This window comes from Callospermophilus lateralis, chromosome 1, assembly GCF_048772815.1.
Source record: "Callospermophilus lateralis isolate mCalLat2 chromosome 1, mCalLat2.hap1, whole genome shotgun sequence".
NCBI lineage: Eukaryota > Metazoa > Chordata > Mammalia > Rodentia > Sciuridae > Callospermophilus > Callospermophilus lateralis.
In genome coordinates, this window is record NC_135305.1 from 72,423,281 (window position 1) to 73,384,620 (window position 961,340).

At 33.1% G+C, this 961,340-nt stretch overlaps 1 protein-coding gene and 2 pseudogenes across 6 annotated transcripts; all 3 read right to left on the bottom strand.

Moving 5' to 3' along the window:
* Positions 1-19,032: 19,032 nt before the first annotated feature.
* Positions 19,033-19,384, bottom strand: LOC143404797 (trafficking protein particle complex subunit 4 pseudogene; annotated as a pseudogene).
* A 77,014-nt stretch (positions 19,385-96,398) lies between these two features.
* Dgkb (diacylglycerol kinase beta) lies at positions 96,399-672,274 on the bottom strand. 6 transcript variants are annotated; one of them, XM_076863052.1, is made up of 25 exons: positions 672,205-672,274; positions 605,172-605,248; positions 601,425-601,445; positions 589,434-589,587; positions 577,074-577,214; positions 569,274-569,323; positions 565,806-565,880; positions 562,723-562,842; positions 554,152-554,269; positions 551,711-551,799; positions 551,513-551,629; positions 542,563-542,661; positions 518,611-518,643; positions 510,896-511,012; positions 499,692-499,765; positions 492,446-492,520; positions 472,963-473,048; positions 470,850-470,939; positions 461,371-461,531; positions 349,978-350,042; positions 247,204-247,294; positions 240,393-240,588; positions 121,846-121,966; positions 120,953-121,013; positions 96,399-96,506 (listed from the first exon to the last, which is right to left on the bottom strand). In XM_076863052.1, the coding sequence occupies exons 1-25, from the start codon at positions 672,272-672,274 to the stop codon at positions 96,399-96,401; spliced, it is 2,409 nt and encodes an 802-aa protein (XP_076719167.1). The 6 variants fall into 6 exon arrangements, with proteins under 6 accessions (XP_076719167.1, XP_076719159.1, XP_076719141.1 ...); XM_076863044.1 differs by having other exon boundaries at positions 518,611-518,646; XM_076863026.1 differs by lacking the exon at positions 601,425-601,445.
* Positions 162,482-163,330, bottom strand: LOC143411818 (exosome complex component RRP43 pseudogene; annotated as a pseudogene).
* Positions 672,275-961,340: the final 289,066 nt, after the last annotated feature.

Genomic DNA, 961,340 nt, shown 5'->3' on the forward strand with positions numbered 1-961,340 from the left:
CAGTAGGTCTCTATTATTTTTTGTGAATATTTTCTACCTGCCTGTTAGTTTAGTTTTTCCATTTTTTTCCCCCTTTAGGAAGAGGTCTGCAGGGTGCTACCTAATCACATTCCCTACGTGATTACTTCATAGAGCTAATCATTGTTTTGAAATTTACTTATTTTCTTGTTCCTTATTTTAGATGGTTCAACTACATATGTTTATATTCCTAGGGAGTATAGTACTGCACTTTTATTATTTTTGCACCTTATATTTTATGTAACTTGCCATTATTTATTTATTTATTTTGGTGCTAAGGATTTAACCCAGGGTTCTAAGCATGTTCTCTACTATTGAGCTATACTCACAGCCAATATATTTCTCAAATCTGACTAATCCAAGTTGGTCCTGTATTCAATGGTGTGCTGTCGTATCAGTGCCCTCCCACTGATCTCTCTCTGTCATCCATGATTTGTAGTACTGACAGTTTCTGGAACTGAAATACCATGACCAAAGAAGTGTTGTAACAGACTCAAGGTCTTAGAATTCACTGGTCTTACTATGTTCCCCATCATCCTGAAATGGATTTTTGAAAGCAGTTACACAGACAGCTAGGTGGCAATACTTTGCAGGGCTGGGACAAGGTTCTTCAAAAGGCTGTATATTCTCTAAATCTGCATGTCGTTTATAGGCACTGTTCTTCTCGTAGCCAGGATACAAATTACCAGTAGTATTATAGATTTGAGAAGATATATGCCCAGTGGACTCTCTTGGAGCCTGTTTGAGCAGGGTCTACCAGGTTATCAGATCATAGGCACTCTACTTCCAAACTGTTTATATTTGAATCATGTATGCTGTATTTTTTCTCCGCTGGTACCTTTGATAGTGCAAAAGTTCTCTTCTACTTCAAGTTTGCCAAGTGTTTCCATCATAGTTTGTGAATGTTCTAGCAGTTTTTTTGCACCTAATAAGATGACCTTGATCCTTTCTTCTTCCTCCTTTAGTCTTATTAAGATATAAATAAAATTTATACCTTTATTTATTTATTCCTGTGCTGATGTTCTTTTGACCCTGGAACAACCTAGCTCCATAATGATCTATTAGTTTCTTTACATACTATTATAGTCATTTAATATGACTCAACTCTAAGCTTCTCTTTTCCACGTCTCTTGATTAAAATTCTATGTTTGCAGGATGGAGTATTGGATTGGCTCTCCTTTAATCTCCAGCCCCTCTGGAGAAATTATCCAAGGCCAGAGGTGAATCGAAGTTTTTTGAATAAAAACACCATTGTCATGACCTTGTCAGCTGTACCAAGAGACCTTTATTTGTCCAACACTGGGAGTACTCAGAGCATAATATATACTAGGTATTCTAGTTTTGTTTGTTTGTTTGTTTTGTTTGTTTTTACATTATGGAGAAAGTACTAAACATCATAATTAAGTAAATATTTCAATTTCATAAAAATAATTCAATTATAAACTCTAAACATATAGTGCTTTATTTCTATGCACATGAAATTCTTGATCTTTCTTGTGAGTTTATTGTACTTTTAATTGACAAAAATAACCATACACATTTAATGTATTAATTGTACATATTGTGGTGTTCTAATGTGTTTACATATTGTATAATGATCTTATTATAAGCTTATAAACATAGATATCACTTTGTAGTGAGAAGTTTTAAAACTCTCTCTTAGCAATTTTGAAAAATATTATATGAACTATATTATTAACTATATTAACTATATTAACTGTGCTGTCCCATAGATTTCAAACATTTAACCGAAACTTGGTGCCTGTTGACCAACATCTCCCTAATCCCCTCCTGTTCAACTCTAGCTCCTGGTAACCACTGTTCTACACTTTTAGATTTCACATGTAAGTCATATCATGTGGCATTTATCTTCCCAAGCCTGGATTATTTCAGTTAACCTCATGTCCTCCAGTTTCATACAGACTATAGTAAATGACAACAGCTCTTTCTTTTTAAAGGCCTTGTAGTATTCCATTGTACATATATTCCACCCTTACTTTACTCATCTGTGATAGATACAGCTTGATGTTATCATATCTTGGCTAGTGTGAATTGTGCTTCAAGAAACATGGGAGTACAGATGTCTCTTCAATACACTGATTGATTTTGTTTCCTTTGGGTATATACCCAGCAGTGGGATTACTAGATCATGTGGTGGTTCTATTTTGTTTACTGTTTTCCATTATGGCTGCCCTTTATTTCTCAGCAACAGTCCTTTTTTTTTGCACAATCTTACCAACATTTGTTATCTTTTTTGCATTTTCATAAAAACTATTGTGACAGGTGTGAGGTTTTAATTTGTATTTCCCTGATGATTGGTGATATTGAACATTTTTCAGGTACCTGTTTACCATTTGTATGTCTCCTTTTGATACACATCTAGACAGGTTCTTTGCCCATTTTTAATTGGGTTATCCATTTTCTTCCTATTGAGTTGAGTACCTTGTATATTTTGGATATTAACCCTTTTTCAGATGTATGGTTTGCAAATATTTACAGCATTAATCTTACAAGGGAACCAAAGGACAGAATTTCTAAAATAATTTATTCATAATTGTTCTCATAAGTTATTTACTTAGTGGATATAATAGGTAGTTTGAAAAGTAGGACATGTTACATTGCTTCTCTATGAATGAAGATCTATGAAAAGGGTATGTGAGGATTAAGTAATGTATTTATAGGAAGTTAGAAATAAAAGTTGAAAAATATAATATTGTAATGGTTAGTCAGCGTCTAGCTTTTCCTGAATAGTTTTACCAGATGATAGCTTGATTGTGAGCTCCCTAAGGATAACAATCAAATTCTTGTCATTTTGTTATCCTAAAAATGTGGCAAATGATCAATGCCTGTGTATTTGATGGAAGAAAAGTGGCCCTGGGGAAAAAGGGAAATGGAATTACAATACAATATATATCTGAAATGAGACTAGTAAAATTATAATTGTAAAGGTGAGCTGGCGTCACTGAACAGGAATGTGTATCCAGAGGAAGCAAAATTGGAGAAGGAGAGGTCAGGCCAGGCTGGACTGAGAAGCAGGAGGACTTGATAAAACTTCAACTCAGCTACCACAGGCAACTGTCCATCTTCCTCTTGTGCTTGTGCCAGTCTGTCACTCTCCCCTGATTCTTTGAAACCATGCAGATTCTACGAGTCCAAGGAATATTTTTCTTTTATGGCTTTGAATCTTTAAATCATATTGGGTTGATATTTGACATACTTGTTGACAGCCTAAATGGATTTTTTAATAGTGTAGCTTAGATAAATCTTTTGTTGTTGTTGTTGTAGGGGAGCCAAAAATGTTTTTATGGCTAACTCTAGCTTAATAAGCAGCCAGAGTTTTTTAAAAAATGCAACCATTTAATTTTTAATATGGATTGGTTCCTTTTGGTAATTAAAAACAAACATTCTGTAAAACTGCCAACATATTAATCAAAATAATGTAGGGTTTTGTACATTGGACTTTTAAATATGCTTTAAACCCTTCTGGGATGGAATCATGAAATAAAATTGAAACAGATGGAAAAAGTGTCTTTTATTGCTCATGCTTTTTTAAAAAAAATATTTTTTAATTGTAGATGGACATGATACCTTTATTTTTTTTTATTAGTTTACTTTTATGTGGTTCCAGGGATTGACCCCAGTGCCTCACACATGCTAGGCAAGCGCTTTACCACTGAGTCCTGGTGAAGCCATGACTGGCCCCATTGTTCATGTTTTATGTAGATCCGAGGTCATATGTAAAGTTCAGCAAAGGTGATATTAAACTTCAATGGGTTTTAAAGTTTACTTGGGGTAATACATATTTAAAGGTTTGCATCACTACAATGACATGTAGCACCAGGAAATAAAATAATAAAACAACTATGTGACACCTTGGTTATGGAGGTCTTGAAGTTTTTGTCCCAGTCAAGTTTGATCAACAGTGACCAAATCCCTCTCATTTTTCATTTCATTAGCTGCAGTGTCAATCTATTGCTCTTAAATCAGGGTGATTATGTATCTAGATCTTGCCAGCTAGAGCTAGAGACTCCCTGAATTAACCAGGGACTAAAGAAGAGAGCCCCTGAGGAGAGCTTGGAGTTTGCTTTCTTTTCCTTCCTTCTCTTCCTCTCTCACTTTTATTCTCCTCCTTTCTTCCCCTGCCCCCTTTCTTTCATGTCTAAAGAGCTATGTCTCTAGTAAACTTGCAGACCTAAGGATTACCCAATATAATTATTTCAAATATCCTGAAATGGGGGCTGGGGATGTGGCTCAAGCAGTAGTGCGCTCGCCTAGCATGCGCAGGGCGCTGGGTTCGATCCTCAGCACCACATAAAAATAAAATAAAGATGTTGTGTCTGCCGAAAACTGAAAAATAAATATTAAAAAAATTCTCTCTCTCTCTTAAAAAAAATGTCCTGAAATGGTTATATTTGGGTGCTTCTACAAAATGTTCTGGCCTTTCATTTACTTTTACTATTTCTATACTACAGGCAGTATTCCAGAATTTCTCCAGCTATCTCAGCCATTACATTAGTAAAAAATAAATCAAATACTAGTTATCATTTATTGGTTTATAATAAAATTTGACACATTAACATTCTTATTTTAATATCAAACATTATGTGTCTTATTCTTTTACTAATATTTTATTGATTTTCCAACATCAAATTCTAATTAAATAATATATAATCTATTGTTTTATACTGACAGCTTTTTTGGTGTAATCAGAATGTTCTGCCATTAAGATATTAAAAATGATCAAATGTATTCAGGCTATATCAATTCCATTCTTTCAAAAGGTAGAACTGAGATTGCAATAAGGTTCTTAGTTCTCAAATTTGTTTTACTCAATAAGCAAAGCTAATTTAATAATATTAAATGATCATCAATTAAATGATGGGCTTTATAGAAGTTAGTTTAACAAAGTGAATTCAAAAGAACATTACATCTGTTAAAAGGTAATATATTGTTATTATTTTTAGAGGCTTAATAGGGTCCAAGTGCTAATAGTTTGGCTTGAATAGCACTTAGAAGTTTAAAACCCTTCAAAATAATGTGAAAGTATCTGTGGAGGTGGAGTTTGGACTGAAACTTGAACTGCCCTATAGATCTGTCTGCTTCCTCCTGACTGTTAGTTTTTCCATGTATTTTTGCAGTACTATGAAAGTGAAGATCACTAGACTCTCATTTTCTTTATGTTGATGGAGCCACTGAAAGCCCCAAACTACCACAAAGTCAGGAAATGCAAAATGTGGTCACTTTCCACAACCTATTATGAAATAAAATTGCTTAGTATTCTTGCGTTATGTGAGGTTTCAGTTATTGATCTGAAGCATACATCATCAACAAGCAAATAAGTGAATGTGTGCCTCTTCCCCCACTTCATTTTCTATAAAGAATTATTCTGATATTATAGCCAACCACGAACTTTACTCTGATCCCCAAAAGATTAGTATAGGTATACTGCAAAAAGCAACAATTAATATGTTTTTATTATTATGTATTATTAATGTATAGGTTATTTTTGTGATGAGATTCTAAAATTATTTTTTAAAAAGATATCTGTATTTCTGTTTGGAAAAATGTAAGTATTAATATTTAGAAATATTTCAAGTGAAATATGGTGTTCTGAATTTCTGGCTTTTGAAATCTGAGGCAGTTTTATAGATGCCTCTGAATTGGTCTTCAATATTTTAATGATCAAAGGTAAGACAAGACTTATATTTTGCTAGTTAATGTAGGTATGATTTCTTTTTAAAATGGTACTGGGAATGGAACCCATGGCCTCACAGTAGGCACATGGTCCACCACAGTGCTACAATCCCAGTTTTTCTTAAATTTTATTTTGAGACAGGGTCTCACTGTTGCCCAGGGTGCCCTTGAACTTGTGATCCTTCTGCCTCAGCCTCCTGAGTAACTGAAATTATAGGTTTGTGTCACCATGTCCAGCTATTAATGCAGATTCCCAAATAAAATTATGTAGGCTAACGTGAGCTTGCATTTAAAAGGAATTTGAGAAGTCTTTCATAGTTTTTCTAAGGCCCTTCCAAGTCTGTAATATAAAAGAGTATAGAATTTACATACACACACACACACACACACACACACACTCACACACAGCAAAAATTAACCTCTGTGTCACTCCCAAAATATTCTTTATTTACAATGTAGTGGATTAAAAACTACAGAACCCTAAAGAAAGAAATCAAAGAAGAGCTTAGAAGATGGGAAGTTGTACCTTGCTCTTGGATAGGCAGAATTAATATTATCAAAATGACCATACTACCAAAAGCACTATATAGATTGAATGTAATTCTGATCAAAATCCCAATGACATTTCTCATAGAAATAGAAAAAGAAGTCATGAAATTCATCTGGAAAAATAATAGACCCAGAATAGCTAAAGCAATCCTTAGCAAGAAAGGTGAAGCAGGTGGCATCACTATACAGACCTCAAAGTATACTACTGTACAATATTAATAAAAACAGTATGATATTGGCACCAAAACAGACTGGTAGATCAATAGTACAGAATAGAGGACACAGAGACTAACCCACAAATTACAATTATCTTAGACAAAGGCGCCAAAAATATGCATTGGAGAAAAGATAGCTTCTCAACAAATGGTGCTGGGAACACTGGAAATCCATATGCAACAAAATGAAATTAAACCTCTATCTCTCACCATGCACAAAACTCAACTAAAAGTGGATTAAGGACCTAGGAATTAAATCAGAGACTCTGCATCTAATAAAAGAAAAAGTAGGCCCTAATATTCATCATGTCACATTAGATCCCAACTTCCTTAATAAGACTCCTAAGCACAAGAATTAAAATCAAGAATAAATAAATGAGATGAATTCAAACTGAAAGGTTTCTTCTCAACAAAAGAAACAATCTGTGAGGTGAAGAGAGAGCCTATATCTTGGAAGTAAATTTTTTCCCCCCACACATCAGATAGAGCACTAATCTCTAGGGTATATAAAGAACTCAAAAAGCTAAACACCAATAAAACAAATAACCCAGTCAATAAATGGGGCAAGGACCTGAACAGATACCTTTCAGAAGATAAATTCAATCAATCAACAAATATATGAAAAAGTGCTCATCATCTCTAGCAATTAGAGAAATGCAAATCAAAAGTACTCTAAGATTTTATCTCACTCCAGTCAGAATGGCAGCTATTATGAAGACAAACAACAAAAGTGTTGGCAAAAGGATGTAAGGGAAGAGGTACACTCATACATTGCTGGTGGGACTGCAAATTGGTGCAGCCAATATGGAAAGCAGTGTGGAGATTCCTTGGAAAACTGGGAATGGAACCACCATTTGACTCAGCTATCCTTCTTCTTGATCTGTACCCAAAGGATTTAAAAACAGCATACTTCAGAGACACAGCCATGTCAATGTTTATAGCAGCATAATTCACAATAGCTAAATTATGGAACCAAGCTAGATGCCCTTCAATAGTTGAATGGATAAAAAAGTGGCATTTATATACAATGGAATATTACTTAGCAATAAAAAAAAATCATGGCATTTGCAGGTAAATAGATGGAGTTGGAGCATATCATGCTAAGTGAAGCTAGCCAATCCCAAAAACCAAATGCTGAATGTTCTCTCTGATATAAGGAGACTGATAGTTATGGTAGGGATGGGAAGCATGGGAGGAATAGACGAACTCTAGATAAGGCAGAGGCATGGGAGGGGAATGGAGGGACATGGGGTTAGAAATGATAGTGGAATATGATGGTCATCATTACCCAAAGTACATGTATGAAGACACAAATTTGTATGAATATACTTTGTATACAACCAGAGATATGAAAAAGTGTGTTCTATATGTGTAATATGAATTGTAATGCATCCTGCTGTCATATATAAATTTTAAAAAAGTTAATTAAAAAAGAGAAAGAGAATATTAGGAAACAGACATGTGCACCTATGGAGGAAAGATCATGTGAGGATGCGGCAAGAAGGCAGCCATCTGCAAGCCAAGGAGAGGTGTCTTAGAAGAAACCAAATCACCAATATCTTGATTCTGAACCTCCCATACTGCAAAGTTGTGAGGAAAATGCATTCCTGTTGTGTAAGCTGGCATTTTGTTACGGCAGCCCTGGAAAATTAATGTATCTATCAAGGTCAATTTTCTCCTGTCCTTTGGGGAAAAAAAAACCTTATTACATCAAACAGGAGTTGGGCTTATGACTCTACGAGGCCATGATCATCACAGTTATGACAGCCAGAGTCATTTACTTAGGCCCCAAACAGGGTTAGTCAGAGTCCTTCCATGGGCCATTTCTTTAGAGGGATGAGGAATGGTTCTAATTCTTTACTTAAGACTGTAGTCCTAGAGCACAGAATCAGCCTGGAGGAACATGGCAGGTGCCCAGAAAGAGGCAAAGGTGAGAGGAAGCAAAGGAAGCAAAAGTACTTCTCTTCAATTTCTGAAGCCTTAATTTTATGAACTTCTCTCCTCAAAGTTTCCATTTTAAGTTGAATTGCTGTTACTTTTCACTAACAGAATCCCAATTATTCTTATTTTTTATTATAAAAATGAGCATAGGACTACTAGCAAAGGAGTCCTTACTTAGAGTTGATATGTTATGGGTTGAATTGTGTCTCTCATTGGCCACAGCATCCCACCCTTCTACCACTAAGTCTTCATGCCCAGTATATTAGAATGTGACCTTATTTGGAACTGCTTCATATTTCTATCATAATTTCAAAGCATTTGTTTTCATATAACAGTCCTTTGTTTAGTGTGATTGTCTACCCTCTCACGTTCCCCTAAGTGATGTGAATGACTTGTCTTTATGTAGGATGCCGTTTTAAACATGGCTATTGTGCAGGTACATATTCTCCAAATGCTCACTTGTTAAAGATTTTGTCCCCAGCACATGACATTATTGGGAGGTGGGGGAACTTTTCAGAGGAGGAGATTATTTGGGATGTCTTCAGATCATTGAAAATATGCCCTTGAAGGGAATAGTTCCTTTCTGCTTCTTTTTTTCCCACTTTCTGGACATGAGATGAACCACTTTACTGAACTTCCACCAGGATGGGCAACTTCACCACAGTTAAAAACTGCACCAGGACCAATTTAATATGGACTAAAACCTCTGAAACCATGAGACAAACTAGACCTTTTCTTTTACAGGTCAGTTATCTCAGGTATTTTGTTATAGTATTAGAAATGAAATACAAATGTATATGATTTAAAAGAATGAGCAAATCAATTTCCTGTTTGAAAACCTCCAAATATGTTTGTCAGACTTAGAAAAAACAAAAAACAAAAAACCTAACATCCTTAACATGGGCCTCAAATCCTGACCTCATTTCCCATCATGTACTCTTTCACAAAGCTCAAGAAGAAATGGTCATCTTGCTTTTTGTTGATAGACTAAGCACATTCTTAGTTCACATTCTCAGCTCCTTTAGCCTTCAGTCTACCCCTGGGTAGATTTAATGCATCTCCCCGTACCAACAATATAAAATAGTAGCACATTTTACTTCTTACCTTTTTTCTTACTTTACTCATGCTGTTCTTCATAGCATTCATTAACATCTAATATTTTTTATTGCATATTTATTATTTATCTCTGCAACTAGAATGTAGGTTCTCAGAAAACAGATGTTGTGTATCTTACTCACTGCCTTATTCCCAGCATTAAGAAAAGCTACATAGGACAAATGAAAGAGTTACTGTTGAATGAGTGACTCATTCAGTGTGTTCAAGCTTTTCAATGGCGGGCATCATCTAACACTGCATTGTTAGATTACCAATCTTCTGTAACCCAGTCTTCAATATAAAAAAAAATACCAAATTATGTTATATGCATGGAAAAATATGTAACAAATGAAGCTCACTATAATGTGTAATTATAATGTACTAATTTAAAAAACCCCTATTGGTTGAAGTTATTTTCATATGAGGATCTTAATTTCATGAGTGGTAGAAGCTAGACCTTTTCTTTTAAAGGTCAGTTATCTCAGGCATTCTGTTATAGTATTAGAAATGGAATACACATGAATATGTATTTAAAAGAATGAGTGAATCAATTTCCTGTTTGAAAACCTCCAAATATGTTTGTCAGACTTAAGGTAAAAACCTAATGTCCTTAACATAGGCCTCAAATATAGGTTCTATTTGAAACCTCAGATCCCTACTTGATTAGGTATCAGAAGAGAATCCATCCCTTGAATTGCTTATCCTAAATTTGATACTTGATTTTTCTGCTATTAAATTATTTTATTTCACCCTTCTGTTTTTCACATTATTTTCAGTTTTTTACATAGTATTAATTAATTGTATGAAATGTCCAAAGGAATGGGTACATTTCAGGTCTAGAGTAGAAAAGGGTCTTATTTGGGACACCTCTGATACTGACAAACATTGTTAACACTTATGTATATTTTAAAGAAGGAGAAATAATAGATCAATTATATTTAATGCAATAAAGGATATGAGTCTCTTAAGGAATAATTTGGATTAATCATTATACCATATAGATGATGAATAGTGACCAATTATGAGAAAAGGAATAAAAAGAATGAATAATTTCACTAAAATGTATATGCTTTAGGGAAATAATTTTAAAAATCTTTTACATAATATAACTGAACACAGAACCCCTGAACTAAATGTCAGAAATTCAGATTGAGGTTAAGCTGCAGAATTAATTGTGATTTAGGGCTAAATGATTTAAACTTCAAGCATTTCAAATTTCTTACAAATTATTTTCAAAGCATCTGATCAAGATACATGAAATGGAGAGCCATATTCATCTCTTCTTTGAATAAGGTCTTATTTTACTACCAGGGGATGATTCAGTCTTTCTTTAAAAACAAAATCCATGGCACAGTAGACCAGGGAAGTTGCAGACCTTCCTAAAACAAAAAGTTAAGAAGATATATGATTTGCACAAGTAGGGGATATTTCTAACTTAAACTTTATGTTCATGCCATGTAAATTGAAAAAAAATGAGATATTTTGTTTGCTTCCCAGTTGACTAAGCAGAACATTTTTCTTTTGAGTTAAAGGAATAGGAAGAAAGAAAAGGAATCAAAGCTGTGTCCACTATAAAAGAAATCTTAAAAATTATATGACTTAGTGGGTTTTAAAAAAATATTTATTTTTTTAGTTATAGTTGAACACAATACCTTTATTTTATTTATTTATTTTTACGTGGTACTGAGGATTGAAGCCAGGGCCTCGCACATGCTAGGCCAGCACTCTACTGCTGAGCCACAACCCCAGCCCTGACTTGGAGTTTTAGTTAGCTTTTTTTTTTTTTTTTTTTTTTTTGCTGCTATGACCCAAAGAATTGACAAGAGAAATTTTAAGGAGGAAAAGTCTATTTGAGGGCTCATGGTTTCAAAGGTCTCAGTCTAAGGGACCTGACTCCATTTCTAGGGGCTGGAGGTGAGGCAGAACATCATGGCAGAAGAGTGTGTTGGAAGAAAGTTGCTCAGGACATTACAAGGAAGGAGGAGAAGGGGGAGGAGGAGGAAGAGGAGGGGGAGGAGGAGAAGGGGGAATGGGGGCGAAGTGGGGGAGAGCTGTTTTCCCTAGGACAAAATATAAATGCTCAAGGAAAACCCCCCAATGACCTACCTCCTTCCAGCCATACCCTACTTGCCTTCAGTTACCATTCAGTTAATTCCTATCAGGGATTAATTCACTGTTGGGTTAAAGTTTCATAACCCAATCATTTCACCTCTAAACTTTATTGCGTTGTCTCACACATGAGGTTTTTGATGGACACCTAATATCTAAACCATACACTTAGTGAAAGATACTGCAAATAGCAGCTATTATAAGGAAGGCACTTTTTTAAAAAACATATATTCCTACATGAGTATTTTATGGTTTCAGGTCTACCAACCCAAGGCCCATAAATCAATTTTAAGGACTTTGTGACTTTGGATGTGGAAAATTTAAATTTTTATTCTCATTAATTCCTAGCAGAAATTTAGTTTTTCCTTTAATTATGTTCTACTGTAACAACAGTAGAAGTATTACCTATAATTTAATCTTGGAAAGTTTTTAAAATCACATTAGGGTTCTTGGTGATATTACAACTTAATATTTATGTCCCTCACTTCAGTGATTATTATACATAATTCTAGGTCCTGTTATTTAATGTGTTTATGAGTCACACAATTAAAAAATATTTGAATAGCAGTAATTCCATGTAATTGATTTCCTTTATAAATCTATATACTTTGTTTTATGAATCTCTAAACAGTTTTATCAAAAATTATTATTATTATTATCATTATTATTATTGCAGGGATTGAACTCAGGAGTACTCTGCCACTAAGCCACATCTCCAGCCCTATTTTGTATTTTATTTAGAGACAAGGTTCACTGAGTTGCTTAGTGCCTTGCTTTTGCTGAGGCTGGCTTTGACCTTGAGATCCTCCTGCCTTAGCCTCCTGAGCTGCTGCGTGTGCCACTGCACCTGGCTCAAAACTTATTTTTTAACAGACTACCAAAAGATTCTTAGCATGAAAAGTGGTTAAAAAACCTCTGATAGTTTTGTGTTTTGTACTGTTATTACATTGTGCTAAGATTTATTATTATTATTTTTTAAATTAAAGTTTTATAGTTTATACATAGTATACATATAGTTTATACATAGTAGTTGGGTTCATTCCAACAAACTCACACATGTATGGAATTTTTTTTTCAGTTCTTGATCTGCCTTCTTTACCCTTTCCCTTTTCCCTTATATCCTCCTTCCTCTCTCCCATTCTGCTTCCTCAACTTTACTAGACTGCATTTTCTTCATCTGTTAATTTATATTTGTGTTGAGAGCCACAGGCGAGTAGGAATGACCCCTGGCATTTTGCCAGAAGTAGTGGTTGAGAGGTGACGCCAGTGAGCCGTTAAGATGATGATTTTTGAGTTCTCCTGGAGTTCCCGTTGAGTTCCGGTTGAGCTCTTGCGGGGATTCCTGAAGAGTTCGCGTTGGTTGGTGGAGTTCCCGTGGAGGGAGTTCCGATTGGTGGTCGCTGGAAGGACCGCTTGGGTGGCGTTAGGGGGGAGTTCGGAAATAAAGTTTGTTCCTGCTTGAGTGGCTCGTGATATGTGCCCAACAATACTGCGTCATATTTGATTGGCTCTTTCTACCTATGCATACAGGTGAAGTTCCCTGTCCTATGAATATTTATATATGCAAATGACATGATTTTTTAAAGAATTCATTCTACATTGCCTCTCCTTACCCATCTCCCCACTCTGTCTCTTGATCCCATTTTTCTGCGTTACTAATTTTCCCTTTATCTTTATGTTATTCTATTCTTCTCCTCCCTTCTTTATTTTACTCTAGCTTCCTCATATATGAGAAAACATTTAATCTTTCAGTTTCTGAGTTTGGTTTATTTCACTTAGCTTCATATTCTCTACTTTCATCCTCTTACCAGCATTACCATAATTTCATTCTTTTATTATGGCTGAGTAGAACTCCATTATATATATATAAAACTATGAGATACAGATACATGTATATGTATGTATATACATATATATATCACAGTTTCTTAATCCATTCATCTATTGATGGGCATCTGAATTGATTCTATAATTTAGCTATTGTGAATTGTGCTGCTACAAACGTAGAAATGGCTTTTTCACTGTAGTAAGCCAATTTTAGATCATTTGGGAAAATATTAAAGAGGGGGATAGCTGGATCATGTGGTCTTTACATCTCTAGTGTTTTGAGAAATCTCCAAACTGCTTTCCAGAGATATTGAAGTAGTTTGCAGTCCCACAAACAATGTATAAGTGTTCCTTTTCCCCAACAACCTTGTCAGTTTTATAGTTTGTATTCTTGGTCCTTGTCAATCTGATTGAAGTGAAATGAAATCTTAAGTGTATTTTTGATTTTCATTTCCCTAATTACAAGAGATGTAAACAATTTTTTTTTACATATTTGGTGGCTGTTTATTATTATATATTATAATTATATTGTAACCTATAAATAATTAATAATATATACTATAAATTATATATTATAATGACATTACATAAAATATGATATAAAACATTATTTAAAATATAAGTTATTTTATTTTGATAAATTTTATTTTTCAAAATTATTTTTAAGGACAAAGTAAAAATAAGAACTAGGGAAAAATACTTCTTAAGAATCATTATGCTGATATTGCAAATGAGGTCAATAAAAAAGCAATACAAAAAAGCACATACATTAAATTTATAAATTTGTGTTATAAAATAAGTGGGAAGGTGACTATCTTCCAATAAGGAATACCAATATAATCCTGAACATTGATCCTATACCAAAAAGGAAAGCTTTATGACCTCTTAAGACACAGTGTCTGTAATGTGGATGGATGGATGCTTGCCAGAGAGCAGTTATTGAGATGTTTCCTTAGCTTTAGGCTGCCTTTGAAGTTGCATATGTGAAAGTCTCTCAAAGTGATGAGATTTCTTGGTAGTTTCAATATTAAAGCCTGTATTAGTTGCATATTTTTGTTAGCAAATTTCCTAGACAATATTGCTCTTGTAAAACAAACATAAAAATAACTAGTTTCTTTAAACTATCTAAAAAAGAAAAATATTTGAATGGAACATTGGGTTTGAAGCACTACAAAATGGTATCAATCAATCTCTATTTTTAAGAACATCAGTCTACTTCTAGGAAGAAAAAGCATTTTATTTTTTAATTCCTAAGTTATTATTGAGGTATTGTTTCTTTCTTTGAATTTTTTTAGATCTAAATAAAACAGATTGTATGTTGGCCATTATATTTTAAAAAATGCTTTATGGAACATTGAGAAATTACCACATGAGTTCTAAAGATGAGAGGGAAGTCTGTTGACAAAGAAAAACAAATTTTGGTACCATTAAAAAAAGAAATCCTGAGATTGAAGAACTATTAAAAAAATTCTAAAAAAATGGTGGATTTAAAGATAGGATAAGTTTATATTATTTAATTTGGAGAGCCATACCTTGTTTCATTTGTCTATTATATGTTGGTTATGATTTGTACATGAATGTGACCCAAGGTCTTCTGACTTCTTTTTCTCACTATTTACCTTACTTGAACTTTTTGAGTGGGGTGAAGGCATGAGGAAGGAGAGAAGAGATGATGAGGAGATATTTTAAAAGTTCACTTTAATCTTGCCTGAAAAATTTATGGTACAGTTGATACCATTTATTTCCAACCACAATCTGTAGACTAAAATAGATATTAACATGCCCTTTAAACTCCCCAGAGGGATTTTTAAAAGGTGCACTTTATGAGAAGTTAGACTAAAAATAAATACGCTTTTTAAAAAGAAATAGAGTAAATATATTTAGAAATTCTGAAACTAAAGCCACATATTTAACCATCTAATTTATATTTATTCCTCCACTTTGATAAACAGCATATGAACCACAAGCTGACAATAAGTTTATGTATCTCCATTCCAAAAATTCCCCACAAATCCAAATCTCTTTAACTCCCTGGCCTATTAGACATTTCTGCTTAGAAACTAAATAAACACCTCAAATTTTATGTGTCTTAAGCTTAAATCTGAGCTATGATGTGCCTGCTCTCTACCCAACCCTACAATAGCTTCTCCTACAGTCTTTGCATTATAAGACACAAATGTTGGGTCTTTTTATTCACCCAAAGCAAATCCTTTTAGTACCCTTTTCAAAATATCTACCTAATATGCTTACTTCTCAACATCCCCAAGACCGCTATCCTGATCTAAATGACCATTCAGTTCCTACTTCAATTATTGCAGCATTCTCTTAACTCATCTTTCTTCTTTGTCCTGAGTCTGCTACAGTCTGATACCAACCTAAAAACCAGAATAATCCTGTCAAAACGTAAGAAGAGTCTGGCGTTTTTCTGCTCATGATCTTCTAGTGGAAACCAGCCTCACACAGAAAAAGCCCAAACCTGTGCTCTGACTGCCAAGGCTTGTCAGGATTTGCACCTTCTCATCTTACTGCTCATCTCCCTGTCCCTCTGTGCCCACAGTGACTCTGTGACCTCATTCCCTGATATTCTTCTTCTACTTACTTATTCTGCTCTCCTTTGCACATACCTGTCACTTTCCAGCACAGGGCATCTGTGTTTATTTCCTCCTTTGCCTAGAATTTTCCAATACATTCATTATAATGCTCCTATTTTCCTTGAGTCTTTACTGACATGCAACCTTCTCACTGAGGCCTTCTCTGGCCTCTTCGTCTAAAATCATTCCTCTTCTCTCTTTTAGGATTCCACAACCCCTTTCTCTGTCTTATTTTATTTTTTTTCTCCTTGCATCATCACTATCTTAAACTACATTTAATTTATTTATCTTTTTCATGTTTTATCTCCTTTTCTGTAATATAATTTTCAGGGAAAGGATTTATTTTTGTCTTTTTTTTGTTTGTTTGCCATGTAACCTAGAACCCAGAACATTGTGCAATGTGTAGCAGTTGTAAAATAAATATTTGTTGAATAAAAGATGAAATGACAAGACATACATAGGGACATTAGAGTAACCAACTACCTAGATCAGTATATTTAGTATAAAAAGGAAACTCAGCCAAACTTCTCTAAGTTATGAGGGAGTAACTCTGGGGACATGGATACAGAAAGACAGGAATTTTGGGGCTTTCTCTGTGATAATTCCAAGTCAACTCAAGGAACTAAGAATATATAGATCTTTACTCTCATAATGAGTTGTTAATTCAGCAGATCTGGACAGACCTGGATCCTCTTTCTCTTGTCCAGATTTACAATATATAAAGTATGTCTTTTCTGGATTACTAGTTTGTATTCCTTCCTGCTTTGGGTTGAATGGAGTCCTTGTTCTCCCTCCAGACAACACCCCCACACTCCTGGCGTTATGCATCACAAACTTTTTGCTTCAGTTCTCTCTACTGTTTGCTTTTCTTGGTCTCATATGGATATTATAAGAGAGTCTTCTTTACAATTTATATCATTGGCAGGTCTAGAAGTTGGCTGTCTTGAGACATACCTCTATCACACCATCTGTGACAAAGGCGGTAGTGTTGTATGCATTGCATAATGTTTCCTAAGGACCCCTGTTTAGTAGAAGCTGTGAACAAGGCATGACTAATTATAAGAGTCTTGGAAAAATTATGGCATCAAATTGATGGATTCAGTAAAGCACAGTGACATAAGAAATACCACAATTATTTTATAAACATTACAGTTATCACAATGCATACTAGTATGACCAGTCTGTCAATACACAGTCATTGAGCAATTTTTATCTTATTCACAGTTCCAGGAAATATTCCATGGTAGAGAACAAAATAAGCAAAATACACAAGATCATTGCTTGTGTAATACTTAATGCTGGAGTCTAAGACAAACAATAAACAAAAAATATATTCTAATGGCAATAAATGTTATGCAGAGAGTTTTAGATGATAGGTGTTATTTTATATTGGTAGAAATAGTCCCTCTGTTTTAATCAACTTTTTTGTTGCTATGATTGAAGGACCCCATGAGAACAATTGTAGAGGAGGGAACATTTATTTGAGGGCTCATGGTTTCAGAAATCTTAGTCCATAGAAGAGTGGCTCCATTCCTCAGGGCTTGAGGGGAGGCTGAACATCATGGCAGGAGAGTGGGGCAGAGGTAAGCAGCTCACATCATGGTGATCAGAAAGCAGAGAGAGAGACTCCATTCTCCAGATACAGATATATATACCCCATAGCCACGCCCCCATGAATCATTTCCTCCAGCCAAGCCCCACCTGTCTTCAGGAATGCTATCAGGGATTAATCCACGGATTAGATTAAGGCTATAACCCAATCATTTCTCCTACAAATCTTGCATTGTCTTACATGTGAGATTTGGAGGATGATCACATATAAACCATAACTCCCTCTAAGTTGGATGTTAAACTGAGATGTGCATAACTAATGTTACCAGTAGTGGGGGAATAGCAGTTCAGGTTAGAGCAGCATACATTACACATATTAGCTAAAGTATAATAAATTTGGTAAATTTCATAAAAATTAATGACAGTATGGTTATAGAGTTTGGGTTGAGCTGTAGAATAGCTAAGAGAAATGCTAAAATTAGAATTTTGGAATTTGTCTTAAAACACTAAATGTGCAGCAATGTTATTTACCAAGTAAGGAAGACTGGGGAGTGAAAAGTTTGGTTGTGCCTAAATATTATATTGATTCTCAGAACCTTCCTCAATATGCCTCGGTGGGGCACACTTTAATCCCATCAATGCAAGAGGATCAGAAGTGTGAGGTCAGCCTTACTGACTTAGAAAGACCCTGTCTCAAGATACAAAAATAAAAAATAAAAAGGTTTGGGGATGTAGCTCAGTGGCAGCACATCTCAGGGTTTAATTGCCAGTACTAGGGAGAAGTAAGGAACCTTCTCTACCTTGTTAAATTGTCGTCCTCTATATGGCAGGGGTAGAAAACATGGATCTCTCAGACTCACATGTCAGCAGTTATTGGTTTAGGTTTTGCCAATGAAGAACTCTTGTGTGAAATTTGGAAGGAGAGCAAAAAGGAGAAGCCATTATTTTTTGGTGGGAGATGCAGGTCACTATGAAGACATTAGAGATAGAAGGCATGGGATTTTTTTTTTTTTTTTGCCAGTGGCTTCCAGAGGTCCTGCTGAGAATCACAAACTTGAGTGCTGTAAGTATCTGAAACTACTAGTGGTTTGTGTGTTCAGTGCAAATTCTGTTTGGCCCTACTTTGGCTTCCCTAGCTCTACCAATGGTCCTATCACTCTCTCTCTCTCTTTTTTTTTTTTCTGGATCAAGGAAATGTTTTATTATAGCAATTATGGGCCTACTTCCTCCATAAATAAATCTGTACAGAGTTGGAAAGTAGGACCATGACATCTACAGAAAAGAAGAAAGCATACCATTAGGGCTCAGGGATCAGTACAAGACTTCAGCATCCTCCCATTTTCAAGTACAAAACAAGGCTTCTGGGATCTTCTTTGGAGTGGAAACAATAAAACCCATGATGCAGGATCTCTCAGATTTGGGGGGTCCATTGTAGATTTAACCTATGACTCAGGTCCAAAAGTCTCAACTTTCTTTGCCACTCCCAAAGCTAGCTTCCCGTTCTGGTCAAACAGCTCACACCTGATGGGCATTTCCAGGGAGTAGAATGGGTTCTTGAGGGAAAAGTCCAAGTAAACTTCATAAATTTTTTGAAGATGAGTTTCTATTGCAGGTTGCCCAGGATCTGCCAGCACCACAAACTTGATCTGAATGGAACGTGGAGGCCAACATGAGCTTCTCTCTGGAGGTGAGGCAGGGCTGACTGAATTGAATGGACACCGAGTAATTAACAGGATTGCCCAGGTACTCCACCTCCTCTTTCCCGTTGGCCATGAATTTGCTGTTCACTTCCATACCACTGATGGCCAGCACTGTGTGGTCCACTGCAGAATTGAGGCTAAGTGTCAGCAAAGCTCCAAGCCAGGGATCCCACCAGGGCACAGGGGCCTGGCACACAAGTTGTATCATTCTTTAGTTCTCTGAATTAAGTCACTTCCTGAAGGACATGCTTATGGTGGTTAATATTTTTCTGAAAAATGTTTGACAAATATAGGCAAAATAAGTATTTGTTCTGCCTTTTGAATTTCAAGAGAAAAACCAGAGATGGAGATACAGATTTGAAAGTCACCAACAAATAAATAATAAACATGGAATATGATGAGGTTTCTTTGCAGAGAAGAGAAATGAGGTATGAGAGAATCGTGGGTTTCAAGTTTTTTTGAAGACAAATAAAAAAACAAATCAGAAAGAATACCAAGAAGAAGGTACATCAATGAATTAGAAGGAAATCCAGGTGGTATGCATTATAAATGCAAAGTCAAGAAAGTGCTCCAGCAAGAAGGGAGATTGCTGACTGGAGAGGTTAAGGAGGTCTAGCTGATGAAAACTTATTTTGAAAGTGAATACATTTTGGATTAGAAAGGAACAGCTATTTAATTAGCTGGGTTTGAACATGGGAATAGAAGTGCTAATGCATGTAGGGGTCTGTGGATGGAGCAGTTTGTAAAAGATGGTGTAAAATGAACATTTAGAAAGGCAAAAACGAACAATTGGGGATGGCTTGAACACTAAGAAGTTTGGACTTTTTTTTTTTTTTTTTTTTTTTTTTTTCTGTAAGTAATGAGAGCCACCCAGTATCTGAATTGATGAAAATTGTAAGTGGGCCAGACCATTGAAAAAATAAGGTGAGAAAGCAGAAGGCATTTAGTTGTTGGAAGACATGTAGTAGGCTTGGATAACTTATTAAATATTGATATAAAGTGCCTCATTTTTAGCAGTTTTGGTTGAACCAATGAGGAGTAGAATAAATTATTGATAAAAAGGAAAGTCAAGAGAGGAAACTGATACTGCCTTTTTGTAAAGGTGGCATTTTTAAACATAGAATAATGGTCACTCAATGGAATCAAAAGAACCAATTAAGAGACATTTTCTTAGGAAAGAAATTAACTTTATTTCTTGCTTTTTTTTTGTTGTTGTTGTTATTAAGGACACTTAAAACAAATACCAAAGTAGAAGGGATAATATGGGAACTTCTTTGTTTTTCATACCCACTTGCAACAATGATCAACTAATGCCCAGTCTTGTTCCTCCTATTCCATTCAGCCTCCAGATTATATTGAAGCAAAACCCAGTCATTAAATTGTTTAATTTGATATAACCCTAGTATATATCTCTAATAGAACTTTAAAAATAATAAACATAATGCCATACATACATAAAAACCCAGTGATCCATTAATATTATTCTATATTTAGTCATAGTTCAAATTTCTATGACTCTCTCTCTCTATATATATATGTATATATATATATATAAATACACACACACATATTCATATATACATACGTATATATGTGTATATATAGTTTGAATTAGTATTCAAATTATGTGAGAAGTTTTTTATATTAATTATTTTTTATTCTAATTTGTTATATATGACAGCAGAATCCATTGCATTTCAGATTACACATATAGAACACAATTTCTCATATCTCTGATTGTACACAAAGTACAGTCACACCATTCATGTCTTCATACATGTACTAGCCCATCTTGTTCCACCTTCTTTTCTACCCCATGCCCCTCCCTTCCCCTACCACCCCTTTACCCTATCTAGAGTTTATCTAATCCTCCCATGCTTCCCCTCCAACCACATTATGAATCAGCCTGCTTACATCAGAGAAAACATTCAGCCTTTAGTTTTTTGGGATTGGCTAACTTCACTTAGCATTATATTATCTAATTCCATCCATTTACCTGCAAATGCCATGATTTTATTCTCTTTAGTTGCTGAGTATAAAAGTTTGTAATATTAATATTCATGAAAGGATATGCATATAATATATGTGTAAAATATAAAGCATAATAATAAAAGGAATAAACTGTAAATTCCAACTCAAGAACTAAAATTTATCAATACCAATGATCTGCCTTCCCTTCCACAATACAAATCTTGTGCTATTGTATAGAAAGTTAGCAGCATCCTGAAAAAAATGAATCTTTCCTGAAAAAAAAAACTAGTTTTACTAAATATTCACGTTCTTAAACAATATCTTGCTTAGTTATTTTAATTTAAAGTTTTAGCAAAGTACATAATGTAATTTTGCTTTTTCTCACTCAACACAATGTTCTAAAGTTCATCTCTTTTGCTTTGTACAACTGAAATAAATTCATTTTTATTGTATTTCTAGCCTTTTCTATCATGAATGATTCTTATGAAGAATAAGTCTCCTAGAACACATATAAAAGCCTCCACAGTGTGAATTAAAAAACGTAATTGCAAGAATGAAATTACGGCATTTGCCAGTAAATGGATGGAACTGGAGAATATCATGCTATATCATGAAATAACCCAGTCCCCTTCTCTCTGATATGAGGATGCTAACTCACGATGGGAAGGTGGGGGTAGGGAAGAATGAAGTACTTTGGATTACACAAAGGGGAATGAAGGGAATAGGAAAGATAGTAGAACAAATTGAACATTACTGTCCCATGCGCATATATGACTACACAACCAATGTAATAATACATCAGGTACAACCAGAAGAATGAGAAGTTATAATACACACACACACACACACACACACACACATACTTACATACATACACATACATAATGTGTAGAAATACAGTCTACTGGGGCTGGGGCTGGGGTTCAGTGGTAGAGCGCTTGCCTAGCATGTGTGAGGCACTGGGTTCAATTCTCAGCACTATGTATAAATAAATGAATAAAATAAAAATTCATCAACATCTAAAAAAATTTAAAAAAAGAAATACATTCTACTATCATGTATAACTAATAAGAACAAATAAAAAAGAATGAAATTTCTAGAACATAGTTTACTGTTATGTTCAAATTTGCAAAATAATAACATTCCCAGTTTATTAGAATGCACAGTGCAGCACGTCCTTATGGTATCAAGAATTTTCAGAAACAGTAAATGTTGTCCATGAAGTTAACAAAACATTATGAAATTTTGGTTTTGATATTCATTTTCCTGAGCACTAGTGAGATTAAAGACTTTTTCTATGAATGTTTAACATTAAACTTTCTTCTGACATTAAGTGACTTATCCCTTTTTTGGTCTTTTTTATGGATGATTTGGCTTTTTAAAAATTATTAAGATGGGGATGTTATTATTCTAGAATGTAATCCTTTATTATTTACATGATTCCAAATATTTTCTTCCAGCTTGTAGTTTTTAATTTTAACTACTTTTTTGATATTGCTTGATTAACAGAGATTCTTAATTTTAATATAATTAAAAAATCAAATTCTAGGTCTAGGTGTATAGCTCAGTGGTAGAGCAATTACCTAGCATGCAATGAGGTCCTGAATTTAAACTCTAGCACTGAAACAACAACAACAACACAAAAGAATAAATCATTTTATTGTTAGTGATTATGTTAAGAAATCCTTCTTGCTTCAAGCTCATGAAAATTATCTTTTATTTCATCATAAGAATTGTGCCATTTGACCTTTCCCAGTTATATTTCTATTTCACCCACATTTCATTGGATAATTCTGGAATAAATAAAACTTTACTTACTATTATACAGATTCTGTAAAACATCTAATAATGATTAAGTGAGTGATTGAGGTCAAATTCCTTTGTAAACAGATTTTTTTTGATAAGTTTATTTTGGGAAGGGTGAGGGCAGCTGACTTAGCCAGTTATTAAACTGTGATGAAATGACAACAGAATGCTTGTCTATTCCAGGAAAAGGCTCTGGAAGTTAGAATGCCATTTGAAGTAAAGAAGTCCTCCCTTCCCCATGGTTTTTCTTTCCTTTCTATGATTTCAGTTACCTATGGTCAGCTGTAGTTAGAAAATACTAAATAACAAATTCTAGAAATAAACAACTTGTAGTTCTAAACGGAATGCATTTTGAGTATTGTGATGGACTTTCATGCCATCCCGCTCCCTCTCACCTGGGATGTGAGTCATCACTTTGTCCTGCCTACCAGCTCTGTAAATACTACCTGCCCATTAGTCATCACATCATAGCCATCTGGATAACTGGATTAACTGTTGCAGTACCAAAGTACTTGTGTTCAAATAATCATTAATTTAATTAACAATGGCTCCAGAGTGCAAGAATAGTGATGTAGAGGAGGACATTAAGCATGGAAGGACAGATTAACTTTGGTACCATGTGGCAACACTGCCAGACATATAGCAGAAACATAGTACTGCATAAATAGGGCTTGGTAATATTGAAGATTTCAGTCATCCACACAGGAGGTAGGTCTTGAAATGCATTCACCATAGATCATGGGGACCAACATCAGGTACCAATTGAGAAAATTGTAAAGCCTTTGCTGCCCTCCACCAATCAATCACTTGTGTAGGATGGTTTAGGAGGTATAACTTCAAACAGGAAGACTCCTTGGGCCAAAGTCAATTCCTGGGAAGGGACTGAGGTCTAGATCTTTAGTAGCTAAAGTTCTTGGCAGTTAGGAAATGATCCCTAGAAAGGGGATTTTAACATTTTATAGAACTACTATAATGAGTTTACAAAGTAAGTTTAGAAAATCATATTCATTGTTGTATTTCTAGTAACAACACAGTGTCAGAATCATAGTAGGCATCCAATATATAGTTGTTGAGAGAATGAGTTTAACACAAAGTAGACACAATAGGAAAACATTTCTATTCCCCCTAAATTGCTTTAAGTCATTTATTAAATAATTCAATACATCACATTGAATAGACTTTGTAGAAATCTATGTTTTGATCATCTTAATTGGTAATTGTTGTACTCAGCAGGACTCTGGCTGCATGTAATAGAAGTTCAAATTGAACTAACTTAAACAACAGAAGGGATTTGTTTTCCATTTATAATAAAATAAAAGTCCAGTGAACATTTCAGATACCATTGTTTCTAGGGGTCAACAGAAACCCCCCTACTTTACCCTATTGATTTAACCTACCTTTACCTCTTTTTTTTTTATTGGCTTTGTTTTCAGATTTTTTCTATATCAGAACAGAAAACTAAACCAAACATGGTCATTAGAAGCTCACAATCAGACCTTCTATTATTTTTTTTTTTAATTGATTTTTATTGTAGGTTGTTCAAAACATTACATAGTTTTTGATATATCATAATTCACACTTTGATTCAAGTGGGATATGAACTCCCATTTTTACCCCATATACAGATTGCAGAATCACATCAGTTGCACATTGATTTACATATTGCCATTCTGGAGTCTGTTGTATTCTGCTGCCTTTCCCATCCTCCGCTATCCCCCCTCCCCCCTCCCCTCCCCTCTTCTTTCTCTACCCCCTCTACTGTAATTCATTTCTCCCCCTTATATTTTCCCTCCTTTCCCCTCACTTCCTCTTGTATGTAATTTTGTATACCCCTGAGGGTCTCCTTCCATTTACATGCAATTTCCCTTCTCTCTCCCTTTCCCTCCCACCTCTCATCCCTGTTTAATGTTAATCTTCTTCTCATGCTCTTCTTCCCTACTCTGTTCTTAGTAACTCTCCTTATATCAAAGAAGACATTTGGCATTTGTTTTTAAGGGATTGGCTAGCTTCACTTAGCATAATCTGCTCTAATGCCATCCATTTCCCTCCAAATTCTATGATTTTGTCATTTCTTAATGCAGAGTAATACTCCATTGTGTATAAATGCCACATTTTTTTTATCCATTCGTCTATTGAAGGGCATCTAGGTTGGTTCCACAGTCTTGCTATTGTGAATTGTGCTGCTATGAACATGGATGTAGCAGTGTCCCTATAGTGTGCTCTTTTTAGGTCTTTAGGGAATAGACCGAGTAGTGGAATAGCTGGATCAAATGGTGGTTCCATTCCGAGCTTTCCAAGAAATCTCCATACTGCTTTCCAAATTGGCCGCACCAATTTGCAGTCCTCATACTTCAGACAGAGCCCTAATATCCAGAATATACAAAGAACTAAAAAAATTAGACAATGAGATAACGAATAACCCAATCAACAAATGGGCCAAGGACCTGAACAGAAATTTCTCAGAGGAGGACATACAATCAATCAACAAGTATATGAAAAAATGCTCACCATCTCTAGCAGTCAGAGAAATGCAAATCAAAACCACCCTAAGATACCATCTCACTCCAGTAAGATTGGCAGCCATTAGGAAGTCAAACAGCAACAAGTGCTGGCGAGGATGTGGAGAAAAGGGTACTCTTGTACATTGCTGGTCAGACCTTCTATTATGGCAACTGCATAAAAATTGTACTTTCTCCTAAGACCCTTAAAGATCTAAGTAAGACATGAGGTGACTTTGCTTGCATCACAGACAGAACCTTTGATCTTTTGTGGTAGCTGGATGAAAAGAACACTTTAATGATTAGCCTGATTAATGTGTATCCCCATGGAGCCCAGAGAACAGGTATCCAACCTCACTACAACTGCATAGACCAAACACCACTGTTTTCACTTCAAGGCACTGTATGAATTAAACTCTATGGTGTCCCACTCCCAACTACATGAACTAAATACTGTGTCCACCTCACTCCAACCAAATGGAAAGGGAAGGATTTTTACAAGAGAGTGTGGTTCCTTAAAAAGAAAGAATGAAGACATGCATAAGTATTTATGTAACTCTATCTACTCAGTAAATAAAAGTCAATTTTATGTAGTGGGAAAACTGGAATTCCATATACAACAAAATAAAATTAAACCCTTATCTCTCACCATGCACAAAACTCAATTCAAAGTGGATAAAAGACCTAGGAATTAAAACAGAGACTTCATATCTAAAAGAAGAAAAAGTAGGCCCTAATCTCCATCATGTGGGCTTAGGTCCCAACTTCCTTAATAAGACTTCTATAGTGCAAGGATTAAAATCAAGAATCAATATATGGGATGGACTCAAACTAAAAAGTTTCTTCTCAACAGGAACAACATCAGAAAAGCAATCTGTGAGGTGAACAGAGAGCCTACTTTTGGGGAGCAAATTTTTACTTCTCACACACCAGATAGAACACTAATCTCTAGGATATATAAAGAACTCAAAAGGCTAAACACCAAAATAAAAATAAAAATAAAAATAACCCAATCAATAAATGGGGCAAGGACCTGAACAGACACCTCTCAGAAGATAATATACAATCAATCAACAAACATATGAAAAAGTGCTCATCATCTCTAGCAATTAGAGAAATGCAAATCAAAACTACTCTAAGATTTTATCTCACTCCAGTCAGAATGGAAGCTATTATAAAGACAAACAACAATAAGTTTTGGCAAAAAGATTAGGGGGAAAAGGTACACTCATACATTGCTGGTGGGACTGCAAATTGGTGCAGCCAATATGGAAAGCAGTATGAAGATTCCTTGGAAAACTGGGAATGGAACCACCATTTGACCCAGCTATTCCTCTCCTTGCTCTATACCTAAAGGATTTAAAAACAGCATACTACAGGGACACAACCACATCAATGTTTATAGCAGCATAATTTACATTAGCTGAATTGTGGAACCAACCTAGATGTCCTTCAGTAGATGAATGGACAGGAAAACTTCGGTATATATACACAATGAAATATTACTCAGCAATAAAAGAGAATAAAATCATTGCATTTGCATGTAAATGGGTGGAGTTGGAGAAGATAATGATAAGTGAAGCTAGCCAATCTCAAAAAAACAAATGCCAAATGTTCTCTCTGATATAAAGAGGCTGATCCATAGTGGGGTAGGGAGGGTGCACTCTAGATAGGGCAGAAGGGTGGGAGGGGGAGGGAGGGGGCCTGGGGTTAGAAATGATGGTGGAATGAGATGGACATCATTATCCAAAATACATGTATGAATACATGAATTGGTATGAACATACTTTGTATACAACCAGAGATAGGAACAATTGTGCTCTATATGTGTAATATGAATTGTAATGCATTCCATTGTCATATGTAAATAAAAAAAGAAAGAAAATACTTGCTGTTAAAATACAAACAAAAAATTTTTGTACTTTCCAAAATAATGAATTATTACACCTATTCCAGAAATGTTAATTAATTACGTAGAAAGTAAAGTTTATCACTCAATTTATTTCCTACTTGAAACTATGAATCAATTGCTATGTATTTATGTATTTGAGCATATTGAAGAGCAAGTGTAATAACATATCTTTAAATATAGATGGTGTCCTCCAGGCAGCATTGTCATTAGGAAACCCAGATGGGCAAAGTTTTAGCATTTGGAAGAATTTGAGTCTCTAGACTAATAGGCAATATGTAACCCATTTCTGGTTTTTATGTCAATTTTGACAAATTTTTATGGCTTTTATACGTTAGCTTGTTCCCCCGCCTCACAGCTAAACAGCTCACCTGGTCCTCCTCATGCCATGCACCCAATACTGATTTGATTTCTTATTTCATCATCATATTAAATAGTCATAAGATTTAGATTGGAGCTTGGAGGCATTTTCCTTTTTAATGAAATTGCATGATTAATGACAATTATCCTTAAGATAACTATCATCTGGCATTGATTTATCTTGAATTATTTCACCTTTGGTAATTTTATTGAGCCATGAATGATGGTTTGCTTACTAGATGCCTGTGTCAATTAATGTATAAGGAACACATACTTGTCTGAAATGGGTTTTTTTCTTCTTTATACATGAAATTGATATATCTGAGGGAGGTTTTGCCATATCATTTTTTTGTTTGTTCTTTTCATGGAGCAGCCAAGCTTGTATCATCTTGCAGTCTATAGTGAAAAGCCATGGTAAAGGTTTTTTGATGGTTGCTAAGTTTTATTTCAGAATTTGTAATACATTGGACAAGTATAGTTGCATAGAACTTTATTTTTAATCTCCCCCAAAACACAAAAAGGACTTGCTAAACAAGAGAACTTGATTCATTACTTTACAGAGAAAAACATTCTTTTAAGAGAAACAAATGCTTTCACTAATGATAGATTTCCAGTAATATGAATTGTATATTCCTTATAAACTATATAATTTCAGTCTTAGACAGGTACTGTCAGTTTGATTGATATTTTTGTCATACTCATTTCAATTATTTTCTACACACCAGCTAAAATATCAAAGATATTTGATTGGGATTGTTGGGTGTTAAAAAATGATTAAATTTCTCAAAAACATGCAAGTATTCAGGTTTTATAGTAGTTTGAACAAGGTTTTTTCAATTTGAATTCACAATTTTTTTTACATGATTTAAATTCTTTCATGGGTGGGAGGATGTGGTAGAAAAGCAGTAATATACCAAGGAGAATGATTACTAGAGCTTTGAGAGAAGTAATATTTACCCAAGACAATCAACTATTTTTTTTTAAATGAAGTTATTGCATATGAGAATGAGGAAATTATCCATAAATTTGTGTTATTTATCCAGACACTTGATATCCTGCCACACAATTATAAGGGTTATGTATGAGACTGATGACCAATAGCCCTTTCTTATGAGGATTTCCATCATACCTATGGTTATTGGAGGAGGGAAAGAGAAATTTTGGAAGACACATCTGTGGCCCTTTTACAGTTTATCAATCCAAAAGTGATCATCCAGGTTAGGTAAGGTTGTTCAAAATCCTGTGTCAGGATTTTAGGAATTAGCATTCAGAATACTGAGTTTATATCTTTCTCCTAATGACTATAAGGTATAAAGTGTGAACTGTTTTTGACTGACCTAATGTGAAGATGAAGAATAAATCTGGCATGGAGAGAAGAGCAAAGTTAAGAGATGCAGAGGATTACTCTGAGCACCTGCATCCCATATCTAGTAGTTCTTATTCAGGCACATTCTTATTATTAACAATCCTTATTGGTTATAAAAGATGAAAATTATGCCATTTGTAATCAAAATATTCAGCCTAATATAATTATTGTTATCCCAATGGATTGTAGAGAGAAATTAAGTTTCATTTTGTACAACAGCTATAATCCCTACTAGTACTGGTACAAGCTACCTGGAATGTTGTGTTGAAAGTGAGTCATAAGAATATATGTGGGATAGAGGGCAGGGGAGAGAAGGAGGCATGATCATGTAGAAGAGTCTTTTCAGCTTTAGAACAATTTTGAGCCAGAAATTATTTGTTGGGGTCTTTTCTGTGTGTTGCCGATTCTGTGTCTTACTACATCTGTGTGATTAGAGGATTACTTTTTCACAGCCTGCTGTATTTTTAACCCACGTGTTTTCCCACTGCCTCTGTATACACCTGGTGTAAACTTTGGCTTTCCACCACCTTATTTCCTGACTTTACACATTGAGAACCAGCTCTGACCTGAGCGACCCAGCAAACTTTCCAAGATGTTGCAACTACACCTTCTCCAACAAAGTGTGACTTTCCACCCCCTGCAATCTTCCTTCCAACCTTGCCTTTCATTGCACACTTTCCTCAGCCCTATGTTAGCCTTCAGGGTTCTCCTTACATCCTGATACCTGCTCCTCTATCATAGTGTAATAGTTCTTCCTATTACAGTTTTCCTGTTCAAATGACTGTGTTTTCTTTCTTCTGGTTGGTTTCAGATAATACCCCTCTTTATGATAAAGTCCATTTCTGTTTCTTGTGACCACAAGAGCTACCTTCAAAGAGGCAGAGCACATAACTGTTTGAGATTCAGGTGCTTCTGCCCTTGTCCTTTGACTTCACAGAATTCCATGAAACTGACCCTCGAGGCCTAGAGCTGACTGTACATGCCAAGATGCAGAACTCTTAGTTCAGTTTTGATGAACATAAGGTTTGACATATTTGTCAATAGTCCCAGGAATAGTTTTGCATACTATAATATTTAACAGCCACAGGAGAAGGGCAAACCAATATAATTAAGGTTAAAGGTATGTGGAATAACTGACTCAGAGAAGCTTAATGTGTCTCTATTTCTATTTTAACTTCGTTCAAGTTCATGAATCAACGAGCGAGGGCAAAGGTATGTAAAAATAGTAAATTTTCAAATAGATTTTTGCTAGCCATGAAAGCTAATTTATCCATATAGAAACCATGTAATCTTCTTGATATATTGCATGTGATCTGGGACTTTAAGTCAATTTCTTTCATTTAAGAAAAAAAGTCACAAAATAACATGAGTGGTTATTCAGTGATTGATTTCATTAGAGTGTGTGCCTAGCAAATTTCTGCAGAATTTGAGTTATAGATATTAGTTTACTTTGGCATAGAAAACCTTAAAACATAGAAAGTAGGAATGAAGATCTTATAACCTCTCATTTGAATGTGCTTATTGATTAATTACATCACTAACAGACTGAAAATTTGTTGTATGATTTGTTTCTTGATAAGCATTCATATAAAAATATGAAATAGAAGAATTAGAGGACAAGATTGAATGGATATAATGCACTACTTTTAGGGATTTTACTATAATGAATACTTTCAAATGATGTAGTATGTATTAACAACAGAAAGTTAAAAGTAATCTGACAATCAATAATTATGTGATAATACTGGAAAAAGCAAAGTACAATGATTTTCAGTATAGCTGACTCTTTAGAGATAAACATCTTATAGAATATGAAAAATGAAGAGCATCTCTATTTAGAAAAGCTGATTAAACATTATAGTGTGCAATCAATATAGTATTTGTAGAACATCAAAAATTTGTACCTAAATATTAACCTACTCAAAGAAAATTATGACTAGATCACACTACATTAAAGGGAGACATTGAAAGGAGACACATAAAAGATTCTATGAATAATTTACTTTTCCATAATATTTGAAAATTATTAGATTATGAATAACAAGTCAAATATAAGGAAAAAAAGCTTTAAAATGCTTTAAAATATATTCTTGACATACTATTCAATTGGAATATAGACTTATAATTGAAAGTAAAAATAATAAAGGCACGAGGGTGTTTTGCAGAGAAAAGTGAAGAAATGTATTAGAATACCACAGAACTTTTTTCCTCTTGAATTAAGGCAATAAATGACATTTACTATATACTTTTCGGAGTGATAATTTTCTAAAACAAGTATCCTAATTCTAAAGAGCATGCTTTTAAGTAGTATTTCATGGGTATTTTCCTTAATTTAAACACATTATTTTTAAGTAGGATTATATGCTTAAAGTATAAATCAAAGGTGTTCAGAAATTTTGAATTCAACAAAATTGAAATAAGATTGAAAGAAAACTTCCTAAAGACTATGACAGATTGTTAGTGAGTAATAGTGGAATGTAAAAAAAAATGCAGAGAGAAATATTTAATATCTAACTTGGGCCCTAGATGCAACGAAAATTGTAGAAAGAACACAATGAAAATATATACAGAAAATTGAAATTCTTATGTCTTGTTTATTTTGAAAATCAAATTCTTGATAATATTGTTCAATAACTAAACACCGCTTATATTTGGTAAAAAGAGCTCAAATCATTCCTCAGAAATCTTAGAGCAAAATTTTAAATCTGTATATAAGAGTACAAATATCCATTCCCAATCCATTTTTGAAATACTCTAAAATCCCACTGTCTCCATAAGGCTATTATTGAAGGATAGCAGAGATTATTGAGAATATAGTTCTCAGTTCCACATCATAATACCTGGGGTGATTTGGGTAATTTTATTAGCTGTCTTTGCTTTAGTTACCATCTGTGAAAGTAGAAAATAATACTTACCTCATAGGATTATACGAGGAATAAATAAGTACATATGGAGTGTTGAGAATGATGCTTAAAACATTAGGATGCAATCTTTATTTAGTATCATTTCAATAATTTTTATTATTATATACTCATGACAGTAATAATTGATCATAATTATGAGTTTTATTTATCAGTCTATCCACATCTTCTGGAATAGTCTTGTTTAAATTCTTTTTTGCTATTCTATTTATTGTTTTTAAACTTATAATTGTTCTCTGGTGGCTTGACCATCAGAGGTAAGTTCTATCTTTAGATACTAAGTCATACTAAATACTAAAACTAAGTCATCTTACTTTTTTGAGGCATTTCCAATTCACCCAAGATTACATTCCATCTGTTTTGAGACTGACCATCTTTCTTACATGGGTCTTGCCTTTGTTCTTCCATCCAACTGGCCTAAAACAGCCTTTTCTCTTTTGCAGTCTTTCTGAGTCTGTTCCAAAACATTTCACGGAGTCCCATTTGTGCTTGAAGTCCCTTAGTCTTTATTCTTTAATCAGAAATATTTATTCAGTGACTAATCTTTGCAAGGCCTGGCTAAATCCAGCAGAGAGTCAGCAGGCATAGTCCCTGACATTGCTGACTCTACAGACAGGTATAAAAGAAGGGCAACAAAATAGCAACCAGACCACAGTTCATTTGCTTAGATTGTGCTTCTCCACACTCTTCACAAGACGGTCTCCTCTTCAGTCATTTTGGGCCTCAACTCCAAGGTCACCTTCCATAGATGCCTTTTTGACCATCCCATCAAGAAACACGCATGTCTACCTACAGTAGATATCGATATCTTACATTGCCTGTTGAATATTCTTTGTAGCTTTTCTATTCTGGGAAAGTATGTTTTCCATAGATGAATTTGCTTATGAAAAGGGAGTTGTATTGTCCTTTGCTCTTTTCCAAAAGCCAATGACAACATTGATGTGGTTATATATTTATGTGTGTGTGTGTGTGTGTGTGTGTGTGTGTGTGTGTGTGTGTGTTGCTATATAGTAAATATTAATGTTAGGTAGAGTGATTCCTCCAACATTATTCTCTTCTATTCTTTCTTATTTTTCTTCTCTATCAAAATTGCTATAGCTGTGGCATTGTATTAGCTCTATAGACAAATTTTAAGACAGCATCTTTCTTACTTTGAGACTTCAAATCAATACATGTATAATATATTAAGTTTAACTATCAAGTATAGTGTTGATTGTATGGTTTTGGTTGATTTTGTGTGCTGGGGATCTAACCTAGAATCTCCTGCATGCTAGGCAAGCAGTTTATCACTGAACTATATCGCCAGCCCCTATCTATAGATGTCTTTATGGATTCTTTTTCCAAATTGAGATAATTCTCTCTATTCCTGACTTGCTAAAAACATTTTTTTAATCGTGAATTGTATTTTGTTAAATTATTTTTGTGGGACAATTGATATGATTATTTGACTTCTTTTTTTTTTTAGGCTGTTGCTATGATACATGTATTACATGGAGGTCTAACTGTTTAGTCCAACTTGTACATCTGAAATAAATGGCATTTGGTCATGGTGAATGCTTCTTTTTATGCATTTTTGTGGAACTGTGTTTACCATTTTTTTTTAAGGATTTTGGGTGTGAATTCTTGAGAGATATTGGCATTGGGGGGATGCGGGGGTATTGTGTTTAGCTTTCAAATCAGGGAAATTTTAATACCATAAAAAATTAAGAAATGTTCTGTCCACATCTATTTTGGAAATAATGTAAAATTTCCAAAAGTGATGTTAATTTTTAAATGTTTGATATGATTATTCGGTGAAACTATCTAGAGCTAAAGATATCCTTATTGTATGTTTTAAAAATACAAATGCGGTTTCTTTCTTTCTGCTTTCTTTTTTATTTTTAGTATTGGAGATTGAACCCAGGGCACATTACCACTGAACTGCATCATGGTCCCCCTTTTTAAAATTTTTATTTTGAGACAGAGTCTTGCTGAGATGCCCAAGATGCCTTTAAATTTGTAATCCTTCTGCCTTAGTCTCCCAGGTAACTGGGATCATGGGTGTGTATGCCTCATCAGCACCTGGCTGAATTCAATTTCTATGATAGTTATGTGACTATTAAAATCATCTATTTTTACCTTGGATCAGATTAGGTAGTTTGTAGTTTTTGAGGAATTTGTCTGTTTCTTCTAAGTTGTCAAATTATGAAAGTTTTCTGTTTATTTTCCATTAGATTTCAGATGGCCAAGGAATCTGATATCCCCTAATTTATTGCTCATTTTGGTGATATTTGTCTTTTATTTGGTGATATTTGTTTTATTGTTGTCAATGTCTTTTTGTTTTATTGTTGTCAGTTTTGTAGAGGTTTGTCAATGTTATGGATTTATTTGAAGAAACAACTTTTGTTTTATTGATTTTCTCTATTGTTTTCCTCTTTTAAATTTCATTGATTTCTGTTTTTATTATTTCCTTCTTTGTACTCTTGGGTTTCTTTCTCTTTTTTTTTTTTTTCCTAAGCTATTCAGGTTGGGTTTTAAGAGAGTGATTTGAGAATTTCCTTCATTTGTAATATCAATATTTAGTGATATCGGTTTTTTTTTCTCATCATGTTGGCAACTACATCCTACCTTCTTTGCTATATTGTATTTAATTTTTATTCAGTTATCTGTATTTTTTTAAAAAATGTCCTTTTAGTCTTCCTTTTTCAACCATAGGGTTTTTTTTGTTGTTTATTTGTTTGTTAGTTTGTTTTAAACATACATAAGAAGGGTATTTTCAGGTAGTTTCACTGGGGAATTATACCACACATTTAAAAATTAGCATCACTGTTTAATTTAAATGTGTTTGGAAATTTTCCTGTTGTATTTTATTGATTTCTAGAAGGAGTTATAGTTACAGATTACAAGTTATGATTTCAAGTATTTTAAATTCCCTAAGACTTTTGCTCTGGCCCAGGGTATGAATTAACCTGGTGAATTGTCCATAGTTACTTAAGGAAACATAAAATGTGTATTGTCTATTGTTAGGTGGAGTGTTAAATAAATGTAAGTTTGGTCCTTTTGGCTGACTGTATTGTTCAATTCAGCTCTGTCCTTGCTGACTTTCTATCTGAAAGTATTGGGGGTTGCTGAAAGAGGAGAGTTGAATTTTTCATTTATACTTGTGGATTGGTTGGTTTCTGTTTCAACTCTTGTCTGTTTTTTCACATGTTTTGAAGCTTGATTTTTTTGTTTGTATTTGTTCGAATTAGTTATACATGACAGCAGAATGTATTTCAATTCATTGTACACAAATGGAACACAACTTTTCATTTCTCTGGCTGTACCTGATACAGACTCATACCATATGTGCAATCCTACATGTGCCTAGGGTAATGATGTTCATCTCATTCCACCATCTTTCCTGCCCCCATGTCCCCTTCCTTTCTTTACCTCTTTTCCCAAAGTTACTGAGGCTTGTTTTTTTGGATGGTTTTGTTTTAGGACCATATGACTTATTGGTAGCCTCAGTTAAAAAATCCTTATCTTTCCCCTCTTATCTCTAGTGATTTTCTTTTCTCTGACATCTATATTAATGGATATTTACAGATATTTATATTTTTAAAAAATGTTTGTATTGGGCTGGGGATATAGTTCCGTTGGTAGAGCATTTGCCTTGCATGAACAAGGCCATGGGTTCAATCCCCAGCACCGAAAGAAAAAAAAAAAATTTGTATGGTATAACCTTTTCTGTCCTTTTAGGTTCATTGCATTTGAAGTAAATTCCTCACAAATAACACATAATTGAGTTATATTTTATTCTTTTTGAAAATGTCTGCCTTTTAAGATGATTATTCACATTTAAAATAATTATTCATCTGTTATAGGGCTTAAGTCTAGTATTTTATTATGTGGGTATTTGTTGTAATTCTCTTTGCTGTTTCCTCCCTTCCTATAGCTCACTAAATTTTTTTTTAAAGATTTTATGTTTAAAGATTTTTAAAATATTCTCCTTGTCTGACTTCCGTAGTGGCTATGGTAGATGGTCTTACACATGATACTTATCACAGATACAATATTGTACTAATTGTAGTAAAATGCAAAATCCTTACTTTATTTTTCTTTAATTTCTTTACTTTAGATATCAATATCTAGAGTATCAGATGGTATGGTCGGAATGTGTGCCCCAAAATTCATATGTTGAAACTTAATCACCAATGTGACAGCATGAAAATATGGGTGAGTTCTTCAGGAGGTGATTAAGTCATGAAAGTTGAGCCCTCATGAATGGAATTAGTATCCTTATAAAAGAGGTTGAAGGCAGCTTCCTGGCCCTTCTACCATGTGAGGATGTGCCATTTACCACTTCTGCCAATGTGGGAAGGTGGCACCAAAACTCTGTATGGAGTAGAGAGCAAGCTCTAACCAGATATAGAATCTGTGGGACCTTTGATTTATGAATTTTCAGCCTCCATGATTGTGAAAAGTGAATTTCTCTATAAGTTACCCAGGGAAAGATGTTTTGCAGGACCAGCAGGGACTGAGTAAAATAGATGATATTGTCATTTTTATTTCAAATAGCAAATATAAATCATAAAATTCATGAGGAAAAGATGGTCTATTTTATGTACTCATTTTTGCTCTTCTATTGGTCTTTGTTCACTCGTAATTTCCAAGATTTTCACTGAAGGTTGTAATTGTAACCCAAGCTATTCTATTTGGACTACATGGTCCTAATGTTGAAATGGTAGTAAAAGTATTGGATAGTAATGTTTTACACAAAGTCCATCTCTATGGCTCCTTAATCCTGACCCTGTACTTTTAGTCTATAAAATTGCTTGATGCTGCTTTCTGGTATATTCCTTTTGATAAGTAGTTAATGGCTTGTCATTGGGCACTTCCTCAGATGCCCAAATAAGTAAATTGTTTGAGACTATGTTAAGACCTGAAATACTCATTGCTGTGGGTGGTTTCAGAAAAACATTCAAAGAGGAAAATATTCAAAGAAATTGCCTCAAAAGATGAAATAAAAATGGTACAAATAAGAGCATTGTACCAGATGATTTACAGAAAATCTCATTGTATTAATGAACAAGTATCCTCTTTCCTCCTCTGACCTGTTATAGAGCTGCCTAAGGATTTGCTTGCTGCTGTTGGTAAATGATCATCACTTTTGAGCAATTGCCCAAGGATGCCATGCAATTGGCCTGGCTCTAAGGGAACAGTTCCAGAGGCAGGAGATAAGACTCTGTATGAAAATCAGCTACTATGCATTTAGCAAATAGCAAAATATTCATGGAAAAGATTAATTATTGTCTACATTAATTTAAAGATAGAAACTGGAAACAAAAGCTCCCAAATTTGAGTTTGTACTGACTCTGGAGCATTCTATTTGTTTTGAAAAATGAAACAAATGAACCATAAAGGGACTCCCATATGAGGTACTGCTGTTTGCAAATCACTGTGGATGTTCTGAGATAAAAACCAAGGCATGCTGCTGCCCACTAAAGCAAACCTGTGCCAGCTCCTACTATGATTGGAATTAAGAAGCTGATATCCTAGGTGGCTTTCTTAAAGAGGTGTTCTAGTTCTGTGAAATGAGTGGACACAGGGGAATTTAAATCACATAATAATGTACCAGATGACAACATCCTGATGATCCCTACCAAAGCTCAAACTGTCAACAAAAGTTTCCCTGTTTGGCAGGGGAAAAGACAGTCTGAAGCTCACCTTGCCAGAATGTAGTTGGCAAGTGGATTCATTGGCTTTTTACCTCTTGCTGCGAGGAAGATACGTAATTGGATATTGATGGGACTTGATACATATTCTAGGTTTGGGTTCCCATACTCACTAACTGAAGCCAATACTACTCATGCTCTCACAGGACTAGGACAAGAAATTATTGTATATTAATTTGATCCTCCTAGTTGTGTCTCTTCAGATGAAGGCATTCACTTGTAGTGCAATGATGAATACACAAACAGAAATATCACTATTAATAGACTTCTCCCATTCCTTGTCACCCTAAAATGTGATGGGTTAATAAAAACTGACATGAGAAATGCAAACACCTGTTTAAGAAGATGCAGGTGACAAAGAATTTGAGTTCTATAAATTTCCCACCTTACGTTTTGCAGTTTGATATCAAGAAGTCTAATAAGCAGTCTCCATTGGATAAATTGTTATACACTTGTAAAATTGGGGAATAACAAACGGAGGATGATACAGGCATTTATATGCAAATCTTCACTTATATGTAAATATATATTTTTAAAAATGTAAGACTTAGAATTTCTGGATTAAAGCTATTATCCCAAAGGTTCATAAGATTCCAAAACAAACAATGAGATCTCTTAATCAGAACCTTACTGAGAAAATTGCAAAGAGATTGATGGCATAGATTTTTTTCTTCTCTAGATCTTGCCAAGTTGGGCCTGATTTAGCCACATATGTTGCTACCTACTGTATGTGATGGCCCCATTTCTCCATGCTGAATCACTCCAATGCACTGTAAGAAAAGAAGCCCTAGCATATGCCATCTTGCTACCATAAGTATGGACTAGAACAGTGACTTAACCAAAGAGATCTATCTTAGTGAAAAAGCTTTAGATAAAAATTAATGATAAATGCAAGAAAGGTGAATTTCTTGTAAGGGAAAAAGAGTCACAATTAAGGGGTGATACAAAATGGGAAATGCTAAGACAATTTTATCTCTCCTCTAGAGAGGCTTGATATAAAACAACTCCTTTAGTTTCAACTTAGATGCCTTTGAGTGAAACATTTGCTGAAACCTCCTCCTCTTCCAAAGAATTAGAGGAAGCTTAGCATTAACTCACACACATTCTGGATGGGTCTATGTCTTCAAAATGGATAAACAAGAGCTCTGACTATAAATATATAAAATTGTGAATATTGCTCTGTGTTGTGCTTCACATTTACCAGTATGTGTCTATTAGCAAGAATCCATAAAAGGGAGAACAGAGATGATATTTAGTGAATAAAATCCAGAGAACACAGGTTCATAATAATCTGAATAAATATTGCATAGCCATTGATTGAGATAAAGGTTAAGAAATCATGGTAGTGTATGATTACAGAAGATTATATGTGACATGTCCCATCTGTCATAATATTAAACATAAAAATAGTTTACCATGTTTTTATGGACAGAAAATTAATATTGCAAAAGCTAATAAAACATGACAAAACTGATATTGATACAACTCAACAACAATAAAAACTAAGTAACTTTATTATAAAATAGGCAAAGAACATGAATAGGCACTTCTCCAAAGAAGATATACAAAAACCAAAAAGCACGCTGGAGAAACTCAACTCTCTAATAAGTAGAGAACTTCAAATTAAAATCATAAGATATCATTTCACATACTTTATAGTTGTCATGTGACCACTATTAAAAATAGCAAGGTTTTTTTTATGTGTGTGTGTGTGTGTGTTATTACCACAAAAAATACAAGTATTGGCAAGGATGTGGAAATCTGGGATCCTTGAGCATTGCTAGTGGGGGTGGAAAATGGTGAAACTACTGTCAGAAAGAGTTTACAGGTTATTAAAAAAACCCTAAAACTACTTCTGGGCATATATCCAAAATAATTGAAATCAGGATATTGAAGAAATATTTGCACACCCATGTCCATTGCATCATTATTCATGATAGCCTAGAGACAGAAACAGCCTTAATAGCCATCAACAGATGAATGGATAAGAAAATGTGGTATATATCTACAGAGGACAATCATTCAGTCTAGAATAAAGGAAATCTTTGTCACCTGCTCCTATAGAAATGAACCTTGAGGACATTATACTAAGGGGAAATAAGCCCATTACAAAAGAACAAACATTGTGTAACTCCACTTACATGAGATATTTAGAGCAGTCAAATAATGAATAGAATGTAAAATTCTATTGTCAGGGCTATGGGAAATGAGAAACGGAGTGTTGTTCAATATCTATAGAATTTCAGTTTTGCAAGATTAAAAAGTTCTAGAGACCAGTAGCAGTACAATGTTGTAATACAATAATGTTAACACTACAAAATTATACACTAAAGAATATGTAAGAGAGTTACATTTTCTTATGCTAAACATTTTGAAAAACTTTGATATTGATATGATGTCAAATGCACTGAAATATGAAATTAAAACATCCAAGGGCATTATGCCTATGGAAAAAAAGGACAAAAGAAGATGAAGACTTACTTAGTGATAGATTGTTTATAATTCTCAATCACTCAGAAGGTGTATTACCATAAAAGTAAAGGTAGTTAAAGACCAGAGAAGCAATTGACTTGTAACATTAATACAGAAACACAAGAAAGTTTGTGCTGATACTGTTGGATGGTTCAGCCATCTGTTGAAATGTATATCAACCTCTAACAGAATATTACAAAGGTATTAATGTGATCTTTATGTGCATTTGATTATCTATTTGATTATGCATTATTATAAGTGGATAGTTATTGACAAACACAATTATTATAATTCCTGAAGCTGTAATTTATCCATAATAAATGCCCATTTCAGTCCAAATTGTGCACATTGTTTCCTCATGCTAGCACCTTAATCACTTTGGGTTGTAGTAACAAATCATCATAGACTAGATGGTTTGAAAAATAGCAACTTTATTTTTCACAATCTGGAGGCTAGAAGACTGAGATCAGTTTGGATTTTGGGTAGAGCCCTCTTCTGGACTGCAGATGCTGACTATATTCAAACAGTGGAAAGAATTAAGTAGCTCTCTGGTCTCTACCTGTTAAGGCATGAATCCTACCCCTGAAGGCTCTATTTATATATACTAATCACTTCCCAAAGCCTCCACCTCCAAATACCATTACATTTGTATTAGGAAGTCAGCATATGAATTTGGGGGAGGGATCCAGTCTACTGAAACTAGTAAGCTTTTTTAAATGACAAATACACAGTAATACCTGTCACTTGCCAGCCCATCTTCCTATACCAGATTTCTACTTTAGAATTCTATCCTTCTTTTTAAAAACAGTAAATGGTGATAGATTTGCTAAACATTGGTCAGATTTCAAGGAATATTGGTGCAAGTTCTTTTCCTTTATTTTTACCATATGCTTAAAACTTAGTGAAAATCACAAAGAAACCTGTGACTTATTTCCACTCACACAACATTTATGACATCAAAGGTGGAATTGTAGTAATCAGTTATTATTGCTTTTTCTACAATTTTACCAAGGACTTGTCTATTCCATTTCCTTCACAATTTAGAGACTTTCCCCCATCCCCGCCAGGTAGAATAGCTAATGCAATTAGACAATGAATTTGGACTGTAACATTTTAAAATATTTTTGGTGAGATTTTTTTTACTGAGCACACCAAAGATGGAATTTTCAGAAAAGTTTGGAAAAAGGAGATCTAAAATAAGAAGTAGCATAAAGAGGGAGAGAAGATGGCCGATTAGTGGAAGAACACTGCAGTTCCTCAGCACCAGAATTACAAAGTGGAAAGCCTGCTTCTCAGAGAGGTGGTCACTGAGGGAACTCAGTGAAACTTAATACTGACTGTAGAATAAACCATAGAGTCACAGAAACTCAGAAACTTGAACATAATATAAGAAATAATACATCAGAGACAGGCCAGGTTGGCTGCCAGCAGCAGCAGCAGCAGCGAGGAGGGGGAGGAAGTACAGGCAGACAAAGGACACAGTGTGGCCAGCAGAAAAAGAAAATAAAGATAAAAGAAAAGGAATAAAGAAAAATTAACTAGGGAAAACTTGTGGATTGGAGAAGAGCAATGGTTCTAATGGTAACAGAGTCCATAAGGGCAAATCCCCAAATTGCTTGCCCCAGAGGCAGGAAGCATTCTGTGGGTGCAGAAAATGCTCCTGGGTACAGGAAGCACCTGGCGCATGGCATGGGGTGCAGGAAATATCTACAAGCGCTCTGCAGCTGTAGAGATTGGAAACTCATATAGGAAGTTACAAGTAGCCAAATAAAAAACTTCCCAGAGGATGCCTGAACCAGAGAGACTGAAATGGGCAAAAAGAAAATTATACCTGGAATATATAGGCTCTCAAAAACAGAACAAAAAGTTCCCTTTGTGACTGGTGCCACATAAGAGGTATTGAGAAATTGCCTTTAGCAGCCACACAGAAATAGCTTCTCTCCAGGGCAGATGCCCACTATTCCATATTCATAGTGGTGAAGATGAAGCTTGTGGAGGTTTAGTCCCTACACCCTAAAAGTGGATCTTATTAGGGGCCCTAGAAATTCAGACATCCTGCAGAGGCCAATATCACCCCAGAAATAGGGAGGGTGTATCAAATCTCAAACATCCATCCATAGAATTCCATAGTTTGGCTAAGACTAAACATCAACTATTGGAACTTCCAATTTAGAACTCTGCTCCATCCCGGCTACAGAAATACACATTTTAACAGCAACGAAATTGTGCTCTCCTACTCTTTACTGGGAGAATGGAAGCTGAGATCTACTACAGCAAGCTTTGGCCTCTAGCCACAACAGCTGGCCACTAAGGAACATAAAGTGTTAGACTCAATTACCCCCAGTCTATGACCCAAGGGTTACAAGTAAAAAATAAATGCAAAGAATGATAATCCACCCCTACCAACAGTTTTGACCATCTTAGTAGAATAAGCCCTTCATTTCTCAGTAACATTTTTCTTTTTTTCCCCTAATTTTACTATTTTCTTATTTATGTTTTCTTCATATTTCCAATGTGTAAAATATATTTTGTGTATTTCTTTTTAAAATTTTAACTTTAACTTTTTTAAAAAATTGAAAAATATTATTTTATGGTATTTTATCACTTTTTACTTATTATGCATGATTTTGTGTGTGTGTATGGACATGTGTATATGTACTCTGTGAATATGTTTAAAATATACATGTATACTCACACAACTTTATTTTCACATTAATTACTTTCTTCTGTTTTGTGTATTATTAAGCCTTGATTTGCTTGTTTTGATCGTACATGGGCTGGTTTGTTCATACCTCAGTTCTTTCCCTTCTTATCTCCCTTTCTTCACTCTCTGCCCCCATTAACAACCAAGCCTTTCTGTTCCTACTTCCTCTCTCTCTTTTTTAAATTTACATTTAGTTGTTTATTCCTTCTTTTTTAAACTTGACAACTGCTAGCTACCTCCTGCATCACCTGATAGCTTTTTAAAATATTTCAATCTTTCTCTCTCCTTCTCATCCTGTTTTCTCTTTACTTAAGAAAACTTCATTGAATAATAGACTTATATAGTTTATGTAATTCCTACCCCAGTCATGTTGCTGTGACTATGAATGCAGTGAACAACATAGTATACACCTGTTGTCAAATGTCTGTTTCACTTCAATTTTTTAAAATTATTGATATTGATGTTAAAAGCTGACACCACTATTCCTATATAGGTGGCAATTATTATTACAGGTGTCAAAGTAGACCCTGGACATTTATCTTAAGGCTGTGTGTCTATTGATGACATTAGTGCTATTCCAGGTTCTCCCTTTCTTCCAAGAGGTACTAGAAAGTGATTGGGACATTTCAAGGTGAGATCTTACTGCTGAGAAGCACAACTCAGCCAAGCAACAGTGAATCTCACCCAATATATGAAATATCCTCACCTGAGCCTTAAAATTACTTCAACTCATGAATGGAGGAGATAAAAATCACAAACCAATAACCAGTTCCTAAGGAGAAACAATCAGAGAGTACCATTAGATCCCACCCCTTGATGCCTACTTACATATCAAAAACAGAGAAATTCCAGAACAAAAAACATAATGACACATGAAGGGACACATGCAAGAAAGAGGAAAGAGAATCCATCTCCATTGATGTATGAGTTTGAGACCTAAAAACATAAGGAAACAGGCAAATAAATCTTCCCCCAACATTAACCAATTCCCCAACAAAGGATTCCACAGATATGGATGTGGATGAAGTTCTAAAGAAAGATTATTTAACAAAAAAGATTATTAAAATGTCCAGTGAATTGAAACATGATCTGAGGAACAAATTAAGAGAGCAAATATAGGAGATGAAAGACCATTTCAATAAAAAAAATTAGAAAAGAAAACCATCAGAACTTCTAGAAATTAAAGACTATCAATCAAACTAAAAATTCACTTGAAAGTATCATCAACAGATTATACTGCCCAGAAAATAGAACTTCTGCCCATGAAGAGAGAACTTCAGTGTTGAGAGCTGTCCATGGGCTGTGTGTGGATATCGTTGGCATCATAGCCCAGTGAATAGGAACATCTGGTGTCTGGGAACTTCCATGGACATTTCCTCAGTGTAACACTTCCCAGAGACATTGTGAATTCCTATTCCACTCTGCCATGTCCCACACAGCGCCTGAGATGGGTGTGACCTGCCAATATCCCAATCAACCTACTGAATGAAAGACATCATTAAGCAAGACTCCGCCCTTGAAACCTTACCTCTGCCTTTGATGTACCCCCTTAAATAAAATGCTTGAGACATTTTTTTAAAATTTTTTTTTATTTTCTAGCTCCAGCTCCCATGTGGACAAAAACCTATCAGGGGCTCTTCTTTTGAAAATATCTTTCTGCCATCTTCTCTCTCTACCCCATCTACTGTAATTCATTTCTCCCCCTTGTTTTTTTTTTTTTCCCCTTTCCCCTCACTTTCTCTACAGAGTAAAAATGGGAGTTCATAACCCACTTGAATCAAAGTGTGAAATATGATATGTCAAGAACTATGTAATGTTTTGAACAACCAACAATAAAAATTAAAAAAAAATGAAAATATCTTTCTGACTCTTTGTCTTTTGTTCTTCACTAATTATTCCAGACTTCAATTTCTTAGGTGGATTACACCCTCCTCAGCAGGAAGAAGAATCGCCCCCTGCTCCCCCAACGAGATGCTTGCCATCTCTCCATACTTCAACCTTGAAGACAGGGTACTGAACTTGAGTACATGGTAGACATAATGGGAAAACATGGTAGAACATGATCAGAATATACAATATCTATTCTGCTAATCTATGGACACAATGAGAGACTAAACTTGAGAATCATGAAGGCATTAAGAGGCATTAAGAACATTTTCAATGAGATAGTAACAGAAAATTTTTCCCATTATCAGCAATGAGATAACATTCACATATAGGAGACATACAGGACCCCAAATAGACCAATTATGAAAAGAAGTTCACTTAGACATATAATCAAAATGCCTAACATGGAAAATAAGCAAAGAATATTAAAATTTGTGAGAGGGAAACATAAGATCAAAATTATAAGTATACCAATAAGGTTCACTTCTGATTTCTCAACTCAGACCCTAAAATCAAGAAGGCCTGGAATGAGATACTCCAAGCCTTAAAAGAAAACAATTTTCAGTCAATATTTCTATACCCAGTAAAACTCATTCAAATTCAGTGAGGATATAAAAACTTTACATGAAAAGGTTAAACTACAGGAATCCATAACCATCAAACCAGCAGTACAAAGAATACTCAAAGGTAAACCACACATAGAGGAACCAAAAACAAGTCCCAAAGCTCCCAATTCAATGAAGATCAATAGAAGACTAATAACATAAATGAGAATCCAGATAATTAAATATGACAAAAAATCAGAATGGCAGGAAACTGCAAATACATATCTACAATAGTACTGAATATAAACGGCCTCAACTCCCCAATAAAGACATAGATTAGCAGAATGGATAATAAAAAAATTCAAGTATATGTTGTTTTTAAGAGATTCATCTCATACGCAAAGACATAAGCTCGTTGAAAAAATGGAAAAAAAATAGTCCATGAAAATGAAGTTCAGGACAAAAAGCAGTAACTATTCTCATAACTGACAAAGCATATTTCAAGCAAAAAAAAAAAAATAATCAGGAGAGACAAAGAAGGCCACGGCATTCTTGTAAAGAGAACAATCTAACAAGAAGATAGAATGATAGCAAATATATATGCCCCAAATGTCAGCACACCCAATTACACACAAAAAAATACTCCTTGATATTAGATCTCAATAAACTCCAGAACAATAATACTGGGTAATTTCAACACACCCTTATCACTAATAAGCCATTAAAACATTGAAATCAATAAAGACATTTTCAACCCAAATAGTACTATAAATCAAATAGTTTTAGTAGACATTTACAGAATATCTCACTAAAAGACAACTGAATTTACTGTACTCTTAGCAGCTTATGGATCCTTTTCCAAAATAAATCATATTCTAGGTCCCAAAGAAAAAAAAAAAAAGCACATGGCCAAGAAAAAAATGTTCGACATGTCTAGCAATGAGGGAAATGCAAATCAAAACTTCACTAAAATTTCATCTCACTCCAGTCAGAATGGCAATTATCAAGAACAAAAATAATAATAAATGCTGGCAAGGATATGGAGACAAAAGTACACTTATACTTTGTTGTTGGGACTGCAAATTAGTATAACCACTCTGGAAAGCAGCATGGAATTCCTCGAAAAATTAGGAATGGAACCACCACATAATGCAGCTGTCCTACTCCATGGTGTTTCTCCAAAAGTCAGCAGACTAAGTGATATATTCACCTCAATGTTTATAGCAGCACAATTACAATAGCCAAATTATGGAATCAGCCCAGATGTGTGTCAAATAGATCAAGAAAATGTGGTATACATACACAATGGAGTTTTATTCAGGAAGAGAAATGAAATAATGGCATTAGCTAGTAGATGAATAGAAATGGAGAACATCGTGCTATGTGAAATAAGCCAGACTCAGAAAATCAAGGGTTGAATGTTTTCTCTCATGTGTGGAAGCTAGAACAAAATAAGAGAAAGCAGGTAGTGGGGGAGACCAGTTATCATAAATATATAGAGAATATCTATGGAGTAGAAAGTAGAAAATGAGAGGGAGGAAGAAGGATAGGAAAGGGAGGGAATATGGAATCATTTTAACAAAATCAAGTTATATGTGCATATGAATGTACTACCAGGAATTTCACCTTTATGTATTTAAAAAAAGTACCAATCAAAAAATAGATAAACAAAGGAGTGAAAGCAAGATAAACAGAGTAAAGAGAATAGAGGGAGGGAGGAAGAGAGGAAAAGGGTGAATGGGATTGAAATCAATTTCCTTGCATGTATGATTTTGTCAAAATGAACCTAACTATTATATATAACTATAATGCTATAATAATTTTAAAAAGAAAGAAAAGAAATATAAACTAAATATAAATACACCCTAACACAAACAAACCAAACCTGCCATAGTAGTGTTAATAGAGTAGATAAAAATATCCTGACCAAAATATTATTAATTCAAAACCAGTAATATATACATGAGACATCACACCATGACTAAGTGATATTATTGATGAAATGCAAAGTTGATTTCACATTTTGAATATCAGTTGATATAAATCATCATATTAATAGATTAAAGATAAAATTATATGATCCTATGACTACATCTGATGAAATTTTAGTGCCCATTAATGATAAAGTCTCTGCAAACTGGAAATAGTTAGGAACTTCTTCAATCTAATAAAAGGCACTTATAGAGCAGCTATAGCTGATTAAATAGAGAAAGGCTGAATGCTTTCTTTCTGTGATCAGGATAAGAAAGGATAACCCACTGTTACCAGTTCTCTTCAATTGTTGTACTAGAAGTCCTAGCCATTGCCAGAGGAAAAAAGATAAAAGAAATAAAAATGTACACATTTAAAAAGAAAAAAAGAAAAGAAGTACTGTATAGATTTCTACTAACTGTGTTTTATGGTTTGGACATGAGTTATCCACTATAAAAGATCATGTGTTAATGCTCAGAGGTGAACATTATGAGACCTATATTCTTTTTTTTAAAAAAAATAAACTTCATAACAGCAGAAATCATTACAGCTCTTATTACATATATAGAGCTCAATTTTTCATATCTCTGGTTGTATACATAGTATACTCAACACCAATTCATGTCCTCCTACATGTACTTGGGATAATAATGATCATCACAGTCAACCATCATTAATTACCCCGTGCCCCCTCCATTTCCCTCCCACCCCTCTGCCCTATCTAGAGTTCATCTACTCCTCCCATGCTCCCCCTCCTTATTTCACTATGAATCAACTTCCTTATATCAAAGAAAACATTAGGCATTTGTTTTTTGGGGATTGGCTAACTTCACTTAGAATTATCTTCTCTAACTCCATCCATTTACCTGCAAATGCCATGATTTTATATGAAACCTATATTCTAACCAGTGGATTAGTAAATTTAATAGATAAATAATTTGAAAGAACTACTGTGCTGGGTGGTAAGTATAGATGGGCAGGATGTGGCTGGTGAAAGTTGATCACTGGGATAATGCCCTTTTGTCTGGCTCTCTCTCTTTACTTTCTAGCTGGCCTGAGCTGAGAAGCTTTCCTCCACTACACCCTTCCACCACGATATTCTGCTTCACCTGAGCCCACAGCAATGGAATTGCTTGACTGAAATCTCTGAAAGAACCCAAAATAAACTTTTTCTCCTCTAATTAATTCTTGTCAGATATTTTGGTCATAACTATGAAAATCGGACTAACACTCTATCCTAATGCTTTTCTAGCCAGTTCTAAAAACTATGCATGTGAATATACACTTTTGTTTACTATATTCCAACACCTACTTATGAAGAGGTGTTTTTTTTTAATTTTTAAAATTTTTTTTATTGATTTTTAAAGTATTTGACACCAGAATGCATTACAATTCATTGTGCACATATAGAACACACTTTTTCATATCTCTGGTTGTATAAAAATTATATTCACATCAATTCGTGTCTTCATGTATGTACTTTGGATAATGATGTCCATCACATTCCACCATCATTGCTAACACCCTGACCCCTCCCTTTCATTCCCATCCCTCTGCCCTATCTAGACTTTTTCTCTTCTTCCTTGGACTCCTTCCCTACCCAACTATGAATCAATATCCTTATATCAGATAAACCATTCAGCATTTTGGGTTTTGGGATTGACTGACTTCACTTAGCATTATCCTCTCCAACTCAATCCATTTACCTGCAAATTCCATGATTTTATTCTCTTTTATTGCTGAGTAATATTCCATTGTGTATATATACCAAAATTTCCCTATCCATTCATCTACTGAAGGACATCTAGGTTGGTTCTGCAGTTTAGCTATTGTGAATGGTGCTGCTATAAACATTGATGTGGCTGTGTCCCTGTAGTATGCTGTTTCTAAGTCCTTTGGGTATAGACCAAGGAGAGGGATAGCTGGGTCAAATGGTGGGTGGTTCCATTCCCAGATTCCAAGGAATCTCCATACTGCTTTCCATGTTGGCTGCACCAATTTGTAGTCCCACCAGCAATGTATGAGTGTACATTTTTCCCCACATTCTCGCCAACACTTATTGTTGTTTGTCTTCATAATAGCTGCCATTCTGACTGGAGTGAGATGAAATCTTAGAGTAGTTTCGATTTGCATTTCTCTGATTGCTAGCAATGATGAACATTTTTTCATATATTAGTTAACTGATTGTATATCTTCCGAGAAGTGTCTATTCAGGTCCTTGCCCCATTTGTTGATCAGGATTTTTTTTTTTTTTTTTTTTTTTGGTGTTTAGCTTTTGAGTTATTTATATACCCTAGAGATTAGTGTTGTATCTGATGTATGAGGGGTAAAAATTTGCTCCCAAGATGTAGGCTCTCTATTCACCTCACAGACAATTTCTTTTGCTGAGAAGAAACTTTTTAGTTTGAACTCATTCCATTTATTGATTCTTGACTTTAATTCTTGCACTATAGGAGTCTTATTAAGGAAGTTGGGGCCTAATCCAACTTGATGAAGATTAGGGCCTACCTTTTCTTCTGTTAGATACAGGGTCTCTGGTTTTATTCCTAGAACTGATCCACTTTGAGTTGAGTTTTGTGCATGGTGAGAGATAAGGGTTTAATCTCATTTTGTTGCTTATGGATTTGTAGTTTTCCCAGAACCAATTGTTGAAGAGGCTATCTTAAGAGTTTTATTTGGCTTTCAGTTTTTTGCCGCAGTCCGGCTGCAGTAAACTAACCGGGGGGGTGAGGAACAACTTGTGTACATTGATACAGCAGGAGTGGAAGCCGTTTATTGTAGAACAGGAGGGATATTTATACATTCCACACAGCTTATCTTATTAACATAAACTAGATACAGCAGTCAACCAATAAGGAATCTCCACACTTAATGGCTTGCTTTTGTTACTTCACAAACCACTCCCCCTGGCGAAATGCCAGGCACCATCCAGACTTGTTTACAGACTCTAACATTTGCCAGGCGCCATCCTGACTTGTTTACAGACTCTAACAAGTTTTGAGGGTCAAAGCTTAGAATTGGGCACACCTGTTAGTTCTGGCTCTGGCAAGCATGGTGATTGCAGACACATCATGGTGGGAATGAATGTAGAAGCATGTGGTCATATTTTAAATAACAAAGCAGAGCCAGAGAGACTGTGGACCCACAATCCCTTTTAAGGGCACATTCCTGATGACTCAAGGACCTCTCCCTAAGCTCAAATTTTTAAAGGTTCTACCACCTCCAAATACACTGCATCACTCTGAATACCAAGTTCCCACCATAGCACATTATATATGGTTTGAATCTGGAATTTCTCCCAAAGCTATGTGTTGAAAGCAAGTCCCTGGTGAAGCAAGGTTTGGAGGTGAGACTCTGGGGAAACTGATTGGATCATGGGCACTCTGATCTCACCAGTGGATTCATCCACTGATGGCCGATTGGACTATTAGGAAGTAAGACCTACTTGAAGGAGGTAGATCACTGGAGGAGTTTATCGTCTTTTGGGTCTTTTCCCCTCTATTTCTCTGCTCCCTGGCTACTGTAAGGAGCCTTTCTACCATGATGTTTCTGCCATCGAGTCATCCAAGTATGGTCTGAATCCTCTGAAACTGTAAGTCTTTCCTACTCTAAATTGTAAATCTTTCCTACTCTAAATTGATATTATCAGGTTTGTTGGTCACAGTCACAAAAAGCTAACACATACACATACACTAATACACATAACTAAAGCTAAAATGATCACCTATAGTGATGAACCAATTTTTCTTAAAAAAAAAACATTTTTAAAGCAGTTTTGCAAATTCTTGTTTAATTGAATCATATTATAAATTTGATGCTTTCTTGTTTTTTTTTTGTTGTTGTTTGTTTCTTTTCTATTTTATTTTTTTCTCTTTGGTATATTCTCTTTAGCTCTCTACTTGGTCCATTTAATAGACCATAGAAATTAAAGTAAGGAGAAACTATTCTAATACTCTCATGAATTAATTATGAATTAGCCTCTGGGGAAAAAAAAACTGTCATATCAAATATTTTTTCTTTTTTCATTTCTAGAGTTAAGCATTGACAATATCAATGACTTTCAATTAATTTTTTTAAGTCTTGGAAAAGCTTATTTAAGTCAATTCTTATGGGCTGGGATTGTAGCTCAGAGATAGAGCACTTGCCTAGCACATGTGAGGCATGAGTTCAATCCTTGGCCCATATAAAAATAAGTAAATAAAATAAAGCTATTGTGTCCATATACAACTAAAAATGTTTTAAAAATAAATTATCTTACAAATACAAAGAAGCTTAATATGAAAAACAGGTTAAAGTCAAATTTTTTCTGATGAGGATGCTAAGCTTATTGGAGCTCCACTCACTTCTACCATCTACATCCCCTACACCTTTTTTCCTATTATCTGTACCCAGATGGATTCTTCAAATTACTTGGAATTCATTTAGTTCAATTAGAAAACCTGTGGATTCCACTATTTCCATTCTTATTTACTGATCTACAATTCTTAATACAAAATTTAATTTACATTTAAATGAATCATATAAAAAACAGCCCAATAGCTTAGAAAATATATAGTTAACCACTCACAGGAGTTAAATAAAGTGTCACCTACATTTTATTCTTGAGAGGCTATATATTTCTGTAGTAAGGGAGCCAGAATTTGAGATAATACAGTAATCTAGAGCCTCATAAATTAGATGCTTTTCTGTGTGACAGTCAAGACAAAGTATTAGATTCCTATATCATTTGATATAATTCAAGTTATAATGAGACTAGATATGTAAAAGATATGTGTTGTTTTATTAAGATTCAAAACTCATGTTAAGACCTCTAGCTCCATCAAAGTGTTTACATTTTAAATCATTGTTCAAGGACATTGGTACTTACTTTGTGTTAATGGCCATTCAGCAATGTGGAGTAAAATAAAAAGCACTCAGCCCCCAAAATATAAAACAAGTGCCTAGATGAAATAGGGTACAGAGATGCTTTGGGCAACCTTCCTTTGAGTATTCTGTTGCTCAGTTTTCATTTCTGTTTCATTAGACCCAGATGGTGCAGCTTCTCAACATACCTACTAGAAAGGCAACAGCAAGATGTTCACAAACTAACAGACTTCCAGTGATGAAAATGTGACTGTTAATTGCAAGGTTTTATTTCCAGATGTTCAGATAGTTGAGTGCTTTTCAGACAGCACAAAAAAGCTGGCAGGATAGATTCAAGAAAGTAAAATAAGACAAAAAATAGAAAACGACTGAAGTTTGAGAAATACCATAGGAGTGGATATACAAAAAACTTGAGCGACAGAAACATCTGGGAGATATGCAGAAGATGTACTAGGAAATAGAACAGCCACTTTAGGTTCACTTTGTAGATCATAAAACTCATGATAATTTATTTAATTTGCCTAGTAATGCACACTATTCCTCTGTTACTAGGTCTTTATTGTGAACATCAAGAATTCAAGATGAGCAAATTAATTTATTAGTACTTTTTAAAATAAGTAATATGATTAACTGCAAAAGCTGCATGGTCTTATTTTTTAAGTACTCCTATAATTCTTCATTCTTTCCAAAAAAATTCTACCAATGCAGAATATTGCCATATTTTTTATTAAAGGACAGTTTCAAAAGTACATATATATAATTGTATAAAAATCAGATTTAACATATGTGTAAATATTTTTCATCCAGGATGATAAAAAAAGTTGATTTTATTTGTAGATTTGTGAGCATGATAAGAAATAAAACATAGGTAGCTTTTTAGGGAAGTTTAAAAGGACAATTTCATGAAATGTGATATACAAGCACTTTTGATCATATAACAACATCTCCAAAACATTTAAAAAGCATTAACCTTCAGTGTGCGTATATTAATTTGGGCAATAAAGAGTAAAAATGTAATTCTATTCTAGAATTTAAACTACATTGTAAAATATATTCATAAATAATATTTTAAATGGAGGCAATAGTTCCTGGGTAAGATATAATACACTGTGGCCAGTAAAAGGTACTGAAAATTAAGAATATAATATTAATAAAACCATAATTTTGAACACAAGAGTACTTTGTAGACGTGGCTAGAAAATTCTTAATAAAGGCAGAGGGAAATATTCTGTAGTTTTGTGGTACTTGGGGAAACAAAGTCCTCCTAGAGAAACTCCTTCAAACTCATCTCTACCTCCAAATATAACCTTTATGGGGTGGATGGATCCTTAAAAAGGTATGTTCAAAACCTGAAAATTGTGGAAAAAATACTCCACAATATTTAAGGCCACAGAAACAGAGATCCATCAGAGAGTCCAAACTCAGATGAATGTCTTACTGAAACCCTGACTCACCCAGACCTATGTTTTCTTCTTCCATTCAACACTTTTTAAATAGCTCACTCTTGCTACATCGATTTTGAAGAGAAATCTCATGTTACTTTTATCCTCTATCAGTGTGGCTAAGCAATAATTTTCCCCTCTGGCTTCATTCAACAATTTATGTTTGTCTTTGGTTTTCTGTAATTTGACTATGGTATGTTCAGATGTAGATATTTTGGTGTTTGTTTTGTTTTATATTGTCTCAGCTTCCCAAATCTGTGGTTGTTTGTGTAATTCAATTTGGAAAACTCTGAGCCATTATTACTTCCAAGTGTCTTCAACGTCTTTATTTCTTTTCCTTCTAGTATTCCCATTATGTATATGTTTCATCATTTGTAATTGTCCCATGGGTATTGGATCTTCTATTCTATTTTAATTGTTGTTTTTCTTTTGGCTTAGATCTGTTTAATCTAGTGATCAGGGTATCAAAGATATTCTTCAATTTGTTAACAGTGCTTTTGATTTTTAACATTTCATTTTAATTTTTCCTTAGTGTTTCTATCTCTCTGCTTACATTACCAGTTTGTTCTTGACCGTTAGCCACTTTTTCCATTGGAGCTTTAAGAATATTAATAATCGTGTCTTTAAATTCTGGGTTGATAACTGAATGATCTCTGACATCTACAGATGTGTCTGGTTTGGAAGTTTACTTTGCCTGTCCAGACAATGTACTTTGAAGCTTTTAAGTATGTTTTGCAAGTATTTATTTGAAAGCCAGACAGTGTACCAAGTAAATTAAATGAGATAAATAGTGTAAATTTAGTGTGAACTTCCATGTTGATCTAGCTAGAATGTTATGCTATATTTAATGTTTGTCATAGGAGTCAGTAGCTTCTTGTAGTCTTTTTAGTTTTGTCTCCATTGTTGTGTTTGGTTTCCATGGAAACTCCTTAAAAAGAGACTGCATATCTCATCTCAGTTATGATCCACTCTTATTACTGGGCTCTGTTGATGTTGTGGCAGAAGACTCGGGAAATGAAGCATTCTGTAATGTGTGTTTTGTTTGAAACTTTTTGTTTCCTTGTTTTTCATAGTGGGATTGACTTCTGGAAATTAACTTTTATTAGTGTTTCTTATTTTTTTACCCTCTTATGGGAGACAGCAAGATTAACATGACTTATAGTTGTGTAGTTGCCCATTGTCTAGATCAGATAAAGCTCTAATAAACCTAGATTGCTTTGAGAGTAGGCTTTGATATGGAGAATGCAATTTTTGGAGAATATTTCAGAATGGTTACTTTTGTTTCCCTGATATTTACCTTAAGAACCTGCTTCAAGGTCCACTTGTTATGGAATTTATTCTAAGACACCACTTATTTCCTTCTCTTACCTTATTACAGTAGCTAAGGTCTCTAGAAATAGGTGAAGAAAAGAGTATGTTATTGTTTTTAGAATTTTTTAGATTTTTCTTCTTATCTTATTGTCTTTATCCTTTATACATTGAACTTTAAGCCTTGGTATCTATATACAAGTTTTTTTACTTCCTTCCAACATTATTTTTGATAATTCATTTCATCTTATGACTAATTTTTTTTTGTTCAGACTGTAAAGATTTTATTTTTAGTCTTTCTTTCATTCCTTATTTTCTTCTTCATCTTAATTTCCTTCCAGTCCTCTGTGGATTAGATGGTGGAGTTTCTGAATAAACCCTTTATGACTTTCAACTTGACACTTGTAATTTGATTTTTTTCTCATTGTTTACCTTATGTTCCAGGAGATTCTTTTATTTTGCTTTATATAGAACAGATTTTTTTCTTCATCTATTTATTCTATTATTGTTTTCAGTAAATTTTTATGGTGATAACAATGTTTTAACTATTTTTTTAATTGTTATTCTGACTACCATAATCCCACTTTCATGAAAATAGTAATTTCTCAAATCATTCTGAAAAAGTCAAAACTTTTAAATTCTCTTTTATTGGTTATGTTGTCACCTTTTCTATAAGTTAAATTATTGTGCTTGTTTGTCTTAGTCTTCTCTTTCCTGCTGTCAATTTTCCTCAATGACAGGTAACCCTTAATCATTTGATTATTTCTTCTTAAGCAACAAATGGAATTTCTTGACTTTTTTAAATGAAATGCCTAGGAGTGATCAGGAATGCTGAAACATTTCTTGCTTCCATTTCTAATTTCTGTTTTTGTTTTGATTCCTTTTACTTTTAGAGAGCAATCTCTTAGTAAAAGAGATTCTCTCTGACAATTCCAGGCTAACAAAATTCCAGTTACCAAACTTCAATTACTAGCTTTGCTTTTAAAAAGTTTCAAAAAATAATCTGATGAGGCAGATTTAGACTGCATACCACAAGTCCATTTTAAAAGACTTACCAAGGAAATACATGTTAATCATAACACTTTTTAATCTTAGATCATACTTTTCTTTTAAAAGGCAATCCTCCCACTCTTATTTTAAAATATAATATAGATTTTTTTCAAAGTCTTGGATTATATGAAGTTAATAATTTTTCCCAATCCAATTTTAAAGGTAAATGTTTTTCTTTCAAATTGCTGTCATTATTTTCCATGTATCTAAAGGATTTAAAATTTTGCCTTTTGATTTATTATGATAGAATAAGGAAGCTTTTTATTATACAAGAATAAATGCCATGAGTTAGTCAGTTATTTTATTGAATAAAATATGATAGGGTAAAGCTCAAAATGCATAATATACTACTTGTTTACATCTTTATATTTGGGAATTCATTCCTAAACTTCTATGGAATATTGGAGCAAAATATAGACTACACACTGTGAAAAATTACTTTTTGTTTATGACCTGCATACAAAATTGTATTATAGACTTTAGTTTGAGACCTAAAAATGATTGTGTGTAACTTATAACCTAAAAATAAAACTATTCTGAATGATCTAATACATGTACTACCAAATCCAAAAATTATTTCAATTTCAAAAATCCCTAGTACAGTTATAGATTAATTGTATTGATACAGGAGAGGAGGACTATCCTATTGGAAAAGTAACATTTTCAGTACAAAAAGATCACTACCAACCAGTGAGAAGTAGAAGAAAGAATGGTGAAGATCAGCATGAACCTGGGACCATTGCATAAGAACTGCAGAGAAGAGTTCTGACCTGGAGACAAAAAGCCTTTTTCAGAACAGGATCAAAGCCCTGAAGACAGAGAGGAAAACTGCAAAGAGCAAATTGCTGAAGGAGATCATAGAAATAAGCTCTCTCCTCTTGGAATGAACTTACTGAAATTTTGAGGACCATTCAAAAATGCTTTAAATACATCACTGAAGGGTTTCTTCAGAAGAGACTCAATCTAACAACTGAAAGTTCTCTTGTTGAAAAAGGAGAAGAAAGGGTTTTGTTATGTAATGTGCTATGCTTGCTTTGGATACTGCAGTTTTTAAAATGTCTAATATATATATATATATATATATGGAAAAGAAGAACAGAAGGACACATCCTATATAATCATATTTCATGCTAATTTAAATAAGGAAAGCACTGCCTTTTGAGGTGTACACTACAAGATGAATTTATTAGAATACAGGACACTATGACAAAATAGATATAACACATTGCTTTAGATTATTTTGAGAGTCTATAGGTCTATATTTTACACCAATTTGTAATTTTGTGTATGACTATCTTGAGCAATTCATAGCATAAGATTAGAGAGTAGAAATGAGCTTTGGCCGGCAAGTGAGGTGACCACTGAACACTTACATTTATTTCATTGTGGCTTTGTTTTTCTCATCTCAACTTTTCAGTAAAATTCACTCAAAGTGCTGCTGCAAGATTGTGTTTCTCTATGGAAATTACTCCAGAAAGAAATTCAGGTACTAGTGGTGGGGATACATTCAAATTATTATTGCTTTCATCTATAAAGTAACATTTTCAATAAATTAAAAATGGATTGTCAAATTACATGGCAACTTGGAAATTCGATGTTGTCAAGCCCACCACAAGCTCTATGTGGAAACAAGAAAAAATGATTTGTGAGGCTGATTCAGCAAATGTTCTAAATAGTCTGAAATTTGCTCTTATTGTGAAAGATAAAACTTTAGTAAAATCTGAAAAAGCAATTAACTTGTAATGTGAAATATGTAACTTTAGAAGAAAATGTGCTTTTGGAAAAATGCATTTTAATAGCTGTATAAATAAACATTGGTCTGATATTATAGATACTTGAATGCCTGGAGGTATCATTGGCATTTTCCAGTTATGCTCTGTTGCATCTGAAGCAAAAAAAAAAAAAAAAAAAATCACAGTTCTTAAGTTTAAGAAGGTCTCCAGATAACTTGCTAGAATCTGAAGGTGTACTTTATTTCACTAAAAATCATCAGTAAGAATTTATGATGTAGTGCAGGTAAAACATGATTAGAATCCAGGAAATCAAGATTGTAGTCTTCATGTCACTACTGGCTATATGTATGATTTTGTTCAGCCCATTTGATCTTCCCAGGGTTTAAGGGCCCTTTTCTTTTAACTGCAGAGGTGAAATAGTAAACCCAGGTCTATCTTTCCTAATTTTAAGTTGCTGTGCTTACTCTGATGTTCTTTGTACACAAAAGAAGTTATCAATGTCCCAAAGAATCTGCAGATGAGTAAAAGCCACTTCATCTGCTCCTTATTTTACATGTTGGCAGCACTACAATTAAAGAAAGCTTTTCTGCCATGAGATGAGTAAGAGATTGAGATCCATCTACTCTGAGCAGACTGGCTTCTCTTCTCTCTGCCATACGCCCTCAGAATGAGTGGGATGCAACTGCCAAGCCAAACTTGACGAAACTGTGGATTTGAACATTAGCCTAAAATACAGAAAAAGTTAAATGCTATTACAACTGCCTACAGTTCCATTTACCCTTCAGCTTAGTATTCATTGATGGGATTCTGTCATTTAAATACATTCTGGTATTCAAGTATTTCAGTAGCTTCCCGCCACCCCCCCAACTTTTTATCTTTGAGAGTAATGTTTATGGCATTTTCTTTTCTCTTTAAAGAAGTGTAAAAAGAAAGAAAATAATGGGTTAGATAATGCAATCACTGTTCTAACCTTATGATGCCACCTAAAGTTTTGAGAACAATGTCAAGATAAAGTTTCATTATGAATCAAATTTTAAATGGTGGAGATTTTTAAAATTCTTCTTGATAGAAGAATATGTTTAACCCCTGAAATAGGCTGGGATTTTCAGCCAGGTTTCAGGGGTCCATTTGGATATGATCACTTCTGTGAATCCTGCTCCCCACTGAGCTGACTTGGCATCTTTGGTCTTAAATGTCCCCAAAGGGCTCATATGTTGAGCCTTGATACCCTGATCATAGCACACTGGGAGGTGGTGGAACCCTTTGGAGATGGGACATGATGGAAGGAAGTTAGGTCATTGGTGGTATGCCCTTAAAGTAGATCCTGGGACCTTGGTCCTCTCCCACCTTTCTTTGTTTCTTGGTCACTATGAGGTAAGTAACTTTCCTCTGCCACATGTGTCCATAATAATGTAGTGCTGTGCCACAAAGCCCAAAAGCAATGAAGCCAAATAACCAAGGACTACAACCTCTGAAACTGTGAGCCAAAATTATTCTTTTCTCTCTTGAGTTCATTTTTCAGGTATTTTGTCACAGCAACAGAGAACTGACTTCTCCACTAGGCCATAGCCTGCATACACACTTTCCAGCATCCATCAGTTTTAGCTTAGCCACATGAAGTTTTTCAAATATGAAGGAGGAGCCATTGAGGACAGACTTTCTCCTATTTTCTAATCAAAAAACTATAGACACCTGGCACATTGTAAGCACTTAAAAATACATGTTGAACAAATGAATGAGTCATGCTTCTCTGATTCTGGATATACCCTTTGGAATTTTTCTTTCTTTCTTTTTTTTTTTTTTTTTTTTTTTTGCTTTGCTTAGAAGATCAGAAAGAGATAATGGTTGAGCTTTGACCAACAAATTAGTTCCCAAAATTTAAAAGGGATCAAGTTTTTGAAAATGAGAGGAAATTTATTCTAGCCAATATTGATGTAATCTAATATTAGATAAAGCTTATTTTGTGATGGACTCTATCTTAAGTTCTAATTTACATATATTAATTAATTTAGATCCGATTCAATCATATGTGACAGTACTAAAGTAATTCCCATTTTACAGATGAGGAAACTGAGGCACAAAACATTTAAGTAACTTCATCATAGTCTTACAGACATTGTAGAGCCAGGATTCAGGAATGTGCAGTCTTTTTCCAGTGTTCATGCTTTTAACCCTTTGTCTCTGTTTACTTGAAACTATGCTGTTGTCAGCCAGGTGGAACTATATTTTTAGAATTAATAGAGAGGAATTAATTAATTAGGATTGGAATACATCATTCAGTGGAATCCACAGTCAGGGATAATGGCTAAAAATACTCCATCTGGGGTTGTTTTATTTAGTTCTATAAGATAAGTGTGAATAACTGCCTCATTTCAAAAGAGAGCTAGTGTCCTAAAAATTTGTCATTGACTTTGGTTTGTAAATCTGGGAAAGAGTTCTCCTACATCTCTACTGTAGCTAAGACTGCCGAACCAATGAGAAATTCCAGGAAGCTTTGGAAATTCTCTGGCCAGCAACTGTATTACCTCACTGACCTTCCAATAGTATATTGGCTGTCTGATGATCCCTGTGACAATAAGAGCAAAACTGTGAAAATGAAGAATCTATGATCCAGGAATTGAAATTCATCTGGACAATCTTGAAGAACTACTGTCCAGGACACCCTGTGACCCATACATGTAGATTGCTTTCTTGCATTTCAGTAGGGGGTGGGGATCTAGTATTAATCTAAGCCACCTCAAGAAAGGGAAGAGAAGAGGAAAAAGATAAAAGTAAAAAGAATACTTAGCATAATGCCTATTTATCAAGATAATTTTGAATTTTCTGAGTCTAGAAATCATTACAGCACTAAGCACGTAATAAGTACCAATTTGAAAAATATTTATTTTTGATTAACAGCATGTACTATTTTTTTCTAAAAAAATGGTAATTAAGCAGTCAGACTTGAGAGAAGCCTATTCTAAATCATCAAAAGACTCCCTATTTCTTCAAGGGCCTGAAAAGATCAATAGCAGCTTAAAGTTAAATTTCTTTTAGTGAATTAGGTACATTTCCATTACTTTAAATAATATTTTTTGTTTTAGCTGTCAAAAAGAATAGTCACATAAGGTACATTTACTACACATATTTTAAATTTTTATTAGGAAATTGAAGTGTATGTTACTAAACCATAATATTGTTTACTGCATTTTTGTAGACACTCTAATTCATGGAAGATGTGCTTCACAGCAATTATCTATGATGGATTATTTCATTTTATTGATTATTTCTCCACTATTGTTGAGTATTTAGAATATACTTTAAAAATATGAACTAGTACCAGTACTGAAGATGGTATATGCAGATGCTCATTTTTTAGTTTCTAACATCCTTAAATATATTACCCAACAATTTGTTATTAAGTTATTACATCTTACATAAATATTTTAAATGAGAGATTAAGGATACAATTATATTAAGATGAACTTGAATATGATAGAATGATTTTCAAATGCTCCAGAAAAATCTGAAAACCTAGTAAGGTCTCCTTCCAGAACATTCTTCACAGCTAAAGCAGTAGCAACTGTGAGTGCCCCTTGTCATAAATATCAACTGACACTCCTGAATCTCTCTTACTTACCTGTTGGCATCTTTCCCTACTATTGATTTTTCTCTCTCGTCATATGACTCCTGTAATACAGGCTCCTGGTGGTTTTTCTTTCACCATCTGGCTGTGTCTCCCCCACCCCCAGGTTATTTTTCCAGTTCTTCAACCTTTACCCAAGCCACAAATGTTGATGTTCCTCAAAATCGATAGTTCAGACATCTCTACTCAAGTTTCTTTTTTTTTTTCGTTCTGCAGATATTTAATCTAACATATCTATTTAAATAATTACTTTATGCTTTCCCTCCATTAAAAAATGTTTGAAAATCCAGGCTACCATATCTGTGTTCCTCTGACAAGTTTCCTTATATTTGAGGTGGCATCAATAGCTATTTCTTTGCTTAAACCAGGAACAAGAAAGTCATCCTTTTCTTGTCCTCCTCACTAATCTTTTATAATCAATTACCAATATTCCTACATTTGTATTTGTTCCATTTTTTTTTTGCTTCTTCTGTTTTCTTTCTTTCTGCTCAAAGCAGCTTCTTCAGTTACCACAAGATGTAGTAACTTTGGTGCTTTTATATATTGACATGCTTGTCTCATCTCCTTACTACTTTTTTTTTTTTTTAAGATAGGGGCCTTGCTCCTATATTACCCAGGCTTCTGAGTTCAGTCTTATGATTCTTCAGCCCCAGCCTCAGGCTCCTGAGTAGCTGGGATTACAGACATGTTCCATATTACTATTAACATCACCTATGCTTACCTAGGCATCCACAGACCCTCCCACACATATATTTTGATTGTATGTTTAAGATAAACTTAAAACACTTTTGATTTGCACTCTACTTGTTTCAACAATCATATATCATAAATAGACTGATTTCTGTATAATCTGAAATCATTTTATACCATGGTCTTCATCATTCAAACTTTAACTGTTCATCCCAGTCTAAAGCTTCTCTCCTGACTATTTCTTCTTTGTCCTGGTCTCTCAAACTGACTACATCCCCCAATATCCTTTGCAGTTAGATGTAGCCATAGTTCTGAGTTCTAGACAGTTTCTTTTTCTTACATATACCTGCTCTTCTCTGCCTAAATACTACATTTATTTGAATAATTGTGAGATTGACACAATTATGGGGCCAGAGAGTAACACAGTATGGGGGCCAGCTTTGTTTCCATTGTGAGATAAGGTTCATGAAATCTGGATAAATTGTCTCTAGTTTTTGTGGGCAAGGGGAAGGTAATGGTGGTATCATTTGCAGTCTAATCTTCACTCTTTTCGTTCAGAATTTTTTATATACTGTATTAGTTTATTTTTCCTAGTTAGACAAAAGGGAATTGAAGTTTTGTGAGTTTACAAATATATATAATTAATTAAGTTAATATCCCTTATTAGGAAAAGTAATGCAAAATTATGAATACAAAAGTAGGTTCAGGGTCTTAGAGTGCATTCATGTGAGGGAAGCCTGAGACATAAGCTTCATTGCCTTTTAGTAAATGTGACTTACCTCGGTGCATTCTGAACCCATATGAACTTTATTTTTCTTGTGGGAAGTGTAGTCCTGAGGTCTTCTTTTCTATGAAGGTGAGTTACCTTCTTTTGATTTTTTCCACATTTTACTGCCTTCTTTCCAGATATTTTTTCCTTTGCTTTATGGTCAGAAGAATAAAAAAGAGAGTGGACAACCTTTGGTTGTTTCATTCAAGATTCTGAGATGTTGCTAGGGAATTATTTTTGCACAAATACCAGCATGGTTTTGAGACATGCAGTAGGACAGAAACCTGCTGTGCTCCCTTGTCTTACTCCGGTATAAAATTTTATACGTTTCCTGTTTTACATTTATTGATTTAGGTGGTTATTATTGCTTGCCTGGCTATTTTTGGAAATTTATTGTGTTTTTATTGTATTCAAGGAGAGAAAAGATTTCTGAGAGATTTCTTAGGGTAGAATAATCCAGTTGTTCCTCAGTTCTTTGAAACTGCTCTCATCATGTTTCTGCTCCTCTCAAGGGCACAGTGACCTCTGTCTTTGAACTTGTCTTCCTAGATATCTTAACATAATTTACTATGATTGCCCATTGTCATTTATTGAAAGATGATCTCCTTGGGTTTTCCCTGAAAACAGCCTTCTCCTATTTCTTTTGGCAATAATTTTTTTTGCTGTCCCTTGGTTGGATTTTTCTTTCTTGCTTCTGAAATAAAGTTGTATTCAGAGTTCAATATTGAGCCATCTTCTTTTTCTCCACACTCATTCACTGGCTAAATACCAATTGCATTCTAAAGATTCTTACACTTATGTCTACAGCAGACTCCTCCTTTGAGCTCCAGAAATGAATATCTATCAGCACATGGATATTTCACAGCCATCTGAAACTTGTCTGAACAAAACAGAATTTTTTTTTACTTTATCTTTTTAAAATACTTTATCCTTTTAAAAATTCTATTTTGCATTCCATATGAATTCTGCATTTGAACAAATATGAATAATGAATTATTTTGTTCATGTACTTACAATTGAAAAATAAAGGACATGTATGAAAGGTAAATATGCATAATCCATGTATCTAATTTAATAGTTATTTGTATAGTGAACACAGTGTGTGCCTGTTAGTGAGTTTAAGAAATAGGTCAATGTTGATAGTTCTGAAACATTCTTTGTGGTCCTCTCATATGTATCACCTTTCATGTAATCACAGTTCTGACTTTTCTTGAATTTCTATATTTGTTCCATACATATGTAGATATTCGTATAGCTGTATGTATTCCTGAATACAACTATACATAACTCTCTATGTACATGATTGATAGAATATATAACATGTATTTATAATATTAGAACAATTGATTAACAAAAACATACTAATGAATCCTGCAATTGACCAACACCCATCGAAAAATATGATAAATAACAGGTGGGATTGGGGATCATTGGGGCAAAACTATTTGCATAAATAGCAATGGGACAATTAATTATGTGAATTTAATACAAAATTAAATTGTATTCTCATACAAAAACACTCTTAAGAACAAATAACAGAAAAAGAGGTGACAGCTATCAGAACAGGAATAACAAGGAATGATGCCATCTTCTCACACAGGTGATCACTACTATTCAGTCATCATCAATATCATGAAAATAGAGGGAAAAAACAGATACATTTAAGAAAAGGAAAACATGGTTATTAAAAGGAGGGAAATATAAAAATCGGAATAAAAGAAAAATTATTACCAAACAGAATTGGTTGAGACAGAAAAGTAAAAAGTTAAAACCAGAAGCTAAGGTTTGGAAACTGAAAGGCTAAGAATTTATTATGTTGGAACAAAGCAATACTCAACATAAGAGAATAAGATTAGAGAGATAGAAAAAAAGTGGTAAGATTAAGATAAATCTAATGTGCTAATGATAAAAAGTTTGATATTAAAGGAAGCGGAGTTAAGAGTTCAAGAGAACAAAAAAGAGTGAGCAAAAAGCCTTAGAATGCAACAAGGAATATGTAATACAGAAAGATTATTGAGGATCTGTCCAGCCTCCTTGCTTGCCTGAGCTTCTGCCATTGTCTTCAACATTCTCTGTGGAGACTTCATTGTCTCCATGTTCTTGGAGATCTGAGGGACAGAGGATCATTGCTTCGAATTTCTATTTTATTATGTTTTATTTTCTACTCTTCACAGAAACCTTATTTATTTCTGATATACTCCCCTTCGTATATTGACATTTTACTCTTGCCTTTTTTTTTTAATTACAAGAAGAAACCTGTTAGATTTCCATTTCAAATCTCCACAGTTGTGAGATTGTTTTCACATACAAATAAAACTCATGCCATACTCACCCATTGTTCTAAGCATAATGTGTGTATTTAACAAGCAGTATTCACTCCCCAACTTCCAGGAGCAATAAGTACCATGTTATTATTTAAAAGCAAATTTTTCAAGTTTGACTCCGATTCGCAATGATGAGAATCTTTGAGATTCATTGGTGCTTGGAACACAGGAAGGTTTGATCCTCCAGCCCTGGTTAAATGGCATCATTGCTTTTTTGCCCTTCACCACAGGACCACACCACCTTCTTCCAGTCTGTAAATGCCTCCTCTTGGAGGCTGGGGGTGAATCTCACTCACAGCTGAGGCAGCTCCTCTCCAGATACCTGTTTAGATTTCACAGGTGCCTTCCTCAACTTCTTCTCTGACTGTTAAGAACAAACAGTCGGGTGTATATATCATTACTCAAGAAATTGTAATGATCTCCCCAAAATTCTTCCTCATCTAGTCTCAGGGTAGATCAAAATCAGTATTTTGCAAGTCCATCACCTTTGCAAACCTAAGAGCATCCTCATACTTCTACCTACTTTCTCCAAAAAAGAAAAAAATAAATTTTTATCTAAATAATGAAGACTTGATATCTCAGGGGCAAAAGTTCTTTCTGGGTTCCTGGAACCCAAGACTATTGACTGTCCAAGCAAATAGAATAAAAACAAAGCAAAGCAAAAAACAAACAAACAAAAACTCACACAACAAAAACACCTTTTGTCCCTTCAAGCTTTTCTTACTGGCATAAAATCAAGATCTCAAGGAAAAGTTTCCCTGTAAACATTACAGCTTTTCTGAATCCTCTCTGGTATTTTGTCTCTTAATTTTTTAGTATTCCTGTGGTGGGTGTTTCATGACAGTTTATTTCTGCAACTGCTCAGACTTGGCCACCTGTTTATCTCTATGGCTCTTGCTGCTCTGGATGCTACTGGAATTGATGACATCATTGTTCCTTTTCATGCCTCCCTCACAAAATTCTTTTACCCTTGGAAGTATAAGGTCCTCTCCCTCTGGCTGCATGTATCTTGAATATATTCTTTGCTCCCTTTCTATGTTCTTGCTCTCCTCTGAAAAAAAATGAGAGGAAGAGTATAGTAAGACCTGTCTTTTAGATGAAAGAAAGAAGCTTTCAGGTTGAATTTGACCCTAACCCTTCTTTGATATTTCTTCAATTGCAATATCAAACGGCACCTAGATTCCCCAATCCATCTGAAATGGCACAGAATATTATAAGTTAACTCTTTTCTGACCACTTCTCTGTGGGTTGCATTGATAGATTCTAGCATACTCCTATATTCAGATAAATCATGGAAAGATTTTAATTAGAAATCAATGCTCATAAGAGAAAGCCTCCTTTGCACTGGTTAGCTTTTGGGGGGTGGTGGGGGCTGCTGGGTAAGACTCAAGGTCTGAGCATTCTAGGCAAGTGCTCTACCATGGAACCATACTCCCAGCCTGCTGGAACTGTTCTATTTGTGAAAAAAAAAAAAATGATAGCAGTTTATGTTTCTTCCTAGCAGCTGACTCAGCTTTTACTTAGTCTGACAAAACTCAGATAGGATTTTTATTATCTTCCTTGTACCATCTTAGAACTTCCATTCTTTCACAGAAGAAAAAGACTGAAGAGGAAAATGCAATGGGATTTACCTCCTGGGGCTTTAGGGAAACTTGGGGATCTTCATTTTTTTTCTAGAACAAGTTTTCTGGGTGATGGAATTAGCATTCAGTTGAGGCATTGCTTTCTTCCATGGAATGTCACATCACCTAGAACCTGTTGTCTTCTGGAAAATGCTTAGGGTTGAACTCATTAGTACACTGCTATTAATTGTCGGTTTTAGCCACTTAATCGGAAAAGCCACTTGTTCTTAGAAATAGTTAAGTGAATCTTTTCAGTTTCTCCATAATTCTCTGAATGAATCTAGAAATTAGTTATCAGCTGATAGTTTTTTCACAAGTCACAAAACTGTCTATTATATTAAATTATCTAACATTAAGATGTACAGATCTAAATTACAAAGTCGACACTGCTTCAGGCTCACAGGGGACTCCTGTTTTTATAAATTATGTAGAATAAACACTGAGAATGTTATTTTTAGCAAATAAATTTATTTTTAATAAGAAACTACTTAATTTTTTTTCAAATGCAAGTTAAATGAGAATGCCTGCTTCATAATTAAAATATGATAAAATTGCCAAACTCTCTGAGGCAAACTAAACACAGGAATTCCTGGGTTGCACTTTCCACTTTTTTTTATTCTTTTACAAGTGTTTTTAAAGTTTTTGACCTTTAGTGTCAGTGAAAGCTCTCCTGATGACTGTCTTTGATCCCTGCACACTATAATTCAGTTAGAAAGTACAGCATAAATCTACCTCAAGAAAAGCAAAGATATTTACATATCTGAAAAGTTCCCTGGCCTGGGTCTAAACATTTAGTTTTCAAAAACTAATTTACTTGAAAGTAAATATTAAATAGGTTACTAGAACATATACTAGTTTCAAACCACAGACAGTAATTTTGTACATTTTAATAGATTATTTTACATGTATCATCTATCTTATGAACATCTAAAGTGATATTTTTTCTTTTCCCTTTCTATTTTATTCTATACAATGATTCTCAGCCTCTGCATCTGCCCACTGTATAACTTTACCCTCTTATCTCAAGCCATGACATGACATCATCTCTCAGCATAGACAACAATATAAATATATCCTTTTGTTGTGGAGAGAAGAAAAAAAGTTAGCCACACTAAATATGGTTTTGGTTTTTATTATATAACAAATGCCACAACCTGTATTGACAGCAGAGTCACATCTCTATACTGCAGATAGAAAATGAGAGAATTGGAACTTGCTGTGCTAAACTGCTGAGATCACCATCATACATTATTAATTAAAATAAATAAGAAATAAAAGAAAAAAATGACTTTTGCTCCTGCTATTTGAAAGGTCTGTAGTGCATTATCTAGTCATCAATTCAATTTCTTTTACCACATCATGCACCAAATTTATACTATGTGGGTGACAAAATTCTCTCTATGACCTTGTCACTTTAAGTTTTCATAACCCCCCCACTCTACTATCTGTCTCATATTCACTAGAAACTTACTTCTCTGAATTTTATGCTCACAATCACAAAGCTTAGGAATAAAAGCCAAGTTGCTGTCATTGATGGGTTATTTCAAAATAACTAAAAATAAGATGAGCAAATCTGTCACTCAGAAAACTTAGACTGACTTCAACATTTTGTTGTTGACCTTGAAAGAAACAATTAGACTACACCTACTAGGCTTCAAAACAGATGCTTAAGTTCATTTATTGACTAAAATAGTAGATCTTAGAAGATGGAGGTGGAGGAGGAAGAGGAGAAAGAGAAAAAAAGAAAAAGAATCATCTTATTGAAAAATATGTTTAAGTGAATTTACTAGACATTGAACTAATACAGCCAGTCTTTTAAATTTAAAATTAAAAAGCATAATTTTTCATATAGTCTTTGGCTATTTGAAATATTTCTGTATATCCATTACTATTCCTTCTTTTAAAAGGGGGAGACTAATAAATGTAGGCTGGACTTGTGATCACTTTTAATGACTAGAATGTGGTGAAAATCTTGCTGTGTGACTTGGTCATAAAAAATATAGCTTTCTTAATCCAAGATCTTTTGTATCACATTTGGGGGAAGCTAACTGCCATATTGTGAAGATGCTCAACTACCCTAAGAAATGTTTCTGTGGAGAAGACTGAGGCCTCTCAACAACAGTGAGCATCAACTTGCCAGTCATAATAATGAACCAAAATTGGTATTATTTTAATTTTTTTCTATCCATTTTTCAAGAGTTAAAGATTATCATATCCTATTCAGTATTTTCCTTACTGCAGCTGATGTCTGACTTTCGTCACATTTTTTCATTCCTGGAAAAGTCTACCTCCCAATTCACAGTCACTTCATCACAACTCTAGCAGTAATTCTTGAGAACTTTACTACTCATGTAGATAATGCTCTTAGTATCTTGGTCTTATTCTTTAAAGCTGGTGTCCCTAGCTACTCAATCAGAGGTCATGCTTCAGAATTTGCCATTACCAATACCTGAAGTTCCCCCAAATTTCCTTCACATGCATTCTATTTTCCAACAACCACTTTCTATCTTTCTAGTTCACTTGGTCTAAGATTCCAGCTCCAAAAAATACTTTAACTTTGGATTTTCTGTCAGATGTCTAAACATCTAAGGTGTACCTCAAAGCTAATATATTTGAGAAATAAACTTCTTGCATTCTTCGTTTCAAAAGCTGAGTTCCTTTCAGTCTTTTTCATCACTTAAAGACAATTCCATTCTTCCTGTTTCTCATGCCAAAATCTTTGAATCACTCTCTTTCCCTACACCCTAATTCAATCTGTCAATAAATCATTTTGGCTGTACCTTCAAAATACATCCAGAATCTGACCATTTCTCACCACCTCTTCATTTGCCATCCTGATCCAAGCATCATCATTCACTGGAATTCATGCTCAACCCTCCTCATAGTCACCAGCATCTTCCACGTGCCCCTTCAGTCTGTTTCATTACAACTGTCAGATTACTTCCTGTAAAATATAAATCATATTAGAGCAACCCTCTGCTTATGGATCTTCAAATTTCCCATCTCATTTCATGTATAAGTGAAGTTATTGGAAATGATCTGAACTCCTGGTGAAACCTCTGACCTCATCTAATACATTTCTATCCATGCTCACATTGTTTTAGCCACATTGACTGCCTTACTCTTCCTTAAACAAATTAAACATGCTCCCACATGAGCGCATTTGTGTTGGCTCTTTTCTCTGTTGGAAGTTACTCATCCCTTTTTATTTTCTTAGTAGGACCATCTATATATTTTATGGAGTTTATTTGAAGTTTGTACCTACTTGTAAATAAATGAAAGTCCTATAAATGTAGGGATTTCACCTTTTTTCACTGTTACACTTCTAGCACCTAAAAATAGCATCTGATCTGGAATATAAAAATTAGTGGTCTATTATGAGTGATATTGCTAAAGGAATGAGTATCAGTAATAAATATTAACTGCAATCATATTGTAAAATGTTTTATTTCTTTCATACTCATGATGGTATGAGCAGCAAATACTAGGAAGAGTGCTCCTTTTATGTTTAACATTGGGTGGTTCCTAACAAAGGGCACACAGATGAACAAGAGTAAGGGATCCAGAATCTTCTTAGATAGATGTGACATGCCAGCATAAAAATGGTTAAAGGAAAATATGAGGACAATTATTATAGGAAGGAATGACCTGCTTTTTTTCCCCCCAGGCTTCAGAGTCAGAGGTGAGATCATTTAAATGTTAGTACACATACTCACATGGAGGAAAGCATCAAAGTATGAAAGATGATTATACGAGTTACACATGTGTTCAGTAATTCAGACCAAGGAAAAATGGACAGTCGGGGCTGGGGATGTGGCTCAAGTGGTAGCGCGCTCGCCTGGCATGCGTGCGGCCCGGGTTCGATCCTCAGCACCACATACAAAACAAAGATGTTGTGTCCGCCGATAACTAAAAAATAAATATTAAAATTCTCTCTCTCTCTCTCCCCCACTCTCACTCTCTCTTTAAAAAAAAAAAAAGAAAAAGAAAAAGAAAAATGGACAGTCTTATGGACAGGTGTAAGGACACAAGTAGAGGTAGCTTTCAATTTTTAAATTAGATGCTGAGGACCAGTAATCAAACACGTGTCACATGTGTTCCCCTATTCAACTCTTACAACACTTAGAAAAAAGGCAAAGACTTATTTCAATTTTATTAAAATTTAGTTTAAAAGCCATATACCATGCTCAGTATCCCATCTTCAAATGAGGTGAGTTAGTATTTCCTTAGCTCAAAATATTTACCTTTGCAATGTTCTGGGCAATAATCCAGTTACTGAGATAAAAACAAATCTACCCACAGAATGAACCTTCATTTTTTGCATAAAGTTGCTAATAGGCATTTAGGTTGGGAACTTCTATCATAATAAACCAAGAGCTATGAGTGTGGTTTGGGCTTCACAACTACTCAAGATAGAGTATTGCTACTGCAGTCATTATCTAATGTGCATAACATTTTTTTTTTTTTTTTTGGTACCAGGGAAGGACCCAGGGGTACTTAACCACTGAGACACATCCCCAATCCTCCTTTTCTTTTTTATTTTTGAGACAGAATCTCACTAAGTCGCTTATGGCCTTGCTAAGTTAGTGAAGCTGGCTTTGAATTTGCAATCTTACAGATTCAGCCTCTGGAGTCAAAGGAATTAGAGGCATATGCTGCCCCACCTGGCTGTGCATAACAATTTATCCCACAACTAAGGGGCTTAAAACACTAACATGCATTTATCATATTTCAGTTTCTATTGTTCAACGATTAGGTACAGAATAATTGGATGGTTCTGGCTTGTCTTCTCTCATGATGATATAGTCCAGGTACCTGCCTCCATCTGGCTTGATGGAGGCTGGAGGATCTTTTTCTAAGGTTGCTGTCTCATGCAGCTGCCTGGATGTTAGTTCTTGGCAAGAGGTTTCATTTCCCTGCCACACAACTTCTCTCTCTGTCTTCTTGAATATCTTCATGTAATAATAGCTGGCTTCCCCCAGAGTGAGTGATCCAAGGGAACAAGGTAGAAGTATCAATGTCTTTTATGACTTAACTTTAGACATCACATGTCATCATTTCTGTTAATACACTCTGATTACATGAGCCAACCCTGTTCCATGTAGAAAAGCACAAGTCAAGGATGTGGATATTAGGGGGTCTTTTTGAAGACTAATAAAGATTTCCAAAAATGAACCAGTTTCTACATTTTCTGGCAAGAGCATTATATTTTTGAAAAAACGGGCATAGATGCTGAGGACTGGATAAATGGACTTTTATTAATGGTGTAAAAATAGGTATTTTAACTCAGTTGCTTATGTTCAGAAAACAGTTTCTAATTCATACTTCCTGCCTGCATTCAATACACTCCAGCATTCAATTCTTCAGGAAGCTTGGCCAGATCAATCAGTATACAAGCAAAGATAGAATCTCTCAACTCACATAATAATAAAATATCTTTACCGTCACTCCTACAGCAGTAATGGTTGCATAATCCTCATTAATTTAACATTAAATATCCAGCAAACATTACCTCATCATGTAGGTCCTGTTGTTACAGCACTATCAGTTCCATTGCTTTCTATCAATTTAAATGTATTTTTTGAGCAGAAATAGTGATGAAGCCCATGCAATTTGCAGATTTGCAATGCAAATTTTAGGTTGTAGTAAAAACAACCTGATACAATTAAATGGGATTGATTACATTGAAAATTTTATCACTTTTAGAGCTTGTATTATATTAGTTAATAGATAAAAATGCAATTATCAACATTAGCAAAAGAATTTGTTCATGATAAAACCATAAAAATACACTGTGATCATAATTTTAAGTATCCTATAAAGTTTAAAATAGTCTAGTCCAACATTTAGCCCAATAATGTCTCCTTCAATATAAACAACAGGTGACCATCTTGACCAGTGGTCAGTAAAATTTTTCTGTGAAGAGAAATATGATAAATATTTTGGGTTTTCAGTCCGTAAAGTCTGCCACAGCTACATAGGCCTTGTAGCTGCCATAGATGATACATGAATTAAAGAGTGTGGCTGTGCTCCGTTATAACTTTAATTATAAATGCAGGCAATGAGCTGGATTTGATGATGGCCATAGTTTACCAATCCCTGATCTAGGTCATGGATCATACGTTTGGAAGCCAGGCTTAATATATGACTGAGGTATGAGTTTGGCTTGAACATTCTTGATTCCATGTTGTTTAGAAAGAAATGCACTAAGCCAATGAATTCTTAGAAATATTCATCTTAGATTCTATTATCAGCTTTTACTAAAATTGTGTTTATTGTACATTTATAAGTGTATTTGAGTCCAATTCAGACTTGGTTTCAAATCTGTGTGATGTCTCAGCACCTCTCAAGGTAACCTGTTTAATGATTAAACATATTTAAATGAATAGACCACCCCATCTCTGTGCTCCCTCAGCATACTACATTGTTTTATCACACTTTTATTAATTTTAATCTTGTAGCTGTTAGTGTCTTCTACCTTATTTAAAACACTTTCAGAGCTAATATTTTATTAGTTAATAGATAAAAATTTAATTACCAACTGATATCATGTCTTATTATTTTTGAACCTCAGCATTTAGCACACTGTGCAGCACAGAATGTATGCAAAAGAAATATTTTTGTTGTTGTCATTGATTCATTAATGCAGAAAGGTCCTATCTTCCCCTTCTAACTTCTTTCCTTGGACCATCACGAGACTGATTCCAACACCACTTTCATGTCAAAGTCATATGGAGTTCTAAGGAAAGGCATCATGCCACCCACCTCATCTGTTCAGTCAGGCTTAATAAATTCAGTTCTTTTAATGATTCTTTTAAGGCATGGTCTTTTGATTCTTCCTGATCGTCATCATTCATCACTGGATATGTTCCCAGTTGTTGGCATCCCTCTTAGGATGAATGCCCACTGTACCACAAGAGTGTTTAGCAAACCATTATTTAGTGCTAACTACACATCATTGAGCTGGGACAGACTCTAGTAAGCTCCATGCTAAACCAGGGACAGGTAAAGGTGGGGGTACTTATTTCTTCTTCTTTTCCTTGTAAGTACTTAAGGGTTATTTTAAGTATTCTGAAATTTATGTAGGGATGGGTGTTAACACCCTTGGTCTGACAGGATTGTTTTGGCACAAGTCTCACCTCTTGGCCTCTATCGATCTTCAACTGTACCTTCAAATACAATGGAAGGACTCTTTAGATTCCTGAGATATTGTTTCTGGACCACAAATAAAACTTCTCAAAACAATCAGTTCCCTTTTTCAGGTTCCTTATCTATTTTTGACTTAAATTCAGCCTGGCAAGTGCAGAGTTTGTCAGATGCTACTGGGACTCCTGTGGAATGCTAATGAAGTAAGACTCCCTTATCTGTAACACATATAACTGACAGAAGACTACTATTAAACATATGTAAAGAAAATTTCTAAAAATCCACTATAAACAACTCACCAGTAGATTGACTTTTTTTTTTTTTTTTTTGAGACAGGTCTCACTAAGTTGCTCATGACCTCACTAAGTTGCTGAGGCTGGCTTTGAACTTGCAGTTCTCCTGTCTCAGCCTCCTGAGTTGCTGGGATTACAGGTGTATCCCACCATGCCCTGCTAAGTTTTATAATTATTATGTTAAATTTAAAAACTGTGTTCCTGCCACTCTTTTCACTTGCTTTTTTGTTGGTTCCTCTAATTTTTTTCTGTATGTTTCTTTTTTGTGATTTTTGGTTACAGCCATCAAATTCTATTTAATCTCTTCTTTAATCCTATGTATGTATTGTGACTTCTGATTTCTTTATTTTCCTTCCAAAGCTCTAATTTCTCTATTAGAAAGTTTGAAAGCATTGACAAAGCCCAGGTGACTTATGATTTCCTATCATGGAAGATGTAATGCATGCTTCAGATTTCTTTTTGAAACATTTCAAATGTACTATTTTGAAACACAATAAATTTTTGTTAAATTTAATTGAAATGAAGGACTTAACATCTCTTTTTCTTACAAAATCAGAAAAGCAGGCCGCATGAGTGGGGTTTGAAGAACATTATGCTATTAGCCTTGTTCTACTCAGCCTCTTGAATAGCCTTCATCTGTGGGTAGTTCACAAGCTTCTTGTCTTGTGAGAATTTTTCACCAAGAAGACTTTCTTTCTTTATTTTTAGTTACAGATGAACACACTATCTTTATTTTATTTACTTATTTCTATATGGTGCTGAGGATTGAACCCAGTGCCCTACATGTGCCAGGCAAGTGCTCTACCACGGAGCTACAATGCCAGCCCCAGCAGTATGAATGTCTTGAATTAGATACAAATAGCATTTGGACTGGAGTATGGTTTACCAGGTAGTTAGGAAAAAGCTATACTATACATTGTGCTTTTTTTATAGTGAGAAATAGTGACTATATTATGGAATATTCTTTGGATAAAATCAAACAAGTAAAATATGGACAACACCTTGGATTATAAAAGAATTAAGCTTCAGGAGTCCTGTTGTTGTCAAATGAATTTCACTTCAGGGAAAGGTTTCTTTTTCTTTTCTTTTTTTTTTTGCTACAGTGAGGATGTTTTTCAAGCAGTGGTAAAATGTCTGAGCATGAAGGAAAGACAGTGAGTTGGATCTTTCACCTCGGGTGGCATTCGTGTTGAAAGAGTACATTAGGGCATGTGAATTGACAGCTTTAGATAAATTATTCAAAGTCCTCTATATATTTTGGTTGATCAGGAGCAAAACCTTTTCTGCAAGGTGTTTTTCATAGCATTCTCTAGAAAATGCTGTAGAGATTAGGAAAGCATGTGGTATAGCTTAGAAGTTTTTATTTCAGGTTTAACATAATTGATGTTATTGATAATGTAACCACCAAGGAAAGATTATGATTTAAAAAATATATTCTTAGAAAATAAAAAAAAAATCTATATACATCCTGAGGGTCAATTCATCTTTTGTTTGGGTGGAAGCTTTTTTTTTTTTTTTCTTTAAAAACCTTATAGTAATGATCCATTGGTCTATGAGGATTTTAACTATAATTGTGGGCACTGGAAGTCAGATTTCAGTTGATTTTTCTGCTTTGGATTTGGAAATTCGTGTATCATTTAAGTTACATTTTCTTACTTAATACTTAATACATAAACCTCCTTGATTTTCAATGAAATTCTACTTTTTTAATACAAAGTTTTCATTTTCTATTACCTTTAACAGTTCCAATGTTAGTAAAGAGATTCAGCCACTTCTTTAAAGGTGTGTTTCTGTTCTTAAATGAAATAATTGCCAGAATTACTTCGAGATAGACTAACCTGTAGTTAGTACCACTAACCTGTGGTATTGTAGGCTCCTAAGAAGAGTATGCCATAGAGACTGATGTGAGTAACCCCCAATTCCTTCTTGTTCTTTCATCATCTTAACTGAATTAGGTTGGAGCTTGTATGAGCCAAGAAGATTCCTTTTACTTCTTTACCTCAAGGCTCACTAAATCAAGCCAAACAGTCTACCTTGGTTTTTTACCCCTGATTGGAAATCTACTGTTCTACTTTGCTGTTGAGGAAGCATGAAAATTTTCAATCATAGAAAAATAATGACTATCTTCTTTAAAAAGTTTTGCCCTCTCTATGGTTCCAAACCCTACCTGGACCAGCTAGGCTCTTCAAAGGCAGAGAGGAAGAACTGTGCAGAGAGAAAGGAAGAGAGGAAATGCTGTCCAAATTCATAAAAGTAACATAATAACCAACATTTTTTACCCTTACTCTTTCAGGCACTGTCCTATGTGCTGGAGTGCTCTCTCTCTCTCTCTCTCTCTCTCTCTCTCTCTCTCTCTCTCTCTCTCTCTCTCTCTCCCCCTCCCCCAATCTGGAGATACTAAGAGTCAGTGGAAGACCAATGCAAATAGCAGGTAAGTGAGGGAGCTGGTGTTCAAAAGGAATGTTTGAGAAGGTACCAAAGAATTAAGATGCTGTGTTAACCTTTTTCTTCTCACCTAAAGCTTTAACTTCTAGTCACGTATTTCCATCTTGCATACTTGAATATAGGTATTGTAGGGATAAACAGAAAACTTGACCACAGAGGGCAAATGCCAGTATTTATTTACAATTTTGTCTATTATTTTATTACTATCATAATCTTTTCAACTGCATAATTTCTGTAGACTTCCAAGGAGAGAAAACCATAGGTTTCCCATGAATGAAATCCACTGAATTATATGCATTTACTGAGGTGATACAAACATTTAACTTCTGTTTAATGCCAATGTCAAAACATCCGTGTGTGTATCCAGAATCCTGCATGGCTAATTATCTAAAGTATTCATTCAGAGTCTATGCCATTGAGAGTTGGTGTCCTGTGGGATTGCCTTACTTTGGATGCAATTTTGTAGGGAGAAATATTTTTACCAACTTTGTTTTCACATTTATTTTGCTCTCCTGATGAACTTGCTTTTTCAAATATTCTCTAAGGACAGGAGAAATTAATAGTAATGAGCTCATTTGGAAAGAAATGAGCTCATGATCATCTTGGCTTTGTTCACACTGTGGTAATGGCTCCTGCTCATTTTATTTTAAGGAATTTTGCTTAGGCAAGATGCTGAGTACAGCAAGGTGGTTTTTACTGAAATAAATTTATTGAATTTTGGTGAGCCTCTGGGACAAAAAAGGAAAGACAATTGCCTATAAAATGTGGAATTGTTATCTTTTGGCAGAGAAGAACAGTAGGTGTATGCAGCTTCTAGGTGATAAACATGTACGTTTCTAACTTCATTTGTACACTTGCCAAGTCTCCCCAGCAGCTGTCTTTATTACAGCCATCCGAGTGCTAATAGAACAGGTCCAAATTTTCCCGAACAACATGCATCATATCTAAACTTTAAAAAGGTTTTTATGTCATCAATTGGAAAGTTTTTGACAGTATATGCATAGTAAAATTTAGAGTGTAACATTTGTGGAGATTTTTATTTCCTTTGGTTTACATAAACACTTTGTTTTCCAAAGGTAGCACATTTAATAAAGGAGAATGAAAATGATAACAGAGTTTATTCCATGAAACAAAGATCTGTTACTAAATTAGAAATACTGACTAGTAAGATTGTTTTGTCCTGATCATGTTAAAGGAGCGATTGTATCATATCACAGGTTCTTATTTTCAGTACACACAAATGTGAGTACCCCATTTCCTATTTACTTACTGGGAAAACTTTGGGAACAGAGATGGAGGAAAAACTTCTGTTTCTGATGATGATTCTATGATGGTGATGCTCCTAGGCTCAAGTCTAACCAGCTCATAAGTTTTCTTATCCATGGTGAGCAGTTTAAGGTAGACTTTTGGAACCATCCTTACTAGTTTTGATTTGTAATCACGGATTCTCTACTTATTCTGTTGCTTTCAGTAATTTGCTTCACTTCTCTGATTTTGCACATTTGACAAATAGGGATAAGGAAGAGCATTGATTACATAGACTTATTGTAACTGATAACATAATGTCTGCTAGATATTTAGTATATTATCTGGCACATGTTGCTAAAGGAAAGCAACGATGAGCTCCTTCATATGAAAACTGAAGAATCTTACCAGGCACTAATTTTCAACATTTGGAAATAAAGGCTTTTTTGACAGGACTTATGAAAGGACACAGAACCTATCCTGAAGGCTGTAGTGTATTCTGCAGCTATCCCTAAAAGGGGCTTAAAAGGTGGTCAAGGCCATGTTGCATAGACTTGATGATTACTATGGGAATAAAGCTCTAGCCTTTCAAAAGAGGAATGAGGCACGTGACTCCTGGTGTGTGTGTGTGTGTGTGTGTGTGTGTGTGTACAGGGGGAGAAGAGGAAAAGAGTACAAAAGCCTGGAGGTTACAGAAAGCAGGAATCTTAAGAGTCTGAAATCCTGAGTACTGCCTCCTCATCTGCAGCTCACAAGAGTTGGGAACAGTGTTTAGAAATGGATTGTTAGTCTGGTGGTCATTGGTGCTTGCATTTGTCAGGGTTCTCCGTAGGGACAGAACCAATAGATTTTATCTACAATTACAAGAGAGAATTTATTAGCTTGTCTTAAGGATCGGAAGCTGGGTCATCCTACACAGACCTTCTGTAGGCTGGAGAGCCAGAGAAAGCATTAGATGCTTAGTTCCAGAAGCTGAAAGCCTCAGAATAAAAGAGACCACTGATGCTGCCCCAGCCTGAGGTTGAAGACTTGGATACTTCCTGGAGCATCATGGGAGAGACCACATTCAAAGGCTGGAGAAGCTGGAGTCTGAAGTCTGTAGATAATGGCAACCGCAAAACACCACATCCAGTCAAGAATAGTAGTGTGTGAGTGTGCGTGAGTGGGTGCACGCATGCTTCCCTTTTCTGCCTTCTTCCAGCTGGCCCCAGCCTATTGGATAGGGCTACCCACCCCTGAGAGGGTCTTGCCCCTTAGTCCCTCACTCCTATGCCAAGAGTCTGGAGACACTCTTACAACACACCAGCAACTGTCTTCTTATTATGAAATTTTTTAAAATATATTTTGTTTTCTAATTTTTAACTGATACATAAAATTGTGTTTTTTATAGGGTATCATATTAGGTTTTGATACATGCACACATTCCATAACGCTCCAATCAGGGTAAACACAGCTGTCTCCTCAAACAATAAACACATCCCTATGATGAAAACTTCAAAATCCCTTCTCCTAAGATATTTTTCTTCTTTTACAAAACAAAGTACATTATCATCGTCTATAGCCACACCCCTATACAACAGAACATCACAACTTCTTTTCCCATCTAATTTTAACTTAGCACCTGTTGATCAACCTTTCTCCATTCCTCCTTCACTCTATTCTCCCCAGCCTCAGTAATCACCATTCTACTCTCAGCTTCTCTGAGGTCAACATTTTTAGATTCTATATATGATTGAGATCATGTGGTACTTGTATTTCTGTGCCTGCCTTATTTTACTTAACACAATGACCTCCAGTTCCATCCTTGTTGTTGAAAATGATAGGATTGGTATGGAATTCTAGTCAAGTAAGTCTCTTTGAACTGAGTGCCCATGTTTAGATAATGAGAAGTTTCAGTACCTACCTTGTAGGATGATTATGAAAATCAAAGTGAATACCACATGAAACACCTATGACAGCATTAGGCTTATTATAGCACTTAGCAGCTATTTTGTTAGTAATAATGAAGTTTTCATAGTTAAATTATGGGGGATATGGCACCTAAAAAATTTATGAAAATGGATAAGAAAAGATGTTTCATATAAGTTTGAGTAACTGAATCAGATGCTTTTAGTAGAATATGATGATTCAGTAAAGCCAATCACTTAATAAGAGTAATGATAAAATAGATGAAGGATAAAAAAACTGTGGTATATATACACATGGAATATTACTCAGCATTAAAAGAGAATAAAATCATGGCATTTGCAGGTAAATGGATGGAGTTGAAGCATATCATGCTAAGTGAAGTAAGCCAATCCAAAAAAACAAAGGCTGAATGTTTTTTCTGATATGTGGATGCTCATCCATAATCGGAGTAGGGGTGGTGGAGTATGGGAGTAATGAAGGAACTTTAGATAAGGCAAAGGGGAGGGAGAGATAGGGAGGGGGTATGGGGGTAGGAAAGATGGTGAGATGAGATGGACATCATTACCCTAAGTACATGTGTAAAGACACAAATGGTGTGACTCTACTTTGTGTACAACCAGAGATATGAAAAATTGTGCTGTACATGTATACTATGAATTGAAATGCATTCTGCTATCATGTATAACAAATTAGAATAAATAAATAAATTTTAAAAAGCGTAATGATAAACCAGTTTTCTGAACTCTTATTATGTTACAGGGACTGTTTTAAGTTCTTTATATATCACAATCAGTCCTCACAGAAGTCTTGTAACATTAGTAATAACCCACATTTTATAAATAAGCACAAGTGTGAAATTTAGGACTGTGATAGAACATAAAGAAGAGCAAACACAAATTCATGTATATGAATAGGCATACGTACTGACACATTCTAACTAATTTTCTTAAAGGTTTTGATAGTTTTCTACTAAATTAAGTTACAAGAGAAATGTAAGAATTTACCAGGTTTTGGTTTCAAGTAAGATATTGAAATTACTGACAGGAAGTTACTCTTTGAAAATAGTTTGTTTTTAATAATGACACATTTATAATGATACTTTACATTGCTCTGTGGTATATATTTTGAGTCTTGAATTCCACACATTTTCTCTCAGGAGAGGAAGTAAAGAGACCAGAGCTGTCTACCAGAATCCTGGGATGTTAATTTCACCTACTTCAACCTTAAGTTTGTAATTTTGGTTAAATGAAAACTTTTGAACCTCTTTTCTCAATCATGAAATGAGTATGGGTTAGATCATTCTAAAAACTGCTTCAAGGCACATAGATAAAGCTAACAATGACAACAAAAAAAGAAACATTTGAAACGGCTGCTTTTGGAGTAAGTATGTTATCATGGTAAAGTAGTAAAATATTTCCCACCACTGTGAAGAATCCACTGTGCAACTTTTACAGTGTGTTGAAGTGCATATTTGAAAAAAAAAATCACAAAACATCATTATAAAGAATATTCAGGTAAATTTTTAATTTTATTATTTCAAGGGTTGCGAGTTGATTAGGTATACGGTGACTCAAATTACACATAAATTAAAATTCTCTTACATTTTAGATGCCATCACTGAAAAACAGATCTCTTTAAATTCCTTTGTAAATCAATCCATATTGGTTGCTTTCATGTTCTGATTTGTATTTGTCCTGGTAGATGTAAATTTCCCTATATGAATTATATATAAAATTATGGAGTCACTAGTATAATACATATATAAAGTGTTCTATCATCAATTCATATTGTATGTTTAATTTATTTTGCTGTTGCTTTTTCAGGAGAATGCTTAAAGTTGACATCACAAGAAGATTTTTACTCAAAATTAGAGCACAAGTGAATGGTTTCAGGTTCTGATTATATGATGAAAATATTAACACATGAAATAAACATAATTAGGGTCCTTTTAGCATTTTAGAGACATGGTTTACTTTGAAATCTAAAATTGTTTATGACCCAGAAGGAGACACTTGGTAATTAATAGGAAAAGCACAGACATCAAATGTAGATTGTGGTATTTTCTAACTTTAACTTTTAGTTACCAAAATCCAAGACTAATGAGAATTTATTTATTTTGAATTATTTTCAAAAGAATTCTTATTTTTATGGATGAAAGAACAAATTAGAACATTAGCAAATAACTAATAAGATGTCACAAGGAAATTTTTTTTTCAAAAAATCATTCTGATTTGATGACTAAAGTAAATGTATAAGGCCACCAAGAATCTAAAAATATTATTTCTTAGAATGAGTGAATGCTTGATAAATAACTGGTTTTATTTCTTTGTAAATTAATGATGACATCTACCTCTGAAATGCAAAACTTTACCACCATGGCAGTAAATAATTATAGGAAAGCTGGAAAGCTAGTTGTGTGAATAAAATGTGACACGTATGTAAATAAATAAATATGCATATTTTAATGTATTTCTTTATATTGGAGAAAGCTACTAACTTAAAAAAAATACAAACATAAAAAAGCATTGTCTGTCCAAACTACCATGAGTTAGTATCTACTTCTTCCAAACCAAATTAAAGAAGTCTTGAAATCTCTCCTTCACTTAATGCATTTCATTCTCCTCTGTGAAATACAAATAATTGTTCTGCACTTTTAAGAGTTTTTCTATTCTTAATTTAAATTGCTTTCTACCTGATATTATGGGCTTGGATCCCAAGGACTTGGCTGGCCTCCTTATTCATGGAAGGAAATGGTCATAGATGATTCTTCCTTCTATTGAACTCAGTAGCAGAATCTTTTCATTGATGTCTGTTTCTTATGACATTTGGTTTATTTTTTATGTAACAGATTTGCTTTTTAAAAAGGCTCAAGTCAGAATGCTTTTTCCTGGAATTTTCTTAAAATTTCACTACACATACATTTTTAAAAATTCACTATTCATTATTTATACTGCTCAAGTTCATGACAAACTCTCTTATGTATAAACACTGCATCATTCATTTCAATTTCCAGGTGGTACTGTCCAAATACAATAATCATGGTGATCACAAGAACAGCTTTTACTTCTTTCATTCATCATTGCACATTTATTCTTTCCTTCATTTACTTCTCCCCCCTTTTTTAAAAATTTTCTCAGGATTTTGGAATTATGTCTTATGAATGCAACCCAATGAGCTTTCTGCTACACTAGGTTGTTTCTTTAAGGTAGCATTTTATAAAAGCTAACCTCTAAATAGAAAAGATCTGGTTGTAAATATTAGCCACTAACCTGGACAACATTATCATTTGATCACTGAGACAGTAATTGTTTCAGGAATCATTTCATTTCAGTTACTGAAATAGTGATCATTACAGTGGGAAACATGAATCATTTTTGGTAAAATATAAAATTCTAGTTCACTTTGTCAAGGGGATTCTGAAGAAAGATACAAAAGACTGAAGGAAGGAAAGTTTTGCTCAATTTACAATACTAACCAAGACCAGATCAGGCATACTGGTATTAAAGGGGTGCTGGGGCTGTCAGTATGTATGTATGTATGCTTCCCAGGAGAAGCTGAATTATGAAATATGAAGGGGAGCATCTGAGGACAGCAGGAAACCTATAAAAGGTTGTGACAGAATCTCTTGTGACTCCCTCTTACTGTGATGTCCTGGGGTTCTTGAACTTTCTCTCTGACCACAGGAAATAAGAGGGAAATATTTTTCACTATTGTGAGAGTTGGGTGAGAATCTCAACCCTTGCTCTCTGAGATTTATATTGTTTTGATTCTTGTGTAAGAGCTGAATAGGATGTATGCAGAAAAGCCTCCTCTTAAGGTAAAGGAAACTAGACTCTTAAGTAAAATGTCTTTGAGGAAAGGAAAAGTCTAAGCTTGTGTTTCAGCTTACTACAGAGGTCCAAGTAGTAATGGAGGAGAGTTGGTGTGAACACAGCATTTACCAAAAGAAGAAAGCTCAACTCAATGGTATAAACACTGCATGGTATTATATCATGGGGGGAAATGGCCGGGTTTTGAGATAGAAGGAAGGCAAATATTACTTTGCAACCAAAGGTTGTCATCACTCCTGCAGCACTACTTAGTGTCAAGCATCCACTGGACACAAGCAAGCAGCATCACAAACAGCTTGGTGGACCATGCTCCTGAGCACCTGGTACAGACGTGATCAGCAAGGAGGAGAGTGAGGAGAGACTCTGCACTGGGCAGTGGTGCTAGAGAAAAGGACGCTTCCCCATTCTTCCATGCAAACAGAAAGTTGAGGACTGGCCTGGGAGATGCATGACTTCCATAGTAAGTCAGTAAAGAAAAGCAAAAAGTGAGTATGTTACAAAATAGTCATCAACATATTTGTTCTAATGTGTTGAATAAAGGGACTCATTTTATTGGTAAAAATTGGTACAAAACATCTTTAAATAATTGTTTTATTCAAAGGAAGAGAAGTATTTTTTTTCTAAAACTAAAATGAATCACAGTATTAGGTGTCCTCTTGCACACCATTATAGCCAGATAATGTTATTTTCTGTTACTTAGTGCTTCTAAACCAAGGTTTCAAAACCAAAACTTGAGATGGTCTAAGAGCCCATATTTTTTAAAATTACCAAAATTATCTCTATAGTTCAGATAAGTATGGACAGGATTATATTTTTTTCTGGCATTATTGCCATTTTACAGTTATTTCACTCATAACTTTTAGTTATGTATCTACAATGCTTTGGGGTCTGCATTTTATCCAAGATGTAAGTTAAAATACTGAAAAAAATTTCAAGCTACTGTTGACCCCACACTTGAGTTATCTCCATTATCATTAGATTTTGCTTGTTCAAGGGAAGGAATGTAATTTTAATATTTTCCTACTAAAAATAATTATGTAAATTGCCTCTAACATTAATCAAACTGTTCTCTAAAACTAAATATTTTGGCAATAATTACTCTATGTCATACATATACTTTTTTGATAATTAACATTTGACTGTAATTATTTTATTTCAAAAGTCTCAGAGTTTTGTGAGGGTTTTTTTTTTTTTTGCCCATTTCTGCCCATTTCAACTATTTCTGGAGATAGTTCTGGAATATGTAGTTGTTCTATTCTTAGCTTTACCATTAGTCAACTGTAGGAAAGTGGCCAAAGACCTAACATTTATTTGCATGTAACAACAACAACAAAAAAGTTTAATGAGAGCTTTTGTCAGGTCTGAATATTTTCTGATTCATAAGTGTACAAATTAGAATTGTGACACAAATTTAAAATATAGTAGGAAATAAATAACTTTGTTTAGCTGAAGATACCATAGAGAGACAATAGTATTCAGCTTTAAAAAATACCTATCACCAAGGCTTAGAAAAAGAATAAGTAATTTAAGTTAAAAATGAGATAATGTATTTAAGGCAAACTTTTTTAAATTTGAAAAAGTGAAATTTCAAACTAGATCTGAAATAAAGTTTCCAGTAACTTAATAATACTTACAAAAGTAGATGCTATAATGCTCTTCAAAATATAGTGTAACTAGAAACTAATGGAGATATTAATCAAAAGGTACGAAGTTTCAGAATAAGTCCTGGTGATCTATAACATAACACAGTGACTATAATTAGTAGAAATATATTTGATAATTTCAATATTTCAAAATTGCTAAGGAAGTAGATTTTAAATGTTTTCATCACACAGAAATATTAAATATGTCAGGTGATGAATATGCTAATTAGCATTATTTAATCAGTATGCAATGTATGTATGTGTCGTAACAACATATTGCATCTCTTAAGTATACACAATTATTTGTCAATTCAAAACAAAACAATTTAAAATATCAATGGATGATTAAGGTCTATAATGGAGTACTGATTTGATGCTATTGTTTCCTACCTTCAAATGTCTATTTTCCCTTCTCTTAAATTGACAGGGATGTCTAGTTTAGGAATATTTATGAACTAGGAGAGTAGCTAAACTCTAACTTAAGATCAAAAAAGCTCAGAGTTTATTCTTGAGTTTGCAAATTTTATTGTCCGAAATAGTAACCCAAGGTGTTTGGGTGTTTTATTTATTTGGCAGCAAATTAAAGTTATTTGAAATCAATGAATCATTTAGAAACCTTCATTTATGCATTTATCAAGTCACAAAATATTTTTACCAAAGGGTTACCACTGAATTTTTGGTTATGTGAACAGCTGCATAATGGACTATTTTTGCCTAATTGTTTTCTTATTAAAGAGACAAAAGAGATATAGAGTAATAACCAAATGAGCATTTTTAATAATCCTTTAAAATTTTTATCATTAATATAAATTGCAATGCCTTAAAATTAACATAGGTTGTGTATGACCAAATTCTCTTCCATTCTTCAATTAAATTTACTTTGCCAATTTGTGTGTGAGGTGGCATGTATATATGTGTGTGAATAAATGAGCATTTAGACAAAACTTGTGTCTTTCTTTTAAAAAAAAATCTCTAAAAGGTAAAATACACATATTGAGAACATGAAAAAAACCATATCTATGATATAACAACTTTAAAAGAAATGCCAGATATTTAGAACTGCATATGTTAAGGTAATTTAAAATATTACAAGCCAAAACCCAACTAATTCTTAAAGGATGTACAAATAGAGCTCACAGCATGTGGTTACTAGAGAGCACAGAAAAAGTTACAAATAAGCATAAATATTTTGAAAATATTATTTAGCCCATCTGCAGCTCTTTATATGATGCTGAGTGCTATAAACTCCTGTATTATCCATTTTTTTACCATTTCCAATATAAGTCACAATGACTAGATGCAGTGAGACAAGCTTTGAATGCATTAATAAATTCTTTACTAAAAAGAAGATATTAAAATCCATGCATTTCCTAAGATTGCAAGGATAGAAGAGAGTAAAGGGATATGAAGGCTACAGTCTGAGAATTCCTAGAGAGCTGACCTCTGAATTGTGCTGGAAGAGTCTGCTAGGTCAGCTATTATCCAAATCCAACACCTTCTGATGTGATGGTTAAGCTCATTCTTCACTGCTACACACCTACCTTGACTCAGGACTCTGGTGTTGATAAGATACTGTTAATGTGTATTCCTATTATTCTTGTCTTTTCCTCACTCCAAATAGATTATTCTAATGCAGGAGTAGAAAAACACATTATCATATAAGAACTTCTAAGCTACTGACATTTATACAAAAAACTGATAATTTACTTTATTCAGTTTGTAGTCATTTTTTCAGAATATATTAATGGTATATTAGTGATTATTTTTGTCAAATAACTGTAATAACTTATCACTAATCATGTCATTACTCTTCCACTTACTGAATGTTTGTTACCTATTCATTGAAGTCAAATTTTATGTTCATTTTCAAATAAAATAATAAGCGAGACAATTTCCACTATATTGATAAAGATTATATTCCTGTGAGAAAGATATTAATTTTAAAAATACACAAAGATTCAAGTTAGCAGCAGTGATCACTGCCATTAAGTTGAGATACATCATACTTCGAGAGCATACAGTATGAATTCTGCAAAACGTCCTGTCTTGTACCCTCAGGCTGGAAACTCAAAAACTACAATTCTAGATAACTTTTAACAGGCATCATTCACAATAGGGTTGGACACACCAAAAGTCATCAGACTCTCCCCAACTCCTCCTCCTGGTTTATCGCTTTCACTTATGAAAGAGCATACAAAAAGATGAGAATATGGGTTCCCAGTAGCATCTGTTGAGTAATAGCAGTATAAATTTGGGTTCCTAAGTTTCTTTATGCTGGTGGCATTGTGGTTCCAATAGTTGCAGTTGCAATGTCAGTACCTCCAACAGTTTAACAACAAGCAGCCCATGGAAAGTTTTTTGTTTTTTTTTTTTTTTTTTTTTTACTGGAAAGTAATGTTTTAGGTATCAGAATGTACAGACAGTTTGCTCTGCCTAGAACATTTTTTATTCCCTCGTTTTCAAGGTGAAAACAGCCCTAAATGGAGGGATATATATTTTAGGGATTGGAAGAAAGCCTATTTGACTGAAGAACCAAAAACCAGAGGAAGGAATAGTAAGAGATAAGGCTGGAGAGGAAGGAAGTTGACTGAACATAGAATATTCACGAACTCTAAGTAACTTCAGATAGTATAAAAGAAGCCATAAAAGATTTTGAGACATGCATATTTTCTGTTTCAAAATTTTAACTTTGCAATTGGAACTTTGCCATCAAATGATTGTCATACAATATATGAGAAGTTTTGTTGAAGACTGCTTGAAACAGAGTCCTCATTTTTTTGGGTAAAGGGCAGGATGTTGTTTGCTCTATCGCACTACATAATAATAATGATAGCAACAGCAATTGTGGGAGCACTGTGCATAATATCTCCATTTTTGAGAGATAGTATGCTACAATATTTGTAACAGATATTGTTATAAGCATTTAGCATATACACGTTAGTTCTATTAGAAAGTGGAGAAAAGTGTTAGTTTTTCTAATTTATGAATGAAGAAACAGAACATTATTATTCTGAGGTAACTCTCCAGAAGTCAAATGGCTAATTTGCTTTAGTATTGTCCTATTCCTTTTATTTTTGGCCAGGTGCTTTTTTGCTTTCTAACCACCTTAAAAAAAAAGACCAAAATATGTGTTACTAATCATTTAATATTATGACACAAAATAATTTATTATCTTTCTTTTCTCAATCATATTTTGCTTCCAAGATAATTAACCCTCCAATTGCATCTGTCCACATGGTTAAATATGGGTTAAATTGACTTGAAAAAGGGTCATTGTCTTTGCACAACTGAAAAAAATAGTAAGATTATTATGGTGGTTATAATGTCATCTTCACCAACACTTTATATATATATATATATATATATATATATATATATGTGTGTGTGTGTGTGTGTGTGTGTGTGTGTGTGTGTGTGTCACACTTTTCACACTCCCTTAAAGGTAAATTCTGGAGTGACTGGTGTTTATGCACACCCTTATCCATTTCTATAGTGACCTCAGAGGTTATAAACTCAATTTGACAGCATGGTATCATGTAGTTCAGGAGTGAATAAGAAATAAGCTGTTTTTGTCTAATGCCATCATTTTTTAAATTGGATCTATTATTAATTACCTTGTCCACTAGAAAATAAGGCAGCATTATTTGTTTTAGAGTGTTAGGGTAGAGTATTAGGAGATCAAATTGTATAGTTGAATATGTTTAATGAACTTATATATCATTTAGGGCCTTGGTTACTGGGTTAATAATTTAGATTTTTAAGTAGGATGAAGAGCTATTAAGGGTTTTTTTTATATATAAATGGAATAATCTTTCTTTTTAGAAAAAAATCTTGTATCATGTGTCAATATCAATTGAAAGAAGAAAATACTGATAGCAGGTACATCAGTCAGGCAGTTATTTTAAAAGTTCAAATAAAATATAAGGAACAAAAAATAGACAATAATGGTGGGGGAGAAGTAGAAGGTGAATGAAAATGTGTCAAATAAGTGAAATAGAAAAGACCTGGTGACTAGGTAGGAAAGAGAGTCATGTTCTCATTAAGTGGAAAAGCAAATATGGACAGGTGAACAGTAGCTATGAGGAATATGGATGAGTCAAGTTTCCAGCATGTTGAACTGGGGACACCTGTGAACCTTTGAAGAGAGATACATGTGGATAGTTGGACTCAAGTCTGAAACTTTGAAATGGGATCTTTGCTGCTGATAAAGATTAGGGTGTGGGTCAGTTTTTTTTTCCCAAAGTACATTCCAAAGTTTTAATCACCTAAGGATGTGAGTTTTATTTTAATTTCTTCTACTTTTGTCTATTTGGAACACAGATATGGATTTTTGTGTTAGTTTTTTCATGAAATTTAATTTTTTCCAAATCTTAGACAAAATTATTTTTTCCCCAAATCTTAGATTTTATCTTAAATCCAAGAAGTTACTTCCCTTACCTCAGTCACATTGTTACTTACCCTACCTTGAAAGGCAGTGATATAATAAGTAGCTGGAAATGACAAGGGGTTGGTAAGGAGGAAATGTTCTTGAAAAATATTAAGGTAGTAGAGTTGATAAGACTGATAGTCATGGCAATCTAGAAGGAGTGGTTCAGGGTTTTCCTGAGATTCTGACTTCAGTCATTAAGTGTGTGCCAGTGAAATTCACCTCTAAGAAAGTCAGACATACAGGAAGTGGAAGAGATTAATGCCAGTAGTTGAAGTTGGTTTTACTGTGGGTATTTTTAGTTTAATATACATGTGGCATATTCACATATAGATGTGGGAATAGGCAGTAAAATATAAGTTGGACTCGAGATATAAATTTGATAATTCTAGGCATGTAGGTAAAACTATGGTTATGGTAATATTTATCCAGTATATGTAATGAATTGAATACAAAGAATTAGAAAAGAGAGTTGGAGAAGGCATGATGTCAAGAACACTATTTAACTTAATTTATAGGTGGAGAAAGAAAAGCCAATATGCCAGGGTTAAAATTTGAAATATTCAATATCTCTAAAATATAAATAAATCAGTAGATCAGATGTGTTTTAAAATTCCCTTTAATTCTCCTGGGAAGTTATCTACTTGCCTACTTATCTATTTGTTCCTCAATTCACATACATTTTAATACTATTAATTGATTAAATTAGTCTAATGATTTTCAAATCACCTGTGGAGTTTTGGTGATAACTGGTGTGATCTTTCACTTGGTAAGGTTGTTAGTAGATGAACATTACTTGCCTCTGAGCTACATTTGATGTAAGGGACACCACCAAACTGTTCCAACAATTTCTCTACTTAATTTATATTCACTAGGTAACTTCAAGTTTTAATAATATCAAGTATATTACTCATGGTCTTGGTTAATTTTTTTCCTTCTATTTCTATGAAATGAGATTTCTATTTAACATTTTCTCTATTACAAGTTAAATCATAAATATAGTTCCTTATTATATTTTATTTAACTAGATCAAACCCAATCCTGCAGTCTAGGAGAGGCAGTGTAGCAGGGTGATTATGAGAAGACCATTGGTTGAAATATCCCAGAGCCTCATTCCTAACCCTGTTATAGACATTTTAAAGACTATCTCTGTTCTTCCATTTTCTAATGTGTGAAATGGGGATGGTAGAATTTAAATGAGTTCATTTATATATATATATATATAATCAGCCTGGAACAGAGCCTCTACTTTTATTGACAAAAATGTTAATACCTGTGAGGTTCTGGTAGGTTTTCATTCATCTTAATGGAGGGGTAGTTCACAGGGACAGTGCAATGTAGGATACACAGAAGGGGCAACCCTAATTCTCTACTGCTCCATTTGCCTCCTCTATCCCCTGCAGCCTCCTTTCTTTGGCTCGTTGACTTGTGTTCACTTATGTCACAGTGGCCTTACATTAGTCCCACATACCCACAACCACTTTTTAAAACTGTCCTCTGCTTTCTCACAGCCCAAAGTCCATTCAGTGCATGGAATCTGCAGTTTTCACCATAGCCTTTGAGATGAAATTTCTGTGATTGTGCTGGCTGGCAGGTGAGATCTGTTGCCTCATTTTACAATCTGTATTGTCTATTACTTTAGCTTTCATAAGCTTTAGAGAGCTTATAAAATTATGTAAATTTGAAAAATATTATCTCATCACAAGTCTTTGGAAATGTAGAATGGCCAGATACTGATTTGAGATTTTAAAAAATAAGGCTTTCTAGGAATTATTTATTTATTTTCCTCTCTTCTGGGATGCTAAATTAATTCTTGTCTCTAGCCCTAATTTGGGGTTTGGCTTTGTTCTTTCTTCTTCTAACCCTCATTTACTTGCTTCCTGTCTCTTCTTCTTTCTCTCCATTCTTCTCCTGCCCTTTCTCTCCCCAATGACTTTAAGAGGAAGCACTGTCCTAATGCTCCATTCATAATTTTCTCAGTATTTTTATGAAACGAGGCAACAGCACATGCAGGGCTTGATTTCTGTGACCCATGCTCTCACTCATGTTCTCTTATTCTGAATTCCCTTAATGATACTTTTCTTGTGTAAAGTTCTAGATTTTCAAAAAAACATTTGCAGATCCATTTTTCTTTAGATGTCTTTTTAAATTGCTTTACCAAATCACCATTTTCTCCATTGAACATGTGCCACATTTACCTTATTTACTCACACAATCCAGTCTTTAATATTCTTAATTTGTCTAACAGATATATAGACCCTTAGAAAAGAGATCGTGTCCTTTTAATTTTTTTTTTTTGGACTCCTGTTCTTTATTTTATTTTATTTTAAAAAAATATTTATTTATTTTTTTAGTTATCGGCAGACACAACATCTTTGTTGGTATGTGGTGCTGAGGATCGAACCTGGGCCGCACTCATGCCAGACCCACGCACTACCGCTTGAGCCACATCCCCAGCCCTCCTTTTAATTTTTAATTGCTTCAGATCCTTTGCAAACTATCTTTTACTTAGTCAGTGCCCAAGAGATATCTGCTTAAGTCTGTTACACAGAATTAAATTAGAAATCAGTTTTATCCCAAAAATTCAACTCAGGGCCACATAATTCCATCCTCCTGGCTTGCTAGCTTTTCTTCGATAGATGAAATTGCCATAATAATGTTCACAGCAGCAACTCAGGGCACAAAGCACCACAAAGTTGAAAGGGTTGGTTCTTAAAGACACAGAATTCAATCCCAAAACACACAGCCTCCTTTCTTTGTGAGGAAAGCCAGGGTGGCTATTCCAGCATTCCCAGTGGATGCTCACAGGAGTAGGCTGACTACTGAACTGCTGGAGTAGCTCATTTACAGAGAACATTTGGCTCAAATGGCAGTAAGGAATGACACTTAAGTAAGTGGTTAACACCTTTATTTCAAAAAGCAGGATATCTGATATAACACTTTCTGAGAAAATAATTAAGATACTGTAATTAACTGAATCCGATATTTTAAACACAATAAGAATGTATAGAAACTTTCAAATGTGGGTTTATTCAAATTTTATTTAAATACAATACAATTTAATTGGGAGTTTTAAGTGGTGATTTCTGTCTTTCACAAAATGAAGCTCTTTTGCAGATTTTCATTAATTTATTTTCTTAAATTTTACAGCCTTGATGTATCTTACAAGGGTTTGATCTTTTAATGTAGAATATAAATAATGCTTTTAATATTTTTTTGGTGGTATATGTGCCATGAAATGTCCATTTTCCTTTTTATAACCAATACAAGACAAACTAACACTAGCACAAAAAGGAATGGAAGCATCTAAAAATCTTGTCCCACTCAAGTAGCATACAGTCTGACATTCAAAACAGATTCTTCCCTGAAAATTGTAATTGCTCTCCATCCTCTTCGAAAAGGAAAACAGAACATAGTGTAGAAACATGTATATGATTCATTGGTCCTCGCTGGATATACATTTCTGCCTGCATTGGCTGTCCAAGGAAATGAAATGTCTAAACCTATGGTTTCTTTCCTTTTTTTTCATTTAATTTTTTTTTTTTTTAGCTATGATCATATGACCTTTTTAAATTAAAAACTTCTTTACAATGTTATTTCTTTTTCAGTTTCTATAAGCTATCTCCTTCCACTACAAAAAACTGATGGGCACTTTTCACATTAAATGCACATGAAAGTGGGCAAACAAACTTATAACTTTTAAGTTTTCTGGGTGTTATATAGAAATCTCCATTCCTATTTCTTAAAAGTGCGGTTATCTTGGTTTATTCTGGATTCTCCCCATTTACCAACTTAGCATTTAGTACTTACTGTTCAGTACTGAGTATGGCAGTGTTTAGCAGTGTGCATCTTTTTTCTCCCTTTTTCTTTGGTTCCTATACTTGGGTCCAGTGTTAATTTTCATGTAAGAGCTTTATTCACCTAAAACTGTTAATCATTATGTCTCCTCTACTTAAAAGAGGTTGACTCACAACTCAAATGCTCACCCACACACACTGAAGAAAAGTTTCCATTTTGTAAAGCTAACATTCATTATTCAGTATTTTAATATGTCATAGAACTTTCCATTTAGAATTTTACTTAAAATATATATTCTTCACATGAAGCTATCATATAAAGGAAAGAATATCTTCTCTGATTTCAAAACCATCAAAGTAGATTTCTAAAAACCACTTTCCAAACCTCAGGAGTAGCATACTTGAAGGGCAAGAACAGCAGTATCTTTTGAAAATGAATTGGGAAAAGTCAAATTGGATTCATATTTCAACATTTCTTAATGGTACCAATGAATCCAACTGACTGAACTGAACAGGTGAGTAACTACTATTAGCACTAATTGTAGGTATGTAACTACACCGAAGCAAAACTGCATCTCATTCTTTCAATTATTGAAATCATGTAGGCAGGTTGTTTAATTTGCCTCATCTCACTGTCTCTCTAACAGCTTTGCAGTGCACAGATTGTTCAGAGGGATTCACAAACTGTTGCTGCCTTCAAACTATATACTACTCTAAAAGGTAGCCAAGAAATAATTGTATGTTGTACTGAACATGAAATAATTTGTGGCTTCAAACATGTTTTTGACACAAAGCCTGAGTGTCCATTGTAGAAAATTTTGTCAATTCATGTGAAAATATTTACTACCTGTAACCATAGATACACAAAATCATTGTGTGTGTTATGTAACATTATGTCAGTAATGCATTTGTTACTGTTTTGAGATTTCTTTTGGTCTAGATTACTGTTCTGTCAAATAACTTTTATTATTATTATTGTTATTATTATTATACTACAGTAAGTGATTGCTATACCAAATTTGCAATTGTAATTATAATTTTCCTGGGAATGCTAAATTATGCCTTAATTTTATTCAAAGCTTTTATTTTTAAAGCAATTAAACTTATTGTTGATTGATATTTACCATCCAATGTTCCTGAAACACTAAAAGAGTATGCTTTATACATAATCTTCCATTATACCACATTGCTTGAGAGTAGCTATTTGATATAACAGCATTCAGTTGAGTTTTCAAACCAAAGAACTAAAATTATAGCAATTTCACTTGAAATCCATAAATCCATGCACAGGATTGTGTTCAACAGAATCACTAAATGCTATTTGTTATTCAAAGATGAATGAATCAATAGAAAAATAGAACTGATAAATCATTGGCACTTTAATGCAGAGTGGAGAGGAAAACTAATAAATCATGCATTTCAAGCACTTGTTTTCCTTATGGCATGTTTGAAAACATAAAACATGCAATGATGAGATGCAAGTCAATATGAATGAACAATACCAAGACTGCTCAGAAGCACTTCATTTTATATCACAAGCTTAAAGAAACACTAAGAAAAGTAGTAATTCCATGATTTCTTTAAATAATCAAAGAACCCAACCATGCCATGAACACCTTAAATAGTGATCTAGGCCATTTAATATTTCCAAATAAACATTTGAAATGTCATAGAGATGGGACTGGAATATGTGAATGGGAGGGGGCTAATTGCATGCATGATTTGATTCAATGAGCTCAATATTATTACAGATACCAATTTATACTAGAAGGGAACTGATATAATCATTTACTTTCTTCAAGTGCACTTAACTGATACATTAAAAATTAAAGACATCTATATTTATAAAGGACCAAATAACCAAGAAATTGGCTCAAGCTTTGTGCTGTATGACCTATTGTCTATGAAAGGTGAGAATTTTGATCATAATAAATGGGTAACTCACTCTCTTCCCATATGTTACCTCTCAAAAATTAATCATAAGAACCATAAATTTGTTCCACATAATTATGCATTAACCCATTTCTCTGAAGCATCTTTTTCTGAAAATTTGGTGAGAAACACATTAACTAAGCACATATTTTAAAACATCTATTTGGTTTCTGGTGTGATTATAAATTTTCTTCTATATTCTCATGCAGAAAGGGATAAAGCTTGCCATATTACCACACTTCACTGCCAAGAAACATATTTTCATTCATTTTTTGGAATTGAAAACCAATGAACAACATAAAAAAACATTTTCTATTTTTTAGCACAAGAAAATCTTATACCTGATATTTATTTCCACTCAGAAGAGTTAAGATGTTGAAGAAAAACTATTTAGTATCATAGACAACTATTGAATAGAACCTTTGAGTTAAAAGTGTCTCCTTAAGTCATCAAAGATCATTGATACACTAAGAGGGAAAAGTATAGCAATCTGCAACTATGATCATTGCAGCATTACTGATTAATGCTTATTAATAATTAGAATCACACTGAGACTTGTGTTTCCCATGGTATTTCCTTTTCACTTTTCACAGGTTTTTCTCACAGATTAATAAATGGAAATTGAGTAAGATGCGGTGGGAGACATAAAACTCTATGGGAATGCATGCAACAAAAATATGCAGTACCACTTCATGTAAACTTCTGCTTTCTTCATGCAAAGGTGTCTATAAAAACTGAGACAATAAATTTTCTAATAGCTGAATTTTACATTAGCTCAGAAACACAATCTATTAAACCAATTCCATGATTTTGCATGAACAGAAGACTTGAAATGGTTTGAAGATTTCCAGCATAAATGTTCCATGGCCCAATTATTCTAATTAAATTTCTAAGAACAAAATCATAGAAGATTATTCCTTGCTTCGGTTTCTTGTTCTTTTGACGAGGGAGCAGAATAACCCGGTTTTTGGAGGAGGGCCCATCAGCATTGGGGCTTGGTTCTTGTGTGTGATTTTTATCTAGAAAAAAAAGAGAGAGAGAGAGAGAGAGAAGGAGTAATCTCCAAATACAATACTGATTTCAGCGAATCCCTGCTAAGGTTAAAAGTATTTCATTTGTTACTGAAACACCACAAGAGTAAAATTTCCTTTCAGTTTTTTTTTTTTTAAATTTCTAACATACTTTTAAAGGAAATAAGGATATGCATTTAAATAATATTCCAATGCTAAATATACTAACAAAAAATAAAATTTAGCTGAAGTCACATTTAAATATGATGTTATCTCTAACCTAGCTAGTAGTACTGTAAAACCTCCAAACTCTTTATTTAGGCTATATGATAACCGACTATAATTTCTTGACCATTAGTTATGTATTATTTATTGAAAGCAGGAAAAGATGCACCATTACTGTATCCAGAGTCCCAGTGATGGCCCCACATTAACATGTGCTTAGTTGGAGAGCCTTATTTATCTTGCTAATCATATTGTTTCTTTCTTTCAACATGAACTGCAAGGTTTAATTCCCAAACAATCATTAAAAATGAAAGTCAAAAGTTAACATGCAAAAAAGGTCAGAAATGATGAACTAGCTTTCTAATTTGTTAATTAATTGGTAATAGAAAAGAATCAAATATTGAAAAGCCTGCTTAAAACACTTGGAGAGACTGTTCTCACGCTACTCGTTTTGATTTCTTTAATATAAAACTACGAATCACCTTAAATGAGACAACCTTAAAGTAGATTATGTCTGCAATTTTCTCTAATTCAACTCTAAATTAGAGAAGACATTTTATGAATATATGCTATGCTCAAAGCTAATTGAAAGCAATTATCAAAGTGGCATTTTGTCTGTGACTTTAAGATACATTGTAAGATAATAAATGATTCTCATTATGTAATAAAAAGGTCACATCTTGCCTTTGGGCTAGTGACGCTAAGAGTTTTTCAAAAGCAATCTGAGACATTTTCTTTAGCTTACTGTGACTAATACAAGAACCATCGCTTATTAAATATCAGTTGTCACCTGCACGGTATCCCTATCAGAGATGAGTATTTCTTTCAAAAAGAAACACCACCTCATTAAAACCTGCAAAAAATATATCTTTTAAAGTGCATACCTGACATTTTCAAGTTAAAATGAATATCCTTCACTTGTCATTCATTAATAGCAATGAAACAAAAAGAAAAAAAGTTTGTCACATGAACAGGATCATTAAAATCAGTACTAGGCTTTTGGCAAATGGAAATCCACTTCACAGCCTAGAAAGACAGGAGTAAGTGAGAAACCTTGAAAGAATGAACAACTTTATTTAAGTCTGTTGGAATCAGGTTATACTAGAAGGGTTCAGTGTTCTTCTTTTCACTGTAAAAATAAATTGCACTTGTAAAAGGTCACTAGGCTAAGCTGGCCTCAAATCTCTGGATATCTTACTGTATTATATTTTTGTTATCTTAAGAAGTGGGCAGATGATAGCCACACAGATGAGACGCCAAAAATGTACCTGTCTGTATAGATTTAAAATGGTCTCTACCAAATTTTCTCTCTTAATAATTGTTTTAGATTACACTGAATATTAAGCCATTGATTTTTAAACTCCTCTGAATTCTAGCTTTAGACAAGATCTAATATAGTATCAATCATCATTTATTCATTTTATAAAATTTATTCAGCCTCTATTATTCTTTGGACATTTTACCAGGAACTTAGAATAAATAGACCATACACAATCTTTGCTCCCAAGAAATTATAGTCTAGTAGGACAGAGAACTTGAGGAAGCACATTTAATATTATTATCCACACTGAAATAGGAGATAAGCAAAGACACTGTATTTTTCTGTGCTGGAAATGAAAATGAGTCAATTTATACATGCAAAAAAATGTTATTTTTAAATGAGTACCTGGGGAAGGGTTATTACCTATTACTTACATGATAACCTTAAAGTCAAATGAAACAGCAGGTAAAATTAGAAGACATATTTCTGATTCACAATTGCTAGACTAACTCCTTTAAAAGGTATAGTATAAAGACATTTCAGAAGATGAGATAATTTTATTCAATTGTTATTAAGTCTTTGGAAGAAATTTATTTTTATAGTCACATATAAAATGAGCATCAATTTATGACAAAGTATAGCCATAAGATGTCACAAATTATTGCCTATGAGATTTTTTTTTGTTCTTGTGTGGGTTTTTTTAGGTATTTGAATTTTATTGGATCATGAGTATCTTTATATTGAATACCCTTCTTCAGAAGAAATCATATGTTCTTATTCCTTTGAAATAACAGTATCTCATTCAAATCTCTTTACAGACTATAACTCTGTATCTTTGTTACTAATAACTCACTTCTATTTTTCTGTTTTGAAAGAGTTTAACAGCCAATTCTATTTTTATAATTATTAATAATCTGATTTCTTCTTTGTTTAGCTTCTCTGTTTAACTTCTTTGTTTAACTTTTGGTCAAAATATACAACTCTTTTTAAAATCTAACTTTATTTCTGTAAAGAATTAATTCCATATCCTTTTTATCTGTCCATGGAAATGAAAAACAACTGGTGAGGGGAGGTAATATGGAGGAAACCAGCATTCACAAAATATCAATAATGTGTCCAGGTTCTCTGCACATATCCTCTCATTGGAAAATTACATGTCTTTGCCTATTTGGGCAGAAGCAAAAATGAACCCATTAGAGATAAACCTGGAATGACTGCAGAAGTTAGAACACTGCCGTAAAACTGCAAGGTAAATGTTGTCGTCAATGGAATGGTCCCTTATCAAAACTCTTCCTGTATCCTGAGCACCTACTAGTTTGAAACCAACAGCAGCAGAAGAAAGGAATTTCTGCTGCCCATGGTTTTTCTATTTGTCTTTCTATTTCAAATTAATTTTGTCCACATCTAAAAATATGGAGATTAAAAATTTGATTTTGGTTTTAGGTATATGAAACAAGGATTTAACATAGAAACCGATAACCAAATCAAAGATTAAAAGCATTGTTTTTTGTTTGTAAACTGTTAACATTATTAAGGTTGCATAATGTGCTAGCTTTAGCTCCTAATAGTAAAAATGCCAGCACAAATATATGCAATTATTATTTATCAATTAATTTTTTTCAAAGACTAATAGTAAGAATAAAGTATTTATTTGGCTTTTATTCTGGGCTGAGTTTTATGTCCATTGTTTGCTATCTGGGACTTTTGGGATATTGTTGTTATTCATTTCTCTCATTGGTACTGTAAAGATTTTAATATAGTGTCTTATTGGTTTCTTGTAAACATAAATGAATTGATGTACACAAAATGCTTAGAATGTTATTTGGCACATAAAAACCACTCATTAACTGTTAATTATTAGTAGGAGAATTAGAGTAAAGTTAATGTTAAAAACCATCTCTCCACAAAATGAATTAAATACAGTGTACCTAAAACTAACACAAAATTAACAGAAAATTACTTACACATATGGAGTAAACTATTAGAAGAATCAGAACAGTTCATCTGAGGAATGGACCTGTGACACAGTACTATTGATGAGACAAGTCTATAATTGTAGTTTTTCAAATATTATCTTGATATAAATATTAAATAATTTTTAAAATTCCCTAGGCAGTGATTATATTGTATCCCAGTGTCCTTAGTTCTTCAAATGCAAAAACAAGGCACTTACGTCATTCTTAAGAAATACAGACTCCCCATAACTTCTGAATCAGATTCTACTTTATAACAAGAATCACACATGATTTATATGCATGTTTAAATTTGGGAAGCCTGGGTCCATATGTCATTTTATTTTCTTCCTAAGAGGCAAGGTCAATAAATCACTGCTGACTGAAAGAGAACAGCATCCCAAAATATGACTGAGAGTTAATAGTAACAAAACAAATATTTTCAATTACTTGTTATCTTTATTCTTAATCTTCTAGGTACCACCTAATTTTCATTTAGTGCTGGAGATTTCAAGTTAAATAGCCTAGGAATTTTCTAGTCTAATGACAGTGGGAAATATGTATACATGTTGTGCTATAGAGATCCTTTCAGTTTGTAACACACACACACACACACACACACACACAATTAGGATCATGGTAGAAGGACAGTGATGTAATTAAAGGAGTTTCAGTCACACCATCATAAATTAAGGGTTGGGTGCAAGACCAGAGGCAGGAAAAGGAGGTATACGGTTAATGTAGTAATTCAGAAAAGAAGTTCAAGAACATTAGTTATGGCAGTGCCAAAGACATTGCAGTAGGGGGCATATATAAAAGGCATCCAGGAGGAAAAATCTATAGGCTGAAGCAGATGACTGGATGTGTGGTATATTGGAAAAGGAAAAATTTCTAGTATGATTCCCATGCTTTGGGTATTAGTTGTTAGATGCGAAGTGACACTATTTTATAGCAAAATAAGCATTTTTTTTTTTTTTTTTTTTTGGCAGGGATGAGAATCAGAAAGTTAGTGAAGTCAGAGTTGAATGTGACATTTTAAAGGAGAGGTTCAAGAGTTTTTGAAAATGTGAGTCTGGTGTTTAGAATGGGGAATAGGTCTTCAGACAGATTTGGTTTTGCTACACATATAGTAACATCATTCACTTAGATTAGTGAAGAATGGTATAGCAAATATAAACAGCAGATGTTAGACTTTGTTACTTGGGAGTATGGAAATTAGAGGATAAAGCAAGAGAATGATATCCTATGAAGAATATGAGTACAAAGAACAGGAGAGGCAGGAGAAAAAATGGAAAAAAATGCCATTATGTAAACATTTCCAATCCATCTTCAGTGTGGCTTATTTCTCTTCCATTAAGTAAGGTGAAGCCTTAATATTCCATTAATTTAGTAATATGCATGTGTATAAGTTAGTTTTGTGTCACTGTGACCAAAATTCATAACAAAAACAACTGAGAGGATAAAAGGTTTATTGTGCCTTCTGGTTTCAGAGGATTAGTGCATAGGTGGCCAGCCCCATTTCTCTGGGCCATAAAGATGAGGCAGAACCTCATGGCAGAAGGGTGTGTTAGAGGAATTCTACTCAGTTCATGGCAGCCAAGAAGCAGAGAAAGGAGAATTCATGGAAAACACCCTTCTAGGGCACATTCCCAGTGAACTACCTTCATCCAATTATTTCCCACCTCCCAATAGTCCATTCAGTTATCAATTCATTTGATGGATTAATACACTGATGAGCCCTAATGATCCAGTTGCTGCCTAAAAGCTGCACCTCTGAAACTTGTTGTATTGGGAGGCAATGCTTTCAACATGTGAGCTTTGGGATTGGAGAGGACATTGCAGATTCAAGCCAAAACTGCATGCATGCTGACGTTATTCACAATGGTCTGCATATAAGGGACGTAAAGTATTAAAATGTTTAACCTAATTCTAAACACAGAAATAATCATATTTGAGAGCTACATATGTAGGATCTTTAGGTAGATATCCATGTAATTCTGAGATTGGCAAATATTTTCTGTAAAGGGCTAGAAGATATGTGTTTTATACTATAGGCTATGTGGACAACTGAACAGTGCCACTGTAGACCATTGGTACTTTTAGACTCTATGTAAATAAATGACTGTGGCTATGTTTCAATAAAAATTGTTTAAGAAATAACATTTGAATTTCACATAATTTCCTCATTATAAAATGTTTTATTTTTTCAACCATTTATAAATATGAAAACCATTTTTAACTCTTTAGCTGTACAAAAATAAGAAGTTGGTCATTTTGGCCCATAAGGTCATAATATGCTAATACTTGATGTTATTAAGTAAAATACTAAAAAGTAAATCTAGAATTATGAAACATAAAGTGAAAGAACAAATTTTAATTTATAATCATGATTTATTGGGCTCATAGCTAAAATATGGATAAAAGTGAAAATAATTTTCTATGGCATGTCTTTGCTCTACTGAGTGCCACCATTGGAATCTATTTTGTTAAAAATCTGAATTGAAATATATACTAACTGCCTTGATTTCAGTATTATACCAACTGATCAAATTTGGTTTAAGTACATAAAGCCTTTAATTAATTCTCATTGTTGTGTACTAGGGTGAGCTTAATAACATGATTCTTTGAAAGTACCTCAGTGCATAGCAACTTACTTTTAAAATAAAAGTAAAGAGTCTAGGAGCTGGGGGTGGTAGCACATGCCTGTAATTCCAGGAACTTAGGAGGCTAAGGTAGAGGGATCACAAGTTACAGATCAGCCTCAGCAATTTAGCAAGACCCTCTCTGAAAAATTTAAAAGTTAAAAGAATCGGGATATAGTTCAGTGGTAAAGCACCCCTGGATTCAATCTTTAGTACCAATAAATAAATAATCAAGTCAATAAATAAAAATAGAGATATTCTCTCTGAATCTAGCCAAAATCTTCTTTCCCTGCTTAATCTCTTTGAGAGCTCATTATTACTGGATTTAATCAGCTACCTTAAAATAAATGGGATTTTCGGAAAATAAATGCCATTGAATATGTGTGGGCAGACAATTTAGCAATTATCTAGAACATTAAAAGCTACTTCAGATTGTATCCTTTCAATAATGGAAACTATTTTGAATTCAAATATGTAGCTGAGCCATATGACAGCAGGGATAAAGTGCATGCTGAATTTCTCAGGTCCATAACTGCCAAAAAAGAAAGGCAATGAAACATAATTTTCTAAAATCCCTTCCCAGCTTCTTTGTGATTCTACCCATTATTTTCTGGAATGATAGTAATTTTCAAGTTTAATATTAAAGTCTTTGATCTGACATCAAATTCAGAGAAATCATTGTGAAGATTTAAAACAAAGTCACTAAAAAATGAGGTTGAGAGGTTTATTTGCTGATGAAATTCACAAGCATTTTAAATATGTATGGAAAAGAAGAATCTTTTTCCTGAAAGTAATGGGCTATTTGATCACATTGCAAGAAAAATAGTCATAACTAGATCTGAAATATCTTTTAAGATATAAATTTTATTTTCCATTCCAAAATATTTTTATGGCTCTAAGTTGGTTGGCAATGAAGGTCAAAGACATTTGAAACCATTTTTATTATTCTAGTGTCTCTATGGAGAAATTATACCCACAATTTTAACCCTGTTTTTCTGTTTATCTTTTTATAGGGCATCTTCAAATACATGGTCACATGAAAAAGAAAAAAAAAGAAAGAAAGAAAAACAACAGCAGAACAAAAGAAAACATTTTGGTGGGGAGATTCTCCTTCCTGATTATAACCAAAGTATATTTGCAATTAGAAGCTTTAATTTTCTTAATGAATAATGTTTCATATAAAATTTTCTATGTAGTCTTTCTCATCTAGCATAGGGCTTCAGAATATAGACTTGGGATATAACATAACAGTTTGATTCTCACCTTGGCCAATGGCCAGCTATAAGGTGGTGGCCAATGGATATCCTGTTTTAGAGCCTTAGTCTATATTTATTAAAGAAGTATAACACCTACTTTGTAGGATCACGCAAGCACTAAATGATACATGTCATACATATACTTTATAAATTTTACATATTATTTTTAGTGTAATTATGTACAGTTGAGTTAAAACCACATTTTGCTAAGTCATCTTCTATCTGAGATGACAAAGCTTTCAAAATATCTTGGTGGCACTGGGGAATTGAATATTATAACTATCTGCTTTCTCTGTGAAATACCAGGCAGCATAATTCCTGCCACATGGTAGTTTCTACTTCCACTCAAAGGAAAGATTAGGGTGAAAAAAGTGTGGGGCATTTACTAGTCATCAGGAGTCCAATTCTTAGATTCAGCCATATCCTTTTCTCTTTGGAACATTATAGCACTGATCTAAAGACTTTCTTCTCCCTCAAAGTTAAAGCATTACATGTTAATCAAATTGGATACCCAGTATTGATGTCTTATCCATAAAACATATATTCAATGGTGTAATGATAATTGATATTCTCAACAGTGTGTCCAGGTCAATGATTAGGGAGCATAATTCAGTTGAACTAGTACTAAAGTAGATGGAGAAAACTACCTGATGGTTTTCTGGATTCTATTTCAAAGAATTGTCCTACCACTATTCAGTTCCTCAAGATAATTCAGAAACCAGGATAATCCTTGATACTTTCTTTTTCTTATCTCCCATAACCAATCTGCTTATCAAAGTCAATTGATTTATCCCTCAAATATTTTGGTATTTCTTGATTTTGCCCTCTTACTCCACACTTTAAGGTCCAATTACAAAAGTCCTCTAACTGCTCATTGACTATTTTTTTAATCCATTCCCCACCCAGATTGTTTTTTTCACCATGCAAGTTAACAATTCTCTCCTGATTAAACTTTAATTTAATTCTATGAGACTCTGAAACTAAGGCTAAAAATTCCTCCTTTGGGCTTCAAGGTCCTACTGCTCTGATTCTTACACAATTTCCTGCTTGGCCCCATATCTGTTTCTGTCCCATATCTATCATTTTCTCTCTCAGATCCTTGTCATATCAGGCTCCTTCCCACACTGCATAGGACACTCTTTCCTTCCTTTGGGCTTCATCATTTCTTCCTCATCTTTTCTTTCTCAGGTCCACTGTGAGATTTTTGAAAGCTTTCTGGATCTCTTTTGACCAAATAAAATCATTCTCTGTCACTTCCTTATTGTACCATTGAACCACAGTACCACAGTTCACAGTACTATGAACTTTTCCTTCATAATCCTCATATCATTATTAAAATCTTATATTTGTGAGAATATTTGGGTAATATGTACCTGCTCTGACTTCATAAATCACATTTTGTTTTGGTTTTCTTTGTGCTGTTCCATTGTAGTACTCTAGGACAAAATGTCAGCACTTGTTGTCCACACATCTTGTTGATAAGACATTATTGGGTTATTAATATATGCTTTGTCAATAAGCATTTGTTAAATTACTCACCAATATTCTTGAGATGGTTTGGGTAAAATAGCTGCCTTATTTTATTAATTTTTATTCATTATTTTGAACATCATATTTAATAATATCCATCATGTTCACCCCACAGAATTATCATGACAAAATGGAATATGTTAAAATTCCTTAAATTTCTTAAGTATCCTCAAATGAACCTTGTGCAATGCTTTCTGAATATCCAAAGAAATAAAAACAATAAGTTATCAAATTATTTTTAGTTTATTTCCTAGAGGGGTTTTAAGTCCATGTATATATATATATTTTTTTTTTCTTTTTCTTTTTTTTTAAATGGGTAGGAACCTTTGTAAAACACTGGACCAGTTTTTATTAACAGATAAGAAGGCTTACTCATTAAAATTTGAACAATACAGATTATTGCCTCTTAACAAAAAGCTTAGAATATGTTTTTGGCCTCATTTCCTAATTTTAATACAGAAAAATCAAAGAAAACAAAGAGCTAAATAAAGTGTGATCAGAAGGCAAGTGTGAGAGAAAAGTCAAACTCAGGTCTGGTGATTCTATTGTCTGTATCCACCAGAAGACAGATTTCCAACTGCTGAAAGAAATTGAAACTGTGAATTAGTTGACAATTTCCACCAACAAGGAGATTACTTCTAACTGTACCCATTTTAGAGGATCTCAAGTTTGAACTAGATGTGAATATTGGTCCTCTTGAAAGCTTAAAAGTCCATTAGGTACAATAATTTCATCCCTTTTAGCACATTTACAGTCTATGTCCATATCAATATGAATGCAAAATTTATTACAGATTTAGCATGTCTCTTTTCAGTTTTGCATATTTTGTTCAACTGGCTTTGGAGTTACTGTTTGAGACTACAAATTATCTTTTAACCAAAATGAAATGAATTTCTCAAAATTGAAACCAATAACTTTCAAAATAAATAGAAGACCAATTTATGCTTATGTATAATATTTAAATAAAATATATTAAAGAAGTATCAAAAGTTAAAGCCCAATTATAAATACAACATTTGGGAAAGCTTTTAAAATATAATGTAGGAAGAAAAAAATCTTTAAAATATTTTTGTGCAAAATGCAATCAAATTTAATCAGTTTGGCATTAATTAAGCTCTAATAATGTACTTCAGTAACTTCTCTAAGTAGTGGATCCGTTTCCCCTTCATCCAGGTCGATTTGTGCACATTATGGTGTCATCATAATTTTAAAACATACTGAGAAAATGACAGAGCTGCAAAATTAAAATAAATGATTAATGGTATTTTTTTTTCATGTTTTGTACTAATAGGTATTACTGAGCCTTTAACTTAATAGAGCTGTCAAGCTCACGGGTTCTACAGATCCAGCTATGAACCGAAATGGAAATTACATATTCCAGAGACACCTAAAGATGACACTTTGGAATATTTTAAATTTTAATTAGTAGGTGCAATTGTTTTGTTCCCCTGTAACCACTGCAAATTAATTGGAAATTAGTCTCATCCAATCCTTTTTGAAATGAAGAGATTGGTGCTTTACACCTTAACATTCTTGTTTGGGGGCCAGAAAGCACACATGCAGTAAATTGCATTGTCAATTACAAAAAACAACAACTGTTGTAAAATTAAGAAAAATTATGCATAGGTAAACAAAACTAATTAATACATAAGTAACAGGGGAACACACAAAATAATGCCCAACTAAACACAAACGTGTCAGTCTTTGGAAATTAAGGTTTAGAAATGTAAATTTATGCAAAAGTATTTACCAATTAAGATTTAGGTAAAAGGATGCTTTTAATCTATGTTTTATTTAACTGCTTTTAGGGTATAGTACCACTCACACCTTAAAAGCCTACAGTGTGCCCACTAGAAACAGCAGTCTGGTTGTTCAAATGTTTTAAGATGGCAGATGACTGTAATTTAATTTTCTATTCCTCAAAATACCAGGATGTAGACTCATTAAAAAACAAACTATAGTATTTCCTTTTTAAAATTTTCTCATTATTCACTATTTAAATATTAGACACATTGCAAATTCTAGGCACAGCAAAATGTTCATTATCTGTACCTACATGTTAAATATTTTCCTCCAGATAATTTATGGGTTACTATTTTTCTTTCATGACTGAAAATACAGCACATTCCCTTGTTGAATTTTTTTCTCTTTTGAAAGCAAGTCATTAGAGCAGCTTAACATTCTTTAAAAAGTGTGTCTACTAAGCCAGCAAGTGTTAAGTTTCAATAGCTGTCTAACTTTTAATAAGAAAATAATACTTTTATCAAATTTTCACAACAAGACTGATTATTAGGAAATCAACCTGGTATATTAAACATTATATTATAGTATTTAATCAGTTTAATGCAAGGGTCTTGGGAGATTCAGGTTTGGTAAATTTGCAGATAACTTTCATAGCATTATTCTATTCTGAATAAATTTTAACATAATTTACTTTTTAGATGATTATTAATGATGTTATATATTACAACAAAATGCTGTCTTTTCCTAAAATGAGTTTATCTGTAAATGATAATATGAAAACAATAAGTCTCTATTTTCATAATATTTAAAGATTTATTAGCCAAACTTAAAGTGTCAAATTTTGTTCTAACATAAAATAATATGGGTTTGACTCTTATTTTCCTGTTGCATAATTCAGGATTATAGGGAAGTTAGTCTAAATTATAAAATTAAAGAAATCTAGATGAATTATTAAATATAACAATATACACCCTAAAATCAATGCTTTCTCTGTATTGCTAAATGTGATATAACAATTTTCAAGAACATTTAAATATTTCCTTGTAATGTGTAGTAACTCATTTTAGGAATAAGGAAACAGTTTCAAGAAAATCCATTAAGTAACTCTCTGAAATCCAGAAGTCACTGATATAATAGAAGACCTAACCTTGGACTCTGGCCCTCATTCCTACTTTCTAACCATTGTGACACTCTTTCTTAACATAGTAATTTTCCTAAGTAGTTTTTCCCTCCCTCCTTACAGGAATCGAATGAAACACTGCTTTCAAGGAGTGAAAAATATTTTTAACTTCTGACTGCATTTAATTTCTGCTAAAGTGCAAGAAAAGTTGACTATTTCACTTGCAGATGCCAGCTTCCTCAAAATAACTTTTAAAATAGTGAAACCTAGAATAAGTCTTAAATAAAAAGCTGAAAACAGAAGATTTAATAAAACTTCTGTAATAAGAGAGTAGTAAGACTATAATTTCTAATTTGTTTTTTAGTCTTCAGGTCTTTGGTTAGTTAGCTTAGGTATTAGGCATAAGGAGATCTACCTAATGTAAAAAAGGACAAATTCTAGCTATTTGCCTACTTTTCAAAATTGCTTCATTTTCTCATAAGTCTTTCCCTGTGTACTGTTTAAATTTAGGTTTTGCCAGGTTCTTGGCAGGAAACATAGTTCTACCTTTGAGTTGACATTAAGAAAACTTATTATTTAGCTAATAATCAAAAGGGAGGTATAAGCACAAACTATGGGGAAAATTAGCAGATGTCAATGTATTTTCTAATATGATATTAGATGAAATGCTCTTCTAAATACTATTACAAAATAAAAAGGATTTTCATGATATTCAACTTTGGATCTTTGAGAGGGTCATTAAAGCAGTATCCTCTTAAAATGGCTTATTTTTGTTTTTAAATGTAAATGTTCTGTATGACACTTGCTAGTTACAGAACTACTAGGGAATGTCCACATGGAAAGGCGCCTCACTGGACTGGCTACCTGCTTTACAACTAGATGTTCCCTTTTTCATCACAGTGTACTTTAGGATGCTTCAGAAACATGGCATTTCCTCTTCTGAACTTTTTATCCTTAGGCAAACAGGCTTAGTGGACTGATGACAGGTTTAAGAGTAGAAAAATAGGTTACAAAGTCCCAGTCACAGAACTCTTTGCTTCTTGACCTTGGATCGCCTAAGCTTGCATCCAGGTCTAGAAGTCTCCCATACTAACAGATAACTAATAACAGTCTTAAAATGAATGTCTCTGTCTATAAAGTAATGGAAAACAAAAACCCCATGTGGTCATATACATCATTCTTGATATAGAGAAATATCTAAAATCTTAATCTTATCTTTAGAGGTAAATAAAAGAGCTGTGCTTTGGGGCCACATTATTTTCTCTTAAACAATGAGGTAGATGCTGTCTCAAATTGGCGACTATAGGACAGAGGAGTAGAAAAAAATTAAAGACAGTTTATCAAAATGGGTATGACATTAAGATTAAAGATTTAAAAGATTTATTAGATATAGTTAGTATTTTTTAAGTGATATGAAAATGCAAACTATATTGTGAAATCCACAAGTTAGTGGATAAACATGCATGGGTGATAGGCTGATGAAATGCTGACTCTTGGAGAGAATTCAGTCACATCTAAGAAGAGCCATGAGCAATATAACATTTAAGGACATAGGGGATGATTTCAGGTCTAGCCAAGAGGGAGTAAGTACACTCTACTTTGTTGCTCCCACTGGATATGGCTACAAACCCTGAACATCCTACGCCAAGCCTCTGTCTGAGGATACCAAAAAGTAAGTGATAACAGACAGATTAGGGAAAAAAGTCAGAACATTAAATGCTACAGAATTAGTGATGATGTTCCTGCTGTTGTTTCGATCTTCTTGTATCTCCTGGCTTGGACTTAACTGGAGCTTCTTTATTTATATTGGGCACTGCATACCAGGTATACATAGAGAGTTTCAAGGAAAATCCTATCTTTCTCAATTTAAAGAATAGGAGAGTAAAGCCCTTCAGATCAAAGACAGTAAGAAAAATAAAGTGTTGTACATCAACCCTACCACAATCTCTACCAACACAGGTGCGTAGCCGATTACATAGTACGGCATGTGCCTAACACTTTAGGGCAGGACAGACTTTAACTCATTAAAGGAATTATGGGCTCAATAGGAGAACCCTGTTCTTTCTTTCTCTCTGTATCCCCTTGCCATCCTGGAGGAAGATGCTATTTCAGGAAATACATGGCAGAGCAGAAAACTAAACTCTTGGATTCTTGCTAGAACATGAAACTGCATGGAATGAAAAACATTAGAGAGATCATGGAGAGGAGGGAGCTCAAGCAAGGTATCCTGCCAAGCTTTGTAGAATTCCCTGAATTCGCTCTATATTTGACTAGGCCTGGATCTGACCTTAAACAGAATACTGATAACTTATAACTGAATTAGAGTGTAGGCTACCATCGGGAGTCCAGACAGCCATATAGATCTTTTACATGCAATATAAATCTGAACAATATTACAAATACTTTGAAAACGGAGTTGATATCAGGGCCACAACTTATAGAAGATGAATTAACATCTGTGATCTGAACCTAACCTGGTAAGGCACCTGCTAGAATAACAATAATGACAACAGCAAAGCAATATTCCCCATGGGAATTAAACAATAGCCAGACCCTCAAAACATGATATTTAAGATGTTCAGGACATAACTCATAATTTCTCAAAATAAAAAGAACTAGGAAAATTTCAAAAATGTATATGGTGTAAGACACCCAGTGATACAAGCCTTGAGATGATATAATTGTTGGGATTAACGAACAAGGAGTTAGCAGCTATTATAATCATATTCCAAGAAATAATGGGAGACACTTCAAGAGTAAAGAGAAAGTGGTAGGTGAGAAATAGAAGATACAAAAGGAATCATTGGAAAATTGTACAACTGAAAATTCAGTTTACAACTGAAAAATACAATTATCAAAACAAAAACTAAGTTTTTAGGCTCAAGAATAAATGGAGATAAGAGGGGAAAACAGCAATGAACTTGAATGAAGGAAATGTATATTATCCTATCTAAGTGATAGAAAGAACCAGAGGAAAGAAAAGAGAATGAACAGGCTCAGAGATCTGAGACAATAAAGTATGTAATATGTACATGTCATCAGAGTTTTAGAAGAAGAAGAGAAAGAGTGTTATGTAGAAATCAGTATTTGAAGAAATAATGACTGAAAACTTCCTGATTTGGCAAAACATAAATCTACAGACACATAAAACTCAGTGAAACTCAACTAGTATAAGTTCAAAGAAATCCATGCCCAGACTCATCGGAATCAAACTGCTAAAAACTAAGAACAAATTAAAAAGTTTAAAAGCAACCTGAGAAAATTGAAATATTACATAGTGCAAGCAATGATTCAAATGACTGTGGACTTACTGGAAATCATATTATGTAAAAGATAGTATGCAAGGTGTGAAGGGGAAATAAAGAGGAATCTTAAAATGCTTACAGTTAAGTCAGAAGAGCTGGATGCACACACACACTTGTGTATGCAAGTATCTATAATCCCATCATTGTCCAGAAAGATTTTGAAGTAACTTTAAAAATACATATATCCTAACAAAAGAGAATAATTAATTCAGGCAATCTTAGTAAAAGGGAAACATTAAGTATATAAATATAATAAACCATTGGTAAGATTAGATGAAAAAAAAATGTAAACCATGGGTTTCAGAGAACTGTTGGAAGAAGCTATAGATTTCCTGAAGCTTGTCTGGAGGCTAGAGAATGAATTTATTTCTAAACCATAAAACAGAATGGGAATTTTAGGCACAATACAGAAGGAAGCAGTATTGTTAGAGCAGGTAGCTAGATAGATGTAAACAAAAGTGTGGAAGAAAAATTCATGTTCCACCCCTGGGTGGCACCCAACTGGCTGCTATATCTCCCCACAGACCAAGCTGTGCACCAACAGCTCTTTGTCTCTGAAGAAAGGATACAATCATCCTCCAAGGGACTAGTCGTAGATGACCTTGGGATCATAATTCTATTGTTTGCATTGTGTTTTGTCAGGAGCTCCATAGACTTTGGTGACATCTCTCCCCACTCACCACCCCCACCTTCGTTTTATTTAGATAGTGATAGGAACAGTTCTGACATAGTAAAATTGGTACAGGTGCAGAAACTTAGGCAGGTGTAATCATCCCACCCAAACTGAATAACTCCTGAGCAAGGAGGATACCAAGCAGAACTTAAAACCTTGCAGTGCAGAGGACCACCCCTTTCTCTTGAAATGGCCAGCTTCATGCTCTCTGGGGTGTACTTTTGTTTTGTTAAATAAAGCAGCATGCTTACTTATTCTCATCTGCTCTCTGTATATTTTGATTTTAAGATTTTTTTGGGGGGAAGACAAAAACTGAGGAATCTCCACCCATAACAGTGTAAGTATGAATCTTCCAGAAGTGGTCCCTATGCAGCATGCCAGGTTGGTGCTAGTGTTGAGGGTATAATTTAAGGCCATGATGAGGATTCTGAATTGTATGCTATGTGAAATGAGGAGGTACTGGACTTGAATCAAGGAATGCAAGGTATCACAGCTGTGATGTTCAGTAGTAATTCTGGCAGTAATGTGAGGAATGGCTGTGCTACACTGAGAAGCAAAACATAAAAAGATCAAAAATATAAATAAGCGAATAAAGATTGGATTCTGTTATAAATAATGTGTTTTAGTTGATTACTACTTTTAGAGATACATTAAGACTCTGAAGAGGCACTGAGTGAAGCAGCAAGCAACATAATTAGGAGAAGGCAGTAGAGACCAATAGCCTGCTTACTCTTACTATGTAACCTTGGGCAAGTTACTTGACTTCTCGGGCTTCCAGTTTTTTAAAATTTATGATTTAGAGATTATAATAACTCTACTGACTTCTTAAGATTTTGTGAAGATTAAATTATTGATGAATATTAGCACACTGAATAGAAAATAATACATGGTATACACTTAATAAACATTAGGTACTGAGACAAAAGTTCCCCTTAAATATCTCTAGTACTTTAAAATGTCTAGAAAAATCAATTGGCCTTCATTTACTTAGCAGTAAATTTCTGGGTCTGGAAAATTTTACATTTAAAAAATATTTCATTATCAGTATCAGTGGCCTGAGATTAATGGTATCCAGCAAGTGATTAAAGATTAAATAACAGGCTGGGGATGTGGCTCAAGGGGTATCGTGCTTGCCTGGCATGCATGAATCCTGGGTTCAATCCTCAGCGCCACATACAAACAAAGATGTTGTGTCTACCGAAAACTAAAAAATAAATATTAAAAAATTCTTTCTCTCTCTCTTTAAAAAAAAGATTAAATAACATCTTACAATTATGATTATTTTTAATAATTAAACACAAAACCGAGATATATTAGGCCTCCACTGTTCCTCTTTACAATTTTAAAATTGTGCTGGAGTTTATGAAAACAAGGGCCAAAATGAAGATATATATATATAACGGGTACCTATAGTAACTGGGTAAGGGGAAAAGATCCCATCTTTCTAGATAAGTGTGCAAGCAAAGCCCAAATGTTCAAGTCAAGGAGGTGCTAGAGTCAGTGGAGGGAACTGTCATTCCAGTCAGAAAATTGTGTTTCATTGAACAGTGGACATAGGGAAATTCAGGGCAGCAGGAGGCCTCAGGAATAACAGGGATCAAATTCTCCAGGCAGCAAGACCACCAGACTCAGCAGGGAGCAGCTAAGTGCTAGGTCAGGGCTGTGTGGCATCTTGAAAGTATTTACACACAAGAAGCTGAGATTGGGTGAGTAGGTTCAGGATCCAGAGAGGTATATACCAGGAAAGGTACCTAGAAGGGCAAAGGAAGACCTACACACATAAATGCTTTCCAGAAGTTACTGTGAATGCAGTTGTCACTTTAATGAGTCCTCATATATCACCTGTGGTTTGTTGTTTCACCATTTAGCTTATGATCATGAATAAATTTCTTTGCATTCTCTATGATGTAGGAGAAAGTTTCAGGAATTTTCTCTACCTTATTCATAGACAATGTGCCAAAGGGATCCTGCATTAAAACCTAATTGCTATTATATTTCATAAAAGTGTAACAGATAATAACTAATACAGGCCTATTATATGTCAAAGAATCTGTACAATAAATACTGTTAAAGTTTGAATCAGAAACGTCCCCGACGGGCTCATCTTTTGAAGGCCCCAGTGCTACCACATTTAGAGGTGGGAGGTGACTGGAATGGGAGTCATGATTTGATGGCATTATTCTGAAGTGGTAGATACCTTAGGAAGTGAGACCTAATTGGATAAAGTGGGTCAAGGGACATGCCCTGGAAGCATTTATCTTATCAGCAGCCCCTTCCTGTCTTTCTCTCTGCTTCCAAGCTACTAAGAGTAGAACAGCTTTCTTCTGCCACACCCTTTCACCATGATATTATAATGCCCCTCAGACCCAAAGCAATGGAGCCATCCAGCATGCACTTCACTAAGACCTCTGAAACTGTGAGCCCAAATAAATCTTTCCTCTTTTAAGTAGTTTTTCTCAGGTGTTTGTCACAGTGAGGAAAAGCTGACTAACACAAATACACAACGGATAAGTAAAACGAAGTAGCCCAAGGAAGTTTAGTTGTACCATACCAGGAAACAGAAGGATTACATCTTGGGAGTTGGGAAAGTATATCTTCTCTGATACATTCAAATCTTTGCTTTGAGAATATAATGAATAAAGATAACTCAAAATAACTTTTATATATATTTATATATGAAAAATATGTGAATGAATTGCTAGCCAAACTACATTATGTTCAGTGAAAAAAGATTTAGTAGAAAGCATTTTTAAAAATGTGATACTACCCCATGAAGTGTTTAAGGAATTCACAAATTCAAAATGCACTTGGTTTGGCAATCAAATCATATTTGAGGCACAGTGCTATACTCTGGCTGTACTAAGATGGCAAAAATTTGGGCTTATAACCTCAGTAAAGCAGCAAAACATGATTTCAACATAATATTAGAGCTACTGACCATGGAGGCTGAGTTTGCAGGTGAGTTGGTGTTAGAATGGGTGCAGGAGTAGAAGGGCAGTGCTTAGGCAGGCTTTGTGGAGGAGGGGAGGCTCAGAAGGAGTTTCAAAGGATCAATTGATGCCATTCAACTAAATAAGAGGAAAAGTTTCTTTGAACAAGGGAGAAGTATATGAAAAGGTAAAATTGAAACAAGAGATGAAGTTGGTAAAATAGGAAATCTGTCTCAAATTATTATATTTTATCAGATAGAAAGTAATTAAAGAATTTTTAGTAGAAAGTATCATGGTGAAATTAGTATTTTATAGTGATCATTCTCATGGAAATGTGAAGGATTATTTAAAATAGAACAAAAAATGGAGGTGGAAGAATATATGTAATATTTGCCAGGAATGAGAGAAACATAAGGGGCCAAGTCTATGACAGTGGTAGTAGGATTGGAGGAAAAGATTCTAGAAATAGGTCATATCATTAAGTGGGCATGGTAATTGAATTTGGGAGTATATAAATAAGCATAGTATGACTCTCAGATTCCTAGCTAAGAAAACACTGGGTGTGTAATGGTTTCAATAACTCAAAATAATATAGAGAAAAGCATCAGATCTGGGATATGAGGAGAGGTCAGTATTTGGGGAACAGGAAGAAGAGGCAGATGAACATCCATTTTAGTTATACTGAATTTAAAGTTTCTGATGCCATGTGCAGTCTCTTCTAACTTAACAAAACTTTTCTGGGCATCCATCAATTGTAAAGTTTGGAGAGTTAATGGGTGTTGTGTGTACAGATACAAAATAAAGCTAGACCTAATCTTTGTTCTCCCCTATCCTATCACGTAACTCTCTTCTTCTGTCACCCCAGCTGTTCTTCTTCCTGTTTTAGGAATATAAGGACAACAGAGTCAATATGTTCTCTGTATTCAGGAGAAAGGATCAGAGGACGAAGAAGGTAGAAATAATTTCTCTCTGGAGTCCAACCTGAATTCTGGTTCTTCTAGAACATTTCAATATACATTATTCTAGAATTAAGATCCTCTTAAGTTAAATATGCTTATTTGCATGACTAAATAGTTATATGGCTAAAATATATTCTTTGTTAACTTGGTGATTATTACAATACTATGAACACAGGGATATTTAACAAACTTCTGTAGACTGATTTTCAGTGAGAGAATTTAGAAAGTCATAAAAATAATTTAAAAATATATATTTCAAGGGCAAATTTAAAACTTTCTGGTCTTTGCCTTTCTTCCTATTTTGAAGTCAGTATTAGTAAAGTTTATAAACAAATATTACATTATTTTTAAATCACTTTTTATTGTGGAGATATATATATATATATATACTTACCATTTTAACTTCACATTTTTAAGTTCATTAGTATTAAATATTTTCACATTGTTATGCACCACCATCAGCCATCTCAAGAATCTGTGTTATCCTGATTTTTTAAAAAAATATTTATGGATTTTTAAATCAAGACATTTATTGCTTGTCCTTCTATTTTATATATTCCATTTAAAGAAAAACAAAACTTCTGCTTTCTTCTAAAATTATATCTAGAGAAACTCTTCATAAATTGAATATCAGCTCATGGGTATTTAAATTCAGCAAAGAATTTTAACATTCTACCAATTCTTATGTTCTGTAAGAAAAATATTGTGTTATTGATTGAAGAAAATAAAACACTTTCTAGTTAAATCATACTAATGCTATGGATATTAAATATTCTCTTCAACTAAAATGAAATTTAAAGTTCAGAACTCCATGTGGTTCTAGGAAAAACAGAGTGAGCCAGAATGTGAAATAACAATAATGAGCCACAGTCTAGTACAGTTCTTGGCCCAGTGTAGGCTGTAGTGCATGTTTTAAATGAGTAAGTGAATTTACAAGAAGAGAAAATTAAATGTAAATTATATACACATTATTACTAAAATAACAATTGTAGATCATGATAATTAAGAAGTGAAATGAATATACTGTTACTAACTAAAATAAAAGTTAAAAGTATTATCAAAAGTGCTATGTAAAATAAGCTACCATTATTCTAAAACACTATTTAAATTTCAATAGACATAGTTTTTTTTAAAGCTGGAGAAGGTCAGTAAGTGATTTGTAAATGGTCACATTCTGGAGGTGGCTCACTTGGGAAGACTGGGTGAAATCCATGGTAGGTGCAGTGATGAAGAATGAGGACTCTGGAGCCAGGCCACCTGAGTTTCAATCTCTACCCTGCCACTTAATAGGTGTGCAGAATTAGACAATCTGTTTAGTCTCTGCCTACCTCAGCGGCTTCATTTATAAAGTGAGGCTAAACATAGGTTATTTGGGGAGAATTAAATATGTCAACAGATAGAGTGCCTCAATACGTACACACAATAAGAACTTAATAAATGTGAATTTTTATCATTGCCATTTCACTTCTTTATTCACAACATAGTATAGAGACTCTACTCTCCCAAAGAGTCTAAAGGAATACATAGAAATTATTTGGTTTCATTGTTTTTTTTTTCTTTTTAAAAAATTTATTTTGTTGTGACATGACTGATGAACAGTGACCTTTTATTAAAGACAAGGGAACTACTGTCACCATAACCACTACCATTCTGCATTACAATCATGAACACCATAATCATTGCAACTACTATCATTAACATCACTAAGAATTTTTCCACTATTTCCACCATAACCATCATAACTACTATTACTCTTCCACACTATCATAAATGTCTCCATAATGTCATTATCAGTAAAACCGTCATGGCCACCATCACCACCACTACTACCAACATCACCGCCTCACTACCACTACTTCTACACCCTTAACATCTATGTGAATACAAATTTGAATTCAGAAGTGTCATTTGGAGAGCCTAAAGAGGAATAGACAAAGTATAAATGTAGACATTCCAGTAAGTAGAGGGAAAGGAATTTTTAAAAAGGATATTTGGAACCAAAAATAACAAATAGCAGAAAGCTCAGGAAATAGCCAATATTACTGTTTAGGAAATAATGAAACAGAATAAGAAACGAACAAGAGGTTATGTTTATGTGCTATATACTTAAGGTTTGAGCCAACAGCTCCAGAGTTCAATCTTAAGAGGTAAAATTAAAAAATTCCCTTTGATTTGCTAGGGTGTGCTGTTTGGAATCAGTAGTTTACATTATTTGAACTAGAAGTTGAGAAAATGATACTTCAATAAAGAGACCTGGGTATGAGTTTCATATTTGCCACATAACAGAACATGAATAAGTTATTTAAAATCCCAAAGCCTCACTTTTCCATCTGATAATTCAGATGTTTATTCAGGGTTCCTGTGAAAAATAATAAATTCATTCAACATCAGCACTTAACACAATGTTTATACAAGATGAAGGCCCTGTACTGTTATTCCTTAATCAGTTTCATCCCAACTTTCCTAAGTAAATAGCATTGTCATTTATAGGTCCGAGTTAGCCTCAACTAAAATTCCTCGTTCATCTCCCATTTCCCATCTCAAAAGAATGCATTAGTAAATTCTTCTTGCTCAAAACTCCAGAATGTAGCTCAAATTACATGCCCTTGGCAAACTTTAGTTTTCCCTTTTCCTTCCCTGCCACCTCCCAGACAACAGGCATAAACCTGTCTCTTATCTGCTCCTCAGCATATTCTCCACATAGCAGTCAATGTGAACTCTAAACATGTAAGTCAGATGATACTTAAAGCATTTAATAGCTTCTTATTGCATTTATAATAAAATTCTAACTCTATACTATCATGTTTTGCACATGACCTGTCTACTGTCCACCATTTCTAACATTTTCTTTTACTACTCTCCAGATCTCTAGAAGCTTTGGTCACACCATCCTCCTTACTGTTTCCTTCCAAGGATCTCCCATTCCACTTATCTAAAGTAGGATACCCATACTCCATCTAGTTCCTCATCACTATTTCACCTTATTTTTGTCATAACTCTTATATTTGCTCTATAAGTATTTATTAATTATTTAGTCAACTATTATCAGAATGTAAGTTTTTGAAGATAATTATATTGTTGATCCTTTCCATAATTCTATCCCCAATGCCAAGAGCTTAGCATGCTTTTGAACTATGACAATATGAGATATTCACCATACAAAGGAAAATAAAAATTTGGAGCGAATCAAAATGTTTGAAGGAAATGATATCACAATATAAAGAACTCAAAAAACAACACACATACATGCGTACATACACACACATGTACACACACACACACACACACACAAATAACCCAATCAATAAATAGGTTAAGGAGCTGAATAGATACTTCATAGAAGAAATACAATCCATCAACAAATATATGAAAAAAATGTTCAATATCTCTAGCAATTAGAGAAATACAAGTCAAAACTATACCGAGATTCCATCTCACTCCAGTTAAAATGGCAGTTATCAAGATTACAAGCAGGCTGGGCACAGTGGTGCACTCCTATAATCCCAGGGGTTCTGGAGGCTGAGGCAGGAGGATCAAGAGTTCAAAGCCAACCTTAGCAATTTAGTGAGGCCCTAAGCAACTCACAAAGACCCTGTCTCTAAATAAAATACAAAAAATGGCTGAGGATGTGGCTCAATGGTTAAGTGTCCCTGAGTTCAATCCCCGATACCAAAACAAACAAACAAACAAACAAACAAAAAACAAGCAATAATAAATGTTGGTGATGATGTGGGGAAAAAATGTACATCTATACATTGCTGGTAGGACTGCAAATTGGTGCACCACTCTGGAAAGTAATATCGAGATTACTCAGAAAACTTGGAATGGAACCATCATTTGATCCAGTTATCCCACTCTTTGGTTTATACCCAAAGGACATAAAATCAGCATACCACAGTGACAGAGCCACATCAATATTTATAGAGGCTCAATTCAAATAGCTAACTTATGAAACCAACCTAGACACCCTTCAACAGATGAATGGATAAAGAAATCATGGCATATATGAACATAGGATATTACTCATCCTTAATGAAGAATGAAATTATGGCATTTGTCAATAAATGGATGAACTGGAGAATATTATGCTAAGTGAAATAAGATAATCCAAAAGTACTAAAGACCAAAAGTTTTCTCTGATATGCAGATGCTAATTCACAATAAGGAGGAGGAGGTGGGTAGGGAAAAATACAGGTACTTTGAATTAAACAGAGGGAGGGTAGGAATGATAGTAGAATGAATCAGATATTACCCTATGTGCATATATGATTACATAATCAGTGTAACACTACATTATGTACAACCAGAGGAAGGAGAAGTTAGATTCCATTTATGATGTGTCAAAATGTGTTCTACTGTAATGTATAACTAATTAGAAAAATAAAAAAATGATATCATGTTATGAAGACAACAACTATCATAGAAAAAGGGGGATTTTTTTTTTCTATAGAAAAGCAAACCCACAAGTCCCTAAATGGAGACAAAATAACAGATGAGTAATAAATTCAGGGAGACTTATGTCTGAAGTTCCCATAAATAATTTTCTCATAAGGTGTTCTGAAATAAACACAAGAAAGTTTAGAAACTTTGTATTTTGCTTAGTTCCAGAGTTTATAATTGATCCATGGTATTTAAAGTTATGCGTAGGTTAACACATATATTCAAAAACTGAAATTTGCCAAGGGCATATAACTGCTAAACCTTGAATGCAATGGCTTTGATACATAAGTAAGAGGGGGATTATTTGATTATAGGTCCTAAAGGAGGCAAGACAAAAGATTAGATACTGTGATTATTTGTTTATTATTTTCATTTTGTAAAATGAAACTGACAGGGTATTTTAGCTACCCTGTACTCACTGTGCATGGTGTCTGCATCCATGGTTCCCCATCAATCTGCATTGGCAGAGATTTGCTAGTCCTAGGGAAAAATATGTCCCTGTAAGTATAACATTGAAATATATCATATAAAAGACTATATATAGGATAGATGATGATGAGACCAGGGAAGGCAAATGTGGTAAAGTGGACCTCTAAAGTTATCTGTCTGAAAGGGAGATATTTATTCACTATTAATGAATACTCTGAAAGGCACCTAGGTCATAAGAATGTTAAGAGCTTCCTGGTAAATATGGTGTTAAAAACAAAAATTATGAATGCAAAAAAAAATGCCAGGGTTTATTTTTAAGGATACAGAATTCGTACATTAAAGAGACTGATTACTTGTCAAAATGGACTTTTTTCCCCCCTTCACCAGTGAAATAATGGGAAAATTTCCTTGGAAAATTTCAAATTTAATTCACATTTTGTTTTACCATACAATAACTTATTACTATTTAATTTCACAGAAACAGTGTTGCACTTAGGCTATGAAAGAATTTAAGTTCATAGTTGATCAATAACTTTTTAATTATTATTTTAGATGTATTTACTTGATAAATACTTTAGTGCCTCAGTAAACTTGAGTGTGCATGAGCATAGAGCATAGGGGAGATTAAATTTGCATGTTAGAAGGGACACATCACCATTTCCATGGTAGTCAACAAGGGAGAATCAGATTTCAAAGGACCTGATAAGTAATAGTTAGCCAATACGCTTTAAAAATCTGCCAATTTCTATCATTTTGAAATATATAAATATTAACCATTGCTCATTTGAAGCAAAAATAAATGTCACTATTAGACTTGTGTGCTTTTGATTAGTTTTGGTGAAGTTATGTCAAACCCCTCTGTCAATTACAGAAAAAGAAATACCTAATGACCACAGAAGAGCATTGAGCCAGTCTTCGGCCAGCACTTTTCAGTCCTGTGTATATTTGCCCCATCTCCATGGCTCCTTCCAAACCAACCACCTCCAGCAGCTGATCACTCAGATCTGAAAGAAAACAGATGCCTTTAAGTTATAGTAAATATGCATATGTCCAAAATTTGATGATATTGGATATTATGGAAATAATGAAAGCCCCTTCACAAAGAAAGATTCTCTGTCTTAAAAACAGAAAGTAAAGATGGCCTACTTCTATAACTCTCAGTTTCCCTAAACCTTTGAGGTTCTATGGAAAACGATGTGCTGTCAGCTTATTCTAAAACAAGTGGGAAGAAAAAATTCTGAGCCAAATAATGCCAAAAAACATACCAGTAGTTTCTAACATCAACAAACTTAATGTTATTCCACATGTATATATGGAACATTTATACATCCTATATAAGACATTTGGCAGCAAATACACATCTCATCACTATAAATAAAGTATGAGGATATGCTGTCAAACATGATTTTTAAAAAATTACTCAAATGAGAGACCTTAGAGATCATGGAGTTGAATCTTTTTATTTTATAGACTAGAAGACTGAATCCCCAAGTTCCTGAGTGACGTGTCCACAGTCATAAGTAACTTTGTGTAGAAGTTCAAGAAAAAATGGTAGTTTCTAGAAATGTTTTCTTAAGGAATATACCCTACCAAACTAATATTTAGGAGCAAATTAGAAAATTAGCACAGTGCAATTATTTATTGTTATTAGGAGAAAGCATTAAAGGTGGGCTAATATTAATAAGTACCACTTGTTAGGTGTTTATCAAGTAGCTGTCACTGGACTAATCATATTCTATTAATCTCATTGGCTCCCCCTCAGAACCAATTTAAGAAAAATTCAATTTTCCCCATTTCTAGAAAGAGAAGCTGAGAATCAGAGAAGGTAATTTTTTTTTATATTTGCACAGTGAACAAGTGATACAGTCAAATATTGAAAGCAGCCACTTTAAAGCATAAACACTAGGCTAGTCTTTGATAAATCAGTTATATGAAAAGCAGATACTTTAAAAACTATATAAATGTTTCTTACTTAGTGGGGAGGTCCAGAGATGCTGCCCCAAGAGTCCATTTGCTCAGGTACTGACCTGAGTGCTAAGACCCTGGATTTAGAAGCAGTAGTATGGGTAATCACACCCACTCCCTTTCTATTATAGCAGTCCCATATACTCCTGACGTGCTTTTAAATGAAAATTTAAAAATTCAGACCGTTTTAGTAGAAAAAAAAATCTAGAGGAAGTGGCCTACAGTGGGAATGCATAATGATGATACCAAATAAACATGTGCTAGTTGGCCAAAGCCAAGTTAGACTCCTAGAAAAACAAGAAAGTTGTTTTCTATGAAACCATTTTGTATAGAAAGCCCTCACTCCTTATTAATGAACCCCTTCTAGCCTGGAGTTCAGAGATGCTAATGACTCCCTTTGAGTGTAGTTCAACTGTGGCAAAGAGCGTTTGAAATCTCAAAGTTCATGAGACCTATAATCATTGGAAATTTTAAAATTTTCACTTACAACAGAATGTATGACCAAACCATCATATGTTTTTTTTTAAAGCAAATGATTAAAAAGTATTAATCAAAAAATTTTAAATTGTAGCTGTGGCATGAGATTGCTCCAAGTAAAAACAACCTTTCAGGTAGGAAATAAAATGTTACCAAGTCAGAGCTCAGAGCTTCCACCTCGTTGCTCTAACCCCTATTGAGACTTATTTCTCATGAAGCTTATTCTGTTTCTAGTTTAAATTTATGTTGCCAAGAACAGATGGACAAGGAATAGAAACATATTCTTTCAGCTGTAGCCGGCACTAAAATGTGCTTGGCTCTGTAGCCTGGGTGTTAATATACGCATTTCTTAGATATATGTCAACCAGAAAACAGCATTGTGGCAAGCTTTAAAGCTCCAGATGTGTGCCTGGTGATATTTATAAAACAAAAACCACCAGCAGCACGGTCACAGGACTGGAGTTCACACTTGGTATTGTAGGTGTTGTACTGCCTAATTCCTAAAGAGGTGAAATTCCATGTTAATTTTTGTAATGATCTGAGGCTGGTTGATGGGAACTATTCTAGAAGAAATGAAACACTTTCTCGCAACAGAGTTAATCTGTGAGCCCTAACTTTTCCATGAATCACAGAGATTTGTCTACACTCACACCATATTGCTGCTGTCTGCCACCCTCCTTCTATTTTTTTCTTTCTTTTAATTTGTCTTTGTTTTTTTTCCTGCAAAAGTACTCTGAAAATCAATTCTAGTATTAATAATCACTAAAGAAGCTATTTCTCATGAGTTTACAACACCTAGGCTTTCAAATGATTATGTTCTTGCTAACACAATAAACTGTATGGGAATAGTGGAATGTTTACAAACACTGGCGAAAGTACAAAGTGTCATGGGGTAGAGACAAAAAACAAAAGAACTGCGTTTGTGACACGCAAATCTTTCTCTCATAATGCATAGGCAGTTTTTGATGCAGTGCAATCTTCACAGTATATACATAACTGATGCCCTGATGTGTGATCTTTTAGATCAATCTTAATTGATTTTGTATAGAGTTTCTATCCATATATTTTTGAACCCTGTTTCTATATGTGGTATGCTCTGAATATCAAGTACTTCTTCACCTCACATTCTAGCCAAAATTTAAGTGCAACTCTCCCTGCGATGGCCTAATCACATTAACTTACTTAAGTGATTTGCTACCTTGTTATTGATTTCACATTTTAGAATAGGAGTAGCAAACCTAGTCCATGGACCAAATCCACTTCACTGTCAGTTTCTGTATGGCTTATAACTTAAGAATTACTTTTGTTTATTTAAAAAGTAAAAAAAAAATGTAAAAGAATAATATGTTGACACATATAAAAACTGTATAAATCTAAATTTCATGGTCCATTAATTAGTTTTTATCAGGCATAGTCACACTTATTTAGTCTGTTTCAGCCCTAGTACTATAATCTCAGAGTAGAGTAGTTGTGACAGCAACCATATGGCCCAAAAGTCTAAAATCTTCACTATCTGGCCCTTAAGATAAAATGTTTGCCAATCTCTTCTTAAGAGAAACATGAACTCTTTCAGATCACTGAAATTTTACTTTAGATCTGCTTCAATAAATGTTAAATGGCATCTCAATGGCCTGAAAGGCATAATGTTGCAGCACTGATTCCACAGTGCGTGTATCCACCTATAGAGAAGCTGTTCTCAACTATGGTGTCTTACCACATTGGTGGACTAGTAGATTTGCCACAATACATTTGTTATTTATCATGAAATAACAAAGTTTCTAATTAACTTTATTTCAAAAGGAACCAGAGGAGGTTAACTTTCAACTTCATGCTCAGTCATTGCATTTTTGTTACCTTTTTTTTGAGTATGCAGAAAAAGAAGTGGAGTTACAGATAGGAAGGCAAAAATTGCAGCCAGACTTGGAGATCCAGGTGAAAGTTAGCTCTATCTTCTAGAGTTACCTGCAAGCATTGAGACATTCTCACACCCTGATATAGGGGTGTGTGTGTGTGTGTGTGTGTGTGTGTGTGTTTGTGTGTGTACTAGGTTTTTGAGTTAATGTCTTTCCAAATATCTCCATGGGAGTAATGGTGGCAAGATAATCTTTCAAATTAGGTACTTTAAGTTTTAAGATTAAAGTCTTAGGAGATGGTTCTGAGGGAAAAACTTAATTAAGTCATCAAAATTGGGTCATATTAGAGCTAGATTCTTAATACGAAGTCTGTGACTCTGAATGGGGAAAATACAAATTTGTTATCAGTACCCTGTAACTAAAACTAAAAGTTATTTCAAGTATAAATTTAAACAAGAAAACATAGTTGTAGTAGCAATATCTATGATCTATTGCTACTGATAGTTATCAGGGACATTTTCATATTACATTATAGCTATTATAACTTCCTTTTAAAAAAAATGGTAATGAATTTCAATCATCCACAATCCCCAAATATCTTCAGTTGTCCCTAGAAAATAATAATCTAAGTTTTGTTTATTTAAATTAAAAATATATGTATACAGTTTATATATATATATATATATATATATAAATAAATTTTAGTAATCCCTTGTTCTCTGCTAGATTTTTGAAGTTAATTTGATAATAAGGAAGCACATATGTTAGTAAATCAAAATTTTAGTATTATTTCAACATAATCGACTACATTTTAAGCCTATATATTTTATCCTTTGAATTTTAAAACACTATTTTGAGAAAAATCAGTAGATTTCAATGGAATTACAAAGACGACTATACCATCAAAATGTCAAGAAACTCTACTTTACAATAGAATTTGCTTCTGCCTTTGTAAATCTGTTCTTGAATATTGTACCATATTATTTTGCTGCATAGGCAATCAAGGGTATGAATATAAAATCTAAAATTAGGGGCACAGATAGAGAATGCAAGAGCTGCACAGCTAATAAGTGGATAATATTTATTCATTGCTTAGTCTCTTCGGTTTGACAGTTATGCCCTGATAGTATGTCTCATTATGTAATTGTTTCAGACTACCATATGTGATAGAACAGAAGAGGATACAATGCAAACACAGACTGAACGTGGGTTGTAGTATTTCATAGAATATAGTTTGTCTTGCTGGAGGGGAAAGGGAGCTGGAGCAAGGCAGGTGAACCTTTTGCCTGGTGCATGATGCATGGGCATGGCTTGTGGTATCCAGCAATGTGCCGCCACACTGTGGGAGACCACCTGGAGGTATGCTCAGTGACTCAATAGTAATACTGTAATAATCACAACTTGTTGACTATAACACCACTTATTAAATCCTTATTTGGCCATGGCAAGACCAGACTAGCTCTGTAGTTGGACATCCCTTCAGAAGTGAAGATATGTAGATATGTAGATTGTATGCCCTTTCAGTGATGTTTTATTTATCTAGCAATGATTGGAAACATGTCTGGGATCCAAAGTAACCAATAACCTCCCGCATCCTCTCACTGTGTATTGAACGTAGGGACACACAAATGCCAAACACATACTCTAATACCAAGCTACACATCTGGTTCCCAGAGTAAACTAAATATATATATATATATATATATATATATATATATATGTGTGTGTGTGTGTGTGTGTGTGTGAGAAATGCATTCACTAAAGTGCAGATTTCAAGGATTCTTCAACATGTCCACCCATTGCTCATTGATCCTTAATTTAGATGTACTTCTCATAAGCACAAATAACTACTTTCCATATCTCCATAAATTAAAACATACAAATGAAAAAGGGGGTTAGTAGAGAAAGTTTTAGAAAGAATTTTTGTATATATAAAATGGTTTTTTAACAATAAATACTTTATTATAAAATATTAGGTCTATTATCAAAAGAGAGGGAATGGGAAGGGTTGATATATACATTGTATGCTTTCTATTAACAGACTTTCTGCTCAGAGCCTTACAGATATTTTTTCCATTTCCCCCCAATAATCCTGGTATTATTCTCATTTTATTGATGAATAAACTCGTTTATTGATGAAACTGTTCATTCAAATCTTCACATGTAATAGAAAGCCTGGTGTTTCAGCTAGTTATGTTTGACTGCAAATTCCATGTGATTATACATACTGATAACAATAATTAGATGTTGTAAGTGATAGAAGAGAAAAAAATGCTACAAAGGAATATTTGTTCCTTTGAATATATTCAGTGAGCATGCCTCCAGGAGGTCTTCCACAGTGGAGCAGCACATTGCTGGACTCCACACAACAATAAGTGTTGCCCTTCAATAGATGAATGCATACACACACACACACACACACACACACACACACACACACAGGAAAAAGATAGCCTCTTCAACAAATGGTGATGGAAAAACTGGAAATCCATATTCAACAAAATGAAATTAAACCCCTATCTCTCACCATGCACAGAACTCAACTCAAAATGGATCAAGGACACTTAGAAATACAACCAGAGACCCCGCATCTAATAGAAGAAAAAGTAGGTCCTAATCTCCATCATGTGGGATTAGGCCCCAACTTCCTTAATAAGACTCCTGTGGCACAAGAATTAAAATCAAGAAACAAAAAATGGGATGGATTCAAACTAAAAAGTTTCTTCTCAGCCAAAGAAACAATCTGTGAGGTGAATAAAGAGCCTACATCTTGGGAGCAAATCTTTACCCCTCATACATCAGATAGAGCACTAATCACTAGGGTATATAAAGAACTCAAAAAGCTAAACACCATAAAAAACAAAACAAAACAAAAACAAAAACAAAAAACAACAACCCATTCAATAAATGGGCCAAGGACCTAAAGAGACACTTCTCAGAAGATGATGTACAATCAATCAACAAATACATGAAAAAATGTTCATCATCACTAGCAATTAGAGAAATGCAAATCAAAACCACTCTAAGATCTCATCTCACTCCAGTCAGAATGGCAGCTATTATGCATACAAACAACAATAAGAGTTGGCAAGGATGCAGGGAAAAAGGTACACTCATACACTGCTGGTGGGACTGCAAATTGGTGCAGCCAGTATGGAAAGCAGTATGGAGATTACTTGGAAAATTTGGAATGGAACCACCATTTGATGCATTTGTCCCTCTCCTTGATCTATACCCAAAGGACTTAAAAACAGCATACTACAGGGACTCAGCCAATATTTATAACAGCACAATACACAATAGCTAAACTGTGGAACCAACCTAGATGCCCTTCAATAGATGAATGGATAAAAAATGTGGCATATATACACAATGGAATATTACTCAGTAATAAAAGAGAATAAAATCATGGCATTGCAGATAAATGGATGGAATTAGAGAAAAAAATGCTAAGTGAAGTTAGCAAATCCCCCCCAAAAACAAATGCTGAATGTCTTCTTTGATATAAGGAGGTTGATTCATAGTGGAATAGGGAGAAGGAGCATTGGAGGAATAGACAAACTCTAGATAGTGCAGAGGGGTTGGAGGGGGAGGGAGGGGGCATAGGGTAATTAATGATGGTGGAATGTGATGATCATTATTATCCAAAGTATAGGTATGAAGACAGAAATGGGTGTGAGTATACTATGTATACAACCAGAGATATGAAAAACTGTGCTCTATATATGTCATAAAAATTGTAATGCATGCTGCTGTCATACATAAATAAAAAAATGCTACAAAGGAATATATATATTATATATTATATATAATGTATATTATATATAAATATATATTGTATGATTATATATTTTATAATTAATACATATTATTATATTATTATTTTATTTATATAATATATTATATTTATATGCTATATTATATATTAATATAATTTATATAATTATATACTATATTTAAATAATTATATTATTAATACATATACTTATACAATCATATTATTTATTATATATTATATTATATATTTATATAATTTATACAATTATATAAATATATAATATGATATAATATAATATATATGCCTAAAAATGGTGCTGCTAACAATCCTACCACTAAATTGTTTTGGATGTCATCACCAAATTAAGACACACTACAGAACAATTTATAATGATTGCTCTAGGTCACATAGGAATTATCTCTGAAGAATCCCCATAAGCAGACTAAGAAATGCAAATCACTTTTTGGAAAGATTTGTATCCAAATGGTTAAAATGTAAAAACTGAAAAGATTGTGTAGGCTAATTTATAAATGGATTAACTAGAATTATTGGAAAAATTTAGCATGAAATATTCATTTTCTTTTGAAATTTGAAAAACAAAGGGTTAATGTGTTCGCGTGCCTGCCCACGCATGTGTGTGTGTGTGTGTGTGTGTGTGTGTGTGTGTGTGTGTGTATGGTGAAATCACATGCCTGATTTTAAAAATGCCTTTTAAAGAATGGATTTGATCATTTCTTCTAAAGCCATCTGTTTTTTTTTTTTAACAACCAGCCAGAGATGACTATAACTTTATGTGTTTTCATTCTAAAATTCTGATCTTGTCTAAATGGATCCAAAAAATGAAGACCAGAAATGACCATGTTGTCAACAACCTCCCTATTTTGACAGAGAAGTTCAGGGCCTGCAGATCACTTTGTTACACTGTACTTGAAAAGTGATCTTCACCATGGGACACACAATCCAAGGAATCATAAGCATTTCTTTCATAAGACCCATAGAGGTTAATGCATTGTGGAGATCCACAGCGTGCATTCTCAGGAAAGGTATGCAGAAAGTCTATGAGCAGAAGTAGGCGGTGACTGTGCTGCTCCTAGGTTGAGAGTTGGTTTGTTCTGCCTGGCTTTGTGGAGGGACTGAAGGCTCTCACTTGTTTTCTGTGTGAATGAGCCGCTAGTGTCTGTGGGAATGTTTTCACAGCACTGTGCCTCCTCTGCCCTCTTCTATAAACTAAGCTACTTCACGTGTCTCCTCCTATTAGCACCATCACTGAACAAAGCAAATGCTCCTGAATGAAGGCTGATGTCAGCGAATAGCTTCTGGAAGGGCATCTGGAAGGACTGAGCCAATGAGGGGGGTGAAGTCATCAGGGAAATCATCAACACTTATTCTCCTAAGAGACAAACAGTTTCAGCAAACAAAAAACAAAAACAAAAACAAAACAAAACAAAAAAAAGTTCCAAATTAAAATCTAGTTTCTTAGAGGGCAGTATCCATATTACCTTACCTATAAGTATTTAGTCTTTCCATTCATTTTCCAGGAGCACTTTGAAAACACTCATTTTCTTGCAATATAGTATTTAATATTTCTACTGTTCATTTATTTTATTTTCAGTGAAATATTAAAAAATAGATTTTTTTAAAACTTGGTGCTTTTGAACTACATATAAATTTAATGCTAAAAATTAAAATAAGGACAAAATATAATGATACGTAATAGTGATTTACACTAAACATTTCCTGTATAACTGAGCTGTTTTGGTATTCAACTATCCTGGTTACATATAAATATTACACTCCTAGCAAGAGATTGAAAGACTCTATTATATTTGGGGTTATTGTGCATAAAAACATTGCTGGTCAGAAGTAAATCTCATTCTCCTGGCAGTTTGTCTTCAGAGAGAAGACTACATGACTAAATGAAATTAAATTCCAGCAATGTTCCTTTGGAACTTTTTTGTTGTGGGAAAAATATAGGATTATATCCTGAAGTCTGGTGTCTTGGCCAGAGAACCCTTGAAAACCTGCTGAGTTCAAGGCTCTGCACAATAGGAATGTAATAATTTCTACTTTGAAAGTGTGTGTACTTAGGGAGCTTTGCTGTTAATGCAGGACTGAGGACCCCTCATCCATGCACTGAGACAGGACCTGACATTGTCCTAAGTACAAACCCCATTTCATATCTTCATTGCCTCACTGTTAAAGATGAACAGTTCTTGACTCATTGGTGCCTCTAGGAAAACATTATTCCAGTCCGAAAGACAGCTAAATTTGTTTTTCCATCTATTTGAAAGTTTACAACAGATTGTGGACAGATGGACCATCATATCTAATAGGCTGTCTGCTAACACGTTACTACAGTTTAGTATACACCTGAACACTTCTATTTTGTATATATTCTCCTTTTTCCTCATTATTGTACAATAAGACAATTTTATTTTATGACCTTATGCTTTCAGAAAAAGAATTATACTATTATCCTGGATTATTACACTGAATTATATTGACATAAGTAGTTTTTTTTTTAAATGTGACTTTAACATTAATTCCATTTGTAAATACTTATAAGGAATCCTTTGTCATATCAATTACAAAGTAAGCAGAGAAATCCATTCCATACATGAAATCACTTAGAAGAGAAAACCTGCAATGTACTGCTATATAGGAGATTTTTGGTATTCAGTCACCTCCTGAAAATTATTAATCATGTACTATGAGTTTCCAAAGAGCTCTAATTTTTTAAAAAATGAAGAATAAGCTTTTGTATATAGACATGTTGAAGGATTCACATAAGTACAAAAAGTCTCTGTGAGAAAGTTTTCCTTTACATTCTACAAAGCTTGCCATTTTATCTCTACAAAAGAACTACACTGATATTAATCCAGCTTTTAGAAAACACAGCAACATTCATGACTAACAGTAATGTGAAAGTAAAACTGGCACATTAAAAGTACCTTCACTCCTAGCAACACTGGAGAATATAAGGGAAGTTCAAATACAAACTTTCAGACTTCTAGGACTGAGAAACTAAAGACTTTATCTTCCCTTTCAAGGAGTTTCTTTGGGGGATGGGAGAAACCAACCCTCCCCCCCTTTCTCTCTCTCTCTTTTAATTCTATTACATACTTTTCCAATGTATATCATTCTTCTTACACTTCATTTTACAAGAGATATATCCTTTTTTTAATAGTTTAAAATACTATTGCATTGATAGCCTTGGTAAAAGAAAAATTATTCTATTTAGCCATATTCTTTTAAAAGTTATTTGTTTAAAAGGGCTTCACTGTATTGGGTCTTGTAGCCCTTCATACAACAGAACAAAAGCAGTTCTATGAAAGAAGACTAAACTTGGACAACCCGTAAAAAAAAAGGGGGGGAAAAAAAGCAAAGTTCCTCTCTGTTTTTATCAAATTTGATTGCTGCAGCTGTTCCCAGTTTCTGTATTTTAAAAATAGCCTTATTCAGTGCCTTGTTGGCTAAAGGCCAGAGTGCCATTAGAACATGCTGTACGGAAAACCTCTATTCAGTTACAGATACAGAAATATATTTAAGATCAGTGGGGGTCATCTGCAGCAAACACTTGTAAAGGAAAATAGAATTTTAATGTGTTTGGACGGATTTCCACTTTTACTAGCTAGTTTCAAGCTCCTGTGCAGACCCTTCCTATTATTATTTTCTTCTCTTAGATAAAAATGTGGAATGAGTATCAACTTCATTGGAAAAATAACTGTTAGAATGGTCTGTTTCTCCAACAGCAATTGTATGGCTGGCATACACATTTCAAAGTATACCTATTATTGGTCTCGGTTGGACAAGCTCACAGGCATCCATCCACTGGAAAGGTAGGTAACTGAAAAATGCTATAAATGAGTCATAACTACTTTCTCATATAAGCTTCCTAACTGAAGTAGACCAGTCTGCCCACCTCCCCTCATAAATGAGCCCAGGGGCTCCTTTTGGACAGATTGATTTATCCCTTTGGGCTCAAAGTATGCAGTGATTGGGTCAAAGAATTGAATTGTTCCCTGAATTTCAGAGCTGACTTTCACATTTTCTCAGTTCATTCTTTTTTTCTCAACAAAGGAGTTAAACTAGACTTGTCACTATACAGATTCATTCAGGAGTGTTAATCTGAATTACAAGTAAAAAGAAAATATTCGGCATGGATTATCAATAAAGATAAGGAATTTTTTAAATTTAGGGAATGAGAATAGTAAGAAAGAAATTAGAAGGTGAAGTCTAAGGAGAACCTAGGGGAGAAAAGGAGCTTTCATTAGACAAGTGTACACCAATCTCAAGGCGTGAAGCATCTGAGAGTTAACTTTTCTTGAAAGCTAATATACTAACCTGCCACCATTTGGTAAAGACTGACAGTGGGTATGAGCCTCTTGGGTTAAAGACTAGAGACTTTATTTCTCACATCAATATCAGTAGTCAAAGAGTCAAATTTATATAAGTGCCCTGACCCTCAAACATAAGGTAAAACAAATAGATTTAGTATACACCTGTATGTACAGTGGAGTGTGTTATAAGAAAGACCTGTAGATTGGAGAACCTTGATCTTTTATAAGGAGCATGAGCTTCTGATCTTTTTCCAGCTAACAAACTGGTTAAAAACATTAACCATTAGTAACACCCTGGTCAAATGTGAATGGTAACCTAGTTGGTACCAAATTAGGGGAGATTTATAAAATATTTTGCAGTCAGCAACACTGGTCAATATGAGTGGATCTTAGCTATTACAATTTAACAGGGTTCCTGAGGCCTCCACCAAATCAGACATTGGCCTGGTTGCTGCATCTGTAAGTCTATAAAGTCAGTGGGCAGGATGAGGGAAATAGAAGCTCATAGCCAATAATGAGCTAATGTTAAATAGTTAACATTTAGTACAGTTATGCTGACCAGAAAGCAGGTGTAGATAAAAGATACTATACTGAAATATATTACCAGTTCCTAGAGTTTTAGTGATAATTTTTGCTTTACCTGAAAGGTAACCTCTGAAAATATCATTTAATATTTCTGGGACCAAGATACCCTGTCTCTAAAAGAGAAATGGTACTGACTTTACTTTGTCAGTACCATTTTTTTTTTAATTTTATTTTGGTCAACCCTACAGTATGTTTTTCTTACTTATTCTCTTTCTTTATCCTCCAGATTAAATATACTTTATGAATAAGTGGTAAAATTAGGAGTTCTCTGAATGTTGTACTTTTTTTTTTTTTTTTTTTTTTGTACCAGGGATTGAACTGAGGGGCACCTGACCACTGAGCCACATCCCTAATCTTATTTCGTATTTAGAGACAGGATTTCACTGGGTTACTTAGTGCTTTACTTTTACTTAGGCTAGCTTTGAACTCATGATCCTCCTACCTCAGCCTCCCAAGCCACTAGGATTACATTTGAGCCCACTGTGCCCTGCCTGAATAACATACTTTTGATAAACCAACATTTCTATGAAAGTAGTTTGAACAATATTGGAGGCAAACTAATTAATAAGAGTGATGTGACTTAGATGAAGATGTGACTAGGAATATTAAAGTGTGGGTATGTAGAATGAATAGAATAAAAGAAAATGAAATAAAAATGTCTGATCTAAGAAATCATTTGGGTTAGATAAATGTGAAATGAAGTTCATCTCATGAGAGGGTCAGAATATGAGCATTCCCCCCATGAAGTCAAATGTAAATATTAACTAGGAGGCATGAGACAAGATTGGGCACACTATGAACCTGAAGAAAAAAAAATAAGACCCCGACTGCTCTAATTGCAACAGGAATGGGACAAAGCGGTTATACCCAGATGTTCTATGTAAAAGGCATAGCAGAATTAAAAAAAATCAATGAGTTCACTTAGTAAGTAGAACAAAGTTGCACTATAACAGGACAGGTGGTATCCTATTGTCCATGAAGCTATTTAATAGGCAATTAAATACAATGACTTCACTATGTTATTGCTTCATAATTTCTGAACTAATAGTAGCAGTGATGACAAAGTATATTTTTTCTTAGCACTCTAAATAGCAATCTTACAAAACAAGGTATTTGCTATTTATCACATGCTTATTACAATTTTGGAAACTACAAAAGGAAAAAGAAAAAAAGAAAGAATTGTTTGAGTGCTTGGTTCAGTCATTCCTGAACCTAGTCATGAATTTTCCACTGAAGTGAGCAAATGTATCCATTTTGTACCTTTGGAATCCAATAATACACATTCATAACTTTATTTCTAATACTTCTCTGTGCAAAGTCTAAGACCTTGTCTAAAATATTATGGTATTATGTAAAAATGTGGATGTGTAACCGATGTGATTCTGCAATTTTTGTAATGTTTTGAATAACCAATTAAAAAAAAATAAAATACTGTTTTCTCCAGTGAGGCCTGATTACCACTGTCCAATCATAAAGAAAGCTTTACTACTTCTCCTATTTAAGTGATGTTAACCCTTTCAGGCTCAGTTTATTGACTACTCTCCTTTAATGTTTTCTCGTGTCATTTGCCTTCTTCTAAAGGTTATAAAAACACAATATCTTTATGACCCATTTAGTTTGCAATGAGGCAGCAATCAGAGAATTGAAATTTCATATGTATGGCTCCTAGCATGCAAGACCTAGCAATTAGAAAATAGCACACATTACTTTTTACTTTGATCTTTGTTTTTGTTTTGTTTTGTTTTTGTTGTTTGTTTTTTGCTTTTCCTAGTGGTCTTGTATCACAGTTTCTTATTGTTGAGCATAATCAATATGAATATTTTAGACCAGCCTTCATTTTTCCTCCACACTACCCATGTGGTATATCCCCATTTTTATATAGCTACTCTGAATAGTCAGTTATTTCTTTTAGTTCCTTCTTGCTGGGGAATCTTGCCAAGGATTTTTATTTTTATGGGATAAATTGTATCTTCACATTTATTTTGTAGTAACATACACATGGCTTAACAATACTACATAATATATATTTTGTACATTTATTCACTTATTTCATCCAATGAAGTATATTAAGCTTGAGGAGAAGTGCAATAGATGCATCTATGCCAGGTAGTCTGGAAGGTACTGGGTGTGAAAAAGAGTAGTGTCTTCAAGTGAACATATAAAAATTATTAAAGTTTTGCCAAAAATGGCAGGTGCTTAGCTCCAGGAACTGTGGTTGGTGGTGGGGAGAGTTGGGATGGAAGGAGTTCAGAGAAATAGTAGAGCTGTGGGTATTAAACAATGAAAAAACTAGACCCTTGCCTGGTAGCTTGGACCTTCCCTGTGGTTTGCTGAGGTGCAGTTAATATTTCTAAGCCAAGTATAGAAATGGTTAGCTTGCATTTTAAAAGAAAAATTTAGAGAGTTGTGGAAGATGGTATCTTAGTTCATTCAGCCTGCTATAACAAAAAGATAAGTTGGGTGCTTATCAACAAAAGAAATGCATTTGCCACAATTTTGGAGGCTGCAAAGTCCAACATTAAAGTGTCATCAATATCTGGAGAATGACTACTTCCTTGACAGCTGTCTTTCAACTATTAACTCATATGGAAGAAGGGGCAAAGGGGCTCTCTGGGGTCTTTTTATAAGGTTGCTAATCCCAATTATCATAGAGCCTAAGCTCATGATTGAATCATTTCTGAAAGGCTCCACCTTCCAATACTATCACCTTGAGGGTTATGATATCAATATCCCTATTTGAGGGAAATCTGCTGACAGATTGTAAGGAAATGGAGTAAGAAACAGGGTGACTGAAGAAGCACTGAAATGATTCCAGTGAAAGATGATGAGGAGTTAAAGCAAGGCTGTGTTCATGGCAGAATGTGGACAGGTAGATGGGGAGTGTCTAAAGGGATGAGGATGCTTGGTTTTAGGCTTTCGAGACAAGCTGATGGTGAAGCCACCAGCAAAGATCTGGATAGCTGAGAGAAAAGCAAGTGGGAAAGTCAACAGTAGGGTAACTGCAGCTTAGAATGTGCTTATGTTGTTGGCTCTGTGGGGTGTTCACACAAAACTCTCAATAGGGAGGACTGCTTAGAGAACATATATCTGTGGATGTAAACATTATTTCCAAATTAACTTAAAGTCTTTGGGGATAAGAATCATATAGTGTGTTGCTTTGGAGTTTGTTGTTTTGTTTTAGATCCCCAAATGCACAACCTGGCACAGAATAGACAATCAATAAGCATATGTTGAATTAGTAATAATGCACTGAATTAAGTAAACTTGAAGCCTTCCTGACAGCCTCCTGTAAGTGTCTCCAAAAGAAAGAAAGATTCACCTTTAAATTTGGTTTATAGGGAGGACTATTTGGGGAAAAAATGGCTCAGTATTTCAGAGAAAATGTCTTAAAGTAGCAAAAGTATTCTTTTTGATTAAAAGTAAACATTGATGGATTATCTTCTGTGTAGTAATCATTTCTTACATTTATTTAGCTCTGTTTAGTTTCTTGCATTTTTTCATGTTTAATATATGCTCACAGTACTTGTATGTTTTATGCTTGAGCCACTGTTACATGGATTTTTAAAAATTTTTACTTGTAATCAAAAGCATTCCTACTGAATCAATCAGATGGAGAAAAATGCAATATAAAATCAATTATTTACTTACAGTATTACAGCAAATGTGTAGGGTTCTTCCCATGATATCACAATTCACAATTATTCCCTCTATCTCAAATTTACTGATGAGAAAATTATTTGGATATCTGCCTTTAGCTAATAGCATCTTACCTTTTCAAAGGTGAAACACACACACACACACACACACACAGACACACACACACACAGACTTTTGTATATAGTCATTCTCTTTTTTTATAAAGTCCTTTGTCATTATTAATTCTTCTCAATCTTTATCATTATTCCAAAATAATGATAATTTCACTGTTTTTTACTGACTTCTCTAAAGATTGAAATGAATGTGTCATATTCTTGGGTATCTTCTGAATAGCATAAATAAATTTGAGTATGATTGGAATAATAAAATAAAAAGTTAACTGCCTGCTAATGTTTTGTGTTTTCAAATATTTTTAAATGATTAAAATCTGACAGCATTTCTAAAATTTAAATTCTTTGTAATTGAAATATCCAGGTACTTATTTCTTGTTATAAAACACTAATGATATCATCACGTTGCTGGTTGCTAGAAGTATTTTATGAATTTTGAATTCTATTAAATGACGATTTATTTTTTCTAGATAAGTCACCAGGCAAGAGGCCCTTACTTATTACACATGTTTTTCAGCATATGTTGCAAGTTTATTTTAATGCTGAAGAGGCACATTATGATCAAAGCAGAATTCTGCCCAATTTAAACTGTTCCAAGCTATTTTCATACATTCACTCATGTAATACTGTAAGATTTACATTAAAATGAATACTTGTCTACAATTAAGCGATTCAGTCAACATTTTTTAAAAAAAGGTGCAAATGTGTGCAATGTGAAAAAAAAAATCAACAGATGTGCAGATAATCTCTGCTTGGGGCCAGTATCAAAAAGAACAGTATCCCCCCACCCACCCCACCAAAATCCAACGTTTATTTTTTCTATCCTCTAACATTTCTTTACAACTAAGTTAAAGGACACACACACGTACACAAATCATGAGATTTTCTCTTATGATAATAATTTTATTAGTCAATAATAAATGGGGCCAAAGAGCAAATGATACACTGCAAAACCATCAGCAGAACTTAGAGAAGGATATGTATTTTGGTTTCTCCTCATTCTTATGTTTCTCTATTCTGATAATGAATAAATTCCAAAGCAGAAATGATTCACACACAGAGAAGATTACATATGTGTAAACCAATAAGATTAGCATGAAAGAATTTAAATGATAGTTAGACAGTTAAAGTACAATAAAGTGCCTCAGGTTCTGAAGGTCATTGAACCTGCAAGCCAGTGCAGGCCTGTAGTGGTACAAATTGTGTAGTACTTGACCCTGGGAGGCATCATTCACATTGTAGTCTAAGTGAATTTTAGCCTCTCAAATTTTATGAAGCACACAGAGCACACTCATATGCACAGGGCCCTGGAACACATCAGGAAGCTATAGGAAATTTGAAGAGGTTAATTCAGATGGGATGATTTTTATCAAGTGCTCCATAAAGTATCATTTGTTTCAATGAAGTATATTTTGGTGACCACTAGAAGGCTATCTAGTATCCATCTACTTTAGCAGTAGTAGGCAAAGAAAAACAATGCTGATTGATAATCTATAATATTTGGACATTCTGAAGCTTCTTGCCAAACAATATCCATAAATGGTACTTAAGTGTCATCTCTGTTCTTTGCTTCCCTAGTGAACTGCAAGATGTTTATCTCTTTGTCAAATTAACTGAGTTTTCCAATGCCATGTATTTAAAAGTATACGACTAGAAATAGTACTCCCTGGCAATACTATTCCAATATAATACAGGGAAGAAATGAGTTAATGCTATTGTATTTCAATAATGTTGTACTTTGATTTTTTTCAACATAATTAATATTTGTGAAAATTACTGATCTGTATTCTATGAAATCACTTACTTTAAATAAACGAGGACAGTGCTTTTATGTACAAAGAGCAACATGCTCTGTTTTCATAGATGAAATTTTGACATGGAAACTTGGATCCTGGGGATTCTTACTTGTGCATCTGTGTCCAATATGATGTAACTCAAAGTTTCACCTGTTCTGATTAATTGCAGGGCTTTTACAAAGTTCTAAAAATAGGCTTGGTGAACTGAATCTTCTAAGATTGATAAATATGAGTGAGAAAATGATTAGCCTGAGGTCTTTGATTAAATCACAAACTATAATCTATTAGAGGAGACCACCTCTCCATACACATTTAAAATGAGGGAACATAAAACTGCCGAGAAAATACAGGGTTTACGATTTGGTGAGAAATTAATATGTCTTAAATTGTGTCATAAAAGTCTTCATTGGCTCTTTGCCCATGAGAACTAAGAGGTTCAAGCTCTTAGTCAACTGGTTAATAGGGAGTTTTGAGAGCATTTAAGAGTGTTGCAAAAATATCTCAGACCCACATTGTCACAATAGGGCAGCAATTATTTTCTACAGAAAAAAAATGGATGTTAAAAACAAGGTCATGGGTAGGAGAGAGGAACATATGCTCATGTGAATCAGTTCAAGGGAAAAAGAAATATATTGAATTGTTTCTATTCTTTATCTTGAATAATTATTTTCTAGCAGTTCTTTAATATGTGGTAATGAATTTTTACTTGGGTAAACTTCATGCACTCAAACAAGCCTTCATTATGTGTGTGTGTGTGTGTGTGTGTGTGTAGGTTCACGACATTAGGTGTTCAAGGAATACCATTTTTTTCTTGTTAATCATTTCAATTCTGTCTCCATGTTCCCTTTAGTCTATCTCATCTCTAAAGATGGTATAATATCCATGAATCATGAGCATTTAAACTGAGGAAACTTCTTAGTTGTGTCCCCACATATGTGTATTCACATCTGTTCCAAGTGAGGATTCTTTCCACCTCCCTAGTACTCTTCCAGGGAGCCACTGAAATTCTATACTGTTTTCAGATTCACCCACAGTAACAATCTCTCTTGCCTGGACCATCAAAATCTTGTTTTCTTAAACCTTCTCTTTCCTTGGGATACTTCATGTCATTTCTGCTGGGGAGGCAGAAATCACAAATTGTTGACCAGACTGATGTTTGTTAACATTTTTTAAAAGTAGATTCCACAATGTGATTCTGAGATGTTCTGAAAGATTAGAAGATCTGGGCTGGGGATGTGGCTCAAGTGGTAGCGCGCTCGCCTGGCATGCGTGCGGCCTGGGTTCAAATCCTCAACACCACATACAACAAAGATGTTGTGTCCGCCGATAACTGAAAAATAAATATTAAAAAATTCTCTCTCTCTCTCTCTTTAAAAAAAAACAGAAGAAGAAGATCTGACAACATTGGTGAACTTGCCCTCCTGCAAACCTCCTCCACTTGAGGTGGGGTAGACCCTTTCCACTTCACTCAAAGCCCTGCCCAGGGGTGCTTCCCTACTGGCTTCTGAATGTATTTGTGAATTCATCTTCTGAGCCAAAGATTTCTAACTGCCTTTACCTTGTACTCTGCAAAATAGAGATTATAGTCTAATAGACTGAGAAGGTGGTGTGTAGAATACATATAGGCAAACAGTCAATTAATACACCAATTGGAGTGAGGTAATTTGTAGGAAGGGAAATTAACCAACCTTAAGGGAAGATTTCTAACACATAATATGAGACTCATCCAAAAGAGAGGGCTGATGATAGTGGTTGTGGGTAGAGGAACAGCATGCAAAGGAACAATGGGTGAGATATAGCCTGGTGCTCAAAAGGACTTCAGCATTATCCAATATGGCTATAGCACAGAACTTCAGGGAGCAGGAGGGACAGATATATTTGGCTAAATAATGTAAGCAAGTTCATGCCACAGAGGATTTTATAAAGCCTGTTAGAGAGTTTGGCTTAAGTGAAGAACTGTTGGCCCCCAGTTGAATGTTTTGTGTAGTGGATAACATAATCAAGATTTTTGATGTTGAAAAATCATATGACCCTATGAAATCAAGTTTCTTTATTCATAAAGCAGAAATGTCATAAATCCTAGTTGCTTCACTGAATTATTGCAAAAATTAAAATCAAATAATATATGCTGTAGTTCAGCAAACTCTATGATGCAAGTCAACATTTTATTAGATAAAATTCATTTAATGCTGCAACTCTTTTTATAGGAGGTAAGCAAGCAGGATCTATCATAGATAAATAAGTCTTGTTATATAAGATAGTGGTAGCAGAACATCAGTTACTAGCAAATATTCAATTGAGGAGAAAGAGATATGGTACAGACAGCGTAAGTATTAGGGTAAAAAGGCAGAAGTTGCCTTCCCCTGCCTCCTTTGAGGTTAGTGTGTGATCCATCAATGTGTCATCCACCAGATTGTAATCTTCCAACATCTGATCTAGGCTTTGCCAGTCAGGTGCACCAGCGAAGGACTAGCTAAGAAAACAGTGCTTTAAAGAAAAAAGGCAGAAATACTTCTGGCCAGGATGACATGGACATTCTATTCTCTAAGGGTCAGTGTCAGAGGTCCTAGCAATAACCAGGTTTGTCCAGCATCTCCCTATGAGGGCTTGCACCCTTTCCCAGAAGCAGAGGCAGTGAGCTCCCTGTGGAAAAGTCAGATGATGCACTTTGTAAGCAGCCTCTGGCTGCATAGCTTTTAAGCTTCATTCTCTGTCTTTTGGGGGAGACTCTGGAAACACACTGATGGATCACATGCTAACCCAAAGGAGGCAGGAAAGGTAACTTCTACATTTTTACCTTAATACTTAGGTTCTCTGTACCATATCTCTTTCTCCTTAATTGAGTATTCACTAGTAACTGATGTTCTACTATCACTGTCTTACATAGCAATATTAAGTACATTCCTTTTCTTCCTTAAGTGAGAGTGGATCCTGCTCTTTTCAACTTAACTTCCTGACTGATACATCTAAGTGCAACCATGATTTTCACCCTGAGGTGGCAATCTATTTTTTTTTTTATTTCCTCTCCTTTACTGTACTTCAGAACCATGACATGAGAACTGTGAGGATGAGAGTATAAATATGGGACAAAAAAGAAGGGAAAGAAATGAATTTCAAGACTGTATCTTCAAATGGAACTAAAATACATTTAAATTATTAACATTTAAGCCTATATATAACTTATCAATACATTTTCTTATGTGATTCTTGAATATCCCTATGGATTTTTCCTTGTAAAGCTGTACTACACTATCTTTTTAGCAAAATTTAATATGATTAAAGGTTCAAGTTTTGTAATGCATGTTCTGGTCCAAATTGTTGCCCCTTAGCTTATTAATTGTGTGACCTTAAAAAAATTAATCTTTGAAAGCACCTTTATAGAAATAAAACACCTATTGAGAGAGTATATTCAGCACACTTAGTGCCATAGTGGCATAGGACAGGTCCTCAATAGTTGCTATTAATGTCAGTAACAGTAAAAATTATTTATTTGAATTTGAAACAATATTCCAAGGATGGAACAGGAGACTAGTCCCCAGGATTCCTGAACTGCTGGTGTGAATATTTGGGAGCCCTAAAACTTGAAGAAGAGAACTAAGACTAGTCCAAGATAAAGATATACATTTCATTTTAACTTTTGAAGGAGGAGGTAGGAAAGATAAATGGTAGTTCAAGTTCTACTTCAAACAATCCCCATCCCTTTTACTGGACACAGAAGATTGTTATACAGCCACAATTTCCCCCTCTTTTTATATTTCACCCCTTTCTACTAAGTTAAAGATCCATATTTCTTTGTGCCTTTGAGTACACACATGCCATATTCATATTTCTGTATTGAATATAGATTGGTCCTCAATAGTTGCTATTAATGTCAGTAACAGTAAAAATTATTTATTTGAATTTGAAACAATATTCCAAGGATGGAACAGGAGACTAGTCCCCAGGATTCCTGAACTGCTGGTGTGAATATTTGGGAGCCCTAAAACTTGAAGAAGAGAACTAAGACTAGTCCAAGATAAAGATATACATTTCATTTTAACTTTTGAAGGAGGAGGTAGGAAAGATAAATGGTAGTTCAAGTTCTACTTCAAACAATCCCCATCCCTTTTACTGGACACAGAAGATTGTTATACAGCCACAATTTCCCCCTCTTTTTATATTTCACCCCTTTCTACTAAGTTAAAGATCCATATTTCTTTGTGCCTTTGAGTACACACATGCCATATTCATATTTCTGTATTGAATATAGATTCAAAATAAAATAGTTGTATTAATTTTAAAATATTCAAAGAAACAAGCAGTTATAGGTTTTTTCATCTTTTTTCTGCATTATAGCTTTAGTTTTTATATTTTGGAATATAGGAGTAGCAGGTACCATCTGCAGGTAGCTTGATTCTAAAACTATTCACTGAAAATACTGCTGTTGTTTGTTCCATCCTATTCTGGTGCCCAAATAGGTGCTAAAAATAAACAAAAGGACTTTCAGAGCCTCCTGGATATGGATAGTTTATTTCTTTTTTCCATTTATCATTTTTGCTTCTTTATTTTTTCATGTTAGATTCTCCTCTTCTTTCCACTAAATCTCTTAATTAGCTGACTTCGTGGTAGTCTATGTATTCTCCCAATTATTCACTAAATTACTGGAGTAATACTGATATAATTGTGCACATCTTTTTTTTTAATCTATGAGCTGTACATCTCAAACATAATGCACTTATAACTATATGATGATTGAAAATAAGTAGCACTAATATATCTAGGACATGAGTATAAACCTGAATAAGTACTACTGATTAAAAATAATTCAAACTTAAAAAAATCACCACTCATTAATTTTTAAAATGAATTTCTTCTTTAAACATTTATTTGCTTCAAATAAATAATGAAAGGCAGTCATAACCCCCCCCCCCCGGGCAACCATAATTATGCATCATTGAAATTCATTTTCATGGAGAGATAGATGACAAAATTAGGTATTTGGAAAGATACAGACACTGCTTGCAACTATAAAAATCAGATAAAAACATTTTGATGCCCTTTCCCACTTCAGTAGGACAGCAACTATACAAGGCTATTCTCTGGAGTAATGATCTTGTCTCCTTCCAAAGGCTTTTTATCCTATACTCAGGAGGTCATATTCAGTCTTCAGCTGCACAGAGCTCCACTCCTATTAATTTAAAATGGGGGTTTCAGAGGTTCACATTCAGCAAAATCTGTCCCTTCAGAGGTAAATTCTACCAACCAATTTCTCATTGAAAAAATGAGAGTTTATTTATGGAAAAGAAAAATCTATTTATATAATCTATCTCCTTACTAGTAAGAAACAAGGAAAGCTTTTAAATGGAGTTAATAAAATATCTTTTTGCTTAAAAAGTTCATTTTAATTCCATGCTTCAGTAACATTGTTTTTGGGGATTTGGGATTATTGTCATTTTTATCATTATTATCATTTTGTTAAGTTATCTAGCATATGGAAAAGGTTACTCATCCCATGGGTCTCTCTTTAAAAAAAAAATACATTGAACATTCATTGAAAAGGGATGAAAGAAATCTAGTGAAGATGCAGGTGCACTAATAAATGGGTGATCTTTGGATTACAGTATTTATATGTACTATGGCAAAGCTGAGCAGAAACCTAAATGTTATACATACAAAGTGGTACAACAAGAACATCTGTGTTGGGGGGATTGAACTGGCATGGCTAACACCTCCAGTGCCAGGTGCAAAGGAAATTTCAATACAGCTTGAGTAATCTTGACTGCAAGCATCTGCCTGCATCAGATTATCTCTGATGTTCCTAGTCCACCACTATCCATTTGAGTATTTATGTGATACATCTGGTGGTTCCATGGCCAGGCAAGAAGAAATGATGCCTCTGCTACTGGGGGCAAATGCCTCACTCTTTAACTCAACACAAAGGCAAGTAGGAGTTCTTTTCAGGCCTGTGGGCAGCTAGCCAACTCCACAAGACTGATTAGCAGATAGCACTCAGCATGATAGCTGCTTTGTCCTTTCAGTTCAGTTACATATCCATGTGCATAATCTGGAGACGTTAAACTCTTCAGTTTGAAATTGTGTTTCTAAATATTATTGCCAGGAAAATATCAGGGTTTTAGTGTGTTGCCAGAATCATAACAGCTTTAATGTGACTTGGCTCAATCCTAAGTCTCAACATACATCTGATTTTCAGAAAGAATATGTGTGGAAGGGTAAGAGAATGGTGGAGCTCCGTCCATCAGTCTCCACAAACATAAAGGACCCATTCTGCACAAAGATTATGTCCCTTTTCTCGAGTCACCAAATCTCCCTCTCCCTCAAGAGATGACCATGCCACCCACTGCACAGAAAATTTAAGCAGGTGGCTACTGCTTCAGAATTTTACAGTCTTAGAACCTACACAAACCAGCATCTACCATTCTCCTTTTTTCCTGTTAACAACAATTTGTGATAACTATGTCTGTATATAGGAAACTTGTATCCTCCTGCTTTTTATTCCTATTCTTCCCTGATTTTTCATGTAGTCTCCCTCTGCACTGAATTTTTACCATCTGAAGTTTAACCTGCTTAGTTTTAGGATTCTCTCATTAGAAGAAAACCTTTATAGATGCTGTGTCCCTCTACAACTCTCTCCTATTCCCTTCTTTCATTATCAAACATCATCACATATTTCTTTACTATGTTCTCCTCCTACTTCTTAAATATTCAAATATGCTCCTTCCCCCAATATTTCATTAAATTTTATCACGTTATTTCATGTCCATTCATGCTGCTAAAATGAAAGGACTTTAATAGATATTTTTGCAGCATTTGACAAGTGTGACTGTTAACTTCTTCATGCAGTCCCTTTCCTTAGACTCTACTTTGTGATATTCACCTTCTTGTTTTGTTTTGTTTATTTCTCAATAAACTTATCCCCAGTCTCTTTTGCCTCCCTTTCCCCCAATATTTAACAACTCAAGAATGGGATTCTGCAGGGCATTGTCCTGGACTCTCTTTTCACTTACTTTTTTTTTTTTTCTTGGAAACTCTCATTCTCCAACATGGCATCAATTTCCATCACTTTATAGATGACTAGCAAATCTTAATCTCCACTTTAGACTAGCTCTGAATTCTAAACTTTAAACCCTATCACCAAAATATTCCTTCTATATCTGAACTAGAATGATTCATAAATACTTCAAATCCAGGAGTTCTGAAGTTCACTTATCATTCCCAGTTCCATACCGACACCTATTCCTTTTCTAGAGTTCCTTGTCCTATCAAATGTCACTACTATGCACTCAATTTATTAAGTCACATATTTTAAGTCATTTTTGACACCACTGTCCTTCTCCTTTGCAAAAATCTATCAATTTCCAAGTCTTGGCAAATAACTTTAAAAAATTAAACAAGTCATTCATGACTCTGTACTTTGTAAAAAATGGCTACAGGGTCCTTTCATCATTATTCTTAATCCTTGTCCATCTTACTTTCCCTAGAGCTTATACGAATTATGAAGTATATGTAGTCAAATCTTTAGCCTATTCTTACATGTGCTCATACATGTAATAGTTTAATTTTGAATGTATTAGTTAATTTCATATGTTTTCACCAAAAAAGATAACATACTCTGTAATTTTTTCAGCACACGCACACATATATAACTCATTTTAATTAATGCACCAGATATTCCAAATACCAGATTATAGGTATCACATGGTTACCTTTCTTATATATAATGTTAAGATTTCTCCTTTTTTTCTGTTATAATGCTGCAATGAATATCTTCATATATGGCTTTCTTATATGATTGTTTCTCAAAATGGAAAATCATAAATTTAAATTGTGTTGGGAGAAAATTCCCTAAGAATTTGTCACATTTTGTCTATGTATGTCTATCAAGCAAGGCATTGCTGATACTTTGTACTACTTTTTCTTTTCTTATTTTAAATTGGTTCTTTTTAGTTATACATGACAATAGAATCCACTTTTATATAGTTATATTAGTATGGGATATATCTTACTCTAATTAGGACCCAAGTCTTGTGAATGTACATTATGGTGAGATTCATTGTGGTGTATTCATTTATGTCCATAGGAAAGTTATGCCAGTTTCATTCCACTGTCTTTCCTTTTCCTATCCTTCCTCACTTCCTTCCATTCCCTTTTGTCTAATCCTTTGAACTTCTATCTTCTCCCACCTCTGCCTTAGTGTAGGTTAGTTTTTGCATATAAGAGAAAACATTCTACCTTAGGTTTTGTGGGATTGGTTTATTTAACTTAACACAATAGTCTCCAGATCCATCCATTTACTGGCAAATGTCATAAAATGTCATTCTTCTTTATGGCTGAGTAATATGGCATAGTGTGTGTATATCACAATTTCTTCATGCATTCATCTGTTGAAGGGTACCTAGATTGGCTCCATGGATTAAATATTGTGAATTGCTGCACTATCTTTTTCAAAGATGTGTAGAAACAGCCTTAGAAGATAAAATATCTCCTTCCAAAGAAAAGGGAAGGCATGCTTACTCTTCAGTAAAATGATATTCCTCCCAAGCTTGGAGTTCTTCTATTATGTGAATCATTGTATAGGCAAAAATATGTTATCTGGTCCTATTTGTGCCATTCTGTAGGAAGCTGGTGCCAACATGCTGATGTTCTGAGTATTGCTAATGCTATGAGTGATAAATAGTACTGCCCGCTTACCCAGAATTTGTGTGTCTTCCACCAGCATTTACAAAACAATGACAGAATATCAGATTCGTCATATTATGGCCAATAATTGATAGTAACAAATTCTTCTTTTTTGTTCCCAATAAAAGAGGATAAAATGGTATTACATTAGTTAATCTGCATTTCCATTATTACTCTAGTGAGACTGTACATGTTGCATTTTATTCTTTCTCACCTATATTCAAAATTTGTGTGGACTTCTTAAGGCCAAACTAGTGTGTTATGTGTCATGAGTATTGTTTGTTTTAAATATTTTTATGGGCTCAAATTATAGATGAATAACAAGATTTTGAAAATATACATAGTGCTAAGTTACCACCTTTGACAACAAATATGTGTATGTGAAAGTGGGAAGGGAGGTGTGCTCATAGAATAATTTAAAAAATTCATACCAATGTGCTGGTAATGGTTATCTTTGCAAGATAGAATTATGAATGATTTTTGTAACATTTCAAAAATCTACAACCTTTATTTTCTATGTATGTGTCAGTGCTTATATATTACATTTAATAAGAAACCACACAAATGTACTTTTTAGAAAATTCTGTAACTGTAACCTAGCTTCCTTCATCTCACCCATTGAATGGGAACTTACATGGACTGGGAAATTCACTTCATTTCTTACAGACCAGGTTCTACATCAAATGATAAGAGAAAGATATTCTCTGAGGTCTCTTAGAGATAAAAAGCTTAAATTTCTAAAGGATATGTATAAGGAATCTACATTAAAATTTGTATATTAAAATTTTAAAGTGAGTAATTCAGTTTCATTTATCAATAATATCTGCTCCAATAATAATCATAATTGTGAGTAATTATCCATGTTTTCTTTGCCTTGAATTGAAATTAATATTTATATTTTTTACTGTCTTGAAACATGGAGTATTTTTCTAGATATCAATCTCTGAATCTAGTATTTAATTCCAATCTCTGTGATTTTACTTTCCTCATTTTCAGTAAAAATCATCACCAATATTCTTGGTTCTTAATCTGCTACAATTTTCTAAAACTATCCCAATGCTCTGAGACTGGTGTCAACTTCTGAAGTGATCAAATACACACAAGATTTACATAGAAGTCTATAGTGACCAGTCATATTGGGAATTCCGAAAGACCTATTCAGAACTATTATCTTTTGGATCTGGAATGTCCTCCCCAAAGCTTGTCTGTTGAAAGGATAGTTTCCAATACAGCAATGTTCAAAGATGGGGCTTTTAGGAAATGATTGTTTTATGACTGCTGTGACCTCATCAGTGGATTAATCCAATTGATGGGCTAATAATTTGAATGAACTATTAGGTGGTAATTGTAGGCAGATAGGTATGGACAGAGGAAGAAGGTTATTGGGGTGTGGCCTTAGGGACTATATCTTGCCCCTGGTCCCTTTCTCTTTCTCTCCTTCTCCCTTTCTCTTTTGTTCTGCTTTCTGGCTTCCATGAGCTGAGCAGTTTTCTCTGTCATGCATTTCTGACCCAGGATTTCTGCCTTGGAACTGGCTGACCATGGACTGAATTCTCTGAAACCATGAGCCAAAATAAATCTTTCTTCCTCTAGACTGTTCTTGTCAGATATTTTGGTCACAGCAATGAAAAGCTGACTAACACAAGAACATAAATAGGAAAGAGCAGAGAACAGACTTCAAAACAAGATAAAAGCAAGAGAGATGCAAGTAGGAAAACAAACAAAAACATCATTCTTCCAAGTATAGACCTGTGTGATTATATTTCACATGGAGCTCAAGATATCTATTCCCTTATTCCCCGTATGGGTGGTCTGGCCCTTGACACAAAGTTATGTTCCCTTTAAGGCAGTTGACTCTTCACCCTTTCCTCACATTCCTTTTAACCTTTTCATCCCTTTGTCCATTGATGTCTAAGTGGTGACAAACCCATTTCATTTGAACCCCTAGTTCTGCCCACGCTTTTGTAGTAAGTTCCTTAGTAAATAAACACAATTTTATTCATCCTAACATCAACATTTAATCTGTTTACCACTAGGACCCTTATTAATAAGCAATTATTACATTTCATTTGGCTTTAAAATAACTAAGTCTTACTTGGTAAGGTAGATTTATTCATATAAATGCACAGATTTTACTTACCATAGAGTTTTTTTGTTCATAAGACTAGTATTTGAAGAGTTCAGATAATTTAGAATTTACAACAAAGGAATAATTATTTCCAGTATAAGTAATTCCAATATTGATATGTTCAACATAGATAACAGAAAAATAAATGTACTGGCTCATTCAGAGGAAATGGAAAAAGAATTTGAAATCTTTTTCAAATATATAATAAATTTAAGCATTAGCATAACTTAGCTATGGCACTTGAAATCATATTCACAAGGTCACAGCTTAAAAGTTATAAATCTTGATCAAATTTATTGTATTTATCTCAACACTAAAACCATCTTACAAAAGCACTCAACAGTTAAATAAAAATACCACTCTAATAAAAATCTAGTGAAAACCACAATGATATTTGCTCAACCTCATAGGTGAATGTGTTGGTGGTCTAAGATGTCTGCCAACAAAAGTTCTTTTTGTACTGTAAATTGACTAAAGGCCAAATGCTAATGGAAATGAAGACCTGATCTGTTTTGGAAGTGGCTCTGGCCCATGATGAATAAGAGATGGCTTAAAGAGAGATAAGGGGAAACTGATCATATTTTTGTCCATTTATGGACTTTCTAAACTAAAATATTACATTTTATCTTTTGAGAAAGAAACTGAACCACCATTCTTGGGACAGGTTTCTTTTTTTTTATAGCTTTATTGTAATATAATTCACATATAACGAAATTCAACCATTTAAAATGTGAAATTAATTTTTTATTATATTTGAACATGTGTATAACTATCATCACAGTAAATTTTAGAATATTTTCATCACTTCAAAAAGAAATCCTATATCCTTTAGGTACTGATTCCTTATTTTCCATTCCTTCACCTCCACATTCAGTCCCAGTGTCTACTCAGCAACTAATAATTTATTTCCCACCTCTGTACATTCACCAAATATTTCATATAAATGGAACCACATAATATGCCATTATTTGTACTTCAATTTTTTTCACTTAACATTTTTAAGGTCACTCTATGTTGTAGTATGCATCAGTATTTGTTTATCTTTTTTGTGGCTGTGACCAAAAGACCTCAGGGGGAAAAAATAATTTTAGAGGTGGGAATGTTTATTTGGTGCTCATGTTTCAGAGGGCTCAGTCCCAAGGTGGCTGACTCCATAGCTCTGGGCCCCCTATGAAGGGGAACATTATAGCAGAAGGAAATGGAGGAGGAAATCAGCTTAGGAAATGGCAATCAGGAAGGGGAGAGAGAGAGAGAGAGAGAGAGAGAGAGAGAGAGAGAGAGAGAGAGAGAGAGAGAAACTTTACTCGCCAGGGACAAAAAAAATAAAAACCCCCTAGTTATGCCTTCAGTGACTTACCTCTTCCAGCCACACCCTACCTGCCTACAGTTACCACCCAGTTAACCCTCTAAACTTTCTTCTCTGTCTCACGCATGAGCTTTTGGAAGAACACCTCATAACTAAGCCATAAGAGTACTTCATTCCTTTTTATGAATCTACCATATTTTGTTTAACCTTTCATTCACCGATTGACATTTTCATTGCTTTGACCTTTGGCTATTGTTATGACTTGGATCTGAATTGTCCCCCAAAAGCTCATGTGTGCTCCCAAAAAGCTTGTTGCCCAATGCAGCAGTATTCAGATGTGACCTTTGGGAGATGATTGGATGGAGAGGGCTCTGACCTCATCATTATGGATTCATAGCTTAATGGGGTTTGGAAGAGGAATTTTTTTTTTTTTAAATAAAAGTAAGCTTTTCTCTGTTTCCTGGTCTCCATGAAATGAGCATATTTCTTCTACCATGTGCTCTCTGCCATGATGTTTTGCCTCATTGTGGGCATAAAAGCAATGAAGCCAGGTGAAAAATAGGGACTGAAATCTCTGAAACTGTGAACTAAAATAAATCTTTTCTCCTTTAAGTTGATTTCACTCAGATATTTTGTCACAATGAAGCAACACTAACAGCATTTATGATCTTACTATAAATCTTACTATAAATATAAATGTTCAGGTTTTTGAACACATGCTTTCGTTTCTTTGATATATACCTAAGACTACTAAATTGTTTATTCTCCATTTATGTCAGATTTTGCTTTATTTTTATATTCTGTTGTTAGGACATACATTTGTAATTATTGTACTATAAGAATGATGCTTTGTTTAAAAAAAGTCCCTGTTTATCTATACTAATATTCTTTATTTTAAAATTTATTAGTATAGCTGTCCTCAATTTCTTATGATTACGGTTTGAATGATATATGTTTTCCCAGTCATTTACTTTTAATCGCTTATAATTTTTTAAGTTTGTTTCTCATAGACAACATATAATTTCATCTTCCCCCTCATTCTTATCATCTCTGTCTTTGATTGGGTTGTTTAAGCTATTCACATTTAGTACCATTACTTATTAACTTAGATTTTCTTTTTGTTTGCAATGATTCATTTTTTTTTGTATCTTTTTTTGCTTTCTTTTGCAGTAAGAGAATATTTTATATTGTAGAATTGTAATTGCTTTAATGATTTTCACTACATTTTCTTGAGAAATCTTACCATATACTTCTTATAAGAATCAAGTTCAGTTTTATCTTACAATAATTCCAGTGAGGTATTGAAATGTTACTCTTAGATAACTATTTCTTTGTCATCTTTTTGTGATGTTATTTTTCTAACATTACATTAATAAGTGTTACAAATACAATATTACATTACTATAACTATTATATTGTAAAACTTCTATCTTTTAGAAGGTGAGAGAAGAACACAAGTACATATTTATATTTCTGTCTATTAGCTTTATTTATAATTTCTGAAATTTTGACCCTTTGGACCAAGTTACAATCTAGAGACAATTTCTAACTCAATATTCTTTGTTTTCACCCAATGTATTACCAAATACATTACATTTCTATGATATACTCCCAATGATATTACATATAATACAGATGTTTTTAAAAAAGTGGAGAAAAAAGGAGAATTTGAATTTCTAACATATCCTATAATTATATAGTTATCTTTATCATTGCTCTTTGTATTTTAAGGTGGATTCAAGCTACTATCTGAGGTCAACCAGAATATTTTCCTTTAGTATTTCATGTAAAATATGTTTGTTAGCAACAAATTCTACCAAATATTGTTTATTTGGGAATGTTTACTTTGCTTTTACTTATGGAAGTTAGTTTTGCTCAATATGGAATTTTTGGTCGAGTTTTATTTTATCTCTGAACTATGTTATCCCAGTGCTTGCTAGCCTTCATTGTTTCAGAGAAGTTATTCATTAATCTTATTGTAATTATCTTGTACTACATGAAGCACATTTCCTCTTCTTGCTTTTAAGGATTTTTTTTTGTCCTTTGGGCTTTCAATATTTTTACTATGATGTGTATGTTTGTGAATCTCTATATTTATTTTTAATGCAGTTTGCTGAGCTTACTATATATGCAATATTTTTCAATAAGGTTGGGAGTTCAGTCATAATTTGTTTTTACTTCTGCTCCTTTTTCTCTCTCCTTTTCTTCTAATATTCCATTACACATATGTTTGCATACTTGATGTTCTGATATTTCTTTGAATTACATTTTTCTTCATTTCTTTTCCTCTTTAGTATTTGGATTACATAATTTTTATTGATCTATTTTGAAATAACTAGTTCTTTCTTTTGCCAGTTAAAAGTTAGTGAAGTTTTCATTTTAGTCATTATAGTTTTCAACCCCTGGATTTAAAAATGGTTCTTTTTAGAATAATTGATATGGTAATAATATTGCTTATTTGATCTGTCATTGTTATATACTTTTATTTACTTATTTGAACATATTGATAATGGGTACTTTGAGAACTTTGTTGAATCCAACATTTAAGTGCAATCACACATAGTTTCTCCCCCATCCTCCATATATGAATTATAATCTCCTGCTTCTTTTCCAGTCTTATACTCTTTTAGTGGAAACTTGACACTGTAGAAAATATATTTTAGTTTTTGTGAATACTTTCTCCCATTCCCCAGCACGTTGTCATTTTTTTTACTTATTTGTTTAGTAACTTGTTGGATTAACTCAGTGTCTGTTCCACTACCCCCACCACCCAAAACCCACCCTTCTCTGCTGTCATGTGAAGCCTCTGACATTGCTCCTCAGGGAATGCAGCCTTGGAAATGCCTCTAGTCACACTGCATTGATTGAGATATTTGACATGAGCATCTTTTTGAGTATCTCTTTCCATAATATGGCAGCCCCACAACTTGCCAGTTTGTAGTGCTTTTGTTTTAACAGTTCCATAGTACACTAATTACTTGACCAACAGATCTAAGCAAATCCAAGATCATTTGAAGAGATAGTTTACAAGATTGGAGGTTGAGATTTTATTTTGAGTCCAGGAGGGCAATTCCTAGCCATTTCTTTCCCTTTAGCAAAGTAGCCAGCCTACAGTTTAACATCTATGTACTCCAAATCTACCAATCTCTTTCAATTTGCTATTTACCATAACCTTCATTGTTTTTGATAGATCCCTTAGGTTTGAACTTCTCAACACTTTCTTACAAATGAAATCAGTGATTGTGGAAAGAGATATGGAACTTTTTATTTTATAGCTTCAATCATCCCACTGCAAAAATATCTGAATTATAGCTTAGAGCAGGGATGGGACAATAGTACATTTCTCTCTGAATGACACCCCAATTTTAGATGCTGAGTGCTCTATGGATGAAGGGACACAGTATTTTTCATAGATTTTCTTCTATGAAAATAAATATATCTTTATCTAGGCATTATATGACCCACACATGCCATTCTAAAGACAATTTCTGGAGATTTTGATGTCTCTAAGAATTATAAATTTCCAGAGACTTCAACATTCTTAAAAACAAGTTTTATAAGTTTTAGTAGGGAGTAAGTCCACTGAGTTCATTGGGCTGGAATATTGTACCAGAAATTTTTATTTTATATATATATATATAGCTGTTGGCTAGGGGTTGGCAGGGACTGGATTTATAAGATCCAGCTTTATATATTTACAAGATCCAGCTTTATATATTATAATTTGAGGTAAATTTTAGGAAAAGAGAACTGTTCAGAATGTGGATCTAGGTATTTCTAGTGCATGTGGATGGAGCAATTGTTATATTTACAAGTCCTCCAAAGTGAAATTTTCCAGATAGAAGTTCATCATGATTATGAAAGAAGCACAATAACTACATCCAGAATAGAATGACCAAGTTAGAAAATCTGTGGTATGATCCTGGGCTTCTTACCAAATAGCTATGGATTCTTAGAAAAGTTTCAACTTAGAAAGTTGTCTTTTTGTATAGCTTGGATGCAGTAGTCAAGGCATTGATTGGTTTTGATCAGGTTAACTAATGATGTAGATGACTAATTGGGCTATTAAGAAGCAATAGCTAGAAATGAAAAATAAGAAAATTTAGTGAGTTAATCATGAATATAATGTTCTGCTTTCTCTATCACACAAAGAATTGAATTTATTCTTCTGTCAGTCAGGTTTATGATGGTGAAATGTGCTATTGTTATGAAGAGGAAATTTGTTTATTTTTAGTAAAAGAATTCAGACCAATCTTATAATTTTTTTTTCTCAAATGAATTAGGGAAATACTATTCTTCTCTATAATTTACATAATTTGTTTATTTTTAAATTTTTACTTAGTTATAGAAATCCAAGGATTAAAATATGTTCAATCATATAATAAATAATCTTTCAGAATCCCAAGATAGTATAATAGAAGTTAAATAAGTAAAAATAAACCTATAGACACAGAAGCATACCAGAAATCATTACAAATAGTTGAATTTCAGGGAAAAAATGCCATTATAAATATATAATCTCTAGTTACTCACTTTTCCCGTGATTCTTAGATTTAAAGCCAGATTCCTTCATTATTTCTGACCCAATATGAAACACCATCTGGCATGTGCATGTTAAGAGGATTATATGTAAGCAAAATAGATATTTTCTCTTTCCTAAGACTTTTTCAAGTCATGTACATTATTTAGGTTTGAAATATGAAAACCACACTGGTAAAGAGGAAAAAAAATGTTGTTTAATACCTCTTTTATAAATTAACTCTTTTAATTGGAATTCTGTAACTTCTCTTTTAAATTTTAGCCTCATGACTATTTTCCTTGAAGAAAGATTATAAATTGAGATGTTATAGAGGAAATAATAGGTTAAAGATTTCATAATTATGATACATACATATGCTAAGTTAAATCTTAGATCTTACTAAATTTATATTGACTAAATTTTCCAGATAATTATCAAATGTTTTACCAATATCCAGTTCCATTTTACTTATTGTATGTGAAATAAGTCAATTAAAATATAATGTGGCATTGGAATCCACAGTTGTGATTACTTTTAAAGGGAAAGAATCCTGCCAATGTTTTTTATGTAAGTAAATGTTCTTTTTTTTTAAAAAAAAAAAAATTTACTTAGAATAATAACACCTTTTAAAGCTAGTAGCAGATTTAAAAATAAGAAAGTTGAAACTTTTCTAAGAATCCATAGCTATTTGGTAAGAAGCCCAGGGTCATACCACATATTTTCTAACTTGGTCCATTCTATTCTGGACCTAGTTATTGTGCTTTTTCATAACCACAATGAACTTCTATCTGGAAAATTTCACTTTGGAGGGCTTGTGAATATAACAATTGCTCCATCCACATGCACCCCACACTAGAAATACTTAGATCCACATTCTGAACAGTTCTCTTTTCCTAAAATTTACCTCAAACAATCACAGTGTCAGTGTTCAGGCTTCAAAATATGGTCAAATTATGCAAACTTCTACAGAAGTCTATAAGCTAAACATGACTAAACAGTTCAAAAAAAAGAATAGACTATCATAAAATTAACCAAAAAGGATTTCCTAAGATCAATTCACTAGAAATATAAGTCAATAATATTTATTGTTTCAAATATGGAATGATCAAATGAGGTTCATTTGGTTCTGTCTTGTCAAAATTACACAGGAAGTAAAAGAAAGAAGGAGGTAGTCTGAGGAGAAAGAAAGGCAACAATCTTATTTATCCATCTATTCCTTTATGTTGGTCCACAGGAAAAAGAAAAATAAGCAGATACTAAAAGCATGGAACAAGTTACAATTGTTCATATGTTTCACACACACTTATGTAATATAATGTTTATCTCTCATTTATTTAAAACAAAAGAACAGCAGGAAATAAAAAGGGACATTTAAATTTTGAAGTTCTATTAATATTTTATTTACTCTCTTTCATCTTTTGTATATAAGATCATTGTATTTCAAAATTCTGGATGATCATGTATGCCACTATAAGATATGAAGTTAAAATAGCAATTTTTTACTGTTGTTATTAGGTTGTGTCTGACAAGAATGCAATCTATTAAGCCATTATTTGCTAATTATTGTCCATGTTGAACTAGCTACTCTACTTAGTAGTTTAACTAACCTCATCCTATAAGCTTAGGATTTCAGAATCATAGAGAATCTCTGTCTTTTCAAGCAAGGGCTATTAAATCATCGACTTCTATGGCTCACTAATTACAGTAACAATGAGGTTATTTGTAATTTAATTTTGTTTTATTTTTACAACTGATGTCTGTTAGGCATATAGACTACAGGCTAGAAACAGCTTCAGTTTTTGTTATTATTTCATCACTTTAAAGCAAATAATGAGGCTGACAAAACTAATGGACGAAGACCAAGTTTTGCTAGACATGCTCTGGCACCCAGGCCACTTCCCATTACAAAACCTTTAAATTAATACAGAAAACATACTCATTGCTATTTTAGTGATGTCACTGTCTGAAGTTGCCCATTATAATCAGAAGGTTCATCTCATTGTTGTAAAACTAAAACTAAAGTTTGAAAAGAAACTAAATTTAGTGCACATAACTTGCAAGTGCAACATGGGCGTACCTGAACACACAGTGTACAATACTGTATGGGTGCGTCTTGATGGTAGCCACTCAGCATTATGCACAGAGCCAAGTGGCTTGCCAAGCACAGGGAGCTATGAGCAAATGTGAAACTGGCAAATGATTTTGCACTTGATGATAATCAGAGAAACCATAAAAAAAAGATGAACTATAAAGTTTTCAAGGTCAACTGAACACTCAATCCTTGCCATTGGTCTAAACATACTAAACAAGTTTTAAAAATTTATTCCTGCCTGTCTCAAAGCTTATTTCTTCTATCATCACTACAGAGGACTAAAACTTTAACTACCTAGCTCATTTGTTTTTCTCTTTTAAGTATATGAGTATATTCATTTACAAATATTTTCCTATAAATCATGACAATTCAATGAATTAAGAGGAATAGCATTTAGGATTATTCATAGTAAATTTGAACATACAAATTTCATTAAGGAAGTGAACAATTTGTACTGAAATCATACACACACATACACATACACAAATATAAATATATATATATATATATATATATATATATATACACATATATATATTACTTGTATAATGTATATATATATATATATATATATATATATATATATATATACACATACATACCATACATACACACATGCATAGTAATTAAGATATAAAAGAAAATTATCATATAGTCTGATCCCTACATTTTATAAAGGAGAAAATCAAAATATATGTGCCAAAGTATATTGTACAAACAATGGGAGAATATATATTACACCAAATACATTAAATTATATTATATCTATAAAATCAGATTTATTTCTTTATTAGAGATAGTTTCCAATTTTAAACATCATTCATTATCTTACTTATTATTACCCATACATGTATGTGTTTGTGGTGTGTTTTGCATACACATTTACCTTGTTTTCCTACAAAATTTATGTCACAATAGAAATTTAAAAAATTAAGTCATTCAAGGGAAAAATTCTTGGGGTTAAGGATATAGCTTTTTCAATAATTAAAAAATAGATCTATCTTTTTTTCAATGACTGTCATTTTTTTAGGGAGAGGGTACCGGGCACTGGTACACTTAACCCCTTTTATGATGAGCCACATCCCCAGCCCCTTTTTTTGTATTATTTAGAGACAAGGTCTCACTGAGTTATTTAGGCTTCACTAACTTGCTGAGGCTGGCTTTGAACTCTTGATCCTCCTGCCACAGCCTCCCTAGCCATGGGGATTATAGATATGCACCCCACACCCAGTCCTGTCATTTATTCTTGAAAAATCTGTTTCTAAGTGAAAAGCTGTAAAAAATTTTTTTAATTAATTATAGTAGGATAAATTATGATGTTTTTTGTCTCATGAAAAGCTAGTCAATTTTCACTGATAGAAAAATGCATTAATTGAATGCTAGAAAAATATATATATAATAAACATTGATTCAAAAGTAAGTAAATGTGGTTTGCACATAAATGAAATGCAAGGGAATTTTATTTTCTTTGCCAAAAGATGAAGCTATTTCATAGAGAGAGATGGCTGGTGAAGGAGGTGTGAAAAACAGTTGGTCTTTGGAAAGTTTATTCTTGTTGCAACCTCTTTTTCAGTGTCTTTACTTCCTTTGAACTCATACTTAACCTGTACTAAATCTGAACCTAATATTATTAGGGGAAAATGAACATTTAACACAAAGTGCTTCAAAACAGGACAAAACAGACTTCATATTCAATAGAGTGCTGAGTTGTACAAGATGCCTTATCTTCATTCTCACACTTTTGAATACATACAATTCTAATTTATTCCATATGACTTGTTGTTAGAAAACATGACTTCACATAAATTGATGAAGGCATTTTGCCTAAAACCATAATTTCAAAATAATATTTATTATGGCCTACTCACTTTGTGTGTTTTTTTGGGAAAAGTCATTTCAATGAGAATAGAGGAAGTTTTGCCTGAAAAAAAAAAATGGCATTTATTTTCAAAAACACCTATGGTGAAATGCCATGATACTATGTGTGTTAACTTTTAAACTCAGAAATTCTCCACAAATTAAGAAAAAGGAGTGGAGATTAATGACATCAACATAAGAAAGACCAATAACTAAACTGTTTCAAGTGTAAAGTCAGTATGACCAGAGAAATACTGCAACATGGATAAGACTGCGACATTTTATTATAGCTCTACAGATTCATATTTAGAAATGTTAGCAAAAACTTTAGAAAAAATTTTCAAGGCCAATAGGTCATCCTTGCTGGTTTTACATCTTCTACTCTTTGATGTTTACTTTACCTCATTTCGGTTCCCATAAAGAACCATCATTTTCTATTCTGGAGCCACCTCCATATCCGGTATTGCTTCTGTCTGGATCCCGCCTCCAACCCCCATTGTTCTTACTAAGCCCAAACACCCTAGGGAAGTATTGCATCCTTTCCTGTGAGATGATATGTGTTCCCAACATCTAAGCCTAACACAAATACTTTCAGGGTAATTACTGTTATTTTTTGTCTATTGACAATTATGCTAAAACCTCCAGAAGGACAAGGGCTAAATCTTTGTTATTCAATGCTGATTGACAGATTAGATTAAGTAAGGTTAGAATACACATTTTAAAGCTTTCCAGAGGATGGTATGGTATTTAACAGCATTTTATAAGAGAAAGTATTTGATAGATAATAACTTGTTAGCATTTTGAAAACAGATATTATAAGAAAATCATCAAAGGGTTATGCAGGAGGCTAATTGCCATCTCAGAAAATTAAGTTTGTTAAGTATTTTGTGAACATATATTTTGTTCCAAATTAAGTAAATTTTGTTAAAAATACTTGTGATGTTGTGCATAATATATGCATATGATTACCCATATACATGTATCTGTGTGGATGTGTATATAGTTTTTCTGTTTGGAATAGATGATAATTTTCTGCTATCTATAAAATAATTACATAAAACAAATTATTGTGTTCTATTTTCTGATTCTCCCTTAAGATTCACTATAATGTGATTTTGATTAGAGATGATCCCATTAACTGGTTTTTAAAAAGGGAAGGAAGAACCAAGTCTAGTTGATGTGCAGTTTTGACATTTACAAAGAAAAGAGAACATTGTGTTTGGGGTATATCAGTAACATTATTCAATTATATCAGTCATTAAGTGTTCTTTATAATGTTTAACACCACCTAAGCCCCATCCTGTGGGTTTAGAAAAGTTGATATGTTTCATTGAGTTATTCTGTTAGTCCTTATGAGAATTATTAGGAAGACTTTCATACCACTCAAATCTCCTGAGTGGTTGCATCCTGAACAATGCATATATTTTTCTGCTGGCTCACCTCGGTTTACTCAGGATTCCTCTCTAAAATTCTGGGTTCCTCCTGCATTCTTTTGCCTCTTAAAAAATTCCCTTCCTGTATTTTATACAATCAAGATCTATCAGTAGAGCTGGGTGCAGTGGTGCATGCCTATATTCCCAGCTGCTAGGGAGGCTGAGTCAAGAGGATCTCAAGTTCAAAGCCAGCTTCAGCAACTTAGCGAGGACCTAAACAATGAAGCCAGAATTAGACAGGCAGTCAATATAGACAGGTGAATTGAGTCAGGCTGGGTCAAGGAGGCCAATTTGAGTGAATCTGGGAAGTTGAAGATTGCGCCCTGAGGGATTGAAATACATTCAGGGACCTTTCTCCACCCTTATTATGATAACCTGCCCCTGCTTCAACCTGTTGCTAAGGTAACCTGTCCCAGGGATTGTCACTCCCTACAGGGAATTATGAATCATGTCTCCTTCTTGCCCAGATCACTCCACCTTGGCCCCTCCAGCCCATCTGCTTCTCACCTTTCGACCATCCCACCGAGCATCTCCTGGGCCTAGTTCAGTATGCAGGAAGGAGAAAGATAAAAGGGAAGAGAGCAGGAGAACAAATAAAGCCTAGGACATATAAAGAAAGTAGAATATCCTCACTTCTTGGGATACCAGGATACCAGCTGTAGTTCCCTTCTCCCTCCCGGGAGAAGTCTATGTTACCCCTATTTATTTTTTTCTTTACAGATAATGTAGTTTGGTATTCTTTTTAGATAAAATGTTTGTGCACAGTGCAACAAGTACAGTTTTTTTTTAAGAGAGAATTTTTTTTAATATTTATTTTTCAGTTTTCGGTGGACACAACATCTTTATTTTTATTTTATGTGGTGCTGAGGATCGAACCCAGTGCCCCGTGCATGCCAGGCAAGTGCATTACTGCTTGAGCCACATCCCCAACCCAAACAAGTACATATTTAAATCTGTTTGGAAAACGTGACTTTCTTTTTGGGTTTCATACTATTAATTACTTCTTCCATGATTTGTTTTACTTCTTTATGTCTTGTAACTGCATGGTTCATAGAGTCCTGAAATTTAGCTCCAGTGAGTCCATTTCCACCTGGTTTATGAAGACAAGAGTTTGCCTTCCTCATCCATTATTATTGTCAAATTTCCTATTGCCAGATGCTCCTCCTCTCCAGAATAGTCAACTATCAGCAAAGTGCCATCAAACATAGCAATGAAAGTTACCACAGGGTGAAGTTCTAATATTCAAATAACCTTTCTTCTTTAAATTAACTTTTGCTAAAGCAGTTTTCTTCATTTATAGTAACCTCAGGCATCATTTTCTAAAGCCACTGACAAAGCAAATGTGCAGGCATCCAAAATATTCCCATCGTAATCAAGGCAAATGAGATCACAGTATAGAAACCAAGGAAGCTTTCCTGAAGACATGCAAAAGTCCTCTTTCTGAATTATCTGTGAATTTTCAGTGACATCTGCAATGAACTGGCTAGCTACTTGGGTCTCTTCTCCAAGAGGTCAAGACTAAAATCTTGATGAACACAGGGGTGGTTGACCCACATTAGGAATAACATATCCTTTATTAGGGGCATCTGTTGGTGGTTCCACAAATTCTGCTTTAACTCCATAAACTACTGTAGTATTTCCCAGCTTCACTAAAGCAGAACCATAGTACTAATTGGAACTATGTTGACAGTTGTGGTTCTGAATTTGCCAAATTGTCTTCCATTAGTATGACAGTTTTCTTTCAGAAATCTCCTGTAATACTCCATAGGTTCTACAGTTTTGAACCTGGCCACCATCTTCCCACACGTGTGCCCACACCAGCCTATGTTACCCCCTTTTTAAATAAACCCAGCTTCATATGCTTGCTTCAGAGTGCTTCTCTAATGTTGTACTTCAACATGTGAGGAAGCAGGACTTGTCACCAGTAACCGGCAGTATCAGCAACTTAGCTAGGCCTTAAGCAACTTGGTGGAACCCTGTCTCTAAATAAAATATATAAAGGGCAAAATGCTAATGGCAGTATTTGTTAGAGTCTGTAAACAAGTCAGGATGGCACCTGGCATTTTGCCAGAGAAATGTTAGGGTCTGTAAACAAGTCTGGATGGTGCCTGGCAAAATGCCAGAGGGAGTGGTTTGTGAAGTAACAAAATCGAGCCATTAAGTGTGGAGATTTCTTATTGGTTGACGGCTGTATATAGTTTATGCTAATTAAGATAAGCTGTGTGGAATGTATAAATACTGCTCCTGTCCTACAATAAACGGCTCCCACTCCTGCTGTATCAAGGTACACAAGTCGTTCGTCACCCCTGGGTTATTTTGCTGCAGCCGGACTGCGGCAAGTATTAGATATTCTCTTCCCTAGAATACATCAGTCTGGCCTTCTCAGGGACTCCACCTATCAGTGCACTTTATATGCAACCCTTCCCCTTCAATGCTTTGATTGTCAGGAAACTGTGTCCTTTATAGGAAAATGAGCACTTAAAATTTCTTCCTCTTAAAGTGTAAGGCAAGTTCAAGGGGGGAGGGGGTGTTAATCCTTTCAGAAGGCCAGATGTGGCTTCTAATTTTTTCGTGAATTCAGAATGATTGGCAGTGAGATCATGCATTTGCTTCAGGAAAAAATCCCATCTCGCCATATAGAGGGATCTAGATCCTGGAGACAAAAAAAAAAAGGAATCATTAGATTAGACCAAATGCTTCCCCCCGATTTTATTATTCCATCTTAACTCACCCAATATGGGGTATGAATTAAGATAGGACCAATTCAAATTCCTAATTTGGAAGGCAAAGAACCAATGATTTAAAATGCACAGTCCTGCTAGAAGTATCCAATTAGTTTAAAAAGTTAATATTTAGTGAAAATTGTTTGGTTATTTTACTAGCTTAGTGAGTGCTTGATTGGTCTTGAAGCAATGAACAGGTATTTGTAAGACAAAAAAGTGTTCACTGAAGTGGCAGCTTTCCCCAGAATAACTGGTATGCCTGCTATAAGGACAAATTCCAGGCTCCAACCTATGAGTAAGAATTCTTTACAAGCCCTAATATGTCAGTATCCAAGCTCCAAATATTATAAGATCTAGACAACATCCAGAGTAACAGGAAGAATGTGATCATCACTTTAAAATACCATTTTGTCTTTGCTAGACAAAAAATATTCAAGCTTATTATCCATGCTTGTTATTTAGCCTTAATGGTTACAAAAAGGAAGAATCATTTCTCTAGGTGTCTTGACTAGAACTGGAAAAAGAGAGGGAAACACATGAAGAGCCCTCAAGAAAATTCAATCTTATGTATTAAAAAGGGCTTGCCTTAAGCTATGTTCAGGCAAAGAAAGAAGAAAAGCAACATAGAAAAGAAGTGGCAGGGAAATGACTTTTCAGACAATTCCCCACCCTAGTCTGGTCACCCATGACAAGTAGGGCTATCTGAAGCAACTTTGAGTGAAGAGCATTGTAAAAGTTTTCTCTTTTTCTTTGTACTTTATACATTAGCCAAGGGAGGATGTTCATATTTGCTATTTTGTAAAGCAAGATTTCATGCCAACGCCCTTTGTTCTTGCTCTGAAGTTGAGTCCAGAATTTTCTTTTTGATATCAACAAGTCTGAGAGGGTGAGACTGCAGAATATCTTCCTACTTCAGCGATCCGCATAAAAGAGAGAGAACTTTTTCCTTAAAGATCTTGGGACTGAATCCTTAGGATGGTCTGTAAAGCAGGAATACATCTGTATTCATTGAAGTGAATATTCTGTGTACCTCAAGAAATTGCCTAAATATGATGATCAATCAACTAAGAATATTAAGCATAAGCTGTGTGTGTATGGGTGGGGGGTAATGGTAGTACCAGAGGAAAACTGTCTCTATCAAGAAGAACCAATATAGAGACAAAGGAACTGGAGAACTGGGAAAACTGATGGGGAGAACATCTGCTTACAGTTCTCTGCCCTCCCCACCTCACAGCTGTGCCTCAGGAAGTGGAAAAAAACTGGAAAATAAAGCACTCTCCATCCCCCACCCCATCACAAAAACTCTTGGTAAAGCCCTGGCTAGAGTAAACTCTGAACCTCAAGGTGTGAAGGCTCCTATTTGGGGTTATGTGAAAGAACCCCAAAATGCTTGGAAGCCATCTTTATCTTTTTGGTGAGTAAAGGCCCTGTGAGAGCTAAAAACCTTTGGTTATGTGCTCTTCTTGGGATGAAATTGTTCATTGGGAGAAAAAGCAAGGGAACTTTTGAAGGCTATTGACATTTTACACAACTCTATTTTTTCAAAATAGCTAAAAAATACAAAGATTTCAAAGTAAAATACAAATAATATTCTCCAAATGTACTTATGAGATTTCTGAAAATGTAGGTAGATATTTATAGTTCTTAAACTGAACCTATCTTAGTAATAACATATTCCTGTCCTTTCTGAAAACATAGACAACAAAATGCTAAGTGAAATATTTGTTATAAACACATACATCCAGTGGGTTAAATACTCCAAATTCCAAATGATTTATTAAAAGTAAAAATAATATCTTAAAAAATTAACTTATGTGAATGGATTATTTTTGCAAACATGATTTAATAATCTGAATACAAATAATTAAAAAAAAACAGTTCAACATATTCTCATTTTATTTTACCATCCTATCTGGTTTTTACTAACACCTATGCCCACAGAAAGCAATTTTATATTGATGCCTTTCTATTGGCAACAGTAAAATCTCAAGGGACTTTTAAAAGGTGACAGAGGGGGTGTATTCCCAATCTTATATCCTTGCAGTATTCACTTTCCTTTTCTGTTTCTGCCCCAACATTTCATAATTATATCATTTTACAAGAATTGTGTAATTTACATAACCACCTAAATTGTCATAATTGCTAGAAAGTGCTGAAAAAGCATACGGTAGGCATTTCAGATTCATTTCTGCTCTCTGTTTTAAACTCATTTGAAATGCCTTTTGCATAAAAATTCTTTTGGTCAACAAAAAAGTAAGTTGGGTTTGATTTTGCAGGAGCCCTTTTTGTTTCTTCTTAGGCTGATTTCTCCTTTTATTCCAGAAGCCTTTCCCAGGTATTTTACCTGAGTAAAGAGAGGCCACAAGGACCTGCTCTTGATTTTACACAAAAGAAAACAGAACAGAGAAGTTAACTGACTAGATTTGCATGCCACAGGTCATCTCTGCAATTTTTTTTTTTTTTTTTACTTGCATGGTTTGTTCATCCTCTCATACTCTTATCTACTGCATTTAGAAAGAGGAAAAAGGAAAAATCCAAGAATGAATGGTCTCTCAACAGTTTTCTCAGCATGCCATTTCCATTATAATTATCTTAACCATCTGTTTTGCTTGGAACAGGCAAAAGAATTTGATATTAAGAAACTAAACTGTCATTCTGTACAACAGAGCAGGGCTTTGGAAATTGAACCTTTTTTCAGGATACATGAGTGAATATCAATTTGATCAGAGGGTTCATCAGTAAAGAAGAAAGCCAATATTTGATCATTATTGCTTTGAAAATCAGTGGCTTATGTAATTCTATAAATAAAATTTTATAACTAAAAGTCATTGCAGTAGATTGTATATGGTATTTGCTAAAGCTATAATCAGGAAATGTGAGCTAAAACACCACTAAACAGGTCAGGGTATTTGAAAATGGCAACTAATTTTCTTTAATTCTGCCTTAATTTCTGTAAAAAATTAATCTATACTTGCATACTTAAAAGACAGTGTATTATTGTTGAGCTTCCTGAAGTTAGTTTGGCTGTAATGTGACACTATAAAATTTTGTGGCAACATAAGACATATGCATAAATAGCAAGCCACATTTCTGGAATACTTACCTTCTGCATGTATAAACATGCATGGACACATACACACTGCACACAGCACACACATATACACACATACAATTTATGCTACTAATAATTCAGAATTTGAAATGAATAAAAAATGAACCAATTCACTTTTTAATTTTTTTGTCAAATATTAGTGTAAAATATGCATTTTAATGATGATTTTAAATAAAATTTAAAGACTGATATACCTATCATTCAGTTATAGGCTTTTTAAATTATAGATATTATGTAAAGGTACCAATTGTACTTCAAAATCATTAAATAAATTAATTATAATTGTTACAATTTAACCAAACAAGTAGTTAGTAACAGAAAAGGCAGATTATCACTTCCAAAATAAGGAGGGAAGGCAGAATAATTTTCTAAGAAAAATGAAAAGAATATTGAAATTAATTCAGGAAGAATAAAATGATTATTATTTATTATTTTTTTCCAAACTTTGGAAAACAATAGCAAAGTTAAGAGAAATCAGAGATTCTTTTAATATGAACATCTTCCAATTATGAACATCTTCTGATCACACTAACACTCAAGAAGAACTAAAGAAAATAAATTAAACAACATATATTTTTTATAAAGATAGTTTTGTGTGTTCAATGAGAAACAAATTGAAAAATCAATTTATACTGATCAGATAGACATGACATAGTCCTATCTGTAATTATAGTCAAATGATTTTAGAAATGGTGGGAAATCTTCATTGAAAAATAAAATAGAATTTATATTTCCTAAAATTTAAGCAAATATAACTTTCTACATTGTGAATTATATACCAGGAAAAAAGATATATTACAAATTACAAATTTCTCTTTCATGGGACAGTTATCAAAAATCTTTTAAATCAACAATTTTACATGGGTAAGCCAATTCAATCCTTATCTCCTGGTAAACCAAAAAAAAAAAAAAAAAAAAAAAATCAAACTTTTGAAATAAAATGGAAAAAATATAAAATGAAAATAAGTACATAGATCCCTAGACATCTTCAGAATTCAAAATAAGGTGTTTTTAATTTTTTCTCATGGTCACTTCTCAGTTTTCTTTTCCTAAGTGATATTTATCTTTTATTTTCTTAGTTTCTTGGCAAAGTGGTAGACCAATAAATCAACCTGGCATACTCATCCTAGTAATCAGTTTGGAGTACAGAGAAACCTATTTCTGAGATTGCTCACATTAAATCCCGTCTCATGAATAAGATTCATTTTTGATGCCATAGGTAAAATCCAACAATCCAACATGATACTTGCCTAACACATTTCTACAGAAATAATTCATGATGTCTTTTTACTCTGTTGAAAAAATATATAGAGAAGTATTTATATACATATTATTTTTATATTTCCATAAAATGAAACTGAATCCTTTATTGGAATAAGCACCATTGATGTTATGAACTCACAGATGGGTACAGGAGCATCCAAATGCCTTTATTAACTTTGTATTGATGCAGTCTTGCACTTTATGAAGTTGGATTCATCACATCATGGTGGAATTTAAAGAATTTTCCCCTTCTCAATTCTTTTCCATTATAACTTTTATTTTATCCTAAAGATTTTCAGTTATCGCATCTATATCTTCTGTTATTAAGCTTAAAAATACTATGGCAATTAGAATAGGCTAAATTCAGGAATAAGTTTAACAGTTCTTGAACAATTATACTAATCAAAGATTTTGTGGGGCCTGGATTATAGCTCAGTGACACAGTGACGGCCTTGCAGGCACTGGGTTTGATTCTCACCACTGCATACAAATGAATATATAAAAATAAATAAATAAATAAAGGTACATCAATAACTAAAAAATAAAAATAAAAAATCTTGTAAGACATGAAAAGAAGAAAATCCACTAAAGTGTACAGAATAGGTACTCAGTAAATTATAGCTATTATTATTCTAAGTCAGAATTATGTACATTTATGAAAAAATAAAATGAACTCACTTAATAAACACAGGTAAGTTTAGTAGGAACAAATATTAAGGCAGCAGTTGGGTACTACTGAAAGGCATTAGTTGACATGCTACATATTACATCTAAGTGTACTTGATACTTAGTTTTGGTAACTAATTAAAAAGTTCAGTTAATTTTTAGATGCTTGTTGAAACATCATAGATTTGATATTTAGTTTTGGTAACTAATTTAAAAGTTCAGTTAATTTTTAGATGCTTGTTGAAACATCAAAGAAATGTAACCTAAGAAAATTATCAGGCTTGTCTCAAATTTAAATTTAGAGTTTTTTAAAAAAAGGTTTTTACTTATGAAAAGGAGATACAGATATCTACAGCAAAGATAATATTACAGTGAAGAAGAATTTTGTTTTGTCAGCAATAGGGTGTTTTCCAAGGGAGATAGATGAATGCCCACTCCCAATGCCTAACTTTGTAACTGCTTTTGCTGTTTGTTTCCTCTCATTCATTTTGCATCCGTGTTAGGCTTGCATCTGTTTATGTACTTGTCTATTATTCATCTACAGGATAACTGCTCAGCAGTCATTACTTCCTTTCATATCTTTTCTGCATCTTTTGTTTCCATGGGTTGTTTTGGCAATAAAACCAAGAAACGGGTACAAAGCTTATAAAAAAGTGCAGTTGGAACATCATGTTTTTACAGCTCTAAGATCATTATTGCTTATTTCAAAAGTTTGAAAAAATGTTAAAATGTATTCAGCAAAGTTTAAAGCTCATAGGTATGATAGATTTGAAAATTTGAGTGAATGGAATTTAAAAAGTGTTTTCTGGAATGGCTCACTACTGTTTGATCTTTAGATGGCAGCCTGCCTTGTGCATTTTTCTGTTTACTGTACATTTTAATATCAAAATCTCAAGCAATGCAGTCATAGTAATTTCTTACATTTATATAGCACTTCATAATTTTATTATGTGTTTACTCATTCATTATGCCCGCTAATCTTTCTAGATAGATAATTAGCATCTTCATTTTAAGGACAAAAAAAGAGAAAGAGTATCTATGTTATATGCAGAGGTCAAAAGGTCAATGAATCTCCCAGCCTAGACTAGAATCTACATTTACTTAATCCTGGTATGGGCCAGAAAAAGCCTCACAATATAAAGTTGTGCCAGGCTTCCTGAAGGTCAAGGGATGAAATATGATATTTTTTTTTTTGGCGGGGGCGGGGGGAGTCATAGATAATGTAAGAATGGCTTTATGTGTGATTCTAAATCATTATAATGTCCTCTTACCCAATAAAAATCTATTGATAATTAAATTTCATTAACTCAGGACACAAAAATTTTACTTTCTATGCCAAGGGACCCTTGGATTCTATGAGTCTTCCCATATACTCCAGATTATCTAAATTATTTCTCTTTTGGTTGGGGGGATACTTAAGGATTGAAAAACCCAGAGATGCTCTAACACTGAGCCACATCCTCAGCCCTTTTTAGTTTGTTTGTTTGTTTTGAGACAGATTCTCTTTAAGTTGTTTAGGGTCTCATAAGTTGCAGTAGAGGCTGGCCTTGAACTTGGAATTCTTCTGTCTTAGCTTCCAGAACTGCTGGGATTACAGGCATGGGCCATTATACACAGGTACATTTTGTTATTTATTAAGTACCTGATTCATGCTAGGGTGGGCGTAAGGTATATTCATTTATTTTCAACAGGTAAGTTGAAGATACAAAAAATCAAGTTTGAAGAATCAAAACCAACACATCAGTACAAGCTCTTGCATTCTGACTATGCTATGTGTTTGTGAAGCTTTCATATATTTACATAAGATTATTAGTAGGGTATCAAGAATAATTTTTCTTGTTCTTTTTCATACCTTTTTAATTTGTTCATTAAGCTTTTGTAGCTGTGAAAAATGTACAGAATTATTCAAAGGCAGTTACAATGCTCTTCCTTCAAATGCAAGGTCTACTAATCAAAAACTATGAAACTCCTTAAAAATCGACAGGCATAATAAAAGAAAGAAAATTATAATAAAGTCCTTATTTACTGTTTAGACTTGGTTGAGTTTAAAATGTTGAAAATATCACTCAGAATTGGTTCTGACTAGGGCATGGATTTCTATCCAAATGATACAAAATTCTTGTTTTGGGAAGTTTAAAGGATGTCTCATATTTAGAGCATCACTAGTTCTTTCATTAAATGCCAAATAACTCCAGGGAACCATAGGTGATTTTCTAAATAGTGCTGAGCAGGTTCACTGGGGACAAAACTAACCCTCAGCTAGCCCGACTATTATGGGATTGAAACCCAATAAGTAAAGGGGATGGAGATGAGAGATTGGAGTGTAAAGATGAAATGATAATTCTACAGAGATTTATCTGTCTTACCATATTCCTGATTTTATAACCTAGCTGAGAAAGATTTTAGGTGTTATTGTTGACATGAGATATAATTGGAAAATAATTTGATACTGTTACCTTAATGGCCACTATATATAAAATTTTGGTTAAACATCAATGGGAAAGAAAAAGGGGAGGGACTGTGTAATAAAACAATTGAGGTATACATAGTTCTATATTTTCCCTTACCAATTATATATTACCATATGTTCCTATTAAGCACAAATTACTGCCCAATAACTCTCATTATTTTCTCTCCAAACACTAGATCCCCTTCCATCAAAAACAAAACAAAACAAAAAACAAACCCAACCAACAAACCAAACAAACAAAAAGCAACAATTTACTAACCTCTTAATGCCTAGGTTCCATATAAAATAAATTTTCAATGGGAACTATGTCGTGCTTGTGAAAAATCATAGAGTTTTAATAATTCATTTGATTTCTACCCCCAAACAACCAAGAAGTGTCAATTTTTAAACACAACCACAATTATTTTTAAAGTTATCTTTGGAGTGCATATATTGTCATTAAGTGATAAATAACAACATGTCTTTATTTTAGCCTATGTCTTTCAGGATTCTCCTAAGAAGCCTCAGTGTATACTTTTTATCAGAGATGTCATTGCTGCTAACTACCAAGAAAAAATAAACTACCCCCCTCTTTTAAGCTCTTAAATAAAAAATGTCAGAAAGTGCCCCCTTACTTCTATTCCCTCCCGGAAAGAAAACCATTCAGTGAAAAGGCTTAACTTCTGCCATTTGGGACTCCTATTTACTTACAGAAATAAAGAGAGAAAAAGCAAGTTGCTAGAACATGTACTTTTCTGCTCTGACATCTTGCTCTTTATTGTTATCTTTCAGTCACCAAGTAATTATCTCTTAATAAGCTAAGTGACAGTGAATGGTTGGAAAGATTAATAGAAACTGCTTATGGCTTAAAATAATAAGCCTTAGAGGTCTGTGAAAAATTTTAAATGTGCCTCTTAGTGAATTTGTAGAAGCTGGGAGTTAATCACTTCACAAACCTATGAGAGAGGTCCCTCTGTCTTTTTCAAGTAGCTGTGGTCATTGACATGGCCTACTGCAAATTCAGCTCTGTCCTCATGTTTGACTTTCACTCATAAATGCTTACTAGTGCTTAAAAACCAAGAAATGGCCTATATGTGACTTAATTTGTGTTCTAACCTAGACTGATCCCTTTCAGAGCACTAATTAAAATATGGAGCTTTCTTCTAACCCATCCCCACAGTCATCTAATAAAAGTAAGTATTCATTATCATCATTGTTATAAATGATAATATTAAATTATACATACACTATATATAAAACAAAAGTTCATGATATAAAAACAATTAGCAATCCAATCTTCATTTAGTAGTGAAAACATAATTTCTCCTATGTAAGACTGTTAACCTTAGCTATCCATGTGAAGACCTTGTAAATAATTATTCTACACAAATACTAGTACTTTATAATTAAATATGCAAATGTTCCTAAATTCAAATTATATATCTTAGTATGAAAAATGACATGTCAGTAATATTGTACAGACCTTATGCATGTCATAAAAATTATTGTAAAATTAAGCTGTTAGGAATAAGAAATTAGAAAATAGGAAATATTGCAATTTATAAGTCATATTTTTATTTAAGTAAATGTGAAAATGTTTTGCTATAACTAGTGGCCTTTTACTTAAAAATAGAAAAATAATTAAAATAAACAAATAGTAAAGTTTATCTGCCTGAACTCCAGGGAACTTATAAATATTCTAGAAGAACACATATAGACATAAGAACAGAAAGAGGGAGAAAATTAGAGATACAATATGTAAAATGCAGGGAAAAATATTCAGAAAAACGAACAGTTTTACAAACATTCAAAAGATCTAAAAATCAATGATTAAATAGTAAAGAAAATACCTTGCTGTAAATTGTTTTTAGAAGCAATAGATATAATAAGTGACCTGTAGTAGGGAAGTAATTCGACATATCTATATAAAAGGGCCAAATGAACATTCTTCAGCCCATATTTATTAGGCAGATGATACCTGATGAATGTGAAAAGCTTAGCTGATTTCATTTGATTGCCTTAGTCCCTGACCTGCCTGCAGGCTGACAGTTTTCTTCACAAAGACCAGTCACCAGTGGTTACCAGTCTTGATCTCCTCCAGTGTAGAATGAGTTTCCTTTGAATTACTGGTGCAGGGTGTGTATTAGGATGGATAAATCAGCCAAACAGAAAGGCCTAGCAGGGCAAAGAAGCAGTAGGGCACCTGTCCTTATATTGTCCTGAAAGTGACCTCAAGTGTGACTTTCTGCAAGGTAAGAGGTAATTCTGTCTCTACTTTGGCTAAGCTTATATCACTCACAGTAAAGGTCACAAATCGTGACAGATTTTCTGTGCTTGAGAATCAGATTACTGTTTGTCTGAGAAGGAGCAGAGAGCTGTGAGACCTGCTTCTCTTAGGAATCTAGGTCAGAATTCATCCAGTAATGCCACCCAGGCCCTTCAAAGCAATATCTTACATTGTGGAAATACTTTGAGCAAATTCTGACGGTTGTTCATAAATTATATTACAACCTGAAGGGAGAAAAAGTTATTCTGTGCCTTTTTTGACTCCAGCTTTTCATAAAGTAAGTCATAAAATAATTAAGGTGACCTCAGAGCAAGGTCATATATAGTTCTTGAATTCAACTATACCCTTCATAACCTCCAAGTCAATAATAATAATAACTGAAGATGTTAGTGCTTCTAGATTCAATAGAAGTGTCATCAGCAGTTAACACACAAGAGCCACATCCAAATATATGAAAGATGTTTTTTTAAAAAGCTTATGAAGCCTTTTGTGTATCTCTGAAATACCACAGATTTTGGGAATTTGGACTTTATGCAAATAACAAACATATGCATATTTGTTAACTGGGTGACAGTACCTGAAGATTGGAGATAAAAAAGAATATGATGGGGAGAATAGTCTTTTATAAAAAATCAGATTCAAACATTAAGTGTAAATAAATGAAAAAACTGAGCAAATACAAAAAGACTATTTTTAGGTGATTTAACTTTCCTTTAACAAAGAGAGAAGTAGGAAGAATGGAAAAGGAGAGGCTTATATACAATTATACTTATTGTTCTGAATTTATATAAATATTCTCAAAGTTATGTCCATGCTTACTAAAGTGCAGGGAACTTTACAAAGAACTTTTGCAGTTGCAATTCCAAAGTCTGGAAGGTGAAGCTATTGTTAATTAAACTGAACATCCCATTTCCTTCAAGGGGGAGGCAAGTCTAAGGAGAAAAACAAGTGAAACAAGTGACTGAAACTGTTGGTTAGAAGCAAGTAATACAGATACTTTAAAATTCCTAGAACCAGATGGATGCAGTGATATTAGCTTTTAATAATGAATAACTGACTCAAATATATTTACTATCTTTATAATTCAAGGTCATATGCTGCATCCACCAAAAACACTATTTGAAATAGGGAAAACATACTTTTAGACTCTGAAATTACTTTTAGAAAGTAATTTCACTTTCCAAAACAAATATATTCAAGAATGTCTTTAGAAGCATTAGTGTAGCAAAACACATTGCTTTTCAAATATTTCTTTCTGAAGTAAGAAATTCCAGATGAATTATTTCTTTGGTACACTGCATCTGTTAAATACAAATCTCTCTTCTTAATATTAACACTATTCACATAATAAGTCTGAGAAATCAATTTTCTTTAACTTTCTTCCTCCCGTAAATGCACAATTGTCAAATCTTGATTCAAAATAACCCACTGCCCTACCGTGATGGACACCTGTAGTACTAGCTAGTGAGGAGGCTGAGGCAGTAGGGTCATGAGCTCAAGGCCACCCATACAAACATAGCAAGACCCATTCTCTAAATAAATAGATACAACAACAAAACCAACTAACCAAAAGAAAACGACAATAATGTTGTCCTTTCTGTTTCTACATCCATTGTTATAATTTGAGAAGCTAAACTGGGATTGCTAATAACTGTTTTCTAGTGTCATTTGACATTGGTCAAAACATCTAACCTTACTAAAAGAAAGGTCAAAACCTTTAAATTTACATCTCTATTATCAATATTGTCCTTCTCTATATAAATAAAGTGTTATGGGACATTATTAAAGAGAAAGAGAAAGAGACAGAGAGTGAGGATGAGCTCAGTCTTCTAGGTATTCATTATCATAAACTCTGGCCAAGAGGTGGGGGGCCTGTCTCCAAGTGCCCTTCAGCATTTAAATATTGTGGTTTTCTTGCAAAAATCAATGATGTAATAATAAGAATACATTAAGCTAGTTTCACTAAAAGACAAACTTACAAAAATCACAATAAGTTTCCCTACATTTATTACCTTTGTGAAGTAAATGTGTTGACCAGATTGAAGTGAAAATTAAATAAAACCATTTCAAGTTGTAAATAAGAATTAACATTTTAATTATTAATTGGCACTCTGAATATAAAGAAGCCTTATTAAAGGACATTGGTTAACTGTCTTATCTGTAATGCTTAAGCTTCTATCAGTCCAGGAATCAACTGCTGTTCAAATGAATTTTCTGTGTCAGTATAAAATAAAGTATATATATAAAGGTCAGTATTTATTGAGTGGTAATTAATTGCAAAATGTAATTTTAAGTATTTCACATTTAATCTGACAAACTCCTATATATTATATATTTTAAAAAATTAATGTATTTATACAGTTGAGGATACTAAGGGACAGAAGTGCTAAGTACCTTGCCAGTATTGCCCAGTTGGCCAGCAGAGGAGACAACAAGTCAAGAGGACATAATCTATACCTGTAAACTTATATTCCCACTTACTGTGGCAAACTGCTTGCTAGGTTTTGTTGAAAATACCTACACCCATCTTCTGGGCTGAGAATGGAATGTAATTCACTATAAAACTGAAACAAATATAAAACACACTCAATAGAGTTGGAACTCTTGCTTAATGTCTTTGTTTTTGTTTTCTGGCTAAGGAATAGGGACTGGAGGTAAATTCTATCAAAGGTGTCTTGGAATTGTCTTCTGAGTTGTTTCTGCCCTCCCCACCGGTTTTATTGAGGTACAATTGGAAAACAAAAATTCTATGTATTTAAGATGTGTAACATGGTGTTTTGCTATACATATGAATTGTTAAACGATTACCATACTCAAGATAATTAGATTACTTTTTATATGTGTGTAGTAAAAACAATAAATACTCACTCTCAGAAAATTTCAAATATATAATGCACTATTATTAACTTGGTTCTGTGCATTGTTAATTATACTGCAATCCATACTGTGTATTAGACTTCAGAACTTACTCATTGTGCATAAATGAATCTTGGTATCCTTTGACCAACATTCTCCTATATTCCTTAGCCCCTCACCATTGAAACAACTTTTCTACTTTCCAATTTTAGAAATTTTATGTTTTTACATTCTACATTATAAGTCCCTCAGTATTTGATTCTCTGTTCCTGGCTTATTCAGTTAGCATAATGTTTGCTAAGTACATCAATGTTGTTTCAAAAAAAAATAGTATTTCCTTATTTTTAAAGGCTGAATAACATTCCTGTGTGTGTATGTATGCATGTGGCTTTGTTTTTCTTGCTCAAGGATGCTTTGGTTATTTTTTAAAATTGTTCCACACACATTTTAATATTATTTTTTCCATTTTGGTACAATATGTCATTGGAGTTTTGGTAAGGATTGCATTGAATCTATAGATTGTTTTGAGTAACATGGATACTTCAGTACTTACTAATTATTCCAATTCACAAACATGGATATCTTTCTATTTATTCATACCTTCCTCAATTTCTTTCTGCTTCATAGATTTCAGTATGCAAATTTTTCATCTCATTGGTTAATTTTCCCCTAAGAATTTTGTTTATTGACTGTTTTAAGTGGGATTGTTAATTTCTTTTTCAGAGAGTTCCTTGTTTGTGTATAGAAATTCAACATCCATCATATATACATATATATGGGATTGAACTCAGAGACTCTTAACCACTCAGCTATATCGCTTGTATGCTTGGTTAAGTCTTCTTCCCCACAGTGAATTGTGTCTCTCCCCATGTGCTGCATGGGCTTGGAGGAGGGTGGATGTAGGTAGTGTAAAATATCCTTTCTATCCTCTCTGATATGTACATTCTTATTTCTTCTATTCCACTCTATCATCTTTTTGTTTGTTTGTTTGTTTGCTCCTCTCAATGTACTTTTGCATGTGGATAGTTGTTGAAATTGCTTTTTTGTGAAGAGATGTATGCTATAAAGAACTACTCTGTCATCCTGCTGATGTCACTAAAGGATCCCCTGACATGTGTTTGTGTCCTCCTCTATGTCTTCAATTCTCTGGCCCCAGATTATATATACTCAATTGTCTAATATTTCCTAGAGTGATCCACTGCCTCATCTTAATGACAAATGGTTATTAACACCTAAAACAGCTACAATGTCCTATATTTTTATCCTTAATGCTCCTATGTCGGAAATCTCTCTGGCATCTAGGGTCCCCCCATCCCCAACACATACTGAAAGATTAGATTTTTCAATATTCTGATGATAATGATGAAATTTTTAAATATTCTCACTTAACTTCACTTAAAATATTTTCTGTGTGGAGGCGAAAATTAAAGTGACTTTCTTAGCATTTTTTATTCTCTCAGAAATATGCATATATTCTATGAATGCAATTCAGCCTGACCATACTAATGATTCAAAATCTCTCATTCTCCTTTCCTTCTTTCCTTGCCATTTGCCTTCCCTTTCAAAATGCACATCAAAAAATATCCACTTGGGTCAGTTAGCCACCTTTTGAAATAGAACACATTGGGCAGTTTTCTTGTGTTAGGCTGCATCTATGGACATTGGTCTCCCAAATACATAGTGTAAATATTTATTCCTTTGGTTGAAGTATTAATGATTGCCAGTATCAGTTATGAACAGGAGGGGTTTACTATATGCAATAGACAAAAACTGGTGACCCAGTGGTAACAAGAAACTTTCCTGAAATTATGTAATAAGGAAAGGAAAAAGAATTTGGGTTGAAGGCATTATGCCTGTCTAATATTCTCATGCTGCATTCCAAAATAGATTTCAGATTCAACTTGAGAGGTTTTCTCCACATTCACAACTGAATCTTGTTAAACATATTCATATGTTTATGAGGATGTGAGAAGATTTAAGAGGCTGGTGAATCACTGGACATGATAACTCTATTACTCTGAAATTGACATCACATGATAGACCATGAAGGTTAATTTTACTATGGAGGATTGGTGGTATAAGAAAAGACCACAGGATGAACTATCTGGTTTGCATTTGAGTTTCAACACAGGTATAGAGTAGATAACATGTTAGATTACTTGACAATTCTGATTCTCACACAGTTTACTCATATATGTATTCATTAGTAAAATACTCATACTTCTAGTTTAAAATCTATAACATGAGAAAAGTTTATATGTTTTATCAGCATTATACACAAAAAAATCTATGTATTTCAACTATTGTTTCAAACTACTTCTAAATATTTAGAAAGTTTTCTAAATATCAAAATGAGTTTCTTTCTTTGTTTACCCTGTTTTCCCTCTAGAGCAATCACTACAGTGTATGACTAAGTTTCTTGTAAAAGAAAGAAAAATGAAAAATAGAACCCAATTGAGATTTTTCCTTTCTTTACACCATCCTCCCCCATATCTCATAAAAAATACTATGAGTATTCAAAAATACTGATGATTTCCCTTGAGTGAACAATGTAATGTAAACAACTGAATTTTTGCTTTTATATTTAGCAAGGTAGCCAAAAGAAGTTGAAGGAAGTCCCACATTTGATTTTATATATATTAACAATATTTAAAATACAAAAAATTTTTCAGGAAAAGAATGAGTTATGGAAGGAAAGATGATTATGGAAAAAAGGTATATGTGAAATATAATACAATGAGGGTTGAGCATGGTATCAAAGCAATTAAATTTGGCTTCGCTTAACATTGTTCTCTACTGTCTGGCTAAGAATTATTTGTAATCAAAAAACTTGAAGAATCCTACTCAAAGACAGATGTAAATTTTCAAACAAAAATAAAAATATTCCCATTTTGAGTCTTGGAAAAAATAAAATAATTTAATTAGATGTGTTTTAATGATTAAGATATTTTAATATTAATCACCCTCCTATTGCTCCTAACCATAATGCAATCAGTAGAGTCAACATGTGTATGCTCTTACCATGGTAAAGACCCAAGACATAGAATTCAATTAAAGACATTTCACTCTACTCAAAGCCTTGGCCCCTAATTAAGAAAAAAAAATTCTTGTAATCTTGTTTTAGAGAACTGTAAAACAGTAAGTATATCCAGAGGTTACTTGGTAACCCTTATACTATTGCAAAGGTAAGAGAGAAAAATCGTTGTTAAAATGATGTCCTTGCCCTTGCCCTTTAACACACGCAAAATAATACAATGTACTCCTACTTCTAGCTTCTTAATATTGACCTCTGATGTCCTACTAAGCGTGAGACTTAAGGCACATATTTCAGTCCCTATTTTCTTTTTGCTTTCTTTCTTTTTTCTTTTTTTGAAAGAGAGAGAGAATTTTTAAAAATATTTATTTATTTATTTTTTAGTTTTCGGTGCACACAACATCTTTGTATGTGGCGCTGAGGATCCAACCTGGGTTGCACACATGCCAGGCAAGCGAGCTACCGCTTGAGCCACATCCCCAGCCCAGTCCCTATTTTCTTGAACTGATTCTGAGGCTTCTGGAACAGCTCTGAGTGCCTGAATCTTTTATTTTTATTTCCTTATGATAATGTGCTCTTGGCTTTCTCTCACTTTTTATTGATCATTTCTTTTAACTCTTGATAGTTTTGTCCATTTCATTCAGCTCTTAAAAATCTAGTTTGCTTGTATATTTATTTATCCACTTAATATTTATTGTCTACTAAATCTACATTTACTAATATTATTTTCCCTTTAGAAACAATTTGCATTTATTTTCCAATTTTCCGTTTTTTGTTTTTTGTTTTCTGTTTTTTTGTACTAAGGATTGAACCAGAGTCACTTAACCACTGAGGCACATTCCCAGCTCTTTTAATTTTTTTTTTAAGTTAGGTTTTTGTTAAGTTGCTTAGGGCCTTGCTAAGTTTGCTAAATTGCTGAGGTTAGTTTTGAACTTGCTGTCCTCCTGAATCCACCTTCTGAGTCACTGATAATTATAGATGTGGGCCACCACACCCAGCCATTTTCCTAACTTCTTGAGTCGATTTCTTAGCCTATTAATTTTTATTTCTCTTTCTTAGTACTTCTACTTTTCAAGTACTTTCTTCTTTGCTGGAACTCATTTGTTATAAGTTATATATTTCTTATTTCTTGTTATATAATTTTGCCTCTACTATTTAAGATGCTGCCCTTGAATCTATAGTATTTTATATTTAATTTCATTTTACTATTTCCTCAATTTCACTTTTATGCTTTAAAATTTCCAAAACATATGGATATTTGAAATACTTTTAAATATGAAAAATTAAATGATCTGTTGTGTGTATTTTAAAAGATTACTCTGAGTGTTAACAGTGGATAAAATAGAACCAGAGTAGATGCTGGGAGACAAATTATACATTACTGTATAGATGAAGAAGATGGTGGTTTTATTAAGTTACTCATAATAAATGTAGGAAAGAAATGAACAGATTAAAAATATACACTGAAGTTAACAATGGACAAGGCAAGTGGAAGGTAGCATCATTCAGATCAACATCAATAAAAATGTGAGGGAAAGATGACCAAAATTCAGGATTAAATACCTTCTCTCTTGCTTTTCTACATGTATCTCTTCTCATTAAATAAGAAAAATTCATATTAGGCTTGATTGCTATCTGAACTCTTAACTAAATGAATGGTTCCTACCTCCAACAAAAAAGATCTAATATTTTTATTAACTTGGAAAACAGACTCTAAAATGGAGTCAAAACAAAATAAAGGCATTTCTTGTAAGTGTCTCTAGATAGAAAGCCAAATGAACCAATGCACTATGATGAGTAAAAGTTGACTTACTTGATAGAGAACTTCTTATGTAAAAAGCTTAGTATGAGCACTGTTCAACATTCACATTTTTGGTAAACCAGAAATATATTCTATGTAATTTATTCAATGGACATAGTTGCACAATTTTTAATAGACAACCAGAATAAGGAGACTTGGTATATTAAGGGCAGGCAGAAGCATGCTTGAAAAAGGAACTTTGGATAAGGAGAAGAATACAGATTATTTTTGTTGGTGCATTATGGTTTTTTTTCCTTTTCACTAAGAATCAGTAGTTAATCTTGATTAAATGCACTTTAGATTTATTGACTGGAGGAGTAATTAAAGATACATTTTCCAGGACTATAGACAAAATGTACAGATAGCTGAAATTAGGGTAAAGTACAACAGGACATTCTTTTCTACTTTGTCTTATAGCCTTCTTACATAATCCAAGAACATTAATCAGTTCAAATTTGCCTGAATGGAAGAGAACAAAAATTGCTAGAGGGTGAAAGGGATGGGAGGGGACAAACTCAGAGAAGGCAAATGCAGCTGTAGCTCTCCAATAGCAACAAGTGTTATGGAAATACACATAAGCACAATTGAGTCTATGTACAGCAGGGACTCGGTCTTTGGTATGAAAAAGAACACACTTTTCACAGTTGATTTAATTTTCCCATGTTATAAAATGGAGTAGTGAACATATAAAGGAAGAAGAAAGAATTCATAGCCTTAAGGTGTGTTGTCTCAACTAATCCACACACCAAAAAATAAAAAAAATAAAAATACAACAAAACAAAAAGCAACAACAACACAACAAAAACATATAATTACTCCTAGGAAAACTGACAGTTTTAAAATTATTATTGGGAGGCATTTATTTTCAACTGAAAAAATTTTGATTCTTAAAGCCTAATTTAAATCCTGCTCTAATTTGTAATGTAGAATTTGGATTCATGACTCCATGAAATTTGCTCATCATGTTCAAAGATACTATCTTTAAGCATAACTTTTTTTTTTTTTAACTCTGTAAAATTCCCTGCTGAACATAGCTTTAAAAACCCCTTGGGCATCTATCTCTTTCCTCCCAGGAACAGAATATAGATTCACAAATGGACATTGTCTGTATCCTACCAATGAATTTTTCATAGAAAAGAAAAAATTAAATACAAACTGGAAGTGGAAAGTCAAATTATAAATAGTGATTATTGACCTATAAAGGCTTATTTTATAAACTTATCAAAGAAGGATTATTTAAAAACCCAATACTGCCACAATAACCAGGGCTGTTAAGTAAATCCTAATTAAATCTTCTTCATTTATTCAAAATATAGTAAAATTTTATCAGTGAAGCTCATGTATTTAAATGTTCTTTGTCATTGCAGCTACCTTATAAATATAGAACATGTGAGATACTCAGTATATAGCTATGAGAGTCTCTTCTCAGGAAAAAATAGGAATTTCTGATATTGTCATTTAGGCACTAAAATTACAGAAACATTTTATTGTTTCTGTCCATTTCTCCATCTTTGATCTAATATTAAATGATATTTCTTAATTTCATAAGCATCTTATTATGTAAAATAAACATATTTCAAATTGTTGAGCACTTTTATCTTCTAGGTTTGCAATTATGCATGTTCTGACTTTGAAACATTATTGCAAATTAAAAACAGATTTAAAACACACACATCTTTACACACACACATACACACACACACCCCCTTGAATTTGCTTAGGAAAGAAATCCATCAAAATAAATAATTCATGTTGGGATGGACTGAAATCTAGTCTTTTAGGAGGTGCCAACAGATGGTTTACATTTATAGAATGCACACTTGCTGACTTCCAAACAGAAATTAAAATTCATAAAGTATATCATTAGGACTCCTTATAAGCAGCATTATGTTTATGATATGAGTTTGGATTTTCCCAGGTGAACAGTTTTCTATCATAATTTTACAAAGAAAAAAGTGAAACAAATTGCTTTCCAGTAGTATTTTGTGTTAGCAAGTTTAAAATTAAACTATGCTGGTGATCATCCACAACAGAAGCCACTAAACTCAGAGATAGATGAGGCTGTTGTTTTCAGGATGTTCATCATTTTATTAAGAATTCTTGGACATTTTTCATCATTAAAATAATAGGCATTATTATTACTAGTAAAATATGGCAGCTTCTCTAGCCTTTATTTCCTATTACATCCATCAGGCTAGAAACTTTCTACCAATATGATTAAGACTTCAGTTTATTAAAGGTCAGGGAACTAAGCAATTTTAGTTAATTTAAGCAACTCTTTGGCTATGGTATGGCCACTTAATACCATGAAATTATAGTAACATTTCAGTTTGAGTGAACTTTGCTACTAACCAAAATGTTAACATTTAACTTGGGCAAGGTTAAGACTAAAATTTGCTTTAATCCCAGAAAAAGAGATGATTTATTGCTCATTAAGATTTTGTCTACATAGTGCAAAGTGGAATACTGTCAATTATACATTTAGTGAAATAAAAAGAGTCATGAGCATAGACAAATAGAAAAAAAAATAAGCCCAGGACTGTTATATACTAAGTGCAGCTAAAAAATAAGCCCAGGACTGTTATATACTAAGTGCAGCTAGTGGTTTATTTGATCAAATTTACTAAATAAATGACAAAGTCTTTTCAGAATGGCAGTATTTATAAGTACAGAATATAAGAATATTAACTTAATGAACTGGACACTTGCTAAACACTTTTAACCATATTTTAATCAGTTTAAATTATTCAGGCATTTTGCTTTCATTTTCTTCTTCAACATGTTGGGCTGCCCAATACCAAAATAATTAAATAGTTATGGTGGCAAAAATCTATCAATTCAGTTCAAAAACTATAAAAATATAAATATTTTGATATCATAGAAATAAAAACAACTAGTGCTTTTTTCTGGAATTGTTGGTTTTCAATCAATAGTTTTAATAAGGTATAGACAGTTTCCTGCTATTTTTATGTAGAAATACCTAAGTGCTGACATGAATCATTCCAAGCAAGTTTGGTATTTTTTCCCCTCTGCAAACTTTAGATATCATATACCCTAGAATGGATGAGATACAGAAGTTTTGAACATATTTATTCAAGAAAGACAAGAAAAATTGAGTTGATATTTTTGCCTTTTCACTTAATATCATCAATTGTAATAAGGAGAAGGACATTATACCTAGACTCAATGTATTCATAAGTAATTCAATATGGCTATATACATGGCCAAATATAAAATAAGATTGAAAAACATCCTTTTTCTTAAAATGGATATAAGAAAGAAACCAAATACATTTCAAATGTATCTTTACACATATTATATACATATATTACATATTTCATATATATGTGTTGTATATATGTATGCATATACACAAAGCTGCTCACCTCATGGTAGCCGGAAGCACAGAGAGAGAAGCAAGAGCCAGGGAGATAAGATTTAATATATGTACATATATTATATAGACATAGAATTTCAATATTTCAATAGAGAAACAATGGTGATATTTTAAAATTTTGTATATTAAAATTTCATATTCTTGTCAGTCTTATTCCTTTACAAATAGACACACAGTATTCTAAAAGCTTAAATTCCATATTCTTTCTTGAAAAGCCATTGGCTTTAAATGTCATTAAGAATACAAAACAGAAATATATTTGTCATGTAAAGCTTCTGAATTAAACAATTTTAAAAGAAGTTATGAGAATAAGATTATATATGGAAAAATGTGGATTTTGTGGAGAATAATCAACAATGTGGATTTATCCTCTCTGCTTTAGGTTTAAAGATGGTGTGAGGACATAGAGGGCCCTCTGGAGCATAGGCACTCCCCAGATGATGATATACCAGTTTAATCTTCAACCTAACAAAAGAAACCCAAAAGTCCAATGGTGTTGAGTAGAATAAGTTTAGCATCTTTGTGCCAACTGTTTACCTTGAAGAAAAGAGAGTGCTATAGACTAAGAGCTAGTGTTCCCTCATAATGAATATGCTAAAATCATTCCCCAATATGACAATATTAAGAGGGGGGATTTGGCGCAGATTATGAGGGAACTAGTGTCCTTAAAGAAGAGGTTCAAGGGAATATGTTTGACCCTTTTACTTTATCAGGATACAACAAAAAGAAACTCTCTGTGAGCCAAAGAGCTGGTCTTCACCACACACCAAATCTGTCATCACTTGGACTTTCTATTCTCCAAAAGGAGTGGCTTGGAAGGCTTCTCTGGGCTTAGAGTCAGTCACCTGCCACAGGTCTGCTGCAAAGGCTAGTGTGAGAAGACAAAGGTGGAATACCCACATAAGGAGTAGTCGTGGGATGGTATATGCAGAGCTACAGACGAATAAGCTCCAACCAATAAGACCACTTTCCACTAGAATCACCTTTCAGTTTAGAACATTACTTGGGCAAATTGCAACAAATTAGACAAGGGTCCTTTCCCAGGGAGCAAAAAAAGTCAGAGGACATCTCATGTAACAAGTCAGATTTTCCCTTTCCAACAAGAGGTGGTCATAATCCTTCCTGTGTTAGTCAGCTTTTCATCACTGTGACTACAATATGGGAAAAGAACAATTTACAGGAGAAAAAGTTAATGTGAGGCTCATAATTTTAGAGGTTCAGTCCTTGGGGCGGGGGGACATCTGCATTGTTTTGGGCCTGAATAAGGCAGAACATTACAGTGGAAGGGCACGGTGGGTGGAAGAAAGCTATTTAACTCATGGTATCTGGAAGTTGAAAGAGAAAAGCCTGTGGGGGGTAGGGGTGGGGTGAATTTAATCCCCAAGGGAAAATCCCCAGTGACCCATCTCTTCCAGGCATACTCTACCTTCTTACAGTTACCATCCAGAACAGTAGTTATTTCAAAATTATTAACCCACCAAATGAATTAATCCACTGATTTGATCGTAAGTCTCAAATTCTAATCCTTTCCCCTCTGAACATCCCTGCATTAACAGAGGAGCTTTTCGGAATACCTCATATACAAACCTTAGCATTCCCCTCATATATCTGTATAATATCTTGGAAGGAGTCTGAGGAGGAGAACAGTTGGTTAAAAACTCCAAAGAGGTGCACATTTTATATTAGAAAGACTAAGAATATTGCACAAAGATTAATTGTCAGAACAAGCACATTTGAAAATAGATAGGACTATGTTTTTGTTTCCTGCTACTCAGCAGAGGGAGGTAAATTAGACTAAATTAATTATAGATAAAACAAACTAAACAATTACTACATACCTTAGTAAACTGTTAGTTTGTAACCTATCAACAGCAGGCAATATTATTAACATTATCATCATTTTTTCTTCATTTCATTATTTTTCAGACTCCTTCCAGGCTAATATTTCTAATACACGGTAGCTGTATCCCTCTTTAAATATGATGTTGAGACGAACCTACATATTTTAACATCTACTTCTCTTCCAAAACTCATCCATTACCATTTTACATCAACCCACAGTTCATGTTCCAGCATACTCAATAGATTGCTGAAACTGAAGCATGCTATTCTCTCTTTGGCTTCTGATCTTTGAACAAGCTACTCTTACCTCTTTCATTCTATGCCTGGCTAAACTCTATTGATGGGTTTAAAATCAGTTCTGATACTACTTCCTTGACAATGTCTTCCAGATTGATGTTGACCAGAGTAATAAGTATAATACTCTTTCTTGCTTTTGAGCATTCCTCAAAATCAAGGATGAAAGCTAATCAATGTTGAGAATATTGTGCAAGAGCTGCCTAACTTCAGGACTCCAGTCTCCTGGAAATTGATTGTTAAGCTTCCTTTATACTTTAGGCAATATTATATAATTTTATTTGTTAATATCATAAGCCAAACAAATTTTTTATTTTAGATGCAACTTAAACTGGAGGTCTATATTGGAACGAGATATATGTGTATATAAGTAATAAAGAATATTCATTCTAACATGCAGTAAGGCTTATGTAGGAAGAGTAAACATAAGGGGGATTCATGATCTATCTTGTGATTACTTCTCTGTTTTATTTTTGTTAGTGTATACTTTAGTTTCAGAAGTTTTTTCTGTGTTTGGAATATTTAACTTTCTCTCATATCCTAATTTAAAATTTCATTCTCATAGTGGTCTCAGTTCAGATGGTATTTCACTGTACTACTCAGGTTCCCATGTTTCTACACTACCTTCCCTATTTTATACTATTTGCTGCACATAAGATGTGTTGTTTTTACTATTCTGACACTTTCACATCCCCTTCCTTGTGTTGTGTGGTCACATCCCTTCCTTGGTCAGGTTAATTCCCACATTTTCTCCTGGTACTTATTTTGGGAAATCCTTCACCAATTCTCTATGATTGAGTTATGAGACACACCTATGTATCCTATAATATACCATCCTGTCTTCAGTAGTTGCATTTTATATCTATCTTTCTTCTTAGATTCAAAGTTATTGAAGGCAAGAGCTGGTTGTTTCTCCATACTCCTGCTGTGTACCTGGCACCAGCTGGTTCTTTATACATACGCTGAAAATAAATGAACCAATAAAAAGTGAGTCAATGATTGAGCCAAGGTTCTATGTACTTTTCCCCAAATATGACTATTCTGGAAAAGTAGACATATATAAAACATTTCCCAAACTGGGCTGTTTATATTAATTTCAGTTTGCCTCTTAATTCCTATTGTGAGAGGATAATATAGTGAAAATAGTGGCATAATGGAATAGTTTGAATTGTTGAAGTATCCTTTTACCCTAGTTCCAGACTAAATAGGGAAATGCTGTTGAGTGCTACATTAAAGGCAACTTTTTCTATGGTGGCCTATTCTCTCTGCTCACTCAATTGTTATTTTTACAAGGCAAATAACTATCAGTGTATAGTGAAGCTAACAGACTCTTATAGATGGTTTTAAAATACTGTTTTTAGTTTGTATGCCTTCAAATTGCGCCTAAATAACAGAGTTATTTTTGACTGATTGATTCTAAGAATTTTGCTATTACAGCCAAACTATGACATTTTGCATCATATATTTTTAGCATTTTTAAAGAATGAAATGCTTTTCTATTTTTTTAAATGATTTTTCATTTTGATTTTCAGCCAAATATCTCAAAAATTCATAGCTCCTAGAACTCACAGAAAATTAGCAAGGCCAAATAAAATACATGTGGTTTACTGCTGCAGCTGTATATTTTAAAGAAAGCTAATATATTGACTAATTCTTAGAAAAGCATCCACAAATTGCTGTGTTTCAAGAATGTTTGCAGTTATACAGGCTAGAGATGATGTCATTTTGCTGTTGCAGGTAAAGAGGCTTCTCTATGTTTGATCTTTTAGGTTATGTTTGTTGAGATTCTAAATGAGTGTACCAAAAATATATCTATCACTATTTATCCAACAATGCTCAAAATAAAATGACAGTACTCCACTGTATCAATAGATGTCTCTTGGTATTTTTACCCTCTATTATTCTAATGGTTCAATTGCTTTCTACTACACAAAGGAATATATATTGGCTTAACTGAATGAATAATACTATTCACTTTAATACAGTCTAATAATTAAAATGAGTTCTCTAGTAAGGTCCCATATTAATAATCTCTAACAACATTAAAATTTTAGCACTTAAATGAGATGATATGTTGGAGGGGGCTTTGTTTTAATTTCTTTGTAGTATGAGGTGTCAGTTGTCTTCTAGAGATGAGATACTTTGTGTGTGAATGAATGTCTTCAAGGCCCTCAATGTGTGGAAGATTAAAAATGCCGCAAATATGTTAAATGCTTTTCTTATTAAGCCTCAGAAACTTCTGTGACTATCTCAACAACAACGAGTAGAAGAAGAAAAAAATAAAAAAGGCAGAAACGAACTGTGCCAATCTGTGGGCCAGACTTTAGGAAAGAATAGCAGTCCCACCTCTTGTCTCAACATTTTGCTCTTAGAGAACTGAGGTAGTTTTTAAGAAGCTTGACTATTTAGCTAGAGAAACACCATGTAGAGGTTCTGAGTCTATATGCAGAGAATGATAAACTTAGATGAATCCACCCTCTCAGCCTTCGAGCTGAGGTTCCAAACTAAATACCACCAAAGGACCAAGTCATGATACTGGAGTACAAAAATTACCAAACTGCTGAGCCTCAAAGTCATGAGTTGTAAAATATTTCTGTTGCTTTAAGTCACTGTTTTGAGTTATTTGTTATATAGCAAGGGATAACTAGAAAGGAGAGTGTAGAGTGTGATTCTGTGAGCTGTATTCTATTTGTGATTCTTTTTCATCAAAGTATTTGAGAATAATTCTACTAATCAGGTTACAAGATAAATATCTTCATAGCATAAAATGACTCCAAGAGTATATAAGTTGAAACTACTAATCTATAATTTTAAAGTTAATGAAAAAAAAAATAGAATTTTGCCTCTCTAGTATTACCCAATTTCCATTTCCATGTTGGAGATAACTCAGCTGTACTCATTATGATCTAGCCTACTGGTGTAACCACTCTGTAGAACTATCTGATATCTACACTTTAAAACCTCTGTTTTACACATTAAATCACACACACATGCACACACATAGCTAACACACACAAATATCATATACAGATCTTCTATCACCAGTTAATAAATACTTTATAAATTCCTTTATAAAGATGTGTAAGATTCACCCACCACTTATAGGCAGCCATTTATCTAGGGAGGAACTAGCTACAACAATAAGTAAGTAAATAAATAACTCATGGGTTGGAAAGCACCGTACATATTTTAGTATTCATATATATACATAAAGATACTTCAAGAATATGCAGGGTTATTGATTTAGAATTCAGCAGGATGAAGGGCCCAAAGAATTCTTAGAATAACAATGTAAAAAAATGCATAAAATTTTTTTCTTCCAATTGGTTTCTTTGAAGGTTTAAAAATGAAATTGGTATGATTTAAGAATTGAATAAAAGAAATATATTAGAAGATATAGGTTCTTTGGGGTTCTTAGCATTATTAATCAGTTTTAGACAAAGTCAATTTCCTTTAGGAAAAAAAAACACATACAAATTATGTCGATTGTGCAATTAAATCCATTTAATCCCTATAAAGCATGATGTATTTAGAACGTACATTGAACACATTGAACATAAGATATTTTATGTATCACTTCTGATAAGAAAGGGGTTATTGAAAAGTAATGTGAACATTAGAATGTTAGGTAACTTTTATTTTGATGGTGGTTCTGTAAAATGTAAATGCAATATATCAATTATGGGTAACCTATAGTCTTCAAACATAGCATGTTAAAACAACAAACATTTATTGTCTCACAGTTTCTGTAGGTTATGAATTTGAAGGTGGGTGATTTTATCTCAGTCTTTCATGAGGTTGTAAGTAAGCCATCAAGGAGCATCTGAAGACTAATTGTATCTGATATCCTGCCATGATGGCTCACCCATCCATAGGGCTGTTGGCTAAAGGCCTTAATTCCTCACTGGCTATTGGTAGGATAATTTAGTTCATTGCCATGTGGCTTTGTCCACATGGTTGCCTGAGTCTGCTCATGGTATGGCAACTGGCTTCCCCCAGAGCAAGGAATTAGAAAAAAGGATGAAGCCACAATATCATTAATGACTTAACCTCTGCAGTCACATGCCACCATTTGCCCTTCATTCTGTTTATTAGACGTGAACCACTAAGTCAATAAGACACTTAAGGGCAGAGGAACTAATCTGCACTTCTTAATGGGAACAGTATCAAAAAGTTTTTTAGAAATTTTATTTATTTATTTATTCTAATTTATTTATTCTAATTTTTTATACATGACAGCAGAATGCATTTCAATTCATAGTACACATATAGAGCACACATGTTTAAGTCTTTTGTTGTACACAAAGTAGAGTTGTACCACTTGTGTCTTCATATATGTACTTGCGGTAATGATGTTCATCTCATTCTACTGTCCTAAAGACATGTTTTAAAATCACCATAGGCTGGCTCACAGATTTGTCAAAAATCAACTTCATTGGTTTATTTGGTGCTAAATTAGAGGCAACAATATAGTTAGTGAACATTTCATTGCTGTGAGCCATAGTTAATGAGTAGTTTTGAAAGCCACAGTCTTTCATGACATATTTAGAATATACACTGAACACATTCATGGGCTCTCTCTGAATTCACTATTTCCCTCACTCTACCTCTGAATCTCATAAAAATAAAAAATATCTCAGGATGTGAACTCATATTCTGGGTAGAGAGGTAGCATTCCAGTTCAGGACAATAGCTAGATCACAATAAATAGTGCAAAGCTGAAAACATCCAGCATTGGATTGTAGTTCATGGATGTAGAAACTTACTATTTCAATAAAATCAATTTACCTTCTTCATTTTGTTAGGGAGATTTTATTTTCACTCCTGAGAAGTGTTCTAATATGATTTGAGTCCAAACTAAATCTCAAAATCAACTACATAGAGAAAATTTTATAACACATTTTCTTTTAATGGGTGGCAAATATTTAACTATTTTGCTAAAATCCTGTAATATTTTGTATCAAGGAGACAGAAAATTAACAGATGGGCATTGTGACAAGCTAGAAAGCTTCTGACCTTTCTGAATCAAAGGTCATTGATTTCTATGTCTTTCACTAAGTTTAGTATGAGGCTTTTATTGTTTATTGCAAGAGAAAGTTAATCTTAAGTTTATTTCATAATAAAAGGTTTTACTTTCAATCTGCAGGTAGATGGTAGTGGAAACAGAAAAGTAGTCAATATTGATGCAGCTCTAGTTTTATGCTACTCTCTCTCTCTCTCTGCTGTTTCTTGAGGTATCTCCATTTTTACTGAAGACAAACTGCATTGTATTCTAATTCTGACTCCAAACAGTTTCCCCTGTTCACTCTTAATTTCTGCTCCCTTATAGTTCTAGATGGCATATGGTAGCTCTTCTGCCCCTCTTCATCTAGACTTTCAGCTCCTAAGTCACTGTTAAGGTTATGGTCTGTCCTATGTGGATCAGGGTTGCTCCCATTCTTTCAACCAATCCACTCTGGCTGGGGTAGACAGGAATTGGTAAAACACTGACTCCTCAGGAAGCACTGTGACCAACTTTGTTTCTTTTAGGAGGAGCCATCAATAAGCCTTTGCCTATGGTGCACAATTATAAGTAAATACACAAAAATGTCATTTTAGTCCTATCTCATCTACTAATTATTTATATAGTCTTAATAAATTTTTTATATCTTCTCTTACTGTGAAAACAGAAAGTCATCTGGTAATTTACTAATTAGACATATTGAAGACCTATTGTTTGTCATCATATGTGCTAGAACTTATGAGGTCTTGAAGAATGCTTCAGAAGATTTCCTGTCTTCAAAAGCTCCTAGTGACTAATGAGAATGGGTTGAGATAGACAATCAAGAATTTTATACTTAGTGGAGTTCAGATAAGAAATAACTAAAAGAGAGATAATAATATTTTCCTTACCTACCTTATAAAACTGATAACATTAACTGATATAACATAAGTACAAACCTTGAAGAGAAAACTTAAAATGTCAAGTTTTGAGAAAACGAGACTTACAAGAATACAAATTTCTTTTATGACTAAAGAATAACTTAGAAATTAATGACTCAGCAATTAAAATTGGCTTACATTATTTAAAACATTTTAATGACTCACAGCTTTTTCAAAAAATTATGTAGCAAAATCAAAATTCACTTTCCCTAACTTGAACTCCTATTCAAAGACACCATGAGAAGCAGAATATGTGGTAATCCATGCTTTGTTGCTCACTGTTTTTATGATCCTGTGCAAATCTTTTAATATCTGAGGCCTCAGTCTTCCTTGATAATATGAGGTAATTAGACCAAAAGAAGGTCCTTGTAGCTCTGTGATTCTATTGCATCTTGTCCAATTAGTCAGTTACCTGTCATTACATAGATTGTGGTGTATGCACACATTTTAGCACAAAACCACAATTTAATAACAGGGCACAGAGGCCACAAAGCCTCCTGATTTGGTTCCATTACTAATTTATCAGGGGCTAAAAGCAACCAAACTGAGGATCCTGGGCAGACAATGGGGCCTTTGAGGGGCAAGGGAAGAATCATTTTAAAGGAAAGCATTACCATTCTAAAATAATAGCAAAGCACATGGCCTGAGTGCTCTGAAAGAATGTACTACAAGAAAGGTATTCTCAATTTAAGTGCCCCAAACTCAAAAGCTTTTAGTTAGGACTTTGTAAGAAAAAAAGAAAATAGCTCCCTATAAATTGTTTTCATCAATATTCTCTGGTGTATGTGCTGGTGTCAAAGGGATAGAAGTAAAGACTAACAGGCTTTTCCAAAACCTAACCATAATATGTTTCCTATTCAGAATGAAACTAACTAGGGAAAGTAAAGCAGAAGAGATATTCTTGGGCTCATGTTTTGAATATTGAAATGCATACAGTAATACCCTCATGTTAGTACTATAGTTGTATATCTTTTGTGTTCTACTCTCTTTGATGCTTTGACTTAAAACGTAAGCATACAGTAATATAAATGCATATTTGTGACTTCATTTAATCTGATTTGAAGAGGAAAATCAGATTATAAGCATAATAACTCTTATTGCTAATTATGTTTTTTGTGTAGGATCTCTTAGAAACAATAGAAGATGAATGTGTATAGTATACTGATTTGGAGAACTAGATGAATTAATGGTCAATAAATTTAAGATAGCATGAAAATATATATAAGAATATGAACTTTCATGTCATAATCAGTAGGGCAAGGTGTTTGTTCAAAGATTTTCAGCACTAAAGTTCTTCATGAAAATTCTGCACAAACACCAGGTATTTTTATTATATATATATATATATATATATATATATATATATATATATATATATATATACACACACATACACACACACACACAAACACATACATACACATATATGTAAAATTATAAGTTGGAAGGCAAATCTCATTTAATAAAAAGGAATGCATTTTAAAATGTGCATAGATAATAATAAACTATAAAAAATTGAAGATTTAGGTCATAAAACATATTTTTTCAACCATTTTTCTACTGAGATTATGCCTTGAAGAAGCTCTGCACAGTTACTAGAAGCCTGCACTGCACAGTAGTTATCTTTATCTGCCAGGCTGTTAGCACCTTCTTAACTGTATCAACTGTCACTCTGCTTTTGTTGTCTAAAACAGATGGAAAGCCTTTTCTCTCAGACTCATTAGTGTTTCAGTATGACAAAATAAATCCTACAAGAACCAAGAAATGTTTATAACTCACCTTGTTGATTCCTAACTATTTAATAATTTCACTTATCTTGCAGAAATGACTGTTGCCTAAGTATCTTCAGATCCAAGAGAGATTTCTGAATAATCAAAGTTTTGAAAGAGAAAGGTTATACAATTTGTGAATTTCAGAAGTGAGAATAAGTAATCTATTTTGGAGAGTAGATGAAATGGTAGACTAAAAGAATATTTCTGTTAATAGTTAGAATATAGGATATACCCAAACTAGAAATAAAGATAATGTAATTTAACACGTTGGTCCCACTATTAGTTCTAATTTCATAAGAAATATAGCAATGATTTTCTGCAGGATATGTAATAATATATTTGGCAATCTCGTTTCAAAAATCATGATACAATAGGGACACGAAACTGATGTGTAATTATGGTTTGTAGATTCAAGTTAATTGTTTTATAGCTAATATAAGTATATCTCAAGCACTGTAGGTTCTTTGGTTTAACACACAGTTTTAGTAACTGCAAGGCTAGAATAATAGTTTGAGAAATATTTGAGATATTAATATTTTCTTAAACATGACATTGGTGGGTCTTCAAGTAATGTTTCAGAAAATTCATTTTAATACACAAATAAATGCTATAGCTATCACTAAGGATAAGCTCATTTCTCTTTCGAAAGGTATCTTCTAAAACTTAACAAACATAATAGCACTCAGGTGTTATAAGCAAGTGGTTCTAATGCCATCTTTTGTTTCATTTATTTATTTTTCATCAGTTTATATTGAGGTGAGAATGTATATGTATGTGCATATGCTAAAAATACACCTGATATTCATAATATTGTATCCATAGGTGATCAATATGGCAATATGTAGAACTAATTATTTAAAATTTTACACTAGGAATGACTTTTAAGAGGGTTTTCAATTATTGGAAATTTAATTGCTTTGTAGAAAAATTTCCTAGACCTCAGCAGTGATTTCCCTTTCTGATGGGCCAGAGGGATTTCAGCTGATATGAGCATATCATGTTTTGCTTTGCTCATTTGCAGGACTCTTCCAGGATTGTGGTTGAAGGAGATTGCTTATGTGGTCACTGACTCCTTGCTCCTAAACATCTCCTCAAAAAAATGCGACAGACATTAGGATGCTTCATATTATTTCTTTAGCTTTTGACACTATATCTGGGAGGTTCCCCAAAGATAACATGAAATGATAGGTTCTGTGTTTAGCAACAGCTTCCAAATTTTACACTACTTCTGGATAAAAACTCATCCCACCTTAATACAACCAGGCAGAATTTTCTTAATAAAATATAGGCTCCTTGAATCACTTTTTAAAAACATGCAATGATCCCAAGTTATCACAAATTCAACTATGTCTGCATAGCATAAAAATTCCTTTATAAACCCTCTACTCCCTACTTGTCCTTGTGTTATCTTTATCAACTGATACATTTCTTCTTTAACTTCAGAATTAAGAGTTTCTAATTCTCTGCTGATTTTTCCTTTATGTTTGTCTGAGTTAAGGCTGCTACAATAAAATACCATAGACTGGATAGCTTAAACAACAATTCCCTTTCACAGATCAGAAATCTGGGATGTCTAAGATGAAGGTGAGGGCAGATTCAGTATCTGATGTGGTCCCTTCCTGGTGTGCAGACACTGTCTTTTTGCAATATCCTCACATGGCAGGGAGATTTTAGGTTTTCTTGTTTTCTTATAAAGGAACTAATCTCATCACAGGAACTCCAACTTCTTGATCTCATCTATACTTACTTAGGTTCCAAAGGCCCCACCTTCAAATTTCATCATATTGGGCATTAGCCCTTCAACATATGAAATAGAATGGGGGCATAAACATTCATTCCATAGTTCTGTGTATGTATATTTATCTTTATTACAAATGTGGTTTCTTGTTGAAATAGCCTTCTCCACTACCCTAAATGAATTCTTTTTCCTTACTCAAAATTCAGATTAAACATCACCATCTCTGAGGCATTCCTCTGTCACCTGTGGACAGAAGTAATTAACACTTTATAGGTTACCGTTGCTTTGAATGTAATACTAAGCTTATTGATACTGCATCATAGTTTTTTTTTTCTGTTTTTAAATTTGTATGTCTTCTGACTTGGGGGCAGGTGCAATATCTCATACACCTTTATAGTACTAACTCTTGCCATAGAGTTGTCACACAATAAAAATTCTATGTATGAAAGTTTCTTGAATTAATGTTTGATTATGAACATTCTTTCCACAAAGAATGAAACACATAGTCCTTGGTCACAATTTGACATGAGTTTATTTCTTCAGCTAAACTAAGTTTACAACTTAAATCTTTTTAACATTTTTCACTCGAATTGCTTTTCAATCTGAGAGGAAAGCAACATTTAGCAAGCACATAATTGCAGCATGTGTAGAATGAGTCAAATGGTGTGCATGTGTGGGACTTTTAATAGTTCCAAATCACACAAGGTCTCTGCCTGTTGGAAAGGCTGTTCTTCTCTATCTAGACATTTGACAGCAGACAAGAAACAGCTACAACAAATAGTGTCTTTTAATAAAATCAACTAGCAATTCTTAACAGCCCAGGGGTTAGCTATTGCACAATGTCAGTGATGTCTTGTCAGTAACAGAGTAAAAGAATTCCAGAAATCTGGAAAAACATTTCCAAATATAATTATAACTAACATGGTATAATACATCCAGCCAAATTTTAGGGCAATTCAAGTTGTAAATATCATAATAGTCTGTCATTTATTCATGTGTTTATATAGTAGCTAAGTATTTAATTCCTAATTCATAAAGAACAAAGAAATTAAATGCAAGAAGTTCTAAAATTCTTTTTATGCTTTTAGTTGCTAATTTCATATTCCACAGTAATAGACCTAGTATACAGGAATATTCTCTTTTTCACATTTAAAAATTAGATGATATAAAATTCATATTAAGGTGATATAAATAGTTGAAGCTTTATTTTTTAACAACACAGTTATACATAATTTGCCACTGATAAGAACTGTGGTCTCACTATTTAATGACAGAAATTATTTCAATACATGATCCCACATGATTTCCATCCCCTATAATAAAGGCAAGAAAGCTATTCATCATTTTTATTTAATTGTAGAAATATATATTTTATTACAATGTACATACTCCTCTTGATTCAGCATCTTTTAGCGCTCTAACACTTCCTGGTACTCTACTTTTTAGAGAAGTATTTTATCACTTAATAAATACATAATAAAACATGAGTTAAATAAATTATAGTATACTTACATGATAAAATATTATGATGCTAATGCAATCTTTTATTTTAAAATACATGTATGATATAAAAGAAGTACCCAGTATATACTTTAAGAGAAAATTTTAGTTATGCAATATTATATGCACAGTAATATCCTACATTTGTGTTTTATATATATATATATAAGACATATATATATATATATATATATATATATATATGTCTTATATTTGTGTGTAGGTTAGAAAATTGCTGGAAAATATGTACAATTTAATTAGAGGTACCATGCCTAGGTTATATTACTTGAATGATTTATATTTTACTTCCCTGCTTTTCAATATTATAAAAATAATAATCCTTAACATTTAGAATATAAGAATACGGAACCATTTTTTTTAAAGAGAGAGAGAATTTTTAAATATTTATTTATTTTTTTTAGTTTTCTGTGGACACAAAATCTTTATTTTATTTTTATGTGGTGCTGAGGATCGAACCCAGCGACCCGCACATGCCAAGTGAGCACACTACTGCTAGAGCCACATCCCCAGCCCCTGGGAACCATTTTTGATGAAATATTACCTATGAATTATCTCAGTATAACAACCATTAGCTAGATATTATTATAATATTCATTTGAAAGATGAAGAAACAGGACATTTTTAAAAACTTATTTTTTAATTTATTCTTTTTAATTAATTTTTTAATTGACAAATTATATTAATGGGGTACAATGTGATGATTAGATACATTTATACAAAGTGGAATGATTAAATCAAGATGAATAACATTCATCACTCAAGTTATTTTATGTGGTAAGACATCTGAAATCTACTTAGGTGTTTTGAAATATATAATTCATTATTATTGAATACTGTCACCTTGTTGTGCAATAGATTTCAACACTATTCCTTCTAACTGAAAATAATCTTTGCCCAACAAATCTACATTCCCTCTATCATCCCATCTCTTGTACCATCATTTTGTTATCTGACTTTATGAGTTTGTTATTTCTATATCCACATATAAGTAAGACCATGTGGCATTTGCCTTCTGTGCCTCATTTATTTCACTTTGCATTATTGTCCTCCAGTTTCAACCATATTGTCACAGGATTTCTTACCTTTTTAGGATTGAATAGTATACCATTATGCATATGAACCACATTTTTCTTTACCCATTCACCCATTTATGAACACTTAGGTTGATGGCATATCCTGTCTACAGTGAATCTTGGCTTTGGTGAACATGGGATTTTAGATCTCTTTTCAACATATTGATTTCAAATTCTTTGGACATAAATCCAGAAGTAAAATTGCTGATTAATATGGTAGTTCTACTTTTAGTGTTTTGTGTATCTCCATACTATTTTTCCATGACAGTAATACTAATTTATACCCCAATAATAGTGTACAAGTGTTTTTCTCTGCAAGCATACCAATACTTGTTGATGCTCATATTTTTGGCCAGGGGGTACTAGAGATTGAACTGTAGGGCACTCAACCACTAAGCCACATCCCCAGCCCAATTTTGTATTTTATTTAGAGACCGGGTCTCACTGAGTTGCTTAGCACCTCGCTTTTTGCTGAGGTTGGCTTTGAACTCACGATCCTCCTGACTTAGCCTCCCTAGCTGCTGCTGGGATTATAGGTGTGCACCATTGTGGCCTGGCAACTCTCATATTCTTGATAATAGTAACTCTAGCATGTGAAATGATATATCTTTGCAGTTTAATTTATAATTCCCTAATAATTAGTGATGATGAGTATGTTTTTCATGAACCTGTTATTTATATATTTATACAATTATGTTTATAAATTCATATATTTATATGCCTTCTTTTGAGAAATGCCTACAGATTCAAGTAATTCCTATTAAAATTCTGATGGCATTTTTCTAAAACGAGAAAAAACAAACCTTAAATTTATATGAAAATATGAAGGACCTAAGCTAAACATCTAAACAATTATGAGCAAAAAAGAACAAAGTTGGAGGCAACACATTCACTTAAAAATATAAAGTGATAATACTCAAAATAGTATGGTACTGAAATAAAATGACACATAAACCAATGAAATAGGATAGATAGCCCCAAAATAAACCCATACTCTTAGAGTCAATTTCAGCTTATGTTCCAAGAACATACAAAGGGAAAAGGACAGTCTCTTTGAAAAAAAAAAGTTGCCACAAAAATGAGATATCCACATGCAAATGAATGAAACATATGATGAATTTAAATATAAAACTTCAAACTACAGAACTACTGGAAGAAAACACAAGAAAATCACTCTATGACATTAGGCTGGGCAATAATGTTTTTGGCTATGATCCTAAAAGCTCAGGCAACAAAACCAACAGAGACAAATGAGGTTGCATCAAATTGAAAAGCTTCTGTATCACAAAAGAAAGAATGAATAGAGTAGGGACATCTAACAGAACAAAAGAAATTATTTACAAACCATAAATCTAATAAAGGTTCAACATTCAAAATATATAAAGAACTCAACTCAATAACAAAAAAATTTTAAAAAGATACTTTTTTATTGCAAGATGCAGCAACTTTATTTTTTAAATTAAACCATTTAATTATTCTAATTTGTTATGCATGATTGCAGAATGCAATTCATTTCATATTACACATACAGAGTCCGGTTTTTCAAGTCACTGATTGTACACAAAGTATTCTCACACAATTTGTATCTTCATACATGTACTTAGGGAAATTATGTCTAACTCATTCCACCATCATTCCTACTCCCTTGTCCCTCCCTTCCCTTCCCTCCCCTTTGCCCTATCTAAAGTTCCTCCTTTCCTCCCATGCTCCCACTCCATCACTATTATAAGTCAGCATCCTCATATCAAAGAAAACATTCAGCCTTTGGTTTTGGGGGATTGACTTACTTCATTTAGAATGATACTCTCCAACTCCATCCATTTACCTACAAATTTCATGATTTTATTCTCTTTTAATGCTGAGTAATGTTCCATCATGTATATATACCAAAGTTTCCCTATCCATTCATCTACTGAAGGGCATCTGGGTTACTTCCATAATTTGATATTGTTAATTGTGCTGCTATAAACATTGATATGGCTGTGTCCCTGCAGTACGCTGTTTTTAAGTCCTTTGGGTATAAACTGAGGAGTCGGGTAGCTGGGTCAAATGGTGGTTCCATACCCAGTTTTCCAAGGAATCTCCATACTGCTTTCTATATTGGCTGCACCAATTTGCAGTCCCACTAGCAATGTATGAGTGTGCCTTTCCCCCTAGATCCTTGCCAACACTTATTACTGTTTGAATTCTTGATAGCTATCATTCTGACTGGAGTGAGATGAAATCTTAGAGTAGTTTTGATTTGCATTTCTGTAATTGCTAAAGATGTTGGAAATTTTTTCATAAATTTGTTGATTGATTGTATATCATCTTGTGAGAAGTGTCTCTTCAGGTTCTTGACCCATTTATTGATTGGGTGATTTGTTATTTTGGTGTTAAGATTTTTGATTGCTTTATATATCCTAGAGATTAGAGATCTGATGTGCTTTGTGGTAAAGATTTGTTCCCATTCTGTAGGCTCTCTATTCACCTCACTGATTTTTTTTTTTTTTTTTTTTTTTTTTTTTTTGCTGAGAAGAAGCTTTTTAGTTTGAATCCATCCCATTAATTGATTCTTGGATTAATTCTTGTGCTATAGGAGTCTTATTAAGGAACTTAGGGCCTAATCTGATATGATGGAGATTTGGGCCTACTTTTTCTTCCATTAGGCCCAAGGTCTTTAGTTTAATTCCTAGGTCCTTGATCCACTCTGAGTTGAGTTTAGTCCATGGGGGAGAGATAGAGGTGTAATTTCATTTTGTTACACGTGGATTTCCAACTTTCCCAGCAGCATTTGTTGAAGAGGCTATCTTTTCTCCAATGCATATTTTTGGCACCTTTGTCTAATATAAGATAACTGTAGTTATGTGGGTTTGTCTCTTTGTCCTCAATTCTGTACCATTTGTCTATAGGTCTATTTTGGTGCCAATACCATGCTGTTTTTTCTTTCTATTGCTCTGTAGTATAGTTTAAGTTCTGGAATAGGAATTCCACCAGCTTCATTCCTCTTGCTAAGAATTGCTTTGGCTATTCTGGGTCTCTTATTTTTCCAGATGAATTGCTTTTTTCTATTTCTATGAGTAATGTCATTAGGATTGCATTGAGTCTGTATAGTGCTTTTGGTAGTATGGTCATTTTGACAATATAAATTCTGCCTACCCAAGAACAAGGGAGATCTTTCCATCTTCTAAGGTATTCTTTAATTTCTTTCTTTAGCATTCTGTAGTTTTCATTGTAGAGGTCTTTTACCTCTTTCATTAAGTTTATTCTGAAGTGTTTTATTTTTTTGAGGCTATCATAAATGGGGTGGTTTTCCTAGTTTCTCTTTCAAAAGATTTGTGACTGATGTACAGAAATGCCTTTGATTTATGAGTGTGGATTTTATATCCAGCTACTTTGCTGAATTCATTTATTAGTTCTAGGAGATTTCTGGTGGAATGTTTTGGGTCTTCTAAGTATAGAATCATATGATCTACAAATAATGATAATTTGAGTTCTCATTTTCCCATCCATATCCCTTTAATTTCTTTCGTCTGTCTGATTGCTCTGGCTAGAGTTTCAAGAACTATGCTAAACAGAAGTGGTAAAAGAGGACACCCTGTCTTGTTCCAGTTTTAAAAGAATTGAAAAGTTCTACTTGTAGTTAGCCACACTTCTTACACTGTATCCTTAGAGACTATGTTTTATGACAAATCAAAATAACTTGATTTTTCCCCCCTAGTTCCTAATAAGTGTTTCTGGTTGATTTGACCATGTATGTATTCCCTGCCCTAACTGACTTCCTAAAATACACTGCCATTGTGTGGGTGTTAGAAGTTGAACAAGACATGAAACTTTCTACCTTGTCTAGAGGCAAGCTAATGATTGCCCACAATTACTGCTATCATAGACAGGCCTTGCATCACCAGTGTATCAAAGTAGGGTGAAGCATATGGTAAGCAAATGTCCCATAGAGAAGATGCCCTTTCTACTGGGCATTTAAATTTCCCACCTTATTCATCTTTCTCAAGGCATGCTGAATATATCAGACTGAGTAAGGACAAAGAAGAAAGATAAACTATATAGTTGTTTAGCAGAGGCCAGGAAAGCATTATTTTCCGAATAAATCTCATAGACCACTTTGTGGATGAGTTATCAGTTGGGTTGGGTACGCTTCTAGTTATGCCAAACTGCATCTGGTAACTCACATTATGTAACTGGACAATAATATATGCCACATGATGGATATCAAATGTCTTTTAGTTTTGAAAGCAATTATGATACATATTTTGAATGATGTATCTATGTATGTGGAGAGCTGCTAGATAATTTAAAGAAGCAAATAACACATATATAAAATAAAAACGTGTTTATCATATTTGAAAAATTCTTGACCTTAATATTCCTAACAGCAGTCAGCATTTTGGGGGCAGGTTCAAATACTTAAATGTATGATATTTTTCTATTTAAAAAATTAAAAAGGAGACCTATGTTTGGCTCTTCATTTACTATATTAGTAGAAATTGTATACATCAATGGTCAGAATAGAGGTTTTGGTTGTTTAGAAGGTATAGTGCTTAGAGGCTGGAGATCTCCTTACCTAAGAAAGTTTCAGTGTCAGAAATCATTATTTATAATTAGTGCCAGTGCGTATTGAAGGGTTCTCGGCAACCACCACAGGAAGCATCTCCTGAAATCTATTTTTAGAGATTTCACTCATCACCTGTGAGCCAGCCTGGCCCAGGGCTGTGTGGTATTACTTCCAATACTTCTGAAGGGTGCCTCATGGAGCACTGGGGGCACAATTCTTTGGAAGGACAAAGTCTTATACTTGGAGAAACTTGTGAAACTATATAGCTGCATAAGTTAGCATAGTTTTAACAGGACATCTAGAATTAGAATAGTGAAAGAATACAAAGAAAGTATTACTTAGACACAAAAGCTTGTATAAAAGAATATGAAAAGACCAAAATTTGCAATTAGGATCTCTGTGGTAACTATTTTCATTTAAAAAAGGGTAAGTCAGAATCAGGAATTGAGTAATTGTCCATACAATGGAAATTTGCTTATCTACATAGAACTAATCTTGTTATTTATACTTTAAACTTTTTATTGCCCTAAATTCTCATTCTAGCAGTCCTTTAAGTATGTTATAAAGAGTTTTTTTTTTTTCTTTTTTTCCTAATCTTTCTGGATAAGAAACTTTCATAAGTTCACTGAATGTTCAGTGTCTGGATAATTTCTGAGATTCCAGACTGTGCTTCAATAACTGTAGTTATAAATACATAAGCATATTATAACTTAACATATTTCAGTTATTATTAGAATTATAAAATATGTGCCAAAAACCTCAGACAATTTTAGAAAAATGATTCAATGGACAAAAAGACTCCATGAATTTTTTTTTTTTCACCTGCAACCAACACATTAGCCACTTAGATTACTTTCTGTATTGGTCACACCTTCTTAAATAAAGTGATATATACACATATGGACTTCTTAAATCATGTTTATTTTTGGTGTATGTGGATAGAAGGGAAAGCGAGACCATGTGATCTCTATCATATCTTTAAGCACTAAGATTCTGTGACTATGGTTTAAAATATAATATTTCTTTCCATTAGAAAACAGATTTATTAACTTATGGTGAAAGATTTATTAGACCTTATGAGTCTAAAATTCAAATATGACACAGAATAAAAGCTAGACTTTCAGTATGCTAAATATATCTGATGAAAGTGTAGGAAGATCTTACTGGTTCTTCTAGCATCTGTCCTTTTACAATATTTCAAAGGGTTCTTAAGTTTTGTATTTCAGTGTTTCTCTTCTATTAGGTTAGCTTTGCTCCATTGAAGTAGCATTTTTTAACACCTTTTCTCATATGCAGATTTTTTAATGAGAAATTTCCTGAAACATCTGAGTTGTTCTAAATGCCTGTCACCATACTGGCTTTTGGTAGATTAATAAAGATTTGTTGAAATAGTATCCATTCATTTTCTTATAGTTAGGTTTTATCTACCTCCATTACATGGTCTACAAGACTGATAATGAAACCAAGTTATATAACAATATGAGTAGGGTCCACAGTTAAGGTGGTATTAGATCATTAACAGGAATATATTGCCAATTGGTGGATTTTTGACCAAAGTTTTACAGAAAAGCAACTTTTTAAACTAAGAGAGGAATAGTGAAGATGCAATAGAAAAAGGTGCATATGGAGATGTTTGAACGAAGAAGGTCCTGAAACTGAGCTTTCTAGAACTTAGTGCCCAATTATTCTTTAATTAACATGCTTAGATTTAAGGCATCTTAAATTTTTAATTAATGGGAAGGTATCTTAGCCTCATAGAAGACACTGTAAAAAATACCTGAAAGGTGAGAATTTAAAACACAATGTTCTGAGATCTTCGACATTTAGAATCTTTAAACTTTCTGTTCACAAAGCTACCTTTTTTTAGGATTGCAATTGTTAACACATAAATTGTTCAAATTAATGGGTTTCATTGTGGCATTTCTATTCATGCATGTGTCATGCTTTGATCATGTTCACTCTCCTGCTCCCAATTTCTCCTACCCCTGCCTCTTGGCCCTCTCCCCATTCATAACAGTCACTCTTCTATTCTCAGGTCATCTTTTACACACAATATTATTCCATGGCATTGCCTCATTTCCTCATTCATCCTGTTGAATACATGAGAGTCTGTAATGGAGAGGAAATGCCAGGAGCAGCCAAGGCTACACTAGTCAAGGTTTACCTGTAAATAGGTTTTGCAAGGTTTTATGCTTTTTTTTTATTTTGTTAGGAGTAGACATAGAGGCAATGGAAGGGCCATATTAGAGCTGGAAAGATAGTGTTTGCATGTAAGAAATTCCACCTTCAACTTTCTGAAATGATTTTGAGAATTTGCATCTCAAAATATGAGTGTCTTCATAATTTGTGAGACTATATCTGAAGGTTTTATTTTGCCTTTTACTGATATATCCTTAAACTGGTGGCTCAGGAGAAAAGAATTATCCTTATTTGAAAATAGATTTTTTAGTGTCATGCCTATGGTGCATTTCATACACTAAATCAAATTCATATTTGAAAAGAATTTACTCAGATACTGATTGAAGGGATTATATATCTAGGCCTATTTGACAATCGCTGTCCCTTATTTCAGATCAATTATATAGTCCGAAGAATAAAGTGCTCTTGCACCCTCAACCATTAGCTATTATTATTTTCTTCCTTGTACCTTTTTGTCTCTGATTTTGTCTGTTTCCCTTTTAGCCATTCACCTTATTCACATCCTTTCTTTTCCTTTGCCTTCAGCATTACGTCCTTGTAGAGTAGCCAAAGTCAGCCTTTGGTTGTTAGTCAGACTCCATGGGCAATTTTCTCAATGTTTTCATTGTTTACATGAAAGCATCCAAATGTATAGCAAATAGACCAGCTGGAAACCTCCCGGCAGACAGACGTATCCAAACAGGAGGTTCTTTGATGTGTTGTGGTGGGTCAGTCTGGTTCTGCTACCAGAAAGAACAGCCCACACCCATATGCACTGTTGCTCCTGAATGGAAAGATTGCGATAGCATCCGATGGACTGGGCCTCAGCCAAAATTTAGCCCCCAGCATATACAGTGAGACAGAAAGATGTGACGGCGACAGAGTTTTGGAATACTGTGTGTAGCATGCTGTTCTTTGGCATGCTTCTTCAAAATGTAAGAACAGATTTCTCCTAATTTTCTAAAGACACATTGTTTATTGGAGAACTGGTCTTTAAAAATAACTATAGGTTTGAAGACAGTTGGTCAATTTAATACTAAGCTCAGTATTTATTGTAGATATTATGAAAATTTAATTTGAAATGTTGCAATAGTTTCTCATGCTTGAAAAACCACTTAATTTTTTAAAATACATTTTTCAGGATGTGGAAAGGTAACATTATTAATGGGACAAATACAGTTATTCTGGACTTTAAATTAGAGAGATGCTGTAAAATTTATCAATTTTATCAAATAGAAAACTTAAAAGCAGAAACAGACCTATTTGAATGCATTTCACAAACACAGAGTTTGTGAGTAAGAATAATATATTTGTATGAGTGTGCATTCATGTTACAAAGCATACTAAAATTCTTATTGAAAAATAAACATTTCATAATATTTAAACATTCGATATTGCAAAGGATCATATGGGATACAAACACATGTGTAAGTCAGTAAATATATTTGTTATAAATGATTTTAAAGGATAATATATTACAAATTTCTATCTAAGCTACAGCAATATGCCACCATTAAGACTAATACCATTAAGAAATCAATTTCAGTTTTCAAAACTACCGCTTTGTCTATCAATATAATTTTTAAAAAAAGTAAAATAAATAAAAAATGGTCAACCTCCCCTAATGAAAGTGATTCTATAGGATAATGAAGTTAGATAGACATGTCTTTAGACTCTGCTAAGCAACCACCTTGATCAAGGCAAAAGAGACACTGGAGATATGATATCATTATTACTAAGGGAAACAGCTGCAGCATTTTTCTGTCTCTCATGCTTATTACTCAACCTGAGTACAAAATCATTCACTGACACTCAAGATGTGTGTCAAATACTATATCCCAATCCAAAATGAATAAAACACTGCTACAGATTTGGCAGACATCATAAGCAATATGCAACCAGTCTGGAAGACTTGAAAGTACCGGTTTGCAGGTTAGACTAACAGATAACATGTTCACAGACATACTGTAGGTAAACATAGGCTCTGGGGGGAAAGCTATGTGTCTTACTCTAAGAAGCCTGAAATTTTCAATGCTATTCATTCCTAGAAAGACATTTGAAAAATAGAAGAGAAAAAAAAAGTTCTCATATCCCTCTTCATGATAGATACAATATTGAATTCCACAAGCTTGCTGATTGAATTAAAATTATTTGGTTTTCTCCAATTTGAACATCTAGAATAAGGATGATTTTGAGATTTTACCTATGGCCTGAAAGCATATAAACTGTGAGAGGTGGAATTTGTATCAGTCATAAAAGGCTATGCTATTCTAACACACAAATAATCCTGATGTTTTGGTGGTTTGGTGTCTACCAGCATCAGTGCTCTGCTTCCACAGTTTTATTTTACACTCATGCTACATATTCATCAAAGGTGAACTGTAAGTTGTCTGCACCTTCTCTTCCCTCACACTCAGGCCCACTGGGCACCCTCTATCTGGATCATTGTTCTTGTTGTGACCGGGGGAAAGGACACCTAAGCTATACATTAGCTCTTACAGCTTCTGTCCAGAGCAGACACCAATAACTTCTACTTACATGCTATCAGGCAAAGAGAGTTTCATGTTGCACTGAATGTCAATGGGTCAAAGGAGCCAATGCAATCTTTTCTTCTATCAGCATAAAGTCTTTGCAGACAATAATAACATTTTTCATAGATAATACCAGACAAAAGTAAAGACAAGGAATGTCCTGCTACTGTGGACTTCAGTAGGGAATGTTAGATTAATAGATACTTGGATGTACTATGACTCACAGTCAAGAAAAATGTCCACAAATAACAGATCCATGATGTTAGCCTTTGAGCAGCAGGAGGAAATGCCAAAGTATCCTACTATCTAAAAGTAGGCAAATGCTGTAAAATATTAAGCATAGGGAGATGAATTAGTAAAAAATTTTCTCCTTTGTGAGTTCAAGGAGTTTCTTCATTTCTGAGCCAGATATAAGGGAAAAAAAATCACTTATGTTTCAAGTAACCATGAGATCAAGCTGTTTGAATTGAAATGGGTCATAGATTTTTGAAATGTGGGCCACTAAGATTTTGGCTTTTTCCTTGGCAATCCCAAAATGGATTTGCTTTAGGAATCTTTTGAGTCCTTCTCAGGGGAAATTCTCCTATCAGTATTAGAAGGAACCTGTAATTTGGGGGTCCTGAAGACCTGGCTGTAAAAGAAGCTTGAAATTCTCTCTGACATTTTTGTTTTGAGTGGAAAATTTTTCAGTGTAATTTTTTTTAGGGATGCAGATAAGAGTTTAAGTTTTAATTTTTTTCACTAAATTTAAAAAATATTTTTATATTAAATACTAGAAATACATTCAGGTGATTTATCCATTGTATGCAGAAAATTGTGCAGTTACTAGTGAAAAGAACTAACCTTAAAAAATAGGCAACGAAGATCCTGTTGCCCTGAGCATTCTGCTTCTGAGAGTAGCAAATCGCATTGTCCTTTTAGACAACAAAGCAAACACTGGCCTAGAGAGGCAGGAGCTAATCTCAGGAGTTTCAGAGAGCATAACTTCTTAAAATGGTCAGTAGCATCTATTATTTATCTCCTTCCAATTTCTTCACAAAAGAGGCACAATCTCAGAGGGACAAATGGTCACTTTTTAAATTTGAACATTGTGTTTATCACTGCTATGAAAAACAGTGGAAAACATGACAGTTCATTTGTTCTGCTTGTGAAGAGTCCTTTTGGCTTAATATTTGGGGGTTTAAAAGCATAATTGTGAATGTCTTTTTGGGAAGATATAAATTACAATGTTTGAATTCAAGAGTCCCTCTCCGTGAGAAGTTACCTCACTTTCATCTGTGGTGGGTACGAAATGATTCATTTACGTGGTTCTTTTTCCCTCCTGACTTGGAATGTGGAGCTTGGAGGGGCCGCCTTTCTCACAGTATTTTACTCATATTCAAGCTGTGAAAAGTGTCGCAGCAATACTCCCATTCTGTGTCAGCTGAACTGTATCTGCTCATACTCACATTTTGGATTGATGACAATTCAAAACTAGTTATTTGTTTTTTTATCAATTGTCACAAAATAAAAGGAATATTTCAGCAGTGTTTTGCAGTCTCCAAATAGGAAACCAATTTTTAGACAGATCTATACCATTCCCTCTTTAGGAGTATCAATCCTTAAACCAGCAGGTGAGGCTACGTTTTATTAAATGGCTCATTCTAATTCAGATCCTGGGGTGGTCTTACTTATGGATGAATTTTGCTGCTATGCCAAGAAAACCATTTAACCTATCTGCACTCAGAGACTGCCTCTGTGTACCTGCTGTCTGATTTCAAACCATGAAATGAGATGCTTCTGTTTTTGAAATCAGATTTCTCAGAGATGCTGGTTTGATAGTGGCTACTACTTCATTGAAGAAAGAATAAGACAAATAAGCAGAGCTTTGACCACTACTAGTTTCATGTTAGGTCATCTCTACATGATGCAAAATTATAGACAAAAAAATGAGTCATCTGGTATCTTGGGCTTTTTGGATAACCAACTCAGAAACTGAGAAAACTGAGATGATTGCATGCAGTTCATCCTTAGAATAAGAGAAAGATAAAAAAATAAAAATAAAGGAAAAATTCAGTGGACATATATTGACATGTCTTTTGAGAATATGTTTAAAAATTATTGTATTTTTCTTAGAGCTGTTTGTTGACCATTATTAGTGTTACACACATATTATACTTAATAAAACAGCAATTATTGAGAAGTCTGTAAATAATCTTTCATAAATTCTGTTACACAAAAGTAGAAAATCTATGCAGAAGTCATGTTAAGAAAAACAGTTTGCCTGAATTTGCAGGTACATGATAAAATTATCTCAGTGCCAAGCTTCTATTTGCACCTGTGTAGAGGAAGCCTGACAGAGAAATCTTCCCATAGATTCTGGTTTCCATTTCATTCTGGGGTCATTCACTGTGTCTTCTCTTTACAGGGAGGGGACTAATATCTTAAACCTGTGGCTGTTTTTTTCTCCATATGTTATGTCATTTATTGTTTTCTTTTTAATTACCACAGAAAATGTGTTCAAGAAACTTGTAAGACAAAAATAAATAAATAAATAACACATAAATCATCTGTCATGTCACCACCAGAAATAGCTACTGGCAGCATATGGTTTGCCCTTCCAGTGTTTTTCCATGTTGCTTCCTCCTCTTTTTCTACTCCCCTTCTGTTTTCTACCTGCATACTTCTTCCTATGTGATATCCTCCAGGATCCCCGCAATCTACCCTATACACCTTTAAAACACTCCAGTTTTAAACCCTGCAGTAAATTTCACTTGCAATAAATTTCAAAGTCTTCATGGTGTTCTGGCTGGTGGTCTTTAAAAATCTTTGTGTCTGACTTTGTATACTCTGATTTTTTTGTCCTCTTCTGTATTTGCTTCACATTGCTGATACAAATTGCCACTAATTTAGTGACTTAAAGCAACACAATTTTTTAAAATCTTTAAGTTCGGGAGGTCAAAAATCCAAAATTGGTCTCACAGAGTTAAAATCCAAGTGTTGGCAGGCTGCATTCTTTCTGGCTATCCTACAGCACAATCTGCTTGCTTGATTTTTCCATTTTCTAGAGAGCATTGCTTGGCTCTTGGTCGCCTAGAAAACTAGAAACCTTGATCTGCCTCACCTCGTCTCTTTCTTCTACTTATAAAATCTCTTAGGAATACATTGGGCTCACCTAGGTAATCCAGATAATCTCTTTATTTAAAAGCCAGAAGATTCACAACCTTATTTCTTCTTTTCCATGTAACATGATATATCGACATCTTGGGAGAGGAGCCATCTTCTGCCTATGACACTTCCGCACATTTTTCAGAGTCAAATACTCTTGCTATCTGGTTCCCCCAGGCACACCAAGCATGCACAGACTGTGCTGGCCCAACAAGAGCCACGGTGATGTGCAGATCATCATACTTGACCTTCTGAGTAACTTGAAAATTTAGAAATGCTGGAATTTTGAAAACTGCAAGAGGTGAGAAGAACATGAGGATGGAGCACAAGTTTATTCAGCCAAAATTTATAAAAACAATAAAAATATCTATTGCACTGTTCTGACATTAGTTTGCTGTGATTTACCAAATATACACTTTATCTTTTTCTTTGAATAGAACTTCTTCAGAAACAGATAATAAACTATGCAGTGTTTTGATGGCTTTTTTTAAATTAATTTTTATTGTTGGTTGTTCAAAACATTACATAGTTCTTGATATATCATATTTCACACTTTGATTCAAGTGGGATATGAACTCCCATTTCCATTGTTAAAACATGTCAAATATCTTATATAGGATAACCTTGGGAATTCAGCTGGGACAAGTGATCTACCAGTCTATTGAGAGAATCACACAGGTGACATTTAATATACAGAGTAAGAAAATTTTGGCGTAGGTTTCAGAGGGTCTTACTGGAGTTGAAAAGAGATTAACCAGGAAAGGTCATCTAACACAGTCTAAACCAGAGGTTCACAAACTCTTTCCAAACAGAGATGAACAACTATTGAGGAGAGTATCTGTCAACAGGTATCTTTCTTTATTGTCTTTTTCCTTCTACTGGAAAGGAAAGTCCTTTTTCCCTTGTGCCCATCACTAGCATGCAGGCTAGTTCCTGGCACATAACAGGTTCTCTAAAGGTAAATGTTGAATACGAAAACAAAACAAATATATATATATATATATATATATATATATATATATATATATATATATATATATAAAATACAGTTTTTCTTTATAGAAAAGTCATCATACTGAATGAACTATTTGGGAATATGCTTTGCTTTCCTTTAGCAATATGCTACCACCATTGACTGATCCCATTTTACTGAAATCCAATCCCAAATATATCTGGAACCATAATTTTCTATATTAGATATTTATAGTTATAGAATGTAAAATATTTTCTTGGTACTTATTAGAGGAGCTTTAGAGACCAAATGTAGATTATAATTTCCCAAAGCCTAAAATCTGCATTTGTAAGAGTCTATTCAAAGTTGTGTTTTAGATCTTTCCTTATCTCCATTCCTATCTGAGCTCACAGCTATAGATCCTGCTGCCTCACTTATTTTTTCCTGGATAAGGTTTTCTCAGATAGCTTATATTCAATACACTCTTAAAACTTGAAGGCTATGCTTGCTTTCCAATAAGCTCAACCTATAATTCTCCATCTTCATTATTTTGAGACCTTTATGTTATATAATTCTAACAATTCTTGTAACTCTATTTCAAATATATCAAATGATAGTGGAGGGGTGATAGTGGAAATAAAGTATTGGAGGGAAGGTAGGTGGTAGCCTAAAACATAAAGGACCATTTTATAATAGTTTCTAGTTGGCTACAAATGTATAGTTTTTAAGGGGAAAAGGAAAAGGAAAATACCTGTGTAGAAAGGAACATAAAATATGTGGGACTACATTTCTTTAATAAGAATCATTTCATGAATTTATCATAATCTTCTAAAATAGCTTCTGATACATATTAAGGACACAATATTAAGTGAGTGAATTCATAAATTATATATGAATGAGAGTTTTTGGGAAAAGCTAAGTTTGTTGCAATACAGAAAAATAAATATATGAATACTACTAAGGTGCTTCATTTAAACCAAGTACTACATTGTGTTGCAGGCAAAAACCTTTACCCATAATTTAGCGCCTCTGTTCTCCCTCTCTCCCTCTCTTTTTCTTTGTGTGGCTGTTGTTGGGCCAGCACAGGCTGTGCATACACACACAATGTATTTACCTCTAGTGATCAAAAACTGAATCTCATGATTTGACTGAAAAGATAGGCGAGTATATAAGAGGGAGGGGTCTTTAAAAAGAAAAAAAAAAAAAAGGAGCCACAATCTATAGTACATGGAGGTGGGGAATTAGGGGCTGTTCTTGCACCTGCCCCTTTCTTATACTCTACTACACATCTCTAAGTGATATGCTCTCCATTCCTAGATTCTGAAAAAGGCTAGCCAGTGAACTGCTATTACTCATGTGTATATATCTGTGACAGTTATTTAGCAATAAACAAATCCTTCCACAATAAACAAAAACAAATAAAACCAAAGTAGAAACAAACAAAAATCCTATATTATGAGCCACACAAAAATACTGGAAAATGATGTATTTCCTACAATACAGGACATGTGGTTGCTACATTCCTATAGCAGGAACTTCAAAACACACATAGAAGAATGTGTAATTATACTTTCATATTTCTGAAGAAATGTACCAAAAATTATAGTGTATTTTTCTAAATCCATTAATATTTCCAAACAATATGAAATAAACATTTTCTAAAAATTAACTCAATAAAAGATGTTTCATTTCAGCTGTCACGTTCATTTTAAATGATAACATATATTAGCAAAGCATATAGTCTTTCTATTTCATTTCTTTCTCCTCTTATCTTCTATTTGATTTTCCTTAAATGGTCAATGATATGATTCAGGGATTGATGCATATAATTATAACGCAATAATCACCCAGTTTATGACTTATTCTAGTTTTAAAAGCCCTAAGTGGAAATGATTATTCATTTTTATTAGTAAATTAATCTTCACAACCTGTTTGATACAATTAACTGTACTATAAATCTATGAAAACTTTGTCAAATCTAAATTTTCCCTTAACTTTATATTTTCTTTCTCCATTATGTCATTTTATTGTTGCTCTTTTTGAGACTTATTACTCAACTTCAATTGTAAGCATATCAACTCTCTTAAGTACATCCAGAAACCGCTTTTAACAAATGTATCATTCATAAGAACATCTCCTCTGTGGCTGCACTGTTTTTCAGCTTCCTGGTTTTGAATAGTCTTATTTCTATCAACAAGGAATCTAAAGGTACCTCATTTCAACTAAAGCAAATGGCTGTTGAATTCACTGACTCACTCAGCACAGAAATTCATTAGACATTGGTTTATCAGTCAAAGATGACATTTGTTTTGAGCCAGATGGGTTTTCTTGAGGAAATCCTTTAACTGGATGCAGATTTGATTACATCTTAGTTTTCCTACACTATTAGGCATCAGGGTTTCATATGGCACAAGCAGCCTGCAATATATTTGTATATATTTGATACAATTTTAATAGCTAAAGTTTTAAAAACAAAAGATTGCACTTTTCCTTTAGTTTATGTATTTGTGATATTTGACATTTTATTTGTTTTAATACATGTATCATCTTTTAAATACATTTTTGAATCCTAAAATCTGAGAATGTATTTTTAAATCAAAGAATAAACAATAACAAAAGGAAAAAGTCTCATTTGATTAGGATGTCCAGTAACGACACAATGGGAACTGTTGATTTGAGACAAAATTTTGCTTTGGTATCAGACTCAGTGTCTCCTCTAATTTCCCACATCATACACATCTTAACAATCTGCAAGTCCTGAGATTTTTATATAACAGAAAAAAAAATTCTTTTTCCAAACACCATTTTAATGAAGACATCTTCATTTGTTGCACACAAGAGCAGTATTAATCCAATTTGCATCCTATCTTTAAATATGACTGCTTAAATCCAGTTTTATAAAAGCAGCCAGTAACATTTTAAAAACATAAATTAGAAAGCTCTACTTATTGTAATAAGAACCATAACTGGGCTATCCTTCCAGTGAGGACAGTAACAGTACTGAGTACACATACAAACACATAATACATATTCACACACATTCACAGATACAGATGCATATGCACATACACCTACACAAAAGCTAAGAAAGCTAATAAGAAAGTAAAGACACAGGTTCAGCCTTTGGCTAAAGATGGAGATCTGGAGAAGTGGGCTACTTTCCCTGTGAGTATTTTTGTCTGTTCTAGGAGATACTTCATAGAGTATACAGTGCTTTTGTTGGACTCATGGGACTGAGACTTCGAGGGTCCACTAGAGTAGGGTGTTAGGCAAATGCCCCTAGTCATGAGTTTGGACACCAAATAGCAATAAAAGCAAATTAAAATTAGGCAGACTCATGAGAATGGCAGGTGATTCTATCTCTCTCATCCTCTACAGGAGTGATTATGAAAAAATTAAACCCAAGATAGCAAAATGAGAAAATCTCACAAACATGATTTTAAGTAAAGAAACTGAGACACACAAAGCAGAGTACTAAATGATTTTATTTCACCACATAAAATATGTTTAGGAATGAATTTTTGGATGTTAAATTTATAGAGTAATCAAGACAATTTATAATGAAAGTAAGATAATGGTTCCTCTAGAACAGAGAAGAACCTTGCAATTGAGAAGAGGACAGGAAAAATTTCTTAGATACTGCCAATTTTTTTTTTTCACTTTTTAGTGATGTTTAGACAGGCAATGACTTAGTGATAAATCATTTGAATGTATGCTTTGTTTTGAAATTTGTGTGCTTGCATGCTCTATTTTAAACTAAGAATATTAAAGTATATATTGGTTTTATTGCTCCCTATTGAAAATCTTCAAATTATAGGCCTTTATCTATTTCTTGTTCTTATCCAGAAATACCTTTTCTTTCCTTTGCTCACTTTACTCTAGGTATAAGGAATTCCTCCATTTTCTTCAAAAACCACAACATCTTGACCACTTCAGAATCTTTGCACTTCAACTCACTTTTATTTCTGCAGTACACTTCTATAGGCTTGTCCCATAATTACTTCTTTATCATTCAACCTCAGATTAATTGTAGCTTCCTCACAGATTCATTCCTTGACCACTCTTTCTAAACTGACAACTTAAAACCCAATAATTACTCCATATCCTCTTGTTTATTTTCTTCATATTAGAAAGTGCCCTAAGATGAAATTTAATTTGCAATTTTTATAAATATCTTTTACTTAATGTAAGATTTTTATATAAAACAAAATCTATGAGGATAAGTAGACTTTTGGTGTTTATTCTCATCATCAAATGAATCTGTGGCCAGGAAAATCATTTTAAAAGGGACTTTTGAGCTGGGTATGGTGGCACACTCCTCTAATCCCAGTGACTCCTGAAGCTGAGGCAGGAGGATTGCAAGTTCAAGGCCAAACTCAGCAACTTAGCAAGGTTCTAAGACACTTAGTGGGACCTTGTCTCTAAATAAAAAATAAAAAGGGTCAGTGATTAAATGCCCCTGGGTTCAATCTCCAGTACCAAAAAAAAAAAAAAAAAAAACCAGGAACTTTTTTCAGTTCCTGAAGATTAGTCTATTGTACTAGGGGTAGTAAGATACTGTTAGGCAGTAAAGAAATTAATTAGACCAAATATCTAAAATTGTCTTAGATAAGCTAAGTTGATAAACAAAGTTTCATTACTGATTATTGATCCTTTTGACACTGTGCTTTATAATTCAGCCAGTAATATAATTTATCTTCCATATTTACTGTTTGAATTTTGGTGTATTTTCCCCCTTAATCCTTTTCTTTACTATGTATTATTTCTTTGTCAGATCAAATCCGGTCTTCATCAATCTGCATTGTCAGAGACATCTCATGAACCATTGTAACATTCTCTGTCACTTTGATACTTTGATAAGTCAAAGTCAGCCTGCCAGAACAGTGACAGAAATTTGGAAGATCAAATGCCACATACACTGCCACACTGACTCCAGATAACCACTGAGTCATTACTTTAGTTATACATAGGCCCAAAAGCTTTAAAGTGAAGGCGGCCCAGTGTTCACTGCAGGTTTTCATTCACTTTGTTTCCCCAAACTCTCTTGCCATCATGAAAGCCATCCAAAGGCTGAAAAGTCTATTGAGTATTATGAGAAAGAAAGCTAATATATAAGCACATAGTTTAATGTTTTAATGAAAACCTTGACTAGAAAGTATGCACTTTCACTCTTGTTTTATCTTAGTATTATATTGCCTACCCTGGTTCATGGCTAGCTCCTATGAACTAACATAAATACACATGTGCACATACACCATTCAAGCAAACAGGATGAAAATATTTTTTACAAAAATAACAAACCAGGACTGGGGATATAGCTCAGTTGGTAGAGTGCTTGCCTTGCACGTACAAGGCCCTAGGTTCAATTCTAGCACCAACAAACAAACAAATAACAACAACAAAAAGACATCAACCTGTAATTCCTCACCCTGAAGGTAAGATTTCTATGTATGCTTCAAGTTCTTCAAGTTAAAATCACTACCTTTCAGTTGAATTATTTTCTTATTTATTTATTTATTTATTTAGAGAGCTACCTAGGCTGTCAGCATTCTACATTCAGCATCATCACATCAAGTTAATGTAAGACAGCTTATTTTTATATTGCGGTGTTTTATAGATTTTTTTATTGCACCATTAAGAGCATTTTGATATCTGTAATATTCCCAGATTTTCTTGTCATAATATACAACATTCTACAGTCCCACTTTGTGCTAAGCCTCATAGCATTCACTTACATCTAGTTTTCTGCCTCAGAACGCCAGGTAATGAGATGAGCTTCAGCAAAAGAAATTGCTGGTTTCGTTTTTCACATTACAGCCCAAACAGATTGTTTTTTCTTCAATTGCTAGCCAATGCTCAGTTCACACATAATTCCCCTGGTAGGTGAGCACTGCCAATTTAGTGTCCAATAGTGAGCTTACAACTCATAAATGTCATTTGATTTTCAGTTTTTAAACTGAGAAATAAAATGTTTCTTTCAATATTCTGTGAATTTTAATGGAAATTCTCTGGAATTTTTCAAGTGCTCAATAAAGTAAAAATTTGTTCATTCATGACATGTTAGGACTATTTTAAGCCTAGTGAAAAATATCAAGGGGATTATATTATTGACATTGACTACTTTGTGTAATCTTACAGAACTATTTCAATATAGGCAGACTCCAGCTTTGGAGCTTGTTTTGCACATACCATTACCACATTAACTATGTTTTCTCACTCAAAGTATACACATGTCTCACAAAATGCATTTAAGACTCTCACCTCATTTTTGATGATATTAAATAGAGGTCGAATCTTTGGTAGTTATGTCTGAGGTTGACATGAGGCAAAGAAGTCAGTCATAATTAGAATCAACTGATATTAAAGATAGAACTCATATATATATGAGTTCTATCTGAACATGTGAACAACTGCATTTATTTATAGGCTTAGTGGCTTGTGGTCCATCAGAAGGCACAAATGCCAACCTTCTCAGAGACTAGGTGTTCTCAGCAGTGATCCTAATGGTGTCTGTATAATTTCCAATCTCTGATTTGTCAACAATTTTATCAAAGCAGTATAACTCATAGTCTTTCTGTGTTTCTCACTTCATAAGAACACGAAGAAGCAGAAAGTTCTATAATAATACAATAGCTTGACCAGTTCTTAATAAACAGGACTACTAAATTGCCAGCTCCTTTGACTTTTCTTTCAAAGTTCTGTTTAAACATTTTTTCCAAATGATTAACATTTGTTTGCATAACCATTCAAGGGAATAAAAGAATAGATGAAATCTATGTTAATTCCAGGATTTAATACTGAAGTTGGCCTGAAATCTAAGAGACAGTATTTGTTGCTTTCTTTCCCCTTAGAATAATTGCAAGTAGGATTTTAAAGTTCATTCTAAAGCAGTTAAAAATCTTGAGCAGCTATTTAATTATCTGGCATCATTCTGTTTTATCACAGTGATATCAGACATAGACATATATACATATATGAATTAGAATTATCAATAATACAAGATAGAAAAGTAAAATTGACTGAAATAACAAAAGGCTTAATAATGTATAAAAGTGAAAATAAGAAGGGAAAAAATATAAGACAGTGAAGGGGCCTGGAGGTTTATGAGTGGTAAAGTAAAATAAATGCTTAATACAATATTAACATTAAATTATTATTTCATTTTCATATTTGGGCTTTCATGAAGTCATAGTTGTAGCATTCCACGACTGAATACTCAAGGTCACTCCAGGTCAACTGGACTTTAAGAAATAACCACAGAGTGACAGAGAAATGCCTTTTTCTTTGGGTCCTATGATGGATCCTCCGACCTTAGGTCAGACCTTAGGTCTGTGGAAAGAGAGAGAGGAGCATGTGCTCTACCCTTGTATTGGGAAGAAGCCATTCAAATGAGGCAAGTGGTAGGATTACAAGGAAACAGGTGAGTGTAGCTCAACCCCTCTGGGTGCCGCCCACTTCTAGGGTCACTCCCAGCGCCATACCTTATTATCAGAGCAAGGGAAAAGCTTGAGTCACAAGTCATGGCACTACCACACCAGTGGTCTTTCAGATCCTTGTGGTGCATTAGGACTTAAAGATGCAAGTATTTGGAGTGGCTCTCCACATATAGTAGTCTTTTTCTCAGGCTGTCTGGAAAGCCCAATTGGCAGAGAAATGTTCCCTGGATCCTTGGACTGTGCCTCAGAAATGAGTGATTGCCTTTTAAGAAACATCATGCCGAATTTGGAGCCATACTAGTTTTGATAGTACTAAGCCTTATCCTCACTTTACTATGTACAGACTTTGAATTTCAGCAAGATTTCAAATGTTTAATCTTAGTTTGCTCACCTGAAAACATTGGTATTTATGAATATTAGCATTTGATGTGCACAAAGTTTATCCTCAACTTCATCTTTTCCCAGTCCTCCCCCATTTTTCACAAAGATTCTTTGGGTTACTATTGAGTGCCAGAAACCATACTCAACCCTGAGAATATAAGAGGAAATAAAATACTTTGTTCCTTGTCCTCATGGTGTTTATAGTTTGGTAGGAGAGAAACAAACAAACAATAACAATAAGAAACACATAATCATGCCAGTAATTGGCTAATTGTATTATGATTTCATACTGTCTTATCTTTGTAACTCTATCCCTGTTGCTCCATAATATCAATATTCCTTTTCTTCTTTGTCTACTTAATCAATTCTTATGTTTAGGTCTCATCAAAATGGCAAATACTCTAACTTCTTTATTGATTTCAACAAAATTTGATATCCCTAATATGGCCTTGTCACCAGTACTTCCCCATTATAACACTAACATTATTTCATCATAATTACTGGTTTAATTTTATTTTCCACCCTTTTTTCTATTTTAATTTCTTGGCATACCATATTATACACAAATATTAATAGAAAAATAGGTAATTAAAATTTATGATTAATTTTGTATCAAAGTATAGAATCAAATGCCTAGACTGAGGTTGTAGCTCAGTGCTATAGTGCTTGCCTAGTGTGAATGAGGCACTGGATTTGATGCTCAGCACCACATAAAAAACAAATAAATAAAAAATAAAGGTTAAATTCTTTAAAAAAATCTCTAATAACTATTTTCAATATCTCAAACTATACCTCTCTCTAATTTATAAAACAGAAGAATTTTAATAGTATGGAAAATGCTTATAGTCATTTAATACTTTCCAACTTCAATTAATTAAAGTCTTCCATTGAAAATGATGTGGTATTATAAGCTTTCATCTAAGACATTTAATTCAAGTTTTAACATATTTCTAATGTATGACTGGGCATATTAATTGAATAAAGTCAAATAAGAGAAAAGGTTAAATACTTGAAGGTGTTCTAAATGAAAGATGAACATTGGTTGCTATGTGTGCATGTGGGAAAAGAATACCTGGAACTTAGTACTGAAGGAACATGCCCTTATATGTACAAATAAAATACAAGTCTTTACCATGTATAGTACTGAATGTCAACTAATAAGTGGTTGAATCTGTGGAGAATACTTAATGTTAGTAGTTAATATAAATAAAATAATGTTAGTACACTCAAAGGAAGGAATTTGTTTCCCTTATCCATTTTAACTGTATCCATTGGGCTTTTCTCTGATATTGTATCACCTTTTCTTTTAAGACCATAATATCTTACTGAAATTTTATTTAGCTCTTTAGTTTTCTGCCATTCAAATATTTCCATGTTGACTTGTTTATATAGCTTGTTTATATAGCTTCATACCAGACTTTATTCATGTGATTCTATATCATAAACATTCTCAAATATTATGAAAAATGCCTCAACCTATGATTTTAATGACTATGTAATGATTAATTTGATAATACTCTTAATTTGACCATTTATATTATTTACCATACACAATGAATTTACTTGTATATAAATCATTTTCTAAGATTATTAACATAATACTTTCTTTTACAGTGATAACCAAATTAAAATATTTAAACTTCTTTCTTATAGTATATACTTAACATTAACATATTATTTAACAATATAATTATATATGTTCCAAAGGAGTGTCACATTACAAATGAAATGGTTCTTTCAATCACAAATACTTTTGCCAAGCCTTATAACCAATAAATAGAGTAATGTGTGGGCATAAATGTCTACTCAGTATGTTGTATGAATGGAGAAGGATATGGAATTAATTACATGGCCACAAACATTAAATAATGCTAAAAAAGCTATTAGCTAAATTTAAAATCAAGTGTAAAACTGCAAGTATTAAGGTAGATAATGGGGAAGTGTGTAGGTGACATTCAGAACACAAAAGAGGGACTATTAAACCTGGTGGGAAGCCCATAGAGACTAGGCTAGGATAGAATGCAGTCTTGTTTCTAGAAAAAGCCAAAAACACAGGACATATTTTCCTCAGTGACATATTTTTTCTTAGTTCCACAAGTAGGTCTCCAACAATCTTATGCTCTTTTGTTCTAGGATTTAAGAAAAATGGTCCAAATTTCTTCCACTTTGAAAATGGTCAAATGCTACTTCCTTTATAGGATTATTGTTGGGATTAAAGGACATAATCTGTTAGAGTCAGTGCCCTGCCTGTCTTGTTCACCACAGATCTGCAGGGGTTGCATATAGTAAAGCTTCAGTGCCATTTTTCTTAATGGATTTGTGTGAAAGCGAATACCACCTTGATTAATCACCAATTCAAGGCAAAAAGTGAAAACCAAAGGGCCTCTATTGCAAGAGTTAAGGAAACCTACTTTTCTGCAGTCAAAAAGCAAAGAGAGGACTATGCTCAGATCTTAGTCATAAAAGCTGCAGAATTCAGAGAAGTATGGTTTCCAATTCAAGTTCAAAACCCTGATAGTAATGTATGATTATCTGGAGAGTTATAATTAAGAAATTGGAATTTATAGATTCTCTCTGGATCACTTTTACTTTTTATGGAACTGTATACTCCATACTCCTGCTTGAAGATCATATACAGACCTAAAAACTGGCAGATTCTTTATAGGATAATCAGTGCCCTTCCTCAAGATTACTATTCTATTTTTTCTTGAAAACTAGACCAATATTGACAGTCAAGTATCAGCACAACCAGAACACAGAGTGCATAGAATGTTATAGGACTAGTAAGAAAGAAGAAGAGCAATCCCTGAAGTTGCTGAAGGATCTAGAGGAGCTAAGAAGAGGCACATGACATGGATCCTGAGGGTCCTTGACAATGGCTGACAGAATATACTTCAGTGCCATATTAGATATGGCAATTAATTGATATGGAAGCACTCTACTCTGATACAAAATTAAAAATTCTGGCACAAACCCTAGAAGATGGTGTTAAAAGCTTCCAGAATGGTTCTTAGAAGCTTGGAAAAATTTATAGCCCACCCTAACTGAGGTAAAAATTCCAGAACTGCCATGAAAGATGAGGAAGGGATTGAAGATAGCATACTGAGCATGCCTGAGATGATGTACATAAGGTTAGAAAACTCACCAGATGAAAATAATCCACATTATCAACCACAAGATATTCTACTTACTAAACAATAAGAATTATGGTTCAGAAAGGGACAACAATGTGCAGTGGCACACATCTATAATCCCAGAAACAGGAGGCAGAGGAAAGAGGATCATATGAGGCCAGCCTAAGTAACATACAAAGATCTTGTTTTAAAATTAAAAAAAAAAAAAAAAGGGGTCTGCGGTGTAGCTTAGTGGGAGAGTAGTCCTGCGTTCAATCCCCAATCCAATCCCCAGTAACACACACACACAAACAAGAAAAAAAACAAAACAACAACAACAACAAAAAAAAACAAAAACAGAAAAGGGTGAAAAAAAAAAAACAAAAAAACAATGGGACAACAGTGTCATTGAGATGCTCAGTGACAACTGTCCTCCATAGGTCAGCTGATAGGACATAGTACAAAATCATATTATAGAACTGGGGTTCCTGATAAAAATTGGGAGTGATAGAATCTCTAAATAATAGATACCAATAAATTGTAGTTAATGACCAGAAGAAATGTAGATGCAATTAGTACAATGAGCAGAAAAAAGTGGAACTTAAGAAGAAGCAATACTAGTAATTAATACATTCTTCATTGCTAAGAAATAGGTTTTGTTTTTTTTTAAAGTACTCTTAGTGAAGGAATAAAAATCGTATTAGATCCTTATTCCTGAGTACATTTTTAAAATGATCTTTTTGGTGAAATGAGAAAAGAACATAAAGCACCAAACAATGATGTCAGATTAAAGAATGGAATTTCCAAAACTGACAAAGAGTTGTGAGCTAAAACTGATCACGATTTTTTTTTAATGGAACACCGTTTTTTATTCTTTTATTTATTTAGAACTTTAAATAACGTCAGATTTGGATATTTGGAAGACTTATTTTTTTTCTTTTATAACTGATAACATATGTTTCCAATAAGAAAATCCAATTTTTAAAATGAAAATTAAGAACTCAGAAATTTTATGTTTACCAATGAGAGCTTAAAATTAGCAACTATCATTTTTTATATTATATAACAAACTGTCTCAATATTTAAAAATCTTAAAAATGTAGAGATTTTATTTTTCAAAAAGATTTATTTATGTTTTTTTGTAGGCAAAAACCAATTCAAAGTTTAAGATACTCCTGTTGATTTTACTGTAACTATATGAATATTGATGTGTTTTATATTGCACATTTCAACTAACCTTTAAGAAACTACCACTTGTTCAATTTTAATATAAGCCTAAGAATAATATGCAGCTACATATTTATGTGAGACTTATTTTTCTTCATATACTTAAAAACAAGATATTATAATAGGTTGAATATCAAAGCAGATTTGAGAATGCAGCTGTATTCTATTAGGCCAGACTTTAAGGATATTTATAGGTATTCAAAAGAATGTTGTTATTCTTATTAATTTTTTTGTTTTTTAAAATGCTGCTATTTAAATATATACTATTTATATTAGCATGTGATAATTTATTATTATTTTCAAATAAATAGACAAAATATTTTTCTCTATCCTAATTTCTCATCTGGCAAATTACAATAGAGATAGACACAATCTATTAAGCCAAAGATTTTCTTTTGGGGGGTCTGTAATAATTTTTAATAGTGTAAATGGGTCTTTATACAAAAAATTTGAGAATAACTATACTAGTTCTCTAATGGGGCTAGATAAACTGAGCAATAAACTGAATGTGGGTTGGAGACCTTCGAAAGACAATGACTTGCCAGAAGATGAGAGATAAATTCTATGAAAATTTAGCTCTCATCTTTACATGGGTCTGGAGATCTTCAATATGTCAGAGAATGTTCTCCAAAGTAAAAGATAAAGTAAGTATCCTGTACTTCTCAGCACAAAGAAAAAAGTACAACATTGATAGGTCTTAGGATTTGGAGGCAGCATACGCTGCACTTGTGAGGCATAGTTTTCCTTCTTCATCTAGTAACATAAAAGTTTTAAAGCTTTGTGTCAGATGTAGGAAAAGAAAGGACTCTGGAGTAGGTTTGACTGAAATGTATTCAGCTCAGTGACCGGTGCCATAGAGGACAGCTCATAGTTCCAGATGTAAGTATGGTTGAAAAGATGCCTTGTGGACTTCGTAGCAAGCCTAATAAAGAACCATAATGTAGGCCCTATGGCTGTAGAGCAAGGCTATCACTACTGCAAACAGAATTGTGCAATATAAAGCTAAAATAATTCAAGTAGAAAGCAGCTCTGGGCATGACATTAGGAATGTGTAAAAAAAATGAAAAATCTGATGATGTGATATCAAGTAATGATACTACCATTTCAGAGGCCCACCATAACCCAAATTTTGTTCAATCTGCTGCATAACTTTGCTTTTCATTACTATAATATAATACCAGCAACTGGGAAACTTTATAATGAAAAGGGATTTGTTTAGCTCACAGTTCTGAAGGTTTAAGGATATGGAAGCCACATCAGCTTAGGTATAGTGAGGACATGGCAGATTGGAGTACAATAGTGGGAGTGTATGTGGAAGGAGACCACATCACTGCACAGGAAGCCAAGGAGAGACTTGGATATCAGGCTTTTATAATAACTTTCTATCATTAGAACTAATGCATGGCTCCCATGAGAACTATCTTCATCCCTTCTAATCACAGTTCCCCAGTCACCTAAAGACTTCCCTCTAGGATCCACTTCCTAATGGTCTTACCACTTTCACAATACTGAACTCTAACCCTCATTCACAAATGGTTGGAATATAAATTATTATTACCACTATAGAAGTACCTGCTAAACTGAATATACACACACCCTATGACCCAGCAATTTTCATTCCTCAGTATATACACAGAAGAAATGTGTAATGTTCAACATGAAAATTCAAAGCAGTAGAGTTAACAGTAGCCCTGCACTGGAAAAAATATGTATATGCACATTATACATATTATTTAATAATAAAAATATGAAATTATGGAAGCCCAACATATATAATTCTGTTTACATAAAATTCAAAAACTGGAACAGCCTATCCATGTGAAAAAATTCAGAATATTGAGTACAGCATGTGATTGGGACTTCTGTGGCATGGTCATGTCCTGTTTTTGATCCAACAGAGTGGCTATGTACTTTGTCAAAATTCATCAATTGTACATCTATGATATATGCACCTTTCTGCATATATTATAGTTCATTATAGTGTTTGGGCTTTTAGAAAGCATAACACATAGTGGGAAAGGAAGTATAGATAGGAAGGTATTTTTGACAGGAGGTCCAAGTAATCCTCTTTCAAGAGAGTATACTTAATAGTAACCTATTCTCAGTGACCTGAGGGAAGTAAAAGAGAAGTCATGCGAAAATCTGAGGTAAGAATATTCTAGGCAGAGGGAATGTCGATACAGTTTCTGAGATGGTATAATGTTTGGTGTACTTCATGAGCATTAAAAAGGCCATTTGGACTTGAGTGGGCTTGAGTGAAATGGAAGCCTGTCACAAATCAGATGGGCTGGGTACATATTAAGCTATTGAGCGAAGAACCTCCCTACTTATTGACATTTATGGTCTTAATATGATTGTTCTCTGTTATCTATCCATTAAATATACATGACAAATTGCAAAAATGGAGAAACTTTGATTGGGGAAAGGGTAGGGAGGTAGCATGGGGGCAGGAAAGATGGTGGAATGAGATGGACATCATTACCCTATGAACATCTATGACTGCATATATGGTGGAACCCTACATCATGTACAACCATAGAAATGTAAAGTTGTGTTTCATTGTGTACAATGAATCAAAATTCATTCTGCTTTCATATATACCTAATTAAAATAAATAACTAAATTAAATATATATATATATATATATATATATATATATATATATATATATATATATATATGACAAATTGCAAAATGATTTTTTAAAAAGCCCGTCCACTAGGCTTAAGGAAAAAAAAAACAGATTTAACACAAGGGTATTCAGTTTACTCAATTCAAGAATAAAGACCCATTTTATTTAATCTTTAGATTTCATCAATCCTACATAATACCCAATGAAGATAGAAACTATCAGTTAATCAAAAACATAGTTGAGAAAAAAAGTGTTATTAAAAGCATAATCTGTTCCTTCATTGTCATTTATGGAAAATGAACTCTATGCACATTCCAGACATGCATATTTAAGTTTTGCTGAGAGAGAGTCAGATTTAAGACATGACACAAGCAACAATGGAAACACGAGAGAGTCATTCTGTAAAGGGCTATATTGCCTTATAGACATAATTACCTCAAGGTTGTCCATGAAAAACAGGCAATAACATTTGAGGTGATTGATATCATCAAATAGCAAAAGAATATGAACAATCATTATACTTTCTCTATTTTACAAGAACCTAGACATGCATATTCTAACTCTGTGGGAATTTTTGCTTTATAATTAAAAAAGGAAAATCATCAATATCATCACCAACAACAAAACAATAACAGCTTATGCAAGAACAATAGAATATATATTCAAAGTCTCAGTATCCCTCAAAGTTGCAAATAATCTGCAGTGAGATCATGACCCTGCTGCCTAAAAAGAATTTCTTCAGGAGCAGGAGGAACTAAACTTTAAACAAAACCATAGAACTACTAATACCTTTCCTCTCTTACTGAGTCTACATTAATGTACCATAAATCTTGTTGACAGTTATTGCCACATGTATTGGTGCACAGTCAGTGCCAGTTTGAAAAGAGTTTTGCAGCATAGCTAGGGCCCATTACCTGTCCCCTGTCTTTTCTTACAATTTATTTTCACCCCAGCAGGCAGTACCTCACAATGTCATTAATTTGCTAAGCAGTTTGTACTTTCCATAGAGCCTACTTTTGAGAATGCTCTTGGAAACAACTCTGTGTATCGCATCACCAGCAACACATTGAATTTCCAAGAGGGCATCAGAAATTTAAGAGCAGCAGGGACAACCTAAACTGGTTGCTAAGGTGACTTGGACTGGGCTGCAAGATCAGTAGGGGCAGTTATGGTAATTTGCTTATGAGGGTCCTAGGGATTCAGTACTGGGGCCATCACAATTTTAAGAAAGTGAGAGATGTTAGACATGTAACAAAGGAAATGAAGGAAGAAAATACTGTATTCCATGATTCTCTATGAGAAAAAGGCAATACATGGGTAGACAAAAATTAAAGAGCACCCTAATACCTGAAAAGAGTCAACTGTATTCTAATAAACTCTTATTGATACAAATATTCTAACAGGAATTGCTCCATTCTTCATAAAAGATTGTAGAAAAATAAAATAATTCAAGGTGGATCAGAAATCTGTAAGGACCTAAATCTTTATTGGACAGTACTTAAATGTTTTAAGAATTAAGAACTCCACTACTTTAATCATAATACAGTTTTTCTGGAAAGGAAAATTTTCACATAAACTGAAATATTAATCCTATTTGTTTTTAATCATTCAGTGGTGCCAGGATTAATTCCTAGAAGGACTATTGATTCAATAGTGGGAGAATGACCCCTAGTCCTCTGCCTCCTCTTACAAATGTGACCCAAATGCTTCAATAATACCAGAGTGGAATCTTTCACATATTTTAAATTTTATGAACAATAATTAGAGCATCTTACATTTCACAGTAAATTATTATTTAAAATGTATTGAGATGTACAGATAATCCTCTGTGATAGACAAATCAGAAATGCTTGTCTGCATTTACAGAGGTTATGAAACAAATGTGGCCAAATTAATAACTGGCCCAAGATTACAGATTTCTTCCTCTTTTTACCATATGATTATGGCTATAAACTTATACTCCAGCAAAATAAAAACTAAAGCTCATCTATAAAAAATTCAGTTGTCTTCAATGTTCATGTCAAAGTTCTTCCCTATCAAGGGATACTGACTTAAAAGAAAGTAGACAGAAGGCATCGTAGGGTGAGAGAGAATTCTGGGTAACATAAACTATTTGGTGTGATAGTAGTTTACTCCTTTTTCTTGCCCCTGGAATGATAACTACTTTTTATCACATACCTCATGGGGAGTCATAAAACAAATCAACAAAAGAATGAGAAGTCAATACAGAATTTCACTGAGTTTCCCCATACCTTCAGAAGCTACTGTCTTCTGGTCCATGGATAAGTATAACTGTACTACAAGAGACAATCCAGGAGGGGTTGTTCAATGCATGGCAGGTATCATGATAGAACTGGCCTTTTTATACAGAAGAGGAATAGCAATGAAATCTGAAGAATACATTATTCTTAAAGGATTACTGCTATTGGTTCCCTCGTTCTCTGAAGGAGACTTCCAAAACAATATGCATTCAAGTGCTGTTATTCTGTGCTTCATTTCAAACACACACACACACAACACACACACACACACACACACACACACACACACACACATCCAACACATCTCTGCAAGATTTTTTTATCTGAGTACTCATTAGTAAATAGATTTATTTACAAATTCTAACAATAGAGGTTTTGTGTGTCCATTTTTCTTAGTTTAATTCAAGTTTTATGCTTAAACAAATTCACTTATTTCATTTCTTGTTTCTTTATAGTGTTTGGATAACAGAATGGTTTCCTGACTTGCAAAGGATGTTAAATTTCAATATCTGCCATAAACATCACATTCATTTGCTTCCTCAAGAATGAAAACACCTGTTATAGTTTCTTGTTGATTGCTGATTTTTAAATGAACATTTGGATGAAAATGTTTACAAAGATAACATATATAAAATATTCAAAAACAAAACAGCAGAAATAAAAAACAAAACAGAACAAAACAAAAAAATCCAAATAGAAATTGGAAAAAGTTGATTTTAATAAAACTATAAGGCCTATATGTGTAATGAGACCCACTAAGCCAGACACAGTGGCATAGCCTGAAATCCCAGCTATTAGGGAGGCAGAGGCAGGAGAATCATAAGTTCAATGCTAGTTCAGGCAACTTATTGATACCCTGCCTTAAACTAAAAAAAAATAAAAAGAGCTGGAAATGTAACTCAGTGGTTTAGTGGCATAACAACCCTGGGTCCAATCCCTACTACCAAAAAAAAAAAATAGTCCTCATTAACAAAAGAAAAGACAACATATTAATGAATAATTCTAAAATAACACTTAACTAAAAAAATGTATTAAAACCTAAGATTAAACCTGTAATTAAAAATAGCACTACTCATGTGTCAGCATCTATATATGTTTTTATTAAAATAGAAGAACTGTTTTTATTAAGATAGAAGAACTGTGTGTGTGTGTGTGTGTGTGTGTCTGTGTATACATATATTTAATCAAAAGAGCATCTTTCCTCCTGTTGAAATATTAATTTATCAGGTAGAAGATGCATGCTTTGGTTCCCTGCTTTTCACTAGACTCACTACACATCCTGGTGCTTCATCTTGGTCAGCTGGTCAAGATGATGTGAAGAAACGACTAAACTACAAGCAATCATTACCATCAAGTACAAAAAGTATGGTCAGACCATCACTAACTAATATATTGTTTTATTCTTCCTGAATTATTTACCAAAGTATGTATCCACTTGCATATGATCATGGATAACATTACACAGCATCTACATGTTTGAACATGAAATATGTCTCAGATCTATTTTCTATTGAAGAGAATTTTAATGTACTCATTCTCCTTTAAATTACAAAGATCTTACTAAAAAATCCATGATCCTTTGGTGCAAGAAATCTAAAATTAGAATTCACTGATACTCATTGATTTTCTCTCTTTTACTATTGTTCTACAAAGATATTTTAAAACTTGAATGCTATACACTTAGTAATAAAATGTTTCATGTAAGCGTTTTGGGTAAAGAAACATATATTGGGGAAAAATATCAGCATATTAAGGATTATCAGAGGAGATTAATATGAATCATGAGAAAAATTTTAGTGCTTTTAGATATTAAATATTTTAAAAATATTGTTATGTTTGTGTTTCATCATAGAAACTGAGTTTTACAAATAGCAGCTAATTCTTTCATTAAATCAAAACCAAATTACTAATTTCAGTATTAATGGTTAGCTTTGACATGTTTAAAAAGGGTAGAAAGTACTTAATAGACCTGTCTTCAACTATGAAATGAACAACTGTTCAGGGAAATGGAATTGTTCAAAGATACATTTTCTTTCTGCCAATCTGTGAAATATAATATAATTATTCTCTTTTAATGAATCTCTCAACTAGGAATAATCTTTTAGCACTTGAACAGGTAAAATATAATGATAATGGGAACAGCTTTGTAAATAAAAGGAGAAATGAGATTGTTATTTTGTGCTATATTATGGGATAATTAGATAACAGTGCCATGTTCATCAGGCATTTTAACTTTCTCAAAAAAGCTCCCCAGGGTTTATTTAAATTAGTCATGTTTATCCATGGAGACTTTTAGTTTTATTTCAAATGACTGGCACCTTATAATATTCAGGCCTCAATATTTAGCCTAACCTGATTAATAGCTGATACTGTACAGCAGACAATAGACTCTACCTAAAACAAATGTTAAAAAAAACAGAAGCCCTAACATTATAAACTCATAGTTTATAAAAGGAAGAATAATGGAACTGTTTTTATTAAGATAGAATAACTTTCACTTAATATAGAGGGACTGTTATTTATACAGATTTCTGTCAATTTCTAAAAAAAATGGACTGGGCTGAATACTATTCCAGAATGTACCATGTATATGTTAATTAGCTCTAATAAAAGACGACATTCATGGAAACTAAATTCATGGCAAGGTACTCCAGAAGTTGGTCACTTTTATTAACTCAAACTCAATTATTCAAAGATAATTAAGTAAATGGTAGAATTTAATTCTTTTAAAAACAGGTTTCTTTGCTGTTTACTGAGACCCCTGGCACTTTTGGTAGTTAGATAACTGTTCCAGGAGGACCAGGTGCTAGAGTGTGTCCATTTTATTATATCTATAAAGGTTATCAAAAAAAATTGTAAATAAAAAAAGGTGAAGTTCAAAGTTTAAAATTTCCCTGATATTACTTCAAACCTTTAAATGAGATGTCAAACCACAATATGGTATAACTGAATGTGAATTCTCATCTGGGTAATAGTAGTTAATTTTTCCACCTTAATGGAAAAGAAAACATGGTATTTAATAGCGATTGGAAAAAATTAGAATCATAACTTAGGTTTTAAACAATGTAGTTGATTTCATGCCTTCTTAAGAGTTCTTTCACATTTATAATTTTAAAGTACTCCCTAAGTTATTGTCAGTCTCTTGATAATAGAAAAAATCAATATAAGTCCCCTTGGGTACATCTACCTCCTGATATTCAAATAATTACCCTCAAAGGATAAGATTACTATAGTCTTTATATTCAGAAAATTTCTATGGGTGGTCTCATATTTGAGATATAAAATTTTTGTGGACATGATTTGAATTCATGTTCTACAATGTTATTTAACTGGATGAAACTTATGTAGAGAACCAATATTTATTTAACTTGAAAATCTATTTTGTATTTCCACCACTGTGTAACCAACCTAAATATACTTAAAATTACTTTTCAGCCTTAACCTGGGTATTACTTTCAACAGACACAAGACTGAACATATAATGTCACAGACACAAGATGATAATTTTATCACCAATATCAGACATGTACATGTACAGAAAATGACATGTTAAAACATTTGTATTTTCCATCCTGCTCTGAAGTTACAATAAAATCAATTGTTAGAAATGTGCAATGGCTCAGGATAGCATTTGGCATTTTGAAAACAAAGAAGGTATTCTGCCTTCAATGCCATATAAGCTAAACAGTTTGGGGTTTAATTAAAAGCCCTAAGAAAATGAATCCTTTTTCTTGGTCCCTTGCACCTATTAGATTGACTGATAAATCATATACTTTTCAAAATGCAACTGTTACACAAAGCACATTTTTTGCACATTTTTCCAGATTCATTTATTCAGCCATTCTTATCTTTTTAGATTTTACCCATTTTTGTTTTCAGGAGTGAAACCTAAAGGGCAGTGATTTCATTTATGTTTTAGAAAACAGAACTTTCCTATTTAAATAATTATCTATTATTTTCAATACAAAATGACCTCACAGCCATACCAATTCTACCACAAGAAGTTCTAGAATTCTACCAGATGTCAGATTTTGGTTTTAGAATCATATTTAATATATGATTTTTTAAAATTGGACTGTTAAATTAGAGAAAAAGGGAGAATAATAATGGCCTTAAAAGCATAAAGTTATTTTATACAGCTTCAGAAGCAACATAAGAGTATTCTAAAAATTGTCCTCCACTATTTTTAGTTGTCCCTAAATATTAATTTATTCATATTTATGGCTTCTGCTTTTAAAGTTCCCAGAGGTTAACATTTTGTGCGAAGTTTTTACAGTACTATGACAAGTAGAAATTTCAAAAATGCTTCTTGATAACATTATATGCTTTATCACATAGCTAGACCAAAGATTATACCTGGTCCTATATTTTTATTATATTTTTATGTAAAAGAATTGTCTGTGTTACAATTTACTTTTGTTACTGATTTATAAACTTTAAAGGCATACTTACATTAAGAATTATGAGTTACATAACATTAAGACACCCAGATATATCATGTAATCTTAATTGCAAGCAGCAATTCTGATATTGAGATAGATTTATTAAGCATATATTGATTATTTGATTGTCCATTTCTGAAATTTTTCAAAAGAGGCAATTGAAAAGCATATGATTAGGAACTCATTTGGAATTATCCTAAAGGTTACTAGGTAGCAAATGTTTGAATATACTTATTTTCAACTAATGCAATTATCTTGGTATTAGAATATGCACATATTTTTGTGAAATGAAACATCTCAAATACCATGATCTTTTTTTCAACAATTTAACATCCAGGTATAATAATGCTGCATGAAATTCTTTTCTTGTTTCTAAATTTAATTGATTTAATCACTGAATTTAAATGCTTGGAAATTGTTCTGCTTGCTGGGGTTTGAATGCCAAATACATCATCTACAGTTCTAAAATGAATATTGCATTTATATTTAGACAACTTAAAACACTGCCTTCTAAGTTACCCTAAATAACCCATAGAAATATCTGGAAAAATTGGTAATAATAGACAACAAGTGTCCATTACCATAAACTTTCTGATATACCTAACTTCTGAAAGGTATTGCAAGTAACAGTTTTACTATTTAAATGATTTTTGTGCAATTATCCAGTTAATATAGTGTACAACACACATAGATTAATTTCACCTCTTCCAGAGATCATCACCCTCATTTTCAATATGAAGATATTGAAATTATGCATGGTATTACTCTTCAGAGATAAAAGGAAATTCAAATTTTGTCAAACTTTGCAGACATTCTCTAGTTCATTCTCCTTGATCAATTTGGTTTGGATTGATTTGTTTTGGTTTGTTTGTCTTCCTAATTTCTGGAAATTAAAAAAAAAAAACTGTAATGATAAAGCCATTTGATGTAGAGATACTCTGATATCTCATCAGATAGATAAAAAATAAACAGGGATATAGTCTTCTATGGAAACACAGTGCTCCAAGAAATTAAGGTGTGATAAAGACAGGTTTGGTATAAAGTATCTAGAAATCAATAGGTAGTAAATTTTATGCAAGTAGACGACAAAGAATAAAAATAGTTTTTATACTAAGTAGTCATGCTTGGAGATGTGTCAAAGATAAAAGGTGGTTGAAGTTGCCTGTTTCAGTTTTCTAAACTTTAATCTGTTTTGTCCCCCCTTCATAATTTTTGCCACATGTAATTACTTCCTATGTTATTATTTACTTCTAATTGTTTTACTCTATTTTCAGTTAAATGAATTTAGGTCAAATGAAAAATTGCAATTACCATTATAAATAATAATTTAAAACAGCATTGCTAACAGAAAGAAGACAACTATAATAGTAAGTATATATGAAACTAGTAAACTTTAAAGTATTTGTGTACCTGCTAAACCATCTCAATTTTCGTGAATGAGTGCTTGATGGGCTTTGATAAATTCTGACCAAATAAAAAAAATAGGGTTGTTAAATGTGAATGAAATTACTGAAAATTTCCTGGATGACATAATATGTTAATCAGTTTTTAAGATAAACTTTCATGTGACAAGTACCTGGCTAGCTATACTATGTGCAGGGTAGACAGACATCTACTTAATGAGGTTTCAAGCAGGAAGTCCAGCTGCTCTTGGCAGCATCTCCCTTAGCTTCTGGCAAATGCTTGAAACTCTATGGTTTGAATGTAATTACTTCTGCTCAGTCATTTTCAAACTTTTTAAAGCAGTCAACATCTTTTGTTTAAACAAATGAAGTAATATTTTAAAAACAAGTAAATAAAAGAGAAAATCAAAATTTTATTTGTACAAATACATTTCAGAGGTTCAAGTTGTTAGCATTTTCAGTTAGTTGAGGGAATAATAGGACGATTTTGATGAAGTCAGTTGCAATGTTACAGCCATCCTACCTTTCTTAGATTTCTACATTTTATTTTGGTTACATGGTATTGGGACTATCCTGATGCAGATATATAATTAAGTAGATGAACTTTTTGCATCTTACTTGGTCACATTCTGATTCCATTACTAGAAAGTGTAAGAGTTTAACTTGACCATTCAAAGATTCATCAATTAGAACTAAAATAGATCACATTCCTTGAAAGGTCCTCACTTTTGGTTAAAAAACAGTTTTCATATATTTGTTGATCAGGGTAGGGAAGAAAAGAAGTACTTTGGATTAGACAAAGGGGAATGAAGGGAAGGGAATGGGAATGGGAATAGGAGATAGTAGAATGATTTGGACATAACTTTCCTATGTGCATGTATTTGGACATAACTTTCCTATGTCCAATGTAATTCTGTATCATGTATAACTAGAGTGAGAAGTTATATTTCATATATGTATAACATGTCAAAATACATTATATTATCATATATAATTAATAAGAACAAATTAAAAAATTAAAAAATTTTAAAAGTAGTTTTCAAAGGTGCTTTTGTAATTCAAAGTTTTCAAAGGTGGCTTTTGTAATCTAAAGTTTTCTACTTTAGTTAACAGAAATTTATTATATAATGTTACTTCTGCCTGGTTCATATTCTTTTAAAGTTTAAATTAATAGGATTTATTTTATTCTGCATAAAGACCTAAAATTTTTAATTTCATGCCTGGCTCCTTAGCCACAGTTGTGAATATGTTTAAATCAAATTTTCTCTGACTAAAGCATGCTTGTGATATACTTTAGTATAACCATATTATTGGAGCTAGTTAATTAATGCAATTTCTTTATGAGCAAAAATGCTACTAAAAAGGATCTTTGTTTTCATTTAAAATATTGGTGTTGTAACCTTGTTTTCAATTCTGCTGGTTGGTATGTGCTGTTTTGTTCTTGTGCCAAAAAAATGTGTCTGAATTTGCTGGTCTTTTAGTTCCACTGGGTTCACTTACACTATGGTGGTAACATGTCCATTTGTAGCATTTTTCTCATTAAATATGGAAAGGCATGTTCTTTTAAATGACCACTGAAGAGTTATAGACTTTCCAATCAATGCCACAGTTATTTATTTATATGTGTGTGTGTGTACACAAATGTATATGTGTGCCATGTATATTTGTCTTTATCTCCTTCAATCCATCTATTTCTCTCTCTCTCTCTCTCTCTCTTTCTTTCTCTCTCTCTCTCTCCCTCTCTCCCCCCTTTCATTCTACTCCTTTTTCTAACTAGAGAGAAGAAAGAAGCAGAGAAAGAGGAAAGCCAGAGAAAGCTGATTTTGTCTGGTAACACAAGTTAATCATTTGAGAATAGTATGTAATGTGTTTTTATAGAATATAACATAGGGTATTTTTTTATTAAAGACTTTTTTCTTGTTTCAAAATACGGCCATGTTTGACCCAAGTTTTTATAGAGCTGCTGAAGAATTACAGTTGTAACTCAATGGAACACAGTATGAAAAATAATGTTTTAGCTAGAGGCCTTTATTTCTTTAATGCAAATACCTCTACCTCCATGTGCAATTATTCATTTATACATTAATGTGAAGAAATTTATTAGACATCTTTCTGAGGTTAATTTAGAAGAGGGGGAGGTAAAGATGAACTCAGCAACTAAAAGACCTGGGAAAGATTAAATATTAAGGCTGGGAGCATTGTAAATCAACTTGGCTTACGTTACAGATTTACTTAAAGACTATGCTATCTTTATATAATACACTTACTATACTTATAAACACACACACACACACACACACACACACACACAAACACACACACACACAGAAAATCCCTACTGATTTAGATGAATGTGAGCATAAATATGTTTCAGAATTGAGTCCAAATACTTTAGTATATTTCAATGAAATGATAATATAATGCAATGAGTTACTTATAATTTTATTCAACCTTGAATTAAGTCAACAGTATAATTTGCAACAAATAAATTTATTGACTAAAAATGTTATAATTATGTGAATATCTTCAAAGATTGCAAGCTAGTGAATTGTTCAGGAGTCCCAGATCACACATACTTGAAGATATTGAGGATATGATGAACCAAATTTAATCTTGCACCTTTGGTCTATGAAATTTATTTAAATAAATTTAAAATATAGTGTACACATTTTATTAATATCAATCTGTTTATTAATAAAATAACTTACCTCTATCACATGAATTTAGTTATATGCTTCTTCCCCCACCACACAGAAATACTTTCTAAAGTTTAGGGGGGGAAGTTTCCATTCCAAAATATAGTAAAAAATTAGTTGCAATTTGTGATAAATTTTTAAAGAGTCATACAATGACCTTCAAAAACTATACACTTACAAAAATGTATTCCTTACTCACAACCCAGGATGTTCCCACTTTCCTCTTTCTCAGTGTGTATGGGAACTTAGATCTAATAGTTCCACATTAGAAAAAAAAAGGCAGAAATGGAATAGAGAGGTTTTCCTACATTTTTGGCAGTAAGAATCAATGATAATAGCTGTGACTGGTTTGTCTGGGCTTTATTTCAATCATACATTCTTGAAAAAAAATCATATAAATATCAGGGTTAGTGAGACTAGGCCAACAGAACCTCAGAGTTAGTGAGACCAGGCCAATAGAATCTCAGCTCTGTGCAGGGCTTTACGCACATATGTCCATAGAGATGTTTGTTTGGATAGAGTACAGCCCTGTTTCTTAGACACTTCCAGTGGATGAATGTAGGCAGCTGAGCCACTGGGAATCAATTTGGACACATATCTGTAATGTGTACAAGCAAAGGGTCTGCCTAATATTGTAATGTAGTGGTCAAATAGAAAAATAAACCAACAATATTTTTGTATATATTATTTTATATGTGCATAGTACAAAATATTTGTAAAGAAAGAGGGAGTGAATATATATATATATATATATATATATATATATATATATATATATATATAAACATAATAGTGCAATCTGTGGATTCAAAAGAAAAATTCATAATTTGGTCTTAGCATGTTTCTTAGGCTAATTCTAATTTTCAGAAAATTTTAAACATTTTTAAACTCTACTAATCTTTAAGATGATATTTAAATATGAATACAATGTTAATGTCAATATCTTCTAAAAACTAATCATCATATTTATTTCCTACTTACTATTAATTCATATAGGGCAAGCCTCTCAATTTTTCTAGGTATGTCTCCTTTAAAGTGCTATTTTCTCCATATTTTCATATAGTTATATTGCATTCTGAGTATAAACTATTCTAATTGATTTTTTTAAATCTTGCTTATACTGAATTCCATAAATATTCACTATTACTTCTACATTTCAGAGGCATTAAACTTCTAGTCATTGGCAGGTCTTAATAACCATTTCCTTCTAGAGCATACTCAACTCTTTCTCCATCTATCCTTGTCCCTCCCATCATGATACTGAATTCTGTATAACAGAAGTCATTGCCTATTGCAAACACCTAAATTAATTACCAGTTACCCCCCCTCACAAAAAAAACATAGAGCTATTTACTACCACAAGTCCACCAACTACCTTCAAATTTTATTTATTTCTTTACTTTGACAATGTGGTCTTATTTCTAAGGCAATCAGTGGTAGTAGGTAAACTGTAGAAGGTAAAAAGAAACATCATATACATTCATTTTATTGATTTTTTTAAATTCCTATAGATTTTACGAACAAAGATATTACTTTGTTTATAAAATTTACCAAGAAAAAATAGATGTCACATCCCACTGTGAAATATATTACAGTGGAGTTGAAAATTCTTCCCCATAGTCATTGTATCCTATTTTATTAGTATTTGCTCTTTGTTTCCCAGGTGTCCTGTTACTAACTCTATGGAAAAATAATAGCAGATAGTCATGATTTATTGTAGAACATTGAAACATTCCCTGATATATGGTTCTTAGAACAACAGTTTAATGTAAGACAGTTCAGTATCACAGCCTGACTGAAGAAAGACAAGAACAAAACCTCTTAGGATACAACCTTAGAAATGCCTAAACTAGGTCCTTGTTAAATTCATACATCCTGACCATTCCAAAAGAGCTAATGAATAACCTATCCTGTTTTACTATCCATTACATATATAGCACACATTTTAATTTTTGTGGGAAAAACCCTAATCAAAGAATGAGAACAAAGAAGGAAAATATTCAGAAGCCATTGTGTAATTTAGTAAAACTTGGGTATGTGATACTATGAAAAATACTACTGCATAAATATATACATTTTAGTGCAATGAAAAACTCTTTAAAGGTAGCCTTTGAATTCAGATTAACAAGCAATTTGACAGTTAGTTGTCAGGAACCTTACCTTGACTTGCAAACTTCAACTCTTTGGCATCCGTGAGTGTGGTCCTTTTGTCAGACCCTTTCTTCTCTATCCGTCGATGGCTTCTTCTTTTCTTAGACTCTCCCCAGAGGTTGGATCCTCCATGCATGCTTGGTATATTCAAAATAGCAATTCCTTCCAGAGAGATGTTTATTAAATCAATCTGTACGCCATCACACTGGGAAAAAAAAAAAAGGAACATAGACTGGAATATAATTTATCTTTCTTTGATTTTTTCCTTATCTTTAAATAAGGGCTTTTAAATTCACAATTGTACCTTTTCTAAATAAGCTTTTCAAGAATATCTAAATGCTTATCATAAATATCAACATAAAAGATAAATCAGTCACTAGCATTAACCGATTATCACTAATAATCCTTAAAAAATGATCAAATTAAATCACTACAAAACTTCCTAGAGAAACATGTTTAGTGTCTACAAATGTGTATCCAGCTGCAAATTTCCAGTATGTTACAAGGAGGTTGATTGTAGTCAAATCTGAAGAAGAAATTTTAATGATTGTCACCTGACACCTATTCAGAACATATTGTAACACATTGATGGGCACTATTCGAGGAAAATAAAGAAATAGAATTCTTGAATCATGGCTTACATCTTTAAAACAAAATAAAACAAAACAAACAATAACAACAACAAAAAAGAATAAAGTGTTTTAAAGGGAAAGTAAAGTCCAAAGCAGTAATTCTCAACCACTCTGGAGTGACCAAGAATGGTATCTTGGTCTAGATTAAGTTCTAAGCAGAACATCAAAGGCAACTGGAAGTCCAGTTGTCCAAATGAATATAGAGGTCCAGGAAGATCAAGTAAGGGAAATGACAAGAACAGCAGTAAAAGGAAACTTCAAACCACTCTATTATGGTAATGGCTGCTAAAAACCCCAATTAATTAGCCAGAGTTTTTGTTTGGGGCCTGGTGACAAAAAACCCTGCTGAATATAAAAAGTGTGGACAGTTCTTTGCTGTATTCAGTGTTCACTTTTTAATTTTTTGAACATTTTGATCATTTCCTCTGATGGACATGTGTGGAGAATAACAGGGCCATTGTCTAATGTTTGAATGACTATGTATTAATTGAGATGCTGTAGGTTTTCTAAAATGGTAGTTAATACAAATATATCCCAGAAATTATTCTCCCATTTTCAAATACAAGTCAATATGAGTAAAGATATAGATACATAACTCTGTTTAAAAAAACTTTGTTAGGAATAAGAATTTTATAAATTGAAGCAAATCTGCAGTGGGATTAGTTCATTTGCCATGTCTTATAAAAAAAATAATAATCATCGCTACTAACTTCCTCATTTCTCATAGCAATCAAAACTTTTAGACTTACAAGAGGTAATGCTCCACCAAAATGACAACAAAACACAACCTTCTCTTTTACATTAACTTCATCACACTGACTCTAGAACTGCTTCTTGTTCACCAAAAAATAAAAGCTGTGAAATAAAGCAACATTTTGAGCCTAGTTGGCAGAGATAGAAACAAATTCTAGAAAAAGTGCCAAGTTTTCATTCCATTTGTTTCAAGGAGGGTGAAACCAATATCCAAATGATGACTTTTTTTTTTTCCCTCAGAAATAAGTGATTTTCCCTCCTTTTCATGTATTAAATTAAGATGATTTCTTTTTACTAAAGAATTCTGCTCATGTGTATACTCACTTACCGCTATATATTCTAGATAAACAGATATTAATTTCATAATTAAAAGTAATCTTGTGTAAATACCCTGCAGGCCTCAATGAATCAAACACATACTGTGTGTCAGGCCTCCCACTGACTTCAAGTGGAATGTACTGGCTGGATAATTAGATAGTACATATTTTTTAACCTTATTTGCATGCATATTATATCTTTTGCACACTGACAAGCAGCAGTAACAACAAAAGTCAGATTACCACAGGGAATTCCCACAAAGAAGTCTTCATTCCTTATAATTTGCAGCCTAAATTAAAATAATTTGATCTTTGACAAGGATGAAATGTCAAGCAGAAGGGGGTCCTCTACAAGCCACGGCCTGTGGCTTCTGAAATCTGCCTAATTTATGTCAGTCACTTCTTAATACATATTTAAGTATTACACGAAAAAGATGATAAATATGCAATCTGACACCTTTGGTATTTCCCTGCTGTTAATTTATAAAGGTCTGGCTTCCCCCAAACTGACTAAAATCATTTAAATAACAGAAGAATTGTGAAATAAGCTGGAGTTGGGGCCTGGCTTCCATTTTCACTCAATATTGAACACAGCAGGTAATACACTAAGACAATTATTTGACTAGGCCTTAGAACCCCACTGTGACAAGTGACTTTCAGAATTAGTGAAGGAGGATTCCTTTGTTCATCTGCAGAAAAGGAGAGCATGCTGCAAATAGGCTTTTTTTTTTTCTTTTAATTGAACTAGTGGAGTTACATGTGACAGTGGAAAAACATCAGTGTATACTATTATTCATGTTTGCACTATTCAGAGTCATGTCAATTGTCGTTTTAAGGAAACAGTGGGCTGTTCTCTAAGAAGTGAAAAAAAAAATTCTTAAGGAGTTGCAAAGAAAAAGAGCTGTTGAAGAACACTGATGCTATTTGGGAGCAGGACAACGTATTTAAATAAATTGCAATTTATTGATACTTTGTTCCCACTAGTTCTTGACCCTAGGTAACCTTCCTCTGTTTGCTTTAATGTTATGTTGGTTAAACTGGAAATTTTCAGTGCTATTCCTGATAGAGACCACCAAATGTAGCACACCAGTTGAATACAGGAAAATAAAAGCTGAGGTGAAGGCTATGAAATATAAACAAGTGATAATATTGTGTCAGATAATATTTTCATATGCTTTGAATATTTATGATTTCTAAAAAGGTAGCTACAGAGGAAAGAATATAAAAGCTTAAACGCTAACAGCCTCAGTTAGACAAAAAATTCTGAATATTTTCATTGTGCACGAAAAGGTATTAACATATAGAACTGTGGGAGCTATTTATAGAGTTCAATGCTATGATGCCATTGTCTACTCTTCTTCATTTTAAAATGAAAGACCTTATTCTAAAACAAGTTACCTAAAGGAAAAGAATATTTCAAAAATATTTTTGTCAATGTATATTAATCCTAGTTTATAAATGTTGGAGAGCTATAACTTTTGATAGATAATTTGATGAGATTAATTAAACGTTAATGATAGATTGTAAATCTTTTATGTAATGAGTTTGACTCTGTACCTGTATCAGATAAAATTATTAGTAAGTTTACTCACTAAAACATTAAAAAAACTGCTTTATAGATAATCTTAGTATTAGGACCCATAGAGTAAAAGCCATACTGGGAAAGAGCCTTGTTGACTTTAAGAATTCTGTTTTCCAGTTTATGGGAAAACAAAAATCTCATCTTTCAAATTCTGAGAACTTGGGCTAGGGATGTGGCTTGATGGTAGAGTGCTTGCCTAGCATGTGTGAGGTTCTAGATTCAATTCTCAGCACCACATAAAAATGAATAAATAAAATAAAGGTATTGCGTCCTTCTACAATAAATAAATAAGTAAATAAATAAAAATTCTGATAACTTATTTTGTGAACCTGATATTCTTTTTGTCATTTGTTAATTCCTGAGATTAAATTTGTAGAAGTACTTACTCATTGTGATAAATCTCAGCATTTTTGGATGAAAATTCTTGACTTTAGAATTTACCATCCTTCTTAGGCTCATTAACAACCAAGTCTGAACTACTGGAAGAATGTGTTTTCTTATTCTCTTTTCAGCTTTTTCTGCTACATGGGGCAAAATGAAAACTATGATCTTTATAGTTTAATTGTAGACGCAGACCTGAGATATTAAAGTATATATCCACTCCTTCTCCCAAATATTTAAATGCAAACTTCACTTTTAAAATGTATTCTTGTGGACTGTGGTTGCAGCTCAGTTGTAGAGCACTTGTCTAGTGTATGTGAGGCACTGGGTTTGATTCTCAGCACCACATAAAATAAATATATAAATAAAATAAAGGTATTGTGTCCATCCACAACTAAAAAAAAAAGTATTGTTTTAATTTTAAAGTGTTTAATTTTATCTATTTTTCTTCTATAATACAACTTGAAATTATTAAAATTAAAATCTCTACATTATAGGTTATATATATGTATATATAAATTATATTTGTTTATAAGTGTAAATTATATATATTTCTAATATTTTCTTGATTTTAAAAATTTTAGCAGCAGCAACAACATGATTCTTATTTCTCTTAAATTATTGAATAAGATGTTTAACTCTACAATAGAGATATAATAGTGTGTCTCTAATTCACAGTGTTTTGAAGAAGAATAAATCAGGTAATGCATATGTGTTGCTTAGCACAAGGCATGGGGTAATATTAATAAATTTTAGATATTATTATCAACTACTGTTCCATGATATTTATTTCCTCTCAAACATTTGTCCCCTTTTGAAGGAGACAAAATCTGATCTGATCTATATGAAAGAGGAATGTGGTATAAAAAGAGCCACAAAAAATGGCTTGTTTTTGAAGAAGCTGCCAATAAAACATACATTCATTGCTTGAGGTTCTGTTGTTACTAAAGTGGTTTATTCCCTGTTATATATTTTTCAAACCATAGTTGGTATGATATTTAGGCCACATAGGAAGCAATAGCAAGCAGAATCAAATTTCCGAATGGCTGTTTTTGTTCTATTTAATTATGAAGTAACCTTGAGGGTAGAAAGGCTTATTCTGCTAATATGATAGACTGGATTCATTAAAATGTGAGCAGAGAGGCAGATTTGGCATTGATATCTATCCACATGTGTATATATTTGTGTGCAAGCACACACACACGCACACACACACACAACTCTCAAGATATGAAGCAATATAATGGAAAGTGCATACTGTGCTGATTGATTTGTAAATACCACTGTAGTGTTTCCCAGAACAAGCCAGTAATGCTAAGCCAGAAAGTTGGCCATGGAAAATATGCACAATCACAACTATAAGAAAAATAACTTAGCTCTAATTGTCCAAATTTCTTTGAGTGTCTTCTAAATAGTTTTTCTATAAGATGTAAAAAGTTCTATAGAACAAAATCACTCACTTTTATCATTGTATAGAACTTTAAAGATCAATGTTTTCCACATTTTATTCAAATATCTTTTGCTATATGATACAACTTTTTTTTTTCTTGACCACTTTTTACTTTATAACACATGTAACATTGCTTTATTTATTGAAAGTTTTTCAAGGGAGAAGATGAGGGAAAGAAAGGATAAGAAGATGCAGAAGGGTTTGGGCTCTCTAAATGTGTTCAACTAGAGCCATACTTTTAATTTTTTTTTCTTTATTTTTGGCTTCTGCTACAGATTTTCTTGAACATAGGTTTCTGAGAAAAATAAATGCTCAAAACCTATTGTATAAAGCAACTTTATAAAAATAGTAATGCTGAATGTAAAGGGAAATTGCAATTTTTACAATAAATACATGACACATATATAACTGTACTTAAAAACATATATGGCGTAAATTGCTATATATATATTAGATTGTTTATTATTAAAATATACAATCTGTGCTATGTTTTCATTCATAATTGTATCCATTTGATGAATATATACAGATATATTATTATAAATAGTAATCACAGAAAGTCCACATTGAGCCCAAATTCTTTACTTTCTGTGATCAAACTACTTTCTAAGGTTATGATCTCATCCAGTTATGAAGGGTTCTCCCCATTCTATAAAACATATAGTATTACTTCTAATGCTTCACCTTATTTTCTAGTCATGATGAGAAAAAAGTACAAAGAGTTTTCTCGGGGAATAATGCCATTTTGATATTATTACTAATAACATCAAATTATAAAGTTAGGACAATGATGAGCCTAGCCGGGCCATTATGAACCTATGTGATCCATCACTTCTGTTTACTAACCTATTACCTGAATGTTTGCCACTAATGGTTTAAGTATTAGCAGTTTATGAATTTATTTTTAAAATGAAGAGTATCAAAGCCAATATTTCTGGATTCCTAAGAGATAATTATTTTTCATGTTTCATTATTTGGTTACTTTGTTTTTGTCCTTGCCATTTATTAAAATGCAACTTTCAATTTTCCTTTATCCTTAAAATCTCTCAACGTGTCATTTTCTTTAAAATATGTCTCCAAAATTTTGAGTCCTAAGGTGTCTATATATTTTTGGTAGACCTATGTGCTCCAAGTCTTTTTAAAGTGTGTCTTGTCTTATTATCTTTGCTCTTTTTCTTGGCATTTTCACTTCCTATACTTGTAACGGGGAAATGGCAACCATGGGAACTGAGAAAACCTAGTTAATGAATGGGAATGGAATGGGAAAGTATACTTTTTAACGTTGATTCATGAAAGTAAGTACAATTTTTTGTGAACTATGTTTTAAAGGTTATGAAATATTGAAACTTGAAAATACTAAGATTTTTTTATATATTACAACTTTTTCTTTCATTTTCATCCACGACTTTTATATCTTTTCGCTCTACACTCTCTATGCCCACTAACTTCACTAATTTCCATAGTTGTGTTCTACTTCTCATCTTTTTATATTATATTAAAACAACTTGAACCCACATTTAACTTTATTCTAATATTTCAAATTATGCTACTTTCTTTAGAGTGGCATAAATGACATTTTAGCAACTTGAATAAATGGAAGGGGGTTGCTTAAATTATATTTCATCCTGTGAGCTACACACAAACATGTGAACAACAAAACACAAGCCATTCCATACTATTATAAAAGGGAATTAATTTTCCTTACTTCTATTTCTACAGATTCATGGAGCTTCTTGCAGGTGGCTGAGAAAGTTTCAGATGTGCCAAACTCAAAATACCAAAATTTGTTCTTCATTCTGAAAAAAAAAAAAAAATAAAGAAAGAAGCAGCTCAGACAATTATCAATAACAGAAAAGTATTTTTTGTTTTTTTTTAATGGCCTAACTTTGTCTTGCAATACAAGTAATAAAAAAGGTTTGAAACATATGACATCCAAAATGTAATAAATGATCACATAATTTTCAAAGCTTAAATGTTGGTGTCAAATTGTGTGATAGTCCCTTAGGGGATTACAGGAATGGGTTGATCTGAGAGATTCACGTATATCTTTAACTTTTCTAACTGTTGGTTGATTAGATTTCTAAAAATGTTTTAGTGCTTATGGTTTTCTGTTTTAGGTAACTTGATTTAGGAACTAACCATTCTATAATCATAAAGAGAAACAAACATTTTCCCATTTCATGTGAAAAGATAAAGTGTAAGCATGCTACATGGGCATGGTTATGAATTCATTAGAAATAGGCATGAATAGATAGCATATTATTAAGAAAAATAATGGTGATCCATAAAGCTAATATTTAGTAATTTAGAGATAACCATTAATTTTTAAGACATTATTCTTTCTCATATTTCAGTAGCAGGATAAAACAAGGAAGAAATAATAATATCAATATAACAAAAGTTGCAAAGAAAATATAGTTTAAAATATTTCAGTATTTAATCTTTTTTTAGGTATTTAATCTTAATGTAATATCATGCAATTTTTTCTCCCATGACCCAATGATATTCTCTTTAGCTCTTTGCTCACTTAATGTAAGTTTACAAAGTTGACTATATTTTTATACTATCCATATTGTACTTAAAAATTCATTCTTGTAAAAAAAATAGACAGTTTTGAATTATACATATTTCTTATATGGTGTCATGCCCTCAATTAGAAAAAATGCAGGTAAATTGACCTACACATCTTCACATACAAAATCAAAACAGAAACTTCTGTTTAGTATTTGAATATCTCTCACATCAAACTATTTTGTGTGACCTATAAATATCGATATCTGTCTCTTCCATTAGAATGCAAAATGTTTTGATAATTAAAAAGATATTTGGCAAGGGAGTTTTGTACTTGATTCAATGCTGTTATTGGTTAGGAAAATGGTGTGAAATCCAATAGAGTGGTTAGTAATCTTCTGTTAAGTAGAGTTTATGACATGAAATTATAAACTATAAAAGTAATTTTATTTATCTACACATATTCAATAATATCTAGGTTTATACTAGGTTTTATTTCCATACAAAATTGTCACAAGCCCTTCTTGTATCAGCCACATTCAGGTCAGTAATCTGAAGATCAAAACAGGTTTCAGATTTCATTGAATTCTGGTACCATGAAACATTATTATTTTCCAGATAATATTTTTCTTATTTAAAGCCTGATTGTATACAATAGATATGCTTTTATAAGTTGACATACTTGCTGAAGTTATGTAAAATTAAAAACATTTTCCTTTGATTTATCATTGTGATAAAAATGGACATCATTTTATAAGTTAAGAAGAAATTGTTGGTCTGAGATGGTCTCAAGACATTTTTCGTGGTTGTTCTAATTTTAACATTTTTGTGTTTATCTTTTCTCTAGATCTTCATTTGTTCATTCATGAGAACATTCACTTCCATATGCTATAGTGTCAAGTTCTAAAGATACACATAAAGGTGCAATTATTTTTTGTTCTCAGTGAATGAAAAATGAGGTAAAATTATAGGCATATTAGATAATATTTTAAAAATTAATTAGTTAAATGAATATGTGCAAAAAATAATGTGAGCACACTTTGATAATTCAACTAATTTTGCTTTAGGGAATGCAAAAAAAATCTTTAAAGGAAAAACTTATGCTTTAATGGATAAGTTAGTAGAAGCAAATAGAGAAGGCAAAAGAAAGAGATAAGTTCTGAGTGTCATATCAGTGCAGTATGATGTGAGAGTATGCTGAGTATGGATGGACAAGTGCAGTGAGGTGTGTCTCAGAACATGTATGCCACAGAAAAAGGTTAGATTCGATCTTGTATATTAAAATAAGATGAATAAGAGGCTGACAAGTTTATCAGCATTGGACTGATATGGCCAGCTTTATTTTATAGATAAATACGTCTAGTAGAAAAGAAAAAATGGTCTGGAATGTTGAAATGCTGTTGGTGTTGACAGAAACGTTGCTATTGGAATAATCCAAATGAAATATCATAGGAGGCCTAAACTAAGTGACAAGGGAAATGGAGAAGAGAGTCTCAATTCAATAGACATAAATGAGGTAGAATCAATAAGAACTGGTAATATTGGGTTACACTTAGATTTATGCCATACCTAGGTTATCTCTGAATGTACTTATGGGAATAACAGAGTATTTCTCTGGAATAAAAAGAGCCATGGGATCATATTTTGACAGGTTCTATGATCTAATGTATATTGTATTACAGTTGGAAATTAAATATACAGATGAGGCTTTCAGGTGCATAGAAATGATTATACCCTATATTTTCCATTCTGCCTATCAAAATTCATCATAGTTTAATTTAGGGCAATGTGGGACTTTGATCTGCTAACCAAGATTTACTCACTTTAACAAATACATCAGAAGAAATAGAAATTCTGAGAATTTACATTCAGCCTTTATTCACAATATTAGTTAGCATTACTGCTCATGTGCAAAAGCTACTTTAAATTCTCCATTATTACAACCATTTTATGTTTCACTTAGATAAATATATAGAGGTAATAAAAAGCACATAGAGTCAGATTCCACATGACAAATTAAAGGCTGTTAAATTTTATTTTTTCAACCAAACTGGTCTTTAGGTTGTAGAAATGCAAAAAAAAAAAAGCCATTTAAGCATGTATGCTGTCTATTTTTATGACTCACATTATAAAATGATCCAAATAATTCAAACTCAAAAATTTGTCAGAGAAAACAAATGTGGACTTTAAGCATGTGGTAAATGGGCATTAACCCATTGTGAAATGGTCACACCAAAATCAAATTCATTGTATTCATGGGCAGATTTTATGACTTCAAGCAAGATGACAAATGCCCCAAAAAGTCCAAAAAAAGTTATCCATGCAATTATAATTTAATTGACATATTAAATCCTGTTCAATGAATTTAATTGTAAACCTACAGGTTCCAGTTTAATATTCAGAGTGCTTGGCTAGCAGATGTTCATGTTAAAATGAAAAAAATTAGCTCCCATTTCCAGGCATTTTGTTACTAATTTTACTTCTATTATATATCCTCAGAGAAATGTGAACTATCAGAGATTTTCCTCAAGCAAAATCATTTTTGTCATTATAAAATTTAGTTAATATTTAGTTCTACAAGTTTTTAATTTTCAAATAGAAAATTTGATTTCTAGCCATATATATATTTTTTTCCTTTGAATATTTCTTTCTAGTTCATTGCTTTTTGTTTCAGCTTTCATGTGTTTGGTAACAACAATGCCACAAACATAAAATAGAACATTAAGTACCAGTGCTTTTCTCAAAAGAATACAAAAAAACTTAATTATATATGAATCTTATTTCTAACAAAGATGCATCATGAAGAGGGAAATGCCATTACTTCATTTATTTTATGTAGCAAGCTCTATGTCATAAACACACAGAAGTTTTTAATTCAGTGAAATTACTCTTAAAGGTCATCTTTTTATCTTACAGAGGTTTTTAAGTTATTTTTATGTATTTATGGGGATACAGAAGATACAAGCCGATCATTTAACATGTATGAAACTGAAAAGTCTTCTGTAAGACATCTTCATCCCTTTTCAAGCATCCTGAACTCAGTGATTCTAACTAAATTGCATGGATAACATACTCAACAAATGAAAAAAATAAATCCTTTTTGATCTTTGGTTTTCAAATGAAAGCAAAATCATAATGTCCTAGGTAAAAACCAATAAATATTTTACTTATTAAGGATGTTTCAAAATCCTATCTTTTTCATTGTTTTTGTTTTACTTTTGTCTTATTACTATCATATTTTAGTAGTCACTTCAAAACTGGGAATAATTTTCTAATAGTAAGTCTTAATCTTAACAATTTGATGGCATAGCTTTGAAGCATAGTAGGGATTTGAACTTGACTAACATTGCTGGTGTTGGGACTTGCAGTAATGTCAACTTATTGTAACAGTGTTTTTAAAAATGATATATTTATGTCATAGAATCAGTTCAGTTTTATTCACTTTTCATTGCCAAGAAATATTACACTAAACATTAGTTGTAGAACTACTCATTTATTCCTAAATGTAGTGAAATATTACTTTTAAAAATACATTACAGGGGCTGGGGATGTGGCTCAAGTGGTAGTGCGCTCGCCTGGCATGCGTGCGGCCCGGGTTCGATTCTCAGCACCACATACAAACAAAGATGTTGTGTCCGCCGATAACTAAAAAATAAATATTAAAAAATTCTCTTTCTCTCTCTCTCCTCTCTCACTCTCTCTTTAAAAAAAAATACATTACAAGGAAAATAGAAGAGCTCCTGGGGGAACTGATTTTACCAGTGAAAGAGCAGTGTTGGAAAGATGCAACTCATCTAAGGAAAAGCACTTGCAAAGTAGCTGTGACAAGCAGAATGCTTGCAGGGCCACGGGCCCTGTCAGTGCAAGGTCAGTCCAGGAGTAATGAAGGGGCATGTTGTAGCTTATGTTTTCCATCACTTTGTGAAGTCTCCTGGGCAAACAAATGTCATCTGTAGAGACTAAGGTAATAGGTATTTGTTAACAAGAAGGACCTGACCCAACTCAGATAAATTTACCAATTTAATTATTTCTTTTGATTGGCAACTACAAAAATCACAAATAAATAGTTATGGATAAAGTTGTTGTAAGTACAAAATGATGGAATGAATGGGAACTTTTAGTCAAATTTATTTTAAAAAATAGCATCAAATATTTAAGTATATAGGTGTTACATATTTGATTGTAGAAACGTGAGATTACAACATAATGAGAGCAACCAAGAAATCATCCATGTGAATGTGCCAGGGAGGAAAGTGACCCTATGTTTTAATATCATTATAAGTTATGTAAAGAACTCCATTTCATTTAAACTCTCTTAACTCATGAATTTTGTTGTTGTTCTTGTTCACAGAATTGCATGTCTCTTATAATACAGAATGATCCTTCTGATATTATTTCATAGGGAAGAAACACTGCTATGATGAGTACAATGGGGCTATTTTATATTTACGCCAAAGAAAACAAACATTTTTCATGCTTCCATACAATGGATAGAGCTATACATTTTTTTAAATGACATATAAAAAATGCTTGTATCTAATGCTCATTCATAAGGTGTGATTGTTAAACCCAGAGAGACAATGAAACAATCTTTAGAAACTTCAGACAGAATCATATAATACTTTATCTTAGTATGTTTTTTAAAAAAAGATGGATATTCTAAAAATACAATTTTTAACTTGAATTACTTTCACAAGAATAAAAAAACTTTCTCAACTGTATGAAAATATGAAAATATTCAATCAAAAATCAAATATTTTTTCAGTTATTTAAAAAATTGGTTATATCAAGGTTTTATGCATAAGAATTTTCTCCCCATTATTTATAACATAAATGTTCTCTTTTTCTCACCTTTTTATTGCACAATATATCTAATTAATTGAATGAAAATGAAAAAGTACAAAAGCAGCAGTGTTGCCACATTACAGTCTGTACTGAATAGGTACATGCATATAGTAAATTCCTAAGAGCAGTGATAAATTTATAATTATACAAAATGTAAAATGAATGTTAAAGAATGTTTAAACAATGATCACGTATGTTTAGAACCAAATATCTTTCAATAGTAATCATATCTTCACTGTTAAAATAAATTTTTCATAATAATAAAAGTTTCTTTAGGAAAATGTTAGGAAGATTGAACAACATTTGTGGTAGCAATAATTAAAGCTGTTACTGAACATGGCACTGTCTCAGGTAAGCTTGTGGGTCATAGTAGTGATTCTCCTAATATTTTATAGAAAGTACCAAAATTTAAATACAATAATGATTGCAGCATCACCAGAAGCTTTTTCCTAGACTATAAAGAAAATGTTTTTGATTAGACAGGTCATCATTAGATGACAACTTTGTTCCTTTTTCTATTTAAGGGTTTTTATTTCCTTCTCCTGAAGCAAACCCTCTAAATATGACAGTATAATCTAGAGCTGATGAATGGTACCTGAAGAGAGCATACTGTTGGCTTCTGGGAAAGATTTCCTTCCTGGTAGAGACACACATGCAGAGTGGAAGCTCTCCCATCCTTTACCATTTTTGTGTGTTGTCAGGAAAGGATATTATAATTGGAGATGGAGCAAACATTTTGTTACCATGAATGGGCAAGCAAGGGAAACCAAGAGATGTTGGCAAAATGGAAGGTAATTTGGTTTTCTGTGTAGTTCAATATTATGAATGTGATATCTTGAGTCATGGAATTGTGCATCTGAATCCACAGAAAGGAATATCACCACCATCTCTCTATTTTAAGTGTATATAATTTTTTTTTGGGGGGGGGGACAAGGGATTGAACTCAGGGGCAGTCAGCCACTGAGCCACATCCCCAGCCCTATTTTGTATTTTATTTAGAGACGGGGTCTCACAGAGTTGCTTAGCACCTCCCTTTTGCTGAGTCTGGCTTTGAACTCTCCATCCTCCTGCCTCAGCCTTCAGAGCTGTTGGGATTACAGGTTGTGCACCACCACGCCTGAATTAAGTGTATAAATTTTATAGTTGATCACATTGAGCAGGTGGATAAGAGCCTGATCAGTTTTAGGTGCCACAATTCAATTATGTTTCTACATTTACCAAAAGGAGGATGAGACTCTGGACTATGTATAATACATCACCAAGATATTGTTCAATGGTAGACCTGCTGTAAAGTCCATATATCCTTCCTAAGCAACAGAAACACTAGCTGGATAATGGCAATTGAATATATTGAGTTAGAACATGAAATATCTGCTTACAACATTCACTTTCTATCTACCAATTGACTTTCTTGAAATACCTGGTGATTTCCCTGATAATTTTCTTTCCTCTCTCTCTCTCTCCCAGCTCTTTCTTTCCCTCCCTGTTTTATTTGTTTTTAGAGAACACACTGCCAATCATCTGGAATAAGAATATAAAGTGTGTTAGTTTTAATACAGTTCAACATGTATTTCAGAAGCACATACTGAGTTTCAGGGAAGCACAGTACACGTAGACATGCAAAGCAGTTTCAACCTAGGGAGTTTAAAACAATTTTTTCTGTTTGTTTGTTTGTTTTTTCAGTACTGGCAATTGAATCCAGGGGCACTTAACCATTACGCCACCTCTCCAACACTTTTTAATTTTTTTTTCATTTTTTATTTTGAGAAAGGGTTTTGCTAAGTTATTTAGGGTCTCACCTAATTGTTCAGGCTGGCCTTGAACTTACAATCCTCTTGCCTCAGCCTCCAGAGTTGCTAAGAGTACAGGCATGTGCCACCATGCCCAGCAATTCCACATATATATTTTTGAAAAACACATACACTTTCATCACTGAAAGTCCAACTGATATTTTTCTATTATCCTAAATGTAATAAGATAATTTTTTTTCTTTTCTTTTTTTTTTTGTTCTAAATGTTTATTTTTTTATTGGTTGTTCAAAACATTACAAAGCTCTTGACATATCATATTTCATACATTTGATTCAAGTGGGTTATGAACTCCCATTTTGATTTTAAATTATTGATTTAAAATTATCTTATTACATTATCTAAATGTAATAAGATAATTTTAAATCAATAATTTTGTCATAGAATATATTTTGCCCTGCTGTATTTTTGTCTGTGTCTCCTAAGGTTTAGATGCTATATTTTGTAAAACTTGCAAAAATGAAGAAAAATTACACTTCTCTAGCTCCTTCACACATTATATTCCTTACCTATATTCTGTGAAAATTGCCTCAGCTTTACAACTTACAAAAATACTTCTAATAAAAGTTGTTTCCATTCCCTGAAAATTAGTTAAGTGCTTTACCTTTTTTTCTCTTCACATATCAGCAGTCTTTTTCCAATTCTGTAATAAGAAGCAAAACTCTACATTTTGCAAATGCTGTTCACTTTAAAACTTCTCTGACATTAGAACTAAAAAAGGAAATTCTTTCTCTTCCAGTATTATAGAGGAGTTCTATAAACATTAATTATCTTGCAAAAAAAAAAACAAAAAAAAAAAACGATAAGGGGTAGGAATCAGACTACTTGAGTTATATTGGCAATATTAATATTTTAATCAAATTGAAGAATTACTTGGTCCAACATATGAATCAGTAGATCCATTATTATTTAGATTACATTTTTTGTCACTGATTTACATCTTGAGGGACCCAGATGACTCCCTGAAACATCATGATCTTCTTTTGTTTCTAGTCACGATGCTATAATTTATACAAAATATCTAGGCTGACTTATACATGAACTAATTGACAGATATAAGCAACATCATTTGGGAATTAATCATTGTGCCAGTACTCCAAGTGCATGTAGATAATTTTAAGATAGACGTGAAGGAAACAATTCCTCTCTTTTTCTCTCCAGTACCTTTTGTTTTATTTTAAAAACATGCTAGTATATACTACTTTCTCCTGTTTGAAATTATGCCCATATCAGCAGATAGTAAATGGAGATTAATCTCAAACTGAAGTAGTTTTCTAAGAAGAAGCTATTTTCAATATACATCACCATCAACAAACTACCAAAACACTAGATTTTATTATATTAAAACAATAGTAACATGTTGCATTGATTTCTAGGATTTAAATGAAACAACATCTTTACTTTTCCACTGAGTCATAACCAAGTGTTTATAAAAATAGAACTACAATCTGAAACTAGATCCAGCATTGAAGTTGTCATATTCTGAATATTGTTACATATTTATGGTCACCCATTCAGCCCAATGACTCATTTAAAGTTGTTTCCTGTTCTGAACAGATTACAAAGATTAGAGAAACTATCCTATTGTACTTTGGTCTACCTATTAAATAGAAAATAGAATCTCCGAGATGCTCATTTTAGTGGGTGGTCACATATTCTCAAAATAAATCATAATGTATATTCTTATATAATGTAAGAGTTAATTATTATGAACTCATGATACCACTTATGTGAGCAGGACCTTTATTTCCTATTTTCTAAAAATTAGAAGCTAGTCATTTCAGACACAGGAAAACAAAAGGTAACTTCCTTAAAAATATGAAAGACCAAAGAAAAAATGCATATTAATGTTTCTTAATTATTAAATATTAATGTTTCTCATTAATATTATTAATGAATGATTAAAGTAAAGTTTTTGTCCTCATATTGATCACAGCAATTAGTTATCTAAATGTAAGAAGAAATTGCCTGTTATCACTCAGAAATAATGAATCACTCTCCCCTTTGTCATTCTTAGAAGAGAATGTACATACCTTAGAACACACTCCCCATGCATAAAACCAAACTGTTAATTTAATCAATTGCTGGAATACTTTTTATAATAAATGGCAATTATATATGTAATTACCTTATCATTGAATACAACACAAATGTTTAGTGAGCACAAATTCTTCCTATTCCTCTATGCTTCCTTCTATATAGTGGAACTAGATGGTTTCTCCCTTTTGGAGGTAAATCTCTTGTTTTATTCCCTTGAATCAGGACTAGCTTGTGGTTTAAAGGAAAACCCAGCCTCCAGCTCATCTACCAATGTACTGCAGTGGAAGAACTGCTCAACTAATCCACAGAAATATGAGAACAAAGTGATTGCTGCCTATCGCCAGTAAGTTTTGGTGTAGTATGCTCTGTAAGTACGGAGAAAAGAGAAGAAAACTTAGTACATAACACACAGTGTGCTAAGCACAATATAAAAAAAGTCACCAAGAGCTTCCACAAACTACCTTCCAGGATAGTGGGAAAGACAGCATTCTCCAAATATTCACATGTATATAATATAATTACTATAGTAATAAATGAAAATGGAAAAAGTGAAATAGTTGATGAGACATTACGATTACTTTTAAAAAGTACATTTCCATCACCAGTGATTCTAAGCAGAAATACCCTGTGGTAAAAAGGAACAGATACCCCAAATCCACTGAAAAAAAGGCCCTCAAGCCTGGATGAGGAGCCTTAGCTTACTGAGAAATAAGATCACACTGGCAGGAAAGGGCCAGATATTTACAGTATGGCCTATTTGTCTTATGAATGATATTATTAGAAGCAGTGCTTGTATGAAAAAAAAACATAGAAAAATTTGTGTTTCATTGTGTATGTCTTCTATTTTTTATTTTTTTATTTTTATTTTTTATTTTTTGAGGCAATTACTTGCTTCATGAGCATTCTGGAAATGGCAGCAAAATATGCTCCTAAAAAATCCACTGAGGCAGCACTTGAATTTCATTATTAATCTTTTTTTTATATTCAAACCCTCAGAGTTTGAAACTAAATAACCTAAATAAATCTAATAATGAAAATGAATTAAACAAAATGAGCTTTGGTGACTGTGATTGTATTTGTCTTTTCAACAAATAGATTTTACACAGAATATGATGGGAAAGTTGAAAATAGTAATATAACCAGGCAAAGCAACAAGTTTCTATTGTATGGATTGACTCTCTGCTATGCAGTCATAAACTTTACTAATTTAGTATATCATCACGAGTGTGCAAAACATAAAAAGGGTGATGAAAATTTTCAAACTCTTGTTCATATAAAAGGAGAGTGTCAAATAAAAAAAAATCTATCAATTATTTTCAAGCAGATAAAAACTAGTAAAGTACTTCTATTGACAACAATGTCTTACTTTTTGAGTTCTAAAGATACAAACACCCACTAACAATTCTGTTGTTCCCTTCCTTTATTAGGTTCATAATATAATTACTGCCCAGAAGAACAGTCAAGTGACCAGAAGGAGGAGGCAGGCAGTGATTACTCATTTAAACAATAACCTCTTAAAACAGGCAAGAAGAAAAACAAAATTTAAAAAAAGAAAGAAAGAAAAGAAAAATTCTGAATTCTTTTTGTTACGTTCAATCATCACAATAGAGTAATTTTCTCTCATCATCTGTAAATCTATCATCTTGCTAATGCTATGTAAAATCATTTTCATTGTAGCACATAATATATATTAATAAGCTACTAGACTTTTTCTAATATTCTACTTTCCTTTCCACTTTAGATTTAACAATCATATAATAATCACTGTTCTGCTTGCGAATGAATCATATGCAATAGTAAGGAAATAGCTAAGAGGGAGATGCCGCCCATGAGAGATTTAATCATAGGAAATGGCTGACTTTTTATTTCCAATAACCATCTGCACTCATGGTAAATCAGGTGCTAATGAAGCTCAGGCCCAGACTGCACAGGAGCATAAATCTCAAGAACCAAAAGTCATGGAGCAACAGACATCAGAAAAACAGAATTTTCTAAGGAAATGTACCAGGATTATCATACAGAAGGTCACCATCTGCAAATGTGTCACATAAATGAATATATTTGGTAGTTGTAATGGCACTTTATGATACTGGCTGTAAACATTAAAACTCTACATTATTTTTTGAAACATCACTTTCAAATATTATGATCATTTGTGGTTTTATATCACCTCTTAGACAGTCAACATCTTGAGGGTAGGAGCTCTCCATGCCAGTGTAAATTTATCTCCTACATAGTACTTTGCACTTATAAGGACTCAGGATCTGGAGAATAATGATGGGAATAAACCTATTTATTCTGGAATCCTACTTTAAGAGCAAGAAAATACTGCAGATTTTTTTTTTTTCTCAAGTGAGTGAAGAAGCCAAATCTAAATTGGGCAGAATCTGTACCACATGGGGAGTTTAATTCAATCAACATGACTATTTTCTAAGAGTTTTTGTCTCTCTGTTATCTATAATCCTCAGCTTCATGTGCTGCTCAGCCACTGTTACATTGTCAGCCATTTACAAATAATCCAAAAGCAGGGACCTGAAATCATAGGTAAAGCTGAGATGTGGGATCTCTATTAACATTTGAAACAGCCTAAGTTCCATAGCACATAATTTGCCCCATTTTCCCCACTGGTTTCCATGTGTGCAGAAATCCCAGTGTAATGCCCAAAAGGTTCTTCTCTCACTTTTGTAAAAAATAGATTTGAAGGCACTAAAACAAAACCTAATTGCTAGAGCCAATTATTCTGTAAATAGCTTTTATAATTACCTGAGGTAGATACTTCAAGCACTAGTTGGTAATTTTCCATGGATCATGGACACAAGGAGAGTTTGACTATAGTCATGAACCCTCTTTTCTGAAATATATACTTGACATATAGGGATAGGATTATGCCTAAAATTTCAGGAGTTTACAGTCCTGAAATCTGTGCATAGCACCCAGGACTATGTAATTCCACATCAAAAGTTGTGACTATAGCTGTGTTATCAAAATTGAGAATGAGTAAAGATCTTAGATGATAGCATAAATTACAAACTTTGATACAGAATATTATTTTCTTCTTTTTCAAAGTTACTTTATGAGGTTAAATCATAAATACAATTTCAAATTGTGTTTTCATATAGCTCTGTGTGAAATAAAATGATAATTCTTTTCATTTAAAACTGAGAAGATACATTTATCATTTAATGTATATGTGGACATGATATATAGAATTATATTCAGATAATGTTCTAGAGTACTAGTAAGAATTCACAAAATTAGAGTTGTTTATATTTGATGAGTGGGACTCAGAGGTTAGAGGCTAGTTAGTCCACACTTCTGCCTCAGGAAAATTTACGTGGCTGTATCCTAAATATGTTGACATTTGATCTATAAGAAACTTACTTCCAGTTAGGACAATGACCATTTATATATACATATATATTTATTCATATCTCTTCCTTTCTTCTTTTTCATTTATCTTAATGCATGACAAAGAACTGACCAATCTTTGTTTCATAATTTAAATTATTTTATCTGAAGCCAAATCTAATCTCTTTCAATTCAACACAGATAACATGAACTGAGAAGTGACTTTGCAGCATGTGATATTACATATTAGGCGTATTTTAAGATTAAAAAATAGTATTAAAATGGATGTTAGTAAAAACCAAATATTACATTTGAATTTAGAGTTTTCTTCAAAGATAGCTTATTATATTAAAGATGGTATAAAATTCTTCAAAAACAAATTGTGAAGAAAAGTTTGGTTTATGTTACAGCATGTAACGCAAGAGTATCATAACTTATGACAACAAGTAACAGATGAGTCCAAGAAACACCTGCTGAAGCAGCACTCTCACAGGCATCTGCATCCTTGGGACTTGGCTCCTACTTGTTTTGTGACATCTTTACCATTATGAGAAAGATTTATAAAAAGAAGTAAAGAAGGTTCAAAATTTGTTTTTCAATTTATTCTGTACACTTAATTGTTTGCCTAAAGTTTCAGTTTCAGTTCTTTTCTTTTTTGGAACTGGGGGGGGGTCAAACCCAGGACTTTGAGAATGCAAGGCAGACACTTTGCCACTGAGCTATATTCCAGCCCTCAGTTTCAGTTCAGTAACTAAAATGCTACTTTCACCAAAACTCATTTCCTAAAATAGAATTTTTTTCTTGCCTTACTAAAAAATTTCATAAAAAGGAAAGGGAAGGAGGGCAACTTCACTACGCATTTGTCACCCAGGACTTCTTTATTCTTGCTGCATGTTTTGTCCAAATGGTCTGACTCCTCCAAGTCGTAGATGAGGAAGAGAGAGTAGGATAGCTCTTATCTGATTTGTACTGTGGTAGAAAACTTCCACTAGCATTTTCTAGTTATGCTATATTTTTAAAATTAACTTTCCTCTTGGGCCTTTGCTTTCAATCTTCAGAGATTATTTCCTCTGCCATCGTATTTCACCCTAACACAAGGGATCTCTCTCTCATTCTCATGCAGTCTCCTGATGTGGTCAAGTATACCGCTACTTCCCCAGTCCAATTTGACCTCCTCCACATCCCTTGGTGTCTGCTAATCCAACTCTCTTTTTTTTTCTGCTGAGGTCTCTTTGCCCTTTCTGAAGGATGTAACACAGATTAGTTCCAAAATAGCTGGTATTCTTTCTCTCTCCCTTTGCTCTGAGCTCACACACCTAGCCAACACGCTGCAATGTTCTACCCTGGTAAACTCGGAAATCACAATAGTTTTCAAACTGTAGTCCTCCACATCACTAGCCATAGCTCTCCATCCTTTGCTCAGATGTGACTCCAACATGATTACAAACAAGGAATTAATACATGTTAAGATCTTGAAGCGAGTTCTTTAAACCTATTCTCTCCCCTTTATGTCAGGAAATGTTAACAGGGAGTGGCTTTATTGGAAAGGGAGAGGTGGACTTGGCTGCATGTCTTTCTGCAGAGATTCATCTTCCAAACTCTTCCAGTCTCCATGCAGGGCTCTCTTATAGCTTTGGTGTGGCTGAGTGCTTCATCAGTGTTCAAATTAGTTCTGAATATAAACCTCTCTTTGGAATGTGTCTCTACTGAAACTTCTACTGTCCCCACCTCACCCACCTCAAAACACATGTCCTGATTAAAATTCTTCAGAGACTGTATTTGAATTTAGGATACAATATAATTAAACTTATACAACCCCACATGATCTAGATCCCACCTGTCTTAATAACTGTGCAATAATAAAAAGATACTGACACAGATCTTCTCTGTTTTCCATGAAACACGCTCTTGCTGTACAGCAGGTTTCTCAGTCTCAGCACTATTAATGTTTAAGGAGCAGATAAGACTTCATTGTGAGGTACTGTCCACTCGATGCAGGATGCTTAGCAGCATCCCTGGCCTCTACCAGGTGTCAGTAGCACCTTCTCCCTTATGACAATCCAAAATGTCTTCAGATCTTGCCAAATGTCTACTGAGGAGGAGACAACTTGTCCATCTATTGCCTTGCAAACTTTTAAAATGATTCTTCCTCTGTCTAGATGTCTTTCTCATCCTTCATCTAGAATGCTTGAACTCACCTTTAGCTCTGAAAGACTTCCAGAATAAAATCAGGTCTTCTTGTGGTGAAATATCTGACTTCACCTATTCTTTGTGACACGTCCATGTTAACAATCCTCTTTCCTCTCCCCCAAAGATATACTTTTTGAGTCAGTTCCATGACACACATCATACATAAAGGCCAGAAAAAGAGAATGAGACCTTTGATAATGTAGTTGAAGGCTGGCGCAGGCCAAGACTTCCTTGGAGAGCCTTCCAGACCATGTAACACCTTGAGAGTAATAAAGAGCTACACATACTATACATGTACTCTGTGTCTGAAAAAATGACACATTCAGTCCTCACCATGAATCAGCTACATAGCTGAGACATACAGAATAGTTAATTAGTTCAAGGTCAAATATTGACTTAATTACTGAGCTTTCTCAAGCCAGACAGAATGCCTTAATTCTTTATATATATAATACACACACAGACACACACACACACACACACACACAGACACACACACACATACACACACACATATTTAGTTGTAGTTGGACACAATACCTTTATTTTATTTACTTATTTTTTATGTGGTGTTGAGGATCAAACCCAGTGCCTTGCACATGCTAGGCAAGCGCTCTACAGTTGAGCCACAACCCAGCCCCTGCCTTAATTCTTTATACCTGCTTTTCCTTTTGTCTGGAATTTTCTCCCCCCTCAAATAATCACATTTCTGCATACTCACCTTCCAGGTATTTCCTTTAATGGTAATTTCCTTTAATGGTACCATCTTAGGGAGGATTTCCTGATGCCCTTATGTAAATTTATAACAGTACCCTATTCTAATATTTATTTTGCCTTGCTTTCTCCCATAGCATTCTCCACCCACTAAAATACAGTTTTCCCTCAACATCCATAGGTCCTGATTTCAGGACCCCCCATGAGTAACAAAATTCAAGGATGCTCAAGTACTTTATATAAAATGGCAAAATATTCTCATATAACTTATGCAAGTATTGCCATATTAGGATTTTATATGATTTAATACTAGTCCAATCATCTGTAGATTACTTACAGTGTACAACATAACACAAATGCTATGTATATAATTGTTATACTGTAAGTCTGTACGCAAACAGTGAAGGCAATTTTTTTTTCTCATAATTTTGATTCAATGCAGAACCTGCAGGTATGGCATACTGACTGTGCTATTCTTTTGCTGATTATCTCCCCACAAAGACTAGAAGTTCCTTTTCTTGAGGACCACACTTTAATTTCAATGCTATATCCTTAACAACTGCAGCATACCTCACCCAAGGTTCATGCTCCATAAATATTTGTTGAACAAATGAATGAATAAGTGTGCAGCCTCAGCATAGGGTGTTAGGAGTTCAAGTAGGCCAGACAGCAGAGTCCTGTGTTGCAAAGTAGACTTCAATTTGCTTTAAAAATTGTATTCATATTTGTTTTCTGCCCATAAGCATTTTGCTTACGTAAATGGTATACAGATGATCCCGAATACAAGGGAGAAGTGATGATTTTCTTGCCTCTCTAGTTTCTGCCCTGAGACAGAAAATGGAAAGGAAGACCCTGAGTCAGAAAGCTGGTGGAACCCTACTTATACTTGTGATAGAAGGTTGCCAGCTTAAGGTGTGTCTGTGCTTTCAATAACATCCATAAGCAGCTATGGCCAAAAGCAGATGGGCCAAGAGAATTTTTCATGAAATCAAAGTTACCTGCTATAATAATCCACCACTAAACCATGAAACAGGTATGTATTCTCATTACAAAAATAAACTTACATGAGATGAAAATTTTACTAGCCCATCCCCCCAAAATTAACAAAGTTACTAGCTATGCACTTTTTCATTTTAAATTAAATCAAAGGAATAATTTTCCTCTCTCCCTAAACCCATTAAAAGTCCAGTACTTTATAGCAGACATGACATTGAATGATTTGCAAATTAATGAAACCATTGTTACAGTGCTTTAAATTTTAGGGAACAGAATTATAAAAACCCTTATAAAACCACGACTCTCCCCACCCCTGCCTTTTGAGCAGCACGTGTGTTGCTTATTTGAATACTAAACCTGTGTAAAGTCCTTTTGTGAACACTTACTGGCAAAATGACTTTTCTAGGAAATATAAAGGCTACCTCAATATTTCCAGAGACAGATTAGAGAAAACGTTCAAACTGTAATCTTATTCTACGAAGCAGAAGTGAGATTTTTCAAAGTGACCAAACTTGGAAGAGAGATTTTGCAAATGGTGTGAGATACTGGGTCCCCTTATTGGCTCTAGAATCCAGGAGAAAAATTTTCAAGAGACCCAAGGTGTAAGGCTACAAACACCATGAACTTTGTAACTTCAGTCAATTTCTGGGAAGGGTACTGTGTTTGCATTTCACAGCCTCAAGTAATATGAAGTTAAGGACACAAGTTAAAGGATAGTTCTGAACCAGGAAGACTGATACTATTTTCTGTCAGGATATTCTGAGCTTTGTCTCAAGAGATTTCATCCTTTGACCCATTATGTAGAATTGTTTCTTGATTAGGCTGTTTTAAAAGGAAAAGGGACAAAAATAGGGCTGAGCAGTGAGTCAGCCAAATGTAGCTTTTATAAATCTATCCCTAAACTTGTAGGGAACTCTAACAATGGTTTCATTAATTTAGCAATCACTCAATGTCATTTCTATTATAATGTACTAAGCTCTTAAGAGAGAAAGAAAAAGGAAAATTATTTTATTCCCATGATTTAATTTAAAATGAAAAATGAAAAATTGCATTGATGGTAGTCTTGTTAAACTTTTTTGATTTGCATTTTGATTTAAAGTCTAGAGTTTCTTTTCTTGAAGACCATGCTTTTGTCTTCTATTTTAAAACTCCTCAATGAATATCCTTATCTTTCTAAGATAGTTATGAAAATACTTGACTTGAATAATTTTAATAAAAAGACATATACTTATAAATTGGTAACAAATACAGCCAAAAAGGGAGGCATATTTAAACAGTGTATACCAGGACAATGTAATTATCAGGACCTAACTTGTCAGTAGGTGAAATATGAAACCCCAACCCCCACACCCATCACTGAGCATGTACTCTCTGCTGGCTGGGTCATTCCCCTGGATTCCTGAGATCTTCCAGGGATTCATATCAAACCCCATTCTCAGGGTGGGTTGGACCCATTGTTGCCCATGTGGTAAATCTTTCACAACCACAGCCTTCCATCAGAAGGATCTTTGTAGACAATATAATACCATCTCTTGCTCATGAGTGCTCTTAGATAATGTTCTAAGATTTCTTTCTTTTGAATCCATAGGATTTTCTTTGAATGGGAATTTCCTAGATCTCCCCAGGCTACTGTGATGCCCCTGTGATTCTGGAATGCAGGTAAAATATCTGGGTTATTCACAGAAATTCTTGAAATAGTTCATCTTTATGGACAGCCCAGCCAAAATTGCTGAATTGTGTAGCCCTGCAAGTGAATGGTTTCCACTGAAGGCAGAAAATAATGGAAGACAAATAAATTCAATTCTAGGCTCACAGGGCTCTGTTTCCACCCTCTGACTTTGAAGTTGACCACCTTATGGACCTTGATTTTCTTTGGAGAGCCAGTCATTCACAGGAGAACAGGCAAAGACATTCCAACACATTTGCCCATATAAACAGATTTTTTTTAAAATAGTAATGTTAATTTCTTGTTTCCCAGTATTCATTTCTTAGTTTGACAAGTGTATCACAATTATATAAGATACTAACTTAAAGAGAAGATGGGTAAAATGAATGCAGAATTCTCTGTACCATCATTATAAACTCTCTGTAAACCTAAAATTAGTCCAGAATCAAAACCATTTAAGAAGTTAGTGAGTGGCAGAGGAGAGCTGCAATAATTCAAAATCACTTATATTCTTAAAAATGCTGCAATCAATGTTTATGGAGGCTTGAAAATTATGTATTACCTGTCCTAGAAACATTGAGAATATTCATTGAAGACAACATCAAATACCTAAATAATGTCTGTATCAGTATAAGACAATCATAGATTTAGGGCAAGATGTACAGTAGGATATGTATTGAAAACTTAAAAAAAAAAGTCACTAAAACATGCCTTATTTTAACTTGAAAGTACCCTACTTATTTGCCTCAGGTTTCTGTTTTACTAGATAATTATGCAAATAGAATTGAAAAGGGAAAATAATCTACCTTTTGCTCTTGTCCATTATAAATATTTGCACATTTTGGTAAAGAAGGAAAATGGTTGTTAGTAAAACTGATTTGTAAGGATAGGAGGAAATTTTGATTGAAAGTAAAGTACAGCATAATGAGACTGGGGAAAGTGTCATCTGAGGAAAAGAATTTTTAAATTTTTTTCCAGTTTTTATCAATATCTTTTTTGACAATACTATAGACAATTATGCCACATGCACATTTTAAAGGTTTATTTTTTCCATTACACTAGACTTCATAATTTTCTAAATTTGTTATTTGTAAATCAAATTCATTTCTCTGGCTTCATTTTCTTGTCTCATTATGCTGAATTCAGTGAGTGTTTGTTTTGAAGCCCTCTTTACACAAGACATCCCATTTCTTTTCATCTTCTGTAAGTCCTCAACCATGTATAAAATCATTTTTATTAAACAATTTTATTAAACCAATTTTTATCGCACCAGTGCTACTAGAAATTCTGCAATGAAATCCATCATTAGGTGACTCAAAAAAATTAGAGAGACTTGCCTTCCACTTTCTCTTCATTGCCTGCTCTTAAGAAAAGTGGTAATTCCAGGAAAGAGGAGAGTGGACTGTTCTGATGGTGTCAGGTAGTCCACTAGTTGATGATATCAGCTGACTTTAAGGAGTTACTCTTAACAATAATTCTTCTTCTAAATTCAATGTGAGGTTTCTTGAAAACATTTATTTTGGTAATTGTGAAGTCCAGTGGTAGTGTTGATGGAAACTGGATACATATATGCTCTGGACATCAACTGTCCTGTCATCAATGAAGGGATCCAATGCATGTCACACACCTAACTGTATCCACCTCTGGCAGAAATTCACTTTCAGTGATTGAAGCAGTTATTATGTCACAGACCTTAAAGACTGCTAAACACTTTTAAAATTTTAAAATAATTCGTTTCTCACAAAATAATAAAAATGTGTTTCAAATTATGATTAACTGAGAAAGAAAATGTAGAATTTTTTGAAAGTTAGGTGAAGAAAGGTAGATGAAAAGTCAGATAATTGGTGTTTCTTTTTTCCTAAAGAATATAAATTCTGTAAAGGAATACAGCTATAAAAATGCAATACAATATTCACAATGATAGTTATAACAAGAGTTCCCATTAGGCTGGGTAATAAATATTACTTCTATTGTTTTATTTGTCTTAGCTTGAATATTCTTGAAGGGTATTTATTCACTCTACACATCATCTAAATATATGATATGTATGATTGTGACATAGATAGTTAATTTTGTTAATTTGAAATATTTTCTGATTATTAGAAAATTGAAATTCAAGAACAAAAAATATTTCTTTCATCATGTATTGATTAAATATAGTTTTTGCAGAGTCTATTAGGTGCAATACACTTCATTAGAATACTATATATTGCTCTAATTTTTTTTCTAATTATTTCTTTCTTATTTATTTTCCAGTGAGAGTGTATATACTGTGTTTTAATTTTATAGACATTGTGTTAGGCAAAATGGCTAACTAAACCCATTTTCTAAAACCTGTGAATGTGTTTTATTACAAGGCTAAGGGAATTTGCAGATGTAATTAGAGTTACAAACTTTTCAAAATATGAAGTCCTATTACCTAATCAGGTAAATTCTTCAAAGCAGAGAAGTTTCTCTGGCTGAGTAGAACCTGCCACTTCATTGATAGCTCTGAGATGCAAAGGCCTAAATGTAAGAACTCAAGGAAGCTCTCTAGAGGAGAAGGGTGGTGACCAGCATGGAAATGGAGACCATAGTCCTACAACTGCAAGGGACTGTTTGTCAACACCTGCAGGAACTTGGAGGTATACTCTTCCCAGAACCTCCTGATAAGATCCAGCTGGAGAGCTGGGTTGTGGCCCAGTGGTAGAGTGCTTGCCTTACATGTATGAGGCACTGGGTTCAATTTTCAGCACCACATATAAATAAATGAATAAAATAAAGGTCCATCAACAACTAAAAGATATTTAAAAAAAAAAAAAACCGGAGCCCAGGTGGCTGACAACTTGATTTTTTCCTTTGTGAAACCCAGAGCAAAGAAACCAGCCAAGCCCACTCAGACTTTTGACCTACAGAAACTGAAATAGTAAATTTATATTGTTTTGAAATGTTAAGTTGGTAATTTGTTATAGTAGTAATAATGAACTAATACAGACAAGGTGATAACTACAAATAAATAAATATGAAAATACCATTTAAGCATTCAGTTCATCTTTCCCTTTAATATACATGTTATTCTTAAATATTGAACATTAAAAAAATACACTATTAAGCATTTAATTTTTATTACAATGAAGGACTTTGAGCCTATTTATTTTAGGAAAACTTGACACTCTCTGAGAAAGATGTATTCCTGAGCCAAGTTTATCTTTTGTAATGGCCTCATTCAGCCCTCCCCTAGCATTACTCCCCTCTCCCTCCTTCCTGAAATAAAGACTCTGTTAGACCAATACTCCTGGGGTTATCTGCTACCCACACCCACAATTACCTGGAAACATACTCCTCTGCCCAAACAGACCTAAGCCACTTTTATAGCCCACACAGTCTCCTTCCCTGATGACAAAATGTGCTATCTGAAACTTTGGGCCCAAGGATAGGTAAAGGCACTACTGTGTGCAGGAGTTATGTGTGGATTGGCACCCCTGTAGTGGAAAAGAGCTCTTCACACTGCCTGAGGAGCTGGGGTAAAGAAAAGAAGAGAAGCCACTGGCAGAGAGCTCGGGGCCTCACTGTCTCTGCATATCTTTTCCAGGTGAGAAACTCAAAGGGTTGGAACCTGGCCTTCATGTTGCCTTCAGATAGAGACTATTTTATTTAATGCTGTTAAATAGATATAAAATTTTTCATTGTTTAGGAGGGCGTGTGTGCATCCATTTGTGCTTTTTCCCCTAGGTTTTTAAAGTCTCAGATATAGCTCTGAGAATAATTCTAGCAACCAAGACTTATTGAGTGCCTTCTATTTATTAGAAACCATCCAAAAAATTTTGATGCACTATTGTATTTATCACAGATCACATCAATCTGAGATAGGAACAGTTTATATACATGTAAGAGATAAGAAAATGAAATTATAGGAGTAGAGTGATCTTATTAAGAAATCCTTTATCTAGTCACACAAATTTCACAAGAATTCCATTTCTTCAGCATGCAGGAAGTGGGTGTTCCCCACACCCCCAGTTTTCCCCCGTGGTTAGCCATGGCCTAACAACAAAGCTTTTGATGACTGAAATTGGTCTCAGAGGAATAGTGATGATGTTTTTCATAGTTTTAGTTTCCATCTGTTTTTAAAGTGGGTTTACACACAAATCTACTGATCTAGAACCCTAGTTCTTCATTCTGCAACCTTTTTTGAAATAATGCAATCTTTTGGTGAGTGTGACCTCTTTCTGGATCCTGAAGTATCCATTTCACATGGGTTCAAATTTATCTATCCTTCTCCATTTTATTTATACAAAGCAATTTAATCTTAGGAATGCAAATAGTGTTCATCTCAGATTTCTGCTCTGATAGGCTGGTATCATCTTCCTGAATGGTTCTGCTAAGAGAATCATGGGATATAATAAGAAAGAGCACACTTAGAAGAGAGGAGTGAGAGTATGTCTTCCTTGAATTTCTTATCTGCAGTCAGTAAAGTCCTTGTGCATAAATACAAAAATAGGTGTAATTTATGTCTACCAAATAATTATTCAAGAAGGTACATTCAACATACAGAGAGTTAGATGATTTTATATTAACTCAAATATACCTATTTTCTTTAAAAAATAAAAACAAACAACTACACATCTTACTGTACCTTTATACATTTGCCATAATTTGGATGTGGAATGACCACCATCTGGAATGGCCCATGTATAAGGCTGGGTGTCCAGATTGGTACTATTGTGAGGTGGTGAAAACCTTGAGGGGCATAACAGGAGATATTTAGTTTATTGTGGCTTTGCCCCTAAAGGGGATTGTGGTATTCCAGTTTCTCCTCTTTCTCTCTTAGGATACACAGTTATGAGGTGAGAGGTTTTGCTCTACAATGAGTTTTCACCATTGCCACTCAGCAATGGGTCTACCTCATGATAGACTAAAGCCTTGAAAACAATTCCAAAATATACCTTTTCTATGTATAAATTATTATCTCAGATATTTGTGATAACAATAGAAAGCTAACATACAATTTTCAAAGCTCTTTGGATACTTGAATGTGTGCGTGCATGTTCAGAGGCACACATGGTATCACACACACATGCATCCAAAAGTATAAAACTTTAGTTTGCCTCATGGAAGGAAAAATCTGATCTTACTCAGAGGCACAATTAAGTTTAGACATCCCTACTGTTAGGCATGACCAGTTAGGAAACCTTAGTACATTACTGTGGCTGATATTACAACTCTTAGGAAATTATACATTTGGAGAACAATACAGTTATCTTTTAAGAAAGCACTATTTATCACATGAACAACCATGAAGATTATGAACTGTAACTACCTTGTGTTTTCTCTTCTGTGTATAGATAAGAAGAAATAACAGAAGATACTCAGAGTTTAAAAATGAAAACTTGGATGGTTACATTTCTGAATTTTTGCTTGGCTAACAAGGTATCCTTCAGGAAATTGAAAAAAAGGAAAGAAATATGATAGAAATGCACTGGATAAGAAAGAAATTGAATAATATCATCCTCATTCTGATTTCCAAGTTAATAATATTTTTATTGTTCTGAGCAAGAACTTCCTTCTCTTTTTCATTGGAGTAGTCTGCAGAGAAAGGCCTATGGTAATATGAGATTCAACAGAATATGTTTTTAAAATAGCTGTTCATATTTATAATAACTTTTTTTTTACTCTCAAGAAGAACATTGGAGGAGATCACAGGGTCCTTGAATAACACTGTTATTTCTCCACCCTTTTCCTCTGGAATTGATGCCTTGCCTGTTAATCTGAGGTACATCAGTTCCTGTAGTAATATATAAGAAAGCCAAGGATTCCTAGGATAATCAGGTTCAGAATCAGTTTCAAACTTACTGAGTCATTCCATCAATTATGATCATATTTAGCCACATGTAGAATAAAATCCAAATCATATAAACTTAAGGGAAATACGAGGTTTCATTTTGTTTTCACTTAGGAGAAATCAGGAGGTATCTAGACCTCTATGTGACTTTCAGTACATCAGGGGCCCAAATTTCTTTCTGTTCTGTCATCTTCAATGTGTAGTTTCTATCCTCGTGGTCCATAGTGGCTTTGATTCCTATCACTGTACCAGACCAGTAGAGTGAAGAAGCTGAGGAGATAAAGGGGAAGGAGGGGTGGGGAAGGTGCATGGGGGCAGGAAAGATGGTGGAATGAGATGGACATCATTACCCTAGATACATGTATGATTGCACATATGGTACAACGTTATGTTGTGTACAACCAGAGAAATGAAAGTTGTGCTAAATTATGTACAATGAATCAAAATGCATTCTGCTGTCATATATGCCTAATTAAAATAAATTAATTTTTAAAAAGAAGCTGAGGAGAACAAAAGGAGGTTCTTTTCTAACTGAGCCAACTTTCTTCTCATATCTTCCCTGTATTTCCCATACAACACTTTTGCATGTGTCTCATAGGCTATAACTTAGTCACATGGACACATGAAATTAGAGAAGAAGCTGGGAAATGTGGTCTATTGTTAAATGTGTTTTCCTCCTGATTTTAAACTGGGGTTCTAATTGTAAGTAAGAAGGAGAGGATGGCTATTATGTATGTCATTTGATATAGTTTGTCTATTGAGAATGTGTTAAACAGGCATTCTTATTGATGTTGCACAAAGCACAAAATTTTGTGTATAAGAACAAGGTCGACTATATCTTGTGGCTGTCCCTTGTCCTGGTCTATCATGGACTGAAACTTCTAGAGTTGAGGTATGCACTGCCCAGCATTCAGTAACAATCCAGGTAGGAATTTCCATATTAATTTTGTCATATGTTATCAAAATGTTAATATATCTGAGAGAAATAGGCAAGGCTGAATTAATTACCCTATGTAAATAAAGCTTTAAATAAGAAGCAATAATAACTTTGAAAATTTGTGTGGTTTAATGATTAAATTGAATGTGTATCAAATAAAGTAAATAACATTTTCTACCTTATAAATAATTTTCCTTATTTTAGACCTAACATGAATATGTGGCATTTAGTACAAGTATTGGCAAAATACAGCTTTCAGGCCAAATATGTTTTGACTCTTTTTCTGTTAATAAAGTTTTATTAAAACCTAGCCACCCTCTTTGTTTTACACAGTGTCTGCTTTCAGCCTATATCTGAAGCATTGAGTAGTATATGAGACCATCCTGCCCACAAAGCCCACAATATTTATTCTGGAATCATACAGAAAATGTTTCCTGGTCTCTGGTATAAGGTATGATAAAATCCTGGACACATTGAATTTCCCTTATATGTAGAGGTTAGAGCCCACAAAACTGTTCTGAAAAACTTGTTTAAATAGTAACTGAAATATATAACAGACATTTTTTTTTACCTTAAATTTTTCCTAGGGAATGACAAATTTCTTCCTTACATAAACTAAACATTTGCTCCAGAAGTTTTCCAAGGTTATAACTGTGTCTGCCAACTGCATTTGGCAACATCTGGAGACATTTTCAGTTGTTACAACTTGAGGTTGGAAGGAGTTGCCACTTTCATCTAAAAGGTAGAGACCAGGGATGAATGTAAGCATCCTACAATGCACACATCTTGAGCCACAACAAAGAACTGTTTGGCCCCACATTCCATTAGTGATAAAGCTGAAAAACCACAAAAGAGTGAGAACTCTCCAGGACTGACAGGTGGTTCTCCTTCATCAGGAGAAATCAGTGTCCTCCAAAGTAAAGAGTCTGTAGCATCACTTCTTGGGCGGAGGGGCGGGGGAGGGACTTTGCTCAACATACATTGATTTCCCTGAGTGTTTTTCCCTCTAAATGAAAAAACCTGCATGAGTAGCTCAAAGTTGATATAAATTTTATTTTTATTTTATTATTATTTTTATTAATCTCCTATATGGACTGACACAACATTTCACACATAGATGTCAGGGATGAATGTAAGCATCCTAGAATGCAGGGGTCTTCAGCATTGTAGAAGACTAAATGCTAGTCCCAAGTTTGGTTTTGAGAAAGAAAAGTATCCCATGGTCAAAATAACTTATGGAAGGGTGCTTAAAATGCCATGGTCTTAGAAGTTCACTGTGCATCTCCAAGGTATCTGTGGCACTGAGAAGACTGATTAATTAATATGTGAGGGGCTGGGGATGTGGCTCAAGCGGTAGCGCGCTAGCCTGGCATGCGTGTGGCCCGGGTTCGATCCTCAGCACCACATACAAACAAAGATGTTGTGTCCGCCGAAAACTGAAAAATAAATATTAAAAATATTCTCTCTCTCTCTCTCTCTCTCTCTCTCTCTCTCTCTCTCTCTTCCCCTCTCTCTCTCACTCTCTCTTAAAAAAAAATTAATATGTGAACTGTGGACATAGCTAACCGTAGACAGAGTTCTATAGAAGATGCACTAGGTCAGTGGAGAAATGATCATAGTAGAATTTCCAAACAGTGTCACTAGATGGATGAATTCAACATGGTTATCAGAGTGAAATATAAAAGCATTCCTAAATAAATTAGTTTGGAGATTTCACATCAGATAAAGTTTAATAAGTGTAGTTAGTGCTAGGGTTTTAGACTCTTTTTTGTGTATATGTGACAGTGCTGTTTGGTGGTCAAAAATTCCTTAATAATGTCATTAAATATACAAAACAAAATGTGTAAGATGTCAAATTAAACAAGTTATATTGTAGTATAATGATCAAAATATGAAAATAAATTTGTAATATGTTAAAATGCAACCATATTCTTGTTAAAACATTGAATAATAAGATATAGCATTACCTCTAATAACTATGATAATTTTGAAATAGTAATGAATGTAAATTATATTTTAAGAAAGCTGCAATAACTGTGATACTATATGAAAATATCTGACATTTTTATTTTAATATAGTCCCAGGTACTGTTAATAATACTAGAGCATCATTCAAATTGAAGAAAATGCTAAATTTTAGTTAAGTGAAAATTAAGTTTAAAAATATTAAGAGCCACTAGTATGGCAATATGTAAATCAATGGATGTGTAACTGATGTGATTCTGCAATCTGTATACGGGGTAAAAATGTGAGTTCATATCCCACTTGAATCAAAGTGTGAAATATGATATATCAAGAACTATGTAATGTTTTGAACAACCAACAATAAAAATTAATAAAAAAAATATTAAGACCCTTTGATAGTAATGTTGTTCATTTTGAATTTCTAAGAGTGAAGAGTGTGGGATTATTTGAACTTTTTTGAATATATGAACTTTCAATATATTTCAAAAATACAATTCCACATGGGATGTGGGAAATTCTGCTTTAGTGCTTTAGGCCTAGAAGATTCTAATGTGATGATGCAATATTGCATTTATAATCATTGTTTTAAATGAGTGTTTTAAATCCAGTTCAGTTCCATGATAACATCTGTTGTTTTCTTTACTGATGTATTTAACTTTCAAGATATGTTTTAAAAAAAAATTCTTCAAATTACATACTTTTTTCTTAGGAAGTATCTCCATTTAAATTCCCAGCATGAAAGAAAAAAATGAGTTGTCTCACACCTCCACACTTACCAAATCTAGGCTGACTGTGGCCTTTTGCTCCAACACATGACTCTTGTATCAAATATAATTCCCTTCTAACTAAGTAGTCTCATTCATCAAGAAAGACCTATGGCAATAAGGTAATTTTTGCCACAGGAATCATAACACAACCATGTGCCAGTTGCTGAAATAGTTGCACAGATTTTCATGAAAAGTAAGAGATAAGTGAGAAAGAAAGTGAAAATTGTCAGCCCATAAATTACTGCTGCCCTTGGTCTATAGTAATTACAGCAAAGATGTAGTGAACTGTCCCTCTGGTGAACTCTAGCAAACTGGTCTTTTAAGTTTATTAGCATATACATGTACTCCTCCTCTCCCAGGAGCACTGGCCTCTTCTAAAGGATCAAAGGTTTTGGGGGCAGGAAGAGGACAAAAAAAAAAAAAAAAAAAAGGAGACAAATGAAGTGAAATTATTAACATGAATAGATTAATTTTTACATTTATTAATTTTAAATGATCTCTCCAGTAGAAGCCTTCTAATTTGTGATTTAAATGATACTAGCCATCTTAATGACAATAGCTGTAGAGAACAGGGAGGTTGCTAAATATTGTGTTGTGAAAGCAAAACACAGGGGAGACTCATGATAAGTAATTTAAAAGCATAAACTCAAAGGATGAGTCATTATTCCTATCACATAAACATATACACTGACATATATATTTTACATTTTCATTTCTTCCTATTTCATTTTCTTATTTTATACCCTCTCAATTTGATCTTATGAGGGAGTTAATTTACCTATATTCGCATTTTACAGGTTAGTTTTATCAATTAAAATAACCTTTTCAAGTCAGTGCTAGGAAATTCTTTGGCCAAGATTGGATGTAGGACTCCATTTTTCAGATTAGGTTAAGCGTTCCTGAAATAATGTTCAGCAAAACAAAGTGCATACACACTTGTTCCATTATTTTAAAAAATTTTAAGCAAATAAACAGAAATATCTAAGGAAACTTTTAAGGAAAAAAGAATGTAAGGGTATAATACTTTAATAAGAAGCCAAAGTCCTTACTCTGGGCTGAAGGGATTATAAGTCTTTTTTAATTTATACAATTTTCTGTATTGTCTAAATATTCTACAATATGTAACTTTAGTTTTCATCAGAAAAAAAAATTCTTCTGAAATAAAGATGATTGTATATTTTTTAAATTTTAAGAATAATCAAGTCAATGAATGCCAAGGTTCTGAACTGATTTTTATTAATAAGCAGAGAAAAAAGAATTCTGACAAGAAGCACCATTGCAAAAAAATATATAGAAATGGGCATACTGATGACAACTGAGAAAAGAGCAGAGCTGAAAGCAGAAGCTTGTTGAACTCTCTTCTCCCTCTCCTGCCAACATGGAATGAAGAGCTTTTATATAGAATTTCAAGTGCTGTCCTTTACCCCTTTGTTAACTCATTCTAAGCATGAAGGCAAGCACTCTTGGAAAGATCATTTAAAACACTCCCTGCCCTTTCACTATAGCTTCCCCATACCTTGCCAGCTTAAACTGCAAATCACAAACCATTGTTTTGTTGCTGTTATTGTTGAAGCCCACTCTTCAATATTATCACTGATTCAAGAGTTGATGTATTTCTAAAAGTCAGACTAATATGGCAGCATTTTGGATGAGCCTTCTTTTGTGTGGCTGCTTCATTCCTTTGTTGGAGTTACACATTTTCTGTGTGTGGGATTGAGGAATCATGGAAAATTGCCACTTGTGTGATAAATTACTGTTTTCACCCATCAAACATCGAAAATGCTCCATACAAGCCTTGCACACCATTATGTTGTCCCATCTAGGACCCTTTGAAAGTCAGCAGGGTGCATCTGGCTGAAATTCAGTCAGGCGATTAAATTTATTCAAGCTTGGTGAACTTGAGAGCTTTCAAAAGGAGAGTAGCTGAAGGGATGAGATTATAGTCCTGACAGGACTCTGGAAAGGTGTCTGACACCTGACGGCTCACAGTGAGGCATGGTACCTGTTCCCATTGATTTGCAACAAAGTCTTTCTCAATAAGTATTTCCACTTAACATTTCCTCTCAGGGAACCCGTGCCATTGAAGATATTTACGAGTTGCTTTCAGCTTAAAAATAAATCACCTCTAATTCCTCTAAGCGAAATCAATCAAAAACCTGTAAAAAATGGACTGGTTGTTTGGTCGATTCTGGCAGAAAAGTAAACAGCACTTCAGCTTTTCTCCGCCATTAAGGCCTAAATGGCCTAGAAAGTAAATCAATACTTCTAGTCAGCCTTCTGGCTATTGTTTAGCCAGTAGATATGGATTTACTCTGGCTTACTGCACTCCTTTGGGACTAACCTATAATCCTCTGAGAGGAATAATAAGTTCGTTATCTAGTTCAGCTCTCTGTTGTACATTTAAATGGACCACATCCATCAGCCACCCTTGTTAAAGGTAAAGGATGAGGGCATCTCATTCAACCAGCTTTATAGTAAAACACTTTCAACATACTGAGAAGGAAATTATAACTCAAAGTTCTACTGGTTGCCAAATGACCTAAAAACCCTAAGTGGGGGTGAGGCAATCATTTGAGTATGAAGAGATACCTCAAGCTGCTGTTTCAAGACAAGAAATGCTGCTAACCCATTTATAAGTAAACTAGGATACATATGTTAGAGACAATAGAATCTTTCATTGTTACTATTAACTCTCAAATATTTCTTTTAAAATCTCTTGTGATTGTGAACAATAAAAACTGGTCAGAACTTCCCTTTTCTGAAATCAAACCAAAATGCCTCCTCCTCTCCATATCAGCAAATAATTTAATTTTAATAGCTTGAACTAATAATATTTCAATAAAATTGTCAAAGATTTTAGAAAGCCAGAATTCTAGAGAAAATATAACTCTTGAACTAACTTATTTGCCTTATCAATTTAATAAACTAAAATTCTCCTTTAAGTGCCACTCACATTTCCTAGTTTAATATAAGCAAGTGACAATGCAGGAATAATTGATGTTGGAACTATTTTATAGCCTTAATTCTTATGTCATTTTTCTAATTTCTTGGTAAGAGTCACAAAAAGATGAATTTTGCTCATCTGAAAGTTTTAAAATTTAGGTATTTATTGTGCACAAGATATTTCTTCAACACAGCAACAACCACAATAACAAAATAGAAGCAATATTATACATCCAGGGGCAGTAGGCTTCTCTCATTGCATTGGTCTACATTTCACTAGATCTTTCTCACAATATTTAAGTAAAATTATCAAAACAGAAGTGCTAAGGGGACATATAATTACTTTAATAACACAGACACAATAGAATTTAGAAGGTAGACATGCATGCAAAGTATACACATTTAAGAAAGGTTATCAATGATTCAAAAGTAGAATAGGTGAACTGACTTGTTATATGGAGAAATTTTTGCTACTTCCTTTTTCAGGAAGAAGGATTTTTACTGCTTCTCTCCTCAATTTCTAAAAAGTTTGTTCTAGAGAGAATATTTAATTATATGATCATTAGTAATAGAGAAAAATTAGTCAAGAAAAAGCAACATAAAACCAGTACGCATTCAGCTTGACCTATTATTACCTATACATGCTAGTTAGAGGTATTTGGGGGATTAAATAAATCTATTAACAATTAATTCATCTTTAGGAATTAAATTAGGAATTAATTTATGTGGAAATAAAAAGTTTATATCCTTTGTTTTTATGCCATATTTTCAATAAGTCTATGTCAAGAGTTTATGTCAGATCTTGCCTTTTGCAAGCAAAGCTAATTTTCTCTCCTCATCACCTTTCACAATTTCCATCCTAATTCAGGGCTGAGCTTCTAAAAATGGTAAGAGAAGGTAATTTGTAAGTACTCTTCTCTGTCTTTCAAATACAACATATGGATACTTGAAATTCATACTTTCAACTTTTGTAAGGCATATATGCTTAAGGATAAAATAAATGCATAATGATAACTATATTCTCATTATGGGTTGGGAAGATATTGAGAGACTCTACTAATTATTTAAGATGAAAATCAGACAGTAATAATAGAATACTCTTACCAAAATGAGTTGCTTCCTTTTAAATTTTAACATACCTTTTAAAATGAAGTTTTACTTAAATTATTTGAAGATATGAACATAATACATCCTAGTACATTTCTAATATAAGTTCATTGTGTTTTTTGAAACAATATCATCTATATAGGCTGATAGTACCACAGAATACCTATTTCTTATTTGTTGGGAACATTGAAAACTTAAATGCATACAACTTTTCTCTGTATTTTTTTTGCTGTATTTTCATTCTGATATTTCAAAAATTCTAATATATAAGTAGGAGCACTGTGAAATTAATAGGGTAGAATTTGCCAGTCAAAACTTTATGACTATAAGATTATACATTTTATCTTGGAGCTGTCACTCGTAGATAATGACAGTAACACAACAAGTAGCAGGACTCTAGCTGAATACTTATTTTTATCAAGTCAATAGCATGATGTAACCACCTGAGATATTTTTGTAACATATTTCTGTATCCTTATAATTAGATCTTTTTTGTATGCGATGCATGATTGCTGAAAAATGTGTAAGTAAGTAAATATAATAATCATTTGTATTGTTTCTGCAGTGAAAGTTTAGATCATTTATCAGTGTGTCTTTGGGATTTCACTGGGGCCCCCAGAGTCACTGACAGAATGAATACACTAAGAAGGGCAGATTTAGTGCTGTTGTGTGCTCTGAGGGAGTGAAGAATAGTTGACAACAAACAATTTTGGTCAAATCCTATTGGAAATTCCAAATAACATGGACAAAAAGCGGCCACAACTAAAAAATAAGAATTCAAGAGTATTCGATCAGCTGTATTTCACTGACTAAAAGATCTTTATGTAGCAAGATAAGTTTGGGATAAGAATTTCATTAATATTCTCTCACACAGAAGGAAAAAACCTGCTAAAGAAATAGCTTTACACTAGGACAGAAGTATTTTAGAGAAGATTTTACCAACTAGGGCTGAAGGGCCAAGCAGGCTGTTTTCGTTCAGCATGTATGTGTATACTTCATTCGATGAAAGAGTACACTGATTTGGAACCCCTAAGTGAAATGTTATTTTCCCCAAACACAAACTCATCCTCATTAATAAACCATATTACAATAAAATTAACTCAGTTAATAATATATTTTTGATGTTATTGATATACATACTGTAGAAATTTGTATTATTTTTATATAATATATATATAATATTTTAAATATTATATCCTGCACTGCAAAGCGTAAGTATTTACTATTTGACCCTTACTTAAAAAGTTTCCAACCCTTGTTCCAGGATATCATACTGCTTTCTAAGGGTCATAAAATATTTACTTTGCCAATTTAGCTGATTCAACATCTTTGGGCCTTTATCTTCTTTCACTTCCTCTCACCATTTGCTTAACAATCTTATTGTTCCACTCTTACTTATGAAACAATCAAGAATAATATCTTTATAGTGTCTAATGACTTCTTTGTTTCTAAATCTAGACAAGAAATTCTGTGCCTACTATGGTTCTGTAAAAACTAAGCAAACTTGGGCTGGGGCTGTAGTTCAGTGGTAGACTGCTTGCCTCGCATGCATATGGCACTGGGTTTGATCCTCAACACCACATAAAAATAAACAAAATAAAGGCATTCTGTATATTTCAAATATAAAAAAAATTTAAAAAAACTAAGCAAACTCTATGAACTGACTTATATAACATGATGAGTGTGAATGCCACCACAGTCTTAACTAAGGGCAATAAGAGTCTGAGGACACAGTCTAAAACAGAGAGGAGACTGTAGACACAGCCTTATAGTGAAATTAAAAGTATGTATTTAAAAGTTCAGTTCATCTTTTTTACATTAAATAGCAAAAAAAAATTATCCCTTTTTTCATTTAATTCATAGTAGTATCTACAAATCAGTGATGAAAAAGAAGATCAATTAGGTCATTTAGTTCCTTTCCAGGGTTCCAATTTTCTCATTCAACATATTAACATTGCCCTGTCCAAATTTAAGTGACTGAAGAGATGGGTTTCCACAACTTAACTTGGAAGATATTTCTAAATCAAATTCATCTGTACCAAAGCATCATTAAAGACTTTGCTATTAGAGTTATACTAAATTGTTCTCTGCTTAATTGCATCTCATTTGTCCTTTATTCCCCTTGGCTACCCAAAGCAAACTCTTTTTTTTTTTTCCTTTGACTAGATTTATTTGAGACCAGCTTATCCAGAGGTATTACTGATAAAAAAAATGTATCACTAATAGTTTCTGCTTATTAGATGTATTATTGCTTAGATATTTTCAGATAGTTTGCTCAGAAACCACAGTGGAAAGGGGACCCTTGCTAACAAAAATAACCACATTTCATAGGAAAATTTCTTAAATTCATCAGGGTTCTGGTTGTTTATGTCTAAACATTTCTTACTACATTTTCAACACTTCAAACCATGAATGCCCATATAATTTGCCATTGTATCTGCACTTTCTTCCTGCTATCCATTTCCCCATCAATGCTCATATTTTCATTTTCTGAAACCTCAATCACATTAAGCTTTCTTTTTTTCTGCAATAAAGCATGGCTCCCATACCCCTCATTGATTAAGTCTAACTCAAGAAATTCTGAGGATGCTAGGTTCAACAGCATATTGTTCTCTTCTTCCTGCCCAATTGATGGATATCCTGTAACACAATCTTGAATTCAAAAATGAGCTGATTAAAGAAGTATTAAGAAAATCCATAAATATGACTAAGTCAATCCATCAGTGTTTTGCTTAGCAGGGTCAACTTTTTCTGCATGTAGAATATACCACTGCCAGGAGATAGTAATGAACTACGACCTCTGAGAGTGTTGCAACAGGAACTAACGACAAGGAAACATTTGCTATTAGAGCAAATAGACTCCTAATCAACATATTATTGATCTTTCATTTTTGTCAAGGTCACTTTGTGTTTTAAAAAATGATCCGACACTAAGGCTTTAATAGGAAAAGTAGACTAATTTGATTTAAAGAGTAAATGCTATTAATTATGAACGACAGTCAATAAAAAGCTTGTTCTTCCAAACATAAAGGCAAATCTTCCAGTGCCTTTGATTTATGATAATGAATACAATGATGAAATATTTTCACTAGTCTCTTTTTCTCCATCTCATTTTTGAACTTTTATTTGCTCATAAATTACAAACTCTTTAAAATAATCTCTATAATTCGAAGAAAATTTTGACTGAAAATATTTTTTTCATTATTATTACTATGCTCTTTTAAAATATAGAAGTCTTTTACACAGTATTTTGACAGGGTCTCCAGGAGAAACATAAGAAAAGGGGGAAAATTCTATTTTATAGTTAAAGATGCTGTTAAAAATTTTAAGGTAGTTATGAGAAGTTGATGTTCAAATATACCATACAGTGATAAGATTTAAACACAAGTTGTAACATTCTGAAATCCAGATAGTTAAAAAAAAATTAGAAAACTACCATGTTTAAATAGTATCATATGTACAGATGTGTACTTTATCATATGTAAAAGTATATATGTAAATAACAAATCGGTAACATTCTAGATAATGGAATATTAAGTATTGGATTTTTTTCTTCATATTATTTCACCTGCAAGAAACTAAGATATTAGTTGTTTAGCTAATATTAAAATAAAACTCAGTAATTTTAAAATAAATTCTTGAACCTATATATGTAACATATTTAATTATTGGTCTCTCCAAGGTAAACAGTAAATACTTTTTTCTCCTAAAATGATTTAATCATAACCAATGCAAGCTATTCTATATACCACTTCAATAAGCTAAAATTTCTTGGTTATAAAATATGCATTTGAAAAACTGCCTTCAATATAAGTTTTCCCATTGTGAGTCATCAATATGTCAACTGAAGCTTGCTCTCCTGGACTGTAATTATGTGACTATGTCACTGGAGAATGGCAGAGCGGGTCAACCTCACCTGTCTGTTAGGATGCAATTTTCTTCTTTTTATGAAAGAACAATTTATTGGTTAGGAAAATATATATTTTAATATACTAACTAAATGTGAATAAATGCCAAATACCAGTCTAGTGTACTTGCAAATCTTACCTGAGCAATCCCACATATTGTTCTGAATTTTATGAAGATGATTTATTTGAAAAAAACAGTGGCAAGGTAAAAATAAAGGAGTATATCTCTGGGAAACAAAGGGCACAGAAGTCTAGCTAGGCATGGTGATTAAATGACTAAAACTTTACATTCAACAAATATTTTGGACCATTTATTTAGCTATTAAAAGATTATATTTTCTAGAAAGAAAAGCTATGCTGGTTTATCATCAAGAATCTCATTAATTCTGGAGTTTTTAGGTATTATTTATTAATCTTTCCATATTGGGATTCAATGCAAAGATGATACTCATGCTCACTTTAAAGCAGGAGAAATCCCCATCTCCCTGTGGCATGGGCTAAAAAAGGCTACTATGAGATTGTATTTGTAGATGGACTGTCTTCAAAACCTAATATTAAACAATACTGATAAAGTTAGGTCAGTGCAGATAGCATATTTAAACAAAATAAATGTTTTATTTTAAATATGGTACGAGCACTATCTTAAACTGCTTCTGGCTGCATTTCATACTAGAGTGACAATATGCTTCAATCCACACCCAATTCTCTCTTTTCCAAAGCTGTTATGCATCTATCTACTGAGTTTATGGAGTGATAAAATGGTACAGAGGAAGGCTAGACATACATACACAGGTTTCTCACTGAATAAAAGAGGCAGAAGATGTTGACATATTCTCTCTTATTGATTCTGGAGAGAGAAAATTTCTAGCTCTGTACTAAAGTTGATGTTGTCTACTTATCCATTTTATATTTTTATTATAATAATCATATAGAAGAGTTGAATAAATTGTATATTTTAAAAGAGTTCTTGAAGTGTTTGTGTGTGTGTGTGTGTGTGTGTGTGTGTGTTGAGGCAGGGCAGGGAAATCATTTTCTTGCAATTTTATATAAGTAGGACATGATTTAAATTTTCTTGATGATAGACAATTGGACAATTGATTATTAGCATTACTGGTGGTGTTGTACTATATAAAGACCTGAAGTCACATATATCCTTTTTTTTTTTGATACAGAATTGGACAGGGGATAAGACCTGTGAGTGCACTGAGCTGTTCTCTCAAACTGTTTAATCATAGTGGTTGCCCTACTTTTAACATGCAGTCTATTTTAGCAGTATAGAAGTACCAGCCCACATTTGCACCTTTCCCTATTTGAATTAACCAGTCTTATCAGATTCTATTCTTAGTTACCTCATTCCCCCTTTACTTCTTTTAATGTAGCAAAGATCACCTCTGTTGGAATCCAGAACTGCTGGGTCCCTCAAGCCAGCAAAGCTGCTTTTTCTATTGTCTCTTCACTTCTCATTTCCATTAGCTTTACAGAATCTCTTCACCACTTCCATCACTACTGCCATGGTCCAATAGACCCTTCTATGTCATGTACTTCCTCTTTCATTATACATTTTCACTTTTGTTTGATCATGTTGTGTTTCATGTTATTTTTCTATGCTTCTCAGCTCTTATGTGAAAAAAGTGGTTTGCTCTTGTCAGCTAATTAGAACATTTATTGTATGGATGCTTTCTTATATCAAGTGAAATCTTTGAATCTTCTGCCTCGTTTAGAGAAATTAATTATTTCAGAGCGCTCATCAATTCGACTTTATTTTCAAGGATTTGGAAGCCATCTTTTGTGCTTATGCTCTCTCAAATAAATGGGGTGCAAGAAGTCTGATATCAGGTAGCCAAAATTTTATTGCAATCTCTGAACACTCGGCATTGATGCAAACGTTGGAATCACTTCAAAGAATGCCTTCCATATTGGAGAAAATGCCACACAGTTGCCATAAATACTCACCTACAGCAGTTTACCTAAATATCTACTTTGATCTCATCTTCTTGAATGTTTTTGATCAATGATAATGACCAGTTGGAAAGATTAAAGACGGAAAAATGAAGAAAACTCAAGTTTTATGGTATCCATTGCGAAACATTATGCTAAACCACATTTACCCATAAATAAATAGTGTCCTAAGTTTCCTTGAACTGAGGCCTTGAAAATGTCCTTGTGAATACAAAATGTAAATTAGGAAAACAAACACCTTATAATGAATGTCGGTGAGATCTCTATATGGTATTAAAAGGATAATTCATTCAAAAGATTGAGTGACTGACAACCAATGCTTCAAGCACAAATTCATATTATGGTTTTGACAGATTCACACTATCATTTTGAAAAGGAATAGTCAGGCAAAGCTACAATATTCTACTTTTATAAAAACATAAAACTGGCACATTCAAAAGCAAAATCTTGGACTCTGTTTTTATTATCATTTTGCTCTTCTCAAATGAGCAAATCATCTACAGAAGTAAAAGATTTAGTAGTGATTTTACTCTGATGAGCCAAATGATGAGGGTATACCCAGAAGAAGGATTAGAAACACATAATGGGAATGGAATCAGAGTGAATTGTGGTTCAAATTTTTTTCTGGAGATGTCTATGAAGTGATATGAACTTAGGATGCTAACACTTGGTTTGTGACTTACAGAAGCATAAAAAATAACAGAAACAGAATCAAACAAAAGGGAAAATGTAAAAATATGCAACAGAGTGAGGCAAAATAGTGGCCTGCAAAGGTCATGATCTTGAGCATCATTCAGGTTTTCAAGTTGGTTGTAAGTTATGAGTCCAGCTTGATGCTAGAGGGGATTTAGGTGCCATGTAATTACAACTTCATCAGGTTGAGGTGAGAGATGACTGCAAATTCTGCAGTTGAATAAAACACTCACATTTCCCTCTAATGTTTGCAAAGGAAAGGTATGGTGTAAATAATAAGAGATTTGGATCAAGAAGAATGTAGGAGTTTGCTCTACAACTTATAAAACATTCAAATGTGAGTTAGTTTTTAAACTACTCTATACCTAACTTTCTCACTGTCAAAATAGGAATATCACCACTATTACCACCATTACTCCAAGAATGATAGTGGCCTCAAGTATTTGACAACATATCTGAAAATATTTTAGTATATAAAAATATGTTAGTAGCTCTTATTATAAATAATAATAACCATTAATTATTGGATGGGATATGCTTCTGGGAGGAAAAAAAAGAATTTACCATCTCCTTTTGAGTTTTCAGTTCTTCAATAACTTCACATCTAGTAAGTGTTCTAAAACCTAAACATTTAGTAGACAGAAGCACTTAATTTATCTGATATTATTTAAATTAAAAAAATTTCCTTTTATCATCAACCCTTTAACATTCTTCATAGTGCATTCAATGCTGAAAAAGCAAAACATATATTTATGCTTTAAACAAATAACTTTTAACAAATACTATAGCCAAGTCCTAGAGTTGGAGGAAGAAAAGCAAATTAATTACTATACATTGTGACAATCCTATAGATTTACTTTTATAAAAAAAGTCATTTGGAATTTGACCAAGATAAAAGAAAACTTAGAGTTGATAGTGCATGAATTGAGAAACACTTTGGGATGACATCCAAATTATGTGTTTCTAGAATGGCAAAGAAAATCTACTTCAACAGGGTGTTCTTTGAAAAAGCCATTTCTCTTGAAGTTCTCAAAAAAGAGACAGAATAGGGCACAGACTATTCTGAAGTCTTTGAATCTAACAAAATGAAAGTTTCAAAAAAATCTTCATAGACTGCCAGATTTACCCCTTCTTGATGGGATAGATACACGAAGAAAAATATTAACAAATTTTTAAAATTATTATGAAAACTACCATGAATTTTCGTAAGAACAAAAGGATTTCCTTTCAAAGTATTTTAGGGGAAGTTGTATGTAAGTATTTAACAAATTATCACACAAAAAGCATTTCACACTGAAGTGTATGTAAAAATACTTTCTAAAAAGTTATTTTGAAGTACTATATAAATCGTCTCAATTAGATGGCAAGTCTAAGACAAAACCACCCTTTATGGTCTCCCTTAGAGTCAGGATCATTATTGTACTTCCTTTTGACTCTTAGAAATGCCAAACATAATGCATATTCAGTAAACAGAACAACCCACAGCCTTCCTTTCATTATGTTTAATAATTTGTGACTTACAGAAGTTAAGCAGTGATTCCTCAAAGAAATCACTCATCTGATCCAATAAAAATTCGAGTATTTCAGGCCTTTTCTGCTATTTCTTCACTGGCCAAGTACAAGCATATACTCTGGCATTTGGACAGATACTGGTGCCTGTACAGAAAGCACCATATTCTCCAGAGATCTGGCAAAGAACAAACTTCATCTTGCCAGTGTAGAAATAGCATTAGAGCAAGACTAATTGCTGGAAAGCCTGTTCAGAAAGATTTGTCATTCAGGATGGTAAAAATAATCCCACTTTCAGAGTACATTCAAACTTTTTCTTAAATTTCTAGTATTTAATAGAGATCAAAACATTTCCATTTCCACAAGTGAATGCATTTTATGTAATGCCACTACTTCCTTTGATTTGAATTCAAACAGGGAAACTAAAATTTAAAAAAAAAAAATTCTGTCTAGACGTACCATGTTTGTTCCTTTTGTAAGCTGAAATTTATTAAGCCTGAAATGTGGCTTAAGGAAGTATTTATTGTCCCATAAAAACCTTATTGAAAAGTAAAAATGCCAAAGGGAGAACTTCTTGAGGTATACAGTTGAAAATATAGTAAAGCCAAATAGGCTAGATTGCTGTAACGGGCCTAAAGATTTATAGTAAAGAAAGAGTTGCAGGGAATCCAACACACCAGCCTTTCCTTGACTGCTTCCGAGCTCAATTTGCTGCCCTGTGCTAGATACACTGTCTTTTTACCTATAAGATTTCAAACATACCTGCTTATTTCACTTAGCATGAGGTTTTCTATTTCCACTCATTTACCAGCAAATGCCATAATTCATTTTTCTTTATGGTTGAGTAAAACTCCATTTTGTATACATACTACATTTTCTTATTGTACTCATGTGGATGGGCACCTGAGCTGGTTCTAGAACTTAGCTATTGTACACTGAATTGCTATAAACATTGATGTGCCTATATTAGGCATGTATATACACTGAATATATCACAGCAAATTATTTCTTTATGTATATCTATAAAGCATCAATTTTTAAAAAAAGCAAACAGAAGGAAGACCAGTAGAGGGGAGAAAGAGGCAGAAGTGGAAGCAGAAGGGTAGAGAAAGAGAAAGCACTAGGGACTAAAATAGAGCAAATTATATATTCTATGAGTGTATGATAATGTCTAAATGAAACACATTATTGTAAAATTATAATGAACTATTAAAAACATAAAAAATAATATGACTGCTTATAGCAGTAGTGGCCAGCACCTCTCATGGCATTAATAACTTGATTCTGACAGTGACAACAGGTATAATGAAAGGCATTGTTTCTAATTAATTTAACTTTTCAAGCTTCATTTTTAGTAGAATGTTCTCTCCTAGAATTACCATCAGAATCCCATTATGCAGTGCTAAATTGCCATAATCTATGTGAACCAAGTCCAAAGTAAGCCTGATTCTTCACTCTTATCCTTTAATGGTACTGTGAACATAGTTGTTGGATTTCTAGCATCTACAATACCTAGTTTCCTTATCTACCATCCGTTGAACCTGAGCAAGCATATCTGTGATTTGTAACTCAAGAGAGCCAACATAACCACAGTAAATAAAAGAGAAACATGTTATGATGTTAAACCATGTGCACTGCTTGGCATTCATTCAGTTCACTGTAGCTGAAAAAATAACTGTGAGGCTCCATATCCCATTAACACTGTGTTAATTATTGTCATTGTCTCATCAGTGGTTTGTTTATGACAGCTCTGGCTGACAGGAATAGTGGGATGTTCTGTCAAGGCCATCACCTGATGAGATTTTTATTGGCAAAAGATCTTTGTTTCCTTTACTCAATTATGTTAGGGGAATCAGTGCTTCATTAACTCCAAGCATAATCACTTCCAATAGGCTAGTTTTTAAATGTTTCAAACAATTGGCATAATCGTCCCTTCCTAGCATTATAGTTAACCAATTCATCCTCTAAAAATGAGAGCTTCTTCAACTTCTCTCAGATTAAAAGAATTTTAGTTTCTTATAGTCAAATATGAAAGAGAAATATAGTCTTACTGGGAATAATTTTTAATACTGATAATATTTTTTGTTTCCTTACTTATCATACTTGTGTATAAAACAGTGTTACTACAGGGAAAAAATTGTGTGCCAAGAAAAAACTAGTAATACACACACATATCCCCCCCCCACAGACAATTTTCAACTGATAGGAATAACTGTCCATTTTCTTTTATGTATGTGTAGGGGGATTAAATATCACTAATGGTGGGGCTGTGGCTGTGGCTCAGTGGCAGTGTACTCACCTAGCACGTGTGAGGCCCTGGTTTCGATCCTTAGCACCGCATAAAAATAAGTAAATCAAATAAGGGTATTGTGTCCAACTACAAGTAAATAAAAATAAATACTTTTAAAAATCACTAATGGCAAGGGAAAAGGGTACTACAGATTCTTTGGCAGGGAGTGATAATCATTGTTCTCTTTTCTAATTCATATAGACTATCTGAAAGTGATAGATATATTTAATTTCTTGTATAATATTTAATGTTTATTATTCAAAATAGAAAAGAGGACAGCATTGTTCATATCATTAAAATTATTTATCATAGCCTATTTTGGTAAGTGAAAATATTTCTGGCTAACTAAAAGTTACTGACAATTTCTAGTTCATAGAATAATTCTAATTTAATTATAGCAATGCTAATCCTGTCTTCATTAATGCTTAATTTTAATTCAGGAAATTTATTTTGTTACAAATTTTGTAGTTCAGATTTTTCTGCTTCTTGACCACTGATAAAACTTCATGACAATGGATATAGGTTCCAATCTAAAATTTAAGATTATGTTTGTTTTGGATTGAGTTTCCCCTTATTAAAGTCACTAGAGCAAAATGTACCACCCTGTTTATGTGGCAATACTGTTGGGAGTATGTGAAGTTTATGATTATGACAGCATTCAAAAACCAGTACCAAAATGGTAAGGTTATTATCCATAGCTCAGACATGGGCCACAAGTAGGCACAGTGTGGTGGTTACTTTGATACATCAATTGACAAGTGTATGATTCCAGTTGTTTGGCCAAATACCAGTCTAGATATTGCTGTCAAGACAGTATTTTGTAGATATGATTACCTTTTACATTAGCAGATTATGGATAAAGTAGATAACTCTCCATAATATAAACAGGCCTTATCCAATCAGTTGAGGGTCTTAAGAAAAGAGACCAAGTACACCAAAAGGAAGGAATTCTACTTTTTGGACTACAACATAGAAAGTCTACCTGAGCTCTGAGCTTTTTTGGACTAAATACTAACCACATGAGCTCTTGCTCCCCAGCCAGTCATTGTGTCACACTCTCCTATTCCTTTCAGAACTTGGACATGCCAGTCCCACAACTGTATATCCCAGTTCTTTAAAACAAATCTCCCCTTCTTTCTCTGTCTATATCCACAGTAATTCCATGATAGAGTGGAGATTGGTTCTAGGATCCCCAGTGGATACCAAAATCTGCATATGCTTAAATTCCTCATATAAAGTAGCATTATAGCATTTGCATGTAACCTATTCACATCATCCTACATACCTTAAACCATCTCTAGATTACTTGTAATACCTAATACAGTATAAACACTATGTAAATGTTTCTTATACTGTATTGTTTAGGAAAAATTATAAAAGTCTTTACATGTTCATTACAGGAGCAATATTTTTCTGAATTGGAAACTAAATCCACTGACATGCAACCCAAAAATGGGAAGGATACCTGTATTTCCTATGGATTTCTGTTTCTCCAAATAACCCTGGCTAATAAAACAGGTATTTGCTGGAAGAAATTATATACAAGTACATAATTCTCTTACATATATTGAATGCATACTCTCTCCTTTAATAATAAAGGCCTGATGTTCTGGAGTAAGATCTTCTCTCTCATTGTGTCATAATTATTTTCTGCTCCTAGAGAGCAGTAAAGTTCTGCTGTTACTGCCTCCTCCTTCCTCTAGTCTTATGCAAGCGTGAGAGTAATTAATCCCCATGCCTCCTTGAGTTTGGTTTGGCTTTGGCACAGCATGCTTTCCCTAGCAAACCATAATTGATTCTGAATAATTGATCAGTGACGAACATTCAATTTTCTTTATCTTCTCTTCCTCTCATTCTCCTATGATATATGTTTTCTTTGGGGAACCATTTTCCATTTTAAAAAAGCCCCAAATGCAAGGCCTTTTAGCAATCAAATCAATTTATGCTGCTTTCTGCCAATTCACATCAACTCCAATGCAACTCCTTTTGGAGAACTCTTAGGGAACCCTAATTAGTGTCCCGTTGTATCCATTAGTTTTCAATAAGGAAGTAAAGTTCTTATGTAAAGACCTCAGAAACTATTTACATGTGACTGCTTTGCCGTGTATCTAACCACATGATGTGCTTTTTTCTTTTCAAATATTTTTAGATGAAGATTGTTATTGAACCTACTAAACCCTCTGTGAGTCATGCAATCAGGCTGACCAGTCACCTAAAATCAGAAACTGTGATACTATCTAAGCTTTTAAAATTCTTATAATGAATATACTCTTCATTTTTCCCTCATGTGGAAGATTGCATTATAATAATGATTGTGATAGGGCCCCACATATCTAGTTAACACAATTTTTTAGCAATCAGAAAAAAAAAAAAAACCTTGCTACCAAAACAGAAGTAATATTTCCTTTGAGGAAAGCAGTTTTCAAAAGTCCATGATTTGCTCCTGTCAGAGAGAAGTGGATATGCTTAGTGTATTGTGCAAAATTAAGTTCACTAACCTAGCAAGTTTGGAGATCTACTTTCCTCTTATACTCAAAGACAGATAACAATGAAAAGTAACAGTGTAGTAGGTTAGAAAATGTTGGACATTGTTATTTTGAGATGTGCCACAAATGACCCAGTATTTCCGTTTAACCCACTGTTTCCTTTGGAGGTAGTGTCTTTCCTTCTCTTCCCATCTTTTGAAATAAGACATGTAATTATCACTTTCTCTTTACTGGATATCATGCTATCCATACCTTTCCACTCTGATGGAAGTCAGATATTTAAATGGACAAATCTACAAATGAATCTTTTTTTCTCATTGTCCTTTCTGCCTAACAGCAAAGTAGCAAATACACACAACAGTTTATTATCAAAAATTCTACTACATGACCTTATCAGTATCTTTCAAATGACATTTTCAAAAATAAATTTCATTGTAGAATATGAACTAGGGAATCACAAAATTCCACTTTTAATATAGAAATTCTACCATTTATTAACTTTGTAATGTTACTTAATCTTATGACTTCTGAAATAACTCTTCCTAAAACAAATTGCAACTTAGTATTCAATTTAATGCAGATGCCTAAAATTAATATTAATTGAATAATCAGGAAGTGTCAGAAGCTTAGCTCAATGCTGTAAAGAGGGAAGAACCACCATTTTATCACACAATTCTCAACATAATGTTATCTAGTCACTCTCTCCATCTCTTTGTCCACACCTCGCTCAATCACTTTCTTTCAGGTTCCTCCACTGCACCTCTTTTGCTCTGCTCTAATGTTGCCTTCATCATAGTGTTTTCTTGAATTCTCTACTACTCATTTCTGTGAACCTACACTTTCTGTATTTCCTTTAACCTTACTGGTTGTTCCTTCTTGGTCTCTTTTGTCCCCTTTCTCTTCTCCCCTCAGCCATTAAACACTTTCAAGAGCCCAGCTTTAGTCTATTGCACTATCCCCATTATCTCCTAGGTAATAATCTCACATAGCTCTTGGGAAAAAAATACCACATAAAATTTAATTAGACCTTAATTCAGATCAAAGTCCCAATCTTCAAAAAGTTGTCAGATGTCATCATTTACATCTCATATCAAATACGTCTAAGCCTAATTTCTTGATTTATACATTTCAAATCTACTTTATTCCAGGTTTCTCAAAAGTAGTAATATTATTCATTATTGTTCATTTGGACAGCTTGCATTATACATTCAAGCAAATAATGAAGAAAAATTCAGTCAGATGCAGGTTGAGGTAGTGTACACCTGTAATCCCAGAGACTTTAGAGGCCAAAGGAGGGGATCATAAGTTAAAGGCCAGTAGCAGCAATTAAGCAACTTAAGTTCTTCAACTTAACAAGATCCTATCTCAAAATAAAAAAATAAAAAAAAACTAGGGATGTAGCTCAGTGATAAAGTACTCCTGGGTTCAATCACCAGTAGTCCCCGCCTCCCCCATGTGAAAAAATTCTACTACATGCCCTTATCAATATGTTTCAAATGACATTTTCAAAAATAAATTTCAGTTTAGAATATGAACTAGGGAATCACAAAATCCCACTTTTAAAATAGAAATTCTACAATTTATTAACTTTGTAATGTTACTTCATCATATGACTTCTGAAGCTACTTAATCTCTATAAATGTCAGTTCCCTTAACAATTAAATTTAAAGCATAAGAATAATTATGCATCAACTTATACTAAGAGTTAAATAATTTAGATTTTCTAAAGTCTATAACCAGATTGTCTCAAATATTTTTCCTTTCTCTTATTTAGAAAAATATGTGCCATAAGCCTAGTGTGCCTCATTTGAGGTGTTCAGGATGACAGAAACAAATCAAGACAGACAAGTTTTCAGACACCATAGAACTACAATGCAGTTGGAGAACACAGAAAAACACAGTCAACCTGTATGTAAAACAATATTCATGTAAACTAGAGACTGTGAGTCAAGGAATGAAAATATTCCACACGTGAGAGACTAATGGAAACAAGGTAGATGTTGTAGGAGATGGTGAATGAGATGAGACTTGAAGGAAAAGGAGCTTTCCTTAGAAAAAGAGAGATTTTCTAAGCCAGAGGCAGCAGGAAGGGCAAAGGAATTGGGGCAGAAAAGAACTTGGTGTCTTTCTGTAATAGACAAGAATCCATAGTAGGGCTGGTGAAGAAACCAGAGTAGGAAGCCAGAGTAGGAAGTCACCATTACTTCTAGGATGCAGAGGAAGAAAGGAGAAGGTGGTCTTAACCAGAGTCCAGATACAGAGTCACCCTGTCTAAGATGGAATCTTAGATGTTCAGATCAAGGCAAGTTGGGTCCAATGAGATACAACAAATCTCACAGAGAAGAAATATATCTGCAAATATCCCTCTTGTCTCTTCATTCATTATCCAACCAGTAACTGAACCAAATCAGATGCCAGATAACATAATAGCCTGGCAAACATAGCTTAAGAATCATTATCCAAATATACTTAATAGAGCAAAAGACAAGGAATTTATCTGAGAGCAAGTTGGCCTAAACTAGCAGACAATGCTTGAGGTCATGAAGGGTTAATTTTGGCAAATAATACCAATGTGCAGGAAAAGGAAATAAATCTAGAAATGTTAAATTTATAGGGATATAACCAAAAATATTTCCTGATCCTGATTTTAGAAGTTGAAGTCAGATAAAGGTGTGTATCTACACATTGGTGTACTCCTAAATAAAACTACATTTTAAAGCTGTATCTAGGTGATAGTTTAATGCAGTAAACAATAATAAATTTCAATTTTGGCCCTTGGTTTTATGGGAAAAAAACAAGCTCTTAGCATTAAGTAGAATGATCCTCTTTGGTGTCATCTAAACCTAGGAATCTTGGAAAATTTATAGAGTGAAATAAAACCTCTAAAAGATTCTAAACTTTCTGCTATTAAATTAAGTAGCTTCTTAAACAATTAACTTAGATGATATGAGATATGACCATATTACATATTGTTTTGTGGAACTATTCAGGTTATCAACAATTTTCTCAAGAGCTATTACTAGACTGGATGTAGAAGTTAAGAGTATAAATTGAGGGACTGGTCTATGTTTGGTGTTTTCCTGGAAGACAAAGAAAAGGAAAGAGGAACATATTGGTTGAGGATATAATCAAATAATTATCACAGGTTCTATATGAAGAGAAAATTTAGTTCAAGAAGATGCATATAGAGTGTGGGGGGAAATGCAGGAATTAATTATCTGAGGACTATAAAAGGTTAAAAAGCAGTGGAGAAGGAATGATAGAGCTAAAAGGATGTGAGATGTGATGTAGGGGTGTTTAGTAGACAAGCATCCATGAGCAAGTGGTAGGGGGAAGACAATAAGGGGAAGTGACTTGGAGGACATCAGACATATATATCAAAAAGCATCCATGAGTCACAGCAGTGGGACTCTCAGGAAACCTGAAAGCAGATAAACTTGTGGAAAATGGGAATCAGTATGCCAAACCTCCCCTAGTTAGAATTAATCAAAACCCTTTAAAGGAACTATTAGTAAAACATCATGTCACATCCTCACTTTTATGAACAGTCATCATGATACTCATAAAGGAAATGTGCTGAGAGCTATACAAAGGGTAATAAACCATTTAAGGGAAAAATGTGAAACTAAGAGAAAAACAAAGGAACCTCAAATCCTTAAAAACTCCAGATTCCTTAAGAGTCATGCTGGAATCCTCTGCAGAGGATGGTCCCTATATCATGAGTTATTTTTCACTTTTTAAAAAATAATTATTTTTTTTTAAATTTTTTTTCTTTTTAGATATATACAACAGTAGAATGTATTTTGATATATTAGAGTAAGTTATTTCTCACTCTAATAGACTACTAGTTGTTCTTATGTACAACACATTTGAAATTCTTTCTACAGGATTACAGGAATGGATGGCTATAGCCCCTGAAGTCACTTTGGCTCCTCTACAACAGAAGTAAGATGAAAGTATTGATTCTAGGGTATGAATCTGAGTGGGTGAGTCTAAACAGAATGAAAGTGATAGTTCTTCCAGTTCAGGAGTTCCGGGAACTATAATCCTAGGGAGCTAGAAAGTTACCTACATATATTTAAAATTTGTCCTGAATGTATTCATGAAATGTGTTAATTGTTTATAGTATCTATTATTCAACTTCACTGAATAACAAACAACCTTGAAATTCTCTCTGGTTTAAGGTAGCACACATTATGCCACTCGGTCATAGGTCTATGGCTTGACCATATTCAGTTGATCTAGGACAGGTTCCCCTGAGCCACTATGCTCCAAGTTGCTGGTAGGGGGATTTTGATCTAGGATTTAGATTTCCTGTTATGTACATTTGTGTTAGAGGCCAGGCTGATACTAAACTACTTCAGTAAGCTTTCATAAGAGGAAGCAGAATAGGCAAATCTAACTACACAAATAAAGTCTCAACTCAATTCATATTACATTGGCTAAAATATATACCATGGCTCACTGAAATTAATAAGTGTTTTAATTGTTTGGATGACATCTAGCAAGCTATGTGGTGTTAAAGACAGAGTAACAGATTCAAATTATGATGCAAGAAGAATGATGACAAATGCTCTATATTAGGTACTTGGATGATCTTTTGAGACTATTGATAAATGAGTGGGAGGTCAACAGATATTGGCAAAAAGAAGAGAGAAAATAGATAGAATTAGTTCTAAACTTTGAAGAAAACACAATCCAGCTCCCAAATCCTGCAAAGCATAGAAGAAGAATCGGTCTGGAAAAAGCAACAATGCAGTGCTACCAACCCGCAGAAATCAGAAAATCCAGTGTGGGTGTTATTGAAAGCTTAGTCCTTGTCCCTGATGCCAATCCAATAACAAGGACAAGGTTTTGAGAAAAAGAAAAGAGGTTTATTGCTTTGCTAGCAAAGGAGAAACACAGGGGACTCCTGTCCTAGAAGCTGTGTTTCTACACATCAGTAGAAACAGGGGCTTTTTAAAAAGGTGATTCAAAGACTACATTCTAAGAATTCTCATGTTCTCTATTGAAGCTGTTGTTCACTTATTAATCTGGAAAACTGTAGTCTTCTCATACAGTCCTCAAAGATAGAATTACTTTGTTCATATGGTGGATGTATACTCAAGGACAGATAAATCTGCCCAAAATGGAAAAGAAAGGTAATCCTCTTTTCCCTGAGATTAGGAAGGGGGATGAGATTAGGGAGGACCAGGGAGAGAGGAAGAAAAAGAAACATGTTCTTTTAAACATAAGTTGCAGGGCTGGGGATGTGGTTCAAGCCACATGTAAAGTGCTCGCCTGGCATGCATGGGGTGCTGGGTTCGATCCTCAGCACCACATAAAAAAATAAAATAAAGATGTTGTGTCCACCGAAAACTGAAAAATAAATATTAAAAAGAATTCTCTCTCTCTCTCTCTCTCTCTCTCTCTCTCTCTCTCTCTCTCTTAAAAGAAAATTAAAAAAAAATAAGTTGCAGTGTCAGAGCAGCAAGGGCTATATTCAAAGCATAAAGTGGACCACTGTTACATGGCGGGGGGTGGGGTACACTGAACAGTAGTAGTCATTAGGATTTAACTTGTGTATCACATACACTAAGGAGATGCTACATATTATAGCAAACATAATGTGAAAAAAAAATTCACGAGAGATCTTGGTTAAGTGACCATTTGCTTCTTTCAGGGTTTAGTAAGCAGTTACTTAGTTGAAATTTTGGTCTCTGAGGACATAACAAAGTATTTGAAATTGGCAATTTATACAATTTGCCACTAATAAGCCCCAGGTGAAAGAAGCAGGAGAAGTGACCATCGCCAGGTTAATTTTCATGGAAGTTCTTAGGCCATTTGTCTTGGGTAGAGTAAGTATGGAAATAAGAAAACATCTCAAATTAATAAGCAGGCAATTATGCATTTATGTGCTAGCATGTGACTGGTAATGGGCCTAGCCCTGATGAGAAACATAGAAGGATTACAAGACAAAACAATTATTTTCAAGGAGTGAAACTGACCACAATATTAATGTTACTAGTGTTTGGCTGAACCAGAGATATTTAATAATTTATTATATTGAGATGAAGGTAAAATGCCATTGAAAGATATATCTAGCAACCTTCCAAATTCCAGGAACAATTGCCATTTCTTACTCATTTTATAATCCTAGTCTTCCTAGTTCAATGATTTTTAAAAATTTTAAAATTTTCAAATTTAATGCTTCTCTTATTTATCACTTAATAATCATTGGATAATGTGAATTAAAAATAAACTAGAAATAAAAAATAAAAACAGTATACCACAATTAACAAGGCCTTCTACCCATATCAAAATGTGTCAGGGATCCTTCCACCAATACTTCTGTTTGCATCAAACCTGTTTACACCAATTGTGTGTGTGTGTGTGTGTGTGTGCGCGCGCATAGAATTTTTTATATCTTCTTTAAGAGAAGCTTAACATATTTTTAAATTTATAATATAGTTGTATATTTTTATAAAGTCTGGTTCTGTATAACTTTCTATTCATTTTGATCCAAATTCATCTCATGTGTACATTCATTCTATTTCCAAAACTTTTGCTATTCCTATCTCTAAGACATTTTTATTCAGCAAGACACATCTAAAATAGATTTCATCTACATTCACTTATGTAACCAACCATATTTATCATTTATATTTCCAAGCACTTTTCTTTCAAGAATTATTTAGCATTTATCTATTGTTAAAATGTTTTCAAAAGTCAAATCTTGAATATGGTAAAATCTATGACTGAATAAATCTGGCTATATTATAAGGTTAAAATTATTATCACACATATGTTATATACATGCCCCATATTTAAAATTAAAAGGAATTTAACAATATGAATAAATATTTACAATATAAAAGGCATGAAAGAGCTCTGATGAGTCAATTTCATTAAAAATATGGCAGTCAAAACAATAAAATGTAAGATCAGATAACTCATAGCAAGAACACAAATATACTGAACATTATTTGTACTCAAATATGTAAAAATTTATTTAAGATTAGTTTTTATATCTTCAAATAACAAAATATTATTCTTTAATAATAATAGAGATGACTCAGATATGGGTTGGAGATCTAGAGATTAATATAAAGTCCCTTGGGTACTGGACAATAAATATCAAGATATTAAATGTATTATTTATCAAATCTTATTGTATTCAGAGAATCTTGTATTCAAATTGTTAATTTACTTCTTGCTTGCTGTCTAATCTCCCTAACTTCTTTTGCTTTTTGAATCTTAACTTGCCTTTCTGTATAGTAGGGACCATAATAACCATCTCAATGGTGGTTGTAAAACACACACTTTGGCCCATTTTCTGGCAAATAATAATTGCTCTTCAAATGCAATATGCTAGTATCTCATCATTCTTCCTTACCTATTTCTTTTCCTCTGGAAATAATTACAGATAGAAACAAAGTTCAATCTATGAAGATGTTAACCAAAGTATCACCTATAGCAGTAACGTAAGAGGACACTGGTAGAATACACTGTCACATTCATACATTGAAATAATATGTGGCCACTGAAGCAATATTATAGAAAATATTAATAAAGTTATTTGGTAAAATTCTCAACAGTTTTTGATAGTCTAAATAATTGGGTTGTATAAGTTATGTGTATTTTACTATCATAATTTTGTTTACATGTGGGGGAGAATTATTCATAAATGTAAGCATTTATGTGTAGAGGTCATGCATCAGTATATGTGACTATGCGCTTATGTGTGATACTATCTGTGTATGTATAAGCCTCGAGGAAAACCAGAAGCCTGTAAACATTCATTCATTCATTCAGAAACATTCTACAAATTCCTGCTCTAAGGTAGATACCCTACTAACTTTTGATGATAATAAGTAATAAAAGACAAACACAAAATTTTGTTATACAGTAAGCAGTATACTGGAGAAACAGATATTGTTAGAATTAACTCAAAATTTGATTTCAAATTGCAATAAGAAAAATGCTATGAAAGGACAATGTTATAACAAAGCATGTAATAGGGATGGTTAGTTTTTACAAGGAAGTCATAGTAGGATTCCTTTGTAAAGGAATTTACATTTGAACTAAAATTTGAAAGAAGAGCAGAACCTGTATAGTGGAAAGGGAGGAAAGATAGCTCAGGGAATGCCCTAAGGTAAAAAGCAGCAAAGGAGTTGTCAGAGGAGTCTGGTGCTCAGTGAGGCTGGAGAGGCAGGTGTATTGACTGACCAATAAAACAGGGTTTATAAGATGAGGTCATTAAGGTCAAATGATCTGAGATCTGTTAGGAAAATGTCAACTGGCTATTCACTGAAGAAGAGAAAAGTCAGTGAGAATTGTATTCTTGTTTGAGTAATTCAAGGGGCAGGTGACAGAAACCTGGGATAGGATGGAGCTTGTGGACAGGGAATGAAGGGAGGAATTCAGGAGCTATTTATAAGACCAAATTAAAATGATATAGCAAGAGAGCCCTATGAAGAGTATAATATGGAGACAATAATAATGTCCATCTCAAGTGGCTATGGGAATTAAAAACAAAACAGTAAATCAAATTTTCAGCACTCAGCACAAGGCCAGGCACAGATAGGTGCTGATATTGAGGGAGAAGGAGCTGCTAAAGGTGGCTAACTTCATAATGAGATAAATAGCATTGCCATTCTTGGAGACAGTAAATGTTGGAAAAGGATCATGTTTGAAGGTATAATTGCAAATTCAGCTTTGTATGCACAGGCCTTGAATTACTTTCCAAATATTCAAGACAAGATGAGGTAGTTGGAAATGAGCTCGGAAGTCAGAAGAGACGTTTGAATTATATATAAAATTTGGAGGACTACACATGATGTCAATAAGGCTAAAGTTGAAAGAGCCTAGTGATAAGCAGTGAGACAATCCAGATAAAGGACAATTAGCCTGCAGGAGGGATAAAAACAGGTGTGACCAGATGAGAGTATCACAGAAGCTAAGTGGAAAAAAAAAAGTGTATGAAGAAGTATCCAACTGCAGTGAATCTTGTAAGAACTCATGTAACCTGTACCTAAAAGATGTTTGACCAAAGAGACTGAGATGCATGGCATTGGTGCCCATAGCAAGCCTGATGGATGTGTAGACAAGAGTGGATCAGACTTGAATTGGGAAGACAGAAAACGTACAACACATCAGTGTTTCGATTACAAAGAGTAGGAACAAGAACTATGACTTGAATAAGGCAAATTTTTGAGCATATGAAGAACAGAGATTTGCTCTTTGAAGTTAAAGGGCTAACTCTACATTAAACCTTTTCATTTAATATTTAAAAATCAAATGTTTATTTTCAATGACATTTGTACTCTTTTTAATATATCATATATCCTTTAAGTTTACAGGATTTTGACCATTCAGAGACAATTCAAGAAAAAAAAGATTCTAGTAAAATATATAATATTTTAATATATGTCAATAAAAAAGTCGAAGTAGACAACTTAGGGAGGAAATACGTATCCTTTCCAAATGCCTAGAGCTTAGCAAGTGAACACTCCAAGTAAGAGATTGGGGCTGTAAGAGTCAGACATAAGAAAGTGCAAGGAATTTGAAGGGATAGGCATACTTTACCCTCTGAAAGCAGAATAGAGCAAGCATTGGAAGATTAAAAAACGTACTTGAACAATTGAAAAATAAGAAAGGAAACGAATCCTATGCTACTAGGAAGGCCATTTCAATATTATAGGACATATACATTCGGTGTCCGTGTAAGCCTCTTGTATTTGGTTTTCCAATTCGTTCTTCATGTTTGGGAAATTTTCCGATATTAGTTCATTGAAGAGATTGTGCTTTCCATTGGTTTGAATCTCTGTGCCTTCCTCTATCTCAATAAATCTTAGACTTGGTCTTTGATTTTATCCCATAATTCTTGGGTATTCTGTTCATGATTTCTTACCATCTTCACTGTGGTCAACTTTATTTTCAAGATTGTATATTTTATCTTCGTTATCTGGAGTTCTGTCTTCCAAGTGATCTAGTCTTTTGGTGATGCTTTCTATTGAGTTTTTTATTTGGTTTATTGTTTCCTTCATTTCCATGATTCTGGTTGTTATTATTTTTTTTTCAGAATCTCTATTTTTGAAGTAATATTTTTTAAAGTAATCTTTTGCTACCTGTATTTTCTCCTTTATCTCTTCATTGGTATGATTAATCTTTCCCCTTATTGCTCACTTAAGTCATTCTTTAATTCACAGATCATTTTAATTATGTATATTCTACACTCCTTCTCTGACATTTCATCCACTGCACTGTCAGTTGTTTCTATTTTTGTAGTATCTTGGGTTTTTTTGGGGGGGCATCTAATTCCCTTGCTTTATCATATTGTCTACGTGTCTTCCTTTCTTGCAGCACAGACCTGAGATATTACTGGTTCTACCCTATAATCTTGTATTCCCACACAGATTACCTGGACCTCACCTGGAATTGGGCTTCCAGTCCCCAGCCAATGTACTAAGATTGATGCTACTGCAACTCAATGTGGTGGCAGCAATAGTGGAGGTAATTCAAGATAGCAGTGGGGGTGTCCAAAGATGGATGCAACTACTTTCAGAGATGGGGCTAAAAGGGTGGGTCTTAGAATGCTTTGGGCTGGCTCTTTGGAGATGCAGCTGCCTCCATGGCCTGTCTATTGTCCCAAGGTATAGGCTACCACATGGGGAGGGATATGGTGATGTCTGTAGCCTGGGCTTGGGCTTGGGTTGGCCAGTTGCAGGGGTGATCCTGGGCCTCATCATAATGTCTAATTCTATGACTTCAGATTTCAGTTTAAGCTTGCTTTGAGATTGATGTATGCAGATATTACATCAGAAAATAGCAGAAACTGTGAAATAATCTTCATCTTCATATGTCCACATAAAACAATTTAAGAAGCATGATAAAAGGAGGAGAGAGGGAGTTTTCTTGTCACAGTGAGTTAAGCTGTAACATTTGGATTGGCAGGAATTGTTAGAATTATGAGGCATCTAATAATCCAGAACAAAATACCTGAGATATGTTCTCTGAATAATTTCCTTTTGTATAAGCTGTGAAAATTAGCCTGGAATAACAGAAGCATTTTATAAAGACTATTTAAAATTATTAAAGTTCATAGAATTTAAGGAACTTTCTAAATTATAATTTGCAGTTGCGTTTAATTTCTGCATCAAAGTTACAACTGGGAAATATAAATTGTTTCTGGTCATTTTCTTTTTACTATTTCATTCATAAGTTATACCTTTGTGTTATGAATGCTACAAGTAATTAAAAATAAAGAGCTTTCTTCTCTGGAACTTGGATAAGAAAGACTGAATGACTGTATGTTTGGTATATTTGAAGTTATATATCTACAGTAATAAAAAAGAAAACAAAAACTTCTTATAGTTTGGATAGGAATTTTGTTGAACATGTTATATAGTCATTTATTTTTAAGAAATCCTGGGAGTTTTAAATGTAACTAAACTCAGGTTTGCTTATATCAAAGTTATCATTTGATTATTAATGAATACAGCTTTCTGTAACACAGTGATGCTTATAGAACTCTGTGTACATCTATCTCTGCACTAGGTATCTACAGATCATAATTCTTCTCTAGTTTGAATTTCCCTGAAATTATATAGATGTGTGTATGAGCAAGCGTGCACACACACACACCAAACCACACACAATCTTCCTTCAATGGCAGACATATAATAAGAATTTCCTCTAATTAATAATGCTTACAATGCAAAGCAAGGCACAGTGTCTGGTACATTGCAATTACTCTACAATGTTAGCTATTGTTATTGATAAATCTCATGTCTTACACCAATTTATCTTTTTATACACTATCATTCAACTACAAAAATAAATAACAATATGGACTCTGCTTAAAACAGAGTTAGATTGAGAGTCTAGGTACTTAGGTTTAATACTGGGTATGTTAATTAATAGTTGCTTTAATTTCATTAACATTTTTACCCTGAGCTTCTTATGATAGGCGTCAAGCAGGGATAGTAATAGTGACCTCAAAGACTTATGGCTATGTGATAAATGTAATAAGAGTATGTATGAAATGATCTATAACAAAATGGTTACAGATGAGGAATTTTAAAAATGTGAACCTGAAATCAGGAAATAAAATTGTTTCTTGATATATAAATGTTTGTAAACATTCTCAATATTCTCTAGGCCACATTTTCTGCATAGCAAATGACAGAGATAGGTCGTCCCACTTCCATCTTAAGAAGCTGTCATTGAGTATGATTATTGTGACGAAGGAGAATGTTACATTCTTTGGAACATGAAAATGTACTACAAAAAAAATCTTTACATAATTATAATAAATTATCTTATTCAAAATATTGAAAAAGATAAATAAAATAAACCTCTGAAAAACTATCTCATCTATTGGGATCATCAGAATGAGAAAGTAGAATGAGAAAGTATTTTGAGTAAATTATGTTAACATGACACAACACATTTCTTAGTTCAAAACCTATGGAAAATATGAATAAAGCTAAATTGTATGCAGAAATTTACTAGGAAATAGATATTTAAAGACATTCCAGCAAAACTTTTTTCCCACTTCTTAGTTAACTATAACACTGTAGAGTTTTGGATATATGAACTGAGTTTTGCAAAAATTCAAATCATCATTCCATTTGGCTTTTAATGACAATGAAGGAAATTGTGACCTTCTCTTCATATTGGTTTTATGGCTGAAAAGAATGTAAAAAAACAATGTCATTTTGTAAGGTACTGGTGTTCCTCACTTTTCTCAACATTACCTTTGAAATTGTGTCAAAATTATTCAAGGTACAGAAGCCTAACTTTAAAAACTACTAATGTATTGGAACAGGCCTGATAGTGCTGCAGGAAAGTTAAATGAGCAGGAAAAATAGTACACAGACATACAGACATCCGGACTCCCAGTTAGCTATAACTGACACACACAACAATATAGAAATCATGTTAAAAATGACTCCTAAGTATCAAAGCATGAGCCTGGTTTTGTGACTACAAGAATAATGGTCTCAAATACTTTTTATTTCTTACTAATGTCGATGGGTTTGGGAAAAGAAGTATGCTTGGCCAGGTTAAAGAGAATAAGAGGCCTTGTATCAGGCTGTTTCATTCATCTTCATTCTGAAATTTGAGACCATATAGAATGTTAATACACTTTAGATATTAAATTACTAAATCCTTATCTATCTGATGAGAAACAAAGAGTTTGCTCATACTTTAAAAATATAATGCAACTTTAAATAACAGAAGTTTGGTTGCTTAAATACTTTCAAATAATCAAGAATTGTACCTGCTGTTTACCAGCTGTCAGAGCATAAATGAAATGTTTTTTAGCTTCTGAAAACAATACATAAATAGATAATGATAATAATAAACACAGTCCTTACCTTTCAGCATTTTGCTCAGACTTAAATAGAACAATTTACCTTTTAAAAAGACTTACTAAACTGTAAACTATTATAGTAATATATTAGTCCTTGTTATTCTTGTTATTTTTCCAGTTAGATAAGCTAAGTAATATTTATTCTATAATAAGTTATTCAATTGTCTTGGGTCATTCACCTCTGGAATTTTTTATTTGAGAATAAGGAAATGTTTTACCTTTGAGCCTTTATCAATGGAAAACATTTCACTCAATTTCAAAATATAATTTCTACAAATATTTTATTGGGTAGAGTTATTTTTAAAAGCTCTAAAATAAGAACATGGTGATAATGGAAAACAATGTTTAGTACCAACATTGAATAGGCACAAAAAGCACTGTTGTAATTAGCCATGATTAGACATGTAGCTAAAGAAAATATACCTCTGGGAGAAATTCTGACTGCTGTTACTATTTTGAAACAAATATGGGACTCAAAAGTACCTATTTCAGTGATGGTATTAAATGTCTCAACATGTTTCCATTATAAACCCTTCTTTTAGGATTTTATAACTAGACCATAAAAATTCACTTCAGCCACTCCTTAGCATCCAAAAAAGCTATTACAGCCTCCTGGGAAAATAATAAGCATATTTATAGAAGGTATATATAAAAATATTGATATATTATGTTTACCTATTTTTAAAAATGCACTTGTGACAACTAATCTCCTTTATCAATTTGCTGAATCATATTACCTTCTTCAGTTCCATTAACCTAAAAGGAAAAATACAATTAAATTCAGTCTCCTTTCAATTGTTTCTAAATATGATTAATCTAGTATCACCAAAGTATCACTATACTTCAGAATTTGCTTGCAGGTCTCTAAAAAGTCAAGGAAGGGCTAAATCTCCCTTAGTGGGAATAGATACATATTTATTTTCCTGAAGTTTATTTCAATTGTGTTATTAATAAGAATTTCTGTTGGAAAAATTGTGTACAATTGAAAAGTTTGCTATTAAGTAAAAGAAATGAAGCAACACCTGTTGTCTTAGATGATTTCTTTAGAATTAGGAAGGTTTGAAATCATGGCTATTTCATTTAGATAAAAGACCATCCATTTTTTCCCCAGGTTTTCACATGTAGCACATGGAACACAAAGACCTTCCAGGTTTTATTAATTTCAATAATGAAAGGATTCCCTTGAAAATACCTTTGTTGTATTTATTTGATAATGTAGTCTTAAGTTTCTAAATCTCATAGGATTTTGATTTTTTTTCTTAACTGTTGAAAATTCTCCCCTTAAGACCATTTTCATGCTTAATCTTATGGTTGTCATGCATGAGATTTGGTAATTAAGAATGTTACAGGTGGAACACATTCTTCACAGACTGATGATGATGATGATGATGATATAATAACAATACAAGTATACTCATACAATTCCTTTTTTATAGTACATTCTGTCCCTTTGTTTGGTGTTAGTTTCTTTACATGTACCATCTAATTAAATCCCTAAACTAAACATGAGATTAATCATATCCTTATGTGGAAAGTAGACTCTATGAATGAAATGACTGAAGTAATATGGTATAGGTAATTATTGCAAGTGCTGGGACCCAAATTCTATTCTGAGGATGAAGCCCATATTTCAAATCAAAATCTAGCTATATCTTTAGAAAGAGGTCACTATGATTTGGTTAAATTAAATATTTTAACAGCAACAGAACATAAACTAAGTTACAGATTAAAAAAAGACAATAAATAGTCAGATTGCTCGGCAATAGACAGAATAATAAAATATCCCTATGCTATTTTTTCAAATTTGGATTATACTTTTTGCTATCCTAGACACTACTTTTTAAATTTGCTACAAACCTTGCTATTTAACTGTGAATGTAAGATAAAAAATAATGGACTATGTTTAACTGTCAAAAAGAATAATGCTATTTATCTTTTGAATTCTCAATGGGATATTAATTACATTTAAACTAATAAAATTATCTGACATTTAAGAAGTTTTAAATGATCTCCTAACCAGTGTAAATGCAACTTTAGTCATTATAAAACAGGTTTTGAAATATCATCTTGCCCATAATTAGTAGAAAAAAGTCAATGGTTCTAGGTATAATTCATTTTTTTATTTGAGTATGTAATTACTGCTTAGTAGTTCATAAAATTAGTTTGGATATATTTTGAGAGGCTTAGCAATAACTTTGAAACTTTTAACTCATGAGACTGCAATTCAATATAAGTTAGACTAATTCAGAAAAGAAGAATTTAAAAAAGTTAACTGAAATCATTGACATTTTACATAATGATGATTACATTAAAATCACTGACACACATTTACCATTTAGAACTACTCTAACCTTTTAATTTGGCACATGACAATATGTTGAAACTAAAATTCCTGATCTCCATTTCATCAGTCTTTATCTTTGATACTGATTTCCTCCTAGGAAACAGAACTTCTACTATTGCTGTTTTGCACCAAGTGTTTGACTTTTTATTATTTATTTCTCCTTCAGATCCCACATAAAATCAATGAACAAATCTCATTAATATTAATTTCAAAATGTATCCAAAATTCAGTCACGTCATCATTCACCACCATTTCCTTAGTCCATCTAATATCAATCTTTGCCAGCACTTGGGCACAGGTCTCCTAACTGGACTTACCTCTTAAATTTTTGTGTTTATTCACTGAGTTTTTCAATATCCAAAGTTGTCCCTGAACACTTTGCCAAATCCCACTATTCTGTAAAACTTATTGCTCTTTTACTGTCTTCCTGCCACCGTGTCATTTTCTTCTTTCAATCACTCTGCTCCTGCTATATTGGCCTCCTTGCCTTGAATTTACCAAGACTGACACTTTTCCTGAGACTTCATGCATATTCTATCCCTTATTCCAATTGCTCTTCCTCCAGATTTCTGCCCATTATTTCCTCTTTATTTTTAAAAATCTCTGCATAAATATTATTTTTAAAACGTCTTCTCTGACCATCCTATATAGAAGAAGTAAGTGTTAGCTCCATCACTCCATAGAAGTTTTGCTATATTAAGTAATATCCATCATTTATTTACGGTCTGCTAAGTGTGCTATTTATTCTGATTCATAACCTTCAAAACAATTCTAAGATGTAGCTTTTATTTCCTTTATATATTGAAGCTTATGGAATGTAAATACTGATTAACATTTATAGAACACACTGAAGGAACAGCTAAAATTCAAACTGGGACTCCAGATGTTTTAGTCCTGGTTCTTGACCAAATGCCTAAGCTTACTTATTCTTTATAACTCCATCAATTCCAGAAAACAGTAAATCAGAGGCTCAGGGGTTATACATTTGCTCAAGATCACAGAACAAGTAAATGGTAAAGTGGTAAGTAGTTAGTCAAGTCTGGTAATTCCTCCTTTATAAGACCCTGCCTTCCTAAGAGCCAATATTCCTGTTGCCAATCACCAGCCAAAGTAAGGAGTGTGTTCACTCTCTGTGTATCTTGGGCTTTAATTTGCCGAGTCTCACATGAATAATGACATCTCAAATCTAAGACTTGGCTAATATAAAAATACAAGATAAGCATACATATGATGGAGAATGTTACCGATATTGACTTGAATCCCCCAAATTACCTAACAGAGTTGTGATTTATATGCTTTCCAATGATTTTCCTTCTTTTATTTGCTAATTCTATCTTCTTAACAATATACTACTCAACTTCCCTTCCTTCATTGTTCATACTGATCACTGAGTATAAATCTCTTTAAAATAATAACTATGACGCATCTTGAATACAGTTTGTCCATAACATAAAACATTCATTTGGAATCTTTGGAAGGTACTATTACACCAAAATCACAATAAAATACCTACTCATTGCTCATATAGTTAATGAAAGATAAGGATCAATCATATCATACATTTGCTTTATACACAAGTCAGCCTGTACATATTTGTCAGAGGTGAAAAAAATGTCAACTACATACATTCAAATATAAACCTCACATGAAGGGCATGAATTTAAAAATGTATGTAAAGATGCATCAAGCCACTACTGGTACACCTACATCCAATACACAGACCCAATTAACTATAAGCACTAATCCAATAGTCAATATTACATTAAAGCCATCGAAACAGTAATGTTTCCTGCTCTGAGAGTAAGCATTTCAGTTTCATCCCGCATTTATGTAACAGCAGGAGAGAGAAGACAAGTTATCTTTTGACAACATCCTGCAGTATGTCATTGACATTATCCTGTAATTAGACTTGTATTAAAGATGATTAATAATGTTTTTGGTGCCTAATCAGTGCAATCCCAAATCAGCATATATAAAAATGAACATTTTAAATCACTTTAAGAAGGTATTAGTTATAATACTCTTGTTTCATTCCCTTTAAAGTCATCTCAAATCAAGTAACAACAAAATACTTATCCATTTTTTTTTGAGATTCTTTAAAAAGAAAAACCATGGTATTTAGAGTACTGAGATTCAAATGTTTTCAATTAAATTCAAACTCTTGTTTCTAAATCCAGTTTTAAGTCACTATTTTGACTATAGCTCATAGTTTCATGAATTGATAGAAAATTGAATATTCTGAGATGAATACACCATAGGCTACCTGTACTATATTTCATTTATGGATTAAAGTACTTATATACTTATTACTTCATTATTTTAAGTTAAATCTATTAACATTTCTGTTTCCATGTGTTTGTATTTAGACTTTCATTTTATTTTATAAAAATACTTATAGAATTTCATAAAAATATATTTTACTCTTAATCTAAAATTACAGTAATTTATGCATCCACTAGTCCTTACATTATACATCTTCAGTGTTTTCACATTATTATTTTCAGTTTGATCGTAAATTTGAGGAATCACCTTTTATGAATTTAAGGATTTTATGGGTAAATTTTATATGATTTTCTAGAATTGAAGAAGTATGGGGCCAATGAGAAATCTGTCTTTATAGTCAATTTGAAATTTTTTATCCAAATATTCTAGGCAATCTGTTTCTTTCTATATTTTGAATCCATTTTAGATGACAGTGATAGGGTATGTTGTTGGGTTGTTCATTTCATCATCTCAGAATACATCTGGCTCTAAAAACTGAATTCATGTCAATATCAAATCTATATCAATTTCTTGAAAGTTATCTTGAATTGTGTCTTTGTATTTTTAAATTGTTTATTTTTGTAGTTCTTTTCTACCATAACATTAATTTATGTAGGTCCTTTCATTTGCTCAATTGTCAATCAAAAATAATAGGCAATTTTTAATATAATGCCTATAATATATGAGGTGCTATTCTTTGTTTTCTGCCTTACCTTTATAATCATATCCATAATCTTGCACTATTTTCTTTCATTTCCATTCATTTTGCTTACATCATTAATTCTGAGTCCTTTATGACACAGTCAGCATTTTTTGAGTTACACACATTTTGATTTTCATTTTAATAGTTGTTTTATATTTTATCTCACATCTTTCTTGATTCTTCCTTGTTCAGTTTTTATCTTTGTCTCACTGTATATTCTGAGATGTGAATTTTTGCTTTGATCTATTACACTGAGGTTTTTTGGATGTCCAGAGGAGCTTATGGTTCATGATAATAAGATTCTTATGACTACCCTTCTGCTCATTGCAATAGTTTTCTGCTCGGTTTGCTCAGCTCACCATCTTATTCATCTTTCTTCTCCTCCTTTTGCCCACTTAATCACAGTAACTAGCCTGTACTAATTAAGTTTCTATGTTATTACCCTTAAATAATATGAACTTTTGGATTTGGGAAGTAACATTAAAATACTAGTATTCTGCCTGTATCTATATACTCTTCAAATGTATTAATTTTTCTCATATAACAGTATTTAAGAAAAAAACTAGAATGAAATAGTTGATCTCATCAATTTGAAAATTCAATTTTCTTTAAAAATACTATTTAAGTTTCTATTGCAAATCATTCAAGAAAACAAGTTTTGTGCTTTACTTGTTATTTATGAAAGCTATCTATAGAAATATGTCCTGATCTCCCAAAAGTCATGTATAATTTTTGAATTTTGACACATATTAAAGTAACATTAGTTTTTTGGTATAGAGGACAAATGAATATTCTAATAGATTAGTATTTGGAACAGTATCAAGGGAAAATTCTAAAGAAATCATCATTGTTCTTCCAGCACAAAATATTGCAAATGCAATTTAATGCCTAATTTTTTTCCATTATATATTTGGCTTGTAAACAAAGAAACTATAGACTTTAATGGAGAAAATAAAGTTTTAATTATGTAAGATAAATACGTTCCAGAATTAAATATTGTCTCTATGATTAACAATGCAGAATTACATACTTACAATTCTGTTGAGGGTAAGTGTTCTTACTACAATAATTTTTTTTTAAATGTAGAACTTTAAAAACTAGTTCCTCATATCAATCAATCATTATTCTCTATTTATTTTTAATAGCATTGCATGTTTAGCTCTTTGATCAAGAGCATTAATAAATAAGTAATAAGCTTAATGTTAGGTTCCATAAACTAATATTTATAATAAGAGTTGGGTTCATTTACCCATCCAGTGGATGCTGTTCTTCCTGTGGGCCATGGCAGAGCCGCCCCACTCTTCATAATCATCTAACTTCCTATATAATTATCTTAGTAAGCTGTCTTCTGGGATATAAGTTGCTATATTTCTGTCCATCCTATAGCCCTTTCCCAAGAAAGGGAGATGGCAACCCTCCTCTCCAAAATATGTTTTGATTTTAAACTAAATTCAATAATTAAATTATTCAATGCTATTGGATGTTACCTTGCTTTTCATTTCACTATCAATGGTTTTACCTGTGATTCATTTGCAGAATGTACACATATTTCTAATCCAAAATTCATTAAAGAAAATCTAGTCTTAGATCTAATTCTAGGATTCTGACCTTTGTTTTAATTAGCAAAGTTGCAATATTGCATTATTAAAAGTACTGAAACCTCAAAAAGAAGAGTATGATTTTCAAAAATATTTTAATGAACCTCAGAGTGAAATTACCCAGGTAAACTATTAAAAATTATATCACTGTTAGGATGCTTTCATAGCACCTATTAATTAGCATAATTAATTTCATCTTCTTTAATGATCTTAATTCAAATGACATTTGGACTTTCTCTTTCTCTGGTTACTTTATGCTTATTTGTGTGTTTTAGCAGTAATGACTTGCAGCCTCAGCAAATGATAAATTTTATTTTTTATACACAAAATATTTTTCTGGTTGCCAAGACCTAATGATTTATGGAGATGCATTTCTTTTTTTTTAAAAAAAAATAAGCAGTTGGAACAATAACATTAATAGGAAAAAAGAATCTAGTAAATGTGGTTATAATTAAAAATTAGAACCAAATCTAGGATACCAGAGATTAAAATGTTCTTTATTCAGTAATGTAGAATTAACATAAAATAGCTTTGATCATTCTAAAACTATTCGTGCTTTATGTTTGAGTTTTCTATATATTACTTACAACTTTATTGGACACTGGATTAAAAAAATAAATTAAATCTAAACTGAGGCACAGTATTGACTCAATAGAAAATGTGCTTCACTCTCAAAAGTATGCTAAACGTACTCTTAAAAGTTTCTCATTAGACATTATTTACTTACCACATGTGATTGCACGTGCCAGCTTTATTTAACTGATTTATTATTTTGATTACATACCTCCTAAATATGTTTTCAACTAAGATAATTGTGTTAATTTGCATCTTGAAAGGGAATCTTTCAGGACAGAGAATTGTCTTCAAGATAATCTCTGAGGAATTAAAATATATTTTCAATTATTTATCATACGATTTTTTAAAGTTAATTCTCCACTTACTCTATAACCCCTAAACTTCCCCCTAGGGCTCTCTCTTAAGCCTTTCTTAGGAAATGACTGTAAGATTGTGCCTTAGAGAATTCTAGGGAAAGCTTTGTAAGGGCAGAAAGTATTGCTCTTTAACTGAAAAATAAGACAAGGAAATAAAAGCTTATTTTCTCTATAGCATAGTAGAGATGAAATTACCAAAAACTGTATTTATATAGATTTTTCCTAAAGGAATATAGAGTGACAAAAATCATTAATATGTCATAGTACCTATAGGACAATGCCTTATTATCAATACTGAACTTTGGTAAGTGTTGAACTTAAAAAAAAAAAAAAGATTTCTTTTTCACTACAAGTATTGATATAAATCAAACACAAAATTCAGGGATACTAGGACAAATTAATTCTGACTTAACATATTGCTGACCTAAGTTGTCAGTGTAACACTAGAATAGTCAAATTAAGAAATGGGGCTTAAACTGCCTCATTATCAGGTTGTACCTTGTCACTGCTTCTTAGTGAAGCTGATGGAGCTGCATTCCTGGGTCAAAAGAGCAAAGCTAGCCAGTTTTTTTTTTTTTTTCTTTTAACCATTCTACCAAACATGTGACTTTTGGAGAAAGCACCAGAAACACTTTGTTACCTTGTACTTGCATTCCACAAAAGAAGAAAAGAAAATTAAATACAGACCCTCTCATTAAAGTGATATTATCAAGCCAGATTTTATTATGTGTTTATTGAGAATAATTTACTGTCCTAATTCCTATACAGGTAACACAATAATTTAGATACAAACAGGAAGAATCTTGCAAACGTGCAATGATCTTACTTCCTGGAGTGACAGAGGTTCGAGCATGGGTAAGATTCCAGTGAACTACACTTATGAGGGTTTACGAATTATAGATGACATCACAGTTAGATGCACTATTTCATCTCAAATTAGAGCCAGATATTGGGAAACAAGATGTCCTTCTAGCAATCTTAGTAAGTGTTGGTTGCAAGAACAGGTTTCAGTCTAGCAATATACTCCTTAAAGAAACAGATAATTAAATATTACCTAATTATCTTTGCTATATCTTTTGAAAGGTTACCATTTGTTCCATGGTTTAAAATCTAAGTGATAAAAAAGGAGTGTTCTGATTATACTCTCTAACCTTTAAGTTTCTAAGAAATTTTGAGTTCCTACATTAGCATGAAAATTACATAATAATGAGGGAACCCTTTTTTTTTTTTTTTTTTTTTAAACAGTAGTTCAACTTCTTTCCAAGACAAAAGTGCCATACATTCTACTGGAAACAACATAACTAGATGAGAGTTCCACTAAGTGTCTTTAAGGGAAAATATAAATAAAAAACAAATGGAGGAGTCATTAAAGAAGGTTTAATTTCAATATTTGTATTAATCTTCAAGCTGTCCCCTTTACATTTTTTTCTACACTAGACTCAATTCTGGTAAAAGCTAATGTATTTTCAGTGTTAATTATATTTTTTATAAAGGAAAAAAAAACATGAGGCTTCTCCCAATTAGATACAAATCTTATTTGTTAAGTTTAAAATTTTTAATTTTTTATATTTTAGAAATCATAACATATAAATGTTTTCTCTATGCAGCATTTATTAACAAATAATTTGTATCTTCTATGCAGTTTGCTTTTATAAAATCCAACATTGGAGTTTATGAGATATATTGAGGTATATAGCTGTATCTCAAATCCCTTCATTGTCACTGATATTCTATTATTTGAATTTCTACCACAGTTTTATCCACCACTGATGACACAGTTGACTCCAATGTGTTCTGCCTATTTAAATAAGGCAAAGAATGTTGAACTTTCTTAAATAAAACTCCGGTACACAAAATATGAAAATTATTGGTTCTTAGATATCAATGTGTACATATTATAGATTATGTTTAAGATTGCCCTTTGCTTCCCTTCCATGCCAGCAGTTGCACTGTCAAATCTTATTCTGATAGTTTTGGAATGGTAACTTGTATTTTACTTTACGTTCCCTTGATTAAAACCCATTGAGTAGCTTTATTGGGCCATGGGTTGTTTTATTTTAGAATTGTTTTTTGTGTATTTTGCAGATTCTTTTGCCAAATGGTTTGACTTCCTCTTTACATTCCAAAGAGTCCTTCTAACATTCCAAAAACTAATTCTTTGTCAGTTGTAGGCTTCATAGTTTTCTTCGGCTTTGTGTAGGCAACCTTTCCTCTGTGGTTTGTTGTTTGATACACAGACGTTTTCAACTGTGATGAAGCTTTTTTTTGTTGTTGTTAACTTTCCAAATATTTCACAGCTCCAGTCTTCAGAATTTCTTTCCCTCTCTGAGTTCAAAAACTTGTTCTCCTATATTTTCTTCTAAACAAGTTAAAATTTCTTTATTAAATTTAGACTTTCAGAGCATTATAATTTTATATAAATTATCTAGAAATAAAGATTATGATTTTTATATTATTTCTATATCAAAAGAAATGCTTCCAGTTTTCGTCATTGTATATCAGGTTTGTTAACTTTTTTTTTAATAGTGACTTTTTTGTTTCCAATATGCTAAGAATTTTAATCAGGAATATTAAATTTTATCTATTGCCTTTATTTTTTGCTAAAACAAGATATTTAATAAACTGTATTTTATATATTTCTTCCATGATAAAAATCCTGACAGTGATTCACCTTTGTACTTTTGGGATGAAACCTAACCTTGTCATGATGCAGATTTTTTAAAAAATATGTATATTTGTAGATTTGATTTCTAGAATCTGCTCAGAATGTTGCATCTATGTTAATACTTGGAATTAGATTTAGTCTTCCTATTTCATCCTGAATTCAATTTCTTTTCATCAGTATGTTCAAACTGATAAAATGAGGGGGAGGATTTTTTTTTTCCTCATACTATACATTGGTAAATATACTACTGGAATATTTGTTGAAATTTTTCTTCAAAAATATCTGTGAATGAACAGGTGCACTCATTTTAAACTACTGAGTCAATTTCTTCAATGGGTTAAACCTAGTAAGATTTTTTATTTCATCATCATTTATATTAATATATCAAAGGCCACATCCCCAGTGATCTACATCCTCCAGAATGTCCCATCTGGCTAGAGTAAGCACCCAGCAGTCCTTCCAAATTTATTACATTAAATGTATTAATCCACTGATGATACATTTGATATAATTTTCCCAAAACATGAACTTTATGGGGTATACTTCATATCCAATCTATAACATTTCTACTTACTGTATATGTTGTTATTTTCTATGTTATGTAACATATACCCATATATTCTTAGCTTTCTTCTAATTTCTTTGAGTCTATCCTAGCTTTTTAAGTTGAATAACTGTTTCATCAATTTTTGGACTCCTACCCGCCATAGTAAGTGTTTATAGCTATATACCTGCTTTAAAGTTCTACAGTAACTGAGTCATTAAAGGTTTAACATATAGCAATTTATTATACATTATTTCTAATTTTATCTAATGTCCAATATAACTTTGGTCTATAATGTGTGTGTGATTTTGAATTTCTAAATGAAGTATATAGGTTTTTTCCTGTAGTTGATAATAGCTGACAATAATATTGAGGATTATTCTTTTGTGTGAAAATGTGGTTTATATGACAATAATTCTTTAAAAAAGTATCACTTATATGGTGGTCAACTATATATATTCAAATTGCCAATATCTATTTTATAACTGTCCAGGTTAACTTATAATGATATGTATTTTGTATTTTCTATATTTTTTTCTTTTATATGCATTTTTTGCAAATCCTTTTTTATCTTCCTTTACATTATTTGAGATTCATTTCCTCAATTTTTACCTTTACTGATTGGAAGTAAAGTGTGACACCTGAAGAATTCAGTATCCATCAGCACCATTAGATCCCATGATTTCTCTCCTAACATATATGTTTGAATTATACTTTGTTGTATACCTCCCAATTAGACATTACTGATTGATTCAGCTGTTTATTTGTAATTATATTTTACACAAATTGATTTCCTCTGCACACACTAAACATTTTGTTCTTGGGAAGACATACATTTTAGAACTTCCTAGAGTTAATGTTTGTTGAAGAGAAGATCTCTTGCTTTTTATGGGAAAGGATTTCATTCCCACTTCATCTCAAAATATAGGTTAGCTTATTACTTCCTTTAAAAACTCTGAAGATTTTTTTTCAATATCCTGGCTTCTAATGTTAATGAGTAGCCAGTTGTCACTCTTGTTGTGTTCGTTTGATGATAATCTGTCCTTTCTCCCTGGTGTTTCTAAGGTTTCTCTTTTTACTCAATAATTTAGCTTCGAGAAATCTGGAAGTTTTGTTTGGCTGTTTTTGTTATAGTTGTTTAGGTAGTGGTGTTGCTCTTCATAGGGTTTATTATGATTCTCAGATTCAGATTTATATACTTTGTTACTTCTGCAATTTTTAGAAAATATCATCAATATTAGTTTACCTCCTCTTTACATCTTCTTTTGCAAGTCAATCACATGCTTCTCTACTTAATTTTTCTTTTCTTTTTGTTCTTTTTCTCATTTGTTATTCTGTTTTCCAATTCATTGTTATTCTCTTTAGCTGTGTTTAATATGTTTATTATCCTCCATTTGGGTTTTTTCAAATATTAATAATCATATTTTATATTAGACACATTGGATTTTTCTTGTTTTCCAAACTTATCTTTTAAAAAATATATTTTGTCCTCAAGCTTTAAATGTATGAATTGTTTACATTTTAAAAAGGCTTATAATATATATCAACTTAATTCAATGTTTATTGTTTTATTTATTTATTTTTTTAATATTAGCATAGCTTGCTTTGTTTCTCTGATTTCTGTGTCATGTAATTTATACTGCCATCTGTTGTCTACAATTAGGGCTTTATCTGATTTTATGGGTGAGAATTGTATAAGCCCTGGGTTGAGAGACACTTTCTCCAGATTGAAGATACTCTTAGTCTGGTAGATAATCAGTGGTCCTTTCAACCTTGAAGTTCATTAAATTCTTTACTTTTTTAATTTTCAGACCTTTAATATAGTGAAAGTTTTTAATCTTAAAACTGCATGAAAAACTTGTGTTTTTTAGTCCTTCATGAAATTTTATTATACCGACTTTGCGACCAGGCTGAAACAGATATCTTTCTCATTTCTTCTGTTGAGCATGATTTTTTTTCCCCCCTCACTGTGCCTTTTCACTCAGTTTGAAGTATTTCAAAAAGTCCAGCTTTGTGGTAAAAGTCTCTTTATAACTTGAATTTGAAGAGGTTGAAGACTTTGTCTCATGTCTCCAGTATAAAATATATATATATGGACATATTGAATTCTTAAGACATGGCTAAGATACCATTGTTTCCAGTTAAACTTAAATGTTTAGCTTTTCTCCCTGTCATAGTTTTCAGGCTTTAAAAATTCTCTTTTACTTGCAATATGGCATGAATTTTAAAAGGTATTATCTAGAGTTTCTATGTGTTTGGTTTGAAATTTCTAAGTATAACTATCTACCATGATGAAGAAACTAAATACAACATTTAAGTATTTTAAAAATTACTGTGTATGAAATTCATTTTAAAACACTGGATTTATATAAACACAATTATTCCTTATATGAGTTAAAAACAGTCTCCTTTCTGATAAATACACTTATCTATACAAATTTGGAAAACCTTGACAACAACTTTGGTATTGTATCACTTGAATTTCATAAATTTTCTTAGTGTCTACATGTATATATTTTAATGGTAATGGTTCTGAACAATAATAATAATGATTAATTTTATGTATAATCTAATAAAAATCACATGAGGATTCTTAATTTTTCCCAAAATCCTAAAATGCGGGGGTCTATTTTTTTTTTTTTTTGCTTACACAAAATCCTTACTTTTACTATTCTACTAATTTACTATTCTACTAATGACCACATAAAAGACATTTCACGATGTCAAAATAATAAAACCAAGGAAGAAATTAACTTTATTTCCAAATTACAGGTTTATAAATTATGCTAATTTTTATTAAAAACATTTCCCCACAATTTCCATAATAAAAATGGAAAAAGACTGCACTTATCTCTTTTTCTCTCTACCTAAGTATAAAAAATTACAAAATATTTTAAAACACAAACACATTGGTTTTGTAACGGTGTTAGGGAAAAAATTAGACATGAAGATAAAGTAAAATAAAAATTTAAATTTGAGAGATTGAGAAATACATAGGACATATCTGCATAACTTAAATATTAAAATATTAATATCATAGAAAACAAGTAACTAACAACTATCATTCATAATATCAATTCCTGAATGAATCATTAAGTTAATACAACCTTATAAATTATATTGAAACTTCATCAAGAAGATTATTTTCAGTAAACTGGTAAAAGAGAAATGAGTATACAAAGATAATTCTGGTTAAGTTACTAACAGAAATTTAACAAATCACATGAAAAGTTTGTGAGGGTAATTTTTAGCAATACATTCCACCAGATTTATGGAGACATTTAATGAAAAAGAGAGAGTAACAAGTGCTTAATATTCTAGTCAGGCGTGGTAGCAGACACCTGTAATCCCAGCACCTGAGGACACTGAGGCAGGAGAATCATGAGTTCAAAGCCAGCCTTGGCAAAAGTGAGGTGCTTAGCAATTCAGTAAGACCCTGTCTCTAAATAAAATACACATTGGGTTAGGAATGTGGCTTTGTGGTCAAGTGCCCCTGAGTTCAATTCCCGGTACTCACCCACACCCACCAAAGTGCTAATATTCTAGTGATATATCAAACTCTGAATAAAGTAAAATTAAAATTTAATTAAAATAAAAACAAATACATTAAAGACATTTGAGAGAAAATCGTTTTTAAAATTTTTAAATAATCTTTTTCCTAGCTTGTTTCTTTATGCCTGTTTTGCTTTTCTTTGTAGCTCCTTTGATATTTATGGAATACAAACTTGCATGGCTTTTACAATGATAAATACTAGTATAAATAAGTAATGTCTGTGATCTATGGATTTCACATATTTCCACTATGTACTCTCTGTATATAATACCAATGAATTTCACCTTCCTTTGCATTATTGTGCACAAGGTGAAATCAGTAATTATTATCAAGCAAAAAATGATTAGGGGCTGGAGCTGTAGTTCAGTGGTAGAGTGCTTGCCTAGCATGTATGAGGCCCTGGATTCAATCCTCAACACCACATAAAGATAAATAAATAAAATAAAGTATTATGTCCATCTACAACTATAAACAATATGTTGTTAAAAAAATTGATTAAAACTGACAAAACATTTTGAATAGAATTATCATTCCTTTTCTTAATTTGCTGTGTTCTATTTACTTCATTCAATTGGTTAAATGTTTTTTGCTATGAAAAAATGCAAAACTATTCTGAAAAATGAAGAATCAGCAAAAAAGAGATAGGTTAAAGAAAGCCACAGAAATGGACCCTAAAATGAAGCTAGAATATCTAACCTGAAGTCTACTTACATTAGCAACAACTTGGATTTAATTAACAATGATTATAAGATAAACTGAAACAATTGTTCAATAGTTTCTATCTATGATCTTAACAGATGAAAATTTTTCCAAAAAAAAAGGAAAAAGAAAAAGAAGGTACTGGATATTTAAAGATAAAATGCTACTAATGACTAATAAAATATGTCAGGTCTTTTGTGCTGCAGAAATTCACTAGCATCCTAAGTCTTACCAAGAGGGAATTTTATTTTGAATTGTTCAGTATTTATATTTATATTTACATTCAGTTTTTATTAGTAAGTTAAATTTCAATCATTACATGAATGGTTACTGAGACTGAAAAGGGACTTGAGAATGCCATAGGGATAGAAACTTAATTCAAAACAATTAAAACAAAAATTTTCCAAGAGAAAGATACAAATATCCAGCTACATAAAGGAGAAAGGTCAGCAATAGTTAAGTCAACCAAGTCTACCTCAAGATAATTTACAATTGTGTTTTCAAAGGTTAAAGAAAAACAGAAGGGTGCAAGAGAAAAGAAACAAATAGCATCTTCATATGTACCAATTCTCCTAACAGCAAACTTCTCAGCAGAAATCTTACAGGCAGAGAAGGAGTGACATGAGATTTTTACAATTTTTTACAGTATTAAAGAAAAAAAATATGCCAACCAAATGTACTATTCTCATAAATAAAGGTGACATAAAGACATTCCTATACAAATAAAAGCTGGGGGAATATAATTCCCACCAGACCAGTCCTAAAATACATAGTAAAAAAAAATTCTTCAAACTGAAAGCAAGAAACAAACAAGAAGGCAGCATTAGAAGGCATAAAACTCAATGGTCAGAGTAAAAATATAAGAAATTGAAAATATTCTAACATTATAAACATTATAACCTCATTCATATGTTAAGTGACATGCAGTAAAGAAATATACAAAATTGGAAACTAAGTTTTCAAAATGTGAGGAAGTATGGAGTGCAGGTGAAAAGCTTCTCCTTTTAAAAAGATACTTTTCTCTATTTCTTACTTTTTCCCCCCTTTTCTTGTGTTGCTGTAGTTTCAAATACCTTGTTATAATTAAAAGACATTTTTTATAAGACTCATCATGAGCAAAAAGCAAAAATCTGTAATGGACAAACCAAGTATAATAAGCAAAGAATAAAACTACTAGAGGAAATCATTAAATCACTAAGATAACTGAGAGAGGGAGAAAGAAAGAATGGAATTACCATAAAACTAGAAAATGTGTTGTAAAATGGCTATCATAGAACATTACTTATTGATAATTACTTTAAATTAGAATGATTAAATTATTCAATTAAAAAGCATGAGTGTCAGGCGCAGTGGCACACACCTGTAATCCCAGTGGCTCGGGAGGCTGAGACAGGAGAATCACGAGTTCAAAGCCAGGCACAGCAACAGCAAGGTGCTAAACAACTCAGTGAGACCCTGTATCTAAATAAAAATAAAATGGGGCTGGGGATGTGGCTCAGTTGTGGAGTGCCCCAGAGTTCAATCCCTGGTACCCTCCCCCAACAAAAAAATTTTAAAAACTGGGGATATAGCTCAATAGTAGAAGGTTCCTGAGTTCAATCTCCGGAACCTAAAAAGCATGTGTGACTAAATAGATTTTTAAAAAGAACAAAAAATAAAAAGTCAACAATAGGAACATGACCCAAGTATATGTGGTTAAAAAAAAATTCAATTTACTTCTAAGACATGCATAGACTGAAGAGTAAAAAGATAAAATATTATTTTTCATTAAAATGAAATCCAAAAGAAAGAGGGTATAACCATGTTTAGGTAAAGTAAATTTAAATCAAAATCAGGAAAAAGGCAAAGCAGGGGAAAATAATTCTAAATGTAAATGTACCCAAGTATTGGAACATTTAAACATATAAAGCAATGTTTTAAGTAGCTCTTTTTAATTGTATAAGAACACAATATCTTTATTTTTTTATTTATTTTCATGTGGTGCTGAGGATCAAACCCAGTGCATCATGCTTTCGAAGAAAGAGCTCTACCACTGAGCCACAACCCCAGCCCCATAAAGCAATTTTTAATTTGAATGCAGGAAAGATTAGATTCCAATACAATAATGTAATAACCCATTTTCAACAATGTGCAGAACATCCACACAGAAAATTAAAAAGGACAAGGAAGCTAGAATTAAACCCTCTAAGGAATTGAACCCTATACCAAAAGGACCTATCAAACTCCTACATAAAATTTTACTCAACAACTTCAGGACACATGTTCTTCTAAACAGCAAACGGAGTATTCTCCAGGATAGATCATATGATAGGTCACAAAACAAGCTTTGAAATTTTAAAACATATTAAAATCATATTGATTATCTCTTCTGAACACAGTGTTAACAAACTAGAAAGCAAATACATGAAAAACTTTGGAAACTACTTAAATTAATAGAAAGAAAATAATTTACTCTTGAACAATCAATGGATCAAGGAAGAAATCAAGAAGGTAATTTTAAAAATACTTAAAACAAATGAAAATGGAAGTGCAAAACAGAAAATCCTATATAGCAGAGGCAATATTAAAAGGGAAGTTTGTAGTGATCCATGAAAATCCATGCATCAAAAAGCAGAAAGACCTCAAACAAACAATCTGTCACCACATTTTAGGGAACTATAAAAAGAAATACCAAACCCCAAATTTGTAGAAAGAAAAAGTAATAAATATCAGAACACAAATTAATGAAATAGATACTAAAAAGCAATACAAATGATAAAGAGCTGGTTTGTCTTAAGGACAGCACAATATAAAAAAGCCTAAGCTAGACTAAGAAAAAGAGAAAAGACTCAGATAAAAACCAAAGATGGAAGGAGATACTTAACACATCACACCACAGACATACAAAAGATTGTTAGAGATTATTATGAACAGCTATAAACCAAAAATTTCATAATCTAGAAGACATATGCAAATTCCTGGACATAAACACCTTACCAAGATTGAACCATGAAGAAATAAAAATCTGAAAAAAAAATAACGAATGATAAGGTTCACTTCTGAGTTTTACTAAACATTAAACTAATCCTTATTCTTCTTAAATCACTCCAAACAATTGAAGAGTCAGATGTGGTGGCACATGCTATAATCCAAGAGACTTGGGAAGTTGAAGAAGGAGGATCACAAGTTTGCGGCCAGCCTCAGAAACTTAGTGAGGCTCTATAACAAAAAAACAAACAAACAAAAAACAGATCTGGGGATGAAGCTCACTCGTAAATCACCCTTTAGTTAAATTCCTCATCTCAAACAAATAGACCAAAAAACCCAAAAATATGAAGAGAGAATTATTTCACATTCATTCTCTGAGGCCAGCATTACCCTAATAACACAAAGGAAAATATCTCAACATAATAAAGGCCAAATATAATTAGCCAATAGCCAACATCAGACAGAATGGGGAAAAGGTGAAAGGCTTTTCTCTAAGATTTGGAAGAAAAGGGGGCTACCCACTTTCACCTTTTTAATTTAACATTGTATTGGATATTCTCATCAGAGAAGTCAAGAAAGGAGAAGAAATAAAGGGCATTCAAATGGGAAAAGAGGAAGTCAAATTGTCACTCTTTGCTGATGACATGATTTTATATAGAGAAAAAATATAAAGTCTCTATCCAAAAGTATTAGATCTACTGAATAAATTTGGCAAAGTTACAGAATACAAAACCAACATAGAAAAATCAATAGTATTGTTATGTATCCAATAGACAATTTCCAAAATAGAAACTAAGAAAACAATTCCATTTACAATAGCTACAAAACAAGCTAGAAATAAATTTTGCCAAAGAGGTGAAAGAGCTCTATGATGAAAATTATAAAACATTAATTTCATAAAACATTATTTTATAAAATTATTTTGTAAAACATTATTTTATAAAATATTAGTTTTATAAAACATTAATTTTGTGTGTCTTTCCCACACAAAGGGAAAGACATCCCATGTGCAAGGATTGGAAGAATAAATACAATTAAAATGTCTATACTACCCAAGAAAATCTGAGGATTCAATAAAATACCTATCAAGATACCAACTGCAATCTTAATAGAACTAGAAAAACATCCTAAAATTTATATGGAACCACAAAAGAGCGCAAATAACAAAAGCCACCTTGAAAAAAAAGAAAAAGCAGGAAATGTTACACTGTCTTACTTCAAAATGTATTGCAAAGCTGTGGTAATAAAAGCTGCATGGTATTAGCATATTCATAGACACATAGACCAATGGAATAGAATAAAGAAGTAGAAATAAACCCACACAATTAGAGCCAACAGACTCTTGACAAACATACTAAGAACTTGTATTGGGCAAGGGGCAGTCTTTTTAATACATGTTACTGGGAAACTTTTTCATACACATACAGAAGAATGAAACTAGACTTCTATGTATTATCAGTTACAAAAGTCAACACAAAAGGAACTGAATACTCCAATGTGAGAAACTATAAAACTCCTAGAAGAAAATAAAGAGGAAATACTTTAGGATATAGGAATGTGCAAGAATTTATTGGACAAGACCACACAAAGCACAGGAAACAATAGCAAAAATAGATAAATGAAATTAAATCAAACTATGAAATTCTCAGCAAAGGAAACAACAAGTAAAGAGACAACTTACAGAACAGGAGAAAGCATTTTTAAATTATACTTCTCACAAAAGTTCAATATCCTGAATATATAGGGAATTTGAAAAAAAAAAAAAAAAAACCTCACTATCCCCCAAAAAACACAACTAAAAAACTGGTAACAAATCTTAATAGAAACTTCTCAGAAGACACATAGATGACCAAAAAGAATATGAAAAAAAGTTCAATATCATTAATCATCAGGAAAATGCAACTCAAAACCATAATGAGATATCACCCCTCTTCAGTAAGAAAAGCTATTATCCAAAGAGACAAAAGATAACTATTGCTGGTGAGAATGGGAAGAGGGAAACTTTGAATACTGTTGATGGGAATGTAAATTATTACAGTCATTACAGAGAATTAGCAAATAGTACAGAAGTTCCTGATCAAATCAATATTAGAAATACCATATTACCAGTAATCTCACTTTTGGAAATATAACCAAAGGAAATAAAATCAGTATATCAAAGAGATATCTGCACTCCCATATTCACTGCAGGACTATTCACTGTAGCAAAGGAATGGAAACAACCTAATTGTTCATCAACTGATGAATAGTTAAATAGAATGTGATATGTATACATCATGGAATACTGTTATGGTATTTAAAAATAAAGAATGAAATCTTATCATTGTGACAACACGGATGGAATTCAATGCCTTCATTTTAAATGAAATAAGCCATACACAAAAAGGTAAGTACTGTGTGATATCATTCACATGTGGAATTTTAAAATAATACTCTAATAGAAGTTAAGAATACATTGGTAGGGGTGGGGATATAACTCTCTTGGTAGAGTACTTCCCTTGCATGCACAAGGCCCTGGGTTCAATATTTGTATATATATATATATATATATATATATATATATATATATATATATATATATATATATATATGGTTATCAGAGGATGAGGAGGGTATGGAGTTGAGAGAAAAGGGGATAGGTTAATCAATGAGTCCAAGGTATAATTAGATAGGAGTAAAAAGTTCTGGTGTGTTATTGCCCAGCAAGATGATTATAGATTAATAGAGTATATTGTACTTCAATAATCTAGAGGTGTCTGAATGTTTTCATCACAAAGAAATGATAAATGAGAAGATAAATATACTATACAATTATGTAAGCAATAAAATATCATTTGATATCCCTTAAACATGTATTATTTTTAAGTTTTTAAGTATTAGTGAAAAATAAAAAGTAAAAATAAATAAGCAAAATATACAATGACTATAAAGTAAGTTAAATATTATTTATTAAAGAATTTATGCCTACCATACACACATAGGAATTAGGACATAATAGGATATAATAATCATATGCCTTTCAAATGTTTGGTTATATCTGACCTTCTTAAACACAAACTCTCCAACTGGTTTCAGTAAGGTTTTTCCCAATCAGGAAATGACTTATTTATTGTTGTTGGAGGTAAGTTATAGCCAAGTGTTAAATGTACAAACGTTGACCATGGCTTGCAACATTCTATTTTATGTGGTGCTAGCTTTCTGTTTGTATACCTTTTCATTTTACTAATTCAGTACAGACAAAACTGTGTCTTAATGAATTGTCTGTACGCTTTCTGAGATATAAATTCCAGGTTATTTTGAAGTTATGCCTGTTTGTATCATTCGCCCACTCAAGACATCACACATTCTTCCAACCACCCCCTACACTTGGAACAGGCACCCAATTAATATATGCCAGGCAGGCCACCTTGCTCTTCTCCTTCAAAAATTCCGAAAAAACCATCTGCTCTGGGAGGCATTCCAGCTACAATAACCACCTACTTCTTTCAATTGCCTATAATATCTGCATCTACTTTCTTGAGCACTGATTACATTTTTTACCATTACAAAATCTATATAGCAAGATAATTTTCTAAATCCCTTATAGTGGTATTTAATCTTCTCTCAGACTTCTACATTCCCTTAGATTAGTGAGATATGCTTGCATACACTCTTCCATGACAGAATGAGGAAAAATGAGCTTCTAAATAGTAAGAGAATTAACATTGACTCTGGGATCAAGATGTTTAGCCAACCCAGTTAGACGTTCTGATTAGTGTTTGTGCCACTCATGGAGACTGTTCTGTCAAATTGTCTAATTGGATTCTTGTGAACATACTATAGTGTAGAATGTAAACAACGTAATAAATTGTTGTTAAATTAGCATATGTAGATTTTCAAATTTCATTATAGGATACTTGCTAGGCAATGATAACTAATTTGATCTCATGATATTTTTTTATAATTTTTTTCATGGAATAAAAAAATGAAACATATTCAGAACATGTTTTATCATGAAAAATAGACATAACAAAGAAAATTTCTTTTTTTAGACTTTTTAAATTTATATAATTGTCATACTGGATGATATCAAATTCCTGAATTCATGTGACTTATCTCCCTATTGTGTCAACAATATGCAGATGTTCATGGGAATGGCCTTCTCCAGGTAATAAGCTAAAGACACACATTTCTGATTCTAGCAAAAGTCAGGCCCTGTGAAAGATAAAGGCCTTTCTTTGTATTTCCACAGCAGGGATTTCAGATCAAGAGACAGATACCAGAGAACTGAGGACAGAAGAATTAATACTCTGAAACTATATACTAAGGAGACACAGTGGGAAATTTCTGCCAAACTGGAAGTGCAAAGCACTGAGTGTAGGTGGTAGATGGCAAGTTGGAGCCAAATCATAGGAAGAGAGAGCCAAGAGATTAGATGTAAGTCATAGTCTCCTCATTCTTTCCAATGAGAAAAACACCAAGTAGGAAGAGGCAATCAAACAATCCTAGCCATGGGAGGCCCTTTCATGTGACTGAGAAAGACAAAGCTGCTCTCATAATTTTATACCTTATATTGTATAGGAGCAGCAAGTGTAGCATGGCTGGAGGAGGCAACCAGTCAGGTACAGCAGAGGAGGCCCTAACAAGGTCATGCAGATCTTACTATGGTGAGCGCAAAGTACCCTAGTTATAAGCCCCACCCCAAAGAATACACACTCAAAAGTGCTAGAAGGATAAAATAGGAGGGAGTATGGGTTAGGATAAGTGATAGGTGACTGCAGGATGTCTCTAATTAGTTCTTTTTCTCTGGAGGACTCAAATACACCTTTTTAAAAGGAGATGCTTTATGCCTTTGGTACCTAAGCATTGCTAGGGGAAGGAGGAATGGAAGGGCATAGCCAGGGATTGGAGAGATGCCTAGAAAAACTGGGTGGCTGCATGAATGAGAAAAGGTTTTGAACCAAAAAATGAATGAACTACTTTTAATTGACAAAACCAGTTGTTTACTCCATCAGTGAGAATGATGACTCAAGAACAAGATGGAGTAATTCCTACAAATTAATGAAAATTATTCTTTTCTAGAAACATCTGATTGCTCCATGTTTCACTGCTTATTTTCTCATAGTTAATATCAAAGCTAGTAATTCTTATATAAAAATTTAATTTGCTCAGCTATTCTTACTGTTAACTTGACCTAAAAACATTTAGTTAACAACAGAAAATAATCATTGAAATTTCCTTTTAAATTTATTAAAAGAGGTTTAAAATTTATATCATTTAATGACTACTGTGTATCAGGTACATGATAAGAAATGAAGATACAAATATGAATAAGATATGGTTCTTACCTTCAAAATTTTAACCTAATAATTATTTTCTACAACAGTCCCATTAGGAAGGCTTTCAAGAAAATTTCTCCTTTTTTTTTTTTTTTGTTTTGTACTCTTTATGTCATTCAACAAGTATGTTTTGAAATTTTTTTTTCAATTTATTTGGAAAGGTACACCTGTTTTTTGACTGTTTAGAAAATATTAATTATCACCATCAATATGCTTGCAATATTTCCTGCCAAATAGAAAAGAGCAAGGATGGCATACATCTCTGGGCTTAAACATCTCAAGATCACATAAAATAGTTCACATAAAAACAAATTTAAAACTGTAAATCATCATGCGCGTGTTATTTTTTTAATTTACACAAAAATGATAAAGGTCAACAGTCTTAGAATCTAAAAGAAATAAGGCAGTTACCTCGGATCTGTTAACAATTTTATCCTCATGTGAAATCAAAAGTATTCACCACCAGATCTTAAATTAATATTCATTCTGAATTTAAGGGAAAAAACCTGTACACATGGAATGACACATATTATCCTTTCATAGGAAGCATTTATATTTCTTCATCTACTTAGACCCTGAAGAAATATGTATCTAGCAACCCACACTTGAGTAGCTATTGTTTGTAAATAATTTATAGTATATCTTGATAAAGGCATTTCTTGACTAAAATTTCCAGATAAGATTTCCCTGAATGAGAATTTAGCTCAAAAACTCCATAAGGACAATAAAATAGAACAAGATAGAATGAATTTATATTATATAAGGAAAATGATAAAGTATATAAAAATGAAACAGCTAATGTAAGCTAATATAATATATACTTTTGTGTGTGAACAGCAAGAGCAATGGTTTACACGTAAAGTGAGAACTATATTCTGGGCACCGCTCTCAGTGCCTGACAGTATTGGCTCATTTATTCTTTTCTGCTCTACGTAGAAGGTACCATTGCTGTGTCATTTGATACAGAGTATTGAGCTGCTTGCCCAGGTTTATCCTTTTGGTAAGTGGGGAAGCTTGGATTTGCACTAGGACTGTCAAATTCTAGTGTGTTTGCTGTCACTGCTATAGCCATTTCAAATACCAAAGTATGTGGCTGTGGTATGCATTTTCTTTTCTGACAAATAAGCGAAGCTGGTGTTAATAAAGGACTTGTCTGTTCTAGAGTCTCTGTTTCAAGTATTGCTATAATTCACTATTTTGTGTAGCATATATGGATTGGAACTAGAATGCATTACATTTTGTAAAGAATCTGTTTCTATGTTACTGCTCAAAATATCACTTAAGGGGCTGGGGCTATAGCTCAGTAGTAAAGTGCCTGCCTCATACTGTGAGGCACTGGGTTTGATCCTCAGCACCACATAAAAATAAATAAATAAATAAATAAAGATATTGTGTCCACCCACAACTAAAAGAATATTTTTTAAAATATCACTTAAGATGAGAAGTCTACTTAAAGTCCTCATCCAATGTATTCTCAACTGTATCTATTGTATAGATCCCTAAATCTCAGAACATGAAACTTCTACTCTTCTGATTTGCTCTTAAACCTCTTCCCAGTATTTTGAACATTTTCTCTCAGAGCAATTGTTTTTCTTGTGTTACAGAGGTAGCAAACTTTCTCTGTAAAGGACAAGGACCAGATAGTAAATATTTTAGGTTTTGTGGGTCATATGGTCTCTCTCACAACTCAGCTCTGCCCTTGCAGTTCAAATGCAGCCATAAACATTAGAAAAAAAAACAGTGATTGGCTGAATTCCAACAAAACTTGTTTTCTTTCTTCCTTATTTTTTATTTTTTACAAAGGAAGCAGAGGGCTGGAATTGGCATGATCCTTGATCTTACTATGCAATAGTGGGAAGTATATTTTTTTTTTTTGTCTGCCTGTTTGAAGGGAGTATATTTTGAAAATACTTCCACATTTAGAGAAGCCACTTAATTCTTTGGCATTTCCTGTGTATCTCTATAAAATCTGTACTCTCTTCTTGACTGTACTCTCTTCTTGACTTTGACTGGAAAACCATGTTAAGCCAATTCTTGTACATCCCATATTTTCACAAACATGTGTGTTTTTTTTTTTTGTTTGTTTAAAATGGTTATCATTGATGTATTTTGAACTATCTTATTAATACATAATTTTTTCTTTTAACAACTCTGAGTAATCTTACCCAAACCATTCTAATTTATAGAGAAGGTAACTTTTATAACCAGAAAGTTATTGGCCTAATACCAATATTGTACTTTTTTTTTTTTTACTATCTAGCACTCTTTGCATTGCATAGAAAAATCATATGTGATTATTATCAGATTCATGATAATTCTTGCTTAACAGAGTTTTCAAAAACTTCAAAATCCATTTTCCCTCTCCAAGGATCACCTAATATTTCTGACACAACTTCCTAAATTGCAGAGAATTATTGGATTTCTACATTATAGCATATAACATCATGCACTTGGGTTATAATGATAGTTTTGATAGTAAATTCTGGAGGGAATGAAAAGGAAAACTGGCATCACACTACATAACATGCATTATTCAATTTAATTTAACCTTACACCAAACCTCAGAACTAAGAATTACTATTCTATTGTTACAGGTAAATGAAACAGAGGCTCTAAATTCTAAATAAGTTACCTCAGTTTTCACAGATGATAAGACATAGACTCTAACATCAGCAAAGAAAAAAAAACCTGAAAGTTTATGCTCATTGTATGACATCATGAAATGTTTCATGGCTGAGTTGTATGTGAAGCCCAATATGAGCTTCACATTTCTCAACCACCAATTTACTTTTTGTTTCTATAAACTCTGCTTCCAAGTCTCTGTATTTCTTATTGAGAACTAGGAAAACATGCTTATACAATTTGAATAGTAAAGTTAAAAATCACAGAAATAACTTAAATATGAGTTTTGTTACTGTTTATATGCTAGAGAAGTTGGAACATTCTGAATGAAATTAAAATGCATTTCATTGGTGTGGAATCATGAGCATTTTTCATAATTGTTTTGTACAAAATTCCCTGGGTTTTCACAGCTGTATAAATGCTCCCTCAAAGAAATATGTGCAGAATGAATAAAAACAGATGTGGCATTTTTGCATGTTATCAACAAAAATCTCTTTTTATTTTACCTTGGCAATATTTTACTATAACTTCATTTTTGTTATAATTATGTACATGTCAGTGTCAGTACTTACAATGGTTTTCAGTAGGATTTTCTGGTTCCTTATATTTCTCTAGAGATTACCTTTGCACAGAAACTAATTTTGTATGTTTTCTTACATGAAACCTAACCTTTCATCCTGTGCACTCAAAGCTACACCAAATATTCTCCATTCTATTAAAAGTAATTGAGTCAGAACATTTAAAGACATTTTAAATGAATGTGCACTGAATATTCTCCAACTTGGTCAGGAAATAGATTTAGGGAAGTTTTTAATACCCTGCAAACTTTAAGAAGAGGAAATTACCTTTCGTTATTTAAGGCTAGAGAAGATCGGGCTTTGGACCTGTAAGACAACATGCTATCATCAATTCCAATGCAGGAAAAGGGTCTGTGCTAAAGTCACCAGTGGCTCATAAGTTGTGCTTTCACTGTTGACATTCAAACACCAAATAGGATTCTTTTTGGCACTCAAATATAGTTAATTTTGTGTAATATAAGCTTAAAAAGTATACATATTCATCAATACTCATAAATAAATAGTCAAATAGCTCAATACTCAAATTCTCAATAACATTTAATGTTGAAGATGTTAGTATACATGCACAAAACAACCCTATGTGACACTTCTAAAACTAAATCGCTCAGTTCAAATGGAAAAATTTGGGAGAGATGTAAAGTGCTGTTTTTTTAGGTGGATATTCTGACAAAACCTCATACCAATGTTTTACCTGCCATGTTAATAACTTCTTATGTTATTTTCCAATTGTTGGTCATCCAAAGTGTTATGTTAGTTTAACATTAACTTGGAATATTAGCCATATTTACTTAAAAGTCTGCACATATTTTACAGCTTTTACTTGTTTCAAATTTATAAAAGGGATCAAATATATTTTAACAAGCACCTACACAAGTGACATAATTATTTTATTCCAATCTGAAAGCCTAATTATCACCTTCTTCTTAGGACAAGGATCAGAATTACAGGCAAACTAATGTATCCTATCAGTGGGACAGTTTGTCACTTTCTTAAATAATTATTGCCTTTGCAAATAAAATTGTTACTAGCTTAATATAATGAAGAAAAGAGATGGAACCCTCTCACACTATTACACATCAAAATTAACTTCCCACAGGTTTTTAAACTCTTTACTTATCTTTCACTGTACTGGATCATAAAGTAAAAATGTTGGCACTATTAGCTTTTTAAATAATAAAAGGCCAATATGCACACTTCAGTTTTTGTTTGCTTATTTATTTATTTACTTATTGCAGTCATGAGCATTGAACCAAGGGCCTTGCATCTAGAAGGCACATATTCTACCACAGAGCTATGTCCCTAGCCTTTTCATATCAGCTTTTATAAATAAGCAAATTTCATATACTACACAGATTCTAATCATGTTATAACATGAAAAACTCATAATTCACTAGTAAAGATAGCATATAAAAAGATCTACATCTTTGAAAACTAATTGGTGTTACTAAGCAATTACCCAAAACGAACAGTTGCTAGAAAATTTTCAGTAAGTAGCTTGTATATAGTAAATTTTTTAACTTGTTTATTTTTCTAAATGGAAATACAAGAATTATAGTAATATATGTATATAAAATATATAAGACTTGTTAAAATAGTCATAAAGAAGACAGAATTGCTTATACTTTTGAAAAGTTTCTAAAACAATATTTTGCAAGATCATTAAATACTTCTAAAATCAAAAAGATATATGGAAAAATCTTATAAATAGTCTATATAGTAAGTCATAGTAATGCTATTATTTTAAAATTTAATTACTTGCAAAACAGTTAAATTTTTTGAGAATGATCTCAGTTCCAATTAGAAAATTATTTCAGACATTTTGACATTTATTTAATTTGCAATGCTACAATTAGAAAAGAGTATCAACACTTTGACTTTGACTTTTACTGAAGCAAAGCTCCTTTCACGTCAGGTTAAAACTGGTCTTGTTCATCAGATGTGATCAAAAGCTCCCTAATTAGTCAGCAAGACTGAGGTACATAGATGGCCTTTGACTTCCCACCACAGATTGCTAAGATTTTGGCATTTTATAACAGTGTGCTGGCTGGCATTCAAATGTAACTAAAATTACACTTCCCTAAAAGAAATGCATACTACCACCTGATAGGATTATTGATGTGAATACTAAGTCCTGGCAAAGCAACACAGCAAAAGAATGGCCTTGCTAGTGTACACACAGAGGGAGGACTCATCCCCATGTTTTCCTGGTGGCTGAATTCCTGCAAGGCTGAGTGCATATGGGTGTGCGCCCTCTGCTGGCTTGATTCTTCTTCTTAAAAGTACTCAAATGTGTTTCCAAGTGTTGCTTACAGAAAAGATGTCCTGTTAACAAACTATGGGAAACTCTTAATGAATTTAGATTTTAAACAGAATTTCAGACAATTGACAACAAGGTGATTCCGTAAAGATCACTGTAAAATTGAATTCCTAAAATATTTATAATAAAAGCTAAAGGAAAAATTTGATAAATTATTTTGCCTCAAAAATAAGAGCCTCTGATAAGTCTGTATTTTTAAAATTGATAAAGCTATTTAAATAAACATTAAATAAATATTTCTGATAAAACTAATAATGTGTAACAGTATATTGAGTTTAATCATTTTCGCATAATATATAAAATACAATTTGCCCATGATTTAATTTCTTCAAAAAACATATTTATAACAAGTAGAGTTCAATATTTGTAACAAGTAGAATTTAAAATGACAAACTTCAGTCAAATACCTAGTTATCCCTACTCTAGATTTAAGTGATGTTCTAGCTTGTACATTATGGAACAAAAAGAGCTCCTTTATTTCATAACTTTATTAAATTCTAGTATTGACATGTAACCTAATTTCAGATCAGTAAAATCAATCATATATGGGATTGGCCCATGTATTTCACTGATATCTTACATTCAACATGTGTAGAACTAAACTCATCATCTTTACCTAACATAGCACCTTTTCTTTACATTCACCTTATGGTTGATATTGCCAATATTCTGCCTTTCTTTACAACCTTCTCTCATCATTTCCTTCCCTTCCACATTAATACCATTGTCAGTTACTAAACTATGGAACAACAGCCACCTTTGCCTTCTACTAGCCTATTTCCTTAGTCTTATATCACATCCTTATTTAAAATCCATTGTTTCATATTCAAGGATAAAGGCCAAGTTTTCAAGAGAACTACCAAAGTTCTATGTTTTTGTTTATGTTTTAATTATTTTTCAGTACATGGATTTAACCCAGAAACAATTTACCACTGAGCTATATCCCCAGTCCTCTTTATTTTTTTTGAGACAGGGTCTCAGTAAATTGTTTAGGACCTTGTTAAGTTGCTAAGGCTGGCTTTGAACTTGTGATTCTCCTGCCTCAGCCTTCTGAGCTGCTGTGATTATAGGCATGTGATACCAGGCCCAGTTATGTTCTGTATGATCTTACTATGATTTGAAATACACATTCAATCTTCAATTTCTCATATTTCCTTTCCCTTCCTTGCTTCTTTCCTTCTTTCCTTCCTTCCTAGCTTCCTTCCTTCCTTCCTTCCTTCCTTCCTTCCTTCCTTCCTTCCTTCTTTCCTTCCTTCCTCTCTTGTTCCCTCCTTCTCTCTTTTTATACATTTTTGTGTTTAATAACACTTTCCCTTAACACATGATATTCTTTCTATTGTCTCCAAGATCACTTGTAATAATCCTACTGCTTTTGTCAAACCAAGACTGGGTATTGTGTCAACCAAAGTCTTGTTAATGATCACTGCACCACCACTGCATATGATTTTTCTCCTTTATATCCTCTTCATATGATATTGAAATACTGCATTCATCTAACAGTATTATATGTATTTGCTCACATGTAACTTTTTCTTACTAATCCAAAAACTAGTTGGTTGGAATATGTCAAACTCATCTTTTCTCCTGAGCTACATAGTAGCCATATCATTTCAAGGAAAGAGATTCCCATCTTCTGGTGAAAGTGATTGTTTCAGTATCAGACATGTGACAGACACAGAGACAACAGAAATGGAAATCAGGATTCTCTTTGTCTCTCTCTCAGGACACTGTGGACTTGCAAATGTAAATTACAGAATTGTTTTTCACTATAATCTAATCCATTGTGAGGACAAATCTAACATATGAAGGAAGTTGGACATAATAATAAAAGAAAAATGAAATTAGGACCCGATAATTTTATTTATCTTTGTATTAAACTTGGTCTGAAGCCTGCCCTTATCATATTTATCTTGAACCAAAACTTGCTTTATCTTTTGAACCAAAGTGAGGTGGCTTTTGAAAATTTCTTAACAGATGGACTTTTTTTTTTTCTCAACAAGGGCTTTTCTTTTAAAATCATACCCATTAGTGTTTACTCTGTGATGTACTAAAGGAAAACTAAAACGTGGCTGTCATCCTCTATAGTTCCCTCTTCCCTGGAGGGTTGAGAACTTTGTGGAGTTCAGGCAACTGAGCACAAATGCCACATCAGAGTTGCTGAGCACACGTTAGAGATCCAGGTCTGCTATTAGAGTTTATATCCCTTGCCATCTGCCCAGAAAAGAGGTATGCAAATAAAATTCCAATGATGCTTTCAGACTCTCAAAAAACTATCAGGGAGTCAAGATGCGAAAATGTTAGGTGACAGTTAGAATGTCCTAGAAACACGAATGGAATGAATCAGAGAAACTCCAGAGGTGGGGATTGCAGTCAGAAATAAGTGATAAGGTCATGAATCATAATTATTAAGATTTATTGGGCACTTACAATTTGCTACTATCAAAATGTTCTTTGTTCATTGTTATTTTGTCTTTGCAACAACCCTGCAAGATTGGTATCATTAGTATCATTACACTAATTAGAAAGTAGGCACAGAAAAAAGGACAATTTTCCAGAAACCCCACATCTAGGAGGTAGAAGAGTACTTTTTGAAGCCAAGGTGTCCTAAAGAGTATGCAATGAATGTATGCAGGAGGGAAAAGGTGAAATGAGGAATTCTAGGCATGGCCTTCATTAAGACTCACTGATTTTTCGAGCTGGGTACGGTGGCACACGCATATAATCCCAGCAGCTAGGGAGATTGAGGCAAGAGGATCAAGAGTTCAAAGTCAGCCTCAGCAACTTAGTGAGGCCCTGAACAACTCAGTGAGATTCCTGTCTCAAAATAAAATACAAAATAGGGCTGGGGATGTGGCTTAGGAGTCAAGTGCTCCTGAGTTCAATCCTGGTACAAAACAAAAACAAAAAAACAGAGAGAGAGAGAGAGAGAGAGAGAGAGAGAGAAATTAATTAATTAATTAATTAGTTCCCTGGGGCTGGGACTTGGGCTCAGTGATATAGCACTTGCCTCACATGTGTGAGACCCTGGGTTCAATCTTTAGCACCACATAAAAATAAATAAATAAACAAACAAATAAAGATATTTAAAAAAAAAAGGAAGAAAGAAAGAAAGAAAAAATTCCCTGATTCATCATGGAATTCATGAAAAATACAGTCTATAGGTCATATTGTCTTCATGGTATATAAAGCTGGACCATCCTTCTTAGTGATTATATGACCACAAATGTTGCTGCTTTCAGTGACATATTATATGTAAGAGTTGCATGAGTTGGAAGCATCTGTTTGAATGTGTCCTCAAGCTAGCCTAAGCACAGAAAGGAGCCATCAACCAGGAAATAATGGTTATGTTAGTCAGCTGAGGAAAGGTTTATTTTAGCTTACAGTTTCAGGGGCTCTGGTCCATGGCCAATGGACCCGGTTGTTTTGGCTGCTAAAGCAGAGTCTGTGGCAGAGCCAAGTTGTTCACCTCATGGCAGTTGAGAAGCAAAAGAGACAAGAAAGTGCCAGAGTCCCAAAATCTCCTTCAAGGGCACATCTCTACCAACCTAACTACCTTCTACTAGCTCTACTTACTAAAGGTTCTACCACCTCCCAATAGCACCATGGGCTAGGGACAAAGTTCAAAACATGGGCCTTCGGGAGGATATTCAAGATCCAGACTAGAGCAAATGCAGTCAAATGATGTCAAATTAAAATATCATTAAGATTGCTAGAATGTTATCAGATGAAGAAGATCCAGGAAACAAGGTAGAAAGAAGACAGTTGGAAATTTCTATAAAAGATATGACTGAAAAAATAAAAGAGTAAGAGTCATGGAAACAAGAGCACAACATGAAAAGTCAAGCTGATATTTAGAAACATAGTTTAGCCCATGACTTAAGAGCATGGGCTTTGCCTGTACTACTATGAAATATATATGAACAGTGAAAACAGAGAAAATAACATTTTCTCCATACATTGAAAACAGAGAAAATAACAATAGCTACAGAGTAGAGATAATTAAATGATTAAATAAAACATCTCATGACAAAAATAGCTTAATGACTTGGAAGAGATATTTCTACATAAATAGTATCCTTTACTACAGTAGTATGTTGTGGTTTTATCCCCATTAAACTCTGTAGTTCCTTTGAACCCAGGGTCTGACATTACTTGTATCCCAAACTCCTGTGAGGAGGTTTTAGAACATATTTGATATTCCTCCATTTGAGAAATGATAGCTATATCCCTTTACTCTAAATCTGAGTCTTTTAAGAGTTTTAATCAATAAAACCATAGTGAGCATGATACTATGCATTCTCCAAAAGTAAGTCAGAATAAGCCTATTAGTTTTTGCCTGTTTTCTTGGGGCTCTTGTTTTTGGAGACATGGACTCCCATGTCAGAAATGTGGTCACCTTAGATCACCACAATGTGAGAAATCCAGGCCACATGGAGAAGTCATGTGCAGGTGCTCCAGGTAAGGTCTCAGCCACCAACTGGAATCAACTACCAGACATGACAATAACCAGGTCTCCAGATGAGTCCAGGCCCCCACTGTTAAGTTAACTCAAATTGTTGAGTGTTTCCAGGTGAGAGCTCAGAAATCATGAAACAGGAACACATCATTTCTATTATACCTGGTTTTAATTTCTGTCCCACCACAGCTAGGTACATAATAAAATTGTTGTATATATTGCTAAGTTTTAAGTCATCTGTTATGTAGTAATACTAAACATGAAAAAATTTTTGATAGGTAAAAGTGAGTGTTGCTATAATAAAAAAACGAAATATGTGACATTTACTTTGGGACTGAAGGGTGGGCAGAAGCATGTACTTCAAAAGAAAGGCATTAGTAACTATGGCTTAGGTGAAGCAAGAAGTAACAAAGTATCTAATTAGTTCCAATTAGTCATGCTAGGGGATTGTTTTCTAGGTAAAATTACCATATAATGAGGTGATTAACTTCTTTGGAAAGAGTTAAGATAGACTTATTTTATGCTTAATATGTTCTATAAAGAAGTGTTACAACAAGGATCCTAGAAATTGTTCCCTGGGATAAATTCTACCCAGAATGATTTTATTCCAGAACAACCACAATTCTCTTTTAATATGTTACTGATATAGAGTGAATCTGATGCATCTAAATATTAGAGTTTGTATATTTAAACTTCATATCAAATCAACTAACATATGACTTTATCTATACAAAGAAAATAATAACTGAATTCTAATCAATTTCAAATGCCGGTCTATAGGCTACCCATGAACATCAGAGGAGACCACTGACATCAATCAAGGTTATAGGTCACTCCCCAAACTAGGTTGTTCATTTTTTCTTTTTCAAAAACTGCTTGATTTCAAGGAAACAGTCTTACTTGGATTTTTCTTGTGAAGTTTTGTGGGCATTTATGAATTAAGTACTGCTACTTCATAAATCTTGCTGCTTATTTACTATCCTAGGAAGAGTGTGTGTGTGTGTGTGTGTGTGTGTGTGTGTGTGCGCGCGCGCGCGCGCGCGCGCGTATAGAATGTTTGCATAGCCCGCATACAGTTTCACGTAAAAACTAATACAAATCATAGGAATAGCAAGGCAAAATCAAGGAGAAAAATATGTTAAATATCAGCATGGAAATGATACTAATAAAATGTAACTATCTTGCAAACAGAAACTAGAATTAAATAGTTTAGCTCAGTTGAAGAATATATAAGCAATCCCTACTTCAACATATATCCTTTAGTTCTCAGGAGTCACAATAACTTGTATATCCCCAGGGAATAGCCTTCCCAGTGTTCATTTAAAATACAGAATTCCCCTGAAGTTTACATTTTTCAGGATAACTTGTCATTATGATCTCTCTGTAACCCCAAGTTCACTTTCCTCATTGGCTTAGAGATTCCTCAGGTTCCACATCTACTGCATGACTATTAGATAAACAAGATTTCCCAGAAAATGTTTGCAGAATAAATAATCAACCAAATCAATAGCAGATAGGCAGTATTTTATCCAAGTTCAGGATTTCAATTGAGATTTTTGTTACTCTACTGAAGTAGAAAAGGGGGGAGGTGCATGGAGGGAGAGAAAGAAATGAAAGAAGAAAAGAGGGAGAGAGCAGCAAAAGAAAGAAGAAAAGTTACTGACTCCAATCCTTATTTATCCTCATGCACTCTATTCCAAAGAGCTATCTTCCAAACATGGCTTTTCAGCAGCCTGGACACAGAAGTAAGTGTTTATGTTTTATGACACCAGAAAATGATTGAGGAAACTGCAGGTGAAGCAGAGGCCTTCCTGTCAGTGTGTACACAGCTAGATTAAACCAAATATTTAAACAAGTCTCAACATACAAATAAAAATCTAGGAAAAGAATGGCAGTTTGTAAATTATTTGAAAAGCCTTAAATTAGAAATACATGTACAGCAATAAGTATGAAAGATTTATACAAAATGATAATGTAAGAATGGAGTATTTTAGACTTCTAGGCATCACAAATAATATATATGAATACATATATATATATATATATATACACACATACATACACACACACACACACATATATTTATTATTTACTTGCCATTTGTCTATATCCTATGTGGCTTATATGCAAACAATAAGTCATCAATCTGGAAAAGTTGGTTTAACAATATTTCTTATATAGAAAAATGTCAAATAATCTTTTCTAAAGGGTAAAGTTTTATAATCATGTACAATTAGAATAAAAATGAGAATGGTTCACTAAAAGCAGACCAAAGTTGGTACTGGTATGCAGAAGAGAAAATTACACAAACCTTTCACAATAAACTTCTTTGAGTATATGATTTTGCCCAAAAGTTTTCTATGCAATGTTGATATGGCTAATGAATAAAGACATTATAAAATATTAAAACTTACAAGTATTTAATTTTAACATTAGAAGTAATGTTAAGAATACTAACAATACTAGTTGTATTATTAAAATGGTACCACTTATAGAAGGTAGAATATGCCTCAAAACATAATAATTTGCATTTTTAAACAGAAATGAAATTTCACTATCTAATAATGTAGTTATCCTGATGAAAAGGTAAGGTCAAATACCTCAACAAAGACATATGTATATGTGATATAGATTCCATTCAGTTTTTTATATTTATTGTTTTTAATGGAGAATAAATGTCAATTATTTAAAAATCAATTGTTCTACACATTAAAAACTATTACAAATGAGTTAATATATGAAATAAAAGTTTAATTCTTAAAGAGTTCAAAGTGCAAGGAAAAGTAAATTCTTCCAAAAGCAATTTTGCATGCATACAGATTAAAAATCTTCAGAGAAACATATGAGAATAACTTCTAAATTTATTATAGAAGTTATTCTATAATATAGAATATTCTATATTATTTTGAGTCATTCTGACTCAAAAGTATGTCAGACATGTTGTGGGCTGAAATCGTGGCTCAGAATTGTGAAAGGCACAGGGTTCAATCCTCAGTACCACATAAAAATAAAATAAAGGTATTGTGTTCATCTATAAACAAAAAAAAAAAATCTAAAAAAAAGTATGTCAGCCATGTATGTAAAAGTATATGTCATGAAATTCCCTGAAGACAATTTCAATTGGCTTTTATTATCATACATTAAAATTCTTATAGTTGATGAAGAAAATTATCTGAATACATAATCATGAAATTTAAAAAAAACAACTTCATATCTTAAAAATGTTATTACATTGAATTCAGAGAAACAACTTTTCAATGATACTTTACATTATAGATAATAATATTTGGTTAGGATACAGCATTTTTTTTCTGTTACTACTTAAACATTGTTTCATTTTTAATTTCATATTTTATTCAAGAACTACAACTGGATTTTTTCTGTCTAAATAACAAATGGTAACTTTCCATTTTGTCATTGTTTCCTGTATGCTTTTCTTTCCCTTTTCAACATCAAATTAGAAAGTTAAAAAAAATATTTAGATTTGGTTTCTCTATTTTTAACTTGGAAATTGTAATTTTCCATATTCAATAGAGTAAAATATCTAGAAATTTATAATTTCCAAGTTAAGAATATATATTCACTTATAATACAGTTTAAAGTAAAGAATGCTCAGGTATAAAACTGGCATTTTAAAATAAATAATAATAATTTATGAGCTATTTTGGCTAATAAAATATTTGTTTTGGTAATATATCTCTTCAGATTGATACCATTTATGGAAAACTGAATTTTACAAATTTCAGCATATGGGTTGGTATCACACGCTCTGCAACTAATAAAATAATTTATTTATAGAATTATCATTTTCTCTCTCTCTCTCTCTCACAGACAGACACACACACACACACACACACACACACACACACACACGAAGAGTGATATACTGTCTTCAGTTCAATACTGTCACCAGGTAAAAATCAATAAGTGGTCATAATTATATTTTGTTGACCTATAAAACTAAAAATAAGAAGCACAAAACTATGAACCACAAAACTAATGTATAACTGTGTATTATTTATTTGCAACTCACAGTGCTCAGGGATTTATCTTGTGGAATTTGTTTGTTTTATATTGCTGTTTTGTGGAGGTTAGGTACATGAAAGTTGACAATACTAAAAGGTATTATTGATATTTGAATGATAATTATGCAGAATCAAGACTCATTTTAGGCATCCTGTAATTCTAATTTTTTTCTATTACTTTTTTGTCACTATAATAACCATGAACCATAAAGCAGTAAGATATTGGGAAGAGAAACGTATTATGAAATAATAAATAATTTAATGAATAAATATCTATTGAGTGCTCATTTTATTAAACACACTGTATACAGCAAAGTCCCAGAGTAAAAAAAAAAAAAAAAGTAAAACTTATTCCATGAGCTCACTAAACCTCATGTCAAAACAAAAAAAAAAATCAAGTATTGTTCTATAGAATAATTACTGTAATTTTGAAGGCAAAATTTCTAAGTTCACGTAGGATATTAATTTCTTGGGTAATTTTGAGAGAAAATTCACCACATAAATTCTGAGTTAAATTGCCTTACTTACATTCATACCTCGATTTCAGTTTTTTGGTTATAGAATCCTTAAGAGAAAAAGCAGTGAGTAATACAGAAATGAAACACTTTTCTCTGAACAGGGGTCTCAGGAAAGTATTTCTGTTTCTTTCCAGAAGTTAAGAGACCAGATGCCTTTAAATAAGCAGTAGAGACTTTATGGGATAGCATCTTTATCATTACTAGTCATAGTGCTTATGAGTTGATTTATTTTAGTTTACTCCAGGAAAATTATTTTAAAGTAATACATTAAGAATTTAAATTGATTCTTCAAAAACATGCTATGACTAAAATTTTAAAGATCTTTGAAAGATCACCAATTTTTTTTTGTATTACAAAAAGCATGTCACAGTTACTTGCAAGTTATTGTTAATATTGCATAGTTATACTCTTGGAAATCAACATTGTTTTGGATTTTTTCTATAAAAATTATTACTTTAAGCTTTCATAATTATTAGTATGTTGATGATTAGTTGTTAAAAACCCAAGAACTTAAAATACTCTATCTAGATATAATCAGGAAAGGTGTAATATCTGAGAAATTACACAAGAACATCACTATTATTGTAGACATTTAGAGTCAAATTATATAAATATTTTAAACACCAATGTTATGTAACATATGTCGTCAAATTGTAGTAGCAAAGGTGCTTTAAAGAGTGTTAATGTAAAAGATTATAGAGGTTCTTATGTAAATTTAGTTTTATCTTAAGAGTTTGGAAATTTTCATAGCATGCTTCCTTTCAATAGTTAACTTAGATCTACACAGAAATCTGAAAAGAATACGACATAAACCTCTCAACTAGCACTCTCTTAAGCACCGGAAAAATCATTACCTTTTTCAGTTCTTTCAATTTCTGTCATAAGAAGCATAGAGAGCAGAACTATATATTTTGGTAATTAATTTCCTTAAGATAATGTTAGAAACATCATGTTCTCTAAAATATAAATGAATTTCAAGGTGAGCATACTAGAGGATTATATTAATGGCATATGATTTATTGTGACAAGAGATCTGATCTGAAACACCATTATTAGGAGTACTTAAAAGAAAATCCATTTGTGAATTCCTGAACATGTGAAAGTGTGCTATACCTGAGCTAGTCTCAATGTTGAATTCCAAAATCCACCCTTGAGAAACATCTGAAATTGCTTGTATACGATATCTTGTCTTCAGAGAAATTGGTCAGAAAGTATTCATATTCTGAATGTTTACATTATAGTTTAGGGAATTATCTAAATGCTTGGAACTCTAAGTACAGACAATCTACAAAAATATAGATGGAAATTCAAGTACCTAATTGATTTGGAAATGTAAGGAGTTTTAGGGCTAACTGCTATCTTAAAAACTGTTGGTCAATAATATGTTAAATATCTATCGGACACTTTTTTCAATTTTTCCAAATTTTGTTAAAATTATAAACCTTTCGATTAAGAAGTTTAATGAAACTCAATCAAAATTAACTTAAGTTCAAAACTATACAAAACCAACTGCTAAACTGTTTACTAATACACATATATTAAATAAGCAGTGTAGACTTATTTTAGAGGTAGGACTGAAATGCCTTCCTAATCCCCTTGCCTTAGGATAGCAAGTTCATAATATTAGGCCTTATAGCACTTTTGTGTAATAATTTTCCTCCTCCACTAGATTGTGACCTCCACAGGGCAGAAACCTATTTTGCCACCATTCTAGTGCATATCTCACACACTTGCCTAGTCTGGTTCTTCCCTGCTCTGGTTTCCTCAACAAAAGTAGTGGGTCACCAACCAAACCTCTCACTCTGCTACCCAACAACAAGCAATCTCACCTGCTGACCCTACCTGCAGAGCTAGGTAAGGATGGAGACCAGCCATGGCTCATTTAACCTATAATGGCTTGTTCCATGGAGGGGACCTGGTGTTGAAGCGGAAGTAAAAGAGATGTTCATTCCCCAGACCTTTAATTGGGTCATAATCACCAGTGCTAGTGACTGGGTCACTAATAAGTCCATACTACATCTATTTTATATTATGTCTACTTGGCTTCAAGTTAGGTAGAGGACATTTGGATACCCTCCCCAGATAAACTGACGCCACTAGCAGCACCAACCTAAGGGGCAATAAAGAATGGGGAAAGGGGTGGAAATGCAAAGGAAATGGGAAGGTACATCCCAGGCCACAAGGCTTGATCAGAGACTGAGAATTAAATTTGAGCCTATCAAGGTCTGCAATCTGTCCTTGGCAGTACTGAACAAATACAGAATTTTTATCTAACATCTTTTGGCTCTATGAAGAAGTCAAGTGTCTTCATTTACAAACCACTGGACCTTAGTGTCCAGCACAGGGCAACACTAAAGGTACAGGTTCAAGAAATGGGATGAATGGCTGATACCCATGAGACCTTCAAGTTTGACTCAGGCATTGCCTGAAAAGTCTTTCTTCCTTGACACATCCTTTAGTTTTCTTTGTGCTCCTCACAATTGGTCGATATAGCCCTGGTGCTATTAGCATTGTGGGCTCAAAAATTCTTGGTCGAATGAATATAAACTTGCAGATGACTATCTGAGCAGTTGCCAGGTCAAGTGTTCTCTTTTTCTGGAATATCCTTCACTCTTCATTCACCTGATCAGTTTATTCTAAAGTTTGAGTGGTTACCAAATGTTACACTCTCTTAATGGGCTCATGGGTTTCCTTCTCCAAAAAGCCTTTCTGACTTCTTCTTTAGGAACTCCTCTTCACAGTGGTCACTTGTCCTATGTGAACCTCTCAGCCTCAAGACCAAGATGGTGCCTTGAGCACAAGAACCAATCCTGTTTAACCTCTCTGGGGCTATTACCTGGCAGAGCATGATACGAGACTGGGTTCAGGCAAAGAGTATAAAAGGCATCATCTCTCTTGGAAGAAATGCACCTCTGGAGAAGACAGATCCTTCATGGCATTCCAGATTGCCAACTGACAAAAGCTACCTTCTTTTCTATTAGGTTGCATATTAGTTAAATGTTCTACCAAATCCAGAAATAAGGTTCTATACTATCACACTGAATTTCCAAGATAGTCTTTATCTCTTCATTATCTCTTCAACCTTTTGTGGAGACAGTAGGGCAGGACAGGCCTCTTAATATATAGTATTTGTTAATTCATATTCCTGGGTTAAATGGAAAAAGGAGATGAGGTTAAAGCAGGATTCTAGTTTTGTTTTGTTTTGTTTTTTCCTCCAGTCTAATGTCCTCCTCTCTCTCCACTCCAAAGTAACCCAGAAAGCAGTGACTAAGAGAAGATCAAAGTATTGATATTTTGTTTGGCAAGTGAAAATATAAGACATTAGGAGTTTAAAAATATAAGTAAGGCTGGGAATAAAGGGAGGTAATACAAGGTGATACATTTTCAGGCTGGAAATTACTTCATGAAAGACTTAAAGAAGCACAGGAGTTATGCCAATGGGTACTCGGAAGGATTTTCCAGAGGATGTACCAACTGTAGAAAAGATACTTTGTAGCAATTTATGAAAGAGACTAAAGAAGGCAGAATTCATCCGCCTGTCTCTCTATCTCCCATTTCCCATTTTACCCATGAGTATGCCCCCATACTTCTAGATTGCCAGCCGTTACTTGGAATCGGAGATCAAATGCCTTGTGGTGGGACATTCCATCCAACTCTGGAGATGGCAGGAAGAAGCAGAAACTTGGCACATGGTTATTGGGAATTTGATGCAGCCCATGCACAGTCAAATACTTTTTTTTGGTCTCATTTTCTAGAAGCAGAAACATGGCATAATGATCAAAGACCTTTCCTAAGTTTACATGGCTAGTAAGAGGTAAATTCTATATTTGAACAAAATCTAGATCTGGAAACTGTAAGAACAATACAAATAACTTGGATTCTATGCAGTAAGGAAAAAGAGTCACTAAAAGGTTTAAACCTGGGATTTACATGAAATAATATCTTTTTAATAAAGTTCCCAATCTCCACTGTGCTCCATCTTCCCATCTATCTAACCTTGGCCACAGCAGGTGGCTCCAGAGAGGTGAGGGCATTCAGGGCATTTTTTTTCTTTTATTACTATTTTGACTATTGAATATATGGAAACAACTTTCTTTTTTAATATTTATTTTTTTAGTTATAGGTGGACACAATGTCTTTATTTTACTTTATGTGGTGCTGAGGATCGAACCCAGTGCCTCATATATGCTAAGCGAGAGCTCTACCTCTGAGCCACAACTCCAGGCCTAAGGGCAATTTTTGAGGGTTTTGAGGGCTCCCAGACTGAGACCAGAGCTTCATTTAGGCTTCAATACTACATTTTAGTCTTTGTTTCACCTAAGTCTATATATACGTCAAAATGAAGAGCTGATCAAACTCAGAAAGCATCTGGTTAGAGAAGCCAAAATGAGAGGAATTGGTTATTGACCTAAGGACTGGGAGCATGAGGACCATGCACCTGTCTACTGTGGGTCAAGGGTCCAGGTATGCTGGCCTTTGCTGATGAATTATTTGATATTGCCTGAGATGGCCAGATATCGTAAATTGTTTCACCACATCAATGTCATCCATATCTAGTATGTTTTCGCATATATTGTTCAAGCTTTTCAGAATGAAAGACCACAGCCTAACTTTCGTACCTGCATATACGGGATGGATGGAGTGGTGCACCATTTACTTCTGGCTCACTCTCAGGCTTGCTGCTCCATCTCAGCCTGAATTAAACAATTCACAGGGACTGTGCAGAGGTCCACTTTAGATCAGAAGGGAGAGCAGCCTTGATAGTGCCACAGAAGGATGGTCCAACACCTCTAACTCTGGCATTCTTTGAACTCATCATGGAATGTATCTCTGTATATCATTATAGAAGTCATTATCTGTCTTTGATTTCAATATTCTCTGTAACCTATTTATAAGCAAGATTTACTCATGTGTCAAATTCACAAGGAAGTTTCAATGAGGTAAAGTTCACATCCTATGAAAATATTGAGGTATACAAACACATTATTGTAAATATCATATAACCATATATTGGGCAGTGAGGAATGTTATAAATTAGTGCTATTAAGAATAAAAAGTGAAATGGACATATGTGAAAAATGGAGTCTTTATTATTAAGAAGAATTAAAATTATTCAGCAGAAAGGAACTCATTAGCTTATGACACATGAGGGAGGGTCATCAATGTTGGCAATCTTATATATAGGATATCAAATTTGATTATCAGATAAATGCACTGATGTATCTCTTTATGTTTTCAATTGTCTCCCTCTAATAACCCCCAATTCCATTTCTCTCACTACAGAATTACAAAACTTTTCTGAATCCTTCTAATGATATAATGTGCACTTATCAATAACCATATATGAATTCTTCTATTGCCTTTAAAACAAAAATTACAGCTTTTTGAACTCTGAGATAACAATAAAACTATAAGTTCATGATTTATGATTTCTAAGGTAAGAAACAAAATGATATCTAAGGTAAAGTACAAGAAATAAGAACTTATTTGTTTTAATAAAACACGTAGGTAAATTTAATGAAAACTCTGATACAACTTCACTAATCATGCAATTTTTTTACTAGGATAATATAAAGTAGTATGCTTAAGTGTACAGTTTAAAAAGATCTAAAATAATTTCGAAAGTATGTCTTAATAACATTTATTTATTACTAATCTACATGGAAAATTACTTTAATATACTAGGGTATGACAAATTTGAAATAAACAAAAGAATTTCCAGGTGGCAGTTATCTAATGAATTGCGTGAAATATTCTTGGCCAATTGTCAGCTTCGCCAAGTACAGAGAAAACAGTCTTTTGTTTTGAACATTAATGTATAAAATCACTCAAGTATTTATACAGAAATACTGCTTATCATTTTGTAACTTTATGAAATGAATAGAGTGTAAATGAATGTAACCTGAAGTAGAAGACATTTTACTTTTTCTGCCTCATTTTCTAGGGGAGTGAAGTTAAGAGAGACATATTTCCTCTAGCATGGAGCCAATACAGAGCCAATGATTTCTCTACTCCTTTGAGTAACTATAAACATTTATTGTCTAAATTTTGAAAGGGAAAATGTTTGCCAATTGGTATTATGAGAAAACTTATTTTATGTCAAGGCTTTCCTCTGTGAGCAAAAACTCTTTAAGACAATTTATACTGGCATTGACATTGCTGTTACTTTGCATTTAACTGAGGCCTACATGGAACCAAGAGTCCAAAGACTAGAAGATTTTTAACATACCTTTGGACTTTCCCATGGGATTAAAGATGATCGGCATTTACATACTAAGCCATGTAAAGGTTACACGAATGTCTTATCTTAATAAATTATTACTGTCAACATTTATAATATATAAGAGTGGAATTAAACCTAAAAAGAAAAATTCAACTAATTTATACTTTCATCGTAATACTTACATATACACTGAACCTCATTCAACCATTATATATAAAATGTTTTTAACAAAGAGATCATTTATTGTGACACAATTTGATTACCATAATTGTAATTTCATCCTTTGTTACCTTACCTACTATTGAATTTCTCTGGGTGTTTTTCTCTCATGATGTGGAATCTGTGTGCAATGGAGGCATCCTAAAGGGAAAAATGGGGAAAAAAACAGAATAGTTTATAATCCTATTATCCTACAGAAGTATAAATTAAAAATGACCAATATTTTAAATTCAAAATAGTTTCGTCAAGATGTTCTAAAATTGACATGTAATCTATGTCAAACCTGAACAAGTATGATTTATGCTATCATGTCATGATTGGTTACTGGTCATCTTTACATCTAGGAGTTGATTTCTATTTGTTTTATATATCTCCTTTAAAATATCTAATTTTGGTACCAGACTCACAGTATGTTTAAGATAGCACATAAAGTCATAAATCTCAAATAGTAGTTGAAAGTATTGATAAAGAACAGTTAAAACGACAGCTTAATTGGGAAAATGGTGGTAGAAAAGCTCCTACTTCTTTGAGTGGGTAGAAAGATAGTATGAGGGTGCTGGTCTAGTAGAGGCAACTGTAATACTTGAATTCAAAGTCAAGTCCTTAGTGTGTAATTAATAACTGTTCAGACCACAAGAAGTTTTCTGAGTCATTTTGCTTAATGGTAAAAAGCAACAAAGAGAAAGACTTATCTCAGGAGAACTGATGACAAGTATAACTCATCTCTGAAACCCTAAGTGTAACAGTTCTGAACCCCAATGGGTGTTTTTTACTATCAAAAAATCCTTAGGGTTTTTTTGTTTTGTTTTGTTTTGTTTTAATAAAAATTACAATGAATGTGTGAGGTTGGTGGGATATTGTGATTCAAACTTTTCAAGGGTCCATTCTGACATTAATGAGTTAAACCTATTATATCAAGTGAAATATTTTCCCATTCTTCATCCACATGATTAATCACTCAAATGAGAAACTAATATATTTACCAGTCATCTCAATAGAAAAGAGCTATTGTCATGATTAAATGTTAATTTGTCTCCTAGTGAAGTTAAAGAAAAAGATCCAACACAAAGGAATAAAGAAGTTGTGTATTTAAGAGAATCTTGAAAACACTAGTCAAGGATTAAAAATCTAATGAATGAAATGAAAAGGCTCATGTGCTTACTCATGCATAGTAAAGCATGAGGCCCAACAAGGGAGAGACCAATGCCCAATGCAGATGGCAGAGAGTTGCTTATCCCTGCAAGAAAGAGCTAACAATCATTTTTTTTTCTGAATAAACATTTTACTTTCTAAAAATTGTCAAATGTTTTAATTAATCCATAAATGAAAGGACTCATGGATATAGGCAGATGAGTATAGAAACAACACCTTTAAAAGTCACCCCAAAATTTCTCTATGGTTTAGTTTTTCAACATACAACTTTGTTAAAAAACAAAACAAAACAAAACAAAACAAAACAAAACAAAAAAACAAAAAAAACATGGCCAAGTTCCTGGTTTGCTAGGAAGTAGGTATATGAAAACATGGCTCATGTGTATTTATCCAATAGCTCTCAAACCTAGTCACAGAATTTCTCTTTATAATTCTAAGTCATAATCATATTTTAGATTATGAAGTTATCTTACTGTGGTATGAAATTGTAGAAAAATCTGAACTGAGATACTTGTAATATACATGTGGCATGATCATTCATTAATTAAAAAAAAAAAAACTTTATCCCTACTCTGGTGCAAAATCAATTTGGAATGCCTTCTAATTAAATGTATGCATCAGCAGATCACTTAAACAAAACACAGTAATATGAATCAAAGGCTGAAAATGAATGATCAATATTGGTTACCCATAGGAAGAATATCATTGAATTTTCTCTTGTTTGAATTATTTGTTTCTGCTAATTTGGAGAAACAAATTTTTACAAATGGATTATGTAGTATAATTTTCTTTACAAGTGTATAATTTTGCAATAATAAAAAATTTCATTCTTTCCATAGCAACATAAACAGGATAGAGAAAGTGAGAGAGGAGTAGAGACAAGGAGAGACATATAAAAAGAACTAGACTAGACTTACAATGGAGTACACTAATATGGACCATTAGGACACCAAATAACCAGAGATGAACTTAATATTGGCTCTAAATACAAGACACTCAGGCAATGGATCATTCATTCAATAAAAAAGAGGGCAAAATAAAAACTAGTGTGAAACACTGGCAGGCCTTTTCCTTCCGTGTTGAATGGGTTCCACCACAAAGAGAGTGCTGGCTTTGCTGACTATAGAAATGATAGGAATAATGACAGCAGGTGTTCATTTGGATGAGAATTCAAAGTCACAAGGGACCTTGTCACTTTGGCATTACTCCAAGGGGCTTCAAAGAGTTCTGCCAAATGCTGTAAACTTACTGAACAGTCATATTTCAGGGATACTTAGGATTCTCTATCCAGAAACCAAATAAGAAAGAACAAAAATGACATTTTTAAATAAATTGTGCCTTTCCTGTCTATATGTGGTATAGCTTTCAGGGAAAAGAAACTAAATCAGCATTACTTCCACTTCCTAAAATGACACTGAATTCAGTTAGACTTTCCTACTCTAAGTCTTGCAACTTTGAGCAAACTGTTTATTCATGGAGGGTCAGTGCTTTCTTATATTGAAGAGAAAATAATATACCTTATAACTACCTTGATGGAGACTAAATGAGATTATTCTATATCATGACTGGAACAGTGATTTGTAAGGCAGACGCTCATTTATTTTATAAAAAAGAATTTTCTGGAATGCAAAAGGAGGTGCTAAAACATACTTAAACAACATAATTTTCAAATATGTTTACTGACACTTAAATTGGTTTCATTATTTCCTGAAACTATTAATAGTTTTAAATTTTTTAAAATCACATCTAAGAAGTAACAATTTTCAAAAAGCAAAACATAAACTCATGTTATTTAAGCAGAAAATTTCAGAGTAATTTCAAAAGATATTCTTACATTTGAACCAATACATACAAATATTCATATATAAAAGAATCAGCTTTTTAATCATATCTATCCCAAGTGCTTTTGCTCTTCTGAAAATTGTTTTCTTCTTATATGGGATAAAATTGCCATAAATCTTCAAGGTTCCATTTTAGGATATTAATTTGAAGTAAATGATAATTTTCTGTGGATTATATGTTTTAAATTGGGAGACTATTCTGTAAGTGCTGATATATTTGAGCATACAGTGACAGAATATTATCAATTCTAAAGACTTTATTAAAATGTGAAATATATTTCACCAAATTTTTCCATCTCTCTTTTATTCTGTTTAAAGAAACTTTCACAAGTATGTTCACAAAACTTGCAAATACATTGTTTTAATGTTAGAATATTAGATAATTGTTCCAATTAAAAGTCTTCTAATTTCATACCATTCTAGGATACAATATAAATTTACAAATAGGTACCATCAAAGAGGTTATTCCAAAATACAACTGTAGAATTTAAAATTAATTCTTCAATATTATATGAGTTTTTGTTGTTGAAATGACTCAGCTATTCCTTGATTATGGGGAGATAAATTCCAATTTTTCCCTGTATGCAAGCTTTTTATCCCCCCAAAATTGTAACTTTCTAAAATGTTTCAAAAATGAACCTTTCTGGTCCTCTATTTATTGAGGTTTTGGGGTTTTTTTTGTTTTGTTTTTTGGTTTTTGGTTTTTTTTTTTTTTTTTTTGAGAGGGGTAACCAGGGATTGAACTCTGGGGCACTCAACCTCTGAGACACATCCCCAGCCGTATTTTGTAGTTTATTTAAAGACAGTGTCTTACTGAGATGCTTAGTACCTCGCTTTTGCTGAGGATGGCTTGGAACTTGCCATTCTCCTGCCTCAGATTCCCTAGCTGCTGGGATTACAAATGTGTGTCATGTGCCTAGTACATTGAGTATTTCATTAAAGATTTCAAGTGATATGTCTTTCTTTTTTGAGCTATTATTAATACAAAAAAAAACACAACAATTTAAGTGTGTAATTTGATAAGTTTTGACAAAGTCATAACCACCATCTTATCATATGCTATATATACATTTTTATTTCTTCTCATGTGATATACCTACTAATGTTCATTGTCTGTTTCAATGATGTATATTAAACTGACTGGATTCAAGAGATAGCTGTATACTTTACTGAATATTTGACATTGAAAAGTCTGCTTAGACTTTCAATGCTCCCATTTACCTATCTTAAAATAAGAATAATACTAATAATCCTTGATTTTTAGATATAATGCTAATACCTGGAGATAGATAGAACTGTGCCTAGCATGGAGAAAGCAATAAAATAAATGCTAGCTGTTATCATTATTGAAATATACTGATTATGATTTTGAGATTCATATTATTTTTCTCTTTGGTTTATAGTTACTGTAAATTAAATCCCATAATTCTAAAGATGGAGCTCTTGGGAAAAGTTGTATTTTAGTATTCAACATTTTGTGGATTTTAGAAGGATTATACCATGCATATATTATAAATTATTTAACAAACCTAAAAGGATCAGAAACAGTATGCTGTAATTAAATTTCACATAAATATTTCTGCACTGTACATATGAATATTGACTCAGGGAAAGATAAATTGGCATTACAAAGAGGAGGTCAGTAGGGCTTATATTTCTACCAAAGACACTATGAAAATTTTGGTTTTCAAAGCTTTGTTAGACTTTAAACTTTTAGTTGCAATGCCATAATATATTTTTCATATGTAATTAACAATCTTTGCTCACCTGATAATCTTTACCTGGGTATGATATTTCCAGAAGTCACTGTTTTTAAGATTTTACTTAAGAAAATGATTACAATAATCACAAGTGACATTATTTAACAGGTAGGTTTTATCAGATATTGATTATATGAGATTCTGCCTTAATGAATCAGAGTTATTTTTTCATGCTTTACAACAGTTAATAACACATGGAAATTATTTATTTCTTAAAGTTTTTAAAGAATTTATTTGTGAATTGTTGGTTTAGTAATTTTTGGACTAATTGACATTTTAGTTTTGTTCATTTCTCTCCCTATTTATATTTTCTATGTCTACATAAATTAATTAAAATGCCATTTTTATGATCTTATCTGTGGTGGGCTGAATGGTGGTTCTCCAAAGATATTGATTGGGTCCTAATCTTGGGAACTTGGTAGATTGCTTGCAGATGATATCAAGTTCATGACTGATATTTCTTGGGAATTGTGACTGTTTCTACCTGCACTAATTATTTTGGAATAGAAATAGCCATAACTATTATATTTGTTCGACCACTATATTTTAAAAGCAGATCATTTGTTTTCTAGTTTCTTAGGTCCACAAATGGAGAGGGATTTTACCCCCAAATGAATTATACCAACTCTCAGTTATGTTTAATGTAAATGATGAGGTTTGGCACTTTGAGCTGATGATATTTAGATGAGATTTTTCTGTTTCATTTGATGTTGGAAAGGACTGAGACAAGTGAACACACTGGGATGGAGTAAACACATTCTATATACAGGAAGGCATGAATCTGGGTATGAGAGGATAGACAGGGGTAGGAAAAAAAGTGATTCTTAAATATATTACATACTAATTCCTAGAAACTGAAATTGTTACCTCACATGGTACTATGGCTTGAATACAGTTTGTTTCCTAGGAAAGTCATGTTGGAATTTACTTCCTCAATGCTCTAGTCTTTGGAGATGGGGCTTCAGGTAAGGTATTAGGGTCTTGGGGATGGAGCCCTCATGAGTGGATTAGTGTTGCTGTCATAAGAATGGGTTTATTAGTGTGTGAATTTGGCCCCCTTTTCCTCATATTTACATGCTGGTTTGCATTCTGCTTTCCACCATGAGTGGTAGTACATGAGTTCCTTACCAGATATTAACATAATGCCTGTGGAATTTCCAGCCCACAGGGCTGTGAACCAAAATAAACCTCTTTTCTTCATAAATTACCCAGTGTTAGACATGCTGTTACAGCAATAGAAAAATAGACAAAGATATATGGTAAACATTTTGCAAGTATTATTAAATTAAGTATCATGAGTTGAGAAGATTATCCTGGGTTATTGGGATCAAAATATCTTCACAAGTTTTCTTACAAGAGAGAGAGAAGGAAATTGGACAGAAGAGTATATCCGTGTGCCTTTATCAGAATTGACTGCAGTGGTACATCCATGGTACATCCACTCAAGAAATGAAGAAAACCACCAAAAGCTAAATCTTTTATGGAATTTCTTCTCCCCTACAGCATCTTGAGGAAACACAAACTTTCTGAAACTTTGATTTCATCCCAGTGACACTAAATTTGTATTTGCGTTCTCTTAAACTGAGAGAGAATAAATATCTATTGTGCTAAACCACAAAATTTTGTGATAATTTGTTATAGAAGGCATAAAAAGCTTATATATCATTTAGATTTTTTGAGAAAAGCATTATCTTATCTGTTAATATTTTTCTGAACTCATTGTTGTCCTATTCTCACCATTATAATTTTTACTAGCTTTGTACATAATATGATATTTCTAATGTGTAATTTAGCAAACAAGCACATAAGCTACTTAGAATTGGGCTTGCAAGGTCTATAAGTCAACTCCATGGAGTAGGCACTAAGAAATAAAACAGCAAAATCCTAGAAAGGAAGAAATATTTGTTTATAAAAGAAAGACTTACTGTAAACCCCAGATAATACTGCTGGTAATCTATTTAGCATGCATTAAAGGTCTTTTAAAATACCATAGAATAGATCAAGAATAAAATGATAACAGTTATATGCATTATGAACAAAACATATCTTTTTAACAGATAATAAATATTAGGAAAAAAGAATTCAAAGGTGCCCTGCTGACTGGCAGACTTACACCAGAGACAAGGCTCCGCCCAGGCCCTGGACCAGGACCACTTCGCTGACCCAAAGACCCACGCTGAATCCCAGGCTCAGTCCTAGGACCGCACTCACCGACTTGTGTAGAACCTAGGCCAAGTTAGTACCAGAACCCCCTTGTCGACCAGCAGACCCATGCTAGAGCCCAGGCCTCAGCCCAGGACTGCCTCACATACAAGCAGACCCACACCAGAGCATAGGCCTAGCAAACCTCCACTTTGGAACACTGTAGCCATTGCCATATCCCTCCCCATGCAGTAGCTTCCACTTTGGGACAACAGAAAGGACATGAAGGTAGCTGCATCTCTGAACAGGCAGACCACCCTTTCAGCCACATCTTTGAAAGTGGTTGATGCATCTTGGGACACCCCTACTACTATATTGAGATACCTTCAATATTGCAACTACCATCTTTAGTTCCAGTAGCATTTATCATGGGATACCAGCCAGGGTCTAGAAGCCCAACACCAAGATGAGGTACAGTTAACCTGCAGGAACACTACAGGTAAAAACTGTAATATCTCAGATCTGCACTGCAAGAAAGGAGGACAATTAGCCAACATGAAAACACAGGGAGAAAAGTGCCCCCAAATCCAAGATACTACAATAAGAGAATCCATGGAAAGTACAGTTGATGAAATATCAGAGAAGAAGTTCAGAATATACATAATTAAAATGATCTACAAATTAAAGAATGCTTTAAGTAGCAAATACAAGCAAAAACTGACCACTCCAAAAAAGACACAAGAGAACAAATACAGGCAACCACTGATCTCACCAACAGAGAGATAAGGGAGCAAATACAGACAATCAATGACCACACCAACAAAGAGATAAGGGAGCAAATACAGGTAGCCAGGTAGCAAAAGGTTACTTCAAGAAAGAGATAGAGATTCTAAAATTAAACAACAACAAAGACAACAACAACAAAAAAACAGAAATCATGGAAATGAAGGAAACAATAAACCAAATTAAAAACTCAATAGAAAGCATAACCAACAGACTAGATAACTTGGAAGACAGAACTTCAGATAATGAAGATAAAATATACAATCTTGAAAATAAAGCTGACAACGGTGAAGATGGTAAGAAATCATGATCAGAACACCCAAGAATTATGGGATAAAAATCAAAGGACCAAGTCTAAGATTTATTGAGATAGAGGAAGGCACAGAGATTCAAACCAATGGAAAGCACAATCTCTTCAATGAACTAAAATTGGAAAATTTCCCAAACATGAAGAACAAAATGGAAAACCAAATACAAGAGGCTTACACGGACACCAAATGTACAAAGTTACAACAGATCTACACTAAGGCACATTAGAAAGAAAATTCATAGCATACAGAATAAGAATAGAATCTTCAAGGTGGCAAAAAAGAGGAATCAGATCTCATAGAGGGGGAGATCAATTTGTATCAGCAAATTTCTCAACCAAGACCCTCAAAGCCAGGAGATCTGGAACAACATATACCAAGCTCTGAAAGAAAATGTATGACAACCAAGAATCTTATATCCTGCAAAACTGAGCTTCAGATTTGATGATAAAATAAAATCCTTTCATGATAAACAAAAGTTAAAAGAATTGAACAGCGAGAAAAACTGCACTACAGAGCATTCTCAGCAAAATATTCCAGGAGGAAATGAAAAACAGCAAAGGGAGGAACTATACTAAAGGAAAAGCCAATTAAAGGAGAAACCATGTCAAGTTAAAAACAAAAGATAAAACAAAATAACCGGAATACAAATCATACTTTAATAATAAACCAGAACGTGAATGGCCTAAACTCATCAATTAAAAGACATGGGCTGACAGATTGGATTAAAAATGCCTTCAAGAGAAGGCATCTATGTATATCGAACAAACCCTTCTCAACTACAAGAATCAAATATACCACAAAACAATTATACTGGGTGACTTTAATACACTTTTCTCACCACTGGATATATCTTCCAAATAAAAACTAAACAAGGAAACTATAGAACTCAATAAAATAATCAGTAATTTAGACTTAACAGGCATACACAGAATATTCCATCCATCAACAAGCACAAGCAAATACACTTTCTTCTCAGCAGCACATGGATCCTTCTCCAAAACACACTATATGTTATGCCACAAAGCAGGTCTTATCAAATACCTCCCAAAAAGAAAAAAAAATAGAGATATTACTCTGTATTCTATCTGACCATACTGGAATGAAACTAGAAAATATTGATTAAAAAAAGAAGCTACTACAATACCTGGATACTAAATAATTCACTATTGAATGATGCATGGGTGTTGAGAGCCACAGCTGAAGGGGCCCCAGAAAACTTCCAGCTGCCAGCTGATGATTGGCTCACAGCGGCCCCAGCAAACTTCTAGCTGCGGTGATGCTCATTGGGCTGTTTCCCCGCCCTTTCAGACCATGGAGCTGCTCATTGGGGGACTTTTTTTGGCTCCGCGCATGCGACCCAGCCAATCGGCCTCAAGAGCAAGAGGAGTGGGGGAGGTTGAGAGGCTTGTGGGAAGCCTGTGGCGGCAGTTGGGCTCTGAAGGTTTTTCCTGAGGAGCTGTGTGGTTTGCTGTGTGGTTTTAAAAATAAAGTTCATTTCTTTTGACAAGTGGCTCCTGAATTGTGCCCAGCCAGACTGTGGCATTTGGTGGGCCACACGGGAACGACTGAGGGTAAGTGATAAGGTAAACTGCTTGCCCCTGAGGGCAGGGTGAGAGGATGGGTAGCCATTTTAAGATTATTCTTTTGTTTTGTTTCGCTTTTGTTTTAAGTTGCCTGTCCCTGGAGATGAGTGAGAAGAAAGAAAAACTGCTCACATCTGAGGAAAAACTATTTGCGTCTGAGGAACAGATAGGGAGAAAGGACAGATGGACATTTCAGGAGGATAGAAAGGCTATAATGATTTTTTGTTGTTCCACTTTTGTTTCATTCTGTTTTGGTTTTGTTTGGCGTCATCTTGTTGGCTTGTATTATAGTAGAAATATGAGATCAGAAATTAGTAAAAAACAAACCGAAAGAGTGTTAAGTAAATTGTTAGAGGAAGGAGGCATCTCAGTAAAATCAAGAGCAGTCAGGGCATACGTTGATACAATACAAAAATGTAGCCCATGGCTTTTTAAGGAGGAGTTGTTAAATATATCACAATGGAACCATCATGGTGAAGATTTAAAAAGAATAGAAAAGAAAAGCCCAGGGACTCTGCTAGTTGGCACATTGCCATTTTGGAAGTTCGTATCTTGTTTGCTTAGTCCAAAGCCTTCAGTTAAGACAATGGTAGAGTAAGGAGAAGACATATTGATTCAAATAAAAGAGAAGGTCTCTCAAGTTAGTCAGACAGGAAAAGATTCAAGTAAAAGAGAAGGTCTCTCAAGTTAGACAGAGGAAAAGATTCAAGTAAAAGAGAAGGTCTCTCAAACTAGTCAGACAGAGGAAGAAACTTTAGAGCAGAAAAAGCCATCAGGGGAAAAGTTACAACAGGAGACTGCTACTAACACCTTTCTATCACCAGAGGGTGTAAGTGCTCAACCAACAGCGCCACCTCTACAGGAGACTGCTACTAACACCTTTCTATCACCAGAGGGCGTAAGTGTCTAACCAATAGTGTCACCTCCATATGCTGGGAGGCTCCTAACCCCCGCAGTTGATAGTTGGGATCCTGAGACAGGATCTCAATTATTAACATGCCCTGTATTTGAGCAGGCAGGAGGGCAGCGAATTCACCATGCTTTAAATTTCAAAAAAGTGAAGCAGCTAAAAGAGGCTGTAACAACCTATAGTCCTCAAGCAACCTTCACTGTAAGCATGGTCAAATCCATTATCAACTTGAACATGATGCCAGCAGATTGGGCTAATATGTGTAAAGCTGTGCTAAATGGAGGACAATACCTGTTATGGAAGGTTGCCAATGAGGAATTTTGCAAGGAGTCAGCTAGGCGAAATGCAGCAGCTGATTATCCTCAAGAAATCTAGATATGTTGTTAGGAAAGGGATCTTATGAGGATCAGCAGCAACAAATTGCATATGATCCTGGCATATACATACAAATTGCTGTAGATGTGGTTAGGGCATGGAAGACTTTACAAGGACATGGAGGTTTACAAGGTCAATTATCTAAGGTAATACAAGGGGCTAATGAACCTTACGCTGAATTTGTAGATAGGCTTATTCAAACAGCTACCAGAGTTTTTGGGAATACAGAACAAGCAATGCCATTAATAAAACAAAAGGCTTATGAGCAAGCAAATCGTTGGTGCAGAGAAGTCATTAGACCATGGAAACATGAAGATTTAAACACATATATTAAATTATGTAGAGATATTAATGAACAAGGACAAGTCATGGCAGCTGAAGTACAACAGGTTTTAGATGCCAGAGACATTAATGAACAAGGGCAAATCGTGGCAGCTGCAGTAAAACAGGCTTTAGATGCCAGGCCAAGAACATGCTACAATTGTGAACAAACAGGACATTTTAAAAGGAATTGCCCCATAGGAGGAGGGTTTAACAAAACTAGGTATCAAAGGAGTAGAATACTGGGTATTTGCCCACGATGCCGTAGAGGGAGACATTGGGCTAATGAATGCTGTTCTCAAACCACTATAGAGGGTACTCCATTATCAAAAAATGAACAAGGACCAGGTGTTTATCCACGATATTGTGGAGAAAGGCATCGGGCTCCATTGCCAAAAAATGGACAGGGGGGCCCAATGCTCCGGGGCCCAAGACCACAAATATACGGAGCACTGGAGGAACCCAGCAATCCCATTAGGGTAGTGCCCAGGACACACTGTCCAGTAGATCCCTCATCAGACAAACCAGAGGGAGCACAGGGTTGGACATCTGCGCCTCCGCCAGAACAGTACTAACTCCAGAGATAGGAGTTCAAATCATTCCCACAGGGGTAAAAGGACCTCTTCCCAAAGGAACAGTAGGCTTATTATTGGGACGCAGTTCTTCTACTCTAAAAGGACTTATGATAAGTCCTGGGGTAATTGATCCCGATTATGAAGGTGAAATAAAAATTATAGCCAGTTCTCCAAAGGGTATATCAGTAATTTCACCAGGAGATAGAATAGCACAGTTACTAATAATACCCAGCCTACATGATAAATTTTCCAGTCATACTGTAGAAAGAGTTCCAAGGGATTAGGCTCCACAGGTATAGATTGGGCTATGCTTTCTTTAAATTTAGATTCTCGCCCCATGCTAAAACTAAATATTCAAGGATATGAATTTAATGGGCTACTGGATACAGGTGCAGACCTTAGCATCATCTCTCGTCAAGAATGGCCAATACATTGGCCATTTCAACAAGCCACTCAAACGCTTTGAGGCCTAGGAGTGGTGACTAATCTCCATAGAAATGCAATGGTGTTAGATTGGAAGGATCCTGAAGGATTTGAAGGAACTATACAACCATATGTATTGGATCATCTTCCCGTAAATTTATGGTAATGAGATATCCTAGATCAACTAGGTTTGACATTAACAAATAACATCAATCAAAATGCACCCACTATTATGGCTAGACAAGGTTTTAGGAAAGGAAAAAGATTAGAAAAATAAGAACAAGGTATAGCAGCACCAATACAAATAGATCAAGGAACAGATAGACACGGGTTGGATTTTCAGAAAGGGCCACTGAGACAATAAAAATTACTTGGAAATCAGAAAGACCAGTATGGGTTTCTCAGTGGCCCCTGAATAAAGAAAAGATAAAAGCAGCCCATGACCTGGTCAAACAACAATTAGCGAAAGGACATATACAACCTTCTGTATCTCCCCATAATACTCCCATTTTTGTCATCAAAAAGAAATCTGGTAAATGGAGAGTATCTCAAGATTTAAAAGCCATTAATAATGAGGTGGTTATTATGGGACTTGCTCAATCGGGGATTCCTCAATTGTCTGCTTTGCCAAAAACCTGGTATGTTTTAGTTACAGATATTAAAGATTGTTTTTTTTTTTTTTTAATTCCAATTCATCCTGAGGATAGTCCATGTTTTGCATTTACTATCCCTGCACTGAATCATGAAGGTCCTGATCAGAGATATGAATGGAAAGTACTCCCTCAAGGGATGGCTAACAGCCCAACTATGTGTCAAATTTGTGTTAACAAAGTAATCCAGCCACTTAGAAATCAAAATCCTGAACTACAAATATTTCAGTATATGGATGATGTATTAGTAGCATACAAAGATAAAAACACATTGCTAGAATGTTATGCCACACTTACAAACTTATTTAAAAATTATAATCTAGAGATAGCAATACATAAAGTACAATTAAATTTTCAAATTAATTATTTATGAGTTCTATTATCTTCAACCATGGTCCGTCCACCAAAAATTCAAATACGAGTAGATCAACTCAAATCACTTAACGACTTTCAAAAGTTATTAGGAGACGTAAATTGGATAAGGCCTTATCTATAGGTATACCAACAGGAGAGTTAGGACCTTTATTTAATATCCTAAAAGGTCCATCAGATCCAAATTCACCCCGAATGTTAACGCCTGAAGCAAGAAAGGCATTAAAAATCATTGAAACATATATGGAAAATATGCATTTGGATAGAACTGATATAAGTTTGCCTTTATTATTTATTGTACTACCATCAAAAAATATTCCTACAGGAGTATTTTGGCAAGAAGGTCCATTATTATGGATACATTTATCTTATTATCCTAACACTATTCTTACTAGGTATCCTGAGGCTGTAGGACAATTAATACTCAAAGGAATAAAAGCAGCAAAGGGAGTGTTTGGAATTTCTCCTAATAAAATTATTACTCCATATACTATGAATCAAATTGATGAGTTAGCTAATGAGTTAAATACTTGGGCAATAATCATGTGCAAATCTAATGTTTCATTTGATAACCACTTACCATCTAAACCTTTATTGTCTTTTTTGGTCATTGCATCCTGTAATTTTTCCAAAAATGACAAGAAAAACACCTATCATGAATGCTCCAAATATATTCACTGATGGGTCAAATAATGATACAGCAGCAATAGTTACACCTGATCAAACTTTTACATTTTTAGTACCCAAACAATCAGCTCAAAAGGTAGAGCTTAATACAGTATTACAAGCTTTTGTGATGTTTAAAGATTCTGTATTCAATTTATTTTCCGATAGTCAGTATATAGTTAATGCTATAGTATCCCTTGAAGATGCTGGTAGGATTTCCCCTTCCTCTACTGTTTTCTCATTGCTTTCCACTATACAAAGTCTAATCTGGGACAGAAAAGATCCATTCTTTATAGGACATATCAGGGCACATACAGGATTGCCTGGAGCCCTTAGTTTGGGCAATGATTTAGCAGATAAAACTACACATGACATACATATTTTCTCTACACTAGAAGAAGCTACAAATTTTCATAAAAAGTTCCATGTCAATGCTAACACTTTACAAAAGCGTTTTAAAATAACTAAGGAACAAGCTAGACAAATAATAAATCAATGTCAAAATTGTGTGAACCACAAGTTAACCTTGGAATCAATCCTAGAGGACTGATACCTAACCATATTTGGCAGATGGACGTCACACACTTGCCAGAATTTGGAAAAGTAAAATATTTGCATGTTACAGTTGATACTTCTTCTGAATTTTTGATGGACTCCCTTCATGCTGGAGAAAAAACTAAAGCTATTATAGCTCATTGCTTACAAAATTTTGCCACTGTGGGCGTTCCAAAACAGTTAAAAACAGATAATGCCCCTGGTTATACTTCTACCTCTTTTAAACAATTTTGCTCATCATTTGGCATTACTCATATAACAGGAATCCCATACAATCCACAGGGACAAGGCATAGTTGAAAGAGCTCATCAAACTATTAAAATGTACTTATTAAAGCAAAAAGAGGGAATTGGGAAGGGGTACATAATCCCCAAAGATAAACTTAAAATAACCCTTTTTACTCTAAACTTTTAAAATTTGGATTCATCAGGGCTTAGTGCTGCGGAAAGGCATATGTGTCCAAAAAATGTACATAAGCCCAAGGTACTTTGGAAGGATATTCTAACATGACAATGGAAAGGTCCTGACCCAGTAATTGTCTGGAGTTGGGGGTCTGTTTGTATTTTTCCACAGGGAGAACAGCAGCCAATTTGGATTCCAGAGAGATTTAACTAAGGTTCTGACCCAGTGATTGTCTGGAGTCGGGGGTCTGTTTGTGTGTTTCCACAGGGAGAACAGCAGCCGATTTGAATTCCAGAGAGATTAACTAAAGCAATTTCTACAGACCAAAAAGAAGATGATTTGGCGCAAATCCATAACAGCTGATATCCAAAACTCCAGTTTGGCTATTCTTACATCTGTGACAGAACCAGGATGCTTTTTTCAATATCTATTTTATTATTACCCTTTTCCCACATCATGAAGTTCTATTTTGTTTTTTGAGCTCATACAGACCTAGGTTAATGTTTTGCTGAACAGTTCTATTTTTTGACTATAGAGTTCTTAAACATTGCAATGGAGATTTCACCTGTAAAAAGTTACAAGGCCTTTACTATTATGTTATGTATTGTACGTATTATATTATGTGTGCACACTTGTGTTTTATGTTGTATGTTTGTATGTACGTATGTCCATATATATGATGAGCACTCATAAAAAAATGGATCCAATTTTTTTTTTATTCACTTTATTTAAATGGTTTAATTTAAATTGGGTAAACAGCTGTTGAGGATTGTTTTAATATGTGAACAAAAAAGGAGGTTAACAGATCTGCTTGTTTACTTTCACCTTTTCTTTTCATTATATTTAATAATTCTGTTCAAGATAATGCAAATTGTTAAGAAAATTTTTTTCTTTTAGTGCCTTCTGGAATGTTACATAATTTTTTCTTTAGCCATTATTGCCAGAATTCCTATCTTCATCCCAGTTCCAGTGAAGACAAAGGTAAAACCAATCTACAGCTTCTGCAATAGCCATCACTGAACTGCTTGCAGAACTTGCCTAGACTATGTATCACTTGTACGCATTGTGAACTCACTTGTATGCATTGTGAACTATCTGTTGGTGCAGCGACTTGTGGTAGTGTTGGGGTATTTTTGCTGATGGTTTCATTGGTGATACAATCTTTCCAAAAGGAGCCATCAATTGGCTTGGTGTATCTTCCTCCCTTCTGCTTGTCATGGTCGTTCAACTAAAATTTGGAGACCAAAAGAGGTGAGGCAAAGAACCTCACCCCCCACCCCCCCGCTGGTACAAAGACCTATCCACAGGTGTGACTGTATGCTGGACCGGTAGTCATTGAAGGGTAAGTTCCAATTGCAATGGTACCAACCTAAGACAGGAGGCTGACGCCTTGAGGTCAGCTCCTCTGATGAATGGTAAGGACCATATGTACTATTGGACAACCTAAGCCAGCCACGGTCCCTAAGCCACACGCTTGTTGTTTAAACAGAGAGGGGGAGATGTTGAGAGCCACAGCTGAAGGGGCCCCAGCAAACTTCCAGCTGCAAGCAAACTTCCAGCTGCCAGCTGATGATTGGCTCACAGAGGCCCCAGCAAACTTCTAGCTGCCAACTGATTGGCTCCTCTGCGGTGATGCTCATTGGGCTGTTTCCCCGCCCTCTCAGACCATGCAGCTGCTCATTGGGGGACTTTTTTTGGCTCCGCCCATGCGACCCAGCCAACTGGCCTCAAGAGCAGGAGGAGTGGGGGAGGTTGAGAGGCTTATGGGAAGCCTGTAGTGGCAGTTGGGCTCTGAAGGTTTTTCCTGAGGAGCTGTGTGGTTTGGTGTGTGGTTCTAAAAATAAAGTTCGTTTCTTTTGACAAGTGGCTCCTGAATTGTGCCCATCCAAACTGTGGCACATGGGTAACAGAAGACATCAGGGAGAAGATAAAAAAATTCTTAGAGGTAAATAAGATCTCTGATATAACTTATCAAGATCTATGGGATACTATGAAGGCAGTGCTAAGAAAAAAGTTCACTGCATTAAGTTCATTCATTAAAAGAAGAAAAAGTCAACAAATAAACGGTGTGACATTACATCTCAAAGCTCTAGAAAAAAAAAGAACAAACCAACACTAAAAGTATTAGAAGACAGGAAATAATTAAAATCAGGGTGGGAATCAATGAAATTGAAACAAAAGAAACAATTCAAAAAATTGACAAAAAGCTGGTTCTTTTTAAAAATTAAATAAAATTGACAAGCCCTTAGCCAACCTAAGGAAAACAGAGAGAGAGAAAACACAAATTACTAAAATTTGTGGTGAAAAAGAAAATATCACAACAGACACTATTGAATACAGAAGAAAATTAAAAACTAGTTTGAAAATTTATGCCCCAGTAAAATAGAAAGCCTCAAAAAGCCCAACAAATTTTTAGAGGCAGCTGATCAACCGAAACTGAGTCAAGAGGACATACACCATTTAAACAAGGAAATAGAAGACACCAACAAAAGAGTACCAACCATGAGAAGCCCAGGACCAGATGGATTCACAGCTGAGTTCTACAAGACCTACAATGAATGATCAATACCACTACTCTTCAAATCATTTCATGAAATAGAAAAGAAGGGATCTCTTCCAAACTCATTCTATGAAGCTACTATCATCCTGCTACCAAAACCAGTCAGAGACACATCCATTTCAGAACACTGATGCAAAAATTCTCATTAAAATTCTGGCAAATCACATACAAAAACATATTAAAGAAATAGTGTACCATGATAAGGTGGGGTTCATTCCAGGTTCAACATAAGGAAATCAATAAATATAATTTATCACATCAATAGACTTAAAGATAAGAATGATAATATTATATCAATGGATACAGAGAAAACATTTAACAAAATACAGCACCCCCTTTCATGTTCAAAACACTAGAAAAACTGGGGATGTAGGAACCTATCTCAACATTGTAAAAGCTATGTATGCTAAATGCAAGGCCAACATCATTCTAAATGGAGAAAATTTGGTAGCATTTCCTCTGAAATCCTGAACAAGATAGATGCACTCTTTCACCACTTCTATTCAACATAGTCCTTGAAACTCTAACCAGAGCAATTAGACAAAATAAATTAAAGGGATGTGAATAGGAAAAGAAGAACTCAAACTATCATTATTTGCTGATGACATGATTCTTTACTTAGAGGATTTAAAAGACTCTACCAAAAAAACTTCTAAAATTAATAAATGAATTTAGCAAAGTAGCAGCATATAAAATCAATACCCATAATTCAAATGCACTTCTCTACATCACTGACGAATCCTCTGAAAGAGAAATTAGGAAAACGATCCCTTTTGCAATAGCCTCAAAAAAAATAAATATAATACTTGGGAATCAACTTAACAAAAGAGGTGAAAAACCTCTACTATGAAAACTATAGAATACTAAAGAAAGAAATTGGAGATCTTAGAAGATGGAACAATCTCCCATGCTCTTCGATAGGTAAAATTGTCAAAACGGCCATACAGATTCAATGTGATTCCAATTAAAATCCCAATGTCATTTCTTATAGAAATAGAAAAAGACATTATGAAACTCGTTTGGAAAACTAAGAGACCCAGACTAGCCAAAGCAGTTCCTATTAAGAAGTGTGAAACAGAAGGTATCACAATACTAGACTGTAAAATATACTACAAAGCTATAGTAACTAAAATGACATGGTATTTTCACCAAAATAGATATGTGCACCAGTGGTACACAAAAGAATACTCAGAGACAAACCTACATAAATACAGTTATCTCATACTAGACAAAGGTACCAAAAACATACATTGGAGAATAGGTAACCTCTTCAACAAATGGTGTTGAGAGAACTGAAATCCATATGCAGCAAAACAAAACTAATCCCCCATCTTTCATCAAGTACAAAACTCAACTCAAAGTGAATTAAGGACCTAGGAATTAGACCACAGACCCTGTGCCTAATATAGAAAAAGGTAGACCCAATAGCTCATATTAAATATGGTTGTTCTTATATGGGTTTTATCCCTTCCTATAAAGTTTGCAGTAAATATATAAGAAAGTTATTATTATACTGCTTAAACCATAGGGACCAATACATTACTACAATATCCACCTATTTTCTCTAAGTATCAGTTGACTATAAAATATTTAACCAAAACACTTTGTTAAGAAAATCATGGACCTAAATATCTCCCAGGTTCTGTCAGTATCTATTGAATAATATAAAGTTTCAGTGTTTTCTTCAAAATTTCTGATCTCCTTATAATAGAATTTTTATTTCATAATTTGCATTTTGCTTCCTTTATTAGAAAAATGTGACAAATGTATGAATTTAAATAGCTGTAAATTAGATTATAATAATGATATATGCCTGAGATTTTGCTTTCAAAAAATTTAGGTGAACACCATATATTTGAAACTATTCTTTCAATAGCAAATTAAATACTTAAATATGTTTCAGTGTTTCTCTGATAACTATTATCTTTAGTAATCAAGGTATCATTTTTAGTTAATGCAGAAATGCTGAATCCATTAATTACATTTATGTCTGAGTTTCATTGAGTTACTTTAGTAGGTATTCGCCCTTTTAAAAGCTGCAAATGCATTCTGCGATTTCAGCCAATCTGTAACGAAAGACCTGTTGCTTCTGAATACTAGGAATTTGAAATGTGATATCATGTTTAATAAAGCCAAGCTAGGCATAATTCTTGGGTTTGCAAAATAAATGCAAGTCAAAATCTCAGTCACTGTACTGGGGGTTGGAATGACCAAAGTTCAAATGGCAACCAGTAAACTGGGATGCAGTAGCATGAGGAATAGGTACAGGCCGGCACAGAGGCTGCATTGCCACAAAGGCAAAGGGGAAATGAGACTGAAGAAAACAAAGCAAAAAAAAAAAATTAATTTACTATTTTTGTAGGAGTGGAAATGCATCTCAATAATGAGAGAAGAAATAAACCTGTATAGGAAACTGATGTTTCCTCTGGAGGATTATACTGGGGTAGGGAATTGAATAGTTTATTAGAACCAGAATTTGAATTAATACAACTTTCACAACATAAGTATGGAAGTAAGGCTTGCTATAACCTCCATAAACTCAAAAAATGTCAACAGAATCAGTGTGGCATTCAAGGATAAGATACAAAGTATAATTATGTAGTTTTAACCTCATTAATATCCTTAGTAAATTTATGATAGTGTTTTAGTTTTAAAAGCCTGGAAATCTAATTGATTTCTGTAACTCAGTGTAAGTCATGAAGTTGGAATAGCCAAAACAAAAAGCCAAAATATATGTTATCTACCTATAAGTAATGTGTAGTCATGTACTGTCTTTAAGAATTACTTCCAAAAATATTCTATTTTATAATAAGAATGATTTCCAAAATATTATTAAATTCTGTTTAAAAAACAATCATATTAATAACTTGGTTGATTTAAATAAGGTATCTCCAAGTGAGGGCACACAGTATATTGATTTAACTCTCCTTTCATCTGGCAGCCATGTGGCTAGCTAATAAACAATTAAATCCTGGATTTCTCAAGTTACTCTCTAAGTGGGAATGGTTATTTAAGTATTGTTCCTTTCCATTTCCTCCACTCTTAATCAGCACCACCTTACAGAGCAATATGCATCTATCAAAGATAGAGGGGACAACTTAACAATTTTAGGGTAAAAGCCATTGCTGGGAACTGCAGAAGGCTGAGGGAAGCTGCTGTACCAAACTTGACCAAACTTCCTTTACATGTCCTGCTACCTGGAAAAAGAGGATATAATTTGTAACTCTTGTTTGTACTCTTCTTGACGCCAATCACTCCCAACTGAAACACAGACACTAATTCCCTCACCCTCTGAACCTCTGAGAACCTTAATCTAGTGATTCTGCAAATTCTGCAGTGTGATTTCTATTAAATATTTAATTCAATTATTACTCTGTTTAAAATTACAATACTTTATATTTATGCAGAGTTGTGTGATTTGTAAAGGATCTTCTGATAAATTATATATTTCAACCTTATTAATTTGTGTAAATTAGATATCTGACCTTCTGAAACAGAAGCAGGGCATACGTTGATATTAGAAAATATCTATATGGGTTTAAATTTGTGTCTTTTCGGAATTGAGGCTGAGTTTAGTCTTTTGATTGATAATCCATTACTCAAGCTTTTACTTCAACACCTAGCCAAGCATCATGGATCCTAAAATAATAAATATTATTCAGAAAATGAGAAGGTGATTATGTTCATAATCCTATTCTTAACCTAATGGTGAGTTTTGTTTAATTAATGATGTCGTTCCGAGGGAATGTTTGAAAGCAAAATGATGTTATTTAGTTCTTATTAAATAATAAAGAGAATTTGCACTTATTTTGTTCTCAAAAATAAATGTTATTTTAAGTTTTATTTTCATGTAATCACAATCCAAAAAGGACTGAATCAGTAAACCAGTAGCTTGAGACTATCATCAGATATTAAGTTATATAACTTCCTTTAGAAGACTTGAGTCCAATATCTCTCAGCAAAAATACCCATATGCCTCAGGGCTTCAAAGAGCATTATAAAAAGTGACCACAGAACTCCCATATTAGTGAACTAGTATTTGAAAGAGAATAAAGACCTATGGTATAATCCGCATAAATAAATAATACTGAATTTGCAAAGACTTCAGAGACAAAAATATTTTCTTCTAATATAAGAATTAAAACCTATTCTAAATTCAGAAAAAAAAAAAAGTTCTAGAAAACAGTAGGAAATTTTGTTCCTGTTAATCTTTGCTTTTACTTTGTCCCTGAAAGAAGCTGCAAGTAGTTTGTTGTGACTGTCCTATGCATAGGAGAGAAAGGAACAATAGTGCCAACAGCTGTTATTCACTGAAGGAATTGTCCTGTTGGAGGAGAGATGGGGCAGATATAGTCTGAGGCAAATGTGACGGCTATATTGAAAGCCCTGAGTAAAAATCTGAACATAACAATGAAAAAACTCATATATCAGACAGTGCTTTGGTAATGCTGAAAGTATATCCTTAGATATTTCCACCAACATGAAACTTTAGATCTATTTCCTGTGTAAGAACAAGCATTTTACAATTTTGGCCTGTTTGAATATAAATCAATATAGTTGTCACATTTATTAGAGTAACACCAATTGTGGGGTGTACAGAAGTAACGGATATTAGATTCTACTTTAAATTTGAGTTCACACAAATCATAAGCCCTATCCCTCAACTTCATCCCATAAAGTGTTTCTAGAAAGTTCATAGAAATAGTGATCAAAACATCTTAAACTTCTGAATATCAGCCACAAGACTTTCTTAAGAAGTTGCTATATTTAATTGGAATTCTACAAAAATTTGTCTTAGTAAATTATTAAGACTTTGGCGCTAAACTGTAATAATATATTCAACTTCCTGCTACTGCCTTCACCCAATGAACTTCACTGTTCTTCTATTTCTTACAAAGCAAAAGTTTAGATAACATTTAGATAAACTCTATAGAGAAAAGCACAACTTGGGGAAGAATTACAGCCCCTTACAGGGTTCCTTGTGAGAGAGAATGCAATTTATCCAGCACACATATTATAGGGCTGTTTCATTGAAAACAGGAAAGTTCAAGCAGGTGGTAGAGGGAAAACTAGTGAGTTGTGTCAAAGTTGGAAAGTCTAGAGGTGATAGAGATTGAAAGGAAGGGGCAATGTTAATATGAATTTCTGTGTTCCAAGGAAATATGAATACAGATGAAAGGTAATATTTGGGTCATCTTCTAGGTTCAAATTTTCTTCAAAATAGGACTTCAGAGGTTATTTCTTTATAAACAGTTCAGGCATTTTATTTATTTATTTTATAGTTTTAAATATTTAAAAATGTTCTATGAAACCTTCTTCTGTAAACATTTATTTTTCATGAAGAAATAGCCCAGGAGAAGAAAAATAAAACAAGATTCTTCTTAGAATAGAATTGAGTATATATAACTTCTGGTTTAGGACTTGCCAATCAAATCTTCTTTTAATAAACATGTGGGCACTGTTACCATTTGCCATGGTTGAAAGTACAATTTTCCACAGTTGTTCTAGACCTGATGTTTTATGCAGGTCTAAACCTAACTGGGGTCTGACTTGAGTTTTGACTCTGCAAAAGTCCTCTTCATTCAGATTTTTCAAGAGTATTTCACACAGAAATTTTTTGTATTTATTAGGCATTTTCTGCTCTTCTCAAAGCTGTACCTACTCTCCTTCCCTGTTCCATGGTTGTGGGTGTTCCCTTCTTCCATTGTAAGACACGACCCCATCCCATCCACATTTGGATCCTCTGTCTTCTCAATATCTCAGAAACTTCATTAACTTGGGTATATATACTCCTTCTTTTCTATGTTTTTATCAGCTCTCTCCCTACTGTTTTTTTTCCTATACCTAAAATTGCTTAGGTACCAATAATCTAAACTAGTTTCCAGTAATCTCCTATGCCTGTAAAACATTATCACACTCCTCTCCCCCTTCACCTAAACTTCTTACAAATAGTGAATAAAATTTGTATTTTTGTGGGTTCAATATTAGAGAATAAAATAATATTTGAACCATGTGGTAGTATTATGGATGGAAATAAATAGTCTTGTTTATGAAAATTTGACAGGTAAGTATTGGATTGGGTGACTGATTGCATATAGATTGGTTGAGTAATAATGAAGAGGAAAGGATTGGATAAGGCTCCCTGGATTTTAGCTATCATAACTTCATTAATATGGAGCTTCCAATTCAGATACAATAAAACAGGAAGTTTGGCAGATGACAAAGTCCTCCTTGGTCATTTTGAACATTGTTGCTTGTTTATCTTTTTATTGAAATGTCATATATATATATAACTGTATAAAATGTTAATTAGATACAATTGTTCTACTCACATTCAGGTGAAATAAATAGCACATTTGCATGATTCCCAAAAGTCTAGTTTTTTTTTTGTTGTATTTTTTAACATTTCTTAGTGAGCCTTGACTTGAGGTTCGCTAACATTATCAAAGTATGGCATTTATCTGTAAGTATTATGTAAATGTTTCAATGACTGAACATGTAAGGCCTATTTAAGTTATCTCTAACTTATGAACTAGTATGCATCCATGATTATGTCATGGTACATATTAATGTTTAAATAATAAACTAAGAAAAGGAACAGATTAATGGATTTTTGAGAATATTAATAGGCTACATTAATTGAAAAACTATTAGAATCTCAAACAAAAATATATGTAAAAAATAGTGCTACAATACCAACAAAGCAATTTTTTCCAGGATTTATTTTTCTGTTGAAAGTTGCCAAAAATAATTTGTTTAGATAAAAAACAATTAAAACAAAAATATTGAAAAATATAGAATTCTTATATATAATGGTTAATGATTCAGATTTTGCTACTTTGTTATTCCAAAATGTTGATTTTACCTTAACCTGGCAAAGTTAAATAAGTAATCATTTAATTTTTCATTGGGGGAAAAATGAAATCAAACCAACAATTTCTTCAGAATATAAAAGTCTTTCTTGGAATCTGTTTCCTACCAGCTTCTAGCAGTAGATCCAGAAAAATTGATTTTCTTTCTTTGAGGTACTTGAAAGGAATAAGTGAGAAAAAATAGGAGAAAGAGTTGAACTAATAGCGACCATAGAGAAAATACTCAATAATGATAGTTATTCCTTTTTCTCATTTTTATGAACTTACAAATGTGAACCATGTCACTGGAAATTAAGAAAATGTCAAATTTCTGACTTCAAAAACTATGATATTTTAAGATACCTGTGTTCCATTTTAAATAAATCAATTAAAAGCACTACCTTTTCTTATAAGTTGCATAAAATGCATTGATGTTGTGTTTTTTTAAATAACTAAAATATTTACATTAGTAACTTCATACATTAAAATTCATTATAGCTCTTGAACTTGTGTGTTTTTCCCCCTGATTTGTCTGGTATTATTAAAATGTAAGCATTTGAGGATGTGTCATACATTTGTTTCAAGATCTTGTTAAGTGATACTGGGACACATCCAGCTACTTTGCTGAATTTATTTATGTCCTCTCAAAATTTTCTGGTGGAGTTTTGACATGAACAAATATAGGTTCATGACAGCAAAGAGAGATAATTTAAGTTTTTCTTTTCCTATTCATATGCCTTTCCTTTTCTTGCCTGATTGCTCTGGCTACAGTTTCAAGGACTATGTTGAATAGGAGTAGTGAAGGCAGCCTGTTCTTGTTTTTAGAGGAAATGCTTTCAGTTTTTCTCCATTCAGAATAATGTTAGTGTTGGGTTTGTTATATATAGCCTTTACAATATTGAGTTAAGTTCCTTCTATTTTAAAAAATGAATGTGTGCTTATCCTGTCAAACACTTTTTTTCTGTTTGTATGGAGATAATCATGTGATTCTGTGCTTAAATTTATTTATATGGTAAATTACATTTATTGATTTCTATTTATTGAACCAAACTTGCATCCCTGTGATGAAACACACTTAATCATGATGCACTATCTTTTCAAAGTGTTTTTGCATGCAGTTTGCCAATATTATGCTAGGAATTTTTGCATTTATGTTCATTAATTTAATTGGTCTGACATTTTCTTTTCTTGAAATGTTTTTGTGTGGTTTTGGTATCAGGGTGATACTGGCTTCATAGATTGAGTTGGCAGTGTTCCCTCTTCTTCTATTTCATGGAATAATTTGAGGATGATTGGTAGTAATAGTTCTTTAAAGGTCTAGTAGTACTCAGCTAAGAATCTATCTAGTCCTGGGCTTTTCTTTATTGAAAGCTTTTGATGACTGCTTCAGTTTCATTACTTGAGATCAATTTGTTTAAATTTTCTGTACTCATGATTGAATTTGGGTAGGTTACATGTCTCTAAGAATTTGTTGATATCTTCAAGATTTTTCTAACTTATTGGAGTCTAAAAGTTTCTGATGATCCTTTCTGGATTTCAGTATGTCTGTAGTGATATTTAATTTTTCATGCCAAAAATCCATCTTCATTCCATTCTTTTCTGCAGCATTCAACTACCAACCCTGATAAAATTTAGTTCAGTATCTGCAGCCTTGTCTTCTCTCTTGATTTTCAATCCCATGTTTCCAAATCCATGCAGTTTTCTTGATAAAAATGTAAACTCAATAGTGTCTTTTCCTTGAAAGTGGGTCATCTTCTTAAAATTTTATTCCCACCAGTGATGCCATTACCCTATTCCTAAGCTAAACAGGCTGAGAGTTAGAGTTATTTCATATTTTTCCCCTTATCTACCATATCTAGTATAGACCAGTCCTTATTAATTGTAGTTTTTCATTTCCATTTCCCTTACATTAGTTTAAGTCTGATCATAACCCAGGTAAACTACTTAGGAAGTTCCAAATGATTCTTCCTGATGATAATCTGCCCCACTACTACCATTCATCCTAAATTCCATGACTTGTTTTAATGCAATAGTCTTTCCCATGGAAATTCTAAATATGAGACATGGCTTTTGAAAACTCTGCATTCTCTGGCCATTCTGTAAGTATTGCCTCTAGGACCCTACTCACAAACTTACAAATATTTAAATATAATATATATACTTCTATTCCCACAATTAATTTACTTCCAATTAACAAACATTTTAATCTGTTACATAATTATAAAATAATTTTACAACTCTAAAAATAATATCCATGGTTCATCTCATAAAAGCAATAGGTGCCAAGAAGTTCAAATCCTTTTGATTACTTACCTTCAACAGCAATAAAAAGCAACAATAATAAAATTACATATTTAGAGTGCATGGAAAACAGAGTTAAATTTTCATGGAGATGAAAAATCAACTATATGTTTGTAGACTGTATGGTACAGTATAACCACAGTTAAATAGCAAAAGGTAAAATCATCAATGTATACTTTCATAGACATAACAATTTTTAATATAACCATTTTGAATGCTTAATCAATACAAATTTTAAGAGGCATATTTGTCTAAAGTTGCTATTTGTGATAAAATAGTTTTATATTATTTTTAGCAACAAGGTTCTATGATTAGGCTCAAAATATGTGGTCAATTATGTTTACCTTAATAAATTATGGATTATAAATAGTTTTATGTTCCACATTGCTATATGAAGACTAAAAAGAAGAGAGATTAAGTCAACATTTAATCAATAAATGCTAAAAACATAGAGCCTTCTAAAGTTTTGGATTTATCCATAAAGAAAACTTCTCACATACAAACTAAGAAGAAAAATAATCATCACAGAATTATATATGACATCTGTATATACATTAGAGCAATTAAACTAAAATGTGATCCTAATTCATGTGTCACAATCCAATAAAAGACAATTATAGCCCAAAAGCCCCATGTTATTTTGGCATCAGTGTATTAGCTTCACTATCTTAAGGGCTTTGGAGGTTGAAAATATACAAAAATGCTCTTCATACAAAATTTTTTAAAAAGTCCCCCTTCTTTAAAGAAAAAAATAAATAAGATATGTTGACTTATGGAAGTTTTTCTTGTGAGAGTATATACTCTGTTATATTAATGTTGAATTTTAGATAGTTGAATTCTACTATCTATCATTTTATTTTGTATGTTCATGCAGCATTTTGATTTATTAGATGTCTAACTGAAAATGTATGAACTTCACGAAACAATTTTTATTTAATATTTCTAATGGTATAATTTCTTTCTGTTTTGTGCTGATCTTAATTCAGGACACCACAACCCAAAAGAGGTAAAAAATAATCCGTTTTTCAAATACAAAATTTCAAATTTAAACTAATGATTTTCATCTCTTTTCAAATTAACAGCATTTCTAAAAATGGCTTTCACTTATTAAGAATTACAACCACATTAAATTAGTCTTACAAAAAAATATTATGGGGCACAATGGATTGAAATGTTTTGCCAGGCAAAACCTCATTCATTCTGACATCAATTATGCAAAGTGAGACAAAGGATGAAAGTGCCTGTGAGTTTTTTAGGGTATTCAAAACTACACATTTGTAAAGTACTGCTTTGCTTCCATCATTTAGTTAAATCATTGTATATATTTCAAATTATATGCTGCTCATTTTCTCTAGCAGGAAAAGAAAAAAAATTAAAAAATGAAGACACTGAAGTAGTATCTAGCACTACTGATATTAACAAGCCTAATGGATACATATGACATATGGTTTCATGAATACTGCTCTCTTCACATAATTACAAACACTAACTCAAAAAAAGCCTTTCAGTAAAGCAAAGGTTTTAGGGGGTTGTTTAAATTAAATTTGATAGTAACATTGATATTTATCACAATTTATATTTTCTTTATTATTTAAATAAAAGTTCAAGTATATTTCCATCGTATTTCAATTTGGCTCATGAGTTTCTAGATATAGTACCCAGTAATCACTGCCTATATGGAATTCAGACACAAATCTTTCCTCACACACACAATGGAAAATACTTTGAAGTAAACACATAAGAACCTACAATACAATTACACAAAGAATACTACAATAATGGTCAACAAATGGCTTTTTTTTAAATGTATTATTTGTCACTGAATATAATGCCATTATAACAAGAAACCTTTTGTGCTTTAAAAGGGTATGTTTTGTAGTAAAATATTTATGCTTTTAGAAATTTCCAGACTATATAGCTTATCCACAACAATTTCACTGTTATTACATAAAACTGTAAATTATTTCTCTTAAATTATTAATATGATTGAAAAAAAGAATGTTTCAGGCTCATAGTCTTTTGAAAGGACAGCAAAATAGATGAAACAAACCAAGATGACAATTTCAGCATTTAAAATCTACACATGATAATTCAAACAAATGTTATGACATTTAAGATAATGAAAACCTTCATTTATTCTACTATCTGGTATGAGTTTTATTTCACATATAAGGAATAAGAACAGATGTCCAAATATTGTAATGCCAAAATAAAGTTAGGGCATATCTTGATTAATACCCTCAGAGCAGCCTGCAGTGTCTCTTTAAAACTGGCATGCACTACTTCAAAACAACTCTTCAAAATCCATTCTAGGAAAATAGCTAGACAAAGCATTCCCAAGACAAAAAGAAAACAATAAAGCTCAGTATAACCCTTTTAGCTATGAGTTGCATATTATTCATATAACATTCATTGCAATCAGCAAATGATTAATTGCAAATTTGTTGCTAAATTGACTATACACACACACACACAAACACAAACACACAAAGTTTCAGGCTACTGCTAAAGAGAAAAAAACTTATGTTAAAAATTATTGGAGAGTTTTTGTAGAGAATTAATTCTAATCAATATACTTATTGACTACACAGTGGAATGATGACTTCCTTAAATAGTTAGAGGTACCCATTATTGTAGACACTCAAATTAATATTTAACATACTGACTTGCATGGTTTTAAAAAATTTACTAAAGTAGCACTTTATTGCCCTACCTTTAACAAACAGTCCATGTTTTATCAAACATGTACACACAATTTATTTTTAATTTGAAATGTAGAATGAAGAAATAATGCCCATATGGTCAAACTTACACTAACTGCCTGGAACAATTTGTTCTTGGGTTTTTAAAGAAAAACTTTAGCAGAATATAAAAAACATAAAAAATGAGAAGATGGTATTATGGGTAGGCATTTGTTAATCAGGTACAAATGACTGTTATTTCCATACAAAAGAACAATTTTTAGGTTGTTTTACTCATACTGATTGAACCAAAAGGAAATGTTTATTGACTACTGACCTATATGCTATATGCTATGCTGGGTTTCAAGACAACACAATTAAATAAAACACAGGCCCTGTGCTTAGGAAATCATAATTTTCACAAGTTTCTTTTTCTCTTTGCTGTCTTATATTTGAATGTGTGTGTGTGTGTGTGTGTGTGTGTGTACACATATGGTAATAAAGAAGAAAATAGAAGATGAGCTGCTTCAGATATTTACAATTTTGTGACTACTAAAATTATTTTGATTATTTTTAGTCCCATTTTCATGTAGTAAATCAAAGTCAATACACTAATAGGAATGAATTTCAAATTGCAAATGAGGGTGCTTCAAGATATAGGTTGTAGAGGCAAGAAAGTGAACATTCTTAGTCTCCACACTAAGATGGAAACTAAGAATGTCCCACTTTAAGATTGCACTATACTTTTGGGATAATTTTACAGTGTTCTGAAACTCTATGCCCCATATCACTTTCCTTAGTTAGTTCTATCTTCCTGATTTGTTCCAAGAGAATATTTAGCAGAATGCGCTGCTATATTTTATCCACACACATGCAGCTATGTGCCAGTGGGGATAAGTAGCCTAAGCCATATGATCTAGAGATACCAAGTTATAAAGAGCTAGTAATCAACAACTGGAAAGTTTTTGTGTTGTCCTGAATAAGAACACCTCATTGAATTATTGTAGGTTGGATATATATTACCATATATATAGTTGAACAAATTGAGATCTAAGAATGCTAGGTAAATTGTGTAATTTTGTAAAATCAGTGGGAAGTTTGAACCTAGTTCAACTGTGTCCCTCTGCTCTAGGAGATAGATGATTATTTTATTTTTACTGGCTGTTGAATTGCTTTATAAGAACAGCTAATATTCCAACATTAACAAAACCCAAAGCACAAGTTTGCTATACATTTAATACAATCAATACAAACACATTATCTCCTTATCTATTTTTGTTTTTAGTTAGATTCTTGTAATTTTTAAAATACTTGGGATTAATCTCTATGTCCTCTATTCTGTAACCATGGTCTACCAGTCTATTTTGGTGCCAATACCATGCTGTTTTTGTTACTATTGCTCTGTAGTAGAGTTTAAGGTCTGGAATAGTGATGCCACCTGCTTAACCCTTCCTGCTAAGGATTGCTTTAGCTATTCTGGATCTCTTATTTTTCAACATGAATTTTATGATTGTTTTTTTTCTATTTCTATGAGGAATGCCATTGGGATTTTGATCGGAATTGCATTAAATCTGTATAGAGCTTTTGTTAGTATGGTTCTTTTGATAATATTAATTCTGCCTATCCAAGAGCAAAGTAGATCTTTCCATCTTCTAAGGTCTTCTCTGATTACTTTCTTTAGGGTTCTGTAGTTTCCATTGTATAGCTCTTTTTACCTCTTTCATTAAGTTGATTCCCAAGTTTTGTTTGTTAGGTTTTTTTTTTTTTTTTTTTTTTTGAGGCTATTATAAATGGGGTAGTTTTCCTCATTTCCCTCTCAGAGGACTTGTCACTAATATATAGAAATGCCTTTGATTTATGGGTGTTGATTTTATATCCTGCTACTTTGCTGAATTCATGTACTAGTTCTAGAAGTTTTCTGGTGGAGCTTTTTGGGTCTTCTAGGTATGGAATCATATATTATCTTATATTAGACAAAGGTGTCAAATACATGTATTGGAGAAAAGATAGCCTCTTCAACAAATGTGCTAGGAAAACTGGAAATCCATATGCAACAAAATGAAATTAAAACACTATCTCTCACCATGCACAAAACTCAACTCAAAGTGGATCAAGAACCTAGAAATTAAATCAGAGACTCTGCATCTAAATAGAAGAAAAAGTAGGCCCTAATCTTCATCATGTCAGATCAGGCCCCAACTTCCTTAATAAGACTCCTATAACACAAGAATTAAAAGCAAGAATTAATAAATGGGATGGATTCAAACTAAAAAGTTTCTTCTCAGCAAAAGAAACAATCTGTGAGGTGAATAGAGAGCCTACATCTTGGGAGCAAATTTTTACCCCGCACACATCAGATAAAGCACTAATCTCTAGGACATATAAAGAACTCAAAAAGCTAAACACTGAAAAAAAATAATCCAATCAATAAATGGGGCAAGGACCCGAAGAGATACTTCTCAGAAGAGAATATACAATCAATCAACAAATACATGAAAAAAATGCTCATCATATCTAGCAATCAGAGAAATGCAAATCAAAACTACTCTAAGATTTCATCTCACTCCTATCAGAAGGGCAGTATTATGGAGACAAACAACAATAAATGTTGGTGAAGATGTGGGGGGAAAAGGTATACTCATACATTGCTGGTGGGACTGAAAATTGGTGCAGCCAATACTGAAAGCAGTATGGAGATTCCTTGGAATGGAACCACCATTTGACCCAGCTGTCCCTCTCCTCTGTCTATACACACAGGACTTAAAAACAGCATACTACAGGGATACAGACACATCAGTGTTTATAGCAGCACAATTCACAATAGCTAAACTGTGGAACCAACCTAGATGCCCTTCAATAGATGAATGGATTAAAAAAAAAACATGTGGCATATATACACAATGGAATATTACTCAACAAGGAAAGAGAATAAAATCATGGCATCTGCAGGTAAATGGATGGAGTTAGAGAAGATAATGCGAAGTGAAGTTAGCCATACCCAAAAAACAAATTCTGAATGTTTTCTCTGATATATAAGGTGACTGACTCATAGTGGGGTACGGAAGGGGAGCAGGGGAGGAATAGACAAATTCTAGATAGGGCAGAGGGGTGACAGGGGAAGGGAGGGGTCAGGGGTTAGCAATGATGGTAGAATGTGATGGATATCATTATCCAAAGTACACGTACAAAGACACAAATTCGTGTCAACATACTTTATATACAACCTGAGAAATGAAAAATTGTGCTCTATATGTGTAATAAGAATTGTAATGCTATCAATTTATTTTAAAAAAATCAACAAAAAAGCTTTAAAAATGGAAAATAATCATGCTTTAGTCTATCAAAGGGTTTTTAGTCTAGAACAGAAATGTTTCTCATTTAAAAGTATGTAATTTATATTTATTCATCCTGTATTTGTGAAAAGTATCTTTTGAAGCAAACATTTTCTTAGCACATTTGTTACCTTGCATATTCTCCTTAATAACATTTGTCAAAGATTCTTACTTTGCTTAAATGTCTTTACATCTCATTAAAGTTTATTCACAAACTTAAGTGGCACATTTTTAAAAATTGTTTTGCAAAGGATACATTAATATAACCAACTTAATTAGCATATAGTATTACATAATCATAGTAATAAATATTTAAAAGTGAAGTAGGATAGGTAACAAGCAATGGAATTTTTAAACTTAAAAGGTTTTAGAAATACAAGCTTAAAGATTTAGAGGATGAAATAACCCACCTAAATGTTTGTGCTGAACTAGGAATAAAATGAAATTCTGAATTAAAATTCAGGCATACTTTTATTTTATGACAAATCATCGAACTGCCAATTTAGGTAATTTTTTTGTTTGTTTGTTTGCTTTTTTTGGACTCAAAATGTGTACTACTCTGGGTCAATGAGTTCTAATATTAATCCATAAGCCCTAATAAGAATTTTGCTAACAAGAAAGGAAAGCAAAATTAATTTGAATTTTGCAAGAAGAAAATATTAATTACAACTGACTAAAAATTGCCTGTTATATATAATGTGATATTTCTTACCTTGCCTAGTTTACTGATGGGACAGTAGTTTTTAGTTGATAAGGAAGATCTGTTGAGAGGAATCATTTGGTGATGGAGGTGGAAGTAAACTAGGTGTTGAAGCCAAAGACAAGGAAGACATTGTATGTAAACATGAAGGATTTGAGTGAAGAGTTTTAATTTCACTTGATTGAAACTTGAGTCCTCTTCATGAATTATTGAACAGAGGGAGGAAAATGGTATTTCTTGGAGATGGGCCTCATGCTAAAAATGTTTCTGTGATTCTGTTTTAGAGAGATTTATTATTACTAAATAATGTAAGTTTTCCCATAGGTTTTATAAGTGGTAAAATGTAACAAATAATGTTCTAAATTTATTTATGCTCAATGTAATTTTGTGTCATTTTCACTGTTTTTTCACTTAATATTATCTGAGTTCTGAGTTGTTCAATATTAGCACATAAGCATTGATACCATTTATCATTATAGTTTTAGGTTAAGAATTATCAACCTGGGAAGGAATAAAGACTTCACATGATTTTTTAAAATTAGGGATCATTTAGTAGCAAGTTTTGCTTCTTAGAAATAACTTCAAAATAAAGATGGGTTAACTTTTTGCTATAAAGTCTACAGAGACATGATTATTGGCTATTAATATCACCTCCCAAAGATTCATGCAGGTTAATTTTGGATCAAGTCTTAACTGAATAGCAAAACTAGAAGTAAAGCCAGATTAGGGATTGATTAATATAATCATAAAATTGTAAATGTTGAACCTCCCAGATCACCTTATTTGAAAATTTCTTTTAAGCTGGGTACAGTGACACACACTTGTAATCCCAAGAACTCAGAACACTAAGGCAGGCGGACTGCAAGTTCAATGCAAGCCTTGACAATTTAGTAAAATCCTGTCTCAATATAAAAATAATTTTTTAAAGGGGTGGGAATGTTGAATATTACCCCTGAGTTCAATCCCATGTCTGGAGAAGGGTAGGAAAGGGAGAGAGAGAGAGGAAATTACCTTTTATAAGCAAGGGAACTTAAATGTTCATAAACAGAAAAATTTACAAATAGTTAATAAGCGGGTGGCCGAGCTGCACATCCTGTTTCTGAGTATACAACCTTTATTCTACACAAACTTTAATGTAAAGTAGTAAAGAAATGAAATACATTTTGGCAAGCAAATGCCAGAAGTTGCTTAAAGCATGGCCCAGTGTAATAAGATAAAGGAATGATTAAATGTTTTTCCACATACTGAAAACCTAAAAACTATCACAATGGATGAGATTTTTAGCTCATCCCAGTATTTTCCATTGGCCCAAACATTGAAAAGAGGACATTTGCCCACAGGTCAACTTCAGAGTTGGAAATTCAAATCAAGACAACTATAATTCAAACAGTCTATTTTTTGCTGGAGGAGTTAGTATTCACAGACTTGCCATGACTTTTCAAATATCTTACATATTTTTTCTGTTTCCTAATTTTATATGTTTCATAAATTTTCATAACTTTTTATGTACAATTTATTTGCTGTAAATCAACCCTAGCTTTTAAGAGTCAAGCAAGACCCTTTATCATTTATTTTGAAGTTTATTAATATTATTGCCCTTTAACTATATTGAACTAAACTATAAATTATCTTATACTTCATCTTTTTGATGAAAAATTTCAAAAATCTCATATTATTTTATTTTCATATTATTTTAATTGATCAGTTTTTAATAAAATTATTTTAACCTTGCACTGAAAGATTGCTCATTTTGTATTATTAGCTTGTTCATTCATCTTGTTCTTATCATATGCTTAGTACTAGAGTAAGTATTTAAGAGAAGAAAAGAACAGATTGTATTCATTCCAGTACTCATAATTTTTTTAAATAAAAATGTTTTCTTAAAAAAAAAAAAAAAAGAACAGATTGAAAAGTTTGTTTTCCTTTGCTTTCATCTTTCCTCAAGTGAAAAAAAAAAATCAGGAGTACAAATTCAATTTCTAGTAATATTTCCATACAGTTTGTAAAATCTCTTCACCTTCAATCTTGCTATCACTGTTAACAATAATACAAACAAAAAGGTAACTAATATCTATTCTTCCTTGAGATCAGCAGGCTGGTGGTACTGTAAGCATAGTGCTTTATGGCTGGGTACAATATTTGCTTTAGGAGAGGCAGAAGCAGAAGTTGAAAAAATCTGGGGATATCTAATAATGAGAATTTGAAGGATAGCATGGAAAATTTTATTGGGTCTAAAGAAAAGTGGACCCCTGTTGAACACTGATGAAATGTTTACCAACATTATTCTTTCCTGTTTCATGGGAAATAGAAAGGGCATCTGATGAACTCATGAAAACAACTGAAAATTTCTAGGCAATTGTAGAAAAGTGTCCATTCACAAAATCTAGTTGACTATTATGAAATACAAAGGAGAGAAGAACAAAGGGACATAAATTTTTAAAGCAGATTTTTAGGGAAAACATTGAGGCTTCAGGACTTGATTCATTCTGAGATAAAGTTGTTTTTCAGCCCATACCCTCACCCCCATCCCCTTCCCTCTCAGCAAAGGATCCTCAAGACAAGAACTGACTTCTAGGAAAAGAGTCAACCCAGTGCATTGCCAATAACACAGAGACATAGAATAATTATAAACAACGAGGTTGTAACTGCAAGATTCTTTCTTAGGACCTCAAAATTATTTAAACGTCTTCCTGGTAGGATTTCTAAAGCCCCTAGCAGTATGCTTTGCATTCTTGCAGTTAATAGGTTTTTAAGAATCCCAGGGTATTGTCCCACAGAAGCCTCATAGGCAAAACCAAGTAGAGGAAAGTCTTACAGGAAGGCAAAAATGGCTATGATTTTGTATAATTAAGTAGTCTTATAACTGTACACAGAAGAAGCAACTGAAGTTTTAAAAGAGCTCTTCTGGTTTGGCTGAAAAAGATACAAAATAATATAAAATGAAGAGGTTGTTGAAGCCCCAAACCTACTATAAGAAGGTAGAAGGCTATAAAAACTTCTTCATGAAAAACACAGGATATTTTTTCTGGAAAAGAAATAATGATTCATACAACAGAACCAAGAGCTTAGAGAACCATCTCCATGGAAAACCAACAGTTCTAAACCAGAAAATGGCAGTATGTACTATGCTGGATTTTAGAATTGCTATGAAGCGATGAATTCTGTGTACACTGGATCTTGTCACTTTTTGAATGGGAATGTCTATTTCTGTTATTCTATCCCATTTTATTTAGGATTTATATATGGGGCTCAGATCATTTGTCTTTTTAGTTGATAGGTCCTTATGTCAAGGTAAATCATACTCAAGGAACTGTACCTAAGGATGTGTTCATTATTCTTATAAGACACATTTAAAAATCTTAAAATTCTTAAAAAAAAAAAAAACCCTCATAGTCGTGTGTTCATCATCTAAAGTTATGGATCACCCTTTTTCTCTTGCATTGTCTTGAGATCTGCTTCCTTTCCCCTTAGCACTGCATGGGTTTCTTAAATAATTTAGTTTTGGCATATTTTGAATTTATGCCATGATCTATGTTTTGATTCTTCTCATTTAAGACTAAGTGTTAATCATTTAATTGAGAGTACCCTTCATGTAAGAAGTGTATTATCTGTGGTACCCTTATTCTAGAAGTGGCTTTCAAAAATATAGTGGAATTGAGATTAACTCCTGGATTTATTCAATGGGTCTCAAATAAAGGTAAGAATCTGCATTCCACTTCCTCTGGATTCCAGTTGTTTCAGGTACAGATGCCCTGAAACTAAACTATAAAACACTTTTATAGTCAATGGAATGTGATTCAAGAAAATTTTCATATAATAATAAAATGGAAAAAGACTAAAGGAGCAAGTCTTGTCAGGATATCTTTGTAAAAGTCCAGAAGAGTGCTAACAGATGCCTGATCTAGACAGTGACATTAGGAATAGAAAGGAGGGGACAGATGGAAGCTAAACTAGCTATTAACAAGTTCCTAAAACTGCTTTCTATTAAAGCTGCCTTAGAAAATGAAAATGCACTGTTGTAGCACTAAAACAAACACAACCAAAAAGATGTTTTCTTAACTGGGAAATTATGATGTGCAGTTATGTTTGGTATCTAAATGCAAATTTTGCATGTAGGCTGCATTTACGGAAGAACCGAAAACAACCACAATATACTATATCATAGTAGAAACAAAACAAACTAGCTGTACTTGGCATAGTAATGATAAGCCCTTTAAATTAAATCTTTATGCAGATTCTATTTTATACTCCAAACTTTTCATGGAGCCTTGTGTAATTCTGATGTGTAAACCAACAAATAGATATGCTCTGTGTATGAAGTAGCTGGTTTGGATACCAGCTGGCTTGGCTGTACGCCTTTCTAATGGTAATGAAGTCACACAGCTGCTAGGACAATCAGCTGGAGTTCAGATTATCACTAGCTAAATGGATATCCATTGACTAGCTTCTTATCCGGACTCATTAAAGTTCAGTATTGACAAATGAAGAGTGGCTAGAGGTTTACAGCTAAGAGGCATCTAAAATGAACTTGTTGACTTTTTTCCCTATAGCTTTCCCTTGTGATTCACAAAATTTCATTCATTTGTGATGTGTGATTAGTAATGCACTGTAAAATTTTAACCACTCTTTCACTTAAAGTTTTTAAAGTGAGTATACATTCTAAAGCAAGCATCCAAAAGAAATTATCAGTACATGAAACTAAAAAGAATTATCAAAAGTGCTAATTTTCCTTGAAAAAAAATTAGAAAAAAGCATGTTCCCCACAAAAAGTTTATAACTGGATTGAATTTGATTTTTTTTTTTGTTTGTTTGTTTTAAAGACTCAAAGGTATTTTAATGAACAGTTTTACGGTTTGAGTATATCTAGATCACTAGTTAATATGGTGCTAAATACTAAGGTATTTCTCTCAATAAACAGACTAATAAGTCATGTGAAGTGTAGTTAATTCTATATTAATTCCTCGAACATGTATAACCTTTCCAAATCCTCAAAGTAACAAAAACTAGGATTCACATCTGCTAAGTCTTAAGCAGAGAATAAGAAAATGAGAACCAATCACTGTGATACAGCTCTCCAATATTCTTTCTTCATCCCATGCCACAATCAAGAAGTAGAGCTCATATACAATGTCCTACCTCTTGCCCTCAAATCCTATTCAGTTCCTGGTTTTAAATTTTGTTTTCTTTTATTTCAAGATCTCTTAACCTCCTTTTCCCCTGTCCATTTTCATCCTATCTTCATCTCCCCCTACTATATAAAACAGACTGCCGGCTACAAATTTGCTGATGGGAAGACTATGAAAATATTCAGTCCATGCTACCCAGTTTTTTTTTGCCTCAACTGTCAACTTAAAGTAGCCTCTTACATGTATATCATTTTTTTGCCTTAGACTCTTTTCTAAGCACAAAACAAATTTTGGTAGATCTTCCTTAAGAAGACAATAGAAGTAGAAAATGCTGGAGTAAACAAAACTCAAATACCCTGTTGTTTCCTTCTTTACCACCTCCTCAAGTTAATTCTCTAAACTTGTTTACTTTCCTCGTCTGTTTACTGCTGATTCTAAAAGCACAGCAATGTTCTTCCTATGCTAATACTGTGACTTAAAATGTTCTCATGTTCAGCTAGGACAACAGGTATATCTTCAAGTATACATATCACCAAGTAGATCTTACGGCATTCAGGGTAAATCCTCTAGCTCACAGAATGAACCCCAAAAAGATGCCAACACACTATGACTAACCCTTTTTCCTGGTAACTCAAAATAAAAATTCTGGCAGAATCCTCTGATTAGAAAAGAACAAGGTTATAGGTCTCCCACAAACCAATAGATGTAAAACTCACCCACATGGCTGCTCTCCTGACTCAAAAAGGAACGCTCAAAGTAAGACATGACCTTCATGTAAAGTACAATTTTGGGGAGGTAAAATGGCAAACTCCTACACTCAAAAACTACTTTTCTACCTCTGAAACATTTGTACAAAAAGGTGAACAATATGCAAATAAAGCTTCCCAGAGTGGTACAGAGCTGCAGGAGGAATTACTCTGGAAACTCATTGAGTCCCTTAATCCCTTTAGATATGATAAGTAATAGAAGTTTCACTTTTATTCATTCATTCATTTATTCACTCACTCACTCACTCATAGAACAAAAGTGTGCCATACATAGTGCAAGGCAATGGGGACACAGAATTGGAGAGCTATACATGCACTGACCTCTGAGACCATCATCACATCTGGGATCCTTGGGAGTCCCTGACTGTCCAAAATTCTATAAGTGGGATAACAGAGCTATCATTATTCCCTCAAATTATTCCACAGACAAAAGATTGATTTCTGACACTATCTGCTACGGTGAAAGCTGTTGGTACTCCTGATGTGTTATGCTCTATTGTATTTTTTGGCAGGATGACCACTGACTACATCTAACCAGTGGTTTGTAAGGGAGGTAATATGTGTCATTTCTGGCCTGGCATAGTCTAGATTCCTTCTTTTTGACCTCTTTCCTATTCCATCTGCAGGCTGGATGATGCCAAGATAACAATGTAATCACAATGTGGCATAAGCACTAGTGCCTGTGCCTCATACCTGATTTATTTAAAGACAAGCTTCATGACTGAAGATTTCCATGTGTTAAGCCATACAGATATGGAGGGTCTGTTTGTTGTTGCAGCACAACTCCATCTAGTGTACTTCATTTAAACAATTACATAGTATTATAAGTCTGACTCATTTACTTCAAAAATTAATAGCTACATATTTTTTAGTGCTTATCATGACCATTCTAAAACCTAATATCTCATTCATACATTTTGGCCCTCAAAACTTAGGAGTAGCATTGGGACTCTGATATTTTTTTCAGGGCACATTGTCAGTTTTAATGAAATACTTAGTTCCCTTGAGCCTACTGTCAAGGTTGCTTCTGAAATACTAAATATGTCATTCAAAAGTCTCAATGGTCATTTAGTAGTCAAAATGGTAGGGAATCCACATTCCACTTAATATTTAAATATTTTAAGAATTAAAGTTTTTGAAGAAATTTTCACTTTGTGTCTTGCCCAGAAATTTACACTGTTTTATTTTAACCTTCATTTGGAAGAATTCACAGATTTCTATCTTCTTTCACCCCTTTCTCTTCAGTTATCCATGAAGGCCATATGTTGAACCAATGTGGTGCCCCCTGAAGCAGGTTTTTTTCTTTCAAATGCTACATCTTACAGCATTCTATGTACCAACCATAGAAATCCCATTATGTTGGCACAGGTCTGACCAACTTGCAAGGAGGCACAATGCCAAATACACAGATGGCATGAGGGGAAAGTGCCAAAAAAACATGTGAATCAACTGTGGGTATTGATGGCATAATTCCCAGACATGGAAGTCCAAACACTTGTCCATCCTAAGCTTATAGTACATACTTACAGATACACAGATTTGCCAACAATAATCTAGCACTGAGTTAGATTAATTTTAAAAATATTTTTTAAAGCCATGCTTGGCTCCTTAAGACAACTATGAGGCAATGATTATACAAAGGTTGGTTCAGACTTTTGTCTTTCCCAAGTGATTTCTCAAAAGACAATCCAGCAGCATATCTAAAAATTTATTTCTACTTATATAAGGTATAAACAAAAGTGTACCTTGGGTTTATGTAGGGGTTCTGTGTTTGGGACTGGGGTCCCTGATGACTTCATGGCTGTGGCATGCTTGGTGCCTGGGAAAGTTTCTGTGCAAAGGCATAGGATGCCCAGTTGCTATGGTAATGCGCTCCATGCTAGAGTCTTATCAGCTTCAACCTTAATCTTAGGCACATAATCCTAGGAATAAAGGAACTTGCTAGCTTGATAACTACAAGGTTTCACCAAGCTCCAATGATCCTAGATCTTCCTGCCTAACAGTAGTTTCAGACAATGGATTTTCTTGAGAGCTACACAAAACTCCTAACATTACATATTGTAATTGTGAAATGTAACTGCAGAATAAGCAACCATACTGATACTCTAGACAATAATATACTTATGGTACTAATGACCTAATGTAACCTATTAGTATAAATAAGCGTGGCCACTTGGAAAAAGAGCCACTCTACCAATTCCCTGCCTCTGCACCTGTCTCTGTCTCCTCTTTATTATTATTCCTTACAGGTTTATTTAAATAAACTGTACTAGTAAACCAAGAGAAAAATATCAATAAATTATACACCAAGAACAGATTCTTATTAGCATATGAAGCTTAAAATTTTGACTATATTAAATATGCATCTTTGACCTTTCCTGCCTGTTTAAACAAAATTTTTATTGAGTTTTATAAACTAATAAATTTACTATTGGATCTGGACCCATGAACACTTGTATACCAAATTCTAAATGCACATTTTGAAACACCACCAACATATTCCTCATCTGAACAAACTGAAATATAATCCCAGAAGATCATGTCCCAAAAGTCCATGCTAGTTTTACTTTCTTTACAAGATGGAATTTTTTGGCTTCATTTTATGACCAACAAGGATTTTAATACTTGATGTATATCCAGTGACTATCCAGAGAATACTGTCTTGTGAATTCTATTAACTTTTTAAGAAATAGGCTTACTCTGGAAGTTCAACTTGAGTATTAGATAGATTACAATGCTCTTAGCTGACTTGAAAACTCTCTAAAATCTCTTCCTACCAACTCCACCTTTATTTACTTATTTATTGTCTCAAATCCTCTTAGTATTTCAGGTTTTAGAAAGTACCTTTCAGCCATTTCCCCAAAGAAGCTAGTATAGTATTACACAATTTTCTAAAATTATAATTAAACTATGTAACTTGTTTATACGTTTTATCACTTCTTTCTATTAAATATACTTAAAAGCCTCCATGTTCCTTAATTATAGAACCTAATTATAACACAACTTATTTACTACACAGGATTCAAAATACCACAAATTATAACATCTCCCTTAAAGCCAAAGTTACTCATCAAAACTTGAGAAAGCTTATTTAAACTAAACAGAGATGTTTTTCTTAATGACAATACACTTAGTTTTTTTTTTTTTTTATTTTTTTTCTTTCCTTCAATCTTGTGTCATTTATTATTTACTAGTCATTGTTGAGCATTTACTACATATCAAGAACTGGGGCAGATACAAAGAAGATATGACATATAACCAAAAGAAAATTCCTCTTTGGCATAAGATTCAGAATTGAAAAGATTATATAACTTCTGCAATGAATGCATGAAAGGAGATGAGGTTTTCATTCAAGGTAGAAAATGACATCCATTATAAAAGTGCTATTAATAACATCCTTTTAATGTTTAATAGAACAGAGTGATTAAGACAGAATTCATACTTTATTATTCTATCTTCCACATGTATTAAGTAGGTTTGACCACATTTGGGGTATTATGTATAATTAAGAGTAAAGCTAAAAAGTTTTTTTTTTTTAATCCATATGGAACATAATAGACATCTGTGTCATTTAAAGTGAGTAGCTTAATCTGCTCTTATTTAATGCAATTTTTGTGTACTTCTCACTTCTCACTAGATTAAAAAAAATTACATATGAGAACATAATCAGAGGAAGATCTTCAAGAGTTTATTCACCCAACTTTAATGCAGAGCGAGATCTTTGAAATTCTAATTCTAGGAGCACATATTACTCAAATACTTACTGCCTATTTTTAATGCTATACCAACAATAATTTACCAAAAAAAAAAGATTTTTGAATGCAAACCTTGCATTTTATGATCTATTGTTCAAAGGCCAGAATTTTTATTATGGAACTGTCCAATTTTTATATTAAAATACAAATGTAAATATTATCTTTCATTAGATGTTTTTGTGTATAGGAACTATATGTGGTCCATATGTACATATACTCAAGGGTCTAGAACAATATATACTATTTGCTGAAAAAGTGTTAAAATTAAATTTAAATGGACACATAGGTGATTTTCTAAAGCTAAAAATGTCCTATTCAGTTATATTGTTCCATTAGTTACTAATTAGTAAAAGTAGTCTACCTTTCATTTTGTACCAAAATTCTTTGGTGTTGCATTGGGTCTACTGACATTTCCAGAGAGTTAATTACCACAGAAGTAAGCTGATTCTCTTTTAACATGTTCCTTTTTTTTATCAATGCAAATTAAAATTAAAATCCACAGATAAATGATAAACATTAAACATCTATAAAATGCCAGTGAAACCCCTACTAATTAACTTGAGAACTGATTATATTTTGAGTACTATTTAAATTGCAAAGCTCTTCCTAGCCAATGAAATTCTGTTTTCTTTAACTAAATGAGTTTAAAAAAGTGGTTTCCTGCTAAATTATACAGGTACATTTCCCCCAAATGTACAAAACAGTTAAATAAAAAGTTTTCAAAATTAAAATTTTTAACTCAGAATTGATAAATGAAAACATAAATCAGGATCATTTTTCCAATTAAAAAAAATTAACAAATAGGATATATTAACTTGACTTACTTAAATGCTACTTACCAGTTGAACTCTGGACTTATTGATTGCATAATTGGAAAATGTCAAGATATTTTTAACTATTATCTGTATTGTATATAACTTGATCATAATTTCAAATAATTTTATTGAAAAATTTGAGTATAAAATTTTTGTGGGTTGGTAATATAACTATAAAAAGGCAAGGGATTAAATATTTGCTATTACCAAAACATACTTATCAGAATCACAAACGTATTAGTTAATATGAGATCTTATTTTATATCAAAAAATGTAGTTTTAATCTATCCTGTATCATATTCTGTGATAAAATAAATGTTTTAAATTAATTAAAAAAAACTTACAAAAAAGATGTTGGTAATGCCCTGTTTAAAAGAAAAAGAGACTAAGGGTTAGTAGCCTAAAGGTTAACATTCAGGGAGTGTTAATCAACAATAAAAATTTCTTCACTAGCGGACTGGGGTTATGGTTTGGTGGTTCAGCACTTGCCTAACCTGCGTGAGTCACTGGGTTGATACTCAGCACCACATAAAAATAAATAAAATAAATAAGTAAATAAGTAAATAAATAAATAAGTAAAATAAATATATTATGTTCATCCACAACTAAAAATATTTTAAAAATTCTTCAATAATAATCCTTTAGTTTATAGGTTTAGAGAAAGTTAACAAATAGAAACATTAAAGAAAAATGAAAAATTGAAATAGTAGAACATAAATATATTTTTGTTAATTTTTTATATTAATCAACAATTATAAGAAAATTACTCAAACACTATGAAGAAACTGATTATGTCAGACTATATGATTATGTGCCAAGAAAATAATGAAATCAGTGAATAAAAATCAGTGAATAAAATCAGTTCAAGGCCCTATAACAAAGATCAAGGTTTCAAAGTTGATTGTTTGAGATGGATTCTGTCTCAGACATTCATGAGAGGCAGACCAAATACTTTTTTCCCGACTAGTATGAATAAATCAGAGTTGGAATAACCATCTAACATGTTTAATAATTAAATTTATTAAACTATATTTTTATTTTTCTATTAATATGTACATTAACTACTCAAGAAAGGATATAGATATCTCATCCAAAAAGCTATGAATCAAGGAAAGGAAAAAAATCAATAAAAACTTCCATATTAGGTGTTCAAAAATTAAAGTAATTGTATTGTAGTGTTGCAATCTGGCCAAAGGAACAGACTGCAACACTATGTCTTTATCAGTAAATTATTTGAATAATCACCTTGACCATTTTTTCATAGCTGCTTGGATTACATGTAAATGACTAAGTACAGAGCTATAAGAGGACATTTCATTCCAAATTGCTAGGTAAAAAGGTAGATTTTTTTAAAGAAGTAAAACAATGAAGAACTCATACAGCTCAAGGGGTACTCAAGGGTACTTAGTACCTTTTTCCAGCTTAATACTTCCATGTAAGAGAATCAAGAGGAATACTACCATATGTGATTTTTTTTCAGAGAAATGTGAAATTAAAAATTATAAGACTTTTCAGAAATTATCTGCTAAATATTTTTTAAAATTTATGAAAAAATTGACTTATGGAAAATTAGGAGATACAAGTCCCCCCCACCCCCATAGTCCAGGAAAAGAGAGAATCTTATTACCACAGGATTTATAGGTATATAGCTCTCAAATTTTAGCAAGGTAGCAATCACTCAGTGAGATTACTAAAATACAAACTGTTGAGCCAACTGACCAGACATTGATTTAGTAAGTCTAAAACAGGGTCTGGTAAATCTACCTTTCCAAGAATTCCCAGTGATGCCAGTGGTGCTGTTTAAGAGACCCTAGTTTGAGAATCACCAACTTACATATTGATCTTCTCTTTTAATGAAGGGAAAAAAAAAAATCCGGAGCTTATATTAGTTTTTATTTTTTTAACACAAAAATGTTTTTATTTCTCCAAATTTGATATTTAGGTCTTCTAACATCAAGTAAAACTGAAAACCTTACTGTTTCCTCACTAAATTTGCTACCTTTATTATCAGTTTCAAATTTTGTCTACTGTTTCATTTTTTTGTATATAAAACTGGAAATAGAATGCTTATTTAGGCTATTAGGACTGGGTTAGAAACATCTCTAGTATAGCACTAGTTGATTAGATCGTCATAGAATTATATGGCTATTTAAACAATTTTATTACAGTGAATAAACATTATAAAATTCCATCATTGTGGACTGGGGTTGTGGCTCAGCGGTAGAGTACTTCCCTAGTACATGTGAGGCACTGAGTTCAATTCTCAGCACCATATAAAAATAAATAAATAAAGATATGTATCAATCTACAAAAAAAAATTACCAAAAAAATTCTGTCATTTTAACTATACAATTCAATGATCCTTAGTAAATTTATAGATTCTATAACCATCCCAAAATTCAATTTTAGAATTTACTCTCATTCCCAGACCAACCCTGAAAAACTCCTTCAAACTGACTGTAATCACTCCCTCTTCTGACCAGCCTAAACACCTCTATGATACCTCTCTCTATATATAGGTCTGTATTATAGTCTGTTTTGAATATTTCATAAAAATGAAGCATATAATGTGCACTATTTTTATCAGACTTCTTTCACAATGCTCTTGAGCTTCATCTATGTTATAGCATATATTGTCATTTTGTTCCCTTTAACTACTAAGTAAGCTGTATGAATGCATCACATTTAATTTAACCTTTCACCAGGTGATAGGTGTTTGGATTTCTTCCAATTTGAGAATATTATAAATAATACTGATAGAAACATTAAGATATAAGTATTTGCAGAGATAAATTTTCATTTCTTGGAGGTATATTTCCACATGTGGAATTAACTTTTCAAGAACTGCCAAACTATTACCTCATGTAACTATATAACTGGGAATTAATCATCACTAAACAGAGCCTTCCTGTTTTTTGTGATATTTCTTTGTTTATTTTGTTTTAATAAACTCCTTAGTGAGTATGTAGAGGTGTGTCATTATAAATTTAATGTTCATCTCTTAATACTTACTAATGTTGAGTACTTCTTTTTGAGCTTTTTAGAATTTTAAATTGATTTGTCATTTTTACTACTGGATAATGAGAATGATTTATGTAATTTAGAAAATGTTTCTAATCTGATATAGAACTTACAAATATTTTTCCACTTTGGTTTGTCTTTTCTTTTTCTTACTAGTTTTTTTAAAGGGTTTTAATTTATTGAATTCCAATACATCATTTTAATTGATGTTTCCTATTTTCTATATGTCTAAGACACCTGACCCAATTTAAGGTTAGAAACATTTTCACGTTTCCTTCTGGAAGTTTGTAGTTTTAGTAAATATCATTATTCTGGATATTGTTAATTCATATCATTTCCCATTTTTTGGTCAGTCTAGCTACGTTTTGTCAGTTTTGCCATAGTAGCAATGGATAATTCTGATTGGTTTAATTAATTGTATCTCTTTTCTTTTTCATATTTCATTGATTTCTGCTTGGTTATTACCTCTATTCTGTTTGCTTTAGATTTAGTTTTCCATTTATGATTTTTTTAAGGTATAAACTTAGGTTGTTGATTTAAAGGCCTTTTTTCTCTTTTGAGATGAACATTTAAATCTGTAAATTTTTCTCTGAACATAAATTTTTATATGTTGAGGCTTCATTTTCGTTCCATTCAAAATATATGTGAGGGAGGTGGTGTGATCTTTATTTGATCCAAGGGTAATTAGAAGCATCTTGTTTAAATTCTATCATTGAGATTCTCCTATATTTTTGTTTTGGATTTTTAATATAATTTTGCCATGATCAGGGCAATACCTTGTATGATGTCAGTCATTTTATATTTATTAAGACTTGTTTATGGACCAGAAAATTATTTCTAATGGAAAATGTTCCATGAGTGCTTGAATGAAACGTACAGTCTGCAGTCATTTCATGGGGATCTACAGAGCCAAGGAATCCTAACAACAAAAGTTTGCAGTCTTTGTTTATCTGAAAAAAATCTTCTTTCACATTCATTATTAGATGGTAATATTGCTGAACCCACATCTTTATTTGAGACATTTTGTTTTCTTTCAACATTTTGAATATGCCAATATGTGCATTTGAGCCTCACTCCTACTGCATAGATGTCAGGCACTTTTGTACTATAATCCCTCCAATCTTAAAAGAGTTGTTTTTTTCTTTTGCTTCTTCCAATATTTTCCCTTTGTCTTTACCTTTCAACAGTTTGACTAGATATATCTCAGTTTGGAACACTTAGTATTGATCTTACTTAGGGTTATTTAATTTCTATAATTGGAAGGTTACGGTTTTTCATCAAATTTAAGGAGTTCCCCACTATTGAATCTTGAATATTTCCCTCTTTTCACTTTCTTCTCTCTTTTGGGGACACTCATTATACATACATAGGTATACCTTATATTGTCCCATAGGTCTCATGTTTTTTCTTCAGCTTTTTCTCTGTTTGCTTTTCCTCTATTTGCTTTTCAGGTTAGAACACTTCTTTCTATTAATCTATGCAAGGTAATTGGTTCTACTTTTCTGACATCACAGGTCTGCACTTTATTCACTCTAGTGAATTAACTTTGTGTTGGGGGGCGGGGGGCTGGGGTTGTAGCTCAGTGGCAAAGCCCTTGCCTAGCATTTGTGAGGCACTGGGTTCGATCCTTAGCATCACATAAAAATAAATAAAGGCATGCTGTCCATCTACAACTATAAAAACATTTTTAAACTTTTGTTATTTTATTTTTCATTATCACAATATAAATTTATTTCTAAATAAGATTATCTCTTTATTATTCACTGAGTCATCATTTTCATGAGTCCTTAAACAAGATATTTTTTATTGCTTGAACATATAAATAAGAGTAGTTTTAGTAACTATGTCTCCTTTTGCAAATCTCAGAAAATTCGAAAATGGTTTTAACTACTTTGATCCCCTGAGTATGGGTCATACTTTCTTATTTCCTTGTATTTCTTATTTTTTTTTAAATACTGGACTTTTGAGATATTGTATTTTAGCAATCTGAATTTTGACTTTGTTTTCTTCAGTTGTTTTTTTGCTAGTTTTGTTGTTGTTATTGTGTTGTTGTTTGTCTTAGTAAGCTTGCCTGAACTAAATCTGTGATGTATGTTTCTAGTAGTGTATAATATCTGTAATGTTTGCTCAGTTTAAAACCTGGCATTCTAAGGGTCACCACAATAATTACATACCTTAGTGTTCATCCCAGTGTAAGAGTTTATACGCTTGGCCAGTAAATATTTCACTTTCTGCTGACAGAACTTTATCTGGCCCAAACAGTGCACAGTTTTGGATTGTGTTTTCCAATTTTTCCAGGCTCTTACTCTCTATGAAGCCCTCTACTATCTCTGCTGCATATGAATATGATCTATATGCAGGAATCCATAGCTGGCTTTGGCATGATATGTTCTGTGTGGTGAATTCACATAAGCTCTGGACAACTGGGTATACATGTAGAGTTTATCAAATATTGTGTCTGAAAGAGTTCCCATTAATTTCTATCACATACTTGGCTAGTCCCCTCTTTCACTGGCTGCAACATCTACAACTGCATGGCCAGCCTAATGAAACTACTATCCCTGCCTGTTGACTTGCCATGCGGTGATCACTTTAACTGACAATATGCCCATCAGGTAAATCATCTTTGATGGCAGGAAGACCTGTCCCTCCCTAATGGAACTACCATATTGATATAGCTGGGAAGGGGACTGATTGGAACTTCCCCTAGGAAAAATGCCACAGAATTATACACTGCCCTTAAGTTAAAAAAAAAATAAAAAAAAAAAAAAATTATAAATACTTCTCAGTTCATTTTGTGTCTTTGGTTGAATCCTAAAGGAAAGAATTTCTTAGTTTTGAAAGGGCTGTCCAGTTTTATAGTTGATTCACAGAAAAAGGATTTGTCTATTCCTTACTTTGACATGCCATTCATTGGTTTTTCATTAGTTATTTCATAAAAGATATTTAAAATAACAAAAGTTGATATTAATAAGCCTGTTCTCTCCTTGTGCAGATGAAGAAAACAGACCATAATGAGTATGAAACTGATTAAAATTTAATGACTGAAATGAATCTAAACCCAACTTTCTAATGAACAGCAACATTCCTTTCATAACTGTATGCTTCCTGAAGTCAGAGAATTTAGAATTATAATTAATTGTCACTAGCTATTGACTTTAAAATAAATGGTAAACTTCAGTAACAGAAAACGATGCCACACTGAATGGATATCCTTTTAAATATATTCCTTTCTTACATAATGAATTCTCTTTAAAAACATTTGAAAATAATTTTTTTTTCCTGTCATAACTTCTCTTAAACACTTCATTTTAACATCACCTCCTTTGAGAAGAGGCATCTTGGAAACCCATCTAAGAAAAGACACTACCACTTCCTCTGTTCATGAAAATTGTTTCAAAATGAGATGACTAAGTCTTTTTAGTAACTGGTACAAGCCACGTTCCATGCCTGTTCTCTAGGCACAGCCTTCTAGATTTGCTGAAAAATGGGTCAGGATCTACTTAAAAGATATATTGCCTTCATACAGTTCAGTAACCAGCCTATAACACAGTTTTTCATATAGTAAGCTCAGGATTTCTGAGGATATTTATGTTAAAATTGTTCTTCACATCAAGAACACATTATAAAACCTAAATGTCTATATTCTAGATTTTAATATAATTTCAATAAAATAGTCATAGGGCATATTATTCAGTAATAATTATTATATATACATCATCTACAAATAATTATGAGTCATATGGATATAAAACTGATGCTGAGTATACTTTACATGAAATGCTCATGATATAGAGCTGTAGTAATACAGCCAGTCATATCAGTGTGTGAATCCCAACTCCACTGCTTTTTACCTGTGTGATTTAATATAATTTGGTCTGTTTTAGATTCCTCACCTTATTAATGTGAGATTATAATGTCTTCATAGTGTGTTGCTGTGATAACTAAATCACATACTTTATAGATAATATCAGTATCTAACATATAGACTACAGCTAATATCATCCATTACTAGGAATCTCTCAGCTCTGAATGCGTATATACCTATATCAAATAAATTGATGATTTTTTTACTTTTCTAATTTAAAAATATTTGTTTTACATCTATTTAATGAGAGCTAAGAAACATTGCCTAGTAAATGTAATATTTTACATTTATTGCACTATGTTCAAAACACAGATATATTCCATATTCTTAAGTTTCTTTAAAGATACATCAATGTTTAAATTTAAACTTGAAAAAAAAAAACACTATCCTTGGAAGACTACATTCTAAAAAAAATTGGTTAAAGTATCTTTATTCTCTCTGGGTTTAGGTAACTATAACCACTCTTTGCTTCTGGCCAAGTGAGTGCTGAAAGCAATACTCTTTTCAGGTGCTAGCCAGGCTACTGATCCATCTTTAGAAATAGTCCATTCACTAAGGTCTTCTTTATATAATACCAGTTTGAATGTGGAATCTATTTCCTGCTGGACTTATGAAAATATTAAGGAATTACTGTTATATTGTCAAAAATGATAAAAACATGACCTCTATAGAATAAATGAAGTGTCCTTAAGAGTAGAATGGGCATACTAAAATATTTGTAAGTAAAATGACATCACTCTTGAGATTTGCTATAAATATTCCATGCCAAAAGTGGGGGGATACCAAATTAAGTCAATGTTGATAATTACTGTATGGGGAGAATGACATTTATAGGGTTGAAGACTTTCCTAATAAAATTTGTTGAAAATATTTTAAATATTGCTATATTTAACCTTTTTGATAAGTCATTTTTAATTATTATCTCTGCTTTGGGGTTATTGCCATGAATACAAATAGCACAACTGTTTCTAAGAGGAGTTGATTACTCATTCCTCAATTGTTCATTTTTTTGTAGCCCTGATCCTGGTAACATTCTCCCCATTCCAGTTAAGAAGTTTTTGTTCATGATTCCAAATTTCATCTTCATTTGTTCCTGAGAAGCTGAAAGGTGCATATGTGACCTTAGTCTCAGATGAATAGAAGACAGTCAATGGTTTGAGTTAGACTCTTCTAGAAATAAGAATGACTGTTCTGGAAATTATACTCTTTTGCTACATTTATACACTGTCTTGAAAAGAGTGTTATCAAGTTGTCTCCATTAAGCAGCCGAGAAAAATCATTCTGCCCAACAAGGGATTCTCTCTTGTTACACTAATGATTGGGTGCATGTCCTTGGCAGGTCACTTAAGTGACTTGGTCTAATGACCTTTAAATTAGAGACATAACTATTGATAGTAGGCAAATGTGATGAGTCAATTACTATAATGAATATAGAGATACTGAAAAAAAAATTTAAAAATCACTAGGCAAAGTAAAATAGTTTTATTTGTGAAATACATAATTTTTACTTTGAATTTTAAATATTCATTTAGTTCATTTCTATCTTAACATATTGCTAGGAATTCTAATGTGTTAATATCACAATTTTGTCCATATAATTCAATTTTGAAACAAACAAACAGTATTAAAAAAACAAAATATTACTTTGGAGAGGAAAATTTTAGAATTTTTAAGTCAGTAAGAAAAATTATTTAGCATGAATTTTTTAATATGCTGAAAAAATATGTACATACTCAACCAAAGCTAAGGAGACTAAATTTTATTTTATTGGATGAAGCATTATTTTAAATTTAAATTGTATTTCAATTTAAATTGTATATATCCCTTGACCTCACTGCTAAATTTTTCTTGACATGGTTTTCTAAAAATTTTGAGAAAAATGCACACTTTGTTAAAATTCCATGTGATTTATTTTACATTTTTAAGGTCAATATATGCTCATCCCTTTAAAGCTTGGTTTTTAAAATCTTACTGCTGTGAACATGAGACCAGAACAATTCTTTGTTGTGGGGCTGTACTGTACTGTGCAGTTGTTACATAGTAGCATCCCTGGTCTGTACCCATTAAATAACAGCAGCACTCCCCACAGAGAAGCTGGGACAACCAAAAATGTTTTGGGACATTTCCAGACGTCCCTTGGAGTTAAAATTACTTGCACCGAGAATCAATGTTTTACAGCAATGGATTTGCTTTATATTTGCCTATATTCTAATTATTTCTCAAATGATGGAATGAGTCAATAAAGCAAAAAAAAAAAAAAAGAAATATTTGAGAAAGGAATTGTGACAAGATATAGTTTTAAAATTAAAGAATTATTCTAAATTAAATAAGTTCAAATAGCATCTGCTGAACATAAAGATCTATAAGAGGGTACCATAACAATCTGATGCTTAAAAAATTCAAGTTGCTTGCAAAGCTTGGAGAAATGGTATATCATGAAAGACAGTGCCTTTTCACCAAACTGATTTTCATCTTTTCATCATTTAAAGCAGTTCATGTTAGTGAAACAATAAATTTCAAATTTTTGTACTTGTGAACCAAAATTGATCTCTCTCTCTCTCTCTCTCTCTCTCTCTCTCTCTCTATGCCAGTAAATACTTTTCTCTGAGTTAATTCATCCATCTTCCTTTATGTTTTATTTTGTTTTACCTAAATTTAATGTAAAATCTGGTTGTTTCAAGAGTTATTTGGGCTTATGCTTATGTGTTTACCAATCCTACTGGTGGTAACATGCTCAACTCATTTATTTAGTTTTAAATGCTCTTACTAAGTATCCTCAGCATTAACATTTAAGGATGGTCTAATACTACTGTGAAAATGTTTAACTATCTAAGCACTGATCTCTGATAGCCTTTTTGTCTTCTCTGCAACCATAGTCAGCCCAATTAGCACATTATACCACCACTAACAGTGTTAATCTAATTTAAAGACAAAATTTTAGATGAAATCACTTAACTGACTTGCCAAGGACATGCACCAGGTCATAAGTGGAATGAGAGAGCATCTGTATTGAGAGATCTTTTCTTAGGCAAATTCACTGGCTAGCATAATCAACTGTTTACAGAAGGGAATAGGGAATACAATAAACCTAAATAAATATTTGAGAAATTACATTGAATTTTCTTCTATTTTATGGTCATTTTAGATTTTAACAGCTCTATCAAAAGAGAAACAATGATAAAGAATAAAACAGTTCAAATAAATACCCAAATTGTTGGTGAATTAATAACTTTACAAATATTATTAATAGAGACTGCACTAAGAACTTAGTATAGATTTAAACTTAAGGAGGCATTTCTACATACACTTGACCCACATAAACTAATTTTGGAAGCATCAAGAAAAGGATAATATGTTCATAAAGTTCTATAATTTTGGTTGAGTTTAAATGTTTTCCCCTGTTGACATGAATAATCCCAATTTCCTTTAATATGATTAGAGTGAAGATAATTATATATAAAATTAAACATTACATAATTAAATGAATTACACAGTTCAATAGGAAAATACAACTGTGTAAAACTATTTCTAAAGCAACAACTTTTATTTAACTCCTAGAGTGAAAAATTATCAATTCTTGCCATGCAACAACTCAATAAAAAGAAAATGTGCTAACTATGATCTTTTGCTGAGGTGCCAGGTGCTGGCACTTAAAACTTCTTGCTATATGGAAGTGAGATGGAAATTTTTAGCGTGTGAACCTTGTACTATGTGATTTTAAATGGTCTATTAGTATCCAAAAAAGCATCCTTGGGTAAAGTGAAAAGAAACACCTTAGCAAAAATGACTTGCTGAAAAGAACAAGTTGATGGGTTTCTTAAATTTTAAGTCAGTATAAGCTCTGTATTTCTCTTTTTGTACATGGTTTGTGTTTGCTTGCATGTCATAAATCTACAACTTTTCTTTAATAAGCTTTTCCACTGTAAGGACACTGGCTCTCACCTCCACAGAACAGCTCACTCTGTCAGACAGGTTTTGCTCACATGCAGCCTTCAGTAACCTTTCTATAACTGAGTCATAAACCCCTAAACACAGAGGATGAAATCACTGACAGTGCCTTACATATGGTGGTGTGAATGCACTACAATAATTGCTCCATAATTACATGGTAATTATTGACCATTTAAGTACATTTAAGAACAGGGTGAGTACTATGTAATCAAAGACTAATTATCTGATTATTTCTGTCTTTTAAACTGCAGGCTTACAAGATATAAAAATTGCAAGTAACGTGGTGATTAGTCATTGAACTACATGGTAACTTGAAGTATAATTATGAAGTAATCTCAGAAAATGTATTTGTATTGTAGTTCTCCTAAACACTAATTGCAGAATAGCTATATTGTAACACACATTCTATGAAGGGATAACAGAAAGAAGATAATCAATAAATTATGTTAATAGGACATAAATATATAAGCAAAAAATTATATGAGTCATTAAATAAAAACGTAAATGGGAGTATATATTTTGTAAGACAGATAATCAGTATTTGAAATAAGAATTGTTATGATTTGAATATAAAATACAAAAGTGCCACTGGACATCTGAATATTTCTTACATAATTTCCTTTTATACTCCTTTAAGAAAATACAATGATAGGGAAAACAACTGGGGCACTGATAGAAAAGTGGAATGAATAATTCTGGACAAATTCAACAACTAGTTAACTGCACTAGGGTTCAATTACTGAACCAGATCCAGAGTATAGCCTAATTTTTTAAGACACTGTAAGATCCACATTGGCATCATTTACAACCCTCACCCTTTTCATCCTGAAATTCTAAGTGAATAAAAACTATTTGTATAACTCTATACAAGGATGTTGAAACACACTAAAGATGCTTACCCCAAATTAATTTCCCAAGTGTGTGCTTTATGTTTGAAAACAATAATGAATAGACTCTCTTCTGAAAATTTACTTGATATAAGCTGAGTGTAAATGGAAATTATGGAGGATCTATGACAGGCAACAAGAGAAAGGTAACTATAATTTGTATGTGTGTGTGTTACAAAAGGTGAATGTCAACTTTTTTTTTTTTTTGAGCACATAGGCTAAAAATTAATAATCTGTAAAATGTATTTGAGTGAAAAACTACTTTTTTTTGGTAACATGATTGAAGACAACAATAACACAGGACCTGAAATAAAGACCATGTTGATTCCATTATGAAGTAATTGCAATATTTTATATGTGACATAGACGAGAAACTCTGAGATGTCTTAATATTCTCATTCTCCATAAAAATGTCCTTGAGAAATAAAGAAAAATTCCGTATCTAAGGGAAAAGAATGATTTGAGAGTATTCAAAAAAATAATAATACTATTAAAATAGAACTTGGGGAAAAGTTTCAAAAGAATAGGTCACTTTCCTGGCTGCTCCATGATGTGAAACTGAGAAAGCAGACAGGCAGCATCTCAGCAAGGTTAGGTGAACAAACAAACAAAAAAAGCAGGGAGGACATTATTGGAATTTAAAACTGGACATTCAAAGCAGATTTGGGATTCAGTACGTTGGGTACTGAATAAAATAAGGAAAAAGTCCCAGCACAATAGCCACTACCATGGTTAAACAGGAAGTACCAGCCAGAAAGGTCTCTTAATGAACAGAGTAGAGGGATAAGGGAATTAAAAGAACCTGAATGTTTAGGAGACCTAAAACATGTCTGGGTATGGAACATTTAGATATCAAGGACATTGCCCAACTAAACTGAAAGGGGAGTTGCACAATATCCTTGTGCAGGAAAGAAGCTGCCATCTCTCCAGGGGGCAAGCAGAGGGCAAAGGAAGGAACCATTTTGCAGCCACAGTGCAGGGGCCAGAAATGGAGGGAGCCAATTCCTTGAAAAACTGAGTTTGGCCGAAATATAAGCCCACTGAACACAAACTGCACAGCGTAGAGTGTGCTTAAGTGACTAGGAGAAAATCAAATATGGAAAGAGGTTTATACAGGGGACAACTGGTTGTAGAAACCCACAGGACTCTACTACTCCCCCTCCAATCCAGCTGCTTGCAGGATCAACTGGAAGAGACATGCCTGTCCAGGAATTCAAAAGGGCAAGGGTAGGAGAGATTGAGCTTGGAGACTAAACCCAAGACCAGGAAACTGGGTCTGCAGATGATGCAGGGGACTAAAAATTGGCTCCTCCACCACATGAGTAGAATGCAGGGGAGATCCTTGGGTTATAGTCTTCTTCCAGCATATAATATCAATTACTGGGCACTGGAGGTACACTGATTTAAAATCTCCAGACCAACTTGCATTCAGCAAAGAGCCTGGAGCCCACCTAAACCTAAACCCTGTTTATAGAAATTCCACCTATGGAATTAGCTCTCTCACTGAAGCAATCCAGAAGGTGGAGCATCATTCTCCAGAGGACCCCACCTAACATTGCTGAGAAGATAAACTGAGAATCTTTTGAACTCCAAGAGAAACAATTCTTTAGTTTTTCATTGGGATTTTTCCCTTCCTCTTTTTTTTCTTTTCTTTTCCTTTTCTCTGTTTAACTGTGACCTTAATGGGACATGAACATTTATGAGTACATGTTTGTTTTTTTCTCATTTCTATCATTTTTGAAGCCAGTTATTTTTCATGGATTAGTTTTTTTTTTTTTTTTTTTTTGAGGACTAGGATATTTGATTGTATATTTTAGTTCCATTTTTAATTTTTTTTAAATTTTTTTAAATTTTAATAAATATTTTATAATAAATAAATATTTTAATAAATATTTAATAAAATATTTATTTTTAGTTGTAGTTGGACACAATACCTTTGTTTTATTTATTTATTTTTATGTGGTGCTGAGGATCAAACCCAGGGCCTCGAACATGCTAGGCAAGCACTCTACCGCTATGCCACAACCCCAGCCCCAATTTTTTAAAATTTTATATATATACAAAATATATATATTTTATATATATATTCCCTTACCTGTTTCCCTTTGTTCTCTTTCTTCTGCTAATAGCCAATTTTTATTGACCTCTCTTTCACTCTTTTTTAATTTTTTACTTCTATCTTCTCCCCTCCTTCCTCGTAATCATCACATCCTATATCAATTCTGTTTCCTCTCTGGTCACCATTAGAAAATGTACATCATTTTGTGAACTTGTTGTTATTATTATAGGTGATAATTAATCATATAATTCCCATGTATTGTGATAATTAACTTTGTAGGCATCATAGTAGGAAGTATTTTGTTTAATGCTGTATATTGTTTGCATTGGTTATTGTTATTATTAGTCTCCCCCTAACCAGTGAGGTAATAGAAACCTTTAGGAACACTATAAGTCCACAGGGTTAAAACTCTACTGCCTCAGATTGATACTGTTAGATGGGTAAACACACAAATAACATGAAAAAGTGAGGGAACAGATCACCTCAAACAAACCAAGATATTCCAATAAAAGAATGCACTGACACAACATAAAAGAAAAATCAGAAAAGGAGTTTATAACATACTAAGTGGGGCTGGGGAAATAGCTCAGTTGATAGAGTGCTTGTCTCACATGCACAAAGCCCTCGATTCAATCCCCAGCACCACAAGAAAAAAAAAAAAAAGACAAGAATGTACATAGTTAAGTTGATCTGCAAAGTAAAGGACAGTATGAGGAGTGAAATCAGAAAGAAAATAAAAAAAGTGAAAGATCACTTCAATAAAGAGAAAGAGGTTCTTTTTAAAAAAAAAAAAAAAGAAAGAAAGAAAGAAAAAAGCAGAAATTCTCAAAATGAAGGAATCAATAAATCAAACTAAAAATTCAAATGAAAGTAACCAACAGAGTAGATCACTTGGAAGACAAAGTTTCAGGTAATGAATACAAAATACATAATCTTGAAAACAAAGTAGACCATGTAGAAACAATGTTAAGAGACCATGAACAGAACTTCTAAGAAATATGGGATAATCTGAAAAAAACAAATTTAAAATTTATTAGGATAAAGGCTCAGAGATACAAGTCAAAGGAATATACAATATTTTCAGTGAAATGTCAGAAAATTCCCCAAATGTAAAGAATGAAATGGAAACTCAAATACAGGAGGCTTACAAGACTCAAAATATACAAAAGTACAACAGGTCCACACCAAGGCACATTATTATAAAAATATCTAACATACACAAAAAGGTTAGAATTTTAAAGGCTGCCAGTGAAAAATGACAGGTAACAGAGAGAAACCAATTGAGATCTCAGCTGATATCTCAAACCAAACCCTTTAGGCTTGGAGGTCTTGGAATAATATATACCAAGCTCTGAAAGAAAATGAATGCCAGCCAAGGATACTATACCCAGGAAACATAAGTTTCAGAATTTATTATGAAATAAAAACTTTCCATGATAAACAAGTTAAAAGAATTCACAACTAGAAAGCCTGAACTACAAAACATAATGAAGAAGAATTGAAAAATAAAAGTGAAAACAGCAAAGAAAGGAAATACACTATAAAAAAAAAAGAGTGAGTCAAAGGAGAACTAATTCAAATTAAATCCAGAAGTAACTCAAACTGACAGGAAATAAAAATCATATCTCAATAATAACATTTAATGTAAATGGCCTAAAGTCATCTAAAAGACAGACACCAGCAGATTAGATTAAAAAACAAGACCCAACAATATGATGTCTCCAAGAGTCTCACCTCATATGCAAAGATGTCTATAGAAGGAAAATAAACAGAATGGGAAAAAACATACCATTCACATGGACCCAATAAACAAGCAGGAGTTTCTATCCCCATATCAGATAAAGTGGACTTTAAGCCAAAGTTAATCAGAAGGAACAAAGAAAGACATTTCATAATGCTTATGGGAATTTTATATCAACTTATGCCCCTGAACAATGGAGCATCTACATACATCAATCAAAACCTTCTCGATTTCAAAAAACAAATAGAACTCAACACAATAAAAATATGTGACTTTCTCTCACCACTAGACAGATCCTCAAAACTAAAACTAAATAAAAAAGCCACAGAACTAAAAAGTAAAATTAACTATTTAGATTTTACAGACATACATAGAACGTTTTATCCATCAATGACTGAACACATATCTAAAGAAGGCTAAAAATAGAGAATACCTCGGGTCACAATGCTACTCTCAACAAATACCAAACAAACAAACAAAAAACCAGACAATACCTTGCATCTTATCAGATCATAATAGAATAACATGAGAAATCAATGATAAATAAAAATATAAGCTACTCTAACACCTAAAAACTAAATTATATGCTACTTAATGACAAATGGATAGCAGAAGAAATCAGAGATTAAATAAAAAATACTTAGAGGTTAATAAGAATAACAGTACAACCTATCAAAATATCTGGGCCACTTCATACTAGTGCTAAGAGGAAAGTTCACTACATGTGCTCATTCATTAAAAGAATAGAAAGTCAACAAATAAGTAACCTAACATTACATCTCAAAACCCTAGAAAGAAAAGAACAAATCAACATCAAAAGCAGTAGACAGGAAATAATTAAAATCAGAGCTGAAATAAATGAAATCCAAACAAACTAAACAATCCAAAAAAATTGACAAAACAAAGTAGTTCTTTGAAAAAATAAATGAAATTGATAAAGCCTTAGCCAAGCTAACAAAGAGAGAGGGAAAAAAAAAAACACAAGTTACTAAAATTTGTGATGAAAAAGGAAATATCACACTGGACAGTATTTAAATAAAGATAATAATCAGAACCTATTTTGAAAATTTATACTATTAAAGTAGAAAATCTTGAAGACATTATCAAATTACTAGAGAAACATAATGGACCCAATTGAACTAGGAGTATATAGAAAATTTAAACTGATCAATTTCAAGCAATGGACTTGAAGATACCATCAAAAGACTACCAAGAAAGAAAAGCTCAGTACCAGACAGATTCTGAGCTGAGTACTACCAGACCTTCAAAGAAGAACTAACACCAATCCTCCTTAAAATCATTCCATGAAATAGAAAGGGAAGGAACCCTTCCAAACTCATTCTACAAAGCTAGTATAACTCTGATACTAAAAGCAGACAGAGACACATCAAGGAAAAAAAAATTCTGATAAATATCTCTGATGAAAAAAGATGCAAAAATTCTTAACAAAATACTGGCAAATCACATATATAAACATATTAAAAAGATAGTGCACTATATTCAAGTGGGGTTTGTCCCAGGGATGCAAGGATGGTTCAACATAGTGAAATCAATAAATATAATTCATCACACCAATAGACTTAAAGAATCACATGATTATATCAAAGAATGTGGGAAAAGCATTAGACAAAATAAAGCATCCATTTTTATTCAAAACACTAGAAAAACTAGGGATAGTAGGAATATACAACGACATTATAAAAGCTACATATGCTAAACCCAATGCCAATATCATTCTAAATGGAAAAAAAAAAAAAACATGAAACAAGGAACAAGGCACAAATGCCTTCTTTCACCACTTATATTCAACATAGTCCTGGAAACTCTAGCCAGAGCAATTAGACAGAAGACAGAAATTAAGGAAATGTAAATAGGAAAAGAAGAATTCAAAGTATCCCTACTTGTTGATGACATGATTCTATGTTTAGAAGACCCTCCCCCCAAAAAAACACTAGAAAACTTCTAGAACTCATAAGTGAATTCAGCTAAGTAGCAGGATATAAAATTAGCACCCATAATTCAATTGCATTTCTATACATCAGTGATAAATCCACATAAAGAGAAATTAGGAAAACTATCCAATTCACAATAGTCTCAAAGAAAATAAAATATTTGGGAATCAATCTAACAATAAAAGTGAACATACTCTACAAAGAAAACTACAGTACACTAAAGAAAGAAATTGAAGAATACCTTAGAAGATGCAAAGATCCCATATTCTGGGATAGGCAGGATTAATATCATCAAAATGGCCATACTATTAAAAGTGTTACACAGATTTAATGCAAGATTTAATGCAATTCCCATTAAGGATGAGGACATTTCTTCAGAGAAATACAAAAAGTAGTCATGAAATGCATTTGGAAAAATTAGAGATCCAGAATAGCCAAAACTAACCTTAGCAAGAAAAGTGAAGTAGGAGGCATCACAATACCAGACCTTAAATTATACTACAGAATTATAGTAATAAAAATGGCATGGTATTGGCATCAAAACAGACACGAAAACCAATGGTACAGAATAGAAGACACAAAGAGAAACTCACAGAAATTACCTTGTACTAGACAAAGGTACTATAACATATATTGGAGAAAAGATAGCCTCTTCAACAAATGGTAGTGGGAAAACTGGAAATCTATGTATAATAAAATAAAATTTAGATCCTTATCTCTCACCCTGCACAGAACTCAACTCAAAGTAGATCAAGACCAGAGACCCTATGCTTACTAGAAAAAAAAAAAAAGTAGCCCAAAATCTCCATTATGTCAACTTAGGAACCAAATGCCTCAACAAGATTTCTAAAGTGCAAGAAGCAAAATCAAGGAATAACAAATAGAAATGAAGCAAAAGAAACAATCAACAACACAACAACATTATAATAGAGAGCCTACAGAATGAAGAAAATCTTTGCCACCTGCACCTTAGATACAGCATTCATCCCCAGGATATATAAAGAACTCTAAAAACTTAACACCAAAAAAAAAAAAAAAAAAAAAATCCCAATCAACAAATGGACAGAGTAACTGAAAAGACACTTCACAGAGCAAATACAAATGGTCAACAAATATATGAAAACATATTCAACATCACTAACAATTAGAAAAATGCAAATTAAAACTACACTGAGACTTGGCAAGGATGTGGGGAAAAAGGGACACTCACATTGCTGGTGGGACTGCCAACTGGTGAAACTACTCTGGAAAGCAGTATGGAGATTACTGAAGAAACTTTGAATGGAATCATACCACTCCTAGGCATATACCCAAAGCACAACATATTATTGTGACATGACCACATCAATGTTTATAGCAGTTCAATTCACAATAGGTCATTTATGGTACCAACCTAAGTGCCCTTCAATTGAAGAAAAGGTAAAGAAAATATGGTATATATTCACAGTGGGATATTTCTCAACCATAAAGAAGAATGAAGTTAAGGTATTTACGTGTAAATGATGGAACTGGAAACTATCACGCCAAGAGAAATAAGCCAATCCCAATAAACTAAATATTGTCTCTGATATGCCCATCCTGAGTCACAACAGGCCATTAGGCACAGATGGGAATAGTGGATTGGACAGATTGGACACAGGGGAATGGGGGAAGAGTGGGGAAATAGGAATCTGAAAGACAGTAGAATGAGTCTGACATATCTTTCCTATGTTCATATATGAATATATGAGCAATGTAATTCCACATCATATGAAACCACAAGAATGGGAAATTTTATTCCATGTAAGTATGATATGTCAAAATACCTTCTACTATTATGTATATCTAAAATGATCAAATAAAAAAACCTAAAACTTGGTTTCTTTCAAATCCTTTGTTGCATTTTTGATATATTCTTAAAGTGATTGGTTTTTATAGTGTTTGTCTGTTTTCTCTCAAAGTTCCATGAAACACAATATAATTCTGAGTATATTTCAATTGCTTATTTTAATCTTTAATTTATATTGTTTTGCCTGCTATATTCCTTCTCTATAGATTTCTAAACTACAACAAATTATACTCTAAAGTAATTTAAAATATTTTTTCATACAATTAGCTAGATACATATCCATAGTTAAGAGAAATGCTATTAGTAGTCACTTATAAACTTGTTAATCTTTTGACCTGAGCAGCTACTCATAAAGTAAAATGCAAAACGGACTGGAGAAGATTTATTTGATATCATCGATTAATACATGTACCATTACTGAAGTATTTCCTTTGACTGAGGGTTCATTATAGGACTTTATCTTATTTCAAAATGTCAATAATCCTTCTAAGACAGGAATGCCATTTTATTAAGGCCATATTTTACAATATTGTAGCTCAAGTTACTTATAATTTGCTTTTCCAAAAACAAATCTTACACTTCTAATTTTAAAATAAATTACCATATACTATTTTACAAAGGATAAAAATACAGAAGATAGTACAGATCATATTTTAAATAATGCCTTTGGTTACCATCTAGAAAAGAATTAATAAATAATTTATATAGTTTTCCATTCTGTGTATACAATAACTCATTTCACATTTCCTCTTTCTTATTTTTTTTTTAAATCCCATTGTGTGGTGTGAGACTTGTGGGAGAAAACAATGGCTATTACACAAAATGCATAAATGTATCAAATGTCTTCTTTTTTTTATAAATGTTCATGTATTATATTAAGATGAGTAATTCACATCTGAATTGACAGCCACAAAATAAACTTCTAGGAATATGAAAAATATATGACATTATTCATTATTGTACCATTGTTGACATATAAAAAGCTGTACATACTTCCCTTGATCCCAATTTTCAATTTAAAATTCTTACTTAGTAGAGAGGTGAAAGTCAAAGTTGATGGCAAATATAAAACATAAAATTATATTTTATATGACATTACTATGAGATAATGAGTTTCTCACAAAATATAGAAAACATGTAGGTACTGATCATAGTAAGTTTCAGAGAAGAAAGGTGCCATAGACAATATACAGCAAGGTGGTTAAATCTGACTTCTTTTTTAAAAAAATATTTCTTCACAATACCTTTATTTCACTCATTTATTTTTTACGTGGTGCCGAGGATTGAACCCAGGGTCCCGCACGTGCTAGACAAGTGCTCTACCGCTGAGCCACAACCCCAACTGCTAACACTGATTTCTTAACCATGAATATGCATGTAATTTTCTTAGACTAAACATCTCCATTGTCTTCTTTCCTCCTACCAACTCCTTTCCTTTTTTTATAAGATGTCACTTTTCACAAATTTAAGATGCTCTTGTTGTGAATATATACAAAGTTCTTATTTTATCTATTTTTCCTTCATTAAAAAAAACTTTAAAAATACAATATAGCCAAATAATCTAAATTAAAAACACAAAAATTAAAAATAAAAATCTGTCACATAATATGGTAAATTTAATCTGTTTAATAACATTGCTAAATATTGTCACAAATACATTATAATTCTTTCCATTCCTATACTTCCAAATATATGTAAAGGGCAGCTTGTGCCCTCAACCATACTTTTATATTCCTTGGAATATTTGCTATGCCAAAGGGAATGTACACTTCTATTATTCTGAATTATACATTTACAACAGGTATATTTTAGACTTTATAAGTTATACTTTACTTTCAGAAAATCAGAGGTTTAAAATATAGAGAAAAGTTTTGTTGAATATCAAAAAAGGAAAAAAGAACAAAATAAACACAATTTCAGAGATCCATAGAGATCAAGATAAAATGATAAATGTAAAATCAACAACATCACTAATTTCATAAATATGGATGAACTAAAATGTGAATTAAATGGAAGAAACAATCAACCTGGATATAAAACAAGGTTCAACTGCATACTATCTATAAAATCATACCTTGGAGTCAAGGACACAAATAAGTGGAATGCAAATGTATGAAAACAAGCTATTCCATATAAATAATTTATCTATATGTGAGAAAATTAAGAATATCTATATGGATTGCATTTATCTATATGTGAGAAAATAAAGAAGACAATAGAGCTGGAAGGACAAAGAATTATGCTTCATATTGATAGAGTCAATACATAAAGAGCATGTATTTTTAGAAAACTGTATGAATGGAGCTCTAAAATATATGAAGTACAATAGTTGCAATAAGAATAACATTTGAGTATTTAAATACCTGTTAGTATTGATGACACAGAAAACCAGTAAAAATAGAGAATACATAAAATACACTGTTAACCAAATGGCCTAATATTTACATAACCCTCCATCCATAAACAGAAGCCACAAATTTCTTTCAAATGTCCAGGTATTTTTATCCATGTTAGACAACATATTTGACCATTAAAAACAGCATAAGTAATTTTAAGTTTATTATAATCATCTGAGGGATACAATTCAACCAAAATTAAATGCAATTGGAATTCAACAGAAATCACCAAATATGTGTTCATTAATCATCTTCTGAAAATCCATTGCCCAGAGGAAATCACAAGAAAAACTTCTAAACTGAACACAAATAAAATTATTTCAACAAAATTTTTTGGTTTCAGCTACAGAAATGCCCAGAAGTAAAGTAAGAGTTGCCACCATCAGACACAAAAAAATCATTTGAGAAAATTCAATGCAACATCATGAAGAACCTATCAGTAATAAAAGAGAACTTCCTCCAACATATAAATGACAATGCTCAAATCTAATGATGAAAGACAATGCCTGTTTCCCTGCGATTTTGGAAGAAGAAAGTATGGCAGTTTTATTCAGCTCAGTAAGAAAAAAAAAAAAATACACACACACACACACACACACACACACACATACACACACAAAGTCTAAAAGAAAGTAGTAAACTGTCTTGATTCTATAATACCTGTGTCCTATATGTAGAAAATCTTAAGATATATATAAAAATCTATTAGAAATATTAACTTTATAAGGTTTCAGGTTCAAGATTGATATGCAAGTCAAATGTATTTCTGAAAGAAAAATTAGGAAAGGTATTCATTTCAAATTAGCATTGAAACTAAAGTGGACTATTTTAAAATAATAACTTTTTTGAAAAAAAGATTTAAAATCACCAAAGAAAAAATTTACAAGTCTAGGTAAATGAAGACACCTTCCATATGAAAGTGTTCAAATTCTCAAAATAAATAGCTATGATTTTAGGTCTAACCACATTAATATAGAGAAAAAATAAAGAATGCCATCTTTATCAATATCCTAAAAGGCTGCTACTTAATAGAAATTGACAAAGGTAAGCCTACAAATTTATAGAAATTCAAGCTAATTATAATAGCAAAAATCTTAGAAAGTAAACACAAATTTGAATTTATATTACCAATTTAAAATTAAAGTTAGAGGGGACAATCCAAAATAGTGGGCCACAGGGAGGCAGCAAGCATTCTGTGTGTGTCTCTGTGACCTGGAATTCAAGTAGTGAGAATACTGCTTCTATGTGAGCAATAGAGGACACCGACCCAGCTGCTTCCACCCAGGAAGCACAGTGTGGGCTCTAGGACCAGCATCAGAGTAGGACTCCCAAGTACTTGCACAAGCAGGACAACTGGGTGCCTTAGTGGGACCACTGGCATCAGCACCCACACAAAACTTTCAACCACCCACCCACGCAGAAATCCTGGACACCGCTCCAACATAGGACTCCCACCCACTACCCACAAGCAGGAACTCTAGCTGCCACTCCCATGTGGACCCCCATCTACCAAGGTGGGGCTCCCCTGGGTCATCTCCATTTTGGGACTCTGCAGCAACTGAGGTAAGTTCCCTATGACCAATAGCTTTACTGCACCAGGGGATATCACACAGGTTCTGAGCCAACAGCCATAACACTGCATGCCACAGAGCTCACCACTGACTGAATACACCACCCAACACCATCACCTAGCTCCCTACCACCCAACCTGACAACTCATTGCTGAAAGCAGTCTCTTCCATCTTGGGTCACCTTCATCACCACTTTAGTGGGGGCAACTTCCAGTCTGGAACTCCGGATGACTTGGTACCCATAATTTCTAAGCCCTCCCCTCCCCAGCAGCCACTAACCCAGCACAGTGTCTACCCAATACAAAACAGCTCTTCATTGGAAATAAAGGTCCCTTATTAGGATGTAGAAAGGGAGAGGATGAATAAGAGATAACATAGAGACCAGGAACTATGAGGTCCACAGGCAAGATAAGGAGATAAGACTAGGCACCTATGTCACATCAGCAGGCCCCAAAGGAGATCCTTGAGGTGCAGTCTCCTTTGGTGACCAGAGGGTACCACACTCCACCTCCAGGTGCCTTGTACCCAAAATCAATCCTCTCACCCTGGTAACATTCACCAACCTGAGGGCAGAGATACCAGCTAACAACAGATAGCTACACCTGTTGGATGAGAAGGGAAGCAGGAAAGCTATGGATCTCCAAGCAAAACAATCTTTGTTTCTTCCTTTGAGATTTTTTTTTTCTTCTTCTCCCTCTGTATTCTCCTGCCCTCACATCCCCAACATACGTGAAACCAATGTGCATTAGTATACTGAGGACTTGGATGTTTGAATAGTATATTACATTTGTGTTGTACATTCTTTTTTCTGCCACTTTTACTTTTTTAACATTTAAAAAAATTTTCTTAATATATGTGTGTTGGTTTTATGTACTCTACTTCTTCCTACTTACTTGTTAACCCCAAATTACTTTGTCTCTCTTCTCCTGCTACTAACTTTCTTCTTTAGATTCCTCTTTCATACTTCCTAAGATATAATAACGATAACCTCATCTCCTAACTCCTCAGCATATCATCCTACACCTCACCCCCGGTTCTTTGTCCTCCATCACAAATGTTAAACCCTTTTGCAAACCTACTGATTATATTGTAGATAATAAATGAATTCACCATTTCTGTACATTGTGACCAAACTGTAAACATCTTAATCGCAACTATTTGATTTAAGGTTGTATATAGTTTATATTGGGATCTGTTAACATAGTCCTTCCCCTGAAAGGAGAGGTCCTGGAACCTTACAGGGGAACTATAAGCCTATAGGGTAAAAACAGTAACACCTCAGAACCACATTGCTAGAAGGAAAGATACATGATCAACATGAAAAGACAAGGGAAGAAAATGCCCCAAACAAATCAAGATACTGCATTATTAGAATCCATGGCCAGCACAGCTGAAGAAATGAAAGAGAAGGAGTTAAGGATATACATAATTAAAATATTCTGTGAATTAAAGGAAGATACAAAAGAGCAAATACAGGTAGCAAAATATAATTTCAATAAAGAGCTACATGAGCAAATACAGGAAGCAAAAGATTACTTTAATAGGAAGATAAAGGTTCTAAAAAACAAACAAACAAACAAACAGAAATCCTGAAATGAAAGAATTAGAAGTTCAATCAAAAGCATCACCAACAGATTAGACCACTTGGAAGACAGGACCTCAGACAAAGAAGACAAAATATATAATCTTGAAAAAATGTAGACAACACAGAGAAGAGTATTCAAGAAATAAGGGATAGCATAAAAAGACCAAATTGAAGAATTATTGGGATGGAGGAAGACACAGAGTTCCTAACCAAAGGAATGAGCAATCTATTCAATGAAATAATACAAGAAAATTTTCCAATCATGAAGAATGAATTGGAAAACCAAATAGAAGAGGCTTACAAGACCAAATTCATAAAATCAAAACAGATCATCACCAAGGTGCAATATAATGAAAATAACCAGCAGAGAAAATAAGGAGAGATTTTAAAAGCCACAAGAGAAAGGAATCAGATTACATATAGGGGAAAAACAATTAAGTTATGTGCAGGTTTTTCAACAGAGACCCTGAAAGCTAGAGGATCCTGGAATAATATATATCAAACATTGAAAGAAAATGGATGCCAACAAAGAACCTTATAGTCAACAAAATTAAGCTTTAGATTTGATGATGAAATGAAAACCTTCCACGATAAACAAAAGTTAAAAGAATTTACAAAGAAAACCTGTATTACAGAACACCATTGCAAAATACTCGATGAAGAGGAAATGAAAAACAACAATGAAAATCAACAGAGGTGTTACACTAAAAAAAAAAAAAAAAAAAAAAAAAAAGCTAATCAAAGGAGAAACCAAGTCAAGTTAAATAACAAAGCTAAACAAAAATGGCTGTGAATACAAATCATGTTTCAATAGAAACCTTGAATGTTAATGGCCTGAACTCATCAATCAAAAGACATAGGCTAGCAGATTGAATTTTAAAGAAGACCCAACAATATTCTGCCTCCAAGAGACTCATCTCATAGGAAAAGACATCCACAGACTGAAGGTAAAAGGTTAGGAAAAATCATACCACTCACATGGACTGTGGAAGCTAGCAGGGGTTTCCATCCTCATATCAAATAAAGTAGACTTCAGGCTAAAGTTAATCAAAAATCATAAAGATGGACATTTCATACTGCTCAAGGGAACCATACACCAACAAGACATAACAATTATAAATATATATAACCCAAACAATGGAACATCTATCTTCATCAAACAAACTCCTCTCAAGTTCAAGACTCAAATAGACCACAACATAATGATTCTTGGTGACTTTAACACACCTCTTTCACCACTGGATAGATCTTCCCCTCCCCCCGCAAAAAAAAAAAAAAAAAAAAACTGAGCAAAGAAACTGTAGAACTCAATAAAAATACAATCAGTAACTTAGACTTAACTGACATACATAGAATAATTCATCCTTCAGCAAGTTAATACACTGTCTTCTCAGAAGCACATGGATCCTTCTCTAAAATCGACCATATATTATGACACAAAGCAACTCTTAGCAAACATAAAAATGTAGAGATACTACCCTGCATTCTATCAGATCATAATGGAATGAAATTAGAAAACAATGATAAAATATAAAATAGAAGCTACTAAACTAAATAATATGCTACTGAATGAATGGGTTGCAGAATACATCAAGGAGGAGATAAAAAATTTGGAGGTAAAGGAGAAAACTGATAGAACATATCGAAATCCCTGGTATACTATGAAGGCACTACTAAGAAGAAAGTTCACTGAATGGAGTTCATTCCTTAAAAGAAAAAAAAGTCAACAAATAAATGACTTAACATTACATCTCAAAGCCCTAGAAAAAGAAGAACAAATCAACACCAAAAGTGGTAGAAGACAGGGAATAATTAAAATCAGAGCTGAAATCAAAGAAATTAAAACAAAAGAAACAATTGAAAAAACAAAAAGTTGGTTCTTTGAAAAAAATTAATAAAATTGACAAACCCTTAGCCATGCTAATGAAGAGAAGGATAAAGAAAACTCAAATTACTAACATATGTGATGAAAAAGGAAATATAACAATAGACACTATGGAAATATAGAAAATAAGTAGAACTTATTTTGAAAACTTGTACTCCAATAAAAAAGAAAATACCAAAGGCATCAACAAATTTCTAGAGTCATATGCCCAAATTGAATGAGGATGATATACACAATTTAAACAAATCAATTTCAAGCAATGAAATAGAAGACACATTCAGAAGCCTACCAACCAAGTAAAGCCCAGGACAAGATGGATACACAGTTGAGTTCTACAACACATTTAAAGAAGAACTAATATCAATACTCTTCAAATTGTTTCGTGAAATATAAAAAGAGGGAGCACCCAAACTCAGTCTATGAAGTCAATATCACCCAGATTCCAAAACCAGGCAAAGACACATCAAAAAAAAAAAAAAAAAGAAAACTTCAGACAAATATCTCTAATGAACACAGATGCAAGAATTCTCAAAAAAATTATGGCAAATTGAATACAAAAACATATCAAAAAGATAGTGCACCATGATCAAGTGGGATTTATTCCAAAGATGCTAGGATGTTTCAACCTATAGAAGTCAATAAATGTAATTCATCAATAGACTTAAAGAATCATATAATCATCTCAATAGATGCAGAAAAACATTCGACAAAATACAGCACCTCTTCACGTTCAAACACTAGAAAAACTAGGGATAATAGGAACATATCTCAATATCATAAAAACTATCTATGCTAAGCCCCAGACCAACATAATTCTAAATTGAGAAAAACTGAAAGCATTCCCTCTAAAAACTGGAACAAGACAAGGATGCCCTCTTTCACCACTTCTATTTAACATAGTTCTTAAAGCACTGACCAGAGCAATTAGACAGATAAAATTAAAGGGATAAGCATAGGAAAAAAAATCAAATTAGCACGATTTATAGAAGATATAACTCTATACCTAGAAGACCCAAAGAATTCCACCAGAAAACTTCTAGAACCAGTAAATGAATTCAGCAAAGTAGCAGGATATAAAAATCAACACCCAGTAATCAAAGGCATTTCTGTATATCAGTGACAAATACTCTGAAAGGGAAATGAGGAAAACTACCCCACTTACAATAGTCTCAAAAAGAAAAGAAAATAAATACTTGGGAATCAACTTAACAAAAGAGGTGAAAGACCTCTATAATGAAAACTACAGCATAATTTATTAGCATAAATAAAGAAAAGAAAGAAGATGTTAGAATATGGAAAGATCTACCTTGTTCTTAGATAGGCAGAATTAACATTGTCAAAATGACCATACTACCAAAGCAGTATACAGATTTAATGCAATTCCAATCAAAATCCCAATGAAATTCCTCACAGAAATAGAAAAAACAATCATGAAATTCATCTGGAAAAATAAGAGACCCAGAATAGCTAAAGCAATCCTTAGCAAAAAGAGTGAAGAAGGTGGCATCACTGTACCAGACCTGAAACTATAATACACAGCAATAGTAACAAAAAGCATGGTATGGGCACCAAAACAGACTGGTAGACCAATGGTACAGAATAGAGGACACGGAAGCTAACCCACAAAAATTACAATTATCTTACATTAGACAATGGTGCCAACAACATGCACTGGAGAAAAGATATCCTCTTCAACAAATGGTGCTGGGAAAACTGGAAATTCATATGCAAACAAAATGAAATTAAACCCCTCTCTCTCACCATGCATAAAACTCAACTCAAAGTAGATCAAGGACATAGGAACAAAACCAGAGACCCTGCGTCTATAAAAGAAAAAGTAGCCCAAAATCTCCATCAAATTAGAGTAGGCCCCAACTTCCTTAATAAGACTCCTATATCACAAGAATTAAAATCAAGAATTAATAAATGGGATAAATTCAAACTAAAAAGCATCTTCTCAGCAAAAGAAACCAACAGTGAGGTGAATAGAGAGCCTACTAATTGGGAAGAAATTCTTACCACATGCACGTCAGATAGAGCACTAATCTCTAGAATATATAAAGAACTCAAAAATCTTAACACCAAAAAACCAAAAACCCAGTCAATAAATGGGCCAACAAACTGAATAGACACTTCTCAGAAGAAGTTATATAATCATTCAACAAATATATAAAAAAATGTTCAACATCTCTAGCAATTGGAGAAATGCAAATCAAAACTATTCTAGGATTTCAACTTACTCCAGTCAGAATGGCAGCTATTAAGAATACAAAAAACAATAATTGCTGGCAAGGATGTGGGGAAAAAGGTACACTCATACATTGCTAGTGGGACTGCAAATTTGTGCAGCCAATATGGAAAGCAGTAGGGAGAATCCTTGGAAAACTGGGAATGGAACCATCATTTGATTCAGCTATCCCTCTCCTAAGTTTATACCCAAAGGACTTAAAAACAGCCTACTACAGTGATGTAGCCACATCAATATTTATAGGAGCACAATTCACAATAGCTAAACTGTAGAACCAATCTAGATGCCCTTCGATAGATGAATGGATAAAGATACTGTGGTATATATACACAATGGAATATTCCTCACTATTAAAAGAGAATAAACTCATGGCATTTGCAGGTAAATGGATGGAGTTAGAGAATATAATGCTAAGTAAAGTAAGCCAATCCCAAAATACCAATTGCTGAATGCTTTCTCTGATATAAAGATGTGAATCATAATGGGGTTGGGGAGGAGCATGGGAGGAATTTAGGAACTCTAGATAGCTCAAAGGGGTGGGATGAGAAAAGAGGGGGCATTTGGGTTGAAAAGATGGTGGAATAAGATACACATAATTACCCTAAGGACATGTATAAAGATACAAATGATGTGACTATAGTTTGTGTACAACCAGAGATAAGAAAAATTGTGTTATATATTGTAATATAAATGTAATGAATTCTGCTCTCATATATAACAAATTAGAATAATAAATAAATAAATGTTACAATAATCAAGATGTTGCAGTATCAATATAAGAACTGGAGTGTATTTTTGATAATTTATTTATTGGTAGTGGGGATTAAACTCAGAGGCACTCAAGCACTGGGCCATACACTCAGCCCTTTTTTGTACAATTTATTTAGAGTCAGGGTTTCCCTGAGTTGCTTAGTGCATTCTAAATTGCTGAGGTTGGATTTGAACTCATGATCCTCTTCCTCAATCTCCTGAGCCACTGGGATTACAGGTGTGTGCCACTGTGCCCTGCTGTAATGTATTTAAATAGAAAATTTAAAAATGCAGTATGGTATTTATGGGCAATTGATTTTTAAGTATAGCGCCTAGAAATTTCACTGCAGAAAAGATAGTCATTTTAACTAATGGTGTAGGCACAATTTAATATTAATGTGCAAAAATATCTAATAAAGTTTGACAGTGATGGATCACAAACCTAAATGTATGAGCTAAAATTGAAAGAAAACCTTTAAAAAAACCATAGGAGAAAATTTTTGTAACCTAGAATTAGTCAAAAAATTCTCAGATATAACAATAAAAGGATGATTCGTAAAAACAAAACAAGAAATTGAAGTTCATCAAAATTAAAATTTTGGTTTCCAACAGACATCATTAAGAAAAAGAACAAAAAAATAGACCCATTAAGAATACATGAAAAGCATATCACATTAAGGATTTGCATTCTATCTAGCTATCCATTCATCTATCTCTTTAAAATAATTTCCAACAACCCAATAATAATATTTAAAAAGCATCCAATTAAAATATGAAAAGAAGATTTGGAACAGACATTTAACTAAAGAAGATAAACAATTAGGCAACTAGCATGTTAAAAAGTTCAGAATATCATTAGTTAGTAGGGAAATCCATATAAACACCACAATAAACCTCATATATTAGCGAGGCTTAAAAAAAAAAAAGAGACTGATAGATAAGAAAACAGAATGTGAATAAAATGGAAACTTCATATATTTCTGATAGAATGTAAAAATGAATAGCCACTTATAAAAATTTTTGCAGTCTTTATTTTTTTAAGTTAAATATATATGTATCATATAATCCACAAACTCCTCTCCTAGGTATCTACCCCAGAGAAACATACCCTTCACCTAAGATTTGTATGTGAATGTTCATATCAGTAACTATTAACAGGTAAAAAGTGGAAACTATTCACATGTCCATCAACTGATGAAAATATAAGCAATATGTGGTATTTATATATCATAGAACACTGGCAAAAAAAATAATTACTGATACAGCTTCAAAAAATGGAAGGAAACAGAAACACTTTATATTATAAGGTTCAACTTATAAGAACTTTCTAGAAAAGATGTAAAACATATTGGTGGTTGCTTAGTGTTGAAAGCAGGAGGAGATGCTAATTGCAAAGAAGAATGAGAGAAATATATGGAAAATGTTCTAAAACTGTTTCTTGGAATAGAGAGTCAGTAAGTAAGATGGTGTAAGAGGAAGTCCCCAACTCTAGTCCCAGCATAGAAATTTTGATTTAAAAACTTTTCATAGATACAAATATCATGGTGAAAATTCAAGGGATAGGTTACAACACTCTGAAAGAGCATAGGAAACAGTATTAGAAGAAGATTTTCTTAAATGTTTACCTTTGTTCCTGCCACTCCCTTCTTGATACAGTGAAGTACTCATATGGATACTTTCAGTATATATTTATCTCATAAAGAGAGATTGAAATGGATATTCCACATTTCAGGGTACAGTCCAAGAAGATATTTTCTGCCCCACCTCACAGGGAATACTGGGGCAATCAGCATGGAAAAGCTATCAGTGTATATCTAGAAATAAGAAAAACTTTCAGCACCTATGTGCAGGCAACTTGGCAGTAATCTATTTCAGCAACCCTGCCTAATTACAGAGCCCTGATAACTAGCTCTGCCCAGCAGGTGAACTCAGTTAACCCTTCCCACATGGGAAGCAAAGAACTGATGATCACAGATGCCAACAGTTACTGTTGCTCTAGTTGTTTAGAATCTCATGCTATGCTGACTAGTCAAAGTCCTTCTCTAAAGACTAGATGAACTGTCCACTTCTAAAAATGTTCAGACATAAATGCAAAGATGAAAGAATTACAAAGAATGAAGGAAACAAACATAACACCAACAAAGAAAACTAATGAAGATCACAAAAATGACCCTGAAGAAAAGAGGAACTACAAATTTTCCTACAAAGAATTCAAAATGATCCACATAAATAAACTGGGGAACTACAAGACAAGAAAATAGATACCCAAACAACTAAATATGAACAAAATGAGTTCAATAAAGAAATAAACTATTAAAAAAAAGAACAAGGTGTATGGCTAAAGAAGATCGTGACTGAACTGGAAAAAAAAATTGAAAGATTCAACAATTGGCTAGATTCAGTTGAAGAACTAATGAACTTGAAAACAGGTAATTTGAAACCATACAGTCAGGTGGGCAAAATGAAGAAGCATACTGACAAAAGACTGCAGAACTTATAGGTCGTCATCTTATAAAATAACATATTTATTATAGGAGTTCAAAGAAGAAAAGAAAGAGGCAGAAGGATTATGCAAAGAAATAGTGGCTGAAAACTTCCCAAGTCTGGAGAAGGAAATGAACACCAAGATTCATAAAGTCCCATAAAACCCAAACAGGTTAAATCTTAAGAGTTCTACACAGAAACATATTTTAACAAAATTGCTAAAAGATAAAGCCAAAGATTTTGAAAGCAAGCTCACCATAAACAAGGCAACACTTAAAATAAACTATCAGGGTATTTCTCAGCAGAAACGCCATAGGCCAGGAGAGAGTGGAATGACACATCAAAGTACTAAAAAAACCCTGCCAATTCATAATAGTGTATTTAACAAAACTATTCTTAAGATATGAAAGATGAAGAAAAAATATAAAAGGGGTGAAGGAGACACTCTTTGCCAGATTAAAAAGAAACTGCAGAAATTTGTCAATACTAAAACATGTGCTAAAGAAAGTTCTTTGAGTTGAAATGAATAGATGCTGTTCAGCAACATGAGAAGTATTTTAAAGCACATATCTCACTTGTAAAGGTAAGTATATAAGCAAACATGGAATACTTAAATCTTACATAAAATCACTTTTTTAAATTTTAAATTTGTTTATGTATTCTGATTTGTTACACATGACAGCAGAATGCATTCCAATTTATAGTACAGATACAGAACACAATTTTTCATATCTCTGGTTGTACACAAAGTAGAGTCACACCATTTTTGTCTTCATACATGACTTAGGATAATGATGTCTCATTCCACCATCTTTTCTACCCCCATGCCCCCTCTCATCCCCTTCCTCCCTTTTTCCCTATCTTTAAAGTTCCTCCATTCCTCCCAAGCTCCCTACCCCCATTATGGATCAGCATCCACATATAAGAGAAAACATTTGTTTTGGGGGGATTGGCTTAATTCTCTTAGCATGATATTCCTTAACTCCATCCATTTACCTGCAAATGCCATGATTTTATTCTCTTTTAATAGTGAGGAATATTCCATTGTGTATATATACCACAGTATCTTTATCCATTCATCTATCGAGGGGCATCTAGATTGGTTCCACAGTTTAGCTATTGTGAATCATGCTCCTATAAACATTAATGTGGCTGCATCACTGCAGTAGGCTGTTTTTAAGTTCTTTATGTATAAACTGAGGAGAGGAATAGCTGAGTCAAATGATGGTTCCATTCCCAGTTTTCCAAGGATTCTCCCTACTGCTTTCCATATTGGCTGCATAAATTTGCAGTCCCACTAGCAATGTATGAGTGTACCTTTTTCCCCACATCCTTGCCAGCAATTATTGTTGTTTGTATTCTTAATAGCTACCATTCTGACTGGAGTGAGATGAAATCTTATAGTAGTATAAAATTTAAAAGATAAAAAGTAATAATAAGTACAATTATGTTAATGTATAATATGAAAAGAACTAAACTAGCAACAATAACACTGTTTGTAGTAAGGAGAATAAAAGTATAGAACATTGATGTGTGATTAGAGAATAGTTGTTATCAGTTAAAACAATGCAGGTTCAATTCAGCCTCATAGTAACCATTTGAAAGAAGGAAAGGATATCACTGCCAAAAAAATCATCAAACCAAAATTGAATACAAGAGAATAACAGAGGAAAAAGCATAACCACAAAATAGAGAGAAGACAACAAACTGACAATAGTAATTCTTTACCAACAATAATTACTTTGAAAACAAATTAATTACATTTCTCAAGAAAAGTAGAATAGAAAAATGTATTACAAATGCAGTCTACAAAAGATGCATCTTATATTTAAAAACACACCTGGGCTGAAATTCAATGAATGAATAAATTTATTATTTGCAAATGCTAACCTAAAAAGAGAGGTTGGCTATACTTAGATCAAAGAGACTTTAAGTCAAAATATAATAGACAAAAAGGTCAATACATAATAAACAAAGATTCAGAATAATCGAAAGGATTAACAATTATATATATGTGTGTCCAATTCAGTTAGAGAATATCTAATTATTTAAAACAAATAGTGACAGATCTGAAGGGAATATTATAAAACAATACAAAAGAGTATAAATCTTTAATACTCTATTTTCATCAATGGATTAAATCATCCTGAAAGAAAACCAATAACAATACAGAAACAGCAGACTTAAATACCATAGACCAAATGGTCCCAGTAGGAATATTCTGAACATCTATTCAATACAAATGGGATATATATTCTTTTAAGATATTCTCAGAACATTATCTAAGATAAATCACATGCTCATCACACACACACAAAAAAAAAATCTCAAAATTTAATAAGTCAAATTTGGTATGTTTACTGACCACAATGAAAAAAAAACTGAAACAAAATCAACTAGAAATTAATAGCAGAAGGAAAAGGGTAACATTCACAATTATTTGGAAATCAAGAAGCAAAATTTTGAATGACCATTAGGTTTAAAAAGAAATCAGAAGAGGATTTAGAACTATTTTAAGACAAGTGAAAATGAAAATACAACATATCATAGCAAAACAAGTACAGAGAACAAAGTTTTTGGCAATAGATACATTTAAAATAAGACATTTCAAATAAACAACTTAACTATTCCTCAAGGAACTTAAAAAAAGAACAGCAAACTTAATCCAAAGTTTGTAAAAGGAAAGAAATAATAAAAATTAGAAGAGAAAAAATAATAAAAACAAAATAACAGGAAAAAATTTAAAAAAAACTTCTTAAAGTAAATAAAATTGACAAATTCTTCTCTATAGATTATGTAAGAAAAAAGAAGACTTAAAGACACAAAATCAAAAATGGAAGAGGAGCCAGTATAACATAAGACTATTATGAAGAGTTATATGCAGCAAATTGGACAACTTATAAGAAATGGATAAATTCCTTGGAACATCAACCTATTATGTCAGATTCAAGATGAAAGAGAAACCCAAAAAATACCAAAAAAAAAAAATAATAATAATTAAGATTGACTCAGTAATCACAATCCTACAATAAAGAAAAGTAATACACTAGATTTTTAAAATTCTTCTAAAAATCAATTCTAATCCTTTAAAAATTCTTCCCAAAAGCAGAAGAGGTAGTGAATACTTCAAAACGTTCTGTAAGATTATCATCTTGATATCAATTCCAAAAATACAAAAAATAAATTCTATCCCTGAAGGACATAAATGAGAAAATCCTCAACAAAATATTCGTAAACTAAATTCAATAGCATATTAAAGTAACCATATACCATGATCCAATAGTATTTGTCCCCAGAATGCAATAATTGTTTAACAAATACAAATCACCATCTTAGCATATAGAAATCACCATATAAATATACAATTATCCAAAATACAAATATACAAATGACGATATTAGCAAAATGAAGAACACTAAATGCACAATAATCTCAAAACATTCCAAAAAAGCATCTGACAAAATTCAGTACCATTTCATAATTAAAAAAGAAACTCACTAAATTAGGTATACATTAAATATAGAAAGAACTCATTCCAACACAGTAATAGCCATATTTGAAAAGCCCACAACTAAAATCATACTCAAGTGTGAAAAGTAAAAGATTTTCCTCTAAGATCTGAAACAAGGCAAGGATGCTCACCCTATTCACTTTTATTCAACATAATTATAGAAGTCCTAGACTGAGCAATTAAGCACACAGAAAAAAAAATATATAGATTTGTAAAAGAATAAAATTGATGAAGAATGTTAATGAGGAGGAGGAGAATGAGAAACAAAGAGGCATCCAATTTTATGTGAGAAAATAAAATTATCTATTTTCTGATGATATGATCTTCTTGGTAGAAAATACTTAAGACTGCAACACAACTGAAGACAGTAAAATCAAAAAGTAGAGCTAAATTGCAGATTATACAGTTAATACAAAAAAAATCAGTTGCATACCTATAAACCAAAAATAAACTATCCAAAAATGAAATAGGAAAATTGTCCCATTTACAATACCACCAAAAAGAATAAAACACAGAAATAAACCCAGGCAAGGAGGTAAAAGACTTGTTCACTGAGAAACCAAAATGTCTGATAAAAGAATTTGACAGACACACACACAAAATGGCAGGCTATTGAATAGAATGAAATGGAAAACATACAGTGTTAATATGTCCATACTACTCAGAATCAATTTATACATATTCTGTGAAATCCTTATCTATTCTCAAAAATGTTTTACATAGAAGGAGAAATTAACATCACTAAAATTTTGTGGAACCACAAAAGATCACAAATAGGCAGAGCAATTTTGAAGAAATCAGAGGCATCACACTTCCTACCGTAATCAAGGTAGTATAGTACTGATATAAAGACAGATATGTGGACCTATGGAGAACAATGGAGAACCCACAAATATGTAGTCAACTGTTCTTTGGCAAAATGCCAAAAATATACAATAGAGAGGGAAAACTGGTTATCCATAGCCAAACCAAAAATATTGGACCCTTAGCTTAGGGCATACACAAATATTAATTCAAAATAGAGTAAAAGCAAACTCAAGATCTAATACCATGCAATCACAAAACACCTGAGGAAACTTTCTTGCTCTTGGTAATGAATTCTTGGACATGACACCAAAATCACAGGCAACAATAGCAACAAAAAACAAATGGGACTACATCCAACTAAAAAGGAAACAACTGACAGAATGAAAGAAGCAATACATGTAATGGGAGAAAACATTTGCAAATCATATATTTGATAAGTCATTAGTTTCCAATTTCTATAAGAAACTCCTTCAATTCAACAGCATAAAACAAAAACAAATTTAAAAATGAGCAAAGGATGTGAATAGACAATTCTCCAAAAATAAAAATAACAGTACATGAAAAGATGGTTGACATTTTTAATGAGAAAAATGAAAATCTAAACCACATGAAGTGTCACCACACATCTATCAGAATGACAATCAAGAAACATAATAAAATGAAAACATGTGGTGAGTTTGTGAAAAAAGTGAAATGTGCATAATGTTGGGGGGTATGTAAATTGGCATAACTGCTAGAGAAAATATTATGAAGTTTCTGCCATTGAACTGTGCCCTTATAATAGGTTAATTGTATGTTATGTAAGTTATATTTCCTAAGCCTGTTTTTTTTTTAATGCTAAGATAGAAACTTAAGAATGTTATAACTTTAATGGACAATTTTTTTTTAAATCTCATTTGTAATTGCATAAGCTCATATAATATACAGTCTCTTGACAGCCATGGTAATTTAGTAATAAAAAGCATAGTCCTAAAGTTGCAACCCAACTCCTTGAACAATGCACTGAATAGGTTTACACTTAGTACATGTGTCCTTTATTCTCCTTCGTACTATTGATTTTCTTCTCTACTTCATCAAAATCCAGAGGGGGTTATTTTACCACTAAATATTCACAGTATATGGATTGGCTTTTGGGGTACGCACTTCAGGGTATTTTTATTTCAGGGTTTTTATGATAGATCATGTCTTTTTAATTCTCCATAATAAATGGCTAGTTTTGACTAATCGCCTGTAACATGAATTTTCATGTGATAAGCACAAAAACATCAGTGAACATTTTCTCTCATTTGTGGATTTATCACATGAGTGGTTTCATTTATGTGAAATATTTGTTAGCAGGCAGACTCTGTACTTAGTCTTCCAAGGTGTAGGCAAATGACTGCATGCCAGAGTCATGGGTATCATTTGATAAGGAAATTTGTCCATACATCACTTCTTGGATGTAATACTTGTTATTAACATTTCAATTGTTGTTTTAATACTCTCCAGTCAACATGTGGCATATTTACCATGAAGATGTAATTTTAATGATGCCTTAGAAGTGCTGGTCTCTTTCTTGCCTTTGGCAAAAATAAGAGTTATTTATTTTGCAAGCATTGTGTGACAATTGTTTCAAAATAATTCAATTGGTTTACAAAAGAGGTTATTGTGCTTTGTTTGAAAATTGAGGAAAAGTTCATAACCCAGATTGGCAGAGATATCTAACCTAAAAAGCTCTGGGGTAAGTTAAAAAAAATCATCAATCCAATAAAAGCTCATTTTAAAAGATTTTTATCTTCATAATTCCTATCATCTCTTCTGTTTTGTCTGTTTATGCAAAGTCATGACACTTGCTAATTTGTTTATCTGAGAATATACAGATTTACCTTCTACAATTTGTGATATAGTTCGGTTCACTATTTGAGTTACAACTTTTATGAGTGATTTTATCATTACATTTATATTCCACTGGCTTATTTTGAGTTTTTCATTTTTATGAGTTGTGGATAAAACTCAATGTAATAGTAACAATGTTAACTACATATTTAAAGCACACAAGCAATAACATGGAATTGATTTGAAAATATTTAATGAGAGGAAATTTAGCCTGAGTATTACTGAGACAAAATGATCAGCTCTGTCTTTATCATTGATACAGCCCTTCAGTGCATTGTTTATTAATAGTATAATAGAATATCTATGAAAATGGTAACTAATCTCACTTTTCAAATTTATGAAAGATATGCAAACAAAACTACTTCACTGTGGTTTTATCTGAAGCCAGCAAACAGCTTGTTGACATTTGACAGATCAAAAAGATTCATGGTTTAAACTCCAAGAAATACAGCACTAAGAATATTATTTTGTGTAATAAGAATTGTAGTACATTCTACTGTCATTCTTTAAAAACTCAATAAAAAAGAATATTATTTGTTTCTTTTTTTTCCAGACACACTCATATGACAAGTGATTACATATCCAAAGGACTGTGAGATTCACTCACTTGTGAGAATAGAGAACAATTCAAGTGGAAGCTGAGTAGGATGGGGATAATAATGATTGGATGCTAAATCAGTCACAAGCATGGATCAGTCATCAACATCACTCCATGTGTGAGGCACACTGACCTGCTTCTAAACTGGATAATAAGATCTGGTGGTACCTTAGAGTCAAAACAGAAAAGTGGCACTGTAGTCAACACATCTTGCTACTTGTGAAATACATCAAATAGAACAGGAATGAACTGAGTCCATTGAAGAAACACAAGTAACAGATGAAATATCACAGAGATGTTACCACAATTTTAAAAGTAAACACTTCAGCTGTCAACATCTTATTCAGAAGCAATCGACTAATAATTATTTATAGAAGGTTACACAGAAGTAATATTCCAAAATTTTCCAAAGCACATAAATAATTCTCTTACTCATAAGCTACTTTAATTTTCTATAAACTTGTTCATTTTCTTTTCTTTTTTTTTTTTTATGGATCAAACCCACAGGCATTTAACCAATAAGCCATATCCCAGCCTTTTTTTTTTTTTTTTTTTTTGAGATGGTCTTTCTAACTTGCTCCAGGACTTGCTAAGTTACTAAAGCTATCTTTGAACTTAAGATCCTCCTGCCTCAGCCTCCTGAGCCATTATGATTTCTATAGACCTTTTCTAGCAATCCCACCTCCTTGAGAGTGGGAAATAAATTATTGCATTGAACTCCATAGCCTTGGACAGTTTAACTGACACATTTGGAAATCTTTCCACATGAAGGTATAGAAAAACACACCCATTTGCAGGAAGCTACTATTAATGGGGCCAATTCCATCCCTGACATGGAATTTATAAGTTCCATAGATTTGAATTTATATGCTTGCTACTCTTGGGTGAAAGAAATACCAGTGCACCTAAACAACCTTGAGGTACCTGCTGCCTGGGGGAAGAATTATTGTGCAAGTGATAAGGCCCCAACCAAGCCACTTTCCCACAGCCTCTTGCTTCTCCTTTATCTAATAAATTCCTTTGATATGGTGGGCTTTCTCTCTTTGTTAGGATCAGACCCATCAGATCTTTTCCACCCGTCAAGCTCACGCTTTAACTATATTTCTTGTGTCTTTGTCTTTATTTAATACGATTTTATCAGCCTTTTATTTCTAGTCAGCCTATACCTCTGAATAGTTTACTTATTCCCTCCCTATGCAGGTCGTGGTGAGACCACCCTATCCATGTACACTTAGACTTTATGTCAGTGACTGTTTTTATTCTGTGTTCCAGGCATGCATTTTTGACATTAGTAAATCAGAAAATATTGTGAAGTTCCTCAATGCCAAATCCATTACCAATGGCTTAACTGTGTCTTTTTTCTTAGTACATTTCCATTTTTTTATCCTAACAGTCCTATAACAGTCCTATTCTGTTTCATTATCATCTCATATCATTCAAATTTGTTATTGACCTCCCTAGCTCTATTTTTATCAAATTTAAATGAAATTTGTGGAGATCAGGTTTTGTTCCCCAAACACTGTTCCTTTCAAAGGATCAACTGCTTTTCCAACATCTTCCTACAGTTCCTCATGACTACATTTTAACTTGCAAACTCCTTGTAATTGTTGTCAAAGTATCCCATGTTGCTCTTTTGCATCTCTTAGGGTCATTAACTTCTTCCCTGCAAGTGGCAGTGGTCACTTCCCCTAAATAGGACTTGAAATATGTGTATTCTCCACTTACAGCTTTATTCACAACATTGTTCTTGCCCAGAAAAACCTTACATTCTTCATTTTCCTACTTAATACCTACACTTCTGCAAATGATCCTACAGAAGGAGATTCTCTGTACAATTTTACTAGTTTTGCATTTTACTATTTTGCCTGGTCACCTGAACCAACCTGTAACTGCCTCTCCCCTGCAGAGGCAAAAGAGTCTTACATTCAAATATGGATATAATGTTTTTGCCTGTCAATGGTCCAAGCGCACAATTCAAGAGCTCTCTGTTGGGAAGCATTTTGATTGTGAATATGTGCCTAAGACTTCAATCATGCCTATTGTATACCAGAAGACTTTCAGCTCAGTTACCAACTTGCAGCTAGAGGACATGGGAGGATTTTTATCAATTGTTACTCAAAGAAAATATCCTATCTCTAAAACCACACTATTTCCAAAATTTTGCAGGGAGTGTGGGAAGCTATATTTTGCCATGATGGTTTTGAAACAATGGACCTAGATAGGTCTATTTGGACCATTTAAGGATTTCATGATACCAATATATATTCAAGTGTGAGATAGTTTCCCACACTATAAGCTATAATGCATTACTTATCTATATAATTTTATTGGCTCAGAACCATTAGAAATTGAAATAATTTCTAAACATACATGATGAACAAATGTCCGTTTGTTAATACTACAGGGCATAAAAAGTATATATTAATTTAAAAACCCTAATTATAATAGTTACAACTTAAAAGAATGAAATGACCTAATTAAAAGAAAGAAAAAGACAGTGTTTATATTTTGATACCTCCCCACATGCCAACTGCATGAACTTGGGAAAAGTAACCTCTCTAAATGACACTTTTCTCTTCAGTAGAATGAGAAAAGAATAGTAGTGACTGGCTCAAACAATATGTAGATAATGAAATAAAATGCTATTTGTAAAGTGTCTAGAAGAAATGTTCACATATAGAAGCCCAAAGAATCATAGCTCATTGCTATGGTCACAAATTAAAAATCAGAATTCTGCAACTCTGAAGGTACTGACTGGTTATAATTCCTGGAGAGGAAGCTCCATGAATCCTTTCAAGATGTCTGCATACTCCACAGGGATTCACAATACAGTAAAACAAATGAAACATAGGACATTGAAAAAAATAAAGTGTATCATGTAAATTTTCAAAATAGTATCATTGTGATAACAAATAAATAGGTTAATAAAAATTCAAATTACATATATTATTAAACATGTTGCTGTTGATATACTCTTTTTATTTCTCTCTGTTTTAGTCATTAATTCTGAGCATTTAAATGATCAAGAGATAATTTAAATATTTCTTCACTTATAAGACAATAGTTTTATATATAAAATTACATATATTTAGGAAATTTTGGAAGAAAATCAGAAGAAAGCTTTTGGGATGGTTCTGGTTGTAAGATAGCAGAAGAAAAAAAATATGCTGTTTCAGGTTCTAGAACTAAATGAGATATAGATGAACTGAATATAATAAAAATTACACAGAATATAAACATTTCTATGATTTTGTGTTTGCCTATGCGACTAGAATAGCAATGGTTTTCATCAGTCTTTAAGTTATTTTTATCAAGAGGTACATGCTTATAAATAAAGTGAAAAAGTTAATACAGTTTTATTCAAATAAAGAAAAATTTGTACTATAGTAATTTTAATATTATCATGTATTTGTAAATTCAATTATTTTTTTATCTACTAAAATGTCAATAGCATCTTTTCTTGTCACAGATCTCTAATATTGCACATATACAATTCAAAATTCAATGCATACTGTAAAACAATTTATTTTTTTCAAAAAACTAAAAAAATATCAGTGGCATTTTTAATTATAAAGATAGTAAAAAATTTCGTGGTTTGGATAACAGTAATAAAATTTGATATAGTGTTTTCAACAGGGAAATTCTTGTAGGATAGGGTAATAAATTCCTTAGCAGTGTTGTTTTCTCTTTTTTAAAAGTTCTTCTCTTTCTCTGCTTTCTAGGCTTTCTCCCAAATGTCAATTTTCCCTCTCATTCACTCCCACTTGTATTTTTACTGTCAGATGCTTCTTCATGTTGATGCCAAAATATGTCCCTTTTTAAAAAAATCAGTTTTTAATCACTTTCATTTTCTTGATACCTGCTACTACTTCCTCCTTTATATTATTATCCTTTCTATCCTCCTTATACTGCTAAAATGTTTAATCTGTCTCTTTTTTGTATATTTTTATGTATTTTTTCTATTGCTTTCTGGGCATTCATGTTATGACAGTCATTAGGAGTTTTTGTCTATATTTCAATTCCCCTACTTTTGGATACCATCAAAAATCAAGAGTGCCCATGTATCTTGCTTTAGATAAAAAGTTAAACCAAAATAATGCATGCCATTATCAGTCAAACACCTTAAGGAGAGTTTATGGTTAATTTGAACATTAGAGAAACTAACAAGCAATTGTGGGTCCATCAATGAGGATAATGTGGATTAGACTATACTGGCTAGACTATCCTAGACATGTAGCTTAGATAAAAAATAAACTATTATTGCCTTTAATCTACTCAGATTTAGGGAGATTGATACTTATACTAGAGAATGCTGGCATGAGTTTAAAAAAGATAAAAATATATAAAATTTTGCTTAGCAGTTTGGTGGTGTCCATTAAGGCAAGTATTATCAGAGGCTTAAGAGAAGTAGGTGATGATCCACATTATTTTGATTGGAAGAAATTGATCCTGTACTTAAATATGTTGAGCTCTAGAAAGAAGCTTAAAAAAATGGAAGTAATGTACATAGATTGCTATTGGTGGTGTGTGGCAAGGTATCCTGAGAGAGAGAGAAGCACAGAAAAGAATTAAAGAGTTTTCAAGCAGAAATAAAGAACTCATAGCGAGAATTCATCAGGAATGGAAGAGGAAACTGTTCTGCCCCATACAGAAAAAATATGAAGTTAAAAGAATTTTAGAGAAACAGAAATGGATTAAAAGTCAGATTTTATAAAGAACAAATAAGATACATATTAAAACTTAATAAAGTACCCCCCATTTATTAAATTACCTCAGGACAAGGGGAAATTAATTTCTCTTGTTAGAACTTCTGAAAGATGGAGGTACAGTGGGAAAAAAAATGAAATTAATGGCTAATCATGTGACACAGCCAAATTTTTCATTTGGAATAGATGAGTAGGAGTGGGGAATTACAAAGTTCTCTCACTGAAGTTATGAGATTAAAGTATTCTTCAAAAATTAAAAAAAAAATAAAGAACAGTGGATAATGGGGTATATACAATGCTGCAGATTAGATCCAAACAGATATAAAGGCAACTGTTTTAGACAAAAGCCGGGTCTATAAAAGATTGTGAATCTGTGAGAATAAAGATAACCTGGAGTCTCAATATTGGAGCAGAAGGTTCACTGTAAAAACACAATATCTTTTAAGAAGTACATATTATAAACTGTCTACATTAGATATGGCTGAAGAGAAAAAAAAAAGTACAGCACAAGAAGAAACTATGGAGAACAGTCAAAAATGGAGCTTTTGGAGACCAGAATACAGGCTTATCAGCTTCCAGTACACATCTCAGAGTTGTAACTATCACAGTATCTGATCACAAAAATCTAAGAATTAATGCAAAACATGTTTTGCTGGGTGACTCCCACTCTTTTTTTTTTTTTTTTCCTGAGATCATTTGTTTTGGTCAACCTGTTCCTGATCCATCATCATGTACAGCATGAGAAAGAGGGCAGCTAACTCGTTATTTTGGGTTCCCGGTTTATAGCTCAAAAGAGGCCTGGGGAGAACTCATGTAGACAATTTTTACCACCTTCTGAATAAGAGACAGTTCTTGTCTTATTAATAGAACCTCTCTTTAGTATGGGAACAAATTTCCTGTTGCTCAGGTAAAAGTATCCTCACCAGAAGGATCATTATTCTTCTAGGTATGATGGCAACTCAGGTCACTCATTCCTGACTGCCTCAGGAATGAGTACATGTAGTGCTGGCTTCATGGGCAAGGTATTTGTGCTGTCACATGGGTCTCACCTTAGGGGGCTTCCTCACAAGTGGCTTAATACTGTACTGCTGCATTCTTGAAATCATTAGCAATTTTGAACAAGGGATTCTTCATTGTTACTTTGCACTAGGCTATCCCTCAAAATTATGTCAATTGAGTGCAATTCCAAGCTTAGTTTTTTCTCTGAGAACATCTTCACTTCACCTTTTTTTAAAATATGTTTTTTACTTTTAATTGACACAAAGTAATGCACATATTTAATATGCCTTACTTTGTGTCATTAGTATACATGACATTTAATTTCAATTAATGTACTTAATGTACATCACATTTTAAAACATGTATATAACACGTAATGACCATATGAGAATACTTAGCAAATCTATACTTCAGATCCTTATCATTTCTTTATGCTGGGAAGATTGAAAATTCCACTAGCTAACTTGAGATATTTAAATATTCCCTGTCAACCAAAGTTATCCTAGTGCGCTACAGAATACTGGAAGCTATTTGTTCTTTCCAAATGCTCTCTTCTATACCCATTAACCATCCTCTTACCATTTTTCTCTCCCCTGTACAATTCCCAGGTTCTGCTAACCACTACTCTGTTACCTACTCTATCTTCCACATACAAGGAGCACATTCAGTATTTGTCTTTCTGTGCCTGACTTATTTCACTTAACATAAATGTCCTCAGTTCAATCTATGTTATTACAAATGACAGAAGTTCATTTTTTGTTTGTTTTTGTCACTCTGTGGATTGAACCCAGGTCCTGTGCATGCAAGGCAAGCACTCTACCAACTAAGCTATATTCCCAACCTCAGAAGTTCATTTTTATGGCTGAATACCATTCCATTTATATATATTGTTTTTATCTATTCTCCAATTCAGTGGATACCTAGATAGATTCTGTATCTGATATTGTGAATAGTGCTGCCATAAACATGGAAATGCAGATATCTCTTCTACATAGAAATTTTATTAATTACCTTTGTCTATATATCGAATAGTAGGGTTATTGAAACATATGTTAAATTCCAGTACTAATTTTGAAAGAAAACTTCATACTGTCTTCCATATTTGCTGTACTCATTTACATTCCCATCAGCAGTGTATCAGAGTTCCCTTTTAGCTACCACTGCCAGTTTTTGTCATTTTTGTCTTTTTGAGAAAAACTAGTCATTCTAAATAGAGTGAGATGGTATCTTGTGTTTTTTATTTGCATTTCCCAGAGAACTGGTGATGTTGAATATTTTTTCATAACTTGTTGGTCATCTGTGTATGGACTTTTGAGAAATATCTATTCATGACATTCACTAACTTCTTAAAGGGATGTTTTTTTTTTTTGTTTTTTTTTTTTTCCAGTTCCGGGAAATGTACCTTTTGTTAGATATAATAGATGAGTAGTTGGAAATTTTCTCCCATTTTGTAAGTTGTCTTTTTGCTCTTTAGATTGTTTTCTTTGCCATGCAGAAGCTTTTTAATGTAATGCAATCACATTTGTTATTTTGTGCATATATAAAAAAGCTTTGCCCAGAACAATGTCCTGAAGAGATTTTCATTTTTTTTCCTACTCATTTCAATTACCTAGGATTTTCTGTTAGAACTGGGCAGTAACATTGTATCCTTTATTCTGAATTTCAGACAAGAAGTCCCCAAAATGGAGAGTGAAATTTAACCAGAGAATACCATCTGGAAAGCTCAAAAAGAATTGAGTCAAAGATCAAATGAATCAAGAGATGGAACAAGGAATTTGGCATTAAAGATGCTGTCAAACTCCTAAACTCAACCTAAAAACAGAAGAACTCTTGGCCCAGTTATGAGTCAATTCCATTGTATAATATTCTATTGAATAATGTTATAATATTGCATTGAATAATGTTCCATTGTTGATACATTTTCTTGAGTATCTTTATAGTTTAAGCTAGCAAGAATGGTATTTGGGTCATGAGAATCTCAAGCAGTCCTGACCACAACACATTTTCATTCTGTATTGAATTGATTTATTTGTTTCTACAAAATATTCTCAAGTATGCCTAAAAGCATTCTTGATGAACTAATATCCACATAATCATTAAGCACAGAAATCTTAAATAATTCAATATTCAATATGGAATGTTTAGCAAAATATGGACATGGGTTGAAAGATCAAAAATTCTGGCTTCTATTTCTTTTGAATTTTTCTGTACCAACAGGTACTCAATAAAGACTGAAAGCTAAACCTCTGATTTGGCTTAATAATTGTTGCATATACCTCTACATCCTCCAAGAATTAGCAATAAACACATGGCATTGTATGGCAGTGGGAACTAATCTAATCATTAAAAAAAATCAGGCTTTAATTTTGAAATTTTTCATTTCTGTACTCACAAGGAAAAGGATACACACTTCTGTAATTCAAATAGAAACTGAAAATGGAATAAAATGAAAATGTATGACAATTATATTATGATAATATGACTAAAGTATTAAGATGAATTGTTAATCATTACTTAGCAAATTACAACTTTCTTATGGAGAAAATAATACCTTACATATATAATGAATAATATTACACTTGGGCTAATATGGTTGTAAGTTAATTATAGACTACACAGCTGATTTAGTTTCATTTACCTAAGGAGCTGTTCTGACCCTGTTGCAGATTAATTACATCTTCAGAAATATACTCTCATTTATCATTGTCACTTGCAGCATTATAGCTCGTAGCAAGAATATAGAGCTTTTTTAATGTTAAAAGAATTCCTTAGCTGTGATACATTTTGCAAGTTTAGTCATTAAAAGCAACGACAGCCCAAACCAGGTAAGATTAAATTAGCTATGGAACATTAGGAAAGTTCATGTCCCAGAAATTAAATGACTATAAGAAAATGAAGACTCTGTTAAAATCATTCAAGTCAGACTGAGGACTTTCCTATATTTAATAGCAGTTCATGGATGATCTCATGTTTTAAAATAAAATATGGTATATTAGGAATTCCTTAACATATATTTGAAAAGTTTTTAAAAAATATTCTCATTTTCTAAAATTATTAGAAATAACCAAAATAACATGCTTCTTGGTTTACACATAGATAATGGCACATTAGTGTATATATAGAGATATAAATATATATTCATATACATATTCACATCTATATTCCTAATTATGTAGTCTTATTTTAATAGTGGTGGGAGATCTATATTATTTAATTTTATCTTACAATAAGACTGTTCTTAATTATATATAAGCAAGAGAAATGCCTAAGGGAATCTTCAGCATCAAATTCAATAGAATATTCATTCATAGGTAAATGATTATTCAATACCTGTTTGAGAACTGCTATATGTCAAAATATGTGCAAAGAGTAGGCATACTTTAATAAGTAGCTTACATTCCTTGAGTCAAGAACCTCAAATCCTCTGGAAAGCTAGACAAACATGCACAGAACTGAAAAAAAAATATTAAATGTGGTTAGGATCCAATAAAGCTATGTAAAAAGTAATGTAGATGCCCAAAGACTTTTTGAGAGAGGCAAATCAAGAGCTGGTTATTTGAAAATGGATAGCAGCTAATCTCAGGACTTGTGAATGAGAAAAGATTGGGTGCCTTTGGGAGAACCTGGGAAAAAGGGGATGGGGAAGGTTAGCTGCAGGCCAGAATGTGATATAAAGTGTGGATTTCATCAGCATATTAAATATATCACAGGAGTCATGATTAGATAGTAGTAGTATGGGTCTGTGCAATTAGGACTGGAAGCAGACAGCAAAGAGGAAGCATGAAAATTTTCACTATGCATTGTTGGAAGAATCTGAGACACATGAGAACTTTAAAAAAAGAGAGAGAGATTTAAGGAGGAATAGAAGATAAACTCAACAGTATTCCTTTGTTAGTTGTGGGGATTTGTGAAATATCAGGAAAAGAGATATAAGGATGATCTAAAGAATGCTATCAATCTGCACAGATGGTAGTAGAAATCATGTGTAGGACTGAGATGACCCAAAGAGATGCAGACAGGAAAGACCAGAAAACAATACTGATGATCATTAGCAATTAAAGGGCAGATGTAGTTAGAAAATATTTTGAAGGTGATAAAGATTCAGCAAGTAGTAAGAGAATGGGTAACTAGTTATGGAGCCTTGAGGGAGTGAGAAAAAAAATTAAGAAATGAAGTGAGTTAAAGCTAAATGTTGCAAAACATTCACAAAACTAGCAGAATTGGACTGGTTAATTTGATGTCAGTGGTGATGGTAGCCACAAAAATTTTAGGAATGTAATATGGGAGAAATTAAGTAGAAGGACTGCAGAAGCCAGTTTACAATATTAAAACAAATGGGTGATGAAGTAATGACAGCTAAAAATAATTGTTTTGTACTCAAAGATTACCTAGAAATGATGATTTCAAGGAAATTAATGTATATTTTCCAAGTTCTTTCTGCAAATAATAATTTTAAAACATTATGCTTAATATACTCTATTTTATTTAATATCTTATTTAAATGTTTTAAATAAAATAGAACATTTTATTTTCTTCACAGTTCTGAAGTTCTTGTAAATAAAAAGACATGGTAAGTGAGTACATAGCACATGTCTGTAATGCCAGCGGCTAATGAGGCAAAAGCAGAGGAAGATCACCAGTTCAAAGTCAGCCTTAGCACTAAGCAACTCAGTGAGACCCTATCTCTAAATAAAATACAAAATAGGACTAGGGGTGGGGCTTAGGGTTGGAGTGGCCCTGAGTTCAATCCCTGGTAACCCCTACCCCCACTACCAAGCTTCCCCTCAAAAAGACATGGTAACTTTCTTGAGTGATAATGTTCAGGAGAAAAAACTTTTAAAAATACATTTAAGTCTGAAAATTTTAAATTAGAGAATTGTTATCTTATGAGGAAAAAGACAATTGAAAAAATATTAGCAATTAGTTGCTTAATGAAAAAATATTTTAAAATTTATGAATAAAATAAAAAGAGTAATTTGTTTCATTCTGATTCAATATTCTCTTTTTAGGTTTTTAGTTTTGAGAATAAATCAAATTACAGTTTCTAATATTGGTTGTTATATGATAGATTTGTTTTGAAAAAATAACCATTAATTTCTATTTTATGCTTAATATATGTTATCATTCAGAAAAGAACCAGTTGAATATCACTTTGTTTCTTAAATATACTTTTTTTCTTGAAGTTTAATGTGGCCTAATCAATGAGGCAGAAACAATATACAATTGTAAGAAAATATCTGAATTTAAATTTGCAATAATATCAGTAAAATAAATTGCTTGGACATATAATTATCATGTATATGAGATTAATAAATTTTTGTGATTGATAATTTACTGGAATTAAGTGATTCTTGAGATAAATAACCTCTTTCAGAAACCAATGTTCCTATTCATATGTCCAACAAAATTATAAAGTTGGTTTACCAGAAAGAATATTTTATACCTGTATAGAGTTATGCATCACAACTTCTTGATATCAAAAAGGAAAAATACATTTCAGAATACTACCTTTCTGTAATGAAAATTACAGAAGTCTTATAATCTTCATTTCATTGCTACCTTGATCAATAATTTCTCAATTTTCAAATGAAGAGTTTATTTTTATTGAGGATCCACATAATAATTATTATCACTAGTATTATAACATAATTATCATTAGACGAGCAGAATATTACCAAAACAAATTTAAGTTATGTGAAAGCAGTAGCTTTTAAAACTTATGTTACTCAAGTGGTATATTAAGTAGCAAAAAATTATATTAATAAACATGTTGATCACGTTCAGAGCTCAAGACCTCAGAACCAGACCAAAAAATTCTAACTTCTTAACCATTTGGGACATTATGCACATTCTACAGTTAAAGTATTTCCTTTATACTTTCAGTAAAGGCACTGGAAAATGTGTAATGTGAGAAAAGACTGATAACTAGAGAAATTCTGATGGGTAACCATTCCACTTACTTAAAATTTATGGTTATGAGAATTCAGTAGTCATATTTTTCCCACCCTGGCAGAATAAGAGGCTCTTAGTGACTGACTAAAGCTGAAGGATATTAAATCATAACCATGCAAATATCTATTTGATAGGACATTTGGGTGGTAATATACATAGTGCAGTAAAAGTCCACTTGTCTTTGTCAGCTTTCTACAATGGAAAACATTGCCACAGTGAGCACAGACACCTCTCTGATTTCAGAAGAAGTAATGTGGATAAGGTTTTAATTTTCATGTTGGCTTTCACTTTTTACACAGTGTGTGATACTAATTTGTTTCTGGATATGTTCTACAAAAACTAGAGGACCTTTCCAGAAGCCTTTGCGATTCTTATTGCCTTGCCTGATTCTGCTCACAGTGCTGACTGCTGTGTTGAAGAGTGTCCAAATTGGAACTTACTGGGATGATTAACAGCTGCTACAAAATCAATACTCTATGTAGGAAAAACAGAATTGGGCTAACATGGCCTTACATGAGCACTATTTTGTGGCTGAATATCTATTGATGTCAGCAAGCCAAATATAATTTATCTTAGTGGAAGCATTTCCATGGATACAATCCATGGGCTTTTCAGGCTTGGCCTCAGAGATCCAGGAGATGGGGAAGATAATTCATAGGTCTTAAAGACAGGTCATTATGCATCTCCTCACTTGTAAAGATGATCATTGTTACTCTAAGTAAGAAATGAGTTTGCTTAAATCTTCCATTATTTTAACACCTATTATGGTTAAAACACTAAGTTCTATTAATATTGTTGTTATAATCTATGTTAAAACAATTCTTAAATTTTATTCCCCACAAATTAAATTGAAAGATACACCAATGTTTGTGAATTTGTCTTATTATACCCAGATATGATAATTTAATTACAGAACAGTACAGAAGTTGCTAATATATGCCTTAAAAACCTTCATATTTATTAAATATTTTTGTAAGGCTAAATGACTTCCTATTATAGTAAAGATAAACATGCTACCAATTCAAAGGGAAAGTCACTCCCTAAATCATTATTTATTTTTATCTCTTCTATCCACATTCAAGGGTTGATGCATGTATATGATGTTTTACCTCCATTATGCTGCAATTCACACTTCTTCATGGCACCAAGTTCTTCTTTATATCCATTATATTGCTTAACTCAGGACATAGAGCAGACAAGTATTAGAGGAATGAACTAATAAATAAACTCTTTATGATTAAAATACTAAAGAGTTCTAGGATAGTAAATGGCCATGGCAACTCAATATTTTAGAATTTTTAGATACTGGGAGAACACCACTAGAAGTTAATAAATATTTATTCATCAATGTCATTTATCAGTCGCAGTAAATGACACATAAAAGATATATTTTTTTTAAAGAGAGAGTGGAGGGAGGGAGGGAGGGAGGGAGGGAGGGAGGGAGAGAGAGAGAGAGAGAGAGAGAATGAATTTTTTAATATTTATTTTTTAGTTTTTCGGCAGGCACAACATCTTTGTTTGTATGTGGTGCTGAGGATCGAACCCGGGCCGCACGCATGCCAGGCGAGCGCTCTACCGCTTGAGCCACAACCCCAACCCCAAAAGAAATATTTTGTTAATCCATTTAACTGTATTCTTTACTGGGAATAATTTTGAGTACGAACACTCCTCCCTCCCTTATGTGCACACAATGACTCTCCCTAATGCAATATGGTAATAGTTGCTCTGGTAAACAAAATGTCAAAAAAAAAAAAAAATGTCACAGCAGGAAAAAAATAATATTTAAAATGACTTAAAATGATTTTTAGATAGGCAGGTACCAATAGTTTGACTTCACTCCTTGCATATCATAATAAGCATGGAATCTCTTTTCCTTCCCATGCAGTAGAATAAGAGAATGTTCTTGCACAGGGAACTAACATAGTATGGATATTATACTTTTCAGATGTGTGAGCTTTCCACCAGCATTTTAACCAGAAATTGATCCTCTAGCTTAAAGTTCTGATGGTTAGAACACAACACAATAGGATTCGTTTTGCTATGGACTTGGAAAATCACAGTTATCAATAAAATCAGAAAGCTGGAAGATAATATTAATGATCCAGTAGATGTAGGTTAATTCTGATGGCCTTTTGACCTTTAGGATACCTAACATCAAATCCCTAAAAGGGAGCCAAAGAGAAAGTTGAACTTTGAGAAGCAAATGGAAAGAACAACATATGAAATGGAAGAATTTACCAGCTCAAGGCTGCTCAGATGAATTTATTGTATAAAATGTATCAAATAATGTAATACAAGATAAAATATATTTCCCATTCAGTAATGAAATTATGACCCTATGCAATGTATCACTTTTTCTTTTCTTTTGGCTGTGGTGGGGTTAGAACCAAGGGCCTCTCACATGGTAGGCATATTAAAAAACATCTTTAAATTTGAAATTATTTTAAATTCACTTGTTTATTGTCTCACCCCTATGAAGATGTACAATGGGTAAGAACCACTTTTCCTTCTTGTATTCTCCAATATTTTTTTGTTTATATTCCAGTGTTGAAAAATATCCAGTATATAGTGACTACTCAGATATATAAACAAAAATGCGGTAGAAAGAATGAAGGTAAAAAACAGAAGAATGCATGAAATGAAAAAAGAACAGCAGCTATAGCTAATCCCATGATCTAAGCAACTAAAACAATGTCAAATCCACATTATTATTAAAACAATTTAATAAGAGGCAATGACAAAGAATAGGTTAAATGTGACTATTTGAGAAATTAAGCATCATGGTATAGATTTACAAGCATTCAAATACATTTGTGCAATCCTTTGAAGTTTTGAAGATCACTCATAGTTCCACCAAACTTTTGAATTACATATGTACAAGAAATAAATATCCATTTTTCTCTCTGTCTCCTCATCTGAGAAGTAAACTTTGTTAACATTTTGTTATAGGTAGATATTTTTTGAGGACTTTTTAAATGTCTTTAGAGACCTAACTATATAGAAACCATTTCACTTGATTACCATTGTCTTCTCTAGCATGTACCATTTATTGGGCACCAGCGCTCAAAGGTTCTAAGAACTTCAGTAGTCACTCACTCAATCCCCACAAACTCCTTCAAGTACTTTTTATATCATTTTACACAAAAGAAGGATAGGAGAAACAATGTTTACTTATGGACAATTTGTGCTTGTCATTTAATTTTCTATATTTTGGGGACTTCGCAGTTCTGGTTATATACTACTGTCCAATTAATAAAATCTTCTCAATAGGATATCATTAAATATAATCAGCACATTGTTTTTTGTATTCTTTTTTTCCTGAGCAATGTGTTTTTAAAAATAGGATTAATAGCTCAAAGGGTATTTGCAATTTTAAATTTTAATGGATATTATCAAATTATTCTTCAAAAGATTATTCTAATTTATAGGCCTATTACACAATATAAATTGATTTTTTTAAACATACAGACCTCAGATATAATCAATCTTTGTGATTTTTAATAATTTGAAAGGCAAATATGATAACTTATTAAACAATTTTCCATTTCATTACTAACTAAAAACCTTCACCTTTTATTCATTATAGCAATTTTTATCATCTTGGTCTATTTTTCTACTACGTGCTTGTTTTAAAATTATGAATTCCATATTTTATCTTATAAATCTCATTTTTATTATTTGCTTAAAATATTTTCTATGGCATTTAAATATTAATGAGTTTTCACATATTTTTTTGAATGAAAGATTGGAAAATTTTAACTGTAATTTCTTTTCCATTAATGGGTTTGAGGTATCCTGTTTGCCTCAGACAAATTGCTCCTACTCCAAGATGACAGCAACATACTTTAATATTTTCTTCTAATATAGGTATATTTGTATTCTTGTTCCATTTGATATATATTTCACATGAACATTATATAGAAATATATATTTATTTTCATTCAGATAAATAAGCAATTATGTCACATAATTTATTGTGCCCTTCACCTTCATCAAATGATCTGAAATTTCAACATATAGCAAATATACAATATTTTCTACATGTGTAATTTGTTTATCTTTATATTCAGTTCTATTTAATTACTCTATTTTAGTTACAGTAACTTAGTAGGATTTAGTACCCTGCAAGAAAATTGACGATTATAAGGTATTCATTATTTCAGAAAATTATAAAGGCATTTTGCCCAAATACAATTTATAATTAATCAAAACCAGCTCCAGTAATCCTGTTAGGATTCTCAGTAGAAATGGGCTAAATGTAAAAATTAAGTCTTAGGAGGACTTGATTTCCTAATAATATTAAATAGTCCCATACAGGAACATGAATCAAGTTCTTATTATTCAGATCATATTTTATAAGTTTGCATATATTATTTGGCTTGCCTTGTATAAGCTGGACATCTTTCTATTAAAAGTAAACCTTTGTGTTTTATAGTTTTGTTGATATTATTAACAATTTACTCATGTTACAATAAATGTAATATAAAGGAAAGTTATGGGGTTGAAATAAAAATGTATCTATCTAGTATTCACCACCTTATCTTTTGGTTTACTAGTTCAATTTTTAGTTGATGCATACTTACTATGACTATATATCACCTTCAAAATAATAACCTTTGTCAAATTTATGGGACCTTTAAATTTTTTATCATGAAGTTAGCTCACTTTTCTAGAAGTATTGACTGGAATAATAATATAAAACTTCGTTTTCTTCTTGATTTTATTTGGAATATCTTTAGTATGCTATAATTTCCATATTTTAGCTATTGATTCATAGAAAACATTGTACATGTTCTTCTAATTAGCTTTTAATTATGAAAAGTGGCAACCCTGTTTTTCACCTCAATTAAACAACTCTGCTAATTTACACCCATTTTAGCTTCCTAGAAAACCCTACTTGGTCAACAAGTTTGTTGTCCTTGCATATATTATTTGAATTTACTTGATAACTTTTTGTTTACAGTTTTTGCATGTGAATTTTCTTTGTGGGTGTATATTTATAAAATATTTATAATAAGTTTTTCTAACTATGTAAAATAAACTGGGAAAATTTCCCATTAAAATCCATAGTCTTTTTTTTTTTTTTTTTTTTTTAGTATTAAGAGTAATGCTATGGGCTGGGGATGTGGCTCAAGGAGCAGCGCTCTTGCCTGGCATGCCTGCGGCCCGGGTTCAATTCTCAGCACCACGTACAAACAAAGATGTTGTGTCCGCCGAAAACTAACTAACTAAATAAATAAATATTAAAAAAAAAGAGTAATGCTATGATGGGTAAATTGAATAGAATTTATAGAACCCAGCTTTAGTAATTCCATTATTACAGTTTTACTTTTTCCCCTTTGGCTATATGCTGAAAGCAGGGGTTCTTAAAGGGTGACACTAGACAAGCAATACTGGGATTACCTGGGATCTTGTTAGACATGTAAATTTTTGGACATCATCTCAGACATACTAAATTAAAAAAATGTGAATGGTGGCAATTTGGCATTTTGTAAAGCTCTTCACATTATTCTGATAATATGCTTAAGTTTGAGATCCATTGGCTTGCATGCTACTCTTCTCTCTTCAACAAATTTCAGTTCTTTATATTTGGATAAAAAATATTCAATTCATTCTGTATTGCCAGAAAAACACAGTTGATGTACTCATAATAACTTAAATATTGTCCAGAGCTTTGGTTATATCTTGAATTAATTATGCTGTGTATTCATTTCTTTCTGTTACAAATGTTCTTGCCAGTTTTCTATATATTCTATTTACTTATTTGGAAGATAAGGCTTTGTGTTTTATATATAATTACTATTTTGGTGTTTCCTCCCAAGGTATCTTACTGTCATTAATTCATCATAATTTCTGTTTGTTTTGTGAATTTCTCCTTTGTCTTTGATTATTTGAATATTTTATTATATTTTATAATTTAAAAAACTTTTTAAAAAAGTATAAAACCATTATGACTGTAATTTTTGTTTCTGGACAGTTTGGGATATACTTTACTAGGCTTTGCTATGAACTCTGCCATTATAGATTAACATCTAAGTAATTCCAATTCAATTTTTATTTTCATTTTATCTGAAAAATTTAGAGTAATATTTAATTGAAATCATTAAATTTCTAAATATTTTAATGTCTTTTTTATTGGTGCCAATACCTGGCTTTATGCTATTTTGGTCAAATAATTATCATTTAGAATCTCTACAAATTGATTATTACAGTATGAAGAAATTATTAAGATGATTTTCCTGAAATATAGCCTTAAAATTCTGATTCACATTATTTATCATTCTTAATGTTTTATATTTTCTTACTTACCTGTTTGTGATAATCAAATTTCCAAGGTGTTCTTTTTTATAAATCTTTCTCAAAAAAATTATAGGTATATTTATTGTTTACATTTTCTATATCTACATCTATACATATAACAGTTCCATTGACTACACATACATATAGTTATCCATATTCTTGTCATTTACATGTACATATTTGTATTATCTATAGAATATATGTAAATAATGAGTTTATGTATATTCTTTCCAATGCATGTATAGAATCACTAAATTATTGTTAATGAATTTTCTCTCTCAGTTTACATTATATTTGTATCTGATTTCTTGAAGAAATAGTAAGATCTCTTATTTTTTTGTTCATCCTACAAGGTGAAAAGTTATAGATTTTCCTTTGAAATTTCACAATATAAAAGAATAGTATATGTACTATGTAGCTTACTAGTTTCCTTGAATTTTATCTTGGATCTAAGAATTATCTAGGAATCTGTTCTAAAATTTTCACATGATGGGATTTTTAGATCCGCTTCATATGTACTTCCCACATGATTGAATTATATCAGATCACTGAGGGGAACTGAGATGGTGGAGACAATCATCAGGATATGTGCATGTGTGGGAACATCACCATGAAATCCAAATGAACCCAAATAAAATAGGAGGCATCTGCTTAAATGTAACACTGAAGTCACTGAGATTTGAAAATCTTGAATCTGAAGCATTTGTAACCTGAGATGAGATAGAAGCTATTTCGTGAAATTTCAGGATGTCACTTGACCCACTAGGTGTGGTCTCTTTAATTTGAGTCTCTTTAATTTCCTTCATTCCTTCCTTTCCTCTTGCCCCCTTTCTTCCTCCTTTCTCTTTCCTCCCCATTTCTCTCTTCCATTGTTATTTTCTCAGAACACATTACATGATGACTATCCTCTTTATAAAATTTTATAGTAAATTAGTGAACATTATTACTGACTACAGTTTGAATAAATGATTTAGAGATCTCTAGAACTTATGTTTGACTGAAACTTTATGCTCATTGACTAATAATTCTTGACTTTCCCTGCCACAGCCCTGGTAACCACTACTCATTATTCAGCTTTGTGGATCTATTTTAGGTACCTCAAATAAGTGAAAATATGCAGTATTTTGTTTTCAGTGATTAGTTTATTTCACCCAGATAATGCCCACAAGGCTCGTCCTTGCTATTGCATATTTTATTGAAGAATTTCCTTCTTTTTAAGGCAAATGATATTCATTTATATAAAGATATCACATTTTCCTTATAATTAATCTATCAATGGTCATTGGTATTTTTTCTACATCATTTTTTGTTGTTTATATATATGTTGTTCTATAACATTATTCAAATATTAGAAAAATATTTCTCCTTACACCTTGGATGTTGACAAGTGCTACAGTAAATACAGGAGGGATAATCTTTTCAAGATCCTAATTTCAATCCTCTGAGATGTATACCAAAAAGTGGGATTGCTATACTACATGATAACTATATTTTTTAACTTTCTAAGAAACTTCCACACTGTTTCTAATAATGGATTCACCATTTTGATTCACACCAACTCTGCAAGAGTCCCAAATCCCCACATCCTTGGCTATACTAATCATCTTTATTTTTTGGAAAATAGCTATCCTTATAGGCATAAAGTGATATCTCATTGTGATTTTGATTTAAATTTCCTTGATGATTAGTGATATTAAGCATATTTTCATATAGCTGTTCATTATTTTAAATGTCTTCTTTATAGAAACATTTATGAAATTCCTTTGCTTGTTTTATAATAATGTTATAAGTATTTATTTATTTATTTATTGCTATTCAATTATGGGAGTTCTTTATTTTTTTCTTGAAGATTAACCACTTATCATATAAACAATTAGCACATGCATTCTCCCATTCCATCAACTGGCTTCACTTTGTGGGTTAATTCCTTTGCTATGCAAAAGCATTTTAGTTTGATATAGTCTTACTTATTTTTGGTTTTGCTGCCTGTGCTTTTGGTGGCGTATTTAAATAATCAGTGCCAACACCAAAGTCAATAAAGTTTCCTCATCCATTTTCTTCCAGGAGTTTTATAGTCTCAAGTAAGCACTTAATTCATTAATCTACTTTAATTTGTGTGTGTGCTATACGGGTTCAATTTCATTCTTTTAACTATGAATATCCAGTTTGCTCAACAATATTTTAAAGACATGTTCCTTTTTCTACTGTATATTTTGGCAACCTATTGTATATATTGTTCCAATTGTCGATATGACTGTCTTTATGCCAGTGCCATTCTTTGTGAATTACTGTTGCTTTGTAATATAGTATGAATTCAGGAAGTGAATTCTCTTGCTTTGTTTGAAATTAATTTGTGGAATTTTGTGTTTACATATGAATTTATGTTTTTTTTTCCTGTTTCTATAAAACAAATGTCATTGGGCTATTTTGTAGATTTTACATTGCATTTGTAGATTGCATTGTGTGGTATGGACTTTTTAACAATATTATTCTTCGATTTTTTTTGGAAGAATGTGAGAAATATTAGCATTACATCTTTAAATGTTTGACAAAATTCACTAATGAAGCTATCTAGTTCCACATATCCTTTGTTGGGTAGTTTTTCTGTTAGTGATTCAATTGCCATTTAATTTACATATCTGTTCATATTATTTTTTCATAATGGATACTTTGTTTCTAGAAACTATTTTTTCCTCTAGCTTGTTCAATTTGTTTTTAATAGTCCCTTTTTAAAATTTATGTTGTATCACTTATAATGTATCTTCTTTAATTTATTGTTGTATTCATTTGAGTCTTCTTTTTTTCTTATTCTAGCTAAGGATTTGTCAATTATAATTAATTTCTTTTAAAAAGCCCTTTAGTTTCATGATTTTTTCTATTTTAAAAATTTTTCCATTTCACCTATTTCTCCTATATATTTGCCATTTTCTTTTAACTTTGGACTTGATTTATTCTAACTTTTTTTTACAGTGTTAGGATGCTTATTTTTAATGCACATGTTCAAACATGAACCACCCTGTTAGTTTTGCAGCAAACCTTAAGTGTTGGTAAGTTATATTTTAATTTTCATTTGTCTTGAGATCTTTTCTAATTGCCCATTTGATTTATTTGTTGATAAAAGGGATGTTTTTGAGTATGTTGTTTAATTACTGTATTTTTGAAATTTTCAGATTTGCTCTTGATTTCTAGTTTTGTTACCTGCACATAGAAAGGGTATTTATATTTTAAGATGAGAACAACTTAAGTTGAACTGTGTGAAAAAACTATATTTTAACTTCTCATGTCATGTTTTATGCTTTTATCACATTTTACATCTTTTCATATTATATGTTCTAATTTATATATTTTTAGTAATGGTTATTTTTAGTGCTTTTTGCTTTTAACTTTTGCACTGGAACTATAAGTGATTTACCCATTAACATTATGGAGTACAGCCTCCTGTGTTTACCTTTATTAATGGATGTCATCTTATGCTGTTTTGTTGCTGGTTAGCATTCCAATTTTTTCAACTTAAACAACTATATTAAGCATTTCCAGTAAGGCATTTCTAGTGGCAATGAACTCTCTCAGTTTTGTTGTCTGAGAAAGATTTTATTTGTCCTTCATTTCAGGGGACAGCTTTAGAGTGTATAATTATTTTTTGTTGGCAGTCCTCTCACACCCCGCCATCCCCAACAGTTTAAATATATCCTCCCACTCTCTAATGACTTTGAAATTCCCATGAAAACGTCATCAGTTAATTTGATAGTTTTCCCTTGCTTGTGACAAGTCACTTTCCTTTTGCTGCTTTTAAAGTTCTCTTGGTCTCATAATTTTAACAATCTGATTTTAATGTGTTCAGTGTGCTTTTTTTAGTTCATCTTATTCATCTCTACTTAGGCTTCTTGGATCTTGTTGTCCATTTTCTTCTCCACAGCTAATAAGTATAAGAGCTAATTCTTTGAATAGTTTTGGTTATTTCTCTACTCTCCTGAGATATCCAGAATGTATACCTTAGTCCACTTGATGGTATTCCCTAAGTATCCTAAATTTTCTTCACTCTTCCTTTTTCTTTTCATTTTTCATTCTCATTCTTCAATTTATTCCTTTTTTTCTTTGGCCTTTTTGATAATATTTTCCAGTGATCTGTCTTCAGGTTATCCTTTTTTGTGCTTGATCTACGTTACTGCTGAATGCTTCTGATGAATTTTCAGTTCACTTATTATGTTCTTCAGTTTCAGGGTTTTTACTTGATATTTTTTATCATTTTGTTGAAAATTTATCCTTGTTTATTCATTGTTTTTTTGAATTCAGTGAACATTTTTAATGAAAGTTATTTTTCATTCTATGTCAAGTAAATCATATAAATATTTATTTAGGATGGGCTTCTGGAGAATTATTTTGTTTATATGCTTAAAACACTATTGCCTAGTTCTTCATTTTCCTTAGTGTTCTGTGTCAGTAGTATCTTCACAGTTGACAGCTGCCTCTCCCAGTCCTCACAGACTAATTTTATGCAGAAAGCCTCACCAATTAACCAGATGAGAGGTTCTTGAAGACTTGACCAACTCTTTGACTCTCTAGGGAGAAGTGGCAGCAATATTTTTGTCTGATTGCTTTGTGCTTATGCATAAAATGGGAGTTTTGGTTTGTAACAGACAAATTCTCCATTTCTGTTCCCCTCCAGAACTGTAGACCTATGTTGAACCTGTCAGAGTTTGAAGACTAGTGAGACAGATGCTAGTTTTTAGGGAAGTCCTGGATAAATTTAGGTATTAGATGTATGGATTTATGCTTTCCCAGATGGAAACTGAAAGCTGGAATTTTTCATTCACTTGTTCTTTGCTGAGCAGTGTGAAGGATCAATGTTGTCAACCAGGCTAAGCCCTGCTCTGTTTTTCCCTAAATGACTAAACAAACTGTGCCAGATTCATCAGAGCTCCAAAATTGGCAAGACAGAAGCCAATCCTCTTAGAAGAAAACTTATAAAAGTTAAGGTGCTGAACAAGGAAACCAACCAATTTCTTCTTTGAGACGAAACTGATGTTAACAGGTTTCTCCCTAATCATCTGGAGCTATGACAGAGTTAGTGTCTTTAACACAGGGGTATCCTGAATCTCTGTACCAACCTCAGTGAGTCTTGTTTTTATTCTTCCAAGGTGCAGGAACCTTTTATTTCATTTTTGATTTATCACTGAGAATTGATCTTTGAGTTATTGCTACAGTGGTGTTTTGGGGGATTAGGGCAGTAAAGATGACATGTTGCTGACATCACTCCTTTTATTTTTACTTTAATATCAAAAAATTTTTAAAACTTCTGGTAAAAATTCCTGGGCTGGGTATATAGCTCAGGCATAGGGTACTTGCTTAGCATATGCAAGGCCCTGGGTTCAATCCCAATATCACAGTAAATAAGTACACAAATAAAATTTTTCTTCTTTATTATTATTTAAAATAGAACTACTATATGATCCAGCAATTATATTAATGGATATCTATCCCAAGGAAATGAAATCACTATGTTGAGGAAATATTTGTCTTCCCATTTTTAAAAATGTATCACGATCCACAATAGTCAAAAGCTTTAAACAACCTAAGTGTCAATCAACTAATGAATGCATAAAGAAAATGTGGTACATATATACCATGAAATATTATTCAGCCATAAAAATAATGAAATCCTAATATTTGTGACAATATGGATGGAGCTGGTGATCATTTTGTTTCGTTAAATAAGGCAGGCATAGAAAGCACTGCATGAACTTATATAAGAACTTAAAAAGTTGATTTCATGAAAGTTGAGAATAAAATAGGGGATAACAAAGGCTAGGAAGAGTAGGAAGAATGGGGGGGGAGAAAAGTTTGATCAATGGATACTAAATTGCACCAAGTAGGAGTAAGAAATTTTGGTGGGCTATTTTACAGCATTTTTACATTTTACATATGACTAGGTGGGTACTTATATCTTAAAACTATAGAAAAAGGAATTTTTAAAAAGTTTTCACCAGAAAGAAGTTATAATAGCTAAATAAATATGTTTAACCTAATTCTACAATATATATTAAAAAATCACATATTACTCAAAGTAATATATACAAATATTATATCAGTTGAAAAAAATTAGGACAAAAACATTAGTCTTTTAAAAATCAACTTTATTGTCCAAATTTCTCCATTTATTCATTCTAATTTATCAGACTTCTTTGCAGTTTTCATCTAGTAAGCCATTGTCTTCTTGAAATAATCTTTTGTCTATCTAAACATCTTATTCTTTAATTTTCCTTCTGCTTCATTTGCCTTTACTTTTCAGGGAAGCTCCCAGGTCCTCCTCCTCTAACAAATATCTAGGTATTAATAAATCCTGAGGTTTTATCCTAAAGTTTAGTTTCTTCTTTTTAAACTATTTACCATTAATTAATTACATCAGTGTATACTGATTTAAGTATTTGCTGCAATAGATGTAAAATAATGGGCAAACTTTTCATCCATTTTCTGACTGTACACTTTTTTGCACTGTGACTATATTCCATCAAGAGAACAAGTTTGTCTTTCCACTCCTTGTATCTGAGCTTAGCCATGTGCCATTCTTTGACCAATGAATCATTCACAAACTTGATGCAAAGGCTTGAATGGTGTTTGAACAGTGGGGTTAATCCTCTGACTACTGAGAATTCTTCCACCAACATGTGATAAAGTCATGACCAAACAGCATATCATAATCATACCAATAGCCAGAATAAACTGCAAGATTCATGAGTGAATCATGGACAGACTAGTCCCAGATAATTTGCCACTGATGGTTCTCCATGCAGGGTAACCACAGACTTTTAAACACAAGATCCCATAATTAAAACTTTGTCTTGAAACTTAGTCTTGAAGATTAAGCCCTGAAGCTTTCTTTTCTTTCATCCTTTTAACACTATGAATTCTATTTTCAAAATATTTCTTAAGTATATCCAATTATTTCAGTGATCATGACTCTTAGTGTCTTTACCTGTCCCTGACTTTGAATAAGATATGCTAAAGTGGCCTCTTTGTTTCCATTCCTGTAAATCTCCATGAGGCAACTGGAATAATTTTCAATAGAGTAGTTCTTTTAATTGACTTTCTTGAAGTGACTTGTCATTTTAACAAATATTTTCTCCATAAATCATAAAAGATTGTTGTTAAGATACTATCTATTAAACTTGAACATTTTTTCCCATTTTGAAGTATGATTATCAAGTCATTGATGCTCTTTCCAAACTTGTTTATGCAAATTTTGGGTTTAATAATATTTAATTACATATAAAAAGAAATTATGATTATAAATATGTTTTTATGGAAACAAGTCAATTGCTATGGGAAGGCTGTTGTAAGTATAATGCTGAAATTTTTCTCTTTAATTACATCTGGGAGATAATTATTAATAATTATTAAAAAATAATTGTAAAACTCCAGAACAAAATGGAATACATTGCTATTTTAGTGTTTTTTGATTTTTTGCTCCACTTTCAAGAAACTGAATTGGAAATCATAGGTGGCTTATTGTGGAGTGTGATTTATACATCAAAGTGTGAAAAACTCTAGTGAATGGCCTGTATTTGAAGAAAGAATATTGGCTGGGCTTTTTAGAATACATTGACCAATTCTATTATATTTATAGGTTTAAAAGGAAATATTTAAAGTTGTATTATCATTTCTATGATACTTGTTTTGTCTGTCTTTCAATTAATGTCTGACTCTCACCTCTAGTAGAAGATATCCTGCTATCCATAAACTGCACTACTTTATTTCTCGATTATAATCATTCAAACCTTCAGTGGCTTATCACTAAAATGACAAATCCAATAGCTTCCAAGAGCCTTACAGACCAGACTGCAGCCATTTCTACAGATGCCTTTCATGTCATTCACTCCCACTCTCCCTCTATGCTCCAGGCACACTGGTCTAAGTGGTCTTTGAAGACACAAAGCTCTTTCTCACCTCAAGCCCTTCACATATAACTATATAGACCTGGTATGTTCTTTCTATCTCTTTGGTGTCCAGCTCAGTATTCTTCAGATCTCATTCTTAAATGAAAATTTTTATATAAGCCATTCCTGACTATTAGATCTAAAGTTGATGTCCCTTATTCTAGGTCATGGCAACTTTTGTTTCTTTCACTTCATTTACCATGTTTAAAAAGCTTTATATTTGTTTATGTTTTAGTGAATGCCTATCAAAAAATCTCCATTATTTGAGAGTTGTCTGAAACAGTAGTAATCTTTGTGGCAAATGAACAAGAGAGGTCAGTGCCTTAATTTTCAAGACTGATTAAGAGAAGTGACTATCCAGTAAACTAGTCAGAAATTTAACAGTAGGCTTTGGGAATGAGATAGTCACAATGGGTGGAGATACACTGTTAGAGAAAGCAAAGGAAATCTTGGTTATTTTCATATCACTGCTTAAATGAGAGGACATGTAAATAGACAGAAGAGAAAAAAAACTAAACCTGATGTATAATTTTTTGAACTTTGAATATGATCCTCAAAGAACACATGGTTCCATCTAAAAGCAAAGGGGAAAAGATGTACTACCTCAAAATGTTTGAGCACAACTTCTAGTTAACTATACTGATACAGGATTGATATCTTGGAAGCCTGGATCAAAACAAAATAAGATTAAAAAAAAAAAATTGAGGCAACAGCATGGGTACACCACAGAGGAGAAAGTCTCCACAGAAAAGTCACTAAACAAGCAAGCATTGACAGTCCATGCAGAAGAATGAAAATCCAGAGTCCAGAGTCGTTAAGACATACAAATACAATTTCTAGTTTCCAACAAAAATATGCAAAAGAATATGAAAGTATGTTTGGGTCCCTGGTGTTGGACTTAGCAAAGACTTCATAATAGCTATTATAATCATGTCAAAAAACTAAAATGAACCATATTTAAAGAATAAAGGAAAGTACAGCAACAATGATTCTTAATACATAAAAATTCTAATTAAAGATAAGAAATGATTAAAAAATGAAAATTTTGGAGTTAAAAATTATAGTAACCAAAACAAATGATCAAAAATTCCTAAAGAGATTTTAAAAATTAATAGCATTCATAATATCCAAAGATTGTAAACAATCCAAATAGCCATCTATTGGTTAAGGAATAATGTATAATACATACATATAATGAATTATCATTCAGCAATAAAAAGGAAAATAGCATTCACATAGTTTACATGAATGAACTTCAAGCATATGTTATGTAAAGAATCAAGATGAAAAAGACCATATAGTACACGATTTCCTTCATATAAAATGTTCTTAAAACAAGAATTAGAAGACAGATTAGTTATTGCCTAACATTGGGGGAGGGAGTCAAAATTGTTTACAAATGGGGATTAGAGTTCTTGTTTGACTGTTAAAATATCCTAAAATAGGGATAAAATATTAAAATCATTAAAAGTACACTCAAATGAGTGAATCAGGTTATGCTTAAGTTACACACTAATAAAATAACTGAAAATACTGTTTCATACCAATATGATAGGAAGGCTGTATTTGTTTTGCTTGTTTGTTTGCTTTTATCACTGTGACCAAAATACCAGAAAATAATAATTTAAAGGAGGATAGTTTATTTTGGTTCACTTTCCAGAGGTTTCTATCTATAGTCAGCTGGCTCCACTGCTTTGAGACTTGTAGTGAGGTAGAGACAAGATGGTTGATGTGGCAGAGGAAAGCTATTCTCCTCTTAGTAGCCAGGAAGCAGAGAGAGTAAGGAAGGGGCTGGAGACACGATATGTCCTTCTAGTGAACTCCTTCAGTGATCAACCAACTTCTTCCAGCTAGGCTCCACTTCCTACTTTTTCCACCACCTCCCATTAATGTTATCAAGTTATGAAACTCTCAGTGAACTAATCCACTGATGAAGTCACAGTCCCATGATACAATTACTTTCATAAAGCACTACCTCTGAAAATTGCTGCCCTTGGGGCCAAGCCTTCAACACATGAGCCTTTGGGGGACATTCAAGATCCAAACCATAACAAGAACTTCTCAGGATCAAGATACATTACAAATACATTGCAATAATAATAACCATCATAGTATCAATGCATTGTGTATTTTGTCTTTATTATGTAGCATTATTTGAAATCCTTAAATTATAATCATATTATATGTAACTTTCTAAGAAAGGAAATAAATAACATGGTACTAGTAAATGAATACATTCAGATTAAATAATTTTCTCAAGGATGCTTACAGAGGTAGCTTGACCCTTCATTTAACAGACTCAACTGCTACTTTTTATAGTCTGTGTGTGTGTGTGTGTGTGTGTGTGTGTGAGAGAGAGAGAGAGAGAGAGAGAGAGAGAGAGAGAGAGAAAGAGAGAGAGACAAAGACAGAGAGATAAGATGTAAGATTTATACTGAAATACATACATCAAATGCAATGCAATGCTATCATATATGTATTTTTACCTGCATAATTATTGGATAAATACATGTAAATAAAAGAATTGTAAAATGATCAATTCCTCAACAATTAAGATTTTCATATCTTATAAACCATTCTAAGCTTCAATTTAATAACAAAAATGGTCAGGCTGAAAAAAAGGATCCCTTTCCTTTGTTTAACACATAAAAATTTTATAAATTGCTGATATTCTGACTTTAAATAAATTCATAAGCTTTATTATTGCCTATTAGAAGAGGTGTTTTGCTGACACAAAGATAAAATAAATTATTTATAATCAGCAAATCTTCATTGTATAATAGTTTTCATACAGTGTTTATCCAAGGCAGGTTAAAAAAAAAAAAAAAACAAGATGCAGTGGAAAATCTTACCACACCAATGGAAAAGTAATTGTTGATGATACTGTAAGGCACTGGGTCTCCTTTCTCATCTTTATCATTAGGTATGACTTCAAACTTCCACCTGTCCAACATGATTTCTGTGCTGGTTTCAATGTCTTTTAGGATTTTCATCAGATTCTCACCTTCATAACCTAATGAAAAAAAAAAATTATCTTGAGAAAAAAAGCTAAAAAGTAACAAAAGCTGTTATTTGTGTGTTTAGATGTATTCATGGATATAAATTATTCTAAAGCTAAATAAGGCATTTAAAGTTAATTCTACCACCAAAGTAAGAATTAACTATAATCTTACCATAAACATACCAAGATTTTCTTAGCTTTTATTTGCAACACATATTTCTGTTATGGTTTACATTTTCAGTACACCCAATTGCCAAATGAACATTTCTGTTGTATATCCCCACAAACGTTTCAATACATTCAAACCATCTTAGAAAGATATCACCCTCCACACAGTTGCTGAACCTAGATGCCATTTTAGACTTTTCATTCCTCCTTTATTCTCTCTTTATTCTCTTATTATTCTCTCTTTATTCTCTAGCAACAGAGGAATTTTAGTTTAAATAAAAAGATCCTACTCTTTTTTGTTCATTGTTTTTTTTTTTTTTTCTGTCTATTCAGGTGCTCTTTGTCTCTTTAACTAGTTTCCTTCTATTCCTTCAGCATGGTTTTGATAACACTTCTTTTTTGAAGCCACCCTTCTAAAATAACAGTTCAGATGCCCCTCCTCTACAGTCCCACAGATGCAGGTCTCAACATCAGCCTTAGCTTAGAACAGACACACTGCACTATTGTTATTCGTGTTTTCCTTACTACAAGCTCTGCTTGCTAAATCTTCATGAATCAATATTTTAATGAATTTGCTACAGATGAACAAAAAGGCCCAAACAGACAGTGTTTGTCTAACAATTTTCTTAAGTTTATCTGTGGGTATATATTAGTAGTTAAAACTGTAGCCTCATCTGCTGTGTTACTGTTTTTGTTTCTTCCTCAGTATTAGTTTCCTCTCCTGTCAATTCTAACCTTGGTTGGGAAGATAAAATGAGACATGGCAGAAAAGAGGCCTAAACTTAAAAGTTTTCAACAATATAATACTACTAAAGATAACATCAGAATTTGAAATGTTGTATTAAGTTAAACTCTCTTTTGTGTATGTGTGCATACACACACACCCGCATACATAAAATATACTTCAAAATAATATTTGAGTGGAAAATATTTTTAATAGCTTTTTTTTTCCATGTTCAACTTTTGGCTTGTAACTTGTTAATTTACTTGTTAAACAAGGAAATATCAAAGGTTATTTGTCCTCATTAGAGCTGTTAGCATACATATATTGAAAAAAACTCAATGGATTAAAAGAAAAAAAAAACAGGTACTCTCATATGTCAATATTTCCTAAAACATAGTAAGTTATATTAAAAATGGATTTGCTTAATTATTTATAAGAAGATGAACACAGGCCCATGCTAAAAATACTATTTTGGGAGACAACCATAAAACTCTTACTTTTCAGAGATTTAAAAAATAATTATGAACCATTTTATGCATACAGCAAAAGTACAATGAACAATAATTACATAGAAAGTATTGACTATTTTTCAAAACATATGTCTGATACAGTGGTGCATTCCTAAAATTCCATCAATTCAAGATTCTGAGGCAGGAATGTCCCAAGTTTGAGGCCAGCCTCAGCAACTTAGCAAGACCCTGGCTAAAAAAAGGGGGGTCGGAGGTGTAACTCAGAAGTAAAACATCCCTGGGTTCAATCCTCAGTAATAAAAGAAAATAAAAATTCCATATATATATATATATATATATATATATATATATACATACATATATAATTTTTAAATGTGAATATTAATAATATATACATAATTGAATTCAGTGCCAAAACACCGAATGACTTCAACTTAAAGACTAAAATAATCACATTTACTTATATCAGATTTTTTAATAGTTCTAGTATCATTTTCATTATTTTTAAGAACTATAAGTTAGCTGGTTATGGTTATTCATACCCGTAATCTCAACAGCTGAAGAGGCTGAGATAGGAGGCTCACAAGTTGTAAGCCAGCTTCAGTAACTACTGGAGGCCCTAAGCAACTTATCGAGATCTTGTATCAAAATATAAAATAAAAGGCGCTAGGGTGTAGGCTCAGTGGTTAAATGCCTGTAGGTTCAATACCTAGTAACAGCAACAACAACAAAAGAATAAGAATTTCTAGTCATCAAAATAAAAATTATATATATATATATATATATGTGTGTGTGTGTGTGTGTGTGTGTGTGTGTGTAGATTTCTCTACTGAATTAAATTTAAAAGCAGTTAATTATATTCACTTATTTTCCAAGTTTTCCTTTTGTTTTAGAATAAGCAGGATGGGTAGAGGAACAAGATGGCAGAGTACAGAAAGGAGGAAGGACCAGCAATGCCTCAGCACAAAAGAACCCCAATGAAACATAATACTGACCTGTAAAAACAAAACACAGAGCTACAGAAAGTTGGTAATCTGAGCACAAGTAATACTACCTTAGAGATGTGTAGCTCCAGCTGCCAGTGGAGGAAATGGAGGAGTGCAGACAAAGAAGTCACGTGACCAGCAGATAAAGAAATGTTAAAATAAAGAAAAATCGACTTGGGGAAACCTGCAGTTTACTAATGAGTTGGTAGGGTAAGCTTCTCTGGGAAAACAAATCCTAAGTGGTCCACTGAGGTGAAAGCGCTTGGTGGGGGCAGGAAGCCCTGTATGGGCAGACATAGGAATGCAACATGGAAAACCCTCCCCCAGGGCAGAGCCTGGCCCCACGCAGCTTGCACAGCTGCATACAGAGATGGGACCTTGTAAACTCATAAGGGAAGTTACCAGCAGTAGGAGAACAAATTCCCAAAGGTGCCTGAACCTGAGAGACTGAAATGGAACCAAAGAATGTTTTAGGTGAACCACTTAGCATCTGGATCCCAAGGGAGAAAATTCCCATAATGGCTGGCACCCCATAATTGCTACTGTGAGGAGTCTCACTGTGGCCACACAATTGCATCTGATTCCGGGAAGAAACGGATAATTCATATCCATAGTGTTGAAGGTAAAACCTGCCGAGACTTGGTCCCTATGTTCTAAAAGTGGATTTTTTCCAGATGCCCCAGAGATCCAAAATCCATCAGTGATAGAAGCTCCATGTCAGTATGCAGAGTAGATCAAATCTCAAATACCTACACACAGAACTCCAAAGTCCAAACCCCCCAAACGGGAAATTTCAATCTAGAAGTCTGCATCATCTACACTATAGGATTACATAATTCATCAAGACTCCCCAGTCTATCCCACCCAATACTGGGAGATTAGAAGGTGAGCACTACTATAATTAGCTGGCAGCTAGGTGAGGAATGCAAGGACAGTGGCCAAAAATAGGGAGTTAAAAATAAACGTAAAGACTGAAAAACTATCGTTGCCAACAGATTTGATCACTGCAGTAGAAACAAGCTCTCTCTCTCTCTCTCTCATTAAGACTTTCTCTTTTTCTTTCCTTTTATCTTCTTTTTTCTTTTCCTTTTCCTTATTTCTTTCTTCCTTCACATTCCCACTTTTTTATTTTTTAAATTTAAAAATATTTTTCATTTTTTAAAAAATTATTTCATAATGTTGTAGTATTATTCATTTTTTCATTTTTGCGTGATGTTCTGTGTATGTAAATGTGCATGTGTGCTTGTGTATACTCACACTGCAAGGATACATACACCAAGAAATTTACTTCAACATCATAAACATTCATGTAACTTACACATTAATGGCCCTCTCTTGCATTATTTAATTAAATCATTAGTTAGCCTAGATTATACTTAGATCAATCATATGAAACCTTTTATCTAAGACCTTATGGTCTTACATAAAAAACAATAATTAATTCCAAAATCAGTAGAATATAGAAAGTAATTAACATCAGAGCCGAAATTAGTGAAATTTGGCATAAAAAATGTACAGGATCAATGCAACAAAGAAGAAAAATATAAAGACAAAATTGATAGACCCTTAGCCAATCTTACAAAAAAAGAGAGAAAACCCAAATCAAAAAAATTACAGATACAAAAGGAAATGTCAACACACACTCTTCTGAAATCCAGAGGGTCATCAAAAACTATTTTTGAAAATGTATATTCCAATAAAACAGAAAAACTAGAAGTCACTGAGCAATTTCTAGACACATAAGATCTGCCCAAATTAAACCAAGAAGATAAAGAAAACATAAACATACCAATATCAATTAATGACATTGAAACATCAATTAAAGGCCCTCCAAAAAAGAAAAGCCCAGGACCACATGGATTCTTGGCTGGGTTCTATTATAACTTGAAAAAGAACCTACACCAGTCTCTCTCAGATCATTCCATGAAATTGAAAGGGAGGGAACACTCCCAAATATGTTCCATAAAGCCAATATCACTTTAATATCCAAAACAGAAAAAGACACAACAAGAAAACTGTAAGACTAATCTTACTGATGAATATAGATGTAAAAATCCTTCACAAAATATTGGTAAACTACATTCAACAATACAAAAAGAAGACAACATACCATGATAAAGTGGATCGCATTTCAGGGATCCAAGGATGGGTCAACATACTCAAATCAAAATAAGTAATCTACTACTTAAACAGAATTAAGGACAGAAATCACATAATCATCTTAATAGATGCAGAAAAGGTCTTTGATAAATTCCAGCACGGTAAAAATGCTGGAGAAGCTAGGGATAGAAGAAATTTACCCACATCTTAAAGGCTATTTATGACAAACCAAAGCCAACATCATTGAGTGGAGAAAAACTAAAAGCATTTCCTCTAAAATCAGAAACAAGACAAGGATGTCCACTCTTACTATTGCTATTTAGTGTAGTCCTCAAAACATTAACCAGAATGATCAGGCAAGAAAAAGAAATCAGAGAGCTACAAATAGAAAAAGAAGAAGTAAAACTATCTCTGCTTGATGACATGATTCTATATCTAGCAAACCCCAAAGTCTCTACCAGAAGATTTATAGAGTTTATAAATTAGTTCAACAAAATAGCCGATATAAGCTCAACACCCATAAATCAATAGCTTTCCTATACTCCAACAATGATTCAGCTGAGGAAGAAATCAGAAAAATCATGGAGACTACTATGCTAAGTGAAATAGTCAGACTGAAAAACTCAAAAGTCAAATATTTTCTCTCATATATGGAAGCTTAAATAAAATAAAAGAAAGGAAGAGGGATGAATAGGATATTGGAAAGACATAGGGAGATTAGTAGTGTAGCAGGGGACTGAGTGGCAGAACGGAGGGATAGAAAAGTGGAAGCAATGGGGAATGAATTTCTTAAAAATCATGTTATGTGTATATATAAAAATAACACAGGGAATTTCATCTTCATATATATTTTAAAAGAACCAATCAAATATAGAAAAATAGATAAGTAAAAGGAATCTAGCAGAGTAGAGGAAGAAGAACTAGGGAGGGGAGGAGGACGGGAGGGTAAAGGGGTGGTAAAAGGAGGGGATAATAAACTAAAATCAAATTCACATGCTTGTATGATTTTGTTGGGAAGTAAACCATGTATAACTATAAAGCTCTAATAAAAACTAGAATGAGCACCATAGTTTTTAAGTATAAATGAATTAATATATAGATGCATAGTGTGTATATACACACACACCTACTCATCAGAAAAGTAAGTAAATAATAAGGCTTTAAATAAATTATTGAGCTTGCCTTTACCCATATCTCATGTTTATAGCAGCATTGTTCATCCTAGCACAGAACAAGATAGGAATAGTAACTAAACAGGAAAATTTAGTGAAATTTAATTACCAGGGCTAGATTGTAGGAGCTCAAAATATTTACCACTAAATATGTTTTCACAGATTTTTATGGCTAAATATGAGGAAGACTGGTATCAATCAGTCTTCCAGCCAAATAAAAAGGGAAAGAGCCAATAAATAAACGTATTTTGAGAATTACAACATCTGGAGTTGGAAGCTAATTCACAAAGGCAAACTTCAAATTGTAGTCTCCCACTTAACAAATATTTATGACATGCAAGTTTGTATTTATGTATGCCATGCAAAGCGTTCCTGAAGTTAAGAAAATTGAATTTTTTAAAATAACCAAAACCATTAAATACACAAGCAAAAGCTTGTTTAAAGGAAAGCATGATGGTATTTTCTGTCATTAAATTGTTTTAAAAGTGTTAATCACTCTTGACTAAGAAACAAAATGAGCCAGGAGTGGTGGCACATGCTAGTAATCCCAGTGACCAGGAGGCTGAAATAGGAGGATCCCAAGTTCAAGTCCAATCTCAGCAATTTAGTGAGGCCTTCAGCAACTTAGTGAGTCCCTGTCTCAAAATAAAAAATAAAAAGGGCTGGAGATGTAGCTCAGTGGTAAAGTGCCCGTGGGCTTAAATCCCCATTACTGTCTCTCCCCAAAACAAAAAGGAAAAAAAGAAACAAAATGAAAACACAATATTTATTTGCTCTTTAATGACATAATTTCTATATCACTTAATCTACTTAAAAATTCAAATAATTTTTTTCAAATGAAAAAAGCAGAAACAAATATTTGTAAAAGTGTGCCCCATTTAAAACTCTGTCCCTTACCTTCGTACTCTACGCAAACAAAATTTTGCTTCCAATATTCTTCAAATTTTTGTTAGATTAATGATGGTTAAGAAATTTTCCAAGAGAATGCTAATTAAATATTTTTCAAATGCCTTAGGAACTCTTACATTCTGACAGTGTAACTCTTTCTAAAATTTGGAAATATAGTCCTGTAAAAAAAGTCTTCAAGTCAATATATTTAACTGACATTAAGTGAATCCAGTAATTATTAACGGAATAAAGTACTTTCACAAATATTACACAAAGTACTCATCACAAGCACTGGACAAAGCAATTTAACAGCTTTAAACCAGCTACCAAGCCCAAGAACCTAGCAGGCAGGCACCATTACTGACTCTGAATTCTGATGAGGAAGGAGTAGAAAGTACATAGGTGCTCAACAACATGCCCAAAGCTACACACCTAACAAGATATAATCCCACTTCACATATTTCCTTATTAATAATCTCTAGCCAATGACTTTTGTTTCTCTAATTGTTCATTTGGGCTCCTTGTTATCTGTCTTTTCCCAAACCCCTTGTCCAATTCTCCAGCAAATTCAATCTGTCTAAGCCTGAAAATGCACTTCAAGGTTCTCTATTTGCATCACAACACCCTAGTCCAACCTTTAAATTTTCCAGTTGGGGCAACTATAATTTGCGTTTTCATTTGTACAATTATAGTTTTCCATATTTTCACATTTTTGACCAGTTTATTTTCCACTAAAAAAATATCTATTTTAAAAAATACAAATGTTGGGCTGGGGATATAGCTTAGTTGGTAGAGTGCTTGCCTCCCATGCACAAGGCCCAGGGCTCAATCCGCAGCACCAAAAAAATAAAAAAATATACAAATGTCATTGTATTGCTCTACTTTTGAAACTTTTTAGATACACCTTTTGTTTCAAATTCAATCAAATAAAATTCTTGACAGACAATACCCTGCATTGTTTAGTTCTTTACTGACATTCTATACTCACAGTTCACAACAGCCCTAACTACCCACCAACTTAGTGCTGCTTGAGCAACCCCTCCAACCTCTCTGAGTCCTCTCAACAGGAAGCTTTTTCTCCCTCCTTATATTTTAGGTCCAGCTTAAATGTTTCTTCCTCAGAGACACCTCCTTGACCTATTAACTAAATAGCCCATAACTATTATTCATTTTTTGTAACCCTGATTATATTTTGTAAATTGATTTATTGTCTATATATGCAATGAAAATACAATCTTCAAAATGGTAGGAACCACTCATTTATTTCCTTACTCTATATGTATAACCTAGAACAGTGCCATCATGTACCAGACACAAGGAATTCATCACTAATATAGACTTTGACATGTACTTCAGTGCTTCTCTTTGTCCATCTACAATATTTTTATGTGGTTTTATATGACTCACCAGATTGTAAAAAAAAAAATGGACTTCTTCATCAAAATTCAGATTTAATCCACTTACTTATTTGGAAATAAAAATAAAATTAGAAATTTCCAAATATCAAATGCATGTTTCAGAAATGCACTTCAAGGTTCCCTTCTTTTAAATCAATGTACCTGTATGAGAATTGGCAAATATATCTTAGAAGCAATGCTTACATCTTTATCTCTGTAGATTTCATGATATTTAACTCAATACCTTATGATTTTCTTTTACTACAGTACATTCTTATGAAAATTCCAAATAGATTATATTCTAAGCTTTTTACTTAGTTTATAATTCTCTCCATCTAACATATATACTAGTTGACCAGATAGTCGACTAGGATGGAAAAATAGTTCCCAAATTTTCTGTAAATCAGAGTTACTTAGAAAGTGTTTAAAAAGACAATTTCTTGCTCAGGTCCCATCTCCAAAGATTTCAATTTACATATTTAGGGTAAGATCAGGTCACTATATTTTTAACAAGCTCCCCAAGGGCTCCTGATTCATATACCCTTAGTAGAGTCTTTCCAACATCTCTGAGTTTAGATGCTAAAAATATTTATATTCAATTCTTGCTTCTTTAGCAAAATGTGTTGTTGCTCTGTAATCTTCAGATAATGTATTAGTGACAGCTCAAAATATTTTAAGACCTCATCTTGGAATGCCCTCTCTCTACTCACTCTTTTCTACATACTATTCCATTTGCTGTTCTTTGAGTATGCCATGCAATTAACCTCTTTTGAACTTAATGTTTCCTCTATGAAGACTATTCCCAGTTTTATATGGCTGTGTCATTGTCTAGTCATCAGATTTATGTGAGGCTTCCCTCATTTGGTACCTATTGTCTTGTTAGTACAAAGAATCTCCATTTATATACAATTTTATGCACCACTAGATTTTAAGGACCTTTCTTTTTTCAACTCTTACCTCTGTATCCCAATTACAGAATACACTGGATAGCAAAAGCTGGTATCAACTATTAAGTATTACTTAAGGCATTCATTTCTGGGAAAGTCATTCATCAGTATTTCATATTTTTTCCTTTGTGATTTTTTCACATGCCTTATAGATTAAAAATCTAAATAATATCTTAGAGTCCATCTACATTTACCTCATTTTTCTAAGCAAGAAAAACAAAAACCAAACAAAGTTTAAACACTCCCAAACTGAGTCTATCATTAGTACCTGATTAAAGCCAAATACCCGTACTTGCTTTGTCCTGTATTTGCTCTTCCACTCCATACTATTGTTCAAAATCATATATTATATATATAACATCCATTATATTTGCTAAAATCACATGGCAATTATCATACAATAAAGAAATGCTGGGTTGTTTTTATGGGTATGTGTGTGTACTGTGTTCCTGCATCTTTTCTCATGCAGCGGTTTTACCTCCTCCCCATCGCAGGCACCTCGCTAGGTCATTGCCAGTCCCAAGAGGCAGAATAGCAACTGGGGGATGCTTGACTACATTAGCCTTTTCTGTGGAAATAAAATTAAAACAAAATGTTGATCACAGATAGAATAGCAACAAAAATGGCAACCTAACATTAAATGAAAAAGATTTACTTATGATTTTTATTCATTTGTGACAATTGATAAAAAACAAACATAATTATTAACAATGTGACAGGGATTTTTCAAATAATAAATGAGAAAACATTTTAAAATACCATAACTCAGTATTTTTGTGTATGTAATCGTGTGTGTATGTGCGCGCGCATGCATGTGATCTCTGTTAAAATTCTCAGATAGGCATATTCCTGCAGTATCAGAACAGGAATGTGACCAGGGTACCTTATTAGATTCCAATATAGTCCTTTTTATAGCATCAAATCTAGATCCATTGTACTTTAAGGAATAAAACACATAAAAACAACTGAATTGTAAGTGAGAATAAATTGCTAATATTGTCCTTGAATTGTTTCTACCCATGTGCTGTTTTCTGTCAGAACAAATGAAGACAAAGATAATACTGAGTAACCTAAGATTAGGTTTTTTGATGAGATTAATCTTTATATCATATAGTGCTTTGAATTTAGAGCAGCATAGAGCTCTGTCACTGAAATTCCATATGCTTTTGTTTGAAACATTTTATGCCCCAAGTGAATCTCACAATTGTATAGTATTCTCTTTACTTTTCACACCCTCTTTAGTCCTTTAAAGTCAGTGTGGAGATGAGTGTAAGAACAGAGGGACTGGGTACTTCAGGGACATGCCACAGATTTATTTAGGGATTAAATAAGCCAAACTCCCCACAGTTTTCACTCTGAAATCCACACAAGTCCACAGATACTTTTCCATTAACTTAGAAACTTTTGTAATTCTTGAATTCTGGTTTTCTTCCTTGATAGAGCATATAAATACTGTATACCTCTTTTATTGGAAGGACAAGAGCAGAATATTTACTGATTATTTTGTAAAATATTAGTAGATTAATGTTGCTAAACTCTTACCAAAAGTGTTACTTATAACATGTATTTTTTAATTTGAATATTTTCAGTGTATGAAAAAAATATAATCCGAATCAACTAAATATAACTTTGTTTTAATCTACAGAGAACAAAACTTCTTAGGTCAATTCTTATTGTGAAAGGATCTGATTCTATTAAAGAAATGTTGATTCAGTAACTGGAATGAGATATAAGAGTAAATAAATATTTGTTTTGGATTTATTCCTTATAAATGCCAATTTATGTTGTAACTAGTAATCTAACTAATAATAAGTTCTTACAAGTGCCTAGATCTTAAAAATCAGTTTAAATTTTCAGAATTTATCAAGTTTTTCTTGTACAGTATTATCACCTTTTCATCCTCAATCATATACTTGTTTTTGTGTTTATAAACTCAAACTCTTTAACTACAGAGAAAATACAAAATAAGGTTAAAGTGTGCCTTCTCACCTAGCTCCGTCAGTTTATTACTATTAAGCTTTGCTTTAGTTATTTGGCCACTTTAAGCTTAGATTACCTGTGTCTAAAATGAGGTTTGACAGACTTATGGGGAGTTAATGAGATGATTTAGGAATATACAATAGTTAAAAATAGGTAGAAAAATTAGCTATAGTAGTGATGATGACAGTTGGTGATAATGATATAAATTTATACAGAGGGTAAGGTTTTGAGACTTCACATTTAAATCAGGTAAATATATCCATTTGTCAGACTTTATCAGAAGTGCTAAGATCCCTTTGGCTTCCTACTAGGGCAAAGAAACAAGATTTCCTAGATCCTGATTTGAAAACAACTCTGAAGATTTAGAAAATGCTATGAGAAATGATTAGAAGGTATTTCTAGATACTTGTAAATTATGTCAATTAAAATTCTAAACTATAGAAGAAGGAATTAACCCAGTTACTGAACAACCTGAAAGATGTCCACTTACATAATTGCATCCAAAGATCTTAATGTTGGCATTTGGTAGATAGATACATAGAGAGATAGATAAAACAGAATTTTAGGTCATTATTCTCACACAAGCCACATTAAGTACTTTTCCTCATTACCTATGCAATCCAGAATCCAGCCCACGGTTCCATCTCCACCACAGGCTAACACTCTGAAGTCAGGAACATCCCGGAAAAAGTTTAACCTGAAAAATAAACATGTTATGGCACATGACTGATATTTAAAAATGAGGACTTTGTTGGTTTTTTTTATTCCTGCCATTTTATCCAATGAAATATATTTCTATTTTATAGAAATTACAAAGTATTTCATTGATATTTTACATTTCATTTAAATATATTTTATAATTATATATTCCAGATTCTTCCCTTTAAAATATTTGGTAATCATATGTTATAGATGACATACTAGATATTTCATTTTTTATAAATGATAACATTTTAAAATATAATAAATCATAATGATTTTCATTAAAAATATTCACCCAGATTTGATCTGAGATCACATAATACAGATGGACATATACTTTATTATTTCATTTAACAATTTTTATCAGTTAAGAATTCTCATTTGAATAATAATTTAAAAATCACCATGTCAGTAAATACAATGCCTTTAAGACTTTTCTATTTTCCTCATCACTGGGAGAAACTGTGATCAGGCTGCAAGTGGGAGTATAGCCAACTCTTTGAACTTTTCCTTTTGACTTAGAATCAGCAAATAGAAGCCAGACTTCACCTTGTCTTTCAACCTGATGACTAGTGTTTACTACCCAGGAACACTCAAGCTTAATTGCTGGGTCAGCTGTGATAAATACCCACTGCTCTTGCTACTGCTGCATGCAATGTGCTTATTAATGCAACATACCTGGGAAAAAGTCACAAACACAGGCAATACAGCCAGTTATACAGTCATACATGCCTATTTTATTGCAAGAAAAGAAATTAAACAGGAAAGAAACCCATGCCTTCTCTTTATTTGCCCCAGATATAACCACTGGTAATCATATAAAACCACTGAAGTAATTTTTCTATACACTGCATATGAATATATATGAAGAGATATAGGTAAAACTTTATTACACACACTTCTAACCTGAATAGGATTGTGACACAGTGTTCACTTACTATGCTTTTTTAAAACTTAAAATGTGTGTAAGAGATCTTTCTATATTGTACATAACATGCATATATTATGTGTTGACTCATTCCACATCATAATTGCTAAGTATCACAGGATGATTTATAATAAGTGAATACACTCCAACATTAAATTGTTTCCTTTTATGGGTTTAGAAACTATACCTAGTGTTTCACTAGTATAGAAAGGTACAATAATTCACAATATTAAAAGTACATTTGTGTGTGAATATGCATATGTATTTGAAGCCTAGTCTTCAGGAAGATGTTTGGTACATCATCATTTGAAAAGTCTCTCACTGTGGCATATGTAAGTGGCCATTTCCTTGCAAACCCCAAACAGTACATATAAACAACCTTATAACATTTTCTTTGATAATGAGTAAAAAGTAGCATCTTGCTATTTTTGGGTGAATCTCACTTCTGTGTTTGCTTTTGATTTGAGCATATTTTCACAGGTTTCCTGGAGAAGTATGACCTATGCGAACAGCAGCCTCAAAGACTTACCCCTCTATTAAACTAGTTGTCTTTTTCATATTATTTTTTAAACTCTACATATTACATGTGATATTTTAAATTTACATAATTTTAAACTTTTGTCAAAGTTAAATAGTGCAAAAATATATTTGAAATGTATGAAAAATAAGTAAACCCCACCATCTGGCAATAATACTCATGGGTATGTGGAATATGAAGCTTCCATGCATTTCCTCATGTTTAATTCTGTGGATATTTGACCTTTATTAGATATTTTGCAAGTATTTTTTCCAGTTTATTGCCAATGTGTTTGCTTATATTACACATAGTATAATAAATACCTGTGTTGCAATTACTACTCCAGGAGGTAGAATATTTCCAGTAATTTGCATATTCCTCTGTATTTTTCCCTGTAGCACTGCTCTTCCTCATTTACAATGGTGAGCACTAACTGAATATATAGGCTGTCATGCAAATTTCATAACCAACATATTGCTTTCCATCTTTTTCACTTAACATTAATAACTAGGTTCATCAATGTTGTTCCTGAATTCTTTGCATTTGAAACTGTTCCTTTATATTTCTACAGCTGTGTAGTATGCTAGTTATGGCAATATGCCTTTTTAAACCCATGTCGATGGGAATTTGGACTAGTTACTTTTATGTTCTTAATGAAAAGTACATTCTTGTACATGCTTCTTAGTGCTGCTGGGCAGTAGTTACTTTGGGTGAGGTTATTAAATATGCAGTTTTACAAGACAACTAATTTCCCCCTCAAAAAAGTTGTACCACTATACAATGTGTGAGCCTTATTGAATCTATCCTCTCTAATGCTTCTAATGGCATGCATCTTAATTTTGTGTAGTTTTTCCTTTCTATGAAAAATTTCCCTTAATTTTCTACCCATATCATTCTTGTTGTTTGGCAAAAATTCTTTACTTGCCATTGATTTTAATATTTTCTGGTTTGTGTTTTTTTCAAATATCTTTTACAAGATGGAAGTTTTTTTTTCGTTTACTTTCACTGTATATGTTGATGAGTAATATTTTGGTTTCAGTGTATTCAAGCTTATCAATTATTTGGTAAGTGGCTAGTACTTTTAACCAGTCTTTTTAAAGAAAAGTTTCCTCAGAGGTCAGAGAAGAATTCACATTTATTCTCTTAAAATTTCAGACTTATATTTGACATAGAAATTTTTTTCCTCCTATCCGTTTTTTTCCTTCCTTCATTTTCCTTGCATCCATCCATTCTTCCTATCTTCTTTCCTTCTGACCTCTTTCCCTTCTCTTCTCCTTTTGCTACAGTGCACAAATTCTTTGGGCTTATTTTTATAATCTTTTAATTTACTGAATAATTTAACTTATACCATGCAAACTTCATCTTAAATCTAATTTTTATATATGGATGCATTTTCTTTGTATTTTCTTTGATGTTTTAATTCATGGATTTGAGCACCTCTGTATCACTACCGCAGTCTTACAATAGCTCCAGCTTTCCCATAGAGTTATGTATCATAAAGTATGATGAATCTTGGCATTTTGATATGCAATTTCAAAGTTAACATGATATCCCACCAAACTAAAGTTAGGAAAAAATAAAAATAAATCATGCTCCTCATTGGAGTTGGATTCAATTTATGGATCAATTTTGGGATACACAGCATTTGTATGTTAGACTTTTTTATCCATGAATATAGGATTGTTCAGTTTATTTAGGTATTCTTTAGTGTTCTTCAATAAAGTTTTTAATTTGATGTTTATAAGTATTATATACATTTTTGGATGTATTCTTGGTTATTTTATAGTTTTGTTGATATTTTCAATACTTTAAAAATTATGTTTACTAATATTAATGTTAAAGTTTTAACTGATAGTATACAGAAATAGCTTTGAAAATTGTATATAGATGTCATAGTACTTCTACCTTTTGAATTACTTATATTTTGTTTGTAGATTTGTTTATGTATACAATTGTGTTATATACTTATAGCAATGATATTAGTCATCTCCAATTTTTATAATTCATTCTTTTCCAGTTTCATTATCCTGGCTGGAATTCCAGTATATTGTTGTGTATGATGATTCTGAAACTATTCATAGCATGTTCCTGAATTTCAAAAAATTAATTTCCTGAGTCTGTATATTTAGAGTGATATTTGTTATTTAGAATTTCTTTTCTTTTTTTAAATTATTGACACATTTTATTAGGTTAATAGAGTTCCCTTTTCCTTCTATAATAGTAATTTTATTATGAATAAATGTTTATCTTTTTCACATCTTTAGAGATTTTGATTTGGTTTCTCTCATTTAATTATCTGGCATGAATATACACTTCTATATTAGGAAAGCATTCTTGCAATTCTTTTATGCATCCAAATTGGTCACTTCTTACTAATATTTTTGTAGAAAATTAAATCTAGTTTACTCAAATCTTATTTACAAGCTCTAAAACTAGATTCAGGAACAAGATAGTCTATTATTTTTCTTATATATATTGCTTCTGTTTAACTTTTTAAATAAAATTATGTTGCCATTTTTAAAAGTTGCAAATTGTACATCACCTTTTTTTGAAAAAATTGTATAATTTTGGAAAATTCTTAATAACTGGTAACACTCAAATGAAAACTATCTAATTTCTGGTGAGTCCTTTTTTAAAAAAATAGAAAGGTCTTAGATATTAATTTCAATTCTTTTAATGACTATTGAAAAAATGCTTTTCTAATTCTTTGCACATTAGTAGTTTTCAGTTATGTTTCTTTAGCAATTTGTGTATCTCTCTTAGATTTTCTAACACTTTGGCACTGAAGCCTAAGACAGGTTTTTAAAACATGCCAGCAGTGGAAACATTTACCACAGAGTTAATGGTGTCTGGTAAAACCTAACCATCCATTGACTCACCATTGTTCTTCTACTCCATGATGATGTTTCATCTGTTATTCATTCTTGTTTTCTTTTAAAATTGTCATCATTGGTTCTTCAGCAGCATCCTACCCCCAAACATAAACCCCACGTGACTGTCAGACCAGCTTACTCTCTGAAAATTGATTGCTAAATGGATGGAAAATTGACCTCTCTTTATCTCAATTTCTTAATTCACTCAATCCATGCAGTTTTTCCTGGGGATTCATTCATTCCTTATTTCATTCATTCATTGAATAGTAGCCTATAATCATTCTGATTCTCCATTTGCTTATCTTTCAAATGGAATTAACTCCACCTGTTTTGTTGACTGTTTACATACACATAATGATTTTGTGTTATACTATCTCTAGGTCATTACAAATTAAATTATCTTTTCCCCTCATTAAAAGTAGTGTATATGTGTTATAGGTCAGACTGCTTCTCCTCTATTTCCCAAATACTCCATCCTCAGTGTTCTGGCAGAAGTGTCACCAAGATAATTTCTAAAACTTCCAAGCTGGACTGGACAGTGAGGAGAGCCTTACCTACAAACTGAAATCACAGACAGTGGACAATTGAGAAATTTGTTTACACCTCTGGGACAGCAGGTGCAGCTGTGACCAAGGACAAACATTTCCAAGAGATTTGGCCAGAGTCAAAATACAGAACTCTAGATGTTACTGATTTTTCAGCCATGAAGACTACCAGGACAAACAGCTGTGAAGCACACACTTCACAGGTCATCTTTCCAACAGGGAGGAGTGAGGAGAGTGTGTCAGAAATAAAATCTCTTTGGGGAATTTCAGTAGTGTGTACTATGCTTTTCATATATCATTTTCAAAAGGTTAGTATGTATAAACATTTTACAGTGAAATAATCATGGTTGGATTCTGAATTTATTTGTGCTATTTTAATGAACCTTTTTGAATTTAAAAATTTAAATTATTTATTAAGGAGATTAATGATGATTAAGTTTCAATGTTGGTCATTAGAGAATTGATCCTCTTGAGAGTTTACTACTTATCTTATATTTGGAAAGTGATCCTATGTTAATGTATGGATTTAGTAGGTCTATGTCTGTTGATTTCTTAAGTTAAGCTTAGTAACAACCACTATAACATTCCCTAAAGTTCCAGTTATGCAAAATGAATAAAGTATGGAGAGTCTCTTATGTTCCTATGGTTGTCAATACTGCATTGTACACCCAAAAATTTGTTCAGAGAGGCATGTTATTATCACAACAAAAGAAAACTGAGTGGTGAAATATGATGCAAAAAACACTGAAAAAAAAGACCATTTCTTCTAAGACTCAGAAGTTTACTTTCCTATTTTCACAGGCATGAAAATAAGTAGGTTTTCATTGGTGCCTAATAATAGTATCTCAAAAGCACATCAGGAAAATATTTTAAGAAAGAATAGAAAATTACAATACCAATTTCAGTATTTTGGAAAGTGTTTTGTGATCAGATTTCTTAAATAACAACATAGAGGTATTTATTTTGATTCAAATATTACATGTTATTTTTCAAAGAAAATAAGATATCACCATTTTATATGATGTTGATGTATTGTTTATAAATCAAACTGATTAGATAAATATAAATAAATGTATGTCTATTAAACAGTATACACACTGCACATTATATATTATAAAACAATATTCTTTGGTACTTAGAGGAAATCTGTGAGATTCATAAATTTTTTTCCTATCAATGCATAGCAAGTGCTCATTTTAATTACACATATTTATATCTTTTCATATTGCAGAAACACTAGGCTGACAGATAAAATATGTCTTTATCATAAGTCATCAACTCTCCTCTTGTTCTTTTTTCCTCTTATTTAGAAAAAGTAATTTACTTTAGGAGTTTCCTAAGAAAGATCTGAATTCTGATCTAAGCATTTCAAGACAGAAACAAGCATACTTATTGCTTATTATTATGCTCAATTCATATTCACACTTGCATACACACAGTTACATATTATTCTTAAAGTTAAAAGATTAGATGACTTCACAATTGCCTCACTAAAATCGGGCTGGAATTTTCTGGTGTATGTTGTTACTGCTATTTTGGATTTATAGTCATGAAAACCAATTTGTAATAACTTCTACCTCTTCTAATACACAGACCACATCTGTACATTCCTTAGTATTGTTGATGTCATTACCTTGCAGCAGTATCTTTAAAAATTACATCCCTGGAGCATTTATGCCCCCTAAAGTTTTATTCTATTATTTATATTACAAAATGGCACAGGGAAAGGGGACATTATTTAGGTTTTAATTGTTTTTCTATGAATCTTGAGAAGGTCAGTGTTATGCTTTATATGTAAGGTGTCCCCTGAAGATCCTGTGCTAATGCAGGAATATTCAGCTGGGCTTGGTGGTGCATGTCTATAATCCTAGTGACATGGGAGGCTAAGGCAAGAGGATCATAAGTTCAAGGCCAGTCTCAGCAACTCTGTGAGACTTTAAGCCTTAGTGAGACCCTGTCTCAAATTAAAAAATAAAAAAGGCTGAGAATGTAGCTCTGTGATAAAGCACCTGGGGGTTCAATTCCCTGTATTTAAAAAATATATATAATAATAAAGCCAGAATATTCAGAAGTTAAAAGATTAGATTATGAGAGCTGTTATCTAATTGGCCCATTCTCATTTGAATGGATTGAATGGTAACTGCAGGTGGGGAATGACTACCAGAGGATTCCTGGGAGTGTGCCTAGAAGGGGTAATCTTCCCTGCATCCTGCATGCCCTCCCCCACCAACTCTGCCTCCCAGCTGCCAGGAATGGAGTAGAGTCTCTCCATCACAGCCTTCTGTGGTGATGTCCTGCTTTCCCTTGGGCCTAAAGCATTTGAGTTTGTCCCACTATGGGCTAAACCTCTGAACATGAGCCAAAATAAACTTTTCTTCCACCAAGTTGTTCTTTTTTGGTATAAGGGTCACAGAAATGCAAAGATGACTGAAATAGCTTCAAAGAGAATTCACCAATTAATGTAAAGACCAATCCTTTCAAATAAAGTAATACTAATTGTAGCTATGATCTCATATTTCATATCTTATGTACTTTAATGATAAATTATAAAGTTTAGGTAAACTAGAATATATGACTGTTTCAACAAATCTGGTTAGTCTTTTGAGGTATTGCACAAAAGGTAAATGTATACTGTTTAGTGATCATTTCATGTGAATAAGTAGAATAGTTATTTCAAACATAATTTAGAATCACTTAGGAGATCTGTATAACTTAATACTGTTACCATTATATCCAGAATAAAATTTCAGAATATTTGAGAAAATATATATTGCAGTGATCCATTAAATATGTAATCATTAATCTCATTATCTCTGGATATCTCAAAAAATTACTTATATCTTATGTATATAAGAAGTAAAGGGACAGAGAAAGAAATGATGAAAGAAAAAATAGAGAACATTAACTACTGGGAAAGGTATGATATTTTCTTATTAAATAACTTCATTTATATTCCCTAAGGTAAAATGTGTTAGAAATGAGAAGACAGTAAATAATAGCCTCTGTAATGTAGACTAAATTTTTCCTTTTTTGACTAATGTATATGATCTTTGGAAAATTAATATTAAAGGAATATAAAATTTATTTTATCATTTTTTAATAAATCTAATATTTAGTGAAAATATCTTGATTTTATATAGGAAGCATTCCTAACTTCATTACTTTCAGAACACACCTTTGTAAAGATTCTTTTCTTCTCAAAACCTGAATTTGTTCTAGTAATGGAAGACAGTTACTTTTTAAGATTATTTCAGAGAGATACAAACATGACTTATTATTTAAGAAACAAGTAACTGATGTTAAACAGAATATAGGGAAGCAATGGTTTTAGAGTGGGCTCTTGCACTGTGCCCTTATAGGCCAGACCAAACCAGAATGGAGTCATGTAATCAAATGAACTTTGTAACAGATTAGCTTTCCAACAAAATAGGAGATTTACTGTGACCAATCAGAAGGGTCTCATTTTCCTGAGTCAGCATGATAAGGAAGTCTCCCATATTTTAATCCATTAAGAAAACTAACTTAGAAATATCACTCCTTATGCCTGCTTCCTTAAGCCCTCTTCTGTCTATATAGGCCACTTACCCTGTTCAGACCACTGGAAGACTCATGCTATTTTATAAAATGAGCTAATGCCCAATCCTAGATTAACAAATAAAAACCAATTATATCTTTAAAGTAAACGTTGTTGTAATTTTGTTTTTTGACATTTAAGAATATAAAATATATTTTTCAGCCATTATCTCTCATCTATAAATATAAGTTTTCTCCATTAGAATAGGAGTAAGTTGGGCGGGGGATGTGGCTCAAGCGGTAAAGCACTCGCCTGGCATGTGTGGGGCACTGGATTCAATCCTTAGCACCACATAAAAATAAAATAAAGATGTTGTGTCCACCAAAAAACTGAAAAAGAAATATTAAAAAATTCTCTCTCTCTCTCTCTCTCTCTCTCTCTCTTCTCTCTCTCTCTAAAAAAAAAAAGAGGCGTAAGTTAATACACGTTATTTTCCCATACTGTATCTAGAGTTATACAAATGGAGTGAAGTTTATGATCATGTATATAAGCCTCCCTCTCTGAAAGTACTTACTGAATATTCATATGGTGTATATATACATGTATATGCAATTTACAATGTTCTTCACAAGGTACATGGCTAACATATAAGTAAAACTTTCTATTTTGAAGTAAATGAGCCTAAAGTGAAAAATACAATAAAATTACTAAATAGGACTGGGGGAGCCGGTAGAGCGCTCCTTAGTGCTTGAGGCACTGAGTTCAATCCTCAGCACCACATAAATGCAAAATAAAGATATTGTGTTCATTTAAAAACTAAATTATAAAATAAATATTAAAATAAGTTACTAAATAAACCAGAAATTTCATATTCTTCTGATCTTTCAAAGTTAACTTAGAAATGTTCATTCTTCATGTTTCTGATTTGAAAACAGAGATATACAATTTGTGATCCAAAGTTCACACTTTAAACTAAACCCTTAAAATGTAGCATTAAATGTGATTAGGTTGCTCAGTTCTAATTATTTTCTCATGCTAATATTTTTATTATTAATAATTAGGGTGAGTTTTTATTCTGTATACATGAGATAATTCCACTGTTTTAACCAAATGTGCTATAAGAAAGTATTTTGAAAGAGAAAAAAAAACACTATACTTTTATAGAGAGAGAAAAATTATTTTGTCTAAGATCAATTACAAAAGAATCTTTAAATACCTAAAGAAGAGATTTAATAGAAAATTTATATACTTTATTTGGAAATACATCTTTATAAATAACAAAATACCTACATCTATTTAATTATTTGATATACATTCATTAACTACAAATGTGTATCAGGAGTTGAACTAGATTCCACAGATTCAAAAGCAAGTTAGCATTCTTGCCTTCAAGTATCTTTCTGTATTGAGAGGACAGACAAAAACCCATACAATTTAGGTCACAGTGCAATGTTCTCTGAGGATGGATAAATGCAGATTAGATAGAGTTGGTTTAATAAAAATGCATACATTCAGGTTGACTCTTGAAGCATGGGTAAGAGTTAATTTGCTGATGAACTTTAGGGCAGGTGTGAGGAAAGACTGAGTGAAGAGTTATAAGAAAGAAGGTAAGTCTAGAAACTAGAGTGAGTAGATGAAAAAATCTGGAAACTCTGAAATAATGTCAGAGGGGTTGGAAAAGTTGTTTCTTATGAATGTTCTTTCCATTCACCAAATGAGGAGTAAAGGCCATGGGTGGATTTGCAAGAGAGAGAGAAGGAGAGAGAAAGAACAAGCTTATTATTAGACATGACAATTTGAGATACCTATGGGACATGTGTATTTAAGAGTAGAAATATGGAATATAATTTAAAATAACTTCTTTTCCATAATCTCTGATAATCACTTTTTAACTTTATTGACTCAATATCATAGTCATCTCACCTCCCCCTCCCCCGCAAGGATTCTTAGTGACTCTAAAGTCAAAAAAGAGAATAACTGAATAACAAATTTGTGTTTGTGTGTGGGGGGTAGGCAATTGTAGGAATGTATGTATTCATGTATGTATGCATATGATGTGACAATTAAGGTTTTTAATTGTAACTAATAGAATGTTAAAATCTTCTTTTGATACAGTTATGTGCTTGGCACTATCATTTCAAACATGTTTTTTCATGTATATATATCTTATTGTAGTAAGAACCATGTTTTTGTAGAAATGAGATGTTCTGTCAAAAATCTACATTCAAATAACTGCATCTTTAGTGCTGAACCTTTTAAATTAGTTTATGTTAGCATATCACTAATTTCAAATGTTGCATGCAAATGAATGCTTCCAAATGTTATTAGTGTCCATGAATTGAATTAGCTCAAATCACTATGCAAACAGGTTTTCTATTTAAAGCATTCTGAGCATTCTGATATAAATATGATATAATTTGTTCTTTTTAAAGTTCTGCTAATGGTGTCAAAATACTAATGGCAATCACTTCACTTATAGCAAACATAAGAAAATTTGGAAGTGAAAATGAACAGTAATTTAAAATTGTCATTTGATCTGAATGAAAAATCATGCTTCAAAGAGTGATATGGAAAGGGATTTTCTGTAATCTAAATGATTGCCCTTGGGCAGAGAATTTACTCTTAATTTTAAAGCACATGTTGATACTTTCTCAGTTTGTTGTTAGTTTTCACCTGGCCATTTTTATCACTAGGATTCCAGTTGAGGGAGGAATGTCAACAAATATTTCACACATATTATAAATTCATCATACTTTTAAGAAACAGAAATTCAAAACTTACTCTTTCAATTACGAGACATTTTCAATTCTGAGTTAATTTTGTTGAAAAGCTTTGTGGCAAAATAAAAAGCATTGCAAGTCACAAATATTTATCGATGTAAACCATATGTTTAATGAATAAAAACACTGAAGAAGAGAATATGAGCTATATATTGTGTGCTATTGACAGGACTGCTCATCCTCTCACATGTATATCATATATATAAGGATTCAACTTGATATGACCAACAGTTACCATGAGTTGTACCACCATGACAAGTAACCCTGACAGGTTCCCCCACATAGTTTACAGTAGTAAATAAACAAAACCACTAGAGTGGTAAGTGAAGCTTTACAATGAGACCCTGGCACCTTTAGTGTCAGGAATGTGCCTGAAGTCAATGATATTGGCTTGTGATTAACCAGGTATATTTCAAACAAGATGCAGTCACTTTTGTCCTGTCTATTGTGTCCTCCTTCTTCTGGCCCACATAATGGGGATCCACCTGGTCTTGCTGCCACACAGGACCTTGCTCTGTCAGCATGTGCCTAATAAATTGTGCTCTGTGCAATCTTGAATCTTTTTTTTATCTTTAGTTACATAGCATCACGTAGCCAGTTCTTCTCATACTCTGAAATTAGTTGTTCTGAAAAAATGCACATGTAGTATATGATTTTGTACAATCTCTGTTGACATTGTTGCCTGGTATACTTGTGTTCTTTGCACATTCCTGGGAGATGTCAGGAATAGACCATAGCATATCAGCTGAAATAATGATTATGCCAACTCTTAAAAGGAAGTTATAATTTCTTGCTGTGGGTAGAAAGAGATTACTTTGTGGTCACTATTATACATATAAGTGATGACTCTGGTCATTGTACATATGTCTTACATATTGATATAGAATAATTGCTGCATAATCATTTTTTAAAAAATTTACTATAAAAGTCATGATTATTAAATTGCTTGTATGGTGACAAACTTGCATCAGGGAACTTGATGGACAAGGATAGATGATAATACATTGAAAATACTGAAATAAATAGTTATTTGTTATGCTTGATTTTTGTAGAAAAAAATCAGAAACAGTTAAAGAAACAAAAAAAAAGTAGTGATTTTCAACAGTCAGTTCAATTATCTAGTTTTTGCATGTGAGCTAACAGTTTATCATTTTAAGCAAATTTGGGAATAATTTACTCCTTAGGAATAGATACTAATTTTATAACATTAAATAATTAATTTATAAAATTAAGGTAGCCCAACAGTCCATTATTCTAACATGATTTTCATCTTTTCAGACACTTCTTCATAGGGAAATATCTTTATGATTGTTACCATCTACAAAACAAGGATGATTTCTGACATTTTCTTATATTTTATAATAAATATTTTTCTTATGATTTCTTTTTTATTCATGATTAACATGTTTCATGGTTAAATAACATTTAATCATATAAATATATTTAATTTTAAAAAACTATCTTTTAATGTTCTGGCAATTTAAGCAATGATCTCTAAACAGTGAAACAAATAATATCTATCTATCTACCTACCTACCTACCTATAGGTAGGTAGGTAGGTTAGGTAGGTAGGTAGGTAGATAGATAGATAGATAGATAGATAGATAGATAGATAGATCGATCTGGTAACAGTCATTAAGTTAATGTTTTTTCTGTTCTCTATGATATGAGTAATAACTGTTCAGATTTTTCAAAATCTTTGAAGTCATAATGCATTTGTTGACATGTATATAAAGTAATTACAGAGCTATAATACCTCAAATGGGAAAATTTCTTGTTTAAGGCAAGAAATTATGTAATCTTTAATTGTATGAGACTGTTATGGGTTTTGTTGCTTTTACTAATTTACAGATCTTAATTTGAAAGAATACGTCATCTTTCAAACTTGGTCATTCCAGTGACCAAGGCAGAGTTATACATTATGCTGATGTATTTAACTGTGAGAGGGCTTGGATCCTCATATTTTACAATTAAGAGATAAGTTAAAAGCTTTTTACATTAGTAAAGCATTAGATTTTTGTATTTTTTGTATACTTCCAGTAGAATTGGATTGAATTTTGATGAATATTTTCTTAGTCTTTTGAGGACTTTGCTTATATCTCCGACACAATTTCATAACAAGACATGTATATAAAAGGTCATAATTTTCTAATTCAAGAGGGATTCTATTTAAATATAAATATGGTAGATATCATATTATATAAAATGATATTTTAAATTAAGAAAGTACAAAATAAATAGACTCTTTTATATGTTGTCTAAATTGCACATTTATTTTAATAGGATTATATATTTTGAAGTTTCACTATAGAAATATGTCTGATATTTGGAATACATAAGACTGTAGGTTGATAAGTTTAGTTTTTAAAATTATATGTGTACTATATTCAGTTAACATAGATGAAATAAAAGATTTTTATATAGCACTTTTCTCAAAAATAATCAATGTATAATTATGTTCAATAATGGGGAAATTTACATATTTTAAAAGAATTATCTTGTATTTTATTTGAATTCAATAAACAGTTGTTATTTTTTACTTACAAGTTTGAAAGATAATGTGAGAATAAGCCATCTGTACTTTCAAGAATCTTAGAGTCAAAGGGAACAAGTAATGTCACAAGTATACAATAACTGATATTAACATTTTTTAAGTCACATTAACATGTGAAATTAGTTTATTATAACTAGAGATGTACATATTTATTTAATGGTATAAGGAAAAAGATCTGATTCTATGAAGACCAGAGGAACAATTTAAAATTTACATTTAATCAACTGCTACGGCATTATAATTACCCTGGGAGTGATTCAAGGACAGGGAGAACTCCATTTGATCTGGGAACAGTACTTCATACAATATAGATTGCCATCCACATTTTCTGGACTACACTATGTCCATAGTTTAGGAAATACACCAATTCAATAGCACTGGCTGATAATATGACTCACACTATCAAAGGCTTAGAAAGGAGAAGAATGGAATATCAGTGACAAAAGAAAATTATGTAAATGAATTTTTCAGAATTTCTCAGACCATAAATACCCCAAAGCAATGCCAGGCAGTAGTATTTCTTCACTGAGCATTCAAAGGCTCATATTCATGTTGGCAGAGGTGAAGGTTATGGAAGGAATGAACAACATTAATTTGCCTTGGACAACAAAGTAGCTACTGACTTTGGAATACTCAGCTGTCATCAAAGAAACAAGTTAGTGAGTTACAATATACTACATCAAGGGAACTAGGATCTAATGGATCCTTTCCACAATGGAACTACAGCAATTTGAGCTAACTACATTAGACTCTTGTATCAACTGGATTTCTTTCTTTCTTTCTTTCTTTTTTTTTTTTTAACCATTTTGCCTTTGTCAGTGATCATAGCAACTGACAACTGAATTACTGAATGTCTTATATAATTATGTCTTGCCTTCTCCTTAAGGAATTACTTTCTCAAAACAAAAACAGAGAAAAGACAGCGGTTTTATAGCCCTGGGAGTAAAAGTCCTTTAAATAAGTTTATTGGTTAAAGCAGTATTAGAATACTGAAATAGTCTACTTAAGATTCCAGTCACTGAATCAGTGGAAGACTCTAAATAATATACTATCCAGTGGATCTAGAATGTACACTGATCTACAAGGTGTCATTTCACTAATATCAGAATACACAGTTCTGGGGTCAAAAGGCAAATCTTGAGTAATAAAAACTTAAATTTTATTTAAATAATGATCAATTTTAGATATAAATGAAGCTGGGCCACAGGGTTCCCAGATATTTGGTCAAACATTTTTGTGCTTGATTCAGTGAAGACATTTTTAGATGAGATTAACATTTAAAATGGTGTACTGAATAAAGAAAATTTCCTTCCACAATGTGTATGGCCTTATCCAATCCATTAAAGATCAGATAGAAAAAAAAAATGTTTGCCCTCCTTTGAGTAAAAAAGAGTTCTGCTGGAGAACATTTGAACTGGATTATATACTCTGTAGATTTTGGATTCACCAGCTTCTATAATCTCATGACCCTATTCTTTTAATGTCTACATCCCCCACACCCCCTTAGATATATGTAATATACAGATATAGATATAACTATATAGATATATCCTAGTGGTTGTGTTTCTCTGGAGGACACTGTCTAATATGTCCACTTTTGAACATTTTTTTTCTGATCCTCTTGGTTTTCAGCTCATAGGAGAATTTAAAAACTAAACAGAGACAAGCTGGCATAAAAGATAATAAAGTTTTTACTGAATTAAATGCTAAAAATGGACATTTTCAGGTTCTTTTTCCCACTAGACAAACCACAGATAAAGGAGATAAGATGTAATTGACTCTCACAACCCAGGGATAACTGGTTTGTTGCTGCACAGTGGGTATGGGAAATACTACTATGGTCTCTAATCCCACCATTGGTTTAGTCTCTACGCCCTAGGTTACAAAGAGTAACAAGCAACACCAGATCTTAGTGGTATAACATTACAGAGGCTTTGAATATCCTTCATTCTTCATGCATTGGAGTGATCAGGCTCTCTCTATTCCTGTCTTCACTTCATAATACACACTAATTATAGAGTCAGTATCTAGAGTGTGGCTGGTCATTATGGCAAATGAAAAGAAATTGTGGAAAATATACTTTTGCCTATAGTTTAATGCAAGAGATAGTTATATGTCCACTTTTAACACCTAGGATGAAAGGAAGTATCATAAAATCAAGTATCTTAGAGGAAACCTAGAGATATATGATAGACAGCACTAATATTGTCATGTGCCAACATGCCTATCAAAAATGTACATGAGAAAATATTGTTTTTCCCCCTCCACAAACTATTCTACCAAAGTACTATCAGGTAAATATACTTAGTTCACTCTGCTGGGTATAAATTACTGGCTAGCTAAGATAAAGTAGGAGAAAAATGCTAGGTTCCACCAACAGCTTTTAACCAGTTGTGAAGCCAGGACTATTGATTGTATAAGGTTTCATTCTTTTAATTATTAAAAATATCACTTAAATTCATATTTATAGTTAAAATTGGAATTTTTGGAACACTGAGGGAATTAGTAAAGAGAGAATAGCCATTACAAAGAGTTTTCCAGAGAAATGTAACTTAAACTTAGATATAGTAACTGTGACATTGGGTTATCTAGAGGACATGACTATTTTCAGATATGTTCAGGAATATCCATATGGTTAGTGGTTATCTTTTCCATTTTGCATGTTCATAGCAAAAGTTATGTTGTTCCACCCAACTGTTAAGACTGTGGTGGATACCTACTGTTTACTCCTACCAAGAATTCACCTTTCTTCCTCAATGGCTCCAGCATCATCATTGGTTTTGAGGAAACAATCTGTTTGGATAGTTTCAATTGGATTATCAGACAAGATGTCCAACTCCACACTAGCCAAGGGTGTGGCATGATAAATACATAAGCTTCTCCATGATATGTGAACCTTGAGCACAGAAACGAAAACACTAAGAACAATTGACTGGAATCCATTACTCTGAACACTAGCTACCATGGGACTTTTCTTTTTATTGATGCTCCTTTCCTCAAACTGTCCTGCTTCCTATTTTCCTAAACTAATAATTTCCCAATTATTAGTTTCCCTAATAATTCAATGAGCAACCTCATAATTTTTAGTATATGTTATTTGGATAATAAACTAGAGCATATTTCTTTGCTTAGAAAAATAAACATAATTGATACCATATTCAACTTTACAATTGATTAGAAACATGCAAATAAAAACATAAAGTACATATTTTCACTTCTCAAATTAGATACAGAGATTAAAATAGATAGCCAATTTAAGAGAGGTTGGGGAAATAGGAATTATATACTATTGTTGGGATTATAATAAATAAATATAATAAATATTATTTTTATTACTAAAAGAAAATTTTGGGATAGTAATTTGGCAGAACCAGTAAAAACTTAAAGTTGAAAAACTTCTGTCAAGCAATTTTACCTATAGTGACTTATTCTGTGAAACTATTTGAGCAAGCTTTCAAAAGTACATAATAAATCAATATCAATAATAATAAATACTCAACAAATTGATAGAGTTAAAGCATAGTTGTCAATAAGTAGAAAACAAACACAAACTAAACACTCATCAACAATGGATAGCTAACAAACTTACAGAATACCATGCAGGCCTTAAAAATAATGAAACTGTCTATAACTACTGAAAAGGAGAAGGACAAATAATTACATGCTTTTGACTAGAAGGAGCAAGTTGCAAAACAATATAGTCTATACTCCAAGTTATGTCAAAACATCTATTTGTCTATCAAACATATATTTGAATATATTAGATAGAAAGATAAGAGATATTAGATAGAAATATAGGCAAGACAGACATTTGTTTATATATGTATATTTGATTGTTTGGGAAGATATACCCAATCATACTGGTAATTTCTAAGGAGTGGTAATTCTTGAAGTGAGACCAGTATCTGCTTGTTTTCTACATAATATTTATTGCAGTATGCAGGATTCTTACAATCACAAACATACATATAGTATATACTTTCATTTTTTCACATATTAAATTAATACTATGTAGTATACACTTCCATGTTTTCATATAATAAAATTAAAATAGAGTAGAGGATAATGAATGGCCTTAAACTGAAAGAGAGAAAGAAAACATGTAAAGCATATTTAAGTGTAGAGGCAAAAATAAATAAGTAAATGAAATGAAATGAGAAAATGGGGCTAAAAATCAATGCTATTGTAGTATATTTACAAAGCTAGGTTATTATTATTAATTAATATCAATACAAATATTATTGAAATTTGTAACATTTATTGACATACCATGTGGGAAGTACATGATTATGTACTTCATAGGCATTGCCTATTTAACTTCACAACTACTCTATGAGGTAGGTACTAGCCCTCATTTTACAGATTAGACAATGAAGGCCCAAATAGGTTAAATTTACAAAACTAGTAATTGGTAGAGCAAACAGATACGCTGCTTAACTGTGAAATGCAAAAAAAATTCTAGATTCACTTGGTTTTGTGGACCTGCAGAGTTCTTGGCATGACTAAACTTTGGAATTCATTATTCTTGAAAGTCCAGAAAACATTAAATGTCATGAAAAAGAACTACCCTAATTGAGCTTATGAGTTAATATCAAGTCTTTACTTTGGCTTGACTTTTTTACCCTGATTCATTCTGCATGTGGTTCACCTAGCCTATATTCTGATCATCATTCCTCTAGATTCTGGAGCTCAATAAAGGCAGTATTTGAACTAAATTGTTGTGATTCTGGTAAGCCTGCCTTCTACAGAAAGGAGATTCCTCAGATCATTTCTTAGTATTTGCAAATCTACCTTAGACAGCAGGCAGCAAGGCATAGAAGAAATAAATATAATTGTGGGAGCCTATGCTAATCAACTGTATTTTATTAACATTTATTTAACATAAGAAACAATGCTATATATTGTACTCAGCAATTTCAAGAGTACAATTTCAATATTTGGTATATAGTTGCCAAATATGAGTTAATTTAAATCATACTTTTTTTTTTTTTAAATGGAGCATGCAAAAGCTGATTAAACTCTTCTCTACTTATGTGGTCTAAAGTTTACTCTCATGTTGATAGAAAGAAACGAGGTTAGTGGAAGAAGATAAAATTAATTATTTAACTAGGCCAAACTAATGATGATTTATTTTGGTACATATTTGTGATATGAAAATCAGATAGTTTATATTGAAACAACAACTTTATTTCACTTTATCTTACCCATTAACAATAAAATATGTTACAAAAAGTGATATTCATTAGATTTTGCAAGCAATAAATTAAGATATCATATTATGATTTTGATTCTTTGTTAACTAGTTTTCTCCACATTCTGGAGCAGATCTATATTTTATATTTAATAAGTAAATAAAGGAGAATTATAATTCAAAAACATGGCTTAGTAGTTTTTTAAACACAAATACTTGTCTAGTATGCTGTGTGTACTGTTATTGTTATGAGTATTATTAGTATTATTTCACAATGTTTAGAAGGGAGGAAATTTTTACTTATAATGGAATGTCAGCTATTTCAATTAACATTATCTGTATTGTTTCTCTTATGCAGTTCACATTTAATTTTGTATATACTGATCAGTCTGCATTATTCCAGTAACATTGTTTATGGATATGACAGTCTGCTTAATAAATTAGTTACTATTAAGCAAGTTAATGGTAATGATATTATCCTTGGACTTACCCTGGCATTGGTCCATTCCCAGAAAGACTGTAAACCTGTCGAGGATTTAGTAGATACTGAAATTTTCTGTAAATTCTATAAAGATAAAATATAGAAAAAAGAAATTTAATTATAATTAGGGGGTAACATCTCAATGTTATAAATATGTAATTGCAATTGAAATATTTGATATGTGTTGCATTAATAGTACCAGAAATATAATATCTCAATAGGAAATAGAGGAAATAGTAGTTCTCAAAAAAATAAAAAGAAAAAGAACTTGTTAACCATTGTAAAGGCAATATTTCTTAGAAGTCAGAAATAATGATGCATTCCAAATATGCATAGGCATTTAGAATATTCTCCAACTCACTTTTGAATATCATTTAGTTAAATAATTGAGTTTCAAATAAATATTTGGAAAAGTATTTCAGTAAATTACTTAAATATATTCTCTCAATAAATGGAAATATATTCTTTTCTCCATAGAATTCGAGATTGAGTTGTTGGCCAAATTAATAGAGATCAAAATTATCTACCCCACACAAACAATGGGGTTGTATACCTTATATGTATTTACGTAAGCAAAGACTGTAGCCTCAGATGGCATAATTATTTTATATAAACAATTATCTTGACCTGTTAACTCACAAAACTACTGTCTTAACAGATATGTATTAAATAATTCATTTTTCTGAAAGAAAATAATTTTAATATCACAAATCAAACAAAAGTGTTTCTAAATTCTTATATCCCATATAGTTTAAATTTTTACACAAAATATTTAAAGTAAAGGGTGATATTGATTTGGGGGATTACTTTTATATACACATAAAAATATTACTCTATATTCTATGAATGAATTTATATGATACTTACTGATAGAAATTCTGTAAACACACTGTGTAATACCTACATATATTTCCCCGTCTTCAAATCTTCAACAACCACACATTCTAGTTTCTGATTAGTAGCTGAAGAAAGATCTTGGAGTTATTCTCAATAGATCCTTTACCCTGGCACCAAAACTCCACCAGAGGACCATCTTGTGCCTTCTAACTGAGAAATTGCCTGTCAAGCTGGGGTACTACTATTCACTGGGTTAGTTCAGGTCTTTAATTTCTCTCATTGGCTCTATTAAATTTTTTAATTAATTTTTTTATTTATATATGACAGCAGATTACTTTACAATTCTTATTACACAAATAGAGCACAATTTTTCATATCTCTGGTTGTATACAAAGTATATTCACACCAATTCATGTTTTCATACATGTACTTTGGATAATAATGACCAACATATTCCATCATAATTTCTAACCCCATGCCCCTTCCCTTCCCCTCCAACTCCTCTGTTCTATATAAAGTTTTTCTATCCCTCCCACGCTCCCTATCCCTATCCCACTATGAATCAACCTACTTATATCAGAGAAAAAATTCGGCATTTGTTTTTTGGGGATTGGCTAACTTCATTTAGCATTATCTTCTCTAACTTCATCCATTTACCTGCAAATGCCATGATTTTATTCTCTTTTATTGCTGAGTAATATTCCACTGTGCATATATGCAACATTTTTTTTATCCATTCATTTACTGAAGGGCATCTAGGTTGGTTCCACACTTTAGCTATTGTGAATTGTGCTGCTATAAACATTCATATGGCTGTGTCCCTGTTGTATGCTTTTTTTAAGTCCTTGTACACTCATACACTGCTGGTGGAACTGCAAATTGGTGCAGCCAATATGGAAAATAGTATGGATAAAATTGGAAATGGAACCACCATTTAACCCACCTATCCCTCTCCTTAGTCTTAATAAGGCCCAAAGGAGTTTTATTAAGGAAGTTGGGGCCTAATCTGAGATGATGGAGATTAGGACCTACTTTTTCTTCTGTTAGACACAGGGTCTCTGGTTTTATTCCTATGTCCTTGATCCATTCTGAGTTGAGTGTTGTGCATGGTGAGAGATAGGGGTTTAATTTCATTTTGTTGCATATGGATTTCTAGTTTTCCCAGCACCATTGTTGAAGAGGCTATCTTTTCTCCAATGCATGTTTTTAGCACCTTTGTCTAATATAAAATAATTGTAATTTTGTGGGTTAGTCTCTGTGTCCTCTATTCTGTGCCACTGGTCTCCCAATCTGTTTTGGTGCCCATATCATGCTGTTTTTGTTACTATTGCTCTGTAGTATAGTTTCAGGTCTGGTATAGTAATGTCACCTGCTTCACTGATCTTGCTGAGGATTGCTTTAGCTATTCTGGGTTTCTTATTTTTCCAGATGAATTTTATGACTGCTTTTTCTATTTCTATGAGGAATTTCATTGGAATTTTGATTGGAATTGCATTAAATCTGTATAGTGCTTTTGGTAGTATGGTCATTTTGATAATATTAATTCTGCCTATCCAAGAGCAAGGTAGTTCTTTCCATCTTCTAAGGTCTTCTTTGATTTCTTTCTTTAGGGTTCTGTAATTTTCGTTATATAGATCTTCAGATCTATTAATTTTTTCACATTCCAGTTCCTTCCCCTACTACCGTTTAGGTATACACATATTGTTTCCAGGATGAAATTCCAATATCTTCCCAATATGGGCAAGTTAATCTCTTATCTTTCCCTTAAACTTAAACCTTGGTAAATCATTCCTAGTTGACATCAAGATTTTTCATGAATTTATCTTTCTCTGTTCTACATGTGGGAAACATTTATTTAAATAACAAACAATATAAAAACTACATTTTCTTCAAAGACTTCTCAGTTTTTAGATATTTCCCCATTGGATCCTCCATAGCACCTTTATTTCGAACATTTCTAGTTTAACATTTATCATATAGGATTCAATATATCTGCTTACATGTTTGACAGCATGCATGACTGTTGCAAATCTTTTATCCCCAAATCCTAGTATTGTTTAAATTTGCCCAATGGTTGCTGTCTGAATGGATGATATGTGAACACTTTCACACCTGTTGCATGGTATAGGGAACTGTTTGTGCATATATAATTCTGTGACTTTTGCAACTTATATGACATATCAAAGTCAAAATAGCTGAAAATATTTTAAAGAAAAAAACTATGTAATCCCATTGTGAAAGGTATCTTGTATTCATACAAAAAGTTATACTTAACATTCATAATAAATCTCTTTTAAAACATATTTACATTTCATTTGATTTTGAATGGTTCCAGTGAATGGATGAAGAGAAAACAGAAGTTACTATGAATACAGACTATGCATTCAAATTTGCCATCCTCTCCCCATAAAGTTTTGTTTCCTTATTATTTTATCCCTATGTAATTGGTTTATAATTTATAAAAAAATATGTACTGAGATAAGGGAAAGACAGTTATTAAGCTCAGGGTCATCATACATGATTAATGTAATTTTAATTAGAAGGAAATGTAGTTTCTTTTGGAAATATATTTTTAATTCTTTTCTATTGATTTCATTTGACTTTACTGTTTAACATAGATTTAAATCTTATCTGATTCTTTGTGAGAGATATTTGTATTCAAGGTAACCACAGTATATTTTTGCTTTAATTTCCTATGCTTTTGGGGTCTTGTCCAAAAATATTCTTGCCCATTGCAGTGTTGTGAGTCATTTCCCTTATCTTTTTTTTTTCCTAGTAGGTTCATAGATTCAGATTTTATAAGGTTTTAATACATTTTGAGTTAATTTTTATAAAGGATGAGAGTGACCTAGTTTTAATCTTTTGCTTGTGGATATTCTCTTACTACAATATATTGAAAAGACTGTCTCCAACACATGTTGTTAATACCTCTGTCAAAACTCAGCTGTGGAAGCACAAGTAAAATTCTGGACTCTTTTCTGTTCCATCTGTCTATGTGTCTATGTCTATGACAAAACCATGTTTTGATTACTACTGCTTTATAGTAGATTCTGAAGTTAGTGTCATGCTCCTCTTTTTTCTTTTTGGTCAATGTGTCTTTAGTTACTTAGGTTTTCTGTGTGATTTTAAACAAATTCTAGGATTGTCTTTCCTAGTCCTATGTAATTGGTATTTGGTAGGGATTGCCTTAAAACTAGAGATCACTTTGGGAATCATGGGCATTCTACAAAGGTTGATTATTCTAATCTATGAACACAAAAATCATATTTTTTGTGTCCCATTTAGTTATTTTAATCAGTGTTTCATAAATTTCATTGTAGATATCTTTCATCTCCTTGCTTTGGTTTATTATGGTGTATTTTAATTTTTTGGTAACCTTTATAAATGGTATTATTTTCTTGATTTCAATTTTAAATACTTTGCTAGTGGAATATAACAACACTGCTGGCTTTTGTATACTGAGTTTTATATCCTATACTTTGCTGATTTCAAATTAATTTGAATTAATTCTATTAAATTTTTTCTGATGGAGGATTTTGGTGGAATGTTTTGGGCTTTCTATGTGGAAGATCATGTCATATGCAAACAGTAAATATTGAATTTCCTTTTTCCTATGTGGATGCCTTTTATTTCTGTCTCTTGCTTGATTATTCTACGTCAGACTATGTTGAATAAAGTGGTGAAAGTAGATTTTCTTATTTTATTCCAGATCATAAAAAGAAAGCTTATAATCTTTCCCCATTCAGTATGATGTCAGCTGTGGACTTGTTATATTTGGCATTTATTACATTGAGCTAATTTTATTTCTGTGCTCTCTTTGTTCAATGTTTGATCATGAATAGATGCTGAATCTAATCAATTGACTTTTCTGCATCTATTGAGCTAATCACATGGACAAAAGAGATTATATCAAACAAAAAAACTTTTGAACAGCCTAGGAAACAGTCAACATAGTGAGTCTGCAAACTATACATATGGCTAGGGGTTGATATCTGCATGTATAAGGAATTCCAAAACATTAAAAGCATGAAAAACTAATTGAAAATAAGCAATAGACATAAATAGAGATTTCTCAAAAGAAGATCATCAGGTATATGATACGTATATGAAAAAAATGTCCCAAATCACAAATCATCAGAGAAATGAAAAACAAAATCCAATTAGATATCACCTCATTCCAGTAAGAATGACATTATTAAAAATACTACAGATATTAAGTACTGACTAGGATGTAGATAAGATTGATCCCTTGCACTGTTGATGGGAATGTAAATTAGTAGCCATTGTGGGAGATAGTGGAGGGTTCCTTAAAATATTAAAAATAGAACTATCATATGATACAACAATCCCTCTTCAGCATATTGATTTCATTTGCTTTGGGTGCATACTTAAGGTGCCTCTTCAGCATATTGATTTCACTTTTGGGTGTATGCACCCAAAGCAAGTGAAATCAATATGCTGAAGAGGCACCTGCACATCTCTGTCTATTGTGGTACTGTTTACCTTAGCCAAGAAGTAGAAACAACCAAAGTATCCCTCAGCTGATGAATGCAGTAAGTAAATGTAGTATAAATTGACAGTGGAACATTAAAATGTTGCAAATATTGTTTTTGCAACAAAATGTATGGAACTAGTGATCATTATGCTCAGACACAGAAAAATAAGGGAAATAACCTCATTCAAATGGAATTAAAAAAAAAAGTTGGCCTCAAAGAGATTGATAGTGGAATGGTGGTTACTAGAGGCTGGTGAGACTAGCGGGAGGGAGGGTCTGAAGAGAGATTGATCAATGGGTACTTAGGGTTAGAGAGGAAGAAGCAGCTCTGGTATGCTATTTCCCAGATGATGGCTATGGATAATAACATACATTTTAATAAAGCTAGGAGAATAGAGTGTGAATTTTCGCATGAGAAAAAAAAAGGATAAATGTTTGAGGAGAGAGATATGGTGAATCTGATTTAAATACTATACAATATATACATATAATCCAAACATCACTTGGTACTTAATTCATATGTGCAATTGTTATGTCGTTATGTGTTAAAGAATAAATTTAATTTAAATAAAAAATACTCAAAGTATAGACAGCTAACAAACTGCAAATGGCACAATAGAAAATAATTTTAGCATTATTATTCAATTACAATTTTATACCTGTTTGAGCAAGGCAACCATTCTCTTAAGTAAAATTTTGTGAAATTTTACCTATTAAGCGATTATTTATTTAAAATAATTCATATCTTGGGCTGGGGAATGTGGCTTAAGTGGTAGCACGCTCGCCTGGCACGCGTGCGGCCCGGGTTCAAGCCTCAGCACCACATACAAACAAAGATGTTGTGTCCGCCGAAAACTAAAAAATAAATATTAAAAAATTCTCTCTCTCTCTCTCTCTCTCTCTTAAAAATATAATAATTCAGATCATGCTTAGCAGTGTACAAACATAAATATGTTAATGGAAATTTTAAAAACACATTTTATGCAGAAGTAATATTTGTTTTTGATTGAAAAATGAATTCTTTTTATTTCACAGAAATACATTCAAAATTTAAATATTAGGAAAGGATATTACTTTGCAAATTCTATCATTTATGAAAACATTTCCAATTGTTACTAGTTAAACCACAAAAGACATTTGTTTTCCAATTATAGTGCTTGTGTAAGTGCTTTGTCTATTTGCTTATATTAGGTTGAGGTTAAGAAAGATATCTAGACATCATGAAGGTAGGCATAGCTACAGTTTTGTTTATCACTGTCCTCTTCAATAGGACATTAGACTTATTTTTTAAGAGAATGATTTTCAAATTTCTATTAAATATTATTATTTAATCACTAATCCAGTACAAAATGAAATTTTATGTCATCAGCTAGTATATGAATATATCTGATAATGCAGTGTATTATTATTCAGATTAAATATATTGTGCTTTTCCAGAAAATATGGCTTCATTTTCTCCAAAATGTGCATGCAAAATAATTGTAACAATATATTTTGCCTAGAAGCTGGATATAAATTCTGCTCCTAAGTACTTGGTTATGATTTATCTCCAATCACCTGATTAAGAGGTTAGAGACTCAGTTTTTATTCAATAGTAGTTATGAAACCAGACTGTAAGCAAAGCTCTTTGTTAAGGGTTAAGATGATAGGTGGGTTGTAAAGAATGCAGATAGCTGAGCTATAATAATAAAATGCTTACAAAAAAGCCATTACATTGAGTTTTAAACTATAAAAATTATTAGCAGTATATTATATGTAGATGCTGGAAATATATATATATATATATATATATATATATATATATATATAACATTAAAATTACTAAATGGTGAGGAATAATTTCTAAACATGTGCACATCACAATTTTAGCTGATCTTTTTATATTTATGATATAGAAAATAAACATGTTATTTAAAAGCATACCGTTCTCCTTGCTTCCCACCACTTTTGGGGTTCACAAAAACTAAAAGCGGATGAGTTCCAGGAACAGGAGTGATCTAGAAAAAAAGGTTGGTATATAGAGAAGTTATTAGGCATCTGATATTTGAAGAAGACTCCTTGCTATTTCTACATCATGAAATTTCAATGTACAAATTCATGAATGTGACACTTTTATTCTATAAAGTGTATCAAAAGGAAAACCTTCTCTGCACAGAGAGGTGGGCTTGACAATGTAGAGGGCAGAGGGGAAGGCCCTTAAGAAAAGAAAATAGCTGTTAGATGAAAACTATAAAGATGCAATTTGTGAGTCACTAAGCAAATGAGTCAGAATAAAGAAGAATTTCAGGGAAAGATCATAAGCAAATAGAAAGATCAAGTGATACAGAAGGCTTCTTTTAAAGAGGGCCCCTTATTCAGAGCTCTGTGGCCTTTGTGGAATCTACCTTTCAGACCACACAGGAACTCGAAACTCAGCAAATGTCTTCAGATGCATTTGGGCTGAGAAGTCTGTTCTGAGCAATCTTTCCTCAATGCTTTCTTTCCCAGCGTGGTGAGCAGAGTGCCAGCGAATCAAATCTATTTGCTAAGACTCCTTTGGAAAAGGGTCTCTCTTTCACTTATCAAGGACTGTCCATGTCCCTACTACATCCTACGTGCTGCCTTCATCACTATTCACTTCTATGTGGAACAAGAAAGATCAAGTGCCCATCCTAATGGAGGTTATATCCAAGGGGAGAATTATACACTAAACAAACAAATACATACTATTAGTGAAATGTGCCATGAAGGAAAAGGAGGTAAAGTGTTAGGACTTCATTTATGGGGGTAGACTTGTTTTAAACAGCATGTATAAATACTTATTTTTTTTTAACCTGAATTCAATGTTAAGAGAGAGATGTAGCTGATAGAATGGACACTCTACGTATTAAGTTGAAAAGTTTTAGAATAATCTGCTTTTGTGAAAGTATATTCAGAGTATTCTTTCTGCAATGATATGTCTCTCCTAGAAAGTATCCTTAAATATTTAATGAAACAATTGAAAACAATAATGTCACCATAGCATGCCCTTCCTTCCTATTCAATAAGTCAGAATATTCTACTAACATATTTTCTTCCAACTCTTAAGTACAATGGCATTTTTCTAATGAGTATTGACAATTGGAAAATGTTAAACTCCTCACATTAGCTAAATGAGAAAGTTGAGTAAGATCTTCTTAATTCATCTACTCTTATCCAGCTAGTTTTCATTACTATCTATCATAGTGTCTGACTGTTTTACTTTCCTTAGTAAAGAGCACCAGAGTTCTTCTTTCCTAATTTGCCTCTAAATCAACTGGAAAAGGTGAGCTGGAGTAACTTCTGTAGCAACTTCCCAGTTCACCCTGAACTAAAAGTTCTCAATTAATGAATGCATATCCAGTACCTACATATTAAAGACCTTGGACTGCTGATATGTGCTTCTTTTGCCCATTCAAAACTGAACTGAAAAAAACACACCTATGTCTAATCATTAGTGTTAAATTTCCATTTTTTCTCTTATGCAAAAGTTAAACCTACCAAACAAATATTTTACTTGATTTTTTATCTTAATTGGAAGTGTTACTCCTTACTTTTGAAAACAGGTGAGAATTTCAGGGTAAATAAGGGATTTGAGCAGAGTATTAAATCTGAACACACATATTGTTTCTCTTTTCATTCCCAAACTCAACATTAAGCTTACCACTATATAAGTTTACATGTAAATATAAATTTAAACTGGTTCCAAATTTGGAATTCTTTTAAAAATATATTTTAAAATGTAGGGTCAAATATATTTATTTTGTGAAATATTTAAGGCATCAACAAAAAGATCAAATAAAGGTCAGTAATACTTGTGTAATAAATTCCATAATATTATGAATAATTAGTTAAATATTTTAGTAGTCAGTAGAATATCTCAAAATAATATATAAAATCTAGTCTGGGTGCAGTGATACATGCCTGTAATACCAGTAACTTGGGAGCTAAGCCAGGAGTATCATAAATTCTAGGTCAGCTTCAGCAACTTAGTAAGAACTTGTCTCAAAAAATAAAAAGTAAATATATATATATATATATATATATATATATATATATATACACATACATATATATATATGTGTGTGTGTGTGTGTGTGTGTGTGTGTGTATGCATATATAATCACACACACACACACATAAGAATGAATGGGGATATAGCTCAGTAGTAAAGTGCCACTGGGTTTAATCCACATCCTATAAATAAATACATACATATATACATACATACATACATATTCAGGCATTATTTTTAGGAGTTGTGTTCCCCAGAGAAACAGATAAAATGGACTAGAAAAATAGAAGAGAATTTAAAGAATTTAGGAGAATGGCGATATTTCATAAGTGACAAAAGTCAAATATCAAATATGAAAATATTAAAATAAATTTGCAGTTTTCATCACATCTACCCTTACTACAAAAATGAGACAAATGTTAAAACTATAATGTGGTGTTTATTTGTAAGTTATCAGGTACTCTGGATTTGTGCCCCTGAAGCCAGAATTAGATAGGCGGTTCATATGGATAGGTAAATCAAATCAGGTCAATGAAGGAGGCCTATTTTGAGTGAGTCTGGGAAGTTGGAGACTGTCCCCTGAGGGATTGAAATGTTAATTCCTTCAGAGCCCTTCCTCCACCCTTTTCAACAACCTGGCCCAGCTCAAACCTGTTGCCAAGGTAAGCTGTCTCAAGAGCTACAAGGTTGTTAATGTGTCCTTGGCTACTCCATCCAGCCCTTTCCCCTTCAGCACACCAGTTTCCCACCTTTGGGCCTTTCCACCAAGCATTCTTGGGCCTAGTCACCTATGCAGGAAGGAGAAAGCAAGGGGGAAAAGGCAGGAGAACAAACAAAAAGGGCAGAACACCCTGCTTCTTGGGCTACCATGGTACCAGCTATGGCCCCTTTCTCCCTCCCGAGAAGTCTATGTCACACCTTTTTAAATAAGCCCTGCTTTATATGATATATGCTTGCCTTGCCTCATCATGCTTCTCTAATGTTCAAACTTCAAAACTTCAACATGTAGGGAAGCAGGACTCATCACCAATAACCAGCGGTATCACCCCATTTGATGATATTAACAGGTACTTGACATAATGTAATCCCCATTGAAGGGGTGATATGTGATTGAACAACTACATCACTAAGTCTCTGGTGTTGAGGAACATATTATGGTGTTAGACTAGAAATGTTAGAGTTCCAGGCAAACCTGTCATGTTTTTCTATGCTCATTCAAAAAGCTTTAAAATTGTGTTAACCTTTGCAACTATAAAAAGAAGGCCCATATAACTGAGTAAATTTGGATGCCAAGTAAAGACAGAACTCTTAGATTTGAGAGCCAAAGACCTGCAGTACTGCATAGTCATTTTCAAGTCTGACAAGTTAAAAATAAACAACTACTGAGTTCAGTGACAGTCTGAAATAAGCAGCAGTATCTTAGTGGTAGAATCTGCTTTTGGCACTTCAGTACCATATTCCCCTTTGCCCTGGGTAAAAGAACCTGGTGCATATGGTAATTTAGAAAGATTCCATCCTCCCATCCTATCTATATTTTGGAAGTGTCTGCTGCTTACAGAATTCACACACACACACACACACACACACACACACACACACACACGTATATACACACAGACACTTTTTAAGAGCTTTAAGAAATTGTAACTTCTGGTATCTTGTAAGGTAAAAGGACACACAAATACACAGAAAGAAGAAAAATGTGTTTATGTTTTGTCTGGTGAGATCTCTTGGAAGTTACTATGACTAAATTATGTCCCTCCTGAGATTCATATGTTTAAGTTCTAAGCCCCAATGTAATGACACTTGGAGATGGGGTTTTCTGGAGATAATTAGGGTTAGCTAAGTACAAGAGGGTAAGATCCTTATAATGACATTAGTGCCTATTGAACAGACAAGATTCTCTCTAATCCTCCATGTCTCCCTCTGTTTCTCTTTTGGAACACCCAGTGAGATAGTGGCTGCCTACAAGCCAAGTGGTCTGGAAATTAATCTACTTTGCCTGTACCATGGTCTTGGATACCCTAGCCTCAACACTGTGAGAAAGTTTCTAATCTTTTTCTTCCTGATTGCCAACATGAAATTTGGAAATTAAGGTAGCCATCTTTGCTCATTAGTTGACTTTGAAGATGCCATCAATGGAGGACATGAAAGAGAACAGTAGGATTGGCATTCCCAATGAGACTGTGTAGTTGTCTTAGTGCCAGAGAGCCTACTTCTGGACTTTATTTACATGACAGAAAAACTGATGGCTATGTTTTTCAATACATTGTTGTTTTGTGTGTTCCCTGTTTTTGTTGTTTCTCTGCTAAATGCTCTATAACACAAATGTAAATGATGTGAACAAAAGCAAGTTCTATAAGGACTCAAAATGGATACAAATCATATCAGGCATAGAGAAATACTTTATTCTTCATCAAACTTATTAATATATCTAGTCTGGGAGTGGGGGAGAACAATTGTTCCTTGATATCAAAACACTGAATGGACTCTGTATTTTTTCTTATATTATGCTATTCTTATATTTAATATGTTCTTACTCATTTTCAGTCAATTCTTTTATGTCTGAAAGAGTCTGAGACTAAGAAAAACATGTAGTCATTATTAGATGTGATATTTCAGTTACTTAATCTAATCTATTTGATTTCAGATTCTGGTTTCCAGAGAGGCCAATTAGGTAGAAGTAACTTCATCTTCTGTACAGAATTTAGTCTAGGGGAGCTAATTTATACTATAACATGAATCATATCTACCAAATAAAGGATTATAAACAGATCTCTCAGTTTCTAAAACTCAGAATAATTGATTTCAGTGAATAAAGATTTATGTAAATATCTTTCAATAACATTTTTTAAACTTCACAGTGATAGTTTTATTTTTATTTTTTGAAACAATCTATTGTTAGATTTTTATTGCTGTGAACAAAATACCTGACAAGAGCAAACTATAGAAGAAAAATTTAATGGTGTATTCATAGTTTCAAATGTCTCAGTTCACAGTTGGCTGACTGCATTGCTCTGGGCCTGAGATGGGTCAGAACATCATGGTGTAAGGGTTTAGTAAAAAAAAAAAAAAAAAAAAAAAAAGGTGCCCAAATCATGACAGCCAGGAAAGAGAGTGAAAGAAAACAAATACACTTGCAAGGAGCCAGGCACAATATATAGTCTTTAAAGGCATTCCTCCAGTTATCTACTTCCTCCAAACATATCCCACCTGCCTAAAATTACCACCCATTATTAATCCACTAAATGGATTAATCCATTCATAAGGTAGACACTCATCATTGTCTAATGATCTCATCTCTGAACCTTGGTACATTTTAGATTATGCTTTTAAAGCACAAGTTTTTCTGGAAACATTCTTATATTCAAACTATAACAAATCTCGAATTTAGAGAAAAGTTACAAGGACTGTTTAAAGAGTCTTTCCCCTGAACCATCTGTTAGTCACTTCACAAAATAGTTCTCCATTACTTATACTTAACTTTAGCATTGTATACCCTCAAGAAGCATTCTGTTCAACACATACAACTATCTAACACAGGAAGTTATTATGATTCAAGACTAGTTTCTTTTATTTAACATATTATTGAAACAATTTATAAAACTTCAGTGGGATCTGAGGATAAGATAGAAGAAATTTATCAATGTTATAATCAAGTTTACTATTTCTCTCTTGGACTCTCATCTATTATTTAAAAGAATGAATTTTGAATTTTTGCTTTTATATAAAATTTTTGAAATGAGATGTAAATGTTAGTATTTTGCAAACTAATTTATTGATATACTAAAATATTATACTCAGTCATAGATTTTGATGGAATGGGAAGCAAAAGAAAAAGCACAAATATATCAAGACTCTGTCACCATAAATCTATTCCCTGTTGGAAGTATATACTTATACAGCATTGGAGAGAATCTTAAAATGATACAGTAAATAAACAGGTAAAAGCTAAGATTCTATATCTAAAGACAAAAAAACCCCGAGCCTATTCCCAGTCTCTCATTAACCCATCTCTGTGCTTAAATATCTCTACAGAACTCTTTCTCTTTATGAAACAGTTTTTAAGAATGTTGAGATACACTGATGGAGAATAACAAAGAAGATATTGATGAACAGACAAAATATTCCGGGTACCTTTGGTACTTTAAATCTTGAAAATAGTTATTAATTAGGTAAGTATGAAGAAAGTTCCAGAAGGACACTGTTCATGTTGTATTTTCCTCTATGTAAAATAGAGTTAATCATGTAAAACATATTTGTTCATTCGAAGGGACTGTTTAGTATAATACCTTTAAAGAAAATGAAACTTTGGAGTCAGACTGATTGTGGATTCCAGTTCTACTCCTCCTCTTAACATATATTGCTACATAGTATATTATATTAGTATATATATCATTCATATATATTTATATTCCTTTTTGATGCCTTTAAGTATCATCAATATCTTTACTCATAAATTTATATTGTCCTTTAACCTGAATCATACATTTCTTGATGGTCTTCCTAATTGATATTTCCATTTGGATGTCTGACAGGATCAGAAATTTCTCCCCAAACCATACTCTCCCAAACTCTTCATTCATCTCATTCAATGGCAACTCCACCATTTCAGTTGCATGGACTCACTAGGGTGATATCTGAATCCTCATTTTCTTATAGACTCTACACTTAATTCATCAGCTTATCCTTTTAGTTTGATCCTCAAATCATTTCTCCATATCTGTTGTTCTACACTGACAAGCCTCCAGCCTATTATCACCCCATCCTATAATTCAGTAATTTACAGAGCATTCAGTGCAGCAATAAGCTAATCTTTACAAAACCAATAATTTAAATCATGTCATTCTCTGCTTCATCCTCCCCCTCAAGATTTCCTCATCTCATATCAAAAGACAAAGTTTTTATGAAAGTTTTCCCAGGACTTATAGCATCTAGCTGCTGTTTCTTCTCTTAAGCACTCTCTACTGCTTGCTATCCTACTCAGTCTACTCCAAACATCTATCTCTTTTTGATCTTACAATTGTGGGCATACATTTCCTGTTTTAGTCAGCTTTGTGCCAATGCAAACAAAAGACTTAACAGGAACAAGTTAGGGAGAGAAAATTTATTCGGCACTCATAGTTTCAGAGGTCTCAGTGCACAGATAGCCAACTCCATTGTCCTGGACCCAAGGTAAGGCAGAACATGTTGAAAGGGCATGGAGGAGGAAAGCAGCTCAGGACATGGCAACAGGAAGCAGAGACAAGGCCCCACTCACCAGGGAAAAAATATAAATGCCAGAAGAATGTCTCCAGTAATCTACTTTTCGAACCACATTCTACCTACCTAAAATTATTGTCCAGTTAACCAATGGTCTAATCCACTGAGAAGGTTTATGATCTTATAACCCAATCCTTTCACCTCAGAACTTTCTTACATTGTCTCACACAGGAGCTTTAGGGGAACGCCACATATCCAAACCATAACACTTGTGTTAGAAGTTACAGCTTCCCATTTCTCATAATGCTTATGTACAAATGACTCACCTGTTTTAATAATTTATCCAAATATCCTCTTTAGCCATCTTCTTAAAATTATAGAAAACACAGCTCTATATTTTTCATATTACTTTTCACCTAGTAAAATATGCATATGAAAAAAGTGATTCTGTTCAAAGTTTGTTACAATACTTAGAACTATAGAGCAATAACCCTGAACTTAGGGAATTAGAATGACAATTATGATCTCAGTATGAAAGAATCACAAGGATTAAGGGTACTAAGTGAGTGAGGAATACACATATATAGGTAACTATCAAATGTGTCACACACACACACACACACACACACACACATACACAAATCAAATACAGCAGATTAATTGATAAGCATATTATACATTTGTTTATAATGCAATAGTGCATGTATAGGTGATAATCTTGGTGATTACAAAAATAAGATAAAACATAAAATAGACAGTGGGGAGAAATGATCGTTGGGGCAAGACATTGGTTTAGTTTTAGATACTAAGTGAAAAGGTCCCATCTTCCTACCTTGGGTTTAAAGTATGAGAAACTAAGAAACTAGATTCTTTCGCTCTCTGGTGACCCTTCTATTTGGAAATTTCAAATAATATTTAGGACAGGGTAACTTTAGCATAATACATTTTAAACAACTGTTCTTTTTAATTTTTTTCCTTTATCCATTTACAGATGGGTTGGTCACCTGTATTTTTATATCTCCTGCATCTTAAAAAATTGTAGTTTCAATTACATTTGATAGTATCTAATAAATGTAAACCTATGGTGTGAGAAATGACAAAGACAGAGTGCCTAACCACCGCTACTTGAAGTCCCCTAGGACTCGGGTTAATTAATGAGACTCATCCTAAGGTTATACATGATCTATTACTTCCTCTAATTAGAAATAATAATCCTGATCATTATGCTGGTTAGCTGGAAAGACGTAAGATGAATGTGCTTAACTATGATTAATAGTCTTCTTTAAGCAGTGTAGATCTCTCCTGTCACTGAGTTATATGCAAACTGGACTGCAACTCAATGCTTTTTTATGATATGTAATTTTTAAAGCTTAGAGAAAAATTCATTTTCTGGTAGATGTTTTTGGCTTTTCTGGTTAAAAACCACAACAACCTTTTACCATTTTAAAATCGATCATTATAACACAATCTTTTACCATTTTGCATGAAATAACTATCTCAAAATTTATCATTTTACTTTTTCTCCAAATTATATGAATACTTATGGGATCCATTCTGCTGGGATAAAACAGACTTTTGCACATGATAATGTACCAATTCACAAAAACTGAAAATTTATTATAACATTACAATATCAGTTATTTACTGCTGTTTTGTTAAGGCTGATGTCTACATTTTGCTTACTGACAACTTCAGCTTACACTTTCATATGCCAAAAAAAGCTAAAACAAGTAAATACCTGCTCGGAGAAGCCCACACATCCATAGAGAATGTTAATCATCTAGGGTTTTTAATGTGACTAATTTAACTATAATATGACCAAATATTTCAGAATCATTTTAAATTAAAAGATAGAACTTATGTTGCTATCTCAATTTAAACCTTTAAAATACTGTGCATATACCATTTAATTTTGGTTTTGAATATGGAAAAATTCAGACATAATTACTTAAATCTTAAGAGGCTGAGTCTACAAAAGTTATAGTTGTAGTGAATATATGATTTTTTATCTCAATACCTCAAGCAATATTAGAACACTTGGGAGAACAAGGCAGTCAGAATTTTGGCAGTTACACATATGTTTAAATTTCTTGAGCAAAGAGACAGGTTGTCTCAAGAGTAAAACACAGAATTTGAGTCAGAGTCCTCCTTCAGTATTAGGCTTTATCAATGAATGACAAGGTGGCCTTGGGAAAGTTACCCTACTTCTTAGTATTAATATAATTTTGAAAATGTGATAACTATAAGGGCATTGATCTCATGTTTCTTTTGAGAATGAAAACAGGCTAATATGTATAAAATATCACCATAATGCATAGGTTATACTAAACAGTGATAAAAGATAACATGCTTCTTTTCCATCACGATAAATATGTACCTTGCTTTGACTGAAATATACTTGGATTTCAAAACCAGTTTTGTTTCATCAATTTTATGGCAAGAACTCAGTGTGACGAAAATTTTAAATTGATCAATATTTCCAATTGACACATTAAAATCAAATGTTGATTTTTAAATAATTTTTATAAGACTTCAGTGAAATTTCTTTGCTATCAAAATTGTGAAAAAATTAGAACAAATATATGTATTAATTAAAAAATTGTGGACAGATTTCATATTTGAGGGCTTCAATGAGATGCTATGCTAAATACATAGATAAGATTTCTGAAAATTACTTTTTGAGTTAGTCTTTCATAATTGAATCATATACTCTGATGCATAATAATTTTACATTTCATAATTATCTTTTCACAATTTTGTTAATAATTTATGAGATTTTCTATTTGAAATGTGTTTTAATAGATCAAAACCTGGATCCCTTATTATATATTTGTAAGCAATAATTACTAAAGTTTCCATGAGTTATTCAAGACAATGAATAAGCAAATATTTAGGCATGTATTATGTACTCTTAATTGTACTTGTAAATTGAAAAATACAAAAAGACGTAACATATTTTCACAGGTAAAACAATAAATTGTAATAAATATAATAAAATTGATTAAAATCAATAATATGCTAAAATCAATCACATACACTAAATGCAAGTATATGACATAATCTGTATGTTAAGTGTTTGGTAAGTTTTCCTGGACAATGTGAAATTTGAACCATATTGTTAAGGGAAGGAATAAGTAATTGAAAGAAACATATAGATAGAAAAATTAAAAATTAACTTCCCAATTTCATAGATTAAGCTCATTTTGTTGATTGTTTACATTTTGGAGTTAAAAGTAGAGTAAATACATAAAATATATTTACTCTATAAAGTAACTTCAAATGCAGATGGAAAGAAATGCTCTTTTGATATCAGAGATCACAGAGAAAATACACAGGTTTTTAAAGTACCAGAAAAAGTTTAGCTACATGTGTTTCAACTAGAAATATATATGGTTTCTCATTTATATTTAAAACTTTGTAGTATATGGATAAATTATAATAAAATTTCTTTATAATTTATTTAGGAAAAAATATAACCATGCAAATAGAGTTCCTTTGTTTTCTTTCCTAAATAATAGTTTTACAATAAAAATGACTCCTCAAAATCATACCCATACTTAGTATATATACAAATGAAGAGAGAGTAGGAGAGAACATACTTGTAAATGACACATGTGTATATAATAAATGTGTATATTTAGTATTAATTTGAAAAAAGTTTTAGATTGACAAAAGACTTTTCCAATTTGAGTTTATGGAGATAACATCATAAATGATTAATCTAACCAGAATGTCACTCTGTCAATCACTGTAAGACTGACATCTTGATAAATTAATAACAATCTTTCTGAAACAGTCTACTAAGCTAACATAAATGTTAAATAAATGTGTTGATAACTGAACATATGCTGTTCTTAGAACATAAGAGGAACAAACATAAAATCCACTAAGATTTGTATTTAAAAAGTCATACCTGTAGGCCTTGTCCATCGACAGTAACAGAGTTGGCTCTTTGCATTTTGTTCCTATCAGTTCCTTTGTTTGGCTGCTGGGAACCACTCTTTTCCTTATTCACTGTTGCTTGTCTTTCCTGTAAGAAAAGTATTTTATAAAAATAAACTTAACATAAGAAAATATTTCACTAGAAGGTGCAACTAATAAATATCTCATGGTTACAAACTGAGGCCCAACTTCCTTATTTGGAGTTCCAACTACATAGTACAAAAACCATTTCTTTAACTGGCTCCATATATGTGATAGTTACATAATGAAAAAATATATCAGTTAAAGAAACAATGCAAAAGAAAGCCAAATTGGAATTATTTCTCTGTGTCCAATTATTGCTGTTTATCAAAAGTTATTCACAAACAATGGGATATATAAATATTATAGGACTATCACTTGAAGAATTTGGTAAAGAGTGCTAACAGAATGCTCTTAAAGATATGCAATATTGTAAACAAATTCTAATGGCATGATGGATTTTGAAGGTACTACTTATATCAGGGGTGGCATATAAAAAAAACTCCAGTTCAGCCCCAGCTAATTCTTTAGTTCATATATATTTTGGAGTTGTCTGTTTCCTTTTTTTACTCTCCCTACAACCCAGCCCCGTCAACTTTTATCACCACTGCCTGAGCTTTTATTCAAATTACCAATAACCTTCTCATGTCGCATCTAATAGCCACGATTTACTGAAACTTTAAGCAACATTTGATAGAGTGGATCTCTTCTCACTTCTTGAAAACCACTTCTTTCTCTTAGCTCTCTTCTTACTTCATTAACTGCTCCCTCACAATCTCTTTCACTCATTTGTCCTCCAGCTTTGCCACCTATAAGACTTAGCCTCTTCTTTAGACCTCCCCTTCATTTCACCATTAGGCTTTCAAATTCAATTTTATGAAGACTTCTAAATGCATAACTCTTGATTCAGAACTCTCCCTCAATTCCTATATATAAATGCCCTTTCTGTCTTTCCATGTATCAGTCCTTGGACAGTTACCACTTCCATTATCATGTGGCTCATGTGATAGTCCTCTCTTTTGCCTGGATTATTATCACCATCGCCTAAGGGGTCAATCTCCTTCCAGCTTTGTCTCTCTGTAGTCAATTTTTTACACAAAAGCAACATTCTTTCCTTTTTACTCCACTTCAGCAACTCTGGCCAACTCATCGCTCCTTGATCACAACAATCCTGCTTTTAATTCAGGGATTTTGCAATCATTTTGCACTGTGCTGGAACATTTTCCCCTGTGTATTTGCTGCGTTTGGTCCTGACATTATGTCTTTGGTCAAATATCAGATAGCCTTCTCTATTTCCTTTAACCTCCTTTTAAATATAATTTATTACAACCTGAATGGTTATTTATGTGATTTATTGAATGCTTGTGTTCTTCATGTTAATCAGAGTCCCACAGAGAAAGAATTTTCTTTGGATCACAGGTCTGTGTTAGATCCTAGATCAGTGCCTGACAGAAGACAGAATAAATGAATAAAGAAATAAACTCAAAGTGTTAAAAAAAATCGTTTTTAAAAAGTACCTAGATAATTGTGTTAAGGTTTGGGGGCCATGTCTAGGCTTGATGTGAAAAAGTTGTTCTTATTAGCAATTCCTGGCTAAGGGTGCCTATGTGCTTTAGTGACACTTATTTCCAATAAACTTATCCAGATATATATTTCCTAGTCCCTGTATCTACTTGTTAAGTATCATTTAAATTTCTGTAACTTAGAAAGATATTTTTAAATAGCTTCAAATGTAAGCTCTTTTTAAAACCTATTAGTGATAGATAGATCAGAAATCTCTTTTGACGAAAATAAATGCTAATCAGTGTAGTCTAGTCATCTTGCAATTGCATGGTGCAAAAACACTGAATACATTTTGTGTATGGTTGAAAATGGATGGTATAATAGAATTCCTGATATTCAAGTTCTTTGGAAAATGATGTGCTTTCATATAAGCATAATTTCTGGCAAAAATATTGATTTTTTAAAAAGAAAGTTCCTTCTTTCTAAACTTGCAAATTACAATTTTATCCATATTGTTAACAGTATAATGCATAAGAAGAGGAAACCTGACTTGAATCCCATCTTTGTTACTTAGAGATGTAATATAGAAACCTACTCTTAACAAAATGGATAGTGTTTTCTATTTCTCAGAGTTGTTTAAGGTTTAATAGAAAATCTATAAAGTCTTTACCACTGTGTTTATATAATAGTATGTGCTCAATAAATTAAAGTAGGAATGGTTCCTCATGGCAGGCCTTCTCTGTATTGCCACCATGCAAAATGGTTTCATATTTTCAAATACATATATATGAAAAAATTACATTGGTTACATTAGGAATATGTTTGAATAAGATCAATGCTTATATTTGAAAATGTATAGACTGTGCTGGGAATTAAATATACAAAATTGGTGAAAATGGAAATAGTTTATTTCAGGGTCCTTTGATATATGTATATATAACATAGAATGAATATTTTGTAAAAATGCACAATGTGAAAGATATACTTGAATGCAACTATTTTGTTGCATAATGCATTTAAAAATTTATTTAGGACTTAATTCATAAATTGCTTCAATGAGAAGAATCAAATAAAATTCAAGTTCATTAGTCACACTAGAACTGGGTATTTATGTATATATGTTACATGTAAAACTTAAGATATGTATGTATATATCTATAAAGAGCTAACAAATCATCTATCAACCTTATTTTATTCTAGTCCATGCAAAGAACTAGGAACTGCCTATGTGGTAAGAACTTCTAGCTAGCAGAGAGAGCAGTTTTTAATCTGGTTTCTTGTCCTTGAAGGAGTCATAACTCTGAGCATGCTGACAAGAAGAAGACTAAATGTTTTAGAGCACACTAGTGTAAAAAAATAAAATAAAATCCTAAAATGAGTTTTCAACTGATGAGGTTTTATTTTTGAATTCTAATCTGAGATATTAATTTATAGCAAATCAATTTTAAGAATCCTCATCATATAAATATTTATGTATTTTATTATAAAATATAGCTAATACTAAACGGTAAACATTCATTTAAACATACACATACATCAAGAAAACCAATTGATTTCTTTGGGAGAAAAATGCCAGTAGGTAAAATTATGGAATTAATCAAGGTTGAAATATTAAAAACAGAATAGACCCGTGGTCATTTAATTTTCCCCAGCATTCTCTTATTTTCATTTTTTTATAGAGGTCTATCTGGGATATTCACTGTATTTTATTTAAGCAACCTAAATGAGCAGGAGGGTAGTTGGATACATTTTCCTATTTCCATTGGGGAAATCTTATTTTTGTATGAGGTACAGAAAAGGAAAGAAATTGCATCCTTCAAAAAATATGCTGTCCTCAAGGGTTTCACCAGCTTGTTCAGGGGGTTAATTAACCCTGACTGGCAAAGCTCCACTGTGATATTTAAGAAGAGTTATTTCCCAATTGTTAACAGTTATTAAAAAGTTTCAGTAAGAACTCACAAACCTTATTTTGTATCATCAATCAGGATAAAATTACTCTGTGAGTAATAGGGGGCAATGTTCACCATTTAACCTTCAGTTTCTTTTTTTAAGATTTTGGGCTCAAAACCACAAAATAAATTACAATGTTATAATTAAGGCAAATTTCTTTCTGCCAGATAAATTATCCTAGATATAAAGATTTGGAAAATTGTTGTGTTAATCAATAGAAATTATTCAAACACTGAAAAGAACTACTGAACAAAAAAGCTTGAAAGAATATAGAACATATAATACAAAATATAAAATACATTTATTGATGTTTGAACATTTTCAAATATCAACCATTTGTGTTTGCTATGCAGACATTTTAAATACAAAATTCAGGGTTTTGTGATCGTTGGACACTACAAGTAGCACAACAGATCTTGAGTGGGGAATATATTGTATTAGAATTCCAAAAGAATAATCAACATAATAAACAGACAAGAAAAGCCAAAGAAACCATTCACAGAAAACAGAAAGATGAAATAAGTGAAATAAAAAGACCTCACTTTAAATATGTGTACTAAAAAAAAAATCTTTTTCTATATCATGCTGATTCTCAGAGGTAGAGTATTTGTACATTGGTGAAAACTGCTTTCTCAAAAGGGTTGTTTACCACAATACTTAAGCCTGCTGCTATCGATCACTGGAAAACTAGAAGCAGCAAGTGATGATTACTTTGAGCACGAGATTTTCTCCTTATTGTCCAAACTCAGCATGAGAGACAGACAGCAGAAAAGCACCTGGACTGGGATAAAGCTATGAAGTGCTTTGCTGCCAACAGCTTCTATCCCTCAGATCCTGGAACTTACTCTCTGCTACTGTACAACTTGTGGTAAGAAGACAAATGTGGCTATTCCTGTCAATGGAGCTAGGGCATAAGAATCTCCCAGAAACCTCAGAATCTTAACCCCAGGTATCAAGTACATATTCGTAGTATTTAAGGTGTCTCTCACCATATTCATCATAGCTCTCAAAAGAACTCTGAGAAAACAACTTGTATCTGCAAAGCTACAACTTTATTAGTGAGGATTATTTGGGGTTTTGAATATTTTACTCGCTAAGAAAAAAATCCATTCTAAAAAGTGGCAAAGGTTCTAAATCTACTAGGAATCCTTGGATGTTGCCTCAAAACTGATTGCTGACTAGAGAAGTCGCATTAATTTTTAAAAAATATTTTATAAAGTTTTCAGCATAAATATAGTAAGGGATAGGTCTAAAGATTCTCATCTTAAGAAAATTAAATAAGTTCATATTGAAACAGAAATAGCTTTGGACAAAGACAAATGTCTGAGCATTGTTTCATTATTTTGTAAACTTGGGCAACTTATTTATCATTATTAGGTAACCATTTATTCCACCTTTAAACTGGAAAGTTTCATGTAAATATAAATGGAAATAAAGGTTGACTTAAAATACGTACTCAGTAAATGGCAATATTTTTTGAAGTACAAAGACATATCATTTTATTATTAAGATCATCACAAGTATGTTACTCAGGTCATAGTAGTAAATGGTGGGTGTTGTAGAGAAGAAATTTACTGTATTGTAATTTATTTGCCACTGCATCACTATAACTGGAAATCGTCATTGTAATGATATTCATGTCCTTGGGTTAGATATGAAGCAAAAAAAGTTGAAAATATAAAACCTACTGTTAAAGTACCTGGAAGAGCTACTCGTTTTCTGAGCTAGAAGGGACATTTTGATCAACACATCCTGGTTTTCATACATCACACATCATGTGCATATTTTCTCAGAAGATAATTTCATACTGAGCATAACCACCTATAAAATTTCTGTTAAAAAAAATTTCTGAGTGGATTTCTTTAATGAATTTTAAGAATGAGAGAGTCCATGTCAAAATAATTTAATTTTGGCTATGCACTAGCATACGGAAGCACAATTATGAAATAAGATTGTGTGCGTGTGTACAAAATGTACATATGAAAGCAGACAGAGGAACCAGTCTCAACTTTGTCCAAGTGACTTTGTAAAGCATACTGACAGCTGGCTATAGTAACCTAAAGGTTTCTAAGAGCAACGAGGCAGCTCTTCATATGCTTATCATATTCTTTGTCTCTATTAGTTAAGCTAAATGTTAAACCTTTTGATTCCTGTGTTATTGTTTGATCTGTTTTTGTCATTTTCAAGTGAAATGTGTCCTCTTGTATTATAACTGTGTTATTTAATTACTTCAGTTTTTAATTTTGAGTACAAAATGAAAGATTTGTTGCCATGAAAAATTACATGCAGGTTTTAGAAAGGCGTGATAATATAAGCTACATATGTGTTGGAGCTGGTGGTGTGTATGAGGAGTGGTTAAGTTTAGATGCAAAAACAATGTGTTGGAAATTAATCATAAAAATGGAGAAAACTTTATATTTAGATTGCTTCACAGATGTCCTTTAATTTTTGTTACACTTTAAAACAACTGAACCTGAGTATCATGGATGGTAAGACTATGACAGAGGCAGGAAAGTCTATATGCCATTTCCCATTAGAAAAAATGTCCTCATAGAAAGCCCTTCATCCTGTGTCAAAGGTGGAGTGATGATGATACATTTGCTTTTTTAGTTCAGTTGTTAACATATGTGTATATCTTTGTATATGTCCTCCCTGTTCACTCTAACCACATTTTCAGTTAACCTAAGTGCAATTTTTCCTGCTGGTAGAACATAAGGTTCCCTGTCTGAGTGTATATATGTGTATTCACACACTCCCTCATGCATATATCCACACCTGGGTTTAAGGAAATTTTTGGAACAACATGGCTGAAAAATGTATATAATGATTTTTAAGGGATAGTGGAAAATTTAAATCAATGTAAACCAATATATCTTGCCAGAAAGAAAATAAGTAGTATAGGAAGAATTCTGAAAATCTTTTTATCAGGAAAAAGATATTTTTAAAAATTGAAAAAAGCATAATGTAAAACTAGAGAATTTGACTTGCTTATTCAGTGTATTTATATGGGACTATGGAAGACCTTTGGAGATAAACAAAACTAAAATGAGAATCTAATTTTCAAATGTAGTACATATATTCACTTGATGAATTTATAATAGCCATAAAATAAAGTCAATATCTTGAAGAGGTAATATTAATTCTTGCACAAATAATTAATGAAATGATATACTCTTCTAATATCTTGTCACTTGAATGGGGAAGTTAACATCTCTATTTAATAATAATTATGATAATAATGCCATCAACTCATCTGAAGGATACAAAGATAAGTTTAATATTTCCTTTAGATTAGAAACATTATACTTCAAGCATATCTCTAAGCATATTTTCAAGTTTGTATCTGATTAGAAACAATAGTTTATTTTAATTCATTGAGGCAGTTGACACTGATTAGAAAATTATATTTGGTGGTGAGGGGAGAACAGTTATACTTTTGTGCAATTATGTTATTCTCTAATTAAATTCATATTCTTATGTAGTATTCATATATTATAAATAATTCTTTCTGAAGCAGGCAGATTAAATTTTCAGGCAAACAATACCATCTGAACATTTTCTATAAAGATAATAACAATTGAACAGGAGATTGTCACAGAATATTGTGAGGATTTTGCTTCATCAATGCAAAGACAGAGCTAATACTGTAAGCAAATGTGGTGATGCTGATGCTTACATTTATTTTCAAAAGATGAAATTTACTTGTGACTATATCTTTCTCCAATGACTTTCTATGCAATATCCTGTGCTATATGATTAATACAGATGTACTCTCTTTAAAATAATAGGCACTTCAAAGTGAGCAAGGATTTCTCAATGTAGTATCATGGAAAGCTTCACTTTCATGATTTTAAAGGATTGAATAATATTGGATTTGTTGTCATATGTTTATATTTCATGATAAAAAATAAAAATGACACTATTTTATGCTTTGATTAGCTTTACTAAGTAACCTTTATGTTTTCTCTATTTTTTTCATATAATATCTTATATCCTCAATTCTTTCCACAAATGCAGACTGGAATCCTTTAAATCTATCCCATTATTGAAAATAAAAATAACCTCATTTCCAAATATTGGAATAAAAAGAAAATCAAATATCAAAATTGATGTCAGTAGGTCACTGAGCCAACCCCCCCATTGTTTTTATAACAATATAATATGCACAATGAACTATAATTGCAAGTGTGAAACCTTGTTTAGCTTACGCACCTCAGGAACTGAAACTCCTGAAGTGGGCAGAGTCTGCTGAAAAAGAGAAGTTCATATTAAATCTGAAAAAAAGTCAAACTGAATACAAAATATCAATAAAGATTCTTATAACACTATATGTCTGTAAATAAATGTACAATTTAAAAATTTATTCCCTTGGCATCATTTTCTATTTCCTTAAATAACTGATATCTTTTCATTGAATTAGGAATGTTCTAAGACAGAGTGGGCTTAGTTGTGAAATTATTTATCCAAAATACACCTGAATCTACTCAAAGCACACTGATAAATATCCTTGATCAACCTCATAGGCCTCTCTACAATATTAATACATTATTGTATTTTGGGAATGGAACTCATCTTCAAGTTCCATTATCCTTTGTAAAGAAAATTATAAATTTCCCCTTTACTGACCCCACTATTCCATTTTCCAATCCAATTTTCATTACTTTCTAAAATTACTGTCTTTTGACTTTATTTTGTGATACTCTGAAAATAAAAAAAATCATTAAAATCAATAAAAAATAAAAAGATTTAAATTAATAAATTTTAACTTGAGAGTAATTTATAAAGATGAGGTTAAATACATGAACACTGACCTTCATGACAGTGTATCTATCTTCAATTATCTACCACCATCATTTTGCTTGTGTGTACATGAGTGTACATATATATGTGTGTGTTAAGAGAGAAAATGTTGTTGAAATTCCAAAAACCTGAAATCTGAAAAACTTAGGATGTAAAAAACAAAATTTGCAAGAACAGATGACTAATCATGCACATAATACTAGATAAAAGCTTCCCATGGAGAAGGAGAATAGGACAATTGGATGGGAAACTGGGAGCTCTTAGATATTGTATGCCCCTGGAAAAGAGGGGGCTGTTGGTATTTTCCATTTGCCTCCACAGACCCAAGCTCACATAGCCAAACAGAATATAGATGGATTTTAGACCATTGGGATGGATACGAAAAATCTGAGAGCAGAGATACTATTCTGCTATCTTACTCAGTAGAACTCCTCCAGGAAAGCAGCAGAAACCAAAAGAATAAACAAACAAACAAACAAACAAATAAATAAAATACCTACATCAGAGATAGGTAAAACCTCATACACTCTCACAGTGGCACAAAATAACAATGGACCTGAAAAATTTAATGCACCTAAAAGTGGCACACAAATAGAAGAGATGTAAGGAAACTCTAGAAAAAATTAAGTTCTCCAGAAGTACAAATAAATTTACAAGATATTCCCATAATATGTATAAAAATATGATAGATGCAGTTTTGTTAAAAAAATTCATAAAATCTAGGAATATGAACCCTGATCAAATCGAAAGGAGAATCCCTTAAAAGTAATTTCTATCATTTTGAATGTGAATTGACAATAGGGTTTATCAAGTTGTCATTGAATTCTTCAAAATTTTAGTAATATTCTTGACTTTAAAGTCTCAGTCATCCATGTAACAGCTGGGACAATAGATAGTGGGCAAATATTTTGGCTTGTTTCCATTAGAGCCAGTTCAAAGTCATTTGTCAGACTTACTGTTTTTGTTTCTTGGCTCCTTGTTAAAGCTTAAGTTTTGAAAAAAAATATTATAAGACAATGATGTTGTGCTTCCATTTTTTTATGGAACTCTGTTTGATGCCCCACATCAATCCAGATTAAATGTTTTATCCTATGGATCATTTTTTCTGTAGATCAGGAAACATGAAGACTCTCAAGCAAATAAAATAAGACACCCCCTTAAACAGTCTCCAGAGCTGGAGTTGCAGATGCCTTCTGCCCTGCAAGAATGTATGCTCCCTACACATACAACTGTAGAGAGTGAGTCATTGGAAATCGAGTGAAAAAATTAAGGTCATCCAAATGTTTTGGAACAACAAATGCAATGCAAGGTCCTGCTTGAATAGATCCTGCTTGACTCCCAAATCTACCAACAACAACAACAAAAAAAAAAAAAATGAGTAGGTAACAGCTATAAAAATATATTTTTTTAATAATTGTGGACATTTTTAAATATGGGCAGCATAATGATTTATCTTATATAATTATTGATAATTTTCTTAGTTGTGAAGATAATAATATCTTTGGGTAAAAAAATTGCTTTTAGTCTTGGAAGATGCTTGCCAATATATTAGGGATATATTATCATACAACATGCAATTTACTTTCAAAACTTTCAACTTAATAAAATATGCATTATGTATGGCAATATAAGTAAGTATCTAGGCTTTGGAGAAAGAGGACTACAGAGATGCACAGAAGGAAAAAGCAATATTTCAGATAGGGTCCAAGAAGACAATGCAAATGGATCTGGTGTTAAAAATGTAAAGATTATCATGTTGTGCAATAAATGTTTCATTTAAGGCATTTAAAAATATAAGATATTGTGGGATGAAATTGAACCCTCACTACCACTTTGCTGCCACTATATAAAAAACTGGTAACTTGTGGATATCCATGCTTGGAAGATTCCCTTTCTCAAAGCAGTATGGGTTAGCTACAGTTATATACAATGAGAGTAAGTGAGGTGGTCAGAGAGGTGGAAAGATGAAGAAGGTGAGAAATTATTCACTACATCTCTGAGAATGAGATAGCTGTTGACTAAGGAAAAGAAAGAGAATCTAGTGAAATTAAGGAGCCAGCTGAGGTTGAAAGTTATCAATGTACATGAAAAGAAGCCACCAGTTCTGAGAATTCAGCCAACATGCAGAATCCTGAGATCAACACTAGAAATTCAATGAAGAAGGGTAATAAAAACATATATATGAACTCAAAAACACATTGTTTAGAGAAGTATGTATTAAATTAGCATGCCCATAAGTAGCTTATTCTTGAGATACAATAAGAAAACCATAGTACCTAGGATAAAAAAGTAAGTGGAAACTTGTTAGAAAATGAATTCAGACGTTATATTGCTTGATTTTTACTCTTCTGTACATATTCTTAAATATCAAGAATAAGCAGAGTAAATGTTTAAGGTGGTTTTTTTTGAAAATTATCATGAGCATATAATTCTAAATGTAATATATTTTTAATCAGAATTAATACAGGAACAGTATATTTTTATTTAATCCAATGAGAGGTGTGACTACAGAGGAATGTGATTGATTTTATTTAATTAGTATCTTTTAATATTAAATAGAATACACAGTACAGATAATTAGTTTAAAAGATGCATTTGCCTTCAGGGCACTTATTAAGTTCAATCTAATATCAAAGAATTTTTTAAAATCCTATTATTCTTAAGTATTAGGATATTTCTTGTCTTCATATTTTCTAATGTGTAATCATTTTAAATTGACAATTTAATCCAAATTGTCACAGGACAAAGAAAAATCTTTGGTGGAGATTATTGAAGGTTTGACTTAGTTAACATATAATAGAAGCACAGTGTTCACATTAAAAGGGTCATTAGTTATTTCAAGACTAAAGTAAAATTAACAAAATTAGGCCTTCTACTTACATAAGAAGTGTTCATATTTTTAAAAAATTGCTGTCATATCCTTGGTGTCATTTAATCCTTTTAACCAAGATATTCCATTCTTGCAGATTGAGAAACAACAGATCAGAAAGATTAAATGTCAGGCACCCAAAAAATAAAGTTAGTGAAAGAATGTTGCTGTATTTTTAAGAAAACAGAAATAGAAAAGGAATGTTTTCTAAAAGTTACTCTTTTAGCCAAGTCTCATGTTTTAAGTGTTTGAGAAAGAAAATTATTTAAAAACATTGATAAAGATTGCAAAACATGGTTTTACAAAGAACTGATTTGAAGGTTAATATGGATTAATTTAACACAATAACTCTTAATGCCAAATAGAACTATTTTAAATAGCTTGTTTTCCTTTATATGCAATAGGGTATCTCTGGCATCAACAATAAGTGAGAGATAAAGAGAAAAACCAGGCCAGAGAAAAGAAAAATCATATTCATCAAATGGCACACAATGCCAGCTGGAGAGGTAACATTTTTTTTCCTTCACATGATAATAAAAAGATATATATATATAGCATTTAGGGTATGGAAACTAAATACATTTTTGTTCCATGAATTTTATTTCCATTTTTTAGTTATGTAATTTGATTATGCTTAAAGTTTTTGTGGGTCCTTAAGTATGTTTACTCATGCAAATGAGCACAATTTAAATTTTTTAAAGGAAATGAGATGGAAATAATTTTATACTACTTTTGCCTTTACAGGCATTTTTAATTAAATATTATTTTATTGTATTACAAACACGCCAATCAGAATAATGTTAAATTACGTTTGCTTTTCTACTGACTCCTTGACATATCTAATTAAAAATATAAAAGAAGACATTTCAGAAGGTACATTTGTTATAATCTTATCCAGGTTGTCTTATCTAACCACTTCTCACCTGAGTCAATATTTTAAGCTTACATTTATTTAATGATAAAAATTTTCTCACCTTGATCACTCACAAAAATATTCTATTATCACTCTAGTAAATATGATTGTTAATGCATCTTGCAGAGTTTTGTCTAGAGGCCTTTGAAAAAAAGAAATTGTGTTCGTGTTATTTATTGTTTCCTTTGCTGAGAAGAAGCTTTTTAGTTTGAATCCATCCCATTTATTAATTCTTTATCTTATTTCTTGCACTTTAGGAGTATGGATAAGGAGGTCAGGACCTAATCTGACATGATAAAGACAGTGGGAGAACATCTTTACTACACACACATCAGATAGAGCACTTATCTCCAGGATATATAAAGAACTCAAAAACCTTAACACCAAAAAAATAAATAACCCAATCAATAAATGGGCTAAGGAACTGAACAGACACATCTCAGAAGAAGATATATAATTGATCAACAAATACATGGAAAAATATTCAACTTTTCTAGTAATTAGAGAAATGCAAATCAAAACTACTCCAAGACTTCATCTTACTCCAGTCAGAATGGCAATTATCAAGAATACAAGCAACAATAAGTGTTGCCAAGGATGTGGAGAAAAAGAAACACTCATACATTTCTGGTGGCACTGCAAATTGGTGCAACCACTATGGAAAGCAGTATGAAAAAAACTTGGAATGGAACCACCATTTGACCTAGATATCCCACTCCTTTTTCTACAACCAAAGGACAGCATACTATAGTGACACAGATCTATCAATGTTCATAGCAGCTCAATTCACAATAGCTAAACTGTGGAAACAACCTAGATGCCCTAGATGAATGGATAAAGAAACTGTGGTACATATACACAATGGAATATTAGTCAGCATTAAAAGAGAATAAAATTATGGCATTTTTTAGGAAAATGGATGGAGTTCGAGAATATCATGCTACACAAAGTAAAATAATCCCAAAAAACTAAAGGCTGAATGTTCTAATTAGTAAATGTTGATCCATAATGTGGTGGGGGGCGCATGGGGGAGAATGGAGGGACTTTGATTGGGCAAAGGGAAAGAAGCATGGGGGCAGGAAATATGGTAGAATAAGATGAACATTATTACCTTAGGTACATGTATGACTGCTATATGGTGTGACTCTATATCATGTACAACCATAGAAATGAAAAGTTGTGCTCCATTTGTGTACAATGAATTGCAATGCATTTTGCTGTCATGTATAACTAATTAGAACAAATAATAAAACAAGGAGACCGTGAGACTCTTTCTACTCCTACTTTTAGTATGTGTGTGTGTGTTTGTGTGTTTATAAAGGAAATACAACCAAATCTATAGGTAGGGATATAGTACCCAGTGCAATGAATGTTTGAAAACTTTAGTGGCACCAAATGTTTTCAATGAAAATAGAATGTGGCAGTGTGCACTGGCACATGCCTATAATCTCAGTGGCTTGGGAGACTGAGGCAAGAGCATCGCGATTCAAAGCCAGCCTCAGCAATAGCAAGCCACTAAGAAACTCAGTGAGACATTGTCTCTTACCAAAAAAAAAAAAAAAAATAGGTCTGGGGATGTGCCTCAGTAGATGAATGCTCCCAAGCTTGATCCCCTGTATCACCACCACTGTCTACACACACACACACACACACACAAAAGAATATAGAATGTGTCCTTCTGGAAATATCCAAGCCATTTCAAACATAGATTTCTAAATATGAAGGCACTTCGAAATAACAAATAAAATCCTTTCTAATATTATTGTCTTGCCTGTTTGATTCTCACATGAAAGAAGTCATTAGAAATAAGTAATAAACTCAAATTAGTTAAGTCTCATAAAATCATTAGCAGTTGATATGGTTAAAGAACCTTTCTTCAATTCATTTAAAAATTTTGTTCCACACTAAGAATATTTGTGAATTTACACACTTGTAAAAGAATCTCACAAAAACTGCTAAACCTATGAGCCTCACTCTCATTTATGTTCTATTCTTTCCATTTTCTTCTCCTTTATTCCATTGTTTTTCTGTCCATTCCTTTTGTGAAATGCCAATGTATTTCTTCTAAATTCATCTCATTTGCTGCAAATGTTGGAAATTACAGCATACATATGAACAATAGGTTTAAAACATGGGTATTAATTAATCTAGTGTTAATTCTTTAAGTTGTATATTGTGTCATTTTAGGTAAATTTCTTAATCTTATTAAACTTCACTTTCCTCATATCCACTGAATACAATTATACCTAACCAGAGGGTGGATATATATATATATACACACACACACACACATATACATACGTATATATGTATATACACACACACATATATACCCACATATATATATATGTATACATATATATACACACATTACTTTTATTCATTCTATACATGTACACACATATATATGTACATATGTGAAAATATATAATCATATATTGAACTTCTCTAAAAATAGATAACTGATTTATTAACATTAGAAGTGAAATGATTCATTTAGTTTTCACTGTCTGATTAAGAACTCAGCAAGAAAATTATGCTTTCTTCATCTGGAATCATTTCTAAAAAAATTTTTTAGCTACAGATGGACATAATATCTTTATTTTGTTTACTTATTTTTATGTGGTGCTGAGGTTCAAACCCAGTTCTGAGGATCAAACCCAGTGTCTCACATGTGGGAGGCAAGCACTCTGCCACTGAGGCACAACCCCAGCCCCATCTGGAACGATTTTTTGTTGAAAATAAGTAGAAGGAATAGAAATTAATATTTTTCATGAGAACACCTATGTGGAGACTATTAGAGTAAAAGAATGAGAAATGAAAGGAGGGGAGAGGAGAGATTCAAGACAAAGAAAGAGAGGAAAGGGAAGAAATGAGAGAGATGGACCTCAGAAGAGAGGGAGAAAAAATTCTCACTGCTGCTTTTTTCAATACTAGATAATTTTCTATCCAAAGTTTGAGCAATAAAATAATGAAATTGAGAAGGATAAAAATAAATGGGAGCTTATAATTAAAGTTATCATTTCTAAAATTCATTCCATTATTGACTATTTATGTTTTGATTATTCTGTAGATCTTTTGCTTTATATATAATTGATACTGATTTATTAGGTATAACTAATATGTGTAAACTATGTATTACCTATGTTTGTATGTGTTTAAGATACGGTTTGAGTGTAGCTGGTGGATTAGAGAACAATCACCCATCAAGTAATCTAACATAATTATTAATTCCTGTATGTTTTATTTCATAAAATTAATCTATAATACTTCCTGTTGTCTCCATTTTTCCTCTCTAAAAAACATAAGTGAGTTCTAGAAACATATTATTGTACAGTTGGTTTACCACTGCCTTCCAGAGTAGAAAACAATCACTGTAGCTAATGAAAAAATATTGATAATATTATTTAGAGTTAAAGCTTAGATTTCCTTTTCATCATCTGTGGAAAAAGAACTTGAATTGAAAACAAAGAGTGTATAATTGAAATTATTTTCATCCTTTGTCCCTCTAATTATTCACTGATCTCATGCTAAAGCATCTTCTAACCACGTTAAAGTCCAGTTCTGTACGTTAGGTTAAAATTCAATTGAGTTAAAATTTTACACTGACTGCCAGTCAACCTTATCATGAACTTTCATTATGTGCATGTAATTAATTGGGTCTAACGAACAATATCAGTACTAAGTTATAGACTCTTTTCCCCTGACCATATAATTAGAATATAATTACCCACAGGATATCAGAATGATGCAGAACCTTTCCTCTAAATGCGCCCTCATTAGGAAACAAGTCTCAATGTGCATTTATTCAATCAGTGTGAATTAATTAAAATGTTACTGAAATAAAAGAGGGTAGCAATAAAGAGTATCTGACATCTATTTAGAGACTATCACTTGAGATCTGTATGCACAGTTTATGGTTAAACCTATTTAGCTCAAATAGGAACTTTGCCATGTAATGTAATATACATTCAGCGTACTAGGACAACCGATTAAATGCATCAGTGTGTTTTTTGAAAATAGTATAGTACAAGATGACTACAATATTTTACAGAATTGGCTTTGACTCTAGAGACACAATTATTGTCTGTTAATTCCATAAAATATGTTATCATAAGATAAAATTATTTTTGTCCACCAAATATATTCTAACTCAAAATATTTAGGCAATTATTTATTAATCACACATCCTTATATTACAAAGCTGACATATTTGTACTAACATGCCTTAGAAGATTATGATTGCAATACCCCAGACATATAAATATACTACCTTTGTCTTTTAATAAAATACTCAATTACTTAAGCTAACTCAAGATATTTAAATAGCAGATTTTCTTTAAACAGAACATTTGTGTGTACCTAAGAATATCTTATTTTTAAAAAGATGCATAATATATCATTCCACACAGTCAGGTTATATAACCCATGGTAAAAAATAGTAAATGCATAAAAAAGAAGAGGGACATATGATACATATCCCAAAAGAAGCTGCTGATTCACACATTCTACCTATAAGTTATTAATCTTTGCTTCTCTAGAACCTGGCATGCAGCCATACTCAGTAAAAGTTTATTAAATAAATAAATATCTTTGAAAAGGAATATTCAGCATTAGTCGAGGAAAATGTCATAAACAGTAACAAAAAATTCAAAGGGCTATATGTAATAAAGAAACATATATATTTTTAAGCTTTCAACATCATCACATCTTTCAAAGAACTTTTTGGATTTAGAAATAGGTTTTTAAAAAACTTAGTTATGATGGTCAGAATTTGGCATTCATTCTCAAAACAGACATGCATTGCTTTATCATGGAAATTGTGGATGAGCACTAAGATAAACAAAGCCCCTACCAATTAGTATTTTTCACATGCTTTTTGAGAACAAATGATAAGAAGTTTTTAAATTATTGATTTTTTACCTAAGAAACTTGAACTCCATAAGATTTTGTAAATTTCATATTCATACACTTATATATGTGTATACATACAGATGTAAAAATACAAATATAAAAATCTGTTTTTAAATGTTCTGAATGCGGTTTATTTATATTCTTGAATGATGTTCAATTTAGCTGTTAGACATGTCTTACCGGACACAAAAAAACTGAGGAAAATAATGTTCCCAAACTGCTTTAAGCAAGTAGATAGACTGTCTCATACAGATTTGCTTTATTTTTGATAAAACAGTTTTCTCTGGATTTCAGTAATAAAGACATGAAGTGATAATAGCTTGTTGAAAATGTCACATTTGAGTAATATTCATCAAAAGCCACATTAACTATGGGTAATTCCTACTATAACCCAAAAGATTTTTAAACATTTCAAGTGTACTTTCAGGGCCCAATTTGTAATAAATATCAGTTTTTACTTCTGAATTACCCTGAGTAGATATTTATGGCATTTTACATGAAAGAGCATATGGCTTAAGCCATATTTTAAACATCGGATTTTTAAATATAATTATATATTCAGAGAAAAAATATCTTGATTCATTTTTCATTCTGAAAATGTTCCCTTTAAACATTGTACCTGCAAAGTCACATTCTTTTATAAAACTGTCTTTTGGATGTTTTATATAACTACAAGAACACAACAATCAAAAGTTTTGCCAAATTTATGAATGAAAGGCTTCGAGTGATATTTCAGAAACTAAATATGATACTATTTTGATATCTAGCTAATATTATTTTATCATATACTTTAAATTATTAGCTTTTAACAATAAAATTCAATTATGAAATTTCAGTGATTAAAAAATAAAAATCTTTTTTCATTTTAATTTTTATTTGACATTTATGTCATTGATACATTTTTTTCTTGGCTCAGAAAAGAAACTGATAACTGCTAAGTGTAAAAAAGGCCCAACAAAATGTTATTCTTTCTCTCCGAAAATATTATTGAGCATCTAGTTTCTATCAGAATGGAATGAGATACTAGAGCTAGATAAAGAGATCAACCCTTTTGAGCCGTGGTAGAGGATTGAGGGGAACAAAGCAGGCTAAAGCTAGATGGCCAACCCACTTGAGGTGGCAAAGAATACTATTCAGTAAGCAGAAGGAATAGCATCAACAAGAAACATGTCAAGTTCTGTTGCTGCTATGTTGATTGTGTGTCCTCTGTGGGTCATCCAAGAAGAAAAACAAAGCACAGCACATGGATCCAATGTGTGTTAAGAACAAGCTTCACAACACTCAAAACTGGGAGATGCAACCATGGATCTGGATGACGCAATTTAGAAAGACCACAACAAGATAAGAATACAAAATGAAGCCCTAGCATATATTTAAGAATGAAGGGAATACTAGGAATTTAATAGGTTGACAAAGTGTGACTTCAGGGGAAAAATAAATCAGAATTTGTTCCAAACAAAAGAGAATAGTGTCTACAATATCAAATAAAAGGAGTTTAGTTTTGCTTGAAAAAATAAATCTAGAAGAAATACAGTGGATGAGTGCTATAGAATATAAGAGAAGAACATTTTAGTGTCAAACACTAAAGAGGATTCAAAAGAGATCACTCTTGGAAAGGGTCTCAAGTACATCCTTTTGGTAGTCCAAAGCAGATCCTTTGCTACCTTGCCAAGGCACCTATCCCTAACTACTAAGTGTCAACTACTGAGAGCTTACAGCTATCCCTGTTTTGCAAAGAATCATTCCTTGCTTGTAGGAGCAGGTCCTCTCAGCAATGCCTCCAATCTTGGGAAATTCCTAGTCTGTGAGTAACCAGTAATGATTAGACAAGTACAGCCCCTTTGCCTTAAGTTAAGAATAGCCAATCTTGTGGTATGATTTTTTTTATCAGTTCATTAAAATTATACATAATTGTGAGATACATTATGCCATATTCACACTTGCATATAACATAATTTGAAAGTCCTAAGGTAAAGTCCTAAGGTGAAGTTCAAGGCCAAACTTTGTGATCACTTCCTTGCTCCCAGTTTGTTTTATTGTTTTTTGTGCTTTGGAAGAACATTTATTTCCTAAATCACTCAGAGCTAACATACTGTCATGATCTGATCCTTGGACACCCAGCTTAAAACATGTAATTGGATTTGGTAAGGCTGGCAAGAGCAATTTTAGATGTATTTTTGTAGTAAAAAAAATTAGACTAATGTGGGTTAAAGAGGAAAGAAGAGATGAATTTGGTGTAATGAGTCTGTCTGCACACCAACCTATACTTAAGGTGATGTGAATAGGCAGATTCTTGTGCAAATTCAGAAAGTCTTACATACAAGGAAAAACAGCTCTTCTATTGCTATGGATTCTACATCAACCTATGGAGAGGAAGACCAAAGTTGGACTACTGGACTAAATTAGGAAGCTCTTAAGAACTTAATTTATATAGCTATGTTGGATTACAGTTTGTCTGAGTTTTTTCTATTATAAATTAGGGAATTAGCATATTTTTCAAGGTTGTGAAAAGTTCCATTAAGGCAGAAAACTAAGAAGTGTCAAGAGACAAGGTAGGGAATACTAGAATGAATAAATGTGGAAGAACATAAATAGTGAATGATTCAAGGATATTGAGGGAATGGTAACTAAATGTAATAATAGGAAAATATTTTTAGTTAAGATGAAATAAGATTTATGTAACAGGCTGGGCACAGTGGTGCATGTCTGTCATCTCAGTGACTCCAGATGATGAGACAGGAAGATTGCAAGTTCAAAGCCAGCCTCAGCAAAAGCAAGACACTAAGCAACTCAGTGAGATCATCTCTAAATAAAATACAAAATAGGGCTGGGGATGTGGCTTGGTGGTTGAGTGCCCCTGAGTTAAATTCCTAGTATTCCTCACCCTCCCCAAAAAAGAGAGATGTAATAAAGAGAATATTTAGTATAGAAGTGTATTCTTTCCTTGGTCAAATAAGACCAAAAATGTCACAAACTTCTTGAGAGTATTAGCAACAGAATGTTAGGTGATGGATTTTATCCTCTATACTGCACAGCAAGTAGTGGTCATAGAGGACTCAGCACAAGTATTATTTTTCCATGTAAAGGAGACACTAATTGAAGTAAGGAACAAACACAGAAGTGAGAGAGACATCACTGTATTGTACAAAAAACTGATGTGCGGACCAACAGTTGCATAGAAATTAATTCCTCCTCAGGTTTCAAGTGAAAAATAAAAAGAGACAAAATATATTTAATACTAAAACAGAACAAAGCGTATACATAAATACTTTATGATCATCCATTTAAGCAGGAATCATTAAAACCACAGATTACCTTAGCAAGGTGAAATTTAAACGTCTAGTGGTGAAGGGAGTCTGGTTGTTATTACATTCAATATTTAAAAATTAGGAGATGGGAATGAAGTAAAGCATTTCCTTCTATTCCATTACTATAAAATCTGGATATCTGCCCTGCCCAAATCCCAATATTCCATCAAAGAGAAAAAGCAGAAACACTAACATAGAAGTTCACATGTTTGGAAGCTTTCATTCCATAGTTTGTGACAATTTAGTCTCACCATTGTTTAAATGTGATTAGCCAATTTTACACATACTGGCCAACACTGGATATTGTCATTTTAAAAATATTTTCCCAAATGGACAGAATAAAAGTAAATCTTGTTTTAATTTCCATTTGTTGATTACTTATGAGTTCCAAATTTTAACATTATTTTAAATTATTTGCTATAATTTATAGAGACATTTTACGTTTATCTTTGCCTTGATTTGTCTAAACTTTAGCATTTTAAAAATTATTTTTGGCAGGGCATGGTGGTACATGCCTGTAATCCCAACAACTCAGGAGGATGAGGCAGGAGGATATCAAATTTAAGGCCAGTCTCAGCAACTTATGGAGGCTCTAAGCAACTTAGTGAGACCCTGTCACAAAGTAAAAAATAAAAAGGGTGGAATGTATCTCAGTGATTTAGATGCCCTTGGGTTCAAACCCTGGTATCAAAAAAAGAAAAAAAAAACCTATTTTTGATTGCTTAAATCTATCAACATTTTATCTTTCATTTATTAGGAAATAAAATAAAAAGGTCTTTCCTGAGCAAAAATTATTTCATCCATGTTTGATTTATTTTGGAAGAAACGTAACATAGGACTTATTTTACTTTAGTTTCCACGTGATTCTACAGTAACCTCAAGAATATTGCTATGACAGTATATATGATAGTTATGTTTATCACATACTCCATTACTACATGTAGTTCAATACATCTTTGGTTTTCTACCAGTTCTTAATATCTTCTAGAGATACTACTACCTTATTTTAAATCACTATAACTAAAAAACATGGTTTTAAGTTTTTTTCTTAGATTAAGTCTTCTTATTCTTCTTTTTCTATTGTATAATATGTTTGTGCATATTTGTCCTTCCGACAAACTTTAAAATTATTTTTTCAAGCACAAAACATTGCATAGAAATTTCATCAAGGAGCAAATAAGTTAATTTGAATACATGCAGATTCTTTTTAGTTCAGTTTGATTTTCTTCATTATTCTTAGACTTCAGAAAATACGTAAATTTTGTTCTATTTATTTTGCTTAAGTTTAGCCTGCTCCCTTTCTACCCAGTTCCTATTCTCTTTTTCACTGCAGGAGATTTTCTTAATCCTCTCTCCTGAATTAATTGATGTAGTATTCAACAATGATTTCATACTATTCTGATATGAATATATTTTACTTCTACTAAGGCATTATCTTTATTTCTCTACAACCTTTCCTAACTCTTTATCCATCTCTTTGAAATCAGTTTATTTTTGAGTAGATGTTTCCTTTAGTATTTGAATATCTAAAATAATTGAAACCAAAATTTTCTTTTGTTTGAAGCAAAAATTTGTCTTGTATGATATCCATCTAAATTTGACTTACTTACTTGTTTTTTATTTGCAGAATTATTACTATTTCACTTTAGCAGTAGATATATTTTTATACTAAAATGCACTTTGGCCATAGGCCATAAGTCTGAATTGACTATTATTACAAAAAGCCAAAGGAAACAGAATCCACTAACCTGGTTATTGCAATGTAGTTGTGATGCAGTCTAACACTAATACAATATCACACAGAAACAACCTCAGGTTTCAGTGACAACAAAACAATAAACAGTGTTTCCTTCAACTAAACACCCTCAAACCTTTATTATTATTATTATTATTATTATTATTATTATTATTATTATTATTACTTTGTGCTAATACTAATACAAAATTCAGGGGCAGTTTTGGGGGGATTTGTGATATGAATTTCTAACATATAACTTGATTTTGGCATGAATTTTCTACAATTTTTTTAGTGCATATTGTATTTTTAAGTGAGCAGCCTTGAATATTGTTGTCCATAATTCATAGACTACCTTAAGTCATTGGCTTTTCTAGAAATCCTGACAAACCTAACTTGGCACAAGTTTATTACTTTAAAAAATTTTATAACTTGCCTTGTGTACATATTTATGTTAGGCAGAAATCATTATAGAAACTTGAAAGAATATTTTTATAGCCCTATTAAAAAATAAACCTCCTAAAAATGGACCTTATTCATATTCATATAGATACAAACAATTATAATTGGCCTTAATAGATGAACTTTTACTTTGAGAATAGACCTTGCTTATAAATGTGCATATTCTATATAAAATAGTCCTTGTCAGCATAAAAATGGGTTCCAGAGAACCAGATAAATCCAATCCAACTAAGACACTGTAACAGATACATGCTTCACTCAAAAGCATGGATGATGTAATTGTCATCTAGTGATGTTTGGCATTTCTCCTTCTCCTATGCTACAAACTTCAAAGTACATGTACATAAAGAATATGACTAAACAAAAGTGAATGCATACATATCTCACAAACATTACAGAATTCTAGGGTTTAATGTGTTCCTTACTGGAATTTGAATGTCAAAGTTTATTTCTATAGCTCTTAAAAATTAAATAAATAAAAAGAAGTCATAGCTTATGAATAATACCCTGAAATTGAGTCTGGGTTGGATTTTCAAAATATGGAAAAAATGAGATTCCTTTTTTCCTATCATTACCATGATGACAATTATGAATTGATCTATAATGAATATTAATTAAATGAATATTAAGTAATGACACTGATGAAACATTTATTGAGAACTGACAATGTGCTTTATCCCACTTTTTTGACAAAAGAAAATTGCACAGGTGCAAACCTTGGGTAGATTACATAAAGAATTTCAAGAAAATAGATGAGTTCAGTAACTGTGGTGAAAGGTTAAAGAGGCAAATAGAAAAGAAGGGTGAAACAGACAAAAATGATATAAAATAAAAACTGAAGCTCAATGCAGCAAGACACATCCCTAGTCAAGTGTTCACACCTCCTCACCAGACAGACATTTCTGGAAGTTCTATAACTAGCCTAGGGAACAAACTTACAGAGAATTCAAAATCTAAATTTCAGAATCATATGGAATTCAGATGTCTCCCTCCCTCTTTAATTGGCTGATGTTTAGCATTGGAGTTGTCATTATTAACTCTCACTGGCTAGCAGTAAGTGACAGCAAAAACAAAGATCCCCTAAACCTTGGGGTCTGAAGAAGAGACACACCAGACTTCACTCCCTAACAGACCTTCCGACATTCGGAGGAGGAATGACTTCATTTTAACACATGCTCTAAGGAAAGACTTCACATGCTCTATGCTATTTAAGATTTAATCACCATATTTACAATGTATAATTTAGAATTCTTAAAATTGTAGAAGAGCAAGTAAGATTAAAAGAGGAGAAGATGCTGTGACATATGGTTTCCTTAGGGTGTTACACGTAGAGATACGTCGATTGATGCTTCAGGGATACAACTTGGTTACATGCAGAAGAAAGAGGTCAAATTGGAACCACTTGAATATAATATAAAAAATATTTTTATAATTTATATTGTTTGGAGTCTGTGAGCTAATTAACTTCATTACTTATCTTGTTGGCATTTGTATAAATTCAACTCTTAAAAGTGAGTAGGATACTATAATATGAGACAGTAGCCCAGAAAGAACACACAACATTTGGTCCAAAGGGGCAAATGTTTAATATATTCATTGTTTTAAAACAACTTACTGACTATTGTTATAAACTACTCATTTGTACATTCTAATAATACAATTAAATTTTTAAAAGAACAAAAATAGTCAAATTTCAAAATTTTATTTATTTATGCTAAATAAATTTTCTGTTTTAGAAAACATTCCAATCTTTATGTTATTGATTTACAAATGGACTTATAGTACATAAAAAGTAAAAAAAAATAATTCTGACTCATGTATTGAAGAAAATGGCACAGTGTGGGAAAAATGACTAGTCTCATATTTAATGTGTAAAATGTTCACTAATGTTTTACTTGTAATAAAACAAGGAATGGGAAGATGCTAGATACAATACTGTTTTAGCTAAATTAGGGATATACTCTTTTAAAGAGATGGATTATGAAGTTATTAATAGTGATGTTCCATAGTAAATGGAAGTACATATACATTTAATAATATAAGTTCAAAATAGAATATTAAAATAGGATGCCACATGACTTATTAAGTTTAATTACAAAAGAAGGAGACTAAACGTCAATTTTATTATATGACTTACATATTAATACTGGTTTTACATAACTGTCACAGGTTTTTAGTTTTTCCTTTTTTGATTCTGTATCTTTTTAAATATTTTTTTTTATTTATAAATGACACAATACCTTTATTTTATTTGTTTATTTTGATGTGGTGCTGGGGATTGAATCCAGTGCCTCACGCATGCTAGGCAAGCGCTCTACCACTGAGCCACAATCCTGGCCCTTTGTATCATTTTTTAAAAATATTTTTAGTTGTCAATGGACCTTTATTTTATTTATTTATATGCAGTGCTAAGAATCGAACCCAGTGCCTCACACATGCTAGGCAAGCACTCTATCACTGAGCCACAACCCCAACCCTCATTCTGTACCATTTTAAACTTTATACAGTGAGTGCATAGTTATTTTATAAATGCTGTTAATTTATAATAAAAGTTAGCATCCATTTTTTAAAACTTCAATACTTAAAACTGATGATATTGACTGAGCATTAACTCCACATTGGGAATAGCTCTAAAGCAATTCTCATGAATTAATACATTTCATAATTAGAAAAGAGAGGGACAAAATATTAATAACTTGCTTCTTGTCATAAAACTAATGAAAAAGCCAGAATTCAAATATGGGCAGTATACTGTAATTCTCCAACTGTAATGTATGAATAATCTGCATGCTACTTAACAAAACTTTAAGCTTTTAAATTGCATTGATTATATATTTGGGGTAGGTGCATAAAGTGTTATATGTGATATTGCAATACAGATTTTCTTGATGAGAAATGACAGCGATATATACATACACATATATACACACATTCCAAATGCCTGTTTGTGTTAGGCCTCTTGCCCTTTTGAATTGGATCACTTGCTTATGATTGATTTGTGTAAATTGTTTTTATAATTCAAATGTGAGTCATCTGTCAGCATTCCAAAACTATTTGAAGGAAATGACTTTCCCAGAGACCCAGAGTTCCTGTTAGAACTACAATACCTAGTTGTCTCTGTTTTCTGGCTGCAACTATTCCATGCTCTGTCTTTCTTTCTCTTCAGTCTTCCTTAGTCTTCCATCCCTGTCTAAAACCTTTAAGTGAGGTTTCTGAAACCATTGTCCCAAATAAACAAATTATCATTTTCTTCAGTTAAAAAAAAGAAATCTTATAATTTGCCTATAATACTCCTGAAAAAGAATGCTTACACTCTCACCCATTATTGATTCCATGGTTTTAATGAAAATTTCTTGGCTTGCCATCAAATTTCTCATTCTTTGATCCCCAAATCAGAATCTTCTATCACTTGAGGCGATTGAAATCTACTAGTTACCCCCTCTATCTTTATTAATTACTATCATATAGTGACAATTTCAACAGTGTTCAGAGTGACTTTCCAAACCTAGCAAACACCCCATCACATCAGTGGAGCCACCCAGATCCATGGCTGCGTATTGGATCCTATAATAATCTGGAACTAATCTATTGCCAGATCAAATAAAATTCCAATATTCTATTCTCTGCTAGTCATTTTCCTGGTTCCCTCATTTTTTTACTCTGCTGGTGTCCTATCACCATCTAATATGGATACTCTCATTTCTCTTCCAGTTTGTGCTTAACACTTATTTTACATCACACTGACAAAAAAAGTAGTCTTTCTATAACACAAAGCCAATCATATAGCCTCATATTTATATTAAATGAATCCCAACTCTTTGACAAGACAGACCCCGCTTTCCACTGTCTTAGATCTTACCTTGTCTCTCTAGACTTTAACAAAAATGCTTAAGAAATATTTTATAGTTCTATAATCACACCATGCATGCTGTCAGGACTTTTGTCAAAAGAAAGAAATTAATGAATGAATGAATAAAGTAGAGAAGAGTGAGAGAGTTTAAAATGTAAAGAATTGAGTGCTGCAGATCATGTTCACATGTAGGTATAAATTTAACTCTAAGCTTCCTAAGTATAGAAAATAAAATATGACAGTAATTATTCAGAAAGTTTCAAAAGATAACAAACCATAAAAAGTAGAGTTGAGAATAATTTCTTCCAGGTAATAGAGGATATTTCCAACATACCTCTTTTGTTGCTAATGCCCATCAGTTTGAATAGAGTGAAGCAATTTTGTAGGCAAAAAAACTTGGCTAATTTGTTTAAATATGAGTATTTAAATAGTTAATGGATATAATAGTCAAATATTTGTTGTTCTTTACAGAATTAACCTTTAATTCTTACTTAGCAAGATAGAAAAATAATGTAAAATGTAGAGATTGAAGCTGATTTATCAGCACATACAAGACTCAAAAAGGCTTGAGAGAACAGGTGTACTTGAAAAATTACAAGTAGTTCATTTATTCTTGATTTCTAGTGTGTGAAGTGGTTTGTGAAAGATCGGGTGGGTTGATCCAGCTAAAGAACCTTGTTTATCATGCTAGAGAGTTTGGAATTCAAATAATGAATCAGCAAAAATGTTGTGTGTGAAAGAGTCATCATATTTGCATTTTAGGAAGTAGACCCAGGAAGCAAATTGGGGCTGTATAAAAGTTCAGTTCATCAAGGATAGTTCATCAAGGATACTACTGGGATAATCCTGGGGAAAATCAGGGTAGCATATGAGGCAGTTACATTTAGAATGAATTAAGAGATAAGATTAAGGATATTAGAATATGATAATTTGATATTTAAGATAAAGAACAAAAGTGATCATTCAGTTTCTGGTTTGAGAAAACTGGAGTCTCCTAAGGAGAAAGGGTAGAAAAACAAATTTAGGAATGATAATAACACTTGGATTCCAATCCTGGATTGCCATTTACCAGCCATGTGACAATAGAGAACTCACTTATTCCCTTCTGAGTTTCTTCCTATGTAAAATGGAGACAATTACTATATTTACCTTATGGGGTCACTGTGAGGATTAAATGAATTCATATATCTCATTATCAATAACTGCAATCTCCCAATTCATATCTCATTTTCTCTATTAAATGGGCACCATTATCCTTGACTCCTTATCTTTGACTCTATTACAATTCATAATATATTGTTCCTAACATCTGTTACTGCATCTCACTCTCCATGTCCTTATTCCCTTAATTCCCCAGCTTAAATTCAATAGCCAATATTTATAATTGTTAGTGTACATATGTTTTCAACTTCTTGGTTTTCTCCCTTCATGATGTTTTGAAAAACACACAGTTTCACTATGACAGGGCTATGAGAAATATAACAGAAAGTGATTATAGAAATATACTCATTCAAGCTTACTGATTTTATTCTAAATGAATGATTGTTGAATAGAGGTGGCTTATCTCTTCCCCTTGGAAATCATAATATATTTTTGATCCATTTAATTTCTACCTTCCTGGGTCACTGCTGGATAATGTCTTCCCATTCCTTAGACTTATAATGTCTTAAATTATCCTCATTTTCAGCCAATTATCCAACTCCTATTTCTCTGAGTAAATAGACAACTTATATCTTTTATTCCATTATTGCCTTCTTATCATAGCAGTTAGACTTTTCTTTTTAAAATATAAGTCATGAGTTTCCTTTATGGACAAAAACATTTAATGTCTTCTTAAAATCAGAGTAAAAGTCAAATATCTTACTATATATAGCTCAAGTGTATTATCTAATATTAAAATCTTGCGATCTCTTTGATCTTTTCTTCTCCAATTTTCCCCCTACATACTCAGGTCCAGCCATGATTTTCATGTTGGCCTTCAGGTATGTCAGGCATCTCTTACCTCAGTATATGTGTCCTGGCTGGCTCCTGTTTGTGAAGCTCCATACTAAGAGCCATATGGTGACTCCTCCAAAGGCCTTAACTCTTTAATCCAACTATCTCTTTAGAGAACTCTTTCCTGACTGTCTCATAATTGCAACCCCAGAATTTCTTTTCTTTACCTGCTTTAGTTCTGTTCTTTACTTTGAAAATTAATCACTTTTTTTTGTATATGTTCAAGGTATAAAATTTAAATACTGTTAAACTAAAAACATGGTTGACCATTGTTTTGGTTGACCTTTTGCACTGGGCCCTATAGATCAGACCAAATCAAAATGAAATTACTAATGCTAACTGCCACACAATAAAACTGCAATAAAACAGGCTCTTTTTTCCTAAAAAGAGGAGAATCTATCTACTCAACTCAGTATAATAAGAAAGTTCCTTCTGCTTTAATATTTATTTTAAAAGTAACCTGATGTTGGTTTTCTATTGCTATTCCCTTGTCCACACCTTACACAATCCACTGTTTCACTATTGCCCAGTCAGCTATTTTATAGAATGGGGCTGATCTTGAATAATGAATCACAAGTAAAAGACGATTAGATTTATAACTACATTTATTATAATTTTGCCTATATGCATGTGTCTTTCTGTTTCTTTTGACTAAAAACATATGCATGTATGGAAAACATACACACAAAGTAAAATGATTACTACAGTTAAGCAAGTTAACATACAATTTCCTCACACAGTTAAGTTTTTCTGTATGGATGATAAAATCACCTGAAATCTAATTGCTTAGTAAGTTTCCAGTATACAACACAGTATATTCACTCTGGTTTTCATTCTTTATGTTAGATCTCCAGAATTTTTCATCCCACTTAAGTTAAACTTATCATTCTTTGACCAGTTTCTTCCCTTCCTCCTTCCCTAACCCTTGGAAGCCACCACTTTACCCTCTGTTTCTATGTATTTAAAAGAACCAGGTACTAAATAATTCACTTATTTGTATTATTTATTGTCTACTTCACCTCACAGGGGAATGTAAACTCTATAAAGCAAAGATATGTTTTGCTTTTTACTATTTTTCCCCTACCAATAATAGTGTGTGGTCAATGTTAGACACTGAATAAATATTTATTTGAATTACTTTGTTAATACTTTTACCATAGTGCCTGGTATATATTCTTAGCTGTTACATTTTATTATAGTTAACTAAAGTTGCAGAAATTAAATTTTCATGACTATTTTTTTAAATAAGAAGTGCATTTTAGGTGTAAAATAGTTTATTTTGCAAAATAAGTTTCACTTTACAAATAATTTGGATTTCTAAGATCAATATTACCTCTGAATACCTGTTTCTCTTCCTATCAAGTTTGTTCTTTGCAGTTACTTTCTTCATGTATTTTTATTTCTATATTTATAGAATTAAGTAATTGTTTTGCCAGTACTGAAATTTATTGTTCAATAAAACAATTTAAACAATAGCTAATAGCAGTGCATAACTTTTTTCAAGGTTTTTGTCATCATATATGTGATAAATAAATAAGAGCTATAATTATTACATTAATTAATAATATCTTGGGCATGTACTTAAAACAATATGGCAACACGAGGTTGCAGCTCTGTACATATGTGATTCAGAACAAAAGGATGAGCTGAGTAGACATTCACATAAACACAGGGATGCACCAACATCGGCAGGTTGACATCATAAATCCAGAAAAGATACAGAATGAAAAGGAACTGGGCAAATGTGGTATCAGGGAAGTCAATTAAAGGTAAACATTTGTGAAGGATGCAATGGCTAACAGTTGTCAAGTACTTCAGAGGAGACAGTACCACAGAAATGATTAAATAGAAAATGTTGTGATATAATTCATGATTAAAACCACAGAAAAATAAAATGATTGAAACTAAATCTTCAGAATCAAGTATGTAACAGTAGCAACAAAAGACTGTGCAATACTTTGGAAGACAAAAACATTCATATAACACATTTTCTACACCTTTCTCAAAGAAAGAAGTAATAGAATAATGAAAATAATACACCACATATTTTAATTGATGTAACCAGAGCTGGCACAAGAATCTTCATTTAGTGGTTTCTTCCACAGGCAAGTGGATAGAAGAATGACATTTCTTTTAGAGTTAAAAATATGAGATCAAGAATGCATCTAAACCAACAAAATTACTATACTTTAAAAAAGACTTTTAAAATGCAAAAATTCTAGAGGTCATTTTTCTTTAAGATAAAACTTAAAAAGAATAAAACTGATATCAAGCGAACCTAAAATACATAGCATTTTATATGACTCTCATTATTTTTAATTAATCTCATTTACTTAAAGCTGTCTAATAAATCTTAGATGAAGAAAGGAAATTTAGAATTAGGTATTGCTATCCTCAGCAATATGGCATTATTTTATTTTCATATATTTTTTTTTACTCTGATAAAATGAAAAGATTTTAATAGTTTTGTTAAATAAAGGCATTTAAAATACAACAAGTATTTTACAGATAATTACAAAATGAATCATAAGTGGGTGCAAATTGAGTAATTTGATTAATTTCTACATTGACCTTTACAAAAGTATTTGTCTAACATTTCTTAGTTGTTATATTTTCATTATAGCAAACTGAAGTTCCAGCCATTAAATTTTCATCTTGTTTAAAAAAAGTGCATTATGGATATAAAATAGTTTTTGTAAAATAACTTTCATTTTCGAAACAATTTGGATTTTGAAAATGAATGCTATCTTGGAATATCTTCTCTTCTTAGCAAGGATTGTTCTTTTTGGAGTTACCCTTCTCATGCATTTTTCATTTCTATATGTATTAAATTAAATAATTATTTTGCATGTAGTTAAATTATTGTTCAGTAAATTTTTTAAAAAACATAGTTAACGGCAGCGCCTAATTTTCTTCAAGGTTTGTGTCATCATTTTACTAGCCTCTGGTCTGAGAGACCTCAACACTGCAGATATATAACATGCATCCCAAGCAAAATTGCCCATAAGAATAACTTCATTATTCTGGGAAGCTAGATCTATAAAATATGTAAAATGTAGAAGTGTTCTGCCTATACAATTTCTGGTAAGTACAGTATGACTAAGTGATAAAACCTGAGTCAGCTTCAGTCCGAGCATACCTTACTACAAAGTGGATTGTGACATGAAGGAAAAAGGAAATACATTGAGTAAAGGTGTTCTGCTCCAAAGTAATGATGTTCTGCCTTGACTAATAAAAATTAGCTCCAAAGCACTTAATGGTGCAATATACCAACTAGTCCTAGTATCCCCAAGTTACAGCAGAATGGTAAGGACTCACCAGGACCACTGGACAGATTGTTGTGGGTGGTAAAATATGGTCCTTCAAAGGTCCACAGTCACATTCAGGTTTTAGATGAGAAGCACATTTATTATGCAGCTAGAAAAATAGAAAGGAGGGTAATATCAAATTCTACATGACAACAGCAAACATAGGGCAGATTACATTTCAACTGAGATACAGCAAATATATTAAAAACACTTTAAAATAATTACCAAAGCAAATAAACAGGATTATAAAGAGATTTGCATTACACTTGCCCCCATATATCTACCTTAAATAAGCTGTTAAGAACCTTTCATGACACAGACTGTGTATTTTCTAATTCTCAGAATCTTTTATATTAAAAACATGTTTTAAGTTTTACACCAAAGAAGACTGATTTCTTTGACAAACACAAGTTATAGTCTATTACATCCCTTTCTCTGCATATCTTTGAGCAAAATCTTGAAACCACTGTGTACGGTGGATGCTTTCTCTTTCTCTCTTTCTCTCTCTCTCTCTCTCTCTCTCTCTCTCTCTCTCTCTCTTTTTTTTTGACCCTCCTGTTTTCTCAAAGTCATTCCAAAGTGCACAGCTCAGTATGGGGCATAATTGATCCCATCATTAGTTTTAACTTTGTAATTCAATATGTAAATGTAACCAGAGATTCATCTCAGTAGGAGCAGGATATAAATAAGATGATTATGATTATCAAAATTTATCTTTACATTGTATTTATAAGCTCAATATTATAGCATATACTCATATAATGTACTATTTATTTTACAATATCTATCAACCCAAAGTTATATTTTTATCAACCTGATCACAAGTTTAAATTAACGTGTTATAACACAGTGTATTCAATAGTAATGTTTTTAAAATCAAGATTGTATTTTTTTATTGGAATCACACAGATTTGAGAAAATTATACTTGCTTAAAGGCAAGTAAGAATTTCTTCTTCCACCATTTTATATCAATTTAATGTGAAATATTCATAATTTAGAAAAATTATACATTTTAATATGATAATATGTCTTATTTTAAAAAAAGAGCTACAGCATTTTTCAGTTTTGAATTGAAGACCACCCATTTATGCTTTGGTTGTATTAGCTTACCTTTGGAAGCAGTTAATTAGCAAATAAGGAAGAAGATAGATGAGTGCTAATTTATTGTTTGTGATGGAACTGTATTGAAGGGGTATTTTCATGGTCCAAGAATCTGGAGTGTTCGTCCCACTAACTCCCTGACTCAGGGTTCTGGATGTACTAAACTTAGTGCACATTAGGCTCTAGTACATGGAACGTAAGTATCTTTACACATACATCCATAATTACCAGCTCTGCTTCACAGTGACATATAAATTTCTCTATACAAAAAGAGTTTAATTTTTATATTAGGGTCTCCTAATCCTTGACAAGAGGTGTTAAAGGTAAAGCCATTGAATACTTATACACAATAGAACTAAATAAACTAAATAGTCCAGGCACAGAGGTGCACACCTGTAATCCCCGTGCCTTGGGAGGTTGAGGCAGGAGGATCAAAAGTTCAAGACCAGCTTCACCAACTTCGTGAGGCAATAAGCAACTTTGTGAGAAACTATCTCAAAATAAAAAATAAAAAGGACTCAGAATGTAGCTCAGTGGTTCAGTTCCCCTCAGGTCAATCCCCAATAACAAAAAAAAAAAAAAAAGAATTCATATGGGAGGTAGAATAGTTTTTAAAAAAGAACTAAATAAACTAGCACTCTGAATGAACAAATGAAAATCCATAATGTCCTCAAAAAGAAGAATAGTTTAATATATATTATTAAAGCTGGGTGCAGTGGTACACACTTATTCCAGATTCTTGAGAAGCAGAGGTAAAAGAATCTCAAACATGTGAGCCACAGCAATTTAGTGAGATACTGTCTCAAAATAAAAATAAAGAGGGCTGAGGATATAGCTTTGTGGCAGAGTGCCCCAAGGTTTGATCTGCATTACTACTAGTACACACACACACACACACACACACACACACACACACACAAACACACACAAATACATATGTATTTGTGGGATGAATGGGGTACCTCAATAAAGATATGTCAAAATCCTAAACTCTAGTAAATGTGAATATGAACATTTTGTATACAGGGCCTGTGTAGCTGTATATAAGTTAAGATATAGCCATATTAGTTTGGGCCCTAATCCAATGACTGTTATCCTTATAAGAAAAGGGAAATCTGAACAGAAAAATACAGGTACAGTGGGGAAATAGCCATGTGATAACAGAAGTCGAAATTTGAGTGATTCAGTTAAATAACAAGGAATGCCAAGAATTTCTGGCAATTACCAGAATTTAGAAAGGGCCAAAGGATTCTTCCCTAAGACTTTATTTTATTTTGGACTTTTAGCTTCCAGAACTGCGGGTGAATAAGTTTGCAGATTTTTAGAAAATTATTACTGTTGGTTCTTTTTAGTTATACATGATATTAGTATTTAATTTGACATAATTATGAAACCATGTAATATAATTTGTTCTAATTCAGTTGCCAGTACTTCTTCCTCTCCCCTCTTTCTCCCCCTCTGTACCCTTCCCTCTACTCCATAGGTTTTCCTGCTATTTGTTATAAGAACTGTAGGATACTAGTACATCAAGCACTATAAAATGTAAACTAAAACCAAAGGCAGACTATGTATCTTAAGGCTCTTCTGTAACATAGTTGTCACAGAGAAAAAACAAAACAAAAACTTTAGTACCTTGATCTTGCACAATCCTTTTAAAATGAAAAATATAGCCAGACATGGTGGCACAGGCCTATAATCCCAGTGCCTCCAGAGGCTGAGGCAGAAGGATTGCAAGTTGAAATCTAGCCTCAGTAATTTAGCAAGGCTGTAAGCAACTTTGTGAAACCCTGTCTCAAAAAAATAAAGAGGGCTAGGGATGTGGCTCAGTGGTTAAGCACATCTGGAATCAATCCCTGGTACTAAAATAAGTAAAATAAAATGGAGAATGCAGATTCTAAGAAACTTCTACACATAGCAAAATCTGAAATGAAAATCCCCTTTGTATAGTTTGAGAAAGTATTGAATTTTTTACTCTTATCCACACAGTAAAGATACCCTGGTGAGGCGAAAGGGTAGGTACTTTGAGGCTCATGCAAGCCCTGTCAATAGATGCAGTCAAGAGGACTCTATTAACTAAGAATATTCAGGAGTACCTTATGCTTTTATATACAGTGGAATGTGTCAGCTGGTGAGTATATTTGGGATGACCCTCAACATCATGATATTAGAACATGATGCTGAGAGCATTAGGTTAGAACAAGTTTGTATACAGGTCTAATTTAAGTACTATATTGCTCAGATACAAACTTGATGACAAAATATAAAATGTGAAAGCCAGTAAGAAAATTCATACATCCTAGGATTATTCATCCAACTGAAAGGTGAACATGAGTTTTGCTCAGAACATAAAACTGCTCTAAAAAATAAAGCCTAGGGCTGGGATTGTGGCTCAGCGGTAGAGCGCTCGCCTAGCACACGCGAGGCCCTGAGTTCAATCCTCAGCACCACATAAAATAAATAAATAAATAAATAAATAAATAAATAAAGATATTGTGTCCAACTACGACTAAAAAAATAAATGTTTAAAAAAAAATAAAAAAATAAAGCCTATCAAAAGAAAGCAAATATCAACAAAATAAAAATTGGTAATTGAATTCAAAGTACAAAATATTTTTTTAGGTTACTGGTAATATTATTTTTGGTCAAGTGCTTCTTAGGTGGAGTATTCATTTGTGGAAAGTCATTGATCTCTATCCTTAGAATAAGAACAATTTACTGTGTATATGTCATTTTTCAATAAAAAATTTAAAAGAAAAAAAAATGGACATTGTCAAAGATAACAAGTTGCTTAAATTTGGGCCATGGTTTCAATGTATTCTTCAAAAGTTCACATGTTGAAAACTAAACCCCAAATCCCTACATTGATGGTATTTGAAGGTCAGGCCTTCGGGAGGTTACTAGGGTTAGATAAGACATGAGGGTAGGTCCTCCATAATTAAATTAGTGACCTTATAAGAAGTAGAAGAGAAACCCAAGCTTGAACACTTCCTCTGCCATTTAATACCTTCTGCCATGTTATGACACAACAAGGCCTTCACCAGATGTGTCCCCTTGACCTTGGACATCTTAGCTTCCAAACTGTAAAAAAATAATTGCCTTTTTAAAAAATAAATCATTCAATCTGTGATGTTGTGTTATAGCAACATAAAACAGGCTAAGACATCTTGTTACTATGTCATTTCATGAATAAGAATATAAGAAAAAGACATAACTGAGTCCTTCTCAGTATCAATAAGAAAGTAAAGACTGATAAATTGCCTTAAAGGTAGCCCAGACCCCAAATCAGTAAAATCCAGGACACAAAGAGCCTCATCAAGAATGGAAATAAACAAAGCATTGATAAATATGCCTCATCAATAAAATGAGGCACCAAAGACAAGGAATTATGTCCTGTTTAAAAATTTTTTTAAAAAACATTCTTCATGGTTATTTTTGTGCTGTTTTTTTAGGTAAGATATAGAATTCTTGGATCATTACTTTTATATATAAGAAATCCCCCCCCCTTTATTTATTTATTTTTTTAAGGAAATTTAGCCCCATATCTAGAAATATGAGCCAGGTATTCCTGGAAGTGAAATAAACCCTTAGAAATAATTTCAGGGTTTATGAGAGCTCCTTTTAGCACCTAATTCAGAGACAGATCTATGTGTATTAAAAAAATCTGTCTCAAAATTAGAAGAAAAATGAAGTGTGTATCTGTGTATATGTGTTTATAGGGTAAAGCTGAGAAAACAGTGAATCTATTGGCCAGAGAAGAAGGTGGTAGAATTGAAAAAGTCAAATTGAGAAAAAATATAGAATATAAATGGTCACAAAAATGTAGATGTCACACAAAGAAGAGAAAAAAAATTACTCTTCTAAAAGAAAGACTCGGTGGTCTAATTTGAGGGAACATATTTATTAGTTGCTACAATCCATTGGCCCTAATATCTTGTGTGTTCAGGGTGCATACTTAATGCTGGTATTTGCTAAAGATAAAGCATATGGTTTTGGAAACTTTTAAATATTATAGTTAGGCATTTCATATTGTAATTAAAAGAGTATCATTATATAATACCACAAGTTAGTAATCCATACTTATAGACATTCTTTTGTTAAACCAAACAAAATGTATTAAAATCCCATCCTGGTGAGTCCTGACTAACCAGAAATTGTTCATCTGGATGGTAAACAATTCACAACATATTCTAAATAGAATGTCAAAGAAACCCTCTTCATGGGAGTGAACAGGTATTAGCAGTGGGTTCTTAATGATGGCGGGATGTGAGAGTAAGAGAGAGAAGAGAGAACCACAGTGAATATTTTGCCTGGCTCAAAGGATCAAAAAAGAAAGCATGGAAGTCAAGTTGCCTACACAGTGGAAGAGTTTTCCACTGTTCTTATTTAGGTTTTTCCTGCTTTTGTTTTCTAAGTGGTTAGATTTTCAAAAGGATATAAAATATCATTCTAAGAGCTTACCTAGATATCTACAAGATGGCAAACCAGTATAATGCACCATCAAGGCACCACAAATACTGACTGAAAAACAGTGTGAAAATGGATTTTTTTTCTTTAAATATTTTAATGCATTTCAAATGTATTTTTAATACTTGCCTATTTGATGCAGATTTGACTGTCACAGGATGATATTTGAAAACAAAAGTTAAATAGGGCATGCATTTGGAATTCAATATTTATCAACAAGAAGAAAACTGTATGAGCTATTCAAGTGAACTTAACAAGGCCTTCTTCTAAACTCAATGCTCCATCATGAATTTTATGTAATTAGGAAACAATATGTGACACTGACCTGCCCCTGAAACAAAAGTGTAGTCTAGAAGTGTAGACAGTATTAGCAAGCAGACATGATACCATTGAGAACAATTCAGACTTTTTTTTTTTTTTTTTTTTTGGCAGGGGTGGGGGGTAGAGTAAAAAGTATTCAGAAAAAGGAAATATTAGTATCAAAGAAAATTCCAAGGAAGATATGGAAGTTAACTTGGTTCCTGAGATGTAGTAAGAATATAAAACAGGTGCATTCAAGGGAATTGGATGCGTGAAATAACAGGCACAGGGAAAGCAGTCTTCCCAGGGGACTGCCAACCAGACATACACAGCTACAGCAGAGGGAGAGAATGGGGAAGAAAAATATACGGATATGTGCTTAGGTCTCAGTCTGAGTTTTGAGGAAGTGAAAACCAACTTGAGGTAGGGGGTGTTGAGAGTTGCATTTATCATCACAGGATTATTATAGGTTGCTAAAGAAGGCATATGATAACAAATTGGTATTTTGGGAAGATCTTTCAGGAGGTCGTATGCAGGCTGTATTATAGGAAAAGTACCTTCTGTCAGGGAGGTAAGCCAGAAGATTCTGACTCTAATCTAGTCAAGAGGTGCTAAGAGCTTGCACTAGGGTTGTGAATGTAGAGACAAAAACTCAGCTCTGGAAGAGATATTTTAAGGAGGAAATGTCAGGACTTTGTGGTAGGTTGTATAAATGGATAAAGGAGAAAGGAGTAAAATAAATTGACTTGAAACTCTATCTTCAAAGACTAGAAGTGTGAGGACAAAATCACCTAATCTGTCTGATAGAAAGCTGTAATAGCAACTCATTGTGAATCAAGTTGGCTTAAAATTAAGTGAAATTCAAGTCCACATGATTTTGGATGCTTTTAGTATATGCAGGTGCTTTTGTGACTTAGATCAGATCATTAGAGATCGTTCCAGAAGTAAGAAAGAAAGGGCATGATCTCTCTTCTTGAGGCACTCTGGGGACGCCAGCATTGATTTTGGGAACCCATGTGGCACTTTACCTCTCACCAAGGTGTTACTTGCTGAAGAAGGTTCTTTTTTAAACATTTCTACACTTATAGTGACAACTTTAATTCTTAAGATAACTTATACTTAGACATCATTAAGTACATTTTACAAATTAGAAAATTGGCCAAAACTTGTTATATACATGACCCAAAATGGCACAGCTTGTAACTAACAGATGTGATCTTAAGGATCTGGTTGGCCTGACTGATGATACCAAGTCATTTCCAGAAGTCATATATAAAGGGAAGTACTGGCTTTTGGGAAAAAAAAAATGAAGCCAAGTTTTTATTCTCTTGGTTTCTTTCTGCAGTAGATTACTTATGGAATCCATTCTAATAGGCCTTCCTAAAACACTGACAGTGCCCTATCCCATCACTCTCAGAATAATGTACAGTAGCTCTTTGTATATTAATAGCACTTTCTGGAAAGTGGGAGGACAAAATAAAGTAGATGATTTTAGAATCAAATCTGTAGTAGTAGGTAATGGTTGGTCAAGGCAGATCAGTTTTATCCTAAAATTTTTATATTATGGCTTATGAAAAAAAGTCTAAATAGCAATTACATAAATATTCAGAAGTAAATATATTCTGTTATCAGGGAGGCACAAAATTATTAATTTAATAAATGTATCCCTATAACTACTTAAAACTCTTGAGGTAAGTTAGGAATCTAGCTCAGTTGGTAGAGTGCTCGCCTTGCACACAAAGCCCTGGGTTCAATCCTAGCACCACCAAAAAATAAATAAATAAATAAAATAACAACTCTCGAGGTAGAGAAAGCCTGAAGTTACTTTTTAAAAAGGCTATATATTCTTCCAGACATACAATAACATTATTTTAATTTTGCAAGCTTCTTTCATGAGCAAAACAACTGGGACCACAGGGTCTTTGGAGCTCAAGACTCAACAAATAAGGCTGAGGTTGGCCAGAAGCTCAGCGCCTAGGAGAGTTTTGCAAAAGGAGAACTGTTTTTTCTTTTTCTTTTTCTTGACTCTGCCTTAACCCTATAATACTCCCTTTATAGCCTTATTTCCTGAATAAAACTCAGAGATTGATTAATTGATTTAGACCTCAAGAATTTAAAGACATTTACAGTTCATATTGTATTCTGCTACATTAAAAAATAAAATGATCTTCAAAAAATTTGTTGATCTCCAGTATAAGAATCAAATATTAGGGACATATTGTCTGAGCTGATTTGGGACATGAAATTTCTACATTTTTAAAGGTACAGTTTGTTCAGAGTAATACCCTGTCTTATAAAAAGGAAGTGCTTCATATCCTATAAGGCAAAAGCCAGGGTCAAGACCAAAGCTCAACTGGTCTTGGTCAAGTCCTTGGTCATCAGTAGGTGGTAGTGCTAGAGTTAGATTCCAGAGTCAGTGATAAGAGAAACCATTAAAACAAAGAAAGTAGAGGAGAAAAACAAGTTGGAATGTAAAAAAGGACAAAAAGAATTTTAAGATGCTTTAAGTACCAATTAGAGGCTTTTTTGAGCCCACAGATCCTATGATTAAAATAAAGTTACAATATATGTCACACACATACCAAAAAAAAAAAAACCTTTAAAAAATGTTGTGAGGTGGAATTAAGAATTGAGTTCTACCAATCCTTTTCCTATTCTCATTGCTTACCATTGGCCATGTCCTCTGACTGCCTTTTTGGGAACCTCTAGAGTTCTAAGGACACAATCTGAAAACCATAAGATAGTATCATCTCTGAGGCTGTTACTCAGTTCTAAAGTTCTGGATTCTATGAGGGTGAAAGCAGGAAATGCTTAATTAAATCAGTCCTCACTCAAATTTTTCACAATAATTTCCAGATGACAAAAATATTAAAGACAAATTGATGACTGCCAAATGGCTTGGTGTCATTTGCAAGAAGAAAGGGATTCATATTTTACAAAGTGTAGGCCTTCTCTCGCTTTGGAAGTGAGATGAACTAAGAAGCTTCCATGATTTTATGCTGATTGACTTAAATACTCTAGAAGGATCTGACAGTATGAGATAGAGAGTTTTCAATATGAGTGACCACGGGATTTATCTGCTAATGTTACTCACTGTGATCTGACACCAAACACAATGCAGTCCTGTCAGTCCCTGGTAACATTTAACTGTTTTGTGGCACTTATCACATTTAGTTGGGCAGTTGCCTTCAACCCAGTAATGGTGCATGACCTAGAACAGAAAAACAGTATTGTGGTAAGAGAAGGATCTATAATTGCCACCTACAAAAAGCAAGCATGGCCACAAACTTACATCAGTGTTCTTTTTGGACTTCACATAGGTCTTGATACAAGAGGGAGGTGCTCTAGCCACGCAGCGCTCATGAACTGTGTACTTGCAGACTGAAAGGAAACAGGTACACAAATTCAGAGCTAATCCTGGTCCTGATTGCAATTTTATAGGGAAAGAATGACATTAACAGGACCTCATTTCATATCCACTGCTCCCTAATCAATCCAATCAGCCACATCAAGAAAAGCCCAAGTCGACTGTTTTTACCATGGAATACAAAAGGCCAATTAGTACAGGAAATATTATGCATGTGAAAAACCAAGACTCCTCTATCATGGCATAGCAGGAAATGCTTAATTAAATCAGTCCTCACTCAAATTTTTCACAATAATTTCCAGATGACAAAAATATTAAAGACAAATTGATGACTGCCAAATGGCTTGGTGTCATTTGCTGGAAGGAAGAGATCCATATTTTACAAAGTATAGGCATGAGAGCAGCTGGTGAGCATGGGAAAAAAAGCCGATGAGTTTATGTTGTTTTGTCGATTGATTTATCTAAACCTTAAATGGCTGATTAGTCTATTTCTAGAGACTAGATTTCATCATACATGCCAGGCTTTCAGTCAGTACAAGATCATTCGTCACTTGACATCATGGCATTGCCTGTCCAAAAAGAAAAAAAAATCTTTGCTCAGCAGCATATGGTATGATATATATGTAAGCAAAAACTGATGCTCATTTGCACACATGTATATATACACATATGTAATCAAATATATATATGTGTATACACATAATATGTCATAAAATTAACACACTTTTTAGCATTTTACATATTTTTGTGCTTTGACTCTGAATATAATTAGGGTCATAAAAGTGGCTCTCTAAAAATAATGCTGGTTCCAAGTTAAGAGCTCCAAATGCATACACATATAGAATAAAACAATCTTAATGATATTCAGTTAGTCCTCTCCATAAAAATGAAAGCACCTAAAGATTTCCTGAAATATGAAAACTCTTGTAAACTGTTAATATCTGTGATTTTGGGGGCAACACTGAGGAAGAAAACATACTTTTAAAATTTTACTACAAGTAATCATGCCAAAATTCTTGAATTCACCCTACTAGTCAGTTAAAAAAAAAAGAAAAAAAGTTGTGAACAAATTCTCACATTTATATAACACCACTCACCTTATTTGAGAGTCATTTTGTTTCATGTCCTCCTATCAATGGAATTTACCATAAAATATTATTCTCCTTAAAAAAAATCATAGGACTTTAAAAACAAAGCATTTTCTTTGTGTATGCAGATTGTTCCAGAGTAAAGAACGTTTCAAATGTGGCCACCAGAAACTGTCTTCAGACATAAAGGCAAGTTTCATGGAACTTCATTATCATCCTTTAACACTTAGGATACCCTATGTTACCCTAAAAATGATTTGGTGTCAAAAAATATATCTGGTAAAAAGTACATTTCCAAACTTATTTCTAAACAAGCTGCTAGCTAAAAACAATGGGGGGGGGGGGAGAATAGGAAAACAAAAAGAAAGAAAATAACAACAAATCTGAAAACAATATATTGTATGCTAGCCAGATAAAAACTTAATTAACTGTGCAAAAGTGGGAAAGTGGGATATACCTGATAAGTTTGATAGTTTCAGTAACTTTGTACATAGCAGAAAAAGGTGTGGATAGACATATTGCAGGATTAATGAAGAATGTTAGCCCTAAATGAAGAGGAAATGATATGTGTTCTACTTTAGCAGGAATGTCAGAGAATACAAAATATTCTCAGGTAGATATGCTATAGAATTAAAAATACTTAGGTAATTTTTTAAAGTTAACTCCTTCATACTCTATTAGAAAAATTCTAAGTGGAAGTAATGAATTAATAGAATAAAAAAATTGCAAATATAAGTGAACTGAAGTTAGAAAAATGGACACACTTATAAACTTGCAACCACATCTGAAGATTTTCTTTATGAGAACATTAAAAACAACACACTTGAGGTGTTAAACTTAATTTGAATACCAAACTGCTTTTAATCAGTTATTTTTTTAAAACACCTGATGGAATTACACTATTATAAGAAGTCTGTGTGAATAAATTGCCAAACTTAGGGAGATAAAAATAAATAAATAACACGTAAACTGAGAAACTCGTGGAAATTACAAATTAGTGAAAATTCCAAAAGAACTCAAAATCATGAATAAATTAAACTACAATGGAAAGAAAATGGCTAAAGAATTAGAAAAGTTCCTTCACTCTTTTTCAGAGGAAGGACTTTCCAAAACTGAGTAAAGGTAAAACTAGAGTGACTTCATTCAGAGGTCTGCAGAGCAATGTAAATGGTAATTCAGAGAGGGTCTGGATTACTTTATCATTTGATAAACAAGACTCTATAAAACCGCCTTTGCTCACTGGGGGTGAGGGCATCCAGGCAGAGCAAACATACTCACAGGAACAGCAGAGGCCCTGCTTCCCCACACCAATCAGCATGTTCAGGCAAAGATTGCAGTAGGCAGGTTTGTTAAAGTGCTTGAGTCGCCACACATGCTGTCCATCATCCTTCACATTCTGCACAGGGATATAAGAGAAACAGATTTCACTTAATGAAATAAACAGTAGAATATGTAGGTGCCAATAAAATTCAGAGCTGGACTGAAGCATTTGAAGACAATCTGTTATTTCATCTCTGACTTTCTCCAAGATCGCCACAGAGTCTTAGAAAAACACATGTGCTCTAGCGGAATGAGACACCGCTAACAAATCGTGGATGCTATAGCAACCCACAAGTTCTTGTGGAATGTCAGCAGTTCAACAGCATACCCCAAACCTTCATTATTATCTGGCAAACTGAGCACTCCCTCAGAAGAGGGACGTGTCTGCCTCGCCCTTGAGTAATATAGTCTTAGCAAAATTCCATAAACAAGTGAATGAATAAAGAGAGAAAATTATCTTGAGTGTAAGTGGTTGAACAATGAAATTGTAAAAATTAGATTAACCCTTGCCTAGAATGGGAATATGAAAAACTCCCAATGATGGTTAGGTCTTACAAGAAGGCAGAGGATTGGGATGGGCTGGAAAATACAGCACTTAACAGCAAGATATGGTGTTACTTTAGAACTTAATTTGTGGATAGTAGGCTATGTCATATTTTCTAATAATATATTCCATATCTCAAATAATAAATTTAAATGCATTAACATTTTAAGGGATTAAATTACATTTCCTTCTTGCTTATATCTCTTTTGTAAAATAAATAATTTTATTATTAGAGAATGATGGTAAACTGCATTGCTATATGTGTAACAATCAGCTTAGTTTTTGTCAACAAAACCTTGAGTTTAAATTAATTTACACATTTAGCAAAAACTCTGTGATTATTACTTACTGTTTTAAGTAAAACTTTGCATATCATAATAGCTACTTCTCTAATGGATGTTTAATCATACTGTATAGTTCAAGATTAAATAAAATGAGTCTTGAACGCCTTACAAGAAGGTCAAAATACAGATATAAAGTTATATATTTCAGTACATACCATTTTACCATCATTTTCTTCATTGACATGTGTACTCCATATTCACTTCACTAATTTGTGTGAAACTTAATTTCAGACATAATTTATTGGAACTCTATTGACACCACCATAACTCATAATTTTTCAGGTTAGCCAAATTGTCCCATTTCTTAGAATTACATTCACCAAATAATTTTTGAGCATTTACTATGTACTGAGGAAATCATGAATTCTGAGGTGGTATGATAACACAAACATCCAGATCATCTTGATTCTTTTGATAAGAAAATATTCATATTAACATTCCTAACCACTTTTTTCTATTCTTAGTCAAGAGACAAGCCATCAGATTTATAATACCAGAGGAAATCTATAGTAACTAATTCTTACATCAGAACCAGAAATTTCAAATTTGCATCATACTATGAAACATTAATAAAAATGGTTTATCTGGGAGATAATTCTCCATGGATCTCTTGAATGTCTGCATGTTTTGGAAGCAAAAGCACTATCTTTTCTTATTCCGCCCTCCCAAGAAATCTTTTCAAACTTACTGAAAAAAAGCTTTGGACAATAAAGATGTTTCTCTAGCCAGTGGAGAAGGCAAGTTTATTTATTGTCCAATCTAATAAGGATAATCTCTTTCTTCTAAGCAAAGATTAAACGGATTTCTTTACTGCGCATTATAAGAGATTTAGTTTCCCTAAGATAGAAGTTCCTAACTCTAATGCTGTACACTGCAATTAGTCGGGTCTCACTTCATTTTCCCCATGAAACTTAGGGAGAAAGGAAAACAGATCAAACATGAAGTTCCTGATGCTGCTTCACTGTGAGTACTAACACCCATTGTCTCTGACCCCAGAAGTCTCATGTCCTCTGTCAGCTTCCAGGAAATGGTGGCAAGTTAACACATTAACAACACATTAACCTGCAAGAAGGGTAAATCTAGACCTATAAATCTCAACAATGCTCATGTTTGGCTTTCTGACAAGGGGCTAATGAGATCTCAACAAAAGCAGCTAGGTATAAGGTGTCAAGGAGAGAACTTCAGAAGATATAATTTCAGTTTTCTAAAACTCAAGAAATAGACTTCATAGTAATTTCCTAATTGAGTTTGGGTTTAGATGAACCATAAGATTTCAAGTTGTAATAAAATGTGAATAGAATACATATTTAACTTTGCTATATTTTGAAAACTGTCTATATTTAAATTTCTATTGCTTTAAAAATTAAACATTCTGATGTAAAAAAAGTTTAACTATGGCATTGTTAATTTTTAAAACTAACAAACTTTAAAATTAGCAGTTAAATTCTTTGAAATATTTTTAAGTAAAAGAAGAAAGGAAAAAAAACTATTTTTCATATGTATTACCATTTTTATATTCCTTGTCATTTTATTTTTAAATGATTGTCCATTATATGTGAATAAGCCTCATCCTGTTGGAGAGCACATATGGACTAAGTTAGCTGGCATTTTCCTTATCAAAAAATAAACAAGTCTGAATGTGGGTGTTCTGTCAATCAGAACACTTAGCCATGTTACAGGCTGCAACTGATGTACAAATCCATTACCCAGGCATAAAATGCTTTACCAAAAAACAAATCAAATAGCTTTATAGCTCTTAGCCGGATGCATTGCCAAAATATGCAAGGAATGAAATATGTATGTGACTTCTTTAAAAGAAGAAATTGAAACCAGGAGCCAACTACTTCTCAGCAGTGCAAATTATACTCCAACTCTCTGTATTTTCATGTCTTGTCTTGTTTGTCTTATTTAGATTGTAAACTTAGTGGGGAAGAGAAAGAATCTGTCCTTTCGTATATCCTATCAGCCAATAGAGCATATTTCTATTAGTGCTTCTGTTACAAATAAATATTTATTGCCAAGAAATGAATTCACTTTTATATTAAAAAAAAAAAGAAAAAGAAAAAAGAAAGAAATGAACAGAGAATCCAGAAGGCTTGGTACCTGCCTACTATGAAAATGTGAACCGGCCATTTCAACATTCTTCTTATTTTCCTCTCTAATGAAATCAAAGTACCCACTTTGCTTTCCCAGGCCTTCGTGTGAGGTTTCATTATATAATACCTGTGAAGTTAATTTAGCTCCTCAGAAGACTGGTGTTATATAAACAGCAAATATTATTACCATCATTGGGTTGAGTTGTGTAACATCCCAACATATCAGCTAAAAGAATTAAGAAAAATATTCATAGATTTTTATATACTTTATTTCATAGGAAATGTGTTAGTTTATTTTCATTACCAGATACAGCACTGCAGATTACAATGTAGCAGCTCAGTTCTGTGCTTAGGACAGAGAGAAATGTTTACTGAGTCTCAGGCTGGTCTACTCTTAAGAAGGAGCTTAACGTCCTTCCTTGATTCTCAGTTCCCTAGAAGCCAAAGGGATGTTTCAAAGGGGAGAAGGCCCTTTGTCCTTTTTCAAACTTAATTCCCTTATCCTAGTTATTTATAAAATTTTAGGACTTTCCTAAATATTTCAAAGTTCAAATATAATGTTCAACTGAACTGGAACCACTATAGCACTATAAATATTTTTATTTTCAAAAGACCTCAAGGAGAAATTTTACAGATCCCAGTATAAGTACTCCTTCCCTGGCACCCAGCCACATTTCAACTGACTTATTTGGAACACATAGATGAGCTAATGTGGCAAATTACTTTAAATCCATTAAATAATAAAGATCACTAAATTGTCTTACTATTTTGTTCAAGATCTCCAAACAGTAAATGTCAATATGAAAGAAACTACTCATTTAGACAAAAAAAAAAAAAAAAAAACAAGCTATATCAGACACTGGTCAATGAGAAAACAAAGATAAATATTAAAATTTGGGGCAGATTTGCAGTGAATTTCTCATCTCCAGACTGTACCTTCTGAGAGCAGACTGGGCCTCTGCAGCTCAGATGCGAACTCAATAACATGTGAAACCACATGTTCATTTTTCTTTTTCAATACCTAATCTGAAATCTCAAGAATTGTCACATATATCTGGTTTTGAAATTTCTTTCTATATTGAACTATGTACATATAGAGGAACAAAAACTGTAAACCTAATTAACATTGTAAAAATTGGAATACAAATCATAATTTTTAAAATATAATTTAGATTATTAAAAATATATTATCATTTATACCGTACCACTCAGAAATTTTATCAGATAATATATTTCATATTCTTTTATTCTATCAAGAAAGTTAACAGGTCTTAAACCATCTCAATCAAAGGAAGAGTTTATGTTACTTCTAAGGATTAAAGTCCAAGATTCTTTGAGATGGAATCATTCTCTTTAAAACCAGAATAGATTAGATGTGGCCACAAGAGTCTACGCCAAGGAGTTAAGGTCATTTCAAGGATACCTGGATGGATAATACTTACATTTATTATATGTGTATAATAGGTGAATGTGTATTTTTGTTTTTAGGAATTAAGGAATTTCTAGTAATATGAATTTGGAGATTTTTCTTGAACAATTTAGTAAAGATTCAAGATTATGGCTTTCAGAAATTGAAGTATTATTAATTGTCTTGTTGGTCTCAGAAAAGAAAAATTAGAACTAAAAAAAATGTTTTGAAAAAGAAAAACATCTTCTTGACTAACTTTCTTTTCATTTTTTAGAGGAGGCAACTCCCTGGCACAAAATGACTGACTTAATAACAGTCAGGATGGAGATCAGTTTATGAAGTCCACTGCTTCTGTATCTCACTCATGTCTTGCTGTGGTTGTTTGTGTGCCAAGTCAGAGGTATTCTAGAGTCCTGTCTCCTGAATTATTAAAAGTAAATTAAAACATCTTCTGTTTGTAATATGACAAATTAGTAACAAAACAGATCAGCAGTTGGCACAAAAGGTGGCAAGTGGTTCAAGTCTGTTAAGCAATCTGTTTTATAAATAAAGTTTTATTGGAACATAGCCTTATTGGTTGCTTTTTTACAATCTCTGTGATTACTTTTGGGCTATAACAGAAGCACTGAGCAGTTGGGACAGAGATCTTTATGGCCATAAAACCTAAACTATATAATGTATTTCCCATGATAGACAGGTTCCAGTTACTGAAGCAAATAGTTGTTAGTGAAAAGAAAAAAAAAAGCGTTTTCATTATATAAGTTTTGAAAAAATCCTTCAGTAAGATGACTATTGAAAAAAGAATAAGTTTCTTCATGTGCAGTTGTGCATATCTGTAATCCCAGAAATTTAGAGGCTGAGAAAGGAGAATTAAAAATTCAAACCCAGGCTCAGTGACTTAGCAAGGACCTAAGCAACTCAGTGAGACCCTGCCTTTAAATAAGATATTTAAAAAGGCCTGGGAATGTGGCTCAGTGGTAAAGCACCTCTAGGTTCAGTCCCCAGTCCCTCCTTCTCTCCAAAAAAAATAAAGAATGTTTCAAGTTAACTTTTGGTAGTGGTAATCAAAATCATATAATCATTTAAACTCCCTATTTTCCTTCAAATGTAAGAGACACTAAGACTTGGTACTGTTTTTGACCAGTTTATCTTGGGTTTTGTGAAGTTTGCATTAGTGCTTGTGAAAGAAATGACTCTTTCTTTTTAGTGTTTGGTGAAGAATTAAGTCCTGATAAATTACATTTCTGATTTTAGTAGATAAGCAGATTTTACTTAAAATAGAGCAGCATTTTAAATTCTGTTAATGGAGAAAAATAAATATAGTGAAATCATAACAGTTGTGCCTTACATGAGAACAGAGGCTTACTCTCTCAGAATGACATTTTTATCTATGCTATTGGCTAGTCCACGGCAGTCACTCTCAAATACACTGTGGTATTTAACACCCACTATCAATTAGAATCTATTCTCCAAGCTCATAATTGCCAATAGACAAGAATATATAGGACAACATAACAAGGCAAGCTTTATAATAAATGGCCAGCTTCAAACAGAAGCATCTAGATTTCCAATTTAAGAAGCAAAAGATGTGGTGGGGGTTGGGGCTCTAGCACCAAGGATCAAATTCTCTACAGGTAATAACATAACACATTAACTGCCTACAGAAAGGAAATAAATCTCAATTATTAAAAAAAGACTCTCATCATTCAATTGTCTTGGTGTCATTCCTGCTTTTTACAACACTTACAATGCCTTAGACTTAAAAAGCTATTTTTAACAGAGAGGTATTCTGTTTTATGATCATTATACATGATTACAGTGCTTATACATCTTATTAAAAGATACTTAAAATATAGTTGCCTTACTCTTTTTTTTAAATGTTAAAGAAAAGGAAATTTCTTTCAGAATCGTAATTCACAGAGGAAAAACATCCAATCTCTTAAATATATTTGCCTTATTCGTGTTAAACAATGTGGCCCTGACATCTAGTGGCCAGGACTGGGAACACAGCTCTGTTTACAGTTAACAAAACCCTAAATTTATTTTTCCTGTCAATCTTTTAGAACTAAGAACATAAAATATTAATTTACAAATTCAATTAAAGATAATTTACAAATAATTAACCAAATGTACATTAAAAGCAAAGAAATTTCATTCAATGTAACTTACTGCTATGCCATAAATTAATGAAATATCATATTTCTTTAAAATATTTAGAGTTAAATCTAAACAAATTTGTGAACAATATTAGCCATGGTATTTGTATAATTTTACAAGTACCTGTATTTATAAATTAAAATTTAAGCCTTTTATAAACAATAATATGTAAAGTAAACCATCATTTCAACATCCTCTGTGATGTTTAAAATAAATGTAACAAAATCTCCTTTTCTGTACTTTCTTGTCTCACATCTGACTACATTTCATTTAGTCATTCCTGTATCTCCTCTGCTTTCATACACCAATTTCCAAAAGCATATAGAATACTTAAATTTTAGTTTTGATAATATAAAACTCCCTTCTAGAGAACCATTATTATTGGCTCTCCATGACTGGAGTCTTCTAACAATTGTTTTTCAGCACAGAATGTAAATAAAACTTAAAATGCTGCCATTTTATAATTTTTCCTTTTGTTCTTTCATCATAATTCAATTTACATAATGCTTTTATCAACAGGTATATTCAACAATTAAATAATTATAATAGGGGTGTAGAACAAGCTATAAAAGATGCTAAATTATGTGTAGTATACAAACATAAGGTACAAGAAAATATTGAATAATTAATTTTCAAAGTGTAGAAGTATGTATTTATGAGAAATAACATCTATATTCATTATCTTTGTCATAAATTATTTTAAGGTGATGTCCTACATATCAACTATTAGTATTTCTTTTTCTTCATCTGACAGAGACTAAAATCCCAGGGTTCCTATGAAAGGTAACATCAAAATAGCAGTAAATAATTTGAAGTTCCAGGTAAAAAGAAAGGATAATTTTCTGAACTTCATCTATTTATTTGTAAGCTCATATATAATCCTAAACCCTAAACCTATTCATATATTCTTAAACCCATTTACACAAACATGTTTATATATACGTTCATAGGTTTCACCAAAAAGACTGTAAAATGTCTTGAGAGCTGTCTTAAAAAAATTTGTTGTGTTGAATAACTGGTCTAGTCTTAAATCTGCAAAGTTAGTTTTGCTGGTAACAAGAAGTATGAGGAGTTTGAGGATCAGGAGCAAAGTGGTAGACACTATGTTCTTGTATCTCAAAAATTTAAATGTTATGTGTGTCAGGGTGGTTTCTATCCCTTATACTCTTTGATTCTAAGTAAATATGCTATTATATACATATTATAGTTCATTCCTATTCCAGAATTAATGCTAAATACAAAAACTAGTTTTTTTCTGTTGATGTCACCAGGTTAATGAATTAATTTCTGAAATAATTTTATGGCAGAGTTAGGCATGATTTAGTTTCAAAGTCATTATTATATCACATCTGGTCATAGGTTGATCTACTTTAAACCCCCAAACTATATATTTAATTGCCAATACATGGCACTTAGGTACCAATTAAAAAAAAAAAACTTTCGAGAATTAAATTAGAATAAGAACATGGGTTGATCTGCAGAAATATAAGAACAACATTTTTCATATACATGTATATCTCTCATCCTCTTCCAATACCTAATTGCCTTCTCCAAGTATGGGATATCAATAAAATAGATTATCTTCATGTGAGGGGGAATATTGATTGAGATAGAGCATCACAAGGACCACAGAATACAACAATAGTACAGAATTTCTTACATTAAATGATATATGAAGAAACAACATTGGGGAGATAGGCAGTTTTTTAAAAAGGATTGCACTTTAAACAGAGGAAAACAAAAGAGAAAAAATACACATATAATCCTAAGGTATTATTTTAAGAGGATCAATATGTTTATGTCAAGTGTTACCACATAAGGAGCTGCTGTTAAATTGCACCATGGTGTATTTATTAAAAGTAGCAGGCACTCACTACATGCTTCGTGGTAGAAAATGGCCAGATCAATTTATAATCAAAAGGTTAATGGAGAACCCCACTGAGTGATTGCCAGGCCACCCTTCTCCATGGAAATGCTTACACTTTCCAAGCCCAGGAGCACAAGAAGTGGGATTGTTGTCATTCCTCCTTGAATCCACTCCTCCAGAGACACGGTTCCATCATGATCATAGTCAATTTCTTCCATCATTTCGTGAAGGATCTGGAGAAGAGGAGATCAGTGAAGACTTAAAAAGAATCAATAAAATGCATTTCACATAATATAGCAAGGCATTACATTGAACTGATTATAACAAATTGTGACTAGTAGCAAAAGGGAGAGTTGGCATATATGTTTTGATAACTCAGTACAACATTAATCCTATTACTGAGAAAATAGTGACTTAATGATTTTTGGAACACAGCTTATTACATTGATCACCTGCTAGAAATAAGTGCTTAAATTTCTAATATTTTTTCAATGGATAGCACAGCTAAAATAAGTTAACTTTAATTTAATAGTGAAAGTGGTCTTTAATTACTTCCTCAAGATGATTTTTTTTTTATATTCATATATATGCCAGAAAATGTCTGAACAAATTAACTTCATGGCAAAGAGCTCAAAGAATTCTTTGCTAAGTAGTAAAGGGTAAAAGAATGAAGGTGTTTTTAATTGCCTATCAGAACTCAATAGAGCCCCAAATTTAAATGACCTAATCATATTTAATTAGACTTCTTTTCTAAAGATAACTTGCAATAATGTCCCAAAATGTTCTTCACAGTATTGTAATACATTTAACTTCTTTGTGGAATGGTGATGATGTTGGTACTTACTTCAAATTATAAGTAGAAGACCCCTGACATATATCATGTCACATAGTATTGTTCTTATTATTATTAAAGTAAATTATATGAGTTCAACCATATGACCCTTGGCTGCTGGAAAGGAAAAGTACTTCCCATCTCAAGGTATCAAGGTGGCAAACCTGGTAAGAACCCTAGTGAGTTATAGCCTTTATATAATGTGGGAATTTCAAACAATTAAGAACAAGCAAGAAATTCAAAGAACATTACAACAGAAACTTTAAAAGTATAATAAGTAAAATATTTGGTTGGGGATGTAGTTCAGTGATAGAGAGATTGTGAAGCATGTACAATGCTGTTGGTTTGGTCTCCACCACTGAATTTTTTTTTTAATTTGTTGGTAAAAATATTGTTTGCCTAAACACTTCTGTGCTTGGTGTGTTTCCTCAGAAAGTATTTTAAAATCCTATTGTTTTCCTTCATAGCAACATAATGATCTGTAAGTACTGAAAAAAAATTAATGTGCTAGAATAATTATTTAATTATTCTCAAAATAAAAGATAAATTATTGTAAATTTGATAAAATGGCAAAAGATTCAGTTTAAATGCTCTGCCTCTAGAGGGGCATGCTCATTAACCAATGGAAAGGAACATATGAGAATAAACTAAACTAATACTAATACTAACGTTAGAGCTGGGATTAGTTGAATTAAAATTCCTTTCAAGAACATCTGAGCCTTCCCTACTAATTAAGATCAACATCAAATATTCACTTATTTTTATTCATATATGCCAAGTTAATAAGACTCTCAAACTGTGTACATTTGTTCAAAATGAAGATCACTGTTGAAGCAGTAGGCAAGATAAAGCAGTCACCATGATAGCAAATGACATGCTCAAAGGGAGGCCTTCATCTTTATTTTTCACACTGAAATATTCAGAATAGAGGCCATCTTATCAGAACACACATGACAAATAATGCTACAGGAATTATTTCTATTTTCCCATCTGTATTTGTCATAGTTTGGCTGTCCAGCCACTCCACTTACTGTCTCCTTCTTCCTAGCATCTAGATCTTCCTTTTTTCAAACCTACACCTCCTGTCACCAAATACAATTTTTTTGCTAGAAAATGGTGGTACCCACTTCTACTTAGAAAGTTGTTAGGAAAAAAATCTCCCTTCCTTTCCTCAGTTGATTGATAGATGAACAATCTTTACAGGTCAAAAGGTAGGGAAGAGGAAAGAAAGCTGTTTTAGATTACCATAACCAAAAAGGTCAACAGAACTTATAAGAAATCCCCTGATTTCAGTAAAAATAGTACTAAGACAATTGAGCACTAAATTAAATACATGTTATCATCTACTTTTTAAAAAATATATATATTTTTAGTTTTAGATGGACACAATACCTTTATTTTACTTATTTATTTTTATGTGGTGCTAAGGATCAAACCCAGTGCTAGGCAAGCAATCTGTTACTGAGCCATCACCCCAACCCTCATCATCTACTTTATCATTCCATACACAAAATGCAATCTGTTACTGATAGCTGCCTGTCACTAGGAGAAGGTTGGATGCATTTCTACATCAAACAAATAAACAACAACAACAACATCCCTCCCCCCAAACAGTTGCATTACGACTGGAAAAATCCAAATCCAATTATGAATGGTACAGTGTTTTGCACCTTATGTATTTACTGCGTAGTTTAGAAAGAAAGATAAATGATTTGAGCTCTTGTAACACATATTCATACACTTATCATGCTACTAACTGCACAAATGCAAAAACTGGTTTACAGACTTTTTAAATTCATATAAAATGCAAAGCATTTCAATTAAAATTGATCTGTATTTGCCTTATTCATGTAATCATAATTGACTTCAAAATGAACTAAAATTGGTATTTCCTATCATCATCTTCCAAAATATTCCTTACAGCTAAATTCATAGAAAATTGTATTTTCTATGCAGATTATTTTAATATCCATTTGAATAATGTTGGAAGTTTTAGTACTTCTACTCAAGTAAGAAGTTTTTATTAAAGTTATGAGGTATAGTTTCTTTAAACAAAATGATTAAAACTTCCAAGCTTTATTATAAAGAAGCAAAAGAGCTTGGGCTTTCCTTGGAGAAGGAACAAAAGTTCACTGATGAGAGCTTTAGAATACCACATATACTTTGTCTTATTTAGAATCCTCTTTGACTTCTCATTAGAAATAGTAACTTAGAGTGACTTAAAGACAAAAATCAAATGATAGTAATATATTTAGTCTCAGGAAAGACAGAAAGAAAGAAAGGATGGAAGGATGGAAGGAAAGAAGGAAGAAAGAAAGAAACCTTCTAGGATTTAGTCAACAGTTAAATCATTCTTATACCTACTGGATTAAGTTCAGTGACATCCCATTCAAGGTACTCAGCAACGTGCATCATTTGACTGATGATATTTTCTAGCTCCTGAAAAAAGAGAAAATGGGGTTCAGGTGGGGGAGAGAATATATGAATAGAAGATCTTATTAATCTTTGACTTAAAGGAATTGTTTTGTTCAACAAGTAGCTAAAAAATTAAATAAGATACATACATATATTCCTATTTAAATATTTGATTAATGATATAGAGAAGAGGCAACTAAATAGAAATTCATCTTGTATTTTGTCTAGAAATTTCCACCAGAAGAGGGCACAATTATACCAAGAAAGGCTTTCTTCTACTAGAAAAGGAGGGCCTGATGAAAGCAAGAGTTTATGTATATTTTCACAGGATGTGATTTTCTAAGTCACTGACCATCCTGACCCTTTGGCTTCCAAGCAGATGTGCACGGGTGGAAGAAAGCATTTGAGAGCAACTGAGAGGTTTATTTTTATTTTGATATACTGAGAACATATATTGACTCTTCCAGTCATTTATTGGGATAATGTGCTTTGCTAGGAGGATATTCAGGGTAAAGGTTTGGAGGCTAAGTATATGTAGAGTTTATTTTGTGAGAGGATAGAATTTTAGTTTGAATTTTTATAGTATTCTGCTCAAATGTCAACTCTTTGAAGACCTACTGGTGAATACATATGGCTTGGCTAAATAAAATTCAAATATTTTTCAGATGTATGTCTTCAATGTTTCAATTTTCTTTGCCTATTTTCAGAAAAGATTAAACATGGCTTTGTAAGACACTTTTGATTTTAAATGGAGATATAACATGATTTAAAGAGTGGTATAATTTCAAATATAAGAAGTATAAAAGCATTAGGCTTGAAAGTATATTAGTCCAAGATTACGCTACTTCACCCCTGATCTAATGTATGTGGTCAATGTTCATTACGTGAAGAAGGAAATATGGCAAAAATTAGAAAAAGCAGGTCCCTCTGAGGAAGTTGTAAAACCTATATTCTCTCTCTCTAAAAAATATATATTATGTTATTAATGCATGATAGGAAGCCCCACAACAACATAAATGTATATTAGAAACTGCTAAATTTTAAAACTTGCAAAAATTGTGTATTTGAACTACTAAATTATTACCTAGTCCATGCTTGCTTATAAACAACTCAATGGTTTGGAGAGGTTGAAGTCCTTTGATGTATTTTTAAGAAGAACTATTTTTCATGGACTACATTACATAGTCTCGTGACATAAGTCATTTAATCTCTAGTTTCCTCATCACTAAACATGGATATTCTAAATTTTCCTAGTTGATAAAGTTGATGCTAAGATTAAACATCTTGTTATATGAAATATATGATCTAGTTTAGCATATTATAAAGGATCAATAAACTTTAACTCTCATTATGAGACATACTCATCATTTTCCAAATTAATTTCCAAATCAATTTTCCCTTTTTTTGTCCTCCAAAAGGTGAACTGCTGTGCTTTTAAAATATCAGGACAAATGACTCCAGCAGGTACAATTTGAAACTGATACTGAAGAAAATTACTGGGCAATGGACTATGTGGAGAAAACCCCAAAATTTAATCACTAAGAAAAAGAAAAAAAGAGTAACTATCATAAACAAATCAATTTAAAACAATTTATCCTCAATTCATTGTTCAATATTGGGAATACTGCAATATATGAATATTACAAGTAATCTACTATATATGTTACCCCAAAATGGCCTAAGACCAAAAAAAAAAATCTGGTTGAATTTTCAAATCCACCAAATTTTAACCCATGGTTAAAAGCCTAGTTAAAAAAAAAATATTTTATTTTCTTTTTTTAGTTTTTAGATGGACACAATACCTTTATTTTGTTTATCTAGTTTTCTTCATGTGGTGCTGGGGATCGAACCCAATGCCTCATGTGTGCTAGGCAAGCACTCTACCACTGACCCATAATCCCAGCCCAAAAACATCATTTAAACTTAATTAAAAGAGATATTAAATAAAACAGACTCTCATTACAACACAATATGTAGTATTGTAGTAACGATAAGCATACTGAAATATCTAGAAAAAAACCTCATAATTCCTAGCTGTGAAATGGTACCAGAAAATGAGAAAATTTATCATGCACCCCCAGATTACTAAATGGAAAACTCAAGATAAGTAGGCACTTAAAAGCAATAGTCTGAGGAATATTCCAGAGACATAAATATAAGTCCCACAATCAGAGCATCAGTTCAAAGCAGTGGTGGTCATTTCCTGCAATGGGAATTATAATTTCATTTTTCTGGCGATGCTAATATGCCACTTTCCTCCTCAGTGTTACATAAACAAGTTTCCAGCTTCATTGCTCCTCTTGTGAAAGTCTATTTGAGTTTGCCACAGGGAGGTCCACCACATCACCAGAGAAACTCACCATCAGAGAGAGTATATATTTCAGTCATTATCAAATGTGTGAAAACATTTGGTGTAAATGTGCCTGTGCACTTTACAATTGCCAGAACTTGACACTCTTATTATTCATATTTTTCATTGAGACAAAAGGAAATAATATATTGTGACAAATATGTGATCAGCAAATACATAGTACATTATTGAATGAAACCTGAAATGATTTTCAGAGAAGATACTGATGTGCACACTGGAATGGAGGCTAATTTCTCATAGGACATACTGATGTGTACATTGAAACTGAGGCTAATTTCTACTTTTCTGAGAGCTAACCATGATCTCTGTACATTACAAATAAAATAAACATTTTAGTGTTCCTTCCAGTTAATCATACAGAGATGGTATTTTTTTCTTTCACTAATTTTTATGACTTAGAGTGCAAGCTGCATATGTAACTAGATGAGAGACTTTACAAAGGAAAGTCTGTCAAATCAATAAAGGGAGGTAATAACACTGCCATGAGACAACCATTTGCTATGAAAATATGTAAAATATATATATATGTGTATAATCATACATACACATATATATATACACACACACATATATATATATATACATTCTTATTTCAACAGCATGTATGACTAAGAATATGTTTTTAAAAGTGGAAAAATGAGAAAATAATCAAATTATTAAATTGACTTTATAATTCCTTTAGATTTTATTTCTATTCTCAATATTTTCCTTAGTGTCAAATCTTACTGATAGTTTTTCTTTCTTTCTAGACCAGCGGTCTCAACTTTATCTAATGTTTTATTCAATGTTGGAGTCTTCCTTTTTTATCAAAATTCTGCACAGAAAAAAAATTCATGTTTTTATAGCAAAACTATTCAATACAACAATCATAATCCTGTCTCCTCAGATCACTCCTTCAAAAAAATCAAATGATAAAAATGCTGTGTGAATGGATGTAAATTATATTAAGTGTGCCTTCTGTGGTAATAGCTATAAATTTATTCATTGCCTTTTTCAAAAGAAATTACTTTGAAATTTTCACAGAAAATTTGAAGGAAAAAAATTACCGAGCTGTCCAGGAAGCCATTCCCATCTGTGTCATACAGGCGAAACATAACTAGAATAAAAGAAGTGTTAAAAAAAGATTATAGGTGAACAAGATCAATGTTAGTTTAAGGCATATTCTTTAAAACTTTTCTGTTGAAAACAAATGTTAAAATTCTCCATTGCTCAAAGCAATTATTTGTGAGATTGTTTCCCAAGTTAAATTGAAAACAAATTAATTGTTAATAAAAACACTAGATATCAGATATGAAATCTAACAAATTTTGTTTGTATCTAGGAAACACTGAAAAAGCACCATTGTTTGTTCAAACTCTTATTTGACCTTAAATGTAAAAACTCAAATATAACAAGAAAACTTGAGACACTCAGAGTCTGAACATCAAAGGGCTAAGTGGATAAGAACAAACAAATGATTTGAAATTTAAAAAATTAATTATAAATTAGAACCAACCCTCAAGTCTTACATGAGCTTTGTCCAACACTGTTTCTTACCTATAAAGGGAGGTAATCACACTGCCAAGAGACACCCATTTGCTATGAAAGTTAAGTGAAGCAGTACACTCAAGTGCATGCCAGAAAGTGTAGGTTCTATTCAGATATAACCCACTGTAATGGGTGATCCCCAAACAGTGTGGAAGCGGATGGAGGAGTGCAAAGAAAAGTTCTTTCTGGGGAATGTCAGCATACAAAATGCATTGTTTTCGTGGCTACAATGGTTCATCTGTCTAGATCTGTGGTGGAGCTTCACAGGGTAATTCATCTTTGAACTAATCAAGTAGGGATATGGAGAGTATGGGTTACATGTTAGTGAGCTCAGGAGAGCAGGACAAAGCCTTCCCAGCCTGAGGATTCCATTGTAGAATTCACACAGCACTAGGAGGCTGTGGAAGAGGCTGCAGGTGCCCTTTTGAGATAAACAGAGAAGAATGATACAGCTGTAAAAACAGAAGAGTGGAAGTGGGGGTTTGTGTTGGGTTTGTATAATTTCCTGTAGGATCTTGGTGTCTGAGACCTACAATATTAAAACAGACATTGATAACTAGGAGGCATAATTGTGCAATGACTGTGATCAAATAACTGCCATTGATTATTATCATTTTATTTAATGATTTTTATATTTCACCAATTGTAAGATATGATTATTTATAAGATTTAAAATTATTCTACATATCACTAAAATTTAAAATGTTGTCAACTTAATGATGACATTGTATTTTTTTGTAAGTGGGAAAAAAATCTAAAAGATGTTAAAATATAAAGGGGGAATATACCTATTGAATTAAGGGAAATAAATGTTAGGCCAACTCACACACTTAAATATATTTATTTGCAAACCATACAGATTATTCCCTCTCATCTCCTCAATAAATGAGAATAAAATGCAGTAGAAAAAAAATGCCTACCACAATATGGACAATGAAATTTTCAAGATTTTCGAGTGTAGTAGCAAATAGTAAAAATTACCTTTATAAGTACTAAGAAATTACAGATTCACTCAGAGAAGAGGTTAATAGCAGGAGGTCAAGGCCACAGAGAAGTCTCACTGTTCTTTAGAGGGAGGGAAACTGGTTTTGTTCATCCTCAGTGGAATAAAGTTCTGTAAAAGCATCTTGTATAGTTTAGACATTGGAGACTCAGTGCCCACTGGTAGCAAAAAGAAAATTATTTATATTTCCATGAAATAAGACTAGAAGCATATAAGGATCCTGCTGGGATCAAAATGGATTATCTGTGAAGTCAAAATCTGATTAAAAAACAAGTGTGAGAAAAGTCGTCATATGATGTGAAATAGGTCCCAGATATGGAATGAAAGACATAGATAAAAGGAAAGAAGATGGAAAATAGAAAAAGAAAGAAAAACTCAAAGTTTTGTCTTAAAGCTTCTATAGTCAAATAAAAGTGGTTCTAGAAAGATAGAACAAATAAAATAAAGGGGTAGGACATTATCAATGAAAAGATTAAAGTATGAAGAGCCCAAGTTTCAAAGCCAAAATTTATGGGGTGGGGGCAAAGTTGAGAATTAATTAGCTGTATGGATAGAGAAAACTACCAAGTTAGTGGGAAAAAGGCAATTATTTACTCCATGGAAAATAAATGTTGTTTGGTCTAATAAGCCTATGAAACCTTTCCCATTTAAAACTATCTTTATAAATAATATGGGTAAAATTAAGCTTTAATCTTTGTTATAATAAGACAATTTCTTCTCCATATTTAAAACAGAAGAGAGATTAGTGAAATAGAAGAAGGTAATTGAGGGAAGAATGAGGGACAGGCAAAGGGAGGAATGGTGCAATGAAATCAACCAAATTATCTTATATATATAAATATATCACAGTGAATTTCACCTTTATGTATATCTATAAAGCATTAATTTTAAAAATGCATAAATAAAAAGTAAAGGCAGGCTTCAAGGTAAGTGAATCACTGAACAAACAGATCTTATTTCTAAAACCAACATAAGCATATAGAGGTTTATGTGTAAAAATAAAGTAAGCCCAATATTAAAATTATTGTACCAATATGATGATTTCCAAAGGTAGGTACTGGTTGCAAAGTTATGACCTAGTTTAACTCACTTTTTTTCTATTTTTTTGGTCCCATAATTTCACTTTATATAGAACCAATTATGTACCTACACATGTATTTAGTTAAAAGATCAGAGCCAAGGCATATTATGTAAGAAAAGGGAATTCTTTATTCTTATATTTTTTTCCCCAAAGTTCTACCAGTTTCTATTTTTCTTACTGAATATACTAGTATACATACTATGTTGTTTGTAAACTTTTCATGATACATTATTGATATGAAAATATTAATATAGAACTTATTATTAAACATTAGAAATTGTATATTTTTAAAGACCTTTAAACTAGGGTTTAATTTTCAAGATTTAATAGGTATATGTACTTCAATAACTATTTAATAAACTTTAAGGGCAGAGGTAAAGAAAATCAGCTGTTTAGTTTTTGCCAACCAGTGCAATGGAGTAATATTTTTCACAATAAAAACAGAAATAAAATAAAGAGACCACTATATGGTAGATTAAGAATCATGTTTCAATTATAACTAGACAAATTGGTGGTCAAATTAATAATCAGTGTCTTGGGGCTTTAGTTTTTTTCACTGTTAAAGGACAGGAAGGCTGACCAGATGATCTTTTGGTTCTCTTCAGTATAAAAATTCAGTGGTTTTAAGGTACTACACATAGTAAGTAGTACCTTTACCTTACAGATTCCTCTTCATTATCTGCATGCCGATTATCTACTCTACAAGTATTTTCCTATTGATTTCTCTTTCATGATACATTTTCAATAAATGTAAGGCATGAAGGAGAGACACATATCTTTAAAGAGATTGCAAGAGGATTTATCAGGCAAGGTAGGTCTCCGGTGTAGAATGGATCAGAAATACACTGAGAGAATTTCCCCAGGAAATGCATAGTCCAAATGATAGCATGAAGGTAGAAAAGTTTAGAGTTTGTCTGATAACTGAGAGGTTGACCAAGGAACATTGTTGGGGTGTGTGTGTGCAGGTTCAAGTCAAATGTGAGACTGGCAAGTAATTGTGGGTCAAACTGTAGAGCCAGATTTTATGTTATGGGTTTAAATTATATTTATTTTTCAATTGGAAATCATCAATTTCATATTTTCCTTTATGTCAGAATAGAAAGAGTCAAGTATATAGATAGCAGTGGACACGCTTTAGGTTATAGGAGACAAAGTACAAGAATTCACAAGACAAAATACAAGAATTCAAGATGATTATTAAATAGGTAACATGCAGGTGTTTGAAAAAACAAAGTGTCTGCTTTACTTTCAGTTGAGAGAAACACTGGTCACCGAAGGGTTGCTGAGGACTTGTGTAGAAATATAATCTATAGAATTTTATCTTTATTCCACTAAATTTCTACCATCCCAGGATGTGAGTAAATGCATTGGATGAACCAAAACTAAGTGTGAGAGAATACCTGACATCATGGTTTATGAGATCCATTTAAATTTGAAGGGACAGAGGCCAAAAGGTAGCAGGCAAATTTATGAAGAAGTGAAGTGGTCAAGGTCAAAAACTGTTAACAGACCATTATTTATTTTCTTAACAGATACCTATGTGAACTGATAAAGGTGAAGAAATTTATGTATGCAATTACTAGCTCATCGAATCCTCACATCTACGTCATGACATAGTCACTATTTTATGATCCCAATTTTAGAGTTTGGGAGACTAAGTCCTGGAGAGGTTTTTAAACTGGACCAAGTTAGTGTCTACCTGGGATTCATGTTTAATCAGTGTTTAGAGTCCAGGTTCTGAAGTACTACTGTGCTCTACTACATTTAAATTAGACTAGGAAGTTGACAAAGTCTGTAGTCAAGAGAAATTCTGGAGTTTACTATTTTAGAGTAAGAGGAGTTCTTAAATGTTATGAGCATTGGGGGATTTCAACAAAGGTAGGTGGTACAATCCACCACCTTTTGGGTGGTATTAAAGGTTAGGAAGGCAAGGCATCCCTGGTGTCATGTCCTCCTCCATTCATTGGAATTGTTGGAAATTGATACCAACAAGGGAAGATTAAAAAGTGGAATGCCCTTGTAGCACCAACACCCGAGAGACAGAACAAAGAGATAGACAGACACAGAGACAAGCACACATTCTTTCTAAGAGCATATGGGGACAAGTTAATAAACACCTTCTACTTGATAATTTCAGGACAATCAAGATCCTCAGAGAGAAATTAGGATGGGGTTAAGAAATGGCTTGTAATAGGTAGAAAGCTCAAGAACGTTTGTTCATTAGTTTCTTTTCTACAGGATAAGCTTTTTATGAAACATTATGTAAATATCTCGCAGAAAAAGACAAAAAGGGAGATAGAAAGTGGCGGAAAGAATTGAATAGATGTATAAAACATTATTGTGGGGAAATGTCTTCCTTTCCTAAACAGTGACAGTGATGTATGCATTTTATCTAATAACCCAGATGAAAGAATTTTATAAGCACTGCCACTATTCCAGGAAGCACAACAATTATGTCACATGAACTATGTATGTGTGTTATGGTTTAGATGTGAGATGTCCCCCAAAAAGCTCACGTGGAGATTATGTAAGAAAGTTCAGAGGAGAAAACTGGGTTGTGAGGGTCTTAATTCAATTAGTGAATTAATTCCCTGGTAGAGTAGTAACTGAAGTGATAGAGTGTGGCTGGTGGTGGGAATTGGGGATGTGGCTTTGAGGTATATATTTGTATCTGGCAAGCAGAGACTTCCTCTTTGCTTCCCTCTCCATATTCTTCTACCATGATGCTCTACCTCACATTGAGCCCTGAGGAAGGAGTAGGCCTTCTATGGACTAAGACTTCTAAAAATGTGAGCCCTCAAATGAACTTTTCCTTCTCTACAGTTGTTCTGGTCTGGTCCTTTAGTCACAGCAGAGAAATAGCTAGAACAACTCAAGAGAAAAAACAACTCAAGAGAAAAAAAAACAACTCAAGAGAAAAAAGTCGCATGAACCCGTGCTTCTCTAAATGAGGTCCCTGGACCAGGAGCATTAGCAAATGTGTCACAAAACCAAATTTCAAGCTCACATGACAGGTCTGCTGAATCAGATATGCAAGAGTAGGGCCCCTGCAAGCTGTGGGCACAGACCTATAGGTAATTTTATGGGTGATAAAGATGGAGAACCTCGAAATCAACATATATGTATTCCTTTCTACTTAGCTACCTGAAAGTAAGAACCAAATTCAGTATTCACATACAAAAGTTAAGTATTTTAGATGCTTGATCACACCTATGTCTGTGTTAATTGTAATTGCTTTTCTTCTTTTAATTCTTCTGTTTAATAGGTCATAACCCTTCTAAACTAAACACTATTAAATGCTTTTTAAAGTCTTACTGAGTTTTTTTAAAATCTGTAAAAGAACATATGAATGAATATTAGGAGTTTGTAAATGTGCATTTGTAGGAGAAAATGTATGACAAATTGCTAAGAAATTGGGTGAGGGGGATTGATTCTGATTTAGTTGATGTGGAAAGGGTCAGGCATTGGCATTATAAAAGAAAAAGTAAAAAACACAAACCTGATGGTTGTGATGGCTAACCAGATTAAGGATCACAAAATAGGAAAACAGAGAAGATGACTAGGGTATCATTTACTTTGAGGAGTTTGATTAAAAACCCCAATAATAACAGAAGAGTATGAAAACACTGTTGGGGGGGTGGGGAAAGGGAAACCGTAGGTCAATTTGGTGTAAGCTTATAAAAAAGAACTGGGAAACTCAAAGAAACAACAGAGCAAAGGGTGCTGATAACTATGAAGAAAAGTGAATGTCATATTGGCTTGACTTGATTCAGCAAATGTTTTTGAATGGCTCATGAGTTCATATTCTGCCTGTAGTGTGGACAAAGGTCAGGTATGTTCAAGAACTCTAACTGAAAACAGAAAAGCACGCTTTTTAGAAATTACACCTTAAAAGCAACACACTTCCATTTGACCCAGAAATAATTAAACTACAACAAAGACCACTGGGGAGGATTGATGGGGTCTTTATTCATTCTTAGATCTGGAAAAAATATTTGTCTTTATATCTTTTTAATCATCCCAAATATGGTTCTGATAACACCTGAGCAAACTTTCTCTCTGGCCATTACTTCAAAAGAATTCACTGAACATTAATATTTATGTTGGAGTGAGAGAAATTTCTTTAGGTTCTTAGGAATATGAAATAAATCTTGAAATGTAAATATGTAACATTTATGAATAATAAATATATATTTAAAGATGATGTGCATATGGTTTATTTATAACCTAAGCAGGTGTGACTCTTGAATAATCTTATTTTGGTAAACCCTTTATTTGTAGGAGAAACATTATCAAAAATTAATAAAATTGAACTAAAAACACTTCCTAATCATAACTTAGAAATATCACAATGTTTTACATTTACTTTAGAAATATTAAAGTTTGGATTAATTAGCTTCACCATCATTTTAGTAGTAAAATTTTAAATTCATCTTAATGATATCTAATGTAATCAAATTAATTAGATTATTTAATAAAGTTTCAACATTATATTCATTAAAAGCTTTGAGAGATAATAGAATATCAAATGATCAGGTTTAGAGTAATCGAAAAATATTTTCTTGCATTGCAATGTGTATAGATTGCCACCAGAGAGAGCTCAGTCACTATATTTTATGAAAGAGAATAATTGATACTTGCAGCAGATAGGAACTCTCTACCTGTCAAAGTGAAGGAACAAAGGCCTTGTTTAATAATTTGTAATATTCAGAGTCAAGTCCTATAAATAAGACTCTCGAATTTGGCATTTAAGTGTTATGTTGGTATTGGCCAAAAAGGGAGTGGGGATTATTAACACTGAAAATTGCAATAGAGATGTATCCATGGGAGAAGGATACAGGCGGGATATATATAGGGACAATTTTTGGCTTACTAATAGGAACACCTCTTCATACCATACCACTTCACACCAGAATCAATACTTTTTCACCAAAGGATGCTTTGTAACAGCATCATTTTAACACAAAAGAATTGAGAACTTTTCTTTAAAAGTCATATAAAACAAAAATATGCTTAAGAAATCACTGGCTATAAATGGAACTTAACAAATTGAAATTGATAAGTCTTAATATTTTTAATTGATTCTCAGGAGGAGGAATTTATATTGTTAAGCAAGGTTACTTAATTTACAAAAAATTTAGACAAGCATAGTTGGTGCAATTTTAAGCTCATCAAAATCCAGTTTGTTCCCCTGCCTCCAACCACAAAAATCAAATTAAATGAAAAAACACATACACTCAAGTTTATCCTCAGGTCTTCCTCTTTCAAGGAGAGACAGGTAACAGACAATGTCCTTCAGGTGGATTACTTCTGGGGAACACGTATTTGCAGGAGAAGTACGGGGAGGAGTGATGGCACCTTTATTCATTCGCAGACCTGGAAAAAATACATTTAAAAACATTCAAAGTGCTCTCAAAAAAAAAAAAAAAGAATAAAGAAAATAGATAACACACAACTATATAAACACCTACATATTTATTTGACAGAGAACGACCCACTTCTGTGGAACTCCAGTACAGAAGAGACAGATATGTCCTCTGACTGGAATGTGGAATAGAGAATACTTTGGGATCCAGGAACATGGGGGCTGAGCTGCCTGAACTAGGTATTAGTATCAGGATTCTGTTGTTCAGGGTGAACTGGCATACCATTTCTACTACACCTTACTCTGTCTTAGGCAATGACAATTAAAAGTTGGCTAGGAAGACAATGGAAATCAGCCTTTCACAAAAACTGAAAAAATATGAGTATGTCAAATTGTGATCTATATATTGATAATAAGTAATCATTCATTCACAAAACAAGTATATATGTCAAATATTTCTGAGAACCATAAATAAGACATCCTTTATGCCATCAAGGAATTTGTGGATGAGCAAGAGTGAAGAGAACATAAACAATCTAAATAATTATGATGGACATTTAATTAAAAGGTAAAAGCACATGACTACAGTATGATTTTAACGTGGTTCTCACTTCATTTCAAAAACCTTATTTATTGCCTTGTTCCAAGAAAAGGGTAGAGAGAACATGAACATCTATTCACAACTGATTGTAATTGCTGATTACCTATCTGATCTAACTACAACTTGCTTACAATAAACTTAGTCCCTTCAGGGTAGAGAGAACATGAAAATCTATTCACAACTGATGGTAATTGCTGATTACCTATCTGATCTAACTACAATTTGCTTACAATAAACTTAGTCCCTTCTAACAGAGAAGTTTCTGAAACCAGACCTTGTGTGCCTTAGAATGCCTGAGGGTAAATATCATTATATTTTGAGGTCAATTTGGCAACAACAGGGATATTTGGTTGGAATATCTAAAGGGCTGAATGGGTGCAGGATTCCTAATTGACCAGTAGAGAATGGAAAGGAGGAAATAATCCCAACCAAATACAGTTTTGTAAACCTGTCTTTTGGTACCACAGATTTGCCTTCCTGTTTATCTCTTAGATACTCGTTTCTTTAGATATATTATATCAATTGCATACCTATCCTCTTACCTTGCTATCTTAAGATTGTCAGGCATATAATTTAATGCTTTATGAAATGTCTTTTTTTCCATTGTCAATATTGCTAATAAACTATATGATTAATTGAATGTCTAATATATAGTATGATGTATGGTAGGGGCTTTAATACATACCACTCAATTCTCATATTAATCCTATAAGAGAGATTGCATTTTCCCCCTTTTATGGACATATGCATATTAATTTACTAAAGTTGCATAGACAGCAAGAAATTCCATTTCTTTTTATTCTACAAAAGTGGTCTACAAAGTAATTTTTCTTCAAGGTCAATAAAAAGAGAATTTTTTTTTAAAAAAGGATCTTACCCCAGCACATATCACACTAGTGAGTTTTAATAAATGCCCAAGTATTTTCTGCTCTGTGCTGACCTACCATTATTCCATTTTACCTTATTTCATCTTCCAAATTCTGTCAGAGACCTTTTAACCTGAGTTTACTAGCCACTGACAAATCACATCCAGTTTCAAAAACAATATTTTAGATACTTCCTTCATTTTCTTTACTGAAGTTTTACTTATCCCAGATACCTGTACATTCAACTTTAACACTACTCTCATTCATACTTATCAATAAAGGGACATAAATTGTAAACAGATTTTTCTTCATAACAGAGATATTACTATATATCTCTAATACAAAGTATTAACTATTTTTATAAACCAAAGAAGGCAGAAAATTAAAGATAATCCTGAGCTTTAAAAAAATACCCAAATAATTGGGACTATCCAATTAAAGATTAGCCAGCTGCAGAAATAAGTTCCAACTTGTGATAAAAGACATTTTGGCACTGACCCTTGACACAACCTTAACTTGCAGACTTGAAGAACACAGCACTTGAATTATGGTTGGATAAACTATGACCTAACTCATCCTGCCAGATGAGCTAATCCTCTTTCCCCCTGTGGTACTGAAGTGATTTAATCAGCTCAACTTAATTCTTTAATACAAAAACACAGAACAAAAAAAAAAAAAAAAGGAAGAAAGAAAATAACAAGTTGTCTCATTTATTTGAAAGAAATCTAAACATTTTATGTTTTCACTTGTTTAGAAGTTATTAAATTTTCACTCATTTAGAATGATAATTTGTACTCAAAAAAATAAGGTGCATGATATTTGGTTAACTGTTTTCATAATACAGCACTGAATATAAATAATTAGAAAATGTGAGGACCACATGATTCTCTGTTTTTCTTCCCTATAATGAGTAGAAGCCTACACATATACATTTATCCTCAGATTTGAAGGAGCATATTCCTGTACTAAAATTGTTTTTGTTGGAGAAAAATATTTTCCTTTTTCTATTCATGACATTTTCTTAAAAGTCCTAGCATACATTTAATTTTGTCATAGTTCTACATTAAAAAACTAAAACAAATAGTCATCTATCTAAAGAATAATTTGAAGAACTAAGTAACTCTCCCAATAACCTAATTGTAGTCAAATTCGAGAAGGAAACTATATACTTTTTTGTTATGACTTATGATAGCATTCATCAAAGCATAAACTTTCAATGACCTTTTTCATAATTACTTGATAGCAAAAATTTATAGAACTGGACCTTATTAATATTCTAAGACTTTTAATTTTTAGTGAAGCTTTAGTTTTGTAGTAAATTTGGGGAAGATAGAGATATTTCTCTCTCAGTTCCCACGCATGCAGCCTCTCCTTCACTATTGACATCCCTTCAGAGTGGAACCTTTCTAACAACTGAAGAATACATACTGACACTTAATTCCACAATCTATATTAGGGTTCACTATTTGTGTTTTACCTTCTATGAGTTTAAACAAATGTGTTGCCACCATAGCCTCAAACAGAGACATTCCACTGTACTATAAATCTGTGTTCTGCCCATTCATCTCCCAACTTCAACGTCTAACAAAGCACTGATTTTTTAAAATTTTCTCCTTAGTTTGGCCTATTTCAGAATATTATATAGTTGGAATTATACAGCAGGTAGCCTTTCTAGCTTGGCTTTTATCACTTAGTAATATGCAAATAAATATCCTCTATGACTTTTATGAGACGTTGGTTCATTTCTTTTTAGCACTAACGTTCCATTGTCTGGATATACCACAGTTTTTCCCTTCACTGACTTTATTAAATTTTGGGGTGATTAATGAAAAAGCCCAGAGGTTTGTTCCTGCTCCCAATACTCTCCTCAAGATCAACCCACTTTCTCTTAGGTAATGACAACATTTCTTCATGTTTTCATTTTGTTTACTGAAAGCAGGCTTTGGGGTTTACACCCTAATTAACCCTTCACCTTTTCCATTTCCCTAAGTCTAGCTGACATATCTCCACTACTTGTTTTCCCCTGCTACAGTTCATTAGTTTTTAAGCACTTTGTGTAAATTATCATGAAGAAGCATAGGAAACAACACATAAGAGATTGCAAGCCTACTTTCTTGACTACAACTCCTCAGTGAGATGATAACCAGCATCATTTATTACTTCCTAGCATCAACAGCTTGTGATGAAGAGACTCAAAATCTTTTTTATTAATTTTTTATTTCTTTCATTTTTTCTTTTTTTCTCTTTCTTTACCCTTCCATCTTTCTTTCTTTTTTTTTCCCCCCTTCCATTCTAGGGTTCAAACTCAGCACCTCACCTGTCCTAGGCAAGCACTCTACTACTTGCATCCCTAGTCAAAGAGGGTCAAAATTCTACTTCCCATTAAAAAAGACTATTTACCTCTTCCAAAATTGGTGAAATTCTCACTTCAGAATTGAAAGAAAACAGGAAGTTAAGCAAAACAAAAGGTGTTTTTTGTGTTTTTTTTTTTTTTTTTTTTGCCTCCTATGTAGCTCTGAAGATCATTTGATTCATTGATACTCAATTTGGTTCTCTCACCTGCCTCAGGTCATACTATTTTAAATATTTCATCACAAAAGTGAAGCAAGAGCAAATCCAGAACACACTATAAATGTCCACATGCCTCAAACATTTACATATGTATATATACTCATCATGAAGTACACAATAAAAGTGAAAAATAAACATTGTAATTACAGTGAGTTTTACCAGGAATAATTATTTTGTACTTAGCACCTTTCTGTGTTTTTAAAATGATTTGATGCACACATAGAGACATAAACAGAGAAGATTCTTCTCAATATTTTCATTATAAAGTAGCATTAATAAAATTGAATATTGCATACTATTATCATTTACTTCAAGCACATGTTTTCATTCTACTCCAATCTAGACATTTTACTTGAAACAATAAGCTAAAAAGTTTTGTTCTATTAGACATATTTAATTCTGACTTTAAGGTTTAGTTATTAACAAACGAGTTTTTAATACATGTTAAATTGGTACCTCTGATGCAGTTTGTTTTATTTTCAAAAATTTCATTTCAGATAATAAAAAGGTGGCATTATCTTGTTTCCTGTCATCTTTTACAATGAAATATGCAAAATTCATGCAATTAATTACATTTATAAACTTAAGAAAATAAACAACTTTGCTTTTCCATTTTTTTATATTGCTTCAATCTTCATAAGTTTTTCAGTCTTACAAAGCAATTTATCACATAGTACTGTGGTATAGTTATATTTCCAATATCAACATTAAAAGTCAGGTTGAGCAGCATAATCAAGAATAGAAACATTTGACAGAGTACTGCCATATATTTTATGAGTCTTACACTTAATCTCTTAACCTTCCAAATATACTTGTCTAAGGATGGTATTATAATTATTTTGTATTCTTTATGCTTACATAACTGATGGAAAAATTAAATATACCAGATAACAAATCAATAAGTAATGTAAAATAGTCATTCCTCAAAATGTGAGTACAGTCTGTGGAATGTCATCCCTGATGTGAGACTGGGGCCAGACATACCTCCCTGAGAATGTAAGCATACTCTTGGATTCATCCATCTGGAGATTGGCATAAAAATCCGAAAAAAAAAAAGCATTTATATGTAGCTGACTTGAAGAAGAGCAGGAGTTAGGGGGTACTGTTCTAGAAACATTGGATAAGTTTATACTATATAAAAATAATAATACATGTATTACCACTTTACACTTAGAAAAGAGGGGCAAACCTGTATTGCAAAGGTACAATTCTAAAGGCAGTCTGAATTGAGGTTTTATAATTTAAGGATGATTCTGTGAGGTTAGAGAGGGAAAAAATAAATCTGTCTCTGCTCCTCAATAAATGACTTCTGCCTTAAGAGGTACCATATATATATATATGCACATATCCCCAAGACAATCTATATAAGCATAATAATTTATTCTCATTACAATTAATTAAGCCTCTTGGTAAGAACATTCAATAAGGTCATTTGCAGAAAAAACTTCTCCCATAGTTTCAAGTACCTGATTTTCATTGCACAATTTTTAATTGCTTAACTTCCTATGGACAAAAAAGAATTGTAGGGGTTTTTTTTCTTTGTAAAATAAGTACTGTGGCATAACTCCTTGGTATCATAGAAAACATGAAATAAACTAAATTCTACTATGGATATCACAGCCAATTTATATGCATAGCCCAGCATCACAAATCATCAACCATCACCCCATCAGATTGGCAATGGAAGGGCTGGGAACTATGGAAAGAGTACCTTAACTTATTTTAGAGGTAGTTGTTATTTTTCTCTATTTTTAATTATCATCTTCTGCTCCATTTTTTACTTTCAGCCATTTCCCTCTTCCATATCACTGGCAGTATGATTATTTTCTGGCTTATAATCTTGTAATGACTTTGATCTCTGCTGGATACAATTAATAACTTAGCATTACAGTCAAAACCCTTCCCCACATGGCTTGACTGCCATTCTTACCTCTCCTCTTGCTATTCTCTGATCACTTCATCTTCACTAGCCCATCTGGACTTCTCAGTGCTCCTAATCAGTTCTACCTTCCTCCATCTCACACTACATATATTTACTTATTTGGTTGTCTTTCTCTCCCTACTAGAATTAGGATATAGTTTATATACTGAATATCCCTCAGAGATCCATGTGCTAGGGGCTTGGTTGCCAGAATGGCACTATTGAGTAGAACATTGAAGAGGTGGGGCCTATCAGTAGGTCTCTAGGTTATTGAGGACCCACCTTTGAAGGGGATTATGTGACTCCCTCCTTCCCTTTTCTTTCTTTTGATTCCTTGCTATGAAGGGAGTAGTTTTGTTCTGTCATGTGCTCCCACAGTGATGTGCTGTCTTGCCACAGGTCCAAAGCAATAAAGAGAATCAATTATGTTAGAGAACTTCCAACACTGTGATCCAAAGTAAACCATTTTTCTTTGTAAATGAATTACTATTTTGTTATAGTGATAGAAAGCTGACTGTGAGGATTATAAATAAATATGGAAAAAGAATTCTATTTTTCTCACTGATGAATCCTCAGCGATATGAACAGTAAGTGGCACATTGTAACTGAACAGTTTTCACCAAATAAATATTAGATGTCTTAAAATTCACAAACTACCCTTTCATTAGACATGCTTTTAAAAATATGAATAGCAATGTACTTGTTGCTTTGTTGTTTTTGGAACTCCCTTTCCACCTTTCACATCAGTATACACTCTTCCCTGACCACTTCATGTAAAAAAATCCAGATGCGCCCTACCATAGCTCACATTCCTGTTACTGCAGTCTCACTGGTGTATCTCCTTCACTGTGCTCTCTTCATCATCAGTTCACAAGAAATCACAGCATTTATTTTATTGTAATATAATTGATCACATAATTTTCTGTCTATTTCTGATTGGTTTTAAACAATCTTCAACTTTCCTATAGAATTTCTGGTCATATAATGTGTTTAAATAAGTGTATGTTTAGATGTATGAATTAAAGAATGAATAAAGTAAGTAACTAAATGCATAACTGATTAATTAACGACCTGATCTGATTTAAAGGGTGCTGGGGGAAATCTTATTTTTTTGTCCTATCAAATAACTAATAGGACCCAACAATTAAAAAAAATTACAATGAGCTGTGGCTAATACCAGATTATAGATTCAACATTTTGGATATTGTGAAACCTTACAGAAATAAATATTATAGGTATGAGTCAATAAATCATATTCTCTTTTAGTTTCTATAGTTTTTGAGAAACTAACAGTAACCAATAATTGGTTAATTGCTGTCTTTAAGAAAGATAATTTAACTGAAGGCAATTAATTTCCAGAGTGTCTGTGTAGAGTTGATATTAGTTCCATGGGAACCATACAAAGATGCTATAAGATGCATATGCTGCTTCCTTTACATCAATGCCAGGGTTGCTTCCTACTGGCACACTTTGGTTATGCCCATGTCATTGATCATTGAGTTTCTAGCATGGAACCCAGTGTGTGCTATGTAATTAGACTGAAGCTTTAGTAAAGGTTTTAAGGAGGAGTTGGGTTTTTCTTTAGGGATAAGGGAAGAGGGAACATAAAGCAAGAAAGCACGGAGTCCTAAGAAAGCACAGAAACTTCAAGTCATAGTAAACAGTAGGCATGAAATATATAGGACTGTGGGAAAACTCTGTAACCTGCATAGCATTGTGCTTCAGGCTGTGGATCTAAATATTATCGTCTTCCTAACTAACACAGTTAACACAGGCAACATGCCTGGGACTTGGAGCCTCACTAAGGAAGCTTCATAACGGGTATTTCAAAAGGTGAGGGTGACCAAGATTCCATGTATTCCTGTCTCCTGTACCCAGTTCCTTCAAATACTCAATTAGTTTTTAGAATCAGGGATTTATGTTTGATTGAAAACCACGTTTAATATAAAAGCACTACAATAATTGATGGTAAGACCTGAAATTTGTAAACCCAAAAGTAATATAATCAGGTTTCTGTTAGAACATTTGGAGATGCAAATTCAAGTTGGGAGCCACACTAATTGAGAGTCTATGACGTAAACAATGATGAATCAAATTATGATTGGGAAGAAGTGGTCATCATGACTAATACAGAGTATTCCGTGATGAGGAATGAAACCCTAAACAGTTGGGGACATCCAATATTTAGTGCTAGGAAATTGATAGATTTGGGGTGCCACTCACCAAAAGAGAAAGTACAAATAGAAGAAGTTTTGAGTAGAATATAATTAGTTTACTTTCAGACATAGTTTTAAAATATCTTATGGAACACCCAGAGGATGAGCTACATGTGGATATACTTTACGAACTAAAGAAACAGTTTTTGGTTTTATAAGGAGTAATTGAAGAATTTTATATTTGACTTTAGCTATATTTAAGTGATGTGAACAAATGTCATTGTGTTGAGATTGTGAGGATACATTTAAATGAGCTTAAGGAAGTTTAGAAAATTCTATAAATGTTTCTAAGGGATAGTATCAATAATAGGCAATTTTATAAAATATTTATGTTAAAGCTTAAGAAGTTTTAAGGTCATATAAACACCAGGTATTAGGAATTCATAGTGTCAGCAATCTCTATATTTGTGAAAGTCATCTCAGGTCATATACTATTAAAGTTGAAGTGATAAAAATATTGAGCTCAGAATATCAATTTATATTTGGGAGGTTGGGAGTACTTGTAAAAAATGCAGAATTCTAACTCAATGAAAAATGTTTATAAAGTGATTTACTCTAAGGATGAAAGTAAGAAGAGTAGTTCCTCATTGAATTGGGAGAAAAGTGGAAGATTAGGGACAGGGAACTGGCATTTATAAGAAGGGGCAGAAGAGGCATGAGACTTCTGCAGATATTTTACATTATGAATATTTTTAAAAAATCCAAATTCCAAAATGGGAAGAGTAGAAGTGATTTTACCTTCATGTAAATAATAAAAGTACCTTATTTTGTAACCAAGTATTTCACAAAGACAACTCACCCATATTATGAAATTCCAGATGAATCATTAGGTATTTCAAGTCAAACAAAACACTGCTACACATATGCATATACTTTTGCACAAACCTTATACCTATTTATATTATATTTTTATATTTAAAAAAATTTAGTCTATGAAAACTAAATGTCTTGCTTGCAATATATCTCCTATATTTGACTATTAATCTTTGATGAGAGAATTTTTTTTCTTTTTAATTTTGCATTTTATTGAGGAACTCTTATTTTTTAGCTGACATGCACAGTAATGAATAGCTATCCTATTACTGGTAGTATTGTGGTAATTGAATACGGTGAAATCTAACAGGAAAAACAAAAAATTCATGATGGTACTTTTCTGTTCAAAAGTCACTGTGATTTTTCAACCACAAATACACCTTATCTAGATAATATATTATTACAAAGGAAGGTTCTGGGAACAGAAAGACATTTATGTTTTCAGCTTCTAAGTCAAGAAAACCTTGGCCCTTGAAGATTTCATTGCTGTCTAGTGTTCCTTGTTCTTTAGGATAAACTATCAAAGATATTTCTGAAAAGAAAATAGGGTAGAAATGGTCTTGGAAAGGACACTAGGCACTTAATTCTACAATGTGTATGCCAGACTTTGAAAAGAAATGGAAGGTAATGTATCGTTGCTGCATGAGGGCGTAAGGGTCACACAGCCTTTTTCCTTTCAAGTCGATCTCTGAACTATGAGACTGTCCCAAATGAAGTGCAGCCTAAGGACAAACCCTTCCTTATTTTTTCCCCTTGATTTGGTTTTTACTCCTAGTAAATCAGACATCTTATATTTAGCACTTAATATATGCTGTTAGAAGAAAAGTAAATTTAAGTATAAATAAGTTATTACAATCTCTTTCTTTTACATCCTGTACAGACAACATAAACATTTATAGGATGTAAAAGAAAGAGATTTTAATATTTGTTATATCCAGGTTTATAAAAGGAAAATACCAAGTTGAGAACACCCTCTTCTTTCTCAAAATCCAAGGACAGTATTAGTTAATGCAAACTGCAATATCAGGTTTGTTATTTTATTCAATTTGAGTTACACGCAATCAATTATAGCATGAAGAGAGAACTGGGAAGTTTTAATTTCTAGGTCAATAAGGAATCATCTCATTTTAAAATGTTTATACTGGAACACTATTCAAGTCTCACACTACAATTTATGGACCAACTATTGAAATTTAGTCTGAGAAAAAACAGCAGGTGTGATTTTTTTTTTAATCCATGATGTAATTGGAATTATTTAAAGAACTAAAAATATATTAGAGGAAAAAATATGGTAAACATGGTAAGTTGTCATATATCTCATGGGTTACCATAGTAAAAGTGTTCACTTGATTTTTAAAAGTTTGTACCAACAGCTGACAGGTCTTAGAAAATTAGGTAACTTTCTTAACAGAGGGGGTAGAGTCACAACATAAGGTGTAATAATGCCAACAGTTGATCAGATATTCTAGCTTTGTTTAAGGCTCAACCACCTGTTTCTTAATTATATATTTTTAAGTTTTTAATTATCAGTGTAGTAGCTATTAAACTTTTCCTTGTCTCTTATTCAGCACTTCAGTATTCTACTTTCTGATATTAAGGTTCTTGTTCTTCAGATCATTGGCTGCTCTCCTAGGATCCCTGAATTACCTTCAGGGAATTTGGAACATCACAACAATTTTCATACTAATACTAAGATAATGTTTGACTCTCATTCTGTCATGAATGTACAGCAAGGTTCTCAAGAGGCCCTATGGTATATGATATGGCAACAGAAACAAGCACAGGTAAGATTATCCAATGGTCCTCAGTAAAGATAGGCATTAAAGAGATTAGTAATTATGCAGAATCATGCCACATTTCTCGGTCATTTTGTGTTTTTAAAATAGCTATTTTTAATAAAATAGGTTAATTTTGTTAGCATGAAATGGGTTGATTATTGTTATTTTTAGAATATCTCATCTTCAATACAGTAAATACCAATAGATACCATATATATAAAGAAAAGAAATATGATATGTCAAGATCATTGTAATGTTTTGAGCAACCAATGAAAAAAAGAAAATTATTTCTGATCCACAATAATATTTAAGCCTTCAGAAAATCCCTGATATTGAAGAGTGAGAAATATTTCAATGCCTACATTTCTCTGTTGCCAGCTGAACTCCTACTGGGTCTTTAGGGGACACCAGATAGAGACGGAAGGCAGGAGGAAGGGGAAAGGGCAGGCTCTTGCTAGGCAGCCAGCTCTTCATCAATTCATCCCTACAACACATGGTTGCAGTGGCAGTAGTTTCTATTCTCCAGCTTAATGCCTTGCTAACAAGGGACAGGAGCTTTCTGTTACATGGTCCAACACAGACCACCGTGATGCACCCTCATGAGAGCTCTGAGGTCCAGGGCTACAGACTCCTTCTTGAACTGCTGATCTATGAAAGTCAGCAAGGAAGAACCTGCTCCACAGCAATCTTAGGGCTAGATCTTCCAGGTGATGCTCTCATCTCAGAACTATTTCCCGAATCAAGAGGTCCTTCCTCCATGCCTTTGGCTTTTGATTACTTTAATCTAGGGGCAGCACATGATTCTTACTGTTCTCACTATCTAAACATTGGGTCCCCCCTTTGCTTTTTCAATCCTCCACACAATTAAGACAATTTCTGATTTTGCATTATTTTGTGTAATACAGTGAAATTTCCATTTTCCTAACTGAATGGAGATTGATACTGTTATCAATAAGTATTAATGTACTTCTACATCTCTAAAATACTACCCATAACAAGAGAGCGACCACCTTTGTGTTAAAAAATAATAATTATCAGAGATATAAATAAAAAACATATTCTGAGCTTACAAATCGAAAATTCTGAAAGTATACTGGTAATTATCATAATTGATTTTAAATATTATAAGTTTTCTAGACATACTGCTTTGAGATTATATTTTCAAATATGTAGTTGTCTATATTTGGTCATTTAAAAATAATACTTTTCTAAACTTTATGTCTTAAAATTATTACCTCAACCTGGACTTGCAGGTCAAGTGATAGATAATGATGGATTATATGTTCTCTAATGTTTAATTATTATTTGGAGGCATTTTAAATGATTTACACAATCACAGTGTAGATTATAAATCCTGAAAAAAAGACAGTTTTAATCAAATTGTCATTTCCCTTTTAAAGAGAACTTGATACTAATTTTTTGAGATTTTAACTGAATAGACACTTTTAAAGTAAATAAACTTACCACCTGAAAGGAGAGCAGGCTTACTTTTAACCACTGGGCTAGAATGAGGAAACTTGTTGCTAAATGACATGAAAAGGTGTGCAGTGAAATCATCGGGAAGCTCGGCTTCCAGGAATGTCTTCATGAATAGCTTGAAACCTTCAAAATCTATGGTCTGAAAAACAATTTTTAAATATATTTTAAGATCCAGCCAAATGTTAAGATTTAGTGCTATCTTCAAAATCATTACTAGGCATTACCTCCAACATTTGTTATATCCAGGTTTACAAAAGGAAAATACCAAGTTGAGAAATAGGTTGGCCAGTCTTACACTAACATTGGCAATGGGATATATGTCTCACCTGTAGTGGTGTAAGCAGGAAGAGAAGGAAATTTCCAGTTAGATGTTTCTATTTCCACAGTATCTGTATGACCTGAAAAATTTGCTCTCTGAAACTCAATTTTGTCATCTACAAATTGGTGTTCTTATTCCTGTCCCACCAAGTGACAATGATTAGATCAGATGATGGTGTGAATAAGCCAATGCAGAGTCTTACAATCCCAACAGGCACACACAAGGAAAGGAGATCTTTATCTCCTTTTCTTGTTCATAATGGTGAGTACTGATTTTGACAGTTGTCAAAAGTTGCTGACTTGTTCCAACTAAATACCGAGATCACTTGATAAAATAGTGCAAAACTTCATGCACAGACTTTCAAAGAAACATAATTCAAGATCATTACACACCCTTCTTCATTATAGAACCATGTTGATTAGAACTTAATTTAAAGAGCATTATTATGGCACTGAGTGTTGCTGTGTCCACTTGGTGAATGGTGACAGAAGCCACCTTCAACCTCAAGGTAAACAGGAGCATTGCTCAAGAGCCATCAGAGAGCTTGCTTTCAGCTCCCAGCAGAGGAGGACAATGGACCAGAGTCTGACTTCTGCTGGGGAAACTGGGAACAAGCAGGTGGTACTCTGGGGAAAAGGCATGTGAATGGTATTGTATTGCACTTGGCCAAAACCTCTGTGACTGAAGAAATAATGATGGGTATGTTTCCTGAGAAACAGATGTAGACAATGTAGAAGAGAAGGCCTGAGGAATTGTCTTGGGTCTTATTCATTTGAAAGGACTAGAAGACCTACAGAGAAAAGGCTGGAATAAAGCCACATGGGTCAAAAGAAAGAGAATGTAACTGCAGATGGGCTTCATAGGGAGCCCTTTCAAGGGCCATTTTTTCTTACCCTGCTTAATGTACTGAGATAAAACTAAAAATAGGACAAAAACGAAATTTGGCAGGCTGATGCTTTTAATTTTGTTCAAACTCCTGGCAAGTGAGAATAAAATTAATTTTCTAAAGTGTTATTTCAGAATCTTAAAAGTCTATTTTTCCTGTATAAAAATATTAGAGGAAGGTGTTGAAATATGATCAACCACCACCTATTATTATCATTATCATTGTGTTATTGTTATAATATTTTGAATAAACCCCAAATGGAATATAACAATCAGGGATATCATTAGAGAAAGTAGATTTTTTAAACCTGGATCATGTACTAATTAAGTATCATTTTTGTAACTTAATGTAATCTCAAGTAAAAAAAGTGAAACCAAAAACTTCACTTATTAATAGTTCCAAGATTCTGCCTATACTTCAATCTGACATTTTCAGTTTAGTTTAGTTTTGTTTTGCTTATTCATTTTCACAAATAAGACATTTATACTGGTGGCTGTAAAAAGACTTCATTTTCTTTTATATTAAATAAATCTCCACCACTACCACAAAATATTTTGAAATCTTCCAGTAAAGTGAATTTACATAACTAAAATCTATGAATAATATAAATATATGAAGAATAGCCTTAGGAAGTAGTTTTTCCAAAGAGCAATTTAACAAAATGAATGTAGTCAACATTTCACAATACAAAGATGAGGCCCACTTCCAGGCCACTGTATTCAACCTAAATTTTGAGAAGGGGCACTTACTCTCACTAATAGCATTCCTTAGAGATTAACAATTACAGGGGGAAAAAATACATTCAACCAGATGAGTGACCAACATTGGTAGATGATCTTCAATATGTATGATGACCTTTGGGGAACTGAGAGTTGATTTAATTGCAAAGTTATAAGGAAGTTTGTGGAATGAAAATACTTACAGGCATAGTGGTTAAAAGCAAGATTAATCATGGTAGCACTTCCTTTTCTGCCCTGCGTCTTCTGTGGTCAGCATTTTATTTACAACATAACAAGTGACAAAGACTATGGTATTGGAAGTCAGATTACCTGGGTTAATTATTGGATCCAGTATTGGCTGTGTGACTGTGGAAAATGTATTTAATCTATGCCTTAATTTCTTCATCTATTAGATGTAAATAACAGTACGTACCTCTTAGCTTGTTGGAATAATTAGATTATTTACTATTTTTAAAGCATCATAATGATATCTCACACACACTAAATATTATAAATAGTTAAACAAAAATAAACAATATTTGTGAACAGAATCATCAGTGTTAATGTTAAGAATTCCAAATAATATTGAAAAATACACTTCAAATTTATATACATGTTTTCATATGCATTTAATAAGCCATTACATGGTTCACTGTTTTCATTGTAGAAAACTAATAATAAAATCCGAACTTCCAGAAGGTGCAAAGGAGTAGAAATTGCCAAAAGTTTTTCTCTGTGTCTCCTTTTAGATTGCGACTATATTTGAAACAGTTATTTCAAGCTTAGAGTTTAGCTTGGTGACAGAGGAAAACAAAACCCACAAACAAACAAAAACAAAAGCAAGAGAAAGGACTTCAGAATAAAACAATTCCATTTCAGAACCCAATACTTCCAGTTGCCCTGAGTGATATGGAGCAAGGGCAAGAAATTTATTTGCTTTTTTGAAGAAAACACCTGCCAAATTTCAATTGTGTGCTCTTTACTCAGCCTTATGTACCCAAGAAGAATCATGGTTAAATGGTAACTGTGATTTAATGATGAAAACTAGAACAATGTCCCACCAAGAGAGGAAACAAGCTGAAATACCTAGCATTCTTCCTCTTGAACAATATATTCCTCCGCAGCCCTCTTTTTTTCCCTTTCTTTTCTTTTTTAGTACTCATGAAGTGTTTCTGAGCTTTCCCTAGTATCCTAGCTCTGCCTTGCTCAATAAGCAAAAAACTCAGTTTAGTTTTATTTCTGGCAGCTCTAAGCCTTAATTTCCTCTATATAAATTCATATATGAGACCAGCAGTTCAGGGTTGTTGTCTAAATGTAATAAAAATTGGTGTAAAGTGTTTAACATACCCTGGAGCACATAATATGTAAAATAAGTAAATATTAAAAAGAACAAATAAAAGGAAACACTGTCTTGAGGTTAGATGGATGTTCTTTATTATCTTAACTTGCCTTTTTATTGTTTTTAAAAACTAAAATTCACTGTGTCTTCTCAAATGAAAACCTCAGGTTTTGTGTAGCCTTAGATTATTTTCCAATAACTATTCTGTTATTATGCAACATTAATTTAAAAACTGCTTTTAGAAGGCAGGAATTTAAAAATAGATACTGTGCTATTTTTTTTGAACCTATTACCCTGTAAGCCCAGCTACTCAGGAGTTTGAGGCAGGAGGATCACATGTTTGAGGCTAGACTGGGAAATTCAGAGCCTTTCTAAAAATAAAATATAAAAAGAAGTGGGAAGGAACTCAGTAGAGCATTCCTGGGTTCAAATCTCATTACCAACTAGCCTCTACAAAAGGAAGAAAGGGGATAGAAAGGTAAAAGCCTACAACAGAAAAGCAAAGATTAAATATTTCCTTAGTTCTTAGTGACTTCTAAGAGATTGCTGAAAGGGTACTGAGGATGTTAATTGTTTCTTCAACTTTTTTTCTGTGTTCTTGGGAATAGAACTTTCTTTTGCGTTTTCTAATATACATGACTTAAAATGCTGTAAAACCCAAGGTTCATAGCCCTGTAATAGCTGACTCAGTGTTTCTAATTCATTGAGGAATTGGTTCTTCAATGTTCATCCTGAGAAATTATCCTTTTTCTTTTTTCATTTGTAAAAGATATTTTTAATATCTCCTAAAATTCTATGTTATCTAAATTATTAGACATTTTTTATATGATTGATGTCTTCATACATTTTTTTATCTTAGTAGAAATTTTCCCAATTTCGTTATCAGAGTTTCTACTTACTCCTGCCTTTACAATTGATTATTTAATATTATGGCCTTTAAATAGAATGAAATCACTTATAGACATATCAGCAGAAACATTAATGAGAAAAAGTGGATGAGACTTAATTGAGTGTTCAAAAAATCTTACTGAGGGCTGGGGATAAAGCTTAGTTGGTAGAGTGCTTGCCTCGCGTACACAAGGCCCTGAGTTCAATCCCCAGCACCACAAAAATAAATAAATAAATAAATAAATAAATAAATAAATAAATAAAATTAAAAAATCGAATTGAATGTAAGCTCCTACAAATGCAGGCTTTATGTTTAAAATTTTGAAAACTTTTTCTTTTTTTTCTTAAGGAGCAGCCACAGACTATTCAGAGAGATAACAGAGAATCTGTGACAAATGCAGACTGAGGGCGCTGCTCAGATGTTGCTGCCAAACTGGCATAAATTCAAACACATTTCTATATGCTTTTCATTATTATATTTGACCATCTGGATCCTTTGTTTTTAAATCCCCTTTAATACTAAGGAAATAACACTGAATATATTTGAAGTGAATGAAAATAAATGTAATTTTATCATTAATTTCCTCTGGCAGTTTTGGGTTGGGAATTTTCTCATGTTCAGCAAATGATCATTGATCACCCACTCTGTACCAAGCATCTTATAGGTGTTAGGAAAAAAGTGTTATTGAAACACACACAAAAAATCCTTCCCATCAGGGAGTTTATCTTCTAATGAAGGGAATAAGAAAACAACAACAAAATATGCTAGATGCACCATGTTGGATGGTATTAACTGCTATAGAAACAATAAAGAAAGAAAAGATTTAATATTTGGGGAGATATGGTTGCATTTTTAAACCAAATAAGCTGTTTCTTGAATAAAGGTATAAAGATGATGATGGAGAAAACTTATAGAAAGACAAAACAGTTAATGCAAAGAGCTGGAGCTGTAAGGATATTCCTGTTTTTGTGGAATTTATACAGGATCTATGAGAAGAGTAAGAGACCGGAACAGGAGGGAGGGAGAACTCCAAAAAGAGGAGCCAAGGAAAGGATTTTTGGTGACCAGTGGACTGGGGAAAATCATGTAGAATTTTCAATCATCAAAGGACAGTTACAGTGTTAACATAGAATGGGAGGAACACACCCAAAGGTTTTTAGCAGAAAACCACAGGATTTGACTCAATTTAACAAAATCCTATGAACATAAAACTCATGTTTATATAAGACAGAAGATAGTCCCTGTAAAGCTTTTTACATTTTTCTAACAAATGCTTTTGTGTTTTAAAAGTCATGTAATAATTAATTAATAAAATGACTTTTTGAGCTATTAGAGGTGAAGTAAACATCTGAAACCACAGCCAAGGAAAGACTTCCCCTCATCTATTTATGAATGCTGATTGTAAGTCTAAATGTATAAGGTACTATGTTAGCTACTGGGCAAAATAACAGTAACACAATGAGTCAGTTAATGATTTAAATTATTAAGGGGTCTTCTTTCATCCTTTCCATTTCAACTTTGCTTTCTAATGTATATCATTAACTAATTATGTTAAATTGAAAATTGATGGGAAGATCATTAAGCCAAAGTATAGATATTAAATATGCAAGATGGCTAATTTTCTGAAATTTTAAGCACATATTTTTGATATTAATATACTTTCAGAAAAAACTGGTATTTTAAAATTTTCCATTTCTTATGGTTTTCTTGGATTGTGATTCTATTGTTCCTTACTTTAAATTTCAGAGAATTCCTTGATAATTCCCTAAAGACTGTCACGTAGCAACTTTTTTTGAAAAGAAATAATGAACAGTGTAAAAACCTTCAATATTAATTTTAAAATTTGTCCACCAGAGGCTTATAATCTATAAGACTATGCATTGCCTACAATCAGCCTTGCCCTAAGCGTAGCCTTTATTAAGGATCAGTAAAGAGAAAATGAAAAATGCATATTTTTAGTAAAAGATCATACATGGCAAAAAAAAAAAAAAACAACCCCAAAGAGAGCTAATGATGCTCCAAGTTATTTTAGTGATTACAAAATACTAATTATGGATTGGAAGAATTATAATGAAAATATTTTAATGTGGTTTCCAGCATGCATTGTAACTTACTCAACTAACTCGTGTACTGCAGCTGTAAACAATCCCTCTTAACCTGATGAAATGGTGCCTTATCTATTTTCCAACACTGTCACAAGTACAGGATTGAGTATTAACAAAACATACATATAAATACATACACATTTTCTCTTTGAAAAATTAAACCCATTAGAGATATCATGAATACCCAATATACATGTATAATTCCAATGAATTATGCCAGTTTTTTATTACTCCTTTACTTGAGTGTTTACTTATAAAGAATATTTCCAAAAGCTACACTCTGGGTGGTGACACATGCCAGCAGATTTGCATGTGCAACTCCTCTTCCCTGCTGGACTGTAAGTCCCAATCCTACTCTACATCAAAAATTATCATGCCAACTAGGCCAATGCCAAAAAAACAAAGGCCTAATGTTCTCTCTGATTTGTGAATGCTAACACCCTACAAGGGGAAAGGGAAGAATAGAAGTAAAGTGTATTAGAGAAAGGGAAAAGGGAAGAGAGTGGGGAGAGGAATAGGAAACATAGTAGAATGAATTGGACATAACTTTCCTATGTTCATATATGAATACACCACCAGTGAAACCACATCATGTACAACTGCAAGAATGAGATCCTAATTAGCGTTAAGTTATACTCCATGTACCTTTAATATGTCAAAATACACTCTACTGTTATGCACATCTAAAAGAATTAAAAAAAATACATGAAACCACCACACAGTGATCAACATAGTATCTTTTAAACTGTAGGTCCTCATTATTTTTGTGAAATATAGACACTAGGATGGCACAAATGGTGAAATTACACTAAATCTTCGTAGACAACCTAGCTAGATAGAAACTTGGCTAGGTGGAATGATAAAAATTTTGAAAAGTAGAATAAATACAAAAATTTCTCAGCTGGGATATATTCTTTCACCTCATGAATTTCAAACAACATTATTTCAATGTATAATAGACTGTAGTCATATATTTACTACCGTAACATAATAAAATAAAACAAAACCAGTAAGGACAGTGTGACCAAGGGTTTCAAATACATCCTATTTCAAAAATTCTGTTCTTTTGAATCCATCAATGCCCAAATCTTCCAGGATTAGCACTGGGAGAAATATCAAGTTGAGAAGGATAATAAAACCAGGAAACACTCTGTCAACATCTAAAAGTGACGGATTAAGATTTTACAACTAGGTCAGGGAATTTACTATTTTTAAGACTTGAGAATCTCCTGAATTGAAACATTTTGTCAGCAACTTATAAAGTGGATTTACTAGTTTGTCACTCTTGGGTAGCAAAGACCATTCTGAGCATTTCTGTTTCTCTCACAGAACCATATTCAGTACCTAGTATATATTAAACATGCCACAGTCAGTGCATTTGGGATGCAGTACAATAGTTTCTTTATTTTTCAAGTGTTTTTTTCTCTCTGTATGTCTCAATGATGGATGTTTTTATTCTGTTTTCCTTCTCAAATTCTCCACTCTTTCCTTTTAATCTTTATGGTCAAATGATCTCCCCCATTATCCTTAAATGGAAAGATGATATTGGATATTTGATTAAAATGCCAGTTGCATATAATGGAAATACTAAGTGTGGCAATGCTTAAGGAACTGAGCCAAGTATGTTGTATGCATGCTATAATTTAATAAGCAGATGCTATTATTACTCCTATTTAAGACAATTTGAGGTTCAGAAAATTTCTTTAAATAGCCCAATACCTACAGCTTCTAATTGTCACCAAAAATCTAAATATTACTAACTTTAATGCCCATGTTAACAAAACATATACATAAGTACATACACATTTTCTCTTTGAAAAATGAACCCCTAACCTGTAGGTGAACAAGCACAATTTTGTAGAAATATTTTGCAATATTCATACATAGTACATGACATTCTGTAGTTGATTTTTTTAAGTTAGGTGCACTGATCAGTATCAATAAGCCTACCACTTTAGAAGAAGAGCTAGTCACACAAAAATGTATAAAAATAAAATGTAATGATATAACACTCTTGTCAGTTGCCCAGTTTTGAAAACAATTGTCACTTTTTCTGCAACTTTTGATTAAAATTGTAAAGTATTACCTACATCTGAAACATGTTTTAAATCTGTCCCTGACTTTCATTATAATCTGCATTGCCACCTCAGTTGTTTTAACTTTATTGCTTTGGATAGCTCATCTTCTTTTCCACTGAAGTCTATTCTACACATCATCTTTGAAGGTATTTTTCTAAGAGAAAATTTTAACTTGTTCATCTTAAAGTTATTAATTATGAGTTCCTTTACCTATTTTAAAAATCCTTAAAATTATTAGACATTCTAAGACATTCTACCCAAATATCTAGATTAATTTACCATCAGTGCTCTTCTGCTCAAAAAAACTACTGCTGGTGATTTAAAAAAAATCAGAGACAAAACCCTAAAAATAAACTTCTTGCTTGGCTGGGTACTCTTTGTTCTACTTCTCATTGGAAAAAAGCAGAGAGGTCACCTCAAGATAAGATACCAGCATCACTGTTTTCTATAATCTGGTATTTAACTCCTATTTAATAAATGTTATTAAACAAATGAAGGACAAATGAATTTATACAGTATCTAAAATTCACACTTAAATTTTGCTCTATTAAACTAAAGAGAGAAACAATTTATTTTCCAAATCCATTTACATTTATTCCATAATCTCACTTTTGAGAAAATAACTGAATAGAATTGGCTTTATTGTACCTTATGTACTCTAAATAATTACCTACATTTTATGTTTTGTATGATTATTATAGCAGTTTGTGGTAGAAACAAATCAATTTTGACAGCTATCACCTAGCAGTCAAATCATTAATACAAGTTCTCAATGTAGAAAAGATGTAGCAGATGGTTCATTCTGAAATTCTGTTTTCATAAATAGATGATAGTGTATCTTCATAAACATTGAAGTTTGAGTAAAACTTCAAGAAGCTATTCAAGATGATTTGTTTAATTATGTTATAACTAATTAAGCTAAGAAATATAGATGTAAATAACTTCTCAAATTGTTGAACATGATTTCATTCTATGCTAGAACAATTTTCTGAGTATTGGGGCATAAAAAGTCAAGCCCACATATTGAAAGGCGAAGTACTGTAGATTCCATGAATAATCAATAGATGGTCAATATCAGGTTAATAACACAGAATTTTAGTTGGCAGTTTATTTTTCTGTCTTGTAGTTTGCCTTCAAAACTGTGTCTCGTCTGTAGGTTTGATGAGAAGGGGAAAGTCACAAACATGACACTAATGGTAGTAGAAATGCTGGTAGAAAAAGATGTAATTCCTGGTTCAACACAGTTGTGAGAGATGGAGCAAATATCACAGCATGATAGTGCTTACACTGGGACAGCATTGAGGGTTGAGGCCAGCATGGCAGTGGAAGCAAATATTGTGTCATGTCCCCTCCCCACCACATGATAGAAAGAAATAATATACCCATTATACTTCCTCATGTTTGCACAAAAAAGGTGAGTGTCTAAAAAATTAAAGATGCAAGGTTGGTTGGTGTTATAATCTCAGATGTTCTAGCTAAATTTCTCATTTGGTACATGATCCAGAAATTTTGGATAAAATCATGTTGGTCACTAATGTGTGACCTATGGTGTCAGTGTCTCTAAATGCTAATGGGACACATACTCTGAGCCACTCACAGAGCTGATTATTTCACATGCACTTTAGAATTAAAATCTTTTAACAATGCAGTTCAGCTCTACCCTCTGTATTTTATAGGTGAACAAAGCTTCCTAAGGTTGGATTTATACTCAGTTCAGCCAGACTCTTAAGACAACATTTTCTATTACATTTTCCTTATGGTTTCTTTTCTTTTTCTTATTTTTAAGAGAGAGGGGGGGGGGGGAGAGAGAGAAAATGAGAATGAATTTTTAAAAAATATTTTAAATATTTTATTTTCGGCGGACACAACATCTTTGTTTGTATGTGGTGCTGAGGATGGAACCCGGGCCACAAACATGCCAGGCGAGCGCGCTACCGCTTGAGCCACATCCCCAGCCCCTCCTTATGCTTTCTTTAATGGAAAACATTGGATATGGTTTAGTAATTTTCATTTACAAAAGGATTTCTGTATTATTGTTAATAACAATATCAATGTCAATATATTTTATAAAGACATTTAAAATATTAAACTTGAGCTGGGAGTATAGCTCAGTGGTACAGTATAGTAAAAAACTAAATATTACATTAGTTAGCAGCACTTCAAAATGTAGGTTCTAAATTCTCAGCTTTTTTTATTAAGGGAATCACAGCAACTTATTGTCTGAATGTAAAACATATAGACATTAACAGAAACAACAGTGCACAATATCAAGTGCAAAGATGAGGGAAGCCCAGGGAGATTTGAACCCTAACACAGTCTTAGGCCAAAGGCCAACTACTGACAGGAAAATGCCACATGCAGAGAACACTGGTACACCGAAGACACAGGTAGAGCAATAGCACAGGTAACATTCTCATTTTTTTTTTTTTTTTTTTGTGTGGTGCTGGGGATTGAACTCAGGGCCTTGTGCATGCAAGGCAAATACTCTACCAGCTAAGCTATATCCCCAGCTTGCTTTTCAATATTTTTTAACCTTTCAGTTACCCTCAGCTTTGCCTGGTCTTTCTATTCTGCAAGAGATTTCTTGGCTACTAAAGAATAGCAAATGGAACAAAGGACAGACAAGGAGAAGAAAAGCAGAAACTCATGCTGTCTAGGACTGGTGTCTAAATCCACCAAGACCACTCTGATATATCGATTATATTTTACATGCAGGGCATGAAATCACTGTGCTTATTGTTACAGAAAGCATCAGAATACTTGAGAACAAAAAACAGCTTTTATGTATCTAGTATTGCCCAAGAGAAACAATATTATAGTTTTAGACAATTCATGCATTTTAGTAAGAAAATATGCGTAAGTTGGTTTAAAAAATATATCTATATGTGTATACATGTATGTGTATGTATATGTGTATACATGTATATATGTATACATGTATCACTATATATATACATGTATCGCATATATCTTTATGTGTATACATGTATCACTATATATATAGATAGATAGATAGATATAGATATAGATAGATAGATAGATAGAATTATCTACATAGAGCACCCAATAATGTGTTGTAATTCTATACATTCAACTGAACTAGTGACCTATAACTTCCCTGGAAGAAAGTAATAGAAACAACAGACTGTTTACCCTTTTTCCCAGGAGGACAAAATTAACAGCTTTGTGAAAGTTATGTTTCACACAGAGAATCTAACATAAAATTGTCTACAAAACAAAACAAAGACCTTATCATTTTATTTTGAATGCAATTTTTAAATCTTCCATTTTAAATTAATAAATTGAGACTTTCATTGAATAAGCTAATTCATCAGTCTCACTTGTCTGGGTGAAATTAGAAAATTAAATTCCAGAGTATACAAAACTGAAGTCCATACTCTGGATATTTTTTTTTAAATTCTATTAAGGTAGCTATTCCTCCATTTAAGACACTGTTTTGAAGAAAAATTCTGTTATACCTGACCTCAATTATAAATTTATGAGTATTATAGCTAATATAATACTATATTATTATCAACCTTATTGATTCAGAAGTATAGTTTAGTGGTATTGGATGAGAAATTCATAGGTCATATCAGAATAAAAGAAGAAAGATTGTAATAGAAAAGAAAATGTCTTACTTGGTTAAGAATGTCTTGTTTCTGTGCATGCAAGGAAAGAAAGAATACATGTGTTAATGTAAGATAATTTATACTTATTATCTCATTTCTCTGATAATTATATTAAAAGTTCAAGTTTATATATTGGTTTTAAAACATATCCTAGGCCTATGGATCTCAAAATATGATTTTTGACAGCATTAGCACCATAAACTTGAAAAGTGATAGAAATACAAATTCAGCAGCCCCCACCCCAGAAACACCAAATCAGAAACTGGTGGAAGCAGAGAGACAAGTAACATTTCATGTTTTAATAAGCCCCCACATAATTTTGATGTACACTTGGATTTGAGAACCATTGACTAGATCAGTATTTGAATAAGCAAACAATTTGAACTGACATGAGACAAATATAATGAATAACACATATAGTATGATGAAAGTCACTGAAAGTGGATAATGAAAATATGAGCTTGCAAAAAATATATTAGATAATGAATATTTATTCTCCATTCTTCATGTTTCCTTTTATTAGCATAACATGCCAATCTTTTCTCCATGCTTCTAAAGATTATATATATTATTTCCATACATTGCCAATTTATTTGAATTTTTTAGATATCAATAGAACAATTTGGAATTGATTTTAAAATCCAAGACCAAAACAAAAAAATTATGTGAATTCTAATGATTCCACTACTCTCATCAGATCATTTACACATCCTGACAGTGTTTTATAGAAAATCTTTTTGCTAAGACAAGGTCTCTGCTACAAACTAGTTGTAATCATACTCTTAACTTCATATTATTCATATAAGATTAGGCAAAGACCAATAGGAGCAACCTCTTACCTTGCCAGTCACAGGTCAGCAATAATTATGTGTCTGTGATATGACACACTTATTATAAAAGCAATAACATCCACTACCTTCCCCTTCCCCTATTCTTCCATGAATCAGGGCCTTCCTGCTTTCTATGGCTTAGTCAATGGAGGAGGAAATCTTAAAAAAGGGCATCAGCCTTAAACTGGGTCCCTGAATAGTAGTTTTAACTGTGGTTGTTGTCATCCATCTAACTAGTTAATTTTTGAAACATCATTTTACTTTTTTAAAAATAAATTTATTTATTTAAAGACTTTGCAAACTTATGAAATTAGATATGTCAGGTCTTTTAAAGACCTTTATTCAAAGAATATTTAAAGTCATTGTTTGGATATCTGCTATTGATTTCTTCAAAGGACAAAATTTTCTTTAAAAGAATTAAAAATAAATCATTGTGCATATTAAACATAATATTTCTACTCAACTAAAATACGCTTAAGAAGTTCATATCTTCTTTGGATCAAGTTTTCATACACAACTTTTAAAAGTCAGTAATGCAAGCAAATTATAAACTAAGGAATGCATATACTCCTTTAGCAACTTTACTTTGTATTGGGAGATGCAATTTAAGGGAAATTTTGTTTATTTTCTTCACAAATGTATTTAATATGGATGATATGTCATATCTATTTTAGGAAACAAGTGATTAATTATTTATTCTAAAGTCAGCCTCCATTAATCACTTCTCTTGTATTATTGAGCATCAATAAGGAGTCATTCACGCCAAACAACTTTGGTCTCAACTTTGCTCAAGACAGAGTGACAACTTCACCTAAAAATTAACAGTAGAAATTCTTTCATACTACTAGAGTAACTTTTCATAATCTCTATAAGGACATATCTAAAATAACTATGGGCATTATTATTTTCATTCTCCACAGAGGATATTACTAATTATTTACTATTGGCTTTTATAAAATACATAACTTCTTTCTTAAAAAATCACAGTACTTTAAAATTTTCACCTGAAGGAAAAATTTCTATTAATATTCAGATCAAAGAGTGGTTTCACTCTTAACTTAGAATTGCTGTTGGGTCATAATAAGATCCAGCTTTTTGTTTATCCACTCTCCATTATTTTAATAATGCATTTCTACAGATCTGTGGTTTTACAGAGAGGTATTACATGATTGAAGTGTGACATCATATGTGTGTCTAGCTAAGAATCTAGAAATTACCATAATAAATCCAGTATATAGTGAATGATAGTCCTCATGAAATAGATAATATTAGAAAGACTACATCTTGGGAATTGTTTAAATAAGAAATCACTGAGGTAAAAAGTCTATGATAGCTCGCAGCTATCTTTAGGGAGAAAAAAATAAGTTTTAATCTCTGTATAGAAAAGACAAATATGCATGTTTTCAGGTAATATGGTGATTGTTAATATTAATGACATTTTTCTTTTATAGAAATTCAGTGTAGTTGACATCTCTAATTTCCACACTCTTAATATTAATGACATTTTTCTTTTATAGAAATTCAGTGTAGTTGACATTTCTAATTTCCACACTCTGCTTTCTTGGACTTTGAGATTTTCAGTTCTACAAATTAAGCCATTAATATTATTTTTCTCACACCACAGCTTCTAGGAAAATAAATTGTGAGATTTATTGTGAAATGCAGACTAGACATTTGTTTTGTTCCTGATAGAGGAAAACAGAAATAGTTTAAAAATTGCCTTTATTTTCCCCACCTTTTTATCATTAAACAATAATTTTGTGTTTTAAAAAGAAAATAAATCTTAGGCTAAATAGATTTTAAAAATATAAAAAATTATCATACTGTAAAGAGAATAAGAAAACATGACATGAAAAACAGCTATGAGAAATAAATGATAGGGATTTATAAAACAATAGGAATATTTGAAGGTTTGAATCTAGAGATTAGACTGGAATACTTAAAATCAAGTTCTAAATATCCCAGAGAAGAATAATATTGAAAGACAACCAGGAACTGTGTTCTTATAATCATGGAAATGCAAAAAAAAAAAAAAAATGATAACAAAAGGGATACCACATCTTTGTCTGTAAGCAAATCTATCTAGATGGTACATTTAGGTAAAATTGTGTTTTGCTAAGAGCAGTCTATTTTTATTCCCATAAAACCCAAATATACAAATGAACTAATGGTAATACTGACATTCAAAATGTAACACTTCTTAACTAAAATTAAAGGAAATATTTTTTAACAGATGATTAGGAGAGGGAAGGCATTCATTCCAATATGGCATACAAAAGTAATTGACAGTTAAAAAAGAGGACTTCATGAATTCAAACCATACTAGTAATAGGTTAAGCACAAGACAGGAGGAAGAAATTACTTTCCTTTAGTACAAGCTGGCTCCTTAAAATGACAAAGTGATTATGTACATCACAATATCTTTGAGGAAATAATTTCCTGAATGGGACAACTCTCATGCCCCACACTAATGCCCATATTGGTTGAAATGTGTAGGTTATAGAGTGAGAATCAAGCACCCTCTCTCCACTATCTGATCTGATTTGTTGACATCTAAAAAAAAAAAAACCAAAAAAACACTAACACTCCATTTAAATGATCTAACTTTTCAAGCATATAATGTAGAAACACAAACACAATATTATTAGTAAATTTTGAATGAAAAACATGCTATATTTATGATACCTTCAGAAAAGCATTTTGTTATGAATATTTTTTATGTATGGTATATGGTAATGATTTATGGGATGTGATATATACATGTATGTGTATATATGTATACATATACATATATGTGTGTTTATGCAGGTAGGCATATAATATATATATGCCTACATACTATACATATTTTCAAGAACTTTTAATGAAGAAATACCCACTTCCAACCATAAATATTAAACTAATATAATGAAAAAAGAAGTTTTACCCCTTCAGGATTATACTTTGCAAGCACGCCATTACCATGGAATTCTTCAAGAACATCCTTTAATTTCTTCGAAGAATCTACAAAAAATAAAAAAAACAAAACACATAAATTGTTCAATGTGTCTACTATGGTCACATAGTGTAGGCCAGAATAAAAGATACAAAATGTAAATAATCATCAACAGAAATGAATTTAAAAATCATTATGTAAAATGTAAAATTTTTTGAAATGCCATTTATTTGGAAAAAAAAAAGACAAAGTAACAAAAAAGAACAGAAATAAGTACATTCCACCAAGGATATTGCTTAAGAAAAGGCCACTGACTCTATATTATATGAATTAGTGAGCAAAAAAGTGAATAGGTAATATGTTCTCTTCCTTTATTTCCATAGCATAAAATCTAAATAAATGAAATACACAGTTCAAAAAGAAAAAAAAGAACATAGTCATTCCTTGTCAAACTTTACAATTTATATTTTCAAATATCACTGCATTAACTAACAACAACATTGTTAAAGTTTTATATCATATTAGGTGTTGAGATTAATAGCAAAATAGTGTCCTAATCTAAAATAAATACTCTTAGAATTAATATTTTTAATATTTTATTATTTTATTAGACTGAATGTACTATTATATATTCAGTGTACTAAAACAATGCTCTCATAGGAATATAAATTTTGATTAAGCATCTCAGATATATGGTGCATTTAAGTTAGTTATAAACAGTAGATAACAAGTATAAGTCATCTAAATATTCAATCAAGTTTAAGTAATAGTGAATGAATAATCTTGAAATAAAGTGTAGGAATTATGTAGATTCGTTTACAGAAGGTGGCAGGAGTAATTGTATCCTAGCAGTTGAGTATAATTCTTTCTGACTTTGCCTAAAGCTCAGTATTTTTTTTTTTTTTGGTAGTGTGCATTAAACTTGGGGGAACTTGACCACAGAGCCACATCCCCAGACCTGTTTTGTGTTTTACTTAGAGAGATAGTCTCATTGAGTTGCTTAGTGCTTGAGTGCTTGCTGAGGTTGTCTTTGAACTCACAATCCCTCTGTCTCAGCCTCCTGAGCCACTGGGATTACAGGTGTGCGCCACTGTGCTTGTCAAAAATCTCAGTGATATTTGACCTGCATAAAATATTTCCCAGTTCCAAAAAACCTCTTTTTCAAATAAGCTTTTGAAATACCTATTAGAAAATCCACTCTTCATGGGTGTCTATCAAATGTATCATGCCTATATTTTGTGAATTCTATTTTCACTTGGAATGTACAGTTTTCTTCCTTTATATTTTAAATCATGTACATTTGTGTGAGTTATTTTTAATTGAGATAAAATTTACATAACATAAAATTCACTGCTTCAACTATTATAAATATGTAATTCTTACATTTTCAGTACATTCTCAATGCTATACAACAATCATCACCAATTGTCTGATTCCAGAATATTTTCATTTCCCTGAAAAGAAAGCCCATAGTTATTAACCATAACTCCCCATTTTTCCTTTCTTTCTGGCCCTTGATTACCACTAATCAATTTTATTTGTATATCAATTTACCTATTCTGGACATTTAATGTAAACAGAATATAGTTTCCTATGTTTTTCATTTTTAGTACATATTGTGATAGCACTTTTTAATCTGTCATCAGAGTTAATTTTCTCTCATGTCACTTACTAGACTATAGGTTACCATAGAACAGAAAACACATATTTACATTTTTACACAACTTCAACTTTATGACAAAGCTGAAACAACAGAATTGCAATAAATATTTGGATTGAGTTGAAGATGACAATGACAATGCTGGGTTTTAATTCCTGGCACCACCATAAAAATAAAGTGGGATTAATTTAACAAGAGCCCTTCCTAAACTACAACAAATTATGGTAATTGTGTTGACATGGTTCTTGTCGAAACTTACATTACTGCAGTGATGAAATTATGTATTCAAAAGAAAGATGAAGCTGATCTTTCATCATTTGATCTTTCATTTGATTCCCAAATCCCTCTTGTGGGTAATAAGGTAGTATTCTAAGGCAAAGGACCCTTTTACACCTTCTTGCTTATAAGTAGATACAGAATCTTCTATGCATAACAACAGGGACATAAATTTATAGTAATATACACAATCTGCAATGTCATATTCCAATAAACTATTTTAACTATATTGTAGCTCCATAATAAATGAAAGGGGAAGAAAAGTTTTTGGTTTCTTATAGACAGGCCCCAACAAAATTTTTGGAGACACTGCCTAAAGCTGATCTTTTCATTTCAGGTTTCCATAAGAGTAAAAATACATTTGTATGCAACTGCCCCAGAAAGGGTAAAAGTTCTAAAAATTATTCATGTTGTATTTTACTGATTTATAAGTCATAGTTTATATTGTACTATTTCCAGTACAAAGAACATGAACTAAATTAAGAGCCAAAAATCTTCATATATGTGACTGTTATTTCCACAAACTGAGGTTCAATTATGAACTTGGACTAAACAATTTAAGAAAAGTATTTCATATTCAGATGACTTGCTATCAATTCAACTTCTTCCTTTTCTAATTCTCAAGTTCCAGAACCAATATATTTTAGGGGGGCAGATACCAGGGATTGCAGTCAGGGTCACTCAACCACTGAGCTACATTTCCAGCCCTATTTTGTATTTTATTTAGAGACAGGATCTCACTGAGCTGCCTAGCACCTTGGTTTTGCTGAGGCTGGATTTGAACTTGGGATCCCCCTGCCTCAACTTCCTGAACCACTGGGATTACAGGCATGCACCACTGCACCCAGATAGTTTCAACATCTTGATACAAACTTACCTAGGATATAATTTCCACTTCACAAATGTATGTTGGAACTATTTTGTTCTTCTGTTCTTGTCTCAATAACCTTTCTTGGGCCTAGTCTCTCCAAGATTGAGGCCTTGACTTGTCCCGCTAATCATCTGCAAATTGGGGTTTTGATATAGGAATACCCAAGGGCCCTAGATATCTATAATCTTTGAACAGCATTTTTGTATGTAAACTGCCTGCATATCTGCTTTTTTTTTTAATTTTATTTTTTTATTGGTTATTCAAAACATTACAAAGATTGCAGAATCACATCGGTTTGCATATCTGCTTTGATTCTCAATTTTATCAGCTTGTGAATTTCCTACTGTTGTACTTTATCTATCTTCATGAGAGAACTCATAGTATCTTACTTTGTAATTTCACTAATTTTTTCAATTTCTTCCTATCTTTTTGAATCTGCTATCTCTGGATCATGTTTTGTGAAAAACAGTTTCAGGGCACTGAAGAAGAGAAAGGATTCATATTTAGAACTGACTTACCCTATAGGAACAGACAGATACTATGGAAGTAACATCTGGATGAAAATCTATAGGTAAGACATAGTGTCAGTCACATTGCAGTTAATATCAGCGCTCCACTTGAAAGAGCACAATGACAGATTTTGGACTCAGGAACACGGAGAAATCCAGGCAGATAGCCAGCCAGACAAGGCAGCTGTGAGCTAGGGGATCAATTCACAGTTCATACATATCTATAATGGGATAAAGGTCTGGTGATCAGGAAGATAGGCAAATGAAGTGTGAGGCAGCCAAGTGTTGGGCAGTCAGGTTCAACAGTTGTTTAATCTTTGGGATATGGAATTAGGATGGATGTTCAGCACAGAACATTGAATCTTGTAGAAATCAAAGGAGGGTTTATCAATTTTATTTATTTTTTCAAAGGACCAACTTCGGGTTTTGTCAATTTTTTCAATTGTTTCTTTTGTTTCAATTTCATTGATTTCAGCTCTGATTTTAATTAATTACTGTCCTCTACTGCTTTTGGTATTGATTTTTTCTTCTTTTCTAGGGCTTTGAGATGTAATGTTAGGTCATTTAATTGTTGACTTTTTCTTTTAAGGAATGAACTCCAAGCAATAAACTTTCCTCTTAGATAGCCTCTTTAACAAATGGTGCTGGGAAAACTGCAAATCCATATGCAGCAAAATGAAATTAAGCCCCCATGCACAAAACTCAACTCAAAGTGGATCAAGGACCTAGGAATTAAACCAGAGACCCTGTGCCTAATAGAAGAAAAATAAGCCCAAGTATTCATAATGTCAGATTAGGCCCCGAATTCCATAATAACACTCTTATAGCACATGAAATAAAATCAAGAATCAATAAATGGGATGGATTCAAACTAAAAATCTTCTTCTAAGCAAAAGAAACAACCAGTTAAGTGAATAGAGAGCCTACAGAATGGGAGCAATCTTTTACCAAACGCACAACAGATAAAGCACTAATCTCTAGGGTATATAAAGAACTCAAAAATCTAAATACCAAAACCACAAATAATCCAATCAATGAATGGACCAAGGACTGAACACACACTACTCAGAAGATGATATAAAATCAATCAACAAATATATAAAAAAATGTTCAACATCTTTAGCAATTAGAGAAATTCAAATTGAAACTACTCTAAGATTTCATCTCACTCCAGTCAGAATGGAAGCTGTTAAGAATACAAATAACAATAAGTGTTGGTGAGGATGTGGGGAGAAAGGCACACTCATACATTGTTGGTGGAACTGCAAATTGGTGCAGCCAATATGGAAAACAGTATGGAGATTTCTCAGAAAACTTGGAATGGAATCACCATTTGACCTAACTATTCCACTCCTCAGTCTATACACAAAGGACTTAAAAACAGAATACTACAATGATGCAGCCACATCAACGTTCATAGCGACACATTCACAATAGCTAAATTGTGGAGCCAACCTAGATGCCCTTAAGTAGATGAATGGATAAAGAAAATGTGGTGTATGTACACAGTAGAATACTACACAGCAATAAAAGAGGATAAAATCATTGCATTTGCAGGTAAATGGATGAATTTGGAGAATATTATGCTAAGTGAAGTAAGCCAATTGCAAAAACCAAATGCCAAATGTTTTCTCTGATATTTGGATGCTGATCCATAATGGGGATGGGGGGAGCATGGGCAGAATGGAGGAACTTTAGATAGGGCAAAGGAGAGGGAAGAGGAGAATGTGTGGGTAAGAAAGACAGTGGAATGAGATGGACATCATTACCCTAAGTACATGTATGAAGAGATGAATGGTATTACTCTACATTGTGTATAATCAGAGATATGAAAAATGTGTTCTATGTGTGTAATATGAATTATAATGCATTCTGCTGTCATGTATGACAAATTAGAATAAATAAATGGAAAAAAAAGATCATTGTAATGTTTTCAGCAACTAATAAAAAATAAAAAAATAAATCAAAGGGGGGTCATGAATTACAGCAATTCTGAGACACAGGGATAATTCCAGAGGTGCCTACACTTTACTTGTGGGGCAAAGGACTTGAAGAACAACAGTGGATACCAATTGCAACCATGACAGAAACACATCAACCTTCCCAAGAAGTAATTTAATATTAATAACCACAATAGAAGATTGTACTTAATTGGGGTTATTCTTTCCATTACTAGCAGAATCACTTAAGAACTAAGGTAATACCAAGTCTCAAAGTAGGACTCATTCTACTTGGGAAACTCCCTTACAAAGTGCTTGGAGATAGAGAGCAGCTGATAAAAGTATATTTGCCTCTTACAACTTGCCTCCCCAGCACCTGCATTGCTATATGAATACTTCCCGGTACTGGGAATGTACTGGGAATTCCTCTCATATTGACTCAGTCACATAATAAAAAATGGATGAGAATTAAGCTAGCTGTTTAAGGAATGAATATTAAATTATTATGTAGTTTTGCAAATTCTAAATTGTACATAATTTTAAGGAAAATCAAATTTCCTTCCCATAAGCCTGAAATAAAAATAAATTAATAAGGGCATTTGGCACTGTATACCCAATGGGTCCTAAATCCTGCTACATTAAAACAAACAAACAAACAAAATACAAAAATAAAAAGTTTTTAGTTTATCTCACATCTCTTTAGGCATTGTGACATCTTGAATGATCTTTTTATAATTTCACTGCCTTTTTATTACAAAAAACTTCAACAAGTACTTATCAGGTTAATCTCAAAGGCCACATAGAGTAATGAAGAAATGTAAAATCAGATAGATTTGGATTTGAATCTTGGCTGTAGAATTCTTGGCTGAATGTACTGGGCATAGTTTCTAACTTGTCTGTGACTCAGTTTTCTAATACTTAAAATTTGAATAATATTATGAATTTTGCAATACTGTATCTAGCAAGGTGCCAGTGTCTAATAAATTCCTGTTCCTTTGATACAACTTTAGCCATCCTTCAATAGTTCCATATTTGCCTTCAAATTTAAGTATAAACCCTTCCTATTGGAATCATAGGTATGTATAAATACAATGAAACACTCAAATTAATAAATATTTTCTATCCTTCCAAATCTGCACATCAATATCCAGCCATTCAATTCCCAGGGCATCCCCTGAGTTCAGAGTTCTTTCTGTGTTCATGATATTACCTTTGGCCAGGATTCCCTTCAATGTCATATGAAGTTCAAATATAATGTGTCCTATACTTGACCTGCCAGCCTGTCCACCCTACTCCTCAGGACTTCCTTCAGTCACTGTAGGTAGTACCTGCCTCTCTCTGGAACTCCTCATAAAAGTTCTTAGAATCTACATCTATTAGTGATAGCTTGATATGTAATATTTTAGTTTGGGGCTGGGGATGTGGCTCAAGTCGTAGTGTGCTCGCCTGGCATGCGTGCGGCCGGGGTTCGATCATCAGCACCACATACAAACAAAGATGTTGTGTCTGCCGAAAACTAAATAAAAAATAAATAAATATTAAAAAAAAATTAGTTTGCAAAAGTGTTTATTTTCATTTCAAAATCACAATGAATTTACCTTTTTCCTACTTAACATAAGATCATTATCTATTAAGAGTCACACAACTAAAATCAGCTGAAAAAATTTGAAGAAGTGATTACTTTTATATATATAAACAAACTTATTCTCTTTCTTTGAAAAAAATAATTGTTTCCAATTCAACCAAGAAACCAAGTTAGGAGTTTATGACTTATTATTTAGTTAATGAATTTTATTACTTATTTTTATAGTACATAGACATATTTGACTTCTATTTACTGTCTTACATTAATGGGTAAAGAATATATCTTCAGTATATACAAAAATATAAGAGAAAGCAAAAGAATCATTTGGATACCTTCTAAATTAAAATGTTTTACCATGTTTACATTTTTGCTTGGGTTATGTTTTTATTTGACAATTATAGAATTTATATTGAAAATAATAGAATTTATATATAAATATATGTTATTTCTTTTGAAAATTTCAAAATAAATGCAAATTTTTCATAATTATTATTTCATATAATTACTATAAATATGTATTATGAATAAAAAACAAAATTTTCATGCTTCATTATTAGGGGAAAACACATAGAAAAGCAAAGGCCTATGATATAGAATTAAAAATTGTTCCTCAAGTCAGCCTCAATGCAAAGCACTAAGCAACTCAATAAGACCCTGTCTCTAAATAAAATACAAAAAAAAATTATTCTGCAAATAACATATCCTTATTATGCCTCATAAGAAAACCTGTTTCTGTTTGTTCCCAAGTAAATATATTTTAAAAGCCTAGGTCATTATTTTTTAATACCTAAATATTAGTGATAGTGCTATGAGAATAGCAGGACATATTCCATGGTTAACAAGACTACCTAACATAAAATGTGCATTTGCTATTTGTACAAAATATTTGTGAAGGCTAACTGTAGATTCATAATTTAGCCCTTTAGTCATCAAAGTAGACAGTTTCATGGTTCCAAGTTACAGTGAGGTTGGGGGAATTGTGAAACAGAAATAAAAACAATATTATCTTCATTGTGCTTTTTCTGGGATTAGTATCTGGTACATAGTAAATAGCAAATAACTATAATCCCTTATCATCATCTGGGCTATCAGACTCACAGTGACCTCTGGGATTGCTTTATTCCATAACCTTAATTTAAGGTTACTCTCCATCCTTTTTATTAAAAACAAATTCTATAAATACTTTATGGGAATTTTTTTGAGCCAAAACCAAGAATATAATTTAAACTCTTTTAATGTTATATTTAACATACTAATTTAAAATTTTTGTTATGCAAAATTCAGTTCATGGGCAATGGAAATAAATGTAGTCATTATATATGCTAAATCAAAACATTTAATGAAATGCAATTATGAGTTACAATTCTAAATCTGCACATTATTTCAAAATTTTAAACCCACGCTAGTTCATAAGATGACAATTTTATTTAGTTTTTTTAAAGTCCTTATGTGGGTTGCAAAGAACTGAGAAACCAGACATTCTGGCAACAATACTGTATTCTCTGATCACAATGCTAATAACATCCTCTTTTAGAACAATATAAAATTACTGAAGTTTCCAACTAGTTTCTGAACATAAAATTTTTTAGTTCTCTGTACATTTACAAACAATCTTAATATCAGGCAATGTGGAAAAAGCAAAGTCTTTTATCTTGCAAGCATTCAGGTTTTAAAGGATAAGTTGCTCACATACATATATTAAAGAACCCAAAACTCCATATTATTTTCAACAAATCTTAAATTCTGAATAGCACTCAGGGAAATGTAGCATATTTATATTGTGGTTTTGTGTATCTTCTCATCTTTGCCACAGCTCAAGAGGCCGTGATGATCTCAATGTGAGAAGGAGGCTAGGAATTTCGTACATAATTGGAAGTAGTTGAGATGTTTGTTTCTAGACTTTGCTTTTAGATGACCGATGGGATAGTCCCACAAATGGTCTTTTTTTCTCCCTGTAATTCTGAAAATATTAGAAGAAACTACATTGGAGGACTCTTCCAGCCATAATGTTATGATAATAAGATCCTAATATATATATATATATATATATATATATATATATATATATATATATATATAGAGAGAGAGAGAGAGAGAGAGAGAGAGAGAGAGAGAGAAAAGGGTCTACATATTGTCCTACACTGCTAAATATTCACCCCTGTATATTCCCACCACTGATTTTTACTTCTTGCAAACCTTACCCCACTTTTTAATAGAAAGATCAGGCTGAAGAATTTGGAAATTTTTAATCTCAGTATCAGGTAAGCAGATAAAGCAGAGTCTGGCTGGATGTGAGGAGTGCAAGAATTTCAGTTCAGAAAGGAAAATGTTTTTCTTACATTTTGAACTGGTATTAGAACTTCTAGTAGCGTAATTCAGATCATATTTAGAATTATACTTATTACTCTGAAAAGTAGTACAGTTTGATCTAGTTCACATAAAGCTTAAACTAATTATGTTAAGTATGATCTTTACCTACACTGTGACGATCAATCTTCAGGTTTTTCAAAATTTGGGGGAGGAGGACTAAACAATGACATATTATGTTTGTGGACATTTTCCCTCAGTTCTGATTATCCTTCTTGTCTGGTATTCAGAAGGACATATAGAGTGCTGTTTTTATGAAATGACATCTCTCACAGTGCACATTCTAATGTTGGAATATTTGCTACAACAACTTCCAACAAACTTTGCCATATTTGCTATCAGATAAAAATCCTACTCCAGTGCTAGTTAAATGTGTTAACTGTTCAGAGGTGAGAGGATTTCTGATGCACTTTCACTGTATTTCAGATAAGAGGACCAAGGTTAGTCACACATTGTTTAAATGCTTTTGAAGATCAAAAAAGAAAGAATTGGATAAGGATGATGATTTCAGAAAGGAATTTACTTACAAAGCAAGAGTGAGTGGGTTTGGGAGATTTTAATTTCATATATCATCAAACAATTTAAAAATCAGGCATAAGCAACTCCAGCGAATAGGCTACAGCAGTCCCCAGGGAACTGGAGGACTCCTTTGACTAATATGCTCCTACTACAGAGGAAATTCTTCATCATGTAGACATGGTTTTCTTTCTTTCCTTTAACCAATACCATCTCATAAATTCACTTAGTAATTAGAAAAATTGTCAGGAACATAAAAACTGCCAAAGATAAGACAAAACTATTTATTAGTTTCCTAGGTCTGTTATAAAAACTACTAGAAGTCTGGTGATTTAAGCCAATAGATATTTATTCTCTCATAGGTCTGGAGAACAGAGGTCTGAAATCAAGGTGCTAACAGGGTTGATTCTTTCTGGAGGTCCAGAGGGAGTATCTATTTCATGCCTCTCCATCAACTTCTGGTGCCTGCTGGAAAACCTTGGTGATCCTTGACTTGAGGTCCCATCACTCCCATCTCTGCCTCTGATTCCACATGGCCTCTCTGCTCCTGTGTTTTATAAAGACACTAGCCACTGGACTTAGAGCTATCCCACCAGAAATCCAGGATGATGTCATTTTGAGATCCTGGAAGTAACTGGATTTGCAAAGACTCTTTTCCTTAATAAAGCCACTACGTATTATGACTTAGACATATATTTTGGAGCCACTTTTTTTTTTGGTAACAGGGATTAAACTCAGGGGTACTCGACCACTGAGCCACATCCCCAGCCCTATTTTGTATTTCATTTAGAGACAGGGTCTCACTGAGTTGCTTAGCACCTCAACATTGCTGAGGCTGGCTTTGAACACATCCTCCTCCTGTCTCAGCCTCCCAAGCTGCTGGGATTACAGGTGTGCGTCACCACACCCAGCTAGAGCTCCTATTTAACTTACTAAATATTGGTTTTAGGTAGAAATAATAAAGATGATGTGCAATCCAAACTTTTATGGAGAAATTTCTCTGAAAACCTAGGGCTTTAACAAAATTTGTTAAAGTCTATTGTTTTTAAATTATTTGTTAGTTCAGACTCTTTGAAAAGCACATGCAGGTAGAAATACCTACAAAAAATAAAGGGAGGAGGAGCAAGAGTAGGTTGGGAGAATCTCTAGACTGTGAAGCAAATCCAATACCAGTGAAAAGAACAAGGAGGAAGAGGATTGGGTAGCAAGTTCTCAGACAGTGGCACAGTGGTCTCCTCAAGAATAACAAGGAGTTCCTCAGAAAACATGGCCCTTTGAAAGAATTCTCTGTTGGAGAGGACATCCTAGATTTACTACCACCATTGCACTTGATTTGCCTGGGAGCAGTCCAGGGAGAACATGGCCTTGGTGTCAATACTGCAGCAAATCTAAACTGTTACTCCTAAATGATTAGGAGGTAGTCAAAGCTCATGTGAGAATCTTTCTATCATCATTCACAAAATAATACAAGAATTGAAAAAGAAGGAAAATTCTGCAACACAGCTCCTTTGATATCTCTAGAAAATCAAATCTGAGAGCATCCTAGGACATTCTTCTAGTACTATTGATTGTGAGATAATATCCAAATGATCTTCATGACTCCCAGTCCCACGGTTATTTTTGAAGCAAATAGTATTGGCAATCTTAAAGGCATATTAATCTATGATGGAGGTAAAGTATTTGGAATGCTTATAAATGGGGATATTAGTACTCTCACAAAGGATTAATTAAAGGGTCCTGATCGCAAAAAAAAAAAAAAAAAGAACTCAGGTTGATTAACTGAAGTACAAAAAGAATCTCATGCCTAATAATGTCCAAAGTCTGGATACAAGAAAGATTTCTCTAGTTGGTTCCTAAATTTCCAAATATTTATGAACAGAGCTACACATCAGATATTTTTTATATATTGAGGAGGCCCAGTTTACTACAATGAATAGTATGAATACTGAATAGTATCTTATGAAATACAATTACAGAAAAGAGTTTAAAAAGCTTAATTTTTGTTATTAACTGGAAGAAGACAAAAGATAAATACTTGATGCAAAACTTTAAAACAAATTTTAGAACATGTATACAAAAATAATTTGGCAACTATACACGAGTATGATATGAATATAAACATCACAGACTCTCTATATCACCAGATATATTCACATAAGCAAAGTGAATGGAAATGAATGTGAAATGAGAGTTTCAATTCTCCTACTGGTATCTATGGCATCAGTTGGTGGTTCACAGCCATTTATTTGTAGACAGACACACAAATATGGGAAACCTGAAAAGCTCTCTCGTATTTGGGCATGGCCAAACTTCAGGCATTTATTTTCTTTCTTTCTTACCCCAACCAGCTCCCTCCCATCACCCTCCTCTTCAGTCAGCAGCGGTATTGACTGCATCTTCCACATCTCACTTTTTAATATTAAAACTCAGTCAGGAAATCTTTAATGTTTTAATTTCTAAAAATTCTTTATGTTTTGTCAAGAGTTCTGTTTATTCATTGCATCTTTAACATATTGTTTACTCTTCTTTCTGCTTAAGGCAAATATAATTTGTACCGGAAGCTTACAGGACAGGCACATAAAATGCTAAATTAATTAGGTATTACAAGATTAATTGGTGCTTTAGGACTTCATGTTATGCAGAATTCTCTGCTGGGTCTGTATAGATGTTTAAATATTTATTATTATTTGAGAAAATTTGGTTGGGTGTTTTTATGTGTTGTAAATATATTCCTGTCTATTAAAAATAATGGCAGACAGGCTCTTCCTATTAAAGAAAATCAATAGTCAACACATTTTTAATAACGTTTTAGGTTTAAAGGAGAAATGAATGCATTATATTTCTTATGTCAAAATAGTCAAAATAGTATATAATCGGTGAATTCAGTGAAACTAACTGAAGAATCACAAAGAAAGTAATGAAGAGACCAAAGAGTAAAAAAGTGAGGAATAGCACTGGGATTTAAGCAAGTAGAAGTCCAGATAAATCCGAACAGTTGCAGTCCCTAATATCAGCTTTTCTAAATAAGGGATTCTATCCTCAAGATAAAGCAAAGAGTGATGAGGGGCTCAGAAAAATATGATGAAACTGTCTCAAAGAAAATTCTGGAGGAGAGCACAAGAGGACTTTTGCACTGGATGAAAGATGAGAGATCACAAGGAGATGTAAATTGCCCATAAATAAAAATGATTATACTGGCCAACATCTGTGGTAAATTCTTTTGTACTGTAGTCTGTCATGCATCATGATAAAGGCACGTTAATATTAGACAGTTATATTTTCATGAACCCACATGGCCTCACATTTGTAGTTTCTACTGCAAAGGGAAAAATTTCCCCAGACAATAGGGTGTGGCTCTTGTAAATAGGCTTAGGTAACTAGAATTTGTGAGAGTCCCTTGAATTATTTGATTTTTGGTCTTTACTTGCCTGAGTGTTATGACCTCATATAGGAATAAAACTTATATAAGGGCCAGTTTAAAATTCTGGACCGAATGACTGGGCCGAAAGATTTATAAAACTTGGAGCATTCTTCCTCATGTTGTGTCTATAAGACTGAGAAGTTCTAGTAAATAATTTCCTCTAGATTTAAAGATAGGGAGGAAAAAACATTTAAATAAAGAGAATTCCAAGAAATTAAACTCAAATTTTTACCTAGTAAGAGCTTTGCCTAAAGCACATTGTTTAAGCACATACAACATTAAAGGGAAGATTTCAAATTTTGTTCCACTAAAAATCTGAAATCAAAGAAAAACTAAGAAGCAGTATGAAATAAATTGTCAAAAAACTTTAGGCTTATTATTTGAATGTGTCATGAATGAAGCTATTTGATTAATAACTTTTAAATACTGGCCCTTTGAAAATGTTATTTAAATCTTAATTTGATTATAATTGGATATCAATCATCCTTTTCCCAACCTTAGAATCTATGAAGTCATATGCAGTAGTCTTCTCAAAATTATTAAATTTTCTAGGGAAGTCCAAGTTAATAAAGACAGATGGCCAACTAAATGAAATTGGAAACCAATTTATCTAAATTTGTTATATTTTAAAAAATAATTTCTTATAATCTTAGACTTTTCCACTCCCTTTTCTCCCTTTCTTTGCTTTTCTTTCCATCACAGATTTCTTTACATGCCTTGGCTATAACTCTGCAGCATGAAGTCATATTAACTAGCCTGTTACTTTGCGGTTACTTGGAAGTGGTTTTGTGTTTTAAGGCAGGATCATTGCAATTTTTTATGATTATGTAATTAACAATTCCCATTTTAAAAAATGAAAGCACTTCAACATAAAAAGATAATCATTCATAATTTCTAAACCTGGAAATAATGTCTATTATGTGTGAAATTGAGATTCTTCAGGGATATTTTCAATAAGTGGACATAAATGCATATTTATAAAACTGGGATCAGAAATTACAGAAATAACATTAGGAATTATGTGGCATTTTCAAGATGCACTTTCACTTTGCATATATTAAGTATTTTTTTCATGGTAATAAGTATAAACCCATTCCACCAACATTACTGACTGAACAGTGTTTCTTTGTATAGTTATATCATAATTTAGTTTATGAACTGGCTTCTTTGGGGCATTTAAATGAAATATTTGTTAATAGTCATAGTCTAATAAAAGGAGTATATATAGATTTTGGGAACATATTTCATTCTATTCTTACCATAAATTCCAAAAAGCAGTGTTGATAGGTCAAAGGTTTCACTAATTTTAAGGCTTTGCTTTATATCTTTCTAATCTAACGTTCAGCAAGTTTGAACGAACTAAATTTGTCACAGCAGTATGCAAGAGGAAAGTAGGATTATTGAGCGTAAAATCTGAACATAATTTTTATGTGAAGCAAATTTACTTGCATTGTAACTATAAGAATCAAACACATCAAAATGCCATATTAATTCAAACTTCATGTCACTGTAAATCACTTAAGTGAACCTAGGTGTAACTAGAAGATTCTCTGATTTACTTGCATTATAGTAGAGTGATTACTGATATCATGTTCTTAAAAAGAAAAGGAATAAAGAAGAAAAGTGGTATAAAGTAATGAGAGGACAGGATTCAGAGTTAGGAAACCTGTTCTACTAGGGCAAACATATTCCCTGAGTCTGATGATGATGATTGTTTTCATCTTCAAATAAAAATAGCATTGTGGGCAATCTCTAAACCTTTCTAGTTCTAAAACTCTACCTCATGTGCAACTACAAGAATGGGATCCTAGTTAAAATAAATTATACTCTCGGTATGTATAATGTCAAAATACACTCTGTCATATATATCTAAAAAAATAAAATTAATTTAATTTTAATAAAATTAAAATAAAATAAATAAAATTTATTAAAAATTAATAAAACATTAAATTCTATATGAAAGTACTCTAAGGAAATGACTATTACTTATTTTTGTAACTTTTTCCCATAGAACCTGGCACATAAATTACCTTGCATGAAATCATCATTTTATGTGCCGTAAGGATCATATTAAAATATATTTTTAAAATAAGCATGCTAAGATGGTTATTAATCAAATATCATTTCATAGGATTACCTAAAAATAAAATAAGAATTCTTTTCCAGTACTTATTATTCTATACTCCTTGGCAGATGGAATCATTTTTCCCATTGCTTGAAATTTTTCCACAAAGAAAATAGATAATTTTGCCCTTATGAAATGTTATTAATAAGGGAATAGTTATTAATTGGTTTTATATTTCCTGTATATAGGAACAAGAGAGAACTGATGAAGGGGTTGACTTCTAACTTTCATTCTTAAATAGATAGTTTTATATTTTTAAGTATAATATGAGTTATTTATATGTCCTAATTTTTATTAGGACAATTGTTTTAATTAACAAAAATTTAGAAAGGGTTTGCTATCATGGAACATATTGGAATGCAGTCTCTGAAAAACTTCTTTAAAAGCCCTCTGTTTTCCCAGAAGGGCAGAACCTCAGCCTCAGGGACTGAAGTTCCCTGTGCTTCTTCTTTGCTAGGAAAGCAATAAACCTTTTTCCTTTTTCTAAAGCAAAACAAAACAAGATAGAACTTCCCTGTTTTAACAGTATTCTATTTTTAATTAATATGTAATAATTATAAACATTGTTTAATATAAACATGGAAAATATACATGATCAAGATATGCAAACAGCAAAAGATATAGTGTTAAAAAACTGAAGTCTACTATAAACCTGAAAATTCAATATTTTATCCATTCCTATTTTGTTAAAACATTTCTGTTTCTTGTTACACTATCTGTTGATTCCCTGATATTAAAGGTGAGAATTAGGTTTATAATACACCCAAAGATATTCAAAGTTTTACTGGCTATATTATTGGTTTTATAATTCCTCCAGTGTGATTTACAGATAGATATCAGAAATAGAGGAGATGGACAATGTTTATAGCAGCACAATTCACAATAGCTAAACTGTGGAGCCAACCTAGATGACCTTCAGTGGATGAATGGATAAAAAAAAATGTGGCATATATACACAATGGAATTTTACTCAGCAATAAAAGAGAATAAAATCATGGCATTTGCAGGTAAATGGATGGTGTTGGAGAAAATAATGCTAAGTGAAGTTAGCCAATCCCTCAAAAATAAATGCCAAATGTTTTCTCTGATATAAGGAGGTTGACTCATAGTGGGGTAGGGAGGGGAAGCATGGGATAAATAGATGAATTCTAGAAAGGACAGAGGGGTGGAGGGAAAGGGAGGCGGCAGGGGATTAGCAAGGATGGTGGAATGTGATAGACATCATTATCCAAAGTACATGTATGAAGACATGAATTGGTGTGTACATACTTTATATAAAAATAGAGGTATGAAAAATTGTGTAATAAGAATTGTGATGCATTCCACTTTCATGTATTTAAAAAAATAAAACAGAAAAAAGAGAAAGAAATAGAGGAGATGGATATTCTGGGATGTTTCTAGTGAGTACAACTGAGAGGGTGAATGGGCTTATTTTTTCTTTCTCATTTTCACTCATAAATCACTCTAATAAAAGTAAGTTTACTCTAAGAACATGTATGAAGACACTAATGGTGTGGCTCTACTTTGTATACAACCAGAGATATGAAAAATTGTGCTCTCTATGTGTAATATGAATTGTAATGCATTCTGCTACCATATAACACAAAGTTTTTAAAAAGTAAATGTTTTATGTAGTTAGATCCCAAGCAAATGAGTCCTTTCTCCTGCTGGCCTTCTGCTGCTTCCATAGCCTCAGCTAAAGATAAGGTGCTACAGCCAGAGATATGGCATAAAATTTGTTAGCAAAATTATAAAGAGTGAGCATTTCATATTTTACATCTGTAGTTAGACTCATTAGGTTAGAAACCTAATGGGCTGTAGATTGCTTTACTTCTAAGTAAAAAAGCTATAGCCTAACTTAATATGGTTCATAATGGCTTTTATATATGTCTCAAATCCTGTGGAAACAGAATATAACTTTATTCAGCTTGTGGTATATGTATCTCTCTCTTTGCTTTTTAAAAATTGAGTTTTACAATAGGATAATTTTGGCTAAATGGGCAACAGAAATAAAAATCATATATCCAGATGTTTCCCATATTAAATGGAGGGAGTTTACAGTATTTTTGTTGAAATGGAAGGTACTTTTTACTTCATACAGAGGAATCTAAATTTCAAAGACTCAGAACATAATAAAATACAAAGCAACAACTCTCATGAATAAAATTTAATGTTGTCATTAAGCAGTTAAGGATCCTTAAGCTCAAGAGGATCATTTCATGATAGTTCACACTTACCATTACACACTTCTGGACGTGTGACCAGATGGTATTTAAAAAAAAAAAAAAATCCTGAATTTTGGGCAATTCAGTGGCCTGGCTAACTCATATGAGTTCTTCTAATTGGCATTTTTTGTACTTCCAACTGGCATTTTATTACTGTAAATATTCCACTAAAAGGATCTGTTTTGATCCTTCAATTCTAGACTATCTGATATGTATTTTCGATGGAGTCTAGGAATATCATTTATTTCATTGTCATTTTTTCTTTTCCCCAGTCCTGTGTTGGGAATGGAACCCAGGACCTTGTGCAAAGTAGACAATTGCTTTGCCACTGGGACACACCCCCAGGTTGGCAAATTTTCTTAACTATATTTTTATATTTTTATTCACTGATGGAGATTTTTCTTCTTCTGTGTGTTTTATTTTCACGGGGCTGATGTAAAAGTGGGGCATGGAATGCAAGGAAATGAGTTGTGGTGACTCCAAGCTGGGGCACTTGGATAATGCATGCTTCTGCTTCCCTGTTTCTGACAGCTGGAAAATGGGTAAGACCTGGACCCAGATTAAAGCATGTAAGAAAAGGAAGAGCCACATGATACGAGTAATATCAGTATCTAAATGATCCTCAGATGGCCTCTAGATTGGAACATTCCCCTATTTATTTTGTACCTCAGTATACAAGCTTCTTCTTTTTTTTTTATTAGTTGCTCAAGACAATACAATGATCTTGACATATTACATTTGATTCAAATAGGGTATGGATTCTCATTTTTCCACGTGTACAGATTGCAGGATCACATTAGTTATACATCCATGTGTATACATACAGCAATCCTAGTGTCAGTTGTATTCTGCTGTGCTCCCTATCCCCTCTCCCCTCCCCTTCCCTCCCATCCCTATTCTCTACCCATTCTACTGTGACACTTATCTCTCTCTTTTTTCCCCTTCCCTTCCCCCTCACACCATTGTATATGTATTTTGTGAACCCATGAGGGTCTCCTTCCCTCTTCCGTGCTATTCCCCTTCTCCCTCCCTTTCCCTCCCTCCTCTTTTCCTTGTTTTGTGGTAATATTCTTCTCATGCTCTTCCTTCCTACTTTGTTTTGAGTCACCTCCCTTATATCACAGAAGACATTCAGCATTTGTTTTTTAGGGATTGGTTAACTTCGCTTAGCATAATTTGCTCTAGTGCCATCCATTTCCCTGCAAATGTCAGGATTTTGTTATTTTTTTAATGCTGAGTAATATTCCATTGTGTATAAATGCCACATTTTTTAATCTAATCATCTGTTGAAGGGCATCTGGGTTGGTTCCACAGTCTAGCTATTGTGAACTGTGCTGCTATGAACATTGATGTAGCTGTGTCCCTGTAGTATGCTCTTTTTAGTTCTTTTGGGTATAGTCTGAGAAGGGGAATAGCTGGGTCAAATGGTGGTTCCATTCCCAGCTTTCCAAGGAACCTCCATACTGTCCTCCAAATTGGCTGCACCAGTTTGCAGTCCCACCAGCAATGTTAAAGTGTACCTTTTTCTCTACATCCTCGTCAGCACTTATTATTGTTTGACTTCATAATGGCTGCCATTCTTACTGGAGTGAGATGGTATCTTAGAGTGGTTTTAATTTGCACTTCTCTGATAGCTAGAGATGGTGAGCATTTTTTGTGTAATTGTTGATTGAGTGTATATCCTTCTCTGTGAAGTGTCTGTTTAGATCTTTGGCCCATTTGTTGATTGGGTTATTTTTTTTGTTGTTGTTTAACTTTTTGAGTTATTTGTATACTCTGGAGATTAGCACTCTATCTGAATTGTGAGGCATAAAAATTTGTTCCCAGGATGTAGGCTCCCTATTTACCTCTATACTTATGTCTTAAAATTTAGGGTTTCTGTTTATGCATCTTAACCCATCCTAACAAAAACATTTCAGTATTTTGCATATTTTTGTATTATAAAATTTCAAAACCACTTAGTAGCACTTACAAACATAGGCATGCAATATTATCATTTACTTCTTAACCAAATGATATTATTGGTCTCTGAGAAAAGAAGCTATATTGCTAGGTTAATTTTGTGCAACTTGAAGGAGGATGTTCCAAGCATCAGTTAGATTCCATTTTCATATATTAAACCAATAGTTAAAACTATATCATATTTTAGTGTTGATGGTATTGTGATCATGATATTCTTGGCCACTTGTTTAAAAAAAAAAGAAAAAAATACCTTGTCTCCTGTTGAGGTGCTTATGAAATACACTAGACTTTATACCTCTGTGTTGTTTTCTTCTGTGTTAAAAATAGATACATGGTTAGCATTCCAATCATAAAGATCTTCAACAACATAAATTGTATTAAATAACTTTTTAAATATTTGACCTAATTTTATTTTTTCTGAGAATTCCTGCTGATTTCTGATGTTTCTTGTTAGCATAGATTTTTGTTGTTTCATGTTATTCTCTTAAATATCACAAATAGTAATACTTATAATGCTTCTGCATCCTAATTTTCTCTTTTCCTTATTATGTTTTTTTCTAGATTCACCTGTTGAACTTTTCATCTTAAAGTTTTTTTTTCTTTCAAACTATTATTTTCTTCAAATGATTTGTGATTCTTGGTTATTCATTCATATTTTGCACCAATAAATAACTGAGGTTTGTTTCTTTCACAGTTTTCTATGTCTGTTTATCAAAAAACAGCTACTCCTATCAAAAGGTGAACTTTTCTTAAGGTGTGTGGTTGAGCAAGGTGTAGATTGTCTTTCAACATTCTAAAGACACCACAGGGATATATTCTGATATAAAGTGCTTTTTATGAATATAACAACCATGGAAACTCATCTATCCTGTTCATCTTTCAATTCAATATTCTTCTGGTTCCTCCTTAGGTGCACTTTGATTATTGTTTAGACATTAATATTATTTACATTGGTCAAATATAAAACCTACACATCCAACTTCTTTGAAAATATTGGAAGGGAATAAATGCTGCTAATCATCCATCAGTAAACTGTCTGTGGACTCCCAATTGCATCCTAATGGTCCATTCCAGCTATAGCCAGGGGTTTCTATATCCATCATTACCTAATCACAGTTTTTTTCTTGGTTGGTTTTATTATCTTTGCTCTGGTCTGTCAATTAAATCACATTTATTTTCCAGTCTTGATAGAAATTACCCAGAGACTTATTGTTAATCAGGAAATTCTAACATTCACATCTTTATTTAAACACCCTATTCCACTTGAAAAGCAATATAGATATTTGCAGTAAACATTTTATATGTGATATTTGTATTACTATGTATAGTCCACTAGGTGTGCGGTATATATCACCTTACGATATAGTAATAAGAGCACACCTAGTGGACTATACATAGTAATACAAATATCACATATAAAATGCTTACTGCAAATATCTACATTGCTTTTCAAGTGGAATAGGGTGTTTAAATAAAGATGTGAATGTTAGAATTTCCCGATTACAAGCATTTTGAACAATGAAGCTTTTGTCTGTGGCCATGACCAGTTAATTCAGGAAAATCTAACATCTTTCCCACTCCTTTTTCTTTTTCTTTTTGGTCCTCATGGTAAGGCACAGAGTTTGATTATCTTCAAATTTTTTTACTTACCATATACTTGGATAAATGTGGAAAGCATTTTAAAGCACTATATACTTGACCATGTGGTTTAATTAATGAGATAAATAGGACTACTAAGATCACACTATGCTTAGACTTTAATATGTTGTCTCCCAAGCTGGCAAAAACTTCTGCCAGCTGACCTGCACCACCAATTTGTGGGTATATCTATGCAACAATGTATAAATTCATTGTTTCAAGAATACTTTTTCTTTTTTTATTGATTTTTTAAAAATAAAAGACAGCAGAATGCATTACAATTCTTATTACATATATACAGCACAATTTTTCATATCTCTGGTTGTATATAAAGTATGATGACACCAATTCATGTCTTCATACATGTACTTTGGACAATGATGTCTATCATGTTCCACTATCCTTGCTCATCCCCTGCCCCCTCACTTTCCCTCCCACCCCTCTGCCCTATCTAGAATTCATCTATTCCTCCCATGCTCCCCTTCCTTATCCCACTATGAGTTGGCCTCCTTATATCAGAGAAAACATTTGGTATTTATTTTTTGGAGATTGGCTAACTTCACTTAGCATTACCTTCTCCAACGCCATCCATTTACCTGCAAATGCCATGATTTTATTCTCTTTTATTGCTGAGTAAAATTCCATTGTATATATATGCCACATTTTTTTCATCCATTCAACCACTGAAGGGCATCTAGGTTGGCTCCACAGTTTAGCTATTGTGAATTGTGCTGCTATAAACCAAGAATCAATAAATGGGATGGAATCAAATGAAAATGTGTCTTCTCAGCAAAAGAAATAATCTGTGAGATGAACAGAGAGCCTACATCCTGGGTGCAAATTTTTACCCCTCACACATCAGATTAGAGCACTAATCTCTAGGGTATATAAAGAACTCAAAAAGCTAAGCACCAAAAAAATAAATAAATAACCCAATCAACAAATGGGCCAAAGACCCGACAGACACTTCTCAGAAGAGGATGTATAATCAATCAACAAATATATGAAAATATGTTTATAATCTCTAGCAATTAGAGAAATGCAAATCAAAATTACTCTAAGATATCATCTCACTCCAGCCAGAATGACAGCTATTATGAAGACAAACAACAATAAGTGTTGGTGAAGTGTGGGGAAAAAGGTACACTCATATATTGCTGATGGGACTGCAAATTGGTGCAGCCAATATGGAAAGCAGTATGGAGATTTCTTGGAAATCTGGGAATGGAACCGCCATTTGACCCAGCTATCCCTCTCCTTGGTATATACTTTAAAGACTTTAAAGCATCCTACTACAGGGACACAGCCACATCAATGTTTACAGCAGCACAAAGAATACTTTTTCATTGTCTATTCTGCCTTGTGTTCTAGGCCCTGGGGAAAATATGTAGAAAACGGGAAGATATATTTATTCTTTTAGAAAATAAGACTAAATAAAGGACCCCATAAAGTTAGGAAAGTCTATTCTAGATCAGTGTAAAGGCAAGCAGAAGGTGAGGAGAATGGTATGATGGACCATATTTCCCTCACATGAAAATATTATCTTTTATTGTTGGAAGAATTTATGTGGCTCATCTTCCCTTTTAACTATTGATTTGGGTATTGTTTAAATTTTTTGTATGTTTTTTGAAGATTCATGTCATACTGAATTGTTCTTGCCATCCTGGAAGCATTTATTCAGTAAGAAACATACAACAAGAATGTTAAATATTATTTTAAATAATGAATAAAAATTGATTGATAACCTGACCAATTAAGTGAATTTGAGGAACATTTGAAGCATAGGGTTATCCAAAATATGGATCATTCCTATACCCAGGGGAATATATTTAGCAAGGATTATAAACTCTTTTTGTCATTACCATTAAGTGAAAAAGGAAGTAATATGCATTTCTGAACTACTGATTGCTAGAAATTAGGAAGAATTTTGAAGTTCCTGAAATATTTGCAATTATAGAAGTAAAATATGTTAATTCACCTTCCTAGTGAGTCTTGCCCTTATACGTGCATTCCCTCTTGCGTACTAAAGCCATTTCCTTTATGCTTTCGCTATTTGACTCTGCTGTTTGACATTAGGGAATTGTTGGAGTGGTTATGTATGTTCAGTTCTATTTTCAGCAAACTGCTCATTACAAAACTCAAATGCATGAATTGTTAATGAAATTGGCAAGTATAAATACTTTTGCATTTATTTTGTCATAATTAATTTGGCAAACACCTTTTTGAACAGAGTTTACATTTCTGAAGAAAGGGAAATAAGTAAATACCAGGTATTTTTAATGCAAATATTACTTTTCAATGAGTATACTGAGACAGTTATAGATTCAATGGTTTTATCATGACTTTCAACTAAGAATTGCATGAGATGGGTTACTTTCATAATTAGTGGTTATTTACATTGTAAAACATTTCATACACATAAAATAATAAATTTAACATAAAGTATAAAAGGATAATCAAATTAATACCCATGACCCAATTTAAAACCTTTAACATCATGAATGCTAATGAAGTCTCTTGTGTATCCCAGCCAGATCATAATCCTGAAAATTGGTTAATGGTTTTCTTTTGTAGTTTTTTTTCTTTTCTTTTCTTTTCTTTTCTTTTTTTTTTTTTTGTGTGTGTGTGTATGTGGTTTTTATTTTTGGAACTGGGTATTGAACCCAGAGGCTTTCTGCAACCAAGCTTCAGCCCAACCCTTTTTATTTTTTAGTTTGAGACAGAATTTTCCTAGTTGCCAGTGTAGCTTTGAACTTGTGATCCTCCTGCCTCCATCTCCAGAATTGCTAGGATTACAGACACATACCAGCAAACCTGGCTAGGAAACATTTTTTTCAAACTCAAAATTATGCTCATGGAATTTATTAGCATTGATATTCTAGCTTTAGTTCATTCATCTTCACCACTTATATATATCTCCAAAATTTACATAACATAGTTTTATTGATGAACAATTTTGTGTCTTAAATAGAGGCAATGCTTCTAAAATATATTTGTATAGGATTGTGCTTATATGTATTTGAGTTTCCTTGAGAAATTACTCAGAATAGAATTGCTCAATTCTGGTGTACATGGATCTTCATTTTGTAAGAAGCACCAACTCCATAAATTCCTCCCAAAATGTACCTATTTATACTGCCAAAACATTGCCTGTTATTCTTTCAGTTACATGTCTTCATTAATATTAGTTGATGTCCTTATTAATATTAGTTATTATCAATATTATTACAGTTGGATGGTATAATGGACATGCAACCTTTTGCAATGTACTTTTGTTGGTATGCAACTGAGTACTAATGATGCTGAATATTTTTCCCATAATTATTAGCTATGCATAACATTTATTATATAAGATATCAGTAACACTTGTTCTGTTTTTTATTAAGTTATTTTTTTTGTTGTTGTTTTTTACTGATTCACAAAGGTTCTTTTTTGTTTGGGGAGAGAGACCCATTGCTAGGTATAAATGCTTACCAATATCACATTCCATTATTTGACTTCTTTTTACTTTCTCATGATGTCTTGATATAAAAAGAAGCTCCTTATAATATAGTCAAACATATAATTAATCTGTATTTATGGTTTACTACATTACATGTTTGGTTTCAGAAATCTTTTCCTAGCATATGGTCACAAATACAGTCTCCTCCATCATCAAATGAAGCATTTATATTTTTTCTTTCTTATATGCCTATGATGCAAAGGAATTGCCTTTATTTGAATAATACAAAAGGAATACAATTTATTTTATTATTTTACATATATTCAGTTAGTCAGCACAATTTACTTAATTTTCTACTTATTGATTCACAAATAACACATCTATTATTTAGTCTATTTTACATTTATGCAGAAGTATGCAAGTTCTTGGCTCTTAATTTCATTAGTCTAATTGTTTATTCCTTTGATAATTCCACAATATCTTAATTGGTACAATTTTATTAAAAAACAACTCATTACTTCTTAGGATATACATACATTTTAATTTCAATAGATAATACACCATTCTTTATCTTTTGTTATCTCATTTAATTTTAGGATACATTTGCTTGAAGGCCTTCGTATTCCCTAAATTTTCACTGAGATACTTATTATAACACAGTTAGACTCATAGCTTAATTTATGAAGGATTCGTCTTACTTTTTCTTCAATATTAGGTCTTCTTGGTGAGGTACATGGAATATTGTTCCATCCATTTATGTCAATTTGAACATTTTTCCATGAAGTTTTATAACTTTATCTATTAGGTTTTTACATATATTTAGATTTTTAGGAACAACATATTTTTCTTTTTATTATAAATTATATTTTCCAGTTTTTAGTTTTAAAACATAAACTTGAACTTTGTTCTTTGTTGCTCTTACTGTCATCAACCTCATTATCTCTATTAATACTTCTTCAGCTGCCTCCAAAATTTTCTGGATCTTTAAAAAAGGATAGTCATATTATCCATAAATGATGAGGATTTGACCTTTCTACCTACTTCTTATATCTTCTTTCTTTTCTTATTTTACCAGAGGCTTCATTTTAATATTCAACAGAAGTAATAGTATATGTTTGTTTTGTGTTCCTGGTTTGAGAAGAAATATTTGCATCATTTTACCAATGATATTTGTTATACTCCTCTATTAAATACTTTTAATCTAGTTGAAGATATTTTCTTGCTTTCTGGTTTGACAGAAATTAAAATCATGAGTGTATGTTGAGTTTTACTGAATGTTTTTATTGCATCTCTTATTCTCATGGATGGCTTAATGAAAATTGCATTAATTTGAATTTTAACTTTAAAATACATTTGCATTCTCCATGTATGTAATTAGACTATGATATACTGTATCTTTCCATTACTACTATTTACCCCCTTCAGCTTATGTTACTCCCACCTTCCCACTCCTTTATATGCTGTATCCTCTAACCTATTCTTTGGTCACAGAAAAGAATATATATTCTTACACCATTAACATCTAATTTTAATGACATCTGAACAATAAAATAAACATGGAACATTCTTGGTCATGATTTCCTTCCTTCCAAATTATGTCACTTTTATTGAAATATTAGTTACTTATTTTTCATTCATCATAAGAAATTATTATAATTATTTACACACTTAATATCTGTTTAATTTCCTGGTGTTAGTCTAGGTCCAGAGCAACCTGACTGCTTTGTTCTCTTACTGTTCCAAAGTCAGCTATTTTCTTCCTTCCTTTTTCCCTCCCTTCCTCCTTTCTTCTTCCTCTCTTTGTTTCCATCTTTGGCCATTGGAATCATTCCATGTTTCTTGCAACTTAACTATATATTTAATGCACATTTGTTGCAGAAAAACTAGAATGTGTCTAGTCTGCTGTGCTACTAGTCAGTCTCTCCCAGACACAGGTATCTAGAGTGCAGGTCTTATGTGTATGACACTGTTTCCAAGAGCCCTATTGACCAGGAAATGGAAGTAACAATGATCCTTCTACAGGAAAAGAGCAGAAAGTAAGCTAAATGTTTTGAGTGACTTTTACCTATATTTCCTTTTTACCTTAGCATTTTACACTGGTTTTCTCATATGATCTATAAAGTCTAGAAAAAAAAGTAAAAGAAAAATGAAAACTTAACATGTTATAAAAAGAGTGATACTGAAAGCATTTATAATAAATTTTATAAATAGTATTTTTAAAAATCATTTTCTGATAGCTTATTAAAAGTACTTGAGAAAAGTACAAAACTCGCCTGGAAAATTTATTAAGTCTAGGAAATGGTTTCAGCTTTTTGTTACTCAATCTCCTTGCCTTACCATTTCATTTACTTTGACTTTAAATATTTATTCCTTTCATTTAGTTAATTAAAGTTATACATACATGTAAATATATACACACTGGAACACATACGTATATAATCATATGTATGTATGTATACACACACACATATGGCATAAAGTTCACAATTCTGAAGTTCACAATCAAATAAAATCCATTCATTGCTATTCTTCTGTTCTCAGAAGAGAACAAAGAAAAGTCACCTTAGAACTGAATTGGAAATCCATGGTCCCTACATCAAAACTTATGAAAAAGCGGACATATCTGCATTCAAAAATCATGAATAATATTATTTTTGTAATATCAGGTTGAATAATTATTTAATATTTGTTAAATAATTATTTCATGTTCCCAAATCTAGAAAAACTTAATTTCTCTGAATATTATTAGAAAATCGAATTTTCATATATGAAAAGAAGATATTTTCTTTTTAAACAAGTTAGAAGATTTATGGATAAAATAAAACTATTACAACTTTTTAACACATGAATCAAATAATTATTTATAAAATAGATTTTAAAACTCTTTCTCTGTTCATTTCTTTTGATTCACTAGAGCATTTGTAAGTAATTTTACAGATTTTTCCTCTTTCAAAAAATTCTTAGAAGCAAAGATTAGAAAAATTTTCAGGCACCCACACATACACATAAACATACACATCCTTACAATACTATATTCTGGTGAAAATTGATGATACACAGTTTCGAATAAACTTTTATATCTACAAGTTACTAATTTCTAAGAAGTCACAACTTGCTATAATTGTGTGTGAGTCTCTGTTCTTAAATTTTACAAAACATGATTAACATTTTCAGATAATTTTTGCCCTTTCTTCATATTTAAATTGGAAATACCTGAAGACCATGTCAATTAATTACCAAGACATATTGATCATCTCTTATAACATACAGCTATTATCATTGTCTTATCATTGCAGTACTGCACTATTATTTATCATTATATAGAGGGTGATAGGATTGCAAGTGGATTCTATATGTTATGTTTTATGAAATATGTATAGATACTTATCACAATTTTTATATTTTAAAAATAAAGCATACCAAACTGTCTACTTGACACACACATACAAAAAACTCTACTTGACTTAGAAAACTATTAAGAACCATATAATTTTTTTAAAAGCTATATTACTTTTCCAGAAGAATTTTCAGTAAAACTTGTTCTTTTTTATAAAGTGTATTCTACATGTAACACTACTTGTACAACACTATCTCACATTTTCATTCTATATTTTGCTATCATATATAGTAATATAAAGGACAAGATAGTAGTTTATAATCAGCAATTTTTATACCACTGCTTAGATTGATAAAACATCAGCCTTTTCTTTACAATGAACAAAGTATTGTTAACGGACATGTTTTAAATAGAAAAATGGAAAAGGGAAAAAATGGAATAGAATGTTGCGTCAGAAGATGTACATATTTAAACTTTTAATATAGTAGCAAGTTATTTAAAAAATAAATTAATAATTTAGGAGCAATACAACTATTTGAAAGTGAAATTAAGTGCAGATCTCCATTTCTACTTATAATATAGCTGTAAAATAATGTCACTCTTATCAAAATAATCTAAAATAATGTCATAGTATTTTAGATAAAATTTATTATTATTATTATTATGATTATTACATAAGTAAGATGAGATCTCAAAGCTACTTGGGGAAATTAATTCTAAATGAAAAGAGCTTTAAAGAATAGATGAGGCAGGTGGAAAGTGGTATGCTTTGAATGTGTCCTCCAAAGCTCATGTATAGGAAATGTAATCCCTGATGCAAAAGTGTTGAGAGGTGTGACCTTTAACAGGTGATCAGATTGTGATTGTTGGCCCTAAAGAATAGATTGATGTCATTATCATGGGAGTGGGTTAGTTTTCATGGGAGGGAATTCCTGATAAAAGCTCGGATCAGAACTTCTTTCTTCGTACATGTGCATATGTTCTCTTGTTCTTCTACCTTCTGCTAAGGAATGTTGCGGCCAAATGGCCCTTGCCAAATGCAGGCTCCTGACATTAGATTTTCCAGTCTCTTGAGTAGTTAATATATAAAATCTCTGTCCATTTTATATTTCCCAGTCTCTGGTATTCTGTTACAGTAACACAAAATATACTAAGATAGTTTTGAACACTCAAACAGCCCGTAAGAAAAGGATGATAGCTATAGAAAACAACCAAAAACCAAAAAAATCTTATAGGCCAAGTGTGGTAAAGTATGTCAGTTTGGTCTGGAGGATCAAGACTCAGTAGTTCCTTCCCACCAGCTTCTTCAGGTGCTCACAAGAAATGTAGTATTCAGGTAGAGGCTGAGAGGACCTTCTTCCCCCAGCTGGTACAGGCATGTAGGTAGCCATTGTTTTCACTGGAGGTCAAGCACAAACTTTACATCCTTCATTCACACAGAGGTAAAGCTGTTTCTGCGAAATGAGCAGGAAAATCTCACCTTCCTGAGTTCTTTTTGACTTTTCTTTAGTGTTTTTTAATGTATTGCCTCATACAGGTTTTAGTGGTTTCTCTAGATATTACCCTACATTTACACAGGTATATAAACAAGTATATAGACTACCTGTGTCACCATTTTACCAGGTTAAGTGAAATGGAAAATTACCACCTTCCATTCCTTTATTAAAGATAATTTCTTTAAATATTATTTAAATTTATTAAAGATATATATTAAATATATACATTTAAGTCTATTAAATATAATTTCTTTAAATATTTCTTCTATATGTATTTAGGTACAAAAGAAACGAAAATGTTTATGGACACATAGATTTGTACTCAGATATTCAAAGCCATGTCATTCATAAGTATGAGAAGTTAGTACAGACAGTAAGTGGCGATTAGACTAATCTGCAGGTTTTTTATATCATTCATTTATATTCCTATACTAGTATGATAGGCTATGCTAGCATATAGTTTATAAAACTTCATAGCTGAAGTGGAGTGGATACTGCATGGAAGTTATGAAATCTATCAGTGTCTTTTAAAGAATGACTTTTATGGGATGGTTATGGTAGCAAGAAGGTGAGAAACTAACAATGAAAGGCCTAAGGGTAGCACAAAGTAGTTCTTGAAGACAAAAAGCAGAAGTCCAGTTGGGGCTGGGGATATAGCTCAGCAGTGTTGCTCTTGCCTAGCATACTTGAAGGCCTGTATTGCTGAAACCATCCAACCAACCAACAAACCAATCAACAACCCTCAGAAGTACAGTTAAGGCAGAAAGACTAGCCTTCTATTTTGCTGATTCACATAAATATTTTTAAGTAAATAGAAAAAAATATTTGACTCGTTTTATGAATTTTTTTGTTTTTCTGAATAGTTCAGAGAGGTTGTTTTCAGCTTCATCATAAAATGTTTAATGGTTTCCATTACAAATAGAATACAACTGCATTGTTCTTACTAGCTATTCCTTTATTGAGTGTTCCAGAGTGTTCTATTCCCATGGCAAAAATGACACAGATTAAAGGGCGTCTTGCCAGCTGGAATTATCTAACGAATATTCTGACAATGTTTCCAGGAGTATATTCCTTAAAATAGTCAACTAAGTGGGAGGGGTTGCTATTAGTGTTCTAGAAATAGGTCTGCTTACGAATGTCAGGGAGCCTTGAAAGAATTCTGATTGATAGTTTTACAGTCATTTACCTTGTTTCAGACCTATCATTTGCTTTGCCTTTCTAGAACAAAATGTTCTAACAGTCATCAAATATGAGAATGGGGAAGCTCTGCAGCTTTTCATGCAACCTTAATCCCCAAATCCAATTAGCATTCAGCCTTGTTATGTAGCTACCCTTCTAATGTTTTTCAACTTCTTGCAGTTCTGGGGTTCTGATTAAAAACAGTGGGTGGCCTTGACCACGTAAGGTGCTTCTTATAAAATCACTGGGAACCTAGCTGAGAAAGAAAATAGACCCAACAGAAGGATAGAGATTACATAATAATTAAAAAAAAAAAAAACAAAACATTGACATGTTCCAAGAAAGATATTTTCAACTGAAACAGTCCACTAACAAATAAGATGAGGAAGATGGAAAACAATATCATTTATATTTGTGCAATATTAATTTGGACAATATTATCTAGAGAGAAAATTAAACTTATAATTATTGTCCCTATTATATATCACACATATCATTCAGAGTTGTACTAATTATTTCATTCATCTTCAAAATGATCTTCTGCGATACCTGTTGCTCTCCCCATTTTATAGAGGACACCAAAAATGATCAGAGAGTAGATCATTTACACAGGTTAGTAGATCCCATAAACACAAAGACAACTTCAAATCTAGGTCTCTTTAATCCTGAAGATCCAAGTATGCTGGAGCGATTATTGTTGTTTCTCACACTTGCAATTATATAATTCTATCTTCTTATAGACATAAATAAATATAAATAAATTATACAAATTAACTTCTTACATTCTCGGGAACTAAATTTTCTTTCAACAACCCTGCAGAGTTTTTAGAATATGTCTTAAACAAATTCATAATTACGTACAAATATGAGATGACAAATGCTATGGGTAAATGAAGAAGATAGGATACAACTCAATTAAAAAATAAGCATGTATTTGTGTGTGTGTGTGTGTGTGTGTGTGTGTGTGTGTGTGTATGCAAGAAAGGACTGTTAAGTTTTATTAGATAGCCAAGCACAGTGGTACATGCCTGTAATCCCAGAGGCTAGAGAGGCTGAGGCAGGAGGATTAGGAATTTAAAGCCTATCTCAGCAACTTAGTGAGGCCCTAAGCAACTCAGCAAGACCCAGTCTCTAAAGAAAATATAAATAAGGACTGGGGAAAAAACAAAAGGACTGGGGGTATGGCTCAGTGGTTAATTGCCCTCAGTTCAATCCCTGGAACCAAAGAAACTTTCATTAGGTAATAAAGAGCACAAAGTAGCTATGAAGAAATAATGAGAAAAGTTTCTATATACTACCATGGAAATAGCTTCAGGGTTTATGTAAAAAAGAAAAAAAAAGAGTGCAAGAGAAAATATACTTTATAGACATTCTATTTAAGAAGGGGAATTATAATAACATATATTAGATTTTTCTTTTTTACTCAAAAAGAAGCAATAGAGAAGTAAATAAGAACCTACTAAAAGAGTTGCCAATAATAATTAAAAAAAAAAAACAGGTTAGTAAAAGGATGAATGGAGACAATGTTATGTGGTCATGGGAAGGAGCCTTCTCAAAAGCAATTTCCTGCTTCATTCAACTAAATGATTAGGAGGCTTAGTGAATTCTTCAGCAGGGACAAGACTGGACACAGTTTCAAATAACCCTGAAATTAAATTCTAACTTTTTTGTTTTCTTACTGTGTAACACTTGAAAATTACTTAACATTTGAGCTTTAATTATATTATTGAGATTATTATTCAATGGGATGTAGTAAAATGAAATTAAATAATGAATGTAAGTTCCATAATAGGACTTAAATAGTGTTAAAGAGCCCCATCATTATCACCATTGCTCTCATATTTAGTTCTGGCTTAACGATATGAAGTAGAAAGGAAATAGGTAATATCTCTTAGAATCCATGCAGAAAATGCCTGGTACTAGGTAATCCTCAACTCACATAGTTTGGCAGTGATAGAACTAAAACAAATGTTTTGGGAAAAATCAGTCACTTTTTCTACCCATTCTTAAATGACAATCCTGATATTCTGAAATATCTTTGTATTCATAATAAAAATAAACTGGTAGATCTAAGTACAAAGATGAACCTGAAAGTAAAAAAGAAAGAAAAAAAGAAAAATCTTTCAAGCAAACTGAGAAAGTTACATTGAAAATATATTGTGAGAATAGTTTTAGTTGTTTAGTATAGTTACACTTCATCTTTTTGCATAAAGGCTTTAAGTAAAAGCACCCTTACCTAGAGTATAGGTCAAGTATACCTTATCTGAAATGCTTGGAGCTAGAAATATCCCTTTGTTAGAAATGTTTCAGATTTTGGAATATTTTCATATACAAAATGAGAATTTTGGGAAAAAGTTCCAAGCTTAAACATGGAATCCATTTATGCTTCCTATATACCTTCCATACATATTATGAAGGTAAATTAATAAACATTTTTAATTCACCTGTGGTTTGGTCAGGTGTGGCAATTTCTACTTATGTGAAATTATCACTAAAATTATTTCAAATTTTGGAGCTCTTCAGGTTTCAGATTTTAAAATTAGGAATCTCAACCTGTATTATTATCCGAAAATGTTTCTTTTAAATACTTTAAAAATCACTTCCACTATAGAAATTTCCCCATGGGAACATAGCATAAAAATAAATTTCATTGAACATTATTTCCACTTTAACTTTCTTTAATTCATCAATTAAAAATGTACAAATTAAATGCATAAAGAAAAACATTTGTCAGAAGAAACACTAACACTTTTTAAGAACAAGGAAAATGTAGGTATATAAAAATATACACAGATATAAAAAGTTCTATAATGAAAATCACCAATTGAGATCTTTGAAGAAAGACTGCACATATCAACATATTTGTATACAATATACATTTTAGAGAAAAGAGGAAGGTGAAAACACAGGACACAAGAGCCCCACAAGCTTCCTAGAATGCCTACAGGGAAAAATGGGTGCACTGGCGGCTATTCTACATAAATATTATGGTGACATTTAAGAAAAATAATGGCAGTCATTCTGGCAGCAGGATGTTGGAAATGCATTCTACATGACAGAAATGCCACGTAAAACTAGGCAGATCAGAAAAGAAAGAATGGCTCCTGTCATCCTTCCTGACTGGACATGATTGGCTGTCACTACTGCCTCAAAACAAAAACAAAAACAAAACAAAACAAAAACCCCTGCCCTTTTGTCCCTATATACCTCACTTGTGACCCTCAGATACTCTCTTGCCTCTTTCCATCTTTCTGTTTTTATTTTTCTGGATGTGTTGATTACTTTGCCTTCTATGCCAGAGGACCTGAGCCTCATATTCAAATAAGACTGCATAATCACAAACCATTGAATAGGAACATTATGTTTTTTCCACCTATTTGTCCATAAAGTCAATCATAAGCACTTTGTTGTCATCTTGCAAGGTCAATAATACATCAGTACCTTATTAACTCAAGGGTATTTCAACTCTCCAGTTCTGAAATAATTGAGATTGCCAGGATCTTGATCCTTTCTACAATATATCACACTGGTCCATGTCACTGTCAACATTCTGATAACTGGATCTAGCTAGTGAAAAGTAGCAACTGCTCTATATTTATTGGTACTCATTTGCCTGACAGAGGTTGAAAAATCAATCTGGCTAAAATTTAGGAGTCTTCTATCTCAGGGAAACTTCTAGGGGTTCAAAGGTTTGGGGCATTTAACATATCTTTTCTAAAATGAAGGATAAATTGTGATATCTGACTGTAATGGTCAGAACCTGGAAGGAAGAAGATTAGAAAAATTAGTGACAAAGAAATTTGGGTATAATGTATATGGATAGCCCTTACTTGGGCAAAAAAAAAAAAAAATCTTGAGGATATTTATGTCCCATGTGAATACTAATGAAATAGTGGCTTAGCACATGAAAATTTTAATAGTCAAGAGGATATGATGGCCCACTCATTCAAAACTAGTAAGGCTCCTTCCCTAAGCCCCCCTTCCATCAACCAATGTGTTCATTAGGTAGGGATGAGGACTTTTCATGGTGGTAGGGATGGGCTTCTATTTACAGAGGCTAACCTGGTTGTGGTCACCTCTGAGTGCAGAATCTTTTAGCAGCAGAGACCAACCCACTGAATCCCCAGCATGGCACTGTTCCTTTGAGATGATCAATCAGCTATCTGCACTCCTTCCATTTTAGAAGAGTGTTTTTTTTTTTTTTTTTTTTCTGCTTGAATAGACACAGTCTGTATGTCGATTTGCTTTCACTGCATATAATATTCTACCAAAGCTATGATCCTTATCCTCATCTGACCTACACAATGCCTTATTCATCATCATGTTATTCTACACAGCCTTGATTCTAATCAGAGAACTCATTCATGGAAGAAGAAGTACAGCAATGGGTTCATTATAATTGCTGTCAAATTTGGGAATATCCACCATTTCTTATGATCCTTTGAAATTAAGAGTTTGCTTTTTTATTATAAATTAAAGACTATTAAGATTATTTTAGTCATTTCTAGTATTGATTTAGCTTCCAATTTGCACAATCACTGCCACCAATAATACCACCATTGAAAAAAAATGATATAATGGCCTTTTAAAGATTTAGTTATAATGTCAGTTTGGTGGCAAAACATGCTATTTCTATGAGTGACCCACTAGCAAAAATTTTGCTTCCTGGTCTCATGGATTTCTGCTCTATTCACCTAGAAGTCTCCGTTTCAGAGGGAGAAATGCTTCCACCTGAAGATACAACCTTTCCATTGAAATTGAAGTTAAGACTACTACTCAATCATGTAAGATTTTGACATCTTTGAATCAACAGGAAAAGAAGGGAGTTATAATGCTGACTAGGGTGATTGATCCTATGAAGAGGAAATTGAACTATTTCACAGTGAAGGTAAGAAAGAGTATTTGTGTAATACAGAAGATCCCTTAGGGCATCCCTCAGTATTACCAGGCTTGTTGACATCAATGAAAAACTACAATGAGTCAACACAGGTAGGAAATATTAATAGCCTTGACCTTTCAGGATTAGTGGTTGGGGTCACATCATCAGGTAAAGAATCATGACTAGCTGAGGTGCTTTATGACCATAAAGGGATGACAGCATGGAGACTGGAAGAAGGTAGTTATAAGTGACAACTATAACCAAGTAACCAATTATGGAAATAAGAAAGCAAAGACTGTAAATGTTATGATTTTCCCCTCCTTGTTTTACTATGACTATGTATGCACGCATTTGTTCCCATTTCTGTTCTCTTATATTATACCATTAGATGTCTTGATTTTATATCATAGTATTGTTAATTTTACATCATAGTACTTAATTTATGAAATATCATGAAGAATAAACATCACTCAAGGACTTCACATTCTCTTCTGGAGAGAGGTGAGTGCAATTGTGTTTGCATACAGGATAGTTGTACCATGTGAGGGAGACTTATGACCACATTATTGGTTTTAATTTCAAGGTGGGTATATGAGTGCCAAGTTGGCCTGGGGTGGACTTGTGATGGTTAGTTTTACATGTCAAATGTATTGGCCTTGGGGTTTCCAGATTGATATTTATTTCTCAGTGTGTGTAAGGAATGTTCTGAGATTAACACTTGAATCAATGAACTCATGAAGTAGATTTCTCTTCCCAGTTTGAGTATCATCCAATCCGTTGAGGTCCTCAATAGAACAAGATAAAGGAAGGAGGAATTCACAAACCTGCTTTTTTGTTGTTGTTGTTGTTCCCTTATATACCATACTGACCTGGAACATTTTATCTCATCTTCTCCAGTCCTTAGATGGCTATTCACACCATTGTTTCCCTTGATCCCCAAGCCTTTGATCTCAGACTGAATTATACCACCAGTTGTCCTAGGGCATCAGCTTTCAGAGAGCATATCATGGCACTTCTCAATCTCCATAATCTTTTGAGTCAATTCTTCATAATAGATCTTTCTCCCCCACACACACTTCCCCTCCCCTCCTACACACACACACACACACACACACACACACACTCTACACACATACTCAACTGTTTCTGTTTTTTTGGAGACTCTAATACAAAAATATATAATATTATAATTGCTGTCAAATTTGGGAATATCTACCATTTCTTATGGACCTTTGAAATTAAGAGTATGCTTTTTTAAATAAAGACTATTAAGATTGTTTTAGTCATTTCCAGGATTGATTTTGTTTCCCATCTGCACAATCACTGCCACCAATAATACCACAATTCAATTGTAAATGACAAATCATGACTGCAAATCCTTTCTGATTTAAACTTACAGTCTCTTTTGTTATTAATTTTAGAAAACAATATTTTTTTCTGCTAATGTTCAATGCAATTAGCAGACTACAGTAGAATGTATGACATTTCAATTGGTAGATCCACAAAAATCTCAGCAGCTTAAAGTCTGTGGTATGTTTATGGATCCTTAGCCTTTTTTTTTAATTGAAGATGTTTCAACATATTATTTTTAATTCCTGTGAATTTTTCCAGACATTAAAAAATATTTGCTTGTTAACATTCCTAATATAATTTAATTTTTTAAACAATATGGATTTGAAGTTTTACCAAATTAAAACGGATTTTAATACAATTCTACTAGTAAAATTTAAGAACTAAAAACTTTGGAGGAAAAATTGTGAGTACCTATGAAACTACATGGATTTAGCAAATGTCAAAATGGATGCATTTTTCTTTAGTTCATTTGTAAAAATCAACATAAAATTATAGATCTACTAAAATATGTGTACACATTCCTCTTATCCTCACTGAAAATAACCATATTTCTAAAACTAGAGTGATTCTTCACCATCCCAATTTTTCATAAATTTGCTGAATATTTATTCATATAGAGACTAGTTATTGGAATGAATGTTTTCATTCATTAAATAAAATTTCTCACAAATTAAAAACAGAAAATTAACTATATTTTTTTAAAGTTTGAGGGTAATAATGCTACAACAAGTAAAGCAGATGAAAACTATTTGGAGACTGTAAACTGGGAGTAGGATGTAATTTAAATAGAGGACAGAATGTGTACCTCTTGGGAAGCAGTTATCTGAGCAAACATTTGGAGGAGTGATTTATTTTCATCAATAATTATTACATTGGTTTGGAGCTCCATATACAAAGATAAATATATGCATTTCTTATTAAGGTTTTTGTGTTTCATACTTTAGCATTCATATTGCTATACTAGTGCTATATGTGTGTAAAACATGTGCAAATAGTGACTAATCACTATAATTTACCTACATGTCTTCTGTCATTATTTTATTTTCATTTATTTATTCTATGCTTCTTATTGGTACTTGGTAGATTTTTAACATCAAATGACCTTCCTTTTCTTCAAGACCCATGTTCTAACACATGTAACATCTTCTTTTATAGATACACAGTGTCCTGACTATTTTCCTACAGTACTTTGTAAGAGTCACATCTTCTTATTGTAAGCAATGAATATCTATTATATCTGCCTACTTGACAGCCACAAGCTGCCCTCCCTTTTATGGCAGCGCATCAATTTCCTTTAAAAATTCCCTTTGTTCCATGGCCATAGGAATGAGCACTTAACTTAGGTCTGGGCAATTAGATGTAAGGCATTTGTTGCAAGGATGAGCAAATGTGCTGAGACACCTGTTAGCATCATTAGCTCCAGAAATTTCTCTCAGCCATTAGAAATAATGATAGCTCTTTCTGATAGGATTGCAAACTATTAGGAAATTCACCTAATACTGTTGAGGTCATGCTGCTAACAGAAGTAAAGACAATGAAGTTCTGGGGGAGAAAATCAGAACTGAGAGAAACACAAATTCTTGAGGACATAAAGCTAAGCCAGAGACGGAAACAGTCCTGGAACTTTTCAGATGAGTCAATAAATTCTGTGTCTCTCTTTCCAGTAGTTAGTTAGAGTTTGGTTTCTCCCTAACTGTAAGAGTTCTCTCAGGGGTCATATAAAGTAATGGCCTGTTCTCCTCTTTGAATCACCTACTATATGGTAGATAGTATATGTTCCTTGAGGACAAGGTTGTATCTCATTAACCATTTTATGTTCTGTTTCGAATGTAATGCCCAATTCAACTATTTAATAAAAAACAATAAATGAAAATTAGATCAAGCAGCTATTTTCATAGATAAGTTGTTATAGTAAATAATTATTAATAATTAAAGGATAATTTATCTGTAATTCTAGTTAAATATCTTGAGTTGGCAGAAAGTATATGCTGTGTTTATTCCATTCTCCTCTGTGGTAAATCATAATGAAGAACAGGAATACTGGAATTGAAAAAAAAACAGCTATCAATTATGGTGTCAAATCACATTGATAAGATCAATATTGATGCATATCAGTAATAATATAGATGAGGTAGAAAGGGTTGGACTTGAACCTGACTTTTACCAGAGATATCTCATACATACTTTTGACCACTTCTCACATTAGACCACATGTATGAAAGTAAGTAATGGGTCTGTTACTTTGTCTCTGTCATAGAAGCTCCTGCTTTTTTGGATAATATCATCTACCAGATATGCCATGGTAGAGAAGAGTTGAGTATTATTGCCTGGAGCATCTCCATCTGATAATAGTTTTTTTATTGTTTTGTTTTTTTATATAAAAAAATGTTGTTTTGAAAATCATGCCCTCAAACTAGCTCTGACAACTGTAATATTTTGTGGTATTTATTTATATTTCTTCTGTATGCATACATGCTTTGGTACTGTTTTAAAATAATTACACATCATGGCATCTCTTCCATATATTCTTCAATATGCAACTTCTAGGAATAAGGATATACTTTACAAAACAGTAATTAAATTTATCAAAACACCTAAAAATAATTGGTAGCATTCATAATCTAATATCCAAATTATATACTAATAACTTCAGTTGTCATACAAATACTCATTAGAGGTTCCTTTTAAAAATAAGTTCATCCATTGCAAATGCTTCTTTTTATTTTAGAACAACAGGACTCCTGGGAGTGATGTTTATATATTTAAAACATCATTTCCTAATTGTTTCCAAAAATTTTTGTGCCAAAAATTATTTTTATTTTGCTACATATAAGATCATATTATAAAGAAATTATGTTCTTAAAGAAGATGAGTCCCCAAACAAGTAATAAATAATTAGCAATATGAAGAAGGCAAGTTGATTAGCAAGATGGAATGGTTGTTGAAAAGATGAATAGAACCTAAGTTATGTTAAGCAAAATAAGCCAAACTCAGAATTTGAAGGTTATTGGTTTTCTTTTATATGTGGAAGCTAGAGGGAAAAAATGTAAAAAAAAGAGGCAGATCTCATGAAAATAGAAAGGAGACTAATAGAGTAGAGGAAGAAGACCAGAGGGAGTGGGGGAGGGAAGAAAAGGAGAGGCACTAAGGAATGAAATTCACCAAATTATTTTTGGGGCATGCATGAAAACAAAAAACTTCACTCTTATGTATAACTATAATATACCGTGAAAATTATAAAAATAAGTTAAAAAATAAATAAAAATACAAATAATAGAAAAATATGGAATACTATTCAAGAACTCTGCATTAATACTTCCTAAGTCTTCATCACTCTCCACCAAAACTCTGAAGAGTCCAATTGAAATATAAGAAGATAAAATTAACTAGGAGTATAAAAAAGATTTCACTGTCAGGAGTTAATAAGAATAGACTCGAGGCACTGAGCTTGAATCTGTAGACAATAAAGGAGTGTATAATAAAGAATGAAGATGATGAATATAATAATTGAAGAAAAATGAGTCTAGCAGAAGAGATTACCAAAGGAAGTAAAACATGGACATTAGCTGCTAGAGTAACCCAGGTAGACTGATAAGAGTGGAATATTTGCTTTTAATTTAGTTTTTCTATTGCCAGCAAATGGCCAGAGGATCTTCATGAAATAGTGGAAATAACTATGCTAGGATAAAAATGTTCCAGGTGATCACGGAGACTCATCACTAAACAGTTTTATAACCCTGTACAACTCCAGAAACATGCCTCACCCTTAAAATCCTCAGTTGAAAACTGGGAGGGAAAAGGGATGACAGTTGAGAGGATGGCTCCAGATCCCTCTCAATTCTGGAAGTCTCTGTCATATCGGCCCTCCTCCATTTATAGTTGAAGTTGCTTCAAGTTTCCAAATGATGAGGAAATTAAAACATTTATTTTTAACAGCAGTTAAAAAGAACATAAAAAACTAAACTCATGAAGGTGAGAACTTTAGTGGAAGCTGAGTTTTCTCCACAGCTATTGTGTAAAAGTATAATAAAAGTATTTTAAAAGAAAAACAGGCAAGAGAAATGAAATTGTGATTTCATTTGCAGTAATTCTAATACTTAACTGCAAACTATAGGTTCTAGGAGTTCTCAAAAGAAATACTAAAAAGGGTCTATGTTTTCAAGGTCATATCAAAAAGAGTGAGTGAAACATCAAGTCAAGGCTCACAAAGGGAGGTATCATCACACAGAGAGCATAGGTGGCGATTGTATTTGAACTTCCATCCATGTGAGAAGTTTAGAGTGTTACCAAGGGACAAATTTGGTGTCCTCCAAAAAGTTTCTGTTAATGAAGAATGCATGACATTAAGAGATTTGTTTATGCCATTTTTTTCTTAAATTTTAATTTAATGTCTTCCAGAAAATCAAATGATGTATCTGCCTTACAAACAGATCTCACATCAACTGTCTACAGTAACTGGACCAATGATGCAGCAGTGTTTTGGATACTAAGGGGGAAAGGGGGCAGAAAAATTAAAACTAGTATATGTCATTTTCCTTAAGAAAACTAGGTTCTTCTCACATGTATGAAAGTGAGCAATGGATCCCGTTACTCAGCCATCCCCAGGTGCATTTGGGGGCTATCAAGGTGTTGTGTTAACATGAAAAAAGCATACCTCTGCTAGATTTCCAATCTGAAATTTCTAGGATTGAATTTACTTTCCTAATTTCCACTAAATCTGGTACACAAAAATGTCAGGGTTAACCATGTCTGAGTCCTTCAATTCCTTTAGGTCACTGAGATTTCACATAGTTTCTTCTCTTAATTTGTAAATTTTTTCTAGACACTTGAAAAAAATATGTATATTACAAGAATGAATGACTTATAATAATTAGAAATTGGTCTGAAACTAAGAAAGGTTAATTACAGTTGTCTTTCCTGTTTTTCTTTCATTAGATTTCTGATAGAATGTAGAGTTTTTCTTTCTAATGGAACAAATAAATCTACACCACGGTCACTTATTTTTTATTCAGACTCCACTATATCCTTCTAAAGTCATTCTTTAATATAAAATCATTTCACATGAAGAAATATTAGCATACTGAATTCCCAAAATTAAAAATGTCTCTAGAATATACTGAACTACAACTCCCAGGGTCCCAAATAAATTATCCCCATTTCACATTTTCTCTTGGAATCCATCTTGTCAAATACCCTAGGCTTCAATCTTTCAGCCCTCTTCATTCTATTAATTCTTCTCTCGGCTCCCACATGCGAACTATTTTTGGTATAAAAACTCATTTTTAAGGCAATATAATTTCAACAACTAAAATGCCATGTGTGCTTGGTTAGGTTAAATTTAGCCTTGTGAAATTGTGCTGTAGCAATTTTGTAGCATCAGTAAATTTTTCCCCTATCTCCAGTTCCCTTTTATCACCAACCCACAACTATCATAGCACTATGATTTCTTCCCTTCTAGTAAGTATGGCTTTGAGGACACATGATCCAAACCACGGAGAAAAGTAAACAGAATAATGTACTAACTATGATCTAAAAATAGGCAGGGAGGGTTCATGAAGTCCAGAGAAACAAGACTCATAGACAAATTTGACTGTTCTCTGAGATTTTCGGTGCCCTATTTAGACTAAGACCATTCAAAGACTTGTGAAAAAGCATATGATAATTTTATTAATAACTAGAACTGTTCCAAGGACATTCACTGCCTGAATTTCTAGCACATTCAGTATTTTTTACTTCCACCAATTCCCATTAGCAACTATTAGAAGGAAAGGAAGTGATATATAGATAAGCAATTCTAAATAATTCAACATTTAATTTTTGCTTCTGTTGCAATAAAGTACTCTCATCCATATACCTATGAGGCATATTTCTCCAACTTTCTGCTACCACGGTTGCTCTTGGAAATGTAAAGCTACCACATAAATGAAGAACAGTAACAGAGAAATGCTGCAGCATAACTGCACCAGGATGTTTGTGCCTGAAGTGTCACCAGAATGGAGGGACAGAGCAGTTTATAGCCACCAGATACCTGCTCCTTGGGGAGCAGCTATTTCATCTCTCTCATTTAACCATTCTGCTTTACCTTGAATTCCCTTTGTCTACCATAAACTATATAATAGGACTTTAATTTTGCACTCAAAATAAGATTACATGCAATTTATTTGAAAAAAAATAATTCTAGATTTATTGTCATGACTTAATCCTGCCACCATATTTCATGTTTCTAAACTTTCACATTTGGTGTCTTTTCTCATAAATAATATTCTCTTTGAATCTTTAATGATTTTCCAAAAATTCTTCATTAAGTTATCTTCATTAATTATAATGCAGTAGTTATATTATTTAAACATTTTTGTTGGTGTAATCCAAGAACTAAGAACTGAATTATTTAGTTATATTTTCATGTTATATATTAGTTTTTGTGAATAATTTTGGAAATTTTTCTTCTTTCACTATATTTTAAACATGTTTTAGTAATATAGTTATGCATGATTTTAGTGTTTATTCTTAATCTTTTTTATGCCATGAATTTTCCTCACCTCTGAATTTTTTTTCTTAATTGTTGGAGAACCAACATGAATATCACAAATTAATTCCTCAATATTCTTTCTCAAATGTGTATTCCATCACAACTAGAGATTGGCTGTGATACACAATTCTGTTCAATGGACTGTGAGAGTATATCTTGGGAGAAAAATATCTTCTTTCATAAAACACAGCTTCAAGAAAGTTTGTCTTTTTTTCAGCCTCTGGATATTGGATGTGACTGTTACCTTTTTTGTGAGAGGTCAAACCAGTGCCAAGAATAGCAAAGTAAAGTGATGGGAAATCCAGAATACTTAATGATAACATTGAGCTATTTTTATCAACTCTGAACTGTGAAATGGGAAATGATGTGTGTATAAATATACATGAAGATAAATATGTATATATCATAGCCACTTTGAGTCAGGATTTATGATACTGCATCTTCTTCCACCAATATTGACATTTTACCACCTGTGTTTCTCAACTCCTACCCACCTTGGTGCCTGGAGGTTATTGCAGCAATCACTGATGTTGGTTTAGTTTCTAGCTGATGGTAGGTAGATTTGTGCTCACACACCAGAGGAGCAAATGAATAAAGAACATGAACAATGGAATCAGGAAAATCCAAGGGCCATTTCTACCTGCACATTAAAGATGTACTGCCCCTCTTAACCTTACTTTTCTTGGTCAAATAAATAATACAATCTTGTAAATTTGAAAGGATGATCAAAGGGAATAATGTGAGAAAAGGAATCAGTGAATGTTTTACACATGGTAGATATTGCTTATTATTATAGGATGATATATTCTCTGTCAATACTTTGTAATAAACAACTTCAAACCAATATATGCTCATAATAACAATGACTTCCTTCTTCTACAAATGTCATTCAGGGATGAATATCTGAAAATAAATCTGGCTTTGTGTTCTACACAGCTAGTAGGACATGTTTAACACATAAAGTATCTATTAATATGTTTTTCTGAATGTATGATGTTCCTTACATAATATGTGTCAATATTTTTCCCTCTTTTCAAATTGATACTAAAGTTCAGACTCAGTCTCAGTTTTTGATATTTTGAGAAATAACTAAGCTAAAGAGTTTTCTGAAGCCCATATCCAGGTTGCTTTACCTTGATTAGATTCTCTTTTGGGGATCTTAACATAGCCCCATCACACACAAATGAGACAATGTCATTGTGATACCTTATGTTCTTCATCCCACTAAGAACATATCTCAAATTTTGACAAATGTTGCAAGTTATGACCAGTAATACAAGAAATAAGAATTAATTTACAAAAAGTCCAAGCTCAAAATTTGGTTTTAATTGAAAAGAGAAGGATGAAATCCAGCCAGGTATTATCATATTTAAAAAAAGTCAAACAACTAAATAGGAATAAAAACATCTAAAGAGACCAACTGTAACAAAACAATCAAGGAGAAACTTGATTATCTTTCAATTAAGAAACTAAAAAAACATTGGACTTTGATTTGTAAGGATTTTTGTTGTCTTTTGAAATGTTTAATATCTTTGCTTTTGCAGAAAATTATTAATTTTTTTAAAATTTGAGAGAGGTATTTTAATTAGCATTTTATTCTTGCCAGGGAAATGCATGTGTTTAATTTAAAATAAACACACGTGACACAATATTTAGATTATATTGTCAAAACCAATTGTCTACTTAGTGTCTATTCACATATTCCTGCCAAAAATATTGATAACAATGATATATTACATGGTGAAGTATATTTTTAATAACTTATTATGAAACTTAATAACACAAATGTGCATGTGCATGCAGAAGCACACAAATTATGGTATGATGCTGATACCAAGAATCAATTCTGGTAACAACAACAAAAAACCAGTAGGTGTCTCATTTATCTGCCAAGCCTAATTCTGAATTTCTCTACTATGTGCTAATCTAAGAGAGAACAACCCAGATACCAACTGGGAAAAACTCCAGATTTTCCCTTGAGCACATAAATCGTGACTTCTGCTGGGAAACTGTGATAATACCAATGTTCCAGAAGATTAGAACATGAATTCTTAAGAGTCTTAAAGTTCTATACACTCACTGAAGGGGGGCCCTTAACAGCTAAGCACATTTGTTTCAAAAATATCAAGGGAAACTGGGCCATTGTATAATCCTCCTACAAGTAACTATTGAAAGTAGTTTAAAGGTATTTTCCAGAAATATAAATAAAATGGATAAATCAGGGGAGGCCTAATTTCTATTCATTGTTAATTCAAATACTTAACGCTGCCTCCTCTGATGCATTCAGTTCTAGAATTTTGAACCAGTAGGTGTTGATGAGAATGACAACACTCATGCATAAAAAAGAAAGCAATGAATAGCCAGGTTCAGTGACTTGCTATGCTCCTGTGGCAAGGACAGACAGCTCATTAAATTTCTGTGGTAACCCTTTCCCTTCTGCCTCTTGCCGTTTAGTCACAGTGTCTGAAAACTGGGAAAAGCTCTGAGAAGTGGATGTGAAGAATGGAATTGTAAAATAGCTGCAATATAAGGCAAACAGATGGGAACAATGACTGTCTAGAAAACAAAAAGAATACAGTCCCTTCCAGTCAGATTATTTTATCAATCAAGATTCTAAATCTATTACTTGTGAAATGGAAATTTATCCTTGCAGGTGAAGAGAAGGGAATGATGATCCAAACAATGGCATGTTAACTGCTGCTGAAACATGACCATGGTTGGATGTGATCTGATTATGTCCCAGCAGTTTCAGCATTGAAATTTAATCCCCACTATTAGAGACTGAGAAGGTGGAAACTATTAACTCCAGTGTTTAGAGACCAGACTTTTAGGAGCTGAGTAGGAGTAGAAAAGATGATTATAGTGGAATCCCCATGATTGAATACTGTTGGTTTTATAAGAAGAGGGAGAAAAAACAGAAGAGACTTTGCACATATGCTCCCTGTCTCTTGCCTGTTGATACCTAGGGACTGCCAGCAAGGAGGTCATCACCAGAAGCAGCCCCTCATTCTTGGACCTCCAGAATTGTAAACCAAAACCTCTTTTTGTTAAAACTTACCTATTCTATGGTATTGTGTTATTGGCAACGAAAAAAGGACTAATACAAAGTATATTTACATTATGACATACTCAAAATCTGTATATTAGAGATAGTGATATTTTCAGGGGATAATTATTCACATTTTACAAATAAACTGAGACACAGAGATGAAAGAACATATCCAAATTTGCAAATTCAAATCAATGCAGTTCAATTCTAACCATGTATTCTTAATTTCTACTCTATATGCTTTTATATATATATGTACATATATATATATATATATACATATAAATACATCTACAAATATATATTATATAATTTAAATATATAAATACATATTATATCTGAATATATAATAATATATCTACATAGAGATGTATTTACATAGAGATGTGTATATATATATATAATATAGAGAGATGTGTGTTTATATACATATGGTGTATATATATATATATATTATAAACTCCTTGTTTATATATATATATATAAATAGTTTATATATATATATAAATTTATATATATATATATAAATAATAAACCTACTAAGACATAAAACTAAATAAATTATCAAATGGATGGTATAATCAATAAATGTAAATTCCAAAGATAATGAGATTCAGATAGATATAAACATTCGAATAGGACATCATTGCCATTATCACCCCACCCTCAAAACACACATTGTCCATATACTCCATGTAATGTTTTGGGATATTTGGGGGTTAAAATATATTTGTGAAGAAAAAGAAAATAGAGAAGAGAGGTACTATTTTTTTTTTCTTTCAATACATTGCCTGGTGCCAGCTCAGTGTAGGAATTACCTTGAAATATTCAATCCTCACTTATCTAATGATTGTTTGTGGTTTTAAGATAGACTCAGTCACCTTTTATATAAAAAAGTACACATTCTGGCTCTGTAAAAACACCTTCCACATCAAGGTTAAATTCATGTTTTTTTTTTTAACCCACCTACTTTGGGGGCTGGGGGATTCTGAGTGTAGCATGCATGAGGCCTTGGTTCGAATCCCTGTACCTCACAAAAACAAGACAAACCAAACTAATAAATCTTGTTTATAAAACATTGACGTACAGTAGTGTTTCACTTCTTTCCAAATTATGCCATAGTGTATTTCAACAAGGAGTTTATAATGTAGTTTGTCAAATGTTAAAAGTCCTAAAGAGATCTTGGATTTTACAGTTAGTAGTGTCTATTATAATGCATGCAAAAATGTCCTTAGATTGGGTATTTTAAACATTTTAAATCACTTGAAACTGCTCATGTAATCAGGAAATTATGTTTTACCATTATGGTTTCCAGTGAATTAAAGTCTTATGTTAGCCCAGCTTCATGAAAAATTAAAATCATTTCAAATTTAATCAAGAGAAGTACAAGAAAGCAGCAAATACTCTCAACAAGCACAGTCTATCATTGATAGGTAGTCAGAAAATGTTTGAGTGCAGTGTATGAATTGCTATGGAGTATGGTATTCTTTCCCTGCTATAACCTTTCTGTTGGATTTAAGGTAAGAAACTCTAACCCAAAATTACCATACAGATTCAACTGAGAGAAAGAAATTGGAAAAGTTTGAAGCACAATGTGGCTCTGTACTTAAATTGACCTAGTCCTACAAATTGCAGGGCATTGAATGAATACTTTTCATCTCAAATTTTAAAGTCATTACTTCAGAACAACTCAAGTATTTGCAGTAAGTATGTTGAGGTGTCTGTCCTCTCTGTGAACATGCTCAATTAGATTCCAGGAATTTCTGGGACACTTTTCCATAGTCAGCTAGTTATTTAGGTATTTCAAAAGTTTTCTATTCATACCTAAGTCAATAACATACCCATGACTAGGAATAGTGGAAATTTAAAGTCAGAAAACTTTAATTTCTATCAAAGCATATCTAATCTTCAATATAACCTTTCAATGAAGAGTAGAGTTATTTTTCCTATTTACCTTAAGTGTAATTGATTCATTTCATCCATATTTATTGAATGCCCATTATCTGTCAAATGTTCCATTCATCAGTTGGATACAGAATCATGAATAAATAAACTATCTTCAAGGATAATGGAGGATAAAAACAAATACATAAATTTACATCACATTAACTGTGGTGAATGAAGGTAATAAAGAGCATATAGAGGTGGATAATTCAGGGAGGAAAAACTTCAAGTAGGCAGGAGAGTCCTCAGAGAGAGATTGGCATTTACAATAAAAAGTGAAAGATGAAAAGGAAACATCCTGGAACAAAAAATCAAAAATACAGAAGAAGGGAGTGGAGTGTGACAAGATCCGTGGGGCTAGTCACAGTAAACAAAGAGAATCCTGTCGGTTGGCTTTGAAAACTGGCCAGAGATTGTCTACGTGACTTTTACAGGGAGTGTTAAGAAAACTGTATTTTACTTTTATACAATTTGAGTTTAAGGTTTCATGCAGGAAGAATAACATATTTAGAATTATATCTTCTGAGGATTTTTCTGGCTTCTCTAAGAAAAATATGTTGGTGAGAGACATGGTAGGGGGCAGGGATGGAAGATGACAAAGAAGTAAGATGCTACAGTAGTTCAGAAAAGAAATAGAGGTAACTGGGTTTACAGTAAGCACAGCCTAACTTAGAATTATTTTAGAGAGTTGACCTGTTGGCAGAGTATATGTTGAGACAATTTATGTGTTGAACATCTATTATGAAAAATAACTTGTTTTTCCAAATTTATAAAAAGGTGATAGTATAAATTCAAAATGCAGCAGCTAAAGGAAGGAACAGAGTTGTATTTCACTTTTTATTTTTGATGGAGAAGAAAGGGAATCAAGAATTCATTTTTTGAATTGTTAAATGTGAAATTCCAGTGAGCCATCTAATTGAAGATGTCAGCTAGATGGCTGCATATTTAGAGCTGAAGTTGAGAGAAGATTGATTTATAAATATACATTTGGGAGTTATTGTCACATATGTGGTATTTAAAGCCTTGGAACAGATGATCATATAGGAAATTAAAGTTAAATTTTAAAATGGAGAATAATTCGGAACCAGCCAATATTTAGAGGTCATGTTGAGAAGGAAGAATTTAAAAGGGAGATTGAAGAGAATGAGCCAGAAATGAGCTAAGAAATAGGAAATTAACAGATCTGCAAGAGGAGAGATGAATATTTCAGGAAGAAATGATCAGTTATATAACATAAGTAATTTGAAGAGTTGAGGTAAAATAAGAACTGAATATTGACCATTTCAACCTTAGGATTAATGGTTTCGGGATTGCTGTTGGCAGAAGCCGGCCAGTCAGCTAAATGAAAGAGTAAATAGATAGGTCTAGTCAAGTTTCATAGGACTAGCAATTCTAGAGTATATTTTCAGGTTGATAAAAATGAAAGAGAATAGAATTAAGTCAGTGAGAGGCTAGTGAAAGGGGGAACATCTAGAGATCGATGAACATGGAAGCTACTGAGATCATGGAAGCATTAGTATAAATGATCAAAGAGATGAAAGTGTTAGCTTCTTCAACTATCCTAATAAGCACAAGCCACAAATTTAAAGACTCAATCCGCTGATAATGAAGATGTTTTTCAAGAAATATTTTTTTTAATATCTCAGAAATCAGGAATGACTTCAAGAATAATACTTTTCTACTTAATACCTTAAAAAGAATTAGATGATGCAGTCCTTTTTCAGCTGAATTCACCAAGGATTTAAACCAAATTAACAATTTTTATTGTAAATAATATATTTTAAATTTAAGAGTAGAATTTATGTTTAATTATCTCATTTCATATAATTATAAATATTCAAGATATCTTTTCACATTAAAAGAAAATTAAGTGAAAAAAAACCTATTCAAAAAATACAATTAAGAAAGCAGTGAGATTTCAGTACAAACTTAACCAAATTAGATAGGCAAAAGAATTGCCAAATTAATAGATATTAAAATATGTATATAAGCTACAAAATGTAATTTTTAATTGATTCCCCTAAATCCTATTTCTGATATTTCAAATTGCTAAATTTTATTCCTAAAGCCAGCAGATTAAAAGTTTTTTGAATTTTAAAATTTGACCTCTATGTTATACCAAAAATAAGCTATATTTACTGTAACAGAGTTAATATTTGGAGGAAAAACTAGTTACTGTAAAATCTAAATAGGAGGAAAAATTTCAAATACCTCCATGATTTTAAGTTTTTAGCAAGTTTTAACTGAGAAGTAAAAGAGCAGATTATCCAGGCTTCATAATATCAGATTTTAAATTAACATCTGCATTAAAATATGATTATCATTTTCACTAAAATAAAAGGTAGACAATGTGTAAAATTCAGTACCCCTAAAGAATCTTCTATCACCAAAATAGAAACCAAAACAATAATACTCTGATAGCATAGATGTTTTCCCTTTTCCTTCCTAGTTTGCAAATTACCTGAAAGGCATAACATGCATTACCATGACTTTTCTTCCAGATTCATATTGTCTCTTTTCATTGATATTTTTACTCTCCCTAAAAAAAGACTAATAGATAAATTAAGTAAGGTTCCATGTTAGCTCTCTAAAAAAGCACTAATAGATAAGTTAAGTAAGGATCCATGTTGGAAAATATAATAATTTTTGATTTTGACAAGTAGGATACTTTTGTTTTCCCCACAACTCTCTGATTATGATAGAAAATGGAGAGCATGAGGGAGGGAAATAGGAAAAAATACTAGAGAGAAGACAGATTGTAAAAAAAAGTGTGAGATAGATTAAATATAGCTATTTTGTGGAATAAAATTAGCAAAATAATCTTATTCTTCATCAGAATTCAGAATGCTACCTTATATCGTATAGTTAAAAAATGATGAAGATTCTCAAAATTTATTTATTATCATCAACTTGGAGGAATTTATGTGTATGATTTGCTTTGAAACAACCAAGGGGAGTTTTATCAGAGAGTAGACAACATATTAGGTTTATTTATCTTTACCCTTTTAAAAATTATTGTTGACCTGTCTTTGTCATTCAGGATCAGAGCACATGAAGTCATACAAAATATCATTTAGAGGTCCATTTTCATTGATTTAAAAAAAATCATTCACTCTTAATTTTTTTCTTTTAGTAATATGATTTTTTCCATAGTGACTAGTCACAAAAGGAACAGCTAATTTAGTGGAGATATATATCTCAAACTAATTTAAACACACACACACACACACACACACACACACACACACCACATCCTACATCCCGTGCAGAGATTTCATAGAGCATTCACTTTCCTGTGTGTGTTCCCAAGTGCTATGCAATGCCTGGAACCACGCAGGCTTACATGAAGGAACTACTGTCTAGACCAGGAATGTTTCAGACAACTAAAATGTTCAACGGGCTCCAGGAGTGATGCTGCCGCTCTTCAAATATACGATTTTTAAAGTTCACACTATGAATAATCCAGGCTGTTTCTTCTCTCCTTAAAAATTACTCTCTACTGAAAGAAAAGCCATAACTGAATCCTTATGCCTGCAATATACCCATTAAGGGTATACTATAAATGGAGGATGAAGGAATACAAATATGGAAGTGCCTTGGCCTTTTTGATTCATGGCATTTTTGTCAATTGCACTTATATTACAAGTTTCCTTTGGCCCACTTACTAGATCTTACCTTCAGCATTTCTTTTTCCTGCTGCTGCCTGAGGCAACCTACTTGATTTCTGCCTACATTGCTTAGGGGCTTGCACACACTAGCAGTGTTAAATTTGCAGTAAAAGTAAGAAGAGTTTCTAAGTGCTTCAACAACTTACCTGACCTTACCATCCTTCTTCCCACTGAAGCCTGGAATTGGATTCTGCCTAGGAGAAATACATTCCTCCATGGAAGCCTCTGTTTATAACCTCTGGTTATTTCATGAGCTTCTTGCTTCTTTCTGACTCCAAAATCTATAAGAACTCTCTCAAATCTACCCTAAAGTATGTGTTCAAGACACTTTTAAAATTACCCTTTTCTTAGCCCAGAGGATTCCAGGCAATATCACAGTTAATATTATGTCTTCTTATTTTTTTGTATCAAGTATTTGTATCTTTTAAAAATAATTAAAATTTATGGCAGAATGAGGTTTCCTTATCCCTTTTTTTCTTTTTCTTGCTTTTTATTCTCATTTCTGTTTGGGAATAATTTGGCTGGTTTATGCTTTGTTTTTAGTTAACTATCACCCCCAAAATAGCACATCAAGATCTAGCATAACAGAGTGATTAAATGCATGGATGCTGGAAATTATCCACCTGATTTGAGACATGGTTCTAAAATTTATCTCTGTGACTTTAGGAAAAGTATTGAACTTCTCTGGGCTTCAATTTCCTCATCTTTATGGCAATAATAACTAATGGTCTTATAGACTTGCTTGGAGATTATTATGTTAATAAAGTTAAAGAATACACACTTAGAATAATGTAATCTATGATACACTCTCAATAAGCTTTTTATAAGTATTAGAATTATATGCCATTCAAGATATGCTCTGAGTGCTAATAAATTATCAGTATTAACCATTTGGCTTGCCTTAAAAATGCACTAGGATGAACATTCTAAATAGACTCAATGAACTATCTTTTGCTAACATTTTTGCTAACATAGGAAAACTCCATGAATAATAAATAGCTGACCCATACTACACAGGACACCAAAATAATGGTCTTGCCAGCTTTGACTTTGCAAGGCTCAGGCAGGTTGGAGCCAAGATGTTGCAAATGACGACAAAAAAGAACAGGAAAGGAAACAGGAGAAGGTCACAAAACAAATGAGCAGAAATATATTCCTTCATGGAAGCCTCTGTTCATAACCTCTGGTTATTTCATTCTTTGTACTCTAGATATGCCCCATTATTTGTACTCTAAATGTGCTTTTGTTCAACTACTCGTAGTATTACAGTCTTTGTGGAACAGAGGGTGGACCTGGACTCCCTTCAAAAATTGTGTAGAGTAATAAATAGTATGAAAACTGTTGGAGAAAACATTTTCGAAGATTTCTGACCTGTGGAAAGGCTCCTCCTAAATCTATGCAGACCATAGATAGTCCCAGAAGCCTCTACTGTGGCATTTACACTGATGATAGAGATGTGCAGAACACTTTGAGAAAATAATACCAACAATATGGGAACAATTAGAACTCCAATGGTAAACTTGCTGAAGGAACTTAAACACTGAAAATGCTTCTACTCCAATGTCAGGATCAAGTTTTACTAATGCGTGTTAGAATGTCCCTCAAATAAATTTCCTGCAGAAAGCATTGGGTAAAGTCATATGGTGTAGAATAACTTATCCAGTATTTAATATGCAATGGTCACAAAGAAATTTGGGGATTCTTTATGGAGAAGAAATGTCCATGAAGGGTGTGGTAGAGCTGCAGGAGTCTATGTCACATTTAAGTCATCCACATGTAGGCTCTGCTCTGTGTGAACACTGAGGGATAAGTAGCATGATTTCTGCTCCATGTCACCAGGTGTTGAAATCTCAAAAATATATAGTGAGACTATCAAGAATGATCTGGGGAACAAAAATGTGAATAAGCCATAATTATAACAGAATTATGGAATTTGAAATATCTGTGAAATATATGGCAGTTCAAATGTCAGCTTTGAGGTGGAAAATGGAGAATCTTGGAGAAAGTGGAAGTACCTCTGTTATACTGAGTCTGTGGAGTTTACAGTTCAGAAAGCAAATATTCAACATGCTAGAGAATGTCATGAAGCATATATAAGCCCCTGACCACCTAATTAAGAGAACATAGAATGTAGGTAATTTTGTGATATACTGTGACATTTTTACAGTGGACACAAGAGAGGACAATTTAGCATAAAGAATTAGTTGACAATCAAGAGCTGGTAGGAGCAATATATGGCCCAGTGCCAACCTCTGCCAGTCAACATCAATCTCTCTAAGATGTCTAGCATCCTTGTGATTTTAATTAATTTAGACAGAAGCAAGAAGAGAAGTCAGAGGTTAAAGGAAACTAGGACAAAATAGAAATAGTTCAAGAGGCATGAATGATATGTCATCACAGAAAATGTGATTGAAAGCTGAGATGGTAGATGTCATGGATGGTTGGAATGAGAATTTCAAAAATCTTCACCTTTATGGATAGGAAGAGTATCATAGGCAAATTCATATGATTCCCCAAAAGGACATCCCATCTTCTGCTACAGTACAGACTTGGGGTTGGGGGGAACTGTGGCACAAGCTGGTAGATTATGTTTCCAAAGGATTCTTTCCTAGAAGTGGACAAAATGTCATAGTATTGGATTTGGCAGGGCTGCTGATAATAGTGTCTTATTGGAGTTCCTATCTGGTGAGTCTCTGAGAAAAGTGCAAATAGTCCAAAATGTTTGCACGAAAGATGAAGATGATTCAGGACAAAGTCTCAGACGACTATTACCATTTAGTCTATTTCTCTTCAATAACTGTTGACATATCTTTCAGTTCTGTGACCACAGAAATTGATGTGTACATGGGCAGGAGTACTAAGGAGCTCCTGAAGCTGCAGAAGAGAATGAGATCAAAGAAGTGGTACATGTGGACCAAGAACAAATCTCTAATATCTATAGGGAAATGATAAGCCATGAATATTTAATGGAATTGTGTAAACATCTGGGAGACTCCCTTGTCCATGGCAAAAATGCAGTTGCCAGCATTTCTTGATTTTTAATGTGAAACCTTTGTTTTTTCCCACTAATCCTAGTTTTGAGGTTGATTTTAAAGGCCAGTGGATTTTTTGCAATCTGGAAGAAACTGAGATGAAAATCTGGAATTCATTCATCATTTGGTGGTTACAAAAACTCAAATAGTAACATACTTTGCTGCCAAGGTATTTATGATAACAGAAGTTAAATAGCATTCTGGACCTTCACTCACTTGAAAGGAGTTCTCAAAGCATTTTACAAAAGGGAAAATAGTGTTAAGATTGAGGCTATTTGTCCTGTTCTCTGAAACCTTTCTTTTCTGTGTTCTATAATAAAGCGCTGAAAAAAATCAGTTAATGGTGACTGATACTTGCAAGAAAAAGGTGTGTATGCATATGAGGTGTGTGTGTGTGTGTGTGAGAGAGAGAGAGAGAGAATATGCTTGTGTGTCAGGACATCTTTATTTAAATAAAATGAATGAATTAAGTCTCTTTTTCATGGGGAGGCTCTAAAAAACCAGAACCTAAATTCTCCTTCATACTTCCTGGATGAATATAGAAAAAGGAGTAAGTTTCCTACATTGAATTTTACGGTATAATTGGAGTGGGTTTGAGAATTTTGGAGTAGGGCAAAGGAAAAGATGGAAGATCAGAGACCAAGTCAAAGAGATTTAAATGCCAAGACTCAGGAACACCTTTGCAGATATTGGAAGGCAGCCTGATGGGAAAATATGTATAGTCACCCTGTGTACACTGACTATAGTATTAATGGCTAATATATGCTTATATTTGTTTGAAGACAATTCTCAGGGTTTCTTTTGTTTCTGTTGGTCTTGCAGCAGAAGCATTAAGTGCCTTTCTTTTTTTTTTTTTTTTTTAAATTTTAATATTTATTTTTTAGTTTTCGGCGGACACAACATCTTTGTTTGTATGTGGTGCTGAGGATCGAACCCGGGCTGCACGCATGCCAGGCGAGCGCGCTACCGCTTGAGCCACATCCCCAGCCCTTAAGTGCCTTTCTTACAGACTATTATTTCAAGCAGACTATTATTTTATAGTAAACAACCCTGGGAGACAGATTATGACTCCCTCTGGAACAAAGAGCAGATTTGTTTACTGTCCATTATAAAATACCCAGTTCTCTAAACATGGGGATCTCTTCCTGTGACACAACTCACTGCTTGTATGAATGTCACTTGGCATTTTTTATAATTCTCAACAAGAAATGAAGAGAGGGAACCACACCCAACAGGAGGTAAAAGCTACTTTCTTTATTTGACATAATTAATGAAGTTCTTTGTCCCCAACCCAGAAGGCCCAAGTCTCCAGGATGCAGACATCTGCAGTGGGCTACCTTATTACTTTGTACAGAGACAAAAAGTCTCAGGTCCACCATGATATTGGCCATATTCTCGCTTATAAAATACAGTTTGGGATATAAAAAATAATACTTGCTCCCTAAAATGCCTAAGCAAAGCTTTAAGAGAGATTGCAGGATTTTAACATAAACTGTTCTAAAAATTTTTTTTAAAAAATTAAAAAATAAAAAAAAAACTGGGCTGCTTTGAGCAGGAGTACATTTCTCACATAGCCTCATAGAACTAAAATGCAAAATTCAGTAAATAATAAAAATAGAAATATGTGTTTGGGAAAAGCAGAGATACTGAACTACAGAAAAAGTAAAGAGGGTAGAAAGAAAACTCAGAACAGTCTAATGGTAACAACAAAAGTGATAATTAACTTACATATGGTGGCTTGCTGTTTACAAAGCATTTATACACATGATATTTTGAGCCTTAGAAAAATCTTTGAGATAGTCTTCATTATTTTCTTAATTACACAGTTCAGAAAATTAAAGTTTGGAAGGGTTATGTAACTTGCTTAAGGCTAACACTAATATGTTAGGAAAATAAATAGTAGAGACAAAAGACCTAAATAAATTAAACCCAAAACAAAAATCTAGATTTGGCCATCCATCGGTTTGCAAACTTCTTTCACCAATTACTCCTTTTATATGTGAACTTCCGTTCCTATTGTGCCCCTTTTTCCCCCCTATAAAAATTTCTCACTTATATGGAAGAATAAAATCACTCAGTTACCCTTACTTTAGTTATGATCTTTTCTTAATCTTTTTATAATCAGGATCCTATAAAAACACTCTCCTGTCATTTTTCTTTTCCATTCATCCCACCAAATCCATTGTTTGTTTTTCTTTTGCTCTGCTTTTATTACTGGGGATTGAATCCAAGGGGCACTGTACCATTGACATACATTTCCAGTCCTTTTTATTTTTTATTTTGAGACACGTCTCACTCAGTTGCTGAGGGTCCCACAATGTTGCCAAGACTGGTCTCAATCTTGTGATCTTCCTGTCTCAGCCTCCCAAGTTACTGGGATTACAAGTGTAAACACACTAAATGTTCAAGACTGTATGCATCTTGGTTATTATCCCATTTTAGACCTCACTTCTCTTCTTTAGATGGGGAATATCATTCACTCATTTATATCTTCCTTTCTTTTAATAATAGTAACTTTTTAGTTGTTTTCATGCATCTCTCCCCTTTCCCCTGTCTTATAAATACAATGTTCCCTAGCACTCTCTCTCCTTCCTTCTCTCCTGAGTTTGCTTTCTCTGGACATCTCATCTATGGCCATGATTTGATAACCAGTCACATTGCAAAGAAACACCCCTTCCACATCTCTGGCTCAAATTTCTTTCCTGAGCTCTATCTAGAACTGTACATCTGGATCTGTATGTCTAAATCAGAAAGTTCGAGTGTCCAAAATCAAAACACAGTTTCTCTCTAAACCTGTCCTGTTTGTATTATTTTCCTGGATTGAATGGACCACATTGACTTAAGTTCTCCATGATGAAATACCCTACCCTTCTTAACTGATGCTTGCATTCAGCTCATTTCCCTGCAGATTCTCTAATACATGCTTACTTTTGTGTTAACAATGCCTTAACTTCCATGTAATCCTGCGTACTCATTAAGCTGTACTAATAAAGTATTTTGCTATTTGATGTTTAACACACATCAAGATACTATACATTGAAGTTCTTCTTTATAATTTCACCATTTCCAAAATTAATATCCTCAATGTCTCCAAATGTTAATAGACAATATATTATCAAAGGCATACATGGACTCACCTTTTGTGACTCTTGCTGAAATCTTCAGCACTTACACACACACACCCATGTTCACACACAGATGCTCATACCAAAATATGTGTATATACCAATATGTACTTCAGTTCTTTCCTAATGTGTAATATTCTTCCATGCCTCTGCACATTTTCTAATATCTGCTTGGACATCCTCTTCCTCTTTGCAATGCTTTCAATCAAAATTGAAATTCCCCTATTAACTTTTATTCACATGAAGCAGAGCTAAAAGCTTTCTAAGAAATATTACATATGATTAACATACTAATAATCCATTTTATTGCTTTATCATCATTTGCCATCATTTTTCTGTATAGACTTTAGTAAGCTCGTGGATTAAAAGTACCTCACTACTCATTTCTACATTATCAAAGCCAAGCATAATGCCTAAGAGTTAAAGGCACTAAATACTGTTTGCTTAAAGAATAATAAAGAGGGAAATTTAAATTCCTGTAGCCTGCATACTCATTTGCTTTGGACTTTTTGTTATTTTTTTCTTATGTCACTTCTTACAATAATGTAGATGGTAGCAACTAAGGAAATTTCTAGTGAATAACCACTTTTTATCTACAATGAATTAATGATGATTTATGTAATTCAGATACATAAGCCTCAACAATTTTTGTTGTAAATTTTTATAATATTATTGCTAATTAATTAAAAAATTATCATTTATGAAGAGGCATTATTATCCTCATTGTACATGTGAAGAAATGGAAGCCTAGAAGAGTTTACAATGATTGGCATAATGTTCCAAAGTAAACAATAGTCTATATTTTACTCCTATAATACTGATCATATTAGTAATTTTCATGAAATATTGCAGTACTTCTAACACTGGGAAGATGGAAGGAATATACTTTCCTACTTCCTAGAAGTTAAATGTGGTCATATGAAATCTTAGACCAAAAAAAAGTATTCCTATTTCTACCAGCACTCAATTCACAAGCTTCTCTCCCTCTCCCTCCCTCACCCTCTCTCCCTCCCCCCACCCCACCACAACTGTCAATTTCTAAAGTTGATGGATGCTCCATCTGCCCAGGACAAAATTGAGGACAATGTGAGATTGAACCATTTGCTAACTCAGATAAAAAAAATATAAGAAATAAACTTCTGCTTTGGTAAGCCACTGAGATTTTGTGAATATTTTAATGATATCATAAATTGGCTTGACTCAACCAATACTCCATAGAAGTCATAACATCATTATTAGGTTCATTTAATCACAAATCTAAATATAAAGATTCTGAAAATTTTAAAGTAATAAATGTTTAAAACTTACCAAAATTATATGTTTGGGGGTCATAAAATAACAGGAATTTAAACATTCATAATTATTACTATCTTTTACTATTTCAAGAATTAGGAATTGAAAGATTTAAGACATATGGACAACAGGAAAGCAAACCAAAAGGAAATTCAGTTTGAAGCAGTTCAACAAATAGAAAACAGAGCCAGAGATGAGGCAGAAGAGATTATGCAGCCAACATACATTCCAGAAATACAATCTGGGCCAAAGCCAAGAACTGCTGAGTTAATCAATGTGAATCAGAAGAAACAGGGTCAGAAATGAGAAACACACATCACAAATAGGGCTGCTGACTCACATTTCAGACCAAGTATCTGGGCAAAGTCAAGACATTTTAGGTAAGTCAAGATATTTCAAATAGGTAGTATACTTGAGTAGACCTAAATCAGAGTAATGGAAGGTCCTCTGATATTAAACTATCTCAGCCACCACTATCATGACCCTAATCATAGTAAAAATATTGAATTCAAAACACCTTAACAAACATTTTCACATTTAATCATTAGCATGATTCTATGAAGAAATTAAGGTACACATCACAGCAGTAGGCTTCAAATCCAGTTTTATCTGACATCAAATTATGTGTTCTCAGATGCTATGCTAAATGGCCCTATGCCATTTATCCTTTTGTCTTGTACAAAGAGAGTAATTATCAATAAGTGGCTTGGCCTCCCAAAATAGAGCCAATCTACAACAGGGCATGAGAGAGAAGTAAAAGCTAATCTCAGCATGATAAATTGGGAAGAGGGCTAGCACATGATCTGAATTTGCTTAACAATGAATAAATACATACATGGTAGGAGGTCAAGTCTCTTCTCCCCTCTCCTTATCCCATCTTGTAGGAATCAAGCAAAAATCAAATCTCAAAGACACAGTTAGATCCTAATGCTGGATGGAAGACTTCCTTAAGGAGAAGAATAAAGTTCTGAAAATAGAAAAGTACTATGCCTTTATTAAAATTTCTTCATGATTTTCTTTTATTTCTTTTTTCTCTAGCATATGGTTAGTAAAGGAAGAATGATGGAGACTTCAGGGACAGAAGGAATGAATGTGGTTAGAATGGTAAAACCTGTCGGTATGTGAGGCAGAATGTCATTTTTGTTTACATAGGGCCCAGCTCAATACACCAGAGGGGAGGATCACAAGTATACATTTGGACCAAGATTTTAGTTAGCAGCTGTGCTTTTTTGTATTGTATGCAAAAACCCTCTAGAAGATGACTTTGGCTAATGGAGATATTAGGTTCTCAATCCCAGTTCTAGCTTTCCCTATTTTGGAAAAATGATGAATAGCCAATTTATTGACATAACAATCTTCATCACACAAATAAACTGTTACAGCTTTGTATTTTGTTGTCACTTACAATGTCAAGAATCAGTGACAGATAATCCGCCAGAAACATTCAATCCTCAGAGAGAATGCTTGCCTCCCTCCCAGGATTATTGTGAAGGTTGAGTGAGGTAATATTTGTAGGTTGTTTATGGTAGGGCACTATGAATCTTTACAAAGATAATCATGACTATCTCATTAAATCTTATATTAAAGAACATTTTGAGGTGGAATCAACTTTGCCTAGGGGACACAGCTGAGGCCTAGGTAGTTTATGTAACATACTCAAGCTTATCCCAATAAATACATAGAGGGAAGGACTGGAATCCAGTACCATTAAATATTAGTTTGCCTGCACAGATGGTGTTTTTTCCATTAAGTCATAATGAATGCCTTCTCTATTACAAGAAATTTGACGTCTAAACATTTAGGCATATTGGTCCATAGTTCACCATATGAGACCATCTCAAGATAAAATTTAAAGAAGGTTTTGGGATGTAGCTCAGTTGTAGAGTACACGCCTAGTATGCGTGAGGCCCTGGGTGCTATAAATGGCATACAATTTATAAAAGTTTAGAAATGTTCCCACCCTAATAGCAGTATTTTTCAAAAATAATTTATATGCCATATAGCATGCTTTATATATGGCAAACAAAAAGCTAATCCAAAGTGACAATATGTGGGCAGATAATGACTCACTTGAACATATCATGTAGGTTTTACATGGAAGGTATTGTTATCTATGAAAGATTGAGTTTCTTAACCCTTTGCTGTGCCACAAAACCACAGCAGGAAGCACTGACAGACCAATAATGAGATCAGCTCAATTCTCTACCCTGCAGGAGTGAGAGCTTTCTATCTCATAACAGCAATTTGGATGACTTTATATAAAAAGTAGAGATGAGAATTACATTCCTCTCCCACATATCAATGAAAATGCTTCCCATGGAGTGACTCAGCCTGAAATCCCAAACAGGAGCATGGTCACAGCGTGCTGCAGGCAGCCACAGCAGGCTCTGCATTAGCTGCCTGCAGCCTTTGTGGGGACAACAGAGAACTAAGGCTGCCAATAGCACCAGAAGCTTCTACCTTGTGAACAAAATTTAGGCTTGTAGCAGGGGGAAAAAAAAAAAAGATACCAATTCTTCATGTTCCAAAATGCAGCCCTTTTCTATTTGATCAACAACAAGAGAATACATTCATTCACCCTCCATTAAATAGTTGTATCACTAAGAATTTGCCAGGCACTGCCCACCTTACTTCACATATAAAATTCATACAATTTAATACTTAAAACTGGTACAGAAAATGTTAAGACACTCGCCAAAAACTATCTAAGGTAGAGTGAGACCAGGATTTTTAACATGAGCTGCCTGATGTGCTAGCTGCCTATCCAGGAATGCTGGACAAGCTTTGCCCTTTCTTTATCTCCAATTAATTTTATGAACATCCTAGAAGTCAGAAGAATGGGATATATTGCAGTGATGGCAGTGAGAACCCCAAATCAGATAAGTAACTTGTGGAAATGACCTTTATGGTATCCTCTAGGTTCACCATTAAATTTTTGGCTTTTCTACGATCTCAATTATTTTGCCCATCAGTTCCAAAGCCTCCCTCCAACCAAAACCAACCAATCAACCATAAAAACACTTATTTAATACACAATATGCATGATTTTAGTGTGTTTCATATTTTTAAATCCCTAACTTTTAAAAAAGATTTAGTCATTTAAACATAAAAAAATTTCTTATTGAAAAAAAAAAACAAAATAAAAGTAAATCTAATATACCACTTTTCTAATGGAATAGAGAGGAATTTCATTTTGCCAATATTGCATTACAACATGAAAAATCTGATCCTTAAATACCCCTAATAGCTGATCACATGCAGAAAACAGTATGGAATGTCCACTAAATTTAGGATCTTCAGATTATGTTTCCAGTTATTTTTTGGCTATGGCAAATTATTTATTTTTTTTTTAAAGAGAGAATGAGAGAGAGAGAGAGAGAGAGAGAATTTTTTAATATTCATTTTTTAGTTCTCCTCGGACACAACATCCTTGTTTGTATGTGGTGCTGAGGATCGAACCGAACGCATGCCAGGCGAGCGTACTAACGCTTGAGACACATCCCCAGCCCCTATGGCAATTTATTACACAAGCAGACATTCTAATTGTTTGATACGCTTTGCTTTTGAATTATATGGAAAACTTCTTGGGAGAAAAAAAGTCTAGCACATCTCATATCATGTTGACTATTTAAAAAGGAAAGTAAATGCAATGTTCGTGGAACCTGAACTTTTTTTTTTTTTTTTTTAATTCTCGGTTAATGTGTATGTAATATGCCTTCTCATGAAATCCATTCTAATAATGTGCTTTCCCCCACTGTGTCACTTTTTATTACCAGTTCACTGAATACTTACTAAACTTGGTCTCAGTTCATTGCAATTTTTACATTTATAAAAATGTTTATCACCCCGTTTGAGCAATTCCACAAATTGGTTATTTCAAGCATTCTTCCATATAAAGATGGTCCTCTGCATATAATGGTTAGACTTAAACATTTTTTTTTTTTTTTTACTTTATGTTGATGGTGAAAAAGTGACACAAACTCAGGAAAAGCCCTACCCCAAAATCTGAATTTTGATCTTATCCCTGGCTAACAATAGGTGGTATAATACTCTCTGGCAATGCTGGGCAGTGGCAGTGAGCGATAGCTCTAATCAGCCATGTGATCACAAAGATAAAAAAGCCATATATTCTACTGCATACTGTTACAAAAATATAATGTTCAGTAGGTTAGGAATATTGGGTTTGTTTTTAAGTTGCCATGTTTTCAACTAACAATGGGTTCATTGGGATACAACCACATTGTAAGCCAAACTATACCCCCATATTCCTTAAATAATAAAATACAGTTGGCTGCTTATATTTAATACTTCAGAAGAAATGTCCCTCTGCTTATCAATTCAAATGGAGTTTCTGTATCTGATAAAGAGTAATTACAGATGATACTTTAGCTATCATAGCAATAATGTGCCTATTTTATATTAATGTTTCCATAGGCATTTTTCTTAAGAGTACCCAAACACTAGAGAATAGACTTTAAAAATACAGTCAAGTTTATCATAATTAAAACCTAACTCAATGTTTCTTTACAAAGGATCTTATCACCATAATCCCCATGCTCCAAGTCAAATCTGTACCTAAATTAGACTATTTTTTTTTCTCTCTCTCCTCTTCATTTCTCATATTTGATCATTTCCCAAGCTCTTCTCTGCTAGTTTCAATGTTACGATATCTGAATCACTAATTTTCTTATCATCTTTCATAATCCACATTAGTCTACACCAAGAGCTGGCTAACTGGTCCAACTCTAGTCTCTTTCCATTAGTATTACTCAAGTTTGGATGCTAAGTATTTCCCAAAGGTCATGAGTATAAAGCTTAGTTATTAGCTGGGCACTACTGCTAGTTGGTAGAAATTTTAAGAGGTGGGATTTAATGGGAGGTTTTGTGGTCACTGGGGAGCATGCCCTTGAATGGGTAATGAGACCCCCTAGCCCCTTCATCTTTTCCTGTTGACTTCCCAGCCATCAGGTGAATGACTTTGCTCTGCCATGTACTCCTCACCATGACTTGCTGCCTCGAACAGAGCAGAAAGTAATGGGGGAACCCACTGTGCATTGAAACCTCCCAAGATGTAAGCCAAAATAAACTCTTCTTCTTATAAACTTATTACCTCAGCTATTTGTTTTAATAACAAAAAATTGACAAACCAAACCCCAAAACATTTTCTCAGTCGCAAAATTAAACTTCTTGAAGCATACTAGTGTTCAGAGCCACAGCGAAGGGGCCCCAGCAAACTTTCATACTGCCAGCTGATGATTGGCTCACAGCGGCCCCAGCAACATCTAGCTGATTGGCTCCTCTGCAGTGATGCTCATTGGGCTGTTTCCCTGCCCTTTCAGGCCACGGAGCTGCTCATTGGGGGACTTTTTTGGCTCCGCCCACGTGACCTAGCCAATGGGCCTCAAGAGCAGGAGGATTGTGGGAGGTGGAGAGGCTTGTGGTTGTGAGAGAGGCTTGTGGGAAGCTGGTGGTGGCAGTTGGGCTCTGAGGGTTTTTTCCTGAGGAGCTGTTTTGTTTTGCGTGTGTGGTTCTAAAAATAAAGTTTGTTTCTTTTGACAAGTGGCTCCTGAATTGTGCCCAGCCAGACTGTGGCATACTAGTATTCCTGTCACTCTACCATTTATAATCCTACAATGATACTTCACTGCCTGATTCTAGTTTAGTCTTATGCATTTTGATTCATTTTTATGATTTAACTCCACTTAACCTCAATTTGTGATGTGACTTATCTCCCTTCCTCAAAAGTATGGTCAACTTTTCTTTTTTTTTCCCTACTATTTGCTTTGTCTTTCACCTTCAACCAAATTTTTAAGTTACTTTAAAAATCTGACTTTTTCCACAAAGACTTTCCTATTCTTTCCCACCTCTGAGTGAAATCCAAAGCACCACAGAACCGTAGACTTTGCTTGTGTCACTTAAAATATCCTACCTAAATGGAAAATTATTATGCATTAGTTTTTAGCCTTTAATAAACTGTAAATTCCTGAGGGGAGGGTACATATATCTGTTCATATTTGCATCTCTTGCAGCACCAGGAAAAATGCTCTCCCTAAAGAAGATGATCAGAAATATTTACTTAATGATTGAATATAAATAGTATCAAAGGGCATATGATAATTAGAAATCATAGGTAGATCATTTTGGGGTCAATTTAAGAAGTACTGAGTATAAGAATTCAGGCAAGAAACAAGAATTTTGGTATTCTAGGCTAATTCCTCCTTTTATGATAAACAAATGAATTGTGCTTCCTAAAGTTTTGAGAATGAAGATTATAGTTTGTTGTCAAAATGTTTGAACCCCCAAACATGGTACTAGTTACATTCTTATAATTATTTACTAAGAAAGTAAACTTGTAATTTACTAAGAAAGTGGATTTGGAACTTCCTTGCAAACATCCAGCAACATTATTAATGTCACTCAGTGTAACTCAGTCCTCTCATTAAAAAGGTTCTAGCATACCTCTGAAACTGGCCTTTTCAGAATATGGAGTACTTAGCATTATTCCAGGAGCATAATATGTACCCTTTAAACGAGATAGTATTCACTACTTTAATCACATTTACTTTTTTATGTTCTAAATTCCTCTTCTGCATTTAACCTTTTCCTCTTCTTTGCCTTCATATTATTCAACTCATTTATAATGCTCATCTCCTATATGCCACACTATCTCTCTGCATAAGTAGCACCAGATGCTTTGATTTTTGCCTCTTTTACTGCTGTGTGCTACTGGTTCTTTTCTTTTTTCCATTTCTTTATTCTGACAATCACAATGTTATTCCCTCCACTCTCAACATTGTTATTACATCTTCTATGCCTTTTTTTCTACTTATCCTCCCAGCCTTTTATTATTTCCTATTTATTATTTGCTTCTTTTCTCTCTTGAGTACCTTCACCTAACTGCTGTTCATATTTAAGGCTTAAATTTCCTTTAGGAAGAAAGATGTATTCCTAAAAATATATAGTAAACACAAAGTTCTTATAAATAAAATCATACTGCCCATACATTTAAAAAAAACTTATGTTAAAATACCATTTTATGCATTGAATTATCATGTCCTATCATTTTTACTAATACACATAATGACAGGTTGGCTTAAGGTCTTGACAAGTTCTCTGTCTTTGCAGTCTCTCACTGTAATGCTCTCATGTATCTATGATTCCCTACTTCCAGTTCTTTTGAAGTGATAGGTTAACAAAAAGAAAAGATGAGTCAGGCCCTAGGGACTCAAGCCATTACTGCCTTTACTTCTCATTACTGTCTTTGTGTTCCTGTCGGTGCTCTACTTTCCTACTATAGTATCATCAGTCTCCATTCTGCCAGTGTGTCTTTGTTTTGCTTCTACTACAGGTGGAGTGTTCCCCAAACTTAGTTTTGAGTCACAGAGCCTGGTTTTTTTTTTTTTTTAATTCTAGATTTGATATTTACCTTTTCCTTTCTCTCATGCCAAAAAAGTAGTCATGAGTCAGCCTACTTGTGAACACAAGACAGATCGGCACCTATACATATTTCTTATATACAGTATCTATGATCTTTTCTTAAAAATGAATGATACCTTTTTAAACAAAAGAGCCAACAAGTCATATTATCAATGTGAATACTTACACTCAGCATATTTCTGAAGTTGGGAAAATTCTGAGGGGCTGAGGTGGGCCCATTTTTCCTGATTTGTCATGGTGGAGATAAGTTCTCTTTCATACCAGGAAAGGGATTCTTTATTCAGGTGTTAGGCAGAACTCTATGCTTCAAAGATCCCAAGTGGTATGTTTCATGATGAAATATATGAAGCTTTCAAAACACACAATCTGTCCACATGAAACTGCTGTAGATGTTTGTAGTTTCAATAATGTGTTAAAGCACTGAGAAAAGAAAAACATAAAAATCAAAAGATTAGCATTATTGCCCTAAGGAAAAAAAGTTAGCAAGTTATAAAATAGTAAGGATTGTCAATTTTGAAATCATATATTTCAAAGTTATTTTGAATAACCTTTAATTGCCTTTTCATTCTTTAATGGCATTTTAAAACATATTTCCTAATCACTTACATGAATGAAATTAGAACAAAATGTAAAGGAGTCAAAATAAGCATTATCACCTCCTAAGTATACAATTGCTAATTTACTAGATTTCCAGCAATTATTTGGAATGGAGTTCAGCTGTAGCATATATATTTGCAAGTAAACTCTGGGATTCTGGGATTTTTCTAGCTATCAAATGAAGACAATAACTTTAGTTTTAAAAATCACAATACATTTGCCAAATTAAAGCAATTCCAAATGTTTGAAAGCCTTGCTTAATGATAGTAGATGATTCTAGTGTGAATCATGTTTTAAAATAAATACCTAGGTTGTCATGGACTTAGATTCACTGGCAAATCTGTAAAGACAAAGTAAAAACCCATCTGGTTTCAACTTTTTTATCAGAGACTATAATCAATTGTTCAGCAATCAACCCAACTAGCACTGTAATCTTTAAAGAAAATGAAGTATTTAGAAGAAATTGCTTAGCTGCTGAAATTGCATCAGTGAAAGGCTTATTTATACAGTGACATTAGCTAATGTCAGAGTGTTTATTCAGACAAGGCTCATTTGGTTTTGGGACCTTGCCTTTGCTTACCATCTCTTTATTGTTCTACAGTATCAATCCCAGGACCCCAAAGTCACATCCTTATTACCTTGTTTTTAACAAGAATAAATAAATAAATGAGTAAAAATAAATTTAAACCTGTTCTTTTTGGTCTTATTTGTTCAGGGTTCCTGTACTCAGCTTTGTAAGGTGGTAGTTTGTTACTTAATGAACGAAGAAGAGTGATCTTAGTGTGTCAATGGAAAATAAATTGCAAAGCAAACTAAAACAAATGGGGACATGTGATGGACATTTCTTGAGTCATCCACCCAGTTTCTTTCTGCAGATTTCATTCTTCACACTGATTTCATCCTAACATTTTGCTTCTCTTCAGTTACACGCAGTTTGGGTATAAAACGACTTGTTCTGCCCTCCCCTATCCAAAGAGGGACAGATGATTCAGTCACATTTGGCACATTACAGTCTCCTGGGGCTTTAAATGTGGAGTGCAGAGTGATTCAAGGACAGGGTGAAAGCAGTTGTAAGGAACTCATTACAGAAATAAGTGGGTACCTTTACTTGTCTGAGCCTGGATCTCCAGCTATCTGTCCTTTCCAGAAGTTAGTGATATTCTTTAATAAAGGATTAAATGTGGCCAGGCGAGATGGTGCACGCCTGTAATCCAAATGGCTTGGGAAGCTGAGCCAGGAGGATTGTGAGTTCAAAGCCAGCCCCAGCAACTTAGCAAGGCCCTAAGCAACTTAGTGAGTTTATATATATATATATATATATATATATATATATATATATATATATATATATATAGATGTGGCAGCTGGGTCCAATCCCTGGAGCCAAAAAAAAAAAAAAAAAAAAAAAGAGAGAGAATGAGAGAATAAATATAGATATATGCCAAGATACCATGCTGTGCTCCATACATATGTTCAAATATTATCTTGACAAGTTAGGTAACGGACACTAAGTGACTGGAATCTGGTAAGTGTGGCAGAGTCTGCTAGAAGTCCCCTCAATATGCATTCTCCCTTGCTTCCTTGGTAACAAAACCTTAATTTTATTCAGTGAATATATATCTATCAAAATGACTATACCTAGGTTCTGTGCATGGAAAAGTGGCCAATAATCATGTAAGTAGATTTGTTATTCTTGAATGGTCATAAACTAAAGTGACTCCAGAGGCCTGATGACTTACCAACAAGTTAATTAATAAATTATAGTAGTAATGATAATCAATCCCATCGGGGCCCAAAATCACTTTATGTTGCCCCTAACTTTTTAGGGGCAACATACATTATTCATTAAATAATGTAAGTTAAATAATTGATTATAAAATATAATATCCAAACAAATAAAACAGTGATGGAGTGATGGAATGAATGAGTATGAAATTATAAATTGAATCACCAGATTTTAAATCACCAGATTTAAAATCTAAGGATTTTAAATTTGAGTTTCATATACTTAAATGAACTGAAGTGCAGATGGAGAATAGTTTTCCAGTCAAATATTTTAACTACTGGAATCAATATATCCCAAGCTTGTCAAAAGACACATGCTGGTATAATATCAAATCCAGAGGCACCGCTATTCTTCATGCCTCAGAATATGATGAAAATGAAGGCAGCACTTTCTCATAGTCTCTGCTTCTTCATAAATAGGTAGAAAGAATGCAACACTATTCAACTGAGAATACCTATGGTGCATTCACAGATTTCCTGTTTCCCTGCAGAAGGTTTTATTTAGGTACATAAAATGAGTGCCAGGAGGGATCCACTTTACTAGCTTTTGGAAATCAGTCTAATTCTGGCTTTCTCATCTAGTCAACAGATGTGGCACTTTGCCTAGTTGGTGGCAGAAAATAATTATGTTGAAGGAGTTGAAGAAGATTGTTTGGCCTATTGTACCTGGGCTAAAACTAATTTTTCATAATTAAGAAAGGAGTCATTTACCTTGTGAAGAAGTTATTAGTCATGATCTAAGTAAAAGAGTCTTCTGGGTTGAATGCATTGTTAGTCACATTAAGTATAAATATTTACAAACTTATCACAGGTCAGTATGTCATGATTCCAATCTTCAAATAAAAGTTGATAAACATTATGGCACACTGAAGAATACATGTATACAAATGTATACAAAAAGATGTTATGATGACTGAAAATATTGACTAGGTAGGTCATGAAACTCAAATTATAAGGTAAGCAGTGAAAAAATATCTTGGGGGTGAGAAAATGCAGGGTCATATCATAATCATAGAATTGCTTAATGAAAAGTAAGATCAAATTAAACAGAATATTAATTCTATAATTTGATTTATAGTTATTTCTTTATTTAACCATGAAAATAATTTAAAATGAGACCCAATGTTGTCCTAGGCATATTCTCAGAATCTGGGTATGTACTAATGTGTTAAATATATATTGTAACTTAATTCCTGGCTCTTGGCAAAAGGGAAAGATCTATATTAAATAATCCAATTATACAAATAAATAATTGTGACCTATTACCAGTTATATGGGGGGAGGGAGAAGAGGCAACCAGATTCTGTAAGAGAGTATACCAGGATTTCCTGATATAGTTTGGTATGATCAAAGAGCAACCTATAAAAGAAGATATATTTAAACTAAGTAATAAAAGTGGATTAATAATTATACACTTAATAAGGTCAAAACCATTCTGAGAGCCTAGAACTGAGAAAAAGTAGAAATACTAGAAGCTCTCTGTTATGACTCAAATATGAGGTGTCCCACAAAAGGTCATGTATGAGACAATGCAAAAAACTTAGAGGTGAAATGACTAGGCTATTTATGAGAACCTTAGTCAGGGTATTAATCCCCTGATATGTATTAACTAGATGGTAACTATAGGCAGGTAGGGTGTGAAGTGGGTCACTGGGCGCAAGCCTTTGGAGTATATATTTTGTGTTAGGTGAGTCAAGATCTCTCTCTGCTTACTCGTGGCCATAGCCTGAGCTGCTTTCCTCTGCCACAATCTGCCCCCATGGTATACTGCCCCAACTCAGGCCCAGAGCTATGAAATCAGCCATCTGTGGACTGAAACCTTGAGATCAAATATGTACTCTTCTTCCTCTTATTGCTCTTGTCAGGTGTTTTAATCATAGCAGTGAAAATCTGACTAAAACACTGTCTAAAGATGACAACTGTGATTGGACCCTGGCAGTAGGACATAAGAGCAAGCTGGAAAAATAACTGTAGAACTGGATGGGGGAGAGTTTCTAGAGGTCATATTATGGATAGTAAAACCTGCCATAAGTGATTATGAAGGTATTGAAATATTTTGTGCAAATGATTAACATTTTTCATGTATATTTTAAGAAGTTATTCTAATCAATAGAAAAGGGACAAGAACAGAAGTGGGAGGACCAACAAGGAGTGCTTAAAAAATTAGATAAGAGCTAATGGCTTTAACTAGGGAAGAGGAAATAAGGACAAAGGTTTTAAAAAAACAACAATGTCAACATACATTTTTGAAATTGAATTTGATAATGAATGGTTTATATTTTGTATAGGATGAGGGGATTAAGAATGGCATGTATATTTTATTTTTTTCACTTGTAATATTTGAGATGAATATCAGGCATCTTAGTTGAAAGTACTAGTAGATGATCAGTCTAGAGCTAAGGGATACAAGGTCTGATATTATAAACTATTCAGTACAGATTATATTTTAACCAATGAGATAGTTATGTCTGTCCTATACGGTGGATATGGAGCTGTGGCACTAAGCTCTGCTAAAGACAGAATTATATTCATCTGCTAAGAGTGTAATCATCTGACAGTCTCTCCTTATTTCTGTCTTTAGAAACTGATTTAGCTTTTAAACCAAGGTAAACTTTACAGATAGGAGTCAGAGATGAGATGATAGTTTGTGCATTTCAGTCCAATCCTTACTGGTCTATATTTGTTCCAAAGCTCCCCATCAGACTGGCTGAAAATACATCAAATCTGTTTGTAGTGTGAGGCTATTTCTAACTGGTCCTACATTTCCCACTCTATTTTCACCTGGGTCAGATGTGCATCATAACCTGAAGGATTTCCCTACCCTATCCTGCTTGCTTTTATCTTCTTTTTGTGTTTCATAGGAATACTTTCCTGGTGAGCTTATACATCCCTAATTCCATCTCAGTGGTTCCTGGTAAAGGATTCCAAGTATCAAGTTCCCAGTACAAAACAGTTTATACACTTAAAGTGGGTAATAAAGAGTTTAACGAAAGGATTGTATACAAAGAACAGACATAGGTAAGGGAAGCTAATAAAGGCTGAAGGGGTATCCAGTACTAAAAATAGTTGAGAGCTAACCAAGCTTGCAGCTAAAGGTGGGCTTATGAATGACACAGAATGATTCAGCTAACAGACCTTGCATAGCTATGTAGAGGGTTTTCTATATTAGTGGGTATGGTCTGAATACCTGCTCCCTTTAACCTCATGTTAAATGTAATTGTCGATGTACCAGTATTAAGAGCTGGGACCTTCAAGAGTGATTAGGCCACTCTGCCTTTGTGGGTAGGACTAAGGCCACTTTTTAAAAAATATTTTTTAGTGGTAATTGGACACAATACCTTTATTTTATGTATTTTTATGTGGTGCTGAGGATCAAAGCCTGGGCCTCTAATGTGCTAAGTGAGCACTCTCCCTCTGAGCCACAACCCCAGCCCCAAAGACCATTTTTAATAGGCAGGTTTTGAACCTCTTTGCCTCTTTGCCCTTCTGCTATATGATGACACAGCAAGAAGGCTGTGGCCAAATGCTAGCACCTTGATTTGTATTTCTCCAAATCAAGAGTCTAGAACTGAAAGAAAATAAACTTCTATTCATTGTAAATTAACAAATTTTAGAGATCCTGCTCTAGCAAATAAGAAATAAGAGCCACACCCTTAAGGAAAACATCCATCCATATTATAATGACCTAGCTGGATAGGAGTTGGGGTAATTTCTTTCTCCCTTTTCCTCCGGTGCCTTACAACTGGGGTAATTTCTTTCTTCCTTTTCCTCCAGTGCCAACAGGAGCCAGAGAGCAAAGACCTCTACCATAGACTTACCATTGTAAAACAGCCTCATGAAGCAGAGAGCAAGATGAGAAAGGACAAATGAGGCATCTAAAGTGGCAAAGATAAGATATCCAACACATCTGGGGCCAGAGTGTAGTGGGAGAAAGATGGTCCAGGATAAATCTCTAAGGCGGTTCCCACATTTAGACATCAGAGATAGAAACACACCTTCCTCACTTCCCCCATTCCACCTCCAACAAACAACTAGAACAATGTAGAGTTGAAGGAGAAAAAAAAAAAGATTACTTCAAAGAGAAAGGTAGAAGGCACTGTCCTAAAGTCACTGAGTCATTCATTAAGATGATGATTGAAGGATCCAATGACAACGTGCTAGTTGCTGGTGACCTCATCTACAGCCTTTGTGGTTTTTTTTTTTTTTTTTTTTTTTTGAGGCTGAGAAGGTAAGACCATAAAGCTTTTGTATTGCTGCAACCAAGTTTAGGAATGAAGACCTTAAATATCATCAACTCTTTGAAAGGTGTGATTGTAAGAGGTGCAGAGAAGAATGTGTGATTAGGTAACAAAACCTAAAGGGCAAATAGTTATATTTTTCCAATTTTAATCAGATGAACCTGCATTCCCCTTCACATTCTGAGCCCAGTTTTTACCCTGTGTGAAGTGAATCACTTAACCTAAGTCAGCCTCAATTTCCTTTCTCATGAAAAGTGGATAACAACCACCCACCTCACAGAGGTATTAGCATTTAACCAAATGACATGCACATAATATATAACAAAAGATCTCAATAAGGGTTATTTTTCTTTTGCTTTTATAAATATGTATTTAAGATGTATTTGTAGCATTTAGACATATATACAATATGTATTCTGGTGTGGGGAGTATACAAATCTACAAATATTTCAAAAGATTATGTGGGTGGCTTAATATAAAATTCATGATTGTGTTATTTTGGGACTCTGCTGACATATTAGAAAAATCTAACAGAAAAAATTCAAAGAAAATCTTTGATGCTGCAAAAAAAGAGACATATTACCAGCTTTGTATCCTGAACAGTTTAAAGTCAGGATTTTGAAACTGAATTAGTATTTTATTTTATTCAGTTTAAAAACATTAGGTGAATTTCAGTTTTTTTTAATTTTTTCAGATATGACTTTAAGAACACCTTTACAATAAAAGCTGGCAGATTAGGTGAAGATGAGGATCATGTATAAGAACAGGATCTTTTTCAACATAAAATTTTGAATGTGAAGTCATCAGGCAGGTTCTATTTTCCAAGAACAATGACTTTAATATTGTTCTCACATGGTTTTATAGAACCTGTTATAAATGCCTTTAAAAGATTATTCTATGTCTCATCCTCTTTTACTTGTAGGACGTTGACTTCCTTAACCAAGACAGTGGGCAGTAGAAGTGAATCTATATTATTTCTGTGTCTACCTCATAAAATGTCACTTTAGTCTGTCTGTCTCTTGGAAGCTAGCCAACATATCCTAAGAAAGCCCAAGCCAGTCATGTGAAGACCAACTAGAACACTCTTAAAGGTTTATCTTGGACCATCTTTCTCCCACATGGAAAAGCCTTGTGTGGGTACCAGGCATCAAACTTAGCTAATGCCCCAATCAACAGCCAATCCCCAAATATGCAATAGAGAAGTATGACAAGGATGTCTTCAGATGAGTCTAGCCCAACCTGTCAGGTACCACATTCTCCAAGCTTAGAGTCTTCCCAGTTGAGGCACCAGACAAGTGAAACAGAAACAAGCCACCTTACCACTCCTATTCTAATTTCCTGACCCACCAAATCCTGGAGTGTGATAAAATGATTGTTTTACAACACTAAGCACTGGTGGTTTGTTTGAAATATTAACCAGAAAAAGTTACTTAGGGCAATGTTTGGAACATATAGGAAACAAACAAAAATACCACTGTCATTGGTATTGTTATATTTTAGCATATTCTGAATGAAATTTGTGTGTGGGTTTACCTCTTAATTTACCATGCTTACATTATATGATCAGTTTCATGTTGTCTATCAGTTCTCATCTCCCTCTAAAGAAAGGATTATGGTCTTTGGAGTGGAGCATAAATAGTTCATCTGGGTTTTCTTCTAACTTGGGACTTTTTAGTTGTGGATTTCTGGAAAATTAGGACTAGAGAATAAAAATAAAGGGTGGGGGAGAATCTACATTATTACTATGTTTTAGAACGGGGTAAATATTCCAAACTCCAAAACAAAAAAAAGTCAATTTTGTAGGCCATATTTTGCCAAGGAACAAAGCATGTTTTTGATTTTTAGAAAAGATTTTCCAACACAAACTTAAACAAAAATGAATAGGAGAAAGAATGAAGGAGGAAAAAGAATAAAGGAGGATTCTTTCCTTCACCCTTGGGATGCAATAATGATTAAGGAAAAATGCAACTGAATGCTTATTCTCAATCTGTCTGACCTGGGGCTTTTTCAACAGAAACAGATATTTCCTAGAATATTGATCATTGCAAGTTAATAAATTTATCTTTGAAAGGTTCTGTGCCCCATTTACAAAAGCAGAAACTCACCCCCCCCAAATGATTTCACATCTATTAATTCCCTTCGTGAAGAAGCACTGACGTAATACATATTCAGACTTTTTACTGAATTAAGAATGTGGGTGCTTACCAATTATACAATTTTCTTCTATTCATTAAAAAATAATAACTCCAGTCTCAGGCACTTCCTGGAAATTAATGATTACTGGCAAGGAACTAATATCTTTCAAACCTGTAATCCCTAGAAAAATAATCTACATTAATTCTGTTATCTAACTTCAAGATAGAGTACACAACTGCCTAAGGAAAATTACTATTGACGGACAATGGGGACCTTTTTACTGAATGATATTTGATGTCCTCTCTGAGAAATGGCAATGCTTGCAATAATTCCACCATATAAAACAGAGTTGGATTAAGTTTATACACAGACATAGATGTCAACAATAGAAAAACATATTTTGGCAGTATATCATTTTTTTTTCTTCTAAAAACCTACTACCTTAAACTTTCCTCATATATTCTGGTTCACCAAAAATACCACTGAGAAATACTGACAATGTGATTTTGCCCTTCAGTTTTCTCTATTGTCGTTAATATTAAAATATAAAATGCTCCTTTTCCTTGCTTGATAAAATGTTAATTTTTTGTTAATTACCAAGAACATGTATTGAAGAATATTTTAGCCACAAACTGCAAAACTTTTTAGAAGTGAATTAAGAAAACTTTTGGAATATAAACATTGTTCTCTAATTTTTTTAAAAAAAAACAGCAATTACTATGAATTTCACATGATATTCTAAAAGCAAACATACTTTGTCTCCACCTCTCTGGCCACTGCATTACCTCAGACATTTATCATATCTTGATTCAAACATATGTAACAAACTCCCTTTGTCAAATTATCTGCACTGTAAAAGTCCCTCAGTATTTATGACCCCCACATCTAACCTCCTTTAATGGTCCTTTATTACTTAGAGGTTAATGTTCAATTTGCAGAACTAAACACGTATAATTAGACCATAAAGTCTACACTGGTTAAGCATATGACATTTTAGGATAGTAGCTTTGGAGCTGAATCTGTCCTAAAACTGTCACTTTCATATGTAAATTCTTTATGCATGATTTTCATCTTGGGCAGAATGATAATACAAATGATCTCAGAAGGCCTAACTCTGTTGCATAAGGTCACTAGTGCCTGCCACATCCCCACACCAATTACATTGGATGGCTGAACTTAAAGAAGGGTTATGTTTACATGTTGTGTTTTCATTTATAATCTACACAAGTTTATCTCCAGAATTGCAAAGCAATCAATTGACTAAAGAAATTAGTTTACTGTTAATGGTCTACTGAAAGAAAAATATATTTAAAAGCTTTATAAGCAAAGAAAGACTTAAAAATATTAAACTCTGAACTGGAATACTCATATGATAGGGTGTAATACATTCAAGAGAACCTGAGGTACAGCCCTCTAAAGAAAGGAAACACTGACAAACGGAACCACATTATAAACATAGGTTTCCAAAAACTGATATTGAAAATAAATTACTTTTTAAAAATAATTCAAGGTGTGATATGAGATTGTAATATTTTACATCAGGTCTATCTCATAAAAGGTTGGTAAGCAGCAGCTTCATGGAGATCAGTGAAGAAATAATGTACCTTGGGCTTGCCTGGTTAGAAGGGACTAAATTTAGCAGCACTTGGAAGTCCAGAGAGCCTACATCACCCTGTGTAATCTACTTTCAACTAACAGATGCCTCTGTCAAGGTTCCTGAACAAAAATATATATCACTTCAACTTAGGTATAGTTCTAATTTTGAGGCATCTGTTATAAATGCATGTCTAGGACATACTAGAAAAGAACAAAGCACTGAAATTTTCATTAGGTAAATCTATTTCCATTGGCCAGCAGGAATAACTGATACCTCCCACCCCACCCCCACAAACACACACACACACACACACACACACACACACACACACCCCACACATGATTGTACACAGACATGCACAGATCTACTCGCTCACGTGAATGTATTTGTTAGGCTGATAAAGGTTTATGACTTCCTTGTCAGTTATAAATGATTACACTCTTTAATGAATCTCTCATATGTTGCTTTATTTACCAAAAGATTGTTTTCAATACAATATTTTTAGGAACCTCAGATTCTCTCCATCCTTCATTTTTTTGTTTTCATATTAGTTCCTAAATTAGTTCCTATTTGATGTTCACTAGATCTGACCTTTGTTATAACTTACTTTCTGCTCTGTGAAGCATGCCTCACATGTATCTTGAATTTTTTGTTAAGTAACAGGCATAAACAATAGATACAAATTTTACTGTGAAATGTGTATTATATTAGATAATACATAAAAATATTGTTATTGCTAAGTAATACCATTGGTGTTTACTGCCAATATACTAATTTATATGATCAAATGAATACCAGTAATTAACATAGAGATTCAAAGGCATTTATAGGTTTGGGACTATAAATGTCATATTTATGTCATATTTAGTGATAGATCTAATCAGGTATGGAATGTTCTTATAGCATTCGAAATACCTTTTAAAAGGGAATTCAGAAGTGAACCATTTTTAACTAATGAATTTTCCTCAATAGCCTCCTGAGGCTTATTTGAGAGTTGAAATATTCTAAATTAAAATTTTTGAAAGTCAGTGGAATAGGAAACACAAAAATCCTGAACTCTTCTTTGAAAAAAAAAGACTCTTATATAAATATAAAAATATAGTGTTTCAATTGATCTTTATTCAATGGGTAAGCATAGATATTTTTCCACAGTCACACAAACTCACACCTCATGGGTTGGATCTTAAATGTCCCTCCAAACCCATAAACTGAAAGACTTAGTCACTACATTGTGGGGCTATTGAGAGATGGTGAAACACTTAGGAAATGAAGCCTAGTGGAAGGAAGTTGGGTCACTGGGGCATGCATGCCCTTGAAGGAAATATTGGAACCTGAACCTGTCCTCTCTCCTTTTGCTTCCCATGAGATGAATAGATCTCTTCTACCACACATTTCTGCCATAATGTACTATGTCACCATGGCCCAAAGTGGTGGGGTCAAGTGACCATGGATTGAAACATCTAAAATCATAATTCAAAATAAACCTTTCCTCCCTTTAATTTTTTCATCTCAGATATTTTGACACAGTAACATAAGCTGAAAACATCATGTAAATTCAAAACAATATCAACACTATTTATTATTTCTGTACTTCCTTTATTCTTTTAATGAACATGTAACATACATGGTATGAACACTGTATAGCATCATTTTTTATCTTAAACTTTATGTACTTAGATCACTCTGCCCATCTTTTAAAACAACTTGCATTTTTCTCAAGTTTTCCAAATGTATCCATTAATATGGATATGCATATGTAGCTCTAGATCACTGATTATCATGATGCAGAGTAAAAGTATTCATTGTATAACACACATGATTTATTATTCTGATTTTTATTTATGTAAGTTTAAACTATCTCTAATTTCTTATTTTTAAAATTAATTATTCAATAAACATTCCATATATGCCTCCTGGGAACATAATTATCTATGGTATTGCTGTATTTTAGAGTATGTTTTAACATAAGCTACTCAATTTCTCTTCAAAAATAACTTATTTTAGTTTAAGTCTTTGCCCATAACTGTAGGGGACATATTCTAAGGCAAGCCCCCAAAGTTGTACTTCTATAACTCTTTCCTTGAGTATGAGTGGAGTCTCTGACTTCTTGTTAACCAAGAGGACTTGGTAAGTAGGATGGAACATCATTCCCTTGATTAGATTACACACCATGTCATGGTTGATGGGATTTTGAGATGGGATGAAAGCTGTTAATCAGTTGACTTTAAATTCATCAAAAAGGAGATTATCCTGAGTAGACTCAATCTGCTCAAGTGAGTCTTTCAAAAGAGGGCAAAGAGGCCAGAGAACTGAAGCAGCAGAGGTACCCCCCTGCATCCCATCTTCTATTTTGGTGGGCTTCAAGAAGCAGGCTTTTACGAATTCTTTAGCCTCAAGGAAGTACATTCTGCCAACAATCTTAAGGAGCAAGAAAATGGATTTTTCTGCAGTACAACTTCCAGATGAGAACACAGGCCTTAAAATCCCTGCCTTTATGAGATTCTGAGAAAAGAATTCAGCTAAGTCATACCCAGAGTTCTGACCTACAGAAGCTGCAAGATAATGAGTATCATCTGAAATGGAAAGTTTTAGGAATTTCTTACAAAAGTATCAAAAACTATTATGATAGTTATGAGATGGCAACTTATCTTTAGTTTGCATATTTTAGGTTCTACAATGCTTAACATATTTTCATGTGTCCCTTCAACATCCAGTTTGTCTATTTATAACTTTTTTCCATGTTTCTAGTCTGATAAAGTTACCCCATTGTATTTATGGAGGGTGGGTCTAAGAAGCCCTGTGGAGACCATGTCTACAAATATTCAAGTTCTCCATATAAAATGGCATAGTATTTGCATGTAGCCTACATAAATCTAGTTATGTACTTTAAATCACCTCTAGATTATTTATAATGCCTAATACAGTAAAATGCATTGTAAATAGTTGTATTATTTATGAAATAATAACAAAAACTTTAAAAATGCTAGTTTTTACTTATAAGTAAAATACTCCTACCACATGTAACAGCATTTTTTTTTTCATCATAACACAGATGAATATTCAGGATTCCGCTGAGGAACAGGCATGTAAAGGTGAAATTGGTTCCACTATTACAACACTGCAAGACATAACAGGAACCACACTGCAGGGCTTGTCTTGTTTTCTGTTGCCTTGATAAGATGCTGCTACACTGAAAACAGCAAGGATTTTGGTTTACTTATGTTGGCTAATTGTCACAACCAGATTGCCCATAGCAGATCTCAATGTTCAAGAATGACTCCAGTTAAAAAGGCTTTAAATATCAACAGTAATACACTTCAAAGAACAAGAATGATTATACTTTTCTCATCTTCATTATAAGATATGAATGCAATGTTTTGTGGGAAAAGTTAAAGTGAAAAATATGATAGAAATACAAATATATATGAAAGCAATGCAAGATGTACAGAAGCAGGAAATTCTACATTAGACTAAGAGCCTGTTCTGTGGAGCAAAAACGAACAAGATTTGTTAAGTGGGGGGCATCAGCTTCAAAGGGAGTATAATTACTTGGCCTGCAGAATGTGTGTTATCATTAGGTGGCAGAATAGCATGAGGGATATAAAGTTGTCATGGTGTCAAATGGCAGCAGATCAAGGAGTAAAGGGAAAAAGAACCACAGATCTGAAGCAAGCCAGAAATGTGAGTGGGAACATTCAGCAATTGACTCAGAGATGGAGAAAGTCAATCAAGTGAATCATCAAAGCAGTTGCTGTAAACTGGAGGAAAAGACAGGTTACAGGCATTTGAATCAAACATTCATTGAGTAAAAAGTATATACCATGGCTGTTGGTTCTGGGTAAAATAAACATGATTAAGCAGCGGTCCCAGATCTCAGTGATCTCCCATACTATTTACAAAGACAATCTAATCACATTTATCTTTATACGAGGCAGCCTGATGAATAATAGAGTGTTTCGGAAGCAAAGAGGTGGAAATACGATTCTGACTGCGGAGATCAGGGAAAGCTACAAAGAGGAAGTGTAATGAAAGTTTGACCTTGAATTATGTGTGCACAAGAATAACAGGACTTGAGAGAAGGTACTCCAAGTAACAGGAATGTCACGCTCAGTAACTGAGGAATGATCCAGGAAGAGTGCGGATTGTGGGTGGATGTTAGAAACAGGAAACTCCAGTCAGGCAAAAAGAGGTCAGAATTGGACAGGAGATTTGAATACCAAGAAAAGAGGCAAGTGAGGAGAGCAGAATCTGAGTCTCCTTGTTAGTCTCGGTAATGAGATTTGATTTCCTAGTCCTATGTGATAACAGCCACAGCAAATTGTTATTACTTTATTACATATGTATTTATTCAGTTAGAAACAGACTGTATACATGAGTGATCAAGAAGATGGAAAGCTTCACTTCAAAAGGTTCACCAAGAAAGCTGGGGAACTGGGGACCACCACTTTGCACATTAGAATATGGAAGAGGTAGCTAGCAAGTTATGAATAGAAATAAGACAAGGCATAAAAGGAAAAGGAGAGATACATATTGAGGGTTTTTTTTCCCCACAATAGGGTGTTGTTAAAATTCTCATTTCCTTCTCCATTCTCACACCTTTGAAGATAACCCTATATTCTCTAGAGACAATATGTGGTTCCAAAGCAACTTTTTAAAAATTTCCAAGTTGTTTTTAAAAATTTTTCCTTTATGCCCTCAACTCCTTTCCTAAACAAATTCAAACAACTGGACTGCACATGTGCACCTCTCACAAGAATTTGTGTGAGAGACAAGGATCTCCTTAGGGTTAGATACTATTGGTATTTGACTGGACATAGCATGTTTGCAAAGTTGTGCATAAGTCTGGAAACAAAAATGTAGGCAATAGGCAATGTGACCATAAACCTTACCAAGAAATTAGAAGAAATTGGTGGTACAAATTTAATTTTTACTGTCACAAATAAGATAATAGCAAGAAGACAATTTTAAACACTGAAATAATAGAAATGCATCTTTGCAATTTTATATTTAAATAATACATTATAACAACAATGTGCCAGGTATTTTTCTTGTTAAATCATTTTACTACTTTTCTTTTGTCAGTTCTGGGAATTGAACCCAGACCTCTGCAGGTTAGGCAAGCACTTTACACTGACTACCTCCCCCATTCCTTTTTTTTTTTTTTTTTTTTAACTATAAAGGACAGTTTTATGTATACTTAATATAACCGAGGATTTCTGTCATTTTAGAATTTGTGAAATTTTAGAGCATATAGCACTTACCTAAATGTTTTAGATTTCAAATCCATAAAGGTGTAGCATTTTGTTACAAAAGAGAAATTTCATTTATTTTTTTATGATTCATTGCCTTTCTTGTAACATGTGCTTCTTGGACCAAATTTCAGCTCTGATGATAATCTTTAACATGTTTCTTGATGTTTCTTTGATATGTGTGCATGATGACTACCCAAAAAATTAATTTTTGAATTGCAGAAAATACTAAATTTAGATATTCAGTGGCAGAATATTAATCTAGAGAAAATTTTAAATAAATGCTTTTACAGTTATGAGTTTTGTAGTTTCAAAGGGCATAGTGATATGTTCACAAGACTGGATAAAGCAATCTTCTTTTTGCTTCAGTCATTTCTCTATTACATATATTATTAATTTACAGTTTCAGGGAGTCTTTGGGCAAGCTAATATCTGCAAGATTGAGTAAACATGTGGGCACGCATTGAACAGAAAATTCATAGATTTTATGACATTTTGTAAAGGTTATACAATTATAAATATTGAGATCCTACATTTTTCTTGGAATTAAAAAAATATGTTATATTGGCTGGTTTTGTGTTGCTATAACAAAATACCTGGCCCTGGACTCTGATAAGAGGGTTATTTAGCTCACAGTTTGGTAGTTGCATATCCAAAATTGGGAGGCCTCATCTGTTCAGCCTCCAGGGAGGACCTCACTGGCTGGATCACAACATGGAAGGGAAATGGAAAGGGAATCATGTTATATAATAGCAAGAAGACAATTTTAAACACTTAAATAATGTAAATGCATCTTCGAAATTTTATATTTAAATGATACATATATACATATATAAGTTATAAAATACATGTCACATATATAATATGCATAATATATAATATATATATATATATATATTATATATATATATATATCACTAAATGCACAGTGTGGCCTTGATTTATATCCCACTCTTGCAAAAATTAACTTTTTCCATGAAGTTAGCACTAATCTCCTTTGAGGGCAATGCCATCAATGACCTAATTGACTTCCAAGAGGCCCCAACTTTTAAAGGTTCTACGCTTATCAAAAATCATCACACTTGGGACCAAGCATGTAGCACATAAATTTTGGGGGGTTACATGCCCAAACCATAGCAGGTGACATATCTCCTCATAAACAATGCATGTCAGATTATTTTCCTGATATGTGTTTCCATTATAATTGTTTTCTTAGTGGTGATGAAATGTTCCAATATAAGGGGAATTCTAACTTGGAATTCAAAGCTGAGATGATTTCCACACAGTCTGTTTTTGTTTCCAGCTACTTGGCAAATGTGTGTAATAAATTCTAGACCACTAGAATTATTTGATTATCATATTTACTATGCAAATCACATAATTTAATTTTAACATTATTTTACAATATTTTATATTTCTCAGCCTGTATGGATTCAATAAGATGTACAAAACTATTTCTGTTTAGTTGTATGTTCAAAACAAAAATGTTATGCTAAATATGAAAAGATACTAAAATGTTGATTTTCAATATAAATATATTTAATAAATTTCTGATATGGTTAAAAATAAAAAAATTACAATATTATATGGCTAACAAATTTTCATTAAAACATTATGAAATATACCTATGAGAAATGGGTAATATATGTATAAAAATTTGAAAAATAAATACATTCCTTTATACCTACTACCAAATTAATGAAACAGTGTAGTTATAAGACCTTACAGCTTGTTTGCCTCTACTTAAGAGTATTCTTTCTACAATGTCCCAAATTATGATGTAATTGTCACTATATAGTTTTACCACTTATGATTTATCCATAGTCAATATATTATCTAAATTTATACTGTTTTTTAATATAGTGATGGAATCACACTGCATTTTTCTTCTGTGTTTACTTCATTCCATCAATATTGTTTTGAAGTTCATTCATTTTTTCTACACAGCTCTACTCCATTGTCTGAGTACATCAACATTATTCTATTCGCTTGTTGAAGGATGTTTGAGCTGTCTGCAGGTTTTTTGCTTTCATGGAAATGTTGCTATGAACACTCTTATAATTGTGAGGTAATGCCTGTAATCATGAGGTAATGACTCATTATTCTCCAGAGTTTTTTCCCATTTACATTCATAATAGAAGTTAGTTCTCACTAGTACATATTATCATCAATACTTCTTCACTCTGGCTTTTTATATTTAGTCAACATGGTGAATGTGAAATGATATCACGTTATGATTTTAAATTCGATTTCTGACAAATAATAAAATTGAGAGTATATATTTTCACTTTTTTCTTGTTTCTCTAGTCAGCTTTATGGAAGCCAATCAACAAAAATTTTGTATACTGTTAGCCCTTCTTATCTGCAGCTTCTGTATCCATGAGATATGCATCCACAGATTCAATCAACTGAAGATCGACTTGGACAGAAAATAAATTTCAATTATATACAATTTTTCTTATCATTATTCCCTAAAAATACAGTATGGCAATTATTTACATCATATTTACATTTTATTAGATATAAGTAATCGAAAAATGACAAAGTATCCAGGACCATGTTCAGAGGTTATTTGCGAATACTATGCCATTGTGTAGATGTAGGTATCAGGGGGGATTCTGATACCAATTCTGAACCTCTGATACCAATCTCCCACACATACTCAGATGCAACTATATATTCAAGTTGCAGGATGTGATGATTTGATATACATTGTGAAATGATAATCACAATCAAATTAATTTAACATATTCATCACCACATATATTTACCATTTTTCATGGTGTGCACATAGTAAGGGCAATTAAAATCCATTTTCTTGTCAAATTTTAGATTCAATACATTCAATGCATTTATAATAACAAGGGTCTTAAATGTCCCCCAAAGGCCCATATAAGAAAGGTTTGGTCACCAATCTATGGTGTGGTTGAGACATGAGGACACCTTTAAGAGATGAAACCTAGTGGAAGTTTCATTGGAAAAAAATGCTCATTTTGGTTTAGATATGAGGTGTGTCTCAAAAGCTCATTTGTGAGACAATGTAGGAATGTTTGGAGGTGAAATGATTAGATTATGAGAGCTGAATCTAATAAATGGATTGATTCATTTATATGGATTAATTGGCAGGGGGTAGCTGTAGGCAGGTAAGTTATGGCTAGAAGAATAGGTCACTGGGGGCATGCCTTTAGGATCTATATTTTGTTCCCGGTGAGCAGAGCTCTCTATGCTTCCTCTTTTCCATGTTCTGAGCTGCTTTCCTCCTCCATATCCTTCCCCCATGGTGTTTGCCTCACCTCAGGCCCAGAGTTTATAGAGCCGGCCAACTGTGGACTGAACCTCTGATACCATGAGCCAAAATAAACTTTTCCTCCTCCAACTGTTCTTGTCAGGATTATTAGTCATAGAAATTAAAAAGCTAACTAAAACAGCTTTTAAAGGAGATATTGGGACACTGGCTTCCCTTCCCTCTCTGCTTAATTGTCACTAGGAGAAAAGCAACTTTGCTCCACCAAATACATGCACCATGATGTTCTGCCATGATCTGGGCTCCAAAACAGTGGACCCTGGTTATCATAGACTGGAACCTCTGAAACTAGGAGCCACAATATACCTTTCATCTTTGCAAGTGATTATCACTGGTACTTTGTCACTGTAGCTGAAAGTTGACTAATATAGTAGTAATGTACTCTTTTATAACCACACTATATATTAGAACAATAGCTAACAATTATGAAGTGTTTCTATAGCCTAGGTACATTATTATTTAGCAGTTTTAACAACTGTTTGGATGAGCTAATATTATTTCCATGTTATATATTAGAGATTGAGATGAGGAGTTTAAATGAGTTTAAATTGTTTATCTCACATCACAAACAATAAGTGATGGTGTCAGCAAACTCATGGAGTCCAGCAGAAAAACCTTCTCTCTCAGCCAGCTATATCACCATCATATTCTATTGCTATCCTTATGCAAGAATTAAATATTTCATGTTTATATTAAAAAGTTTAGGGCAATGAGAACAAAGGCCAAAGGCTAAAGAATGCCTGTGTAAGTTGTGTGTGTATTTATATATGTATATATAAATATATAGAATATATTACTATTCATATTTATATTTATATATTTATACATATAATCTGTTTTATCTCTTGATTCAACTGTACCATTTTTGAATATTTGTGTTCTGTCATGATTACTTTAACTCTACTAAATATACTTTTCAGGTCACAAAAACATTAAATTTACTTCTCATATATTTTGTTTTGTTAAGAAATGGTTATTTAAAATAATTTTCAATATGATTGACTTTACAAATACTATAAAAGTTAACAATAAGAGCACTAGTACTAGCAATCAGGAAATAACATTTGGTTAGGGTGGAGAGACCAACTTACATATTTGATACTATTTTTACTAGTATTAATTTTAATTTATTTTTATTTGATGGCTCAGAGATGCCAAGATATTTCATATTGTACTTCTTCCAGTTTTACTGATGTTGTGAAACTTTACATATCTAGACATTCATAATTTGTGCATGGATGTGTGTGAATTGCATGTTCAAATCACCCATTTTCAACTGAATTTTTGTATTTTTCTGAATAATTTTCTTACTATAGTTCATACCAAGTAGTATTTATTTGTGTCTGTTACATGGTGTAAATATTTTCTCTCATTTGGATTTCAAGAAACTTCAGCAAACATTTTAATTCTTCAGCAAACATTTTAACTATGGTAAACAAAACTAATAAGTTACATAAAATTTGAAAAATTTTAGTTTTGTACTTAATTTTAAACTACATAATTTTAATATGCTAGAAAATGGAGAATCATTACAGACCCCAAAAGAAAAGACATATATTTTATAGTTTTGCTTGAATAAAACAGAATGTCATAACGTGAACTGAAAAACAGTTGCACAGTTTTAAATTTATCTTGAATTGATGGCTAACAATTATGTATATTTAAAGGGTACAAAGTGATGTTTCCCTCTATGTATACACTATAGAAAGATTAGATCATTCTAATATAACACATCTATCTCCTCATGAACTTATTTTTCAGAGTGAGAGTGAGTTTTGAGCAAAATATATTAAATTTAAAAAATACGAATACTTTTACTATTTTAAAAGTGAGACACTGTCTCTGCGAAATTAAAATTACTTAAGGGTTTTTCAACCAACCTCATTTATTTCAGAGATAATTACATGTCATTTTTATTTTATAACAGTTTTAGATAAGATACATTTCTGTAGGCACTCCCACTTGTTTAATTCACTTAGATGAGACAGTCTATATATCAAATATTCACCAAAAAGAATGAGGAGGAGGAGGAGGAGAATAAGGAGGAAGAAAAGGAGGAGAAACAGCAGCAGCAGCCCCTGTTAAAATAAGACACACACACACACACACACACACACACACACAACACTCATATAATCAGAGTAAAACTGTTTTCATAGACCATAAGAACTCTAGAAATACAATTAGCATTTTTGTAGATCTACAAAAGGCCCAGGATGTTACCATATCCTAGGGATACACAAGAAAATGAAGCACACTACTTGGGGTTGAGAATTACCAGTCTGGGGTGGGAATGGAATGTTTGCATGTATATGTACTTAACATACAGAGATAAATGCAAATAGAATTATGAGATATGTTCTGGTATAACAAACAACTGAGTCTGGGTATTAGAATGTTTCCCAAAAAACAGGTATTTCAGCAGAATCCTATAGGAGTATTAGGAATTAGTTAAGGAGAAGAAACAATATATAAAGATAGAGAAATCTGTAATAGCCAGAGGTGTCACAAGCTATTTGATAGGACTGAATTGAGGCTATGGATAAAGGGATGATTGATAGAAAAAAATGAAACCAGAATCTAAGGTGAAGTCTTATGATGCTATTTTTTTAGATGATGGTTATCAATTTTTAAAATGTAAGGAGAATTTTGTTGTGTCACTCTTATTCCAGACAGAATTCTGCTGGCATTTTAGAAAGGACTGCAGGCAGAGCTACCAGTGACTATGCTTTGCATGGCATCAAGTAGAAATACACCAAGGTAAGACACAAGGCTGTTGTAGTGCAGAAAATAGAAAATGCCAATGTTAGAGATATTCCACAGTAAAATTACAATGCTAGAGATATTCCGTGGAAAATAACAAAGATTTGATGATCTCTTGGCTAACTAAGGAGGCATCAGAGATTACCCCTGTAAATGTTAATTCCATTAATGGGACTCTAGAAAAACAATGGATTTTTGTTAAGATTAAGGATAAATTATTTTAATAAAACTGGTTCATATCTGATATTATCAATTCAATCTGTGCTTTCTACTCTCAGACCCATTCCACTTTCCTAATATATTTCCTTGATTTTCAAACATCAAACAGACTTGCATACTTGGGATGAATCCATTTGGTCACAATGCAAATTAAACTATATGATTATATTCCTCTCATAAATTGTTAGATTCAATTTGCTAATATTTTGTTGAGACTTTTTAAAGTGTGCTCATGAGATAAATTGGTATATTGTTTTCTTAATTCTTGTAATGTATTTTCTGGATTGCTATTAGGGTAATACCAACTACTTCAGCTTCTATTTTTTGAAATAGAGAAACCATGGATGGTACAGAATTTACATCATTTCTTCTTTAAATATCAGATAAAACTAACCTGTGTATCCACATGGGCCTACAGCTTTCTGTTTTGGAAGATTAGTAATCACTGATCTAATTTATTTAATCAATATATGCCTCTTCATATATTGGTTCTGAGTTTATCTTTCAAGGAATTTGTTCATTTCATGTAGCCTGTGAAATTTGTAAGTATTGATTTATAGTATTTGTTTGCTGTTCTCAGGGTCTGTAGTAGTGTCTCCTCTTTTCTTATATATTAGTACTTTGTGTCATTTTATTCTTAGCTTGGCTAAAAATTTATCAATTTATTGACTTGGTTTTATATATTTTCTCTTTTGATTGCCTGTTTAATATTTCATTGATTTTTGCTTTAATTTTTACTTTTTATTTGGCTTACTTTTGATGTATCCTGCTCTTCTTTGTCTAATTTCCTATAATGGAAATTCAGATTACTGATTTTAGGTCATTCTTTTCTAATAAATGCATTCAGTACCATACATTTTTCCTCTAAGCACTGCTTTCACTACTTTGCATATTTTGATAAATTTTATTTTCACTTTTTTAATTTTAATTTCTCAATGTCTTTTTCTTTTACTAATGCATTTTTTAGAAGTGTGCTATTTAATGCCCACAATTTCCGGGTTCCAGTTATCTTTCTCTTATTGAATTCTAGTTTAATTCTATTGCGACCTGACAGTAGATACTGTATGATTTCTGTTCATTTAAATTTGATGAATATTATGGGCCAGAATGTGATCTTTATTGATTTATTCTATGTGAGTTTTAGAAGAGTGTGTTCTGTTATTGCTGAATAAAGTAGTCTGTATATTTAAACTATACAGTTGATTGATGTTGAATTAAACTATGTTGATTTTTTTAATGCCTGATGAATTTATCTCTGACAGAGTTTTGACATCTCCAGTGATAGTGAATTCATTCATTTCTTCTTCTAGTTCTGCTCATTTTGTCCTACAGAGTCTAATCCTATGTTAATAGGTGTATACATGTTAAGAATTATGTCTTCTTAGAGAATTGATTCATTATCAATAAGTAATATGATTTATTTATCCTTCTGATAAATTTGTTATGAAGCCTAATCTGTCTGAAATAGCTACTACTACTTTCCAATTACTGTTACCTTGATATATTTTTTCTATTCATTTGCCTTAGTTAACTATGTATTTTTATATTTAAAATGAGTTTCTTACGGACAAAAAATACTTGGGTTGTATTTTCTTTTATGAACTCTGATAATCATGTATTTTAATTGGTATATTTAAAACAATCATATTCAAAGTGATTAATAATATAGTATTTATCTTTTGCTGTTATTATTTGTTATAATTCTTCTTTGTATGCTTTTGTAATCTCCACCTTTTTTCTGTATTTTCTGGTTTTGCTTAATTTTTTTTTTTTATACTGGCAATAGAATCCAGGGAAGCTTTATCTACATCCCTAGCCCTTTTTTTATTTGTTATTTTTGAGACAAGGTCTTCTCAAATTGAAATGGCTGGACTTGAACTCATGATCTTTCTGCCTCAGTTACTCAAATTGCTAGGTAAGTGAGCTGATGGTTCCATTTTTTCTCCTTTTTATCACATAAAGAAGTTATATTTACTTTTTAGTGTTTCCTAGTTTCTGGACTAAAGTATGAAAAAATACATCATTAACAATCCAATTCTTCTATGAATTAAATTACTGATTCACAAGTGAATACCTTGTAACAAAATAATTCTAATTTCTACCTCCCTTTATTTGTATTACGGTTGCTATTCATTTTACTTATATATACTTGCATTATTGCTATTGTTAATACTGCTTATATATAAACTTATATAAATAGATGTATATATGAGAAAACACTATTGGTATTGAATATATAGGTGTATATATATATATATATATATATATATATATATATTTTAAAAGATTATTCACACTCATTTTTATTTTTAATATATTGTTATCTTTTTAAAAATTGAGATATTAAAATAAAAGTTTTTATATGAACTTATTCTCTCTTTGGTGTTCTTCCTTTCTGTAAGCCAGAGATGCTGACTTACATAATTTCTCATCTCTCTGAAAATTTATTTTACCATTTCTTGCAAGACATGCCCACTGGCAACAAAGTCTCCTCAATATTTGAGAAAGTTTATTTCTTCACTTTTGAAAGAAAATTTGCAGGATACAGAATTTTAGAATTGGGGTTTGTTTTGTTTTTCTGTAAACAATATTTCACTTTATTACATATATAAGGTTTCTGTGAGGAAATGCTAGATCCATGGTTTGATATGTGCCACTAATTTGAGAAATTTTGTCATTATTGCTTTAAATATTTATTTCTCCCCTTCTTTCTTAAGGCTCCTGATATGCCATTATGCCCATGCTACACCTTTTGTAATTACCCCTAGAATTCAGGAATTCTCCCTCTGTTTCTTTGAGTCTTTGTTCTTATGTTTTTTAGTTTTCAAAGTTCATATATATATATATATATATATATATATATATATATATATATTCTCAAGATTAGAGATTCTTTACTTAGCCATGTCTGGTTTCCTAATTCCTCATCAAAGGCATTCTTTAATTTATTATAGTGTTTTTTATCTTTAATAATTTAATAATTTTGGGGGGGAGTCCTTTCTTAGAATTTCTATCTCTCTGCTTATATGCTCACCTACTCATGAAGTATCTTTTTTATTCATTATGGTCAATGGCATATTACTCACAATTGTTTACATTTTTGGTCTGATAATTTTAACATCCCTGCTATGTCTCATTCTGATGCCTGCTCTGTATCTTCAAATGTGGGGGTAGGGAATGGATGACAATTGTTGTTTTTGCTTTTTAATAGGCCTTGGAATTTTTATGATATCTAATCATGATGCACCTGGTAAAGAAAACTGTTGTAATCTTTAGTAATGTGGTAGTAAAGTGTCAGGAAAAGGGAACTGTTCTATATTTCATGATTAGGTTCTTAGCCTTTTAGGGGCATAGGGCATATAATGTGAAAAAAAAAACATTTACTCAAATGAAAATTAGCAATTAGCTTTTGATATCCTGTTATCAAGATCTTATTTCTCATACAGAAACTAAATTGTATTAACAGAAAACTGATACAGTTTTATATATTTGAAATAGCTTCAGTGAAGTTTGAAGAACAGCACCACTTATATTTTTGTTTATATATGAATATATTTGGCTCTCCCCAAGAAAAGTGCATAATCCTCATTGTCATTTAGTATTCTATGGAGAAATAAAATTGACAACTAATAACTTCATTTTGAATAGTAAAAATGATAGTAGCTGTGGATAAGTTTGATAGCCATCAACAAGATAAATCAACTCATAGTCTATTCTACAAAAACAAATGACAAAGACCATACAGAACTCTGTATTTAACATAACTCAGATTTAATTTAATCTCAAGAATGCATTTATTTTCTTTCCACTACTTTTAAAAGTATGGTCCCTGTATAAAGATTGCTAAGGAGATGGTAATTAGTAACAGATGTATATGTTCCTAGCCTAATGACATATTTCAACTTCTCATTATTTAAAATCTTCTAAAGAATTTTCTCAAATGAAATAACTTTTATTTATTTATTCATAGTAAACAATCTTTTTGAATGACAGGAATAGAGACTATTAGGTACTAGTACTAAATTTTTTACCTATACTAATAATTTTTTTAAAGTGAGCAAAAATATAATGTCTAAATTATTTTATAGTAATTATGAATGATAAAAGTAAATCTAAAGGCTTAAAATAATGCATGATCTATTTCAGATGGAGTTAAGTGATGATTTTCATAGATCTCAAGTAGAGATAATTCTGCCTTCCAAGAGATATTTGTCAATATCCAGGGAGAATTTTCTTACTACTGCAAGATAGAAGTGGGGTTAGTCACAGTGTCTTATAAACAGGCCAGGGATGCTCTCACATATCCAGCAAAGTGCATTCCTACCCCACAACAAAGGATTATCTGGTTCAAAATGTTAATAGTGCCTAGACTGACAAACCTGGTATACAGAATAAAAGTATAAGCTAGTGCTTTTTGGACATTAATATGCATAAGCTTAGTTAGATTATATCTTTATGACACTGGTGATTATTATATGGGACATATAATTATCTAAAGACAGTATTCCTATTTTTAATATATTCATAAGCACTTATTAAGTAGTATTTCAAACAGTATTTTCTAGTTAATTGTTTTACTGAAATGTCATATTTCGTTTCAAAGTGCTTTAAGATCTAATTTCCAATGGCATATAAAATATTCAAAGCCAATACTTCTTGAAATAATGCATTTCCTTTTACCAAAAAGGTACTTGTTAAATGACTCGCTAAATTTGAAAATGAACTTTGTGTTTGCTGAAATTGAACCATTATTTTTTTTCAAACTCATTTGCTGAATCATATTTGTGAAAAACAATAAAGCTGTAAATATTTGGAAATTATTAAAAGTAGATGTAATTAAGTATATAAGTACTCCTAATGAATCAAATTTTCTCCTTTGTTTTAACAAAATATATAACCAACTTAGGATTGTTTACTTCTTTGAAAATCATCATTATAAATAATGTTAGCATAGCTGAGGAAATAAGTTCCTTAAGATAAATATCAGAACAATTAGGATTAAATCTTTAATATGTCTAGTTCTAACTTAAATGTCTGCCAAACCAAACAAATCAGCTATCCAGTCACACACAGTGAACATAACACCAAATACTATCAACGAGAAATACAGCAGTTTTATTCAGGTGTTGACCAATTGACTTACAGCTATTTCAAATTCTGTGCAAAATGATCTGGTAACAGAATAAGGAAATTTGGAATCAGGAGGTCAAGAATAGAATTCCAATCTTTTTGAATGTAGTAAACACCTCTCCATAAAACTGGGCCTTCTTCTTCTGGCTCTGGTCTAATTACAAACTCTCCTAGGGTCAATCTTTCATTGACAAGAGTGTGAAATTTAGGGAAAGTTTTGTGGTAAAATATGGAAGCGGCAGCTATTGTACATATTTTACAAAGAAAGACACCTCTTTAATTATTCCCTTAGTCACTGGTCCCATCTGTAGCTGCCTCCAGGTGTGCCTCTCTCCCATCCTCTCTGTACAGTCTCACTACAGAACCTACCTGAAGTAACACTGGCCCTGCCCCTCAATCCCATGTCTTCTCACCCTGTCCCTTTAACTCCTCCTCATCATTTTAGTTTTCATGAGCAATTTCTCCTCCCTCCAACTTCTTTAATTTTCCATTCTCCCTTGTGTAAATGAAATAGGGTTAATTTTCGCTTGTAAATACAATATAGAAAAATAGCATCTATCTTCAAGGACTGTGAAGTTAAAGGTTTTATATTCTAGCCCACTCTCTGCTGTATGTTTAGGCACTTATTCAGTGTTAGTTCCCTGCTTCCTTGCATGGATACAAATTTCAAATTCCTCAGGGAAGATGAAGACATAAAACAGTTCCATGGAGATATCTGGAAAAAGAAACCCTCATCATTGTTTATCTTGGAGGTAAAGAGAGAACATTTTTATCAAACTGTAACATCTAGAAAGACTGTCCTTACAATCTAAATATTGCCAGACTTCTTCATAACTAAACGTGAAGAATTTTATCTCACTATAACAATTGCTAAAGAAACCAAGTCTACAGAGATTAGTTTTGGCCTCTTTCTAAAGGGAATATTATATACAAAGAAAAAATCTTGTTTTTAATCACAGTGAGTAATGTAACACTAAAAGTAACCTATGTAGTTCTTGGAAAATACAACTTGATTAAGAATTTAACATTGGTTTTTACTTTATAACGGCATCACTTTGAGATCTTGTCATAGTTGATAGGATTAGACAATTAAGGTTTTACTGGTTTCATAATTCCTTGTGTATTTTAAAAGCTTAAAGATTTCCTTTTCTTATTAATATATTTTATTACAACTTTATAATTAATTACACAATTCTCCTGTAAGGAACATTCTTTTCCATTCTTTCCATTTTTAGGAAAACATTTAAACTTTCATGCTGTGTCATAGTATTGTTATTAATGTTCATTCTTAAATAAATAACTTTATAACAGAGTTATGCACTTTACTTTGAAAAGAAGTAATCAGCTATAACTCAATATTATTTATCTGAATATTCTTATTGAATTATGTAAAATAGGTGATTAATAGAAAACCCTAACATGCATTTACCATGCTTGAGTATTTCTGTTATATACTTTTCATTTTAAACTATTACAATTCTACTTACATTATACCTCTATATATACAGTTTTTTAATTAATTTTGTTCTACATTTATATAAATTTACAGATCTCTAATCAGTATTGATGGGTCATGGGATGGTTATATCAACAAGAGATTGTTCACTAATTCGTATACTATACCATAAGATCTAGTTTATGATTTGGAAGGCAAATTTAATGTTTTATAATCCAACACTTTGTAAAAATTTCCTTGAACACTGTTGGTCTTCTACCAACTCTGAATACTGAGACACAGAATTGTATCTGGCATGTCCTGTAGCTCTCCATGGTTTTCCTTGTGGATTTGGGGATCACCTATGTGAACATTCCTTCTAAATTTGCCTCCAGCCCACTTTCTCATCTTCACTAGGTACTTTATAGCCACCTCAAATGAGGTGACCTCTATGCTCTGATGTTTGTACCACTGGTAGCTTCCTGAAACCTGCAGGGAATATACTCAAACAACACTTATTGATAATTAAGTAAAATGAAATTAATAAACACACAAATTAGTGAGTTAATTCTTTATAAAATACCTTTCGAACAGGGTATTTTCCCCATCATCAGAAAAATTCTTTTCTGATTTCTCTAACTACAGAAATCCTGAGAAAGACTACCAAGTCTGACCTTCCAATCAACATACAATAATTGCACTTATTTATGGACTGTAATATTTCTATAAATATATACATTGTGGAATGACCGAATCAGGCTAATTAATGGACCTATCACCTCATGCATATCAGAGGCTGAGATTTGATGACTGGAAAGAGAAAAGGAGATTTTGGTTAAAGGTACAAAGTCTAACCTTCTTAAGAAAATCTGTCTTGGTGTCATGATATACCCTATTGTGATTTACTATTTAGGGTCAGTCCTACGCAGTTTATCAATGTTTATGAGATTCTTATTTCCTCTGCTTTGGATGTTATATTCCTAGATGTTTGGTATACCCTAATATCATCTAGAATTTAGCTGAGACATACTTGGACTGTTTCTTAGGAAATAGGCATAGAACAACACTGGAAAACATTATAGGAACAAAGATCATCAAGTCATTAACAGGCCTACAATAAGTGCCCAGCATTGTTGAGATTGTATAAAATTAATATTATTAAATTTTATCTTAAAATCACTAAGATACAGTATAAACATGTGAAAGTGGATGTATAAAGATGGATAGCATGAAACAGACATTTTCCAAATGAATTTTCATATTTACATACTTTGCATACTTTTTTAATTTTGGAAGTTTGAAACACTTGCTCTGAATTTGTTGTTGTTGTTGTTAAAGCTTCTAAGACTGATAAGACACTTTGCCCCATATAAAGCTATCACCAAGACAAGAGTGTGATCCTCAAGAAGATAAACCTCTCCAAGTTCTTTGTGAAGCAAAGGGCAAAATGGTGATTCACCAGATCTAAAAATAAAAATGAGTTTGTAAAAATGAAGAATTGAGTATCATAAGTCATCTCTGCAGTTTAAAATAATAAGAACCTGTCATATCAATCTGTTCCCATTGCTCATTAGAGAAATATGTCACTTACAAAGCACATCAGTTTCTCCCATGAAGTATTATATTTGAATAAGAAAGTGATGGAACAGGGATAACAAATATATAACCTACCTTCTACCACAAGGCATACTTCCCTTCAACATTCAGTCAGTCAGTCACAAATAATTGATTAAAAGATTTTGCTTTTCAGCCCACAGGCAGACTCAGAACTCACTCTAAACAGCATCATAGGCAAAAATGAGATGAGTGATGTTTTTAGTATGTGACAAAATTTACTCAATACATGCTTTAGAATCATGAACTTTGCAGAAAGTAACTGCGAACCAGTGTGCATCTTACATAAAACTGTACTCTCAATGACTAGCTTAGGTCTTGGTTTAGGGAAGATCTAGGTAAATGCTGGTGGAATAAACAATGCATTTTATTAGTCAATGTTGATACAGCATAATGGCATTATCACCATCATAACTGTTTATAAAGCTCAAGTTGCTGCAAAAATTCAGAAACTGAACACTTCTCAATTCACTGACATTAGATAGTTTCAGAATTGTGGTCTTTAAGCTCCCTTGTTCTAAGATATGAATAGTGCACTCCTGGCTCCCTGTGAAGGATACCTGCTTTTTAAAATATTTACATTTTTACGTAATATTTTGGAAGCCAATATGAAAGAATTGAAATTTAATCACTTGGCTTTAATATATAAGTTTTAAAAAGTAACCAAAAAGTAGAATCATATAGAATTAGATGCAATTAATGAGACATTCAAAACACCATAAAAGATAAAAGCATCCTGGTTGAGAAACAGAACTTTCCAAAGTATCAGTTAAGCTTCATAGGAATAATTATCTATCTCCAGAAACTTTTTGCTGGGGAACAACATTCTGGCAAAGAAGTTCAATTAGTCACTCCCCTTTTCTATTACACCTCTGCAGTCATCCATTTATACGTGCAATTTAGCCCACCTTTACTTGTTCAAGGATAAAAGAAAAATAGGCATTTTCACATTTTGTCTTTAATCATAGTAATAGCCTTGATCAATAGCACCATAACAGAAAACATATTAGTATGAAATGGATTAATATCCTCATACTCTGATCACAATGATAAAAATAAATCAGGCAGGAAAAGTATAAGGCTGAGATAAATTTAGAAAGTTGATTATAACAAATAATAGTTGTCCAAGCATGAGATTTTTTTAAAATTTTAGAAAATATACCTAATGATTGTGATGGGAAAAGATTCAAATGGAAATGATAAATACCAAACTAATATCAATTGCCATCATTTACTTCTTATCATAAAATATATATGCTTATTATATGTATACATATATTTGATATCTACATATACATATACAGATATTTGCACATATTTTGCAATGACATGTACATGTATAACAATTCATAGTTAATGTTCAGTTCCATTATATTTAAGCAGTTGTCCATAAAGCCCAAACTATAGACTCAGTTACTGAAGATCTATACATTGAATGAAAATTATTAAAATGTTATTTACCTTCTTTGACTTTAAAGAAAGAAAATATTTATGATTCACTAATGCCTTTATGTGTTACATTTTATTAATCAAAATATAGAAAAATATGACTGGATATTGCATGATATGGAACAGTAGGTTCAACACTGGATGTATTCACAGAACACTAATAAAAAAAAAGGTAAACTGTAAGTGGATTGAAGAGAGATCCATGGAGTGCAGGGAGGAGAGTAGGGGGTAACAGTTTGGGGGCAAAGTGCTAGGGAGGACTAAATTGGAGCTCTTTGTGTTCCATGCCCCTGTGATAAGTCAGGGTTTATCCTCATGTCGTATATAACTAAAAAAAATAATAAGAAAACTTTTCTTTAGTGTTTTCTATTAAAATATGAAAAAAATAGCTACTTGACAGAGTGAAACAGCAGTGATTTTAAAATATTTCTAGTAACAACAATCTTTTTTTGAAAAAAAATTTGGCTAGTACACCTAATGTATGAAACAGAGGATGAATTTCTCTAGTTGAAGACAAAGAAGAGATATACTCAATTATCCTACAGTAAAGTTCTACACATGTAAGCACAAATTAACCTCCAGAAATTTGTTTTGTAAAGATACAGAAAATCAGCACTTGAGATCTTCTGCTCTGCTCCAGTCTTTTAGGTTTCTTCATTTATTTCGGTTTAATCAGGATTTATTATGCCACAAGTGAACTCATTGATCATTTAAGTAGACATACATTTACCATAATGTAACTTTTTGTGGAAACAAGTCAGTTGATAGCTTAATGCTTTTCATTTATATTATCAGGAGCACATAATCTATAAAAAAAAAATCTCAAATGTCCCCTCTATAAAAAAAATCTCACTATGGGATTGTAGTGAGGGAAAACTATTGTACTACTTTCTAATGTAGTATATAGTTCTACCTATAAATTATATATAATTAAATATATATATAGTTTCATATAAATCAAGATATATACACACAATTAGATAGTTCATGTATTTCCTCTATATGGAAAAACCGATAAAAGAAGCAAGGAGATATTGCTGCAAAACATTGAATTTAATTGGAATAATCTTTTTCATTCAGCAAGTAAAAAAAATTAACAAGTACTACAAAATTTACTATACCATGAGCTTCAAGACATTATCCAAAATCAGTGTCCCCACATAGATTATTAGACTCATTATAAAATATTAGATGACAGTCCCCTGCATATAAATTTTCAAGTTGTTTCTCTAATACAAGCAGGTTGAAAAAATAGTTTTGCAATATTTTCCCTTCCCCTCCAATTATTTTTCACTAAGGTGAAAAAACAACAACAAAGAATTCAACATGTAGTTATTTTTAAAAGTCTGTAAGAATATTTATACAATAAGAAATTTTTTCTTCTTTGTTAGAAAATGATACGTATCTTCTTAGAAAGAAGTTGAATGTGTCATTAAGTAGATGGGATGGAGTTGATGAATTACTTTGAAAGCCATAGAAAGCATATAAAACATAAGATGCTATAAGAACAATTTGATCAGCATTATATTAAGGGAGATGTTTATGAAGGAATGAAGCTGTCTCTATAAGCTGCAAATAAAATGTTTCATTTCTGTATAGTTATTTGCCATCCAGAGCTTATTTTACTCAAATTTGCATTTAATCTCCATTTATATTCATTCAACCTAAAAACAAATATCTGAATACAATAAACTAAAGGTGAAAAACAGAAAAGGTGTTACCCTCATAGCACTCCTATTAGGGCAGCTAAAGAATTCATTTAATAGATGAAAAGTCGACTTGGAATAGGCAGAACATAATAGTATATAAAGAGAAAACACTAACAGAATTGAACCCATCTTTTAGCTGTCACTCCAGATAATCCACTGAGATAATACTGTGCTGTAGTGTTAAGAATCACACAAGAAAAGCATCGTATTAATCAGCTAACTGACCACAGGTCACATGTGACAAATACTTCTATGATAGTTTTGTCTAGCATGCTACTGTCTACACCTATAAAAAAAAAAGGCAGATGTTTGGATATTGATATTTGTATTTGAATATTAACAATGGTTAAAGCCTCAAAATTCATTTTTATAAATTCAACATTTCTCTTTGGAATAGTCTTAGATCAAGTCCTTGTAAGCTAGGAACCATATGAATAACTGAATATTCAAAAAAGTTATGTCCTATATTAAAAATGAAAAACTAGGCTTAGGATATTAATATCTAATGTCCTTATTGATAGCCAATGGTATTTCCCTTATTTCAACAGGGAAATTCTGCTTTATTATACTTAACTATAGTATAAAATCTGAAAACTTCAATAATTCATTTTATAGATGTCATCATGAAATTTTTATTTAAGCAACATGGATAATTGTACATTATAAAATATACCAATTTGCAAAGCTATCTAGAAATACAAATATTTTGTCAGCTATAATTCAGTATAATATCTCATGATTTTACCTTTAACCTTTCAATCATTTATTGGTAAAATTCAAAAAATGAAACCATTAAATTTATATGCATTTATTTTTAAGTGCTTGCCAAGTATGTTTGGTTTCTTTCTTTTTCTTTCTTTTTTTTTTTTTTTTTGGTGGAGGAAAGGGGAATGTACACTCATTTCAGTGACCAGATTAGACTATGAAGAACATCCTCTCTTATAATACACGGTTAATAGTGAGATCTTTATATTATCACATATACATTTTTGCCGTGTCTACTAAAAATATTGAAGTTAGAACTCAAACAACTTTTCTCCTGTGTTTTTCTTCATTTTATTCTTAGGTTTTGATGCTTATTTAGTAGCAGTGTTTACTGGGTATCAGTTTTTCTTTGCTGTATTTATAAGTTTCATCAGATTCACCTCAATATAACCTAATTGCCTTCCTGGACATTATAATATTTTATAGCTGATTTTGAACTTCATGGAACTTAAGCACTGAGCCACATTCCTAGCCCTATTTTGCATTTTATTTAGAGACAGGGTCTCACCAAGTTGCTTAACCTCTCTGTTGCTGAGGCTGGCTTTGAACTCCTGGTCTCCCTGCCTCAGCCTCCTAAGCTGCTGGTAACAGGCATGTGCCAAGGTGCCCACTCATTTTTTCACTGTATGACATGGAGTTCTAGTTGTTTCAACTAACTAGCCGACATATTTTGTACGGTAACCAACAAAAATGTCATATATTCAATGGTAATATTTATATTCATTTGAATCAAATCATAAATTAAAAACTAACCTGCATTTCAAATCACTTATGTTGAATCCTATTAACATCCACTGAATTTTGTTTTCAGAAAATAAAACTTTGTCAAAGTCTATGATTCCTATATTTTTTGCATTGTACATGCTAAGAACAGTGTTTAGTGCTGGGAAGATAATTTGTACTTTTGGATAATTTTTGTGTGTGTGTGAGAAATTAAGAGCATTTCTATGCTCTTTTCTTGTGTAATAATGCTGGGATAGTAGGGAAGTTTTGTAATTATGTTTTGTTTAAGTATTGTTACTCTTTCCAATCCCAAAGAATTGACATGTTTTTTACCCTACAGAATTCTTGCTGAAATTTGCCCATTTTTTGTTTTGTTTTATTTCTAGTCAAATATTCTTTAGAAAAATTCTGTTTAAGGCAATTGCTCTGGTGATGTGTTTCTATCACCCCTGTAAACAAACTTTGCTGGGCTACTTGTCTGTGATTTATTAACTTACATGTAATTTATTTTTGGCATGTTCTCATTGTGGCAATGCTTAATAGATGTTTATTTACCAAACTTCAAATTTTAAACATTTCCTGAGATAATTAAATAATTATTGTTCACATTTGAACAAATAACAGTATCTTGAAGTTTTTAAAAATATTCTGACTTGTCATAGGAAAAAATCATTTATGAAACAAAAATTAAACCAAACTTCTTGCTTTCAAGGACTGATTATCATTTTTTGTTATTGTTTAGTATCTCCAGTGTCTATTTTACATAGGTGTGTGTTCTAACAAAATTCATATTTATAATCAAAATCTGTATTGGTACTTCATTCCAATTAATTTATGGAAACGTTGAGATGGCTCAATATCAGAGAAAAAAGCCAATAATATTTTATCAATTAGACATATAGAGAGTTTGTCAATAAAAATTCTTTATGTCTGGGTTGGGGTTGTGGCTTAGCACATGCAAGACACTATGTTCAATCCTCAGCACCACATAAAAAATAAGTAAAATAAAATAAAGGTATATTGTGTTCAACTACAACTAAATATATATATTTCTTTATGTCTGACCCTTGCACACGTATGCCAATAAACCCAGTTAACAAGAAATAATGATAATAATTCACACGTTAATGGTTTCCACTTTCACTTTTTAAAATTCATCTGTTTTCATCAATGATAATTAGGAGTAAAAGTTTCTACTAATTGCTTTTTAACATTCTTTTCTTCAGGTATTCCTTCATTGGAGTTTTGAAAAGATTTTCAGCAACAACAAAACTAACATTCACCACATTTCTTAAGTAGGTAAAGGGTCTTCATAAACTATGATTTTATTAGGTATAAAAAATTCAAAGAGATAGATATTATTTATATCATGTGATATATTAAAGCATCTTAAAAACTAATTTTGCTTTCCTCCCATTGAAATCACTATGCATCTTACATTTGCTTTAGCTAATGGGCTATAGGTCATAAGATCCTGAAGCCATTTAACATTGTATCAAAAGCCATCACCCTCTATTGAAACACAACTACCAAAATGAATGCTCACTTCTTCAAATGATTAGATTATAGTACTCAAAGTCCATACTATTTTTTATAATAATACATTAAATACTAATGGCCTCATGTTACCAGACATAACAAAATATCTGGTATTCTAGGTATATTTATTTTAGCCAAAAGTAATGTGTATCAAAATAATATTTTACAGCCCACAGTAATGTAGGTTTTTCAAAAAATGACAAATAAAAATAATCTATATTAATATATTTCAAAATACTTGTGACTTTAGTTATAGGACATCCTATTTAGTATGTCAGCTAGCCAAGTATATCTAAAAAGACAATTTCGTTTGATAGATTTATATGTTTTATACTTACTTAGTAAGTGGATATGGTCAAATGTATATTAAATAGAGAGTGTTTCTAGTGCTTCAGTTTGCTTCCTAAATGTAAAATCATTTTTTAAAATTTTTTATACTTCATCTTATCAGATTCTTGTAAACATACTGCATCCCATATAAATATTTATGTATTAAATAAATTCTAGTGACCAATTTTTAATATCTTAAATGAACAAAACCCAAAAGGTCTTCCTATGATGGTAAATACATATGTTAAGAACAGACTTGTAAACCTCCATTCTTTTATTTGACAAAAATGTCTTTATCCATAGCTCCTATACCTAGGAAGAAAAATCAAGCAGGATATTCCTTTTCTTCATGGTAAATTATGTGTATGCTGAAAGAACATATTACATATGTCATTTGTATGACAAATTGAAATTATTTGTAAATGGAATAATACAGAAGCCATTCAAAGTAATAATTGCCAATTGTATGTCTGATCCTTGTTTCCTTTCATAAGAGGGCTGCAGTTTTAGAAATTACATTTAATGAATACTTCTCTAGTTTATCACTCAAAGCATTTTGAAAATTTTCCCATTACTTAGCAATTCCAGCTTTGTTATCTGCTAGTCTGGTATTTCTGTTTTTAAAATTATATTCCTTGGAATCCTAATAAGGATTCATTACTGGAATAATTTCTGTTGAAGATTTTGATTAGTAGTGATTTTAGGGATGCAATACTTAAAAACTAAAGTGTGAAAGACTGGCTTCAGGCAGGAGTGGGTAGTGAGTTTGCAAACTCTACAGTAAGAAAAAGTCACATTGTTTCAAATAACCTAAAATCTGGGTATTGTCAAGTTTCAGGAGTAAGCAAATCCCCCTCACACAGGGTGGTGGTAAAAGTTTGGATTGCATCCTAGTAGTACAAAAAGCCCCTTAAAAGATGTTGAATATGGGAATAGAGACATAGTATTATATAATTTAAAATTATATATGAAATTAGTTTAAATTCACATTTGGTTGAAAAAAAAATCCCTAACAATGTCTCTAGGAACCTCATACCAAGCTTATAACTCTAATCACCAGAAAAGCTTTGTGTATAAATCTATTTACACATCATATGTAGGGAATAATGTTTTGCTATTAGTTCTACAATATCCCCACTGATTTTATTTGTTCTTGTTACTAGCCTAATAATAATATGCCAATAAAAATTCCTTGCATGTCTATTTTAGCATCTTTATCTTATTGAATGAATGAACAAATAATGATGGAATTTTTTAGCCTCAAAATATAGAAAATTTAGTATTAATAAGTTATGATAAAATAGTTTCCAAATATTTCACAGCAGTTTACAGAGTGGCTTGCAGTTGATAAGCAAGACACTTCCTTACATTCTTGCCAATGTTAGAGGTGATCAAAAGGTTTTACATTTTACAAATCTTATGGGTAAATTTTGTTTTTACAATACTGTTTGCGTTGTTGTGTTATTGGTTTATTTTTATGACAACTATTGAGATTGACCACCTCTTTACATGCTTGGTCATCAGAATTACTTCTACAGATTAATTGCTTTTATCATACAGAATTATTTTTATGGCTCTCATTTTTCAGGACATCCTTGAACACTAGAGAAATTAAGCCTTTGCCTAGTATATTATAAAAGTATTTTCTCTCAACAGATCATTAGCTTTTCATTTTTATTTAAATAACTTTTCCATGAAAATATTCTAAAATTTTATATAATAAAACTGTCAAAAGGACCTTCTTGGGTTAGGCACAGAGGCAAACACTTATAATCCCAGCTACTCAGGAGGTTGAGGCAATAGGACTGGAAGTTTAAGACCATCCTTGGCAATTTGGCTGGTAATATAACTCAGTAGCAAAGTATTTGCCAGCATTTGTGAGGTGCTGGGTTAAATCCCCAGTACAAAAAAAAAAAAAAAAAAAAAAAAAAAAGCAAATGGTTTCTATAGACTAACCTAAAAGTTGGAACTTACTGCCTTGTAATAACATGAACGACTCATATCTTTTGGGAAATTCATTTCTCCAATCCTTTAGCCAACCAAGTCTATGAATCTCACACATCCTTTGATTCATTACTGACATATTAGTTCCTTCACTAATTGAATAAAAACTTCATTTTGCATTTTATGAAAGTCATATTTTTTTCTTTAAATTCAAATCACTGTTTCCCAAGCAAGAGATTTTTTAATTTGTTCCAATTCATTCTACTTGACAGTAGAATGCATTTTGAAACATCATACATAACTTCTCTTTCTTCTGGTTGTACATGATGTAGAATCACACCATTGATGTAATCATATATTCAGATAGCATAGTAGAATGAATCAGATATTATTACCGTTTCTACCCATGTTTCCTCCCCTTCCTATTCTTTTCTCTACCAAATCCAAGGTAGTTCTATCTTCACTAGCCCTTCCCCCACTTATTATAAATTAGCATCCCATTCAGAAATGAGAAAACATTCAGCCTTTGGTTCTTTGGTATTGGCTTACTTCACATAGCATGATATTCTCCAGTTCCATCCATTTACTGGCAAATGTCATAATTTCATTTTTCTTTAAAGCTGATTAATATTCCATTATATATATCATATAAACACACACACACACACACACACACACACACACATTTTCTTTATCATTTATCTGTTGAAGGGCACACAGGTGGGTTCCATAGTTTAGCTATTGTGAGTTGAGATGCTATAAACAAATTGATGTGACTGTGTTACTAAAGTATGCTGATTTTTAAGTCCTTTGGATATAAACCAAGGAGTGGGATTGATGGGTCAAATGGTGGTTCCATTCCCAGTTTTCCAAGGAATCTCCGTACTTCTTTCCATATTGGCTGCACCAATCTGTGGTACCTCCAGCAATGGATGAGAGTACCTTTCCCCCAAATCCTCGTCAACATTTATTGTTGCTTGTATTATTGATTGTTTTGATTTATATTACTCTAATTGTTAGAGATGTTGAACACTTTTTCATATATTTGTTGATTGGTTTTATTTCACTTCTGAGAAGTGTCTTTTCAGTTCCTTAGCTCATTTATTAATTAGGTCATTTGTTTTTCTGGTGTTAAGTTTTTTGAGTTCTTTATATATCCTGGAGATTAATGCTCAATCTCTATGTGGTAAAGATTTTCTCCCATTCTGTAGGGTCTCTCACATTATTGTTTCCTTTGCTGAGAAGAAGCTTTTTAATTTGAATCCATCCCATTTTTTATTCTTGATTTGACTTCCTGTGCTTTAGGAATCTTGTTAAGGAAGTTAGTTCCTAAGCTGACATGGTGGTGATTTGTGCCACTTTTTCTTCTATTAGGCATATGGTCTCTGTTCTAGTGCCTAAGTCCCTGATGTCCACTTTGAGTTGATTTTTGTGAAGGGTGAGTAATAGGGGTTTAGTTTCATTTTGCTGCATAGGGATTTCCAGTTTTTGCAGCATCATTTATTAAAGAGGCTATCTTTTCTCCAATTAATATTTTTGGCATCTTTGTCTAGTATGAGATAACTGTATTTATGGGGGTTTGTCTCTGTGTCTTCTATTCTGTACCATTTGTCTACATGTCTGTTTTGGTGGCAATATCATGTCATTTTTGTTTCTATAGCTCTGTAGTATAGTTTAAAGTCTGGTATTGTGATGCTTCCTGCTTCACTCTTCTTACTAAGGATTGCTTTGGCTATTCTCAATCTCATGTCATATTTTTCCAAATAAATTTCATGATTGCTTTTTCTAGTTCCATGAAGAACATCATTGGGATTTTAATAGAAATTGCATTAAATCTTTATAATGCTTTTACTAGTATGGCCATTTCCCAAGCAAGAGATTTTGATAATCTCAAATAGAATGATTAATAGAGAAGTGCATTTTGAAGGCAAAAACTGAAATAGCTGAATATGCATGTGTTTAGCAGTCTGGAGAGGAACCAGGATGAGTAAGAAAGAATGAAAGTGAATAATTGATGGGGGTAATCCACAAAATCCACATTTGACAGCCAGAATGTGTAGTAACCAATTGTATTCCTCTGGAGGACAAGAGCTCCCTCTCAAAATAGCAGAAGAAAGAAGAGGGTTGGGAAGGGTTCATTTACAGATTATTAGACTGTACTGAATTTATTATTTCAATTCCTTGCTGATATTTCTATATGAAACATGGGCTGTGGCTATCTGAGAGTTGGGTGAGAGATAATGACTGCAGTTTTAAGAAGAGTTGAAAAGTTAAACGTTATTTTTTAAGAGCATAAAAACATGCTTCTCCGAGAAAAAGAAAATATAATAAGTTTGCTGGAATTAAGTGCCCAGTAGTAATCATGAATGTTCCCTTTCTTGTCTTTATCTAACTTTGCTCTTTTCCAATAAGTAGCTGTCTCATTGGGGAAGCTTCTGTGTCTCTTTTACCCAAATCGGAAGCCCCATAACCTCTACTTTCTGAACATGACACATCCAAACCATAAATCCCATTAAGAACCATTTAATTGTCCATTTATCCTCAGTACTGCACTACAACAGGAAAAAAGCTCATCTTTGAATGACCAGGGACTTCAGTTTATTCTTTATGCCTGGACATTCCATAAGTTATAAATAAATAGAAAGCCATGTCAGATTGACCTTCTCCCCTACCTTAGAAAGTTTTCACATAGCTTTTTAAAAGATCTGTACTTATCCTGCTCTGCTTCCCGAAAGGAGATAAATATGTTCCCTGACAGCCTGACTTTTTCTGAGGCAGCACTCAATTTATCACTCTGCTCCTAGAGCACATTTTCCAAATCCTGACAAAAACATCCCTGAAGACTTCAGAGGGGAAAAATAAACTCTCATCTTAGGCTCTGTAAATTACCACCAAGTATAGTCATGAATAAAATGAGAATCTATCCTGATTTATGCTTTTGAAACATCCTAAAAATATGGCCCCTCATGCTCCTAAGGCCATTGATCAGTCCAGAGAAAATTAGGCAGGAAACAGAAAAGATATTCTGTTCTGTTCTATGTCATTTTAAAAGAGGCCAATTATTGGATATCTCTGAGTGAAACAGTATAAAGCTATGTTCTACCACCTGTCCTAAAACTGCTTCCTTTAAATTATGTAAAACAAATAGGGGTCGGAACAAAACAACAACAGCAACAACAATAACGACTAAGGACTTCTACAAAAAATCAGGGACATTATTGCCAGAAGAACTTAGTTACAATTCATTTAGAGTTCCTGGGAACACAGAAAAATGTATTAGCCCTGATTCTTTTAGACAACTACTGACCCGAAAGCTCCTATCTTGAGGAAAAAATACCTGAGCCAGGTAACTTGATGTTCCTTGATGGAGATTGGAGCCAAAACCTGTGTGTGTTCTGAAGGAAATAGGAGAATATCTAAAGGTAGCAGATGGGATTGCCTACTTCTATTACAGTCATTCATTCACAGATATTTCAGTAACTATGAATTCTACACAAATAAGTTAAGATCATCATGTACTATAGAGATAACAAGCTATAACATATACACACGGCTAATAAGATATGTCAAAATACATAAAAATGGGGAACAACAGAACCTGGAGTTGGGGATGGATAAAGATTGTGAGAGAACTGGACGTTTCCTGGAAAGAGTGAGAATGGAGCTATTTCCGGGAAAGAAGAGTTTGTTAATTGTAGGATACTGGGAATTGAACCTAGGTATGGCTTGGTCTACTGCTGAGTCACATTCTCACCACCCCCTCATTTTTGGTACTGGGGATGGAAACTTGCAGCGCTTTCCCACTGAGCTACATCCTTGTTTTTTTTTGTTGTTGTTGTTGTTTTTTGTTGTTGTTGTTGCCGTTATTGTTTTTTTTTTAAATAACATCTCACCAAGTTGCTGAAGCTGGCCTCATACTTGCAATCCTCCTGCCTCACCCTCCCAAATGGCAGATTATGGGCATGTGTCATCACACCCAGCTACAAGGAAAAATTTTAGAAAGGAAGATGATGTTGTAAGGAGATTCTACCAAAAGTAGAAGGAGAAAACATTCTAGGCAGAAAAATGCAAGGCACATAACACAACACAAACAGGAAAAATAAAAGGCATGTTCAATAAGGTGCTTACACGTGCCTATGTAGAGAGATGGAGCATAGTGGGTGGACAACAAAATACAGAAATTGTATTCATTCATTTGATCTTTGTGCCATGAACTCTGGTAAGTGAATTTCCTGGACTTATACCATGAAATAGCCTATACATGAGTTGCTATTTATAATCCCATTAATGAAACAGAAATTATGATGAAATAACCAATGTCCCACAGCTGGTGAATATTAAATGCAGAATTTACACCAGGTTGTTTTTTAATCACTGTGTTAACAACTGTGACAAGCTAAGAGGACTTTTGCAGATGCCTTTTGTTATTTGTCTGAATGCCAGACCAATGTGAATCTGCAGGAAAGAAGGAAATTTTAGAAACAAAGAAAAAATATTTTGAGCAAGGACACAGGGATATCGGAATCTTCCATAGGGAAATTGACAGAATAGAACAAAGGATCAAACAAAGAATTGACTGAAAATAGAGAGACCAGAAATTAAGAAATTGCAGGTGAAGAAAACAGTGGGTGAAATTTAAGAGCTTGAAAATACCTAAAAGCAGCAGAAATGGAAAAGAAGGAGTCAGGGTAAGAGAAGGCCAAACAGCAAACATCAGGTGAGGGAAGTTGAACCAGCTGTCATGGAAGCTAGGAGGATTCTAGGGAGTGAGAATATTCTAAGATGACTGAGATCTGAGTGTAGAAGGAGAATTTGGAGTGATGACAATAAATCGAGTTTTGATACTATTCTTTTTTTGGGTGGGGGGAAGGTACTAGGGATTGAACTCAGGGGCACTCAACCACTGAGACACACCCTCAGCCCTATTTGATATTTTATTTAGAGACAGGGTCTCGATGAGTTGCTTAGCGCCTCACCATTGCTGAGGCTGGTTTTGAACTCACGATTCTTCTGCCTCAGCCTCCTGAGCTGCTGGGATTAAAGACATGTGCCATTGAGTCTGAGGATACTATTCCTAAGTTGTCAGTAGAATATGTTCTTGAGTCTAACAAGCTTATCACAATGGTTCAATGTCCCTAAAATTCAACATCTTTAAATTGAATTCAGAAGCTTGACAAACATATCAGCAGACTAAAGGAATCCTGCTCTAATTCTCTTCTAATTGCTGCAAGGTCCTGGCTGCCCTGATGCTTATGCCTGAAGTCTAAAGTTTTTTCTTGATTTCTCTACCTCATTCCTCCATATGCTTATATTCAGACTGTTACAAGCCTCATCAAATTGCATTTTGTAAATCTGACTTTTAAAATATATTTTTCATCATTTCTACCATTACTATTATGATTCAGGCTAAAATAATCACTCACCTTTATTGCTTCCATGGCTTGCTGACCGGCTACCTCCTTCCATCTGCCTGACCTGCAATTCATCTTGGACACAGCAGCTAGAGTAATCTCATCAAACTACATTATATTGTCCATATCTCCCATGTCCTTTAAATCCTCGATTATTGACAGTGCTCTAAGGTTAAAGACAAAATGGCCTGTGCCTCCTGGATCCTGTTTAATCTCATATTATGTCTAGACCAGCCAGAATGGACTTCTTTTACCTCTCAAATTTACCATGCACTAGACTTTTTAGATACTTCTCTATCTTCTCTTTATTATGTATCCATGCTATAGATACATAGTAAGGAGAAGATACATTCTTCAGAACTCAGTTCATAATTACTTCAAAAAGCCTCTTAAAACCTCTGGACACTAGATTTAGAACCCTAAGGTATAAACTCCAATTTATTCATGTGATCATTAGATTGGTTTTCTCCATTTCAACACCAACAATTCACACTTTAATTAGCTTCAGTCAGCTTTTGCTACAACACTCTGAGATAGCAGACAGTCCCTTTTCAGAATCAGAAAAGACCATTCTTTCAAAGTCCTAGAGTCAAAGCAAAGTCAACCAGCTGGTCCTCTTAGTTGCAACTAAGACCTTTCTGCAGCACTTCCTTCTTGAAACACTTGGTTAGTGGCATCTGAGAGCATTCTGTTGGCATTCCCCATTTCCTTCATTGCTATAAAATAATCTAACCCAGTTCCCTTGGTAGATTTCTCTACCACTGTTCTATCATGAAAAGTTGATTTACATTCAAGACTTAGCACTGGACATTCTTCACCATGGAAACTCAACCTCTATGTTCTCTTTCCAGCTTCCAGGTTTACACAGTTTCCATATATTTTATCTCCAACAAATCTCCTTAAGTCTCACATTCCAAACTGCCCATTAACATCACCTCTCAAGTATCTTAGAGGAATTTCATATGTAGGTTGTTTGTAGAGGGATAGAACACATTTTCAAAATAAATCTAATATAGTACATTATTTAAAATAGTACCCACTCTCCATTCCTCTTTCCTCTACCCTCAATTTTTTGTCTTACATATAAAATTATATTTCATATTTAATCTTTACTTCCAATCTCCATCTTTTCCAAGAAAATCTAAGTTTTGATTGTACCATTTTAGTACAGCATTTCCAATGCCTATAACAAAACCTAGCATTAAGTCTATGCTCAAAATATATTTTGTAAAATATTAGATAATAAATAGCTAACATCAATCACTCTCATTGAACTGTAATCTCACTGGGGCAGTCAGTTTTTGTAAGTTTGATTAGTATTGTTTTTCAAGTGATTGTCAAATGGTAGTTAGTTTTAAATGCTTCCTAACTGCTGGAATGAATAAAATAATATTAGTGTATTACAGACATAACTAATAACAATGGAAGATAAAATTTCAGAAATGAGTGAAGCTGTCAAACATGTCAAATACAAGGATGACAAGAATTGATAATAGGCAAATGCATTTGATAATCAGGAAATTATTAATACATTTTCGGGCCAAATTAAATATATACTGATAGCAGGTTAAAACTGACTAAGCAATTAGTGGGAAGCACAGAGAGGCCCCAAGAGCAACCTGATACAGTAAACATTGTCCCTAACACAAATTTTACTTCCATAAAGGGTTAAAAATTCTTGCACCATTATACCAGTATTCTCCTGACCTCTACTTAAGATAGTGAATAGGGAGGGGACACTTTAAGTGTTCAAAAGACCAGCCCTCTTCATCATCTTTCTGTGAGCAGGAGTCATACATCTGGAAATTGCAAGGGTAGATCATGGTTTAGAATGTATTACATAACATTTTGTAAAACAATCAACATTGAAATGGTAGGTGGGCTTATTCATGTATGCCTGTAATCCCAGCTATGCAGGGAATAATTTATATGTAATATAAATTTGGATTTATATATTTATGCAAACACAACTGTGTGTGTGTTTGTTAGTATAAGAGAAATAGACTTTGGTAGACATAAAGATGAATTGAAACTGGAATGTAAATTAAAAAATGAGTAATCTAAAGAGAATGCTTGTTGATTCTTCACAATTTCCCTTGGTTATCCTCCTTTATCTTCAGCTCTGTGTAAGGAGAACACTCATAGAGCTTAATAGTGTAAAGACAGAGTATTGTTGTAAATTAAGTTTGCAAGCAATGTATTGTTTGCACCCTCTTTTTTAAGTATTAAAATCATGAAGTATCCTGGACTAGCCAAGTTTTTTTAGGATTAATAATTTTTTAAAACATTAATTAAAGATTATATAACTTTTACCTTACTGGTTTAACATGAATAAAGAGAAATACCATGGAATTATAGCACCCAGGAAGTATTATATTATATATAACACAACAATGAATTTATGAGCCATTCCAGTGAAGACCTTTTTTTATCATCAATTTTAAACTAGTCAAAACAAAAACTGCTGGTTCAGGTTCTAGCATTGGCAAGAATGAGGACCATGGTTCAGTATGTCTGGCAACCCCTGCTATTTTAGGGAACTTAATTGCTTTACAGAAAAACACTTCTGTATTTCATTTCTTATCTTTCTTCAGACCATCCGAAGTTCCAGTACAATAGGTCTGGCTATGACCCATCACAAACCCCACTTAAAAGGAGATGGGAGAGGAAGCTCATTTCACAGTTCAATTCAGGAAACTTGAGCAGCCAAACACACTAGCAGAGAATAAGCATCCTGTGTGTAGTAGTAGGCCAACAGTACTTATTGTATAAGAAAAAACAAGTCTTCAAAGGTATCAATTAATAGTTTGTATTCCAGACCTTGGCAACTAAAGTAAATTGAAAGGGGCATAAAATAAAGACATAAAATCTTACTACTGTTAAAAAAAAAAAAAAAAAAAGTGGAATAGTGGAGTCTTTGACCCAAACAAAGTACATAAACATCATGTTCAATTTGAATCTATCAACTTATTTCTTTAAACTCAAAACTAATTTTCATTTGTTTTTCCTGTATGATGTGGGATAAGTATCATATATAAATACATTAACTTCTTTCAGTAATGTCTACAACAAATGAAATAGAGAAAAAGTTAAACATATGTGCATTAAAAATAAATCAGCTTGTCAGGATTTACCTAGTCATAAAATCTAATGGAATTTTCCAGTCTGACTCTTTTCATTCTGTTTTTCACTTTTCATAAAATCATATTTTAAAAATCTCAGATAAAATTAATGAGGAATGGGCTGGGTTTGTGGCTCAGTGGTAGAGAGCTCACTTAGCATGCTTAAGGCCCCGAGTTCGATCCTCAGCACCACATAAATGTAAGATAAAATTAATGAGGGCATACACTATATTGTGTGCCAAGGAAATTGAGTAGACTTTTTTTGGGGGGGAGGCGGTTGGCCACAGCTAACCTTATTTGTGATGCTTAGGTAGAATTACATAGAAAAGAAATATTATAAATTCAAAAGCTATCCTAGACACAACCTCATTCTATGATTTTTGAAGCTGAAGGTGAACGGAAATTGCACACTTGCAAAACAGACTAGTAAATTGCTAAGAGTGCACTACTTGAAGATGAGCTTTGATAGAAATCAACCTTTTCTTCCAAAAAAACCTTTATTTATTTCTCTAAGCAATTTGATTCTGTGGGGGAAGAGAAGGAAGGTGACAAGAATTAAGAACCTGAACTTGTGACTTTCGGCTCCTGAGTTAAACCTGAAAACCATGATAAAACCTTTTATTATATTTTTTTTACACTTTGTATAGAAAGTATTTGATGTGGCTGGGAAAAATCTTTTCTTTTGTTACTATCAGCACATCATCACTTAAATGTGACCCCAAGAAAGTGACAAAGCACTAGGAAAAGTAGATTCTTATCTTCTATGCTTTCTATGTGTGACCTCTTAGCCTTCTGTTTACTTCCTATGATTCCTCAAAGTCTCCATGCTTGTTCTCGTCAAATTCTGAAAATAACCCTATCCTTCACCTCCTTTATATTCAGTTCACAGTCTGAATACTTATAAATCAGTTCACAAAATGTCATAATAAAACAAATGCCTATGTCTACCTTAACCTGTTAATGTTGAAATATAGTTCTAAATACTGTAACTTTGTTAATTAAAAAATAATCTCCTTCTCTCAAAACAGAATAATATGATTGAATATTTTCCCCATGAAGAGTAAATATATTCACTACTATTTCATACCAAGAAGGTATTCTAAATAACAGGCAATTTCTTATAAGTAGAAAAAAAAATAATGATGATGTATGGGAAAAGAGAAGGCATGGTGTATTTCAGAGAAGGAAGATGGCCATTTACCTATTTAACAGAGAAGACTTAGAGGCAAAAAAAATGTATTGTTTTCCCAGAGAGATCTTTCATGAGACAGCTCATCCTCCCCAATCAAGCAAAGGGCATTGTCATAGTTCCCTTGTTTATTCAGTGCTTTTTAGGTATCTGTTTGGTGCCAGGCGCTATTCTAGATACCAGAAAAAATGAACAACAATGTAAGTGCAAGTAAGGTAAAGAAGTCACTCTGGCAGCGAGGATCCTCAGAGCAATACAGTGACACCCGGAGCACAGTGTTGAAAAGAGTAGAGCAGCAGTTGACACTCTTGAAGACATAAAGAGGGGCCATGTCCTGAAGCTTTTTCTAAAAGCCAGGGACACAGAGAAGTTAAGGGATCATGGGAAGTAAGGTTGAAGTGTGGTAGATAATAATTTTACAAAAACTCCAAAGTCACATTGCTCAAGTGAGAAAGAATAAGGATTTTCCTGGATGTGAAATGGAAGGAAATGAGTACTGAGAAATGAAGATTTAGATAAGACAGTTATTTAAGTTATATAACAGGCCTTGTCTGGATAGTAAAAAAAGGGAGAAAAGAGTCATTGGAAGAAAATGAGGTTGTCGAGGTTACCCCAGTTTGGTGGGAGGTAGAGTGAGCCATGTGATGACTGCATTATAATTCATGATTCCCAAGGTAACAAGTTCCAGGCAATAACAAGATTCATATATAGAGAGCAGTGGTTAACCTGGAATAGATAGGAATGCCGATGCAGGTGAGATGAGGGGGATTTCTGCCAGAGGTAACTGACGTCTTGATCTATGTAACTTAACCAATCCTAATGATGACAGGAGATACAGATAATGGAACTTTGCCATCCAGATTTCCACATCTGAAGAAGTAATAAGGAAGATCATAGATGACACTGAGAAGTAGGTATGGCATTTTAATAAAATCAGCAAAATAAAACAATCTAATTTTGATTAATTCTATTCATGTTTTCACGTTTTCTATGTCACATCCCAAACAGCTGCGTATAGAATGACATTTTGAGGTAAACTGCTATTATCATAAATCAAAGATCATTTTCTCAAATAGCCTCTTCCCAATATTGCCCAGATCATAGTATATGGCTCTGGTAAATAAACTTTCTTAACTTAAAACATTCTTCTCTTGGTTCAAAGGAAGAAAATTTAAATTCCAGAAATATTCTCAACTGAGCATTGTAAAATCTTCACACCTCTTCAGTTTGTTCCTTTCTGTCCTTTATCCCCTCTTTATCTAGAGGTGGTACCCCTCCTGGTCAAAGTGAACCTATATCCTCTGTCTTAGATCTTATCAGTCCTATATTCTTATGTATCTATCAAACACCCCTTTTCTCCTCTACATTTTTAAAATCACTCTTCACTTCTCAGAGATATTTAAATTTATATATTTATTATATCCCATCTCAGAAAAGTGAAAGCTTCTTCAAACCCCTATTCTTCTCCAGAAAACAGTTCTTTCTATAAACCTTCATAGATACAACTTTTGAATGACTCACTGTCTCTCTTTCCTGAACTCCTACACACTCCACACATTTTCTTCTTAGTTTCACACCCCCCCCCCCGACTTTAGCAATGTGTCTTTAGTTAAGATCATCAATGATCTCCTTGTGTTCAAAGGCAATTGATATTTTCCAGGCCCATTTCACTTCACCTCTTGGCAGGAATCAATACTTTGTCACTCTCACAGCATGCTTTCTCTGGGTCTTCAGAATGCCACAGATCACTGTTGTACTTTCCATTCTCTATGACAATCTATTTGCACTCTTTACAAGCTTGCCTTCACCAAAATATTCTAAAAATATTAGGATGCATCTTTTTTTCCTCTAAAAGTATCTTCTTTTTCACTCTAGCAGTATTTTCTCAGAGATTCTTATCTATGCCTAAGAATTCAATGCCCATCTATATGACCAAACTTATACATCTCTTTCCTAGTTTGTTCTTGTCTCTTTCTCACATAGCTAACTGTTCGCTCCAGAGTTTGCTTGGATAAACAAAAGGAATACTAGTTTTCATGGGAAAATAAACAAATAATAACCTCTAGATATATCTTTATAAGTGCTTTTGTCATCTTTTGAGTGAATTTCTGGTCTTCCCTCAAGACTCAACTCAGATTCTAAATTATCTGATTAATTCCTTAGTCTCTTCCTCTCCTCATCTCCTATAGCAACATGTGCCTACTACTGCCGCTACATATAGCCATGGTATTTTAATTTCTACATCTACATGTCTTCCTCCAACATCAACTACACAGTTAGGAGCTCCTTAGTGTCAGAGTCAGGTTTTATTCATAATTCGCTTCCCAGAACCTACTGTCTAATGCATGGTAGATATTCAAAATTTTAAATTAATAATCAAATGCTAATAGACCACTATTTCCTAAATTGTACTCTGGGTTTTCCAAAGGCATATTAATAGATGTTCCCAGAAGGAAGGATTCTGTGATTAAATAAGGTCAGGGAAGTTTGTTCTCCATCCCTGGCCAGCACATGCTTGCATCTGGACTACACAAATTAAAAAATTAATGGTTAAATAGGGAAAGATTCCCCTCTCTTTTCTGATTTTCCTTCTCTTAATACCTATGGTATTATTCTTCAAACAGGTTTTCTTTACCATGTAACATAGTTTGGATTTTCCCTCATTAGTATCATCAAACAAATGCTAAAGAAGCAGAGGATATAGTACATTCTTTTGTCTAGGATATTCACTCTTCAATACAGGTGCAAATTCCTTCAAGAAGCTTTGATGCTTCTTAGTGCATAAAAAAAAAATTGATCAGTCTAGCACTGCTACAGTATTGACAAATACATCAAGTCTAACACATTGTTTCTTATTTTTACAGAATCATTAATATAAACAATTAAGGTACATTTACTTAATCATAAAAATAGCAATATTACAGTCACTTTCAAGCTATTCTTTTTCTGTTAGAGAGAAAATATTTTAATATTTATTATTTAGTTTTTTCGGTGGACACAACATAATATTTTTATGTGGTGCTGAGGATCAAACCCAGAGCCCTGCGCCTTCCAGGTGAGCGTGCTACCGCTTAAGCCACATCCCCAGCCCAAACTATTCTTTTTTAATTGCTCTTATAAAGATAATATAGTTAATTAAGCAGCAAATGCACCACCAAGTAGTTATGCAGGTAAGTTGGATACCAGAAGGATTGATAGGTCCAAAACAAAATTTCTACTTGAAGTTCAAAGACCTTACCACTTCACTGTCAGAATATATTGTCCTTTGAACAGGGCACACTCAAAATCTGAGACTAAGCAAAACAATAGCCCCTCCTGAATGGCTTTTACACTATGCTGCTTTCTTTAACATGTGAAAGGGAACCTTTATTTACCAAATAGAAAGTTCTAACATATGCTGTGGCACACGACATTATGTAACAACAAGGCACCCATTCTGGTGATCAGAACTCTTACTAAGAACAACAGGATAGCAAAGTGACTCATCAGCTTGCGGGCTCTTTCCTGATTCTAGTAATTTGGGACAAGTGTGGGGAAGTTACAAGTCGATAATGTGCAGCCCAAAATGACAGGCAAGAGAAGTTACTAAGCAACATTAAGTACTTGCATATTTCTAATCTTTAAAAGCTGCCCGAAGCTGAATAATTCTATAATATAAAGGGAAAGAAAAAAGCAATGTGGGAGTCATGTTTTTGACTGAATGAAAGTGTTTTGCTCAATAATTCTGAAATTCTGATTCACCATGAATTCATCTGTCTTGCTCTTAAGGATTCCTTCAGGTGTACAATTTCCTTGAACTCCCTGTCACCTTATACTCACTGTCAACTACAGAGGAAAAAAAAAAAAAAAACAACAACAACAAAAAAAACTGATGAGGTAATGAGGTGGGGAGGGCACGAGTGGTCCCTGTTAATCTTGAGACCAGTCTGTTCCCCTGCCACAAGGCTCTTCTGTTCTTGGTGTCAGCTCTTTTGTCTCTCATAGCAATACAAGGACAGCACATTAGGTGCTTGTTTCCCTGTTGAGGTGCTTTTACTTCCATCTTTCTCTTCCACTGAAGTGCAACTTTAGGTACTATAGGCACTTGTCTGTTATCCTTACTCCTCCTCCACCGATCCTGGCTCAGTGCCTCACAGAGTAGCCCATCGGTGGCTGAAGGATAAAACAGGATCAGGGTCATGGTGTCAGTACTTCTGTCTTTAGGTGATGGCCTTCATATCTCCATTTGTATGAATCAAACTTCCCAGTAGCTATTACTTGCAGTCTCCAAAATGTACAGAAGCAAAGGCATTACAAGCAAGAATTCCCCAGCTCTATTTTTCTTTTTTTTTTTTTTTTTTCATTTTCATTAACCAGCAAAGGAATTCCTTGGTCAAAAGCCAGGGAAGAAACACTTTTATAACCCCTGTATCAGCAAAACAACTTGCTGAATAAACTACAATCTCATCTTTTCTGTTTGAAGTTCTGTTTTCAGGTCAAGTATCCTATAATGCTTTCTCACAGCACCTCTATTTTTTCCTCCTTTCCAGTTCATATAACTCAAAAGGAATCAATCTAGGTAATAGTAATTTTCCTCACAGAAGAGGTCATGTTTTCGCAGTGTGCTTAGGTACAAAGCAGAGTAGTCAATGTGAAACAAAATAGAAAGTCATCTTATATATCAAATAGGTAAGTATGACTACATTTGATGAATGTCAGCGAAATTGAAATGAAAGACCTCTCAATATAGTTTTTTTTTTTTTTTTTTTACAAAAAGGAAAGGGAACTAGAATTTCTGAAGATTAATTGTGCATCAGCCACTACTCAGGAAGTGTACATGTATATTTAATTTATCTATGTTAACAGTTGTCTTTATTTTTGACTTTGTAATTCAATAAAAAAATTTTGACCCAAATAGTAATTAATGAATCTCCTTATAAAAAGTTTAAATAATATTTAATAAATGTTGAGTCACATTAAATATTTTTACCAATATGAAACTAAAATAAGGGTTGTTTTTATATTTAGACTTTAACCCCTATATAATTGTACCTAAGACTAGAATGGCAAAATTATGGCTTTTTTGCATATTGAGAAATTATTTGTATAGTGGATTTCTTCACACCATTATTCACAACTTTATCTCATCATGATCAAAACCTGGAATTTTTTAAAAAAAGAAAATGTAAAGCAAGGTCCAACTGCCTCACTGGGAAAACATCATTCTAAGATTTCTCTGTTGATGTAACTCCAAAGACCAGACATTTTAAATAGCTACCATACTTCTCTTCCCATCTGTCCTTCCCCTTATTGTAATTCTTATTTGATAATTCATGTGGATTAGGAAGAATAACAAAATAGAATGATTTTGCCTAAGACATTGCTTTTTAAAAACCATTACATCTGAAAAATAATAGTCTAGTTACATAACATTTAAACATTTATTAAAAGAAATTTATAAAACTAGGGTTCAAGTAATCATATAAACTGAAAATACTTCTTTGGGGGAGGGAAGTTGGGAATGATTTCCTACTACCAATCTTGACTTCAGTCTCGGTAGTGGTACTAAAGTATGGAAGGTCTGTTTGTAGATAGAATTCACTATTTGTTAGCTACCACTGAATTAAAATTTCATAAGGTATTTTTCCTCAAAGGAAATAAGAGTTCAAAAAACAATTTTAAAAAGCACAGTTTCACAACTTTCACACTATTGTCCTATAAGGGCAGGACACCTTTGATGACTGACTCATATATTCTAATATTTATTTTTATCCTCTAAAAAATACAAAAATAACTTGATATCAGAAATTAGGGATCAATAAAAATTCTACCTTATGATTTGGAAATAAATGTCATTTCATTTTCCAAAAATATCATCCCCTATATTTTAAATACTTAATACCGGTTGAGCATTCCTAATCTCAAGTGCTCTCAAATCAGAAACTTTTTGAGTGTAGCCATGATGCTACAAGTAGAAAATTTCATACCTGATCTCATGCAACAGGTGAGTTGAAAAACAGGCACACTAAAAATATTGTACAAAGTTACCTTCAGGCTATTTGTATGACTATATATGAAACAAATGAATTTCATTTTCAGACGTGGGTCCCACCCCAACATATCCTATTATGTCTATGCAAATATTCCTGCAAAAAATCTGAAACACTTTTTGTCCTGTGCGTGTTGGGTAAGGGATACTCAATTCAAACCACACAGGGAAGTAAATGCATTTTGAGTAATTTTAGATACCAACCAGGAGTATTGTTTATTAAAATATATTCCCTGGCTCAAAATTTACACCTTGTGTTTAAAAGGCAATTCTCTAGTCTTTTTGGAAGGTAAAAGTGAAATATTTTGCACGTGGGTCTCCCTACTCCTTTAGGGAATTGAGTTAGAGTCCCGAGGTCAGTTTATTAAGAGAAGTATTTATTGAGCTTCAGTGGCATGTTAGACACTATGCTAAACACTAAAGTTCTAAAAAAATAAGTCTTGTTTCCCCTCTTCAGTGTGGAAACAAGACCATTTCAACTCTGTGGCATATTCAACAAAGGAAAGCACAAATTTTGGTAGAATCTCAGATCAGCAGTAAAATCCAAATAAAATCCCCAGTGGGTCATGACTCTACACTAAAAGCTTAAGGGCTGAAGTTACATTACAAAATGACACACGTGAGTATGGTGTGAGGCCAGAGGATTTTGGGAATCAAGAAGTAAATTCCAGCTGGACACAATATTCTAGCCTGTAATCCCAGTTACTTTGTGGACCTAGGAGGAGGATGGTAAGTTCGAGGGCAGCCTGGGCAACTTAGTGAGATCCTTTCTCAGAATGAAAAGTGGAAAGGACTAGGGATGTAGTATGTCAGTGGTAGGGAGACTCAGGTTCAATCCTCAGCACCAAAACAAAATAAAACTGTAAATTCCAGAGAGACAAATATAAACAGAAATAAAGGAGGTATAAGATAGTATGAACCATAGAGGATTATAATAAACCAATGACAAATAGTAGACTTTCAAACATTTGGTTAAAAATCTGGTTTCTAGAGCCAAACTGTCTGGATTCAAGCCCCCACTGTATATCTACAAGTTTCTAACTGTGAAAAATCACTTAACCCTGTTGTTCCTCAGTTTGCCCTTATAAAATGGGAAGGAAAAAAACAATTAGGATTATCAAATAAGGGTAATGTCAAGATTAAATGTACAAGATGCTTATAAAGTTAGCTGGCATATAGTAAACATTCAACAAAAGTTGGTACCATGATTTTTAAACTGTAAAAAGATGAAGGCCATTTTCAATACTACTTTTAAAAATCATCCCTCAGAATTGCATTCCCAGCCCCAACGTGAAATGTCACAAATGACAAGGGAATGAATCAGGGCCAAGAACGTGAACATATTTGCAAGGCTCCATCACCACATACATATTTGACAACAGCTCAGTAGCATCAACTCAGCTTGTGGAGCACGCTCATTTACTTTCTGATTTGAAGGTAACAGTTTTTATGTTCCTTGCATCTATAGTGATTGGCATGTTGCCAATCAAAAATAACCCAGTCAAGGACACTGTGTTTCAAATTTACAAGGCAATACAAACTCCCCATTAAAAGGCAAATCCGTCATTTCAAATTGTTGACTCAGAAAGTCCTTAAAAAAGAATTTCAGCTGTTTAAATTTAGCATGCTGAGAAAGACCAATCCTAAAATATTGTTTGGCTCTATGCCTATAACATTTTCATTTTATTCCTTGTTAGTGTTTGTCTTCTGTGATAAGAAGACAAGTGGCAGTAATCATGTTAGGTTCCGTAACACTTCACATTTTACCTAACACTTCACATTCTGTTTTGCTCCTCAGTAGTTGAAGATGGCCTTTTGCTTCTTGGCAAATTTTCAAGAAATGATTATGCAACAATCAGTGATATTTCCATGTACTGTTTTACCTCTACAGTCATCATCTGGCCTTTTTCACCCCACTTTTCTTTGAATCATTTTTTTTTCCCTCTTAAAAGTGTGTAAAGATTATCTGGGGATAAGCCTAACCTCATTTTTATAATCAGATCTTACAATGATTTAAAGAGATGTTTCAAGTCTGTGTTTTATCTGTGACTTTAAACATATCTACCCCCCCAACACACACACACAGCCTAAGGAGTTTTTAAGAGTACCTCAGAACAAAGGATCTGGACACATTTTATGTGTCTCCTACCATGTCATCCCTTTATTTTCCTTTTATCCCTCTTCCAACTTCATTCCTCCCAAATGAACTCCAGCATCTTCCTGGCAATGTCCCCAGCTTCATTTCCACAGTTTGTAAAGCCAAAGCAGAAACTGAAATTGGATGGTGACTATGCCAGGTTTGGATCTTGGGTTAATTTAGGTTCCAGTTTGGGGGGTTCCAATCTTTGGTATCATCAGAGCAGAAAGATCTCCCCTACCTGATGTGACTTCTCAAACACTCACTACCAACTGCATCCACAAAATGGTAGACTTACCACACCTAATCATCAACAGAGTACCATTTGAATAGTTCAGGTAAACAACAACAACAACAAAAACGACTAGAAATTGGAGTTAGTCACATTTGTGGGCTAATCCTAGTCCATTATCTACCAAATATGTTGCTTTCAACAATTCTTTTATTCTATGGAGCATTGAATTCCCTCCAAATTGGAGAGAATGCCATCTCCCTTCCATAGCTGTTATACTATAAATGAAACAACACTTTCAAAATGTTTGACCTAGTACTGCATTGACTATACTTACAGAAATTATCATTATCATTCATTGTGCAATGAGCAAATTATGTATGGAAATAATCTGCAGAGCTCTGAAGGAATTGAATCTACTTCATGGTTGATACCCAGGGTCAACAAGTACATGGGCTCTTACTTGAGGTTATTTTATGTTGGTGTTTTATAAGAGAGAGAATGCTGTAGATGGAATAGGGGCTCTAGGAAGAGGTTTATTCTCAGCTTTGCCTGAAGCTTCCTCTGGGCAGGTGCTCATAGGCTAGAGGTATTACTCTTAAGAGAATTCTGCAACATTATCTTGCATACATAAATACAGCTCTGATCCCGAGTCAGCCAGAAGAAGCATCCAGGAAAGAATAATCTTAAAATGTCATATCAAGCCTGTATATATCATACTCATTATTATTAGCAGACAGATTAGATTTAGGGACAAGCAACTATCTATGTCTGACCTGCGTGGCTACAACTCTTTCTTCTTTCAGTAGTGTGCAAGGAAAACCATGACTCACAGGATACTTTCCTAGTTTAAACACTGTCCCAATAAACCCCACCAATGGTTTAAACCTTAAAATAATTGCTTTCTTTCAAAAACGTAACACTTTTCTTAACAATATAATACAAATTTTGCTAATCAGTAGGACCAGAAAAGTGTGAATCAAGGGTATTACTATACTTCAACTCCAACTACCTAAGTTTCTGTCTTTAAAGACATTTTCACAAGTGGTTATCAATGTCTTCCACCTGATATTCCTTCTCTTTAGATTGCTACCTGAAGTTCAAGTATTCATCTCTTTTAGAGTACATGGAACTGCTTGAAAACTCCTTCAAACTATATTCTTCTTTATCTAGATCTAATTTATTGCTGCCTAAACTTTTTAATCGCCCTCATGTATGCATTATCATAATACAAATACATAAATACATAGCAAATACATCCTCTGGATTATATTTTACTGCGTGATTCAGAAAGTCACATGTTTATGCAGAAAGAAATTTCATGTGTGGAATGGATACTACAACAATACAATGCCAAAAGTACTAAGTAAAGCTTTATATCTAGAGATCTACAGGATGAGCAGCTAATTAGACTAAACAATTTAAATTACATCCTGGACATATTTTATTTTTAGCAAACTAATGAAGATTAGGTGGATTAAAGAAAGTATAATACAATTTAAAGTTGAAATAATAGGATAAGAGTAGGCTTTAATTTCCTCTTTTCTCATGGCAGAGGTCTTCAGAATTATTGTGCATCACACAAGAGTTATTTCAAAAGTTTGTAACCACCTTAACCTATAGACTTTATGCTACTTTATAGGAACATCCAGTTTAAAATCCTGAATTCTGTTTTCAGTACTTTCTAATTTACATTAATCTTTCTTGGAGAAAGATGTAGTAATACAGAAATTTCTCCAATGATCCTCCAATTAAATATAACTTTTTTGTGTACCATATGCTTTCAACTTGAGGGACTCGATTTCTTTTTCTTTTTTTTTTCTTTTCACCATTATAAAATTACAATCTATGAGAGGGCCTGGCTAGACACTTCAACATTTTTAGATTAATAATTCCCAGTTTCTCTTTTAGAAAAAAGACCTTTAGTGTTCTGCCTGCATTCATGCTTATTTGGGCATTTGTTTTACAATGGGCTGGCCTTACTGACCTATTTTTAAAAGAGTTGGTTATCTGCAATTTGAGTTTAAGTTGTTTTTTAAAAGTTTTTTTTAAGCCTTCATTTTCTGCCAGTGAACACAATGCTGCTTAGTTTCTAAGTATAGAGCCATCTATGTAAAAATCACCACTGTGAAATCACAAGGAAGATACTGTTGAACAAGTGGAGATTACTGCAGCAATAAGAAACTGGGGGAACTCTCTGCATGCCACCCACTGAGAATATTTGAATGTGATCATATTACCAGTGCCCCCTAAGTTGTTGCCTAGCAGTAACCCAGAGCCTGAGTTCACATTTCTTTTTCTTTTTTTTTTTTTTCTTAGTTTAATAAGGTAAATCAAAGACATTTTTGTTTTGTGTGCTTTTTTACGTTTAGGAAATAAATCAGGAGTGAAACTTACAACAATTAACTAGAGCATTTGGAATTCTAAACCAGCCCCTTTGCTGATTTATTTTTTTAAAGGCAAGCTGCCATCTCATCAGTAACTTTCAGCAGACCACTTTGGAATTAAATCTAGAACACATCTACCAGCTTTGTTGCTTAAAATCACAACAAACCGGGTACTTTCTGCAGACCTAACTAGCAATCAGCAGTGCAAATAACTGAGTAACACGACCACAGCATAACTAGGACAGGACTCAGGGAGACAAACCGAATGATTGCACATTGCATGGGAAAATTCAAAGCTATGTTTTTCTAACTTTCCTCTCCATTTCTTTTCAGCTTCCCTTCCCCCGCACTCCATACTCAGAAGCCACTCAAATTGCCAACCGTGTCCAGTTTAACTTACTGCAGTGTGATGCAGGCGAAGGTTAGGCGCATCTCCGAAAGGGAGAGCGACTGCTTTTCCGGAGAGGAACTGGGACCCACCAGCTCTCAGGATCCTTTCCAATTAAACGCCGTCCGCTCAGTAAGAAGGCTCTCCCACAGCTCGGCTTCCCCTGAGGAGTGGAGCTAAAGAACTCTGCTCACAGCATCCTCCTCCCTACTGCCACCCGCTTCCAGAACACACTGCCCCTTCAAACTAGTGTCGGAAAAGATGGAAATCTACTTCCAGGCAACAGCACCGGCTGCCTGCAGTCCACCAGTCCCTGATCCTTTGCAACTCAAAAACAGCGGAGGTTGAAAGACATGAAAGACGTAGGTTTCCGGAGCTTGAAAGTCAATTTTGGCGTCCCTCTTCCCCACATCTCACTTCTCCCACTTCACCCTCCTCCACCACGGATCTCCTCTCCCACTCAGGCTAGGTATGGCAAAAGATTATTTTATTATTCATGCCAATAAGCATCAAGAACACTGAATTTACCAGATTGGAAATACCTGTTGTCCATGACTAACGCTCTTCTTTCATCTCTTTTCATCCCTTGATATTTATCAAAGACGCTTGATATTGGAAGTCTGTTCAGTGTGTGTGTGTGTGAGAGTGTGTGTGTGTGTATGTGTGTGTGCGTGCGCGCGTGCGGTGAGGAGGAGGCAATCTGCGCGGCTGCAAGCAACAGCCCTGCCTATCTCTGGCTGCTGCTGCTGTTGCTACTATTGCTGTTGGAGCACAGGGGAAAATCAGGGAGACAGGGCTTCACAGCTGTTTAACTGCTGGTTGAGTTATTAGACAGGGGAGGAGACTATACAGGTATGAGTGACTGTTATTGAGACATTAAACTGAATTCATGGCAATTACTACCATTCAGTGTATATCTCCCCTCCCATGAGAAACCTGATACCTGTCTCCCCTCTTTCTACAGAGTATGTAGTCTTTGATGGGTCATTGTTCAGCAACCACCTGCCTAATCCACGTCTATGAATTGTGGCAGCTTCGCACACTATTGCTGCATTCCAGCTTGGTAACCTGGGAGCAGAAGGATGAATAAGGATAAACTAGACTAATTCATTAAGATGGAAAATGTATGTGTGTGTGTGTGTGTATATATATATATCCAATCAGGACACACATAAAAATGATGATTTTCAGCCATAAGTGTAAAATAAGGCATCGGATACTAAAAATGTAGGCCAGTCAATAATCAGGTTATCTGATAGAATATGTGCAAACCCTGATAGTTAAAGAGAGTGCTTAACTGTCTCAGTGCAGGTTACACTGATGCATGTGTCTGTTGGGGGTTCTCAGCTTCCCCACACACTGTGATTTTGATGCATTAATATTGCCCCATCAACTATAAATTCTACTGAAATCTACTTGTTACTTTTGTTTATAGGCTCTCCCTCTTTCTGGTTGTTGGTTACTTATTTTCTGCCCTCATTTATTTCAATATATTCTCACTTAAGGTGATATTCAGCTGAAATTACAGGTTAAAGCCATTCCAATTCCTCTGAAGTCCAGGATGCATCTTGATACCTGACGTCATTTACTCTAGCAATGATTTATTTTCACAGTTGTTCTGTAGATTGGTTCATCATGAAAAACCCTTACTAAGTACCACTTAATATTTCTAATCTACTTTCATCCTTCAGTTGTCTGAGCTAAAAATAAGCTTAATTCCTTTTGCTTTTATTCCTTATGTACACCTTCAATTATTTCTGCCTTGCTTTGAGTACTTTCATGTTTGCCATATATTTTCCCTGTCATGTGGGTTCCTATAATCAGGGTTAATTCAGACAACGGAGACTACAGAAAGAAGAAATCCCCGGGAATATAACAAGAAACCAAATGGAAGAAAAAGAACCTTAAAAGATTAATACATCTCCTGATTTGTTTATATAAGAAAACTACAAAGACCAATCAATGAACAAAGCATCTTTCAATCATCCAATAAATAAATTTGCCAAAACAACTATGACAGAAGATGCCATAGGTTAACATTTTGTTTTAAAAATCATATAATATCCTAAGTGCAAAAAGTATCCAGAATTTTTTAAATGTCAAAATTCTAATAAAACATGTCACATATTTTGCCTATTTATGCTTTGTTTATTAAATGATTATTATATAAAGCACAATTAATATTAAAAATCTGAAAAGTAACATCTTATTTTTGTACTTGAATCCACAGCATTGTAAGAAAGTAGTTTATACCACCTAGAAATACATTATGGTACATAAAGCCAAGGGAAGGTGGTGTGACTTTAAGCTTATTCTGGCTCTCAAACTCCTTTCTCAGGAAGAAACACTATCAGGATCACAAATTTCATAGTTTAGCAGGTTTTTTTTTTATACTTTACCATTTTAGTTATTGTCTTTACCTTTATCCCTATTTTGAAATTCAACATATTTAGGAAAAACACTTGTACATTCTTAAGAGACAAAATGTATTAGATATTTTTATTATAAAAAAGGAAGAAAGCTAAGCATTCAGTCTGGGTAGAGAAGAAATAAGCACAAGATATTGAGATTATTGTTAAGTTTTTAAAACAAATCTACCTAACACTAATTAAATTGATTTGTTAAAAAAAAATGCTCATAGCATTACTGAGAATTAAATAAAAGAAAAACAGTCTTATTGACAAAATTACAAGATTTGGTAATGAAGAAAATGATCTTCATTTGAGGACCAATCCTTAATTCTTGACTGTTATAATTCAGGATTTCTATTTTGGGGGAGAATTTACAAATTGCCGCTTTTGATTCCTTGTCCATTTGTTTAAGATGCTTCTCTACCCCCAAAACTTCATTTAAAGAAAATTCTACTGGGATATTTTTTTAAAAAAAAAAAGTGGTAGAAAAAATGAACTTGCTCTATAAATACTCATTAATTTAAAAAAGCAACACTAAGATAGAAATAATCTTAATTTTTATCTAAATCCCTTTGATCATCAACAAATGTTTTCCCAAACTAAATTATTTAATGCTACTCCTTTACTAGAGAAAAAGGCAAAAGTTTGCAATGTCTACAAAAGCCATGTTTGTGTAGTTCACTCATTTATCTATAGTATCTACCAAAGTACTTAGAATAGTAGGTGCACATTGGTTTTTTTTAAAAAAAAATATTAGTGAATAAGAACATAATTTATGAGTGTGGGGCATTGGGAAGATAACTGAGCTGGGAAAAAAAGGTGTTTGCAGTCTTCCTGTCTTAATTCAGCTGTTAAGTAACTGTGGCACTGTAGGAAAGTGGCACACTTACCACCGTCTTTAAGCATCCTTTCAGGTCCATCCCTCACAAACTACACAAAATTGCATGATAAATGCCTATTCTCAATACTGCTCCAGAGTGGGTTTCCACTCTCCAAATGCAATCAATAAAATTCCCTATAATCTCTATCCTGATCATTTTTGCAAACCAGTTATATCAAGGACCTACTTAATCCTTAAGAAATTTACAGCTCTCCCTTGTCCCCCTTCTTTGACTTGCCAATCTGGATCTAGTCTTGTGGAGACTAGTTTAGAAGCATAAAGAAATAGGTTGTTGCATACTTGTGTAAGAGTTCAAAAAATGTTAGAGACTTTTATAGACCTTTTATCACTCTCAATAATGTGATTCTTTAAACAAATGATGATGAAAAATAGCTTATATAATGAAGTATATTACTTTCAGTAGATAAATTTATTATTTATATTCCAGAAGATAGAAATTTATTTTTAATCAGCCCTCTATGTAAACAAATGCTTAAGAATCACCTTGACAATTGCATGTATCCACAATAAATTAATTTTAAACAGCAACAATAAGTAAATGGTAAAAAGATCAGTAGAGGGAAGGGGGAGGGAAAAGGGAGGTAGTAGGGACTGAATTAGAACAATATACATTCATGCTTTTATAATGATTTCAAAATGAATTCTACTGTCATGTATAACTAAAAAGAATTAAAAAGGAGAAGAATAACCTTGTCATATTAATTTTATTCAACAAACATTGACCATCTATTTCTCTCAAAAGCATGAAGAAACAGTTCAATTAGTCATAACATCTGTTTTTAAAGGACATACGGTCTCATAAATAAAAACTGTTAATTAAAATTAAGAATGTTTATGTTTCAGAAAAGTCAAATCATTCAGATTTACGATAAAATGATTTAAATCCTTAATAACTTAGATTTGTATGATTAAAAAAAAAAAAAGAACTACTTCCTAAATTGAATAGATGAACAAACTGTCACATGGGAACTTTTCCACTGGTTTCAAATCTATGAATCACTGAATGTAGGTTACAAGGCTAGGGGAGACCCAGAAAAGGCATGATTTTATTTCACTCCTTTTAAAAAGAATAATCATCATAATATATTGGATTTGGACAGGCCCTTAGACTTTACCTAATTCAATTTTCATCTTTCATAGAAGAGGAAACTAACAAAGTATATCACTGTGGCTTTTTGCTGGAGAGGCCATCTTACCAGACTGCTGAACCCAGGCTTTGGCACATAACAGATACACTTCAACTCCTAGCTAGGTCAATAACTAGCTGAAGACCTTGGGACAATTATCTTCTCCACACCTCAGTTTTCTTAGCTATAAACTGAAGATAATGATAGTCACTACACTGTAGAGTGGTTGTGAGAATCCAGGACGTATACAGTGCAGGAGAAGCCCACAGCTCAGCATCTAGTAGGGTTGTGAATGTGTGTGCAAATAAACACACTCATAAGCACACCTAGAATAGCTATTTTCATGACTACTGCCAATTCTTTCTCAGAATCATAATTTCTAAGGTTAGTGCTTAATTACATAACTCAAATTATTTTTCATTTGTTTATTTGTAACCAAATTTGTAACTGAATGGAGATAGCTGAATCTAAATGATTCACTTAGGAGCAGCAAACATCTTGCTGAGGTAGGAGGAAGCAATATTTAAAATCAAAAAATTCTTTCTGTTACCTAACTGGTGTTTTAAAGCAGCACAACTGAGCAGTGATAAATCACACAAATTAGTGAAGAAGTTGTTTAGTCAAACTTTCTTAGGCTCTGACCATATAAGAAGTCCTAAGCTACACACATAATAAAGGAACAACGAAAAACGCAGAAGATAATTTAGAGGACAAAATAGGAAACCTACGATAGAGTTGTAGTTTTGCAGTTGAAGTTTTAGGTTGGAAATTAGCAAGCTGTAATACAGCCCAGCCATCTATTTGGCTGTCTCAAAGATGAATACAGTATAATTGATTTAGCAATGGTCATCCACACACAGTTACTGAAAATGCCCATATTTTATAGTGCATGACCTCACTTTATTATTTAGATCAATGGTTTACAAAAAGATAAGGCATACATATTTTGTAGTGGTTTTTCTGATTCTTTCTTAGGAATCTAGATATGTAGATTATAATTATTTCTGTGCTCACTCTAACCTTGAAGGACATCCCATCAGTCTCCTTAATACTCTGGACATCATTTATTTGTATTCTACTTGTTTTTGAGGCCAAATTATATACATTTTGCACAAAGGAAGGCATTTAAAATAGTTTCAATTGCACTGATAAGTAGAATCAAACCAATCATTTTAAATACCATTTTTTAAAGAGAACGGGTAACCTGCATTCAATAGCTAAATTTATAAAACACCATGCATATATTTCAAGCAAATAGATACTTTAGCTTTAAGCTACTTTAATGATTAAATATTATTTTTAGTGTTTACAGTGAAAGAAAAATACTTTAAGAAAAATGCAGAATTTTTTTTTAAGATTTGAACTTGAATAGCTTTTTATTGCAATTTTATTAAACTGAAACTTAGATTTCTATAGCTTTAGAAGGGTGGGTGACCTGAAAGGGAGAGTCTAAAAATTTGCAACAGTAATGATAGCCACATACAATATGTATTAAAAATGGAGTTATGTATAGATAGATTGATTTGGGGGTAATTTTACAGAAAACTTTGTTGAAAAGATAGATGTAATATGATAGTAAAAAAATAATGACAAAATTCATTATCATTATCTTTACTGTTATAAAATCAGCCATCTGTGTAGTATTTGTCCTTGAAGGTAGTTTGAGAATCTGAGGATGCATAACCTTCTCAGTCTACTAGCTGAAGATAAATACGGATATTAGAATAAAAAATACGTTTGTAAAATAGAAAAGCTCATTCTAAACCTCAATTAAACATCTTAAAAAATTGAACACTAATGTTCTTTATGATAGCTTTCTTTTGTACAATTTCTCTGCCTGGAGTTTGAAGAGTTGAAGGAGCAAAAGCTTAATCATGTATGTGACCCACACAGCCCAAATAGCTCTGGCTGTTAAAGCCAATTCATTTCATCCCACAGTGAATAATTTCTTCCTGCATATTGTAACCATATTTTAAAATGTCAGATTCTCAAAAAATTTAGCATAAAGAAAAACTGTCTGAAAGAGGGGTTGTTTTGTGCAATGCTATTTATAACCTCTTTATCCTTATCAACACCCAATATCATATATACATTATATTACTGGGACTCAGCTTCATAGATCTTCTTGGAGGATTCTGAAGAGGAATTATTTTGTAGAGATGGAAATAAATATATTTTTCACTTGAGGTTTTAAATATAGTTATGAATAGACCTAGCCCAATACTTAAAAGTAAGTTTTCTTGACTTGTACAGAAAATTAAATCATCCAATGATCTTTCTACATATCATCTTGCAAAATAAGAATTGTATAATTAAAACAATGAGTAAATATGTGTATTTTTTTTTTTTAAATCAGTCACTTCTTTTCTCAGTTTTCATGACCTGAATTGAAAGATCATATTTTCCCTGGGTGATTTATCTAAAAATGGCTTTTGAGGTTAAATAGTCTTGTGAAACATTGTACGTAAGCACTTTTACATCAATAGGAATTGACGTCAAAATTGTGAGGGGAAAATTGTTATCCATTGTGATAATCATGGGAAGCTTTGATGTCATAATGCTTTATTGAAAAGATTTATTCCAAAATACTTTTTAAAAAGACTAGAACATATTTCCTTATGTTCATTTCTTTTGTCCACCAAAACATATTTACTTTTAGAAAGAATATATTTATGCTAGTTTCAAAGAGATTTATAAAACAAATGTTATTTCATTTATTACAACTATCTTATGAGAAAGATACCGTTTTTACTTTCAATTTTCAGGTGCAATAACAGAGGCACCATAATTTAATTTATTCAAGGACTTACAACGTACAGGGAAGGCAAAGACTGCTTTTCATGATCTGGCTCCAGAGGTGATATTTTCAACAGGTCTTCTGTTTTGACTCTATAGTTCTAACAGATAAAATATCACTTAAGTGTTCAAAATGTAGCTGGTTAATCTATAATTAATCAGTATAGGATATAACCAACTCTTGAAATAATTTGTATCAGATTTGAATCACCTGAAGGTAGGTTTTTGATGAATGCTACCTCACCATTTAATATAATCAAATAGATACAATTTTATGTATGTCAGGAACATAAAATTTAATGACAATTTAATGTCATTACACTCCAAATTCAAGCTTCCTTACATTTTTATTATGTATTTTAAGCATGTGTTTGTTTACTGCAACTTACAGTTTGTGTCAGATATACTTCATGCCAAAGTATAAAATAAATGTATAGAGCCATTCATTCATTCTTAATAACTATATGGGCTTTATAATGTACACATGTGGTCAAACATTTCTCATCAGTTTTTCTGTAACTGGCTCCACATACATTATAAAATCACTAGTAGAAGGGCCCTATCTTATTTACTATTTTTAGTTCTTTGAAAAGGGTATGGAATAAGAAATGTCACCTGAATTATCACATTATTAATAAGTATGTTTTTGTTAGGATCTGTCCAAATGCTGAAAACATTTTCAATAGTTGATTCCAAGCACTATAAATTTTAATTTCTGATGTTATAGTACAAGTACTTATATTTTCTCATTCTTCTTTTGTGGAGATAATAATTAATTATACAGTATATTATTTTGGAAGAACATTTGTCAATCTCACTAACTGTTAAAATCTATAAGGTACAGGATTTGAAGGGGATTTTCTTCACCACTATAGTGCCAACACTTCACACAATATCTGTCATGTTGTCACTGAAGTTCAAATGATCTATTAATTATCCAAGTCTAAATTAAACTGACAATTCAGGAACAGTTGGTGAATCTATCCCCTTTCTTTCTCTTCAAAAAACAGACTGTTTTTTCCAAGTCTATATCATCTGATAAAGTTATGTTTTTTCACCTGGTGTTCTTATGAGTGCCTTATGCTATAGGGCCAGCATCTAGGTACCATGACCCAGGGCTGCCAAACTGCAGCAACTTTGTGTTTCATTCAACCTAGATAAAAGACTGGAAATATAAAAATAATCCAGGGCAACTACTTTAATAAATCATTTTCTAATATGCATTTTGTGATTTTGTTTACATAATAACATGTTGAAATATTTTGTCACTAAAACAGTATACAATGCAAGAAAAAAAGGAGGTTGATGAACAGCTAATATGTTTGTAGTATGTTCAAAACACATCTCTTCTGATGGTTTTGTCCTTGTTTTAGCTTCTGTTTCCATCTATTTATTGTCCGATTCCCCTTCCTGATAACAAACTGGTTGTTTTCATAAAATTTCATTGGAATGTAAATCAAGGCATCCATGCTCCCAAAGCCAAGGAGTCCCATCTAAGAAGACAGACTCTGTTGCTAGCAATTTGAGTTTCTCCAACAATGTTAAGTTATTGGAACGGACTGATTCCAAGTAGAAACACCCTCAGATGTTTCTATCTAGATCTTCAAATAGGACTATTTCCTAGTATTTCTAAGTTCAGAAGCATGGTGATTTATTTTAGTCTATCAACTATTTCATATGGGATAAATGCTATAATTTTGTGTCAACTGCCAGAATCAGTTTAACTTGTAATAAGAAATTAGCAACTAGATAAAACCACAGTTAAACATGGAGACTTTGCCTCAGAAAAATGAATTCATTGGGGGCGTGGTTAGGGTGATTTATCTAGTCACAGTAGATAGAATATATTAGAAGAAAAAGAGACAAACACGAGTAGGATTGGGCACGAGGCTGTTGAATGGTTTACATGAGAATCCAGAACTGTACTAATGGAGCTAAAATGAAAAGTTTTCAGTGTTATATCGATTTAACCATAATATTCATCATTGTTTCTTTCCTTAGCTGCACCCAGGTAGTACTAAGTAGATGCCAATAACAAGGCTACATACTGTAAAGGAAGTTTGTCAAGGTGTCTGTTTTATTACCCATGTCATTTTCATGATGTCATGGTAGTTCCAGCCTCTATCTCTCTTGCAGAATGCTTAGTCTCCTTGCATATCTACCTCTGACCTACCAACAGACTATCTTTCATATTTTATTAAACAAAAAACTGGCCTATGTTTCATTCAAGTTGTTCCTCATTGTTTTAAATCACTACCCCTTGTTTAACTTGTTGAAGGTAATTTTCTTTCTCATTTCCTCCAGACTTTGTGGTTCTTTTCAAGAATCTCACTTAATTCAACCTTCCTCTCACAGCAGATGATCTTCCTGTCTACTTCAACAAGAAATATGATTCTGGCCAGCTTTCAGCTCAGCCTCACCAACCTTTTACAAGTTGTTGTAGCACCGTGGACCGTGTGTCACATCATGCTACTGTGTCTTCACGCTCTGTCACAACCATACTTCAGATGTCTTCTAGGTCTTTCAAGATAGATGCCCCTGTGACCCTTCCTTGGTTTGCCTAGCACACAGCAAGTCTTTGTTTCATACTCAGGATGTTTTTGTCTCTTGAAAACATGGTTTGCCCATCCTGTCAACTTCATAGCACCTATATACTTAGTAATTATTTTAACTTTTTATAATTATTGTTTTTTTTTTTTACATTTCTTAGAAAATCCCTCTTAAAGTTCCTATTGTTCCTATCAAAACATTTATTATCCTAGCCCTAGAAAATTGTGTCCCATGTACTGCACATGATGCTAGGCACAGCAAATATAAACACAAATATCAAGAACCTAAAGCTACATAGAATATGACAAACCATTCTAAGATTACAGAGGAAGAGAGTGGTTACAATAATAAGAGTGTTAGGAAAAAAGAAGGTAAACCAAAATAAATAAAAGTAGAAAGGAAATGACACAAACATTCTTCCTGGGATAGTTGACATTGGAGAAGAACTTTCAAGGATGACTTAAAAATGGTAAGGTCTCAAACATACAAAGAGCTTGGAATGTATCATCCCATCTTTACAATGATACAAAGCTAAAGAAATTGAAAACCAATGATTTTTCTTAGACCCATCAGAGAATTGAAATGACAGGCAAAGTACCATCCCCCAAACTAAAAAGACAAGCAAATACAGAGAGTCTGAGCTGAGATCAAGGTACCCTGCAAAAACCAGTGGAAGCCAGAAGTGGTGGTAACACTGAAATGTGATCACAAGAGTTTCTCACGGTGAAGGGAGGAAAATTCCTTCCTTCATGATTTGGGGAAAAGGGGAAATTGTTTTGAAATATGTCAAACAAAAGTGACCATTTCAAACTATGCTACATGTTCTCTATAACAAAAGCTTGCTTTCAAGGGAAATACTTGGCCAGATCCTTCTCTGACTTAACAGAATGCCAACCAGAGAACTCCAGTCTCATCTACTGCTCTTGTTTGACATAATGAGACAAAAAATAAAGGTTAATAAATGCAACGAAGATCACACTGCCAAGGGACACAGATCCACTAAAATCACTGAGATGTAATCATAAGATTATAGAAAGTTACCTTCCCTAACAACTACCACTTTCATAACCGGAGTTACAAAAGAGGTAACTAGGCCAACATATCATTGAGTCTCAGCAGCAAAGTAGAGACTCAGAAAGGAGCACTAAGCAGTAAGGGGAGCTACTGTTCTCAATTCACACACCTGAAACACCATCCGCAATGCCTGGAGGGCCTTGGTCGTGGATGAAATTAGCAGTCCCTGCCTCATGATATACCTTTACAATCTCAGGCTGTGTTACTCTGTCCCCAGTGATTTCTCTTACACCCCCATGTTAGACAGAACCTCCATCAAGCTTTTACCGACAATTCAGAGTCACTGCTACCCCACTGAGGAAGGGGACTGACCTCCAAGGACAGGGATGGCTGTGGATAGATAGATACATTTGAAAGAAACTGTAATCCTTCCCTCAACTGTAATCCTTAGACCCCTACCTCTAAACTGAGCGGTGGTCACCCAGGGATGCTCACTTGTGTCCAGTGGGGAATACAGGAAAACCTCTTGGGCACTCTCCATTTTACTTCTCAATAGAAAACAAACCTAAGAGAGGGCAACAGGCTGACTCTAATTATGAAAGATATTTTTGAGAAAGCCAAAAATAACAGGGAAGCAGCTAGAGGAAACTTAATCCGCCCTCTGGCAGCTACAATATGGTAAACATTAGCCATAGCTGAGCTCCTAGCCATCTTAACATGAATGATCATATTAAAGCCTGAAATGGAGGCTCAGTTTCATTACCAAATACAATTTGTTTGGTTTTACACACACACACACACACAAAAAAAAAAAAAAAAGAAACAGACAAACAACAACAAAAACAATTAAATAGGAAATATTAAAATAATTAATATTGCTAATGGAAAGAGAGCATTCAAGATCAGATGAGTAATGTGAACTGAGATATGAAGACTCTAAGAAGGAATTAAAAGAAAATACTAGAAAAAAAAACACAAAAAAATCCTAATACTAAAATATAAATGTAAAAAGTTTAAGAAGGTCTGACCTGTAGACTGAACGGAGACGAGAAGAAAATCAGTGGGCTTGATGATATGGCAAGAGTACTTACTTTAAATAAAATGAAAAAAATAAAAATGTAGAACACATGAGCATTAGAGATAATTACAAATGGTGTAACAAATATAATCTGATGAAGAATATATTAAGGGAAGGAAAAAAGAAGGGAGAGAAGGAAGAGAGGAAAGTAGAAGAGAGAAATAGTTGATGTTGTAACAGCTAAGAATTTTTCAAAATTAATAACAGATATTCACCATAAATCTAGGAAGCTTAGAGAATAATAAGCCAGATAAAACAAATAAACAAAAGCCAAACTAAATTAACAAATATTATAACCAGGGCTATCATATTCAAACTGCAGAAAAGCAAAGCCAACGAGGAAATTTTGATAGGAGCCAGAAGAAAGAAATGCCCAACCTATGGAAGAAATAGAAAAAACTAGAGTATAACAGCCTATGGAATAAATAGAAAAAAATAGAGTATAATATTTATAATGTTGAATGAAAAAAGTCCACCAATCTAGGTTTCATATTCAATGAAATAATCTTTCAAAAGAAATAAAAGCCTCTTCATAAAAAGAAAATTGAAAGATGATTTGTCACCCGCAGTTCTGCCTTGCAAGATATGTTAAATAAATTCTTCAGATAAATTTTTTTTCAAAACTTTATCTTCAGGAACTTGGATTTATCAAAGAATAGAAGGACAACAGAGAAGAGATAAATGAAGGTAAAAGAAAAAAATGTTATTTATTGGAAAGATAATGATCTAATATTAGTAATAAAATTGCAACAAAATATAAGGTGTGGCATGACTGTAGCTTAGGGATGCATGAAATGAATGATAGTGATGTTATATGGGATGGGAGAAAAAAAAGTAGATATACTCATTTATAAAGGCACTTACACTGCCTGTGAAACAGTCATAGTAAAATTGAACATGGACTCAGACTAATTGCAAATATGTATTGCAAGATCTAGGGCATCCACTAAAAAAAATTTAAAAAAAGATTTGATATTCTAAGATAAGGAAAACTTAGAATTAGGTGAAATGCTCAAATAAAGACAGAGAAGATAGTAGAAAAAGGGAAGGTAAAAAAAATAAATACAATGATTAAAAGACAATTTCAAACATCATAGATAACAATCTCATTATATCAGTAACAATTTTCAATATGAGTGATCTAAATACACATAATTAAAGATAGACTACGAAGGTACATAAAATAGGTAAATAGTGAAGACCCACTGTGTGTTTTCAATAAGACCTTTAAGTATAAAAACCTGGATACATTAATGTAAAGCAAAAGGTAAAAGTGTTTCATACTGTTACTAATCAGAATGAAACTAAATTAACTATTACTTTCACACATAGTTGACTTCAAAGAAATTCATAAATGATAAAGGGACAATGACTCAAGAAGACATAACAATCATTTATGCATATGTTCCTGCAAAGAGAGTAAAGTTCATAAGGCAAAACTGATAAAAGTACAAGAAGATATAGACAACCATAGTATAGTAAAAACTTTAAAACTTTCTAACAGATATTGACTAATCCACCAGCCAGAAAATCAGTAAGCACATGGTTGAACCAAGTATCACCATCAATCAACTAAATATAATTGATATTTGTATATGACTATCCAGCGGCAGCAAGTACATATGCTTCTCAAGGTCACTTGGGATACACACCAAGATACACTATATTATAGTCCATAAAACAAGTTTAAAAGAATAGAAATCATGGAAGCTATGTTCTCAAATACAATGGAATTTAATTAACAGAAATAGAGCTGGAAAACCACAAAATATTGGAGATGACACACTTCTAAATAATAAATCTCAAGAGAAATTTTAAAAGATTTTGGATTAAATAAAAAGATACGACTTATATAAAAAATTGTGAGATTAAAAAAAGCAGTGTTAAAAGGGGATGTTTATGGCATTAAATTAATATTTTACATAAAGAGGAAAGATCTAAGACCAACGATCTCAACTTCTCCCTTAGGTAAAGTACAATGATATAATCTAAAACAACAAGAAAGTACAATGATATAATCTAAAACAACAAGAAAAAATATTAAAATTGGAGAAGAAATAAAATTGAAAACAAAATCAACAGAGGAAAATCCATGAAAACAAAAGCCCATTCCTATATAAGATTGATAAGATTACAGTCAGCCAGTCATGGTGATCCCAGCAGCTTTAGAGGTTGAGGCAGAAGGATCAAGAGTTCAAAGCCAGCCTCAGCAAAGTGAGGCACTACTAAGCAACTCATGAAACCCAATTTCTAAATCAAACACAGAATGGGCTGAGGATGTGTCTCAGTGGTTGAGTGCCCCCCAAGTTCAATCCCTGGTACCAAAAAAAGAAAACAACAAAAAAATTCTAACCAGGCTCTTCAAGTAAAAACAAGTATTGATAGTGAAATAGAGTTCATTGCCACTGATCCTATTTTAGAATAAAAAGATAATTAAGGAATAAAAAGTATTACCAGTCAATGCCTACAAATTGGATAAGTTAGATACCATGTACCAATCTCTTGAAAAACACAATCTACTAAAACTCACAAAGCAGAAAGTAATAATCCAAATAGGATGTATTTATTAAAGAAATTAAATCAATGATTAACAATCATTGATTGTTAATCAAACAGAAATGTCATGCCCAGTTTTACTGAAAAAAAATATCTTGGCAACTAGGAATAGAGAATTCCTTCAACTTGATAAAGGACACTTGCAAAAACTCTACAGCTAACATCATACATATTGAGAACATAGATGTTTTCTTCTAAGATTGAAAAAACAACATGGGCATGTCTCCTCTCATTGTTCCAACTTAATATTGTACTGGGATTCCTAGTTAATGCAATGTGAAAAGGAAATATACATATTGAGAACAAAACAATAAAACTCTGTAGATAGCATGATGATGTTGATTTTTATTATTATGGTTATTATTATTTGTCAATTCTTGGAACTTCCACAAATATAAAAATCATTCTGGAACTAATGAGCAAATGCAGCAAGGTTATAGAATACAAGAAAACATGTATTAAAAATTTGCCTTTCTATGTATTAGCAGTGAAAAATTGGAATTCACATTTCACAGCACAATGCCACAATACTCCAAAATAGTAAGTGAAATTCTTAGGTAAAAACATCTAATATGTACAGGATGGTATGATGAAATCTATAAAACAAAAAAAAATCTAAGAAGATCTAAATAAATGACAGATATTCTGTATTCAAGGATGGGAATACTTGCTCTTTTTTGTTAGTTCAGTTCTTTCCAATTTAATCTATAGAATTAATGCAAGCCCTAACAAAATTCCAGCAATTTATTTTGTGAATATTGACAAAATAATTTTTAAGTTTCCATGGACAGGTAAAAGACTCAGAATAGCTATTAATACTAACAACAAAGTTGGGGGACTGACATCACTTGATTTCAAGACATATTATCCAGTGACAGTAATCAAGACAGCATTATAGTGGCAAAGAATAGCCAACCCATTTGATGAAACAGAACAGAGAGCCCCAAATGCACTCACAGAAATATAGTCAACTGATTTGATGTTTAATTTTTGATGAAGTAAAGGCAACTTAATTGAGAAAAGAAGGTTTTGCAGCAAGTGTCACTGGGGCAATTGGAGATCCATGGGAAAATACATATATGCTCAGAAATGTAGACAGATCTTAAACCCTTCCCAGAAATTCATTCAAAACAAATTGGACAGAAATGTAAAACCCAACACTGACACAGGGAGAGAAAAAAAAAAAAAACAGGAGAAAATTCTAGGTAAAATTGTGTTTGGCAATTAGACTTTAGATATACTGCTGAAAGCACAATCCATGAAGGGGAAAATGCTGGACTTAAAACTCCTCTTTGAAAAATGTTGAGAGGGAGGAAAGATATGCCATAGCCTGGGTGAAAATATTTGTAAAACACATATTTAATAAAGCACTTGTACTTAAAATAGACAAATACTTAAAATTAAATAAGAAAAAAAAACACAATTTAAAATTAAGCAAATTACCTGAATAGACACCACACAACATCATTATGTAATTATAAATTTTTACAATGATAAGATGCCCTTATACATTTATTCGAATGGTTATAATCCAGAAACCCTCTAATACTAAATGCTGGCAGGATGTGGAACACCGGTAATTTTCATACGTACGTTGTTGACGAGAATATGAAATATAAAACATAAATTTGGAAGACAGTTTGACAAATAGTTTTATGTGATCCAGCAATCACATTCCTAAGTGTATAATCAACTGAGTGAAAAAAAAAAAAAAACACTTAGATCCACACAAAAATCTGCACATGAATGTTATGGAAGATTTCTACCAATTGCCAAAACCTGAAGATGTCCTTCAATGGATGAATAGGTAAGAAAACTATTGCACATCTCCAAAATGGAATGTTATTTGATGATAAAAGAAAACAGCTATCAAGTTAAGAAAACACATGGATAAACTTGAAATCCACTTTCCCAAGTTAAAAAATAAAAAAAAAAACAAAACTCTGAAAAGCCTGCAATGCTAAATGATATTCTCAAAAGGCAAAATTATAGAGAGATGGCAAAAATGTACACTAGTTTCCAAGCATTCTGGAGGGAGACAGTGAGGAACAGGTGAAATTATTAGGGTATCAAAACTATTCTGCAAGATATGGTAATGGTAGAAACATGAAATTATGTATTTATCAAATTTCATAGAACTGTACAACACATATAGTGAAACTTAATGTAAATTGTGGACTTTAATAATAACTGTACCAACCAATATTAGTTCATTAATTGTAAGAAATATAGGAGATTAATTCAAGATGTGTGAAGCAAAATGGTAGAACAAGGGTTATGTGGATACCTTCTATCAGTTGCTCGATCTCTCTGTAAATTTTACTATTCTAAAAATAAAACAGATTAGTTTAAAAGAAAAAAAAAGATGATGTCTATTTCAAACTGAGAGCAGAATTAGAAAACAGCTGGCTTTGTAGGAAATTTAAGTTATTTGTGTAATATCATGGTTCTCCACAAAGGGTTATTTTACTCCCCAGGGGATAGAGAAGGTCTGCAGATGTTTGTGATTGTCATGGCCAGAATACAGACCTGAAGTAGGTAAAGGCTGGGGCTGCTTCTAAACAATTTTCTAAATGGAACTTACAACAAAGTATTATCTAGCCTTAAATATGCATATTTAGTCGAGTGGTTAGGAAAATTGCAGCCGAAGTGATGTGTTTTTGGAGGCCTGGGGCACAAAAACTATGCAATCGATAATTTGAGCAATCAAGCTAAGAATGTTGAAGTTCATTCTAACACTATGGGGATATATTAAAGAATTATATTATTTAAATTTACATTTTTTAAAAAATCTCTTTGCTAGCAGCAAAAAAACAGCTTTACTTATGCTCAGTGCCTTGACATTCCAACATGTTCTGATTAATTATGTTGCAAACTCTCACTAATAATTTAATTAGGCTTTTCAAAAAGGAACAGACAATAAATGAATTGAAATTGTCCTCTAACAGTACCACTCCATTCATTGGTACCAACCCAGGTCTTCAAAAGAAATGTTAGAGACTGGGACAAAAGTTTCTTTCCCAAGTGATATGGGAGTATGACAGTAGTGGTGGGTAGAGGTCTGTTTATAACCAATGACAAAGAATAAAATTTGGAAAGAAAACTCAAAAGTGGAACACTAATTAACTGTTTTTTATTCCTGAGTATTTAATTTAGAGCAATTATAAATAATAGTGTTTTTAATTTCAGTTTTCATATGTTCATTGTTAAAAAACACAAGATAAATAGGATTTTGTGTATTATCTCCTATCCTGCAATCCTTCAAAACTCACTAATTGTTCTCAGTGACTGTTCCTTTGTTTATCATTTTAGATATTTTGCCATTTTCTATGTAGACAATCATGGTTTGGGTATATAGGGATAGTTTTCTCTCCCTTTTTAATTTGTCTCTATTTCTTTTTATTGCCTTATCAGAGTGGCTAGAAGTTTTGGTATTATATTTAAAATAAAATCTTTGCTTGATCCTAAATATCTATCTAGTCTTTCATGATTTGGGGTTTTGTTAGCTGTACTTTTTTTTTTAATGTTCTTTATCAAATTAAAGAAGATACCCTATTTCCTAGTTTGTAGAGAGTTTTTAATGAGTATTAATTTTTTTCAAATACTTTATCACATATATTTTCAAACAGATTCTTTTTTAACCTGTTATTTTGATTGATTAAATTTTATACATTTTTCTTTTCTTTAAAAAGAGTTTATAATTGCTTCATTTTCATATTTTGTTTGTTCTTATTAGTTATACATGATAGTAGAATGTATTTTGATGTATTATACATATATGGTGTATAACTTCTCATTTTTCTGGTTGTATATGTTGTAAAATTATATTGGTCATATATGCACATAATAGAATGAATCAAACCTTACTAGCCTATCTTTCCTATTCCCACTCCCTCTCCCTTTCCTTAATTCCCCTTTGTCTAATCCAAAGAACTTCTATTGTTCCCAAATACCCCCTTCCCCATTGTGAGTTAGCATCTGCATATAAGAGAAAACATGGCCTTTGGTTTTGGGGGGGTTGGTTTATTTCACTTAGAATAATATTCTAAAGTTCCATCCATTTACTGGAAAATGTCATAATGTCAATCTTTTTTATGCCTGAGTAATATTCCATTGTGTATATATATACCACATTTTCTTTATCCATTCATATGTTGAAGGGCACCTAGGATGATTGCATAGCTTAGTGAATTGAGCTGCTATATTTGGCCATTGATAGCCAAGTCTCTGTAGTATGCCGATTTTAAATCCTTTGGGTAGAAACTGAGTAATGTGATAAATGGGTCAAATTGTGGTTCCATTTCAAGTTTTCTTAGGAATCTCCATATCTCTCACCCTGCATAAAGCTCAACACAAAGGGAACTAAGGACTTAGGCATTAGACCAGAGACCCTATGCCTAATTAAAAAAAAAAAAATGTAGGCCCAAATCTATATCATGTTGGCTTAGGAACCAACTTCCTTAACAAGACTCCTAAAGTGCAAGAAGTAAAATTAAGAATCAACAAATGGAATGAAATCAAATTAAAAACCTTCTTTAGAGCAAAGGAAACAATCAAGAATGTAAAAAGTGCACCTATAGAAATCAAGAAAATTTCTGCCAACTGCACCCCAGAGCATTAATCTCTAGGATATATAAAGAACTCAAAAACTTAACACCAAAAAACAAAAACAAACAAACAAACAAACAAACAAAAAAACTCACAAATGAACCAATTAAAGAAATGAGCAGAAATATGATTGGTCAACATATACATGAAAAAAAAGTTCAACATCCCTACCAGTTAGAGAAATGCAAGTTAGATCTACTCTTATTTCATCTCACTCCAGTCAGAATGGCAATTATCAGAAATACAAGTAACAATAAATGTTGGTGAGACCGTGGGGAAAAAGGTACACTCTGGAAAGCAGTATAATTGCTTTTGAAGTAACCTTTATTACCATGATATCTACTCATTTGATTCATTTTGATGTTCACATCTGCTGGCTTTCTTTCCCATTCAGTTTGTGATTTTCCTGTTTTGTTTTTTGTTTCTTTTTCCTAAAACCAGTGCTTTTTTTATTGTAGGTTTCAATGTTTATACCTAGTCAGCCTTCTGTCTTTTTTCCATCTTTCAGAGTCTTATTTTTTATTGTTCTCACATTGTTTAGTTGAATTTTTGTTTTGATTTTTTAATTTTTTTTTTGTTTTAACTGGGAAAAGCTATGAAGAATAATCTGCTCTTATTCCTATGGAACCAGAAGTTTTGATTTCTAGTTTTGTAAGATATTTTTGCTTTTAGAAATATGTTTGATCGGGCTGGGGATGTGGCTCAAGCGGTAGTGCGCTCGCCTGGGTTCAATCCTCAGCACCACATACAAACAAGGATGTTGTGTCCGCCGAAAACTAAAAAAAAAATAAATAAATATTAAAATTCTCTCTCTCTCTCTCTCTCTCTCTCTCTTAAAAAAATCATTTAAAAAAAGAAATATGTTTAATCATTTTTTATATCTCATCCTTCTCAAATGTCCTCAATCTTTGGTAGATATATTTAATTCATGCATTTTATTTCTGGTTCACTCAGTATTTACTGTCTGCATCCGAATTTGGTATGTAAAACTCTTTTTGGTAATGCCTGCATTCTTTTGTGTGTATGCTTTGTAAGTTTTAGCAATCTGCTTATTTTCCCTCAAAATTTACCATTGAAATTTTTTGATAACCTCTCTGCATGTGGTTCTCCACAGAAGATTTTCATTTGCTTCTATGTTTGGAAGGGTTCCAGTGACTCTTCTACCCAAGGACCATTTCATTATAAATTTTGAGCTTAAGGTTTTTAAGCCAGTCAGTCTGATAATTTGAGCTGTAGATATTGAAGGAGCAAGTTTAGCATTACTACTTCACCATTCAGACATCAAGTTTGAAAACAGGCAGAGCCCCTTGTTCTGTAGAAGATATTTGTATTTACCTGTTTCAAGGATGATTTAGATCTTTTGTGTTTTGATAGTATGCAGGGATAGAGAGGACAGTGGTCTCCTCTACTGCATCCTGTATCCTGGTGACATGAAACATCATGTCCATCTGTTTTAGCAAATGTTCTCAAGATAGAGAAAACTGGCCTCAGTGTGGCTCACTTAGCTGTTTTCTTTCTTCTTTTGTTTGTGCCATTAAGTACTAATTTTTTTTTCCACTTTTCTGATTTAAAATTAAAACATTTTTTCTTTTTGTTTTTCAAAAGTGGGTATATCTGAGCATCTGTTCCACCACACACTACTCCTTAACCTTTTAAAAAATATCTATCAAGGGGGCTGGGATGGTGGCTCAGTGGTACAGCACTTGCCTAGCATGTGTGAGGCACTGGGTTCAATTCTTAGCAACACATAAAAATAAATGAATAAAATAAAGATCCATCAATATCTATCCTGACATATGAGGATGCTAGCTAGTTTTGCATTTTTGTTGTTGTTGTTTTACTAATTGAAAAATTTTAAAGCAAGAAATTCAATGCACACGCCAATATAAATCCTACAACATTAAATCCAAAAGCCATTGAAGGATATGGAATATAACATCCCCCAAGAAAAGGGGAACGGTATCCCCCAGGGAGGAGGGAGGACAATGGGTTCTGGGAGAGAAAAGGTAAACATTAGACCCTGGGCCCTGGACTTTCATCTCTTCCCAGTGGCAATAAGTGACAATGAGGAAGGAGGTAAACATTAGGTTCTGGGCTCTAGTCTTTCATCCTATCCTAGTAACAATGAGTCCTGGAGGGAGTTAAGGTTTTACAGCTGTTTTCCTGAATTAGATTTTTAATCTAAACTACTAGCTTCCTGACTGCCCAGGCAGCACATCCCATGTCTCTAATGATTAAGTTACCCTAGACATTCTGCTATGATTAACTTTCACTCAGACCTATAAAAACAGACCCCTGGGGCTGGGGTTGTGGCTCAGAGGTAGAGAGCTTGCCTAGCACAGGTTTGATCCTCAGCACCACACATAAATAAATAAAAGGTATTGTGTCCTCCTACAACTAAAAAAAGAAAAAAAATATTAAAAAAAAAAAAAAAAAAAAAAAAAACAGCCCCTTCTTGTAACCAGTAGCTGTTTTCTCCCCTGAAAATGTGACATTCCACCACTGCTCAAAAAGAGCTTTCTGATCTGAGTTCAGCTCCCATTTTTGGTTATTTTTGCATACAACATGGTCAATAAATATCAAACACAAACAAAAAACCCTTAAAATAACAGTAAGACTATCTACTTTTAGAAAGGTATACTGCCCTTTTGCTTTCTATGAAGAAAAAGAACACTTCTTTTAAAAATAATAAGGCTTCATTTTCTCCTCCAGCTATATTCCATATTCATAGAGAAAAGTCAGAGAACTTAGAAAAATCAAAAGAATTTTTAAAAAATATAAACCAGTTATATTAAGCAGCAGCTGATTTACATTTTACACCTTCTCCTTTCCTAAATATTTATGTGCTAAATTTACTCTAAAATCCCTGATTTTGAGATCCCATTACATATTTAATTTACAAGAACTACGTTGTTGACTAGTTTATTTGGAGATAATTTGTAGTCAATTCTGAGCCAGTATATAAAGAGGCAAGATTGCTACTGCAAATATATCCCTCACAGTGCAATGTCTAGATGATATCACTCATATAATTATTGGAGTAGTTTGGGCATCTGAAAACTCTGATTAAATAAGATTTTTCTTGCAGAAGTCCCTTCAATTTGGGAAACAAAACCATTTGAAATTATATTCATATGTTGTGTTAGTCACTTTTTCATCACTGTGTCCAAAATACTGAGCAAGAATCACTTAGCAAACAAAAGGTTTACTTTGACTCAAGGTTTCAGAGGTTCAGTCCATGGTCAGCTGGCTCCATTGCTCTGGGGCCAAAATGAAGCAGAATATTATGGCAAAAGGGCATGGAAGGGAAGTGCCACTCAGTTCATAGGGACAGGGAAGCAAAGAATGAGAGAAAGGGGTTGCAGGAAGATAAACCCATTCAGGACACCTCCCCAGTGGCAGAACTCCTCCAGCCCCACCCTACCTGCCTACAGTTAACACCCAGTTAGTCCATTCAAATAGGATTGACTCATTAGGCTAATCATGTAACCTCCTCCTCCTGCATTAATAGAGAAGCTTTTATGTGGCAACTCATATTCAAACTATAGTATATAATAGTTAGTAAAATAGGTATGCTACTATAAAGATGAATCCTTTCAACAAACAAATACTGAGACATAAATTTATGCTGGACATTGGTGATTTGGAAATAAACATAAAACCCTGAGTTAATGGAACTTGAGGCTTATGGATGAGTTTATAGAAATTTATTTAGTAACAATTATGCCAACACAAGGCATTACCACATATTTTTAAAATATTAAACATATAAATACCTAGTTTTCATCCCAACACTGTAATCAAAAATTTGTAAGAATTTTACTTAAGGTATTAGCCACTAAAAATAGTGAACAAATGAGTGTTCTTTTCTTGGTCAGATTGAAAAAAATCTAATTAAATATATATTTTTCTTATAAAATTTTTGTTCTCTCACAGCTAATTTTTTCTAAATAGTAATATATATTAGTGCTGTATTAACCTCCTCAGTGCTTCAACCCAGTGTTTTTTGTTGTTTAATTTGTCACAGGAAGTGATCTTAAAAATGTCACCAGTGAGGGGCTGGGGTTGTAGCTCAGTGGTAGAATGCTTGCCTAGCATGTGTGAGGCATTGGGTTCAATTCTCAGCACCACATATAAATAAGTAAACAAAATAAAGCTCCATTTACATACAAAAAGTTTTAAAAAAAATTTCACCAGTAACCTCTTGTTAAACAAACTAGGTTGCACTGTTTCTCTTTACCTGAATTACTAATAGCCCTCCCAAGTTACACTATTTTTCCAGATTACCATGCATTCTATTCACATTCAAACTATAATAGTAAAATAGGTACCCTCTTAAAAAGATGAATCCTGAAACCACAAAATTATACTTGTTAAAGCATATTACTTTACACCACCCCCATGAGGCAAAATCCCTCCATATTTTTTTGAGAGAGAGAGAGAGAAAGAGAGAGAGAATTTTTTAATATTCATTTTCTAGTTTTTTTGGTGGACACAACAACTTTATTTTTTTAAAATTATTATTATTTTTTTTTATGTGGTGCTGAGGATCGAACCCAGCACCTCTGCATGCCAGGCAAGCACACTACTGCTTTAGCCACATCCCCAGCCCCCTCCATATTTTTAAAACTGAAAACAAGCCAGGAATTCCAAACAGCTCATTTCACATTCAATTAAATTTAGAAAGGTCATGAAAAATGGAATCAACACAAAATAGCTACTATCCCTAAAGACTCCAGACCCTGAAGTAGCACCAGAACATAGGTGATCATCAAAGCTACCCTGAGGACCACAAATGCATTTCAAGATAGCTGGGGGGTTGGGGGAAGGAAGCAGGGTGGGGGTGGTGGATGATTAGAACTCTGCTTTATTCTGGGGTCACCTTGGAAAGTTCTATGTTGTCCTTTTAGAAGAATTAAATGGCACTGGCACTGTTTTTGTCTGCTTATGCTAAAAGAACTGACAAAAACTGGAGACAGGAAGCCAGTCCCTGCTCTCCACTGACCTTTACATCTTATACCATTACCTCCCAGCTGGTAAAGAAACCTTTTATATACAGTTTGTAGACATTCAACCCCAATATCATAGGGTGCGATATAAAATTGGTAAGCCGGACAGTGACAAACAGGATCAGCTCTACTTTATCCCACTTTTGATGAAGTTTTGCTTCCAGATTAATCTACTGCCTAAAGCATCACCATTTAATTCTGCATTAAATTATTCTCTATCACCAGAACACATTTAAACTTTCTCATTAAATTTCTTATACCACGATATTTTGCATCTCTGGAGTTCAGTCCTGTTCCCTTATCATCTTTGCAAATGGTATATATCAATCCTTCAATTCTGCTCTTAAATTTGATTGCCTAGAAACATTTTCCTTAGTCTCCCAGTTAGACTCATTGTTTACATACTGCTTGGCATACAGTCCTGGGAACTATGTGTTGAGTAGATGGAGTCCAGTTTTCATCTACATTTGTATCTCTCTCAAGATTACTGCATTCTGCTTCCTTCAAATAATTATTATTATGCTAATTGTGTCACTCCTTAAGTTCCCTCAGGGTTGAAATGATATTTTACTCTTGTCTGTAGTCCCCAGATGTTAGGTGCTTATTAACTAATGAAATTTCTGAAATGGATGTATACAAAGATAGAAAAAAATAGCAGAGGTCTTATGAATATATGAATTTTAAATTTAGAAAGGCAAGAAGCTTAACTAGCTTCTTCAGAATATGAATTTCTTAGTTTTTGTGCTTTGTGCTTTGCTGCTCTTAAATTATGATTAGTATTTAAGAGATAAAACTAATTTTCAGCAGCCCTAGAAGTTTCTCTGTTCATTTGACATTTGAAAATTACAAGTCATTACTTTAATTTTTTTTTTAATCAATTATGGTCCATAAGCTGAAAACTGAAAGCGCTTCTCCCCAATTATGGGACAATCCCAGTATGTTCCTCTTTGGAATCTACCTCTGGCTCTACAGAGAAAGGATATCCTTGTCAGTATGGCCCCACCCACCCAGTGCACAGCAAAACACTGCCTCTGGCCACTCTTTTACTGTTTTTGATCTGCAGATAATCAGTGTCCCCAGGAAAAACTGAACCTCTGAATTGCCCATCAACACTGCAGTTGATAAACAATGTTTCAGTGCTTTAACTTATGAATAATTTCAGATTCTGTTTCAGCAGAAAATTAAATTATTTTTCCTTACTAATAATCAGAATTACTTATGGTAAAACATTAGCAATAGGAGCTGGTTGAGGTGATACATGCCTTTGATTCTCAGCTATTTGGGAGACTGAGGCAGGAGGATCTCAAATTCAGGCCAGCCTCAGCAACTAATGAAGCCTCTTTAGCAACTTAATATAAGACCCCGTCTCACAGGAAAAAAAAAAAAAAAAAAAAAAAAAAAAAAAAAAAAATTAAATGCTGGGGATGTGGCTCAGTGATAAAGATCTCCTGGGTTCAATCCCTAGTACCTAAAAATAAAATAAGAGTTAAAAAAAATGTTGCTCCTAGAAAAGTCACTGTTAAACAATTTCAATGATAAACCTAGCTTTGTTGAATGCCAACTCTGTAAATAAGCATTTGAAATATTAATTTAAAATATGCTATAGATAAAGGCAAGCAATTATCTGATATTCTGCTGGATTATAAACCCTACAAGTGCAGGAATTTTTGCTATACTCTACATCATCAATCCTATGATCTCACTGAATTAGAAATTAGTTTTCATTCATTTATTTTTCATTATTATTTTCAGGCTAATCTACTACTTTTTAAATTTGCTGGTTAAGACACCAAACTAGAGAAGATGTAAGTAATTAGAAATCATTAAATGCTAATTTTAAGATAATTATATGATTTTAAATATATATTTCACCAGTCTTTATTGCTGTTTAAATCTCTAATATCCTGCCCAATATAACAAACCTGTGTAAAATATGCAAAGTGAAAGATTTTTCACAATACTCCCTTACACAGATGTAAAATAGATAAAGCCAAGAGATTACAATAAGAAATGTCTATTTCAATCAATCCCTTAATTTGCCTTAAAACTCCTTGTGTTATATTGATTTGTTTTTGATATCTGCCCAACTTCTTAAATTCAATGTGTTTTTTATCAGTGACTAAAACAAAAACAAGTCAACCCACATAACTGAATTTCTTGCAGTCATAATTGTACCTACAGCCTAATGTTACATTTGGAGTCTTGTGGTTTTAAAAACACACTACAAACACCAAGATAAGCCTTAGAGCCAATTTGAGTATTATTGGACAGGAAAGCATTCAAGTGCCTGCTTCTTTCTGAGAATATCAGTTGACAAATCTATGATACCAGGTCCTGTCTTTGGGTGCTCTAATGAGCCTACAAATGGTATCTGAATTTAAAGTGGCTTTGGCAGCCTTATGTATCTGTAAATTCTGGATATTTCTAAATGGAATCATTAACAAAAAGTACAACATTTATTGCAAAAACATGTAAAAGAGGTAGGTGTGTCACAGTGAGATATATATCCAGGAGGAAAACAAAATTTCTCTTATAGCAACTACAAGGCAAACTATAGGTTTTGAGTGTACCACAGGAGTTTCACCAAAGCTCAATCATGAGCATTAATCATCAGAATGACAAGCAAGGAATTTTTTTTTCTAGAAATATTCCAGACAACTGCTGCAAATATATATATATATATATATATATATATATATATATATATATATATATTTAATTTAATGAAATTATCATCTGCATTTTTTGACAAAAAGCAGTCAGATAAACCTTTCCATTAATTATTTGCACTTAGGTTATGGTAATCGTACACAATAGCAATAATTCTATATAAAAATAGAAAGTGATGAAATTAGTGAATGCAGAATAGTTACGGTGTGTATGATATTCTTTTTAAGACCTTCAATGTATCATACATGCACATGCTATTTTTATGCTGTCAGACTGTACCTTAGTTTTAATTGGGCTAAATATTGTGGCTATACCAGAAGGCAAATAATTGTTCTCTTATTCTGCCCTCCTCCCCTAGGTTCCCCTCCCTCTCTTATTTCTTCCCTTCTCTCCATTTTTTCCTTTCTCTTCCATTTCTTTCTTCTTTCTCTGCTCTCCTGTCTCTGTCTCCAAAAAAATATTGGACTCATTCTATAGGAAAGTACTTCCCAGAAGTCGGATTAAAAGGTACATTCTGATTCAGTAGGGCTTTGGGATTGTTTATTTCTAAAATGTTCCTATCCCAAAGTGATGCCCATGTTGTTGGTCTGTCAACCACATGTGGAGTAGCAAGACCATTAATTTTAGTTTGGAAAGCACTAATCTAGGCAAAATAATCCAAGTCCAGCAAGAAATCTTTTAAAACACATTACGGAACATTCAGGATCAAATATAAAAATATAAATAATAGGGGAAAATAAATGAATATAGTGGAAAGAGAAGAAACTTTTAATAAAAAGCAATAAGGTGCCAGGCCCAGTGGTACATACCTGTAATCTCTGCTAGTTGGGAGGCTGAGGCAGAATGATCACAAATTTAAAGCCAGTCTGGGCAATTTAGTGAGTCCCTGTCTCAAAATAAAAACTAAGAAGGGCTGGGGAAATGCTCAAGGTAGCATGCCACTGAATTCAATTCCCAGTACTGCAGGGGAAAAAAAAGGCAATAAGGAAAAAAGACAGACTGGCAGAGACAATAACAAGGTTGATTTGTTTTGTTTTGTTTCTGTAATAGGCAGTGTACACCTATTGTCAGAGACAGGTTAGGTCAACAGATTGGAAAATCTGACTATATAAACAAGAAAGGAGAAAACAGATGAAGAACTGTCTCTGTAAAATTGGATCAAAATCACCACTGGAAGTAACAAATTTGAATTAAAAAGATCGCTTACTTCAGGGTAAAGACAGGTTGCACAAGCTCTTAAAGCATATAGTAGGAGAGACCAGGGAAGTGACAGACATGTATTCTGGAGTAATTTTCCATTCCCCTCTCAATCCTTAAATGCTGTGATTAAATCTGATTTGCCTATAAAGATGTTCCAAACAAAAAAAGTAAGGAAAAGGAGAACTGGGATGGAAGACATTATAGATCAGAGCTACATAGGAGTATAGGGTAGCATTTTGCCTGCTCAGCTTCCTTTCCATCTTCTCCTGGCAGCACACCTAGACTTTTCTTTGGTAGACCATCCTTTCCCCTTCCCACACCATCCTGCTGAAACTGTCATTCTGGGTTCCATCTTTCCAATCCAATTAAACTTGCCTTTCTAGGAATGTGGACCTTGCACACTGTTACAGGAGCACAGAGAATGATTACAGCTAAAATATTATAATGGTGGGATATATGGGAAATGAGCCTTTCATTCATATCACTGAGGTCCTTGCCCTTGTCTCTCTTCATGTTTGACTTTGATTTTTTTCTAATTTTCTTCTTCTACTTTTTCTTGTCATAAGTTGAATAAAATTAGTCTTGCAAGCAAAGAATCTTAATTAATATAGTATCATGTACTGGGGTTGATAATTGACCTACTATTTGGTAGCTTCTTATGAGCAACAGTCTGAGACATTTAGTATACAGAAATTTGCTTTTACTCATTCTTTAAGATGACAAATTCAAACTTCTAGATACATTAAAAGTTCTTCTTACATTCTATGTGAATACCTTCATTCAATTAAATTAAGCTTATATATCTACCTCCTTCACCAAAACTGAGCTCTTCAAAGCCAGACTATGTCTTTTTTTTTAAGAGAGAGAGAAAGGAGAGAGAGAGGAGAGAGGAGAGAGAAGAGAGAGAAGAGAGAGAGAGAGAGAGAGAATTTTTTAATATGTATTTTTCAGTTTTCGGTGGACACAACATCTTTATTTTATTTTTATGTGGTGCTGAGGATCAAACCCAGCACTCCATGCATGCCAGGCGAGCGTGTTACCACTTGAGCCACATCCCCAGCCCAGACTATGTCTTAATACTGTTAATATTTCATGCATTATATTCTGTGCCTACCATCAAGTAGGGGCTGGGTAAATGTGTATTTTTTCACAGTATTAAAGAAGCAGTAAGATCAGACCTTTTTTTCCCCTGTGTTTTCTAAAGAATGCATCAATATTAGAATCACCATTTGCACTTATTTTTGATAACGTATAAATATTTGGTTATTTTTGAAATGATCAGAACACGATATAGTGTTTTATCCTTAACCTTAAAAGAAAGAAATTTTTCCCGTATTCAAAAAATCCTCTGTATGTAATACTCTAACTCTGCAAAAATCAAACAGAACAAAGGGCCCTTGAAGAGTATCAGAGCATATTCAGAATTTTCAAGGACATTTTACCACAATCAAAATTCCTAGTATCGCAAAGTCTTACCTATTGAAAAGCATATGGTTGATAAAGAAAGGCAACATGCATGTTTTGTTACCTAAAACTGGGGATAGTGCTCAGTTTTGAGGGTAGGTAAATAATAGAATTCCCCATGTTAGTTTGTAAAAGTTTACCTGAGGCAGGTAAATGTTGCCCTGTGATTAATTTTGTCTTTGAGGTCATTTTAAGGAATTATTGAAAAACAGAATTTCACTTTTATGGAAATCCACTAAAAACCCTCATGCTAGCTAAATATCCCTTTTAATGGCTTATTTGCTTAAGTGTTAAAAAACCAACTATTGATCTGATTGATTTTCATTGCCCAAACACACTCTCTATATGTATATATACATATATATATTCCCTATATATTTTTAAGTTATCAATATGTATATACAAAGGTTTTACAATATATATACTATCAATGCATCTAAATTACTTATTATCTAAATTCTATTATCTAATATTTAGATTATAAAAGTCTTTCATGTTTCTAGATGTAGCTTAAATTTATAAATCTGTCCAAATTCTGATTGAATAAAGTTTATATAAATGATTTTCTATGGAAAAATGTTCCACTTTGAAAAGACAGACACAATCATACATATTATAAACTCAAAAAAACAGCTGTTAAACCATTCATACACACGCGCATGTGCACATACACACAGAGGCACACTCACATATAATATGCATATATAAATTTATAAAATAAGATGATCAACACCATCTTCAAGGCATTCTAGCAAAGATTAAAATAACTTATATAAGATGTCTAGACAGTACATCTGTCCTTCACTGTTTTTGTGGTCTCTCCCTCTTTCCTGCTCTAATATATATGAATATACATATAAAAACACACAAGTGCTCAAGTAGTCACACACATTTGTGCAACACATATGTGCAGTGATCTAGAATACCGTGAACATTCTGCATGTGGTCTCTAAATCTTCAAAACGCATAAATATCAGTTGTTTAAAAATGTACGTGTTTCATTTTCAAAATCCTCTGAGAGGCCTGAGAGGTATAGTTTTAAAGAATGGTTTCTAAGAGATAAAAGAGAATGCAGAACATGAAAGGAGACACTGAGAGCAGTCATTTAATAGGTATGTGGGATGGACTGATTGTAATATGTAAGCACATATTCAGCATTATAAATTTTTCTTATAACCAAAATAAATAAGTAGATCTTTCGGTTGCATTGTTTGTCTTACCTGATAAAGTAAATATATGCAAACGTTTCTATCAAAATAAAAATGTTTCTGAAATTATACAAATATCTCTCTATAATGCAATATTCTCCTTGAAAACATTTTGTCAAGAACACAAAATCACTATTCAAAACTTAACATTTCTGAGGTGATCAGTCTATAAAAGCGACAAATAGTGTCAGCTATTTTGGTCACAGTGACAAAGAGGTGACTAACACATGAGATTTCTATTACTTTCAGTGAAAAAACATGCCCAGTGAGTACATTGAAATACAACTTCATGCTGTCTTAGAATTCAATTTTGTGAATATTTCAGTATAAGTCTAAGCAATAATAATGTTTCAAACACAGATGAGCAACATTTTATTAATAGTCTATTATGATTATTATAAGAACCAGAAATATAGATGCATCTACTATAACTCAAAAGTTACATGTCTGATACAATATTTAAAAAGCATTACATATTACAATGAATAAAAGTGTTAAGGAGATAGGTAAAGTGAATATAAAACCTAGTTTTTAGATATAAAAATAAATTAAAGAAAGGTAGTGTTGAATATCAATATTCTAATTACTTATGCTTATTTATTATACTTTGGTCATCATTTAGAATTTGCAAAATTTTTATTTTTGATGACATCAACTTTATACACAATATTTTCATAATAAGTAAATGAACAAATTATAGTAGTCCCTTTGTACTTTTTCTTGCAGCTTTCATACCCAAAATTTTCTAAAGGAAAAAAATATGAATTTCAAGGGAAAATACTTTGATTCTAATATTACTATGATGTTGTGCTAGTCAATGTTGTTTATATATATATATATGTAAATATATAAATCAAATTAAATATGTATTAAACATTTGATATATGATTGAGTTGTTTTTCTTTTGGGGGGATACCAGGGATTGAACTCAGGGACACCCAAACACTGAGCCACATCCCCCAGACCTTTTTTGTATTTTACTTAGAGGCAGGGTCTCACTGAGTTGCTTAGTGCCTTTGCTGAGGCTGGCTTTGAACCCCCAATCCTCCTGCCTCAGCTAGAATTACAGATGTGTGTCACCAAACCCTGCTGATTGAGCTTTTAATGAATAACATTAACATATGGGCATTCTTCACAATAAATTTTAATTCCATATAGGTCTATAGCATTTGATTCCACATAGGTCCGTAGCAATTGTGCCTTTTTTTTCTCATTATCTTCTTAACACGTTCAATGGACCTTTCATTTCCTTAACTACCACCTTTATTTAGGCCAAACACCCACTTGCTTTTACACTGGCTTCTGAAAACCTTTTGCTGCATCCTAATCACTGTAATCTTTGGTTTAACCTAAATGCCCCCACCTAACACACATACACATTGCATATAAAATAATATAAAATTTACATTTGGTGGTTTTGCATTGCAAACTGTACATTTTAAAATATAATATACCTCAATAAAAGCATCCTTATCACCTCTTCTAAATTTCATACATAAACACAAGCACACAAGTATCAGACACTTACAGTTCCAAATTTCTTGCTTCACAAAGGAATCCCTGTGGTTGTGTTAGCAGAGAAAATGAACAGTGATCAAAAAGAGTGTGACTTGCCCCAGATCACTTAGTTATTGAATTATAAAGACAGGAATATCATTTGGGTCTTCTGAAAGTTCAATTCCAAGCTCTTTTCTCATATTGTTGACCACAGTATCAATACAACTTGGTAAATATCCTATAATATTAGAATCAATTTTCTTAAAGTGAATCAGCTTTTCATTATGCTCTGTTGATTGTGTAATTCAACAAAATCATCCATGTCATATCTTATGATAGAAATTAAAAAGTATTTCAAAATAAAATGGTATATTTAAAACAATCAGAAATAATAAGCCATATTCTAAAAGATATTTTAAGTGGTAGAGTAGTAAAGAGATTAATTAGCATTGTTAGTTTGTCATTACTTATAAAAATAATTAACAAAGGAAAGGAAATCCATATCAAGGACTTCCACTAGGAAAGAGAAATTCTAATTTTTGTGATGAGTCATCTTCTTATCTTTGTAATGGTTCAGTTTGTTATGTTTAAATGTAAAATGCATAAGGTCTGTTTAGGCATCTAAGAGCCTAGCAACAAGAAGTTTGTTTTAAGCCATTTGTTACTTTGCTTGTAAAACAAACTCCTTTATATAGAAATGGAAAAACAAAACTGTTCTCTTATGAATCTTTTAATTTATATTTCTGGCATTCCATTTGTTTCTCCTTGAATTATTGTTAACATGTAAACTTTTCCTTAAGATTTTTTTTCTTGCATCTTTTGTGAAACATGTATAGAAAGTATGCATACATTAAACTGAAACTCTTAGGTTAAAGTAATGAGATTGTACAGAACACTCAGGAGACAATTTAGTGTATGTAATCATACAATAGTAGGCAGAAAATAAAACCCCTAAGAAGCATTCTTCCAGAGAGAGAGACAGAGAGAGAGAAAATGAGTGTTAATTGTACTGTAATACAATACTTATCTACCAGGGCATGTTCCTAGATCTAGTGACTGCCTGAAATGAAGGATAATTCTGAATCCCCTACCCACCATTTATTTTCCCCTAACAAATGTCTAATAAAGTTCTAGGCGCAGTAACAAATTAACAATGATTATTTACAATGGATTTTTGCAATCTCCGTATCCTATTCTTTTTCTTTTCTTGTTGTATTTACAGCTTTTGTTCTTTCACTGAGAGGAAGAACTTCACAGCTTATCTGGCGTGGCTATGTTGCTGGCATTGTCATCTTATGCTTTGTGTCCATTCTTAAGTAAAATAGAGGTTATTTAAACAAGTACTATGATTTCAAGACAGTCCATCTGATAACCCAGATGGCTACTAAATGATTAACAGTGGGTAACATATACTGTGTGGACATTCTGGAGGCATGATTCATGCCCAGGCAGGATGGAGCATAACAGCTCAAGGTTTTATTATGTTGTGCAGAATGGCATGGCAATTTGAAACTTGTAAACCTTTTATTTCTGTAAACTTCCATTTAACATTTTCTGACCATAGATATTCACAGGTCACTAAAATCACTGGAGGTAAAACTACAAACAAGGGGAGAGGGGCTCCTCTATCATATATATCTTAATATAAACGTTCAAAGAGAAGTTGGGAAAGATAGATGTTGAAAGTATTACATCAGATAAGGTGGTTATATACTCATTTCCTCAGAACATTTTTATTCAAGCATGTTATTCTTTCCCACAGTAATGGGTTCCATAATGGCACCAAGCCCATTATCAATCCGCTTTTATTGCAGAACTTCTCCTCATATTAATTTCTACTCATCCCCATCCCAACACAGGTCCAAGGAGTAAAGCATGAAACCAGACACCTGCTTAGTCAACACATTTGAACCAATAGTCAGTAGTGGCTCAGGGTGAATGGCTATACATTGACAGATTTTAGTATGATATATTGGCAATTTTATTTTCCTTCTCTGAAGTGGAGCTTATCAACAAAATAATCTTACAAGGTACCAAAAAATGGAATTCGGGAATATCATAATGTATTAAAGCATCTAAAATAGAATAGCAAACTGAGACCACAAACATCCAATCTTACCTAGCCCAGTTTTTCCTAACTGGTTTATTTTATTTTTTCTAATGGAAAGGATTACTTTGAATTCATTTACTATGAAAATTCCTAACAATTTTCCCTCATAGATTCTACTGAAATTTCTTTGTGAATTTTAAACTTAATATGGAATGGATTTTAAAGAGTGTTTTGGCAAGTATAATACTCTAGAACTCTCCTTACCCCAATAAAAATATATTAAACCTCTGCATGAACTATGGTATAAAAGTAATTTAAAGTGCTACTGAGTTCATTAGAATATAAATTTCTGAACCTTAAGACAATAACAAAATAGAGTTTAAATCTTAGTAAAGAAACAAGCAAAATATAACACAAAATGGTTTCCCTTAAAATAATCAATTGAGAGGAATAATCTAATAATGGCACCTTATGAATATAAAAAAGTTGAAATTAATCGCTCCTCACATTCATCTAGAGACTGTAAAAAGGATTAAAACGGTTAGTGACAACTTTGGTCAACATCAGAAAAAATAAAATTCTATCTGGAAGTAGGTAGTTCTAATTTAGATCATAGAATTCTCTATTTAACTTAATAAATTATGAGATATAATAAATAATTACTATTAGAAGTGAAAGTCATCCCATTGGCTCAAGAGGCTGAGGCAGGAAGGTCAGGAGTTCAAAGCCCACCTCAGCAAAAGCGAGGCGCTAAGCAAATCAATGAGACACCCTGTCTTTAGATCAAAAATACAAAAAAGAACTGGGGATGTGGCTCAGTGGTTGAATGAAACCGAATTCAATCCCTGTTTTTTTTTTTTTTAAGTGAAAGTCTAAAATTTTAACATTTAGACAATCTTGAATAAATCTTATATTACAAGTTAGACCATTTATACAATATAACAAAAAATTTTGTATACAGTGATGAAGAAAATAAATGGAATTTAGAAGTGAACAAGGAAAAAGGAATTATAAGAATGGCTAGGTATATATTAAAGGAGTTACAAGTAAATTTTAGAAGCATATCCATTGAATTGGATTAATCAATGCATATCTTAAAATAGACATGGAGATATTTAGCATGAAGTAAATATGAAAAAATACTCATCTGAAAAAAATTCCTTGGAGAAAGAAAGGAAATGAAAAAATGTGTTTAGGATGTATTCCAAAATAAGAGAGAACTTAGTTAATTAGATTCATCTTGGAGAGAGAGAGAATGAACGGATCATGGAAGAATAGTTCTAGAATTAAAGAGAAATACCAATTATCCATCAATACAAAAAATTAAAATGTGGAGCAATAAGTAATATTACACATACATACTAAAACTGTTGACCAAAGGCCAGGAGTAAAGGATATTTCTGTTGATATCAGACTTCTCCATAGCAATAATGACACCTAGAGGAGTGGAATAATTTTGACAATAAAGAGAACAAATAACTAATCAAAAGAGAAAAAAAAAACAGCTGTCAATCAGCTAAAGTATCGTTTTTACAAAGACTATCTTTCTAAACTGAGGGCAAATTAAAGACACTTCACAGATAAAACTAGAGAGAAATACCACAACAATGCACCTGCACTAAAACAAAACAAATAAACCAGATAACTAAATGACACATTCCAAGATGTAGTAAAGTAAACCCAGGTGGGATATTTGAGATATAAAAAAGAATAACAAGGAAACAAAGCACAAATTGGAAAGGTTATTTGAAATTCATATAAGCAACACAAGATTTAATCAGCATACTTATGGAAATTTTGTGAATCAAACAACTTTTAAAAATACAGGAAATAGATACAAATAGTAATATCATAAAAGAAACATGAGTGGAAAACAAATACATGATAAGATTTCCAATCTCATTTATAACCCTAAATTACAAATTAACAATAAGATACTAAAGATTAAAGTAATAATAAAAAATTACCCCCAAAGAAAATCCCGGGCACATAAAGTTTACTGTGTCTCTGTCAAACAATAAGGAAGAACTAAAGCCAATTCTTCATAAACTATTTCAAACAAAAAAGAAGAAGGAGGAAATTACTTCCTGATTCAGTTTATAAAGCCAGGATTACAGAGATACCACAATTAGAAGAGACATTAAAGAAAGGAAAACTATAGGCCAGTATCTTTTGAAATATCCATGCAAAGATCAATAATGTACAAACTATATGTATAATAATGTATAAAAAGTATTATACACTGTGATCAAGTGGGATTTATTACATGAATGCAAATTTGGTTTATAGACCATGATCACTTAATGTAACTCATCACAGTAAGAATAAAAAAAAAAATTAAAATGATTGTCACTAAAGTAAAAGCATTGGACAAAACATGCTTTCATGTTAAAAAAAAAATCACTCAAGGGACTGGAGTTTTAACTCAGTGGTTGAGCGCTTGCTTCGTACAAGTGAGGCACCACATATAAATAAGCAAATAAAATAAAGGTCCATCAACAACTGAAATAAAAAAAAATAATAAAATAAAGTCACTCAATACAAACAATAGGAGGTACCTCCTTAACCTGATAAAGGGCTTTTATAAAAATCTCACTGCTAATATGGTACCAAATGGTGAAAAACTGAGTGTTTTCTGCCTGAGACAGGAAGACCAGGGTGTCTGCTCTTGTCACTTCAAAGAAGTTTCTACAGATGTTGGCAGCTTTATTAATGATGTCAAAACTTTTAAGCAACTGAGATGTCTTTCAGTGGGTGAAGGGACAAACTATGGCAAAAGAAATAAGCTCTCAATTGTGAAAACTCAAGGAAAAAATCTTACATGTATCTTGATAAGAAAACAATCTGAAAAGCCTATATACTATAGGATTCAAACAATATGACATTCAAGGAAAGGAAGAATGATGGAGATGGTGAAGACATCAGTGGGTGCCAGAGGTTTAGGAATGGGTTAGAGGAAGGAGAGAGAAATAGGCAAAACACAGGAATTTTAGAGCTGCAAACTATTCTATGACACTGTAATGGTGAATATATTTCATTATAAATTTTTCAAAACCCATACAATGTTAAACAGTGAACTCTAATAAACTGTGTACTTTGGTTAATAAAAATATTGAAATATTAGTTAATTTATTATTAAATTTGTACCATACTAAGTCAAGACTTTAAAAATAGAAGATTCTCAGAGGAGGGGGTATCAAAGAGGTCTATTTGAGCTCTACTTTCTGTTCAGTCTGTAAACATGAAACTACTGGAAAAAAAAAGGCTTTAAAGTAAAAATAACTTGCAGTTTGAAAAGTACAAAGAACTATTGAAATAAATCAATGATAATCTAACTAAAAAGATATGTTTTAAATTGTGCTCCTCTGCATTTGACATCTTGAAGTCCTAACCCTCAAGTACCCAAGAAGGTGAATTTATTTGGAAATAAGTTTAGTGGCAGGAGTAATAAGGTGTAATGATGGTGGCGCATGCCTAAAATCCCAGCGCCCAAAAGGCTGACATGGGAGGATCGTGAATTTGAATCCAGCTCCAGCAATAATTTAGCAAGGCCCCAAGTAGCTCAGAGAGACCCTGCCTCAAAATAAAACATATAAGGGGTGAAGGATGCTGCTGGGGATGAGGCTTAATGTTTAAGCACCCCTGAATTCAATCCCTGGTACCAAATAAAAACAACAACAATAATAATAACGTGATTATCATAGTGGAGTAGGGTTTGCACCAAATCCAGTGACACATGCAGGCAGGAGGATGACAGGTGATGACTGCAGTCATGCCTCACCAGGAACTAACAGAAGAGATACCTGGTACAGATCCTTCCTCAGCCTTCAGAAAGTATGGTCCTGCTGACCGCTAATACTTTCAGCTGCGAATGCCAGGCACAATACATTTCTGTTGCCTAAACTACTCAATTTGTGATATTTCGATGTGGCAACCCTGGAAAACTGGCACAACATTCCATCTGCATAATAAAATGACTCAATATTGTTAAGAAAGCCATGCTCCCCAAATTAACATATAGATGCGATCTCTCCCCACCTCCCCACCGGGCTGGGGATCAATCCCAGGGCCCAGTGCATGGTATGAAAAGTGCTCTACCACTAAGCTTCAATAATATCTTTGTGAGAAGTCTAGTTGAAATATTCAGAGAAATTGACAATTCTAAACTTAATATGTAATTAACAGGGAAACAATAGCAAAAATAATCTGCAAAAGAACAAAGTTCCTTATCTCAAAATTTGCAACAAAGTAGAGTGATCAAGAAAGTGCAGTTCTGGCCTAAGGATATACTGGTAGACATGGTAGACATATATGCAATATATACAATTCATTTAAATTGGAAAAGTATTTGCAAATAACTACATGTATAAATTATATGTATATATAACAAAGGAATTGTACCTAGAATATGTAAATAACAGATACTAGTAATAAGGAGATTAATAATCCAATTAAAAATTGGAGAAAATTTTAAACAGATGTTTCTCCAAAAAATAAATGGCTAATATGCATACTGAATATGCTCACAATCACAGGAAAAGACAAATGTAATCCACAGTGAGATATCACATTCTCATACAGTAGGATGACTATGATAAAAAGATAAGAACAGAGGTTTTCATTAGTGTAAAGAAAGTGGAAAGCAGCAATATTCATATTAGATGTACATTGGACACAACCCAAATGTTTATCAACTACAACTAAATAAAATAACTAAATACAATGGAATATTATTCAGTCACAAAAGAAATTGAAATACTGGTACATACTACAATAAATATTAAGCTGAAAATCGTTTTCTAAATGAAAGAAGTCAGTCAGAAAATAACACTTAATACTGTATAATAACATTTATGAGTTATTTCTAGAATACGAAAATCTGTGGAGACAAAGTAAATTTGTGTTTACCTGGGCCAGGGAATGTTTGGGAAGAAATGGAAGGTAAATGCTAATCATCACAGTGTTTCTTTTGGAGGTGAGAAGTATGTAAAATTAAAAGTAAACTTAATTTACTTAATTTCCATGAAACTTAAATTTGTGAATAACCACAAACTGATGAATTGTATAGCTTAAATTTGTAAAGTGTATGGTAAGAGAATTATGTCTCAATATATCTGTTACAAAAAATAAATAAATCAAAGCCAAAAGCAACTAAAATAGGAAATGTATTACTTGGTAAAATAATAAGATAAAATACTTTATAAAGTTAAAAAAAATCAGCTCAAAACTCAATACACTATTGAAATTACATATACAGTAAAAATTAGTATGCTAAAAATCACTGTTAATCACAAAATTAAGTATATGCCTACCTCTGCATAAGGATGCAGGGGTGGGCAGAGAAAGATCAAATAACGGAAGAGTACCCAGAGAGAGTGGAGATATTGCTTGATTGCTTGAGTAAATTGTAATTCAATTATATTAAATTTACATTATATTCTATGTACTAGAAATTGTTTATATCTAATGCCTATTACATAGTATTGCTGAAATTAAGAGAAAACTGAGAAAGGAGGGTCTTGCTAAATTGCTGAGACAGGCCTCAAACTTTTAATCCTCCTGTATTAGCTTCCCAAGTTAATGGGATTACAGGTGTATACCTCCATGCCTGGCACATTTTAGTCCATCTTCACAGCATATCTTCCTACTACTAGCCTTTGAACATGGAATATGTAGTCTTTCACCCTTTCAAGGCCAATCCTCTGTTTTTGTTCTTGATTGCATTGCTATTAATGTAGATATCTCATCTTATCAGCTATATTTCTTATGATGTTTTCACCTGATCTGCTACTTCCAGTCTTTTCCGCTTGGTATATAACATAGTTGAACCTATCCAAACTATAAAAAAGAAAACTTAGCCATAAATAATATAATTTTTTCACCTTATTTCTTCAACTTATAATTAAGCCTTGATTTACTGTCTCTATTTTTTCAAGTTCAGTTAATTCTCAGAAATCTGTTCCCTACCCTCATCATTTCAATAAAATCCTTTCTAAGGATTACAAGGACTTAATTTGTGAAAGATAAATATTTGATTTTGTGACTATTCTCAATTCTCTTTTCCACATTCTATTCTTTTGTTGTTCATTAATAAACAAACGAACAAAATGATTCCTTGAGTGCCTACCTTGCATTGCGTCAAAGAAATTTGTTGCTGTGGCCTTGCCATCAATGGACTTCAACCCTCCAGCTCAGAGAAGCATCAAAGCACAACCAACCCCTATGTAGTCACAAACTGTAATGAGACCATTAGGCAAGATTGTGTGGTGTGATGAGGGATGAAATCAGGTGAACCTAATTTATAATACAGCACTCAGCTTGGCTGCCAATAGAAATTACCTCATGAAATCCGAGAGTTATCCACACCTAAATCCTGCTCATAGAAATTTTGATACAATTGATATAAATGGATGTGGTATGGGCATCAACATTTCTTTAAGACTACCTTAGGTGATGCTCCTGTAGAGCCCAGGCTGAGTTCCTTTATAAAACCACAGGTTCTTCAAGTGTGGCCCCTAGATATGCAGTATCAGCATCACCTGGGAACTCGTTAAATGCAAATTCTTAATCCTCCAGCCTTGCCCTACTGCATATGAAATTATGGGGCTGCAAGTCAGCAATCTGTATTTTACTAAACCCTACACTTGACTTTGATCCTGCTCTAATCTGAGAATCACTTTACTAGGAGATAAAAGAAAACTTTTCTGAGTTCCTTTTTTATCTATTTTAAGTTGGTCCAGTGAGGGAAGGACAGGTGGATCAAACACTTGGGCATCATGGCTAACTCTTTCATTTCCAAATCAAATTGCACACTATGTGCTAAGGTCTACATTTCTAAGAAGGCAACTGATGTCCATGGTGCTGACAAGAACAATCTATTGGCAGTGGCAGTGGAGAACATTTCAGGTGTGTGAGGACAAAGGAAGAAAATGTATAGAGAATTATATTGAGTCAGAGAGGTATGGGCAGAAGTTAAAAAAGAAAAAAAGTAAAACCATGCGGAGCTTTCCAAGGAATATCAATGATTTAAATGTTATCTTAAATTAAAGGAAATTATTAATAGTCAGGAAGCATAGTGATGTGATTAGATGTTCATTCCAAAGAATTCTTCCAGCCACTAAATTCAGAATAAACTGGAAGGAAAGCAAAGTCAAAATTAAAGGATTAATAAGAGGATATTTTAGTGTTCAAGCAAATGTGGTTTTTCATTACAAATAGAGTGATGAGATGTACAAAAATTTTAAATCTTCATGGAGGAAGATTTAAAAAAATTATTTGTTTTTGATATTAGGTAAAAACAAAAAGACAGAAGAATAACATGTATGCTTAATGAAATTGCCTTTATGTTTCAATCTCTGAAGAACACTTTAAATTTCAGTAGGAATCTACATATCACACACTGGTATGTAGATATTTCCCCAAACTTGCTACAAACTTTAGACAGAATATAAAAAAATAATCTTCCCTACACCAGATATTTAAGAAACTTTAACATCAAGACATTTTTAAAAGTATCCAACTGTTTTAGTCAGCTTTTTTACTGCTGCAACTTAAAGACCTGACAAGAACAATTTTAGAGGAGGAAAATGTATTTGGGGACTCACAGTTTCTCAGTTTTCAAACCATAGAAAGCCAGTTCCATTACTCAGAGCTCCAGTGAGGCTGACTGTCATGGTAGAAGAGTATGGCACAGCTAAGAGGCTCACATGATGATCAGAGAGCAGAGAGAGACTCCACTGGCCAGATGCAAAATATATATTCCAAAGCCACATCCTCAATGTTCACCTCCTCCAGCCATGCCCTACTCTCCTTTAGTTATCACTCAGTTAATCCTCATCAGGGGATTAATCCATTGATTGGGTTAAGGCTCTCACAATCCAATCATTTCTTCTCTGAACCTTCTTGCATGATCTCACACACGAGCTTTTGGGTACACCTCACATCCAAACCATGACACCAACAAGGGAAACATTGAGAAGCAGCTATAGAGTCAGGAAGAACTACCAGCAGGCTGTGAGGTAATGACAGAAAACAAAAGAAACTTCTGGAATAATAGTGAAACCAATACTATGAAAAGTTGCTGAGAGGTCAAATAAAACTAGCATATGGAAGTGGACATTTGAATTAACAACAAAGATAATTTGTAAGAACAAGTCTACTGGAAAAGTTGGGGCAGAAACAAGGTATTTCTTTCCAGTTTCAAAATGAATAAGAGGAAAAAAAGTAGAGAGAATATATGTGAGCAATTTTTACTATAAGTACATGCTCCTGAATCTCCTATGTGTACATCTCATTCTCTTAATTTCTTAGTTGTTGAAATTCCTCTCATTTCTTCTCTCTCTGCAGACTTTTCCTAAATTATCTGAACTCTACTTATTTCTTTAAGCCAAACTTGTTCCTCATAACTGCTGCTTTACCTTTGATGACATTCCTTCTGGAAGATTCTAAGTAAGAGAAGATTAAAAAAAAAAAAATCTCAATGGTGTCTTAGAGAACGGAGGCACCTCAGAAGGAAACAGCTAATGGCATCCATGTCAGTGTTCAGCTTCAGAAAAGTCTAAAACTGTTTGCTCAAGAAGATGCTGGAAACTCATTTTGATGTCACTAAAACCAGTGAGGGCTGGCTTCATCATTGATAGTTCAAACTGCTGCTGCTGTGGTGCGTATTTATTTTCCTCTGTATGAGTCCTTTATTGGATAAGTGTAACTTAAGTTGGTGGCACAGACCTGTTGATTTGCTGCATGCAAATATTAGTACTATTTTTCAGAAAACTCTTCAATAAAATATCTTTAAAAAAAGATGCTGGAAGGAAAGAGTCCAGAAACTAAAGAAACAGAAAGAAATGTTTGAAAATTACAATAATTAAAAGAAGAGGAGGGCAATGATAAAGCCAATTAAAGTGTCTGAGGGAAACAGTGCTGCTGTAGATAAACCTACCTCCTCTCTTCACAGTTCCAAAATGTAAATCTCATGTAGATAATCACCACATAAATGACTTTTACTAATAAGATGACCAGAAGTCGAATCTGAAAGGTAAGTATATCTTAATTTTGTTTTAGGCAATTAGTATTTAATCACTTGGAAATAACTTCTAGAATTGCACTGAAGAGGCAGATTACAGATAAGTGTGGTTTCATGTAAATGTAGTCTCATCTCATGTGATGGAGAAAAGTGATCCTCTAAAAGAGAATATAACACTAAGGATGGCAAGGCTGAAGGTTTAGCAAGATGTATCAAAATATGGAACAAATTCAAAGTAGGCTAAATGCCATCTCAGGTAATTTTAATGAAGATGATACCTTTGACACAGTACAAAACTGAGTAGAGATCAAGAGACTGAAATAATTTTCTTTGACATTCATGTGTGAAAGACCTGACATGTTTCAAAGAATTTCAAACACAGTACTTTATATAGTAGGATCCTTCCCAAACCTGAATGTCTTGCCCTCTCCCCATGGTTCAATTGGTCATAAACTAAAGGACTCCCTTAATTTGTGAAAGACTGTGTACTATTGCCCAACAAATTTGAATAACAGCACACAATTTAATCACCTAAAGTTTTGCTCAATATTTGGTAAGGATTTTAGGAAGGCTTTATTTAAATTCAAAATGAGTTCCATACTAGTAACTTACTAATGGCCCCATATTTTTAGGAGATGAGAAATGGGCTGCTAAATAATTCCATTAATTCAACAATTAATATATGTTCTATTTATACCAAAGAAATGACATGATTGAGTAAGATAACTTCTCAGCTTTTAGGAAGTTGTTCACATCAGGCAAAAATTCATTTTCTATTCATTATTATTGTGACATCATAGACCAATGTATTTGTGTAACAATATATGGGCACACAATTTTTTAAAAAGGGATAATTATACCTTTGCATGGAACAATGAAAATGTATAGATCAGAAAGTGGCTGGGCTTGGTGGTACACAGCTATAATCCTAGCAACTGGAGAGAATTATCCAGGAGGCTCTCAAGTTTGAGGTCAGCATAGGCAACTTAGAACTTATATCATTATAAAAATGGCTGGTGGTGTAGCACAGTGGTAAAGTGCCCCTGGGTTCTGTTCCCCATACTTAAAAATTTGAAATACACACACACACACACACACACACACACACACACACATATATAATATATATACATTATATATAAATATATAATATCTACATTATATATATCATAAAATGTCTGTATTAAATGTGGATTTTGTTTCTGTCTGAAGTATGATTCTTCGGTTTAAAAAAGGGAAAGAAGGCAATTTCTCTGCCTTTGTTTTCTCTCTCTCTCTCTCTCTCTCTTTCTTTCTCTCTCTCTCTCTCTCTCTCTCTCTCTCTCTCTCTCTCTCTCTCTCACTCTTTTTCTAGGCCAAAGTGCATTTAAGAGGAAGTTAAACATTTTTGTAGTATCCTTCCTGTCCCTACTTCCTGGCTTTCTTCTCTCTACCTTTAGAAATCTCTTACAAAGGAATGAAATCTTTAACCTAAAACCTGTCAATCATACACTAACATTTTTTTCAGAGTCTATAAAATGCTTTAGTTAAATTTGTGAGTCTTTGTAATTTTCTAGTTTCCTAGTTGAAATTTTCTATTACAATCTGTAGTGTCTTATTAAATATTTTGTCCCATTATGTTTAAAACAAAGAGATCTTTAAAATATTTAACAATTTTTAGCTTGATTCAGTGCTTCCAAAAATAAGACACTAGTCAGAACTTGAAAATGCATGACACTTCTTTTTTTTTTTTTCAAATACATTATCTATGGAGCTTTCTGGAAATATTCCTAGCAGAAAAATTTACAATGCTGCTTTGGTCTATGTAGAGAGTTATTTATTCTCTGCTGCCAGTGGGAGAGATAAAATAATGTGATCTAGCATTGGAGATAGTTTCTTTTGTAATCAACTATAGTACAAAAGTAGAATGTAATAATTAAGGTTCAACAAAGCATAGGAAGAGAAGAAATAGATTAATTCTACCCAATAACATTGAGTAAAACTTTACAGAGAACTGTCTAAAAAGGTAGGGAGAGATATATTAATATTTCCTAAGACTAGCTATTACCCCACCTAATAATGGTTGTGAAACTCCTTATAGTACCTATTGCCATATACTTGCTTTATAAGCACTTATTTTTCACATGAGATTGACCCAATCTATTACCTTGCCTACTTATAATTAGAGTTGTTAAAACACCTGCCTCCAAATATTATACATGTAGTACCTGAAGTCAGATAATTTGACAAAGTGAAAAGCCTCATTTATGAAGCTGTGAATGAATGATAAGAATATACAGTGAAATTGTAAAGTTTGCTTCACACACACAGCATAAACTGTGAAAGCATAAACTTCATACATGTTGCTTTAAAATACTTTTTCAGAAATATATCCTAAGTAATTAACAGTTATTTGATAAAATGTGTGCTTATATAGAATCTGTTGTAATGTGGAGTCTGTGATGCTGTACATAAGTAATTTAAGTGCATTGGTTTGAAACCCTTATATCAATTCTAGATTTTCTTGTTTTAAATTCCAGATTTCCAAGCAATTTTTGTAGCATGGATTCACAGGAGTTAGATAAACATCCAGTCCACCCTGATGTCCATTTCACTACATGTCAGCATTGTCCATTTGCTAATAGGTATTTGTGTCCTGCTGAGCTGCCAAACTTGCCAGTATGTAGCCAAGGCCTCCAGCAGGTCCCCCTGAAGTCCTGAGGATGGGCTTTGCTGTGGAGAGAAGTCCACATGAATTAATTCTGGACAAATGAAGGGAGGAAATGGCAGATAGTGAACACATATAACTGAATTAGAAGGTTCCCTAAATTGCTAATCTCACCACACCCCCATTTAATCATTTAATATCTCCACACATATACACCCTCTGGGAGATGTTAATAAAATAGGAGGAAAAAAGCCTCAGCTGCAGGAAATTTCTTTTTCAGTATTTTAAGCCAAAAGGGCCTGATTTTCATTCACTAATGATTGGTTTTATTACCAAATGTCCCAAAGATGCTTTTCTTAATTAAAGTAACCAACATTTTCATTGCTTCAAGTTTTCCAGCTTCTTTGTATATTTCCACAGGAGTATTATGCACATCCCTGGCCACATTTCATCATCTCCTCACAAGTAAATGTAACCCATGAAGTAAGATGCCTGCCACATGGTGGACACACAGCTGGATGGATTTATCTCCTTGTGCTGGGGTCTCTTCACCTTTCATAGAAGGCTCTCCTGAGAAGGAATCTTTAGGTGGGTTAACATTTTGTGCATAAGGAAATGTCAAAGGAAATTTCTGAATACATAATCTAGATTTTAATGTCAAAAGCCAAAGAATATCCTAGCCACAAACTGAACAGTTCCATTTTTTATATTGTTCTTCAAATTCCTCTGTCAATTTTTGAAAAAAATTACTGCTATTAATTTGGTATTTTCATTTTGTATTTTGTTTGGGATTTCATTGAGTTAAATAAAATAGAAAGGATCAATAGAAGGGCAATTTGACTGAAACCTAACATCTTTCCCAGTGTGGTGGCGCATGCCTGTAATCCCAGTGGCTTGGGAGGCTAAGACAAGAGGATTAAAGTTCAAGGCCAGCCTCAGCAACTTAGAGAGGCCCTCTCAAAATAAGAAAGACCAAGAGACAAATCCACATAAATAGAGTTATCTCATCCTAGACAAAGGTGCCAAAAACATACTTTTGACAAAAGATAGCCTCTTCAGCAAATGGTGCTGGGAGAACTGGAAATCCATACTCAACAAAATGAAAATCTCTCACCATGCACAAAACTCAACTTAAAGTGGATCAAAGACCTAGAATTAGACCAGAGATCCTGCACCTAATAGAGGAAAAAGTAGGCCTAAATCTTCATCACATCAGATTTGGCCCAACTTCCTTAACAAGACTCCTAAAGTGCAAGAAATAAAATGAAGAATCAATAAATCGGATGTATTCAAACTAAAAAGCTTCTTCTCAGCAAAAGAAACAATCGATGAGTTGAAGAGACAGCCTACATTTTGGGAGCAAATTTTTGCCACAGGAACTTCAGATAGAGCACTAATTTCCAGGATATATAAAAAACTTAACACCAAAACAAACAAACCCAATCAATAAATGGGCTAAGAAGCTGAACAGACACTTCTCAAAGGAGGCTATAAATTTGATCAACAAATATATGAAAAAATGTTCAATATCTCTAGTAATTAGAGAAATGTAAATCAAAACTACTCTAAGATTTCATGTCACACCAGTCAGAAAGGTAGTTTCAAGAATACAGACAACAATAAATGTTGACCAGGTTGTGGGGAGAAAGGCACACTCACTCATTACTGATGGGAATGCAAAGTGGTGCAACCAGTCTGGAAAGCAGTATGGAGATTCGTTAGAAAACTTGGAATGGAACCACATTTGACCCAGCTATCCCGCTCCTCTGTCTATACCCAAAGGACTTAAAAACAGCATACTTCAGGGACACAGCCATCTCAATGTTTATAGCAGCTCAATTAAAAATAGAGCTGTGGAAGCAACCTAGATGCCCTTTTCAATAGATGAATGGATAAAGATATTGTGGTATATATACACAATGAAATATTGCTCAGCATTAAAAGAGATTAAAATTATGGCATTTGCAGGTAAATGGATGGAGTTGCAGAATATCATGCTAAGTGAAGTAAGAGAATTCTCAGAAACCAAAGGATGAATATTCTCTCTGATAAGTGGATGCTGATCCATAATGGGGGAAACATGGGAAAAATGGAGGAAATTTGATGGGGCAAAGGGAAGAGAGGAATGGGGAGGAGGAATGGGGGTAGGAAAGATGGTGGAATGAGATGGATTTCATTACCCTAGGTACATGCATGACTGTACATATGGTTTGATACTACATTGTGTACAATATAGAACATAAAACATAGAAATGCAAAATTGTGTACAAGGAAACAAAATGCATTCTACTGTGATATATACCTAATAAAAATAAATAAATAAATACGAAAGAAAGAAAGACAAAAAGGGCTGGAAATGTGGCTCACTGGTAAAACCCCTCTGGGTTAAATCTCTAGTACCAACAAACAAAATGAAAGAATAACACCTGCAATATTAACATATTTACAAATGTATCTTCTCATTTTATAATTTTGAATATTTTTCCACCAGCTTACATCTTTTATATTCTCCAGTAAAATGTAGTAAATTCCTTCACAGAAAGAGTTCACATTTATTGATAAATTTATTTCTAGACATTTTATGTATTTTTTGCAGTTACATTTTCCCATTGGTTACCACTGGTTATATGAAAGCTCCTGATCTTGGCAGACTGGTTTTAAACCTGGCTTATTAATTTTATGCGTGCAATTTGCCTGTTCAATAGAGATATTTTTAAAAAATATAATTTTCATTCTTCTAGAGCATTTTGGGTTGAAGAGGAGTTATATACCTTTGTTCATTCCATCTGCCATTTCTTTTTATTTTTCTTTATCTACCATTGATACACAACCTCCTCCCCAGTCCTATATTCCCTAGTTTCTTGGATTTAATATTTTTAACTGGAATTTGGGGAGGAAAACTAATTTGGGTATACACAGTCCTAGAGTTCATCTAGGACAACATAACTCATTTGTAACTTAGTAACATTTGTCACTAAATTACATAATTCCATGCTAGCTAAATAACTGTTCCAATGTGTCAACCTAAGAGAGGTCAGTGGAAAGCTCAGTAATTTAAACATTTCAGGTCTGGAGAGGTTACAGTCATCCCTCCATACACATTATTGTGAGGGGAAATGGAAACTGTATAACATCATATTTTTCACTGAAAGTAAAATAGAAAAACAGCAGCATTCTCTAATATTTCTCCTTCACTTTCAATTTAACCAAAAATGTTCTCCTACCTCATATGAAAATGTCTATGACTATGTGCTTATGAATATTACATACATATCCACATACAGTTATTATATGCCTAGGAAACATTCACATTTTTCTTTAAGCAAAATGATTTTCAATCTACTCCTGGTGAGAGTACAACTTTTCCTTTAGCTTCTCAACAAATTGGTTACATTTGGTGTACTTGCACGGGAAGACTTTTTCATCAGTGAATTGTGACTGTGGGCATGAATTACAAGTTAGAGATCTACCCCAGGGCGCCTTTTGTAGACCAATCTGCCTTCTAAGTTATAAATATGTGAAAATTAAGATCAGCCTCTTAACTTTCTCCTGTTACTATTTTAGAGTCTAAAAATCAATAAAGTTCAAACATAAACTCCAAGTGCTATTATGTGGTGAATGCATTTAGTTCACTTGCTAGAATATTATGATGCTACTCAAAGTAGCATTTAAGAACATATAACAACAGCTTGGAACATTTTGATATATGAAAAGAAAAACAACCCAGAGTTTTTATATACTACTTGTTTACAAAAGAGAATTTTTGTCTTAACAATTTTTTAAATGGTCTAGCACTGTGGCACATGCCTGGAATCCTAACAGCTTGGGAGGCTGAGGCAAGAGGATGGCAAGTTCAAAACCAGCCTTGGCAACTTAGCAAAGGCCTAAGCAATTAAGCAAGACCCTATCTTAAAATAAAAAGTAAAAATAAAGCCAAGCATGATGGTGCGTGCCTGTAATCCCAGCAGCTTGGGAGGCTGAGGCAGGAGGATAGCAATTTCAAAGCCAGCCTCAGCAAAAAGCAAGGTTCAGGCAACTCAGTGAGACCCTGTCCTAAATATAAAATACAAAAAGGGGCTGGATATGTGACTCAGTGGTTAAGTGTCCCTGAGTTCAATCCCCAGTACAAAAAAAAAAAAAAAAAAAAGAAAAAGAAAAAAAAAAGAAAAGAAAAGAAAAGAAAGAAAGGAAAAAGTAAAAATAAAAAGTGCTGGGGGCTGTAGATGTGGCTGGGCTGAAGAGTTAAATACCTCTGATTTTATCCTTGCTACCAAAATAAATAAATAAATACATAAATAAAAATAATTAAATGGACCAAAAATATTAGTAGTACACACACTTAGATATTAGAACTACAGATAATCTCCTGACTTTATTTTTTCTGGTATTTATACAAGATTGACTAAAAACTATATAAAATTTAAATAAAACATCATCAGAAATAGTACTGTAGTAAGGGTAAGCAACAGTAGAAAGAAAGTAAACTAACTTTACATAGTAATTCAGTAAATTGATTCTAAAAATAGCATTTCTATGATGAAGTCAGAGCAATTGCAGTGGAGGAATAGATTGACAATGAATATAGTAATTTTCCCCCAAATCTTCATCTGATACTAACTAGTGTCAATCTGTGATACCGTTATCCTTGTCACGCAGTAGATCATCTTCTTATTCATTCTGTTGTCAAAGTGAATATTGTACATTTAGTACAAATAATTCACTTATCTTCTCTTCCTCTCAAATTTTATGACTTATAGTAACAAATACTTTTCTCTTGCTGTCAGACAAAGCTAAATATAAGACATTGGTAAATGTTTTATGGCCTAGGATCTCAGGGAAAAGAGTTCAGGACAAACATCAGAAAACACAAACATTTAAAGACTTATGGCATGTCACAACAACTCAAACTCAAACATTTCAGCAATCCTGTTCTTTGTGATAGTAGTCTATTGTAGGGGTTGTGCTGACATGACGAATTTATAAGAGCAATTCAAAACAGAGGTCTCTTAAGATGGTACTGCTTATTATGACATGTATTCTAGTTTAGGAAAAAATAAACTAGAATTCCAGTATACTTTTCCTAGTTTTCTTTTATTCCATCCTTATTTTGAATATATTCAGTTGTGTTGTTTTCCTATTTTCAAAATTTGTGCCATATTTCGAAAACATTTGAATATTTTTATTGTTTTGGAGATGGTTCTGCACACAACTTCCCTTTAATTTTTTTTTTATTATTGACTGTTCATGCATTGACTTATTTCCATATCTCTCCATCTTCTATTAAAGCAATCCCAAGTGGTAACCCCAAAATTCTTTAGCAAGAAAAACTTTCCAAATTTAAAAACACATATTTTTGATTTTTATTTAACGGTCTTATCTCATTTCTTTGTGTTCACTTTTAGCCTTAGATGTCTGGAATGAAGGAGTCATGGTGCTGCAAAACACAAGTATAAGGATGACCCTCAGCCAGCTCTGAAGAATGTAACTGGGAAGATAGTTTCCAGCTATCAACTTCTAGTTTATCACAGCTTTTAAGCCAAGACCACTCTTCTTCATGTAGCCACAGCTGATACATGAACAAACAATAATAGAAAAATTAGACCACATTTTCTCAACCCAGAACACTTCTATTAGGAAACCTTTCTTTCACACCTCTCTGTTGGATGGCAGAGTTTCTCAAATCTAAAATATGGTGTGAAAGTTCCTCCTGCATAATCCTGCTTCTTTCCTATCGCTATCCCACTTTTTACAAAGATGTTACTCATGAATATAACTTTGTACCCTAATAAACTTCAGTCTTTGCCTTTGCTGCTCAAAGGATCCAGTTTTCAGATAATACAGAAATTATTTTCTAACAACACTAACTCAAAATGTTACAGATTGATTAACTATAATATCCTCGCACTGGGAAAAAGCATAACTTATTGGACTTTAAATCATATGGGATGGTATGTGTGTGAGTTCTTTACAAACACCATCTACCAAGCATAAAACCATTTGTCTAGAACTGAGTAAAAACTTATAAATCTGGACAGTATATGACACAAGTCTAAAATCCTCAATTACCATCAGTTTAATTCATTATTCATTATGTCATGGATTAGATATTTTATAAGCCATTTCCAGACCCTCAAAACAGAGAAAAATCTTACATATCCATAGTTTGGATGAACCTTTTCTCTAATTTCAAATGTGAATAAGCCACTTTTTAGTTTGAGAAAGGTTGTCTTCATTGGCATGTTACTTATCCAGCAGAATTTCAGGAGACATCACATTGTTCCCTTCCTTGTGCACTGATTAAAATATTAGCAGTACCAACAGCAGCAAAAGCAGTTGCTGCGTTTTCAAAAATCAAAGTCATACTAATATTTTAATGTTTTGAATGAAATAATTTATTTGCAGATAGAAAGCACATAGTTATGTTTAGAAACAGAAGATTTTAATCATGATACTAAAAATCATGGTTTTGACTATTTACTCATTCAAAATATAATGAAACATCTATTTGTGCTTTCACAGAAGACATTAATGTTTATGGAATTTTTGAAAGTAGATGTATTTGCACGTGTGTGTGTGTGTGTGTGTGTGTGTGTGTGTGTTTATGTGGTTGTGAGTTTGACAAGTAGAAAACATGGCAATAAGCTTCCCTACAGTTATTTCAAGTGTTATTTAATTTTGGATTTTCTATTTTATTATTTTCATCAAACATAAAATTTCATAACTGATAATATATAAGATATTACATGATACAGGTTTCTATTGATTACAAGGGACAAACACTCCACTAAAACGAGCTTTGGCAAGATATGGACTTGACAGCTCATTAGTGAAACTATAGGTCTCAACTACTAGAACCAAGAAGTGAGCCCCTCCTTTACTATTGTGTTCTTACTCTCTTCATTACTCAAGTTTGCATCTCTTGGACTGGTTGTTTAACTCTCTCCAATAACCCATCTTTATAAATCTAGAACCTTTGACATAAGCAGTTTCCAGGGTCTCATCTTCTTTATCACATTCCAAGACAAAAAAAAATCATTTTTCTATAACTCTAACTTTAAAAATTCATAAATGAGCTGGTTACAGTGGCCCACAACCTATAATCCCAGCAGTCTGGGAGGCTGAGGCAGGAGGATCAAAGTCAGCCTTAGCAATTTAACAAGGCCCTAAGCAACTTAGCAAGACCCTTTCTCAACATAAAAAATAAAAACAGCTGGGGAGGTAGCTCAGTGCGATTCCTGGGTTTAATCCATAGCAACAAACAAACAAATAAAACAAAACAAACAAAAAACCAGACAGAGGCAAATGAAAATTCATATGATGGCCTTTGATTATTTTTCTTGCTAGATGCTTCTTCCTGTGACCTCAGAGGAGATTACTAATAAGGAAACCCTTTATAAAACTTCAGAGTTTCTCTGAGAAATAGCTTTATAAAGGACTGAATGTACAAAAATACACAAAATGAGCAGTTCATTGTGTAACATAAGATGGAGAATATGTTCACCAAGAAAAATCAAGTGGTGTGTGTTTTGTTCCCTCAATTTAATTCAGCATATTAAGTATTGATTGAAGTAATCAATCAATTAGTCAATAAAACTCAGTGAAGTTACCTATTTAATAAGTTGCAAAAAAATTTGAGAATTCAAACGTTTCACCCTTTTTATGAAAAATTAATGAGGCTATTTCCTTCCATTGAATTTGAATTTGAGTGAGGGAAGTCATATGTTTGACTTCTGAAACTCAATTCACTACTAAAATTCAAAGACAATTGTTTGACAATTGGTAAGCAAGGGAATGAATGAGAAAAATTTTATTTCCAAAAAGGACTGTTTCTGAGCTCCTGGTTTTATATGTCTATGTTCCCATTCAATAGCTAATATTTTAGATCTTTAGGACTTCTTTGTAGTACATGGAAGATTTACTCTAATTCACACAATATTATCAAAATCTATCATGTTGCAGAAACTGTTGAACTCCAGCAATACATGGATATAATATAGAATGGACTTTGCCCTGTAGCAACACATAGTAAAGCTATGAAGATAAAAAGGTAAAATTAAAATCATGTGGGTGAATGTGTGTACACACACACACACACACACACACACACACATGATATTTGTTATACTAAAGTTATATAGCAAAATCTAAAGTAGTAAAATTGATTATATATGACATAAAGTGGAAATTTGGGGTTAGAGAGAAATTTTACATTGGGGGTGATATCTAGGGAAGATTTGGAAGAATTAATGTATTTATCATTGAATTGTGGACAAGAATAAGGTACAGAGTCACAAAATATGTGCTAAGGCATGGAGTCACAAAGCAATATATTTAAGTTTTTCATAAATATATTGGATAAATAGAGAATAAAGCACATAGTAAGTTTTACAAAGAGTTTAGCCAAGACCAGAAAAAGAAGAAACTTTTATATATTGGGATTTATTATATCACACTGAAAGTTTGTAAACAGGAGTTTAATGAGTTAAGAGACATGAAAATATTACATTTTCATTGTTAAGAGACTTTTATGGCAAGAATGTGGAGGAAAGATAGACAAGACTATTAGCAGTTAAATGATATAGGAGGCAAGAGATATAATATAAAACTAAATCAGTGACACTTAAGATTGAAATTATAGGCTTGTATAATATTCCAGGATTCTATTAGTTGCAAGTAATGGAGACTCAAATAAAACTAGCTTAAGCAATAAATGGTACTGGTTCAAATAATCCAACTATAGACACAATCTGAATAGCATGAGGGAGAAAAAATACATAGAGGGTATGGATTGATTAGATGTGACTAGTGGAAGAACCAGCAGAGAGGCATTGGCTTCACAATATTTCTTTCTTTCTTGATGGTTGGTTTTATGATATTCATCCAAACTTTATTTGGGAATATCAGAAGAATATAAGGTGAGTATGATGTAAATTGGATGAGTGGATCTTATTTTAGATATGTACAATTTAACATACATTACACAAATCGAAAGTCCTTGACGCAATAGTTTATATGGATTTAGAGCTGATGAAGTTAAATAGTTTTAAAGATATAAATGGAAGTGACAGTAGTACTTTGAGAATAAATATGTTGTAATAAGTACATAGTTAAGAGTGAGAAAATTGTGAAAATCAACATTTGAGTACGAGAACAGTTTCTAACACCCCCAAATGTGAACTCGAAGCATATTTTATATCAACAACTTATATCAAGTAGCTGAACTTTAGTATAAAAAATTCTTGTGAAAATTGCTGATAGAAACTCGAGCACATTTTACAGCAGGGTTCCTAAGATAAATATTTTCCAAATTTTAGAACAAACGTTAAATAAAACCAACACAACAAAAACATTTATCACTTTCTAACGGATTAGCAGTGGTTAATAGTCATAGAAATGAAAAAGGACTGAGTAATAATATAGGAACACCACCATCCATGTTCTGTTAAGTTTACATAGGACTGACATAGAAAGAATGTAACATACTATGAAAATGTGTCCTCGATCCTCACACCACATTTGAATCTTTGGTGCACACCATTACTTGGCAGCAGTCCTACGTATTGAAAATCGTTTCCAACCCACACATAAACATATTCCAAAATTTCCATTCCCATGTTCTTAATTTGATTGAATCTTTTCCCATCATTTCACATGTTATATTTCTATACTTCTTTCAACAAAACGACATCCTATCCAGTTATGACCTTTAATCTCTGAATATTTTGTTATGACATTCCATACTAACTGCTTCCTTCCATTTCCTACAAGAGGATGAGTAAAATATAATTTAGCTTTTACATCTCTCTCCCTAATTAAACACGGAGTGCCTTGATGCATTAAGTCCTAAAAGGCTTTTTTATATCACGTAGCACGATAGAAGAAACACAGAAAAAGCTTACTAAATAACGTTTAGTGATTCATGATGGTAATATCAGAATGGATTGGCATCATTTTCCTTGTTCAAGGAAAAGCTCGAATTAGATAGGAATGGCAGAAGTTCTTAAGGGGATATTCAATCAATGTTGTTTACAGCCTGAGCTTGTACTTCCTCCATTAGAACAGACTGACCAGATGAGAGATCTATTTGGATTTTTTCCTTGGCCTCATTCCACAATAACCTTAGGCAGTCTAATTAATTTTTGATTTTCTTTCTTTTTCTTTTTCTTTCTTTCTTTTTTTGGTCAAGTACAGAGATGTTGTAAAGACAAATCATTGGCAATTAGAGAAAAGGATACCTTTATTTAATTACAAACAAAATTTCATTAAAATGTACTACATAAAATCTACCTTACAAAATACTACATAAAAACACAATTACACAAGATTCTTCCTGTTTAAAACCCTGAAGAAATCAATCTTAAGGAAGTAATATTGTACATGAATTGTACTTTTTACAATAGACTCTGATACATTTTATTCCTTCTGTGTCTAATGCAAACCTTTGCAATGAGCCAATTATTTGAATTGAACCAATTTAGTCCTATGCTTGATGGTGATTATTGATTCAGTTAAATAACTGAATTAATTTTAACTTTTCTTTTTGGTCTGAAATTTTAGCTGGTTGGCTGAAGATTTTTTTTTAATCTGAAAGATGGAAATATTTTAAGTGAAAAAATTCATCTATATTTGCTAAGGGAAATCTTATGATTTGAAACCTGCTACATAAGGATATCAACAAACTCTTCATTTCATCCATAGTACATTCTAAAGAATAAGCAGTTTCTGATTTTAGAAACATGAAGTTGACTTTATTAGGAAAAAAAATTATTTTATAGTTAAAAATAAAAGTTTTGTTTTCTTTCTTTCTTTTATTTTTAGGTACTGGGGATTGAACTCAAGGGCACATGACCAATAAGCCACATCCCAGCCCTATTTTGTATTTTATTTAGAGACAGGGTTTCCTGAGTTGGTTAGCACCTCACTGTTGCTGAGGCTGGCTTCCTCTTGCCTCCTGAACTGCTGGGATTACAGGTGTGTGCCACCATGCCCAGTTTATTTTCTTATTTGACATAAATTGAGACCTATTTTCTTGCAAACTGCAATTGTAGAGCTTAAAAAACTTAAAATTGCCTTATAGAAGAATAATCTTGTTTAAAATACTGGAATTCAGTAAAATACATTAGACTAATGAAATTCACGGCACAATTTTTAGCCAGAAAACTAATTAGAGCAAAAGATGAGAGAGAGAGAGAGAGAGAGAGAGAGAGAGAGAGAGAGAGAGAGAGAGAGAGAGAGAGAGAGAGAAAGAAATAGTGGGTTAGTTAAACTCAACCCAAAGCCGTAACCTACTCCAAAACTAGTTGAGACTAGTGGGTATTCTTATTTCTGACCCATGAATGTGAGGGGGAAGTAGTGACAGCCCACTCAGCCACTTCTATAGAGCTGAAAAATTCAAAACTGAAGTGACTTTGGCCACTTTCTGCTTAATGTTACCAGGAGTAGAGAAGCAATAAAGAATTATATGATCCTCTTTATATCTTTTAATCTCAGGCAAATTTGACCTTTTTTCCCCCCTTCCTTGTTTCAGCAAAACGATAAATAGGAAGAGAATAGAAAGTTCCATTTAATTACTCTCATAATAATCAAGAAACACTAAGCCTGCTCTAAGTGGAGAAGTAACAGAATGTAACCAATTAAAACAAATGAGCTCATAACTTAAGGCTTTAGAATATTTTATTTGAATAACCTTTTATTTATTGTATTTGTGTATGACTATTTGAACCAAACTAAATGCAACATTGCTTTGGATAGAGTGAAAAGTAAGACAGATATACATATATATATGTATGTATATCTATATCTATAGATATAGATATACAGATATATATTCGGGATATGCAGTTTTTATTACCACTATCACCATCTGTCAGAAAATATTTTGAATCAAACAACTTATTTATATAATAAATTGTCCATTTGGGGTTTCTTAAAGCCACAGGTAACATTAAAATCACAGATCTTCAAGAGACTCTTTGTGAAAAAAAAAAGCATCTTCTATATTCTATCGTTGATAACCTGAAATAAAAAGATATTAATTGTCTTTTTCATTCACTTCCCTTGGCCCTGTTTTTGCCTTGGGTGATTTATCAGATAATCAAATGCCAGACTTGGAAGGGACTCCAGAACTTTCCAACATCTGTTGCATGGATTCTGTCTAGAACTGCCCTGAATCAAAATTACATATATATATTTTTTAAAATCCCAAAAATTCATGTGGTAAGGTTCAGGTATCTTGCTCTGGAAAAGCCTGGAATAAATTAAATGAACCCTACTAAAATTGAAGTAAATTTTCATATCTCTCTTGAAATACAGTGCATTCTATTTTTTTTTAATTCAGGCATAAATGTTTATTAAAACCCATGCAGTTTCTTTTTTTTAATCATATTTACCATATATTTGCACCAGATAATGTTGAGAAGTGTTTTGCTTTCACCATTAATAGTGTTATTCTGGGTATTTTCTTATTATGTATTCTCAACTGTTTTTAATATTTAAATAGAAGAAACTCCATTATTTTTTGTAGAATGCTAGTCATGTTTGGACTTATTTTCCAATCTGTCAAAATTGTTTTGATTATTAATTGCCCTATCCAACATTATGAAATTTGTAAAAGAGTCAATAAAACCACAGTAACCGCAACAGAAGAGGATGCTGCCAGAGACAAACTGAAGGTGGAGGCTTGATGTTACCATCAGTTTTCCTTAAGGCTTTTTGTATCATAAATACATTTAAGCGAATATCCATTTAATACTTTAAGATGGCACAAAAAGACTGATCCTAATCCCTGTGGAACACAAATGTGCCTCGGGAAAAATAAACAAGAATGATTGCAGATATTTTGATTTTAGGAAATTTTGAGCTATTTGAAAGTGAAAATTTATTGGTTCAATCCATCATTATGTGTAGTAACATGTTTGGGTCCAATTAATTTCAGTAATCCTATGATACAACTTCAATCATTTGTGCTTTCATTTATTTTGCAAATGTTTAAATTTTTTATAAATATTAGCTGCTCTCAGTGATGAAGATGAAGATGAGGATTAACCATACTCATCACTATTTTCAATATGCCAGGCAACCCCTACGTCTAGTAATTACAACACTGAAAAACACATAGAATTTATTTTTCCTACTACACTTATGCTTCAGAAGAGGAAAAGAGACAACATAGCAAACAGATAAGATGGTTTCAAGTACTGACAAATGCTTTACAGGAACATCAGAGGGTAATACAAAAATGTAATGCCTGAAGGCAAGAACATGTTTGGCGAATAATAGAGTAAGAATAAAGTGGATCATAAAGCTAAAATACTTAATGAATGTTAGCTGAATTAATAAATTAATAGCTGAAGGGAAAAAGAAAACGAGGAATGAATGAATGTCTGAGAGGAGAAAAAAACAAGCAGATATAAATCATCCTCAAAAATGCTTCTATTTCATCAATCATAAAGGGAGAGCAGGTAAAACTAGTCTCTGTTTTCCTGCCCATTCCCAGAGTTGCATAATAGTCTTTTTTTTTTTGGTGATTCTGGCTTGAAAGGCTATATTTTGCTTTAATGAGAATATAAATCTGGGAGATGAGGACACACTGTAGTATCCTTTGGACTCCTTCTTCCAGAGATCAGCCCCAAGCTCTATGACCAGCCTTTGTAGAGGGTAGGCTGGAGAGCAGATCCATACACTAGAATGCCCCAGATCCCCAGGTGAGGTGAGGGAATGAAGGTGTTACAGGTTTCTTCAACCATTTCTGTGTAAAAGCCTAAAATGAAGTTTCTAATGCAAATCTTGTTGAAAAATAATTAAAAATTTCTTTTCTTTTCCCAAGGAGTCAAATAAGGCAAACTATTGTGTCACGATGAAAAGAAAACTAAGCCTGTGCTCCCTCCACCATGATTTCAATTGTTGGGATTAGTTTCTCAGTTGAAGAGCATCTGCAGGTGGGATTATTCTTTTGCTGTTCTGTTCGATTCAAAATATTTTCTGACAGATGGTGATAACAGTAATAAGAACTGCATATCTCAAAGGTGAAAGAATGCCTAGGCTTTTAAAAGAACTATAATCATAAATAAATATATTTCAAGGTGTTCCTATGTTTACTGATCTTTGGGATATTAGAGGAAAAAAAATCTTAGAGGAAGAAAAAAAAGGACATTTCCTACCTCCTTTTCCACTTCTGAATAATATTAACAAAAGGCTTGATATTGTGTTCTTGGCAGAAAACTTCAGCCTTAAGATAAAATTATTTGAAGATGTTAAATATAGTACTTTTATAATGATTATTTGGTTCAAAATTTGTAGCTGAGTACAAATATGTAGCCAATGTTCTGTATCCTAACTGCACGACAGAGACAACTAAACTTAAAACAAATGTTTATGAAGCCAATTAGGCTTACTCAGGAAAAAAAATGAAAGAAAATTGGCATATGTGTTAACACTAAACTTATCAAATGAAATAATGTGCATGGAAAAATTCCTAGACAGCTGAAAGTATTTTTTTCATTTCAAAGTCATAGCAATGTGAAAACTTGCCTATGAAAGTGTATGGAATATATTTTCAAGACAAATCAGGATGATACTGCTTCAGAAAATGAGAGGCCACTTTACATTAGGAACTAGGTGTGATGCAACTTAGTCTGGAATCCCATTTCAATTCACAAATGCCATTTTCAACATGAATTGCAAATAAACTCAGGTTTCATTTGTATTCTTACTACAACAAAAACTAGTGAAAAGTTTCCATTTTCGATTTATTACCATTCCAAACCTTAGGGTTCCTTGTGTATTACAAAAGCTATTTAATGTAACAATGGTGGCAAACTGGAGTAAATCCGAGTCTGTGATTTTGTTTGTCTTTTTGTCAAAAATTGTTATATTTACAAAAATTTTTGACAAAAAATACAAACAAAATTTCCAGTGTAGAAAACATTGACAATTTTAAATCTGAAGGGTAAAAAAGAAAATAATGCCTTGCTACCTCTTTCTAAGTTGCAGTAAAATCACTGAATTTAAATGAATTAAAAACATTAGATGAGGGGTATAATCATCATATTGAAGTGGTAAATTTAACATATGACTAATATTATATTAGATCTGAACTATATTACTTAAGATTTGAATGCTTCTTATAAGAATATGATTGCTAATTTTTTAATTCTCTCAAAGATTACAGAAAACACATTGCTTGAATTTTTAAATGAAAATTATCCTTGAGGATAATTTTTAATTTATTTACCTCTTTAATAATTTTTAAAGAGATATAATAAAAATAAGATTATGATGAGAATTTAGATAACATATAAGAACAGGCACCTACTAAACTCCCCATCTCTTCATCTTGGACATAAAGACATGTATATCTCGGAATGTGTGAATATGGGTGGTGGAGAAAATGGGTAGCTTTATATAGGACATAGGAAATCTAACCAATATAGGAAAAATAGGTTATATGATAAAGAATTATTTTTAAGTGATGTACAATATGCTCTGCTAAAGGCTTATCTTAAAATGGAAACTATAATTTGTAAGGGAAGTTTGCCTCCTGAAAATGAAGCTCAATGCAATCAATTTTGAAGTGTTTTCACTAAAGTCCAAGTCTGAAATCCTTCCCTCTTCAAATTTCTACATATCCACTAGACTTTTAATTAAATTTATTCTCTGCTTATGCTTACCTATATTTAACTTTTGTTTAAAATGCTATTTAAGGGATATTCAAAACATTCCTCATTGAAGTCAAATTTATTTTCTTCTTTGTCTGGATGGTGTATAATACAGATAAAATCAGTATAATATGGAAAATAAATACTGTTTAGTTAAAAATAATAAAATCAGAAGATGTACATCAGAATTCTAAAACATATCAATTAGGTAAATTATGGATTGAATACTAAGTTATTCAGTAACATCATTTCTCACAGAGATCTTAAGCTACATATTCTCTATTTTTGATATTTTGATATTTTCCTCTCACCTACTATAATTGGATATTTGAGTAGCACTGAAAACATACTTCAGTTATTTTTATTAGAAATATACTCAGAATAATACATCACTCACCAAAAATATTTTGTTTTTCTTTTAGTGTCTCTAGCACCAAGTAATCCATCACAGAAAAAAAATAGCCTTGTAATTAGGTTTATGTGTCTAAGAAGTTATAAAGGAACAAAGCGACCATCTCTGTGATCAATGCCCATCTTTATACATGAACTGTAACAATCACATCTCTTAATTACTCAAAATAAAATTTAGTATTTCAATTCAAATCAGGTTGTATAGTCTTCTTTTTTTCTTTTTAATAAATAAATTTAGTCTTACCAGGAAGGAATTCCTCTAAAGAGTTTCAGATTTGGCTTGGATAAATTAAAAGGCAAACATTACTGGGAAAATTGCCATTTGTCAACTGTTCCATGTCACATCATGTGTGATACAGTTCTCTAAACAGCAAATGTCAGAATACTGACACCCTACTGTACAAACTAAAACAAGTACAAAATTGAGCATAAATGATCCAAAAATATTGGCAGTGATGCATTTGTAAATGAACAGTGTTTGTGATAACTGGTATCTTATTTCTAGGTTCTAGCAGGCCTGCATTTGTTTCTGTAGTACCCTCCTGAGGGGAAGGGGGCAGAGAACAGAAGAGTGAAGTTATTTTTAAAGTTAACAAAGAAGAAATGACTTTGAATCCTTGCTTAATTAAAAATGGAACAGTACAAGTGGGTGACTCACTTCTATCTTAAAAAGCTAAAAATTTAAAATTATGCAATATCCTAAAAATACAAAGACTGATTCAAATGTTTTTTTCACATAATAATCTTCAAATAGATTCCCAAGAAACTCACCTATTTAAACTGTATGTTACTCTTACTGAATTATACTCTCATAATTGCAAAATATAAATAAGCAAATGATGAGAGGTTTATTAACTTAAAAAGTTCCTTATATTATAATGAAAAAACAATCACTTCCCTTTTAATGGATCAAAAAGTTACAGTACACATTCTTCAAATATTCAAATCTTACCTTAGGAGAAAGATTAGCAGGAACTGTTTCTTCATCCAATTGTGATTCAACATTTTCTAACCATTAAGGTACTAATTTATGTATGAAAGCAGAGGTCCTACATGTTACATTTTATTCAGAAATACAGATGACATTTCCTTTTACTAGGTAGCTTAGAGTGACTAGTTCTTGTCATAATGTTGTCATAGTGATAGTGACATCAATGTGCTTCATGGTAATCAGTGCAGCGATTTATCTGAGAAAAATAACAGCACCAGTTCCTGGTATATTTTATATGTCAAATGCTGTAAAACATGCTGTTTAATATATTACAGGTAAATGAGCTTTACTTATGGAAAGCATCAGGACTTGAGACTAATTGATTGATACATGTATCTATGAAATGTAGATAAAAACACAAGAGTCTGAAGGAAAGATGGGGATATTGGTGAACATAGCCAAGAGATCATGATTAACTGGTTGCTAAGGAAGAGTTTTCTCTCAAGTGCCTTTGCCAAATACTAAAGCTCCACTAGTTTAATTATTTTTTTAATCCTTTTTAAATTTTTTGGACTCCAAGAGTGATATTGTGGTGATAGTCCTCAATTCTGGATTCCATCCTACACAGCCTTGGCAAAATGCCCTCAAGTAATCACCTTTCATGCCAAAGGACTACTGTTGAAAAATGTCTGATGACATGCTTTCTAATGGTTCAATGACCTCCTACTCCAGTTCCATGATGGTTGTTATCACAGTAAACAATGAGAACAATGTTGGCAGAGCCTCTTATAGGTGGAGAGAAAATACCCATTTTCAGGTCACCAGAATAGAAAAATGAAGGACAAGAAAAAACAAAACAAAAACAAAACAAACAAACAAAAATAAAATAAGTTAGAATTTTTTGTGTGCTTACAATATTTTAAAATAGTCATTTTAAAATCAAACTATGATGTAACTATGTTTTCACTAAACATAATTACAGAATACATTGTTAAAATAACAATTCACAATGAACTATATATGTTGATTGTTAAATGATCCCATGCTGAAGTTTGCCGAGCCCCCCCCCCATCCCCAATGTGACATCTCTCAATCCTGGAGGCAGTGTCTATTGCTGACTGTGCAGATTCATTGTGAGAAGACCATGAGATCCTTCATGGATGCATGAATCCGACCAGACATCAATTCCGTATCTGCTAAGAAAAATTTATTCTAATTAAAGTACAGGGATAGCAGAGGCTTTCTGGATAAATTTCACTTTATCACAACTAAATTTCAGACTAGAAAGAGTTCTTTTCTTAAACATTTTCTGATATGTGCTCAAAATATCAGTTTATAGGAGATAAACAATGAAAATATCTGGGTTACTTCAAATTAACTGTTTGCTTCACTGATTTTTTTCATTGGTGAAACTATGAAAAATACCACAGTTCCTTTGTCATCCTAATTTTCTTTAAAAACAATGACTTAGGAAATAGTCTGTGCCCAAAACGTAAACTTTTAGTTGGTTAAAAAAATCAGTGTGTTTGCTAAGGGCTCTCCATGAATAAAGAAGGCTTTAATTAAAGCTATAGTATTTTCACTATTATTAATAAAATATTTTATTTTTATATAGAAAATCTGAACAAGTTATGTATTTGAAATTAGAAATTTTAGGTACTTACTTTATGCTATGTCACCTCAGACTGGTTTAGTGCGAGCCAGTTGGGACAGAAGAGGCAGAAGATGTTTTGCTGTTCAGACTTCCATGTATCATCTTTCTTAATTGTTCCTCCACTTATCGCAGTGTACCCTGGATTTCTGCCACTCTGTCACATTTCCTGGGGCCTGGTGATTCTACATCACTTGTTTTTGTAGATGCTACTGCTGCAGAAATTTCAAGTGAGTTTTTTCCACCAAGTTTCCATGAGCCAGAGATAAGGCCCTTAGATGCTGTTACTCTATTACCTGAAATTGCTAGGAAATCTGAGCTAAGACCAAGTTTCACGAGACAGGAAGGTTGTCAGGAAGGCTGAGTATCTGAGAAGGACTACTAGAGTGCAGCAGCCCATTAGAGCTACTTTCTCTATTGATCTTTCATTCAGAAAAGAAAATCGACATTTTCTTAGCACTGCTGGGCCAGAGCCTTTGCATCTTAGCTTCCTCACAACTTCAAAGACAGGAATCAGTATTTACATTGTGTAAATAAGAAAATCAAGTTCAATTTGTGCCTTGACAATTTCATATTGAAGATTAGAGAAGCCTGATTAGAATACACTATTTTGACTAAAACAAAGATGGGTCTCTGAGGTCATCAAGAAATCTCACTTTTTACTACTTCTGCTTCATGTCTGCTTTAAATAATAAATTTATTTAACTATATTCAAGAGACATATTTACTATTACAGTATGGAAAGCATTAAGGAGGGAATGATTTCTGCAAACTGATGGAGATCTTAACAAAGAATTCTAACTCAGAGTCTGCTTTCCTTCCACCCAATTCCAAAGACCTATAAGACATACTTCTGAGTAAGCCCAACCAGGAACTGAGGTGCAGAGTCAGACAAGAACAAAATACAATGAGAAGTCAAATAATACACATAGGCACACCCACATATTGCATACATATGTGTATTATTTGACCTCTCATTGTACTTACATTAGTTTTGAGCTTAATTATTGACATATTTGAGTGGCACAAATGGTAGAACAGAGTTTTAGAGAGTAGATATAAGTTCCCCTAAACAGATAGAAATATATTTTGAGAGTTGAAAGGAAGCAAACAAACAGTAATATAAGGAATCCTTGTAGGACAGACTGTAACCATGTGTCCCATTTATATGGCAAAAATATTCTGAAATTTGGGGTTTTCTAGAAGTATGTTGGTGGAATTTTAAACTGTTTTTAAAGTACGAGTTATATTATTTTTGTGATAATAATATTTTGATGTATCCCTTCAATCAGGGTGGTAGATGGCAGGCACCAGTTTTGCTGTAAAATAATATGAACTGATAGTGATATTTATATAAACATTAGTGATATTTTTCTGTAACCAAGAGTGAAAAGTAATGGTGATCATGGACAGAGAAAAGAACATGAGGTCATGGTGGCAAGCTGAAAGGTAAAAATAGGAGAAAGTCTGAGAAGAGAGAGGCACAGGCTATCATGGACCAGTAGGAAGCATTCATTATATTAAAATAGCACAGATAGTTATAAGCTCTAAAAGATTTTCTTTCAGGCGTGCAAGTGTGCTAGGATTGTGGGATAAGTAAATAGGGAGCTCATGAATGTGATAGATTTCCTAATATCAAAAAGAAAAAACGTAATGTTCTTTGTCCAACTTTTCAGCCTTTTAGGATATGCAGCCTGATGGTATTGCCGATATGGTGGGTTTAGTGTCTGGGTGAAACTGTCTCTGGCACAAAAGCAGAGTCATCTCAACCTGTGAGGTCTTGAGTGGTGTCACATTATCAGAGGTAATATCATCTCCAATGACTAGTCTCTGGACACTGTGTTCTGGGATATGGGATTGAGGTATCCATATTAAGTAGATGCCTATTCAAGTTGATGTGGGTCTGGTTTATGGGTATTATAGTAAAACTAAGTCTCTTGTAAAATCTGAGGGCAAAGATGGATCTGGAAGATTGACTTGTAAATATCTTTTAAGTCAAGGCTTTTTGGGTACACAGCTAATAAAGGAGGTGATGGCATTTGTGATGTTGGTGTAATTAGCTGATACTTAATTGGCACAACCTGGTATAGAACCCAACTTGCATAATCAAAACCTTAATTAAGGGTGTCAGAACTTTAAAACTCCCCAAATTCCAAGATTTTTGTCTAGACTGATAAGGGAGATTATGCTACAGTTAGGTTTTAAATTGTATGGCATGACTTGTGCATGTTTTTAATAGGGTATTAAGCACTAATCATATAGGCAAGCCCTCCAGTTTACCTAATCGGTCCTTTGTCTTGGTTGCTGGTTTTCCAGCTTCATGTTTTAGCAGTAGGGCTTGTATTAGTCTCGCCAAATTCCCTGGAATATGGACCTCATATTTAATATATTAAAACAATGGTTCACTTGGAGGGTTTGAACCTCTGAATAACAAACCAATGAAAGCATCCAGACCAACAATAATAAGACTAATAGTCAACAGAATGATCTATTGCCATATTTGACAGGATTTAGCTGTCTGATACTGATTTTCTTCCAGCATGCATTATTGCCAATGAGAGGTTGTCTCTTTTTACCATTATGGGATATGATATTGATTTCAATTTTATCTCTGGACATTATATTATTTTATTTAATAAGTAGATTTTCTGTCTCCCCTCTTGGTGTCTACACTATCCACAGGAATGTTCCTAGAAACCTAATAGTAATTTCCTAGCCAGCAACAGAAGGAGAGCCTCAATCATTCATTCAACCACCATAAGCTAAATACTGAGAACAATTTTCTGGGTGGTGGAAGCTTAGGTTCAAATGGCTACTAAAACTACTAAAACAGATGGGCAGAGTCCTGGCTCATTGGGCAATCTATTGTTAACAGGTTCCAGAGGAGTCATTGTTTTAGATCTGGCCTATCACCTTTGCAGAGTTGAGGAAGAATTAAAAATCCATAAAAATAAGAGGGATTGTTATTATACAGTCAAGAATGTAATGAGTCTTTATAGTCATTGAGTTTATAGTCATTGAAGTGAGACATCCCTCACTTTATTTAAATAAAGAAAAAAAAATGATACAAAGTTTTAAAAAAGTGGTTTTAAATGTATTTTAAAGGGACTTGGGTTAAAAATTATTAAATGCCTGGGGCAAATTGAGAACCCTGTACATATTTACATTTTTTTTTTGTAACTGAAATAAGAGTTTTGTGAGGAGCTCATTAAGTCTCCTAATTAAAGTAGTTATCTGAGACCTGTTGAGGGAAATGAAAGTTTTGTTTTGCAGTTTTTCAAGAGTTGGGTTAGGAATTCTGAGAAGTGAGATGTGTCCATGACCAACCTATGGCCATTATTAGTGGTCTATTTTCCAGGAAGCATGACAGGAGGTTGCCAATCACGGGTAACGCTCAATAATGTCTAGATTTCCAAAGAGGATAAGGAGTGTTCTATTGAAGCCTTGTATTGTGGACTAAGTATTTCTAGAGACATGTGTGACTTTGATATCTGTGAGGCAAGAGATTGACAGAGTTCTTTACTCTGAAAGGACATCTCTCAGGCAATGATTCAAAAATTTGAAAAAAAAATGTACAGATAAATCCATATGCTAACCAGGACAAACAATACTAGGAAGACTGCCTGAAATTTTGCCAATTTGCTGATTCTCAGATCCTGTCCTTTATCAGAAATATGATAAAGGGGTGGAAAGCAACATTCCACAAAGCTCAATCTCTTATGAACTTCCATTGCTGCTCAGTCATTTAATCTCAAGGTACTTCCTAGATACCCAAGGGATCTTTGGGTGATATGATCTCCTTCAGCACTCTGGCATCTGTCAAGAGACTTAGGACAGTGGAAGTCATCACCTCCTCTGGGTGGAATATGACACAGGGCCCAGGTTCAGATCCATCCTGATCAAGAAGGCCTCAATAGCAGTACTGAGCTTGTTGGGCTTCTGATTTTACATCCTAAGGCATAATGGACAAATGGATATGGAGGAAGGGTCACATACTTAGGATCTGCGAGGGCCTCTAATGCTATGAAAGCCCATTATGTGGCCAGTCCCTTTTGTCCTAATAGTGTATAACACAGAATCAAAAAGACTGACTTCTTGTGTCAGCAGCCCATGAATAAACTGTGGTTCTTATAGGTGGTCTTAGACTCCATTAGGCATGACAGGAGGTTACCAAATTCTCTACAGAAAAATTACTTCAGGGACTAAAAAAATTCCTGCCATTTCTCTCCTAAATCAATGATTTTAATATAGAAAAATGAATGTCTGAGAGACACTGAGTTCTCTCATCTGTAGTCCTTTAAACAGAACCATCTGATATTTAGCTAAGGGTAAGTATTGTGATTGTTGAGATCAATACAGTTCAATGTCTGCTTTTAGGCAGATAGGCCCTGTTCTTGTTTTCTTTTAGGAGGAATGTATCTATCCTCTTAGATGAGAGGCCAAATACTAATTTTGTAGAGATGGTTTTACTTTGATCTTCATTTTCTCCGTGTTAAGATCATGCATACTGTTGTGTCTTGTGAGACTTTGTTTCATTGCAAATCTTTTGTTGCAGCTGTCTTGGTCACACATAATAGGGCTTTTCCTCATGAAAAGAGAATATGGCTCTGAGATGAAACACATAGTTGGTAGGTTCTGTTACAGTTTTCTCTAGGACCTTAGTATACATTCCTTTCTGAGGCATGAGTTTTCACATGTTGCTTGAGTTAACTTTGCATTTGAATGTTTTCTGGCATACCTAATGTCATTTCTTTTTATGAATTTCTCTAGTGTTTTCAGAAAGTTACTTGTGACACATATTGTCCTTGTGGATCTTCCTGTGTCCTTTCAGCTTGCTGGATAAAACAAAGTATTTCCCACATCTTTCATAGTTACCTTGATTAATGTTTTTTTTTTTTTTTTTTTTATGCTGGCACTGAAGGATATTCAGCTGCTGTTTTTAAAAGTCTCCTTACATCTTTCAAAATTATGTAAATACTTCTCTCACTGATTTTTATGTTTGCATGCAAAATGGTTCTTCCAATTAGTTTTTGTGTTGAATTTTTTATCACAGCTGCTAACTACACAAATAAAAGACTTTTCTCCAGTGTGAATCAGGGTGTGAGAATTCAGATGGCAGCCCCTGATGAAGGCTTTGCTAAACTCATCAAGCAAGTGGTCTCTCCCAGCCATGTGCTTGCACAAGGGTGTGCTGTGGAAATTTCTAAGCTGGCCTGACCTCTGGCCTATTCATTGTGAAGGGTATCTGCAATGGTCAGGGACAACACTTACACTAGGTGCTCCAGGGCATTAGAGCCTCTGCACAGGCATTAGATACACAATGACATGTAAGAGCCATGAAGGTGATCAGCACCAGGCAGCCAATGTTCTTTCTGCCCAGATCTAACTGCACTGGATGACCCAGACAAAACCTATAGTGGGCCCTTGCAGGGCCAGCTGATTTTAATATGTAAAGATTTTGGAACTATTTGCTGGAGTAGGCCCCATTTAATATGGGCTGGTTTGTAAGTAAAAGTATCAGACTAAGCAGAACTTGTAAATGAGAAAAATACTGCCTTCACAACCCAAAAAGGACTAAAAAAGGTTGGACATTTATTGTCATAATGAGTATGTCAAATGAAACTCCTTGGAGGTGGATGTGATCAGTGCAAATCATACCTGTGTTGAAGGAGAAAGATGGATACTGTTAAGCTCCTGTCTGCCAAGATGGTGAATGATAGCAAAGGTATTAAGGTTCCACATTGGGTGGTCTAAATGAGGTGTACTTTTTCCTTTGAAGGTGAAGGCAAACTGCAACCGAAAGGTCATTGAAATAGCTACTAAAAAGAAATATGAACAAACTCTAGTTTGGTAGAATGATGATAATAATTTTAATAATAATAGGTATTGAGTATGGGGACCTGAATAGATAGGACCACAGCATTGAAGTTTCAGTAAACCACCATGAAGTGCCTTTATTTATTTTTCAATTTTTTAAAGGTTTAAGCAAAGGAAAAGTGTTTAAAATTGAGTTAAGTAGAAAAGTAGTGGGCATAATCACACTTTTTTTTTCTTTCCTTTTTTTTTTTCTTTTTGGTTTTGTGATTGAACCCAGAAATGTTTTATATTAATAAGTTTTAATTCTTGAAATTCTTATTTTGACAGGGATGAATGTATGGGAACCCTTAAGTCAATTTTTTTAAATGCCCAAATTTTTATTTAATTTTAATTTATTATACATTGTATCAGGGCATCCATGCCCAAAAAGGGTAATTTTGGAGACAATAGATACTATGTCTTTGGAAAATTTAAGAAAATGCTTAAATTTAGAAATAATTATCTGTATTTTATATTTAGTTAATCATTAAGATTGCAGGCAGTATCATGTTTAAATGTAATGGGATTCCTTGGTAGAACTATAATTTGAGATTCAGATAAAATCTATGAAGCTTTAGCTCAATGCATGCATTAGAACAAATTTTAAGGTTAATTTAGGTTGGGCATGGTGGTGCACACCTGTAATCCCAGTGATTCTGAAGGCTAAAGCAAGAAAATCATAAATTTTAGGCTAGTCTCTGTAATTTAGTGAGACTTTCAGAATTTAGTGGGACCCTGTCTCGGCATAAAAAAAAAAAATAGAAATAACTGGAGATGTAGCTCAGTGGTAAAGTGGGGTTCAATCCCCAGTACCAAAAAAAAAAAATAAAGTCAATTTACAATCATCAGAGTATAGGCACAAAAGTTCAATTAGAGTACTTACTACTCTAATTTTTAATAACAACATTTTGTTATCAAATTTTGAACTTTCAACTACTTTATGGATACGTACATATATATCTTTATATATAGTTATATTGCATTATTTATATATTTATTTTAAAGGTACTCTTTCTATATCTCCTTTTTTTTTGTAAAAAAAAAAAAAATTCAATTATTTGTGCTTCTAGCAACCTAAAGCTGTGTTTTGTTGTTGTTGTTAGTTGTTAGTTTCTTTCTCTATTTAATAACCATAATATAGATCATCTAGATGGAAGCCAGCTCTCATTCCAAGGAGACCCTTGCATATCAACATGAGAAGGGGCTGGTACTTCAGCTTAGAAGGCTATTGTACCAGCCCCTTCGGATTAGAGTTTCACTTGAGGGCCAGAACAGTTTCTCCCTGGTATAGTACAATAGCCTTCTAAGCTGAAGTACCAGCCCCTTCTCATGTTGATATGCAAGGGTCCCTGACTGTTTAGGATATTGCATTACTTAAGCAACTGGGTAACTTTTGAAGGTATTCTGAAGGAGTTTTCAGGGGTGAGGTATTAGTTTTCTTGCCCCAGAAGCATCCTTTGGTTTAAACATTGGGCTGATGATCTCCAAGGTTGCAGCCCAGGATGTTCCTGAGATTCTTGAGGACATGAAATATGTGGCAAAAAAGACAGTAGCCTGCTAACCCACCTTAGCAACAATGGTGACCATGGGTGCCATTTCCCCACCACAGAGAAATTCAATTGGCATTTTCTTCTTCAGGGATTTTTTCTGAAACACATTAACAAATCAGGATTCTTGACCAAGTAATAATAAAGGGGCTCTTGGAGTAGGCCTTTGCAAAAAAACAAAACAAAACAAAACAAAAAAACCCCTGCTGGCTAGAAGCACAATAGAATGCTAACCCCATAATGCACACTTCAAGTGGTCAGCCATTCTTCCTGTCATAGGGTACGCTCACTTAGGTATCTATCTGGCCTCCAGAGTTTGCTCCATTGGCAGTTTGTTTATAATATCCTAAAAGACCTGGAGAGACACAGCAAACACAGGAAGACACAGTGGCTGGCAACTAGGCTAAAAGCACAAGCTCAAGTTCCATGGAAGCAGCTCTTATAGTAGTCTGGAAGCAATTAGCAAGCCAAGAGCAGACTCCTGAGAAGGCATCCAAGTGTCAACGGTCATGGCCACAGCTTTCTGAGCACAATGCAAATTGTTTTATAAGATTTAAGAATTCCTTTGATGTCAGAACTTAATACACTGACACTTGAATAGATGAAAGGCAGAATTTCTTGTTGCTTACAACTGCTAATGAGAGAAGTATGTCAGACAGGCTCTCACTAGAAACTGTGCTCAGGGATGGGGCAGTAGCAAAAGAGCATGGCAGGAGACAGCTATGTGGGGTAGCTATGGCAAACAAGGCGGGCTTAACTATTTCTTATGCTTTCAGTGAAATGGTTAAAGCACTATGCCCACTTGTTGGGTACTTGGCCAGGGCTGATTGGGGCTGTTGTATCTGTGACTCAGAGTAAAAGAGCTTGATGAAGGTAGTGGTTGGAATGTGGACTCTGCTTTCTAGAAATGGTTACTGACCAGTGTATAGCCAGGGCCTCAAAACAGGATCAACACATAATTTAAAGACAAAAAGCCAGCACAAGTATATTACATCACAGAAAAAACAGGGTTAATAACAGTAATGGTAATAATTCTTAAGTTTTTTAAAATTTGTTTTGAAAAGTTTACTCTAAATTAACTAGATTAGGAAAGTTGTCTATATACTCTCAAAATCCACTAGCATTAGACAGGTAGGAAGAAAAAAAATCAGTACTATATTTCTAAATTCCCAAAAGGCAACAATTCTTTTTAAAAATATTCAATAATTGGGGAATAGATGAAAACATCTTTATATGCCCAATGCATAACTATTTGATAAAATGCATTAATATTATAAATGCAAATTTCTCTAATCTAGGCATTTCACTTTCAGATATTTATCCTACATCTAACTTTAGAGATATTACAAAATTACAAATGGGCAAGTTTAATAATTGGTAATATCACTAAAAGTGTTATTTAAATTTTGAACCATTCTATAAATTAAATAATATATATTTTTTAAAAAAAGGAAACAAAAAACCTCAGCAACAGCTTTAGGTTTATGCTATATTATATTACAAAGCAATTGCCACAAAGTCAGCATTTTTTATCTATAGTGTTCTGGTGTATCTATTAGAACTATATTATAACTCTCATATTATTTCCTGAAGCACAGTAGGTATTCAATAGTAGTTAATGTACAATACATAATAACATACATTGATAAGTTTAAAAAGGAAGAAAAAAGTGAAGTATATAGCAGGGTATCTAAAATCTACATTTAATTTGTATAAAAAAGGAAGAAAATAAGCATCTTCATTTGCATTTATTTGATGAGCAAAGTGAGTGTGTACATACCACATTTTTTAAAAAAGGAATTAACTATAATGGTGAATGGATATCAGAGATAGAGATGGGAAAGATCTATTGGGTTATCTCCAGAGTAGGTGAGATACTTTATATTTCATAAACATGTTTTGAACCATGTGACTACTAACAGTTTACATAATTACATAATTCTTTAATCATAATTCTGATAAATTTTACAAATAAAAATATTGTGTTCAAGTGATAAAGCAATAGTACTCTAGTAAAAACTCAACAGATATATGGTATTATATTTACAAAGAAATTTAGAAAAACTTGGTTTTAATTACTTCCTGAAGACATAAAGCCTAATATTGGGTAAATTAAAGTAGTCTGTTCTTTTTGTAACAAGATATAAGATTTAGGGGACTTTACCTCAAAGATATCTTGGTAATATAGTAAATGTTATTATGGCATATTCTAGTCTATCATTTATGACTCACTTATGGTAAAGAGGGTCTAATATAAAAATGTAATTCCAAGCTGCACTCATTCATAGATATATGAAGATAACTTTGACTCCATGGATCAGTGATTATGACTCCTTGACATGACAAACTAACTTTCGAGTTAGACTCTAATGATGGTATTTTGTATGTCACTTGCTAATAGCATTTTTTTTCTCCTTTTAATGTGGGTCATAAATATAAAATATTTACCATGTTGTAGATTTTATAACATCACAAAGCAAAATACAATGCCAAATAATAGATCTGTGTTTAAGATGAGGAATATTAAATATTCTGTTCCCATTTTTATTAGAAAATAATTGAGCACCAAAATATAAGGAACATTAAATTAGAAGGGAAAACTAAGATGAAATGCATCAGGATGGTGTCTCTGTAGATGATATAAACCCAACAGTGTGGGTTTATTTATGATTCTTTTTTCCAAGGGAAGCAGCAACTTCCACATTTTCACTTTTGAAGATCAGTTCTTAGACTCCTACTTTAAGTATTAAACATGGTTGAAAATGCCATCTTTTGGCTTCAAGATCTTCTGCTAACTTACTGATTTCCCTTTTCAGTTTCTTTTGTGTTTTTGGTGTTTTTTTTTTTTTTTTTTTCTTTTTCCCCAACAGTTGAACAGTGAATATCCAAGTGCTTACACCCTGGCCTAATTATCTTGTATTTATTTCGTAAGTCTATATCCATACACCAGATGACTTCATCTAAAAACAAATAGGTCTAAAAAATCGGTAAACTGACAACACCGAAATTTACATCTCTACCTGGGTACCCCCCAGTGAACTCCAGATTCATGCATTCAATTTTTAATGTTACATCTGTAATTTCAAATAATGTAAAACTACATTTTTCCATATTAAACTTATCTAAAACCAAACTCCTGTCTGCCAAACCCACCCACTTTCACATTTTGTACTCTTGCCATATAAATAAATTCCCACTTGCTAGGGGAGGAAGAAAAAGTTGTTATTGAGGTCTGTATTATTTTCATACTCCCATCCAACCACCATAAAATTCTGTTGATTCAACTGCAAAATATATCTAGTATGCTTGTAATTATTTCATCTGTATACCTTGTCCAAGTCACTAATTTCTTTTATATGGATTATTAAAATACTCTCCTGTTCACCCAATTTAACTCATCCCTCCTTTACCCTATGCCACAGCCAGAGTAATCCTTTTTCAACTAAAACAGAACATGTCCTTCCTCTGTTCAAAAACAGATCCTATGCCTAGTTAGATAAATGAGTAATATAGACCATGTAAATACAATTTAGTATAAGATTGTTTTCAATTCCTAAAACATGTTGAAATTTGTGAGTGCATTGACAGGTTTCAAGAAAAAGTCTACATAACTTAGAATACAGGTGCTCCTTGACTTACAATGTGGTTACATCTGGATGAACTTATCCTAAGTTGATAATATATTTCAAGAATGCATTCAATTCATCTAGCCTACCTCACATCATGGCTTAGCAGCATAGCACACTGCAAAGGGTCAGTTGTTTTCTCCCATGATCCTCAGCTGACTGGGAGCTTGTAGCTCACTGCTGCCGACCAGCATCATGAGAAAGTAGCATACTACATATCACTGGCCCATAAAAAATAAAAATTAAAAATATGGTTTCCATTCAAAACCTATCACTTTTACACCATCACAAGGTTGAAAATTCTGCAATTAATTATAAATCAGAGATAATTTGTATTGCAGTTTGAGAAGTGGGGCATCATAGATTATCTCTAGCATTTGTAGTTGGGTGGTAAACCTGAAAACTCAAGCAGAACTTGGAATCTCTAGATCAGCTCCCCAAAATGGCTAGAATTGGGTCAACCTCTCAGAGGAATATGGTGAGCGGTGTGGCCCTCAGATGCCCAAACACATCCAGTTTGCGAGGTTTAAAGTACGCCTCTGGGTAAGTACCCAGGTCACCCCACAATTCCTAAGCACCTAGAGTGCCTAGAGATTCTGTTTTAAAATAATACATTTAATGATTAAGAAGTGCATGCTTACTTTTTCTTTTTTCTTTCAACAGAAACTAAATGTTGGAGTATGCACTCAGTATTCTTAATCACTCTTTTTTTTTAATTACTTTTTAATAAACATGAAGTATTGGTTCATTTGATGAGTTTATTTTTAGAGTTTTTTTATTATTCCAATGAAATAATGTCAGTTTTTTAAAATCTCCCATGTGAATGCTCATTCTGAAGCCTTTGGAGAGTCACTGAATTTTAAATTCCTTTCATAGATTAATTAAGCAATTTAAGGCAAAATAAAATATCACAACTTCCTTATTCTTAGGAAGTAAAATGTCTTAAAAATGAACAACAATGGAAAGGGAAACTCAAAGAGATGTAACATTTTTTTTAGATATTTCAAATTAATGCAGAAGCCCAATATAATATTAACATGGATATACAATGCTTTTGTATAGATTTGTGCAATTGACTTAAAATAGGTGTTTAGCGCTGCTGTTAATCTATCTTTTTTTATTATATAAGCTTTCTTTCTCAATTTTCTTAATGATTCTATTCTCCCATCTATTTCTAAACATCTCCTGCCTGTCTGCTTCATTTTGCTCGTCCTCTCATCTATAAGTTTGGACCCTGTTACACCTTCTCAGGAATATTACTCAATTTCCCTTTCCTGAATTTTCAACCCCACCATCTCAGCCATAAAGTTTATAATAGGTTCATAAAGTTTATCATCCTTAGGTCTCTATTCCATATTTTCTTCGAGTTATAACCTCTCCTCTCTTCCACCTCATAATCAATCTTCTTTTAAAATATTATTCACATTTTGCTGTCTCCATTTTCTCTTCTCCTGTGCACATACTAACACACTCCATATCAATACAGCTTCTGTAACATTATATTTCAGATAGTCCTTCGTAAGATCACCAGTGGCCTTCAACTTATCAAATTTGGGGCACACTGTTGTTCTGCATTTAATTGATTTCTCAGCAGTATCTGACACTGTCAACTGTTTCTTTTTCTTGAATTATCCTCTTAACTTCAAGTACTGTGATATAATCCTCTTGACCAATGCCAGAATTAAATCAATAGCAATGGGAATATAAGAAAAAAGAAATAAAGCACATCTCCTGTATACTTGATCATAAAAGATAACTATTATCTGTCTACCAAAATCACTTCTCCCTTCTGTTATAGTAGGTAGGCATGTTACTGTTCAACTGTGTTACATTTCCAGACTCCTTTCTAGTTAGCTCTGACTATGTGCTGTATTTCTCTCCAAAGATATATGATATATGATATATAACTACCCTATGAACCTTCTCAGGTATACCTTTGGGGGCCCTTTCCCCTTTCCCCTGGGCATGCCAAGGATTGCAGAGTCAGTTTGAGTCCCTGAATGACCAAGTGGAGTACAGAAAACCTCCCCTTCACTTCTATGCACACACATATTCCTGGATTGTGCATAAGCTTTAGCAAGCATGAGAATAACCTAGAAGGTTTGTTTAAGCATATATTGCTGGATCTCAGTACCAAAGTTTCTGACTCAGTAGATTTAGGGTCACACTTAAGAATTTTTATTTTTAACAGATTCTTTGTCATAGCCTTAGGGACCATTACCTTGGGAAGTATTACCATAGAGTATTGTGCACAAATAAATTTCTATTTTCTTCCCAAGTCATTACATTTTGAGACTGTTGCTAAAGCACTTTAGCTTCTACTATCTAATTCAGAAATTATTATGAAAACTTGATCAAAACAATCCTATTTCCATGCTGGATTGAGCACCTAATTCAGCCTAAAATAGAAAAAGCACTTGTAAGTATATTCAGTGATTAGAAAATGAGTAAAACTAACCCAAGTTCTCTGGTTTGTCACCTTCCCACTAGTCCTGTTTCTCCTAAAAATGACCCCCTTCTCCGCAGCCACACTCACCAGTGCACAAATGGTCAAATGCAGGAAAAACTAGGTATTAGAAATTGGGGAAAAAGAAATGAGAAGGCGAATAATAGAGATACAAAGACACTTCACGAACCAATGTGCTTTTGAATTTTGCATATAAGAAATAGAAAATAATATTTTGTTCCAAAATTTATTTTGTATTCTTCGAGATGGTAAGTATGTATGCTGTTTGGAGCCAAGAAAAAATACTGTTCATAGAGAGTGGGTGCACTGGATTAGGCCAGCATTCAACAGAAGTGCTTACTGATTCAAGTTCTATAAGTGTTGACAAGGAAACCTTATGAAGCTGAGTTCAATCATGAACAGAGTGATCTCAATCAAGATGTCAACCAGATTTGACAATCCATGACTGTGATTTGAACTCCTTAGTAGAAAGGAAAATAAAATCTTTAACATCCTGTAATAGCATATACAGAGTAGGCTCAAGGTAGTTTTGATGGGCTTACATGTTTTAGGATGATTAAGTAAAATAGATATCCATCCTTAAACTCAATGTGTTGGTGAAAATGCCTTAATTTTTATAATAGCATAAGAATTAAGATATTAAATGGAGAATTGATAAATGTTAGTTCTCAGTCATTTCGAAATAGAACAAGACAAAGAAGAGAGCTTTAACACATCAGACAGCTTTGTGTAACTGCTTTAGTAATATGTTGCTTCAGTTTATCTGAGGTTTCAAAGATACTTTTAAAATATCATCCTCTAAATGTTCTTAGGTCATTTAATGTTGCTTTTTCTTTCTTATGAAGGATCTTTATCTACTTCCTATAACCAAGATTGAGTTATTCAAATTGACAGTCCCTTAATTGGCTGTCACTCAAGACACCTTGAATTTTTCAAGAAACCATTTGCACAAAATAATCCTCCCCAGTTTTCTTCCTTATCTCCTTATGATTCTAAATATAAGATCTAAGGACATGTAAATATCACCTCTACTTTATAACAGGTATCCTAACTTTTTCCAAGAAACATTTCTTTTAACTTGTTATCATCTCAAGGCTCTTCCACTTGGCCACTATATGAAAAACTGGGAAAATCCAAGGGAGAACCAGATGTGGCAAGCTGAGCAAACCATAAATTGAAAGAATAAAAGAGAAAGGGGGGCTGGGGATGTGGCTCAAGTGGTAACACGCTCGCCTGGCATGCACGGGGTGCTGGGTTCGATCCTTAGCACCACATAGAGAAAATGGAGATGTTGTGTCAACCGAAAACTAAAAAATAAATATTAAAAATTCTCTCTCTCTCTCTCTCTCTCTCTCTCTCTCTCTCTCTCTCTCTCTCTCTCTCTTTTAAAAAAAGAGAAAGAGAGAGAAAAGGAAAAGCCCACTAAGGAAGTCTGATGTTACTCTGCTTTTTTAAGTCAAGAAGAGGTTGGATGGATGACTACCCAAACCAATGTGTTTCACTATGGTTTTAAAAAGGCACATTTGCTGGAACAAAAGACAGGAAAAAATGAATTTTGATTTCAATGATGAGTAGGGACCCAGTATGGTATTAAAATGTACAAAAGATGACAACAATATGAGAGGTCTTGTCTCAAGACCCAGCTGTTGCAGCCCACATCTTAAAAGGTTAACTAATGCCTTCAGTGGGGGTGAATTTGATAGAAATATGTTCAGAAAGTGACAATTTTTCATTATCTATTCAACCTTCCCACTCCCTGATAGCACATCATGCAAATCTCATAATTCCCAAGTCATTTCTTCTTCCTTTTCAATCATTATGACTCATTCTCACTTATTTAGATGTTCCTTCCAGTCTAAATCAGAGCTCTAATCTCTAACTTCATTCAAAGTTTCTTTCTTCTCCACAAATCAGGAATGACATGCCTTTATATGGAAGCATTCATATATAATTTTTAATTTAAAAAAAATTTTTGTGGAGCGGAATATCTGCAAATTTTTAAAGAACTCTTGGGGAAAAGTTCCCCTCAGAATACTTAGTTTTGTGTTACATGGTACTACAATATGGCTATCAGACTCTGAATATCCCTCTCCTGGTAACCTTCCCACTTTATAGTGCACAGTAAAACAAAACAAACCAAAAAACTTAAGCTGATCTACATTATTCTGTCTTACTGGTCCATACATCCTTGCCACATACAGCCCCTTCCTTTCTTTCCCTTGGGTATCTCTAAGATAGTGGGCTGTTCAAGCCATAGTCCCACTCACAGAAGACTCATGCAATAAACCAGTTCTAATCATTTACTTATAGTATAGAGGACTAGTAAAGCACTGCATTGTGCACTATTCCAAGGGATGACCCAGGATAAGATTTTGAGATAAGCATTTGACAATTGTGTGCTAAACAGTCTGCTTCTTTTAAAGGCACTGCTGGTCTTCTACAGGTTTGCCTAAGATCACCTTGCCTTGGGAAGGAAAGAATATCCTTGCCCTGTTATTCACTGGATGACACCTCAACAACCCAGATTACTTCATATTTCCCTAAATTCCTCTACACCTGTTCTTACCTAGGTTGGAAGGATCCTGGATGTAAGCATGCAGAGGGTCAGGCCTGGGGCTAAGTGTGTTATTTGTGGTTGCTGTATAACATGCAATTATTCATTCTTAGACTTTCAGGAAATCTTCAGGAAGGAAAATCTTACAAAAGATTCTCCAAGGGGAAATAAATGCAACTAATTAAGATAGCTCAAAATACTTGATTGCCATGTTTTATTAAATAACTATAAGGTAACAACTTGACATTCTAGAATACGGGAACAATTACTGCCTACTATTTTAAGAAAAAGAACATTTAACTTTCTGTTACAGAGATGTTGTTATATTGAACAAGTTACCTAACCTTTATCAGAATTCCCCAACTGGGCTGCTATATTCATTTCAAATTGCTGCTATAACAAAAACCACAACCTTGGTATCTTACAACAATAGGAATAAATTCTTACTGTTTTGGAGGCCAGATGTCTCACAACAGTTTCACTGGGTAAAATCAGGATGTTGACAGGTTAGGCTGATTCCTTCTTGAAACTTCTTGAATATTAATCTTCTTGCCTTTTCTAGCTTCTAGAAGCCACCTGCTGCTTCTTCCCACTTCTTCAAACTCTGACTTCTGAAATCCTATCTCCTGCTTTCTCTCCATTTCCTGCCTTCCTCTTATAAAAACACCCATGATCACCTGGTATTCCTAGATACTCTCTTCATCTCAAGATCCTTAACTAAACCACATCTGCAAAGTCTCTTTTACCTATAATGTGACATTCTGAGGTTCCATGAATTACGATATAGATATTTGGGGAGACCATTATTCAGCCTGCTATAGTTGCCTTCAAGATTAAAGTTATAATGTAGATAAAGTGTCTTCCATGACATCTGGAACATGGTAGCATTCAATATATGTTTAATTTCTTCTTCCCATATCTTTATCCTATTTACTATGATACATGATATTTTGGTTAAGGTGCCTGAATTGTAATGGTCCTTTGTTGCCTCATTTGTAAAACTAAATATATTAATAAGACTTTCTATAGGGATATAGTGATAAATAACATTGACTCAAATCCTGTCATTCTAGTTCACTTTCTATTTGACAGAACTAACAATAATACACTCCCCCCCGACACAACTATTTTATTGTAATCATGAATGTAATGGTATATTAATTAGTACCATAAAACAATATGGCAATCTGGTCATGGAAGATGAACAGAATGATAGGGTCAGGGTCATGCATGGCTTCCTCTGTGTTTATTTACCATGTGTCAAATATTACTTGATTGACAACATATTCAGAAATGGTCCCTGCTCCCTCTACCCATCACTCTTTTCCCCTAACTTAACTTTTTCTGGTAATAATTCCTATCTAATATTTTATATATTTATTTTTCTTACTATTTTATTGTCTTCTCCCTCCACTATAGATGTAAGCTTTGGTATAATGGAGGTAAGTTGGTTTGGTTCATTATTATACTCCTCAAACAGTCTAAAAAGGGTAGAAGCTTAGTTAATATTTATATAGTGAATTATGGAGCTATATAAACTCATTAAATACAAAAATGCTAAAATTCTTCTTATCTATTTTAGGAAATGGTGATAGATACACAGGTGTTTTATATCTCACTGTTAAAAGGTAGACAGTTATACACATAAATCATAAGTGCATTTATCATTTATCCAAAGATTTAAGTAAAACTCAGTGGGAAACTTATATGACTATCAGAAAGCTATATTTCCTTTTTTAACAACACCTATTCTAGAGAATAAATGAATTCACAAATAAAATGTGAGAAGATGATCTATACATGCTTTTCTATTTTAAGGACTTCATACACATAGCTTTTCTATATTTGAGAAAAGTTTTTGAAAATGTATTTCTCATAATATTTTCCTATTAACTAACCACACAATGTATGCACAAAAGAGAATATTTTTTCAAAGATAAGGCCAGAATCATTACAAATATATTGATTATGTGTGCGAATGTATAATAATTATTGAAAAGATTCCAACTATCAAGGCATTTTTATGTTTAATCAATAAAGGCATTTTTATGTTTAATCAATAAAGATAACTCATAAAAAGACTTATTAAAATTAAAGCAAATAGTGCTTTGAGTATAAAAAAATTCTATTTGCAATTCAATTTCAATTATATAGGTTATAATGGACTATTTAACTTAGTGACATGTTTACAAAGGAGTAACTCTTAATTTATAGTTTTCAGAATGCTGGTCCTTGAAATTGATGACCTTGTTATTACATTGTTGACTTAAATGTGCACATTGATCAATAATGGGATTCTGGATTTGAAAATATATTTATGTAAATAATATTCAACAGAAAAAATGTCTTGTTTTAAAACAATCTCATTCAAGAATCCAATTTACTTTCAAAATTGAGGCTTCTAGCTATCACTTCTAAGGAATAAGCCATGTGATGCAGTCTTAGACTCTGCAGTTGAGCCTAGTTCCAGTTAAATAATTTGAATAGTTTTCCTAAATACATTATATAAACAATTTAGAACAGTATATATACAATATATTTATAATATAATTTTACTATATTATATGTTTAATCTGGTCATCTGTTCTACTAACACCAAAAGCAGAGTTCATGTCATGTCTTCTGTAAACATTTATCTCTATTCCAGAATTGTCTTCTAGTTCCAACAGTCTATATTCTAATTCAACTTGGTTGTTTTGAGAACTGGTGAATGTAAGCACTCTAAATTGTTTACAAGGTACACTGTTCTAAAAGGAAGCCATACTAGACATTTTCAGTAAAAAAAAAAAACAAAACAACAGAGGCCTTCAGGATGGGTAATGCTCAATGAGAAAGCCTTTCAAGTATCCTTAGTTCTTTCACAACTGATGTGTGCAGAAGATGTGTGATATGCTACCAAGTGTGAGAACTTCTTGCACTTCTATGGAAAATTATGTAAGGCTCCAAATGCTTTGATATTCTCTTCATACATAGTTGGGGTCTCCTTGCCTTCTCTTTTAATTTTAGCACAAGATAAAACTATTTTATTTCTGCACTTACCTATTAAGAGTACCAATAAACCTCAGCTTAACTTAAGTCCAGTTACTTTACCAAAGACATCAATGATGTGACTCTGAGACTACATGAAAAGGAAAGGAAGAAAGAAAGGCACAAAGACATGTGTCTGAAGTAGTCTTGAACTTTCCAATTTAGCTCAACCCCAGCTGAATAAGGCCTAGTGACTCTAATTATGTTCCTGTAGAGCAGAAGAATCACCTTGCCTTATTTTCTGAGCCCCCAAATCACAAGATATATTAAAGTGGTTGCTGTCTTGGCTTATGGAGTGATTTTCAGATCTAATAGTTAGAACAACCCCAAAATGAGTCACGTTGAAATTTCAGCATAATTACTTTACATGTTTGAAGACAGATTTTGTCAAGCCAGGTCACCAGATTCAACTGTAGAGCTAGATGAAGTTTTACTCTATGACCTGTTCCTGTGCCACTCTTCTGCAGTGGTCATGAAGATGGCCAGACCACCAAATACACTGTAAATCAAGACTATGTAATTTTGCAAAAAGCCTGCAAAGTCACTCAAGTTTTGTCTTCCAAAGCCTGGAAGAAACTGAGAAGAGCGGCTCTGTCACTGTATATATTTAAAATCAGTTGGTCTAAAACAGATCAGCTTGATTTTTCTATTTAAGGTGGGGCTAATATTCATTCACTGCTCAGTGAGTTAAAGACATTTTAACCACTGGCAACTATTACTCAGGTGAAAAATTCATATCAGAGCTCCATAACATCTGCCCCTCATTAAATTTATTGCAAGATGTTGACCGTATCCCCATTTCCTGATAAGAGGTCTTCATTAATTTTCATATAGTTTCCACAAATTCATTACATTAATATTTTCTGGATGTCTTTTTCTACCTCAGAAAATTTCAATGAGAGTTTTTCAATGAATCCTATTTATATATAAAGATTAACTCCTCAATTCAAATCATTCCAGAGTGCTTTAGTGTTTTCTGCTGTCTATTCCAAAATTCACATGTCCTCCCCGTGCTGTGTTAGTAACTGTGATCGATAATATCCAATCCTGAAAATATGGGGAAGAAAAGAAAAAGGACATTCTTACTTGGTTGAAGAGAAAGTTCAAGGCATTATAATTTACCTTATAACTTACCCTAAATGAAAACTCAAATATAAAAGAAGACAACTTTATATATTTTATAGAAGCCTTGTTCATGTTAAAGGTAACATGATGAAGTTGAATAGGTGAAACTGAGGTAGTATAGAGGAATAAGAAATAGATAAGAAACATAAAGGAAGGACAAGGAAATATGATTTTAATTCAGAAGTCCCATATATTTTTTTTTCCAGGCCTGTCACTCCCTAATTCTCTTTCTAGGCCTGTTGCTCCCAAATTCTTAAGAAATCTGTAAATCATCTGTGCACTACCTAATCTATTCAATAGTCCCCTAATGAATAGATTTTAAAGGATGCATTATTTTGATAATCTATAATTTAGGGGAGGGTGCAGTGCTATCTACTGATCAGATAATAAAGATGATGACAACCTAAGGATCTGCAGGTTGACCAAACCTCCACAAACCATTTTGAGATCATCCCTACATACCTTCTTATACCCACCCCTCACACCAAGAATCCTTTAAGAAGAGCAGGGCTGGAATCCTAAAACTGCATCTCTCACTGTTGAGGTACATACCTTGCTTTACCCACAAAGCCATCCCTCTCTTGAAATTTCTCTCATTCTTCCTTGAATATGTGACACTTTTCATTTTCTGACTCTGCCTCTGACTTACATGTGCTGAAATTCTTTTCCATCACATATGTCAGGGACCCTACTGCTCTTGAGTAGAGATCTCCTCTCTTTCTGGAAACTCCTCAGACTCCTCCTCAGAGACACCTCTTTTATCATGACAAAATAGGTCCACCTAGACTGTCTTGGAAACTTTTAGATCATGGGAATAGGGTTTAAGTCAAAGAAGAAGTTGCTTTGAACCCTCTTACAATTATTTCCTCATAAGCCACAAAATAAACTATGCATCAAGCAAATGGACAATAAGCATTTTCTTCTGATTAAATAGCTCTACTAAGAATTCATAACCAATTAGCAAATATCCCCTGCTTCTCACAATAATCTTAATCAGTCCTTTGATTTGTACAACTCTTCTTAAAATCACTGAATAAACAAGGTTTCAATATTATGAATCTTGTTTTACTTTCTTTGTGTAATACTAATAATAGTTATCTTGTACTATGTTTGTAAGGTTTAGCAATTAGTAATGAGAAATATCTAGTGTGATATATAGTTGATAGTAATATTAGTAAATAAGGGTAATGTTTTCACTTGTATATATATTGTTACATTATACATGATGCTTAAAAAGTTAGGCAGTATTCATAATATAATGCCTGGTTTATTTCTTTTAAACTTAATTTTTAGTTGCCCAAGGTCTGGAAATATAAATCTGAATGAACTGTCAGGCAGGGATATCTCTGAATAGGGATGACTAATGCTAATTTGGAGGATAGAATAGAATTTTCATAGTCTATTGGCTTTTGAAAACTATAACTAGAGCTGGATTCAGTGACCTTTCAAATCTCTCTGTCCTTATTAAATCACAGTTTTTATCATCAAGAAACAAAATTGTCAGTATCTTGTATTCTTGATGTGATTGGAATTTTATCAACTATGTGGTAGAAAAAAAACAGAAGCTTTATATGAAGTTTTGATATGAATAAAAATATTTTAATAAGATAATGATGAAGTAATAAGAAAATGCATATTTTTCCAATTTCCTGTTTTAGTGTGTGCAATTTCAAAATATAATTAATTAGGGAGGAGGCCAATGTCAAGGTCATGTTGTCCAGGAAGAAGACTCTGAGATTGACATTTAAATACATCTGGTTTATTGAATAAAAATCAACACCTGAGGAAGAGAGAGACAGAGATAGAGACCCAGACAGAGACAGAGAGAAAGACAGAATGTGTTAAGGAACCAGGACTGGGCAGGTTTAGAGAGGGTGAAGGTAAGAGTTGAAATGGGGCTCAGCTGATCTTTTAGGAAGCTCTGTTGATGGCATGGCCCTACAGAGTTTCCCCAAATTGAGGCAAGGAAGCTTGCCATTTATACCCTTCTAGCCTTAACCCATGGAGATTGTTTTGTTTTTGTTTTTGATAGAAAGCAATTATGGGGAAGAACTCTGCAGTGACCTGGGGCAACAGTTCCAGCATCTAGAGGAAATTGTGTGTTGGTCCTGAAGGAACCAACCTCAGTGTCTACAGCAAAGAACTTTCAAATTTATCTGTTATTGTGTTTGAGGAAATATTATCTGTTCCTCTTCTCTTTGGTCTTTGAGGGAATAAGCAAAGTTAAATATTAATTTAAGATTTATTTAGAAAGAAGTTTGAATGACTCTATATTATTAAATCCAACATCAAGACTTTCTTAAAAATAATTATCACTTCCCATTAATGCATATATGTTCTTGCACTGCAGTTTGACAATTCTTTCATCTCACTTCCATCTATATTTACTCTTTGAAATATTAAACTAGGTTTATATGTGGTGGAAACAAATGTCTTTGGTACTGGGTTGTTCATGCCTTTGTTCTGTCACCATATTTTATTGGGTTCCTACTTATTATTTTGTCAATTGCATAACAGCTTAGTTCTAATTTTGCTCTTTTTCTTCCTCAAAATTGGTGGGAAGCTGCATGAGACAAGTGGTGTACCAAATGCAGCATAGCTATTAAATGATTTCCATTGACTATTCAATTGTTGTTGCATAGAAAAAGGAACAGCTTTAGAGGTATTCATGTGGAATATACATCACAAAGCAATTTTTTGAGCTGCAAATGCATCTGGTTTAAATACAAAAGGTTATCACTTGATGAATTTATTTAAATTGTAAGAAAACATAAAATAATCACTTATGATATTTGTATGTATTTTTGTTTTCCTTAATTCAATTTCTGAATATAATGTAAATGTTGATCTTTGTTAACCCATTTCCTCTGTACTTCCCAGATACCTAAATGTTGTGTCTTGGTACTTTGTCAAGAAAACATGAAAATTTTAAAAATGACTGTTAAATTGTGGACTATGACCAAATTCTCTCTTTTTAAATTTTTTTTATCTTAATTTGTTATATATGACAGCAGAATGCATTGCAATTCATATTACACATATAGAGCACAATTTTTCATCCCTCTGGTTGTACACAAAATAGAGTCACACTATTCGCGTCTTCATATGTGTACTTAAGGTAATGATGTACATCTTATTCCACCGTCTTTCCTAACCCCATGCCCCTTTCCTTCCCCTCCATCCCTTTTCCCCTTTGCCCTAACTAGAGTTCATCTAATTCTCCATGGCCCCCACCACCAGATTATGAGTCAGCAGCCATAAATCAGAGAAAACATTCGGCATTTGGTTTCTTAGGATTGGCTAACTTCACTTAGTATTATATTCTCCAACTCTATCTATTTACCTGCAAATGCCATGATTTTATTCTCTTTTAATGCCAAATAATATTCCATTGTGTATATATACCACATTTTCTTTATACATTCATGTAGAAGGGCATTTTCTTTATCCATTCAGTAGAAGGGCAGCTATGTTGGTTCCATAGTTTAGCTATTGTGAATTGTGCTGCTATAAACATTGATGTGGCTGTGTCCCTGTTGTACTGTTTTTAAGTCCTTTGGGTATAAACCAAGGAGTGGGATAGCTGGGTCAAATGGTGGTTCCATTCCCACTTTCCCAAGGATTCTCCATACTGCTTTTCATATTGGCTGCACCAATTTGCAGTCCCTCCAGCAATGTAGGAGTATGCCTTTTCCTCTGCATCCTTGCCAACACTTCTTTATAATAAGAACAGCTTTCTAACACACTCCATCATATTCAGATATTTTTCTTATTCCAAGTGTCAGTTTCTGTGTTATTATCTTGGAGTTTTACCATGTGTAAAGAATCATAACTGGGTAAGGATAAAATTCAATTGTGTAAATATTTCAATGACATATTTTAAAATAAAACACCATTCTTAGCAAGACATGGGAAGGAGGAAGTTTACAGTACAATGTCAGGGTCACCTTTGGCTGAAAGTGATGGTTGTTCTTCTTGAGGTAAATGATGTGAGCATTCAGTGTAGCCTCCTTGGGTATTACCATCATTCATATTCTACCTCTTGAATATGGAAATATGATTGTGGAAAGTTAAAAGACCATTTTAACTTATCTGTAGGGATGCACTTTCAGTTAGTGCTGTTCATTTCCCACCCTCTATTGAGTGTCTAAAATCTCTCTGCAGGTACTTATTTCATCATCTCATTGAGCCTAGGGAATCCTAGTGAGTTAGTCAATATTACCTGTGGGATGCCTTTGTCACCCGTATTCAATCTCTGAAGGGTGATACAGTCACTATAGTGAAAAACTATGCTCATAGTTTACTTGTGCTGTTTGGGATGCAAAAAGCTCTCCTTTTAAAATGAATTATTTGTGCTCACCCTTTTTTATAAAAATAGAACATTTTCTGTTCTGTCAGTTCTGCTTTGAGTGTGCTATTTTAATTTTCTGTAACCAAATTAAAGAAAAATAAGTAAATTGACATATTTTTAGGAATTGTCTTACCTGATGTATTTTATAAATGAACCGATATTCTGTCTAAAATATTCAACTTCATTAAAGCTATTTACCTTTTTATTCATTTTAGTGAGTATGTTTTATATTAAAGTCTTCAACAAATTTAGTTGATATTTTTAAAACTAAAAGTATTTTAGATTTTAGCCTAATACGGCAGACTTTTGGAGTTTAAAGTAACAGAACATTCCATTCTATCATAGACTTAAGATAACCTGGAGCAGCACCATTCCTAAGGCTCCTTTTTAGGTATGAGACTGCAGCTCAGACAGGCTGAACAACTTGCCTGAGTCCACAGGGCAAGACAGGGTTCCCCTTAAGCTTCTGATTCCAAATCCAATTTCTTTATTGCAAACCACAGTGCTTGTAGTTATTGAAATGAACAAATGAGTTTATTGGTCTAGTTGAAAATTCCTTTGTGTATGAAAGGTTGTTTAAAATTCCATATTGCTTTTCAGTGATACGTAAGGATATTAACAGTTAAACAATGAAAACCAGAAAGCAGTACTCAGAAATCATTTGAGGCAGCAGAATTCATTTAAGAATTACATCTCTAAAAACCCTTAGACAATATCATAATGTATTTTTTTCTAAGTTATTCCATTTGACATAGAAAAGATTGACACAGATATACTATAAGCCAAGTTCTATGGCTCAGGGACTTTATTTATAGCTCTCACCAAGACATTAAAATAGTGCCTAGCACTAGGCACTATTACTTGTATATTGAGTAAATGAAAGAATTAACAGCTTCTAAACAGCCAACCCATGAGAATGATTTATACAACATCTGTTTCTCAGAAAATTTATAATTAGATCCTTTGAGCAAAAGAATGAAAAAAAAATGTTGACTATTTAAAATGATTCACTGAGGGCTTATTTTGGCCATATTATAAATCCTTCATGTTCAGCAAATTTAAATTTTTGATTGGTTTAAAAAATGAATATTATATAACTAATTTGATGAATGATGCAAACTTGGGAACCCTGCTAATGGTCTACTTATTTGGTGTGGGGTTTTCTTTAACTCTCTGAAACATATGAGAAAATACTAATGAGTTTGTTTTTTATTATTTATTTATTTATTTATAAAATTTATTTTTGTACTGGGGATTTAACCGAGGGAGACTTACTACTGAGCTAAGTCCCCAGCCATTTTCAATTTTTTTTTTTTTTTTAATTTTGAGACAGAGTCTCACTAAATTGCTTAGGGGCTCACTAAATTGCTGAGGCTGGCCTTGAACTTGAGATCCTCCTGCCTCAGACTCCAGAGTCACTGGTATTACAGAGGTGTCCCATCCTAGAACTGGCTAATGTGGAAGGTCTATAATGTGAAATACATTTTCTTAGTTTTTGAGTCATTACGAGTTGGAATTTTAGGTATAAGCAAAATCGTTGACAGCAAACCCTCTACACCATTCAGCAGCTGTTTCCTGGTAGCAGCAATATTCTTCTTGCCTAACTTGCCTAAAGTCAATGTTCCCTGATCATTCAAGACAGACATGGATTCTCAGGTGTGTGTCTGTAGAGAATGGTCTCTTCCAAATTCAAATTTTCATGTCTCACAGTCTTACTGTTCTCAGGGAATGGCTAGACTCTATGGCCACAACTGAACAGCTGGCACATACTAACAATTCAAAATCTACCTAATAGATATCAACTGATACTTTTTTTTATTCTGGTGTTTAACAAGTTAAAGTCTGAATATAGTTCCAGGAAAGTGTCTTATCCTTAAGATTAAAAGCAGGTTTTACACATACACACACTCAAAAACACACACACACATATATGCATGTGTATGTGTGTGTGTGTGTGTGTGTGTGTGTGTGTGTATTTTATTGATATATCATAATTATACCTAATATGGGATTTGTTGTTACATTCTCATACAAGTGCACAGTATTGCAGTACATTTGTTCTGTTTCATTCCCCTGGACCTCCTCTTTTTTTTCCATCCTCCCTTCCCCCGGTCCCCTTCCTCTACTCTCATCATCTCCCTTCAATTTTCATGTGTTCCTCTCCCATTTTCTCCCCCCCCCTTTTTTTCTCTCTACTTTCCACATAAGAAAGAAAGCATGTGTCCCTTGACTTTCAGAATTAGGCTATTTACTTAACCTAATGCTAGAAGTTCTATCCATTTCCTGCAAACTTCATAATTTCATTCTTCTTTATGGCTGAATAAAACTCTCGTTTTATTTTCTTTACCCATTTATATGTTGACAGATACCTAGGCTGGTTCCATAGTCTGAATATCATGAATTGTGCTGCTATAAACGTGGGTATGCATATATTACTATAGTATGATGACTTTAACTACTTAGAAAAAAATACCAAGGAGTAGAATATAGGTCATATGGTGGATCCATGTCCTGTCTGGGAGTAAGTTTTCTAGCCAGCAAAGAGAGATGGATCCCTACTAAACTAATAGTTGCTTACCTCTCAAGTCCAATGTTTGCAATGTGGGCAGCAGGTTTTTCTGTGAGATAAACCATTTAAACATCACATTCAAGGACACTATATAAAATAAAATGGACTGTCTTTGATATTGATTTATTTCTCATAAAACATTCTCTAGAGGAAAATCCAGCCAAAAAAATGAGACCTGATTTGTGGCTGAATCACCAATGTTAGCTTAGACCTAACAACCTTATGTGGGGCCAGGCAAGTTTGAAGAGTGTTCCAAAAAAGTGTTCTGTATCTCTGTATGTGTATATTTATGGCTAATGTGGAGAGAACTACAGTTAAGAATTGAGAAGAAAATGCAAATAACTAAGAGAGTACAAGTCAGGACACAGCAACAGTAAGAGCTCATCTTTTCAAGAATTCACTAAGAAATTATGCCTTTGGTATAAGCATTTTCATTTTTGGTTGGGTCTTTTTAAAATGTGCCAATATCCTAGGCATTGTGAAACTAAAATATTATTTAAATGAGTTTATTAAGTTTTCTCTTCTCTACCAGGAAGAAAGAAGATGGTATCTGAAATCATGGCATGGAAAAGCAAACAAGGGGCAAACCAGGTGGATGACATGAGGACCTAATGGGAGGTCAGAAGATTGGAAGACAGGTAGCTCTTTTTCCATCTCTTACACAAATGGAAACTGAGGCTAGCCTGCCCCAGTAGCCTGAGGCTAGTATGTGGTAGAGCCTAGACATGAACTCACTTCTGATTCTAAGATCCATAAGATTATTGCCATGAAGGTAAATTTCATTTAATTCTGTGAAGCTACCTACCTTCCTTTACTCTTTCTTTCTTAAAAGAATATACAACAAACATAATGTTATAAACAAATTGTAACAAATTTGAACATGAGAGGCAGTGGTATAATATGATGATTTATACTGCTAAATCATCTTAGACAAATTATCTCTATTCCTCAGTTTTCTTATTTGAAAAAAAAATGTGATAAAAATACTTACAACCTAGGGTTCTTTTGAGAATCAAATGCGTGCTTAAAATACTGCCTGACATGCAGAAAACATTCAATAAAGGTTTTGCTATTATTGGAGTTATTTGCTTCATTTAGTTTCTATAACTTTTTTCCAACTGTTAAAATTTTCATTTTCAAATGTATTTTATTGTAATATTAGGGTTAGTTTTGTATTGTTTAAAGCATTATATATTTGCTTCATGTGATAAAAACTACTTACATAAAAAAATCAAAGTACTCTTTTTTAAATACCACTTTTTACTTGGATGTTATTACTATATGTTTTAGTCAACTCTGTTTCTTTTCTATATGCTAGTTACCTTGAAAATAAACTTGAAACATTGTTTATCTCACAATAAACTACTCCAGTGACAAGTTTAGATGTATACTACAGTGATATGTATACTACAGCATGCAGTGAAGGGCTTGGGTATTCATCTATTCATCTGCAAACTGTCAAGTTGAGCTGGCAACACGAGCATTGTTCTGCCAGCTGATGGTCATAAGGAATCAAATATCCCTAAAGTACCCAGGTTATATCTCCCAAAACAGCGAGAGCTATCAAGATATAAAATCACAGCTACATAACCTAGGTCCTCAGTCTTCACCCTCTCTTCATTTACCGGGGTTTTCCCATCCTTCACGCCCACCTATGTTATCCAAGTGCAACTGTAAGAAATCAATTCCAAGGGCAAAGTCTGTGAGTGAGAAGGGGAGGTAAATTGGGTAGGAATGGAGGAGGTGGAAAAGCAGGAGTCTGCCTGGGTTGCCTTGGCAATACAAAGGAGAATGTCAAGGGGGAGGGACTTATATGCTGATGATAATTACATTTGCTAATTGCATTCTATTGTGCTGACCCGCCTGCTTCTCCAGTTCATCTTTCTGAGTCATTAAGTAGTTCCAAAAGCTCTCCTAAGCGGTGTGTCCCCTTCTCTTCTAATTTTATCCCCTCTCCCAGTCCCCAGGCTCAGTTACCAGAGCGCTACCTTTGGCAAGACACTGGGAAAGAGGGCTTTAAATGAATGTGAAAGGTTTTTAAAATCCTGTAGGATAATGCATCCCTGCTGGAGTTCGCTGGAATATTGCTTTGCTGTTCAACCACAGCATGGATTTACAACAAAAGAAAGCTGCTGAAAAACCAGAGAAAATAAATCTGAAAGAAACATCCCACAGTGACATGCAGGCTGTAAATGATTCACCAGAAGAAGGAGGAGGAGGACTAGGAGGAGGAGAGGAAAAAAAAAAAAAAAAAAAAAATTACTGAGCGGTTTTCTCTAGAATCTAGTGTACCTTGAATTGGAAAGGTCCCTGGATATAGGGCTTTCAGATTTATTCCCTTGCTCCCCCTGGTGGGAGTTTGATTTAATTACAATAAGAATCCCAGTGGTTGTCATATTTGAATACATTGATACCTACTGTGATAAATTCTTTCTTATAATCCTTCATCACTGACATGAATTATTAACATCTGTAACTGTGGCTTGTGGTTAATAAAGTAACAAAAATTTTCAATACTTGCAGTCTTATTTGCGATGTGAATACCTTCTTAAATCACACAGTATATTTAAATATTTCAAAAGTTATATATATATTATATATAATATATATGAGTTATTTGCAAAATAAATTATTCACAGTACTTTTTTTGTTTCTACTCATGTTCATTTCATCCTCACTGGTCTCTCTCTACAAGGAGTGCATAAGAAATGGTACAATCTTCCTTTGTTCTAATTATGTTTTCCTTATAATGATTTTTATTCTTCTTGTTTTAAACTTTTGTTCTCAGGGGTGGTTTCATCTGTACTAACTTTCCTAAATTTAAGATTTCTATTTGGTTCTAACTCCTTATTTTAACAACAAATCTCTTATGAAGTCTTTCCTGGTGTTTCTTAAGCACTGACTCATTCCAATGCTAAGAACTTAAATTGGCTTCTTGAAGGCAGTAAAAGGCAAGCCAGGCTGTCTCTAGACTGCTTGGTGTCTATCATCTTGTTTTGAATTTGGTCATAAAGTATGGTAAATTTATCTGAGTGGAAATTTTTTTTTTCCTATGGAAAAGATTAGTCACTGTACAGATTGAAAGAACATTCCCTTCAAGAGTCAACTCTTTGCCATTCCTAGACCTTGATCTCTCATTAGTGTTTTTCCTTTTTATATGCATACAAAATTCTTTTGAATCATCAGTGATAGTGTGGGGAAAAGGAGAAATAAGGAGGCATTGGCTGGGATCCCTGATGATTATAATGGTTTGGTGATAAATATATCCATATGCTAGGTCCATTACTGACCCTGTGATGCCAAAACCATATTAAATATTTTGCTTATGTAGTGTCACAATACATAAAATTTTAGGTGATTCATTATGCTTGAATTGCAGTATTTTCAATGGATCTCAACAAGGGTCCACATCTTCCTGCCTGCCAAAATAGTTTGTTTCCTCACCAAAACAAAATTTAGGGGTATAAGTGGATGACTCCCATTGATATTCCCCACTAGGAAATGGATGGGACATCCTCTTCAGACATCTATGTATATAAGAAATATGTTTGAAGAGAGATATGTTTGAAGTACATCCAACCCTCATTTATCAGAAAGGCAAGGTGATTCTGAGAAAAGTATAGAACAGTTGTTGAATTTATATCTCACTTAGGGCTTCAAGGATTTAGGCCTGAATCCTAAGAGAGGTGGCTAGAAATATCTATAAAGAAGTAATCAAACTCTACTTTTAAAAATCTGTGCAACACTGGAATCTACTTACTGTCAGGATGTGTAATTCAAGAGAAATCAAGGCATCTTCTTTATTTTTCTAAATATTGTTCAATGGAGTGCATTCATACTGAATGTTTCAAAATCCTCAGGACTTCCATGGCAGGAGAAGCACATATGTTGACAGGGATTGATGGGGTCCCAAAGGTTAAACAATGGAAGTCTACCTTGCTGACATCTTGAGGGATCTCAGCAAGGTAATTTTGCACAGCTCTGCAGGTGACAAACACTCAAAAAGCAGTAGGTCCACCCAGAGGAGGAGAGAAAACAGCAAACTTGTTGGGGGCTGACAGAGTGGGTCTAAGCACACCAGCAAATTCTTTAAATTTTCCTAAAATTAATGGAGGTCATTTTACAGAATGAAAGCTGTGCGTTAATATGCGAGGGTGGGAGCATGTGCCATACTAATTGATTTCTTTTAATGTTAATTGAAGTGTGCTCTGAGGGAACAGGGATGGCAGAAAGGTGAGTTCTACATTTTTAATTGCTTCTCATCTACAAGTCTTAATTCTTCTTTAGGAAGTATTGAAGTGTGCAGTAAGGCTGCAGTAACATGACAGCCTTGGTCCTTACGGATGATAAACAAATAGTCACAAGAAAACAGGGTTATTTCAATTGGGATAAGGATAAAAAAAAAAAAAAAAACAGCCCATAAAAGTACACTTTGGGAGGGACCTATACATGTCTCAGGTTATGGGATGGGAATCAGACAGGGAGGCTGCCCTGACAAAATAACCATCAGTTGACATTTGAAGGAGGAACAGCATGAGTAGAGGCTAGCCAACAGAAGTTTGAGTTGAGAGATGTTTATGGAAGAATATTTATGAAATGCTGAGTGAGAGAGTTTAGAGTTGGTTCAAGAATGAGAAAAGCTGGTATTGCCTGACATGATTAATATAGGCAGATCTAGACAACACAGGAGGCTTTGGTAAAATAGTGACATCCTCATGCTAAATGTATTTTTATGGGTACCCAAAGATTTGTTAGCTTAGATATTTATTTTGAAAGTGCCATGTGCCAGATTCCTTTTGTAGAATTCTTATTTTGTTTGTGTGGAGGGATAGTAAAGAAATAAATAAAACTACAATGAACTTCAGTATTTTAATGAAGAAAGGAAACAGAATGATGGTACAGAGAGAACCCCAGTGCAGAGGGCTATTAGAAGAGGGTCAGGAAAAAAGTCTCTAAGGAGACATTTGAGCTAAAATGTGAAAGAAAAAAAAAAAGTCAACTATTCAAAGTAACAGGGGGAAGCAAATGCCATGATCCTATTATGGGACAAGAGCTGGTTTCTTCAGGGACAGAGAGAAGGTTAATGTGACTCATGACAGTGAGTGAGGAATGGTGTTATCAGAGGTAGGTTGTGGAAAACATTGCAACTTTTATTTTAATGGAAGTTACTGCAAGATTTGATTCAGAGAAACAATTTTATTGTTCTTGTTGTTTTTCTTGTAGTTGACAGATATTCCTCCAGTGCTGACAGAGTATAGATTGAAAAGGAGAAGGAAGAGAAATAAAGTCTGATCTAAAAGTTACTGCATGGTCTAGAAGAGTGAAGGTGGAGCAAAATTTAAGATGGTGGCACTGGGCTGGGGCTGTAGCTCACTGGCAGAGTGTTTGCCTAGCATGTGTGAATCCCTGGGTTTCAATCCTCAGCACCACATAAAAATAAGCAAATAAAATAAAAGAATTCTTTGCATCTACACAACTACATTTTTTTAAAAAGATGGTGGTGCTGAAGACAGGGAGAAATGGAGGTATTTTAGCTACAATTTTGGGTATTAATAAATATAGAACGATGATCTGAGTTTTTCATATTTTATTCTTCTCAAATCTGAAAAAAGTAATTAAGTTGAATTACTAAGTTGATAATTGTGCCATTTCCTGAGACAGGAAAAATGTGAAGAGAAAATATTAAAAGTTCTGATTTGGACATATGAAGCGTAGTGGGTTTCAGATATTTGATGAAGATGTCATGGGATTAGTTAGAGATGAATCTAGAACTCAACAGGAAGATAAAGATAAGAATCAAGATTCAAGAAAATATTTATATTCTAGTGGTCCATGGGCAGAATTGGGCTCGTAGACATGATCTACTGTTATATGTTATTTTCTTTTGTTTAAAATTTAAAATAATCATTGACATTAACAAATCAGGAGAACTTACATGCCAATGGAATTTGGTAATAATAGGTCTGCATTTTCATCTGCACAGAGCTGAGTAATGCCTCCCTCATTTGTAGAGCTTCTGTCTTTCCATGTGCCACACTATACCACTTCCCATTGTCTCCACAAGAGTCTGAGGAGTGTTAGATACCATGGGTGAAATTTCTTCTTATAGCAGATAAATGTGGTAAAGTAGGTAAAAATACTTTTTTCCCATGTTTGAAATGTGTAAACAAATGAGAGAAAAATCAGAAAAATAAATAAACCCTGAAGGCTCTATTTCATTTGCATCAAACTGCATTATTCCTCAATATTTCCTTTTAAACATATATAGACATTTGAAGCTGTGAATGTCCTCATAAATAAGACGTAAAGTCAAACAAGTGAAACACAGCATAGTCAGAAGTGAGTGGAGGGACCATAGTAGCGTTCAAGATCCTGACATGTATAATGGTGTGAGTCTTCCTGAGGTGGGCTTCACTGGGCTGCATGGCCAAATCAGTTTAGAAATTTTTCACTCTCAAATATAGGATGAGAGGAGAAAGTCAGAGAAATAGATGTCAAGGAGGTGAAGTAATGGATAGAAGAGAAAAAGGATGGAAAACAATGATGTTAAACAACAAAGAGCAGCTGGCACAGTCACACATACCTATAATCCCAGTGACTTGGGAGGCTGAGAGAATCACAAGTTTAAGACCAGCCTCAGCAACTTAGCAAGGCCCTAAGCAACTTAGCCAGATCCTGTATCAAAATAAAAAATAAAAAAGGGCTGGGAATGTGGCTCAGTGGTTGATCACCCATGAGTTCAATTCCTGGTGCCAAAACAAAACAAAACAACAAACAAACAAACAAAAGACCAAACGGTCCCTCAACCTCAACTTCATACTATTAATGGATGGCCGCAGTAAGAATTTTGTTATGATTACTAAACACATTGTAATATGTTTTTATAGCAAGAAGTACTAAAAAGAAAACTCATGAAAGTATTTTTAAAAAAATGAATCCTCTGTTTTTGACATAATAAGGAAATGTGGTGGTCTCATTAACAAAATATCTCAGGAATAAAGTGGCCACATCACCCACACTGATAAGCCAACTCTACCAAAAATGTATTTCCACTTTTCGAGATTATGAAAAACATGCCTGGGTTTTATGCAGAGGTGGTAGCTGCCTCCATAGAACCTACATCTTAAAATATATTCATTGCTAGGCTGCCTTAGGCATCAGACTTCTATTATTCTATGTACTTAGAATAGCCTAAAATAAAGTGTAAATATTCTCCCTTGACATTTCACAAGTTTTCAATACCTGAGGGTGATAAACAATATACCAGTTGTCAGTGTAACAAAAATGAGTGCAAATGTCAAGTGAATGGATATTTCTAGATGATAAAATAGCAGAAAATAGCTGCCTTTAGCATATAATGTTTTGTGTGTTTCTATATGTCTGGGTATCACATAAGAAGTTGTAGCTGTTTATTTATTAAATATACATCAGCAAAAAGAAACATATGACTTAAGAGATGATAGATAATATTGGATTTAAAACCCAGCTGACCTGGCCTTTCCCTTATTAAGAGGTAGAACTTTTGTCCCTTCTCTTTTGAATCCGGATGGTCATAAGACTGCTTTGACTTCCCTGAGATCACCTGGATTCTGTAGCATCAGTTTTCTTCTCTTCCATTTTATAATCTCCTGAGCATCTATTTCTCTACCTTGCTCCTCCTATTCTTCATTTCTCATAGGATTTGGCCATGTCGTACAGTGTGCTCACCTCAGGAGACTCACATCTTTTATATATGTCAGGATCTTGATCTCTACTATGGTCCCTCTGTTCATTCTATCTTTACACTCATTCATTTGTTTGATTTGACATTTTATTTATGAGGATATCCACAACCTCAAATGCCTATAAATGCTTCCCATAGAAACACTGAGTAATAGTTCAGGTTGTAAGAAGTCAAATCTACATGGAGAAAATTTAAAGAATATGATGTCAGGTGGAGAGAGAGCAAGAGAGCAGCTCAAGGGCCCCAGCATCAGACTATCCTGGATATCCTGGCCCAGCTACCTCAGCTTATACCATAAGTGGATTAGAGACACACCTTAGTTGAGGCTTTCCAAATTTCTGTTGTGCAAAATTCTGCAAAAACAGATAAGCCTTTAAGGCGGAGTACAGTCATCCTTGGTGTCTGAGAGGGATTGAATCCTTGACTCCCCATCAATACCACATTGTCAGATGCCCAAATCCCTTATAAAAATTGGCCCAATATTTGCATATAACCTATGTACATAATCCTGTATATTTTAAATCATCTCTAGGTTACTAATACTACCTAATACAATGTACAGTCTATGTAAGTGGGTATTCTACTTTATTGTAATGACAAGAAAAAAGTCTATATATGTTCAGCACATATGCATTTATTTTCTGAATATTTTCAATCTGTGACTATTTGAATTAACAAATGTGTAACCCAGGGATATGGAGGGCTAACTAGTTTGTTACACAGTGGTTGATAACCAGAATACTATTCAACATGGTTTTTTGAGGATATGTGAAGCAATATATATTTGATACCTCATGTAACTTTGATAAATTGTAATAAGAATATTAGCAAATAATTATTTGTATAATCTAGTGTAGTTAACAAATGATTTATAAATTAATCCTTAAAATTCTGCTGTGAGGCAAAATTGTCAAAATAGCCCAGAAATAGAGCAAATGAAGCTCTCTAGTTCCTTCATGAAAACTGTTTACTTACTATGTGCACTTCTATAAAAACTACACTTCAAGGAGGGACAGGTACTACAAATCATCCCAAGAGTATGTGTTTGTTTTGCTTTCAACAACATTTTTGTGTGAATGAAAACAATAGGTATTATTCCTTTGTAAATGAGAGAGATGAAGATCAGAGAAGATAAATGATGGGCCCAAGACACCATATGGCCATGCCAGAAACAACACCTGATCCTCTAATTCTAAACCAGATGCCTATCCATAGCTGTCCTGCAGAAAATAAAATAAAATAAAATAATTGTCTTATTTCAGTATTAATTAGACTATGGTACTGTCCACACAAGAAGCAAAATAGCTAATCATTTTTCTTTTCTTTTGCATAGTATCTATTTTTACATTATAGAGCAAGGATTACTAAGAAGCATCCCTATGATCAATCTGTGAAGTCCCTGACATGATATCTAATTCCATAATAAACAGAAGGGAAATCAAAGACAATTTCTTCTTTGGAGAAAGGACTTTAGGGCATAAGACATGATCTAAACCCAGTTAAGTTTATAAGTAGGAACAACGATGGCCACATTTATAAACATGTATGTATATATTCGTGTATGTGTTAATATCCACATAAGTTTTTCAAGAGATAATTATATTTTTCTCACTGAGCATTCAGTCTGATTTTAAAATTTCTCCAAGATATTTGGAGATTGCCATAATATAGGGGTGGGCAAAAACAGTCTCCTTTAAGACCTTTTCTCAGAGGAGAGTGACAGCAGCTAACATTTAAAGTTGCCATGACCTGTGTGGTATAATAGCAACTATTTTACAGCTCTCCTCTAGTTTCATGCCATGTCGCCCAGACATTGGGTAACAGCAACAGAAAAACCTGCACACCCAAACTTTTCATCAGAAAACCTGTTCTCCTCTCTAGGTGGGAAAGATACCAAGAGAGAACTATGCAGAAGAGCATATGAAGCTCTCTAGTTACTTCATGAAAACTGTTTACCTACTATGTGCACTTCTATAAAAACTACACTTCAAGGATGGACAGGTACTGCAAATCATCCCAAGAATGTGTTTTGTTTGTTTTGCTTTTAACAACATTTTTGTGTGAATGAAAGCAATAGGTATTATTCTTTATAGTAGCAAAAGAAAGACCTGATTCTTTTTTTTAATATTTATTTTTTAGTAGTAATTGGGCACAATACCTTTATTTTATTTATTTATTTGTGGTGTTGAGGATCGAACCCAGGGCCTTGCATGTGCTAGGCAAGTGCTCTACTGCTGAGCCACAACCCCAGCCCAAGCCCTGATTCTTAGTATGAAGTACTGTGCAATTAGGAATGATAATGGGTGATAAAGGTAGAGGAGAGATTTAGCATTAGTATATGCTCTTAAAAAAGAAAAGATTGCAATCTTTTGCTTTAAGGAAAGACAAGTTATAGTGTTCTAGTCTCTTGATTGTATTTAACCAAAATTATGTACTTTACAAACTTCTGGTAAATGGGAATAATACTATGTATATACTGCTTTCAAAAGTATTATATTATCAATATATTTTACCCCATGCTTAAAAAGACATAACATATTAAACAAAGTATTTTCCTTTTCTAGGAAAATTTGGTTAATCCACCTTCTTCCCTTTCAAGAGCACAGATGTGCACATGTTAATGTGTGCGTGCATAATCTTTGCCCTGTTGGGAACTCAGATATATTACTACATCTTGACTTTCCAAGTGCTTTCTTATCCATCTTTTGTGATCTTTTCAGTCTTTCAATTCCTAATATTTAAAACCTCAAAACCCAAGATTTATTTGCCCAGTTTGTGAACTCATCTTTTAGGACTCCTACATAAGTATATTTGCTCTTATAAGAATATGTGGAAGGCGTATTTTGTCCCCATGAGCTATGTAAAAATTACCCCTGCTAAGTTTCTTATTACTCATGAATTTTGAAAATTCAAATGTGCAAGACTACTGATATCAGTCAATGATTCCAATATCTCCCAAATTACTTTTTAGCTTCAGAAACCAGACATCATTCAGTAGCTATGGATACTATGTCTGAAGTGTTCAAGCTCACATTACTTGGAAGCCTTCTTAAAAGGCTTAGAAGCCTTAAAACAAAAGATGAATGTTTGAAATCTCAGTATATTTGATTTCTATTCTTGTCTTTGTTGTGGTGGATTGCTAGGTACTAAATCTAGCCACTAAAGCCAAGTTATTATTTATCTACATAAAAACAAGTCAAGTTCTGGTTATGAACATGGACTCTATACTCTATTCTGAGCTTACACATAATAAAAGAGAAGTGATCCTAATTCAAATAATTAGCAATAATTGTTTTTTAATATATATAAATATAATCATTATTTAGGTAGTCATGTGTGCTTTGCTGTGATATTGATCAAATGGGAAAGCAAATGGGTTCTACCTTGGAGTCTACTTGCCATTTTGTCTCCTACTCAGCTGATGAACATCTCTGATCCCTGAGGATATATTGATGGGTCTTAACCTTGGATGCAAACAAGAGTCATTAAAGAATCACTTAATATTTACCTATGCCTGGCCCCACCTTATACCACTTAAATCAAGATCTCTGGTTGGGAGATATGAGCTTCAAGGTTGAAAAAGCTTCCCAGCTGAGTAGAGGTAGATCTGCTGAAGCATTCTCATTCACTATTAAAGAGCCAATTGTTGCTGCGGCCACACACTTTGACACTCTTGGCCTCTGGATTCAATATATAACCTGGTGATTGGTCCCTCTGTGGCTCTGGTGAGTGGTCTGTGGTTCTGTAAGAATTATAAACCTAGAAAAACTACAGTGCAAATAACATCCTTTGAGCCCATGAAAGCTATGTCTAGATTTTAGCCAGCAGAATGTGTTTCAAGCCAGGTATGGAAATGCCAAAGGTTAAGCAGCCATAAGGAGCAATTCTAACCACATATATTCAACAAAGCAATCACAGTGAATAGAACACAAGAAAAAAATGAATACTGTCAATCAACAGATTCTATTTTTGGTAAAATAATCATCACATTTGAGGATAAAAACTTGGCCTTAATGGATTTTGAAGGGGAGCCAGGCCATGAATATAGAAGTCCTAAAACATATAGAGCTGAGCAATGGAATTAAGAAGAAAGAGCTGGGTTCCATTAGAATGATTTCCCTATGTTAAAACTTTTTTCTAAGCCCATTTTCATTTCCAAGAATGACAAAGACCACTTGATCATTGGGAATTAGGACTAAGGATCTATGATTTGCTAGGTTATGGATACTTAAATTGTTCAGCTTTTGACCTAATTATAAGTCTCTAAAATTAGTATCCTAACTCAGGAAGAAAAATATAACCTTACATAAAAATGTAAGTCAAATGTAAGATACTTGACTTACTTACCTAAAATTAATTTTTAAGTGGGCATACTTATATTTGGTTTCATGAAGAATCAACCCCCCCCCCACATGCACACATACAAAAATTGTACCTAGATACAGATGTTCTAAATTGCAAAGAACAATTTATTCTTCTATTTTTGGTTCAGTTAATGAGCTTTCTCAAAGGAAATGGCTGCAATGAATTAAAAGAAATCAAATAAAAATGTCTTTCCTGAGTCAAATTAACCATAATCTATTGGAGTTTTACTAAGTTTGTAATAGCATTAGTAGCTCATATATACTAAAATTAAATGGACAATATTCTCCTTTGCTTTCCTATGAATTTCTTAGCATTTTATTCTCACAGGTAAACCTGATCAAGATATGTGACTCAATGCAGTGGCAAATGTCCTGCTTTAAGAAAGTAGATAACTTGGTTCCTGGCTCTCATTGTGCTGTAATCCATTCCATGACTTCTGGTAAATCATTAAACTGCCAACTTTAAACTCCTTCATTTTTAAAAGGGAATTATACACCTTATCTCCTTCTGAAGACTCTTGTGGGACTAGTAAATCCATGGAAAAGAGAACACAAAGCATGTTAAAAATGTATAAAACTACACATGTTCAGCAACTGCCTCTTTTTGATTTGGTATGGACATGAAGTTTATGAAAGTAACTTCTACAGGTGTGAAAATGCATAATTTTTTTCATGTGAGAATTTCAGCCTCTGGATAGATATACAATCTTATCCAAAGAGTAACAGCAATGTCTGTGAATTGAGAAGGAATTCAAGGGATGTGATAGGTCATAGAGGATGCCATCTTATCAGGTAATATCATCTGTCATCAGAAAAAAAGAAAATAAATCAAGAAATGATGTTCTTGTGGGCCCAAAGTAACCACAGTGGGATACAGGAGAAAACCCCACTGAACAAGGTTAAGCCTCAAAGCAAAATGTTTCTAAACAGGTCATGAAAGTGGCTACTAAAGACAGATCAGCCCTCCAGGGGTGATATTTCAAAGGGCAATATTTTCCTTCTTCTCAATTACTGAACCACCCATATGCTGATGTTTTCTTCTCTAGTGTTATAACTTGACTCAAAAAATATATGCTGTCATAAAATAAGCAATTATGATAGATTGTCTTCACTCAAATGAGAATTATCATGTCTCATTCAACTTTATGTTTCTTCTTTGTTCTGGTTTGGATATGAGGTTTCTCCTAAAAACTCATGTGTGAGAAAATGCAGGAATGTTCAATGGTGAAATGATTAGATTATGAGGACCATAACTTAATCAGTGGATTAATCCTTTTGATAGATGAATAATTTAAATTGGTTAATGGGTGGTAAATGTAGGCAGGTAGAGCATGAATGGACTAAGTTGGTCACTTGGGATGTGCCCTTTGGAATTATATCATACCTGAATCCTTGCATTCAAGCTCTCTTTGCTTCCTGACTGTCATGAACTAAGCCTCTTTCCCTTACCACACTCTTCTGCCATGATGCTCTGCTTCACCTGAGTCCCAGAGGTATGGATTCATCCAAACATGGACCAAACCTATGAAACTAAGAGTCAAAATAAACTTTTCCACCTTTAAGTAGGGTATATTGGTCAAAGTGATGCAAAGCTGACTAATACACTCCCCTAGAGCCTAACAGAGAATTAACTATGCTTGAAGAATGACTAAATGAATCAGACAGGCACTGGTCTTCCATAACTAAGTTTCTAAAAACAATAATAGGCTCTGTTGACTTCCTGTCTGATAGGTCATATAGGAAAGGCTAATATTGTCACAGAGCTCTGCTGATCATGATGAAACACCATATTTTCCCAGTTCACTCTTTGAGGGAGATTTTAGTCCAGTGAGAAACAGAGACTAAACTAAAATCTATACACAGCTTAACTATATCTCACTTTCTGCTAGCAGTAAGGAAAACCCTCTTTGCCCCTTTCTTCTTTTATCTTATACAGGTGTTGAGTATGGAGAATAAATGAACACTGAAATGATAATATGAAATATATTTTTCTCTAAGGTAGAATACTAGAAATATCTGGGTCATTTTTAAAGAAACAAGAAGTCTATCAATAGAAGCTGGTAGTTTGTGTTCAGAGGGAAAATGGTAAGAAATAAGGAAGAAAATAAGAGGGACTGGGGTAAAAGAACACAAAGACACTGAAATTGTTCACAAAAGTGAAATAAAAACATGAAAGATAAAAAAATCATACTAATTGTATCATTAAATTTGATATTCTTAGAAAATAATAATTAATATTGGATAATTCTGTAATAAGTAAGTAGATCAATATTCATTTGGCACTAAAATACATAAAACATGTAAAATATAATTATAATAATCCTGAAAAATATAGACTCAAGGAGTTCATTAGGTTTCTTTAGGCAATGAAAGTTTTGAGATATTTCTATCACATTTTAAATGAAGTGATTATTTCTCGTCTACTTACAAAAAGAATTACTCATAAATGATGTAGAAGTAATCATACTTTTCTGAAAACTCAGCAGTTAAATTACATTTCCTTACTTTTATTTTGAATGCTCACTAGAAGACATTCTTCCCTTTTTATTTCTTTCTTGAATAATGATCTCAGAATTTTAATAAAATTTGAGATCTAGATTAAATCTCCCATTGTTGAATAGTTCTAGGAAAATAAGGTGGATGCTGTCATTCTTGCTGACCATTGTTCAAAGGAGAAAAGATAGAACTTACTTCTGAAATTCCTGCAAGCAATTTTTAAAACCAGATCACTGGAAGTCAATTACAGTGATAAGAAAAACCAACCAGCCAAACCATAGTTCCCAGAGGGATTAAAAAGCAAAACATATATTAAATTATTTTAAAAAATCACAAATTAATATTTTTATGGAAGAACAGAATCAGGAGAAGTATAAAGAGAAGCATAGAGTTAATGTGTGTCTTCTAGTCAGGGGATGTCAAAATTTATCTTCTTCCAAGATGAAAATGATGTTACTATTAGCTTTTGTCATAGGTTCTCACTAAATACACATTTTCTTGGAAAAATTATACATCTATTTCTATTCTCTTGCACAATATTCTGGACATATATACAGGAGAAGGTATAGTAAAGAAATAAGCACATCATCAAATCCCAAAACTTTTTCTTGCCTATACAAAGGTGGAAAGAATTTGTGTGTGTGTGTGTGTGTGAACCCTATAAATTCCTAAAATTATCACAAATTTTAAATAAATTTCTGTATTGAAATCCTGTGTTATATTTGGTGAGGCAGATCAGCTGGGAAGTAATGAAAGTCATGCAGCTGTCTAAAGCAGAAACAAGTGTATTTTCTACACCTTTTTCCTCCCTGCTCCCCCAGGTTTGTGGATTTGAGATAAGGACAATTTGGAGACTGAGATTTTAATGTTTGCAATTAGACAGAATGTTCTTTTTTGGATCAGCCATCCAGAAGCATGTGTGCATTTCTTTCTCTTTGTATAAATTTTAGAAAAGGCAAAATAATTCACATAGGCACTTCATAGAAGGCTGATAATAACAATTTCTTTTTAAATCCTGATATTTCAAACATTGAAATTGATATTGATATTGATATTGAAGTTGATATTAATATTTATATGGAAACCTGTCTTTAACTCCCATGTTGTAATGTCATATTCTACCAGTAATTCACTAATTTTTGGCTTTCCAAAGATAAACTTTGCCTTTCACAGAGAAAGGAATACAGTATTCCACTTCCTGTATAGCAACCTCAGTAGTTTTCAATGTTAACCAGTAAATCAGTGCTTTTGTTATTGTCACCATGTTTGATAACTCTACCAGTGAAAGATGATGGACCAGCTAATATACTCAATACCCAAATGCCAGGTTTCTTTTCTATGTGGATGAAGGTCAGTCAGTGAAATGAACTGAGCTTTCCAAGGTAAGGGTCAATTTGTAGGGGGCTATCTGATGGGCATGCCATCACAGGTCCTTTACTCATTGTGAGATATCTTTGAAATATTCACCTAACTTGGAACATAAATAATTATTAGAACCTTCTCAATATAATCCATATGAGTTCTGGATATTTTACCTTATTCATTAATGTATCCCAAGTTCTTGGAAGAGTACCAGACATAGAGTAAGTGTTCAGTAAGTTTATGTTACAAAAAATCACTTTCATCAAGTGAAAGTGTTACTATGTATAGCTTTAATGTGAGACAAACATGCTACTCTAGGCCATTTAGGATTATGAATTTATTTTCTTTGTACCCTCGAATTAGTCCCAGGGATCCTAAAGAATAAAGTAAAACACCTCTTTCTGTTCTGAAGTTTACTATAATATGAAACACAGATTGGCAGCTTATATAATAACATAGCTAATTTCTTAACTTGTCTAAAATTACCCACTTTACTATAAACTGTTTATTTTCTTCATTTATAGTCTCATCCATATTAGATTTTATGAAGGATGGTGAAATATATCCATAATTGATACACTATTTTCTCTATGGAGGAATTCACTGTGTGTTAAAGGATTTCATGGGTGAAATTATAATTTGCAATATAAATGGAAAAGTCAGCACAATCAATTCTTATTTTATGAGTGAGTGCAGAAAAAGATTTAGCTCTTATAAAAGTCGAAAAGCTGGCTTAAAATTTTGTTTCCCTTGTGGTTATAAAATGCTGCTGAATTCTAATGCATGATATGATTTCAAGTATTCCACTGTAACAGTTTTGTGTGTGGAAAACCACACTTGAGATAAAAAAAAGTTTACATTAATCAAATTGTAAATGGTTTCTTAAGCTTTTTTTTTAATGTCATTTTTCTAAACATTTAAGGAAGATGGAGCCGCCTTTGAAGTGAATACTATTCTCAAAGAAGTGAATAAAAGATGGAGTCAGAAATCAGGGAGAGTTAAAACTTGAGCATAGTGGGATGTCATAGTGATCACTTATGGTTTCCCAGCCTGGGCCTTCCCATGTGCCTCCTTCTGGTAACAGACCCTTCCCTGACAGTGGTGAGCACAGAACCCAGACCTGGCCAACAGTAATGTCCCTAGCCTGGCAGGGCAAATGGCTACTTTTCTCTGGAATTTGTATATGTGTTTTGGGGGAGGAAGAAGGAGTATATTTCTTTTCTGGGTATTAATCTACATAAAGTTAGCCACTATCCCAAGTCACAGGTAGAAGATTGTCCATGGTAGGAAGCAACACGAAAGGGAAACTAAACCAAGAGAGCACTGGAAGAAAAGGGCAGTGGCAATGGATTTATTTCCAGGGGCATTTCAGGGGTGTCTGGGATAGGAGGGAGGCCTTCCGTGGGGGATTGATGTTCAGGTGCTCGCTCTTGATCTCTCCTTCTATGCTGCTCTTCCCTCCACTTTGCCTCTATGATTAGATGACATTTCTTTATTATGCTCTTATTATATGTTCTCATAAAAAATTACTGTTTTTTTTATAAATTGTACAATTGCACATTTATTTGTTCAAGTAGTGCTTTGTGTTTGTTTTTGTCCTTAGATTTGAGGCCAGTGACTATATCTGATATTGCTCACCAATATTATCACAGTAGCTTGCACACTCGAGGTAGTGAATAGAAGATTCTCAAATGCACAAAAGAATAAAATATAAACATGGAACTAATTTGATTATAAAGTGAAACAAAACAAAACAAAACAAAAACAAGTATTTTTTCAAACAGAGAAAACAGCATATACTAATACTCCGGATAGAGCAGGGTCTTATCTCTGTGGAGGTGCTACTTAAAGGAAAAACACAATGGTCGACTAGGGGGAGGAGCTAGAAGTGTGCAAATGTTGGAGAATTTGAAACAGGAAAATGACATGATCTCAATTTGCATGTAATTAGCATCTCTCTGAATCCTATGTGGATAGGATGACTGGATAGGAAAAGGGTAAATAGAAGTCGAAAGACTGGGGTCCTTCTAAGGAACTAAGGAGGAGATAGCTGGGGTTTAAACTAGGGTGGTGACAATGGAGAGGGAGATCCAAGAATATTAAAGAGCAGTTGAATGTGAATATATACTAGTTTATATTTAATAAGTAAGGCAGTCCAATATTTTTATTATAACTGGTTCTGCTCCCTTTTAGCAAACAATATGTCAATTTTCCATTTGCGTCAAAACTACTCAATTTCATATATGCTTCTAAGGCTAGCTTATTTAGTGCCAAGAAAATAGAAATGAGGAGGAGCAGTAATAAATGAATGGAAAGTCAATTATTTGCTATTAAAATCCTTTAGGCATTCAATTTTATGGAGGCTCTGCTACCAGCTAAGAAAGAAACCAATTCATAAAAACACATAAATGTACTTCATAATGTCCAGGATGTGCTCACCTCTATTTGGCTGTATGAATCATAAATTCCAGAGCTTAAATCAATAGATACACAAGTTATAGATCCTTCACTGAAGGCTTTTTTATATGATCATTTTATAAGCTATGGGTTGTTTAATTCCATTAGACAAGAAAAAAAATTTTTAATATGAAACTTATAAAAACTCCTCATAACCAGGAAAGCTACTAATGTTTTTGAAGGATACAGGCTGTTTTTCTCTTTTGTTCTTTTGACTTTCAGTCAGCAGTTGAGCATCAGAAATTTGCTTATTATTCTAAAATTAATCGGAACGTTAGTTATACTAGTATATAATACCTGCAAAATAGTGATATATCTAAGTTAAGATGAGTGATTGAACAATCAAGTTTTCTTTATTCTTTTTAAAAAACCTAGTGAAATAACCAAACTAAATACTAATAAAACAAACCTGTTCTAGTGACCTGAAAAGATTGTAAGGACGTATCAAACAAAAGAAATGAGAAATTAAGAAAGAAATGAACTAAATGGGGTTAGTATAATCGTGAAACATATAGTAACTGTAGGATTGGTAACCCCATGCAACTCAAAGATAAGAACTTATTTCATAGGTGAGTTTTCATAACAGAATCCTAGGATCCACATCAGAAGGGAATCGAATGTAATTTGCCTGGTGTCTGCCAAAGAATAGCAAAAGAACTATTCCATCTAAGTGCTCCTGGCTTCAGTGTTTGAAATGGCTTCACAAGCAGAATACAGCTCTCCAAAGGAAATATAGGTGCTCTGATATGGGGAACTCTAAAGGAGTTTATGGGATTGTGGAAGTGTGTATTGCCTTAAGTGGAAGAGTATCCAAAAGTAAAAAGAGAGACTGATGACTCTGGAGGCTAAGGCAGGAGGATCATGAGTTCAAAGCCCAGTCTCAGCAACTTAGCGAGGCCCTAGGCAACTCAGTGAGACTGTCTCTATAAATAAAATACAAAAAAGGGTTGAGGATGTGGCTCAGTGGTTAAATGTCCTTGAGTTCAATCACTGGCGCACACACACACACACACACACACACAAAAAAAAAAAAGTTCTCGAGAGAGAATAAATATAAAAATAATCTCTTCATCACTTCATCATCCTGAATTTCCTTTTACATTTATATATAAATATTAGAATAACCTTCTTAATTCCCATCAAATTACCTATTAGGATTTTAATATGGAGTGTACTAAAAATAGGTAAATTAGAGAGCACAGTACATCTTTATGTTATGAGCCTCTTGATGATGAGTATGGTGTATGCTGCCTTCTATTTAGGTCACCTTCAATTCTCTCTGTAACATTTTGTAGACTTGCACTTCTATGAAGTTCTTGCACATATGTTTTTATATTTATGCCCAAGTTTGGCCTGCTTTCTATATTAATTTCAATACTATAATTTAAAAATATTTTTATTTACTGTTATCTAGAAAATGCAACCAAAGTTTACCTAACAAGTTTGGTAAATTAATATGTTAACTATATCACTTGTATATTATTTTAGATTTACCACATACATACATTTTCCTTTTCTCCCTTTTATTTTCTATGCCAACATATTTTTTTCTGGGTCTGTGCAATCAATTAGTACCTTTAGAAAAGTTAACAATGACAAGAAACATAAGAGTAGGCATCTTTGTACTTCTTTTGATCTAGAAGATAAAGTTTTTACAATTTCCCCAGTAACTTTTGATAATGGTTTTAGAAGTTGGTAGATATGCTGTGTTAGATTGAGAAAGTTATTTTTATCCCAGTGTGTTTATGAGTGTTGAAGTTTATCAAATACTTGTTATCCATATATTAATAATACTACATTAATTATTCTTCTTTTTACCCTGCTTATATATGAAGTGCATCATTTTTTGAACATTAAAATGGCTTTGCATTCCTGGAATGATTCCAACTTGGTTTTGATGCGATGTGTTTTATATATTTTGCATTATTATTATCATTACTATTATTTTAGGATTTGAGTACCTATGTTCATAAAAAGTTCAGTATGCAACTTTTCTTTCAAAGCGCATTGACTTTTTTTTCCTTTGTGGTGCTATGAATGGAATCAGGGCCTTGTGCATGGTAGGTAATCACTCTACCACTGAGCCACATGCCAAGCTCAAGTCTGTGTATTTTGATATCACTGTTATGCTGGCTTCATAAAATAAATCTGGGAGGTACTTCTTTCATTTCTATCTTTCAGAATATCCTGTGTACATTTAGGGTAGGACATATTTCTTGAATTTACGATGAAGTCCTCTAGTCTATATGGTTTCTTAGTTGTTTAATATAATGGATTTTTTGAGGCATAAATCACATACCATATAATTTATCCATTTAAAATGTACAATTAATTAGTATGTTCACAGAGTGGTATGGTCATTACTATAATCAATTTCAGGAAATAATCATCATCCCCAAATGAAGCTTCATACCCAATAGCAGTCCCTTTCCATTTATTCCCAACCCCTTTAAACCAAAGGAATTACTAATCTACTTTCCAACTTTCTAGATTTCTCTTTTCTAAACATTTTATATAAATGAAGTTACACGCTATGAAGGTTTCTGTGTGTGTGTGTGTGTGTGTGTGTGTGTGTGTGTGTGAGAGAGAGAGAGAGAGAGAGAGAGAGAGAGAGAGAGAGAGAGAGACTGGCTTATGTAATGCTTTCAAGGTTCATCTATGCTGTAGAATGTATCAGTATACCAGTATACCATTTCTCTTTATGACCAAGTTGTCCAATACATGTATATACTACATTTTATTTATCCACTCATCAGTTGAAAGATATTTGTATGTCTGTTTTCCTTTTTGTTTAGTATGAGTAATGATGCTATCATAAACAAGTCCTGTTTTGGACACATTTTTCAATTCTCAGGTATATATGCAGGAGTGGAATTGTTTGTTTATATGATAACTATGCTTAGCCTTTCAAATAACTGTCAAATTGATTTCCAAAATGACTGTGCCATTTAACATCTTCGTCAGGGTCCCAATTTTTCCAAATACTTTCCAATATTTCTTATTTTCTCTTTGTAATTATAGCCATCGTAAAACATGTGGATTGATATTTCATTGTAGTTCTGATTTATATTTGACTAATGAATGAAATGTTGACCAGATGAGCACCTTTCATGTGCTTATTGCCTATTTTGGGGAGTAATTTCTACCCAAGCTCTTGTTCAATTTTAAGTTTGATTGTCTTTTTCTTGTTGAGTTGAAAACTTCTTTATCTATGCTAAATAAAAGTCTTGCATCTAATATATGATTTTAAAATGTTATGATAACATCACCATGCTTCTAGAAGAAGTAATAGACCTAATATTAGAAAACCTACTAGCAGAGCTTTAGAATACATTAGACAAATACTGGCATTGTCCATATGGGCATAAGACCTAAAAATAAGCCCAATACCATGTGCTGCCATGACATCCAGTGAAATCAAGTCTAACTACAAGTTTCCCTCTCACTCTCTCCTTTTTATAATGCCCTCGCCAATGAGATCAGGTATGGTTCCTGTTTATTGACCGATAGTGTGTTTAAGTTCCCAATCAACCCTTGGCATTATTTAAAGAAGTCAATCACATGCTCCATGGAAAAAAAGGATCATCATACCTTCTCCCTACTATAATGTCTCTCTTCACAGCTCCTGTTTATTCACTCTGTTCTCAAATGTAAACCCTGTATGGCCCTAGGTGCCCTCCTCTCATAGACTCTGAATATATATGATTAATAAACTGCTGTCCACCTCACCTGTCCAGTGTCAAGGGTCATGAGTGGCTATTCCCTTAATCCTAAGGTAAAAGTGCTCCCTCACCAATGAAGTGAAAATAAGAAAATTAAAACAGTTGGCATAATGAAGACAGTGTACAAGCCATAATGGAGGTCACTTGAGAAGCTCTAGCTGACTGCTCTTGCTAACTCACTTGTTCTGTGGTACAGTGAAGGCTACCTAGAACAGAAACACCAATGGCTGGTGGACTTGTTTTGCTTGTGTCCACTTTGCTACCTCCTTCAGGTGTTGACATACAGTTTCACCCTAAAATACTCACATATCTTAAACCAAAATTGTTACTGACTTCTTTTCCTGCTGCAGGATCACTGACAGCCAGATTCAACCTGTTTGACGGGTTGTTTTTGAGCTCCCATTAAAACAGTGACAATGTAGCTTCTTAACCCAATCTATGCTTTCTGGTCACTGCATCTTTCCTGGTGACTGTCATTGGCTACTTGGGGCAGTCATATGGACTTTTTTGGTCATTGTGCATCAACAGAGTGAAAAGATGACAGTTAAAACAATTGGCATAATAAACAGAATGGTTCAACAGGATGTGATAGCAAATTAGAGGTAAAAGGGCTGGAGATGGATCTTTTAGAGGTCTGTATAAATAAGATTATCCCAGGAAGAATTCAGTGTAAGTGCTTGCCCAATTAATCATTAATTTCAGGCAAGACTAGTGGCTTTGCTCAACTTCTGCAGTGCTGCTGCTCTCTTGATCTATCATATGTTCTTCTATGACCTCCAAAGGGACTGAGGTACATGTCCATGGTAGCCTGTGGCCCAGGAACTGAAGAGAAAAAAAAAAAGAATTTGCTACTAGCTCCTCTCAGGACATCAAGGAAGGAACTCAACTACTCTCCCAATGCAGAGCCCTTAGTCAGTGTGTCTGGGTTTTGCTAATTACTGATGTTTACCAGCATGCCAAAGAACAATCATGTAATCCCATGGCTTGATGGCTTGTCCTTCAGTAAGACAAAATGTGTGTGACCCTCAGGGAGATCTACTGGCACTTCCTTCAGGAGAAAGTGGGTGCCTAGGAGGCTGTTGGAGTTCCTGAGTGTTTCTCTGTAACCACCCAGAAACGCATTGCATCTTGGATGACCAGGCAAAAACAAAGATTGAAAATTCAGACTTTATGTGATAGAATACTAAATATACTGAAGGAATTTGTACAGCGAGGCAAGTGGAGAAGAAAATGAAGCCTTCACTCCAAAAAGGTGAGGCCATAGGGTGACTTCAATGTATCTGCATAAAACCCAAACCTGACTTAAACCTGGGGTCCTTGTGAGCTATAAAGCAACCATTGCTGTGAGGGAGGCTAAGAAATTAAAGGATACTAATTTGAGGGTTTCTGGAGGAATAAATTGTGAATATGAGTAGTTTAGAGAGGAATCCCCTCCCCAACACATACACACAAGCAACCTATGTGTACCCGCCTCCCCACACTGATGTATGTACAGTGACAAAAACAAAAACAAAAACCAACAACAACAAAAGAAAGAAAGAAAGAAAGAAAAATAAAAAGAAAGAAAAAAGAAGGAGGGGAAAGGGAAAGAAGGAATGGGGGGAGGAAGAAAAGGAGAAGCCTGGATATAAGAGGAGTAATCAAAAAATAAAATGGACCTAATTGAAATCCAAAAGTTACCAAAAGAATGAATCTAATGAAAAGATTTTAAAAAAAAATAAATTAGCTTTTGCACCACTGCAACATATGTCCCTAATTAACTTTACCATCTGCAAAAATGCATGATTGGCAACCTTTCATGACTTTTAATTAATACTGGAGATCCTACTAAACTCCCATAATTTTAGAAGAGACACTGATCATAAGATAAAGAATAAATAGGTATGATTTGAATGCCCTATATGTAAGCTTATCTTTCCCCTTTGCTCCTTGGGATATGGTTCCTGGTCAAACGAATCTCTCTTTTTAGAGAACTAGGCGAGCTCTTGCTTATGCCTCTATTTTCTATATTTCTCTCTGTCTCTGCTTCTTCTCTCTCTCTCACTCTTTCTCAACTGTATATAATTAATGTATATTATTTGGATTAGTTTGGACTTATTTTACAGCCATTAAATCAACATACAACCAAAGGCCTATCTATCAACACCAAAAGTTTCTCTGTGCCTTAATGTTTTGTTTTATTTTATAAGAACACCTCATATGATGTCTAGTACACAATAGTCATGTTAACTGTAGGGACAATGTTGTTCAGCAGATCTCTAGAACTTATTCATCTTCTATGAGTTTGATTATTTCAGGTACCTCATGTAAGTGCAATCATAGTATTTGTCTTCTGTAATGAGCTTATTTCTCTTAGCATAATATCCTCCAGGTCCACATATATTGTTTGTATGGCATAATTTTCTTCCTTTTTAAGGCTGAATAATATCTCGTGTGATTATACTTCTTGACTAGCAGACTGCAGTTTCTTGCTTCCCATTTAATTATTCAAACAAGACAATAATATCTGCCTCCAGGAAGAAGGGGTTATCCTTCTCCAGGAAGAAGGTTTTATTCTCAAAAGTAGTCCCCTACAGCCTGTGGTTGTTCATACTATTCTGTAGATTCAATAAAATTCCAAACAGAATTTTAACATGACTTTGTATAAATTAATAATTTATTATTAAAATAAGTATATGGAAAGGGAAATGAATTAGAATAAATTTAAGAATAAAAACTAAGTTGGAGAAATTTTACTGTCATATTATTACACTCAACATGCAGGCTATATGGTCTTTGAGAAGGAATATATAGCAATTGACTAGAACAGCAAATCAAGAAATAGACTAGGCTCTCTCTCTCTCTCTCTCTCTCTCTCTCTATATATATATATATATATATATATATATATTCCTTCTCAACTGACTTCATCAAAGGTAAAATGACAATAACTCCTTGTAGAAAGGATAGATCTTTCATTAAATGAAGCTGAAATAATTGAATTTACATATAAAATAAAATGTACTTCAATTTGTACTTTAGCAACATATTCAGAAATGAATTCAAAAGCTACAGATATTTTTTTTCTGTTGGCCATAGTACTATGAAAGAGATCACTTTATAATAAGTGACCATGTATTATATACTTGTTTTTATGTTACATGTATTATATTTAACATTAAGACTTTATAAAGTCACAAAGAAAAAAAAAATCCCTGTATTCTGGAAGAACAAGAATCCTAAACCTTACACTATGAAACTACATCCCAAATTTAGTGAAATATGTAATAAATCAAGGGCACAGTCTGAGAGAAACTATATTTCTATAAATGCTGAGCAGATTATGGAATTCGGTAAAAACAGTAGTAATTGATGTATCAGCTTATTGCTTCTGTGAAATTGCAAAATTGAGGGATATAGTAGCATCTGTGATTTGAAATGAATTTACAAAATGACAGGAGGTTGGAGAAAGAAAAGACAAGAATGCCATAGTTATAAGAAACTGTAGATATCACCTTTGGCTTTGAGGACAAAGGAGGTTTCTGGAGACCATTGGTATGTGTGCCTATTAGGGGACGGCCACATTTTAGGAAAGCTTCATCCAGGATGGTGAATTTTGCTCTTCTGCTTATCTCCTGGGCTGGAGATTGTCTTGGTCATCAAATTTCATGTGATATCTCACTCTGTTGGAGCAGAAAATTCTAGTGCTTCAAATAAGGTTGCGAGAAGCATGAAGACTAGGAAATCCAGTCCTACTTCTCTATGTACTACATCCTGAGATTCCAGAGGAGGCTAAGCAGGGCATATATGATCACTTCTCTGTTTGTACAGGTGGCAGTTAGAGGGATGCCTTCTATTACCATTTTTTTTCCTTGCCAAGATATATTATTTACTTTCCAAAACATCTCTCTATTGTTATGTGTTAGGGTCTGTAAACAAGTCAAGATAGCGCCTGGCATTTTGCCAGAGGGAGTGGTTTGTGAAGTAATGGCCAGGGAGCCATTAAGTGTGGAGATTCCTTATTGGTTGACTGCTGTATCTAGTTTATGTTAATTAAGATAAGGTGTGTGTAATGTATACATACCCCTCCTGTCCTACAATAATAATACCCGTCCTGTCCCACTCCTGCTGTATCAATCTGCACAAGTTGCTTGTCACCCCCCCCACTCACACCCCCCCCCCCCCGTTATTTTGCTGCAGCCGGACTGCGGCAGTTATGTTTAAATGTTTAAGAGTTTTCAAACAAAAGACAAGGATATTTTGTATGTTTACGGTTTTATCTCCAGTAATATCCCCTTTTCTAGGGCTATATATTCAGTGCATAAAGAAAGGAAGAAAAAGAAAGGGAATATGGAATGCAGGAAAAATGATTAATATCTTAAAATACTAAATATCCATAGTTAGTAGCATATTAAAGAACTATTGAACCCCATAACAAATTTATATCACATAGATGAAGAAAACTTTATTACATGATTGAAAGCAAAAGTCAACATGAACTCCACTTGTTCTAGAGAAGATCTTAATAAGTGTCCTAAATTAATTCATACATTTTATATTCTTGGGATGGAAGGAGAACTTGACCAAGTTTTATCACATCCATAAAAATTTGGACAATCAAGAGAAATCTGTAAAGAGAACTTTTTTTTTTTTTAAATGAGAAATTCATTACCTTTATGAGATTTTGAAATCTGTATGATCATTATTAAAAAGCCCTGGTCATTGACCTAAGAACATTTGTGAATTTAATACCTGAAAAATTACATTTAAACTAAATTGAAAAACTTAAATTGTCTCATGAACTCTTTTGGGAAAAATGCATAAGGAATTGGAGGGAAATGATTTGGGATTTCTAATTTCTTCTTCCTGCAAAGCAGAGTAGGATTAAACATTTAATGTTAAAAAAATTATGACTAGAGAGAAACAGAAATTTTTTTAAAAATTTAGATTGAAAAGAGTGTTTCCAAGTCAAAAATGAAACCCAGAACCCAGGAATCATCTTTTGACTATATAAAATTAAGAAATGTTTACACAGTAAACCTTATTATAAACAGCATCAAAATGGTTACAAAGAATAAACAAAATAAGAGTTCAATGGTTTCCAAATGTCAATACCCCCAAATAAATATTTGAAATGAGGATAAAACTAAAGAAATACAAATAAATCTGGTTGAGATGTGGTTGTGTTTGGTTTATCTTTCAGTATTTCAAAATTTATTGAGGTTGACACTACTTTTTGTTTTCACATTTCCTATCAAATGAAAATGGTCTTTACTGTTTCAATTGTTCTCCTGATCAGGTACAACTTCAGTTATAATGTAGGTAATAGTGGAAAAACTAAGTAAATTAGAATATAGTACTTACAGAATCTAATTCTAGAGAGGACAGTAGAATTAAATTATATATTCTTAAGAGGTATATTAAAGCTATCTGTATTCTGGAATCTACATCTTAGTATTTATAATTATATAAAACTTGGATAAAGTACATACTGCCTCAATTAAATAATCAGTTATAACAAAAAGGCATCAATTGTTCAAAAAGGCATCAGATGTTCTGCTAGGCACGTAGATGTTCAGGACTTGGCTGCTGTAAACCTCAGTCAAGCTTCCACATTGCCCTGTATCCCTCAGCCCTCATGATTCACTTTTTTGCTCTCTTGGCCTTCTCCAGTCACTGCACTGGATCACATGTAGAATGGCAGGTGCAAATGGGGACATGTGAAAAAAGCTGCATTTCAAACTCAAATTCAGCCATTTTTTTTTCCTCCAGTTGTTTCTCTAGTCCTTAGGACATCTTCCTTTGGGAGTGTAGGCTTTGATGTGTAAGGCTGATGTTTTCCTAAGTATTGAGAAGTTTCTCCTCCTTTTCTGAGCCATCAATTCCCTCTTCCATTGATTTTCTGCAAAGTCACATTCATAGTCTTTATTACTTCAGTGTCTGCAGTTTTAATCAGAAGCTTTTGGATCTCACTGATAACCTGCATTTTCTCAAGATGCCCACGTTAGAATTTTTAAGAATATTATGTTTTATTATTTCAAGTTTTTAAAATGGAAACATTTAAATTAACAGCATCAATAAGTTTCTGATATCTGACTGATAACCTTGGCTTCATTTTCCAACACCCTTTTTGTCAATTTGTCATCATCTGTGTTATTTTCTCTAAAGACAGCAGATTCATTAATCATTTTCAGCATGACTTCAGTCAGATATTTTGACTGGCTCTCCTTATAATTGACCTCCTGTCCCCTTGTGTATTGATGATTTGTAGCCTACTCCCCAATTTCTTCAGCTCCAACATTTCATTCCTTCCAGCAGTTTCTTGCAAAAGCAGCTTCTTGAAGCTGAGCATCTTCATCAAAACCATTAACCATTCCCTCTGACATGGTTCTATAGCTTCTATAATGTCTGATATTTCAGCTTTAGTCACGTGGCATTGGACAGATTTTGATGCCTCCTTTGAGTGTCTGTGTCAAGATTAGTCATCACTATTGCATGAAGGAAAACTTTTAGTAACTGGATTTTCTGTTCTTGCTTGAGAATGTCTACTGTATCCCCAGTTTTAAAAAAACGGCACACTTGTTTGCATCTTTATCAATTGCTATCAGACACAGAGTTTGCAATGTCAGAGATCTGACCTCTGCTCAGGTGGCTCTAGAGCTTCTGTAATGAATCTAATCTTCTCATTGATTTTTCATTGCTCTTTTCAACTCAGGCAGCAGGACTCCTGGCTAGCTCCTTTTCTCTCAAAGTCACATCCAATTTTAACAATTAAAAACAAGGCAGCACCCATAAAATTTTCAAGGGAAACTCAAATAGACTTGAGCCTTGTGGCCACAATTCTCATGACACATCAGAATACCATATGCCTGCCACAGAACAGTATGAAAGATACTTCTATGGCTATCAAATGGTGCCCCCAGGGTCCAGTGGCCACTGAAGATCTGTCTCTGCCTATTGCCTTGTGGGCTGTAATTTTCTGCCCAGGCTGTTGTGAGGGTTCTACTTAAAAAACAAATAAAACTCTGGCAATTAGGACATCATCCATGGCACTGTGAGTGTGGGGGGAGGTATGGACAACTATATAAACTGCACTCTTCAACTTTGGTCTGGTCATTGCACAAGCAGAAATGCAACTCAAAATAATAAGGACATAGTAGGCTTTTTCCCTGTGTGTATTAGAAGTGCATTCGATTCCCATGAAATCAATTACTCAGTTTCACCCATTATGATACCAGAATTCTTGACTGTGCATGTTTATTGATATATTTGAAGTATTTAAGTCACTTATAATTAATGTTTTATTTTTAAATTAAAAGAGAAAGAGAAAGAATCTGTATTTTCCTCAATGGGAGATTAACATGTTAGACCAATTGTATCATCAAGAACAATTAGCCATAAAGAAGAATGAAATTATGGCATTTGCCGATAAATGGATGGAACTGGAGAATATTGTGCAATTTGAAATAAGCCAGTTCCCCCACCCCCTCAAAAAAAAAAAAAAAAAAAAAAAACAACCCAAAACAAAGGCAGAATGTTCTCTCTGATATGTGAATGCTAACCCATAACAAAAGAGGGGAAGATCAGAAGTTCATTGGACTAGACAAAGGGGAATGAAGGAAAGGGCAGGGAGATGGGAATAGAAAAGATAGTAGAATGAATCAGACATAACTTTCCTATTCTTAAATATGAATACATGAGCAATGTAACTCCACATCATATAGAACCATAATAATGGGATCCTAATTGGACAAGTTATACTTATTCTATGTAGGTGTAATATGTCAAAATATACTCTACTGTCATGTATACATAGAAAGAACAAATACAAAATTTAAAAATCAATTTTTTTAAAAAAAAGAACAATTAGCAGGGGTTAGGGTAGAGCTCAGTGATAGAGCACAGCCTGCACAAAGCCAGGGGTTCAATTCCCAGCTCAGAACAAAAGAAAACAGAACTATTTAAAAAAAACTGAAAGAAAAGAGAAAGAAATCCATATGTTTGAAGGCATCTGAGAGCTAACCAGACTAAAGGATGACTGGTGCCCACACTCTGGGAGAGTAAAGAATCAAGTGGTGAGAAAGACCCTAGATTGCCCCCTCATGCTGCAATTCTTAAGTTAACAAGATGGCTTAATTCCTTTATTCTACACTGTAGCTTCAGAGTACACAATTATTTCAAGACTATCATCTTTACATTTCTAGAACTGGTTATTAAACTCTCGCTCTTAAGTATAAGTTTTGCTAAGAATTTCTAAAAATCTAAAATCTGGCTATAGCATATTCACAAAAATATACCTGTACATGAGGAACTTGAAAGTGAAAGAGTAAATTTATAATATTTCCTATATACTAGCATCACTTGAAAAATAAATTTAATCAAAGACAAAATTTTGTAGTGAGACAAATTAAGAATTTGCACAAAAAATAAAATCACATCTAAATCTTCAGTGAATAACTTGTGCATTTCCTCATGGGTATCATATGGAAGTACTCTTTACTGAGAAGATAGGATTAACTTGCAGTCAGGAGGAATGAAAACTAATCCTTGTTGACACCATATATCTGCTGTGAATGAAGCCGTTGATACAGTCTCCTAAACACTCAGTTTTCCAAATGTTCCCTACCCAAATCTTGTCTTTTCCCAAAAAAATATTTTATATAAACAATTTCTCAGTAAGTAGTGTTTTTAAAACTCTGATAAAGATAGACTAACATAATGTCTCAATTGATATGTTATTTGCTTACATAATTATAACATCTTGCTTCCTCTTTGGTGAAAAAAATGCAGGTAGAGAAATTTATGATATGAACATCTACACCTTTCATACAAAATGCATTTTTCTAAGCTTCAAAGAGTTCTCTAAAATGGTATACCTTTCTAAGTATGTTTATTACATGATGTAACTCAATTTGACATGTTAGAGTAACAGTATGTCAGGCTTAGAGTATTTTGAAAAGAAACACTCTTGCTTAAGGAGCTAACAAAAGTCTGACTATATAAGCTTTGCAGGTTTTGTGGGGTTTGCGTTCTCAAAATTGTCATAAAAATGATTTAAAAAATACTTTCAGTGTATTAGATATTAGTAAATAAATTACTTACTCTGTTTATTGCTTGGAAGACAGTATTTTAGAAAGGTCAACATTGCTTTTCAGACAAATCTCACCTGTATTTCAAGCCATTCTTCAGTATATTTAAGTGCTATTTTTACCTGATGCTCCTACTCCCCATGAGGTCCCCAATCTAACGTGAATGTTTGCCTTTCAATTACAATACACAATAGATATATGTCTGCATGGTGAAACATACAATAATAAAAATAGTTAGCTGCAAGGAACTACAATTAGAAATTCCTTGTTTACAAATAACATTGATCTCCTAGCTGCCAACTTCAGTTTTGTCATAGTATAATCAGCTAGTAAAACAATAATCTGGCTGAAATGGATTTCAACAAATGTTTAACTTAACTATTCTTCATTTTATAGAAAATTGTAACCAGAGAAACTAACGCTAATCCAATTTTTCAATATTAGGGTATGGGAAAAATTGTATGAAATATGGACTCCCTTCCATCTAAATACTATACACCACACCAGCATGTCCTTGGGGGAACAAAAATATCAGTGATAATGACGAAGAGAATTAGCCCCCGTCACCCAGGCAACAGCTCCATTTTCAGTATAAACAATTTATTTCTAAAAAAAGACCTAAAGTTATCCGGAGAAAAGATGAACTCATAGTCAGAAGTCTGAAAAGTGTGCTCAATGCAAGAGTTACTCCATTTTTTATCTCAGATAGATCTTTTGGCAGCTGCAGATCTGTTTCTTCTCTGCTTTCTTTCCTTCATAAAGTTAAAGAAATTAGATCAGGTAATGTATTCAAAAACTCCCTGAAATATACAGAAGCCTAAAAATGTGCAAGATATTATTGATGGTATTCACCATTCCTAAAGTCTAATATACTCATTTGATAAACATAAACCCTGGAAGCTGGTCTAGCAATTTCTCTCAATTTCCTAACATGCAAATTTGCATGTATTAACATTATATTGATGATATTTCATTTATTTTTAACATAGAAATTTATTTTCTTTTTGAATTTTCTTAAAAGCTTTTCATGCTAACTTGCACATAGAGGGCTAACAATATTTTAAATTTTTATTTTGGATAACATATTTATACTATATACATATTTATAAAAGAAGTTGAACATTGTTTTAGATTTATTTTAAAAAATAAGTTTGGGGCAGAAAAAATTCTTAAAAGTATGTAAAAAATTATTATGCATTTTAATTGAAAGCACTCTTCTACTTTACTTTTTACCACTCAAGAAATATGTGAATAATCTAGGGAAGAAAAAGATTATAAAAATTGCAGTGAGGGTTGGGGTTGTGGCTCAGTGGTAAAGCGCTTGCCTCGCATGTCTGAAGCACTGGGTTTGATTCTCAGCACCACATATAAATTAATAAATAAATAAAGGTCCATCAACGACTAAAAAAAAAAAAATTGCTGTGATTTACTAGACCCCAATTTTTAAAGCATTGGGAAATGAGCTTTTATAAATATAATTTAACAATAACTGGGGAAATTTAAAACACTAGACAATATTTGAAAATATATACATGATTTTACTTGTAAGAAATGCTTTCTTTTATAGAATTATTTTATTCACTATGAACTTTTTCTAATATTGAAATTATCCATTAAAATCACAAAGTTTAGAGAGCTGTAATGAAGGTTTTGCTTTTCCATGAGGCCTTTTTGCAATCTGAGATTTTTATTTTGTGACTCTTTTCTCTTTTCTTTTTATCCTTTTCCATTTTCCTTCCATGCTTGTATCCTATACCTATATCCTATTTCTAACAGTCAAAACTTCCTTATTCATCTGAAGAAACCCTAGTTATGATGTTACTGGTAGACTTCAGGATTTCCCTAGGAGAAGCTAGATAGAATGCACAGAATCTATGTAGAAAATAATATGACATACCTAGACATATCTTCTCCTGCTTGGTAGAGGATGCACTCCAAAGAAAATGTAGGTGAATACATAGGACTACTAAGAAATTGACTGAATAGAAATATGTGTTATTTTCATTCAATTGAAAAAGTGAACATGGTTCAAAGCCTCATTTAATAGTGAGTCATTTGCTCATTCACCATTGAGACAGATGTCTATGCTGAAAATAGCACAAAATAAATTTAGAAAACTATACCTTCCAACCACTTTACCACTCACAAAAATTTAACAAAAACATTTGTGCTCTAAATATTTCCTTTTAATATGAGATTAAAATATTAAGCATTTAAATTTTTACCATGAATATTAGATGTAATAACTTAATAAAAGGAGTGAAGGCATACATTAGGATGGAAAGTATACAAAATCATTCAGACATTTCAATGCATTAGGAGATCTAAAATGAAATAGGTTGATTATTATCCCACTGTGAAAAATGTGAAGCTATTAAGCTGCATATTTTAAGAGCCCATATAAAGTTCACAAATGTAAATATATGTAGAGAAAAAAATCTGTAGAGAAAATATTATCTCTAATAATTGAAATTACAGTGTACAAAGAAATAGAATACCAACTTGCAAATTAAAAACAAAGAACAAAAAAATTCAAGGAACCTAATTCCTTTCTAATGTCATCATTTGCCTTTTCTAATAAGTATCACTTAATCTTCTAGATCCTAGAAGAATGTATCTGTTTCTTACTTTTTTTTAAGTAGACTTTTAAAAAAATTGTTGATACATCTTTATTTTATGTATTTGTTTTTATATGCGGTGCTGAGGATGGAACCCAGTGCCTCACACATGCCAGGCAAGTGTACTACCGCTGAGCCACAGCCCCAGCCCCTCTTACTTATTTTTTGATGGTGGTCCAAACCCTGAGATATTACCTTATAGATTTCTGTTTGTTAGAAAAGACTAGCCTAAAGGTTAAGGTTTTAGTGCCACGTAGGACATTACCCAGAATTGTAATTCGATTAATGTTCTTGTCTTTATATCCTTCTCTTGCTCTTATTCCTTATACCTTTCTCTTTCTATATTTATAAATGCCCAGCTTCCTAAAGGCATTGAGAATCAGCTTTACCATTTAAGTGATTTTTTTATGTTCAGGTTACAAAGCTGCTTTGACCCTTAGAGTTACTTCTAAGTGCTGCCAGTAGCACTTTCTCTCCCACCTCTGAATCCCACAGCCCTACATCCACCTCTGTTTGTTTTGTCAGTTATTTAGTCATTTATTGTGTTCATACACTTTTCAACTTGTGAGTGTAATTCAATAAAGAAAAACATCCCTTGCCTACTTAGGAGAGAAGTCTTTCCTGCAGCAGAGAATCTTTTGTTCTGAATATATTTATTTACTTATTTTTGGTGCTAGGAATTGAACCTAGGGACTTGCGCATACTAAGCACATCCTCAACCATTGAGCTACACCCAAGCACCACTCTGTGTTTATGTAACATACTTGTAGAAATGAGCTCATAAGCTCTATCAGTATTGGTGTGGTTTTGACTGGGATACACCTATACCTCTTTTTGTGAGTTTGAAATATTTTCTTCTCTTCAAAGTATACCAATAATTTTGACTATAGTATCTTAAATGGAAGGAGCTTTGTTTTAATTTTTTAATAGAGACTAACAAGCATAATATAAATAGAATTTTAGTGAGTTTAAGATCTCTTGGTGGGCTCATCTTAAATTTAAAACCTGTAAATATGTTAGTATTTTATGTATTAAGAGCAACTGTATTCTGCATAGTTTTGAATATGTAAGTTTAAAATAATTTCCAACACCCTTACTTAATTTAAAGACTTAGACATTATGTAATCAAATAATTAATAAACAATATCTAGATACTTGGTGATATGTTAAATAAGATGGAATGCTGACACTTTAAGTACACACACACACACACTTTTTTTTTTTTTTTTAAACTGGGGATTCAACCACTGAGCAACATCTGTAGTCCTTTTTTATTTTTTATTTTGAGACAAGGTTTCCTTAAGTTAGATAGGGCCTCACTAAGGTGCTGAAGCTGGCTTTCAACTTGCAATTCTTCTGCCTCAGCTTCTCAAGTTGGTTATAGACATGCACCATGGCACCCAGTTAAATGTACATATATGTTTATGCATATCTGTTTAGATACATATATATGAATATATGGATTTACACAATGTTTTAGTTTTTTTTTTTTTTTTTTCTGTTGGACTTACTGACTACCAGGGGTTTATTCAGATCCCAGTGCTTGAGGCTGAAAAGTCCAAGAGTATGGTACTTTGCATCTGGCAAAGCTTTCTTCCTGCAACGTCACATGATGTGGCATCATGTGGGGAGACAGAGCCAATAAACTTGAGAAAGCTTGTTTTATAACAAAGCCACTCCTGTGATAATCCATTAATTCATCAAAGGATTAATCTATCCAGGAGAGCAAAGCCATCATAACACAATCCGTTTCCAGAAGTACCACCTGTCGGTCCACTGCTGCATAGGAGACTGAGTTTCAACTCAAGAACTTTTGAGGAACACATTCCAACCACATCACATATAAAAACACATACCTGTTTACTTCTTTCTTTAATATTTTACAGAATAGCTATACTTTGAGCCAAATTAATTAAGGTGTCCATTTAGCTATTTGAGGAACAAATAAAAGGGGTGTGGTTTTCAATAGATGATCATTAATGTACTCATGTGCCATTGCTGTCTGACAGTATGCTTGGTATTGAGAGTTATCAATCACCCTCTGCCAGTTTTCTTTGTGTAAGGGAAGTGACTTGGAATAAAAGTTGTATTAATATTGAATTTTGAAATTACAGTAGGAATAAAGCGACTCTGTGTATGAGATAAGTTCTTGATTTTTAAGAGGAAAAAAAGAGTGGATTTACTTTAAACTTGTCAGATTATTTCAGAATATAAAAAAAGAAAAGTGAAAGGGAAAGCATGAGTTTTTGTAGAAAGTTTTAGAAGTTCTCTAAAAAGTTGAGAGAAGCTAACTTAATTTACCTTGGATATAATTCTTTTTCTGCAAATACTGAGTCTAGAAAGAAACAATAAAATTTGTTAAAAATTTGCAACTTTTTAGTTTGATGGATTTATAAATTATATATTTTAATTAAAATTATGAATTTTGTACTGGAACACATCATAAATGCAGAACTGGATTTGTTATCCCTTAAAGTGACAATTGAAGTATTCAGTCTTTTCTTAAAAAGAAGTATTAAAATGGAATGCCCAGGCTTTCCTCTGTCATGCCTCTTCAGAATAACTGAATAATTCTCTATGCTTTGTTTTGACTTTTATTATGTCCTTGAGTTTTAAACAATGAAGAAATATTGCTCATATCTAAAGGAGAAGAGGTTCTAAACAATGTGTTACATTCTCCATGTTTATACAAAACATTATCTTGTCACACTGATTAATTCTCCTTAGGCATCCACCATATACCTATTTTAATCAAGTAACCATGTTCTCTGTGCTAATCTTTGTATTTTGTAGTCCTCCAAATCAGACTCTAAGTTTAGTGGGGAAAAAATTGCATGTCTTTGAAACTAAAACTAAAGTGTAAGTTTTTGAGAGGATTTCTGGGGGAATCAAAGGCTTTTTCACCTTATCAAAACAGAAATATGAGGAAATAATTAGATTCATTTCACATGCACTCTATTTCTTGACTAGCTTTGCACTACTATAAAAGGTGCTGCATGGAAAGAGGTTTCAATCCAAAAGATGAATTTATACAAATGAATTGTGAATAATATAAATATTTCAGAGATTCCACAATTTGCAAAATGGATTTCAAAGCTTCCAAGACTTGTCAATGCTTCTCTTGTCCTTATATGTTTGCAGAGGTAACACTGATAAAATGTTTATGAAAAGGTTATTCACTGCACTTCAATAAGCAACTTTCTTTCTCTATAAACTGATATCATTGGTTTCTGAAACATTAACCACAGAAATTCAGTATTACCTACAATATTTTGCTTTCATCTTATGCTTTATTGAAAGCTTTGTTCTAAATTTTTGCCTTTGACAAAGAAAATTATGCTTCCAGTCTCATGGGAAGCAATATGCCAACCACTTTTAACTACTGATGGTTAAGAAGTTAGCCATGAACAGACAGACTCATGGGTTATAGGCTTTGAAGCTCAAAGCTAACATCATTTAGACTACTGCCATACTGCTCCAGTACACAGAGTCAGGAAATGTACGTCTTTTTCTTAATCTAGAAATAGAGAACTTCATTAAAAACAGACAACTGACCTATGACTCATAACAAAATTAATCCTACTGGACTCAATGATCCAAGGAGGGAAACTTAATTGTGGGTATTAGTTTGCAATATTGTTGATTTAGCTACATTATTCTTTTTTTTTCTGTTTGGTACATAAATAAGTTTGCTTACTTTTTGTTTGTTTGTTTCATTGTGTGGGTACCTGGGATTGAACCCAGGGGCATTCAATCACTGAGCCACATCTCCAGCCCCCTTTTTTTGTATTTTATTTATAGATACAAATGAGTTAGTGAGGGCCTCACTAAGTTGCTTAGACTGGCTTTGAATTTTCAATCTTCCTGCCTCAGCCTCCTGAGCCACTGGAATTATAGGCATACACCACCATGTCAGGTGTTCACTTTTTAATCTATGTCTAACTCTCAATTTACTAGTCTCATTTACTCCTCATAATTGAAAATCAAATACTTCTATTTAGTTTGAATTTTTTATTAAAATATAATCATTTGCATAAATTAAGTAAAATTCTGTTTTTCCTTTACTAAGTTATAGTTGGAAAAATCAGTCAGGTATCCTAGATCAAAACTAGAGAATCCTACTGAGAACCTGTCTGACGTTATCAGTAAATGCCAAGCCCACACTCGAGAATAAGTTTGTCTGTGGAGTCTATGTTTAATGATGCCTCACAGGTAAATTGGCCCAGTGACCTGCTATACATTTCTAGTCCTGTATAGAAGAAAGGCCCTTCCTGACAGACTAGAAAATTTAACCGATTTTACACACCTTTAAAAAAGTAGAATTTGCTGGGCATGGTGGTGTATGCCTGTAATCCCAGATGCTCGGGCTGAGGCAGGATGGTGGCAAATTGAAAGCCAGCCTCAGCAACTGAGAGGCACTAAGCAACTCAGTGAGACTTTGTTTCTAAATAAAATACAAAATAGGACTGAGGATGTGGCTCCATGGTTGAATGCCCCTGAGTTCAATTCCTGGCACACCCCCACCACTGAAAAAAAATTAGAATTCCCCAAATTTATAGTAGAGGCTTTCTTGGTCTTGGTAAATAAGATCAAATAAAATATGCTTGCAAAAATCCAAACTGAGATTCTTTATGAGACTATCTAGAGAGTTTTATTTCTCTGGTAAAGGCCCAGTAGTTGCTCAGAATTTTATGCTTAATGTCTTAGTTGTTCCAGCTGCTGTAACAAAATACCACAGACTGGGTGGCTTATAGACAACAGAAAATTACTGCTTACTCTTCTGGAGGCTGAGAAATCCAAGATCAAGGAGCCAGTCAATTCAATATCTGATGACTTCCTATACTTCCTCATACACAGTAGGTCTGTCATTCTAATTTCGTATGGTAGAAGGGGTGAGGATCCTTTCTCTCTGGAATCTTGTATGAGGGCACTGATCACATTCATAAGGGCTCTGTCACCACAGCTTCCTCTACCTAACACTATCACCTTGAGGGGTAAGGATCTCAACATAGGAATTTTTAGGGGAACATAAGCATTTAAACCACAGCCTTCAAGAAGACTTAAGTGGTAAAATTAATAGCTCTTATTTAACTATACAAATAAACAGTTCAACTTTTGTGTTCAAGTATACTTGGAGGTTATTTATCAAAATGTGGGAACTATTAAGACAAATATTCAAGATTGAGAGAAAATTGAATAAAAAGAAAATTGAGAAATTCTCAAAATTGAGATAAAAGACAACGAAATACATAATTTTTCAGTGTTATATCAGAGCATGGTTATCACAGATAGAGATGAAGGTATTAAATTTTCTAACAGATTGTATCTGTGTTTGACATTGCAGTTTACTTTAGAAACTATGATGTGATGTAGTAACATGTATATTTATGTCTAAGAGAAAAAATAAGCCTGAAGGATTGAATTCATTGTCCTGTAATACCTTAATATTTTTATGCCTAAAATAGAAAACTTATCCCAACATCATCTTTTTAAAAATACCTATGAATATCCGGTTGTACTGGCAACTATTTTTCATCTCCTATTAGTTCTTTCACTAATGAACTAAAAAATATTTGGCACATGTTAATTCTATATGAAAGTCAAGTTTTTACATTTCTTTTTAAAATGTACTTTGAGAAGAAGAATTTAATATTTTAATTTCCATATCATTTAAAACATTTACATGTCTTGTTATAGGAATAAAAGTATGCTACAAAGAATTGAAGAATATTATTTTGTGTTTGATACAGCAAAACCAATTGCGAGAGAGTTACATTAAACTATTTCAGGTCATAATATTTTAAAATAAGAAAATTTAATATTTTTTGTTCTTTTATGTCCAACAGTACAATCCAGAGGACATTGAGAACCAAATCTACCCCAAAATATCTGAACTATAGAAGCTGTGAAGCTAAGATGTCATGGTAGCATCAATTTCTCAGATGTATTCTCAAGGACATTGATATGCTTACTTGCAAAGATCAGAAGTATTTTTACCTTCCCTGACCCCCTGGGTTGAGCCCTCTTTCTAAGCTATATGAACTGGGTCGGTCAGATGATGACAATATGCAAGCTAGTGATAAACAGGCAGGTCAATGTTATATCCTATATTCTGACAACAGAAGCTCAGCACCACTCTTACCAATTTCTACTCACACTATAAAACTCTCTTAGAGGAAAGCAATACACACTTTGTCCTACATGATAGTATAATATCCCAGTGGAAGCTCAGTTACATAAGAGTGATCAAAATTTGACTAGAAAACATAGCTAGTGTTTATTTTGATGTCATTTTGGGTGAACCAAAAATAAAGGAAAGCTCTGAATAAAAACAAATATATCAGGATTGTATGTTAGTAATGCATTTGCTAAATGGAAAAAGAAACCTCATCTTTTGTTATGTTCTTATTGGTTTGTTAGACTGCAGAAAACCCTGTGATGTCCTTGCCTGCTGTAATGAATTTTGTCATTTAAAGTCAGCTAAAATATAAATGAATCAGTTTTTGCATAAAGGTGTATCCCAGATTGCTTTTTGTTTCTGATTATTCTTGATAATATTTTTTTTCTCTTGCCATTTCTTTGTGTTGGTGAAAATACAGGCAGATATTAGGGAAATTTTAAGGATTTTCCAAAGAGTAGTTTTAGTACTAATAGTATTGTATAAAAGGATCTCCATGTAGCATTTGAATGTTTAAAGAAAAATAGAAGGTAATTGTGTATTCTACCTTCAAATGATTGGCTTGAAAAGAAAAAAAAAACTGGCTGTGTTGAACAGTGAGATCATAATATGTTTACACTGCTTCGTAATTGTAAGTTTATTGTGATATTTCAAATACACTGGTGTCATTTGATGGCTTAATCTCTTTATAAAGAGCTAAAGATTATTAAATACATCTTGTTTGAAACTTTAGAGAAGGAAGTTCCTAAACTATTAGCTGGATGGATAAACTACTTATATTTATTCAGATAGAGTCATTATAATGAAATGTTAAAAAAATAGTTTATGTGTGAAGATATCAAGATGGAAATAGTTATTCAGACCTTTATAACTTTGTTCCTGGCAGAATATTATCACAGACACTTTTATATTACAAAGGTTAGGAAATCTACTCCTGAGGGGATCAAACCCAAATGAGCTGAGCAGGGGTCCAGTTGCATTCTCCTCCAAAAGAGAAGGTTAGCAAGTGCCACTGCTCACCTCCAGAAGTCCTACATCAAAACACCCTACTTCTTTTTCATTACATTTCTCTATTGGTTGCAAAATGAGCTGTAGATACTTCTGTTCTTTTACCTCCCTTGCCTTTCTTTTCATCAGTGCTAATTACATGGTGCAAAATGATTTAAAAAAAGATAAGTGTGTATTTACAGCAATCTACTTCCAGCTGGATTATATATTGAGATAAAATTTCAAGGGAAAAAAGTCTCATATGACTTATTTGACTTATGTTAATGAGTATGAATATGTGGGTATTCATATGGAGAGTAATTTGAAAGGACAATTTATTCAATATAAATAAGTAGCAATAGTTAAAATGAAAATCTACACATGCACAAGGCTCCCAAAAAATAAAAAATAAAAAAGCTACTTAATGTTTATAATTAATGTTATATTAGAAAATGTCCCTCCCCCAAATATTATGTGTCCATTTTTTATGACTATATCTTATTCTTTGAGGCAAACTGAAGAGCTCAAGGGAAAATGTTTCTGATTTATTAAAGCATGTATTTCAATGCAGATTAGAAATTTCTAATTCAAGCAATAGAGAAAGAGAAAAGAAGATAGATGTTTACTAAGGATTGAACCTGAATATTCATTCAAAGGAATATTTGTTTTTGTTCTTTAGTCATTAGCCATAAAAATGATCAAAGATGAAGAAAATAATTTGTAAAAGTATTTCAGTGTAATCAGCAGAAAATAGGTTATTTAGTTAAAATTACAAAGTTATAATTCTATAATAATGGTATTACTCTTTTCCTATTATGTTTTATTCTCTTTCCTACTCATAAGAAAATTATTTTGTTTACTAATAATATTTCAGGCATATTTTGAAAACTAGTGTTTTAACATATTTCTTTTTTTTTGAGAGAGAGAGAATTTTTTTATTTTCGGTGGACACACATCTTTTATTTTATTTTTATGTGATACTGAGGATCAAACCCAGCGCCCTGCGCATGCCAGGGTGAGTGCGCTACCACTTGAGACACATCCCCAGGCCTTAACATATTTCTTAACAAGTAATTCCAATGGAACCTTCCTACACTTTTTCCACCTATTTTTTTCAATGGGAAATAGTTACATGTGTACACATATGAAAAGTTAAAAGTCTTAAATTTAACGGCTTTTCTTAAAAGAAACTGAACATCCTTATACTCTGGGTTAAGCCTACATATTTGTTGCAAATTACACTAATAAATGCTGCCAAGCACATACCTGTAACCTAAGCAGTATCCAAACCTGAAGGCTATTTGCACTTTTTTCTTTAGTAAGTCACTTTTTAAAAATTACATGTATGTTTATCTTGATATACATTTATTCATATATGCATTCATCCATAAAAAAAGACAGTTTTCAATTAATCTCCCAAAGAAAAAGAAGAAAAGAAACAGGTGAAGGAAAACTTGTTTATGTCCTAGAAAATCTGGATGCAAAATATTCAAAAATTTGTTTAAAGTTGGACATTTATGATGAAGTTTATAAAATTATGGATTACAATATCAAACATCTTTACTAAACATAGATGCTTGCCACTCAGTTGTTCAACCATTTGGTGCAAAGTTGTTTAGGATGCCAATGCCCTTCCATACACAAAGCAATGTTACAATTCAGGTAACAGGTTATGTTACATTTCTCAAATAACAACCTGTTATATACTGAGGTACAAAATGCCAGTAAGAAGAACACATGTTACCCTGAAGGGGTTTTGTGTGTGTGTGTGTGTGTGTGTGTGTATGTGTGTGTGTGTGTGTGTGTGTGTGTGTGTGGTGTGGAATGACTTTTGTGATCCTTACACAAAACAGAACTAAGGGAAATTAGGATAGTTCCCTATAACCATAAAATCCGTAAGAATAGTTCCAATTAGAACTGATCTGCATGGGCCAAAGTGACCTCGAGTTGTCATGTATAGCAGGGACTTTTAAATCTGATGTCATCTGTTGTTAGTCAATAGTCAAGAGGTAGACCTGGGTGGACCTTTCTGGAAACTTTCCTGGGACACCCAATAAAACTGGAGGGCAGGAGGGGCACACCATCCTTATCCCTTAGAGGACACACTCTCCCCACTGAAAGTATCCCTTTTCCTTTCTCTTCTAATAAACTCATACTGTTACTCTGAGTAACAAATGTGAAATATTTTTGGCAAGATCATAAGAAGCAATGAGAACCAAGGTGGCCTTGGCTCCATGGCCAGACTTGCCTGTGACAATCCTAGCTACTTAGGGTGTTATCTCTGGGGCAAGAAGCTAGAATCGCTGCTCCCGGTGCTCCATAAAGACTTGGGAAAATAGGTTTTATCCAAAACCAGTTTTGAAAGACGATAGAGGAAATTTTTTTTGGTGTTGTTGTTTCAAATCATCATTTTTAGAAATTTAGAGGCCTGAACAGCTTTAATAAGAGAAGAGAAAGCAGAATGGGACCAAAAGCAGGAAAATATGTATATGTAGATATGGAGAGCTAGCTGTGCCCTACTTTGAGTTACTCCACGATGTATAGAAAAGGAGTAACAATGTTCAATGTTCAGGCTGTGCATAAAACTGAGTTATTCCATTTTACAAAGCAGTGGTTTTGCACAGACTACTCCATTTTAAGTACAATTGTCAAGGTAGAATGAGTCTGTATTTTGTTTTTTACAATTAAACAAACACCATCCACAGGACAAAACCATAACATAAATTGATAAACACTTATACAGGACAACTTTTCAGATTAAATCAAAGAGTACCTGGACACACAGACATCTCAAATCATATCAGGAACACCAGTCATGGAAGTTTACAAACTCAGGAGAATTGGCCCCCTCACCTAAGAACCATAAATGGAGGAACTTCCTGAGACTAGACAAGGTAACAATCTGACTTTATAACCTGGCCATCCATCACTAGTTTTGTTAAGGAAAATTGCCACAGTAACAAACATCATATTTCTTGTCCCATTGGACTTTAATAGAGTGTGCTTCTTCCTGCTCATGATGATCATGCATGGCCCACTTCAAACTCACACCAAGAGCTGAAACTCTAAGCTGACACACATCAATCTGACACTCCAAAATGATACTCTGAAATTGAAAGTGCCTTGGATTGGATCCTTTACTTTGACAACTGTGTGGAACTAGTTCATTAAAATTCTTAGTCTGACCACCTATAGTGATTCTTTTACTTTGCATTCATCTTTCTCTGCCTGTGCCTTGGCTCAGTATCCTATAATTATTTGGCCATCTGAATCCTTTCTTAGTCTTCCCTTAGACCTATTTATATATCCTAGTGTGAAGTATGATGTGTTAATCAAGTATTATACATACTAGAAATTAATGTTGGAATAAAAGAGCTTTTGTTTGCCTGGCTTATGACTATCAGGTAAACCATAAGTATTTTGAGGAACTGACATCAATTAAAGTGGTGTAGCCTGTGAATTTAATGTTATTTAATGATAGGCATCTGAACAGGCAGCATTAGGGAACATGTCAGTGGTGCCTGGACAGGAGTTTCTTCTTTAAGGGTGAGTGATTTTAGAAATTAAAAGGATTTTGGACTTTTAATTTTTAGGGGGACAAAGATGCCATTTATTTCAGATGGAACCTGTTTCAGGGAAACTGGGGCAGGAGGATCAAAAGTTACAGGCCAGCCTAGGTAACTTAGTGAGAACTTATCTCAAACATAAAATAAATAGGGCTTAGGATATGACTTCATAGTAGATTTCTTGCCCAGTATGCGCCACAGCCTTAGGTTGAACTGTGCATCTCCAATGCATGCAAGTGTATACATACACACAAACATTATATTAAACATGATGATCTATGAAACATAGTCTAAAGAATATCACCATGATTTGCTATCAATGACACTTCATTCATGATAAGTATAATGCAGCAAGGATCTCAGATGTTCTGATAATTTACACACACCAGAGTATAAATGATATTTGTCAGAGCTGGCTTCAAATAGTTTGTAAGGTCCAAATGGACTAATCTTTTTCCAAGAACATATTCAGAATTGACCCAAAAGTAAAATTGACAAATCTAAAAATCAAGACTTTTACAATTTTTCCTGGGAAGCTGCTTGTTATATTTACCAGAACACTCTTGGGAAAAAAAAAAAAAACTTTAAAAATATTGAGGAACTTACTGCATTGGCAAAATTTATAACTGGAGAGTTCTAGTGGTCTGAGGTATTCTGGAATATACCTGATAAGATAAGGGCGTATTTTATACCTGCTTCTCAGCAACGAACATAATGGTTTTAGGAATGGGGAATTTAGAGGCAGCCTACATTTAATACACTTGGGAATATTTTTCTGCTTCATTTATCACAAGTTGTGGAAGGCTGCTGGTTGTGAGTCAGTGCTAGTGGAGAAAGGCTCTGATACAAGTCTAAAGTGCAAAATAAATTTCTTTGCCAAAGAGCCCCATTATGCAAAGTTTTTGACAGCTGGAGTTTTTCTTAGTGGGATCCCTGGCTAGTCAGACCCAATAAGGATATAGAATTGATTCTATATTCTAACAGGTAATAGTGAATAGATCTTACTTTGAGAAATGTCTTTTAATATGCGACTGAACTCTTCTAGAGAGCTTGACAATGGATGTTAAACAACCAAAAATCTGAACTGCCTTTCATGAGCTACATGCTATTGAGGTCCTGAATCCTGAATTCATAAGTGTTTTGCCAACTCATTATACAATGGAAATTGCACAATTAGGACAAGATTCCAGATAGTCCAAAAGCACAAGTAAATTATATTAATATCTACTATTTCATCTACAGACACGAATATTATATCAGGCAAACAGAACAGTTTTAAAGAAGTTATTCAAATATTCAACTTCAGAAAAATTAATAAAGAAAATGGAGAGGGAAGTTTATCTTCTATATATTTATAGTTTCCCACTGGTTAAATTTTACCCCATGAGGAGTTACTATCCTTAGATTTCAGGTTGTATTATCTGGTCCACTTGCAGGCACTGGGGACATCAGTTCCATGCCATGAGGAACAGTATGTCATCTGGAAGTGGTGGGATGGTCACCAGCCTCAGCACCAGCCTTTGGTAGGCAGACCAGCATGGTCATGTGGAGTTGGTTACCTTGGTAGCTGGTGAGCCAGCAGGCAGAAATCCAGGAGATATAGGTAGGGTTGAAGGTTGAAGGAATCTAGGCTGTGCACAAGAAAGCCAACTCATCCACAACGGAGAACAACAGTCTCATACAAAAATTTTAAATCCAAGTATGTTTTGTTTACTGAAAAGAAAATGCATGCACTTTGTTAGGTTTTAGGTAATTTCTGAGGTTATTTTCATATATTCAATCATTTAATTTCCATCAGAATTAATGAGGTATTTAGTATGACCTAGGAAGTTTAAAAATAAAAAGAGAGAAAAATGCTACATAAGAAAATAAGAAAAAAAGAAAAGAATGAAAAATAAAATACAGTAAACTATAAGGCAAAGTAATATTTAATACAAAACCCAGTAAATAGGAAAAATAACACTGTGATGTAAACAGGTATATATGTTACCAAGACATAACTGCTGCAACTTGTGCCAACAATGGGGCAATGATATGCCACACCTGAACCCATGTGTATCTCCACCTGGTAATAATCATCCAACAGATAAACAGGAATGAAAAATTATATAACACAAATCCACACCCTGAGGATAATTTGGTGATAGACAATGCATGTCTTTAAAATAACTTGGGCAAAACAGAAATAATTTTCCAAGTAGCAACATGTGATTTCTCACAATACCATGCCATTCTCTCTTCATGCATAGGTTTATGGGAAGAAAGGCAGAAGATGGAAAACAGTGGCAAAGACAGAAGAAGGGGCCTAAGGTATTGGTTTATAATTGTTTTCTTAAAGGGATTTGAAAGCTTCCCTCATTTTCACTGGTTTCAGATGAATTTTAAAGCGTTGAGAATATTCATTTTTAAAAGGTTTGGTAGAATTACTCCATGACACATTTGAGTCTGGTACTTCTGGGGCAGTCCATTAATATTTCCAATATTGGTCTATCGTAGCTGCTAAACACTATTGGGGTTAATTTTGGTCATCTGCGTGCGTGTCCCTAGGAAATTATTAATTTCATCTTGGTTTTCAAATCTATTTACATAGAAAACTGGAAAGTTAGTCTTATAAAACTTATTAATGTTTGAATATTTATTACTCATTTTTATTTTTAATATTGATGTCATCTCCTGCTTTCTCTTGTTCTATTTAATGATTGGTTTGCATTGTACTGTGAGGAGGATAAAAGAATGAAAACTAATTTTTGCTGACATTGCACATCTATAGTGAACAATTTTTTGTATGCTTACTTCATGATGATTTTTGTGCTTTATTACTTGAGAAATTCATGAACATCTACTATGAAATATGTGAATTTGATTGTTTACAGAGTTCAATGGACAGAAAAATCATGATATCAATAAATTTCCAATTTTTAAAATTGAAATCACTATCCAGTACTAATTACAAAAAGTCTTAGTAAAACATCACTTGAATATTATTTAGTGTGATTTAGAACCAGATGGCAATATCTTGTTAAATGGTAAAAGAAAAATCTCAGACATCTTCTTTTAATTTAAAAACAATGCAGTAATAGCTAGGACTACTTTTATTTACCAAACAAAATTAACTAACTGTTACTAGTATAGATTAAGGAACAAAATAAGTTAAAATATTCTAAGCAATCAGGAAATTATTAAAATCTTACATTAAATTCATGATTCTGAAACTACATCATTCAATGTATTGAATAATTATTTCATAATTATTTTCCTGTGGGGGAAAAATGCTACATAAATTCTCAAAGATGAAAAAAATTTCAATCACACTTATTTTATTCCTTTGAAATTCAGTTATAATTTATGTATAATACAGAAACTGCATTAAAGGAATATCCTTAAACACTTTTAAAAATTAAATAGTGGGTTATCATTTCAAGACAAAAGAGCAATTGATATAAGTTTTATAATAAAGCAAAAATAAATTTTAATTATTCAAGAGCAAGTTTCAAAATAATGTTAAAATTAAATTTAAATAGGCATTTGGAAATGTGGCAGAGTTTGAGAACTAACAATGAACATGCAGTTGTTTCTATTTAACTAATTTTATGTTTATTTTTATGTTTACATGGGCTGAAAATTCAAACTCACAAATATATATGAAAATAAATGACAAAAATCAAGGCTTTCTCACTTAACTTTGACAAATACATCTGTGTTAATTATGTCTGCTGTTTCTTGAGGAGCACTGGAATTCTCTAATAATTCTCATAATAAATTTACGCTAAAATTTTCTTTGTATTTATGCCAATTAAATAATATTTGCCTATTTTTATGTCAAAAGTGCTATTTATGTTTGCAAATAAATAAGTCAGAAACTATCTTCAGACATATAGAAGCTTAGCAAATGATTCTCAAAGAAATTCCGCCATAGTTCTAGGTGACTGAGTATTTTATCTTTCAGAGAAAATAAAAACCATTGTCATTCTCAATTTGTACTTCGTATAATATTTCTTCATTTCTGAAGAATTTGCCTGGTTGAATTCTTCCAAAGTATATAAAAGAGACCACAAATGTTATAAGGGAAACTATTCTCAAAAACAGCCAATTAACTTGAAATCATAGTTAGTTAATGATTTTATTAAACACACACATACACCTTGAGGGTATTAAGAAGAAAATATGAATAAAGTGATAACTTCAGAATATGTTATAAAAATTTAAAAACTACATCCCAAATAAAGCTCTGGAGTAATAACTTACAAATAAGTTCTTTTGAGCATGTGAAGAATGGATAATTCTATGTTATATAATCTTTCAAAGTTTCCTGTAGTTTACCATGGTATCTGAAACTTAATTCAGATGATGGAAAATTAATATATGGATAGATAAAGAAGTTAAACAAATAAATTAAAACAGCTGAACAATCAAATGTCACAAAACGATAAGAACTGGGATATTACTAAGCATAAAGATGAGCTCTCTGTTGGCCAATTAATTTTATCCCATCAGTGACATATGCCCATTGATACCTAATTTAGTAGTTTTTTATAGGTCTCAACACCTTACTTTTTTGTTTGTTTGTCTAATCTACTTTTGTGTTATAAACTATCTCACTTTTTGGAATGTACGAATTTAAATGCCCCATGGAGGGAAGTGACAAAACAAAAACAGAAAGAAAATGATTAATCTGGCAAGTTATATCCACTATTGGTCACCTAGATTTAGTACATTGATTTTTTTTTTCATATAGGCACATAAGCACAGAGCAGAGATTCAATCAGTTATAAAAACTAGCAAAATATATACAATGAATAAAGAAGAATACATGGAAACAAAAAGATAAATACAGATGTTAAAATCCTAAATAAAGGCCTAGGCAACTGAAAAAAAAATACCATAATGAACATAGAATTATCTCACCTCCAGTGGAATAGAAAGAAGAAGGTGATAGAGGGGAAAGGAGATGTGGTGTGCAAGGGAAGCATGTGTGTAATGCGATTGATCAAGTTATGCTATATGTATGTCTAAATATATCACTATAAATTCCATTTTTATATATAACTCTAATGTACCAATTTAAAAATAAATAGAAGGAAGACCTGTAGAGGATCAGGGAAAGGGAGGCGGGAAAGGAAAGAGGACTAGGGATTGAGAAAGACTAAACTGGTATGTGCATTTATGATTTTGTCAAAATGAACCCCACTATTATGTATAGCTGTAAAGCACTAATATAAACAATTTAAAAAATATTTTTAAAAGATGTATTCTATCTATTATCGCATTGGTATAGTTTGGGTGTCCCCTAGAGGTCATTGGGATTGAAATCTTTGTCCTCAGGATGGCACTATTGGGAGATGCCCTCCAAAGGGAGTTCTCCTGGAGAACTGGTGATTCTCCCAGGGGAGATGTTGTGAAAGCCTGAATTTGGACCACACATCTCTCTCTGCTCCTGTTTTCCATTTGACCTTCCACGCACACTCCACCATCTACCATTGGCCATAGGCCCTCTCCAGGGATGCCAGAGCCAGAACTATGCTACTGGATTTTCAGTATCCAAAACTGAACTAAATAAACCTCTTCTTCTTCATAAATAACCTATTTCAGGTATACCATTATAGTGATAAAAAACTAATATACTAGCAATTAAAGAATAATATTTATTATAAAATCACTACATCAGATTCTAAGTCCCTAGGGGGGAAAGTTCACGATTATCTAAAATAGATGTCTCCATGGAATTCAACTAAGTTGTTCTTGATTAAGGTTAAAATTACTTGGAAAATAAAAATGAAATTCCCTTAAGCTAAAGCTACTCTGATGTTAGATGCTTTCACATTTAAAATAGAAGATGCTCTCTATATTATCACTCAGTCCTTCATTTGATTCATCTGACCAAAACAAACAAAAAACAGTAAAAAGTGTAATACCAATGAAAAGGGGAAATCTAAAATTTTGTTTTCTTTGTGCAAATACTGCATCTGGATTATTTTGCCTAGAAAGTCTAAAGCTAAAGGCTGATGAAAAAAATCCAGCCCGCAATTCTGTATATTCAATGTACAATAAAGTCATGCTTAGATATCACTTCTTTAAATGTTTAACTCCTGATTGCATGAAATGTATACCACAAAAATTGGGGAGCAAACACCAGAAAGGAATAATGGAGATCAAGATAAAGGCATGAAGCAGAAAGGGGAGGGGAAGGAAATTTCCAGGATGATGAAAAAATGGTAATGTTCTAAAGCCAGATGTGCAGTGTGCTTTCTGAACAAAGTGGTCAGATGTGGGCAGAAAGAGAGGTCCTGAGGGATGTATCAATGGGAAGAATGGAATTCAAGGGTGTGTATGAAATATTTGAGCAGATGAAGAATAATTTTACAGTTGTGTGAAAGAGTTTGTGTGATGAATTCATTATAGGTATATATAGGAAAAAAAAATAACTGAACATTAAGATAACTCCAGGAAGGAAAAACACATATAAGAATCACCATAAAAGTGATCTTAGTGCAAAACTGAAGTGTGAGAGTTCTGTCAGTGGCTCAACAGAAAGTAATATTTGCAATACTATCAAAATGCTAACACTGAAATTTGAGTGAGATGTTAGTATTTAAAAAATGGTATAGTATTAAAAAATTGAGAAGATAATTTTAGAATATGTGGAGTCTCAAAGAGAAAGAGAACTCTGTGATCCATAGCCTCTTTTTCTGTAACGTAAATCAATAAGTTATGTCCAACATCAAAAAATAGAAAATAACTATAGACTATGTAGTTAGAAATTTGGAGATAACCTTTTTTTTTAAAAAAAAAATATGAACATGAAGATTTTAAGGGAAGTAATAAATGATGATGGCAAACAAAGGACATTTTATTATCAGTTTTCTAGTATTATTAGACATTTAAAAATAAAATAAGAGTATTGCTTGAGAATTCAAGCTTTGTATTCAGGTCTACTGTTAGCCTCACATTGGCCTCTTGCTGACTGTTAATTACCTCTTTATGTCTCTATTTTTACCTATTTCTGTCTCTATTTTTACCTATTTCTGTCTCTATTTCTGTCTCTATTTTTAAATACTAGAATAAAGAAAACAACTACCTAGGAGAGGTATAAAAGGATGAATGAACTAATACCTGGGAGGTACTTTTTAAAAATATATTTAAAACGGCAATTGCAATTTAAAAAAGTAATGTAAAGTATAAGATGAGAAAAAAATCTCACAAAAATAATGAATTTATAAAGAAATAATCTATATTAATAATGTATAATATTTATACAAACTGTTAGCAAGATTAAGGAGGTAAAAGTTTTGAAAAATCCTGAGCAAGATTTGTCCACTTAAAATTGCTATTAATTCTAATGATGAAAGGTAGTTTTCATGCTGCTGAATCAGACTATTTTACTAAAATAAAAGAGAAAGAAAATAATTTTCATGAAATTTTATAGACATTATAGACATTTAGGATACCGACTAGTCCTTCCTTAGAGAAAAAAATGTTAAACACACACACACACACACACACACACACACACATGGAAGAGGTGCTTTGAATATCTATATTTTGTGTCATCTAAAAAATACTTCTGCCACACTGGGTGCAGTGGCACATGCCTGTAATCCCAGTGGCTCAGGAGGCTGAGGCAGGAGGATCATGATTTCAAAGCCAGCCTCGGCAACAGCAAAGCGCTAAGCAACTCAGTTTGACTGTCTCTAAATAATATACAAAATAGGGCTGGGGATGGGGCTCAGTGGTCGAGTGCCCTGAGTTCAATACCTAGTACACCCCTCAAAAAGCCTTTGCCAAATGCTCTAGCATGCACACTATTCAGAAGTTTGAGGCAGGAAGATCAGAAGTTTGAGACCAGTCTGGAAAATTAAACTTGGCACTATCTCCAATTTAAATTTTAAGATGGGCTGTGTATGTAACTCAGTGGTAGAGCACTTACCTAGGATGTGCTGGTTTGATCCCAGTATCACAAAAAATCAATAAATAACCGTACCAATTACTCCTAAGACTTAGTTCTGCCACTTTAGCCTTTAAACATACAAAATTTCTTTGGTGTATCATGTTTACTGTTGTCTATTTGCAGCCCTTTTTTGGGAAGCTATAAGGTATAATTCTTATTGTACTTTTAATTTTATGAATTTTAGTTAGTTATATAAATGCTAATGTCCTTCTGTTACAATGGGAAGGGGTCCATGAAAAAGTATTTAAAAAATAAATACATAAACTCTAGCTTAATCTAGAGATGATCACTAACAAGAGTATAAAAATAGTTCCTAAGCTCCCTTTCCTCCCCCTCAAAAGGACCAGTTATTATGAATAGAAACTGATCTCATAGCAGCCATTAACTTTCCTTGTAAACTGAGGAATTTAACCACCCAATGTGTGACATCAATGGAATTTATAGTTCCAAAGTTACTTGCCTAAAACACCCTCCAAAGCATTAGCACTTATGAATATATCCTGGCAGAGAGGATAAAAAGTCTGGATGAAGATGCCATCTGCTCTGCCACAGGCTGATCACGAACACCTCCCTGCCTTAACGGCATCAGTCTCCTTCTTCTTTGAGGGATCTAATAATTTTTCAGATCTAGAGAAGACAATGATACAGCATTTCACCACATTTTCCCGCAGAGGCGATCCTGTTAAAGGAACCCAGTGGGAACTTATTCAAATGATATTTAGAAAAGTTTTCGTAAGGTTTTCTCCTTTAAAATACTTTAGCGACCAAATATAGGTTTATTATAGGGATAATTGTATATGTGCCCAACAGAGAAGAGACAGTAAGTAACTGTATATAAAACAAGTTTTTTTTTTTTTGGAAAGACTTGACAGAAATATGTAACACAATAATGACTGGGTGGGTAAGCTCAGGTGGGAAGACCAAGGTGGTACAAACCCATTCTGGAGCCCTGTACCTTGATTTAAATGCCTGCTCTGCCACTTACTGGCTGTGTACTGGGCAATCGATTTAACCACTGTGTGCTTCAGTTTCCTCATCTGGGTGATAGAGATAGTGTGGTGCCCACTTCATAGGATGGTAATAAATACTAACCTGGCTTTTGTATAGGAGTGTTTAGAATAGTTCCTCACACATAGACAATTACTAAGATTTTGTTATGAGAAGTCCTCAGAGCATCCAGATGGGCAACCAAAAATACAAATTTCTTGCTCCCCAGTTTTGCCTTGGTCTGTCTCTTATATTTATTATCCCCAGATTTGCTGCACTATGTCCTTTTGGAGATTATTTCACATCTGTGTGAAATACTTCATGTGAAATTTCAAGCCGAGTTCTGACCTCCCTCAAAGGAGGATTAACTGGTAAATGATTGCCAAGCACTTGGAAGACTTGAAGAGTTCCAAAAATGTTGCTGGTTAATTCTCCTCATTCTGAGAAGGGCCAGCTGATGACAGTCCTAGGCTTGAAGTACCTCATCTCTTACAAATACTCAGCCTAAAGTTGTGAAATTTCCAATTTGCAAGTGGCCAGAGGGCACACTAAGACATTCATTGAAAAGCAGCACATTCTGCACCTGGCATAAGATTAGTGGCTGCTTAAGGAAAATGTTATTTCCTGCATTTAGTTCTCAGTTTAGTTTTTTTTTTTTTCCACATTCTCACAGCTGAGTAGTTAAGTGGGCTTCACGTTGCAATCTTTCTGTCATATATCAAATCATATGGTGAAAGACAATATTACCTAAGAAAAATCTGCCAGTTTGAGATGGAAATAAGTAAGAGGTTTTAGTGTGTTTGGTAAGGTCTGCAAATAACATCATATCCACAATTTTGGTTGTATAAAAACCTCTAGGAAAGATACTTAATGGTCCCAAAGGCATCTTCAACAAAAGTACAGGATGAAATGTAAAAGGAAACAGTTTTCATGGAATTGTGAATTGCACAGGAGTACCATCTAGAGATAAATATTCATAAGTCATTAACAAATTCCAGATCGGTTCATGATTATTCATCGTTAGAGCACATGCAGTCAATTTTATATGAATTATTCATTGGCTTTGTTTATGAACATCTTTAACTGATTAATGGCAAATCTTGATGAATATTCCTGAATTGTTCAGACTGAAACATAGATCATAATGAATGAAGTCATGCATTGCTTTTCAGGAGTGTGAGATGAATAGCCGATACAGGAAGAAAAATAAGAAAATTCAATGTTTTTTGCAAATATGTCTGGTTTAGAAATCCGAGGGCTTAACGTTTTATTAGTAACACATTGGCAATCAACATCCAACTCTTGAAGCTATGAGTCTTGGCTACAGAGTCAGAAAAGGTGATGCAAGACGCAGCCAGGGAACATGCCTCAAGCATTTCGTAGAGTTTCTCTGGCCCAGCTTTCTGAAACCAGGCCTCAAAGTTTGAATAGGCAGATCACACAGTTAAGTCACTTCCTCAAATAAAGTATTTCGTGTGATTTTTATACCAAAGAGTATTCTTGATCACCAAAAATAACCTTATTCTTTTCATGAGAGCTTTTTTTCCTGATGAAATATTATTTTAAAAAGCCAGCTAATGAAGAAAATTAAGATATGGGGAAAAATAAAGAGATGGTCTATATTTTTTTCTGAGAAGTTAAAATTTAATAGAGTCCTGGTATGTATTTGTGTCTAGCCAGGAGTCAATTTAATATATACTTTTCTTATTTCTCTGTCTTTTAAACTGATTTGTATATAAAGATATTTATGGTTAAACATCATGTTCTATAAAGGAACTGAATAATGTGCTATTATTATTAATTATTAGGACATTAAAAGATTGAAGAGAAAAAGGAATTTAGTTAGAGTTTATTATTAAGTCATTTTTGCAATTGTCCTTTGAATCAGAGTAAGTCACAGAATGAAGATAGATCCATTGGGAAAAAAGAACCAAGAGGAAAACTGATTAAAAATGAAGAATTTAGTAAGACCAAGCAAAAACATGAAACATAGAATCCAGGAAGAGTGTTTTATTAAAATTTGACCTATTGCTATGCTTGATTTTTATATTTTGCAAAGGAAGAGCAAGGGATTAAATAATAAGTCCTGAGAAAGAAAGTTTCTCTTGTACCATAGCTTCATTTTCGTATGAATTTGTGGCTAGTCTGAAGCTAGTAAACTGTTTGAAACACAAGCATACTTCACTTAGACTCATCAAATTTTCATGCCACATTGTTGTCAATCAGATTATAAACTTAATTCATCTGTATGGGTTTTTGAATACCTAGACTTCTTGCATGAGAATGTTTGAGGAGCAAAGCTGTGTGATGTTTCACAGAAGATTATGATTCCTAATACATTCACACACATGTGGTAGATAGATTTTACTATGGGTCTCTTATTCTATTCCTATCCCTCTGACCATGCTCTTTGAATAGATATGGCCCTGTGATATGCTTTTGTCAATGAAGTATTAGCAAGTGTTTCAAAAGCAGAGATTTAAAAAGTATTTAGCAAATTTTATTTGGACCCTTCTATCTCTGCCATTACTATGACCATATGCCCCACTAAACAATTAGAGACGGGAGTAACATAGAAAACTGAAGGCCCTGGGCATTGCTCGTCTTTTTTGCAGCCAGTTTTCATCAGCTTACAGGTGTTAATTGCCACCCTTGTGAGTGACCCCAGACAAAATGATCAAATCCTCTTTAAAGTACTAAGATGTGGGCTTGTGTGCTAATAAGTGCTAACATTTTAAGCCACTGAGTATACATATTTTTGTTGGGCAGCATTAGAGTATCATAAGAAAACTGACACATAATTATAAGCAACAAATTATTTGATTCTAATTTATGGTTCTAATTATAATCTTTGGAAAAAAATCCAAGGTAGTATAAAAGAGTAATGGAAAATATAGTAAAATAGATAAATATATTTAGTGAGAATAAAGAATATTTCCAAATTGATAATTTTGGTCACTTGAGCCACCAAATATGATTAGTACATGATGCATATGGTAAAAATTTTAATCCATTTTCATTCCATCATAAAAGCCACAATTCTATCCACTGAATCTAATACAATCTGTATCTAAAATCAAGGTAATACAATCTGTATAAAAACAAAGTAAACATTAGTGAAGTAAATGATATGTACCAATTTTAAGAATTGTTTTATTCATTGACTTTTTGAATCAAAATATGTTATTCTTTTGGTATATGTAAGTATATGTGAATTGTATGTATAAATAATTTACATTTACTGTATACATATATAGTGAATAAAATAAATAATTTAAATGTATGTAAGAAAAATACTTGTCTTTCCAATGCAAACAATGTTAATATTATAGCATAGGACTTCACTTTATAACAAGATAATTGATCACAAGTGGTTTTTCAAATATTTTTTAAAAGAATGTGTCTTAAGTCTGTTTGAATACAATTAAATATTTCTATTTTCAACAGCAGTTTAATGAATGATGCATTATCATGTATATAGAGAAGATATATTATGTATATAGAGCTGTAATATAGAAAGAGAAGACAGAAGATATATCCATGTATTAGAGGTACTTTATTATGTATTTAGGAGACAGACCCAAATTAAAGCCAAACATATTCCATATTTAGATTAGAGCACAAAATCCAGAACAGAAATTAGCAAAAACGAAACTGAGAAGAAAGTCAAAGAACAACAACAAAAAGAAAACCAGGAAAAATCAGTGTCATAAATAGGAGAAGTTAATGTTCCAAAAAAGAGGCAGTACTCAGCTGTGCCAGCTGCTGCTGAAAATCACTAACAATCATCAGAGCCACATCTAGGAGGAAGTGGTACCCATGTCTCCATCTGAGGAGCACATATCAAAGAAGTCATGTGTGAGGATGAGATCCCTCTGGAGAGTAGACCACTATACATGGTGGAACAGAAACAAATTATCTCAGCTCCCAGGATCTCAATTAATTATTTACAACATCCAAGATTAAATAAAGTGGGATTCTGAATAAGAATTGTATGGTAGGCAGTTGCATGTGGATTTAAAGTGTGAGAATATAGAAATCCAGGACGATTGGAGTGAGCACAAAACAGGGATGAAGCCAAAGAAGGAGGAAGGAAAAGACCCTAAAGGTAAAATGTCTGAAACTCCATTCTGTCTTCCAATTTAAAGAATCTTGTTTATTACGGAATATATTATGGAAAGCAGGGGAGAAATGGGTGGGGGGGTAATTGAGTAAGGTATTGTATATATATACAAAAAGTTTTAACTTTAAATAAAAATTTTAAAATGGAATCTGCCCTATCCATAATTTCTTTCCTTGGACGGCAAAATCTAATATAAAATTTGAATTCAAGAAAATAGCCATTCCGTTTTTTTTTCTTTTCAAAACTTTGCAAAAGTAGATGTGCTCTATAAACAATAAAGCTTTCAAATATAACTACCTATAATGTACTAATTTAGAGTAACTACAAGCCCCCCAAAGGAAATTGTTTGGATTTCAAATCTTTCCCATATATCATACACTTAGAAGACATTTCTTTACAATAGTGTCATATGAACACTCCTGTGCTTAAGGGTTTGTTTTTATCAGCTTTTTGAGTGCTGTGACTAAAAGATCTGACCAGAACAACTGTAAAGGAGGAAAAGTTTATTTGGGGGCTCATAATTTCAGAGATCTCAGTCCGTGGACAGCCGGCTTCATTCCTCAAGGCTAAGGTTAGGCAGGACATCATGGCAGAAGAGTGTGATGGAGGGAAGCAGAGAGAGATCACCACTTGCCCAATACAAACACATACCCCAAAGTCATGCCACCAAGGCCACACCTCCTCCAGCCCAACCCTACATGCCTTTAATCACCAGTCACTTAATCGCATCAGATGATTAATTTAGTGATTGGGTTAAAACTCTCAGAACCCAAACATTTCTCCTCTAAACTTTCTTGCATTGTTTCACAAGGGAGCTTTTGGGGGACACCTCACATCCAAACCATAACAGCGTTTAAGTGATAGCTGTTTCTTTCATAGTCATGCAATCATATAATCAACTAATAAGTAAAAAGAAAATTAAAAAGAATAAGATGAAATAAAAAAGTTATACCCAGATCTTAGTGAAATTGATTCATTGACTAAAATGTGAGTTTCCATTCACTAGCATTCCCATGTTCATACACAATGTTGTAGTAATGCTGGAAGATTCTGGGAATTCTACCAATGTTAGCAGATGTTAGAATAAATAATTGATCATCAACTTGAAGTACATGTTCTATTGGATAAAAAAGAAGTTTATTTTACCATTGATGAAAATGGAGAAACTTTGTCTTATAGGATACTTTTTGTGCAGTAACCCAATGTCCTATTAGAAAACTGAAACCATTTTACTTTCTTGACCACTTTAATGCTGGCTCATTTTTCCTTTGTTTTGAATTGTTTTAGACAAGTTTCTACCTTCATTACATTCAGACTGAGGCAATTCTAATATTAAGAGTTAGATTTACTTGATGGCTCTGTGTGTCCAGAGTTTTATTTCATTTCAGGATTGTCTCTTCAGGGCTAGACATTTAGCCATCGACCACTCTTACAAATTGAGGTAGGAAGGTTAAGAGGCAGCAGAAAAAGGGAAGCTAGAGTGAAATGTAAAAATATACTGTGGCAGGACAATTCCATTGAAGCCATTAGGTTCTCAGTCAGATGTAAAGCATTTATTTAGCACATAATTTCTTTCTCAAAATATGATGAATTCGATTAGGCAGAGATGTGGAAAACTACTGTTACCCAGAGAAATAACAATGGAGTTTAGAAAAACGCTTATTTTCACCTATTCATGATCCTTGGTAATTCTTTTCTTCAAAAATCCTTATAACCACCCCACTTATTTCCTGCTTACCCCAGGATCATGAAACTATCTTCATGAAGCTTTTAAACTTCCTTTCATTCTTTCTTCTTAATTTTCATTTTTTTTCTTTCATTTTTAAAAATGTTCATTTCTGGATTATTTAATTCAGCATTTCACATAAGTATATAAGTAGGCAAATAAGATTTAGTTATAGACTTGTACAAATCATTAAAAACAGACAAGTTGAATTATCACAGTATAAACTTCTTATATTTTCATGAATTCCATTGATTGAAGACATCAAAATTTCTAAAATTTACTGAGCAGCTGTCACTTTGTTCATGATATACAGAAATATTCAAAGTTCCTATATTGCTATGTATCTTTCATGGACTCACTGGGGACATAGCCAGATAGGATTTTCATGATTTATCTAACTTTTCATTTGAAGTTATTAAAGATTCTTGAGCTCTATATTCTATACTTGTTTGGCTCAAATATATAAAAAAAAAAATAGAACAATAGGTGAAATTGATTTGGAGTTCAGTATCAGGTTGAAAATAAAAATGCCTGGAGACTCAAGAATGCTAACTAAACGTCTCTAGATATTTTTAGATCTGGGTGATGTGAAATTCTACTTTAACATGGAAATCCATAATTTATTGCATTTTTAATATGACTGGATAAAGGTCCTTCTATGTTGAAAATAAGAAAGAAGAAAAATAACAATATTGTAAAAGCAAAATAAACTAACGTGTCTTTGAAGATCTATAAAACGCTCTTACAAAAGAGTATGAAGTTTGTTGAAGAAAACAAACTTATAAGTATTCTTAGGATTATGATGGTTTTTTAGATGTGTGAGTAAGATATTAATTAAAAACATATACTCTTTAAGTGTTATCACTTATAAACCAGGTAGTCTTAGGTTACCTGGTCTGTTTTCATAATTTCAAATGGGAAGATGTAATAGTCCTAATATTAAGTTGTAGAAATAAAAACTTGAATCAAAGTTCTTATCACAATTCTTGAGTCAAATAAGTAATTGCAAGGAGAGCTATTCTGTGTTATTAGGTTAAAAAAGATTGTGGTATATGTTTGTAGGCTTTGAATATGGTTTATTGATCATTTTATAATCAGGAAAACATTATCATGTTTTTAACATTTTAACAAATTGCATTTGTCTGTTTTTTGACATCCTTTGGAACAATAAGTTTTTAACCTATACTGGTATTAAGTGAAATACAGTGGCTATCCAAGAGAAAAAGAGTTTGAAGAAAGAAGAAACAGAGCTAGATTTCCAGTGAGAACTTGCAGATCTGTTGCAAGACCATCTAAGAAGCACTTGTTTCTGTAATAAATGAAGGAGGAGGCCTTTTAGCAGAAGATGAAAGAGTCTACTAAGATCCAGACCATGTATTGCCTCTTGGGCTTTTGCATGGATATCACTATTTAATCTGAGAATGGGTCAGTAAGCCCCTAAGGGACTTAGAGGAGAGTAGAGACATTGTCTTATATAAAATTTACAGGAGTTATACTGGATGTCTTAATGGAAATGGTTGGTGAAGGACAAAAATAATACCAGGAATTACAGTTAAACTTTTACAGCAATACATCAGGTAAGAGATGATAAGATGATAGTGGTTTACAGAAGGGCAGTCATTGGGAATAGAGTTGTCATTAACTGAGGTACAAAAGGCTTGGAAGAGAAAATCACGTTAAATTAATCTTCTTAACATGATGACATGTTAAGTATGTGAGGATTATTAGCTATCCAAGTGAAATGACAATTGAATATGAATCTGGAGTTCAGAAGACAGATACAAGCATGAAATATACATTTAAAAATTGAAAATAAATGTAAATTTAAGCCACAAGAATGAATGAGGTCATCAAGTCAGTGACAAATAGAAATGAAAAAAGATTTCAGTCGTTTAACAATGCAAAGTTGCAACAATAAGTGGTCATGAAGAAAATATAGAAACACAAACAATTTGTGAAAGTTTGGAGAGTTAGAGTTGAAAACAAAAAGAGGGACTGCTATACAGGAACCCAAAAGAAGAAAGGAAGACTGGATGGTCAAGTATAATAAATTACTGAAATATCTACCTTAAGAAGGTAAGAATTTTTGCCTATTTTTTTTTTTAATTTTGACCAAAGTTTTAAAAGTTTCAAACATACTAGGTATTTAATGACACATGATTAAGGTAGTGATATTAATAGATAAAATAAGATGAGTGTTGAAATTTGGCTAGTGAATTTTGCAATGTGGATGTCTTTGGTAGACTATGTGGGAGCCTGATAAGAGTGTATTAGAGGGGCTGGGGATGTGGTTCAAGCGGTAGCGCACTCGCCTGGCATGCGTGAGGCCGTGGTTCGATCCTCAGCACCACATACAAACAAAGATGTTGTGTCCCCCGAAAAACAAAAAAATAAATATTAAAAAAAATCCTCTCTCTCTCTCTCTCTTTCTCTCTCTCTCTCTCTCTCTCTCTCTCTCTCTCTCTCTAAAAAAAAAGTGTATTAGAAAGAGAATGAGAGGAAAAAATAAAAACCAGTGAATACAGATAATGCTTTTGAAATTTGCTGAAAAGGGATGAAATTGGAAAGGAAAACATTATTAAGAGAAGATTTTCTTTATGAAGAGAAAAATAACAGTATGTATCTCCACTGATTAGAACAAAATAACAAAGAATCCAATGTATTAGGAAGATGCTTATCTTAACTACTGCCATAATAACAAGTACATAAGGAAGATTTCTGATTACAAATTTCAAGATATGACACAACACAGGACTAAATCAGTCAGGGTTGCTCCAGGTGAGTTGGGTTGGCACTGAATAATCACACAGAGACAGAGAATATACCTTTTTCTTGGGGTTCAACGATGGCTCCTCAGCCCCAGCTCCCACAAGGGAAACAAGAGAGGCACATCAGAGAGAGAGAGAACAGCCTGAAGCCCTGTTTATTGAGGGGAAGACTCTCCAGAAAGTTCTACCCAAATGAGCAAGGGCTTGGGTTTCAGGGGGGTGTAGCCCAATCTCACTGGGTGACACCCATTCCCAGAGCTTCATTCCCCTGCAGAGCACAGCTGAGGTCCACCTGCTCTCCCACTGTCACTCAAGGCTAAGGGTCCATGCTTACCCATATGTGGTAGCTCCCAATGAAAATGAATGAAATAAACATTTTATTTTTAAAAAAGCATAAGCGTATAAATTTTACATTTAAGTCATACTATGTGCATATGTCTTATATCAAAAAGCAAGGGTCACACAGTAATTAAGTTCCTCTTTCCAGGATTATAGCACCATGGACAGTGACTCATTATCACCAATATTTCAGCCCAGTCTCTCAGTTAATCTGGAAAATTCATAAATACCACAGGTTTTACAAAGAAGAGTCAACTACATAGCAATGCTTTTAATGTGATAATTAAAATCAGACAGTTAGTTTCTAGGCTTCTAGGAAAAGCATGGTATAATGGAAAGAAAATTGGATTAGGATTAAAGACAAATGTTTTTAATACAGCTCTAAATAAACCACTTTTAAATATAAACAGCTAAGCTACTTTGGTCAGCCAATTAATATTTTTGGAGTTCAGTATATTATTTATAAAATGATGAGGTATCAATCAAGTTAAGTTATATAAGTTCTTCTTTTGCTCTACATTTGAATTATATTTCCTAAAATTCATCCTACAAATGTAGATAAACAAAATACTAATTTGTATGCCTGTGCCATTAACAAACTTGCAAGGCTTTCAGATTTACCTCAAATAGATTCTTACATAAGTGCTTGAATATATTGAATAAGTACCAATTTATTATGCAAGTAGGGGTCAAAAATAACTTGGCAACATAGATATGCAATATTGCATATAAAAAGTAGGTCAGAGGTAGAATTATTGGCTAATGTAGTCAATAAACTACATATCATAATAACTCAATTCTTTTGATGATTATTCTCTGTCTACATGTATTCAGCTAATTCTGTTATGATGGCTGTACTCAAGTTCCCAAAATGACTACCAAGTTTTCAGGCAAACAAAATAATCCAACAAAGAGAAACATGTTGTTTCTTCTACTTTTATTTGTTCCCAGTGAGATCAGTGAATCTTATCTAGAACCCTCCTGTAGAAATTTCTTCCTGTCTCTTAGAGCATAATTCCATAACATGTTAATACAGATGCCAAGCTTTGTCCTGGAAGTTGAATTACCATCACAAGTTTAGTTGAGCAAAATTATAACACAGGAATGCAAATTCTGAAATATATGAATCCCTTTCCAGCATACAATTATCTAAGTAGAACTCAAGTTCTAGTAATAAGAAAAGTTAGAAAAGGCTAAAAAATCTACCTTCTTTAACCTAAAATAAAAAGTAGGTTTTCCTCCATTCTGTATTTGTCTGCAAGTTTACATTGACGGACATGTGCAACTGATTTGCAATGAGCTATCCTTTGGGAAACTGACTTTCTCTAATAGGAAATCTCCTCTCCCTCTTCATCCATGGCTTTCTGGTTTTGGAAGTATTATCATATAGGTTATCAGCATATTACATGATTCTAAACTAATGAGTATACCTTAATAACTTTAGTTAAACTTATGGGTTGTTGATATTTGAGTATCTCCTCACATAGCATCTTAAAAATTAGGATTGAGTTGCTGGCATATTATTAATGATCACTACATAGAAAATTCAATAGCTACTTCCAAATTTTAGTGTTGAATTAAACCACCAGAAATATTTTCTTTTCACTCAGTTTTCTATTTTATATGATTTTTTTAGGTTGTAAACAGTAGCATATATGCTTTCTATTATATTAGCTATAAATATAACTTTTTTTCATTTAAATGCATCAAATTTCTGCCAAAGGCTCCAACATTAAAAATCACTTTTAAAGTCACCAACATTGTTATTAGATTCTAAGTTATAACATAAGATATTCACCAAATTGTCTCTTAACAGGTATAATGTAAGATTTTCTTACAAAAAAAAATCAAATCTTCTCTTTAAAATTCCATGTTATTCCATTCAAATACCAATAGCTCTACTACATTTTATTTTTTTCCTTAATACCAAAAACCAATCCTAAGCCAATTATATATATGTAACATTCAATTTACTTAATTTTTAATGTCTTATACACTTAAAATCCTCTTCAAATCATCATGATAGAGTATACCTTAATTTTCTTCAGTATAAAAATTTCCAAGGAACACAAAAACATGAAATCACTGTGTGAACTCTTAGCCAATAAAGAAGTGCTACCCCTGCTTAGCCAGTCACACAGTGCACATACAGATCAATAGACTTGCCACTTTGGAAAGGGAGATTGAGTCCAGGGTCATTGTGAGTCTAATAACCAACTAAATTCTTACTTCTCTTAGTCAGAAGTATATGATAAATGTAGCAAAAGCAGGATTGTTACCTGATTTTTCTTCCCTCTAGCTATGACATAATTCTGTCTGTTCACAAATATATTCCATGTGTGATGTTGTTTGAACCCTCTGTAAAGTACACCAGGAAGGCATTACATCTTTCTGCTCAAGAACAGAAAAATTTCAGATTTATGCAAACACTGAAAATGAAGGTTTTTACTTTTAAATGTCACATGCCATTTTAGGGAAGGCCTTTTTTTACATGCAATATCATAATTTTCTTTTGTGCAAACAAGAAATGGGAAAAGTAATCATTGGTTGATCCTTCAAAGAGCAATGGCTCTTTGATCTGAAAATATCAATTTTCTGGTGATAATATTTTGGGTTTGTTTAGTTGATCAAAAATTATATGGGAGGCTGGGACTGGGGCTCAGTGGTAGAGTGCTTGCCTAGCATGTGTGAATTACTGGGTTTGATCCTTAGCACTGCATACAAAAATAAATAAAATAAAGGCATGCTGCCTATCTACAACTTAAAAAAATGATATCAAAGGCTGTGTTTAGTCCAACAGGCATTGAGATGAGTTTCATTTTTAGTGTTAAAATCTAAAGTTGATGAGTAATGGCTTTGAGAATGCTATTTAGTATCTTTTCAAAAACAGAATACAGTCAATATACAATTGAGGAAGGTCAGGGAAAGAGAACTAAAAATGACCAAAGATCCCCTAGATTTTAAGTATATATTAACTATGCATCTATATATTTAATGTATAGTTACTGAAAATTTTAGAAGAGAGGAAAAATCAAAATGCCTAAAGCAATCCCTGTCCTTTTTTAATATTTATTTTTTTTTTAGTTGTAGTTGGACACAATACCTTTATTCCATTTATTTATTTTTGTATGGTGCTGAGGATCCAACCCAGGGTCCCCCGTGGGTGTTAGGCAAGCGCTATACAGCTGAGCTACAACCCCAGCCCCAAACCCTGTCCTTGCAAAAGGAAGAACATTATATGCTATAGTCAAAAAAAAAATACATATATAGGAATGTATATACAAATACTCAAGGAGAAATGTAATAGTCCCAATGCTTGAACTATTAGAAGAAAATTTGCAAAGTTATTATTTCATATTCCATAAAAATTTTAAATAATGTTTCATTCCCTTTTTATTTGAAGTAACGATGTCAGATGACTTAAGACTCAACTCAGAGACACTCCTCATGCCCCACCATGAAAAGAAGCATTAATAGAGGTGAGTGTTTTGCTTTTCTAATGCGAGGAAAAATTATATGAAAAGGGTAGACTAATTCTCTTTACTTAGAAATATTTATTCTTAGAAAAATAATAATAGAATTTTGAAGACTGGAAGACAAAAGATACGATCATTTGATTGTTCAACAAAAAACATAGAAAAGAAAGTCTAGGGGGAATTCTGTTCCATATTCTGACAAATAAATGAAATTATCACTAAAGTATATTCATTTAATTTTCTTTCTTTAAATGATTAGATAAAAAGAGCACACAATTCTGGAAATGTGGTTTCAGTAGGAAATGAACATATCTGGACTGTGATATCTTCCAGAAGCTATGATTCAAATGGAACTGGGGCAAGATTTTCAAAGATGATCCCCCCAAAAAATAAAATATACCCCAATCAGAAGGTGTAGACCCTATATCAGAACTGCAGATAAAACTATCACTTGCCATACTAAAACACATCCTTCTAACTTAGTAACTTTTACCCTAATTCAGTTCTCCCTTCTCCCATTCTAGACACACACACACACACACACACACACACACACACACACACACCTACTCAGGCTCTCAGAAAACCAAAAAAGCACATAACTCATATTTTTCAAACTCAAGCTTAATCATGGAGAAAAATAAGCCCTAAATAATGAAGTGAAAGAAATAAGAAGAATTTAACTTCAATGTATCATAAAAAAACTTAATAAAAATTGCTCAAGTTATAAATGAATAAAATGAAAAGAAGTAACATGTATTATAAGCGTAATACCACAAAAAGAAAAAATAAGATGCAAAACAATCACATTCTGACATATTCAATTCTGAGATGAAATAAAATCTAAGACAAAAAATAACTCCACTAGTGTTCAGTTTTCTTTATATAATAACTTAGCATACTTTTATGAAAAGAGATACTAAATATGAGATGATTAAAGTGCAAAAGGATGTGAATAGGAATAATGGACACTTAGAGGAACAAATTGTGGATTAAATGATTCTATTATGAAAGTTTAAGAAAAGAGAATAAGAAGGGAAGAAATAAATTAATGGCACACAGAAAAGACTTAAAATAATTACTGTTAATACCAAATAATGGGAAAAAGAACTGATTAAGACAACTGAAAATATTTTATTAGCTGAGAATAAAGACCATGTACCATCAGGATGACAGTGACTATCAGTTTCTCCATTCAGTGCATGACTAGAAGAAAGTACTAAAGGACAAACAAAAAAAGAGAGAGAGAGAGAGAGAGAGAGAGAGAGAGAGAAAGTACTAAAGGAGATAAAGCAAAGGCATTGTCTTCCAATGAAGGAAAAAATGAATCAGCATATTGAACAAGAATATTGTGTTATTGAGAAGCTTAATGGGATTTTTCAGGAACAATTCAAATGGAAACATTCTGATTAAAATATTACATGTTCAAGATAAAGAAATATTTTTTTCAGGTAATCAGGCACAAAATAAGAGGGAGAAATATCAATGTGTATAAAAGAAAAATTAGTCTGACCTTAGACTTATTTATATACATTCTAATATCAAAAACCAACAGAATGAAATCTAAGATTTTCAGGGAAAAATGTGATCTACAATTTTCATCTCTTTTTTGCTATTCTTATAATCTAAACTCAACAAGCAAATAGTGCTAAGCCAATAATAAGTAATGGAAAATAGAACCCATGAGTTTTGCTGGAAAGAGATGTAATGAAATTCAATCAAAATAGACATGAAACTTCAAGAGATAGAGCATGACTCAGCATCCCAATTTCTTTCCATCTACCACAGTGGCCAAAAGGAATGTACCAGATCAGGGGTTCACAAACAGTCATATAGAAAACATTTTAGACCTTGCAAGCTTCAAGGCCTTTATTTTGCAGTGCCATTTTAGTTCAAGTCGCCATAAACAAACAATTTGCAAACAGATGGGTATGGTTGTAACACAATAAAAGTTTATTTACAAAATCAGCCAGTTGATTTGCCCTTTGGGCTGTTGCTGTTCAAATAAAAAATTAGATGGCAACTACTCTATTACCCTGGGTCTCAGAATGAGGGGAGCTGGAATGGACCCCAAAATTAGTCATCAAAGAATTGTGTTTTGAGTGAGAAATTTACTGGTTTTAATCTGAGATCTTCAAATTTTTAAAAGCAACACAAATTAGTTTGTCCTACCTGATAAAAATAAGCACATTAATTGGAACAAAATTTTGTAAAAAAAAAATTGACCCTCTAAATTTGCTGATATTTTTGACTTGGAAATTCCAATGATCTGAATTAAATGCTAAATGCATACTACAAAATAATGATTAAAATACAATAAAGAAAGTATAAATAATTATATCTCCACTCATATAACATATGACACTAGAATTCGATTAGTAACATAGAGGGTAGATATTTTAAAATATCCTTCTGAAGACAATAGATAGTATAAATAATAAAATATTTTTAAATTATCTTTTTCCAAATGATTCAATAATGAATGCATACCAAAGAAAGCAGGGACAAGAAGCACATGATTGGTGTGGGTGGACCATCATTCTCTTCATCAGTGCTCATGCCAATGCTCAAGCTGATTGAATTTTCAGTAAAGATAAGTGATCTGTAAATACTTCTACAATTTTATTTTGTTCTCTGCAATTTCCAGATATAAATTGCAAATCATTATAATTGTAATTGTCTTATGTAAGGTATATCAGGTGATAATTGTAAGGTGAAATATGGAAGAAAAATTCTTTCATTTGTTCTGACAATAACTCATTACATTGGAACATATACAACACAGTGAATTAGCAGATATTCTCTTTTATTTATACTTAAGGATATGAGTTTTGCAGGGTTTTTAAATGTTTCTAAGTGCAACCATTTTTCTACTGATTGTTACATATCTTCATTTTGGACTTGCTTTTACTCTGTATGTATGTATGTATATATACATGCATACATACACACACACACACACACACACACTTTATAATTATGTATGTGAAGTGTGTTTTTCTTGGACTCTTAGATTGGGATAAACATCACTTATTTTTGTTTTTGTATATGAATCTGGTAAATATTCATCCTAACAACTTTTATGAAAAATTACATTACAAATATCAGTTTAAGTATCATTTTTCTTGATTTATTATGAAGTCCTTGTGAGCCACTTTCCTATTTACATGAATCAATTTTCTTATATTTCACTCAGAACTCAGGGTGTATTGAACTGTGCTGATTCTCTTATTAGAGTCTTGATATCACTGCCTATTCTTTTTTATGCTATTTTCTCTCAAACACATTATATACTGTATGAATGTCCGATTTATTTTTAATTTTCCTTTCTATTTATACTCTGAAATGGAAATGAAGAATCAATGGTATTACTGAGGAAAACATTGTTATCTAGTCTGATTAGATGAAAACAAATTTTCTCCTTAATTGCCCCATTCTTCATTTACTTTCTTTGTTTAGACAAAGCTACATTACTTGTAAATGAGATGGACAATGACACCAATAATTTTTTTAAAAAAATTGTTGGTTTGCTTGTTTGGAGGAAATTTCTGACAATTAGAATCAGATGCAATGGAAACAACATTGGAAAAGAAATGGCTATTCAATTGGTTAATTAATTATTTCTTAATCCAGCAAGAGACCCTTAAGTGGGGCTGCTAATTTTGATATTCCCCCAGGAACTTTCACTAAACATGTGTTCACTCTGTCTTCAAATACACTGAAAGATATATGAATCTAAGAGATTTTCCCCAAACAAATCAATGAACTGGAAGCCTCAAATAAATTTGTATAGACCTGTTCCAGTAACACGTTTTACAGGCTGTGCTTTTAAGTATGTCATTAGCTGTCCATTTAGGATAAGATAGTCTCTTTTTCTCCCTAGGGGCTCACCTCGTGTACCAGTGGTGACATAATGTCATTATCAAGTTTGCAGGGATGCACAAGGTTTGTTTTTTTTTTTTTCCTCCAATCCACACTGTCAAAACAGAACAATGAAGAGCAATGTTTTAGAATCCAAGAAATCACTCAAATAAAACCTCAAAATTATTGTTTTTTTCTGTGCAATTTTTTAATCTTAATTATTAATCTCCCTAAAATTTTAGCATGCTAAAAAGATCATCTGAGAAACCCTTGACTTTTTAAATAGATTAATCATTATAAATCTTAACAATTAAAAATGACCAAAATTCATAGATTTTGTTATGAGAAAATCTCATATACTCTAGGTATTTTTAAGGGGTGTTCTCAGTGTTTTTTTTTTTTAACATGAAAAAGGATGTCCATGAAAAAGATAATAAAATAGTAGTTACCAGACCAGCTGGTCTCACACTAAAAGCTAGCAAAGATATAAAAATTAGAAATGGCATAAATATTATAGTTTCAGTAGTCAATAGAAGACTAGGGGTAGGTATTGAAATTACATGATAAATTATAGAGATCATTCTTTTTTCAGGTGGAATTATGAATTGGTATGATAATAATGATGATGATGGTGATGATGATGATGGTGATTTATTTTTAGAATATGTATTCTTTGAAGACATATATACATACCTTGAATTCTAATAGCATTTGTACTTAACTGTGTAGCTATGCATAAATCAATGTTGAGTTAAGATTTTTCATATTATTTTTTAAAGTATATAAAATTAGCAATAAAAAAGTGAGCATTGATATAAAGGAAGAATAGGAAGAACAACCAAACTTATTAAGCCATACAATGGTACTTGATTCTTGGTTCAGCTGTGTGCATTTTCAAAGTACTTAGTAAAATACTTTTCTGGCTTGTCTCTTTAGGCAAATAAATATGTAAACATTTTTTAGCCCAGATTTCCCTAGACAGTGTCTCTCCTCATGACTAATAATGATCTAGCAATCTAGTACCTTCGTCCACATTCTCAGAACCAATAAACAGGACTAATGTTATCATAATTATCTATGTTAGTGATTGTGGATAAGACCCTAGGTTCTGCTCTAATACCACTTGTCTCCTACCATCCAGTTGACTATTTCACTTCTTCAGTATTTACTGAGAAGTGAAATAATAAAGTGTCCCTATAGCAGGCACTCTATAGATAGCCTCTTTGAAAATCCATCCCCAATTTTTAGTAACTTCACAATCTTGACCAAGTTACTCAAACTTTTTTTAAGGATTCATCTTCTCTTCTTTCAAATGAAGATTAAAATAGGTCTGACCTTACAGGGATGTCTTAAGACTTATTTGATCTAATTTATGTAATAAACTTATCACAGACATATCAAATAGTACATACTCAAAGATGTTATCTGTAATCATCATCATCATCAATACAGCAGCAACAGAAACACCGTCCTCATCAACATCAGCATCAGCATCACCATCATCAACACCATCATTGCTGTAATCATCATTTTGAATCTGTTCCTATATCACCTGATACTTCCTCTGCTTTCATTCAGGTCTTCAGCTCATGACTCTCATCTGATATGATACCTTGCTAATTATTCTTCCTGTTTCCAAAGTTATCACTCTTTCAGAATAGTCTTTTAAAATAAAAATGGATCATGCCTCTCTTATGCTTAAAAACTCGTCTCTCTAATTGAATACAAAATTCAGATATAGAAAAATTCATCTCTCTTGTTGAATACACAATTTTGAATTGGGATGAGATGTTCTCATTGAATCAAACACCTCATCCTAATTTCTTCTGTCTGGCATCACCTAATGTGCATTAATTTTTAATGTATTTACTCTCTGTTTTCTGTTTTATCATGTATAACTCCACATTACTTTGGAATTGTGTTTGATCTTCCAAAGATAGAAGGGGAATTTCATTTATACTCTCAAACTCAGACTCACGTATGTTTCTCTGTTGCTTTTCTAAACTTTTTTTTTTCAATAAATTGAACATTCTTCAATAAATTCAAATGTACACACACTCTTCCATCCCAGATTTTCCTTTCTTTAATAAACATACATATTCTTATTCTTACTAATCTATAATATTTTTACCTTATGATGCTCTTTTCCCATCAGTAAGGCTGGTTAAAACATGGTTAATCAAATGAGCAAATAACTTGCTCCCTCCAAAAAAACAACCAAACATTTTTCTTATTATGACTTCTATGACAATTGTGTGATCTCTCTTTCCTTAGAATCCTCATAGGACTTTTATTATTGTCTTAACACACCTACTATGTTCTTCTTTTCATCTTTACTTTTTGGTTTAAATAAGCTATTTCAGCTCCATCTTTAGCAGAAGGACAAAAATGTCATCATTCTATAGCCCACATAAATCAAACTCTGTATGATTTTTAATTATGTGTTTGATTAAAAGCCATGGACTAGCAAGGACTATTTTATACCTAGAAATCTGATATAAATACTTAAGATATTATTAAAATTCTACTCAGAACAATGGAATAATTTCTTATTTTTTTTTCTCTTCATGTTTAGGGTAGACTCCAGTTTTATTTTCTAAAAAAATTGTAGTCTTGTTTTTCCAATGTTAGTGGTAATTTTTCATCCAGTGTCAGTATCATAATGTAATTGTTTTGCAGTCAAGATTTCATTTACCACTCATAAATCATGGCTAAATTTTATGTGTTCCATCTAGACTGTTAATTTTGTTCATAAGTATACTTTAAAATATTTGATGCATCTTTTTTTTTTTTACATCCCCAGGCTTTTTATACTTATTTTTAAATTTTTAAAATTTGTTTCTTTAAATTTTAATTTGTTATATATGACAGCAGAATACATTACAATTCATACTACACATATAGAGCACAATTTTTCATATCTCTGGTTGTACACAAAGTAGAGTCACACCATTCATGTCTTCACACAACGGCGAGGTTTCATGTTTCACTTAAATTGAATATAATATGATGTTGGGTGTCCAGGATACTAAACAATAGTGTGATTCATTAGTCTGTATTAGCAAAATCCTGGACTAGACAGTCTGAAATCTGACACTACTTGTTAACGTGGATGCATTAAGATGTAAACTTTCTCAATTCTCAGTTGCTATAAAGAGGAGTCTTGGAGGCACAGATGATGGATTAGAACATACAACACTTATCTGCTTCTCCATGACATAGAATCAAAACAACTAGGGTACAGCTTACTGAAGTGGGAGACTATAGGAGAGTGCTGGAGTTCCCAATAAATCATATGTACTTAGAGAAATACACTCGTGGAATAGAGGGTAAAACAGAGCACTCCAGCACCAATTGCATAGTAGTGTGGACAAGAGAAGGGGGGTATCCCTAGGCTGGATTGAGGTGAAAGAAGGAGTGTCCCAGTGAGTCCACTGGCACAGGATTTGGCAACCTGCATAAATATAGTCTAAACAGACCACAGACCTAGGATTTGCATGGTAGTTCTGGCTCTTGAAAAATGATCTGTGCTTCCCATCCTATTCTCACAGTGCTGAAACTGGGAGCCATGTTGAGAAAAGTCCTATTGTTTGAAATTACTGCTTGGGAGTCAAAGAACATTTTATTTTCCTATCTCATAGACCTCTGTGGAAATATTCACAATACTTGCTCAGTGGGCAGCTGTCTCCAGAGTCAGTTCAACCTGGGTGGAGAGAGACTGTGGCACAAACTCCAGACTCCTTAAGAGTTCTATGTGGTGGGAGATTGCTGTGTGGTGCATGATGGAATGGAAGACACTTGCCTTTGTAATCAGTGGTCTGACAGCCAAGCTATTAGAGCCTGTGAAATAAGCAGTCATGTGTGATTGTGTACAGGAGACAGGCAGAAAAACCAGAGTGGTGGGCAGAAATGACTGGGAACCCATTCCCATCTCACCAGCAAAACCTTTGAGGCCAGTATCATGCTGTTTTTGTTACTATTGCTCTGTAGTATAGTTTAAGGTCTGGTTTCACTCTTCTTGCTTAGAATTGCATTAGCTATTCTGGGTCTCTTATTTTTCCAGATGAATTTCATAATTGCTTTTTCTATCTCTGAGAGGAATGTCATTGGGATTTTGATTGGAATCACATTGAATCGGCAATGTGATTTGGTAATATGGCCATTTTAATAATATTAATTCTGCCTATCCATGAGCAAGGTATATTTTTCCATCTTCTAATGTCTTCTTCTATTTCTTTCTTTAGGGTTCTGTAGTTTTCATTGTATAGATCTTTCACCTTTTTTGTTATGTTGATTCCCAGATATTTTAATTTTTTTGAGGATATTGTGAATGGGATAGTTTTCTTCATTTCCATTTCAGAGGATTTGTCACTGATATACAGAAATGCCTTTGATTTATGGGTGTTGATTTTATATCTGGCCACTTTGCTGAATCTATTTACTAGTTCTAGAAGTTTCTTGGTGAAATCTTTTGGGTCTGCTAGGTGGTAGACCAATGGTACATAATAGAGGACACAGAGGCCAACCCACAAAATTACAACTTCCTTATATTAGACAAAGGTGCTAAAAGCATGCAATGAAGAAAGGATAGCATCTTCAACAAATGGTGCTGAGAGAACTGGAAATCCATATGCAACAAAATGAAATTGAATCCCTATCTCTCACCATGCACAAAAGTTAGCTCAAAATAGATCATTGATCTAGGAATCAAACCAGAGACTCTGCATCTAATAGAAGAAAAAGTTGGTCCTAATCTTCATCACGTGAGGTTAGGCCCCAAATTCCTTAATAAGACACCTATAGCCCAAGAATTAAAACCAAGAATCAAAAAATGGGATGAATTCAAACTAAAAAGTTTTTTCTCAGCAAGAGAAAAAATATGTGAGGTGAATAGGGAGCTTACAACCTGGAAACAAATTTTTACCCCTCACACATCAGATAGAGCTCTAATCTCTAGAGTATACAGAGAACTCAAAAAGTTAAACAACAACAAATATAATCCAATCAACAAATGGGCCAAGGACCTGAATAGACATTTCTCAGAGGAGGACATACAATCAATCAACAAATAAACAAAAAATGCTCACCATCTCTAGCAGTCAGAGAAATGCAAATCAAAACCACCCTAAGATACCATCTCACTCCAATAAGAATGGCAGCCATTATGAAGTCAAACAACAACAAGTGCTGGCCAGGATGTGGAGGAACAGGTGCTGGCGAGGATGTGGAGGAAAAGGAACACTCGTACATTGCTGGTGGGACTGCAAACTGGTGCAGCCAATTTGGAAAGCAGTATGGAGATTCCTTGGAAAGCTGGGAATGAAACCACCATTCCTCTTCTTGGGCTATACCCCAAAGACCTAAAAACAGCATACTACAGGGACACAGCCATATCAATGCTTATAGCAGTACAATTCACAATAGCTAGACTGTGCAGCCAACCTAGATGCCCTTCAATGGATGAATGGATTAAAAAAATGTGGCATTTATACGCAATGGAATATTACTCAGCACTAAAAAATAACAATATCTTGGCCATTTGCAGGGAAATGGATGGCATTAGAGCAGATTGTGCTAAATTAAGTTAGCTAATCTCCAAAAAACAAATGCTGAATGTCTTCTCTGATATAAGGAGGGTGACTCAAAATGGAATAGGGAGGAAGAGCACGAGAAGAAGATTACCACTCAATAGGGAAGAGAGGTGGGAGGGAAAGGGAGGGAGAAGGGGAATTGCACGGAAGATGGAAGGAGACCCTCATCATTATACAGAATACAGATGGGAAAAAAAGTGTGTCACATTAGATTGGGTAGACAGAAGTGATGGGAGGGGAGGCAGGAGAAGGGAGGAAAGGAAGGACAGCAGAAGAAATATTATTGCCGTATGTATATATGTGACTGTATGACCAATGTGATTATGCAACCTGTACACTCAGAAAAATGAGAAATTATACCCCATATGATTCAAATGTATGACATGTCAAGATCATTGTACTTTCATGAGTAACTAATTAAAACAAATAAAAAATTTAAAAAAAATCTTTGAGGCTTCATAGATTCTCTGCTCTATGAGGAGTAAAGCGTCCACCAAACAGCCAGTGTTAATCCCAAACTGTGAGCACACAGCACAAAAGAATTCTGGAAAGAATTATTTTGGGAGTACCACATTGTGCCCTAAGTTGTTGACAGGATGTGGTGGCACTATCTGACCTTCTCTCTGAGTGCTCAGACCAAATAGCCTAGGAAATAGTATTTTGCGGGGAGGCTGGGGATTGAACTCAGGTGCACTCAACCACTGAGTCACATCCCCAGCCCTATTTTGTATTTTAGAGACAGGGTCGTATTTAATTACATAGTGCCTTGATTTTGCTGAGGCTGGCTTTGAACTCTGGATCCTCCTATCTCAGCCTCAAGAGCTGCTGGGATTACAGGCATGCGCCACTACTCCCAGCTGGGGAAGTAATCTTTATCTGAGGAGTTCTGCATTCTAGAGGAGTTCCTTCCAACAGACAAAGCAGCTGAGAGATATTTCAGGAGACTCCAGTCACAAATCACTTCCAGTTACTTGATGAGTAACACAAAGTAAAGAAGGTGGGATGAATAACCCCCAGCCTTTATTCTGTCCAAGGCCACAGTCCAAGAAAACCTAGAGACTAGAGGCTTTGGTCAAAACAGGTTACAAATATCCATTCTTACTCACTAATTTGATCTCTTTGGCAGGGAGGAAATTTTCATGTCTTATGAATACATTTTGTTGTTGCTATTTTATGTTGTTTCTTTCTTCTCTTCCGCTTTTAATTTTTTTTCCTTTTTTCCCTCTTCCTCCCCCCACCTTTTTTCACTTTTACCCTGCATTTTTTTCTTTTTTCTCTTCTCTGTTTTCTTCTTTCTTCTTTCTTTTCTCCCCTTTTCACTTTTCTATTTTTTTCTACTACCTCTTTTCTTTTAAAATTTTTATTAATTTTATCTCTACTTTTCAAACTTTTATTTTACTTTATATTACCCTCTTTTTTGTTATTCATTGTGCTTCTATTTTTTTATTTGATTTTTTGTACTTTTTTTGAAATCTTTTTTTTTCTTCCTTCCTTTCTTTTTTCTCTACTATCTATAATGCTATGAATGGAACCCTACACTCTGTGTACTTTGGGTGGGTGCACTGCCATTATACTCTCAGCACAACTGAGAATTTCAGCTTGCTACATGGTCAAACCTTGGTAGGTACTTCAACCTAAAAAACTAGAATACTTAAAACCCTAAGCTGAAAATCCATCTCCAAGTAGGCATGACTTGGGGGTCTGAAGTTCTACTCCTTAGCAATAGTAGAAATAAATAGCCTAACTATTGTAGGTACATACCTACAAGGGATCTCAGATTTAGTTCTACTCATACCCTAATAATTCACACATTGCTGACAAAATGGAAAATAACTGCCACAGAGTGGGGAGCTGTGATGCTGTTCGCTGCCTTTCCTTGTGAAACAACTGAAGCTGTACCAGTGTCTAAATAGAGAATAAAATCTCCAGGCACATCACCATGATTGAAAACAGCCAGTAGCAGAACTGTTTTCAAATATCAGAGAAAATATCAATGAAGTCTAACACCTGAGAGAGGTTTTCCATTGCAGGAGTCACCACAAAGGGTGCACTACATACTCTACTGTCTCTACCACACCTGCTTATACTAGGGCCCTCATACTTGTGAGAGCTGCAGGAGAAGTCTAATTCTTAAGTTTTAATAGAAGACATTGTATCAAGACCCACTAGTCACAAAAAGCCACATGGAAACTATACTACTAAATAATTAGAATTAAACTCAGCACTATAAATAACTCATATCCAAATAACTAGTATCCAAAGCACATCATTAAGAGACCCCGTTTAATAAAAAAATGCCCTCACACAAAAAAATGGAAAAATATATACATTCTAATACATATGTAAAACTCAACATAAAAGCACAAGAAATATAAAAGCACAAGAAATATGAAAAAAACAAGGCAATGTGATACTTTGCGAAGTTAATAAATTTGTGATAACTTGTTCCAAAAACATCAAAGTGGATGAAATGGAAATGGAATTCAAATGAATGATTTAAAAAAAAACTCAATGAAATCAAAGATACTATAAAAAACAGTTGAAAGAATTAAGAAAGACAATATAAAACATGAATGAGCACTTCAATAAAGAGTTAAGTTGAAAAGAAAACAAATATAAATCTTGGAAATGAAAAACTCAGTCAGTTTTCAAGTCAGATAAAATACTCAGTTGAAAGTCTCAACAAAAGAATAGATTAAATCAGAGTATGAGGACTACTCTGCCAAATAGAACATTCGGATATCAATAATGGGGAAAAAAACTAAGAAAGAATGGAGAAAATATACACAGACTTTGGAAAACCATTTAAAGATCAAATGTCCAGAAATTTGGCATACAAGAGGGAAAAGAGCCACAGGCTGAGGGAATAAAAAACTCTATTCAGTGAAATATTTTCAGAGAATTAGAGAATCTTGGGAAAGACATAGACTTCAAGATGCAAGAAGATTTAGAGCCCCAAATAAACGTAAGTAGAAATAACACATTATATCTATCTATGACACATTATAGTTAAATTGACAAAAGTACAAGACAAAGAAAATATTAAAAGCTGTGAAAGAGAAATATCAAACCACATATAAACGTGAATCCATTAGAATAACAATGGGTTTACCAGTGGAAACACAATAGGCCTGGAGGGCATGGAATGATATATTTCACATCATGAAAGAAAATAATAGACAATCAATATTACTATATCCAACAAAGTTTTACTTTATTATCAAAAATAATAAAGCAATAAAGACCTTTTAAGATAAGCAAACAAACAAAAAAGGAATTCATGACTAACATTATAGAAGATAATTAAAAGAATCCTAGACACAGAATAGTAAGAAATATTAACACAATCACAAAAGCATGGAAAATAATAAATTACCCAATTTTATAAAACAAACACTACTGGACACTGAGGGAGAGATAAGCCCCAATTCAGTAATAATGGACAATTTCAATACCCCGCTCTCACCAATACAGAAAAAATATCAATAAAGAAATATCAGAATCACATAACACTATAGATCAAATGGATTTAACAGACATCTACATAATATTTTCATCCAGCAGCTGAAGATCACACATTCTCTTCATCAACCCAGAGTACTTTTTTCCAAAACAGAGCATATATTAGGCAATAAAGGACATCTTAATAAATTCACAAAATCGAATTAATTTATTGCATCTTACCAAATCACTATAGAATGAAATGAGAAATCAAGAGAAAGTACAGAAACAATGCAATGAAGATTACCCAACATATTATTGAACATTCAATGGGTCACTGAAGAAATCGGTGAGGAAAAATTTTAAATTCTTAGAATCAAATGAAAATGGAAACACAATATACAAGAAAACACAGTAAACTAGAACTTGTGGGATATTACTAAAATAGACATTTATAGCAATTAATGTCTACATTAAAAAAAGAAGAAATAACTTAATGATTAATCTCAGATTTTAAGAACAATCCATAACCAAAATCAGAAGGAAAAAAAAACATAAAGATCAGAGCAGAAATAAATTAAGTAAATAGAGACTAACAGAATAATACAAAGGACAAATGAAACTAAGAGCTGGTTTTTTAAAAAGAAAAAAATTAACAACCCTTCAGTTAAACTAACCAACTAAGAAAGAAGACACAAATAAATAAAAATAGAGACTAAAAAGGAGACATTATATTAGGTACCTCAGAAATTCAAAGAATCATTAGGGCATATTCTGAAAATCTATATGCCAAGATGTTGGAAAATCTAGAAGAAATAGACAAATATGACCTAAAAATTTGGACTAAGGTAGTTAAAAATACCCAAACAGACAAATAACAAGAGATTGAAATAGTAATAAAAAGTTTCCCAATGAAGAAAATCCCAGGTCCAGAGGAATTCATTGCTGATTTTTGTTAGGCTTTTTAAAAACTAATTAATTTATTTTAATTAGGTATATATGACAGCAGACTGCATTTTGATTCATTGTACATAATTACAGCACAACTTTACATTTCTATGGTAAAGTTGTGCTGTAATTATGTACAATGAAGCAAAATGCAGTTCATATGTGCAGTTGTACATGTACCTAGGGTAATGATGTCCATCTTATTTCATCATCTTTCCTGCTCCCATGCACCCTTTTCCCCTACCTCCCCTTTACCCAATTAAAAATTCCTCCATTTTTCTCATGCCTCTCTTCACCCAGTTGTGGATCAGCATCCACTAATCAGAGTGAACATTTGGCCTTTGTTTTTAGGGAATTGGCTTACTTCCCTTAGCATGATAGTCTCCACTCCATCCATTTACTTGCAAATGCCAAATTTTTATTTTCATTTAATGCTGAGTAATATTCCATTGTGTATATATACACAGTTTCTTTATCCATTCATCATCTATTGAAGGGCACCTAGTTTGCTTCCACAGTTTAACTATTGTGAATTGAGCTGCTATGAATATTGATGTGGCTGAATTACTATAGTATGCTGATTTTAAGTCCTTTGGGTATAGACTGAGTGGTATATCTGGGTCAAATGATGGTTCCATGTACAAAATTGCAACAGATCTATACCAATGCACATTGTATGAATATTCCTAGCATACAGAATGAGGATAGAATCTTAAAGGCCGCAAGAGAGAGGAATCAGATCACATATGGGGAAGACCAATTCATATCTCAGCAGATTTTTCAACCCAGATCATCAAAGCCATGAGATCCTGGAACAACATATACCAAGCCCTGAAAGAAAATGGATGCCAACCAAAAATCTTATACCCAGCAATATTAAGCTTCAGATTTGTTGAGGAAATAAAAACCTTTCATGATACAGAAAAGTTAAAAGAATTTGTCAGGCTTTTAAAGAAGAAGTAACCCAAATGCTTCTCAAATTATTCCATAAATCTGAAAGGAATGACCCTTTTCAAATTTATTCTACAAAGCCAGTATTACTCTTCTTTCCAAACCTTATAAGGACATAACAAAAATAGAAAACTATAGACCAGTATCCCTTATGAACTTAGATGCATAAATCCTTAATAAAAGAAATAAAATTCAACATCACATTAAAAAGATTATACATGATGATCAAGTTGATTTCTTTCCATGGATGCAAATATGGTTCATTTTGCACAAATCAGTGATATATTAAAGCATAAAAATAGAATTAAGGATAAAAAGCATGTGATTATCTCAATAGATACAGAAAAAAAAAACCTTTGGTAAAATTAAATATTCCTTTATGAAAAAGTTCTGAATTCTGAATAAGTTAGATACTGAAGGATCAGACCTTAATATAATAAAATCTATACATGACAAAGCCAATCCCTGGTTCCAAGAAAAAAAAATAAGAAATACAAATGGCAAAAAAAATACATTAAAAATGCTCAATATCTTTAGCCATCAGAAAAATGCCAATCAAAACTACTCTGAGATTCCATCTCACCCCAGTCAGAACTTCAATTATCAAAAACAAACAAAAACAAAGAAAACATGAAGGCTGGTGAAGATGTGGAGAAAAGGGAACTCATACACTATTGCTGGTAATGTAAATTACTGCTGCCAATATGGGAAAGGCTATAGAGTTTCCTCCAAAAACTTAAACTAGAACTACCCTATGATCCAGTTTACCACTCCTATGAATATATATGTCTGAAGGAAATGAAGTTGGCATACAAAGAAGACACTTTCACATTCATGTTTATTGCAGCACTATTCACAAGATCTAGGATATGGAATCAACCAAAGTGCCCATCAACTGATGACTGGATAAAGAAACTGTGATACACACACAAACACACACACACACACACACACACACACACACACACACACACTAAAGTACTTTTTAGCCATAAAGAAGAATGAAAATCTGTCATTTAAGGAAAATGGATAAAACTGGGTGAAAACTATCACACCTTTAATCTTACATGTTGAAACTAAAAAACAAAAAGAGACAAAATGATGACCTGAAAGTAGAAGAGGGATTATCAAAGAGTGGGAAGGAGACCAGGTTTTGTGGGGAGGGAGGAGAGGGAGAGAAAGAGCAGAAGGGAAGGTAGACATGATCAAGTCACAAAATATGCATATGTGGACATTTTGCATGAAAGCCATTAATTTTTAAAATTATTATGTGCTAATATAATACTACTAATAAGGAGGAATCTTTGAGTTTTACATATTACTTATATCAATTCATACACATTGGACATACAATTTAAAGATCATACTATTGCCTATTGATATTGACTTTACTGGAAAAACTGTAATCTTTTGATAATTGAGAAATATTTTTTTGTTTTAAGTAAACACTCCATTTAAAAAAATTCTATAAGATATAAATATTTCTTTTTTTAAAAAAATTATTTATATATGACAGTGGAATGCATTACAATTCTTAATAAACATATAGAGCACAATTTTTCATATCTTTGGTTGTACACAAATATAGCACATCAATTAGTGTCTTTATACCTGTACTTTGAATAATAATGATCATCACATACCACCATCATTTATAACCCCATGCCACCTCCCTTCCCCTCCAACCCCTCTGCTCTATCTAGAGTTTATCTATTCCTCCCTTACCCCCCTCCCTATCCCACTATGAATCAGCCTCCTTATATCAAATAAAACATTTGGTATTTGGTATTTGGGGATTGCCTAACTTCACTTAGCATTATCTTCTCTAACTCCATCCATTTACCTGCAAATGCCATGATTTTATTCTCTTTTATTGCTGAGTAATATTCCATTGTGTATATATACCACAATTTTTTTTTATCCATTCATCTATTGAAGGGCTTCTAGGTTGGTTCCACAGTTGAGCTATTTATTGTGAATTGTGTTGCTATAAACATTGATGTGGCTGTGTCCCTGCAGTATGCTGTTTTTAAGACCTTTGGGTATACACCAAGGAGAGGGACAGCTAGGTCAAATGGTGGTTCCATTCCCAATTTTCCAAGAAATCGCCATACTGTTTTCCATATTGGCTGCACGAATTTGTAGTCTTACCAGCAGTGTATGAATGTATCTTTTTCCCCACATTCTGGTCAACACTTTTTGTTGCCTGTGTGCATAATAGCTGCCATTCTAACTGATGTGAGAAAAATCTTAGAGTGGTTTTGATTTGCATTTCTCTAATTGCTAGTGATGATGAACATTTTTTCATATATTTGTTGATTGATTCTCTTAAATGAATTTAAATAATTCACTTTGAGAATATTTTTAAGAGAATAATTACTTTTTCTTTGAAGCAAGTGTTAAGAATCAATGTTTTTCAGACATAAAAATATGTATTCAGAAATATAACCTTACTAAAACATTATTATTATGTTTTGTAAAAACATAACCCATTTCTTTTCAAAATGATCTTAAAGTGACTTTATCACATTGAAACTATACTTGGAAATATATGTGCTTTAGATATGTTTAAAAAGTAACTCTTAATTTTCCTTTGAGAAAAATGCAATTTTCATATCTTCTGTAGATAACATTTATGCATTCAATAAATCAGTGTGATCATTTGTCAATCAGACACATTCTATTTCAATAACAGCTTAAGATTTAATATACTGACTAAAATATATATCCTTTTATTGCTCTTTTTTATATAAAGGAACTCCATTTCATGGATCACTCCTAAATTGCTTTTTCCTGTAGAAACAAGAAATACCTCTTCTAGAGTCAGTGAAACTCATATGTGGAAAAAATACCTTATTAGTATGTTAAAAGTTCAAGGAATGTTACTGGAACTCTGTTGAAAAAACAAAATTAAAAACTGAAAAGAGAAACCACCCAGCAATGCTAGACAATGTCTGAGTTACCAACAATAAAGAACCTTTCATTTGCCTAATAAAGATTGAAGTCTTATTTTAAAATACGCATTTCATAAGAGTCATCTGAAATGTGAATGCAGACTGAGTTCTATTATATTTTATTTGTATGTAGGCTATTAGTGAAGTTTTGCTTTATATTCAAAGATGTTTCTCAAATTCCCTCAAGGCAAATTTTGATAGATACTATTTGGTAAACACATGCTTATTGCCTAACCTTGGGATTAATTATCTCAAGGGAGGAAAGGGAGGACTGAGGACCCTTCACAATTTGAACTACATGTCCTTGATTCACAACCTCTTTCTACAGACATCTCAACTTTATTTACAGAAGCATTTTCAGAATTAAGCTAATTAACTTTCAGATCAGGCTTTTGTAACCTACCTTTCTCTCCTTGAGTTCAAGGGTGATGTGCAAATTCGTATGCATGCTCAGACATATCCTCCAAGTCCTGTACACAAACATGATTAGCTAAATTGTCAAATGAATGCAAAACTATGTTAAATAGAAATTTTCAAACACATACTTAAACTTCTATTCAAACCAGAAGTCAAAACACTGTAATTGCAATGTGATAAATGTAATGTGCAACAGTTCAAGAGTCCATCTTTTTTTTTTTTTGGCTTCTCCCCTGTATTTATTTTGTAGAAATTGGTTTAATATTTTCATTGCATGTATTCTCATGTTTCCTATGTGATTTCTTTACATCCTTTTCCCCTATGTCTTTTATGTTTAATTTCTTCAGTAGGCTTTCTGTCACTTTTCTGTTGTGTTTATCTATCCTATTTATGTAGTTTATTTTTAAGTGTAAGGGTGGTAATTCATTTGGAGAGTACTGGATCCTGTCAAATTTGCTGTATTAGGGCTAAGTTTAAGGCTATAGATTTAGTTTTTAAAAATACAATATCTTAAAATAAAATTTTGAGCTTTAAAAATTTTTGACTATGTCAGAATAAATTTAGATATATCTTTAAATACATTCAAAAAAATTTACAGTGCTTTCAAAACCTATCAATGCACAATGCAATATTTTACAAAATCATTCTGCAATTCAAAGTTTGGAATTTTTCTATTGCTTACTCTGCTATAGGTATAACAATTTACTCTTGATGTTGACTACTTGTTAAGTAAGTATTCTGGAATTATGCTTAGAAATTATGAACAAAATAAAATGTTTTGATTCTGATCTTAAAAGCCTATTTCTATATACTCATCGCCCTCCCCATCTCTACAAGTCACCCAGTATGCTTAATATTTTAATAATATTTTATAGATTATCAAAAATTTATTTGCAAATTATTTTTTATCGATCCTCAAGTAACTTTGCAAAGTTTACAATATTTTAATTAAATATGTAAAATTTCTTCATAGTAGCACTTAGGTTAGTATTTTATTTAATGATAGAGAAATGATGGGGGCAAAATTCTGTCCCCCTTTTAATGTTACTTACCAAAGTATTTCTGTTATTCTTTGATAAAAGTTTTATATTTTCATCTTCTATATTTTAGGCCTTGGATCTATTTCAATATATTTTTCTATGATATAAAACTAAGTTTATGTTTATTTTTTTCCATACTACATATTTTCACATCATTTCTAAAAAAATTCCACTTGCACGGGGAGAGGGTAGGAAAGATGGTGGAACAAGATGGACATCATTACCCTAGTACATGTATGATTCCATGAATGGTGTGACTCTACTTCATGTACACCCAGAGAAGTGAAAAATTCTGCTTCATTTGTGTACAATGAATTGAAAATCTCTCTATTGTCATGTATAACTGATTAACAAAAGTTTAAAAAAATTTTCCTTTGCCCTACTTAATTACTTTTATTTTATTCCTTTGGTGAAAACCAGTTGAACATAATACATCAGCTTTTTTTTTTCCAGAAATCTTTATGATATTCTTTTGCCAATACCATACTATACTAGTTATTATAACTATGGTAAATTTTGAAATCAGGGAGTGTAACTTCTCCAAATTTGTGTTTAATTATGTTTGGTGGTTTTTATTTTATTTTCAAAATAGTTGTTATTGGTACGTGGAAATTCTGTTGGTTTTAGGTATTGCTTTCTGTAATATTGTTAAATTTATTTATTACTTCCAGAATTTTTTATTCAAATCAACTTCTGTGCTAACCTCTAAGTTGTGGCTAATAATTCCTATCATTGGAAGCTTTGTGTATATTAAATTATCTAATTATAGAAAGAAATTAGCAATTTAATTTTAAGATTTATGCTATAAAAATCAGTCAACATGAGCTTAATTTTGGTTCCCATACTTTAGACTTGACACATACAAAATTCTAATGGTAAATAAGAAACTTGCAGTATTAGTCAAGGTGAAGTTTTATAAATATAAATTTCACACATTGATATAGTAATGTAGTAATCCAGAATAAGGTTATTATAATTAAACAGTTTCACAAAAGCAGGGCTGATATTCATGCATGCTGTTGCTTTTTTACTTGCTCACATTGGCCATGTGAATGACAGAGTCTCCAAATGGATCCTCCATCAGCTTCCCCAACTCCTGGGCCAACTGTATTTAACTCTATAATGCAGGATACTCATTTCTCTTATATAGGAATACCTATATAATCAAGGCTGGAGGCAGAGAGAAGTGACATAAATTCTGTTCTATTTGTGGGCTCCATGTGTGTTCCTGGGTTCCTTGTGGATGCTCTCCATATTCTACATCTATCTTTCTTATAACTGCTTCAGATTAAGACAAGCCCTGGCTAGAAAGAAAATAAACTCCTCATTTAAAAAAAAATTACATATATGTGATATCTAGTTATCTATATCTACATCCATTTCTATTGCCATTGTAATACTCTTATTGAACATATCAAATATGGTTCCAATTGAACAGAATTTAAAGATCATTTTAATGAGTTTGAGGACACATTCCCCCAATATATGACACCTTGACATATTTAATATGTTGAGAATCAGGAGGTACAGGTACAATTTCCATTGAAGCAGGTCATAATACCTCATTTGAGATATGTCCTCCTATATCCAGAGGAAAGAAACATCTTCCAAAGATAAAAGAACACCAGGAAGAATTTGAACACATAGCCTTTGCTAACGTCTTTCCCAGATTCTGCACTTAGCTGATGTTCTTTGTCATAGCATGTTTTCTGTGAACTTCCACAACTCACTAATTGTAGCACAAAAAATGTCCAGGTTTAACCTCTTCTTTGGATCTTTATTTCCTTTCTAAGACTCCCATGGCACATAGAATTTATATTTAATAAATCTGTTTTTCTCTTGTTGGTCTATCTTCTTATCATAGGGACCCCAGCAGAGAACTTACAAGGGTAGAAATAAGACACATTTTCTTCCCCTACAGTTTTTTGAATTGTTTCTGGGTTACCAAGTATTTATTCCCTAATGTGACTAAACTTAAATGTAGTAATAACACTGCAGGTATTACTCAGATGACTATGGAAGACAAAGCTTCGTGTGACCAAATATATATCATCTAGGTCATGTTAGTGAAATTAAGGAGAATAATGAGGACGTTTGGCTATTTCTACTTGTGTTGGAGAATTTGAGGAAAAAATGATGTGCTTGGGGATTTAAATTCCAGCATAAGGATGACATAAGAGACTGTAAAGCATCTACTTATTTTTTGTGGCTATCAAGATTTCTCAAAATCAGTCTCTTAGTAATATTCCACAGAAAATTAAATTATTTTAATTCTTAACCTTTAGGGTTTCTTTTGTTAAACTTATCATCATGCTTTGAAAAAGAATGGAATTCTGAAAATTGGAATAGAGACCTTTGGACAGATTCCATTGAAGATGAAGACTTTGAAGCCCTAAATTCTTTTGAGATTACATTATTAATAGAAGCAACTATTCTAAATCTGCAGAAGAGGGAAGAAATCAAGTTCTCCTTGTGTCAGGAAACTACAGTAGCTACCCTGAGGAGGATCAGCAACCCCTCAGTCCTTCAAGGATTTGCTATTCTTGCTGAGGAACTACCATTAATTCTTCCTCCTTGCTCCTAGATTTTATAGTCAAACTCTAGTCCTAGCAGGCCCCAAAAGCTGAGATACAGCTTGAACAATAATGAGATAAAATAAACACCCAAATAACATGATTTTAACCATTTACATCAATACAAACATGGATAATATGTATGGGGATATATTTGGTAGAAGAAATATGTTAGATTTATTGATATGGAAAGATTCCAAAATCTAATATAATAGTTCACAGATTAAGGGTGATCAGATTTGTTGGTTGATTCACTGACATATGGACCAAAAGTTACCTATACCAAATTAAGTTGAAATTTTTCTCCTGTTTAGTGAGCAGCAGAGGCGTTACTCACAACCTTAAAGCAATTAGAATAGTGTAGTAAATTTACCATATAAGAGCTATTTACCAATTTAATACCTTAAATAGATTCCCCCATGTCTAAAAACACTCACTTTATTAAGGCAATGAGAAAAGAAATGTGATGGGAGGACATCTTCCCCTTTACTTATATTCTTAATGAATTCTACACTAGCTCTTCTCTGCAGGTCATTTTTTATAGAGGAAGCAGCTACAATTAAAAAAGAAACCCTAATGACAATAAGGAGTCTGAGGTTGTAAGATTCAAGTTATTGCACTTAATGGCCAAGGACAAGGTACTTGTGGTTATTGGGTTAGACATAGAGCTATAACACTAATCAGATTAGTCAGATCCACAGAAATATTTGCTATTGCCTAACTGGCCATTGTGTCCCTGAAACTGAAATAGTAGACTAGCAAGTTACTTATATATACAAGTAGAAACTTGTGGTTTAGTGAATAAGACTCTAGGTCAAGTTTGACTACCAAACTGTTTTGAATTACCAAAACATTCATAGCCTCACAATCAATTTCCAAAAATGAATTAGTATATGGTCCCAGATCTCTTAAATAAATTAATTATGAATTCCCTTGTGGAAAGACCCTTCTACTCTGCCAAAGTGGTTAATACTATTTTCCTTCCCCCAAAGGGCCCTAAAACTTCTTGAAAATGACTGTGCATTGGAGGAGAGGAAATAAAACTTTTGGGGGGTCACTTATTAGTGATTCTGAATTGACACTGATTCCTAAGGAACCAGACTTTCACTATTGTCCACCCTTTAGACTAGCAGTTTACAGAGGCCTACCAATCAATGGAATTTTCGCTCAAGTCCATCTATCAGTGGGCTCAGTGCTAAGATATTTACATAGCAGCCTGGACCTGATGCAGAAGCTTTGCAGCTTTTTAGATTACTCAGTACATGGACTGAAGCAATACACTCAAATGAAGGATGTGCTGCCTCTAATATCCAAAAGGACCTATCTTATACTGGGCATATTTTGACCTCGTAAATCATGAATCTGTGTGTGGAAAGCAACATGCCATCAACAAATAGAAGTATGAGTTGGGCTTCAGCAGGTGCTGAAGGCACAAATAATTCAGATGAGAAAGTGGTCTGAATACCCATTGTTCTTACTCCTATTAATATACATACTCTTGCTCAACACACACTATTACTTTGCTAGAAGTTTATATGACTCGTTGACTGAAAAGAAGTAACTGAGCTTTGAAGTGCTTAGGTTCTGTATAATAAGCAGGTATTATTCAAATGTGAACAGTTTTAACACTATAGTCTTATCAACGTAAGAGATGAACACTCAGTGTCTGAGGTGGATCTAGTGAACAGCAATGAAGACAAAAGCAGTCAACAGAAATTTTAACCATGTACCTGGTTGTTCTTTCCACTGGACAGAGATGTTGTCTCCATAAACTTATGAATGTGACTAATGGCTTTTGACTCAATGCTTAGGGTCTTGGAAATACATACCTGGAAAGTTGGTGATTGTTATGGTTTGGATATGAGGTGTCCCCTAAAAGCTCCTATGTTAAATGCATGCAAGTTTGGAGGGGAAATGATTGGATTATGAAAACTGTGATCTAATCAGTCTATCCTATTTTGAATGGACTGAATGGTTACTATAGGCAGGTGGGGCATTGCTAGAGGATATGGGTCATGGTGGCATGCCTTGAAAGGGTTCATTTTCCCTGTCACCACTTTCAATTTCTTTCTGCTTGTGCCATTCTCTTTCTCTTCTCGCCCTACTCTGCTTCCTCTCTGCCATAAATGTAGCAGCACTCTTCCATCGTGCCCTTCTTTCACAATGTTCTGAAGGCTCACCTTGGGCCCAGAGCAATAAAGTTGGCCCAGAATTGACTAAACCCCTGAAACTGTAAGCCAAAATAAACTTCTTCTCCTCTACATTGACCAGTAGGACTGTGGGAGATGTTTGGGCAAACATTTCTAAAATGACAGCAAATTATTTATGTCAATGAGAATTTCACTGAAGTACGACCTCAATAGGGAATGATTTTAATTCTAAGGTAGATAAAATGGCTCATTCTATAATTCTTGTCATTATTCAAGAGATTCATGAAAATAAAATGTGGTTATGGTAGGAGGAATAAAAGTGATGCCTATGCCCTACAATATGTATTTCCACTTACCAATGTTGAGCCACAGCTGATTTCCCAACTTATCAACATCAGAGATGAACACTCAGTGTCCAATATGACAGAATTCACCAGTGTGGAGAAAAAGCCAAATACCTAGTGGCAGGTTGATTGTGTTAGATTATGTCCATCATAAAAAGGATCTTACTTCATTCTCACAGAAATAGGCACTTGCTCTGGATATATATATATATATATATATATATATATATATATATATTTTTTTTTTTTTTTTTTTTTCCTGTCCCAAATGCTTCTTCTGAAACCACCAGCCTGGGACCTATAGAAAGGTTTATCTACAATCATGTTGGGTCCTCTCAGGGATTCCACATAACTTCATCTCTAGTAAAAAACATATTTCACAGAAGATGAAGTTCATCAATACACCCACATTTATGGAATTATCATAACTGGTCTTATCATAAACTTGAAGTAGCTTGTTCATTAAAATGGTAGAATGGTTATTAGGAGAGTCAGTTACAGCATGAGATGGCAAAACCTAGTCTACTGGAGAAACGTCCTCCAGGGTGTTGTATATATTCTATATCAGTATCCAATACATGGTCCTTCTCTCCTATTGCCAGTATTCAATAGTCTGGGAATCAAGGAGTAGAAACGAGAGTTATCCCTAGTCCTTCATTTGTAAAAGTTTTGTTTTCTGCTTTGGTCTAGATCTTTGTTCAAAGAAGGGAAATTAAACACAAAACTAACAGAAGTAAGGAAATACTTATGAGCAAAATCCATTAAATTAAAAGAGAAAAAATAAAATTAATGAAAGAAAAATAGATTCTTTGAAAGTAAACTCCTAAAGCATAAAAAATAAAATCAAGAATTAATAAATGGGATGGATTAAAATAAAAAGCTTCTTCTCAGCAAAGGAAACAATAATGTGAAGAGAAAGCCTACAGAAAGGGAGAAAATCTTTGCCATAGGCACCTCAGATAGAACACTAATCTACAGGATATATAAAGAACTCAAAAAACTGAAAACTAAAAAAAACAAATTACCCAATCAATAAATGGACTAAGGAACTGAATGGACACTTCTCAGAAGAAGAAATGCAATTGATCAACAAATATATGAAATAATGTTCAACATCTCTAGCATTTAGAGAATTGTAAGTCACAACTACTCTAAGATTTCATCTCACTCCAGTTAGAATGGCAATTTCCAAGAATACAAGTAATAATAAGTGTTGGCAAGGATGTGGAGAAAAAGATACCCTCATACATTGCTGGTGGCACTGCAAGTCAGTGCAACCACTCTAGAAATCAGTGTGGAGATTCCTCAGAAAACTTGGAATGGAACTACCATTTGACCCAGCTATCCCACTCCTTGTATCCACTCCAAAGGACTTAAAATCATCATACTACAATGATGCAGCTCAATTCACAATAGCTAAATTATGGAACCAACCTAGATGCCCTTCAACAGATGAATGGATAAAGAAAATGTGTTATATACACAATGGAATATTACTCAGCCTTAAGGAAGAATTTAATTATGACATTTGGAGGTAAATGGATGGAGCTGGAGATAATCATGCTAAGCAAAATAAGTCAAACCCAAAAAACCAAAGGCCAAATGTTTTCTCTGCTAAGCAAATGGTGATCCATAATGGGGTGGGGTAGGGAAGAATAGAAGAACTTTGCATTGTGCAGAGGGGAGTGAGGGGAAAGGAGGGATGTGGAGGTGAGAAGGATGGTGAAATGAACTGGACATTATTACCCTATATACATGTATGATTGATTACATGACTAGTGTGATTCTGTACCACGTACAGTCAGAGGTTTGAGAAGTTATGCTCCATTTGTGTACAATGTGTTAAAATGTATTCTACTGTCATGTATAACTAATTAGAACAAATTTTTAAAAATAAATTAAAAATGAGTTATTGAAAAGATGAATAAAATTGAAACATTGAACAGAGAAGAAAAAAGATAAATTGCCAGGGATAGGAATAAAAGGGGAGATGTCATTCTATATTAGACACTAAATGTAAAAAGAATATTAAAAATAATTTTATTACAATAATTTGTAGATTAAAGCTCACTCAAAGAGAAATAGATAATTTTCACAGTTCAAAATCTTAATTTGTGTTTTAAAACTCTCCAGAATGAAATATCCCAGTCCAGAAAGCTTAACTGGCAAATTCTATAAAATTTTTAATAAAGAAGTAATATCAAATGCTACCCAAGCCCTGGAGAGCATATTTCTTATCCTCTCACTCCAATTAAATATTACATTGAACATCATAAGTACAACAAGAAAACAAACCCATGTAAGTTGCAACATAAGAAATAAAAATGTCTTTGTTCACATATGACATGATAGTCAATGAAGAAAATTACAAGGAAAGTAAATATAAATAATCAATTTTGTTGCTTCATACTAGAAATGAAAAGTTTGGAAATTAAAATAGAAATGTCATCATTTGGGCTGGGGATGTGGCTCAAGGGGAAATGCACTCGCCTGGCATGCGTGGGGCACTGGGTTCGATCCTTAGCACCACATAAAATATAATAAAGATGTTGTGTCCACTGAAAACTGAAAAATAAATATTTAAAAATTTTCTCTCTTGTCTCTCTTTTTAAAAAAAAGAAATGTCATCATTTGCAATATTAGCAAAAATGATCTATATAAAGATAAATTTAGAAAAATACATAGAAAATTCATGTGTTGCACATATAAAACACTCTGAAACTTATGAGAGAAATCAGAGAAACTTTAAATAAAAAGATATACAATAGGGCTGGGGATGTGGCTCAAGCGGTAGCGTGCTCGCCTGGTATGCGTGTGGCCCGGGTTCGATCCTCAGCACCACATACAAACAAAGATGTGTCCCCAGAAAACTAAAAAATAAATATTAAAAAAAATTCTCTTTCTCTCTCTCTCTCTCTCTCTCTCTTTTAAAAAAAAGATGTAAAATATTAATGGATTAGAAGACAACATTGTTAAAATATTGACTTTCCTCAAATTAAACAATAGACTCAATAAAAGCTACACCAAACCTCAGTAATACTCCCTTTTTTGTAGAAATCAACAAGTTGATTTCAAAATTTAAATAGAGAAGCAAAAATAGCTAAAGTCAATTTTGTAAAAGAAAGAAAACTCAATTTACCTGATTTTAAGACCTACTACAAGTTTATAATAATGATAGCATTCTATCCTTTACTAAATAACAGACATACAAATGCAGAACATAACAGGATTATAGAACTAGACCTGCACAAATATAGCTAATTGATTTTTGGTAAAGGTGTCTAAGAAATTCAAAGGAGAAAAGATCATCTTTTCAATAAATGGTGCTGGAAATACTGGATGTCCATATGCAGTAAAACAGAATCCTTAATCCATACTTCCATTACATACAAAGGCTAACTAAACACTGTATCACAGACCTGAATATAAAATATAAAATTGTAAACTTCGATAAGAAACTATAGGAGAAAATCTTTTTGTGACTTTGAATTATACACTAAGAACAATATTCTTAAAAGAAATAAGAAATCAAATAAAAAGAAATAAAAAAATCAAAACAAGGCAGAGACTGGGAGAAAATGATATATCTGATGTAAATGACATGCCTATATAAATTATTTGTTTAGAATATTAAAATAATCTTGCAGAGCAATTAAAGAAATCAATGAATACTTTTAAAAAAAAATCTGGAAAAAATTGAGCTGACAATTCACCAAAGAAGAGATACAAATGGCAAATTATCACATCATTAGTCACTAGAGAAATGTAAATATACCCCACTGAGATATCACTAAATGTCTATAAGAAAGCAAAAGTCAAACATACAAATGATGACACTATGAAGAATGTGCAGCAATTGCAACTCTCATACACTTTCCTGGAAAAGCAACATAGCATAAACACTTTTGAAAACATTTGGCTGTTCCTTTGTATTAAAACATACACTCACTCATAAGCCAATATTTCTATGTATTTTTCTAAGATAAATGAAAATGGATGTTCACATAAAGCCTTAAACATAGTAGCTTTATTCATTACACCAAAAATTAGAAGCAATCCCTATAACTGTCATCTGGTGAGTGGACAAGCAGATGGTGACAGTGATAGATGACTCAGCATTAAAAAGAAACAAAATACTGATATGTGGAAAGACTTAGATGACCCTAAAAGGCATGGAACTAAATTAAAGATCTTAGATGCAAAATATTACATCTATAAACACATTTATGTAGTAGTCTGTTAAAAGCAAAAATAGAGCCACATTTAACATGTTAGTGGTTTCTAGGGCTTGTGGTGGTAGGAGGGGCATACCTATAGAGAGACAAAAGGGAACTTTATTAGGGGTAATATAACTGTGATACATGTAGACATTTCTAACTTTTTCAGGGTGATATTCTGTATCTCAATTTTGGTGTGGGTTATATGTTTTTTGTATATTTGTCAAAACTCACTTCTTTCATTGTGATCCTAAAAAGAATGAATTTTATTATTTGTAGTTTAGTACCTCAGCAACCTGAATTTATTTTTTAAAAAGAAACAACTGAAGAAAGTTCTACATACAAAATTTTAAATAGCCGAATTTCCTTGTTTACTCTTATAGGACCCAAGACCTGTAATGCTGAGTCATGTTTAAGGTATACAGGTTAGGAGAATCTGGTGAGGCTCAGTTGACAGATTTATTTATTATCCTTTTCTCTCCTGCTCTCAGTGCTCAACCCTCTTATTTTAGATGAGGGTTTCAAAATTGCCACATTTGAAGTAATAATAAATGGCATTGATCAAAAATATGAAATGGCATGCTTTTCTCAATCTCTGTAGTTAAACTGAGAAAGACAGAAGCTGTTCTTTTGCCCCCAAAAGGATAATTATTCTGAAGTTTTATATAGATCTAGTTGATTAGATACTGAAAACTTGTCTAACTGTGAATGAATTTTCATCTATCATGTTGATTAAAAAGTTAAGCAGGACCTCTAATCTCACCTGCTGGGCTCAATTTTTCTTATAAGCCTTTGATATTCTATTGCAGTATATAATTCAAATAGTATTTAACTTTTGTTTTCTAAGCTAGAGTAGAAGTCACATGAGTTTTGGGAAAATACTTATTTATTTTACTTATTTTTATATATGCCATATACCTAGAAATGTACTTGGCATAAAGAAAGTTCTCAATAATATTTGTGTATGAATGAATACAGGAATGTTTATATTCACATAGAACTTCAAAATTTACAATGTTCTATAACATATTTCAGTACTTGACTTTCTAACAGACTTATGAGGAAAATGATGCACGTATTACTACTCTCCTCCTTAAACAAGTCTTCAAGAAGTGACCTGCCTAAAATTTGATTCTTGGTTGTAAACATGAACCTAAAAATAACTTAGCAATAATGGGGTAAGGTTGAGTTTGGTCATTATACATTTAAAAAACTTAGATAATGATCTTAGTTATTATTGAACTAGAGAAATAACTAATTTAACTTAGTTTTTTCATAAAACATTGAAGAGTTCATTTAAATCACATAAAAATATGGCCAACAATAAAATCAAGTCATTTATCATAGTGAAATGGATGCACCCATAGTTAGGACAGTTTTCCTACTCAGATAGCTTATCGTAGCTTTTCTATTAAATCTGCATCAATGCCAATCTCAAATATCCCTATAAATATTGAGTATAAGTAACTTTTAGCATATCAGAATGTTTTATAAAGCTCATGGTTCTCACTATATTTTTTGTTGAATACCTCCATTAGGGATAGCATAGAGAGGTAGTGACTGACAGCATACTCATTGCTTCACACATATAATTAAGGGCATTAAAAGACAGGCAGAACAAAGTGAAAGTACAAACAAAACAATCAACAACAAAACTGCCCACAGCATTATTCTAGCCTGTTGGTGGCTGGCCAGCTTTTCCATACTAGGTCTTTTACCTGAGCCACTTATCTCTGTGGTAGCCATAGTGTCTCCTTGGTTACACTCTTTTTTGTATGACAAAATATGCACAGCTGGACTTTTTTTTCCTAGTCAGTTTAGATTGTCAATTATGGTGATTATGTAATTTTTTTCCAGCAGTACATATTGTGCCATTGTGGGCCTAACATGATTCAGGATATGGGAAAGTCCTCAGCAGAAACTAGAGCAATATGCAGAGATTTATGTCCAGAGTTGCTTAAGTTGAATCAGATGAAGCCTCCTCCTACTTACAAAATGGTTCATTCACTGACATGTTCCCTTTATGTTTGGAAGGAAATTAGACATGGTGTTACCTTCTTCATCTCTTTAGTATTCCATTGATGATTTTATATAACTAGATATAAATATTTTCAACAACATTGGAGTCAGACTGTTATGCAAATATTATGATCACTTATATCTAGATTCAAATATTCAGTGAGTGTGCTTGACTATAGTGCCTACCACAAAGCCCGAAGTCATGGTAGCACATAAATCCTGAAAGTGAACAAGATGCAGTAGAGCCACTACCAAAGAGAACTCTGATTATTGGGGATGAAGAGAGAGGAAGATGACAGAAATTAGTCATGATAAAAGTGTTGGATAAATTTTACAATGAAGTATGCAATACTATGGAAATATAAAAGTTGAAAGATTCAAAGTATATTTCTGTTTAGACTACTACCAAGCACCCCATAACTTATTGCTAAGAAGTGATTAATTTAATGTAAAGAACCATATAATAATACAGGTAAGCTATAGACAGCCTGTTCTAGATCTCTCCCAAATTTTCACCTTTTGCCTCAGACTTACCTCTAGAATGCTTAGTTATTATGAATTTTTTCTTTTTTCATATTTAGAAAACATTCTTGGAATGGTGTTTATGTTATCAATTGTCTTATGTTTCTCTTCCAGACAATAGGTAATGACAATCATCAGCTTAAAGAAAGGGACAGGATAAACCAAGTACCCAACCAGTGGGTCCTTGAAGGACCAACTCAGGAGACTTAACAATAGATTCACATGAAAAGTAGGAGGTGTTTTATCCCTGAAGGAGCTGGAGATCCTGAGAGAAACATAAAGTTAAATAGACAGTGGTATGAATCCTAATTGTGTGACCTCAAATAATTTAATCGGTCTGAATCTCAATTTTCTTACCTAAATATGAAGACAGTGTCACTTCCCTTTAAACATTTCTATTAGCATTAAAGAAAATATTTGCAAGTCACTGAATATAGTAACTGATATTTGTAAGGTGTTTCAGAGTATATTAGTTAGTAATGAATATTATTCAAATGTTAGAATTTCTTGTCACTAGGCACGGCATTCACTGAAGTTGAATACTCTATACCAAGGAAGAACTGGAAATCAGGCACACAGAAAACCCCATTTTATGAGGCACAAAGAGCACAATAGAAGTTACTCTCTATTTGGTTTCTTATTTAGACATTATTACTAACTCACTGTGCATTTCCATAAAATAGTTAAACTCTTTGCACCTGTTTTCCATAAAAAGGCAATGATAAATATGCCTTATTCTAATACACTTTATTAACATTGCAACTTTAATAAAGACGTTTGCAAACCAAGGCAGTTTATTTAGAACTTGCTGGAGCTAGGAGTCAGCCACTCTCACTTATTTTTGGAGACACTCCAAGACAGAGGAGTATGAAATCCTACAGTGAATAAAGAAGTTCTTCAGATATGCTCTATTTGAAAGTTGTTGGAATGGAGATGCTGGAGGCAGGAGCACAAGAAATGGGCTCTCTCACTGATTAGTTTGGGGAGCATATTTTGCTTTCTTTTGTTGATCCTCAGTTTGAAGCAGTCAAGGGAGGGGACAAATAGGGAAACTGGAAGTGTTAGACCGAGTCAATCATCCTAGGATTTTGTCATATGAATATTGTTTGACTTCCTGGACCGATCACTGTAGAGGTTGATGGTTGGCTTCCCAAGCTGAGTGCAACAAAGGTTTGGGTCAAGAGTTTTATTTTGGAGACTTATATATTATCTGGACATTGTTCAATTGTACAGACAACCTCCTAATTTATGCATAGATTTACTTTACTTCTACCATAGTTTATTAAATTAAATTCTGTAAATATAGAGTATATATATATATATATATATATATATATATATATATATATACACACATATGATATGAAGAAGTGAATAAATTTAGGAAGACGGTGCTCTGTGTTTAATATACCTTTAAATAAAAGAATCTTATGTGAAAAATGGAGAAAAGCAACTCATTCTGACCAATTTAATATTTCTTCTATGGTGACTTATAATCAGAAAAATTGTTACTGTTAGAAAGTTAAAGCTATATTACTAAAATCTCCCCTGAAATATATTCTTTGAAGACATCATCAGTGCTCACAGAATATAAACAGTGCATGTGTCCCCACCTCAGGGTCAGGATGAAGTGTTTTCCCTCAGGGGTGGAGAACTGCACGTCCATCCAATTGCATTATGGGTGGTTTTGCCCTTTTTAGGAAGCATCTGGCAATGGCTGCTTCTCAGACAGGATATTGAACAAGAGTTCTGTTCTGGAGTGACAATAACCACACACAGGTCCTGCAAATAGTCATTTAATGATAGTGTCTGTGCTTAACTCAATACAGCCTTGTTGTCACTTGTCAGGCAAATCAAAGGCACATACTGTGTATTGAATGCCTGATATTATCTAAGTGTATCAGTCATGCTTGAGTAATCCCAAAGGCTTAATTTAAAGAAAGAATTGGAAAACCTGCATTGTATAAGAATTGGGGGGTCTAGGACCTGTGTTTCATAAATAGGAAATTGTAAAATGCTGCATATAATTCTTCTCCTATTTGTAATTTCAATATGTTATTTATTGAGAGCATGAATCAAACTAAAATATAGTTTAATAATCTAAAATATATTTAAATTTAGTCTCTGACCACTTAGGTTTGTTTAGGGCAATGATTTCCAAATTTATTTGATAATTACATTTAGAAACTCAATATTTATTTGTGTCCTCTGCTCTCATGTTTAAAAATAAGACTGTTGCCTACATATATCCTACATTTTTCCCAAATTAAAAATCAAATGCTATTATTATTGTCATTGTCACTCTTTTTTTCTAGAGCTAAAAAAATTTATAGAGCAATGGAACATTTTCATGAATGTTGGCATAATATTTCTGACATTTTTCTCTACTCTTTCCATACAATACCCCCACCCAAATAATTAATACTGGAAATCATTTGAAAAATTGTTCTAATATGAAAAAAAGTCTATAATTTCTATAAGGTATGGCCAAGAAAACTACAGCACTAACCATGCTCAAGGAAAAGAATAAGTGAAAATAAGAAAATAGACTAAGATATTGGTAATCCCATTATATAGTAATATCCTGTTATATATACACTTGGCTATTGCTTTAACAGTGAAAAAAATGTTTTGTTTATTTGAAATACTGCTTAAAGGAGTAGAGAAGTGATAGAAGAGTATTGAAATTATGACATCACTTTAATATGAATGCTATGACATCTGGTGTGTGTGTGATATAAATAAATTATATGTATATATGTATATATATGTACATACATATATATATATATATTTCTCAGGAGTGAGAAATGTGTTTCATTATTATCATGAGTATTACATTTGCTACATTGTTCAAAGTAACTAACTTCCTTGAACAGAGAGCCTTGGTTTATGCAAAACAATTTTTAAAAATTAAGTGATTCATTAAGCTTCAAACATTTTTAAGTTTTCAGTGCCAATAGTTATATCATTCTGTTTCAAATATCTTTGCTTGGAATATTTTTCTGGATAGATGAAAAATTCCTATTTTAAAGAAGAGGCAACTTTAGAAATACATATGAAAAACAGGAATTTTTTTTCTATAGCCCCCTGAGAGTCTTAATTCAGACAATGGCTTCATACAAAAATATGGAGTTTTTTTTCAATCTGTGGACTTGTTTTTATTATTGATAAATAAAACAATGTTTTAATAAAGACAGAACCCGAATGATTTTTTTTTTCAAAGTGGAGTTTGAGCTATGCAACTTAAAGATTAACAATATTCAAAGTTCCTCATCCCTTGGATTCTAGAACTGGGTTAAGCTTTATTAACTCATTGTAACAAGGCATAAAAAATGAGTTGGCTCTTATTAATGATAATAAAATAGTGCCATAGTCACCTAACCAGGAGCTGAAATCATTTCCAGCTAGGCTATACAAGGAGTGAATGAAGATTACAGAAAGTGGTTGGTTCACAGAAATTCTGCAATCACCCTGTATTTTTATCAGTCAGTGTTTCAACAAAAAGCAGATGGTATACTCAAAATTGGATAATGATCTAATACAGGAGTAATTTCCAAATGCAGGGGAAAGATACAGAGAAAACAGTGAATAAGGCAGTAATGTGGATCTACCCATAGCAAAACTATTATCATATTCTCAATTAAAAGAAAAAAAAAAGATCTGAGTGATTCCCAAAAGCCAAAGAGACAGTTGGGGTGAGAAGGCTGCCTTTAGAGTCACTGTAGCCTGGAGTTAAGGGAATGCAGCCAGCACAAAGCAACCCCATAGGGAAAGATTTATAGAAATACAGTTACTATTATGGTATTATGTAAAAATGTGGATGTGTAACCGATGTGATTCTGAAATCTTTGTAATGTTTTGAATAACCAATAAAAAAATAAAATAAAAAAAAAAAAAGAAATAAACATTCTGAACCCGACTCTCTCTCCAGTCTTCTACAGGGTGGCCAATTAGCCAAATCTTATCTGAAACCAAAAATTGAGGATGCCTGTGAATGCTTCCCTTCAGGTCAGCCTTTTGAGACAGAAGGGAGTCGAGATGGGTAGAGAGTGAATCTCAAGAGCATGAGGACAACACACAGCACTGGATTTTTAACCCATAAGACATCAAATAAAAATTACAAATAGGCATTCATTAATTCATTCAACAATTGTTTATCAATATTGAAATGTAATACTTTCATATTTTGGACTCAACATTGGAATTCAGTTTTTATAGAAGAATAGTGTGAGAACGCAAATACCAAACAAATAACATTTATTAAGGGTCAGTGCTATAAATACATTAGAACAAGAGTCATCTGATGTGACTTGGGGTTGCTGGTCTTTAAATATTATTATCAATGAAGATTTTCCTGAAGAGATACCACTAAGTTTAGTCCTAAAAGATGAGGCAATTAAAATTGTTCTAGCACCAACTTCAGAATTATTCTAGGCTCCTGAAGTAAGATTTCAGTTCTCTTCTCAAAGCCCTTACATGGCCTTTATTAGGCTCATGGAGCTCATAAGCAAGTACCATTAGAACTGCAGCCTGTGCTACCTCCTCAGAGCCAGACAAACTCATATTTTTTATTCATTTAATGAATAAATATGACACAATGTTTTAGGTTTGGGGCACAGAGTACGAAATAAAATACCCAGTGTACTTCTTTTCCAAGCAACCCCAATTCTAGTGACGAGACAGAGAATAAATACTTTATTTACAGGTTGACTAAAGAAGGAACAGCCAGTAAATGAGGCTTAAAAGGGGCATTCTGGGAGACAAGAGAACAAACTGAAGAGAGTGATGTAATAGAGCTAAAAGAAGAAAGTTTCAAAAGGGCAGTTGTTATTTATCACAAGAAATTGCTAATAGGTCGTGCCAGTCAAGACCTGGAAAGTAGATTTGACAACATGAAGTTAACAGGCAACATTAATAAAAGTGATCTCAGGAAAGTGATTGTGACCAGAGATCAATTGGGTTGGGTTAAAAATAGAATGTGGAAAAATACAGAGGAGATAGTGACTGTACTTATCTTTTAAAAAGGGAAAGAAATGAAATAGAGAAATAACACAAATATGAGGTCAAGGAAGGTTTTCTGTCGCTTGTCTGTGTTTTACAACAGAAGGTTGTTAGAGCTTATTTGTCTACTAATAAGAATTATCTTATTCAAAGACATTAACAAGAAAAACAATTGCAAGCACAGAGTAGGAAGGCAAAAGGGGATTCAAGAGAAGAGCCCTGGGATGATGGCTAAACTCTGACAGAACCATCATACCATTAATACAACAGATATGGAAAGTGATATTATTTAGTGGGAAGTTGGGTACAGATAATCTTTTTTTATCTCTTGAGTTTGTGACAAATTAGCATTTAGCAAGTTCAGTACATTTGAGAAGGAAACAGTAAAAGTGAAATAACCCTTTAGGACAGTGGGAAAGAGAATGTGCTAGGAAATGACTGACAAACAGCGCCAAAGGCCCATTTAGGAAATGCAGCCATTATATTAGAATCTCAGTAGCTATCCCTGTTGTGTGAGCTTCTTCAGCAATAGTCAGCAACTCAGGTAAAAGCAAAGTAAGAGTAGATAATTGGCTTCAAAATGGTATTGGTAACACAATAGAGGAAAACAGGGCCATGGTGCTGAAGTTGGCTTTAGTGGTATGCTTATCCTAAAAACCTTGGAATCTAGAGAACAGGAAGGGATCGGTCATAGCAGCTGGAGTTTTCGTGGTTGAAGAGGGAGGACTACAGAACAAGTGAACTGTGAAATGATGGTGGTGATCTCAAAGTGAAATATTTTCAGTGCGGATTTTGTTGGTGGTATAATTACTAACATTGTATTCCAATCAAGAATCTCATCACAGAGTGGTTATTTGTGATAAGATGACACAAAATCTTATTAGATTGGAGAAGGTCAAGGAATAAATGAAGTTGCTTTGTGTACATGTATATGCATTATTGTAAATTTCTGGGGATGGATATATATATACACTATATAACATATATATTAATATATATATATATTTATTTATTTATATATACACACAGAAGGGGAATAAGCTTATATATACGTTTACTTGTGTGTGTGTATATATATATATATATATATATATATATATATATATATATATATATCTTAAAGTAGTAAACGTATTTAATATGCATTTATTAATTTCCCATATGAAAAAATTAGTAATTTTCTGGGTTTTTTCCTGCCTCTATTACTCCTTTCTCTGCTCTCTTTCTTTAAATTCTTATTACTTTTATTACTATTTTAAATTTCCATTTCTTTACTATATATTAACCATCTACAAAAATACTCAATAATTTGGCAGATTTACATAAATATAGATAAAGATAAATAAATATAAACTGTCTTATCTCTGTATTTGTTATAGTAACAAAAAGTTTTGAACAGACATAGTCAAAACCTGTTTATGCTAGTTTGTGTGTGTGTGTGTGTGTGTGTGTGTGTGTATTTGTTTATACATATTTTCTACCAATATGGTGGTTAAGAGAATTTTTTAGTGTCATTATGAAAATAGATCACAGTATGAAAATAGAACCCAAAAAGTGATCAAAGCTGAACAGAATCTTCAACTTCTCTTCTTCATAAATTTGTAGAATATTCCCTTAAATCAGCAACCAGAGGCTTTTCTTCTCAAGTGAACAATTGCTATAGTAAATTAAATAACCAGTTTTTTTTTTGGTTTTATGAATTTGTCTTGTATGTTTGAAAGCACACCAATTTACACAATTTAAGTGCCTTTCAAAACTAAATTGGCATATTTAAATAGTATGTAATATTGTCTTTTAAAAATTCTATATTTTTTATCAGTGTGCAAATCAAATAATGAAAAGCTCTGGATAAAAAGCAATTAATTCTTGTATCAAAGTTCTGTTCCTCAGAGGACCCTCTTTTAGATGTTTTTATCTTCATTTCTTCTGTGTTTACTTTTATAATTTTGTATATAATATGCTATTTTCCCCCTACTCCTTAATATATTTAGACAATATGTATTTGTTTTCCATACAAATGATGAGGACTTTCCTGGCTTTTTTGTTAGTTTTTGCTAATTTCCTTCAAATAGTTATTAGTTATATTATTATTTCAAATTTCAATTTCTTTCCTTTGTATCCCTAATTCATGTTGTAAACAACTCTATCTTTTTTTTGCCTGTGGATTTGATAGCATGTCTTGATATCTCACATTGTAAAATAAGGGAGCAAGCCCCCCATACTCTTTCTTCCACCATTTTCCCCCTTCACCCCCAAATTTTCAGTTGCAACATTCTATTTATACAATCAAAGTATCTCTCTCCACTTACATTCTGCTAGGAAGTTGATGCCAAATTCATCATTATTTAGCATTGTTTGATTATAGAATTGGTAACAAAATAGGACCATATATACTATACCTAAGATTCAAGTGTTTTGTAAATACATTCCTTTTCTTTGGGTCCAAAATCTGTCCCTGAACCACTGAAAAATGAAAGTTCCCTGCAAGAATAGCAAACAATATGTGTGTATGTGTGTGTGTTTTAAAGTTCATAAATTGCTTAACATTATGCCATATTTTATTTTGCTTCATATAAAAGCAATAAATTTTGAGTTGCTGTTGTCCTCATTGTATGGAATTCTCAAATTGTATTGTTTTCTTCCACTATTTATCTTTTGTTAAGCTTTTCCCCACCAGAATCTTCCCGCTGGGATACTTTCTAGACCTGCCAAACACTGCAGTTTCTTTGCCCTAAAATTCTGGTTAGAGTCTCTGTTTTCTGTGTGCCATGATTTCCTCTTCTTTGGTTCAATTTCTTAGTTTGCCAAATTATATTCTCATAAAATATCAACAAAAAGGGTCATGGAAAGTAAGCTTTCTTTGGCCTTGCTTCTCCAAGAATGACTTATTTATTTACATTCCTCACTTGGTTGTTAATTTTCTGGATATAGAGTATTCAGTTGAAAACTATTCTGAGGAATTGAAAGAATTCTATAGCTTTTGGGTAGGCAGAGTTTCTGATAATTCTTGCCCACTTTTCAGAGACTTGTATCTTTAGAAAATTCGTACTCTTTGTATTCATGCTTTTTAGAAATTTTGAAATTATGTATACTGGAGAAATTATTTTTATATATTCTTAAATATTTTACTTTCCCATGGGGAAAATCCATGGATATTTTTGACCTGACACTTAAGTTCTTCTGCCCTAGATTTTTCTTTTGGTTTATTTGTATTTTTCCCTTTTAGTTCTCTATTTTTTTATTCACTATATTAATAGTATTAATAGTTTATTGTTTTAGTCTATGTACTATACAGAATTTTGAACTAAATCATTTCTTAGGGACTTGGGAATGCTTTGGAGAAAGTCACACTTGACACCTCTCTCAAAATAGGTGGCAAAGGGAGGATGCAGTGGTTGTTGAGGTGCACAGAGACACTGCATGTATCAGAAGATAAAGTAGGATCAAATCTCCATCATGTGGGATTAGGACCCAACTTCCTCAATAAGACTCCTATAGTGCAAGAATTAGTATCAAGAATTAATAAATGAAATGAATTCAAACTAAAAAGCTTCTTCTCGGCAAAAGAAATCATCAATGAGATAAATAGAGAGTCTACAAATTGGGAACAAAGTCTTATCAGAGGCACATCAGATAGAGTACTAATATCTAGAATTATATATTATATAATTATATTTATAATTATATATAAATAAATATAATTATAATTATATAAAAACTCAAAAATCTTAACACCAAAAAAACCAATAACCCAATTAATAAATGGGTCAAGGAACTGAACAGATACTTCTCAGAAGAGAATTCATAATCAACCAACAAACATATAAAAAAACGTCCAACATCTCTAGCAATTAGAGAAATGTTAATCAAAACTACTCTAAGATTTCATCTCACTCCTGTCATAATGGCAGCTCTTAATAGGTGACTCTATGACCAGTATGATTCTGCAATCTGTACAATCAGAAAAATGAGAAATTATACACCAATTGATTCAAATGTATGAATTGCCAAGATCATTGTAATGTCATGTGCAGCTAAAAGAAAAAAAAAAGAATACGAAGAACAGTAAGTGTTGGCAAGGATGTGGGGGAAAAGGCACACTCATATATTGCTGGTGGGACCGAAAATTGGTGCAGCCAATATGGAAAGCAGTATGGAGAATCCTTAGAAAACTGGGAATGGAACCACAATTTGACCCAGCTATCCCACTCCTTGGTTTGTACCCAAAGGACTTAAAAACTGCATACTACAGGGACACAGAAACATCAATGTTTATAGTGGCACAATTCACAATAGCTAAACTGTTGAACCAACCTAGATTCCCTTCAGTAGATGAATGAAGAGAGAAAATGTGGTATATATACACAATGGAATATTATTCAGCATTAATAGAGAACAAAATCATGGCATTTGCAGGTAAATGGATGAAGCTGGAGAATTGAAGTTAGCCAATTCTAAAGAACCTGATTTAAGGATGCTGATCCATAATATGTTGGTGTGTGTGTGTGTGTGGAGGATTAAATGAGCCCTAGATAGGACAAAGGGGAAAAGGGAGGGAGGGGCATAAGGGTAGGAAAGATGGTGAAATGCGATGGTCATAATTACCCTAAGTGCATGTCAGAAGACACGAAGGATGTGAACCTACTTTGTGTACACCAAGAGATATGAAAAATTGTGCTCTATATGTATAATATGAATTGTAATGCATTCTGTTGTCATGTATAACAAATCAAAATTTTAAAAATGCTTTAAAAAAGAAATGCAACACTTATATTTGAAAGCTGCAAAATATCATTGAAAAAATTAAAGACCTACATGAATGAAAAGACAAAAAAAAAATTCAATTGCAGACCAGCTTACAAATAAAAAAGTTAGGAAAAACTTCTTTGAGTTCAAGCCTCAGAATGAATATTAGCACTATAAAGGGAAGGTGGAAAGGTGCAGTGATTAAAAGAGTTCTTAAAAGGACAATATGAGAGTGTTGAGAAGAGAGGGTAGAAAGATGAGGCAGGAAGCAGTAAAACAATATGAAAGACTTTAACCAGAAAAACTTCTCCCCTTGCATCAGAGTTTTCAGAGAACTACAGTCTCTTCATAACTTCTGGGTTCCCAACATAACCCTGTTCTTTTGCTCACATTGTAGCTTGGTCCTCTAAGGCCATTATTCTCCTTGTCCTCCAAATTATATTGTTTACCCATTTTGAATCTATCTCAACTCTCAAATTCCTCTATTCTTTAACTCACTAGCCCCAGCCAAATTAGGATTGCTTTTCCCCCTTGGATGATATTTCCCTTTTGTAGTACACTTATCATTCATATGTTTGATGTTTTTATATCTCATGATTTTTATTTATTCTGAACCCATTGCTCTACAGTCCTGGAGAGGGCATGCTGTTTTACTCACTCATAAGTCCAAACATTTTCTTTTGTGAAATTAAAGTTAGACCATAATGGCAAGGTACATGTTGTACAAGTCTGATGTCTTTATTTCCTCCTGGATGATTTAAACAGAGTAAAAGACACAGCCTGTAATTAGATTTCACTGTACAACTTGGGCTAGCTAAATCACAATCATGACATCCTCTAAATTCTATAGATTCTGAGGAAATGAGTTGCTGAATCAGTATTTATCAAGCTTAGTGATATAAAATAAAATTTCAATTATCTACATGAGAAATATATCCTGTGCAAAAATGCAAAGTCATAAATTAACCAAAAAGCATTTAAAATAATTTGGTTGTCTGGGCCATACATTATAACACATACAACCAGGAATCAATTAAACAGTGAAAGAGCAGAAAAACCTATTACCTAAACAACAAAGGCTTCATTACTTTCCACAAATAATGCACAGTTTGAGATGACAACATATCAATTAACTTTAATGAAGCTGATTAACAGAATATTAATCTTGCTGGATGAATACAAAATGTCCATGAAACCTATAATTAATGAAATATAGTGCAAAGGCTGATTCTATAAATAAAATTCTTAAAAATTATAAATTGGCTTTTTTATTTGGCTCTTGAAAATGTTACTGGTACTAATTTATACATTACAAATATGTCTGTGTCACAAATGCAAATTAAGAAGGTTAGTAGCAAAATAAACATCCTCTTCCCTTCCAAATCAATCACCCAAATTAAGATCTAGAGAGTTTCAAATCTGTGTTTTAGTCTTTGTCTTCCTAGCTCCTCCTCTGCCTAATCTCAAACAAGAGACCACTTTCCAGAATTTTATATCTATCACTTACCATGTTTGTATTATTTTTTTTTTTTTTTTTATCACATATCATATGTAACTCTAGGTCATCTATACTGGGTTTATGAGTTCTCTAAAGTGGTACTATATTGCTGGTTGTTACCTTTGACTTGCTTTGTCAACTCATAATTCTTCCAATGTTTCATCCACATTAGTCTGTGTTAACTTGTTCATTCATTTTCACTGCTGATAATATTCATTCTTCTGAAAAAAGCCTTTGGAATAACTTTCCATATTTTATTTTTGATAGTGTTGTTATTAATATTCTTGTCTTCTGATGGTCATGTTATATAGTCTTTGAGGGGGAAGAAGTTGTAGTATATTAGAAACAGCATTGCTGGCATAGCATGTCTGTGGCCCTGGGTTCAATCCCTAGTATCACAAAGAAAGAAACAAACAAAACAAGAAAAAGAAAGAATGAGAAAAAGGGAGAAAGAAAGACAGGAAGGGAGGGAGGGTGGGAGGAAGGAATGGAAGGAAGGAAGGAAGGAAATTATTGGGATCATTTTATACATAAATGCTTAATCTTTTGAAGTTGTCCCAAATTTCCAATACAGTGTATAGGGAATGCCATTGATTCATATTCTTGTCATTAGTCAGGAGTTTACTGAAATATATTTTTCAAAAAATTATATATTAAATACATTAAGCCTTTGCCATGGTTGGAAATGGTAGAGAATGGGGTATAAATCATTTATACATTAAACAACAAGCTGAACATGTGGCTTAAATATTGCAACAACAAATGAATTACTGAAAGAAAGATATTATAGAATTACTTAGTGTTCCATGAAAACAAGGCTTAAATGTTGTATAACTGAATTATTTCCTAGGCTTAGCTCTATACAGTTTACAAAAACTACATTGTCTAAGCAAAGGAAGCAATCAACTATATTTTGTCCAAGTTCTCTATGTTAAAATTAAATGATTATATATGTTAGATTTCTTTGTTCTGAGTCTGAGTTTTAGTTTTATTAACACTAAAAACCAAAAATACATTGCTTATTATTATTATAATTATTACTGCTTAAAATTACCTATAAATACATTGCTTATTATTATTATAATTATTACTGCTTAAAATTACCTATACATTTGGACAAGGCATACAAAAAAATTATCTTAAGTGTATCACCATAAAACATTCCCTCAGACCTTTCTAATGCATTCCTGGTCATGGCTTTATCTTCTAAACTATAAACTAACATTTGAAAGTTGCTGAACTATCAACTACATAAGAAATAACACATTTTCACTGAACTCTCAAGACTAAAAAGCAATCTTTGTAATAAAGCATATCTTTCTATCTATAAAATTGCATATGCATTTTTTAGTGCTTTATTTAGCATAGATTCAGCAAAAATTTAAATTATCTCTTAAAAGAGTTGAAATCCATGTGATGAATCAGTCTGCAGTGTCAGGGGTCTAGGCTCCTCTTCCTTATTTCTAGATCATCCCCAGGATGAATTCTTCATCCTTAGGGTTTGAGGTTGTTCACTACCACATTCTGCAAGTCCAGCCTTGTAGAAGTGGATTAGGGCATTTGACAGCCCAGAGTATTCCTGGGCATAGCACCCATTGCATTTTAATGTATCTCCTTTGCAAGAACTGATTATCGTAGCTACAGTTACCTACAAAGGATTCTGGAAAATGTAAGCTCTTCTGAGTTGCTGTGTGCTAAATACAAGGAGTTTTGTCTCTATCAAACACATCCTAAAAGAAACCTGGTAGCCTCTGATAATAGTCAAATTTACATAAATTCTCAAAATCAAGTCCAGAAAAGTTATAACAGTTGAAAGAATTACTGGAACATAGTCTTTCCTTGGTTTAGAGACTAGACTTTTGAGTATTATTATTTGGGCTTTCATTCATTATAAAATATTCATATGATAGCATCAAATGTACATGTCAAGTTTAGAATGTTTTTTCAATCAAGTAGAAGTAGGAGTAACCAACTAAAGTAAGACAGCTCAATATTGTATGTTTGCTGTAGCAAATACTCTCAGAAAGAAGTCCTGGTACCCTGGTAAAAAACTTAAGGAAAGAATCAGTTACTAGTAGTATTAATTTATTTGTAATACAATTAGTATTTATTACTTCTTAGTTACATTTTATATATATATATATATATATATATATATATATATATATATATATATGTTTACTCTTCTTTCTCAGGTTTTAGTTCTTTTTTCTGCAATTATTCTCATTCTGTCTGAAACACACACACACACACACACACACACACACACTTTTATCTCTGTAGGGGAAGGTTTGTTTAGTGGTAGATCTGTTACATATAAAGTATACTTTTCTCTTGTTATTTTTAAATTATTTATTTATTTTTTTAAAGAGAGAGTGAGGAGAGAGAGAGAGAGACAGAGAATTTTAATATTTTATTTCTTAGTTTTCGGCAGACACAATATCTTTGTTTGTATGTGGTGCTGAGGATCGAACCCAGGCCATGCGCATGCCAGACGGGCGCACTACTGCTTGAGCCACATCCCCAGCCCTAAATGATTTATTTTTGATTCTAGAATCAGTCAACACTGTGTTACATGAAATAGAATAAGTGTTCCAATGGATGGAGCCGAGGAGGTTGGATTTATGGACAAAATAACAAAAGTGGATTGATCATTTCAAAGTTACCTTTTCTTCTTGAAAGATAATTTTTGTGAATATAGAATTCTAGACTGGCAGCTATTTTCTCTCAGAACATCAAAGATATTATTCCCTTGTTTTCTACAAGCTTTTAATATTGCTACTACAAAGCTATCTAATTATTGTTCTTTCTTGATATTCTGGTTCTTCTCTCTGGATATGCTGAAGTACTCAAATGACAAATAGAATTGTAATTTGATGCAAATTTATAATTATTTCTACAGTTATATTTCAGTCACTTGAATTTTGATCTCCTTTATCAGTAACAAACATATAACTAATATTTACCATGTCTCTGACAGTCTGGTATAAAACAAACCAAACCTTTCTTTTATTTATCTCATTCAGTTACATCTTTTGAAGTAAGTATTCTTACTCCAGTGTCATATGATGAAAGAAGATGAGGTTCAGAAAGGTTAGAAAATCTCTCCCAAATACCTCAACTAGTAAGTGAGAGGATAGAGAGCAAAGACAGAGTCATGGTAATTATACAAACCTAGCTAAATCCATGGAGTGTAAATCATTCTCCAGTGGTTTGTATTGCCAGTGGTGCTGCACTGGAGCTATGTTTCCCAGAATCCTTTTCCTACATGCTTCCAGGTTAATTGAATGGGAAATTTTTATATTTGGAAAGCAGAAGTAAAGAAGCTATCCAAAGGTTCTCGGCATTGTCTTTAGGTGTATTCAAGCTTGCCTACTGTTTCTTTCTCAGTATCCCATGCCCCACCTGGCAAGCTGAAGGTCCTGGTGACAAGTGCCCACCCCCAGCCCTCCTTGTAGGTGTAGAGCTAACAGCTTGCTGTAAACTTCCTCAACTTGTCTTCACCTTACTGTCCTGCTTCCAAGATCCCCTTGCTAGCTTTTAGCCTTCCATGTGGTCACCTATCAGAAGAATAGGCTTGTGACTTCTCAGATCTTCTAAATATCTTTTCTAGATATTATTTCTCTGTCCCCTACCCCCCATAATTGTGTAAGTTCTGACTCCTGTAATGAATACCTTATTTCATACTACTCAATGATTCTGTTTCCCAGATTGAACTTTGACTGAAATCAGAAAGGATATATTTTTTTTTTTTTTTTTAACTAGGGATTCAACTTAGGGGCACTCAACTGCTGAGCCACATCCCCAAACCTATTTCGTATTTCATTTAAAGACACAGTCTCACTGAATTGCTTGGCACCTCGCTTTTGCTGAGGCTGGCTTTGAACTCCTGATCCTCCTGTCTCAGTCTCCAGAGCCAGTGGAATTACAGGCGTGTGCCACCTTGCCTGGCTGAAAGGATACAATTTTAAAATAGTGTTTAACAACAGTGTTTCAAGGACCTTCTTGTGAATGTGGGTTAAAATACAGAATCTATAGGCCCCTCTCTTAAATGTGCTAGCTCACTTTCCTCTCTAATAGATTTGTTTATCTATAAACATATTAAACGTTATATTTTACAATGATGTTGATATAAAAATAATATAATCCAAGGTTTTGGATTAGTGCTTTAGCTTGGATTTCTGAAAGTGTGGAGCTAATGGAGAAGTAGGCCCTGCAACTGGGTTTGGATTGGAATCAGGAATATGCATTTTAAAAAGTATCTCTTGATGATTATACTAATTGTGCAAGTTTGAGAAGCACTGCTGGAGGGTAATGGGTGCTATGGGACCTCAGGGAAGCTCTGTGATCACAGCTGTAAATAAAAAGTAATGATGAACAACCTTCACAATTGTGGAGAAAACACTTAAAATATAACAAAAATCAGAGCATATGATGTCAACATGAAGGTAACCTATCCCTATATAACAGCAACAGATGTTCCACCACATGGCTTTCCTATTAACACATTTGATTTCTTAAAGTTTTGTTTTGCATTGGTCAGACAGTGTTCTTACTGTAGAATAGAGTTCCATGCAGATAAATGTGTCCCAAAGTGGAGGGACTGTACAATAAATGAGGTCCATTCATAGAGAAGAATCACTCAGGCTACTGGGCTTGTAAAAGCCCTGGCATATCATTGATTTCCTTTTATTTGTTTCCTCCCTCTGAATTAAATTATAATCTCCTCCCTGAAGGAAAATAAATTGCATAATGTATCTCAGGACTTAAAACAGTGCTTTAATCAATGTGGGCTCCTAGGAAACATTAAAAATATCCATGAATGCAAATGAAGTTGATTTGGTCCTAAAAATAAATATAAAATGATGAAGAGACCCACATTCAGGATAATATTGCATGTTGCTTTTTTCAGAGGTTAGAATGGAGGGTGGAGGAGGTGGAAATATACTCTAAGCAACTAATTTGAACATATATCATGCCTTTTATATGGGTTCTTGACTGTACTTTTTTATATTTGATTCCTATCAGTATTTCATATGTATTATCATAACTAGAAATTCCTCAATAATAACTTTTAATACATAATGAAGGAAGAAAAAACTTGAGATAGAATTTTCAAAATGTATTTCTGGTTAAATGTGAGGTTCAAATATAGGGAAACTATGATGAGATAAAATTTGCAGACGTGGGTAGAAATATACTTTTCAAATTATTTCAAGATTTTGTTCTGAAAAAAAAAAAATTAGGCTCTAAAGAAGGGCTACGAGACAAAGTAGAGATTAATTGCTTAGCTAGCTTTCAGTTCCTCTGCAGAAATTTCATTTCTCTTGTTTCTTCTCGCTACACGATCTCTGGGCATGTGTCCAGGACTTGAAAAGAACAGAGGGTTACTACATTCTCCCCGGGCTTATTCTCAACTGGAATGAACACTTAAAAAATTTTTAAAAAGAAAGAAGAAAAAGAAAAGTTATATAGGGAGAAGAAGAAAATCCTACTTTTGCCTTGCCTTGGGAAAATAGGAAGCAGAAATCTTTAAAGAGGTGAGGCTAACACATATAATACTGGTTCACAACATCAATCTGAGAGGGGATGCTTTGCCTCTGTCACATAGGTGGGGAATGTTAACACACTGCAGGATGGAGCAGGTTGATACTTTCAGAGATTCTCCATTTGCTCCAACTTGAGGGGTTTTGTGGTGCCGTTGTATTATTTCGTTAATTTGTGAATTCTTAGAAAAGAATACTTCAAAACAGTATAAATTGAACTTTCTACATAGAATATTCATAATATATGAACATATATATTATATATAAAAAGAAGAGGCTTTAGAGGATAAGGGAATATATGTTCACATATAATTTAATTGATTATTATTGTGTAATAATGCAAAGAACCTTGTAAATATAAGAAACGTATCTTGTCAGATCTCATTCATCAAACACAGTCCTCATTATCAATTCTTGAGGCCAACTTTTCTCTTAGAACATGGTTATGTGCCTCATAAGGGTGGCAGACATATTAAAAATACTGTTATTTTTAACATTCTTCACTCCTTGTGATCAAGAAACCCTTATTTACTGTTTCAATTATCAAAATTTGCTGATTTGATCTAGTACAGAGCTGGGAAAATTTTTTTAAAATTCTAAAAAGAGATTATGAGTAGTGTGTATATTTTTATGATTCCTGGAAAAAAAAGTGACTACAAAACTTTGGTAGTTTTTGAATTAGAGATACTTATCCATCAGCTCTACCTCAGCATTTTTTACCAAGATGTTTCTGAAATAGAAGATCAAAACATTAATAAAGTCAGTAAAGTCAAAATATGGCAAAAGTTAATAATTTTATAGGTAAGTGCAATTTAAATATATACTTTATAATCATTTATGAATTATAAGAAATCTATTTTTACCTGCAAAGTTTTTAAAATTTAAAAGTGTTAAAACCTAATAAAATGCTTCTTAGAGAAACTGCTTTAATTGCCTTCAGAAGGCACCTGTTGACATATATCCCAACAACTGTTTTTGAAAGGTATATATCGCCCATCCTAACAATCTCAAGAACAAGGAGGAATCTCAGAAGGGCCAGTCCCCTGGAAATCATACTATACTTAAGAATGCACCACTTATACCACAGTTGATTGTACCAGGATGGACATTTGAGATAAACTGTGAAACTTCCCTGCAGTAAAAATTTGCTCTATCAAAATGGAAAGTATATCAATATTTACATTGCACCACATGCTTGTATGTGTTTGCTACTGAGGTGATAGAAATTCAAAAGCTGAGAAATTTGCATGCAGAGAAACAAGTTGAGTTAGAGACATAAGAAAGCAGGATATATAAAAAAGTGATGGTAATCAAATATATTGCATCAATTAAAAAAGAGATTAAACAATGATTCTTTGGGTTTTCTAGTTCTTTCATTTTCATCATAGATGGTGATTATCATTTTTATTCTGATTCACCTGCTTTAATGATTAATTTTATGTGCAAACTTGGTTAGACCATGGAGCACAGGGATTAGGCAAAACACTAGTCTGAATATTCTTCTGAAACTATTTTAAAGAGGAGATTAATATTTAAACTAGCATATTTTAAATAAAGCAGATTACACTCCACAGTGCAAGTGGGCCTCATTTAATCAGTTGAAGGCCTTGAAAGAAAAAAAACTAATATTCCCTGAAACAAATTCTGCTTGCAGATGACTTTGAATGAGAGTTGCAAAATCAACTCTTCCACAGATCTTCAGTTTGCCAGCTTGCCCTTAAGATTTTGGACTTGCTAGAATGCATAGTCTTTTATTATTATTATTATTATTGCTTTTGTGCGCTCTCTCTCTCTCTCTCTCTCTCTCTCTCTCACACACACACACACACACACACACACACACTCACACACACACACACACACACACACACACACATCTTATTGGTTCTGTCTTTCTGGAGAACATGAGTAATAAATCTACCATACATCCCTCATTCTTAGTATGAGGGATGCACAGAATACCAAGACATTGTTCTTATCCTCTATTTGGCAAGAGACAGAAATGTGACTTGTGTCTGTTTCTCTGCTGATCAGTTTCCTCCTTCTTTTAAATCCATCAAGACTCAGTCAGGAGGATTCACTCTGTGATTTTCTTTGCAATCATCTCCCAAAACATCGCACTTCGAAGTATTGTGGTTGAATCAAGTTTCCACCTCCTTTGCACCTCACAATGGGGATTAGACTTCAATAGGGGTCTCAGGGTCACAAGTCATGTTTAACCCATAACAAGATATCCTCAGTTTTCTATGCTGATTTACATCAGGGTGATTAGAAATAATAAAATATAATCTCTATTCCACTCTCAGTTGCTACAAATGTCAACATGAATGTGTCTGAATGGTAACTACAACTCTTTAAGAGTTAGAGAATATCTTAATAGGGTAAAACTACACACGAATAGAGGTTTATTGTTCTCAACATGATCACTTCTATGTTACTCATTATAACTCTTTAAAACAAATGACATAGATAATAGACAAAGTGTACCTTAATCTATATGTAGGGGAAAAAATGCAAGGATTTTAAGTAATTATATAGAATCATATAGTATCAGTTCTGGTGTTTACTCATTCCTACTGCCATGATATTATTTTATATTATATTATTTAAATCAATATGCAATATATTCTCTTAAAACAGATATAACACAAACTTGATACATTTTTATTTATTTTTGTGGCACTGGGGATTTAACTCAGGGGCACTCTACCACTGATCTACGCACTCAGTGGTAGAGATTTTTAATTTTTACTTTGAGAGAGGGTCTCACTCAGTTGCCAAAACTGGTCTCAAACTTATGATCATCCTATCTCAGTCCCCCAAGTTGCTAGAATTACAGGCACATGCCACTGTGCCTTGCTAATAGGGTCATTTTAAAACTCAAGGGCAATTTTCCTTCAAATGGGCAAGTAAAAAATATTTATGTATGCATTGGTTATCAAAGATTAAAATAGTAAAAATTGAAATCATGTTAACACTTCATAGTAAGGAATTAAAGATACTATTTTACAACAAAATGGAATCATTTTATGCATTTCTTACTATACACACACACACACACACACATATACACACACAAGAGCTTATTTATAACATTGATTTGCTCAATAATTTCAATAATTGTGTTTCTACGGTGGTGGGCACTACTCTAGGTGTTTGGATTTCAAATGTGAACAAAACACACAAAAACTCCAGGTATTGTGTACAGTCTCATAGGGAATACAATTATTAAATAAACAAAATAAATGTTGCTTTAGTTAGCTTTTTTTCCACTGCTGTGACTAGAGGGCCCAACCAGCACAATTATTGAGGAGGAAGAATTTATTTGAGGGCTCACAGTTTCAGAGGTCTTAGTCCATAGAAGACCAGCTCCATTCCTCAGGTTAGGGTAAACATCATGATGGGAGAGGGTGGCAGAGGGAAGCAGCTCACATCATGGTGATCAGGAAACAGAGAGAGAAAGACTCCACTATCTGCATACAAAATATGTACCCCTTAGCCATGCCCCAAATTAACTACTTCCTCCAGCTACACCCTACCTGTCTCCCACTACTCAGTTAATCCCATCAAGGATTAATCCACTGATTGGGTTAAGACTCTTACAACCCAATCATCTCTCCTGTGAACCTTCTTGCATTGTCTCACTCATAAGAGCTTTTGGGGGACACCTCACATCCAGACCACAACATTCTGCTCCTGGCCCCCAAAAGTTCATACTCATCTGACAATGCAAAATACATTTAGTCTATTCTCAAGGGTCCTCATAGTCTCAATAGTTCTGCAATTGCTCAAAGTTCAAGTCCAAATTCTTATGAGGTTCAAGGCAAATCTCACATTGTGAGCTCCTATAAAATTAAAAGCAATTTACAAGTATCCAACATATAATGGAACAGAGTAAACATTTCCATACAAAAATACAGCATAGAAAGAAGGGATAGGACCAAAGCAAGACCAAGATCCAGCTGGGCAAACAGGTCTTATAGTTCTGTGTCCTGAATCTGGGGCACAAGGCATCATAATGTTCTCTCCAAATGCCTTGTGTAACTGTTCCCTTGTGGCCTTGTGGGTTGAAGACCATGTAGCTTTCTTCTTGGCTTATCTCTGTTCAATCCCTGCAGCTTTCCTCGGATGATGTCCCACTTTACTGGCATTTCTTAATATCTGAGGTCTCCACAGCAGTTTTGGCTTTCTCCTCACATCTCCACATTTTGACTTCTCAGGGGATACACACAGGGAGTCCACTCCTGCTGCATTTTTCTTGGCCTCCCAGGCCTTCCTTTGAAATCTCTGTGAAGCTTCCATGAACCCCTAACTCCAGCATCCTGCATTCCTGTAGAACAAGCACCATGTGGTTTATTCCAAGGTCTGCCACCATCTCAAGCATTATCCAAGCCTCCAGGGACCCTTGCTACAGCAGCCTCTGAATGTCTGGGTGCCTGAGCATTTTGAAAAAAAAATTTATGCCGCCTTGTGCAAGAAGGGTGCCCCACTGCCCTCTTCTCAAGAGAATTTTCACTTTTACTCCCTAGAGCTTGAGATGGGTTTGGTCTTGCCAGCTCCTGATATGCCCTCAAGCCATCTTTTTTCTTGTCTCTAGGTAAAGTCTTTAATATTTCTTTAGTGGGGATAACGTCTTTAACAACTGCAACTTCCTTAGCCCCAGTTTTACTCTCTCTTTCAAGTTCAAGTTTTTCAAATCTCTTCTCCTGATTATCACAATAAATTTTGGTAGATGCTTCCAGCATTATCTGTACCAACACCTGAATGCTATAATACTGAGACATTTCTTCTGCCAGATTAAGAAGCCCATTGCTTTTAAAATCAGCTTCATAGAAAGTCTCAGGACAGGAAAAAAATGCAGACAAGTTCTCAGCCAGAAGATAACCCAAATGACCTCTACTTCAAATTCCAATAGAGTCCCCCCCCCATTTTTTTTTCCTGAACTCTCTTGAGCCCTGTCTTCAATAACCATGATCCTATTGGCATTCTGGTCTTCTGTGCTCCCACCAGAATTGGCCATTAAGCTCCGCTTACAATAACCTAAAGTGTTTCCAGCTTGCACTGCTAAACATCTCAAAATTCCTCTAACCAATTTCAAAAAGTTCAAAAAGTTTCTTAACCACATGGTCAAGTTAGGAACCGTGAGGACCCTACTTCTCAGTGCCTATTTCTGTTTTAGTCAGGGTTCTCTAGCAGAACAGAAGCAATAGAAAGTATAAATTATAGAAAGGGGATTTATTAGGTTGACTTAACAATCAGAAGCTAGATAGTCCACACTAGCCATCTGCAGGTTGGAAAGCTTGAAGAACCAGTAGATATGCAGTCCAAGAGGCTCAAGCCCCAGAACAAGAGGGACCAATGGTGCTAGCTTAGTCTGAAACTGAAGGCTTCTAGAAAATCACTGGCATAGTCCACTTTGGAAGAGTTAAAAAGAGATAGTCTGATATCCTCTGAGATCACAGCAGCAATGTGTTCAAGAAGAATCAAGCTTACAACAGCTGCTGCTTCCTTGTTGTCCAACTTTTATTCCAGCCAAGCTATCATGCTATTGGACAGTGATGCCCACACTTGGGGAGGGTCTCCATTTCAGTTGGCTATCCCACATGCCAATTATTCCTAGACACAAACTGATTGACACACCTATAAGCCTCTTAATCCAATCAAGTTGAAATTCAAATTAACCATTATGAAGATTTATTATACAGATATTGAAAATATGATAGAAAAAAATAGACAAAATAGAGCAGATAAGGAGAATCAGTTGTGTTGGACAAGAAGAGGAGAGCAGGTTGCTCTACTAAGGAGAATCACAAGGAGATGCTTGAGCAAAACATGGAATTGATGAAGGGTAGCCATGCTGGTTGTGCTTGTTCTAGGCACAAAGAACATCTGGGGAGTGGGAGTAGAAGGGGTGGTAGAAGAGGAGTTCAGAAAGAAATGGGGTGCCAACCATCCACAGCTCTTTGACAACAGTAAGAATTTTCACTTCTCAGTGAAATTGATTGCTAATTCTAGGTTGTGATAAGAGTAGAAACATCTTCCAACTTTTTTAAAAAAAATTTTAATTGATCTTGCTGGTGGCTTTTGACTAAGAGGATAAAGGGAAAAAGAGAAAAAGTACAGAAGTCAGTTAGGATGGTGCTGTGGGCAACCAGAACAGAAAAGATGATGACTGGGTCAGACTGCAGGCAACATAGGGAGAAGTGGTCACTTTTTCAATATATTTTGAGACTTCCTGGGAGATTCAACATAGGGAATGCAAGAAAGATGGGAGTCAAGGATGATCAAAGCTCTTTTCCTGAGCAAGTAGAAGTTTGGCAATTCTAACAACTGAGATAAAGAGGTCTCTAGAATGAACAAGACTGGCAATGCAGTCAGGGTAATCAGGAATTCAATTCGGGGACTTTGGAGTATGAGATGGCTCTGAGTCATTCAAGTAGAATGTCCAGTAGTGAGTTAGAGGGAAAAGAAAGAAAATTATATTTCTTTTTCACATTTGGAGATTCTTAGATATTTTTAATTGACATTTCAGTTGTGTCTATCAATTCTAAGCAAATATGTTTCATCTTGGTAGATTCAAACAATGTCCAATAAAGTTTTAAAAATACCTCATTTAAATATATAAAGAGATCTTTAGATATTTGTGATCTTTATATATGTGGAGAGTTTGAAAACACTCTTTAGAAAGAATGATGAAAGAGTTTGGATCACATGCAGTTTTGAAGGAAAAAACTCATATAAAGCATAATTTTAGAATATTACTTTATTAATGTAACTAGTTTTAAATATAATTTGCATCAGAAATCATGGAATAAAGTTTACTTCAGATTTTATGTAGTTAAAAGAAATATCTAGGAAGAATTTTGTATCCAACAATAAGTAGGCACATGGCAAAATGTTGTTCTGCAGGGCAAGCTGGAGTGAGTGGCACCAGAGGACACCAGGAACTCTCACACTGCTTCATACAATCAGCCCCTACTTAAAGAATAGAATTAATCATGCTTAAACTTTACATATTTGGAAGGCACTTACAACCTCAAAACACTACGAAGTAAAAACAAAAATAAAACATTTTTAAAAGACAATTGTAACACATTTTAAACACTTACTGGGTTTTCAGATCATAGTGAAAATCCAAAGTTCAGATGTACTTAAGTTTGTATAATCAAGATCACTGTCGCTAACCTGAAAGCTTTTCAACCACTGTATGAGTTTCTCTTAAGTCAATTAAAGCAAGAAATTTAAACCAGTGCTTTGGCATCATCATCCCCTATATCTCTCAACTGTATAACAATACATCTTTAAAATTCCAAGTCCTTCACTTTGGGAAGATGTTTCAGAAACTAAGCTGTATTTGACTTTAAATGCTGTATTCTTAATGAATATGAGGTGTAAACAAACCCTTTTCAGTAGCACACAACAATCTTATCTATAGGTAATGGGCTGTCTGCATAGAAATATCACACCTCAGTGAATATACAGTGTCAGAGAAGGTACCAGGACCTTCTGTGAAAGGACCAAAATATGTAATTAAACATACAGATGCAGAGGCTCTATGCGACCTGTTATCCATGCAGACCCTGCTGCATATTCTGATTGCACAGTGTGGCTGGAGGTACTAGCTAACGGTATTCTAGTATACCATTAGCCAGCCTGGGCAGCCTCTGGGTCCATATACTCTGATTTGGACTTTAAACCACATCTAGCAACCCTACTGCAGGCATAGGATATTTTCAGCTTATGCTGGGAGGTCTTCCTCAGGTCCTAATAAGTGCAAAAGAAGGGAGGAAGGATTCAGGAAAAGCCATGGGAAATAACAACAATAAAGGGAGCCTTTATAAGTCTTTTATATAATGATGGTTAGATCAATTTTTTTGTTTTAATCTACAAAACATTAGTGAGTTCTTAAATGCAAAAATTTTAGGTAACCACCTCGTTAGTCAGTATGTGCTGTCCAAAATGTAATCAGTTATAGAGCCAAGAAAGAAATTGTGAAAGTGCTAACCTCAAATTCAAGAGAGATTTCAGAAGCTTGAGTATCAACAGCAACATTTTATCTCCCTTTGGCTCTGCCCTGGTTAATTATTAAAGAGGAAGACTATCATTAGGAGGCCGGCTACTTTTTGCACATAAGCATTTTCATAGCAAGAGGCAGTGGAAACAGTTCCTAAGACACAGGATGCAAAGTACAAGAGTATTCATGCTCTGTCACTAGATGGAGCCCATACTCAGTATTGGGGTGTCAGAAACATGTGCTTCTAAAACAACAGAATCAAGATGCTTTAATTATGCTGGATATGAAAGAAAGTCACCTAAAATTAATCTGACAATTGGAAATGCTTTCTTGGCAAATTTCTGAACTTTGCAACAGAACACCTGTGTCTTCAATGCCACTCACATAAAAGAAATTCTGATAGGCTCTATGGAACAAAATAGTTGCAAATAATTGGCATTAGGCAATAGAATAGAAGATAATTTTTAGCTTTGGAATTAGATTAATTACTGTAATTTTTTTCTGTATCAGAGCATTTGAAGAGAATTGTTCTAGTGGCAAATTCTATTTGACTGTCAGTGGTCCCAGGAGGATAAGCAGAAGAAGGATGGTAGGTAAGGAAGGAGGAGAAGTGGCCTCAAGAAGGCAGACACATGGCTGTAGAGACTGCTGATCTCCCTCACTAAGGGGAGTAGCAAAATCCCTGATTGACTGTAGGTCAGGGGTCTTCAAATAGTTCCTATAAAGCACTGGCCAGTAAATATTTTTGGCTTTGGAGCCCAGATGGCCTTTAACACAATTACTCAGCCCTGTCAAATGTGTGATACAAGAGCAGCCAGAGACAATATGTAAACAAATGAATGTGGCTATGCTTAATGTGGTTTTATTTATGGACACTGAGATTTGGCTTTCATGTTATTTTCATGTATCATATAATATAACTCTTTTTATTTTTTAAAGCATTTAAAATGCTAAAGCCTATTCTTATAGATGTGTATAAAAATAAACAGCAGGCGTAATGGCACCAAAGCTGCTATCTTTTGCTGACACCTGTAAGGCCAACATGTTAAGATGGGAGCTCTTTTTGACCATAGGTGATGCTTCATTTTTGGATGGGGAGATATTTATCAAAGTTATTATTCTAGCATCCTTTTCTATCCCTTATCTCTTTATAAGTACAGATTTTCCAGAGTGCTTGACTACATCATTAGTTTGTGTAATTGGACAGAATTATGATACCGAAGGTCTTAATTGCATGTAGTTTGTGGGTAATTGGTGTCTATTCCCTCACTTGGAGCAGAGGGAGTCGACAACATCATCAGCTATTTTTTATCAGCAGATTTATGAGAGGTTGATAGCAGACTTTGTTGCAGTCTTCTATAGGCAGCTCATGTATCAGAGAAATTGATTTGGTTCCTAGTTCCAGGTGGATCCTGATTAGGCCTAACCCATCCTTCCCAACTCCCTTAACAGTGACTGGCTCCAGAAACTTGGCATAAGCCAGGGAACATTTGTAATATATGATGGCAGCTTTTACAAGTTAGGTGTGGGCACAGTGACCTGAGTTGACTCAAATCATTTTCCAAGTGTTTTAGTCAGCTTTTTTGCTGCTGTGACTAAAGGACCTGACAAGAACAATTTTGGAGAAAAGGTTTATTTTGTAGTTCACCGTTTCAGAAGTCTCAGTCCATAGATGGACCACTCCATTCCTTAGAACTACAGATGAGGAAGAACATCATGGTGGAAGAGTGTGGGGGAGGAAAGAGGCTCAGGTCATGACAATCAGGAAGCAGAGAGAGAACTATGTTTAACAAGCACAAAATATTTACTCCAAAGGGACACCTACCTCCAGGGACTCACCTCACCCAGCCATACCCTACTGCCTACAGTTACCAACAAGTTAATCCCTATCAGTGAATTAACAAGCGGATTAGGTTAAGCCTTTTATAACCCAATTGTTTCATCTTTAAACTTTTTTGCATTGTTTCACAGATGAGGGACATCTAATATCTAAACCATGACACCAAAGTTGAAAAAAAAATTTTTTTTCTCTCCTATACTGGATATGAACAAGAAATCATGTTGTTATTTAATTAATATTGGCATCTATTTTGTAACTGAAAATGAGGGCACACTGGCAGAGCTCATAAAGAATAAAATGTTTCCAGAGCTCTGACTCATACATGAGAGAACCCACCTAAACTCTGGACCACTTGTTTGGGGAAAAAATATATTCATTATAGAATATAGGTAACTAGTTGTTAAAATGAGTTAAATAAAATCAGACAGAAGGATAATTTTGCACTCACTTGATTTTTTATTATGCAATAAATTAATGATTAACATAAAAATATAAGTATATAAAAAGAAAAAAAGAGCTCACCATCGGGAGACAACCAAGGTTAGCATATTATATTATTCTAAATGTCTCACTAATATATATGTCCATACATGCATGTATATTTTATAATAACAGAGGCATGCTAAGCAGGATATTTGTGTTTAAATATTTTTATTTTAGTTTTACAGAAACATTGTGAAGTACATCTTTACAGTATAGCGCATGTTCCCAGCTACTCATACAAAGTTTATTATATTAGCATGACACAGAAATCATAATTAGTGAACCAATATTAATACGTTGTTATTAACTAAAGTTCTTCCTGTTTTCATGGCTCCATGAATAATTTTCATCCAACATAATTTTCTGTTCCAACAACCCAACCAGGACAATATTACATTCTGTGTCACACTCAAGACCCCTTAGATTCCTCTTGGCTGTGAAAGTTTCTGAGACTTTCTTGCTTTCTGAGATCTTCATATTTTAAGAGTGCTAGTTAAGGATTTTGTAAAATGCCACCATATTTGGGTTTGAATATTTTTTTCTTATATTTTTACTGAATTCGTGGTCTATAGGAGGAGGATCCAGAGGCTGAGTGCCATTTTCATTACATTTCATCAAGAGCATATATAGCATCCAATGACCTTCAGCTTCTAAAAGTAGTGTTTACCAAGGTAAAGGACACTGTTACCCTGTACTTGCAGTGTGGGAAGTTCCACCTCTTTGAGGGTACAGTTTTTATATAATTTATTTGGAATTCTGCATGGAAGATTTGTCTATTCTTATTCCTTTTTTTAACTTTTTTTTTCAGTTGTAAATGGACATAATACCTTTATTTTGTTTATTTATTTTTATGTGGTGCTGAGGACCGAACCCAGAGCCTCACACATGGGAGGCAAGCACTCTACCACTGAGCCACAACCCCAGCCCTCTATTCTCATTCTTTAGTGATGTATTCAACCAGCACTTTGTTTTACTAAGCAATAGGATTTTCACATTACTTCAATGGGTGCCTAGCATCCTAGCATATTAGCATATGTGTGTCATAATTAATTTCAATCTCTTATTAACATTTAAGTTAACTTTTAAACAATTATAAACACTGCAATAAATATCACAAAACATGAGTAATGCATGAGGAAAATTTATTACCACTGATATAAGCTGAATTTAGAAAATGTCAACAATTGAGAAGAAACAGATTCTCTCTAGGATGGAAGAACAACCAGGTATCTAATCAATCCTATGTTGCAGCACTATAGACACTTATGTAGCAAGTATTGAGAGCCTAGGATAACATCAAATCTCAAATTCATAACCACATCGCAACAGGGCAGTGAAGAGTGCTCTTCTTTGGGTTCCAACACAAAGATATGCCAGAGAGTTCTCTTTTTCACAGAACATCTTGGAGGCATGGACTACATCTGAAAGTTAATTGTTCGTAGCCAAGAAATCCTAAATAATTTCAGTCTTTATTATAACTTTGAGATCACAGCCTCAGGAAGGAGCAGAAAAGAGGTGATCTTGGCTATGCTTTAGGAATAACATTGCCATTATCCCAAATGGAAGTAGAGAACTATTGCTGGTGGACCCATCTTCCAACTCCATGTGGAATCAGTAAGTATCTCTCAGTAGGCAGGGATGCATGTGTCAAAATTTTCCCATATGGACTCCAACCAGAACCATCCCTGGGCTTAAGTGAACTTACTTGCAATCCTACAGAGATAGCCAAAAGTGCCACTGCAACAGTCATTTTCTTGACCTCAGCAATATTTTGTAGATTCAGTGATCGTGCCTGGATTGCCTAAAACATCAAGATTTATCAAAAACAACAACAAACCCTAACATTTGATTTAGTTGGAATGAAGAACAAACTTTGGCGCTAGGCTGCAATTCTAGTCTATTAATGAGTGGTTGAACACATTCTCTTTTGAAAGTCCTAGTGTCAGACCCAGGAGATTTCCTCAAACACTAGTCCCAATATTGTAGGAATGGACACTGAAGGCATGGCCAGCTGAGCTTCTTGTGCCTTCTAAAAGCTGGAGGGAAGAATTCTGCTTATCCAGATTCCAGAAGGAGTGAAAAGAAAGGTAAGATAAGGTGAGGTGAGAAGGAAAGGACAAAATTAAAAGTCTCAATGACTGCATGAGGAAAGTCTGAGTCCCAGTAAGTGCTGGGGAAGAGGGAGATACCCTATGGCCTTTCACTCATTTGCATTCAGATACAAACACTCTCCAGTAACATTTAATATCTGGACATCTTGCCATCACAACTGACAAAAATAACATAGGAGAGAGGCAAATCTTACCAATAAGAGCTTCTGAAATATTTCCATCCCATTATATCTGCCCAGGAGATAAAATATTTCTTTATAGCATCTTTACTATGTGTACACTTTTTATTGAATTTGATTTTTCATCATAGTTCTGTTGAATAAAGGCATTCACTGAAAGGTTATCCTTACACAGTTTTCTTAAAAACAAAACCTAAATCAAAGAAATAGCATGAAATGTCTCATTTTATAGGAATGAACAAAATGTCATCAACTTTTATGGAATAAATTTTCTATCTGGTGGCCTTTTTATATAATATTGACTCTAAAAAATTGTGAAGTCACATTGATTTCTTAGAACAGTATGAGTAGGATCTAGCTCCTGAAAGACAAGTCCAAATTAAGTTATATGTCTTGCCCATAGATTACAACTCCGAGTTCCAGAATAAAGCTATAGACGAAAAGGACAAAAGATTATTAACATAACATAGGAAAAATACTGAAATAAATATAAAGTAGATGAACATAAAACAACTAAGTTATAGTACTTATGATTACAGAATCATGGCCATGTAAAATTAATATAGCAAAATAATATAGGATAAGGAACAAAAAGGGAATGAGGAGTTTATAAATTTTCTTATTTTTAAGAAAAAAAAAGGAAATAGATACAGTGTACATTGGAAAATGCAGTTTAAGTAAAATTATGCTTTTATTCTTCTTTCTTTTATATTATCTTCATTTTTTAAATGTTTGGTGGGAGCTATTTTTATAGGAATTAGTATCTTTATAGTGTACAAACATTTTTTTCAAAGGCCAGTGATTCCTTTGGCTTTATTTTTAAATTTTTATTTATGCAAAATTTGTCCTAAATTTAATACATTTAAAATAATGTAAAGAGCATGATTATGTTTTATCTTTTTTGTTTGTAAATGTGTTTACAGATGTGAGAAGTCTGAAATTTTTTTTTTTTAAATACTGAGGAAAATTCTTCCTTGATGCTAACTGTCAGGGGATTGTTTTAAACATTTTTAATATGTTTTTTAGTACTTAAAAGTATTTTTTGAGTTTCTTAAGTTAACATTCCTCCCCAAATATATAGATGCATATGTATATACATATATAGAAACAAGTGCAAATCCTTTTGTGTACATATGTCTGAGATATATAAATGTGTAAAAATTAGAAAATTAAAGTTAACAGTTTCACCAAAGAGAAGGGGAATGTATTAGGAGAAGTGAGAGAGAAATGCTCAAATATTAATCTCTATATGTTATTTATATTTGTAATATGATCATATATTGCTTTAGTAATTTTAAATCTAATTTTTAAGCAAGAAAAGAAAGAAGTTAAATTTGGGCTGATGAAGGGGATTAAACCCAGGGGTGCTCTACCACTGAGTTATATCCCCAGCCCTTTTTATATTTTATTTTGAGATAAAGTCACACTAAATTTTCCAGTTTGGGCTTAAACTTGTGATTCTCCAGCCTCAGCCTCCTGAGGTTCTGAGATTGCAGAGATGTGCCAGCATCCAGCAAGAAAAATATTAAATTTTAAGAAAAGTACTTTTCTTATCACATGCTTGATAGTCTTACATTGATAAAAGTAAAAGTTCAAAGGGGGGGGGGCAAAACAAGATGGAAACTTTGGTGAGGTTTCCGACCCAGCTCAATGGTGAGAAAATATAGACTTCACAGGATGTTTTACTGAACAAGTTGTATGCTCTGAATCTCCATGGAGATGTCTGAAAGTTCACTTAAGGAACACATTATCGAGGTACATTTAGATAGAATTCACTGTAGGACAGATTTGGGTAGCAACTGCATGTATGTTGAGTATTCTTTATCCAAAATACTTAGTACCATAAATATTTCAGATTTTAGATTATTTTTTTAATTTGGGAATATTTGCATACATAAAATGAGATATATTGGGGATGGTACCCAAGTTTAAACAAAGAATTCATTTGTTTCATGCATTCCTTATATACAAACGCTGAAGGATGTTTAATACAAAATTTTCAGTGCACCTATATTTTGACTGTAATCCATTACACAAGGTCAAATTTGGAATTTTTCTCTAGTGGCATTTAGGTCCTCAAAAATTTCAGATTTTGGATCATGTCAGATTTTAGATTTTCTGATTAGGGATGGTCAATCTTTATCAGCCTATATGCTTTACTGAGCATATAATTTTGCCCAAGTAGCAAATAAATAGATTTGGACCTTAACCACAACATTCCAGAAACATTTTTTTTTAAAAAAAAACACTTACAGATTTAGTCAATTAAATTATTTCAGAAAGCTTTCTTTATGTATTATTGATTAAAATGATAGGATGCTAACTCTTCAGTGAATCTGACAAGGAAAACTTGAGTTTATGCCAAAATCACTTTTTCATTTTTTAAAGTTTAATTTTTAGTTAAATCGTGAACACATTAGAGTGCATGAGTTTTAAAATAGACATAATTATATTTTCAACAACAATTACTAATTTGAAATAGGTTTTTAAGATTGAAAACTCATACAAAATGGGGGTTGTTTTTATTTTTGAACAATTAGAGAATGATGTCATTAAAAAGAATACTTTCCTTTTTTTTAACCTAGGGAATGACACTTACTAATAAAGCTACAGATCTAGATAGCATGACTTTGGTGAAAGAAGAGATACAAAACTTAGTGCAACAGGATAACTGAAAAATAGGCTGTCACAAATAAAGTGAGGAGATCTTTGAAACAAGAGCAAAAGAAATTTCAATGAGAAAAGAGAATTTTTGGCAATGGTACTAGAGAAATTAGAAAAAAAAATAGTTAATTTTTATATGTATATATATATAATTTTTAATTTAAATTCGGACCTAAATTTTAACGTGCTTTTATTTGCCTTCAAAAAACAAACATACAAACATATTCTTCTCTTTTCCAATAGATGTCAGTATCAAAAAAGAAAAGGGATAGTCATTTAATAGGACTATCTGAAGCACAACAGGAAATATTTTCCCCTTCTTTCCTGTTTTATGTACTTAAATTAATACAACTTAAAGTTGTAGAATGCAATAGCCCGTCTAAGCACTCCAACAAGGACAGCAACTGAAGAACACAGAATGATTATTATTTAGGAGGAATGTATTTAGTGTAGGGATCATGATGCTTAAAAAGGAATAAAATAATAAAGTAATATCTGAAAATTTTCTAGATAGTTCCTATTTTCTTTACTATTTTTCCACTTTTTCACTCTATATCCTCTCATTATAAAGTCTAATTCCTTATCCTTTGATTTCTGCTTCCCAGTGATAGTCAATTCAACACGTTATTTTGCAATTGAAAAGGGGTTTAATATTTCCACATGGCTTTTCAATCTTTGAAAACATACATATCCAATTTTTGCCATCCATTCTATTTTCACTATCATAGAACCTTAATTTACCTTAAATAAAGCATGATAATTCTACTTACTAACGTTTTCAAATTGATTCACAACAAATGAATTATAGAGAGAAATGCGAATTTTTAATTTGGTTTAAAACAGGAGTATTTATTCTAAAATTTGCATTTAATCAAACATCACTAGTATTTATTGAGTCCAGAAATGACACATGAACTTTCTGAACCACTATCATCACAAAATAGGCATCTTCATACACTGAGTAGCAGTGTGATGGCTTTGGAAAGAACCATTAATAAAATGCACATTATACCTGCTGCTTTCTTTCTTTGTTATCCTTAAGCTACTCTAACTTCAACTTTTACTACTTTTCTACTTTAGTATTTATACCTACTTAACTTCACCCAAAAAAAAAAAAATGGGAAAAAATGCCTTGCTCATCTATTATTTACATTTCCTTTTAGCATGTTTGAAGCATCAGAAAAGAGGTCCATTATCTTATTTCTTCAGACTTTGCTCCTCTTCCGTTCTCTGAATTATGATGAGGACTGGACTCCTAAGAGACTAACAGACCAACCGAATGCAAATTTCTGAACCTCTACTGTCTCAGATTTGTCCCTGAGCATGTAAACTTGCTAATTTATCAGGATCAGAACTGAATATTTGAAAGACTATTTCTTTTCCTTTTTATTCTTATTGAATTTTTTTAATTTGTTATTTTTAGTGACAGTAAAATAGATTCTTCCTTGTGATCAGAGAGGGTCTTTTGTACAGCGTGCAGGTACAGAGAGCAAGCTTTCCTCTCCACTTTCTACTCTCTCATGGCAAAATATAAGATGATGGCATTTTTTTTTCTTAGTTTCTTTGAGATATGACAAAAATCACATATATTCATGGTTTACTACCTGATGATTTGAGTGCTTCATGTAATTATTACCAAGATCAAATTGATTGGCACATGCTTTACCACACAAAGTTATATGTCATTATGGTTGGGGTGGGAGGTGGACACATAAATTTGTTTTAACGTATTTCAACTAAGTAACACAGTATTACTAACCACAGTCAACATGCTGTTCACTAGATCAAAAACCTTCAAAAACTTAGAGACATTGCTTTTAATGAGATGAGGTCTATGCCTTTGTTGAAGGCCAAAACCAAACAACAACAACAAAAAAAACAAACAAAACAAAACAACAACAAAAAATATTAATATCTGATTTAATAAGAAAAAAAGGTGGTCCTTATAGTTTGTTTGCACAAACTGTGTCATTCTCATCTTTGCTTTCCTTTAAATTAATGGTTTTCAGTTTTATTAAAAATACATCTTTGTTTAATATCTCCATACCCACTAAAAGTTCTGGTTTTCCAGAAGCAAAAATTATGTTATTATTTTCTGGTTTTGATGCTACTGATTTGCAACACTCTCAAAAATATTTTTTCTTTTTTGTTGGTACCAGGGATTGAACTCAGGGACACTCACTGAGCCACAGCCCTAGCCCTATTTTATATTTTATTTAGAGACAGTGTCTCACTGAGTTGCTTAGCACCTCAGTTTTGTTAAGGCTGGCTTTGAACTCTCAATCCTCCTGCCTCAGTCTCCCAAATGGCTGAAATTATAGGTGTGCACCACCACACCTGGCTTGAAAATTTTTTATAACACTTTTTCTTGGTTCATAAAATGTAGCCATTGTCCATTGATCTATTTTTGATAGGAATGCAATTTTTTACATCTATCACCTGCTATACCACTCTTACCCTCTAGTTCAGAAATCTCCTTAAACTTCTGTTTTATCCATTTGCCCTGAACAGTATGTCTTGACTCTGTTTGTAAAAATCAACTATTAGAGCTTTCAAAATTCTATTTCTCTTTACCCACCTCCACCTCCCTGTGGTCTTCTGAACCTTCTGTTTTACAGCTCTAAGATTAAACACAAACATTCTGTTCTCTACCATAGTTGTACTGCTCATTATTTTTATTAGGGGATTCCAAGAGTTGAAAGACTGCTTTCTATATAATGGCATTGCTTTCTTTGATGTGTCCAGTGCCACTTCTGTCTCTCCACAGAAAATATTTGGGGCACAAATTAATATAAAATTCTACTTTTTTAACCCCATCAAATCCTCAATTATTTCAAATTCTTAGTCATTGCATCTGTTTGATGTTTTTGACTATCCCTCCCCCCACCCTGCCGTCCTCCTTCCTGCCTTCCTGGTTCAATTTGTTATTGGTACTTGGCACTATTCTGGGACATCCTCTTACCACCTTCTTGTAGGAAGTGAGTCCACTATTTCCTAGATCACATTTCCCTCTTTTATGTTTTTTTCCCCAAAAGTATTTCCTCAAATAACTCACTGAAATAGGAATTTCCAGGGAAAGATTCTGAGTCATTGGGTGACTTCATTTTTACTCCATCAGAAGTAAGATAGAAGAAATAAAAATAGGTAGAAGGGAGACAAAGGGGAAGGATAAAGAGTCTATAGCTCTAAATCTAAACACCCAATGATCAAACTCACTCCCCTGCCCTGTTTTACCCTCTAGGCCTGTCACTCCCAAATTTAACGGAAATCTATAAAACTGAAGAGTTACTTTAAATTTGCCCATTTATGAAAATTACCTCATTTGATTAAAGATGAAGTCCACTGTTAGCCTGCACACAGAGTAGATAAAGCAAAGGGAGATGTATTTTTAAAGAAACCTATAATATAGATACACTCCAAATAGCATCTAGAGAGAGAAGACAATGTCCCAACAGTGCTTTCAGATGCTGGAAGAAGACCAGACCACCATAAACACTGTGGTCCAGGACCAGAGAAACTGAGCTCACGGGGCTCAAAACATCCCCATAGGCTTTCCCATGCCCTTTCCTCACAAGTTTCCTTAAAAGAAGAGCTAAGACTCAAAAGCATGTCTCAATCTTGGGTACCCGTACTTCCTCTTCCCTTGGGTGTGTATATGGCCCCATTGTTTTCTTTCATTGAATAAACCTCGGACAGTGCTCTGATATGCCCTGAAATTCGTTTCTGAAGCAAAAGTCAAGAACCCACTGAGGCTAAACTGAGTTCTACTTCTCTTCTTCCGAGGAAACTCTTTAGACCCCTTTTCCTGATATATCCATCCACTTCACAAATAGATTGGTTGACAGAGAATTCTAAGTTAAGCTGTGACCTTTAAAGGCTTTGTTGCATTGTCTTCCTGCAGATTATTTGCTATGGAAAAGTCTGAAACCCATTTGCTACCTAACTCAGCTTTCTCTCTGCAAACACTTAGTGCAAGGAGTTCTCCTAGTCATAAGATGTTTTTGTTGTTTCTGCTGTTCTTGTTTTTATAAGTTATTACATTTCCTTTTTTTGATGGCTTTCTTCCTATTCTTCATATTTCTTGGTGACTCCTTTCATCTGAGACTATTACAAATAGCTGCATATGCGTGGTCCTAAGTAGAGCATCTTCCTTCCTGCACTTGGCCTTTAGCTGATCAAGAAAAAAAAAAAAAAAAAACATTATCCCTAAATGATTTAATACCACTGTGAAGGACACTTTCTTCTTTGGTATGGACTCCTTATTTGTTAGAGAAGAATTCTCACTTTGCTGTATAGGGAAGAATCACTTGGATGTTCATAATTCATGCTAAGTATAGAAAAGTCTTCAACATGAAATTTTAATTAATTTTTTATTTGATTCCACACTTGATGCCTGCCCACCATTTTTATCTGTTGAGATTCTTCAGAAACAACCCTACTACCTTCTTAGAGCCCTTTCTCCTCAGATTCCTTAGGAGCTACCATGCCAAACTTCTTTAGCATTTACCACAAATCCACATATCTGCTTTATAACTTCCAAAGATCTTCTACATTTCTCACCCTCCCTTCAAACCTATATTATTCTTTGTTGTAGATACATACTCTCTTATTTAATTGCTCTCAATTTAATAGGAAAATGAGATAAATTTGTAAGTTTAATATATATTACCTGAAATTGGAATCTCCTGTGTGTTTTGTTTGTTTTTTGAGGTTTTGTTTGTTTTTGGTATGAGGCATTGAATGCAGGGGCACTTACCCACTGAACCACATCCCCAGATTTTTTTTTTTTAACTTTTTATTTTGAAACAGTGTCTTGCTAAATTCCTGAGGCCTGCTTTGATTTGTAATCCTCCTGTCTCAGCCTCCTGAGCTGCTGAGATTACAGGCATGTGCTACTCTCGTGTTTTATTAAATTTTTATATTAACTAAAATCAAAAATTACAGGAATTTTAGAAATCAGATTTTTGATAGAACTGGTTTAGTTTTGTTTTATTTAGTTTTATTGTGTATACCCCTGGGGGGGGGGAACTTACCCCTTTAGCAGTGGATCATGTAGCATTTAGGATTTTTCTAAACTTCTGAGCTTGTTATAGGTTTCAATAGCACAAATTGTGTCACCATAGTCATAGTAATATTGTTAACAATAACCAAAATGTTGAAGCAATCCAAGTGTCATTAATGGATAAAGTGATAATCAAAATATAAGTAATGGAGTATTATTCAGTCCTAAAATGAAATTCTGTCACATACTACTACATAGATAAATCTTGAAAACATCATCCTAGATGTTTTATGCTAGATAAAATAAGTCAGTCAAAAAAAGACTTATATTTAGTACAAGGTACAGTCAAATTCATAAGGCAGAAAATAGAATGGTGGTTCTTGGGTTGGGGGAAGTAGGAGATGGAGAGTGTGTGTCGTGGGTAGAGAATTTCAGTTTAGGAATATGAAAAGTTCTGGAAGTGGAGGGTGGTGATGGTTACATAACAATGTGATTGTATTTAATGGCACAGTACTTTGCACTTACAAGTGCCTGAAATGATAAATGTAATGTTATGTATGTTATATATATTTTACCACAATGAAAATTAATAAAAACAAACACCAATAAAAAACCCATATTATATATATCACATACCTTTTTGGTTAAAATAACTTTTTAAATTTTTTGTTATTATGATTCCATATATTTTCAATTAAGGAGGATGCATTTTTTAATTGTTTGACATAATTTTCTGATGCTTCAGTTTCTAGTACATAAAATGCTAATTCCATGCTCAACATGAATCTCTTTTCTTGCTTCTTTATTAATAACATCATCATTTCTTCACTTTGGTGTCTTTATTTGCAAGATATTGTTCCTGGTTTTCAGTTCAGTAATATGCAGATTCTGAATTTATATGCTCCTACCTTTTCCTTCAGATTCCTATATTTAACCAAGTATGGCTATTAGCAAGTTGTTTATTTTCTCTAAGGTTCACTTTCCTGAGTCATAAAATGGAGATAATAGCCACTTAAGAGAGTCAGTGGAGGATTCAATGAGTTAATGTCCATGATAAGGATCTGAATATCAGTATGTGTGATCTGTTAGGTATTTTGTGGCCAACTCACAGTTCCATTAGAGAAAATTAGGTCATTTAGTATCAACCAGTTATATTCAAGTGAAAAACTTAATAAAACTAATCTTTTAAAATTCCCTTTTAAGGAGCTCAACAAACACAACTGGGATTTTAAAAATTTCAGTTTCTCAAACTTACAAAATTAGATAACTGCTACTAGGGAAGCAGTTCTCTACAATGTGATTGTCATGGTCAAGCACAGTTTAGTTAGGCAGAAAATCTTAGCATGTTTTAATAAACTGCTTAAAAATATTGTTAAAAATATTATTTCCTGAGGAAGCAGTACTTAATCTCCTATCTCCACAAATCTGAATATCTTTACAAATGTCCTATACTTAATCTCTATGAAATCATCTTAAAACTAATTATTAAATACAAAAGTGCCCATGTGCATTGTATTTTTTAAACTTTAAAAGAAATTAAAATGACATTTTTTTAGGGGGGGCAGTTGAAGAAAGAAGAAAGAAGGCAGGCTTATTTAAGGGAATCATGGACTTATAATTGTTTTATTATATGAGTCAATTTTCTACTATGCAATGCTAGTGTTGAAATAAACATCTATTTTTAAAATTTCTTCTAATATAAAATATTAACATTTCTATAAGGTTAAAATTCAGGAGAATTTTTTTTTATATTCCTATTACAATGCAACTTACTTTGTCATTTTAAAATTTTATTTAAAGAGGTCAACATCTTATTTACTGTCATTCTTTAATGCTGTGTTTTGATTAAATGTTGATTTTAAGTACTTTCTTTGGGTTCCCTTTCAGAAATATAGACTAAAAATTATGATATAGTTTAAATATAAAAATCTAAGGTACTTGGTTTACTGTCTTTTCCATTTGCCTGCTTGATATTGGCAGTAAATATGGTCCATCTAGATTTCATTCTAACTTTATATTTTGTTGAAAAAGCTGCTTATAACATATTTCTCATTCTGGTAGGCAAATGAATGAGGCCTTGGATTCCTGAGCATGCCTAACATCTTCTAAACTGTGCACTCTGGTTATATATAATATAAAGCCCCTGGATAAGTGGTTCTTTCATGGACGTCAGCAGGGCCTCTGCCTCATGACTGCCAATCAGCATCCCACAGAGGCAGTCCTGCTCATGGATGCCAGGTGTGAACTGTGAAGGGCAAACAGAGATGATTTGTTGGAAATTTAAACACAGCCAGTGTTAGAACTTTGTGTGTGTGTGTGTGTGTGTGTGTGTGTGTGTGTGTGTGGTTGTGTGTGTGTGTATGTGTCTTTTTTGAAGATTGGAGCCCAAAAGCCTGGCTCACTAAGGCCTTGAACCAAAGGTAAGTAGTGAAACTGAAATCTATAAAGAATTTATATCTTCTTTTCTATGAGAATAAGGTTAATAGAATTTCAGTACCATTGCTCATAAGCAGCTTATTAAATTGGCCCAGAATCAAAAATTAATTACGCACGTTCCAACAGTTCATGGTACTCTTTTTTTTTTTTTTCTTGTTCAATCTTCTAAGTATAGCTCTGCCCCATATGATTTTTGGAACTCTGTATACTGAATTTTAATTGGCCTCATACATAAGCTATTGTGTAGACAGAATGTCCAGGCCCAAGAACTGTAGACTAAAACAAACTGGCCAATAAAGCTCATCTGTGAGCACTTGACAGGTATGTAAATATTCTTGTCACTCTCAATACCTTGGCCCTTACAGTTGGAGAATCTCCCCTTTATTGTAAAAGTCAACTCTAAGACTGCTTATTGTTTCACTAATATTCTGTTGGTAATATGCCACTTTGTAAAGCTTTCTTCATGAGTTCCAGAAAGCATTTGGCTCCCAACAATACAAAGGATCATTGCAAACATTTTTGGTCAATTTTGATTGAATACAGATTGCAGGATTGTTTTGCTAGACCACATTATTCTTTCAAATGTTCCTTCAGTAGTTGCACATTACTTTCTAATGATAATTATTTGCATTTCCAGAACCCTTTTGCCCTAATATTTTACAATGTATCCAACTCTGTCTTCACTGTGCTTCTCTCTAGGTTGAGAGGAGGTCTGTTATTTCCTGGTCTTGCAGGCCAACTTAACAAAAGGATGAATATGAAGAGAAAACCAGGCAGTTTAGACTCTAAAGGGGGTTATGTGTATACAGCAAGGCTCCCATCCTCACAGAAGGAGAAAATTCTAAAGACAATCTATGAACTCTATTTCATCACCATATTAAAAAATTGTTTCTAACGTGACTGTTACGGCTCTCAGACTTCTTATATAATGTAAAAGGTAAACTGAAGGTTAGGCAATTCAGCTGGATGTTTGGTCCCAAACAGCTCCCAGTTTTTCTTTCATTGTCTGCCGCCTCCGCCCCCACATGCTTCCGTCTCACTCCACTTCTGGTGGTCCAGGGCGCACACTGCAGATGTTTCTCCCACACAGTGGAAACGGTCCCTAATGTGTCTGCACACTTCCAGGTTTTGCTCATATGGGAAAAGGAAAAATTGGAGAGAAAGAATGAATTTCTGGATTGGTTTTATTTCCTTGTGAGCCTTTCAAAAGTGCTGAAATAGAGAAGAAAATTTAGACCTATTCACCTTTCCCACAATGCTAGCCATATAAGCCACTTATAAAATGATTTTCTTTTTTATTTTAAAAAAATGCAAGTAAACAAATGAGGCTTTATGTGCAATCTTTCAGAAAGCTCACGGTAGCAATTTCATCTTAGAAAGTTTTGCATAATTGTGTTTTTTTTAAATAAGAGTTTTCATATAAATGGATCAGTTATTTAGAAAATTAGAGCATGTAATTTATTCCACATAAAACTTAAACACTGCATCCTATAATTGTCAAATAATTTTCATAAGGAGACAAATTTCTCTGTGAGAACAGTAGAATATGGGACCAGAATGCTGATAAAACAAGACTCATAAATATAGAAACAACTTTGTATTTCTCCATTGCCCCTCCATCTTCTCTGTGGAGATAGATATTTCTTTGTCATTGGAGCATATCATGGACAACATTCTTTTTTAAAATTTTTTATTTGTTTTAAGTAGTTATAAATGAGAGTAGAATGCACTTATACACTTTGATGTATCATACATAGATGGGATATAATTTCTCATTTTTCTGATTTTACATACTGTAGAATCACATTGGTCATATAGTCACATATATAATGTAATAATGTCTGTTT

Coding starts and splice junctions, on each gene's coding strand:
- Dgkb (XM_076863044.1), bottom strand. CDS start 672,274: ATGACAAATCAGGAAAAATGGGCCCACCTCAGCCCCTCAGAATTTTCC. Junction 577,215..589,433: donor GCCTGCTCTCCTTTCAGGTG/GTAAGTTTATTT, acceptor TATTTTTTCCAG/GTCTGCGAATGAATAAAGGT. Junction 461,532..470,849: donor GTGCCTGCGATGGGGAGGAG/GTAAAACCGCTG, acceptor TTTTTTCATTAG/GTTATGAAGGTGAGAATCTG.